The following is a 1,136,112-nucleotide window of genomic DNA, read 5'->3' on the forward strand; positions in this document are numbered from 1 at the left end:
CTCCTAATTAACCTTTTTCTAATCAGTTCCAAAATCCTCTGGTCTATTAGATATGCCCAGAATCAACTTGCCATCTCATCACCCCAACACCAGAATGTTAAATTCTTACTATTTAAGCTAAAACCACCACAGATTTTTCTTCCCTTGGGAACAGCTTTTCTGATCAATGAATTGAAATAGCTGCCTTTTGCCTAATTACACCTAATATTTTTTAAGGCTTTATTGGCAGAGCCTGAAACTATTCCTAGCTACTGCATTCTGGATTTTGCCTGGCATCAACATTTTACTCTGACACTATCAATGTAGATGACACAGAAGTAAACTAGGTAAAGCAATAGACATAACATCTGTAGAACCAAGTTACACTCCTATACCATTAATTGCTCTGTAATGTTTATTGTGACCTTTAAACAATCTGACTGTTAATTTCATCCTCTGTAAAGTGGGACCAATGGAAATGAGATCAGAAGGCTATGAGAATAAGATGATATGGGTACAAATACTCTGTAACATGCAAAGTATTCCAATTATAAAATATGCCAATTTTGAAAATATTTTTGTAATATTCTGACATATTGCACTGATGTTTTTCTCCTGTAGAAGCAGTATTACATATGGTGGTTGGAATAGTTAATATGAATTATTATTATTAAGCTTTAGGTGTATAATGGATTGTATAGGCCTTTGTGAGTCCTCTAGAAGAGCATTATGACAATCCCTCTCTCTCTCTCTCTACCTCTACCCGTATATATGTGTGTGTGTCTGTATATATACATATATATATATATTTAGTAAGCAATCATCTTACAAATAAACTTTTCATTATAATTTATTAATTTGTTTATTATAAGTAAAGGTACCTGTTTTTTTTCTTTATATAAAATTATGCTCTAAGAAGCTCATGCAAACAGGGTTAATGTTGAGATATAAGTATTCTACCTTACTGTTAAAAATTGTATGCTAGAACAATAGTACAAATGGCAAAAGCCCTTTTTTCTTATTATGTTCCATGAATTTGATCACAAATAAACAACCTCTTCAAAGTGCTATCTCGAACCTGTATCTGATTGTCAGAGCTGAATATTTTTGGCTTATGCAAACACCATCATATCTCCTTTCCATAGGCAACCTAAACTTCACAACTCCCACACTGAACTGACATTCTTTTTAAAGTGTACTTTTTCTATATTTGGACCTTAGTTAACAACTAATTTAAAATTTTCAATTAACTCAGAAATCTGTTATCCTCCTATATTTCTCCTTTATCACCTCTGCCCTCAGACCTGAAGAAGTCTTAATTTTATCTGTTAAATATCTCCCCAATGTGTTCCATCTTATCCATTTACTATCACTGACTTCATTCGGGTTCACATACATGCTGAGGCTAAAAGGCCAGCAAACTTTTCTTGTAAAAGACCAGAGAGTAAATATTTTAGGATTTTTAGGTCATATAACCTCTGTACCAATTACCTACTTCTGCTGTTACACCCTGAAAGCAGCCATAGTCAACACATAAGCAAGTGGGTGCTGTTGGGTTTCACAAAAATTTTATTTACAAAAGACCACTGAAGCGGCAATTCATGTCTAATCCTGTAATCTCCCTCTCAAATTCATACTCCACATTTTATTTTCTGCATTGAAAAGAAAATCTGACTATATTTCTCTCTTTTAGTGGTTCTTTATTATTTGTAGATGCTCAAGGTTTGTCCTTCGTAATGTAAGTCCTGGCTAAAATTTCAAATTTGAGAACCCCGGTATACTCATCCACAGTTCTAAAGTTGCTAAAGTACTTGCAGTTCTTGGCTCCTTACTCATGGATTTGGTAAATATTTATTAAGTACATATTATCTGCCAGTGTGGACTATTTTCTTTTGTGTTAATCTCTCTCTAGACTGAACACCTGGGGTGTGTCAATCTGGTAGCCCAAATCTGCCTCCTCCAGTTTCACTTAAGAGCTTCACATTTTTATTTACTTATTAAATTTTATAATCTTCTCAAGGTTTCATTTTTAGCTCTTCATTTTCCATCACTATATATTTGATCTACTTTTATCACTTCAATGCTCACTCATAGGTGCCTGAATGTAAAATATATATTTCTGGTTTAAATTTCTGCTTTAGTTTCAATTATGTATTTACTATTGTCACATACAAATCCTTTGAAGACATCTGCAACTGAACATACCCAAAACCTGAACCATTAGCTTCCTTTATTTCTTTTCTTGATTAGCACAACTATTAAATCAATTACCCAAAGACTCTCAGTTGAATGTAATAAAGACTACATCTTAAGGTTGACAGGAATGTTTATCAAAATTTGAAACTCAACTTTTATTTATTTCAGCTCATTAATACGTTAAGATGAACAGCCTCTGTTCTATCCACCTATGAGAGGAAAAGATAAATTCTCTATGGATGAATATATTTTAAGGCTCTATGTTTTTAATGAAAAATGTGATGCATTCTAAAGAAAAATAATATTAAGGTATGCTGAGAGAAAAAAAATGAATGACAACAATCCAAGGTTAAAAAAAAAAAAAACAAAGATACTCACAAGTAATAAAAATATTGTAATTAATGGTTAAGCATTTTTTAAAAAATAATCATGATTGACAGTCAAAAAAGGAGATTAAAAGGAGAGCGTGAAAATATAGGAAAGGTGTGATAAAATAGAATTAGAGTCTATAAAAATGAATTAAATAAGGCCGAGCTTGGTGGATCACACCAGTAATCCTAGCACTTTGGGCCAAGGTGGGCAGATCACAAGGTCAGGAGTTTGAGACCAGCCTGACCAACATGGTGAAACCCCGTCTCTACTAAAAATACAAAATTTAGCCGGACGTGGTGGCACTTACCTGTAGTCCCAGCTACTCGGGAGGCTGAGGCAGGAGAATCGCTTGAACCTGAAAGGCAGAGGTTGCAGTGAGCCGAGATCATGCCATTGCACTCCAGCCTGGTGACAGAGTGAGACTCCATTAAAAAAATAAAATAAAATAAAATGGATGTTCTAGAACTGAAAAATACAATAATTAAATTAAGTATTATTATATGGATTAAACAACAGGTTAAATAGAGTAGAAGACAGAAATTGTACATAACAATTAAATTAAACATCATTCCAAAGAGAAAATAAAGAAAGACTGCATATAGAGAGAAAAAGAATAGAAAATACAGAAAGATTATAATACAGAGGTAGAGCACAGTAAAAATGGTCTAGCACATGTATAATAGGAGTCCCAGAGCAAGAGAAAGTAAAAGAAATGAAACAATATATAAAGATATATAAAGTGACTATAAAATTTTCAAAACTGAGGAAAGATATTAAGCCATATATTAAAGAAGCTCTGTAAACCCAAAGCAGGACAAACCAACGGAAACCACAAATTGAAATAAGTTAATAAAATTACTGTAAAACACAGACAAAAAATTTTAGAAGTGGTCAGAGTGAAAAAGAAATATTATATTTTGAGAACAACAAAATAGATAATTTGCTTCTCAACAGAAAACAATAAAATGAAATATTTAAATGCTGAAAGAAAATAACCAACCACAGAATTCTAAACCCAGTGAAAACATTCATTAAAATGAAAGCAAATACGAAAAACTTTCACTTCTAGCCATGCCAAAATAACAAGTTCCCAACTTACATTCTATTCATAAAAACACTAGAAAACTGGACAAAATATATGAAACAACTGCTTTCAAATATTGGACAAGAAATACATAACTACATTCCCCAAAATAGGGAAAGAAAAGAGTGTCACAACCATCTTGAAATTCTGCCTGGAGGCACTTTCTGGACTGTGGTTTAGAAAGGAGAAACTGAAGCAGTGCAAACTCAGATCACCTCTGGGTTTGTCTGACTCAAACGAGACCAGTTTGGACAGTCTGAAGCAGCTGGAATTTACAGGGAAGGGTACTGGAAAAGGCACCAAATAGAGATGGAACAGAGATCCTGAAGTCAGCATAGAGATTACTTTGACTCTTTGGCTGAATACTAAGATCCACATGAGGGCAAAAGGGAACTTTCATGAGGGTGTGAACTCAACAGCTCACACAGGGCAGAGAAATAATCAGTTTCTGACCTACTCAAGCAGAGGAACCTTGCTGAACACCCAGAGCATTTACTGGAGACCTCAGAGAGGTCATGCCTTAGGAAGAAAGCTAAAATAATCCTATAGTAATGGCTACTCTAGATGCACTCTAATGAAGCTAAAACATAAACCTTAAAATGAACAAGTTGATCTTAGATAAATAAATCTTCATGCCAATATAAAGTTCAACACATTTCAAAAGAAGACAACAATGCTCAGGTGCTCAACAATATAATATTCACAATGCCCTGTATTTTTCTTTCTATGATTAGGAGGAAAATCATTAATAGAAAAATAACAGAAATAGCAGAGATGATAGAATTAGCAAAAAGGACTTCAAAAGAGCTATTATAAGTTCAAGCATTTAAAGGTAAACAAACACATAACAGAGAAAGAAATAAAAGATAGGAAACAGAACAACATTCTGAAGTTAAAGGCCCACTATCTATAAGGAAAAATGATGAGCTAACTAAATATCAAATAAGATACTGAGAAGAAAAGAACAGTGTATAAAGTGACATAGCTATAAAATTATCAACACCCATACTGAAACAAAGAAAAAGAAAAAGTTAAATATCTGAGTTTTGGTTAACTGTGAGAATATTAAGAAGTCTAACATATGTATAAGTGAAATCTTTATTAAAAAGAAAATAGGTTTAAGGTGGGCAGAAGAAATATTTCAAAGATTAATGGCCCTAACTATAGACTGAAACTCTAAATCCATATATTGAAGAGACTCAATGAACCCAGCCAAACTAAAACAAACTTTTCGCAGGTATTTTTCTGTGAAAATTGCCAAACTAATTTTAAAAAGCATATTGAAATGCAGAGGACTAAGAATTGTCAAAGCAGTCTTGGAAAAAATCAACAAAGTATGAAAACAAAGTACCAAATTCAAGGCTTATGATGAAGCAGCAATGTTAAATAAGATAGTGCAATATTGTCATAAGGACAGACAAAGTAAAGCAATTGAACAAGATATAGATTCTATTAACAGAAGAAGACCTGTTGCATATTGATTGATGAGAGTTGCTACTGCAGTGAAATGAGCAAAGGATCAGTTTAATAAATCCTGTTGGGTCAACTAGATATTCACATTGAAAAAAAAATATTGACCCCAACCTAATGCCATACATAAAATGTAATTCCAGATGGAGTACATAAGTGAATGTTAAAAGCAACAAACAAAGCTTTTAGATGAAAATACAGGAAACTCTCTTTACAACTTTGGAGTCAAGGAAGATTTCTTACAGTAGACACAAAACACACCATCCATAAGGGCAAAATGTGAAAGATTGTACTACATAGGAAAAGGAACACATGCCCAATATATTTTATTATGATGCTACAGTAACCTTGATATCAAAACCAGCAAATATAGCTCAAGAGAAAAATTATAGTACAGTCTTAGAGGACAATAGGAATGCAAACACCTTAACAGAATATTATCAAACCAAATCCAGTAATTGATTTAAAAATATTACATTATATTAGAGTTCATTTATTTCAAAAATGCAAATGTAATTTAATTAAAATACACATTGTCTAGATACAGTGGCTCATGCCTGTAATTCCAGCACTTTGGGAGGCTTAGGTGAGAAGATTCCTTGAGACCAGAAGTTTTAGACTAGCCTGAGCAACAAAGCAAAACCCTCCCTCTACAAAAACTAAAAAATTAGCCAGGCATGGTGCCACACACCTACAGTCCCAGCTACTTGCAAGCCTGAGGCAAGAGGATTGCTTGAGCCCAAGAGTTCAAGGCTGCAGTGAGCTATGATTACACTACTGCACTCCAGCCTGGGTAACAGAGGGAGACTTTGTCTCAAAAACAACAACAACAAAAATACACGTTGATATAAATCATGTAAACCACATTAACAAATTGATAGAAACTTGCCTTCTCAGTATGTGTAAACAAAATAACACTCAAAAACCTAGACAAAATTATTCATCCATTCATGGTTACAATAATTAAAAAGTAAACCAAAAATAGAAGAGAACTTCCTTACCCTAATAAATAACTTTGTCTAAAACCCTACAGCAAACATTAGATTTATTGGTAACACATTATAGCATTTTTCTTAAAGGGAAGATAATAAGAGTCCTTACTTTAAGTGGATAATCCACCCAATGCAATAAGTAAGCATAAAAACTGAAAATGATAGATGTTGGAAAAAAATAAAAGCTACTTTTCATCGATTTTATGTTTGTCTCTTGAGAAAATTGTTAAAATCTGCAAATTATTATTATTAATTAGAAAACAGAATTGCTAGATATTTAATCCCTCTACAGAAGTTAATTTATTTCATTTTTATGAGGAAACATAAGTTTTAAAATGGTAGAATTTACAACATTAAAATTGGTATTAAATTAGATCTAGGAAAAAATGTGTCTTGCCTTTATTGGAAAATATATTAAATTTTTATTGGAATGCTTAGAGGAAGAACCAAATAATGAAACTATAAGCCAGATTGATAGAATCAAAGTCAAAAAAATGCCAATTTTCCTCAAAATTAATTTTAAAAAGTAATAAATGATATCAATAGATCAAGCAGGTTTTCGTTTTGCTGGAAAATTACAAGGGGACTCTAAAATATATATAAACATGTTCAAGATTAAGAATAATCAAAACATTTTGGGAGTAGAAGGAAGAATTTGTGGGGAAACGCTCTTTCAGATGTTAAAATATATTAGAAAGTTACATTAAGCAGTATGCTATTAATGCAGGAATAAAGAGGTCAAACAGAATGAAGACTTTTAGAAACAGATATGTGCATATATGAAAAAATGATAGAGCTAGAATTGAAGGTCGATGGGGAAAGAAGAGGCTCTCAATAACCACTGGGAAACTGATCATTAGTGTAGAAAAGTGGAATTAGATTATGTCTTACAGCATAAATAAAAATTATTTTTAGAAAAAGAAAGCCAATATAAAATGATTAAATTTTATTAACTTATACATTTAGAGAATATAAAGAAAAAATGATAGAATTGGACTACACTAAAATAAGTTTCTCATATGAAAAGGAAAAACCTTCCTAAAATTCAAAATATGAGCCACAAGCTGGGAGAAGATATCAATAGTAAATAGTAGCCAATGCAGTATTAATATCCAGACTATATCAAGAATTCCACTGAATCAAAAGGAAACATTTAAAAATAAATAGATTATGGGCAAAAGATCTGTGAAGGCATATCACAGAAAAGGAAATATGAATGGCCAATAAATATGTGACATTGTTCTCAAATTTCTCAGTATAAGAAAATATAAATTTAAATCTCAAAAACACATCATTGGTATCCACCACATTGACAAAAATTATTAAGATTTGTTGTGATTTATTTTCTTATTCCAAGTAAATATAAACATCAATGCCTAATTTGGCGCTATTTTGTTTTTACAAAATACCTTAAATTATAAATATTTCCAATCTACAAAACCTGGATCCAATTCTTACCACAGGAGAAGCTTACCCAAGAGAAGCTTATGTATGTGTGACAATGTTCATAACAGCATTGTATGTAATATAAAATAATCAGAATAATGCAAATATCTAAAGACAGAAGAATGGGTTTAAAATATTAATGCAGCAGGGCACAGTGGCTCACACCTGTAATCCCCACACTTTGGGAGGCCGAGGTGGGCGGAACACAAGGTCAAGCGATCGAAACCATCCTGGCCAACATGGTGAAACTAAAAATACAAAAAAAAAAAAAAAAATAGCTGGGTGTAATAGCACGTGCCTGTAGTCCCAACTACTCGGGAGGTTGAGGCAAGAGAATCGCTTGAACCTGGGAGGTGGAGGTTGCACTGAGCCGAGATCACGCCACTGCACTCCAGCCTGGTGACAGAATGAGACTCCATCTAAAAAAAAAAAAAAAAAAATTAATGCAATTGAACACAATCATGCCTGTAATCCCAGCACTTTGAGAGATCAAGGCGGGCAGATCACTTGAGGTCAGGAGTTCAAGACCAGCCTGGCCAACATGGTGAAACTCCATCTCTACTAAAAATACAAAAACTAGCCAGGCTTGGTGTTGGGTGCCTGTAATCCCAGCTGCTTGGGAGGCTGAGGCAGGAGAATCGCTTGAACCCAGGAGGTGGAGGTTGCAGTGAGCCAAGATTGCGCCACTGCATTCCAGCCTGGGTGACAGAGCAAGATTCCATGTAAAAAAAATGATAAAATAATTTCAGTTACATAAATAAATCTCAAATTTTATTCTTTAAGAAAGCAAGTGTCAGAAGTACATATTAAAGCATGATTCTATGTATAAAGCATCAAAAACAGGTAAAACTAATATACATGGTAAAACTATAAAGAATAGCAGTATAATGGTAAACACAAGATAGTAGTTACCTTGGTTGTGCAGCTAGGGAGAAATATCAGATGGGGGAGAGAAATAGGTGATGGCAAAGGTTACCTTAATACTTGATTTCCAAAGCTGGATTGTGGGTATACTGGTGGCTTTATTATTAACCTTTACAGCGCGCATACTATTTCATAATGAAGTTCTAAGATTTCTTAAGCCCATAACTAAAACTCAGTCACCTCACTGATTAAAGAGAGTGACTGGAAAAATATCCCTACTCTAGCTTCATGGATTTCCCTTGGTGGTGATGAGATACTTATATTAACAAATGTGATTCAAACTGTTCCTACATAAATCTTTCAAGTTACTCAGCATTTCTAGAGTCTACTCAACTAGACTGGTAGTCCTTGAAATAGTCACAGCTATTTTTAATACATCTTAATTGTCTGTTAACATTATCAAGCCATTGCATTTGAAGGCATGGAAGAGGGGGGAGTCACCCACTGTGTGATCTTCAAAAAATTACTTAACATTTCTGTGTCTCAGGTTTTGCAAAAATGTTTGTTTTTATTTATACTATTGGCTTCCTGATACTCAAATCTAGTTATTCAGTTCTACTTAGGATAGATGTGGGGACACACATCCAGGACATCTATGGTCCAGGAGATGTCGTTTTTTTGCACCCATAGTAGGTTCCCGCCTCCTAGAGTGAAAGCATGCCCACAGACAGGGAACAATCACTCACGTCCCTATCACCTCTAGCATGTCTTCAATATCCAAAAGACTTAAATATACAAATGGAAGTATGCCCAGATCCATGACAGACATTTATGCTGGGGCCAGGGGTAGAAAACCTGGTGTTCTTACCCTTTTTATTAGTTCAATGTCCAATAAATGATCCTTCCTTTAGGAGTCCACCAATTTGTGGTGCTTTATTTAGTATTAGGTGAACTAGGAACAAGTAGTACAGATTGCATAAAATATTGAAGCAAACCCATATGGTCCGCTCTACAAAAAGCCATCCAGAAGTGTCCTGGAAAGAATCAAATGTATTTTTCAGCCCTTATCAGAACACTAAGAACCACTGCAGAATCAAATTTCGAAGTAGAGGTTTTGATTGTCTACCATCCTTCTCTTCACAATTGTATTATTAAAATAGTTTTATTTTGTTGAAAACACAGACTCTTCTCCCACCCACACTCAACCCTCTATGGCTTTGGGTAAATCGATTAGTCTCTCTGGACACACTTTTCAAATTAGTTGAATGAAGCAGCTGAACTATAATTCTCTATGTGTTCAATTAGATAGAAATCTTTCCTCTGATTTCAAAGGGAATTAATGTAAACTTTAATGTTGCCCTTGCTTTATTAGCAAACTAGTTTTCACCACGGTATATTCCTTTTATGATAGAGTATTTGAAACATATATCATTTGTTTCCTTTCTAAGACCTTTAGCTAACGTTAGCTCAAACTACTTTTATTTTGCCCCTGAGATAGATTCACCTAAATGATATTTTCCTTGCTAACCTCAACAGCCTGACACAGTATATTACTTTTTGAGTAACTGTCCTTCTTTTCATTTCCAATATTTTCTCAGCCATATCTTTAAGAAAAGGCTTTTGTAAAGCCACATAGAAAACTACTAGCTCTTTATTTTCCTTTCTTTGGAAATTGTGAAGTTTCATCATTCAATTATGGGGCTCTAACTCTCTGCTCCAGAGACTTGACTCCCATCAGTATTCATTTTTTTTCTTCGCCCATTTCTAGATTCTCTTTATTAAATACCATGGATGTTCAGTATAAAAATCAACACAGCTAATTTCTTATCAAATTCTGATACAGGAGACTTCATGTTTTTTCTTTACCAATTGGTTATAAAATCACTAGCAGTAATCCCAGGACAAATGATCTTGAGAAAGATGAATGGAAGGGAAATAAAAATGATGGCTCTACTGTTTTCAGGAGCATTTTCTAGAAAACAAAACAAAACAAAAAATAGTGTTCATCATTTTTTTTAACCACCAGAATTGGATATTTCTTAATTTGAAAGAATAATATAAACAAATGTTTTTATGAAAAACAAGCTTAAGTACACATTCCCTAAAAACTAAATTATTCATCTCCTAGATGATTACAGTGTAAGAATACTACATGCAAGACAGATGACTGTTGTCATTTTACGTATTAAAAAAGTTCTGTATCCAGGCACGGTGACTCATACCTGTAATCTCAGCACTTCGGGAGTTCAAGGTGGAAGGATCACTTGAGCCCAGGAGTTCAAGACCAGCCTGGGCAACATGGCAAAAAAAAAAAAAAAAAGAAAGAAAGAAAGAAAGAAATTAGCCCAACATTGTGGCATGCACCTGTAGTCCCAAGTACTAAAGAGACTAAGCTGGGAGAATCACCTGAGCCTAGGAAGTGGAGGATGCAGTGAGCCATGATTGAGCCACTACACTCTAGCATGGGTTACAGAGTTAGACACTGACTCCTCCCATCAAAAAACAAATAAAAGTTCTTATAACATGAATTAACACCCTTCTACATTTAATGCTCATAGGTGAAGAGTCTGTGGCTCACTATTAGCTTAAATGGATGAGATGATGGGAGGAAACCCAATAACCCAGAAATCTGGAAAAAAAAAAAACAGTAGTAGCAGAAGTAGCAGCAATGATAATGACAAAATGATAATAATAGTCATTAAGTTCTTGCTGTGTGCTTGGCACTAGCACTTTATGTGCACTGCTTTTTTTTTAATCCAGAAAAAAAACCTAATGACAAATGTTGTGTCCTTATGTACATATATTAGATGACAAAACTGAGACTTGGAGGGGTTTTGTACATTTTTCAAGGTGACATAGCCGATTAGTGGCGAAGCTGGAATTCTACCCAAATTCTGACACCAGAAAACATTTAATTAATTATCTGTCCTGCAAAGAGAGCAAAAAGTCAGTATCTTGAGAAACACAGATATAAAGTGAAAAGAATAGTAAGATATGCATCTATATAAAAAAAACATAAAATAGAAAAATTTAGAGCAGTCAATTATTTTTCTTTTTTAAAGAAACAATCCTGGGTAATGATATTTATAAATAGCTTTTACCAGACAACTACTGTGGCTACTAAAGATATAAAGTTTAATGATGTATGAGTCTTGATTAAATGTAACTCTTTTTTAATTATTCATTTATTTATTTATTTATTTTGAGACAGTCTCGCACTTGTCGCCCAGGCTGGAGTGCAGTGGCGCGATCTCGGCTCACTGCAAGCTCCGCCTCCTGGGTTCACGCCATTCTCCTGCCTCAGCCTCCCGATTAGCTGGGACTACAGGCGCCCACCACCACGATGGGCTAATTTTTTGTATTTTTAGTAGAGACGGGGTTTCACCGTGTTACCCAAGATGGTATCGATCTCCTGACCTCGTGATCTGCCCGCCTGGGCCTCCCAAAGTGCTGGGATTACAGGCGTGAGCCACCGCACCCAGCCCGATTAAATGTAACTCTTTAGTATCATTGATCAACCAGGGAATTCTGGCCTTTCCAACAACATGAAGAATTTTCTTGATACCTCTCTCACGTTAAGTATTCTTTCTGTGGTTTACAGAAACCTTGGCTAAGTTTCCACTTAATGAATTTCTAGTTCTAATGTCCCTAATTCCCACTCTTGCCATAAAACACACTTTTCTCCTCAGTGCCCCAATCCGATTTAGTTTCTATTCTGATCCTGTAGCCTAAAATAGATGGCAAAGGAAGCATGAAAGTAGTAAATAGATGAATCCAATAAAAAAGGAATAAAGAAAATATTGAAAATGAGATCTTGATCAGAGCAAAATGTGAAGAAAAATTAATAACACTTTTTCAACAAAGAAAGAGGAAACAAAACATTAAATAGATTTTTTAAAAGTTCGGAAAATAATATTTTTAAAATACCATACAATCAGGGGATAAGTTAATTCTCAATAGCAAAAGTACTCTAGATATAAAAGTACTTAAGAAATGGAATAATAAGAGTGACAAAGAGCCCTCTGTCTCTACAGAACAATTGACCCGATCTTCCTTTTAATAAAAATGAGTCTGCTTCAATAGGCAAAGAGATGATACACACTCGCTGCAAAGTATGATGTTGTGTCAGCCCAGTAGATACAGGACGTCTTCAACACATTCCCAAGAGCTTGGAGAGAATTTAGGAATAGGAGGGAGAGTTAAAATCTTAGTATAGCTACAGTCACCATATGAATAGAGTCTTCTTATTATTTATGTACAGAAAATGCTATTAATTCTAAAGTTAAGCACAATATACATGTAAAGCCCATTTCTTATTTTAGCCTGCAGTCTCCCTCAAGGAACATTGGGATACAAACTTCCGATACCATTCTTGTTGCCAAGGATTCTGGCCACTGAAATAGAAAGATTGCTAGGTAAGATGTGAAGTAAACAGGAAAAGAAATTGACTAAAATATTAATGACAAAATCAGTGTCTGGAGCAGAAATTGTAAAATCTGTATTCGTATTCTATTGACTAATTTCTTCTAAAATAAGCATACTTTTTATCTACATGCAGCTATTGTTAAATAGGATAAATGTGCCGGTTTTAATCACTGGAATCTAGAAAGTATGCTAGGCATATATTTAGAATAAAGATCTATATTAAGTGGATATTATAATAATCCTGTCATCCAAAGATATTTATTGGACAACAAAATTACAGGGTTACTTAATTCTTCTTCGTCTTCTCTTCCTCCTTCTTCTCCTTTTCCTCCACCTCAGCCTCCTGCTTCTCCTCCCTTTCCTCCTCCTCCAAGTTCTTCATCTCCTTTTTATCCTGTCGTTTTTCTTCCTTCTCTCTCTTCTCCTCCTCCTCTCCTTCACTAAATAACTGAAATAAAATTTAGACCAAATTCTATTATCTTACTTCTCCAACTATGAAATGATTTTAAAATAAGGTTTGGAGACTATTCTGGACAATGGAAAGTGAATATTTACAGGAAGTCACAAGTCTGGGGTGCATTATTTTCACACTTCTACCTCTAATGTTAAACTTCCTATTATTCAAGCATAGCCCAAACACAAGTGTTTGTCACTTAGAAGGATATATTTACATCACGTTGCCTTCTTTTCCCATATACTTAGAATAAGGATCTTAATCTTAAACATTACATAAGTAGAAGAGATTTAATTAAAAACTTGAAGAAATGTGTTACTGTTAATTGAATTCTTGCTACATTTACCTTTGCACACCAATGTTAATAAAACTCCAGTTCAAAGTGGATCGGTTTGGGGAATTGAGACAGCTATTTATTTCCCTACCTGAGATGCCAAGATAATCTTCTCAGTAAAATAAAGAACCCAATTAGGAGAGTTCTCATTTGTAGCTATTGATCAAGTTTACACAAAATGCTAGGATTTCTAAATAAAACAAATAAGAGGTTCAAAGGCCTTTAAACGAGGTTGAGGGAGTGAGAAAGGGAAATAGTTCTATCTGTTTTTAAAGCCTTTCACCTGTGGAGCAGATAATGGACGGGCCCCTCTCCCAGCTGGGCTCCGCTCCCGCCCCTAGCCTGGCGCGCGGTCCCTTCCCCCACCCGCTGAGCCTTCCTGTTCGGTATCTCGGTATTACCAAGCTATAAATTGCCTGAGAGCTTAGAGACAATCAGGTCACCACCGCCCTCACAAGGGAAAAGCTTCTTACTTCCGAGCAGAACGGTTCAGCTGGGAAGAGAGGAAGCAGGGAGAGAATCTATGCTTTAGTCGTCACTGCTCTGGCAAGGGGTCGAGAGAGATGCGGGAGGGAGGTGGCAAAAAATAAAAATAAAAAGCATCTCCAACAATGTTGCACTTGACCCAAGTGTACAAACTTATCCGTCGCTGCAATGGAAACTCCCAGTGCACTCTCCACGGCCTGGCAGCCGCCGCTGATGGGTGGAGTCGCGCTCCCGGCCCCACCTATGGGACGGAGCTGCTTCTCCTGCATCTCGGTTCCACCGCACCCTTCGCGGGAAGTCCCCAGGCTTCCAGCAAAGCTCAGTTTATCCCGCCCCCGCTTCCAACCCGGAGCCCCAGAAGAACAACATGATGAGCCTCCGGCAGCCAGGCGGGCCACCTCCCCGCGGCTCAGTTTGAGGACACTTGTGCGGAACCTTTTCACGTCCCCACCCTGCCCAGCTTTCACAACTCCGCCGGGTTAAATGGCCGAAGACAAACTTCTGCCTCTCCTGTCCCCGGTCCCAGCTTTTCAAAAACCCACAGCTGGCGAACCCACACACATCGAAACTCCTAGGTCGCTGTTGCAGTCTGGGCATGCTCAGTATTAGGGCAGGTTTTGATTGAGAGTTAAAAAAAAAAAAAAAAAAAAAAAAAAAAGCTTTGTATTATGCTCTCTTTCTCCTGTGCATACGGCTTGCTGAACAGGTTGTGGGGCATTCCTGAGTCTACCCAGAGGTTTTATCCGATGCCCTTGATTGTGTCTCCTTGGGATCTGTTCCCCTCTTACTTCACCCCCTCCCCCAATCCGCCTCCACCCCGCTTCCCAGGTCCCTGTCCGCTGTGGGGATGGAGAGACACTAACAGAACTGGGATGGGCGATGTTGGCTGAGCGGATCCACCTATTATTAGTGCGCGGGGATTGGCTCCTTGGCGCAGCGTACCCGAGGTGGAGCCAATCAGGATGCTGGGGCTGGGAGATGATGGGCGGCCGCCTCCTCACTGGAGGGATTCCTGGAGAAGCTGCAGTGTGGGGATGCTCTAGACCGAGTACTGCCCCCAGTGTCTTTCCACCTCCTCCTGCAGCAGCGGCAGCAGCAGCGGCAGCGGCAGCAGCAGTTAGCAGCGGCAACTTGAGGCTGCACCCCGGGCAAGTCCCCAGGGTGGTGCTCAGCCGAGAGGGGGGCTAGGCGCCCCGAAGGGGTGTGTGTAGGGTGGGGGCGACCAGCTGGGACCAGCTGGTGGCCCTGGGAAACCTCCCACACACCCACACCCACACACCCCTTTTGTGTTGCAGGCTGCCCCTCCAAGAGCGGAGGCAGCGAGAGTACGCGTGTGCCTCGCCCCGGTCCACGCGGGGAGAGCACTGGGGACCGAGACCCGGCACCACCTCCCGGTCCGCCCTCCAGGTAAGGAAGCGGGACTGGCGGCGCGGCCACCTCGGCGGTGCCTATCTGCTCGAATCCATCCCAAAGATTTTCTTCTGGATACACTTGGGTTTTAGTGGTGGGAGTCTGAGACCTAGGGAGGGATCCCCGGGTGGCCTATTGTGAGAAATATGAGACTACATGTGCATCTCCTGGAAAAGCACTTTGCACAGCGCCCGTGATTTAGAGCCTGGAGTTGATGTTGGGCATCCCCCATCTTCTTGCTTCCTCTTTCCTTCTCTTGTTCTCTCTCCTCCGTCCCCCACCCCCAATCTCAATCTTTTCTCTCTTTCTCTCCCACACCTCCCCTCTCGCCCTCCTCCCACCCTAAGCACGCACAGCGTTTCTTTCTCCTCCTGGAGAGGATTGCCTTTCTTAGAGGAAAGAGGGGGAGTGAAGAAAGGAGAAAGATTTCTTTCTGTTGGGGAGAGGGATATGGGGGGTGGGGGACGTAAACAAGATAGAATACAAGCTCTGCGAAAATCAGAGCACAGAAAGCAATTAAACTGAATAAGGGGAGTAGACAAGCAGTCCAGCTTGGGCTGTCAGAGAGAGGAAGCGTCAAGTTTGACTTGATTTCCTCCTTGCAAGAGGCTATGTCTCTCACTTGATTTGTTCAAATGGAACAAAAATAAACCGACAATCCAACCCACTTTCAACTGCTTAATTGCTGTTGCTTTTGAGTGCCAACCATCTGACTTTTCCTGTTTCCATCTGTCCTGTGAGGCTAACAATTTAGTATTGCACATCAGTGTTAATATCTGAACTTTGAAAGGTTTCTTGAGTAAGAAAAAAAAACAATTAAAATAGATTATTACTTTCCTGAGGTTTCTTGGTATGGTCTGTTGTTGGGGGATCAAAAAATGTAAAGTTTCAAAACATTTGCAAGAGACAACAATTTTATAGGGAGGCTTGGATTTCTACTTTGAGAAAGCTAATCTTCTTGTTAGCTTTGTGTACATGTTGATATTCACTTTCTCCAGTATTAACCCTTTCGTGAAATAAAAATACTGTTTAACTTTTGTATGGAAGCTACATTTGTCTATGAATTTTCACTTTATTCTACCTTTCTACTATCTATTTGCGTTTTATTGTCGGGATACCAAACTTATGCCTGCTTTATTTTCTTTTAATAGGACAATATTTAATGGATGTAAACATGATGATTATACAATTTCAGCACTCCCTTTAGAAGGCACATGGAGGCTCAGTTGGACAAGAATCCTCCTGTACTGGAACAAAGTTTAGAAAGTAATGCTAGAAAGATAGCCTAAATTTTAAAAATCCTGAAGGGAAAAACATTTTTGTAAGGTCTTGTTAAAAGAAAGAAAAATATATCAAAACACCAACATGCCCCTGGCTGCCTGCATAATAGGTCAAGTAAATGGTACTTGTTGGACAGAGCCTTTACAGCAGCTTCAGCAGTCTCTAATGCTATCATTGGGGATATAAGCTTTCTTTTCTTATTATTCATCAGGGACAGCTAAGCGATAGTACTGTCAGATGGAAGGAGGTATAGAGAAGTGCCTCGTTTGATGTAATAGGAAAGCATTCCAAGTGGGTCTTACCTGAACACAGAGAAATCCGCAGATGTTAGTATACAAAACACTTCTTTTTGTTTATCAGGGGAAATGCAGAGTCTTACTTTTTTTTTGTCTAGAAGTCCACTTGATATAAGAAAAGAGAATCTTCTATCTTAACTCTGTCTGACCTTCCACACTAATTTGGTATCTCAGAGAGTATTTTTTCACTACGTACGTTTAATGTATAAGTTTACACACCAACTTAGAGAAGAGCTGAATTCATTTGCCGTCAGTGTAATGTGTACTATTTTGCAAACCATTTTGCATTTGAGGCAATGATCTCTCCCTAAATAGAATTACCAAGTCACGAAAAACGATTTTCTTTCTAGGGCTTTGACATTTAAAATGAAAAAAAAAAAAATAGTGTCTCTGTTGAAAGCTAACTCTGGTTTTTAGAGGTGCCACCTTTTGGTTACAAGGACAAAGGGACAATCACTTAATTACCTCACATGTATGTACAACTGAATTAACAAGTTTGGATATGAAAAGATGTACAAAAAGGAAGCCAGCTGCTTTCATGTGAGAAAAATAAGATTTTGTTTTCTCATTTCTCCACTGTCTTAGGAATATGTGAAAATTTAGGCTTGGTTTGTGACATTTATTTTCATGACTCTTTACAAATGTTAATTATAGAAATAACATCTAAAATATGGATATGAGTAGTTTTTCACATACTTCTAAAATATTCAATATCTATATATTGGAAATCAGAGCTAATTCCAATATATAGTGAGTGGATTGTGGAGAGACCTTACATGATATATTATAGGAAATTCTTACTTTGTTATCCCACAAAATAGTCTGATGTCACAATTTCATACAATCTTTATTTTTTCTCCCTTTGACAGGATATTTTAGTAAATCTCATTAATGTTTCAGAATAAATACGATAATTATGCCTCGAGGTATTTTTGTCAGAATTGAAGACTGCTAATATATAGGGAAAATCCTAAAATACTGATTTCACAAAAATACCACATGATTGAGAGTTGTTGCTGAGTAGTTTTGAACTTCATTTCATAATGGAGAATATTACTTATTTCATCTGGTCAAATTATCAGATAGTTCTAATCAACAAATATGAAAATGAATAATATTGTATTTATATGATTTGCATATTAGTCTGAAAATAAAACTAAAAAATGGTATTAATTATATGCAAGATGAGCTGGAAGATTGATAAAATAAAATGTAGAATATGTTAGAAATCTGAAAGTTAATTTGAACTTCCTGTTAGCCTAATAACACCATTAACATAATAGCAGTTCATCACTTTTGATGTCAGTATATTAAATTGATTTTGAGTAAATTCCCAAAACAGTTAGAGCCATCTAATCTTAAAGAACACACACTTAATGCAGACAATTATACGAGCCTGAAATATAGTTCTTATGATTTCCAGTTTGTGCAACAGCCAAGAAGAGCTATCACTAATTCCAAATTGAAACATAATATTTATTTTCCTAATGGTAATAATTAAGTAATTTGGGGGGAACAAGAAATAAAAAGTTTGATTATATAATGGAACAAATCTTTGTCTAATATTACCAAAATCCCATACCAAAGTTAGACTTTCTGCCATTGTACAATGTAGGTATGGGTCTTGCATACATTCTACTGAAAATATAATATTTTTAAAAATTAAATATCTGATGTAGTTGTAAGATTTTAAAATTTTTAAATAATTTATTTGTCATAAATACATCTGTACCAAAAGTTCAATACATGATGTGGCTGAGTTTAGCTGAATTTTTTTCATTGAAATTGACCAAAGCCATTTAAAAAGAGACAAAGCATATGGCAATATAAATAATAATTTCAGTTAGAATTTAAGGATATGTGTGTGTATATATATATATGCATGTATTTGTGTGTATATATATTCCAAAATTATCTAACTTTTTCAAAAAGGATTAGAAACACATGGACAGTAGACTATAATTTGCTGAACCTAGGGGCTATTCATGTACAAAGTACCATTTAAAGAAAGATGACGGTGTCTTGGGAATGTTTTTAAGGGTTCTTTGGTTGAAAGTCTGGGAATACTCAGAGGTAATATTAATGAGAGCCTAGAGTTTTTTTCTTTTAAAATGGGGTTCTATGGCTTTGGGCAGAAATGATTTTTATATGTATCATGATTGAAAAAATTCTCAGTACAAGATGATGCACTTCTTTATACAGGTAACAAATAAGTTGAAATCATATTTTTACATGATTTAGATATGATGGCTGATAAAACTTCTGTCTTTCTAAGGCTTTTGGCAGATGTTTCTTTCAATATTTGCATTAAGGTAAACATTCTTAATTTTTTATGTAATTGAATGGCATGATTATCATTGCATTGGGTGGGAGAATGTGGGTTGATGTGTTTTCATTAAATTCCTCAAGAAATGACCAACATTTTTTCAGTCTTTTTGCAAACTTAACTTAAACTTCTCCACTAAGTGTTTCCATTTCCTTAAGCAGAAATTTAACATTTCCAAAAAAAAAGAAAACCAGCATTTTTCTTTCAGCTGGTCATTTTAAGAGTGTTCTTGAGGAGCTAGTTTTATATGGACTATAAGATAAACTGTGGTAGCCGGGTATATGAACATCACTCCATTCATATGTACTAGCAATACAAAATAAACTTATTTAAAATTATAGTGCAAATATATGCTACCTTTTAGAAGACAGCATGCCATCATTTCCTGTCTATATGAATAAAATTTACTTTTGTTTTATTAAAAAATAAAACCTTTCTTTAAAGTGGACAATAAATATATTGCTATGTTGTAGAAATGGTAAACACTAGAGATGCTATTTCTGCAATTTAAAATATAATATTAGAGATTCTATTGCAAAGAATCCTACTTTTAAAATGGCATCTACATTACATTGTTTAAAAAAAAAGCAATATTTAAGAGAGTTTCAAAAGAAATTAAAACCTACATTAAAGTAAAATAACACCTTTATGGTAGTGTTAGAAATGAATTTTCTAGCATGTCTTTGACAAATGCAAAACAGATATTTTAAAGAATTATTTCTGTAATTGCTCTAATTTTTATATTTATTTAAGCCTCAAGTTCTAATTGCTGATTTCCATACTTTACTAATAATGTAAATGAGAGGTCAAAGTTTATCTTTTTTGGTTACTGCTATTGTGGAGATACAAAGAAAGCATACTGGTCACTCCTATAAATGTCTCACATATAGTACGTTTTATCTTTAACATATTACTCTAATGCATGCGGGGCTTAAAACCTAAATGACAGGTTGATAGGTGCAGCAAACCACCATGGCACATGTATACCTATGAAACAAACCTGCACATTCTGCACATGTATCCCAGAACTTAAAGTAAAATAAAATTTTTTTTAAAAAAGGCATTTTGTTAAAGAGGAGCTCTAGAAAATCATAAAGCAGATGAAGATAAAAAACATGCCTTCTATTTCTAGCTGTTTGTACAAAATGAGAGCTGGGGAATTTCCATGTAGAATGGGAATGGCCTATAAACTAGTGTAAGAATTCGGTGAAACTACTTGGTTAAGATATAATTTAAGATATAATTTCCAAGAGTTCATGACAGCCCTGTTGGACAACATTTCATCACAGATACTAGCTTGAAACCATGCTACGGCAATCATAAATACCGTAAACAAGACATTTAGCTAAGTGCCTCAGTTAGAAATTAATTTCTGATTGAAATATCCACTTAATTAAATTCAGGTATGGTACTGAAACTTGGTCATACCTTACCTCAAAGAACCTGTTTCTGTACTTGTGAAGTATAGCTTTATTAATAATTTTAAAGTGCTTAGAGTTCCGATATTTTTTTTCAAAGGGTATTATATAAGTAAAAGTAATTGTGTCTTATTTCCTGTGATAGATAAATGTTTTCTTTCTCTTTTGAAATCAAAGATAAAATGCACATATGCACTCAAATGCAAACACATTTGAAGAGTTTGAAATGTAAACATTCTTATTTTGTAATTGCTTGCATGATAAGTATAGTCTCCTGTCCTCTTCCATCATGCTCCCTGACAGCAGCCATCATTTCAGTCCCTTGGGAATAGAAAGGAAAGCAGACAAACCACCTGAAAACTCTGGTGAAAGTTCCTGTTATGTGGCCTCCAGGGAACAGCCTCTTGTTTTACTTGAGGCTCATTTCCTCTGGGCCATCCTCCTTGCATGTCACTCCATGCCTACTGTGGGTAGGAAACAGGTACTTGGATTGACTGATTGCTGCTTTGAGATTCCTTGACATATTTTTTCATCAACATGAAGGCAAAAGGACATGAATACTCAGTCAAAACATGCAGAGCTGTACTTACGTGAATAATTTTAAAATACGATACTGAATCTTATATAATATTAGGATAATTTATGAAATAGCTTTTCTTTCTTGGAATTTCCTTTGTTTACTCACAAGTGATCCAAGCAAAAGATGAAGCCGTTAAACCATGAGTCAGTGTAGTATTATTTTAACTTAACACCTGATAATAAAGCTGGAAGGATTGTTTAAAAAGTGTTTCAAATCATACTTTCAAAATCCATCTGTGTCTGGAGACCCTTAAATAAGCACATGCTTCATGGTCATTATCCCAGATAATTGACAATTTGTTTTTCTACAAAATCTCTAGATATTATGAAACATCACACACGAGCTTGTTTTTAGGTTGGATTATTAATAATGTATTTTTCAGACACAATTGTATGTGAGAGTTTCTGCAAGTGTAAACAATACGATAACATTACAGCAGTGGGCAACACTCACTAAAATATCAATTTAGAATTGTCTGCTCTCTCTTTGAGAAGGAGAAAGAGCTAACTGAGTATCTTTTTCCCTCATGATGTACTGGTCTCCAATATCCTATGCCATACAAACAGTGGACATGGTCCTTACTTACCTCCTATGAAATACAGAAACTGCCTACCTGCATATTTTTGAGGGGAAAAAAACTTATCTAGAAAGACTTTTAGACAAATGATTTATTGGCCTTTGAAGCAAGAACAAATGCTATGACAGCTTATTAAGGGATAGTCGAGCTCTAGCAATCAGGTTTTGAGTTATCAAGATTATTAGGAAGAAAAGTTGACACAGTTTCTCAGGAGAAGGACAAGGAAGCAAAGCACTGAAATCTGTTTCTGACTTGGAGTGTCTGCCAGATCCTAGTTTACAAGGCTGGGTTTCTGCCTAATCCCTAGCATTTTCATCAGATTTGAAGACCGAGTAAAGTGAAATATTGGGCATTAGAGCATATTTCTAGAGCACTGAGACCTCTTCTATAAATAGCGTAACATCACCCTTCTATTTTAACCAATGTTCAGAATCCAAGGCCACAAGTTTTTATATTTAAATATGTATAAACCAGATCATTCTATGCCTGAAAGTACTAGGGTTTTATCTGTCTGTGTACAGGAAATTCTTCTGTTAAAAGCTTAGTTAACAATATGACATTACAAATAATGTACCTATTTTTAGTGGTTTTATTAAATTATAATGTTAAATTTAAAAAGCCAGGCATTTACCTTGAGCTACATCTGAGCCTGATAATTCAAAAAGTGACATTTCAGTACAAAGCCAACATACCCTTAAATTGACAAAACTGCCCTGCTTTTAAATTGTTTTGTAAAAAAGTACTTGATATGCAAGTTTCCAACGACTTTTTTTTTTTTTTCCTGGAGAATCTTAGATACTTTCTGAACTACTCTTAGACAACACAGAATGAATATTAATGACTGGAGAGAGCTGACTCCTTCAGGCAAAAGTGGATGAGACAAGTTCTTTTATGCCTTTGAGAATCTGTTTCATCATTTATATATTGAATACATAGCAAGAGTTTTATTTCTCTTGATTTCTGGACTTTTAGACCTGTATGCATCGAAGCATATTACAACTCACAGCCTGAATAGGAAAGATTTGTTCAGTTCTCTGGTTATAAGAATGATATAGGAATTCCTTTGTGTTCCCTTCCTTTCTGTACATTTTATTCCTTTCTCATGTCTTCCCTTCCTACTCTGCCCTTCTTCCTTCTTTTCTTCATTATTTCCTCTTTCCTTTCTTTTTTCGTATCTTAGTTAAATATTTTCCTATAGAATCACTAAATGAAAGTTTAGTACTTTTGACTCATAGTAATCTTCACCGTCTGGATTTATTTTGTGTCAACAACTTAGAAATGTAATTCTTAATTTGTATACATTTTAGGTTAGCTTCACAAAATATATGTATAGATAAATAAAGGAGCAGCCTTTTAATTTGTTTATGTAATTGGCACACTCAAATGGAATGTGTCATGATATGAATGTTTTTGAAATTTTGCCTGTAAAGGGCTTGCTGATAATTTCTAAACCATAACTTTTTGCAGAGACAGAATAATGTTTTAGAGTCCAAACAACTGGCATGTACTATTTTGGCACGTTTTTCTTTATTTTCTATTTTGCCATTGCAATGGTAACAAGTTATTGTTTTCATGACAGGCGTGCAGCAGTGTATTTTTATTTATTTATTTATTTTATTGCTTTATTTGATGATAATGAAGAGGTTCTCTCTCTTACAGATGCAATGAAGGAGACTCAAGTGTTGTTACTTGCCTGCAATTACGCATTTAGAAAGCCTCTTATATTTTTTGTCTGTTGGAACTTACTGCCTCAGCACTTAATAAAGGGGGAAAAAGCATGTTTTGTAATTCTCTTTATGTGTAAGAACTCGTTTACCTTTGCTTATCTAACATCATTATTGAGTATAGGGTACATAGTCTTTATTTATCCTACTGAAAAAATAAGAAAGATTTGATATACCATCATTTCTTCTGTGACTCTAATTGCAAAATAAATTGAGTTTGTGTTTTAAAATTATTCAAGGGACATTTTTGTAATCTACAAGAAAAGTCACTAAGCTTGAGTCACTAGGCTAAGTTGGCCTTTAGTCATTGCTATATCACTGTGACATTAGATAAGTCACCTTAATTGTTTTCTTATTTGCAAACTCCATAGTTCCAAGCCACCAAGTAGGGTGCAATGAGAAGTGATTGGAATCATAAGTGTTGTAGCTTTATCACTAACTCTCCAAACTTATCTCTTATTATTCTCCTCATTGATATTCATACACATCTTCTTGCTGTTCCTTCACATAACATTAGTGGAAGTTGTTGAATCTATTGATAATTTTTATCTTCTGTTCCAAGGTAGAATGGTTAAACATTCTGCTCTAAGTGAACATATCCAAACCACAATTATTATTCAATTCAAATGTGAAGTCTATCAGTTGGCAATTCTTTGTGTTAAGAAACACATTTGTGAGCAATAACTAATAGCCATACCATTGCAACGTGGATTAATATAAGTGTGTTTGTAGCTAATCTAATTTAACAAAACAGGAATTTTAGTTGGGAAGGGCCTATAGAAAGAATACAAAATTATATGAAACATAGGATAGGTATTAATGGAGATATTTGAATGAATACAGGTAATCATATTGTTTCTTACAATATGTCAGGTACTTTTCTATATGCTTTCCATGCTTCATCCCATTTAATATTCTCAATAACTCCTTGGGATTTGTGCTAATTTGTTCATAATTTTTAAGTGAGAAAGTTGTGGAAAAAGAATAATTGAGTAACTTCCCAGGGTCACATTATGTAGTAAGATGTAGAATTAAACCCAAGCTACCTATTTACAGAGCCAATACGCAATCATAGGTAGTCACACAATCAATAAACTCATAAATGGCAGAAGAAGAGAATATATGGTGGCAAAGAGGTAGAGATACCCAGAAGAGATTAAATAGTGATAGGCAAATTGATCCACTTTATAGGTTAGGTCAATATGAGCGTGATGGCAACAGGATAAAAGTATGAAACTTAGAGAGCTGGATTAAGTTATCTAACTCTGGAATGGTGAACTTCAATAAGATATTCCCCCAGGAATGAAAATGCAATAATGTTTGCAAATCGTCTGGTACCCTGTTACTATGTGGTAGATTTGACCACCTTTGCTCTCTCTTTCTCTTTTTTTATTCTCAGAAATTCTTTCTCTTGTAAAAATGCCACCTGACTCAAAACGCTTAAGCAAGAAAAGGGATTTTGGTGCTCATGTGACCATAAAGTTCATGAATACTCTGGCTTCAGTCATAGGTGGAAATGGGGACTCACACCATGTGGTCAGAACCAAGCCTATTCTCCTTCCCACCACTGTACCACTAGTACTCAATAATTTAGTGACTGGTATGATAATACCAGTGTGAAAAGTCTACCTATAAGAGGATATCAGCTGAGTTGAGTGTTATTTAATTCTAGTTATCTCCTTGCCTCATTCTCTTTGGCTTCCTTGCTTTTTAATGCAGAAGGGTAGATAGTCTTTATTCATCTCATTGCAAAGATAAGAAGAAAGTCCTTTACAAGACTTGAAGAAATTCAGCTTAGTAGAACTAAGAACAGCAAATTGCAGAGCCATTTGCATATAAAGGAGAATTTCAAACTTTTATTAGTTTTGTAAGGAAGGAGGGGTTATTTCAAGGAGTTTATAAAGTTTTAACCTATATATGCTACAGATTAAATGTTATCAATGTGTACAAATATATTATACATTTTTATCTTTGCTATACCCTGAATTGAAGAGGAAATATTTGGGAATAATATATTTTTTCAGTAAGTATGATGATGTTCCTATTATATGCCAGGCACCATTTGGATGCTGGGGATACAGAAATAAAAATAGTAGACACGTTTCCTGCATGTAGGAGCTTACATTCTAAGGAAGAAGAGAGACCATTAAAAACAACAACAAAACATAGCTATGGTACTTATGTAATAAATACTACAGAATCATAAAATAGGCTAATAAATAAAACAGAACAATAGTGGGGAATGTGATCAACCAAAAGGAAAGGGAGCCAGCCCTGTAACTATCAGGGGAAAGCACTGAGGTCAAATGAAGCAACCAGTACAGAAGCTCTACAATGAGAACTAGTTTGCTCTATTTAGGTATAAAGACACTGGTTTTATGTGTTTCTCCTGCCTTAATATTTCAATTAAAAATAATCTGCAAACATTATTAAGAAATTTTCAAGACAGTGTAATCATGTATAATCTCACCATGCTTTAAATACATGCTGTCTCATTTCTGTGTAATAGGTTTCCAGTCTGTGTTCATATGCTTACATTTTTTATGGCGACAATCATAGAATATACACTGTTTTTACTTTGACTTTTAAAATGTATTCTCAGGTGTCTTGTAGACATATATTTTTATCCTCCAGTTTTATCTTCAGAAGAGTAACTGCTTTTCTTTTATTTCGTGTATTCCTCAGACACTTTCTGCATATCTTCCGTTTCTTAAATCTTAATAATTCTTTCCCTTTCCCCTCATTTCTAAAGAAATTAAATATATGGCCTAACTCCAGTTCTATTGTTCCTATAAATTTAAGTCAACACCTTAACTTTTTGTCACATTCATGACATTTTTCAATGCAATTTCCTTTTGAGTATATTTTTGATTATATCCTACAAAACTCTAATTTAGATTTTGAAACAAAAGTAAATAAACACGGAAAACATAATGAAACAAATCATTTTGTGTCGATTATCACTTAGACAACACAGGTCTTGTAGCATTAACCGGAAATTATTTTTCCTTTATCTAGTCTCATATCCTGGTTTCAAGAACTCAATAACCTAAGTCTACCTACGTCGCTATATGATAGTAAACCAGTTGCCTAAAAAGGCGTATTAACTTTTGTGAGACTGCAATACCACTCAATCTGCTACACAGTAATGAAGTAATAATTAAAGCATCAATCTTAAATGTTCCTCTTTTTTTTCTGCTAATGCTCTCTATAGACATTATATTCTGATAATAACATGTTTTGAAAATGGAGTTTTTTTTTTCTCTGCTCCATCAGCCTCTTTTGTATCCTAAATATTTTGTGTTATACTATATATATGTGTGTGTGTATATATATGTGTGTGTGTATATATATATATATACACACACGCATATATAGTATATTTTGATTTTTTAAATGCACCTGGCTCCTCTAGTAAATGCCAGTTTTTCAGAATTTTGCAATGACATTTTTATCATCTCTGTCTCTTCAGTACCTGAAAGATATTAAGGAGTCAATATTTTATAGAATATTTATTGAATGAGTGTATTAGTCTGTTCTCAGGCTGCTTATAAAGACTTACCCGAGACTGGGCAACTTATAAAGGAAAGAGGTTTAATGGATTCACAGTTCCACATGGGTGGGGAGGCCTCAAAATCATGGCAGAAGATGAAGGAGCAGCAAAGGGATGTCTTATGCGGCGGTAGGCAAAGAGAGAGCATGTATAGGGGAACTCCCCTTTATAAAACCACCAGATCTCGTGAGACTTATTCACTATCATGAGAACAGCATGGGAAAAACCTTCCCCCATGATTCAGTTACCTCCCACTGGGTCCCTCCCACAACATGTGGGAGTTTTGGGAGCTACAATTCAAGATGAGATCTGGGTGGGAATACAGCTAAACCATATCAATGAGTAAATCCACTAACTCTATATTTTCTAACATTTTTAACTGGCATCCAAATTTAGTGTATGCATACACACACTATTAGCAACAGTTCTATGAAATATTACTTGTTATGCTTTCTGATACTTTTCAATTATCCTTTTCTATTTCATTAAAAAAGTACTGGTCATGATCAAGTAAGTTTATATTACAATCTAACAATGTATAACAGCCCGTATTTTTTTTTTTCTTTTTGAGACAGATTCTGGCTCTGTCATTCAGGTTGGAGTGCAAGCACATGATCCTTCCAACTCAGCCTCCTGAGTATCTGGGACTACAGGTGCATACCACCACGCCTGGCTAATTTTTGTATTTTTTGTACAGACAGGGTCTCACTATGTTGCCCAGGCTGGTCCTGAACTCCTGGGTTGAAGAGATCTCCCTGATTCAGCTTCTCAAGGTACTAGGATTACAGGCATGAGCCACCACACCTGGCCTCAGAATTATAATCTTCTTGCTATATTCACATACAGGTAATTTTGTGTGAATTTATAATGCATTATTTTTAAGTCCACAATGAATCTAGCACCAATGCTGTTATTGGCCACTCTTAAGCAGATTCATGTCAGTTGGCTACCTTTTAAGGGATTCAGCTAATAGCTCTTAAGCTTCCTTTTGGTTGTCATGGGCTTGATATATTGCACTGTTTTTTTTTGTTGTTGTTTTTTTTTTTTTGTGGATAAACTTTCTTGTAGATCAGAAGAGGATACATGAAAGAAATAAGGGATTGCCTCTTTTCCTTTAAAATAGTGAGTGGAGAACTAGTCTATGGAAAAAAAGACAATGAAGATTGAGCATAGGTATTTAGAGTTTTGTATTCAAATTAAGAAACAAACAAATAACATAAAATCTGTCAATCCATCACCAAGTACATAATGTGGAAATTTTACTAATTGACTTCCCTGACACCTTTCAGTGCTAACATGTGAAGGTCTGTAATTGACTATGGCATTTTGCTGCAAGAAAATTAGACATATGAGTAACACAGCACATAAAGCCTTTGGCTTCCCTTCTAACATTTGAGTACTCTCATAGTGGTGAATAAGGTTGAAGATTATGTCTTTCATCTTTCAGTCATTCATTAATCTACTCAAAAATAGTTAAAGTACACAAACAAACTCCAAGACACCATCAGCCACCCATAGAAGAATTGAGTACCATCTAGTTAAGAGTGAAACCATAAGGAAGTAATGATTCGCTCACACATGAGCTGTGAAATAGCATTGTGTAGGATATTCTGTGGTAGCAAACAATACAAAAGCCTCAAGGGCTTCAGCACAAACGCTTTATTCCTTGAACATACCACATAGCCATTGCGGATCAGAGTGTTTGGAGAGTACATAGGGGAGAGTGTCCTCTGATTTACATAGTCATTCAAAAATCTAGACTCTGAGAGCTCCAGTGCCCCAGTGTCTTATAAGGCTGTCATCTCAATGTGAGGTTTAAGGATTCATTGCAGTAGGGTGAAGAGCATCAGAATTTCTTACCAGCAATTATCTACTATGACCCTGTAAAAGATACATAAAATTTCTGCTCACAGTCCATTAGCCAGTCCCAGTCACGTGGCTCCTAATTACAAGGATATAGGAAATATAACACACCCCTTCCAGCTCCAGGCTTGGAAGAAGAGGATATTGGCAAGTATTTGGAGAGATAAGCTGCATCAGGAAAATGCACAGCTTTCTGCAAACACATGAAAGTGAATGACAGCTGAAACAGCAATGACTTCATATAGGAGGTGATGCATAAGATATACTCTGAGTGACTTTGGGGTTATGTTAGGTGTTCAGTTCATTCATTAATGAAATCATCTCTTTTTAAAAATCTAAGTCTCCAACAATGATATGTGTTTGGTTCAGAAGGCCAGCACTCCTGGCAAATTTGGAAGCTGAACTAAATCATTCCCGTCTTACTAGGATTCCTGACACATAGTCCAACCACCTACATGGCAGATCTATTTAGATGGCTGAAAGACATCTCAAACTCACCACATTCAAATTGAACTCATCTTCATCAACATATCTAGCCCTTCCCTAGTGTCTTCAATCTTAGTGAATGATTGTACCATTCATCTAATTTTGTTATCTAGAAACCTAGGAGTTATATTTGTTTCCTATGTCTCTCATTTTTAATCTCAAATTCAGAATATGTAAGTCTTGATAAAATTTTTAACTCATAAATATCTTTTGATTATGTTTACTTTTCTCTATATTCATGGCAGCACCATAATTCAAATCAACTTGCCTTCTCAAATCTATTATCCTTAACTTGACTTTCAAGTCCATGCATTATCTGGCCCTACCTATTCACCAGCCTCGTTTATCATATTGTTCCTTTGTTCTGATACTCTGGCCATATTGGCCTTCTTTCAGGTTTTTAATATTCCAGATTTTTTTTCTGCCTCAGGATCTTAACACATGCTGATTATGATGTTGGAGTGCTTTCTTTTCTCTTTCATCTGGTTAAATTCTGTGCAGCCTTCAGATCTCAACATATGTATCAGCTATTCAGGGAAGACATTTTTGACTCTCAGAATCACTCAGAACTTTGCATTGTACTTCCTCATAGTGACCTTTGTTTTCCCTTTACAGAATTTATCAATTTATGATTATATATTTATTTGGGTGGTTATTTGATTAGTAACTTCTTCCCCAACCAGATTTGGAGTTTCAACAAAACAGGCATGATCTGTTTTCCTCATCCGTGTGGATCAGAGCCTCACAGATAGTAATTAGTCATTATATTACATTCCTGCTTCAGATCCTTTGTTCTTCCCCTTCCCACGGGCCGGAATGAGCTTCCTCTGTATTCTCTTTTGATTACTTCTTCAAACCTTTTGTGTGTTTACTCAATTTTTGTGTGGTCTTTCCTGCCCAGTCTTGTAGTACATTCATGTCTCCTCCCCCTTCCCCAACATCTTTCTTCTTATCACTTATTACTCTTTGAATACAGTTTTTAAATAAATAAATTTATTTGTTTATTGCCTCCCTTTGATCATTAGAATGCAAATTCCATGGTAACAGAGATTTTTATATTTTTTACTTCCTGATCTCCCAATGCCTAAAACAACACATATTTGTTGTTCCATAAATATTTGTTGAGTCAGTGAATAAATGAACTGTGAATTGTCTCTCCATTAATTAGAACAGCTCTATGCATCTCATCCAATGAAAAAAAATATTAATCTACCAGTCTTAACAATTTGCATAGAGATGACAAGGTTATACCTTTAAAGTGCATGTAGGAAATATTTTTTCTTTGTAGACTAAGTTATAATTTACAATAAGAAGGTCAAAATGACTAATTTGTCTATTATACCATACTTGGAAACTTAAACTTTCTAGTGAAAGGGTTATATTTATTATAAAAATAATTTTCAGCTTAGCTATTTTCTGATTGTCATCATCCAATCACCTTCATCCTACTGAATTTTCCTCCTAACTATTGCTCATTTTTTTCTCTAATCTCACATTAATTATTGTAAGAAAAAACAAACCTTTTTCCAACTGGTTTTTCTACCTTACAGTCCTGCTTTCTTCCAACTCATCTTCCTCACAGTCACCTAAGTCACTGAACACAAATGTGATCAGATTATTCTTCTGATTGACATACTCATGCAACTTCCTCAAAATTAGAAAACAAAAGGAAATGCCTCTCATTCCTATATACCCATTATAATTGACTTTGCTTGGCTCATCACAGTACTTGTCACCCCCAAATACTTCCGTCCTGTCCCTCTCCGTGAACAACTTCCATCCCTATCTACATCCATTTTATATCGCTCCCTTCATTTCTAATTTATTTGTTATGTCTGTTTCTCAAAGAAATTTTTCCCAACCCATCTCTGTAGTTCAAAGCTTATGTAATACTCTCAGCATATTTCCAGCATTACATTTGTCATGTTGTTTTAGGATTATTGTTCATGTAGCCACCCCCTGTTGGTTTTGAACTCACTGTGTTTAAAGATTGTGTCTTATTCTTTGTATTCCCATTTACTGGAGGAATATCTGGCACATAACAGACATTATCAAACCTTGTTGAATAAAAAGAAAATGAGTATATTTAGCTTTGATGGGGGGAACCTTCTAAAATATGCACAAAAATCAGGCATTTTCTAACTGTGTTTGTAAAAATAAACTTGATTATATCACTAGCCATTTATGCTTTGGGGAGAGTAAGCTTCATGCAGTCTAGGGAGACCAAGTAACCTTCACTTGGTAATTTGCCTTTCAAAAGAAGAAAAGAGGAGAGGAGATGAGGAGAGAACAGAGGAAGGGAAAATATAGAAAAAAAGAGGAGATAGAAGAAGAGTATCAGCTCTCTTTGAGAAGCTGATTCTAGGACTCATCTTTGACAAGAGAAATGTTAAGATGATTTTTTTGGCTTGCTAAACTTGACTCATCCCTCAGACATCAGCTTAAAATCAGAGAGGATACTTCTGATCTCTCCATGACAAGTTTGTCTCCCATTATATTTCCCATAACACCCTGTATTTTTATAGCATTTGCACAATTTGAAATTATATATTTATTTATTAGACTATTCATTAAATGCCATGAGAAGCCACTAAGAACATAAACCATAAGAGGTCGGGGGCCATGTATGCTCTATGGAAGCAGCCACAATGCCAATTACACTCAACACCTGACACATAATAGATGTTCAAAAAACGTTTGCTGAATGAATGGGGAGATTATAAGATGCATAGGAGATTGAACTTTAAATGGATGCTTTCTTTATCCCCTAATCTTTAAAGAAATATGAAGTTTTCTATATTGGGGAGGAAACAGAAAATAATATTGTAGTTTGGTATATTTGAGGGAGGATGAGCAGGGTTGGTTAAAATAGAAAGCTGAGCTTTCCACAGTGATTGGATCCAATCTGAATACAAATTTAATCACTCTATGAGTGTATCTACTATCATTAGACACTAAAATTGTAAATTCAGCAATGGAATATGGCTGACTCTTTAAAAATAAATTTGTATTATTTATATCTGAGAGTAAATATTCAGTTTTTTCATATTATAGTAGTATGAATAATTTGCTTTCCAAAATTCCTCCAGAACTGCCAAGAATTGGCAAACTGTGTGGTAGAGAGATTTGAACAAATAATTGCAACAAAATGAAAATATTTCGGTAAACCCTAAGTAGACATTAAGTTTGAAAATATTGAAAACTTAATGATTTTAAAGAAGAAATATATTTATAAATTCATATCTCATAGGTGAGGGTACTGATGAGACTAAATTTAGTTGACGGAAATCTGAAGTGGGATGTAGAGAAGTGCTTTAAATATATATTGCTAAAATTTTAACCTTGAGTTTTTATCCAATTATTTTGATAATGTGTTTTCTCCGAATCATGGCATCATAGATTTTTTTTTCTTGTTTGCTTCTTTTCTTTGTAATGGGAACAGTCTGTGATCTTACATCCTCTGGGTGTGAAAACATATTTTCAGAAACTATCTTAAAAAGTGCAGTGAAAAATAAATCTTCTAGCTAAAGATAAAGTAGAGATTGTTACTGAAATACAAGGTCATATAATTTTTTTAAAAAATCTCTTATTACTTGATTACCCAGTTGAGACTATGTCAAAAAATCTCTGAGATTATATGTGTGTATTTCTATATTTTCTTCGAACAATAATACACTAAATTATAATGTTATAACAGTGAACAATTGATGTTTATTGCCACAATGCAAAAAATAAGATTGAATTAAGGCCTCTATGATTGCAGGAACCATTTCTATATTGTTTGCAATTTTTTCCCCAGTGCCGACCTAGCAATATATGGCACATACTAAGTAGTACTTAAAAATCTTTGGTGGATATCACTGAAGTATCTTCCTTCTTGATTTTTTTCATTCATTTCTCACTCATTTATATATTTCTTTTGAATAAGTGTAATAATTTAATGTGTGGGTTTGGTAATAAGTCTTCATGAACTGATATTAGATGTAGTCAAGTCTTCTCTTCCAAGGTGAAATATGACTTTCTTTCTTTTCTCAGTCTTTGCTTCCCTAGATTAAATCACCAGGTAGCTCACTGTTAAGTTTCAAATAAAATATGGTAATTTAAATGCTCATTTTGTCATAGACAATTAAGAGTGAAGAGATATATAAAATAATATATTCCAATTCCTTTTTAATGGGACCAACTAAAGTTTTGGATTATTTGAGTCAATGTTACCTATCTCTGAAAAAGATAATCATTCTTGACTTTCTCTTTTCCCTTTCACTTTCTCTCCACCTTTTCTTCTTTCTCTATTTTTAACCATTCCTTCAATTATATTATAAATCTCTATGACATCCAAAGTGCCAAGTGGTTCTGTCACTGAAAAAGTTATTCCTTCTGTAAATATATTCAATATATACTTAATACTATACACATGAGAGTGATATTTTTAGGAAAATTATGATTCATTTCTAGTAAAGAGAAATATTTTAAAAGAAATATTTTAGCTTGTTTTTTAAATAAAAAATTATTCCATAAAATTATTTAAAATACTCAAATAATCTAATAATATATACATGGAAAAATTAGTCTTTTTTCAGACACTGTTTTCTTTCAATCAGCCACTGTTACCAACCTCTTATATTCTCTAACAGAAATATTTAAAGCCCCTAACAGAAATATTGCATTTGCAAACATAACATTTAAAATCAATGTTCCATGATATACACAACGGTCTATACATTTTCAGTTAGATTATTTTATTTATGTTGGATTAGATATTACTTTATACAATCTACAGTGATTTTTAACTGTATAGTTATATATTTTATATATTAGGAATAGCTATATCTACTACTTTTGGTTAATGCAGCATTAAGTAATTGTATGAAACGTTAATTTGAAGTGATTTTTTACTTTAAGCTAATTCAGTTTGATAATTTAGTTTTTTTCTAGTAAAATTTGTGATGGTAGTAACAATGAACATAAGGTGTATTAAAGGCTTTTATAGACTGATCATGTCTAAAGATTTTTGTAAATGTTCTGCTTCTTTCATACTGCAAAGTATCCTTGTGTTAACATATTTTATAACATCTTGTTTGTTTAATATTTTCATTAATAATTGATTCTCTTTATCATAATCTTATAATATTTTAATGTTTGCATTTCTATATACATTCAGACATAATAAATAAAATTTTACAATTCTATTTAATATATCTTTGGTTTTGGGCTGCAATTGTTGAGCTTAAGAATATTAAAGCTTTTCAAAATGTAAACTTGTTAAGAATGAGCTTGCACATGTTAGCTACATGTAAAATATTTTAAAACAAAAAGAAAAAAATATGGAATGTGTCTGAAGAAATACGAAGTTTTAAAAGTGTTTATAAAATTTGGCAAATTTAATAATAATAGTTTATATGTATAGAGTTTTCATTACATACCAGGTGCTGTTTTAACTGTTTTTGTATATTGCTTATTTAATACTTACTTCAAAACATCTGTGAAGTTACAACGATTATCATGCTTATTTTGGAAATAAGAAAATTGAGGCACAGAGAAATAATACTATTTGCTTTAAGGCCATAGCTGTTAAATGTTAGGAGATTTGGATTTCAATCCACTAGTATCTAGGTCATTTATTACTTCATTAATTCAAAAATCTCTGAGCATTAGTTCAAAATTTTTCAGTATTAATAAGTTATTTACTCTCAAATAACTTACCTTTCACTGGGGGCAGAAAAATAAGTGGAGAAAAGAAGGCAGGCAGGAAGGGAAGAGTGAGAAGAAAGGGGGAAGGAGGGAAGGGAAGGAAGGAGGGAGGCAAGGAGAGAGGGAGGGAAGAAGGAAGGAAAGAAGGAAGGAGGGAAGAAAGGAAGGAAGGAAGGAAGGATGGGAGGGAGGAAGGGAAGGAAGGGAGAGAGAGAGAGGACGGGTGCTATTAATAAGCTTTATCTTCATGATTGCTATCAAAAAATAAAAATAAAAAACAAGGAAAGAGAGTAGAGAGTGCCAAGTTGAGAATATGAAGGCAGAATACATTTTTAAGTAAGATTGTCATTGAAAGTCACATTTCACCACAGATCTGGAAGAGGTGAGGAGTTAAGCTAGGGTTAAAGATCAGGCCATGCCTGGTGATTTCAAAGAAAGCAAGGCGTCCACATGGGCCAGGTGCTGTGGGCTGAGGGAGCGCTAAAAGCTTTTTTTCTGAGAGGGAACACAGGGCCAGATGGTGTAAGGCCCTGGAGCGACTATGGTTTTTATTTGGAATGAGAGGTGAAACCGGTAAAGGATTTTGAGCATATGAGTGACACATCCAACTTCGATATTTTTAAGGATCATTTAGAATAAAATATTCTTGCTAGAATAGACTGAATGGGGCCAAGGGTGGAAACAAGAAGGGAATTTGGACTTTGTTGGTTTATGATGGAAGCAAAACACACATCTATTCTATGTATTTCCTAGATTTTGTGACCTCTAAGTACATTAAGATAGCAGTAGAAACTCAGAAATACGTTCCTATCAATTTTTTATAAGAAATGGAGTTTAACTTCCCTCATATGTGGTAGAGCTTATCATAACACTAATTTTTTTAACATGTTATACATACTTCCTCAGCCACTTTGCCAGCTAATTTATTATCCTGGGGCAAGTAAATAAAAGTTGGGCTAACTTCAAGGCATCTAGGAAAATAGCAGAAAAATATCTTTTAATTCTTTTTCTATGATTGAAAGACTAACACACTCACAAACGTCAGAGAATAAGAAGCATTAAGGGTTCATGAATATAGAGTGAGTGCAATTGGTTCTAAAACCTATCCTCCTCAAAATTCCTGGATTGGTATTGCTTTTCAAGTAAGTTATTTTGAGACAAAATGCTTTTTCTTTTCAATAGTTACATTTAATTTCATTTTAAACAAAAACAGATTGATACCAACATTCACAGTGATACCTACTGTGCTGAAGGCTGATTTTGACAGTTGTAAGACAATACATGCAATTCTTTGAAATTAATCATCACCTAAATGTTGCTTATTATAGTCAAATACATAGCAACAAATTTAGGATTAAAAGATGTTTGTAACCATATGTCTGTGATGATCTATATTTTAACAGTACATACTCCTGATGTTTTTAATACATAGTCAGCAAGTATTTACCTATTACCTGCTCTGAGATGAGCATTCAGCCACATTTGAATAATGTTTTGAAAGGTGTGGGTTGTTTTCAGGGAGAATATAAAGCAAACAGCTAAGAAAGACCCACAAAATGCTTTTGGAGAAAAGTGTATGATAGTGCATTATTTATTGCTCAAATAAAGACAATGGATATTTAAATAAAAGCCATGGGAAATAAGCTGATACAAGCTATATGGGGTTAACTATATGGGGTTAAGCTATATGGGGTTAACTATATGTGGTTAAGCTATATGGGGGTCATTCAACACATTTTCATGATCTATATTTAGGCATGAGATTAGACTGGAAGCCCCACCAGTCAGTGTAGGAGTGCCAGTTTATGTATGAAGTTTTAGGAGGAATATTTTTCTTTGGGATTAAGGAAATAATGTTATCCCATGATACCTGAACTTTCTACCTTTTACAGTAGTCCTCCTTACCCACGATTTCACTTTCCGTGGTTTCAGTTACCCATGGCCAACTGTGGTCTGAAAATATTAAATGGAAAAATTCCAGAAATAAACTATTCATACGTTTTAAAATGCTTGTTGTTTTGAGTAGCATGATGAAATCTCACGCCATCCTACTCCATCCTGCCCAGGACATGAATCATCTGTTTGTCCAGTATCTTGATGCTGTCTGTGTTATCCACCCGTTAGTCACTTAGTAGTCCTGGCAGTTGTCACACTGGCTATCGGTATTACAGTGCTTGTGTTCAAGTCACCCTTATTTTACTTAATAATGGCCCAAATGCACACGAGTGTGGATGCTGGCAATTCGGATATGCCAAAGAGAAGCCATAAAGTGCTCCTTTTAAGTGACAAGGTGAAAGTTCTTGACTTAGTAAGGAAAGAAAAAAGAATCATATGCTGAGATCATTAACAGCTATGGTAAGAATAAATCTATTCATGAAAATGTGAAGAAGGAAAGAGAAATTCATGCATGGTACACATAATTATTGGTACTAGCCATGGTTTCAGGAATACAGTAGGGGAGCTAGAAGCTATCCCCCACGGATAAGGGAGAATTTCTGTAACGTAATTGCTTTTGTATATTATCTTCCCTATTAGAACAAGAGCTCCTCATAAGTAAAGAGGATATCTCAATCATCTTTATATCCAAAATTATATCTCATAAAGTTAATATTCAGTAAATATTTATTGATTGAAGTAGGTGATGACATGCTAAAATATAATTTCCATATCTAGCCCTTTCTTTAGAAGAAATTGATTATTAATACTTGTTTTAAAAACCTGATTGTATTTCTCAAGTATAATATTCTTAGCTTATTGAAGACAGGTTTACACTGTTCAGATTTAAATAATTAAAACAAACTAACTGAATTTTATTTCTAAAGAGGACTGCTCAAATTTTGTACCTAAAAAACTATGATAGACAATTTAAACTAAGAGATTTTCAAGTTATAATTAGTAGTTGAACTCATTACATGAGAAAATTAAGATGTGTGATTGGTAGTAGTAATAAGGAATATAAATTTGTAGAATCACAGATATTATAATATTTTTAAATCCTTTCTTAAGAAATTGATAGTTTTTTTCAAAATCTATGATTTTGGAGGATGAAGTATTGTAGGTATTGGCTTTGTTTGTAGACGATTACACATATAATTGTATAAAGTCAGTGTAAATGGATTGCTCATATTTCAATTCTTAGACCTCATCTTCATTTCTTCTCCTGGAAATCCTTGTGTACAATTACCCTGGTAAATGGATGGACCCATTTCAATATTTTATATTTAATTTCATTTTAAATAAAAATAGATTGACATCAACATAACCAATGATACCACTCTGCTGAAGGATGATTTTGAAAGTTGTAAGACATTTTATGCAATCATTTAAAATTAATCATCACCTAAATGTTCCTTATTATAGTCAAATGCATAGCAACGTATTTAGAATTAAAAAGATGTTTAGCACCGTGCTGGACAAGTAGAAATGTCCAATAAATATTACTATGATAGTTATTATCATCTTTTCTAATCTTGTTGGAGTTGTTCACTTTTAGGAGTGCTTCAAAGATCACTTCTTCCAGTCACCTTCTGAACTCCTCTTTACTTTTTATAGTTCAGCATACCACTACCTGCTGATTGGTTAATATCTTTGGTAGCTTCTGAGTCATGGTTCATCAGGAAACCAAGGGTGCGATTTGCATTGCAGCAAATCCTCCTCCTTCCTCCTGCTCACTGTCACTTCTATTTTTACTGTGGAGCGCAAGGTTCTTTAAGGCATCTTGTATTCTGAGGCTTCCTGCATTTACAGATTTACTACCTGCTTCTCTGTAAGAAATGTGAATTGATGACAAATCTTTACTAGAAAGAGGCAGTTGTAATTAGATTAATACCTAAGGCCAAAGCTTTTCTTTGCTCAGAAACCCATATTATTTCCCCTTTTTAGACTATTATCAATTTTTATCTCAGTTCCTTCAGAGCTCCTGGTTAATTTTTTTAAAGAAAAAATCAGGACTTATTTGAGAACCTTATAGTTAATGCATTGACAAACATGTAGAGAACTCCTGCTTTGTCTGGGAATGTTTGTTAAGAACTAGTTCGGGATTTCTTATCCTGGCATCCATGTTTCTTCAAGGGTTTCAGAATACTTTCTCTGAAATTATATACAAAATGTGGTGTATACATTTGCATATGCGTTTTTCTGGGGAATGAGCTTATAGATCCAATCACGTTACCAAAGGGTTGAGACACCAAAGAAGTTAAGATTCACTCACTACACTGGCAGAAATACAAAAAGCACATTTCCTTGGTTGAGGAACTTGTAATATAAGTGAAGCTGACACCATAAATGACAGTATAAAAATAAAGGTGAAATGCTCTACAATAGGTAAAAGAGAAAAATCACTTAATAATCATTCTGGAGAGGAAGAACTGAGACTTTGTCTGGATTTAGAAATGTTATTTATGAAAGTTTTATGGGACTTCTATCCTGTGTGGGAAAGAGTGTGAGCAAAGCCTTGGAATTAGTATTGATTAGAGTGCATGGGAACATAATGAAGAGCCCATGTCTTGAATAGTATTGATTTATAAAGAAAGAAAAGCTATTGAACATGTGAGATATTAATAATTCTCATGGTTTAAAATGTTGACTAGTACAATGATACATTGTAGATGATATTTTAGCTAATCACCCTTAGATTTAAACACTTTTGGATTTTGAAAACCTTAAATATTCTTCAAGGATGTTTTGTAAAATGACTCAATCACAATGATCATCATGATATATAATTAATAAAGACACTGGTCCATTTCCCAAAGGGGCCAAACACAGTTTTCCAATAACAAATCACATTATAGCAGTTTACACTGACACAGACTTCCCCAAACTTATGTATATTTGAGTTTCATTAAGTATATTCAGTGCATTTTGCATCTGGGCTTCTGTTTTATTTTTTATTTATTTATTTTTTTTTTTTGGCTTGCATGTTTTTATTGTTGCAGCAGAAAAATATGTATTCTTTTCCCCCAGACAAATTTTATCCTGATATTTATTATATGGTCCCTCATGTGAAAGATAATAGGTAATAGTAGACACCTTCAACTGTAGTTTTGATTAAAAGAAAAAAATGTTCAAATTTTATGGCTAAAGAGAGCAGATATATCCACTTGAATATTCCACTGTCACCTCAAAAATAATATATCTTTTTTTTTCTTTTCAAGCAATGCTTTTATTTCTTACAATCTGTACAATAAGGTGACTTGCCTTGAAAGCATTTCACTTTTTCTACCCAAAAAAGTTATAAAAATTTGCAAAGTTAACTTTTATAAATTGATAGTGTTGTCTCTGACTCACATCATCATATTAGAGATGCATTTCCATAGGGGGATGGAAAGAACCGTAGACCCAACATACCCACAATAGTATTTTAGATCAAGAAATAACAGGGTGGGGAACATCACACACTGAGGCCTGTCGTGGGGTGAGGGGAGCAGGGAGGGATAGCATTAGTAGATATACCTAATGTAAATGACGAGTTAATGAGTGCAGCACACCAACATGGCACTTGTATACATATGTAACAAACCTGCATGTTGTGCACATGTACCCTAGAACTTAAAGTATAATAAAATAATAATAATAATAATAATAATAATAATAATATATCTTAAACTAGACTGTTCAGGATGCTCTCCTGCCTTCTACTTTTATCATCTTCCTCCTCGCTCCTTTTTCTTCCAAGCTTCACAGTTTCTGTCCATTGTAACCTGTCTTTCATTCTCCAACTCCCTCATCTTTCCTAAAATGGACTCATTTTCCCCAGAAAATGACTTTCTTCATCGCCTTACACTGTCTTTCTCATTTTAACTCCTCGCTATAACTGCATTTCTGTTACCTCCAATCTACAATCCGGAGTCTATCTTTTCCTTTCACCATTTTAAATATTGCTCTAACTTCAAGGCTTGGCTGAAGAGTAACCATCTGCTAGAAAGTTTCTGAATTACAACTATGCAATAATTATGCAATAGAACTATGCTCCTAACACGCACCTCTCCAAATTTTAGGTATATAGCTCACTATTTTATTTAGAATTAATCCTACTGATTCCTCATGTATATGTGTATTACCTATCTTCTCACCCAAACTATAATATTCTTGGGGGCAGATATAAGTCTATTTTATTATTGGTTTATTGTTTATTTTATTTTGTTTTGTTTTCCTCTATCAGATCATTAGGCACAAAATGATCTCTTGATATCTAGTTATTTATTAAGACACTGGCAAGGTTTTAGGAGGGGAATGACACGTAGTTGCTAGCCACCAACATATAATTTATGGTGTACAAAGCACTTTTACATGCTTTTTCTCATTTACTAATCATAGCAACACTATTATATAGTATCATCCACATTTTGCAGATAAGAAAACAGTGCATTTAGAGAAAGTCATTGATTTGGTTAGGAATAGGAAACTAGTAAATTGCTAAACTGAGCATTAAACTCAACATTTTTACTCCATACCCAGGTTTCCATGTTACCATAGCTGTCTTCTAAGGCTGCATTTTGTACAAGAGAGTTAAAAATGAAATTGTTTCTAATATCTGTTTGATCAAAGGAAAATATCTGAAACAAATTTGTCAAGATAGCTAACAGAATTTCTAGGTGTTACTGAATTTTAAAGTCTCCATGGTGAAATGATGGTTAACTAACATTTATTTACATATGGAAGAAGGTATTTTTGGCAGCTTTTTAAGGTGTAAAACTTAAGACACCTCAGAACATGTAGAATAAAAGGAAACTTTGTCAGGAATGTCTTGAGAAACCTGTGGCAATTTGAACTGTGCTCAGGAGGAAGGACACAAATCATGGCTGTAGTGATATCTGTGAAGTAATCTTCCCTGTACAGCTTCTCTTTAAAAGCTAAGTCATGGTTGGCAAAATAAACCAAACTCAAACTGAGATGCATGTCATCTCATTAGTGTCTTCTTAGATCCACAGTGCTAGCACTGAAAAGCTCAAGTGCTGAGAATTGTTCAAATAAATCCTATGTGCAATCAATAGAAGATCTAAGAAAACTATGAATAAGTTAATCACTGTAATTTTATATATTAACAATTTTTCATTCTCTTCCTCCTGATATAAATATTTTTGTCTTAATTCTTATGAATTGAGGGTCAAGTTCTGTCTGGTTTTCCTTCCATATCATATATGGTCTACCTGAACTATAGATCTGGCAAGTCCTTGAACTATGCTAAGTGGTTTAAATGGGATAATACTTAACATACTTTGATAAAAACCAGGTGGCTTCACTCATTACTCTCTTGGATTCACTAATACGGAAAACATCATCTTATCATGTTTTTAACATGAAAACAACCTACCTACTACCTACCACTAATTTTTAAAATAATAATCTTATCATTCAAATTATAGTACATTTTAGGTTCTGCAAATAATATTACTCAGAAATTAGCTTAGTCACATACACCCAGGGGATCAGTCACTGCTATTATAAAAAATTTAAAATGTTATAAACCATTCTTCAGTAATACAAAATAGAAAAAATATTTTAGCAATAGAAAAAATGACCAGTATAGACCTAGGCAATCAGTTGTTTCCCTTTCCCCACCTCTCTAAACACACATTTTAAAATAGCAGCCACCCCCATCAAATTTTAAATTTTGACAAATAAATGGAAGACTTCAATCTTCCATAGAAAATAACATTCATTTTATTTTACTGGAGGTCTGATTTAGAATTCAAAAGGAAGTCAAAATTTAAAAGGAAGGCAAAAGGAAGTCAAGATTTATTTGGAAATAATGGGACACAAATATACATGGATATTTAATTTAGCAATACATTAATCACCCAAAATAATCTCAAGAGAAAACGTTTAATGACAAATAGCAATAAAGAGGATAATTATTTTTTCAGAATTACACAATATTTTTGAAATAACTATATATGAATCCTAATTTGAGTAAACTCACTTTCACAGAGAACTTAAGAGAAACATAAGTCATATTCTTGAATTGAAAAATTAGGATATACAAGTAGCATTATAATATTCTCATAAAGGTTTGGACTCACTCCTAACTGAATTGCCCAAATAAGTTGATCTACTGCTGGCCTTTGGCATCAAAAATATTTACCAATCTCCACTAGGATTGTGCAGATAAATGCAATGGCTGCCATCATTACAATCAGTATGCATGTACTTACTCAGGAGGAGTCTACAAATGAAAACCAATTCCTGGGAATTTGTGGGCAATTTCAATACTAAAAGCAACCATGACTAATAGTAAATGACAGGCTACATTTTTCAATTTGCTAATAATGATTCCTGCTTTAATTTTTTTTTAAATTTCCACTGCTGATTTATCAAAATATATGGATTAGCACTGACTGTAAAGTTATAATCTAGATGGATCATTATTAATTCTTAGCACTAAAATACATATTTTTGAATTAAACTTGTCAAAAATTTAATTTTGTCTCCAAAATTTGAATCAATGTTAAGCATAACTTTCAAAGCTAACTCACCTAACAACATTCTTCTACATCTGTATTAAAGAGGATGAAAGTCTTAGTGCGAATAATCACTGAATACTAAAAAAAAAAAAAAGCCCACAAACTTAGATACTCATGAAGTCTGAACTACAAGAGAATATCCTGGAAAAGTTGAGGCAAAGATGTCAAGTCTTCTATTTGAATAAAATTTGTTATCCTATAATTTCTGCTTACACTAGGCCAGTAGATGACAATATGTTATGAAAACAAACTTCTCTTAAGAGAAACTAAGACTTTAACCAAAAAGATAGGTTTAAGACTAGAATTTATCTCATGTTTTATAGATAAGCAAAAAATAAAAACCATGGTGCAGTGTTAATAAATTAGAAGTGAGTTTAATGTTTATTTTATACAGATTATTCTGCCATAACCAAGGCAATGATAAAAAATAATAATCATCATTCTCAGTAAACTATCGCAAGAACAAAAAACCAAACACCGCATATTCTCACTCATAGGTGGGAATTGAACAATGAGAACACATAGACACAGGAAGGGGAACATCACACTCTGGGGACTGTTGTGGGGTGGGGGGAGGGGGGAGGGATAGCATTGGGAGATATACCTAATGCTAGATGACGAGTTGGTTGGTGCAGCGCACCAGCATGGCACATGTATACATATGTAACTTACCTGCACATTGCGCACATGTACCATAAAACCTAAAGTATAATAATAATAATAATAATAATAATAATAATAATAATAAAAGGACAAAATAAAAAAATAAAAAATAAATAAAATAAAATAAAATATACCAACACTTAAAAAAAAACAAACAAACAAACAAAAAAATAATAATAATAATAATAATAAAGTTGCCCTCTGCATTTCTCCTGAAGAGCTCAACTTTCAGTCTCTCATGTGCAAAGATGCTTCCAGGGGCCTGGGGGAATGAGGAGGCTAGCAATGGATATGTTTTATTTTTGGAAAATCTGCAAAAATAAGCTATTTTAACCAACATTGGTGAGAGCACTGTGTTCTTTCTGCCTAATCTTGTATTCATATTGCTTTTATTATTTTTCTTTTTTTTTTCCAAAAAGATTCTGATAATTGTACAAGTGTCAGGAAACTTAACACCTGGAACCACTCCTACATTCTTTTTCTCTGCTTCAATATCTTTCCCCATCAGTCCTGCTCACTGAAATCCTTCCTAGCAGTCAAGGACTACCCTAAATACCTCCTCTTCTAGACAGTTGTTACAGTATGTTTATAGTACTTTGACTATCTGTTTTCAGTTTTAATTTTACTCGGTCTTAATTTATGATTGTGTTTTTTCATCTTTTTTTTTTTTTTTTTGTAATCACCATAATGTAGTAGCAAATGTCTACAGCCTAAAATAAGGCTGGCAGAGACTTGTACCCAAGCCTTATGACTTTCTAGCTGTGTAACACACACAAAAAAGTCACTTATTCTTTTACTCTGATTGAGCCTCAGTTCCCTTACATTTTGATAGGCATCAAAATAATAGGATTCTCTTCATAAACTCCTCACGATTAAATGAAACAATGCATATTAAGTGCTTATCAGAGATCTTGGACAAGGATGACAACTCATTATAAGCTAGTTCTTACAATTATGGCTATTTAAAGCCAGGCACAGAAAGCCAAATATCTGATGATCTCACCAATATGTGGAATCTAAAAAAGTCAAACTCATAGAAACAGAGTCGAAAGCTGGTTACCAGAGAATGGGAGGTGGGGATAGGGAGCTGTTGGTTAAAGGACACAAAATTTCAGTTAGACAAGAAGAGTAAGTTTAAGAGACCTATTGTACATCATGATGACTGTGGTTAATAACAGTATATGGTATACTTGAAAATTGCCAAAAAGTAGATTTTAAGTGTTCTCATCACAAAAAAAAAAATTCAGTGAGGTAATACATATGTTTATTAGCTTGATTTAGCCATTCCACAATATATACATATATCAAAACATCATATTATACAATATAAACATACCCAATTTTTATTTGTTAATTAAAAATTGGATAAGCTAAAATTAAAAATTAAAAAAATTTGTGACCAAGCCACTATTTTTGATGTATTCTCCTTTGAGGTTTTCCATACCATCCTGAAAAATATTTAGAAAATAAATATTTATTGAAATTAGTAACTCATGAGAATATTACTTTTTTGAGATATAAAATTATTTTGAATACAAAATGAGCAAAGATTTAAAAAAGTGTTTTTTCATAAAACTAATTTGTGACATTTAGGATTATAGGATTAAGTAATCAGCATATTAAATAAAACAACCAAAAATTCTTCAACTATAATGTTTATTCTGTCAAATGCATAATGTAAAATAATATTTGTTTTGGCGATTACTGAAGATTTAGCATTTGTTTGCCTCCCACATAATAAACAGACTAAAAAAAAAAACCACATTTGGTAGCTTGAAAAATGTCATCTTCATATGAAAAATTAAATATTTCTATAGACTCATTTTCATTTCTTTGTGATAAAGATTTAATTTTAAGTATTTTTAAAAATATTACGTAACAGAATTCCATTTGTTGTTGTTGATCTGTATACTTACCCATATGTAAAATATTTTAAATAATAACATATTTGAAGCCACAGGGCACAAAAATGAATGATTGTGAAATGTGCAAAGTATTTGAATAGTGAGAGCTAATTTTATACTATTAAGGACAATAAAAAGTGCAAGAGTAATTGTAACTGCTAAAATACTCTTTCAAGTTTTAGTCCATATTTTGATCTGTGGTCTAAATTGAAGTTTATTGATTCTGTAACCCAATGGAGTTTTAACCTAGAGAAATCAGTCACTGTATTATGCTAGGGGCATAATAAAAAGTATAATTGTGTAGGAGAAAGAAAAATGGGTAAAAGAAACATAAGGACAGGAGACAAGCTCAGCTATTTAGTTACCATGCAATGCAGTTATTTGGGAGCTTTTTCTCAAATGTAAAATGGGAATAATTATACCTAATTTAAAGCTGGGTGGTGCATAGAGCACTTGGATCAATTTCTGGCATATAGTCTGTGACAGAGCCATGTAAATAAATTAATGAATTTATATCTAGAAATCCAACTCTGTATACCACCAAATCCCTTTATTATTTTCTTTTTTCTAAGCATTTAATGTAAAGTTTGAACTGTATTATTCTTTCCTACTAATTTAAATTGCTGCTTGCCCTATTTGAATAAAAAATTGCCTATTTCTATGGTTTTGCTAAATAGTGAATAACTAGTGCCCTTACAGGAATTACAAGAAAAACACACTGAAAAATGTACTTGGAAGAAAGAATATATGGAAATATATGATAAAGAAATAACTAGGAAAATGCCTTAGGATAAATTATGAAAGAAAATATTTTAGCTACCCTTTTCTGTTGAACAAATGAGAAAAATGTGGTCAAAAAACAAGTATAAATCTACTGGGAAAAAAAATTTATCTTCTACTATGCAAAATTTTACCTGAAACATGTTTTTAAGGAAAGAGAGAACAAACATATTCTGAAACATAGAAGAGGTGAGTTTAACTTGAAATTAAGAGCAACCACCCTCCCCAAGGGGAAAAATATCTCCAAACCTCTCTCCTCATGTAAACAGAGACTTTGCAGTATTAGCAGTCAACAATATTTTTATTAATTAGTTATAACGTAGAAAGCCATGCCATTTAATTCCATTTTCATTTAAAACACTACAAAATATGATATATCTTAATATATAAAAATTAAGTGAAAAGAAAGTATCTGAATTATCTTCATTTCTTTTTGATGAATACAAAAAGAGAAAAAGGAAGTAGTTTTTACTTTACAAGGAAGATAATAAGGAATCTTAAAATCCACCATATAAAATATCACTTTCTACAGCAAAATTACTTTCAATAAATGAAAACCTATAATTAAATAATTTACCTTCCTTGAGTCTGAGAACCTCACAATCATGTTCTTCAGTTCTTTTGACTTAACAAAATATCTATATAAGTGTATGACAATGTCAATAGTCAACTGAAGACAATATATTCGAGGTAAATTTTATTTTAAACTTTTCTTCTATTTCATACATATAGACTACAAAATAGCAAACCTGGCATTTAAATATATAATTCCTTCAAATTAATTAAACTAAAACATGTCATAAGTAGCTTTTATACATTTTTTATTAAAAATAACACTTAGAAAATATTCAGCCTAATTTATCTTTAAAAATGTCAAATATCAGGATACTTTTAATGATTTTTGAGCATAAAAGAAAAGCAACTTTTCTTTCTCTGTGGTTCAAAGATACCGACATGGTAATATTACCCAGTAAACTATCCTTGTAGGATTAAATGTTCAGTGACCAGAAGCTAGATTGTTTTGTTTTGTTTTGTTTAACAAGTTAGGCTCAAATACTGTCCAAACCTAAAAGTGGATCTTCATCATTACATAAATTCTGCAAGCCTAAACAATGACAGCCCGAGACTGTTGTACAGAGACATATGTGAGACTTTATCCTGATCCTTTAAAATGAATAGTCAGATGATGGTTTCACACTGATAGAAATTAGATCTCATATGCTGATATGCTCAATAACGCTAACAAGCATCTATATATAACTTATTAAGTGCTACAGGCAGAGCCTTTGCTAGGGCTTTACATCTACCATTTCAAATGCTCATCAAAATCACAATTAACCTATTGATAAATTTGTACTGAAAATTTAAAATTTGGAGGTGTTCTTTTTCCAGTGGTTTTGAAATATTATGTTCATTAGAGAATACAGTGTCGAGCCTCTGATGTCTTTGTTGGTTTTTATTTCATGAAGTTAGTGTACACAGCACCTCTGCCTGAGCAGAGCTGAAACTCCCAAGTTAGGACATGAACCAAATATAAGGGCCACTCAGAGCTTGGGTTTAGGCAGCCTTCCTCACCTTTAGCTCCTAAAGGGTGAACCATCTCAGATGAAAAACCTCACTAACCAAAACTCCTAATTACTAAATAAAACTTAAGGCATTCATAAATGCTTGAATGTCTGAAATTGCAAGTCTATACAGTTGAAAATGCATTTTCTGAATTCAGATTTTTGCTCTTGCTACATAATAACTGTAGAATGTTGAGCAAATTACTTAAACTCAGTGTGTCATTTGTCTTATCTGTAAAATTGGAATAAGACTAGCACTGCCTCATAGACTTGTTTTGAGGATTAGAGTGACTTAATAAATATCAATATTCTTGGAACGATACCTGGCAAAATTATTATTGTTTTGCCTTGTTGTTTTCTTAGATAGGTCGTCCCTATACCATGCCAAAACTATTCTGTTAATTTGAGGGGGAAAAATTAAGAGTCAAAATAGCAAGTTGGTGCCTGAACATTGACTTTCCTTTTGGTTATTTTATCATTGTGTCAAAGAATTACAAACAACATAATCCCTATTTTCAAAACTTCCTCAGCCCTCTGATCTTCCCAGAGTCACAGAAAGTAGTATTTGAATGGCTTTAATCTAGTTTGTCTTAGTAATAGACCCACAGTCCATCAAGAAACAAATGCCATTCTATGGCCCTAGTTAAATAGAATTCATGATTGTTTTTTCCCCTAGGACTGCATTGCAACCTCAGACAAGAATGGCAGACAGCCAGCAGGTTCTGCCAGCTGGCTTTGTACTGCACTCTGGGTTTTAGAGAACAGGAGCACAGATATTTTTGATTCTGCAGGCCAATTCAAGCATAATTTACAGTGAAGAAGAAAACATTTAATAGTGATTTCGCATGTAGAGAAATTATATTTTTAATATAAAAGAACATCACAATTTTTTAACATGCATGCGTTTGAAATGGATAGCTTACAAATTATCAGCTAACACAGGACGTTTCTTTAAAAAGCATGTTTTCCAACAATTGATTGCAAATCCAGTAAAGATATAAAATGACCCAACTGTTGGTTTTGAGATATTTTATTCATTCATCTCTTCAGTACGTCTTTAGTGAGTGCCTACTATTTGCTCGACACTGGCATGACACTGTATTAACTTTATTATTGGCAGCTTTGATGTGACAAATTCTGCTGTAATATTGTTGCTTATACTATACTAATAGTGGAAACTATTGCTCACTAACTATAACTAGTTTAAAATAAAATCTGAGATTAAAATTTAGCATTTATCTCTCTTAATAATTGAGATTATTGCTGAAATCATTATGAATGTTTTTAGTGTAGGGAACTTTGCCTTGTCCCTCAGTGTACTAGAACAGTGCCTGACAGTTAAGAGTGCAATGTAATAACTAATTCAGTAAATAAGTATGAAAATCTAAGAAATGCAGAATGTCAATTAGAGGAATTATGCTAATGATGAAAGGCTACAAACCCTGGAAAAATATTTTGATTTCAAAAATATACATAATATTCTCAAAATATAACTTTTATTTGTATTTAAAAAGATGTGTGTAATTTGTATTAAATATGTATGAATGTATTATAAGGTAAAAGATGCATGTCTATATTTAAGTGTGAGTGGAGAGAACTACAATCTACTGTATTTAAAAGTCTCTAAAATATACTTGTGAAATATTAATATTTTTCTTTCACCTAAAAGAGATTTTTCTTTTTTCTTATTCAAGAAAGTTTTCTCTTTGAAATTTAATGTAGCACTTAAAAATATTCAGTGTTTTGTTTAATATGCAAACTTAGTATAATTGGATTTTGTGAGCCTGGCTCTTAAAACACTATGTGAAAACTTTTTCTCTAATACACTTAGTTCAATATGCTTTATACTTTTTATCAAAACTTTGTAATGAATTTTAAAATAATTTTATAGCTAGATTATTTTATAGGAAACAGAATATTTTCGAAGATGAAGTTCTTTGAAGCGAAGTCATTAATTTTGTTATACAATTGAATTTAGCTCCTACTTTTTAATCTAAGTTACTTTTAGAAATATAAATTAGAAAGTCATATGAATAGATAGACTCCTTATTGAAAGTAAAGATAGCATTTTCTTGTAATTGTACAATAAGACCAAACACAAATGTGACAAACCAGGTTAATCAAATAAATGGTCATTGAAAATTGCTAATAAATGTGTAAGTGGTGACTAAGAGAGGCTTAGGTAGTGATAATTATATTTCCATAGTTTTCTGATAAAGTAGATGTTTTGGATGGAAAAAATACTGAGGTGATGTTTATTTATTTATTATTTTATTCTTTCATTTAACAAATGTTGATTTAAATTGACGCTTTGCCAGGCACTCTTCTATTACTAATACTAAATCTGTGAACAAGCCAGATAACAAAACTGCTCTCAGGGAACTTAAATCTGGGAGGAGAAGGCAGATGTTAATACATTATAACTATAGTGAAATCAGGTGGATTTAATTGTGAGAAGAAAATAAGAAAGACCAGAAAATGATGTGGGGAGACATGTCCAATTTAGATTGAATAGTCAAGGAAGTCTCCTTTGAACGGAGATCCAATGACAAGATGCCAGCCATTAGAAGATTGTGACTCCTATTCTCTAGGAGAAAGAAAGAATCAAATGTTCCAAGGGAGAGAGCTGATCTCGGTGTGTCTGAAAAATGGAGAGAAGGCACATTTGAGTGGAGCATGGAGAACTGGAGGAAGGAAGTGGAGAAGAGGCTAGAGCACATGCAAAGTACACCACATAGGGCCTTGTAGGCCATGGGAAGAAGTGGACTGAACTACAAGTATCATGAATTGTGAACAGCATATTGGTAGTATTTATAATTTTAGAAATTTCTTTTATGTGGAACAATAGCTGTTCTATACTTTTTATAGTTATTTGAATTTGGATTCCTATTGGTGAACATTCTTATTTCTTAATTTGAATACTCAATACAATCAAAATGCAAGTAATTTTTAATTCATTGTGGTTTGTCAGAACACTAGAGGCAATTAAAATCATTTGACATAGTATTTTCCTTTTTGTCCTTTTACATGAATGCATTTTTCAGTTCTTTCAACATTCAGTTGAACAAAATCTAAACCATTTATTTCACTATATCCTTCATAAAACACCACACTTTTTAAAATGTGTATGGATATGTATCTCTATCTGGTTGATTTTATATTAATCCATTGCTTCTCTAACCAGAAAGAATAGTAATGAACAATATCTTTTCAGGTTAATGATTTAATGTATCATGAAATATTTCATGAAGTATATCATGAAATGTTTCATGATGATAAAACTACTTATTTTCTAAAAACATTAACTTTGAATTGAATGTGGACCTCCTAAATTAATTTTTTCCAAAAAGAAAGTCTTCTTCCATGAATGATGAAGATTAGTGTTGGTTACTGAGTTTGAGATTTTATTTTGGTGTAGTATTTTTTCCCTTTTCTTCATTTTCCAGACATGAATATCTGCCAAACACACACTGCATTTAAACCCCTGAGAAGTTCACAAGGGATTGGAGACAGCAAAGGGAGGTCTTTTATATTTCAATATCCTCTGTAATTAACATTTCTGTCTTAGCATTAATAAAACTAAGCTTTTGCCTACTTTTGCTTTTGATTTTAGTGGTTGAAGCCATTATTATTTGTGGAAAAAGACAATCTAGTAACACAAGTGTAAATTGGAGGGTAATTGGAAGAGATAATTTGCTGTTGTGAAAACATGTCCAAATATTTGTTCATGTAGTTGTTGGCAAAATGGTGATCATAGACCAATCCAATTCTCCTCAGACACCAACTGGTTGTTGTTGACTGTTCGGCCTTCACAGTAGTCATGTGATCAAACTCCATCATAAATGCTTGAAACATCTTAAAAAATGGAGAGTACTCTTAATGGATGAAATGTGGTTGCTGCCTCCTTACCTCTACATTCCTAAAAATAATCTACATTCCTAAAAATACACTTCAAACTGGAAACCATCATTCTCAGCAAACCAACACAAGAATAGAAAATCAAACACTGCATATTCTCACTCATAAGTGGGAACGAACAATTAGAACACATGGACACAGGGAGGCGAACATCACACACCGGGGCCTGTCGTAGGGTGGGGGATGGGAGGGAGGGCTAGCATTAGGAGAAATACCTAATGTAGATGATTGGTTGAGGGGTGCAGCAAACCACCGTGGCACATGTATACCTATGTAACAAACCTGCACGTTCTTCACATGTACCCCAGAACTTAAAGTATAATAATAATAATAAATATGTATATATATATACTTTAATCCTGATTAATGCTGATCATATAAAGATAATCACAATTACACACATACTGTTAATCTTATGTGTGTAACTATGCCCACTGGTTCTTGAAAAAATGAAAATACATTTGTTTACATAAATTGTAAAGAATCCAATTGAAAGCAAGCTCAACATATAGAGTAGTAAAAACATGAAGTGTATCTTAGGGACATCTCTGTACCTTCCACATAGGGCAATATAATAGGTCAGAATTTATAAACAGCCATCTACTAGAGTGTTAGTTCCTTATAGACAATGATGCAAACTAGTGTAGGTAATATAAACTGAAAATATGGAAAATAAAAAATAATTTGTCAGTAATAACAGCCCTCACTTTGAACTATAGCAATACTATTGATGAATATCAGTATTATATTTTTTCCAGGAGGTTTCTCATTTTTCTAGAAAGTGGTAGACCTTGAGTTTTTTAAGAACCAAATAAATAAATATACAAAATCAAACTAAACATAGACAAGAAATTTTTTTATTTTTTTCATTGATGTGGGTGCACACACATTAACTGTGAAGCAGAAGTAAATTGATAGTTGGTTATTTCACTGGCAACTGTGTTTTGTTTGATCTTGACATCTGATACTCATGAAATTTGTAGCGTGCTGTGAAAGATTCTGACACTATTAAAAATTTGAAGCTCCAAATAAACATACTGGATGCACCATTTTCTGAAAGTCATTTGTGAGATTATGTACTAAAGCAAGGATCTTAATTTCAAGTCTTAACTATTCAAACTCTACTAACATAAGTTCTGAAAGCTGAATTAGGGTCATAATATTAAATCAGCTGGATTTGGCTACAATTTTACAGAATCAATTCTTAACTCAGAAAATTGTCAAAATTCATTTATCTTATACCTCATGTGAAAGTAATATGGCAGTTCATAGTTAGAAGTAAAATAAAAAATCATCAAATCTGAAATTTATGTTTCAAAGTAAATGTAGATACCTTTTTGTGTTTTATATTGAAAAGAGTTTTGTGTTTTATATTAAAAAAAAGAAAAATCTCAAAATATTTGTACATATACAAAATAGATATATGAATATATATTATATGTATATATATTTTTGAAATGGAGTCTCACTGTGTCGCTCAGGCTGGAGCGCAGTGGCACGATCTTGGCTCACTGCAACCTCTGCCTCCTGGGTTCAAGCTATTGTCCTGCCTCAGCCTCCCGTGTAGCTGGGATTACAGGTGCGCACCACCATGCCCGGCTAATTTTTGTAATTTTAGTAGAGATGGGTTTTCGCCATGTTGGTCAGGCGGGCCTCGAACTACTGACTTCGTGATCTGCCCGCCTCGGCCTCCCAAAGTGCTGGAATTACAGGCATGAGCCACCGCACCTGGACAAAATATTTGTATATTTTATATGTAACACTTGTTTTATAATTATCTGTAAAATTCAATAGGCTTTTATTCTTTCTGCGTTCTTTAGAAAGGTTTTCTTTATTGGTTAAAGAGATACACATATATTAATTTCAAAAACTGATGAATGAACATGATTTACAATATTCTGAATATTTAATAGGTATGTATATTTATCATAATCTTGAATGAAAAATTATAAGATAGTTATACATAAATTAATTTATAAATGTGCCAAGAATTTTCTTATAGTTTTCAACCATATTTTATAAAAAGAAATTTTTGTACCCTTTAAGCTAGAGGACAATACTCTTACCCCATTATTTTTTTTCTATTAAAAAATCACTTATTATTAAAGAATCACAGTTGAATCTATATTACAGAAAACTTGATCTGTCTCATTAATGGGACCAAATAACCACTGTATTCAGTAAGAAAAATAATAATTTAAACAGCTATATATCATAACAGTTATTAGAATCCCTGGTAACCAAAATTTAGTCATAAACCAAATTTACTAATTTTTGTTTTTATAGTAAAATGTTACAATTTAAAAAACAAACTGGAAACACTAGTGTGTATTAAATTTGAATTTATATTTTTATAGACAATGTTTTCCTATAAATATTTGTGAGATTTTAAATTGGTCATGATCTGCATGTGACTGAGCCTTATGATACTTTTATATTAAGTTACATGTGATTTATCCATTGGAAAGCTAATGGAAAGCTTAGATACATTGAAGAGAGACACTATTAACCTGTAAAAATATAAAATTTGAATTTTTTAGTAAGTATTCAATGAGCACCTACTCTGGAAATAAATAATGTACTGGATCTTTGGAGAACATGGATGTATAAAACATCATAACCTCTATTCACCAGTTTTTGAGTATCTCGACCTAACTCTGCTCAAGGATGAAACTCATTAATTCCAGAGTAGCTCATGATACACAAGTCAACCTCAAACACACAAAAACTATCTTTATATAGAAAACTTTTAAAAAGAAAAGTGCTGCAAGATAATGTTATTTGACATTTGAAGGGAAGAGATACATATTCCATTGTTCAAAAATGATGCAAAATCTGCCCCATTACATGAGTAATATTATATGAGCCATAGTCTATACAACACAAAAATACACAAGTGGACATTCTTAGTGTTCTAATAACATACATAAAATTTTAACCTGAAAGATCAAATTATATATATAATTGTCATTGACAATTAGGCATAATAGAACTAAATGTTTTAGAAAAGATTTTATTTTTTTGGTAAAAGATTTCAAAGTTTAAATAGAATCAACTTTCGCTTAAATCCATTTAATAGTTTGCAATATTGTCCTATAATTATTGAGTCTCAATTATCATTGTATTTAATAATCTTATAATAAGAAGGCCAAATATGAATTAATCTCCTAAGATATCTCATAAGATATCTCATATAACTGTAGCTTTTTTGTTGTTGTTGTTCTTACCTGAATACATCCAATAGTAGGCACTGATTACTTTGTAAGGCAATTTATTGTTTCAGGACCATTCTAATCTTGAGAAATGTCTTCCTGTTTTCTGTGGGCCAAAAAAGTTTATCATCTTTCTTTAGTAACATGTTGCCATGATTTTAAAGAGATTAATTATCTGGGACCAGCCCATAGTTCCTTCTTAGTAGAAGTAAAGAAATCCCACAGGGGGCGGGAACTGACTTATCTACACACTTCCACATAATATACAATGGGTTTTGCCATTATGATCAGCTTTAGGAGTAAGTATCCACCAGTTTCGTGGAGAATTGGAAACTCTCCCTATCCAAATTATCTAACTTGTATGTTGACAGTGGTGGCCCGGTGGTAATTGAAGGAAAACAGTTGTGATAGTAATAGCGAAATTGTCTTGAACACTCACTAATATCAGCTTTACATTCAATGTTTCATTCAAAGTCATACAATTTATGTTTATTAAAATTCCTTAAACAGGAATAGTTTGGAGAAAGGTAAACCATCTATTCTTCTCCCCTAACCTTTTATTACATGGCATCTACAATATATTGGATTTTGATTTTCTTACTGTTATTTATTTTCATTTTATTTCAGTTTCAATAAAATAAACCTAAATACCTGAACATTGGACTATTATTCCTTTTAAGGGAAATGACCTAGGAAAAGTAAAGAGAGTTTTTTGACCTTTTTAATTTTTTTTTAAATTACAGCACATTTCAAGGCTATTAAAAGTGTTGTAAATAATGTAAAATCTATTTAAAACTCTAATATGGAGAAAAATTACTCTAATTATATGTGCTGCAGCATCAAGGAAGTTTTTTCCCCGAAGGGCTTCTCATATTTCATAAACACTGATGAGTTTTCCCTTCACTGAAGTAACATCAAAATTATATTTGTAATTTAGAAGTACGTCTCCTTGTCAGTATATTTCAAGGAAGCTGAAGAAATAAAAGCACTATTTTTAGCATACTCCAATCAAGCCAGTAAATAAAGATGTGGAATATGTAAATATAAAGAAATTTGTGTATTTAGAAAGTACAATTATAAAAGAGGTTCCTTTCAATAGAAGATGATTTATTGAATTATTTTCTATAACATTAAGAAAGTCTTGAAATAGAAAAAAAAAACAAAATCATATCAAATATTAAGTTCTGGTGATGGATTTTATTGTAGGCTTTTGTGTATATATTCAAAAAGTAGGAAGATGTTCTGAGGGAAAAATGTATTTCCTCATGACAAGTGGAAGTTCATTCAAGTATTTAACAAATACTGATGAGTACCTGCCAAGTACCTGATTCTAAGGGCTAAAGATATAGCAGTGCCCAGAACAGAAAAAGATACCAATCTTCATTTAGTTTATGGGATAATAGAGAGAAGCAGATAGATGTACTAAGTTGTAAAATATTTAGTATGTCAGACTCTAAAATGCTATAGAGAAAAGAAAGGGAAAAAGGCCATAACAGCAGTAAATATATGAGTTGTCTGTGGGCCACCGATTCATGTGACAGCATTCAAGGTGTGAGGGATACACTGGAAGTCCTGGCCTCTTGTGGAAATTAGAGTAAACAGAGGATTCGTTCTGCCTGTCTTGATGCAGGTTGTGGGCAGACTGGGGGTGTCTGTCCTGGTGTAAGAAATAACCAGATTCCTGCCAGGAGGAAGCAGTGTTCTGGGCTCTATCTTTACTCTGCTAGAGCACCATGGTATCCCTAGGTCATATTGATCATTCTGTCATTTTCAGGTTAACATCTCCTCACCAAAACATTTATTTTAATGCCTACTGTGTCAAACGTTATACTGTATCTTGTGCATACAAAGAAAATTAAGACTTCATAACCGCACATGAAAAGCTTAATTCTGGCACTTTAATAATACCTACTGCTATAACTTTTGACATAAATTATTTAAAGATAAGATTTTCATGTTGTATTTATTGAAGTGTACATTTATGGCAAAGTGTGGTTAGACAGGGAATTTAACATTTATTGAGGTCCTCCTCTTGTTTGGGTTTGTGGTAGATGCTTCATGTACATTACCTTATAAAATCACCTTAAAACATTATCTTCAGTTGGGTGTCATGTTTCCCATTTTAAAAGAAGAAAAAACAAGATATGCAAGTTCATAAAGCAAGCAAGTGGCAAAGCAGACAATTGAATCTTAAGTATTCATTTATTCTTTCTGTCAAAATAGGTTGTCTGCAAAAACCACCCCATAAAATAGATTCATTCTGTAGCTTGATAATATTATCATAATTACCTATACAATATGGAAAAATCAATTAGTTTATATGAAAATACATTAAATCAGAATATATTTCATAGTATATTACAGAATATATAAATAGATTTATATATAAATCAGAATATATTACATAATATATTATATATTAATTCTCTGGGATATCACTTGTCTAGTGAAGGACCTAGAGATTGAGTTTCTCTAGCAAAGCAAAATGATTAAGTTTAGGTAACGATTCTTAGAGATTTACATTGTCAAAGCAGTTCTTTCCAGAAGTTGCATACTTATTAGAGCATTCAACACTAAATTCTTCTCTTATGTACTGATGAAAGTATCCGAAGATGAGCTGTCTGAAACCAAAATATAAAATGCCATATGCCGTTAGGTCAAACACTCTGATCTGTCTCCCAGTTATTACTGTCATGAAGCTACCTTTTATTTTGTCAAATGAAATAAAAATGTGAGTTTGCCTATGCTTTACAACCAAAAAAGCATCATCAAAACCACAAGTTCTTAGGACTTAATAGAAGCGAAATGATCAAGATGACTGTTTATACAAAGCATTGATCTATTTCTCTGCTTCATACTTTGAAGGTAATGAGTAATTTAATTACCTCTCAGGTATATAGAGAAAAGTTTTTCTCCAAACATTTTCTAGGGTCTGAAGTATCTGAAATTTATCAGCCAGCAGCCGTGTTATCACACTGAAAGTATGCAAATTTTGGTTTTGCCTAAAGGTCAAAATAATAGAAAATCACACCAAGCTATTATAATCTTACTTTATTTTTTTTCTGCTTTTCTCATCTTGCCAGAGTTTTCAGAAACTCAAGGAAAATAATCTGTCAAGGATTCTTCACTATCTGATCAGCCTGAGGCAAATAACTTCATGTCCCTCTGCCTCAGTTTCCTCATATCCACAGTCTCCACAATTCCATGAAAATCCTACTTATTCAACTAATATTCATGGAATTTCCCATTTCTAAGCACAGAAGGTTTTCTTAATCCGTTATTTTAGTTGAAACACTGAATTTAAAATTACAAATTTTGAAGATGGATCAGTTTTTTTTTTTTTAAGTACTGGTTATGTTATTTCTAAATATAATGTTATCTTGAGGGCACATGGTACAACTTCAAAGAAACCAGAAGCTCAGGCTACAGTCTCTGTCAGTTTTCATAAGAACGTATCTCAACAATATAAAACTGAACAGAACTCAGCAGTTCACTCTTAGAGCAGAATCTGTGTCAATCATTCTGCTCTAATGATCAGTACTTAAAGCCAAGATATTTTCCCCTAAACACTAAAATATGGTTTTCCCATATTCCAATGGTTATTTGGTAATATTTCTACTTTACCTTGTATTACAACTTTCAATATTTCTATAAATAAAATAGACTTAATAGAATATTGCAGTGGAAATGAATAAAAAGAACTCATGGAAAGAGTCAGCAGAAAGAGCCACTATTCTGGCCCTTAGTAAAGTCATGACATGTCCAGGTTTAACCTCTTATCTGGGATATGCAGAAAATCAAATTTTTTTTTACTTCACTTGGGATTGATCAGGTTCTGGGACACTGATCTCTATTATATGTTTCATAAAGAAATGATTTAACAATCAAATCATGTTTTATTAATATATAATTAAGGCATTTCAATCAACCAAAAGATCCTAATCCCTGCAGGACAAAGAGGGCATGGAAGTTGCCTTTTATGACAGACTCTCTCTTCCTCCTCCCTGTGGATATGGAATGATTTCTGCCTAGAAATGGCTATCTTATTGGCATTGCACTGAGTAAATATATTACAGTTACTGTTTTTTCTAGCCTCCATGCATTTTTTGTGCTCCCATTCACAATTTTATTAACTTATTGTAAATATTTCCAAGGTGAATGGTTATCTAATATAAATGTATGATTAATTACTTTATGAAATTAAAGTATGCTATGATTTATCATCCATTTATTTACAAAACATCTCTCAGGGTGAGTTATTTCTAAATTGCTTTGCTTCATCTGTTTCCTTATTTTCTAGGTAGAAAAATAATTTATTTTTTTCTTATTACATCTTCAAATTGTTTTCGGTATTTATAATTCCTTTTTGCTCTTAAGATTCTGATTAAATTCTAACTGCAACAAAAACAATAAATATAAGCTTATGCTTTACCTGTAGGGAAAAAAAATCCAGGGACATGTATACCCCCTTCTATCCAGAGAGAATTGTTATAGAAACCATTCTAACCAGACTTATTTGCTGCCATATTTTTCTTACAGTTAAATTTTGGTCCTCTTATAATCTAAGCCTAGATAGACATAGACATAGATAAAGATTTTGTCCTCATTCTCTTCCATGAAGGAAAATTACAGATAATGACTAATCAATATAATATCTACTTGTTTTCTTGAACATTGCCATCGCCAAACTAGTACTTTAATAACTAACACCTACCTCAATATAATCCATTTCACTTTTGGTTGTTGTAATTCATTTTACTGCAATTGAATACCATGTTATTCTAACTTAGTCTTCAAAGTGTCAAGTACCACCCACAACAGGTTGTTCTTTTAGTTTTCAAAAAATGTACCCTCTCTTTAAACAATAATCATTCATAAAGTTATCAGATATTACTGATGCCCTATTACCATCTCCAATATAGTTTGACCCCTTCTTCCTCCTCTGTTCACATATATCCAGCTTGGCATTATCAGCCCCCAGCCCTGCTGTTTCCTGCTTTATTCATGTGCATCCAAGAATCACTACATTTCATATCTAGAAATAAATTAGAAATTGCTTCCTCACCATTGAATGGGCCCCAGAACTATTTACCTACTAGGTTGTAAGCTTCCTAAGGAAGGACAGTTGTCATCTTACATTTGTAGCCCAAATGCCTAACATAGTCCATGTGGCATAGTAGGTGTTTAATAGATATTTGCTAAGTAACTGGATGAGTGAATAATTGGATAAACAAAAGCATGAACTTAAACCTTGACCTCCTTGCCTAGTTCTTATTAGTTCCTTTATTGCATATCCAGTGTGTCAGTTCCTAAACATTCAATTTCTGCCTACTGCCTTATACTAAAACTGGGTTAACTTTTTTAGACTCTAGGTGTCAAATAATAAAAAGGCTTAGGGATTTTTCTGCCCTTTTAATTGATTCCTCAGCTCATCTTAAATCCCTGGATCCATCCAGTTCAGACTGCAAACATTTATTTGTTGATTCATTCAATTGGTGTATATTGATTTCTTAATGTAAGTTGTTGAATTTTGCATGCAACAAGGAGTAAACATGCAACAAGCAAAGCCCTTGCCTTCATGAAAACTGCAGTCTAAACAAATAGAGTAATTAGATAATTATTGCAAAAACATGCAAAGTTACAACTCTGAAAAATTATACAGAAGAGGGTAAAATATACGGTGTTCTGAGAGCTTGTAGTAAGGAAACTTGACTTTATCAAACAATCTAGGCTTTCCCCAGTAGTGTGCATGTGAGCTGACACCAGAAGGACAAACTGGAAAGAACCTAGGTGATGGGCATGGGAAAGAGAATCCAGGCAAATTATTGAGAGGGCAGACAAGAGAATGAAAAGTCCCGTGTATGTGGAAGTTCAGGCAATGCGGAAAGGCATGTGTAAGAAAAGATCAAAGTAGAGATAGCCAGATCATGCAGGGCCTTTTAGGTTATGGTGAGATTTTGTTTAAGAGTAATGGAAGGCCACTGAAAGGTGTCGAACAAGGGAGGAAAATGATCAGATTTGATTTTTAAATTATCATCCAAGCTTCAGTGTTGTAAATAGATGAAAGTAGCACTAAGGTGGATGTAGACAGATTAGTTTGTTGTTAAGATGAGTTTTCTGGCTTGTACAACTAGACGGATGTGGGTGTTATTCATTGAGATAGAAAACACACTGAGTGTGTGGGAAGGCTGTGAATTTGATTTTGGACATGAATATGTGTTTGGATATAAATCCTAGGAGAGATGTCTTATAGAAAATTGAATATATTGGTTGAGAGCTCAGAGAAAATAATTTGTGTTTAGGTAGTAATTCAAGCTGTGGATGTGGAAGAAAGTATACAATGAAAAGATGGAGAGCCTAAGATTGAACCTTGGGGTGTGCCAACATTTCATGTCTATGTACACGAGAATGAGCCTGCAAGCTGATAGAGGAAAGACTAAAATAAGGCAAATATGTGAGAAAAGACCTGGGAAGAAGAACATGGTTTAAGAGTGAGAGAAGATGCTGTATCAAACAAAACAAAACAAAACAAAACAAAACAAAAAAAAAACCTCTGCTTTGAGATCACCTAAAAACTGACAAATGTCTGTTAGATTTAGTAATATGGAAGTCTTTCAGGATTCCAGCAAGGGCTGTTTCAATGCAGTCATGGGACCAGTCAACACAATGGTATGGGGTAAGGAGATAAGTAAAGACAACTCTAGCCTCTCTGAGACTTTTTGGTCATGAAGTTGGTGACTCCTTGGGAAAGTGAGGAGACTTAAATGCTGGGGAAACATTTGCCATTGCCTCATTTCTTTCGCTTTATTCTAAACATGGTAGTGATGGAGTCCTAGAGGCTCCCCATTGGGACTACCTACTTTGTTAAATTACTAAATGTGATGAATATTTGTTGATGATAGTACCTAATTTGTATTAATAGAATCATAAAGTCTTCTACAAGGCTCAAAGTCCAACATAATTGATGACATCGTGTCTGACTTCCAATATTCATGACTTCCCAGGTGAGTTTCCATATTTCTGTAAGTTTTCTCTGTAACACTTGGAAAATACAATTTAGAATTGGGATATATAAGAAAGATAATATCAGGGATGGAATGTTAGGTGTATCTGTCATTTGTGATATTTTACAAAGTGAAAATAGATTTATTCATATATTTTTACCCCATCTTCTTCCTTTCTTATTCTTTTTTCTTCTTGTTCTCTTTAAAAAATGAATACCTAATGTTTATTCTATACTGTACAAGGCACTAGATGATAAATAGAAAAACGAAATTATGAGATAATGATAAATACACTGAAATTGCTGAAACAGAAAGGCTATGTCAGAATGAATAAAGATAAGGTTAAAGAGAATAGAATTGAGAGGACAGGTATGATAGATACTTTTGAATGCAAGGCTGAGACATGGTGGAGAATAAAGCAGCATTGAAAAAAATAACATTTAACAGAGATTTCCTAGCAGCTCTGTGAAGGTCTAAAAATAAAGAGAGGTTGGTTATTGTAATAATCTGGATATCAATTTTAGGAAGTGAATATAAATGAAAAGCATTATGTAATGGAAGTAGTCTGAAGACTCAGTAATCAACAGGGGCATGCAAAGGGAAAGGCAGTGAATTTGGAATCAACAGGAACTTTTTAAAAAAGATACTTTAAAAGGGAAATGTTTTAAATAAGTAAAATTATAATTATTGGCTTATTGGGCATCATGTGTTGGTAGGACATCTAAGTGTTCATATAATAAGCAGGAGAAAATGCTCACACACTTGGGGTTGCCCTGTAACTCACCTCAAATTATCACTGGGAATACCCGATTAGTAACTAGCATTTTCTAAGAGATGCTCTACATTGATAAATACAAGTGAAAATGTCCATTGATTGAAAATATGTTACACATCTATTAGATTTATTTACATAAGACTGGAAAGTTATATTTTACTTCTAATTATAAGTAAAATTATTTTTAATATATTCTCTTCTACTAGATGTTATTGAGTCTATTCTTAGATTACCCAAATAGAACATTTCAACTTTGTCACAGAAAATGTACACAATAATCTTGATTTTCCATTTAAAATTCTTATAAAGAAGGCTTATTTTTAAGGAACTAAATTCTAAATTTTATTTCTCTGTTCTTCCTAGATATGTTTTATTTAATTATTGAATTTATTTTGTTTTCTTTCAAAATAAGTTTTAAGCATATTTATTTTGCATCAATCTACACTCATTGTAAAATCTAACATTGACTTAGAACTATTAGGTAATTTTAAACTAAGCAAAATACACTCTTTTTGTCTTATTAATTGTGTAAGTATTTGAGAAGATCCTTAAACTTCGAAAAAAATCTATTTCTTCAATAAACAATTATTAAACTTCTATATAATGCAATATTAAATACTTTATTATAGTTACAGAACTTTATATATTTTTTCTCTAGATCTCATAATGATTTAAAATCCATACATGCTTGAAAAATGCTTTAGTATGCTCATTTCTCCAATTGTTTAACTCAAAAATATCCTCTAATGAGGTCACTGATAATTTTTTATAAAATGCAGAATTCCTCATTCATTCCTTACTCTGAATAAGTGTTTAAGTAGCTTTTTCCAGTATGAGTTGTTTGTTTATGCTTTGCTTGATTGATAATCAGATTCTTTGCAACTTTTATTTGATCTTGTAAAATATGTGATTTATTTAACACAATGGTGGGTACATGAAATGACTAAACTAATAGTAATTACAGTCTAACCATTAACCAGTGATATAGATGGTGAGCAAATCAACCTTATGTATCACTAGTCGCATACATGGGATATTGGAAGGGTATCTTGCTATCCAAAATATTTATTGTGTCTCTAGGAGTCTCATAAAAATTTAAGTATCTTGGGAAAAGCAGGTATGTTGTAAAGGGCATTGAATTGGATTTGTCTTGAGAAAATCGGTTAATTTCTTTAAGTTTCAGTTTCTTCATTTGTGACATATAGATAATAATTTTTACCTATTTCACAATGTTATTCTGACTATAAATTAGATAATATAGGTAAATTTATCAAAATAAAAAGATGATATTAATGTTAAATTAATTATTCTTTTGATCACCTATCAAATTAATCACTAATCAAAATTCTGAGGATATAATATATGTAAAAGTAAATTTTCAAAGGGGCATTGGGAAATGATTGTGGATCTTTTACACTGGAGAAATGGGTATTGCAGTGAAGATACCCTGGAAACTATTTCTGTGAGTGGGAAAAAGATGGCTTGTAGTGCTGATAATGAAGAGTGAGGTGCATAACTGGGACTAGAAACACAATGGAAAACTTCTATTTCCTGGTTTGTCCTGGAATCTATTCTGATAACAGTCTATGTCCTTTGCACAGATGTTTTCATATGGCTTAGCCACCAAGCAGTTTGATGAATTAAGCCTACTATAACAGCAACAAATTATAAAGTAATTTGTTTGTATTGATGCACATGTTAGATAGATAGATAGATAGATGATAGATACGTGAGTATAGATAGAGCGATAGATGATAGATAGGTAGATAGATCGATAGATAGATAGACAGATGTTTCCACTTTAATGCCTTCATTTACATAAGTTTAAATAGACATATGAATTACAGCTCAGGCTGATTTGACTTCATTTATGATTCCTGTACCTTTTGATGTTTGCCTAAAGATATATTCAGCTTAAATGCTATATTAGGAATATTTATTTTTCTTCTTATAAAATCTCTGAATTCAAGAATATTATTTTGTTTTCTATATATTTTTATGTATTAATTCATATAATTAAATATGTACATTTGTGAGATATGTACACAGAATACAGAGTTTGTACATATGCAGACAATTATAATACAAAAGTGAAGATTACAAATGCCACATTAGTAATACAGAATGTTTGGGGATTCCAAAGAGGGTGTGATGACTTCTCACAGGTCATGAAAGTGAGCATCTTAGAGGAAGTGTCTTTTGAGCTGTGCCTTGAAAGATAACTAGTAATCTCTTTAAAAAGATAGATTGGAACTCAACTATGAGCTATTGAACGTTTTAAAATAGAAAGGTGATATCACCAGAGAGATGCTTTAGGAAGATTGAAGTAGTGGCTTGAACCAGGTGGATTGGAAGGCAGGGAATGACTCTGCAGGTAAAAATGCAGTCAGATCACTATTTTAATAATAGATCAAAGGTTCCCAAGCACTGAACCCCCTGCTACAGAAGCATCTGCAGAGACTGTTGAACTGCAAATTTCCAGGCCCCTCCTCAGAGCCTAATTCAGTGCATCTAAAATATAGCCCCAGAAGTAACATTAAAAACCTACAGAGTGATTTTGATGCATAGCCAAGGTTAAGAACCACAGGCTGCAATGAAAAAGCTCTGGCCTTGCTGATAGACTCGAAGCAGGGTGAGAAGACAAGACAATGGGGTCAAAAAAGAAAAAAAATGTAGAAATGACACAGAAGATATTTTCTTTCCTGTTATTTGTCCAAAATTCAAAATGATAATTTCTACTATTTGAATTTAATAAGATACACTTGCCAAAAAGTTTGTCTTATATATGTATTTGTCTGTATTTTATCTATAGATGTATTGAATGGTTCTTTTCCTGCCATTTTTCTCTTATTTAAAAAACAACAAAATTTGTCTGAATAAGCTTACAATATTTCTTTTTTTTCTATTTATTCTGGCTAGAATTTTGAAATTGTTTTAAGATTTTATGTCCTTTTACAACTACATTGATATTTAAAATGACTCTGCTTGCTACCATTGATTTTTTAAGAAGAAAAATATCAGTTGATGAGAAAGAAAACAACTATGCTTGAGACCATTTTCAGGGCTTTGTTATCTACTTTTCATCCCAAATTCTATATATTTTTATTAAGATTCCCAAATGCATGAGGATAGAAATTGTATTTGTAAATGCTAACTTAAAATACCAGTATTTAATTATGTTGTGTTAATACGGATGATTTATTCTGGACTTTAATCAGATGTTTTTGTGCCTAAATGAAATTTAGTCTTATTTTAATTAAATGGTAGAACATGCTAAAAATGATGGGTAAAACTAGAAGAAATGAACCCCAACGGAAGACTCTGGTTTCAGTTATCAGTTTTGTAGCTGTAAAATAGTTAAGCTCTGTGGTTGAAACTGCCAGACAGGCATTAACATTATGGTATAGGATTCATCTGTTGAGATAAGGTTTTCTCTTATTTAACTTTATTGAAATGTCTGAATAAATTACTAAGCCAAATGTATAGTTTCTTGTTTAAAATATATTAAAATCATGGCATAAAACAAAATTCTCATATGAAGTAAATAATAAAAATAATTGTGAATGTATCATTCAAAACATTTTTTCCATAAAAAATGTTTAAGGAGAGCTCAGATTTGGTTATTGAAACAAATATTCCTTTGATAACTTATTTCTCTTTTTTCTTTCAAAGTTCAGACTAGTTAAATTGACTTATTTCTCTCTTATCCTACTTTTTTGTAGTCTTGCAACTAAATAAATTTAGTTATTACTTATTGACCTGTTCGCTTGAACCATCTGACATTTTTTCCTATTGTGTACATATAAAATAAGCAAAGTATCCTTTATTTATAAAGGCCTTGGTTAATTGTACCCAATGAAACTATCAAAACCTTTTTAAATTACTGCTAAAACTCTATTCTCTGTTCAAGTCTCTGTGTTTAATATTTAATATTGAAACCATAGTGTTTACTGTTTTGCTACCTAATTTCTTTTTAAGGACTTTATTTTTGAGAGCACTTTTAGTTTCACAGGCAAAATTGAGAAGCAGGTACAGAGATTTCCTATGTACACCCATTCTCACAGATTCATCTCTTTTTAAAAAATATAAACTTGAAAACTTTTGTTTTTACAATCTTAATATAAATTCTCAAAGCATTTACAATTGTCCCTGTCCTTTATTAGAAAATTCTCGCCCAGGCTGGAGTGCAGTGGCATGATGATGACTCACTGAAGCCCTGACCTCAAAAGCAATCCTCCCACTTCAGCCACCCAAGTACCTGGGACCACATGCATGCACCACCATGCAGAGCTTTTTTTAATATATTTTGTAGAAAACAAAAGAAAGAGAGTTCTTTCCTGTATTGAGTTGAAATGTTTTCTTATGTTTCCACCAATAGCTCAATCCCTTGTGGCTATACAGAACAAATCTTACCCTACACGGCAGTCTTTCAAGAATTTGAAGACAGTTATATTTATCCTCCTACATCGTCTCTGTTCTTGGCAGTTTTTCATGAGTCATGGCTTTGAATTCTTTATCATCCTGTCTTCTGAATGTATCCCAATTAGTTTCCATACCCAAAGTTGACTGTAGGACTCAGTTTTAGTCTGAACATCACAGCAAAAGGAACAATGAGAACACTTGGACACAAGAAGGGGAACATCACACGCTGGGGCCTGTCGTGGGGTGAGGGGATTGAGGAGGGATAGCATTAGGAGATATACCTAATGTAAATGACGAGTTAATGGGTGCAGCACACCAACATGGCACATGTATACATATGTAACAAACCTGCACGTTGTGCACATGTACCCTAGAACTTAAAGTATAATAAAAAATATTTCAAAAGAAAAAGGAAAACCAATTTTGTTCTTGAGAATATATTTCCACTAACACCCTTTGCTGCCCACCCACACATCCCCACAAACCTGCCTAATGAGATTAGCTTTGAGGATGGTTGTTTCGTAATCTTGACTCATATTGAATTTAAGGTTGACGAGAATTGGGCCTTGGACAGGACTAATGCCTACGTTGTTGGATAGCCTAAAACACAAAATTTGTTAACTCTTAAGAATTAATGTTTTATATGGAACAAAATCTTTCAGGAATTCTAAAAATCATACATCAATAAAGAGATGTTTATGTCTTTGGTAAGGCTTTTAAGTACTGTCATATTAAATCCTCCCTAAAATAATTTAGCTCAGAAATATACAAGCAATATTAACATAGATTTTTTTTGCTTAAATAATTCATTAGCCTCTGTAACTTCTTGAATATACAAAATAACGCCAGGATTTTTTAAGGTGTCTTTAAATCTGCTAGCAAGTTAAAGAAAAGGTTAAACTTTTTCAGATGCTACGCTTTAATGAAAACAACAGAAGACACATTTTATTGTAAATAAGTAGGTAACTTTTCTATTAAGATTTGGAGCAAGACTATGCACCATACATGCTCTGAGTGGGCTTGATTCCTCCAGGGAAGAGGCCAGGAAAGCATTGATGTGAAAACAGCCTTTCCCTTGCCATTCTCTCCATTCCAGGCAGGTTATCTGCCAAGAAGCTCATCCCTATCTGTAAAACTGCCAGCATCAGTTCATGCAGCATTCATGTGTAATTTGCTTTTTCTGGAGAGCCGTATCAGGGCAGAGTTGACTGATTGAGGGAATTAAAAGCTACAGACTCTGGGACAGGAGGGCTGCCCTGTGGGTATATGAGCTGGTTACATTTTGGTCCCTTTTCAAACCAGGGATATGCAACTCTTGATAGGTATAGGAAAGGCAGAACTGCCAATACTGACAGCGCTCCTGAGCAGCGCAAATGATCCACATGGCAAATGCATCATTCACAGAGGACTCATCAGAGCAGGACCCAGAAAAAAACCAAACAGAGCAATACACAGAGAGACCAACTGGGGCCAAATTTTGTACATAAAACATTCCTCATAGAATGACTTATAACGGGTAGAAAAAGGATACGTCCTGAATGGCAAACTATTATAGTATTGATTATAGTACATCCATACAAAGAAATCATGCATTTATGTATGATGATAGAAAAGAAAAACTTTTAAGATCTTCAGGAGAAATGTTTATGAGATACTAAATTAAATATTAAATTTCAATGAAGTATGTATATTGGTACCTCATTTTTAAATTCTTAACTAATTTATTTGGAAAGAAAAATGGTAATTAAGATCAAGATGTGGAGACAGGACAAATGAAAGATTATAACGAAAATTTTAAAAGAGGCCAGGAAAGCATTGATGTGAAAACAACCTTTGAGATGACAGAGTTATCGATGACTTTTCATGATTATTAATTCCTGTCTTTGTGCTCCTATGTGTTTTGCAAGTATTCCACAGACAATAAAGTTACTACTTTTGTAATAAAAGTATATGTAATTAAATTTTTTTTTAAAAAAAAGTTGTGACAGGTATAAAAGTTTCTGGTTTATGAACAATAAAAACTACCTCTGGGGACCTTGAGCAAAATAATGATGGATTAGAAGGCTATTAAAGAACTCCTAGAATCTGCTGGGTGGCTAGATCCAAGCTTCTGAAGGATGTCAAGGGAAGCTCAATACCAGGTGAGACCAGGGAGCTGAACACAAAGCTGGATCAGGCAGACCAAGCGAATAGTCTGGCTACAACTCTTCCACTTGACAATCGATCTGTGCCACAGCCTTTGACCCCAGGCTGTCCTGCCCTGAATAATCGTTAGTTCCCCTTACATTTTTGCTTTGCTTTGCCAAGAAACAAAAACTTTAAGGTGGTGTAGTATATATGCAGTATATATTATTACCCCATTTCCCATGGCATATGCTGATATCTGAGCTTCCAGGGACTTGCAAGTGTATTTACTGCTTCCTTTGGCTTCTAGTGAAGGCATTTCTCATATTTTGAGATTTCTGTAACTCCCTGCCTCCAACAGAAAGGTGTTGGATGCTAAGTAGTGGCAAATGTCCTGCACATGAAATGTTGGAATGGAAGATAAAGTATTGTGTTAGTACGTCTCTGGATATTTTTTAAATCCTTAAAATAAATTTTTACCTGTGCAAGAAAGTCTAATTGTGTGTGCCACAATTCCTAAGACTCTAGAACATTTCAATAATTTGTATTATATAGGTGAAGCATAATACGAATACATTGTCCTAGTGATCAATGTATGATCTGATTTATGTATGCATTGCTAGCCTCAGACACCATATATTAGTAGCAATATATTGTAGAGTATCATTGGGCTATTTTTTTTGTTCAAAGAGCTATGGAGTTTAGTCTTTTTGAAATTCTAAGGCAGAAAAATACTAAACTAACTACCAAAATTTAAATAAAAAAATATATTTTCAGTTTTGAGTGATATATAGTAATGTCTCTTTATTAATGGACTTGAATGAAATGTGCAAAGTAAATTAAAATCATGGAAATCCATAATTAGGTTAATAATGTAGTGACGACTTCTTGCCAGAGAAATAATAACATTTAATAGGATATGCTTTTTTCTTTCATAAGATGTTTTACAAGTTAAGAAATAAAGTTATAGATATAATACCTGTGACTCAGTTGTCTTATGAGCTAATAGATCGCATTCAACAAATGAAAATGAAAAGACAAAGTATGGATCATAGACAAACAGATGATGCCATCATCTGTGAATGTGCAGTATGGGTTATTGGAATGGCTTTAACACATTGAAGTTGGTCTAGTAAAAATTCAAGAAGCAATTTAGTTTTTAATTCACATGTTTTAATTTCTTCTTTTACCCACTTAGGTGCATGCATTTTTATAAACTTTTATAACCAAAAATTCTCTGAATAAGCATTTTTTATTAAAATGCTTACACAACCACATTGAGAATAGAAAGAGCTCTTTAAATATTGCTATTACCTTGGGGTATATAAAGTAAGTCTCAATTGGCAATTCAAAACCTTCTATGATCTATTCAGTTGAAATTAATTCCCTTTCTTTCCCTTCATGTTTCCACTAAACTTTGCTTTAACCTTTATTATCTGATTCAAGTTTGTATTATATGATGCTGCTAATAGTGAAGATAATGATGAACTTTTAGTGATTTGCAAATCAAAGATTAGACAGATTAGCAGGTTTGTTCAAGGCCATGCAGCTGATAAATAAGGTATTAATACTAAGATTCAGTCCTGAGCAGTCAGACTTGAGTCCATAGTTTTCATTTCTACACTATTGATAGATTATCTATTTTCTTCTCTGCATCATCAGTTTTTTGAAGGTGAGGCATTGATTTTATTTAGTATTATAACTTTGAAGATACTTAGGACCACCATGACCACCAAATAAGTAAAATTAAAAGAAAATATACCAAAAATTTTAGTACAGTTGTTGTATGGTGTGATTATAAGTTCTCTATCTCATGATTTTACCGCTTTAATTTTTTTAATATTCTATAATGAACAGAAGTTAGCATAGGGGAATAATTTAGAGTAGAAATTTTGGTCAAATACGACGGGTTTTAAATTACTTCTTCCTCACTTTACAACTATAACAGGTTATCTATTGCTTCATCTAATCCATTAATTGGGAGCTGTTGGTGAAACCAATACTCAAGTTTGTTGTAACAACTATATATACACTTAGAGTCTCTGGCAGAAAGCAATCAATAGATACTAGTTGTTATTTTTAAATCAAACAAAATATTTAAGGAGAGACTTTAAGATTCTTAAACATAACCCTTCAAACCCTTAAACCAGATTTTTTTCTATACAAGAAAGTCTGGTTGTATATGCTACAATTCCTAAAATTGGAACATTTCAATAATGTTATTACACAGCTCAGGTCTTGATTCTAACGCTCAGGGTGGATAGAATAGGCAAAAAGTGCTAGGTAATGAAGACATGCCCCACCAGGCTTCTTCCCATTGGTATGCTGCCTTGACACAGTCATATTTAACAGTGAACTCTGTTTGGAAGCAATTTATATGCATATATAGATATGTTCACATGGCGCTGCTGAGAAAATTACAATGTTATTTACTAGTTTTGTTTGGTATTTCTGCTATGTCTTTAATGACAAAATGTTGCAGAGACATAGGTGAAAGAGAAAAAAGATGTTGACAATGAGGTGATTTTGTAAATAAGCAAAAAGAGGAGTATTTTTGCATACTTTTGTGCTGGATGAAACCAGTAGAAGAGCAAATTTAGGTCTAAGAGAAGGTAATAAATTATGTTTAAATCAAATACCTTTAAAAAATTAAAAAAAAAAAAACCTTTGACCATCACAGGAAAAATTTCAACATATTTTATCTTGCATCAAAAAGTTACATCTAAATATTACTTCATAAAAATTATCCTAGGGTTTACTTGACTTTTCTCCATGCAATTCCAAATAAAATAAAGTTTCATGAACTCTGAGATTCTTTGAACAGTTTGAAGAACTTGAACTGGAATATCTCTTACACTAAGCACAGGAGACTGTTCTCCATATTTAACACTATTTTCACAGTGTATACTACCATATCCAGTACACACTATGTGCTCAATAAATATACAATGAATGTGTAACTAATAGAGTCAAGAGGAATAAAGGACTTAGAGCTGCAAGACCTCTCTTCAACCCTAGGCTTTGCCAGTTGTTGATTATTCAACTTTGGGCTAATAATTTATCATATAAAATGTTGTTTATTATATTAAATTATAAATATATAATTTCTTAAGAAAACGTATTATAAAGTAAATTTATTTATTTGGAAAATTAAAAAAATTCTCAGACTGTATTAAGGAAATATATGTAAATGATCCTTGCAAATTATAAATGCCAATTGTTTTAAAGTCACTTCCAGGGCAGAATGGCAATGCTCTTAATATTATGAAATCATAGATCCTCTGTTGAAAGAGACCTTAAAAGTCATCAAGTTCGACCACATCTCTGGTTTTTAATTATCTTTCTACATAGGGACCTGATGGACACATTGTGTATATTTAACTTTATCTTTAAGGAAATTGTTAACTGTATCCCTGATATGCCTCAGGATGTTCTCTTTGAATTATAAAGGAGTGTTCTTTTCAGCACTTTATTTCATTCATTGAGTTCTCACACAACCCCATAGTACTATTACTGTTCCCATTAAACAGATGAGAAACCTAAATAAAAAATGTGGTTACTTGCCCAGCAACTCAAAACTAGTAAGTTGTATAGTCAGGACAAGAACCCAGGTAATCTCCAGAGCCCGTTCCCATAAGCAGTACAGAGTACCCTTTCCATGTGAAGTGGAATGTGAAAATCTCCTCTGCTTCTTGCACACGATTGTGGTTGAATATAAGGAGCACCCCTTTTAATTGCATTACAATACATCATCCAAACCAGCAGAGTCCAATTTCTATAGAAATTTCGGATGTGAAAGAAATATTCTATATTTATGCTGTCCAATATGGTGGTTAGTAGCCACATTTGCCTTTTGAGCACTTGGTATGTGGCTAGTGTGATTGAGGAACCAACTTTATTATTTTGATAATTTTAATTTAAATAAACACACATGGCTGTTGCACATGCCAGCACTTATTGGGCAATGCAGTTTAAGTTCTATATCAAAGCTCTTCAGTGTTTTCTTTATTGGCATGTGTTACAGCTCCTATTTATATGTGAGACACTCTCCCATAGCCATAGGCTGACAAGACAGATAAAGTAGTGACTAAAAGTTTAGATGCTGAAGAGACAAGTTTACATCTTGGCTGTGGAGCTTAGTATGTTACTCTGAGTTTAGAGCTGACTTACCTTAAATTGGGATGATTATTGAACTACATTATAGAACTATTTAGAAAACATTTTATTTTGACATAATTTCAGATTTCAGACGTTCAGAAAAGAGACAAGAATTGTACAAAGAATAACTGCATGAACTTCACTGAGAATCTCCAAAGGTTTCTGAACTCTCTCCCCCCCCCTTCTTTTTCTCTCTCTCTCTCTCTGTGTATGTGTGTGTGTGTACACTTTATTGTTTTCATGAACAATGTGAGAGTAAGTTGCTGGCTTACTCCTTTTCTTTTAGGTGCATATTTTCTAAAAATAAAGGCATGATCTCTCATCTGGAAATTAACATTCACTAGTCTTAATACTATTATCTAATCTACAGACTTAATTCAGATTTCATAGGTTTCCCAATAATGTCTTTTATAGCTAAAGAAAATATCATCTTATGCCTTGCATTCCATTTTCGTGTCTTTAAACTTCTTTATTCTGAAACAGTTCCTCAATCTTAATTTGTGTTTCATGACATAGACATTTTCTAAATAATATAAGCCAGTTATTTTGTAAATAGTCTCTCAATTTAAGTTTGTCAAATGTTTCCTCATGATGAAATTTATTCTATGCACTTTTGGTGGCAATACCACAGAAGTGATGATGTGTCTTTTGCAATGCATCATATCAGAAGGCACATGCTATTCACTGCCCCATTATGGTGATGTTAACTTCAATCATTTTATTATCAGGTTAAGGTGCTGTCTATCAGAATGGTGTTTGCTAGTTTAGGCAATGTCTGCCAATAATTTCAGTGTAGTTATTACTTTTTCCCTCTGTAATGAAAAGTATATTGGGGAAAGTTACATCGAGAATAACTAAATATCCTGTTGCTGCCTCGAATTTTTACCCACTTCTTTTTGCACTTATTGATGATTCTTATGTGAAATCTTATGATGATTGCTAAATAGAGATTTTCTAGTTCTGTATTTTCTTTACATTTATTAGTCGAGTTTCCACCTGAAAAACAGCTTTTTTCCACCTAATTATTTGTTTAAGTCCTGGTAGACATACATTATTCAATGAGTTATAATCCTTTATGTCATTACATATAATATATGTGAATATACATATATATGTATGTATATCTTTATATATAAAAATATATATATATCTTTATATATATAAAGATATATATATCTTTATATATATATCTTTATATCTTTGATGCTCAAATTGTCCTGGATTTGAGCTAAGGGATCTCCTTCAAGCTGGCTTCTGTGTCCTTTTGATGTGTCTCCATAATTCTTTGAATACATCCCTAATTTCTGGCACAATATGAGGCTTCATAATGATTTTCTACTTTCCCTCACTATCCCTGGAATCAATAATTTCCCTAAAATTCCTTTATTTCTTTGAGTGAATAAAAGTATTTAGAAGCCTAGATCATGGGGCTAGGTCTTCTTCTTGTTGCTACTGGGTGCCATTGCTTCTAGGCCTTCTCAGCAGATAGCCTGGAAGTAGGACTAGAAATATTCATGAATGTATAATTATCTATATGAATAAATACATATAAAGGCATATATATTTATACATGTATATATGTGTCACTATGTATCTATTTCTATTTTTATGCCTATCTATATATCTAGCTATCCATCTTAAAAGTCCTAAATTCAAACTGACACCTCCAAAATCAACACCTTGGAGTTCATTCTATCTTCTGCCTTTTCCATATTTGTAATTCCCTTCTCTAATTTCAAAACTTAGTTATCATTGGCCACAATTTATTTTATTTATTTGCTTACCTTAGAATATATAGAAACTAGTTCCCAAACTGTTAATCTAGGAATCTGAGCAAAAGCTACTAACTAGAATTGAATATTTGTTCAGAGTTCTTTGTCTTCAGACTGAGAGTACATAGTTCTAATAGTCAAGGTTCATATAGTTCAAAAGTCAACTGAGGTTCCCCCTAAGCTGTGTGGCCATGTTATTCATTTGAAATATGACTCTGTTCATGTTTTTGTTTTAGGTTTTTAATCTAGGAGTTTTTTCCTCCCATGCTTGATGGTTTTCTATTCTTTTTAAAGTATGTATGTGAAACATTAAAAATTCCCAAAAGTCAGAACCATACAAATATTATACTCAAGAAGGCGTAAGTCCATCCTCCCTTTCCTCACAGAGCTGTTTTGAAGAGTAAATAATATTATAAATGTTTAGATTTTGCACCACCTGGCACATATTTAGGTCTCAAAAAATCTAATATAGCTATTCATCTAATAATAGTGCTTTTTCTATGTTCAATTACACACTCACTAAGTACTTCATACATTTTTCTCGATGTATGAAACCAAATAAGAATGCACATACGTGAACAAAACTCTTCTAAAATTCTGGTATTTTAACTCTTACTAGCAAAATATTATTTGCAATCTTTCTCACAATTAATCACAAAACAAACTATTGTGTTTGATTTCCTAGCTAAGAAATAATGGCTTATTTTATTCCTTAAAAATGGAACATGAATGTTGCATGTGACAGAAGCACAGTGTTATTGCAGGAGTAATACAGAAACATATCAGGGTCAGAACTCATTTAGTGGTGCCTTAAATGTGAAGAAAGTAGCTGTAATTCTGCATAAATGTTATAATTGTTAGATTGCAGAGAAACAAATAAAGAGTTCTGAGGCATGTCTGAAGAAATGAGCAGATTACATGCTTAACTAATTCTGGAAGATAAGGTTTCTCGATTAAGTCATGCTCTGCAAGGGAAACAAATAAAGCAAGCACTACATCATTAGAATCTATTTTATTTTAATGTATTTCTTTAAAGAGAAAGCTTTGATTCTGGAAATGTCTGGCATTGCTGCATTTTCCTCATGAAGTCTTCCGCGCATACTTAACTAGTGATTCTAATATGTATATTTTACTAGAGATATTCAGTAAATATGTCAGAGAACAGATTTCTTCTCTTGGCTAAATGCTTGCAATAAAATTTCTGGATAAAATTTGAATTATTTTCCTATTTTGTGAATCATATATCCTTAATAAAGCATCTTTTTACTTCTTTTTTGATCATGTATAAAAGTTATTTAGTATCATAAGAAATTTTAAAACATTTTATTTTTATCACATAACAGAAATGGAATAAACCAAAAAAAAGTATACTTAGAGAACTCTTAAATTACAATACAACTATGAATCTTAAACATTTTTGGGAAGCAAATAGAGATGACATATCAAGATCAAATTGTACAATCCATATAAGTATCACCAGCATGACGATCTTTCTAAGAGATGGTTACTTTTAGATATACTCTCTATATTCTTTATAGTATACAGAAACTTTTTTTGTCCATATCTTAGTAGCAGGGTGAACTTAGAGGTAAGTTACAAGTTGCATACATTTAAATGTTAATTTTAATGCGCCTTTGGTACACTTTATATTTTGAATTGAAGGGAAATTTTAATTCTGTAACATAAGTATCTTAATAGATACTTAATCATATATCCAGAGATATTAATAGATATCCAGTTTTACCCAGAATTTTCTTAAAGGAATACACAGATGCTTACTGATTGGTTAGTACCCCTCTTTCACATTTCTGAGGTCTCATCTTCCGAATGAGGTAGATTCAACAACGTTTCCCAGTTGTAGCTCCTCAGGACCCAAGTCCTCTCCATGTTGTGGCTAGGGCTTTCAAAGTCCCTCATTTCCCCACATCACCACTCCTCTTTAAGATCTCCTTCTTTCCTGATTTCTCATACAACTTTTTTATGCCCACCTCTGTCCTTGATGCTGGAGGGGGAAGTGAAACTGCCAAACATCATCACCAGGATGTGCATGAAATCCAACCACATATTGAACGCCAGATTTCCTTGGGCTGTTTTGAACACCCAATCTTTGGGTAAGATTATTTCTATGAAAATTTGGTTTCAACTTTCTAAACAATTGAACTGTAAATTTTACTGTAAGGTTAGTGTGCGTCATTTAAAAAATTTTGTGTCTTCCATGCGTTATGAGATATGTATGTCCCATTCTGTAATCTCTGACCATGGAATCAAGCTTAAATTTTCATGACCCTTTTTGAAATTACATAAGTGTCTTGAGTTTGTTTTTAACTGATATTCACCCGCCCCGCTTGTTGGTCTAAATGAAGAGGAAATTATCCTAATGACTTTATTTTCCTTCTTCAGATGAAATTGTTAGCATGGCAAGGAAAAAATATATTAGCTTTTCCACATTTATTGCAATAAGATTTCCAGTAGATATCAGGATAATTTAAGGCTTCCGTTGCTACAATTGCTTGCCTTTCTCTCTTCTGGTTTTGAAATTATCATTAGGGATAAAAGACTCATTGCTTTCTCCTAGCTAGCCGTCTATAGCATAATACTAAATACCCTTTCAACATGATGCTTCTATTTGCATTTATGTTACTTCATTCTACTAATTTTCCCTATGCTTTCACTCAAAAAGCTATGGATTCCTCCACACTTTGTTTTTCAGTATTTCTCCCCATGTTCTTCTGCTGGGATTTGAAAGTACGCACTTGAACTTGAAATAAATAATAGTAATTCATGCAATGTAAGAAATATTCTGCTATTATAGGATGGGGAGAGAGATAACTTAGAAAGACATAATTTGTAACAATAAAAGTTTTGAATATTTTTCCTTCTTGGCTGACTTCATTAATAACTATCATAGAAGCATTTGACACTTCATTTTAAAGTACAGTAGTCCTCCATTATTCTCCAGGGATATATTCGAAGACCCCCAGTGATGCCTGGAACTGCAGATAATACTGAACCCAATTGCTGTCAATCTTTCTGTTCATCTTCCAACTACAAATTTAATACTTATTCCACCTTAACTAAGCCCTTATCATACACTCTAGCCATAACTTTCAGAGTGAAGTATGACAGCAAAACTTGCATAATTTGTTTTCCTTCTTCCCGATTTCATGAATAGAAGACTTGTTCTTACCATAGACATTAGCAACCTCAACCTCAGCATACTTTTTTTTTCTTTCCTTAAGTGGAGAACTTTCACTTTTTCCCTTAAAGGAAGCACTTCCCAGCTTCTGTTTGGCATATCCAAATTCTCACCAATATTACTATTGTGCTTTGGGGTTATTCTGAAGTCAGTTAAGAGTTACTTGAACACATGCACTGTGATATCACAGACAGTCAATCCATCACAGAGATGGATACTAAGTGACTCATGAGCAAGTAGCGTGGACAGCTTGGATACACTGGACAAAAAAATAATTCACATCCTGGGCCTGTCGGAGCAGGATGGCATGAGATTTCATCAGCTACTCAGAATGATGTGCAACTGAATACTTATGAGTTGTTCATTTATGAAATTTTTTACTTAATATTTTCAAACTGCACGGTAACTAAAGCCATGAAAGGCAAAACCTTGAGCAAGAGGGGAATGCTGTATATATGTCTGAATCATATTCCATTGGGAATAATTTACATAAGATATACAGCATAGCTATATCTGTATAAACAACACAGGTTTGAACTGTGCGAATCTTCTTATAGATGAAACTTAAGATTGTTAACTAAAAAAAAATGGTGGTAGAAAATTACATATAGTTTTATTTTATGTCTTAAATAATAATAATCAGGAAATTTTGATAAATATATAAAAAGTTATTAGCAGCCAGGCATGGTGACTCACTCCTGTAATCTCAGCACTTTGGGAAGCCGAGGCGGGCGGATCACCTGAGGGTAGGAGTTCAAGACCAGCCTGGCCAACATGGTGAAACTCCGCCTCTACTAGAAATACAAAAATTAGCTGGACGTGGCAGCACATGCCTGTAGTCCCAGCTACTCATGAGGCTGAGGCAGGAGAATTGCTTGAACCCGGGAGGCAGAGGCTTCAATGAGTGGAGAGCGCGCCAGTGTACTCCAGCACTCCAGCCTGGGTGAGAGAGAGAGACTCCGTCTTAAAAAAAAAAAAAAAAAGGTTATTAGCAGCAATTAGTTTTATAAAGGTAGTAAGAAACTTTACTCAGTAATTTTACTTTCTAACTTCACAATTTATATAGTGTTTGAATGATTTACAGTTAGCAGTTATTACCTGTCTGAGTAGGAAAAGATAGAGGTTTTCAAAAGACAAATTTTATTTTAAAAAGTCAAATGATGCAATGGAAAGTTGTGGAGTTTACAGTCAGAAAATGTATCAGCCATCTAATCATATGACTTACTAGACATAATTTATTCCTTCTGATCCTCAGTATTCTTACCTGTAAAATATGATAATAATTACCAATCTAAAAGATTGTTCTGCAAGCAACATGTGAGAAATGTAAGCTGCAAATAGCAAGATACATCTTCTGGTTTTGTATGTTATGATTTTATACTGACTTACAGATACTTATAATTCAGAAAGAATGTGGTGGGGGGAGGGGTGGTAGTGAGTAGGACCATTTGTAAAATGACGAGAACAAAATTCAATAAAGAAAGCTCATGTTTCTGCGAAGTGGGCTTTTTTGGATTACACAAATAAGTGAGATCATAAGAGGACAGAGGGGAGGAAGAGTTATGGAGAAAGAGGAGCTGTTGATCCAGGGGTAAAATTTCAGTTAAACTGGAGGAAAAAGTTTTAGTAATCTATTGCACTACATAGTGACTACAGATAATAATAATGTACTATATATTTCAAAATTGCTTATAATAGATTTTAATGTCTTCACCACAGAAAATCAGTTGCTGAGGTGATGAATACATTAATTAGACTGGTTAAAACTTTCTGCAATGTATAGATGGATCAAAACATCACATCGTACCCTATAAATACACACAATTATTAATTGTCATTTAAAAATTAATAGAAAAAGAAAGCTCATGTTGAAAATTGAAGGCAGAAAGGGAAGGGAAATACAATGCAAATATACTGTAATACATTTTCAATCAAAGTAACATAGCTATTTAGTGCTGGAAGTACGGAGAAGGGGAATTGAAGAAAAAGTAACAAAGAAAACAAAAAGTCAAAAGTTGGGAAAAAATAGATGGAGTTAATGACTCAGAGATTTTTAGAAATAGCACCAAGCTGTGAAGCCCAAGAATGGTCATTCAACTTGGAACGGATGATCGAAGCCTCAATCACTTTTGTAGATTGATAATGACAGGATTAAAATATTTTTAAAGATTTTCACCACTTCCCAACCTCCTCCATTGGAAGGTTGAGAAGTGGTGAAAACTTAAACATAAACAAGAATTGCAAGCAAAATTTGATCTACTGAATGTAACGCAGCTCTTCATGGCTTCAGGTTACGTGAGCAACAGGTATAAGCTAAGCTTTAGAGTAATATACAGATATGTAATCTTGTGCCAATTGCTTTTCTTCCTTAAGTCTCATTTGCCTCATCTGTTAAATGAGGTTAAGAATAATAGCTATTCCATAAGGCTGTCAGGAGGAAATAATGTGTTGCTATACCTAAGACTGAATAAATGGTAAATATTGTTGTAGTTGTTGGAAAATTCTCCAGGCATTGTGCATCGATGATTTAAGAAGTTAGATATTCAAGTCAGGCGCTGTGGCTCACGCCTGAAATACCAGTTACTTGGGAGGCTGAGGCAGGAGAATCACTTCAACCCAGGAGGCAGAGGTTGCACTGAGCTGAGATCGCACCACTGCACTCCAGCCTGGGCAGCAAGAGTGAAAGTCTGTGAAAGTCTATGAAAGAAAGAAAGAAAGGAAGGAAGGAAGGAAGGAAGGAAGGAAGGAGGGAAGGAGGGAAGGAAGGAAGGAAGGAAGGGAGGAAGGAAGGAAGGAAGGAAGGAAGGAAGGAAAGCAGGCAGGCAGGCAGGCAGGGAGGGAGGGAGGGAGGAAAGGAAGAAAAAGAAGAAAGAAAAAGAAAGAAAGAAAGAAAAAGAAAGAAAGAAAGGAAGGAAGGAAGGAAGGAAGAAAAGAAAGAAAAAGAAAGAAAGAAAGAGAAAGAAAGAAAGAAAGAAAGAAAGAAAGAAAGAAAGAAAGAAAGAAAGAAAGAAAGAAAGAAAGAAAGAAAGAAAGAAAGAAAAGAAAGAGTTAGTTAAATATTCAGAGAGCTTCCATCTGCCCATAGAATGCAGGACTTCAATTCGCATCTTGAGAACTGAAAGTGGTTACTTAGAACTGAGTGAACAAGTGTGTAGGCATGATGTAGATTTATTTATCTTTCTCTCAGGAGTTATTTTAACAATTTTGTTTTGAGACTTCTAACAGACTTTCTGGAGCTCTCCTACCAGCTGCTATTGTTCTGTGTCCCTTGCTGGCAAGTACTGTCTTTCAATAGAGATGAGCCAATTTATTTGATGCTGCCTCTGGAGAAGAGAGAAGCCCTTTGGGTACAAAGTGTGCCTGTCATGAAGATGGCCTCTCTAATCTAATGAGATAGAGAGCTGAGCAGTCAGGAAAGGAAGGAGTGTTGGTAAAAGCAGAGTCTGTTCTCTGCACCCACTTCTCCCATCTATATATGAATAGTTAGTACAAGAGCCACTTTCTACAAGAATCTTTAAACTTTGACATGACTTGACAAGGATGACTATCCTAAAGATGAGCACATCTGAGTCTGTGCATGGCTGGTGTATCAGTGCAGTCTGTTTGGACAGCCACTTTCCTCTACTGCAAGGTGTGTTTCCTTTTTATTCTTCGTGATAGTTTGGCTTATAAAGTCTTCCCTTATTGATGCAATTGGGAGAGAATAAATTTCATTCTTCCCCTGAATCTGTAACATCTTTAGAATATAATCTGAATATCAAAATTTAGGTTTTTGGTTTGGTTTTGTTTAATTAATTCATTTAACCATAAATACTTCTGTAATGAGAAACCAATTGTAGCTTATACAATAACCTGATAGTGGTGATGAGGGAGACATAGCCTGCTGCCTTAATGCTTTCTGTGCCTCAGTTTCCTCATGCATATAAGTGGGAAATATGTCACTATCTTTTACTGGTTTCATAGGATTATATTCAGTGCCAGTTACATTTGTTCTAAAACACTTGGAAAGTTATTTGTGCCTTCAAAATTATCTAATGTCATATGAAAATACAAATTTTGAAAGGATACTATTGCAATGAGCTGTCAGTTTTAAATATTTTGGTTTGAATTTTATTGAAAAACCAAAATCCACTTTAGGTTTCTATGTGAAATGTTTAAAATTTGTGTAAATATTAACATCACATGGAAATCATATTCTATTTAAATTTTTTGCCATCATTTATATTTTATCTGACTCTCCTTGTAATTTTATTTTCAATTGCCTTCAGGGAACAATATGCAAACTCTTCAAGAACTCATTTAACTCTTATCAATTTGTACCAATAAAAATCAAAGCTTATATAGTATTATGCAAATATTTTATTCACTTGGATAAGAGAGAGTCCATTCAATTCTACTAAGTTAGTTCTTGTATTAAAATAATTATTCATTTTGTTTCATCATTTCAATTATAGGCACATAAATTCTTATAACTTGTCTCAAACACAAAATCTCGGAACGTCTTACTTTCATGCAAAAAAATTAAGTTCTAAAAAAGCAAATTTATATCACCTTAAGACGTCCAAAATTATAAAGGTTATTGGACATCACTCCTGGTATCCTTGGAAATATTTGTTTGATTTTGAAGAAAGCCTCTAAGCAGTCAAGTTGAGTAATATTTTTAACTTACTTTTCTCTACTTTGAAAGAGTGCACCTGCGAAGAAATATCTAGGGCATAGATATTTCCTCATCTCTCTTTATCATCTTGCTTTCTACCCTGTTGGTCTGCATATGGTTAGATGAATCTGTGTGACTAATATCAGGGCAATCTTGACCTCAGTGTATCAACTTCTGTGAGCGTGTCTTGTCTAAAATGAATTTGGCTGAGTTATAGAGCCTCTGAGAAACTCTTACTAGAGGAAGGAAGACAAAAGTTTGCAGTGGGAAAGTGAAGAGGTCAAAAAAGGAGCTAGAAGTTACTAAATAAACATTTTAGCATATATTACCAATGTAAGAGTAACCCAGGAAAATCATTGTTATGGCTTCTATATTCTTGAATTTAGTACTAAAAATAATTTGATTTTGGCTTAATTGTAATGTTCTATTTCTTAAGGTCCTGTTTCTCAAGGTCCCATTTCTTTTCACTCTACTTGTCAAGTTCAAGACCATTTTAAAAATTAGTATTTTGCTAGTACAGTTTATTAATAACCATCTCATTTAAAAGAGTAGAGATATATGTCAGATGCACTCAACTTTATGTTTCAGATCACCTTGGATACTATCTGTTTCAGCATTAGTTTAATAATTTTTGATAATTCATCATAAACTTCCATCACAGATATTAATTAGCATAAATTCTACAGGCCAATTTTTTTTTTTATAAATCCTTGTTTTACCTCATCAAGAGAGAAATACAGAGTGAGAGAAAAGTGAAAGAGATTGAGATGGGGTAGAATCTGATAACATTTAGATTTAAGGGAACATGCCTGCTTTGTGTGTCTGTTTGGTTATTTCCAGAAACATAGGAATCTCAGTAGGAGAAATTGAGTATAATGTTCTGTATTTAAGGGATGCAGTCTATATGTCTTTTTGGTCAATGCAGTTATTCCCTTTATTCAGGGGGATATGTTCCAAGACCCCCAATGGATGCCTGAAACCATGGATAGTAGTAAACCCTATATACACTGTTTTTACATATATATGTGTGTGTGTATATATATATGTGTGTGGGTGTATATATATAAATATATATATGTACACATGCACATACACACACACACACACACCCCATACCTGTTGATATGGTCTGGCTGTGTCCCCATCCAAATCTCACCTTGAATAATCCTCATGTGTCAAGGACGGGGCCAGGTGGAGATAATTGAATCACAGGGTGGATCACTTGAGTCAAGGAGTTCAAGACCAGCCTGGGCAACAGGGCAAAAACCTATCTCTACAAAAACAAACAAAAAAACAAAACAAAACAATTAGCCAGGTGTGGTGGTGCACATCTGTCGTCTCAGCTACTCAGGAAGCTGAGATGGGAGGATCACCTGAACCTGTGGGGTTGAGGCCGCAGTGAGCCATGATTGTGTCATTGCACTTTAGCCTGGATAACGGAGCAAGACTCTGTCGCAAAAAACAAACAAATAAAACGAAATAACAACAACAAAAAAAAACATTTGTCTTATATCATGTCTGGAATTGAAAACACTTGTCACGCAGTCAAAAACTAGATTAATTTTCTATATGGAATATAGAAAAAGAAAGAAGTTGAAGTGAAAAATCTGGAGCAAAATATTTACATTGAAATAAAATCTGAACTTTTTTTTTAAAAAGATACACTGAAATTTACTACACAAATAAGTCAAGGCTCTCTCTAAAGAATGTGGCATATAATCTTTGTCTTTAGAAAGCAGTAGAAGCATGGGGATGGCTGCATGGCCTCCACATTCTCTGTGGGTAGATGAAATCTTGAATTTAGGAATTCTAGCAGATCACATTTTCTGCCCTTAGAGAAAAGGTATTGCATGTTGGTAACTGAGGTATTAAAAAACCAAAGCCCAGATCTTGTCTCGTGCTCCACGGAAATCATGCCTCGCCCAAGTCTATAATTGGCTGAATTCATTTCCAATGAATGAAATGCAAAAACATGGAAAAGACTAAAATTGAAACTTTATAGTTTAAAAGATTTAAGCTGTGAGGATGGTACATCCTTGATCTAGAGAATTTTGAATCTGTCTTTGGACAGGTGGGCAACCATAGGAAGCAAGTAGGTGTCTGGAGATGGCTGCAGAGACATCCCGTCCCCTGGGTAGCACTGATTGCATTTTCCATGAAGGTTGCTCTTAACTTCAAAGCAGACACTCTGCTGAGAAGGTTCTGAGAGGTTAGTTCTGGGTCTCATTGTTTCAATTAATCATTTATTCAATTAATCTATTTTGAGCTCCTGCTGTGAATCAGGCAGTATGCTAGGCCCTGTGGCTACAATATAGGCATGGTTCGTGTTTTCAGCAAACAACATTTTACTGCTTTGGTAAAAATAACAATTCATCAGAAGAAAGGCTATATACTAAGTTATAGAACAGAACAGAAGTAAGACCCCTCCAAAAAGGAATGTGAATATACAAGAATGGATATGAATAATTTTACAAAGTATGGGTTCAGGTTGGGTAAAGAAAACTGTGGGATTAGTTACCCTGGCTTTATGCTGAGAACTAAGAAAAAATAAAATAAATAAAATAAAATAAAACCTTTCACGTTAATCCTTACTAAGACAAACATGCTTTTATATTCTGATTTTAATTTTCCATTTGCCAGTGAAAGGCTCTTAGATAGCAGTTAAAAGAAGTATATAAAAATTAAAATGAAAAAGGAAATTATTCCTAGGTTACTAAGTATTTAAGAGCTACAAACATATGTAGAAACTAAAAAATTTGTTGTAAAGCCATTTGAAAAGGAGTATACTTATCTGTAGCCACCTAAGCTATATCTTAGGGCAGAGTAAGCACAGCTTGATCATATAATCTGGAAACCAGAATTATGTTAGCCTCATAAAGTATTTCCAAGTATGAAGAGTTCATTTTCTTTGACAAAACAAAGGAGAGATACAGTAATCTTATAGCCAAGGCAAGCCTTTGGATATAAGATTTTTAAAAGCTTGGAGAAAATTATTTTATTATAATAAAATCAATTATTGAGATCCACTGTATTTATGTCACTTCTTTTAGAGTTACATAGAAATTTTAATCTTTGTCTACAAAGAATTACACTTTAAAAGAACAATTTCAGTGCAGGAAAGGTTAACCGATGAAAATATCATATCATATTTGGGAATGTTTGCTTAGAAAAGGACATAGTATTCATTGTTTCCTCATTTGTAACATATGGTGGTTTAATCAGTATTATCTCTAAGTTTCCTGGTAACTTGAACACTAGGATTCTTTAAACCCTAAGGAATTAGAATTCAAATTATGACTTGTGTGTTTCCTACTATATAATTGAAAAGTTAAACCTTGCTTATTTACTGTTTCTTAAATCATTACATATGTGTTAGGTCTTTTAAGCAGCTTTTAGTATAATTCTTGTAGATTGGCCTTGTAAGTATGCCTGTTTGTTTTCTTTATTCTTTAAATTGGGTATTTATAGATAATTAGGAGGTAAGATTAATTACAATTTTTCCTCAAAAAGCCTACTTTTATGTTCACTAATTAAAAAATGCATATTCTTTATTTCTTAGTATATGTAGACTGCATTTCTCTGACTTTAACCAAGTTTGGCAATTTTGCATGAACAAGCAAGGGACACTGTATTCAAGATTATTGCAGTAGGAAAGAAAGGCCAGAATTCAGTCTGAGCTCAACTCCACTGAAATAAAAGGCAAAAATGTTCTTAAAAGCGGTGGTGGGGGAATGTTAATCCATATGTGTTTGTTAATTGTCTTTACCAAATGGAAAGGAAAACTTTCTCATATCTTCCAGGTAAGGGATGGCTTTACAACTTGGAGCAAGGTACCCCTGAAAGTTAGGCTCCTACCCACCAAAAGACAGGGGAATAGGAGCTCTATCTTCCTTAATGATGACATTTCAAAAGGATGGCTCCCAGGTCCTTGAGAAAGACATTTCTGGTTGTAAAACTGACAAGAAGCTTTTTCAAAGATTTACATTTCAAAGAAGGAATATTTTGCAATTACAAGTTTTCTAAAGCAAATGCTCTAAGAAAAAAGAGATCAAGGGCCTAGAATCAGGAAGCAGCCTGTCTAAAATTTAGTCAAGCTGAGGGGAATGTTTAGTCCACCTTGGCCAATATATTATGCTGTAATTTAACTTTTTTTTCGAGGTCCTGTGATTGTGGGCCTTCTGGGTATGACTCATTTGGACTCTTGGAGATAGGAGGAACAGTAGGGACGATGCTTTGGGTACTCTCCTTTACTCTGCTATCCACTATTTATTTCTTGAGAAGCCTTTGTGGCCTTTAAATTCTATAAGTTAAGTAGAAATTAAATATTTATTCTGGTAACAAACAATGAAAATGTATCTTAAATCAGTGGGATTGCACAGAAGAGGATTATCATTGAAACACAATTATTAATAGTATTTTTAGTACTTTTTTTAGACCATAAACATGATGGGCGGTAAAAAAGAGAGGTTGTTATATTACAAAGATAAATAAATTCAAATGTAAGTCAAGATAAGCAACTACTTAAATAGAATAGCCGTATTCTTCTATTAGCTACTTCTTACCTTCCAACTGAAGTTAAAAGAGAAACGGTGTTTATATGTCATTTTGATAAGAACACTGTAATAATTATAAATTACTTTTTTTCCTCCAGAATCTTCTTAACAAAAAGCCACAATTTCTGGAAAATTCTATAGTGTGCTATAATGCTGAAAATAATTCAGAATAAATTTGCTCATAAAAATGTCAGTAAGAAAAGCTAACTGGATAATTTTTATTTCTCTGAAAGCCAGAGCTCTCTAATATCTGCTTTTGGGATGCTGCTTAGGGTAATTAGGTATGATTTTCCAGTTACTTGGGGACGAGCAGATGTGACTGGTATTGCTGAGATCCTAATTTTATACTGCTAATGCAATGCTTACCATACAAAGGCATGTGAAGGTGAGATAGTTAAAGGTCGATGTAAAGATTGGAAACTGAGAGTCTTTGTACTATATTTAAAATAATTACAACTAGGGCTAAAAATAATATTATCTTTGCATTTCTCTTTTTTCTTCTTTCTTTGTTTTCATCCACCACTCCCATAGCACCTGAATTCTCGGGGTCCCTCCTCTCCCTTTCCACCCTTTTCCTTCTATTTCTTTCTCTTTTAACACAGCTTTTCTCCAGGAAAATAGGACAGAAAGAACATCTACCTGCAAACAGCCATCAGTGAGTAAGTCCAGATCATGCCAGTACTCAGTAAGCCATGTCTGACAACTCACCCTTTCCTCTGAGTTTAATAGGATAAAGCTAGTACTGGAATAGAAATTGAGAAATGTGGCTCTACTGATAAGGAAACCTTGTCATAAAGTATGAATTAGCAGCGGTTGAGCAGATTTACTTCAGGAGTGCTTCACTATAAACAGTGGCTATTATATTGCCTGTTTTATCCTTTGGCTTCTATGGACATATCATCTGAGATAATGACCCTCCATCTATTTGCACAGGTGCAAATAAAAAGGTCCTAAAATGGACACACAGACTCACACACATGCACACATAAGCATGCCAAGCATACTAAATTACAGAAATGAATAATTCATCAATAAAGCAAATGTTATGAAGTCCTGTGACTCATCATTCATGATTTACTCATAACACAAATTAAAAAATAATTTTGAAATAAGTTGACAGATTGGACCAGAGGATAAATGTAGGCTATCCAGGAAGTATAACTCTGTACAGTAACACTAAAGGAACAGCTGCCGTCTTTGTGTAGCTCACCCATAGTCTGCTTTTATAGATCCTAATGAGGACAAAACCGATTAGCAGATTATAAATTGACAGAAATCAGAGATACTCTGCTTAAGAATCACTAAAGATGGATAGTATTTCAACTAATGCTATTCTTTGTTCATCTAAAGATTTATGGAATGATTGTCTTATGTATAAACATCTGCCTCTTCAGGGAAGCATCTGTCATGCAGCCACCAAATAACATGACAGAGGGGTACTGTGTGCATCTTAAAAGCCTTAAGATCTGTGGTATTGCCCAAGTTCCTACTGCAGATTAAAACTTTTAATCAGGTAGTTTTTTTAAAAACTAAAATAAATCTAGCTCATAAAATGAACTGTTGAATAGTTTAATGTAAAAGAAAGCATTTCAAAGGATATTTCATTTAAATGCAAATGTGGACTATGAGTTATTAAAGAGAATCGAGCTTTTCATATTCTTGTTTTTCTAGACTCCTGGGATCAAAGTCACCTTTTGAACTTGCAAAGTAAGCTTCAAAACTTCTATCTTACTGTTAGGATTTAAGTTTATTGTTTTCACTATTAAAAGACAAATGCTATCTGAAGCTTTATCTGCAGCATTAATTGTCCTGTAAAGACAAGGGAACTGAATTAACAGGGGAAAGGGTGGGACTCTAGAACATTTAGGTCATGGCTTTGGAATCAGAGCTCTCAGCAGTTTCATGCTTTGTGGATAATTAAAATCGATACAAAATAATTACAGAACTAGAAGGATCTCCAGATACCTACTCCAGTCCCTTGTCTCCAGGAGAAACTAGCTCTAGTCTAAACTAACTTCCACACAGATACTTGAGTTGTGTGAGAGAAACTGGGACTCTAGATTCACTTTCTGCTCTTACCAAGAATATTGCAAATTTGGCTTGGTAACCAGTGTTCAAAAAGAGATTATGGTTTTTATAAGCATGACATTAGCATCATGAAACTATCTTCTACAGTCTCAGATCAGCAATGGAAGGCAATGATGGCCAAAATAATATTCACCTTTCACACTACATTTATAGAGAAATTAGGGTTTCTGACAATACCCCATCTGCTAGCTTGTCTTGTCATTTTTAGTGTATCCTGTCTTATCTTAAAAGTTTAGATTGGGTGCTACATCCTCCATGAAGCTTACCAATCTCAATTCTCATTGGTTATTTTCTTTTTGGTTCCTTTATTTAATAAGACTTTAGGATATATACATAACTCTATAGTAAAAATATAGATGACCATATGAAGCAGCATTTGCCATCTCTCTACTTTAATGAAATGCTAGTCCCTGGAGCCTAACAAAATACTCTTTACTTAGTCACTACTCAAAAAAATGCTGGTTGATGATTTTTTTTTTCTAAAGCTGGTTGAAATTAATTATCTTTATTATTCTGTTCTCAGGGAAGATGAGGACAAGAATGAGATGTATTGAGTCTCCTGATTTCAATTCCCTATTCCAACATTATATTTCTCTTTATACCATTCTTAATGCTCCTTTTGTTATGAGCTCAAACATCAGAACAGAGTGAAACAAATATATCCAAGTTCCATTAATGTTCCATTTATTTAAGTAATTTTAAAGAGACAGTGACTTGCCTATTGCCCAGTCTACAGTGCAGTGGCCCAATCATGGCTTGCTGCAGCCTCAAACTCCTGAGCTCAAGTGATCCTCCTGCCTCAGCCTCCTGAGTAGCTGGGACAACAGAAGCCTGCCACCATGCACAGCTGATTTTTTTTTAAATTTTTTGTAGAGATGGGGCTATGTTGCTTGAACTCTTGGCCTCAAGCATCCTCCTGCCTCAGCCTCCCAAAGTGCTGGGGTTACCAGCGTGAAACACTGCACCTAGCCACTTTAAGTAAAATTTAATGTGACAAAATTACTTTGCAACATAAGTTTCCGGATGACTCCTTGGAGTTTAGTTTTATTTTAAGATACATTTTCTTGCTAAACAAAAGGGGCATGGTTATCGAAGCATTTTGTAAATCAGTAGAATTCAACATGCCTAAGGTAATGTGTCGAGTTAGATTAGTGGACTAGTACAACAATACTTTCTCTTTCAGAAAGGTCAACATTGAAAATGTATGTGTGTCTGCATTACTGAATTGAATTGGCAAAGTTGAATATTTAATTGTGTGCTCTGTGAGAATAACTGCAGTGAGATACATGTCCTTTAGAGCATTTCTTTTTTTTCTTTTTCTTTTCTTTTTTTTTTTTTTTTGAGATGGAGTCTCGCTCTGTCACCCAGGCTGGAGTGCAGTGGCACAGTGGTGCAGTCTCCTCTCACTGCAAGCTCTGCCTCTCCGGTTCACGCCATTCTTCCGCCTCAGCCTCCCGAGTAGCTGGGACTACAGGTGCCCGCCACCACGCCCGGCTAAGTTTTTGTATTTTTAATAGAGACGGGGTTTCACTGTGTTAGCCAGGATGGTCTCGATCTCCTGACCTCGTGATCCGCCTGCCTCAGCCTCCCAAAATGCTGGGATTACAGGCATGAGTCACCACACCCAGCCTAGAACATTTCTTAATAGAATCTACACACACACACACACACACACAAACACACACACACACACACACATATTATGTAACACTATAGAAGAAAAAGATGGATCATTATTGTTAGAGAAAGTCTTAGGAAAATTTTATATTTTACATCTACTGCATGCTTTGCAAAAATAGCAGAGAGCTTTTAATCAATAGTAACATTAGGCAGCTATATGGAGTTGCATCCTATTTCACTGAATGTTGTCATCCTTGACTACTGATCAAAATGAAAGACTGCTATTACACTATTACAGGAAATGTTTCCCAATGATTGTTATTTCTACAACCAACGGTCTCCACCACACTTTTCTATATTCTCTGACCCACATCTTACATTTCTTTATAAATGCTGCTTCTTCCTCCTTGAGCTAATAGACACCTGGTTAGTTCACCTGCCAAAAACTCAAGGCATCCCAAGTGAGGCTATTCATTTCATTACACCAGTTGGGGGTGAAAAGAGAGGGGACGGCTGAAAATAGGGATGACATTCTCCTCAGTTTCCATTGCGATTCAAGGACCATCACTTTCCTCTCATGTAAAACCTTTCCTCGGCACACACATCCCAGCACTGTCTTCCAATCATTGAGGACACTGGTATCTGGCTCACTATTTTCCTTTTGGCCTCTTTTGTACAACTTCATTGTCTTTGTGGAGAACCCTTCAATATGCCAACCTCCTCTACTGACATTCCATTCAGCAAACATTATCAAACCTGAAGTCCAAAGAAAATAATTAACCTTCATTTGATTCCTTATTAAAATCTCTCTCTCCATTCAAGCTTTATGTCCTTTAACTCTTTATGTCCTTTAAAATTATTCATTGAATCCTCCAAAAGCAACACATTACTGCAGACAATGACTGCTTCCCATTATCACATGTTCAATCTTCTTATCCAGGCATTCAATGACCTTCAAGATTGGTTCTTAACCTTTGTCTCTAGACATTTTTTAATTACTTGCATGAGATTATAACTAATCTAACGATTCTCCAAATATGCCTAACTTTTCAGACTCCAGATCTTTCTCATGGCCTCTCTCCATCTTTCCAATTCTCTTCCTCCTCAACAACCCCAAATAATCATCCCCCTTAAAGCCCAAATTTCCAGGCATTCCATGATCTTTCCATGTGAAAGTGTCCATGTCCTTCTCTGAACTTCTGCAGATTTGTGTCCCGCTGTCTGAAAGCATTTACTTTCTTGCTCTGTGGTTACCTATTTATTTATCTAAGTCTCCTTAACTACTTGGAAGGTAGTACCAGCTTACTGTATTAGTAAAATAGGGTATTAGTTCAGTCTCTGGTTCTAATTAGTTCTTCTGACTTATCTCGTCACTCGTATGAACAACAGTTGTAAAATATATTGCCTGGAACCAGCTTCCACTTTTCCTGTAGTTCCAGGCTGAGCCGAGGGTCAACAGAGAGGAAAGCCATTCAGCTCCGGGGTCCCAACAAGTTGGCTGACCCTGCAGCCATGAGCGGAACTCTCAAAGTCATGTCGCTCAAGCGAGACCATGCAAGGATACTGGTTACAGTGCTTTGAGTTCTGTATGTGTTCTATGAAATCATCAGTAAAACTGACCAGGGCTTTCGTATGTTTATATTTTCCACATCACTCTCTGTATAGTAGACTAATAATAGTAAATATTCAATGAGTATTCATTGACTAAGAAGATATTTACTACATTCTTTTGTATAGAGCACAATAATTTATAAGGGGTTTCTAATCCATTCAAGTGGCTAGTTCTTCGGTCATCTATTACTTCTTTTATCCCATCTGTGGTCGGAATTTCTCATGGAGTCTCATTGTGTTAGGCTGTTCTTGCATTGCTATAAAGAAGAACCTGATAGTGGGTAATTTATAAAGAAAAGAATTTAATAGGTTCATAGTCCCACAGGCTTTATAAGAAGCATGGTCTTGGCATCTGCACAGCTTCTGGGGAGGCCTCAGGAAGCTTACAATCATGGCAGAATGCAAAAGGGGAGCAGGCACCTCACATGGTCAGAGCAAGAGCAAGAGGTGAGGGGCAAGGGAGGTGCCACAAGCTTTTAAACAAATAGATTTCTTATTATTATTATTATTATTATTATTATACTTTAAGTTTTAGGGTACACGTGCACAATGTGCCTTAAGAACTCATTCACTAGCTTGAGGACAATACCAAGGACATGGTGCTAAACCATTCATAAGAAATCTGCCCCCACGAGCTAGTCATCTCCCACCAGGCCCCCTCTTTAACACTGGGGATTATAATTCAACATGAGATTTGGCAGGGACGTACATTCAAACTGTATCACCCATCTCACAGGCCACAGCTTTAGCCTATGTCAAATACTAAAACTAGTAGAAAAAGCATGACATGTCAGATTTGGCAAAACAGATTTTTAAGTAATAGTGACAAGTCATACCATGTTACAATGCCATGATTGCTTTGAAAATACTTTGCAAAACTTCTCAACTACAGTTCATCATATGGTTATTGTACCTTGACAATATTTCCCTGATAAAATGACATAAAATTGGCATTGTTACTCACCATTGACAAGGCTGCATCACATGATCCGTCTGGCTTGAACCTCATACTAAGTCAGAAGTTATAACTTCTTCCTGTTGAATTAGTTGCATATTATCACTAATTTTGCATAATTATATATGTGTTTCTTTAAATGATGATATCTTATAAACATTGCAATTTATATCTTTCAGAAGCTTATACCTTTTGGTTGTATATATTGATAAATAATATTTAAAATTAGTTTATTCTTATAAAGATTTCAGAATTTTAAAATTCTCTGGGAAGGAATATACGCTAAAAGATGCTTAATGTTCAGTGTAGCTGAAACATATACTTAGAGGAAGGTTTTTCTTTTTAAACAGTTAAATAATGGTAAATTGGCAAGTACCACGCCAATCCCCCTTCTTGCCATGTGTAGTACAGGAGTGATGATAATGTTAGCTATTAGAGATATTAATTTTATTTATCTTTTTTCCTGGAGATAAAGGCTTAGTAAAAGATGAAAATATTTCTTATAAGTAAGTTACTACAAACAACTTAGTTTTTATTTAAAAAGGGGAAAAAGCTTCTAACTCAGCCTCAGGACATTAATTTTATTTGTGTACCATCTAATATTTGTAAGTGGACTTCATTTTATCTTGGGAGTTCAGAATGCAAATACAATAACAAAATTCCTGGGGGGAAATGCAGTTATTGAAAACTCCCTTAGAGAATTATTCAAAAGACAAGTTACTTTATTTACTTCAGTAAATAAAGTAAAAGAATATTGTGATCACAACATGAAAAAATGAAATTAATCTGTATTTGTTAGAGAACAGAAATAAAATTAAGTTGTAATTAATTCAAAACAGAAATATGCCTTATTTGTAATTACCTTACTTATGACAGCATTTAATTTTTCCTTTAAATACAATTTTGGAGAAACTAAAATTTTTGACTAAATTTTGATTTTAATCAACACACACACACAGTGTAGTCTTATGTCATAATAACTGAGATTAATATCCAGTATGCAAAATACTTGAGATTAATGTAGAATAATTTTGAAGCAAAAATATTTTTCCCTCAGATGTGGGACATGATTCAGCATTTGATACTTAGAATTTCCTTTGAAATGTTGCAGAGACAAACTGTACTCAAACTCAAATAAGAGCAATTTCCATTATTACATACCAATCCTGGAAATGTGTGTGAGAATGACAACTTCGATCACCACCACAGCAGTTTGCCTTCCTTGTCGATTTCTTAGTAAAACCAGTTTAAAAGAATGTGTAGCTACAGGTGTGTATAGACAAAACTGAACTTATGAATAACACGGCAATTCAACTGTTTTATTTGTTTCAGAATAAATAAGTAATTATTTCATTTTTACAAATTATTTCTAAACTTTGTGCACATGTACCCTAAAATGTAAAGTATAATAATAATAAAATATATATATTATATATATATAAATGCACCTTAACTTGATTTTTTTTCTTACCTGAGCATCTGTGGATGATTAATTGGATTTTTAGCCTAAGATATTCTTTCATGTATGATTTTCTTTGTAGGAAGTTATAAAGCTATGCACATATATATATAAAATATTAAACATATGATATGCATATGTTATACATATGCATATATGTATGTAACATATTCATACATATTTTACATGTATATTGTGTATATATATATATACACATTTCTTTCTTTCTTTATAAAATTACACAATTTTAGGTTAACTAATGATGTGATTAGGCAAATGTTTTCAAGCCAAATCTCCCTCCTCTGTTCAGAAAATGAGATTAGCAGTGCTTATATAACACACTCCTTGAATCATCAGTCTTTGGTGCTAATTTAGTCAAATTAGGGTTACGCTTCATTACTAATGTAGATTTTGACAGTGTAATCTCAAGACATGAATCTCGTAATATTAATAGGAAGTCACTTCCATTTGTAGAGAGAGTAAAGAATGGACAATTGTGCCCGGTCCACCCTTATTCAGTCCCTGATCCTCACCCCCATAGCCAACATGCCTCACACATATCCTACCTATAATTGAAGGCAGCTCTTCTTGGTTTTACCACTTTTTCTAAGATTCTTTAGCCTTGTACAAGAAGGTTTAAGGGGGAAATAAAAGAAGTCTAGTTCAAAATATCCAGTTTCCTCTTCAATGGCACCACTCACTCAACCTAATACTGTTCAAAGAAAAATTCAGGACCTTTTCTTCCAAGCAGTAACATCCATGAGAAAATTTTAGGCTATAACACAGTGATAATGTTGCAGCTGATTAAAAACACACAAATAGTTATATATTAGAGAATTCTTAAATAAAACTCCTTTGTTATTATTTCAATAAAATGTCCTTTTTTAAAAAAAAAATTATTATTATACTTTAAGTTTTAGGGTACATGTGCACAACGTGCAGGTTTGTTACATATGTATATATGTGCCATGTTGGTGTGCTGCACCCATTAACTCATCATTCAGCATTAGGTATATCTCCTAATGCTATCCCTCCCCCCTCCCCCCACCCCACAACAGTCCCTGGTGTGTGATGTTCCGCTTCCTGTGTCCATGTGTTCTCACTGTTCAATTCCCACCTATGAGTGAGAACATGCTGTGTTTGGTTTTTTGTCCTTGCGATAGTTTGCTGAGAATGATGGTTTCCAGTTTCATCCATGTCCCTACAAAGGACATGAACTCATCATTTTTTATGGCTGCATAGTGTTCCATGGTGTATATGTGCCACATTTTCTTAATCCAGTCTATCGTTGTTGGACATTTAGGTTGGTTCCAAGTCTTTGCTATTGTGAATAGTGCCGCAATAAACATACGTGTGCATGTGTCTTTATAGCAGCATGATTTATAGTCCTTTGGGTATATACCCAGTATTTAAAATCTGAAGTAAACATTTCCAAAAGATCATCTCTTCCAATGAGGGAACAGGTTTATTCAGGCCTCAAGAATTTGCGGGGCATCCGGTGAATGCCAGGTATCTTCTAACTGAAGATACAGCAGGAAACAAGAAAGACAAACGTCTTGTCTTTGAGAAGCTTATATTCTAGTCATACTTAATGGATAAAAGCATGTATTTATGGCTGGGGTATGGTGGCTCACGCCTCTTATCCCAGCACTTTGGGATGCCTAGGCGGGTGGATCACTTGAGGTCAGGAGTTCAAGACCAGCCTGGCCAACAAGGCAAAACTGCATCTTTACTAAAAATACAGAAATTAGCCAGGTGTGGTGGCACACACCTGCAATCTCAGCTACTCAGGAGGCTGAGGCAGGATAATCACTTGAACCCGGGAGGCAGAGGCAGGAGAATCGCTTGAACCTGGGAGGCAGAGGTTGCTGTGAACCAAGATCGTGCCACTGCACTTCAGCCTAACAGCCTAAGTAACACAGTAAGACTCTGTCAAAAAAAAAAAAAAAGAAAAGAAAAGAAAAAGCATGTATTTATAAAACCCAGAGATTCTTAAACCCACTAAACTCAATAAATCTATAGTGCCTATAACATTATACTAAATAAGTAATAAATACTTTTCTGATGATACACGTACTCACCAAATGTAATGACCAGAGAAGATAGATTTTTAGCTAAAATATCCTAGCTTTGGGATGAACAGTAGGAGCACTGGATTGGATCAGAATGCAGTATAGACATATTTATTTCTTATGAGTCTGCCTCTTAGTAAAAAGTGTGTTTTATACCACTCTGTTTTCAAAAACACACCAAAACCCAAGTTTTGTTTCCTCAAATGTTTAATGACATTTGTTTATTGTATCTGAATGATTTATTATGATATTGTGATACAGCATCACTTAAGGTTGTTTGGATTTTTTAAAGCTATTCCCAAAAGATTTGCAACTACTTTCCCCTGCTATCTTGGTTTCTTCCTATTCTCACAGGAATGTAAATGATGTCCCTCATGTACTGCTTACTTCTTGAGCTTTTAGGTACAACTTGGCAAATATACCAAACAATAGAGAGGAAAAATGAAGGTATTTTACATTGAAAATTTTTCACTGGCAAAGCTCTTTTCCTGAAGGAAACATCACTTATGTTTAGGCTAGATTATGTGCTCATCATGACCTAAAACTGGAAACCCAGTGGCTACTAAATCGGGGCTCTTCTAAAGCCAAACCAAACCATTTGAGCAAGAACTGTGGACTATTCATACAGTTTATCAAATTTAGCCAGATGAGAGAGACAGTGTCGGAAAAAAGGTTCAATCTAGTAAAAAAAAAAAAAAAAAAAAAAAAAAAAAAAAAAAAAAAAAAAGATTCACTTAGAATAAAATGTCTAATGGAGATTAAAACTTTAAAATATGTACTAAATTGGTGTTCCCCAGGCTGTTCACATTCTCAGTGCCTACAGAATACAGAAAAGCTAGAAATAGCTAATGTAGCTTTGGAGGATAACAGAAATTTTGTTTGGTTTTGTTCCTATGTTTTCTTCAAAATGTTATTCTTTATAGAACTATTTAGGTTATTTTAATTGGTTTAAAAAAGCTCGAGTCTATTCCAGGAGGGATTGTTTAAAAAAAACAAGATAGATAGAATTTAAAAAGGTTGAGTCTCTACATGGATGAGAAAAAAAAAGCCAATATAAGTCTTTTATATAAACCAATCTCTTAAAACATTTTAATAAATATTTTATTTTAATCTATTAAAATCCCTTCATAGCCCACTAACATTCTAAAATACCAGCTATAAATTTCAAGTTCATTTCTTAGAACTTTGAAAGAAAAATAGATATATTGTATAAGAAAGTTGATGAACTTAGTTATGGAAAAAGATACAAATATAACAATGAAAGATCCTGCATATTAATTTAACCATTTAATTAAGAAAAAGAGAACACTATTACTTAGGTAATTTTTTACAGTCAATATTACTATAACTCAGTATATTAAAGGCTTTCAAAATGAAGGAATTAGTCATGGAATAGTGTTTTGTATAATTAATGACATATTTAACTTTTTCATTTAGTCATATTGCTATCTTTACTCCTAATCAAAATACAATTTACAGAATGTATTATTTCATCGAGAAATTAACAGCTGGCTTGTAAGAAACATTTAAGTTAGGTTAATTACTGCCTTTTAAATTTGTATAATATACTGTGACAGAAAATTAATGATGCTCACAGTATTTAGCATAGTTCGTAACCCATGTTTTAATGAAAATATACTATTATTAGTGATATACATGATACAGATATAATATACTCTAATTGCTGGTCATTTTATGTCTGTTCCATATAATTCTATAAAATGAAGCCATATTCATTCTGCTTATTAATTTAGACTTCACAGATAAAAATTTGCATTTAATATATTCATGTGTATATTGGATTATGTGAATTTTATCAACCTAAGGCATGACAAGTGGGGTTTGACTGACAGTTTCTCAAGATTCTAATCTGGTCAAGAATTCATTTTCCTTTCATCTTGTCACAGACATATGAAAATCTTAAATTAAACTGAACATGTTAGCATTTTAAGTAGTATCCGTTTTCTTCCTGTGCACTGTGCCAAAAGTGAGATAACTACTTGCATAGTGTCCATGGAGAGGTGTTTCCATAACATGCCCTGATAATAAATTTGTGACAACTCCAGTTCTGCTGTCTCAAATGTAAGTTTCTTACAGAAGCCTAAATTAAAATCTCTTTCTTTTTCTGTAGCAAAAATCAAGGCCTATTATATTTTATTATATTATATTATATTACATTATCAACTACCAAATTTAGGTTTCTCGAATTCGGTCACTGCTTTCTTTAGTCATACTAAGTTCAGTGATTGTCTTTATGCCAGTTGTTAGTGATTGGCTATAGGACTTCTCCAAACAAGGACTACAATTATAGGAAGGAAACAGTATACCTCTGAGCTAATATGAGAACACATATTTTTTGAACCATAGGCAAAAAATACTAGAAAAAGTGCCATCGTAGTCATACTGTAGAGCATAATTTTAGAAATACAGGACTCCCGTGAAATACTTGAAGAAAATTTGATAAATATATTGCATGAATAGTCAAGTTGGCTATATTAATAATGGGTGTGAAATAAAGTTTTATTACTTTTTTAAAGTAATACCAACTAACGTCTGTGCAGGGCAATGATAATGAGTAAGATATGTCTACTGGCTTCAAGATATTTCTAAGTAAGTTTAGAAGATGTGAATTCTTACAAGACAATATAGCTCATTAAAAAAAAAAACCTTAAATAATATCCAGTTTAAGAGATTTCAAATACCATTGCATTTATAATTCACTTTGAAGTATCTATATTCCAGAAAATGGCTGACAATGGCAAGTGTTTCTGAGTCATTGCTATAGAAAATATCCAAGATAGGTTATTGCAGACATAAAACTTCCCCTAAAAGAAGATAATTCAAAGGAGGCAAGTAACGAAATTCATTTTTGAGTGAGAAAATATGACAAATTTTCAAATCTCTCATTTTGTCTTATTCAGCATATTGAGAAAGAAGCATATCAGAGAAACAGAGAAGCCACAGAGGATAGTAGGGCAGTTCCATCCCATTAGGGTGAAAGGACAAAGAGGAAAAATGTGAAACTGGGCAACCTAAATTCTATTGGATTATCTGAACTAAGAAAACCTTTAAGATAGTTAATGTTAACTATAGGGATATTAAAAATTATTTTTTATTATTATAAAGAGCTTTAATAGTATATTGATATCAATTTTTAACAGAAAAACAAAGAATTACGTCTGCTGAAATAAAAAAAAAGATATGCATTTCTAACTGAACAGGAAGAGTAAATAAACAATATAATAAATGTTTGTACATAGCAGCAGAATAACTTTTTTTCACAAGTTACAAATATTTTAGCATTTTTCTGTTAACCCACAATTCTCCAATTATTTTTTCAAAAACACAAAGAAAGTAAAAGGCTCCCTGGAATTATTACTATATACTCTAAAAGTAACTGCAGTAATCAGTTTGGTGTGAATCCCTTCAGACTTTTGATAGTGCATGAATATGTATTTTTACATTAATGACATTTTCCTATAACATTTTGCTATAGACTAGATTTTCATTCAGTCATGAGGCATAAGCATTTTATATCATTACATATGAACCTACCTTATAATTTTGTCACTACAGTGTTTAATTAAATAACTGCATCATAATTCAATTAAATAATCCTTTTTGAAGTATCTTTTTAATATAGTAATATAAGCCATCATGCAACATATGTAAATGAACAATCATGCAACACACACACTTCTAGTGGAATTTATATTTTTACACAGTTTCTAATAAGCCTCTGTGATATGAGGCAACTAGTTTCAGTGGAATATATAGGAAGTGCCAGGGACTTTTTCATATATAATTTCATAAAATCACAACATTTGTTTATAGAAATTGGAGCATTGTTTTACAGTAGAAGACAATATGTTTCAAAGAAGTTGAAAAGTTTGTTGAAAGACACATACATAATATACGGCAAAACAAATCTTCAAAATCAGTTGTGTTTGGATGATTCCTTGCTCATTCCAGGTCAACAAACTGCAGGAAAAGCACTTTAAATGTATGTATATTTATTTGATTAGATCATGCTTTTTTAATCAGATGGTTTGAATCTCAAACTGTTTTCCTTAACCACAAATCTCTGATTTGCTTTTCTAAACAGCACAAAAATTGTGCTGTTCTGATTTTCACCTAACATCCTTAACAGGAAACCTGACTGCTCAAACAAAAATGGAGTCACCATTGTGCTCTAGCCAAAAGTATCAGCTCACAAATTGTCTCAGCAGGAATGATGAGTTTCTATATTTCTACATTTTAAATACAAATTGACATCACCCATGGACATCAAAAATAAAGTTTCCCATCCAGTGCATTTTATAGTATATTGGAACTAATTGGTTTGGTTGGAAAATGAGGCAATCCTCTACATAAATGAACATATGTATTCTCTCCAGAGTGATAGTCAAGCCCAAACTCTCAGTATATGGACTGAATCTTTTTCCTAATTCAGTAATCCCATTGTTTTCACAATAAATCCTTACTTCTAAGTTTTTAAACAAATTTTTTTTTCTTTTGAGTAAAAAGCATTCTTTACCTCCTAATACATCAGTCTATTATGGGACCAGGAATTCATCTATTTATTTATTAAACAAAACTTATGAAACAATTATTATTTCCTAGATTTATGCTAGGCTCTAGGGATGTAAAAACAAATTACACATAGAATCAATATCTTCACGTAGTAGTTACCAATATAGTAGGTAGGAAAGTTATATGGGCAAGGAATTGTTGTAATATAGACTATAAGGTGAAATTATAGTCCAAAGGTCATTTTGAGTTATAATACAGAAGACATATGAACACCAGTGTAACTTTGGTTTCCGGGACAACATTAATATGGTATTTAATAACATAAAAATGTTAAAGTAATTGGAATACTCCAAGGTGGGAGAAACACTAGTTTAAAATGTACCATTTAATATGTGATGTCAATGTGTGATTATGCAAAGAAATACAATGCCTAGTTAACGTTAATTTAAAACTCTCCTAGTCTGTATTTTGAGTCAGTACAGTGAACAAGTTAGTCAACCAACCAGTGAGCATCATGTTAAAAGCCAGATGAATGACCAGATTTTTTTGTTCACCTGAATGGGTATTTTGCCATTGTCTAGTCTCAACCTCCGTGCAGCTCCCAGTGACTTGGCTATGAGAGTGCTTTCTGGAGCTTATGTGTCATTCAGGGCGTCTCTGGCGTCTGCACTTCTGTCTGTTCTAATGACCACACTCAGCAAGCTCCAGCTTTCGAAGGAGACTCCACTAATTAGCTTAGTCGGCTTAGCATCTGGTAACTGGTTGGTGGGATAAACAGAAAAGACTCCAGTAAAGGATGGAAAAATGAATTCTCCAGGCCATGAAGAGCAAAATGAAATTATGAGCATACAACCCAAAACCATGAAGAAGCTTGATCATTTACATTAGCCGCATCTGTAACATTGCCTGGCACGAAATCCTGGGCCAAAATGGAGATAATTGGAATTACACAATACTCAGCGCTTCAGTTTGGCATCAGTTTCATAATATAATAAAACTTATCATTTGTAAGCCTGTCTGCTTTTTCAAAAAAAGACCTAGAACAATTTGATCTGTCCTGCTACAGCAGACACTGATGCAGGTGGTTTAAAAACAAAGCATTTAATCAGGCAGGGTTTTACTTAAACTACTTGATGATTCATCATCCAGCCTCTGCTCATTGTCAATTGTGCCTCTCTGAGCTATTATTTATAGAATATTTAAAGAGCCTGGACTGCATGTGCCTCTGTCTTGGGTTCTATTGTACTATAAATTATAGGTCCAATTTGTTTCAAATTCGGCATGGACTCTCAGGATACCATGACTCATCCTTTGTTCGGATGAATACTGTATATGGCTAAAGCAAAAAGTACTGTCGTTACTATTAATTTATTGATAATTCTGGAATATTCCTAGACTACAGTTTTGTCATGTTTTAGGTCCACAGAATCACTCTATTCCTACATTCCCTTATGTTCTTCTTTCCACAGGCTAAAAATAAATGAATGGCTTTATGACCACTATGTAAATTCTGGTCTTCTAAATGGCCACTGCTAAAGGAGGTTGTTTGGGATGACACAACCCTTTCTCCATCATGAAACAGACCAACTTTTCCTAAGTAGAGACTGCATAGATTTATTGAAATCACATTCTATATGCTGAGGGATTTTTGTTTTGTTTTGTTTTTCTCAAGCTGACTATTAAAAACAAAGTAAGCCAGAATTAGATTAAAGAAAAGAAAAATTGACCTTTAATGAGAAAACCAAGAGGACAAAATTTTTTGTGTCTCATTTTTTGGCACTTAATAATCACAATTAAATAAAAATTCAGTTTACTTCATCCCCATAGGCGCCTTGGAAGCAGAACTGTCTATTTTCTTCATCACTGTACTCTAGCCTTTAACACATAGCAAGGGCACAATAAAAAGAGTGGTGGTAGGAATTGATGCATCAGTGAATGAGTAAAAGACAAGTTGTGTGGCTAGACTATCGTGAGTCTGGAGAAAGTGGATTTTTTTAATATTAAACGATGAGAATAGGAATGAATGATATAGGGAAGAGATGAAATGGATATGTTTGTATCTGGTCTGAGAGTCCACTTCAAAATGAACATTTCCTCTTCAGAGCACACATGCATTGCTCATGTGCTGCTGTTGCACCCATCACATTGATTTGTTATAGCTCCTACGGGTTACTTAGATGGATTAGTTCACCTTTTTATTTCCAGCATAGAGTGTGGCACATTAGAAGTATCCGAAGTGCATTTGTGTATACGCTGACTCATACTGGATGAACAGTATCATCATCGCCCAATCCTGAAGTCTTGCCCCATTTAAGGAGCTTTGAGGTATTGTCTTGAAAAGTAATGCAAATTGAAATAATGCACAAGAAGCAATGTCTGAAAGAGTCAGGCATTCAGCAAACACAATTTTTTGTAAAATTTGAAAATCCAAACCACAGTATGACATTAAGAAAACACAAATATTACTTAGCCAAAAGAAAAATGATTTTGAAATTTTTCATAAAATATTTAGAAAGAAAGAACTTGGAGCCTGGAGCAGTAGAGTGAGAAATAAGGAAGGAATATGTGGGAGAGAAGAGAAAGGGAAAACAAAGTGCATCAGATTTTTTATTGTTGTTAGCACTAAACTGGTTTGCTTTGGGCCCCTAGCCAGGGTTCCTTTTTAAAACTATCCAAATATTTTTTTAAAATCCTCAATGATATTTATATGTCCACTAACATTTCAGTTATTTTTATAGGGTCAGTGATATGAAAGCAAATTATTCAGATTCACATGGCGAACAAAGGCACTTCATAGAATTCTTGGACTACCTAGAGAATCAGAGAGATACTTTCTCTAGCTGCTACTTCATTTGTGGCCTTAGAGAAATAATGCATTAATCTCCAATTAGATCATGTCATCTTTCAGGATGTTTAGCTAACGTGAAATGCGTAATTAAACATTTTAAATTGCATGTCACCTCCACCCACAGGGTTGACACATGTTTTCTCTTTGGTATAGTTTTGTGTAAGGATTCACTCAGTATATCCAGAAGTCACCTTGACCATGAAAATAAATCTGCTGCAAATTACAGCCTCACAATTAACTCAAATATTATCCTCTATTATTTGTGTTCTCTGACTTGAGGAGCAGGTATTTGATTTTTTTTTCACTTTTTACTTATTAACTTAACATAACTTTTATATTTGAATATATAGTAATGTTTTAAATTATCAAAATGATATCAGGTATTAAGTGACAGTCTTCAAAATGATCTTATGTGGTATCCTGTGTACCTTTTCTTATAATAAAAATATACATGGAACATCAGAGAGAGAGAGAAAGAGAGAAAGAAAAATATATGTAAATATCTTTTTAATATTGAGCTAATTTAAGCTCCATCAGTTGTGCATATGATATTTACCCTACAGATTTGTTTTCAATAATGGTATATTATTATGAATAACTTTAAATAGAAATATTTTTCATTTAGAACTTTGTTGAATATTAGCACATGAGGGAAAAATAAAATATGTAACTCATCTATCTGTGTAAAATAATGAATGCTAGATCTAAAGGAGCCATTTGCTAAAATGTACTTAAACAAATGCATATTGCCTGCATTATATTTCTCTACTCTTTCATTGCACTATTAATCAGAAATTTAAATTGTATTTTTGAGCTTATGATTATCCTGAATACTATGTGAAAGGGAAGTGATGATGGAATTTTTATTTTAATGATAACAACAGTTTTCAAGGGAGATAATCAAAATCTTTATCTGAAGTTTGAAGATGAGAAAACTGTGTAAATCCATCTGCTGAGTTCATGTGCCTTTTGAGATTTGCTTTTCAATCTTCTAATTTCACATTTCTGGTTTTTAAATTATTTCTCCTATAAAAGAATTTTTTGATGTCATTAATGCCGTTTCATTTTGACGTGACGGTTAAACAGAGTTTCTAATAATTCAACAGTTCTGTTTGGTTTTGTACAACATGTTATATTCAGGTGATATCTGAATGATCAACTGGATCAAAATTCAGAAGACAAGAAAAGCATTGCTTGATCGATTTTTGAACACACATTCAGGTGTTGTCCATAGATCTTGAGTGCCATAACACCAGTTGTGCCTCAGGGAAAAGCATATGCTTACTTGTCACATAGGTTTTTAGTTGGTATGTTAGACCATTTGGGTCATTATAACAAAATACCTTAGACTGGGTAATTTATAAATAACAGAAATGTATTACTCACAGTTCTGGAAGCTGGAAACTCCTGGATCAAGGCCCTGGCAGATTCTGTCTGGTGAGAGCCCATTCCTTATGGTGGTAACTTCTATATGTCTTCCCATCACAGAAGGGGTAAGCAAGCTTCTTGGCCTCTTTTATAAGGGTGCTAATTCCATTCATGAGGCCAGAGCCCTCCCAAAGGCCCACCTGTTAATGCCGTTTTTGGAGACACAACATTCAAACCACAGCAATTGGTATTATTGGTGGTTTTAGTGTCATCGAACTACAAGCTTTATAATGACCAGAAAGAAAATTTTTTCTTTGCCCTTAACCTAACAGTTTTCTGGGTCCATGCATTTTATTTTCTGCCAAGATATTTTGTGTGTGTGTGTAGAGAGAGAGAGAAAGAGAGAGAAGCACTCAAATACAATGTCTGCACTATCAATTGCATTTTCTCCTATCTTTTGAAATTTCAAGTTCAAACTCATAGTTTAAGATTAATATTTTTCTTTGGCTGAAAATAAATGAGTTGATCTGTATGGAATGGGGTGATGTAAGAGGTCAAGGTGTGTGGGTAAGGATGGAAACTTCTATAATATGAAAAAATACTGCAATGAAGGTGCAGTATGAAGGTGCTTTACTTCTCTATTGAACACAGATACTTTTTGAATGGAAATGTGGTATGTAGTAATTTGGGAGAGAGTATCTTAGTAATAATGGAGTACCAACATCGACAGAATGACTGGTATGGGAGGGCAGAATGTGCATTTAATAAATATTTCACAAAAGTGTGATAACAGTCTGAGAAATACCTGGAACATTTTAACATAAGATATTAATATAAAACACACAGCCAAAGAATCTGGAGACACACTTATTGAGTTTGAATCCTAGCTCTTCTTTTTTTTTTTTCATGATGGGCAATTTGTTTAACTTCCCTGAGCCTCAGTTTCCTCATGGGTAAAGTTGGGGAAACAATAGCATCTATTTCATTAAATTGTCTTGATGATTAACTGAGTTAATATCTCTCTCCCTACCCCTGCTGGAAAGAAAACTTGAGGAGGTTTTAACGATTTTCAGGAATGTGGCCCAAACACCTGAAACAATGATGAAAATCATTTTAAACTTAAAATAGCCATCAAAAATGAAAAAAAAAAGTGTTTATTGTCAAAATTAATGACATTTGTGCAGAGGTTCTGTATTTTAGTGGTCAATTACTCTGTAATATTTATTGAGATTTGACTCCCTATATATAAGGGGGTTTCAAAAAGCTTACAGAAAATGTAGTTAAAAGATAAAATTAAAAATATAGACTTTATTTCTTGACGTAAGTTCCATCAAGTTCAAGAAACTTTTGTACATGAAGAACTAAAGTTCCTGGGAATTTAAATGCACTCTAGAGCAGTTAAATAGAGTCTATTTTTCAAAACCCATCTAGGCCATAAAGCCTTTCCTGACTTGAAAAAGAAAGATCAAATAGGACAGGAGCCCCACATCAGTGATTTCAAGGAGAATGCACAGCAGAGTGAATATGGACTATATCCTTTGGCTATTTTATCAGAGGACTAAGGAGATAAGGTCAGAATCAGAAAAAGATTTGCTGTTGAAAGTCACATTTGTTGATTCCACCGGCTGTCCACTGTTTGAGGGAGACTGATGGGCAAACATCTGCTTGGTTTTTCTATCAATTGTCAATTTACTGGAAAATATACCCGTGTGCCTTGATTATTAAGAATAACACCTAAAACCGGTCACAGTGGCTCACTCCTGTAATCCCAACCCTTTGGGAGGCCCAGGCAGGAGGACAGCTTGAGCCCAGTGGTTCAAACTATCCTGGGCAACATGGTGAGAGCCTGTCTCTATTTTAAAAAAAGAAGAAGAATACCTAAGAAGTAGTTACTTTTTTTTCCCTACTTTCATTTTCTCCTTAAATAAAAGTGCTTTCTAAGTATTTTAAAGAAAACTCTTCTTTCTCATCCTGCCTCTTGCTGAAGCACTTAACGACATTCAAGCATTAAGCATAATACTTACATTATTTCAACTAATACAAAAACGCTTTAGGATGAATTTTATTGACTTTATTTTGAAGCTTTAAAATGAACTCAGAAAGATTAAGTAATTTACCTGTGATCACACAGCTAGCAGGTGAGTAGAGCCAAGGTTGGATCCTGTTTCTTTTTAAAGGAAAAGCTTATATTCTTTGCATTTCTTTGGGAGTCAAATAGCGTGCTGACCTGAATCACTACATGGTTTTTGTTATTGTTACTGTTGTTGTTGTTATTTTGGGTTGTTAAGGTCCTGTGCACATTTTTTTTTAACCTGGAGATCTTAATCTTGTAAGGTGTTTTCAAATAATACTCACAAAATAAGTAAATATAGAAATCCTACCAAATGTAGAAAATCAGTAACATTATACCAAATTGTTTGGTTCAGAAATTGCTTAAGACTTTAAAATCAGTTGACCCAACCTGTAATTTTATTTGCTTTCCAGCATTCAGATAATTTTCAAACAAAAGAAATAACTAAAAAACTTTAATTTCTCTTTTCCCTTAAACTCTTGCATAGTTTCATGTGAGATCATAGCCTCTTATAATTCTGTTCAAACTAATTTTTATGGAAAAAAACCATTTTTGAGTGTAGTTTTCATCTTTCTTTGTGAAGAAAGTTATAAGATAAAGACTTATCTCCTTTCTCCAAGTGTTCTTTAATAAATGGATTATGCTTCTGAAGCCCAGGTAGTTTCAAGCAGCAGCACAAACACTGCACACAAGAGCTGTCACTTAGAAATGAAGTAATCAATAAACACTTCAAATTTCTTTTTAAAATTTATTTCACAAATCCAAACAAAACAGGTTTGTCTATAAGTTCCTTGCCATGTTTTTTTTTTTCTTTTCTTTCCCCCTGTTTATATAATTCTTATTTAGTCCCTATCAGTTACGTTCAGGAACAGGCCAAAATCAGTCAAAACACAAACAAAGCTGGGAGCAATGGCTCACATCAGGAATCCCAGCACTTTGGGAGGCTGAGGCGGGTGGATCACCTGAGGTCAAGAGTTGGAGACTAGCCTGGCCAACATGGTGAAACCCCATCTCTACTAAAAATACAAAAATATGCTGGGTGTGGCGGCATGCACCTGAAATCCCAGCTACTTGGGAGGCTGAGGCATGAGAATCACTTGAACCTGGGAGGCAGAGGTTGCAGTGAGCCAAGATTGCACCACTGCACTCCAGCCTGGGTGACAAAAGCAAAACTCCTTCTGAAGAAAAAAAACAAAACAAAACTATGCATTATTGTTTATGGTGATTGAGTTTTATTACTTGCAGCTGTAATTTGAAATTAAGGAAACCACACTATGCTTAACCTCATTTTGGATCATTTATGCAAATGTGGAAAACTTTTAAGATCTGTATAGTATATGAGAAAAATATTTAGAGGGCTTACAAGTCTACTTTTTTGTGATATGTGAAATGATTTCCTACATAAATATTCTTATAATATGCTAACTCAAACTTCATTCTTTCATTTTTCAGCAAATTATTCAGTCAATCCATTTAGTTACTTTTCTACAAACTGATAGAAAGCTGTCAATATCTACAAATTGATAAAAAGCTATAAAACTACAGCATAAGGGAAGCCCGTTTGAATTCAGCTGAATTTAACTTGAATACCTAGATAACTTCTGGGAATTTCAGAAGCTACCTAAGCTGGAATGTGCAAATGTAGCTACCTGCTTAACTCACAGTTGTTGTTATGAAATAAAAGACTAAAACCTTAAAAAAATACAGCATGTATATACATAATTTATATATGCATGCTGTATTGAGAGAAACTTGGGAGATGTTCCAAAGTGTTGAATCAGCTAGAAGAAAGATTTTTTAACTAAATATATATGTTTATAAATACATTTATAATAAAATTATAGGTAACTGCAAATATAATAGCTTAAGATGTTTGTTTAGTTACTGAGATTATCTTATTTTAAAATTTGTAATTTAAAAGCTACCGTACATAAAAATACTGATTTTATTTTGCTTCAAATTTGTTCTTTAATTCTTTTGTACACATCTGATATCACAAAAACATTGTTTATGAATTGGCACTGCTACCTTAAAATGTAAATGAGGGTGAACTTCGCCATAGATATCCATTATTCTGTTGGACAATTCTAGCAAGAGACACCTAAAAAGGAAGAATAAGTCAAACATAGAGGTTCTAGCCCCTGATTACAAACAACAGCTGTCAGGGCTTCTTAAGAATATGTGCCCATCAGAGAAGGCTGCTGAGTTCTTCCGTGTCTGAAATTAATAAAAACGCAGTTGCAATGCCAGCTATGTAAGCCAGGGAGGAACTCGGTGGAAAAGTGAGATAACAGGGGAAATGTTTTTATGTCTTTGGAGCTGTAAGTGCATTTGAATGTTATGCCATGATCAGAAAGGCCATATGAAGCAATTTTGTTTCTGAAGAATTGTGGTTATAAAGAGTTTGAACTACAGGTATCAGTAAACAAATAAACACTACTGGTGATTTTGAAATTGATACAAAGCCAAAGTTAGGAAAAACTGCATTACAGAACTGTTTTAAAATGTAATATAAATTCAAAGTTCCAAAATTTATATATTTTTTAATTCTTGGTTTTTTAAAATTTTACCATCCAATAGTCAATACATTAGTGAAGAAATTTAATAAAAATGGCAACTTTACCACTCATATGTTTTTCTGGGAGTTTTGCTGTTTTCTGTTTTAACCCCGTTTGAACCCATTCTTTTAGGTAGATTTCTTTCTAACCATTGGCCTTTTCAGATTTTCACTAAATATGCATTTCAAGTAATAACCTGAATTTCAGGAATTTTTTGGTCATATTTTTCTGCCACAATTTAAATATATACAGCAATCTGGCAATATAGTGACCTGCAAAATCAGTGCTCATTTCTTGAGTGAATAAGTAAATATGTTTATAATTTGGAAAATAGAAACACTTTTCTGACTCAATCTTTCTCCCTAAGTTTCCCTTATCTTAAAGAAATGCAAAACAACAACAACAAAACTGAGTTCCTTTAGCATGAATGAAACCATTTGGTGAGCTAAATGTAACAGACAAATGTTTTCGCGTGCCCCCTGCTCTGGGACATCCCAGGCTCTTGAAGAGGACCAAGTACAGAGCGGCACCATCAGTGTTGTGTTATGAAGGGGGTTGCAGGATCCGCAGGTACCCAGGAAGGATTCTCCCTTAAATCAGTAGGGTTAGAGATGGCTTCTGGGAGATGTCACCTGGAATATGGAACACTTTTGAAAATTTTCAAGTGAAAAAAACTTAACCTAGCTAAAAGTTTTAAAGAAGGACCAACAATGTTTTTTGCCCATAGAACTAAAAATATTAGTTTATACTTGAATTGCAAGAATGTCAATTAGCCCAGCGGTCAGTGTTCACATGTTAGTACTTTGGAGCATATGGTAGAGGTGGAAAGCAATATAAAACTATCAGAATTGTTTTATATAGCCCAATATGGCTGTGTCATCCATTAATTTTCTAAAGTTTTCTTCAGAAACACATATATATTCATTCTACCTTTCTGAAGTAGTTTATTTCTGTACTCAAAATGCCCATTGTATTGAAGATTGAGTATTTTTTTTGTTGCTGTTTTCTTAAGTTTGCCACTTCAAGCTTTATTTTTTTAAGAAATTTGTTTTTTAGAAAAAAATTCTCACTTTGTCATGCAGCCTGGAGTGCAGTAGTGTGAACACAGTTCACTGCAGCCTCCAACTCCTGGGATCACTTCCTACCTCAGCCTCCAGAGTAGCTGGGACTACAGATATGCCCCACCTACCCACTGGCTAATTTTTTGAATTTGTATTTTGTGGAGACATAATCTTATTGTGTTGTCCAAGCTGGTCTTGAACTCCTGGCCCCAAGTGATCCTCCCACCTCAGTCTCCTAAACTGCTGAGACTACAGGTAGGAGCCACTGCTCCCAGCACATCACACTTTAAATAGTTCCTACCCTCTTAAATTCTAGCGATGCAAGATTTCTGTGACCACCTTCATATTGAACCAATTGGCTGCTTTCATGTCTTCATGAAAATTGATCATACCTCTTTGTCTTTATAGAAGGAGAAGATTTTATCTTTGTAACTATGTCTCCTATAGTAGGTTGATAATTTCCCTGGGTCACAATCAATATGGCATATAAACATGAGAAGGTAGTTATAGAATACATTGCTTAATAATGAGCAATTCTTAGGCATTACTAATGGCAACTTGAAACTATTTAGGCAGAAGGGCTCTTAGTACAGATAAAATGACCATCTTTCCAGAAGATGTAAGCTGTATAATTGAACTGGAATAATTGTTGAAGATTGTATCCTTTTCTTTTCTGCTTGATATGTCATATTTTGGCAAATGGACATAATCATTTACTAAGTAGCTGATATTATACTTTAGCAACTTCATAGTGACAACTTTTTGACTCATGAGTTACTAAAAACCAATCAAAGATAAAGGGTAATATTATAATCTTCTTACAATTTTTTTAATGTCACATAATTCTATGTAACTAAATTGTATTGAGATGAATGTATTGGATTATGTTGTTTGTTGTTTTATAGGTTTCTACTCTTGTTTTTGTTTTCTTTTGTTGTTGTTTTGCTTTGTTTGGCTTGGTTTGGTTTGAGTTTAGGTTTGCTTACTTCATTCAGTGTTTTGGACTGTGCTGACATAGAGAGTCTACACACAAGTTTGGGTCACTCAGCTAACTTAGGGAATTATCTCAATGAGGTTGGGTATATAATGGAGCAAACATACATATGAACTATCTAATATGATTGTTACAAATGTTACATAACTTAATACAAGTAAAGTATTTTGACCACTGCTTGGTACACAGCAATCATTCAATAGCATTCTTTTTTTTTTTTTGAGTCTCATAATTAATAATAACATCACTTCGTGGGTCACGTACCTTTGCTTTTCTCTTGTGCAAACTTATCCTTTATAGCCTAATGATCAATAAATATTGGACATCAGTACTAGAAAACTATCTCAATGTTTATGACCTAATTACATCAACCAAGTGGGTAAATTTGTAAAGAGATTGGACCAATTGAATAAGTATATGTATGTGAGGTGTGTGCATTTGCATCTTGTGTGGTGGGGGAGAAAGAGAGGTTGGCCTGTGTGTATTCTCATTTGTAATCTCTGTAGGATATTCTAAATCCAAGCTGTCATTTAAATTATGTTTTAATAATGTGGCTCATAGGTACAAGGAATTTGATTAATCAGAATTGGAAAGAAAAAATTGTGTAGCTTAACTTGTCCACCTTTGTTTCCCTGAAATCTACTCACCATGCCACAGCCAAAATGATGTTTCAAAAATTCAGGTCTGATCAAGTAGAATTGCCCACCCGGCTTAACAATTTTTAATGACTTCCTTTTTCATTTTATTGTGGTAAGAAGAGTTAACACAATATCTCTAGAATTAATTCATCTTCATAAACTGAAACTTCATACCAATTGAACAACTCCCCAGTTCCCCTTGCCCCTAATCTCGGGCAACCACCATTCCATTTATTGATTCTATGAGTTTGACTATTTTACCTGTCTCATAAATTAGAACCATGAAGTATTTGACCTTCTGTGACTGTCTTATTTCACTTAGTGTAATATCCTCAAGTGTCATTCGTGTCATTGTATATTATAGGAATTCCTTCTCCTTGAATACTGAATAATATTCAATCGCATATATATATATATGACATTTTCTTATCCATTTTTCTGTATTCCTAAAATAAACATAGGGAAAAACATCATGACATTGGTCTTTGCAATGATTTCATGAGTCTGAAAATAAAATTACAGAAAACAAAAGCAAAAATAGCAAATGTGACTACATTTAGCTAAAAAGTTTCTGCACAGTAAAGGAAACAATGGCATGAAAAGGCTACCTACAGAATGGGAGAAAATGTTTGCAAACCATAGATAATGATGGGTAAATTTTTAATGTAGGAACTCCTACAAATCAATAGCAAAAAAACACGCTGACAACCCAATTTAAAAATGGCCTAAATACCTGAACAGACATTTCTTTAAAGAAGACATACAGTTAGCCAGCAAATATATGAAAAGATGCTCAGCATCACGAATCATTAGGAAAATAGAAATCAACACCATGAGATATCACCTCACACCTGTTAGGATGGCCACTAACAAAACAAAAACAAAACAAAACAAAAAACAGATGCTGGTAAGGTTGTGGAGAAATTGAAACACTTATATGCTCTTGGTGAAAATGGAAAAAGGGTTCAGCTGCTAAAAAAGCAAGAGGAGGCTTCTCAGAAAATTAAAAGTAGTGCTATCATATGATTTAGTAATATCACTTCTGGGATTTGGTCAAAAGAATTAAATCAGGATACCAAAGAGACATTAGCACTCCCATATTCATAGCAGCAGTATCACAATAGCAAGATGTGGAAATAACCTAAATGTCCATTGACAGACGAATACATTTTTTAAATGTAGTATATACATACAATGGACTACTGTTCCACTCTCACTTTGCTTTCTGTGCTTCAGCTGTCCCCGGCACATGCTCACTCATTTTGGAGGAAGCTTTGGCATTCTGAATCATCCTCCTAGAACACTCTCCCATCCAGGCCCCAATCAACTAATTTTTAATCATAATTTAGATCTCAACACAAAAGCTGGCACAAAGGTAAGTCCCATAAATATATGTAGGATGAATGAAAAAAAGATGAATGAATAATTAATTGAGTGTGTATTTTCTCAGAGACTCTAGAATAAAGGATAATTTGAAAAGTTTTCATTAGTAGTTTTCCCTCTATTTGAGTTAGTTTTATATTAGAATTATGTCAAAACCCAACTTAAAGCTTCCCTTTCTTATATTTCATAATCATGTATCTGAATTTTTAAGATTCTTAGCAGGGTAACAGAGAAAAGAAATCCTTTATGTGCTACTATTTTCTTTTAAAATTTAGGGTTAATGCATTAAGCAGGGGAGGATAATACATACTCTCTTTAGAATTTTGGAAGATTTGAGATAAGGCCCAAAACTTAGCTCACTGAAAATGGAATTACTGCACATATCAAAACTACACTGAATTGTCACAATTGAAATAGTGAATATGCTACATATGGCATAAACTATTTTACTATTTGTGCTCTAAACGTGTTATAAAACTGTAGTCATACAAAGATAATAAAGTTAAAAAATCTTAAAGTAAAAGAATTCCTGTAAGTGGTATGACCTTAATCCCCTGCAATTGTCTCAGTCTCCTCTCACAGCAGTCTTGGTTGTTAAGAGTGAGTAACTGAGACAAAAATAATTCTTTTGAAAGAAAAAACATTTGAGCCCCAAATGCTGATAACTTTTCTTTTCCTCTTAGAAGAGCAAAAAGAAAGAAAGATACAACCTCTGCACTTTACTTTTATATATAACAAGTTTGTTGTAGTCAAATAAATGTGAAGAGTTTAGAATTCTATAAAATTGTAAAATACCGATGTAAATAATAATATTTTATTATTAACTATTATTAATGCAAATATATTCTGATATGCCACTGAGGAAAGTGATATATTTCATGCACACTAAATAAAAATAGGCCCAATCTGACAATGAGAAATTATTCCTAATCTTATTTCTAAGCTTTGTAAAATTTGTAAATTTAAATGATTCAAAATTTTATATTCACTTTAATCTTCCTCTATTTGTTATTTCCTCACTATATTGGAAATCAATATTTGTTGTCTGATGTATTTCTTAAATAATATGAATTAAATATTGTGGGATGTTTTAGGCCTTTAAGAGATGTCATTTTTCCTTTTCGGTTTATGAAAATGCTAGTTGCCATTTTACATGTACAGATTAGGCAGCTACTATGAGCATAGGACAATAATACTAAACAAGTGATGTGCAACCTCTGCTCTCCTGGAGCATATAGTCTATAATCCTCTGTTTCCAGCTTCCTAATGAATATTTGTGCTTGATTTTCCTATTGGCATTTCAAATATATAATATTTAAGTTCAAATCAAATACATGTGTTCCCCTCAAATCTACATGTAGTACTAATACTTACAATCTTTACAATTATAACCTAGTAAATCAAATATCACTTTAGTCTTTGAAGGAAGCCACTTTTTGAGAGTTTTCACAGGTGAGAAACAGGAGGCTTAATGGGGCTCAGCCACTTGCCAACAATCACATAGTTAATAAGTCCCAGAGCTGACACTTGAGCCAAGATTGGTCTCCTGGCCCCATTACCATCATGTGATACTCTCTCATCAAAGATCTCATGTTGCATGGAACCTAGTAAATCATCAAAAATATTCTTGAATAGGCTTGGTGCAGTGGCTCACACCTGTAATCCCAGCACTTTGGGAGGCTGAGGTGGGTGGATCACGAGGTCAGGAGTTCAAGACCAGCCTGACCAAGATGGTGAAACCCCGTCTTTAATAAAAATACGAAAATTAGCCGGGCATGGTGGCAAGCGCCTGTAATCTCAGCTATGCGGGAGGCTGAGGCAAGAAAACCGCTTGAACCCGGGCGGTAGAGACTACAGTGAGCTGAGACTGTGCCACTGCATTCTAGCTTGGGTGATAGAATGAGACTCTGTCTCAAAAAAAAAAAATTATTGAATAAACAAATATAATTGACTTTTATTAATTGACAGTTCACATTTTTTACTATATCTATTTTCTGTTTTGTTGACAGGGTAGTGGGAAGAGACAAACATTTGCTGAACATTAAACATTTACATTTATTTGTAATCATTTATTTATTTATTTATTTGTTTATTTTTGTAATATTTATTTATTGTATTTATTTGTTATTATTTGAATCATTTATTTGTCATATATCATCCCATTTTATCCTCTTAACTCTAAGATTGGTACCCTTATCATCATTTTAAAGAAGTGAAAACCCAAGAAATTGAACAATTTTCTCTAGGCCAGTGTGTGTTAAAGTCACAATTCAATTCCAAGTCTGTCTAATTCTAATGACTTAAATCTACTACACCATCTTGCTGATCCATTTTGCCTGGCAAACTATAGAGAGTAGTTTCCTTCTTCATATTTTTAGCGTTTCAAAAGGTGTATGGCCTGAATGGTAATGCCTAGGTTTTCTTCTAGGGTTTTTATGGTTTTAGGTCTAACATTTAAGTCTTTAATCCATCTTGAATTGATTTTTGTATAAGGTGTAAGGAAGGGATCCAGTTTCAGCTTTCTACATATGGCTAGCCAGTTTTCCCAGCACCATTTATTAAATAGAGAATCCTTTCCCCATTTCTTGTTTTTCTCAGATTTGTCAAAGTTCAGATATTTGTAGATATGTGGCATTATTTCTGACTGCTCTGTTCTGTTCCATTGATCTATATCTCTGTTTTGGTACCAGTACCATGCTGTTTTGGTTACTGTAGCCTTGTAGTATAGTTTGAAGTCAGGTAGTGTGATGCCTCCAGCTTTGTTCTTTTGGCTTAGAATTGACTTGGCGATGCGGGCTCTTTTTTGGTTCCATATGAACTTTAAAGTAGTTTTTTCCAATTCTGTGAAGAAAGTCATTGGTAGCACTGTTGGTGAGACTGTAAACTAGTTCAACCCTTGTGGAAGTCAGTGTGGCGATTCCTCAGGGATCTAGAACTAGAAATTCCATTTGACCCAGCCATCCCATTACTGGGTATATACCCAAAGGACTATAAATCATGCTGCTATAAAGACACACGCACACGTATGTTTATTGCCGCATTATTCACAATAGCAAAGACTTGGAACCAACCCAAATGTCCAACAATGATAGACTGAATTAAGAAAATGTGGCACCTATACACCATGGAATACTATGCAGCCATAAAAAATGATGAGTTCATGTCTTTTGTAAGGACATGGATGAAATTGGAAATCATCATTCTCAGTAAACTATCACAAGAACAAAAAACCAAACACTGCATATTCTCACTCATAGGTGGGAATTGAACAACGAGAACACATGGACACAGGAAGAGGAACATCACACTTCGGGGACTGCTGTGGGTTGGGGGGAGGGGAGAGGGATAGCATTGGGAGATATACCTAATGCTAGATAACGAGTTAGTGGGTGCAGTGCACCAGCGTGGCACATGTATACATATGTAACTTACCTGCATGTTGTGCACATGTACCATAAAACCTAAAGTATAATAATAATAATAATAATAAATAAATAAATAAATAAAAATTTTAAAAAAGGTGTATGGCAAACATTTCTGCCATATTACTTATATCAGATAAGTCAGAATAAAAAAGTTGATGAGGTGTCACCTATTTACTTATAGTGCCTCAGCCTGAACCCAGGAGCATGATTCAAAAATTCAGGCATGTGTGTTAATTTCCCACTACATCCTTTTGATATAATGTTGGAGAAAGCACTCATTCCTTCTGTATCCTACAGATACATATAAAGCATACCAAAAAGTTAATATTCATAAAAGCATTTTCTTGCCAAAAATAGACAAATTTAAGAGAAATCGTTGTTGATTTCTGAGTTACATGTAAAGTCAATATATGCTTCTAAACTCTCTTTAACTTTTCCAGTATGTTACAGTTTTTAACAATCTGTTGTTCAAAAACTAAATACCAGAGATATATAAAATATCAGATAATATTTGAGCATAAACTGTTGAAAGCAACAGCATAATTTTATTTCCTTATGTCATAGTAGAGCATCGCATCTCAGTCAGCCTACCCCAATGATGACATATTTTCTGAATTGTTTTTACCCATACATCTTATGCTCAATTTAACAAATATTTGTTAAGTGCATAGTTGGCAAGGTGACACTATGGAGGAGATGAAAAAGACTTAAGATATCATTTGTGACCCTGAGGAATTAATAATCTGACGGCAAAAGCTGACATGTATACAATCAACTGTAGTATTTGAAAGGATAAAGTAAGTCTTTTAATAGCAATATAAACTGCTCTTCTAGTATTGAGAGAGCAAGGCTAGAGGGCAGAGCAATGTGGAGCTTGGATTGAAGTGGCAGGATATTAAAGGCAAGACATCAGTTATGAAGCTAAAGCACATATAGGCAGTAACATGATAACGGCCTGAATTAGTCAGTGGACTGATAGAATAGAAGGAAAAGGAATACCAGGGGCATTTCGCTGGAAGAATCAATAGTATGTGACAATCAGATGTGAAAGTGGAAATTAGGAGGAGTCAAAGATGAATTCAAGTTTTCTTATCAGATACTGGGCTAGGAAACACAAAATTAGAAAGCTGTGGGAGAAGCATATGACATTTCATTTGAGGTTTGTGGGTTTAATATACCAGCAAGCCATCTATGAACAGATAGCCATCAGTGGGAAATTTGAGTCTACAGTACAGTAAAGAGAACAGCAGCAAAGATATACAGCATAGCAGTAATTGGAGTACATAGAAGATTATAGAAATAGGAAAGTGCTGAGGATAAAAACTTGGGGGAAATTAAACACAGATATGATAAAGGAAGAGTAAGCAGAAAAATACATTGAAGTAGAACACAAAACTAGAAAAACCAAAATGTGTGTGCATTGACACGGAACCAAAATTTTGAAACAAAGAGTGAAAAGAAGCTCAACAATATTAACAATGTAGAGGAGTTCGGAATTGAGAATGAGGTATGGGATTTGACAACCAGGACTTTTGTGATGACTTTAGTAGGATGGAATGGGGAACCTAGATTACTAAAGATTACATATATATATACGGAAGTAAATGCATAAAAATTTACTATGAAAATTGAATTGTAAATAGGAGAAAGATGAGCATATGGTTAAATACGACGCAATGTGGAATTAATATTTTGACTCAGTATGGAGAAAATTGAACATACTTGTGAACCAGTAGGGAACAGAAATAGAGAAAAATGTAGCAAGAATTCTTAACCCAAAATCACGGATTAGGAGTCTATTAGGTTGTTTTTGATCCCCTGCAAGCATAGGCAATATATTGAATGTACATGTAGTTTTATTGGAAGAGTCATCATATTTTCATAAAGATTCGTACACCCCTCTAGCCTCCACCGCCCTCAAAAGGAACCTTTAGAATCTCTGAAATATGTAGACAGAATATTTTATGAGCAATGCCCAAGGGAACAAGATGAAATGCATTTGAGAGGATGTATATTCTACACTATTTCATTGAAAGTTCATCTGTGAATTTCAAGTGTTCCCTGTAAATTTAAAACACATTTAAAAGGAGTAACTCATATCTCTTAATTTACTCTGAATCTTGAGAAGAAAACAGACCTAAAAGGATCTCCATTGTATCCATTAGTTCAACAAATGATTGTTGAACACTTCCCAATCTTGGGCATGCATAGTGCAGAGTGTACTTCAACAATTAAGCAGGATACCTAATTAACCCAGACTTTAGAGGGACTATGCCAAAATAGGGTTCAGTAATATTTTAGCAGACATAATATCTAAGCTCAGGCATGAAAAATCCATCCACTCAACAAATATTTATATGGTGCTCATATAGGCCAGATACTGTCCAAGATGCTGGTATCATGTGTGTGAATAAGACAAGATGCCTGCCCTCATGCATTGTATGAAAGAGAGAAAATAAACAAATGAACAAGTGAAAAAATTCTATAATCATGTAGTGATAAGTGTTATAAAGAAAATATATATGCAGTGATCCTTCTGTATCCACAGGTTCAACATCCTTGGATTCAACCAATCATAGATCAAAAATACATTTTTTAGAATTTGAACATGTAGAGACTTTTTCATGTTCTATTTCCTGAACAATAGACTGTAACAACTATTTACATGGCATTTACATTGTATTAGTTATTATAAGTAATCTAGAGATAAATTATACCGGAAGATGTACATAGATTATATTCAAATACTACAACATTTTATATCAGGGACTTGAATAGCCAAAGATTTTAGTATTTACAGGATGTCCTGGGACCAATCCCCAATAAATACTGAGGAATGACTGAATAAGATAAAGGTACAATGGCAATGGAAGACTTCCCTACAAAGGTGACATTTGGAAAAAGACTTCAATAAATAAAATAATAAGCCAGGTTAACATGCAGAGGAGGTGGAGGGAAGAGCAAATGCAAAGCCCGGGATAAAAACACATCTTGGTTGGGCTTCAGGAATGACCAATGTGGCAAGAGCAGTTTGAGGAGGACAAAGAATGGTAGATAAGGCCAGCAGAGCCATTATGGGCCATGGAAGGGGATCAGGATAGGAATAAGTCAACTTGGGATTGGAAGGAATAGCTTGGATTGGAAGGAGTAGCATGACTTATTCCAGAAGTTTGATTTGACCGTGATATAATGAGGGGAGTGCGGTGAGATGAAGTAGGAGAAGTCAGCAGGACCCAGGAAATAAAGGGTATTGTAAACATAAGTTATTATCAGAGCAAAGGTGAGCCACTGAAGATTTTAAATGGGGAGATGACGTGCTTTATCAGTCTTGCATTTTGAGTATTGCATTTTCACTGGATACATTATAGAAAATGTCTTGGCAGATGATCAAGATTGTCTTCAAGGATAAAATTTACAAGTAATGGCCCAGGATTTGATGTCTCTTGCTCTTTCTACTAGTACTTTCTTTCCTAATAATGGGAATAATTATGTACTCAAGTATATTAGGAAAATTAATCTGAAACTGGTGTTTCGGATGAAGGGGAACTAGAAGATTATTCCAGAGTTTGTTATAGTATATAAGTATAAAGTGATAAAGATCTCAGTCAGTCCACTCAAGGTATTAATGATGGAAATTGAGAGAGAAAGGTGAGTTGCTGCTAGAGTCATAGAAGAAAGAATTGATAGACTTGTGCCTGATTACAGAAAGAAAGAAAAAAAGCAAAGATGACCTCATGTGGTATTAATGACTAAAGACATTGTCATTTGTATTTGTGGGCCTGGCCCATTGCAAACCTCCAATAAACCCTACTTAAAGTGAGTAAATGAACACAGGACCAAGTGAGAAAGAAAGAAAGCAAGGTTATGGGAACTGGTTTTGGTTTTAGGCATCTTATGTTTGAATAGAATGGGCAAAGACAGTTGCCTAAATTTTAAAAGGTTATCAGTATATTAGTTTCATTTTACATCCTGGACTAACTCAGTAGTATTATAAACATGAGTCAGTTTAGCTAGGTGCACCTATCTTTCAGCAATACACAGAAAAAAATAAGACAGAGACATGTTTAAGAGCAAGGACTTGAAGCGTGATAGCCAGGGTTCAAATCTCAGCTCAACTTCCTGTTAGTGTGACCTTGAGAAAAGTACATAATTGTTATATTCCTATTATCTTCTTCAGAAGATAGCAAAGATGCGATAAATAATCTGCTACCACTAGCCTTTAGCAAATACACTATAAATCAGGTTTGCAGATCAAAGACATCATTGAGTAACTTAATTACCCAAGATTCTCAACCAAGAAATAAACCCAATATGGCTTATGATGAGCTACATATTTTAATTGGATTAATTACCCAATCCTCATAACAGCAATGTTGGAGATTTACTGTTATACCCATTGTTTTTGTTTGTTTTCTAGATGATGAAATCAAGAATTATAGCTAGGTGGGTGGATCACCTGAGGTCAAGAGCTCAAGACCAGCCTGGCCAACATGGTGAAACTCCATCTCTACTAAAAAAAAAAAAAAAAAAAAAAGTTAGCAGGGTGTGATGATGCATGCCTGTGATCCTAGCTACTCGGGAGGCTGAGGTAGAAGAATTGCTTGAACCCAGGTGGTGGAGGTTGCAGTGAGCTGAGATTGCGCCACTGCACTCCAGCCTGGGCAACAGAGTGAGACTATGTCACTGTTCAATAGATCATGTGCGTTAAAAATTTTCTCTCATGATGACTACTTTTAGCAAATCTCTAGACTAGATTCCTTTCTTAACCATTTATCTTATAAAGATGTCCAAACTTCTTTTGAATAATTTAAAAATAAAATTTGAAAAATAAGTTTACAAAAGATAAAAGAAATACATTCATCTGTCCTCACTAACAAAGGACTAGAGAAAGTGAAGGCAATTCAGTTGAACAAAAACAGGTTGTTAAAATTCACAGCATAGTCTGTGTTGAGATTTTAGAAATAATATTTAAAAAAAGAGTAGATGCATTGTTCCATGGATTAAATCAGACAAGAGAGCTAAGCTTTTCAATTAACTTTTCTGAACAATTCACAAAGAAAAATTATGTCTTTCATTTCACATTGAATAATATGGTAAACAATTTTTCCTAACATTTTTGATAAAAAATCAAACAAATTTTACTTTTAATAATGAAGCTAAAACGTGTTTTTCTAAGTATTTTGTACTATTTTAACTTTGTGATTCTAGAGGCAAATAAAGTCTTATGATGGCTTGACTTGGACTATATATTATAGTAGAGGCAATGTATAATGAAAAGGGCACTTTTCACTGACTAGACTGAGAATCAATAGATATGAATGATACTTCAACTATACTACTAATAAGCTGTGAGACTTTGGGCAAGTAAATTTAATTTCTGAACACTGTTTTCAAGGAAGGGAATCATTGACCCTTTTTAAGAGTCTGGTGAAAACGCATAAACATATATAATTTTACAAAATATTTCAGGAGGTTTGTAGACTTCTAGGAATTAAAGTTCCTATTAATAGGTAATTAAATGAAGAAATACATAATCCTAATGTCTGTTTTACATTCTGTTTCTAATACAATTTTTAATCATTTAATTGTAAATGATTTCTTAAACTAAGAACAAACAATTGAACAGTGTAGGTGAAAGTCTCGCTCTTCTATTTTCTCCCACATTTGCTGCCTTTGACCTTTTAAACCAAGATTCTTCTTATGTAAATATCATGTAAGATATCTTGCCACAAAGAATATTTCAGTGTAATTATTCCTTAAATATTCATGTCTCAGGTAATTAGCTGATATATCATCTGTGATTTGCTTATATGTAAGGTCAAAAACCTAAGGTAATGCATCATAAACTAATCATTTATATTTTCTTTGCCAAGGTTCACTGAATCTTTTAACCTACATTGACTACGATAAAGTTAATTTTCCATATTAAAGTAATATTCAAATTAGACTTCTAAAAATTATACTATGGGAAAAAATGAACACACGTTAAGTTAAAATTAAGGGTGCCATAAGCAAATAACTTCGCAGCTCTTCTTAGCAAAAAAAAAAAATATATATATATATATATATATATGAGGCACATTTCTCTAAATTATTTAAGTTGGTGTATTAAACCAATTTATATCTAACCCAGTGAAATTTATGGCACATATGTTCATTAGGAGAAAATAATTGATAAATTAAGAAACATTTCAATCTGTGAAAAATCTATTAATATTCCTAACTCATTCGATTTTTTTTCTTTCACCTTTGAGTTTTTATGAACTTATTTCTATGCCATAACAATATAATATAGATAAGTATAAAATACATACGTTTGTCTTAAGTTATATCCCCACCAGTCTCCCTATCAAATAAAGGGTGCCAGACAGTCCCCTATCTGCATTTATCTCTAAACTGACAATAACTAAAAGATTCAGAATTTTATGTAAACATCAAGACAATGTGCTTAAAATAATTGAATCTTACTCTACAATAATCGAACTTAAAGTCTCAGAGAAATATGTTAGTTAGGACAAATGTACTTTGCTTTCCCATTAGCCTCTTTACCTTCCATTTTTCATCAACTTGTTTTGCCCAATCGGGCTTTATTTACACCTTTTTAATAAGCTACAACAACTCTAACAACTGTTTCTTTTAAATTTATGTTTTAATTCACAGGAAAAATTATATGTATTTACATGCACAACTTGATGTTTTGAAGTCTATGTACATTGTGAAATGACTAACACTAGCTAATTAATATATGCATTACCTTAAATAATTACTATTTTTGTGGTAAGAACACTTTACATCCACTCTTATTATTTTTATGACTACCTCATATTATTAACTATAGTCACCATGTTGTACAGTAGATGTCCTGAACTTATTCCTTCTAACTGAAATTTTGTTTCTTTTGGTCAACATCTCCCCATCCCAACCTCTAACCACCCCAGGCCCTGATAACCGCCATTCTATGGAGGCTTCTCAAGATTTTAGAAATAAAACTACCGTATCATCCAGCAAGCCCATTACTGGGTATATATCCAAAGGAAATGAAACCAGTATGTCAAAGGGGTATCGCCATTCCACTACATATTGCAGTATTAATCACAATAGCCAATGTATGGAATCAACCTAAAGAATGTTTTTAATGACAAAGAACCAGGAACACATTTTATTAATCTAATGTGCTCCAACTTACTACACAGGTTGACCTTGCATAAAAGTAACTTTACAAGAATATTAGCACTAAATAATTCCTAACATCTTGGAGACAATTTTCAAAATAATGCATTTGTTTACTCATTCAAGATGTATTTACTGAGCTACTACTGTTCTATGCCAAGTGATGTTCTAGGTCCTAGACATGTAGCAAAAACCAAACTGAAAAAAAAATTAACTCTTGTAGATTTTCAAAGCAACTATAGTAGCAAGAGGAAGAGACGAACAGCAAAAAAAAAAAAAAAAAGTATATGCAGTCATGTCTTAGTGACAGGGATATGTTATGAGAAATGCATCATTAGGCATTTTGTCATTGGGTGAACATTGTAGAGTGTACTTACACAAACCTAGATGATGTAGGCTAACTATATACATAGGCTAGATGGTATAGCCTACTGCTCCTAAGCTCCAAACCAGTACAACATGTTACTTCAATGAACACTGTAGACAACTGTAACACAATGGTAAGTATTTGTGTATTGAAACATAGTACAGTAAAAATATGGTATTATAAGCTTATGAGACCATCATCTTAAATGCAATTCATCATTAACTGAAATTTTATTATTTGGTGCATAGCTATATTAGATAATGATAAGTGCTATGAAGAAAAATATAGCATTACTTATAAATTAAGAAAACAGATCAATCTACTAAACATCAGGTCTTCCGAAAATTATTATTATTATTTTATTTTTATTTATTTATCTATTTCTTTTGCGACGGAGTCTTGCTCTGTCGCGCAGGCTGGAGTGCAGTGGCACGATCTCAGCTCACTGCAAGCTCTGCCTCCCGGGTTCATGCCGTTCTCCTGCCTCAGCCTCCCAAGTAGCTGGGATTACAGGCACCCGCCACCATGCCCGGCTAATTTTTTGCATTTTTAGTAGAGACAGGTTTTCACCGTGTTAACCAGGATGGTCTCGATCTGACCTCATGATCCGCCCGCCTCAGCCTCCCAAAGTGCTCGGATTACAGGCGTGAGCCACCGCCCCTGGCCCTGAAAATTATTTTTTAAACCAATATAATAGTTATTCCTGAGAATAGGTACAATAATTTTTTTTAATCATGATAAATCTCAACTCCTACCCCTCTTCATTCCTGCCTCCACCTCAATCCATTCTTCAAAGAGCAACTAAAGAAATTAGATCCTCCAGAGGCTTCTCGTGATCCTCCTCGCATACACCCTTCAGCACAAACTGACCCATGCCCGCCTCCAGCTTCACCATCCTCCGTGTTTCCCTAAACTCACTATATTCAAGCCATAGTAACTTTTTATTTTTTTAAGTCTGTCAAACGTATAATGCTCCTTCCTGCCTTGGGTCTTCACACACATATTGTTCCCACGTTGAGCCCACCCCACCTCCCTGACCCCACCCCAGCCCCAAACCCGACTAACTCTTCGTCACTTTTTAATACCGAAGTGTGATTTCTGCATGGAAGCCAATTCTCCATGAGGTTCCCCTGTTTTCACTCTTCAAGGGTCTTTACCTATCCTTTGGGAACTTACTACTATTTAAATTATGTAAACACTTATGTTATACTCTGTATATTTATCAAATACCCTCTCCTCAGATTGCAAGTTCTGCAGGACGAGGTCAGAGGAGGGGTGGAAGCAGTTGTTTCTCTCCTTGGCCAGTGTACTTTCACTGCTTTGCACCCTGCCTGGCATAGACTAGGCATTTAGAAAATTGTTCCTGAGAGAATTAAAGAATAAATTTCATAAAAAATGTCTTCGGTTTACAACGTGTAGTTTTATGCAACACTTGGCAAAGTGGGTTCTGGTGGGAGCTGGTAATATCCTTTAAACCACGGGACTGAGCAAATGATTCTAGTTGAATCTGTGTTATTTAATCTGTGTTTTTAAATCTGTGAGGCTCTTGCCCCAGACTCTGCTGGAAGTCTGCTGTGCTTGCTTGTAAGCTCGTAGTCCCAATGACAGATGGTTTTTAATCTTTGCTATTTGGCTTCTAGAATGGGTATGTATTACTAACTCATGTATTTTCTCTAACATGTAGAATCTGATTCTGGTGGCCATTCCCTCTGAAGAATAAGATACTTTCTGGGACTTGTAGCCATGGGAGAAAGGTTTAAAACACTTTCAGGGAGTTGAGGTGAAGCCACTTTATGCTTGGAATCACTGTTGAAAAAAATTCAATTATGAAAAATCACAAATGGGTAAAACCATTAAATAATCCCGGATAGCAATACCTCAGGGCATTATTGTTTAATCATCTCATGCTCAGTATTCTAAAGGACACGCACATACACAGCAAACAAACAGTGTTGGTGATGTTTTCTGTGTTTTTTAGAGTAAGAAATTAGAATTATTTTTGAGGATTGGAAGAATCTTTCCTCACTGACTAGCATATCCCAAATTTACACCATGACACTTATCAATTTATAAAAATATTTTATTTTATTTCCATATATGTCGCCCCAACTTTTTTAGAGGCATGAACCTATCTTTTCTCTTTTTTATCCCCAAGACCTGGCCAAAAAGAAAAAAAAAGTTTAAAATAGACAATTAACATTCATTAAATAAATCACAGATAGTAAAGAAGTATTAAAAGCAGCCTGAGCTGGAGTCAACTATTTCTTGTCTGTATCAGCCAGGCAAAATGTTGCTCAGAAGCCACTCAGGGAATAAAACTCTCTTGTGAAGAATCTGTTCCTTTAAACTAAGGACTTAAGTTTTCCCAAACCCTGTAAATTCCCATGTTTTTCTATATGGATTTATGCCAGAATGATTCCAATCCACTGGTTGGCAAAGAGAACGGTTTAATAACTGCAGAGGAAATATAAAATTCTATTCAGAATATAATGAAAGCTGTAGGGGATTATGTATTCATTTATCTTGTAGTAGGAAAACTCAAATCTTCAAATAACAGTGTTGCCATGTCAGCTTCCTCTGGAGAGTTGAAAACTAAACTGTAAAGACAGTAGAATGATGTGATTTGTATTGGAGTCACTGGAATCGACAAAACCTAAATTCTTTTTTATAATTTATTTCTTTCAATTAACAAATGACAAATTTTATAAACTAGTGGTATACAATATGATTTTAATGTATGTTCTACTATGCAAAGCCTCAATTCTTAATTGGTCTACAGGATTCAGCTGATAACGTGAATTCTGTCTACCTGTGTTTTTATATTTGTAAAAGAATTATGCTACTTTATAACTCAGTTTTTTAGAGATTCCACATTCAGAAATTATTACTTTCAACCATCAAATATGAGATAGTAGAAATATGGGGCAAAATTTTTTGCAGTTTTATATCAAAAAAGTAGATGAATGCAATAGGGAGTGCATTAAAGAGAACAGAAAAAATTTTTAAAAGAAAGAATGGGGAAAAAAGAAGAGAAAAAAATGTAAAAGAAAGGCGAGAGGAAGGGAACCCGAAAGGGAAAAGAAAGTGAGGAAGGAAGGGAATATTAAAGTATTTGATAGAGCTTCCCTACCACCCAGATGCTTTAGTATGTGCAGTATTTCAAAGTTCTTCCTAGGTAAATAGCAATGTCTTTCCTTTTTATTAGCACTGCTGCAGCTGCTGTTGCTCACAAAGAGATTCACAAATCAAAATAGACTCAGTTAGCTTTTCAATAATTCTGAAAAGGTAGGAGAACATTGCCAGAAAAGGATAGCACTCCAGTATCCTAACATAGAGTCTTGTTAGCAAAGCAAAGTGTGAATTGCTTAGATAATTCCTTGCTGTTGGTAATTCCACTGGGTGTCTTCTGTGGCAGCACAGGCTATTTCTCCTCTATAGACCGATGCCATTGAACAGAAGATGTCAGAATGATATGAAAAAGTTGCTCTTTCAAAATGTTTATTCTTCTAGATTTTTTTTAAATGTCAGCATGATTCATACCTATTGGTTCTTAGCCTGGAGCACCCAGCACAACCAGGAATTGAGGAAGCTAGAGCAGGATGTGAATAATGAATGGGCTGCATAAGCAGAAGTCTATACCCAGTCAATAAACAGAAGTCTATACCCAGTCAATGTGCAGAGTTGCAGGCTAGCATTTTCACAGATTCTTTCTATTATTCTCTCTCTCTCAAGGGAAAACAGGAAAACTAGCAAGAGCTAGCAAGAACTAGGAAGAGCTTGAACAAACGCCTGGACTCAGATTGGAAGACTGCTCATTTGTCTACTGCCTCATTCCTGGAAATTGCACTGGAACGGTCTGATTAAGGTATTTGGAAAAAACACATTTTTGACACATTTTGTTGATGATCAACCTCCTTTATCCATCCACATCTTTTTATATGTGGCGGCGGGGCTGGCGGGGGGAAGGGTAGTATTTGTGCTGAAGATTGAAGAACTGTACCTCTTTAAAAATCTTTGTGATATTAAGAGGAAATTAGTGTTTGTCACATCTTCTGAAATTATTACTATTATTAATGTTTTTGAAATGCTGGTTTCGTTGGTGGGGCACTGGCTCCTTGTATAACATGTTTGCTTTCTCCCAATGTCATTTTGTACTCTATCAAATCCAAAGTTGTCATGGTTCATTATCTGTAGATGATCTTGAGCAGTCTTGCATTCTAAAAGAATATGCCATGGCATCTGCCTCTGTGCTTTTGTGGCCTGCTGCACAGATATTTTAGCACTAATATTGGGTGAGGGGCTAGAGGGGAGAGCAGAATTTGTCTCAGACTGATGTTTCTTTGTACCATGCTGTGTCTCATTCTTTCATATATGGCTAATTCAACAGTGAAGTACATATATCACACTGTGACTATTACATATGTTAGAGTACATAATTGCGATTGTAAAGTATCTGTTTGAATGTCTTAACTAACGAATTCCATCAAATTCAATTATCATTCTTAGACTCTTCATTAACCAATCAAATTACTCCTTTGGTCTAAGTCATTTCTAACACACTTTTATTAGGCATACACACAATTCTATGAAGTAAATGTGAGGTGATTAGATTATCTCATGATCTTTATTTGGAGTCCCATACTACAGAAGTTTGGATTTCTAAAGAATAGCCTTTCACTTTACTTCCACTGTATACAGGAGAAATAGTGTTACAGTGTGAAGCTCCGTCTTTAAGACTCTGTTTTACTACTTCTATCTTAGACTTTCTTTTCCCTGAGGAAGTTTGCTACAGTGGGTCACCAATACAAAAATACATAGAAATATACCAACTATATATTCCTATAAAATTAACCTACTTATTAAGTAGATGTACCTATAGGCTTATGCTATACTGGATCATAATGTTTTTCACCTTTTAGGAATAAATTATTTCAGTACTAGAACTTTCTCCTATCTCTTGGAGTAAGATACCACATTGCAGGATCACAGTTTTTATTGTTGAAACACTTTTTTCAAATTATCATTATTTCTTTACATGGATTTCTTTTTAAACAAAGTGATTCTGGAAATGCATATACCCAGTATTGATAGTACTTCAGTTTTCTAGGAAATAATTGCCACAGTACTAATTTATATTGGATATTTTAATCATTTTACAATGAAAGGCAGGTGCCTAATGTCCTTGCAGTATGATTCTTACCATACAGAACTTAAAATATTTCCATTTTGTTCTCTTCTACATTAATGTCTTTTAGGAACATTTTCATCTTCTGTCCTACAACTATTATGAGAAACATCTCAAAATGTGGTCTAAAGCCAACCTACAAAAATATATGTTCTGAGGTCCATGCCAGACTTAAGTCAGAATCTTTGGGAGTAGGCCCTAGGACCAGCATTTAAAATATACATATTAGGTGATTATAATGTACTCCAAAGTGTAATAACCACTGCTCTACAAAATGAGAGCAAGGAAACAACTGACAGAAAAGCATTGTAAAACTAGATGTATAACTGATATGAAAAATAAAAACACCAAAATCAAGTTAAATTTTAATTTTAATTTTTTTCTACATGTTTTCATTACTTGGCTGCACAAAGCATTCTAGGTTGTTTATTTCACTTTTAATATGAGTTTTAAATATCTTAAATTAAAATTTTAATATTTAGTGTTAATTAAGGATATGGATGTCTGTTATCTAAAAGCTTTTTCCAAGTTGCCAAATAATGAATGATATTTATAATGGTAAAAGATATTAAATTTATAATTTGTATAACTCATTAGTATTTTCATATTTGAATCTTTAGTTTTACAAAGCTTTGTAAATAACAAGTCTATCTTTAATATTTTATATATCTAATAAACACCACTTTTTAAAGAATTTCAACCTATCTTTTTGTTATGGTTTCCATTTAAATGAATTACATGAGTGTCTTACTTTCAGAAGATGCTTTATTAATACAACTAAATTGAATTCTTTGGGCTGAGATTTTTCCATTTTTTCATAAATGAATATTTCCATATTATCTAATCTTAATAAGAATATTTTCTCAGTGTGACAAGTAAGACATGTTTGCCAATTTAATATACCAAACTCTAAAGTAAGTATACATTCCAATGCGAGTTAGGGCACAAAGAACTGTCTTCTGAACCATGAAAAGACAGTGTCGTGATTACCTCAGGCACTGAAAGGCAGCAAAAATCTACATTAGTTCTAGTAGAAAGACTACAGAGAATGTTTGACCCATAAAATTAATTTTTGCTTCCTACATAGCTGACTCCATGGAGACAAGGTCTAAAAAGGGAAAATGGTCAAAATCTTAGGTTTGTAGGTTAACTTACTTTGTAAACTAAATATGTCCTGAAAAGACTGGAATAATTTAAATTGTTTCTACGTTCATAAGAATCATTTTATGTATGAAAAATCTTTTGTTTTCAGCTAGTTTTGAAGATTGTATTTAGATTATGGACAGACACTACTTTAATTGGGTTGTGTTTCAAAAGTTTCATTTAGAAGTTAGATATTTGGGACTCAAAACTTATTTTCAAATATAAAGAATACTATAAATGCTGTTTCATGCCCAGATTCAATTTTATGAAATCCACAACATTATAGTAAAATTACATAAGTTATAAAACTAGAAATTGAAGGGAAGAATCATTGAAAACAATACTATATGATCCTCAAAATTAAGCCAATTAGACCAAAAATATTACTTTATATATTTACTTTGAATATCAATGCTAAAGGAAAGTAAATTTGCTTACAAATAAATGAGAAATTAAAAGAGAGGGTAGGATATTTTTCTAAAACACAGAGAAAGTGGGGTTATAGCATGAACGGTATTCCCCTGAGCAGGGGGGCAGAGGGAGATGGAGCGAGAGATGCTGGGTAGATTTAGAAAATGAAAGGCAAAAGGATCTCAAGCATGAGTGGCCAACAGCATTGAACTAGCTATTAAAAAGAAAATTTGCTCATAAATGGTATGTTTATAATCCAGAAGAACAGGTGTATTCAATGGTTTTTTGTTTTTGTTTTTGTTTGTTTTTTTGTTTCTTTGTTTTTTTTGAGATGGAGTTTTGCTCATGTTGCGCAGGCTGGAGTGCAATGGCATGATCCTGGCTCACTGCAACCTTCAACTCCCAGGTTCAAATGATTCTCCTGCCTCAGCCTCCTGAGTAGCTGGGATTACAGGCGTGAGCCACCACGCCCAGCTAATTTTGTACTTTTAGTAGAGATGGGGTTTCTCCATGTTGGCCAGGCTGGTCAAAAACTCCTGACCTCAGGTGATCCACAACCTTGGCCTCCCAAAGTTCTGAGATTACAGGCGAGAGCCACCACGACCAGCCTTAATTCTTTTAAAATGAATAGGTAACTATGCTGTTACATATCCATTTAGAAAGCAGCTGTGTAGAGGAAATGGTAAGGAGAGATAGTGAGCAAGCATGCATGCTAACTCAGTGAGTGCCAACTAATGGAGTGAAGGGAGAGCTAATGAATCTTTGGCCTTCTACCAATGGCTTTTTCTCTGCGTGGATTAACTCCTTACTCAAGGTTTTATTGAGTTCCACTTTCTAAGGAATTCTACCCTTTGTTTCTTTCTGAAAATTCAGCATCAAGTGAACCAAATTTACCAATTTGCTGCCTTTGTGTGCACAGTTGTTCATTTAATTTATGAAATATTTATTGAATACCTACTATGTAGTCAGCACTATGCAAATTTTGTTACTTTTAGCCCAGACATTAGGACACAAAGAATATTTTGTTGTATTTGAATTTTAGTATCTTGTATTTTACCATTTCTCATTTATTTTCTGTTTCTTAAATTTGGATAGTTGAAGGGAACAGGTGGAATCCATGCCTAGGGACGGAGGGCTAGGAGTGTGGATAACCCAGAGAAGAAAGTGCAAAAAAAGGAGGTATCTGTCTTGTTCCTCTATTCTTCTGATTTTAAGGAGGTCTTAGCAGCCCTAAGTAGAGCCCCCATCACTTCCATTTAACCTTAAAAACAATTTTTAGAGATGGAAAAAATAGAACTATTTGCTCATGATAAAAATTCTACATTCAAATTGAAGACCTGCAATATATAGCTCTTTTTGAGCTGATATATCTCATGACTAGGCTAATCTATGGTATAAGAAGCAAGAAGTTAGAAAGGCATCCTGGAAAAATGGCCCATAATTCTTCATCAACTGTAATTTTCAGTGAAATAAAAGTATAAATCTCCATTACTAGTTAGATTGAAGTACAGAAGGTCATCATGTAAGTTTCTAAAATCCCTTTTAACTCTAGAAATTCTACTGGAGAGACAGGTGAGTAAGATTGGGAAAAAATAATGGTTCATCTTTTATTGAAGAAAGTTGTTTAGAGGAATTTTTCAATATCAAGCACCCCTCCTTTATGTTCCATTTTCAAGAAACAAGAGCAAAGGATGAGTTTTGGCAACATTGAAAGAAGTGTCTTATGGCAGAAATGGTCAATGCCTGTGTTGAGTTACCTGAATCTCTATTTGGCAGCTTCTGAAAGCTACTATAAAAACCTGGGCTTAAGAAGAGGATGATGGTATGGTCTCACAGCCTTGTGTGAATTTTCTAAACAGTTTTGTTACCCCAAAGCGTAGAAGTGATACCTCAAAATTTATAACTGATGCTATATCATAGTTATACTCACATATAAACTTGCTTGATAATATTTCCTACACTTAAGTTTCCAATCAATCAATTTTTGTCTCCTACACCTCCCTGATCCAACAAATCTTATCCATCATGCAGCCTGAGTTCATACCTTTGTTTCTTCAATGATTTTATTAAGCATCTACAATGTCAGTTATTCTTCAAACCCTCTAGTCCAGGCCCCTGTCCTCATGGGGACTACCTTCTAGTAGAGAGGTAGACTATTAACAAGGAACAAATATATAAATAATAAGACCCACCAAAATTTTGTTTATTCACTAACTTTAATTGTATTTTTGTCTAAATTTTCTTCTTCCAAGTTTTTCTTTTCAGTCAGTAATCCTACTCTTCATTTTAGCCTACTTGATTCTTACTGTTTTCAACATTGCCCTCAAATTAATATAATCCACTATTTTAACTCTTTTAAGATTTTCCATCATCTTAAGTGAAAGGAACAAATAAATTCATAAATTTACATATTAGATAAGATGAATTGCCTGAGAAATTTAATCCATATAGCCAGACGTAAGTAATACCAGAGTGGCTCCAATGTGGCCATTATGGAATCAAATAACTCACAGCCCAAATCAAATACCTCACAGCCCAGGCCTCAAAGGCATCTTTTCTTATCATGAGATTTCTCTTAATTACATTTTCCAGTGATTAAGTGTCCCATTTCTACACATTGGAATGCATTTTCTGTATTAAATTGTCAATGATCATAAACTATCTGGCAAGAACTTATTCCAATTATCCTAACAACCTCCTCTAAGATCTCTAGCTTAACCATTCTACATTTACTATATGTACTTGGCACAAAGATGGTATAAAGGTTTAGCCCTAAATTGTTTATAAATTTTTCACACTATTCCAGGATATTAGAACAGGATAGTCATTTACATGTGTACACATATAAATGTCTGAATACACATCTTGAAAATGCAATAGGTTACATCTGATGATGGCTCAAGAAGAACTAAAAGAATAATCTTAAGGGAACATAAAAATTTCACGTTTGAAGTTATTGCTAAGAAGAATAGCGATGTAAGAGTTTAGATAACTGCAAAAGTAAAGAATCAAGGCAGTGTAAAGTTTCTATATCTTAGGGAACTTAACTAGCTGTTAAAAGGGCACCTCTCTGACATCATTAAAATTTCAAAAATTTGATACATAAAGATGTGCCAATAAAAAGTTTGGTCCTTAGCAATAATCAATTAATAATACTGTCCTTTTCATTCAGTGAATCCAAGAATAATAGTTTTCAGAACTAAATATTTACAACCACAGTTTCACCAAGATACAGAGAATATATATTGTATCGAGTATGCCTTTATCTAGGGCAAATCTTAGTAGCGTCTAGAGACAGACCAACCACCAAGACAAATTACCAAGATAATTATTAAGAAATTTGTATAAATCCTTTTATTCCATCTTAGATTTTAAAACTTCTCAAAACAATTACAGCCCTTACATACCTGTGATGGTTTTTAATTCCCTGGACAATTTATCAAGAAATTAAAAATTCAGAGCACCCTAGCAACACAGTGGTATATTTACCATTGCAATATGCCTACTTTGTTTTTTTTTTAATTTTTTTATTTTATTATTTTTATACTTTAAGTTTTAGGTTACATGTGCAGGGAAGGGAACATCACACTATTTTGTTTATTTTTTATGGCACAAATACCACAATGTATTTTATTTATTAACCTATTGGCTAAAGTATAATATACCTACAGAAAAGTGAATAAAACATGCATTTTATATAGCATTATGAGATTTTTTCTCTTGCTTTTTGGTCATTGATCTTGTAAATTGTTATTTTTTAGTTGTTATGATGAGGATTTAATATCCAGAATATATAAAGAAATCCTACAACTCAACAAGAAAAACCTAATGTGTCTATTTACAAATAAAAATTAGAAGTTAGTTTAGATAATTACAAATTAGAAAACAATGAAGAATAGAATTTAATTGAATGGAAAATATATTAAATATTTATATTCATGGAAGAAACACACATAAAGATGAATTATAATTTGCTATCAAATATACAGAAAATTAAATGGAGTTTTTGGTTCACAATAGCTGACAAGTTGACAATATGCTAATGTTAAAAATAAACATTATTCTAAGGTATTTAAATAGAAACATAACAAAAATAATTCTGGGTATGGTCACTTCGTTAGAGACTTGGGCTCAAATTTAGGTCCCACAATAGAAAGAGAATTAACAGGAAGGTGGAAAGAGCAACAAAACCGCAGTTATTTATAGTTTGTGACATAATCTTGTAAGAAAATAAGTTCAAGATGCTAAAATGAGAAAAAAGAAAGATGCATCAAGTGTGGAATTAAAGTAAATATATACCATTACAAGACACATTGTATACTGAGAACCAAAAAGAAACTTACTGAAATTGTAGGAAAGAACAACGAATGACATAATGCAATATTCTGAGAAGAGAATGTTGACATTTCTTCTTGATTTTTTTTAAAAGACAGCTATTTATCTTTTGTGAACAATCATAATACAGTTCTGTTTAACAATGAAGAACTACTCCACTGTATTACCTCCCAATTCTCATATATTTATAGATAAGTATTAAAACTGTACTTAGTATAATAAACCTAAATTTCTGAAATATGAACACTATCACAATTTTCTAGGTGATGAGTTATTATACGATTTTGTTATTTAACTGTAAGCAAGGGAGAATCTAAGAAAGAAGAGCATATTCTTTCTAAAATGACTCCCCTTCAAGGTGGCAGTTGAATACATAGAACAATCAGACTAATCATTTGGGGTTAGTGGTTGTTTTTATGTTACATAGAAGGAGAAATGACCACTATCTGATGACATCCAGGAAAGTGCCTCTCTGGGGACAGAATTGTCACCCTGATCACCATTGCTCATGAACCCCCTTCATGTTAATGGGCACATTCCAAGTAGAAGACATGATAATAAATTCTTTATGTTCTTTTAGGACTGTTAATTCTAAAAATTTGGGGACTTCTTATATACTGCTGGTTAAATTCTGAGTATAAATGTAAGGAAATTCTGTTTCATAGTTTAGTGTCTTGAATAGAACTTTATAAATTGGTTTATGATCAGTATGCTTCAAGTTGATTTTGGGTACCAAATGTTCCCTTTATTTAATCTATTTAAATCAACAAAAGAAGCAATTTCAAACAGTATTCATCCAATAAACTGTAGTTAGGAAAATGTTCATTAATCTATTTTTATTTACCAACAACTTTGTCCTTTTCTTTAGAAAAGCACTTTGAAGGAGGGAAAAATAAAAACAGAAGGAAAGAGAAATTATATACCACTATAAAAGTTATATGCAGTTTTGCCTGCTTTTTATGTAACCTAGTATTCAAAACTTATCAGGTTTTATCAGATTCCATTATGTTATGAACACACAGGCCAGTATTTCCCCACCAGTTTCTTCTAACTAGGAAGTACATTCAAACTGAAAATCTAAATTTGTGTTTTGCTACTGAAAGAAATGTCGCTGGTGAATAGTGAAGATGATTTATGTGCCTAAAGCTGACCTTATAAAAATAATCTCTGTGTTCATCATAATTTTATTGCTATGTAACAGTTGTTCCATTTTCTTTTTGTATATCTCTGATAAACCATTAGTTTGTAGATCTCTGATGCCTTAGAACACATGACAGTTTAAAAACATCTATTGTGTTTTCCCCCAAATTCTTTTATTAGTCAGTAGTTTTTTTTGATGAAACAGTGACAACAATTTCTTTCATGGTTACAATTTTTGCAGTGTTTTAGCTAACATATTTTACTAACTGAAAATTATCCTTGCCTTTTATTTACACTTCAGAAGTTAAAAATAAATATATTTATTAATTAACAATTATATCTCCAAAACAAAGATTATTTGGTTTCTAATGCTAGCCATTCTTGTTTATATTTAATGAAATTCACATTTCTCCTGACAGGGGAAAAGTGTTTTTCCACATTAAGAAAGGCTTTTCATTCATGTCCTGAAACTACATATTTTTGTTCTGGAATATAAATCATCTATTTATTTGATATGTATGTTGAAATTTAGTTTGTGAAACAGAATATGTATCTATTTGTATGTCCCTCTATAATAGAATTCTGGACTGTGATGAGCTGTTCTCCATATACATGAAGGATTAGATACATACCTTTCTTCTTTCCAAAAATGTCATCAGTATTGTCAGTCTCAGAAAACAGGTGGAAAATTGCCTCAGTGTTTCTGATATCTCTTATTAAAGATAGTCACGATGCAGAACTGAGAAATACTAAAGTTTTATGAAGCATGACTATGAAATAATAAAACTTTCTTTTAATAAAGGGCTCATATCCAATAAAGGGCTTATATCTGAATGAATACTGTCCTTCACTATGGTCACCTTAAATTTCAGATGCTTCCATCGTTCAAAACATTCCACTATTTGTTTGCAACTTTTAGAGCCAGTTTATGCACCAGGAAGCAGTCTTTGACAAACACCACTGTGAAGGCATTATATCATTATGATCAGTACAAATGAGGAGGCACCCTTTCTAAGCATGAGGAACATTTCTTTTAATGAGTCTGTGTCCTCTCCAAAAGAAATATGCATTCATAAAGTACACTTTAATTCAAAATGGTGTGTGTTTTCTAGACAAAAAGATACATCTCTCACAAAGGAGAAGTACTCTGAGGCTGATGGGCTCATGAGGTCACATGTTGGCTAAAAGACCTCATAGGCTATGCCCAGAACATTAGTTAGACATTTTCAAGATGTGGGGGAAAAAAAGACAAATAAAGTTTCAGGCTGAATCAAAGAGACTGTTTTTTTACTCAGCTCTTGTTATATTTTATAGTTACATTCTTATCCCAGACAGGATATAAGGTCCTTTCAAGAACCCATGAGGCTACACATGACCTTCCCCTGCTACCTCTCTTTACTGGAATATAAAACCTTACTTGAGCCTACGGTACTCTACATACATAGTTACCATTTGCTATTTACTTTACATTAGGGATATATAAAATAAACCCTAAAAAGCCAGCCTATACTAAGCTCAGATGGGTTCACTGGTGAATTTTACTCAACATTTAAAGAAGAGATATTACTAGTTCTCTACAATCCCTTCCGGAAGATAGAAGCAGAGGTAATACATCCTAACTCATTCTGTGAGGACAGAATTACATGAATATCAAAACCACACAAAGGCAATACAAGAAAAGAATACTATAGACCAGTATCTCTCATGAATATAGAGGCAAAACTCCTCAATAAAAGCCAGCCCATAAACCATCATGCCAGGTGAAAAGGTAATGGGACTGTGGAGTGATGTTCTGCTTTCCATTACAAACCATTTATTTATTCAACCAATATTTACTTTTGTGAGGTTGATTCTATGTGGTCAAGAAATCAAACTTGTCATCTCTCTCATTTAGTCAGTCACTTATTAATTCACTCACTGAACAAACATTTTTTTCAAAATGTACAATGCGTTAGGCATTATACCTGGTGCTGGGGGATACAATAGTGAGCAAAACAGGCCAAATCCCTGCCATCATGGTTTTTACATTATATTGGAGAAACAGACAATAAATGAGATATTAAACAAATAAACAGTAAAGAAGATAAACATACCTATGTTATATACTATGTTATCTTTATATCAATAAATCAAGATACATAGATATATATCTTGTTTATTATCTATTTCTCCAATATAATGTAAGATATATAGTAAGATTTATATTATATATAATAAATATTATATATATAATGTAAAGTATGCTAATGATATATGCCAAGAAGAAAACAAGAACTTAACATGTGCATGGGGTGAAATTTACATAGATTGTTCAGAAATGGCCTCATTGAGAAAATGACTTTGTGTAAAATCCCAAAGGCAATGAAGAAAAGCGTCTTGATAATGTTTCCTGGAAGAGCATTGCAGACATAAAGAACAAGACACAACAACAGAGGCTGGTGTAGAGTGAGGGAGGAAATATGCTTGGAGATGTGAAGTCAGAGATTTAGGTGGAAATCAAATCATGCAGAGCCTTGTGAGAAATGACATGGAGTTTTGATTTTCGGCCAAATGTAATGAACAGCCATTGGAGGGTTTTCAATAGGAAAATGCTGTAAAATGATTGACTATTGTAAAAAATTTATTACAGTTTCTGTATAGAAGACAATATTTAGATGTCAAGAGTACAGGCAGATAGAACAATAGGAAGTTATTGCAGTACTCCAGGTGAGGCAGCTACCAGAGTTGGTAATTTTGATTAGACTTATGGCTGTACACTACTGAGAAGTTAATAGACTTGAGATATGTTTTAAAAGTAGAACCTATATGACTTGTTGATGAATTGAATATGGAAAATAAGAGAGAAGGAATCATCAAAATAATTACCCTAGAGTTTTTCCTTGAACACTTTGGTGAAGCCATTTATTCTGATGGGGAAGACTCCAACAGAAACGGGTAGGGGAGGAGAAAACAAATTTTGTTTTTATATGTTAGGTTTGAGGTCATCTTTGGACTTCTAAGAGAAGCCAGTAAGGCAGTTAAAATATAGGAGGCTGGACCTCAGGGAAAAAGACTGGAATGAAGATATCAAATTAGAATTTGTATGAAGTAAGATACTCTCAATAGCAAATTAAAGAACACCTTAATAAAATTTACTTAAATATTATTAATATTTGTTATGTCACTTTATTATATCTATTTATTAAATCCAACTCTAGAGAGTACCAAGGTTTATTCAGTAGATAATTAATATCAAAACCCTGGGTCAGCCTCTCTGGGAGTCTCCGGGCGTATCCCCCGTGTTTCCAGACTTTGTGCAGCATCTCAAGCATCATATCCTCCCATGACAACAGAGGAAGGCAGAGTCACTGCAAGGAGAACATGCAGGAGAAAGGGGTTCTTTTTAAAGTTAGCTCTCTCTTCTGACTGGGGAGAAGACAGAAAATATCTTCCAGAAAACTACCAATGGATTTCCCTAATGTCTTCCTCCAGAGCTACAGCAAATGCCCATCCCTATACCATCCTTTGCAAAAGGGAAGTGTATTATCTAAAATTGAGAGGACAAGTATGAGTTATTACTTGTGACTGAGGTTCCATCATCAAAGAAAAAGCTAGGACATGTTGGGAAGGTAACCTTCCATGTCTGCTACAGGAGACCTTCTCTTATAGATTGTATTTAAAATCAGGACCAGATGATGTCCCCAAAAATACACCCACTGTGCACTCAAGATATCTTCATCCTCTCTGTATAAAACTCTATATGGCTACTGGAAGAAACAGATTATATCAGCCTGATAAGGGGATAGACAGACCTGTTGAATCATAAATAGAACAAGCAGAAATAATAGAAGAAGAGCTTAGAACATTCACAGGAAAGTAGAAGAAACTGAATTTCAGAAAATAAGTTTCTGGGTTTTTGTACCACAGTTGAGGGATTGTGGGTGGTATTTGAACATGAGCTAGTGCACCCGAATGTCTTAGGTGCCTGTGAATCCTGCTGTTCACCAGCAGCGTCTGTGAGAGGGCTTAATAGGTATTAATTGTTCATTTGTTTCTGAGACTCTCCAATATACCACGTGTTGTGCCTGGAGCAAATAAAAGGCAGGCCTCTATCCTCTACAAGTTCATAATCTCTGATGGTGATCTAGGTAAATAAGTAATATATTAAATATTTTGCCATAACTCTCCTATTATTGTAATTTTTTCTGACTTTAAAAACTATAACCCAAGCAATCTATTGACCTTTAAACCACGACTATCTGGTTTACACTGTCTTTCCAGACATTTACTTTGTTCTATTTGTTCTATTATAGAAAAGACAATGCGAGTTGATATCTGCATGTGTTTTTAAGTACAAATTCTTATCTGTGTCTGCCATATCACACAATATTGTGAGAAGTCCAAAATTTAGGTTCTTTCTTAAATTTAATTATCTGGTACTTTCCTACAACAGTGTGTCTCCTATTGACATTTCAAATTTCATTTTGTTCACATATCTTGTGTTTGTGTCTCCTTGATATGGATAACAATAGCTGGTGTAAGAGCTTATCTGCTTTTGATTCTGAAAATGTAATAAAGAAAGAAAATGCAAAGTAACAGCCACATGTGTTGGTTATTCAACAACCATCCAACTTCTGTATGAAACTAATTTGGGGGAAATACGGTATGCACGCTGCAGCTCAAGCTCACTTGTGTCAAAGAGAAATACGAAAGGCAAGGGATGGTGCTGCTTTGACAAATACATGAAGGAATAAAGTATTGAAATAAAACAAGTGAATGTGGCCTTATGAGAATCTTTGTTTTACTTATAAGGCACAGCAGTTTCACGAATGCGACCTTGCTTAATATATTACTGTTTTTACTTCAAAACAACAGCATTTGTATTCTTACCTAACAATTTATGAATACAAATGACATGAAAATCATGAGATACTTTTACTCTTTATTTTGATTTTTATTCCATTTACTCCACTTGAATATATATCCTAAGTAATCATCAAAATTAAATGAATATTTGAGGGAAAATATAACATTAAAAGAACCCCTAAGAAGTTATGTAGTTCTTGCCTGATTCTAGGCAAATTTGTAATATGTAAGGATCTTCTAAAGAAGAAATTCATACAACCTATTACAGAAACTCTTCCTTATTTCTAACTCAAATCTTTATATTTTATATTAAGCTTGTTGAAGTTTTTTCTTAGAAAATTTGTAATAAAACATCATGTCTCTTTGGCCTACAGTGAATGAAAAAACCTTACAGTTAGTTAATACAGAGATTTTAAAATTGTAGATCTCTAAATAACTCATTTTGTTTTCTTTGGATTTTATACATAAAAGTAAACATTGATTTGTAATTAAGAGAAGGGAAGAATTCATGATTTGGAATCATTTTCTGTAAAAGAAGAATAGAATTAAAGATGTGGCACTATTTAAAACTAGAGATTAGACATTTTTATTCAAGAAAACTCTAGAGAAATAATTTTGATTTTCAAATATGATTAGAAAAACTCAAACATTCAGCCTTGCCCTTTCTTTGAACTCTTTCTTAGGCTAACAAGTTCTCCTAATCTTATGGTTTTAGGTGCTGTTTATAAAATTGATAGTTGTACATTTATAGATTTTACAAAATTGTACTCTTTTTGTGGATAAGTATCTTTATGCCAAGTTTATTTGGCTTTGTGTGAATTACTGTTTGAAAAAAGACTGATCATTTTGTAATGAGTATCATTACATGAAGAGCTATTATTTCCTGGAACCTTTATTCTGCAGCCTCAGAATGTAGATCAGGGGCCCTAGCAAGTTAAGGGCCAGGCTCCTCATCAAGATCATTTTCCTTTTCATACCACTGCCCTTCCCCCAACTCAAAGTCAGCCTAATGGTCAGGAAGGTTCACTTATAAGGAAATAAAAGGAACAGTGCCTTCTTTACCTATGCCCTGCATAGCAGGTAACAATTACCTCAAATTCATTGTGGAGGATTGGAATATCCAAGAGTTTTAGAAACAGTTATGCTCAGACACCTCTGTGTGACCCCAGGCAAAGTGGCTAAGCTCTCCCACATATTGTCCTTTATACACAATAATTTAAAAGAGTCCTCAAAACATTATCTCTAAGATATGAAAGTAGTTATGGTTTTTCCAAACTATTTTGACTTGTACTTTGTCAGTAGCGTGAGGCTATATTAAGATACAACTTTAAATAGTGCTTCATAAACAGTGGATGGCCATGGAATCGAATTAGGGCTTGTGATTGGCATTTTGAATAAAATAGAATAGAAAAAAATAAAGGATGTAAGTTACATCAAATGCAGCGAGGATTAGTATTGCTTTGTGAAACTTTGTATATTTGTACTGTGTATATGAAATTGTGCTGTAAAATGTATTTCTTACCATGTGTAAAAGTTTTCCAAAAATGTTTAAAAGATGTCAGCCTACAGAATTGGACCATCTAGTACGACATGAAAACCCCCTAAAAAATACCACTCAAAGATACAGAGCACAGACTGGCATTCAGCACCACTAGAAAGAAGCAGTGCAGTAATGATCTTCAGGTTCTGTGATTGTTTTGGGCAGTCTTCTTGCTGTCATGTTGCAGTAAGTAAGGTATCTGAGCTGCAGTTGTCATGTGGGTGTAATAAGTAAAAACTCACACACGCCCATTCAGTTGGGCACTTGGGGGAAAAAAGCAAATAGAATAGTGTATCCTTATTTAGTTTACGTAAGAGCTGTGTTTAGGTATCTTTCCTCAGAATTCATGGTACTATGATGACTGCAGAGAAAATTCTCTATTTGTTTTCTCTACAAACTTTTACACTTGCTCTTTGGCATTTTTTTTTTTTTTTGTCAGCAACAAGATGGCTACTGTATGCTAATAAAATCCCTGTGCATCTACCCACAACTCATCCCTTCTGATGGCTTTGTATCTAATTACTTAAAGCCTGTATTATGTTTATCTGTTTTCTAAAACAGAATATGAAACTGTCAGGCCTAAATTATCCTGAACCCCAATCTGTGAAAGGACACATAATGATGGCGAAAATATATTCCTTATCAGAACAACCAGGTGTTCTCAAATATTGACTGAGCTGCGTAATCATTTGCGCAAAGTATATCTTGCAAGAAAAGGCAGTAATGTTCAAATTCTTGCATTTTTATTTTCCATGAGTTTGGTGTTTTCCTTTCAGAAAAATCATTGTTCATGTTCTTGATAAAATCAAGTTGATGCATCAAGGCAGCCATCCTTGAAGATATAAAGCCTATGACATTAGGTCCTGTGATGTTGTTTTACATGTTGCTTACTGGCATGGATGCCCATTCAGAAATTCTGCTATTCTACTGGGACTCCATTTTTGTTTTTCTAGAAGCAACTGCACATCCATAGAATCTATCTTCTGGAAAGAAAACCTTTCAAATAAAACACACTCTGCATTTATTTATTTTAAGCCACATTAAAAATTTAAAAGGCAAACAAAATTTTAAAAGTATTTACATGAACCATATGAAATTGCTGATACTTTGGTTTCTTTGGCCTACAAAAATGATGATTTCATATAGCCCAATCTAATATTACTTTTCAAAAAGTAAGGTAATATTCTAAACCCAATATGCAATTGCTTTTAAGTATCCAAATTCTTTGAGTTCAGCTGGTATTAGAAGCAGTCTGATGCTTTTCTTCATTCTCATACTCAACAAATATTGTCCTAAATTTCTACTATGTTCAGAGTACCAGGCATGTGGTAAAGAAAAAATAAAGCTGACACAACTTAATAATTATGAAACATTTTTTCTGATGATAGTATGTTGTTGGCAGAACAAAAAAGTTGTATGTTTCCTTTGCCCATAAAGTGACCCAAAACTTTATAACTCCTTCACATGTGTGGTTTTTCTTAAGCATTTCCTCAACTTGGTACTGCTTTTTATCAAATTCCCTATATTTATTTCTTCCTGAGTAGATTCACCCTGAATCAACCTGTCAGTGTAGTTTAGTCTTTCTGAGATATTGTTACCCAATTTTTAATGTAAGAATTAGCCTAGTCTCTCTGTGTCTTGAAACATTAACAAAGCACTTAAGTGAGTCTTTATCATTTCAATTGCACTAACCACGATAAATAAAACATTAGTTGCTCTCATATATTATTGTTCCTTCAGTTTTGAGGAGAGAATCACAAGTGGATGTCTATGTAGTTTGTCCCTTTGTAAGACATTCACTGAATAGTCTGCCTATTGTTCTGCCTAGCTCTTTCACATTTACTTGAGAAGTGTCATCATAATTTTTCTTTTTCTTTGTTTTCTTTTTCTTCTCCCTTTTTTTTGTTTTCGCTTGGTGTGCATCCTTTTGTTCTGAGGATGATTTTTTTTTTTTTTTTTTTGAGACAGAGTCTCACTCTGTTGTCAGGCTGGAGTGCGGTGGCGTGACCTCAGCTCACTGCAACCTCCGCCTTCCGAGTTCAAGCGATTCTCCTGCCTCAGCCGCCTGAGTAGCTGGGATTACAGATGCCTGCCACTGTACTTGGCTTTTTTTTTTGTATTTTTAGTAGATACGGGGTTTTACCTTCTTGGCCAGGCTGGTCTTGAACTCCTGACCTCGTGATCCACCCGCCTCGGCCTCCCAAAGTGCTGGGATTACAGGTGTGAGCCACTGTGCCCAGTCAATATTTTTGAAACGAATGCTTTCCACCATCAATATACCCAATGCTGCAGTGTTTCTGTTTTTTGTTTTTTTTCAGAGCTCTCACTTTGTTTCTTGAAAATTGGTCATCCCACCTGTGATTGCTGCACTGAAGCTCCCCAGTCTATATGCTGAGTACAGTAGGGCAATTCATGGAAGCCAACGATTCTCCACCTTCACTTCACCCTGGATCACCTGGGGAGTTTTAAAAATACTGACACCTGGGTTTTACTCCCAAGATTCTGATTAAATAGGCCTGAACCAAAGCCTGGGCATTAGGATTTTTTAAATCTCCCAGGGGGAGCTTAATGCACAGTGAAGCCTGAGAACCACTAATTGAAGTTTTCACAAGAATCCCCAGGCATAGCCTTGTGTCTTTGACCTCATTGAAACCAGGCCCAAACTTTGGAATAGGCTAAAAGCTTATGTCTATATCCACTTTTAGAAACCCATTGTGGTGATTCATTGGCTACCATTTATTAAGTTTTCTCTATCTGCCCAAAATTCATCAGAGTAGAGCTCAGATCTCAATAGGGGTGAGAAACAATAACCGTAATAGTCTTGAAGTCACTCTTTGGTATCCACTGCCAGATTATGCTACTCACCTAACAATTTGGGCAGCTGTCTCCAGAGAGTAATTAACATCTTTGTAAAGATGTAATCACCTGAAGCAGCTATATAAGCAAGAGCAGTCTCAAGAGCTTTCATTTCTAGCAGCAAAGAAATTGTATTACAGTAGCATTTTGCCAGCATATCTTAGAACATCAGTGTAATCAGTATTAGAATGATGCATTGTAAGACTGAATAACAGAAAGAGATTAATTTCTATTAAATATCTACGTCTGTTGGTTCCCCAAGGTAGATTATGCTGGGAAAATCTAACGGACGATTTTTTTTAACCCAGCCTCCTTTCACTCCGTGCCCAATTCCTGCAGTTGTTGCTGAGGTTCACCAGATGGATTAAAAGAAAAAATAAGAAGTGGCCCCAAACATGTAAGCAATCCTCAATTCATTGCTGTTTGAATGAACTGTGGTGTTATTTGCATTCAGTCTTAATTTACACGGAAAATGACATCCTTTTGCTTAAAACAAAGATAGTTTTCTTTTTCTACGTAACATTACTCACTGTAGGATCAAAAACTTGCCTGAAGTTTCTGAACCAAACTTACTGTTGTCCATAATGTCACTAATAACCCAGGTCTATCTCCACCCAGGATTGTTACAATAAGGTCTAGAGGTGTAATTATAGGTATAATTTGACCTCCTTTTTACTACCGTCATACAATTTACTTGGTTGAAAGATCTCTGTCAGGTTTTGCTGAACTTTATGCTTCGCTACCTCAGTGCATTAAGTAAACCATAAAAAGAGGCATTAATAATAATTCTCAATGAATATAATATCCAGCTGCTCTCAAGAGAATCTCTTGATCACATCGATTGCCATGATTTTGGCTTAGAAAAATGTTACTAAGCACGGACTTCTCCCTTAAGGAAGGGTTGGTTTCAGGATTTTATAGGGGAATCTTGCAAAGTCACCTTTGCCCATTGACCAGTGTATTGAGACAAAGTTAGAGAAAAGAATGAGATGGGAACTCTGCTAGGTGTCTGTTCTGTTTTGTCAGAACTTTGTTAAAGCCGTGGGGAAGAGCTTTAAACTTCCCTTGATTGTTATTTTAGACACTAATAGTCAAGGATATTCTTTAAGGTTCTTAAAGTTCAGAAAGGCCGCATTGACACTGTTACCCATCAAGAGTTAGGTGTCTAAACATCACATCAAACAGCATATGCAGAATGGGCCCAAGAGCAGTATGATTTGAGGATGCTGTGGAGTTCCATGCCACACCCTACAAATCCATATATCTGCTTTTCCTGCTCAACTCTAGTTTGCCAAAATACAGAAAACGGGTCAAATAAATCACAGATATAAAGAACACAAGTAAACTAACAAAAGCAGCCTGGGAAATGCAGTGCTTTAAAGGAAACTCAGAAACAGAGTTTGGATTATGCACAGGATAAATATAGGCCTGGTCACTGTATGAAGAATCTTTGAATGGTAAGTCATAGAAACCATGTGAGCTAATCTCAGTGATTTTTATCAAAAAAGACACTGGGCTATCTACAGAACCCAAGGAAGCATTAAGCTTTAGCATCTCAAAGAGAGAGGGATCAAAAGCAAATACAGGGAGCTCAGCAGCAGGAACATGGTCTCCAGGTTTCTGGAAGTCTCTTAGAGGCCCAACAGCATATGCCTCTATATCTCTCAGTTCCAATTCCAAACTGGCAGGAAAGTCATTTGATTTTTCTATTTGGATAAGAGGCTCATCCTATATGAATTAGTGAATTAGCAATAGCCAGGAAAGCTGTTCTTAGAACAAAAACATGGCCCATGGGAATCATTGCTGTAGACAGTGTGAGCAGTTCTCACTTAGAAGGACCTAGATAGATAACTCTATAAGATTCTGTTATGGCTATTTTCATAGAGTCCTTAAAGTAAAGAGAGGTCATCAAAATATAGGGAAACTTATGTATCACGTTATTCCCAATACCTTGGGCTTTTCTATTTTGGCTAAATTGCCTTATACTCTTGACAGCTAGATATTAAATAATTATGCATTGAGAGAAAGTGGTAATACTTTGCTTTTAAAAATAGGATTAAACTAGTCTGTGAGCAACCTTGAGTTTCTTTTCTCTTGAGTTTTTAAGTGATACTTGAGGAGGAGCATGCACTGAGAGTATCTTCTGCCCTCCCAGGAGCCATCTATTACCCAAATTATGTATCTTTCCCCTTTCTTTCCTTCTTTCTCTTTCCTCTTTTTTTTTTTTTTTTGAGAAATGAGGAAGAAAACGGTGGAGTTGGGACGAGATGACGGGTAGGAAAGGCCGCGAGGAAGAAAAGACACATAGGGAAGGAAAGACAGTGTCTAGCAGAGAACACTGTTGTTAAATGAGGTATCCCCTCACCCAGCAGCCTCATGGAAAGAGAACCACTGCTTCAAGGAATAATTCTGGAGAAGTGAGACTGACTCCACAGTCACCCCGTCTTTCTCTTAGTGACCCTGGTGCCTGAAATGACTTTACAAAAGCTCTGACCCTCAGTCCACATTTAACAAGGAAAGACTGGATTCATTTAAATTCAAAACAAGTGACAAATTGGCTCCTATCAGATCTTTGCCCCAGATCAGGTTTTGGTAGATCTGAGAACAAATGGAACAAAATAATTACAATAATCTGAAAAGAAAAAGGAAAGAAAGAGCAGGATCTGAGAACCCCCAAAATGACTCTTGCTGTCTTCATAGTTTGCCTAGTGCTGTCCTTGATTAGAAGTAATTTTATTTCATTTGCCTATGAAAAAGAAAAATATTGAAATTATGCAAGCTCGGAGATATTTTACAGATCCCGACCTTTAATTTAGCTGAAGGAACAGTTACGGCAAGAGCACAACAGTCAGGATTTCACTATGAAACAAATTTCATTCATCCTCATTGGAAGATAACCCTAAATGTGTGAACTCAGTGCAACCTATGTGTGAAGTCTCTTTGCCAAGGAGCAGTGCTGCTTGCTTTGTTCGGGGATCTGGATTATGAGCACTCTGAGGACAGAAGTCATGTCTACTGTGCCATGACATAACACCCAGCACCTAGCATAGGGCCTGCACATGAAGGCGCTGGACTAAGATTTGCTGAAAGGAAATTAAATCATAAAGCAGTATCTAAACAATGATATGATGTTTGAGAAATCTTGGGAAGCAGTGTAGAATTAGCAGTGTTTAAGAGTGGGGACTCTCAAGTTAGATTAAATTGATTCAAATCATGACTGCATTCTCTAGCTTTGTGATCTCTGATTTGTTTACTCTCTCTAAATCTGGTTACTTTCTCTGCAAACTTGGAGTAATAATATGAGCTTCCTCATGGGATCATTCTTAAAAATGAATCAGCTTTTGGACATAAAGCACTTAGCACATCTTCTTTCACACAATGAGTACTCACAAATATTAAGTACAACAAGTTGCTGTACGGCTATATGCAAAGTCCAGTGGAAATTTGGTCAATATCTTGAGTTTCCATATTGACAGAAATTTTCATTCTATCACACTGATTACTGATCAAGGGATGGGTGAAATCAAGCGTGGTGATTAAAAGGTCTCGTTTGTAGATAGTAATATTGATGTTCTAGAACATCAACACTTTGGACCGTGTCACAGAACATGGCTTATTTTAGTGCTCTGCCCTATCAACTAACCAATAAATAAATTATAAAACTCAAGTAGGAAGCTCTGACCCAGCAAGTAATTTTTGGAAATTCATATCTGGTGTTTTTCATCTACATTAGCATCATTCAAGGAGCAATAGCATGCTCTTGGCTGTGGTCCTAAGTGTTTTTGAAACTTCATTTGCAACATTCTCTCTAGAAAGGCAGCAAACAATTTAGAGGCAACATGATGGTGTTATTTGTCAAAGAAGAGTCTTATGGATGTCTATAGCTTCACTTTCTGAGGGTTATTTTTAAAGAGTCTAGATCTTTGACGTGTTTTTCTATTTTTTGTCTAAAAGTGGGAGACTAATAGTGCTGATCAAAACCAGGATAACCATGATGTAAACTGTTTCTGACAGCCCTTCTAATGACAAGTTCAATTCTGATTTATATTGCCTTTCCTTTTCTTTTCTAATCCCTCCAGCCTGGAAGAAATAGTCTATTTTGGATGGAATGTGTATCTGTCAGAATACATGTGATTAATAGCAACTGGAATTAAATTAATCACACTCTCAATATTTGAATTTGTGTGTTATAGAGAGGATAGGTACGTGTAATGCAGGGTCCAGTGTAGCACTTTGGCCCACTGATTTGAGGTAATTCAGGAATCAGTCACTGTCAGTAGTTAATACATTCAATATTAGTGAGAATGGGAGAGGGGATCATCACAAGGTGTAGAAGCTTGCTAATATCCCTACAAAGAATTCATTAACTTCAATATGATATGATTTGAGAGAAAACATTCTAATCACTACACATTTTAAATAAGCACTTGCACTTAATAGGTGCCAGGGTGCCGATTATACAACTGGATATTATTTCATACTAAGAAATGCTGACTATTGGAAATGTATCAGTGAAGTTCATGGAAATATACAAAATGTTTGAAGTGTGAAATAAATGCAAACATTACCAATATTAGAACAGATTATATTAAATTGGATTGGGGTGTGTTAGAATATAAGACAGACAACATCTCTAAAGTAATTCAAAACTAATTCACCATTACTAAGCTGTGATTCAGCTGCAAACAAAATGGAAAGCAGAGTGCAATTTTTTTTTTCAGCTAAGCAGTGGAAGGATTAAAAATTGTAAACTTCTTGGAAACAAAATACCTCCTTTGCTGTTTAACATAAGTGGTATTTAAAAATGACTTTTTAGAATTGCCTTAACTGCTTCTTTTTTCTTCTTTTTTTTTTTTTTTTTTTTTTTTTGAGACAGAGTTTTGCTCTAGTTGCCCAGCCTAGAGTGCAATGGCGCAATCTCAGCTCAATGTAACCTCCGCCGCCTGGGTTCAAGGGATTCTCCTGCCTCAGCCTCCCAAGTAGCTGAGATTACAGTTACAGGCATGTGCCACCACACCCAGCTAATTTTGTACTTTTAGTAGAGACGGGGTTTCATTGTGTTGGTCAGGCTTGTCTCAAACTCCTGACCTCAGGTGATCCACCCACCTCAGCCTTCCAAAGTGCTGGGATTACAGGCGTGAGCCACCGTGCATGGCCGCCTTAACTTCTTAATTTGAATACATAAAGCTCTTTATCCTTAAAGGGAAATTATAATTTGTCTGTGTAGTTGAAGCTGTCAAGACTGAGGTTGGATTTCCTAATGGTGCCTTAGTCATTCATACACATTATTCTGGGGCCAAAGGGTTCCAATCAGTATTTTGTTTGGGGAAGAAATTTTTTTTCATCATGATTTAATAAATTAAATATTGTTGTTAGACCAAGTGGTTTACCTTTTTACATCAATATCTATTGATCAAATACCTGTATATTCAGTTTCTCCAAGTAATGCCAATTTAAATTCCCCAAAATATTGCTACTTAGAAAAAATAAACAAAAACAATCTTAGCCACACTGTCAACAGAAAGTTTCAAATAAATTAGATAATTGAACAGTGCCTTTCCAAGAATTCTGAAAGTTTACACTTCTAATGTGATTGCCGATGGGAACCCTTATTTGTCCATACCTTAATTCATATACTATTCTAGCGTAAAAATTACAGCAAGTATAAGGGGCTCCAGGAGATTTCTAGTTTAAACTTTCAGTAGCTAAAAATTGCCATTATGTAACCAGTTTACCTATTTTACATGTTACATTTAATGGACTAAAATGATGATATTTTGCAAATCCTTTACACATTATGAAGTTCATTTCTTTAAAAAAAAAAAAAAACTTTAGGAGGCCGAGGTGGGCGGATCACAAGGTTAGGAGATCGAGACCATCCTGGCCAACATGGTGAAACCCCGTCTCTACTAAAAATACAAAAAAAAATTAGCCGGACATGGTGGCGGGCGCCTGTAGTCCCAGCTACTCGGGAGGCTGAGGCAGAATGGCGTGAACCCCAGGGGGCGGAGGCTGCAGTGAGCCGAGATTGCGCCACTGCACTCCAGCCTAGGCGACAGAGCAAGACTCCGTCTCAAAAAAAAAAAAAAAAAAAAGCCCCTACCCTTCTAATAAAGCCACTCTCAGTAGTACAGTAGAACATCCTGAAGTTTCATCATTCAGAGATAATTTAGAGAACATTAACTTTAGTTCCTATTATTAAATTGGATTCAAATATCAACACTTAGTAGTTTTCTCTTCCTTTAGTGCAAATTTTAACTGTTTTATAAAGAATACAGTTCAAACAACGCATTTAAGGAGAATCTATGACTAGGGTTTAGAAGACTAAAGATGTTACACTGCTCTCTCTACAATCTATTCTAATGGTTGGAAAGATCATGTGCTGTTAGTGACTATATAAAGGCTCAAGGAGTCAGCACACCACCATTATCTGACTAATTGCTTTGTGAAGTGCTTTTAGAAAAATTGGAACTGAAAGGCACTCCATACTACCAATTTATTTTCTGTTCTTAGTGTCAGTGATGCATGAGAGAACAGCATATTGTAAAGTGTGTTTTTCTGGTGATAATATTTTTTCAAAGTGATGCAGATTTTAAAATACTCTCTTGCTGAAAGGTACAAACTTATCATCTGTTTTTCCTGATGTGAAGTTTATCTTCTGGATACTGATTTCTTCAACTTTCTTCACTCAGATAAGCTAGTTTTTTTGAAACTTGCTTGGAATTTAAAAGAAGCTAAAAAGAGTATATGGATTAATTTCAGTGGTTGAATTAACAGACGTTTTGCTTTTGGTGATTTCAAGGTTTTATAATCCTATTTTAAGAGCATTCTCTGCTTTAATCATCTGCATGATAAAATAACTAAAATATTTAAGGAAAAAACACTGCTACAGTTGCATAGAAATGTTTATAGGTATCTTTTATAAAAAAGTATAAAAATGTAGTTTTTGTTTCTCATTTCTTTCAAACAATTAAATCAATTTTATTATAGACTTAACTACAGTCCTTTGCTGGTTAAAAAAAATTCGCAGAAATAACATGGAAAAAGTAAGCTTAAGCAAGAACGAAGTGCATCAATGCAACGTGCTCCCTCCCCAGTCGAAAGACTATAAAATTAAAGCAATCATGGCATATGCTTGCTGCTCCTTTATTATAATTTTCATTTATGAACAACTTACTTGCTCTTAGCTGAAATTTCCTCAGTAGGAGGAATAACAGCACACTTGTGATTTCAACATGAACTATTCCTTGTTTGGCTTTTTGCTCATTGCCAGTTTTTTTTTTTATGAAGGAAAATTTTGCTTAAAATAATGTCTCATCATTTCACATTTTTTTTTTAAATGTCTTATGGTTTAAAGTTTTTCCTAATGAATGAAGTTTGGCTTTTGACCTCAATTTCGGTATCCAGGTAGGGAGCTACACCAAAAATGTTCTCATTTCGGTATCCAGGTAGGGAGCTACACCGAAAATGTTCTCATGCTGTTTTTATTTAAATGCCCTGAACTCTTGCCCTGAGCTTATTTCATTTATATTCCAAGTCTCCTCTAATTGTGAATCTAGTTTAGCATCACTAATGATTATGTATTCCTTGACTCTCAAATTCGCTGAGTCACTCCACTGGGATCCTTCTATTGTTGTTAAGGAGATGAGGAGGTAAAATAAGGCAGAATGAGAAACATAGGAGCCCCCACTTTGTTTAGAAATGATTTTATGAGATTTAAAGTTTTAAAAAATGTATGTGTTATATTAAGATCAGTATGTAGTTTCCTTTTAAAATGAGTACAAGGATCTTTTATTTATGCAGCACCTTTCTTCCCTAAGGAGTGTTAACAAACTATACAAACTATACAGAGTGCAGAAATCACTTGACCCACCACTGCAGTGGAACAAAGCTGTTGTTTAACAGATCACAACAATACTGCAAAATCATTTAAGAAAAGAATTCAATGAGAGAGTACAGCATCCCAAAGAAACTACAGGGAGATTTAGAAAAGCAGACTACAGTCTCTCAACTTAGAATTTGGATGTACCCTAAAACTTAAAGTATAACAATAATGATAATAATAAAAAAGAATTTGGCTAGGATATTCAGGACAAACACTTTATTCCATTTTTTTCCCCTTAAAAATTGTAGTGCCTTTGATCCAGTGATTGGTATCTAGAAATGTAAGTGTTTCTATCACATGACATCTCCTGGACCTACTCCCTTGGAAATTACTTGTCTAGAACTGATACCCCCCACCACACACACACACACAAATTCCACTTAATGACTTGCAATCTTCACTCTTCTAGTGTACCTCCCTTCCTACCTTCATGTATCCTTTCCAAACACAGTCCTAGTCAACGTTACCAATATTGCAACACATATGTTATTTAAAACCCACAGTGACGGAGTTGTAGCTTATCAAAAGCCTCATAAATATGAACAGGCACACAATTAAGACATCACTGCAAGATTAGAAAAAATTTAGAGATATTCAATGAAGTTAAGTAAATAATGTAGTAGTAAAATAAACCTAGTATGCATCAATGATTGGTTGTTGCTTGTTTGTTTCTGATTACAAAAGGGTATACTTTAATTCATATTATACTGCAGATCTTTCTGAACTCCCGAATATGATCTATTCATACTTTACACGTTGATGATGTAGTCTGTTTTCTCAATTTGTAAGTGTTGGACAGTCCCATTTCATTTTACATAATTCTATAGAAACTACTTCTACAAAGAAAAAATGTAGACTTTGAAGTCAGATTACTGGTTTTTTTTTCCATCTGGCAGGTTTGAATCATCACTGTCTCTAAAAGGATTAATTTCTTTTGTTCCAATTTAAAGCAACAATTGCCAGCATCTTGGAAAGTATCAATTATGTGGGAAAACAGCCATGAGCAGAACCATAAGAAAATAGTTAACCTTCGTCTTTAGAGTAACTGTGACACCACTAATAATTCCACTTTCTATGTTCCCAAATATCTAATGACCCTCCTTTTTAAAAATCTAATACTCTATTCAAGAAAAGGTAATCACATTTAGTTTATATGTATAAGAAATGATAATGAAAAAACATTCATATTCACTGAAATTTTATTTGATTTACAATTATTAGTGAAGCTACCAGTTGTCTAAAATTCTTAAAGGTAATGTACTTGAGCATTTTAAAGTATGCTATATTATTATTATTAAAAACAAATAAATTATATTATAAATATGAAAGTGATGACAATTGCAATTTCTGTCAAAGTAATTATAGCATGTAACTAATTCAGCTAATTCTCACTGACCTCTCTTATGTACCTGATCAATTCCAAGATTTGGATATGAAGCACTGAGGACAATTTTGGGAATTACTGAGCTCTATACAAATTTTGCCATTTTTATTATACTATTGTTTTCTTTAGTTGCATAAGTAATTGTATAAATTACTTTAGTTAGCATAAGTAATTTGGATGAAATTTCAATAAAATGTCCATAAAATAGCTGTTTTGTTTTGTTGGCTTGGGGCTAAAGATAAGAAAGATTTGATGTTGCAATTGCTTTTGGATATTTTATTAGTACAGTAGCAATTGTTCATAAATACAGAGTGAAAATAATAATGCAATTTTGATACAGATGTGAGAAGACTCTAGACCAATATTTTGAATCTAATATGTCTCAGCTTCCTTTAAGTACTTTACCACATTTCATTTCACAACAACATTATCAAGAAAATATTATTTCCATATTTAGATAAAGGAAATGGAGCAGAAAGTGGTTCAGTAACTTGCCCAGGTCACATGGTTATAAGTGATAGATCAATATAGCTAACTCTAAGATCTTTTCTATTAAACAATAATATTGGTTTGATGAATAATATGCTCATATAATTTCAAACTTTCAAAGCAGAGTTTACACAAAAACTTGAAGCTTAACTTTAGTTGTATGAAACCCCAGGGTTTCATAGGAGGTAACTTGAAAACCATAATAGATAGCATCTTATAAAGAGATGCTTATTGTGTGGGCACAGTAAAACTTTCCTTTAGCACTTTCAGTCCTAGCAGATAAGGCTTCTCTGTGACTATGCTAATTTTATTTTCCTTAGCTATACGTGAAGTCAGCGGAGAACCTTATTTCAAGGGTGCATTCAACATGTGTTGTAGGCCAGCCATAGACTTTAGAAAGAGAGTATTAATGAGCTCATAATATATCTGAACCTATTTATTAATAATGTTTTTCATGATAATATTTTATTCATATCATGAAATTCAATTATATAAATGTTTATTAATAGAAAGTATACCCCCCATGGATATTAAGAACATGGAATTTAAGGTCCCACAAACCTGGATTGCAATCCCAGTTTTCCTTATGTTAGCTCTAGATCTAGGACAAGTAATTTTAATGCACTCATCTACAGTTTCCTTATAGGAAAACTCAGGCCAATAATAATGTCTATCTCAGGGCTGTTGTACATTAATCATGTATTAAATTAGATAGTATATGTAAAACACTTAATGGGATATCTGAGCCATAGGAAGCCCTTCAGAAGTGATTTTATTATTTTTGCATATATAATAGCATTATTAGTGATAGATACTAGACAAGGTCCTTAATGTTAAATAGACACGGCCCCTACATAGACATGTAGGTTATGGACTGAAAAGAGAGGCAGTTAAACAAGAATTGGCCATGCAGTTTACTAATTACCAAGCCAGAAAAGAATTAAAATTGTCAGAGTTCCAAAAGCTTTCACTGAGTTCAAAAGTAATTTCAAGTTGAGAACTGGTCACATTGAAGGTATATATGTCATGAGGGCCCCAGTCTAAACTCACATTTTCAAATTGTCCTTCCCACCATGGAAACACCTCAACACTCATGGGTGAGAATCAGATACCCAAAAGAGTACTGCCATTTGGACAGGCGCTCTGTTTGCCTACATTTCTTTTCCCTAATTGTTTTGCATTGAAAGTTTCTGGTGCACCTTTTAAGATGCCAAAAGACCCCAGACCTCATCTCCTAACACCCAGATGTGACTGTGAATAAAAAGTTTAGAGAGGCTTCTCATTCAAGGTTTTCTTCTAGGGAGGACCAAAATCTTGAAATTGACTAAAAATACAATTTCTATTTTAGCTTAGAGAGGACATGATGGCATTCATTACTTTCAGGATTTCCTGTCTCCAGCAGGCCAACTTGTGACCATGTATGAAGATCACTTAGGTTTGCAAATTAAAGTATTAGATTTGATCATCAAAGGAATGCTTGTTTAAGACTAGCCAATGGATCAAGTGGCTCCTGTATGGCTGAAATTGCCAAGGCCAAAGGGTGGCTAGTATGTAAGAAGTGGTTCCCATAATACATTGTCATTGGAATGCTCTATGAGGGGAAAAAGCAGAAGCAGCAGTGACTGTAAATGAGGTCTAGACAACAGTTGCTTTTCTTGAGAAACTGGTCATGTTACTAAGAATGATGATGATGATGTATGTTTGGCTTTTCTTATCTTTTGGCAGTCAGTAGGAATAAGTATTTGGTGCCATCTTCTGAGAGCCCCTGAAATGACATCTGTCCCATCTGTTTTATTTATTTGTGTGTGTGAATTTTTTCTTTTGTTTTGGGTTTTGTTATCTGAAATATACTATGTAGGATCATTAGATATTTGTGAGAAGATATTCTCGGAAAGCTTCAGAGCTTTGCGTAGTAAGTCTGATTGCAATGGGGGAAAAGGGGAGGATCCTGCAACACAGTTCCTGCTTTCTCCATGATCAGCCATGCTGATGCTTTTGGCAAAACGCATTATGATCACACTTAATTCCTTTGAAACACAGTTTGTTAATGGGTAATTAAGATGTCTTGCATTGATTATTGACTTTGTTTGATATATAGTTCCTGATATTTCTTGCTTCGTAAATTTTTTCAAGCCACTAGCAGAGTTCTAAAGAAAGAAGTAGGTCTGTATCCTTACAAATATACTCCTAAACTCTCTGCCCATTAACATTTCAGTTTATAAGTCTTCTCAATGTGAAACTATTCACAGTTACCTTGTTGGCCATTTTTCAGCAAGAGGGCCACTCCTGCTGCTGACAGGCATGACAGCCAGCCAGAAGAAACTGGGCATAGAGGAGAAGCAAATCTCCCCTTAAAATTATGTGAGGGGAAATTATATGACTAAATATAGCAACTGTTTAAATTCATCCATAATTCAAAGACTATATCAAGTCCCTCCTCCTCCGTGATGCTTCGTTGCTCCAAGCCATGCTGACCACCTTGTCCTCTGGACTTTCATGGCTCTTAGTTTATTCAGGTATTTAAAATGAAAAGTAAGACACATTAGTCATTGAGCAAATGGAAACTATTCTCCTAGAGGGTGAAAACATGAATGTTTTATGTGATTATTGTATTTTTTTGTAGTCAGCTTCATTACCATTATTAGGAGATTATTGCCTGGATCAGTCCTGACCAAAGCTGTTTAACCATCATGTAGTAATAACAGTACTGCAGGAACTTGATGCCCTTAAGGACCTCTATATCCAAATATCTAGAATTTACTTTTTCTTAATTTAACATATCATTTGAACTCAGAAGTTAGTGAAAGGTTAATTTGGGAATGGAGGACAAAAGCTAGATCATACTTATACCCTTTTTTGTTCCCATACGTCAACCTTCATTTCCTGAGAGGTGTCAAGAAAAGGCTTTGGGAGCAGAAGGTGAATAGTAGATTTGAGAGCTCAATTCTCATTAGAGAGATAATGAAATAATTTCAGTACAAAAAGCTCATCAAAGGCAGAAGAGTATGTGGGAAGTAGATTCTGAGATAGGAAATGCATGTGGATAAAAAGTATGAGTAATGGCCCCCTTCAGTCATTCGACATTCAACTACAAATGCTTTCTAAGTGTCTGGCACTGGTTTTAGGAAGCACTTGGAGATATAGTAATAAATATGTTAGCCAGGATCACTGCCCTCAAAGAACTTATACTCTAGTCTAATAAAAAAGAAAATAACCAATATGACTATAAATAGTGATTACTGTGGTGAGGGGAAACATGAAGATAAAAAGGGAATAATGAGTAGTGACTTGGGAGTAGAAGGTCCATTTGTATAGGATGATCAGAGAAAGGCTGTCTGAAATGGTCACCTCTTAGTTGAAACGTAAAGAATAACAACCATCCTGGAATATCTGAAGGAAAAGGGCTCCAAGTAGAGGATTCAGCATGTGCAAAAGTCCTAAGACAGGAGTGACTCTGGTTTGTTCTAGGAGCAGAGAGGAGTGTATGGCTGGAGTTTAGTAAAAAGAGGAAGAGAGGGTTGGATGAAATAGGCATGACCACAGCATGTAGAATCGTATAAGCCATGACAAGTGGTTGGACTTAATTCTAATTACAATAATAAGCCACTGAGATGTTTTCAGCAGAGAAATACTATGATCCTAGATTATATTCAAGAAATTTACTCTGGCTATTGGGTAGAATATTGACTATAGGGAGAAAAGATAAGAGTTAAAAGAGTGAAGAGAATAATGGAAGTGATTTAGACTATAATAGTGGCTGTGAGAATGATATGAAGTACTTAGATTTGGACCACTTTTTGGAGACAGAATAGATAGGTTATGATAATGTAGAGAGTGAGGGAAAGAACAGAATCACAGATGATTTCCAGGATCCTGGACTCAGCAGCATGTTGGATACGTAAGGTGCTCCAAATGCCTTCTCAGCCATCTCCCTTTGCTTATTCCTGCTTTTTGCTAGCCTTGTTTTCCTGCCTAATGTCCTTCTGGACAAGTGCCCCCATGTCTTTTCTCCACACCGTGTCTAGCATAGCTTGAAGTACACAGCAGGGGATCAATTAAAACTCCATGAACTGATTTTCTCTACTACCTAGAAAAGAAAATATGATTCAAGAACAATTTTCTTCTATAGGAAAAACATTTTGGTAAAATTTATAGAAACTTTAGCTTTGCTCTAACCATGTTTATGGTTGCAAGATTACTTGGAACATGATTGTTCCATTTAGTGGCCTTCCATCAAATTTAAAATATGAATTGTTCACTTTCATTACATGTTTAACTTGCACGAAGATACCTCTTTTTGTTATTATGTGACAACTTCTGTTGTGGCTGTTGTGAAATACAAAACAATATTTTAAGAGCTCTATAAATGGTTATGAGAAAAAAGTCTCTATGATTACTGTGTATTGTATTTTCCTATACTAATACTTTAAATCTTAGTGACTTTATCTTTACCATTTAGATAAAGAGCCCTCTGGTTTTTGTTTGTTTTGTTTTGTTTTTGAATTCCAATTATTTATGTAAGGCCATACACTCTGTGGATTGTCAAAAGCAGTAGGCAAACCTACTTTCAGTCTTCTCTGACCTCAGAATAATCTTTGGTTGTCTGCATACTTCCTTATGGATGAGCATTGACAAATGCAAATCATAGCTGTTAATACTAAATTACATGTATTAAGTTCTTACTTGCTCCCTGGTATCATGATAAACACGTGTATGTTTTATTTCACTTAATCAATGGAAGTACCCTATGAAGTAAGTAACATAATTATCTCCATTTTACTGATAAAGACTGAGGCTTATAAAGGTTAAACATTGTGCCAATATCATCTAGCTGTTCAACTAGAACTGAAATGAATAAAAATCTACAACTCACATTCTTAACTGTTTAGATTTTCAGCATTTTGAAATTTGATGTGCTTTCACTTGCATCTCTTCTTTGTTCCCCATCAATATCAATTCCATTTGTTTCATTATCATCTTATGTTTCCTTTCTTTTATTTTTGTTTCTGAATCCAGATTTGGTGCTTTTCTCCACAGGTACTTTGAGCTTAGCACAGAGACGGCATCCTCTATATTTCATGGCAGTTTCCCCTCATTGCTGTCACTGTCCTCTCTCCCAGATTCACAATACTGAGCTCTGATAATATTTCCAACACTTCTTATTTGCCTTTCAGTGTCTGTGAATGGAATACTGCCATGTGAGTCTGAGGTTTGTATTGGAGGTTTTATGGGTTTCTTGTTATTGCTAGATTAATACTGTAGGTTATTACTATTACTGTAGGTTAATGTTTCTTTATCCTGTTCTTTCAATATCTTCCTAGTATGATGGAGAGAGAGGTTGAAAAATCAATAGAATTAGAATTGAAAAGAGACCACGACAAGATGAAAATTGGATAGAAACAAATGGAATGATTTTTTTTTTCCAAGTCGAAGTTCAAGATTAGAGTAAGGAGGTGTCTCCAGCTTCTCTCAGAAAATAAAAGGTGGGGAATGTCTCACATGTGTCTATCACATGACCTTTTCTCACTTTGGCTGCCTACTATGGAATCCTCCATTTCACTCTGAACAAACTCTCCTCTCAAAATGTTTCCTTATGTGTTCATAGCAGGGAGCAAGCTGTTTGTAGTAGTATTTCCTACTGCCTCCCTTGATGAAGACCGCACCTCTTATATGAAAGTGGGGAGGGGAGGTATCTATATTTTATCACCTCACTTATTAAATAAAGCCCACTAAACTATTCCCTACTATATTTTTTAAATTAAACCTGGATTCCTGATTTAAAACTTCAATTCCTCCTATAATGCCTCCAAAATACCCAGATCTTCTGATCTTTTGATTCTCACTGATTATGCCTTTGTTCCTTCACTGCAGACTCATAAAGTCCTGTCCTGCTATCAGTTTTCAAGTCATCCCTATGGAAGTTCAAAAATTTTTCTAGAGCTCATCCTAATCATTTCACTTTCTATCTGTATTTTCATTATTCATTTTATGAAGATAAATTTCTTCTAAAGCTAGATCCTCTAGTTGTACCCTTCATTTTATATTCACTTAATTCCTGAGCAATCTTGCTCCCATAAGAATGTTTTCATTTTCCAAACCTATTTTATTTCCCCTCGAAGGGAAGGAAGGACAGAGGTGTCTTGGTCTAGAATTGTACCTGCAGAGATGGTGAGAAATAGCCAGATTTAGGTCATTATGCCAATCATTGTTGAGAAGTTCTTACAGAATTTGCTTTCTATTTCTTAAAAGAAATAATGGCTAAAAAGTTGCGTTAGAATATAATATGAAACTTTACTCGAAATAATATAATGTCATTAGTGAAGAGGAAGTTAAGGAAGAGACCACAGTCTTCAAGTAATGGAAACATTTATTTAACATTTACTGCATACTTTTTCATGCAATAAGTATTTATTAATTGCTAGGTACTCTGCTAGATATGAAAGATTCTCTTGAGCATACAATAAACAATATCTCCTTAAGTTTACATACTAGCTTAGAAGGAGGATAATTAATCAGTTTATTACAAGGAAGTGTGATGAGTGACCAGATTGGGAAATTACAGAGAAATATGCAAATTTATAGTAGGGCATTCCATCTAGTCAAGAAGGAAATAACATTTCATCAGAGACCCTAAGAATAAATAAGAGTTAATCCTATCCTAGTATTAAGGAGAGAAAGTTGAAAAAAAAATTGTCCCTGACCTCAAAGAACTTACAACACAGGAATCTATACACTTTCTGAGAGATCTTGCTAGAAATAGTTCAAATAAACCAGGAAGAATTTTTAAAACAATAGCTGCCAATTTTGCTCTTAACATTTTCCTGAGATTTGTAAAAACAAAAAACAAACAAACATAAAAAACAAACAAAAAAAACAACCTGTGACCAACCACCATTTTAAACCTCCTGAATTAAAATTTCTGGGTGTAGATCCTGGGAATCTGCATTTTATAAGCTCCCTGGGTGCTTCATATATATATATGAATAATTAGGAAACTTTGCCTAAAATATAAACATAGGTTTTCTTAAGAATCATCTGTGGGTGTTTTAGGCCTGGCATGGTGGTTCATGCCTGTAATCCCAGCACTTTGCGGGGCTGAGGTGGGTGAATCACCTTAGGTCAGGAGTTCAAGACCAGCCTGGCCAACATGGTGAAACCCCATCTATACTAAAAATACAAAAATTAAACGGGCATGGTGGTGTGCACGTGTAGTCCCAGCTACTCGGGAGGCTGAGGCAGGAGAATTGCTTGAGTCCAGGAGGTGGAAGCAGTAGTGAGCTGAGATTGGCCCACTGCACTCCATCCTGGGTGACAGAATGAGATTCTGTCTCAAAAAAAAAGGACAGAGAGAATCATCTGTGGTGTATTATATCTGCATATTCTCAGGCTGTACCTGAGAACCTGGAATTTGTAGAAGCAAGAGGTCCAGACTCTATTTTTAGGAATCAGCACAGTCGGTGCTGGTTGAGGAGTAGACAGACCACACATGGTAACTGAGAACTCTGAAGTTCCACCACCATATTATCTATTACAGAAGACAACTGTGGACTAGACACTGATTTAAGTATTAGAGGCAGATTGGATCCAATCACCTAGATGATATCTTACTTTTTGACCATACATAGCACAAACCATCTCTTACTCAAGCATAATTGAGCAGGTACTATTCTGGTATACAAATGGCAGACACTTCTTTGTTCACAAAAATGTAAGTATATGTAGAGATTTCAATATGTAATGAGAGAATCACTTTTCCAATTCTATTATTTGTTACTGTGGTGCTTCTGGGATCTATGTGGTCATGTCACCATTATATAGCTCTTCCTTTCAAAAAGAGCTGAAGGGAAAATTTATTATAATATTTCCTGGTTCTTTCTGAAGTGTGTAGGCAAAAACAGGCAGCTGTCTATAAACAAGCGTTCAATGCTTCTGAAAACAGCAGAGTGCACCCTGTCGCTGCTCCCTGTGTCTCTTTCTGGACTGCCACCGCTTTGTAGTCAGAATGGCATTTTCCTTCTGTGGTTTCTCATTACGCTTTATGATGAGGTAATCTCCTTAATGTGGCTTGCTGTGATTTCTGGGATGTACCCCAGCCCACCTCCAGATGCATCCCACCTCTTTCTTTGCTTCATTAACTGTGCCACACCCCTCTCTATTACAAGGCCCCTCCTCCCATGCAGTCCCTTCTACCTGGAGGTCTGTGCCACCTCTGCTTGCTTCCACAGCAGCCTAGCTAACACTCATCTTTCACATGTGAGCTCAGGAGTCACTTACCAAAGAAGCCTGCCTTGATTCCCCATCAAGGTCAATTATTAAACACTATTTCTGTCTTGTAGAGTGCTCTTCTCAGTTTGTTTTTGTATTCTCTTTCATGAATTTATTTGCTTAATATCACCTTAACTAGACTGAACGCAGGGATTGTGTGTTGGGGTGTGTGTGTGTGTTTACCATATTGCCTAAGCATAGTAGGTATTCCATAAGTATTTGTGGAAGACGTGAATGAGGGTTTAAAACACTATGAGAGCATCAGGTCTATGATTTCAGTTCACTGAGTGGGTTCATCAAATAATTGTTCAATATTTGCTATCTACTGAGTCCAGTAATGGGCACCAGGAACTCTGAAAGGGATTAACTGTTTATAAACTGTAACTACAACATGCACACTGAATTTTAGCCAACTCTCTTACAAGTAGATGCTGTTAGAGCACCCATTTGTATAAGTGGTAGCCCTTTCTCACTAACTCATCTCCCCATCTTCTCTGCAAGCATCTTAAGCATATTTCACTATATTTCCTCTGTTTTTTCTTCTATAATACCTAGGTGGTCTTAATAAAAATATCCAATCCAGTCCAGTTATAGAAAACAAAGCAAAAACATCAGATAGGTTCTTCATTTATTATATAAAGCCACTTTTATTCTAGATAGTTATAGAATGTAAAGTCTAAGAGAAAATATTAGAAGGGTAAGCTTATGAAGGTTTTCTTCATATAAGACCAAGATCCTATCATTATGTCCATTTTGTTAGAAAATAAGCCTTTAGGCCGAGCGCCATGGCTCACGTAATCCCAGCACTTTGGGAGGCCGAGGCAGGCAGGTCACGAGATCAAGAGATCAAGACCCTCCTGGCCAACATGGTGAAACCCCGTCTCTACTAAAAATACAAAAATTAGCTGGGCGTGGTGGCGGGTGCCTGTAGTCCCAGGTACTCGGGAAGCTGAGGCAGGAGAATCGCTTGAACCCAGGAGGCGAGGGTTGCAGTAAGCCGAGATTGTGCCGCTGCACTACTCCAGCCTGGCAACAGAGTGAGGGACACTCTCAAAAAAAAAAAAAAAAGAAAGAAAAGAAAAAGAAAAAGAAAATAAGCCTTGGGTATTTTTGACAACTTCTAATGAAAAACCAGTTCAAATACTTTCATCAGTAACAACTCTAATAGTTAGTACAATTTATTTTTTCTGAAATTTTACCTGAAACCTGCGTTCAGATATGATTCCCAGTCTTTTCAAATACTTTATACTATTTAGAATAATGTTTAGAATTCTTCCCTTTAACCATTCCATATCATGCCTATTTTAGTGCAAATATTTCTTCTCTTTGAAAATGCATTCTAAAATTTTGATATTAAATGTAAGTTAAAAGTTTCAAAGCTAAACTTGCACTCTAATATAAGCTTATGCTGCATAGACTGGACTCCAATTTAAATATGTTTGTAATATTGGCTTTTTGTTTTAAGTAACAATAAGTAACCAACTTTTTTGTTTTTCCTATTTTTTATAGGTGTGCACATCAATTTATACCATATATTATCTCTCTGACAATTTGTTTTACCTGATTCATATTGTTGATGTCTCTATCACTTACTACTTTGCTAATGATTTAAACTAGAAGAATCAGAGCCTAAATAGCCAGAAAAATAAAAATTTATGCATTAAATATATTCATATAAACAAGATATGCAGCCAGAATATTTCGGTCTAATGGACCGAAGTAAATATAATCGCTCCCCATTTGCTTAAACGAATCCAGAATACCTAGTTGTCAAAACAGTTCTGAAGTTCAAATGAAAGCAATTTGTTTAAAGGCTTATGTGAAAGACACAGTAATATTCTTATGCCATCATGTTTATCCTTTATATCAATAATCTTCCATGTACATACCTATTTAATGTATTCTGCTAGTGTTTATTTTTGCCAAGCTAGGTAGGCCAGGATTATCTATACTTCTTATAAATGAAAAATCTGAGGTAAGGAGAGGTTAAATGACTTTGCCAAGGTCGCACAGGGAGTCCCCAGCAGATCTAAGATGAAAACAAAGTGTAATGAGCCATGGTGCCTCCCTTCCTGGAAAATAATTTATCAAGCACTTATCCCAAATCAAGATTAATAAGGTCAAATGATAACTTTTCCTTCACTGAAACACATTCAACTAATACAACTGAGATCTGTTTATGTTACCATTTCTAAATTTTGTGTGTAATGAAACACAAAGAGAAAGACAGTTAAAAACAGAAGTTCTTTCTGTTCTCTAATAATATCAAAGATTTCACATCTTTTCACTGTCACAGCATCTGTGTGAGGTAGGATATGTGTAGTGAATTTATCACACCTATCTCCAGATAAAAGCTCAAAAGAAAAATAGGTCTATGGCTCCTCAATGCTCTGATATCATACTTGTTTCTAGAATTAAGGCTCTGTCTAGTGTGTTTCCATAAGCATATGCTTTCCTTTGGAGTCACGTGGTTCCTGTTTAAACAGCTGTCCTCAGTGCAACTGCTTTCATACTGGTTGTAATTATACTTCAACTAAAAAACATTATTGCATTGTTATTTATAAATTGGGGAGGCAGAGCAACTACATAGAGGTTAGTTTTTCAGATCTGGAATCGGTTAAATTATTTACTAAGGGCGCCAGTGTCAGAAAGATTATCCTCTGGTATATTTATACATTTAAAGGGGAAAAACTCAATTACAAAATCCCTGAGCATTAAATGGGTAGCAATGCTTACTGCAACTTAAGTTGAAATGGATTTTTTAAATTGGTGGAAGTTGTTACTAATGATGTCATGGAGAAGGCATGGTGATTACGTTAATGTCCAGTATATGCCCAGGATTTAAATATCTGCATTTGGTCTCCCATTCAGTTTGTAACAGTTTAATAAATAACTACCAACAAGGTATAAATTTGGGAAAATTGTTATTTTTTATTTGAAATGTAGTGTAGTATGATGGATAAAGGCCACCATAAATCCACTCCACTATGTACTAACTATTATGATTTCCGGCATTTTAAGAGGCAAATATTTGGTCTGTTTAATTATCTGCTCCTAGATATGGACAAGGGGCTTATTGTGTTTACAGAAATTTTCTTACATCCATCACTTATTGACCTATTAGAAATCCCTGGTGGGAATGGAGAAAAATAGAGCGACTCCCTAATATTCCACAAGATTTCCAAAGGTGGCTTTAAAAAACAACCTCAAGTCAGCTACCTGAGAACTGGGACGTTCTCTGCTTTATGATATGTAGATATTCACATTTAAGAAAAATATGACTTCAGATCAGGAGACAAGAATATTAGAAATAATTGTACATTCATTTTATACTTACTTGTATTAGGCATTTATTTTATATCAAGCATTATGCTAAGTGTTAAGAATAGCAGAATAATTAATCATAGCCCTTGTCTTCAGTGAGCTAACTGTCTAATAAAATAACCAAGCATGTAAGCAAATAACCACAATGTAATGGTAGAGTCTCTAATTGAGACACATAGATCAACAAAGAAAAATTAACTAGGATAGTTCAAAAAATATAATAGAGATGTTACTGAAGAGATAATGGTTCAATGGTTTTTCAAAGTATTTTATTTACCAACAAACTGATAGATGAGGAGGGGGTTGTGAGCAATGTGTGTGATACAAAATTAGGAAATCTAAAAGGGCATGACACATTGTGGGGAGGGGACTTCAACCTAGCCAGAACATGTAAGAGTTGGGAGCCAATGTTGGAGGAAGAGGTTGGAAATATAAAAAGAGGTTAGGCTGATAAAGGTCCTGCATGCTCTGCTAAAGAATTTCAGAAATCAGCTGTTGAAGATTTTTAACCAGAAAATTGACATGATTAGATTGTACTTTGATAAAATGTCTCTGTCAACAAGGACATAAATAGATAAAAGGAGTAACACGAGTCACATAAAGCTAGTAGCAAAGAGTCTAGTATAGAAGTCATGGCATGGTCCAGGCCAAAGGTGAAGAGGTCAGTAGGGATGGTTTAAAAAGATTGATTTGAAATAAAATTGTTTATTTTGGTTAGAAGAGTAGTGTAGCATGGATGGCAATGGATAATGAGGGCAAAGAAGGACATGAAGAGGAGATCTAGGTTTAGGGCAAAGACAATTTTTTTTAATTGTATATTTATTAAAGTCTTTCCTCTTATGTGAAGCAAATTCTAAGTGAAAACCAAGTGCCAAGAAAGGAAAGAGCTGCTAGAAGTGGATTTCCCTTGGTTGGATGGGCCAAACCTAAGTCCTATAAAGGCCTAAAGAAAAACATTTGCCATTTGAGGATGGAGACTTTCTAGAGTTGGGCAGCAAGACATTCCTGGAAGAAAAGTTGCTCCTTATGGGTATAATTATTTAGCTTCAAGTAAGCATAAAGACTGGGTTCTTTGAGAGTTAAAGAGTTTCCTTCTAATAATTTGGGAAAGACATGCGTTAATCCCAGTTCCGTGAATTAGTAGTTATAAAATTTTGTATGAGTCAGTTGGATTCTCTCTGAAACTCAGTTGTATTATGCTTAAAATGGGAGAATAATATCTGCCTCATAATTATTTCTAAAATTAAATGAAATAGTACAAGTAAGGTGTTTTGTATTCTGCTCAGCACATACGTAATTTGTAAATGGTAGCTATTCGTCAAATTCCTATTGAAAGTAGTATGTGTCCATTAAATTAAGGAGTTGCCAAACCTCAATTTTATATTTCTTTATATCTTGTTTCTCTCCTTTATTCAATCAACAAGCAGTGTTTGAAGCTTTGTCCTGTATCAAGGGTTCACAGATTTGCAGCTATGGTCTGACAATCTAATGGAGAGAGAGAAGTATTGTCAAATAAAGACAGTACAATGTGATTTCACAGTCTATAAATATATACAAATAATATTTCATTCATGAGTATTCTGTTAATGTCCTTCTTAAAATAACTTAATTTGGGGATTTGTCTTTAAAACTCTTGCAAAAATTTGAAGCCAAATTAAGTTACTCATGAGATAACTAGTTTGAATTACCATCAACATTCCAGGGTTATACTGCAAAACCTATAGATGATATAACTGCATAAACCAATCTACACATTGATAATTAATATCATAATGATAGTAATCATAACGAAGTTAAAAGTTAATGCAAACATTATAATTCAGAGTGCCTACCTACCACAGTTGCTATCTGTATAGATGTAATCATCAAGAATAATCAACATGAGAGACATTTTATCTATGATTCATCTGCCTGGTTGGTACTATGTTAGTTACTTTTAACTTCAATGGGAAAAATGACATTGGACTGGGAGGAGTTAGAAGTGAAGAAACAACCTACAGCATTTATTTATTTATTTTTTTACTAAACTCCTTTCATGTTGGAGAAACATAAAACTGCTGACTAGAGAAACCAGAAGTAGAATTTGTAAGTGAAACAAAACAAATTCTAATCAATTCTTGTTACAGTATTAAAATGCTTTCTTTCATTTTCATAACCCATTTAACAAGTAGATGTTTCCTGTGATGCAAAAATACATTTTTTTTTCTTTTCACACCTCTACAAATTGCTTTCGTGTGATATACTGCACCACAGGACACTTATCCAAAGAGCTAATGTAAAAACCTCATTTTGAGAAACAAAGGTAGTGTCAATTTATATGTCAAGAGAATGAATACTGCATTCCAAGTTGATATAGGATCTGACATTTCAAATCCAAAATAAATTATTTGGAAGACCCCTGTCTTTTTCCCTGATCTCTGTATTAACAGCTTTTGTGGCCTTGAATGCAAATGAAGTACAATACTAAGGATGTTCTTCATCAGTATGAATTAGAAGTTTTTTAATGTATGTTTCTGTGATCACCAGTTTATTTTCCAACATTTATTTTTTATCTCCCTAAATCAGTTTAACCAGCAGCATGTTGCGAATGTGACTCATGTCATCTGTGCCTGTGGTTAACATTATGTTGCTGCAACAAGTCCACCTGACAGATTTTTTGAGCCTAGGAATTTGTCCATTTCAATTAACAGGATGCCCAGGACATTTCCCTGGCAGAATAATAAAAGCTCACACTGGTTCTCCTCCTCTCTGAAAAAGAAGAAAATATTATGTACTGTTACCATAAAGTCAACTTTCTATTTTTGTTTGAAAGCACAGTCTTAGCAGGAAACCAATACAAACAAACAAACAAAAAGTATGTGCTGAAACTTAGAGAAGTGTGATTTCTTTATTCTCTGCATTATAGTATATGCACCAGGCATTCCTTTCTTAATTGTGTCTCTCCTGTGGAAAATAGATGGATACATCCATGAGTTTATATTGCTGCTATTGCCTGCTGTTCCCTGTCCATAGTGGAAAATAGATGGATACATCCATGAGTTTATATTGCTGCTATTGCCTGCTGTTCCCTGTCCATAGCAATAGGTCTGGGTTTTCTGTGCTCTGGAAAGAAAGCACTTTGAAGAAAATGCATCATTCTAATGTTTAAATAGCGTTTACTCTATGAACTCTTTGAAGAAACCTGTGGTGTTTAATTCCTAGGCCAGTGCTAAGCAAGGCTACCTAATGGGTGGTAAAAAGTAAAAACACAGTGTGTGATGGTGACTCCAAATGGCTTCAAGAAGAATTTATGCAGCTTCCCAATAATACTTTAATGAGATAGGAAACTGACATTGTCTCACACTTAGTCAACATTGGTGCTAAACTTTTAACAAAATTGCATTGTAAGCCATAACTCATTTAGTCCAAATCAATTTCTCTCTGTTCTATTCTGGATAAATATTTTTAATTTTCATGTAAACCTACATCAGAAAAGAGGCCAAAAAAAGAAAACCAAACTGAAGCAAAGCTCCATTCAGCTATAAAAACATCCTTGCAAATGTATGCAGGCGCTCCTTAGATATACCATTTTGTATGGTTGAGCTTCACAAACTCATCTCTGCAGCAGGCTGCACATTTGGCTAGGAGACAACTGAGTTATAAAATTGGTTTTGGACTGTTGAGAAAAGCAATGGAGCTAAAGCATAGAGATTCTATCATGAGCCTAGTAAAATAGGAATCATTTCTTTTAGTAAATTTCTCCTCTAATATTGGTTTATTTTCTTTTATAAGGGGCCTGATCATTATCAAGCTCCTCACCCTGTTTCTCCATGCACAGTGATCCTCAGTTAAAATTGTGCATATATAGGTAGTGAGGAGATGAGCCTAAAATACTGAAAATATCTCCTTTCTTAAAAAAATCAATTATTACTGAAAATAGTATCATAGCATAGTACAATTGATAAATTATAGCATTATGAAAAATAATTATAAAGAAAAAGAACCACAGCATCATACAATTTGAGAGCTGAAAGGATGATCAGTTAACCTCTCCAAAATTTATTTTAAAGATGAAAACTGCTGTGCACAAATGTCGATTTGCACCAAATCAGAAAGCTAGCTAATATTGGAAGAATAGAAGTTCAGAAAATTTATAATGCTCAAACCTAGGCTTTTTAAGAAAATAATTTAGTGTAATTCTTTTTATTTGATTTTTCAAAGAATTGAATTTTGTCTACGTAGAAAATTTAACTCACCCATTAACATTTTTATTCTGTTGCCAAAATAAATTTATTTTTTATATTTGTATGCCCCCTTGTTTTTCAAGGCATCTTCAAATCTATTATTTTTGTCATCATAGCCATTCTGTAAGTTAGCTATAAAAATTTCTGATTTACTTTTTTCCCACTGAGGACAGTGAAAAACAGAGATAAACTACAACACTTCTAAGTTCACAAATCAATGTCACTACAAACATTGACTATGTAATTATGAGTGCCAATGAATTTGCAGAAGAAAAAAAAAGAGGAAACTTACTTTCACTGAATACAAAGTTATTTGTGCTGAAAACTATTGAGATAAGTTTTATATTTATTAGGTAATTATCTGTGGAGAAGCATTATCTCAATTTCCTGAACAACAGACTGAGTCTCTCAGATAGGGTAAGTAATTCAACTGAGACTTTAAAACTACTTGGAGACAAAGGTGGGATTCAAACTCAGGATTGTTACTCCAAAACAACTACATGGTCTGCTACGTCAGTGGCTCTCAAAGTATGATCTGGGTACCTGTAGAACCCAAGACCTTTTTAAAGAAGATTCTAAGATTAAAACTGTTTTCATTATAATACCATTTAAAATCTCATTCTCTAACAATTATACACTGGAGTTTTCTAGAGGTTATCTCCAGCTGCTTGACTGAAGAAGCAGAGTCCAGGTGTTTTCTCTTAAATCAAACATTTAACAAGATTTGCAAATACATAAAATAATGTCATGCTTCTCATTTGTTTTGTTTTGGAAAATTGTTTTTAATATATTAATTATGTTACATGTTAGAAGTTTATTGTTTACTTTAAATTAAATTCATTATATTTTATATTTCTTACTTTTAATATCTAGTAGGTTATATGTCTGTAGATGCAGCTTACATACATAAAACCTCTCATGCATCCTTAATTTTTAAGAGTATAAAGGAGTTCTGATACAAAAAACATTTTGAAAACTGTGCTAAATTAAGCTTCTTTACTGAGTAAAATTGGAAGCTACAATATACAGCAAAACAACCCAGGATCTAGCTTTCAAAAGACAAGCAAATCTCTGTGTACCTTAGTTTTAGTGCTAGAAATGACCTTTAGATAAAATCTTGCTTCATGCCGGTTTTTTATTTAACTTATCCTAGAAATAAATCAGTAATTATTGTTCTTTGCTTGGAGGTCATGAGTTATGAATTGTCACTGTAACTAGCTATTTAAATCGGACTCTTTTGACTTAGTTTGAGCAAAGGTCTAAAAAGCCAAAAAGGAAAAGATGGGTGATGCAACTTGCACATTCCAATGTGAGGGGCTAGAGTCTCCACAGGGCTTTCAAAGACAACTTTAAAAATTGATTTGACAACACTGCTTCTACCTGAATAATATAGAAGAGTTGAAGTAGGAAAAGCCAGGTTTTTGGAAATTAAATAATTTATTTGGTTATGGCTGTCATTGTGCTCTGAATCTTCATGGAGGAGGGAAGAAGAAAGCTTCTGTCTCCCACAAAACCTGAGGAGTGGGGCTTTAGAGAGACCATCTGGAGATCCTCAGCCGTAACACATGACATTTCTGGGGCTCCACAGAGGATGTCTGACCCACAGCAGGAAAAGTCAAAGGTGGGATATTGTGACTGGCTCAGTCCTCAAATGGAGGAGCATGCATTGGGGGCTTCATTGAGAGCAATCTGTGCTTACAGAGACTGAGAGCCAAGAATGATATTTCCTCTGGGACCAGATATTGAGAAACCAGCCTGTAGTCATTGTTTTTAGTAACTTTTTATTTTTTAATATATATATTATAACTGACAATAATACATTCATTATTATTACATAATTATATTGCATTATTTCATGCCTACAGACGTTACAAGACAAGAACAAAAATTCCCATATACTCTTTACCAAGCTTCATCAATTGTTTCTGTTATCTCATTTGCTTTATTATCCCATCTCTCTCTCTCTCTCTCTTTCTTTCTCACTCCATGCACATTCATCACACATACACTTTTGTTTTCTAAACCATTCACCTATAGGTTAGAGATATCATACCTCTTTACTCCTAAACACTTAAGTGTGTACTTCCTAAGAATAAGCACATTTTCTTATATAACCACAGTACAGTGGTCAACATCAGGAACTTTCACATTGATGCAATAGGATTACCAAACACATAGCTGGAGTTGTTTTAAATTCTTCCCAAGACTGCCTGGAAGAGCATCCTAACCTCATGGAGGGAGAGAACTGCTGTTTTCCCAAAGGTTTAAGGAGGAAGTGTGAAGGGCAAACAGATGAAAATGCATGGGGTTCTAACTCAGTCCCGAGTGTCTGGCAATGATTCTAGGAAACTGGGGCTGGAAATAGAACAGAATCATTTACTGAAGGACAATTCAAAGACGTATTTGCTGGGTAATGGGATTGAGAGAGGCGTGTGGCCAGCAAGCAGCAAGGCAAATTCGAGGATGGGTTGGAGAGCACCTATCCCAAGCTTCTGTTTGTGGCTATTGACTAATGTCAGAATTGGTGGCAGAACCCAGGGTTGTGCTGCTTCAAAAAGTAAAGCACATTTATATTCAGCAGCCAAGATTAGCTGCTGTACTCTTATCCAAATTCAGAATTTTGCTTGACAGTATGTTACTATAATGTGTAATCTATCTTTAACATTCTAGGGCTATAAACTCATTTATTCATTTAATAATCAAATATTAACTGAATGTCTACCTTGGAAAGATACCTGAGCAGTTTGTTCAACACTCATTCATTCAACAAACAATTTACAGATAATAATAATGTACTAGAGTTTCTAATTGCTAGGAAAACAGTATTTGACTAAAATGGGCAAGAGCCCTGCTCTCCCCTGGAAAGTACTTTCTAGGGTACATTCTGTTGTCCTTGTAGAACTTAGCAATATCATTTCTGTAGGGGGATGCTGAAATGATGTTTTGGTATATCTGACATACTATAGTTTTTATTTTTGTGATTAAGGAAAGATTTGGATTGGAGAATAACGCTAAATAAAATTTTGATCTAGCCTTGTTCCTCAGAATGATCTACTGTCTTCTTAAAGTCCTATTTGTTGGCTACATATTTTGTTATTTTTAAATATTTTCAGGATAGCAGGTACTTTGTGCTGCATTTATTGTAAACTTTGATAGTCCAAAGCAAAGCAGAACACACTTATTTAAAATGTGCTTATAAGATGCTTCTTTAGGCAAATAAAATTTATACATTCATGAGCAAAAGCTTACAGATGTATACATTAATGAATTAATTATTGTGAATACCAAGTGTTGATTTTATATCCAAAGTTCCATGTGTGTTTTTAATATTTAGGCAGTTATGATTTCTCTACAAGTATTTTGACATGATACATGTATTAAACACTCAAGCCTGAATTCAGAGTAATTTTCCTCTGGAGGCAAAAAAAAATTATCTGAACCATCATTAGTTTTACTTCAATGTGAATCATGACTCCGCATCAACATGATTCCATTTCCCCTAAGTTGACTTTAAAACTCTTAAACTCAAAGCCAAAGCTATAATGGCATTTGCTTGTTGAGCTTTATAGAAGCATTGGGAAGCCTGGAAATGATGCTTAAATTATATTGAAACTTGATGTTTCTAGTAGCCTTTTTTAAATCATGAGAAACTAAGTTTAGTAGCTTGCTTTGGGGATATTATTTCTAGACACACAAATCTAGTGAAAAGAACTCAAAGTGCACTGTGTCAGATTTCTGGCTATTATACATTGTAGGATAAAAACATGATTGATATCTTAGGCATACACACACATATAACACATATGCATGCATATGATATATGTACGTATATATGTTTTATATATACGTATATATTTCTTCTATACATATGTATATAGGCTCTGTATTTTGTTCTGCAGTACTTGTAATGTATGCATACATATATATGTTTACGTGTGTGTGCATAATAGCTATTAAGTGGTAGCAAGTTATAAAGCCTGTTTGACTCTTGAGCTTTCAAAAAAAAAATACCAGACATTGTAACTGTATAAGTGACCTTTTCAGAAGGTTGGTAATATTGACAACCTCCTTGGAAAGTGTGTTTTGATTTTGCTAAATAGAAGTAGATTATGTTTATATATGAATATGAAACTACTTTAAAGTGAATCTTTCCCTCAGTGTTAGATATAAGATACTGAAAATAGCTATTTAAAAAGATCCTTGAAATGCAAATGCCTTTGGCATGATATTATGATAAAGCATTGTGTTTAAAGCCTGATTTGTTAATTTTATGCATCATTTATTTGAATTTTATATAATTTTTAAAGGAAATATTACTATTCAAGTGTTTTAAATCACCTTTTGTAATTCTAAGTTAACAGATTGCTTACAGCAGTTTATGCTTCTGTTCAAACGTTTTAAAGAAAGAAGAACTTTATTAACTTTTTGGGCATAGAAATTATATCTGTTCCATAAACATGTTCCAAGTACAGTACACAGTTATTATTGCTTCTTGATGAAGGAGGAGTTCATGTCCTAGTTATAGAAATGAGGAAGTAAAGATTCAAAGAGTTAGTTGCATTCTCTGAATGTGTAATGCATTTATATATTGAACATTGGAAAAAATGCCCATTCTTATCCATTTAACATGTTCTTTCTTGATAAGAAAATGCAATTCTGCAGTTGAGAAAAGCAAAAAGTTATAATAAATAAAACACTATGCTTTTATGTTATTGGAATCATGTGGTTTATTTATTTATTGGTTTTTAGCTATTAGAATATATTTAAAGCTAATTGAAATTCCACAGAACTGGATACTGACTTGTTCCTTTTAACCATATATATGTATAATATATATATATTATATATTTTCATATATTATATATATAATATATATATTATATATTTTCATATTTTATATATATAATATATATAATATTTTATATATATAATATATATAATATTTTATATATATATAATATATATAATATTATATATATTATATATAATATTATATATATTATATATAATATTATATATATATAATATATATAATATTTTATATATATATAATATATATAATATTTTATATAATATATATATCACTTTCATTGTCCATTCACTATCAATGGACACTTAGGTTGTTTCCATATCTTAGCTATTGTGAATAACTGCAAGAAATATGAAGTAATATTGTAAACAGCTGCAAGAAATATGAAGTGGAGATATCCCTTTGAGATACTAATTTCTTTTCCTTTGGATTTATCAAGACCACAATGAGATATCACCTCACACCTATTAGGATGGCTACTACAAAAAAGATAAGTGATAACAAGGGTTGGAAAGGGAATGGAGAAAAGGGAATCCTGTACACTGTTGACAGAAAAGCAAATGCTACAGCCATTATAGAAAACAGTGTGGAGGTTCCTCAAAAAATTGAAAATAGAACTACCACACAGTCCAATATAGCCCACTTGTGGATGTACTCTGCTTTATTAAGAGGACTGAGGTTCTTGCTATTTCTTGAACACAGAAACTATCTGCTGACTCAGGCCATTGAGCCTTCAGCTCTCTCCACCTGGAAGTTTCTTACCTGGATCCTCAGCTGAATGTCTTTCTCACTTTACTCGGTTTCTGCTGAAATACCTTTCCAGAGACCCCTTTGCTGACTGCCTACTTTAAATAGGCTCTCCTCCCTGTCTCCTGCTTACTTCCATTAAGCTTTACCTGCCTATATTTTTCTTCATAGCCATTATTACTACCGAGAGTTATATTGATTCACTTTCTCAATGAGTCCATGAGAGTGAGGACTTCATCATATTTAACACTAGAAACACTGTCTATCATATTAAGGAGGTGTGAAAAAATAAAACGTCAATGCATATATAAGGCATATAAATATATAAGTATGCTTTTTATTATATATAAGTATAACAAATAATACATAGATATTATGTAGCTATATATAAACTTTTCAAGCCCTCTGTGGAATAAATGCATTGGGCAGTTTGAAAACCCAAAGCTTTTAGGCAAGTGACAACCATACATACTCGAAGCCAATTTGTGATCTTAATAAAATTCATTTTTTTTCCACAGAAGAAGTCAAACTAAAACATAATATTCTATGGATATTTTAATGTGGAACAATAGAAATAATTTATTTAAAACCATAAATAAGAAGCTTTATTAAGATACATTCTATCTGCAGCAATATAAAAGCAAAGCACCACATCAATTATCTTGAGTTTGCTTTAAACAGATACAGACCAGTATAGCCATAGACTTCACATCAACCACCGGCCAAATTTTCGTTGTCTGATAGCCCTTCTGTGGATGGACACTTCTTCTTATACATTCCCACCTTGTATGCATTTGAACTTGTCTATCTCTATATGCAGTCATATTACAGACTGATAAAGATCTCCACATTTGATCAGATTAAAGGGGAAAAAGAGGATATTGAATATGACCAAATCCATAAGATGAGATTATCAATTGCTTGTTCAAGTAATATTGTAAAAACACATGGTTAATTTTGTCATCTCAAAGGTGTTTCTATGGTGAATGTGTTCAAAAACCAGAAAAATCATGTACTGTGTATTGAAAGCCTCTTCAAATTTTCTGTCTGTCGAGTTATTATTTGTGTTCTACTAACCCTGTCAGACCTTAGCAGATATTTCTTCACTTCAATACAAATCTGTTTTTAAGCATAATCTTCTCTTATATTACTGTTCTTCTAAAATTTTAAGTGTAACTGCTGCAGAATAATGCATGTTGCTGACTAATCTAATACTATAGAAGTTCAAACTTCAAAACACAGAAATAAAGGAATATTGATAGAGCTAACTGCTATTCAAAGTTTTTTCTGTAGAGAAAATTAGAGCCTGCATATTTGTTACAGAGACTGTAAACACTAGGAGAGTAAAGTCCCTGTGCGCACTGTGGGCCTTATATCCAGGGCACTTAGTACTATATAGGCACTCAATACATCTTTGTTGGATAAACAAAAATTTGAGGCTATGTAAATGATCCCTTTTCCCCAAAAATAAAAATAATTATAACACAGTATTAGCCATTTAGGTATAATTGGTAAATAGTTAATATAGTCTTACTTTGGTCAAAAATGTGCCTGTTTTTCTGAATGTGGTATTGGGAAGGAATGAATTATATTCAGTAAACAATGAAATGTATAAGTATGACAGTTGTATAATTGAGTGAAGATTTTATGTCGTTCCATAAGTAAAAACTTCACTTTACCCATGACCTTGTCTCAAGAGCAATAGAATAGTTGAAATGGGACAAGACATAGAAAATGTATGTAGAGGTTCCTGCCATTCAAGGTGGAATGATAACAGTAATAAATATTCTAAGAGCATTATTTCAAAAGAGTCTTTTATGTTAACAATAGTCACACAAATATTTCATTTTTCAATACCTTGTGGTTGGGACATTAGTCTTCTATGCAGAAATATGTACAAGATATATTTTTGCTTTCTACATATGGCTAGCCAGTTTTCCCAGCACCATTTATGAAGTAGGGAATCCTTTCCCCATTGCTTGTTTTTCTCAGGTTTGTCAAAAATCAGATAGTTGTAGATATGCGGCATTATTTCTGAGGGCTCTGTTCTGTTCCATTGATCTATATCTCTGTTTTGGTACCAATACCATGCTGTTTGGGTTACTGTAGCCTTGTAGTATAGTTTGAAGTCAGGTAGCGTGATGCCTCCAGCTTTGTTCTTTTGGCTTAGGATTGACTTGGCAATGCAGGCTCTTTTTTGGTTCCATATAAACTTTAAAGTAGTTTTTTCCAATTCTGTGAAGAAAGTCATTGGTAGCTTGATGGGGATGGCATTGAATCTATAAATTACCTTGGGCAGTATGGCCATTTTCACGATATTGATTCTTCCTACCCATGAGCATGGAATGTTCTTCCATTTGTTTGTATCCTCTTTTATTTCCTTGAGCAGTGGTTTGTAGTTCTCCTTGAAGAGGTCCTTCACATCCCTTGTAAGTTGGATTCCTACGTATTTTATTCTCTTTGAAGCAATTGTGAATGGGAGTTCACTCATGATTTGGCTCTCTGTTTGTCTGTTATTGGTGTATAAGAATGCTTGTGATTTTTGTACATTGATTTTGTATCCTGAGACTTTGCTGAAGTTGCTTATCGGCTTAAGGAGCTTTTTGGCTGAGACAATGGGGTTTTCTAGATACACAATCATGTCATCTGCAAACAGGGACAATTTGACTTCCTCTTTTCCTAATTGAATACCCTTTATTTCCTTCTCCTGTCTAATTGCCCTGGCCAGAACTTCCAACACTATGTTGAATAGGAGTGGTGAGAGAGGGCATCCCTGTCTTGTGCCATTTTTCAAAGGGAATGCTTCCAGTTTTTGCCCATTCAGTATGATATTGGCTGTGGGTTTGTCATAGATAGCTCTTATTATTTTGAGATATGTCCCATCAATACCTAATTTATTGAGAGTTTTTAGCATGAAGCGTTGTTGAATTTTGTCAAAGGCCTTTTCTGCATCTATTGAGATAATCATGTGGTTTTTGTCTTTGGTTCTGTTTATATGCTGGATTACATTTATTGATTTGCGTATATTGAACCAGCCTTGCATCCCAGGGATGAAGCCCACTTGATCATGGTGGATAAGCTTTTTGATGTGCTGCCTTCCTTACACCTTATACAAAAATTAATTCAAGATGGATTAAAGACTTAAACGTTAGACTTAAAACCATAAATACCCTAGAAGAAAACCTAGGCATTACCATTCAGGACATAGGCATGGGCAAGGACTTCATGTCTAAAACACTAAAAGCAATGGCAACAAGAGCCAAAATTGACAAGTGGGATCTAATTAAACTAAATAGCTTCTGCACAGCAAAAGAAACTACCATCAGAGTGAACAGGCAACCTAAAAAATAGGAGAAAATTTTCGCAACCTACTTATCTGACAAAGGGCTAATATCCAGAATCTACAATGAACTCCAACAAATTTACAAGAAAAAAACAAATAACCCCATAAAAAAGTGGGCAAAGGATATGAACAGACACTTCTCAAAAGAAGACATTTATGCAGCCAAAAGACACATGAAAAAATGCTCATCATCACTGGCCATCAGAGAAATGCAAATCAAAACCACAATGAGATACCATCTCACAACAGTTAGAATGGCAATCATTAAAAAGTCAGGAAACAACAGGTGCTGGAGAGGATGTGGAGACATAGGAACACTTTTACACTGTTGGTAGGACTGTAAACTAGTTTAACCATTGTGAAAGTCAGTGTGGCGATTCCTCAGGGATCTAGAACTAGAAATACCATTTGACCCAGCCATCCCATTACTGGGTATATACCCAAAGGACTATAAATCATGCTGTTATAAAGACACATGCACACGTATGTTTATTGCGGCACTATTCACAATAGCAAAGACTTGGAACCATCCCAAGTGTCCAACAATGATAGACTGGATTAAGAAAATGTGGCACATATACACCATGGAATACTATGCAGCCATAAAAAATGATGAGTTCATGTCCTTTGTAGGGACATGGATGAAATTGGAAATCATCATTCTCAGTAAATTATCGCAAGGACAAAAAACCAAACACTGCATGTTCTCACTCATAGATGGGAATTGAACAATGAGAACACATGGACACAGGAAGGGGAACATCACACTTTGGGGACTGTTGTGGGGTGGGGGGAGGCAGGAGGGATAGCATTAGGAGATATACCTAATGCTAAATAACGAGTTAATGGGTGCAGCACACAAGCATGGCACATGTATACATATGTAACTAACCTGCACATTGTGCACATGTACCCTAAAACTTAAAGTATAATAATAAAAATAATAAAAAAGATATATTTTTGTTTTTGAAGTCCTACATGGTAGTAGGGTACTTTCTCATTCCTGGGTAATTTCTACTAATGCAGATATCAATTATGCCTTCAAACTATTCAATACCTCACCCTTGCGTGCTATGGGTAGTGCAGATTGTTTTTGTTTTATAGCCTTTGTTAATGCATTTGCAGATTTCACTGAAAAGAGCCTGAGAAAATTACTCCATATATCAGCATCAACAGTACAAATTGTTTTTGTTTCTTTTCTTTTTTAATCCACACACTGTGCTAGTGTGCCATGTTGTACAAATCAGTAAAAAAAAAAAAAAAAAAAAAAAAAAAAGGTAATGAAAGCTGTTCTGGAAAGTTGTAGTGCTGGAGCAAATAAATTTTTTCAATGTTTCTGAAAACCAAGCAACAGAAAGGGTAAATAAAATAAAATGTGAAGCCAAACATACATTCTGCCCTCTTCCAACCACAAGGATTCAGAAATATTTGCAACTTCTGATTTGGTGATTAATTTAGCATCACTTGTAAAATTAGTGAAATTAAAATCTTTTTCATGCATATAATGCTATTCTCTAGCTAAGAATCCTGAATGAAATTTTATTTATGTAGATATGCTAAGTGTGGACATAGGAGGTTACATGGTATAAGTTAAGTAATTAATAATAGCTGTAATAAATGTTATTCTAAGAAGTCTCACAGTAACATTTTACAATTAGATATTATTTTATAATCAACTGTATTATCAAGATAATGATTTTCTTCTTTACTGAAATGTAGAAAGAAAAGTTAGCTGATTTGTATGTTGCTAGCCACATGTATTATATAAATTCTAATACACTTAAATGTCACTGTGTTTAGTTTTTATGTCAGACTTGCTTTACCATTCACACTTTTCCTTTTTCTCCTTGAACACAGATCATCAGTACCATATAAACTATGTGAAATTTTGTGATTTTAAGTCAATCATGTTTTCTCTTCAACATGTGATGAATTTCAGTATTAAATACACTTCTATGAAAGAAGCAAAAATTCTACATACTTCATAATTCACTTTCTAAATTTTTCCTTACAACATTTTATTTTATTCAAGTACTGTGACACATTAAATGAAACATTACCTGATCAAATAAATGCTACCAAATTCTCATGCTACATTAATTTTCTGAGTTTATCACTGTTCTCGTGAGAAACCTGAATTTGCTCTTTGTTGCCCTTTGTGACCTTATTCTAAGGATGTCCACAATATGGTCCAATCTACTTTTTCAGTCTTCTTTCTCTCTCCTTCCCATACTTACCTTATTCTCCTGTCACACTAACCTACTCTCTAGAATCCAAACATTCCCAGTGCTTTTCTCCCTCCATAACTTTTCTCCTTCATAACTGAAACACTTTTCTCTATCAAAACGCATAGAAAGAATGGTCACCCTTCAAGGACCAAATGCCATTAGGGCTTTTACTATTCCATTGAGCTTTAATTTGTATGTATAGAAAATTCATCAGAGTCTGCCTTGGGTAGAGTTTTAAATGGGTTTAACTCTCCTTTTCCCACTCCATCTTCTGGATTAAAAATTCTTGAAAGCAGAAATTTCTTGAGATTTCTCGCTTTTCTATTTTAAACAGCATTTGGGAAAACGCTTTGCCCAAAATATTCTATCAGCAAAATATAATGAACCAATATATATTATGAGTGAATGGCACCAATTACTTTAGTGAGACCATCCCAAAATAAAAACAATAGTTCTTTATACAGTTTTATGTTTAAATTAAATGAAGGAGTATGGTGATGCCATCAGCTCTACTTTGTTTTAGAAGTATACCTACATTGTATTTAAATAATGATGACATTTAGATGAGATGGGTTGAGTTCTCCTCAGAGATATGTCATGTCTCCAGTAGAGTTATAGTATTCTCAAATCCTTACCTCCAATGCGTACTCACTCCCAACAACTGCTATCTAAACTTTTGGAGCTGCTGCTCATTTATATATATTCCAGAAAGAATGAAATGAATATGTTTAAATAGAGAATAAACACATAATTTTAAAAAATGACTTACATAAATAACATCTATTAAAATTAGCTGCTCAATAAAATCTCTACTAATTGAAATAATCATCAAAATAGTATTGATTATACTGATATTAACTATTAATGTCACAATTATTTGACTTCTCTCATGTTAAAACTCTATTCTAGAAAATAAATAAGAACATTTTTCTTAGTATATTAAATAAACGTAAATTTTATTTTATGCCTTCTGCAAATACTTCTGATCTTCCCTTTTAAGTAATATTATAAAATTTGAGGTTGTAGTAGATTGTGCACTAATGTATTCATCAGGGCTTCCATGTTAAGTTATTTTCTTGGCTTTGGCTTCTTTACAATAAAGAAACATAACAATGTACAACACAGAAACGACCTCTCAGGATTGTGGATAATGTGGTATAGCTTGTCAGAAAATGCAGGGGAATTTTATATTTATGGCTTGAATATCCCTAAATCACCAAATCCATCTGCTCTTACTTCCTGTTAAGATGCTAATTCTTGTTAGAACCCTATTATGTAACTTTCATATTAAACACATCACAGAATTAATCCTGGCTCTTCCTTATAGAACTTAAAAGAAAAGCGAAGGCATGAATAGTTAATGGGCAGGAGGTTAGTAAGGTTTGAGGTGTAGTAATTATCAGACTGGGAAAGAGAAAAAATGAGACATAGAATAACATAAAATAATATTCTACTTTTGGAATTCCTAATCATGGGAAATGTCTAGAATATATGCCCCCATGTGGCAAAGTATCTCCTGTACCCCTTTTTTCTTTCTATTAATGGTCACAAATCATGTTTAATGATGCAAGCTGGCATGTAAGCCTTTATGAAAATATATATGTTATCAATCTAAATAAATAAATACCACGGGAGATAATTGAAAATTATTTTATGTCCTACATAATAACTAAATATCCTGTAGAAATCAAGTAACTTTTTTCACGTTTACATAAAAGTCAGGAGCATAGCTAGTATTAAGCCTAAGTGTAATTGTAGCTCCATGATTCAACTGTACCACCAGATTGGCAAGGTAAATTCTGAGTGAGAGGATGCTGTGTTGGGAAAGGGGACTGATTGTGTCCTTCGAGCTTTTAGTTTAACAAATATTTATTTAGAACCTTATATGTATATGCCAGGCAATGTGCTAGGTACTGTGAACTGAAGATTAGTTAGATAGCGTTTCTTGGGGAGCTTCTATTGCCGTAAACAACAATAACAAAAACAAATAGTGTAATGCACTAAGTGATATATGATAGAGACATGAATTTTATAGGCAGGGACCTTATCTTGCACTCTTTTTTACACCATACAACTCCTGGAATTAAACAATTTGTTGATGTTTGCCTGTTTTATAGAAACGGAACTTTGGCTTCACTTGGGGCTACCACCAGTGTATTGACAATAAGAATACAACTCACAATAATACTGTGATTTGTATTCAGCTAGAAGGGCTGAGCTTCCCATCAACCTCTGCCAACCAAGTTTGCTAGTCTTAATACAGTTAGCATTTAAATGATTTCATTATGTTGACATTTTAGGTCATGTTACAATTGTTAGTAAAATTAAAAACCCACATGAGATAGATGGTGTTACAAGATTCCATTAAAGTCTGTTAAAGCGAATTATTTTATGATTATTTTCTGATTATTCCCTATTTCAAGGATACGAAGTAATTGTAAGAAAGACAGTTTCTTTTCAAAAGTGATACAAACTTAAACCATAACAAAAGAGAAAATCACAACGCTAAGGGATTCTATGGCAAATACCACAATGATGACATTGAAAAACAAAGCAAAAAAATCACTTGAAATCACTTGCTATAGTATATAACTCCAAAAGAATTTGAATTTCAAATTGAACTTCAGTCTCTTTAGTTGAGTTTTATATCAGAAGACCAAAAACTCAGATCCTTATAATCTGCCTCGAGTTGTACCTCCCAGGAAATTTGCCTGTTCTAAGGAATTAATCTGATATTTCTCTTGAATATGTTCTTTTGTCAGTAAAAATTAGTTGCCATTCACATTAGACACCTAAAAGATCAAAGATTGGAAGCTGAGAAAACAGCTCATCCATGTTATTGCTTCACTTGATCTGCTGTTATTCTATTCATTGTATCATTTCATGGGTGAAATGAGTCTCCTTCCAACCAAGTCAAATAGTGTCAAAATTGTAGGTGTAACTAGATTGAACTCTTCCCAAAATCTCTAACCATAGTGCACCCAGTTGCTTCCTCTAGTGAAAACTTTAATATGACTTAACTATACATTCCTCATGTAATTTGTTGAATGCTGTCCATTTCTCTCAAATATGATTACATTACTTTAAAAACATCTTTGAATTCTCCTCTGAATAAATCATTGATTTAGAATTTCATAGGATTGCATTTATGCTCATTTTAACATTAAAGAATAATTTGATCAGAATTAGGTGGTTGGTTCTTACTCATGGTGAGCTTCTTTCTTGCATCCTCTCCTGCCTTTGGTCTTTTCTGTTTATCGGTATGTTTCATCCATTGAAGGAGGATCTAGAGTCTAGTATTCTGAAATCATGGCTTCATAAGTACTCCAACTTCCGAACATCTAAATCTAAGAACTAGCTTTTAAAATGTGTTTTAACCAAAGTAAATTTTTAAAAATTTTACTTCTAGGGCTTTTAGAATTAAAGAAATGCTGTCCATTTAAAAGGAGTGTGACTATTTGGGTTAACATGGTCTTTTGTGATTTCAAGTCTCCATATAACATATCTTACCCATCTCTCTAGTACTTTCCTCTTCACTTAGATTTTCACTTATATTTGATAGACTATAATTAAGACAAAACATATCTCTAGGCCTCCATAGACATGTGGTTTTGTTTTATGCCTAATGTAATTCTATGTGAACTATGTAGAAATAGATGTTCTGGAGTTAAAAGTAGTATGACAAATGTTTTGTACTTCTCATAAATTTATCCTGAAGGCAAGCCCACAATATTAAATCATCATATGTAGAGGAAGCTGTCCTGTTGATTTTGAATTTTTTAAATATAAGAATCGTGCTGTTCAGGCAAAAGCCCCAGGAAAACTGATCAATTTAAAGATGTTTTATCTTGAAAATTCTTTGGAAAGCCCTTTTGTTTTAAGGCTTTTGTTCCTCTAAGATTAGATAAATGATTTTCAGAAATTTAAGGTACCTCAATAAATTAGTAAATCTATTCTCTTTCCTTTGGGTAAATACTGCTTTCTCCCCATTTTACTGATGAAGAAATTAAGATGAAGAAAACATATTAATATGAAGGTAATATATCTAATAAGCAGTAAGGAATGTCTAAAAAATAGATTTACTACTCTCTCAAAGTCCATTCCAACATTACAGAGACTTTTTTGCAAGAGAAAAACAGGATTTGGATACAGAAAGAATTGAATTTAGATCCTAGCTCTGATACTTATTAACTCCAAAGAAGTTATGAACTGAGTTTGCTCATATGTAAATAGAGATAATGAACGCCTACTGCACGATTTCCTTGTGAAGCTGAATGTGATAAACATATGCAATCTGCTGAATGCAGTTTATTAAATAGCAGTTATAATTTTTTTAAACTATGCTGCTTCTCCATAAATAGGCATATAGCCTCCTCCAGTGAATCTCTGAAGAGGACAGTTTTCATGTGAATATAAAGATCCAGGATACCTGTGGACAACGCTGTATTACTTTTTATAATCTGACACCTTTTTAAAAAGTTTTATTCTATTTTTAATTGATATATGCCCTTTTGATATACCTGTAAGTTGATGTCTTAAAGACAGGGATAAAAAATAATGGTGTCTTTAGAGTAATTTAGCATAAGGAGTTGATTGTTTCCTATTTTATTTCTACAGTTGTTCTCCACATGGATGCCCAACAGTGGAAACCAAAGATCACTTCCTCTAGGCTGTAATTTTTGTCCTTACTGGTCTTGCATTTCCAGCTTGGCACCTTCCCACCATTGTCATCACAGGATATGGTACTGAACTAAACTCCGAATATAGCAAAGCACCTAAAGATGAGCCGCTAATCAGCTCAGAACTGTAAAAATCTCACGCCAAACCCCAACATACCACTTACTTGTTCAATGACACACTGCTGGGTTTGAATATGGAGCAAACCAAGGTTTAAATACATAATTTTCTCTTCTTCAGCCTTAGGCGTGTATAGAGAATTGCTACCCCATTCTCTCTACCTCACTTCCCCAAAAGTTGGGAAAGCTGAGTCCATTTATGTTCATTGTTTGTCATTTCACCAATATCCTCTGTCCTTATAGGAAATGTGCAGTTTAGGCAGTTACCTTAGAGCACTTTGTAAAGATTTTTGGTTGGCTTTTCCTTTTATAAAGCCAACAATTATGCATCTGTTTTATCTCAACATTCTCCAGACTCTAACGGTTGTAGCGTCAGAATCTGTGTAGATATCAATACCTTCTGGAAATGAACCAATTCCTTTGCATTCTCTTTCCCTCGTGCCTTCCTCCTCTTCTGTAGTCCCCTTCGTTTACCCACCACTTCCTGCCCACAAAGCCACCCATTCTGCCATCACTGCCCTGCCAGCTTCCTTATAGGAATATTGCCATGGTGGTCTTGATTTGTACATAGAATCATAAGAGACATTCTGCTCTGTTTTGATATAGCTGATAAAATGACCCCTGCTCACCCCTGCAGTCTCAACTGGCAAGGAGACTTGAAGCCGTAGCTTCAGATGTTTTTAACACTTTTTAAATAGACCTTTCTCATTAAAGAACCATACATCTTTGAACCTCATATGATAAGTGCCCTGGCCTCTCTTTCCAAGAACACCTAGGAGAATATGACAATGAGAAAACAAAACAAACCAAAAAAAAAAAAACAAAAAAACAAGGCAGCGGTATCACTGAAGTCCCAGGAACCATCCAGCCTTCATGGCTGAGAAGTCGTCTTTGGCAGCTGCCAATCAACATTCCTGTCCAGTTTTTAAGCTCAGAGTATTTTCTGCTCATCTCCATTCATTGATGAGAGTTTATCTAACATCTAACATCTACTCATTTTAAGTACCAGCTTATTACAGGGAAGCACAAATATATAGTGCATGGCCTCCTCTAGCTGTCAAGACAAAATGAGCATTGATGAAACTGGGAAAATAGATCATGTGTAAGTAAGTGTTGAATTTTGTGTTACAGAATGTAAGTACCTGACAAGTCTGTAGGAAAAAAAATACCTAAGGAAGCCACTGTTGATATGGAAAGCTTCATGGAGGTGTCAGTAATTGCCAGATGGGTACTGAATTAGCTCTTCATGGAATTAAATATAGATGTTAAGAACTTCTTCAGCTTTCTTTCCTCTACAATGAGTAGTCTCAATTCTATGACCCTATAGTAAAAGAATGTTTACATAAACTCTTACCATTTTGTAGCATCTTTTGAACACTCTTCATTTCTCTTCACTTGGGGATGCTAAATGTGGAAGCAGGAAGTGTGTAGAGTCACTCTGACTGTAATAAAAAGAAAAGATAAAGATTTCTACATCCGCATACCTGTATCAATAGTACATGTGAATGTCAGTTCATGCATACAAAAAACATAAATTGCCTTTGGCATTCTCTCTTTTATATTAAAGCCCCTTTCAGTGGTACTTACTTTTCATTATTTGAATCAGTGCATTGATCCTTTATTCATCTTTTCTATTTTTCTCATTTCTCTTTATATAACTCATATCAGGCTATTGTCTTTCACGAGAGTGTTCACAATGGCCCATTTTAATAAACAGACCTGTATACAGAAATATTTAGAGCTGGAAGTCACCTTGGAGAATCAACTTTTCCCACTCTCTCATTTCACAGCTAATGAAATCAAGGTCAAAATAGATGAAGTGATTTGCCTAAGGTTATGGACTAAATAGAGGTGTCAGAAATAGGATTATAAGATACAGAATTTTACTTTTGTCATTATGTAACCTTATTAATTGAACATTTATTTATGTGACAGGTACTATTCTAGGGGCTGGAGGCCAACTGAAGCCCCCCCAGGTACAATTCTGCTCCTGATATTCACATCTCTGCAGAGTTCAGTTAGATGTGCTCAATGTGACTTTCCACTATACCTTTTGGTAAATAGTTTTGTTTCTTCATGCTTTGATAGTGTCCTTATCTTCACTCAGTCCCAATTAACTTCCCCAAGCTTCTCATTTAATTAATTCCCATCCTCTTTTTTTTCAAGGTACATACTAGCTCTCCTGACTTAGTGCCATCCTACCTCATTGTCATCCCCCCTTTCTAAAATAATTATTTTGAGTATAATGAAATGTCAAACATGGTTGAACCCAGTATGTGATTATTGTAACTCTGGCAGCCAACAGATGTTTTCGTATTTGTTGACTTGTATAATAAAGTGTCACAACAGAAAAAATGAGTAGTTCCTTCATCCCTGCCCCCTTTCCCTTTTTAAAATCTTTGTTAGTAAACATTTGTTCTGTCATAATGAGAGCGGGCTTGTAGACTTATGCCTCTTAAATGGTTGTCAATGGTTAGACAACAAAAGAGAAAAATAGGAAAATTCTTCTGCCCTAAATATGAGGTACAATATTTTGGCCTTCTACCTTCATTTCCAAGAAAATCCATATTATGAACGATTGCCTTCTATACTGTTCTTACCAGCAACCCCACAGGTACTTCTAGTGGTTACCTGTAACCATAGATCATTTCTTGGTTTACTCTATTACTTGATGGATTCTTTTTCTTTCACTGCCTAATACTCTTTAGTAGTTATCCAGGTAAACATTATTATCTTCTATAGCTGTAGACACAATCAGATAATGTTGTGCTTAATGAACAAAATAAAATAGCCACAGTTTCATGTAATACAGTATTGATAATGAAAATGGCGTTTTATTTTTGTTTAATATTTTTAAAGGATAGTTGTGTGGTCTTTTTTTTGGTAATGTTTATTTCTCTATACTTTTAAATTCTCACAAAAAGCTGCAGGGATAGTACAGGTTCTCATATGCCGTCTACGTTGACTCACTAATTATTTACCTTTTGTCATATGTCACTTTTTCTCTATCTTCTCTCTCTCTGTGAATATATGTATATGTATGTGTATATATATATATATATATATATAGTTGTCCAATGCAGGCAATTTATTTTTAATATAATACCATTATCTAAATCACAATCTACATCCAAATTTCATCTACTGTCCTAATAATGTTCTTAACAGTTAATTGTTTTATTTCCCACTGGTCCAGGATCCAATCTAGAATCATGCAATGAATTTAGTTGCCATGCAGTGCTTTATTTTTGTGTTGAAAAGCTTACATTCACAGTAATGATCCGGACAGTGTCCTTTTAAAAATAATCCCTGCTGGCTGACTGCTGTTCCAATAATAGGAATTTAAGTTAAAAGATACGTAACAAAATCCCTTAGGATTAGTGATATCTGTGCTGAGGATATCTGTGCACATCAACCTTGTAACTATTTTCTAACCACAGGTTTTGGCATTTCAATGGGAGAGGGTCCAAGACAGAAAACTCTGAGTTTATTAATATTTTACAGTTTTGAAATTTAAACCTTAGGATTAGGATTATGCTGCCATTCTAGTCCATCATGGGTTAAAGGGATTCACAGTGCCCTCTTTAAACCAATCCTAAATAAATATTTAGCTCAGCACTATGCTACCGCAGCCTCAACTAAAATCCATATTCTCCTCAAAAGAAATGCTTGATATATTTAAAAACAAAACCTGGATGTAAATATGAGTTATTTGTCGTTCTTGAAAGTAAGTTAACTTTTTAAAAACATACAGCTATGCACTTTTAAATGTGCAACATTAAAATGAATATAAATGGTTGTCTTCCTCCCCAAAAATGCCACAAAAATTATGTGTATATTTCTGATGCCTAAAGCATGCAGTGTTTTGCTTAGTTCTGTAAATAGACTATGGTTAGGTCTACAGGGTATGAGCAGTTTGCTTTCTAGCCACTGTGGAAGCAATAATAATCCCTAAATCTCAGATATTTTTTTCTCCATGTCACGCTTGCTTCTAAAACTGGATACAAAAAAACACTAAAAAGTCATCAGCTTTACCAACTATGAATGTATATAATATTTTGTGAAAAACACACAACCCTACCTAAACAGATTAATGTTCTTTTAAAAGTATTGTACAAAAACATAAAAGTATCAAGCCTTGATACGAGAAAATTATCTGAGTCAGTTAATACCAATTACATTACTGAAATGTCAGATAGATGATGGAAGGTGCAAAATAATCCTGTGCTATGTTCACTTTCTCCTCTAAAATAAAGACAAGGCATTTATACATGCAAGAGATAGAAATTAGCTACCAGAAGAATGCTGTGCCCATCCATATTCGGAGCATAGATTAAGAATAAAATAGTTGTTTGTCCCCTGCAGTAGAACAAGTTTGCCCATTCATCCTTGTGATAGATATGCATGCAAAACCAAAATGAAATCAAATCCCCACAGATGGCTTATAAGTCAAAAACACTTTAATCCTTTCACTGCATCCCTTTGGGAAGCCTGGCCCTTGGTAAGTAATAATGTACAATGTATATAGTGTCAACTATTCTCTTATTTTTTAATAGAATGTCTTTGTCTTCTTTAACAGGTTTTTTTTTCCCCATATTTCTTGTAAAAAGCTCTGTGTCACTCTGTTTACCTTAATGTGTATCCATAGAATCTTGCTCTAGTTTTTGTTTTAATAAAAAAGAAGTGTCAGTATACTAAAACTATACAAAGCATATCTAAAATTGATTGTGGCTCTAAGTCATGTTTTTAGAGGCAGTCAGGCAAACCTAGGTGCATTTTAACATTGCTCTTCCTAATGGATTTTACTAGGAAACAGTTGAGTTTCAAGCAGGAATAAGGGAAAAGCAGATCTTGGAGATTTAACTGTTGAGCAGATGCAGTAAATGCGGCTTTGGAAATACAGCTGTCACTTTAGATATTTTATGCTGAGTTACCTATGTGACCCAATAGCTAGAGCTGCTGACGTTAAAATATATTTGTAATTCTGTTGAAAATAGATGCCATGAGAACTCTTGAAAACAGAGTAACATACCTATTATAAGACCTATTTTAAATATTTCATTCTTTCCTCATTTTCATGATACCTAAATTTTTTGAAGACTGAAAATGATGAGAACTTATATAAAAAGGTACTTGTCTGTAGCACCATGGAAATTTTCATTTATGAGTTGTTAACATGTCAAACCAAATCAGAAATTCCTGATATCTTTATTACATTAAAGCAATTCTTAATGTTGCCTCTTGAGAAGGGTTTAATTTTTTTACTCTTTAAACTGAAAGTTTATCTTTTTTATGCAATGATGTGCAATCATTTTTCTCTTAATTCCTGATGGGCTTGCAATATATACATATTTATGTGTGTGTGTGTGTACATACATATCTATTAATATGTATATAAACATGTATATTTAAATACACGTATGTTTATCCTATGTACTAGCATAGTTAGTAGGTTATATCTAGAGATTGATTAGCTTCTGAAAATAGGCAAATATGTATAACATATTGAGGTGTTTCTAACATCGGTGAAAAATATAAAACTTAAAAGTAACATGGTACTGTACAAGGTTGATTTGTAATAGTCATATTGGTACTTGAGACAGCACCAGATATTTAATTGACTAGGAATCATGTGATTTATTTCTCAATAAATGTAATATTCTCTAATGTCTGCCTAGATTAGTGTTACTCTAATTTCAAGTTAAAACACTATAGAAAGCATAATTGACTTTTCACAAAATCAGTATATAAACTATCCACAGACTCTCAATCTCTAGCTCATCAAACAACTTTAAAATCCAAACTATCTGTATTATATATACTAAATATGGATATATATGACATTATTTTTATTGGAATATATAGTAAAGTTTTAAGTAGAAATATTAAATAATAAAATTAACATATTTATGACAATCTGAAATGATTCTGAACTATGTATAGTCAAGTAACCTCTGTATATATTGTTTTCCTTTTAGAAAAACAGAATAATTCTGAAAGAAAGAAAACAAAGAAAAACATACTCCAGAATTCCTAATAGAACAGTAAGTACTTTAATGACACAATGATGATAATAAATCTGTAAAATTAGAGCTTACAAATGTCTTTTATAGAAATACTAACTTCTATTTTCTAAGATAATAAATTGTAGATTAAGCAAGTTGGGCCTTCTCTTTCAATTTTCTGGAGTAAACTGAAAATCATTTGTCCTATAATCCTCTTAGATAAGAGGGCAAAGTAATCTTTGTGATACATTTATGGTGCAGAAAACGTTTATGATGACTCCATCATATCTTTTGATTAGCATAGTATCATCTTAAATTCTAAAGAAGAAAACAGTAATAAGCTAGATGTAATCAAAGTGCCTCATTTTCTCCATATGTGATAAAAAGTTTTTACTTATTTTGAACAAAATTTTAAATACTATTGATGTGCTTGGTTTATTTATAATCACTAAATTGGGATTATTAAAAAATGGCAGCTATCTGCAGCCTTAAAATCTACACCATATTCTCATTAGTACATTTGTTTCTAATCTCACAACTTAACTAAAAATGTATTTCCTAGAAATGTATTTCCTTGCTATGGTTTGATGATAATAATAGTTTTCCTAAATATGTTTTCACTAAGCAGAGTTAAGTACATGTTGATGTCAATCTTTATGGTAAAATTGGTGACAATATAAAAATTTCAAGATGCAGGCAATTATAAATTTTGAATATGTGAATATGAAGAACAATAACATAAAGATAGAAAAGCATGTTGATGACCCACATTGTATCACATTTAATACCTTTGAAACTGCATTTGAAATTGCATTTCAAACTCAATGTTTCAAAAGTTTCAAACAAATATTAGAGTAAGACATAGTATAATAAATTAACAAAATGAAAAATCTATATCTTAGTACATATCAAACTAGAGTCAAGTTCAATGGAAAAAAAATGTAAGTTTGATATATAAAAAGTAGAAATTTCTAAATAATTTTATAGGATATATACAAATTATTCCTACATAATAAAATTTTTTAGCCCCAAAGAACTTTGATGCATAAATTACATCTTAACTTTGAATGATTGGGTATAATTAATCATCATCACCATGATATAAATGAAGTTTATCTGAAATATATTTTATTTATTTTTGAGGTGTGAGAAAGGCAGAGAGAACACGTTTCTTTTACCTTCCTGTCTGAAGGTTATGTATGTTACAACTTCACACAAAGCACTCTGCCACTTACTTTTTGTTGTAGTTATGAACGGCCATATATTTTAAATCAGAAATCTATAAAATTTATAATTCAAAATGTTTACACTTTTAAAAACTGCTCTTTGATTTAAAAAGTTAACTCTAAATGTATGAAAGTCTATTTTGAGTATTCAGAGCAGGTTACGGGCATGTTTACATAGTTCTGGGTACAGGGATAATTTAAGAATCAGATTTTTCTGTCATATATAACAATTTTTGAAACCTGCAAATCTGCGTGAGTTACAAGATATGAAATAAGTGAGAAATTTCTTTTTGACATAGAAATTTTTTATCATCTTAATACCCTAACATAGACGATGAAATCATTCAGCCAAAACAAACCTTTTTCAACATCTAAAAGACTAGACTGTCTTAAAGTTTTGTTTTTATATATATAATTCTGTTTCTAAACATAATTTCAATTCTGTACAATACTCATTGGAAAATGGTTGAATTTTTTAAACTGACAGGACTGACATAAGCTCTTTCTACAAGAACCAAGTGATACCTACTTCACTCCCTCACAATTTCTCGGCCCTCTGAGTATAATTTCATGTGAAAAGCCATCAATGACTCCTTTTCTGCGTGGATTTATGTATAAGTTATTTGATCTATTGTTCAAGTGTGACCTACATAAGTTATTTGACTGGAACTGTAATTTTCATAATTGTATTGAAATAGGATTTAGCCTAGCATACCTAGGAGACATCTCATTCAAGTAATGAGATCTCCTGTTCATTTGGAGTAATCTTAGAAAAAAATAACATACATGTTTCCAAAGAAGAAATTATGTCTCTTTTTATGCATTTTTATGTGGTTTGGAGCAGGTTTTAATCTCAGATTTTAGTTACCTATTATTTAATAATTATATGCTAAATTACTCCTAAATTACATGCAAAGAAAAATGACTCTTAATTCAAGCCCATGTAATAAAAAGTATAATTTATCCTTTTCTTTTTTTTTTTTTTTTTTCTTTTTTTTTTTTTCTTTTATTGTAATTATTATTATTATTATTATTATTATTATACTTTAGGTTTTATGGTACATGTGCCCAATGTGCAGTAAGTTACATATGTATACATGTGCCATGCTGGTGCACTGCACCCACCAACTCGTCATCTAGCATTAGGTATATCTCCCAATGTTATCCCTCCCCCCTCCCCCCAACCCACAACAGTCCCTGAAGTGTGATGTTCCCCTTCCTGTGTCCATGTGTTCTCATTGTTCAATTCCCACCTATGAGTGAGAATATGCGGTGTTTGGTTTTTTGTTCTTGCGATAGTTTACTGAGAATGATGATTTCCAATTTCATCCATGTCCCTACAAAGGACATGAACTCATCATTTCTTATGGCTGCATAGTATTCCATGGTGTAGATGTGCCACATTTTCTTAATCTAGTCTATCATTGTCGGACATTTGGGTTGGTTCCAAGTCTGTGCTATTGTGAATAATGCCGCAATAAACATACGTGTGCATGTGTCTTTATAGCAGCATGATTTATAGTCCTTTGGGTATATACCCAGTAATGGGATGGCTGGGTCAAATGGAATTTCTAGTTCTAGATCCCTGAGGAATCGCCACACTGACTTCCACAAGGGTTGAACTAGTTTACAGTCCCACCAACAGTGTAAAAGTGTTCCTATTTCTCCACATCCTCTCCAGCACCTGTTGTTTCCTGACTTTTTAATGATCGCCATTCTAACTGGTGTGAGATGGTATCTCATTGTGGTTAATTTTATCAGATATTGTGAAGAGGAATACTCTGACTTAAATGACATTGTCAAAACATAAGAGTTCTTAATATATCTTAGCCACTAAAGGCTCGTGAGTTAGTGTTAGACAATACATGGAATAAAACATGATATCAGATGAATATAATAGATAATACAGTGACATTTTATCTATAGACTATGCATGTGTTGCTAGCCCATGAATGAGTTTTATGAATTGTATTGGAATCAAAACTTTATAAATAAAAGCTTCTTAGCACAGGAAAGCTCTAAAAACCTCTTACAATTGTGCTTTTAAATCCATAGCTTAAGAACAAGTTGATAATTGATTAAAATATTACTATAATATTGCTAAAGATGCTTACAGCACATTGCATTTATTGCTCACAAAAGGTTTTTGTGCTTAAGAAAGAAATATAAAAGATAAAAATATGAGATGCTTTCTTATAAGAATAGAAAATAAAAGACCATTGGAAAGTGTATTCTAAAATACAGTTGACTCTTGATCACCAACTCCCACACAGTCCTAAAATTCCATGCCTAACTTTTAACTCCCCCAAAACTTAACTACTAATAGCCTACTGTTGACTGGGTGTTATCAATAACATAAATAGTTGATTAATTCATATTTTTCATGTTATGTGTATTATATACTCTATTCTTAACAATAAAGTAGGAAAAGTGAAGAAAATGTTACTAAGAAAATCGTAAGGAAGAGAAAATGTATTTACTATTCATTACGTGGAAGTGGATCATCATAAAGGTCTCCATCCTCATCTTCAAATTAACTAGGCTGAGGAGGAGAAGAAAGAGGAGGGGTTGGTTTTACTGTCTCAGCAGTGGCAGAAGCAGAAGAAAACGTGTGAATAAGTGGATCTGTGTAGTTCAAACCCGTGTTGTTCAAGTGTCAACTATAGTCATCTTTCTTTTGATTGCTGAAGCTCAGTAGTACTTTCAAGAACTTCATAGTCTGCTCCTTATAAACTCTGATCACACTGCATACTAATAATAAAGAGGATGTGTTTAAAAAATCATTCAGATGCTCAGACATCCTTTTTAGAAACTCTTCATATTATCCTAGATTTCCTAAGCCTCTTTAATACAACTGGGAGTTGATACAGTCACTCAAAGTGTGACAATTATTAACAACCCTGCTTTCCTGAAAAAACAAATACAGCAAGAAGTTTTCAGTAAGAGTGATTCTAATGGAAAGCAGATTTTAACCAATAAAACATCTGGTGACTCATTAGAGAATAAATATTATTTGCAAATATCCCAAATGTTACTTGCAAATGCTCCTGACAAGTTTTACTTAGTCAATATTTCCCTATTAGAAGTAATAAAGTCCTGCAATAAAAAAGCATAAGCTTGTGAGTGTGTGTAATAGTGGCATAAAGCTAGGAGAAAATTTAGAGGTCACCTAATATTTTCATTTTATAGAGGTTACCTCCTCTAATATTATCATTTATATACGGCCTGCTAGGTCAAGTCATTTGCCTAAGCTCTTATATCTGGTGATAGAATTGAAAAAAAAATCTGTGCTAATTAACCACCCACCATTTTTTTCTATCTGCCATATTAACTGAAAGTGCTGTTATTAAAAAAATGCGTGTGTCGGAACTGTTAAAAAAAACTCTTCTCCAAATTTAATCTTTTTTCAACCAAAACACTAGTGAAAATTTATGTAAATTATTGTTTGTCTAATCTCTAGTAGTCTAAAATTATATTTTGATATAGTTTATTAGAATGATGTTTATAAAAGTTATATATCTCCACAGTATAACCTTTATAAATAAATATATATATACATATATATGTATCTCCACTATGTATGTATAAAGAGAGCTCATTTATATAGGTATTTATTTATTTATATTTATATATATCTCTACTATATATGTATAAAGAGAGAGGTAATCTGAGTCTTGGCTTAATCCAACTCCACCTAATATTTATTAATGATAAGTAGTAAAGAAAAATAACATATGCACATTAAGTTTTCATGTGCAGAGAATCCATAGGAAAATGTGAGGACATTCAAGATTACACAGTGGAAAAACTACTAGATAATAATGTGTAATAATAATACATAAAAGCAATCTGCCATCAGCAACACTTAAGCAGTTACCTCAATGAGTCTCTCTTTTCTCATCTGGGTAATGAAAAATGTCTACCCAGCATACTTCCCAAGATTCTCTGAGATTGGATTAAATATATGAAGATCTCTATAGTGGTATTTAATTTAAAATTCTTATATATCTTATCCTTTCCCCATTGCTCATTTTTGTCAGGTTTGTCACAGATCAGATAGTTGTAGATATGTGGCATTATTTCTGAGGGCTCTGTTCTGTTCCATTGGTCTATATCTCTGTTTTGGTACCAGTACCATGCTGTTTTGATTACTGTAGCCTTGTAGTATAGTTTGAAGTCAGGTAGCGTGATGCCTCCAGCTTTGTTCTTCTGGCTTAGGATTGACTTGGCAATGCGGGTTCTTTTTTGGTTCCATATGAACTCTAAATAATTTTTTCCAATTCTGTGAAGAAAGTCATTGGTAGCTTGATGGGGATGGCATTGAATCTATAAATTACCTTGGGCAGTATGGCCATTTTCACGATATTTATTCTTCCTACCTATGAGCATGGAATGTTTTTCCATTTGTTTGTATCCTCTTTTATTTCATTGTGCAGTGGTTTGTAGTTCTCCTTGAAGAGGTCCTTCACATCCCTTGTAAGTTGGATTCCCTATTTAATAAATGCTGCTGGGAAAACTGGTTAGCCATATGTAGAAAGCTGAAACTGGATCCCTTCCTTACACCTTACACAAAAATTAATTCAAGATGGATTAAAGACTTACATTTTAGACCTAAAACCATAAAAACCCTAGAAGAAAACCTAGGCAATACCATTCAGGACATACACATGGGCAAGGACTTCATGTCTAAAACACCAAAAGCAATGGCAACAAAAGCCAAAATTGACAGATGGAATCCAATTAAACTAAAGAGCTTCTGCACAGCAAAATAAACTACCATCAGAGTGAACAGGCAACCTACAGAATGGGAGAAAATTTTTGCAATCTACTCATCTGACAAAGGGCTAGTATCCAGAATCTACAAAGAACTCAAACAAATTTACGAGAAAAAAACAAACAACCCCATCAAAAAGTGGGTGAAGGATATGAACAGACACTTCTCAAAAGAAGACATTTACCCACCAGCATGGCACGTGTATACATATGTAACTTACCTGCACATTGCGCACATGTACCATAGAGCCTAAAGTATAATAATAATAAAATAATAATAATAAAAAAAAAATAAGTGGATAGAAAAATAGGTCACAAAAAAAAAAAAGAAGAAGACATTTATGCAGCCAACAGACACATGAAAAAAATGCTCATCATCACTGGCCATCAGAGAAATGCAAATCAAAACCACAATGAGATACCATCTCACAACAGTTAGAATGGCAATCATTAAAAAGTCAGGAAACAACAGGTGCTGGAGAGGATGTGGAGAAATAGGAACACTTTTACACTGTTGGCGGGACTGTAAACTAGTTCAACCATTGTGGAAGTCAGTGTGGCGATTCCTCAGGGATCTAGAACTAGAAATACCATTTGACCCAGCCATCCCACTACTGGGTATATACCCAAAGGATTATAAATCATGCTGCTATAAAGACACATGCACACGTATGTTTATTGCGGCACTATTCACAATAGCAAAGACTTGGAACCATCCCAAATGTCCAACAATGATAGACTGGATTAAGAAAATGTGGCACATATACACCATGGAATACTATGCAGCCCTAAAAAATGATGAGTTCATGTCCTTTGTAGGGACATAGATGAAGCTGGAAACCATCATTCTCAGCAAACTATCGCAAGGACAAAAAACCAAACACTGCATGTTCTCACTCATAGGTGGGAATTGAACAATGAAAACACATGGACACAGGAGGAAGAACATCACACATCAGGGACTGTTGTGGGGTGGGGAGATGGGGGAGGTATAGCATTAGGAGATATACCTAATGCTAAATGACAAGTTAATGGATGCAGCACACCAACATGGCACATGTATGCATATGTAACAAACCTGCATGTTGTGCACGTGTACCTCAAAACTTAAAGTATAATAATGATAAAATTTTTTAAAAAATTCTTTTATATATTATATAAATTCTTATATATAAAATAATGCATATTAACTTTAATTAAAATTATTTTATAATATTGATAAAATTATTAAAAATATATATCACTAATAAAATATATTGATTTTTAATTAAAATAATTAAAATTTATATATAATTAAATAAACAACACTTATTTTTAAATAAATAAGTATTATTACATAAAACTTAGACTATATTATTATAAAAATAATTTGTTTTTGTGAACATTTGCCTTAATTGTTTTTGGAGTGCCATGTATCATTTTATGAAGGCATGTTTCTGAAACAACCAAAGTTGTTGGTTGATTTTTGCTTTAGGCAATAATGATCATCCAGGAAAAAAGTTCCCTTTTTCTTGAATTTATAATTTATCTTTAATCCTGATCTGTGTTCCCACACATAAACCTAAGAGAGTTCATATATATAGAAGGAAGGGAGTTGGGAAAGGAAAGGAAGCATTTATTGGGCTCTTGTTTTGTGTCAGGTGTTTAGTAGGCATTGAACTAAATTTTATTTAATTATTCAAAGAATTCTTCTGATATTATAATCGTTTTACAGATGATGAAAATTTGCATTGAAAGGTTTATAAAGTTGGCTTACTTAGTATGCAGCAGAGTTGCCATTTAAACTCAGGTCTGTCTGATTTCTCCTTTTCAAGTTAGGACTCAACTAAACGGGGACAACTAGTGAAAGTAAGGCACATTTCACCTTCCTATATGAATGTCTATGCAAAATACTTAATATGCACTCCCACCTCAGCCTCCTGAGTGGCTGGGAGTACAGGTGCACACCACCATGCCTAGCTAATTTTGTGTGTTGCTTTTCCTTACTACTTGTCATCAATAAATATTAGAATGCATCATGCATATTTGTCCTTCAGATGCTAAAAATAAACCATGGTAGGAGAATTTAATTATTAAAGACAGCAATCTTTTGATAGGAAAAGTAGAACCAAAATCAAAATGGATTATAGCTGTAAGTATAAAAATTCACCTAAAGGAGAAAAACAATATTTATTTTGTTTGTAAATAACAATACAGTGGATATTCACCGTATATACTTAGATTTTTATACATACTACATTATCTGGACTTATTTTCTTTAAAAACTTTGGTACAACTTTGGAAATTCATTCCTTTATTTATCCTTCATTCTTTATTCAACTGCTGCTATTGATTACCCACTGTATACATAGTTCCAGGTGTTTTAGATATAGGAATAAATAAAGCATAGTCTCTGTCATCAAGTAGTTTATATTTTGAGTAATTACAAATATAGGAAAGTTTGCTTCATAAGGAGAATAAAAGTTATATTGACTATAAGTCATAGATTTTCTTCTCAAGCTACTTGTCTGATTAACCATGGCAGATTAAATTATGTTTTTATTTGTCAAATGATTCAGTGTTTTGTCACTTTCCTTGGAAATTGAGTAAAATGGGTTTCCCACAATCATCATTATTCATGGTAAAGCTAAACCATATTTCATGATTTACAGTATTTTTTGATACACTAACAAAAGAGTCTTTTATAATCTTATTATGGCATAGTACTGGCTTTGGAAATTCTCTATATTCAAATGCCAGCTCCACCACTTATTAACTTTGGGATGTAGGACAGTTTTTTAGACCTCTGTGAGTTTTGATTTCTCCATTGAGTAACTGTGATATTCAAATGAGTCAAATATAGGCAATGTCTTTGTTTATATAACAGTGTCTTGTTGATTGTAGTTACTGTATTCAAGTTAGCTATTATAATTAGTTGATAGAATTCAGTTCATTGTTTCTAAAACTTCTCATTAATCTTTGATTTGTAAGCTCTCATTGATATTAGTTTTTATTCTATTCTGAAAAACATTATCTTTCATGACTCTGATATATAAGTTGTCTAGTTAAAAGAGATAGAGTGGAAATTATTTAACCAGCATTTACAGTTTTAAAGAAATCATGTAAAGTCCAAAGTTAATAAGACTTTAAATCAAATGATTTAGCTATATGAATTATTAGTTTTGATCTGCTATAACATTATGATTTATTTAATTGTCTACACCAGGGTTTTGCCTTGGGTTGCATTATTCGCCTTTGTAATTAAGAATGTTTGCACTGGATAAAAAACTATTCAAGTGCTATTTCTGCCATTTACTACCTGTGTGTCAGCAGGAAAACAAAATAAGCTGCCTCAATGTCCTCTTCTATAAAAATGAAAATGAATCCTATTTTATAGGTTTCATATGAGAATAATGACATGTTTATTAACTGCTTATTATAGAAATTAATATAGTAACATAAGTAAAAACGAATGTTGTTATATTTGTTATTTAAAACATCTTAGTAATATCAAAGGGGCATTCTTTTCTTTCAAATTTATTTATTTATTATAAATTGACATCTTTTAAATTATAAAACATAGTCATGTACCACCTAAGAAATTTCAGTCAACGATGGACTGCATATACAGCAGTGACACCTTAAGATTATAACATCAGATTTTCACTGTACCTTTTCTGTTAAGATACACAGATACTTACCATTGTGTTACAGTTGCCTACAGTATTCAGTACAGTGACATGTACAGGTTTGTAGCCCAAGAACAAAAGGCTAAACCATACAGCTTAGGTGTGAGGTAGCCTGTACCATCTAGGTTAGTATAAGTACACGCTATGCTGTTCAGCAACAACAAAACTGCCTAATGATGCATTTCTCAGGATGTACCCCTGTCGTTGAGTGATTCATAACTGTATATAGAAGTCTAGATGGAATAAAGAGGGAGGGAAAGTGTGAGGGAGGAAAGAAAAGGAGAAAAGTCTGGTTGGAAATCTTTAACACAAGATGAAATTTGGATTTGATAAAGTAGGATGCAGGCTTGCTTTGGGAGGAGTCCATCAGGAGCCCTCTCCTTGAAGGCCTCTTCCTTCTTAAAGCAAACACAGAAATTAGACAATCTCAGTAGCATGACTCCCTTTCAGAAAGGTCGAGAGTAAAGCTTGAGACATTTTGACAGTCTTTGTGGCCCTAGAAGTAGGCTAAATCAGTATGCATCATGATGTGAAGGGTAGCAAAAATGCTTTCTATCTTACCATGAAATTATTTTCTTTGGAATAACAAAGGGGCCCATTTTCTCCAGAGAAAATAGACCTAACCAAACTGTAGGCTGAGCAGATGTCCAGAAATAAATTACATCCCACACATTGTTATTACATGCACCATTTTAAAGTTAAGGGCAGTATGATGCCATTACATGGCAACTCTCATTTTAAAAAATAATAAAATTTTGTATGTGATCTCTGAAATTGAAATCGCAGCATTATTCTTTTACCAAAGAAATCTCAGTTGACAAATTTGCTTATTTTGCTGCATTTTTCCCTCATGATACAGAATACTGTTTCTCCTCATTTTAAAACCTCAATTAATTATCTTCAGATGAAAATTTTCATATTCGCCATTTTAAGTGGTTTTGTTGTTTGAGTCATTCTTTTGCAAACACCATAAAAATCCCTTTACAATACTGACATGGGCTATCAATCCTAACACCACTTCTCCTTTCAATGTAAAATCTTGTTATGCCTCTAAAGATGAGTATATCCCAGTCTTAGTAATAACTATTCATGTTTCAGCAGAAAGTAATTCATAATAAGTATCTTAGCATTTTCCTCCTTTCCTTGGAATTGAATCATTACAAATACTGACAATTTTATTTCTTTTCTATTCTGAAAGATGAAAAATCTGGTTCAGCATATGCTCCATTGTACATTTGAGCAATCTATATCTTCTCTTCTTATGGTTAATATGAATTGCTTAATCCTGTGATTGTTTTTGTTTTCCATTTTCAAAGGAATCCTGGCAAAGCCTATGTTTATGAATTTGTACAAAATGTTTCAGACTAAGGAAAATGTCTCTAAACAAAACCTCAAAATACATTGGTTTCTAACTCATATGACCCCCCAAAATGATATACGATTTTTCAATAGTCTGAAACATATTGTAAGAAATAATTCTTAGCAGTAGTTTTACAAGTTGCTCAGGATTTTTGCTTATCCATTTTATATTTGCATGTGGCATTGACACAATTTGCTATAACATCTCCTAGGAAGTAATATATTTTTTATTAGGCATATACTATTTGAGCTCTGAAGGTTAGTCCTAGATGTTCTTTCTCTTTTGTACTTTAAAATATGTTTTTTCTAATTTTACACAAGGTTTTCTTAATACCCTCTATGTCTTAGACTCACCCTGCAGGGGTGTCCAAGGGAGAGAGTACAGTCATGGGTTCTCAGTTTCTGTTTCTGGTTGGGCCAGTAAAGCCCCTTCCTCATCCCTCCTTCCTGCTTACAATTAGACACAGAAACCAAAAATTATGGCTTCAGGCTGCTAAAAGCCTGAAACAAAACAAAACAAAAACAACAACAACAAAATAAGGCAGGTTGGACAAGCTCATGAGCATTACATATGTCACAACCTTTATAACAAATACCATTTTATTACAGAATGCAACAAAATAATTATTTGAATTATGCCTAGTAACATAATTCCAGAAAAAAAATGGGTTTGGACAGTTGTATATTTATGGATATATCCATTGTTCCCTTTTTAAGAAGTGAACAATTATTAGTGTGTATTTTTTAAAGGCAAAGCCAGATTTGTCATTAAATAAGACAGCAAAAAGAATGGAAGCAATACAAGCAGTCCCCAACTTATGAATGAGTTATATGACAAAATTCCTTTTAAGATGTTTTCTTTCCATTTTATAAGATGGATATTTATCGACAGTGGCCACACAAACAAACCTGTGAAAACTCACAGCTTATGCTAAATGACAATATTTTTAGCATTGGTTATGGTGACTGTGTGAGTGAGAGGGACACAAGGAAAAACATGTTTCTCCATTTTTCCTGATACTCAGTTGACCCTGCCCAATATGTGAAAAATAACTAAAGCTGGCTTTTCACACAGCCTTCTCTCTGTCACCTTTGTTTTCTTTCTTAGGTAATGCTGTTTCCCATCTAATATTCTCTAGCTGCCTTTTCTTTAAAGTGGTTTTGGTTTCCAATTTTCTAACCCAACTTGTCTCTTGATGAAAATGACTCAATACAGCTGGTATGGGGAAATGTCTAAGAAAAAAAGTAACTGGGCCAAAGTGTTCACACCAGCCCTGCATCTTTCATCCCCTCTGCTTCTCACTTCCCGACCCCCACACCACAATTGTTAATTTAAATAAACAAATAACTTAAGGAATTTTTGGCAGTGTGGGGTCCTGAAGTAATACATGTATAGATAGTATGGGTGAAGATATTTGGAGACAGGAACTGGGATAGGTGGGAATTCAGCCTTAAACACAGCATCCCCTGCACTGCTTTTGAAGTGATTCATTTTCTTCAATACTATACTTAGGAGCCCATAGTTTCTTTATTTTAATACATACATTTTCCCAGTGGGTTTTGCAAAGCTTGTGATACAAGCTTTGTTAATGAAGTGTGTATTAGTCTGTTCTCACACTGCTAATAAAGACATACCCAAGACTGGGTAATTTATAAAGGAAAGAGGTTTAATTGACTCACAGTTCCACATAGCTGGGGAGGCCTCACAATCATGCCAGAAGGTGAATGGGGGTCAAAGGCACATCTTATATGGCGGCAGGCAAGGGAGCATGTGCAGAGGAACTCCTTTTTATAAAACCATCAGATCTCATGAGACTTATTCACTACCACGAGAACAGCATGGGAAAGACCCGCCCCCATAATTCAATGACCTCCCATTAGGGCTCTCCCACAACAGGTGGGAATTATGGGAACTACAATTCCAGATGAGATTTGGGTGGGGACACAACCAAACCATATCAAGATGTAATAGGCTAGAGATAACTGCTTCATTTTTTTCTAAAATGTAAAAGTAAATGTAAAATACATGATTATATAATATTGTTTACCTATATTTTAATTTTAATTCTTTTCAATACCTCAAATGTAAAACCATCCACTCATAAAGTAAATTTTAAGAGTTACCTCTATATGAAGGAAATCGTTATTTGTATTAGCTATAACATTCCTTATACCTGGCCACCCAAAACAAGAAAATAATCAAGTTTTTAATTTTCAATTTTTTATCATAACTCTGGATATCAATATAACTAAAATGTTTTCAGTAATAACTCCATGCACAATGATCAAACAAATGCTGTACTTGTTGTGTGCTGGCATCAACAATTATGAAAGTGGCTTGGTAAGGCCAGGCCAGACCTTTGTACCCAGTTATACCAGGCTACTGTCAGACAGCCCCAGATAGCCCATCCCTCTGACTCAGGGCTTATGGAAACAGTGGATGTTGGTAACTGAACACTTACTCCCTGCTGCATGCTTCCCATGTCATTTCATTCCTGTGAAGTGCATATTCATATCTATATTTCATAAATGAGGAGACAGATTCTGAAAGGCAAACCAACTTGCTCAAAATAACATAGCTTATATATTTTGAGCTAGATGCAGACCAAAGTCTGTGTAATGCTAAAACCTGTGCTTCTAGACATTATGCAAACTGTTTCATGGGCTTACACTGAAATAATATCTGATGAATTTCTCTTCGCATAAGAGAGTGAGCTCCACAAGTGTGGTAGGCAGAGCATCCTCATATCTCAGAACCTGACACAGCGAAGGTGATCAATGCTGGTTGAACCAAAGTGACAACTTTTTTATCCAGCTCTATCATAGCAATAACTTTACTAAAAGTTCTCTGTTCCCTTACTTTTTTTCAGAAAAGTTATCCATGTCCCCAAACAAAACCTACGTCCCCATAACAAAATGCTTTTATTTTCAAGAGATGTATCTCTAGCCATTTTTTTAATTGTGGTAAAATATATATAACATCAAATTTACCATTTTAACCATTTGAAAGTATACAGCTCAGTTGTATTAAGTACATTCACACTGTTGTTCGATCATCAGCATCATCCACCTTCAGAATTTTTTCATCTTCCCAAAGTGAAACTCCGTACATATTAAACAACAACTCCCCATTCCCCCTCCCCGCAGCCCCTGGCCATCACTATTTTACCTTCGGTCTTGATGAACCTGACTATTCTAACTACCTCATGTAAGTGGAATTATACAGTATTTTTCCTTTTGTAACTAGGTTATTTCGTATATTGTCAAGGTTTATCCTTATTGTAGCACGTGTCAAAATTTTCTTCCTAAGGCTGAATAATAGTCCATTGTATGTATATATCACATTTTGTTTATCCATTTATCTGATGATTTATTGAGTAATATAGTTGTCCAAAATGGAATCTTTTTGCCAGTTCTTTAATGGAAGGATAAGGTGCAAATATAGAAATGCAATGAGTTCATGATTTTTAGAACATCTCTCTTTTTATATCATAAGCCCTAAAATTAATCATGGAAAACTAGTTCAGTTTAGGCAATCAGCAAAAAAAATAGATGGGCTTAAGATAATTTAGGATTTATGAGTTATAAATATGCCACATTTTAACTACTCGGGCTGGAATTAGCCTGTCTTCGTTTGATTATCTGTTTTGATACATTGACTGTTCTTCAGAAGATTCGTGAAGCTAGGGGTGTTTTAAAATTGCCATTTCTCTAAAATTAAATAGAATAATAGGGAGGGGAGCATTGATTCTAAATAAGAATGCAAATTTATAGCCATCAAGTTTTCTAATACTACCATTTAACTTCTAATCAGCATATTACGGAATATTCTTGTTCAGTAATTGGTGTCTGAATCTTAAGTCAATAAGAAGGAAATAGTCTATACAGTTTTCAGTATTTTCAGCAGTTTTCCTTATGTGCTAACCAATAATTTTTTAGCTGGCATTTATCAATGCAAGAGACACACTCATATACACATATTATATATCCTCTAATTCACAAACATTGTCCTCTAATCCTCTAATCCTTACACTGAAAAGTAGACATCATCACCATTTTACAAATGAGGAAGGAGAGGATCAGAAAAGTTAAGTGACTTTCTCAGTTAATAACTGGCAGAGTTGGCATTTGAGAACAGGACTTCTAGATACAAGGCTGCTGCTCTGTCACTTCACACTTCCCCTGCATGTTGTGCATGGTGCTGGGCCACAAAAATGAATGGGACAGTCTCTACCCTGGAAGAATTTATATTATACTGGAATGGATGGGCATTTTTAACTAATTAAAATATAATAGTATGAAGATTAGAAGTTCTTTGGAAGCCAGCAGGTAGACATAGCTTAACAGTGCCTGAAAAGCTTTGCAAAGGAAAGGGCATTCCATCTTGGCCTTACATGACTTCCTTCCATGCCAGTTTTCCATTTTAATTAGTAAAGAATTTAGTTAAGCACATGGGATGATTGGTTAAAGTTGAAGCTGTAATGAGATCATGAAGGTTAAATTGAAGTGTTTGAAGTTTATCTCTTAGCAGTGGAAAACAAATGTTTTTATGTTTTCATTCTTGTTATTTTTTTCTGCTTAATCTACCATTCTGTAGAAGCCTTAGTAATAGAACAATAGTAGGAGAAGAAAAAGATAATTTTTTTAAAAAAGAATCCTTTTATGAGCCTATGCTAGCTTATTTTAATGTTATTGCATTATAGACATGATTAAAGATTTTAAGTGACTTTGCATTTTGATCAGAGTTATCATCTCCCTCAAGTGCTGCTCAATAACATGATCCATAATGACATTTTGTTGTTGTTTTCTGACCTGTTGGGTGAGGCACTAAAGCCAGCTTCCCTAGGTCTATGTAGCTTTAAGTTATTGCAGTGAGGAAATTTCACAGTGCTGTCATGCTTTTGGTTAATACAGTTTTGTGTTTTGCTTGGGAAAGACAATTCTGAGAGTGTCCTATTGATTCAGATGTTTTCTGACAGTAGCTGCCTACCAGGTTTGCCTTCATTGACTTTTCAATGTTCTGTTACAAATAACTTGCAGGTACAATTTGATATTGAAAAGCCTAGAAGGCTCCCCACTGTTCATGAAGTTAGAGCAGCCCTGAGCCATGGGGTGCTGAGTGCTTATTATCATTCTGAAAATCATCCACTTGTCCTGGGCTGTTGCCGTAAAAGGGTTGTGTTTTCTCTGTTATTCTTTTTTCTTCTTCTGCTTCTTTGATTCTTTCAGACATTCCAATGCACTTCTTATTCTTTAAAAGTATAAACTTCGTTCTTAAAAATTCCCCATGGTGACTGAAACTTGAAATATAAAGTCACAGGTGTTTTCTGATACTTTTGAACACATGGAATGTGAGATGGCTTGGATTGCAAGTACTTATTTTGTTAGTACAATTTAAAAGAATCTCTTCTGTGAGATTTTTCTAAAATGGTGAATGGTTAGAAATGTTATTTTATAATCATAATAAAAATAACTACCATTTATCGAATGCCTACCATCTGCCAAGATCTGTGCTTAGCAACTTTCATGCTATCTATAATATTGACAACTCTGTAAGGTAGGTATCATTAAAAACAGATAAAGAAACTAAGACTCTGAGAAGTTAAGTGACTCGTCCAAGACAAGGATGATTACTTCTATCTTTCTAATTGTGGTTGACTTCTACTTATTAAAAATGATAGTAATATCATTTGGGTTTGCAGAGTACTTCACAGTTTACATAGCAGTTTCACATATGCCACCTCCTTTAACCACACAAAACTGATAACTATATTTTGCATTTCACCTTAATCTTTGTGAGACCATCTTGAGGCTTTAGATCAGAAATGGAGTATGAATTTCCTTGTGCTGAAATATGACCCTTTCTTAAGTTAGCATCATTTGCAAAAATGTCTTCATTTCTACCATTACTAGTTTATGCTTGTATTTTATCAGCGGAGAAGGCAGCTGGAGAACTTGCCTGTTGATGCCCTTGAAGAGTTTGTGGGATTATGTTTACCCAGAAAATAGTTGCCTGTAGCAAAAGCGTAATAATGTTTTTGAGACCCAACTGCTCTGCCCCTGAAAACTATGTAGGAAATACTTACATAGCTGCTATTTCCTGCTGTCTCCTCCCAGGATCCCAGCCCGTAGCATCTCTGCCTTTCAAAAACATTCCACTGTGCAGTCTGTCCCTATGTCTGCCTGTAAACCAAAGCATAATGTTCATTTACACATAAGTGGAGAAGGGGGAAGGAGAACCTTATAGAATTACAAATAAGATAATATTATAATGGGTAATATGTACATTTCTGCCTCATCACCAGTATTTCCAAAACCCAATGGCATCAAATTCTCTGAAATAATTTAGGGCTCTGAAATGGGAATTGGGTAAAGAAAATAAGTAAAAAAGGTTGTTGGATTCAATAGGGAAAAATAATAAAACAAATACAGTAACAGGTACACTACCCTCCTCTATCCCCCTTGGGAACACCAAAGCAAACCCACTCACCCTTCCAAAAAGTATCATTTCTTTCAAATATCAGAGCTTTGACCCAGGAGTCTGACCTCACTTTTCCTGACCTAACTCCTCCTAGGCAAAGTTGGTTTCTCCCTCTCTTCTGTATTCTCAAAGCACCTAGGACATGCCTCTGCTTCAGTATCCATCTCCTCTACTGGACATGAGCGAAATGAGCCTCCTCCTCATCCCTACCATTCCGGAGAACAGTCCATCACTTGGAGTACAAAGCTTAGTGCACAGTAGATGAATCTATTCAGCCATGCAACAGTACTAGACCTTCTGCTAGTGCTGTGTGCTACACTCAGAGAATGTTTAAAGGAATGAGGAACGAAGAAAGGGAGTGAAGAAGGCCAGGAATGTAGGAATGAGAGAGACAGGGAAGAAAAGACTAAAGGAGGAAGGAAAGAGGGAGTGAGGAAGGTAGGAAAGAAGAAAGGCTGGCCCAAGATGTGAATAAGAATGTAATGATTTCACTTATCACATAGTATTTCACATAATACCTATTGTTTACTTTCAGCAAAGAAATTTATTTTGAGAATATGAATATTTCAGAGGAATAGTTCACAGTGGAGATGGGGTAGATAGTTTTGTAGAAGACTAGAAATCAGTTTTTAAATGTTTCTCTTTCCACTAATTTCAAAGTTTATTTTTCTTATTACTAAAATATTTCCACTTTTATATATGTGAAGATAAAACTTTTGCTTACTCCTTAGCTAATGAATTTTATAAACAAACTCTTTTATATGTTTTTATAATATAATATGTGAAATTAGAAGACTAAGGGATTTTACCTACCATCTACATATTACCATATTAAAATATTCTTGAATAAAGTAAACCCCACCATAAATGTGTGTGTGTTGGGGGGTATGATTTTTCTTTTTGGTCTATGAAACAGATTATGCTAATTTACTCCAGCACTTCCAATAACAACTAACTATTCTGCACCCCAAACACACACACACACACACACACGCACAACACACCCCATCTACTCGTCTCTCTCCTGCTCCAGTACTCTGTAGCATTAGTTTAGTTTCTCTTATTCCCTCAGCCCCACTCTTTAGACGAAAGAAAGAAAGAAAGGAAGAAAGGAAGAAAGGAAGAAAGGAAGGAAGAAAGGAAGAAAGGAAGAAAGGAAGAAGGGAAGAAAGGAAGAAAGAAGGAAGGAAGGAAGGCAGGAAGGAAGGAAGGAAGGAAGGAAGGAAGGAAGGAAGGAAGGAAGGAAGGAAGGAAGGAAAGAAAGAAAGAAAGAAAGAAAGAAAGAAAGAAAGAAAGAAAGAAAGAAAGAAAGAAAGAGAGAGAGAGAGAAAGAAAGAAAGAAAGAAAGAAAAGGAAACTTTTCCTTCTCATTTCTAGGGCTCTTAGGCTTTGCATGCTGCCACTCTACCATTCTTCACACATTCCAGTTAGAAACTTAAGGTGGCCAGCATAGTGGCTTGTGCCTGTGATCCCAGCACTTTAGGAGGCTGAGGTGGGTGAATCGCTTCAGCCCAGGAATTTGAGATCAGCCTGGGCAACATGGTGAAAACCCGTCTTCACAAAAAATAAAAACAAACAACAACAAAAATAGCCGGCATTATAGCACACACCTGTAGTCCCAGATACTAGGGAAGCTGAGGTGGGAGGGTTGCTTGAGTCCGGGAGGTGAAGGATATAGGCTGCAGTGAGCCTTTAGTGCGCCACTGCACTCCAGCCTGGGTGGCTGAGCAAGACTCTGTCCCAAAAGAGAGGAGCGGAGGGGAGGGGAGGAGAGGGGCACAAAGGTGCCATTCATATCAGAGGATGCTTTCTTGTCTGCTTAATCTCAAATCTGGCCATACATTTGAATATCAAATAAAGCTGATATTCTCATTTTCTTCCTCTCTACTGAAAAATAATCTATCCCAGTAACAATAGTTAGCAGTCACTGCAGGCAAGATGATAAATAGGAAAATAAAAAAGATCTTGAGGAAAAAAAAGTCAAGGATGATTTTGAATATTTATTTTATTATCTTGAAACCCATCATAATCACTTCTCAAATTCTTAATCAAATCTGACCAAAATGTGCTCCCACTATTTGTTGAGATCTGTAGGAAAGTCAAAATGATACAATTTCTCATTTTATCATTATTTTTTGTGCACTTATGTGCACAGAAGATACTGTGTGAATTGGTTTGAAGTTTTCCTTCTTTTCACTATCTTATGGCTTAATTGGTAATGAGTAGCAAATTTTAAAAGATTAAAAATTACAGGGGGAAGGGAAGAGGAAAGTTAGTGCCATAGATAGAGTGACAAAAATTACAAAAGAACAAAGTAATTATTCACAAGATGGGAAAAAGATAAAAATGAATTGAATTATGAGTCAGACAGAAAAGACCACACAAATATATACCCACGTGCATGAACATACACAAACACAAATACACATGAACACACAAAAAGACATGCACACACAGTCTACACTACACACATATCATCCACCCACACAAATGCAGAGACCGCACATTTGACACATGCTCACAAACACACTCACCCAAACATGGCAAAATTATGCTCCCAATTTAATTAGCAAAGAATACATTTTACCAGAAGCAGGGTAAACACCACATAGGATAGTAGCATATATCAGAGTAGCTTCCCGTGATCCCCAGAGTCCTTGTGGGGGCTCACAACTGCCTATGAACTGGACATGTAAGCAAACCTATAAACTTTAATTCTTTCTGCAACACTGAACTTTTATATGCCGGAGGTACAACATGATTTCAGAAAATCTTAAACTTACAATTTTTATGCCTCTGATTAACATTAAGCATCACATCTCTTGGTTCTAAAAAAAAAAGAAAAGAAAAAAAAACTCAGTGACATGGAGGCCATATCATCATCTGGGGAGACAGAGCAGAGTCAGTGAGCAGAAGCTATGAGCAAAATGGCATTACCTTGCAGTAAATATTGTGAATTATACTTAATCTAATATTCAATTTATAAATGTGGATAATTAATAATTAGTGCCTAATTAGAAATAAATGAAATAATATTGGTAACATAGCTAATACAATGCCTGGCACATAAAAGATGCTTAAGAAAAAACAGAAATGGGGAAAGGTGAGACAGATTTTCACTTCCTTGTTATAATTGATGATTATCCAGTTGCTTTTGGTCTGGTTGGTTTCCCTTGCATAATCCATTAGCTTAAACTAATTGCATTCTCCAACTTGATCACCATTTAGTGTCCTAACATGTATTAATATGGGCTACTGAATCTGCATTCATATGTCTCTGGGACCTGAATAAAACCTTAAAATTTTCAGGGATAGGTTGGAAATACACATTACATGAGTGTTACTATACATTGCCTTGACACAGTGTTACTATAATTGCCTCCATGCAGTGTGCTTTGGGATAATAGATCAAAATGGTGGGAAAACCTTCCTGCCACAACAAGCCAGTTAGCTTCTCCCACTGTGAGATTCTCCCCCAGCTTACAAAATAGACATGCTTTTTCAAAAGTGTTTCTTTTAATTTGTTGAAATGTCAAGAAGAGCCTAATGTTACAGATTTTGGTGAAAGGTAGTTTTCCCTTATCAAAATCATACAGCTCATACCTATTTTTTTCAAATGCCCATTGTACAAAAATACAGTCTTTATGGGTATTTAACTCCTACAGTTGACTTTAAGTTCTGCTCTCTATATTGAGCAGAAAAATAGTCATGGAACTGTAGAATTGGAATTTGAAGGTATGTATTTCAATGCCATTTAAATATTAAAAGTAGTAGGAAACTATATCGATATAAATAGTCATTTTCTAGAGTCAGTTAGATCCAAGGGGCTTTTCTTTTTTTAACATTTAAGATGCTTTACTTGGAGTTCCTTAGAGAAAAATTTCTTCAAATGCTAAGATAATATAAAAATCATAGCTTTCCAAAAACGTTTACATTAACTTTGAAACATGGTATGAATGCAAGTGAGGCCAAGCAATTAGTTTGTAAGGAGACCTTGTAATGCAGAGGTGTAGGGGATTCCAGGTAAAACATCAATACCAACTGTACTTTTTTGCTGTGTGGTGTAGAAAGGCAGATGAGAGAAGTCGGGATATGGACACAGGTCCTGGACTTTAAAGATTGACTTAAATTTCCCCGCTTCTTTATCCTGGCATACATCCTCCCCTAGGATCAAGCTGCCCTGGGCTAGAAATAAAGACTCAGAATATATTTGTTCAAGACCAACAGATCAAGTAGAAATTGTTGTAGAACATATATGTGCTGCCATGTTTCAGGGTTGAATATAATCATTTGGCAATATCACCTGTACATTTTTATTTCCACGAAGACAGACCATGTGACAAGCCGTAAAGAAGGTGACAGCAATAGGTATTATTTCCAGAGCTCCTACCATGCTTTGGATTACAATCTTATCAATTTGGGTATTTTATGAAACCCAAACACACTTGTCAAACCTAACCACGCAAAACAGCACAAATTAAGTCAACTTTCAATCTGGTTTTGTGCCAAATGGAATGAAGCCTCTGGTGGGCTAGACAGCTCTATTTCCTGCTTTCAATTTTGGAGAGTCCAATTAGTAAATTAAACTTTAAAAAGCTGTCTAAAATAATTAATTAGGTCATAATTATTCAGAAGCATATTTTATAGTGTACTCTAATCTAGTATCTAGTCTAAATACTTGAAAAGGGTATCAATTTCATTATTAAAGAATTAATTATAATTGGGCCTAATCCTTTGGTGATGAAAGTTGAAAAAATACTCTGGGGATAAACTGTTCACATATGCGAAGTGGATAAATTCTTTCAGAGCTCAAGAATAATAGTTATGCTCTGGAAGTGTTTTCTGCTTATATTAATTCCTTTGTTAAAATCCTTACAGATATCACCCAACAAATAAAAGTTTCATAGGAAAAAGAGCCCTCTGTTTAAATGAGTTTATCACACATGGACAACTGATTTTCCTCCTACTCTGTTCCAAACATTTTCCATAATCAGTACATTGGTACAGAAAAGAGAAAAGAAACAGGGAAAAGTAACCTGCCGGGCATGGTAGCTCATGCCTGTAACCCCAGCACTTTGGGAGGCTGAGCCAGGAGAATCGTCTGAACTCAGGAGTTCATGAGCAGCCTGGGCAACATAGTGAGATCCATGAGGGAAAAATTTTGCTATTTCTTTAACTTCCTTCTCATTTCTTCCTAATGTCCTTTTATGATCTAGCAAATCAAATTTAAAAACTCAACATATCATAAATAATGATACTAGAGATCAGTATAGCTTACCTGTTTCCATCTATGTCAGAGAGAAGAAATAAATATAGACCATTTCAATACCCTTCCTGCATATATAGGCCAAATAGAATTATAAAGCCAAAGCTCTAGAGTTCAATAAAGGAAAGGCAGTTAATGATTATAGTTTTATGGATAAATTATTGTAGTGAATTAATGTGTTTTTCAGAAGAAAGAGAACAGGAAGGGCAGGTGTTCATCTATAAATGGTGATGAACAATGTGAAACCAAGACCACAGGTAATATTTCTGGTAAGGATTTCACAAGAGTATAAACCACAGCAGCTAAAAACAAAACTTAAATCCATAAGTAGACAAGTTAATCAGAAACATATTTTATGCACTGTTTCTTCTATAACTTTGGGCTTCACAAATATATTACATACATAACTAAGGCCATAATGCTGACTTAAGCTCTTATTTAAATGTATTTGTTGAAAATATTCACAGACTTTTTCAGAACATATGTTCTTTTTATATTTGTCTATACATGTTTCTATTTTTTTTCAATTGTGTTTGGATGTTGAGACTCTAAGTGATTTCTCTATTTTATTTATGGATATTATAATATTAATTTTAATACTAATTCAAAATTTTAAAAATATAAAAAGGAATCTAAAAAATCCCTGTAATGTAGAATGATGGCTACTAACTACGACTTACATGTGACTTGACATTGGTAGAAAAATACTCGTGTGTTTACAAATGAACACATAATAAGTATGAAATAAGGATATAGTCAGATGTTAAAATCCCTTTCTGGATCTCAGTCCTCTTGGCAAACATAACTGTTGTGTTACTCTTTTTATTTTAATGGGTGTAAAGTGTTTGGGTGAAAGAATAATTTTTACTTTTGTCTGTTTCCAAAAATACAAATACTGCTGTTTTGAGATGCAAAATGGAAAAATTGAATAGAATAGAATTAAGTCTCATTGTCTAACAGAATCAATACATAATAAATGAGAAAAATAAAGAGATGCTCAAATATAACCTTGAACATAATGCTTTGTAGGGTTATAAGAGTGTTCAAATGCCTTTCATTTTCATCCTTTTAAGTTTTTCAAAAGCTAATTAAGGTGTTGTAGTCAAATAATAATGCTTCCATTATAACCAAAGCCTATTCTTTGAAGGCTGTTTATCATGCATTTCTGCTAGTTTATATAACCATAGTGGACCTACCAATACACCCAATGAGTGGCATACAAACTGATCAAGATAGACCAAGGAATCTAGATACATGTCCATCAGTGAGAGAATAGCGTTTGTCAAGTCAACATTTGTGCCTCCAAAATGCTTTATAGACCTCAAGAAATTCTAACAACACTCCTGAGAGAACATTTGCTCTTATTAACAGTTTCTAGTGAGAAATTAATGGCTAATTAATTTGCCCAAGGACAAAGAAAGTCAGATTATGGTTTTCAGGCTCATTTTTTTTTAGTCTAATTGATTATTAGCATTGTATTATCTCTTTTTTTTAACCTTGAAGCTCTTTTTGTTTTCTTAAAAATGCGGCATTCTTTGCTATTGTGAATCTATATTGTGGCTATACTTGTATTTGAGATTACACTTCTATTCTAAGTTCCTATTTCCAACACCAAGTTTTTTAGGCATTTTTCTCTTCTTTTTCTAAAGTTTTACTTTATTCTGGAAAGCTAAACTAGAAAGATGTACTAAAGATTGTTTGGCACTGGGTACACTTGAACATAAACACGGGAACAACAGACACTGGGGATTACTGAAGAGGAAAGACAGCGATGGGGCAAGGCTGAACAACTACCTATTGGGTACTATGCTCACTACCTGAGTGACAGATCATTTATTCTTGAAACCTCAATATCATGCAGTATACTTTTGTAACAAACCTGCATGGGTGCCCTCTGAATCTGAAATAAAAGTTGAAAGGAAAAAAAAGAAAAAAAAATTGTTTGGTTTTGTTTCAATTAGCCAAAATTTGAGATAAGTAATAGCTATAGGTAGTAAAAAATAGTCTACGCTGTGTGTACATAAGAGTAGATAACTCAAACCTCGGTTCCCCTCTAAACACAAACTAAATAAAGGAAGAGGGTTCTGCCCTTCAGAAGTGAAGATACATAGACAAAAGAAACAAATATCTTGAAATGCTGAGCCTCATCCTTTTCAAAAAATATTTAAATAACTAGAAAAACAAAATAAAAATAGAATTCATGGTGTGTGTTTGAGAGCAACAGACTCTTCTTCAGTATATTATTGGCTGGAACTGTACAGAAATCTTTGTAAATTTTATTTAAAAATAATTTATTGGCTAATTCAAGATTTTATTTACTACTTTCTGTGCCAGACACTATTATGAGTTCTGAAGTTACAATAATAAATGATATGGACTTTGTCCTTAAAAAGCTCACAGTCTAAGAGAGGGGGGAACCCAAATATAATAAATCTGTGCTAAAAGAGTACAAGGGAAGAAGTAATTATTAATACTTCTGTGGACAATAAACATTACTATAGATCAGAAAACTGGATCCCAAAGCCTAAATGTGATTAAATACCTACTATATTTGTTTGCTACCATAACAAACCACCAATTTGCATAACCTCAACAAAAGAAATTTATTCTCTCACAGTTCTGAAGGCTAGAAATCCAAACTCAAGATGTCAGTCAGGCAGTACTTCCTCTGAACTCCTCTAGGGAAGGCTCCTTCCTTGCTTGTTCCAGCTTCTGGTAGCCCCAGGCACTTCTTAACTGTGGCAATATAACTCTAAATGCTGTCTCTGTCTTCACATGGCTGTCTTCCCTCATTGTCTTTGTCTCTTCTGTTCATTTAAGAACACCAGTTATGTTGGACTTAAGGCCTACCCTACTCAACAATGACTTCACCTTAATTACATCTGCAAAGACCCTATTTCCAAATAAAGTCATATTCATAGATACCGGGGATTAGGACTTCAACATATCTTTTTAAGAGGCACAATTCAACACAAAACACTTACTCAGCTAGGTGCTCATTAAAACACTGGATTTCTGCCATTCTGAATTTAAAAGCTAATGATTTAGTTAAAACATCAGACAGTAAAATGACATATTAATGTTTTACAGTTTACAGTTCTATATATAGGCATATATATACACAGCTGTCATTATTTCATTGTTATCTATAGAATTTCTTATTCTGTCTTTAAATATAAAAAGGATTATCTTCTCTGAACAATAAAAAAGATAAACTAAATTTAATTACCAATTAAAGATAGGAGTAAAAAAGAGCAACTACACTCTAAAACAGAATAATCATGGATATTGTGTAATCTCTCTCTTTCGTAGTTTGTTCATACTGGGAGACTAATGAAATAGAATGATAAAATCTTGTCCAGAGATGAGGAGGAGTATTAAATGACATCCTGTTCATTTAATGTGAATATAATAAACTTCAAAGTCAAAAATGTGAATATAATAAAGTTTGAAATTTTTGCAAATATGACACATAAGCATAAATATGTACATAAGATTAACACATTTTATATATGTTATTTAAATTTATATACATATCCAACCTGAAAACTTTAATATTTGAGTTTTTTATAGTGTCTAAGAATGCATAAATGGTATGCAAAAATACTTTCTTTTTTTGCTTACCATAGTTGAATGTTACAAACTTACTGTATCCAGCAAATTCCAAACCATATGCTAGAACTTGCAGAGAAAACAAAATGTTTTCCATGACAGCAAGAGACTCTATTTAATCATTATATTAAGAGATTTAAACAAGATGATAATTAAGGATGGGATGGATATTCCAGAGAAATGGAACGATTAATTCATTCAATTTATATATGTTGAGATTCTGCTCTATACCAGGCACTGGTCAAGGTATTGGGAACACAGCAATGAACACAATGTTCCAAGTCTCTGCCCTCAAATAGGTTAACCTCAAGTAGCTTAAATTCTAGGTGAAGGAGTAAGGGGAAGGAAGGGAAAAGGGATGAATAATAGATAAACAACAAATAATTTTTTAGTACAAGTATGTTCCATGCAATATTTGGGACACTTAAATAATTAATGAATAAGTTGTCAGAATAAGTAATGACAAGGACAAGTAATAATATTTTTCATATGTCTGATGCAATAGTTAGAACATAATTATTCTTTTTTTTTATAAAGACAAGGTCTCACTCTGTTGCCATGCTGGGGTGTAGTGGCATAATAGCTCACTGCAGCCTTGAACTCCTAGACTCAAGCCATCTTCCCACCTCAGCCTCCCTAGTAGCTGGGACTATGGGTGCATGCCACCATGCCTGGATAGGACATAATTAACTAAAAAGTTTTTTGTTGTTTGTCTGAAGTTCAAATTTAACTGGGTGCCCTGTATTTTCATTTGCTCCATCAAACCATCTTAACAGGAGGAGTTAGCAAATAAAGGCATTTTAAAAAGTAGTATGTTATATGGTGATAAATGCTTTGGAGAAAATAAGGCAAGGTTAGGTGAATTCAGAATGTTGTGAGGAGTGGGGGATCCCTACTCCATACATCAGAGGGATGACCTCTCCAATAACGAAGCATTTCAGCAGATACTTGAAGAAAGTGAGCATGTGGTCCAAGCCACCAGAGTCTTCCTGGCTTGGCTAGAAGGACAGCAGGTGAAAATCCCTGAGGCAGAAGAATGGTAGGTCTCTCCAGGAACAGAGAGTCCAGTGAACTGGAGTAGAGGGAGGAAGGAGAAAAGCAAATTTTTGCTTACCCTTGCAGTATTTGTTGTTGGCCAGAATTACTTCTTCGACATTAATCAAAACATGACCTTCAGCTGTGTGTATCTGCTCACCTCTGTCTACCTGTCTCTCTTTTTCTGTCTCTCCCTTTATCTCTGCCTCTCAGCACAGGCACCTATCTGTCTTCATATATAGCTTACTTATAAACCAAACACAAAGCAATGTCTGCTGCAAGAAAAAATAATGAGCAACTTAATTAATCCAGGCCTTATTTACCCTCACGTTGTCAATTTTGATCATTTGCTTATTTAACTAAATTGTTCTGCTTTCATTCCAGTCATTAGCTTCCATCTATAAATAATAATGTGTTCACATTCCATAAGAATGTTAGATATGTCACACATTTTGCATTTTGCAATAGAGACCAAGACTCTGGAGTGTTTTTATTTAATGAAACCTCTAATCAGATCCTGTGGATTTACTAGTAATTAATCTTTAAAATAACAACATATACCGGACTTTAATACCCCAATATGTTAATCTCATCTTTTGTTTTGAAAATCACCCTCTATTTAACATTCTATCACACTGTATGCTGCCTCACTCCTGCAGCCCTCATCTCCACACAGCTGTGGTCTACATGGCCCCAACATGTGTATTCAGTACTGCCCCGCCAATTGTAAATGAGAGGTTTAAAAGGCTCCAGATCCAAGTGACACATGCAGCATTTGTGTTGAGGTTCTGCCTCCATCTTTGTGCCTAAATCTCTAACTGTGTAGCTTCCCATAACTACAGTCTCTAGAAGCGTGGAACTCCACCTTTATCCTCTTATTAAGTCTTTTAAAAATCTACTTATTCTCTGATTTCTAGCCCAGTTGCTGATAGAATTTCACCTGCTGATAAAATTTTCTGAATAAAATGTCAGAATATGAATCATCCTTCATTCTTGAGTTTTGCTTACTTATGAACTGCGACATCCTATGTCAGCCTCTCAGACTCCTATTCTTGACTTTTCCCTCGATCTGTACCCTGCTATTATCATGTTTCTTGACACAGGCCAAGGTTTGCCTGATAGACTAAATTTCTCTGAGCATCAGCTGATGCTCTTGGGCTTCATTCAAGCCCAATTCTGAATGTGATTCCAGATTTTATTATCCCTGTCTTCCCTCATTGGATTTGGCAGGGCTGAGACACTTAGGGATAAGGTAAGTTCTGCCCCTCTTCTCAATAATGGGATTGGTTGGATATTGCTTTTTACTTCTTGTTTTCCATGCAGTGGGAATATAACCAAAAATACTATGTACTTCACTGTGAAGTCCTCAAACAAAAATATCATCGTAAATACCCCGGATCTCAAGGATCTCTAATTAGATGTACCATACACATATTGTATAACACTTCCAGAACCAGGGATTAGAAGAACAAGCCCTATATTTGCAGAAATGCAAACCTTAACTAATATATGTCTAATCTCTTTAATTTTACATACTGATGCAAAAGAGATACTAGGAGTTCCCCCATCAGTTTGTTCAATCTCTTCCTTCTTGGGCAAAATCTTCAAGGCTCTTGAATTTCATAGTGAATTTCTCTTTTTGGTCTGTGGACCTACTCTCCATCTTTGTTACTTCTCTTTTGAGGCTTTCCCCTTATACTCACTACAACTTCTCTCTCTCTCTTTTTTTTTTTTTTTTTTTTTTTGTGCTAATCTAAATAGACTTTTTGGCCTTGCCCTAGCAAACATTTAGATTTTCCTTCCCAGCAAGTGTCTGTCTCTAAAGCGTGATGAATAGTTGCCAAAGAACACTTTCCTGATATAAGTAAATAGAGCCATGTTTTGTTGGGCTTTAAGATGAAACACAAAATTGTCCTTTTCACTGTGGTGAAGTACATCTGATGCTTTAACATTTATATTCTGGATCTAACATTTAGATTATCAGTTGTGTGACCTTAATCCCCAAGTCTTGGTTTCCTTATTTGTAAAATAAGAATATCGGCTATTTGATCTTGAAGGTCACCTACACCTCTGCAGTTTGTGATACAACTATTCCTCACATTTAGCAGATGCTCTTCTCTTTAGAAAAATATCAAGCCTATAGAATCGGATACAATTTAAATGATCCCCAGCATAATTTTGCCCTCTCAGGATTTCTATCTTCATAGTCATATACAGATTTTTTTGAAAACCCCAAGAAAAGAAAACCATGCAAATTAGAGGTGAATATATATTAGATGATTATAAATCACAAATTATATCAACCTTGTAGGGAAGAAAAGATTTATTTTCTCACCCATAGCTAGGTTCATGGCTGAGGCCTTTATAACAAAAGTCATATTAACAAGAGAAAAGCATACAGATTTTTTAATAAAAATTTTATGACATGTCATAAAATTACATTACAGAACACAGGAACCTTCAGAAGTGAAGAGCAAAGGAACGGGGAAACCTATGACCTTTTTGCTAAGTTTGATGTAGAAGTGGATAGTTGTGGAGAAGTATGATGTGATCTAATGAAACAAGCTGGGGGAATTTAGGAGGGCCTATTTGTTCAGATTCTCCTCTGTGTCCCTGTTCCTTCAGAGATAAAGATGTTTCTTTTCTCTGGGTATAGGGAGGCACCTCTAGAATGAGGGTTTTATGACCTGCTTCAGGGGAGAAAGATCAAAGGAAGGTGACAGCGACTTTCTTGCTTCTGTTGTTTCCTCAAATTCCAAGATACATTATTTTGTGGTAGCGTTTCCTGAACTCCATCATATTTAAAAAATAGAATGTTACCAAAATTTTCTAAAAAGAAATAATATACTATTTTATATGTTGTTACTTTGGTACTTTCTATCCATTCTTTACTGTTTTATTTGTAGGTGAATACATAAAAAGTTTCAGAATTTTCTAAATTAACCAGATCAGATGAAATGCAATTGTGACCCCTGGTCCTCTGTTTTTGCTTTTCATAGTAGGTATTATAAATATAAAACATTCAGTGTGAGCATATTTATAAGAATATAAATTGTTGAGACAGGGTGCAGTGGCTCACACCTGTAATTCCAGCATTTTGGGAGGCCAAGGCAGGCAGATCACGAGGTCAGGAGATCGAGGCCATCCTGGCCAACGTGGTGAAACCCCGAGTCTACTAAAAATACAAAAATTGGCTGGGCATGGTGGCACGCGCCTATAGTCCCAGCTATGCGGGAGGCTGAGGCAGTGGGCTTGTCATTGCAGCCTTCCATGCCTAGATTTCACTGGTATTTACAGAGATGTTTTTTAGCCTGTCTTCCTTCCTACCCCTAACCCCAACTCTTCTCTGGATTTTCCACTTGCTGGATCTACTGTGTCAATTACTGAGCCAGTCTTGACAAAGTTCAGGTGTTTTATTGCAGGCTGCAGCTCAGCATGCCTTTATTCCCTTGTCCCAGCTGTTGCATTAACCACCATGAATTTTCTACTTTGGTCTGCTGCTCCCCTGAGCTCTCTTGGATAAAGCCTTATTCCTGCTTGGTTTCTGTCAGCCCCACCTCTAGAGAATGAGAAGCTGTTTATTCCCACAACATTGCTATATTCCTTCCAGAAATGGGCTACTTTGCCCAGATACAAATCACTGCCATCCACCTAATTCTGATATTAAACATACTGCTTATTCTTCCATGATACAGTGCATTCACACTATTATATTCAACGCTCACAGTAACCACACAGAGATCTACCATTTGACACTGGATAGGACCAAGGGAAGGTACACTTTCCAGTTTCCAGTTTCTTGCCCATTTCCTTTCCATTGTCTCTTGTTGATGAAATGGCTCTCTGGCCCATTCTGACAGATCCAAATAGTGAGGGAAATTAGGTGGTTATTTGGGTCAGTTATCATGTTCTTGGGCAATTAATGGGAAAGGAATTGAGGCAAATTATGAATATTCTTCTTTTAAAATAAAGTGATATTAAGCAATGTATTGAAGGGTCAACTGTGCAGTATTTGCAAGAAATAAATGAGAATTAATTAAAGACATAAATTTTGACAAGAGCATTACATACTTTCTGCTTTTCAATGTGTTGTTGCTTTTCCTACAAATTGTTAGCTGAAGGGAACTATGAAAAGCTGATTAAAAATAATGTCACATAAAAATAAGCATTGGGCCATTCAGTATTATCATGACTATCTTGCTGGCCCTATTAGAAATACCATGCCCTTTTTAAAAAATTGTATGCTTTTTTTTCTGGTTTGATAAATTTTTGCATTTAAATTTTAAATCATTAAAAAGTACTACTCACATTTTTTTCTGATATGTTTTCTGAAATATTTTTGCATTAGTTTTTATGTTAGTAGGTACAGAGAAAATTTTGTAAAACTACATTTAAGAATACATTTTTGGTGTTTAAAACTTGTTTTTTATGAAATTTTTTTTTCTGAAATTTCAATAAGCTTTGCTAGAACTATAAAATTAAGGTTGCCTTTTTCCCTTTACTCACTGGTCATTGTCCAGTTGTAATTTATCCTACTGACTATCACTTGAGAGCCAGAGCAATGTTGGGGAAGAAGCAAGTTGACTTTAGGCTTAGAGTTGGGAGCTAAGCGTGCCTTCTCCCCTCACCTTCACTCTGTTCTTGGATCTCACCCTCTTCAGCCCCCAAATTTCTCATCTCTAAATAGTTAAGAATATCAGTATCTTCTCTAGCAGAGGTCATTTTTAGGGCTTTTATAATAGCCAATATATATAAAGCACTTGGTTTAGTGCCTGACATACAGTAGGAGCTTAATAAAATAATTACTTAAAACAACATAATTACCTATCTCTGAAGGAATTAACCTTTTAATATTTTCCATTTTTTTTTCTAATACTAACAACCTGCCTTGTTTTTTTCTTCAACTTTTAAAATTCTGGGGTCCATGTGCAGGATGTACAGGTTTGTTACATAGGTAAACCTGTGCATGGTGGTTTGCTGCACAGACCAACCCATCACCTAGGTATTATGCCTGGCCTCCATTAGCTATTCCTCCTGATGCTCTCCCTCCCTCAACCTACCCATCCCCAAAAGGCCCCAGTGTGTGTTGTTCCCTCCATGTGTCCATGTGAAAAAACTGCCTTTTAAGAGAAGAATACATGTGAATACATGTGAAGTATACACACACACATACACACACACAGAAAGAAACGGGAGCATTATTTCCTGGTTTAGAGTTTCAAGAAGGTTTTTTACATATTGTTTGCCCCTGGATGCAAATGGATACTTATGCTGTATGGTATGACTTCATGGAGAGTCCATTGTACTCAATGGTAAGTGATAAATATATTCAGCTATATTAAGAGAAAGAATTTAAAAGGCACATTAATTTAAAACAATGCACGAGATCCACCTAAAAATTCTGTTCTGACAGGGGACTAATTTAGGCTACAACCCTGAATCCCCAGTATGTTTAGCGCTTGTGATGTTTGGAATACCCTATAACTAAAGAATGAATAGAAAATATTTAATTTGCAATCATGGTAAAATATAAGTCTAATATAGAAACTATTGTCACAAGTTGGCAAGAACATGAGAAAGATATTTCAACTGACTTTCACCTCTCCCTACACAGAGATTAATACAGTAATAATTTTACTTTGATGTATAATCCATATTAAAATACACTGAATGATTTAAATGGTTCCTATGCTATATGAAGCATTAGGTGTATCAAAAGCCCCTGAATCCAAGATGTAAAAGCCTTGGAACTTTATAAGAGGATTGACATGTATTTGTGAGATTATTTTTTTAGAATGTAAAATAGGAAATTTTATCTAGCTAAATTTAAATCCCCACTAACACAGATTATCATCTCAATTAAATTATGATATATAGTTGTTATTTAAATTAATTACCTAGATATTTTATACATAGATATATCAAATAAAATTAATGTATCAAAGTATGATAGTAGAAATGACATTTTCAGATATTTGAATTCCTTTATTTTTTCTTTCGTTATAGCAATGTTCTTTATCAACCACAGAACCTTTGAAACATGCACGTTATGTTATGAACATATAAATAAATAATTTTATTCTTTTGAAAGGCCACAATAATTTCAAAGAACTATTTGCAGTTGACATTGACCAAAATAAAATACACTGAAGTGATAAAACAGATTTTAGATCTTAAAGTTGTAGTGGCTGTTAACATTGAATAGATCCATAAACATGAAAAATGGGCCATCTGTCCTTTTTGCTGACTCAAGGATAATACTTTAAAAATAAGATCAGTACTTTCACATAGCTGCTGATTGTTATGGATAACAATCTTAAATTCAAATTTAAGATTGAATTTAATCTTAATTCAATCTTAATTAATTTAAGGAGAATCTTAAATTCAAAGTACAATATTTTCTATTCTTCACCAGTGAGTCATTGTTACCAAAGTAAAACCTTCACTTCTTCGATAGCAAACTTTCTGCTCTTTCAATGAGATTCAGCATTTGACTAATCCTCATTTTATGTTTAATATTAACTTATTGGTCCTATAGGAAAACAGCCTGAGGATTTAGTATATAGACATTTATCCAATGATATAAAATCCATGTATTTGGACAAGAAAGAAAAAATTATGCAAATTACTTATTTCTTTTTACATTATATCAGACATCTGCATATTTGGGACATCTGGATATTTGACAACCACGAACCTCAATATGATTAACTGAGCATTTCATTTTTTATCTAAATGATTTGGCAGCAGGCAAAACAGATTTAATGATTATTAATTAACCTTCAGGTCCAAGGAGAGTTAGAGAAAGTTCTGTTATAAAATATAAGAGAAGCCATTCACTACACTAAAATTATTCTCCCTAAATCTGAATCTGAAAGGAATGACAATGGATTCTGGTGGATATACATGTAAATACATTTTCTTCAATCTTTAAGACAAAAAAAATCACAAAAAGATGGTGGGGTTGAATATTTAGGTTTTATAGGCTAAATATCACAAGCAAAAATTGATGAGAATGTACTGGCTCCAATATAAATTAGCAGCAATTACACCAGGCAATCTTTAGACTCTATTATCTTAAAGGCATTCAGATCTTACCAAGTCCACAAGCCATCTACTCGGATATAACAGCTCCCGAGAGGCTGCCTAGCAGCCACAAGGATGCTGTAGACTAACTAGGTTAGTACCTTCCACTTTCAATACTTCGTCAAAACAGTTTAAGATGACAAATGGGGCAAGGAATTTAGGAATCCTGGTAATGGATGTGAGATTGGAGAGTGTCTACAGCCAAGTCATGGGTTTATGATAAAAGCAGATTAAAGAGGATACTATTGTGACTAGACGGAGGATTTAGGTCATGCTGTAAAACTCTTCAGATGGCATAGAGCTATATGTTAGGTCAGTGCAGAGGCTGAGGGTGGTGGGAATGGGTCTGTAAAGGAACTGATAAAAGTTTGGGACTGAAAAGATTTTAAAAAGACAGAGATCTTGGAAGAGCTATATGTTATATCAAAAGCTATTGTGTGCCTGTGCATATGCATGTGTATGTGTGTGTGCACCTTGCACACATAACCTGCTGCTGCTTACTCCTCAGCCCCCTTGTGTCTTCTCCCCTTCCAGAGTAGTCCATATAACTATGAACGTTTTAACGCTCATGTATAAAATCTATAAAGAAAAGAAAAAAGCAAATTACTACATTTTTACCTCCGCAGTGGAATCTGAGACACTGTTATGTCGCACAAATTCACTTTTTTTTTTTTTTTTTTGACAGAATCTCGCTCTGTCACCCAGGCTGGAGTGCAGTGGCGCAATCTTGGCTCACTACAACCTCTGTCTCCTGGGTTAAACCGATTCTCCTGCCTCAGCCTCCCAAGTAGCTGGGGTTATACGCACCTGCCACCATACCCAGCTAATTTTTTTATTTTTTAGTGGAGATGGGTTTCATCATGTTAGCCAGTCTAGTCTCAAACTCCTGACCTCAGGCAATCTGCCCACCTTGGCCTCCCAAAGTGATGGGCTTACAGGTGTGAGCCACGGTGCCCAGCCCAAGTTCACTTTTTCTACAAGTGACACGTGAGGCCTATTCTGTATCTAGTCATTCGTCCTCATTTCTCTCTGTATTCCACAGTTTCTTCTTCCTATCAAATTTAAAATTAACAATTTGTTTCTCTGATAGAGCATATTCTCTGTCAATTCAAGTACTTCTGCTCTGCTTTCCCCAGGAGCTTCTATACCACAAGTGACTGCTTTACCATTGAATTCATCTCACTGTAAAGGAGTGTTTGTCACAATAAGCCTCTTATTTTCAAACATGAAATAAATAGAAAAATAAATAGAAAATTATTTTTCTACAAAATAGAAGTAGTACATACGTTGACATTAAAACTTTTTCCTACTGAAACTATTGTGGCCAAGATGAATAAAGTAGTAAGCTGGACCTCAAATGCCCCTCTATTGAAAGGCTTGTGTGGATTCAACACAGATTTTGGAAGGAATTTTGACCTTTTATAAATGCTTTCTTAGAGAGGAAGTTATATAGCCTTTTTTCAGACTTTTGTCATTTTTTAATCTTTAATTATTTTTAAAAATGTTTGTGGGTTGGTGTCCTTTGTCTTCTTTTCTGTATGTTTCCACAAAGGTTTATAGACCCATCTCCCACTCAACAGTCTGCAAGAAGTAGCTTCAATAAACATCACAGGATAGCAACTTTCCAGGGAGAATAAGGAAATCTAATCATTCATTTATTAGTTCATTTAACATAAATTTTTGTGCACCTACTATATCCCAGGAAGTACCCTAAGCACAAGTATGTTAGCTCTGAATAGGCATGATCCCTATCCTCAGGAAACTGGTACAACAGAGCAGAAGTCAGACAATAAATGAATAAGAAAATAATATATACATAAACATATACCTCGTAATATGTGCTACGAAGAAAATAAGTTGAGCAGTGATAGAAAATAGCTATCAGAGAATTATGGGAAGAGGATGGCTTGAATATATCCCTGAACCCTTGCTGCTTGCTGTGTCTGAGCCAATCAGCTGCTGAGGCCTCCTGCCCTGCTGAACTATTGAAAGAAAGAGCTAAGGCAAGAATTTTTACTTCATGAGCCAAGGAAGAGGCAGGGACCAGTTAGGGGAGGTCTAAGGGGAGGCCCCAGTGCATATGTTTAAGATTCTGACAAAAGCCTGGCCTGAGGGGTATATGGGCTAAACCTGCCTGTAAGAATGGTCCTTGCCGGTTGAACACATCTTCTCAGGCTTTGAGCAGCTTCCAGGTAAAGGAAAAATTTTTTAATGAAAAAACAAAAATAAAATAAAATAAGCAATAAAAGAAATGATTGTCAAAGATAACTCCAAGAGGATTAAAAGAAGCAAATAGACGCAAATGAAAAAAAAAAGGTAAAAAACATGAAAGAACAAGTCAAGACTAAGAAAATATATTTAAAAAACAAACAAATAATCCAGAAGAAAAATAGGTAAAAGATAACATCAGATATTTCATTGAGGAAAAAATTATAATGTCATTAAATATATCAAAATATGTTAAAGCTCACTAGCAACTTCTGAAATATTAATAAAGGAGGTTGATCAAAATTAATTAATTTTTAAAAACCAAGGAACTAATGAAGATGTGAAGAGGTAAGACTTATATACATTACTGACTGAAGTATAAATTAGTACCACTGCAAAGGAGAGTATCTTCAAAACACCTGGTGAATTTGAACAGGCTTATGAACTATGACTCAGCAGTTTTAGTAGATGAATCCCCTAGAGTAGCTCTCACACATTTCCATAAGGAGTTATGGGCCAGGATGCTCAGGTCAGCTCCCTTTGTAAAGGTGAAACATAGCAACAACATAATTATTTTTAACAAGAAAACAGATAAATAGTATTGGCTGAAAAATACTATACTAGCCATATGATTTTTAAAAAGCAAATTGCTAAAAATAAGAGTATTAAAGTATTTAAAGTTGTAAAACGTGTATTAATGTAAAAAATACATTTATATACAAACTTTAAGTCTAGAAAATAGCATTACATATATTGTTTATATAGATATCCATATTTTATGAAATATAAAATTATGTGGAGATGTAATATACACCAACTTCAGCAAAATGATTGCATTTGAGAAGGAAGAGAGGGCAAAAGAACAGGAGAAGCTTTAGCTGATGTCTAATATTTGATTCTTGGAGAGAGAGAACACTGATGCAAAGATGTCAACACTAACATCTTTGTGTTCATGGAAGTGGACATCCTTTGTAATATTATTTTTGTATTTCATAACATCAAAATCACAATGGAAGATTCACAAATGAGCATATCTCCTAACAAGAACTAAAACAGCAGTTTGTCAAGGAGAGAGGCAGGTTGAGGGTGTCCAATGTCACAGAAGTGTATATGTATAGAGTAGCTGTTGGTGTGCTTTGAGATCAGGTGTGGAACAATTCAGATGTAACTATTTACCAGATGTGAATTTTTAAAAGAGTTATTTCTCCTTTTAAAGATTCATTATTTTCATTAATAAAGTGGAGATAATAATGGAATCTACTTCACAGTACTGTCATGCAATGTACTAATATTGCTTATATAAAACAATTGTCACTATGCCTAGAATAAATGTTCCATAAATGTTGATGGACACATAGTTTATGCATTCATCTAGATATTATTAAAATTTCAAGAATAAAAACATAATTAGCATAAAGATATTATGAGGGTAAATGGTAATTTAATAGTGAGAATTAGTTGAACATACACTATTCTCCAGTTACCTTACATAATTAACCTGATACCCTCCAAATAACCATGCAGTGGTGACTCCATCATTCTGTGTAAGGAGACCAAGACTCCAAGAGGCTCAGTGCTTTGCCTAAATCTGAGGTCCAGATTAAAGTCCATATCTGACTGCTGCACTCTTTCACTTATAGTGATATTCACACTGGACTTGCAGAGGATATGACAGCTTAAAAACATTTGCGAACCATAATTCTACACTACATGCTCTTCATGAATACTAGTAGATGTTTACTAAGGTTCAGAGGAAGGCCTATACAATTAGCCAATCTATATCTTTGATACCAGTATAATATATCAATTATATACTACAAGTAAAATTTTAAAAAGAACAAAATTGTTTAACCTTAAGCTTATGATTTAATTTTTTTGATGTGTATCATAGAATTTGATATAGATAAAGTAGTTAACCAGATGTATAAAGAAAATAATACAGGTTGAGTATCCTGTAGCCAAAATGCTTGGGACCAGAAGTGTTTTGAATTTTTTGATTTTTTTCAAACTTTGGAATATTTGATATACATAATGGGATATCTTGGGTTTGGGACCCAAATCTAAACACAAGATTCGTTTATATTTCATGTAATACTTATACACATGACCTGAAGATAATTTTATACAATTTTTTTTAAATTTTTGTATGAAGCAAAGTTTGTGTACATTGAACTATCAGAAAGCAGAGGTGTCACTGTCTCAGCCCCCTATGTGGACAACCTGTAGTTGTTTGGCATCACCATCATTCCTGACTGAATTTATATGCTAATGATAAGCAATCATTTTCTCGCAGTTACTCACACATAAGTATTAGCAGTAAGAAATGTGACATACCATTACTATAGTGAAAAATTAATGTGTCAGAGGTGGAGTTTTCCACTTGTGGCATCATGTCTGTGCTCAAACAGTTTCAAGTTTCGGAGCATTTCAGATTTTGAATTTTTTGTGTTAGTGATGCTCAACCTATACAAAAATGACTCTTATGCTTGAAAATCTTAGTCAGTCTCTTCTGGTTTTTAAGTCATCCAGGAAGTTTATATGTGGTGGAAAATGCAACTGGCCACGTCCCAGGGCAGACGCCTCCTCCAGTGCTCACAGTGGAGGCCACTGAAGTGTTATGACCATGTTCTGTCAGTGATGTGTTCCTTTCTTTGGGCTCACAATGGCATAGAAAGATGTAACCTAAGTCTGGGGAGTTGGGTCCTAATTAGAGAACTGCCAGTAACCAAGAGTAGGACCATAACACCTGGGACTTTGAGCTTCATCTCTCCAGGCTCCAGTTTCCTCATCTATGTAAATGAAAACATTGAACAAGAACAGTAAAGCAGTTCTCAGGTCTGTTTTGACTCCTACAGTCCTTTAGTCACTTGAAATTTTAAGCAAATGTTAAATATGTAAATCTGAGCCTGAGATGGGACTTTGAGTACTCTCCCCAAATCCTCAGAGACATTTCAAGAAGCACTTTGGAACAACTCAGAGAAATCTTTGTAAAAATTAGTGGACAAGATGAACTCTAAGATTAAATTAATTAAGGAGAAAATTGAGGGTCCCATAATATGATCACCAGGTTTGAATCCCAGATCTTCCAGTTACTAGTCAGTCTGATATTGACTAAATTACTTAACTACTCTACAAGCAGTTTGCTAACCTTACAGGATTATTGTGAATATTAATAAAGATAATTCATGTGAAGCACTTAGAAAAGAATATAGAACATAAAGAAGAAATCAATAAAGTGATCTGTGATCAATTTACCATCACCATCATCATCATCATCATTGTTATTACAAATGTAATCAAATAATGAGAAAAACCTAGCACTTGTCTGGCACAAGGGAGCTGTGTATATGTATATGTGTGTGTGTGAGCCTGTGACTAATTTTTTAGCCTCCGTCATTTTTCCTACTTTCCCGTCAAGATATCTACTCTCTATCAGGCACTACAAATATAAAATGTTATTAGTTTAGATTAAAAGATACTGAGGAATGAAGTACCAATCTCAGAACACGGTGATGAAAAATATTTTCTGCAGATTAAAATGAATATTGAACTAATAGCATTTTTGTTAGAAACTTTCTTTCACCCCCAGAAGTTTAGTATTCCCTTTTCTGGACATTTTAGTGGTTGAATCATTCCTGGCTATGCAGGATGTGAAATGTTCATTAAAAGAAGCATCACGGTTACTGCCTTCTAAAGATGATTCTAACAGCTTAGTTCTTTATGAACTATTTGTGTGTTGGCTTGCTGTGACTTTGCACAAGTTAGCAGCTGAAGCAGAAAAATCACCGCCGGGGTTGTCAAATATCATTGATGCAAGGTGCCTTTCTGTGTGCCTGGCTGAGCAGCTTCCAATGACATGTGATGTGGGGTTTCCTCCCAAGGCTGTCACGTGCTGTGTGCAGCATATCTAAGCTGAAAGACTAATGCATGGCCGGGTATTCTTGGTAGGCCTCCAGGCATTTCACATTCATTTATAAAATGCCTTTTTTCTACTTCAAATTAATCTTATGTTCTTTCCAATCACCATTGTAATACTCTTTTGACTTTATATTCTGACAAGCTTGAAATAGCCTGATAGGATTGAACTAAAGTATAAAAAACCAGAGTTACAACAGTCAGAAACAAATGAAAAACTGAAACCAAGTCTGCAGCGTTACCTTCACAGCTGTGTTAGTACACAATTCGGGCCTTTTCTAGCTTTATGATTCTAAAGTATGTCTTTGTTTTGAATTAAGTTGCTGGCATTATGTTTGCAGAGCAGTTAATCCATCTCCAAAATTTGTAATGCTCCTGGTTATTCTGTGACTTTCATTGCAAATGGAACTTCGGTGTCAGGTTTATGGGACAGCTATTAAAAAAAACAGAAGGAGAGTTATCACAAGTCTCTTATGGAACTCGTTAACTTATGGTAATTAATCTAAATAGGACATTTATTTGAATTCTATCTCAGCAAACCAAATGAACTTTCTCTTCCTAGATGTGCAGTTTAATGCTCATTTATGTTAATATTATATTTCTTTAAGTTGTTAGTCACAATTTGTGTTGCTGTCTCATCCATTCATCTAACAAGCATGTATTTGGCACCTCCTGTGTGTCTGACTCATAATTGAGTGATGAATAGGACTAGTTCCTGTCCTCAGAGAGTTCCTAGTCTGGTGGAGGAGAAGCTTTGCAGACAAGAATGAGTAAGGTGCATCAAGCCCAGTGGTGAGTAACATGTACCAGACAGAGGGATAACAGAAGAGAATGGCATTAACACATTCTGGGAGTTCAAGGAACACTTTCTGAAGAAAGTGATGTCTCAGCTGGATGAAAAGGAGTAAAATTGTGACAATCCATGATAGAAGCTCAGGTATAGTAATTTGTTAACCAAAAGATTCCAAATAAAAGTAATTGAAATAGGGCATCTGAATGATTTGCATGGGGCTTTATATTTAGCACTTTCCTGCTTTCAACTGTTCATTTTTTCTTCCCTCTTATAGAAACTCCCTGAGATACACAAACTGATATTCTCTGAGTTTTCAAGCTGGAGAACTGGCTCTCAGGATACACTCAGTGACTATTAGTTGAATGAGATAACACAACCAATATTTATTGAGTGCCTACTGCCTCTCTGTGCCTTAATTCTTTATTTGTAAAATTAGCATAATAACCAGGCCTCTCTCCTATGATTATGGTAAGGAAAAAATGAGATTAATATGTTATTAACATAGACTAGCACTGGGCTCAAAATCAGGGTTATATAAGCCAGTTATTATTACTAGTAACTACTACTGGTTATTAATTAGTTATTATTAGTAACTGGCTAGTTACTAGCTAGTTATTATTACTAGTAATTTTCTAGATAACAAGAAGTTGGTTTAGGGGTGAAGGGAATCTTCCTTACCCCCTTCCGAAGTTTCAATAATTTGAGTCTATAAAACAAACTGACAGTAGACAGGTTAACAGGAAACAGGCATACAAAACGATACTAGTAATAATAATTAGTAGAGACATACCACGCACTCTTTTAAGCACTGAACGTCAGCAGAGCAAAGGCTGGCTTTCATGCAGTTTAAACCGTGTGGCCAGAGTGGAGTGGCTGAGGAAGGGAGTAAATAAAAAGAAACGAAGTTGAAAGACTTGCTGGAGGAGGGAAAGGCACAGATTACAGAGGGATTTATAAGCCATGGTGAGACTTCAAAATTTTAAGCCAAGAAGGAACCTGATCTAACTTAGGTTTTAAAAGAATTACTTAACACACTCTGAATAGATTGGAGGAGCGCAAACATGGAGAGAACAGAAGAGTCAGAAGGTTATTCAGATCACAGTGGCTTTGGGCCAGTGTGTGTGTGTGTGTGTGTGTGTGTGTGTGTGTGTTTGTGAGGGGGCAGAGAGAAGTGGTCAAAATCTGGATATATTTTGGAGGTTTACTAGGCAGAATTCACTAATGGAGTAGATATGTGGCATTCAAGAAAGAGAGGTTCCAGAATTTTGGCCTAAGCAGAAAAATAGAAGCTTCCATTTCTTGAGATGGGAGAAGATTTATGAGGAAGAAAACTGGCTTCAAGAATGAAAATTTCCATTTTAGACATGTTAATAATAAATCAGTGAATATAATATGGTATTGCAAAAGACCAAGGAATTAACCTGGGTTAGGAAAGATGGATAGAGATAAAAGAGAAAAGAATGTGAGAAAGATGTTATTATGGCTTCAAGATCCAAGGTGAGAAGTGGGAGACAATAAGGCTCATAAGAGAGAAATCTGTTTGATCTGAATCAGAAAGATCACACAGCATAGTAATGAGAATTAAAACTGCACAGAAACAATCAGGGTTTAGAAGGCTAAAGTGGACAGTTTGAACTCATTTACTAGTAGCTCGGCAACAGTTAAAATTTTCAAAACAAGCTGATTTGAGCTAAGTCTCTTAGCATTCACCACATTATACTGAGTTATCTATTTCTGTGTTTTGCTCTCCCACCAAACTGTAAATTCTGCTGTGTTTTATTCATCATTTTACTGCCTCTGCCTAGCACGGTACCTGGTACATGCTTGCCACTCAGTAATCACTTGTGGAAGTCAACTGAAAAAAAAGAAAAGAAAAAAGAAAAAAAAAAAAAAGGCTTGTGCCCAAACAAGGACACAAATTGAAATAACAGGCTTCATTGGTTCAAATTCAAACCATTCCCATATGCAAAGGATGCAAGTTTGCTGAGACCCCAGATCCAAGGCCCCGTATATGTCTTAATATGATAACAAGGGGTTACACTCACCTCACATATCCCAAAAATAATTTTTAGTATCCTGCTACTACCTCATTTTGTCTCATACCAGAATTGAGAGCAACCATTCAATGTTTCTTTTTCTCTTACATTTAATTTGCTAAACTCCAAATCAAATTGAACCATGGTCTACTTGAAGAAAATACACTGTAGTAGTTTATCCTCACCTGTGGAGGTTCATTTATCTGTACCCTAATTCACTCAAAACTCAGAGGAAAAACACATCTGTATTGAAACATTTTTGTGGCATTGATTGCTCCCCATGTGATTATTCCAACAACAACTATGTAACAACGTGAGGGTGAAAATAATCTCTGTAGCTTGTTTTGTGTGGGCTAACACCCTAGTGAAATGGAAAAATAGCCTAAAAGATGTCTACTTTTTCCTGAGACTTGTCTTTTCAATAAGAGCTTATTTACTATACCTCCTGCTTGCTTTTAGTCAGTAATATGTTTTGAAGAGAGAACAAATGATCTTTTCCACTTGAAAACACAATTTATTTTTATTGTAGTAAAACTATCCCATTAAAAAGTTTTTAAGATGTAGAGAATAGATCTCATTTTAAGTTGGTACAACCTGTTCAAATTTTGATACAATAAATCAAACTGAAGGTGTTGAAGGTGTAGGATAGCAAATTTTTTTCTCCAGTCCCACTTAATAGCCAAAAATACATCACTCCAATATACCTGCCTCCATTTGGTTTCTTGCTCTTTTGTATCTTCCCTCAATTATTATGATATCTCAAAACACCTCTCACGCTTTCCTGTTTTGCCCATCCAGCCAATACTCCTTCATTCCTGAAGAATTCGCCCCATCAGAGACCCATAAGCAGTGCTGGAGTTCATGTAAATCATAATTTTCTAGATAATAAGTTGGTTTAGGAGTGAAGGGAATTTTTCTTACCCCTTCTGAAGGTTAGATAATTTGAGCCTATAAACCAAACAGACAGATTCACAGGAAAAAGCATACAAATTTATTACATGCACGTGCACAGGGAGATACACAAAATACAGGACTCAAAGAAGGGCCTAAGGTTTTTATACGATACAGAAAGAAAAAGTGGCCTGGAGCTCCTGGAGGCTGTGGTGACAGGTTATGGAAGGGTAAAGGGAAGAAATGCACTGTGAACAAAGGCTGTTGTTTCATTGTGCAGAGAAAGTCTATCAGGTAATAGCCCTCAAAAAGAGTAGATGGTAACCTGTGGTAATAGTTTCTCTGTCAGACCTTTAAAAGTGTCAAACCGGTCTTTAGTCTTCTTTTCCTGTGAGTTAATCTTTCCTAGATTCAAATAAAAGGACCTCAGAGAAATCCTCTGCCTGCATCCCTTGTTTGCTTTATTAATATATACATGTAAATTTATTTTACAAAAGGATAAATTTTCAGAGCCATGCTTGTGTCTGCAGACCCTCTGAATAGCCATCTCAAAATATGCCAAAGAGGCACGCTTTGGATGGCATATTTTGGTTTCCCACAGTCCCCTCTTTGAAATTTATTTTCAGAAAGTTTTACATATTAAAATAGGATTGATAACTGTAGAAAATTTGCGTTAGACATTTTGAGATAAGACATTAGCAAAGGGAAGAAAAACATAAATTGGAATAAGTAGAAAAATGTCTCATTTAAGAAGTGGTGTTGCAGGGTTCCCACAATTAAGTCTCTACATGGTGTAAGCAAACAGGTTTTTAATATGAGGCTTCTCTAAAGAAACAAAAGAAAGACAAAAGTTAATAATTGGAGCAGCATATAAACTAGTTCTGAGTCCAGCAGTTGAAAAAATTTCTAGATTTGGCCTCAAAACATCTTCAGTTGAAGTGCAGATAGACAGTGACAATCTGACAAATTTTAAGTTGTTATTGTGATTTATCTGGAGTCAACCAGCTTCAGCTTTCAGGGCTTCAAGAAAAAGGCACATTTAATTTCAGTGATTCCAAGTCAGAAAAAAATTGAAGAAAAAAGTGAAAATGTTAGTTTGGAGAGTTGCAGTCAGACATTAGAGGAAACTAACAATTTCAGAATCCAGTCTAAATTGTAGGTAAATAATAAAATCTCAAAAAAATGAACAGAGCTAGAATCTAATGACAGATACACTGTAGTTTTCTCTTAAATCATAATTTTTCTCTCTCGAGTTCCCCTCTTTTTACCAAAGTTAATCACAGTAAAACTAATTTGTTTGCAAAATAAGTTTTAGGCTTGTTATACTTTGCCTAATAATTTACATAAGTACAGCAAAATGATGATTAATCATATAAGCTCATTTTCAATTTTGCTTTGCTGGAACTTTTCACAAGGAATCTCAGATTAAACTTTTGAAAGCCTCTTGAGGCTGGGAAGCCAATCCAAGGAGTCACCCTCAAACTGTGCCTGTAATACCTTTAAACTTGAGTGAATACTTCTCTTCTCAAGGTTCCCAAAAATGTCTTCAGGTTCCAGGGCCTCTCAGGATGTGACATTTTTTTCTCACCTATAAATCAACCATGTTAATTATTTATCCAAGATATCAAGATAGATTTTCCAAGGGGTTTCAATTGGCTTTATAAAGTCAACTTTAATTCCTTAGAGCAATCTGGTCATATCTGAGAATAGGACATGTCAGGCAAAGCCTTGGTAATATGGCCAATGTTTCCAATTGTGTCCTATTACAAAGAGAATAGATTCTTCTTAAATGTAAGCAAACAACTATATTGCTATTGAAATAAGAATACTCACAAATATTCTCCAAACTCTGGAGGGATCAGGTAGGGAGAAAAAAATATTTCAATTCTGCACAGAAAAGTACACCTTCCCATTTTCCCATAAACTGTAGATAGCTGAAAGAAAAAAAAAATTTAATGTGGAAAATGAAACATGAAAGAATAAGCCATGTGTCAAACAAAAAAGTCATAAAATCATAATCTTTCATTGCTTTAGTCCCATGTAATAATTCTTATTCTGCTTGATGTTGGGTTAGTAGTTTTATGAGTTCAGTTTTTTCATTGAAGTTTGGAATTCTTACCCAATCAAATACTACGATCTCAAAATCATCAGAAAACTATATTCAATGGTACTTGTCAGAGTCTTTTCTATAAATTTCATTGAAGAAAAGCAATTTGGGGCTATAACTGATTACAAGACGCTTTTAGAGAAGAATCAAAACCACCGTCTGTCAATGACAAAAACTTACAATAGCCATGGTTAAAAACCTAATGAGAATTCATAACAAGTCATTGACAAGGAAATGTGTTGTGGCACACAACACTTTATCATAATAACCATAATTATTACTGATAATATACACTAGGACTATAAATTTCTAGAAATTTCATACAATTTTGGAATACATGGGAATAACATATCTATAAAATTATAACTCAGAGAAGGTTAAGCATACATGTGAATAACACATCTATAAAATTATAACTCAAAGAAGGTTAAACATCACTTGCTATTTGGAGTGCTTGCCATATAACTTAGCGTATTAAATAGGCCTAACTTGTTTAATATCTCTCTTTTGTACTGCTAGGGGTCCTTCTGGAATGCCCAAAAGTTAGTTTGAGGTCAAAAATACTTAATTTTGATTTGGAGAAGGTTATTAAAAAATAAAGGTTCAAAGCATTCAATCAAAAATAAGATCATAGGTTACTGTGAAATTCATTTTACCAGAATGACAATTTAAAGACTTCAAAATAAAATGCAGGAAGTTACATAATTATAGAAACAGTATAATTCTTTAATCCAGTTTTTCTAAGTAATCAAAGACCTAATAAAGATAGTATAAAGCATAGGAAATTATTTTGATAAAATGCAAAATCTATCAATACTCTTGTTTTTAAAGGGGAAGACCAAATTTTAGTTTTTTATCAGTGCACTTTTTCTATTAAAGCTCATTTCTGAAACCTTTATAATAATTTTATTCAACTTTAGTCAGTTTAACCTTACAATATTTTCTCTCACTCTCTTTACCCAACTCTCTCGAACTGTCATTCTGCTGCTTATGTGTCATTTCTTCATTCTGAAACAACCTTTAAACTAGAATAATTATTTTTTCTTCAACAACAACAAAAAATCCTCATGCCTTCCTTATAACTTTCCTCAACAAAAACGCATCCTAGTTTCCTTGTGCGCTTACATACAGAATTTTTTCTCTTATTTCTAGTAGTTTTAATTACATATATTAATTAGAATTTCAATTCTTAGTAATCTTATTTTCCAGTGAAAATCTAGGAAGTAAACAGTCTTGAACTGTCATGTACCAACATGTTATCAATAGATTTCATAATTTCTAGAAACAAAAGCTTTCTCATAAAATAATTTTACAATGTGGATCAGGGCATATTTACCAGCCAAACCAAATATATTTAGTTCTCTTGTAACAAGAAGTTAAAGTAAATAAGCTAAAATGTATGATTAACAATTAGTGTTCCAGTATTATATCTTATTTGGAAATGATCTAATTATTTAAGGAATATTCATGATCTAATTTAGTTTAGCAATACTTTAAGGGTGTAGTTACCTGAAAGATTTGAGAAACCTTTGAAAGTATATATTATAAAGCATAATTATTGTTAAAAATTAAATTTATAAAGTTTTATCCCACTTACATCTATTTAATTACTTTAAAACCAACAGCATTAAGCTAGTCATATTTGTGAAAGATTTACTCAAGTCACATGAACTTGAAAAGCCTTTGAGTTTGTTACCATATTTCTAGCAGTTTTAAAAGTATTTAATTCATGAGAACTAATTTTTCTTTAAGCCAATTTGAAATTCTTCCAAGGAATTTTATCCCATGTAGATACAACTTACACCATACATGCACACATGTATAAACATATACAAACATACAAATAGGACACAAACAAACATATTATAGTTTTTATTTTAAAACTTTAGACAGATACAATAATATAAAACTCACCAATTTATAAAGTATTAACCAAGTTAATACTACCTGTTTACAATGGTCAAAACCCTTTATCAATATTAATAGAAAAGACCTTTAAGATTTTTCATTTACTTTAAATTTTTAGATAGCTTTTTTTCCCTGAGTATATAATTCCATTTTAGCTTAGGAGAGAAGGCAGATAAATTCTTATTATGATCTGAGTATGAACCAGAGCCCTAAAACAAAGGTATATCTATAAGAAACTCAACAGCAAAAATAATTCTCATGACCTAAATTAATAAGCCTTTTAATGGCTTTAACCAAGTGTCTAAAGTTAGAGCAAAAAGATACAGGCTGTTGAAAATCCAAAGCCACTCCCAAAAGAAAGGCAGTCAAAAAGAAAGAAAAGCTTTGCTTGCCAAAAATTGGGTACAACCCACATTTCTGTCCAGCCATATTTGTGGGTCTCTCAACCTTTTGTTAGGCCACCCATACATGAGGGCCTAATAACCTGTGTGCCCTCAATAGACAAAATGTTTAAAAAAGACAACAGTTGGTAAGACAAACAGGAGAGGAGCCAAGATGGCCGAATAGGAACAGCTCCGGTCTACAGCTCCCAGCGTGAGCGACGCAGAAGATGGGTGATTTCTGCATTTCCATCTGAGGTACCGGGTTCATCTCACTAGGGAGTGCCAGACAGTGGGTGCAGGTCAGTGGGTGTGCACACCATGCGCCAGCCAAAGAAGGGCGAGGAATTGCCTGACTCTTCTTGAAGCACAAGGGGTCAGGGAGATCCCTTTCCTAGTCAAAGAAAGGGGTGACAGACCGCACCTAGAAAATCGGGTCACTCCCACCCGAATACTGCACTTTTCCGACGGGCTTAAAAAACGGCACACCAGGAGATTATATCCTGCACCTGGCTCAGAGGGTCCTACGCCCACAGAGTCTCCCCGATTGCTAGCACAGCAGTCTGAGATCAAACTGCAAGGTGGCAGCCAGGCTGGGGGAGGGGCGCCCGCCATTGCCCAGGCTTGCTTAGGTAAACAAAGCAGCCAGGAGCTCGAACTGGGTGGAGCCCATCACAGCTCAAGGAGGCCTGCCTGCCTCTGTAGGCTCCACATCTGGGGGCAGGGCACAGACAAACAAAAAGACAGCAGTAACCTCTGCAGACTTAAATGTCCCTGTCTGACAGCTTTGAAGAGAGCAGTGGTTCTCCCAGCGTGCAGCTGGAGATCTGAGAACGGGCAGACTGCCTCTTCAAGTGGGTCCCAGACACCTGACCCCTGAGCAGCCTAACTGGGAGGCACCCCCCAGCAGGGGCAGACTGACACCTCACATGGCCAGGTACTCCAACAGACCTGCAGCTGAGGGTCCTGTCTGTTAGAAGGAAAACTAACAAACAGAAAGGACATCCACACCAAAAACCCATCTGTACATCACCATCATCAAAGACCAAAAGTAGATAAAACCACAAAGATGGGGAAAAAACAGAGCAGAAAAACTGGAAACTCTAAAAAGCAGAGCGCCTCTCCTCCTCCAAAGGAACGCAGTTCCTCACCAGCAAGGGAACAAAGCTGGATGGAGAATGACTTTGACGAGCTGAGAGAAGGCTTCAGACGATCAAATTACTCCGAGCTATGGGAGGATATTCAAACCAAAGGCAAAGAAGTTGAAAACTTTGAAAAAAATTTAGAAGAATGTATAACTAGAATAACCAATACAGAGAAGTGCTTAAAGGAGGTGATGGAGCTGAAAACCAATGCTCAAGAACTACATGAAGAATGCAGAAGCCTCAGGAGCCAATGCGATCAAATGGAAGAAAGGGTATCAGCGATGGAAGATGAAATGAATGAAATGAAGCGAGAAGGGAAGTTTAGAGAAAAAAGAATAAAAAGAAATGAGCAAAGCCTCCAAGAAATATGGGACTATGTGAAAAGACCAAATCTACGTCTGATTGGTGTACCTGAAAGTGACAGGGAGAATGGACCCAAGTTGGAAAACACTCTGCAGGATATTATCCAGGAGAACTTCCCCAATCTAGCAAGGCAGGCCAACATTCAGATTCAGGAAATACAGAGAATGCCACAAAGATACTCCTTGAGAAGAGCAACTCCAAGACATAATTGTCAGATTCACCAAAGTTGAAATGAAGGAAAAAATGTTAAGGGCAGCCAGAGAGAAAGGTCGGGTTACCCTCAAAGGGAAGCCCATCAGACTAACAGCAGATCTCTCGGCAGAAACTCTACAAGCCAGAAGAGAGTGGGGGCCAATATTCAACATTCTTAAAGAAAAGAATTTTCAACCCAGAATTTCATATCCAGCCAAACTAAGCTTCATAAGTGAAGGAGAAATAAAATCCTTTACAGACAAGCAAATGCTGAGAGATTTTGTCACCACCAGGCCTGCCCTAAAAGAGCTCCTGAAGGAAGCACTAAACATGGAAAGGAACAACCGGTACCAGCCGCTGCAAAATCATGCCAAAATGTGAAGACCATCGAGACTAGGAAGAGACTGCATCAACTAACGAGCAAAATATCCAGCTAACATCATAATGACAGGATCAAATTCACACATAACAATATTAACTTTAAATGTAAATGGACTAAATGCTCCAATTAAAAGACACAGACTGGCAAATTGGATAAAGAGTCAGGACCCATCAGTGTGCTGTATTCAAGAAACCCATCTCATGTGCAGAGACACACATAGGCTCAAAATAAAAGGATGGAGGAAGATCTACCAAGCAAATGGAAAGCAAAAAAACGCAGGGGTTGCAATACTACTCTCTGATAAAACAGACTTTAAACCAACAAAGATCAAAAGAGACAAAGAAGGCCATTACATAATGGTAAAGGGATCAATTCAACAACAAGAGCTAACTATCCTAAATATATATGCACCCAATACAGGAGCACCCAGATTCATAAAGCAAGTCCTGAGTGACCTACAAAGAGACTTAGACTCCCACACATTAATAATGGGAGACTTTAACACCCCACTGTCAACATTAGACAGATCAACGAGACAGAAAGTCAACAAGGATACCCAGGAATTGAACCCACCTCTGCACCAAGCAGACCTAATAGACATCTACAGAACTCTCCACCCCAAATCAACAGAATATACATTTTTTTCAGCACCACACCACACCTGTTCCAAAATTGACCACATACTTGGAAGTAAAGCTCTCCTCAGCAAATGTAAAAGAACAGAAATTATAACAAACTATCTCTCAGATCACAGTGCAATCAAGCTAGAACTCAGGATTAAGAATCTCACTCAAAACCGCTCGACTACATGGAAACTGAACAACCTGCTCCTGAATGACTGCTGGGTACATAACGAAATGAAGGCAGAAATAAAGATGTTCTTTGAAACCAACAAGAACAAAGACACAACATACCAGAATCTCTGGGACACATTCAAAGCAGTGTGTAGAGGGAAATTTATAGCACTAAATGCCCACAAGAGAAAGCAGGAAAGATCCAGAATTCACACCCTAACATCACAATTAAAAGAACAAGAAAAGCAGAGCAAACACATTCAAAAGCTAGCAGAAGGCAAGAAATAACTAAAATCAGAGCAGAACTGAAGGAAATAGAGACACAAAAAACCCTTCAAAAAATTAATGAGTCCAGGAGCTGGTTTCTTGAAAGGATCAACAAAATTGATAGACCGCTAGCAAGACTAATAAAGAAAAAAAGAGAAGAATCAAATGGACACAATAAAAAATGATAAAGGGGATATCAACACCTATCACACAGAAATACAAACCACCATCAGAGAATACTACAAACACCTCTACGCAAATAAACTAGAAAATCTAGAAGAAATGGATAAATTCCTTGACACATACACTCTCCCAAGATTAAACCAGGAAGAAGTTGAATCTCTGAATAGACCAATAACAGGAGCTGAAATTGTGGCAATAATCAATAGCTTACCAACCAAAAAGAGTCCAGGACCAGATGGATTCACAGCCGAATTCTACCAGAGATACAAGGAGGTACTGGTACCATTCCTTCTGAAACTATTCCAATCAATAGAAAAAGAGGGAATCCTCCCTAACTCATTTTATGAGGCCAGCATCATCCTGATACCAAAGCCAGGCAGAGACACAACCAAAAAAGAGAATTTTAGACCAATATCCTTGATGAACATTGATGCAAAAATCCTCAATAAAATACTGGCAAACAGAATCCAGCAGCACATCAAAAAGCTTATCCACCATGATCAAGTGGGCTTTATCCCTGGGATGCAAGGCTGGTTCAATATACACAAATCAATAAATGTAATCCAGCATATAAACAGAACCAAAGACAAAAACCACATGATTATCTCAATAGATGCAGAAAAGACCTTTGACAAAATTCAACAACGCTTCATGCTAAAAACTCTCAATAAATTAGGTATTGATGGGACGTATCTCAAAATAATAAGAGCTATCTATGACAAACCCACAGCCAATATCATACTGAATGGGCAAAAACTGGAAGCATTCCCTTTGAGAAATGGCACAAGACAGGGATGCCCTCTCTCACCACTCCTATTCAACATAGTGTTGGAAGTTCTGGCCAGGGCAATTAGACAGGAGAAGGAAATAATGGGTATTCAATTAGGAAAAGAGGAAGTCAAATTGTCCCTGTTTGCAGATGACATAATTGTGTATCTAGAAAACCCTATTGTCTCAGCCCAAAATCTCCTTAAGCTGATACACAACTTCAGCAAAGTCTCAGGATACAAAATCAATGTACAAAAATCACAAGCATTCTTATACACCAACAACAGACAAACAGAGAGCCAAATCATGAGTGAACTCCCATTCACAATTGCTTCAAAGAGAATAAAATACCTAGGAATCCAACTTACAAGGGATGTGAAGGACCTCTTCAAGGAGAACTACCAACCACTGCTCAAGGAAATAAAAGAGGATACAAACAAATGGAAGAACATTCCATGCTCATGGGTAGGAAGAATCAATATCGTGAAAATGGCCATACTGCCCAAGGTAATTTACAGATTCAATGCCATCTCCATCAAGCTACCAATGACTTTCCTCACAGAATTTGAAAAAACTATTTCAAAGTTCATATGGAACCAAAAAAGAGCCCGAATCGCCAAGTTAATCAATCCTAAGCCAAAAGAACAAAGCTGGAGGCATCACACTACCTGACTTCAAACTATACTACAAGGCTACAGTAACCAAAACAGCATGGTACTGGTACCAAAACAGAGATATAGATCAATGAAACATAACAGAGCCCTCAGAAATAATGCCGCATATCTACAAGTATCTGATCTTTGACAAACCTGAGAAAAACAAGCAATGGGGAAAGGATTCCCTATTTAATAAGTGGTGCTGGGAAAACTGGCTAGCCATATGTAGAAAGCTGAAACTGGATCCCTTCCTTACACCTTATAAAAAGTCAATTCAAGACGGATTAAAGACTTAAACGTTAGACCTAAAACCATAAAAACCCTAGAAGAAAACCTAGGCATTACCATTCAAGACATAGGCATGGGCAAGGACTTCATGTCTAAAACACCAAAAGCAATGGCAACAAAAGTCAAAATTGACAAATGGAATCTAATTAAACTAAAGAGCTTCTGCACAGCAAAAGAAACTACCATCAGAGTGAACAGGCAACCTACAAAATGGGAGAAAATTTTCACAACCTACTCATCTGACAAAGGGCTAATATCCAGAATCTACAATGAACTCCAACAAATTTACAAGAAAAAAACAAAGAACCCCATCAAAAAGTGGGCAAAGGATATGAACAGACACTTCTCAAAAGAAGACATTTATGTAGCCAAAAAACACATGAAAAAATGCTCACCATCACTGGCCATCAGAGAAATGCAAATTAAAACCACAATGAGATACCATCTCATACCAGTTAGAATGGCAATCATTAAAAAGTCAGGAAACAACAGGTGTTGGAAAGGATGTGGAGAAATAGGAACACTTTTACACTGTTGGTGGGACTATAAACTAATTCAACCATTGTGGAAGTCAGTGTGGCGATTCCTCAGGGATCTAGAACTAGAAATACCATTTGACCCAGCCATCCCATTACTGGGTATATACCCAAAGGACTATAAATCATGCTGCTATAAAGACACATGCACACCTATGTTTATTGCGGCATTATTCACAATAGCAAAGACTTGGAACCAACCCAAATGTCCAACAATGATAGACCGGATTAAGAAAACGTGGCACATATACACCATGGAATACTATGCAGCCATAAAAAATGATGAGTTCATGTCCTTTATAGGGACATGCATGAAATTGGAAATCATCATTCTCAGTAAACTATCGCAAGAACAAAAAACCAAACACCGCATATTCTCACTCATAGGTGGGAATTGAACAGTGAGAACACATGGACACAGGAAGGGGAACATGACACTCTGGGGACTGTTGTGGGGTGGGGGGAGGGGGGAGGGATAGCATTGGGAGATATACCTAATGCTAGATGACGAGTTAGTGGGTGCAGCGCACCAGCATGGCACATGTATACATATGTAACTAACCTGCACATTGTGCACATGTACCCTAAAACCTAAAGTATAATAATAAATAAATAAATAAAAGACAAACAGGAAAACAAAAGCCATTCATGAGAGGGAAAATGATCATTATCAAATGAGTACCCCAAAAGTCAAGAGTTATACAAATTCAAAACAAATAATTCAAACAAATTCTTATAAACTAATTCTTACAAATATTTATCTCCTGAGCTAAAGAAATGTACTGAAAAAAAATGGAGGTGGATTCAGAGAAGGGAAGTTTGAAACTCTGGAGCTCAGAGATCCAAAAACTTTTCTCATTTAAAAGGATTTTAACTTCGTTCTAAAACTGATTCTTATTATTTTAATATTGCCAAAGGAGTCTTTAAGGGTAACAGTTATACTTACTTGTGTCTCTTCTTTTTTTTAATTTGATCTTTTCATAGATAGCAATAGTTAAGATGAGAGTTTTTCTACATATAACCAATATATTTATTACAAATGATTCAAATCAATAAAAGACTTCATTTATAGGCATGTTTTTACCAGCAAATCCAAATTTGAAGGAAAAAGAGACAAGGAGTGACTCTTGCCACTCTTACTCAACTGGGCTCTAAAGGCAGAGATCTGGGAATACTGACCTTGGTAAAAATTCTTACCTTTCTTGGCTGGCTTTTTTGTCAGTTGTCCCAGGGTCCCATTTACAGCCTCTAAACTGAGCAGAGTGATTTGTTCTCCTTCCTGGGGTCACCAAAACTGTTAGGGACAAAGGCAACTTTTCTCCCTCTTCCTTCTGAAGATTCAATAATTTGTGTCTATAAAACCAACTGACAAGAGACAGATTAACAGGGTAAAAACACATACAAATTTATCTGCCTGCAACTTTTGTTTGCTTTATTAATATAGATAGATGTAAATTTCTTTTACAAAAGAATAGGTTTTTCAGAGCTATGCTTGTGTCTGCAGCCCCTCTGAACAGCCGTCTCAAAATATGCCAAAGAGGTACACTCTGGGGTGATGTATTTTGGTTTCCTGCATTGGTCAGGTGGAACAATATACCAGCTAGCAAGGCTCTTTTGATCTCCTGAGAGACACTTTGCTAAGTGTGATTAATGCTTTAACAGATGTAGTCCAGAGGATACGTTTCTTAACACTTCCTGGGGCAACTGAGGAATATTACACTGCAGAGATGATGTTTAGTTGAACCTTGAGGGATGAGACAGAGTTTCCCCTTGAAAGAAGGCATTTTAGGTGAAATAAGCAGTATGTTAAAAGGAACAGAGGAATGCAACAATATGACCCATTTGGAGGAAAGAAACTAGGTCTGATTGGAAGGAAGAATCATGAAAGATCAGGGTAGATACTGGCGGGGCAGCTATTAAAGGAGTTTGAGCAGGGGCATGACATCTTCACATTGGAAGCAATGTGGGAGTCGAATTAAATTTAGTACCCAGTTGAGATAAAAGTCCATTGCCGTATTCACAGTGAGGTGGGACAAAGGCAGAGTCAGAGAGATTAAGAGGCTGGGAAAGATTGAAGTGATTTTTAGGAATCAGAATTCACATCAGTTGATGACAAGTACAGAAGGGCACAATAGCAAGAAGAAGAAGTAAATGATAATTTCTAGATGCCATTAGTCACAATCAAGTATGGAAGAGACATTATTGACTGAGGTTGAATCAGGGCAGAGAAGATAATATACCTGATTTTGGAAGTGTTGCATGTAAAGGGGCTTCGATTTCAGCTAGTTACATAATTGGGAATCTTTACAAAAGCAGGAAGGATGAAGCCACAGATGTGGATGTAATTACTAAAAGTAGAAGAGGTAGAGTGAAAAGGCACATGGGATGAAGCAAAAGCAACATTTGAGACTGTCCAAAGAATACAGGTATATTCCCTTACTGCAGTAGTCAAAGTCCACAAGACCCTGAATAGGCCTGGTCCCTCTTAACTAGTCTGAGGGCTATCAGCCATACATCCAGTATATAAGCATATATTCCTTGGTTTAAAAAATTAAAATAATATATTATCATCCTCTAAGATGCATGAGACTGCCAGAATGACCTGTTAGCCAGAGGTCATTGATATCATCTATCCACAAGAGATTAAACCTCTGAGGTATTAGAAAGCAGTTTTTGGAGGGGCTATAGAAAGAAATGTTTCCCTTTTCTTATGACTCCCTATAGCAGCTGGTATCACTATAAAATACTATGTAATCTATGAAAGTCCCTCTAGAAAAACCAATACACTCACAAACTGAAGCTAAGATTTTGTCAAATGAGGCCTTACCCAGCTTTATTCAAGAAATAAGCAGCCCTATTGACTTCTGGGAAATGACCTATTTGTCTTCTCCTCCAAGGAATAGTAGTAAAACTATAACAACTGTACATTTATATTTAATAATGATAGAAAATTTAAAGTTTCAAGTATCCTGCTTAGAGATGGAAAGCCAGGACTCCCAAAGCTACATTGCTAGTTCCTAACTAGGGAAAAGCTTAGTTTCTTCGCCTTCTTTAGTGTGAAACAAGAGCCCATTTTGGGTGTGTGCATGTGAGCATGCATATTATTCACACATACACATTTACCTGAGATCTACCAGACATTGCACGGTCTTTTAAAAACTTGTTTTGCTTTCCTGAAATGTTTTCTATTTTGTTTTCTCCTACTCTCTCTGGGCTTATGTTTTATCTCAGGCACCATTTAATGAGTTTCTATGCTGCTCAAAACCATAGAAGTTTCACATTCTTCATTTCATTTTATTTTTCAATATTTATATGAATGAGATGTTAACATCCACTTTTATACACGAATCTCCCTCTGGAAAAGGCTCAACAACTTGCCCAAAGTAAGTCTTTCTGACACTAAAGCCATCACTTCTTCCATGACACTGTCATCTCCAAATGAGCTGGGTAGAAAGTGGCCCCTAATAATTCTAAGTTACCTTGAACCTCTTTATTCCAGAATTCATCATCTATTAACAAAATTTTTTGTATGTCAATAATAAAACTAGAAATGAAAAATCTCAAAGTACTAGCAAGAAGAGCCCAGTAAGTATGAAACACCCAGCAAAAGAAACTATTTATATTGGCTAGATCTAAATTTGTCTGTCAGTTAATATTATTTATGTTACCCCATCTCAAAGGGTATACTAGAATTTCAAGTTATAAAGATGTGGTTTCAATTAAATATATTAAAGTAGTTCTCAAAACAGTTATTTTACAGTGTCCATTTATTCACTAAGAAAAAACATTTAATGTTCTGGATAGTGGTGACAGTACAATGTTTCCATCCTTGGGCTCTTGGCCCCAGTCCAATCATAAACATGTTGTACCCTGCTATGGTACAACAGGAGAAAACTACATGTTAGCAGAGGCTCCTGTCAGGACCTGTGAGGAACTGAATCTCTTTGTGAATAAGCAGCTCCTAAGAAAGATCTGATCTAAGCATAACATGATCTCAAAACTTTTGCCTCTCCACATGCCATTTTAGAACCTGTGAACAGCACACTACACAGACTGGTAGCAGAGCAACTTCAACTGGTCCAATGTATGAGTATCGACTTTTTATCCTTTAGAGCTTTACTGCTGCCACTCAAGGGCAAATTGGGAAATAATTCCAAAAAATGCAGCCAATGGTAATTTTCTACATTGTAAGCACAAGAAAGGAGGAAATAAAAGAAAAGATAAATAGGTTACCTTAGTGCTATCCTTAGTAACTCTGTCCAATCTTGGCAATGACAAACCTATATAAACTTTAACTAAATAAAGGCAACGCAGCCAGAAGGTGAATTTTGCTACTTGGCTCACAGTTCTGATCCTGAGAAAATTGTTAATTCCCCCGATGTCACTAAATACTCCCTACCAATTGAGAAATGTATTCATTCAAACAATCCGTTTTCCACATAAAAGAGAAGCTTTAGCACAATAAAGTTCTTTTTGTCTAAACATTATTTATTCATTGCCACTGAGAGTTTTAAAACAATGCAATTTGGAATAAACATATGCCTGGTTAATGTTATCCTTTAGAGAGAAATAAAAATTAATAATTTAAAACCATATAGTTGTAAGGCATCTGGTTTGATAGAAATGTACTCTTGAGGTAGAACAGTGAACAATTACTCAAAAATCAGAAATATTGGAGGAATCACAACTTCTCAGATGGTTAAAGTAGTCTATCTGTAAATACAAAGTAAGGTTTTTAATCCTTAAATAGCTTGTCATTTCTAATAATGTGAAGAATATATTGATAAATATCTTTAAAAGAATGAGGTTTTTTTTAACTTCCGTGTCTGTGTTAAAAACAAACACGGGTACACTTTGAAATAAATTGTCAGTAATGTACTGTGTGATTTTATAAAAATAGCGTAGACACTAATTCCTAATTATGACAGTGACTGGCTTACTGGATTCAACTGGAGATTAATCTAGTTCACATTTTTCAAAGCACAGCACTAATACTCTGGACTCCTAATCCGGATCCTCTAAATTAGAATCCCAGGGGAAGCATTTCCATTCAACATTCCAGGTAATTGTAGGCATGCTAAAGCTTTAGAATCACAGTAATCGTATTTCGCCATAGAAATTTCTGAAGATTTGTCAAATTATTTAACACTTGATTAAATAAATGTACATGTGTTTTGAACTTTAAAGTAATAAAGTAATATATTATTCATATGTTATATATAAGCATATTCAAAAATAGATTTATGTTAAATAATAATAACAAAACATTTGGAGTGCTTCTTTGGAGGTATTGTTTTAAGGAGTAGTTCGTTAATATTATTTTGTTGAGTACTCACAACAACTTTACAAAGTATTATGTTTATCCCCCATTTTATGATGAGGAAAAGAGGTAACTAATTTGAATAAATTGCCTGAGGTCACACACCTAGCAAGTGGCAGACCCAACTTTGGACTCATGCAATCTAGCTTCCAAACCTCTTCTTAACCACCAGGTCATACTATATCTTAAAGGTTTTTCAGTGAAAACTGGTCTGCTAAGAAGTCATAATAATAGGAAATGTTTTAACATATTATTAGTTGAACAAGAGGAATGAAGGTAAGGAGGAGAGAGGAGAGGAAGGAAAAGAAGGAAAGGAGGAGGAGGAGAGAAAGGATCTTACAAAACAATATAGACACAACTGTTTTGCAGTGAAAATATACATAGAAAAAAAAGACTAAAAAGGTATAAACCAAAATACTTATTATCAGATGACGGGGTGGCAGTTATTTACTGTGTTTGCTCTATTTTCCAAATTCCCTAAGAGAATGAATGATCATGGATTGCTCTTATAATCAGAAAACAATAAATGAGTCATTTTACAGGCTGATTACATATGTCTTAGTTGACCTGTTTCATAAATATATGAATTGATTTAGATTTTTAATTATACTTACTACTTAGCTACCTTTAGAACTACATAAATATATAATAACTGTTTTTTAAAAACTTTGAAGGATGGTTGAATCCTTATATGTAAATTCTATATTTTTATATTATATTTAGGTGCTCTATGAAGAAAAAAATACAAACCACACTGTGGCATTAAAATAAGTATGTTATTTCTATATCACTGCAATGGAAAACATTCCAATCTTATTTTGTTCTCCAATATTATGTACATAATGAAATAAATAAGATTATTTATCAATACATTTTATTTTACATTTGTTTTATTATTATGATCAGAATTTATTTTGTTAGAATTCAGAAAAACTGTACCTTAAAATGTAAGGTAAGAACAGATATTGGCACACTGGTGTTCATAGTAGCACTATTCACAAGCATCATTCACAAGCCAAATAATTCATAGCACTTTTCACAAGTACCAAAGGTGGAAGCAACTCCTGTTGCTTCCATCAGTGGATAAGATAAACAAAATGTGGTATAACTGTACAATGGAATATTTTTCAGACTTAAAAAGGAAGGAAGTTCTGACACATGTTACAAAATGGATGAACCTTGGAGACATTATGCTAAGTGAAATAATCCAGTCACAAAAGAACAAATATTATATGATTTCACTTATATGAGGTGACTAGAGTTGTCAAATTCATAGAGACAGAAAGTAGAGTGCTGAAGGAAGGGAAGAATGGAGAGTCAGAGTTCACAAAGTACAGAGTTTTAGGGAAGGTGAAAAGTTCTGAAGATGGAGAGTGGTGTTGGTTGTACAATGTGAATATAGTTAACAGCAAAGAACTGTCCACTTAAAATGGTTAAAATAGTCAAGTTTGTGTTATATATAAATTTCCTCAATAAATAAATAAGCTTGTGGTGGTGGCTTATACATGTAATCTTAGCACTTTGCAAAGTTGAGGTGTGGAGACCACTTGAGAACAGCCTGGGCAACATGGCAAAACCCCATCTCTACAAAAAGTAAAAAAATTAGCCAGGCATGGTGGGGCATGCCTGTAGTCCCAGCTACTCGAGGACTGAGGCCAGAGGATCACTTGAGCCTGACAGGTCGAGGCTACAATGAGCTATGATCACGCCACTGCATTCCAGCCTAGGTGACAGAGTGAAACACTTCCTCAAATAATAAGTAAAATTAAAATAAATTAATTAATTAAATAGTATTTTTTTCATTTGTTATTGCATTCAAGACAGATCACATTCTCAAAATCTTAAAATTACCTATTCATCAGGGTTGTACTCCTAAAGATGCTTTAATAGACATCTTTTTTAGAAACGTTGCATTTATCACCTCCTAATTGGTCTTTGATCATAATATATCCCTGCTTATTGAACTCCTCCTGTGGGTATCATTCACATTATAAATAAAATCCAAATTCTGAAAAAAATGCTTTATAATATTGATCTCTGTGCATAGAAATATACCTACACATATGTCCCCTCTCTCTTTCCTTCTCTCTCTCTCTTTCTCTCTCTCTCTCTCTGTATCTCTCTCTCTGTCCTTCCTACAGCTGCACAGGCTTCTTGCTGTTCCTGGTACATACCAACTTTTTAACATTGACAAACACGTGACACTCAATACTTCCACCCCTAGAAAGCTTCCCCTAGACTTCTGTGTTCCTTTTCAGCAAGGTCATTCCTAAGGGCCCCATCCAAAACAGTGCTGCTTCTAAGATGCAGCCACTCTACACTACAGCCTTCTCTCTGTGTTTCCTCCTTAGCACTTCAATAACTAAAATGTTGTATGGTTCACTTGTGTGTTTTCTTTCTTTCTGTAGTGGAATGTGAGCGCCAGGAGAGCACACATCTCATCTGTCTTGTTACCACTGTATCTCCAGTGTCACAGCACTTAGCACACTGCCTGGTACAAAGTAAATACTCAGCAAATACTGCGTGTGCAACTGTTTGTATAAACATATTCAAAATACCTCATTGACTGTCATTGATATTTGTGGTATAGATAAAATGAGATTGAGGTTTGCAATAGTAAGGATGAGCCATTTCTGAATCAACAAATTGTTAAGTAGGTGGTCATTTGTTCTCTGAGATAATATCCTGATTGTAGGTAATAGAATTTCATAAAATGGACCCAACTTTTTTCTCCACTGAGAAATAATTTGAATATGAGCATTTGTGATGTATTTTCTTAAATGCTTTACATTCATTGTAGCATTTCATCCTCACAACACTATAAGGTAAATATTATTATTGCCATTTTACAGATACAGAAACTGAGGTACACAGAGCCATTTACCCCAGGTCAAGTAAGTATTCAAATTGTATTTCATTATTAGCAATGATTCCCAAGCTAATGCCTTTAAGCAGTATTGACTGTGGCTCTCCCTAAACATAGATAAGTTTTACTTATCGTGGCAGTTTTTTATTACCTATTACATTTAAAATGTGTGCTCATTCAAAAAAGTGAAGACATGAATATTCAAATAAGAAAATAATATAAAAATCATCCCTAATCCTTTAATTAGACATTACCACTTTTAAAATAAATTTTCCTTATCTTTGGGCTTTGCATAGACAACTTAAAATAAATCCAAGTGAAAGAGGAATGAAAATAGCGAGCTAGTAAAATTCCAGAATAAGCAAAGTCCTAAAAGATGTTTTTTTCATTTAACATGTTAAATGTTTTTTTCAATTGTATCCATTCATCTTTTACTTTATGATATGGAATGAGGAGTGAAAGTTTCCTTACTAAAAATTTTTTTTAAAAAACTGACCTGGCAGACAGTAGGTATATTCTTTTATGTAAGTAAATATAAAATTATTTAAAGGGTATTCAAAAAGTTTTAATTGAATAATATAGCATAATATTTATTCCATAAAATAAAAGTATGTTAAGCAGTTATTAATGTTAGATTCATAGTGGCTTCTAATATTTTTAGGGAAATAAGAATGATGTGACCTCTTAGTGTCCAACTCAACTTCCCTGGTTAAACTGTATCTGTGATAATTAATCATATTTTGAGCAGATTTACTCCGAGCAGGCATTTTTCATATGTGTGAAAATGAGCCATAAGAGCTTCAACAGATAATGCCAGAGGATGGAGCTCTTTTAAGAATATGTACTTACCCACACTAGTAGTGCAACCTTACCCTTGGGTCTGTAAATTTCACTTGATAGATATTCCACATGCATACTGTAAGAACATAAGGCAGGAAATATAGAAAAATTGAATGCTCTCACAGTGACAAATAGTAAAATTATACTAAAAATAGCTGCACAGGGATTGTTTTACAGTATTATTATAGGCTGTTGTCACTGGAAAATAGTGTTTTTCTTGCAATACATTGCAATGTTATATGATACGTTATTAAAAAATTATGTTGACATCATTCAATGGAGTCAATTTTTTTTTTTTGTAATTTGGTCTACTCTATTAGACAACACTCATCTCAATATGTCCTTCAAAATACAAAGAATTCTTCTTTCAAATTTAATAGAGATTCAGTGAAAATTATAGAAAGTATATAAATAAGGATTTATGTTGCTTACAAAACTGAATAAAAGATTATCTCTTTAGGGAACTTACAAATTAGGAGGGAGTGGGATTTTTAAAAACACAGTACATGATATATACAATATATATATAGCATGTTCCCTAATCGCTACAAAATCCTAAGGCAATTTAGAGAAAAAAGTGACCATAAAAATTATGATTAGGAAATAATGGGGAGATGCATAAATCCTGTTTCATCAGGGTAATGGCTTTAATTTGGATCCTGAAGTATTAGTAGGCTATTAATAGGCAAGGATCTCTTTATTCCTTACACACATATTAATTTAGCATCATACTATGAACTTGTCCAAGGGCTAGACAGATCAATTGAACAGCACTAACTAAACCCTACTCTAAAGCCTTCTGGTAAACGAATACTAGATAAATTAGGTAAGTTCAGATACTGATAAATTCTATTACAATAATAAGATAGGATAATAGCAAGTTGCTTGAAAGAGTAAGTTTCAAGAAAACTTGAAAGTTGTTTGAAAGAGGGGAGAATTGGGCCTTTTTGTGAGGTACGGCTTTCTGGAAACACAGTATCTGAATAAATATTAAAAGCCAGTCTCAGAGCATTTCAGAAAAAGGAAATAGATTTATTAGAGATTCCGAGATTGAAACAATATTGGTCATGAGTTCAAGAAACAATAACTAGAACAAAACGGCAGTGGGACAGAATGAGGTCAAATTAGAGAGGTAGACACAGATGGTACTGTGCAGGATCAAGGAGATATTCAAGGCAGAAAGAACAGCTAGAGCCAAAATACAATTCAAAACACATAGAGCACAATGGTTGAACATAGGTGGCCATTGGGATCAAATGGCTTGGCTTCAAATTCTAGCTCTTCCACCCCCTGTTTGTTTAGCGTTGACCACATTATCTATTTTTTCGAGCTTCAGCCTTCTCATTTTTAATGCAAAAATAATGATGATGCCCAGCTTCCCATGTGTGATGAGTACTACTTGGTATAATGCATGTACAAGGCTTAGCAACGTGTCCAGCACTAACAAAGTAACCATTCTAGAGTATTTTGGAGAACAGAATTGAGTCCAGTTTAATTGTTACATATAAGGAAGAGTAATGGAAAATGAGTCTACAAATAAAACAGGAGCCAGAGTTAAGCAGAATATGAAACATCAGACTATTTCATAATCAGGAGAAAATCCTTGCACTCCTTTAAGCAGGGAAGTGATGTGTCAGCAGTAGGCTTTGGGTAGATTAATATAGCAATTGTTGACAGAATATTTTGGATATTGGAGATAAGAAAATAAGCAATATGGCAGGGCATGGTGGCTCACGCCTGTAATCCCAGCACTTTGGGAGGCCGAGGTGGGCAGATCACGAGGTCAGGAGATCGAGACCATCCTGGCTAACACGGTGAAACCCTGTCTCTACTAAAAATACAAAAACTTAGCCGGGCATGGTGGCAGGAGCCTGTAGTCCCAGCTACTCAGGAGGCTGAGGCAGGAGAATGGCGAGAACCCGGGAGGCGGAGCTTGCAGTGAGCCGAGATCGCGCCACTGCACTCCAGCCTGGGCGACAGAGCTAGACACCATCTCAAGAAAAAAAAAAAAAAAAAAAAAAAGGCAATTTAATTTGTTCTAAGGTAGAGACCAAAGAGAAGGACTGGATTGCAGACATTGTAGAAGTTAACTTAGCAGGACTTTGTGACTAAATGAATGAGTACAATCTTAGGAGCCTGAAAGAATATATAATTGAAATACAGATGGTGGGGAAGGAACCAGTTTGAGTCAGAAGAAAATGAGTGAACTGTAGACCTGCTGCTCTGAGATTCCTGCAGCTATCCAGCAAGCAGTGGGAAATGCAAGAGTAAACTAAGGGGAAAAGTACTGGTTGGAAATGTAGGTTAACATTCAGATTTCAGCTGCAGCTTTCTGATTGTCGGTTGGATTGTCAAGAGAAGAGAATGAAGATAAAAGAGCAGAATACTAAGGATATAACCCTAAGGTCCAAGTATATTTCACTAACAAGACCAGAAGAATGAGTTTATGAATGAGATAGGCGAGTAATCCACATGGTCAAAAGAAAGCCAGAGAACAGGGATCATATTCTGCATGTCAATTGCTGGATATAAATGATACCTAAATAATGAATTTAAACATTTTAACTCAGATATTCAGTTTATGGCATGGCAAACAACTGATTTAAAAATTGTTTATAATGCTTTTTTTTTTTGCTCATAATGAAAATGATGTAAAAATTCCTGAACTCTGTGTTTTTCCTGTATATATCTAATTTACTTACAAAACTCTCATAGGGAAATATTTTTAATGTTCCATTTTTAAAGCCTAGAATAAGTTCCTAAGGAAACTGTGAAATATTCAGACCCATAATAGCTTCCTAGAAAGTAGTTCTTACTAATATGAAAAAAATTTTTCTTTGACATAATAGCTAAAGGTGATGAAACTGTTTCTTCTTTAAATGACTCTTAGTCTTATGGTGGCATTTAGAAATGCATCTTAAGTGAGGGGTTATCACAAAGTCTTTTTTATCTGCTAGTTTTTCCTCTACTTTACCTTTAATCATAGTAGGAACAAAGTATAAACAAAATCAGCAAATATAAATAAAAATTGTATACATTGTTCTATTTTATTTGTTATTCAACATGTGTCTCACTTTGCATTGTGTAGACCAGAATTCGGGTTCATAGAAAAAAATTCTTTCTTCAAATGAGCATGCTTATTTATATAAATAAAATTACAAATGGAATTAAGAAATAGTAAAACTTCTGTAAGATATTTAATTACTATGACCAAGTATATATTAATAAACTTGAAAATATCAGTGAAATAAATATCTCAAAAACTAGAAATGATCAAAATTAACTCAAGACACATAAAACATAAAGAGTTCAATAAACCAGGAGTAAATTTTATTTTTTATCCAAGAACTTTAGGGCCAGAGAGTTTACTAATGTTATTTTGAAATTCAATTAATAGCTTGTTATAGTGTTTGCATAATATAGAGAAAGTGAAATGGTTATCTATTATTGTTCCTGATGATTACAAAATTTGATCAACAATTTGATCAACAGCATGAAAAAATGTAGTACAATGATGCAGCTATTAACATAGATGAATACAAAAGTATAAAATATATACCAACAAGGTATTTCCAATAATACATTAATGTATTGATGACATAAGATAGGTTTGTTCCAGAAGTTTAAAAAATGCTATCAATGTATTTGATAAAGTTTAATATTCACATTAAAAGTATTACCATTAAAACCAAAATATAGCATACTTACTCTCTCCATTATTTTGGAATAAGAAAAAATTATTCTTTGCAGAGCTCATGCTTATATGCATAGAATACCCCAGAGAGTTATCTGAAAACTGTCAGACATTATTCTTAAAGACTTTAGCTACAAGAATTTAGATACAATATAAATAGCCTAAAAACCAGCAACTTGATGTTATATCACTGATGACTACTTACAAGATGGAAATAATTTATTATCAATTAAGAAAAAAGCTAAAACATACCCAGAAACAATCCTAACAAATCTGTGGGAACTTTACCAAGAAAACTATAAAGCTTCATTTAAAAAACAAAAAACTTAATAAACAGAGAGATGTACTAGATGGGCTACTGGATGGAAACAAATATTGTAAAAATATGAATTCTAAATTTAGAGATTTAATGCAATCTTCAGCAAATTACTAGAATATTGTTAAGAACTTAACATAATTATAAAGTACATTTGGAACAATCAAAGTAGAAAGACAGCTACAATTAAATGACATTACTTTTTTTAATACAAGAAAAAAGAGCAAAGATGAAGATATGCACCAAGCTGATAACAATATAATCTCTTGGGGGTGGAATAAAAAGGGTTTGATGGACGGGTGACGCTATTTCTTTTTTTCTCTATTTCTTTAGTGGGAGTGATTTTTACTTTCTTCTGACTGTATTTTTTAAAAAAGTTGTTAAAGCAATAAAAGCTGAAAATCTAGGGAAATATTTACAACCAATATAACAAATATTTAATATCTTTAATACGTAAACATATGTATCACTTATAATAATAAAAGTATTCTAATAGAAAATTGTATAAATATTATCAGGTAATTGACACTGAAAATAAGAAATTAAAAATTCAATATAACAAAAAAATTTAAAAATAGAGATAGCTTTTTTATCTTTGTAATTTTGTGATTTAAATGTTAAGACTGATAAGGATACAGTGAGAGAGACCCACCCATGCCCCTTGGATAGGAATGTAAAAGGGGAAATGAAAATCTCTGATTGCTGAATCATAATGCATTTTTATTTTCCTTCTCAAACATTTGTGGATTTTAAAAAATTCCATAATATTACACATTATTTCTATATTAAGGAAAATAAAAAGTATTTCAAATTCAAGAAAGTTATGTTTTATGTAAATGCAGCAAGCTAGAACTTTTAAATATAGTATTTCCTTAAAACACTGCTTTTTAAAATTTATTTATGAGTCCTGAACATGGTTATGGTCTCAATTTCTCTCCCCAGTAAGTTCATGCCTAACATTTTAGTCCTTGAAATGGAAATACACAATGTCTTCTCATAAGGATAGTAGATGGTATATATAGTAATAACTATCTCATAACATTAGTAACATCGCAGGAACTTTTCCTTAGTTCAGCTAAAGATGGGTGTCCACAAGAAATTAGGCTTGCAGACAATTTGAAGCATGAGGAGGGCAGGGTTTATTGGGTGACAAGGAAAAGAGGGAAAACAGGGACTCTCCACAAGGCCAGAGGCCCTGCTAGGGTGCTTCCAGCCTGGCAGATTGAATCCCAGTTTCTATCCAGGAAGAGGAGGACCAGGCTCCTCCCTGCTGCAAACAGCACAAACTTTTATGGCTCCAACCCAGTGCGCACCCCTCCCAATGTTCAGGCCAGTTGGAGGCTCTGCCAGGGAGCCCTTCCCACCTGTCTCAGTAATAGTCAAAATATTGAACATCATCATATGCTGGATACCGTGTTAAGCTCTTCAGAGCCATTAGCCCAGTTAATCATCAAACCCTATGTGATGGATATTACTGCTTTCACCATTTTGTAGGTAAAAGAATCGAGGATCAGAGAAGTTACAAAAATGTCCAGGATGGAGGGACTTGGAGGAGGAATGCCCACACCTACGCCCAGCTAGATCACTTATTTATTTGCTATCTTCCCTGAGAGGCCATTTAACTTACTTGAGCCAAAAGGTTCTCAACTCAGCTGTAAAATGGAAATAATAATACTTGGCAATGTTGTGAAACCCAAATGATGTACTATATGTGAACGCACCCTGAATAGCAAATTCTATAAATTCAAAGCATAATAGAGATTAAGTATTTACATAGTTTCCTTCTTTAAAGTATCTTTTTTATTTTACCACTTATCTTTGCCCCAAACTTTAAAAATTGTGATATTTCATAGGAGAAATTATTTTTCCTTATTGAGTCCAATATCTGAAGCTTTGTCTACCCAGTGTTGCTAATCAGTGTTTTACTGCAGACTAACCTATTAGTGACCTCTTTAAAAGTAAATCCCAACCACAGAACCTGTCTTCCTCTGTAAGACTTTAGATGCAGCAAATAATAATGTATCTACAGCAAGTTTTCCACTCTATATTGCTACTGCCAAAGAATCTCAGATGAGATATGAGAGAAAATAAATTAGCCTCGTATGATTCAAAATGTAGTGAACACTTTGTAAACAAGTATTTTTTAGCATCTTAAATAAATTTTGGTTGAATTACATCTCATTTACAATATCACATTTCATCCTAATTTCAGTTGTTTTCCATATTGTCTCCTATTGACTTCTACTCCATTTCACAAGAAGAGTAAACCTTACTTTAATTCATCTCCGAATAGAAGATTGAAGGAAGACCCCTGCTATAAGCATAGCGTCCTACACAAGGAATAGCTAGAGATGTAGGTAAATTTTTATCGATTGGAAAAAAAAAAGTGAGCTGACCTCCAATATTTTCTGTTAGATTTTCTCTGTGATATGGCACAGGAAAAAATAAAAAATAATTTGAAAAAAGAGGCAGCTTTTTCATATTGCTATGGAGCAATTTATGAATAGGACATAAGAAGTCCTTTTTTCCTTCTAAAATAGGGACTTTATGGGGTTTTCATCTTCTTTTTTATTAGTGGTTGGATTATCTGATCATTTACATTATAAGAAACACATGAAAATCTAGAAAACATTTTACATTTTGTTACAGATTTATAAATAGCATGTTTTCACTTTCATTCTAAAACTAATTATTGATATCAGAAATTTGTATCTTACCTAGTACATTGGTTAACAAGACAGATTTTTAATTTATAAACTTTAATTCTTCATATAGCAGTCTGATTGAACCAATACATTAAAAAATTTATCAGCTAATTGAAGTATAACGTGAATTAAACACACATAGACTTCAAAATAAATCATAAATAGAAGTGCACGGAAAGATGTACCAATGATTGGTTCTTACGAAATTAATAATAAAGGCTAACATTTGTTGAACTCTTACCAAGTACGACATGCAGTTATGATATGCATTACTTCTTTTAATATTCACAATAATTTTATAATTAAGTACCATTGCTATTTTATAGTCAAACAATTAAGTGATTTGCCCAAGGACATGCCACAAAAAAAGTGATGAAGTTGGATTATGCAGGCACTGGTCGAACTCAACAAGCAGTGTTCCTCACCTCTCACCTACACTCTGGGTAACATTTATTTTTGAGAATCTTAACTATATAAAGTATAGCAATGAAAAATGAAGAATGTTCTAAATATAAATTGTCCTCACTTAAAAACATAAAAAAAAAAAACTAGCTACAATGAAAGGAGAATCCGTATACGTCGGTGTGATCTAGCGCAGTATTTGTAATAAAGCTGAGGCGGGGGGCAGTGGAATAAAGAAGGGAAAATCCCTAGGGGAATATATTAGAATTAAAAAGAAGCATTTTAATACTATGCATACACCACCTCCCAACTCTAGAATTTCCCGCCAGTTTTTCTCATGCCTTACGTAGCCTTTCAAATACTCTTTCTCTTCCTGGAACACCCTTTCTACCTCTCCCTCACTTGAGGGCTAAGTTCTGCAAGTTGATCTCTTCTAGACTATCAGAACCTTTCAAGCAAGGACCATGAGTTTTTTATTCATCTTAACATAATAATACGTTGTAATAATCATAATAAATTATAATAAGTTATAACAACTTTTAAAACTATCACAATGCCTCCCACAGACTCAACACTCAAGAAGTATTTGTTGAATAGACAAATATGATATATTTCAAAGTGTCTCACAGTTTGCAATGAATTTTCTTATAATACCTCATTCAATTTTCATGATAAGCCCCTATGGTGAGTATTTAATAAGAAACCTGAGACACAGAAAAGCTAAGAAACTTGTCTAGATTCACAAATCCTGCAAAAAAAAGAACTAAGACTCAAACTCATGCCTTTCAGTTCTGCATCCAGTGTTGTTTCCCTCACAGCTCAGACAAGAAATTGGTCTTCTGGTAAATTATAAGACCTACCTGTCATGTACCTAATTTCATGTTCTAAAAAATTTTACTACACTGAAGTGGTTACATTCCACAGAAATTTTTTAACTTTTCATTTCAACTTAACTGTTTATTGCAGAGCACAGTGGTAGTAAATAATAGATACAATCTTTCCCTTGAGAGAACTTAAAGTTTAGTTAGAAAGGATCAGGAAAAAAAAAAAAACACAAAGAACTGCAATTCAAAGCAAGAAAGAGATGACATAAGAGAGTCAACAGTTAGTCGGACAAATTTTATTAGGTAACTAATCTATGCACCAGCCTTGATACAATATGCTAGTACATGAGGAATTTAAAAAAGCGGATTGTGGACTCAAAAGAAAAAGATACTAACAGACTCATGGATATGGTAGAATCTGAGACAAAACTTGAAGAACTGGTTTACTTTTAAAAGACAAGTATAAAGGTAGTCATTCTGAAATAATAATGAGACGTTAAGTAAAAGCTACAATGTGGAGACGTGTGGGGCGTGTTTTGGAGAGAGCCAGTTTAGTAAGAGTGATACCAAAAAAAAGTTCTATTTCTTAGAATATAAGAGTGAAATATTAGGACCTTAAATGCCAGACTAAGGAATTCATTCATAATTTGATAAGCCATGTAGAGCCACTGAGAGTTTTGAGCAGGGGAATGGCATTACTGGAGGTGGGATTTATAAAGATTGACCTACCAGTGAATACAGGATGCTGTAAGAAGCTCAAAACAGGGACACTAGTCAAGTTTTCAAAGATAAGGATGATAAAGTAGTATAACTTAATTACACCATTGTATCTCAGAAAATATTTAGGTGATCTAAAATAAACATATTCTTTTAGTTTATTCCCTCAAATAGATAAAATGATTTTAAAAGAGTCCCTGATGATGAGTTTTTATACTAAACAAAATGCTTATTTGGGTGAGAGATTGCAACTCAGTATGGTTACATTGGATTTGTTATTTCTTAGAACTACATTCCCTTTGGTACTTGTAGAGAACTTCTATTTCTGATTTAAAAAGAAGAACATAAGGCATATGGCAATTTTTCATAGTTATTACAGGTGGCATCTAAACTGGCAGAGTGCAGACAAAGGAAAGGCATATAAATTAGACAAATAAGTTTCTTTAGACTCATCCACAAACACCAACAGAAATGTGTAAAGAGATAATGAACTTGCCTAGGATCACTGCAACTGAATGAACAAGCCCAGATATCTATCAATTCCAAAATGCATTCGACATAAAAGTGAAGTTATTTTTTTATTGCTGTTTTCAAAAGCAGCCATTTTTAGGATATTTGTGTTTCTGATATGTTAAACAAAATATTTTATGTATGGTGTCCATTTTAATGGTGTCAATACTGAGTATATTGTGTTAATAATGACCATAACAATTGGCATCTCTAAACAACATAGAAGGTCAATTTCATTGATTTAACTTGAAGTTTTTAGCAAATAAAATAGGAAAATATTTGCCTTGATGCTGGCTATTGAGTCTGGCACTTACTGGCACTGAGTAAGCAGTTTTTTAATGATAACTATTTTATACTAGAGAGATATGACTTTGAAACTATGTTGTATTCGTTGACCAAAAAAATTCTTAGAGTTATATAAATCCTGTGAAATGACCTACAAAAGAAAAAATTATATTGTCAATTGAATTTTGGAAATTTGTATATCTTTTTCTTTTGGAGATACATACTGCATAGTAGCATATTAAAGTCTAACATGTGCTACCTAACAATAAAACCTTTTTAACTTTCTTTAACCCAGTGCTTTCCAAACTTTTTTGACCATGAAATTGATTTATCTTCCTTGAACATATATTCAGATTCCACACTGACTTTAGGAAATTTTGCCAGAGAACAAGGAAAGCAGCATTATATACCAGAGAAATGTGAAATTTTAATAAAAGATCTGCTCATCACTAATCCCAGTTCCCACAAAAACTGCGATAGTGTCCTGTAACCTCACCCAACACCTCAACCCAATAGGTGTTCAAATTTAACCTACGTGTTTACGGGATTTTCATAGTCCTATCTAATTCTGCCTCAAAAATAGAAAATTATCTCTGATTATTTTATCTCCCCATCTCTGCTGCCTCCATCCATTCATTCAACCAAGGCTTTCTATGTTCTGACTCCACAACAGGAAGCATGACATATGTTGAAATGAACTCGTGAGCAGACCTCGTGGTCCTCACCTTCACTAAACAAGCAGGGTAGTAGAAGAAAAAGACAAGGAAAGAGCCTGATATGTCTTTGCTAAGGAAAATAACTTGGGTTGTGGGAACTGCCTTGGTGGATAAAGGTAGTTCTGTGAATAAACCAAAATCTGAAGGATGAGTAGGTAAGAGGGAAGGAAGAGTTTCAAATAAGGTCTTTGTGTAGGAGAGCACGGCTTTATGGGGAAAAATAAGTGCAGTAATTCATTCCATTCACGCAGTACAGAGCCTAAGGGAAAATATTTTTTACTGTTGGATTTCCCTTGTCAGGAAAGCTTAGAAACACTAAGCAAACCCTGGTACATGTAGGATAATCTGGAGGCAGAATGAGTGGCATCACACCTCTTATAAGCTTGACCTTTGGCTCTTTAATCAGGTAGCTACAGGTATTGGGAGGTAAGGGAGCTGATGCTCAATTCCTCCTACCCCTAACTCCCATGTCTTAAGTCCAGAGTTGCAAGGGGTGACCCACCTACATCATAACTCCTCCTACAGTGCTTTACCTCTGGGGTTTTATCCAACTTTGGAGAAATTCCTTCATGCAGACTCTGGGTCTTGATTGCAACCATATCTTCAGGCAGAGCACTTCTTTATTGAGATAGAACACAGCTCTTTAAAGTATATTCCCAAAACACAATATATGTTAGAACACTTCTGGCCAGGCCTATATTGATGTGTTTACTTCTTGTCAAAATATTAATTTGTCTTTGAGGAGAAGACCCACCAGATTTTGAAATCAATGTGTAAGCCATATAGAAGCAAAATTAGAATTTCTACAATTGAAAATTTCAGCATTTTTCACATAATCTCAAAAATACCAAACCGGCAACATTCCAGTAAAATGAAGATTAAAATGTTTTAAAAAATGAAAAACTGGAATATGTTAGTATATGCAATTATTCTACATTTTTGAAAGGAAACATTCACAGGAGAATGTGCTCATTTATCATCCTGACCAGACCTCTCCCACTCTTTTCTCTTTAAAGTTGAAAATGCCGCAATTATTCTGTTATGCCTCATAAAATAGTAAATTATCTCCAATTACTGTACAGTCACAGTAGCAGTAAAAACCTTGTGTAGAACAACATACTCCCCATAGTCATCTTGAAATTTATTAGAATATCATAAAATTATAACTCAGAAAGGAGTTTCAAAAACATGTCTAGTCTATTTTTATTACCTCTGGGCAGGACTGAGTTGCAAATAATTCCAGGAAACTTCTCTTTAGAAAATAATTCTAAAGAGAAGATTCAACAATTATTCTTGTTAGCTAGAGGGTTCAATCACACTTATATAGTGATAAATATTTTTCCTATATGATACATTTCTTAAAGGTTTCCCCATGTTCATATGCAGCTAAATTCTCAAAATTCACTTCTACCACCTCAACCCAAGTGAATGGCATCTGAGCAATACATAAATAACTAATTTTACCCTTATGAACTTAGGAAAAACCTTTCATTTATTTGCCTCAATATTTTTATTTTCATCTAAAAGACAGCACTACCTAGACAAATTTTTAACCCCCTTAAATGAAATATCAAAAATGATGTTTTAAGAGCAGGAGGTAAGCTTGCCTCTGCACAAAAACTTCTTGTTCTTTCCACAGAAACCATAAAGTATGCACAGCTTTCACCACTGATATTGTAGAATATTAAGTAATTTTTTTAATTATAATTACTAATTTTTGTTGGGAATCAGGGCAATGCCAGATATCCTTTGTAAAATTTTAACACAGTCAACTGTTCCTTTATTGCTCAGCATGCCATCCAGGCTCCATTCCAGGGCATGCCCTTCCACAGTTTAGGGTTGTTTTGAATATTTCTACAGGATTTTTCAGAGACTAGCCTGTCAATCAAATATGCAGTAAGTTCTCATAAAATTTCTCACTTCCCCACACCCTGAAAGCTATAATGAGCAAACAGAGTAGATTCTAATGATGTGAACAAGAGAGCATACAACCTTTGAACTTAGATCTTTGTTTGATACCTGGTCCTGTCACTAACTAGCTGGATGACCTTGGAAATATCATTTGTCTTCTCTAAATTTCAGGTACCTTGTCATTAAAATGGGAATCATGATGGTTGCCTCATAGGTTAGAGTAGGATTAGTTGAGATAATTAATGGAAAACAAATAATAGGTGGTCAAGAAAACTGGCCCTCAGCCCATGTTTGTAGTTACTATGGCTGATATTCTTGTTGTTCTTAGTACTACTAGGTCTATTGGGTGTGCCAGAGGATGGTGGCCCAAAAAGCCTAACAAAGACATTTAGGATTGGTGTTAGTGTTAAGTAGAAGTGCTTGGGGTTTTACACTGGCAGGGATGTACGCAATATTCAATGGAGGAAAAGATAGGTGAAAATTAAGAAGGCAAAGTATTTCCTGCACGTGTTGGTGAGGTGTTGACTTAGGATCTACACAAAATCTCTAATCAAGCAAAACACTCTCTTATTTGTATCTTACTTCATAAGTGAGGAACTCACAGCATAATATAACAGTATTAATATAACATGCCTAACGTGGGTGAACTAAGGATTCAAACTTAAGATTTCAAAGTCCAAAGTGAATGCTTTGTTCACTTTTACCAGGCTTGCCCTCTGCCATTTACAAGAGCAGTCTTTCCCATATTCTTCCCTAAGCAGACAACCATTTAGCCCTTACCTATATTGAATTCTCATAGTATGCTATACTCACTTTATTATAGGATAATTATTTGCTGTATTCTATCACTTTCTGCTAAATTGTGAGCTCTGGGAGGTCAAGGAGAGTTTTCCATTCAGCTACATATCTCAAAGCCTACACCGAAATCCTGAGTTTCACCTCTGAAGGCCTGAGTAGGCAAGTTGCTCCTCTCCTCCTCCAGTGAGGGGGGCAAGTAAGATTCTATCTGGGCTCCTCTGAAATCCACGAGCAGCTCTGCAAATAGAGAAGCATTGATGTAGAGATTGTTGGGTAATAAAATTAATGAGGAAGCCATGGTACAAAATTTTAACACCTTTCTGTTCTGAACTAAAGTTAAATTCTTTTTTTTATTATTATTACTATTATACTTTAAGTTTTAGGGTACATGTGCACAATGTGCAGGTTAGTTACATATGTATACATGTGCCAGGCTGGTGTGCTGCACCCATTAACTCGTAATTTAGTATTAGGTATATCTCCCAGTGCTATCCCTCCCCCCTCCCCCTACCCCACAACAGTCCCCAGAGTGTGATGTTCCCCTTAAAATGTTGAGCATAGGCATTCCTTCTTGAAAGTCCTGTTACTGGAGAGATTAATCTACCAGCAATATACAAAGACAGATTAGTGAGAGATGGCGGTCCCAATAAAATCATTTATAGGCCAATTAAATTCCTTCTTCACTCAGTTTTACTACAACTAAAATGTAAAAGGTCTGTTTACATTTTTGGTGCCTCAATATGTATTGAGAAATACAGTATTGTTAAGCAGGTTTTCACTTTGCATTTCTCTGCTTTAATATAATGAAGTCATTATCCGTGCGGGCCCACAATGCTCCATGTTAAATTCACCAACTGCTGTTCTGTACATTCCCTCAGCCAATTTATTTCAATTTCAGAAGGAGCAACCAACTCCACAGTGGATGACTGCTGACTGCAGTTCCACACTATCACTCTTCAAGAGTAAACTCAAATCAAGGAAAAAGCTTCCACATGTGAGCATGGGTGTGCTCAATCTCCTGTTAGCAGCAGCCACAGCTTCAGGCCTGATAGACCCCAGCTTCTGCCCATGGGGTGCAGAGCTACAGACAGCTCACCTGCCTCTACCACAGGACAGACCACAGGACAGGCTGTGTATGTGTGTGTCTGTGTGTGTGTGTGTGTGTGTGTGTGTGTGTGTGTGTGTATTACATCATATATATATAAATATATATATATTTATATATATAAATAAATAGGTTGCATACAGAAGATTTTCAAACCAATCATTAACACATGTAAGAGCTAGGTCATATTTATGGCACTGTTGGTGGTAGCCAGATATCATAAATGCAGTGTCATAAATACTTTTGTATGAAATTATATAATTCTTAGGGTAACACCTTAAAACTCATAATTTTCAGAGTTCCAGGGTTAGAGCCTAAATGTTCAGAAATTTTCCACAAATGGCTATCATCAATTTAAAATAGCTATGTTTACCAAATAAATTTGTACTGAGCTAGACACGTGGATTAGCAAATCTATAGCACAGAGCCGAGAAAGGAAGCCCTTGGTCCTTTTGACCTCCCTGCTCTTGTCTCTTATTTTCTCTGCTGATTCCATCAAATAATTTGATCTTTTTAGAGCTGATCTAGCCTGTTTGACAAGACTCTTTTTTCTTGAACTACATTATCACTTACCCCATTACCTTGTACTTGTGAACAGCATATTAGAATGAATCATTTTGCCATTTAACATGTGTGGTTATAAATTATTGGTTATGTATTGAACTCCACTAAAACTATGATTTTAATATGGAAGCTGATGTTTCAAGAAATCAGCAGTCTCTACTGGGTTAGGTTTTTCAAAGTTTGGGTTGTGCATGATCATAAGGTTAAACATTTTTCAAGTGTAACATTAAGAACAAATTTTTCATGTAATTTGGATAGACAAGTCATTTTGTTCAAGTCTATAGACAATTTTCATGTGCTAGTCTTGGTGTAAATACTAATGGTAGACTGTCTTTTTCTGGTTTTATTGTTTAAAATGACAGTAATCAAGTTTACCATCTCCACCATTTAATAAAGCAAGGAGCATTAGTATAGAAATTAGAAAGGAAATAAAAGGAGCATTTAGTGAACGTCAATGTTGATCTAGTCAAACATCGTACATGTGTTAGCTCCTCTAGTTTCCACAAAGCCAAAATGAAGTCGTTGTTATCTGAGTTTTAGAGGTGTTAAGAAATTTACCAAATGTGCCCTGATAGCTCTTTAAATGTTGTGTTCCACAGGCTCCGTATCCTGAGCACTCTAATTTTCTATGGTACGTAATTTACCTGGGTGATCTCATCTCTTTACTTGGTTTCAATTGCTACTTATATACTCTGATTACTGTCAAATCCATTATTTTCCACAGTTACCTTTCTTCTCAACTTCAGATCCAGATATCCAACTGCCTACTAAACATCTCCTCCTTGTCCCTAGACACATAATCCTTCACATATCCACTTTTGAATTCCCTATTCTCTATGTTTCCTGTATTCTTCAGTGGTTGCTGGTACCATCCAGCCAAAGTAGGAAAGGGCTGATCATTTTCTTCTTCTCCATTACCCCTAATATATTCTTCTCCATTTCCCCTAATATATTCCTACAAATTTTACCTCCTTTATAATGTACAAAAGCAACTAGAGAATCTGTGTCTGTCCTCTCCACTTTCACTAACTTCTTATTGTGTCTATCATCATCTCCTGCCTGAACTTTTAACAGGTCCTCCTGCCTTCAGTCTTAGCCTCCCGAACTTCGTCCTCCATACTACTGCTGGAGAAGTCAATAGTAAACAATGCACGTATGCCATTTTGCTTTTTAAAAACCTTTAATGGTTCTCCATTTCCTGGAGAAAACAGGCCAAGCTTCCTAACAAGGCCCTCCTTGATCTGGTTCACGCTTTCTTCTATAAAACTTCACCCCTCTTCAGTTTTTTGACCCCTGACTTTTTTCTCCAGACACACAACTCCTTATATATTTTCTCACATAAGGTGTTTTTTCTTTAGTCATAACTTTTCTTCAGCTGAGAAGGTCCTTCTTATCTACCCTTTCACTTTTTCTATCTAACTCCTCCTCACCCTTTAAGATGCAGTAAATGTCACTATCACCAGAAATCCTTTTCTGACTCAGTCTTACAAAACTTTGTAAGGGTCTTATATTTTGGAATTTGTTAACTAAATGTCTAGAGAGTTTACGTGACAGCATTACTGTTAGAGCTTAGTGAGCAGAAAGACATTCTTGCAAATGAACTCAAGAAAACCAGGACTCACTGAAACAAAGAGAAACATTTCAAATCATTTTGGAAGATCCCTTTACTTCCTGAATTAATTCATAAGTTTTTTTTTCTAAGCTAAATTACTTAAATAGCTTTATTCTCCCCTTGAGTAAGGACAGAAGCTAATTAGGCATTCTCCAAGGCACAGATGGGAAAAATATCATCTCCCTTCCTCTTTTCTTAATCCCCAATATAGCCAGATGTAGTGAAGGTCCCAGCTGCCTCCTAAAGACCTGCTGTGGAAAAACAGGATCCAAGAGACTGAAGGAGCCAATCAAGCTTAACATTTGCATGCAAAGGCCTCCCAGAAGCAAGGAATTCAGCTCCCTGCCTCCCTATCTGTTCTGCTGCTTGTGGGCAATAGCACCAAGAAATGGGCCTGTGGTTAGGAAAAAAAAAATATTTACCCAAGTCAGAATGTTCATATGTGCAATGAGAACCCAATCAATTCAAGAGGACAGGGCAATTAATTTATATATCAGTTATAAAAATACACATTGATATAAACATGGGAACAATAGACACTGTGGACTACTAGAAGGGGGAGAGAGAAACGGAGGCATGGATTGAAAAACTACCTATTGGGCACTAGGCTCTCTACCTAGGTGTAATATTCCCATGTAGCAAATCTGCACCCATACCTACCGTATCTAAAATCAAAGTTAAAATCTAAAAAAATATATTAAAATGCAAAATTTGAGAGGGAGAGCTGCTTAAAGCAGCTTCAAGGATTTTTATCTTTCTTGAATTTCTATTTAGCAGTCAATGTTTCGCACTCGTAGTATATAAGTTATCAAAACTAACACATTTTCAGTAAAACTGGACTTCGATGACGTAACTTATGCAAAGTATCCTCTAAAACATGGTTGTTCCCCTATGTAGATCAGCTGAGTGAACTGTAAGCATCAAACAAAGAAATCTACATGAAAAATGTATGTTTATCCAAAAGTTATATGATGTTTCATGTGATTAAATTCTAAGACGATGTTCCTAAATGTCTCATTCTTACAGCTGCAAAGCAGCGTTGACATCATCCGATCCAAATTACCTGCTTTACAGCTGAAAATCCAATGCATGTAGCAGTTCAGTAACTTTAATGATGGGTGCCTGACCTTGAAGGAAGTTCATATATATACACATATTTGTGTATGTATATATATATATACACATATTTGTGTATGTATATGTATATATACACATATTTGTGTATGTATATGTATATATACACATATTTGTGTATGTATATGTATATATACACATATCTGTGTATGTATATGTATATATACACATATTTGTGTATGTATGTATATATACACATATTTGTGTATGTATATATACACATATTTGTGTATGTATATATATATACACATATATGTGTATGTATATATATACACATATATGTGTATGTATATATATACACATATGTGTATGTATATATATACACATATGTGTATGTATATATATACACATATGTGTATGTATATATATATATACACACACACAAACGCACACACACACATTTGTGTATATATATACACACACACATATCTGTGTATATATATACACATATTTGTATATTTATATATATATGCATATGTTCATACATCTATCACCAATAACATACATATATGTAACCTGAATATATATATATATCCAGGTTAGGAATCTGTTTGTCTTCCTTCAGATTACTCCTAACCCCTGACTTCTGTCTTCCTTCTCCTCTGGCAAACCCATTTTCCAATCACGAGCATCCATTGCCCACTTACACACGGCTCGCCACCCAGAATGTAGGGATTGAGTCTTACTCCCAAGAGACTCACTTCAAACCACCTCCTTCCCAGCCATTGCTGGACTTGGCATCTGAATATGTTTTGTTCTGCAGGAGTATGTAGCCTCATATACTAATCGAGGGTGAAAGTTTTCTTTGTCTGTTGGGTTTCCTCTAACATCTTATGAATAATCTTAAATAAAATGTGGGGAAAGCTTTCAGTGACATCAAATAAATCTCAAAAGAAAGGCAGACTGCTATTCAACATTGCTAGCCTCTCACTGATTCCAGAAGCAAAGCCTCTGTAATAAAGTATTCAATTTTACACTTTTGTTCTATCCCTACTCAGGACTTGCTAACCACAATCACTCCCTCACCCCACAACCTGCTCCCATGCCCATTTCTTAGTGTGGGTATAAAGTCAGGCCAGAGACAGCTAACGAGCAAGGAGTCTGCTGTGCTTGTGTACTGAGCCACCAGAGGTGCTAATAGGCAGGAAATTTTCTTATTAGATGCCTTCAAAAAATAAAATTCTGGAGCCCAAGTATTGTCTTTAATGTCCTAAGGGCAGATCTTGTATAGAGAACTCAAGCCTTGTATTTGTTTAAATATCAAGAACCTGTCAATGTATTGAATAATATACAAATAGTAGATGTAATTCAAGTTGACTAGTGTTTATTAAGTTCCTAATACAAGATAGCCTGATATATACAAAAAAGTGAAAAGCCCTGCTTCTGTGGTAAAGGGGAGCTAAGAAAAGCTGAATTTAACCACACAGATTAATGAAAATATTCTGCTCTTGTCATTGCTTTCAGCACTTTTTGAAGTAGATGTCTTCTGTTTATCATATTTCCTGGCAAGATTTATAAGAGTCTTCAAATTATAAATCTTTAGCACATCTTGAGTACACTCTCATTTCTTCAAACTCTTCATCACTCATATAATTAGAAATAAAAGACTGTAGAAAATATGAAATTCCTTTGAAAGAAGTCAATAAAGAGATTCATATTTCAAATGCACATGAACATTTAACTAGTTATTAAAAATTTCCAATAAATTGAGCTATTACTAAACTGGAATATACCTAATTCAGATTCCAAATGTGATGAGTAAGACACATTTTTCTGGTCAAAAGTAAGTTCCATTCATTTTATTGCCTATAAATTGAGTCTGGTAAGTTTGAGTGAGAGATATTTGAGCATTATGATATTTAAGGTAATGCTTTGTTTCCATCAAGTTCTTAGTAAATAATAAATTCTCAGTTATTTGAAGAAAGATGGCTTTTATTTTCCCCATATTGCCTAAGCCTCCAAGTTATAATTCTAACTGTTCATCCAACTTGCTCTATTTTTTATATAAATGATGACACCTCCTAAGTAAAGTGATCATTAACATCCATCATTTTTAAAAGCGGTTTCACTGAAAATGAAGAATTATAATGAGAAAAGAGCCTAGTTTTACAAAAGGGAATTTTACCTTTTCTATGGAGACAAGTTCTACAGTCACCCACAGAAACTTGTATGTTTAATTCAGTTATGATGGAAAGAATAAAATATCTCTTAAAAGCTTCAAACTAATTTACCATTTTATCCACAAGTTTCTAGTAGGCTCTAACACTAAGCAAACCAGAAGCTAGTGGATTTCTAGACAAAACCTACCTTAAGTGTCCATCTATCTAAAAATGTGCTTTAAGTTGGTTGCCTCAGCATTACAATTCCTATCAATGGGTCCAGTAGTTGGTAACACTCTGTTATATATATATCTCTGAAAATCCAATGTGTGTGTGTGTGTGTGTGTGTGTGTGTCTGTGTGTGTGTGTGTGTGTGTGTGTTTAGCTATCATATCAGAAATCAGGTAAGCAAGTCATCCAGGAAACAAAATAGGTAACTATGTTAAAAATAAACACCTAATGTTTATTTCATTTGGTCCTCTAGGTACTAACATCATGTCCATTCTAAAGATGAGGAATCTGAGTCTCACAGGGATTGAGTAATTTGTTCAAGGCTATGCTCTTAACCACAGCACTGCATTCTTGTATTGAAAGCAGTTTGTTTACTTACAATTCAGAAACACATTTACTGCATAAATCAAGTACTGTTGTGCATAGAACCTTATTATACTTTTTTCCTCTGGCTAAAATAAAATTGAAGCATTTTACATTTCCTTAATTGTCAGCAGGTGTCTAAAGGTTCTGTTTTCCATTTTCTGGTGTTAAACCTGAACGAGCTCAAATTAATGATTCCTGATAAATATGGAATAAACAGAAATGCTTTTTAAAAATTAACGAATATTAGTTCTTTATTTCATTGACCAGTAAATAAGCAAAAAAGAAAAACAAAAAAAGTCTTGAAGAGCTTTACTCTTCCCCTGAAGTGAAGAGGAGGCTAATTAAAGACTCTTTAATGCCAATAGGAGAAATATATTTCCCACCCTGCTTCTGTTTTGTTATTGCTTTTGTGTTTTTGGCTAACATTTATCAAGCACATACTAGACACCAGGCACTGTGACAAAAACCTGCATCTAAGTATTCAATGTTTGTCACAACCCCATGAGGTTTTCCTGAAATAAGCCACATTAAAATTGTCAAAAAGAAAAACCTCTTGCAAATAGCTGATCAAAATTCATCCTCTAAAAGCTATCCTCTAACTCACACATTTTGACTCTGCCCTAAACATAGGCAGAAGTATGTTGCCTTTCAAAATTATGTGGCCTGCCATGGGAAAAAATTCTCCAGCACCAACATGATGTAATTGGAAGAACATAGATGCCTAGTGTTTGAATATACCCTTTGCAACTTTCTTGCTGTATGATCTTGGAGACAATACCAAAGCTCTCAGAATCAGAATATCACATACTATCCTATTTGAAAAGGGACTATGATACCAAACTCATGATCTTCTGAGATCACGACTTACGACTCTTCTTTGGTTTGTCGTGAGGTAGAATATAGATAATATATGGATAACCTGGAAGAAAGAATGCCCAATAAATAACAGGGTATTACTCTCACCATCATCATCATCATCACCATCGCCATCATCATCATCATCATCACCATCACCATTATCATCATCACCATCGCCATTATCATCATCCTCATCATCATCATCACCTGATACATTCTTAGATTCTTTGGGAGAAAAATGATAGGAGATGAGTAGAAAATAAGACTCCTCCATGTGGTAGTTGTGTGTATTGTACATATACAACAATATATGAAGTCATTTCATGTTTGGTAATTAGACAATTATAGCTCTACTCTTTTTTTAATATTATTAGTCAGATGTCTGGTCCATAAAGGTTTAAAAAGCTAAGTATGGAGTAATTTGAGTATAATTGAAGAGCTTCATTTGTTTCAAATGAAATGAAGGGGGAAAAAGACTGGAGGAAACCAGGAAAGAAAGGAGGGAAATTGAAAGATGGGGAAAAAATTGGAATATCAAAATTTTTTTCCATTCTCTGCTCTTGTGGGTTTTGTTTGGTTTGGTTTGGTTTGGTTTGATTTGGTTTGGTTTGGTAGGACTACAGTATAACATATGCATCCTTGCTTATTTTTACTTCTCATGACGAATAATCCATCCATTCTTTGGTAGGCGTCTTAGGGCTCAGCAGATTGCTTTATCATAGAAGGTTAAATCATAGAATCCTCAAAAGAATGGGTAGAATCCTTTGAAAACTGTGCAAATGGAAAATAACATACCAATTTATTTTTCTGTTTTCTTCTTGCTACTTCAGAACTTTATTCTTCTTTGGCAAACATTGTAAAGAAAGAAAAATGTTCAGAGACTGGGCGCAGTAGCACATGCCTATAATCCCAGCAATTTGAGAGGCCAAGGCAGGAGGATCACTTTAACCCAGGAGTTCAAGATCAGCCTGGGAAACATAGTGCGATCCTCACTGTCTCTACAAAAAAAAAAAAAAAAAAAAATTAGCTGTGTGTAGTGGCTCATGCCTGTGATCCCAGCCACATGGGAGGCAGCTGAGGTGGGAGGATTGCTTGATCCTGGGAGGTGGAGACTGCATTGAGCTGTGATTGCACCACTGCACCCCAGCCTGGACAACAGAGCAAGCCCCTGTCAAAAAAAAAAAAGAAAAGAAAAGAGCTCAGAGTTCTTAGCATATTTACACAAAATTTAAAATATAAAAACTATATTATTCCTTTGACTGCTCTAATATCAATATGCAGCTTGCTAATAGGCATATCACATTCCTGAATAAATGACATTCACTCTTCCTGGAACAGATAACCCCCAAGTTTCTTTATGTCTTTGCACAAAGGCCTCCTTATCAAAGAAGACTTTCTTAACCTCTGCAGGAAGTAAGTTCCCCAGCTCATCAATCACTACTTTCCTTATTTGGTTTTTTCTTTATTTTCTTCAGAGCACTTCTTGCAATGTAACATCTATCTGTTTATTTAGTGTCATTCTCAGTCCATTAGAAAGTAAGCTCCATGAGACCATGGATTTTCTTTGCTTCACTATTGTATGTCATGGCAGAAAACTTCAGCAATAATTATTTCAATGGTAATGCAGTGATTACTGAAAAGTGAATATTAAAGACTATTATCTTCTGGAAGAGCAAAGTCCTAATTGATTAGACATCAGAGACTGACAAAAATTAATATCAGCACATTTAAAATACATAGCTGATATCTTGAGTATGTAATCCATATATATGGCCATTAATAAAAGTGGTTTTTGTTTTGTTTTGTTTTGTTTTTGTTTTTGTTTGAGACGGAGTCTCGCTCTGTTGTCAGGCTGGAGTGCAGTGGCACCATCTTGGCTCACTGCAACCTCTGCCTCCTGGGTTCAAGCAATTCTCCTGCCTCAGCCTCCAGAGTAGCTGGGACTGCAGGCATGTGCCACCACACCTAGCTAATTTTTGTATTTTTAGTAGAGACGGGATTTCACGATGTTGGCCAGGATGGTCTCGATCTCCTGACCTCATGATCCACCCACCTCGGCCTCCCAAAGTGCTGAGATTATAGGCGTGAGCCACCACACCCGGCCAAAAGTGTTTAATAATATGCTGGAATTGTCCCTTAAATAACTCCAGTGAAATAGCAACTTTGGAGGATTTATATATGCAGTGTCAAATAACCCCATTTAAGGTATCTATCTGGACACCTCAAAATGGTGTTAGTAAGAATTATTTTCAGACCCAAAATAAGACAGTGTCCTGGATGTCCTGGATTAGTAAGTGAGCAGGTTTAAGGGGTACTAGAGAGTAGGGACTCCCTTACCATATCTTGGACTCAAGATTGAAATTAGAGTAGGATTTACCAGTGACGTGAATTCTGTGCTTATTTGTCAACCCTATGGTGTCTATACTGAATTCAGTAAAACTCTGGCTTTCAACTTGAGAATTAGCACATCATACTTGTTTCCAATTTTATGTCACTGACATTGGTGAGAGACTCCTATGTAGGACCATAGCCCACCAGGAAGAGACACTTGGGAGTCTCTGGCAGCATCTCTCAGCATCTAATCTATTGTCTCACACTGTTAAAATGTGGCCCCAAAGTTTCATATTTTATTCCACAAAATGAAAACCCAGGAATTATCTGGACTGATCTTCCACTGAAAGCAGACAAGTGGCATTTGTTACTTAAGCATAACTTTTTTTAGAGCTTCACTCTCTTCAACCAGGTTGTTCATCAGAGTGTTCCTCCCAGAGGCATAAACAGGCTCTAGTAGATGTAATTTTCTCCATCTTCTAACATTCCAAAAATAAATTTTAGTGCCCCTCACACATTGGCTTTCTGGCAAATGCCTGACTGGCCCACACTTAATCTGACTTTGACTTAACATAGCACTGGTTGCAAAAGATGTGAAAAACATGGGCAGTTCTTACGAAACAGATTGTGGTTCTAGAGCTTAGTCATATTTAAGAGCAAGAGTTTTGAAGCCAGTGTAGGTGGTAACAGCCATCTGAATGTGGGAAAGTTACTTAATGTTTCTAAAGCTCAGATTCCTCAGTTGTAAGATAGGAATAACGATAGTACCTAGCTCAGAGGACTGATGTGAGAATATGAGTAAGCACTGAACAACGTTGTCTTAAGGCCTGAGCAGAATAGTGAACATAAAAATGACTATCACATAGCAGTTCAACATGTCTGTTGTTTTCATGTGCTGCCAGAATCCTTCATTTGTGTGACTGTTTCTGTTTCCAACTGTCTTTATCCAGCCACACAGAAGACGAAAAGCTCATAGGAGTCCTAGAAAACAATGGTTACTTTGTCTTTATTTCAAGCAATAGAAGGGGACCTTCTTTAGGAACGAATGTTGGATCAAGTTGCAGAAGTTGATTAATATTGTTTAATGTTGTTTAAATTCAGCTGTTGAGGAAATGGAATGCTTGTGCTGATAATAAAAAAGATCACAGATAGATAGATGGGTAGATAGGTAAATAAATGCATGATGGATGAATTAGGTAGACAGAAAAACAGAAAAACAGAAACAGTCATAATATAGATGGGTGGATAAGTAGATGGGTGGATGGACACAGAGATAAAAACATATATGGGTGCATAAATGGATAGTTAGATAGACAGATTAGATAGATAGAAAGATAGCCTGGGCAAAGTGGCTCACACCTATAATCCCAGAACTTTGGGAGGCCAAGATGGGGAGGATCTCTTGAGCCCAGTAGTTCAAGACAAGCCTGGGCAACATAAGGAGACAGTGTCTCTTAAAAAGGAAAAAATTAGTCAGGTGTACTGGCTCACACTTGTAGTCCCAGCTACTTAGGAGGCTGAAGTGGTAGCACCTGTTTGAGCCAGGCGGTTGAGGCTGCAGTGAGCCACAGCACTCCAGCCTGGGTGATAGATAGATAGATAGATAGACAGACAGACAGACAAACACATAGATAGAAAGAACAAACCTTGGAACTCCGTTCCTCTTTTGAGTTGCAGCTGAACACACTTATGTTTAAAGTCTATGCTTTTCAGGCATGGCACACTCAAGTTGCAAGGAAAACCTGGCAGATTTTCCTAGAACTTCTGATTTTGTTGATACCCTATTAAAATCATCAACATGCCCCTGCAAAATTTGATAAAATCCAAATTTCTTTATAGAACATAAAAACCCATTACTGAGTTGATGGGTGCAACAAACCACCATGGCACGTGTATACCTATGTAACAAACCTGCACGTTCTGCACATGTATCCCTGAACTTGAAGTATAATAAAAAATAAATTAATTTTAAACATCCATTATTATCATACTTACCTTACTAACTTCTGTCTCTGTCAGTTCTTCCTACTCTTTGAGCCAAGCTGGACTTACTGGTAATTCCCTGAACACATTTGGTTTCTACATGATTTCTATATGCTATTCTTACTAGAATTTTGTGTTTGTGTTGCAAAAAGTATAGATATAAGACAAAACAAAAAAAAATTTATATTTTATAGAACAAAACCTTAAAGAATCAGTGTCATTTTATGTTAGAGGAGCATGGCCTTGGGTTACAGTCCCCCAGACCCTCCTGATGGTATCCCTTCCCTCTCCTTTAGCTTTATGTGTACTTTGGTGAAAATTTTTAGAAATGCATGGTTAACCAAAGGAGTGCAATAATTGGTGTGGTGTGACTCATAAAGCCTTTGCAATTTTTGTTTTATTATGCTTTTATTTTAGCAATGTATAAATTCATTTTTGCTAATACTAGATACACATGCTATTAAGGTGATGCTGATCAGATGATATGTTCAGCAGAAAGGCTATGAGATGCAATGAAAAACAGAACACAGTTTGCTGTGAGCAGAAGATAAAAGGCATAGATGCATGCTAAGCCAAAGAAAGATCAAATACTCAATAGACCCATAAAACTTTCCCTCATGGGTCTATGAAACAGCATGGTCAAGCTGATAAAAGTTCTACTGAAAGGAAGAGTCACTGTTGAAAGAAGATCAATTGAGTAGTGTATTGACCATGGATGCAATTTTCTAAAGCTTTGTAGAAATATTGATGTACTCTAGGAGGGATTACGTTGCAAAATTTGCTGCCTCATTCACCATATTTGAGTATTTTAACCCCACTAAGTATGAGTGTCAGCAAAGTCTTAGTACTTGAAAGTGTGCTAAGAGTTCAAAATGGTTAAGAATCTCTGAGTTAAATTTTGCATTTTAAATCAAGAGACTTACCAGTACTTTTATCATCAAACCAGAAGCAGAAAATCAGGGTTGGGGAGGAGGCGGTGGCTTTTAATATAGTAAATCTAAGTATAAATGTATAAAATTCCATTTAAGTCATAGTGCTTGCATGGAATGTAAAGTTATAACAAAGATGATTCAAATATGGGTATATTATAAACATTTACAGAGATGTATTATTTTGACAATGGTAAAGACCTCTGCAAATGGCCAAATGGAGAGAATTACACATATACAAAAAAAGTAACATTTTTAGATTAAAAGTTTGCAGATCTTTATCAGAAACCTTTATAAAAGCAAGTAAACTTTTTTCGTTGTATGCAAAAACATGGAAAATTTGCTAAGTTTCAGCAGGAATTTGGTGTATACAGTTATAGCCACCAAAGAAGAGTTTTTATGCTCATCTGGAAAGAATATTTTTTTCAGGAATAAAGTGTTTTTTCACAGTGAGCTGTAACTGAGTGATTATATATGTATTCATATGAGACACTTTTGAGAGAGGAGGTGCTAAAACAAATTTAAAAGTATTAATCGATCTATAGCAGGCTTTGTCCAGGCTTTTCTATGAGCAAACTGGAACACATAGTTAATCGAGGAATAATAACTACCTTCTTAATATGATTTGCCATCCTATGCATTATATTGTCCACCATCTCTAAACTCTCTGAGTCTCACCATTGTATTGTTCATAAACAGTTATCCATGGATGTCTGTTTCCAAACATCTTGAGAGCACAGGAATTGTCTGCCTTGATTCCAGATAACATTTTCAAGAAATTTTGTCTGGCAAACAGCTTTGGAAGCTAGAAATTTGGAGCAAAGATCAGATTCATTTGTTTGCATCTTTTATAAGATTTGGATTTTCTAAGACTAGGATTTCTCAGTTCTGACTTAAACCCACTATGTGAACATCATCTGCTTGGGCCGTGCCATAATTACCTGCATGGGACTTGGGACTTGGGGTGTCAAGGGGAATTTGCACAAATATAAAGCTCATGCTGCTTGTTATGTCATAAATAATTCGGTCCTTTGTCTTTGAACCAAGAGTCTCATGTCTTCTGCTAGCATCCATGAATTTATAGCAGGCTAACTTGTTAGCTTACAAGTAGATCAGAACCTCAGTCCCTTCATAGTTCTTAACACACATCTACAGGGCAAAAGCAAAACAAATAAACATTATAATAGTGATATTCAATCCAATTGAGCATGAGACAGGGCACTGAACAGGGATTTGGAAGTAAATTGTAATCCCACTGCATTACAACCATTTTGAGTTACTCTGTGCAAATTATTTCACTTCTTTCTGCTACTCAATTTATTTTTTTTTAATAAAGGAACTTCTGCTAAAATGCAAATGTGTGCATGTGTGTTTTCTTTTTTTTTTTTTCTTTGCCCATTGTTTTATTATACTATAAGTTCTGGGATACATGTGCAGAACGTGCAGGTTTGTTACATAGGTATACACGTGCCATGGTGGTTTGCTGCACCCACCAACGCGTCATCTACATTAGGTATTTCCCTTAATCTATAAAGTTTTTTAGAGAGAGTGGTGACCCTATAAGGTCTAACTCTAAATTCTTAAAAGTTGTTAAATTTTTTTCAGTGTTTTTCATAACTCTGTCCCTTATTCCTTCAACAAGGGTTTTTTTGTTTGTTTGTGTGTGTGTCTGTGTGTGTGTGTGTGTGTGTGTGTGTGTGTGTGTTGTGATAACTTAAAAATCAGAAAATATTAGATATGGGAAGTTATTTAGAGATGATGTACTATAGGGACTTCCATAATTATGTTCTGATCAATCCTAGGGTTTCTTCAGAGAAAATTTTGGGTCTCTGAAATGCTTGATTAAACTTTAATTTTCATATACAATTTAATTAAGTTTTAAGCTAATAAAACAGCATGTATATTCAGATGTGTTATAAGCCAAGTGCTAACACGTAGAAGACCATCAATGAGTCAACTTATATATTCACTGACATTAAAAATGCAAATGCCGTAAAATTCAATTTCTAAAACAAATCTACACTGATAATATATTTATTTTGACTGTTTTTCTATGGAAAGTTAAAAACAATAAATCACTTTGAACAGCCTATTTTACAAATCAGAAATATGAAAAACTAATAAGAATATGAGTATGATGAAAGAATGTAGTTAATTCAAGTAAAGAGAAGACAGAGGAGGCAGGAAGTTAGCTGTACGTGTATGGAGCTATGATAATTCAGTTGAAATTTTTTATTCCTTTTGAGTTAAGGATCACATTTTGTTTCTTTTGAGTTTCTATAGTTAAATGCTGCAATACCATGGAGTATGGTTAACCAGAGTGAGTTTTCTTCCTATTAGAAATTGTTATTAAAGACTTTGTTACAACTAAACAGCAAAAAAAAAAAAGAAGAATCCCATTAAAAAGTATGCAAAGGACTGAATAAACATTTCTTAAAAGAACACATACAGGCTGAGAGTGGTGGCTCACACCTCTAATCCCAGCACTTTGGGAGGCCAAGGTGGGTGGATCACGAGGTCAGAAATTCGAGGCAAACCTGACCAACAAGGTGAAACCCTGTCTGTACTAAACATACAAAAATTAGCCTGGTATGGTGGCACGTGCCTGTAGTCCCCAGCTACTCAGGAGGCTGAGGCAGGAGAATCGTTTGAACCTAGGAAACGGAGGTTGCAGTGAGCCAAGATCGCACCAATGCACTCCAGCCTGAGCGACAGAGCAAGATTCCGTCTCAAACAAACAAACAAAAAATGCAAATGGCCAAGTATATGAAAAAATGCTAAACATCACTAATTATCAGACAAATGCAAGTAAAAGCCGCAATAATATCATCTTACCCTGGTTAGGATGTCTATTATCAAAAAGACAAAAAATAACAAGTGCTGGTGAGGATGTGGAACTCTCATACATTGTTTGTGGGAATGTAAATAAGAATAGCCCATATGGTCAACAATATGGAGTTTTCTCAAAAAAAAAAAAAAAAAAAAAAACACTGAAAATAGAGCTACCATGAGATCCAGCAATCTCAATACTGGGTAGCTATCGAAATGAAAGGAAATCAATATATCAAAGGGATACCTGGATTCCCATATTTATTGCAGTACTATTCACAATAGCCAAGATATTGAATCAACCTAAGTGTTCATCACTGGATGAATAAAGAATATGTAGTATATATACACAATGAGATACTATATAGCCATAAAAAATAATGAAATCCTGTCATTTGCAGCAACATGGATGGAGCTGAAGGTCATTGTCAAGTGAAACAAACCAGAAGCAGAAAGATAAATATCACATGTTCTCACTCATATGTGGAAGCTAAAAAGTTTCTCTCATGGAAGAAGAGAATAGAATGATAGTTACTAGAGGCTTGGAATGTGGTGGTCAGTGTGGGATGAAGAAAGGGTAGTTAATGAGTTAGATAGATAGAAGGAGTAAGTTATTGTGTTTGATAGCACACTAAGGTAACCATAGTTAAAAACTGTATATTGTGTGTTGTATATTTCAAAATTGCTAGAAGAGGGTCAAGTGCAGTGGCTTACACCTGTAATCTCCGCACTTTGGGAGGCCGAGGTGGGAGAATCACTTAAGCCCAGGAGGTCCAGGCTGCAGTGAGCCTAGATGGCGCCACTGCACTCCAGCCTGGGTGTCAGAGTGAGACCCTGTCTCAAAAAACAAACAAACAAACTACAAGAGAAGATTTAAAATACAAAGAAAAGATAAATGCTTAAGGTAATGGATATCCTAAATACCCTGTTTGGATAATTATACCTTGTATGCATGTATCAAAATATCACCTATACCCTGTAGATATTTACAAATATTGTGTATCCAAAAATAATTAAGAGGCTTTTATGTACATTTCTTGCTTGGCATTGCTACCTCTAAATGAGATGATAGACCTAAACTTGAGAGAAACCAACCAGAATGAAAAAGAGATACGTATAAAAGACAATATGGAAGAAAAACTACAGAACTTAATGACAGGTACAAGTACAAAAAAAATTAAACTTTGTTCTTGCATCCTGGTGACTGGGAAATGATTATATTGTTGACAGAAATATGAAAGTTGAACAGGGTAACCAGTTTTGGAAGGAAAAAATTATCAACACAATTTCAGAAAGTTAGGAGTTTGAAGAGATAGCAGAACTCCTGCTCTAAATCTCCAGTGAACAGGTCAGAATTGAGGAGAAAGGCCTACATAGAATTATAGATTTGGCAGTCATCTGTGTCCATATATTGCAGGCTTCATATATCAGATATTATCTGTTATTCTTGAATCTTGAAGTGCCGGTCATGTGGCAATTTTCTGCCACACTTTCCAATAAAAAGTCCATATTCTGATTTCCCTATGACTCGGTAAATTGCCTCAAATCTCATACACTGTTTTTCTTGTTACTGGGTGTCAAACCAAATCTACCTTTACTTTAAGTGTAAAAATTTTAAAACTATGTTGTGTATATGCAAACTGGATAATTACATATTCCTTTACTGAGAAATATGGAAGCATGGAAAAAATACTAATAAATCATTTTCCTCAATCAATGTAAGGAATCCAGGTTTACAAAAGCATATTTGAATTACTATAAAAGAAAAGGAGACCTGACAATTTCTCTTTGATTGTGGGATGTATAGCATCATCAAAATGACAAGGTAAAAGCTGAGGAACATTTTTCTGAATGCTGGAAGAATTGACCGGGTATTCAGCAGAAGCTGAATGAAAATGTCAGGCTAACAATGAAGATTTTGTACTTTATCACACTCTGATGACTGGTACACAGCAAGATTTGATCATAGTTTCATAAAAGTAGGAAACTGAACTTTCAAAGACATTGCTAGTACTAGAATATACTAGAATGCTCCTTTAGTATGCATTCAAGTTTTTTAATAGTATGTTACTTGGTTAATATTTATGTCTCTCTCATCCCTTAAGTCTACCTGCTTTTAAATTTTATTTCTTGGTAAGCATAAAATTATTCTAAGCTTACCTCAGACACTAACAAATAAGTAACAAAGGCTCAATGGGTATCAATTCCATGCCTAACACAGGGCTGGGCATTATGAGAAGTTTAAGACATTCTAATAGAGTAGAATGGTGGTCTCCAGGGGCCAGGAGATGGAGAAAATAAGGAGATGTTGGCCTAAGGGTGCAAACTTTCCATTATAAGATGAATAAGTTCTGGGGATCTAATGTATAGCATGGTAACTATAGATAATAATATTGTATTGTACACTTGAAATTTGCAAAGAAAGTAGATCTTAAATGTTCTCACCACACACACACACAAATGGTAACAATGTGTTAACTAACTTGATTGTGATAATTATTTCACTGTATATATGTACTAAAATATCATGTTGTACACATTAAGTGCATACAATTTTTTATTATTATTATACTTTAAGTCTTAGGGTACATGTGCACAATGTGCAGGTTTCTTACATATGTATACATGTGCCATGTTGGTGTGCTGCACCCATTAACTCGTCATTTAGCATTAGGTATATCTCCTAATGCTATCCCTCCCCCCTCCCCCCACCCCACAACAGTCCCCGGTGTGTGATGTTCCCCTTCCTGTGTCCATGTGTTCTCATTGTTCAATTCCCACCTATGAGTGAGAACAGTGCATACACTTTTATTTGTCAATTATATCTCAATAAGGGTAGGGTGGGAAAGTGACCCAGAACTTCTGATATCATGCTAGTCAATGCATTTATAAAATGTTATTTAATTACCATGTTCGTATTGTAAAGACTCAGTTTCAATAGTTCATAAATTATTTATTCATTATTGGTGTCCCTGACAAGATAAATATGAAACAGCCTTGCACTTAAGGGGGGGAAAGCCTATGAAAAAATTACAAGCTACTTGGGAAGCCTATTTGGATACTTATAAAGTAAGTTACTCCAGATTAATTCTGTGATGAGGAAGAATGAGAGAGTTGGATGGTTTACAGGAGCATCTTGCTTTCGATAGTAAAAGGCACTCATTGGAACATCAGCTTATTCAACTCCATGCCTGTACTTTTAGGGCCACAGGAAACAGGGGTCAGTGATGGTGAATGAGTGCTTTTTCTCTTGACAGAAGTAGGAGGATTGAAAGATTCTGGTGCCCTTAAGTGTGGTTGAATTTCTGAACAAATAAGATCCTTGCAAGAGTAATTAAAATAATCTGCTAATTAAAAGCTTTTGTTGTTTGAACTTGGGGAAGCAAATCAAAGTGGCAAGTTTTCACTCCAAGTTAACTCAGTGCTCTTTGACTCCCAGAAGGGCAGCTTGAGACAACATTGCCTAAAAATTTCTTGAATGCCTGAAAGGAGTTGGGTTGAGTTCAGCTTAGAAGTTTAGATTGGAAAAGATGTCTATGTTTAGAATAAATCGTGGATTTTTAGATTTAACATTTAGATAGAAAATTACTTAATTTTGATTATTCTAAAAATAAATCTACCATTCCAGTTAGTAGAATAGAAATCCTTTCAGCTACCATCTGTTGAACTCTTATTAACAGTCACGCACCTGGTAACTGCATAAGCTTAGTTAAATCTCACAGTAGTATTATGAGGTTGATATTTTAGTTATCCCATTTTTATAAAGAAGGGAAAAAAAGAATGAAGATGTTAAGTAACATTCAAGATTCATTAGCTCACAAGGGTGAGGCTGGAATTGGAACTCAATGTACTGACCCCAAAGCCATCTTCTTTACTACCATATTTTGCCAACCTTGACCGGCTGTAAACTTGAGGAATCCCGTATGCAAGTGCTGGGTAAAATAGTTTCCAATTACAAAAAGACTTCTAATCTCCATTTTTTTGTACTACATATTACTATTATGCTATTTTCTTTAGCTTCTAACAATATATAAGACTCTAATAATGACACTGTAATTATTAATAAAAATGATGAATGCAACTCTGTAATTTTCACTTTTAACATGTTACCTAAAGCACTTTTTGCTTAAATATTTCTTCTTGGTCAATAATTTATTGCTCTTGCTAAACTGAAAAACAATATGTTTGATGAAGTTATTTCATGTAAATGGTAAATCCTTTACATTTAGAAAAAAATCATTTCCCTTGTGTCTTTCATTAATTATAATGGCAATGATCAATTTTAAATATGGCCTTACCTGCATGTTAAAATTGATTTCCTTCCCAGTTCAGTTCTGCAAGTATTACTTATTTAGGAAACAAGAAAAATTATAAAATGTTTTTACTATTCCATGTTTGCAAGGTATGGGTAGTCATTTCTATAGGTCAGATATTTGTTCCAAAATACTATTCCTTTGCTTCCACAAACACAATAATAAAAACAGTTAGGTCTAACATTTATTATTCAATAAACTGATATGTTCCAAATACTATACTTGGAACTTTTTTTTTTTCTCCCCGAGATGGAGTTTCGCTCTTATTGCCCAGCCTGGAGTGCAATGGTGCGATCTCGGCTCACTGCAACCTCCACCTCCCGGGTTCAAGCGATTCTCCTGTCTCAGCCTTCCGAGTAGCTGGGATTACAGGCGAGTACCACCATGCCCAGCTAATTTTTGCATTTTTAGTGGAGACGGGGTTTCACCATGTTGGTCAAGCTGGTCTTGAACTCCTGACCTCAGGTGATCCATCCACCCTAACCTCCCAAAGTGCTGGGATTACAGACATGAGCCACCCCGCCCGCGGGAACTTTTTTATACTTGGAACTTTATATCTATTATCTCATTAATATTCACAACCATCCTATAAAGCATCTGACATTATACACAATAATACAAGAGCAATGGGGCTTAGATAAGTTAAATAACTCTCCCAAGTCATAAATTAGAAGAGACAAATTATTTTCTAAAACCAAGACTGCCTGCTTCCTAGTACTAATTTTTTACCCTATCAACTTGCTGCATTCAAAATACCTTTGAAAATATTAAAAATTAAACTATAAGTGTAAAATAAGACCTTGAGTTCATTTAATATTTGGTTTGTTATTCATAAACATTTTAATGCATATTTTTAAATTTTAGATGAATAGAATTTGATTTAGCTGTAATTCTATAATGAATTTCTTTACATAATTGGTATCATATTAACTCTTTGTTAGCCTTGCTGACCTTTCCTAGCACTGGTATTCATGTATATGAGCCTGCTTTTGTATTGACTGTGGATATTTCTTCCTTTCCTATTTCTCTGCACAAATCTCTTTGCTGTCATGTTGTTAGCAAATATTTATTCCATTCCTGCAAGCAGTCATGCATAAAAATATGATAATAGATATTCATGTCCTTTCTTAAACCCCAACACATACCTACTTAACCATCACGTCATTCAACAATATTTATTTCACCATGACAAGAAGGGCAACATAAATAATTAATATTGATTTCCCTGATCTTGCCTCTAACCCATACAGCTTTCTCAAGTACTGATTGATAGAAAAATACTTTACCTCTGAAGCTGTCTGACATTTAAATATTTAACTCCCATCTCATGGTTCATGAAATATTACTAAAATACACAGAAAAACTACTAAAAAAGCAGTAATTCAAACTAAAAACTTGAGAAAGCAACTGAAACCAATGAAATCATGTACGATTTTTAAAAGATACCTCTAGAAACTTAAATTCAGGGCATCAAATTTATATTTTTAATCTCCATGAAAGAGGCAAGAACATTATTGCTATTTAATAATGCAATATTAAAGATATTTTGCTGCATTTCCCAAAGGCAGTAATAACTATTACTAGTAGTTCATTGGTTTATAAAAAAGTACTATCTTAATTCATAAATAGGTTACTTTCTCTCACTTCTATTCACCTCCTGCCTTTGACCCGTCAGCTCTGCAACTTTGGGTAAATTACCTCTTCGAGCTTTCCTCATTTTATCTATAAAATGTAAATGTAATTCACAGGATTAAATATGAATACACATACATATTATTTGTGTGTGTGTGTATGTGTGTGTGTGTGTGCATGCATGCATATGCATAAACAAACGATGCCTGGCATACATGTAGTAGGTTCTCAAAAACTGTGAGTACCATCCTTTTTTTCCCTTTTTGTATGTTTACATGACCTACCTGTGTACACACCTAGTTAAATACCTTATATTTTGCAAGGCTTTCACATATGGTGGGGCCAGGGTGAGGCAAGTGTGCTACTTGCCTTATGCACAAAATTTAAGGTGGTAAGAAAAAAACTCAATAATTAAGGTCAAATAATATTTTAGGCAGTATTTTTAAAAATCAGAATTTATCCAATATTTCCTGATGAATAAAACCTCAAAATATTAAATAAAAGCAAGGTCCACAGGACTGGCATTTCCTTCGCCTCAGCCTCCAGTGTGGCTTAGCCTAGCTCGCTTTCACCAGCGTTACCTACACATGTCCCATAGCTCTGGCCCCCACACAGAAACAACATCCAAGATGTCTGCGTCCTTAGTCCCAGGCCTCCTACATAAGGGAGCTCACAGCCTCATTCTTTATTCTAGGTTTGAGGTTGAAAGGTTTAAATCTTGAATTTGGAGATAGGAATGAAGGTGAAACTCAAGCTGAGAATTTGAGAGAAAGCAAGAATGAGAGAGTACAGAACGTCACAAAGATCTAGCAATGAGGGAGCTTCATTCTGAACTCACCATGGTTGAAAGGCTGTATATGAGCACTGTCTGTTCCCTCATCTGCATCAGCTTCATCCAAGAATGATTTTTAATGATGACATTGAATAAGTATCCATGTTTCTGTAACAGTTTTAAGAGGCACAAAATGAACTTCTGGTTCCTCTTAGGCTTATAAATATAAAGGAGTATTCCATAGTTATTTTATCTTCCTATTGGCCTTGAAAAAAATACCCTATTAGTTATCTAAATCCTCATCATGTGTAGGTGTAGAGTCAATGTTAATAGTACTTTTTGATAAATAAAAACTATTACATCCTCCTTCTATAATACCTATTCCCAAATATTTAAATACGCTTCTACTAAAACCAAATCATAGACTAAGTTGGAGTGCTTGGTGTTACTTGGTTTTGATTTGTTCTCTCCTGAGACAGGACACTTTTTTCTCTTTGATTTACCCCAGGAGAAAGAATTGTCACCACTGGACAACCCAGTGAGCAGAATAACCAGGCCACTGAGCAGAATGAGTGAGTGATGGTGTTTCTAGTCCTCCATTACCAAATTGCGCACAAAATATATCGCAGCTGGTGCTGCCATGTATGCAGCATTTTAGGTGGGCTATGGATGGCCAGGAAAAGATCATACAAACCTATAGAGAGTCCCTGATTTATTTAACAAGTATGCTGAAATTAATGGGACAGGGGCTCTCCACAGCAGGAAAAGATAGGCAGTATATGGCCTCCCCTTTGCCCCTGGGCTCCCAGAGGGGCACACAGCTGCCAGAAACTCGCTTCATCTGAGAAGACCATGCTAATGTTGAGAATACAGCCAAGTTCTTGCTATGCCACAGTCGCTTAAAATATGAGGCATATAATAACCATATAATATTCCAGTGGCATTTAGGCTGAAAATCTGCATGCTTCCATTACAGAAGCATTTACAAACTTCAGACTCTACAGGTTCTTCTGCACACAAGAATCCCATATCCTCTTCTGGTAGATAACGCAGAATCAGGTTTCCCTTTACAGCGTATCTGCCTTTAGAATTCTTGTGTCTATAAAAAACTCTTTTCTAACAGAACACTCCTTGATACAGATTTACTATGCCTTTACCTAGATGCTTTCCATATGTAGTGTGATCTTAAGATAATAGTCACTTCTCTGAAATATATTGTCTTTACTGTGTGCAAACTTAAATATTTGTTGAGGTCTTAGATCAAATGAATGTGTTTTAATCCAGGCCTAACTGACTATAAAAGACCGTGTGCTTCGTTACCATGCAGGGTTCTACAGATTGCATACATCAGAATCATCTGGAATGCTTATCAGCACCTCATTGCATCTGGTACTGAATCTTCGTCTTTGGGTGTGGGGCCCAGGAATTGTTAGTTTTACAAGCTCCTCATACATGCTGAAGTTTGGAAATCATTGCTTTAATGTTATACTGCATCCTGGTTGCACTGATTCCTTCACAATTTGAAGTTCTGGTTGTCTTAGGAAGAGAAGCCTATAGGCTAGCAGATTGCCAGCACCCCTGTGACCATTACTGTTTGCTTCTCTCAAAAAAACCACATTGTTGATTGGCATAAGTCCTCTAGTCACTACCCCACCCTGAGCTCAGCTTGCCGACATCTGAATGAACTGGCAGTCAGAGCCATACAGTGCCAAGAGAGTAAGCTTCCTAAGAGTTTCTCATGAAAAATGGAGGCCAGTTTTCCCCCTTGCTTTCTATCTTGAGTTCTGTTAAAACAAAAACTATTTTTATCTGTGGAAACAAGCATGTATGCCATCTGTTTTCTTTGAGATATCAAAGTTCGGTATTGTTTTTAATTCAGCAACAAATATTTATTTTGCTGTTCCATATGATGTTTATTCATACTTGTCTCCTTCACCCTACCAGCTTTATGTGATTAAATTCAGTCTATACATTGGTACATTAATATTGTCTTTCGGTTAATTTTTTTCCTAATTAAACCTAAGGAATTGTATATTTTAATATATTGTGACACTCTATGGATTCCTTATTTCTTCAAAATTATACTCCTTTGGAAATGTACAAATAATGCATATTTGTATCTCTGCCATTTCTTAAGCTTATTATTTAGGCATATAATATATATAATATTAGACATGCTGGTTTAACTAAAATAAGCTATTCATTTTGTTTTCTTCCATTTATATTATTGTGGTTATATAGGTTAATATATTTGAAAAACATGAGAAATATACTATAATTAAATTATTTTGAATTTCATAGTCCAAACAAGTAAAACTAATGTTGTTCTAGCATTGACAATGAGAAAAAGAGGAGTCATTGAATAATTAGGAAAAAGATAAAAAATATCTAGATTAGCAATGATTATTTAGACATGAAAAACAAGATGATATCTACTAAAATGTATATAAACTGATATTCAGACATATTCCACTTGTCATAATTATTTTGAGCCTTGTGTATGATATTCATTGCTTCTAATGCTTCCACAATTTTTTTCTGTCTTATGGAGCCCATATTTTCTAAGAAACATCATAGGGCCATAAGGACACATTGCCTTCAGATGCATAATTCATTAGGTTAAACAGTGTATGTCATTGGCTTGGGTTTCTTTCTTCAGGGTGCTGCTGAAGTGCATCAGAACCCAGTTTAACTGGCAGCAATTTGAGATGCAGAATTAGCATATTGTTTCTTGGGGAATGCCCTTGAATGTGCTTGAGTAGCTGTTTGTGTAAGGCATGAACATAATTGCCAAGAGCCAGGGAAGAAATGGGTTCCAAGCGTCATGCAGTAATCCTGTGTGCCTGTGCCTAGTTTGATATCTCAAGAAAGCTCCTCAGGAAATGTCAGATCATTGCTGAATGATTAACGCACAGACATTGCAGACAAGAGTTATACCTGGGGACTCACAGCTCACTCATATTACAGCACACCTGTGCAGAATTCCAAAGCGAGGGATCCCTGTGGTGCGAGGTAAGCGTCTCACCTTCACTACTAATGCTCTAAAGTTACAGCTGAGAAATTATTGAGAAGTTAAGCTACAACTTTGCTACAACTTGAAAACTTACATTTTTCACCTTTGTGGGGATGGAGCTTAATATATTTGTGTTCTGGAAGAGACAAAATATAGAAATAAATAGAGGGCTGGCTTGGATAAGTATACTAAAAATGTGACCATAAAAAGATGTAAAGAAAAACAAATCAACTTCCATGTGGACCAATCATGAGAGCTCAGCAATATGACATTTTATTAATCTCACATGCCAAGGAACCATCCCTTACTAAAATAGATGCAATGGAATATTTCCATTTGGCAAAATGCTTGCAGGTGAAGCAAAATTTAATCAATCAAGTTCAAATATAAGTAAAATGAGAAGAAATAAACTCTAGACAATTCATAATTTCATAAGAAGTCTCATTTGTCTTTTGAGCAAAGAATACAATAGCTATCATTGTTTTTAATCACTGGAGAACCAGAATTCTTTTTAGACTTCCATCACTTACTGTTGAATATGCTCGTGTATAAGTCCTCCAGTGTTCTGAACCAGAGAATAGTTTCTTTATGGGACTTGTGTCTGCTGCAGAATGCTTGGAGGAATATCATTTTTGCTTACAGAAAATTGAAATAGGCATGGTCTATGTCTCAAGTGCATTTTAAAGTAGGAGGTCAAGTACAAGTCCTTGGCAAGTGAGAAGCAGACATAATAACAAAACTTCAAACCCCAGATTGTCTTCATGTAACCTTGTGGGTCTATGATTCTAAGAAATCCTACATCTAAAAAAAAAGATGGGTGATTAGGTACAGAGAGCAATATACAGTTTTCTCTGATGATACTCCAAAAATGAATTCTTAAGAACAGACCCTGTTAAGATCTTTCCATGTTGCTAGGAGCAATTGTTACCATAGGAACAATGGTACTAGTAAGCATCATTTATACACACATAACATGCAACCCAGAAAATAATTTAATTAAATTACCTTTACAATTATATACTGTTGTCTTTTGAAGCATTTTCATGTGTATAGTACAACTTATTAGGCCCTCTTTTAGGCAAGCTTATGTAAATTTGCTCACTGGTAACTTTCACTGGTTTATATCCTCACCCGTTTTGTTCCATTGAAGTTTAGTCTTTCTTTGGCATAGAAGAAAAAAAGATTCAATATTCTGAGCTCAATTGTCATTTTTGTAGGGAACTTTGAGTCACAGCAGTGATGGGTGCTCAGCCCTGATGGGGCTGCTATAATCAAATAAGAAAATCAAAGAAAATGTTGACACTGCTGCAGATTTAGATTGTGCTTCACCCACAACCCAGTCATTTTATGTTGAGTATTATTTTGAAAACATAAAATCAGAACAAGTAGTCATCCTCAAATTCCTTAAAACATTCTTTTTTTAGTTTTTCATTAAAAATCACATTCTCTGATGAAACTGAAAAGAATTCAGCTCAAGCAACGTTGGAAAATGCTCCTCTACTTCCCTCATTAAAATAATAATTAATTAGACTATATTACAGATACTGATTACAGACCTGTGGTTTGCTGTTGAAAGAGTATGCTAGCTCAGGTTACAGATCTCTCTAAAGCCAAAAGATAGAAGTCTGAATTCAGGTTGTAAATTGTTAACATATTGCCAGAAAACAAACTGGGAGATGCAGTCCTCCGCTGTGGATGTGGATTTGTGCCATGACTGTGGATTTCCTGAAATACTCTTAAGTAGAGAGTCTTAGGTACTGGGGAAGATAAAGCACACCACACTTGACTGCAACAGGCTTCAGCTAATGGCACATCCATCCTCACCTCCTTGATCTGTCATTTCCTCCAAAATTAGCTCATTTAGTTTACAATGTATCAAATTACTTTTCAGTTTCTATCAATAAAGTGTGCCATCTATTATTATAACTGTATAATATACTGGCAGGCACCAGACTTATTTCTCCTGAATCTCAAAAGTGGACAGGAAAAGCAGAATCAATAACACCTATTAACAAGGATTATGGATTCAGCAGTGTATATAAAATACTAGGTTCTTTAAAATATAATAGAGAACAGAGCTATCAGTCCCAGGGCTCAAATCCCTTCCCTGACATTTTTCAGTGAGACGCTTCCTTTTTTACCCCACTGCCCAGAAGGGCATGTCTCAGCAGTTTCCTCAGCCCACATTGGGATAAGAGAAAGAGGCTTCTGATTTTCTGTGCAAGGACCCTTTCCAAGAGCACCCAGATGCCAGGCATCTATGGCCCAGGGTGTACACTTCCCACTTACAAACAACTGGGCTAGACAGCACCAGGAGGTAGGTGGCTCTTGCAACAAGACCCGTCATCTGGGTCCGCCATTGCAGCTATTGACCCAACGCTGGAAAGACCAGAATACCTCTTAAACCTCTTCACACCCTGGCTCATTTCATTTAAGAGACTTATTTCCCAAGAAATTGGCATGGGATAAGCTTCTAATAAGCTTTCACTTTAAACTACCAATAATTCTGTTTTACCTTTTCAGGGGAGAAATACTCTGGAATCCATCTGCACCGTCAAAATCAAAACACTGTTTCATCCTATTTAGCTGTAGCCTGAAGGCACTTTCTAAATTTTGTATCATGTTAGTGTTCAACACATTCAGAGCTTGGTACCCTCAGTAATGAAGAGTTTCAGAGTCTGACTTTGCCCCGGACAATTTGTTTTTTTCCTACAAACTTCACAGAAAGAGCAAGAACCTTGGTATTAGCAACTTTCTAAACTTCAGTTTACCTGTATAGAAAATAAAGAACATCACTTTACTCTATAATATTGGAATATTAATGAGGATCAAGCTACATAATGCATATAAAAGTACACAGGACAGCATCTAAAATATTACTCTTGTTCATTTCTACTCTTCCCCCAAATGCTTTAGATGGTAACAAATCCACTTAATATTCTGGAATGTGTATTATACATGCTTAATAATATATTATCTAATTTTATAAATCTCTATAGCTTTGACTCATCTTGATCAAAAACATATTTTTCTAATTTTATTTAGAACATTAACATTTTTTAAAAATATGAATTAATGAACTTTGTCATTTTGTTATATGTGAATTTTAAAGATCATAGTCTTCATAACTCATCAGAAATATTTAAATTAATATTTATTTTTATCTGATTATTTCTATGACTTTAATAATTTTTTATCTAATTCTTTCCATGCAATAATTAGTAATAGCTAACGTGTATGGTATGTATGCTTAAAATGTCCAAAACACCATAACCATTTTTAATGATTTTACATATTAAAATTTACTCCTCATGACAGCAACCCAATGAGATTGACATAATTACCAACAGCGTAGTTTTCCAAATGTGTAAATTGTGGCACAAATGTTTTATATGACTTCCCCAATATAACACAGCTAATTTTTCAAACCCAAATAGTTGGACCCCAGAACCCAAGCTTTAAACATAGTGTTTTAAGTCCTGTGGAGGAGAGGGAAAAGTAAAAAGCTAATAGCACAACAACAAAACAAAAACTACTTCAGACTTCAAGGAGTTTTTAATCATGAGAATGTACAGCCTGTGTCCTAACCATCTTTCAGCCCTAAACATATTCCCACAGACAGGCAGCACATTCATACACCTTCAGCCAACACACTACTCTGTCCTCACAATTTAGAGTAGAATGCAAGTTACAAGACAATGTCAATTAATGTTGTTGCAGGAAACAGTCCATTGGAAGGATTGGAACTGTCAGCTGTATGTCTGGCTCTTTCCCTGTACTGTCTCATGCAATCTTCATCACTTTAGAGAAAACTGAGGCCTAAGAAAGTACATTACCTTTCTGAAGACCACACAGATAATTATGAAAGTTTTAGAATTCAACCCTCATTCTGACTTCAAAGCCTACAACACCACCACACCACGGTACAGAGGCCTTAACCCAAACTTCCAGTTTGAGAAGACAATGCTTTGAATAGTGTGAAATGCTAATCTTCTCCAGACATTCACCTCAGAAGCCAGGAGACATTAATAATTAAAAAAAAAGAGTGTACTTCAACAATTCTGGAAAATAATAAACTTTAAAACATGACCTTATGAAGTGATATGGTAGAAGAATGAACAGAGGCCGTTGAAGTTCATCAATGGATATTTTCTGAAGGTTTTTAGATCTGACCTGGGTTTTAAAACAAAAATTGTGTAAAGTGTCTACAAAGTAAAGGAGATAAAAGGCTAAACAGCATATGTCTACTTTTCTTTCTTTTTCTTTTTTTTTTTTTTTTTTGAGATGGAGTCTCACTCTGTCACCCAGGCTAGAGTGCAATGGCACAGTCTCGGCTCACTGCAACCTCCACATCCTGGGTTCAAGTGATTCTCCTGCCTCAGCCTCCCGATTAGCTGGGATTACAGGAGCCCACCACTATGTCCAGATAATTTTTGTATTTTTAGTAGAGACCGGATTTCACCATATTGGCCAGGCTGGTCTCGAACTCCTCACCTTATGATTTGCCTGCCTTGGCCTCCAAAAGTGCTGGGATTACAGGTGTGAGCCACCGTGCCCGGCCAGCATATATCTACTTTAAAAAATAAATAAATCTTCAGAATGTACACATTGTTTATAAAATGAATCTTTGTAATTATTACCAAAAATTAAGCTGTCTGCTCTTCATATTTGCTCCTTTCCTCCACCTCTTAACTAATATATTTATTCTTAGCTATTATCTCCCTTATTTTCTAAGTACATGAAAAGGAAGGATAGGCCTTTAGAAAATATATTCTTAGTATTCCCCTAATCACAGACTTTCTTGAAAATTAAAAGACAAAGAAAGGAGCTAAAGTACGTTTAAGGTGTACAGCCTGGTTTTTTTCTAGACTTACACTGATTTTTAAAATATTTTTGCGAATTTTGAAACTGGGGGAAAGAGAGTATTACAATGTTCATTACAATAATTGTAACTTAAATTTGGACAATTTTAAGTAGGCTTTGTGAGGTTAAACAGTATTAACAGATCTTAAACTCAGAAGTTTGATAACTAATAACTACATTTCTTACACTACATTCAGTACCAAACACAAGTAGCTAATAATTAACTTGAACAGTCCCATCACAATGATTAAAAATGTGTCAACTGACACAAAGGAACAGTTACACCTAATGAGTTCATGAAAGTCTGAGATTATCTACAGGAAGAAATATGAAATATCAATCCTGAATATTTTAATGTTTTAGTATTTGTAAGTCAGGATGAGGGTCAAATGTAAAATTTTTCAAGGATGTATAAGGGAATTTGTATTTGGTGAAATAGCAATGAATTTCAGCACTAACATATAATTGGTTTGAAATAGGAACTTTTGATGCCACATCTGGAGAACAGAATAATATAATCCACAACAGGTAGTAATTACTTACTGAAGGTAATTGTAATGCAGCTTGAGTTGTAAACATTAATGAAAAAAAAAAGATTTCTAAGCAAATAAAATCTCACGCATCAAAAAGACAAAAAGTTTGTGATAAATGGTTCATTTAGGCATGCAGTGCTGTGTGGGCAAAATTGGATTGCAATCATAGGCATTTCAAAAAATGAAAACATTAGGAGAAAAGAAAATTGGACAGAAATGGCAGGGAAATTACAGCCTTTGATCCATTCTGAAGAACATTTTTTTTGAAGCATCATCATGAGTGGGCAGCAAACTCCTTCCAATCTTCTGTTAAAACTTTTATGAAACCCTGGAGACCACAAGGTAAAAATAATCAACTTAGGACAGACCATGGAAATATTTTTCAGTGATAATCTTTTTTTCCCCTAAAATTGTACAAAACTAATTCCAATGTTAAATTGCTATCTGGTCTTGAAGTTGACACTTTTAATTTCAGGAGAAAGTCTTTCCTGAATCATTTTTGACCTCTTCAACTAAAGATCAGTTATTGGACACATGCTTCATGGTAAATTATATGGAGATGGCACAATTTCACAAAATAAAGAGTAGTGTAATGCTCTTACTGATATATCATTGAGAATATCATGGGTCCAAGAATCCTACCCTGAATAATCACACCTTGAAACATAAATGGGCACTATGCTATGGAAACAGATCTTTGGCTATTGTAAATAATGCACTATAGTTTCGAAAGGCCTGTGGTGCTATATCTGTATGTGCAAAAACTTAATCCCTACAGCTTTGAAACAATGATGATGATAGACTTGTTCAATCACTATTAAAATGTCTGTAAGTTGATTGTAAACCATTAATATTTGAGATTACCGACTGGCTTTCTTTATTAAACACTGGTAATTAGTCATTTCATGAGGATTTTTGACCTATATTGTTAAATCTAGGTTTTTAAGTTAGCTTCTCAATATCATTTAAATTAGTTCTTGTATATAAGATTATTTTAAGTTATTATCTTTGGAAGAATGTTACATCCTAAAGTTAAAAAGGAGAATTACTGGCAAATAAGTATAAGAACATTACTTTATATTTGAGTAAATAGTAGCTTTATTCTTCTGAGAGGGCTGTTTAAATCAGATTTACAATGCCTGAAGCAAAATCTAGATTTATTTTCTTACTTTATTTGACTTTACTACATTCTGTTTTCATTAACATTTTCTATTTGACCTTTTGAGTTATAGACCCCTTCTAACCTAAAAAAGATGTTATACTTTTTAGGTTAGTGAATACTAGTTTTATTGCTATTTGAAAATACTACTTAAAATATAGGGAGGTGAAATTTCAAATGAAATGACTGAAATATGTTTTTTCTGTCAAGATTTTTAACTCAACTATGGGTAAAGTAGTTTCTAGGATTTATTAATCTGCAAATTCTATAACTAAAATGAATCATTTGCATGACACTTTTAAGGTTGTAATGGTAATTTTTCTAAATTATCCCTAACAATGTTTAGCATCATAAAATAGTTTCCTAAATAGCCTTTTTCTTAGGTCATTGTAACATGTAACATATTTTTTTAATCCGAAAGAGATGCAAATCCTTGCCCTTGCCCTTGAAGAATCCATACTTTATGGAAAAGATTGATAAGTGATAATAAATTTAAAAATAGTGTGATGAGTGCTATAAGGGAGGTGCTTAAACATCACTGCCTCAGGGACTGCTAGACTAGATTATATCCCCTGTGATAGACTGCCTTAGCACACTGAACTTCCCCTGTTAAAATGATCCACATTCTACATGGCAATTACGTTTTTCAAATCTGTATTCATAATAGACCATAAACTCTACACTGGCCCCACACTTTCTCTCTTGCTCACTATAGTATCTTCAAAGCCAAGCATCATTTCTGACACATAGTAGCTGACTTATACATACTCACTGAAGAAATAAGTAAATGAGGGTGAATGAATGAAATGTATGAAACGGTGTTTTGTTATGTAACCCAGATTAGACTAGTTTTGAATTTTTTATTTTTAATTTATAAATAGTAATTGTATATGTTGATGGGGTCCAGTGAGATGTTTTGATATTTGTATACAACATGGTATAATTAAATCAAGTAATTAACATATCCGTCAGTTCATATTTTAATGTTTCATGGTGAGAGCATTTAAAATCTACTCTTTTAACGATTTTGAACCATACATTATTACTAACTATAGTTTCCAACAGATGAATAAAGAAAATGTGGTATATACACACAGTAGAATACTATTCAGCCATTAAAAGGGAAATTCTGTCACTTGCAACAATATGGATGAACCTAGAAGACTTTATTCTAAGTAAAATAAGCAGGCACAGAGAGATAAATATTGCATGATCTCACTTATATATGGACTCTTAAAAAGTCAAACTCATAGAAGTAGAGTAAAATGGTGTTTACAAAAGGTGTATTGGAGAAGAGGGGTAGTGAGACTTTGGTCAAAGGATACAAAGTTACAATTAGACAGGAGGAATAAGTTTTTGAGATGTAGTGGACAGCATGGAGACAGACCATAGTTAATAATAATGTATTGTATATTTCAGATCAGACCATTTTTAAATGAGCACTAAATTGTCATAAAAGAAAGTCCAAGTGAACATGACGAGAAGGGCACAAAAACAAGATGATAGTCATGCCAAGGTACAGAGGTGAGAAAGAGCACAGAGCAAATTAAATCAGCTGCCAGGAATCTGGAATGATTGGGCATTCATAGAATAGTATTGCAGAATAATTGCTTAAGATATTATATTGTATTTTGTTGTTACCCTCCTCCATTTCAAGCAAGTAACCCATTACTTGTCTAAAGGCATTTTCTTTTCAGAGAAGAAAGGAGAAACAGCCAGGAGTCATTAGCAGTTCTTGTTTTTTATGAGAGTTTAAATGCATTGAAGAGATACATTAAGTGTCCAGAAAAAAGGAAAATAAAGGGGAGCGTGATTTTGAGGACAAGAAGGGAATAAGAAGAGCGACTCCTCGAGATAGGAAAGGGGAGCTAGTTTGTCACGACCGTAAGACAATGGTAATGACTGTGCCACAGACCAGAGGCTGCTGGCTTCACCTCAGAGTCCTGTGTCCCAATGACAGAATGAAGAAAAGGGAAGATGGGGTGATAAACCTATTGAAGAAACCATGCTGGCTGAGAAATTGGGCATGTCAGAGGTGTCAAGGGTTGGCAGAGGAATTATGACCAGAGGAACTTCCATTCCTGCTTGGCATTCAGTAAATTCCTGGGACTCCGGAACGACCTGGAGATTATAAAGTTCCATGTTTACTAAGATTGACATTCCCACCTGCCAGGAAGAATGGGAACTTGGAGTCAGTTTTAAGGTGATTTATGAAAATAAATAAATGCAGTAGTTTTGTCATTTGAATTTGCAACTTGAAATTCATATGTGCTACCTATCCTAGAAAGACAGGTTGGAGGCACATCATTGAAGGCCATCATATATCAAGCTAATACATTTGAAATTGATTCTGAAGAGAGTCGGCCATTAATGGTTTTTAATCAGGAGAATAATAAAAAAATCACCCTAATGATGACAAAAGGTTGGACTGGACAGCAACAAGACTAGTGGGAAGTTGACCAGGTACAGGCAATATTGCAGTCGAGTTGATGAGCTGGACTAAAGATTATGAGTATAGAAAGGAGCTGATGGTTTGAGAGCTATTTAGGCTGCAGAATCACCTTGATTAGATGTCTGTGGTGAAGTAAAAACAAACCTCAGAGCACTCCCAGGTTCCTGGTTCACAGCAGGGCAGTACAGGGGAGATGTAATATTATCATTTGTCCCAAAAAGTATGAGGGATGTGCTGACGAGAGAAGGGAGAAAATGATATGGAGTTCAGGAGAGAGAAATTGGGGGCTTATCAGCAAAGTTGAATGTTGAACCACATAAAAGAGACATGGCCCAGAAATGTATAGATAGTAAAAGGGCTGAGAAAAGAACTGTGTGTATTCAGGAAGTTTCAAAGAAGACTGAGAAAGAGTGAGCACAAAGCTAGAAGAACAGTAGAGAATTATGTCACAGGAGAAGTGAGAGGGGAAATTTTCTGGAAGGAGAGATTAGTCAACTGTGACAGATACTACTAAAGGGAGAGAAATTAAAATAAACTTAGAAAATTTGAACGATAAGACCTTAGATGACCTATGAGAAAAGGATGTGCAGATGAAGGAGGAGGATGTGGAAACCAGACTTCAATGGGTCAAAAAGGCAGTTCTAAGTGATGATGTGGATATGTTACAGAATTTGATCAGGAGGAGAGAGGGAGATGCAGGACTCTGAATGGGTTTTAGGACATAGGAAGTTGGCAGTGGAAAGGAGTTAGATACAAACAGACATACCTCTTCTATTGGCTTGGAAGGGGGGTTGGAATCCTTATGAAGTTAGAATCGTTTTGCACTTTGTATAGGGCAGTTAGAAGTGGAAGAAAAGTGCCAGCTATCATGGAGATTGTTGTTTGTTTGCCTCTATTTTCTGAAGGGAAATGTATGAGAGAGGAATTATCTGCTATATGAGGAATATTATGTGAGGAATTATCTATTCCTCATATAATCTCATATTATCTAAATATTTATCCATTGTATCTATTCTATGAGAAATTGCATGGAGGTATCTCTATAAAATGAGAGAGGAATTATATGCTGAGAGCGAGGACACAGCTTGGAATATTAATGGTTTAGAAGTAAGCATAGTAAGTATTTGAAGAATAGAATGGAAAGGGAAGCTTGACTAGGGACAGGTGAAAGGAGGATTATAGAAATTTTTACTAGGAGCAAAGCTTTCCTTTTGGGTCCAAACTATTGAAATTAATTAACTGATGATGCTTCATAAAAAGCAAGAAAAATGTAAAAAAAAAAAAGTAAGAGAAATTAAGACCTAGGAGAAACCTTAGGTTTTACCCATTATTATTATCCTTCTTATTTATATAAGAAAATTATTACCCTTCTCATTATATATAAGAAAATTCAAGACCCTTTAATTTAAGGTAAACTACATTAATCTTGACAATAGGCTATAAGCACCTATTTCCCAAGTTGTCATCGATGACCCAAAAACAACCCCAAAAAAGGCATTAAACTCAAAAGGAACCCTCACTGGGAGAAGTTGAGGGAAACGGGGCTGAGTTCTAGCCCAAGACCTAGGTATTTGCAAAATTATTTAATTTCACAGGTTTCTCAGCTTTTGTCATCTGGAAAACAAAAACTTTAAACTTAACAGTACTTATGATCTCTATAATCAATTGGATGCCAATCAGATCAAATTCACCTGGTTTCAAATTTAACAATAAACCCATGCCCCTAGCTAACTATCTGGAAAATTGTAGGTGGGAAGAAGAGCCATTGAACATGTTAGAAAACTCAGTTCTGTTTCACTATCTAAAAGAAAAATCGAGTTACAATTTCAATGGTTTATTGGCTACCCTAATGCAATCTATGTTATAGGATGGCTGTGATTAAAAACTCAGTTGATGAACAATACAGACACATTAATTGTGACTGGAAAAAATAAACATAAGCACAGAGGATATAATGCATTTTATATGTAAATTATCCTGCCTTATGATAATCAAACTATGTAGCAGTGGTAACCCTTCTTTCACTATAATGGTTATTTTCAAATGCTTTTACTTCATTAAGTGGACTTCATAGATGATAATCTCTGGCATAAAAATCATTCAATTGTCATCACTATTTCTTCAGAAAATTTGAAAGTTCATAGGTCTTTACCTAAAATGAGTCATTACGATGGTGCTATTTTTCTTTCTACTGTTTGTCTGCCCATGTATTCAATTAGACATTTGAGGTTCAGAAATAAAGTCAATCTGAATGTTTATCAGTTGGATATAAAACATGTACCCACATGGAAATCACTGTTGCTAATAATGTTGTCTCTATTTTACAGTCAGATAAGTTGACATTCAGAAAGATTAAAGAACTATGAAAACCAAGCAGATTTTAGTTGACAAATCTAAGAATCAAGCCCCTGACTTTATAAACTTCAAGTCCATTGACGTCCACTCCATAGCTTAGACTTCAGCTACATTCTGCCAATCATTAGTGTGAAGTTAGGCTGAGACCTACTAGCTCATGTTACTACTAACCTGATTCTTGGTTAAATTTCTGTGGTGTATATCAGAGTTAAATATTCACACGTATGTTAAAGAGCCACTGAAGAGCTCTTCAGAAGCTCTTCAATTTCAGAAGCTCTAAAATTTCAGAAATCACAAGAAAACTGTTATTTTAGTTTAGTTAAATGTTACCTTAAAATATTGGTTAACATGTATTGAGTACTTACCCCATTGTTATGAGAACATTATGGGTAGGAATTTATTTAATCCTGAAACAACTCTATGACATAGGTATGTTTTTTTCTCCTTTTTTTTAATAAATGAGGGATCTGAGGGACAGAGAAGTTAAATACCTTGACAAGGTCATACAGCTTGTAAGTTTTGGGGCTAGATTAGGAAGCAGCCTGACCCCAGAATCTATGTTTCACACCACTGTCAGGTAGAGATACCGGGGGGGAAAAGAGCAAAACGTTGAATTCAATGATTACTTACATACTACATTTTGATGAGAAGCAGGAAATTCCCTGTAGAGTGAAGCATTTAGAAAATAATGGTGTTGGGGCATGTGGTAACTAAATGAGGACCACATAGTGACAAATGGAGAGAACTTCAAACACTTCATGAAAGGGTCACTGAGGACATATTGCTTCATAGTTTCACCTGGAATGTGTGAAGATAAGTTTAGAGGGAAAAGCATATGGACTTGAGGCCTTGGAATCAACATGACATCTAAGGTTTGGGGGAAAAAAATGCTGTTTCCACTCCACTGAAGGCATATTGCACCACTTACAGGTGCTTATTACTGAATACATCTACCAAGAAACATACGAAAGAGCCAGGAAATTATCTCTACTCCCACATGAAACAGCCATATGGCCATGGCACCACCATTTCACTCTTCTAAGCTCTTAAGCTCAGGATCTGATGAGTAAGAAAACATAAAAATAAATATTTAGCTAAATTTATGAGCCAAGTGTAGAAATTGAAAGTATATCAACATCAAGTTAATGGAAAAAATGAAAATATATTATAAAAACGAAAAATACATCTTGCTAAAGGACAAGCTAAAGAACTATGTTCATTGCCATGAAAGACCAAACAAATGTAAGAGAGATGAAAATAAAGCAAGAGATTATAAAGAGATATAAGAAAAATCATTTTATTGAAGAGCTAATCAAATATTAGAATGGGCTGCCAAGAGGGATTACAGAGGCTCTGTCTCTGAATATCAGAAGGGATGCTGTTCATCCTCATTAATTAAAAATTCAGATGTTGGAAGGCAGGGACTCCCTAGGATCCCACTGTTAATATAGAAATCCATACTCAGCTGTAATCATTATCTCTGAGGCATTAACAATCCAAACATGCCTGAATTTCTCTGCTGACATTATATTCTTTTAAAATAGGGTAAAACTTTCTTCTCATCTAGGCATCAAATCAACTGTAAAGATTTTGTTTAAAATCTGTGAGTAATTTAGCAGTGTCCTAGATTCACAGTGATGTCCCTAAATAACACAAAATATGTTTTAATGTACTTTATATATCAGAAAAGGCAGCCTATTACAGTTATGTTTCCATTAATGCACTCTTTATCACAATTAGAAATATCTAGTTTCACTTTTAAAATGTGCATTAAAATGGAACAAACTTCTCTGACAGACTTTTAGTGATGACTCCATTTCAGAAGGAAAAAAGCCAAAGGGAATTCTTCTGTTGCCTTCTGGCCTCTCTTGTGTATTTCCTCTTCACAGAGTAGAACTTGAATACTTTCAACCAACCAACGTGAGATGGGAATTTGTTAACAATTACATAACCTCGGTGGATAACTTGATTGCCTAATCAGCCATTGTTACATGTGTGGAGCAAATTACTAAATCATGTACTCAGTCTCTAACCAATCTTCCTAGAGGAAAAACATATTAAAATCTACTTGGGTCTAACATCTGGTCATTATATACCTATCAAGTAGTGTATGCCAAGTGTGTTACATATACGACTTCATACTAAGAACAACCTTGGACGAGATGAGTACTGTTATTATTCATTTTACAAGTGACAAAACCAGAACTCAATAGGGTTTCACAGAGTGTACTCGCAGAATTGTGAAGCTAGTACAGAGAGGTTTATCTGACTTAGAAAGCCCACCATCAGCGAACGAGGCCATATGACCTCATTTTAATGAGGGAAGCTCACTGGTGTTCCTTGTATACACAGATGGCTTGTACGGGTAAATTATCTGTGTATGTGTGTAACCCTTTAAGGTTGTTTGCCTTCAGAGACTATTCTTACCCCCAAACTGCCTGAAAACTGTAGGCTGTTCAGTTAATTGTTGTGGTTGTTGTTGTTGTTGTTGTTGAGACAGAGTCTCGCTCTGTCTCCCAGGCTGGAGTGCAGTGGCATGATCTCAGCTCACTGCAACCTCTGCCTCCCGGGTTCAAGCAATTCTCCTGCCTCAGCCTCCCAATTAGCTGGGACTACAGGCACATGCCACCATGCCTGGCTAATTTTTTGTATTTTTAGTAGAGACAGAGTTTCACCGTGTTAGCCAGGATGGTCTCGATCTCCTGAACTTGTAATCTGCCCGCCTCGGCTTCCCAAAGTACTGGGATTACAGGCGTGAGCCACTGCACCTGGCCTGTTCAGTTAATTTTTAATTCAATTATTTAATAAAAAATCATCAAAATTTAACAAAACTTAAAAGTTCTGATTAGATGTTCTCAGTGACTTCACTCAGAGAAGGGTCCTACTTGGCTAGCATGATTGTCAATTGTCACAAGCAAACACTTCCAGGTCACCTTTACCCTCACCAACACAGGCAGGAAGTGTCCAGAGCTTCACCTCTAGAACTGGCTTAGGCAAGAGAGAGACAGACTGATGGGGAGGAAGAGAAAAGAGGAGGAGGGAAAGCTGGTGTCAGAGTGAGGTGCGGAGAAGAGGAAGTTGTAGGGTTCAAGTAGACTGCCTAGACTGATCCTGGGTCTGGGTCACCCATCCCTGCTCCTGCCACCTCTGCACCTGCTGCAGTTAGTACCCTGTCCTTTCCACTGTCAGGCAAGCTTGTAACGCAAGATGAAGTGAACTACTTGCCGTTTATTGCAAGGGAACTTTTTAGCAGTGACCTTTAAAAGCACCACATCCTATAGGCATGACTATCATTCACCCTTTGCATTGATGCAGCTGGCTGAAGTATGACACCAGGTTATGCACCTTGGACAATTAAGAATTGCAAAAGACAGACTGACACTAGGTGAAAAAACCAAAATAGCTACTTCAGAATCAACCTCCATCCCGTCGCTATTTAAAGACTTCTTTTTTGAAATAGAAAGTGACAAAAAGTCCCCCACTTTAAATGAAACCTAAACATGTTTAACTCTCTCTGTACAAAGAACCTGACAAAAATAATGTACTCATTTGACCTTATATGATAAATATGTGCTTCTATTCCATGTTGGTTTGATGGTACTGTTCATCTAATAAATACTTACGGAGTATTGGACAAATGTCAGGAACTAGATTGGGTGTTAAGAATATAAAGAAAAAACAGGATATTGTCCCTGCCAGTGAAAGACTGGCTTTCTAATTGGAAAGGCAAACAATTATAGGACTTTGTACTAAGAGCTTTAACCTTACTATGCCTTGGAATTCTTCTAAGTGATTTAAGTATATTGACTCAATAATTCTCCCAACAACTTTTCACATGGTTGCTATTATTATCCCCCATTTTACTAAGAGAGAAAATAAAGCACAGAGAGGTTAAGTGACTTACTAATTTATTTATTAATACCTCTGAAACTAGGACTCAAACTCAGGCAGCTGGCTCCGGAGTCCACATTTACATCCACCATGGTATAAAAGAGTGGTTCCCAATCTTTTTGGCATCGGGGACCAGTTTCATGGAAGACGATTTTTCCATGGACCAGTGGGGAATGAACGGGGTGGTTTCAGGGTGATTCAAGCACATTACATTTATCATGCACTTTATTTCTATTATTATTACATTGTAATATATGATTAAGTAATTATATAACTCACTATCGTGTAGAATCAGTGGGATCCCTGAGCTTATTGTCCTACAACTAGATGGTCCCATCTGGGGATGATGGAAGGCAGTGACAGATCATCAGGCATTAAATTCTCATAGGGAGCACACAACCCAGATTCCTCACATGCACAGTTCACAATAGGGTTGGCCCTCCTGGGAGTATCTAATGTCACTGCTGATCTGACAAGAGGTGGAGCTCAGGTAGTAATGTGAGCGATGAAAAGAGGCTTTAAATACAGATGAAGCTTTGCTGCTCACCTGCAACTCACCTCCTGCTGTATGGCGCTGGTCCTGAGAGGCCACACACCAGTACTGGTCCATGGCCTGTAGTTTGGGGACCCCTGCTATAATCACCTAAAATAAGACAGTGACCCTTTCAGGGGAACCAGGAAATATTTCTGAGCAATGACAATAGATGATAAAAGGCCAGGCATGGTGGCTTATACCTGTAATCCCAGCACTTTAGGAGGCTGAGTCGGGTGGATTGCTTGAGCTCAGGAGTTCAAGACCAGACTGGGCAACATGATGAAACCCCATCTCTACAAAAAATACAAAAATATCTGGCCATAGTGGAGCACACCTGTAGTCCCAGCTATTTTGGAGGCTGATGCAGGAGAATCACTTGAGCCCAGTAAGTCGAGGCTGCAGTGAGCTGTGATCACGCCACTGCACTCCAGCCTGGGTGACAAGTGAAACCTTGTCTCAAAAAAAAAAAAAATTGATAAAAGATAGGTTGAATTTATAGTCAAAGAAAAGCATTTCAAAGCAAAACATGTAGCATGTCCTGAGGCAACACAGTTTGTTCAAGGAACCTTGATGAAGTCTAAAAAATGGCATTTAAAGTATGTCGGAGAAATGAAGAAAGGCAGGGAAATTACATTAGGACCAGATTGGAAAAGGCCTCTTATGCTTTGCTGAGGAGTTTGCACTTTATCCTGCAAACAACAGAGAGACAGCAAAGGTTTCCAAAGCAAGGAAAGAGAGGTGAACAGTAAGGTGGAGAATAGGCTGGTGGATTCTCTCCAAATTATAGAAAACGCAAAATGTAGAAATTAGGTAGGTTTAGAGATGATGCATACATATCATATTCAGCATTTTGTTTTCTAAGACTTACTCTGAGGACTGACAAAGAGAGTACCGGGGAGTGAAGACAGAAAGAGGAAACAGAAGACAGAATGGCTGTGGATTGCTTTCCAAGGTTTCTGTTACCTGTGGTCAATCACAGACTGAAAATATTACAGTATTTTGAGACAGAGAGAGACAGAGAGATAGACCACGTTCATGTAACTTTTATTACAGTATATTATTATAATTGTTCTATCTTATTATAATTGTTGTTACTCTCTCACTGTGCCTAATTTATAAGTTAAACTTTATCATAGGTATGTATATATAGGAAAAAAATAGTATATCTAGGGTTCAGTACTATCTAAGGCTTCAGGCCTCCACTGGGGAAATTGGAACATAACCCCCATGGAGAAAGGGAGATTACTGTACACAGAAAACCATTAGCATGTTTCATCAAATCTAAGGCACCATCGACTGTAGAGCACATTAATTTTAAGAAATCCTAAGAAAGATAAATACTTCCAGTTAAACACCATCTATTATTAGATACATTCCAATTTCTTGGAGGTTAAAATGTAGCAGTGAATGCATCTCAGAATCTATGAAATATTGTATAATAACTTAGTCAAAAGTAGAATTGATCACTGGTTCCAGCCACTGAGTAAATGAGAACATAAATTAATTGCAAAAATATTATTGAGTGTTGCAAAAATACTTATTGAGTATTATATGGAAATATAATGGAGATGTTGAGAATAAATGGCCGTTGTGATTGAAGGGAAGAAATGATCATGTTTTAAGATATTTAGAAAATAGAACTATTAGGCTTTGTTGTGCTACTGAATGCAGATGGTGAGGGAGAGACATTTAAGTGATGTCTAAGATGGCTGATGAGGTAATGTCTTTAAGACCAAAAGGGCAAAAAGAAGAGCATGTTGGGCTATGACATCAAGTTTGGCTTTGGACATGCTGAGGTTGAAATATAAGTAGGACTTCCATGTGGGATCCCCAGCAGGCAGTTGGAATATTGGCCCTATCTCAGAAAAGAATATAGAACTAGAGGTATTGATTTAGGATGCATCTAAGTGATGTGGTCAATGAAACCATGGAAGCGGATGAAGCCACTTACAAAATAAAAAGTCTGGCTAAGAAGTCATGTTCACGTGAACTAAGGGAAAGCATTAGAAATAAATGAAAGGAGACAGATTCAAGACATATGTGAAGATGTCATTTCTAGGTCTTGATAACTGATGATCTTTAGGTATTGAGAGAAAAATGGTTCCAATAAGAGATACAGGGAAGTTAAGAAATATAGCAGTTTAGTTGGAGAAGAGTAAAAATTTCAGTTCTAGATGTGCTATGTTGAAAGAGCTGTCAAGACATCAAGTGAAAATGACCCAAGAATAGTTGAAAATGTGGTCTGTATTTCTGGAGATGGGGAAAATCTAGAAATGTAAATTTGAAAATCATCTATTCATAGTGAGAATTGGTGCTGTGGTGTAAAAGATTGCCAAGAGAAAAAATATAAAGAAATAGTAAAGGATTCAAGCATAGAACCTTAAAGTAAGTTATACTTAGCAGAAGTCATGTGGTGCATAATGACCTTTTGATCAATGACAGACTGCATTTATGATAGTGGTCCATAAAATTATAAGACTGGGCCAGGCGCAGTGGCTCACACCTGGAGTCCCAACATTTTGGGAGTTCCAGGCAGGTGGATAATTAGAGCCCAGGAGTTCGAGACCATCCTAGGCAATATACCAAAAACCCATATCTATTTTTTAAAAAACACAAAAAAATATTAGCCAGGTATGGTGGGTGCACCTGTAGTCCCAGGTACTCAGGATGCTAAGGCAGAAGGATCACCTGAGCCCAGGAGGCAGAGGTTGTAGTGAGCCAAGATTGTGCCACTACAGTCCAGCCTGGGCAACAGAGTGAGATCCTGTCTCAAAAAAGTGGGGGATTATAAGACTGTATTTTTACTTTACCTTTTCTATGTTTAAATACATTTAAATATACAAATACTTACCATTGTGTTACAGTTTTGCCTACAGTATTCAGTACAGTCACATGCTAGGTTTGTAGCCTAGGAGAAAAAGGCTACACCATATAACCTAGCTGTGTAAAAGGCCATACCATCTAGATTTCTATAAGTACACTCTATAATGTTTGCTCAGTGACAAAATCACCTAGCAATGCATTTTTCAGACTGTATTCCATCGTTGTTAAGTGATGCATGCTTATGCTAAATAATACTATTTCATAAAATACTAAAACTACTACTATATAATGGATGCTGATATGTGTAAGACATTTTATATCTGATTTAAAATACTTATAACTGCATAATAGATCATCAACTGTCTATTTTACAACTGAAGAACCTCTGAGGTCTAGTAACTTTCCCAGGGTCACAGAGCTAGTAAGTGACTGAGTAGGGATTTGAACCTGAGGCTCTTGCTTGAAAGTCCTCATGTTTCATAAACACAAGGACACAGCCTACACAAAGCCTATCCTCCTCTAATTTTTATACATTGCTCTTACTTCTTTATAGAGTATAATATCAAACACAAATGCTTACAGAAGACACAAGTAAGTAACATAGGAGAGACCCTAGCTATATCTTTCCCTAAGGATATCTGGAATTGTATGCTTCTGACACTGGCATGCTTCTTTTAACTATGAAGACGTATTCTTCGATTCCACACACAAAGAAAAGGTTTTCTTGAAATATGTGATCTTCTTACTCTATTCTCATTTTTCCATCTTTTGACTGAAACATGGAAACAAGTATTTCTCTACCATAAGAAAGCAACAATGTAAGATGATGGTAAGAGCACCAGATACTTGAATTCAGTTTTGTGTACAATAAGGAATGGTGAGAACTATTGCAAAATGGAGAGTAAAACTCCATCTAAAAAGGTGGCAAATCCTCAAAATTCTGTGTTGCTCAAATTTCAGAGTTTGTACCGGAAGGTGGAAACTTAAAATATTAGGTGAAACCTCCCATTTGTAATGTGACTCATTATTTTAAATACTATGCAAGCTAAAGAAAAAATGCCTGTAGGCAAAATGCACTTTAAAAGATGACACCGCACTGCCTTATATTCTCCAAATTTAATATTTCCAATTCCTTCAACGGTTTATGTTGCTTGATTTACAAAACTTTATAGTCTCCTTTGAACAGAGACCATTCTATCAGTGTTCCTCTTAAAATATGACATCTAGAGCTAAACAAAATCATGCAGCTTCTCTCTGGCCTTCTCAGAATTCAGTGAAACTGCTACTATTTTTGTGCTGAGCACTATATGCTAATGTAACCTAGTATTGCATTAGCTTTTTCTTTTTTTAACATTTACAACATTTTACTGGTGCCTAATGAGTTTTAGTCCATAAAAACCCTTAGTTATTTTTTCACATTAAGTGCCGAGATAAATATTAACTCATCCAATACTTATAAAGAAGCAGCAATTTTGTTTTGAAATTAAAAGCAAGACTTTACATTTTCTCTATTAATTTTTTATGGTGTAGATAGAGTTGAATAAACTTTATTTTATTTATGTGGGCCCATTATTCTAGATTTCAGGCAGAGTTTTCAATCATCTGTCTCTTTCCACAGCTTCAAGTATAAGGATCTACAATTCATTATATGTACTGTGCACAGATACAATGAATGTTCCTGAGAAATCTCATCCACCAAGGTGCACACAATTTTAAAAGGTTCAAATCAGAATTGATCCATAATTAGAATATTACATTAGCCTTTAAGAACTATCCCCACAGCACCCTGCAAATAACCACAGCATTATCTGTACTTGCCTGCCTTATTTATAGGCACCCAGAGACGTCACACTGAGTGGGACACCTACTGCACACAGGGTATCATTTCAGTAATTTCAGCTATTTGGCTGCTTCTGCTATCATCCAGAACTCCAGCCTTAAGTCCTCTTCAGTGTTCATCGTAATTAGGAAATTCCTTTCTGGCAACTGTAAACATATGTTTGATCATAGAGAACATTCTGTTCCTGTTCCTCTGTTTAAAAGAACTAACCCATAAACATCAATTTATCTGGCTCGTTGGGGCCTTGCACTCCACATGGCTTCCTTTCAGGGAACTGTGTAGGCTACAGTATCAATAATGATGGTAGCTCATGCATCCCAAGGGGTCACTATGTGCCAAGCACTATGCTGTGCACTTTATGTAAGTCGTCTCCTATATTCCTTGATAGCATGGTCTAAAGAAGGACTTCACAGCCAAGGAACTAAGACATAAAGAACTTGAGTAGCCTCACAAAGTCAGTAATTGTCAGGGTCAGTTTTCCAATAAGCCTGTCTACACTGAAAACTCTGCTATTTCTATTGCTGTTCTCATTCCTCTGCAGGTCAGCTGACCCTTCCTTTGGTGTAGTCAAATAAATTACCAGCTGGACAGCAGCACGCACCATCACCAATGAATACCCTGTGTTCTGTGTTCTAAAGAGCTGATTTGGCAGGCATGTATCAAACCCTAAAGCAGAGTTCCCTGATAGTCCACTGCTAGGTCTATACTTTTTAGCCTTTTTAAATCAAGGGGAGTATTTTTCAAACATTTTTCTCATTGTTTGTTAGGTAGGTGCTTTAGAGCTCAACATACACCTTCATTTCTTCAATCAGGCTGTTGGTAGGATATTGAATGAGAAAGAATTCTGGGCTGTGCCATTGTTTTATGACTTTCTATCTTTTTTCCACCATGACACAGATAATTGACATACATATCTGTGTCATGTTCACAATACCCATTGCACTCCTAATTCTGAAGCTTCTTTTCCATTAAAAAAAATAAGATCACAAGCATAAAATAAAGTAGGCATGATATTATCATAGGGACAACATCAAATCAGTTTTACTTTTTAAAAGAAGTAATTAAGAAACGTTGGTGCTTTACCATCGGGGATAAATTACTGGTGTCCCAAGACACTACTGCAGAGGACCACTTAGCTTGAAGCATTCATAGAGAATTTAGTGGGCATCTTTTCTTTAAAACTTCCATTGTTCCACCAACTATTAATTCATCTAAACTAGATTGCCCTCTAGTTCTTCATTTTTCCATTTGTTTTTACAAAAAAATATTGCAAGAAGTTGTGTGGATGCCTCACTAAATTAAAAAGTATGTGCATATGAATAAATATTTATTACTTTTTCATCCACATCAGGCTTTGCTGTCATGAGATGAGAATAAAGAGAAAGACCTATGTCCCTTTACCTGCCTTAGAGCATGCCCAAAATTGCTTCTCTCAGTGGCTGCAATCTCTGTTGAGCCTCTTGTTTTGTCTTTGGAAATTTAATGTTTAATTATTTTTAATATGTCAAAATATTAGTTTCTCAAGAGAGAGGCTGTGCAGTAACAGGCATTTGGAGATCATTGTTTGCTTTGCAAAGTGGATAGATTAGATTTAAATTTATTTTTTAATGGATCAAGAAATATCCAGCTTTTACATTTAATAAATAAGAAATGGCAAATGAACAAAGGGAAATGGTGATGTAGACAGAACCCTGGTGGATACCTAAATTTCTGTTGAGGGAGATTTATCCCTTTAGTTTAAGACTTTGATATAAAGTAAAAGGCAAATATCTAGAGAGGTAGCCTTTTGGCTATCATTGGTCTTTTGTGAAGGAGTTGGACACAAATTTTGATAAGACTGTAGAAAGAGAGGAATCTTATACTGGAATCCTTGTGGAAGTGAGAGGAAAGCAATAATAGGGTTGTTGGGTTTTTTCATTATCTTCAAAACTTTTGCTGACTAGTGTCCCATTATTGTTTAGAAATGTAATTTTTCTTAGACAAATATCAGCTAAGCTCATTTAAGAGAAGCTTGCTCTGGGTGACATTTTTGCTGCATTTATCTTTAGAAACAATTTTTAACTCTGTTTTTCTATGTCATTTATGGCTGAAAATTATAATTGAACAGTTAGAAAAAATCTCTGTTGATTAATTACATAGCTTATGTGGTATTTAAATAGCCAAATTTATTACATATTTCTAGCTTGAGAGGATTCTTCACAAATAAAAGCTTTTTTCTGGGCTGGGCACCATCCCAAATCAGATTTAGAATAGTGTTGGAAAGGTTTTGTTCACTAAATGTATTCCAAAATTATAATGTTCTTTAAGGACGGTATGGTTGCTGATTTTATTTAATGGTTTACTGTGAAGACTCTTCGATTAAAATGTGTTTCACTGAAAATTTATTCTTCAAGCAGACGCCTTAGAAATTTATCTTGATTGCAGTGGAAGATGGCAATTTAGAACAATTATTTATCCTTATAATAACTCAAGAGCTTTTATCATCAAGCACTTGCTATTTGAAGACCTGACTCCCATTGCTAAATAAGTGAATATTAATCTGATTGTTTTTAGTCCTTATAACATAACTTAATCTTTTGCTACCCTATTTCATGAACTGAGTAAATATTAAATGGGAGCTGAATTGTCCACCTTCTCCACTGTTTATAAAGATACATATTAGAAATGTTACAATAGAATGAGTGCTAAAGCACATTTTCTTTTGAAGAATAATATTCTAGGAAACTTAAGTTTCATTACTTGCTAAAGATCACCCATGGAATTCAATTTTTTCTTACTTTTTCTCATTTTGACTACCTGCCTTGTTACACAAAAACATATTACTGTTTACAAGAAATCATTATCCTTTATTTTCAAGTGAAAAGGCAAACCAAAGACCATAATCAAAATTGGATATTATGTCAGATTCGTCAACTTGGAGTTCTGAGATTTGATTATTCAAAACGTGGAACAGTACCTATAAAATTTGTTTTTACCTTTGTAAGCCATCTGGAACTCAAGAGCCATTAGACCTGCTTTTGCAAAACACTGTTTTATACAAATAAAACAATTTTTCAGAAGGCAATTTAGAATTTTAAAATACATACCAATTGTCAGAGTCAGTCTGTCAGGTTCTGCTCATCATTAATTTTTTAAAACATCTCTATCATAATTGCAACAGAATACAATTCAATAATGAATATAAACATTTAATACAATGCATAGAATAGAATTCATAAGCTGACAATAATAGTGGTCACTTCATATTCTATGCAGGGAAGCCCAAGCTCTAAAATGATATATACACTGCAGAGACTAGGAGACAAACATAATATTCTGAAGAAGAATATTTTAGGGAGAAAAAATGAGAAAATGAATAGCCATCTAGGTAATTTTTAGACCAAAATTTTATTTAATTTTATTTTTATGGTGTGATGCCCTAGTAATGGTTCAATAGCATCACAAATAGTCCTAAACCCTGGGTGATAACATGTTCTCCTTCTATTTTTAGAAATGCAATTGACATCAAAATAGGTATAAAAATACCTACCTCCCTGGGTCTTGTGAGGATCAAATGAGATGATGTGTATGGAAGACTCCAGATGCTATACAAATGTTGGTTGGATTATACGGGAAGCTTTAGAGATGACTTTGCACAGTGGAAGGATCCTTGGACTTGGTAGTTGAAAAAACTCAGTTTTGCTAGCCATGTTATTTTGAGTAAATCATTTAAATTTAATTCCTCTGTGTCATACTTTTTACATGTAAAATGAGGATATAATTTCTACCACAGTGCTGTTTTGTAAATCACCTCAAACAAAATGAGATCTATAATGAAAGTGCTTTATAAACAATGAAGCATAATGCTAATAGTGTAACAGATTGTTAATAGAGTACTTATTAAATATGGCATAAGTAAGGGAATGACATTTACAACAAAATAAATACAATTGTTTAAGTGAAAAATCTATGTAGAAAGGATTGAGAATTGAACTGAGTTCTTCTGTTGAATACTTACCATATTGCGATCTCAAGTTCCCTATGAAGAGGGCAAAGTCCTGGCCTTGAAAATGTTAGGATTTCAAGAAGAGGTAGGGCATACTTTGGGTATCTACAAGATATAAAGGAAATAAACCCAAAACTAAAATTTGCATTATAAGCCACTTTTATGGTTAAATCTCATTCCTAGCATGAATAATACTTTTTATTGAGAATCAATTGTATAGAAAGCATTGTCTTATGTCCTGAATTCTGGGAGAGTGTGTGTGTTTGTGTGTGCTTGTGTGTAGTGGAAATGGATTTGAAAGGTACACTACAAAAGAATGTAAATATGTTTACTTCTATTCCCTCAAGCTCATATACTTGAGAAACATAAAATTTGATAATATGAAGAATCACGGAATAAATATCAAATAACTTACCCTAGCATGTATTATTGAAACTTATTAAGCCTACTATGTGGAAAATGGTCTTTAATTATTTTTACCAAAGAAAAAAGAAGGTTAAATATCAGGGACTGAATATTTGTGGCTATACTTTCCCCAAAAATCTAATAAATTGCAATTAAAACATTAAGAATTAAGAATAATTATGCTTATAGTCTGATACAGCAGTCCCCAACATTTTTGGCACCAGGGGCTTGTTTCATGGAAGACAATTTTTCCCTGGGGGATTCAGGGGGCTGGGAATGGGATGGTTTGGGAATGAAACTGTTGCATGTCAGGTCATCAGGCATTAGATTCTCATAAGGAGCGTAACGACCTAGATCCCTCACATGTGCAGTTTGTAATAGGGTTCACTCACCATAGGGTTCACAATCCTGTGAGAATCTAGTGCCTCTGCTGATCTGAAAAGAGGCAGAACTCAGGCAGTAATGCTCATTCTTCATCCGCCACTCACCTCCTGCTGTGCAGTCCAGTTCCTAACAGGCCATGGACTGGTACCCATCCCTGGCAGGAGTTTGGGGACCTCTGGTCTAATACATATGTATGTACTTAACTTCTTCGTCTTCTAGTGATTTCTTTAGAAATGTAAAGAGACAGGGAGCTTAGGAGAGACAACTAGATCCAGTTAGAGCGTTATTTGAATGAAGGTTGTCAGATTACCTCCCTAAGCCTCAGTTTCCTCCTCTGTGAGGAAAGTCCTAACTCACGGGGTTGTTGTAAAGATTCAGCATTATAATCAATACAAGTGAACCAAAACTGTGCAGGCAAATGCTTGGGTCTCAAAAAAGTGAGAGTTTATTAAGTGTCTCAGTAATCTTTATTCTTAATAAACCCACCAAGTGACAGTTTGATCTGGCAAAGATGGGACGGGACACCCTGCACTAAACTTAACTATTCTCTTTCCTACAGAATATTGCTAGTTTTTACTGGTGACATTTTAATTTTAAATTTACATTTTAAATTTTTCTGATATAGTCACCGGGAAGATAAAGGACAGAGTTTGTTACAGTGAGAAAATAACACAATTTTCTGAGGTCTTTTTCATGAAATGTTTTAAACTGGAGCTTTGTCTTTGGAAATTCTTGCTCTTGGGCATAGTTATCATGTTGTTTGAGGTTAGCAAGGATGTGATTTTGAGGTCACAACCAGATATTGTTTACTGAATGTGTATAAGATTAAAATGAGATGAGAGGGTAATTATCTATAGGTTTGCCTTAATTAGCAGATAACATTTTCTAATTTAACGAGGCCTCAGTGATAATAATCAACAGTCAAGTTTCTAAATAGCTTTTCCATATTTTTGTGGCCATTAATTCCCTCATCTTTAAGTTTTCGACATTCTTTTCAAGGCATCTGGAATACTTGAGCAGCAATTTTCCCTGTTTGTGGCAATCACCAGTTGAATGCTTTTGTGAATGAGAAATTAAATGGGTTTTCAACAATGTAGATAGTTTTAAATGAGAGTCCCAATGAAATTATGGATGAATCAAGGGACAGCAGGAAGTCTGTGATTTTCTCCATTTGCAAATGTTTTTCTAAAAAATGCCATCCTAAGAACACTTTACAGATATTAACCCATTAATTCCAGTGCCTCATTTTTTTGAAGTAATTCTTATTCTTTTTTTATGGCTCCAAAAATTCACAGAAGAATAGTTAGCAAAGCAGCAGTCAACTATACTCACCAAATTTTATAAACTGCATTAAATGTACTACTATTCACTGGAAAACTCTTATAAAATATATACATGCATGACTTACAAAAGTATAAATTATAAATGGTATGAAAAATGCCTCAAAATCTAGAAAGAATGTAAGAACTTAGGCAGGGAAAAAAGAAATATATACAATCTTATTTAGTGATCTGCTTATTATCACATGTATTTGTGAGCAGAATGATCTAGAGAAGGCCTACAAGATCGTAGTGAGGCAAACGACATTTTAAAAACTCCTCTGGAAGAAGATGGAATCAATGAAGTTTCAAATTCACCTGCAAAAGTTACAAGCAGATTTGAACTCTGTGACCAAATCTAGCTGCACCTAGATTTGAAAGGACACCATTGGGATTTTCCATATGTGCTTCTGAGAAGGAGAGAGGTATGAGTAGAACTTTTTTTTAACTTTTAAGTTTAGGGGTACAAGTGCAGGTTTGTTTCATAGGTAAACTTGTGTCATGTGGGTTTGTTGTACAGATTATTTCATCATTCAGGTATTAATCCTGGTACCCATTAGTTATTTTTCCTGATCCTCTCCCTCCTTCACCTACCTGGCTTCAAAAGGCCCCAGGATGTGTTGTTCCCCTCTATGTGTCCATGTGTCCTCCTCATTTAGCCCCTATTTAGAAGTGAGAACATGCGGTATTCGGTTTTCTGTTCCTGTATTAGTTTGCTAAGGTTAATGGCCTTCAGCTCCATCCATGTCTCTGCAAAGGACATGATCTCATTCTTTTTCATGGCTACATAGTATTCCATGGTGTATACGTACCACATTTTCTTTAGCCAGTCTACCATTGACAGGCATTTAGGTTGATTCCATGTCTTTGCTATTGTGAATAGGGCTGCAATGAACATACACATGCATGTGTCTTTATAACAGAATGATTTCTATTCCTTTGAGTATATACCCAGTAATGGGATTGCTGGGTCAAATGGTAGTTCTGTCTTTAGATCTTTGAGTCATTGCCACACTGTCTTCTACAATGGCTGAACTAATTTACACTCTCACCAACAATGTAAAATCATTCCTTTTTCTCCACAACCTTGCCAGCATCCATTATTTTTTGACTTTTTGATAATAGCCATTCTAAGTGGTGTTAGGTAGTATTTCACTGTGGTCTTGATTTGCATTTCTCTAATGATCAGTAATGTCGAACTTTTTTTTATATGATTTTTGGCCACATGTATGTCTTCTTTTGAAAAGTGTCTGTTCTTGACCTTTGCCCACTTTTTTATGTGGTTGTTTGTGGGGTTTTTGTACATTTGTTTAAGTTCCTTATGGATGCTGGATATTAGACCTTTGTTAGATGCATAGTTTGCAAAAACTTTCTCGCATTCTGTAGATTGTCTGTTTACTCTGTTGATAGTTTCTTTTGCTGTGCAGAAGCTCTTTAGTTTAATTAGGTCCTATTTGTCAATTTTTACTTTTGTTGCAATTGCTTTAGGTATCTTCATCATGAAATCTTTGCCCATACCTATGTCCTGAATGGTATTGCCTAGGTTGTCTTCCAGAGTTTTTATAGTTTGAGGTTTTATGCTTAAGACTTTAATCCATTTTATGTTGATTTTATATATGGCAGGGGTCCAGCTTCAATCTTTTTCATATGCCTAGCCAATTATCCCAGTACCACTGATTGAATAGGGAGTCCTTTCCCCATTGCTTGTTTTTGTCAGGTTTGTTGAAGATCAGATAGTTGTAGGTGTGCAGTCTTACTTCTGTATTCTCTATTCTGTTCCATTGGTCTATGTGTCTCTTTTGGTACCAATACCACGCTGTTTGGATTACTGTAGCCCTGCAATATAGTTTGAAGTTGGGTAGTGTGATGCCTCCAGCTTTGTTCTTTTGCTTAGGGTTGCATTGGCTATTTGGGGTCTTTATTTGGTTCCACATGAATTTTAAAATAGTTTTCTCTAGTTCTGTGAAGAATGTCAAGAGTAGTTTAATATGAATAGCATTGAATCTATGAATTGCTTTGGATAGTATAGCCATTTTCATGATATTGATTCTTCCTCTCCATGAACATGGAATGTTTTTCCATTTGTTTGTGTCATCTCTGATTTATTTGAGCAGTGATTTGAAGTTCTCCTTGTAGACATCTTTCATCTCCCTAGTTAGCTGTATTCCTAGGTATTTTATTCTTTATGTGGCAAGAGTAGAACTATTTTTAAGGAAGATGATTCTTGCTACCACTAAATAATTATAGAAGAGGAAGAATCATTTGGCTTTCACATGACTCGTGTATTATAAATAAAAAAGGTCTTTCAAATTAATTCCATTTACTATGTTTTATATATTCCTTCCATAATTCACTTACTCTATTCAGTAAAGGTTTAGTCTGCCAAAACCACTGCATGATTTTCCAAAGGAGGTATGCAGTAAAAAAATGATTAGAACCGTAAGTTCTGGAGTTGGACCACATGGGTTTAGATCTTGGCTATACTCTTTGCTAGCTGTGTGACATGGATGAACTAGTTAATCTCTCCAAACCTCAGTCTCCTGAGCTCTCCTATTATTAATGAAATGGGTTTCATAATAATGTATTCCTCCTTATTTTAATGACAGGATTAAATGATAGCATGTTGAGAAAGCACTTACACAGTATCTGGCATATTATAAATGTCAAATAAGTACTAGTTATTGTTATAATTTCTGGATTTAAAGAGATCACTTATTTTTTAAAGGTATCTTGATTGTTACTACTATATCATGCAAATCTGTATCTCTTTTAATTATTTATTTTAATAACAGAAAAATACTGTAAAAACTGAAAAATTCAAAATTAATTTTCCAAGTGCCTAAGTAATTTCTAAATAGAGATATAAACACATTTAAGTTCACAATAATATTGCATTTCATTGGAGTTTTACAACTACTGCTTGGTTCTAAATGCTTTGAACTAGATAGTTAAACTTCTCATATTTTAAATTTTCTTCCAAACATAAAATGCATACATTGAATAACCTAACCTTAGGTATTCTGAGACTTCATTTTATAATGAACAGTTATATGAAGAGTTCCTGCTCCCGGAAAAAGGAGTTATAATGCTTCAATTTTAAGTGCTAAGACATTTACTGAGACACAGAGTAAAATTATAGTGAAAAATGTGAAGATGCTATCAGAATAGTGATAAGGTAATTTTATTGTCTATTTAAAAACAGGCCTTGGCAATTGGAAAATATTAGTTAAATCTTTTTTGTGCTTTTTGCTGTTATTGTTGTTTTTATTATGTTCTTAGTTTTGCTTTCTTTCTTCTATCTTATAATATTTTCCCTAAAGAATGGGATTAGTTATGTGGGGCAATCTAATATGATGGTATTTATAATGCTCTGAATTAAATTTTTGAGCTAAGAAAATCAGTCATAATACTTAAGATTTGTCAATTTTCTAGTGAATTATAGTTATCTGTAAAGAGTTTTGATTATGAAACTTCTATGAACTCTCTCATTATTTTGTAACATCTTTCCTTTATTTATTTTACAGAGTAAGGCATTTTCTCTTAAGCCCATGTTAGCAGCATCTCCCCTTGGAAATACTATGATCATTTGATAATACTGGGTTTCAAACTCTAGATGCCTTTCTCACACTGGCTTCGTAGTTCAATTCCATAAGTTTGTGTCAAGATACTACTACATGTAATTCATGTTACTAAGAGTTCCTGCTCTCAAAAAAAAAAAAATGGAGTTTTGCATGTCCAGAAATAAAATAATGTGGCAGAAAAGATATATAAAACCTCTTGAGATTTTAGGGAACTGATTAATAGCATCTCTACATTTTCATGTCAGAGTCCTGAGCCAACTAAGAGGTAGAACAAAGTATCAAGCTGCTACAGATCAGGATAGTAGCTTTTTGCATTATGGGCTTAAATGTGTAGCCCCAATTTGGTTCCTTGAATTGAGCTTACAATTCAGATCAGCAATGCTCCCCTGCAAGTTCCCTGTAAGCTCACTATGCATCTGATAGGGCAGCATGCAGCCTCTTAGGAGGTAAGCAGATGGATAGTAAGAACCCTAAATGTCCTGGACTAAGCGTGCTTAATCTCTTCCCCCAAATTTGTCAGTTAGGACAAGCATCCTCCCCACTGCCCCACCTGGGGAAGATGGATGAAGGAAAGGAGCCCAAAAGATGTAAATGTTGCTCCTTTTTTCCCCTTTAGCGCATGCAGTGGAAATTCCCCATCACTCGGTTGGAATATGAAGAGTAAAAATAAGTGTTCCCATCCTAAAAGAGACAACATGAATTTCAATTCAAAGAATAAAGATTCCAGATGGTTGGAATGATCAGGAAATAATTCAGAGAGAAGACAGTATCTGAGAAAGGCTTAAAAGAGGAATACAAATTAAACAGGCAAGATGAAAGAAAAGGGCTACCATAAGGAGCCTCGTAAAACGTCCAGAAGAAATAACTAGGAGAATTTCCAGGCTTCAAAAAGGACCCAGTTAACATTGGAGTGAATTTTTAATGAATTTAGTCCGTACAATTTGAGACTTTCTTTATTAATATTTAGGAGGCAAGGATAAGGCAGACATCATAAAGTGTTTACAGTTAGCAAGTGCTGTAATGTATATTTAACTTAATGTGGCATTCTATGAAAGTAGTGTATCATTACAATAGATGTTGTGTAGTTCAGGCTCTGTTGCTGGGCAAATGAAACCAGTATCTGTGTCAGTCTAGGAGGAGTAAAGAAAGGAAAATAATGAACAGATTTATGGGGAAAAGCAGAAGACAGACGTCTATAATGAAAGAGAAATTTTGGAAAATGGATCAATGCCCAGAGATAAAACCCACACTATAATTACGAAAATCATTAGAATTTTAACAAAAGGAATTTTGAGGGCCAAATATCAGAGGGTCATCACTGGATGCTGAAATCACTAAGGATGCTTCTAAAAATGTTGGCACAATGTGGTGTAAGCTAGTGGAGAAAGATGGATACCCATCCCAGAAGTTGTTGGTGATATTGATGAAGAATTAAAGAGCATAAATACAGAAAAAATAAGTGGCTTTAGTAAGTGCTGTTGGCTAATAATCTGGAAGTGGTATTGGGTGATAAATAATATGGTGACGCATTCTCCTGGCCTTATAGAAAAATAGGCTAGAAGGCATCAGGGAGAAATCGGGCTTCAATTAATAAAAAGTCTAATGAGCTTTCAAAAAGATTTGAGAATTTATTACAATGTGCAATAAAATGTAGCTAGTCAGTAACATATGATTTATGAGATACTAGTAAGGAAATGGACCAGAGTATATATGTGGCCTGGGAAACAAGAGAGATCTAGGTAAGAAAAGGGAGTTGGGAACTATCAATAGCAAGGATTAAGAAAATGGGTTGAGAGAGAAGCTCCAGGAAACTGTTGACAGTACAGAAGGTGTCATAATTTAATCACTTCAGTCCTTTGGAATGGTATTGCCAAGTCACTTTGGGATGTTAAAAAATTATATTCCTTCAACACTTTATAATTAGGAACAGGAATTGGCGTCATCCTATTGGAGCTTGCTGCTAACAACGTGGGAGTTTTTAGAGACAGATACAAGGTCTTGCCAACACATTCTAATGTAGTCACAATGCCATCCAGTGGTTACTTTGGTTACTTTACAGGTACTTTTCATTGCTCTTTAAGAATATATTTTATTTTATAGTTAATATTCATCAAAGTTTCAGAAAGCTTGTATGGAAAGTGTTTTATTATATCTTCAAAAATCGCATAGCAGGGATTTGACTTGCTATGTACTTCTAAGCTAATGGAGTTATATCCAGCTTGTTTTCTATATGTGTTATGCTCTGGGAAACATGATTTAGCCTGTCTTCTATCAAAATTAATACAATAAGGAACCATGAAATAATGGGACTTACACTGTATTCAATTTTAGTTCTAATAGAAACACAATGGAAAATAACATCTGCAACATAGGGCTGGTTGATCAGAGGAAAGTAATGGACATTTGTTGCTGTGATTTTATTGGTGCTATGGGCTTTATCCTTCACTGTATGCTCATCAGTATAGTGATAATGTAATAAATACTTTTGACTTCACTTGTATTTAGTCTCAGTTTGTCTGTAAGGTCATAATGGGCAAACTTAAATGGGAAACATTAATTTGGCAGCTGACAACTTAAAATAAATCTAGCTGCCATTAGCAAGGACCCTTCTTAAAATTTTTATAAAAGCACAGCTTTCAAGTTTATTGCACATCTCTTTAAAAATGTATTTCAAAGTAACTTCAGAGACATCTATTTGGCACACTCAAACTTTTGGTGATGAAATTCCCTTTTGCCACAAAAATTCATTATTTGAATCTCCATGGTAAATTAGCTTTATGAGTTAGCTATTGTAATTATTTTCTGTGAAGCAAAGGCAGGAGTAGAGATAATTTCATCATCTTATCATCATTTGTATGTGGAATCACTGAAGAGTTTACCCATGTGGAACCATCAAAGTACCTGATTTACCCCTCTATCAGTAGGCATAAACATATCTAAACCACTCAAGAAACTGTACATTAATATTGCTTCTAAGACCTGGGAGTTGGAGGGCAGCATCACCACAGTCAACAATGTTAAACTGATAAAATATTTTAAATAATTTTAATGTTAAAATTATTGGAGCCATTTCTTGTTTGATTATTTTCACGCTATTGGTCCTTAAACTGTTTAAATTTGGTTCAGAAAATACAGAAGTGGGCCGGGTGTGGAAGCTCACGCCTGTAATCCCAGCACTTTGGAAGGCCAAGGAGGGTGGATCACCTGAGGTTTAGAGTTCAAAACCAGCCTGGCCAACATGGTGAAACCTCATCTCTACTAAAAATACAAAATTAGCCAGGTATGATGCATGCCTGGAATCCCAGCTATTTGGGAGACTGAGGCAGGAGAATCACTTGAACCTGGGAGGCTGAGGCTGCAGTGAGCCAAGATCGCTCCATTCACTCCAGCCTGGGCAACAAAAGCGAAACTCTGTCTCAAAAAAAAAAAAAAAAAAATACCGAAGTGATTTGGAAAAGAAAGTGATATTGACGTAAATGACGGCAGTGTCTGCAGATTTTCAGGGGTATAGGAGCAAGAGATCTAATGTTACCCAGACCGAGTGGCAAAACTGAAGATAATGACCACAATAGAAACACTTTACAGTTCACAAGAGTTATGGTGTTTTATCTTCACTCATGTAGCTAAATACTCCATGTTGATATTCATTTATCAATACTAAATTAAGCTGAGTAATTCTTTTAACTAAACACTGATACTCTACAACCTGCTTCGTACAATACATTTGTTGGGGGCTTTGTTCTTGTTGTTGAGTTCTATATTTTTTTAACCTTACATTTGAAAAAGTTTTAGACTTACAAAAAAAAAGTTGAAATAGTCCAATGAATACATATATACCTTTGCTTACACCAAATGGTAACCTCTTTGCCACATTTGCTTTGACTATCAATTTTTTTTTTTTTTGGAGTAAATTAGATAAAAATAAGTTGAAGACACTTCAACCTATAACCCTGTAAACCTTAGGGTTTACAACCCTACGTACTTCAGTAATATCTCCTAAGAACAAAACTACTTTCCTGTATAACCACAATGTCAATCACACATCCAAAAATTGAACATTCATCCAATAATATTCTCCAATATAATCTCTAAATTTAAATTCCTCCAATTCTCCAAAATTTCACTGATAACTCCATTGTAAAAGCATATTTCTATTCTTATCATTAATATTCTCTTCCCAGGATACCTTCTACCCAGTGTTTTTAGCATAGTTGGCCCTTGCCTGAATCACTTATTATATTGACTATTACAGAAAGGTGATTTTCTAATTCTATCATTTCCTTTACATTTTGAGATCTTTTATATTCTGTGAAGAATATTCTCCTCCTTTTACTTAATAGTATCACTCAGCCACATAGATTCCTTTTTATTTCAATTTTTTTGCAATCCATCAGCATTATTTTTCTCTTTCATGCTCATATTGTCTGAAATTTAGCTGATGAGAGCCATCAAAAACCACCTCCTGTGTCTTTCTGACATGTCCGCAACAGATTTAGGGCATGTCCTTACTTATAAAATAAGGTATTCTAGGCCCACTTTGTACCTTGCCTGTTCCAGACGTTTGTTTTTTGTTTTTTTTTTAATTTTGTTTTTCGTTTTTTTCCTATGGGCAATGATATTTGGAAACCTGCATATGCTCATTTTTACTGCAATATTATTTTTCTAGGCTCTTTTGGTGGACAGAGCTATATTTTTCTTAATAATGAGTACATAGTTATACCTCCAAGTCAAATCCAATACCATAGAATGTTTCCCCACTTTTCTCCATTTCATATGTTTATATCACATCTCCCACTGTGAAAACAGTAGTTTGTTTATTTATTTATTTATTTATTTATTTTTGAGATGGAATTTTGCTCTTATAGCCCAGGCTGGAGTGCAATGGCGTGATCTCGGCTCACTGCAACTCCTCAGCCTCCTGAGTAGCTGGGATTACAGGCATGCACCACCACACACAGATATATGTATATATATTTAATAGAGACAGAATTTCTCCCTGTTGGTCAGGCTGGTCTCAAACTCCCGACCTCAAGTGATCAGCCCACCTCGGCCTCCCAAAGTGCTGGGATTACAGGCATGAGCCACCGTGCCTGGCTGAAAACAATAGTTTCTAACGTCCTTGATCTATTTGCCATTTGCTCTAGCCTAAGTTTCAGAGTTTTAATTATTCATTTTTGTCCTTGGACAATGTACCACTAAGGGTGTCTCTCTTAACAATGTATATTGAAACTAACTTTACATTTGAAAAAGTTTTAGACTTACAGTTTATAGAGATACACTGTATTCCTTTTTATGGCTCCATAGTTCTTCATTTTATGGATCTATCAGAATGTACTCAACCAGTCCCTATAATTTGATATTTGGGATTTTCCCCAATATTATGCTATAATGACGTACTTTGTGCATGTTATTTTATATTCTTCAAGACGTATCTTCAGGGTGAATTTCTAGAAGTGGGATTGCAAAGAGAAGAGTTACTAAAGATAAATACTTTTGTCAGATATTGCCAAATTTCCCTCTATTAGAAATTGTACCATTTTGCATTTCCACCATTGTCCTTCCTAAAATAACCAAACCATTATTTCTCTTTGAAAATATGAACAATATTAATTAACTAATATTTAAAAATAAAGAGCTTTTATAGAACAAGCATAAGAATTCCTTACACACTATCCTCACTTCCTGATTCCAAACTCAAATTCAGATTTTACAGGTAGAATATACCACTGCAGAAACAGAGAAGACTATAATTCTAGACAAGCCTCAACATATGTAATCATTTAAAGCTTTAGTATTGGTATTAGTCCATTCTCACATTGTTATAAAGAAGTATCTGAGACTGGTAATTTATTTTCTTTTTTTTTAAAAAAAGGAGGTTTAATTGGCTCGAGGTTCTGCAGGCTGTACAGAAAGCATGATGCTGGCATCTTCTTAGCTTCTGAGGAGACCTCAGGAAACTTATAATCGTGGCTGAAGTGGAAGGAGGAGCAGGCGTCTCACATGGCAGGAGCAGGAGCAAGAGAGAGTGAAGGGGGAGGTGCCACACGCTTTTAAATGAGCAGATCTCAAGAAAATGAACTCACTATCATGAGGACAGTATCAAGAGGATGGTGCTAAACCATGCAAGAGAAATCACCCCTATGATCCAAACGCCTCCCAGTAGGCCCCACCTCCAACGTTGGGTGATATGGTTTGACTGTGTCCCCCAGCCAAATCTCATCTTGAATTGTAGTTCCTATAATCCCTATGTTTCATGGGAGGGACCCAGTGGGAGATAACTGAATCATGGGGGCAGTTACCTCCATGCTGTCCTCATGATAGCGAGTGAGTTCTCATGAGAGCTGATGATTTTATAAGGGGATTTTCCCCTCTTCATGCTACACTTCTCCTTGCTGCCGCCACATGAAGAGGGACATATATGCGTCCCCTCTGCCATGATTGTAAGTTTCCTGAGGCCTCCTGAGCCCTGCAGAACTGTGAGTCAATTAAACCTTTTTCCTTTAGAAATTACCCAGTCTTGGGTATGTCTTTATTAACACTAAGAATGGACTAATCCATTGGGGTTTACAATTGAACAGGAGATTTGGGTGAGGACACAGGTTCAAATGATATCAGTATTTATGATTGCATTTCTCTTGAGCTAATTAAAAATATAAAATAAAACAAAGTCATTCATAACAGAAATTTGGAGTGGAAAGAAATCTCAGGGATTTACTTTTATGGATCATATTAGCAGAAGGTGAAGTACTGACAATATAAAAATAATTGAATGCATATCACATTGTTTCTTAGAGTATGGATCAATCTATATAGAATTTTTGCCACTTTATACTCAAAATACAATCTTCTCTCCCTTTTTTTTCTTCCAGGGCCCCCACTCTTCTCCGTATCAACCCTATACCTTTCTAGATGTCTGATATATTTAAATTGTTTCTGAGATCCTATGATCTGATTTCTCAGTTTTGATTCCCAAGTCGCTAAGTGTGGCAGACCAGGTCATGTGACTGGAACCACTGTGGATTCTCCTCATGGGACACCAATGGGCTTTCACTGCTACTCAGTACTCCTGCTGCTCCAGGCTTCAAATGTCTGAAATTCCCCCAATGCCCCTAATACCTTCTCTTTCAGCTGATGACCTTAGTTTTTACTTCACATGAAGACCAACAACATCCCATTGTGTTCCTATCAATTCTATCATCCCTTTTCCAGAACATCTTTATTTTCACTCTTTTTTCTCTTTCTCATAGACAACCCCACCCCTACCTCATCCTCCATGCTCTTCTTCTGGAGTGCTATAAGTCATTTCCTTTTTAATTTATAATGTTTTAAATCTTTCTCACTTCTGGTAACTTCTCTTTGTCTACACACATATATAGGTCTCTAAGATTCTAAAGACAGCTTTTTACCATGTTACCCTGAGTTATTACTTTGTCTTTGTCCTTTCAACTGCAAAATTGTGCACTGTTTTAAAATCACAGCTTTTTACTCACTTGTCAAGCCCTTGTAATCCAGCTTCCACTTCATAATGCTCTTCTCTTAAAAGTCTCTAGTGACCTCTAAACTCTAATTTCAATAGTCTTTTACTGGTCTTCATCCTCCTTAAACTCACTTTAATGTTTGGTACTACTGATTGGTCTTTTCTTAACTCCCTTTCTGTGATTTTTCGGGACACTTTGGTGTCATGATTTTCTTCCTAAATTCTCTTATTCTCTCTTGTTCATTAGTCTGTCCCAACTCCTAAAATTAATAATTTCCTGAAACATCTTCATAAACTCTAGTTGAGTAATTGACCAGATGAACAACAAGTTGAGGACCATCCATGAGGATATACCTCCTGGACTGTGAAAATAGCGTAATGCATCCTGGGGACTCAATCGACAAAGCCTGAGAGTAAAAGGAGAAAAAACTATAGCTATGGGTAGGTCCAGATGATATACGTACAGTTCAAGAACTTCATTTTTTAGACCAACACATATTGCAGTTAATTGCATCAATAGTTTTTAACTGACTAAAAGCAGAGATCTGAACTATAATTTAAAAGCATAAATGTTTACCCTTCTTCTAGCATCTCTGCTGAAAAGATTTTCTTTCAATCCAATAACCTAAAGCAAATTGCATAATATTAGTGTGTCTAAACTGCGCTTAGTTACTTCTCATTAGAAATCAGTTCTGTTACTTCTGTTACTTCTCATTAGAAATCAGTTCTGTTTCCCCATTTTTAAAGGCCTAACAATTTTAAAAAGTTAAATATTGTGTACACATAATAATATTGTTATAGCTTCATTTAATGTAGGTCAAATTCTGATGCAAACTGGTCCTCGTAATAATCATTCAGAATAAGAACCAAATGTGTTATGTTCTTTTTAATTAAGAATTTAAGAAATATTTCATCATACATTCATTGCCTAAATCAGCAAATGTTTACTGTGCACTGACTATGTGGAATTCACTTTTCTGAGCATTAGAGATTCAAGCTAGACAAACCTTTGTCCCCTGGAGCTTGCACATTACATCTGAATGAATTAAACTGGCTGAGATGTTATGGTATATGTAGCTTATATATGCAGCACCACTCACTTTGGGAAGAGACAAGTCTTCTGCACTGAGTGGTGCTGCATAGGATGTACCAGCTTTTAGTGAACACAGTAAGTTGCGCAGACAGGAAGATATTTGTCTTCTGTAGAGAGGAACTGGTTCATCTTGGCCAGTGGTTCTCAACCAGGGATGATATTGTCCCCAGGGGACATGGGCAATATCTGGAGATATTTTTAATTGCCACAACTCAGGGAAAAGGGTGCTACTGGCATTTAGCAATGCTGCTAAACATCCCACAATGCACAGGATAGCTACCCCCAACCACCAAACAAAGAATTATCTAGTCCAAAATGTCAACAGTGTCAAGGCTGAGAAACCCTTCTCTAGGCTAAACGGTCCACGTGGCTTAATTACTTGGTTCTTTCTTAGAAGAACATACACCATGCTTCTCCCACAGCCCCTCTCCTCCCTCTTACCATACAGATAGTCCTTTCAAGCTAATTTTTCTGGCTGTTTTTTGTTCCATGGGTAAACAGAGAATGTTCAGGTTAGATTTGTACCTTCTATTTGTTTTTCAAGCTGTTCTCAAGGGTCAATCAATGCTTACTAAAGTTTTCGAGCAAGCACTAAGGTAGTAAGTTCTGTGCTTGCTGGGCATAATTATAGGAAACAACTTTGTTTTTAAAATCTCGTAACAAGAAGCACAAGCACGATCCACAAATTACAATTCCTTTGCAGTGTGTTTGTACCCTTAGCAGCTCACAGCAGGGCCACATCATCATCTCCACCAGCCACCATTTTTCTAGCTACCTTCCTAAAATATCAGAAACAACAAACTTCCCAGGGTGAGGAAACATCCTGTAGTTTTTCCCACATGGATCAGTATTTTTCCCATTCAGTCATTATGTTGCTATAAAGTAGACAATAAATTATTATGAAAACATGAATAGAAAGAGGAAGTGAGTCATGTAAATCATTATTAGTATTCTATTTCATGTGATGGAAAACTCACAGGGATCTTGGTGTTAGTCCAGAATTCACTCATGTTTTCCCTTTCTTTTAAATGCTGAAAAAAACATAGGTTGTAATGTTATCATTGTGCTTGTAGAACTATATGACTAGATATGAACTAAGTTACTTGGCAACAGTTGAGCTCCAAATGGAACTTATACCTTTATTAGTTATGTAACATTAGATACATCGCTTAACCTTTCAAGGGCTCAATTTGGTAATATGTTAAATAAGTAAATTGAGCTAGTATCTGGCTTGAGAATCCTGGGTTTGAATTTGGCATCATCAGTTTCTGGCCATATGACCATCAGCAAGCCACCCACTGTGCAGACAGATTATGAGATGAGATTAACATGGGCATTACAAAGATTTTTGCCATTGCTGTTATCACCAACAGATAATTATCTTGCATGTGTCTTCTATAGCACAACTGAAAATCACTGTAAACTATATTAAGAGATAATATTCAGCATTCAGAATATCTAAGATAGTCAGAATTAGGTAGGTTTTAAAACTCTATGTTTCAGCTCTTTCCAAGTCAAACATGAATAACTATAATCCACATATAGGAATAGAAGTATAAGAATGGAAATCTAATTTGCATCCCAGTGGTTTGTGAAATCATCTTTATTAACATGCACACTCTGAGTATTTTAGATTCACTGGGAAACTGTTGATATTTAGAAAGGGAATATTTCTCTTTAAACTGGTAAAGCTTAAGCATCTCCTCTGAAAATTCTTCTATCCCAGAGTCTCTTTCCTGACATAAAACTGCATGAGCTGTGTTCTTACCGCAAGAGCATCTTCATTAGCAAACAGAAATGTCACCCAGCAAAAGGAAGTATCAAGAAGCCAGTTCTCTCCACTATGAACTGCCATCTTGGTCTGTACTACTGATCCTCAGGAGCACTAGTTATGCTCAGAAATTGACCTAAGACATTATTTACAGATTCTGTGAATTTCTAATTACCTTTGTTCACAAGAAGTCAATCATCACTGCTTATGAAGAGTCACCTGTTTGAATGACAAATAACTAAGTGCTGGGGATTTATTAAAATGAAATTAAATGCTACTTAAATTATCTTTCACCTATCCATTTGCATTTCTATTTTTCCAGACTATTTTTCTAGCAGTTCTATTGAGCCTGGTAAGGTCTTCACCTCCATCAGGCACTTTTAGGGTTGAATGCACACTGGAGTGATCTAGTGTGAGATTTTACAGAACAACTATTCCACCTTTCCAATATCCCTTCTGTATTAGATTTCTCCAGAGTACACAGATAATAAGAGGCCACACTATATCTTGTTATATAAGTTTGCACTGCAGAAGGAATGGTCTGGGTCTTCAAGGAGCTGACATCTTTATTAGAGACAAAAGACAAATATATGTAAAAAAAACAGTAGCCCATTCAAAAAAAAAATCAGTCCATTACAGCAAATCTTCATTGTATCAGCTAACTACTAGCAGTATGGACTGAAAATGTGGATCAGTAGTATGTATATAGAAGTGATCTGAAAATATCCATGATTATTTACCAGTTCCACTGAACCAAGTAATGTATCATGTAATGATTATTTTATAGCAAAGTTAACTATAAAGGCTTTTTCTATAAAATATGTCCTGTATTTCCACTAATGTCCATTAGAAAATGAGAGATATTCTCCATTTTTTAAATCTTCAACATTTTTGGCCAAAAAATATTTAAATGCAATCCTGCAGCATGTTAAGAATTTATCTGTTTTACTTTCTGACATTTTAATTCTCAAAAATGGTTCATTTGGTGTCATAGCATTTTTTATATCTTTCTTTGTTCAAGAAGCTTCTTCTGTCACCTTTTCCCCTGACACTAAAGGATTTTCTTTATGTTCAAAGATCCCCTCATATTTACATCTTCTAAAACTTTCCTCTCATCTTTCTTTGCATGCGATTTTCTGATATCTTCTGGATTTTACTTATTTCATAAGTATAAAATTTTTATGAGTAATATGACATAACGTTCAATTACTTTATCAATTCTAAACATTCAAATTCCTCTTATCTATTCTACCTCACTTAAATGATACCTATGTTAGTTTGTATTTAATTTTATTTGTTGCACAAAGCCATTACTTTGTAAAAAGTATTCTTATAGTATACTGGAAAGAGTGTAGAAAACCTGGGTTCTAGTCTTACATTGCTTGACATTTTCTTTCATCAATATTAGAATGGGAATATAGTACTTGATTGTGTTCCTTTGCCCATAACTTTTTAATTATGTGTGTTTTTTATATTCATGGGCACTTCAATTTATTATCCTCCCCAGGTCTAGAAAGGAAATTGAACTTTTGAAACTTTTTCTCTGAGAGAAAGGAAGTAATTTTATTCATGATATCCATTTCAGTTAGTAACAATGTCTTTAAGAGGCTAAGTGGCTCCCCAAAGATTAAATGTCCAATAAGCGATAAAGTCAGAAGTAGACTCCTGGCCCCTGGTTTCCCACATCAAAGACTAGCTGCCAGATACATTTCCTCCTACCAGATTTCTCTTGAAATTGTAATTTGTCATCTTCTGAGTAGTAGACAATGAAGGCCTAAGATTTATTTTCCTTGCAAATGAATAATTAGTGAATGTCAATTTCATGTTTTTTTCAGTCTGTGTGAAAGTCAAAAATAGTCACGTTAATTATACTTAGCAGGCACTTTTCTGTGATAATACACCAATTCCTGGAGATGACAAATGTAAATATTATTGTTTTACTCCTTAAAAGGTAATCTAATCTGGTATTATTTATAAGTTCGTTTAACATTGTCTTCCTTATAGATAACTTCAATAGTGTTTTGCTAATTAGATATAAGAAAGACAGTCCCCTCATCTAAACATTATTTTATTTACACTTGCTTTTAGGTTTTTATTGTTTCTTTATTTTCTTCTACACCCCCTTAGAGCACAAGGTATCTCAAACCTCAAGCAGCTACCATCTGGCTTGTTTTATATAACTCTCTCAGCCCATTCAAGTGGCAATACACCAGTGAAGAATTAAAAAATATATATTGGATGGAGCCCAAGAACTGCACCCAAAATAGCTTTCTAAAAGTCATTGAGCATAACAGTGGGAATAATAGGAAGGTCTTAAGCGGCAGCTGCTCAGAGAGCACTGGAATAATTCTCTCATCATCTTGCCATAGGTATCGTCCAGAAAGCAATGCTCCTGGCACCTCCACTTTCTTTTTTACTTTAGTTTTTATGTCTATCTTTAGTTTTTATGTCTATCACTCAAATTGCAACAGCTGACAAGCACCTGGGATTTAATTCCTGCTGGATTTCATACATTCACATTAATTTTTGTAATTTCCCAATTGTAACAGTGAGAACCTTACCCAATTTGGGTGGGCAGCTTTAATATTTCATTGCGTATTCATGTATCACCTCACGTTATTTTTAGTTTCTAATGGAGATAGCAGATGAGGCTTCATAAAAGATTAGTAGGAGCCCTAGAAATAGCTTTATCACTATTCCAGTATATTTCTTTTTTCTTTTCCTGAGAGGGCAGAAAATGATTCCCTTCAAAGAAAGCATATTTGGTAGTGAACAAAAGGGAACCTTCCCAAGACCACTAGCAATCTCGCTGATATATTGGAATGTCTAATTTTGATTCTCTCAAGACAGCCTACCACAATGCCCCTGTTCAGCTATTGTAGGGCACAAGCTAATCTTTACATTCTGTTTCCTTCCTCCCAATTCTTCTCATTTGAATTATTTAAGGAATATGTCATGTTTCATTATTTCTACATTTCTTTCACTGAACTATCAAGACTTGGGAAAGAAATACATCTTTTTAAAAAACACACACGTACAGCACAGTTTATTCCTTTTCCATTTCAAATAATTTATTTGCATTATATTGGTGTCTTATAACTTTCATATTTACTGTGCTGCTTTTGAAAATAATTTTTTAAAATGAAATTTCCTATTCCAGTTCCCTTTTTCATCCACAGATTTTTATAAGATCATATAGCATGTAATACAGTAAAAAACTCAACATACCAGAATATATTTTTAGAATAGAGACATTCTACAAATGGCAGGAGATTTTTTTCCATTTTATGCCTTATGAAAAATGGATTTGGAACTTATAAAAAATGTATCTGGAACATCTGAGTGCAAGATTTTTGATTGGATTTTAGAATTCAGATCTATGATTTAAAAGCAATTTCTTCCTTTCTGAAAGTGTCCATGTCAAATTGATTTTTAAGGAGAAAGAAAGGGTGTAATTTGGATTTTGAACCCTTTTCTCAGGACTTAGATTGTTTTCATTTATCTTGACTTCCTTTATCTTTATTGCATCCTCATGGAGTTGGAAAAGCATGTGTTTTCACAACTTTTTTTTACAAGGGTTGACCACAGACAAAGCCATAAATAAGGCTTTATTCTTTGTTCCATTTCACCTTTCTAGCTTCACATCTATTCAACGCCAATGTGGCTTTCTAGCTAATACTCTTTTTTTCTCTCTTGAGGGAAAAGTCTTAATATTTTGTAGCATCACTCCAAAAAATAATTTGCTTTTTTCCCCCCACAAAGAGTAAGCAGAGAAAAATAGTTAACACAAATGAATTAATCACTAATGGCTGACTTTCAAGTAAAAATCCAATGAATGTGGAGTAGTTGTCTAGGAGATGTAACTGGAAATTTCTCAAGTCTTTGAAAATGCATAGAAGAATAAAGATTCCCACTTTATTATTCTTATAAAAACCAAAGATCTGAGTATCAAATCACTAACCTATTTTTTTTTATCTTGATGCTCAAGCTCTGAAAGTAGCTCCTTCTCAGTCAGGCTTCTAACTTCTATGATGGTTGCATCAACCTTAATGTTCTAATTTTTAGCACAGCTAATGGAGTAAAGTGTAACTGAGTAAAAAAGAGGACTAGACCACTACTAGCTTTCTGACTTTTGGAAGCAACTATCCCTTTCTGAATGTTATTTGCCTCCTCTAAAATTAGGAGGCTCAAGCATATTTCTTAAAAAAGAGTTCTGCAATAAGCTTCTTGGGTTTGAATTTGGATTCTATCAGTTTACTAGCTCTGTGGTCTTGTACAAACTATTTAGTCTGTCTACACTTTAGTTTCCTTACTGTAACATGGAGATCATTGCAGTATCAACTATAGAAGGAATTCTATCAAATGATGTTGGCCTAGTTGACTTTCAATAACTTTTAGCTATTATTTGATTCAGAGGTATGTTCAAGTCATTATAGCTACGTAAAACAATTAAAATAACTGAAAAATGTGAACAATTCCCAAATATAATATAATAGCTGACATTTTATTAAGTGTTTATTATATGCAAAACACTAAGTTCTTGATTTGTGTATTTCAATTATTCCTCTCAGTAGCACAGTATAGAAGATATAATTATCCCTGGTTTACCCATGAAAAAATTAACCTAGGAAACGCACAGTGGCTCACACCTGTAATCCCAGCACTTTGGGAAGCCAAGGCAGGCAGATCACCTGAGGTCAAGAGTTTGAGACTAGCCTGGCTAACATGACAAAACCTCGTCTCTACTAAAAATACAAAAATTAGCCAGGCATGGTGGTGCATTCCTGTAGACCCAGTTACTCTGGAGGCTGAGGAAGGAAAATCACTTGAACCCAGAAGGCGAAGGTTGCAGTGAGCTGAGATCGTGAAACTGCACTCCAGCCTGGGTGACAGAACAAGACTCTGTCTCAAAAAAAATATATAAATATAAATAACCTAAATAAGCACACAGTCACACAAGTGAAAAAGTGCTGGAAGTGGCATATAAAGGGGAGCATGTTTTCCCCCAGAGTTCACTCTTTTAATCACTGGACTGTATTTTGCCTTCCACTCTGGTCCTCTGCCTTCAGTCTAGATGACTAATCCATAATTAACTGCAGCACTACATCCTAAAGAAAATCAACCTGTCCATGTTTCTTGAATCATTTTTACAATTAATATCTGATTTATATTTATTCTTTTCCGAACTTTCCAGAGAACTTTAGAACATGATGCATATATATTTTTCAAGCATGCAAGTCCATAAAGTCAAAGAGAGTTTTCGAACCACAGCTTGTTACTCCCCTACCTTCTTTCCTGTCAAAATCACCTGTGAAGAATCAACTTTCTCAGAAAGCTCAGCAACTTATTGAGATTTAGCCTGGAATTCACATAAAACTAGATAAAATTAGTGCTAAAAGGCCTATAAGAGCACCACAAAATAATTGACATCAAAACACACACACACACACATACATGTTCATTTCAAATATAAGAAGCCAGAGCTCTGACCCCATAGCTTTCCATAACTGGGGAAAAATATGACTTTTGAAATCGGTACATTTCAATCTCCATGTTACCATCCTAGTGCAGTACTCCACGGCGTGCTGGGAAGAAACATCAGTGTTTCATTCTCCAGATTAATGCTCTCCTTTCAGAGAAATGACTTTCAGCTATTTTAGACTATATGCCCTTCATTTGAGAAGCAGTTTATATTCATTCACTCACAGTCAATATTCACTAATATCATGGGTTGATGGAGTTAAAAAGCTTTTCATTAGTTGTGTTAGCAAAGCTAATTTTTATAGCATTTGATCATTTTATTTCTAGTTGCCCCTCTTTTTTTCAGAACTTTGTGTCCTCCAATCATTCTTTTGATAGAGTAATATATTACATGTTTTTTATCTACAAAGATGTGTCCATGTCCCCAATAATGAGAGCAGCTACTCACAAAACAAGGTTCCTGTTTCTTGAACTAATTATGCACAGAAATTTCTACCTCTCACTTACCAATGAGATAATTAAAATGTGAGTCTTGGAGCAGAAAGGATCAGAGGTTTAGATGCTTGTATAATACATATATTACTGGCTAGTAATTTGTACTAAAACAACATAAATATAAATATATGTACATGTGTAAACTCTTTGCTCCATTTCTCATGCATCTTATTATTTGTTTATTTTTGCAGATATTATTATTCCTAAATTTAAATTGGTCACAGGTTCATTCAAGAAAAACACTATACCAATGTAACTACATACCAATTATAAAAATACGGAATATCTTGATGAAACATAGATATGGGGATAGAATAGATATTCCTGATCTCTAAGTGTACATCAACAGTAGGGTTCTTTCCTCATTAAGTTTAACTTACCAAGAACATGTGTAAAAACTCTATTTTGCTGTTCAAAGACATTCACATGAAATTTTTTTAGTGAAGTAGCAGATCCAAGTACATGAAGAGCCTTGGGAATAAAAATAGACAAAGCCTTATAATAATGATTCCTGCTAATAGAAATATTTATAATTACAGTATGACATCCTGTTTTTAGTTGCTATGCAATTAACATTTTCTCTTTTCTTCTACTTCCTCTTACACTTTTACACATGAGGATATGTGGGTTTCATTATGCCAGGATGACTAGGTAGAGACATTTGTTGATATTTTAAGAATTTTAAGACATTTCTAGACTTCAAAAATGAGTGGTTGGTTGTTTCTTTTTTATCGTCAAAAACTTGTAGTGGACATTGCTATGCTTCAGGGACTTCACACATACATAACATCTCCTTTAATTCTCATGTAACCTCTGAGGACTTGCTGGTCTAGCATGGAATATGGTACATATACCTGAATAACCACAACTTAAGACACAAAACGGTGACGGCCATGAGCAAGGTACAGAGATCAGTAGCCATAACCATGCAGAAGAAAAATTTTGCTTCTACCTGAAAAAATAAAAAAGGCTCCTTTAAGTGGTGACATTAGGAGCTGACCTGAGGGCGAAAAAATGGTACTTTTAATATCAATCCCCTATAACTTCCCCTTAACTTTAGATGTGTATCATTAGCATTATTCTTGTGTTAAACAAACAACATTAGGGGGATGCTTTGGCAAGAACCTGAAATGAAGACAAGCGTGCAAGTAAAAAGGAAAGAGATTGAAGGTCTAAGAATGTCAAAAGTACCTAGCAAGGACTAGGAGTGAGAAGGAACAGGAGTGTGTGTTTTAGTGAAAAGAGATCACATAGGATGAAAGGAGCCAAATCTATTCCTAAGGAGTTAAAAATAAAAGGATGCAGAGTACGAAAATCATTGTTTGATTCTCCTTTGATACAATCACCAGTTGATATCATTATGACAGTCTAGTTTATTTGTTGCCTGAATTGACCTATTCAGATGCCAAAGGAGACCTTTTGTCTTCAGGATGGGTAGGGATAAAGTGAGAAGAGTTTAATTTATGACCCCATGTACAGGACATTTGAGGCTCAGATGCTCATTACTCGGGGAATACCGATGAGGATGAAACAAGAAGTGCATCATCTACTGAGGGTCTGGAAGTTTACTACGGTTAATACCTACAACATGGAGGGTGGGGAAAGGATGCAAAGGAGGAAGAGACACTTGTTTTGAAGGTGACCAAGATGACCTTTACCCTATAGCTAAGTTGAATGACCTTGCTGGTAGGTGAAGTATTTTGCGAAACCATTCTGGCTCACTTAGGGGCCAGCCTTGTGGATTGTCATTATTCATAGAAAGACACAGTGTCTGCTCCCAACATTGACCTCACAGTATGAGAGTTGAGTAATATGAATGAATTAATTATTTATTACTTATTCAAATTTTAAGACTCACTGGCCTTTAATAGAACCAAAATAAGAAATTTTTTCTTCCTTGTTTTCCAATAAGTTGATACCTCTATCTGTGCTTCTCATAAATGGATTCTCTAGAATCAAGTGATTCCTTTCAATACTGTGGACTTGCAAACTGGCTAATTATACCTGAATTAAGGTCAGTTCCATTCAGGTGATTCTACATTTCATTTTACACAATGCCATAGCCAGGAGTGACCCAAAACAATTTCTTAATAGCCTGAAAGAGTTCCTTAACTTTCCAACAAACTTCAAGAAAAACACATAGGATAATTAAATAAATCCAGGAAACAATTTTTTAAACATTTTCTTTATACTAGGGTTGAGCTAGACACTACCTAACTCTCAAGGAGTTTACAGTATGACTTTTTGAGGGCTTATTTTTTACAAATATGAAATAGATGTATAAATAATAAATATAATGCTAGGCAATAAGACATAAGAAATGTACTAGGGAAATAAATAAATTTTGACTGGGCTGGCTCAGAGAAGAAGAAAACAGTTGACTTAGAACCTAAACCATTACAAGGACTAGGATAGTAAATAATTAAGTGCGAGTGGAATTTGGGTAGAAAGTTTGCCAGGACTGAGGAAAATTGAGCTCCTATCAATATGGTGAGTTAATTAATAGAGTTAAAATTCAGGTGTGTAACGCAATAATTTACTTTCATTTCCTGGCTTATCATTACTTATTTCCATATTTTCATTTTTTACTATTATTAAGATTCATCAAAGCTGGGTATTGTGCTCATGCCCAGGAGTTCAAGGCTGCAGTGAGCTATGATCATGCCACTGCACTCCAGCCTGGGTAGTGAGAACCCCATCTCTAAGATCCATCAAGTCATCATGGCCAAAATATCTTTTGTTCAATACATGAAAAATGGATGAAGCTAACATTAAATATCATTCTTATATATTTCTTCATCAAATTCCATATTTTTTATTTTTAAAATGATTCATTTTGTATTGTTTTATTTTTTCTTACTTCTTAGGTATTTTTAAATCCCAATATGCTCTGATAAATAATTATCACAGAGCATATGATTTTAAGCAGAGATGTAATTGGCTTTAAAAAATACAGACTCATGATTGTAATCATCTAACTGTTGTTGAACCCCAAATTTCAAATTCCTGCTAAGCACTGCAACTCGTATAAAATTATTCAGAAAAGCAGTGTTTTATGCAGAGTGAGCCTCTGAGGAAAAAATTATCTATAGTCTAACTTTTGCAAATAGGCCTATTATAAAATTCAGTAGACTGATTTTTCCTGTCTCTCAGTAAATCTAGTATAACATTGAAAAAGATCACCATACTTGGTTTGAAGTCTAAATGAAATAATGGGCTTGATTTAAGAGCCATATTGTATGAAAAATATAATTGTTTTTTACTATTTTTTTCCTGAGTGGGTATGCTTGGTGTCACCTATGTTTAATAATGTAACTATTGCAGTGGCTGCCAAAGACAAGCCACATCAGATTCACCTGGAGGGCTTGTTAAACTCAGTTGCAAAGTTCTACACTCAGAAGGTCTGAAGTGGGGCTTAATAATTTTGTTGTTATTATTATTATTATTATTGTAGAGACGGGTCTCACTATGTTGCCCAGGCTAGTCCTGAACTCCTGTCCTCAAACAATCCTCCTGCCTTGACCCCCCAAAATTAGAATTACAGACATGAAAGGATTTTTATCTTTAATGAGTAACCAGTGATGCCGATGCTGCTGGTCCAGGGGACCCACTTTGAGAACCACTGTGTATACACACACACACTTGAAACACATAAATATATATATCTTAAATTAATTTGTGATCATGAAGAGTATGTGTGTGCGTGTTTAAATACCTGTGTGATTGTACATCATTCAACCAACTACATTTTTTAATCATTAGTCATTTCTTATTATGTGGCAGTGAATATAACCACTTCTAACCTATAGAACTGTTTTGATGTTCAAAACCAGTTCTCAGCTGCTGGGAATGCCTTAAATGCTAAGGTCAAATTGTCAATAGAATCCTGCCTGCGTAGATTTAATACCAGTAAGATAGATCTAAAATTGACATTTCAATAAGCTATTTTGCTAAACTTTAATAACACAAATTCTGTTAACCTTGAAGCCCTGATTAAAACACAAATAAGCGAGAAAATCCCTATTGTTAACTGAGCCCATTTTGCATATTTATTGCTACACCTTTTAATTTGTAAGGCCATAGCAAACTGTATAATGAAATCTGCTCTCTAGTTGCTAGGTCTTTCTTTTTGTCTTTTCCACATTATATTACATGTAGGTGCTGGATGTCAGTGTAGTAGCAGCTTACCTACATTTGGAGAAAATATAAAACCTTTGAAAAATGCTTGTTATCATTCTGTCATTCCTTTCTTAACTCTAACTTTTTCCTATATTCATCCATCATCTGTTTTCAGAGTCCAAAAATTTTAACTAGTTTTTTCACTCCACCAAAATGAAAATTCTAACTATATTTATTTAACTATTTATTTTTTAAAGAAATGCTGCATTTTGTTGGTTGAGTGGTATATAGAGTCTACCAAGTGCTTTGATTAATTCAGAGTTATCCTTTGCACAATCGTATACTTGAAAAAAGAGAGGTAACCCTGAAAAAAAAAAAGAGAGAATACAGTATGAATGAGCTGAGGTTGGAGAGTTTGAGAATACCAAAGTTCAGAAACATGGGGACTATTTGGCATCCAAGAAAATAACCACATAGTCATCATCAGGTTTTGGGACTGCTTATGGGGAGGAAAGAGGATGCCCAAAGTAGTTTAATGAAACACTGAAAGTAATGATTTAGGAACAGATTAAAAGATGCCAGATTCATCACTTCATCACATGATCTGCCTTTCTTTGCAGTCTAACTTGGGAGAAACTAAGGAAGAAAGTATGACAATCAAATTACCTGCTTTTCCTTTTTTTATAAAATTATAGAAGACAAAGTTAAAACTACATGTCTCATTTCAACTACTATATCTATGGATTTCTTACAGAGAACTGTCTCCAGTGACACAAATAATTTTAAATTGCATGCATTGTTTATATTTGAAGACTATAAATTCTATTTATTTCTTCATTCATCAAATGTTTATTATGCGACTTCTGTGTGCCAAGTGTTAGCTGAAGGAAATATAGTTGTGAACAGACATCTCTTGCCCAGCCAGGTAGTTAAGACATACTAAGAAACACTAATAGCAATAAAATATACATGGAGCTATGTACATTTCTAATTCTGTTGTTGTTGTTGTTGTTGTTGTTGTTGTTGAGATGGAATCTCGCTCTGTCACCAGGCTGGAGTGCAGTAGCACGATCTCGGCTCACTGCAACCTCCACCTCCCGGGTTCAAGTCATTCTCCTGCCTCAGCCTCCCAAGTAGCTGGGACTACAGGCACCTGCCACCACGCCCAGCAAATTTTTGTATTTTTACTAGAGATGGGGTTTCACCATGTTGGCCAGGATGGTCTCGATTTCTTGACCTTGTGATCCGCCCACCTCAGCCTCCCAAAGTGCTGGGATTACAGGCGTGAGCCACCGCACCCGGCTGTACATTTCTAATTCTATATCTGCGTACTCCTCTCAAACTCAAAGAACCTTAATTTGGAATTTAATTTCAATTATATGGAGGAAAAGGAATTAGTCCAACCTCTATACCTTTTCTTTTAGTAACAACTACAGAGCAGAAATGTGTCCCTTTAACCTTTGAAGTGGCTATTTTCCCTTTCAATACAACGGAAGAAAGCTTCCGATCAGAACTAATTGTTCTGTGATTGATTGATAGTTTCCCTCTTGTTGCTACATACAGCCCAATGACATGCATTGTACACACAACAGGAGGTAAGAGAGTCAATCAATTAGGGAAACAATTAGTTCCAGTTTCTACAATTCATTTGATGTTGTGGATGAAATTGCCTGAAAATATTAAGAACATTAAAGATCAGTGGTGAAACCTAAGTAAATACATTTATATTCAAATTTTAGAGGCAGATGCTTAGTTGATGCTGCTCTTCTGCAGATAGGCGATGTTAATGCAATAACAATTACAGTTTGGCAGCAATTAATAAATGGACTGTCAAAATCAGTCAAGTTGTGTTCATGGTTTTGGAAGGCTGCTGATTTTAGCTTTGACAAGATATGGCTGAAGTGTTGCTGAAAAACTCAAAATGATTAATTAATTTAGAAGATATAATTCTGTGACTCCCCTTCTATGGGTAGTAGTTGGAAATGGGGGAACCCAAACATTCAGTGCAACCTGATGCCTTCTTTGGGGTCCACATTTAATTAGTATTTATGTCTAGTAAATGCAATGTGTAGGAATATTCTAAGATTTATGAGATTGATGAAGTTGCAACCAAGAAAATATGAGGCAACTTGGAGTAATATAATTGGCGAGATCTTCAGGTCACACGGAATTCTAGATTTAGAGCTTTTGTTGCGATATTAGGGTATAAAATTCAGGGTGGGGAGGAAATTAGGATGGACTAAGAGTGATGGGCTAGCTCTAAGTGAGCTCAAAGCTATGTCTCATGCAGAGCAATGTGAGAGACAGGTCCCTCTCCCCCTTGGGGTAAGAAAGCAGAAAGAAAGTTAATAAAAATAATCAAGAACATTTCATCCAAAACAGTGGAAAAGAGAAAATGCTTAAGAATTTTACTACATTTCCTCTAAAGCAAAATATAGGAACAAGTTTAAAGCCATAATTCCATCAAATTTTGAGTTTCTATGTTAGCCTATTCTTAATAATGATCAAAGCTGCTTAAACCCAGAAAGTAAATCCTGATCAGTTTCACATTGTCTTTTAGTTTGTTCAGCAAAAGAATAAAGAGAATACTGATGTTAACATGTGTATGTCTGTAGTATTTAAAATCCAACACACTCTGACAGAAATGTTCTAGGGTGACTCAAATTTGATCCCTCAGAGAAAAAGTACATTTTTTAACAAGGTAACACTGTTACTTTGATGAATAAATTTTTTTCTAAAACACTCTGGATACAACTAAGACAGCTAAGAAACATGGAAAGCAAATAAAACATCACTATCACCCAGAAAAAATAAGATAATACTAATAGAGAAAATCAATTCTAAATATTAAATCCATTTCTAGACCAAAACAGAAAAGAATTCACATTATCTTATTCAGGTTTTTCTAACCTTTCAATAAAAATCTTGTAGAAATTAGTTATAAAATTTCATTTTGTAATTTAATATTAGGAATTAATTAGGAGGGAAAACAAATTGATAGTCTCAGCTCCTTATCTTTGGCATTTTAGTACTTATATTGTCTTTCGTGTTCTAATTAATTTTACTAATCCCTTTAGCTAATGAATAAGTAAATGAGGACCAGGGGAAAAATTCATCAATTGCAAGAAAAGTGTAGAAAATTATTAATTCAGAAGTAACCCATAACAACCACAGTGAACTTGTCAGTATTGCTTTGCTCTCTTGCTAATATTCTAATTTCTGTTTTATTGTTCTTCATAGAGCAAAATGTTTCACAGTTGATCTTAACAGTTCTTCTGTTTCTAAGCCTTCTAAAAGACATTGATTTGGGAATAGCCAAATATTTGAATATAAATTGATTTTATGCAATACACAGAAAACAAGTATTTTATTGATATAAATGGTTTCTTTATTTGTAGAATTACACTTAAAATTATTTTGAAGCAGCATGAACTCTCTCTGGACGGTTTTGGAATTTCATGCCCAAATCAACTTGAACATTACTTTTATATGAGCTTTTTGTCTTCTGCAGTAGCATAAATGCCTGTGGTTGGAAGTGTCAGGGGAGTAGAGATGGAGATAAAAGCTTCAGGAAACAAGATGTAAGTGTGAAAGACGACAGAATGTTCATGTGGGAAGAAATTGCTATAGTTTTTCTTTCCTTCATTCCTCTTCATAAAAGAAATATTTAAATTTTAGGACTTCAGTCATTTTCTTTCAATCTGGTTGATAATAGCAGGAGACTATGGCCTACTTTACACATTAAGACAGAAAATGCCCAGACATTATAGAGACAGGCATGAAGAAGGGGAAGCCTGCATGAATTTCTGGAATGACAAACCTTCTGTGCTGATATTTTGATGTCAGTTGACATTCGGATATTGATTTTCAGGCTTCCTTCACTGAGGAAGTAGTTATAATCTTTAACCAGCATGGCCAAGAAAGAAATCTCAAGGGCAGTAGAGACTTTTGCTGTTATCTAAGTTCTTTTTATCCTCTTTAATGCCATACCATTCTTACCTCTTTGGAAGGCTGTTTGTTATTCACAACCAATTCAATTCAATTCAGTCTCTGATGATGGACTTCTACAAAGTGCATCTTAATCAGCAGATTTCCACAGAGACTTTTCCTCTCTCTAACACCCTCTGCAAAATGCTGGCTGAAATTTTTACTTGTTACCATGAATAACAGCATGATTTTGCAGCTACATGTTCCCCTCTTTCAAAATTGAATGCTCTATATCCGTTTTTCCCTACCAGCTGCCTTCCCTCTCTCCACTGTCAGCATTTTGTGATGAAAAAGATTGTTACAATATGTGCCCCATATTGTGTAGGCTTTATATTCACTCAGGCTTTGAGTCAGGCCTCCATTCTCACCATAGAAATGCCCTATCACCTCTCCAAACACCAATTCTCTCTAAAATTAAATTTATTCTGCTATAACATGCAAAACCTAGAAATGCATCCAAAGCCTACTTCTGACACCAGAGAAAAATGAAAAATCACGAGCAAATTCACCTAAGTTTACTCACATTTATGTTTTACTCCCTTATAACAGAGTAATGCAATATTAGGTTTATATCAATATAAATACATATCATAAGCACTATCAAATTTTATACTGCAGTAGGGATTGAGACATTGTGCTGAGTATTGCAAATACAAATGTTAATAAAATCCTATCCCAAAACTCAGGGAGCTCAGAGCTGATTGATGAAATAGATACATAAGAAGATAATCATGATATAATTCTAGAAATGCATTAATTTCTAAAAGTCTTGATCCCTTCCCTTTCCCAATATAATGGTAAGGAAGTTTGTTTAAGAAAATATGTTTAAGAATAGGTAGGATAAATTTTTTTCATTAGAATTATAAAGAGGGCTTCTCTTCCTGGTGACATCTTAACCACAAGAGATTATTTATGCTTCCTACCAAAAGCTACTGAAATGGTAGAATAGAAGAGAGATGAAAAGGGTGAAGGACATAAAATTCTGTGCAACAAGAAAGTACCTTAACAAATCAGAAATTCTGAACTGTTTCCAAGACATAGAAAGCATTTTATAATAATTGATAAAGATACCAGATCTGAGAAAACTGCAACCCAGAAGTGCTTGGAAGAAATGTGCTGCAGAGAGAGGTGCCATTTTCCCCAGCTGGCCCTTGATAGTCTAACAAATTGCCAAAGGATTTCTGCCTGGAGGGTAATTACAGTGGAGTAATTTATTAAAGGAGAATTGCCTCCTCACAGCTGGACAACTGGCTCCAGTTCACATAGAGGTACTTAGAGCCACTATGAGAGCTCTCTGAGTAATGTGGACAGGGTGTAGGACCAAACAAGAAGCAAAGCACAGTCCTCTGAAACTCAAAAGGGTATGAAAGAGTAAGAATAGCCCCTCTGCCAGACAGAAAATGCTGTCCGCTCCCAGAAAAATTCCTCCTTTACCTTGAAAAATGAGGCAACTCCTAGCTTATCTACTGCTACCTGCCCAGGCACTTAGAAGGAAAGTCTGTGTCACCATGTGTAATACTCTCTCAGTCAACACTTTCATTTAGAGAAGTAACTGGGGAAAGAGATTTGCCCAGTTTAGACAAAATCTATACCAGTCATAAGATTAATCAACATTAGATTCCAACATAGAGTTTCTAGCTTCAGAGTCCATGCTGTTATCCCGATAATAACTGAACCAGTCTATATAATTCAGAAACATAATCTGTCCACCCTACCTGTCATATATATCTTGATTAAAGGGGATTTTTTGTAAGCCAGATAAATATCTAATTGGTTAATCATCAACCTGTACAAATAGTGAAATGGTAAAAAAAATTAAGGAAATGTATTTTGGAATCAGAAGGTTATCACATGGGTCAGCCCGTCATTTCATGGAGCCATCCTTTGATCATTTCTCGGCTGTTTCCAATTCTCAGAGCTTTTTACTTCCTTCATTGTTGATGCCGTGGAGCCTCTAAAAGGCTTATAGTAATGTTCCTAGGAGCTGTAGTGGAACGCCCACGCTAGGCAAGGGTGATTTCCACATATGTATTTTCTGGAAGTTGGGGCTTGTAAATAGTTGACTACCTCTGAGTGTCATGCAAAGCTGAGCCAGAGCCAATGAGAGATTCTAGCCAGTTTCCCAAATAATCCCGAATAATTTATTTGGCAGCAGCTATGATTTTATTTAAAAGTTGATAAATCTGAAAATATCTTTAGATCCTATTCTATAAAGAAAGGCAAACAGGCTTCATCAAGAAATTGACAAAAATACTTTCAGTTCTGTATGAGTCAAATTGGTGTTGCTATAAGGCCAAAGGATAGTGAAATAGGGACACGAAAAGTTAGCCATATTCCAGGATCTGACCTTCAAAGTAATAGGCTCAAAAATTTGTTTAAAGTCATCTTTTGGTGTGACTGACACTACCCAATTCACAAGGGGCTACTATATAAGCCAGAATTTTAATAATTGTTTAGTACTGAGTATCTAAATACAAACATGTTTTCTTCCAACAATTCATCATAGTTTATAACTAGACTGGTGAAATAAACTTGGAGTCCTAGTCACCAACAATCTTGAGCTACACAATAGGAAAAGGTGCAGATCTTCCATATATCTGTTGCTTTGCAGTAAGGTAGAAATGACTTCTACGTAAGAATATTAAAAAATTATAATAGGGCTTTTGATAATAAAAGACATCCAACAACTTTTAAAGTGGAAGTTTGGCACACTCAGTATAAGCACTTTAGATCATGTTTTAGTTTTCTTTTAATGTCATAATATCAAATTATTGATCAGTAAGTATGAAAAAAGTCTAAAGAAATGAGCCAACTGCCTGTAGAATGATTTCATATCAGTGAAATTATAGTATCTGTAATTACTGAATAAAACATGAAAAGGCAATTTAGCTCCATGTATTGCTCTTGTCAGTAAGCCAGAATACCTGTTTATCATGTAAATAGGATATCATTTACAGATCATGCTCCAAATCAGAAACTATATTCTTTCTAAACTCTTTCTTTGAAGATCTGAGATGCAAACTGTGGTATATTCATCAGTCTTATTAAGCCACTCAGATGGAAATGGCATTAAGTCCAGGCATTGGCCAAAATGAAAATAAAAGTTAAAGAGCCAGAGATAATGACCTTTTATTAAAGTTACTTACTTCACAATGTTCAATGTCATGTTCAATGTGAGATGGTGACTCATTGGTATTTTATAGGAAATCTGTTCTTAACTCCGCTTTCTTAAAGTGGTGTGTTCTGGGTTTGTCAAGATGAAGGAAAGATGTGAAAATTCGTCATGGACATATCCCTAACTTTATTAAAGCATGACTTGTTGAAGAAACAGAAAATAAATTGTTTCTTACTAAGAAACAAAAGCAAAGAAGAAAGAGAAGGAGACAGGGAAGAAGCAAAAGAAAAGGAACTCACTAAGAAACACATGGAGATTATGCCACGTAAGAATCACAATAGGGCACCTGCCTTTCAAATATTCTTTCCAGTCCTCCAAGTCCTCCAGATTTATTTGTAGAGTACTCCTAGCAGATCAAGGTATAGCTGTCCACTGCTTCCTCACTCGCAGACTTTGATCAATGATGGACACACTAAAAGGTAGAACATTCATTCAATTGGAATGTAATATGTAAAATTGAACCCTTACCTAAACCTTTCAAATCTTTTAAAGCAGCTTAAACCAATCACGAAACTAATTTTCTTATAATTCACATCAATTCAATTCATATTTATCCAGCTCCACAGGATGCAGGGTGCTGAACTTCACCATAATTGACAGAATGTAGGGAAGACACAACCCTGTTTTGAATAGAAAAAAATGTAATGAAAATCTCTTAGACCTTTTGGGAATCAAAAGCTAGGAGTCAGAGGCACACGTAGGTAAAGAGTATTAGCAACAAGGCAAGTTAGCTTCGCCTAGTAGATAATAAGCCTATGGAAAAAATAAATTTTTTATTGTGAAAATGAGATTGTTAAGTATTTGTGTATGCTCGTTTTAGGGAGATGTAATACAAACTGAATCAAACCATAAGGGAAATGTATTATTTTCCATTACAAGAAGACCCAAGGTATGGTGGTCGTAGGTTGATTAACACAGCTGCTCAACAGCATTGTGAGGTTATGGTTACTTTCAGTTTATAGCTCGCTGTCCATAGAGTATCTATCTGCCTTCCCTTTCACCAGATTCTCTCATACTTACGACATGGCTGCAAGCAATTCCAGGTACCACATGCAAACACATCACCACCCAGCAAAGGAGATGCTGATTCCTCTGTATGTCTTTTTAAAAGTTAGAAAAACGTTTCCAGAAATCACCCAACAGAATTCCTCTTATATTACTACACTTCCGAACTGACTCATACGCCCTTGCCTAAACCAACCATCGGCAAAAAGAATAGGATTTCCATGATCAACATATAGACTAATAAGATTTTCTCATGAAACAGGGGTAAGGTAATCTCCCCAAAGCAGTACTTGCCAGAAAAAAAAGTGGGGGTTTATCTTAAATTGAAAGAAAGGAATAGCTGTTAGGTAAAAAACCAACACACTGTTAGGTAAATGGCCAACAATCTTGCTTGTTATTTTTTCGTAGATTGTGGATACTGTTCATTCTTGTCTCATGTCCCCAAATTAATTCACTGGCACACAACAGAAGGTAGAATTTGGGGAGAAGTCTCCTATAATTATTTATACTAGAGCATATTTTGGATTTTAACCATCTGCGTACATGGCTGTATCCCCAGGCATTCAAATAGTGAATGAATTACTTGAGAATTATTCAAAGCACCTAGTATAATGTTGGACACATTGTAGACACACAGTTTATTCATTCGATCAACATTTATCTATTCATTTATTAGTAAGGCAGACTTCCATGGACTCAGAGCTGGCCTGTTTCAATTTAAATCCTGGCTCCACCACTTACTAGCTGTGCAAACTTTGGCAAGTTATCTCATCTATAATAGAGAGACACTGTAATAATATTGCCTGACTCATGGGGTTTATTTTGTGAGCATTGTATGAGCTTAGATGTTTAAAGCGCTTATAATAATGTCTAGGTAATAGTATAGCTTAATAAATGTTAGATATTTTTATTTATTGATATATTATTTCTAACTGGTAGGTGGCAACATTTTCTATCATCTCATTTACCTCAGTCTGAACTGTGTATAGATGGATTTTAAAGTTTTGCTTCACTGTGTGACAAAACAATGACTGTTTGAACACAGTGGTATAAAAGAGGGCTGTGAGCTGCAAGCTCAGATTTTCTGTCAAGCGCCTGCAGCTTAGAAACAGCAAGAGTTCAGAGTTGAGTTTCAGCAAAGCAAAGGAGAAAGGAAATTCCAAATTATTTATCTGTAACTTCTATAAAAAAACACTATGAGAGCCAACTGGCTTGCTTCAACTAAGCTATATCTCTTCATAACTACCAAAAGCATCTAGTACCATCTTACTATACAAAAGCTAGAGATCACTTCAATTAATACTCTATACAATGAGCACAGTCACTAAAAAAAAGCTATGTCAAATTGATCCATGGAAGATTTCAATTCCATCTCTAGGCCTTTATATCTCCCTCTTCTATCAAAAATAAATTAAAAAGAAAAAAGAGAGACTTTGCTCCGGCTGTAACTTTTTTTTTTTTTTTTTTTTTTTTTTTTTGAGATGGAGTCTCTCTTTGTCACCCAGGCTGGAGTGCAGTGGTGCAATCTGGGCTCACTGCAAGCTCCACCTCCCGGGTTCACGCCATTCTCCTGCCTCAGCCTCCCAAGTAGCTGGGACTACAGGCGCCTGCCACCACGACCGGCTAATTTTTTGTAATTTTAATAGAGACGGGGTTTCACCGTGTTAGCCAGGATGGTGTCAATCTCCTGACCTCGTGATCCGCCCACCTCGGCCTCCCAAAGTGCTAGGATTACAGGCGTGAGCCACCGCACCCGGCCTCCTATTGCAACATTTTTTAAAACACTTTAAAATACACCTGAAGTTTTTATAATGCATTTGAAAAAACTCATATCTTTTCTTGATTATGAACCCGCCATTCCTACTAAAATCTTGGGAGGCTTTTTAGAGCCAGAAAAATTCTGCATTATTCAGTGGCACTTTTAAAATAAATATGGTTTTTGAAACCGCAATGATAAAATATTTTATTCATAGAGAAATGAATGCATAATAAGTGGATTATCAGCAAAACAATGTTAAACTTGTGAATTCATTAATGAATATGTTTTTAGTTACAATTCTAATGTACCATATTTTTAAGATTCATATCCCTATTGTAGGTGGAAAATTTTCAGGTTTGTATAAAACCTTCTGATTTTCTGTATATCACTTTAGTAATTCAGTACTTGAATTTTCTCTTGGATATGTTTTGCTTGTTTGTTTCCATTCTTTTATTCTCAATAATATAGGTCCAAAGGGGAAAATAACATAGCAATGAATATAGTTTTCACTTGGCTCATGGATTTATTTTTATTTTAGCTAGTTCTTCTGAAATTTATGTTGACTACAATTGCTAAATATAATTGTAATTGATCTTCTGAGAACGAGAAACACAGTTTGTTTAAATTTTTTTAAAAGTTTTCCCTTTCCAATACATTATTTATAAACAATACTCATATTTTCTCCTCATTCTTTAGGAAATATGTATTTCATGTACTCTAAGAGACCATTAACTACAAGATGCACCATTATTTTATATAGCACTAAGAAAGAATGTTGCAAAACAATTTCAAAAATTGTTTCATATAATTTGAATTTTATTTTGTATTAAAAGATTATTTAGACTTATTTAGACATTTCATTTTGTCACTCTTGTGTGCACAAAAAAAACAAAAATAAAAGCAAAATAAATTGGTTAATGAATTTCTAAAATTTCTAAATCTGTTCTTAATACTCAGATTTGATAATGCTCTTTTTTTCAGATACCATTTCTGCAAATATTGCTTTACTGTTGCCTCCAAAATCTTCCAAATTGCTTGACTCTCATTCTGCTAGTTTTGATGGTAAAGCCAATATTAGAAGGTTTCAGACGACAACCCAAATGCAGATCCCTTCTTTAAGTCACCTTTGAGTGATTTGTTGACTGGAACATCAGCAGGAATAATAACTGTGTTGAGCATACGTTGAGCAAATGACAACTGGGCCTGGCAGACAGTGATAGTAAGATACCACAGATTTTAAGAAAAATCCCCATTTCAAAGATGTAAAAAATGTGAAAAAAATATTGTGAAAGAATGTATTCCATCACTCAACTATCAGTCTCCATGGCATTTTCCTTAGCTTCCATGATGGGATCCCACATCACTCAATGCTGCCAGTTCTAACAGTCTTCCGTGTAAAGTTAGGAATGCACAGTGAAGAGTTACTGACAAAATTCATCACTTCTGGCTGTAAATTCAAATGATCCAGAAACTAACAAGGCTAGTGACTCCACACAGTAGGTTTTGTTTCTCATAATACTTTCTTGATTACAAGGTGCAGATACTTAGATCATCATCAAGTGGGATACTATGTAGTGAAACTCAGATCGAGGTGAAAACCAGGCCAACAGAAGTGGAGTAACTGCAAGGATGACATTGGACAGTGATCACAGATGTGAGCCCTTGGATCAGATAGCCATACTGGAATCCTGGCTTCACCACTTATTAACTCTGTGACAATGAGCATGTTTATTTTTTTCTCTATGCCTTAGTTTCTTCAAAGTTTTTCATAGTTTAAATTCCTAGGGAATGATTCTTATTGCCTAACTCACCTTTTCATTCCAAACAGTGTGATTGGCCTCAGTCCAATGAGCTGCCATTGAATCAGGTACACATTCCTCCTTAAATTTACTGTGACTATGCTGTAGGGGGTGGTCACACAATGTGCATGAGCTCTTTCCCACCTTTAGAGCCATGAGAACAATTTTACTGAAAAGGAGCTATCGATGGGCACACTCTGGATTTCATACTTTGAGTACATCTCCCACTCACCACCTTTAGGATCAAGGGTTAGATCCATCTCTCCTCAGAGAAAACAAAGTTTTTTGTTTGTTTTAATTTGATTTGATTTTAGGTTCCAGGATACATGTACAGGACATGCAGGTTTGTTACATAGGTAAACGTGTGCCATGGTGGTTTGCTGCATCCATCAACCCATCACCTAGGTATTAAGCCCCTCATGCATTAGCTGTTTGTCCTGATGCTCTCCCTGCCCCACCAACAAGCCCCAGTGTGTTGTTCCCCTCCCTGTGTCCATGGGTACTCATTGTTCAGCTCCCACTTATGAGTGAGAACATGCAGTGAAAAACAAAGTTTAAAAAAAGAAAAAAAGACATAGAGATGTTAAACCAGTTGGGCCAACTTGGAAATAAATCTAGAAAAAAATGACACTTTTTGACACAGGATGTTATTACGACTTTTAAACAGTGATTAGGGTTAGATGGGAAAATAGCTAAATTCTTAATATAACCAGTCTCCTTCCATCTTTAAGAAAGATGGCTCCTAAGCTTTTGCTCAACTTCAAGAGACAGGGATCGGAGGGAATGAACACTGGAGAATCTAGCAAACTAAATTACCTTACATGAGAAAAAGACAAGAAAGAATTCTCATTAACAATATGAAATTTGCAAGTTGGTAAGTCAATTTTCCAACCTCTGGAAGTAGGATTAGCCAGCTACTTAACCCCTGGTTTTTAACACAAACATTTGCCTTTTAAGCTATTTGTTCATTTTTAGAAACTTACAGCTGCATCTCTCTGCACGTATCCTTTTTGGGCCCAAATTTCCTAATTCCTGGTCCTATTTGCTACTTCTTCTTCATGCTTTCCCACCTGCTTCCTGGAAATTAGAGTCATGTTCCCAATTATCTAACAATGTCAAGAAGATAACTATGAGTTATAATTTACCACTATTGGTTTCAGGAGATGCCATTGTGGGGTCATATTTGAGTTTCCATAATGGGAGGAAGGGTCAGCAAGCAGAAACTCATGGGCTGATTTAATGGTGTGAATTGATATCTTATTCTCCTATTCTCCAACTCCACACAAAGCATAAAGCTCACTAAATTCTCATTACTTACATCAAGTCTTTAGTACATGGTAAGTGAGACCTAACTAAAAATGATTCTTGTTCTCCCATTAGGGAAAAAAATAATCAAAGAAAGAAAAGAAAAAGTTAAGACCAAGGAAGGGTTATAAGAGGAAATGGAGACTGAAGCATTTTGATCAGAATGAGAAGAGAGGCAGACAGGAGAGAGGGATATGAGAAGAAAGCCAATAGGGCTTAGGAAGCTGCGGAGAATTTCTGAAGAAGGAAGAGAGAAGACACATAGTAGGCGGAACAGAGATGTTTAAAGGGGATTCTTAGGAAAGGCAGCTGGTGAGCATGCAATATTTCCTTCTGCTTACATTCTTCCAAAGACACCTTCAGCATAACACCTCTACACACGTCTTCAATGTTTGTATTGTGGGATTTGTGACATTGGGGAAGAATGTTTGTTCTCTTCTTAAAGTAAACCTAAGAAGGCCCAGTTATACTCAATTTGCAAAAGCACTATGAGAGATACTTCCTGGAAGGCATACTCTTTAAAAAAAAATCTCCCTACACCTGTGAGGAAATTTTTGTGACTTGTTAAATGGGTGAAATCTGGAGGTAACTAGATCCATTTTGGAAAAAAGGGAAGAAGAATCCAGGCACCTGTGTGTTTTAGGTTAGCCAAACTGCTGTGCTTTCAGTTGTTCCAAGGTCTGAAAAACAACCTTTCATCAGTAGCTGTTTCTTTGGAACTACTGCCATAAGTCAGCTCTCCTCCACAGTGACAGGGCTTTTCAATCTCTTGCTTCCCACTTACTTCCCTCAAGAGAAATTATGTTTGAACTAGACAGAAGATACACCTCAAGCCTGACATTCAAACATGTGCAAACTTATGGAAGATTTTGATATGCTGCTAGACTTTACTTAACTGCCTAAGGATCTTTGGATTTGGAAAGAATTTAAATGAAAGCTTTGACAGTGTTTCATTTTTTTTCCAAAAATATTTCAGAGTAGGTGTTATAGGTCAGATTCCCTGGGAACCTGCTCTCAATCAGAGGTAGTTTACTAGGAAATGTTCTCCATGTAAGAAACTGAAGGAAGCAGATGTGCAGAAGGGGAGATGCTTGCTAAACTGATATGCCATTACAACAGGCTTTAGCTGATCCTACAGTGTCCTTCAGAGATGAACTAAATCGAGGCCAGCATCCACCACTCATTGCGTGAAGGCTATTCCTGGGTAAGGGGGTTTAACCTTCGGCAAGGCAGCTGCTTTTGGTCAAGCGCAATTTCTTTGGAGTGACTCCCTGGCTGTGAGCAATCAGCAGGCAGCACTACCTGAAGCTGAGGGAAGAGGCTGAAATTCTTATTCTTGAAAGCCCCAGAGCATGGGAAGAAGTGAATAGACGTGGCCCTCACTTACGGATTCTACCTATACCCACAGCAGATCAAGGAAAACTTTGATGTAATAAAATCACTACATTCTGCTCTCCACCTCAAAATATACTCTAACACCTTCCATAATATCTCCCAGCTTCTTTTTAATAATTATTCCAAGAGTTAGTTTCAATATGGGACTTTTCTGCATTAGAAGACTTTTTTTATAATATTTTTTCGACCTCCTCCTGTATGTGCTTTCATTTTGCATGCTATTGTTATAAAATACAATACTTAAATAGAGATGGAAGTAATGCTTTGTCTAAAAATCATGATGCTATTGCAGTATAGTAGACTATCTTACTATGTAATCTGAGAAATCTATATTAATTTGTAGATCTAGAGATAGGTATAATTAAAGTCCTACTAAGAAGAATAATTTCTAAGGGGACAGAGGGAAGTTGTCATAGCAATCAAAGTCCTGATTTTCCTCATTTTATACCACAAAACTATAAACTTTTTTTCATATCTCATATTTTTTTCATTTTTCGTAACTTATTGGTATACAGGTGGTATTTGGTTACATGAGTAAGCTCCTTAGTGGTGATTTGTGAGATTTTGGTGCACCCATAGCCCAAGCAGTATACATAGCACCGTATTTGTAGTCTTTTATCTCTCACCCCTCTCCCACTTTTCCCAAGTCCCCAAAGTTTGTTGAATCATTCTTATGCCTTTACATCCTCATAGCTTAGCTCCCACATATCAGTGAGAACATACAATGTTTGGTTTTCCATTCCTGAGTCACTTCACTTAGAATAATAGTCTCCAATCTCATCCAGGTTGCTGCAAGTGCCGTTAGCTCATTCCTTTTCATGGCTGAGTAGTATTCCATCATATAAATATACTGCAGTTTCTTTATCCACTCATTGATTGATGGGCATTTGGGTTGGTTCCATGATTTTGCAATTGCGAATTGTACTGCTATAAACATGCGTGTGCAAGTATCTTTTTCATATAATGACTTCTTTTCCTCTGGAACTGTACCCAGTAATGAGATTGCTGGAGCAAATTCTAGTGCTAACAAAAGTATAAATTTTAATGATAACTTCATATCTTTTCTACATTGTATTTTAGCCAGTGGCCATTTTACATATTGGCTAAATATGTAGCTGCATCATTCATTCTTGAGATTTAGCTTTTGAATTACATTTTAAAGTTGTTGTTTTTTTTTAAATCTGACATTAGGAAATTAAACCTCCTCTGCAAGATCCAGTTTTCTCCAGAATAAAAGTTTTAAAGATTTTTTTTCTTTTTGTAATTTAAAATAATTCAGGTTTACAATATATTGAGAATGTAGACATATAGGGGAAAAGTGGGTATTCTTCCACAAGGCTAACACTTTTTAATGCATCTTTCCAGCCTCTTCTCTGCAAAAGATTTCTTAAAAAAAAACTGGACACTTTATATACTGTCTCATAATTTGTGTTTTTACCTAACATTCCCATGTATTTCCAGGTTTATAGATGGCTACCTTTTAGATAATTTTTATAACATCATTTTATAGACCATTATGATTAAGAGGTCTCTCTGTTGGATAATTTCTGGTACTTCTAATATTGTAAATAATGTTACTACAAACATCCTTATATTAAATTGCTTTTATATCCATTTAAGATTAATTTTTATTGAGAATTCCTAGAAGAAAAATGACCCTTTCTAAAGTTTTTGATATGTTCTGTTAGTCTGGTATCTATAAAGTATCCTTCTAATCTAGTCTCCTTCCTAATTGCCCAGTTTCTTGTACCCTCACCTTCACTATCTATATTTAGCCAGATTTATAAATGAATATGTCATCCCACTGTTATTTTAATTTTCAGTTCTTTATTTGTGAAATTAAATTTTTTATGATTTTGCTTTTAGTTTTTGTCAGGAGGGAGAGGAGTTTGTATTTCTTTCTTTGAAAATTGTTTGTGCTGCTATTTACAATAGCAAAGGCTTGGAACCAACCCAAATTCCCATCAATGATAGAGTAGATAAAGAAAATGTGGCACATATACACCATGGAATACTACGCAGCCATAAAAAAAGAATGAGTTCATGTCCTTTGCAGGGACATGGATGAAGCTGGAAACCATCATTCTCAGCAAACTAACACAAGAACAGAAAACCAAACACTGCATGTTCTCAGTCATAAGTGGGAGTTGAACAACAAGAACACATGGATGCAGGGAGGGAAACATCAGGCACCAGGACCTTTCACGGGTAGGGGGCGAGGGGAGGGAGAGCATTAAGACACCTAATGCATGCGGTGCTTAAAACCACCACAGCACATGTATACCCATGTAACAAACCTGCATGTTCTGCACATATATCCCAGAACTTAAAGTAAAATGAAAAAAAAAAAAAAAAGAAAATTGCTTGTGCTGGACTTTCTTTTAGAAGATAATTTAATTTTCTATTCAATAATATTTTTCTTGATAACTTAATTTTCTATTCAATAATATTTTTCTTGGTATATTTCAAGATGCTGAATTCCACTTTAACAAACTAAATGACTGTGCCTCTAAAATTAAGTACTACGTTTCCTTTCAGTAAGATGACTTGTGTCTTCCATTTACTGGCAAATAGATTCAAAAGAAAATCACAAATACTTCTTCAGTACTGATTTAATTGTTTAATGATGCTTAAATGTTATTAGTAGAGTAGACCAGTAGAAGGAACCTTGGATCAGCTAAATCTGTGTAGGACCAATCACTTAATCCTGGGAAAGCCACACTCCAGTTACTTCTGTAAAATAAGGTTGAGTTACTTTTCAGGGTTGTAATAGGAATTGAGAATTTTCTCCTTAAACATCAACAACAGTATTTTGGCACAAAGTAGGTGCCTAATAAATGGAATCATTAGTATTAGCCCCTTTTGGTGTTATTTTATATTAATATGTCCTTTATTTTAGTGGTTTTTCAAACTGCAGGTGTCAAATCATGAGTGGATTGTGAAACTAATGTACACAACTTTGAGATACAACTAGAATTTTTTAGTGATAAAGAATAGAGTAGAGTTGAATATATCCAAGTATTTCACAGAAGTGTTTTTATGTGAAACTTCTCTTCAGTATATAATATCTAGGCAGACAGAGTGTGTGTACGGGATGACAATGTAAAATAACCTCTTACTATGGGTTGTATCCAAAAACTCCTTCAAAAAGCAGGATTATATTAGATACTTGTCTCATAGTTTCCAAGTCTCTTGATACTATAGTGGCTAAGACACTTTGGTTCAAATCCCAACTCCATTAATTACTACTGTATGACTTTAACTGTCTGGCTTTTACTGGATAACCTCCTATGACTTACTTTCCTCACCTATGAAATGGGTGATAATTATTAATGGGAATAATATGAAATACTATATGCTTTAATATGTGTAAACCACTTAGCCGGTGCTCAATAACTGTTAGCTTATTTTTTAAAGACTGAAGAGAATATCTTTTTTTCTGAATAAGCAAACTGTGTACATAAAAGAATATAAAGTCATCAGGCTGGGCGCCTGATGGCTTATGCCTGTAATCCCAGCATTTTGGGAGGCCAAAGTGGGCAGATCACTTGAGGTCAGGAGTTTGAGACCAGCCTGGCCAACATGGTGAAACTCCGTCTCTACTGACAATACAAAAATTAGCCAGGTGTGTTGGTGGGTGCCTGTAATCCTGACTACTCAGGAGGCTGAGGCAGAATTGCTTGAAGCCAAGAGACGGAAGTTGCAGTGAGCAGAAATTGCACCACTGCATTCCAGCCTGGGCTACAGAGCGATACTCTGTCTCAAAAAAATAAAAAACAAAAAATGAAGTCATCACATTAGCCAGGACTGAATAATCAGCTAATTTTTTCATCCACAAAATGATGCCTCCTGATAAGCATTTTATTTCCATAAATATGAATTTTCAAGAACCAAGTAACTATTCTTAGGTTTGCTATTTACAAACAATATTATCTCTCAAGATATGAAGGAATAAAAATAAAACACTAAGCAATCCCTTAGTCTTTCTTTGCCAGTATATTAGATCCTCAATTACCCACTCCATTTTTGTATTTTATGATTTTTTTAAATTTCACGGTAGTATGCACTAAGTAAAAAGAACTTTGTCTATAATTCTTACAATCTTTTTTTGATTAAAAAATAAGAAATAACAGGGATGACATCAAATTAGCTGGTAAGAGTTAAAAGCTTATAGCTCTTACTTTTTTGATGAACACCTTCCAAGGGTATTTTATGTCTATAGAGGATTGATTTGGAAATTATAGAAACATTCTTTGCTTCCCTCAAAAAAAAAAGCTGGGTAACTTTAAGAACATTTTCTAAATGTTGACCCTATTTAGCAAAAGTCTTATTGTTCCTATAGTCTTTTATGTCTTTCAAACTATATGTAGAAATTTTTTATGTACAATTATAAGCTGGAGTAAAATGAAAACTATTTAACAACTCAAGAAGTGAAGGAGGATCCAGCTATCAGTACACACAAAGGCTAGAAACAACTGTGTAACCACTTGAAAGTAGCAGGTAACATCAGTCTGAATGACCAGCAACAATATCCCACCTCTACAACTGGATAAAAATTAAGCAGAAACATAGTTGGGCAATATACCTTTAATGTAATGATGGAGCTATTGTACTTAGCTATTTTCATTTAACTGAATCATTTCCTTTAAATTCTACAGTAAGCCATAATTCCTCAAATATCTTCAACTATCCTGTACAGAGATAAGTAATAATGTGCGTCACATCTGGTGTTTCTCACAGCAAATGAACAAATTAATTTTTTGAATGCATGCCTGTAATAATGTGTGTGTGTGTGTGTGTGTGTGTGTACAATTTTAGTTCGGCTGACTCAATAAAATACAAAAATTAGGACATCATTAATATCAACAGTTTTACCCAAGTTGTATCAACAGAGCAAACAAAACTTCAAAGTTTTCCAGGGAGATGAGCTCCTAAACTGAACAAAATCAGATAATCAGAAAAAGCTTCTGGGACGTGACTTGAGTTAGAAACAAAAAGTTTCCACATTCTGGACAATTCTGGGAGGCCAAGTGCTATTAGAGATGGGTGGATAAATCAATTGATCAATCAATTGATTGATCCACTGGTAGTTTGTTCCATTGATCCACTGATCTCTGGAACAAACTAATATGCCAGTGGATCAATTGAACAATGGATCAATGGAACAAACTAATATGCCAGACACTATGCTAAATTTTTTGCATAAATTATTTCATACTCATAAAAACCTTGTGGATTTGGTCTGATTATCCTCATTTTACAAAAGAAGAAACTGAAAAACGAAGAAGATCTGAGCCGATATCTGTCAAATTCTACCCTTTAGGATTATATTAGTAGCTAGTAATGGAAAATTAAAAACTTAAAAAAGAGAACAAGGCCAGGTGCGGTGGCTCACACCTGTAATCCCAATACTTGAGAAGGCTGAAACCAGTAGGATCATGCGAGCCCAGGAGCTCAAGGCTGCAATGAGCTATGATCTCACCACTGCTCTCCAGCCTAACAACAGAGCAAGACCCTATCTCATAAAAGAAAGAGACAGAAATAGTCAATTATAAAATAAAAATTCTTATCTATGTATATGTGTTAGCCTCAGCCATGATCTCCTGGAAGTAGATCCAAAATCTCTGGATTTTGATTAAGATTTTAATAAGAATCTTACGCACCTGAGATTATTCTATTTTCAATTGTACTTTCACTAAATATATAAGTATGCATAACTAACTCACAAATCGTTTGAATTTCTTCCTTTTTTTTTTTTTTTTTTTTTTTTTGAGACAGAGTTTCGCTCTTGTAGCCCAGGCTGGAGTGCCGTAGCACAATCTTGGCTCACTGCAACTCTGCCTCCCATGTTCAAGCGATTCTCCTGCCTCAGCCTCCCGACTAGCTGGGATTACAGGTGCCTACCACCACACCCGGCTAATTTTTATATTTTAGTAGAGATGGGGTTTCTTCATGTTGGCCAGGCTGGTCTCGAACTCCTGACCTCAAGTGATCTGCCCGCCTCGGCCTCCCAAAGTGCTGGGATTACAAGAGTGGGCCACCACACCCAGACTAAATTTCATTTTTTAAAAAATCTTGTTTGCTGGTTATCTCCACGTCTTTGCAAATTAAAAGGTTTTTGTAAGTTCATCTACTTTCCTGTTGAGAATGTGAAGTGAATCCTGTCCAGGCCTCTTTACTTCTCTATTTCTGCCCCAAATCATGCTCATTCTTTCCTCAGAAAGCCTGAAATCTTAAGTTGTGCAGGAAAATTACAAAGTCTGGAATATTTTTAGATTGGAGAATATTCGTTCATTTCTACTCCCTTAGAATACCTTCCTTACATTTGTACCTTCAAGTGTTCAAAGAAAAATCTAGGAAGGGCAGGTTTTAGTTCTTCATATTTCAGAAGGTGGATAAATTAGGAAGTCAAATGCCCTGTTAAAGTTTATTTAGCTAGTGAAGAGGATGAGAACTGATGTCTTCTGAATTCACAGCTGTTTGTATTGATTACTTTATTATTTTGGAGGTAAACAAATACTTAAAATAATAGAATAAATTAATAAAATAAAATATTCTAATTAAATAAGCTAAATAAAGTAAAATATCTAAACTTATAAGTTGTGTTTCATTAGCAGCACCTTGATGTATATAGTCAACCATGCCACATTTATAGTGACTTAAAAAAATTACCCAGCAAGACAAGTAAATTATTGATCAGAGTACTGTTTACAATAAATGTCAAAAAAGTGACTGGGGTGAAAACTTACCATCAATAAATAAGATTCAAGAACCAATTACTGTAATATATTCATAACATCTTAGAGTATCAATATTATGAATAATATTACTTATAACCATTTTTAAAGTCACTAGCATTTTGAGGACATGTTATCATTTATCCACACTTCCAATACAAATATTTTATCTCTTTTTTCCTTTTAGAAAATACAAAATATTTAAAGTATAAAGCATGTATTTCATCAAGAATTGTTTTATACACGTTTTGGTAAGATATGGGTTAAAAGTTAAATCTACACAGCAAATAATTGGCTGTATAAATAACTAATAGATTTGACAGTATACATAGTATTGCTGGAATAGAATGCTATTCAGTAACTATGTCTGGTCTTACCTTCTGGGGAAGAACTCTTCACTCACTGTGGTGCCATAAATATTTCATGAACCAACACAAAGCAATATGCTAATGATGGACTATTTACCCAGTGAGCAGGTGCCACCTCTGATGTTGTTTCATCTCTGGAATACCTTTGATGTGGGAGCAGTTAAGCCATTTTGAATTGTTCTGTCTTTGCTTCCCTCCCCTCACAGCTTCACCTGAACCTAAAATGGTGAGCGAGAGTCACCATGAGGCCCTGGCAGCCCCGCCGGTCACCACTGTCACGACTGTTCTGCCAAGCAATGCCACAGAGCCAGCCAGTCCTGGAGAAGGAAAGGAAGATGCATTTTCTAAGCTGAAGGAGAAGTTTATGAATGAGTTGCATAAAATTCCATGTGAGTATTCTATATTAGTACTTGAGTAAAAATAAGTGGTTGAAAAATACCCCATCCATTGGAAAGAAAGTAGAACTCCTTTTAATATACTATAAATTTACATTTAATTTATTTTTATGGGAATGATAGTATACCAATATAAAACGAAATATTCTTGGAAATGGAATATTCTTCTTGTCTTTAAATGTACTTCATAAATGAAAATCCAGTTTACAAAAAAAAAGTCTGCAGCTTGTATTTAATATAGGTAGGTTCTTTTCTTTGGTGTCTGTTTCTCTCAAGAATATTAATGTTTATGGGTTCTGTTATATTTATTTTGGATTTGCATTTATGAAATTATTTCACTGCAAAGATTGTTTCTGAACAATAGGTAAGGTTTGCTTTCCCAATATCGCAGGTTTGATTTTCTGTCATTCGTCATCATTTAAAAATCTTATTGTTATTTTTTAAAGTTTCCTTATTGTCATTAAAAAAAAACTGCACCTAAGTTTATTTGGTAAGTATAGCACTAAGTCTAATCAGTGACATTTAATTTTTTAATTTTATTTTTACATTGACAGATAAAAATCATACTGTTGTACAACATGTTGGCTATCATTAATAATATATCTATGGTGTATTCCAGAAAAATGTTAAGAGAGTGAATATAAAGTGTTCTCACCACAAAAATAACTATGTGAGATTATGCATATGTCAATTAGCAGGATTCAGTTATTCCACAATGTATCAAAATCTCATGTTGTAGACAGTAAACATCATGTTGTACAAAAGATCTCTCGAACTTATTTCTCCTCTCTAACCAAAATGTATTCTTAGACCAACGTCTCCCCAATTGCCCCCTCCCCACAATCACCACAGCCACTGGTAACCACCATTCTACTCTCTACTTCTATGAAATCAACTTTTTTAGATTTCACATATGAGTGAGATCATGTAGTATTTATGTTCTGTGCCTGGATTATTTCACTTAACAATGTTCACTAGGCTCATTCATGTTCTCACGAATACCAGGATATCATTTTTTTATAGCTGAATGGTATCTCTCAAGTGGATGTACCACAGTCCGTTCATCCACTGATGAGACACTTGGGTTGATTCCATATCTTGGCTATTGTGAAAAATGCTGCAACAAACATGGGAGTGCAGATATCTGTTTGTCATATTGATTTCATTTCTTTGGATACATACTGGGTAGTAGGATTGCTGGATCATATGGTAGTTCTAGTTTTAATTTTTAAAGAAATCTCCATACTATTTTCCATAGTGGTTGTAGTAATTTACATTCCCACCAACAGTGTGCAAAGGTTCCCTTTTCTCCACATCCTCACCAACACTTATATTTGATTTTTTGATAATAGCCATTCTAACAGGTTTGAGGTGATATTTCATTGTGGCTTTAATTTGCATTGCCTTCATAATTAGTGGTATTAAGCGTTTTTTCATATTTCTGTTGACCATTTAAATGTCTTCTTTTGAGAAATATCTAGTCAGGTCATTTGCCCTTCTTTTGATTGGGTTATTTGTTTTCTTGCTGTTTGAGGTACTTATATATTTTGGATATTAACCCCTTATCAAATGTATAGTTTGCAAATATTTTCTCCCCTTCTGTAGATTGTCCCTTTATTTTGTTGATTGTTTCCTCTCCTGTGCAGAAGCTATTTAGTTTGATATAACCCCATTTGTCTATTTGCTTTTATTACCTGTGCTTTTTGGGTCATATCCAAAAAGTTATTGCCAAGACCATGTCATAAAGCTTTTATCCTGCGTTTTATTCTAGATTCATAATTTTGAATCTTATATTTAAATCTTTAATTCATTTTAGTTGATTTTTGTACATATTGTGAGATAGAGTATAGTTTCATTCTTATGCATGTGGATATCCAGTTTTCCCAACACCATTTACTAAAGAGACTGTTCTTTCTCCATTGTGAGTTCTTGGCTCTTTTGTTGAAAGTGAGTTGGCAGTAAATGTGTGGATTTCTTTCTGGGTTCTCTTTCTGTTTCATCGTCTATGTGTCTGTTTTTATGCTTGTACCATGCTGTTTTGGTTACTATAGCTCTATAGTATAAAACTATAACTCTGTAGTATATTTTGAAGTCAGGTAGTGTGATACCTCCAGCAATGCTCTTTCTGCTCAAGATTACTTTGGCTACTTAGGGATTTGTGTGGTTCCATACAAATTTTAATTTTGTTTTTTCTATTTCTGTGAAGAATGTAATTGGTATTTTGTAGTGTCTTTGTCTGGCATTTCTATCAGGGCTTTTCTGGCTTTGTAAAACGAGTTTGGAAGTATTCCTTCTTCCATTTTTGGAAGAGTTTGAGAAGAAATGGTATTAGTTCTTCAAATGTTTCATAGAGATTCGCAGTGAATATATAAGGTCTTCACTTATGGGAGATTTTTATTACTGATTCAATCTTTTTGCCCATTACTGATCTATTAAGATACTCTATTTCTTCATAATTAAACCTCAGTAGGTTGTATGTATCAAGGAACGTATCCACGTTTTCTTGGTTATCCAATTTGTTGGTATATAATTGTTCATAAGAGTCCCATGAGCCTTTGCATTTCTATTGTATCAGTTGCAATATCTCCTTTTTTGTTTCTTATTTTATTTATTTGAGTCTTCTCTCTTTTTTTTCTTAGTTAGGCTTGCTACAGGTTTGTCAATTTTGTTTAACTTTCAAAAATCCAGTTTTGTTGATCTCAGTTTTGTTGATCTCAGTTTTGTTGATCTTTTCTGTTGTTTCTGCAGTCTCTATTTCATTTCTTTCTGCTCTGATTTTTGTTGTTTCCTTCCTTTACTAAATTTGAGCTTAGTTTGTCTTTGTTTTTCTAATTTCTTGAGGTTCAACATTAGGCTATTTATTTGAGATTTTTCTTCTTTTTGTGAAATAGACATTTATTTCTATAAAATTCCCTCTTAGAATTGCTTTTGCTGTATCGCATGGGTTTTGCTATATTGTGTTTTCTTTTTCATTTGTCTTAAGAAATTTTTTGTCTCAAGAAATGTTTGTTTCCTTTTTAATTTCTGCAATCACCCATTATTTATTCAAGAGTATGTTGTTTAATTTCCATGTATTTGTGCATTTTTTCTAAAGTCCCTTCTGTTTTTGATTTCTAGTTTTATATCGTGGTCAGAAAAAAATAACTTGATATGGTTTTAATCTTCTTAAATTTATTAAGACTTGTTTTGTGGCCTCACATATGATCTATTCTGGGGAATGTTTCATGTGCAGTTGAGAAGAATGTGTATTCTGTAGCTGTTGGACAGAATAATCTGTATATGTCTGTTGGGCTGATTAGATGCAGATAGTAGTTTAGGTGATGTTTCCCTACTGATTTCCTGTCTGGATGATCTGTCCATTACCAAAACTGGGGTGTTAAGTCACTATTATTGTATTACAGTTGATCTCTTCATTCAGGTCTATTAACATTTGCTTTACATATTTAGGTGCTCCAATGTTAGGTGCATATATGTTTGCAATTATTATACCATTTTTATCATTATATAATGACCTTTTTATTTCCTTTTACAACTTTTGCTTTTATTTTATTTGATCTGATACACATATAGTTATTCCTGCTGTCTTTTGGTTTCCATTTGCATTAGATATCTTTTTTCATTCCTTTATTCCGTATGTCCTTAGAAGTGAAGTGTAGACAGCATGTAGTTGGATCTTTTTAAAATCTATTCAGTCACTCTATGCCTTTTGATTGAAGAATTTAACCTATTTACATTTAAAGTAATTATCAATAGTTACTACAGCCATATTATTAATTGTTTTCTAGTTATTTTGTACATTGTTTATTCCTCTCTTTTCTCTCATGCTGTCTTCCCTTGTGGCTAAATGATTTTTCTCTAGTGGTATGTTTGATTCCTTGCTTTTCATTTTTTGTATATCAACTAGAGGTTTCTTCTATGTAGTTACCATGAGGTTTTCAAAAAACATCTATAGTTATAACAGGTTATTTTAAACTGATAACAAATTAACTTTGATCATGAAAAAACCTCTACAATTTTACTCCTCTACTGTCCACATTTTGAATTTTTTGTGTCAAAATTTACATATTTTGTATTGCATATTCCTTTAAAAATTATTGTAGCTATTATTATTTTTAATTGTTTTGTCTTTTAGCCTTCATACTAAAGTTATAAGTAATTGACACACCAGGATTACAGTGTTATAGTATTCTGCATTTGACTGTGTACTTACTTTTACCAGCAAATTTTATACTTTTTAAACATTTTTGTGTTAATCATTAGCAACTTTTTTTTTCAACTTAAAGAACTCCCCTTAGTATTTTTATAAGACAGGCCTGGTGATAATGAACTCCCGCAGCTTTTGTTTGTCTAGGAAAGCCTTTATCTCTCCTTTATTTCTGAAAGATAGCTTTGCTATCTCTGTTCTCTATTAGCACTATTCTCTGTTAGCAGTTTTTTCCTTCAGCATGGTTTATAATATTCCACTCTCTCCTGGCCTATAAAATTTCTGTTGAAAAGTTGGCTGCTGGATGTATTGGAACTTCCTTATATATTATTTTCTTCTTTTCTCTTGCTGCTCTCAGGATCCTCTTTTTTGTCTTTGATCCTTGACAATTTGAGTATATGTCTCGGGGTAGTCTTATTTGGAATGAATTTAATTGGAGACCTTTGATTTTTCTGTATCTGGATACTTACATCTTTCTCCAGGTTTAAGAAATTTTCTGCTACAATTTATTTATTTATTTACTTTTTTTTCTTTCATTCTTTTTTTTTTTCTTTTGACGCAGCTTTGCTTGTTACCTAGACTGAGGTGCAGTGGCATGATCTTGGCTCACTGCAACCTCCACCTCCCAGGTTCAAGTGATTCTCCTGCCTCAGCCTCCCAAGCAGCTAGGATTACAGGTGTCCACCACCACGCCCAGCTAATTTTTTGTATTTTTAGTAGAGACAGGGTTTCACCATGTTGGCCCAGCTGGTCTCGAACTCCTGACCTCGGGTGATCCACCCGCCTTGGCATTCTAAATTGCTGGGATTCCAGGCATGAGCCACTGCACCTGGCCTACTTTAAATAAGCTCCCTACTCTTTGTCTCTGTCTTCTTTTTTATCTCCTATGGCTTGATTGTTTGCTCTGTTGCTGTCCCATAAATCCCATGAGCTTTCTTCATTTCTTCTCATTCTTTTTTCTTCTCTGACTATTTTTAAATAGGCTGTCTTAAAAATCAAAGATTCTTTCTTATGTTTGACCAGTTCTGCTGTTAACACCCTCCACTGCATTTTTTTATTTCATTATATTTTTCTCAACTCCACTTTTCATTTCATTCATTGTATTTCTTAGCTTCAAGAATACTTTTTTATTATTTAAACCTCTATTAAATGTCTTCTTCTGGTCTCATATTATTTTCTCATTTTGTTTTCTTGAAGTTCACTGAGCTTCCTTAGTTATTTGGAATTATTTATCAGGCATTTTATACCTCTCCATTTATTTACAGTCAGTCACTCGCACCTTACTTTTTTCCTTTGGTGATTTGTTTCCCTGCTTCTTCTTAATCTTTATGATCATGTATCAGTGCCTGTGCATTTGAAGAAATAGGCACTTACTTCAGTCTTCACCGTCTTCATAGATAGGCTTTGTCTGGGAAAGCCCTGCAGTAGGGTATGGTGCTAGAGTGCATCAGAAGCCCAGGGCAGTTGCAGCCAGCATGGCATCACCAGAGCCTGGGACCCACTGTGGCAGGTGAAGCACTGGAGTGGGCAACAAGCCTGGGGCAGAAGCAAATGGAGAGACACTAAGGTGCTCTAGCAGCCGGATGCAGCTGCAGCCAGTGCAGTGCTGCCAGAAGCCTAGGGACCACTACAGCAGGTATGGCACTGGGGCAGACCAAAGCCTGGGACAGCTGTGGCCAGCATGGCACTTCCAGAATCTCAGGGCAATTGTGGCCATAAGAGTGCTGCCAGAAGCCTGAGGTCCACAACAGCAAGCACAGTACTGGGACAGCTGAAGCCAAGGGGCACTAACGCTGCCTGCTGCTGAGGGCGACCTGAAGCCTAAGACCACTGATACCAACCCAGTGGTGGTATATAACAGAGATCGAGTTTGCCATACAAGCCTGAAGCCTGGGGCTGTGTGGTCCCTCCTGGCACCAGGGCAAGTTTAGAGGCTCAGTCACTGATATAGGTCTTGAATATAAGGCCATGGGGGTCTACCTGGTACTGAGTTTTACTGTGCAGGTGCAATGCCAGGGTCCAAGGCAAAGTCCTGTGCTCGCTTTCCTCTCTTTCCCCCAAGTCAACAGGATCTCTTTCTGCACCTGTGCTGCCTGGGGCTATGGAAAGGGTGATGCTGGTGTTGTATAACTGTCCTTCCTATCTCTTCAATGCATTTTTTCTTATTATTATGCTACCACCAGCTACTGTGAGCTTTCATGTGGTTTCCTTAGCTCTTGTGAAGTTATTTTCATGCATAGATAGTTGTTCAAACTTATGATTTTGTGGGAGATGGTATCTGGAGAGTCCTACTCCTCCATCTTGCTCTGCCTCAGTTCCAGTTGCATTTAATTTGAATTTTAAACTACAACTTAGTCTTTTTTCTTCAGGTATGAACACTTACTATGTACTAGGCACTTTCCCAAATGCTGAGAACAAATATTTAGCACTCACAGAGCTTACATTCTAGTGGAGAAAAGAAGTTAGAAATTAATAAAGAGGAAAATACATAGTAATAAATGACGTAAGGAAAAATATAATAGTGTAAATGTAATAGGGAAGGGGAAAAGCGTAAAAGGTTGTTATTTTGGGGATGACCAGGGCTGGTTTCCTTCATAAGGAGACCTGAAGGAAGTGGAGGAGAAGCTATCACAAAACCTGGCAAATAGAACGAAGGACCTTAGGCAAGAATCTACCTGGAAAAGCAAGAAGCCCAGTGTGCCTTAAGTAAATTGAATGAGATGGAGACTGACAGAAGATGAATTTGAATGTAGCAGAAGCCATGTCATGTGGGGCCTTGTCGCTTGTTCTAAAGAATTTAGATTTTACACTGAGTGAAATAAAATGCCTTTTTTAGCAGAGGTGTCCCATGATCTGACTTGGGTGGTTTTTTTTCTTTTATTTTATTTATTTATTTATTATTATTAATATTATTATTATTTGAGACAGAGTTTCACTCTTGTTGCCCAGGCTGGAATGCAATGGCGCAATCTCAGATCACTGCAACCTCCATCTCCTGGGTTCAAGCGATTCTTCTGCCTCAGTCTCCCAAGTAGCTGGGATTACAGGCATGCACCACCAGGCCTGGCTAATTTTTTGTATTTTTAGTAGAGACAGGGTTTGTCCATGTTGGTCAGGCTGGTCTCGAACTCCTGATCTCAGATGATCTGCCCACCTTGGCCTCCCAAAGTGCTGGAATTACAGGCGTGAACCACTGTGCCCAGCCCTGACTTGAGATTTTTAAAAGTTTATTCTTGCTACAGTGGGGGAAAAAAAAAAAAAAAGAAAAAGAAAAGCATGGGTAGCAGGCTACAGAGAGGCAAGGGCAGAAGAGAAAGCAGGTTGTTGCAATAATCCAGATGAGAGATTTATAACATGTATAAGAGAATACAAGGAATCAGCTTCTTATTCCTCATTAATTAGCAACTTGTTAATCTGTCTGTCCACTTTTAAGAAGTTCAGGTTGATCTAGGACACACACTTAGCACAGTTCTCAGTAATTACCATTCTTAGTAGGAAGACTTCTAAGCCAGTAAAGATGAAGATGGTCCAATACAATGAACACTAGAATGGGAAACACAAAATCTCAGTTCTTGTCCTTGCTCTGCTGCTGAGTTAATTCACTGATATACAAACTCCAGGTACTTTTGATATAACTTTGACATCGTAACTACCAGGCATAAACCAAATACATATATTATGGGTGCAAACTTTCACTTAAGGAATATTTTATCAAAATGTTTACATAGGAGAAATGTGTTTTAGAGAAGCAGAGAAAGCAATGAACAACATAAATCAAATTCATATCTTGGCTTTTAACACCATCTTCCTCTCTGGAAGAATAAACAATATGAGACACATGGCAAGGCTGATAACTATAGGATTGAAATGCTCCCCACATACGAGCCTAACTCATTTACCCATTTCCTTTTGGTCTTTGCCCAATGTTAGCACCTCCCCAACCACACTATTTAAAATTGCAGTCCATTCATCTCACCCCATCTTTGCCAGTATTTCCTGTTCCCCATCCTTGCTTTATTTCCCACCATATTACTTAGCAATATCTGAAATATCATGTATTTTAGTATTTGGTTTTAAATGGTTCTAGCTTCTTCCAAAATAATGTAAGTTCTATGAAGGCAATATGTTGGGTCTGTTTATGCTGATGCCTGGCACATATGAGGCACTAAATATATATTTGATGAATGAGTGGATTAATGACTACCAATTTAACTTGTATCCTGAGCCATTCCTCTTAGACTTTGAGGCCTTAATATGCTGACAAATTTAAGCATCTTACTAAATCATACATTTTAAATTTCCAACACTTACGAATGCATCATTTTAATGCTTGACTATGTCATAAACATTGAAAATGTAATTGTTTCTTTGGTCACGACTCCTCCATCTTTTAGCCTTTCTCACTCAGAGCCAGCTATTACTTTATTTTTTCCTCCCTATTCATTAGTAGGAAGGTAATCTGCTGGAAAAAAAAAATTATCTATGAAACTCTCCTTTCTTTTGTTTCTCTTGGGTAATCTCATCTTTTTCCTTCCCAAACCATTGTCTTAGTCCTGTGTCCCTCTATTGGGCACTGGAAATCAGACCAGATAAACAATCTGCTTGTCCATGGAGATTTGCCTTTGACCAGCAACCTAAAATAATAGAATGTCAAAGAATCTGAGTACCACCCCTAAAAAATATTATGTTGCTAGCACTCTCCTTGATTTAATAGGAAGAAAAAAGTAAGGTAACTAAAACCTTAAAGTGGTATGGTAAATCAATGTTAGAAAACACTGCATCATAAATAAAAGCCATGCCATTTATTTAAAGTGGTACATTAAATCAATGTTAGAAAACACTGCATCATAAATAAAAGCCATGCCATTTGTTAAAAGTATGTAATAGTATGTATTTTACACTTTCATTTTAATCCATCATAATTTTTCCTGCCTGTATAATTGACATTTCTAATAGGATTTATATGCAGGAGGAAATACTAAACAAAAATGAAACACATCCTTAAAATCAAATTCCTTTAGGAGCATATGTTGTATAAAGGTTATCACTTTTGACTTGGCATAACATACTGTGACGCTAATGACGGGTAACAAATTAGAATATTAATCGATTTCAGTCTCTGAACTAAATCTTGGCTATCTGGCAGATGTGTTTTTTGCAAAATTGATAGCAAACAGCTTTAGTCTGTCACTTGAAATTCCCACTTGTAAGAAGAGGGGTGTCACAATGGCAAGGAGTGTGCATGTCATTAGTTGAGTAATCTGCACAGTCCAGCATGAAACATATTCAAACCAAATTGCCTGATGATATCATCCATAATACCACAGGGCTTAAAATTTTTTTAAAAAAGAGAAGGAAATGGTAAATGCTTAGCATTTTTATCTTTCAATTCATTCTTCACACTGTTATCTAAATGAAGCAGACAAGGTTTTTCAAAATTTTTTTTATTTTGCAACTTTGATTTTAATATGACTAGGGCCATGGTTGGTCTGTAAAGCATGAACTCACGTCATCTGAATAGCTGTGATTAAGGCTTTGATATTCATGAGCTTCTTGAAGTAGAGTGCACCTTTTTTTAAGCACAGTAGAAAGTCAAATAGCCAGAACCTGACTCTTAGTCCAGAATAAGAGCAAGTGGATTAGGAATAGTTCTATAATTTATGCAGAAATGTTATTGGATAGACAGTTTAATTCAGAAATTAAAAATACAAGCTCTAGACATACACTACAAGAGTTCAAATCCCAGCTCCACTGCATACTGGTTTTGTGACCTTGGGCATCTTAATTAATTTTTCTGACTGTCAGTTTCCTCCTATATAAAATGGGGATGAAAATAATACTCCCATCATAGGGTTGTTTGGTAAAGGTGTCAATGCATGTGAAGTCGTTAGCAGAGTGTCTGGCACTGAATAAGCTCTCTATAAATGGTAGCTATTATTAAACTCAAGCTGTCACTTTAACAAGTCTATTTCTATTTTAGAAAAACCCTCTATTCAGGTCAGTCGCCCAAACTGAGAAAATTCCAGAAACTTTGCAGCCAAATACAAGTGCATTGCATTCTTTAATCCCACTCCAATGATCTCTGTATTAGAGAAGGTAAATTCTCTCTTGGTGTTTCTTATTTCATCCTCTCCTCCATTTTTTTTTTTTTTTGGTCCTATAATTTTACTTTCTCCCTCCTTCATTCCCTTTAGCCTACATACATGTTCAAGATTCACATATCTGAAAATGCCTAGCAAAATTCCATATATCGTAGGTTCTTAAGGATACCAGTTTTCTTCCTTTATGCTCTAAAAATTTCTTCCCCTACTTTACCTCTCCCATCAAGCTATCATTCTCTCTCCTTCATTCACATCTCTACCATACTTATTTAAAAACGTAATCTGGACCCTGACATCTGTTTTATCAATTCCCGTTACCAACTCAATTCCTTTCACTCTAATTTCCATCCTTTGCATACTATTAAAATTGTTTTCACTAAAGTCCCCAGATACTTCCCAATGTACAATTATGAGGGTTATTATAAATATTCAGTTGCTCAGATATTTCTGCATTATTATCACATTGGCCTTCATCTACTGAAAACTCTTGACTTCCAGGACCACTCTCCTTTCTTCCTCTTCTTTCCTCCCCTCCTTATTCTCCTTCACTGACTGGTCCTTCTTTTGTTATGATCTTTTCTCCCATTAGGTATTAGAGGTCCTTGTTTTCTGGGGTTTCTCTTTTAATCCTATTCCATTTTTATTCTACATGCTCTTTTTGGGCAGTTTCATTCACGTAGCCATTCAAATAAAAAAAACTCACTATTATTCTTGACTCCTTGAGCTATTTCACCACATATTCTGTACCTGCATTCAAGTTATGTGAACTACCTTGAACGCCTCTCAAAACCAGCCAGCACTTCACTACACCACTGTCTCCCCTCATGATCTTCTCTCTTCCTGGACTCCCCTTCCCCAGTACCCTAATACATTGTTGGGGTTTTTTTTTTTTTTTTGCCATTCAAGAGCCAGTTCAAGTGTCACCACTTGGATGAGAGGTTCCCTCATTTCCCAAGGCAGAAATATATGAGTCTTCTCCAATCTTTCAGAGCTCATCATTCAAATCTCTCACTGTTTTGGTTACCTGGGGTTTTCTGCCTTTCTCACTGAAATGTAAATTAGCCAAAGGCAGGACCATTTTCTTACACATCTTTGTATCCCCCACATCTTGAAAGTGTCTGACACCAAAGGCATTAATAAAACCCAGATCTTCTCTTCTAGGCACTGTGTTGGGATGAGGAACAACAGCAAAGCTCTCCTTCCAATATATGGGGCAGCCAAAACGGGGAAGAGGAGCTGTTTCCTTTGAGACTAGGTTAATTACTGCTACAAACAACTATTTCGATATCAAATTACAAAAATTAACATTAAATCAAACAGTGTGGTTCTTGTGCCATGCTCGGAGAAACTGTGATCTAGAAAGCAGTAGTTTTCAAACCTTTTTAACCAAGGATTGCTTTGTTCAAATGCAGTATTACATAGATACTTAAATGTATAAGGTCTTATTTTATTTCATCATCTTCTTTAGTTTATAATTTTAGTTTAATTTTGACTCAAAATATAGAAAGTGTGTCTGTGTGTGTACTACTGTGTATGTGTGTTTTAAGAGTTACCATTAAAAACAATCCTAAGGCAGAAAGTTCACCTAAAGCAGTAGTTCTTTTTTTTTTATTTTTTTATTTTTTTATTTTTTTATTTTTTTTAGACAGAGTTTTGCTTTGTCCCCCAGGCTGGAGTGCAGTGGCACAATCCCGGCTCACTACAACCTCCCCCTCCCGGGTTCAAGCGATTCTCCTGCCTTAGTCTCCCAAGTAGCTGGAATTTCAGGCGCTCACCACCATGCCTGGCTAATTTTTTGTATTTTTAGTAGAGACGGGGTTTCATCATGTTGGCCAGGCTGGTCTCAAACTCCTGACCTCGGGTGATCCACCCACCTCAGCCTCCCAAAATGCTAGAATTACAGGCGTGAGCCACCGCGCCCAGACAAGCAGTAGTTCTTAATAGAGATGGCACTGCTCCTACAACACAGTGTAAATATTTTGGCGTCATTTTCAGTAACTCCTGGCATTTAGAGGGCATGGTCACAGGACCCTACACATCCTGCAAAGTGTGGGACAGTTTCACAGAATGAAGAATTGTTCTGAATCCCACACAAATTTCAAAAGCCCCATAGGACATACATGTAGATGGAAACCCTTTCTATAATTATCTGAACCTAAAACTATTTTCTGTATAAACACAAAGTGTTTCTGCATGGCTCTCATATATGAATACATGGAATAGTCTAGTTTGTATTCTAATGTCCACCTAGCCTTTAATCTCCAATTTTCTTCTGATTTTTAAAAAATCTTCTGATTGTCTTCTCTAAATCTAATCATGCTTTTTAGTATTACATAGTTTCAAGCATTTGATTATTTCATTGTGTCTTGTTGTATATAGTTGCATCTGAAGATTTTTGTACTGAAATAGAATTTTTTAAATAAATTACTGTCTTATTTCTCCATTATATTATAGTTGATACATTTTATTAATTTTAAAATTATATAGGTAGGTATGTTATATTCTTATTTACACTTTGAGACAGAAAAAAGGAATATTATAAAACATTTGTTATGAACTGGGATAATACTGATTTTAAAAAACAAATGTGCAGTCAGACTCTATCAACATTCTCTATTCAAGGTGGAATGCTAACAAAAGTACATTCTACTGATGCTACATTTCAGGAAGGTTGTTTATATGTCTCCTTGAATTTTGTTTTATTAACTAGTGTTGAGGGATTTTTATAAACTTCCAAAGCACAGATAATACAGAGTAACAGTAAGCACACAAAGCCAACAAGTAAATTAAAATCGCAACTAAGTTTCTAAACTTTATTCAGCTACATTCCATTAGCATTTCAAAGATATTAAGAAAACACATCTGAGGAAAATGAGGGACTTGAATAAGATTTTGGACCTATATCCAAAATAATTCAGGAATTACCTTGCTGAAACACCATACAAATATACTTTAAAATAGCTTTAACATCTATTTTGTTTTTACCACGTAGCAGATACATTGCAAACCACAGACTACATTTTCACTAAGCAAAGCCTGACTACAAAAACAAATCTACAAAGATGACAGAATAAGAGAAGCTTGGAGACTGCTGTTTTCTACTCAATCATGACTATGTAGATCTCTTATTGCATTGCTGATCTGTCAGGTTTGTGCCAGTTTCTATTAAACTGAGTAAAGAATTTAGAAGCAGAAACCAGAGGGAATGTTCGAGATGTACCATTACATTTTTAGTGCTTGGCTTTATTTTTGTTTGTTTTGATTTTCCTTTATAAGAATACTGTAATAAAGGGATTTGTACTTGATATCTTCTGAGTCCACGTGTCTCCCCAGCCTGTCTTTTGAGTGAACCTAGGTAACTTTGAAATAAAGATTAAGAAAATATTGGCCCATTGAAAGATTTCCTCACTAAGCAACACTTTCATTGACACTGCTGCCCTGGAGAAATTTCAAAACCACTTGAACCCTCTCCTTTTTTCTCTTCTCTTTCAAGCTGTTTTCACACATACAAGTTTTTTCTTAAAAAAAAAAAAAAGATAATAGTAGACAACACATAATAGAAATACATTTGAACTGATAAATATGCCATTTTCTGAAAGTAGTTTATATCTGTCCATAAAAACTCAGAAAAGAGCCAGGATCTCGGAACAATAAACTATAATTGATTGAGTCATATTGTTCAATGCCTTGAAGGTAAAATGTTATTTTAACGTAAAAATGTAAAAAATTAATTATTTAACGTAAAATGTAAAAAATTTATTTTTGTAAGGAATTGGATCAGATTATTTTAAATCAGTTAACTATTGCAGTGGATTTAAAACAGTGCTGTTATAATCACGCAAATATTACTACCTAAATTATTTGGTATACTTCAGTAGCCCAAAAGTGGTAGCAATTTATCCATAATGCTGTCTTAATCACTCAGAGATTCTTAGCCAATATTAGCAACTAACCCAGGTTCAGGAGAACATTGTTTGCTATGGTGAGCATCTATGAAATGAGGTCATTTGTAGTATGAGCTACAAAGTTGGTCTTCCCAAGTTCAAAATTCTGATGGTACCATTACTAGTGTGTGACCTTGGGCATATCATATAATTTCTCTGTAAAATAAAGACAATAATAGTATTTTACCTCTGGGAAGGTGTGAGCAGTAAAATATTCGTGTATATAAAGTGCTTAAAACAATGTCTGGAATATAATGGCCACACTCAAATTCCATAAGCTTACACTGCATATTTATAGAGCGCCTACTATGTGCAAGGCTGTATATGCCATAGTAAGGAGTCAAATCAAAGCACATAATTTTTCTGGACCTCAACAGCATTACAACTCAGAACTTTTCTGCGAGAAGGACTTCTAAATTAAAATGTCTTAGCAGGACAGCGATGGCTCTTTATGATACGGCTCTCGCATATGCTCCAGCCTCCTCTTCAACTGTTCGCCCTCACACAGTTTGCTCCAGCAAGAAAGTTACTAAATGTATTATCCATAGTTTTTCTTTCTTCCAGATCTTTATACAAATTGTCTCCTCTGCCTGAAATTCCTTACTTGCCATAGCTTGTCTACCTAGACTCCTTCTAGTTAGCCTTCAGAACTCTATTTTTGTTTAAAGCTTTTCCTTTTTTCTGGTACCAACTTCCTAATCCACTATTCCTCAGCAATTCTCCTTCCATAACAAGTTTGTACTTTGCATATGTTTATAAATTTTACTTTTATTATTTTGTATTTACTTGAGGCCAAGGACACACTGTCTTTTCATCTTTGTGTCTCCAGTTCCAGCACAAAATCTGGCTCATAGGTAGGCAGAATTATTATTCTCCTTTAGCTCAAAGGCCCTCATATCAAGTTATCGAGAAAGACTTCCAAAGAGCTCTTACGGGAAAACGGTGAGAGAGGACATTATAATCAAAGGCGACATTCACTGTGAAGCTGAACCAAAGGTAGGCAACCTTCCAGAGCCATTCTGCCTTAGCCTCCACCCCACTCTACTTTACAATACATCTTTGCTTTTTCTCTCTCCTTTTATTTCTTTTCTCCCTTTCCTCGACCTTTCTTTAACATTTTCATCTTCTGTTCCTTTTCTTTCCTCCTTGCCCCTGCTGATTTAAAATGTTCATTGTTTATTTTTTTCTCTACCTGTCTCGTGGCAGCCCCATCTAATTCAGAGTCAAGATGCAAGCAGCCACCAAATTGGTCCTCCAGCTAAACAGTGTCCTCACCCCCAAGCATGTTTATTCCAAGTGGAGATCAGGGACTCGGTGATAGCTTCATCTTTTTGTTTTAAAAATAATGAATCTTATTGAAATGTCCAGAAAATAAGATTAGTTCATTTTACATGATGATTGTTATCTAACATAGCCCAGTTTCCCGTGTTTTCACTGAGACAGTTCAAAAGAAAGCTGGATACACTGTTACAGTGGCTTTTCCTCCAGTGGGTACTTGTGTGAGGTTTGCTTTGCTGAGTAGCTGTTTATAGGAAACTTGTGTAGGTTTCTGTGTTTCACCTTATCAGGCACACAAAGCACAGCAGTTCCTCTTTTCAGCTATATTGTCAATATCACCACAACCGTGGATATCATTTGAAGTGGTGCTTCCACGTAGCCTTGATAGCCATCTTCTGCCCACAATGATTGGAACTGTTCTGTCATCTCACCTTTCTACAGCTGCTGTCATTCATCCACCTTTCTTTTCCAGATCTGCTAATGTGGCTGTAATGCGATTTACCTGGCTGCTTTCCAGGCCCTCATCAGTAGTGAATCTGTTTTGCTATTTTGCATTAAGTAGTCTTAAGCACCAGTGCTACTGGCGTGAAAGGCAAGGTACTTCCATAAGAGCTTGAATGTAATAATCTTTCTAACAGTTGAGCCCTGCATAATTTTACCGGTATTGCAATTACAGGAAAACATATAGGCAGTTTCCCAAAGTCAGTTGTGCTGCTGTTATCTTCCATTGGAGATTGATGCTGCCTTGCCTCTACTCTGTATTACTTGATTTGGCCATTCCCTTAGGCAGGGATAGTTGGATCCATATGTACAAGGCACCCCACACAATGTGTCTTACTGTTTATTGAAAATCTCTTCTCCCTTGGCTTCTGATACTCAATTCTCTTATTCTCTTTCTTTCCTTCTAACATTCTTTCTCTCTCTCTCTGTCTCCTCCAATTGCCTACAGGTGGGTACTCTCCAAGCCTCTTCCTCTAACATTTTTCTACCTCCATGATTTATTTATAATTTCAAGATTTCCAATATTATATGTAAATCACCACTCAAAACTCAGTCCTCAAACTGGATATCTCTGTTGAACTCTCCTCTTTTGTTAAATTAACTTTATTGAAGAATGGTTTACATACAATAAGATGCACCCATTGAAAATGTATAGTTCTGTGCTTTTACTCATATACAAGCAATGTAATCATCACCCCCAAAAATTGCTTCTAGTTCCTTTCTAGCAATTGCTGCCCTGTTACCTCTAGTTATGGGCAATAATTAATCTGCTTTTCTGTTATTACAAATTAGTTATAACTGTTCCAGCATTTCACTAAAATGGAACCATGTGTGTATTCTGTGTCTGATTTCTTTCACTTAGCACAATGTTTTTGCAGTTCATCTTGCATGTTTCAGTAGTCCATTTCTTTTTATTGCTGAGTAGCATTTCATTGAATGGATATCCATGAGTTGTTTATCCATGTATTTGTTAATAGACATTTAGGTTACTTCTAGCTTGGGGCTTTTTTTTCTCTTTCTTTCTTTCTTTCTTTTTTTTTTTTTTTTTTTTTTTTTTTGAGATGAAGTCTCGCTGTGTCACCAGGCTGGAGTGCAGTGGTGCAATCTTGGCTCACTGCAACCTCCACCTCCTGGGTTCAAGCAATTCTCCTGCCTCAGCCTCCTGAGTAGCTGGGACTACAGACACATGCCACCACGCCCAGCTAATTTTTGTATTTTTAGTAGAGACGGGGTTTCACCATGTTGGCCAGGATGGCCTCTTTCTCTTGACTTCGTGATCCACCCCCCTTGGCCTCCCAAAAAGCTGGGATTACAGGCGTAAGCCACTGCGCCCAGCCTAGTTTGGGGCTCTTAAGAATAAAGTTGCAATACATATTTCTGGGCAACTCTTTAAGAGGACATATGTTTATTTATGTTTTCGTTTCTCTTAGGAAGTGCCTAGGTATAGAATTACTATGTCTGGTAGTATAGAAGTATATTTGTCTTACTTTATAAAAAAGAACTGCCAATCTGTTTTCTAAAGTGGTTTTATTATTTATATCTCCACAGGTGATATATGAGAGTTCTAGTTGCTCTACATCCTTGCTAATACTTGGAATTGTCTAGTCTTTTTCATTTTAGTTACTCTAGTAGGTGTATAGAATATATCATTGTGGTTTTAATGTGCAATTCCCTGGTAACTCACAATGGATTGTAGACCTAAGTGTAAAAGTTAAAACTGTAAAACTTCTAGAAGAAAATATAGACAATAATTTCATGACCTTGATATAGACAAAGATTTTCTTAACAGGTCACCAGAATCGTTAAGTATAAAAGAAAAACTTGATAAGTTAGGATTTTTCAAGGAGTCAAGACTTCTGCTTTGTAAATATACCATTAAGAAAATACCAAAAATGGCTAGTCACAGAATGGGAGAGAATATTCATTTCATATATATATAAAAATATATATGTAATTAATATATATAAATATATATAATGAATATATATAATGACATAGAAGTCATTTCCATAATATATATATTTTAAAACTTCTTACAATTCAATACAAATATGAACAAAAGATTTTTAATAGACACTAAATGAAAGAAGATATGAATGGCTAAGTTCATGTAAACATGTTCAGCATTCTTAGTAAGAAAATATAAAATAACAATGAAATGGATTTTTAAAGTTCTCTTTTAGATTTGTTCAACTATATACCCATTAGCAATTGAAATTCACCATATCCAAAACGAAATTCACCATATCCAAAACTAAATTCACCTTCTTTTCTTTTTCCCCCAACAAAACAAACACATGCATGTTTCTTGACTCTGAAGCTCAATACCAGAGCTTATATTTAATTCTACCCACTTTTGGACCCCCATTGTCCAACTAGTTAGCAAGTCATATTTCCTAATTTTCTGTCCTCTCTCTACTCTCAATTTCCACTGTCATTATTCTGGTTTGAGCCCTCAGCTATATTGTAGGAGTCTCTTAGGGGGTGTTCCCACAACGATTTTCCATTTATGGCCAGCCCATTGTACATAAATCTTTCAAATGATTTTTCTTAGCGCCCAGCTCTGAACATGCAAGTCCCTTGTTCAGAAACCTTTAGTACTTTCCCCTTAGCTGGCTTTTCAAGTTCTTTATTTGGCATTCAAACCTCTCTATAGTTTAACCCCAACCTACTCTTTCCAGCCTCTTTCCAGCCTCTCTTTTAAGTACTCGATACTTTGTGAACTGAACTAATTACTGTTCTACAGATACGTGCTTCCATTTCCTGTTGTTTTACCTTAGTCCGTGGTGTTCTCACATCTGAAATGACATTACCCCCATCTCTGTATATTCAAATCTCCCTATCCTAAAAGACTAAGACTCAATTCAAATGCTAGCTCTTCTATAAAGCTCCTGCTGAATACCAGTATTACTCATCTAATATACTTTTCATCTTCCACCAAGTGGTATTATTATTAGCTCATAGCTTCCTTAGTAGATTTTTAAGAAAACTGTAGAGGTTGACCCATTCCTACATAGTGCCAGCTACATGTTATATGCCCTACAAGGAGAAAACAGTCAACAAATGTTTGTGTCATGGATAAACAGCTTGGTGGTGGGATATAAAATAGAATGAGCCATCATTCTTACCATCTGATAAGAGAAATAGAATATGCATGGAAACAATAACAACGTAGAATGTGATGCATAATAAAACTTGTGAGAGACGTGTAGAGGAGTCATCATAGGGTAATTTGGAATTAGGTTAGAGAGGTCCATCAATATCAGGCTAAGGTTAGACTTTATTTAATAGTTAAAGACGAGCCGGGAACCATTCAAGATATTCAAACACAGAAGTAACATAATTACAGTTTTCCATCAATCTGGCAGCAGTGTGTGGGTAGAATGGATGGTGACGGGGGAACCTGGAAGGAGAGAAAAGGCAGAACAGAGGGAATAGAAGGAACACTAGCGTGAGATAATGAAAGACTAAATTGCTAGCAAAAGCACAGATGTGACGGACTCTGTGAACATGCTGTTGACAGGTGCTGCGTCTGGGTCTGAAGGTGTGTAGAAAAGAGAAAATGAAATATAATTTCAGAGAAGCTGGGTAACCATTCCAGGGTTATGCCCTGTAGGGACTGGACAATACAAGAAAGAGTTGGGCATTAGAAATTGAGATTTCTTTGACCACATGCAAGTTTAGGTTGCATTAAATAAAAATGGATATATGTTATTAGTAAGACTACACAGAGGGAAAAAAAAAAAGACAGAGATCCAGTGATAAATTCCTAAAATACAAAACTCATGGAAGAGTAAAGAAGTTGACGAAGAGATAAATGAGCTGTCAAAGACTATTGGGTAAAGTAGAACAGCAGTGTGTCATGGAAGCTAAATAAAGAGAGAGTTTCAGAGAAACAATAGTCATTTCCATGTGAAAGAATGTTTTTGAAAGTACTGCTTAAAGTTTGGAAGAAACAAACAATAGGGAGTCTCTGAGCCTACTCCAGCTCCAGAAGCTGCCTGTTAAAAATTTTAAATTAAAAAAAAGAAACGAAAATGATTAAAGCAGGCAATCTACCCTTAGAGTGGTTTCAGTCTAATGGGGCAGAAGTAGCAGACTTCATCCTCATCATCACCATTCCCATCATTTTCCGAGTGCTTAGTACAGGCCATCATCTGTATATTGAATTATAATTTTGCTAACCCTATACACTTATGATCCCAATTTTATAGGGGAGTAGAAAGTCTCAAAGATGTTATGCAGAATACATTTTAGTACAGGGTTTAATGAAGTACATATTAGAGAGATACAAGTGAGCTAAGCTCAAAGGAAATAGAACTTGTATGGGAATGACAGAAAAGGAGTTAAGAAAGAGATAACCTCTAGACTGTGCCTTGAACCAAAGAAGGATTTGCATAACCAAAGAGTTGGTAAAAAGTCATACCACACTGAACGAGTTATCATCAGAGTTTTGTGGTTAACAGTGAGGTTGGTGTGATTGCTTGGTGTACAATATATTGTATATCCTACAACTTACTGTAGGATACATTTAGTGGTATGGCTGGAAGAGAAAGCATGTGACCCCATTTTCTAAGAACTTTTAATGCCATCCTAAGCAGGTTTTATGCTGCAAACTCTAATCCTTTGTGGGCTTTAAGGAACAAAGTGTGACCCAACTTAATTTTTTTTTCTTTTTGGACCATTAAAGAAATAGCTAGACATATAAGCATCCAGGCATGGCAAATGCTTCAGATAGGTCACAGAAGATTATGCCTGAAAAGAGGGCCAGTGGATTTAGAGCTCTTTGTTGACCTTGGAAAGCCTTGTTTCATTAGAGAGCTGGAATCAGAAGCCAAGTTGCAGGGTGCAGGATGAGAAGTTAAGAAGTGAGGAAACAGAGTGAGAATGTGAAAGCAGTGAGCGTGAACTGTTCTCTCCCATAAGAGGACAAGTAGAATTACAGCTCATGCACTTAACAAGATGCAGGGCAATTGGGTACGTGCTGCGGTAGTGAAAAGAAGGAGATGAAGATAAATAGGTTTTCATTACCAAAGGCAGAGCTAACTCTCCTGCCTACTTCCAAATGCTACCACATATCCACACCCTTGATGTCATTACTAATCCCTCATATTTTTGCAGCAGAAGTTGCTTGTGAACCTGGGACAGAAATGTTGATGGCAATCCAACTGATAATCTTGAATGTGAGAAATCCTTTTGGATATATTCATATGGCTAATTTGCTTTGACTATAAAGTGTTGCTGAGACCTCATTAACATATTTGCGATATTTTCCCTGCTTCTTTGATCACAGTCTCCCTGTCCTTGGAATTCTCCATAAGCCTCATGCATATAGCACTTACCAATTTTATTTGTATGTTCCAGTTATTTGCCTATTCTTCCAAATTATCCTATATTCTGTGGTGGCAGAAATTGATATTTAATATGTACTGCTCCTATAGAGCAGGCACTAAATAATAATTACTTTTGGTTTGAAATAATTTAGATACTATGTTTCCTTATTATAAATATGTGTAAAAAATGGACTTGTAGAGATATATTAGTTTTCTATTGCTGCATAAAAGTTTACCACAAGCTATTCCTCTGCAGAACTCATAGCCCTAGTATAACCATGAGAAAAATATCACACAAATCCCAATTTAGAGACATTTTGAAAATACTTGACCAGTACTTCTCAAAACTGTCAAGGTCATCAAGAACAAAGAAAGTCTGAGAAACTGTCACAACCAAGAGAAGCCAACGGACACACAACAACTAAATGTAATGTGGTGTCCTGAAACAGAAAAACTCAGAAAATCTGAATAAAGTATGGACTTTAGTTAATAATAATGTATTTATATTGGTCCATTCATTGTAATAAATGTGCCATATTAATGTAGATGTTAATAATAGGGGAAACTAGGTATGAAGTATATGAGAAGTCTCTGTACTGTCTTAACATTTCTGTAAATCTAAACCTATTCTAAAAAAAAGTTTGTTAAAAACATTTGCTACAATATTAGTGGCTTAAAACAACACACATTTATTATCTCACAGTTTACATGAATTAGAAATCCAAGCACAGCCTAACAGGGTCCTCTGCTCAGGGTCTCGCAAGGCTACCATCAAAATGTCAACTAGATCACAGAAGAGGGAGTCCAGGCTTTTTTCCAAGCTTTTTCAGACTTCTTGGCAGAAATTCTGCTCCTTTAAGTTACAGGACTGAGACCCTCAGTTCCTAAAGACGACTCTGCCATATGCAGTTTACAACGGGACTGCTTCTTCAAGGCCAGTGGAACATCTCTCTCACCTCAGGAAGGGCCTAGTCATGCTTTAAGGGCTTTCAACTGTGCTCACCCAGGACAGTCTCCCTTTTGATGAATTGAAATACAACCTATTTGGGACTTTAATTACATCTGCAAAATCCTTTCACCTTTGCCACATAGCACAATCCATTATAGTCACGGCTCTTTCCCATACTCAAGGAGAAGGCTTACGTAGGTCATGTATGCAGGAGAGGGTAGAGTCTTGAAAACCATCTTATTAACAGAATTCTGCTTACCAAAGATTTGGAAAGAGAATGAACATATGACAGAGAACAAAAGAATTGTTACTTTATGAAAAGGCAATAGATTACCTTTTATCTAAATAGTGTCAATTTGCACTACTCCATTTTTTACAAAATTTAAAGGATTTGAACTGGAAAGCATCTTTCTTATTCTCATTTTCTTGTCTCCTTCTTTTTGGTGTCATTCCATTATAGCCACTAAAATAGTGTATTTTTGCAGGGTTAGCAGCAGCATGGTTATTATAGTGGTGATATCTTCCAGTGCAGATTCTTTAGAGTCTGAGTATTGTTTAAAAAGAAAATGAAAGCTATATCAGTTCACTATTAATTATTCTCAGTCTAGTGAATCCTTCAAAGGTTATATTTTGGTGATGGTGATCAGTTCATGTCAACAGGTTCGGGAATGTCTATTTCCAATCTATGAAAACAACATAGATTCCAGCTTGGAGACACGGTTCCAATTCTAAACTTTTGCTTAAATTAAAAAATGATTAGGAAGAAGTAGAGTTTCTGTGCTTAATTTGATCTCAGATGTGCAACTTGAAATTATGAGCTAGTATACATGGGATTGGTTATTAGAAATTGCTAGCTTGACACATTCATTTTTTAAAAAGTAATTATATATTGCAAGGTGTTGATACAGCTTTTATAAGAAATATGCATCTAAAAAATGTAGAGGAGAATATTTTATTTAAAAAAGAAAGGGCTGGGCACAATGGCTCACACCTGTAATCCCAACACTTTAGGAGGCCACAGCAGGAGGATAGCTTGAGCCCAAGAGTTTGAGACCAGTCTGGGCAACATAGCAAGATCCCATCTCTATAAAAAATTTTAAAACCAGCCTGTCATGGTGGCACATGCCTTTAGTCCCAGCTACTCAGGAGACTGAGCTGGGAGGATTGCTTGAGCCCAGGAAGTCAAGGCTACAAGTGAACTGTGATAGTGCCACTGCACTTCAGCCTGGGCAACAGAGTGAAACCCTGTCTCAAAACAAAAACAAAAACAAATGGTAAGTAAAATTCTGAGATTCTAGAAAAAAGTGATTCGTTTACTAAGGAATGATTTACACTGGCAACTTTTTTTTTTTTTAATTTTATTTTTAGAGATGAAGTCTCACTCTGTCACCCAGGCTGGAGTGCAGTGGCGCGATGTCGGCTCACTGCAACCTCAGCTCACTGCAACCTCCGCCTTCCGGATTCACGTGATTCTCCTGCCTCAGCTTCCTGAGTAGTTGGGACTACAGGTGGGCGCCACCATGCCCGGCTAATTTTTTGTATTTTTAGTACAGATGGGGTTTCGCCATGTTGGCCAGGCTGGTCTCAAACTCCTGGCCTCAGGTGATCCGCCCACCTTGGCCTCCCAAAGTGCTGGGATTACAGGCATAAGCCACCATGTCCAGCCTACACTGACTTTGAATGTGTTTCCCAAAACATAAAAATTCATGTTTTTATAAAGCATAGAAAAATGACTAAGTACAAAATAATTGGTATTGGTGGAAAGAGAAAAAAAAGTATCTGCATTAAGAAATTAGAAATGTATTTTTTAAACTCAAAAGTAGATAACGTGTGCTGTGGGTCGAATCACGTGCCCCATACTGTATTTTCAAGTCCTAACCCTTGGTACCTGTCTGCAAATGTGACTTCTTTAGAAATAGATCACTTTTTTTTTGAAGATCAAATCAAGTTAAGGTGAGGTCATACTGAAGTAGTGCCTTAGAAGAGAAGAGACCAGTGTCCTTAGAAGAGAAGAGAGAGACACAGGGAGAACACCATGTGGCAATAGAGGCAGAGATTAGAGTGATACATCTATAAGCCTAGGAACACCAAGGATCACTGGCAACACCAGAAACTAAGAGAAAGGCACGGAACAGAGTCTCTCTCAGAGCATTCAGAAATAGTATGGCCCTCCAATACTTTGATTTCAGACTTGAAGCCCCTAAAACTGTGAGAGAATAAATTTCTGTTGTTTTCAGTCACCCAGTTTGTGGTCATTTGTTAACAGCAGTCATAGGAAAAATCATAATGGACGAGTTGCATGTGGATCACCTGGGTCCTTGTGAACGAATGCTGAGATGACTTTACCATCTCTGCCCAGGATCATTGTCACCCACCGCTCCTGAAAGAGAGAATGTCCCTTAACAAGAAGAGGGTTTTAGAGTGGCTTGGAAAGCTAGACTTCATCTACTTATCATCTTCTCTTGGGCTACTTATGTCTACTTTCGATTGTGTGAGGACAAGGAAAACTCTGGCCAGAGGACCTTTTGCAGTGACAGGCCCCTCCCCTGTGGGCTTGAAATGCCGATTTATGCACTGGGGCTTGATTGTCCTAATAGCCACCATTGACTGAGTATGCACCTAGTAATATACAGACAGAAATTAAGTTTTCAAGCAACAAGCAAAGTGATATTTTTTTAAAGCATGGCTTCTACACAGAGGTAAAATAGTTTCAGAAATTGAAGATCAGAAATTGAAGATAGAGAGATTTATTAACCAAGATTATTCAACTGCCAAGTATCAGGGCAGGATTCAAAACTTAGCCAAAACTAAGTTCTTAAACCAACCAGGTTCTCTGCTACTACATGCTGCCTCCTCCTCCCAAAATGCCAGTGGAAGACTGTGTGTTATGTTTAATATGTAACTTGTATTGCACTTGTATATAACTTCTATGTAACTTTACATTGAAAATTGTACCTTGCCACTTTTTTCCTAAAATGGTGTATTAGCCCATTTTCATACTGCTATGAAGAAATACCCAAGACTGGGTAATTTATAAAGAAAAGGAAGTTTAATGGGCTCACAGTACCATATGGCTGGGGAAGCCTCACAATCATGGCAGAAGATGAAGGAGAAGAGGCACATCTTACATGGCAGCAGGCAAGAGAGCATGTGCAGGGGAACTGCCCTTTATAAAACCATCAGATCTCACGAGACTTATTCACTATCAGGAGAACAGCAGGGGAAAAACCCACCCCCATGATTCAATTACCTCCCATCAGGTCCCTCCCACAACATGTGGGGATTATGGGAGCTACAATTCAAGATGAGATTTGAGTGGGGACACAGTCAAACCATATCAAATAGTCTCCAAAATGTTCCCATTTTATCATTTTTTCATGTTTGTTTTCTTTATGACTTGTTAAATAGAATTTCTTAAATTGCCCTAGCACAGCCACATGCTTTCTCACATTTCAGTGTCAAGCAAAACACCAAGTACGGGGCATATTTTTCACACTGATGCAACTTTGCTGGTAAATTAAGATAAGAATATTTATTAAGTCCCTTTTGTGTTTATGTATTAAAATAAATTCTAAAATAAACTCAGCACAGTGAGAATAAATTTGAAGATCTTCCCTGGGAGCAAGAATTGCTAAAGCTGGAGATTCAGTGCAGAAAATCGAATCCCTTTTCCCTGCTTCGAAATTCAAGCATCATAAAGCATTCTTACTGGCAAGCAGGAGGTCTCTAAAACTAAAGTCACTCCAGAGTGGCAGAGTTGTCACTTTAAAGATAGGCCTTAATGTAATGTTAATTTCAAACCTCTACTTCTTAAATGTACTAAGTATCCTTATCTCAGAAATGGAAAACAAAGTTCACAGGGCCTTCCACGCAGGAAAAAAAAAAGGTAACATTACAAATCTACTTAGCATAAACAGTAAGGAAGGAGGAAAGGAGGGAAAGAAAAAAGAGAGGAAGAAAAAAAGGAAGAAAGGAAGACGAGATGGAAGGAAGGAGGGAAGGAAATACAGGATGAGGGTGGCTAAATTTTACCTAATAAAGCTTAGAATGTGATATAAATTTTATGACATGAAAAGCATATTCCTGTATACTCTATCATAAAGTAAAAGAAAGTTGTTATATATTTTACCCAGTTTCATAATGAACTCTTACACCACATTTTCAATTATGTTAAAACAATTGATCAATTCACCTTGATTCCATTCTGGGCACTTTAACGTACTGCATCGAAAGACTTCTTATAACGTACTGCATCGAAAGACTTCTTATAACGTACTGCATCGAAAGACTTCTTACTGATAATTATTAGTGTTCTCTTTCCCTGGCCAAAAATTAAGATGCTTTAATTAATACCTTCATCACTATCATTGAAAATTGTACCTTGCCATACTCATACTTTGCACATGCCATACTCTCATTTACTTTACAATTTGCTAAACCTTTTTTCTCTCTCTTTGGAAATCTTGATCCTCAAGAACTTTCCACATGATTTCTTTCATAGTTCTTTCACATTCTTTTTCTCCTTAGAAACTTTCATTTTTTCTACACTGGCACAGGAAACATCAAAATTTGATCATAAAGCTAAAGTGATAGCATGGCACAGTGGCTCACGCCTGTAATCCCAGCACTTTGGGAGGCCAAGGTGGGAGGATCACTTGAGGTCAGGAGTTCTAGACCACCCTGGCGAACATGGTAAAACCCGTCTCTACTAAAAATACAAAAATTAGCCAGTCATGGTGGTGGCACCTGTAGTCCCAGCTACTCAGGAGGCTAAGGCAGAAGAATTGCTTCAACCCAGGAGGCAGAGGCTGCAGTGAGCCAAGATCACACCACTGCACTCCAGCCTGGATGACAGAGAGAGACCCTGTCTCAAAAAAAGAAGAAAAAAAAAAGCTAAAGTGATCCATAGTTATATTAACCTTCCCTGCTAAGTTTCCACACATCTCAGTTTAGTACATGTTGAGCTAGAGAAGCTGGGCTTCTAGTTTGACTTTTGAACGGCTTTTTTTTTAACTGAGATTTCTATCTTTAGTTTCTTTTTCTATATGGCAAGAATGGAATGAGAACTTTAAAAGTTACTCAAAAACTTCATCTGATGAAGTAGGTAGCTGTCTTGGCAAGTAAATGCAATTCCTGAAAATTTTTTCCACTGGAATGATAGCTATTATTGCTACAAGATAAAGTACGAGCAATGAGTTTTCTGGCTGAAGGAATGACTCTGAAGTTGCCATACCTCTGTGTAGAAGCAAGCCATGCTTTAAAAAATGTCACTTTGCTCTTTGCTTGAAAACTCAAACATAAATAAATAACTTCTAACCTGGCTTTGACTTCATAAGGACTTCATTATGGCCGGGCGCAGTGGCTCACGCCTGTAATCCCAGCACTTCGGAAGGCCGAAGCGGGTGGATCACGAGGTGAGGAGATCCAGACCATCCTGGCTAACACACGGTGAAACCCCGTCTCTACAAAAAGAAAATACAAAAAAAAAAAAATTAGCCAGGCATGGTAGCGGGCGCCTGTAGTCCCAGCTACTCGGGAGGCTGAGGCAGGAGAATGGCGTGAACCCGGGAGGTGGAGCTTGCAGTGAGCCCAGATCGCGCCACGGCACTCCAGCCTGGGCACAGAGCAAGACTCCGTCAAAAAAAAAAAAAAAAAGAAAAAAGAAAAAACCCAACTTCATTATATATGTGTTCGTGCAGAACTTTGAGAAGTAATGTTTATAAGAAGAAAAATATAATCGCAAAGCATCATGGCAAAAAAAAAAAAAAAAACCACAGAAAATAATTATGCAATTTTGTTAATTCTGAGACCAAAGGAAGCTGTTCTGAGGAGCAACTCAAGAGAAATCCCTCAAACTAGCTTCTATCACTGTCTAATTAAATTCAACATGATTTCTTATAGATCACATAGTAGGATAAATATAGGTGAGATACCAAATGAACATAATACAGGATTCCTTCAGTTCCAGAAATGTTTAACAGAGTAGTTTAAGAAGATTTCATGAGAAGTAAAAAGAATATATAACAGTAGACTAACAGTTTTTTTCTCAGGAAAGGAAACCACATGAGCAAATAGATGTGGCCTGAGCAGGGCATAATAGAGAAACGTGGAAAGATCAGTTTGGTTGCGGAAAATCAGCCCCTGCACCACAGTATGAGATAAATGTTTAGCATCCAAACATAAAGTACTTTTAACATCAATTTAAAGCAGAGCATTTATTTTATTTTAAAAAATAGGGAGTTATTAAAGATTTTTACTAGTATTTTAATCATAAGATTAAAATATTTTATGGAAATTATGCAAAAGTCTTAATGGAGAACAGAATCTGAAGACCAGTAGACATATTAGTGGTCGATTCCAAAAGATAAGGCAATGTGCATAAAAGATATTGTTCTCTTTTTCAATATAGTACTTATTTTTGCCTCTACTCTTTTATTCACATTGCCTCTCTTTCACCCATCAGCTTTGCATGTATGAATTTTGCACATTTTTCATGATACCCCTTTCATAAGTCCGTTCCAGTTCTTCTCTTCTTTCTCTGAATTTCCACATTTTTTTAACTTTTGCCTCTGTCTTAGTCCATTCCTGCCGCTATAACAAAATATGTGCAACTGGATAATTTTTAAAGAACATACATTTATTTCTCACAGTTTTGGAGGCTGGAAAGTCCAAGATCAAGGTACCAACAGGTTCGGTGTCTGGATAGGGGCCTGGTCCTTGCTTCTAAGATGGCGCCTTGGACACTGTCTCCTCACACGGTGGCAGGTGGAAGGGCAAACGGGCAAATACTGTGTGAAGCCTCTTTTATAAGGCATTAATCCCATTCACAAGGGAGAAGCCCTCATGACTTAATCACTTCTTAAATACCTTGACTTTTAAAACTACCACACTGGTGATCAAGTTTCAACATATGAATTTTGGGGGACACATTCAGACAATAATGGCCTCTGAGGAAATTACCATTAATTATATCTGGAATCATAGTCATTTATCTCTTATCTCAATTATTATGATTTTCTGGAAAATTAAGGGGATGTCTTGATTTCTTTTTATCACCCTTGTCCAGCCCAGTGGCTGGAACATAAGGGTTCAGTATAAGGTTGACAGAGTATTCAGTTATTGGGGGTGTTAGATGGATAGAGTGACAGAAGTAAAGATGTACAGTTGCTGAGAAGTCAAAGAATAAAAGCAACAGATTCAAAGGATGAAGTTTTTTTTAATTTAGAAATTTTAAATTTGTTTCTGATTCCAAATGTCATAGAGGTTGGGAAAAATAAAGTTAATTACATTTAGTGATTAGTTTATCACCTGTGACTTTCCAGTGTATGGTTTTTATAGAGCAGATATTAAAATTTTAGGGAGGGTATTCAAAAGTCAAGTATGATGAGGCATCTTTTCTCACCTGTATAGAAAATGCATTCTCATTTCTCCCATATACTGGTACTTTCGATTCACTGCTTTTAAAAAGATATCTGAAGTTAAAAACCATCTAATATGTATAACTCATGAGGCAGGGAAGCCTTTTCTTATAATTGGACTTTATAATATTGTTTTTAAACATTCTTGGCCTAGAATTAACATACCACTGCTGGGATATATAGAGTATAATGCAAAGTAACACAGGCAAAGTCAATGACACACAATTCTTCCTCATGAGAGAAACAATTTATGGGAAATTATTAAGAACTCCAGGATTATTAGCATCCCACCTGCAATTGAGAAAGGTAAAAACATATATTCCCTTAACACATGGTAGATTGTTTAGCAACCACCTACACATTGGCCATGGATCACTAAACATTTAATGAGTGCCTGCTGTGTACTAAACAACCTTCTAGAGTACACAACAATGGCAGAGGAAGACATTTACAATACAATAGATGCTTACAGCACACAAACATAGATACTCAAAAGGCTCACAGTTATAAAAGAAAACAAAAAAATATATATAAGATTTGAAAAACAGCTTCCAGAGCAGTATTTCAAAAACCACAGGAAGCTATAGTGAAAATCTAGGAAGATGCACAATGAAGGAACACAAAGTATAAAAGTAATAAGAGCCATCTTGGCTGCTGAAAATATTTCTCTTAAGAAAGAACATCTTGAATTACGTGTTCAGAAAATGAAGGTCAATAAAGATCTTATTGGTTAGAAAAAATAGCAAAGTATAGTCTGAATGATTAAGTCAAATTTTAAAGTTAACTTGCACAGAACTAAGCCCATTTGACCCAGTTGGTGCAGTCCATTTAAATCTTCCTTAGGATGCCCCACATTAAAGTAGGTGAACTAATCATGTAACATTGGTGCAAACCAATGACATTTCTGAAAAAAATATTTTAAGTGAATCCTCCATTAATGGAGGGTTGAGAAGATTATTTTTAGATCCAAAAGACAGGATTTAATAGTAAGTGAGATGAGTGAGATGGATAAAGGGTACAGTAAGATTAGATTGATTAAAATAAAAATATATTAGAAAGAAACTAGGAATCAATAGAGGGAGAGATTGGGTTGTGCAGGTGATGGAGAACCTCTATTGTACCTGACATTCTTTAAAGGAGGAAAATGAACATATTCAAAAAAGAAAAAATATTTTGACAATAGCATGAAAGCCAGAGACCTTTCTTGCCTCCTTGTTTAGAAATCATTATAGCAATTTAGGCATGGAAATATCAAAAAGAAGGAGAAGTATGGTGTTTGTGAAAATGAAAAAGTCTTAAGTTTCAAAAATGCCATGGAGAGGAATTTGGCAGTGGATAGGATGTAAATGAGTACCAAAGAAGATGGAGAAGGCTAAATTTACCAAAGACTAAAATAAGAGTCATGAGGAAATGGTATGTTTAACAAAATGCAAATAGGCAAGAAAGACTTGATTCTGGAACATATCAAATTTCAGATCTTGCTGACAAAAACACTTCTGGGCCAAAAGTTTAAGTCAGCTGGAGACCCTTGACATTCTAATTGAGAGTTAGCCCTGCAAAGGAGGTGATTGATTAAATTGATTCTAACACATAACTGATTGTATAGAAAATCTGAGAATATTGACTCTTTAAAAATTTATGAAATTAATTATCTGTTTTTAGAGGTAGGATATCCTTGACAGAATAAACTGATTTTATTTCTCTGCATGTATTTTAGCTATTTTTGACTCCGGAGCACGTTTCGTCTCCCAAGCATATGGCTATTCCGGCTTAGAGTTGTTGAAGGGCAACCACTACGCAAATTATTCCCTCTTCTCTTTACTCTTTCTAAATCTTCCATCTGAAGAGTTGGAAGTGTGAGTGGTAAGAAAACACATGCATCCAAAGGAGACAGACTCTAAAGAACATACACAACTCCATGGAAGGACTAGACTAGCTGCCCAATCAGGTAGTTAAAGAAAGACCAAAAGTTATTTGTTTTTCTTTAGGGAGATGGCATCAAAACATTTTGAGCCAGAAGTTAGTGCTAAGTACCTGCAGGAAGGAAGTAGAAACAAGGGTCTGGTCATTTAGAGATAGCCAAGCCGGTAATGTGGCAGCCAATAGCAGCAGCCCAGCCTTGGGGATGACTTTACTCCTATCAATGAACTAACAAGAGATGGTTAGGTCACCATTCCTGGAGAAATGGAATTTAAAACTTTTAATATTAATAGCAGTTTAGGAGAATGAAGCCTATTTTAGAAATTAGAGTAGAATGTAAAATATCAAAGTTTTGACCCCAACATCAGAAGTGAATCTCCAAATCAGGATAAGGCAAATTAAGAAAGCTAGAACTCCTTAAAGTCTCCAGACCAAATTAAAAAAAATAGATTTGGGGCTGGAACCTGTAATATGATCATTATCATTAATATAGTGATTATTAAGCACTTTACTTGAATCATCTTAATTAATCTTCATGCAATTCTATAAGATGAATATTATCATGATTTCCATTTGAGAGAAATTAACTTACCCAAAGTTTTACCAATAATATGTATCTAGGAAGATACAAAATCTATCTAAAAGTGGGTGACAAAAAATACCACTGTATAGGTAAAAGGAGGATTCAGAACAAGAGTTGAACATCCCTTTTATAGAAGTCCTTCCAGGATAAAAAGGACCATGGCTTGGTGGTCTGACTTCCAGAATATGATACCTCCCAGTAAGAAAAAGCTCTTATTTCTTGTTCTTACTCACCCTGTATTAATAAATACAATTCCAGTATGTAAATATATTCCTCCATATTCCTAGTAAGGGCTTTCCTGGAACACTCACATTGAATCACACTCAGATATGTCAATTTCCTTGAGTCCAGCAAGAATAGACCACTTAAAATATTTCAAATTTGAGGGTAATTATCATGCACAACTTCGGTTTATCTCTGGGGTGTTTTTATATCTTTGGAGGTGTATTTATAATTTACACTGCAGCAATAATGAAATATCTATGAACAAAACGGTGAAGTCAGTGATTTTAGGATGATCCAATTCTGGTCATTTTGTTATAATAACCCAGAACTAGAAGAATCTTCATATGATAAAATGGATGATCTATGAATTGTATTTTAGGTGGGGGGAACTCAACTTCAACTTGTGTAAGTGTTAAGCAGAATTTTTTGTTTGTTTGTTTAAGAATTAAGAAGTAGCCACCTACCCTGGCTTCCACAAAGCTGGACACCAAAGGGCAAATTATGTTATCAGCATTTCGTTTTTTCTTTTTCCATCTTTTGGCTTGGCTTTCTTCAGGTATTAACATCTCTCTTAGGCAGGTGTCCTCTACATGGTGGTTGTCTGGCAGCTCAAGGTTTCCATTCGACTAGTGGAGCAGCTCAGCATAAAGTGACTTTTCAGTTTATGCTGAGTGCCTACCATGTGACAGCATTGTACTCAGTGTGGAAATACATCAGTAAAGAAGACTGCAAAATTTCTACCCTTCTCTTACCTTTTCTAGTTCTAGCATTTGTCACAATAGTCTCAAGTCTGAATACTACTAATACTGACTTGGGTTATGTACTCATCTACAGACTAATCATTTTGCCTTGGAGGAATGAAATCCCCTGACTCACCAGACCTGAGACTTATATCCACCCTTAAAAAAGGGAAGAATCACCAATACTCTAATTACCCTGATTAACAATGAGGAAGCATTATTTTTCCAGAGAGGAATTTGAGTGCTTTTACCAAACAATGGATGTGAACCTGGAGGGAAAAAAAATCAATTAAAACTCCAAAATCCAAATTCAGGAAAATTAAATGAGGAAATCTCCCCAGAAAATAAATAGAACTTGCTCAGATAAGAGAATATGGAAATTTGAGTCAAAATAAGCCTCCTGAGTCATCAAATCTAGATACTCCCTCACCTAGTCAACAAGCACAGGTAGCAAAATAGTCTTCCCATAAAGAGTAAGTTGGTGGATGAAGTTGCACTTCTATGGATAATCACGCTCTGTAGTCATTGTCTGAATGCATTGTCTGAGGTTTATAACTTCTATTTATAGAAGTTCAGCACTCACCAAGTGAAGAGCTCTGGGCTATAGATACTTGCTTCTTTCCATGGACAGTAAAAAGTGTGTTCAATCTTGACTTAACCCCAAGTGAGTAGAACTCAAGCTGTTAGTGATTGAGGCCTCAGGCTTGGTAATTTATAAAATATACTTTGCTCTTCTGTTTTATGGAGGAAAACCTGCCTACTTCCATGCTTTGGAAAAACTGATTCAAAATGTATCTAATATGCTGACTTCAACTAAGTGTATAGTAATGATAAACATCTCCTAATGGAGTTTTATTTTTTTTTCCAATAACAGTGTTATGGTAGTTGAATATATTTTTTTCTTAAGATAGATGCTAGATAGATAGATAATATATAGACAGATATGTATCTATATATCTATGGATATTTGAAGAGCAAAAATTTACAGATTTATGACATGGTAGAGCATGTTAGTTACGAGCATAGATTTCACAGCTACATGGCCTAAGTTTAGTAAAAAATCATGACTCTATCATTAAGTTTCTAAATGTCAGCAAGAAACTACTCTGAGATTTTCATCAGAGAAATGAGAATAAAAATGGTACTCACATTATAAGATTATCATACATATTAAATGCATTAATATTAAAAATTTAGAACAATGGCTAATGTATTGTTGACATTCAATAATTTTAAGGATTATTATTATCGTCATCATCATCACCATATTTAGTATACCTTCACTGTAAGTAACAGGATTCTTATCTTAAGCAGAGGTAGTGGTCATTAGTACTGTTCAAAAAGTATTTCTGACTGCCCCTGCTTAGGGGCACATGGCGGAATTGCACTTGTTTTACTCTCTTGTGGGTAGAATTTTGTGATTCATTCTGACAAGGAAGTTGTGAGTGGAAGTGATATGCATCACTTCTGGGATAAGCATTTGGTTGTTGATATGAGATCATCCAGAACTCATTCTTCTTTCAGGAACAGAAACCAGCAATTTTGCAGGTGCTCCTGCTCCAACAACCCAGGTCTCTAAGTGACTGCAATAAGCAGAAGCTCTACTGACCCACCGTAGACCTGTAGCATGAGTGAGAAATAAGCCTTTGTGGTGTTATACCCCTGAGACTTCAGATTGTTTGTGACATTACTGGTGCATAATCTAACTTACCTGACTAATACAGCCAACTTACACAATAACGCATTTAACTTTCTCAAATAAAGTCAAGTAATGGAGAAGGAAGTTCCAGAGCTAGTTGACAGGTTGAGCCAGTAATTCTGAGCCTTCTCTGAATCATTAAAGAACAGCTGTGGCAGCTCCAAACATCATATTCCCACATAGCAATACAATCAGGAAGTGGATTGGTGTGGAGCAAAGGCAAAAAGGATCTTTTCCCCCAGTGCTCTCTCTTTTATCAGGGAGGAAAATATTTTCTGGAAGTCTCCTCCAGGTTTCCTCCGGGTTTCCATTATATCTTACTGTTAGTGCTAAATCTTATGTCCAACCCTAGACCAATCAATGACAAAAAGAAAAAAATTATAAGCATACCTCATTTTATCATGTTTCACTGTATTGCACTTTAAATACGCTGCAGATTTTTTTACAAATTGAAGATTTTTAGTAAATCTGTGTCAAGCAAATCAGTGCCATTTTCCCCAAAGCTATGCTCACTCTATCTCTCTTATGTCACATTTTGGTAATTCTTACAATCTTTAAATCTTTTTCGTTATTATTGTATCTGTTATGGTGATCGGTGATCTTTGATGTTACTATTGTAATTGGGGGCACCAAGAACTATGCCCATATGAGACAGTAAATGTAATCCATAAATGTGGTATATGTTCTAACTGTTCCACCAAAAGCCATTGCCCAGTCTCTCTCTCTCTCTCTCTCTCTCTCTCTCTCTCTCACCTTAAGCTTCCCAATTGTCTGAAATATGACAATATTGAAATTAGGCCAATTAATAATCCTGCAATGACCTCTAAGTGTTCAAGTGAAAGGAAGAGTCTTGTGTCTTTCACTTTAAATCTAAAGCCAGGAATGATTAGGCTTAGTGAGGAAGGCATGTTGAAAACCAAGATAGGCTGAAAGCTAGCCATCTCGCACAACTTAGCCAAGTTATGAACGTAAAGGAAAAGTTCTTGAAGGAAAGATGCTACTCCATTGAACACACAAATCACAAGAAAGTGAAACAGCCTTATTGATGATGTGGAGAAAGTTTCAGATAGAAAGTCAAACTAGCTACAACTACCTAATCTGACACCTAATCCAGAGCAAGATCCTAACTCTCTTCACAACTCTATGAAAGCTGAGAGAGGTAAGGGAGATGCAGAAAAACAGTTTGAAGTTTGGTTCATGAGGTTTAAGGAAAGAAGTTGCCTCCAGACCATCAAAGTGCAAGGTGAAGCAGGAAGTGCTGATGGAGAAGCTGCCACGAGTTTTCCAGAAGACTTGACTAAGGTAATTGATGAAGGTGGCCACACTAAACAACATGTCTTCCATGTAGATAAAGCAGTCTTGCATTGGAAGAAGACTTTCATAGGACTTTCATAGCTAGAGAGAAGTCAATGCCTGGTTTCAAAGTTTCAAAGGACAGGCTGACTCTCTTATTAGGGATGAATGCAGCTGGTTGAAGCCAGTGCTCATTTACCATTCCAAAAATTTTAGGGCCCTTAAGAATGATGACACAGCTACTCTTCCTATGTTCTATAAATGGGACAACAAAGCTGGATGGCAGCATATCTGTTCACAGCATGGTTTATTGAATATTTTAAGCCCATTGTTGAGACCTGCTGCTCAGCCAAAAAAAAAAAGATTATTTTCAAAATATTACTGCTTGTTGACAACACACACAGTCACCCAAGAGCTCTGATGAAGATGCAGGAGGAGATTGATGTTGTTTTCATGCTTGTTAACACAACATCCTTTCTGAAGCCCATGGATTAAGAAGTAATTTTGACTTTCAAGCCTTATAATTTAAGAAATACATTTTGTAAGACTGTAACTGCTATATATAGTTATTCTTTTAATGCAGCTGAGCAAAGTAAACTGAAAATCTTCTAGAAAGTATTCATCATTCTAGATGCCATTAAGAACATTCATGATTCATAGGAGGTCAAAATATCAACATTAACAGGAGTTTGGAAGAAGTTGATTCCAATCCTTATGGATGACTTTGAGAGGTTCAGAACTTCAGTGGAGAAGGTAAATGCAGATGTGAAAATGGCAAGAGAACTAGAATTAGAAGTGGAGCCTGAAGATGTAACTGAATTGCTGCAATCTCATGATAAAACATTAACAGATGAAGAATTGCTTCTTCGGATGAGCAAAGAAAGTGGTTCTTTGAGATGGCATTTACTCCTGGTGAAGACACTGTGAACATTATGGAAATGACAACAAAGGATTTAGATTACTACATAAACTTAGTTGATAAAGCAGTGGCAGGGTTTGAGCAGATTAACTCTACCTTCAAAAGAAGGTTGGCTGTGGGTAAAATGTTATCAAACAGCATCACAGGCTGCAGAGAAATCTTTCATGAAAGGAAGAGTTGGTTGATGCAGCAAACTTCATAGTTATCTTACTTTAAGAAATTGCCACAGCCACCCCAAACTTTAGCAACCACCACCCTAATTAGTCAGCATCCATCAACCTTCAACACCGAAGCAAGAACCTTCTCCACCTGCAAAAGATTATGACTTGCTGAAGGCTCAGATGATTGTCAGCATTTTTTTAGCCATAAAGTGTTTTTAAGTTAATATATGTACATTGATTTTTAGACCTAATGCTATTATATACTTAACAGGCTACAGTATAGTGTAAACAGAACTTTTATATGCACTGTGAAACCAAAAATTCATGTGACTCACTTTATTGAAATATTCATTTTATTGTGGTGGTTTGGAACCAAGTCTGTAATATCTGTAAGTTATGCCTGTACAAAACTGACTTAATTTGGTCATAATCCATCTCACACATCTGGAAAAGGAAACTACTATTCTTGAGTAAATTAATCCCTGCATAATACCAGAACAAAATCAGCACTCTCTTGGCAAAAAGTAAGGAAGAAGAATGTCTATGTAACCAGGAACATTTTTCATAAGAGTAATGACCTTCTACAGGACTCTGTGGAATTGAAAGTTTTCTTAAAATGAAGTGCCCTTGTGTTTGCAGTATATGCAGTTTTGTCTCAGGAGAGAGTTTTGGGTCTACTGAGAAGAAACTGAGGTATACTGATAAGTTTCACTGCTTGTGTATTATAGTGCATAATGTGGATTTCTAAATAGATTTGCTCTGCCACATTATTAGACAGATGCCTAATAATTTAATGTACATTAAAGTACGTTAGTAGGGAGAATGTATAATCATAAATTAATTACCAAGATTATGATTATCCCAACTTTAAACAGTGCTTGAATTAAAATATATCCCTGGAATACAAAATGAATAGTGGCTTACTATGTTCTAAGGTGAGAGATAAGGGCTCTGCAACCCCTTGTGGCTTTGGAAAATGACACATTTTGCAGTTTGAAAGCATGGATTTCAGTTAAACATTAAAAGCAGATGACTGCCATGACTATCTATAACATGATCATGCAGGACAATGAGAGAAATGGCAAAAGAAATTCTGCCTTGTGGCACATATTTTCTCTACTAATATTTGCAATTCCAATTTTCAACAGCACAGGTGTATTTAATTGCCCCGAATATTGCAATGCAAACCCATTCAATGTTGAAAACAGGAGCCCAAAAAGGAATCTCAGGCTTTGTTGGCCTGCAGAATCTTGTAGCTGCAGATTGATTTTAATGTATCCAGGGACTTTTTTTGTCTGTGTCATTGTGCTTTCTTTAGAAGGGCATTTAAATTATCAAGCCATTACCTTATCAGGCACAAATGTGATGCCAATACTTGTGATTTCTGAGTTATATGTGCTAAAAATTACATGAGTTCTATTGAATATTTTTATCAAGTCCAGTGATAGAAACATGTATTTTCTCATGCTGTAGTTCCAAGATCTTTAAAAGGGGTTGGTCAATAACTCAAAACCATTTTTTGATGAAGAGAGATACACTACTAATAGCAGATATGCTTCCAAAAGTTTACAAACAATAGGAATGTTTCTAAAATTTTTAATGCCAATTACTCTGCCTGATACAGAAGAAAAATGCCATCTACTCAAGTTAATTAATCCATGTTTCTCATCTGTTTGCCTTACACTTGAGTTTTATCTGAGTAACAATATTACAAAATGTATTTACACAGTATGAGAATATTATATTTTCTGCAGGGTATACCCATGATTCATCTTTAAATTAACTTCAGGAAATCTCAAATCAAAGCTTGCTAATGTTAACTTCAGCTCCATTTCCAGAGGAGACCATGTTACTAATAAAAATAGCTTCTAGCAACTTGATAAGAGAGTCTCTGTGTGTTCATGGCCAAGATAGATGATCTTAAAGATTTAGGGCACAAAAGACAATTTTGTTGAATTTAGCCTTAACAGATATTTAGTAGCATGTATCAAAATTCAATTTTATCTGAAACTGAAGAAAACCCATCAGATATTATAATAAGACAATAACTCAATTTCAGACTTGTAAACAAAGGTGATATCAATCTATTGAAATGTGGAAAACTAGTCAACCTGTATCCTTCTCATACCATAAATCAGCATGTTTGATCACTGGAAGCTTCATTTTGATAATTAGCAGTCATGTATTGAGGCTAAATGATATGTTTGTCTCATAGCTAATATTAACTAAATCTATTTATCATCTTGCCAGTGGTACTACAGTGAGGTCACACTTTTGGTGCAGAAAAAAAGAAGCCAGGAATCTGTCAACAGCATCCGTTTGTAACATTACTGTTGGTTTTTTTTGTTTGTTTGTTTGTTTTTTGAGATGGAGTCTCACTCTGTTGCCCAGGCTGGAGTGCAGTGGTGCGATCTTGGCTCACTGCAAGCTCCGTTTCCCAGGTTCACAACATTCTCCTGCCTCGGCCTCCTGAGTAGCTGGGACTACAGGCACCCACCACAACGCCCGGCTAATTTTTTGTATTTTTAGTAGAGACGGGGTTTCACCATGTTAGCCAGGATGGTCTCGATCTCCTGACCTTGTGATCCGCTTGCCTCAGCCTCCCAAAGTGCTGGGATTACAGGCGTGAGCCACCGTGCTAATGAACCAAGAAAGAAAGAAATAAAAGCATCTGACTATTAACCTCATATACTTTTGGAAATGGATGTTTGTGTCCACATCCGCTTTGATATACTGGGTTATGGCCTTGGCAGTGAAAATTCCTTACTGTATATAGTGGGTCAAAAAAGTAGGATGAATGCTAACAAATGTTTTAGGATGTATCACAACAACATTTGAATTCTCCCTTCTGATGCTTAGCATTTTATTTCACAAAAGGCAAGGTTACTAAAAGAAGAAAAAAACATCAACTGTTTAGATGAAGAAGCAAAATTAATTAGTAAATGTAAAAAGTGATTATTTGAGTTTTGCTATGACAATAAACAAGATATTCCATTCTCAGAAGAAAGTCAGCTAAAGTACACCTTTATTTCACATATTTCTATGGATTATACGTTTAAGAATACTAAGGAATAATCATTCTGATTTATTTTATTTCAGAATGACTGTGATGGTGTTGGAAAGCAGGGTTTTATGCTTCTTTTCTTATGTTTTTCTGACTTAACATCTTGTCTGACTTTCAAACAGTTCAAAGGAAAGAGAGTACCAATTAGACAAGGGAAGAAGATGAGAGACTGCCTGAACAGCATCACTTTTGTAAACTGAGAGTTCTTCCAAGGATAGAGTGTGTAAATGCTGACCTACATTAAATACAAGTGACATGGATTTCTGGGCATGTGGGACGCGTTGGTAATTTGAGTGACAAAGCACGTATGGTGCATTTGCTACTCTTTTGTGGCTTTAAAGTTAGGTGATTTTGACTCTAAAGCATGAAAGTTCAAAGAGCTGTTAAGATTTCTCTGTGATGTATGCAAGGGTTTTCTTAGGAATAAAAAGTCTAAAAAATTCCCAAGAAGACACTTATGTGTAATAAAAGCATAAAGAAATGTACAGGAATGAAAGCACTAGATTTTGTTTAGAGGTTGCCCCTTAGGAAGAGAGAAAAGGATGCAATCAAAGGTAGTCATATGTGGCCTCAGTAGTACTCACAGTTTTTTATTTCTTCACTGAGTGTGGGTAAATAAATAACATAATTTTTTACTTAATTTTAATAATATTTGAAAGAATTTAAAAAGTCCATGAGGTAATGTGAAAACTTGTGATGAAAAAGGCTGAATACAAAATGGTATACGAAGGGATGACAACTCTAAATGTTTGTGTGGAGATGGTGACAAGAAGAAATAGAATGAGTTAACTTGCTAAGATGGCAGAATTATGAGAAATTTGGACAGAAATTGATGAGAAAAGTGATTTGAAGTTTTGGTAATAAAGAAAGGGAGAATATAACCTAAGGAAGATTAAAGATTTCACATAAAACTAGGAAATGTTTAGCATAAATCAATTTCATCAATTTGAACCTGGTATTCCTCTCTGTCCTCTCCCTTGTACTCACCAAATCATTTTACAATCTTCCAATTAAGGAAAAATACTTCCTTTGGTATGAATGTCTAGAATTAATATTTATAGTTCTACAAAAAAATTCAGAGCTCTTAACCTAAAACAAGTGAAAGTACAATCATTGTTTTTAAATGTTACAAATACAATACCTGACATTAAACTGTATTTCCTCTATATTGCATATTGTGAATTTAAAACTGTCTAACACCTTTAGGCTTAAAGCTTAAATTAGGCATGTAAAACAAGATAATGACAAAAGAAAAGAAGGCCAGATGTGGTGGCTCATGCCTATAATCCCAGCACTTTAGGAGGCAAAGACTGGAGAATGCTTGAGGCCAGGAGTTCAAGACCAGCCTGGGCAACATATGGAGACCTCATCTCTATAAAAAAATAAAAATATTAGCCAGGCATGGTGTCATGCACCTGTGGTCCCAGCTACTCGAGAGGCTGAGGCAGGAGGATCTCTTGAGCCTGGAAGGTAGGGGCTACATTGAGCTATGATTGTGTCACTGAGCTCCAGTCTGGATGGAAGAGTGAGCCCCTGTCACAAACAAAAACAAAAAACTCATATTTATTTTCAGAAGGGACTTGATTATATGGAGCCATATGGGGCAAAGTGCAAATATACCTTAGAACTACTTAAAAATACCTATTATTTTTTCTATAAGAATCCACAGCCAGAAAGAGCAAAACTTGCTGAGTATGATTGGCAAAAAGATTTCTTTTGTTTTGATTCCACCGTTCCTTATTTTTCAGGCCTTGAATAAAGTCAAATACAGAACTCTTATGAAAAAATTCAGTGTAGAACCTATAATTTAGCTGCGATTGTTCTGTTGGATTTATTTTATTTTGATCAATTTCAATCAGGTTCCCTTGATTTCTCTGAAATTGGAGAGTATTGTATTCTAAACGAATGACTTGTCTTTGGTAGTTGAAGTAAATAAGCAATTAGAGCAAAAGGCTATTTCATTGAACTTCAAAGAAAATTGTTTTTAAGATTCTGTTGTTGTTCTGTGGTCCTTAATAATGCAGACAGTCTTTATACAACAGAAATCTGTCAGAGAAGAAATTTTTATTGGTGGCTAACTTCACACACACACAAACACATGCACACACAACTTCAGAAGCAGAAGCGCAAGGTACTTCCTCAGAGAACCACAAATACCATCAAAGTCTTATTTTGACATAATGCTACTTTAACAAGAAATTCAGATTTATGGAATGAAAATTGCTGTAGTAACAAGTATTTTGAAACCCACCCTAATACCCAGAAAGTGACAGCAAATCCCAGTGCTTCAGTAACTCTGAGCCAGTTAAACTGTAGGACAAAATTCTGTTGTGTTCTAGTATTACTGTCTTTCTGAACTAAGACTGTCTTGTGCTTTGGATGATAGGAAGCAGTGAGGGTCCTGCCTTTCCCAGGTTTGAACTTTCTCAGGTGGTTGAGATCTTCCTTGCAGGTCCTAAATTTCATTATATTTTTCTCCACTCCACAGTCCCCATCCAGTAATAAAAATCTATTCAAAAGTTGAAATTAGGAATTCTTCCATTTACATCTAAGTGTTAGATTATTTTTCTAAGGAAAAAATTAAGATTCTGTTTTTACAGAACTCTCATATTTTTTTAAAAGTAGACTTGGGTCTCAAGCCATTCTGTTAAAAGGGGAAAGGAGTAATATCATTATATTAAAATATCCAACCATATCATGAGATCAAAGGATAAAAACATCTTGAGGATCATTTGGTGAGTCTGTCTACCTGCAGAAACCCTGCATGTCTGCATCACTGTGAACAGCTCAGTATGGCTCAGGGGTCACCTCTCTGTTGGAACTTCAGTGGTCTCACACAGTCCCTAAATCCAAACCACTGTCATTGTTCTTTGGGGTTGTAAAGGCCATTAAGTGCTCAGTAGTCTTATAAAAACATGCAGATTCTTCAAACAGAAATAATAGCTTCAGTTAGCATACTTTAGAGCCATAAGTTTAAAACTCAGCGGGAGAATATAAATGATGGCCAGGCAAGAAAAACAAAACTCCCTGCCAACCTTCACTGCCTACAAAACTTAATGATCTATGCCAGATCTACTGTTTGTAAAATTCTTTCAGAAAGTATCCATTCTTAATGTTAAGAAATGTCTACCTTCCTTCCTCCAACATTTTCAATCTCTCTGCCACACTATGTTTATATTCTCTCAGAATTCTAGTGGATCCCATTGTCTAAGACTTAAAAGCTGTTATTTTATACTGGATTAACTTTAATCATCTGTATTTCTTCCAAGTTGTAGAGATTACATCGGGCCAATTTTCTTTTCCTTCAATTTTTAAGAGAAGCAAATCTTTTAAGAGAAGCTTCCTTTAGAGGAAGCACAGCAAGTCTCATGTAATTTTATTGTTTGGGTCTAACTATTTTAAATATGTTACCAAGGAATATCTTTAGGTTAAAAAAATTAAATTTTAGAACAGAATTTGATATATATTTCTTATTATTTAAAATGAGAAAGGGCATTAGCATTTATTAAATCTCATCTATGTGCCAGGTATTCATATGTATCACCTCATGTAATTCTCACAATTAGTATTGTCGTATTATTATTTCAATTTTCATGTAAAGAAATAAAAGCTCAAGGAAGAAAACGACTCACTGAGTTCTGAACACACAATTCTCTGAGTCCAAACCTCTAGCACTTTGTAGAATACCATGAAGAGTGGAAGTAATATGTAACATTATAATTAATGTTTTATTATTTTACTGTTTTATTGTTAAATTTCACACTTATTAAAATCTACACATAAACATTCATTTTAATTTAAAATCAAATTATACTGACATGGTGCCAAAATAACTGCTCTATGAGATCAATAAATCCAATCTATTCTGATGTAGAAAGGCAAAACCCATGTGTGTTGCTTTTTAATAGTAACCAAACAGTCATTATGTTTCAGCCATTTCAGGAACTTATTTGTGATTGTTGTATATTGATTATAATTGTCATCAGTTGTGGTTAACAAGCCTTTTTTTTCCTTATACTTTCTTTTTTCCAAAGAACCTATTTTGTTTTATAGCATGGTTGGACTTTTCTCTAGAAAATTACAAGTGTATTCAATATAACCAGTATTTATCCCAACTTTCTGAACAAGAAACTTCTCCTATTTAACTCCAACCTTATGACTCTTCTCTGATATTTTTCCAGCCATAGGTGTTAGCATCTGCTGTTGTAAAATCTTTGGTGTTGATTGGTGAGGACTGAGGTGAGGACCAGAGTCAAGATCACTTTTTACAGGAAATATTATACAATTCTGCCCCTTGTCCAACTCTATAAATTACTAGAAGTTTCTGGACGTGTGTACATCTTCAAGCTCATCTTAATCATTTCCACATTTGTATTCTTGAGATTATACCTGAGATTCCCATCCACACAATCCTTAATTAAAGCAGCTGACTCGCTTCTCACAATATAGGAAAATGGGGGTGCCAACTGCTTTCTCTGCCAACTCCTGAGTACTGTTGAAGCTGAACTAGCTCCTCAACTCTTCTCTGGGAAATGTACTGCAACTCTCATGCTACTTAGCACCTTCCCTCCTCATTTCAAAAATTGTGCTGATCAGAGACATTCAGAAAAAGTGCAAAAGAACAAAACAGCTCCAAATAGCTTTCCAGAGTTCTGCACTGTATTCTTCCCTCTGTTGATTTCCCTACAATACAAATAGGCAAAAAAGTAGCTCACAAAAGAGATAGAGTACATAGAAAAGAGAAAACCGAGGCATAAGACAGCACTGTGTGCTTCAAGAAAGACCTGGAGCAAAGCTTGGAGCACAGGGTTCAGGTGAGAACTGAAGTTATATTAGCATAAACATATGGTCACTTACTGCCCCCTCTGCAATGTCCACAGAATGCATTCCTAATTTTCATTCCATTTGTCTCCAATGCGTGATAGGACTTCAAAGAGTCATGATTAAAGAAATTGTTCAGTGCAATCAATCACCACTTACAAGTCAGTGAGCTCACATTCTGGGGTGAGTGCTAAGCTTTTTCAATAGGAGATAGCACACTCCATTCACTTATTTGTTGTTCTTTCTGAAGATCCTTCTGATTTTTTTTTTATGTCCAGAGTTCTACTATTTTCTTTCTTTCTGACTAATAATACTTAATTTAAAGTAAATACATCTTTTTCAGAGATAAGAATTTGATCCTTAGTGAAAACATTTACCCATATCAGCCCACTATATTTTGTGTTTTATATTCTTTCATTTAAAAGTATTAGATGAACTTCAATTATAAAATTTTACATTGCTTGAAAGGCATTTGCCTAAATATGTTATGTATCTACTGTAGTTTTTCAAAGAATTTTTATTTAAGAAGCCACAAGTATATTAAAATAATTCTATTTCTTCCAGGAAATGGCTGGATTTAGTGATCCTGTAAGGTTAAAAACATTATAATATTTGTATAGTGTCCAGGCTCTTGATTTAGATAGTTACATATAAGCAAAATACTGAATGAAGACAAAAAACATAGCTATCCCTTTTATTAAGTTTCATAGCTTTTAATGCCCTAAGGAAATCCTTTAGCCATTTCACTATTTTGCTAAATCATATCAAAATGCAAATTTCCACTAATATTACAATTCTAGTCAAAACCACCAAAAGAAAACATGGGCTCTTAAGCTTTTTTTTTTAAGTATGAGCACAGATAGCAGAAAATAAAGGTTTCCTGTAAGTGAGTATGGCATCTACATTTGAATTATGTGCACAGTAAAGGACTAAAAATTGTGTGGTCCTAAGTAAGTTTAAATTCTATCATCTTTGATTGATTTGAAATAGAATTATCAGAGATTGGATTAATAAAAAGAGCTTGACAGTTTAAAGAACTAAGCTTGTGATTGGGCTATGATTTTTTCCAAGGATTTTTTGGGCAGTCATATTATTTTCTGTACCTTAAATTTACCATCTATGAATAAAGATAATGTTGACTACATGAAAAAATAAGCCCACAGTTTTTTTTTTGTTTTTTTTTTTGAGACAGAGTCTCGATCTGTCACCCAAGCTGGAGTGCAGTGGTGCGCTCTCTGCTCACTGCAAGCTCCACCTCTGGGGTTTACGCCATTCTCCTGCCTCAGCCTCTCGAGTAGCTGGGACTACAGGCGCTCGCCACCAGGCCTGGCTAATTTTTTGTATTTTTAGCAGAGACGGTAAATTATTCAGTGGAAATGTGATAAAGTTGTTTCTCAATGAAAAGTGATCATTATAATGTAAATGTGCATGTAACTAGTTATTGAATAATAAAAGTTGAACTCAAGGTAGCTTTTTCAGCCACTTAAAATACTTGGCCAATTTTGAAGGAAAAAAGAAAGCAGCACCCAAAAGTCTGTTGTTGTTGTTGCACTATAGAATCGAGAGTGTGTTCAAGCAAAACCTAGCATGTTGCCAATGGAAGGATAGTAAAAATCTTGCTACTAATATCTGCACTGCTCTGCTAAAACATTTACCTCAGGTAGTGTTAGCTGGAATGGCTAATTATTGAATATACAAAGTACTGCATATTGTTTATTTCCATTAGTACAAATTTAGTATTATTCTAATGCTGCTTGCATTATTTGAATAAGATAAACAATTCTCAGTCACTGTGACTTCAAAGTACTATTCTTTATTCTCCCCAAAGTTTGATTTACTCATTCTATTATTTATTCATGAATAGCTGCATACTACCAAATGTCTTGCCTTTCAGTTTTTCAACAGCAATCTTTACTTTAGAACCTTACTCTCACCTTCTGATATATCATTAAGTTTGAACATGTTGAATGCTTTGATGGTTGTATTATACATGTAAAATTGCTTGTATTTCATCTTTTATCTAGGTAGCTTTTATAGTTTGGGTTTTTTTCAGCTAAGTTTTCAACATTTTTAAGTTATGAAGTTTAACGGGAATTGCCGACAAATGATAATAACTGGCATTTTTAAACTCTTCTTAGTATCCACTACACTAAGTACTTTACATACTTAAATCTATATATTATCACAAATCATTTACAGGGTTTTGATGCTTATCTCCTCTCTCCACCCGCCTCTCATTTTATACATAGTAAAACTGAAGTTCAGAAAGTTTAACTAACTTGATCAAATTTATTTGGCAATTTAAGTGGCAAAGCTAGGAGTCCAAATCCATGAAACTTCTTATACTCAATATTGCCCTGTTCTTGTTATGATTAATAGCAATTATGTTTTTTGACAAATGATTTTCACTGATTTGGAGTAAATAATTTAAAATTATTTCATTTAAATTAAGCCTGATAGTACTATACTAACTGATACATTTACAAAACTAAACTCTTCTTAGCTGTAATATCATTAGCATTTGCTCAATTTTCAGCATGGACACAAAAGAATGCCAGAATATATGGAAAGAGTATGAAAGCTGAACCCCAAGGACCTAAATCTGATCCCAACTCTAATAGGAATCACTTTGCAGAAGCTACATTTTAGATCCCCAATGTTATCATCTTTAAAATGAAGATAATGTTAGCCACTTTAGCTGTTCTACAATTTGGTGTTTAGGATCAAACCAGTTGAGGTCATGTGAAAGGGTCTCAGAAAGTGAAAAAAAAACTATAAATGAAAGAATTAGACAATACTGCAAGTGCTGCATGCAAGAAGAGTAAAACTATTAGCATTACTAATACAATATTAAGAGAATCTTTTCAAGAGGATCTGCTATGCAAAAATGATTTAGAAAAAATAATTGACAGAAAATAATTGAGTGTTTCTGTCATTTCCATAGTCTATCTACAATAAAGAGTAATGAATACTCGCATAGGTTTTCTAAATAATCTGGAAAAGTTGATATTTTTGAAGTGTACCACTTAGATTTAATAAGCAGTCCAGTGGAGCCATGCTTACACTATAGGTAAACAATATTTGAAGAAAGCTTTCTCTGCCTCTGATTATATTTTTATTTATTCAATAAGCATTTTCTAAAGACTTAGCATGTACTTAACTGACATTTCATGGAAGGCAAAGGAAAGGAAGAAAGCAGTATCCCTCTTCAGGTAGCCTCCCCCATGTTAGAAAGACAAGTCACAAAGCTACTAGAAAGCAAAGATTGATATATGATAATACAAAACAAAAGGCGTGAATACATGCAGATAAGAAACAAAATAAAGGGCTTATATATGGTATTACTCAGGTAGACATTTGGAAGAAATCTTTTGGGAGCAATGTCTTATTTTGGCAAAGAAAAAAAAATAAAGGGGATTCTACATCCTTAAGGGAGATCTGTGAAAACCTACAATAGCAAGAGTCATGCAGGGCCTTGTGGTCATGTGCTTACAGTTGCAGTGCTTAGAATACAAACTCTAAGTAGAAGAGGCATATGATGGTAAAAGAAAAAAATCATGAAGAAAAAGTAACTGTGTAAGAGACTGACGGGTATAGGGAAGTCCCTTCAGACACAAGAACAGACAATTAGTCAAGGATCGTGGGAGTTGTAGAATGAATATGACAGTTTAAAAGCCAGGAAACAAAAAGAAAAACTGCTGCTACACTTTGAAAACTGGACAGATAAAATTGCCATGGAGAGAAACTGATTGACAAAAACAGAGCAAACTACAGATTGGGAGGAAAATTAATAAGCTTGGTCTGTAGCAGCACAAATCCATTGGATAATCAAAGAAAAATGTCCCGTGGATACTTAGGCAAGTGAGGAGCTTTGTTTTCACTGTTGCCTACCTGTCACTTTGTATAGTAATGAAATTAATGAGCCTGAATCTTCCCTTTCATGACTGTAAAGACTCAAACGCCCTGTTCTTCTCCACTCAAGCACAGCAGCCATGCAATTCTGCTGTCAGTGCAATCAAATCTTTCCAAGTTACAGAGAATTCTAAAAACGCGCTCACTTGTTTCTAGAATCTTAAAAGAAAGGTAGTGGAGGAAAAAAAATCCTTCCAAAAAACAAGTAATAAGGCATTTTTGTTTGCTTATTGCTTATAGCTGTTGGCCTTAAATTATAAAATATCAGGGAATATATCTGCCCCTTTAGCTGATAATCTTTTATCATAATTGAATTTAATCTCAATAACATTAAATTGCTTAGAAAAGAAACAAGTAGATATCAAAATATTGAATTATTCAGAAGTTACCAACAGGGGCCATGTTTAATTCTTGGAATGAAATTCTTTTTCTCGGGTATCTTTGCCAAAGTTAGAAAACAGGTTAACAAAACTGTTAACCAAATTGAAAGTGTCAAAATAAAGCCAAATACAAATTGGGTCAGAATCCAAGAGCTGCCTATTGTGAAGTCTTCTAACATAAAAGTTGAGAAGAAAGTTAGCTTCCTTGACAAAAGAAAAAGAAGACTAAGAGGTTACGTGTTTGTAGTTTTGAACTTAGAAATCAGAACTCAAGAAAGGCATATTGAAAATTTCATAGGATAAATGGATTTCCCTTTAACCACAATATTGTGTTATCCACAGCATGAATGAAAACTGTTACAAACTTCCAAAGGCTTCAGATGATTAGCCTGTGAATTGCCTTCACCTCTGCCAACTTACCTGGCATCCTTTACGTTTACCAGCACACTTCTCCCTGGAGCCTGCAGACAGCAAGCTCCTGGGCTGATTGTGGAGTCTTATCTAAATCCTCTGAAAGTTGTGCTTCGGTTTATCTCTGCCTGAAGACCCATCATTTTGCATGGCAAATTTCAGACATTCCAATACTGTGAAAATATAGATGGCTTTGCCTTATCATTTAAAGCAGACTAATATTATTATAGGCAGTGTATAAAATTAATTATTTGACCAATACATGTGCAGATAAAATGTCCTTCATTCAACTAACTTCCATCATCAAGACTAATCATTGCATGCAGTGAGAAACATCAGTAACCTTAATAAGTTATTCAGTAGGGACTGTGAATTTGCTCAACAGCACAGGAAATACGGAAATCAGATCAAAGGGTAGAGGATCTGGTAAAAATTTATCAATGCATAGATTGTGACTTTGTGTATATCAAAACAATATAATATACTTTACTAAAGTTTTGATATATTGACAGTTGAGTTTATGGGCAAAGAGAGGCAGATTTACCATTCTATTAAATGTTAAGGATTTTTTAAAAATCATCAAAATCATTGTATTCATTTGACATGTAAAATAAGTTTGCCGTGACTATATAGCAGAATCAAAGTCCATTAACCATGGATTAGCCATTAACCCTTTAATTTGGATTTAACATGATATATGGTATTTTTCACAGTATTTCATGTATGTTAGTCAAATCTGCCCAAGCAGACTGTAAACTAATAAATTATTTCAAACTTGTTCAAATGGATGAGTGAATGAATGAGTGAATGAATGAATGAATGAGTCTCTCTTCTAGATTGCGGTTAACCACAATTTATCTGCCCTAAAAAGTCACAGGTAACTGACCCAAGTCAATGGCTTGGAGCATTTTTACAGTATTTTTGCACAGACATATGTTCCAGTTTCCTCTTTGTCAGGAACACAAATTGAAAAGAGAAATAGAACTATATGGGAGGAGAATGTGACATGTATTCTTAAGGAGACAATTCTGAAGGCTATTTGGAGAAGGCTACATGAATTTACTACAAGGAAACATCTTTTCATCTACTATGATAGAAAAACCTAATGCAGATTTTGATAAGTCTGTGTCATATTGAAAGCTCTGTTTAACAGAGTAATCACTGGGTGACAAATTAGATTAAAGGGAGTCTGAAAACCAAAGGAAAGAAAGGAAGGAAAGAGAAAGGATGAAAGAGAGGCAGGTAGGAAAAGAAACGGTGTCTTCCAAATACTATTTTCACTGTGGAGCAAGAAGGGCTTTGGAGCATACCTCAGAATGCAGCTCCTCCACGAAGTCTTTTTTGAATTCCAGGCCCCTTTTATCTTGCCCTTCTCTAACCACCTACCTATAAAGCCTTTCTGCTCCACTGAATTTTGTGCTTAACTCTGTATTGCCTCGTATCTCTAGTTTTATTTCCTGGGAGTTAGTCTTTCTAAGCTCCTAGGGAAAGGGAACCATCCTTTCTGTGTTCTCTGTTCTCTCACTCCACCTCTGCATATGTTCTCTCACTCCACCCCTGTATAGTTTAAACACACAGCAGATTGTCAGTAGGAAAGAAATGAACAGTTAAATGATCTGATGAAGAAATAAGTTTTTCCTTTGTCCTTGGTGTGTCTTGCCTTGATGCTCTGAGAAACAGGTTTTTAGTTTGGAGTCCAGTTGTCTTCCAGACCTGGAGAACAATAATCTGCACTCGGGTACCACATTCTACCAACTGTATGAAAAAGTACACACACACACACACAATGCACACACAGATATATGCAGTTTCCCATGAAGAGTCCACAACTTTTATCATATTTTAAACTGGACATATGATTCAAAAAAGGTTTAGAACTATCATTCTAAAGGAAAAAAGATACTTCAATACCCAGGGGCCAAGAATTGGTAGTCTTTGAAGCCATTTTAGGCTATAGTGAGAAATTCTCCATTTGGACCTCTGACTGGTTGATTTAATCTTAAACTATGTTCTATAAGACTTTACATACTTTTTCAAACATGCATTTAATGTTCTATCTCCAGAGGTGGCTAATGAGTGTATTAATGCACATATTTCCAGAACTTTTTTCCATTTGTATTGTATAATTTAGAAAAAGCTTGTTTTGATTTTTGCCGATTTTTGAAAAATGATTATCCTTGTGTGTTTTTGAAAATTATTCATAAACAGCCCCAAAAGCAAGACTTTGAAAAAGATTTTTTGTGCTAGTTAACAGCAAAATAATTATTTCCGTATTATATTCTGTACCTTGCATCTACTTATAATGATCTAGAAAGATGATGGATTATTTTGAGTAAAACTAGAAATTGGCAAAAAGCATCAGTAAATATGAGAATGAAGAAACATGTAGATTATTCATAAAATGAATAATGCAGACATTAGTGCAGTGGTGAAGCATTCATAAGACAAAATAGAGATATGTTGAAGGTAGAAAATGCTTGAAGTTACTGCTGAATTTTTGTGGTGACCATAGCAATCATATTACCTGTATTGTCTTGAGGCTCTCGGCTGAAATATCTGGGACTGATACAAATGTACAAGCTTATATTTTTCCAGGGACGAAAATATAGCTCATACTGTGAAAAAGATATGGATTTAAGGTTGTTTCTTAATATGATAAATGCCAATGGAACTAATAATACAAATCTGCCCTTAAAAGTGAAACCAAGGCAGAAATACAAAAGACAATGAATTATGCCGTAGATTAAACCAAGATCCCAGTGAGTAAATCTACCAAAGTTTTCCAGCCTAGGAGACAGAAATAGCTGACTATGAATGGGAATGAGGATGAAGAGAATCAGTGCTAAGGAAAAGCCCCTTGAAATGGTGGCGTACTTCAAAGACTGTCCACTCTACTTCTACTTGAGCTTAAGAACATGGCTATGTGGGTTTCCATCAAGTCGTCTAATATTTATTGAGCACTGACTCAGGCATTTTAGGGACTGCAAGAAAAGATCCATTTAGAAATAAATGCGTAGAACCACATAGAGCCTGCCTCCCCTTTGCCATAGGGCACATTGTATAAATTAGAAAAGGGGCTCCTCCCCAATTGTTCATTCAGTAGGTGTGAGATTCAATGAATGTCTGATGAGCAGGCCTCAGATTTGGAAGCATGAACTTCACATGCACAGCTGCTAGTCTATAATGCCAAAGATTTTCCTTTTTAAAATGTATACTCTGCAACAGCCTTGCTCTTGGTGAAGATTTCATCTTTGTTTTCACAATGCTTAATTAAAGAGAAAGATATGTGGAGCATTCACTTTTAAAATATATGTATGTCAGGACTCCTTAAGTAAATAATTTAAAAAAAAAAATTGTTTAGTGCCAAAACTCCCTGGAAAAAGAAATAATGACGTTTTTCCATCTGAGAGTTATATTTTTATTGTAGAAAAAATATTTATTAGTTGGCTTCATCAATAGTTGTATCCCTGAAGCACTAAATTTGTATACAAGAGCCTATTAAGCCATGTAGATTTCATTTGAAAAATGTACCGTATTATGTTTTAAGAGCTGAGTTTCGCAAATATGAGAAATTGAGTTCTTTTAGTAAAATAAATAAGACTGAGATTTTAACACCTGGGAAATAAATAATAAGCTTCATGATTGCACAAACCATCATTAGCACTGTATCCCAATCCTGAGAAAAATGCCTTGCACATAGTAGATGCTCAATAAATATTTTTCATTACACAATTTTTAACTGCTCAATTTATGCCTACTTGTCATGAAAAAACAGGCTTTCTTGATAAAGGAAGATCATTTTTTTCAACAAAAGACTTGCTAATACTAATTTATTTCTAAATGATTCCAAGTATTTCTACTGTGTTTGTATTAATATCAGTGCTTTGTGTCATGAATAATCTACAGAGAGCCAAGATTTAAGTCAGTGAGAAATACATTTCTTGAATAGGAAGAGAGTTTATTAAAATACATTTTATACATTTGCACACATTTATCTCTTTTTTTCTTAATGCATCTTTTTATACCAGTCTAACATATTGTATCACATAGTCAATATTTCTACCAATGGGAAGCAGATTTTAACAGATGTATCCGATATTTTTATTTAAAAATCCATCAATGCTAAGTGAGGCATATGGTAAGCCTTGAAAAGGAAGTATTATTTAAATGACTGGAGAGGAAGAAGAATAGCATTTGAAAAAAGAAAGAATGCGCTTTAGAAAACAGAAGTAGAATTGAGCAGGGAACAACTTACCCAGTCTGATGAGAATAGAGGTGAGTGTGGGGAACAGTGAGAAATAAACACAAATAAGTAGGATGGGCTAAATGACAGAGGACTTTGAACACTGTGCACAAAATAATTGATAATTATATATTAGAAAGTTTTATCTGATTACAATGAATGGGTAAAATGGACAGAGGAGACAATTGATGGGAAAAGAGATCAGGTGGGAGATAATATCAGGTCTACACCTTATAATAGACATAACAGAAGAGTAAAACACATTGAAGGAGAAATGGCAAAGCTTACCAACCAGTTGGATTTGGGAGTATGTATTTCCCCATTTTTCCAGTGTGGTAGGAAACGACAGAAGCACCGACAGAGCCATGGAGCTGTTTTGGAGAACTGGTTTGGGAAGGAGATAAAGGATGCACAAAGCATTCTATAGACTTTGGGAATACACTCCTGGAGTATAGAATAGGGAGTAGAATAGAGTAACTGACTGAGAAGTGAGGCATGGGAAAGCATGTGCTCAACAATGAGTGAATGGGAAGATAACCAAGGGGCTGAGGACCACCTTAAATAACAACCACATTCAAGCCTTGAGAATAGAGAGGGAAAGAGAGGGGAAAAAGGTAGAGATGTAGCAGGACATGCTGGTAGGGAACAGTAACATGAAAATAAAAGCAGAAGAAAATTTTAAGAAGGATTATGTGATCAAGATTTTCTAATACCACAGACAGTGTTGTTTGGGTTTGTCCAAAAAAAGCTATTCATTATCTTTTGGAGAATCCTGAGTACAATGTTAGAGTCTTGAGACTGGTTGCAGAATGAATAGATAGAAAGGGTAGATAAGAAGAAAAGACAGTTTTTTACCTCCAAGATAGAGGATTGGAGCCTTTGTTAGTGTGCCTCAGCCACTTGGAGAGAGCAAAATCGTGTGTGTTACCTTTTTTTTTTTCTTTTTTTTTTTTTTTTGACAATATCTCACTCTCTTACTCAGGCTGCAGTGCAGTGGCACAATCATAGCTCACGGCAGCCTCAAACTCCTGGGCTTAAGAGATCCTATCACCTCAGCTCCCACATAGCTGGGACCACAGGTATGCACAACACCCAGCTATTTTTTTATATTATTTTTTGTAGAGCTAACGTCTCATTATGTTGCCTAGATCTTGAACTCTTGGACTCAGGTGATCCTCCTGCCTCAGCCTCCCAAAGTACTGGCATTATAGTTATAAGCCACCATGCCTGGCCACACATTGTGAACTTTTATCCAAGAAGGAAAAGAGAAACTTAACAGAAAAAGTGAAAGAAACTTTACTTTCAAAGGAGCAGTAGGCAGTGAGGCAGAAAACTGTGAATCTCCAAAGTGCAAAAGAGGGAGAGACCATCACCATCATTCTCATTTCCACTGCAGAGCCTGGCAATTCAGGCCACAAGGGAGTGCCTTAACCCTACCCAGCACTGAAGCTGATTTGTGAGCAGCGAAGAGGATATGAGAAGGAGCGGCATCAGAACACACTTTGCAGGCACTCCTAGACCCCAGTGAAACAGAATGAAGACATTCCTGATCCTAACTCGTAAAATCCTCCAAAGTTGGCAAGTTAAACTCAGCCAGCGCTTAGAGATTGCCAGAAACTCCCAACTGTGGTGGGGCGTGGTGGCTCACGCCTGTAATACCAGCACTTTGGAAGGCCGATGCTGGCGGATCAGGAGGTCAAGAGATGGAGACCATCCTGGCCAACATGGAGAAACCCTGTCTCTACTAAAAATACAGAAATTAGCTGGCCGTGGTGGCACGCACTGGTAGTCCCAGCTACTTGGGAGACTGAGGCAGGAGGATCGCTTGAACCCAGGAGGCGGAGGTTGCAGTGAGCCGAGATCGCGCCACTGCACTCCAGCCTGGCGACAAAGCAAGGCTCCGTCTGAAAAAATAAATAAGAAAGAAAGAAAGAAACTCCCAAATGAGATTCGTGATCTAATCTCAAGTGGGGATGAACCCCGAAGGCCAGAGCTAAGCACAAGTGGGAAGTGTGCTCTTGCCACAGGTGCGGGAGCTGGACACCTCTGCTTTGTGGGTCAACCCAGGAGGGGTGTGGACTGAGAGCCATTGTTTGTGTCTTGAGTGGGAAGTCTTGCATCCTGGGTCAGTTTTGTATTCTGAGCATGGACTGCCTGGGATTCCACTGGCAGTTACAGCTTTCTTCTGCTGAAGTCTGCAGGTGTGAGACACACCATGTTAGGGGCATGGGAGCTGAGTGGGTCTCATTGTGGTCTGCTGCCCCTCTCTTCCTGTGTAGACTGTTTTGTGCAGCAGAAATGGTTCCACTCCTCTCTGGAACATTACCCCAGTGGCCAGGAAACTTCCTTTCAACCTCCGCTGCTTTGCATCTGCACTTGGGGAGCCACAGCACAAACTTGGCTGACCCAACCCCCACACAGCTTCACCTCCTTTATATGCCTTGGTAGCAGACAATGGATAGGGACTTTTGAGAGTTGGATGGCCCCACCCGTCTCCTGGGATATCTGAGTACTCTTCCTGGGTAACATAGGCCATGCATAAATCCCACAGCACAGCTGGCTCCCTCCTGCAAATGCCACCTCCTGGCAGGAGGTCAACTGGCACAGCCCATTACAACATCTGCCAACACAACATAGTGCTCATAGTGAACATGCTCACTGTAGCTGGCAATTGAGAAAGCCACCACACTAAGGCTATTTATAACCAAGGAAATCTTACAGAGATACATCACTTCCCTGTCACCCCCGTCAGAGCTGGTGCTTGCACCTGCCACTGGGAGACCAGAGGACAGATCAGCCTTGTCCAGCTCCACCCACCACCAGCATGGGTTGTGGCAGCCCCACCAGGTGGCTAGATCCAGAGGAGCAGGAGCATTCACAGTCTTCTGACCCTAAGGGACTGCCACTCCTAGGGGAAAAGGGAGTGCACCACACCAAGGGAGCACCCCACAGGACAAAAGAAACCAGAGTGAGAACTTTTCTCTATTCCAGAACTTCCTGCTTGTGGGCAGGGAACAGCTGCACCTCTTTAAGCAGAAGCACAGGCAGAGTGCTGGGCTCAGTGGAGGAAGACTTTGGCTCTGCGCAGCAGTTGATCAGCCCCTGTGCTCATGAAGAGATTTGGAGAAGGGTACTTCTTGTCCCCCTTGGCCATTGCTGCAGGCACAGCCAGGAATTCTCCTGTGAAAACTCAGTGAGAGTGCACCTGTACACAGCCTTTCTGGAACATTTGGGGGTGACTGCATCCCCAAGGGAGGTGTGCCCTCCAGGTTCAGGCTTGCATGAGGAGTGGAGTTCCAATCCCCCTCTACATGAATATCAGTATTCCTGCAGATGGACTGAGGTGCCTATCTGATCTGAATATAAAAAATCCTGGGATGGGGGCATGATAGGAAAGTAGGTCACTTTTTTGCTGGCCTCGTAGTGGAGCTGAGGTGACTCCCTCCCTCCCCCACAAAGATTTCAATGTATTTCGCTGGGAGCTCCTCCAGCCACCTCTATCAGAGCTGGGACTTTTGCCCACTATTGGGTTTTGCATTTACCCACCTGCTTCAGCCACAGGCAGTTCTTACCCTTAGGTGGCTTCTACTGGCCTGAAGGTTGAACTGTTCAACCCAGTGAAAAAATACTGAGGGTGTGGGGAGGGAAGTACACATGACTGGGGAATGAGGTAAGCTTCATGAGACCTCTGCCATCCTAGCCCCGCAGGAGACAGTAAACCTGCTCTCACATCCAATACATAGCTACTACAAGCAGCATGTGAGAAAGTCATTGCACAAAGATTCTGTATATCTAAGGAACTCATACAGAGTCTTTGACATGGAAAGCACCCGGAGCCAAAGCTAGTCAATCATAAACTATACACATTACAGTCACAACCTCAAAGCTCAATAGAAATAAATTTTAAAATAATAAGAAATATCCCCAGATGAGAAAGAACCAGAAAAATGATTCTGGCAATATGAAACAAACCAACAAACAAACAGCTTTATAACACCCCCAAAAGATCACACTAACTCTCCAGCAATGGATCCAAATCAAAATGAAATCTTTGGAATACCAGATAAAGAATTCAAAAAATTGATTGCAAAGTTTCTCAGTGAGATCCAAGAGAAAGTTGGAAACCAACATAAAAAATCAAAAAATACAATTCAGGATATAAATGAAAAATTATCTAAAAACAAATATTTCTTTAAAAAACAAAACAAAAAAACAGAATTAGTGGGGCGTGGTGACTCATGCCTGTAATTCCAGCACTTTGGGAGGCCAAGGCAGGTGGATCAGGAGGTCAAGAGCTCGAGACCATCCTGGCCAACATGGTGAAACCCCATCTCTACTAAAAATACAAAAATTAGCTGGGCATGGTGGCACACACCTCTAGTCCCAGCTACTAGGGTGGCTGAGGCAGGAGAATCACTTGAACCCAGGAGGCAGAAGTTGCAGTGAGCTGAGATTGCGCCACTGCACTCTAGCCTGGTGACAGAGCAAGACTCCATCAAAAAAAAAACAGAACTTCTAGAAATAAAAGACTTGCTTAGGGAATTACACAACGCAGTTGAAAATTTTAACAGTAAACTAGACCAAGCAGATAAAAGAAATTAAGAGCTTGAAGATGAGGCTTTTAAGTTAACCCAATCAGACAAAAATAATAAAAAAAAAGAAATAAACAAAGTCTCCAAGAAATGTGGCATTACATAAAATGTCCAAACCTAACAATCCAGAAGAAGAAGGAAGAACGATGAAGGAAGAAGAAGAAGGAGAAGGGGAAGGAGAAGGAGGAGGAGGAGGAGGAGGGAGAAGGAGGAGAAAAGGAAGAGGAAGAGGAAAAAGAAGGAGAAGGGGACAACAATAAAATGTTTAGAAACCTATTTGAGAGGACAATTGAGGAAATATTCCCTGGTCTTGCTGGAATATTAGACATCTAGACACAAAAAACTCAAAGAACTCCTCAGAGATACATTACAAAAAGGATATCACCACAGCGTATTAATTATCAGGCTATATAAAATCAATGTGAAGGAAAGAATTCTAAGAGCAGTGAGACACAATAACTTATAAAAGAAATAACATACAAAGGAAATCAAATAACTTATAAAGGAAAACCTATTAGACTAACAGACTTCTCAGCAGAAACCTTCTAAACCAGAAGGCTTTGGGGTCTTGTTTTTAGTCTTCTAAACAGAATAACTATCAGCCAAGAATTTTGTATCCTGCAAAACTAAATTTCATAAATAAAGGAGAAGTAAAGTCATTCCCAGACAAACAAATGCTGACAGAATTTGTCACAACTAGACCACCTCTACAAGAAATGCTCAAAAGAATGGTAAACATCAAAGCAAAAGGTTGATATGCACCAGCATAAAAACACTCAAAATTATAAATTCATAGAGCTTATGAAATAATAACACAATGGAGAATACAAAGCAATTAATGATCCATATGATGAATGGAACAGTTACCCACATATCAATGTCAACTTTGAATGTAAATGTTCTAAATTCTCCACTTAAAAGATATAGGTTGGCAGAATTGATAAAATACATAATCCAAATATCTACTTCCTTCAAGAGACCAACTTAACACATAAAGATTCTTACAGAGTCAAGGTAAAAGAGTGGGAAAATATATACCATGCAAATGGAAGCCAAAAGCAAGCAGTAGTACCTATTCTTACATCACAGAAAACAGACTTTAAATCAACAGCAGTAATAAAGACAAAGAAGGTCATTATATAATGATAAAGAATCAATTCAACAAGAAGATATAACAATCATAAATATATATGCACCTAACATCAGAGCTCTCAGATTCGTGAAACAAATACTACCAGACCTAAGAAAAGAGATAGACGGCAATACAGTAATAGGGGAGAATTCAACAATCCACTGACAGAAGTAGACAGATTGTCAAGGCAGAAAGTCAACAGGGGAGCACTAGACTTAAACTGGTCTCTGGAACAAATGGACCTAACAAATATTTACAAAACATTTTGCCCCAAAAGTGCAGCATATACATACTTCTCATCAGCACGTAGAACATTTTCCAAGATAGACCATATGACAGGCCACAAAACAAGTCTCAATAAATTTTTAAAGATTTAAATCCTACCAAGTATCTTCTCAGACCACAGCAGAAAAAAACTAGAAATCAATTTTAGGAGGAGCTCTCAAAACTATAAAATACATGGAAATTTAAAAACCTGCTTCTGTTTGATCTTTGGGTCAATGATGAAATTAAGACAGAAATTTTTAAAAATTTTTGAAAGGAATTATAACAGTAACACAAGATATCAAAATCTCTGGGATACAGCAAAAGCAGAGCTAAGAGGGAAGTTTATAATGCTAAATGCCTACATAAAACAGACAGAAAGATCACAAATTGACAAGCTAATGTCATGCCTCAAGGAACTAGGAAAACAAGAACAAACCAAACCCAAACCTAGCAGAAGAAAAGAAATAATAAAGAGCAGAACTAAATGAAATTGAAACCAACAAATACAAGGATCAATGAAACAAAAAGTTTGTTATTTGAAAAGATAAATAAAATCGATAGACCAATAGCTAGATTAACCAAAAAAAGAAGAAAGAGAATTTAAATAAGCTCAATCAGAAATGAAAATGAAGACATTACAACAGATACTACAGAAATGTAAAGTATTATTCAAAATTACTCTGAACACCTCTAAGCAAACAAACTAGAAAATCTAGAGGAAATGGATAAATTCCTAAAAACATATAGCTCCCCGCCAAGCCTGAATCAGGAAGAAATAGAACTCTTGAACAGACCAATAACAAGTCTTGAAATTGAATTAATACTAAAAAAAAAAAAAAAAAAAAAAAAACTCTCACAACAAAGAAAAGCCCAGAACTAGATGAATTCACAGCCAAATTCTACCAGACAGTCATAAAACTGACATCGATCCTACCGAAACTACTCCAGTGGATCAAGAAGGAGAGAATCCTCCCTAACTCATTCTACAAAGCCAGTATCACCCTAATACCCAAGCCAGGAAAGGACACAGCCAAATAGGAAATGTCCCTGATGAACATAGATGCAAAAATTCTCAACAAAATACCAGAAAACCAAATCCAACAGCACATGAAAAAATTAATTCACCGCCATCAAGTGGGTTTCATTCCAGGGATGCTAGGAGGGATAAATATATGCAAGTCAATAAACATGATTCACCACATAAGCAGAATTAAAAATAAAAACCATATGATCATATCAATAGATGTAGAAAAATCATTCAATAAAATCTAGCATCTCTTCCTGGTAAAAATTCTCCACAAACTAGGAATAGAAGGAAAAGGAACATAACTCAAAATAATAAAAGCCAAATACATCAAACACATAGCCAACATCATACTGAATGAGGGCAAAGTTGAAAGCGTTCCCCCTAAGAACTAGAACAAGACAAGGGCTCCCAGTTTTACCACTTCCATTCAACATAGTACTGGAGGTCTTAGCCAGAACAATCAGGCAAAATAAAGAAATAAAGAGCATCCACATTGGAAAAGAGGATGTCAAACTGTCTCTGTTGGCTGTTGATATAAATGTATACATAGAAAACCCCAAAGAATCCTAGATTTGATAAATGAATTTAATGAAGTCTCAGGGTACAAAATCAAGGTACATAAATTAGTACCACTGCTATATGCCAATAATGCTCAAGCTGAGAATCAAATCGAGAACTCAGTCCCATTTATAATAGCTGCAAAAAACATAAAATACCTAAAAATATGCTTAACTAAGGAGGTGAAAGATCTCTACAAGGAGAACTACAAAACACTGATAAAAGAAATCACAGATGACACAAACAAATGGAAAAGCCTACCATGTTCACGGATTAAAAGAATCAACATTGTGAAATCACCATACTATCCAAAGCAATCTTTGGACTCAATATAATTACTATCAAAGTATCAACACCATTTTTCACAGAATTAGAAAAAAAAACACTAAAATTCATATGGAACCAAAAAAGAGCCTGAATAGCCTAAGCAATCCTAAACAAAAATAACAAATCTGGCAATATCACATTACCTGACTTAAAATTATACTACAAGGCTATAGCAACCAAAACAGCATGGTTGTAAAATAAAAGTAATATAAAAGTAGACATATAGACCAATGGAACAGAATATACCCAGAAATAAAGCCACGTATCTACAGCCAACTGATCTTCAACAAAGCAGACGAAAACATACACTGGGGAATCGATATCCTATTCAACAAATGGTGCTGGGAAAATTGGATAGCCAAATACAGAAGAATGAAACTGGATCCCTATCTGTGACCATATACAAAAAAACTAACACAACATGGATTAAAGACTTAAATGTAAGACCCGAAACCATAAAGATTCTAAAAGAAAACCTAGGGAAAAACTCTTCTCAACATTGGCGTAGGTAAAAGATTTACGACCAAGACCCCAAAAGCAAATGTAATAAAAACAAAAATAAATAGGACTTAATTAAATTAAAAAACTTCTGTACAGCTAAATAAATAATCAACAGAGTAAATAGACAACCTATAGAATGGGAGAAAATATTCACAAACTATACATCCAACAAACGGCTAATATCCAAGATCCACAGGGACCTCAAATCAGCAAGAAAAAAAAGATAATAATCCCATAAAAAGTGGGAAAATGTGAAGAGATATTTTTCAAAAGAAGCCATACAAATGGCCAACAAACATATGAAAAAAATGCTCCACATCACTCACTAATCATCAGAGAAATGCAAATTAAAACCAAAATGAGATATCACCTTACAGTCAGAATGGCCATTAATAAAAAGTCAAAAAAAAAATAGATATTGGCGTGGATGCTGTGAAAATGGAACTCTTACTCACTGTTGATGTGTTAGGTAAATTAGTACAACTTCTATGCAGAACAGTATGGAGAGTTCTCAAAGAACTAAAAACAGTTCTACCATTTGATCCAGCAATCCCACTACTGGATATCTACCCAAAGAAAAAGAAGCCATTATATCAAAAAGACACCTGCACTTATATGTTTATTGCAGCACAATTCACAAACGCAGAGGTATGGAATCAACCTAAGTGCCCATCAATGGATGAGTGGATAAAGAAAATGTCGGATATAGATATAGAGATATAGACACATATAGACAGATAGATCATGGAATACTACTCAGTTATAATAAAAGAACAAAACAATGCCTTTTGCAGCAACTTGGTTAGAATTGGAGGCCATTATCCTAAGTGAAGTAACTCAGAAACAGAAAACCAAAAACTGCATATTCTCACTTATAAGTGAAAGCTAAGCTATGGGTATGCATGGGTATATAGAATGGTATAATGAACACTGGAGACTCAAAAGTGGGAAGGGGATAAGAGATTAAATATTACCTATTGGATACAATGTACACCATTCAGGTGATGGGTACACTAAAAGCCCAGACGTTACCACTATACAATTCATCCATTTAACCAAACCCCTAGAGCTACTAAGATAAATAAATAAATAAGGAAGAAAAGACAGCAGAAAATACATGACTAGCCCGCATGAATATTACTAATGTATAGTTACCTATATACAGCATATATTACAAATCTCTTGAGGTCTTCTTTGTATCACTTGAGTTCCTATTGTTGCTTTAATGAATTATTCCAAGTTTACTGTCATAAAAGCCACACACATTTATTATTTTCCCATTCTGGAGGTCAGAAATCTGAAATTGGTTTTACTGAGCTGAAATCAAGGTGTCAGCAGGGCCAATTCTCTCTTGAAGGTGTAGGGGAGAATCCATTTCCCTGCCGTTTCCAGCTTCAAGAGGCACCCGCATTCCTTGGCTCATGGTCCCTTTCTTCATCTACAAAACCAGCAACAGAGACTCTTCCAATCTCCCTCTCTCTCTTGGACTCTGACATTTCTCCCTGCCTCTTTCACTTATAAAAACTCTGGTAATTGCATTGAGTCTACACTCAGATAATTCAGGATAATTTCCCCATCTCAAGATCCTTAATCTAATCACACTTGCAAAGTCCATCTTACCAGGCAGGGTAACGTATTCACAGCTTCCAGAAAATAGGATGTGGTCATCTTGGAGGGGCCATTATCATGTCTACCACAAGGTATAAATTAAAACATCAGAAGCAGTTTTAAATTAATTTGCCTTGGACTTTATTATTATGTATCAATTTACCTTTGGGTCAGATAATATATGTGAGATTTATTCATTAACTAGAAAATGAAAATAATATTTTTAATAGAGTTTTTATACTAGTCTATTATTTTCTTCTGAAAGGCCTTTAAGTTAAATGTTAAAATTCTTATTATAAACTTCCACATAATGGTAGTTGGGTAGCAATAACAATAAACTGATAGTTTTCTGCCCGTAGCAGTATTTTGATGAGACTATTTTTGACTGAAACTCTTATTTTATGTTTAAAAAATCACTGCATTTTATGCTGTTATTTGCTTCACTGAATTTTTTAATTTAATATGTTCTATTAAAGAGACTTTAAAGCTAGATACAAATTTTTTTCTCTGTATACATTTTTAATATTCACATTTTTAACCTAACAACCTAAAGATAAATTTGAATTTCTCAAACTATTCAACCTATAGAGTTTTTCCTCTGTAAAACTGCAGTGATACTGAACAAAACTGCTTCAAAGAATAAATAAAATAGTGCATCTATAACTGTAGCCCAATTGCTGGGCCATAACAGGTAGGTAGGTCTTCAATAAACTTTTAGCCAGATCCAAAATATATGCCACAAGATTTGCTGGCCAATATTGAGACACATTTCTATAAATACTGCAGATGAATAATACTGTGGGTGTTGTTTCTTAGTAAACTTGCCAAATTTTAAATATTTGGTTATTCTACACAATGAAATAAAATTTTAACATGAGCATCCAAGTAACTCTATTTACTAAAAATGGCTGTTTCTTTACATGATATATGACTAATGAGTCAAGCTATCCTATAGCTATACAAAATGATAACATTAAGCACTTTTTATTTTGTCTATCTAAAGGTGCCAATACATTGTGAAGAAAATTCTGTTAATTTCATTATATTTAATACAGCATATTCCAACTGAAAGTTATTCAGAAGATCAACTGAAGGCAAATCTAAAAGACAGCAGTGCTTTAAGAAATAAAAGTCATAAAATAAAAGTTTTTCAGTGCTTATAAATTACTTTCAAGTTGCATTATTTCAAATTTCTTCCTGTAGTCTCATGTTCCTAGCTCTTTAACTCCCTTTGATTAAATAATGTTCCTTTGCTTTCACTATTTTCTTTTTGTGAACTTGTCAAATTATCTTTGTCTTGTCTTGTATAATTTAAAAGACTTTTATGTAGCTCTCTGAGCGGCTATCACCACACAAGTCCAACTGGGAGAATAATTTACAAGGTTCAAAATGAAGGGTCATTATGAATGCTGTCTTTCCCGCAATGAATACATACACTCTCTTGTTCATGCATGACGGATTTTAACTAAATCAAGGGAGATAGATGCTTTTAAATGAAGTATTATGAATGATATCATTGGTTACATAAAATAATTTACTTTTTCAATCTTTACGTTGTTTAATAAGTTTAGAGAACTGGAAGAAAACTTCTTTAGGTGTGGGTTTATCTGTAACTGTCACATAAGTATTTCTTTGGTAGAAAACACAATTTCAAAAGTTGTAGTTTTATGTCCTTAGGTTAACATCTAGTATCCAGTCATAAGCCAGAATATTATGCATAGTAAGTATTCTGCACAATGATACTAAATGCAGAGGAAAAGCAAAGAGGTAGATTTTCTCAATTTTGAAGAGAGGTTAATTTTTAAGTGTTTTTACTTTATCAAAGTACTCCTGATGGGTGTTCAGCAATCATTGGTTCTAGTAATGTTTATTTGGCTTTTTCTTATCATTTCAGTGCCCAGTATCTTTTTTTATTACAACAGACAAATCTAATTACTTCTGATTAATCTCAATAGCTGTGATTTGTATTATGAATACTTCCCTTCCAATCTAACTGAAATCATAAATGTTTCCATGTCACCTTATTTTTAATAAGCACATGGTGTAAGGCATACCAAATAAGAAAATATATTAACTTTTAGCAGAGAGACAACTGTAATAGAAAACTAAATGTTTATTTGAGTATATTTATGTATATATGTTCTATTATTTTAAACAGCCTGTAAACCTAAGCCTCTCCTCTTATCTAAAAATCATCCTCCCTCCTCTCATTCCCTTTGCATTTTCACTAAATTCCCCTCAGTGTACTTACCTTGCTTTTTACATATTTATTTGTGTGAGTAGCTTATGTTTTTTCATATGTCTTGAGCTCTCTGCCTTACCCACAATGCCTTGACTATAAAGAAATGATAGCTAACTTTGGCCGGGTGCGGTGGTTCACGCCTGTAATCCCAGCACTTTGGGAGGCCGAGGCAGGTGAATCACAAGGTCGGGAGATCGAGACCATCCTGGCCAACATGGTGAAACCCCATCTCTACTAAAAAAATATATAAAAATTAGCTGGGCATGGTGGCGTGTGCCTGAAGTCCCAGCTACTAGGGATGCTGGGGAAGGGGAATTGCTTGAACCCAGGAGGCAGAGTTTGCAGTGAGCCGAGATCGTGCCACTGCACTCCAGCCTGGCAAGAGAGCAAGACTCCATCTCAAAAAAAAAAAAAAAAGAATTGATAGCTAACATTAATCGAGCTCTTGCTATGTTCCAGATGCATTAAAAGCTTTTTAACATATTAATCCTTTTCATCTTTAAGCCAGATGAAATGGGTGCCACTGTAATCTTCACTGTATAGAGGAGGAAACAGAAACTCAGAACAGTGAAGCAATCTGAGTAGAGTCAGACAGCCTCTAAGTGGCCAAAGCCAAAATCTAAACCTGGGTTAAGAGCCACCGAACACATGAGCATCACCCACATCTAGAGAACTTCAGTGCATACATTTCCCCTATGATTGATTTTCAAATCACCAAGTACTTTTAATTAACCTTCACTATTTTTATGATTTGACGTTTGTTGTTCTATATATATATGACTAATATCTGCCCCATACCATGCCAGAACTTAAGAATACAACACCTAGTATTATATAGATGAGTAATAGCAGCTGCGATTTATTAAGCTTTTGCCATGTGCCAGGCCCTGCGTCTTATTATTTAATACTCAGGAAGATCTATGGGGTACCTACCAATTTACTTCCACTTTAGAGATGAGGAAAGTGAGGCAGAGAGAGGTTAGGTGACTTGCCCAAGATCACACAGCTAGTAAATAGTGGAGCCAGGATTTAAACTCAATGGCCAAACTCCAAAGCTTGGCTCTGAATGAGTGAAGAGATGTGTTCCTAGAAATCTAGCTTGGAGAGTCAAGAAAAATAATAGGGAGGAGATGACATTTGAGATATCTGGAAGGGCAAAGTGGGAAAGAAAGGAAACAATACACTCAGTGGAGACAACAACATGGATAAAGTACTGAGGAATGGTGTACCTGCAGCATAATGGGTGCTTAAAAATGCAAATGAAAAAAATGAGTGTCTTTATAGCCCATGAGTTAAAAGGTTTTGCACATCTAAGTGTTGTATGACTAGTGCTCTCTGTGTGTTTCTTTCAGTGCCACCATGGGCCTTAATCGCAATAGCCATAGTCGCAGTCCTTTTAGTCCTGACCTGCTGCTTTTGTATCTGTAAGAAATGTTTGTTCAAAAAGAAAAACAAGAAGAAGGGAAAGGAAAAAGGAGGGAAGAATGCCATTAACATGAAAGATGTAAAAGACTTAGGGAAGACGATGAAAGATCAGGTAATGTATTCTTTCCACATTTCTTCTTAGATTATTTTGTTTAAAAAAGATAAACAAATTGTTAATTATTTTATGCCATATAATTATAGAAATAACTTCTGGAACCATATCGTTTTTGAGATGCTTTGCAAACCTTTCAGTCATTGTTCAAGATCCCAAAGCATAATGGAGACATTTGGCATGGTTTTCCAATCTCCTGAGCATATAGAACAGAAAAGGGCATCCATGATCATCAGGCCCATCTTGGTGGGTTTGGCATATGAGAATGATGCCTGAATATTTTGATTACATCTGTTTAACTAGTCTTCATTGTGTTTAGAGTTAGAAAAATCAGATAAAAAGTGCCTGAGTGTTTTGCAATTGAGCAGGGGATCTTTCTAATTTCTGCTGTTCATAGTCACTGTTGAATAACTGAGTTTTACAGCTGTTCATCAAACTTGATGAAAGCTGCTTTTCCTACATGTCCATCCAGCTGAAAAATTAGTTCTCAAGAATAGTGAGTTATACGGGAGAAGGGAGAGAAATATGAGCCAGTTCTAAAGAACAAGACAGGATAGAATTTTTGCCTTATGAAAAAGTTTTCTTTCTTATTTCTTATAAGACAAAATTCTTATTTCAATTTAATAAGGACAATTACAACCATAACACTGGTTATAAAATCCATCTGGCTGGGTTATCTTTCCAAGCCCAAAAAAGCTATTTGGATGTTCTTTATGTTGCTATCTGTTTTTGGCTAAATTAATTGGACAACTTGGTTCAAGATAATGTTTACTATTATTAATGATAATTATTAAATGCCTCTTTATTTTTGAAATAATATTCATGTTGAATATCTCTAAAGAATATTTAATTCATATTTTAAAATTAAAATGTACAGATTTTTTATAGAAATAACATTTTCAATTATCAATGTTTTCCATCAAATACAAAAGTTTTATTTGTTCCCAAATAGCAAAATATATAAGCAGTTTTATAAATTCCTCTTATACTATTAATCAAACTCTTAAACCTGAATCTTCTTAAGAAAAATTTAATCAGGTGTTACAACAGGCATTTTAAGTACATTTGTGTTGTTTCCTAGTTCATTACACATTCAGGACACTAACTCCCCTTCCCAGCTTGAGTTTTAAACTCTTTTTCCTCAAAGACACTATAGTATCTATTGATAATAATTTCACAAAAGCTCATGTTTTACTCCCTGCATTTTTGTTTGGTTTTGGAGCTATGGAATGGATGAAATGCCTGTACTCATACTCAGAGAGTTTTGGCCTGAGCTCGGACTAGCAAGGGTTTGATTTTTCTGGCAATTTCTAATCACAGTCACAAAAGCCAATGCATAAACGTTCAACTACAGGTGTCTAATAAAGATTTTTCTCTTCAGTTAAGTACAAACTGAAATTTCCAGTCATGTCTTACTTTATTTCCACACTTTTCATAGCAAGCAGGACTTGATAAAGATTTCTTTAAACAACTTATTGGGAGATTAAGTGTGGAAATAACCTCCTAGATGGACATGGACTGAATAATATGTATGTTAATTTTATCAATATTGTGAAAACAATAATTTGACAATAGATCACTATCTTTTTCATAATTATCATAAAATTTGAATGTGGTTTCCCTGTGTTCTAGAACTAATTAAAATTACTGAATAATGTTAAGTGATAATGATAGCATTTCTTCCTAGGACAATAAATCTATAATATTTGTGGGATTTGTTCTGTATGATGTAAAATTATGATTTACAGCGTAGTGGTGGTGTTTATTACCCCTGTTATGACCTGGATAAATGACCAAGATCTCAAATATAGAGAATTAATGGGGGTTAATTTTTCATTGATGATCTATTTTTTGGATGGGGAGAGACAGAGAAAATGATTCAAACAAAGAAATATTAAGAAGTCAGTGATAGTTTATACCAATCTGTTATTGCAAATTATTTAGAATTTCAACCACTCAGAAAGATGTTTTCAGTCATTTTAAGTAGAGCACTTTGTCTACATAGGACATTAGCTAGGTCTCAATTTTTCTAAGTTATGAACAATTAAATTCACAGAATAAGGTACAATTTGGACAGATGAATATACACTCCAGTGATAAACGTTTATATAACCATAGCTTATGCTACTTTTTGAAGCAGACAAAAGTAGCTAATCATGGGTTCCATCATTTTATGAAGAGGAAGGCTAAAAAAGCAAAATAGAATGTGCAGATTTTGAGAGGATGTTTCATCACATGATGATCGCCAGATCACCCAAAATTCAAAACAGCATGAATACAAATTAAAATTATTATTAAATAATTATATTTTAAAAATATCTTCAGCAGAATGTTGAAGTGAACATGGGAAAGAAAATAAAGATGGCTTATGCCCTTCTCGTTTAAAAACAAGACAGATGTGAGAAGCATTTTAGATATAATTTCTTAAAATTAAGAAATATCTATATATAGGCTCTATATACAAGATATAGAGGCTCTAGGACAATCAATGCATTTTTATCATTTCAATTCATGTCAAATTCACAGAAATTCAAATTTCAATATTCATGGCTACATGTCTCTATAGTAAGGTTTTGCAACCAAGGAAGATTTTTTTAAATATTCTGCAATAACTACAAAAAATATAGACATTTATGTTGCATACGATATATATTTATGTGTTCTTTTGTATGTGTTAAAACTGGAGAACACTAACCAGACAGAGGGAAAATATTCACATGTAAAGTCATAGGTCTGGAAAGGTCATTTCTCCATGGTTTTCACTAATGTGTGTGGATATTTTAATTTTTATTTCTTCCTTCTATGTCCTTATCTGTGTTGTGTCTCATGACTGTTCTGGACTGTCCCTTGCGGTAGGTTTCCTCTGCTACTTAGACATCCCTAGTCAACGCTCAGATACATTTAGTGGCCTGGCACCTGGGGCTCCACAGCTGAGGGTATATCATTCTGACACACATCAAGAGGCTGAACTAAATTGATTTTTTTAAAGATAAGGTGTTCTCATTTTAAACACGCTAATGGATTAAATATAACAGTATTAGAAAGCTCAAGTTTTAAGTTGATGGACACAAAAAGAAATTCAGTCCCTTGTGCTACTTTTCTAGTGTGCCTTATTAAATCCAAATCTGAACAATGTAACTGAGAATGAACAAATGCTCCTTTTGATGGTTGCGAACAAAGCACCTGTTGAATGTCAAAGCAAACCATAAGCATGTGCACTTAATCTTTGAAATTTAAAATAAGGTCTGATGTTCCCAACCCAGCTTTTTCTACTGCAATTTATCAAACCTCAGAACTGCTAGGTTTACAGGCTTTTTCTTCCGAATTTTGTTCTATGAAGAGGAAAATAGTGCTCTTGAGATATTATAATAGCTACTGATTTAATAGGTCTGAATTTAATGTGATGGTACAGAAAATGTCTTGCTTAAGCTCAGCCTTTGGGACAAGAATAGACTTAATCACTTCAGTGATGAACAGTGGCACTGAGAAATTATCAAAAATTTAGCCCTGTTTCATGCAGAATAATTGCAGAGATGGTCCTGCCTTCTATTCAGGTAAAAACCACTTAGGGAGAAGGAGATTTAATATATCAGCTATTTCAAATTGCATTGGGCTGAAACATGATACATAAATTCAGTTCTGAAAGAGACTTTTGAAAAGGTATTTTAATCAATGAATGTTTTATTATAATAATAGAGCAACATGCAGATTTATCAAACAGAAATAGATGTTAAATAGTTTGTTATTATTTTTTAAAAACCAAAATCTTATAGGGAGGCGAATTACCTAAGCTGCAATTTCCTGAGCACATCTAAGACAGTGTTAAAGACTTATACACAGCTAGGGTTTTGAAAGGGCACTCAGTAGTTTTTTTTTTTTTTGGTCACTTTACTATCACATGTTACCTTTAGTGACCAAGCCCCTTGTTCACAAGTTAAACAATTAATATAAATTTTAAAATATTTTCATGTTGTTTCCTGTCTTTAGCTATTAGTAAGTCAACATTTTAACATTCAAAGAAACAACCAAGCATAGATTAAAGTTTCCAAATTAAGTGGTTTGTAACTAACCAAATTTGATAATGTTTCTACACTGATGTATATCATGATGGCAATTTCCAATTTTCAAAACTCACTGAAGGCTCCTAAGAAATTTCCAGCAAGCAAAGGGGAGGCATCACTGACAACAGCTCAATTCTGTTTATACGACCTTCCCACCTGAATGAGTTCTACTAATCGGTGATACAGCTGAGTGTCAGTTTTTTAGAATCAAATTGGAGTTAACTGGGTGAAGCCAAATTAGAAAATCTTGTAATTTCAAGGACTGAGGGTGCCATTTTGAAGCACCACTGAAGGTCCCTGAGTAAGTGGGTGGATTGAACAGAGAATCTCCTTCCTGAGAATGCTGAACACAGCAAAGAAAAAAGACCATGTAGTCTTGGATGTGGGGGTAGCAGAGTGGAGGAACTGCGGTCTGATGACTGATGCCTATCTACAGCCTGGTTATACTTCTTGCATTTGAGTTCTGTGAGAATTCTTAGATTCAATTTGAGAGCTAACAAGAGTTAAGATTCCTTTATCAGAGATATAAAACAGTCTACCACTGGTATGTCCATTTTGATTTCTGTGAGATTCTACAGTAATACATGCATGCAAACACATATACAAAAATAGCAATGAAAATGCCACAACCTAAAACCAGGAGACAATAATTGTTATATATAACACAACAACAAAGTTGAAATCATTAAAATACAAAGAGCCTTTGCAAATCAATAAGAAAAAGGCAAACAACACATAGACAAATTAGCAAAGGATATGTACAGGCAGTCCCCAGAAGAAAAAATACAAATGGTTAATATAAAAGCTTTTAATCTTTTCAACCTCAGGAAAATGTAATTTTGTATTTTTTTAATTTTGAATAATGACTGTGTATAGATTTCTAATTAATTATTCTAATTACTTAAAGCAATAAGAATTACACATCCCTAGAAACAAAACTTCATGTACTTATAACTTTGTAACCTTTGATATTTTTAGCAAAATGTTTGCATGTTAGAAAAACACATTATATATTTTGATTTTTTAAAAAGAAGAGCATTTGAATGAAACTTACGTGATAGTGAGCTTTCTAATATTTCCATTTACAGTACACTTAAGTTTTAGGTTATAAAGAGTATTCAATTGGTCAGACTGAGTTTTGAGAGTTCAATACAATTGATTTTGTTCTTAAATACAAAACGAATTCTTATGCCAATTTGTTTTTGACAGAATTGCAAACTTAACTCTTTTTATCTTTTGATATCAAACAGACTCTTAATCAATTTAATTCAGCCTAGCTTTTGGTGGAGCTGTTATGAAAATAAAGTGGTAAACTGAAATTGGAAGTGGGGTGAACTTTTCTCTAAACATGGATTTGCTGGTGGCATGTTTTTTTCCTCTTTTTCATACCATGATAAATGTATATGTGAAACACAGGGAATTTAAATTTTCTGAGGATCATTACTGAACTATCTTTTTCATAGGAAATAAGGCAACAAAAGGCCATGCATTTTATATTAATTATTCCATTGCATGTAGCAATGATATTTTATATGATGCTGAGCATCTCTTTAAACTACATGAATGTGAAACCTGGCCTGGTTAGTAGCATGTTTATCTTTCCTCTGAAAGCAGCAGTTTTATCAGAGCCAAATACAACACCAAGTTGACACTTTCTTTGCAACAATGTTACATTTTTTGCTTGCAATATTCTGAGGGGCTTCTTCCATTGCTTCCATTTTGCTTGCTGATTGGGGAAAAAAATTCCGTGCACAAAAGGAATTTAAAAAATATGTAAGCAGCAAATGTGAATGTGTGTCAGACAAACAGATTTCCAGCATCTTAGTGCTTGCTTCGAACAGCTTGGAAGTGTAACTACAGGCCCAGTTCAATTTGAGTTTTGATGAAAATTCACTGAAATTCACATGTGATCCATTTCTTTATACGTAGGCCCTCAAGGATGATGATGCTGAAACTGGATTGACCGATGGAGAAGAAAAAGAAGAACCCAAAGAAGAGGAGAAACTGGGAAAACTTCAGTATTCACTGGATTATGATTTCCAAAATAACCAGGTCTGAAGTGGAGAAATGTCTTCTAATTCCACTACGTTTTCTGAAATTACCAAGCAGAAATTGCAGCAAGATACTTCTTAAAATATTTTGTTTGCTGCGAGGCGAAAATGCAATTATCAAAGCTATGGATGAAATAATTTCTAAGAACAGGCAGTCCCCTACTTGCTAATTTAACTTCTGGTAATTAGAATTCACAGTATTCAACCGATTACATCTACTTGTAGCACTTTCAGCAGGCAGACAGAATACAAATTAACTTGAAGCAGTCGGTCTGCTTCTGAGAGCTTCTAGCCACAGTCTCACCTTCTCAGCTTCCTCAGCCTGAGCCGCAGCAACCTTCCTTGGACTTTACAGATTTAGAACTAGACATGGCTAGGGGCCTTTGAGTTGGGCCACTATTCTAGCCAAATTTTTGAAAAATAATATAATGATTTGATAAGGGATCGAAGATGAAAAATTAATTATGGTCCACTAAATTTAAAAGCAGGATGGCCTTATATGATACTAGGTGAAACTCCTAGTGCTAATGAGATAGCAATTCTAAAAGAGTGAGAAAACCAGAGACTTACTTGTAGTGCCTAGGAATATTGCCCAAAAAGTGACAAGGAACTAAAGAAGGTAACAAAACAGGCATTTTTGCTTCAATTTCTCAAAAAGTCATGAAATGCCACCTAGATGAATGATAATATTGGCTAACTTTTATTGACTGCCTGTCAATAAAATAGAGATTGCTGAAAGATAACTGTTAAAAATCGCTTTACATTTGAAGACATTCCAGGATCCACAACGTTGATGAAAATGTTCCTTACCTTCTGAATTGTTAAAGAAATGTGAAAGCTGGATAAGAATTAGGGGAATAGGCTAAGTTAGAGATCAGGTTTTTAAAAATCTGTAAGACAGGCAGGGTTCAGGGGCTCAGGCCTGTAATCCCAGCACTTTGGGAGGCCAAGGCAGGTGTATCACGAGGTCAGGAGATCAGGACCATCCTGGCTCACACGGTGAAACCCTGTCTCTACTAAAAATACAAAAAAAAAAATTAGCTGGGCGTGGCGGCGGGCGCCTGTAGTCCCAGCTACTCGGGAGGCTGAGGCAGGAGAATGGCGTGAACCCGGGAGGCGGAGCTTGCAGTGAGCCAAGATCGTGCCACTGCACTCCAGCCTGGGCGACAGAGCAAGACTCCATCTAAAAAAATAAAATATAATATAATATAATAAAAAAATCTGTAAGACATAGCCCTTCTTCAATAGGAAAGTTTTAAACCTCTCCAGTTCATTTTGCTTCTCTCATCTTTTTGAGTAAAGAACTCATGAATGTAAAATAAATACAGTTACTAGTAATGCAGCATGTGTTAATGATTTCCAGTTTGATGAGGAATGAACAATAAATAAATAAAACACTAATGCTCATCTTTGATGACTGACATCCAAAGTCAGTAATGCTGTGAGAGCTCTAAGCAGTTGCAGAAATTCTGTGCTTTATTTAGGAATTGACAGTTCAAATAATGTCTTCACTTTCTAAGGTTTCCAGAGGGTTCCTCATGAAGGATGTATAAATATACTGTCATATTAAAAATAATTTTTTGATCAGCTTCATTATAGCCCTGGCTAGTTATTACATAATACATTCTAGAAAACTACATTATTGGTTTACAAGTTCAGGTTTGTAGTTATACCATTTTTAGTTAATTACATATGACATTTGTGGTCATTTCTATCATTTCTATGAAAATTTGAGCATCAGGATTTGGTTAGGAGCAAAACCTCTTATTTATATATTCTAGGAAAGATCAAGGACAACTTATATTGGTCTTAATATATAACATATTTTCCAAAAATTTGATCTGGCTTTCTGTATGCATCCAGTATTTTTTTCATCATATTGACCATTCATATTTTCCAGTGGAAATCTAGTGGTGTCTCATTCTGATTAGTCATAATTTTGAAGCTTTTAAGTTAGCTTTAATTATTAATACTATAAGTATCATTTTATAAAGTAGTATTTTTAAGAAAATAAATAATAACACTGAGAATTTTTTTACTAAAATATAGTGAGAGTACATTTACTGTTCCCTTTTCAGCAAACATCAAATCTAAAAAGTTATTTCATTCTGAGAAACTGAATTTTTAAAATATTATGCATTGATTTTTCCCAAATGTTCTCAGCTTATTTGATTTATAAAGTGATTCCTAAGAGGCAGGAAGTTAAAGTCTGAAAAACTTCATAAAGTTTGGATCAAATATATGTTTACCAAAACTAAAAGACAACCCTAAAATATTCTAATAAGATGCTTTCATGGTACAGAGAAATGTGATATTTATCTCTTAGGCAGAAGTCAGAACAAGGTTGTAAAAAGTAACCTCATTCTTTATTAACAAAATATCCAAAAACTCTAAATTATAAATCATCTAGTTTCTAAAGAGTTTAAGCCATCTCTCTAGCATTTTTTTCTGCTCAAAAGAAACTTGGTTATAAAAAGTGAGGACGAGGAAATAGAATCTTACTTATTCACATTACTACATAAAGGTAAATACCAAATACCTACTTAGCAAACAAAGAGACAGACTGTTTGCTTTACTAATCATGTCTGTATAATCTGATGCCTATTTTAGCTATTTTTTGACCATCTGTCTGTGCTTTGTTTACCTACAATCTAGCACTCTTACTGCCACTGTTGTATCATGGTTCCACAAAAAAAAAAAGATATTGAAGCATTAAAATAGAAACAACATAATCATTCAGGTTATTGGTCCATGTTAAAAATTGAGCCACCTAGCCAAAATGCACTTAAGTTCATGGTGGGTCACAATTAAAATGGTTATGCATTTTTTTTAAGAAGGTGAATTGCTTTTTTACTCTACTAGCTAAAAAGGCATGAACTCAGATTTTCAGGCTGAGATGTAAAAACCTATGGTGTTACTGCATTTACAAAATAGCATATACCTTGAATAACAGTAAGAGTCTGCTTTGTTACCTATATGGATCTAAATCAGTCTGTTGACACAAAATCTCTAATGACAGAGTATCTATGATAGTCTACTCACACCTCTTTTTTTCTTTGCAAAAATATTAACAATACCATAATACCTTAATATTCATAACGAGGCTTAAGAATGCATCAGTAAGAAAACAGACTTAAAGAAGTGTAGATAGTTCTGTGGTGTTTGGAAAAAATAAAAAACACAGATACTCACCATTAAAAAACCTCACCTCTAATCTCCCTTCCTTTCTATGAAGCTGAAATTACATTTCTTTTACTCCATGTCCTATATTTAAACACAGAATCTCATAGATAATAATCATTCCACTCTAAGTTAAAATAAATGTAGTCAGCACACCAGTGAAGGTCAAATATAATAGAAACTAGAAGATCTTATTTTTTATCTCAAAATGCTACCCAATTTCTAAGAAATTTCTACTCAGCTAGCCTGAGGCTTTGATAAAGAATAAAAGTTTCCCACTTTGTAATTACAAACTTGTGATTGCTTAACAATGTATTTTCACTTACAAATCATGCTCTGGAAAGAAAAACAATGCCCAAGAGCTTTTAGCAACTGGAAAGTTATTTGATTACAACTCTTTTGCAAAAATGAACTCCATATTTAACTGCAATCAGCAACCTTTTAAAAGCCTCTTTTGTGCTTAAAACCAGGCTTCCCAGAGCCTACATCTGTCATAATTGGGTTTCTGAAGTCTACATAGCTCAGTTCCTTTGCCTTCTGTGTTCAGATTCATAAGAGAATCAGAGTTTATTAAAAATAAATAGGAAGAGGGAGAAATCCCAATATGCAGCATTGTGAACAAATCGATCTTTTCCAAAATGTCCACTGATATTTATGTATGCTGTATTCTGTCGTTTATTTCAGCTGCTGGTAGGGATCATTCAGGCTGCCGAACTGCCAGCCTTGGACATGGGGGGCACATCTGATCCTTACGTGAAAGTGTTTCTGCTACCTGATAAGAAGAAGAAATTTGAGACAAAAGTCCACCGAAAAACCCTTAATCCTGTCTTCAATGAGCAATTTACTTTCAAGGTATTTGTTAACATTTATTTATAACCTTTCTTTGTTGTTTTACTTAAAAGACTGATCTCATCCTGACACATACACAGACATGCACATGCACATGAATGCTTGTTCAGGGACTCACAATAATTCCAATCAGAATATGCAAAATTCTTATCTTCACTACAGTCAAGATTCAATATTGCCTTTCAGTGTGTTCAGAGTAGGATTCGGTTCAGTCATTTCAGAATGGAATGGACTAGAACATTACTAGGATGTCATAGTCACATCTAAAAAGTGAGATCCCTCCCGAAAATAAAGCCAAATGAATGAAATCATTATTTTTCTAAATTTCAAAGTTTGTGAAAATAGGTACATCTGTTACAATCCCAGGGTTAAGTAAGCTATGTCCCAATGCTTAAATGGTACAAATAGACATGACTCTTGTAACAAAATTTGTGTGTAGAGGGCAATTTGAGCACTTTAAAGTCATTCTTCTTAACTAATCAATAAAAGGAATATGAACATATTTTTATTGCATTTCTAGCCTTTTTCCTTTACTCTAGGTTCTGCCCTGATGTTCTTCATCTTGTTGAGGCACCTCAGTTGACAAACAATAACAGAGAGATTCCAGCCATATAATATCTCATCAGGAAAACATGTCCTGCAGGTCTCCAGGATCTTCGTGGATCTTGGTTTGAAATCATTCATAAAAACAATTCTTTTGGTGGATATCTTTAACATGTGAAAAAAACTTTTTAATGCATTACTTAGAACAATATGTTTCTGAAAAATGAAATGTCTGTGAATATGCCAGCAGGCTAATTCAAAATCACCACGTCCATCAGCCAGGCTTAGCATGTGCCTTGTGTTGGCAAACATTCTGGGATGAAATAAATTGAAAATGAGGGCATGAGTCATTTTCTCAAAACTTGTTTTCAATTATGTAAAGGGGAAGTGTCTTTCTATTCACTCTAAAATTTCTGAGTTTTCAAGACAAAGGTCCCTCATGTATTGTCAGTAATCTTATTTTAAAATCTGGTTTTTCTGTACCTAGACAGTGAATTTAAAGTAGCAGTAAAGACATTCTGGAAACACTCAGTTCATGAAGAGTATCTGCTCATGAAGCTTAATCACTATAGTCAACATACCACAAAACGTAAAGTAGAAATAAAATTTTAAAAATATTGTAATAGTAATCACAGTTGTTTTATTCATCTATTTATTAACCTTAACTTAGGTCAGCAGTTTCTGACCAAAACTTAGTAAGGAAATTCTTAAATTATATGAGCTAATGTATTGGGGCTTTGTTTTGTATTGCATTACCTACATTATTATTTCTTTAAAAAATGCTAATAATTTTATTAGTAATTTCTATAAAACCAAGTATAATTATTGAAATTTTTGAATTCTGTATATATTTTTATCAAGTTTCATTTTAATTTCAGAAAGATTGATCAAACTATACATAAATCCAAAGTATGATATATTCCGCTATATTTAAAAATACTTCAATTTTTCTAGAGAACTGGTTAGACATTGTAGATTACTCATCTTGAAATGCCAAGAGGCAATATGATACAGGAATGGAAGTATAAAAGACTTTAAAGAGGACTGGTTTTACAATGGATTTAAATCACTTAACAGGAACTCAACGTGCCCCAAATTAATTCATCTTCTTTTCCCCAAAACAGTTATCTGAAGGAGCTACTAATCATTCAAACAATAAATATTTTTAAGTGCTTCTTCTGTGCTAGGTGTTTTACATATATTCATTCATCCCCAAAACAGCCCCATGAAGCAGCCATTATTACAGTATTATCACAATTTAATAGATGAATAAACTGATGTTTAATCACGTGCCCCAGGCCCTTTAGTTGGAAAGTCCAAATCTGGTACAAGGTCTGTCTGACCCCAAGCCCAGGTTTTTGACTGTTGCTCTTTGAGTACAATCATTAGAAAGTCTAGAGAGATTTTAGATATACAATAAAATTTTCAGGGGTTTATCCCTACTCTAAAGTATTTTGTTTCTTTCTTTGAGAGTCACCTCTTTGGAAGGGTTTATTTTCCATTCCTTCTAAAATGGAAAAAGTATGATGCTTACTTTTTAATCACATCATTTTAATAAAATAATCAGATTCCGAACAGATGATAAATAAATGACACAAAAGAAAAACTCTTTGGAAAACTAAAATTTCTTCTATGTAGATGGCCCAATATTCTTCCTTTTCTTCCCTCCTTAATATACGGAGTTAATTGAGAAATGTTTGCTGAAGCATAAGACAACCATTTACACTGATAAAATAATAGGAAGTGTATGAAAATTGATCAAACCTTTAAGACAAGTCTAAACAATTTCCTAATTAGGTATTTCTACCCAGTTACTGAAGTGTAGCTTACTTGGATTGTACTGCTTTCACTGAATATTAAAAATGTCACTAATAAACATCCCAACCCATAGCATCTGTCCCAGATATATTTGAACAGCTGGAGAATTCATCAGTTCTTGGCCTTTTGCCACCATTCATCCTAAGGCATGTCATACCCAAGAATGAACTTCAAAACCCATATTATAATGCACCTCTGATATTCAAAACATCAATTTCCTAGTCAGTTCTTGTCAATCAGCAAATTATTTTAGGGAGTAGGTGAGGCACTTGTGAATATCATTTCAATCCTTTTAGACTCCTAGCATAGCCTTTAATAAATTATTGCTCCATTGAACTGTGGCATTTAAATGCCTTGAAAGAGTTAATGGAACATTTGAAAAGTTATTTGCCCCTCAGTAAGTTACACCCTGACAATATAACTTAAAACAACAATAACAACAAAATATTCTATAAGAAAACTTACTTATAGTCAAATGCAATTGGCTTGTTTATTCTTTTATTAATCTTAAGGATTTATAGCATAACTAACAGCAGGACCCATTATTAATAATGCTAACAGCTTCTAGAACTTTGAGATAAAGCAATAAATCACTAAAATTTCCCATTTTCTCTCAAGTAATTTTAGCCTCAAGCAGTTTGTCAAGTCTCAATTTAAAAAATAACCAAAAACAAAATTATCTCCCTGTTCTGTTTATGCAACATAAATATTAAATTAAGCACCATGACCAAGTAACATGTTTTAAGCATTTTTGTGACTGGGTATTTTATCCTCATCTCTTTTTATTTAGGTACCATACTCGGAATTGGGTGGCAAAACCCTGGTGATGGCTGTGTATGATTTTGATCGTTTCTCTAAGCATGACATCATTGGAGAATTTAAAGTCCCTATGAACACAGTGGATTTTGGCCATGTAACTGAGGAATGGCGTGACCTGCAAAGTGCTGAGAAGGAAGAGGTAAGGGAATTATTAGCATTTCTAACATCACAAGCTGTACTCGCCAGTTGCTGCTCATATAATAACTTATTGAGAAATACTCTTTACAAACCGGGATGTGGGCCTCTAGTTGTTGACAGCTGGTAAAATAGGGTCAAGGGCATTGTACCACCTCGTTAAAAAGTATACAGGTCTTCTGGGTGTTATCTGAAAGAAGAGAGAGAAATTTGTGTACTGGATCTAGAAATAGCAACCCTGGACACAAACAAACACACATGCCCACAGGAACTCTTTCTAAAAGCTTACAAAAGGCCCCACACACTCATAAACTACTGCTTTAAAATGACAATGAAAAATTATTTTATTTCTCATATTTTTCCACAATCATTTTGTGTTTTCTGCATAGGTTATGTAGCTATTACACAGAAATAAAATGGTACTTTTTCCTTGATTGTTTCTGCATATCACAGACAGTTCATTGTTTCTCCTAAAGATACGAGAGCATGATTGGTCAAACATCAAATATAATTCACAAAGCCTGATATTAAATCCATTTTTTAAATGACTTACATTTTTATGCTACTCCTCACATTGTTTATTCCCAGTTTTAATAGTTTAGCTCAGTACTTTTCCATGACTTAAAAAGGGAAGTTCAATATGTTTAGTGCATTTAAGCTTCATAATAATCAATTGTATCTGATTATGCGATGCCTGCCTGGCACCAGCATTTTTCTCTGCAAACATTTCAGTAGACCAATACTAGAAAAGCCAACAACCCTTAGCTTCTCCAAATTCCTAAAACAATTCCTTTCCAAGTCACTCTTTAGTTCCTGACATAAGGCTGTAATTACCCAAGAGATTGCGGACAGCTCAGTCATTTAGGATCTCCAGGTCCCTAGGATTCCCTGGCCTCTTGGGGTCACCAGGGAGATCAGAGAGAGGGTCAGGCCTTCAGAGAAACTCAATCAAGTCCATCACCTGGGAATCCTCTCAGCCTAAGGTTTTCTGTGACCAATCTGAGGCTATGAACTTTATACCCCCTATATGATGAAATAAGCTTTTGGAACAGGCCTATTAATTCCCATGCTGAAATTGAACTTTTCACTCTAAAATTGCTGTTTGCTATTTGATTTTACAAAATGAGTCAAAAATACTTAAGTTAAACTCTGCTTTTTTTTTTGGAAAAAAGTATATATACTTATACTTTCCAAAAAAGAGAGCAGAGCTTAAGTATTTTTGTATATAATATTCATATATACTTATTTTATATGTATATATATATATATAAACTGTCTCAATATCTAAGAATGTTGACTAACCTTTCTTAGACATTGAGACAGATTTAGCCCTACTGTGGATATTCAAGAATACCCAAGAAAAATCCTGAGTTTTAAAATTATATGATTTTATGGATAGTTCTTTCCTATAAGTGAACTAATAATGTTACAGACATCTTCATGAAAAAAAAATTCGATCATTCAATTACAATGTTTATAATTATTTAACAAAGTAGTGGGATGTTTCATTGAATTTTTTGTTGAAGTGGTTGACTTTGTGTAAATTTTTTGGGTGATAAAGTAGGACCATAACAAATGTTTATTAACTGATTGGTTTTATTAATTGACTGGTGTTTGGTTGGCTTGTTGGTTGAATATGAGAACATGAACCACTGGTACTTCACAATGCCCACCTGTGCAGGGTGCATGGCTCACACTTGTTACTTTCACCTGTATAATTATCGGGTGGTAGTGACATCCAAGATCACACCCATTGGGTTTCTGAAAAATTGTGAAATGTTTTTTTCTGAGCTAAGGGAATGTAGACCATTGAGCAAGTTTCCTCTTTCAGAAATCTTTGAGTACGAGCAGAGTTTGAAACTTAATACCAAGCTGACGGGTTTCACTCTAGAATCTAGGGGGTTAGGTACACTGCCCATTCAGAATTTTAACCTAGAAAGTGGCCTAACATGATTTACCCCTTATCTTACTTACCGATGAAATAGAATAGAATGTGAAGTACCCAGCATAGAGTCTGGCATATGGTAAATGTTCACTAAGTGAGAGGTCTCTCGTACCTTTTTCTTGGTTAATTTTGTGTGTGTGTTCTCTTCCCCATTTTGTGTGTTCATCTCCACATTTGTTGTGTCTTTTCTCTCTATTTTTATCTACTTCGCCATCCTTTTTCTCACCATTGCACTTACTGAGTATCTGTAGGAGTTATTAATGGGAAATATTAATTTTATCATTACACTCGTAAAACTCTAGAAGCTTTCCTCTTTGATTTCTACTCAGGAATAGAAATTTTTGGTTTTCAGTTAGACTATTTCTCTTTATCAAGGTATAGGTTATAAAAAACTGTGTAAGACAGATGTCTAGCTTACAAAGTATCTCTGGATGACTAGACCCAGTTAGAAACTTTTTCATTATAAAGGAAGTAAGATTCCACTTACATTTTATATCTGAAGAATTAAATATTCTCAATGATATCTGCTCTAACTTTTCCTGCCACTGTCCATTAATTGTAGAAAATTATAAATGTGTTAATAAATTGAAGTCTTAGATTGACTTTAGTTTATGATTTTAAAGAAATTGTTTTTCCACTTTACATGAGCAATTTTGTTCATGATTTTAGTTTTGCTTTCATCTAGCAGTGTTAAGCATTATTTTTAATGTCATAATGAGATGAAAGATATCAAAGAAAGTGAGAAAAAGGAATTCAAGGAACAGCTTTGGAATCTAGAACCAGTACTGCTAATCATAGTAAGCTGTTCTGCCAGAGACTTGGATTTAAACAGGTTAAATCAGACCCACTGACAGCCAACTCTGTGATGTTAATTAAATGGAGTAAGGTTTTGTTGCCAGAAAGTTGACAACTATAAGTCATAAGATGATGAAGTAATTGTGTAACTTATAGGATTATGTACTATTTTAGTGACCAAATAATGTGCAAGCAATTTAGAAAGAAACGGGAAGGAACATGGATAGTGTAAGAGCCTCATTTGGAAGTGACTAGGCCCATGTTTAAAAGGAAGTGGTGTGAAAGAGATAAGCTGTACCAGGAAGATCCACAAAAAAAGCACATCGTTCCCACTATTCGATTCTATCCCCAAGTGGAAACATCACTGGTGAGGTCTCCATTTGGCTTGATCGTGTTCCGCAAATTTACACAATCAAAGCCACCTCACTGGTTTCCGTTCACTTGCCGGTTTGTTTTTTCAGTGAGGCATGGTCGACTACCTTCTTCCTCCACTTCCCAACCTTCTAATAGATGAAGGTGGAATTTGACCTTGGAGACAGGTCAACCTTTCTCTTATTTTTGTTTCTTTAAAACAGAAATATGTATCCTCTAAGTTCCTAGAGATGGTTATATATAAAACTGTTGTTTCTTAATTTTTTTACTTCTCAGTATATGGCTTCAAAATCATCCTTGGTAATCAGTGTATAATTCTTCAATGTGCAAAAGGCTACCAATATGTATAGCCCCAAGCTGTCTAAGTTGAATCTTTGAGATTTTCTTCTCTTTAATCTTTCAAAAAATAAGTATTTATTGTATACACAAGTCAAACCTGAAACCAATCTTTATCTTTTTAGAATAATCTATTTAATATTTTGACTTAATTATTTCAAACATTACAAGCAACAGCTATGACTCCATTTTTCCCTTCTTATAAATTTCACTTATGTCCAGTTTTAAAATTGTCTCAGTTCTGCACCCCAGGATCAGGTAGATCATCAAAGTATTTAAACCCTTTTTATTTTAACATTTTGTTCCTATTTATAAAATTTATTTTTATCTCCATGCCTTCTACTGATATTTGTTATCTCTAAAAACAGCATAAGGAATAGATAGCACCAGAAAAAAAACTAAGCCTTTTTTTTTTAACATTCCACCCTGATATGCTGCAAGCTCTCATGACTTGAGCAGTACTGTTTTATTGTTTTGTTTCCATTAGAGAATAAGTCTATCACCTCTGCTTTGTGTAAAATTTGGTAGAGTGATTTTTAAATGAGATTGTGTAATCCAGTGCAAATGGAAAAAAAATTGATTGCAGAATTAAAACAAGTTGGAACATAATTTAATTAGTATCCAAGCAGAAGGGAAGAGAAACTACTTTAATGCTTTAATGGAAAATCAATTTTGCAAGAAAATTTCACATTTTTAAGCCTAATTAGAAAAACATTTACTTCACAGAAAAGCATGTGAAGAATACATATTCAATCAAATGGCAACAGTTTTTTAACTTCCTGTGGTCAATTCCTTAGTACTTCCTTGGAATGAGTTAAAGTCATTATTCCTTATGGCATCTTTTATGCCCAAGGATCATGAAAGAAGTGATGCTGTTTCTAAGTACATTTAGCAATCAGACAGCAACTATTCTCTCCAAGAATCTCCACCCAACGATCAATGCCCTGATTGGAAATCCTTATAAAAAGTTAATTGTTGGAATTTTAAACATGGATGCCAATAAGAACCTTCCTGGTCATTCATTCACAACCTATCACATTTGAGAAATGCAACAAAAACGTTAATTTTCATCCATAGCATTTCAGGAAGTTATACTTGTTTTTCTTTACTTGTTCATTGTCTATCTTCCCCACTGGACTGAAACTCCATCCAGGCAGCAGCCATGTCTATGGTTCCTCACCAAGTGTAATCACAGAGGCAAGAACACAGTAGGCGTGAAAAACTATTTTTGAATGAATGAATGGAGATGTTTATTGTACTGTAAGAAATGTGCCCAAACACCCTTTTTAAAGTCCGTGTTAATAGTCATTGTGTTCTTATTTTACAAATGAAGGTTAAAGTATTCTGAAAGCTAAACAGCAAAATATCCTAGCTCTGAATGCTGAAGATAGTTTAGTGCCTCTCTGGGTTTTTTGGTATGTTTCTTTAAAGATAGAGGCAGTACAGGTGCTTAGCAAAATCAACCTTGTTATTGTTTTTGTTTATGGTTTTGAAAATGATAATAGATTTTGTCTCAACAACTTTTGTTTGTTTGTTAAAGGTTTATTCAGTGTCTCCCTCTTTGTAACCCTCTTTTTCATCCTGTTTCCATAATGCACATGGAGCTCATAGATTACCTTAATTTAACTTTTATTTAAATGTAAGACTTAAAGCTATGGTGTAAGTCTCTGCCTACATCATGGAAATTGATCCAGAGGAAAATGGAGAAGAATTAGTTCTAGGGAGAACTCAAAGAGTAGAAATAAAATCTAAGTTTATCATGCCTAGAATATTTGTTGTTAATCAATTTTATAGTAGATACATTTTAGTAGTATTGAATTATTTTATAGTATATTAAAACTATAATATATATTAGTGTACCTAGTATCTATGTGTCCATATCATGGGACTTGGAACATATTGCTTTCTCTTTAAACTGCTACAGAAGTGTAGATGTGTTTTATTTTTTACGGTATCTTGGGCCATAGCTGTGGTTTATTTGAGTTTGAGTCTTTGGTTAGAATTTCTGTCACCAATTATAATTGTATTCTTATGTATAATAAATGTTATCCACTTCATGATGTGGTTTCCAAGAACATGATAGGAAAAAGCAAATAACTTGAAATATCTCTCTAGTATGTAGGACTGTCATTTGCTTGCCTTTCTGGTTAAAAAGACTTTTCAGGCACAGGTAGAAATCCAAATTCTCACTTTAGAGTTTCTAAACAAAAATCCAATATTTTTTATTTTAAATTCCCTAGAAAAGTAATATAAATTAGACTCTAATTTGAAGCAAGAATTAAAGCGAGGAGAGATCCTGGACATTTTCAAAATGCACTTTGGCTACCTTCCATTGTTCTCCCTCCCATTGTCATACTTTAGCCTACTGCGCCTGCCTTCCTCGTCACAGTGATAACCACCCAAAGGTCTGGTCTCACAGCCTGGCTCTCTAGCTTCCAAAGTTCATCTTCATTAAAGCTTATATTAACTTCTCTACCTATCCTATAAACACAAATAATAGCTATCATTTACTGAGAGTCTACTATATGCTGACAAAAAAAATCTCATAACATTCTTCAAAATTGGCATTACCAAATCTGTTTTACAAAACAGGGAAGGAAGGGAACTGAGACCCAGGAAAGTTTAAGTAATGTGTCCAAGTTTACACGGACAATGCCATAACTACAATTCAAACACAGGTCTAAAAGCCTACACTTTCCATTTTTTGAGATTGAGTCTCGCTCTATTGCCCAGGCTAGAGTGCAGTGGTGTGATCTCGGCTCACTGCAACCCCAGCTTCCCGGGTTCAAGCGATGCTCCTGCCTCAGCCGCCCAAGTAGCTGGGATTACAGGTGCCTGCCACCATGCCCAGCTATTTTTTGTATTTTTAGTAGAAATGAGGTTTCACCATGTTGGCCAGCCTGGTCTCGAACTCATGACCTCAAGTGACCCACCCGCCTCGGCCTCCCAAAGTGCTGGGATTACACGCGTGAGCCACTGCACCTGGCTCACACCATCTTCTTTAAAGAGTCTCTCTTGGTCTTTTCAGGTCTGTCTGGCTCCCAAACCCATTTTCTCTCTACACTGCCATATTGCCACTAAGAGAGTGCAAGGATGTTGTCTGTTTTGCTTATCTACTTAGGCCCAGCACATTGCACTGTGACTGCAACACACAAAGTGCTTAAATAAATACTTTCAAGTAGATTGGTTGAACAAATTAGAATTTAACAAATATGCATTCTAATGTTCTATCACCTTTGAGAGAGTCATCTTTAAAAGATATCCAGTCATTCCAGTTGTACCGTAGTATCCTAAAATATTTTTGAATTCCAGTCCCTCTCTCCAAGTATCTTTCTCAGTGTATAATACGTTATCTGTTCTCAATAATGATTTGTCTTTGTCTTGAAAAGGTAAATTTCATTGAAATGGCCATAACTATGTAGGGTCAAGTATAGGCTATTAGTTGATGATTGAATTGGGTAAAACAGTTGTAATTATTGTGGGAAAGTGATGAGATGGATGTTCTTGTGAGGTTTATATTCTGACTCTGTCCTAAATGCTTTGAGTATTAACATCGTTACATGGTCTCTCAAATGGTTTGCTATGGGGAAAATTCTCATTAGGAGATATAAATTCTGATACACGTAGTACCAAGAAAAATATAATTGTTTTAATAGAAATCAATGTAAGTATTAAGTTTTCTTTTTATCCAAAGAATAAAAGGACTGAGAGTTTTCAGTTGAATTTTAAATAAAGCCGAGCAAAGTGGATTTGAGAGCCTGGATTTCATGTGTATAAGCTGACAGAGCAGAAAGTGAGGAGTGGGGGTTGAAATGGGAACAAATATAAAACAAAAGGAGAATGAGAATAATGATGTAGACAAGAGCAGTCTTGTTTACATCTGGTTTTTTCATATTACTGAAATAATGAAAAGGGTTTTGAGTGGGAAGCAATGTGAGCAACACAGGAGAATGTTTTGTTCTGTCTTCCATAGATTTAAACCTTTTCAAATATAATCTTTTCTCCTGAGTTCATCATATGCTTGGGAGCAATATTTTTTATCTTGTTTGTGAATCTTAAAATTAGATGTTTTTACCTTCTATCTTACTCCTACCTACCTTTGAGCAGGCCAAATGTTTGCGCTGTAAAATCTTTAATCCATTACAATCTGTTACTCTGCAATTAGATGAAATGTCAGTGATTGAGTTGTACTAGTTGTACTACAGAATAAGGCAGGAGAATGAGGACTCGCTGAAAAACAAGAGCTTAAATAATTAAAGAATGCGAAAGAGAGGAAGCATACACAGACACACAAACTTACCTGCTTTAAACATGATTAAATTCTTGCCAATTATGAACAAGAACTTTTAAATACTGTAAATTAATTGTATTTATTCATTCTTTCATTGATCTCATCATATATTAAGCCTCTTTTATAAGCCAGGTATTGTGCTAATTTCAGGGAATACAGTGGTGAATAAGATAGACCCCCACGTTCGGCCACCCGACCTCCCGAGCTGGCGGGGCTGAGGCTGGAGGCCTGCCAAGAGCCGTGGGGGAATGAAGTTTGCAAACTTCCGGGGCGCCTGGCCCTGGGCGTTGGGCGAGCCCGGGGATGGTCGGAAGGGCTCGGGGGGCGGGGGGGCCGGAGAAGCCCGAACGAAGGCTTTGCGATTACAGTCATGGCCACCCAGGTGATGGGCAGTCTTCTGGAGGAGAAGGGCTGTTTACCGGCAATGGCAACATTGGAATGGCCTTGCCTAACGGCATGTGTGACTTGCATGATCTCTCTAAAGCTGAACTGACCTCACCTCAGCCTGTCTTGCTGGCAAATGCGGCCTTCGGTGGGAAAGTAAATGGCAGCTGCTATGATTGCCTGGTCAGTGAAGAAAGACAGATGGCAAAATTGATGCCTGTTGGGGATGACAGCTTTTCAGATAGTGAAGAAAGAGAAGGACTTAAAGAGTGCTGAAATAAAAGGTGAACCTCATGGGCTGAGACGTTTGGAACTCAGCGTTGTAGAACTTCAGCCTGCATTTGAGGCATCAGCTGCTCCAGAGATTTACAGCTCAAATAAAGATCTTCCTCCTGAAACACCTGGAACAGAGGACGAAGGCAAGAACTCGAAGACCAAATCCTTTCGCTGTAAGTCATGCCAATATGAAGCAGAATCTGAAGAACGGTTTGTGCATCACATCAGAGTGTACAGTGCCAAGAAATTTTTTGTGGAAGTGTGGAGAGGCAGGACGCGGTGGCTCACGCCTGTAATCCCAGCACTTTGGGAGGCCGAGATGAGAGAATCACCTGAGGTCAGGAGTTCGAGACCAGCCTGACCAACATGGAGAAACCCTGTCTCCACTAAAAATACAAAATTAGCCCAGTGTTGTGGCGCATGCCTGTAATCCCAGCTACTCCGGAGGCTGAAGCCAGAGAATCGCTTGAACCTGGGAGGCGGAGGTTGCATGCGGTGAGCCGAGATCATGCCATTGCACTCCAGCCTACACAACAAGAGTGAAACTCGGTAGAAAGAAAGAAAGAGAGAGAGAGAGAGAGAGGGAGGGAGGGAGGGGGAAAGAAAGAAAGAAAGAAGGAAAGAAAGAAGGAAGGAAGGAAGGAAGGAAAGAAAGAAAGAGAAAGAAAGAAAAGGAAAAGAAAGAAAGAAAGAAAAAGAAAGAAGAGAAAGAAAAGAAGGAAAAGAAAGAAAGAAGAAAGAAAGAGAAAGAAAGAGAAAGAAAGAAAGGAAAGAGAGAAAGGAAGGAAGGAAGGAAGGAAGGAAGGAAGGAGGGAGGGAGGGAGGGAGGGAGGGAGGGAAGGAAGGAAGGAAGGAAGGAAGGAAGGAAGGAAGGAAGGAAGGAAGGAAGGAAGGAAGGAAGGAAGGAAGGAAGGAAGGAAGGAAGGAAGGAAGGAAGGAAGGAAGGAAGGAAGGAAGGAAGGAAGGAAGGAAGGAGGAAGGAAGGAAGGAAGGAAGGAAGGAAGGAAGGAAGAGCAAGCAACAGCCAAGGAATCTGGCTCTTCCACTACAGAAGAGGGAGATTTCTCCAAGGTCCGTACTCGCTGTGGCCACTGTGGCTACAATACCAATCGATATGATCCCTATACTGCACTCCTGAAACACCACACCAGAGCTGGGGATAATGAGCGAGTCTACAAGTGCATCATCTGCACATGCACAACAGTAAACCATATTTGGAAACTGTAAGCCTGGAATTAGGAGACATAATTATTCCTTCAAGTTTTATAGAGTATCACTTGGGAGATTCCAAAGCCATAGCTATTACATGGCAAACCTAGGATAAGAGCGGTAGTATGAGTGCTGGCAGACCAGCTGTCACTTTCCTATACAGTGAAAAAGGCTGGTGAAACAAGTACAGGCCAGATTTTTAAAAATCATACTTTCTCAAGGATCTCCGCAAACTGGTGAGTGTCCTGGCTGTCTGTGTGATAGCCTCTTTCTACAGGTGAGGCCTCAAATGAACTGCAGCTATCCTGGTGTTCCTGTGGGGGCACTTTGTATGAAAAAAGGGCATGTACTCCAAAACATTTTTGTAGGTTCTTTGGCCAGGGGCCAAACAGTATGAAAGAGTCCAATGTAGGATTTTTCTTACTGATAGCAGTTATTCATTGCAGTGAAATAAAATATGATCCTAGTAGGGAATCTTGAATTCTGACCTCCCATGTTCTATTTTGAAATAACCACTTTATGTTTCTTTTTTTTTTTTTTTAATCTGATGATCTCTTTGAGGCCGGCTTCAGATTTTGATGGTACAACATGAAAGACTAGGAAAAGCATTAATAATCTGTGGGTGGAAAACTTGTTAAAAATCTGAGAGTAAAGTTTGAGTTAAAAGTTGTTTGAATATGGAATTGACTGGGAGGCCAAAGATTTTTAAAAGCAGAAGATTCTTCTCTTAAGACATGAGTAGTAAGTTGTGTGATAACGGTGTGTGTATTGTGTGCATGAATGGAAATTGTAAATGTTGAATTCTAGGCTCCAACAATCACTGTCAACAGAAGATCAAGCTGCAAATATTTATGCTTTAAAACTTAAATTATAAAGCTAGTTAAATCTTTCTAACAACTAGTTTTAATGTTCGTGGGTACATTTTACCTAAGTTACTGTTAACATTGTATAGAGAAAGATTCATCTTAAGCACAGATTGGCTATCAGGAATTAGTTTGGGGAAGAGGTTTTTTTGTGGATTCTTTCATACTGAAAAAGTAAAACCATTTGCCTTCTGGGGAATTGAGCTAAATTCTAATCTAGTCTTTAAGACTAAAATGCTAAAAACAAAAACATGAAGGAAATTAAAACCCCTTATTATTAAATCGATTTGTAAAAACGTTGTTACTGGAAATTGATTGGACTTGAGGCCTTCTTCCAGAAAATAAGGACTTGATTGTCAGGCCTGTATTAGGTTCTGAACCTTAATGCCATGTATTTGTACTTATCAGAAATTATTTCAGTGAAAAGTACATTAGCAGTATGAACTTCTGGTCCAGTTGGAAGTTCTTCCTTTTGAAAAATGTGATATTTGCATGGAACTGTTTGCATCTTTTTGTTTTCTAGTCCCACTCCCCCACACTGGATAGAATTTAAGCTAGAATTTTCCCTTTTGATAAAAGAACAAAAAATGAACATGTTATTTGTAAGTTGATGTGTAGTATCTAGTGATAAACTTGAAACACTAGAATACATGACAAGCCTAATCTTAGGTAGTCTTATGAAAATGAATCTCTTACCTATCTTTTGAACCTATATTCACATTGGTTTTTAAGATTTTTTGAGTTTTATTTTTTCCTTTTTTATTCAGAGCTGCTTCTTATTTTGGCACCACTTTTTTTATTTTATTGTGTAATTCACAAGGGGCTGCATTTTTTTTTTTGATAAGGCTTGTAACTATGGCTGGATGTTTTGCTCTAGTCTTCTAAGAAGGGCCATTTTATTTTTCAGAGTCACTTATAAAGTCGTGTGTAATTAACTTTGGAGACTGTTTTGCATATGACTGCTGCTACAAATTAAAACCCAAATAGACCTCATTTCATGTCACCCTATGAATGTTGACAACGGAAGGAATACCTTGCCTGTGGTATACTGTCACTTTTGGACTGAAAAGCTGAGGAAGAAACTTAATTTTCTTTTTTGCATAAGTCAGAAAAACTTACAGCTGGTGTTCCCAGTTTCCTGGTTGACTCCAGCAGATGAAATGAACAGATAGTGTTAATTCAGACTGAAGAAATTATCTGAATCTTGGCTTGTGTAGATTTACAATCTACATGCAATATTAACTAAATCAGATAGCTTTTACAGTTTCACATGTGTACATAGGTTCCCTCCCAGTCCCTTCCATACCCATTAGTTATCGAACTTCTAATTCTAATTCTATTGAAACATTACAACAGTGTTTTGTTGCACCAATTTCATAAACGTATGCAGTGCAATACATGTTATTTTTCTGAGGCAAACCAAAGGTAAATTTCTCAAGGTTCTTGCTGCCTTCTTTAGCAGCATTTGAGGGAGGATCTTTTATACATTTGTAACAGATCAAAATAAAGCATATTGGGAATCCTTTTTTAAAATCTTAAACCATGTACCAAGTTTTTGGTCCAAATTGTGTAGGATAAGTTAAACTTAAATTGCATTCTATTAACCAATATGAATGTATTTCTGTAAGCACAGTTATGTTGAAATACAGTTTTAAAAAGCAAAAAAAAAAAAAAAAAAAAAAAAAGATAGACCCACTATGCTTAGTCAATTAAAAATTAATGGTGAGACAGAACTACAGGGTAGATTAAAGCTCGGCCTATATGGATCACCATGACTCCGCTTACTACTGATGTGTCCTTCAGCTTGTTGCTTAATCCTTTCATAAAATGAGATTAATATTTACTCACCTCCATGAGTTGTGACACACTCTAAATGAAATAATTAATGTAAAGCACTTAGAACAATACTTGGCACCAGAGAAGCTCTCAAAAAAATATTAGTGGTTTTTGTTATTAAAAACATTGGTCAGAGCCCTTATTTCCTTGCCAGCTGAAAAGCATTGCTCTGATGACTAGACTTACATCCTTCCTTTTTTGAGGACACTGGGACAGCCTAAGTGTTCAGAAGGCATTGTCATACATGGTTTTAATAAAAGAGTGGATATCTGAGCCTAGATACCATGTGCGAAAGTCTGTGGGATGTGAAAAGATTTCACAAAGACGAACCCAGTTTAAGGCTCAGCACATGTGAGTGGAAGATAGTGCTACCATGGTGTGACCTCAGTGATTGTGCACCAATTAACTCCTCTAAGCTCTGACACCCCACAAAGGAACTCAAAGTTTCAGGCTCTGCTAAAATAAGACAGACAATAACAAGTGTTGGCAAAGATGTGAAAAAATTGGAAGTCTTATACGTTGCTAATGGAAGGTAAAATGATGTAGCCACTTTTGAAACCAGTTTGACAGTTCCTCAAAATGTTAAATAAAGTTGCCATGTTATCCAACAATTCTACTGAGTTCTACCCAAGAAAAATGGAAACTCATGTATACACACCAAAAAAATGTACAACAACAGTAGTAGCATTTTTCATAACAGCCAAAAAAGTAGAAACAACCAAAATATTCATCAAGTGATGAATGGATAAGCAAAATGTGGTATATCCATGCAGTAGAAAATTACTTAGCCATAAAAAGAAATAAAGTCTTGATACATGCTGTAACACTCATGAGCCAAAATAGGCAAATCCACAGACAGACAAAAAGTAGATTCATGCCTAAGGGTAAGGATAGGATAGGGAATGGGGAATGACAGGTAATGGGTATGGGATTTTTTTGGAGTGATGAAAATCTTCTAGAATTAGATAGCAATGATGGTTACATAACCCAGTGAATATACCAAAATCCACCAAACTGTACACTTTAAATGGGTGAATTTTATGGTATGTGAATAAATACCATTTTTCTCAATAAGCTGTTTCTTATTTTTTATTTTCTTTATTATTTTTATATTAAATACAATTTAAAAATTATTTGAGACAGGGTCTATTTTTGTCACCCAAACCAGAGTACAGTGGCACAATCATAGCTCACTGCAGCTTCAAACTCCCAAACCCAAGCAATCCTTTCACCTCAACCTCCCGAGTAGCTGTGACTGCAGGCTGGCACCACCATGCCCAGCTAATATTTTTTGTTTGTTTGTTTGTAGAGACAGGATCTTACTATGTTACTCAGTTTGGCCTCAAACTCCTGGCCTCAAGCAATCCTCTCACCTAAGCCTCATAACCTGTGGATCACCACAGCCAGTCCTAAATCTGTTTTTAAAAAAAGTTTCAGGGACAGAGATCCTAAATATCAAAGCCTGATGCTCCAGGCTGACTGAGGTTCCATGTGAAACAGCCCTGAGGTATGCTGGAAATGTCTTTCCTGGGGCTGTTTCAAAAGTTTTGGGATATTCGCTGAAAATATTCTAGTCTCTCTTTAAAGTAGAACACTTGTCTCCAAAATCACAATCCTTATTACCATTTCTATTGATATAAGGTCAGTACTAAGGTTCACTTTTTAGAGATGAGGAACCCAGGCCTAAGACATGTGCTAGCCAATGAGAGCTCAAGATGTAAATGCCAGTTTTTCTGATTCCACAGCCATTTTCTAGTAGTCTACTCTCCCTTAAGATAAGAAGTTTATGCCTAATTCTCCTGATGTAAAAACAAAGTTTTAAACATGAGAACCAATCTTTTTGCAGCTTGTTTTCATACTGTAGCTTCTCAGAGATTCCTCAAGTTGCTCTTTTCCGGACCTTTTTTCTAGTAACATCATGACTTTTTAAATTGAAATAAAATTGGCATGCAATAAAATGCACAGATGTTAAGTGTACAGTTCAATGAGTCTTGACAACTCTATACACAGTGTAACACCAATCAAGCTACAGAACATTTCTTATCCCCAAAGAAGTTCCTCATACCTCTTTCCAATGTGTCTTAGCCCAAGCTCCTAGAGGTAACTTCTGTTCTGATTTTTCTTACCACAGATTAGTTTGCCTGTTTTGAACTATATACCATGGAATCATGTTATTTTGTGTCTGGCTTCTTCAGCTCAAGATGATGTTTATGAGATTCTTCATACAGTAATATTTCATTCCTTTTTATTGCTAAGTGGTATTCTATTATGTGAATATATCAAGATTTATCCATTTTCCTATTGGTGGACTTTTGAGTTACTTCCAGTTTGAGATTGTTAGGAATAAAGCTGTTGTACAGCTTTCTGTGGACATATGCTTTCATTTCTCCTGAACTGCTGGTTCACAGGTAGGTGTATGTATCACACTTCTTTAAAGCTAAAATGACCAGGACCCCAGGTAATAGTCTATATAGGAATATATTGTGATACCTACCGTACGGGCTTCAGTCATGTTTTCTTGTCATTCTCACTAGCCTTCACGATGATGCTTGGCACCACCTTGATTCTTGACCTGGGCACTATGTTGTCTATCGTGCACCATACAACTGGCACCTCATAACACACATGCTTATTCTCTAAGTGTAGGTGCATAGCCACACAATGCTGTAACATAAAAAGATGCCTTGTTTACCTGTTTCGTTGTCTTGATAGGTAGAATATAAACTTCTTATAAGTGAGGAAAGCATCTTAGCACTTTTGCACATCACAGTAATTAGCTCTTAGGAGAAAGTATGGCATGGATCAAATGAGCATAGAACTCGGAGTCCAAATCACATCAACTCTCTGAGCCTCATTTCCACATATGTTAAATATTATTGAAAAAATGTAAAATAAATTATGTACCTATGTGTTTGAAATTTAAAAGTTATTTTTCAAGCATAGATCTGTCCAGTGCCAAATGAATTCCTAAAATAAACAATCAGATACATCGAGTAGCTATCACTTTCACTATTTTATGGAGGGGGGGGAGAGGGGAAACAATCCATTGTTTCCAGAACCATTTAAAACGTTTAGGAGTATTTTCACTCTCATTGCAGGGCTGGTGAACATCTCAGTATCTTTATCACCACTTCCTTCCATCCTTCCCAGATTTCAGGTGCTCGAAGGCAAAGTGGAATGACCCCTAAGCTTTTTTCAAAAGGTGATGGAAGAATTCCCTGTCAGCCTACTTTATGCAAAACAACTTCTGGCACTGGCTGTCACCCCGCCAGCCTTATCTTCACTCTTCTTACTTTTTGCTCTACTTTAAATGTCTCTCAAATCATTATTCATATGCAATTATTTTCCCCCTGGGACAGGCCACAGCAAGATTGTGAACCAGAGATGGCAGAGTACTCACTGGGGTGCCTTGCTCCTGGGCTTCAGGAGCTGGCAGACTTCTGGCTTGGAAAAGAGCAGGACATTGCACAGTGGGAGAACCCAGGGCACACAAACCCTGCTCAAGTCAAGCTATCTACTTACAACTTTAAAATGCTTATAGGGCACTGTTGTCAGAGGTGGCTGTTGGGCGAAGTGTCAGAGCCCTGGCATCTGTTTTACCAACTCACGTGTTGGTAAAAAGAATTTACCGACAACAGCATAGGTTTGAAAAGGAAAAGTTTATTGGAAAGAAAGAACACTGCAGAAGAGTACAGCGGTGCACCGCAGTGAGAGGACTGAGCGCACTGCTGTGGGTTTTTCCTTAGGGGTATTCATGGACCTTAAGGCGGGAGCTTAAGGGTAATTTGGACCGTATTAGCCACGTAGATCATGATAAATGATTATGTTCGTAGACATTTTGGTGTGTTAATGTCAGCAAGAGTTGTAAAATGAGTTTTGGAATGGCATTACTGATATAAGATACTGAGCTGTGAAGAATTGTCCCAAATTTAAAAATTTTTAAAGAATGAGAAAGCTACCAAAAATGTATGGTTCCCTAAATGTACTGCAATGTGAACTATGGCACTGGCCATTCTCCTAAATTTCCATTTCCGTATAAAGAGATGTATAGAAATTTTAATTACTTAGAAAGATTGAAAAAGGCCTGGAACCAGAGGCCAACTTTAGATATTAGGAAAGTCTAATTACTTCTAATTTTCCCAGATAAGGAGTTGTGCCTCCAGAGGGCCTGTTTAATAGTCACCAGGTGACCCGTACTCTCTTCTAAATTCCTCAAATAAGGAGTTTTTGTCTCCGGGGCCTGTTCAATGGTCACCAGGTGATTTTCATTCTCTTCTGCGACCCGGTTTGTCCTCGAATGGAACCCTGTTTCCAGCATCCCTTCTGAAAGCCTTCTACACCAATATTTCTCTTTTCATGTGGACTATAACTATGTTATATGCAAGAATAAATTTCTGGACCCTGGATAACACTAGAATACAGATGGGAACATTTATGAGTGAAGTGAAGGCCCCATGTACAATTCTAGAAGAGGACAGAAAGGAAAATTTGCAACTATCTCTAATCAACTTTTCTTATTCTCTAAGCTGCAAATACTCTGGAATGTGGTCGGAGGTTGTGATTTCCTGCAAGTTAACCAACTGCTCTTCACTTTAAGCTGTGATTTCTACATGAATAAATAAATATTCCAACAAGGTGCTTCCCTGAATTTTCACGTTCTGCTAGTGTTTTAAAAAGAGGAGGAAAAAAAAGTTTTTCAGAAACCAACATAGTGTCAGAAATAGTCTGCTCTTAATTGTATCTCAGCGTCAAAAAACAAAAACAGAGTGAGATTAGAATATTAAAATAGGTAGAGAGTGTGGAATTTTATGTTTTTATTTTAGAACGTATTTTTGGATAGCCTCCCAAGTCATAAACAGGGAATATAGAAAGCAGCCTTTGAAATGCCTGCCTGAGATAAAATCAACATTAATGTTTGACTTTGAATCAGAGGAGAGCGGTATGCCTCTTTTCAAGGTCATCGACTTTCCAAGCTGTGTCACACAGATGTTCTGTTTATGTTGAAGCCATGCTGCCATATTTGAAGATGACATAAAGGCAATGGAACCTATGTGTCGCAGTAGGATTACCTAATTTTGGTTTAAAAAATGCCATTTTTGTTTCTTTTTGGTGAACAGTGCTCTCTGTTTCCTGGAAAATCACGTATAGTGCAAATTTACCTTTACTCATGTTTAAGCTCACACCTATTGAGTATCTGTTTAAGTCAAGCACTGTGCTAAGTGTGTAACTCATTTACTCACAACAACACTGTGGGGTAGGCACCATTGTTATCTCCAATTTATAGACAAAGAAGCTGAAATTCAGAGAAGTTGGAATTCCATGTGGCCAAGTAGCTAATAACGGGAGGGCTGAGATTCAGAATTTTGTCTGACCGCAAGGTTCTTATCCATCATGTTAAATTTACTCTAACTTAGAAACAGGTTACAGGGCCTATGCTAGGGGTGATGTTTTGGTCTGCAATACATACACTCCACACATGCCCTATAGTTGTCTGTTTCCTTACTCCAGACTCCCAAGAATTCTGCCAACACCACAACACCACACAGTACCAAGAGAGGGCTGCAACAGCCGGCATCCATTCAACACCACTCCCAAGTCTCTTAGCTGCTCCCAAGATTTCTGGGCCACTCTTTCCATGATACACATATGCATGAAAAATCCCATATAAAATTCACATGCTTCTGTTTTCAAGTCCCTCTATTCCCCATCCTTTGCTTTATTCCATTCCACAATAGTGCAAGTTCCTGGAAAAACGCAGTAATGTCTTCCAGCTCTTTCATCGCCTTCCCTTTTACCAAATAGGATGAGGAGCATGGAGTAGAATATCCATCCCTGTAATTATACCTAAAACACTAAAGATCAGTGAAGTGTGTATTTTAATGTTTTCCAAATAGTATTAATTAGGGGTACTTGAATATATGAGAAATGTCTTTGCAAAGTAAATGTTTTATGTGCTTAGAGTTTTCTAAGCCCCTGTTTTTCATAATGCAATACAAGCTCTTTATTAGTACCCTCTGGATGAGATAAGATATTGAGCTGTGAAGAATTGCCCAAAATTTAAAACTTTTTAAAGAATAAAAAAGCTACCAAAAAATGTATGATTCCCTAAAATGTACTGCGATGTGAACTGCAGCACTGACCATTCTCCCAAATTTCCATCCCAAAACCCTGCTTCTCATGAAAGAGAGAGAGAAAAATAGGGAGAAAAAAGCACATGCTGCATCTTACAAAACCAGATAGTTACTAAATGCTTGTCATTCGGTCCCCAAATTATCCTTTCTTGAAATCCAAATCTTTAATATTTTAAAGAATAAATTGCAGCATTTCTGCCTGGAGGTTTTTATGTCATCTTTATAGGAATTATTTTGACCTATTTTACATACAACTTAGCTAAATTTTTGTGTTAGATCTGAATCTTGGAGCATAACTAGTCTGTATTAGATGAGGAACGGTTGTCATTTTCAATTATGACTCTCCAAACTTCATATCAGCTGGTGCTATGGCCCTGATTTCCTGTATCAGCAGCACCTCTCTCGGGTAATTTATCTTTTTTTCTTTTTCCTTTTTTTTTTTTTTTTTTGAGACAGAGTGGTGTGATCTCAGCTCACTGCAACCTCCGCCTCCTGGGGTTCAGGTGATTCTCCTGCCTCAGCCTCCCAAGTAGCTTGGACTATAGGCATGTTCCACCAGGCACAGCTAATTTTTGTGTTTTTAGTAGAGATGGGGTTTCACCATGTTGGCCAGGATGGTCTCTCTCTCTTGGCCTCGTGATCTGCCCGCCTCAGCCTCCCAAAGTGCTGGGATTACAGGTGTGAGCCACCACGCCTGGCCTCTCGGGTAATTTCTGAAGACCTTGATTCTCACCACCACTGCAAACCCCCAAACCCAACCCATTCTACCTGCTGGCTTGTGCTCCCTCTTCAGAACTTTCCTAATTTTGTGATTCTAATTGCTGCTCAGTCCACTTGAGAGGAAAAACAATGGACAAACTTAATTTAAATCTGAAATAACTAATTAGTTCAATGAAATTTCACAAACTGTGTTACAGATATTATTAAGCCAAATTTGCAAATTAGGTAACTGAGACTCAGAAAGGCCAAGAAATTTATCTGGAATCATATAACTAAGCAAGTAATGGCCAAAAATTTAAATCAAAAGTTTGCCCTACTCCAAAGTGTGTGTTAATTACTACTTTTAAATTCTCTTAAAGCAGGGACTTCATGTTAAATTCCTAGTGTTGGGAGTTCAGGAAATGTTCAAGAAAAGTATGAGGGTCCCTGGTAATGAACTTATGAAAGAAATGTATCATGTGAATATGGTGGCTTTTCCTCTTTTAACGAATGGATTGAAGGTTTTCCTGAAAAATTGATGAGGGATAACTTTAAAAGGTGCCTATTTAAATTAGCATACAGGCAGTTTGAATTCTAGTTCTTCCTCTTTTAGTATGTTAGAGGGAAGGAAATGGTTTATCCCAGTGACTGCTACTCCATAGACACCTGAACTGAACCTGAAAATAGAAAAGGAATGGGACTTAGCTGAATTTTAACAGGGATCGTTTAGGCCAGGGCTGCTGTTCAGGGCACTGGGTTTGAGTCTGAGACTAGTATTTACCAAAATGTGCTGTACAAGTCATCAGGGGATACATTCATGGAAAAACTCAATACGCAAGGACAAGGACCAAACCTTCTTTCAGATCCTCATGTTGAGCATGTAATGAATTCAGTGCCCTGGGCTAGAATTTAAGTAACTGGGAGCAGAAACCAGTTCATCATATGTAATTTCTATAGGAAGATAATGCTTCAGATATCATGTAATTTCCTCCAAGTGGAGCACAGCCACTTGCCCAGCCATTAGTTAGAGTGCCCAGACGAGAGAAGAGAAGCAGAGGCTGGGAACATAACAGGGGAGTGCAGTTGATTGTTCCTCTCAGGGCCAAGATGAAGTGACCCACCGTTTCCCACCGCCCCTCCCACTCTCAGTATACAGTCTGGTCAATGTTCCCTAAGAAAATGATTCATCCAGCATGCCCCCTTTCCAGCTGAAATCACATACACTTGACTTCAGAACTGAGAACAAAAATGGGTCTTCCTAAATGCAAGTTCTGGCATGCCTAAACAAAAATTTCGTATATAGTAAGCTAAAATCTCCTAAAGAGTTTAAGGCATAACTTATTCAAACGTATTCTGAGACTGTGAAAATTGAGGACTCATCTATCCTCAAATGGAAACTGCTGCCGGCCTCATCTTCTGCACCTTCTCCTTCTTTTTACAAAAAACTCTGAGATTTACCACTTAAATGCCTGCATCTGTTTGGATTAACTTTCATGTTCCATATATTTCTGTTTTTATTAGTTCATCTTTGTCCTCCAAATGTGGGTCATCATACAAGTGATAAGTTTAAGATTTACATTCTCTTTGTTCTTATGAGTGTGTCAGTGAATATTATTAATATTGCCTCACATTTGCAGGACACTTTCATGTGCTATAGAAGCCATTGGAACCCAGCCCTGTATTTCTGAACCAAATTCTCTCCTCCCTCAAACTCTCGGGGCATTAGGCATTCCCTCAATTATGTGGCATCTATGGCAGTTTCTAATTTGATTGGGGCTCTTAAAATAGAACCAGAATCTCTTTTTTGGAGGGAGAGAACGCAGTGATGAGTATTTATTAATTAGGGGGAAAGCCTCCACTTGAGGCAGCTGGGAATGACTTTCTGAAGACATTAAAATCCAAATAAAAAGAAAGACATTCAAATGTGGGAAGAAAAAGTAAACCCAGTAAGACCCTCCTGAAAGTGTTAAATGTTGAAACAGATATCTGAAAGAACCAACTTCTTTGGAGGATTTTTAAAAATAAGAATTGGGGCATGGATTTGTAGTCTTGCTTCAAGGCAAGGGAATAGACAAGGTGATCTCCCGTGGGATCTAACAGCCCTGTAATTCATCAAAGAAGGTATTTAAAAGCAAAGCCATGGGGGAAAGAGAACAGTGGCATCAATCTAAATCAAGCCTTACATGCATTTTCTCTCTCTTTTTTTTTTTTTTTTCCACTTCTAATCCCTCCCTGCATTTTTGTAAGACCCATCACAGCAGGACATTATCTCTACAATTACTTTGACAAACACTTGGGTTTTTAGTGTCTTCCAAAGTAATCTATTTTTGACGGTGAAAAGTAGAGGAAACTGATTCCTGAAGCTATGAACTAAAATGACAGATTTGGGGATCTGATTTACCAGAGTGGGTTTTCCATATATCAGCCCTTGCTGACATTCCTGGGGCAAGTACCCACAGGCACAAACTCTCAATGGAAAGTCGGATAAATGTAACACAAACAACAGTCATAAGCTGACTTTCCTATCAGGTGCCTTGTAAAAAAATAGGTACAACATTTTATAAATCTTTTATTTTAATGAAGTTTACTTAACACCGAAAACTTCAGTCCAGAGATGTGAAATCTTACATTATAAAGAGTTATGGCAAATAGAAACACTAACAAACTGAGCCTTTAGCTGTCATATCTGAAATACTATACATACACATATTCATGGATGCTAACATGCTGTAACATAATTTTACATATTAAAATAGGCTCAATTTTCAATGATAATAAAATGGCTACTGATACTATGACTTCATTAGATAGCCATTAGGCATACTTATATGGAAAAATGCTTTAGTATGTTAAATAGAAAAAGCAAAATATAAAATTATATGTAAATTATATATATATGCTTTTGTAGTGGGTTTTAAAAATATTTGCATATGTATAAAAATAATTTGGAAATCTATGAAATGAGAATAATTATCTTAGGAGGCTAAGATTATGGTATTTTTGTTTCTATTTTCTTTTTTCTTTTTTTTTTTTTTGAGACAGAGTCTTCCTCTGTCGCCCAGGCTGGAGTGCAGTGGTGCAATCTCAGCTCACTACAACCTCCGCCTCCCGTGTTCAAGTGATTCTCCTGCCTCAGCCTCCTGAGTACCTGGGATTACAGGTGCGCGCCACCACTCCTGGCTAATTTTTTGTATTTTTAGTAGAGACGGGGTTTCACCATGTTGTTCAGGATGGTCTCGAACTCCTGACCTCGTGATCTGCCTGCCTCGGCCTCCCGAAGTGCTGGGATTACAGGTGTGAGCCACCGCGCCTGGCCTGTTTCCATTTTCAATATACACAAATACAAATGCACACACACAGGGAGATACACATTTGATGTAACAAATGACCATGCTTTCAGAATTCAGTCCAGTATATTATGGTTTAAGAACAGACTTACATTAAGTGTTCTGCCATGAGTTATCAGAAAAAGTAAATAGACCCACATGACCCCACCTTCATTCCCTTTTCTCCTCTTAACACCTCTGCCAGCAAGAACACACACATTGAGTGGGCCATTGTAACTTAGATCCATCTGGTAAGATTCTTTTTCTTCTTCCAAATTAGTTTGTTCCAAAAATTATCCAGTAGATTGTTCAAGAGAAGCATTTAATATTTGCCTTTAAGAAATGAGAAAATAGGGAGGTCAAAATGAATTAGCATTTAAAAATAAGACCTAGAGCACCCCTGCGGTCCATCTATGGGGTTTGAGATGTGCAGCATCATACAAATATCACTAGGAAACTGAGACATTTGGAAACAGCTAAGAAAAGCCATGTTGCTGGAAAAAATCATGACTGGCCAAAAAAAAAGCTTTTTGTGAATATTCCATACCCTACAAAGAACGGGACAAAAATAAATACATAAAGACTTACACCCTGGAATAACGCAGCAGAAAATATCTTATTAAAAGGTTTTCACTACCTTTGAGATACCATGACATAATCATATTAATCCAAAATACTCCCTTGAAGCATGGACTTTTAAAGCTTGACGTTTTAATGCCAGTTGGGCTGTGTTATAAGTAGCCATCAAATTTTTTGTTTCCTTTTCCTGGCCATCACAGAAAAATCTTTGGTAGTTGGTAAGTTTGCTCTACTACAAGAAAACCTGGTAACCTTGGGATATTCTGCTTTTAATATCCGATTCCTATTTAAGTATCTTCCCAGGAAAAGCATGGGAGTTGTAGGGGGAGGCCAAACTGTCTGCTTATTTTAACAAGGCTTTTGGCCAGCTTCTGATTGTTAAGGAGCGCTAACTCCCTGGCTAGCCTACCAGAAGCTCAGAGAATGAGAGTTCCTGGTATTTACAGTGTTACTTTTTAAATCAGTTTCAGAATGTGACTAGTACACCTTCCTAGGTAGGAAAAAGCTATGTTATGGCTGAAAAGAAAAGAAGCAAATACTCTTATTCTTGGTGGATGTGGGAAAACAAACAATTTGGATACTGAACAAAGAATACTGTTAAGCACTTAATTTCTACACAAAATATATAGAGAATTTATTTTAAGCTTCCAATTGCCTTTTAGATGCCAAATTCAGATCTATTTATAGATGCCAGCTTTTAGTAATTCAAAAATTTATATAAAATCATTTCCGTGAAACTTACAGTTTATGGAAAACAGAGGAAGGATTGCCCATTTCATGTAAGGCCTATGATTTCCTCCTTTTACACTGATTTAGTATGGCTACAGATAAGGTTCATGGAATAAGAAGATTTTTGTAGTCAGACCTGGGTTCAGATTGCCTCTGCCATTCATGAGCCGTGCAAACTTGAAGACAGCTAACCTCCCTGTGCTTTAATGCTTTTATGCATAAGATAGAGAATATAAAACCTCATCACAGTGTTATTGTAGGGATTAGATGAGATGCAATATGCAAAAACACCCAAAACTAACAAGTATGCAGTGAATATTAGCTCCCTTTCCTCTTTTCCTTCTTCCAGGCTCTTGGGCTACTGTAATTTACACATTAACTCATTGTGTAACTTAAATTTCCTCCTCTCTCTTTAAAATACAGACCATATTTATTGATGGGTAAAAAATATACAAAGCTTAAAGCATGTGCCATAAAATAGTTCCTTAAAGGGTAGTACAGCAAAATGGAACAGATTTTCTTGCCCATTCACGCGACGACTGTGAATTTTAGCATAATTATTGAAAAAAACTCGGCTACTCTGACTTTTTACAATATCTTGTGATCAAGAAAACCTTTAGATCATATTACTTTTCCTCTCGATGTTGTAGTTAGGCTATTCACTCAGAGAGGCCTGTGACAAGCTATAGTTAATAAGTTTTCCATGGTGTCAAAAGTAATAATATTAACACGCCGTTGTGAGTTAAATTAATTTTGTTTTGTGCACTGGCCTGCATAAATGTGAATGACATTTCAAAATATGATCAGGCAGGAGCTGAGAAGGAGCCAAGTGGCAAGGCAGAATGAGATGCAGTCATTAGAGCAGAGCAGCCAGCTGCAAGCATTTGTCAGTGCAGGCAAAGAGGTGCAGGATATTATTACAGCAAACTTAGGGGGGTGTTCTTTCAGTTCATTTTGCCCTTTGAAAAAAAAATACTGATTTTTGTCTTTAGAGAAAAATAGAGATGTTTGACATCCGGGCTCTCCATGTTTGGAAATGAAAGACCATCTTCCTGCTAATCACTGATTTCAAGTGTCTTTCAACCCACAGATTTTTTTTCTCTGCCTGCAAGAGGCAGCTGATTGGCAATAGCTTTTAAACTGATGACCAAAAAGTGGCATTTTAAAGTCTTAATGGTTGTGTTTATTTCAGAGACTTCTTCAGATTCCCCACCACCACCCTACACAAAGGCATATACCTCCTGCCAATATAACAAATAAATATGCTGTCTGTAAACAGTTAAAAGATACAGGTTGAACCTAGGAAGAAAACACCTCAGGATGACTCAGGGATCAGATGACCAAAATGTTTGGTGTAATAAGTTTTATACTTATTACCAAATGGCTGGACAAGCCCTTTTCCACTTGAGCTCTAGTATTTTGACTACTGCAATCAGAAATCAAATTATAAGAAAAATGGAGATGTTCTTATTAAGGCAGTCACTGTAAACAAGAACTGGATAATAATTTAAGGGGCTCTGTACCTCTTCATATGCTAAACTTGACAATTTAGGCAACATCCCATAGTAATGAGCCTCTACATTTCTTTCGTATATCTAGTATCACAATATATTTATCTGTTCAGAAGTACTACACATGCACCAGACAATTTTTAAATTTGTCTATAGAAGTTTCTCTATTTTAATAAAATGAAGAGCACTATATTCAGAGCTCTACATATTGTTTAGTATCCACAGCAATCCTACATGATATGAAAGCACTGTTATCCTCATTTCACAAAGGAGAAGTAAAGGAATTCCCTGAAAGCCATAGGACTGTTAAGTCACAGAATCTGTGTTTTAACTCAGATCAATTTCACTCCAAAGCCTGTGCTCTAGGTAACATAGGTAACATATAGCCACAAATACCCATGCCCTATTTCCTTCCGGCAACCAATCCACTGTGCCTTCTATGGTAAACAACTATGTTCTGTAGTTTCTGCATTTAACTATCTCAAATCAAAAGGCACCAGCAAAGGAAATGGCTTATTCTGGATGATTTTGCATTAATCTGATTATTCACTTCAACAAACATACATCTTCAGATCATTTCATGCTGGGCACTGGTGATGTAAAGATGAATTAGACAGTGCTAGGCTCAAGGACTTCATAGGTGATGAGGAAGGAATGATGCTATCTGGAAGTGAAGAGAGTTCAGAAGAGATGATCAGAATGTAAATTTGAAATGAGTTCTAAAGGATGACTAGGAATTCAACTGATTGAGAATAAGGACTTCCAAGAAGAGGAAGCAGGGCAAGCATTGGAACATGTAAAGAACAAGATGTCCAGATCTGATTATAATCTAGTACTGTACATGTGAGAGGGGAATGGCATGAGGGGTAAGCCAGAAAAAATAAATAAGGGCAATATTTTAGGGCCTTGAAGGTGGGAGTTAACATTTTAAGTCTCACATTTGGGAGGCAGGGAGGATATTAAAGCTGTCAGTGGCCATATCAGCTCTGTGTGTAAGAAAGCCAATTTCTTGGCAGTGTGAAGATGAATTGGAGGCTCTTGCCTCCATGTAGGAGTCCATGAACTATATGGCTGTGAAGACAGAATGTGAACTAAAATTTGAAAAAGTATTTTCAAAACTAGAATTTGCAGAATTTTGTTATTGATCAGATAGAGAGGTGAGGGGCAGAGAAAGCTATTGAAGATAATTTCAATTCGTTTGGTTGACTGAGAAATGAGCAAACAGGGCAATAAACGAAATTACAGAAAGATGCTCTAATTTTAAGGGAAATCATTAAGTTCTGTTTTGGACATGTTGATTAAAACAGAGTTCATTTCTATTTAAGATAATATTACATCCTTTTTTACCCCACCACAACTTGTTTTAATGTTTTATATGCAGTATTTAATGTTCTCCTAAATAGTACCATACCCACAGTCAAGGAGCATTATTTAATTTTTCTGATTCCACTATCTCTTTACCAACCTAACACTTTTTTAAAATTACTCACGGCCAGGCGCGGTGGCTCATGCCTGTAATCCCAGCACTTTGGGAGGCTGAGGCAGGCGGATCACGAGGTTAGGGAGATCGAGACCATCCTGGCTAACATGGTGAAACCCCGTCTCTACTAAAAATACAAAAAATTAGCTGGGCATGGTGGCGGGCACCTGCAGTCCCAGCTACTCAGGAGGCTGAGGCAGGAGAATGGCCTGAACCCGGGAGGCAGAGCTTGCAGTGAGCCGAGATTGCGCCACTGCACTCCAGCCTGGGTGACAGAGTGAGACTCCATCTCAGAAAAAAAAAAAAAAAAAAAAATTACTCACAAAGAAATCATAAAATCATGTTTTTTTCTTTCAAAAGAATTCCAAAGGAAAAAAATGCCCTGAAGAATAGCAAGCATGGCCTTTATCCTTGCAGCTTAGGATGGTGCATTTTCAAGTTTCCTCATGGACTTTGTGATTTCCATTTCAACACATCCCAGTTAGCAGCCAGGTATAGTAAACCGCTACAACCATCTGCGCTTTATTGTGCTGATCCAACCTCATGGCCGCAGAGGGGTTAAGTGGAAAATGAAATCCAAACTGTGTTATCCAAGCACAGGATTCAGTGGACTTCAGCTCTGAAAGACCCACTGGGTGAGGAGGCCCTAAGCAACCCTGCAGAAGGAGAGCCTTGGAAAGGGCCTAAGTGTGGTAAGATACACACCTCCACATAGATGTCTTACCAGGCCTCAATCCGTGTGCTCTTCTGTGTGTCTAAGAAAAACCTGGTAAGAGAGCTGACTTAGGGGAATGTCTCCATATGAACACTTACATGACATTATCTTTCCATTCATTAATATACTGAAAATATAAGTGTCTGCTATGTGCCAGGCACTAGCTGAGCAGGAAATACACAAAGTTGGATAAAACATTTTGAAATTATTTTAATTACCTATGGATGGGAATGCTACTGTACTTGAATAATAATGAAATAACTAGCATGCATGTACACTTTCCACGTTCTAGGCACTGTTCTGAGCACTTTATCTCATCTCATCTCATTTAATCCTCACAACCAAGTGAGATCAGTACAATTATTATCCCCATTTTATACAATAGGAAACTGAAGCTTAGAGAAACGAAACAATCTGCACAAGGTCACCTACCTAGTAAGTGGCAAGCCAGAGTTTCCAAGCTGTGTCTGTCTGACTTCAGGCTTCAGCTCCAAACCCCTACTCTGTGTAACCTAACAGGTGCTTCACTCACACACCCATCTCTACACTGTATCCATTGACCTTCAGCCATATGGAAACGGAGAAGATAGCACTTATCGCTTGTTTAGAGAAGGTGGCTTGCTTTTATCTTTTTCTAATTCACTCCTTAAAATAATCCCTTTCTTGCATTTATCCCTCTCTTTTGCAGAAAGCATATCTTTCCACCTATTTTATCGTATTTGACCTCATTAAATCCCTATGAGGAGAGAGGAATAAATTGTATTACCCCTCCTGAGTCAAGGCACTATAATACATCTCCTCTTAGTCAATCTGTTTAACTCAGGCAACCTCAGGAACGTAAAGGAAAATCAGAAGCTTGTGTTTGGACATGCTTCTGCTCCTCTGAGAAACCCTTTCACCTCAATAGTCTACAGATTTCCATGGAAGACCTTGAGACAGTCATTCAGGAATTGTAGCCTGCTGTTTCCTGTGCATTCAGGAAGACATGAAAGCAATTACAAATTGCTTAACAGATGATGCATAATATTAGAGATGAAGAATCTGGCTGCGAACACTTACACCAGGGAAATTCTGCTGTGTGATTTCTTTTCCAGATCAGCACCTTGTGCTAACAGTATGGTACTGGCGTGATGCTGAGTACTCCTAAATAATGATACAGTATAAGAAGAAAATTAAAATTTCAGAAACTTTCACTACATAGAAGAAAGAGCATGGATGTCTGTGCTTAACAGACATGTTTTCTGAGTTCTAATAACATTAGGAAAATTACCTCACAGGGCTGACTCTCAATTTGTTCATTCACAAAAATGGAGATAATAACTATATTTCAGGGCTGTGAATATATGAAATAACTTACATGAAATACCTAGCATATAGAAGCTGTTCCATAAGTGATAGCCTGTTACTGACATTGACTAACATTTATTGAGCACTTAGTATATGCCAGGTGCTGTTGTATGCACTTCATATGTATTAATCCGTTAAATCCACACAACAGTCCTTTCACTTAGGTACTATTATCATTCGGATTTTCCTGTTGAGGACACGAAGGTCCATAAAGTTTATTACCAGATCACATAGCTAGTAAGTGGTAAGCCAGAATTTTTGAACCCAGGAGTCTAACTGTAGTCTTAATTATGGCACTCACTGTCTCTAAAATCATTCTTGGGAACCTAACATCTTTCAGGCATACAGACTTAACCTCCAGTCCGTGTTTCCTGCAGTTCCTTATTCATAAACCTAGGAAATATTTCTCAGTGACCCCAGGAAAAACTGCCCCAGCTTAACTCTGTAACCTGTTCAATTTTACCCTCACATGCAATTGAGAAGTGTTCTTAATTTATGACAGCAACAGCTTCTTTCAGAAAGCTTTCCCACCTAACTCTACCAATCTCACCTATAAGCGACATCATTGGCTCATTTCTCTACCTTGAATTTCACTCTGGATAAATTTAGAAGTCACCTTTTGTAATTTTACACATTTTCTTTAAATTTTTCCCACAACATAAACCTACAAGATTCTTCTTTTTTCTTAACAGCTTGCAAAAGTAGTCATATATATCTATGATTCATCTCCTTCAGCCAAATGGTCTCAAATATTCAAGGACTTCAACTGCCTAAAGGTTTTTTCAGATAACACAATTGTGCATATACTCTTTTCAGCTTTAAATTCAAAATACTTTCCCTTAGATTTTTCATATTCTCCTAGTTGAAAGACTTTTTAGGACATCTAAAATTTGTGTGAATTTTTAAATTTATGTCTTTTGAGTTATTTTCTTCTTTTATTTTGCCAAGAATTAATATGCATTTTAAAGCAGTAGAAATAATTTGTCCCTTTGCAGCATTTTTTATCCCTTTGCAGAATTTATTAAACAATAGTTACTACTTTTATGAAGCAGATTTCCATGGACATCTACAAACTCCTTTAAATTACAGTGTTAGTAGTAAACATGATTTTATGAGATTCCACATGGGGAAAAAAATAACTTTTAAAGAATGTTTACTCTGAGCTCCACCCAATAGGATATCATATAATAAAATTATAGGTAAAAGTCACAAAAAAAAATAAAGTCATAAAAAATGATAAAAATTATATCTGGTGAAATTGATTAGCAATGTATGGATCATTTTTCTCATTTACATTTTTCTAGAAACTCATTAATTTTTCTTCATCAAAATGTGATGCTCAAAAGTTGAAAGCAGAATGCTATCACAAATAAGGAGGAAAATTGTCATAGTTTAGAATGCCTAAAGTTACAATTGCATAACATATGCTGTTAAAAAATATATCCTCTATTAGTCATTTCTCATAAAAATCTGTGATGAACTTTACATAACCAAAAAATCCCTGGCATCTCAGCAGGGTCACTCCAGCTGTCAGTGTGAATACATGCAAATGAAACAAACAAGATATACCTATTTTCTTTCTTTGTCTGAAAAGGATGGCTTTCATTCAAATTCACATCATACATTTGCAGATAAACTATATTTTTGCATTGTGTGATTTAGTGACATCACATTTTCATGCAAAGGACCATTGAATTCCCTAATGATGTTCTGATTTTCTTAACAATGAACACCAGTGAACTTTCCCCTAGGCAAACCAGTTGGAAACTAAATCGTTTCTGCAGAATGAACAATTTGTGAAATCTTGGCAAACTGAATTCCAAATATACTTAGAGATGATCTTGACTTTCTCTGTAACTCTGCTACAACATGCAATGCATTTAAGGCCTACATGGGAAATACACTAATTAGTTGTATAACCTTTATGCAGTAATGAATGAGAACAGAAGATCACCATCAAAGGAATAAAAGTCAATAACTCTGAAAAAGAAGTAATATGCAGATGGGACATCTTCACTAAGAAAGTATGAGTTTAATGTAGATATTGTGGGAGGTATTCCCTTGTCATCTTCGAATTGGTTCTTTTTAACCTGTTTTGTGAAGGAGGTAACTCGTTAAGCACGTTTCTTCACATTGTTTCAAATACGTTATTTAGCTAGTTATATGAAAATCTGAATTCAAATTCTTAATCTATGTGTTTACATTTTCTACTTCACATACTCTTACCTATACCCCAAAATGGAATTAAGTGGACTGTGCATGAAAAAGATTTTGTTTCTGTTACCCACAATCTAATTATATTATTTTCGCAGTGACATTATGAATCTATCCAGTAGATGCAACATGTTTGTCACACAAAAAATAAATTGTGCTTTCTTCTTTATTTCAAACAAAGAATCCTTACAATTCTCATAGCATCCCATCTACAGAGGGTTATAATTTCCCCAGATGTGACTAAAATGGCCATAGTTATCATTAGGTTTTATATTTTGTCTGAGTCCATTTAGGCTGCTATAACAAGATAATATAAACTGGGTGGCTCATAAACAACAAAAATTTATTTCTCACAGTTCTGGAAGCTGAGAAGTCTGAGATGAAGGTGCCAGCAAATTCAGTGTCGGGTGAAGTCCGCTTACTGGTTCATGGTCTTTTCACCATGTCCTCACGTGTCAGATGGGGCAAAGGAATTCTCTCTGGCCTCTTTTACAAGGACACTCATCCCATTCAGGAAGACTCAGCCCTCATCACCTAATCACCTCCCATTGGCCTCACCTCCTAATACCATCGCCTTGGGAGTTAGGATTTCAATGTATGAATTCTGAGGAGGAGACACAAACATTCACAGCACAGTGTACCTATTCAGAAATTCAGATATTCCACCTCAACTACTATGTCATCAAGTAATGAGGGCTTTTTTGCATTTTTACTAGGTTCACTCATATCTAAATCTAAAGCTAAAGAGGGTTATTTTGCATCTTTACAAGATTCAGCCACTCAATGTCTTTAAAAAATAATGAGGCAAAGTCAGGGAAATGCTTTTTAGAAAGGATTATTCTACTGGCATTAAACTAGCAAAAAAAAAAAAAAAAATATTGGCATCTTTCATTTATAGAACAGGTTTAATTTATCAACACTTTTATATTTTGACTTGTTTATTCTTACCAGCTCTTTGTTATAAAAGATAGTTATGTTATTATTTATAAATCTAACAACAAACAACAAACCAGCCAAATTCCCAATGTTGTTTATGTATCATTTTTCAAACTTATTCATTTTTCTCAAATTGTGATTGTTTTCTCTTTGTCTTGTTTACATTTTTTCCTGCCGAGTTAATTCTCCAATAAACTTTATACATTGTCCGTGACATTGCTCCTCTTCTGGAAGACTGATACCCAAAATCCTACTTTATATTTTTACCTTTGCTTTTAATGAGAAAGCCAAATGTATCTTAACTCTTAAAAAAAAAGTTACTGAGTATCAGCTATGTGCTAGGCAGCTTTTTCTTTTTAATATCACTATTGCCTATAGCTTAGTTTTTCATTTTTTCCTCATGGTCTTGACCAACTAACTCCAAACTTTTCTTACTGAGGTACAAACTAAGAATGACTGTTTTCTCTGTCCTATGCCTTTCCCACAGTTTAAAAAAAAACTCTCTTGCCTGTAACTCTATATTCATATGGTGCACACTGTTAGGCAAACCGATTAAAACCCAGGACATATTTAATGAAAGAGGGAGAAACGTGAGCAGATATTTACAGCACAATATTGCAAGTGCTATACTGAGGATTTGGGAAGGTGTTATAGAAATGCAAAGAAAGAAGAAGGGCCAAACTTGAACAAGAATGGTCAGGGAAAGGCTCAGTGAGGAGATGACAGTTGAGAAATAAGTAGGAGACCAGTAGGAAAACAAGGGAAGGGAAGTTATACCAGGCAGATGAAGCAGCACGTTCAAAGTCTTGGAGGCACAAGAACATGGTGCAATCGAGAACATGCAAACATCAGCTCTCCTTGTTCTATTTCCTGCAACCCTATATGAATTTGCTTTCATGTAGTAAGATTTCTGTTGTGTAAGCTTAATCTCCTTTGATATTTCTTTGATAATACTTTCATCATTTTTCTTCTTATGTCCATAGACTTCATCCTCTACTCTGGCATCATCTTCATAGGTTGCCCTTTGTAGTCTTAAAAATCTTTTCAAGTGGGACCACCTTTTCCAAGAGCCTGTCAAGAGGTCAGGTTATGTTTAACCTGGACCCTCCCATGTCTACCATGTTAATCCTTCTTGCTTATAAATATTAGGAGAGCCAGGAACATTCACAAAGCAGGTCTTTTTTATTTCTCACGACACATTGACACATCTAACTCACTTTTTCCTTCTCCCACAATTCATTCCCCCACTCCAGGTGACATTCTTCCCCTACTGATGAGTATCAAAACACCCCAAGCCTATCCCTTCAGGTATGTTGACCTCCCTCTTTACATTATTGTAAAATGCTTGTGCTTAATAGTAAATTCCATTCTGCTTCCAACACTGCAAGCAGTGCTTTCCTACACTTGTACGATTTTGTTTAGGCCCCCAAGACCCTTTCAACTAGATCTTTCTTACTGGAATCTAACGTCTCCTCTTGTCAGATAGTCCTTTTTTCTGGAACTTGGGTTTTATCCACAGAAAGCCTGTTATGTTTGTCTGTTTTTCCAGCCTTTCCTTGTATTTCTTCTGTGTTTTCTTATGCCTTTCCTTGTATGCCTTTGCTTGTGTTCTCTGATGCTTTTTTTTTTTTTTTACTCCCAATCTTTTCTTTAATCTTCTGTGGACTTCAAACACAGGTCTGTGTTTGAAAAGGCAGTGGTTTCCCTTTCCTGTGCAAGAACCATCTTCAGGCACCTTTATCTTGGCTCTTGCTCTTTCTGACTAGCTTATTTAAATTCCTGCTGTACCTTTCAATCCATTTTGAGAGAAGTATAAATAATATGTAACATTGATAACATTTTCCTCCATTCAATCAACAATAGTTTACCAACACACACACATACCCAAAATATCCAATGACAACCTCTTTTTAGGGTCCATCCATTCAAAAACACATACCCTGTGCTAAACCTCTCATGCTACCTTGTCCTTATCTGAGACTTTTCTCCAAGCACTTTCTTCTCATGTGATTTGCCAACACACATATAAAGAACATCTCTGGCTGTTCCAGCAACAGCCAGAACTTGTTTCTGTTCTGGATTAAGAGCAGCTGGAAAGTAGAATGCCCATGTTCACCTTGACAGCTTTGTGTTCCATACTTATGTTTCCCTATCCTAATGCCAAATTTTTCTGCTGCTGTTAATGAAACTTTACTACATCATAATGGGATTTTTCAATGAAATTGCCATATGACCTATCTCCTGTGTTACAGTCTTGAAGAGAACTGACAGCCTTTGGCTTTAACTTGCTTGGGGAAATCACCAGTGCCTCCTGCTTTTTCTCCCGATACAGCCTACAAAATATATCCATTTTCTCTATCATCTGAGGTTCACATCAAACTCTTTATTTCTGTGGATTTGAATTACTGCAAATACGTCTCCTGGGTTCTTCCCAATTGAACTAATAATTAGGGTCCTGCCACATAGTCCCTCTCCAGGCAACAGCTCTCATCCGTTATGAAGTAAGTCCACAAAAAAAGTCTTTCAAAATCCTTCCACTGCTTTCCCCATGATTCCCGAGTTGATTTTCCTTATCTTCTCTCTTCCTTCTGTCCTCTTCCTAATGGAAGATAAAATAGATGAATTGGCACTTTTTCCCCTTTATTCTCTTCCTCAAGCTTCTTTTTTCTCCTCTATATCTTTCTCTATTTTTCCTACGGCTTTGCCTCCCTAACTACAATTCTTTGCCTTTTTTTTTCATGTCTTCTCTCCTTTTTTAAGTGTCCCATTTGCATTTGCTGTTGACAGATGCCACGGCAAGCTAGAGCCAAAAGTAGAGAAGCTGGCTTTAGCCCCCTCTGACCTCCCTAACACTGCATTCATTCATTCATTCATTGAGACAGGATCTCAGTCTTTTACCCAGGCTGGAGTGCAGTGGCAATCATAGTTCACTGCAGCCTCGTTATAACTTATGGGCTCAAGCAATCCTTCCACCTCAGCCTCTGGAATAGCTGGGATGACCAGTGCACGCCACCATGCTGGGCCAATTTTTTATTTTTTATTTCATGTTATGTATTTATTTATTTATTTTTATTATTTTTTATCTTAGGGGGTGGAGACAGGGTCTTATTTTGTTGCACAGGCTGGTCTCAAACTCCTGATTTCAAGAGATCTTCTGCCTTAGCCTCCCAAAATTTTGGGAGTACAGCATGAGCCACTGTGCCCAGCTCCTAACACTCCTTTAAATAGCTCTTCTCTCCTCACCATCTTCTGTGTGACTTGCCTTAGTCTGTCCCATGTCTTTTATGTCCTCCTTTTTGGTTCTCCTCCCCACAGTGTTGGGCCCCCCTTGGCTCACAGCTAGATTGTATGCCATCCTCACTGATAGGTAAATAGACATTTACAGTCAATATTGCAGTAGATAAAGCAGATAGTATTTATCCATTTTGATGGTGGGAGGAGAACATGCTCAGAGTGCATCTAGGAGCTGATTAGTGGCAGAACTCAAGTCTGCTGGGCATTCCCCACAGCTCCTCTTTTATGACGGCTCCCTGACAAGAAGGAAAACTTTCCTTGGGTAATGACATCTCCAAATTGCGTGGCCATTCCTATTCCCTCCAGAGATTTCTTCTTGGTTACCATTGTCCCAGAACTAAAAAGAGAAAAATATTCTTTGGATAGAACAACATCCTAGCTTCTGAGCTTTCTGTATCAAGACCCCATTTTCCCCATGATATCCTCTCAAGTTAATTAGGATGCACTAGCAGAAGTAGCTACAGAGTGACAGAACTTCAGGATACAAAGTCCTTACAGTCATTGAGTATCATTAGTAAAAATGTAATGCTGCTCTGTCAGGAAGCCTGTGTATAAATCATTCAGATACATATCTCTGCCACTAAAGATTATGCTTCTCAGAGTTAAAAGTACTAAACAATGCCTTCCAAGGTTTATCTGCCATTGTTTTTCATGAACGCTCCAGGATCAAGAGCACACTTTCTGGCATATTGCTTTAAAATGCCTCCTTTCTAACTGTGCAGGTCAAATCTGCATTGTTATTTAGAAATATATGTTGCCCATATTTCAAAATTACTTGGTATCCACATTTACATTTACATTTTAACAGAGGATAATACTGGTTCCCATAATCCAAATCACTAAGAGGCAGCTTTATCCCAGAGCCTCAAAGTCAGGTAAGGACAGGAAAGTAGAATGTTTAAAATTGGATTTGACCCAGAAAACGGAGGACATGTGGTTGACAGAGGGAGAATGTTAAAGTGACAAAGCAACTTGGTAAAGGCTTGTCTTTGGACGCCGTCCACAAACTGTTCTCCATTAGTTTCTTTCCACTTCACATGTCCTTAGGCAATTGGTCATTTACCTGGATTCCTACTTAGCCCTCTACCAAGAGCAGCACCCAAGCTATGTGGCCGACCTACCATCTTCCCCATTTTTCACCATTTCCATTGACTTAGAGAAATCATCCGTATTACAAGAAAATGTCAATTAATTTTTCTTTCTTTCTTTCTTTTTCATTTTTTTTTTTTCTTTTTTGAGACAGGATCTCGCTCTGTCACCCAGGCTGGAGGGCAGTGGTACAAATCATAGCTCACTGCAGCTTTAAACTCCTGGGCTCATGCAATCCCCCTACCTCCTACCTCAGCCTCCCAAGTCACTAGGATTACAGGCATACACCACCACTAATTTTCTTTAATTTTCATTTTTAGTCGCTTTGTTGCCCAGGCTGGTCTTGAACTCCTGAGTTCAAGTGATCCTCCCTCCCTGACCTCCCAACAAACTGGGATTACAGCTGTGAGCCACCACACCTGGCCAACTAAAATTTCTCTTTTTTTTTTCCTCACTCCCTCCCTGCCTCCCTCCCTCCCTCCCTTCCTTACTTCCCTCCTTCCTTCTTCCCTCCCTCCCTCCCTTTTTTTTTTTTTTAATTATACTTTAAGTTCTAGGGTACATGTGCACAACGTGCAGGTTTGTTACATAGGTATACATGTGCCGTGTTGGTTTGCTGCACCCATTAACTTGTCATTTACATTAGGTATATCTCCTAATGCTATCCCTCCCCACTCCCCCGACCCCACAACAGTCCTCAGTGTGTGATGTTCCCCACCCTGTGTCCAAGTGTTCTCATTGTTCAATTCCCACCTATGAGTGAGAACATGCAGTGTTTGGTTTTCTGTCCTTGCGATAGTTTGCTCAGAATAATGGTTTCCAGCTTCATCCATGTCACTACAAATGACATGAATTCATCTTTTTTATGGCTGCATAGTATTCCATGGTGTATATGTGCCACATTTTCTTAATCCAGTCTATCATTGATGGACATTTGGGTTGGTTCCAAGTCTCTGCTATTGTGAATAGTGCTGCAATAAACATACGTGTGCATGTGTCTTTATAGCAGCATGATTTATAATCCTTTGGGTATATACCCAGTAATGGGATGGCTGGGTCAAATGGTATTTCTAGTTCTAGATCCTTGAAGGAATTGCCACACTGTCTTCCACAATGGTTGAACTAATTTACACTCCCACCAACAGTGTAAAAGCATTCCTATTTCTCTACATCCTCTCCAGCACCTGTTGTTTCCTGACTTTTTAATGATTGCCATTCTAACTGGTGTGAGATGGTATCTCATTGTGGTTTTGATTTGCATTTCTCTGATGACCAGTGATGATGAGCATTTTTTCATGTGTCTGTCGGCTGCATAAATGTCTTCTTTTGAAAAGTATCTGTTCATGTCCTTTGCCCACTTTTTGATGAGGTCGTTTGATTTTTTCTTGTAAACTTGTTTAAGTTCTTTGTAGATTCTGCATATTAGCCCTTTGTCAGATGGGTAGATTGCAAAAATTTTCTCCCATTCTGAAGGTTGCCTGTTCACTCTGATGGTATTCTTTTGCTGTGCAGAAGCCCTTTAGTTTAATTAGATCCCATTTGTCTATTTTGACTTTTGTTGTCATTGCTTTTGGTGTTTTAGTCATGAAGTCCTTGCCCCTGCCTATGTCCTGAATGGTATTGCCTAGGTTTTCTTCTAGGGTTTTGATGGTTTTAGGTCTAACATTGAAGTCTTTAATCCATCTTGAATTAATTTTTGTATAAGGTGTAAGGAAGGGATCCAGTTTCAGCTTTCTACATAATGGCTAGCCAGTTTTCCCAGTACCATTTATTAAATAGGGAATCCTTTCCCCATTTCTTGTTTTTGTCAGGTTTGTCAAAGATCAGATGGTTGTAGATGTGTGGTGTTATTTCTGAGGGCTCTGTTCTGTTCCATTGGTCTATATCTCTGTTTTGGTACCAGTACCATGCTGTTTTGGTTACTGTAGCCTTATAGTATAGTTTGAAGTCAGGTAGCGTGATGCCTCCAGCTTTGTTCTTTTCGCTTAGGATGTCTTGGCAATGCGGGCTCTTTTTTGGTTCCATATGAACTTTAAAGTAGCTTTCCAATTCTGTGAAGAAAGTCATTGGTAGCTTGATGGGGATGGCACTGAATCTATAAATTACCTTGGGCAATATGGCCATTTTCATGATATTGATTCTTCCTATCCATGAACATGGAGTGTTCTTCCATTTGCTTGTGTCCTCTTTTATTTCATTGAGCAGTGGTTTGTAGTTCTCTTTGAAGAGGTCCTTCACATCCCTTGTAAGTTGGATTCCTAGGTATTTTTTTTCTCTTTGTGGCAATTGTGAATGGGAGCTCACTCATGATTTGGCTCTCTGTTTGTCTGTTATTGGCGTATAAGAATGCTTGTGATTTTGCACATTGATTTTGTATTCTGACACTTTGCTGAAGTTGCTTAACAGCTTAAGGAGATTTTGGGCTGAGACAATGGGGTTTTCTAAATATACAATCGTGTCATCTGCAAACAGGGCCAATTTGACTTCCTCTTTTCCTAATTGAATACCCTTTATTTCTTTCTCTTGCCTGATTGACCTCTGGCCAACTAAAATTTCATATCATGATGGATGCCATGTTGCCCATTAGGGGGTGAAACAGTGTTTCATATTGTTTTAAAGGACCCATAGAGATCTAAAGCTTTAGCTAAAGGTAATAAATGGTAGAATTTCAAGTACCTCAGCACACTATAGCATAAAGAATCTTTTGACAAGGACATTTTTGGAATTCACTTTTCCCTACTCTCCACTTAAAAGTCACAGTAGTAATTATTTACAAATTCCTCTACTTTCTCTATAGTGGTCCTTCCTAATACATGTTTCTATAATGACACCTACAATTTTATGTTGTATTTTTGTTTATATGCCTGTTCACACCAGCACTGAAAAAGCTTCTTAGGGCAAAGACATGTTTTAATCATCCTTTGTTTCTAGTTCTTTGTAACATGACTGGCATATTGAAAACCCAACATAAGGGTTTGACATATAAGACTAAGCTTTACTCATTTTCTACAAACCACAGATTGTTAAGTGGATCACTAATTATACTTCTGAAAACACTGTTTAGAAGTTGTTTATTTATTATTAGTATTAATTATTTCAGGCTAGGCTACAATAACAAATAGGCCCAAACACGTAATGGGTTCCACAAAAGAGAAGTCTATTTTTTGCTTGCTCAATAAGATAAGGAGGTTCCAGCTTGGCAGGTAGGGCTCTGCTTTATTAAATCTTCAAGGATCGTGTCTCATTGAACCTCTGCCATCTTCAGCATTTCAGCATGTAGCTTCCAAGGTCACTCTGAGGTCACTATCACAGACATAGAAGAGAAAAAAAATCATGGGTAGGAGTTCTGGGGGACTGGGTCTAGAAGTGGTACACATCACTTCTGTTCACATTCCATTAGCTAGAACCCAATCACAAGACCACATCTAACTATAAGAAAGGCTGGGAAATGTAGTCTAGATGTGTTCTCAGGAAGAAGAGCGTGGACTTTTGGTAAACTACAGAGACTCTGGCAGTCTCTGCCAGAGTGGAATGCTTAATAAATATAGTCATTCTTTATTTTTTTATTTTTTTGAGACAGAGTCTCACTCTGTCACCCAGGCTGGAGTGCAGTGGCACGATCTCGGCTCACTGCAAGCTCCAACTCCCAGATTCACACCATTCTCCTGCCTCAGCCTCCCGAGTAGCTGGGACTACAGGCACCTGCCACCATGCCCGGCTAATTTTTTGTATTTTTAGTAGAGACAGAGTTTCACCGTGTTAGCCAGGATGGTCTTGATCTCCTGACCTCGTGATCCACCCACCTCGTCATTCTTTAGCTTCATAAATATGTACTCATAATACATGTGCCAGGTCATCTCCATATAGATAAAAGGGTACGATGTAAAGGAGATCAAAGTCATGGAAGTGAGATATAATCAAATAATCACACAAATCAATACATCATTACAAACTAATAGATATTTCAAAAGAAGAGTACAAGGCACTACTAACAAGTCTATTAAAAGGGTTGATCTAATCTGATGCATCAGTTGAGTCTTCTCTAAATAAATAAATTTTGAGGAAAGATATGAAAGATGAGTAAAAGTTAACTAAGTAAACGGGAGGGTAGCAAGAGGGCAGAATGTCAAGCAAAAGGAACTGTTTGTGTGAAGCCTCTGAAAGTGTAGGTGGCGTGCCACAGTTAATGATATAAAGAAGCCTTTCCCCTTATGGCTGTTGCGCAGAGGGAGAAAGAGGCATGTGATGAGGCAGACGAATAAGCAGGAAACAGAACTTGAAGATTATTCTAAATGATCGTAAGAATTTGGGCCTTTTAACTCAAGAGAGATAGGAGACCTACTTAAGGATTTTAAGATTTGGTTTTTTGATGTTTTGTTTTTTAGAGACAGGGTCTTGCTCTGTTGCCCAGGCTGCAGTGCAGTGCCACAGTCATAACTCACTGAAGACTCAAACTCTCGGGCTCAACTGATCCTCCTGCCTCAGCCTCCTGAGTCACTAGAACTACAGGCATGCATCACCATGCCTGGCTATTTTTTTGTTTCTCGTAGAGATAGAGTCTGGCTTCGTTGCCCAGACTGGTGTCAAAATCCTGGCTTCAAGCTATTCGCCCTCCTTGGCCTCCCAAAGTGCTGGGATTATAGGAGTGAGATACGATGCCTGTTATTTAAAACATGACTCTGTCAATTGTATTCTAAGAGTAAATTTCAGGAAACCAATTAAGAGGGTATGGAGTAATCTATATCAGAGATTATTAGATCACATGGTGAAGACGATAAGGATGGAAACAAGCGAACTTATTGAGAGATTTTATGATAAATAAAATCAGAACTCAAAAGAAGTCAATGATCAGCGATCAATGATAATGCCCAGTTTTCTGGCTTAAGCAGCCCCTTGGATGTTAGTATCATTTGTTGAAATCGAGTGAACCAGATTTAGAAGAAAGATCATAAATTCGGTTTTTGGCATTTGAGTCTAAAACGAGTGTGAGATATTCAATGACTAGTAGACAGTTGGATATAAAAGTCTGGGGCTTAGAGAAAATATCTAAACTAGAGATACAAACTGGAGAATCACTTCTATATTATAACTAAAACCGTATACTGGGATAAGATTAGTTTATGAAGAAAAGAAGTTAGCTATAACTACGCCCTGCAAAAGGAGACCAAGAGTGAGTGGCCAGGGAGGCAGAGAAACTAAAATCAGGAAAGCATTGTATTACAGAATCCAAGGAAAGAAAGGGAGTCAATAAATTCTGCTGAAAGTTCATGGAAATGAGACCTGCAAAACATTAATGGTTCAGTCATATGGATGTCATTTGAAATCTTAGTAGCAGCCATTTTAATAAAATGATGGAGAGCGAAATCAATGGAACATGAAAAAATGGGGAAAGTGATTGTCACCAATTTCTTCAAGAAATTTGGCTGTAAAAAGGAGCAGAGAGACATGGCATATGTAGAAAAGAGGATAGTTGAAATAGGAATTTTGTTATAATAATAGCGAACACTCACACAGTACATTTTGTGAGCCAGGAACTCTTCTAACTCCTTTTTTACATGCTAACTGATATAATTCTACTGACTCCATCACTATTCTTCCATTTTAGAGATGAGAAAAGTGAGGCACAGAAGAGAAAGTACATTGCCTGAGGCTTAATAGGTAATAAGAAGCAGACCTGGGAACTGAACCTGAGTAGCCTGACTATAGAGTCTATGTTGTTACAAAGTCACTGAGGAATCTTCTAAGCATATTTTAATGTTGAAGGAAAGATCTCAAATGTTATTTTGTCTTTTGTCAGTAATAAAATATTTGGCACATACTCCCAATATTTCTATCTATAAATCACATATACACTGTGCTATACCAATATATGATATTTTATAAAACATATAAATGAAACACAATTTTAAAAATATGGGATAAAAGTAAATATAAATAGAAGGTCTAATATTTTCTTCTCATACTCCAATGGATTACCTTATGAAATCTGCAATGAAGATAACTAAAGAAGAGAGGGGAAGGATAGAGAGAAAGAACTGAGTGCATTTACTGGTTTCGATTGCATGTGACAAATTTCCACAAACTCCGTGGCTTAAAACGCCCATTTATTAGTTCACAATCCAGTAAAACAGAGAGAAAAACCAGACAGGTAGCTCTAATAAAGTAAAATCATGGAAATATATGATTTCCCAGCCAGAAGAACCTTCAGGACCATGTTATCCAGACCTGTTTTATAAAGACAAGGAAGGTGGGTCCTGATGGTTAAGCAGTTGACCCATTTCACCTCCTTCAAATCCTTCTTATACAGACCTTCCCTGAACTTCCTGTTTCAAAGCTATCCTTATCCCCCGCCTCCTTTATGTTTCCACAGCACATACCTCACCAAATATGCCTTTTATTTTACTGTTATTTTGTTCATTGACTTTGCGTGTCTTACTGACCACTGTGCCCAAGTGCCTAGAACAGTGCCTGGCACAGAGGAGGTACCCAATAAATATCAGTTATACCAAAAAATAGTGAATGAATACCCATGGCCGTCCAGTGCTCTTTCCACCACTCTATACTGTACTTTACTGTTACATTTTTTTGTTTTTGTTATTGAGACAGGGTCTCACTCTGTCTCCCAGGCTAAAGTACAGTGGCGCGATCTCTGCCCACTGCAACCTCCACCTCTTGGGCTCAAGTAATCCTCCCACCTCAGCCTCCTGAGTAGCTGGGGCTATAGGCATGCATCACCACACCTGGCTATTTTATTGTATTTTTTGTAGAGACAGGGTTTCTCCAAGTTGCCCAGGCTGGTCTCAAACTCCTGGGCTCAAGCAGTGTGCCCGCCTCAGCCTTCCAATGTGCTAGGATTACAGCCATGAGCCACCACACCCAGACCTACTGTCACTTTTGAGAAGCATTTTGATTTTCTATTTTCATCCTTATTTTGATCACATCAGAATATCCGCTTTTCTGTGAATTATTGTTTCTAATGGGACCACAAGTGTATCAGTTAATCAAAATATAAATTATGGATATCATGAGGAAAAGTTGAATTTCTAAATCATAAAGTGGAAATCCATTTTCAATTAAATTACATGAATTTTACACTTACAGAAAAGTAACTTGGTTTAAGCAGTTCAAGAGGTATAGTACCGTGTACATGCATTCCTGTGCCTAGAACACTCACGCCCTCTTGTGGACACGGTTCATCCTGACTTCCTGCTGAACCTTCCTTATCTCAGCCCAGGTAACGGCTCTTCCAGGACACCTACATGTTCCCTGCCCTCCTCCTCCTCCCACAGACACCAGCTCTGGCTAAAAGGGGAAAGCTAGGAGGCTTGTCTTTTTTTTTTTTTTTTTTTTTTTTGATACGGAATCTCGCTCTGTCGCCCAGGCTGGAGTGCGGTGGCACGATCTCGGCTCACTGCAAGCTCGGCTCACTGCAAGCTCGGCTCACTGCAAGCTCGGCTCACTGCAAGCTCGGCTCACTGCAAGCTCCGCCTCTCGGGTTCACGCCATTCTCCTGCCTCAGCCTTCCGAGTAGCTGGGACTACAGGCGCCGACTGCCACCACGCCCGGCTAATTTTGTTTGCATTTTTAGTAGAGACGAAGTTTCACCGTGTTAGCCAGGATGGTCTCGATCTCCTGACCTCGTGATCCGCCCGCTTCGGCCTCCCGAAGTGCTGGGATTACAGGCGTGAGCCACGGCGCCCGGCCGAAGGCTTGTCTTAAAGCTACATTTGCATGGCCAGCACATTGGTTTTACAAAGAATATGCATTTGAGGTGGCTTGCAGAAATTTATAATGATTATTGAGGGAATAAATCTCTAATTAAAGTCTCCCTCTCCTTAGTTCTGTTACTAGACCCTGGAAAGTTTCAATCTTCACCTCCTATAGCATTTGTGCCACTTCTGTGGTACAGTCAATGCATTATATTGTTACTCATCTAGGTATCCATAGAGCCTAGACTAGAACCTAGAAGAGTCTATGGTGGAACTCAGTAATTATTTTTTAATAAGAAATGAACGAATATAAACCAATGAGTTACAGAGTATGCCTGAAGAATAAGCATCCGATGATACACTCTGTCTTTCACCTGAACAATTTACTGTACATTTGTACACTAGGCCAGATTCAGTCTTTCTAGCCTGAACACATTACACGGCAACATTTCACACTGTGACCATGTGGCCCATTAGATGTAAATACCGATTTGGCAGATAATTCAGGAGTATGAGAGTAATGTAGGAATAAAATGAAGTTGAAAAATACTACCACCCAAAAAATATATTTAAAGCCACACATTATCTTATTAAAATTAAAGACATAACATTGTCCTTCATATAAGTGAAGACTCTTAGTATTTTTACTAATGGGGACTATGCAAATGGTCTGAATTTTCATTTGAGAGATAATATGGGTCTCCATTTATATGTCACCTCTAAACAAGATTCCCAACCTCAGAGAAAAACCATCTACTCATCAAATAATCTATTGCCAATTTAACACATAGAAAAATCTTCCTACAATTAACATAAATAGAATGTCCTTTTAAAATGTCACAGCATTAATTCAGGTACTTTTGAAAAACTCACTCAAAAGTACACTGTTTCCATCAAATGTATGAACTTAGCCCCATTTGCAAAGGTCACTAAAATGAACCCATCTTTTTCCACATAAAACGATGTATGGGGCTACAGAGCCATTAAAGAAATATTCATTTTAAATCAAGCTTTTTTATTTATCCATTGGAGATGACCTCTGTTCTAATTATCTATAATGCTTTTCAAAAAGGAAAGGTATTTTTGTCGTTGTCTAGTAAATCATTAATTTGTGTCTACTCTATTCAGTGGCTGCATTTTTAAAAAAATAATGAAATTATCAAGCTGCTCAGAACAAAGCTGCCTTCTGATTGTCAGCTCTATATTCTGAAGGAGGAGGTTAATTTCTCTGAATCTTACAGCTGGAACTTTTCTAACACTAACTGGCAGTTTCCACCTAGTGATCAAGGCAATTGACTAAAATAAATTACACATAAAGCTGAAATTCCTAATAGTAATAAGGCCCCTTCATGAGATAATCACACCAGCAAAAGCACTCATGTGTTGGCTGCAACCCTACAGGGTCTTGAAATTATCTTATAAAAACTATACCTCCAGAAATGGTTTTGTTTCTAGTTTCATGACAGGGCTAATATGACAGTGTCCATAGCACTAGGTACAAAGGAGGAGCTCCAAAAAAATTCATTGCTTGACTGGATTAAACTGGAGACACTGTTGTTAGAGCACTAACATCAGTGCTATTTACAAAGCAGATGACTGGTGAGGACCTCATTTCAATACAGTCAACTGACAATTATTTAGAAGCCTTTATTATGTGCCTGGAGCTAGGCATAGAAAAGTAATATATAGTCCCTGCTTTTCTGGAGTTTAAGGTGAGTTGAGCTCACATATAAGAAATAAATAGGGAAAAAGTAATCTCGAGGCACCATTCTACCAGCTATAAAGCAATTGCTAGCAGAAATCCAAGTGGGCTAGAATAGTAAGGAGGTTTTTTGTTTGTTTGTTTGTTTGTTTTTTGTTTTTTGGGTTTTTTTGAACACGGACTAGGGCTTAATGGTTAGGAATAATTTGATTAGGCAGAAGGGAATAAAAGCATTGCAGATGGATTTTCCAACTAAGCAAAAGTCTGGTAACTGGAAGGAATATAGCTCACAGAGAAATAGTGATTGCTGTAGCAAACCTCCCAATCTTTGCACCATCTTCATGACCAATGCATTTATTAACTGGGCTGTCAGGAGTGTTGATGGCTTATAGCTCATAACTGAGTTCCCCCTTCCTGGCATCACCCTCAGCTGAAACGATGCTGACCCAAGATGTAGGAGCAGCCCACATCCAATGTTTGGGGGATTCAGGATGATAAAATCTCATCCTCGTTGCCCCAATTCCAAATATCTTTGAAGACCTCTCCCAGCTCCAGAGTTCCCCATAGAATTGACTGAGGTCTTTGATGTAACTGTATCACAGCCCAACTTCTCAACCTGTGTAATCCTGATTCCCTCACTCCCAAAGAGGGGTTGATCTAAAGGACACACCCCTATAAACCTCATGTTGAAAATCTGCCTGAGTCTGCTTCCTCGGAGAACTCAACTTATGACAAACGAAGATGCTGAAAAGACCAACATGACTTATTCAGTTGTAGGGAAGCTGCATGTTCTCATTCAGTAGGCATAGACACTATTCTAATGCTGGGAACACAGCAGTAAGAAAAACAAGTCTTTTCTCTTATGGATCTGATATTCTTGTGAGAAAACCTAAATAGACATAATAGAATGTCAAGTAATGACAGGTACTAAGATAAAAAAGAAGCAGGGCAAGAGGAGAGGTAATGTTTGTGTTTAGGACTGCATTGGGCTACATTAGATAGAGTGGCCACAGAAAAAGTCCGTAAAGTGGTAACATACAAGCAGAAAGCTGAATAAACTAATGAAACAATTCATACCAGTATCTAGGAGAAGAATATTGCTGACAGAAGGAACAGCAATGCAAAGACCCTCAGATAGAAGTGTGTTTGGCATGTTTTGGGAAGAGGAAGTGAAATCTGGAGAATAGTGGTAGGATACGAAGAGGTCAGATCATATCAGGCCTTTTAGTATAAGGAACAGACGTTATTCTAAGTAAAAAGGGAAGATATCAAAGGGCTTTGAGTAGGATTGTCCCATGATCAGATTTCCATTTTAAAAGGATCATGCTGCCTTTTATGTGAGAAGGAAACTAGAAAGGAGCAAGAAGAGATGCAATAGCTATTATGAGGCTATTACAGAGGTCTAGGTCAGAAGTGACAATGACATGGACTTAAGGTTGCCACTGGTCATGGCTTGCCTGGGACTGAGGGTTTCCCAGGATGCAGGACTTTTAGATCTTAAACCAGGAGGATCTTGAACAAATCAGGATGTTTGGTCACCCTACTTGGACTAGAGTGATAACCCTATGAATGAAGGCATGTGGTCAGGTTCAAAATATATTCTAAGGGTTGAAGAAGCAGTGAAACGAGAAAATGCTTTAGACATTTAGGACAGAGGCAAAGTGTAAAACTTCTTGAAAGTCAGGAAGAGGGGTTCAGACCTTTCAAACATTCACTTGGCATTAGTATGTAGTATGCATTGAATTTTGAAGAGACTATAACTAAAGAGGTCTTTAATCAGACTATTTCAGAAAATATGACAGAAATATCACTAGGGCTTAACCACAATGGAACTGATGGTAAAAATGGAGGTGGAAGTGATTGAAGTGGTGGTGTTGGTAGTAGCAGAGGTCATAGTGTAGGATGGTGAAGGTGGTAGTGATAGTGACGAGTATCATATGGAGATGGTGGTCATGTTGACATGGATGTGGAAGTGGAAGGAAAGAAAGAAAGAGATGAAAGAAAGACAAAGAAAGAAAGGAAGGAAGAAAGGAAAAAGAAAGGAAGGAAGAAAGGAAAAAGAAAGAAAGGAAAGAAAAAGAAAAAGAAAAAGGAAGAAAGAGGAAGAAAGAAAGAAAGAAAGAAAGAAAGAAAGAAAAAGAAAGAAAGAAAGAAAGAAAGAAAGAGAAAGAAAGAAAGGAATGAAGGGAGAAAAGGAAGAAAGGAGGGAGGGAGGGAAAGAAGGAAGGGGAAGGAAGGAAGGAAAGGAGGGAGGGAAGGAAGGAAGGAAGGGGAAGGAAGGAAGGATGGAAGGAAGGATCTAACTTGAGAGACATTTACAAAATGAGAAATATCAGGACTTGTGGGTTAAATGAATAAAAGAAAACAAAGAGAAAGGAAATTGAGATGAGTTAGTGACCCTGACAGAAGGATGTTGGAAAGAATAGTTGAAGGGAGGGATTGGTATTGAACATTAATTTAGTTACAGATATAAAGTGAGAGTGGAATAACCAAGTGGATGGCCAGCTGGAATATTAGTTTCTATCATTCCAGACAGCAGTGTACTAGTAAAGAAAACTCATGATTTTGAGTTAAAAGAGTTTGCCCCAGTTCCTCTCTGAGACAGCTATGTAACCTACACCCTCTCAGTCTCAAAGTCTTTATATATAAAATGGACATAACGGTACATAGTTCACAGGGCTATTCTAGAAAAAAGTAGACAAAATTGTCAAGGAGCAGCAAGGATCTGATTTGGGTATCTTCTTTTTTCTTTGTAAATTTTCCAAAAACCCTTTTAGTCCCCATCACCATAATCCCACCAAAGAAAAACTTTTTTTTTTAATTTAGAAAACCTTGGTTTCTAGAACTTTAGAGTGATAAATAAAATATTTATATTAAATGTTTATAAATTACTATGCAGCCATCTTTCTTCCGAACTGGCATGCAAAAACTATGAAATTAGAGTTTGATGTAAAACTGTTCATATAAAACTATTGGGTTCTTCTAATTCGTCTATGTTGATGGATAAGAGATATAGTAAAACCTTCACATGCTAGAACAAGACTCTAGGGACAGAAGTGCTTTTCTTCTCATCACAGAAGTTCAGTGAAAGACTTCACTGAGGAAATGAAAATATTTGTTTCCAAAATTTCGTACTGGCATGAGTCTTTAAATCTGATTCAGGGTAACAACACTGGCTTACTATATAAGCCACAAACACAAGCCTTGTTTTGACTGGGGCAGAATAGAACACACCTTGTGGGGATGACACAGAAGTCCAGATCGTCCTGCCGTGAGTGTCCTTCTTGCAGGCAGTATCAGGGCCTCCCCAGGATGCATATTCTTTTTTTGTTTGTTTTGAGATGAAGTCTCGCTCTGTCTCCCAGGCTGGAGTGCAGTGGCGCGATCTTGGCTTACTGCAAGCTCCGCCTCCCAGGTTCACACCATTCTCCTGTCTCAGCCTCCCAAGCAGCTGGGACTACAGGTGCCCGCCACCACGCCCGGCTAATTTTTTGTGTTTTTAGTAGAGACGGAGTTTCACCGTGTTAGCCAGGATGGTCTCGATGTCCTGACCTCGTGATCCGCCTGCCTCGGCCTCCCAAAGTGCTGGGATTACAGGCGTGAGCCACCGCGCCTGGCCCTCAGGATGCATATTCTTGCTCTTGTTTCACATAAACTTCAAGTCCCTCATCCTCCCCAACGTGTGAGAAACACATGACAATCATATTTGCAAATGTCCTAGATCAATTAATCTTGGATCAAACCACCAGGTAGTAAAAGAAAGTTGCCCTAATTTTCAAACTTTTGGTAGACAATTATTAAAGCTGATTCTTAGAGCATTAGGGAAAGCATATACTTAAACCTCCAAAAATTTCACTAACAAGAAAATGGTTTAGTATAAATTGGGTATTTTCCTTGCCTTTTTCTGGAAATGAGTTTTTCTCTATCTTGTTGATGCCCATAAAGGACACAAATTTCAGGAAAATCAAGGACTAGCTTTCAAATATCTTGGAGATCCAGAAGTAATCAAATGTTAAAACTTTTTGAAAAGTAACTTCAGTTAATTAATATAAACTACACATTCAATTTGGCATATCAATTATGATAATTTTATGAGCAAATGAAATTTTACATGTTAAAGTTCTTAAACTAATGAAGCAAATGTAGATCTGTAAAGGGTGCTTTAAAAAAAGCACTTTTCCATATTTTTCTTTCTCCCAAAATGCCCGTATTTTTCTCTTAAACACTCATTCTTCTCCCATCCCATAACTTTAAAATTACAAGTAACATCACAGATTTCTCCTGCTTCTGAGCATGCTTTTTCAAACTGTACAAATACTCTCTTCTGAAGATAAATATTATATAAAGTCTTTTAAACTTCCTATATGTCATAAGATTGAGGAATAAAAAGGTATTGGTTAAGAAAGACATTTGCGACATCTCTTTGTTCAACACAATTGCAATGCCCCTAAATTAATCATGGAATTAGATTATGGCCCATAAAGGGAGATGTTATTTAAGAGAGAGCAGTCATGTCTGAAATTCCTAATTAGAACAATTAGAGTAACCTGATCCTGCAACACAATCAGTTCCCCAAGGAAGCTATTGTGGAAAATAGACAGAATTCTGCGGGAAAAAAAAAAAAAAGAAAGAAAGCCCTCCTCCTAATGAGCATTTTGAACAGCAATTTTGTTCATTTACATTTCTCTTGTCCCATAAAGTTCAGATAAATTTGTCCATATTTTATATTAATTTCCATGATATTGTCTCCCATTCTTTATTTTCAGATACTCTGAAGAGTAATTTATTCCACTAGCCTCTCCTGTTGTATAAATTAATTCCTAGGAGTGAGTAGGCACATCAGGTGAATTCAGCACATTAGAAGTAACTCTTTATTATTTATATTAGTGGAAGGGGGTTATGACCTAGATAATTCAAAACTGGTATTTTCTAAAGTTTCCACTTATTTAAGTTTTGAAGCTGTGTGGAAAGTGGTAATTTAATGATGGATCCTATCTTCAAGGAGTTTACAGTCATGTGGGAGAATTAAGACACATACACACTGAGACAAAAACAGAGTTCTTAGTAACATAGAGATGTATGGTAAAATGCTATGGGGACTCAAGAAATGAAAGACTTGGAGCCATAAACATATATGGTGATATTTCCAGCACAGACATTACTTTAGCAGAAAGAGGCACTATTTCTCCCTCACACATTGAATGTATTATCTCTCAATCACAGAAAAATTACAATCTTTCTCTTTTGAAAAATGGATATAATGAATACACCCCCACCCCCCAAAATAGAGGGAGGAATTACATTTTCTTACCTGTTAAATTACGTCTAGGCACCTATTTCCACACTGGAGACTCTGGCTGACTTAACACATATGTCAAGTTATAGATAAAGACACATACAATCATAATAAGGGTATTACTTGAAAGTGCCTTAGTATATGGCTTTCTGTAGCTCATTCCTATGTTAAAAGTCTATCTGCAGAAGTCTGACATGACTGTTGCCTTCTATAGAATCAGAATTCACATTTCATTGTGGGAAACACTAAAATAAGTCTTGATTTGCCATGTAGCTAATTCTGCATGTCAGAAAGCACTCTAGAGCCTCCAGTATCTGAGGGGCATACAACAAACTCTCTCTCTTGCACTCTCTCTAACTCTATCTCATGCTTATAAATATGAATGCAAATTCTACTTATGTTGAACAATAATATGGTTCTTCATTAATCACCCTAGAAAATCAAACACTTAAGGCAGGAGAATCAGTAGGAGTCTTTCCCGAGAACAAGTAAAATTCTCTATACCATCATCATTGTAAACACTTGATCAGTGGTTCAAAAATGCCTGAATACAGGACTGTTGAATGTTCTTTGGGCCTAAAGTATGGTATCAGTGAAATAACATGAGAAGTTATGAGATGCATTTGCATTGTGTTACTATGGGTTTCAATTTTCTAGCCTGCTGCTCAGATTTTTAGGATTAGGAATAAAAGTTAGACCTCACTTAAGATAAGTAATACTAAAAGTGCAAAACCTTATACTTTGTTACATTTCAGCTATCAGGAATTCAGAATTTCTCATCAATAGAATAAATTCTATTTATTCTCATAAATAGAATTTAATGGCACACAAATGCAAGTCCTTTTCCCAAAAACCTAAATATAGAGTATTAGAGGTAATCCTATTTGAAATGTAAAAGGACAAAAATTTAGGTAGATTGATTCAACTAAAGTGTTAGGCTTTTTTCAAAGCTATTTAATAAAAATATGAAAATTTTGCCAAGAGTTTTGCAGTGCTATTCAGAGCACAAAGTCTCTTTAAAAAGTCATGTTGTTCTCATTTCCTGCACCATTGAATTATAGATATATTTAATGGACATTAAAGTATAGATGATGTTTGTTAAAAACTGAAACAGATGGTCTTAAAAAATAATAAAACCTGTTATCACTCTTGATACTTTAGTCAATGAAAGGCCACTGTGTAAATGCCAATGGACCTAAAATTTTCAAATTCTAATCAATATAGTCCTCCTCTTGAGGAATTTACAATATATATGTTAAAACTCTATTTACTTGTATTTGAAAAATTGCTAATACTTTCTTATTGGTTTTCTTAGCAAGAGAAATTGGGTGATATCTGCTTCTCCCTTCGCTACGTACCTACTGCTGGTAAGCTGACTGTTGTCATTCTGGAAGCAAAGAACCTGAAGAAGATGGATGTGGGCGGCTTATCTGGTAAGCCTGCGGTGTTTATTGATTTTTTTCAAATGCTGTTTCATCGTGGATACCAAATGCATGGCGCACATGCTGCGACTCCCCTCTCCTTAATTGATCACACTTCTTCTTCCTATGGAGCCTGGAAGCAGTCTCAGAATTCATCCCAACACAGTGCCCCAGGAAACCACTCTCAATTTATAGGAATTGGCATAGAAGATGAAATCTATTTTCCTTCTTTGGAGCCAAAGTATCAATTGTCTTTTTGATGGCATTGAAAGCTGAAAATGTTTGCTTCTTTTCTGAAAGAGAGTGTTTATGACAGATTATAATTTTGTTGAGCTTAGAGGGGGTTTTTGGTCAAAATTCACCCACGATATAAAAAACAATGTTTTCCATGAGACTTATTTATTAGGTATTTCATAGCCTAACATAGTTCCTACAATACCATTTATTAAAGACACAGCATTTCAATATATATGCATAATGAAATCTCTGTTTCAGAGTGAACCCCTATGGTAATGCATCTAATTCCACAGCTTATGTTGAGGATGGGAGAGATGTGGGGATTGAAAGTTCCATACAACCCAACCTTAGTAAAACATGGTGAATAAAGTATACCCTGCCTCAAAAGCAAAGTCAACTCAAGGCCTTGTCACTTCCACGGTTGAACATAATTTTTCTTCTTCGCCATATGATTAAATCAATTATATTTTTAATTTTCCGCTAAATCATTAAAGTGTGAGGAATTTTCTTGATATGCCACAAGGTCATCATAAGTTGACTGCAGTTGTCATTGTTTGTGGCTGTGGAATTACAACCAGCATTACTGGTTATTCAATGCTTTCTTTAATAAAAATATTGCAAACTTCAAAATGTCATCCTAAGGCAGCATGGTGATTTTTTATTCTAAAGCGTAACAGCTAAAAAGTGCTACAGCTGAGCTTCCCCTCACCCACGAATTTGTCAACCAAATTCTCCTGGTACCTGAGTGTATTTCTCTTTATAAGTAAGTCACCTGGGGAAGCTGTACTAATTCTTTCATGTCATTAAGACTCTATTTAATAACTTGCTGTTTTTATTGTGCCTAGTAGCGTAACACAGCAAATTTAAAGCAAAAAGCACAGTGTTCTCTAGAAATATAGAGTATTTAATGTGACTATAAGTGAAAAACATGCAGAGAAACTTTTAACTACAACAACAGTTCATTATTACTTAGTTTCCTAAGGTAACTTCAGACACCTTTAACATTTCCCTGTCCTTTTGTTCAACAGCCAACTATCATGACATGATTTCTTTGTATCCTCTCTCTTATGCTTTATGCCGAATGTCCATGCCAACTATCCCCTCACCACCTATGTCTAGTACTCTGCTAGTCTTCCTAAGTCATCCTATATGCTTCAGCAGACAGGATTTGTCCTGGCTTCTTCCGGGGTCCCAGAAATAAGTTCCCATCATCATAGAGAGATATTTCAACCATGAATTGTTCATCCCAGTTTGCTGTCTGTTTCCACTATGACTTCTTCACCATCTATCCCTTCTCTTTCAGTGGCATCAGAGAGGCTGGCTGCAGGCATTTTGGAAACTTGGCTAAGGGAAGTTAGGTCTAGCAGGTTATTTTTATGGGGCTTACAGTCATGTCATGTATAGTGAGGTTATTGCTAGCTATCCCAAAGAAGGAAGTGTACCTGCAATGCACTGACTAACTCAGCATTGTGAAATGAATAAGGAAAGGCCAAAGATCATACTTAATTTAGTATTCATAACTTTATATTCTTTTTTTCTGAAGAGAACCAGCAAAACCATATTAGCTTCAGGATCCTCACAACCTGGGTTCGCCCCTACATTTGAATTACGTGGAAGGAGTTTAATTATTAAGTAAGAATATTTAAAGAGTAAATATCCTGAAAAAGCCCTAATTTTAAGGGCTGCTCACTGGCTGTGGAATTAAGCCATAATCACTCTAATCACTTGAGTCTATGTAATGTAGATATGTCCAGCCTATGTCATGCCATATCTCATTTTCACCAAATTGACCAGCACACTCTTTTGCAAACAAACTATACAACTTTCTGCCTCCATTACTTGCTTAGGTCACTTCCTTCACCTGGAATTCTCTTCCTTCCAACAATGTCTAGCCAATTCCTACCCATTCTTTAGGCCCAGCTTAAGTATTATCTCCTCCAGTCATTCAATAAACATATATTGTGTCCCTACTTTAAGTCAACATTGTTCTGAGCACTAGGTTTACATTAGTGGATAAAACAGTGCAAAAGACCCTCCCCTCCTGCAGCTTGCATTCTAATGTAGTGAAACAGAAAAGAAGCCAACAGATAGCAAAAGCATGGGTCTACCAAGAGGTAACAGGTGCTATGGAGCAGTAAAGCAGGAAGTAGGATAAGGAGTATTGGGGATTCATCTTAAATGGGGTTCAGAGAAGACTTCATGGGTAGGTGGCGTTTCCACAACAACCTGGAAGAAGTGAAGAATTGAGCCATGGGGCGTCTGGGAGAGAGAACAGCCATGGGGCATCTGGGAGAGAGAACAGATACCTCATGGCTCACTTCTTCATTTCTTCCAAGTTATTGCTGAAATGCCACCTACTCCTGAGGTCTTAAGACCTCATGGTTTTAAGATCCATCCCAGTAGAACAAATCTTTGCCTTTTTTTAAATGCCACTAGCCATTTGTTTACACCCCTCAAACATCATGCTTCTCTCTCACTAGACTGTGTTCTGTATTTATCCCTCCCACAATGCTCTCAGTGATGGGTAGCACTAAGCATAGCTGCTGAATGAATAATGAATTATTTACAAAGGAGCTATGGCCTGAAAAAAACAAGACTTGCATTTCAAATGTGTCTAACCCACTTACCATTAAAATAACTTTAAGCACTTGGATGGTCTGTCTCAAAGTAAGTTGACCTATGTACGAGGAGACCAAAATTATATAATAAGATCATTCCAGGTAATTCAAATGCCAAAGTACATTTGCTGGAAATGACTAGTTAATTGGAACCAAAGTGGGTTGTTTTGCCAGAGTTTAAACTCCATCTGCCACTAACTAGCAATTTGACATTGCACAAGTTATTTATTTAACTCTTCTAAGCCTCAGCTGCATTATCTATAAAGTGGGAATAATGAGAGGACTTTGTTGATGATGCTATGAGAAATAAATGAAAGCACAGGGCCTGGCACAACTAAGTGCTCACTAAATACTATTGTAGTCATTTCTATTAGTAATTTTATCAAATCTTGGGCTAAATATGCAACATGGGAAAGCAACCAATGGATGATTTAACCAATTACTTGCTTCAATGGGGAAAAAAAGTTTATCTGATTGTTTGATGGAATTAGCTGATTAATTCAGGCAAATGTATCAGTAGGCCCACATTTTGCATAGACACTATAGTGAATTAAGATAATTAACAAAACATTTGAGAAAATAAAACATGGAAACATATGTAAAATAATTTTCTTATTGCTCTCCAACAAGGTTATTTCCTTCCTGCAGGATTCATTCAAAATGCATTGCACAAAGATTTTGCCTCTATTGTATAAGCCACATGCAAAAAATGCAAATCCCAGCTCTTCATACTTTACAGTGACAAGCTTAATTGGACTATGCACATCTCTACAGTAGATCCTTGCACTTGCATTCTTAATATCCCAACTTTCAAATGCTTGTGAGCAACAGTGACAATTTCTGAATTTAACTGCAGTCATGTGTTGATTAACAACAGGCATACATTTTGAGAAATGTATCATTAGGTTATTTGATCATTGCACAAACATCATAAACACAAACCTAGATGGTGCAGCCTACTACACACCTAAGCTATGTGGTATGGCTTATTGCTCCTAGGCTACAAATCTATACAACATGTTACCATACTGAATACCGTAGGCAATTGTATTTGTGTATCTAAACATAGAGAAGGTACAACAAAAATACAGTATTATAATCTTATGGGACCACCATTCTATAGGCAGTCCATCCTTGACTGAAATGTGGTTACACAGGGCATGACTGTATTTGTATTGAGATCTTGAATCTTGCAGGCTGCAAGACTGTTCTTCAGGAGCAAGTTGGTGCTGTAGAATATGTGTAGGATTTTTTGCCTTATACGTGGAGAGAATCAAGCCTTCTGCCTAGTAAACGTGTCTCAATAGCTTCGTTGCCTTTTACACTTCTCTGTGTGGAGTAAATCTTCCTTCAAATAATAAATGTTTTCTATTTGGGAAAATTGGGGAAGAGAATAAAGAGGTCAAAGAGAAGGCATTGGAAACGTTGAGGCTTCCCAAAGGTATGAGGCTGTGTGTCTTGTAGTTTTGAGCTAAAGTATATAACTTTTATTCTTAAATTTATACCTGTGTAAACTCCTGTCAGAGACTAATCAGATACTTTGCTTCTTGTCCCTATTTGTGTCACAGCAATCACTTTCCTCAAGTTTGGTGTTTTGTTTTGTTTTTTGTCATCTCAGAAATTTGACACTTCTGAGTACAGCTTTAATGAAGAATGTCAACACTGTAAGTTTAGTTTAGGCTTTCTGTTGTAAATTAAATGAAATTCTGAAAGTTTTCTATTTAAGGACATGGCTGTTTAAAGAAGGAAACACTAAACTTTAAAATCAGCAAAAATTTAAGTGATTATAGCTTTTAAATTTTGATCTAGTCTGTAGAAATTGTTTTTCTACTTCAATCTGAGAATTATTTTTAACTGTTAAAAAGTCACATTATCAGTTATAGAACACTTTCTAATTTAGAAATATTTCTTAACTTGGTTTTCTCATGTGGTTCTCATGATAGCCCTGTGAGATACTTTCTGAAGATAACATTCTGATTTTACCAGTGAGAAAATTGAAGCTTAGAGACATTAGACAATGTCCATAAACTATCTTCCCGCATGTGGCACATAGATGGGGGTGTTCAACACTTGCAATTGCTCTTATCACTACTGACATTTGATCTCAGCTGATCTGAGAGTACGACTGAAGTTCAGATGCCCCCAGTTCTCAATGCAAAGGACTTTCCCATATAGCATTCAGCCTTGCCCACACCCCTACCTTCAAGATGGGAGAGCGAGGATTCCTCAGCTCTAACCTGCGTGAGGTGCCTCCCTTGCCCAAAACTGAAACATCAAGATGAGGTCCTCACAGTAGGGAAGACTAGAAATGGAGTCTTCATGGATTGTTGGAGATGGAGGGATTCTTGGAGACTGGGGAAAATGTTCATAAGTGTAAACCCTTAAGGATACTCCCAGTCAAATAGCTCCAGGGTGCCCCCTTTCTTGCCTTCTCAGAAAAACAAATTGATTTTCTTGCTTCACTTGTGGTTTCTGGCAGATTCCTCTTCTTGCCGGGCCCAATATGAAACAGAATGTGATCTCACAAACCTGTTCTACTTCCCTCATTCCCTGAAGCTAGCACGTAATTCTTTTGAGACTTTTTTCTGTGCTTGTACTGCTAGTAGCCATGGCAAATCAACAAGGGTAAAAAGTGTGCAGTCCTGCTCGTTTGATGTGGTTTGCATTCACCTAAATTGGGGGAGTAGGGAACATAACAAAAGTATGTCAAGCATGGGGGCAAGCTGTAAACCCATATGGTAAAGGGCTGAAATCACATGTAGCTATTCCAGCAGCCTCCTGAACATCAAGGAGCTAGGGAGGTGGCTAGGAGGTGGGATCGGGTCAACGATGGTTGCAAAGTGCTCTCCTTCATCATTTTTCTGTCCTTTTCACTCTCTGTTCTATGACCCATCCCTAGTCCTCTTCCTGGCCATCCCTAGTGCTGCCTTGTCACTATGAAATGAAACCTGTACTGTGAAAAGCAACATTTGGGGCTGTAGGAGAGTTCCTCCAAAACATCTCTAAGTCTCCAAAAGAAAAGGGAAATGAAATGTTTGAAAGTGGCAGCAATTACTTGAGGGAAATGATAGAGAGGGAACAGGGGACTTGTGGTGATGAAGGAGTCACCATCACTATATGTCACACTGCCAGTGTGTGGATTAGCTACTGTGACCTAGGTGAGCAAAATTTGTCCTGTCCCTTTCCCTCCACCCACACACACTCTGTTTTCTGGAAGATGCCATTTTTTAAATGTTACTCCTGGGTTTGTCTTTTCTCTAGCTCCTTTTCTGCTGTCCTAGAAATATAATTTGGGAAATGCAGCCAGATTTAAATATTTGGGATCATTTAGGAAAGAGCAACTCACCCAACCTCAGGTAACTACTAGATTCCAAGGAGAAACCATGAACCAGCAGAGGTAGGTCATTCCCTCAGGTGATATTTATCAACATGTGATATTTTGCATAACCCCATCAAAATCACCTAGGGTACTTATTAAAAACTAAGATTTCAAGGACTAATGCAAACCAAGCTGTAACTGAGTATCTAGGGGTGGGAATCTGGAAATTGCCTTTTAAACAGGTCCTCCCCGTCCATACACACATACCCATGTTATTTTTATGCATCTTAAATTTGAAAACTACACTTCAGAGGCTTAAAACACTATGTCATAATTTTAACTGAGGCCTAGGTCAGCCAAGTTCCAAGTTAGAATTTTTTTTTTTTTTTTTTTTTTGGTCAGTAACATAGAATACATCTTTTGCTTTATATAATGGAATTTCCTCAAATAAGAAGTTCTATTTTTTTCATCAGTCCAGTATCCTCTTCCCTGAAAAATACCTTGCCCACATGTCTAAATTATTATCTTTTTTTCTTGAGTCTCCTCCACTGAAAGAGGAAATAAAAGCAATAGATGTTTCCTTTGTACATTCTGAAGTTGTTTCCTGATACCCTTGACTACCACCCTTATCTGTCCTTCCACTGGTGCTGAAAGCACAACAAAGAAAAACACTCCAAATTCAATTGATTTGAACTAAAAGCCACTAGTCTGGGAGCCAGGCCAATAAATAAAATGGCAAAAACTTATTTGAACCAATTAGATAGGGATATGCAAATTAATTGGCCATGATATCAGGGTCAAGCAATAATATGCAAATAAACTGGCATCTTATTGAGCTAATGGGACAGGAATATGCATAATAAGTTGGCTGTGATGTCAGAAGCTTCATCATAATTTTAGGCATGAATGTTACAATATAATATCAATTCTGGGATACTTCAAAATGCTTAATTACAATATTGATAAAATAATCTGAATTCCTAAAACATGAACAGATTAGTCTAAAAAACAAATGACAAGTCTTGAAACTGGATCATTCTAGAAAATGAGTAATTAGAAAGGATTATAGCCAAGCCCGGTATAAGTTGGGACCCAGGCACAGTTATCCACAGAATGGATAGAAATGCTATGCCTGAAGGACTAACAGTTTTAGAGAAATGAGCAGATGTGAAATCAAGAGAAATAAGTGATAGACTGTAATGTATTTGTTCAGAAGAGTTAGCCCAAAAACTCCTAAGTAAATTATTTAGCCAGCAGGTATATATCCAATCAGTCAACAAACATCATGTGAAAACTCCTCTGTGCCAGGCACCATGCCAATCCTTGGGAATATGAGTAAAAACAGCAGACACTTGCATAGCAGAATGTGAGCCAGACACTGTTCTAAATGCTTTACATATGGCTAACTGATTTAATCCCCATTACAACCCTATGAGGTAGATACTATTTTTAATGTGATTTTATTGATGATGGAACTGAAGGACAGAGAGTTACATAACTTGCCCAAGGTCACAGGATTACTATTTGACAGAGCTAGGATGTCAACCAAGCAGACTGTCTTCAGACTCCAATGAATAAAACCTGATGTCTAGGTCCTTATCATTGCTCAGCAGGTTCAACCTGGAGAACAGGTGGATAACTACATGCTACAGTTTGAAAGATGTCCAAAAGTGACCTGATTCCAAATATCCTCTATACTCAAGCTAAAATCCTATCATGGAACTCACTAACATAAATCAGTTGGTTGACTGTTTAATTAGTTCTTCAGCTACTTAGACAGCAAAGGTGAGATCAACAAGTCCATAACACCAGACATTGAATAGTCGTAGATGATTTTTATGCTGGAAAGGACTGTATCAGTTTCTCCCTAATGCGCAGATTGGTATGTTATTTTAGTGACTTATTCTTCATACACAAAAGAGAATGAGACACAAAACAGTGACATTTCAGCTGTATCTGTGGTGCAGAAGAGAGGTTGCCGAACATGGTGGAAGAGAGTCCAAGTTTAAAGGATTTGAGTGCCTTTCAGAGATTAAAGAAAAATTTTACCTACAACTAAATTTTAGCAAGGGCTAATTCTGTAAAGGAGTACGTGATATTATTGGGAGAGGGGCAGTATGATGTAGGAGTACAAAAGCTTACTACCCCTGTAAATTGTTATGGGATTCTTTGGGTCAAAATTACATACATAAATATTAAAATTAAAGAAATGTGAATTGCAATAGACAACTTACCAGGAAAATACATGTCAGCTAGATAATTTTAACAAGAGAAATCTACAAATGAAGAAGTAGAAACAGGAAGTTCCAAAGAGGTCTGTTCTAAGGCACTTTCACCAGTCACCTTAAAACTCATAATTCTGAAGGTAAGATAAATGTTTCCAGCCATTGAAATGCAAAACTCAGTGGGTAAATTAAAAAAATCTAGCTAAGCTGAGTAAGCCAAAAAATGTGGTAGATGTGCTTCATTTGGGTCAAGCTAAAAAATAATACACTAAAAGGAAAACATGACCCAATTTAGAGTATAGAGTAATAGGATCAATTATAAATCAAGAAAAATGTCACATAGAACCATCCATTGAAGACATTCACCAAGTGAATGTGTCTTTTTTGCTACCCCAAAAAAGGCTTGATATTGTCACAGAAGATTTTATAAATAAAAGGGAGGGAAAATCCCCTACCTTTGTCCAAGTCCAGAGCTCATTCATGTGTACAACACACAGAGTTTTGGTTGTTCACCTCAGGAAAGACAGTGGTGTTAGATGACTATCTGCTGGAGGAAAGCAGCTACAATAGAGGGATGGAGGGGCTGCGTGTGAGGACAGGCTAGGAACAGCGGGACTTTGTGGTCTGGAAAAGGAAGGCTGAACAAGGATATGATGAAAGTCTGAAAATCATGAAAGGTAGAGCTAGAGTAATGCCTACCTATTTATCACATCCCACAATACTAGCATCAGGAAGTCACCTTGATGTTTGAAAGAGAATAGATAAAAGGGACAGCTATTCAGGATGATCTCAAAGGCACCTTTCTACTCAAAAATTCTTTGTCAAATTTTCTTTACTACTTTACATTTGGGTTGTAAATACATGTTGCTCTAGGAAATGGAACAGATTGAAATATAAGACTGAGATAAGTGTCGGTCTGTTTTGTGTTATAGGCTTACAAGGAGACATCTCTAAACCTTTGTGTTGTCTTGTAGGAACCCCTCATCCCTTTCCATGGGTAACCATAAATAGCCCACAGCTGCATATCTCACTAATCCAATCCAGAATGCTTACATTTGCATCCTTCAGTTGGCCACTTCTATTCCCTTCTCTTCATTCAGTATACAGAAATAAAAATAAGCAGGGTCAGAATTTCTAATAGGTAATTGCACTGGGAGGAATAGAGTCCCCACAAATTCCTATTTTTAAAAATTATATTTAGTGGGTTCTTTCAGGAGATATTTGGGAGTTTCTAATAAAACTATTAAAAACATGTAGCAAAAGTCGGTGCTATTTTCCCCTTCCCTTTACAAAGGTATAATATTCCTGTTAGTAAAGCCTATAATAGGTGACAAAAGCATGCAAAGTTTTGAGTCTCAAACACTATAATAATGCTCAGAAATGGAAACATCAAAGACAGTCTTTTAAAAACAACTGTACTGGCCAGGTGCAGTGGCTTACACCTGTAATCCCAGTACTTTGGAGGCCAAGGTGGGAGGATCGCTTGAGCCCAGGAGTTTGAGATCAGCCTGAGCTGCATAGTGGGACCCCCATCTCTACAAAAAAATTTAAAAAAAAAAAAACTAGCCAGGAATGGTAGCGCACACCTGTGGTCCCAGCTACTTGGGAGGCTGAGATGAGAAGATCTCTCAAGCCCAGGAGGTCAAGGCTGCAGTGAGCTGTGATTGTGCCACTGCACTCCAGCCTGAGTGACAGAGCGTGTCCCTGTCTCAAAAAAAAAAAAATTGTACTTTATTATAATCACCTCTGCTTCCAAAAGTGTATGCTGTTTCTACTTGGTTCCTTAATCCCTTATTCTTAATCTCAGTTATAAAGATATCATTCTTTTTCCCTTTTCACCATAGTCTTGCCACCTGCTGCACCATGAGCTACTTTGAGAGCAGGGATTGTGTCTACTTATGTCTGTGTTCTCAGAGCCCCTAGCATATATGCTGAAGAAACAGACCTTAATATACCCTGCCTAAACAATCAGTTATGAATTTTTAAATTCCACTAATCTAACTGATTATTTTGTCTTCATCTTCCAAATGATCTGACTTAATTTCATCACTTAATGCAATTATTTTGGCATCATATAGTAGTAATCCTATTATAATAGAAATAGCGGCTCATAAATAAAAACCAGACAGTGGAATTCTTAAAATCAATTGGTTATTTTAGCCATCATTTTCAGAAGATTTTACTTCCTTCCTTCATTTCCCCCCTCACCACCCCCTTTAGTGGTTAAAAAAAAGAAAAACAGACTATCTCCAAAAGATAAAAGAAGAGAGTGACACAGAAATGCACACATTACTGTAGTTATACCTCAATGACAGTCATAAAGGCATTTTCAAGGGAAAAAGTAAAGACAGAGAATGATCCCTTGGTCACCTTTTGCCCAGCATGAACAGATAAGGCAATGATTCAGCATCTTACTTGTCCACTGTTTTAAAGACTAACTCCTTATCAAAGGAAGTCAAAAGACCATACCAGCTGACAGCCTTTTTAAATTACTAATGGCCTAAATTTTGTGGCACATCATTTTCAGTGATGACTGGAAAACTAGGAGGCTTCCTATAATTTTTTCTTTCAGAAATAAATGATTTTATTTAACTTAAAAAAAGAATTAAGGGCATTTATTTTATATCCTTAGAACCACTGGAACTGCTTTTAGCCAAAACTAAAGCAACATGATTAAGAAATTGATAGATTTCAAACTACTGATTTCAGTCAACAATATGACAGTGTAATTAACTAATAAAGTGTCCCGTTAACAAAAAAAGAGCCGAATGCATATTTCGTGACAGTGCACTTGCAGAATTACTACATATATTACACATACATATGAAACTGCAAGATTACTCAGTAATCTACTGACGCAGCTGTCATTTGTCGAGAATATTATGAACTTTCATATCCTTATTAAGGGAACAAATGCTTTCACCAATAGCCCTGTGTTTAAATATTTATGTAGAATTTTAGTTTTAAAATTATAGGAAAGCTCAAGAAATAAAGTTAATCCATAACCCCACCACTTCTTTTCATATATAAGTAAAAAAGTAACTCAAATCAGCCCCCTCTAATCCTTTCCCATTCCTCAGAGTTAATTGACTCAAGGAAATAATTTGAAATTTCATATCCTTCCAGATTTTCTTTCTGCTTATATCAGTTCTATACACATATATACAAATATATATATACATTTTACAAAATGGGATTTTAAACACATTATTCTGTAATTATTTTTCACCTACCAATATATAATAGAGATCCTTTGGGCCAACATATAGATCTGCCATATCTAGTGGTTGCATAGCATCCCTTTGTTTGAATGTATCATGGTATATTTAGTAATTCTCTTATAAATATAACTATAAGAAAAACTGTATAACTTAACCAAAAGACTTCAAATGAGACCTAAGTAAATAGAAAAATAACATGCTTTTGGATAGGGAACAATATAGTAAAGATGTCATTCTTCCCAAATAAATGCCATAAATGAATTTGAAAGATAACACACTAAAAGAAAGCTTTGCCTCACATAAACAGATCAAATATTAATATCCCTATAATACAAAGAGTTTCTATATATCAATGAGAAAGAAAAGCAATAGGAGAAAGTCTCTATTTTATTAATGTTCCTAAAATTTACTTGCTGCTGCTTCTACTATTGGCTGCTGTTGCTGAGAAGTAAAATGTTACATTTATACAATGTCATTATGCATCTAAATAAGAAAGGATTTTAAAGTAAGATGCAATTACCCTAAGTTCAAAACCTAAAAATGTGTTGCTTAAAAAGACAGCCTAGACTGATTGCAAAGAGTACCAGAAAAAAAAAAGCAGGTCATTAGCTTGTAGATTTTCAAATTTTCATCAACTATATTTGCAGGAGTTTGAATCCATTAAAACACTCAATACAGCAGCATTATTATGATAACAACTTGAAAAGATATGTGACAGTCACTAAAAGTCAAAGTAAAAATATCTACCGCTATGAAAGTCATTTTGAAGGGAAGTTCCCAATTTCCAGACTTTACAAAAACAATTAAGCATTTGAAAGCTACTTTTACTAAAAGTTGCCAGTTCAATTTGTGTATCTAGAAAACACTCCTGCATTTTACAGCAATGTCTTTAATGTAGTGAAAATATTGCAAATGAAACTAGCCTAAAGGGCAATAATATATCACAGTAAATCTCATTACTGTAATTAGGAATCTAATCTTACCTGAAAGACATGTTAGTGTTTTATGTTTGTAAGGATTTCACTGAAATTTTTAAAAAATAGCTTAGTAGAAGAGATTTTAAAAGAGGCACTGAATATTTATGAATTATGCAAGTCTGAACTTTCATTTTAATAACTTCATTAAAATATAAAAACCTTAAAAGCCTCCCATCAGGAATTTAACTTTATAGAAATGCTTTATATGTGCCCTGACCTTGCCAAGAGGCAGGCCTAAGGCATGATTTAACAGTTACTACAAGGCAAAGCCTAATAATAAATACCTATCTGAAAATGCCAGCATTTGTCCTTGCCTCCTTGGCTTCCAGTGGAGTTGCAACTCAGCCATAAACAGGCCCTCTCCTGAGAGACAGCGGGGCGCAGCAGAAGGAACAGCAACTGGCCCTGGAAAGCCTGGATCAGAAGCCTTTAACCTTTCTGATCCTTAGTCTGTTCATCTATAAAACTGGGATATTAGAGACAGCCACATTGTTAAATAAACAAATGAGATAACGTTAGGTGAAAGCTCCAAGTAGAAAGCACTATATAAATGTTGGTTATTTCTAAGCAAAAGACAGTTCTTGGTTAACTCTTAATTTTTGTCACCACATCCTGGCTCCAGGAGAATGTGTGTTCCTATATGGCCGATATAAATAATACTCTATGTGTGTGTGTGTGTGTGTGTGTGTGTGTGTGTGTGTGTGTGTGTGTTCCAAGAATGCCTCTTCATTATTTGGATGACAGTTAACTGCTTTGGCTAACTTATGTTGGCATCCCGAAGCTAACAGCAAATCCTCCTCCCATCTCCTGTCACTTGTGGCCACAAGACCCGGCATATTTTATAAGAAATCAGACCAGTAGTATATTTCTACGATCTTCAGTTTGTCAAGCTATTTATTTGAGTTAAGACACCGAGTTGTCTTCCAAGTACTTCTTTTATGATAACAGATCCAAGACAGACACAGCTAATTGGGGCAACAAATAGGGACAAAGAGGAAGAACAGAGCCTCTGTCATCCTAATTATCAAGTTAATGCCTGGTTGCTGGACAAACTCTCCCTCTCTCTAAAATGAACCACCACAAGTTGGAACCTGCTGTTGCAATGTTAATTTGACTAGAAGTGGCAGGACCTGGTCCCAGAGCAGCTCCTGGTTGTCTTTCCAAATAATTTTGCCCTAGCTAATAAATACCTAATTGATGCAATATGAGTCAGTATTTGTTGTTCATTGCTACATAATTGAGTGTTCAAGATTTCTTCTTTCACCTGTCTCTACAAATTCTTAATCTCCACAAGTAGTCAACATTAAAAACAAGAAAGTTAACCATGTAAATTTCTACATGCTTGCATCCAAACACCCTTTGACTCTCTTCAGCTTGCTTTCCTCTCGATGAAATTTCATTGTCTATATTAAACATATCCCCAGGCTGTGCCCATCTTGGCATTTCAAAAAAAATAGAAAAACCTGGTTGGATTATACATCTGCCTTCTCCTTAAATCAGATAAATTGCTCCACTTGCCGGCAGGATAAATAGCTCAGTTGAAGCATATACTAAGAATCGCAGATAAGTAGCTCAGTTAAAGCCTATACTAAGAATCTAGGTAAGAAATGTGAAAAAAAAAAATGTTGATTATTAGTCCTACAGCAGAGATGATACCTTTATACCACTTTGATTTGTTATTTAACTAATTGCTAAACTTGCCCATATCAGTCATGTTGAACTGTGCCTCCCTCAAACAACTAGCAAGACTGATCAGAGGTTGAACCAATTGCTTAGGAAACATCATCTATGAAGCTATAAACCTGAAACCTATCTACATTTCAGTCTCTGGAGATGAAAGTGTCAGAGCTGGCAGGGCATGGTGGCTCATCCTTGTTATCCCAGCACTTTAGAAGGCTGAGGCAGGAGGATTGCTGGAAACCAGGAGTTTGAGACCAGCCTAGGCAACATAATGAAACCCTGTCTCTACAAAAATTATTAGCCAGGCATGGTGGCACATGCCTGTAGTCCTAATTACACGGGAGGATGAGGCAGGAGGATTGCTTGAGCCCACGAGGCTCAAGCCCATGATCACTCATACCACCACACTCCATACTGGGTGACAAAGCGAGACCCTGTCTCAAAAAAAAAAAAAGAAATAATTTAAGAGGTACATTTCAGCCTGATCCATATTGAGATTAAGGGCTGATTTCTTTTTAAATAAAGATATGTTTATATTTCTACAATAGGATTCAATACAATAGAATTAAAAGTATGTGTAAGTTTAGCCCAAAGCTAAAGAGAAAGATACTATTCTCAAGCCAAATTACGTACAGTATGTAGATGTACCCGTATCTTTATCTTTTTTTATTTTTTTTGAGACAGGGTCAGATATATCTTTTAAAATTGACTTGCCCTCATACTTTTATAGCCCATGCAGATTTTGATTCTTGTAACTGTCACTTGAAATTTTGTTTTTTAAAGCTAAGTTAGTCCAATCATCTTGCATGCTGCAAGAGGAACTAGTTATTCAAACTATGAGAATTTAGTATTTGCTTACAAGCAAGATAACAAGAATGGAATCTTTTTTATCTTGGGTGGGTCAGTGAGCAAAAAGATATTTCTTTTTATTTCTGTATGCTATTAATATGGGTGGTTCTCATCATTGCCTCTCTAACTTTCCATTTAAATTTCAAAATGATTTAATCTTAAAAGTAAAACAACTGTGAAATCTTATTACCGAGATTATTTATTTCAAAAATGTGTCTCTGGCAACAGAGTTCCTATACTCTATGCTGAGAGATCTGGAATATTGCATTCATTTCTGAAAACACACTTAAGAGAAGAGACATTAACTTTCTGAAGCAAATTCAGCAGGAAATCAGGGTCATGCAGAGGGCAGATACAGTCTCAGTTAAGGAACAGTTCAGGCAATTGGAGATGTTTAGCTGCAAAATACAGACCTCAAAGAGGACATAACTGTCTGAAAAATGTGAGAAAAGAATTGAGCCTATTCTTATTAACTATAAAGACGTGAACTGGGATCCATGAGTATAAGTGATGGAAATCCATACTTGGTTCTTCCCATTTTAGTTCCCAAGCAAAAGCTAGACAGTTTATCAGAAATACTGAGTTAGGGCCGGGCGCAGTGGCTCACGCCTGTAATCCCAGCACTTTGGGAGGCTGAGGCGGGCGGATCATGAGGTCAGGAGATCGGGACCATCCTGGCTAAAACGGTGAAACCCCGTCTGTACTAAAAATACAAAAAAAATTAGCCGGGCGTGGTGGCGGGCGCCTGTAGTCCCAGCTACTCGGGAGGCTGAGACAGGAAAATGGCGTGAACCCAGGAGGCGGAGCTTGCAGTGAGCCGAGATCGCGCCACTGCACTCCAGCCTGGGAGACAGAGCAATATTCCGTCTCAAAAAAATAATAAAAAAAATAAAAGAAATACTGAGTTAAGGATGGTACCCTACCTACCTGCCATAGGTTAGGGAATTAACCTATTAAATCCCTCCAATCTCCTAAAGTTTCATTTTAAAACTCTAAAAGATCATGCCCAGCCCAAAAATAACATCAGCCCATGGAAGAGCACATCTATTAAAGACAAATGTATCCTCACCAAAAGTGATTATTTTATTTTTTCCTTAAGATAATACGAGTGAAAGACTACTACTGCTAATAATAATTATAGTTATAATCTAGTCAGTGCTTTCTCTGCTGTGCATTTACTAATTTGGTCTTGTTTAATCCTATTCATACTCTCATGAGGTAGGTATGGTTATCCCCATATATGAATGAGAAAACTAAGGTTTGGAAAAGTGACTTGCTCAAGGTCACAAGGTAAAGAAATGGCAAAGGTCTAGCTCCTCACTCCAGCTGCATCTGTTACCTAAGCCTGCCCACTTACTCACAGCTTCCCCCACCTAGACAGTGCACACTGTAATTTCAATTGGCCATAATCCCCAAATCATAGAAACCTCAACTCTAGAAGATAATGAATGCTCTTGAGCAGCAAAATGATCATCAGTTGACTCACATGAATACTCTCTATAGATTATTTTGACAAAGTAACGCTATCCAACTGTGCCTGCAAATGCCAACACATGCAAATCCCTGCGACTTCATAAACAGCAAATGCCCTAATGAGCTAAAGAAACGATTGCTCTTTATTCATTTTCTTCAGTGTGTTTCTTATTTCTGCTGGAAAATAATGTCCAGAAGGAATTTGTGTTCTATTCAATGACTATAAAAAAGAGGAAGGTTAGTGTTTACAAGTTTACATAATACAAAAAAGAGTGGCCGTGAAACAGTGAGCTGTGGCTTCCTGGTGGGAAGACACTCACATGCAGCCTGTGACTTCCTGAGCCGTTTTAATTTACTTTTAATCATTTCAGAAGTCATGCCTCAGAGGTTTGAGATAAAAAGGTTCATAGCATCTTACCTTTTTCTTTCTTTTCTGCCCCTCCTTTTTTAGTTTGGTAAAATGTAGTCCAGAAAAACAAGTGGAGGGGGAAGAGCCAGTTTAAGTATTTGCTCCTCCAGGAAACTTCCCCACAAATCCTAAACCCATCTTTGTTCTTCTTTACCTTTATACTGTCCACGTTTTTTCACTTGATCACTGACCGTTGTGTTTCTTTGACTGTGTTCTGTATATACCTTTTCTCATTCATGAGAATGAATTGTTTAATCATCAGGGTTGCCAACACCCTCATTATTTCTTTCTCTGTGTTCCCATGGTCCACTGGAGTTATCTCGTCCCATGATTTATCACACACTGTAGGTATCCCTGGCTCTTTCTCTGTGAACTCCTTTAAGGAGACCCAACTTAATTCACTTTTGCATAATCATCATCTAGCATTGCCTAGCACATAGTAGGTCCCCATGAAGAAATTAAAATAAATGAAAACTCGAATAGTTCATTTAATCCCCAGTGTTTAACATATAGTATGAACTGAATTGAAGTAAAGTGAATTAAACTCAATCAGAACAAATCAAAATGAACTGAAATGACTATATTAAGAAATTATTATGTTGGATAAAGTTATCCAGATTATATTTATAATTTGTAGAAAAATTGATTAGCACAGCCTAGCTGTGTTGTTGTGTGATTCCTATGATGGACACTCAGGATTGCCCATTATGTTACTACCATAGAAAGGTCAGCAGCCTTTAGGCCCAATATTACAGTTAGTTCTTTAAGCTGAGGCCATAAGGGTAGACACAGTCTAAATCACTGTGTATTGGCTGAGAAATGTAGACCAAACTCCGGAAGCCTGACAGTATTTCTGAACAAGCAAATGATGCTTAAAGTGAACTGATGCTGTTGATTATACGGGAGGATTCCCCAACAAGTAGATCTAAAATTTCATTTCCAGGGCTAAGTCACCTTCTTGGTCCATGGTTTGCTGTGATCTCAGAGGGAGAGGAAACCATACCCACAACAGCCCCTCATCCCTCCCCTCTCTTCTTATCTCTGGCTTCTAAAAAGCACGCACTGTGCGCCCCATCTGGGTTCAGCCCTGTGTTAGGCACCTGAAATTCAGTCAATACCATGAACATTATCTCTCCACTTTTGGGTCCTAACTTCTCAAAAAGGAGACCAACAATAAGTAAGTACCAAAAATATTAACCATAAATGATCACAAATTCTATCAGGATGTGAAAGAGAGAAATGACAAGATATTTCCCTCATCCAAAAATGTAGACTCTGATTTAGGAGTATAGGCAATTCTTTTCTCAAAATTATATCTCTTTTCATCAAAAAAAGTAATTACTGGTAAACCAGATAAATAAGCATTTTGTAAAAATGAAAATGATTGGGGAAGAGAGGAATATCCTCTCCTACAATCTGTGCTTAACTAGCTTAGGTTTGTCCAATGAGATCAGACATCTTTTAATGTTGATGATGTTCACCTATCAGTAAAACTTTGGGAGCACATTCCTCTCTATACATTTACTTGTAGGTTTGTAAGTGTATACATACTACTATAGTATATAAAATGGACATTATAAACTTAAAAGTCAAAAAATGTAAAAGATAAAGCAAAAGTAAACATTTTACAATTTGCTTTATGAATGACAAAAATGTTACTCTCCCTTTAAAATGTGATTACTAATACGTTAATAAATATGCCTCACTTTTCTTTAAGATATCTGTTTAACTTTGTAATGTAGCAATTCACAAGCATAATATTAGATTCCATTTATTTCAACACTTAGTTTTATACATGGTCACATCAAAAAAATGCCTCACAAATGCACAATATTCATAATATGAACTTAGTTTGGAATTTACAGAAAATATGTCAATATATCACATCGACTGAAGTTTTTGATTTTTTTTTAATTTTAGCCAGCTTCTCTAACGTGAAATAGATGATCATTTTTACCTGTAGGCATGACTGACAGAGCACAGCTGAAGAAGAGGTACCAGCTCTGTCGTTTTCTCATTTCTCACTCGTGTTTGCATTATCAAGGTTTCTTCAAGCCACAGTTGTTGTTCAGGACTCATTTTAGGCAACATGCTCATTTTTTGAAGAGTAGTTTGGTTACAATTAAATAATATAATCTATAAACCAATTTAACTGGGTTCACATAAAGTGCAATACATAGAAAAATGCTAACAGCAAATAAAGTGCAGGCTCCTCTGGCACCCCACCCCATGGTGGCGCTTCCATGCCACCCTCAGGAAACCTGGAGTACTGCGTGTGAATCATGCCAGAACAGGGGCACCTCTGTGATACTGTACATGAGACCTCAGTAAATTTCCAATCCTTTATTTTTAGAAGAAGAAAATAAAGTAGAAACTCTGGTATTTTCTTCTGGGGTGCCAGAAGTAAATATTTGAATTTCTACTTTATTTTTTCCACACTGGAGAGCAGAGGAACTAAAGGTTTCAAGTTTATAAACCAAAAGTCAACCAGCAAATACATTTTCCTTTCCTTTCTCTTACCAAAGAGAAAAAGATGATATCATATTGATTAAGTTTTGTCTTTATAGACCAATTACTCATTAACCAGAAGGACAGATCATTGTTATTTATTAATGTGATACCTAATTTTTATTTTAAAAGGGTACACATTCTAACAAATGGTAAGTTCTTCATAATTTTCAGAAATAATGCCGGGTTTTAAAAAGAAAAACAGATGTAAAGAGGCACTAAACCAGATTAGTTTCAGGACATTTAATGTCACCAGAAGAATAGGAATGGCTGGATGTTGCGCCTATAAAGGGAAACACTGGATGGGTAGCAGGATGGCTGCTCACAAGGATTTGAAGAACTACCCTACGGACAAAAGTATGGAATCAGACATTCAGCAAATATGTATTAAATGCCCACTTACTAAGTACCACAGTGAGGAGCTGGAGAGCTGGTGGTCGTGAGATGGATTTTGTGATACCTGCCTACAAGGAGCTTGGAACAAGCTCAGGGAGATCCACTTTAAAATACTGTGTGATTTAGATTAGGAGTAAACAAACTTTTTTGGTAAAGGAACAGATAGTAAATATTTTAGGCTTTGCAGGCCACATGGTCTCTTGCAACTAAATATTCAACTCTGCTATTGCAACACAAAAGCAGCCACAGACAGTCTGTAAGGAGTAGACATAGCTGTGTTCTAATCAAACTTTTTATTTATGGATACTGATATGCAAATTTCATATAATTTTAGATGTCATGAAATATTAATCTTTTTTATTTTTTTCAACTCTAAAAATGTAAACATTTTCTTAGCTTATGAGCTACAGAAACATGCAGCGGCTAGATCTGGTCCATAGGTAGTAACCTGACGAGAGCTAATTAACAGGATTTCACAAGAGCTCAGAGGAAGAGTACTTAACCTCCACTGGAGATTTCGTGGGTGCTTCCTGGAGAAACCAAGAACTGGGATGAGGGATTGTGCAGGGCAAAGGGATAGGCCAAAAGGACAGTGAGAGCTAAGGCATGGTTGTACAAAACAGATCACGTAGTGTAGAGGAACTGCTAGGAAATGAAGTTAGAGAGGCAGAGCCCAGTCAGGAAAGTTGAACTTTATGTTCTAGAGGTGGTGAGTAGCCACTGCAGGGATTTAAGCAGGGAGTTTGTGCTGGAAACTGTAACATTAATTCTAGCTCAGGCTGTGGAATCAACCTGACATGGTTAGGATCCCAGTTCTACCACTCACCAAGCATCTGAATTCAAATCATTTTCTTATCCTTTTCAAACATCAGTTCCATCATCTGAAAACCAAAGATAATCCCTACCTTGCTGTTTGTTATTCGCTATTCTTGTACCTGTCTGCTTCACTTATTGCTCATAGTGTCACTGGTAATATAAATTTCATTGCTAACTTGTTATTTGACTGATGCCTCCTCTAGATTGTGGGGCCATGTCATCATCCATATAAACCAAGTACCTAGCAGGGCGCCTGACTCAAAAGTACCTGATGAATAAATGGAAAAAAAAAATCAACTAACAATAATAAAGCCAATGATCTCCCACCTTGTAGTTCTATCACTATCCGTGCTTGCTTCTTGCCTTACAAGGATAAATATGTTGTATCATTTATTTAAAACTTGGAATAAAGTCATAAAGAAAAATGATTAATCATTGCTATACATCTATCTTATCCATAATGTTTATTTTCTTGAGCAAGTTCTCATTACACTTCATTTTGCCACGTGGCTTTTCCTTCTTCCACTGAGACGCACTTCCTCAAGAAACTTCCTTAATCTAAATGTTACAGGAAAGGGGTCCCAATCCAGACCCCAAGAGAGGGTTCTTGGATCTTGTGCAAGGAGGAATTCAGGGCAAGTCTGCAGTGCACAGTGAAAGCAAGTTTATTAAGAAAGTAAAGGAATAAAAGAACGGCTACTCCATAGATAGAGCAGTCCTGAGGGCTGCTGGTTGCCCATTTTTATGGTCATTTCTTGATGATATGCTAAACAAAGGGTGGATTATTCATGCCTCCCCTTTTTAGACCATATAGGGTAACTTCCTGATGTTGCCATGGCATTTGTAAACTGTCATGGTACTGGTGGGAGTGTAGCAGTGATGACAACCAGAGATCACTCTCGGTGCCATTTTGGTTTTGGTGGGTTTGGCTGGCTCCTTTACTGCAAACTGTTTTATCAGCAAGGTCTTTATAACCTGTATTTTATGCTGACCTCCTCTCTCATCCTGTTACTTAGAATGCCTTAGCCGTCTGGGAATGCAGCCCAGTAGGTTTCAGCCTCATTTTACCCAGCTCCTATTTAAGATGGAGTTGCTCTGGTTCACACACATCTGACATAAATGGGCAATTTTCTAGTTTATATTGCAGTGAGCTGGAAATGAAGCAAAATCTTTCCAATGCATAATTCAGGCTAACTTTTAACTTATATTCGCAGGTGGGGAAAATGGCCCATTTCATTAATGATCTACAAATGTCTGCATGCCTCCTTATCTAAATTGCCAAAATACTTTTATATTTCACTGCCCGATATCACATTATAAATTGTAAATATATGACTTATCTATTCATTAGACTTCCATAATTCTTATTCTACGGCAAACAAGAAAGCAATAAAATCCATGTTGAATTTTAGCTCATATTGCTCCTTATTGTTCAATTTCATTCATTCGTTCAACAAATATCTATTGAATGCTTACTGTGTGCCATGTATTGTTAAATCTTCCCTTTTAGAGATGTTTATGTAACATTTTTTGTTTTGTTTTGTTTTGTTTGTTTTGTTTTGTTTTTTGTTTTGTTTTGTTTTTTTGAGACAAAGTCTCGCTCCATTGCCCAGGCTGGAGTGCAGTGGCGCAATCTCAGCTCACTGCAAACTCCGCCTCCCAGGTTCACGCCATTCTCCTGCCTCAGCCTCCTGAGTAGCTGGGACTACAGGCTACCGCCGCCACCACACCCAGCTAATTTTTTGTATTTTCGGTAGAGACAGGGTTTCACCGTTTTAGCCAGGATGGTCTCGATCTCCTGACCTCGTGATCCGCCCACCTCAGCCTCCCAAAGTTCTAGGATTACAGTAACATGTGTTTTAAGGTGTTTGTTTTCTAAATAGCTTAAATCTTAACCACCAATTTATTTTTTCTTCTATATGTGTTGGTAATTGTGGCCTAGATAAAAGCCCTAGCAATTGTAGTGACAGGACAAAATATAAAAATTCTCAGGGCTATTTAAATTATAAACAGATTTTAAGAAGCACTGTGTGGTGTTTCTGTCATCCTTCTACTTTCCAAGAGAATATATCTGCATCCTGAAATCTAATCACATTTGCTTAAGACAGAGTTGCTTTTGGAAATTCAGGCTTTGCCCATATTGTCTTTGTTGCATAAACAACTTAGCTTCCCTTTCTCCCTTTTAGTTCTAGAATTCTTTAGGACTAATTATAGATTGAGAATATCCAGGGTGCTAAACTTATGTACAATTTACTCAACATACCCAGTCTGTTACTTAGGAAAACCTTGCCATTTTCTATGGAGTGCTTATACTTACATTCTAACATGTATTTTGCCATCACTCCAATCTTGAATAAAATTAAGCAGGAGATAATCTGTATGAGAAAACAGATAATATTATTATTTTTCTAGAAATGAGTTATTTCCAGGAAAACTCTTTTCAAATATGACAAGATCTCCTAGGACTTTTTTAAGTTTTAATTTGCAATTACTAATTTGTTAAACCAAAAAAATGTGAGCTATATATTCATTCAATGCTATGGATCGATATTCTATAAATATATATACATTTTACACGTGTGTATATATATTCTATTATATATATTCTATAATTATTATCCAAAATTCTAAGGATAATTTAGTGTTTTAGTAAAATGTACATAACATACACAACATTTAAAGCCCTAATATTCAATTAGGCACATAGTAAACACACAAAAATAGCTGTTGAATTAGTCCATTAAGAGTAAATTCCATTTAGTATTTGTTTTCCCTTCCTCTTTCTTCCCTGATAGCTTTATTCACTCACTAATTCAAAAAATATTTATAGAACACCTGCTATGTGCTAGGCATGTCTACAGGTTAAGGATATAGCAGTGAATAAAACAGGCAAAAATTCTCTCTCACAAAGATGGCATTCTAGGGGGGAATAAAACACTAAACAAGATAAATTATCAAAATACAAAGTGTGTTAGATAATAAGAGCTTAGAAGAAAAATAATGCAGGGAATGCTGATGAAAAGTGATCAGATCCTGGAGATATTTTAAAGGAAGAGCCAACAGAATTTGCTTCTTACCATGAAAGAGAGTGAGAAGTCAAGGATGAGTGCACTGGTTTTGCCCTGAGCAACTGGAAGAGTGGAGTTACTAAACTCTGGGATGCAGAGATCTGCAATAGTCCAGGTCTAGGGAGAATCCAGGTTCAGGAAGAGTGGACAGCATGGGCTTAGTTAGGGACATATTAAGCCTATGATACCAATTAAGACAACAAATGGAGATGTCTAATATGCAGTTAGTCCACCAAAATTATAACTTCTTATCTCTCAAGTTTTTCAAACTGCCATGCAATAGTCCCTTTTTCATTATCTCAACCATGACAAATTTCTCATATTTATCACTCCCAATACATTTAAAAGGTGTTAGCCAGAGTGTCTTTCTCACTTATTCCTCATACTATCTAATTCTTAAAGCTCTTAACTATATAAAATGCAGGCCATAAATCGTGGAGTTTTAACTCATCCTTATTTTTAATTCACATCCTAGATTATCAAATTCAAATTCCCTTTCATTAGAAATCTTTGCCTCACTAACTGGAAGAAGCTCAAGGCTTGATTCCTTTATGAAATCCTTCCAATCCAACCCAAGTTTACGGATGTGTGCCTTTTTCCAGGATAAATTTGGAAACCTTCAGAAATACCACAAATATGACCAACTTTTGAAGGATCTTCTACTGTGGTTATGTAATCTGTGACACATAAAGACAACTCTTAAAATTTCAAAGAGAACAGTCCACTGGAAACAACTTTTTGATTCTTCTTACTACCAAACAGGCTAGATTACATAGCCCATGAAGCCAGTTTACAGAAATGAATTTGTAAAGAAAATAGCTTTTAAAGAATCAGCTGAAGAGAGGTTAGTTTAGTGGCCTCACAGACTTCATTAAAAACAAGTCTGAGTCCTGATTTGGCAGTGATTTTCAAACTATTCTGATTCAAGAACCACTTGTGAAGGTCAAAAGCCTCATTGGCTATAAAAAGAAACAAAACATGACCCCCAGTGGGGTAAAGCCTTCTGATGAGACACTAGCATTAAATCGCTAACTCATGCCAAAAACAAAAGTATAAAGATTGGAATCTAGGTCAGTAGTGATTAATCCGAGGAACAGGCTGGAATGAAACAACCTAAGGACCCTACTTGGTGAAGCATTAAATATCACAAATAAAAATGGCCATTAGATGAATTTACAGCCCAAATTAGGAAAGTTCTTCTATCAATTACTTGCATACAGAACTTAGGAAATCTATGGAAGACGTGACAGTGACTTCCAAAATCGATACAAAAATTAGTACATATTTGAAAACAGACTTTGGGTCAAAGTGTTTCTTTTCAAAATAGGAGTGGGAGTTGGGGATGTGTTACCCTCTAAAATCTTCGATAGTAATTTCCTCCTGAGAAAAGAAATTCATTTCATTTTAGTGTTCCTATCATGTTTTTGAGAATTTCCATCCTCATTTTCTGTTCTGAGAGCATGGTTTAGTAAATGGTCCTCAGACCCAATAAACATATCAACAGAGAATGTTTTAGCAAGTTAATCAAAATTTCAGGAAAACAATGGGATATGCTTGAAATAACAAGTCACTTGATTACTTAATTAGGTTAGCAAGACTGCCACAAATTGAAACCCTGTCGTTTTTTAAAACCTCGGTCGAAAAAATTTCTGGGTAATGATTCAAGGAATGAAGAAAATTGGCCTTTTTGAAGGTTACCAAAATGTACCAGCTGTGTACCATTCCAAGGAGTCCTCTGAGAACCCTGAAAATACATATGGGTTTTTGTTAATCATTTTAAAATCTCAAAGAGCAGTCTGTGCTACACAATAATACACAAAATCCACATGAAGCCTCCTGGTATTTTATGGAAAGTCCTACTTAGGCCAAGCTTTTTGGATTTGCTTGAGATCTTTATTTCCAAGCTCAGTAGCAAACTCCTGAAAGCTTTGATTTTAAATAAACATCTCCATTTTGTCTTTTGCCTCTTCATGTAGTAATCATGTATATGTTTACATACTGAAGAATCAATCATCCAATAGAAATCTAGCTTTGATAAGTATGTTTACTAAAAGGATACTAAAATTACCCATAAGGTAATTGAAGGGAATTCATTACCCAAATAAAAGGCTATGAGCATAAAAAACTATAGATATTGCTGAGAGTTTACTTACTGTGCTTACTACTTCACATGTACTATTACGGCTAATTTGCCTTGTTGAAAAGATGAGGAAACAAGCCTAAGGAAATTAAATAATTTGCTGAAGTTTACACCCGAGAGCAAGCAACTGAACCAATCATCTAACCCAGGCCTTCTAACTCCATTTGGGTCATCTTTTCTGATTTGTGGCTCTAAAACCCCCTTTCCAGAAACAATCTGACATTTTTAGAAACCTTGTTTTAGAATTGACGTATTTTACTGAAAAAGATTCCATTTCTTTTGAAGATTAACCAGAGATTTTAAAGCTAATCTTGGCTTTTCTTTCAACATTTCTTCACCACTGCCACCCCCACCAAAAAATAAGAGAAAATGCAGTTTCTGTCATTTAGATATTTTGAGAAAATATTAACTGCAGAAACAAATTAGCGTGCTCTGAAAAACAAGTCTCAGAGTTTAGAGAGACTCTGACAAAGATGCAATTTGAGTGTGTTCCTCAAGCACATTCATTGCCGTTTATACCTTATTCACAATCAGCAAATCTGGCTGTGCCTGGGATGAAGAATTTTTTGTTTATTTATTTTAGAGACAGAACCTTGCTCTGCCACCCAGGCTGCTACATCCTAGGTGATGTAGCCTGCTACATAATCATAGCTCACTGAAACCTCGAAAATCCCCTCTTGCCTCAGCCTCCCAAGTAGTTGGGACTACAGGTACACACCACCCTGCTCTGCTAATTTTTTTAAGACATGGGGGTCTCATTATATTGCCCAGGCTGGTCTCAAACTCCTGGCCTCAAGCAATCCTTCCACCTCAGCCTTCCAGGTATCTGGGATTGCTGGCATGAGCCATCATGCCCAGCTAAACAAGTTCTTCCCTAAAAGTGAAGAGGGCTTGTTTAGAAGGACTGTAATAAGCTTCCCTTGCAATTCCCCAAGTGGACTTTGCAAAATGTCCTCCTCCCCTCAACTCTTCCACCTCCTAGAAACACCTATTCATGCCTTCTTCCTTCCTGGAACCCCTAGGAGTTTCCTGGGGTTCCTTGAGCTATGGCAACCCCATATGTATGATTCCAAATTTAGACAGAGGAGTGTAACCTGTGTCCTAGTGTGCAAGCCAAGGAAAGAGAATTAGCACCAATATGTGATACTAAACGCTTGACAATCTTTCCCTCATTTAATTCCTATGACAAAACTAGGTAATACTGTCATTATCAACAATTTGCAGATAGGCTTAGAGATTCGGAAATCTAAAGTCCATACCTTTGGCTACTCCACCATAATTTCTCCTAGGATTTAATAGTTTTTATTCCTTGAAACATTGGCAATGAATGGCCTACTATATTATTATGCTGAATTCCCTGATTCCTACTTTAAAACACAACCATTTCCGTTTTCGAAAAATTATAGATCCATCTCTTTTGCTTGCCTGAAAGTAACCCATTCTTTCTTCAAAGGTAAAACTGTGCATCTAAACTTTGTAAAACTCTGTAGTTGAGACTGTCTCAAGTTCCTATTGAATCAGATAATTGTTATCAGATCTCCTTGAAAAAGATAAAAGGCCCACCACCGTTACAAAGTACAGAGCAACAAAAGCCAAGGTCCAGTTAACAGCACTTCATTGAAAGGCAAGAGGCATCTCTGTGTACTGACTTCCCATCTTAGACACAGGAGAGCAGGGGGTTTGAAGGATTTGAATTCTGAATTTCTGTTAGAATAACATCTGCCAAGAATAAGCCCTGAATGTACTACTTTTCCCTGTAGAGAAAAATGAGGAGCTTATCACGCAGGTCTTTGTCAAGATAATACCTACACCTGTTGTCAGGCTAAAGATTTAGATACTCCTGGATGAAATTCCAGGTCTGCTGTGTGAGTGTTAGGGAGCATGGTTAAGCTACAAATTGCCTGGAAGCAAGCTGATTTTAAGTTGCCATGGCAAAGAAAATGCAGAGAATGAGAAGCTTTTACATTAATATTTTCTACTTCTTGTTATGATAGGATTGTCCAGCTGAGGGGTGCTTTTTTTGTGCTTCTACTGACATGAACAGATAAAATAATAAACACTAATTATAGAGTATTATAATGATTTCTGGGCTTGCCTCAGAGGGGCGTCTATCTGGCTAGGTAATTACCTCCCTGACAGATAGGTTTTTACGTGAGAACGGAGCATGATGAGCCTAGTTTATTGCCTGCTGATGAGACCACGGGGGAGGAAGGTCATGCGGTATGGTTATTAAGACCATTTTAGTCAACGTGTTTTTCAATCAGTTGTCAGGGTACCCACCCCTGGTTAAAGAAATGCTGCAGATGAAAATGACACAGTGATTCTCAGTCATGCGAGTCTGTTACTTTAGGGAAGTGACTAAATGGTAAGAGACTTCTCAGGTTGAAGCGGAAGGCATTTCTTGAAAATATGATGCCTTTGCCTATAATGCTCTAAAGTTGATTCCTAGTGTGAAAGAGAGGGCTGCTTTCTGTATGATACTTCATTCCCTGGAAGATTATTTTCCCCAGCTAAGTCAGATTCAAGTTTCTACACAATTCTGGATAATGTTTAGGAGGTATCCTGACTTCAGGGAATTTATATTCAAAAATACACAAACACATGCACTTTTCTCCATTCTCCCATAACCTAATTGAATTTGCCAGGAAAAAGGGGCCATGATTTTTTCCCCTTGTTATTTACTAATAGATAATAAAGAATATACACTAGGGGTAAAAAAGACAGAAAATCAGAGAATCCAGAGAGGAAAGGAAGTTAAAAAAAAAGAAAAAGAAAAACTAAATGAAGCTTTGACAAAAATGTGATAGTGTACACATACTGCCCTTCTTGAAATGATCCATCTTATTAAATGATGTTGTTTCAGTGCTTACTTCTTAGTCCTGCTACACCTATGGGAATTTGGAAGAAAGCTAGGTTTTTCACTTTTTAAATGATGTCAAATATTACGTGCTCCAAACGCTGAGTAGAGATTCTTGGATTGTGATGAAATATAAAAATATAGTGCAGTCCCCACTTTGAATTACTAAACAAACTCAAATATTGTAAAAAGACAGGCATTTCTTGACTGCTCATACAACATAAACTTTTCTCCCAAGTAGTCTGTGTCATGTGTGGAACTGTAGATAATAAATCTAGGCTTGTTTGCCATGTCTTCTACGAATGCTCGAAGGAAGTTTATCCACACCTAAACATAACTATTGAAATATTTATTGGCATGATATGCTAATAGAGGCCCTTATAGTGCTTTGTGGAACAGACACATACACAGTCACATGGGATAGGGGTATGTTTTGAGAAATGCACAGTTAGGCAATTTCATCATTGTTGTGTGAACTTCATAGAATATATTTACACAAACCCAGGTGATGTAGCCTGCTACATACCTAAGCTATAGGGTATAGCCTACTGCTCCAAGGCTGCAAACCTTTAGAGAATATTATTGTACTGAATATTGTAAGCAGTTGAAACACAAAGGTAAGTATTTGTGTATCTAAAGATAGAAAAGGTACTTTTAAAACATATCATTATAATCTTACAGGACCACTATAGAACATGTGGTTCATCCTTGACCAAAACATTCTTGTATTTCCACTTCTTCCCTAACTATGAATACTTTTATTCTGTTCAATATGGTACAATGGCAAAGTAAGTTTATATAGTATAGATGGCTATTCGAGATATAGTTACTTAAATAAAAATTGGGTTTTTTTCCTAAAAACAAAACAAAAGAAAATCTCCTTTTGCTTTTCTAACTACCTTTTATGTCCATTTTGTTGTTGTCCCTTGCAGAATTTACAGTATTAGACAAAACACACAGTGGAAGATCAGAATTTAATTAGGTTTATTTGTTGTTGAAACAGCTTTCAAATTCTTTCATCTTACAAGGAGTGAATCCCTAGATTACTCACAGACACATGAAAATAAAAAACTACAGAAGAATGTTCAACATTGCATTTCAGTTCTTCATCATGTAAAGCACCTGGGCCTTTCTAAAAGATGCAAATCCCTCTTTATTATTTTGATGAGCTAACAAGATGAATTCATCTCTAGAACACTATAAAAACTAAATTGTGAAAAATGGCCCCAACCATATAACCTGTCCTTGATCATACCTATTATTTGGTAATTCTCTGGGGAAACTAGAATCTTTTAGAAGTATTATTTGTGTCCTAACTATTTAAGTGGATGATTTACCTTCCTCTAGGAAACTTAATATTGAGAGTAGGCTGAGAGATGATCATCTTAATCTGGAAAATTTTTCATAAATTAAGGAAATTGAGTTTAATAGTTAGAGCAAATTCTCCACATGCATCATGTTTCTGTACTGAGTGCTGAACTATACAATAAACAAGCAACTGTAGACAAGCTTTGAAAATATCCAGCAGATTCAAGTATTGCTATTTGGCCTAACAACCTCTTAAACATATGCTCATTTGCAATTGCAAATATAAAAGCTTTTGTGTAAACGGCTTTATATTTTATACACAAAATATAAACAATTTTGTAAGATTAGATTTGTATGCCAAAAAGAATCTTTCATATATATAATTCTCTAATTCTTAGATATCAAAAACAAGACTATTTGAACAGTTTAGTATTGAAATAAGTGATAACTTACATTACCTATGAGGGCATGTAATCAGAGTGGCTGTATCTGAACTAGGTACAAAAATGCTTAATACTCAGCTTAACACTAGCATGTAAAATGTATGTGAATTCAACAAAACATATTTTAAATGACTTTACATTCCATTACTATGTGGGTTATAGACACAAAGTTATGGCACTGAGATGAATCACTACTTTTGACAAACATTTTTTGACACTCTCACCTGGGAGATCTGGAGCACCACCCACTGAGAGCCAAAATGATCTAAATTTATAGTTCCATTGTTTCAAGGCTTGAATAGAAGCATAGCAGAAAACAAGAATGAAAGCTGGTTTTCTATTGTTGGCAGATGTGAGAAAACATCATCACTCATTATATGATAGGTTTGGTTGGCTTTCTCCTGAGTTACATAAGATGTTATGTTCCTGATCTGTTTATGTATGGGTGTTTAATACCCAAATCTTTGAATTGTTGTTAGATTATTTACTATCTTTTGCTAGTAGTTATTCCCACCAAGCAATTTATAATAAACAGCTAATGGAAGGGACCACTGGATTTTTTTTTTTTTTTTTTGAGACAGTCTCACTCTGTCACCCAGGCTGGAGTGCAATGGCACGATCTCAGCTCACTGCAACCTCCGCCTCCCAGATTCAAGTGATTCTCCTGCCTCAGCTTCTCTAGTAGTTGGGATTACAGGCGCCCACCACCATGCCCAGCTAATTCTTGTGTTTTTAGTAGAGACAGGATTTCACCATGTTGGCCAGGCTGGTCTCGAACTCCTGCCCTCAAGTGATCTGCCAGCCTCGGCCTCCCAAGGTGTCGGGATTACAGGCATGAGCCACTGCTTCTGGGCAGGACCACTGGATTTCCATATGGAAAAAACTACTATCAAAAAGAGAATTTTTTTTTCAAACTCTACATCGATAAGGATTATATAATCAGTTACTAGAAATGCATTCTTAGGATTGTCTGCATAATTTATTTTCTATGTATTTGTGGATGCTCAATCAAGCTTTATGTATATTCATTGATTTTTTTCAAATCTGATTAGCCTTAGTTATGCGTGTTTACTCCCCCAAAAAATGTCAGCCACAATTAAAATTAAAATTATGATACCAAACTTACTGGTGGTAGCATGCTGTAATTTATAATTCAAGATGGTATCAGAGCCACATTATATACTAAACTGGTTTTGTATGTGCAGGTTATTATAGGATTTAGAACAAATTGGTGTATTAGGCCAGAGTTATCAACTGAAGGGAGCATCAACCAGCTGTGGTTATACAGTCAATTATCTGTTGTTGTTGTTGTTTTTAATTCAGGAAAATGTGTTGTATATGAATATACTAAATAAAGGAAATAAAGCTATTAATAGAATGTGCCACTGGTGTCTTAGGTGAAAACATACACCAAGATTCATAACTCCCCTAAAATTGTTATTGTCAGTTAGCTGGATAAAGTGGTCTATGACTAAGTTAAAAAGCTAGAAAAATCTTGTAGTCAAAAGGAAAACAAACTTTGTTATGTATACTCAGGCTGGCCCACAGAAGGTGGTGCATGGCAGTGCTGGTGAATATCATTGCTGCAGTCTCTAGTACTGCTGCAGTGCTGCCCAGCTGCTACTTTAAACCAACACTGGCTAATCTGGGGCCTTGAATTACCCCTTAAAGGTTGTATGGTGCATTACCCTGCTATTTTATTTTTTTTCTGTTTTATTATTATTATTATTATTATTATACTTTAGGCTCTATGGTACATGTGCGCAATGTGCAGGTAAGTTACATATGTATACATGTGCCATGCTGGTGTGCTGCACCCACCAACTCGTCATCTAGCATTAGGTATATCTCCCAATGCTATCCCTCCCCCCTCCCCCCACCCCACAACAGTCCCCGAAGTGTGATGTTCCCCTTCCTGTGTCCATGTGTTCTCATTGTTCAATTCCCACCTATGAGTGAGAATATGCGGTGTTTGGTTTTTTGTTCTTGCGATAGTTTACTGAGAATGATGATTTCCAATTTCATCCATGTCCCTACAAAGGACATGAACTCATCATTTTTTATGGCTGCATAGTATTCCATGGTGTATATGTGCCACATTTTCTTAATCCAGTCTATCATTGTTGGACATTTGTGTTGGTTCCAAGTCTTTGCTATTGTGAATAATGCTGCAATAAATATACGTGTGCATGTGTCTTTATAGCAGCATGATTTATAGTCCTTTGGGTATATACTCAGTAATGGGGTGGCTGGGTCAAATGGAATTTCTAGTTCTAGATCCCTGAGGAATCGCCACACTGACTTCCACAAGGGTTGAACTAGTTTACAGTCCCACCAACAGTGTAAAAGTGTTCCTATTTCTCCACATCCTCTCCAGCACCTGTTGTTTCCTGACTTTTTAATGATTGCCGTTCTAACTGGTGTGAGATGGTATCTCATTGTGGTTTTGATTTGCATTTCTCTGATGGCCAGTGATGGTGAGCATTTTTTCATGTGTTTTTTGGCTGCATAAATGTCTTCTTTTGAGAAGTGTCTGTTCATGTCCTTCGCCCACTTTTTGATGGGGTTGTTTGTTTTTTTCTTGTAAATTTGTTGGAGTTCATTGTAGATTCTGGATATTAGCCCTTTGTCAGATGAGTAGGTTGCGAAAATTTTCTCCCATTTTGTAGGTTGCCTGTTCACTCTGATGATAGTTTCCTTTGCTGTGCAGAAGCTCTTTAGTTTAATTAGATCCCATTTGTCAATTTTGGCTTTTGTTGCCATTGCTTTTGGTGTTTTAGACATGAAGTCCTTGCCCATGCCTATGTCCTGAATGGTAATGCCTAGGCTTTCTTCTAGGGTTTTTATGGTTTTAGGTTTAACATTTAAGTCTTTAATCCATCTTGAATTGATTTTTGTATAAGCTGTAAGGAAGGGATCCAGTTTCAGCTTTCTACATATGGCTAGCCAGTTTTCCCAGCACCATTTATTAAATAGGGAATCCTTTCCCCATTTCTTGTTTTTGTCAGCTTTGTCAAAGATCAGATACTTGTAGATATGTGGCATTATTTCTGACGGCTCTGTTCTGTTCCATTGATCTATATCTCTGTTTTGGTACCAGTACCATGCTGTTTTGGTTACTGTAGCCTTGTAGTATAGTTTGAAGTCAGGTAGTGTGATGCCTCCAGCTTTGTTCTTTTGGCTTAGGATTGACTTGGCGATGCGGGCTCTTTTTTGGTTCCATATGAGCTTTAAAGTAGTTTTTTCCAATTCTGTGAAGAAAGTCATTGGTAACTTGATGGGGATGGCATTGAATCTGTAAATTACCTTGGGAAGGATGGCCATTTTCATGATATTGATTCTTCCTACCCATGAGCATGGAATGTTCTTCCATTTGTTTGTATCCTCTTTTATTTCCTTGAGCAGTGGTTTGTAGTTCTCCTTGAAGAGGTCCTTCACATCCCTTGTAAGTTGGATTCCTAGGTATTTTATTCTCTTTGAAGCAATTGTGAATGGGAGTTCACTCATGATTTGGCTCTCTGTTTGTCTGTTATTGATGTATAAGAATGCTTATGATTTTTGTACATTGATTTTGTATCCTGAGACTTTGCTGAAGTTGCTTATCAGCTTAAGGAGATTTTGGGCTGAGACAATGGGGTTTTCTAGATATACTATTTTAAAATTACTTTAAACCATTCCTAAAGAAAGGTACCACATCCTTCTCCAGAGAAGTTGTTACTAGATTCTTTACAAAAACACATATTTATTTAAATAATAAATTTCCAACAAAAAAATTCACAATTATAAGATTCCTTTGAAAATTACCAGGGTTTTCCCCAAATACATTTTTGGGGTTTTTTTTTTCCTTCTTTACTATTCACTAGTTTTCTTTTTTTTTTATATACTTTAAGTTCTGGGGTACATGTGCACAACGTGCAGGTTTGTTACATAGGTGTACACGTGCCATGGTGGTTTGCTGCACCCATCAACCTGTCATCTACATTAGGTATTTCTCTTAATGCTATCGCTCTCCTAGCCCCCCCACCCCCCACAGGTCCTGGTGTGTGATGTTCCCCTCCCTGTGTCCATGTGTTCTCATTGTTCAACTCCCACTTATTAGTTTTCTATTGTATGAACTATCTTCCATGCTTATTTTGCTTTTATTAAAAATAAGAAATCTATATTCCTGGTATTCCCTGGTGTTTGGATCTTTTACACACCTATTAGAACCATAATTTCTGTAACATAATAATGCTTTTCAAAACGTCTCAGTGCCTGTTCCTGAAGTTATTAGTTTCCAAGTCTCCTCGATGCCTAGCCTCGTGCATCCATGGGTCTGTAGTTGCGCCTACAGCATTCTCATTGCTACTCCAGTTTCCCCGTGACCTCCTGCTTCTCTTCTCTACGGGTGTGCACTCTCCTTATCTTTCTTGCTTTCTCTCTCAACGTTAAATTCACATATAGAATATGAATGAAAGACATTCTATGGGAAGAATAACCTACTCCAGCATTTAATAGAGCCATTCTAAACATGTCCGACATAGAGATGTCTGCCTGTCACCTGCCTATTCAGGAAATGAGCTTGAGATTGGAGATAGATATATTATTGCAAACCACAATCAAGGCTAATATCTTAACCTGATTTTATCCTAATTTATCTCTGTTTATCTTCATTTTCAGCACTTCTGCTCTTTCTACCCTCTCTTACCCACGTTGTAATCTTCGAATACTGTATCTAACTGATACCCTTCATAAAGGGAATATTTTTGCACATATTATGCACTTTCACTAGAAGAGACAGTAACCCTCCAAGACAGCAATGGCCCAGAAAAGAGACTAGAAATGTAGTGATAATTCATAAGTCAACATCTGCCTCTCTTTTCTACCTTAGTCAAGTTTAATGCAGAGGGCATTACACTTAGTTCTAGTCTCAAGTCTACCATAATTAGAACCATAATCATGGGCAAATCACTTAACTTGTCTGGGCATCAATCTCTCAATGAGAAAACTAAGCTATTTGACACATATGGCCCCTTTTATGTTTCAATCAATTTTATTGTTTTTTACTAAATAAGGTTTAGAACATTGGCCCATCAAATGAAGTCACTGTAAAGAATATAAAAATTATAGTTAAATAACATTTCAAATATGAAGCTATTTAAATGTCAATTGTGCAGGCAATTTTTAAATATTTCTAGTCAATCATAATCACTGCTTTCTCAGTCTTTCTATTCTTCCTATAAGCATTTGATTAAAGTTGATGCACAGAATTCTCTTTTAATATGCATTCTGTTGAGGATACCAATTAAGATTTCTTTAACTTGTTTATTTTAGAAGTTGTTTTTAACGCCAAACAATAGTTGTAAAGAGGATAACATTCCCAGTAGATGGTCTTGAAAACTTCTATAATATCTAATTATGTATAGATCCAGACTGTTTATGTTTGGCATACAAATAATTGCTGGGAGTTAGAATGGTTTGATCAATACATGCAATTAAGTGCACATATGTTAACCTTTTTCTTTAAAAGTTACTTTGTTATGTGAACATTTATTTTTTAGGTTATATATTTAATCCCAAATCTTTGCTATCTCATGAAGACCAGTTTGTCATAAACACTTAATAAATGTCATTTTGTTCAATTAAAACAGAAGGGCCTGTACATCCTATGCATACATACTTTTTATTCTACTGCATTGTACAAACATTTAAACCTGTGTGTGTATAGCTTCAGGAAACTATAGCTGGAGCTGGGCCAGAAAATGTCTACAGTAGCCTTGCAATAGTTTTCTAGTTCCTTGGTCACTACTATGCATCACGAGTGCCTTTACCTATGTCCTTTTCCTCTTCAACCTATATACACACAGACTTTTTCCTGCTTCTTTAAGGGGGAAAAGTCTGCTAATTCAGGTGAGGGACTATGTATTTGAAAAAGTATTTTCGAATAAAATACTTGGCCAGTCGCAGTGGCTCACATCTGCAATCATAACACTTTGGGAGGGTAAGGTGGGTGGACCACCTGAGTCCAGGAGTTCAAGACCAGACTGGGAAATATGGTGAAACCCCATCTCCACTAAAAATAAAAATTAAAAAAAATTAAAAAAATATAGCCAGGTGTGGTGGCACACACCTATAGTTCCAGCTACAAGGAAGGCTGAGGTCAGAGGATCACTTGAGCCAGGGATGCGGCGATTGCAGTGAGCCAGGATCATACCACTGCACTCCAGCCTGGGCAACAGAGTGAGACTCTGTCTCCAAATAAATAAATAAATAAGTTTTGTAGTGGTAGAAGTTTCTAAGCAGGGATTTCCATGTTCTACTCATAGAAAAACTTACAGAACAAGCAGGTACTTTAAACCCCAACTTCTAGGACTAACTACGTCATAGAAATTATTCTATAAGGACATGATCTACATCATTACATCACACATGATTCCAGCCCTCTTTGTCTAAGCCTGTGACACATACTTAAACCCTGCTGTTTAACAAATCAACTCCAAAGTAACCCATCTTTGAATGTGATTAAGGATGAGTATCTGCAATGCAAGAAACTTTGTTATCCCATGTTGTTTAGAAAAATCTGCTTAATAAGTAGATATATTCCACTTGTTTGTTACTCTCCATAGGTACTCTCTCTCTACTTACAACAAAATTATATGCAATCAGTTGTTCTCATTCACATAAACAAACCCTGACAAGAAATAAAACTGTGGTAATATCAGTTCTCTGCATCAAGGAACATTTTTAATAAACTATACTATATAACATCTTACTAATCAGATCTTTTAACAACACATATGTTAGCCATAATTTCTGTACTAAGACACTGAATCTATATTACATTGTAAAAATTTGAGTATGAGCTTTCTATATGTTCCCAGTATTGTATCCTATGTAAAAACCCTAAATTAAATAATACACCCAAAGAAATTGAGACCATTTTTAGTTAATTTAAGAAAATAATGTCAGATATTTCCAGTTGCTAAGCGTTTAATATGAATCAGGCACTGTGCTAAGTATTTTATAGAGAGTAGCCCATCTAACCCTCACAGTAACCCTATTATGGTAGGTACTGTAATTAATATTATTTTACAGAGCAGGAAACTAAAATATTAAAAGCTTAATTGTCCATAATTGTAAGTGAAGCTAGAATCAAACCAAGTTTTTCTGCCTCCTGAATTATATTTTTATACCACCTCCTACCAGTACATTTATATTCAGGTTTCTTTGGCTATCTCACCATAAAATGCTGCCACCCCATCTTAATGGTTGAGGAGATCCAACTCTCAGTTCTACCATAAGTAGTAGCATGCAATTTTAACTATAGCTCTGGAAGTATCCAAGATTATTTAGCTCAATTTCCCAGCTCTTTAGGTTAAATTTATTGTCTTTAATGTGTTTCACTCTAGATATCCAATGCAAATTTTGTCATTAAGAACAAAAGAATAGTCACTACTTCTTTTGTTTGTTGGTTTCCAATAATTCTTTTTTTTTTTTTTGAAACGGAGTCTCGCTCTGTTGCCCAGGCTGGAGTGCAGTGGCACGATCTCGGCTCACTGCAAGCTCCGCCTCCTGGGTTCCCGCCATTCTCCTGCCTCAGCCTCCCGAGTAGCTGGGACTACAGGCGCCCGCCACCACGCCCGGCTAATTTTTTTGTATTTTTAGTAGAGACGGGGTTTCACCGTGTTAGCCAGGATGTCTCGATCTCCTGACCTCGTGATCTGCCCGCCCCAGCCTCCCAAAGTGCTGGGATTACAGGTGTGAGCCACTGCGCCCGGCCTCCAATAATTCTTTATTATAGACTGTGCTGTATTGAATTACCTTGGATTCCATTATTTTGCCAAATCATTTGTAAGATAAATTCCTATAAGTAACATTGCTGGGTCAAACGACGTTAGTAATATTGATAGGTACAAAGGCTTTTTGTTATTGTTTGTTTTCATTTTTATTAAAGTTATACATACAAGCACATAGATTTAAGAATCAAACAATTCTACAATTGTTTTTTTAAAAGGATAAGAAAAGCAGACACTACCCTCACAGTGCTTGCAGGCACCTCTTTTAGCATTTTTTTTTTTTTATTTTTAATTTACCCTCTTGTCTCTAGATGATATGCTGCTTGGTGAATTTTGTTTCAGCGTTACCCACTGACTCCCTGCCATGGAAAATGAGGGTTTAGCTCTTTTCTATGCACACACATATTCTTTTCATTCCCCATCTTTCCAATATAGTTATGCCGTAATTTTGTCTGGCTCAATATTCAATTCACATTATTGGGATTATGTGGAAACTGCACAATTGAGCCATGTAGTAACCTTTCAACACTTTTCCTTTCTCATCTAATATTGTTTAATTGTCCCATTGGCTTAATTTTCATGTGTTTATCACCAATTCAATCCCAACCTCACTGCTGATTGACTAAATCTCTCTCAAATTGCTCATCCTTATGAAGTAGCCTTCCCCAGAACCTGACTTGCTACAGTCTAGACTGGTTGCTCTCCAAGTCATCCTGGGGATTCCTGCCATCTGTGTGGGAGCTCCTAATGTCTTCCTCTTTCAGCATTGGCTCCATCTTGGTGGCAAACATCCAGTAGTAACTAACTGCCTGCAAGGTGACTTTGGGAAAGCTGCTTAACAACTCCAAACTTCAGTCCTCTCATCTCACCTTAATTATGTCACTACTTTTACGATTAGTCAAAGCCTCTAGACCCAGTGGTTAAAGCAGTTGTTTTCAATTGGCAGAATGCATTAGAAGTTCTGGGGGTGTTTGTTAAAAATGCAGCTGCCCAGGCCCACCCCAGTGATCCTGATTCAATAGCTCTGAAATAGGGTGTCAGGTATCTGAATATTAAAAATACCTGGTGGTTATTCTGATGCAAAGTCCTGAAGAATCACTTTTTAAGAAGCACCAGCTCAAAGATATAAAACAAAAATAACAAGTCAGCAGTGATTCTCAAAGCCAACAGTAAAAGAAGCTTTCAAAAATTCCTGCCCAGTTCTAAAATGTATACATTGGGGGATGCCAGAAATATATTGCTTAAGATTTTGAAAAGTTCCCTAGGAATTAAAAAAACTAATTTAATAAAGAATAACACAGTCTATAGGTCATTAACTTCAAATCATGTATTAGGAAGATGGCAAAGAGCTAAAGTGGCCCATTTTTATTATTTTCTGAAAGTGGAAAAGATGTTGCCAAGAGCAAAGGAAAGAAGACATTGTCTTTTGTAATCATTGAAATAGAATTTTTAGTTGATTCCCGCCCCCCCACAGTTTTGAGTAGACAGTAAGAATTACAAATGATTACACCACTTAGAAAAGCCAGAGAAAGGAATAAATAGATTTATTTTTGTTCAGAATGACTGATTTGTTGTGATCAGAAACCAAAGGGTTTTAAAATACCGAGTACAAACCTGCATATGAGGTTTGTAAGACAATGGGTAGAATACTGGATGTCACAACTAAAAATGAGGCCAGTACTACAATAATTTTGCAAGATGTGTGGCAAATATCAATCCATTGTTGAAAGGTCTCCAATTCATATATACCCTAAACCTTAGTAAAAAATGTGCCACATCCACACCACATGAACAGCACATATCATCACAAAAATAGTGTTCTTTGAAGAATGGGTAGGTACCACTAGACACCTATTATTAATCATTGTTTCTCCAAAGAAGGAAGAGTTTAGATGTGGTTTTGTGAGAGTATCTTAATGACCACCACATTTCAACATTTTTAAAATATATGTTTGAAATATCCTAAATAGGCAAGTTTCCATGGCAATATACTTTGGGCAATTTGAGAGCAAACAAATAACTGAAAAATTTTCTTTAAAAAGTTTTTATTTTCTAGCATATCTACAAAAATCACATCAACTCTTTGCTATTGCGAAAAACTACATGTCATAGGAAAAACAAGTAATGATATAAACAGATTTCATAATTTGAAATAAATTATCAGCTGAACAAAGATTACATTAAGAACATACCTAATAATACAGATTGTAGATGCATAAGTAAGAATTTACACTAATTTACAGCAAATGAGGACAGGAGGATGGAGGATACTTTACTCCCCATTTGATCCCACATATGGTATACAATTTACTTGGCATATAAAGGACAAAGAAAAAGGGTATAGGGAGACTGTCAGGAGAGGTAAACCAATTTAAGCTGATGCAAAATGAAAAAAAGACAAATGTTTACGTCTGATGACATAAAATTAAAAGATTACTAGTTCAGTCAGTCTAATGAAGATTAATCTGGTCCAGTTAATAAAGAAAACTGAGTATATATATTGTAACCATGTCTGAAGAGGCAATCCTGAAAGCGTTTTTTTTTTCTGAAGCACAACTCTTTATTTTTCTTTCTTTTTTTTTTTTTTAAATTATACTTTAAGTTCTAGGTTACATGTGCACAACGTGCAGGTTTGTTACGTAGGTATACATGTGCCATGTTGGTTTGCTGCACCCATCAACTCGTCATTTACATTAGGTATTTCTCCTAACGCTATCCCTCCCCAAGACCCCCATCCCCGAGCAGGCCCCCGTGTGTGATGTTCCCCTCTCTGTGTCCATGTGTTCTCATTGTTCAATTCCCACTTGTAAGTGAGAACATGCAGTGTTTGGTTTTCTGTCCTTGGGATATTTTGCTGAGAATGATGGTTTCCAGCTTCATCCATGTCCCTACAAAGGACATGAACTCATCCTTTTTTATGGCTGCATAGTATTCCATGGTGTATATGTGCCACATTTTCTTTATCCAGTCTATTATTGATGGACGTTTGGGCTGGTTCCAAGTCTTTGCTATGGTGAATAGTGCCAAAGTAAACATACATGTGCATGTGTCTTTATAGTAGTGTGATTTATAATCCTTTGGGTATATACCCAGTAATGGGATTGCTGGGTCAAATGGTATTTCTAGTTATAGATCACTGAGGAATCGCCACACTGTCTTCCACAATGGTTGAACTAATTAACACTCCCACCAACAGTGTAAAAGCGTTCCTATTTCTTCACATCCTCTCCAGCATCTGTTGTTTCCTGACTTTTTAATGATTGCCATTCTAACTGGCGTGAGATGGTATCTCATTATGGTTTGATTTGCATTTCTCTGATGACCAGTGATGATGAGCATTTTTTCATATGTCTGTTGGCTGCATAAATGTCTTCTTTTGAAGAAGTGTCTGTTCATATCCTTTGCCCACTTTTTGATGGGGTTTTTTTTCTTTTAAATTTGTTTAAGTTCTTTGTAGATTCTGGATATTAGCCTTTTGTCAAATGGATAGATTGCAAGAATTTTCTCCCATTCTGTAGATTGCCTGTTCACTCTGATGATAGTTTATTTTGCTGTGCAGAAACTCTTTAGTTTAATTAAATCCCATTTGTCTATTTTGGCTTTTGTTGCCATCTGAAAGCATTTCTTTAAGCTTCTCTGTCAGCCTCCCTCTTCTTTTCCCCACTCCATCCTTCTCTCTGATTTCTTCTGCCTTCTGGGGAAGAAATGAAGACTGAGCAATTTCATCAGTATATACCCCTCTACTAAGCACTAGCATCCTGTGCTGTTCCCTCCTGGGACAGAGAAGGCCAGAAACAGCTGCTATGTCAATTTACACCTTGTCTCTGACTAACCTAGAAGCTATAGCAGGGGCTGCATTAAAGACATATCATTTGGCTGTAATCTGTTCTAATGCTTTGGCATCTGGTCACATGTATTACTTAAAATCGGACAAATACATAAACTGTTCACATAGCCCAGATAGCTCGGTGATAGCACCTGGTAAATGCTAGGGGTACGTAGCCAGGTATTAACTTGAATTGCAATGGACCAGCAGATATGAAAATGATTTGGGATATTACCAAAGCAGTTGTTAAAATGGAAATAATATTGCTCTTACTGGGAAGAAAAAATTGAAAACAGTAAAAATGCAGCTACAAAAAAAATTACAGGCAGAAGCTCTATAGTATGTTAGATTTAACCTGTGTAGGCAACTGACAAATACCGATAAAGACAGATTGCTATGACAGCATATAAAACAGTCCACAGGATGATTCAGTATCCAAATGTGAACCCATTTAAGCTAATAAAGATCAATACCAACCAGAAGTTGATGATGCATAACCCACCCTTTATTCTTCTGTCTCATTTTAAAGGTTAACACATTTCAAAATTTACACATTTAAAGATGCTTAACTTTTAAGATAGGAATTGATTTGGCTTATTTTATGTTAAAGAAAACTGTTTCAGCTCACATCAATAAAATATAATACCTAACTAGAATTCATCAAAAATAGGTTTCAACTGCAACATTTCAAGAAACTAGATGATATGTTTTACGCTTATTAATTACTCAAATGCTAAAACATCTGGACTGTAAATTTAATCTTCCAATGAAATAGCTACACAATAGAGTTTTCTCGCCGTTAAATACATTAGGTTATTACCCTGTTTACCTAAAGTTACCTCCATAATTACTAATAGAATTAAGTTTAAGTAGGTAAATTTCATGAGAATCCCAATGTTTGAAAACTATTTTCACACAACACACACATAATTTTATTATCTTATATTATTTTTTAAGGCCAAGATAATTTTAAAGAACTTGATACATAGTAAGCCTTAAATACATTTGTCAAAGAGATGAGAGAAAAAGAGGAAGGGAAAGAGGTAGAAAGGAAGACTGGTTGTAGAAAAGACAAGAATCAACCATGTCTGCATTTAAAAATTCCTCTGAATGATTTATGAATTCATTACAGAGATAACTTTTTTGGTTTTTTGGTTTTTTGGTTTTTTAGTTTTTGTTTTTGAGAAGGAGTCACTTCTTTTGCCCAGGCTGGTGTGCAGTGGCGCAATCTCAGCTCACTGCAACCTCTGCCTCCCAGATTCAGTCAAGTCTTCTGCCTCTGCCTCCTGAGTAGCTGGGATTACAGGGGCCTACCACCATGCCCAGCTAATTTTTGTATTTTTAGTAGAGACGAGGTTTCACTGTGTTGACCAGGCTGGTCTTGAACTCCTGACCTCAAGTGATCCTCCAGCCTTGGCCTCCCAAAATGTTGGGATTACAGGTGTGAGCCACCATGCCTAGCCCCAGAGCTCAACATTTATTACAGATTTTGTTTTTTGTAGAGACATCATCTCACTATGTTGTTCAGGCTGGTCTCAAATACCTGGACTCAAGCACATCTCCTGCCTTGGCCTCCCAAAGTGCTGGGATTACAGGCATGAGCCAACATGCCTGACTATTACAGACTTTGATAGTAGTCTACTTGATTCATAAAGATATTTCCTTTCCTAGTCTATGTGTAGTAAGCACTTTACTTAGAGTATAATAAAAGGGGGAAAAGAATATAGAAATAATATCAAAGAAGAGAAAAATTGATTTAAGGTTTAAACTGATGCATATCATATCAAAATAAATTTAAAATAACATACTCAGTAAAAAACTATCCAGATTTTCCTAATTTTCTAAATTAATAAATTTAGGGAGACATCTTTATAGTTTATAAGATAGCCATTGACTATTTTGTTATCATACTATGGCTGCAATATACCCAATAATACTCTGTATCCTAAATTAGTTACTACACCTAGGAATATAATTTTTAATTGCTTAATACTTACATACAAAGTTATCTATAACCATTTCTAAACAAAATATTTTAATACTTTAGAAACTGAGTGAGGTATTTAGTATGCTGACCATTTTATAAGGTCCAAAGAGTATGCTAATGGAGTTCCAGGTGAGAACAAGAAATTTTTATAATGATGGCCAATTTTCATCTGGGACCACCCTCAATGCAGAAGGATTGGTTGATGTCATATCTGCCCTAAATTGATACTATTTCACTTGAATACAAATTTAGAAAAATATGTTGATAATTCCACACCATACTGCAAGTAAATATTAATTTAAATATTAAATGTATAAGTATTAAATTAAATATTAATCCAGTCTTTCTCAACCCTCCCAGTACATCAGAATCACCTTAGTGGATTTTTAAAATGCAGATGCCAGGGCTCTATCCCAAGAGAAGCAGTTAGTTGGAGGTCATAGGAAATAATTATTTTTTGAAAGTTTTCCCAGATGATAGTAATCCAGTACAAAACAGGATTAAATGAAGTCATCATAGTCCTTTTCTGTCAGAATAAAGGAATAGAGCTTCCATTCAAAGAATGGAAGTTTTATAAATTCTATATCTAGGCTAAGGGGACATAATCATAGGTTAAGTGGAGAAAACTGTGACTCAAATACTTTGTGTGACTTGATTGAAGGATGATATTTTTCTGAACAGTGTGTCAACAAATATTTATTGAGCATTTATTTACTGCCAGGCATTATAATGTTGGTACTAGGAATAGAGAGATTAACATGATATTTTCCCTTCGCAATTTATATTCTGGAAGAGAGAGTTAAATAATAAATATAAAATAATTTTGGATGCTGCTAAGTGCTACAAAGAAGACAAATAGAATAATGTGAAAGGTAAATGAAGGGGTGGACTTAGCTCTGGTGAACAGACAAGTTTCTTTAAAAAGGTAACATATGAAAACCTAGAGGAAGAGTGTTTCAGGCAATAAGAAAAGTGAATGCTAAGGTCCTGAGATGGAAAGAAATTTTATATATGTTTGAGGAATATTCAGGAAGCTGGAATGGCCAGAACTTGGCCCAGCACTGGGAGAGTGGAAGGGATGAGGTCTGAGAGGCAGGCAGGAACCAGCTGGTATAGAGGTTTGGAGGCCACCGGAAGGGGGTTGCTTGTATTCCAGTTGCACCAGGGAGCTAGCCATCAGAGATTTTGTTTTATTTTGTTTGAGACAGGGTCTCCCTCTGTTGCCCAGGCTGGAGTGCAGTGGCACAATCATGGCTCACTGCAGCCTCGATCTCCTGGGCTTAAGCAATCCTCCCACTTCAGCCTTCCAAATAGCTGGGATTACAGGCCTGTGCCACCATGCCAGGATAATTTTATTTTTCTGTAGAGATGGGAGTCTCCCTATGTTGCCCAGGCTGGTCTCAAACTCCCAGGCTCAAGTGATCCTTCCACTTCAGCCTCCAAAAGTGTTGAGATTATAGGCTTGAGCTACCATGCGTGGCCCATCAGAGGTTTTTAAATGAAAGGAGATCTGCCTGCATTTTGGAATGTTACTCTGGTTGCTGTGTGGAAGTTGGCCTGAAGAAGGAGGTCAGCTTTGGAGGCAGGATCCCTGATGCTGCAAAATGATGGTACCTGGGTACTGGGAAGATTCTAATTGATGACCTAAGTCTTACAAATAATGATTTTTCTTTATCATTCTTTTAGGTCAAAAGCTCTATGCTACAGGACTTAAAGATGTGGGGAGGATGTGATTCATATAAAAAGGAAGCATCCTGATAGATTTTTCCAAGTATATGTGATCTCCTAATCCAAACAGCTTTTCATCCAGGAAGTTTCCATCATGCTGTCCACTATCCGCTGTAAATTCCATATCACTATGCAGAACTGAGGTTTCTGACATTTTTGTGTTTCTCAGAAAATTTTGGTGCAGCTTTTTAGTCTTGTAACCAAATGAGGTTAGGTTATGTTCATGCTACAAACATTAGATTCCAAATTACTGCTTAAGGTTGAAAGTTAACCTTCTAATTGAATTAATTTCTACATATGTTTTTCCTGTTCCACCAATTATATTCCATTTGTCATTTGTTATATTTCAAGAAAAGTGTTCAGTATGAAAGGCCAGTCTGATCCACAGAATAAGAGTAGGAGGGCTCTTGCTATAACATAGGATGAGCTCCTCTGAACTAACAGGGAAAATGTGTTCAAATGCTATTGAATGAATTCCATACTTTAAGAAGACAGAATACTAAGGGCCATGCTCTGAGTTCATAGCAGTAGTTATCTCATATTTAATAATTGACTTGGCTTTTAAATACTGTCTTAAAATATCCTCTGAATTATTATGTTTAATTCTTAATTTATCCTGGCTTTGTACTGTTAGCCAACTTAACTTTAAATTTCCTTATAACAAGGAGTAGGTATTATATGTGGCCCATGTGTGTTAAGCCTATTATGACATAAAATATGTAATAGGAAGTCAGTAAATAGGTGCCGAATAAAGTAAACGTTTAACAGAAATGGTCCTTATATGGTCCTTATTATGGTCCTTGACTCTAGAATTCAATAATAAGGTCCTTATACTTTAGACTTTAAAATGGATTTAAAATATGATTAATGTTAACTTATACAAATCAACATATATAAAATTTGTCAACAGTAGACATGTATCAAAACATTTGCAAATAGGATTTATTGATGAGGAAAATTTTCTGAGACAACATCTAAATTGCTATTTTAAAAGGAAAAGGATTGTAATGTATAAAATGGACATGTTTTTTAAATAATGCATTTTGAGTAGGAGAGGGTACAGAATCTGATATCAGGGGCCAAACAATTTTCTATTCAACAGTAATTCCTTTTACAGTATTTTTGCCATGGCCCTTGTAGCTGATTCCTTACCAACCCCTGCTCCAAGTCACTGTCCAGCTCAACACGACCATACAAATAACCAGTACAGTAGATGAAAATAAATCATGTAGTCTCAGAAAGTCTTCTACATTTCTGTCTGCTTAGTCAGTCAATGTTTACAACATTAATACATCGTCCAGTATTGTTGTCCCTGGTCTCCTTTGAAATGCTACAATTTTAGAATCCTATTATTTCAGTGATATTTATTTTCTTAGGGGATTGGATTAGGGCATGAATAAGAAGGAATATTCATCTTTTCCTTGTTCTTTTCAAGTTTTAAAAGGGTTTTTGATATTGTTATTTTTGATGCAGATTGTTATATGACATTGAAACAAGTCATCTTCAGTAATTTGAATTTTTTTTTTTTTACCTTTCAAAATTCCAATCATTGTCTTCAGTAGGTAATCCCAAGGAATATTATGATAAAAGATAACATAAAAATTCAGATATGATATTCATGTTATTTAGAGGTTATATTTAATTTTCCTGTAAGTCAAAGTATTCAAATATGTTTCAAATATATTTCCAAAAATATAGTTCCAATCAAACTTAAATTGGCTTTGTTAATACTCTGAACAGTCTATGTTAACTACATATCCCAACTTCCATAACATATTAGGGGAAAAAGCAGACTAAGTGTTGTCAAGTACATTTGACGATTGCTGATGGATTTAGTTCTAAAGGCACCTTTTAATACACAAATAAATTAAAATTCTCATGTAGAAGATATTACAGAGTAAAGAAGTGGCTCTGAAACATTGGGGTTTCAGAATAATCTGGAGGTCTTGTTAAAATGCAGATTTCCCCTCCCACTCCCAGATGTCTGGGTGGTGCCCAAGAATTTCCATTTCTAACAAGTCCCCAGCTGATGCTGACCTTGCTGGTATAGGGCCACACCCTGAGTACCACTTGTAAAAATGATGCTCATCAGTCCTCTGCTTTTCTTAAGGAATAAAATTGTTCAAGCTAATCAGTTATCTCCACAAGAACAATATCATTTAAGAGAATCTTCTAGAGATCTTTAACCATATTCATATATAGCTCTGCTGGACAAACCAAATTGATTTGAGTTAATGCAAAGAGCTTATCTGAGCATCTTTCTCTCTAAAGCCAAGATGACTGGAACATACCTAGTCCTATTCTTGGAACTTCGCTTTTTCTCCAAGAATACGCTAGTCATTCTCTCTCCATCAAGTTCAAACTTCCTACTCTGCTTTCTCACTCCTCTATGCCTAACTTATCCTTTATGTTTATGGACATAGTATAAGCTATAGAAAGAAGCAGGTACTAGGACCCATGGCAAGTCATTAAGTTGAGCCACGATTTCATCAAAATGTAAAGGTAATAATACCTACTTCTGGCTATTGTGGATGGAAAAATGTGATGATATATGCACAGAATCAAGCACAATACCCAGTACTCAGGACGTCTCCCCTCCTACTGCCTGCAAAATAAGTTTTTTCCTATCTTCCTAGAACTTCTGGCCTCTACAGTTATTGATCTCCCTGTCAACTGCATTCCATGAAATTCCCTGCTAATCCTAGAGTGTATCAGACAGAAACTGAAACAATGACAATATCAGACAGCGTTTTCAGTTTTTTAGAAGGCAGAAAAACACAAAGGGGATAATTTGATGGCTGCTTGCCAGAAAGTAGCAGGACAGAAATTAGAGCTATGGAAATTTGTAGCTGTCTTAATCACCTCTGGTGAAACACAACATCCGGCAGAACATAACAAATGAGACCACGCCATGTTTGATAGTTAAGTTTTAGACTGAGGGCACATTGCTGAAAGGCAGGTGTTGTTCTGATCACCTTTGTACTCACTGTTGCCTGTGCTATTGCCATGTTTTCATAAGCCTCGGTAGTGCATTTGGTTTCCATGTAGTCCATCCATGAACTAAAAGAACCAAACATCTAATCCCAAAGCAGAATACAGATCTCTTGTAGTTTCATTCACCCTTTTAAACAATATCACTGTAATTTTTAGATTCAAATAGTCATTGAGAGGCCCTGTACTAGCAGTTAGGGACATGTCATCTGGGCGTTGGCTGTATTGAACAACATGACCTTAAATAAACCTCTTCAGTGCCTTGGGTCTATGACCCATCTGTAAGGTGGACATAATGCTGCCTGGCTAATCTGCCTTTCATTGTTATTATAGTACATATCAAATTGCATTGTAGAATAAAAATGTTAAACAAGGGCCAATGGAATACTGGTAACAAAGTTGAATAACACTAGTAACTAGAATCAAGTCAATTATCAGCTTTCAAACATACCAAATATCAAGAAAGTGCCATAAGGCCAGGCACAATGACTCACGCCTGTAATCCCAGCACTTTGGGAGTCTGAGGCAGGAAGATTGCTTAAGCCCAGGAGTTCCAGGCTGCAGTGCACTATGATTGCGCCACTGCACTCCAGCTGGGGAGACAAAGCAAGACCCTGTGTCAATTAAAAAAAAAAAAAAAGTGTGCCATAATATTCTCGCAATGCTTTCACTTCGTATTCATGAAGCTAGTAACATAAGCCCCCTTGATAATACAGCTTATTACAAAATCCAAGTTTGCCCCTTCTACTTTGGAACAAATGTCTTTTATGAGTGTTTTGGTTGGCTAATGAATTTCTATAGAAAGAATTTTACTTTTCAGTTTTCTTCATTTTGATAAGTGGAGATTACCACATGGAAGAATGATATTAAAGATAATAATTAAAACTCATCAAAACTCAAACTTTCTTTTTTTTTGGAGACAAGGTCTCACCCTGCTACCCAGGCTGGAGTGCAGCAGCACAGTCATAGCTCACTGTAGCCTCTAACTCCTGGGCTCAAGAGATCCTCCTGCCTCAGCTTCCCAAGTAGCTAGGACTACAGGCAGGAGCCACCATGTCTGGCTAATTATTTCATTTTTGTAAAGTCATGGTCTTGCTATGTTGCCCAGGCTGGTCTCATACTCCTGGGCTCAAGCGATCCTCCCACCTTGACCTTCCAACGTACTGGGATTAGAGGCACGAGCCACCAAAACTCAAACATTTTTAGGCCAAAACTCAAACTTTTTTAGGAAGAAAGAGATTAAGAAGGTGGGCTGCCCTGGGACTTACTGATTGTGTAAGCCAGCATTGTTGGCCCAGTGAGTGTTTTAGCACTTTCAGAATCTCAGAGCCCTTCACAGATCCTCTGACAGGAGTTGACCCTTTGGCTTGAGTCAATCTACACTCCACGCATCACAAGCTCAGATAGTAGAAATTTCTCCTGTAAAAAGTTTCCATAATGCTACACACAAACCTCTTGGGAACAGTAGCTCCTCTCTTGCCTGGAAGTGCAGGCTACTTTCTGGAGCTGCCATGTCCCACGTGGCCAGTAAGTGCTGCCATGTAAACTTGTGCAACTTCCCAGTCTCAATACAAAATCAAAGCTTCAAGCTTTGGGAGATAAAATCTGGGTTTCAAGTTTGGTAAAATCTTTTTCACAGTAGTTATCTAGGATTGATCAATTCTGAAGGCTCTAATTTCTGTTCTTCAAGCTAATTTAACACAAGGCAGCCTGAGCAATACCACTCTTGGATGGGCAGCCTAAGAAACAGATTTTCACAGGTGTTTCCTCTGTGCTGCAAACCTAAATAGCCCCCTACATTCAATCACATCGATGCCAGAGGCAGGAAAAAAACTGCAACAAAAGAAGAAAAGAGAGCAAGCTCAGTAAAGCTGAGGACTCCTCAAGAGCCGTTTTGATGTAGAGATCTCTGTGAAAGCTCATTAAATCCTCAGTGTGTGAGGCAGGGCTTAGGGAAAAAATAGAAATAAGGATAATAAGACACCATATCCATCCATACTGACATATTTGTAAAGCATTCATTAGTTAAAATACTCCAAGGAAACTCCACATGACTCCTCAGCATATTAAGGAACTGAATCAGCTCTTCTGGTTAAACCACAGTCCAGATTAACAGTTACATACTGGAGAGATACAGTTAGTTTTTGTTTTGTTTTTTGTTTTGTTTTTCATAATACCACGAACAAACCTATTGAAAAAGCAATTCAAAGCATGGTTCCCATAATGAAGAACCAGTTGGGTCCTCTTCAGGAGGAAAGATAGCCCCATATACCATGAATATCTAATACATCTGAATAAATGATAATAAGTAATTAGATGATGGGTGTATATAAGAAAAGCCAAACTTACTAAGTTAGGTCCCCACTGCTTTTATTTTCTGGAAGACATTCATAAGGAAAGATGTATCTTCATGCTTCAGCCAAAACCTGGATGGGAATAAGACCTTCTATTATTCAGGATTCCCCAGAGAAACAGAACCAATAGTGAGGGGGTCAGGGGAAGAGGCAGTTGGGAGAGAGGGAGAAAGAGAGAGAGGCTTTATCTTAAGGAATTGGCTCATTCAGTTTTAGAGTTTGGCAAGTCCAAAATTTGCAGAGTAGCCCAGTAGGCTGGAGACCCAGGAAATACTTGATGTTCAGTCCAAAGGCACTCTGCTGGCAAAATTCTCTCTTCTTCAGGGGAGGTCTTTTTTCTCTTAAGGCCTCTAACTGATTGGATAAAGCCCACCTAATGACCTCATTGTAATTTAATTACCTCTTTAAAGACATTGTCTCCAAATACAATCTCATTCTGGGGTGCTAAGGGTTACAACTTCAACATATGAATGTAAGGGGACACAATTTCACCCTTAAAATACCTCAGTGGGTTTTATTATTATCTAGATATCAGAAAAAGAGAGAGAGACAGAGACAGAGACATGGGGAGGTTGATAAATAGCAGATGTACTTCTCAAAGCAGTGATTCTCAAAGTATAGGCCCAGGCCCAGAAGCATCAGTATCATGTGAGAATTGGTTAGAAATGCAAATTCTCAGCCCCCACCCCAATTCTGCTGAGTCTGTAAGTGGGGCCCAGCAATTTGTGAATAAACCTTCCTTCCTGGTGCTTCCAATGAAGGCTAAAGTTTGAAAACAACTCTCTTAGAAGTTGCTTTATTACAAGAATGACGCCACCTAAGAAGTTTTCCAATAAACATGGGTGTAAATATTGTTTAATCTGTGTGTTTTCATTAAATATATCAAGATGAGTCATATTTTATAAGTGAGCCTTGGATCTATTTTACTCTTATAAATTGAAAACGAAGCCAGAGCTCCAAGGATAAGAACCACAACACTGCAAAGAAACTTGGCCTCTGAGTACAGATTTCACAGGGTAAAAGCAAAACTGTGAGTACCCAATAAAGCTAATATATCAAATACCAGAGCAGTCTAATTGCTGTCTGTCTGGTTGAAAGCCTCAATTACCTTATGTAATTCCCATGAATGGCAGACTAAATTATAATGGTGGTACTTAATAAAATTCATTCTACCCTCTTCTTAAAAATGAAAAACTATAAATAGAACTACTGAGTGGTCACTTTTGAGCAAGAATGTAATTTATATTATGTCCCAAAACACCTTCCACACCCTCACAAGAGCAGCATTTGCAAACACACCAGCACTAAACAAGCCTCTCCCCCATGTTCTTTGAGAATCTACAGTACAGCCACAGGAGCAAGAAGTTTTAATTCACCTGTGAGTTATTTCAAAGTCTTGCTGGATGGTCAGATCTGTGAACAGTCATACACACAACCAACTTATCTGGAGAAGTCAGCTTCATCTGAGCATATATTCTACTTAGTGGTCAAGTACATGTAACTAAAGGTAAAGCCTACATCCAGGAAGCTTACGTGACTTGCCTAGCGTAGGTTTCAGCACATAAGATGCTAGATCACATTGCATAATGCAACGAGAGCTAACACTCATAATTACTTATGTAAATTATATGGCAAGAATTTCCCAGGCCTTTAGGGAAAAAATGTTTATTTGTGGAGCCTAATTTTTTATATCAGCTATCAAGAAGAAGATTGTCAAGGAGAGTATTTGATTATTGGACTTGGATCTAGATGTACCCTCTTTGTGACATTGTCACATAATGACAGCCTGGAGGTTAAAACATTAAGGCAGCCTGTATGTGAGTGAAGCTTCAGAACTACTTGAAAGTTGCATTATTTAACTGTGTCCAGACGGAATAGAGAACATCCTCACACTGAGCAATTATACCAGCAGGCCACTGATTGGGAAGTTGATGTTTGTCTTTTTCCACATGAACAAGGGCAGTCCCATTGCTGGAAGCTAGTGCTCTATCATTTTTAAATAAAGAGAATGTTTGTCATTAGCATTTTCTAAAGCATTAGAGATATTTGATCTGGATTTGCTTTTATTTCTTCTTGATCAAATGAAATCTGCAAAGCCTCCATATACTCTTGTGCAATCTTAGCACTTACTTAAATCATAGAAGCCCATAGAATCAAAAGTATACTTTTCATAAGAATTTTTTAAACCCCAAAATTCCAAACAGGCAGAAATAAATATTACCTACAGTTCTTACAGATTTTTCAATGGATGCCTTCCTAATCAAAAGATTACAATTTAAATATTGATTAATTTATCTAGAATTCTAAAAGATTTAGAGTGATATCAACCCACCTATGGGGAATACAAAAATAAATCATTAAACAAATATTTTATGACCCTTGCTATATCTCAGGAATTATACTGGAGTTTGACAAATAAATTTCTGATCACAAGCAATCATAGACCCCTGCCCTCAAGGCTTCACAGTTGGGATATACCCTAAGCAATATCTATTTCAGTTAAGAACACATTGGGCTGCAAGTAACAGAAAATCAGCTGTAAACAGTAGAGTAGGCAACTTGGGAATTATTTTTTTCACATAACAAGAAGTCAGAATGCAACCTTTGGTTTGCCTATTCTATGATGTCATCAGGGACCTGTGTTTTTTCCTTCTTTTCAGTTTCTCTATCCTTAGTATGTTGGCCTCTGTTTCCATGACTGTCTCCTCATGGTGCAATTGAAGACAGTGGCTGTCCCAACCAAGTTTTTCCTCTTTATCAGTAAAGCAAAGAGTTTCTCAGAAATCCCACTCAGACTTTCCTTAGATCTTATTAACTGGAGAGTCAAAGGGCCACTTTTATCTAAAAGACTAAATAAGAACTAATGGGACAAGATCATCATGGCTGGCTTTTAACTGCAAGAATGACATAGGAAAGTAATGGTTTAAAAAAATTAATATGGAAATGAAAGAGGAGAAAGGGAGTCAGTAGGACCAAGTGGAGCATTGTTAATATAATTCTGTCATGAGAACAAGAAGGTCTAGGTAATGGATCCTCTTATGATGGCTTAGTTTGTAATACCTTTCATGAAAGAAAAAACGTTATGGACAGGTGGTCAGATACTTCCTAAACAACAGTCACAAGTTGTGCTGCACTGCGGTGACTAGTATGTCTGTAGCTGCAGGTTAAGCACTATCTCAAGCATAGAGGTGGCCCTTGGGGCAAGATAGTGCCTCTGAGCTTCTAAGGGTTACATGTTATAGGCCTGATTTCCACCTTATTCTATACACTCTCTGAAACTTCCAAAGATTCTGCCACATAAATCAACCTCATGCCCAATTTGGTGGCAGCAGAAATGAAGCTTAACTTAGCCCAAAAGGGTTTGAAGAGAACCAAGAAATAAAGCTAGAACCAGATCCAGCACTATCATTATTCTCATGCTACTTTTTAAAGTCTTGTCCACATTAGTCAGTGATAGAAAACTGATGTTAGGAACACTGAGCACCTAAGTGTCACTCGCTCTGATCTCTAGTTGCTGCTTCTGATAACTTTCACCAATTAGCACAGGCTTAGAGTCAGATTATCTGGGTTTGAATACCAGTTCTGCTACTTAATAGTGGTGTAATCTTGGGGAAGTGTTTAAATTCTCTGTATTTTTCAATAAAATATTGATCACAATAGCACCTACCTCACAGAATTGTAGTGCGAAAGAAAGTGAGTTAATATTTGAAAGCCCTTGAAAAGTGTGTGGCACATGTCAGCACTCCCAGAATGTCTGCTATTTTTGTTACTGCAGCCATTATTATTCTGGTGTAGAGGTGAACTACCCTGTTTTGGAGCTCATAAAGACCTTGATTCAAATCCTGCCGTTATCATTTACTATCCCTATGGCCCTGGACAAGTTAATTCATGGTTCTGAGCCTCAGTTTATTTATCTATTAAAAAGGAATAATAATGCTTGTTTCATCAAGCTATAGTAAGTATTAAGATGGCATGTGACAGTGCTTAGCACAGGCCCTGACAAATAAGTAATTTGTATTCTTTTTTATCCTCCATGATTCACTCTTTTCTCTGGGTTTATCACTAGAACTCCCCCAGGATGATCTGTTACTTATGACTAATCATACTCTGTGTACTTATACCACTAATATTATTTGAGTGAAACAAACTTAAATTCAACATCAGGAACTACCTTGAAAGGAAAATAAACTCATAAGAGTAGTCTCTTCCAGTTTTGAGAAGAAAAGATGCCATCCTACAAATATGGTAAAGGTCTTGATGAGAGAGGTAGGACCATGATTCTTTAGCATCAAATGATGGTACCACCACGCCTTCATCTCACCTCCCCACCACAACTGAGTGATCTAGCCATCCTCTAGAGTTGCTACCACCATTCGTTGGGAAGCCATGAGGGCAAAGAAAAGTTTGAGACCTGGGATAGTTGTCCCCATTTGTCATACCACTGGGATAGCTCTGATTGTCACATTCTCAGAAATGCAAATACTAAGCTCTGAGAAGATACAGTCTTCTTTGTGAATCACCTCCATCCCAACTTTTGACCTCACTTTTAGGTAGGATGTATCTACAGCACAGAGTCTGTGATTCTGAGATACATCAAAGACTATTTGGTGGCCCCTCCTGAAATCAGAAGAGGATGTAATTTGCTATGGTTTTTGCAACTCTCTTACACACAGTCCAAGCAAAGAACATTATAGTTTTAGAGTGGATGTGGCTGTCCTTACTCTGGTATACTCACAGAAGAAGGACATTGCTGTCTTCTTTCCTTCCATCTTTGATCACATCACAACTGTATTGTGACCTCTTCTTCCCAGGCCCCTCCTCCTACGAGCAACAGTTTTATCCTCTTAATCTTGTTCAAACTGCCTTCTAACACTGACCACTACCAAAAGATGTTGCTTCCAGAAGAGGCTGAATGGAGAACGTTAAATGCATGGGGAATATTCCTGACTCTCACCTGAAATCAGTTTATCCTGGGTATTACACTTGAATTTAAAGCAAATGTATGCACAGGCAATCCTGGGTGAGCTACTCTGAACAGGAGATGGCAGTATCAGCCAAGGATTTGGGCAGCCCTTTCTAGTCCTAACAGAGGGGATTTCCCATTGGTTTATTGTCGATTCTGGACTGCAGTTTTGCCTCACCAAAGCCAAGGTGGCTAAATAATATGCCCAAGATCCCAGACCTTGCTGAATCTCACAACTATTGAAGAATTAGAAATTGCTCAAATTAAAGGCTGAACCACCAAGTGAACACTGTGGGGAGCTGTTACTAAGTCTCACTGAAGAGGAAGGGAAGAGCCCTCCAGGAAATAAACAGATATGCCCACTTAGATTGGCATTAGTGGGTTTATTGGAAGGAGCAAGGATCGGAGATCCAGTGCACATTCTTACTGAGACTTTGAGCAAGTCATTTAGCGAGGTGATTCAGCCCATGCTCTCGTGTGGATTCAGGGAATAAAGAAGGCTTCCTCACAGACTTTACAAAGGGTTCAGTAAGATAACAGCCAGGAAAACTCATTTTGTAAACCTTGACATGCTATAAAAATACAAGAAGGACATTTTGGTTGGTTTTAGGTCATTTCTTTGAATTTGTCCTGGCGCCTCCAAATTTCCTAGATCACATTTTTTTTCTTTCCTTTTCTTTCTTTTTTTTTTTTTTTTTTCCCCGAGTAATATGGTCAGAAGCTGTTTGACTATGAGTCTATTATTTCTCTGATAATTATAATTTCCCAGAGAGTTATGGCACACAAATTACTTTGTAATAGCTCTAAATTCTTTGCTTTATCCTGAGTCTACAATTATGCACTTATCCATGCTCCTGTCATCTGTGGTACTGATTTATGGAACCTCTGTTCTCTGATCTCCTCACTTCTTACCTCTGCCTCTTTTAAAACTCAAGAAATGTGGCAGCAAGGTCAAATTTCTCATCGATCCAGCATTACATTCTCAGGTGTAATCGTTACCGTCTTAATAAAGCAAGCAGTTAGTTCCACAATGGTCTGTTTAATCCACTAGATAATTGCTAAGCCTTAATTATATAACCCCACATCCTGTCCCTTGCTATAATTCCAGAACCACCATGTTGTGGTTTGAAACATCTATTAATTTGGTGCAAATATTAATTAAAAATTTATTTCTAGCCAAGAATATGATGGATCAAGTGCCATGTATTAAAAAAAGGAAAATATAATTAATCTTAACCAATTTCACTTGGAGCAAAAACAATGCAACTGGAAAGTTTTCTGGTAACTGCCACACACAGACTTTTTTCAAAATTTGAAAAAAAAATGTCTAAATGTTAAAGTATTGCAGAATCAGTTTGGTATTATGGTAGAGGATTTATAAGCCATGCAACTATACAAAATTTTTGATATCGTTAATAAGGCAAAGATATATTACTTGGCTTTGTTCCACTTGTGACCTAGAGTGAATTTTATTCATAGCAAAATTAGACCTTACTAGCTTCTTATACCTGAATGGCCTAGAGGTACAGAAATTTCCAGAACAGCCTTATTAGAGAGTGGGATGCATGACAAGACCATAATGTAAAGCCAGTTCTCAGTTTTATTATTTACTTTGCTGCCTTGATCATTTTTCTGCACTAATTTGGCTTGAAGGCATAGACATTCCCTGTTGATTATCTCGGCTTGGCAGTGGGTTTCTGCTACACATTTTGATTCCTAATATGGTAGTAGGAGAGGATTTTGTATGAGTTCCAGCGAGTTTCTCTGGGCTTGTGGAATGCAGCAAGGAAAGAATCCTACAGAGATGAAAACATGAACATTTGCATTGATTAAAGAGAAAAATGAAAGAAAGAAAAAGTATCACTCTAAATTGTTTTTTTCCTTTTCTTACTCTGTTCACTTCACTTCCAATAATGTCTTACACTTTTGGGGGTGGGAGGAATTAATGCTGTGGGTTCTTTTATTGCTCATATCTTCATGGCCATTTCAAAAATTATTTTGAAATGCCTGAGTGTGTTTACAGAGGCAATGTTAACAAAATAGTTTCCATCATCATCAAGGTTGGAATCCCTGAAGCACCCTATTCCTCTGTTCTACAAATTAGCCACATGAAGAAAACTGAGAGAATAAGTTTCATGTCGCTAAAAGAGAATAATAGGCTGATCCTGTATATTCACAGGGTACAAATTACATTGTCTTAATTTTGCAGCAATATGAACTATTACTAAAGAAATACCTTACTTGCCTATCCATCTGTTGATTGTGTTGGAGTTCAATACAATTTTTCTCTCAAGGTCATAAAGTCATTCACAGAATCAGGGGTGTTCAAGGGCGAGAATTCAGTCATGGGTTCTTAGTTTCTGTTTCCAGTTGGGCCAGTAAAGCCCCTTCCTCATCCCTCTTTTCCACTTATCACTACAGATACAGACTTAAAACCATGGCTTCAGGCTGTTCAAAGTCAAAAAAAAAACAAAAAACAGAACGACAATAACAACAAAATAAAGCAGGTTAGACAAGCTCGTATGCATCCCATATGAAGAACTTCCCTCTAGTAATAGGCTCCTTTTCCCTAAATGTATTTACTGAAGGCCTCTGTATTTTAATAAGCTATATTTACACTGGTTTTAAAACTTCACTATTTTCACCATTATTCACATCCATTTAATGTGTTACTTTTATATAATTAAGCATTACATTTGGCAGTTATGCCCTCAAAACTGACTATATCAACATTTAAGGTCATGTATTTGTAGGCTTATTGGGGGGCTGTATCAAAAAAAGTCACTAATGAGAGATCATCTACAAATCCAAGAAATTCAGCATGCTAGTGTAGATGTGAAATTGTGGTTTTCATAAAGCTCCAAATATTTTCTTTTTCTGGACAACTTATTTTAAGAAGCCCTTCAGTAAACAGTTCTGATTTGACAGCAATAACCCAACCACAAACACAATTAGTCAGTATATTAGATAAGCCTGAGATTGGTTGATGAATAATGCAAACCTCAAAATAACAATGATGTAAATGACATAGAAATTTATTTCTCTAGAATATGAAATAATGTAAAGATAAGCAGTCCAAAGCTGACATGGGGTCTTCATCTATCACAAGGAACCTAGGCCGCTGTCTTTCTCTTCTGCCATCCTCAGCATATGGCTTTCATGTCATGGACCTGTGTGGCACATGAGGCTCCAGACAATGAAAAGAAAAAGGGAAAAATAAGTGTGAACCTTTGTCCTTTACTGAAAGACCCACATAGTACTTCCACTTACATCTTGATGGTCAGAATCTAGTCTTGACCACCTGCAAGGGAAGCTGGGAAATGTAGTCTTTTATTCTAGGTGGCAATGTGCCCAACTAAAAATCAGGGTGCTAAAACTAAGGGAAGGTGGTGAAATGGGTACTGAAGGAGGCAACACCTAGTTTTGGTCATGGTCAGGTTCCCTGGCTCCTTGACTTGCTATCATTGTCAGATCATACAGTGACTTAGCTTTCCATGCATATTCATATTTATTTATATAAATCAAACCTTTAGTGTTTTACTAACATAAATATAAATATTTGAAACAAACATAATATATGTATTTACATAGAAATATATATGTAATTGTAGAAATTTTGAAATGTAGATAATTAGAAAAAAGTGCTAAGCAATCATAAAATTCACCACCCAGAAATAAGTGCAGTTAATTTTATGGTACATTCTTCCAGGTCTATTTTCATATACACATGTGTATCTATATACTTCTCTTAATACAATTGAAACATACAAAGCACATCATTTTTAACCTCTTTTTTTTAGCAATGATATATTGAGGCATCCCTCTGCACCAATATTCTTTTCAACATTGTTTTAAATTGCTATAGATCATTTCATTATATCATTCCACAATTTAACCAATGTCCTATTGTTGGCATGGCCAGTCTGTACAGGTCTGAAATGTTACAGTAGATAGCTAGTCAGACATGAACAGGGCAGTAGAAAGTTTATTAAAAAGCTTTAGAGCAGAAAGAAGTAAAGTACACTTGGAAGAGGGCCACACAGGCAACTTGAGAGATCAAGTCCACAGTTTGACCTTTTGACATGGGGTTTTATACACTGGCATGCTTCCTGGGTCTTGTGTCCCTTCTGCCATGATTCTTCCCTTGGGGTGGGCTGTCTGCATGCACAGTGGCCCGCCAGTGCTTAGGAGGAGCCACATACACAGTGTGTTTACTGGAGTTGTATACATGCTTACTTGAGGCACTCTTCCCTTACCAGTCAAGTGTTCCTATAAGGTAATATACCAGTTAAACTCCACCATCTTGCCTCTTAGTTTGCATGCTTCAGCCCACTCGCCCAACTCCTGAGATCTTATCAGGAAGCTGATCACTAGTCTCAGGTTTTTCTATGTATTGGGAGACTACTTTCCCTGGGGCTGGCTGCAACCAATTATTATTTTAGAGAGTCAGTTAATAATTGCCTGACCATCATCTGATGGTTGCTTGACATTCCTGGGTGGGGGACGGGAGGGTGGTCTCTCCTGTCCTGCTCATGTCTGACCAGCCACCTACGGTAACACTATTGTTAATCATTTTGAGTTTTTCTGTATTAAAAGCCACACTGCAATTAATATCTTTGTTACTAAATCTTTGTTCATATCCACAATTACTTTTAGAAGATAGTTTTTCTGATCAAATAATATGAATATCTTAAAGCTTTGATATGCCAAATTCCTCTCCAGAAAAATTAACATTTTACATTGTTACCCTTCCATCTGAGTATATGCCAATACCATTTGCCCAGCAATCAACATCATATAATTTTTTAAAATTCTTTACCGATTTGATAGACCAAAACATCAGTCTCAGGTTAACTATGCCTTTGATCACTACTGAAGTGGAACATTTCCCCTGCCTTTATATTTAGCCTTTTTTATTATTGTGGAAAGATAAGAGAGGAGAGAAAGAAGCTCATGGGTACAAATTTGGAAACACTAACTTCAGACTGAAAGGGAAAAGCCTCTGGTTCTGAAGATAAGTCATGTATGCTAACTCAGAATGGCAACATAAAAGGAGAGGTTATCCTTCCATTTCAAGAGGCAGTCAATGAAGCTGTCACCTGAACTCTTCCAATAAGGTACCCAGATATTTTCCTCCTTTGAAGAAAGAAGCCACCATGATCTTGGCTCACATTGTGTTAAGTTTGAAGGACACTGCTTCATATCTGATTTATGGGTGTTCTCCCAGCACAGTTTTTCCCTTGACTTGACTGTCAAGCTCTTGTTTCTGCAGAGTGGCAAGTGAAAATATTCCAGGGGGCTCAAATTTAATTCAAGTAGTCAATAAACCACAAGATCTGTCTGCTCAACTATTTTCATACCAAATAGGATACTCCCCATCTAAATGTGTAACTGAGCTGAAAACAACTTTGTGCCTTTAAATATCTGATGTTGTGTCACGTTTCACTACATTTAAAGCCAATACAGTAAGTAGCCAGATCACAATATGCCAAATAGCTGTTTGTATCATTTCCTGATATTTGCTAAGCAGAGAATTTCAAATACCCTAGGCACATGCTATATGTGAATGGGATTGATATATTTTCTTGCTTCTGTGTTGTATAAAATACTCTGGAATAGTTAATTCTTTGCAAGTTTTTAAACCTTTCCTCATGGTCAAAAGCTAAATCATAAATCAAGAATTAATGTAAGGGAAAGTTTGAATACGCCCTCTTAATTCCCAGTTAGATTATAAGGACAAAACTTCAGGTAATTGCATGCCTAAATAGTAAGGTACAAATAAAAATAGGAAGAAAAAAATAATCCTTTAACAGCAAAATCAAAAATTAAGTATTGAACCATAACTCTCTTTTCCTCTATAAGCCTACCAGTTCTTTTCCATATATGTAAGGAAGGCAAATATGCATTTTTGTTTACAATTTAGGCTGGGACTGCTACAGTGACTCACCTGGAGTACACCCCAATGAAAATTTAGTGGGCAATAACACAGAACACCATGCCCATAAAATTATAAAACATTATTGGGGTTTGCCCATCCTCCAAGTGTCTTGCTGAAGTCTATTTTTCTTCCTCTATAGGAGAAGCTACTTACAGTCAAGCATCATTAAATCAAAATGCAAAGGAAGGAGAAAATGAATGTGGGTTAATCGCATTCTGAATGCAACTGAACCACAGTTGGTACAAATTACTGGCCTATAAGAATGTATTGTGCCTACCAGGAAGACAAGTATTTTGGTGAAGCCAGAGTATGGGTGTGTACCGGGAAGTGGCAGCAGATGAGGATTCTGAGTGTGTTTGTGTGTGTGTATGTGTGTGTGTTGGCAGGTGGGGACACATTAGAGCCTTGTATGTTGTACTAAGTAGTTGGTACTTTGTCCTGAAGCACAGATCTCCCTGGAGAGTTGCAGCTACTGTCTAGGAGGGTCCCAGTCTATGCAATTTGGCACACTCTGTGTAATCTTCTCTCCTTTATTGCACAAAGAAGTCCTATACCTGCAATCTTGCTAGAGAAGTAAAACCTGTATTCCTTATCAGTAGATCTACAGGGTAATAAAGGGAACTCTATGATGGGAGCAGCTGTAATGGAATTGAAGACCTCTTTCTTCTTGCCATCAACTGCCTGAAGATAAAAGGAATACAATTAATATAAATAAAGGGCAGAAAGGCACTGACTCTAAGGCAATGAAATTTTGTAATAGGAGTGGAAAGAAAGCAGAGACAATGAGGGCTACATGAATCACAACAGGCTCCTGGGAGGAGGTGATACTTGCTGTCCCTGCCAGATGTAAAGCATAATTTTCAGGGTCCTCAAGAATTAAGTGGCAATAGGACTCAAAAAACCATTTCTCCAGTAGGGATATAGTGATGTGCAAAACAGATAAATCTCTAGTCTCATGGCTCACCACAGAAAACACAGGTACCTGTATATTTTTGCAGGGCCTTGTTAGGTTACCTGTACCCAAAGGATTTAGGTAACTCTTCCTTTGTATATTTTCCATTTTATTTATTTATATAGAATTATTTGCTTGCTTATTTACAATTTGTTTGTTTAAATTATAAAAGTAATATGTGTTTATGACAGAGAAGTAAAAACTGACCAGAAGTATAAAGTTTCTCTCTCCCCTGCCCTACCCAATCCTTCCATTAAGAGATAACCAATGTTAATTGACAAATGGGATCTAATTAAACTAAAGAGCTTCTGCACAGCAAAGGAAACTACCATCAGAGTGAACAGGCAACCTACAAAATGGGAGAAAATTTTCGCAACCTACTCATCTGACAAAGGGCTAATATCCAGAATCTACAATGAACTCCAACAAATTTATAAGAAAAAAACAAACAACCCCATCAAAAAGTGGGCAAAGGACATGAACAGACACTTCTCAAAAGAAGACATTTATGCAGCCAAAAAACACATGAAAAAATGCTCACCACCACTGGCCATCAGAGAAATGCAAATCAAAACCACAATGAGATACCATCTCACACCAGTTAGAATGGCAATCATTAAAAAGTCAGGAAACAACAGGTGCTGGAGAGGATGTGGAGAAATAGGAACACTTTTACACTGTTGGTGGGACTGTAAACTAGTTCAACCCTTGTGGAAGTCAGTGTGGCGATTCCTCAGGGATCTAGAACTAGAAATTCCATTTGACCCAGCCATCCCATTACTGGGTATATACCCAAAGGACTATAAATCATGCTGCTATAAAGACACATGCACACGTATGTTTATTGCAGCATTATTCACAATAGCAAAGACTTGGAACCAACACAAATGTCCAACAATGATAGACTGGATTAAGAAAATGTGGCACATATACACCATGGAATACTATACAGCCATAAAAAATGATGAGTTCATGTCCTTTGTAGGGACATGGATGAAATTGGAAATCATCATTCTCAGTAAACTATCGCAAGAACAAAAAACCAAACACCGCATATTCTCACTCATAGGTGGGAATTGAACAATGAGAACACATGGACACAGGAAGGGGAACATCACACTTCGGGGACTGTTGTGGGGTGGGGGGAGGGGGGAGGGATAGCATTGGGAGATATACCTAATGCTAGATGACGAGTTGGTGGGTGCAGCGCACCAGCATGGCACATGTATACATATGTAACTTACCTGCACGTTGCACACATGTACCATAGAGCCTAAAGTATAATAATAATAATAATAAAAAGAAAAAAAAAAGAGATAACCAATGTTAAAGTGTTGCATGTGCATCCTTTCAGAAATTTTTCATACATATGCAAGCATAGATTTATGGTATATATAAATATTATCATACTATTTTACTTTTTCATGTAACTGCTGTAGTGATAGCACCATAATGCTCTATAAAAGGGACTCTACTAGGGCAATCTGGTTGGAAAGAGGGTCTTGAAGCTCCATTGCAAAACACTTATGTAAAGTAGAATATCAATTGTTCATATCAAAGAAAGGAATGTGCTGGAAAGTAGGAGACAGTAAAGCCCCAGCAAGTAATTCCTCGGTTTTACCACTTAAACATTTTTGTATAATAGCACATAAATAGCTGTCTATGATTCCCTTGAGTGAATGGACCATAATTTCTTGATCATTCCCCAACAGTAGACATGTAGATTATATGTAGAGTTTTTGCCTTCATAAACAATACTATTTTGAATCCCTTTGTACGAAGCTTACACTTAGGCAAGGGAACCTATAACATAAGTTCCTATAAGCAGAATTCCTGACTGAAAGGGAATATGCATTTTAAATGTTAATAGATGTTGCCAAAATTAAGCCAATTTTCCAGTTTGCAGTTAATGGGAGAGGACATTGTTTTTTAAGGCTTTCCTTGTAGAAAGAAAGTGCTGAGTAATGCGGCCACAGAACTAGTTCTGCTAGCTTAAGTTTCAAAGTCTACCTACCCATTTGCAACTAGGATCCAAGCCAGGCTTTACATGTTCAGCTTTCTCCGAACTTTTGATAACAAAGATGTTTACATTAGTAATCCAGCTAAACTGTGGAGTGGCATAGTCCCATTTACATTGAGAATCATTTTTGTTTTAGCTTGTGGGAGTGTAAATTGCTATTAAAGGAGTTCCATTTCAAATCCAAAGAACATTCTATTGAGAAGAAAACTAATAAGAGAGAGAGAGCCACGAAGGCCAAGTCTGAGCTGCTGACAGCAAGGCAAATAGAAAGAAACAAGGCAAGGCAGAGAAACAAGTTCAGGGAATTGAATAAGAAACTGTGTCACAGTCACATGATCACAGTCATATGATCATGAAACAAAAGGTATGATAGATATTTGCCTGGAAGTCCCTTGGGAAAGGATGGCAGCAAGACCAGATGGCAAAAACAAAAAGTCGAACATCTTTGCCATTTTCATTTCATGTCCAAATGCTTCTTAGAAACATACAACCTTATCGGCATTAACATTTTGACATTTTATGTATAGATCCTCTTCTAAATAGAGTTTAGGTTTATATTCATATTATTGTAGTAAAATAACAGATGATCACTATTTTTTCAAAGATTAAAAAATATGACTCAGAAAAATGCGAGCATTGGTAATTTAGTTTCAGGCTTTGTCAAATATCTTTTTAAAAACTCAGCTAATAATACACTAAGGCTTCTTATACATAATTTATATTGTTGATTAAAACCTAAGAATGGAAGGAAAAGCCTAAGTCTAATTTTTGTGCTAAGAGAATGAGTAAAAAGTAATCAGCCATGTTAATATTTCAAATAGCAAACTATTTGAAATGCATTTCTGCTTTGAAAGAAAAATTTGAGATGAACAAGTTCTATTATACACTATTGATAAAGAAAGAAGATATAAAAGATACAATATATGCTTAAAAATGATTATACTTTCAAGGAAACATAAAAGAATAGCTTCTTTTTTGGTCAGTAAGAAAACTGAAGCCCTGTGTAGTCATAAATAGCAAAAATACAACAAAAATTCTAATATGTGTGTGTGTTTTCTCTTCTTCAAGATTCGTATAATATCTAACAATGATATATTTTTAACTTACTCTGAATTGTAAAGCATGTATCAATTTTCAGTTATCAAAAGTGTCTCTGACAATTTGAGGTAGCAAAAAACAAAGAAACAATGAACATGTTCATTTAGTCTTCCCTGCTTTTGCAATTTGTCATTGAAACCTGTGTCTTCCTCCTAATCATGTTTTCTTACATTGTACTCTCTTTTAGGATTTGGTGATTGAGAGTTTGCGTTTTCTGTTTGCTAGTTGATTGGTTAGGTGGCCAGGTGGTTGGTTTCTCTTCATCCAATTGCATACGATGTATTTCTAAAAGGATTTTTAAGGAAATGTGGAATATCATGTAGTAATATGCCCTGTTGCTCATTCCTCCTACATCTCTCTCTTATCTCCACCTCTGCCTCCTTTTCTGCAGCCTGCCTTGGTTTAGGCCCTCACCATTTCTCTACTGATGACAACAGCCTCCCAAAGCCCAGCCCCCTTGGCTCCTGCCTTGACGTTACTGCCAATGGCCTCATCCTAAAGCAAAAATCTCATTATGTCTCTCTCCTGTTTAAAATATGTAATTGGTTTTAATTAGCTTCTCACTACCTTCATGATGAAATCCGAATTCCTTAGAATGCTTGCAAGCCCTTTCATGACAAAGCCCAGGCCTGCCTCTGGGTATCATTTACCCTAATGATGCCATAGGGTAAGTGGCATCATTTACCCTATGCTCCCGCAGTAATAACACTATGCATTTTTCACAGGGGAGGTTTTGTGGGTGTCAGTGCTCTCCCTGAACTGTCATCATAGTATCCCCCAACTCCCACCCCCCACTTCAACCTGGAGAACCTCTAAAGTTGTGCTTTTCTGTTTTTCCTTTGCATATCATGTCCTGAGAATCTTGTCTAAAAGACTTTACTTCTGTGGGCCTAAGATGGGGACCGATGTTCTGCATTTCTAACCAGTTCCCAGGCAATGCTGGGAACACATATTGAAGACAAAGCTCAAAAACCTTACTCTACCATCACTCCCTCTGTGAAAAACTCTCCTGCAAAGCTGATCTACACAAAGCATCCTCTTTCCAATGTTTATGACTTGTATATAGAACATGTACAGGTCCTCTTAGATGTCTCACGCCTTATTTAATTAGTTGGTTATAGGTCTGTCCCTGTAATCACTTGTCCATCATCAAGGGCTGGAACAGTGACTGCTACTCCTTGGAGTCCCAGCACTAATATTTGGTCCAGATGTATAGGAATTTCATAGAAGTATTTTGCATGGAAATTAGTGAAAATTTTTCACTTGGTGCCCGAATGATCATTTGATAAGGTGTTGTTGAAAATGTCCACTGGATGGAAGGTTACACTAACTTTTTAACTCTCAAATTCATGGTTTTTCTTTATGTTATTGACAATCTCTCCAATGGGGTTTTGGTTAGGGGGAGGCTTAAAAGTAATTGATTTATGATTCTTTTAACCAACACTTAAGTCAAGAGGCTGGCCAAGAGTTTGAAGATCCCAAACCTGTAGACAGTAAACCAATTATCTTTGTGGCCTTGTGGGTGACTTCACCACCCCCACTGCATAGCACAGCCCTGCCTGTTTCCAAAACACCTGGCCTTGCACAAAAGAATGAAGAAAGAGCCAAGGCACAGAGAATATTCTCCAGCGGAGAGTTTGGGCAAGAAGTCTTAAAGATGTCTGAGTAGAGAGACAATTAGTGGAAACAAACATCTGTCCAAGGTTTCTCCCATCATGTCATGAACTTGACAAGAAAGGCCAGCAGTAACTGTTCCAACCGTGGTAACCAATGGCCCTGAAATTTGATCAGTATCAGGTATATCAGAGCCTGAGAGATAAGAGTGGTTTTCAATGCTGTATGCACATTAGAATCACCTGGGAAGTGATAGTTGTAAAATATGAACACCTGAGGCCCCACCCCAGAACAGCTAATTCAGAATTTCTGGGGGAATGGCCAAGGGGTCAGTAGATTTTAAAACTCAGGTGATTATACTGTGACGCCAGAATTAACAACCACTGATAGAGGGTAGTACCTTCTTCCCCTATGGGTGCCTCAGAAGAGAACAACATCTACCTTCAGCTTACACATCCCACTAATTGGCCACTGAGTCTTACTTATTTTAGGCCAAATGAAACCAATAGAAAGTTTTGCCTTTTCACCACGTAGAAGGGACTAATGATTCTATAAGAATTTTTAAATTTCTACTCACATTTCCCATCACACAGTTGTTGAGAAATTGGTAAGTTGACAAAAAATGTGAGGTGTAGAAAGAAGGAAGTTGAATTCATTTAGAAAAGAGAATTCCAAATGAGCTTAATTTCTTTTTTTCTAAATCTTAATAATCTACCTTGCTTTTCTTCTCCTTCCACTGCACCCTTTCTCCACGAATTCATCAGTCATAGTGGTGAGCTCACAGTATCCGGCAGCAGGTCAGGTGGGATCAGACTGGCTAACAAAGGATCTGAGGGTACAATGCAGAAGTTGCCAGATAATGGGATTCAATTACATTTCTAAGCATAGACTTCTCCAGTGTTGGCTGTCACACTGCCCAATGTGGAGAAGCACTGCTTTATCTACATGGCAAGTGCTTCATACATTTTAGTTGAATCTGACTCGGTGTGCCTCAATTTTTTTTAATGAAATATTTGAGGTCTACAATAGTAAGTATAAATAATAATATAATGAAGACTCTCGTACCTATCACACTAAAGAAATAAAACCTAACACCTATAATCAAAATATCCTGTGTCCTCTTTATCTCCTTTCTCTCATTCTCTTCTCAGAGGTAACTGTTACCTTGAATTTATGATTCCCAACACTGTTTTCTCATTTTGTTTGTCATTCCAATGTATGTTTTTATGACACACACAGTTTTGGTTTTGTATGTTTTCAGCCATATAAATGGCACTTTACTGTATGTATTTTGTGCATTTTCAAGCTTTATATAAATTGTATCATATATCCTTCTGCAACTTGACTCCATATTTTATTCTTGGGATGTATCCGTGTTGATTAAAGTAATGTTGTTACTTTTTATTGCTGTATAACATGCCATGGTAGATAAATACCCCAGTTGGTCAGCTAATGGATTTTTGAATTGTTTCTAATCTCTTGCTGTCACAGACAATAGTCAACATAGCTCCTTGTGCAAATGTGGATGAGTATTTCTAGATATTTACATAAGAATGGGATTGCTGGAATGTAGGGTATGCACATTTTTAAATTTCCTAGATGTATTAAATAACACCCCAACCAGAAGTGTGAGCTTTCCTATTGCTCATATCCTTGCCACGTTGGCACTGTTAGACTTTTAAATGTTCGGCCAATTTTAACTGGTGAGTTTTTCCTTAAAAACCCTGAAGAGGGCAGCATATCCTGGTAATTGCTGCATCTTATACCTGCATTCCAGTTAATGGGTCCCTCCCTTCTTTACTGGTTGAAATCCTTTGACCTTCTCAGTTACTTTTCAACCCACTCTCTCACCTCAGTCAGCTCTGGGGAGTATCTTAGAAGGACAGACAAATATAACACTATCTCAAAGCTGAAAGTTACCTCCAGCTTTTTCATTCCACATTTCTGGCACACTTCTGTCCTCTGACGAGGAGGTAGGGAAACAGAAACAAGTCAGTCTGGAATTAAAACACTTTTTCCAGTTCAAAGTAGCACAAGAGAGATATGATGTGAGTAGACAGCAGTCTTCCACCATTCTAAAGCAGTGGTTTGTAATCTAAATAGAAGGGCATTGCACACTATCAAAAACTATGCTTATGTAAATGGGAGAAATACTGAGAAGTAGGAAAAAGTATTTCAAAGTGGTAGTAGCATTGTTTTTCTTCTGGAATAAAAGATATTTACTCCTTTGCCTTCTCAGTTACATTGTTCCTGGTTCCCTAAGGAAAAAAAAGGGTTCACCTTCAGAACATCTCCTAGTATTTCTCTCGTTTAATACTGAGCTAAAGTCCTGCCACTTCCAGAGTTCCACAGTGGGAATGCAACCTTCACAAAGATGCTTTCCTTTAAACAAAGCAGATGTGAAATTGAGCCATGCTTAAAGATTTGACATGGCTGCTTTAGGAGGGAATTTATTGTTAGTACTTTCAAAGTAGACCTAAAAACACCACTCTGCTTTTTTCATTCCTGAACTGGATTTTAAGATTGTATTGCTTTAAAATAAATGAATGAATAAATAATAAAATTTTATTTTGGGGAGGAGGAAGTAGACAAATAAATACGAATTGTTTTGGAATTGATTGCTATTTTGAGTTATTAAATCTTTTTCCCATCCATTGTGGTAGATGAAACTTCCTCCAAATGAGATCTGCCACTTTTTCATTACTGTCTTGAACTCTTTTACATGCTGATGTGTTTTATAAATTTCGAAGGTGCGCCATTTAGAGAGTCTGTGCTTCTGAACTGTTTGACCATAGTTTCCTTGTTCAAGGAACACCTCACTGGAGTTCAAAGGTCACACTTGGGAAAAATGCTAGCATAGCTATTCTAAAGGTGGCTACACCATCATTACTAACCATTCTGACCAGAAATTTACAAGACCCAATTATATGTCATCTTGACTGAAATTCTTTCATGATAGAATATCTGTCTTGACACGTTGGGTGGTATACATATTGCTCTTGCATTGAATGTTGTTATGGAGACATTTGAAGCCAGTCTAATTTTTGCTTTATCCAATGTGACACTTTTTTGGTTTTTTTTTTTGGTTTTTGGGTTTTTTTTGTTGGTGGTGGTGGTTTGTTTTGTTTTGTTTGTTTTCTCAAATTCCCAAGGGATGTCTTTATTCTTGAATTTTAAGTATTCAATCAGGGCTGTGTTAAGCACTCTGTTATCAATATTTCCTAGAACAAGGTATGCTCTTTCAATCTATAAATGCGGTTATTCTTTCTCTTCAGTGAAATTTCCTTGTGTGGTATTTGTGAATACTTTTCCTGTTCCATTTATTGAAACTCCTCCTTCAGGGACATCAGTTTCCTCATGTTAAGTGCTTTTGAACTCCAATCTGTCACCTTCTAATTCCTTTGGTTCCCTTGTATTTACAAGCCATTCCTCGAGGCCGGTAATTTTATTTGCAGCCATGTTTATTTTGTTCCTTGCTCTGTCACCTTTTAAAAATTCACTCTATAATACTGTTTTTGTACTCAGCCTCCTTAGTTCTGTAACCTTCCTGTGGTTCTGTCAACTCATCTTTGAGCTCTTGTTTTTCTGAGTTCATGTTCTCATTAACTTGATTCATAGTACAAAGCACTTCTGAGGAATTTTGTTTTGTTCTTTGGACTATGTTTTTTTTAAAACTGGGAGTTTTATCTTTCTTTTGCAGCTATGTTCCTCTCTTTTAAGGTTGATTGGTTTTGTTTGTTTTCATTTGGGAGCATTGCCTTAGCATGTTTGGATGTTTGTCACTGATTTCCCCCATCTTAGTCATACCTGAACAGCTTTGTCCGGATCTTCTCTGTTCTATCTAGTATAGGTGACTTATTGACTCAATTTCCATAGACTCTAACTTGTTTTCCCCGAAGCTATGGTTAAAGGACTTGATTTTGGATACCATCCAATTAACTGCAGCCTAAGGAAATGGTGCAGGGAGTAGAGAAAAGGGAAGGGAAAGCTCTGCTGAAGCTGTGTGACATCTGAGTTAGAACTCCTGGGCTCTGCACTTTTAGTTGCTCGCTCTCTCTCTCTCTCTCTCTGGGATTTGTTAGATACTTTGAACTACATTTTAATCCCTCTCTTTAATCAGAATACATATCCATCCCGAAGGGGAACACTCTAGGATTTTTTAAAATCATTTAAAATCATTTAAATCATTTAAAATCATTTAAAATAAATAAAAATCATTTAAAATCAATTAAAATCAATAAAAAGCAAATTTTTATTGAGCCCCTCTCCTTTGCAAGGCACATTCTAATCTAGGTGCTAGAAATAAGCTGTGTGAACAAATGAGACAAGATTCCCCTTTCTAATGAGTTTATATGCGATGTGGTATCTTTACTGATACATGCTGTGTCAGAAAGAAGCAGCCCACTTCTGTCCAATAGCCAATCCACTACCCTTCAGACAAAAATGAGAAAAATAAGGATGGTCATTTAGTTAGTTTCTCTCCAGATCTGAAGACTATAGTGAGGTCTTAAGAGTTCAGTAATTCACCAGTAAGGTTCCAGGGGCAGGAAGGGAGTTCAGGGTTAGAAGCTACACTGTGCCACTCCAAGATCTGTTCTTTTGTGAGCCAGCATTGTATGTGTGTGTGTGTGTGTGTCTGTGCACCCACACATGTGTGCACACATGTGCATGCATGCTTTGTTTTGTTTTAATGTCCATATTATTAGGTTACAGTCTTTTCCTATTTCATTGCTGACTTATTACTAGAAAGGAGGGAGCTAGTGGTTTTCATTGTTGGCATCTCTTGTTTTTAGTTCCGAGAGAAAGAGAAAGAGAGAGACTCCATAATCTGCTTTCATTCTATCACCTGAGGCTGGAGGCCTCAACTAGTTCTTTTAACTCTAATTAAGCCCTAGAGTCTGCAAGTATAAGATTGCTATGAAGTAGCTCTGCCCTCAGAATTTTGTAAGTACTTTAAGACACAAACACACACACACACAACAAAACAAAACAAAAACATAAAGCTGAGGTGGTTTGGTTGGGTTCTTTGCCAGCTTTGCCTCTTACTCTTGGCTAAAAAACATTTCAAGGACTTAAACTGTGGAATAGTTCCAAGAAATTGCTTAGTCTTATCCCTGGACACTGTAAAATGGATTGCCTCAGATCTAAGAAACCCATTTATCAGAAAAATTCTTCAATTTCATGGTACGTTATGGTCGAGATGTTATTGCACAATCCCACAGAAATCTAGTCCCTCTCCTAAATATGCCAAACACCTATACAGATGGAGGCAAGCAGAGAGAGGAAGTGAGAGTGAACACCTGTTCCTGAAATCTCCCAAGATACCTGCTCTGGGTTAGCATTAGAAGGCCTAAGCACCTGGATCTATTAACCTAAATAGAAAAAAGAAATAACCAAATACTTGTTGAAATAACCAACAAGTATTTGGTTATTTCTTTTTTCTATTTAGGTTAATAGATGGAGCATTACCTACAAATGAGATGAAGCATCACCTACAAATGTCCCTCACACAAGTCATACTTAGTTCAGATTATAAAGAGAGTATTTGATAAATGCTGTACGTATAAGGGAATTTGAATGGCACTAGCTTGCAGCTTCTTGTGTCACTCCCATGCCTCTAACGCAATTTCCCCCATCTAGAAATGTAATCCTCAGCCGGTTGCCTTGAAAGCTGGTTACCGTGGAGATGATTATCAGTATTATGATGACCTATTTAGAAGAATTTCTGCATCACCAGAAAACAAATAACCACAGAGAGAGCCTTTCAAATGAATCATGCTCTTTCTCTGAAAGTGCCTTTACAAACAAATGCCATGGATGTATTGTGTATGTGTGCTGTGTGTGGATTTGTTCATTATTTGGATTTGCAAAGGTTTTAGTGAAATTCCAGTTGTCTTTAGGCATTCCAAGAGTAGAGAGGGTAGTACAAACAACAGGCATAAGCATATAGACATCTGTCCTCTTCCTACAATTTGAAATGCATGGCCATGGCTGTATTGATTTCTCAGCAATGTTAACATTTCTTTCATTTGTACAGTTTTTCTTGCTCATCCACTGCTTTTTGAGGCTTTTTTAGGAGTGCTGGAGTGTGGTTGGCAAGTGGTTGGTAAAGACTGGTTTTTACAAACTGATTGATTGGCCATTAATAGCTCCTAAACACACTATGACTATTTGATGGCTATTTTTATTTTCTCAAAATTGTGTCATGAAATATTCTCTTAACTTCTGTTTGGTCTCCCATTTTTCTGTAAAATAGTTTTGTGTGTGATTGTATACAGACCTAGAGCTTTTTTAAGTTTTTAAGTTTGTTATCCATTAATCATTGCCCTGCTCCTTATAGGAAAGACTGATTTTCAGCTGCTGCCCTTTTTGGTTTTGTTTTGCTTTTGGTTTTTCTTCTCTTTTTTGAGACATTTAATTTGCACTTGTAAAAATTTCAGTGATAAAAATTAAACCTTTATTATGCTCACAGAAGCAGCAAATAACAATATAAGCCAAATGTTACCCCAAAGAGGTCAAACAGATCTAATATTTTCCTTCCCGTCTATGAAGGTCATGTATTATGGCATTTTTATATTTGTTCTTACTGTATTTTCAGGCACACTCCTTTTTCTACTCTCATCCTTCCACCCACTGTCACTTCTTCGAAGGTAATGGCAGGAATGTTCATATTTTCTGCTGTTATTTCATATCATCTAGCAAAGTGCTGGATAATCGATGTTTAATAAACCTGACCCCTCATATAACCTCAAAAGTTTCAAAAGTTATTTAACCAGATAAACTCCATTTTTGTCTGTTCATGTTCACAATGGCCTTCCAGTGAATTATCTAGGAATCTCCATTTTTTAAACCATGTACAGGCAGTCTATTTTCCACAGAACATTTTGGGTTTAAATCAATTAACTAATTTTGGCCCCATTTTCAATTTCTATACCATAGACTTGTCCTTATGCCTGAAATCACATTGCTCTGAACTGAGGGCAAATATCAAATTCATATTAATTACCTCACTAATATTCTTAGGCTGGTCTAAATGCTATGTAAATCCCAATAAAAATCTTAGTGTGAGAAAATTTTCTTCAACTAAATATAACTCTTTCTCTTTCAATATTTTTTAGAAGTAAGTACACTGACATTTTAATTAACAAGTTCTTAGTTAAATTTTAACTCCAAAGAGTCTAGCACAATATATTTAAGTAGTCAACTACACAGTCAGTGTAAAATGTTGACTTCTGTCCATCTAACACAGTTGTATAGGAATGGTTTTACCTGCAAAGCACTCATAATGCTTATTGGCATATGGCCTTTGACTCATTTATACTATTTCCTAAAAGAGGCATGAAGGACACAGAGAGCTTTTCCATGTAACTCAGAGCCCATAAATGGTAGCTCCTCTTAGAATATTATGTCTACTCTCTTATTCAATTATTCAATAAAGATTGTTAACTCTCTCTCTAAAGTGGCCTTCAAATTAAGTAACAAGTTGTGAGTTGTTTGAAGCATATTCACATCCAGCACTGTTTGATTAAAAAAAAAAAAAATAGCCTTTCTGAAACCAGACTTGGAGTCCTAATCACCCAGAATAGTTCCAGACAAGATTCAGAATCAGATCTCTGACTCTGCCCAACAATTCCACTAAATTAATTCACTCTGCACTCTCTTGGATGGATTTGGAAGGCAAATCATGAGCTTACTTTAGAATATTTTCTCTTTGTCTAATCTTCACTCCTAGAAATGATAGTGCTTAGCATTTAGCACTTGCAATCCTTCCCACCCTGAAGCTAAACTGGGAAGAATGAGAGCAGAGTGTTCTAACCTTATTCATACCACAGGCAGTTATTCAAGGAAAAAAAAAAACCATATTTCACAGCCTTTAATTAGATAAACTTGCTTTGTGAATAGAACACAATCTTCAGAAGAATGATGTGGAATAACTTTTCTCCAGAAACATTCCATGGCTTTATTCCCTCTTCTCTAAGAAAATTCGTGTCCTTAACTGCTAGCTATCCAAAGCAAATCATTAACACCCCATGTGTCTTGCAATATTGCATGATAGCGATAATCTAATATTGATAACCTGCAGACCTGCTCACTCCAGGAAGCTATCAAAAAAATGATAAGCCAAGTGAAAAAAGTACAGCCACACAACAGAATGTTAATATTTGTGTTTCTAATAACATTTTTTAAAAAGGTTTCTAATTAATGTAAATATATTATGATATGGTTTGGCTGTGTCCCCACCTAAAATCTCATCTTGAATTCCAGTCCCCATAATCCCCACATGTCAAGGGTGGGACCAGGTGAAGGTAATTGAATCATGGGGGGAGTTTCCCCCATGCTGTCCTCATGACAGTGAGTGAGTCTCAAGATATCTGATGGTTTTATAAGCATCTGGCATTTCCCCTGCTTGCAATTCTCCTTCCTGCCACCGTGTGAAGGACGTATTTGCTTCCCCTTCTGCCATGATTGTAAGTTTCCTGAGGCCTCCCTAAGCCATGCTGAACTGTCAGTCAATTAAACCTCTTTCCTTTATAAATTACCCAGTCTCAAGTATGTCTTCATTAGCAGTTTGAAAACAGACTAATACATATTAACTCACTACAGTTATTCCAGCTAATAATTTTTGTCATGTTCTATCCAATCTGGAACAGTACCTGTTAGGGTATTCCTGATGAGAAGCTCAGGGAGGGCACTGTTGGATAAATCAGCTGTTTACAAGTTTCATTCACCATGATGTTAGTGTCCAGTGAGTAAACTATGCCATCTAAGATTTCCAGGGACAATTCTTATGGGGCTGTGCCGAAGAAGTCTCCACAAGGTTTAGCGCCCTCACTCCAACATGCTAAGAGAATAAACCAAAAATCATATATTCATTAAAGAAGTGATCATTGAGGACCCATTGTGTGCCATCAGGTTCTCAGCTAGTGCTGAAGATATGGTGGGAAGAAAAAAATAAAAACGGAAATGGTTCCTGTCTTTTGAGCCTTAGAGATTAGGAGGGAAAAAGACATTTATAAGTCACACAAATAGAAAGAATGAATTGGCATTTTATAAGAATTATAAAACTGCTTTAGAGTGAGGAGTCAAAGGAGTTTCCATGAATAAATGATGTTGGAGCTGAGCTTAATTGAAGAGGTGTGGGAAAGGAACATAAGGAGGCGGCATCCCAGGCATGAGGCATGAGGAGTGGAACACATTCAAAGGGCTAAGAGGTCACTGAGGCTGGAGTGGAGGCAGCAAGTGGGAGTGTCCTGAGAGAAGAAACTGGAGAGGTAGAGTAGGAGCCAGATCATTCAGGCTCTATTTGTCTAGCTCAGACATGTCTGCATTTAACTTACGGTATAATTACTGGATTAAAAACAACATAAGGAGTTATACCATGTTTTAATCCTTCTTTACACAATGTATATAGTCTAAGTTGATAATGCTTATGAATGTTGAATTACAATGAATGTTCAAAGTCACAGGACTTCTGTGATAACTAATATTAACTGTGTGACCATGGAGTGATAATTTTTAGTCTTAAGAACCTCATCTGTAAAATGGAGGTCATAGTACCTACCTCTCAGGGTGGCCACTATGTCTTCATAGATAAATTGGAGAGACTGGATGGTACAGTGCCTGGTCAAAGCCTTTTAAAAATTGGAAGGAATATGCAGCACAGCCCTTATACCTGGGAAGGAATGAACCCTATCCTGGAACCCAGAGTTTAGAGGGCCCTATTCTGGTCCTCCCCTAGCTACACTCTCATAGGGTGGAGAGTCTTCAAGTCCAACAGAATATACTCACCTGGAGGCCACACTGAACTCTATATTCTAGATGATGCTCTGGATACCTGAGACCCCAAAGTTTCCTACCAAAATGATCCCATGATGATTCACGAGGCCTTTAAGTGTCTTTTCCCCAAGCATGCACCATCTGAAGACAGATGCATACCCCATGTCTGAGGAGTGGCTAGGGAGCAGTGGTGAATGGAACTTGTACATACAGGCAGAGTGTCCTCAAATGTATATGTGAAACTTCTTGCAATGCACTTTGTAGCTCAGTGTGAGAAGAGGAGGGGGACGGGACAGGGCCAGTAATAAACTTTACCCACACTACCGGGTTCTATTGTGTGACCACAATCTGAGAATTATAAATGTAAAGCTGGATTCTCTGGTCATTATTAACATTTATTTGTCAAGATATGAGAACAGAAAATACATATTGCCTTAGTCCACTTGCATTGCTATAAAGGAATACCTGAGGCTGGGTAATTTATAAAGAAAAGTGGTTTATTTGGCTCATGGTTCTATAGGCTGGACAAGAAGCATAGTGCCAGCATCTGCTTCTGCTGAGGACCTCAGGAAGCTTCCAATTGTAGTAGAAGAAAGGGAGCAGGAATCACACAACAAGAGAAGGTGCAAGAGAGAGAGTGGGAGGAAAGTGCCAGGCTCTTTTTAAAACTCAAATTTCTTGGGAACTGATAGAGCAAGAACTCACTCATTATCATAGGATGACACCAAGTCATTCATGAGGGATCCACCCCCATGACCCCATGACCAAAACACCTCCCACTGGGACCCATCTCCAGCATTGGGGATCAAATTTCAATATGAAATTTGGAGGGGAAAAATATCCAAACTATATCACATATGTTAACCGTTGGATTTTTTGTTTTTGTTTTTGAAACGGAGTCTCACTCTGTTGCCCAGGCTGGAGTGCAGTGGTGTGATCTCGGCTCACTGCAACCTCCACCTCCCAGGTTCAAGCGATTCGCCTGCCTCAGCCTCCCACATAGCTGGGACTACAGGCACTGGCCACCACGCCTGGCAAATTTTTGTATTTTTAGTAGAGAGATGGGGTTTCACCATGTTAGCCAGGCTGGTCTTGAACTTCTGGCCTCAAGTGATACGCCCGTCTCGGCCTCCCAAACTGTGGGGATTACAAACCACCATGCCCAGCCTGGATTTTCATTATGATTTTTTTGTTTTTTGTTTTTGTTTTTGTTTTTTGAGATAGAGTCTCACTCTGTCACCCAGGCTGGAGTGCAATGACGCGATCTCGGCTCACTGCAAACTCCGCCTCCTGGGTTCACGCCATTCTCCTGCCTCAGCCTCCTGAGTAGCTGGGACTACAGGCACCCACCTCCACGCCCTGCTAATTTTTTTGTATTTTTAGTAGAGATGGGGTTTCACCGTGTTAGCCAGGATGGTCTCCATCTCCTGACCTCATGGATTTTTAATTTATAACCTTTAACTATTAGACATATGGCACATGGTCTTGGATTTATAGTGTTAATCTGGGCAAGTAAAACAGGGAGATCTGAGCCTGTGATTTACAAAAGTCTACGTATCAGAGAATTCCATTTCATTTAAACCATCTTAAGATATATGGATTTCCTATTTATGAAAATCACATTAGGTTAATCACGAATTTCCATTATGCACAGGAAGACTAGAGAAAGCCAAGGGAAAAAGTAAGTTCAAAGGAAGACAGTCCCTCTAGTGACTTCTTTCCCTCTCTACCTGAGCGTAACGCTATCCAAATATCACTGAATGTATGTCTTATGAAACTGTACATCTCTATGTAGAGGTGGAAGGAGAAAAAAACATGAAAGATGATGTTTAGAATTAACAAAACGTTAGTTCTCTAGCTGTAGAACTTGTTTGTACTCCCTGACTATAAAGCCTCAAATTCAAATTGAGCATTTCCAGCTGAGTGAAAGGTGCCTGCCTGCTCTGAGTTCCTGTCACAGTTATTGCTGTACATAAGTCATTTGGCAAGAAAACACACACGGTCTTAGGCTGTCTTTCCTACTACAAAAAATATGGACTAATTTAAATATAACTTTTTTAGGAATTGATGTCTTCTCTTCCCAACTGAACTATAAGTTCTTTGAAGAACAAAAAGAACAAATTGGAGTCTACTGTTTTCTGTATGCCTTCATTCTCTTGCAGCCCCTAAGAGTTGCTTAGGAAAGCCAGGCATGGTGGCTCATGCCTATAATCTCAGCACTTTGGGAGGCTGAGGCAGGAGGATCACTTGAGTTCAAGAGTTCAAGACCAGCCTAGGCAACATAGCAAGATCTCATCTGTACTAAAAATCAAAAGAATTAGCCAGGTGTTGTGGTGTGCACCTGTAGTCCCAGCTACTTGGGAGGCTGAGGTGGGAGGATCACTTGAGCCCGGAGGTTGAGGCAGCAGTGAGCCATGACTGTGCCACTGCACTGCAGCCTGGGCAACACAGCAAGACTCTTGTCTCAAGACTAAACAAAACAACAACAACAAAAGAGATGCTCAGTAAATATTTATACTTAACTGGTTCATTCAGGTATCTAGCAAATATTGACTGGATCCCTACCGTGTGCCAGGCTCTATGTCAAGCATGGGGATACAGAGTTGAACAAGACACTGGCTGAAAGATAAATACCTGGCACATAACAGACACTCAGTGAGTGAGTGAATAAATGAATGAATGAATTCTGTACCACAAAGTTAAGAGAAAATATCAAGAAAACTGGAATCACCATTTAAGTTATCTTACATCCGAAGTTATCAAGGTGAAAGATGTCAGCCTGGAAGAATGCTCACAATTCTAGAAAATCTGGGGAAAATAAGACAGTCCTAGCATTTGTTCCTCTGGATCATCTCCATGACTATTTAGTATGTGGTGCTAGAATCTTGCAAAGAATTAAAACTTTTCATAAAAACCAAATTTTCTATATAAGGAATTTAACTAATACCCCCACTCTCACTTCTCAGGGACAGAGCAGTGTATGTAATGAAATTTCTTTTGTCAAGGAAATCAGTGTATACAAAACATTATTGTATTTTTTACTGAGATCTGAAATACGAATGTGTGGTGATTGACTTTAATCACAAATTATTTCATAAAAATCTGTGGAATCAGCACAGAATTATATTACTCCATGTCATTTTCCTATATATGGTATAATATTAAAGCCATAGTTTATTTTATTTTATTTTATTATTTATTTATTTATTTATTAAGATGGAGTTTCGCTCTTGTTGCCCAGGCTGGAGTTGGAGTGCAATGGCGCAATCTTGGCTCACTGCAACCTCTGCCTCCTGGGTTCAAGTGATTATTCTGCCTCAGCCTCCCAAGTAGCTGGGATTACAGGCATGTGTCACCACACCTAGCTAATTTTGTATTTTTAGTACAGACGGGGTTTCACCATGTTGGTCAGGCTGGTCTCGAACTCCTGACCTCAGGTGATCCCCCTGCCTCGGCATCCCGAAGTGCTGGGATTACAGGCATGAGCCACCGTGCCTGGCCTTTGAGCCACCGTGCCTGGCCCCATAGTTGATTTTTATTTTCTCCTTCTAATATTGTAAGAAAAGTAGATTACCAAGGTAGAAGTTGATCTGTCCCTCAAAGCTATTTATCTCCTTGATGTGCAGTATGCCAGCTGATTTTAAACAGAATTTTGCAGCTTTATGAAAGAGAATCACATCTGGTCATCAATGAATTAAAATGAAATATCTCTCTGGAAGGATAAGGAAAATCAACATTCAAATATAAAAACTTAATAATAAGCCAACTAACATGTTCAAAGTTTCTCTTTTTAAAAAAGGGCCTACATTATTAATACTACAAAATTTCAAACCAGATATTATAGATCTTAAAAAAATTATCACTTTTTCTTTTTTTTTTAATTATTATACTTTAAGTTCTAGCGTACATGTGCACAACCTGCAGGTTTGTTACATATGTATACATGGGCCATGTTGGTTTCCTGCACCCATTAACTCGTCATTTACATTAGGTATTTCTCCTAATGCTATCGCTCCCCCTGCCCCCCAACCCCAAGAGAGGCCCCGGTGTGTGATGTTCCCCTTCCTGTGTCCCTGTGTTCTCATTGTTCAATTCCCACCTATGAGTGAGAGCATGCGGTTTTTGGTTTTCTGTCCTTGAACATTATCACTTTTTCTAATGGGAGAAAACAATTGCATTGTTCATCCTCTTCCAAGTCCATAGGCTCAACAAAGTCACTTAAGGATAGGAAGGGGGTTGCGCAGGGAAAGAAACTCCCTTAAAAAAATAAGTTTCTTTTCTTTTTTTTCCAGAGGGAGTCTTGTTCTGTCACCCAGGCTGGAGTGCAGTGGCACAATCTTAGCTCACTGCAACCTCCACCTCCCAGGTTCAAGCAACTCTCCTGGGCCAGCCTCCTGAGTAGCTGGGATTACAGGCGTGTACAACCACACCCGGCTAATTTTTGTATTCTTAGTAGAGACGGAGTTTCACCATGTTGGCCAGGCTGGTTTCGAACTCTTGACCTCATGATCCACCCATCTTGGCCTCCCAAAGTGCTGGGATTACAGGCGTGAGCCACCGCGCCCAGCCCTATTTTCTTTTTTAAGCAGAGAAAGAAGCACTGAGACATTTTCAGCTAAGAAAACTTAGAAGCCATTACCCAACCCCCTAGGAAATATACTCAAAACCTTGAAAAGTACTAGAAATAGTTCAAAATGAGGAAATAAGAGTTATTTTTTTCACTTTTTAGAAGCATTTCCAGGTCTCCCTCAGTTATCCTAAGATTATCTCAGTCCATACACTGCCTAATTCTTAGATGGCAGAATGTTTAAAAAACATGCAGATATTTTAAAGCAAGTGCATTCAAGGAATAGAGAGTTAATGAAAGTAAAATTGATTCTGGCCAAACCAATTGTAGAACTGAGTGAGCCTGAGTAAGCCACTGAAGAGCAGGAACCTGTGTCGTCATATGACGTATAAGATACCCTCTATTCTCACATTGTTTTCATTTTGTACTCATGTTAAATTGTCTGGAGACTGTCTCTGTGTGGATAAGAAGTAGCATTAATTTGTCATATTACATGTACATTTATTAAAAATCCTAGCAGCAATGTTACCAAGTAACAATGTCACTGATATTATTTCATCAATTAGAAATACTGAATTATTTTTAAAGAAAAATCTCGCTAGTGACCTTTCATCTGATGTAAATAAGAGGCTAAGCCTACATCTCAAAAAAAAATCAAGTCAAATTTACCACTTTTAATTTTGTTTGCATTACTGAATCATTTGACTTGTTTGTCTTTGTGTTTGTTAATCAGCTCATACAAACAGTTTATCCTCAGTCATTCCACCAAGCTCTTTGCAGTCATCTAGAAAGAATCAGGCATTACTACTATTCTTCCTCTCATGCGTTTACCCTTCCTGAAAGATTTTCCAAAGAAAAGGAGAAACAGGCTTGAATTATACATGAAGAATTTCACCATAAAATCTGAACAAAAAACAACCAGATTATACAAATGTAATGTACTTGCCCCTCTACTAAGGGTGGTGCTCCAACCCTCACACTGATATTTCAACTGCCCATAACCATGCCCCACCTGAGAACTCTTTCTTTGCCATATCCTTGTTTTCCAGCTTTTGTATATGCATCCCTACATTTTTAATCAAGAAGCTGGCAGTCACATGCTGTCCATTTGCCAATGTTGGAAATGACTGTTGGAATTCAATGGTTTCCCCCACCACTAAGAAAAATGCTTTTCATTTAATTCATAATAACAACAGTTTGCATTTATGTTTTTTATCCGTTTCAAAGCACTCTGCCACCATTAATGAACTAAATCAGCCTTTGCTATTTTATGATCTGTCTCATTAAAATGGAGTTGATTTTCTCTGTGGTAGTCACTTGCGTAATGTTGTTTTCTTCTAGCAAACCCTGCACTTAACTAATGTAAATTCATTTTTAAATTGTGTGTTTACATAGAAAATTTTCCCAGAATGTATTTTTAATGCTGCGTCCTTTCAACAGCATTACAGGGAGTATTTTATTCTATATAGACATTTTAAACTGTAAAGACACTTAAATCCTTTAATGTAGTCTTCTCTAAGTACTTGTAAATTATTTATAAAGACCCCCTCAAGTAAATGTGTTGAAACTGCCAGTGGTAGAAATAGAAATTGTTTGCTCTGTGAGCCCTATTACTACTTAATTATTTGTATAGTATTAAATGATTGGCTTACTGATGAACTAAGGCTTACTCAATAAGTGAACAAGAAAACTCGCAGTTGGCAAAGAAACTCTGAATGTTAAATTTATTATGGTTTAACTTTGTCTCTGTTACTACTGGACCACTTTATACAAGTGCCTGATGGCTCATTCCTAGGAATTTGATCTAATGTGGGAGGAAGATGTCTCTCTGCAAATAAGTGCAGGCACACACAAGTTTAGGCAGAGATGGTGTTCTAGTGACTCTAGGTTGAAAAACTATAAACATTAGTTGGTTGCCGTCCACCTTCCATCCTGTCTTCTTTTGGGTAGAGCCTTCTGGCTTCTGCTTGAGGAACCACCCTATCCTACTGTAGCCTTGCGCTTAGAATAAAATTGAGCTTACCCCCAATTCCAAAGGTAGGTCTACCTGGCCTTCCTAATGATTTAAAGATAGACACATAACTCAACCTAGCTCATCACATTCTTTTAGATACCGGGATTAATATAGAATAAGCATTTCATCTATGTTAGTCCAATCAGAATACACTTAGGACTTGCCGTGGGAATTATGGATGTAGACTGTCTTTTCCCTTGGGTGGTATAGTGTGATGATACAAGACTTGTAGCTGGTGCAGTCATTTGCATCCATAAGAGGAAAGCCTAGAATGGCTGGAAAGCAATGGCTGGGACCTTGCTGATACTGTTGGATTTATATTAGATAGGGAACAAACCAAACTGCTGTAACAAAGAGTTTCTAAAATACAGGGACTGAAAAAGATAAAATTTCCTTTTTAGATTCTTTTTTTGTCTTTTGTTTTCCTTTTAGTGGAGAATGGGGTCTTGCTATATTGCCCAGGCAGGTCTCGAACTTCTGGGCTCAAGCTATCCTCCCACCTCTGCCTCCCTAAGAGCTGGGACTACAGGAGTGAGCCACTGCACCCTGCTAAACTTTTTATTTTCCTTATGTCTCCTTCTATCTACCTCATAACTATATGGCTGGCCAAGACTGTTAGGCAGTTTGGGGTTATGGGGTCAGTTAGGGACCCAGGAGCTTCCTATCTTGTTCTGCTGTCCTGCTAGGGTATTGTCTTCATGTTGCAAAGCCAGTGATGCTTCATCACCCTCCCATCACAGCCTTGTTTCAGTTACAATAAAAAAGAAAGGAATAGTGGAGGGCAAGAAGCTTATTCTAATGCAGGGCTTATCAATCTAAGCTCTATTGACATTTTGGGCCTGGTAATTACTTCCTGTTTGGGGTTGTCTTGTATATTGTATGTTTAGCAGAATCCCTGGCCTCTAGTGCCTAGATGCCCATAGCATCCCTCCCTCTCTCCTAGTAATGACAATCGAAAATGTCTCAGACATTGCCAGCTGTCTGGGAGGGAAAACAGCCCCCTGCTGAGAACCCCTGCTTTAAGGATATCTATGGAGGTTATACATATCACTCCCCTGTAAGAGTCAGAAGATAACATGTGGACACACCGAGTCATAAGACAGTCTGGGAGAAATATTTCTAGCTGGGTGGACTTTTGCCCAGGTACAATTTCAGGGGCTCTATTGCTAAAAAATTGGGGAAAATGAATTTTAGGGGACAATTCAAAATCTCTTCCACACAGCTGTACTTTTGAAGCTTTCTATCATATTAGCCAGTAAGTTACCTTTACAATTTAAACAATTTGGAATAGGTTTTTCGGTCACTTGAAGTTCAGAGTCCTAATTGATACCAGTATTATTATCTTTATCCAACACTGTAAGTTGAAAATAGTGAACATTATCCGAAGAAAAAAGGATAAAAAGAATAATACCTGAAGATACTCAGAAGCTGGGTACTGGCTGAAAAGGGATTGAACAAAACAACAGAAATGAGGCTATTTCTTATCAAGAGAAGTATGGTGGAAATGGAAAGGCCATGGTCACAGGAGCCCATGGTCACTGTAGTAGTTAAGAAAAAAGGCAGTATAATTATGCTAAATTACCAAAATGAAAACTGCAGGCATCTTGCATTATTTGGCTTTGAACTGCTACTTTCTGGTTCTCATTCTGAATACAAAAAGTGTTTAGCGGCTCCTTTATATCTTACACAAAAGGATCATTGCTTACAGCCAGCTGTTTGGCAATTATATTTCTATGAAGTTAGCATAATTTGAGATTAGAACTGCCTGAGAAGAGGGGGGTGGTGATAACATTCTAGGGTATTGAAGTAAGATATGGAATAGTGATGGTGGAAGCTCTGATTTTAGAAGTGAATGGCCTTTCCAAAGTTCATCTCGAAGCCAACAGTTCTGAATTCAAAACATATTTTGCCATAGGAATCTTATTTTTTTAAGTTATTAGATTAGCACAGGAGTCCTCCAATACCAGAAAAGAAAGAGACATGTACTTTACAGTAGTACAAAAGAAAATGCTGCAGGGCAAAGGAAGATTTGTCTGAAGGTTCAGACTGAGGAAATCATTAGTAAAATCTTCAGGAAAGTGGTGACTTTTAAACTAAGCTTTAGATGAGGAAAGAAAGAAAGGGCCTTTCAGGCTGAAGGACAGCCAGTTCAAAGACACAGTATTTAAAATTCTCCATGAGGAATAGTAAGTGCCTACCATGAGTACAGCATAGGGTTTGTGGAGATATGACAATAAGTTAGGACGGGGCTGTGAATGTATGGTGCAGTTTGGATTTTTTTAGTCCACAAGCCACTAAAGAGTTTTAATGAGGAGGATAGTATGATCAAATATAGCTTTAATAATTATATGAAGAATGCTTTGAAATTGAGGACATTACTGCAAGAGAATTGGATTTCTGATCTTGAGACATGGCAGTGGGTTAGAAAGAGAGAAATAACCAGAGAAACAACATGAAGGTAAATTGGCATGGGAGGTAGAGAAGAAAGAGTCAAATAAGGCTCCAAATTTTTAGGTCTACGAGGTTGGAATCATGGCACAAGGACAGGCTTAAAAGGAAAGGAATGAGCTCAGTAGGTCTCTTTCTGCAGGATAAGAGAAGAGTTAAGGTGGTTGTGGCCTTATCGTATAGCATATGGGCTGCATTTACATTTCTGCAAATCTTGCCCATTGGGGTCCCTATAATTGGAGAAAAATCACTTACTGAATTTTGTACCTAGTTCCAGTCTTCCTCCAAGTTTACTTTATATTATTTGTTTGGGATATAGCTCCATATGTTGAAACTGTGCCTCTAACACCAGTGTTGGTGAAGATATTGCATTCCAGTGCCAGATTCTGTGGTCAGAAATTTTGTTTAACAGAGGTAGCAATAATATTGGAAGCATAGGTTGCATTGTAGAGTGAGAAAAGGGGTGCAGAGAAAAATCCTATCAAATGTGTTAAAATAATGTCAAATGTGATATACTCATAAAAACATGCCCTTGAACATCTTGAGGCAGAGGAAGGGATGGGAGAGAATAAAGGAGGATCATCTCATGCTCAAAGAGAGAAAAAGAAGAGAGCAAAGGAGAGTTTAGCAGGAAGGGTACTGTGGAAACGCCAGCAAAGGTGGGATCAGGAATTATCTGGAAAAGAGAGAATTTCTGGGGTATCTTTTGATCCACATCCTACTTCCTTATTTCTATTCCATCCATGCAGTTGAAGTCATCAAACCAACCAAGCCTTTGTATAGCATGGTGGGTGATGGAGAAGGACAGTAATTGGAACAGTGAGGAAACAGAGGCATATCTCATATGCCATATATGCCTGTATATCATATATCATCTCCTCTTACCCCCTGGCCAAAAAAAAGATGGCAGATTCATTGTATCCAGGATATACTGATGGAGGCAAGTAGGATGGAATGCCATGCCTGAAGGACTAGGTGGAGGTGATAGTTCATGCCACCTAGAGCTAGATATTGGAGCATCAGGGCTAGATCAACCTGCTAGGTACTGGTTGCTGGAAGGAACCCTTCAGAAATGAAACTCCTACCAATTAATATGAGAGATCTATGTTTCACTCAAAGTTTATGCCAGAATAGGACTAAATGAGCAAAAAAGAATGGCACCAGGCCACAGGTGTCTACCCCATGAATTGTATTCAGAAGGGGCTGCCATTTGGCAGAGTTGTAGAATTGCTAGTTCATCTTTAGAGTTGCTCATAGACTGGAGCTGATCAAGTAATTACAAAACCAGTCAAACAAGGTCTATATCCTCATCCCTGAAAATAGCTAGTGAGACCAAAGTAGTCATCTGGTCACCATGCTAGGATCCTCTGCTTCCCTCTCACATGGCATAGTCAGTGTTCTAGGTCTCCACTGTCTTGGAGCTGAGGAACAATTTGATTTGATTTGGTAAGTCATATCCCTGTAGCTTTAACACAATGACTTCCTATTCCTCATTCTGAATAGGAAAGAGTTTGGGGTGCAGGGTAGTTTTACAGCTAAGTGGAAACCAGAAAGAAGAAAACAGACTATAGAATTTTCTCAGAGTAGAAAGGAGTTACGAGAAAAAGTAAGGGAAGAGGTATGGATATTACCTCACTCCAACAACCAATATATACTACCACATCTCTAACAACAACAAACCTCAAGCCTGAGGGATTCCTTTTCTCTAATTCCTCATTTTCAGCAGAATAAGAAAAGTAGATACTTCAGGCATAATATGCCTAAGTGTATCAACATTAGCTGGCCTCAGAATCTGGAAAGAAGCTCAGTGAATCAGTTTTGATTCACACTATCCTACAGCCTCAGTAATAAGATTCCACCTGGAACTCTGAGTTTAACTTTTCAGCTGTGTGTGATTTGATCTATTGATGTCAGGAATGGGAGCAAACTGTACAGGATGTTGAATCAGTTTCCCATCTCATGCCGCAAGACCACCTCATATAGATGGTAATGAAAGAAATGTTCCCTTTGTCTTTTATCTCATACATGATGATATTCTTCAAAATGAACCAGTTGTTTAGAGTGGGTATGCTTCTTTGCAGAAATAAATTGGGACTGGGATAGCTTGGCTTACTTGTGCAGCAAATGGGAAGACTTTTTCCCATTTGCTAATGGTGGTTACCAATACAGCAAAGTGAGTTGAAGGAGAGTCTGATTCACAGATGCTGACTTAGATGTTAGCCCTTTCATAAAACCATAGTAATAATTAACAATGAAATGTGCCAGCCACACTTTGAATCACTTTCCATGTGGTAACTCAATTTAATTTTAACAACTTTATGAGCTAGGCATTATCATTTTCACTACTTTACAGTTGAGGGAGTTATGCAACAAAGAGGTGAAATAACTTCTGCAAGACCACACAGCTAGAAAAAAGCAGAGCCAAGATCTAAGTTAGGCTGGCTCTAGAGTCTGTACTTGTAAAAACTGTACTAAATTGTCTCTCTGACATATCACAAAGAGCAGCAGGTTTGGAGTCAGGATAGACTGGCTTGAATTCTTAAAAAAAAAAAAAAAAAAAAATCAGCCTTTCTGGCTGGGCACAGTGGCTCACTCCTGTAATCCCAGCATTTTGAGAGGCCGAGACAGGTGGATCACCTGAGGTCAGGAGTTCAAGACCAGCCTGGCCAACATGGTGAAACCCCGTCTCTACTAAAAATACAAAAATTAGCTGGGCATGTGTCTGTAATCCCAGCCACTTGGGAGGCTGAGAAGGGAGAATCACTTGAACCTGGGAGGCAGAGGTTGCAGTGAGCCAAGACTGTGCCACTGCACTCCAGCCTGGGTGACAGAGCGAGACTCCATCTCAAACAAAAAGGAGAGAGAGACTCAACTACTTTTTTAAGATAAGTTAAACAAAAGAAGTGAAGTGTCCCATGTCTTGCATCTATTTCATTGGCAACAAGGATTATCTAAATGACATTGAAGACGGGGTGTCAGTATTTAGATGAGGAAGGTTTCCATGAGTTCTTGTTTTGGGGAACAGAATGAATCCATACAGTTGCGGAGATATAGAGTGCCTAGAGACAGTAGCCCTATTTTTTGGTTGCAGGTTTCCTATGCTATTTACATGTGTCAAAAAACCTAGTGAATGTTTAGATGCTATGCATGTTGTCCAGCAGCTGTACTCAGGAAAAGCAAGAGCAACATTTGTGAGTTTCATTACATCTTATTTTATTATTTCCATAAAATTGTGTTTTGTTATGCAATCACGAGGACTTCTAAGCCATCAAGAAACTGACAAGGATTTGGGTTTGCAGAACAACCCCTAAAACAGAACAAATTCAATTATCCAGAGGCCTATTTTATAGGAGAGGTAATCTTTGCTTTAGAATTTTTAAAAGTTTGTTCTTAAAGCACAAATGTGACTCATAGGCGGGTGTATTTCCATTTAGAGAACTCAACCAGTAGCTGAGGATGTAGGAGCAAGGTCTAGATCTCAGAAAAAGTTACGAACAAGCTAAGCAAGATATTAGAGATATCGCTAAAGGGACCCAAGTTCAGGACAAGACTTCAGTACAATGAAAGAACTAGAAGACACTTAGTTCCCTGGCAATCAAGACTGGTGAAAATGGAGACGCAATCTAAGACTTCAGATTGTTGGGCTAAGAAGATGCTCAAATGTGCCCATCCCAGGTACATAACATATAGTCTAGACTTATCGAGGTACAAAAGCTGATAAAGAACCCTAAGTTTCTTCCAGCTTTTGTTTTGACTAAGTTGGGAATTTTGCCTGCAAAGTAAGTGCTTCGGTACCTGTATCAGGGTCAATCTGCGAAGGCAAAGACCGAAACTTCCCGTTTATAGCAGTTCCAAACCTGCTCTGCTTTCAGCCCTCTGTTTTTTGTTGTTGTTGTTGTTTTTGTTGTTGCTGCTGCTGTTGTTGTTGTTGTTGTTGTTGTTGTTATTGTGAGACTCTGGCTCTGTTGCCCAGGCTGGAATGCAGTGGTGTGATCTTGGCTCACTGCAACCTCCGTCTCCCTGGTTCAAGCGATTCTCCTGCCTCACCTTTGGAGTAGCTGGGACCATAGGTGTGCACCACCACGCCTGGCTAATTTTTGTATTTTTGGTAGAGATGGGGTTTCACCATGTTAGTCAGGCTGGTCTCAAACTCCTAACCTCAGGTGATCTACCTGCCTCGGCCTCCCAAAGTGCTGGGATTGCAGGTATGAGCCACTGCACCCAGCCCCCAACCCTCTGTTCTCTTTTTTATGTATCGTGAAATTGTAGAATACATCTGAATCATCAGAACTGACAGCCTCTGCTTACAAAAGCAACAGATCAGCAGGTCCTAAGTTAACTCTTTCACCTCACCATCTACTTCTCTTCCCCCTGCCTTCATTGTTTCTCAAACATGCAGAAGGAGGTGCAACTTAGGGCTTTTTGCAGGTACTGCTCCTTCTGGCTGGTACAAGCATCACCATACAGCCAAATGACCGGGTCTTTCTTGTCTTTCAATTCTTGGCTAAAATGTTGCCTTCTCAATGAGGACTTTCCTGATCAACCTTTTCTAAATTACCCTATTCTCCCCAAGGCATTAATAACATCATGTCAGAGCTCTTAGCAAAATCTGAAACTATCCTGTTGGGTTTTAATTTCCTTACTGAAATGGCAGATGTGCAAGGTTTTTTCTTATCACTTATTGTGTTAAATGAATCAAGATACTCGGAGTGCTTCTCTTGAGAAAACCTGTGCCTTAGTTAGGCTGATAAAGTTTCAACACATGAACACAGGAGGCATATATAGTATATACATGTATTTCATCAGTCCCAAAGAACAACTGGAGACATGACTAGCTTTCTAAAATTGCAAGGGGTTGGATGGGGGAGCTAGGGAACTTTATAAAACAAACAAGATCTCTGAACCAAAAATCAACATTGGCTGTGAACAGTAACATGGATTATCAGTGACATTTTTTGCTTCCATTTACAACTGTTTACAGTGGATTTTTTTTTTTTAACTGACCAACTCTTTAGTTTGTGGAGTTGGTTTTACATCTCTAGGCCCGGTTTTTAAAGATATTCTTAATTTTGATGAAAATCTTCATTATGATCTCCTGGACTGGATGTAACATTTAAAAAAATCTCCTAACAACATATATCCTAGTAATGCAGGCTTTGGGGTAGTGGGAAAAAGACAGGACTGGGAGTCACAAGACCCAGACTGAGGCCCTAAATAAGTTCCATTTATTCAACAAAAATTGAATATGTGCCAGGCACTGTTTTAGCAAATTCAAATAGTGAATATGACAGACAAAGTGTCTGTCCCTTAGGAATTATGTTCTACTGGGGATAGGGAGAGGGTGATAAAAATACCCTTTTTTCATCTGCAGTTTTCTCTTCTAAAAATAGGTGGGCATTAGACTAGATCATCTAGAAAGTTTCTCCCAGCTCTACGTGTTCCGAGAGAGAGGAAAGAAAATTTGAAAGGCTTCGCAGTAGTTATTTTAGGGAAGTAAAATCCTAGATTTAAATTTTTTTTTCTTTTTGGTCATCATTGCTTTCTGATATTTTTTCTATAATGAACATGCATTACATATGAAATGGAAAAATGTTTAAGAAAAACAGTAGAGATTTTCCTTTCAACTGTGAGCGTTGGTTTCTAGTGACCTGAAGGTACAACATTCATCCATTAGTAATGGGAGCTGTAAATGGGAATTGTCTTGCCTCTCCAGTGACTTATTAATCTTTGCCTAATGGGGCTTTAGGGAAACTGCTCAGGGGATCTTTATGCTCCTTTTCCCATTACTTCAGTGTGTACTGGTCTCCTCTCTTTTCCTTGAACACTTGAAGTTCTTCTCCACCTAGGAATATTTAGGCTTAGTTGGCCCCATGTCACCCTTCAACCTTCACATCTCAGCTTAAATGTTAATTCCATAGATGCCTTAACAGAGCAATCTAAAACCTAAATTCCCTTCCTACTTTACTACTCACCATATCATCCTTGGTTTTTCCTATATTATCTCTATTCTGCTTTTTTCTTACAGAGCATTCTTGTCAACTTGTAATTTCATGTCTTTTGTTTATATATAAACTTAGTCTATTTTCCCCTACAGTCTGAAGTTTCATTGTGAAGACAGGGATAGTCTGTTGTGTTGAGGCTATATTCCTAGGACTAACAGTGCCTATCACATCATAGGTACTCAACTAATATTGATTGAGTAAATGAATAAACGAATGAATGAAATGGCTCCTTTGTCCTCTCTCTGTTGAGTGTTTTATTCCCATACAGTGTTGTGCTGCAGGCAAGCCCTTTGCCAGCTCACAAGAGTGAACGGTTAATTTTTCAGGGATTTTGCAAGCCAGTTGTTAAGCTTAGTGGCTTGACGTTGGCCTTGGTTGGGGTGTATATATACCATAGACATAGGGAAATGCCACATGTTAAGACTTTTTTTCCCACAAAGAGCTGGTTTACCAGCATACCGCTACTCTCATCTTCTAAATCAAACTATAAATATTGAGCTGTCATGCAAAATCATGCCCCATAGGTTATTTAAAATATTTCAGTAAAAAAGTATTGAATTTAAAAAATACTAAATACATGCTATATAATTATTTACCTGTGGGAAATACTTGGTTCTTTTATAAGCTAACTTATAATCTAAAATATGTGTCTCTGATCTCCTAAAGTTTGTTTCCTGCTTTTCATTCAGATCCTTATGTGAAGATTCATCTGATGCAGAACGGTAAGAGGCTGAAGAAGAAAAAGACAACAATTAAAAAGAACACACTTAACCCCTACTACAATGAGTCATTCAGCTTTGAAGTACCTTTTGAACAAATCCAGGTAATGTCAAACATAATTTTGTCTTCCCACTCAATTTCATTCCTTCAGACCACATAAATTATACACACAGACCTTGTAAGTTATCAGTGCACATGCCTTCATTAGAACTGCCATTCTTTCTCCCATGCACATTTGATGCTTGAACTACATCAGGAAGGATAGGATAAAATATACAGCACAGGATGTGCTGACTCATCAGCCCAAAACAGCTGGCACTGTGTTGAGCAGAAATAAAGTAGGAAAAAGAAAATCAACAGAACAACTCTGATAATTCAAAAAGTGCATCTATAAAAGTTTAAAAGCCCAGAGAAAAATATGAGGTTTCACTATTTACTCCCAGGCCATAAATAAGTCTCCTCATCAGATCTTTAGAGCAAAAAACAGTGATAAGAGAAATATTTTTGGTTGATGCTAAATATGCAGCATATTGAGTCTTTATTAAAAGATGATTAACAATAGAAAAATTAGGCTAAGTTGTATTTTCAATTATTTAAATTCAGCTTCCTGTGTCTGAGTTGGAATGGATGCCTATTTTATTAAAAATGGAGCCTTAATTTGCCAGACGATAATTATGATGAGAAATATTCTATTAAATGTCCTTGTAGTTAACATGTTCAAATTGAGTTGCTATATGTAGCCACAATGATAACATGCAATCTTATCATTTAGCGGTTTTTGAAAATATTTACATTTTCTCACCCCATCTCCATAGTTAGCCTACAAGAATCTAAAGTTCATATCCAATAATTTGGGGCCATTTCTTGCAAATCTTTAATGGGCATCAGAGAGTCAAACTGCATAAAGCAACACTATTTTTACATTTTATTAAATAATTGGCGCAGGTGTATATTTTCAGTGGTATAAAAGTTTGCCCATAACTTGAAGGAGAAACAAAGAGCAGACATCAAACCTACAACAAAGAACCTTCTAAAGGTCCAGAATAACAAATATTCTTTATTCATTTTATTTTATTTATTTTAATTGCCAAATAGTAGTTGTACACATTCATGGGGCACATAGTAATGTTTTCATATATATAATGTATTGTAATCAAATCAGAGTAGTTAGCATATTTATCTTCTCAAACATTTATCATTTGTTTGTCTTGGAAACAGTCAATATCCTACTTGTAGCTATTTGAAATTATATCATATGTTATTGTTAACTATAGCCATCCTATAGTGGTACAGAACACTAGAACTCATTCCTCCTATGTAGCTGTGATTTTGTAACCTTAAACAAATCTCTCTCTACCTTCCCCTTCCCAGTCTTTAGTATCCTTTGTTCTACCTTTTATTTCTATGATATCAACTTTTCTTTAGCTTCCACATGAGTAAGAACATACAGTGTTTAACTTTCTGTTCCTGACTTATTTCACTTAACATAATGTCTGCCGGTTCCATCCATTGCCACAAATGACAGGATTCATTCTTTTTTATGGCCGAATAGTATTCCATTGCATATATGTAGCACATTTTATTTATCCATTCAACTGTTGTTGGACACCTAGGTTAATTCCACATCTTGCCTGTTGTGAATAGTGCCATACCACTTTTAATACGCCCAATTGTGTCTTCATTCACCTTTAATCTATTCTTAGAAGACAGTATCTTATGAATTAATCACATTTTATTCCATGAAGAAAGCTAATATAATAGCTACACTTATGTTATATATATAAAATATGTATTTTATATATATAATAAGTATAGCTATACAATATATACATATATAAAATAAGTATAGCTATTATATTAGCTTTCTTCATGGAAACATTAATCCAAAGACATATATATATATATAATATGCCTAGATCCAAGTTAACCACTTTATGTATGTAATCTCATTTCATCCTTAGAAGAACTTTATGAGAAAAGTACTATTGTTATTATCCCAATTTTATATGTGAAAAAACTGAGGCTTAGAATTTCTTTACATATAAAATAGGAATGATAACAGAGCCCTTGTCAAAGTGAGATTATGCATATAAAAGCACTTGGAACAGTGCCCAATACATAGGAACACACAGTAAATGGTCCTGTCATCATCATTATTCACATGCTAATGTCCTCTCTTTTTCAAGTTAACATTTTATTAGAAAATGGATCTAACAATAAGATTAAATCAGTATATAAATCAGTGCTGTCTAATAGAACTTCATGATGATTGAAATATTCTATCATCCATGCTGTCCAATAATATGATAGCCACAGCTGGCAAATGAGCACCTCAGTCACTAATTTGACCAAGGAAGGTTGTTTAACTTCCATGTATTTAGATTTAAATTGATACAGCTAGATGTGGCTGGTAGCTACTGTGTAGTATAGGGCAGTCTTAAATGACCAAAAATAACCAATAACTCTACCATCTTCATATTGGTTGATAGTTTTAAATACAACCTTTATCATATAAATTTTCACATGGTGTCAAATTATACATACTTATTTACTTTCAACATCTGTTATATAAGTAAATGCAGAGGACACTGGTTCCCTCTTCCCAATAACTTGTTCACTAGCCTGAAGCAGCGGGCCCCCTCCTTTGGACCCACTCACAAACCCTCAAGACATCAATTTTTTCCAACAATTTATTTTGCAATATTTCTTCAGTGAACTTTTTTGAGTTCTAAGACCTTATTCCTATGGAAACTAATACCTCCTGGCATTTAATTTTTTTAATTCCACAAAATAATATAAAGCAAGGCATTGAGATGAAAACTCCCATTGAGCTACAATTCTATGCCTTTAAAATAAATATCCTTTTCAACTACAAACTGCAGAAAATGCAGGTATATTGAAAGTGAAGCACATTAAAAATAAGACATATGCTAGGTTTCTGGGGCAGCATTTCAGAGGCAATAACATTTTGCCAGGACAGACAGAAACTAAGCCCAATATAGAGTATATTAGACGTGAAAATAATGAGCATTCCTTTGACTGTATCCCTCTTTCTCTGCTCCTTGAGTCACTCTGTTCCTTTTTTTTTTTTTTCCTTTTTTTGTAGGAGGCAACTTTTCTAGTCTTCACCTTTTTCTAGAAAAAAATAATTGAGTATTTCACATGCTAAAATAGGGGCTTAAGTTTCCCTTATCCTGAGGTTATAAGACAATCTTCCTGTCCTTCTGTCTTTCTCTATCCCTGTGAAATGTATTATGAAAGAAGCAAAATATGCTAATTTCCAAATGCACGTGAAAATCTAAGCCCTCCTCCCCCAAATGTAGAAATAAACTACATATGCAGCTGGAAACGTTAATCCAAAGGCTTCACAAAGATATTTTGTCTTGAATGCTACTAATCAATGCATTCCTAAGTGGAATAATCAAACTCTAAAAACTGTTACCTTTGTGTGTCATGTCCCCCACCCCATTCATTACAATATGATTGCTTCCTTATAAATTTGCTTAGAACAAGTTCTAAGAATCAGTATAGCCCTCTTCTTTGTTCCAGAAACTACCCAGTGGATAGTTAATTCCTTTCACAATGGAATCACTCCAAGGGAAGATTGTCTGTTTTATTGACAATGTGTTGCATTTCACATTCTAAATTTCACTTTCAGAAGTGATTGTTTTCTCTGTTCTGAAGCTGTATATCAATGACATTTCTCATTTCATTAATATAATAAATCAGTCTTCAGCATATAAAGTTCACTAAAGGGCTCTAACTCAGCTGGTTCTTAATCTGGCCCTGGCTTTTATAATTACATTTTCTGCTACTTTTAACTCTGGCAATAAATGTTACGTATTCCATTTATTTTAAACTCTTACCTTTACACTCAGCTGCTAGATTGAAACCATCACATATTCTGCTAAGTAAATTCATTACTCAGGAAGTAGAACTGAAATGTGCTTTTAAAAAGTATATCTTTTATACCGTAATGGTATAGGTTTTCTTTTATCAGTTCAATCATTCAGAAAAGGAAGTTATCAAATAAACTTTCAAAATCTGATGGAATCATTGAATAAATCCTGTGTAGCCTAAAATGATATTTCCATTTGATATCAATGCCAGATACATAGCAGTTACTCAGTAAATGTTTACTAAGAGAACATATGGATGAGAAAAAAATATCTTTATTACTACTTTTTAACTATACTTTTCACTATACTGTCATGTTTTATGCTCACAATCATATGATTAGTTGAAATTCTATATTAATTCTATATTAATTTTTTTGTAACATGCTATTCCCCCCTTGAAATCAGATTATTGCACATGGTTGCCTTGGGAATTGTAATCAAATAGAGTGGCCTGAACACCAATGCCAGAACTTTCACTGATGAGACAACTGAAGCAAATGAATTTAGAGGTTAGCACAAGTTGACACAGACTCCATGGCATGGAGGTTCACAGCATACGCTCTGAAAACCAAACAACTCATTCCTTAAACAACCTCAGACAGGTTATATAACTTCTCAGAGCTTCAAGCATCCTTATCTGTATAATGGCAATATTAATAGGACCTATTATGAGAAGTAACTGAGTTCATTCACGTAAAAGACTTAGTGCAAAGTATATAATAAAAATTAACCTTTGAGTATTAAGATTCAAGCCATTTTCATCCTCATCCTAGTGCTTGGAGATTGATTCTTTTATTTCCAATTCTTTAGCGCTCAAGGAAGCTTTATAGTCGGGGCTTATCTCTAGAGCTAGATGATTCATATTCATTTCATGTCTTCTTTCAGAAAGTGCAGGTGGTGGTAACTGTTTTGGACTATGACAAGATTGGCAAGAACGATGCCATCGGCAAAGTCTTTGTGGGCTACAACAGCACCGGCGCGGAGCTGCGACACTGGTCAGACATGCTGGCCAACCCCAGGCGACCTATTGCCCAGTGGCACACCCTGCAGGTAGAGGAGGAAGTTGATGCCATGCTGGCCGTCAAGAAGTAAAGGAAAGAAGAAGCCTTTCTGCATTTGCCCATATAGTGCTCTTTAGCCAGTATCTGTAAATACCTCAGTAATATGGGTCCTTTCATTTTTCCAGCCATGCATTCCTAACACAATTCAGTGGTACTTCGAATCCTGTTTTAATTTGCACAAATTTAAATGTAGAGAGCCCCTAAGTCCTTCATCATACCACTGCCCTCCAAATCTACTCTTCTTTTAAGCAATATGATGTGTAGATAGAGCATGACTGAAATTATTTATTGTATCACACTGTTGTATATACCAGTATGCTAAAGATTTATTTCTAGTTTGTGTATTTGTATGTTGTAAGCGTTTCCTAATCTGTGTATATCTAGATGTTTTTAATAAGATGTTCTATTTTAAACTATGTAAATTGACCGAGATATAGGAGAGCTGATAATATATTATATGGTAAATATAGTATCGTCTGCATTCCAGCAAAAATATCAACTTGTAAGGCACTAGTACAGTTAAGCTGACATCTTAAAGGACAACTTAAACCTGAGCTTTCTATTGAATCATTTGAGTACCAAGATAAACTTACACCACATACTTGGTGGGTGAATCCAATTTTGTAGAATTCCTACACAGGCAAAATAGCATGATCTGAGCAGCAGCATCCAGGCTGACCTCAAGGAAGCATAGCCACAAACCAGAATAGCATCTGTCTGTACATATTTACAAAGCTAAAATAATGGCTTCACTCTTATATTTGAGGAAGCAACTGAACAGCCGTCAATGATTTCATAAGAGTAACAACAAGGTGTTCCGTGTGTGTGTGTGTGTGTGTGTGGTGTGCACACATTTGTTGGGGATGGGGGGAGAAGAAGCTAAGGGGAGAAGTCAACATTTATGAAATATTGCCTGACTATTTAAAAAGAAAAAAGTAGCTCTCCGTTATCACCTTTATACAAAATGTGCATCCTGTGAATTCTGTTCCAGATTTCACACCCATAATAATTCCAAAAGGTTTGCACATTAGAGTTTGTAACAAAATATTTTATTATATAAAACCAGGTTAGAAGGAATGCAGGATATTTTTAACACAACAATCTGTGCTTATTACACAAAATTACTTTGTGGTAAACAGACAGTATTGTAATCCCATCAAAAGATGAAAAAAAAACAAAAACAAAAACCAAGAACAATTAGCCATAGTTCTGAATGCACTTCAATTAAGCCAAAACAGACAGCTAGTGATCTTTTTATATACTCTTTTTGCTTAAATAAGTTTTAATTTGTCCTTTAAAAAAAGGTGAAACAAACCAAGAACAAGTCCTAGAAAACTGAAGCAACCTCTTATGTATACTAGATGCTTGATTTAGGAGGAGTTTTTAAACGTTTTCAATGTTATTATGTAGTAAATGGCACTATTATGAAGCTACTAGTCATTCCATAAGAGTCTTAAAAGACTGCTCTGTGTAACACTGTGACTGCCGTGTGTGCTTAGACCTGTAGTTTCCTCAGTGGATAGCACTCAATTTATTCCGTAGTGATATTGTAACAATACTGCCATTCCCTTCTACTGCACTGCCCAAGGTGTGTGTAGCACAAACAGTTCTCATTACAAAGGACCAATTCAGAACTGAAAAGCTATGCATAGGACAAGGAAGATACATAGAATGGGGTGGAACACAGCATTTTGTCAAGCACTGTGCAATATTCCATATTTTTCCCCACTATGGTAGACAACCACTTCGTGGAAGGGCAGCCTATTAACCCACACTGCATCTAGCCTTTTGTCCCATTCACTTCTGTGATCCATTTTAATTTCCAGGCCACAAGACAGTAGTGATGCTCTGAAATAAAAGTTTGTCTTCACAAATACCAAAACAAAATGGAGGAAAACTAAGCATTGGCCTCATGTTCAGTCTTCAGGATATCACACCACATCTTTTCAAAAACTAAAGAGAATTCAAAAAGGGCTGATGGTAGGCTTTGAACATGGGGTTGGCTGTTTCCCAGTAAAACCGGAATTCCTGTCGTTACTGTTTCCTTATCAAAGAAGGGGCAAGCGCTTTTGCCTTTTAGGCCAGACATAGCAAACGCTTTATAATTGGCATAGACATAAAGGATAAAAGGAAAATAACCGTCTGCCGATGGTCCATACTTCTTAAAAAACATAGGTAATAGAAAATATATACAAGTCAGAATGTGAAATTAAATAATGGTTTGAACAGAAAATTCAAACAAGACTCTTTCCAATTTAAAGGGCCAAACCCTACCAAAGAGAGAGAGTTGACTGGCTTTTAAAAATTATTTAAATACCACAAATGACATTTAATTTCACTGTATTCAGCTTTAAGTTGTTCACAATGAAACCATACTTTCAAACAAGCAGGTTCAAGCTGCTGAATAGACATTATTTCTTGCATTAAAATACTACTAATGCATTCTCTTGCAACACTGCCAGACATGGGATTGTCACCATAGATTTAGTTGGTACTATGCCATCTTTCACTCTTTCACAAGTCAGTGATGGAACCTGCTTTATGACCAAGATTCATCCTCAAATAAGCCACATGTACCCTTCTGACAAAGCTGTGTAAAGTATTAGAATCTGATGCTCTAGAAAGATCCTAGTTGCCTTTGTGTATATTTACTGCCTGCTTGAGTGTTTCTATGTGTGGGTTTTCCCTGTATCTTGTAGAAATGTTGGGGTGTTTTCCTCTGCCATATGGCTCGTGGCCTGCGAGCCAACTATTTCAGCTGTATTTTACCTTCATTTTTGATGAGGTGATTTAAATTTTGTTTCACTTTGTGTAGTGAATTCCATAGTAGTTTTCTGATTGTTGTTAAAAATGACTTAACATATTACACAGATATTCAATAAAAATGTTTTATTTCCTGTTGATGTTGCTGCGTTCCCACTCTTTTCCTTGCCTGACTCTCGTGGTAAGCCAATGGCCTATTGACTTTGGGGGACTCCTGGAAGCAGCAGCAGCTAAACAAAACTGCACTGAATGCCAGCGTCTGAGTCACATCTGAGTACAGAATGGCTGGAGGGAAAACAACACCCGGCAGCATTTGGCCATGACCGCGCGGTGTTCCTGGGCAGTGTCATTCTCAACATGTGTTTCTCTATTCCTGTTTGTCATCAGTTCATCTGGCGTACTCTGAGGCTTTTCACTTTGCCCAACATGTGTCCTTTAGGGTTTTCACTCCAGAATCCAAGTCACACAAGTTCTCCAGAATGGGACGGAAAACAAGACTATTTGAACCCCAGTTTCAGAGGACAGCATGACACATTAAATTCTATGCCTACTACGATCACTAGGGGAAACAAGTAAATACTTTTCCTCCACTAAATTTAACATTTATCAAGTGCCTACTGTACTGGACGCTGAAGCCCACAGTTTCAGGCTGATGTAAATACACTATCCCAATGCACTGTGATGTGCACTTAAAAGTAAGCGTGTTGGGTCCCTGAGGACTTTTTTTTTTTTTTTTTTTTTTTTTGGCGGAGTCTCGCTGTGTTGCCAGGCTGGAGCGCAGTGGTGCGATCTCGGCTCACGGCAACCTCCGCTTCCCGGCTTCAAGCGATTCTCCTGCCTCAGCCTCCCGAGTAGCTGGGATTACAGGAGCCCGCCACCACGCCCAGCTAATTTTTGTATTTTTAGTAGTGGTAGGGTTTCACCATGTTGGCCAGGATGGTCTCCATCTCCTGACGTCGTGATCCACCCATTTCGGCCTCCCAAAGTGCTGGGATTACAGGCGTGAGCCACTGTGCCCGGCCTATCCCTGAGGACTTTTACTGGATCAATCGTAGTAGATACCATGGTGTATCACAATGATCCCCCTTCAGCAGAGAGGTACTCTTGCTGCAGCTGCTGGAATTGGTGCTTGCTGACAGCTGACAGCTGTGTTCCTCTGCGCTCTACAGAAGGAAGCTGTCTCACCTAAGTTTATGCAACCTCCCTGGGAGCAGCCCACAATTGGCTGCTGATTCGGAATCTCTCTGAAGAGTCATCTCAGTTTCATAGCCCCAGGGGTTAGTGGAGACTGCTTTTGCAACTGCACTGCAGTTCAACTTCTTTCTCTGCCCTGTTGGTTTTCTTCAGTGCTTTGCAGGTGTTGCTCCTAAGAGCACTTCCTCCAATAAAACCCCTTCATGTAAAGCTTCATCTCAGAATCTGTATCCTGGGGATCCCATCCCACAACACATTCTTTGGGGAGGAGATATCAAGAAGAGTTTTCTAGAAAGGATAACATAGCGAAGTACTAAAGGAACTGGCAGGAGTCATCCAAGTCAGGGAATGAGCAAGACTTCTGCAAAATTTATCTCACTTGACAAGTGTATTCATGATGGAGTCTTTGAGGGTTGGCTGTATTATACTTCCTTCAATCAGCTCTATCGGTCATGGCCAAATAAAAATAGGAACTAAACCCAAACTGCTAAGACAACCAGCGGACAGATCACTTAATAACTATACACTGTGAGGAAGCTGCTGGCAAAGGGTTCAAAATCTAAGTTTATAAAAGGAAACTTAAGGCACAACTGGTTTAGAAATTAAAAAAAAAAAATCAGCATTAAACAGTCACAATCATTTGGTTTTCAATGGTAAGGATTCTGTTTCTTAAAATGCTCTTGAAATTTGATCCAAAACTATTTAAAGAATATTTCTTAATGAATTATCAAAAAGAAAAAACTCACTTCATCCTTTTTCAATGTCATTTTCCCAAAAGGTTTGAAGGTCTAATGTAAATACATTAAAGATATTTATTAGGTGTACTAGCCAGGAAAACAAAACCATTTCACATATTTCAGTGAGGGATTTTAACATAGGAAAATGGCTGCATAAGGGAGAGCTGAGAAAGCAAAGCAGACAGTAGAGTAACCCAGAGATTAGTACATAGCAACTCTGGGACTGGGAGAAGAAAATAGAGAATGTAGTATTCATGGAGCCCGGGACTGGAAAGGAGGGGCTGGAATCTTGGAGAAGGTTGCCTGAAGACCCCATGATTCTAGGACCACAAAATGGTATTAGGCCCACCCTGGAGGTGAGGGAACTCCCAGAAAACTCTGATCCAGTCTGCTCACTATTGCTAGAAGGAAATTGATAGAAGCTGAAGGCAGGAAGATAATCTCTTCTCCTCTTCTCCCTTCCACTACAACCAGTGCTTCCCATTGGCAGAACCAGCTGGTAAGGGATTCTAGGAAAACAGTCTGCAAAGGCTCAGACCCCACCTCAAGTATATAGCAGAGTACAAAGGTGGGAATGAGATCAGCCAGCAAATAATCAGTGCATTAGGAAACCTGTTACCAGCTGCAAACACTTTTTAAGTGCTTTCATTTTTCCCACAGAAGAGTCAGATGTTTCTGTCTGAGTCACGTAAGTCATCCCCCACCTGATAAAACATGCATAGAAATCACATTCTTATTCTATTTATGCAGAGAGTTTACTCTTAACAGATTTGAAAATTCCAACCATGATTGCAGTTACCTTCCACCCCCACTGCAACACATCTTTATTACATATGCACAGGACTCTTTGATGTTTAGCAACTGATTTAGGCTGCACACAAATCTCTACCATAAAACAGTCACACGGTGACTTTGGAATAAGAAGGTAAAAAAGCAGGAAAATAAAAATGAGAAATAGCCTGGTACTAAATGTACAAAAAATTTTTCCAAAGCATACAGAGTAATAATTATGCAAGAGGAGCCATCAAGAGAGACCCAGAAATAAGAGCACCATGCAAACATGCTGATGATTTGTGTAATCTAAGTTCTGAGGCTGTTATACATATTTTTAAATCCGCATTTCAACTATATTGATTTCTTCACTCCCCACTTCTTCCCATCAATGAATATCCCCAAAGTGGTCACATTCATCTTTCCTTGACAGTAACTATCCTGCCAGCCAAGCCTATCCCCTGTGCAAAATATTCTTGCCCCTACCAGGGCACACACAAGGTTAAGAGGTATTTTATACTTAGCAAGTTGGGATTCACTTCCTTTTCAGCTGTCCACTTTAACTCTGTCAACTTCCTACCTCCTCTGGACTCTGCAACAAAGTGTTGACACCTTTTATAGGTAAGAATGTTTGAGTTGCAAACGGAAGAAATCTAAATCAAGTGGTATTAAGGAAAAAAGAGAGAAAGAAAAGTAAAAAAGGAGGAAGCCTTGGAGAAAGAGATAAAGCACTGGCTCACCTAAACCAGGAAGTTCAAGGCGGGTGATTACTTTTAGGAACAGCTGGATCAAAAGCCACAAACAGTGTCATCATTTTCTCTCTCATTCTCCTCCTTCCCCATAAACTCTGCTATCCTTAGTATTGACTTCATTGCCAAGCTGCTATGTCTCCTTGTAGCAACAGGGAAGACCCTTGGCAGCTTCACACATATTCTTCCAGCTTAGCAGGCTTGCAGGGAGTGTTTGTTTCACAATTATACCACCAAAATTCCCAAACCTGACTTGTGTGCCTGGATCACATGTTCTTAAAACAATCACCTTAGCCAGATGATGATACAGTATTTACTTCAGCCAAAACTAGGCCATGTCTCTAGACCCAGAACCAAAGAGATAGGGGAAAAGTAGCTCCTCAAAAGAAAATAAAAATGATATTAACAAAAAAGAAAAGTAGACACCGGGCAGACAAAAACAGCAAACAGCTACACTTTGGCTCCTGGTATACCACCAGCCCTAAGAGGAGGGACAAACTCAGGTGATAACAGCGTCCTGGTCATTCCTCCTTTTACTAAAAACACTATTAGAAAGGAAATTGTAAAAGTGTGTACCACCTTTCAATTATCTGAAAATTTCCATTTACTTTCCTATTTATTGCCGGGAAAATCAATCACTTGCTGTATGTTTTAACAGATTTTTTTTTTTTTTTGAGACAGGATCTTGCTCTGTCACCGGGTGGGAGAGGGTGATAATATCCCCCCTGTGATATGGTTCGTAATAGCCAGTGGGGGAGAGGGTGATATTACTCGCCATATCACTGGGGGTGTACAATCCTATGTAATATCTACCTTGGAATTAGGAATAACATTTTCCTAGAATATTTCGAATAAATTCACAGGGTGTACACCTACTGTGACATTAGGTGTAACATCTCCCTACAATATTACCAATAATATCACAAGGTGTACAGCCATTGTGACACCAGGAGTAACATCTCAGTAGGATACTATGAATAGCATCACTGCGTGTACACTGTGACATTAGGTGTAACATCTCAGTAGGATATTACAAATAATATAACTGGGAGTACACCCCATGTGATATTAAGAGTAATATTAATATTACTTGGATATTACAAATAATATCGATTAATATTTATGGTAATAATTATTAATATATTATTTGTAATACCCTAGGGTGATTTTATTTATAATGTCACAGTGTGTGTACACCATGTGTGTACACCCTGTAATATTATTCGTAGTATCCTAGAAAAATGTTACTCCTAATGTCCCAGTGGGTGTATACCATGTGTTTACACTTTGTAATATTATTCGTAATAACCTATGGGGATGTTACATGGGTATACACTATGTGATATTATCTGTAATATCCTAGGGGGATGTGACTCTTAATGTCACAGTGGATGTACAAGATGTTTTTACATCCTGTATTATTATTCATAATAACATAGGGGGATGTTACTCTTAATGTCACAGTGAGTGTACACAATGTGTGGGTACTCCTAGTGATATGAACCATAATATCCTAGGGGGATGTTATAACTAATGTCAGAGTGGGTGTACACCATGTGTGCACACCCTGTGATATTATTTGTAATACCTCGGCGGATGTTATTCCTAATGTCACAGTGGGTGTACACTAGGTGTATAAAGTCTGTAATATTATTCATAATATCCTGGGGGTGTTACTCCTAATGTCACAGTTGGTGTACACCATGTGTGTTCACCCTGTGGTATTATTTGTAAAATCCTAGGGAGACGTTACTGCTAATTTCATAGTAAGTGTACACTATGTGTGTGCACCCTGTGATATTATTCATAAAATCCTAGGGGGGTGTTACTCCTAATTTCATAGTAAATGTACACCATGTGTGTAAACCCTGTAATATTATTTATGTAATTATAGGGGTATGTTACTTTAATGTCACAGTGGGTGTACTCATATAGTGTACACCCTGTGATAATATTCGTAATATTTTAGGGGGATTTTACTTCTAATACCACAGTGGTATTACAGACTGTGTGTACAACCTGTGATATTATTTGTAATATCCTAGGGAGATATTACTTATAATATCACAGTGGGTGTACACTCTGTGGTATTATTTGTAATATCCTAGGGCAATATTACTCCTAATATCACAGTGACGACCTGATATCCTAGGAGGATATTATGCCTAATGTCACAGTGTGTGTACACCCACTGTGATATTATTCTTAATATCCTAGGGGAATGTTACTCCTAATGTCACAGGTGGTATAACCTGTGATATTATTCATAATTTTCTAGGGTGATGATACTCGTAATGTCACAGGGGGTGTACACCTTGTGATATTAATCGTAATTTACTAGGACAGTGTTACTTTTCATTTCACAAGGAGTGTACACTCTGTGATTTTTTTCGTTATATCCTAGGGGAATGTTATTCCTAATGTCACAGGTGGTGTATACCCTGTGATATTATTCGTTATATTCCAGGGTGATGTTACTCCTAATGTCACTGAGGGTGTACACCCTGTGATATTATTCATAATATCCTAGGGAGATGTTACTCCTAATGTCACAGGGGGTGTACATTCTGTGATATTATTATTTTTATCATAGGGGGATATTACCTCTAATGTCACAGAGGGTGTATGCCCTGTGATATTACTGGAAATATCCTCATCAGATGTTAGTCCTAACACACAATGGGTGTACATTCTGTGATATTATTCATAATATCCTAGGGGGATGTTACTCCTAATGTCACAGGAGTTGTACTTCCTGTGATATCATTTGTAATGTCTTAGGGTGATATTACTTATAATGTCACAGGGGGTGTACGCCTTGTTATATGATTTGTAATTTTCTAGATGTTGGTTACTTTTAATGTCATAGGGGATGTACACCCTGTGATATTATTTGTAATATCCTAAGGAGATGTAACTTCAAATATCCACCTGGGTGTACATAGTGTACACCCTGTGATATTATTTGTAATATTTTAGGATGATATAACTCCTAATATCACCATGGGTGTAAACCATGTGTGTACACCCTGTGATATTATTTGTAGTGTCCTAGGTAGTTATTACTTCTTTTATCACAATGGGTGTACACCCTGTGATATTTTTCATACTATTTTAGGGAGCTATTACTTCTAATATCACACGTATGGTGTTCACTTCCAATTAAAACACACATAGTGTACACCCTGTTATATTATTCGTAATATCCAAGGGAGATTTTACTCACAATACCACAGTTGGTGTATACCCTGTGATATTTGTTCTAAATATTCTAGGAAGATATTACTCCTAATATCAAAGTGGGTGTACACACTGTGATAATTTTGGTAATATCCTAGGGGGATGTTACTCCTAATGTCACAGTGGATATACATCCTGTGATAGTTTTGGTAATATCCTAGGGGGCTGTTACTCCTAATGTCACAGGGGGTGTACACCCTGTGATACTATTTGTGATATCCTAAGGTGATGTTACTCCTAATGTCACAAGGAGTGTACACCCTGTGATATTATGCATAATATCCTAGAAAAATGTTATTCGTAATGTCACCGATGTGATATTATTCGTAATATCCTAGGGAAACATTACTACTAACGTCACAATGGGTCTACACCATGTTATATTATTCATAGTATCCTACTGGGTTGTTACTCCTAATGTCACAGGGAGTGTACTCCCTGTGATATTATTCATAATATCTTATGGTGATGTTACTCCTAGTGTCACAGGGGTGTACACCTTGTGATATTATTCATAATATCCTAAAAAGATGTTAGTCCTCATGTCACAGGAGGTGTACAGGCTGTGATATTATTTGTAATACCTTAGGGGGATGTTACTCTGAATGTCACAGAGGGTGCACACCCTGAGATATTATTCGAAATATTATAGGGGAATATTACTTCGAATGTCACAGGGTGTGTACACACATTGATATTATTAATAATGTCCTAGGGGAATGTTACTTGTAATGTCACAGGGGCTGTACACCATGTGATATTACCCATAGTATCATAGGCAGATGTTACTGCTAATGTCACAGGGATTGTACACTCCGCAATATTCTTCCTAATATCCTAGAGGAATGTTACTCCTAATGTCACAGAGGGTGTACACATTGTGATATTATTCGTAATATTTTAAACGGATTTTACTCCTGAGGTGACAGAAGGTGTACGCCCTGTGATATTATTCCTAATATCCTAGAGGAATGTTACTCCTGATGTCACAGGAGGTGCTCACCCTGTGATATGGTTCATAATATCCTAGGGTAATGTTACTCCTGATGTCACAGCGGGTGTACACACATATTATTTGTAACATCCTATGGGGATGTTATTCCTAATGTCATAGGGGATGCCCACCATGTGTGCACATCCTCTGTGATATTATTCATAATATTCTAAAGTGATGTTATTGCTAATGTCACAGGGAGTGTACGCCATGTATGTAAACCGCCAGTGATATTATTCGTAATATTGTAGGGAAATGTTACTGCTAATGTCACAGTGAGTTAAACCATGTGTGTACACCCTGTGATATTATTCGTAATATTTTAGGCAGATGTTACACCTAATGTCAGAGTGGGTGTACACCATAGGTATACACCCTGTGGTATTATTCGTAACATCCTAGGGGGATGTTACTCCTAATGTCACAGTGAGTGTACACCATATGTGTATACCCTGTGATATTAATTGTAACATTCCAGGGGGATGTTAGTTCTAATGTGATAGTGCATGTACACCGTGTGTGTACATCCTGTGATATTATTAGTATTATTATAGGGGATGTTACTTCTAATGTCACAGTGTGTGTACTAGGATATTATTCGTAATATCCTAGGGGGATTCTATTCCTAATGTCGCAGTGGGTATACAACATGTATGTACATTCTGTGATATTATTCATAATATCCTAGGGAGATGTTACTCCTAATATCACACGGGCTGTACACCATACCATGTGTGTACATTCTGTGATATGATTTTTAATATCCCAGAGAGATATAACTCCTAACATCACAGTGAATATAGACCCTGTGATAGCGTTCGTAACGTCCTCGGAATATATTACTTTTAATATCACAGAGGGTGTCCACACTGTGATAATATTCATAGTATCCTAAGGAGATATTACTTCTAATATCACAATGAGTGTATGCCCTGTGATATTATTAGTAATATCCTAGGGAGATGTTACTCCTAATGACACAGTGTGTGTATACTCTGTGATATGAATCATAATTTCCTAGGGAGAAATTACTCCTAATATCCCAGTGGGTGTACATTCTGTGATAGTATTCATAATATCATAAGGAGATATTACTGCTTATATCACAGTGGCTGTACACCCTGTGATATTATTTGTAACATCCTAGGGAGATATTACTCCTAATATCACAGTGGGTGTACATGCTGTGTGTACACCCTGAAATATTATTCGTAATATCTTAGGCAGAAATTACTCCTAATATCACAGTGTGTGTCAATGCTGGGATATTATTTGTAATATCCTGGGGAGACAGTACTCTTAATATTAGTGAGTGTAGACCTTTGGATATTATTCATAATATCTTGTGGAGATATTACTACTGATATCATGGTGAATGTACACCCTGGGAAATTATTCATAATATCTTGAGGAGATATTTGTTCTAATATCACAGTGGGTGTACACTCTGGGATACTATCCGTAATAACCTGGAGAGATATTACTCCTAATATCACAGTGGGTGTACTTCCAAATATATTATTCATAATATCCTGGGGAGATATTACTCCTAATACCACAGCAGGTGTACACCCCGGGATATTGTTCATAATATCCTGGGGGTGATATTACTCTTTATATCACAGCGGGTGTACACTATGTGTGTACACTCTGGGATATTATTCGTAATATCCTGGGGTGATATTACTCCTAATATCACAGTGGGTGTACACCATGTGGGTACGCCCTGGGATATTATTCGTAATGTCCTAGGGAGATATTAGTCTCAATATCACAGTAAGTGTACACCATGTGCGTACACCCTGAATATTATTTGTAATATCCTGAGGAGATATCACTTTCCTAATACCACAGTGGATGCAAAACATTTGTGTACAACCTGGTATATTATTCGTAATGCGCTGCAGAGATATTAATCTTCTAATACCACAGAGGGTGTACACCATGTGTGTACACCCTGGGATATGATTCATAATTTGCTGCAGAGATATTTCTCTCCTAATATCACAGAGGGAGTACACCCTTATAAAATAAGCATTCAATAAATGGTAGTTATTGTCTTTCTAAATCTAGCCCAGCAGTCAGCAGACTTTAGCTGTAAAGAGGCAGAAGTAAATATTTCAGGCTTTGTGGGCGATACATTCTCTGCCACATCTTCTCTCTGTCTGTTCATCAGCCCACCCTTCCTTTCTTTCCAATCCTTTACAAATAGAAAAACCACTCATAACTCACCAGCCACACAAATAGAGGCAGCTGTAGTTTGCTGCCTAGATTCAAGTCATGTCACTCTGCTTCTTAAAAAGCTTCAGCGTTTCCTAATCCTTAAAGATTAACATTGAAATTCTTTAGCATCGCAAGAATGCTGAAGGCCATCCCCAGGTACTAGCTATTTCCTTCTCTCAAACACTGCCCCATTTTCTAGCAACAAAATTCTCTAAACAAGCTGCATGCTCTCACATCTCCATGCCTTTATAATGCCATCCTTCCACCTGAAATTTCCTGGCAAAGTCCTCCAGGTTGGTGAGTGAGGTGGGGAGGAAGGGAAGGTGGGGAGGTGCTCAGGCAGTTTGGGGGAGGAGAAAGACGTGCCATTTATTTCCAACTGCGCTGCACTGCCACTCTCTCTGTGAAGCACAGTCCAGGTTCTCAGGCTTTGTTCATTATTGCTGTGTTCTTCTAGCCCACAAATGGTTCCTTCCAGATGCTTCTGACCCTTAGGCAAATAACAATGCTTTTTAGAGCAACAATGCCTGAAGGACATACCACTTTCCTTGAACACATTGCAGAATTTTTTTTTTTAATTCAGGGGAAAATAAACACATTTCAGAATATGTAAGTAATTCTTTCTCCGGCAAATGTGAGATAGTAGGATGCCTTATCAATTATAGAAAGGAATCAGAAGATAGGTCCCTGACTAATTTTCTGTAAGTACCACAGTTGCTTCATTTTCTCACATTTCCCTAAAAATATGTGTTTCTGGGCTTCTCACAGTCAGGACTCAGACCCAGATGACTCAAATTAGGCAGGTTTGGGACAGTAATTATGGGCTACACGACTCACCTTTGCTCTGCCTCAGCCTACCACCATTGCTGGAGTCTCATGGCCAGGAGAGGAAGAGATAAAGGCATCCTCATTTGCCTCCCCAACCCCAGAAGCCAATGTGACTTGAGCTCACCCCGCCTGCATTTTTACTCTGAAAGATTCTCCTAGTTTGCTGAGAATCCTTTAGGAAGATGTATGCCATCTCTACCTATTTAGTCTTTGAACACTTGCTCTGAACTAAGTGCTTATTATTTGGCTGGGAGTCTAAGGCAGACCTAGGTGGGGTCACTTGGGGCCTGTTATAGACTGAATTTTATGTTCCCTCCAAATCCATATGTTGAAGTCCTAATGCCCACTACCTCAGCATGTGACTGTATTTGGGAATAGGGCCTTTAAAGAGGTAATTAAGTTAAAATGTGGGCATTAGGGTGCGCCCTAAGTCAACCCAACAGATGTCCTTATTCCAAGAGGTGATTAGGACCCAGTGAGCCACCAGAGGCACCTGGGCACAGAGGGATAACTGTTTGGAGGCAGCAAGCAGGTAGCCATCTGCAAGCCAAGGACAGAGGCCTCGGAGAAACCAAACCTGCCAGCACACTGGTCTCTGATTACTAGCCTCCAGAACTGCAAGAAAATTAATTTCTCTGTTTAAGTCACCCAGTCTGTGGTATTTTGTTATGGTGGCCTTGGCAGACAAATTCGGGACCCATCTATTTGGCCCTTGACAGAATTAAAAATGCTTCAACCTTAGAGACATTAAAAACCCAAGCAAAACTGGCTTTGCTAGGACTGTAGATCAGATCTCTCTGGCCCTCTTGAAGCAGAATATACTCTCTCTGGCAAAGTCAGCATAGACCCTTTCCTTCACACTTCTCACGCTCCCTTCCTCTTACCCCCTGGACAATATAGCACCTCTCCTCCTGCCTCACTTACCCATTCCCAATGCACATACTTCTCTTCCTAGATTGATCACTATTCTGCGAAACTCTGGACTCTAGAAATGAGGCAGGGAGGTGGAGTAGGGGGTTCTAGATACGGTGTGTGTCTTTCCTTTGTCTCATGCATGTTGTATTGGTTCTCCAGAAAAACAGAACCAACAGAATGTGTATACGTATTGATGGAGAGAGAGGGAGAAATGTATTTTAACAAATTGGCTCAAGCCACTGTAGAGGCTTAGTAAGTCCAAAATCTTATGGGCTAAGCTGGCAGGCTGGAGACAGAGAAGAGTTGCAGTTTGAGTCCAAAGGCCACCAGCTGACAGAATTCCTTCTTTCTTGGGGAAGTCTGTCGTAGTACTAATCAGGCCTTCAACGAATTATATGAGGCCCATCCACATTATGGAAGATAACATGCTTTACTCAAAGTCCACTGATTTAAATGTTAACCTCATCCAAAACCACCTTCACAGAAACATCCAGAATAGTGTTTAACGAAATATCTGGGCATGTGGCCTAGCCAAGTTGACACATAAAATCAACCATCACACATGTCATTCTTGTACTAAACTTCTTTGCCCCATTCTCAATGAACTAATTAGAACTATATTGTCAAATACAATCGCCACTAGCCACGTGGTGCTATAGAGCGTTTGAAATGGAGCTAGTTCAAGTTCAGATGTGCTGTGTACGTAGGATATACACTAGACTCTGAAGACTAAGTACAAAAAAGTAAAATATCGCAATAATCTTTATATAGATTTCACCTAGAAATGATAATCTGGGGAGTATATGGAGTATAGCAGCTTCCTAGAGTCGCCATACAAATTATTAGAAACTTAGTGGCTTAAAACAACACATTTATTTTCTTACATTTCTGTAGTTCAAAAGTCTGACTCAGGTCTCATTGGGCAAAATCAAGGTTTTGGCAGGGTTGCATTCCTTTTGGAGGCCTTAGGTGAGAATCTGTTCCCTTGCCTTTTTCAGCTTCTAGAGGTTTCCCACACTCCTTGGCTAGTGGCTCCTTGCTCCATCTTCGAAGCTGACAATATCTCCTCTCTCGCCCTTCTCCATCCTCGCATCTCCCTGACCATAGATTGGACCCACCTGTATGATTCTTGACATTCTATTCTTCTCAAGCCCCTTAGCCTTAATCACATCTGCAAAGTCCCTTTGCCATGTAAGGAATATATTCACATTTCAGGGATCTCGGACATCTTTCATGATTTTGCCTACCTCATTGGGTTAAATAAAATATGTTATTGAAATTAATTTCACATTTTAAAAAACGTTTTAGTGGCCACATTTAGTGGCCACAAGAAAAGTTTTTTAATTACATATGTAGCAGGCATTTGTGGCTCTCAATATATTTCTATTGGACAATGCTAGATTAGAAACTGAGAAGCATAGAGATTAAGGGGCTTGTCAAAAGTTATATATCACACCAATAATGATGCTAAGAACTTTGGCGGGGGATGTTTTCTGTTTTTTGTTTTTTGAGATAGGGTCTCGCTCTGTCACCCAGGTTGGAGTGCAGTGGTACTATCTCAGCTCACTGCAACCTCCGCCTCCCAGGCTCAGGTGATCCCCCTGCCTCAGCCTCCTGAGTAGCTGGGACTACAGGCATACATCACCACTTCTGGCTAAATTTTTAATTTTTTTGTAGAGACAGGGTTTCACCTTGTTGCGCAGGCTGGTATTAAACTCCTGGACTCGAGCAATCCAGCCACCTTGGCCTCCCAAAGTGTTGGGATTACAGGCGTGAGCCACCGCACCCAGCCCCTAAGTAAGAACTTTGAAGGGCCTCAGGGCTCAAACCTCTTCTCTTTCCACACTCATTTTAGGTGATCTCATCCTGTCTAATTAATGCTTTGTTGTTTGTTGTTGTTGTTGTTACAGGTTCTCACTCTGTAGCCCAGGCTGGAGTGCAGTGGCAACATTACAGCTCACTGCTGGCTGCCTCAATCTGCTGGGCCCAAATAATCCTCCACCTCAGCCTCCTGAGTAGCTGGGACCGCAGGTGTATGCCACCATGCCTGACTAATTTATTCTATTTTTTTGGAGAGATGGGGTCTTGCTATATTGCCTAGGTTGGTCTTGAACTCCTAGGCTCCAGAGGTCCTCCCACCTTGGCCTCCCAAAGTGCTGGGATTACAGGTATAAGCCACTGCACCCAGCTGACTTGAATGCTATTTACGTGCTGATGACCCCAAAATGTTTATCTTTAGCCCAGGCCTCACCCTTGAACTCTAGCCTCACATCCAACTGCCTACTCAATGTTTCCACTTGGATGTCTAAGAGGCATCTGAAATGGAACGTGTCTCAAAGGGAACACTTGCTCTTCCCCAGCACCCCTGCCACTCTTCATCCCCACCCACTATTCATATTATTTTCCCCATCTCAGTAAGGCCAAAAACTACCTTGACTACTCTTTTTTCTTTCATGACCCATGTCCAATTTATCGGCAAGCTCTGTCAGCCTTGCCTTTGAAATATATCCAGTATCTAATTATTCACCACCTCTACCCCTCCCACCTGATCCCAGCCACTGTTGTATTTCACAACAATTAGTGCCACAGCTTCTTAACAGACCTCTGTGCTTTCCACATTCTCCCCTTTAGTATATATTCAATACAGCAGCCAAAGTTATTGTGTTAAAACACACAGATTGTGTCATTTCTCATCTTAAAGTTTTCCAGTGGATTTCCATCATGCTCAGGAGAAAAGCCAAATTTTTTACCAAGCTCTACAAGGCCTTACATGGTCTGCCCTCTGGCCACTGCTTTGACCTTTCTACACAGCACTCCTTCTCTAGCTTGCTCCACTCCAGTCATGCTTGCCTCCTTGTGTTCTTCAGACATGCCAACATGTTCCCACCTCGGGGCCTTTGCACCTGCTGCACCTGCTGCACCTGCTTTTCCTTCTAATTCAACAGTCATTCTCCAGAGAGCTCCATATATAATTCTTTCACTTTTTTAGGTCCTTGATCAAATATCAACTCATCAGTATCCCCATTCCATCATCCTCTATCCCCCTACCCTGCTTTTTTTTTTTTTTTTTTGAGACAGTCTTGCTCTGTCACTCAGGCTGGAGTGCAGTGGTGGGATCTCAGCTCACTGCAACCTCCACCTTCCTGGTTCAAGTGATTCTCCTGTTTCAGACTCCCTAGTAGCTGTAATTACAGGTGTGCACCACCACGCCTGGTTAATTTTTGTATTTTCAGTAGAGATGGGGTTTCGCCATGTTGGCCAGGCTGGTCTCGAACTCCTGACCTCAGGTGATCCACCCACCTTAGCTCCCAAACCCTGCTTTTTTTCATAAAATGTCACTATCTAACATACAAATATTTTCTTGGGTATCTGTTTATTGCCTATTTCTTTTCCTCAAACCCTGGGGACTATGCCTTTCAACTGCTTCTTCATTACTATATCTCATGTATCTAGAACACTGCCTGGCATTGTAGGCCCTCAGTAAATACTGACCAATAAATATATGAACTATCTGACTCAAAAAGAATTAGTAGTATTAGGCTGAATAATTAGGAATAAGCTAGATAACCATGTGTTCAGTATTTTTTTTTCCGGAACTGCATCATTTAGTTTGGCAGATATTTAAAGGCAAATTATCAACCATGTTAGCCAATTTTCAGATGACAATCTTATCCACGAAAGAGCTAGTGTTTTCAAATCCTAGTTGCCCTTTTGCTATTCAAGATCAGTTTTTTTTTTTACATAGATAATCGTTTCAATCTAGTCTTTAGAACTGGCCAGAGAAAAATGCAGATAATTGTTGTTATAATAAATGGAAAAGCAGCAAAAGTTACTGATTTTTTTTCAGTTCTTTTAATCCCTAATCAACTGTCAAACAAAACGTCCTTCCCAACTGACAGCCTCAGTTAGCAAACTTAAAAAGCCTGCTTTTCTGAGGCTCCTGTCACATTGCAAGTCTCAGAAAGCAAGCTAATTGCTTATCACTTATGCAGAATAGGAATGGGGCATTATATTTTCTTACTAGTGTACAACTCTATCCCCTTATTGGCGAATTTTTTGGAGCTGTTGATTTCAACTTTCAAATTGCATGTTTTCCCCAACCCATATCAATACCAGATGTTTATGACTTTGAAATGAAATCTTCTTTTGCTTTATTTTTCTTAAAATCACATTGCACTCGACACTATTGTCTACATGCGGTATTGTAATGTTTTAAAGAAACTTCCAAACTACCAATTGCCTTTATCTTCTTTCCATAAAACCTTGAACTAATGTTTACATTTTTGCCCAATGACTTACCAGTCCTATGGCCCTTAGAGACATTAAAAAATAGAAGGAGGCCAGGCATGGTGGCTCACTCCTGTAATCCCAGCACTTTGGGAGGCCGACGCGGGTGAATCACGAGGTCAGGAATTTGAGACCAGCCTGACCAACATGGTGAAACCTCGTCTCTACTAAAAATACAAAAGTTAGCTGGGCATGGTGGTGCGTGTCTGTAATCCCAGCTACTCAGGAGGCTGAGGGAAGAGAATCGCTTGACCCCGGGAGACAGAGGTTGCAGTGAGCCAAGATTGTGCCGCTGCACTTCAGCCTGGGTGACAGAGCGAGACTCCATCTCAAAAAAAAAAAAAAAAAAGTAGAAGGAGCTGTTCTACTGAATCATTTTAAAAATTACAGTGAAACTGGACCTAAAAGGAGTATTAAAAAGCTGAAAAAAAAAACATAATCCATAAATTAGGACAGTACTAATTCTTGCTCCAGCAGATATCAGAAAGTTGGATGGTCACCACACTACACAGATACCCCAATAGAATAGAAAAGAAAGTCCAGAGACACCAAAAATATATATAAGAATTTAGTATATGGGAAAGTAGCCATTTTAGTAGTTTTTGTTTTGTTTTGTTTTGTCTTGAGACAGGTTTCACCCTGCACCCAGGCTGGAGTGCAGTGGCGTGATCTCAGCTCGCTGCAGCCTTAACTTCCTGGGCTGAAGCAATCCTCCCACTTTAGCCTCCCAAAGTGCTGGGATTACAGATGTGAACCACTGTACCTGGCCTTCAGTAGATGTTTAAGAGTGTTTTATAACTGTCCAATAAATTGAAAAACAAAAAATTTAAATTCTACATCAGTTTAAAATGCTCTGGCTGCAAGTAACAAAACGCAAGCTAACAGAGGCTTAATACATAAAGATGTCGCATATTACATAACATGAAGTCCAAAGGTAGAAAGTCTCAGGATTGGTTTAATGCCGTAAAGATGTGTTCAAATACCCAGGCTCTACATTTTTCCTTTTCACCATCCTCAGTGGCCTGGCTTTTTGTTCTTGGGCTTGTTGCTAGTGATCCAAGATGGCTATCAGAACTCGATGTCAAGTCATCACACGGCAAAGGCAAGAGGTAAAGGTGGGCCAGGGTAGTGAGACAGACAGCATTCTCCTTTAGTGCCTCTCTCCTTTTATCAGGGACTAACATTCTTTATTTAGAAGCCTCCCAGAAGAATTCCTCTTATGTCTCATTGCCTAGGCTAAGTCCATGAGCATTACTTGCTGCAGAGGATGAAGGTTAAACCAGTATCTGACTTTTTCAGTCTCTGCAATAGGCAATGGACAAGGGAAGGGGCATTGGAAATGGGTATTTGGTAGCCAATCAGACCGTCAATCACATATATCAATATCAAATACATACTTCTGTCTTTCATGCAACTTAAAAATCCACCCTCTCTATAACCACCTTCTCTATTTGTAATACACTTAACCTGCTTTAGAAAAATCTGGAGTCCAAAACTGCCAGAGAATTTAATTTCTCTTATTTGGTTTCTAAATTTCTCTGCCATATTTCTTTGTCTTCATTCTCTTTAGGAATTCAGTTGTTGTTTTTACTGACTTCTGATTTACTATTTATACAGATTTCTACTCTTTTTTTTGGCATAGTGATTTTTTTGGGAACCTATGTAATGTGTACATTTTTTTCACTTTTATTTAGCTTTTTTATAGATCACTATGTTTGGAAATGTAAAAGTAACATGGTAAAAATAAGATATATCTATCGAGAAGCAAAGTGAAATTCACTCAGATGCACTCCTGTACGTACTAGTACTTAAACGAACTTTTCATTTTTTCTTACCTTGTATTAAAGTTATTTTTGATATACTACTCATCTCCAGCTGACGACATTCGAAAAATATGTCCCAAAAAAAAGAACTATCCTTCGTACTACCAGAAACGCACCAATTCCCAACCCAAATACTATTACATAAAGTTAACAATACTTAATGCTGATGTGAAGTCAATAAATCTTATGTCACGTGATAACGAAGAAAGGAAATAAAATGAAGGTATTTTCCTAGTACACATGTATACATGCACAAACATGTTTTTAACAAAAGAAGGAGGAAATACTCATGACAATTACAGTCCCTGTTTCTGCAGCTGGTCATGTGGTCGTAGCTGGTATTGATGACTACCTTCTTCTACTACCCATTCTGTACTCCCTTTGCCTTCAGTGAGCACCTCAGCAGGTCATGTTTTTTTGTTTTGTTTTGTTTTGTTTTTGTTTTTATTTTTGTTTTTGTTTTTTTGGTGGAGTGACCCAAACCTTCATTCCTGAAGCGTCTGGCCATGTGTAGTCCTACCTAGATTGGGCTGTTGTAGTTTCCCATTGACCTTAATCACAGAGCACAGCAATACTAAGAGACGCCCTAATGGATCTTTTTTTTTTTTTTTTTTAAGTTTTGAAAGTCTTTAATTTCACCCCTCCACAAATTTTGAACAATACTTATTTTTATTTTTAGTTTAGCGACTGGGTCTCACTATGTTTCCCAGACTGGACTTAAACTCCTGGGCTCAAGTGATCCTCCCACATCTCTTGTATTCCATGCATACTCTTTCTTACCTCCGTTGTGGAGTAGTAGACTGATTTCATCTTGATAGTCCAGATAAATCACCCCAATCAACACTGTAACTCCCTTCTTAGCCTGTTGATGTAAAGGTAGGAGGAGCCCAAAGTGTCCAGGTGGCAATCTTAATTTCCAGTTTAATGGATTGTTGTCATGTCTCCTGGTGGCAGCATTCCTCCCTCTAGAATTAAGACCTCTAGGCCAGCAATGTGAATGTCGTGGGAACAGGAAGCAAAAAATGTGCTAGTGGGTCACTAGGGGTGATGGTGAGTGGTGCCACTCCCACTTCCACCCCTTGATTCCTGGATCCTTGAATCCTGGCTATAGGAGAAACAGCACCATATGTTGGATGTTGATTCAGAGCACACACAGCCTTCTAGAGAGTTTTGTCTCAGCCCTGCAAAGTGTTGTCACCTAGTTGGAGTTTTGTAATTGTGACTTCAAAAGTCCATTCCACCATTCTATCAATCCAGCTGCTTCAAGATGATGGGAAATATGGTAAGACCAGTGAATTCCATGGGCAAGAGCTCACTGCCACACTTATTTAACTATAAAGTGAGTGCCTTGGTCAGAGGCAATGCTCTGTGGAATACCATGACAGTGGATAAGGCATTCCGTGAGTACATGGATTGTAGTCTTGGCAGAAGCATTGAGTGCAGGATAGGCAAACTCATATCCAGAGTAAGTGTCTATTCCAGTAAGGACAAACCTCTGCCCTTTCCATGATGGAAGAGGTCCAATATAATCAACTTGCCACCAGGTAGCTGACTGATCACCCTGAGGAACGGTGTCATATCAAGGGCTCAGTGTTGGTCTCTGCTGCTGGCAAATGGGTACTCAGCAGTGGCCATAGCCAAGTCAGCCTTGGTGAGTGGAAGTCCATCTTGCTGAGCCCATGCATAACCTCCATCCCTGCCAACATGGCCACTTTGTTCATGGGCCCATTGGGTGATCACAGGGGTGGCTGAGAAAGAGGCTGAGTGGTGTCCACAGAACGGGTCATCCTATCCACTTGATTATTAAAATCTTCCTCCACTAAGATCACCTTTGGTGAGCACTCACATGGGATAAAAATATCTTCACAGTTTTTGACCATTCAGAGAGGTCCATCCACATACCTCTTCCTCAAATTTCTTTGTCACCGATTTTCCAATCATGCTTCTTCCAAGACCCTGGCCATCCAGCCAAACCATTGGCTACAGCTTATGAATCAGTATATAATCACACAGCTGGCCATTTCTCTTTCCATGCAAAGTGTACAACCAAGGGCACTGCTCAAAGTTCTGTCCACTGGGATGATTTCTCTTCACTGCTGTCCTCCAGGGTTGTCCTAGAAAGGGGCTGTAGTGCTGCAACTGTCCACTTTCAGGTGGTGCCTGTGTAATGTGCAGAACCGTCTGTGAACCAGGCCCCAATCTTCTCTTCCTCTGTCAGCTGAATCATAGGGAACTTCCCTATAAGGCCATCAGTGCAGGCTGGGGGATGAGAAGGAAGGGTGGGAGGAGTGGAGACCATGGGCATTTGAGCTACTTACTCATGTAACTTACTTGTGCCCAATCACCTGTATACCACTTCTGTTTGATGATGGAATGCTGCTAAGCATGACCCAGTTTATGGCTAGATGGTTCAGAAAGCACCCAGTTCATGATAGGCAGTTCAGGTTTCATAGTGATTTGATGACCCATAGTCAAATGTTCAGTTTCCACCAAAGCTTGGTAATAGGCCAAGAGCTGTCTCTCAAAAGGAGAGTAGTTATCTGCAGAAGATGGCAGGGCCTTGCTCCAAAATCCTAGAGGCCTCCACTGTGATTCACCTATGGGAGCCTGCCAAAGGCTGCAGACAGCATCCCTATCTGCCAATGACACCTCAAGCACCATTGAATCTGCTGGGTCATATGGCCCAAGTGGCAGAGATGCTTACACAGCAGCATGGACCTGTTGGAGAGCCTTCTCCCATTCTAGATCCCACTCAAAACTGGCAGCCTTTTGGGTCACTCAATAAATAGTCCAGAGTAACCCACCCAAATGAAGAATATGTTGCCTACAAAATCCAAATAGGACCATTAGGCATTGTGCCTCTTTCTGGGTTTTGGGAGGGGCCAAATGCAGCAACTTATCCTTCACCTTAAAAAGAATATCTCGACAGGCCCCAAACCACTGTACCCCTAAAAAATTTAGTGAGGTAGAAGTTCCCTGAATTTTAGTTGGATTTATTTCCCATCCTCTAACATGCAAATGTCTTACCAATAAGTCCAGTGTGTTTGCTACTTCTTGCTCTCTGAATCCAATCAGCATAATGTCATCAATGTAATGAAGCAAAAGCGATCAAAATCTCTCAGAATAAGATTATGAAACAAAGCCAGTGTTGATATAACCCTTGAGGTACAACAGTGAAGGTATATTGCTGACCTTGCCAGCCAAAGGTAAATTGCTTCTGGTGGGCCTTATGGACAGGAATGGAGAAAAAGGCATTTGCCAAGTCAATGGTTGCATACCAGGTACCAGGAGGTGTGTTAATTTGCTCAAGCAATAAAAACCATCTGGTACAGCAGCTGCAATTGAAGTCAACACTTGGTTAATCTTACAATAATCCACTATCATTCTCCAAGATCCATCTGTCTTCTGCACAGGCCAAATGGCAGAGTCGAACGGAGATGAGGTGGGAATCACTACCCCTGCATCTTTCTTTTTTTATTTTTAATTATACTTTAAGTTCTAGGATACATGTGCAGAATGTGCAGGTGTGTTATATAGGTATACATGTGCCATGGTGGTTTGCTGCACCCATCAACCGGTCATCTGAATTAGGTATTTCTCCTACTGCTATCCCTCCTCTAGCCTGCCACCTCCCGACAGACCCTGATGTGTGATGTTCCCCTCCCTGTGTCCATGTGTTCTCATTGTTCGATTCCTACTTATGAGTGAGAACAAGCGGTGTTTGGTTTTCTGTTTCTATGTTAGTTTGCTGAGAATGATGGTTTCCAATTTCATCCATGTCCCTGCAAAGGACATGAACGCATCTTATTTTATGGCTGCATAGTATTCCATGGTGTACATGTGCCACATTTTCTTTATCCAGTCTATCACTGATGGGCATTTGGCTTGGTTCCAAGACTTAGCTATTGTGAATAGTGCTGCAAAAAACATACATGTGCATGTATCTTTATAATAGAATGATTTATAATCCTTTGGGTATATACCCAGTAATGGGATTGCTGGGTCAAATGGTATTTCTGGTTCTAGATCCTTGAGGAATTGCCACACTGTCTTCCACAATGGTTGAGGTAATTACACTCCCACCAACAGTGTAAAAGCGTTCCTATTTCTCCACATCTCTCCAGCATCTATTGTTTCCTGACTTTTTAATGATTGCCATTCTAACTGGTGTGAGATGGTTTCTGGTATCTCATTATGGTTTTGATTTGCATTTCTCTAATGACCAGTGATGATAAGCTTTTTTTCATATATTTGTTGGCCACATAAATGTCTTCTTTTGAGAAGTGTCTGTTCATATCCTTTTCCCACTTTTTGATGGGGTCATTTGTTTTTTCTTGTAAATTTAAGTTCCTTGTAGATTCTAGATATTAGCCCTTTGTCAGATGGATAGATTGCAAAAATTTTCTCCCATTCTGTAGGTTGCCTGTTCACTCTGATGATAGTTTCTTTTGCTGTGCAGAAGCTCTTTAGTTTAATTAGATCCCATTTTTCTATTTTGGCTTTTGTTGCTATTGCTTTTGGTATTTTAGTCATGAAATCTTTGCCCATGCCCATGTCCTCAATGGCATTGCCTAGATTGTCTTCTAGGGTTTTTATGGTTTTAGGTCTTACATTTAAGTCTTAACACATAAGGTGTAAGGAAGGGGTCCAGTTTCAGTTTTCCGCATATGGCTGGCCAGTTTTCCCAACACCATTTATTAAATAGGGAATCATTTCCTCATTGCTTGTTTTTGTCAGGTTTGTCAAAAATCAGATGGTTGTAGACATGTGGTGATATTTCTGAGGCCTCTGTTCTGTTCCATTGGTCTGTATATCTGTTTTGGTACCAGTACCATGCTTCTTTAGTTACGGTAGCCTTGTAGTATAGTTTGAGGTCAGGTAGCATGATGCCTCCAGTTTTGTTCTTTTTGCTTAGGATAGTCTTGGCTAAATGGGGTTTTTTTTTTTTTTTTTTTGGTTCCATATGAAATTTAAAGTAGTTTATTCTAATTCTGTGAAGAAAGTCAATGGTATTTTATTCTCTTTGTAGCGATTGTGAATAGAAGTTCACTCATGATTTGGCTCTCTGTGTCTATTATTGGTATATGAGAATGCTTGTGACTTTTGCACATTGATTTTGTATCCTGAGACTTTGCTGAAGTTGCTTATCAGCTTAAGGAGATTTTGGGCTGAGATGATGGGGTTTTCTAAATATATAATCAGGTCATTTGCAAACAGAGACAATTTGATTTCCTCTCTTCCTATTTGAATATCCTTTATTTCTTTCTCTTGCCTGATTGCCCTGGCCAGAACTTCCAATACTATGTTGAGTAGGACTGGTGAGAGGGGGCATCCTTGTCTTGTGCAGTTTTCAAAGGGAATGCTTCCAGCTTTTGCCCATGCAGTATGATAATGGATGTGGGTTTCTCATAAATAGCTCTTATTATTTTGAGATACGTTCTTTCAATACCTAGTTTAACGAGAGTTTTAGCATGAAGGGATGTTGAATTTTATCAAAGGACTTTTCTTCATTTATTGAGATAATCATGTGGTTTTTGTCATTTGTTCTGTTTATGTGATGGGTTACATTTGTTAATTTGTGTAAATTGAAGCAGCCTTGCATCCCGGGGATGAAGCTGACTTGATTGTGGTGGATAAGCTTTTTGATGTGCTGCTGGATTTGGTTTGCCAGTATTTTATTGAGGATTTTCACATCGAAGTTCATCAGGGATATTGGCCTGAAATTTTCTTTTTTTATTGTGTCTCCACCAGGTTTTGGTGTCAGGATGCTGCTGGCCTCATAAAATGAGTTAGGGAGGAGTCCCTCTTTTTCTATTTTTGGAATAGTTTCAGAAGGAATGGTACCAGTTCCTCTTTGTACCTCTGGTAAAATTCAGCTGTGAATCCATCTGGTCCTGGACTTTTTTGATTGGTAGACTATTAATTACTGCCTCAATTTCAGAATTTGTTATTGGTCTATTCAGGGATTCAACTTCTTCCTGGTTTAGTCTTGAGAGAGTGTGTGTGTCCAGGAATGTATCCACTTCTTCTAGATTTTCTAGTTTATTTGTGTACAGGTGTTTATAGTATTCTCCGAAGGTAGTTTGTATTTCTGTGGGATCAGTGGTGATATCCCCTTTATAATTTTTATTGTGTCTATTTGATTATTCTCTCTTTTCTTCTTTGTTAGTCTGGCTAGTGGTCTATCTACTTTGTTAATCTTTTCAAAAAAACCAGCTCCTGGATTCATTCATTTTTCTGAAGGATTTTTCATGCCTCTATCTCCTTCAGTTCTGCTCTGATCTTAGTTATTTCTTGTCTTCTGTTTGCTTTTAAATTTGTTTGTTCTTGCTTCTCTAGTTCTTTTAATTGTGATGTTAGGATGTTGATTTTAGATCTTTCCTGCTTTCTCCTGTGGGCATTTAGTGCTATAAACTTCCCTCTAAACACTGCTTTAGCTGTGTCCCAGAGATTGTGGAATGTTGTATCTTTGTTCTCATTGGTTTCAAAGAACTTATTTATTTCTGCCTTAATTTCATTATTTACCCAGTAGTCATTCAAGAGCAGGTTGTTCAATTTCCATGTAGTTATATGGTTTTGAGTGAGTTTCTTATTCCTGAGTTCTAATTTGATTGTACTGTGGTCTGAGACACAGTTTGTTATGATTTCTGTTCTTTTGCATTTGCTGAGGAGTGTTTTATTTCCAATTATGTGGTCAATTTTAGAATAAGTGTGATGTGGTGCTAAGAAGAATGTACATTTTATTGATTTGAGTTCTGTATATGTCTATTAGGTCCACTTGGTCCAGACCTGAGATCAAGTCCTGAATATCTTTGTTAATTTTCTGTCTCATTGATCTGTCTAATATTGACAGTGGAGTGTTAAAGTCTCCCACTATTATTGTGTGGGAGTCTAAGTCTCTCTGTAGGTCTCTAAGAACTTGCTTTATGAATATGGGTGCTCCTGTATTGGGTGCATAGATATTTAGGATAGTTAGTTCTTATTGCATTGATCCTTTTACCATTATGTAATGCCCTTGTCTTTTTTGATCTTTGTTGGTTAAAAGTCTGTTTAATCAGGGACTAGGATTGCAACCCCTGCTTTTTATTTTTATTTTTTTGCTTTTCATTTGCTTAGTAAATCTTCCTCCATCCCTTTATTTTGAGCCTATGTGTGTCTTTGCATGTGAGATGGCTCTCCTGAATACAGCACACTGATAGGTCTTGACTCTTTATCCAATTTGCCAGTCTGTGCCTTTTAATTGGAGCATTTATCCCATTTACATTTAAGGCTAATGTTGTTATATGTTAATTTGATCCTGTCATTATGATGCTGGCTGGTTATTTTGTCTGTTAGTTGATGCAGTTTCTTCATAATGTCGATGGTCTTTACAATTTGGTATGTTTTTGCAATGGCTGGTACTGGTTTTTCCTTTCCATATTTAGTGCTTCCTTCAGGAGCTCTTGTTAGGCAGGCCTGGTGATGACAAAATCGCTCAGCATTTGCTTGTCTGTAAATGATTTTATTTCTCCTTTGCTTATGAAGCTTAGTTTGGTTGGATATGACATTCTAAGTTGAAAATTCTTTCATTTAAGAATGTTGAATATTGGTCCCCACTCTCTTCTTGCTTGTAGGGTTTCTGCAGAGAGATCTGCTGTTAGTCTGATGAGCTTCCCTTTGTGGGTAAGCCAACCTTTCTCTCTGGCTGCCCTTAATATTTTTTCCTGCATTTCAACCTTGGTGAATCTAATAATTTTGTGTCTCAGGATTGCTCTTCTTGAGGAATATCTTTGTGGTGTCCTCTGTATTTCCTGAATTTAAAGGTTGGCCTGTCTTGCTAGGTTGGAGAAGTTCTCCTGGATAATATCCTGAAGAGTGTTTTCCAACTTGGTTCCATTCTCCCTGTCACTTTCAAGTACATCAGTCAAATGCAGGTTTGGTCTTTTCATATAGTCCCATATTTCTTGGAGGCTTTGTTCATTCCTTTTCATTCTTTTTTCTCTAATCTTGTCTTCATGCTTTATTTCATTAAGTTGACCTTCTTTCTCTGATATCCTTTCTTCCACTTGATTGATTTGGCTGTTGATACTTGTGTATGCTTCACGAAGTTCTCATGCTGTGTTTTTCAGCTCCATCAGGTCACTTATGTTCTTCTCTAAACTGGTTATTGTAGTTAGAAATTCTAACCTTTTTTCAAGTGTCTTAACTTCCTTGCTTTGGTTTAGAACATGTTCCTTTAGGTCAGAGGTGTTTGTTATTACCCACTTACTGAAGCCTACTTCTGTCAATTCGTCAAACTCATTCTCCATCCAGTTTTGTTCCCTTAATGGTGAGGAGTTGTGCTCCTTTGGAAGAGAAGAGGTGTTCTGGTTTTTGGAATTTTCAGCCTTTTTCCTCTGTTTTTTCCTCATCTTCGTGAATTTATCAACCTTTGGTCTTCGATGTTGGTGACCTTCGAATGGGGTTTTTGTGTGAGCATCCTTTTTGTTGATGTTGATGCTATTCCTTTCTGTTCTTTAGTTTTCCTTCTAGCAGTCAGGCCCCTCTGCTGCAGGTCTGCTGAAGTTTGCTGGAGGTCCACTCCAGACCCTGTTTGCCTGGGTATCACTAGCAGAGGCTGCAGGACAGCAAAGATTGCTGCCTGTTCCTTCCTCTGGAAGCTTTGTCCCAGAGGGGCACCCACCAGATGCCAGCCGGAGCTCTCCTGTATGAGGTGTCTGTCGACCCCTGCTGGGAGGTGTCTCCCAGTCAGGAGGCAGGGGGGTCAGGGACCCACTTGAGGAGGCAATCTGTCCCTTAGCAGAGCTTGAGCACTGTGCTGGAGATCCACTGCTCTCTTCATAGCTGGCAGGCAGGAATGTTTAAGTCTGCTGAAGCTGTGCCCACAGCCACCCATTCCCCAGATGCTCTGTCCCAGGGAGATGGGAGTTTTATCTGTAGGCCCCTGACTGGGGCTGCTGCCTTTCTTTCAGAGATGCCCTGCCCAGAGAGGTGGAATCTAGAGAGGCATTCTGGCTACCATGGTTTGCTGAGCTGCAGAGGCTCTACCCAGTTTGAACTTCCCAGCAGCTTTGTTCACACTGTGAGGGGAAAACCACCTACCCAAGCTTCAGTAATGATGGATGCTCCTTCCTCTACCAAGCTTGAGAATCCCAGGTCAACTTCAGACTGCTGTGCTGGCAGTAAGAATTTCAACCCAGTGGATCTTAGCTTGCTGGGGCCCATAGGGGTGGGATCCGCTGAACTAGACAACTTGGCTCCCTGGCTTCAGCCCCCTTTCCAGGGGAGTGAATGGTTCTGTATCACTGGCATTCCAGGCGCCACTGGGGTATGGAAAAAAACTCCTGCAGCTAGCTCCGTGTGTGACCAAATGGCTGCCCACTTTTGTGCTTGAAACCCAGGGCCCTGACCGGGCACGGTGGCTCATGTCTGTAATCCCGGCATGTTGGAAGGCTGAGGTGGGTGGATCATGAGGCCAGGAGATTGAGACCATCCTGACTAAAATGGTGAAACCCGTCTCTACTAAAAATACAAAAAAAATTAGCCAGGTGTGGTGGTGGGCACCTGTAGTCCCAGCTACTCAGGAGGCTGAGGTAGGAGAATGGTGTGAACCCGAGAGGCGGGGCTTGCAGTGAGCCAAGATCTCGCCACTGCCCTCCAGCCTGGGCAACAGAGCAAGACTCCATCTCGAAAAGAAAAGAAAAGAAAAGAAACCCAGGGCCCTGGTGGTGTAGGCACCTGAGGGAATCTCCTGGTCAGCAGGTTGTGAAGACCATGGGAAAAGCGTATCTGGGCCAGAGTGCACCATTCCTCATGACACAGTCCCTTATGGCTTCCCTTGGCTAGGGGAGGGAGTTCCCTGACCCCTTGTGCTTCCCAGGTGAGGTGATGCCCCACCCTGCTTTGGCTCGCCCTCCATGGGTTGCACCCACTGTCTAACCAGTCCCAGTGAGATGAACCAGGGACCTCAGCTGGAAATAACTCACCTTCTGTGTTGATCTCACTGGGAGCTGCCAACCAGACCTGTTCCTATTTGGCCATCTTGCCAGCCACACCTACCCCTGCATCTTTCAAGTCCCTGATGGTGGCACTAATCTTTGCAGTCCCTTCAGGGATGCGATATTGTTTTTTATTTACTCTTTTTTTTTTTTTTGAGATGAAGTTTCACTCTATTGCTCAGGCTGGAGTGCAGTGGCACAATCTCAGTTCACCACAACCTCTGCCTCCCAGGTTCAAGTGATTCTTCTGCCTCAGCCTCCCAAGTAGAGTAGCTGGGATTACAAGCATGCACCATCATGCCTGACCAATTTTTTTGTATTGTTAGTGGAGATGGTGTTTCAGTATGTTGGCCGGGCTGGTCTTGAACTCCTGACCTCTGGTGATCCTCCCAACTTGGCCTCCCAAAGTGTTGGGATTACAGGTGTGAGCCACCATGCCTGCCCCCACTATTTTTCTAGGTAGAGGCAGCTCTAATGGCTTCCATTTGGCCTTTCCCACCATAATAGCTTTTACCCTACCAGTCAAGGAGCCAATGTGGGTGTTCTGCCCCGTGCTAAGTATGTCTATGCCAATTATGCATTCTGGCACTGAGGAAATGACAAAAGGATAAGTCCAGGGACCCACTGGACCCACTGTAAGTCAGATCTGAGTGAAAACTCCATTAATTACCTGACTTTCGTAAGTCCCTACTTTAACTGGAGGACCACAATGACGTTTTGGGTCTCCTGGAATCAATGACAGCTCAGAGCCCGTGTCCAGTAGTCCCCAAAATGTCTGATCATTTCCCTTTCCCAATGTACAGTTACCCTGGTAAAAGACCAGAGGTCTTCTTGGGGAAGGATGGGAAAAAAGATTCATGCATAAAGTGTCAGTAATGTAGTAAGGTCTTTCCTCAAGGGGACTTTGCTTCCCCTTTATTCAAGGGGTTCTGGGTCTGTAAACTGGCTCAAGTCTGGAAACTGATTGAGGGGCCATGATTCTCTGTTTTTATATTTCAAATTATTCTTTTGTCCATTTGACTTAGAAGTTTTCTGCTTATATAAATTAAATAGGAATGCAGTAGGCTTCCTATCAATTTCACCTCTAGGAACATGATTAATTAGCCAATGCCAGGGCTCTACGTGAGCCAGACTATTCTGATTGCTGCTTTGCCTCTGCTGTCCATTACGGTAGCTATGCCTACCTTGCCTTTGACAATTGAGTGCCACCACTTGGCCCCTGCCACTTTGGGATCCAATTATTCCCACTGTATTTAAATTTTGTAGTTGAGTGGCTGCGGTCCCCACTGTTAGGTCTCACATACAGAGAAAAGCAAGTACAGGGCTCTTCAAAGATGCAGGTGCTGCCTTCACAAATCTATTTCACAAGTCATTGGTCAAGGGTATATCTTTTGGACCCTTCCACCTGGGATGAGTAGGTCTAAAGTGACTAATCCACTCCACTATCCCAATCTCCCTAAGCCTTTGGATCCCTTCCTCTACATTAAACCAAGGGAGATCAGGCTTTTCCAGCTCATTCACAGATCTTTTAATCCATACTTCAACTAACCAAGCAAATAAACTATTAGAACCTTTTTTAACTCCCTGAACTGAAACATTAAATGTGCAGTCGCTACTTAGTGGGCCCAAATCAATAAATTCAGCCTGACCTAATTCTATGTTCCTTCCACCATAATCTCACAACCTTAACATCCATTCGCATGCCTGTTCTCCAGATTTCTGTTTATATAAACTAGAAAACTCAAGCAGTTCTTTTCAAATGTAGTGCACCTCCTCATGGGTCACACTCTCAACCTCACCTCTAGGGGTCTGCCAGGACTTTAGCCTAGTTATAGGTCTAGAAGCAAACAGGGGTGTTGGGGGTGGCTCTTGAGCAGAATCAACATTATCTTGCCTGGCAACTGCCTCAGGGGAGGCCATCACTGTTGCCTCAGGCAGCACAGGGTTTGTCTCCTCAGACAAAGGTGGAAAGGCTGATGACAGCAAGGGTCAGGGAGGGGATGTTGCCACTACTGAGAATGGGGAAGCTGTTTCTTTTGGCAAAAAAAAAGGTTCATCGGAGTTTACAAATTCATTGTTCCCAACTTCATCAGGGTCTTCCCACATGTCCCCATCCCAAGTTGCAGGGTCCTATTCTTTTCCAATCAATGCCCTCACTTTAAAGTTGACACCTAGTGAGGCTGTGCATGCACCTTTCCTTGCAGACCAGCCACTTGTATGATAAGAGCTTGTGTCTGTTTTTCCACAGTTTCAGCTCTTTCTCTACAGAAGAAAAGACTTTCACTCAGGGCAATCTTAACAGATCTGAGGCTCATTATCTGTTTCTGAAGCTGGGATTTAGAATCCCTGAATTCATCATTTTATTTCATCATGTTAAGTATTAACTCACATGATCACAAGGCCCCACAACGGCTTGCTCCTGCAGGCTGAGGCGCAAGGAGAGCGAGTCTGAGTTCCAAAACTGAAGAACTTGGAGTCTGATGTTCGAGGGCAGGAAGCATCCAGCATGGGAGAAAGATGTAGGCTGGGAGGCCTCTATTTTTACATTTTTCTGCCTGCTTTATATTTTAGCCATGCTGGCAGCTGATTAGATTGTGCCCACCCAGATTAAGGATGTGTCTGCCTTCCCCAGCCTACTGACTCAAATGTTAATCTCCTTTGGCAACACCCTGACAGACACACCCAGGATCAATACTTTGTATCCTTCAATCCAATTAAGTTGACACTCAGTATTAACTATCACATAGTTCTCATCTCGCCAGACCTTGACCTGGCTTTTTTTTTTTTTTTTTTAACTTTGGACCTCTCATCTGTGTCATCTGTTGTACTCAGGCTCACCTATCTTGGGGTTCCGCTACCATCTCATGTCTCTTCATATTCCAGGGCTCTTTTTCTTTCTCCAGGCACTTTATTAGGTCTGGCTTAGAGACAACAATACTAAGGAAGACCAGGTTTCTGTAGTTCTCTAACATCATTTTTTTTTTTTTTTTTTTTTTTTTTTTTGAGATAGAGTGTCGCTCTGTGGCCCAGGCTGGAGTGCAGTGGTGTGATCTTGGCTCACTGAAAGCTCTGCCTCCTGGGTTCATGCCATTCTCCTGCCTCAGCCTCCAGAGTAGCTGGGACTACAGGCACCTGCCACCACTCCTGGCTTATTTTTTATTTTTATTTTTTTTGTATTTTTTTAGTAGAGACAGGGTTTCACTGTGTTAGCCAGAATGGTCTCGATCTCCTGACCTCATGATCTACCTGCCTTAGCCTCCCAAAGTGCTGGGATTACAGGCATGAGCCACCGTGCCTGGCCTCTAACATCACATTTCTATAAAATTACGCCATGCTATATTTAGGCATTGCCACTCCTCCAGAAAGAATTCTATGGCCACATCCATAAATGTCACTGGTCCCATTTCTAGGCTTCCAGGAGGTCAAGGTGTCTTAGCTGTGGATCTCCCAACACCTGCAGGCCACAGAGGCTGTATCTCTAGGGGCAGAAGACATAGAGAAGTCTACATTGTTATTTCAATAAAGACTATTTTGAATCTGAAGATTGCTTTGGGCGGTATGATCATTTTAATGATCATAATCCTTCCAATCCATGAGCAGGGGATGCCCTTTCCATTTGTTTGTGTCTGCTTTAATTTCTTTCAACAGTGTGTTTGGTTTTCCTTATAGAGATCTTTCACCTCTTTGGTTAAATTTATACTTAGGTATTTTACTTTTGTGGCTATTGTAAATGAAATTGCATTCTTGATTTTTTTTCTGAAGTACTTCATTATTGGTGTATAGAAATGTTACTGATTTTTGTATCTTGCAACTTTACTAAATTTAAAAAATCAAATCAGAATTTTTTGGTGGACTTTTGCCTTTTCTTTCATTTTCTTGCTTGATTGCTCTGGCTAGAATGTCCAGTAATATGTGGAATAAAAGTGGTGAAAATGGGCATTCTGTCTTGTTCCAGTTCTTACAAAAAAGACTCTCAGGCTTTCCCCATTCAATATGATAATAGTCATGGGTTTGTCATATCTGGCCTTTATAATGTTGAGGCATGTTCCTTCTATGCCTAGTTTGCTGAGAGTTTTTACCATGATGAGATGTTGGATTTTATCAAATGCTTTTTTTGTATCTACTGGGGTGATCATGTGATTTTTGTCTTTCATTCTGTTGATGTGATGTATCATGTTTATTATCTTGCATATGTTGAACTACCCTTGTATCCCTGTAAGAAATCCCACTTGTTATAGTGTATTTTTTGTTTGTTTGTTTGATGTGCTGTTGGATTTGGTTCGCTAGTATTTTTTTGATAATTTTTGCATCTACTTTCATCAGGAATGTTGGGTAGGTCTAGCCCATAGTTTTCCTTTTTTGTTATGTCTTTGTCTGGTTTGGTATCAGGGTAATGCTGGCTTCATAGAATGAGTTAGGGAGAATTTCTTCCACTTAAAATTTCTGGAATCGTTTCAGAAAAATTGGTGTTCGTTCTTTTTTGAAAGTTTGGTAGAATTTGAGCCAGGCATGTGGCATGTTCCTAAAGTCCCAGCTACTCAGGAGGCTGAAACAGGAGGATCTTGTGAGCCCAGGAAGTTGACACTAGCCTGGGCAACATAACAAGACCTTGTCTCAAAACAATTTTATGTAAAGAAAAGAAACTTTGGTAGAATTTGGCAGTGAAGCCATCTGTTCCTAAACTTATCTTGTTGAAAGACTTTTTGTTACTCAGACAATCTCAATACTCATTATCAGTCTGTTCAGGTTTTCTATTTCTTCATGATTTATTTTTGGTAGGTTATATGTGTCTAGGAATTTATCCATTTCCTCTCAGTTTTCCAGTTTGTTAGTGTATAGTTGTTCATAGTAGTCTCTGATTATATTTTTTTAAAAATTCTTGTGGGTACATGATATGTGCCTATATTTATGGAGCACATGAGATGTTTTGATACAGGTATGCAATGTTCTGATGATGTTTTGTATTTCTATGGTATCAGTTGTAATGTTTCCTTTTTCGTTTCTGATTTTTTTGGGGGAGGGAGTCTTCTCTCTTTTTTCCTTGGCTAGTCTCACAACTGGTTTATTAATTTAGTTTACCTTTTCAAAGAACCAATTTTTCATTTTGTTGATCCTTTATATTGATTTTTAGTCTGTTTCAGTGCGTTCTGACCTCACCCTTATTATTTCCTTCCTTCTATTAGTTTGGGTTTGGCTTCTTCTTGCTTTTCTAGTTCCTTTTGGTCCATTGTTAGAATGTTTATTTGGAATCTTTCTACTTTTTTATGTAGGCATTTGTCTTAGTTTGTTTGCATTGCTATAGAGGAATACCTAAAGCTGAGTATTTTATAAATAAAAAGGGTTTATTTGGCTCACTGTCCTGCAGGCTCTGCAGGAAGCATGGTACCAGCCTCTGCTTCTGTTAATGACTTCAAGAAGCTTCCAATCATGGAGGAAGGGGAAGGGGAGCACACATTACATGGTGAGAGTGGAAGAAACAGAGAGAAGAGGAGATGCTAGGCTCTTTCTAACAGTTAGTTCTCATAAGAATTAATAGGGTTATTCAGCAAGATACAGACAAACAACAACAACAAAAAATAACAAAAAGAGAATTAACAGAGTAAGAACACACTCAGGGGATTGTGGCCAAGACGGCCAACTAGAAGCAGCCAGTATGCACCACTGTCGTGAAGAGAAATGGAAGGGGTGAGTAAAAACAGCACTTTCAACTGAAATATCCAGGTATGTGCAATGGGATTAATCAAGGACACAATTCAACCCATAAAGAATGGAGAAAAGCAAGGCCGGATGACCACACACTTGGGAGCAACATGGAGAAGGGGAAACCTACACTGTCCAGGGAAGTGGTGAGTGAATGAACAGCCCTGGGAACCCATACTTCTCCCATGGATATTTGCAACCCTCAGATGAGGACATACCTTCACGAACCCACTCCACAAGGGTCTTCAGTCTGACACACAGAGCTATGTGGAGTCGCAGCAGAGCAGCCACTCAGACACAGACAGAGCCACAGGAAACTTAGGTACCCAGGCTTCCTGTCAAAAGCAGATGCAACTCTGGCAAAGCAGAACACTAGACCCCCTTACATACCCCTGGAAAAAGGGACTGAATCCAGGGAGACTGAGCAGTGACATGCTACAGGCCCCGCTTCCACGGCACTTTGCAGGATAATATCCACTGGCTTAGAACTCCAGTCAGCCACCAGTAGCAGTGTTAACCTCCCTGACACAGAGGGAGGGGTGGGCCACGATCTTTGCTGTTTAGCCAACTTAGCCATTCTTGCCTTCTGGTTTTGGAAAGTCTGAGGCAACCGAGGTTTGGGGCAGACCCTCCGCACAGTATAGCTGCTCTATGAAAATGTGACCAGACTGCTGTTTTAAGTGGGTCCCTGATCCCATTCCTCCCCACTGGGTGGGACCTCCAGACTGGGGTCTCTAGCTACCCCTCATTTTCTGGTCAACAGAGGTTTCAAGCTTCCCTGGGATGAAGCTCCCAGAGGAAGGGGCAGGCTGCCATCTTTGATGTTTGGCTGACTTAGCCATTCTTGCCGTCGGGCTTTGGAGAGTCAGAGACAACCAGGAGATGGAGGAGACCCCCAGTGCAACACAGCTGTCCTACAAGAATGTGGCCAAACTGCTTTTGTTTGTTTGTTTGTTTTTTGAGACAGAGTCACTCTGTTGCCCAGGCTGGAGTGCAGTGGCACGATCTCGGCTCACTGCAACCTCCGCCTCCCGGGTTCAAGCAATTCTCCTGCCTCAGCCTTCTGAGTAGCTAGGACTACAGGTGTGCACCACCACCACGCCCAGCTAATTTTTGTACTTTTAGTAGAAATGGGGTTTCACCATGTTGACCAGGCTGGTCTCAAACTCCTGACCTCATGATCTGCCCTCCTTGGCCTCCCAATGTGCTGGGATTACAAATGTGAGCTACTGCACCCGGCCCCAAACTGCTTTTTAAAGCAGGTCCCCAATAACATTCTTCCTTACTGGAGGACACCTCCCGAATGGGGTCTCCAGCCACCTCTTCCAAGTGCATTCAGGCTGGCAACAGGCCCATACTTCCCTGGGACAGAGCTCCCAGAGGGAGGAGCAGGCCACCATCTTTGCCATTTCACAGCCTTTACTGTTGATACCTCAGGTACTGGAAAATCCAAGGTAACTAGAGACTGGAGCAGACCCCCAGCATGCCACAGCAGCCCTAAGGAGAAGTGGCCAGACTTATGTGGAAGCCCATTCCCATATCTTCTCACCGAGAAGGTCCTCCAGACCTGGGCCTCCAGCCACCCCCTGCCGAAACTAACAATCCAGTAGCAGCTCTGCAACTTCCTGGACACAGCTTCAGGATGGGAGAGGTGGGTTGCCATCTTCACTGTCTTGCAGCCCTTGCCATTGCTGTCTCCAGGCTTGGAAGAGTCTGCAGGCACCAGAGACTGATACGGACTCCCAGCACAAAGCAACTGCCTCTCAGAAAAGTGGCCAGACTGTTCTCCGTGCAGATCCCAGTCCTCACTTCTCCTCACTGAGCAGGGTGGCCTGACCTGGGACTCCAGAACAATCACCCTGTCTCCACCTGATCACCACAATCAGAGACAGCCCAGCATTTCTCCAAGGAGGAAATCTAAGTCAACCCACAACCCCTCCACCACCACATTTTCAGAGGTACAGCTGTAACAGCCCTAGAACTGGGAAGGAACAAAGGTCCTAGTCATTACACTGGCACCTCCAGCACACTGCAGCCACCATAGAGAGATGGGTCCAGCCTCTCTTTGCTGGGAACCCCCACCCCAACTCTTCACCAGGCAGGATCCCCAGCTCATGAGTGCAGAACAGTCGCTCCACCCATAACTGAGCATACTCACTGGTAGTGTCTCAGAGTTTCCCCCAGGAGAGGCTCCTGGAGGCATACAACAGCCCCTCTGCCACTGCCACAGTAACAGTTCTATCCCTCCTGCCCTTGATCTGGGAAAGAAACAAAGAACCTGAGGACGACACTGAAGTTTACAGCACAGCGCAGCCACCATACAAAGAGGAGATCAATCTCTCCTCTCTGTGAACATTTGACCCCCTGCTCCTCAACAAGCAGAACCCCAAGCTCACATGAGCAGTGCAGCCACCCTGCCATACTAGCTTAACACTCCCAGCAATAGCCACTCCACATGTCTTGGAAGTGGAGCCCCCAGGGGCAACTGAAAGATTCTCTGCCATTACCTCTGTAGTGAAACTGCCCTTGCTACCCTTGGACTAATGAAAAAGCAAAGACTATAAGTGCCTTAACCACACCTCTAACAAACTGTAGTCAACCCAAGGAGAGGAGGCCAGTCCACCTCCCACAGGTATCATCCCACCACCACCCTTTCATCACCAGATAGGAAATCCCTGGCTTGGGCCCACAGCACACATGCTCTATCCTGGGATGATTGCACTGAGCAACTTCTGACCTTCATCTCTCCAGGGTGGAGCCCTCAGGAAACAAACAAATTACTCTTGGCCACAACCACCACTAAGGTCCCTTCATCTGCTGCCTCCAAGTTGGGGAAGGAACATAAACCCTGAGGTTTTCCCAGAGCTGTGGTGGACAGCACCAGGAGCACCGAGCCACGATCTACAGCCAGTACTCAAGTGGGAGAGGAGCCCATAATTTCAGAGCATTGAGAGGGAGCATAGTGGCAACTGTGAAGAAATATAGGGGAGCCACACAACTGAGCAAGAGCCTACCAACTGGCCAATATGCCTAAGCACCACCTACTAGATTAAACTGCAAAGCTTCAACACCAAAATACCTTGCTAACATATGCCCCTGTGAAAGCAAATACAATAAATTAGCTACAAATAAAGACCCTGCACAAAGCCTCAGCCCTGTGAAAACATCCAGAAAAGAAGTTTATTGATTGTATTCAATCTATACTGCAGTTAAAGGAACACCCACATGCAGAGATGAGAAAGAACCAATGCAAGAACTCCAGTAGCTCAAATGTCCAGAGTGCCATATGTCCTCCAAACGACTGCATCAGCTCTCCAGTAAAGATTTTTAACCAGGCTGAGCTGGCTGAAATGACAGAAATAGAATTCAGAATATGAATAGGAATGAAGGTTACTGAGATACAGGAGAATGACAAAAACCAATCGAAAGGTGTTATTTCTAAGGCCTCTGTTCTGTTCCATTGGTCTATATATCTGTTTTAGTACCAGTACCATGCTGTTTTGGTTACTGTAGCCTTGTAGTATAGTTTTGAAGTCAGGTAGCATGATGCCTCCAGTTTTGTGCTTTTTGCTTAGGATTACCTTGGCTATGCAGACTCTTTTTTGGTTCCATATGAAATTTAAAGTAGTTTTTTCCAATTCTGTGGAGAAAGTCAATGGTAGCTTGATGGGGATAGGATTGAATCTATAAATTACTTTGGGCAGTATGACCATTTTCACGATATTGATTCTTCCTATCCATGAGCATGGAATGTTCTTCCATTTGTTTGTGTCCTCTCTTATTTCCTTGAGCAGTGGTTTGTAGTTCTCCTTGAAGAGGTCCTTCACATAACTTTAAGTTGTATTCCTAGGTATTTTATTCTCTTCGTAGCAATTGTGAATGGGAGTTCACTCATAATTTGGCTGTTTGTCTGTTATAGGTGTATAGGAATGTTTGTGATTTTTGCACATTGATTTTGTATCCCGAGACTTTGCTGAAGTTGCTTAGCTCAAGGAGATTTTGGGCTGAGACAATGGGGTTTTCTAAATATATGATCATGTCATCTGCAAACAGAGACCATTTGACTTCCTCTTTTCCTAATTGAATACCCTTTATTTCTTTCTCTTGCCTGATTGCCCTGGCCAGAACTTCCAATACTATGTTGAATAGGAGTGGTGAGAGAGGGCATCCTTATCTTGTGCCGGTTTTCAAAGGGAAAGCTTCCAGCTTTTGCCCATTCAGTATGATATTGGCTGTAGGTTTCTCTTAAATAGCTCTTATTATTTTGAGGTATGTTCCATCAATACCTAGTTTATTGAGAGTTTTTAGCACGAAAGGCTCTTCAGTTTTGTCAAAGGCGTTTTCTGCACCTATTGAGATAATCATGTGGTTTTTGTCATTTGTTCTGTTTATGTGATGAATTACGTTTATTGATTTGCATATGTTGAATCAGCCTTGCATCCCCGGGATGAAGCCGACTTGATTGCAGTGGATAAGCTTTTTGATGTGCTGCTGGTTATTGAGGATTTTTGCATCGATGTTCATCAGGGATACTGGCCGAAATTTTCTTTTTTTGTGTTGTGTCTCTGCCAGGTTTTGGTATCAGGATGATGTTGTCCTCATAAAATGAGTTAGGAAGGATTCCCTCTTTTTCTATTGTTTGGAATGATTTCAGAAGGAATGGTACCAGCTCCACTTTGTACCTCTGGTAGAATTTGGATGTGAATCCATCTGGGCCTGGACTTTTTTTGGTTGGTAGGCTATTAATTGCTGCCTCAATTTCAGAACTTGTTATTGGTGTATTCAGGGATTCGGCTTCTTCCTGGTTTAGTCTTGGGAGGGTGCGTGTGTCCAGGAACTTATCCATTTCTTCTAGATTTTCTAGTTTATTTGCGTAGAGATGTTTATAGTATTCTCTGATAGTAGTTTGTATTTTTGTGGGATTGGTGGTGATATCGCTTTATCATTTTTTATTGCATCTATTTGATTCTTCTCTCTTTTCTTCTCTATTAGTCTGGCTAGCACTCTATCTCTTTTGCTGATCTTTTCAAAAATCCAGCTCATGGATTCATTGACTCTTTGAAGGGGTTTTCGTAACTCTATCTCCTTCAGTTCTGCTCTGATCTTAGTTATTTCTTGCCTTCTGCTAGCTTTCAAATGCGAAAGAATGGAAATGATAACAAACAGTCTCTCAGACTACAGGGCCATCAAATTAGAACTCAGGATTAAGAAACTCACCCAAAACCGCTCGACTACATTGAAACTGAACAACATGCTCCTGAATGACTACTGGGTTAATAACTAAATGAGGGCATAAATAAAGATGTTCTTTGAAACCAGTGAGAACAAAGACACATTGTACCAGAATCTCTGGGACACATTTATAGCACTAAATGCCGACAAGAGAAAGCAGGAAAGATCTAAAATCGACACCTTAACATCACATTTAAAAGAACTAGAGAAGCAGGAGCATACATTAGATTTTATATCCATTTTTCTACCTGTCTTTACAAAACAAAACAAATCCGTTTTGTTCAATGAGGAAATGTGCTCAGCTAAAAACACTCACCTAACTTAGATCTCCTTATGATCTTGTGACTAAGTTTTAGCAAATTAGAGTTAAGCTGAAGTAATGAGGTTACAGTTTATAGGAAAGAAATTCAAGAGGTACTAATTCTATTGATGTGTCCATTTTGCCTTTTGTCTCTGTCATTTTATCCTACCTGGAACACAGTCATGATGCCTGAGGTACAGCCAGCATTTTGCAACTATGAGACTGAAATCGACACTCTAAAGAGAATAGAGCAGGAAGATGGAAGCAGCCTGGTACCTGATGGCGTTATTGAGCTGCCCAGTCTCCAGAACTTCTTTTTGTTTCAGAAAAATAAGCTTCTTTCTTATCTAAGCTAAGTCTTCTTTCAATTTTAACAAACACATTCCTAACCAACAGTCACATTTATAATATTTTACATAATTTTTTATCTTTGCAATTAGTTGATTATGTTTTGGATTTATTATTCTTATACTTTTATTGACTATCACCTCAAGCCCTTCTTGAAAGTAGGTAGGGTGTACCTAATCAATAAAAAATACTTACATTTATATGTTCTACACTGCAAACTTTGTAGAAAAGCAATTAGAAATAAAAATACAAGTGGCCTGCAATGATTTTTCTAAACCAAAATATTGATCAAAAAAAAAAAAAAAAAAATCTAAAACCATTTTTTTATTTTGTAGCAATCACCTCCTACAAATTATAATATGTTCCCATTCATAATTTGAATACTTGAAAATAAATTTTGTGGTGAGAATTTTATTTTACCCTTTGTAAAACTATCACCACCCTTAAGTATTATACTCTTGAAGTTGGGATGCCAGAAACCAGATACATATCTGTAACTTCTACTTTGTCTCTTTTCATGGAGAAAATTTGACTTCATTCCAGCTCCCAGCACAACCAGACTTGGGAATGCTGGGAAATTGATAGCTCTAAAATATGAGGTAAAATGAAGGGGATATAAATTGCTAAGTATTATCATCATCCTGATGGCATTGTCATCTTTTTCTCTTCTTTAGACACAGATTCACTGGCTGGGATGAGAGATAAAATTGAATTCTATAAGTCTACACAAGAATGGAAAGGCAATAATCCAAACCACTCTCCAAGTTCTATTGAAGATGGGTTGCTTTGCAGTTATGGCAAATTGCCTTGCAATTTTCAAAGGTAACTATAGAGACTTTGACATTTTTAGCTGTGGAAAAGTGATGAGACAGAATCCAGGCTCATTTAGGAAGTTTCACCTGATTGAAAAAGGGCCTAGGAGGCCGGGACCGGTGGCTCATCCCTGTAATGCAGCACTTTGGGAGGAAGAGGCGGGCAGATCACTTGAGGTCAGGAGTTCAAGACCAGCCTGGCCAACATGGCAAAACCCCGTCTCTATTAAAAATACAAAAATTAGCCGAGTATGGTGGTGCGCACTTGTAATCCCAGCTACTTGGGGGGCCAAGGCAGGATAATCGCTTGAACCTGGGAGGTGGAGGTTGTGGTTAGCCAAGATCATGCCACTGCACTCCAGCCTGGGCAACAGAGCAAAACTTCATTTAAAAAAAAAAAAAAAAAATCCAAGGAAATCAAGCTCAATTCTTGAAATTTGCATGCATATTAGTTCTTCATAATTGCAAATGGAATTCTATGGAATGCTGAGGCTGTCACTTAAAAGCCTTCTAAATAACCTGCCATAAAGAGAGAAAGATCAAAGAGGGAAATACTTAATCTTTGGCAAGAGTCACCTCAAATAAATTACAAAGAATGTGCCTCTTAGCTTTGCATGCAAAAGCAATCTCCTTTAGGTAAGTAAGTAATTGACTCAAAATATATTCTGAGCAATTAATAAGTTTAACAAACTCTATTGAGTGCCTATTATTTGTTATCACTGAGATTTATGCTAAGAATACAAAAAATATTTATATGGCAAAAGTATGTAACTTTAAAAAGTTTATAACAGAAAAGGAAATATAAAACAAATACAGGAAAAAAATAATGATACATAGACTAAGTATTCTACATCGAAGTGACACAGCCAAAATGACTACATGAATCCAACATAATAAATAGAGTGCTAGGCCGGGCACGGTGGCTCACGCCTGTAATTCCAGCACTTTGGGAGGCCGAGGCGAACGGATCACGAGGTCAGGAGATTGAGACCATCCTGGCTAACAAGGTGAAACCCCGTCTCTACTAAAAATATGAAAAATTAGCCGGGCGTGGTGGTGGGCGCCTGTAGTCTCAGCTACTCGGGAGGCTGAGGCAGGAGAATGGCGTGAACCCGGGAGGCAGAGCTTGCAATGAGACCAGATCGCCCCACTGCACTACAGCCTGGGTGACAGAGTGAGAATCCATCTCAAAATAAATAAATAAATAAATAGAGTGCCATGGGCAAGAACTCTGTAAACAGAATGGGCTTGAATCCCTGTTCCATCCACTTCATCTCTGTGACTTGAGGCATGTTATGCAACCTGCTCTGTTGCCCAGGCTGGAGTACAGTGGCACAATCTTGGCTCACTGCAACCTCCACCTCCCAGGTCGAAGCAATTCTCGTGCCTCAGCCTCCCGAGTAGCTGAGATTACAGGCACTCACCATCACGCCCAGCTAATTTTTGTACTTTTAGTAAAGACAGGGTTTCACCATGTTGGCCAGGCTGGTCTCGAACTCCTGCCCTCAGATGATCCACCCGCCTTGACCTCCCAAAGTGCTGGGATAACAGGCATGAGCCACTACACCCGGCCAGTCAAAGGCTAATTTAGTTCCAATACTAAGATAACACTCTGGAGGTTTCTTCCCAATGTGCTGTATATATAGTGAAATCTTTCCACTATGTATATAATGTATACATATATATATAATGAAATCTTTCCACTATGTATATATGTATATACATATATATAATGTATATAATGTTGTATATAATGAAATCTTTCCACTATGTCTGGTGGGCAGATGAACTATTCCCAGCCTTGAGCTTCAGCCATGATTGTTCCTGCTCCTTTCTGATGGTTGTTATTCTGGTCGTGGAGAATTTTTTTCTCACACGTACAAATCAATACTTAGGACCCCTCTGCAGCTCAGTCTCTCCTTCCTTCTTCTTCCTTCCCTCCGTTTCATTTTTTCTTTCTCTCCCTCTCTCCCTCCCTCTCTATGCCTTTCCCTCTCTTGTCTCCTTTGGGAATTCCTTTTTTTTTTTTTTTTTTGAGACAGAGTTTCACTCTGTCACCCAGGCTGGAGTGCAGTGGCACGATCTCGGCTCACTGCAAGCTCCACCTCCCGGGTTCACGCCATTCTCCTGCCTCAGCCTCCCGAGTAGCTGGGATTACAGGCGCCTGCCACCACACCCGGCTAATTTTTTTGTATTTTTAGTAGAGATGGGGTTTCACTGTGTTAGCCAGGATGGTCTCAATCTCCTGACCTCCTGATCCACCGGCCTCAGCCTCCAAAGTGTTGAGATTACAGGTGTGAGCCACCGGCCCAGCTGGGAATTCCTTTTATGAGGAGGTTAGTTAGCTTGATGGTGTTTCATAATTCTTGTAGGCCTTCTTCACTCTTTTTCATTTTTTTCCTTTTGCTTCTCTGATTAGGTAATTTTATATGCACTGTCTTCAATCTTGTTAATTCTTTCTTCTGGTTGATCACGTCTGCTGTAGAAGCTTTCTAATGAGTTTTTTAGTTCAGTTATTGTATTTCTAGGATTTCTATTTGGTTTAAAAAATTGTTTCTATTTATTTATTAAATTTGTTATTTTGTTCCTGGGCTGTTTCCCTAATTTCATTTAATTTTCTATCCATATTTTTTTGTGATTCCCTGAACTTTAAGAGAATTATTTTAACTTCTCTGTCTGTCATTGTACACATCTTCAATTCTAGGTCCATTGGTTCCTTTTAATGGTGTCATATTTCCCTGAGTTTTCACAATCTTTGCACCTTTACATTGATGGCAGTGCATTTGAGGAGACAGTCACCCCTTCAAGTTTTTGTAGGTGTTCTTTGGTAGTATTAGACCTTTACTAATTAGTATCAGAACTTAAATCTTGGACTGTTGTCTCTTCCCATTCTAGGGAGGACCTATAATGAGCACCAGAACTAAAACACTGCAGTGGAAGTGATTCATTGTCCTGTTGTTATTTCCTGCTCTGGCGAAGACTTACAGTGAGCACCAGAACTTAATGTTGCTCCAGAAATATATTGCTGCTCTGTCATTGTTTTCCAGGATGGGGAAGAATAAGTGGGCACTGGAACTTAATCCTGATCTTTTAGTTGTTTCTAGGCCAGGGAAAGGCTCCACACAAGAACCTGGGCTTAATGAAAAATCTGACCAGGGAATTGAGGCCTTCCTGTGAATTGTGCCCCCTGTGGCACTATGGCCCCAGCCTGTCTCTTTATCATGGCATCCCTGCTGATGGGAGCACAAAGTATCCATCAAAATCCACATGCTATTTGCTGCAATCTGTGTCCTGCTCTTTGTCTGCAGTTCACTCTGGGTGGTTCAGCCCTCCTTGCACCCCAGTGGTTCCTATGGGACAGGACTAGAGTAGGATTCCCTTGAAGATTTCCAGACTGGTGGGAGATCAAATGTCCACCTCTGATTCCCTTCTCTAACCTGGGAAATTCTTTATAAGTGATGTTATGCAGCCTTGCCGGAGGGGCAGCACAGTCTGAAATGACCGTTTTTCTTACAAGTCATAGATTCTCTCCGTCTGTGGGCCCAAGAGGTTTTTCTGCTTCTCCCCTGATTTCTGGTAAATTCAGGATGGTATTCTTGTCTTGGAGTAGTTTCAAGTTGCATTTTTATGGGGCGGGGAGAGATGCCGTGGAACATTTTTATCTCACCGTCTCGCTCATATCATCTCCCTCCCTCCCTCCCTTCTCCCCTCTGTCTGTCTCTCCCTCTCTGCAACTCCATTCTCTGTGGTACTCTGACCCACAGATTCTTGCTACTTTGGCCTTCCCAAACTGTAACCTGTCTTTTCACTTAACGGAGAGTGCCAGGTTCTATTTGGGCCCCACTCCTTGTGCTGTGGCCTGGAAACTGCCTCCAGGCAATAAGCTGGCGCAGTCACAAAGCTAATCTTATTTGTTTTCCTTCTCCCAGAAATATATCTCTGTGCTGACTATTATCCAATGTCTGAAAACTGTTGTTTCATATATATTTTGCCCAGATTTTTAGGTAAGGTAAGAAAGCAAATTTTTTCCCTTTATTCCACCCTGGTCAGAAACTTCTCAATGTAGCTTTAATTTACATTTCTCTGATGCTGAATTCTTGATCAAAGAGTATATGCATTTCAAATGTTGAGAATACTGCCTACTTGCTCTCCAGAAAAAGTGTTACAAATTTATATTTTAAGAATTTTGGGGCCGGGCTCAGTGGCTCATGCCTGTAATCCCAGCACTTTGGGAGGCCGAGGCAGGTAGATCACCTGAGGTCAGGAGTTCGAGACCAGCCTGACCAACATGGAGAAACCCCGTCTCTACTAAAATTAACCAGACATGGTGGCGCACACCTGTAATCCCAGCTACTTGGGAGGCTGAGGCAGGAGAGCCACTTGAACCCAGGAGGCGGAGGTTGCGGTGAGCTGAGATCACGCCATTGCACTCCAGCCTGGGCAATACGAGTGAAACTCCATCACAAAAAAAAAGAGTTTTGGAGAGTATTTTCTTACATTCAGGACAATCCCAGTGATTGCCAATCTTAAAACATTGGATATGGATAGGCAGTGATCAGAATAGGAAATACAAATGCCTTTACACATATGAAAACATGCTCAACCCAATATGGAATACAGAGACCCAAAGCACAAAATTAGGAAAAAAAGTAACTTAGTGGAAGGAGAGACCATGCAAAAACAGAAAATATCAATATGTTTTGTTTTTTTGAGATGGAGTCTTGCTCTGTCACCCAGGCTGGAGTGCAGTGGTGCGATCTCAGCTTCACTGCAGCCTCTGCCTCTCAGGTTCAAGCAATTCTCCTGCCTCAGCCTCCCAAGTAGCTGGGATTGTAAGCACCCGCCACCATGCCTGGCTAATTTTTGTATTTTTAGTAGAGATGGGGTTTTGCTATGTTGGCCAGGCTGGTCTCGGACTCCTAACCTCAGGTGATCCGCCCACCTCCGCCTCCCAAAGTGCTGGGATTACAGGTGTGAGCCACCACACCCAGCCAAACAATATGTTTTTGATTAGAGAAGATAATGCATTCATAAAAGAAGATGCTATTTTTTAAAAGAGACGTTTCTGAGAAAAAAAAATGCTCTCATAAATTTAAAATGTGATCACAAAAGTTAAAAAAACAACAACAAGAAAACCCCCAAGAAACAAAAGAAGGATTGATAAAAGTTCCCATAAGTTGTACACTCACACACACTAAAGAACAAAGATATGGGAAATAAGAGGAAAAAAAAAAGATTAAAAAAAAAAAATGGAGCCAATCCAAAAAATCCAGTGCTTACATAGTAGGAGTTTCAGAAACAGAGAAAATAGAGGAGGAAATTATCAACAAAATAATTCAGAAAAATTTCCCAAAACTGAATACTAGATTGAAAGGGTCCAATGAGTGCCCAATACAGTGGATGAAAATAAGTATGAAACACATTATGGTGACATTTCAAAACACTAGGACCAAGAGAAGATTCTGTAAGTTTCCAGAGAGAAAGGGAGAGGAAGAGGAGGAGATGGAGGAGGAGGAAGAGGACAAAGAGGACAATGAAGATGAGGAAAAGAATGTGGTGACCATACAAAGAATCTGATATGAGAATAACATTGGACATCTCAATAGCTATCCTGGAAGCTGGAAGACAATGGAAAAATGACTTCAAATGATATCCAACTTAAAATTCTATACCCAATCAAATATCAAGAAAGTGGATGAAGGTGGAATACAGGCATTTTTAGGCATTCAAGATCTCAAAACATATATATATATATATATATATATATATATATATATATATATATATATCCCATTAACTCAACATTAAGTGAAACTGATTAATATGTTCTACCAAAACAAGGAAGTAAACCAAGGAAGAGGAAAACAGGATATTTAGGAAAATAGGAGATCCAACACAAAAGGGAAGCAAATGGAATACCCAGGAAAAAGTGAAAGATGATCCCAAGATTACAGTCATACAGCAAGTATAGAGGCCAATCAGAACTGTGTTATTCAATTGACTGTCATATTGAGAAGTATCATGAGCAAGATTCTGCTTCCTTTTTGCTATTATTTTAATCTGAGGACTGAATGCCCAAATAAAGCCTGGCCCAGATTTTCATATATATTTGACTTATTTGAATCATGTGCAGATGCATCTCTTCACTCCACACCCTGACTCTTGGATTAGCTAGGAATACTAATTTCTCTCCCGTGAAATGTTTTGCTTTGACCTATTCCTGAAAGTTTGAGGTAGGCCATAGTGAGCTCGTAAGCAGAAAATACAATTCAGCCTTTTCCCCTATTCCTATTGGACATCCAGTACCTGAACATCCACATTCCTTCCAGATACCTCAACTGTGGTAAACCCTGTTTCACTGCATTCACTCATGACCGTCTCCTGACATCCCAAAAGGGGCTGAGGCCAGGCTATAGTCCAGTGATCCTGCACAAGTTGTTTCCTTTGAAGTTTTCATCTAATAGTGGCAATATTGACTTTTCCTTACACAGCTAAGTTTGTGCTTGCTACTTAGTTTCTTTAAAATTAAACAATGTTTTCTTAAAAGATACAAATATAGGTGGTACAGCTATACAGAGAAACATCATAATAAATACAAAACTCGTATAGCATTTCCTTTGGAAGGGAAAAATGAATGCAATTAGGAAGAAACACAGAGCTTTTTCTGAAGTGTCAGTAATATTTTGATCTAGTTGGCATAGACACAGCTTTTCATTTTCTTTTTATTTTATTATTATTATTATTATTAATATACGGAGTCTCACTCTGTTGCCCAGGCTGGAGTGCAGCGGCAACGGTGTTGGCTCACTGCACCTCCACCTCCCAGGATCAAGCGATTCTCCTGCCTCAGCCTCCCGAGTAGCTGGGATTACAGGCACCCGCCACCGTGCCCGGCTAATATTTTTTGTATTTTTATTAGAGACAGGGTTTCACCATGTTGGCCAGGCTGGTCTCGAACTCCTGACCTCAGGTGATCTGCCCGCCTCGGCCTCCCAAAGTGCTGAGATTACAGGCATGAGCCATTGTGCCCAGCCAACTTTTCATTTTCTAATTATTCTTTAAAATGCGTGTATATATATACACACAGATATATACATTTTATATACTCTTCCATGTGTGATACACTTCACAAACTTTACAATAAAGAAGAAAAAACATATAACAAACAATATTCATAACTGGAAAAGTTGGCCATAAAATTGAATGCATGCTATGATTACAACTATGTGCCTTATGTGACTAGAGGGGAAAGAATGGAAGGCAGTTATATCTAAATAAGAACAGTGAATTATATTTAAAAGATTACACATAATTTTCTCACAAATGCAACAGTTTTCAAGTGACTCCAAATGCATTATCCCATTTGGTCCTCACCATTCTGTGAGGCAAAGATTTTTAACAACCTTCATATTAGTTATGAAGCAGAGGGCTCACATAGTTTAACAAAGTTTCTCCATAATCTGACAGCCAAGGGTAGTGGGCCTGGAACTCAATTCTCAGTCTTCTGGCTTTAACTTTGCCCTTTCTCTGTCCTCTATGCCATACAACATCTCTATACCATGCTATTTTCCTACCTTGGTCAAGTGACAACTTACTAAGGCTCAGCTCCCTCATCTGTAAAGTAATAATAACAATGATAGGGCTTCATTCAGAGTTATCAGGATTAAATGAAATAAATCATGTAAAGCACTTAGTACAATACCTAGCACATAATAAGTGCTCAATAGCTGTTAAGTATCAGTAACGGTAATGTTAAAATTAAAAACTAATTAGTTGAGTTCAAGTACTATTCAATTAAGCATTAGGCATACAAGAAAGAATATGAGCTCACTGTCCAGAACAGACACATAAACAAATTCAGGAACCTATGGGAATGATGGCAGTATACAGAGGATGCTATGGGAATAGGGAAAAGGAACATTTGGATTGAGACTGGCTGAGTAAAGGCAGCTGGGAAGGCTTCCTTGAGATGTTACATCCTCTGAGATGTACAGCTGAATTGGAAAGGATATCTGAGATGATCATACTATCCCCTCAAACTCCACCTGAGAAAAGGAGACATGATGATAGTTGGAGTAGAGGCAACGATATGACTATATCCAGAGTTTAATATTACCTTACTGAAAAGGTCTACGATGGCTGTTAAAACAAATCAAAGGAATAAAGACAAAAGATCACTTTTGACAATTAAAAGATAACCAGCATTAAAAAAACTTGAACATTCACTGGGGATTAGATAATATCAAGGAAGTGTTAATTTTGTTGTGTGTGCTATGGTTACAATTTTTATAATAAAAATTTTTAAAATGTCTTTATTAGAAATAGAGAGTTCAGTTTCCATAGTTATATTTAATTTATACATTTGGCCCACAATGCAAATGAGATGGAAGGAGTCAGGATTATTAAAAGAAGTATCACAAGAAAAAAATCACCAGGAATTCAATGAGAAAAATAATTTTTTCTGTACTTTTATTTTTTTTGACATTTTTATAATACAAAATTTAAATTAGAAAAAAAGTCAGCCAGGTGCAGTGGCTCACACCTGTAATCTCAGCACTTTGGTAGGCCAAGGTGGGCGGATCACTTGAAGTCAGGAGTTCGAGACCAGCCTGGCCAACATGGTGAAACCCCATTTCTACTAAAAACACAAAAATTAGCCAAGCATGGTGGCACACACCTGTAGTCCCAGCTACTCAGGAGGCCGAGGCAGGAGAATCGCTTGAACCCAGGAGGTGGAGGTTGCAGTGAGCTGAGATCATGCCACTGCACTCCAGCCTGGGTGACAGAGCGAGTCTCCATCTCAAAAAAATTAAATAAAATAAACTCACTAGTGACCTTGATGGAAGCCATATCACTGCTGTGGAGAGAAGACAGATGGCAAAGGATCACGGAGTGCATGGGTGAAGAACTATGAAGGCAATGAGTCTAGCATGACTCAAGAATGTGGGCCATAGCTCAATGGAGTATTGGGTTGAGAAAACATAGAGAGTAGATATAAATACATAGATATATACACAAAAATAAACACACTTTGGCTAATTTTTTTTTTTTTTTTTTTTTTTTGAGACAGGATCTCACTCTGTCATGCAGGCTGGAGTGCAGTGGTGCGATCTTGGCTCACTGCAACCTCTGCCTCCTGAGTAGCTGGGACTACAGGCATGCACCACCACACCCGGCTAATTGTTGTATTTTTTAGTAGAGACAGGGTTTCACCATATTGGCCAGGCTGGTCTCGAACTCCTGACCTCGTGATCCAACCGCCTCAGCCTCCCAAAGTGCTGGGATTACAGGCATGAGCCACCTTGCCCAGCCTACTTCGGCTAATTCTAAAGGAAAGCTAAACACATATGTAGGTCTAAAGAGATCGTGCCATTGCACTCCAGCCTGGAGGACAGAGTGAGACCTGTCTCAAAGAAAGAAAGAGAGAGAGGAAGAAAGAAGGAAAGGGGAGCGGAGGGGAGGGGAGGGGAGCAGAGGGGAGGGGAGGGGAGTGGAGGGGAGGGGAGGGGAGTGGAGGGGAGGGGAGGGGAAAGGAGAGGAGGGGGCAAAGAGAGAAAGACTGAAAAAATAAAAGAGAAGGATGATAGATTAAAAACCCTGATGACAGGCATGGGTCCTAAAAGGGGAGGTGATTCAACTATTAATAAAAGAGCAAAAGAAACGATATTCAAAACCTCATCCAATGGGACAAAATCTTCAGCTTTCTTTCAGCCTGATCCCCCACTAGTTTCAGGGAGATAGCAGCCATTGCCATTATGGTTGGGATAGAGCTATTTTGATGGAAGACCTGACACACTGGAGTTGCCAACAAAAAGGAGAGAAAGCAACATAGCTACTCCGAGTGAAAAGTTTCATATTGAAAGACTCTGACATTGGGGTGAATCATGCCATTCACCCACAGCCTGCTGTTCACCACTAAGTTTAATCAGACTTGTTCCAGCAAATGACCTACCCACACCCTCAGGTCTCAAGTTCAGGAAAGGCAAGAGGTCTGACCTAGGTTGAAGTAACCCAAAAGGGTTAATATGGGCTCAGCCTGAGGTAACTGGGGCAGGGTTGGGGACTGGAGGTGTCAGTATCCATGTCAGAGAAATTCTAAGTCCCAAATTCAATAGGTTTTTAATCTCAGGGGTCAGTCCAAACTTAGGCAAACTTTCTTTTGGTTTGAAATAGCAGCAGGCTGCTTAAATGGCTACTCACTAACAGTACTCATGCTATTATTCTATACTAAATTCAATGATGCAGGAATTTCGGCTCACCATTTCTCTGTAATTGAATTTCCACACTTACCCCTAAGTTGGCCCCACAGCAGGAGAAAATTATTTCAAAATAATCATCATAAGAAAAATAATTAATCTCAATGAGAGGAATAAAATTATTCCTCTCCTGTATGCAAACCAAAAAAAAATTTCCTTCCTTTCCCCCTACACCCATCCAAAGATGTATCTGAATCAGTGGTATTTTGAGAGCCAACAATAACTCCCAATTGTTAAGGAACTAGAATTCTACTAGAATAAATCATTTTCCTAACAATGCCATGCAACTGAAACTATTTGTTGCACTCTTTAGTTGTCTTAATAGGACATCATTAAAATTCCCTTTTCCATTCACTACTTGAGATGCAAAGCCAGGGAAATGGTCCACTACATGTGGGTAAAGACACTCTAATTAGTGTTATTGTAACCCGGTTTCCTGCCCGTGGATATGCTAAATCATGTGAACTGCATGAATAGCGAAATACAGTGGCAAGTGTTTCAGATCTGCCTGCTGTGCTGAATCTATATTCTGCCTCTAATTAGAGCTACCAAGATTTCCTATATACAAGCCCACATTTCTAACTCTCCACTTGTTATTGTCTCTTCCTTGAAGCCACCTCACCCCACAGTCCTCTCGGCAGTGCTCACTCCTGTGTATGTTTTTTATTCCCTGGAACACAATCCATTTCCCCTGGCCAGGAATTCTCACTGACAATACCTAGAGAGCAGAGTTATTCTCAGAGAACAGCTTGCCCAGTGCCAGGCTTCATTTGTCTTTCCCTATGGGTCATTTATCACAGGAAGGTGGCCTGTTGAGGTAAATCCCGATTGAAAGCCTGTATATTCTCCTATGTGCAACCTGATTCCAGCACTGAGCAAAGGAAATTATTTTGCACCCTGCATACAGGTTGCACCAGTACAGAAATGAAAAAGTCTCACCAACTGGCAATAACACATGCCCTATCACTGTCTTTGGAAGACAGTCTTCAGTTCTTAGAGAAGAGTAATCACATAGTATGGTGATTTACGTATGCTACCTGAGATTTCCCCCATTCCAAAGGCTTTAACTACCTTAACATCAGAACCCAACGTCAGAAGGTCAGGTTCCTAAACTTAGGCATGTTCTTACATCCATTTCCTCACACTTTCCCACCTTCTGTCCACCCTGTTGAACTTAACGTTACAGGTAGAATCCATTTATAAACAACTCAGGTACATTTATTCTACTTTCAGTAAACATCTGTAAGTTGCTGGTATGCACCAGGCACAATGGTAATAAGCAAATCCAAATCATTGGAGGAAAGTAGAATTCTGATTCTGAAGAATTATACATCACACTAATACAAGCATTCATTATTGATTTTCAATTTTTAGGGTCTATCTATACACAAAACTTCAACTCGATAAAAATACACAGGGCAGCATGTGAATGTTAACAAACACGACAACGTAAAAACACAGATGACAGAGTCTGGAAGTGGAAGGCAGGAATCATTGTTCATGGGAAGGGTTGGGGAATCAAGAAATAATTTCTAGGGTCAATGGAAGAATAAAAAAAGGAATAAATAAATTAAACCTATGGAGTTAATTATAGCAGACATTATTTGTGCCTGTCCTATTGCTACCTCCCCTTCTTCCTTCCTACTGCTTTTTTTGTTGTTGTTATTGTTAGCAGAGGCCAGATTTTACTCATGTCTCCACATTATTCTTTGGGATCGGGTCATGAGCTCAGAAGGATTGAGGTAAATCATGATTATTGTAGATTATGGTAATGGCACACCCCTTGTCAGTCATGAATAGTGGGTATATGGCTGGTTTTAGTCAGAAACATGAGAAGGAATCTGCGCTGGACTTCCAGGAGTGGTAGAAAGGAATATACAGCCTCTCATATTCTTTTAGACATTATCTGAATTAATTAATCTTATAGCTGACTTATCTTGGGACGTGTTATTGCGAGAAAATACATTTTCCTTACTGCTTAAATATTGAAATTGATTTTCAACTACTAGCAGTGAATGTACCTTTACATAAGATAAACCACTGAGGAATTAAAAATGATGGTTTAACTATACTGGAAGGAAGGAGAAAAGATGGGGGAGGAAATACAAGTGAAGAAAACTTTCACGTAAATAGTAGAAAGTCAGTAGATAATAGACATATAACTGATTTTTTTAAAGGGAATGAAGTAGTGGTATAATACTATTTAGAGAGTATTATATGGAAGTAGTCATCAAAATAAACAGGAGTTAAAAATGGGACCAAAGTTGAGGAGGGGAGCAGTGGGTAAACGTTGCTTTCCATTATTAAGTCCTTTTGCACTATTTTATTTTTAAACTATGTGCATGTATTATTTTGATAAAAGTTTAAAAATTGACATAAAAAAGAAAATGAATTTAAAATCACAAATTAATTTCCTCTTCTGGAGGCACTAGAAAGAAAGAAAATAGGAATTTTTCTCTGAGACAAATCAGCAAGTTAATAGAAGTGCTTTTAACCTAGGAAGAGTTCCAAGGGCTCCAGTGCTTTTCCTTGTGCTATTAGTGCAGTAGTGTTCTCTTTGTGCAGATGTGGATTAGGCTTTTGGCAGTGAAAGTGTTTGAAACAGGAAGAGATAAAGGAGCTTGGAAGGCAAGTAAAGATAAAAATCCCCTAGCTACAGTCTAATCCGTTTTTCTCTCCCCATCCAAATAATGCAAATTACACAGATTCTCAGATTCCATTTTGTGTTTGTCTGCCTGTTTGTTTTAGAGATGGGGGTCTCACTCTGTTGCCCAGTCTGGAGGGCAGTGGCTATTCACAGGTGCAGTCCCACTACTAATCAACACGGCAATTTTGACCTGCTCCATTTCTGACCTGGGCTGGCTCACCCCTCCTCAAGCAACCTGATGGTCTCCTGATTTGGGAGGTCACTACATTGTAGCCAAACATAGTGTGGACACTCTATCAGCATAGCACACTACAGCCCAAAACGGCTGGACCCAAGCGATCCTCCCACCTCAGCCTCCTGAATAGTGGTGACGATAGGTGTGCACCACAGCGTCCAGCTCCATTTTGTTAAAACAGTATTATATGAATTAGATAACTCAGCGTGCTGGATTTCTCCCACTAAAGTAACTCACCAATTTCCTCCAAGCTAATTTCACTCTTAAAAGTACAACAGAAAATTGTCTTGGTTATCTTGACAGTCTCCTCAGGGATATGAACATAGATCACCATTCAAAGTGGATCTCCCACACCTCTTTGATGTTGTTAACTAAAAGGTACTAATGCCCTAACTTGAGTGACCAGCAGTGCTTTAAATCAGCCAGACATTCCTCTTCAATAAATCCCAAAGCCTCCAAAGCTGCAATTGTGTTCTCAGGAGAACAGAGTTACTAAAACAAGTTCTAGGAAGAGGACAATCCTATAACTTCCAAAGTCCAAGAGAAATAAACATTTAACTTCCAACTTTATTCACTTAGTGATGTCCCATTGAACCCACTGGTCAATAGGCCATTTGCTTTAAGTTGTTTTTCAGTAATGCAAGCCATACATATTGGTTTAAAGTCAGTTAAAATAAATCCTAACCTGAATCTAGTGAAGTCTTCTTTAACCTATTACAATATTAAATATGTCTTTATCTAACCATGCATATTTCTATGAATATATCCTTCAGAAAAACATACAATATTGTACATTGCAGCATCTTTTCTTGAGGCAAAACTTAAAACAGAAACTGGAAACAATCTGAAAGTCAAATAGCAGGAGACTAATTGAATAAATAATGATGTAATCACCTTATGGAATATCATGCAGCTATAAAATCAAAAACAAACTACATAGAATTCCATGAATTGACAGAGAAAGGCATTCATGATACATTGTTACATATTTAAAAAGCAAGTTGCAGAAATATGTGCCCAATTTCATTCTATTTTTCTAAGAAAATGTATGTATTCTTTTTTCATATAACTGAGGAAAGGTATGAAAGGGTATATAACAAACTATTAATGATGATCATCTTAGTGCATGGAATTAGAGCACAGTCGAGTTTTACTTTATATACTAGTGAATATTTTGAATTACCATATCAACCATGCATTATTTTGCATCAAGGGAAAAAATAAAATTCGTCTGTTGGGAATGTGAGAAAGTTATCAAATCCTTCTTTCCAGGACACTCCTAATATCACAATTTAATAAAAATATATCCAGTTTTTTCAATATCTTCAGTAGATAAAGATTTTACAAACTTCTATAATTTTGTCATAATACTAGTTTTGTTTATCAAAAGGCTAAGATGTATAATATAGTAGGTAATTCACATACAGTTACTTATCCACTCCTCTACTAACAGCACAGGCTCTATTAGGTCCATTTTACAGATAAGAAAACAAAATAACTTAAACAAGATCATATAATTCTAGAAAGTAGCCTAGCCAAGATAATAGACTGGAAAGCAGACCTGACTGGAAAGCAGACCTAACTGGAAAGCTAATGTTCTTCCTAACACTATACTAGACCTATTAGGCACATACATCTAAGTTAAATCATTCACTTCATTTCAAATTCATTTGTAAATGAAAATAGCATACTATGGGGATCTAAAAAACCTACGTTTTAGAGTTGTTTAAAAAGGATCAAAGTGTTTAAAAAGGATCAAAAGAGTTTTCCCAGTCTTCAACAAATCCCTCTTCTTCCACTCATCACACTCGCCTCCTAAAGAAAACCGTCCTTCATGAGCCACCATGTCTTCCGGTACTCAAAGTCATACTATTCCTGCCTTATATTCTCCTTCAATCTGTTTTTCTTTTTTTGAGACGAAGTCTCGCTCTGTCACCCAGGGTGGAGTGTAGTGGGGCCATCTCGGCTTACTGCAACCTCCGCCTCCCGGGTTCAAGGGATTCTCCTGCCTCAGCCTCCCACATAGCTGGAATTACAGGCATGTGCCACCACACCCAGCCAGTTTTTATATTTTTAGTAGACACAGGGTTTTGCCATGTTGGCCCGGATGGTCCTGACCCTCCCAAAGTGCTGGGATTATAGGTGTGAGCCACTGCATCCAGCCTACCTTCAATCTACTTTTCAAAAATTACCTCAGCGAAGTCTCTTCAAATTCTCTAGGTTTCTCTAGACTTGACACCTGATCAGGGATCTTCAATATTGAAGATTACCTCACAACTTCTAAAAGCTAAGATTGTATTCATATATCAGAATATCCTGCAGGTATAGTGTTATGTTTTGTATATTAACAAAATCAAAAATATTGCAGACTCATAATCATTTAACTCTAATACCTTTTTCAGCTCTACTTGCATATGGTTTGTCATTCCTGGCCTTGAATTTGTAATATTTGTTAGCAACTCTATCGGGGGGACAGTGGCCAATAATTTTTACAGGGAAATGCTCATTACAGCAAAAGATGAAAACTCAGTAGGGTTTAGAAAATGCAAAGCATAGTAAATAAGAAATGGGAAAATACACTAGACATCAGAGAGGAGGTAGCTCTGTCCCCTGTTGTGTATCCTGAGACATAACTGTATTTATTACTGATGCTGTATTCCCACACAGTTTCAGTGACCAGAAATGCTTTTCATCTCATCTCTGGCTGGTCCAAAGATCATACTCTCCAGGGACCTAGCACTTCATAATAATGATTCATTATTTATTCTAGCCCCAGGACATTTCAAATGAGTGTTTCAAACCACTGCTGGTTATTATATTGGATTTAACTCTACTGATGCATTTATTGACACCACAGGATCCACCGAAATGCAGCAGTCTCCATAGCTCTTTGAAAGCTACATCTTTATTTGATTTTCTTCCTCAAATCCTGAAGCTTAGCACAAGAATCTTTCTATGATAATTAATCAAAGTAAACGTATTTGGTGAATTAATTAATAAATGAATATTTAAACAAACTAGCAGAGTAAAATCTAATGACTTTAAAGTTTTAAAGAATTATTTTTCTTAATGAGCATACCAAACATTTTCCAAGCCCATGCCAAAACAGCCACGAAGGTAGGAGTGGCATCTAGTGTTACCTGGCATACTGAAGAACTCAATTAATAGTTGCTGAGAAAATGAATGACAAGCTAGATTATCAAAACAAGTTATCTTATTATTTTTTCTTGATATTATACGAGTGCTATGGAGTAGAAATTGGAAACATGGCTGCTCCTTTTTTATCTACCTTTAACCTTTCTGCCTGGGGTCACTGCTACCTGAGTCACAGTGTCTATATATCCTACAAGTAGAAAGAGACATAGGTCATCAGAGAGAAAATTCAGAAGGGTGCTTCCAAGCCATTTCCAGAAAACCAGTCTTCAGGATCAACAGAAGAAAAGGAAACAAAATAACACCCCCCCACCCCACCCCATGTCTCCCTAAAGCATAGATGCTTCTAATTGGAAAGGGTGCTTTAAACCCTGGAGAGAAACCTCATCTGGAGTCTACTACAAGTAAATCTTCACAGTTGCATTTGCTTGAGCCCATAAGAAAGGATGTAGAGGAATGAAAAGAAGAGGCTGTTAGTGTAAATGGTCAACCACATACAGTCATGTGCCACATAACATTTTGATCAATGACAGATCATACTAATGATGGCGGTCCCATAGGATTATAATACCATATTTTTACTACACCATTTTATGTTTGGACACACAAATACTTACTGTTGTGTTACATTTGCCTACAGGATTGAGTACAGTCACAAGCTATACAGGTTTGTAGCCGAGGAACAAAAGGCCATGCCATAGAGCCTAGGTGGCCAACATGGCAAAACCCCATCTCTACTAGAAATACAAAAATTAGCCAGGTGCGGTGGTGGGCACCTGTAATCCCAGCTACTCAGGAGGCTGAGGCAGGAGAATCGCTTGAACCCGGGAGGCAGAGGTTGCAGTGAGCCAAGATCGTGCCATTGCACTTCAGCCTGGGCGACAGCGCAAGACTCTTTCCAAAAAAAAAGAAAAGAAATCACAGATATCTGGTATTGATGCATCACCCAGGCCACAAATTGCAGACTACTGGGTATCGGAAAACAAACTGTCATCTAAAAATATCTCCTGAATAGATACCACTAGTTAAAAAAGTATTAATGCAGCTTTCTAATTACATTAATGAAGTAGTTTACCGCAGAATGACTAATTCCTTTGCACAAATATGAAGAGAACTCTAGAGAATTACTTTACTATAAAATCTCCCTTTCTCCCCAATGCCACCAGCAGCCTTAATAATAGTACCACCATCTACTTATTGCTCAGATTAAAAACCTAGTAGTCATCCTGAGTTCTTCTCTTTCACATCCCATCCATTTGTAAGTCTTGAGAGCCCTGGCTACAACAAATGTCTCTAAACTGACCATTTCTCACCTTCACTGTTACAACCCTATTTTAAAGCAATTAACAGGTCTCCTTGACATCACATGTGCCATCACAGTGGCAAGGCGACCCATTTGGCCATCTCCTTCACAGCAGACAGATTAATTTTTTCTAATTACATCAGACCTCATCCCTTTCCTGCATAAAACACTCAATGACTCTTCATTGCAACGTGAATAAACTCCAAACTCCTTACCATGGCCAAAAACACCTTCAGTGACCCAGCCTCTGCCTTCCTCTTTAGCCTCATCTCCCTGACCATTCACCCATGTTCACCCCATCCCAATCTACTGGTCTTGTTTCTATCAGACATGCTGAGCTCAATCTCTTTCCCCTCAAAATTGTCAGATGGTCACCTTTTCCCCAAACTTCAGACTTTAATTCAGATATCATTCTTCTGAGAGATTTTTTTTTTTTTTTTTTTTTTTTTTGAGATGGAGTTTTGCTCTGTTGCCCAGGCTGGAGTGCAGTAACGCGATCTCGGTTCACCGCAACCTCCGCCTCCCAGGTTCAAGCCATTCTCTGCATCAGCCTCCCGAGTAGCTGGGATTATGGGCACCCACCACCACACCCAGCTAATTTTTTGTATTTTTAGTAGAGACGGGGTTTCACCATCTTGGCCAGGCTGATCTTGAACTTCTGACCTCACGATCCATGCGCCTCAGCCTCCCAAAGTGCTGGGATTACAGGTGTGAGCCACCACGCCCCGCCTCTTCTGAGAGATCTTTCTTAACCAATTTAGTTAATCTGTAGTGCATCACTTTATCTTATCTTTTCATGGCTACACTTTTATCATTTGTCTCCTCTCACTAAAGTGGAAGCTATGTACAGGCAAGGAGTCATCTGTGTTGTTCTTTTCCCTGTCCTCGTGAACAGAACAGTTCCTAGCACAAAGTATGCATTAGTAAATATTTGCCAACTGACCTAGTACCACCATAAAAGGATATTCTTCTCCAAATAACAAAGCCTCATGTTCAGAATTAGTACACCTGGAAGCTCCATTTTGAAAAACAAACAGCTTATCTCTTTGAAAGGAATATTCCAGACCACTGTGTGATAAGATTTGCATCCCTAAGCAAAGAAATGACTTGTCATGGGCAGACACTATAAGGAGTTCATTTTTCATTCTTACTGGATTAAGATGTAAAAGTCTGATTTCAACATCCTGAGACATTCAAACTAAACTTGATGAATTATTTCCCTTCTCTGGTCAATGGATAAACAGAAACTTCTTGTCAATTATCACTATAATTTACTGAATCTTACATCTTTGGAAATCTGTTTGCTCCGTCTTAGTGCAGTTACAGCTCCACTGTGTGGAAAAACAAGGGAGACAGGCAATAAAATATAGGTATGTTACCTAAGTGACCAGTGAGAAAATTTGGGAAACTGTGTATAAGAGATTATAATCTGTAAAAACATATGCACAAAATATCAGAATGATAAAGAGTATTTTATTCTTATCTAGATTGGATATGGTATTTCTAAAAATTAATTATGAATCAGGGGCCAATAAATATTTGATTATTTACATGCTGTCTTTCCCATCTTCCTGCCTCTTATTTCCATAGCACACTTGAAGCTGTTCAGCAATTTTCGCTTTTAACTATTGCATCTCTGTCAGTAAATACTCTGACATGTATAAAAATCACAAATACAAAACACAAAATTATTCTAGTCAGATCCAGAAATGAGACAATTTAAAGCAAATAATTCCCTATATGTAGATACATAGAGATGCAGCCATGGAAACTAGCAGAGGCAGCACTCTCTTTTCTGAAAAGAAAAGATATATTTTCCATTGACTTGCAGCCCTTGACCTTTGCCTAGGAAAAAAGATCCTTCATAAAACTGTCAATCATTACGAGTGACACTAAATCAAGACCTAATCAATGTCCAACTGGCTCAGTTTCCAGGAGATCAGGTGCAGAAATAAGTTAATAATCTCTTCCCAAAAGGCTCAGAAATATTTTTAACATTTCTTAGGATTTCATACATTGCAATTTTGGGTCTTCAAGACACCAAAGCATAGTCTGATTTCTAGTAACACAGCAACACTCAAACAAACAGCTACACAGCTTCTACTGGTTTACCGCTGAAGACTTTAAAACCATTTCAGACCCAGTTTCAACATATGACTGATGGAAATAGTAGAATTCTTTCCTTCCCTAGCTTCAGTGAGTAGAATTTGAGCTCCACTATGTACTACTGGGTCTTTCATTGGACTAACTCATTAGAAGACTTCAGCTGTTGGTGAAATTAGAAACTAGGCAAAGTTTATCTTTGGTGACTCTAGCAAGATAAACCCTCATCTCCACTCTCCCCCATGCTCCTGTTGCTCTTTAGCTCTCAAGTTCTTTTCCTATCAAAACATCCTCTGTGCAAGAAATCAGAACTCCCTGGCATTAAAATAAATGTTTGCTAGAAGCTTCAAGGATGACCTTTCTCAAGGAGCTAAGGAAACAAACAGGAATCAGAGCTCTGAATTATAGTATGTTTTCCAGAATAAGAGAACAGGTAGGGAGATGATAGGGGAGTTTTCTCTGAACCTGTAAAATGGTACCACACAGCAGCTGCCTGCTTTGTCTACACTGTGGTTGTCAATTCAGTTAAAAACTTCAAAACCAGACTCTTCTCTCAAGTCGTTCATAATTCAGACAAGTAAACAATTAATTTTCATTTATGAAATAATTGCAAGGATATTTAAAGGACAGAATTAGTACAAAAAAAGGTTAAGTTTTACAGAGGAGGCAATGATTGAGCTTGGTTTCCAAGAATGAATAAGAATTTGTCAGTGGTTGAGGTTAAAGGACATTTTAAGCAATAGGATCAAAATGAGCAAGGTAAGGTGAACTGAAAAGCATTATATTAGTAGCATGGACTCTAATTCACCTCTCTTCCCCCTCCAGAAGATTCTGACCTTAAGTATTATGAACTCTGCTTACAACTATCAGTGCTCAGTTTTAGGACATAAATATGTCTTGAGAATATTACTGATGGATATACACTGTGTGGAATACAATGACGAGTAAGGTACAGCCCAACCTCAAAGCAGTTTACAATATAATGGGTTTAGACACAAATGTATGCAAATAACATAAGATCACTCAAAATGAAATTCAGGAAATCCCCCAATCTGACCATAGTTCCCTGTATGGCTGACAGCAGCTGCTTAGACCAGACTTTTTTTTTTTTTATTGAGACGGAGTCTTGCTCTTTTGCCCAGGCTGGAGTGCAGTGGCGCGATCTCGGCTCACTGCCAGCTCCGCCTCCCGGGTTCATGCCATTCTCCTGCCTCAGCCTCCCGAGTAGCTGGGACTACAGGCACCCGCCACCACGCCCAGCTAATTTTTTGTATCTTTAGTAGAGACGGGGTTTCACCGTGTTAGCCAGGATGGTCTCCATCTCCTAACCTCGTGATCCGCCCGCCTCGGCCTCCCAAAGTGTTGGGATTAACAGACGTGAGCCACCGCGCCCGGCCATAGACCAGCCTTTACTCAGCTAACAGTATGCAGGCCTGTTATAGTAAGGAGAGCTCTGCTCCAAGTGTTGACAAATGTCCCTCCCCCTGTGGCTAGATCAGCCTGCCCGGTCATCAGTGATGAAAGTTTGAGCTCACCAGGAAGCCTTGACTCCTTTGGCCAGATATCCAGCTGATTGTTTTGGACAATTATGAATTGGGTAAATATTTTCTTAAGGCTGAAATGTTAACAGTTTGCATAAATGCTCTCCAAAGCTTCAGGTAGGGAGTCAACCACACTTTTCCTTTAGAAAGTCTCATCCCCTCACTTTTAACCTTTTAAAGCAGTATGGGCAAGATTGGAATTCACTGCTGCTTTTCTTTTTTCCTTTTTTATTTTCTTGAGTGCAGAAGCATGGAAGACCCGTGTTAAGAGGTCCTTCCCTCTTGAGAAAACATCTGACGTCCAATCACCTGCCTTGAGATTCCCACTTACGGAATGATACGCATGCATGTAAAATGAATGCAGTAACAAAAGATGAAAGCAATCTCAGTAAACACTGATATTTCATTATATGAAAAAAATATGAATGGGGTATTCTGTAGTTTAGAATCACAGGAGCATAGACTCAAAAAGACCTCAGAGGCCATTTCATCTAATTTCTCATTTTATGATTTAGGGAATTCATTTTCGTTCATTCACTTATTCAAAACTCAAAATGATTCATCCTAGGCCAGCATTCATCTTACTGACTCTCAAAGTATAATCCCAGCAGCATTAACATCACCTGGGGCTTCCTAAAAGTAAAAATTCTTTTTCATTTTATTTACTCATTTATTTATGAGACAGTCTCACTTTGTTGTGCAGGCTAGTTTCAAACTCCTGGCTTCAAGTGATCTTCCCACCTCAGCCTTGCAAAGTGTTGGGATTACAGGCGTAAGCCACTGTGCCCAGCCAAAAAAACAAAAATTCTTGAGTCCCATCCCAGATCTACTGCATTGGAAGCTGCGGCAGTAGGGCCCAGCTTCTGTATTTTAACAAATCCTCCAATTTATTGTAGTGCATGTAGAAGTTTGAGAATTACTTCCCTATACCCTATAAGTGAAATGTATTAGTCAGGGATATATAGTTTAACTGGTTTAAGCAAAAAAGGGAATCTGTGCTCTGTGCAACTATTAAGTTCAGGGAATATTACTTTCTCCAGAGTATCTGTGAAAAACACCACATTTTTGCAATGACTCCCAATTTCCTTCCCCATCAACTACATACTCCTCTGTTACAGTTGTACATAATCTTGCTCCCAAGTTGCCTAACTTGATTTTCCACTGCTCTTCAATAGGCATCTCAGCTAGACTTTGTGGTCTCCTCTCCATGCCTTGACCATGCCATGTCCATTTCCCTCATTCCCATTTCATCCATGAAGTTTCCCTTGACCATAACACTTTCCATTCCCTCCACCTATCAAAAATCCTGCCCAGATATTAAGATTTAAGCTTACATTCCACCACTTACATAAAAAATCCTTTGTCTGCTCCAACCCTTTCCTTATAACTTTCTTATGAACTCCCACAACATTTAGTCTCTGACTCACACAATGTAGCTGTTAATTACATTTCTGTCTTAGGGACTGTTTCGTTGTAAAAGAACCCATCTGTGTTAGCTTAAATAAGTGTAGATAGTGGTAAGGATTCGGATGGATTTCCCATAATCCAATTGCAGGATAATGAGCTAAACCTCAACAGGTTTGAAAGTCTTAAGTATTAGATAAGAGCACTTACTCCTCATGTTGCAATATGAATAGACATCTACTGGCCTGTCTCCTTAACCCTCAATCAATCTTAATTATCTGACTGGTGAGTTTGAAGGAAGAAACTACACACACTTTGTGCAGCCCTTTCCTTTCTTCTCCTTGGGAATCTTCTGAATGGGGCATTCAAGGGCAGGTCCCCACAGCAGGGAAAAACCAGGGTGGGACGGTGGGCAGCACTGCAGTTTTCCAAGTCTGCCTTTGATTAGGTAGATAAGTTTATTTCTGCAGTGAAGTTGGTAAGCCCCTTGATACTGCAAGATTAAAGTTGTCCTCCTGGCTGGGTGTGGTGGCTCACGCCTGCAATCTCAGAACTTTGGGAGGCCAAGACAGGCGGATCACAAGGTCAAGAGATTGAGACCATCCTGGCCAACATGGTGAAACCCCATCTCCACTAAAAATACAAAAATTAGCTAGGCATGGTGGCATGTGCCCTTAGGTCCAGCTACTCGGGAAGCTGAGGCGGGAGAATCGCTTGAACCCGCAAGGCAGAGGTTACAGTGAACTGAGATTGGGCCACTGCACTTCAGCCTGGTGACAGAGCGAGACTCCATCTCAAAAAAAAAAAAACTTGTACTCCAAATGGCTAAAATAAAGGTGACACTTTTATTTCCATGTACCTGACTTAATTATCTGTCCCTCAATTGGTTTGGAACTCAAGAGATGAAAAAGGGGGTGTTATCAATGGTCACACTAAAATTTAGATCATAGGCAGTGATCCTTTATCTGGAGCTGCATATTTAGGATTACTGCTGTAATCCACTCCAATTCATCTCACTCTGAAAACTAACTTCTTTTTAGCTGGGTCTTCTGGTTCCTCACTAACTTGGGCTTTTATATGGAACTAGTATTATTATTAGTGACAGAGACTAATAATTTTCACGAAAATTTAATCTCCTCTCTTTCTTTATTAAGAGAACACCCAAACAGGTGGTGAATGGTCTCCCAGAATAAAGAATACATTTCTCATCTAGATGTGGACATGTGTTAAAGTTCTCACCAATGAGATTTAAGTGGAAGAGCTGTGCACACTTCCCAGAAGATATCCTAAAAATGGAAGGAGTTTGATCTTTTCTTCCAACTTCTTCCATTCTATTGATTGAAATGCAACTCTAATGCCTGGAGTGAGGGCAGCCATTTTGGACCATGAGAGAGGAGCAGAGGTGTGCTAGATCTGGCTTATATGAGCTTGGGAGAGCAGATGGTTAAACACTGAGGAATTCCGTAGCTTGAAATTGGCCATGGTGGGAGTATTTCCACCATGAAAATCAGGCAAATGCTACAAATTATACCGTTTCTCCCCCACCCATAGGGCCAGTTTACCAGCCTACCACTGGGTAAAAGCCACATGTTGAAAATGGTAGAGGAATAAGACAGAAGGGGTCTGAGTCCCTGATGATCATGAAATGGCTAGCCAGATGAGCCTTCAGGACTGCCCATATTTACATGAGAGAAAAATAAGTTTCTATCTTGCTTAGGCATTGTAATTTTTGCTTTCTGCCCCTCAAAGCCAAATTTAATTGTAACTAAAGCCCATTTGAGGCACTAGGCCCAACTCAACACTATCTAAATACAGTTTTGAGGTCATTGAGGAAACTGAGAAAGAAAATGTAACTAGTTCAGCTTAGGTCAGGTATTCACATTCTTGGTGCAATCTGTGGGGCCAGAGATGTGGGTTCCATGGTACAAACCTAGCCACCTAGACCTATCCTGTCAGCAGGGGCTAGTGATTCACATCTGAAAAAGAAGATATGGGCTGATAGACATCCCAAACTAGTTTACTATGCTACCATTTGCTATATTGGCATATAATAAATGGTAGTATAGCACATAGTTGTTGTTGTTGTTGTTTTCTTTTTTCGAGATGGAGTTTCACTCTATTGCCTGGGCTGGAGTGCAGTGGCGTGATCTTAGCTCACTGCAACCTCTGCCTCCTGGGTTCAAGTAATTCTCCTGCCTCAGCTTCCTGAGTAGCTGGGATTATAAGCATCCACCACCATGCCTGGCTAATTTTGTATTTTTAGTAGTTAAGGAGTTTACCATGTCAGTCAGGCTGGTCTCAAACTCCTGACCTCAGGTGATCCACCTACCTCAGCCTCCCAAAGTGTTGGGATCACAGGTGTGAGCCACCACGCCCAGCCCTTATCTAATATCATTCTATGTAGCATCTATTCCTTTTAAGCTTATTTTTCTGAATTATTTTCCAAAAACATTTTATAAATCATTGTTCATATGCATTTGTCCTTTAATTGCTAGATATAGATTTTCTGTTTTGCCATGAGTGCAGTAGACTGTTTTATACTCTGTCAGCCACTGAGCACTCTACTATGCTGCCCTAAGTATCTTGTTTATTCCAGTATGGTCTCTCTCCATTTATTTTATGTTCTAGCCAACCATTTTGACCAATAATGCCTGACAAAACTGTTCAAATGATGGTGCTGTACCACAGGAGACCTTCAAATACCTGTTTTACTGTAGCTCTAAGCACCTTCAAGGAAACAGAGATAAAGGGAATGAGAGACTTGTAAAGATCTTTTGACTATAGGAAAACCCTCATAAACATGACTGCATCCAAGGAGGATTGACCAAAAATCATGTGAATATGGAGCTATAGGACAACATAGATGGAGGCATATCAGACTTTAGGGGATCTGAAAAGACTGGAAAAACTACCGTCACTGTAGTTTTTCAGTGGAAAGGCATTTCCAGTGGACTTTGCTATCATGACCTTTTATACTACTGATTCAGTTAGGGCACCCAAATTCAAGGACACAATGCAGCACGTAAATGCATCTACTTAAAGTGTATGTGTGTGTGTGTGTGTGTATTTCATATCCGAGTTGATATTATATTGCTAATCAGATTATAAACTCCTGGAGGACCTAGAGGAAAAAAAATAAATAAGACAGGATCCTTAACCTATTACAGAAAAGAGAAAAATAAGGAGAATACTACAAAATGGTGTGAAAAGTGCTATGAGAGAGGTAAGCAACATGTAGTGTCCATAAAAGTTGACTTTCCAATATCCATTCCACCCCCCGTGGACAGTCTAATCCACCAACAAGAATCCTATTCCCTTGACTGGCCATTGGCTTCAAAAGTGAACATACGATTCAGTCTTGGTTAATGAGACACAGAAGGAAGTGGAAAGTTTTCTGAGAAAGTTTTCTCACTCCTAAACTGGAGACATAAAGAAGAGATGCTCCCTCTCTTTCGCTGAACTTTGGAGTGGGCTTACTGTAAGGCAGTAGATATTATTTTAGCACATGGAAAAGAAGGCCTGGAAAGAAAAAGATATCTGAGTAGACAGACTTTAAATGCCATAGGAGGAAGTACCATTCTTCTCATGGCCAGGAGCTAACCCTTTTAAAAAAGGCCTAGACCAATTGCTTTGCATGATAACTAATTGCAGAAATCTTATCCCTATCCGTACTATGTTATAGGGCTAGGACCAAGTCTAAAGCAAGACCAAAAGCACAGCACCTTGGCCAGCCCAACTGGCAGTGTTAAGAACAAAAATTCAATTTTTTTTTCCTAAGAGTGAGATTGAGTATTTGATGGTGAGAAAAACAAAATGATTAGTATGAAAATTTTTTGGGAGAAATTGAACTATTCAATGATCCCTTCCCCAAATTCTTCATCCGTCAAACTACTCATACAGGAGTTTTGCTTTCTTCAGGTGCACCTCAAGAAACATATGTTTCTCAAGAGATTGGTATACTAACCAATCTCTATAATTATTTCTAAATCCTGTCCTTTCAGAGTCTTGTTCTCTCCACTGGTCATGTGAGGTTCTTAATTCTCACTCTGCATCAAAATCACTGGATTAAAAAACAAAACAAAACAAAACCCTAAAACTACAATACCCAGAACAATTGAAGCTAATATGAAGCCAAGACTGAGAAACACTAACTGATTGTACTTGGGACTAAACATCAAGAATCACAAAGGCCTGGAGCTAAGAATAAAACTCTACCTTACGTTCTATGTCTAGAGAAGTTACAGATGTAGGAGACAGACATCCTCATGCAGGCATTAAAGGCAGTTAATACTTTAGCAGACTCACTTCTCTGATTAAATACTTGGAGAAAACAGAGGTCACGCTGGGCGGGTGGCTCACACCTGTAATCCCATCACTGCCAAGGCAGGCGGATCACCTGAGGTCAGGAGTTCAACACCAGCCTGGCCAACAAGATGAAACCATATCTCTACTTAAAAAAAAAAAAAGGAAAGGAAAAATTAGCTGGGTGTGGTGCCACACACCTGTAATCCCAGCTACTCAAGAGGCTGAGGCAGGAGAATCGCTTGAACTCGGGAGGTGGAGGTTTCAGTGAGCCAAGTTGTGCCACTGCACCCCAGCCTGGGTGACAAAGTGAAAACTCTGTCTCAAAAAAAAAAAAAAGAAAGAAAGAAAGAAAAGAAAGAAAACAGGGGTTATCTCTTAGGGAGATGCATTTTGTAGAGAGCTGACTATCCCTTCCACCATCTCTTACTGTTTGGGGAGTTAGAATGTGACCTAGGCATTCCACGTGAACTAAAATGTGCTTCCCACCAACACCAGTAAGCTGGGGATTGGAGATTGGCTCTGATCTGAAAGTTGTCACATCATTGACCTGACACAGCACCTGATCCTTGGGAGAGCAGAGTGAGGAGAGAGGTGCTGAAGCTGAGAAGTGCCAGAGGACAGACTGCATTGCCACTCTTTGGAGTAGCAAGAATAAAGGATTTCGCCCGGCACTGATAAACACCAAGGAAGGCAGCGGGAGGCTTAAGCCTTCGTGCTTTCCCATGAAACTGGGTACTATGGTATGAAGAAGATTATTATACCTGAGAGAGGTCTCCACCTGGAGCCTGGTCAGAAATATCCTATAGAGTCCACTGAAGAACAAGCATATGTGTCTCAAGAGAGACCATATTCAGACTCCTTCCTATGGATTCAACCAAAGGACAGTCTGTTGGCCAAATAAACAGCCACAACCTACGGAGAGAAGTGAGGACAAGACAACCTCACTAGAGGCAGGCAGGTAAGAGGAGTCAATGTCAGCTTCAGTTTCTACATCAGAGGGTAACCACAGGAAAGGGGACTAGGATGTGAAAGAACAGACCAAGACCCCCCACTCCACCCTCCAGTATTTAAGATTACTAGACTATTCTGGGGGTAGATAGATGAGAAAGAAGACTTTTGGATAGAAAATGATTTTTACACTTTTTAAAAGAACACTTTGGAGTCTTAAGATTCCAATGAGAGCATTTTTAATAAACTGGATGTGACACAAGCTATAGAATTAGGCTGAGACACCATTAAGGGAGCTTACTACCCAGCAGGCAAAGAGTTTTTAAAAAACACAGTTAGTAGCAATTATAGGAAAAATAAGGTCCTTTCATGTCTATACCTTAACATAAAGAAAGATTCTCACTAAATTGGTTAAGCATGGTAACGTTTGCACTCTTCGAATGTGAGTTGAAGTGCTGCCTCTCCTAAGTAACACATTTATGTTTCCAAAGTGGTTTTCATGGAGACAAAAGGTGGAGAAGGACAGTCCTGTGAAGTGGCTGCAACATTCGAAGGTAACAGTAAGTCTTCATCAAGAGCCAGACATGCCTTAGAATAACAGGTAAATAAATAATTTAAAGCAGAGGCCTCACATTACCAGACTAAGTCCCAACCAACCAAATCATGTTCCTCATTTGAAATTCCTCTAAGTGTCACAAAGGTTGTTGTGTTTGTGATGTGGGTTTTGACTGTCCTCATGTTACCAGAAAGGGGTCCTGATCCAGACCCCAAAAGAGGGTTATTGGATCTTGCACAAAAAAGAATTTGAGGTCAATCCATAAAGTGAAAGGAAGTTTACTGGGAAAGTAAAGGAATACAGGAATGGCTACTCCATAGTCAGAGCAGCCCCACGGGTTGGTGGTTGCCCACTTTTCTGGTTATTTCTTGATTATATGCTAAACAAGAAGTGGATTATTCATGCCTCCCCTTTTTAGACCATATAGGGTAAACTGTGATGGCGCTGATGGGAGTGTAGCAGTGAGGACAACCTGAGGTCACTCTCATCATCATCTTGGTTTTGGTTTGGTGGGTTTTAGTCGGCTTCTTTACTGCAACCTGTTTCATCAGCAAAGCCTTTATGACCTGTATCTTGTGCCCACCTCTTATCTGATCCTGTGACTTAGAATTCCTAACTGTCTGGGAATGCAGCCCAATAGGCCTCAGCCTGATTTTACCTAGCCCCCCTATTTAAGATGAAGTTGCTCTGGTTCAAACATCTCTGAGTTGAATAAAAAGCATTCAAAAATAACCAAATAAAAAACTTTATGTGGCTAGAGAATCAGAAAGACTGTGGTGACAGTTCTGAGTCAAACCTTCACCATTTTCCCCTCCTTCCTGTAATGAAATTAGACTCAGGAGAAGTTCCAGGATTTAACAAACCCAGCAATAATAGTCTACATTTCAACACTGAAAAGTTTTCTTACTCTGTTTACCAACTATGGGGACTATGGCTAAAATATTATGAGAAATAACTCATGTCTCAAGACTCAGAGCCAAATTAATTTCACATATCTATAATTTGCTACACAAACAACCACTTTCCCAGAGGCCTCTGTTCCTATAGGTCAACAAACACAAGATGACTCCACGATGAGACTCCCAGGCTTCAGGCAAGTCCATAGCCTTAGGTAATTATGATCTGAGGTGGTTTTGAAGCTCCTCTTACACACACACATCCCCCAAACCCATCCCTCCCACCCCCTGCACTCTGCCCCATCTCTGGGCCAAAACTTTCTTTCCAGTGGGTCTGAAAAGTACTGCCTGAAATTCTCAGCATTCCTGTCATTCCCTAAAGGCTGAGGCAGCTCTCTAAACATTCTTTCAGGCACCTGAGGAATTGGGCCACCAGCTGTTCTGTGGGGAGCCAACAGGAAATTAAGTATAAAGGGCAGCAAAAGTATTTGGGGAGATGACAATGAGGCATAAAGGAAACATGAAGAAGGGTGGGGGTGCAAGAAAAGAAGCCTGGTCTACCTACACACTTTGCCCTGCTGACGGTTCTACCTCTCAGCACGTGTGATGACCTACCTAGGAATGGAATGTGGACCGGGGAGGGGAAGCTGGTACAAAGCTGTGGAGGCTGGAAAGAAACCCAGGGCCCTATTACAAATCCTGAATAGTGACTTTTAGCTAGAATCACTTGCCAGAAGCTTGGGAAAAAAATGTTTTCACTGAGGGCCTAACTGGATGTCAGAAGTCTTCTACAGAAAGCCTGGCTCCTAGAGCTTCCTAGCTGCTGAGATGGGCTATCCTGGCAAGAATCCTCTCCCTCCTTCTTTCTTTCCCTCTTGCTCCCTTCCTCTTTCCCCTCCTTTTCTCTTTTCCATACACAATCTGACAGTTTATTTGGGACAATTCTTTGGAGAACTGGGATACACCTGCAGTATATTCATTTTTAAGCCACGGACAAACCACTAGAGGGCAATGCCATCACTAATTGCTGAAACTTTCCTGCTTTCCTCTGGCTTCAGAATTCAGCAGGCTTATCCACACATCCTGTGACAGGATGTTTCTGAACTTTTCCTTCAATTCTCATTGTAAATAAACAACCTCAGGGTGAATACATCCAGATGCACATCATAGCAACATGTAGCATGAATTGCACAGGCCAAAGTTTCTGGTCTATCCGGAACGGTCTTGCCTAATATGCACCACAGTTCAGAAACCAGAGCTTAAACTTGCATTTTTGTCCTGAATTTCTGCCTGAATTTTGGAGTTTCTCTCAAATGCTATCTCTAAGAGCAAAAGGAGCCCTTCAAAGAAATGAAAAGTTAAATAATCCAGCACAGCCCATTTGTACAGGATTTCTCTTTTGTTTCCATATTCAAGTTACAAGTATTTGGTTTGCTTAAATGCAGGGTTGCCCAAATGGTCAAAAGCTATTAGTAGATTAGTCACGTGTGCAAACATGGGGAGCAGGGGCACATGTTTCTCACTGCTTGAGAAACTATGTGTATAAACTGGGTCCCAGTAAATTTGGTCGTAGCCAGGTCATACCAAAGAAAGCAAAGCTAGCCAGGCATAGTGGCTAATGTCTGTAATCCCAACACTTTGGGAAGTTAAGGCAGGAGGATCACTTGAGGCTGGGAGTTCAAGGTTTGCCTGGGCAACATAGCAAGACCCCATCTCTAAAAAAATAAAAATAAATTAGTCAGGTATGTACTATTATACAGGTGTGCACCTGTAGTCCCAGCTCCTCAGGAGGCTGGGGTGGGAGGATCCTTTGAGCCCAGGAGTTTGAGGCTGCAGTAGCTATAACCACACCACTGCACTCCAGCCTGGGTGGCAGAGCAAGACCCTGTCTGAAAAAAAAAAAAAAAAAAAAAAGGGAAGGTAAGAGAAAGAAAGAAAGAGAGAGAGAGAGAGAAAGAAAGAGATAGAGAAAAGAAAAGAAGGCTGCTAGAAATCTTAAACTCAGCTGGGTGCAGTGGCTCACGCCTGTAATCCCAGCACTTTGGGAGGCCGAGACAGGCGGATCACCTGAGGTCTGGGGTTGGAGACCAGCCTGGCCAACATGGTGAAACTCCATCTCCACTAAAAATACAAAAATTAGCCAGGCATGGTGGCGGGAGCCTGTAATCCCAGCTGAGGCAGGAGAGGAGGCTGAGGCAGGAGAATCGCTTGAACCCAGGAGGTGGAGGTTGCAGTGATCCGAGATCGTGCCACTGCACTCCAGCCTGGGAGACAGAGTGAGACTCCTTCTCAAAAAAAAGAAAAAGAAAAAGAAAAGAAATCTTAGAACTCCTTGAACTTTTTTGGCAGAATCTCCCTTCCTATGAGTTCAACTAGTGTTCCTAGGCATACACTCTGCACTCTTGTATAGGGGCAGATTAGCATCAGACTTCTCTGAGATTAGTATTTCAAGAATTTATGCAAACTAACCTACTGAAGTTAGACTGAAGATCTGGGTAAAAATGTAAATCAGAAAATATTCAATAAATCAGGTAAAGGACATAACAGGCAATTCATGTACTGGAATACTGCTGCCTCCAGCACTGGTGCTGTACTTCTTCAAGTACAGCACTTCTTCAAATATTTGCTGATGTCAACTTTATCCTCCATTTATCAGCAGAGGCAGATAAGGTGAGGAAAATATTTGTAGGCAGAGAGATTTCTGGAATTTTCCTACAGTGCTGAAATACCATCCAGAGTTCAAGTGGGCCATATTTGGACAATGATTGCTATGTTATTTTTTCTATCTCTTGTATTTTCACTGCTATATAATAACATTAACACTCTTTACACAAGTTCAGTACTATTTACCTAAGACTTTCCCAAATCTTTCCCATTCTCTCCCCTCAAAAGTTCCTGAACACATTCTATGTTTCTGAAGGAAAAAATATAATAGAGGAAAAGTTTATTGAGATTAGTCAGGTGGGGATTGTAATTCACCAAATCTGCATGTACTAGAAGGAAGATAGAGCAGAAAACTAGTCCCAGGGTTTAAAGATTACAATTCATAGAAGACTCCTATGGTTGGGCTAACACTGTATTTCACAGCAGGTGAAGAGAGAAAACGTACAGGAAAACAAACAAGGATGGAAGTATGGTGCAGGAGGGTGCACAGTGAATAGAAGAAAATGCTATGGAAGACTACTCCTCACCAAGCAAAACATGACTAGGTGGAATGTGGACTGAAGGTGGAGATGAATTCAAGAGTTTTATGGAGGGCACCTGTCACCTAATCACAGCCCCAACAACACTACCAAGAAAGCATCATGGCCTTTTCTTTTACAGGCACTTTGTTTACAGGACAAATCAAGGAAATCAAGGAAAAGGCACCTTTTCTCTTCCAGATCACTTTTAGAATCCAAGATTTGGTACACTGGGACAAATAAAAACACATAGCTAGGAAAGGGTCGATGAGATCCCACTTGTAACTTGGCTAAATAGAGTTGTTTCAGTACCTGACAACTTGAGTTCAATCTGTATTATTCTGAATGTATAATTGATGTGGCCATCAGTTTCCAGTAAAGGAACTTTTGTTTTGCTTTTTCCCCTCACTTTCACTCAGAAGGAATGGCTTTCTCATTAGGAAATGTTCGCATGCCCTCAGAAAAGGTGTTTGGAATAGAAAGACTCCCCAGAATTAGACTAAAATGCCAGCAGAGTTGAGTATGTTCTTCCCCATTTTGAGCTAGTTAAATGAGAACTCACGCCATTCTCCACGCAGGGAACTTCTTAGGTAAAACTATTAAAGCCATGGAACCATTTACTTAGTGTGGTTATTAAAATCCTATGGCACTCTGGTGAACAGTGTTGTGGACTGGCAGCCAGAATATCTTTTCCAATTCTAGCCCCTATATTTCCTGGATTTATAGAAGCAAAGCAACTAGGAAAGCTGTAGGTCTTCTCACCCATTTTGTAGATATTTATTGAGTAGCCAATGTTTTAGGCACTGGAGTACAATAAAAAATCAGATCTAGCACAGTCCTTGCCTTCACAGTTCAGTCATGAAGGAAACAAACCAGTAAAAAGGCAATTGTAACTTCATACCCATTAGCATGGCCATGATAAAAGAGAGAGAGAGGAGGAAAAAAAAGGAAAGAAGTGTTGGTGAGGACACGAAGCAATCAGAACCCTCATACAGTGTTAGTGTCAATGTAAAATGATGCAGCTACTCTAGAAAAGTCCTCCAAAAGCTCAATACAAAAATCAGAATAACCATACAATGTAGCAGTATCACTGCTAGGTACATACTCAAGACCATTGAAAACATATGGCCATACAAAAACTTGTACACAAATGTTAATAGAAGCATTATTTATTAATACTCAAAAAGTGGAAACAATCCAAATGTCCATCAGCTGACGAATGGATATACAAAATGTGGTGCATACATACAATGGAATATTTCAACCATAAAATGAAATGAAGTACTGATACATAATACAACACGGATGAACTTTAGAAACATTATATTTAGTGCAAGAAGCCAGACACAAAGGGACAAATATGGTATGATTCTGTTCATATAAAATGTCCAGACTAGGGAAATAAATAGAGATAAAAAGTAGATTAGTAATTGTCAGGGGATTGGGGGAAGGGGAAACACGGAGTGTCTGTCAATGGGTATGTATGTGGGTTCTTTTAGGAGTGATGAAAATGTTCTCAAATTATATAGTGATTGCATAACCTAGTAAATATATTAAAAACCACTGAATTGTACAATTTAAAAGAGTGACTTTTATGTTATGTAAATTATATCTCAATAAGACAAGGTAATTATAATACAATAAGATGATGGCCATATTAGAGGGTGCTAGTCTACATGTGTGGGGGTAGCGTTGGAGAAGAGGTTCAGAAAAGCTTTCTGAAAAAAATGACTTTTAAGCAGTGATCACAAAAGACAAGTAGGAGTAAGAAGGAAAAGGAGGAAGAATGGATCAATGCTAAAGTAACAGCAGACTATGCCCATGGCAGAGGGGAGAGAGCACATGGTACATTTGGAGGAATAGTGGTCCTGCTGGGCTGAAACATGGTGTTCACAGTGGAGAGAAGTAAGGCTAGGGATAGAAGGAGCAAACCAGCCATGCTAAAGAATTTCTACTTTATCCTAATTATAACAGGAAACCCTTGAAAGAGCTAAAGCACAGGAACAACAAGATCTGATCTGTTCTTTGGAAAGGTTGTTCTAAGTGCAACGTGAAGAACAGACTGGAGGTAAAGCAAGCATGGGGCCAAGAGATTGGTTAGGAGTTTATTGCACTAACACAAGTCTGACCTGAACAAATAGGGAAAATTGGAAGGTACCGGGGAAGTTCTTCCAAGCTCCCTGTAATGCTCTGCCAACTATAACAGTAATAGGCTCTGCCAGGAAGCAAGATGTGGTTTTATAAGAAGGTGGTGCCAATGCTAAGGCTGCTAGCAAGTCTTCCAGCAGACACTACTCCTGCTTTTGGCCCAAACTTTATACTCAATCTCCTCTAGACTTGGGCTCCCTTTTCCCTCCACAATGAACATAAAGATCCTCACCATGTGCAACAGAGAGATAGTCTACTATAAGAGTATGGATTTGAGTCTGAAGCACCTAAGTTCAAATTCCTACCCTGCCATTTCCAAGCTTATGTGATAAGATATACTTAACCTCTGATCTCAGTTTTCTCGAATGTGAAATTAGGAAGATAATAACATCTCAGTTTTGTGCTAAGGATTATATGTGATTACAGATGTAAAAAAGCCTTGCACCAGGCCTGCCATTTAGTAGGTGCTCAATAAATGTAGTCTCTGTGCCCTTTGAATCACAATCCTATAGTTACAATTGTGTTCAGAATTGGTGGGTTCTTGGTCTCGCTGACTTCAAGAATGAAGCCGCGGACCCTCGTGGTGAGTGTTACAGTTCTTAAAGATGGTGTGTCCGGAGTTTGTTCCTTCTGATGTTCGGACATGTCTGGAGTTTCTTCCTTCTGGTGGGTTCGTGGTCTTGCTGGCTTCAGGAGTGAACCTGCAGACCTTCATGGTGAGTGTTACAGCTCTTAAGGCAGTGCGTCTGGAGTTGTTCATTCCTCCCGGTGCGTTCATGGTCTCGCTGGCCTCAGGAGTGAAGCTCCAGACCTTCACGGTGAGTGTTGTAGCTCATAAAAGCAGTGCAGACCCAAAGAGTGAGCAGCAGCAAGATTTACTGCGAAGAGCAAAAGAACAAAGCTTGCATAGTGTGGAAGGGGACCCAAGTGGGTTACCCCTGCTGGCTGGGGCAGCCAGCTTTTATTCCCTTATTTGGCCCCACCCACATCCTGCTGATTGGTCCATTTTACAGAAAGCTGATTGATCCATTTTACAGAGAGCTGATTGGTCTGTTTTGACAGGGTGCTGATTGGTGCGTTTACAATCCCTGAGCTAGACAGAGTGCTGATTGGTGTATTTACAATCCTCTAGCTAGATGTAAAAGTTCTCCAAGTCCCCACTAGATTAGCTAGACACAGAGCACTGATTGGTGTGTTTACAAACCTTGAGCTAGACACAGGGTGCTGATTGGTGCATTTACAAACCTTGAGCCAGACACAAAGTGCTGATTGGTGCATTTACAATCCTCAAGCTAGACATAAAAGTTCTCCAAGTCCCCACCAGATTAGCTAGGTACAGAGTGCTAATTGGTGCATCCACGAACCCAAAGCTAGACACAGAGTGCTGATTGGTGCATATACAATCCCTCAGCTAGACATAAAAGTTCTCCAAGTCCCCATCCGACTCAGGAGCCCAGCTGGCTTTGCCTAGTGGATCCTGCGCCAGGGCCGCGGGTGGAGCTGCCTGCCAGTCCTGCGCCACATGCCTGCACTCCTCAGCCCTTGGTCAGTCAATGGGACCAGGTGCCGCAGAGCAGGGGGCTGCACCCCTTGGGGAGGGTCAGGCCGGGGACTCAGGCATGGCATGGCGGGCTGGTCCTGAGCCCTGCCCCATGGGGAGGCAGGTGAGGCCTGGTGAGACTTCGAGCACCGCACGGGCAGGCCAGCAGTGCTGGGGGAGCCAGCGCCTCCTCTGCAGCTGCTGGCTTGGGTGCTAAGCCTCTCACTGCCTGGGGCCAGCGGTGCTGGCCGGCTGCTCTGAGTGCAGGGCCCACTGAGCTGGCGCCCACCCGGAACTCACGCTGGCCCACGAGCACCACGTGCAGCCCCAGTTCCTGCCCGGGCCTCTCCCTCCACACCTCCCTGCAAGCAGAGGGAGCCGGCTCGGGCCTCGGCCAGCCCAGAGAGGGGCTCCCACAGTGCAGCGATGGGCTGAAGGGCTCCTCAAGCATGGCCAGAGCGGATGCCGAGGCTGAGGAGGTGCTGAGAGCGAGCGAGGGCTGCTAGCACGTTGTCACCTGTCACAACCATAATTCTTCAATGCAAGCATGACACCAAAGGGTGAGGCCTGCTACTGTCAAAATTTTAGTGAGCTAGGAGGACTATTCCATATTTTCCTAGAAATAGGTATTTGCTAGTTGACAAACATAAGTTATTTGTATCCATGATTCCTTAAAATACCATTTCAAAGCCAAATGTATTTAGGGCCGGACACAGTGGCTTATGCCTGTAATCCCAGCACTTTGGGAGGCCAAGGCAGGTGGATCACCTGAGGTCAGGAGTTTGAGACCAGCCTGGTCAACAAGGTGAAACCCTGTCTCTACTAAAAATACAAAAATTAGCGGGGCATGGTGGCGGGTTCCTGTAACCCCAACTGCTCAGGAGGCTGAAGCAGGAAAACTGTTCAAACCCGGAAGGCGGAGGTTGCAGTGAGCCAAGATCATGTCATTGTACTCCAGCCTGGGTGACAAGAGTGAAACTCTGTCTCAAAAACAAACAAAAACAAAAACAAAGTCAGATGTATTTAAATTTATTCCTAAAAGGAAAGATTTGAGAGCTCCTCAGACAAGTCATCAAATGAGGCTTGTTTATGCTCAAGCAGGAAGGCCAAAGTTCCAGGTAAAGGCTCTCCTTTCTAGAATCAGCATAACTGCAAGGCAGCAGACCATATAAATAGTTTGAGGCTCTGAACAAATGGAATGTTGTCTGGAATGATAATGTGGAAAGAGTTCATATTAACACAGCAGGCCATTTAATGTAAAGAAACACGTTTTAAAAGCTACCTAGAGCTTTCTAGGTACAAGTGTTTTGTTCAGGTTTTTATGCAGACAGAAACAGTTTAAAAACAGGCAAGGATTGAAGGTATCAAAATGTGTTTTAAAACCTGTCTGAAGGAGTTGATTACTATCAGCACTAAAACCCAGTCTTTACTCTCCTCCTTAACCAGGATGCAGTTCCTAGAGATAAAATATACTGTTAACACTGATCTAATACAGTAAACAATCCTCAGACCTTTGGAAAGATTTCTTTCTCTATACACACACACACACACATACACACACACACACACACACACACTTTATATCTTTCATGTATCCCTTTCCCCCTCCTTCCATACTATGAAGCAATATTTAACCCCAAAGAAATAACAACCTTGTTAAGTTTGTTTCCTTCTTTGCTAATCACTGCAGTGGATTTCAGAAAGCACAAGGTGGCAGAAGCACACTAGAAATCCAACTGGAATAAAGGCTACAGCAATTTGAACATCATGAAAATGGCAGCAAACTCTATTTTTTATAAAAATAAATGAGTACTTTTTCATCATAACAAACATGCTCAATAAAATTTTGAAAATATGACAGGTAGAAAAAGGAAAGGGGATTGTATTACTGAGACATATGGACAAATGTTTAATTCTTCCTACTACAATTATTAGTTGTGATTTTATCAGATATGCAACTTTATATCCTCCCTTTTAAACTGTAACAATGGGAGCACTTTCAAACCTTCTTTAGTCAAACATCTCTTTGTTTCAAAAAAGATTTAAGGCATCTGCATGTGTCCATGTTTTTATAAACATTTTCAAAAGATCATTGATTAGAACATGGCTAGTTTTATCTAGCCATTTTCCCATTAGCAATGATTACTTTAAGTTAAACATTATCAATGACACCTGAGCCAGTAAATTTACATTTTAAGATCTCATTTCAAAAATTAAACAAACAGGCTGGGGGCGGTGGCTCATGCTTATAATCCCAGTACTTTGGGAGGCCAAGGCAGGCGGATCACCTGAGGTCAGGAGTTCGAGACCAGCCTGACCAACATGAAGAAACCCCGTCTCTACTAAAAATACAAAAATTAGCCAGGTGTAGTGGTGGGCACCTGTAATCCCAACTACTCAGGAGGATGAGGCAGGAGAACCGCTTGAATTCGGGAGGCGTAGGTTGCAGTGAGCCAAGATCACACCATTGCACTCCAGCCTGGGCGACAGCGAGACTCCGTCTCAAAAAACAAAAAACAAATAAAAACAGCCATCTGAGAAAATCAGACATGAACAAATGAAATAACATTTTATTCCAAAACAGAATCAAATGATGCTATTGTGTTTACTTTTTGTGCTGGCCTGTGGGTACTTGGATCTTTGTTTTCTTATTTTATAAACCTATATCTACAGTGTGTGTTTAGAAAATCATTTTATATGTCGAAAATATAACAAAATAATTTAAAAAATACTTAAGTATTGTGGTAGCAGTCAAAAGTTATTTATACTTTTAAAAGATTGCTACCAACTAGATTTGCCCCTGGAAAAATAACCAAAGTCATAATTCATTTGCTACTTTGGAATCAATCTGAATGCTAAAAACAACTGTATAAAATCATTTGGTCTAGTCATCTGCTTTGGACAGGTGAAAAGCCATTATTATTCCCCTCTATTATGGGCTCAGGCAAATAAAGCCAACATCAGTGGAAGATGGTGCTCAGAACCCTGTCAAGTATAGGGAAAATTCTGTATCTCCAGATGTCTTGTGACCTTAATTCAGCCCTTTAATCCACAGGTCAAAATATGTAAAATTAGAAATAATGTAATGACTCTTCCCCCTTTTTACTGAAACTCAGTTTTCTCTATTAAATGAGCAAAACAATGACTTCCATGAGAGAGGAAATTCAATTGTCAGGAACAAATGTTATTACATTCCAGCACCTTCTGAATGTTTAGTCTTGAGTCTTTCTTTTGTAAGCACTAACTAAGCAATCACAGGGAATTCTCTTCAAGGAGGATTCTCATTCATGATTTTCTCCAGGCCCCACTGAGAACTCTAAATTAAAGGGCTCTCACTCTTTATGGCTTCACTTGCTTCTTCCTTCCCCAGTAGCTTTGAAGAAATTTCCCTTTTTATTCAAATGTGTTCAGCCAGATCAGACAGGAGATTTCCTGAACTCTGAACACCAAGGTTAAATCTTCCGTGGTCTAACACCTTGCAAGCTGCAAATAACTGAAGAGGGGAAAAAAGATCACCTTAAAGAAATTATTAGTATAGAACCTTTCTGCACTTTCTCAACATTTCTTCTCCTTAGGCTTGCATGAGAAATTCAAGACCAAGTCTGGATAATTCAACTATAAACTCAGCATCAGAATGTTTTTTGCCTTCCTATTTGCTAAGGTTTCCAAAAACTGGGCTTATCCATTTCCAGAGCCCTGGAAAAAATTTGAAAACATGAACTATATTAATAATAATGTGGCTTCTCTGTAGAGCATTCACATTTTAAAAGCCTAGAGATCCTGGCTTGGGAAAGCTAGAAAAGTAAATACCAACTATGATGACTGGAGAAACTAATTTAAATTCCTTTGCTGAATCTTGTCCCCAGACTTCCAATAAAAATAAGTTAGGTTTTGGCCCTGAACTATTCCTTACAAAAATTGCTTATCATTATACAAGAATAGTTTCCCTATTTTCTGTTTATTTGTTTTTCCTCTAGTTCTATTCTTTCCCACATAGATTAAACCAAAATAAGATTAGCCAAACCTAATTTGATTCTAATCCAAGCCACACACCCTATGTATTCCATTACAAATCAAGTTTAATTTACTGACTTCCTTGGGTCCTAACTGAATGACCTACTGGAAGCTACGAAAGGGGTCACAGAGTAAGACTGCAGGCCAAAAAAAGAATCTGAAAAACACAAGCAAGCCTGGAAACAAATTCACCCAAAGACATAACTTGGTTAAGATGTTTCTTGTGGAATTTGAATGCTAAAAGATCAAGTCTCCTAACAGGAAAAGCAGCCAACAGAGAAGCAGATGCATTCACATTCACTCATCATTCGTTCGTTCATTCATTCATTCATTCAACAATTATACATAGACCTCTCATAGTCATGAGTTTTAACAACAGCAGAAATTTCAGGAGAGTATTTGCTTTCTGGTGCTCAGTTCTGCACTGAAGCCAGTCTCCCATTACCACAGGATTTTTTCTGTATGTTGTAAAATCTGTGAACATAAACTTTAGTTTTTAACTGCTTTTATTTTTTGGTAATTTGGAACCTGAATTTAAAACATCCCCTTTAATTTTGGCAATGAGTAGCTTTTAGATTCTTTTAATCCAAGGGATTTTAGACCTTGTGAAGTCAAGGTTTACTTCTAAAGAATAAAGAATTTTGTTTGCTAACTATGTGAAAGTAAGAGCTAATATAATAGCTACATATGGTCTTATACAAATGATAAGTCACTAATGTCGTTACAGCTTATGTTACAAAAGTTCACAATATTTTTGATCCTCAAAATCACTGTGACAGCAGTAGTACTCCAGAGAGGTGTGAGGAGATGAGTGAAAAACCCAAAAAGAAGAAAAAGCAAAAGCCCCAGGAGGTTCCTCAGGAGAAAACAGAAGACCCATCTATCTCTTTCTCCAAACCCAAGAAAAAGGAATCTTTTTCCAAGGAGTTGTTGATGAGTAGTGATCTTGAAGAGACCACTGGCAGCACCAGTCTTCTCAAGAGGAAGAAGTCTTCACCCAAGACAGAAACAGTTAATGACCCCAAAGAGGCAGGCAACAGAAGTGTCTCCAAGAAAAAGAGGAAATTCTCCAAAGAGGAGCCTGTCAGCAGTGGACCTGAAAAGGCTGCTGGCAGCAAGAGCAGCTCCAAGAAGAAGAAAATGTTCCATAAAGAAGCCCAGGAAGATTAGAATGCAAATGGACATTCTCTGGGAGGCGGGGCATACCATAACCCAAGGTGACATTTCCTACCATGTCCAGTTCCCCAATAAAAACAAATTCACACACACACACAAATCACCCTCATGAAATAAGAGAGGAATTATTATGACGACTTTGAAGATCAGGAAGTGGAGGCTCACAAAAGGGAAATGATATGTCCCTTTTTCTAAGTGGTGAATTCAAATCTTAAGACTATCTGATCACTGTTCTTTTCTACTTTTCCTCAATTAATATTTAGTTTAAAATGTAAGCTTTTGTGTATTTTGTTCTAGGGGTTGGGACTATAATGCTATACACATATATAAAATTCCTCCTTAGCCTAGGCAACATGGCAAAACCCAATCTCAACAAAAAAAATACAAAAATTAGCTGGGCATGGTGGTGTGCATCTGTAGTCCCAGTCACTTGGGAGGCTGAGGTGGGAGGATAGCTTAGGCCCCAGATGCAGAGGTTGCAGTGAGCCAAGATGGCACCATTGCACTCCAACCTGGGGCAACACAGCCCAAAACTGTTTCAAAAAAAAAAAAAAAAATTCCTCCTTATGATTCAAGAGATTCTGACATAGTCCTCAATCTTTGGTTTTGCTTTAAGAACAGATCATCTGCCTCCTTTGGCTTAAAAACAAAAATTAAACACATAATACAAACATGAGACTACAAATACATTAGACTTCCAATAAATAGAACAAAAATGTTCACTGTTTAGTTACAGCATGTCATTTGGTGAACAGAAAGTTAGAAAAATGATTTTAGTCCCCATTTCAGCATTATTTAACTAGAAAACCTTGGGTAAATCTCTCAAATTCTGTGCCTCAGTTTGTATACACTATTAAATGGGTATAAAAAATTGTCCTTCAAATGTTATAACCAGTACAAAATAATTAAATCTAAAATTGGTATATATTTCCTAGTACTACTGGTATAAGCATTCTGAAAAAAGAGAGGAAAAGTTCATTTCAGTTTCATCTCACGCAATAGTTAACATACAAGGTACTTTTTTTAAAGCTTGTTTAGTATCTAGAATATTGTGTACACATTCATTAAATTCCTTAAATTCTTTTTACTGATATCCCTTTGGGCCCTGAATCCAAAATTATGTAGCCATTTTCCCTATTACACAAATAGACTGGTTTGCACAGGTTACACAGTATGTTAATGGCAGAATCAAAGGTCAAAATGTCTGATCAATATCCTAACCATGCCAGGATCATCCACTGCTAACAAGACAGAACTGTGACAGTCTCTTTAACGTCAGCAGAATTCTCTAAGCTGAGCCTTATTTTAGCTATGAGTTTCCTTCAGTTCCCATGCTGAATTTTATCAGATCTGCTTCTTTCTCTTCCTCTATTCATGCCTAATAAGCAAAGAAATAAAAAAGAAAAGCTGTAAAAAGCAGAGCACAGCATCTGGATAATCCACAACCCAGAAAAACCTGATTGACAAATAAGAGTTAACTAAATGGATATTTTAGTGGATTTGTTTGTTTTTTTGAGACAGGGTCTCACTCTGTTGCCCAAGCTGAGGGCAGGCGCACAATCACGGATCACTGTAGCCTCAAACTCCTGGGCTCAGGCAATCCTCCCACCTCAGCCAATCCTCCTGCCTCAGCCTCTTGAGTAGCTGGGTCTACAGGCATGCACCACCACACTGGTCTGATGTTTTGTTTTGCTTTGTAGAGACAGTTCTTGCTATTTTGCCAAGGCTGGTCTCAAACTCCTGGCCTCAAGTGATCCTCCTGCCTGGCCCTCCCAAAGTGCTGGGATTACAGTAGTGAGCTACTGTGCCTGGCTGGATTTCTTGTCTACGTTTAGAAACTCAATCTTCTTCAATCACATAATGAGTCTCAGGATATAACAGCAAGATACAATGTGAATTTGTGATTAAATTTTATTTTCATGAAATTTTTTGCATAGCCAGAATCACAAAACAAAAATGAGGGAATGCTTAAGTTGATTTACAAAAAGTGAAAGAAAAAACACACCCGTGGGAACCCCATCACCAAAACCGTAAAAAAAAAAAAAAAAAAAAAAAAAAATTGCAAAAACCTTTCAGAAAAGGCAGTGTAGTCACCCAAAGAAATTCATAAGTTGACTGGCTGGAGAAGATCTCTTGAAAATATATACATAGAAGTTACAAATTAAGAAGTAACATATGGAGTAGGTAGTCAAAGTGAGAGATGACAGCGTGCTGGCAGCCCTTGCTCGCTCTTGGCGCCTCCTCGGCCTCGGCGCCCACCCTGGCCGTGTTTGAGGAGCCCTTTAGCCTGCCGCTGTACTGTGGGAGCCCCTCTCTGGGCTGGCCAAGGCTGGAGCCGGCTCCCTCTGCTTGCGGGGAGCTGTGGAGGGAGTGGCATGGGCGGGAACTGAGGCTGCATGTGGCACACGCAGGCCAGCGCGAGTTCCGGGTGGGCGCAGGCTTGGCAGCCCCACACTTGGAGCAGCCGGCCAGTGCCACCGGTCCTGGGCAGTGAGGGGCTTAGCACCTGGGCTAGCAGCTGTGGAGAGTGTGCTGGGTTCCCCAGCACTGCTGGCCCACTGAGGCTCAAATTCTCACCGGGCCTCAGCCACCTCCCTGCAGGGCAGGGCTCAGGACCTGCAGCCTGTCATGCCCGAAGCATGCCCCATGCTTCCCCACCATGGGCTCCTGCATGGCCCAAGCCTCCCCAACGGGTGTCGACTGCTGCTCCGCAGCGCCTGGTCCCATCGACCACCCAAGGGCTGAGGAGCGTAGGCAAATGGTGCAGGACTGGCGGACAGCTCCGCCCGTGGCCCTGGTGCGGGATCCACTAGGTGAAGCCAGCTGGGCTCCTGAGTCACGTGGGGACTTGGAGAACTTTTATGTCTAGCCGGAGGATTGTAAATGCATAAATCAGCACTCTGTGTCTAGCTCAAGGTTTGTAAATGCACCAATCAGCACTCTGTGTCTAGTTCAAGGTTTGTAAATGCACCAATCAGCACCCTGTGTCTAGCTCAAGGTTTGTAAATGCACCAATCAATGCTCTGTGTCTAGCTAATCTAGTGGGGACTTGGAGAGCTTTTATGTCTAGCTAGAGGATTGTATATGCACCAATCAGCACTCTGTGTCTAGCTCAGGGATTGTAAATGCACCAATCAGCACCGTGTCTAGCTCAAGGTTTGTAAATGCACCAATCAGTGCTCCGTGTCTAGCTAATCTAGTGGGGACGTGGAGAACTTTTGTGTCTAGCTCAGGGATTCTAAATGTACCAGTCAGCACCCTGTCAAAATGGACCAATCAGCTCTCTGTAAAATGGACCAATCAGCTCTGTAAAATGGACCAATCAGCAGGATGTGGGTGGGGCCAAATAACAGAATAAAAACAGTCTGCCCTAGCCAGCAGTGGCAACCCACTCAGGTCCCCTTCCATACCGTGGAATCTTTGTTCTTTCGCTCTTCGCAATAAATCTTGCTGCTGCTCACTCTTTGGGTCCACACTGCCTTTATGAGCTGTAACACTCACTGCAAAGGTCTGCAGCTTCACTCCTGAAGCCAGCGAGACCATGAACCCATCAGAAGGAAGAAATTCTGTACATGTCCGAACATCAGAAGGAACAAACTCCGGACACACCATCTTTAAGAACTGTAACACTCACCGCAAGGGTCTGCGGCTTCATTCTTGAAGTCAGCCAGACCAAGAACCCACCAATTCTGGACACAAAAGTGTATGTGGAAATAATAACAATAGTTCTGCATTTACCATGTGATTTATATTGGGCTATGCATTTTTAAAATCTATTATTTTACTTAATCCTTACAAATGCTAGATTGTTAAGAAGTCCTGCTAGTCCTTAAGGGAAATAATCTCTCCTTACTCTGTGCTTGTTCACGTTATATCTAACTTACCAAAGACAAAAACAATCTGATTCATGTTAGTCCTGCCTTGGGCATCTATAGTTGCCTGCCCAATAAATAGTAGAGTTTAAATGAGTAATTTTCAAACTTTGGGTGCATGAGAACCTTGAGTAGATCCTGTTAAGAGGACAAAGCTCTCTAACCCACACCCCAAAAAATGACTCAGTAGATCTGAGTTTGATCTAGTGCTTATGTGAAATAGTCAACAAACATTTACTAAATACTTTATGCAATAAGTATTAGAAACTCCACCTTACAGACAAGGAAATAGAGCCATCAGTATGTAAAGTAACTTGCTAAAAGTCATAAAACTTAGAGAAGAGTCAGCATAAGTACAACAGACAAGGTCTCTCACTCATTCATTCCTGTATTCACTTATTCAACAGGTATCTGAATACCTCCTACAGCCTTTCACAAGGGAAATGCATTCAGATAACAAAAATCAATTATTTCTGTACCATTAGCTGACAGTCCTGAAAAGCTTCCCTCTACCAATGTAGTACCGGAATACACATCAAAAGGGATGCAAATCAAGAAGAAAAAAGGGATGTTCTAGTTTTATTTCTAGAGATAGCAGCAACTATTTTAGAAATAGCTGTATCCTTTGGACACTAAATTTTTTTCAATGGGGAATAATATTTTAAAAGCTGTTTTTTCTAGGCCTGGCACAGAGGCTCAAAATGCCTGTAATCCTAACAATTTGGGAGGCCAAGGTGGATGGATTGCTTGAGCTCAGGAGTTCAAGACCAGCCTGGGCAACAAGGGGAAACCCCAACTCTACAAAAAATACAAAAATTAGCTGGGCATGATGGCATGAGCCTGTAGTCCCAGCTACTTGTCGGGGCTGAGGCAGGAAGATCACTTAAGCCTGGGAGGTGAAGGCTGCAGTGAGCTGAGATTGTGCCAGTGCACTCCAACTTGGGTGACAATTTAAGTAAGACCCTATCTCAAAAAAAGTGTGCCTTTTAAATGTCTTTTTCTGTTTAATGTCTTGGTTGTCTTTTCACTGTCCAGAAAATTCATCTACCTCTTTAAATCTGTATTATCTTTGGTAATCCCTATCAATCTGTATTAAAAGTCCCCAATATTTTTATTAATAGTTAAAAAGACTCTGTTTCCTGCTTCTTCTGTTTAATCTCACTCATGGAAAAATAGTTCCTACTATGTCTGAATTATTTTTTTTTTTAGACAGGGTCTCACTCTGTCACCCAGGCTGCAGTGCAGTGGCACAATATCCACTCACTGCCACCTCCACCTCCCAGCCTCAAGCAATACTCCCACCTCAGCCTCCTGAGTAGCTGGGACCACAGACGTGTACCACCATGCCCAGCTAATTTTTTGTAATTTTATTAGAGATGGCATTTCACCATGCTGCCCAAGCTGAGGTCAAACTCCTGGGCTCAAGTGATCCGCCTGTGTTGGCCTCTCAAAATGCTGGGACTGATTATAGGTGTGCACCACCCTGCCTGGCCCCGAACTTAGAGATTAAACTTTATTTCTTATATTCCACAAATTTCACATAATCACAAGTAAACATCCCATGTTTATGCTGAGCAGAGTGAGAGGTGACAGCGTGCTGGCAGCCCTTGCAGCCCTCACTCACTCTCGGTGCCTCCTTGGCCTCAGTGCCCATTCTGGCCATGCCTGAGAAGCCCTTCAGCCCGTCACTGCACCATGGGAGCCCTTCTATGGGCTGGCTGAGGCCGGAGCTGGCTCCCTCGGCTTGCGGGGAGGTGTGGCAGGAAAGGCATGGGCGGGAACCAGGACTGCGCGTGGCACTTGCGGGTCAGCTAGAGTTCCGGGTGGGCGTGGGCTCGGCAGGCCCTGCACTCGGAGCAGCCTCAGGCAGTGAGGGGCTTAGCACCTGGGCCAGCAGCTGCGGAGGGTGCGCCGGATCCCCAGCAGTGCCAGCCCACCGGCACTGCACTCGATTTCTCACTGGGCCTTAGCTGCCTCCCCATGGGGCAGGGCTCGGGACCCGCAGCCTGCCATACCTAAGCCTCCTTGCCCCACCCCACCATGGGCTCCTGCATGGCCCGAGCCTCCCCAACGAGCACTGCCCCCTGCTCCACGGCGCCCAGTCCCATCGACCGCCCAACGGCTGAGGAATGCGGGCACACAGCGCGGGACTGGCAGGCAGCTCCACCTGTGGCCCCAGTGCGGGATCCACTGGGTGAAGCCAGCTGGGCTCCTGAGTCTAGTGGGGACTTAGAGAAACTTTGTCTAGCTAATGGATTGTAAATACACCAATCGGCACTCTGTATCTAGCTAATCTGGTGGGGACTTGGAGAACCTTTATGTCTAGCTAAGGGATTGTGAATACACCAATTGGTACTCTGTATCTAGCTCAAGGTTTGTAAATGCACCAATCAGCTCTCTGTGCCTAGCTCAAGGTTTGTAAATGCACCAATCTGCGCTCTGTGTCTAGCTGATCGGGTGGGGACTTGGAGAACCTTTATGTCTAACTAAGGGATTGTAAATACACCAATCGGCACTCTGTATCTAGCTCAAGGTTTGTAAATGCACCAATCAGCACTCTGTGTCTAGCTTAGGGTTTGTAAATACACCAATCAGCACTGTGTATCTAGCTAATCTAGTGGGGCCGTGGATAACTTTTGTGTCTAGCCCAGGGATTATAAACACACCAATCAGCACCCTGTCAAAACGGACCAATCAGCTCTCTGTAAAATGGACCAGTCAGCAGGATATGGGTGGGGCCAGATAAGAGAATAAAAGCAGGCTGCCTGAGCCAGCAGTGGCAACCCACTCGGGTCCCCTTCCACACTGTGGAAGCTTTGTTCTTTTGCTCTTTGCAATAAATCTTGCTACTGCTCACTCTTTGGGTCCACACTGCCTTTATGAGCTGTAACACTCAGCACGAAGGTCTGCAGATTCACTCCTGAAGCCAGCGAGACTAGGAAACCACCGGGAGGAATGAACAACTCCAGACGTGCAGCCTTAAGAGCTGTTTAACACTCACCGTGAAGGTCTGCAGCTTCACTCCTGAGCCAGCGAGACCACGAACCCACCAGAAGGAAGAAATTCCAAACACATCCGAACATCAGAAGGAACAAACTCTGGACACGCTGCCTTTAAGAACTGTAACACTCACAGCGAGGGTCCATGGCTTCATTCTTCAAGTCAGTGAGACCAAGAACCCACCAATTCCAGACACAAGAGTACTGACCTACTTACTAGAGTGTATTCATCAGATATGTAGAGTCTAATAATGGTAAATATAAGATCCAACATAAGGAAAAAATACAACATGAAGAAATTGTCCTGTGTGTATAATTTCAAATTAATACATATAATTGGACAAATAAAATATCCACTTCCCAGTTAAAGTCTTTTTCTAGGTCATAAAATAAACATTACTTTCAAACTTGTGCAATTCAGCAGAAAAAAATGTTTTGTTCTAGACCCTTTCAAGTGCCCGTGACCTTCTCCCACAATGATTAAAAAAAAAAAAAAACCCTATTGCCAACATCTATACTTGCTGCTTTAAAGCACGCGTATGCAAATCAATAAAAAATGCTTCTTGTTGTACAGGATCAGGAGCAGGTCAGTAGACAAGCAACTTCCTGCTTTGGTATGCTTCCTGTTTTCTGCTATCAGGACATACCTGTAAGTAGTAATCAGGATCACTGAAAAAACAAATTGAGAAGTAGAGAAAAAAAATGACTTGTTGCCAACCCACGTGAATTCAAGCTAATTCATCCTGTTTATTTAGTTCCTGTTTCAGCTTGGTTAATGACACTTCCCTGGAATGTATTTGTTTAGGAGTCCAAGCAGAGACATTTCTTACTAGGAAAACAGGCGCAGGGTAAACCCAGAGATTTGAGAGGAAAAGAAACCTAACGGGGAAACATTTTAAGCCTCTCAAGTAAACTAACTCAAGAAACTCTTTCTTTCTAAAAGATGTTTTCCTTTACCCAAGATTTTGTTCAATATTTCTTCAGTAGCTACAATTTACCAGGGACTGTAGAGATTACATCTGTGTCAACACACACTGCATTCTTTTTTAGAACAGAGTTCTGATTTACTTCAATTGGGTTTCTAAGGGACATAGAGTCTTCCTAGAAAAGCAGAAATTTATGACCAGAAGGCCGTTTTGTTTATAGTCCAGAAGCTTCCTTATAACCTTTTTTTTAAAAAAAAAAATTTCAGGAAAGACAACCATTATAAGCTTCTCAACTTCGTTACTGACATAAATCATATTATCTATGAAAATGCATTGTTTCACACAATTTACATGCATTATCTCATCTTTTCTTCACGATGACCCAACCAAGTTAGGCAGTATTTTGTCCTTGCTATAGAAGAGGAAACTGTAAAGCAACTTGCCCTACCTAGCAGAGCTAGTAGTGGTAGAGCCAGGATTTGAATTCAAGTAGGTCTAACTTGGAAGCTAGTGCTCAAGTGGGTCTGATTTGGAAGCTACTACTTCATTAGGTGGTGCTTGTACAAACAGCCTTAAATGCAGCACTCAGGTGTAATAACCATGGTTCAGTCAGATGTTGAATGCATTTTTCTAAATATTTCTATGATTGAAACCAATTTCTCCATCTCAATTCCTTCAAAGCTTGCCTTAAATACTAGATCCTAAAGAAGTCCCTCCTAGTCCTTTAAGGAACAAATGAATCTCTCTCCTTTGCTTGTGCACATTCTGTTCTCTATATGTAAGCTTTTTTGAGAATGGAACCAGGCTGATTTCCTATGCACTCCTGGTGCTTCTCATACAGAAGTAAAAGGACCGTATCATACTTAAAGAAACAGGCCTCCAACTGTTGTTTGTAATGCTGAATTCATATCATGTTCTAAAGAGGCAGGAATAAATAAGGGTTAATTTCTACTCTGCTCAAAAAATAGTTTTTATAACTTCCTATACCATATGGCTTCATAGTATTTTGTAATCCCTAGTCTTTCTTCTAAACAGATCTGTGCTGCAGACTAATTTTATTAGTGGTTAGATACCTCAGTTTTCAGGTACTGGCAAATATCTGATTTAATTTATATCATCATGTGATCTCAAGTAAATAAAATATCTCCCTCAGCCTTATTTCCCCATCTACAAATAGATTGATCAACTTCTAAACAATCAGGAAGATGTTATAAACTCATTTGAGGCCAAATAAGAGAAACTTCTCAAGCATCCTAAGGAGGGAATTTAAGTTGTTTTAAGAGTTTTTAAAAATCAATGTATAAAAGGCTAAATAAATACTATTCTAAGTTAATAAATGAGCCAGGTACAGTAAATCCCCCAAACTGGATCTAATTCCCCCACATGTTCTCCTCAAATAAAATAAATCTTTACATAAGAATCACAACAAAATAATAAAATGTCGGCCGGGAGCGGTGGCTCATGCCTGTAATCCCCGTACTCTGGGAGGCTGAAGCAGGTGGATCACCTGAGGTCAGGAGTTCACGACCAGCCTGGCCAACATGGTGAAACCCCATCTCTACTAAAAAATACAAAAAATTAGCCGGACATGGTGGCACAGGCCTGTAATCCCAGCTACTCTGGAGGCTGAGGCAGGAGAATCACTTGAACCTGGGAGGCGGTGGTTGCAAGTGAGCCAAGACTGCGCCACTGCACTCTAGCCTAGATGACAGAGCGAGACTCCATCTCAAAAAAAAAAAAAAAAAAAAAAAGAATAAAGTGTCTTGACCATTCAATTCCCCCCTCCACCCACCAAAACAGTAAAAGGATGATGATTTCAACCATAGTGGGAGTGTTTCTCAAGTAACTAGATACAAAGAGCTTGTTAAGTATACTGTACTTTCACCTCAATTGCAGATCTCAGAAGGAAAAACACAGGAAGAATAAATAGATTTAATTGTGGGTGACTTTGGGAATTTTATGAGCTATAGGAACTCAGATATTTGGAAATCCATTACAAAATTAAGAACAGAAACTGAGTGTAAACAATTACAAATGCTTTAGAGGATCAGAATGTATGAGAAAATGTGGGATTCTCACTGGCCACCAAGTACTTAATAGCACTGGCCATTAAGGACATGACTTCTGGGCAAAAATAAAATTCATGTATAGGGGGTAGGCTTCAAGATGGCTGACTAGAAGCATTTCATGCTTGCCTCCTCCAGTTACAAGAACCAAAATAGGCAGGGCGCGGTGGCTCATGCCTGTAATCTCATCACTTTGGGGGGCTGAGCAGGGCAGATCACGAGGTCAGGAGTTTTGAGACCAGCCTGGCCAACATTGTGAAACCCCATCTCTACTAAAAATACAAAAATTAGCCGGGCATAGTGGCATGCACCTGTAGTCCCAGCTACTCGGGAGGCTGAGGCAGAACTGCTTGAACCCAGCGGGTGAAGGTTGTGACAAGCCGAGATCACACCACTGCACTCCAGCCTGGACAACAGAGCGAGACTCCATCTCAAAAAAAAAGAAAAAAAAAAGGAATAAACAATCACTCTTCAAACTATCCAAAAGAGAATACTAGAATTAAACAGAAAAGTGTCATGAGATAACAAAAGCACAAAAGGAGAAGGAAGAAAGGCAGTCTGTTTGGCTGGGAGCCATGGGCAACTTCCCAGTGTGGGGAGAGGTGAGAGACTTTTAGGAGTACACATCTCCACCATGGAATTATGCATTCTGGACCACAGTAGAACTCCTTGATCCTCTCCATCCTTGAAACTAACACAGGGAGCTGCCAAGAGACCATGGGACAGAACTGCTGTCTCACATACCTTCTGAGTCCTAAGTGGCTACAGCAAGCCATCATTTTCAAACCTGGCCTTTGGCAGACTGCACTGTGTGCTGGATCCAAGCAGCACCGGTACTGATGAAATAGGGAAACTCAGACTGTCATTGCTGGAACTGGGGCACAAACTTGGGAGCACTCCTGTTGGCAGGGCTAAGCAGCAGTGAGATATGAGCTGCAGCTGCCAGTCCTGTGCCCTTCTAGGACTGGGCCATGAGTTGGATGCACAGTCTCTACCTGCCAACCCAGGCTGTGGCCACAGGGGCCAGCTTCGCCCTCTCCAGTGGCAGGGTCTCAGTGCAGCTGCTACCACTCATCATGTAAGCATTTTGCCTGGGACCTGAGATCACCTGGTTCCAGTCCACCAAGGCTGGTGCCGACTCTCACCATTGGGGGACTTTAGCAAAAGCCCACCTAGCCTGATTTCACCTCTACACCCCTAACGAGAGAAAGGAAACTGCTCAGGACCCAGAAGATTGTTCTGCCACTGCTACTGCCATTGTCCACACAATGCTGAATGCTCAGGGGCCTGAAAATCTGCCCACCTGCCTGGTCCACTGCTGCCACTACTGAAATACAAACAAGCCATCTGGTAGACCAAGAATCAGCCCACTGGTAACTGCCAACACAAGTGACAGCATATGCCACCCTGGGACACAAAGATAGCCATAGTCAACCTACTGCTGCTACCACTAGGGCCTGAAAACTGGCTTACTTAACATCCCAGTCCCCAGCACACAGCTTCACCACAGCCTTCACTAATAACAGTACACTAACCCACAGAGGAAATCACAGATACTACTAATGCTGTTTATAGCTGAAGAAATAACACTGAGAGTACACTACTGCATACACCAAAAATCAAAGCCAAACTACCCTACACAACCAACACCACAGATATATCTTAAGGAAAATGTTCTCTCCTACACAAGTAAATCCAGGCCGAGTGCAGCGGCTCACCCTTGGAATCCCACCACTTTGGGAGGCCAAGACAAACAGATCACCTGAGGTCAGGAGTTCAAGACCAGCTTGGCCAACATGGTGAAACCCTGTCTCTACTAAAAATACAAAAATTAGCCAGGCGTGGTGGTGCGCACCTGTAAGCTCAGCTGCTTGGGAGGCTAAGGCAGGAGAATCACATGAACCTGGGAGGCGGAGGTTGCAGGGAACCAAGATTGTGCCATTGCACTCCTGCTTGGGCAACAGAGTGAGTCTCCGTCTCAAAAAAAAAAGAAAAAAATGGAAATTCAAAAATAGGAAAAAGCAATTGTTACAGCAGATGTATAGATATCAGTGTAAGGTCACAAGAAACATGAAAAAATGAATATGACACTTACAAAGGAATACCATAATTCTCCAGCAATATCTCTTTTTTTTGAGATGGAGTCTCGCTCTGCTGCCCAGGCTGGAGTGCAGTGGTGTGATCTGGGCTCAGTACAAGCTCCACCTCTTGGCTCAGTGCAAGCTCCACCTCTCCTGCCTCAGCTCCTGAGTAGCTGGAACTACAGGCATCTGCCACTATGCCCAGCTAATTTTTTGTATTTTTAGTACAGATGGGGTTTCACCATGTTAGCCAGGATGGTCTTTATCTCCTGACCTCATGATCCACCCGCCTTGGCCTCCCAAAGTGCTGGGATTACAGGCGTGAGCCAACGTGCCCAGCCTTTTTTTTTTTTTTTTTTTGAGATGGAGTTTCACTCTGTCATCCAGGCTGGAGTGTGGTGGTGGTGTGATCTCGGCTCACTGCAAGCTCTGCCTCCTGGGTTCAAGTGATTTTCCTGCCTCAGCCTCCCGAGCAGCTGGGACTACAGGCACACACCACCATGCCCAGCTAATGTTTGTATTTTTAGTAGAGATGGGGTTTCAACATGTTGGCCAGGATAGTCTCGATCTCCTGACCTCATGATCTGCCCACCTTGGCCTCCCAAAGTGCTGGGATTACAGGTGTGAGCCACCATGACCAGCCAGCAATACCTCTTAATCAAAAAAATTTTCTTTCTGACTCCAGAAATAGGAAAAAAAAATTCAAAATCCCAGATAAAAGATTCAAAATATTGATTTTAAAGCTCAGTGAGAAACAAGAGAATTCTGAAAAGTAATACCAAAATAAACCAGAAAAACAATTCAGGATATAAATGAGAAATTTACCAAAGAGAGAGAAATTTTTAAAAAGAACTATACAGAAATTCTGGAACTGAAGAATTTACTGCAGAAAATATAACACATATTAGAAAGCTTCAACAATAAACTAGGTCAAGCAGAAGAAAGGATCTCAGAACTTGAAGACAAATCTTTTAAAATAATCCAGTCAGGGGGTAAAAAAAGAAAAAATAATAAAAAGTAATGAGCAAAGCCTAGGTGACACTTGGGACCACATAAAGAAATCAAATTTAGGTTGGGAGAGGTGGCTTACACCTGTAATCCCAGCACTCTGGGAGGCCGAGGTGGGGGGATCACTTGAGGTCAGGAGTTTGAGACCAGCCTAGGCAACATGGTAAAACCCCATGTCCACCAAAAAATACAAAAATTATCCAGGTGTGATGGTGCGTGCCTGTAGTCCCCAGCTACTCAGGAGGTTGAGGCAGAAGAATAGCTTGAACCTGGGAGGCGGAGGTTGCAGTAAGCCAAGATTGTGCCACTGCACGGCAGCCTGGGCAACAGAGTGTACTGCATCTCAAAAAAAATAAAGAAAAGAAAGAAAGAAATCAAATTTCAAGATAATAGATGAAAACTGCTTAAGTCAAGGAAGAGATTTAGATATTCAGATACAGAAGGCTCAGGAATACCCAGGTAGATACAATGCAAAAAGTTCTTCTTCCATGTCACATTGTACTCAGATTGTCTGAAAAATCCTAAAAACAGCATAAGAAAAGCATCCAGTCACCTCTAAAGAAAACCCCATCAAACTTACAGCAGATTCTGCTGCAGAAACCTTACACATAAGAAGAGAATGAGACAATATATTCAAAGTGCTGAAAAGACAAAACTGTCTGCCAAGGATACTATATGTAGCAAAATTATCCTTCACAAATGAAGGAGAAATGAAGTATTTTCTAGACAAGCAAATGCTGAGAGAATTTATGTATTACCACTAGACTACAAGAAATGCTCAAAGGAACCCCAAGCTTAGAAGTGAACGGATGCCACTTACCATTGTGAAAATATACAAAAGTACAGGCCGGGCACAGTGGCTTGTGCCTGTAATCCCAGCACTTTGGGAGGCCAAGGTGGGTGGGTCACAAGGTCAGGAGTTCAAGACCAGCCTGGCCAAGATGGTGAAACCCCATCTCTACTAAAAATACCAAGAATTAGCCGGGCACGGTGGCAGGCACCTGTAATCCCAGCACTTTGGGAGGCTGAGGCAGGATAATCGCTTGAACTCAGAGGGCGGAGGTTGCAGTGAGCCAAGATCGCGCCACTGCACTCCATCCTGGGTGACAGAGTGAGATTACATCTCGAAAAAAAAAAAATACACACACATACGTACACACACACAAGTACAAAACTCACTGGTAAAGCAGTCACACAGAAAGAGAAAGGACTCAAATGGTCCCATTTGAAAAATCTACCAAACTACAATGACAAATAATAAGAGAAAAAGGAAAAATAATATATAAAATTGCCAGAAAACAATGAACAATTATGACAGGAACATAACAACCCTGAAGGTAAATGGATTAAATTCTCCACTTAAAAGATATAGAGTAGCTGAATGAATGCAAAAGCATGATCCAACTTTATGCTGCTTACAAGAAACTCACATTAGTGAGAGGTGACAGCGTGCTGGCAGCCCTCGCAGCCCTCGCTTGCTCTCGGTGCCTCCTTGGCCTTGGTGCCCACACTGGCCATGCTTGAGGAGCCCTTCAGCCTGCTGCTGCACTGTGGGAGCCCCTTTTTTGGGCTGGCCAAGGCCAGAGCTGGCTCCCTCGGCTTGCGGGGAGGTGAGAGGCGCCGGCAGGAACCGGGGCTGTGCACAGTGCTTGCAGGCCAGCGTGAGTTCCGGGTGGGCGTGGGCTTGGTGGGTCCCACACTCAGAGTGGCCGGCCGGCCCCGGGCAGTGATGGGCTTAGCACCTGGGCCAGCAGCTGCTGTGCTCAATTTCTTGCCGGGCCTTAAGCTGCCTCCCCTGTGGGGCAGGGCTCAGGACCTGCAGCCCGCCATGCCTGAGTCTCCCCCTGCCACCCACCGTGGTCTCCTTTGCAGCCTCAGTCTCCCCAACGAGCGCTGCCCCCTGCTCCATGGTGCCCGGTCCCATCGACCGCCCAAGGGCTGAGGAGTGCAGGCACACAGCACGGGACTGGCAGGCAGCTCCACCTGTGGCCCCAGTGCGAGATCCACTGGGTGAAGCCAGCTAGGCTCCTGAGTCTAGTGGGGACTTGGAGAATCTTTATGTCTAGCTAAGGGATTGTGAATGCACCAATCGGCACTCTGTATCTAGCTCAGAGTTTGTAAATACACCAATCAACACTCTGTATCTAGCTAATCTAGTGGGGAGGTGGAGAACTTTTGTGTCTAGCTCAGGGATTGTAAACGCACCAATCAGCACCCTGTCAAAATGGACCAATCAGCTCTCTGTAAAACAGACCAATTGGCTCTCTGTAAAATAGACCAATCAGCAGGATGTGGGTGGGGCCAGATTAGAGAATAAAAGCAGGCTGCCTGAGCCAGCAGTGGCAACCCACTTGGATCCCCTTCCACACTGTGGAAGCTTTGTTCTTTCGCTCTTTGCAATAAATCTTGCTGCTGCTCACTCTGGGTCCACACTGCCTTTATGAGCTGTAACACTCACCGTGAAGGTCTGCAGCTTCACTCCTGAAACCAGTGAGACCACGAACCCACCGGGAGGAACAAACAACTCCAGACGTGCTGCCTTAAGAGCTGTAACACTCACCACAAAGGTCTGCAGCTTCACTCCTGAGCCAGCGAGACCACGAACCCACCAGAAGGAAGAAACTCCAAACACATCTGAACATCAGAAGGAACAAACTCCAGACACGCCGCCTTTAAGAACTGTGACACTCACTGCGAGGGTCCGCGGCTTCATTCTTGAAGTCAGTGAGACCAAGAACCCACCAATTCCGGACACATTAGCACTAAAGAAACATTTTGAAAGTGATGGAAAAAGATATTCTACATAAACAGAATTCAAAAGCAAGCAAGAATAACTATACTTGTATCAGATAAAACAGACTTTAAGTCAAAAACAGTAAAAAAAAGACAAAGGTATTTATGTAAGGATAAAAGGATAAGTCTAGCAAGAGGTTATAACAATTTTAAACATATATGCATCTAACACAAGGAACACCCAGATTCATAAAGCAAATATTACTAGACCTGAACAGAGAGAAAGACTGTAACACAATTGTGGGGGACTTCGAGACTTAAGTCCCAGCATTAGAGAGATTACCTAGACAGAAATTCAACAAAGAAACATGGATTTAAATTGGACATTAGACCAAATGTACCTAACAGACATTTGCGAAACATTCCCCAAACTGCAAAATATACATTCTTTTCATATATATGAGACATTCTCCAGCACAGACCATCTGTTAGGCCACAAAACAAGTCTCGATTTATTTATTTATTTATTTAGAGATGACGTTTTGCTCAGTTGCCCAGGCTGGAGAGCAACAACTCGTTTCGGCTCACTGCAACCTCCGCCTCCCAGGTTCAAGTGATTCTCCTGCCTCAGCCTCTCGAGTAGCTGGGATTACAGATGCCCGCCACCACACCTGGCTAATTTATATATATATATATTTTTTTTTTTTTCTTTCTTTTTTTTTTTTTTTTTTTTTGAGACAGAATCTCACTCTGTCACCCAGGCTGAGTGCAGTGGCACTATCTCGGCTCACTGCAAGCTCCGCATCCTGGGTTCACACCATTCTCCTGCCTCAGCCTCCTGAGTAGCTGGGACTACAGGCGCCCGCCACGCCTGGCAAATTTTTTGTATTTTTAGTAGAGACGGGGTTTCACCGTGTTAGCCAGGATGGTCTCAACCTCCTGACCTCATGATCTGCCCACCTCGGCCTCCCAAAGTGCTGGGATTACAGGTATAAGCCACCACGTCCAGCCTAATTTTTATATTTTTAGTAGAGATGAGGTTTCACTATGTTGGCCAGGGTGGTGTCAAATTCCTGACCTCAGGTGATCCACCCACCTTGGCTTTCCAAAGTGCTGAGATTACAGACATGAGTCACTGTGCCCGGCTCAACAAATTTTTAAAAATCAAAATCATACCAAGTATTTTTTCAGACAATAGAATAAAACTAAAAATCAGTAACAAAAGTAACTCTGCAAACTATACGAATACATGGAAATTAAACAGCATGCTCCTGAATGACAACTGAGTCAACGAAGAGATTAAAACAGAAATTTTTTTAATGCCTTGAAACAAATAAAAATGGAAATGCAATTTATCAAAACCTGTGAGATATGTAAAAGCAGTGCTAAAAGGGAAGTTTGTGGTAATAAATAACTACATCAAAACAGCAGAAAGATTACAAATGAACAATCTAACAATGCATCACAAGGAGCTAGAAAAGCAAGCACAAACCAAACCCAAAATTAACACAAGAAAAGAAATAATAAGGATTATAGCAGAAATAAATGAAGTAGAGAATAAAAAGCACAAAAGATAATGAAAAGTTGGTTTTCCTTAAACATTATAAACCTCTAGCAAGAATAACCAAGATAGAAGAAACAAATACACGAAATCAGAAATAAAAAAGGAAACACTACAAGTGATACTGCAGAAACAGAAGAGATCATCAGAGACTATGAATAAATATATGCTGACAAACTGAAAAACCTAGTGAAAATGGATAAATTCCTGAAAACACACAGCCTATCAAGATAGAATCAGGAATAGAAAACCTGAACAGACCAAGAATGAGTAATGAGATTTTATCAATAAAAAGTCTCCCAAAAAAGAAAAACCCAAGACTGCATGAATTCATAGCTGAATTATACCAAATGTACAAAGGAGAACTAATACAAGTCCTCTTGATATTATTTCAAAAACTGAAGAGAAGAGAATTCTAACTCATTCTATGAAGCCAGCATCCCTCTGATTCGAAATCAGACAAGGATGTAACAAAAAAAAAGAAAACTACAGGCCAATATCCCTGATATTGATACACAGATGCAACAATTATCAATGAAGTACTACCTAATCATATTCAACAGCACATCAAAACAAAATACATCATTACCAAGTAGGATTTATCTCAGGGATGCAAGCAAAGATGGTTCAACATACACAAATCCGTAAACATGACACATCACATCAACAGAATGAAGAACAAAAACCACATGACCTTCACAATGATATCAGAAAAAGCATTTGGTAAAATTCAACATGCCTCAACTGCCTCAACATAAGAAAGACCAGATATGACAAACCCATACCTAACATGGTGTTGAATGGGGAAAACCTAATTAGAACAAGTCACTACTCCTATTCAACACAGCACTGGAAGTGCTAGTCAGAGCAATCACGCAAGGGAAATAATAAAAGGCATCCAAATTGGAAGAGGGAAAGTCAAATGATTCCTCTTTGCTGATAATATAATCTTGTATCTAAAACAAACTAAAGACTACACCAAAAAAACCTCTTAAGTTTGATAAATGAATTCAGTAAAGTTGCAGGATACAAAATCAACATACAAAAATCAGTTGCATTTCTATACACCAGTAATAATCTAGCCAAGATAGAAATGAAGGCAATCCCATTTACAATAGACAAAAAAAAAAAGATGAAATGCCTAGGAATAAATTTAAGCAAGGAGGTGAAAGATCTCTGTAAAGGAAAACTACAGGCCAGGCACAGTGGGGCTCACGCCTGTAATCCCAGCACTTTGGGAGGCCAAGGCAGTATGTAATCCCAGCTACTTGGGAGGCTGAGGCAGGAGAATCGCTTGAACCCAGGAGGCGGAGGTTGCAGTGAGCCAAGATCGCAGCATTGCACTCCAGCCTGGACAGCAAGAGTGAAACTCCATCTCAAAAAAAAACTACAAAACACTGATGCAGTCCTAGCTACTAGAGAGGCTGTGGTGGTAGTATCACTTTGAGCCCAAGAGTTTGAGGCTGCAGTAAGCTATGATCATGCCACTGTACTCCAGCCTGGGCAACAGAGCTAGACCCTGTCTCTAAAAACAGTGATAACAAAAAACACTGATGAAAAAAATTGGTAACACAAACAAATGGAAAAACATACCATATTCAAGGACTGAAGAGTATCATTAAAATGACCATATTGCCCAAAGCAATCTACAGATTCAATACAATCTGTATCAAAATAGCAATGTCATTTTTCACAGAATTAGAAAACACAATCCTAAAATTCATATGGAACCAAAAAAGAGCCTGAATAGCCAAAGCAATCCTGAGCAAAAAGAACAAAGCTGGAGGTATCACGTTACTTGACTTTAAAATATACTACAAGGGTATAGTCACCAAAACAACATGGTATTGGTATACAAACAGACACATAGACCAATGGAACAGAAGTGAGAACCCACAAATGGGATAAAGCTAAATGTTTACAGTCAACTGACAAAGCTAACCAGCTAACTTACAATGACAATGCTAACTTACAATGACAAAGATAACTTACAATGGGGAAACGACAACCTCTTCAATAAATGGTGCTAGGAAGATTGAATAACCAGATGCAGAAGAATAAACTAGGACCCCTATCTCTCACCACATAAAAAACCAACTCAAGATGGATTAACGACTTAAATGCAAGACCCGGAACTATAAAACTACTATAAGAAAACTTAAGGAAAACACTTCAGGACTATATTAGTCCTTTCTCACGCTGCTATAAAGATACTGAGACTGAGTAATTTATAAAGGACAGAGGTTAATTGGCTCAAAGTTCCGCATGGATAGGGAGGCCTCAGGAAATTTACAATAAAGGCAAAAGGCGAAGGGGAAGCAAGACACATCTTACATGGTGGCAGGAGGGCAGGGAGCGCCAGATACTTACCAAACAACAGATCTCATGAGAACTCACTACCGTGAGAACAAGAGAAGGATCTGCCCCCATGATCCAATCACCTCCCACCAGGTCCCTCCCTCAACATGTGGGGATTACAATTTGATATGAGATTTGGGTAACGCCACAGAGCCAAATCACATCAAGGACATTGAGCTAAATAAAGATTTTAGAACTAAGACCTCAAAAGCACAAACAACAAAACAAAAATAGACAAATAGGACTATAAACTATAAAGCTTCTGCACAACAAAGGAAACAATCAACTAAGTGAAGAGATAACATGTTGAATGGAGAAAATATTTGAAAACTATTCATCTGACAAGGGACTAATATCCAGAATATATGAGGAACTCAAATAACGGTAATAAATAATAATAATCCCCTTAAAAATTGGGCAAAGGACATGACTAGACATTTCTCAAATGAAGTTATACAAATAGCCAATAGGTATATAAAAAAATGCTGAACATCACTAATCATCAGGGAAATGCAAATCAAGACCAAAATGAGGTATCATCTTACCCCAGTCAGAATGGTTATTATTAAAAAGACAAAATATCTGACGCTAGCAAGGATGCAGAGAAAAGGGAATGCTTATACACTGTTGGTGGAAATATAAACTAACACAGCCATTATGGAAAACTAGTATGAAGAATTCTCAAAATACTAAAAATAGAATTACCATTTCATCCAGCAACCCCACTGGTAGGTATCTACCCAAAGGAAATCAATATATCAAAGCAATAGTTGCACTCACATGTTTATGTAGCACTATTCACAATAGCAAAGATATAGAATCCACCCGAGTCCATCAATGAATAGACGGATAAAGAAAATGTGGCATATATACACAATGGAATATTATTCAACCATAAAAAAGAATAAAATCATATTATTTGCAGGAACGTGGATGAAACTGGAGGTCATTATGTTAAGTGAAATAAACCAGGCACAAAGAAAGAAACAGTGCATACTTTCACTTATATGTGGAAGCTAAAAAATTTGATCACATGCAGATAGAGAATGGAAAGATACTAGAGACTGGGAAGGGTGAGGGGGAGGAAAGAGATTAAAGAGATGTGGCTTAAAGGATACAAAAATAAAGTTAGACGAAATGAATAAATTCAATGTTTGATAGCTGAGTAGACTGACTATAGTTAAGACAAATGTATTGTACTTAGGTGATGGACACTCTAAATAACCTGACTTGATCACTATGTATTATAAACACGTAACAAAATTTCAAATGCACTCCATGTATTTGTGCAAATAAAGTAATAAAATTCATTCAGCAAAAATTAATGGAAACATAAATTTGTGCCCCAAATCCCCATTCTCAATTTCTAAAGATTAAGGGAATAAATCTGTCTTTTCCAAACATTAGACCTATCAGCATAATATTTTCATCACAAATTATGACCCATGACATGTACTGACACCATCTCTGTCAAAAAACAAGTGGCGTTCAATTCTCATCTTTTGGAAAGGATCAAAGAACATTCTAACAACCAGTCCTCAATTCTGTGTCAACACTCTTTCACTGGGTAACTAAAAATTAAAACGGTGTCAGCTAGGATTTTTTTGTTCACTACTATGTTCCTAGTACCTAGAACAGAGCAAAAAGTAGGCACACAATAAGTATTTGTGAACCAATACAAAAGACAAAATGCAAGAATTTTAGCCTTCAGTTGCTTTCCACATTCTGGAAGAAAACAGTGGATCCTTCCTTTTGGATGGAGGTACTAAGGGAGTAGAGGAAGGGTTCTGCCAGAATTATGAAGTGATGTCCCAGGTGATGGCTGCCAGTAACTGGGCTTTATTCCGAGCACTGCAGAGGGTCTTGGTAGTTCCATCAGTCAAAAGGGCAACTTCACAGCCTGTTTTGAGCCATCAACCAACACTTTCCTCATGAGGACTGCCTCACAACCAGCTGTGAAAACTTACCAATGACTGGCACCTCCACACAGACCTTCATTCAGATGTGGCTAGAGATGAAGTATCTAATCAGGAGCACAATTTGGGCACCACTTTTTAAATTATGTATTTAATTTACATAGTTCTGATGTCCTTTCATACCTAATGAATATCTATAAATTTTTACATAGTTATGTGACTACTACCTAATTTGAACACAACTACTAAAAAGAGTCTTGCTTTTTATAGTCAATCTCCTGAAGTTCCTAACATACATGTATAGATTTGAATTTTCAAAAAAAAAAAAAAAATCAAGAGTCAGTCGTCCCTCAGTATCTTTGGGGGATTCAGTCTAGGACCCCCTATGGATACCTATGGATACCAATTATCTGTGTAGTATTTGCATATAGCCTATGCATATCCTCCTGCATACTTACCCTCCTGCATCCTCAGCCCTAGATTACTTACAATACCTAATACAATGTAAATGCTCTGTAAATAGTTACACTGTATTTTAAAATTTCTATCTTTTTTTAACTGTTGTAATTTTAATTTTTTCCTAATACTTTCCAACTATGGTTGGTTGAATCCATTGATTCAAAATCCATGGATACATAGAGCCAACTATATGTCTATGATCTGCTGTCTTGCACAGAATATAAGAAAATAAATTTTAAGAAGGCAAAGAAACAAGCGTATTTCTGTCATCATCTTAAAAAATATGCAGTGAAAGTACAAGTTGGAGGCTGTAATTCCAGCACGTTGAGAGGCCAAGGCGGGCAGATCACCTGAGGTCAGGAGTTCAAGACCAGCCTGGCCAACATGGTGAAATCCCATCTCTACTAAAAATATATAAGTTAGCCAGGCGCAGTGGCAGGCGCCTGTAATTCCAGCTACTTTGGAGATTGAGACAGGATAATTGCTTGAACCCAGGAGGCGGAGGTTGCACTGAGCCAAGACGGTGCCACCACACTCCAGCCTGGGCAACAGAGCAAGACTCTGTCTCAAAAAAAAAAAAAAAGAAAGAAAGTACAAGTTGGAAAATATTTCAAAGTCCTTACAGACTTTACAGTTAAGAACTCCATAAATGGGCGGGGTGCAATGGCTCATGCCTGTAATCCCAGCACTTTGGGAGGCTGAGGTGGGTTGATCGCCTGAGGTCAGGAGTTCAAGACCAGCTTGACACATGGAGAAACCCCGTCTCTACTAAATACAAAAATTAGCCAGGTGTGGTGGTGGGCACCTGCAGTCCCAGCTACTCGGGAGGCTGAGGCAGGAGAACTGCTTGGACTGGGAGGTAGAGGTTGCAGTGAACTGAGATTGTGCCACTGCACTCCAGCCTGGACGACAGAGCAAGACTCTGTCTCAACAACAACAACTCCATAAATGCCCTCTGTTTTTTATACCATCTAATAATTTAGATGGTTATCAGGCTTTAATTACCTGCAAAAGAAGGTAACCTGGAGGTCCTGAAAAGGAAATGTACAAGATGAGATTGGAATGTCTTATGCCAGAAAACAAGGAAGTTTATTGATAACCAAAATGATACAGGAACCAACTTGAAGGGGCTTCCACTGGCCAAAGATGAGACAATTTGGACATAAAAAAATAATTACTGCAATGGAGTAAAGCTCATGAAATAAATAAACTCATTACTTACCTTTGGAGGTTACTAAGCTATAGCCCATTATTATAAAATCGGTAAAGAATCAGCATGATTTTATCTTTCTTGTATTTTAGGGAAACCAAGCAGTTGGTGAGAAAAGTTTCTCTAAAGAACTCCAACTACTCATGTAAATAAATCACAGGATTAGAAAACTATCACTTTGCAATACCTAAAGATATAACGGATGTGGGCAATAATCATCAACGTCTGCTAAAATTATTACACAAAAGGTTGATGGGGAGCTTTCAAATAGAGCAATAAAGATAGCATCTGAATCTGCTTATCAATATTAACATCACTAAAAGTGAGACAACCAGACATTATGCGTCCTCTGATGTGAATCAGTCGGAAGCACTCACCACCTATTGAATCTAATAAAGGTTTCACATCTAACAATTACCAGAAAATAGAGGTTGATAGAGGGATACATTAATACCATAGATACAGTGAAATCCAGAATGTGGGAAATTCTGCAGAGCAAATGATCTAATATCTTCAGTTTGAAAAATGGTCTAAGAATGGGGAAGAAGGGATAATTTATAGGTTAAAAAAGACTCAAGAGACACACTAATAAAATGCAAGTTGACTCTCATTTGGATCCTTAACCAACACTGAAAGGACAATTTTAGAGGCATCTGGAGGAAATCTGAACACAAAGTATTAGATGATGTGACAGTCATTAAAAAAATGGACCTCTCAGATCTCCAACTTTAGGGTGGGTAATTGACTGACAGTTCCAGTCACTGTGGTCTGAATCCACCATGGTATTCAGCTGAGGGCACACTTCCTACTGGCTGCTCCGTGCCAACAAATGAGCATTGCAGGATTACAATGGCAGGCCCATTACTACAAGATGTGAGACTGCTCAGGAGCGGGCACATTTGGTTTGAGGACTCCCAAACAGCCTTGTTAAAACTTTTTTAGAATTACTGCTGTAGTTTGGTTTGACCTCCTCCAAATCTCATGTTGAAATTTTCTTCCCAATGTTGGAGATAGGGCCTAGTGGCAGGTGTCTCGGTCATGGTTGCAGATGCTTCATAAACAGCTTGGTGCCATGCTCAAGGTAATGAGTTCTCACTCTATAGTTCATGACAGCTGGTTGTTTAAAAGGGCATTAAGGCCTGCTTTTCCCACTCTCTTCCATCCTCTCTTGCCATGTGACACGTTGGCTCCCCTTCCTCTTCTACTGTGAGGGGAAGCGGCCTGAAGCCCTCACCTGAAGGAGATGTTAGCACCATACTTCTTGTACAACCTGCAGACCATGGGCCAAATGAACTTCTTTATCAATTACCTCAGGCATTCCTTTATAGCAATACAAATGGACTACAACAATTATGGATTAAGACTTCCTGTCCAACTATCCTCCTCTCCCCTTCACCAGGCAGACCTGTATCAAGTTCTGACACTTTTCTCAACCTCCTCTAGCTCCTTCTCCAATTTTCTTCACAAGTGTTTTCCCCCAATAAATCTCATGCATGCCTGCTTCTTAGGGAACCCAAAGTAAACAGATGATATTAAATAATTAATATTAATTTTGTTAGGTATAACATTGTGGTTATTCTTTTAAATTCTTACTATTAGAGATACATACTGAAGTATCTGCAGGTGAAAGGATAATTGGAATTTAACTTGAAAACACCCCAACAAAAAAGAAAAAGAAAGCAGGACAGATAACAAAAAATTAGCAGGATATTGCTAGTGATTTTCTGTACTTTTCTGTGTATCTGAAATATCCATAGTAAAGTGAAAAATACCTGCCCAGAACTAAAAACAGTCAAGGGCATCAAAAACAAGGAAAATCTGAGAAACTGTCACAGCCAAGAGGAGTTTACGGAGACACAGGTACTAAATATAATGTGGTATCCTGGACTGGACGCTGGAAAAGAGAAAGGACATTAGGGGAAAATTTAGGAAATCTGAATCAAGTATGGACTTTAATAATCGTGCATAAATATTGGATGATTAACTGTGATAAATGCACAGTATTAATGTAAGATGTTAATAGGAGAAACTTGGTGTGGTGGCATATGAGAACCCTCTGTATTATCTTCACAATAACTTTATAAATCTAAAACTGTTCTGAAGCTCGTAAAAAGTAAACAGGAATAGCTTATTTAACTATTTCACATATAAAAAATGATCTTGAATCAATAAATAGAGTCAATTTTATCTTTACTCATCAGGATGCAACATTGTGATTTCTCCACACTGATCAATTAGCTCAAAAGTGCTATTCATTTTCTGAGCTCACAGAAAGTATATTTTGAAGATTCAGGCTCCTCAGGGACCACCCCAGCGTCCACACATACAAAACAAAATTGTAACTGATGAAACATATATTTATTTTTTCCAATCAAGTCTTAAAAGTTTGATGAAAGCGCATTATTGTTACCAAAAGTCTTCAGGCAATAACAGAGATAAACCTTAACACAGAAAAACAATGATTTTATTCCATAGTCTCTTGGACTTGAGAATCCATTTGAGTTTCAGAGAGAATACTAAATTAATGCGGGTTATGTCAGGATGCCAATGCCCATGCTGAGGCTTTTCCTGATACAATCTTTTGCAAAGTAATCAATAAAGATCAGGAGCTTAAAACAAAACAAAACGAAAACAAACAAAAAACAAGTTCATGTTATTTCTACAATGTCCAAAAAGAAATACCAAGATCTTTGCTTAAAAATAGAAATGTATACTGCAGTGGCTCAAAAACTTAGGCCTGCATCAAAATTACATGAAACGCTTGTTAAAACAGACTGAGCCCCATCTGCAAATTTGTGACTCAAGTGTTGGGTGGGGCCAAATAATTTGTATTTCTGACAGGTTTGTAAGTGAAGTCAATGCTACTGGTGTCAGAAACACACTTTAAGAACCACTGGCAAAACATTTTATAAGACAATTCCAAGATAAAAGTATATCACAGCATAAAACCACAAAACTTTGGACTCAAAGACTAGCTTTGTGATACAATGTCACCTTACCAATATGTACACTCCACAAGTTTTTAAAAATTAAACAATATATAAAGCACCTAACACAGCCTGGCACATATGGATACTGAATTACTAATGAATGTTATTATGCTATAATAAGTTATGGTTAAAGTTATGCTCAAATTGTTACCTGAGATGCTTTGCTTCATTGAAACTATATCGATTTTTATTTTTTATTTTTGAGGTAGAGTCTTGCTCTGTCACCCAGGCTGGAGTGCAGTGGTGCGATCTTGGCTCACTGCAGTCTCGACCTCCCAGGCTCAAGCAATCCTTCCCCCTCAACCTACCAAGCAGCTGGGACTACAGGTGCATGCCATCTTGCCCAGCTCATCATTTATTTTTTTGTATAGACGGCATAACCCTGTGTTACCCCGTTGGTATTACAGGCATGAGCCACTGCACCTAGCCAGGTATATTGGTTTTAAAAGGGTTACAAGAAACAAGATGCACTTTTAGGCCTCCTATAATCCTGCATTTCCAAAGCATCCATCTATTCATCTCATTAAAATTTTCACTGATTTAAATAAGTTAATATGAACAGACTGACATAATTTTACTTTAAATTAATGACGTTTATTGTCCTAAGCCATCCATACACAAAACGTTTAATGTGTTATGGAAGGCTAACAGTTTTTCAACTTTTCTCAATACTTTCAACCATCCATACATAAAACGTTTAATGTGTTATGGAAGGCTAACAGTTTTTCAACTTTTCTCAATACTATCAGATGAATGTATTCTTACCAATCATGATTTACACGTTTTTCAAATGGGATTTCTTAGGCCTTTGACTGATAGCTTTAGGCTTTTGCACTACACGAAGAAAAAGACAACTTTCTACTCATTTCTTAATAATTTGTTTCCATAAAGCTAAAATGTCCACTGATGACATAATCTACCTTTGGTTAATCACAGCAAATAGTTCACATTTTAAAGGAATGCAGATATTTGGGATAGAAGCCTCTAACAATGTAAATATTGCGCATTTCAAGTTCCATAGTGTGTCTAAACAGGGATAGCAACTGATTATACGTGGATTAACAATAGTGAATAACTGAGCACATTTTAATGTGAATAATATACACAGCAGTCAAAACTTACTGTTTTTCATATGTGTAAAGTAAAAATTCAATCTATCTTTAACTGGCTCATATTGTTTTCATGTTGTTCAACTATTTGACACAAAAAGAGCTTTTTCCTTTCTTTAAAAGGATTTTGATTCAGTCATAACAGATTTTTGAAAGTGACAGTAAAATTATGCATTTGGTTCAGGATTAAAAGGGAAGTTTTGCTTGCTAGTGTCTATCTGGTTAGACATCAGAATAAAATGAATGGACTGTAAAGGATCTTATAACCAGTCTCTCTCTTTAATATGAAGGCCCAATATTACATAATTCTTTATAAGAGTTGCCCAGGAATGAAATGTAACCTCTTTTAAAGATGAAGAAAAACTGAAAAAATGAGATTAAGAAAATATGTGGGTAGTTTACAGCTGCTGATAGAATTGTGTGCATGCGTGCATGCATGCATAAACACAAAGTGAATCTAGAAGGGAAAAAATTGAGTTTGATGAAGTCTAAGATGAAAGGTTCCAGTTTCATGTAAGATTATGAGACCTTGGATTCTTACATAGGGACTTGAAGCGTTTATCTAAATAGACTGACTTAAGGATGCTTTTTCTCTTGTTAGACTTGTATGACATTACTGAGAAGATTAATTTAGAGTTCTAGATAGTAGAGAAGACTGATTAGTTTGTGCCTGTGTATGAAGAATGACAAATTAAGACAAAAGGTTATGTAAACCATTTACTAAAAAAGTCTAAATTTTTATATTCCTAGGCCCCTACTTATCTTTTACAAACTTTGAAGAACCTGAAATTCTTTGGACACCATCAGATTTAGTTTATAAGAAATCTGATTTTGAATTAAGAAATTATTCATGTAGTTTTAAAACACAATAAAAATTTTCAGTCAGGCTGAACTTTTGTGCACTTCCTCATTTATTCGAGAAACCCCACCAATAATGTATTTAGACCTTAACATGATGGCTTTGAGTCTTAAATCATTGTCCACCTAAAATAATATACCAAATAAAGATTTTAAAAGTGCTGCATATGGTTTCTGTAAGAGGTACATAATTAGATTACCAGCATTATCCTTTAGCTTCAAAAGTAAAACTCATAGTCAGGATTTTACTGATAGTATAGGAAGAAAAAAAATAAACACTGTTGAAAAATAAATGAAAAAATTTTTATTGAGTATTACTTTATACATGCAAATTAAAAGTGAATTTATATTAAGTTGACTATTCCACAATAAAAACCTATGCAATGGGAATGATCAAAGCTGTCTACACAATACTAATATGTTCAATAAATTATCCAGATGTTTTTCCACAAATATTTGGATTACCTGAATTAGCTGAGTCTTCAAAAAAAGTTAAATTTTAGCTTTAATATGGTAGCAGCAGGATGCTACTTAAATTTAGAAGAAAAACATAAGAATAAAAACTCTGAATAGCATAGCCAAATCTTCCAAGAAATAAGTTCACCAAAAAAGTAGCATATACCTATTTGGTATCCAGAGGAGGAAACAAAACACAGGCACTTAATCAACATCCACCAAGTGATCATCACTAACATTCATTATTACCAGAGTAACTGTCGATATGTGAACTGTAGATTAGAACACTTACATATCTAAAAACAAACCAGTAACCAATAATATATACAGAAATACTAACTTGAAGTCACATTTAAATACCATCAACAGTTTGGTGTATCTGATATAACTGAATTCATTTCATCACTGCTATAAATTCCTTAAAAGTGTTCTTTTCCTAATTAACATTATCTTTAAAAAATGGTAAGATATTTCCCAATATGCATCAGTTTTTTCACTCCACCATTCAGTAAATGTTGCAGCAAATTAAATAGAACCTATTAACTAGATCTAAAAACAATGGCTGAATACCTAACACAAAGAAGTACTTTTGAGTAAACTATTCAGATTAGACAGCCTAATGCTAAGACTGCATTTTATGCTACTGACATGCACTATATAGATCGTACACTACTAGATGGAAAGTTGGTCCATGTCCATTTATTTAAAGATTCTGTAACACCTATAATAGTATTTAATACAGCTCCCACAAACAATATTCCTCTCACATAGACATAGTTATTTTTAGTGGGGATAAGGATATGACTTTAACATGCTATGAGATTCTAGCTAAGTAAGTAAAATAAAAACAATATGGGCTCAGGTTTTCTTAGGTAATATTAGTTCAAGTTTTTAAACTGGGAAACAATCAACTTCCATATATCCAGGAGAAACTTAGCATGGGGGGGAGGTGCCTTAGTTGATGTGCCTGATAAGCAAACTGTTAGTTGTCTATTAATATTATGTTTTCAGCTTAATGTAACAACAAAAGAAAGGTGTCACACTGCTTCTCAGATAATATCAATTACAATCTTATTTGTGAAAGCACAGTTCCAATGCAAAAGTCAAGCTTTATGGTTACATATTAGGATAGGTTCAGACGCAATATGACCATGTTAGCACTAACTTTTAACATGTTAATGTTCTGATTCCTGAATGTTTTTCTCACTTAATATATTCCTGCCAATGACAAGCTGGTGTGTTTGGCTTCTTATGCTGAAAATATATGCCTGAATCCTACAACAAGTTATTAACAATATCATGAATAGTTATTAAGTAAGTGCCAGCACTACATGGAACTTACTGGTCACCAACTCAGAACCATAAAACTATACACATATGCACAAAAAAAAACTCCAAAGAAAGACACCTATCACTGTACATATGAATACTGTCCAGGATATCAGATCACTTATCAAATCCAAGGTCTCTAATGTTTTGTCTTACAGTGTTGAATATATGAACGCTTCTCTATTACACTCACTTGTACTATTTTCAAGAAATTAAATGGATTCAAAATCTTACATTTTTATTTCTAATTATAAAATCCAGATTATCCAAAAAACACAAACCACATGTAACTGAGGTAGGTTTTTCACCTTAAGAATACATTGCTTCTACCACAATTAAAAATTTTTTAAACTGAAGAAAAAAAAGACTACATTGCTCCACATACCTGATACTTAATTTTCTACGTCTGAAACTACTTGAACAAGTGTGACAGTGCTAATCTACTATATTTAGTAAATCCCTTAGTACCTACAAATACACACCCAAAAGCCCTTCCCCCCATTCTCTAATGGTAACTGTTGTATAATAAAATTGCCAACAACTCTAGGAAGATGAAATAAAGATTACTATAGCAATCTTCAATTAATTCATTTCAGAAATCAAGGAAGCAAGTCATGTTCATTTTAAAGATGACAAACTTACTATTTTGAAAATGAGCTCATAAACACATTAGAACTTTGAATGTGCTTTATTATGCCAAAATTCCCAGGAGATTTAAGAAATAGTATTTCTGAACAGGAATAATAAATTCACAAATGCTAACACTTTACTGACAATAGACAAGTCTTTTAGGGTAGTGCACATGTACTTAAAAACTACCTTCTACCAATCTCAACACTTTTTATAAATTTTCAGGGGAAACTGTAGCAGATCCTACTTTATTTTTCAATGGTTAGTGTAAAAGTCTGTATGTAAAATAAATAGATTTTAAGGAGATGGAAGAAGGACTGCATGTGAAATGCTCTGCCTAAGTTGTAAGGCTCCTGTCTTTACACTATCATTATGTTAAAAAGGCCAAAAAAATCACTGCTAGAAATGTTCCCCAAAAAATTCTTAAACAGCTGTCTTTAAAAGTATTAATAATTTTTTTTTTTTTTTTTTGGAGACAGAGTTTCGCTCTTGTGGCCTAGGCTGGAGTAAAATGGCACAATCTCAGCTCACCGCAACCTCTGCCTCCTGGGTTTTCAAGCGATTCTCCTGCCTCAGCCTCCTGAGTAGCCAGGATTACAAGCATGCGCCACCATACCTGGCTAATTTTGTATTTTTAGTAGAGACGGGGTTTCTCCATGTTGGTCAAGCTGGTCTCGAACTCCCGACCTCTGGTAATCCACCTGCCTTGGCCTCCCAAAGTGCTGGGATTACAGGCATGAGCCACCGCACCCAGCCTAATAACTGATATAATTTTTTAAGTGAAGTGAAATGTTCCTTTATTTACATATGAATTAAATAGAAAATTCAAAGTAATTCTTTTAATAAAAACCCATATACTAATATATTTTAAGGTTGGATACTAACAGCATTTTCACAAGATCCAAAGTGTGGATGAGGAACTAGGCAAAAAGGACATGTGTGCCACATCACTAAAGGTAACTAAAGGAAGATGATGAGTACGTACCTCACAACCAAAAGCAGTTAACTATGCCTGGCACACCACTCTGTCATGTGGGCAGATCACTGTTCCCATGCTGGGTAAAAGTCTCCAAGAAGGGAAGCCCTTATGCAGCAATTCTGCAACTATATTAAATGTGGTAATCTAACATTAAACTTTTTTGTGAGCAGTGAATATACACATGGTCATATGAAAACTGCCCTGGAGACCAGGTTAATTATTAAATAAACTAAAAGCGGAGAAATGCTGATAGATAAAATTATGTCAATTCCAGGGTTTTCAATGGAATAAAACAGCAGCAGCTGCTTCAAAAGTAGACTATGATCGGAAACCTCAGATGATAACGTTTAAAAATTCTGGAGTCCAGAGTCTCAACCTAAACCTACATAGGAGCTACAGCCAGGGAGTTCTTTCTAAGTTCCTCAAGTGATTCTGATGATTGGCCAAGCTGGAAACTTCTGAATTGGGGAAGGGAGAAAGCCAACCTAGGTAAATGTAGAGACTTATAGAATTCAACATTTGATACTTATCATTTACTCCACATTTTCCCCCAGCTGTCTCACCTTCTCTATTTTTCTAACAGTGAACAATAAAAGGGCTTGGCAAGTGAAGGAAAAAGTAGAGTACCCAAAACGGATTTGACTATATTCAAGCCACTTTCATATATTAACTAGATAAAAGGATATCATACTGCTATTTGAAATTCAATCACAAAGCAAAAATGTCATAATGTTAATGTATTTTAAGGGAAGATGAGGTTCTTAACATGAATATGTAATACAAAAACAATTCTAAATAATAATATTTAATAGAAGAGAAAATTTGTATAATTCTTTAGAAGTAACTCTGTTTTTAAAATTTCAATGTTAGGAAGAAAATCCCTTAAATTTGAAATAGGGGAATATTCTCTCTTATGAAAAAACTGTGTCCCAGTGTTATTCTTCAACTTGGAAATTAGGCAAAGTATTTTAGTACTATTTCTGCTTACATATTGTTTTGTATGAATGTTTTAAGTATGAATAATATTTTGGTTTTTAGTGTGCATGCTAATATAAAAATATGGATTTTTTCTCCTACGCTGACTGTATACTTTCCAGGCCCGAAGAATAAAACACTTTTAAAATATCCTGTGTTCACTAGCAAACCTTGGAACGATAAAAAAAGGTAGTACCTACATAAGAAATTTTACATTAAAATTACAATTTATGTTTTTCAGGAGTTAAAGTGATTCAATTTTTCAATATTCAAACACAAAATAGTAAATTTTTATTTACTATAGCACAATTCAAGTATTCTCTTAAATTTATATTTAGTCAACTAAAACATGACAGTGACTTTATAAGAGCTTTCCTTTTAAAAGGTTGCTGTTACACAAAAGTATGACTCTATTACTCTAAATGCTTAGAATAAGTGGAAAGAACAAATGACAGTAGACAAAAACCTTTATGAGTGAGTCATCAACACATAAAAGGTTGCACACATCAGTAATAAGGCATGTGTAGGTAATATCCCAAAAGTATTTGAACTCATGTAAACAAAGACTATGTATATTCCTAAGGGAGAAAATGTACTACCAAAGATAAAATATATTCAAACGGCTGTGACTTTAAACCATGTATTAGTTGAATACCACACAAAACCAAAAAGGCATTATCTATCTTTTAATAACTGAAAGATATGACTTATTTGTGAGATAAAAGGATGATGCTTTTTTAAAACCAATAATGAAAAAGAAGTATTTTGAAAACAAACATCTGTTTGCTAGAAATAAATATACATGCTTAGTTATTTTAATGTATTGCAGCATAGGAATATTGTGCTAGCATTGACCATAACATTCAATCAGTAGTTTAAAATATTTTTTCCACATTGAGTCTTGAATCTTCTACCTGGTCAGCTGACCAACAACTTTCAAAAGAGTTTTATTTTCCTGCTTTAGCTGTTCATTTTCATCTTCTATGTCATCTAGGTCCTTAAGAAAAAAAAAAGACACTTTAAAAATACTTAAAAATATTTGAAGAGAGATGAAAACACTTAATACACATTCAAAAATAATTCATACAACCAATTAATTTTGAAATGAGGGCAAGCTCTGAAAACAACTTTAGATGTAATATGCCCCACCAAAAATGAGCACCCATTACTTGAATCTTCATTCTTATAACAAGTCTATAGGCCAACTCTTACAGATCTTTCAGTTTTTCAAAGGAAGCCAAAAGTCAGAATTTTAAAATTGTGAATCTTCCAATTTTCAATCATCATAAATAAGTTAGTTTTTTAGCTAAACAAACTCCACTTCCCTTCCCTAAAACTGAGGCAAAAAAAAAAAACTACCCATGCAAGCCATATGTGGTATTGAGACCTAGGTTGCAACCTTGTGTCAAATTAGTCATCAAAAGCTGCAGGTACAAGTTCTAGATGCACTCCTACCACTTTGTCTGATCTTTAAAGGTGTACAATGGGGATAACACTCCAGAGAGGTGACAAAACTGAGGCCTACAGAAAAGGGGATCTGGAGTATTTTGATCTGGATCAATTTTGTTTTCAGCTCCAGATCAATTTATATGTTGGACTTTTCTACGACATTTTGAAGGAAAGATTTTAGAGCTAAAATTAATTTAAAGCCACTAAATTAAGTATTCGCTCTCCAGCTTTAAAAGCATATGATCCAACTCTTTTTTCCCTATATTAATCCTTGTCCCAAATACACAACCTTCTGGTTAAAACAAATTCACCATAAGTTTTAGTTACAAGAAACATTATTTCAAGACAGACTCTTTACTGTTAAAAAAGCAGACATTTATAGATTTATTCTTGCAGTTTAAAATAACAAATCTTGATGTAATCAATTTGAATCACTTGAACCCAGGGGGTGGAGGTTGCAGTGAGCTGAGATCGCGCCACTGAACTCCAGCATGGGCAACAGACAGAGACTCCACCTCAAAAAAAATAAAAATAATAATAATAATAAAGAATACCAATTTTAGTGTTTTTTTTTTTTTTTTTTTTTTTTTTTTTTTTTTTTTTTGAGACAGAGTCTTACTTTTGTTGCCCAGGCTAGAGTGCAGCGGCGCAATCTCGGCTCACTGCAACCTCCACCTCCTGGGATCAAGCGATTCTCCTGCCTCAATCTTCTGAGTAGCTGAGATTACAGGTGCCCACCACCATGCCCAGCTAATTTTTCATATTTTTAGTAGAGTCGGGGTTTTACCATGTTGGCCAGGCTGGTCTCGAACTCCTGACTTCAGGTGATCTGCCCCCCTCGGCCTCCCAAAGTGCTAAGATTACAGGTGTGAGCCACCACGCCTGGCCAATTTTAGTTATTTCTTGAGGCAACTCTGTGCCAGTGCCCTTACATATGGTGGTGACAAAGGGCCTGTCACCCTCAGATTTTAACAAAACACAGAACAAATCCATAAATCAGTCTATCTCCAAAAGAATAAAATTAAGTGAGCTAAACTGATAACTGCCCAAAGGAAATCAGTTTTTGGAAGAAAATGATACTTCTTACTAATTATTATTTCACTAACAAAAGAACAAAGTGAATAATGCAATTAATAATTTCTTCATATTTATATATTTTCATCCAACTGCCAAAAAACCCCTCCAAACCTGAAATAAGGTGAAATACTTACTCTATTTAATAAATCAATTTCTTCTTTGAGTTTTCCAATCATTTCCTCTTTATCTTGCATCAGTCTCACAAGTCTTAGGTTTTCTTGTCTTTCTCTTACTACTTCCTGGTAGATACAATTAAAAACCAGTAATTAGGAAGTAATTGGTTATTTATAATCTTCCTAAATGGCATATATCTCCCCAATTTGGTAAAATATCTTACATACATGAAGATTTCCAATGAATTCCTTAAGACATTTGGTGAAGGAACAAAGATCCCACCACAAAAGGAATCAGAGAATTAGGGGAATACAGGAGTTATTAGGATGCTCCTGAGTAAAGCTATGTTTATACAAGTCTTTAACAAAACTAATGTAATAGACTCAATGATTTAACGTCTTTTGTGTGTGTGTGTGTGTGTGTATGTATGTATGTGTGACAGTGTTTCACTCGTCACCCAGGCTGCAGTGCAATGGCACCTTGGCTCACTGCAACCTCCACCTTCTGGGTTCAAGCGATTCTCCTGCCTCAGCCTCCCGAGTAGCTGGAATTACAGGTGCATGCCACCATGCCTGGGTAATTTTCATATTTTTAGTACAGATGGGGCTGTGCCATGTTGGCCAGGCTGGTCTCGAACTCCTGACCTCAAGTGATCTGCCTGCCTCGGCCTACCAAAGTGCTGGGATTACAAGCGTGAGCCACTGTGCCCGGCCTGTGATTTAACTTCTTTAGCTTATCACCACTATAAGTTATGAACTACCTTATTTTTTAATGGGTATCTTGTTTGAAATAATTCAAAATTAATTTTCTTAAAAACACAAAGTTTAAAGCAGATGGCCCAATAGAAACTCTAAACAGAAAAACAATGGTCCTCAGTTTTACTTCTGGCTCTGCCAGTTAACTGATAATGGATAAAAAGAAGGAACTAAAATAGATTACTGATTTTTAATTTTCGTTTTCTCTAAACAATGCAACACCTTTTTCAAAGAAATCTTATTTAGAATCCAGGGCATTGGGCTTGGTCAGCCACCTTGGGGGCAAAAGGGACGCAGAGCTCAAAAGGCCTTGCCCAGAACTTGGCTTCTTTCCTACTAAACCTCCTACAGAACAATCAACCATCCATATCCCTTAGCTGCTGCCAACTACTAGCAATTCAATCCAAACTCTTGTGGAACTCAAGAAGCCTTTCTGGGCAACTCCCTTCAAAACTATTAGATTACATATTGTCTAAACTTTTTAATTTAAAATTATGAAATAATAGGCTGGGTACAGTGGCTCATGCCTGTAATTCCAGCACTTTAGGAAGCCGAGGTGGGTGGATCACCTGAGGTTAGGAATTCAAGACCAGCCTGACCAACATGGTGAAACCCCGTCTCTACTAAAAATACAAAAAAAAAATTAGCCGGGCTTGGTGGTGCATGCCTATAATCCCAGTTACTTGAAAGGCTGAGGCAGAAATAACACTTGAACCTGGGAAGTGGAGGTTGCAGTGAGCCGATACTGAGCCATTGTACTCCAGCCTAGGCAACAAGAGTGAAACCCTGTCTCAAAACTAAATAAATAAATAAAAATAAATAAAACTATGAAATAATAATTCCAAGAAGAAACTGTTGTTAAAGCTTAGAAATGTGACCTCAAAAAATCATAAATGTTATAAAATAGAAACAAGTTTTAAAAATGAACTTTCTTTACATAACATATATAAATTAGATCTTTAATAATATAGAGAATAATCTCAAGTAAAACAAAACACATTTTCAACAATTACAAAAGTATTCAACACCATTGCTAATTTTAGGGGTTGAATGTCTATGGCACAAACCTGAGACCCTATGGTTAATAAATTTATGCCAAGAGTCATCTGACTGGTACTGAAAGACACTTTTAAACAGGCATATTCTTACACAAAATTGTTTCAAACACCAAAGATGGACCTAACTCAGATTTACTCCTGTAATTTGTAAAGTTACAAATGAAAATCTATTCAGACAATATAATAAATACACGGTAGCATATATTTGCCAGCTCAGACTTCTAACCACTTCAAAAACAAAGCCTTTTAATATATTAAAGGTAACACTTGGCAGAAAAGAAGCGCACATATTAAATATTAAGGAATATTATTTCCTTTCTCAGTTGCTATGAAACAAAAGAATTTTAATGGTATGTTAATTTTATCAATCTTAAATAACTTATAATCCATACCTTTTCAAGATCTTCAATTTTCTTTTCCAGTGTGCTACTTGAAACCAGAGTACCTGAAACATTTGTATCTCTGTTATATCTAGGGAACCCACTTCTATCTGTTCGAGAATATCTACTTGAGACATCCTCTTCAGAGACACTGGTTGTGCTGTGGAAATATAAACATTTTATTAAAATCCCTAGCGATCAGCAAGAAAAATGCCAAGAATATTTTCTATTCAGCTTAAAAAAATTAACATTCCCCAAGGACATATGGTTATAGTAGCAACTTATTTGTAACTGTAGAAGTTAATCATTATTCCCAGACAATGAAAAAAATGTAAAAGTAGCATTAATTCTTTCAACCAATATCTACTGAGTAGGTGTTAAGTAATGAACACTGTTCTGGATACTGAAGACGTAACAGCAAACACAAACATGAACTCTGCCCTTCATAGAGCTTTTGGTTAAAAGGGAATATAACTAATAATAAAGCAAGATGATCAGTAAAATAAGGTCAGTGATGGATACTATGAGAACTATGATAGGACAGATCTCCCAGATTATCTTTTTTTTTCTTTTGAGATGGGATCTCACTCTTGTCACCCAGACTGGAGTATAGCGATGCAATCACAGCTCACTGCAGCTTTGACTTCCTGGGCTCAAGCGATCCTCCCACCTCAGCTTCCTGAGTAGCTGGGACTACAGGTATGTGGCCACCACACCGGGCAAATTATTTTGTGTTTCTTTTTCCAGAGACGGGGTTTCACCATGTTGCCCAGGCTGGTCTCAAACTCTTGGGCTCAGGCGATCCACCCACCTTGGCCTCCCAAAGTGCTAGGATTACAGATGTGAGCATTGTGCCTGGCATAGATCACCCAGACTATTTGTGGTGAAAAAACACTTTCCTTCTTCCAAATTACAATCTTTCATGGACCAACACTTTTAAAAAGTAAAATTAAAATGAACTGCTGGAAAAATAAAAGTTAAAAAGGTCATACAAAATACAAGTCCAAATGTTTTATTAGATTGAGACCCATAAAATTATAAATAGAAAAAAAGAAAAGAGTTACATCAGTGGCAAATTCTCCACTATAAGTATGCATACAGGCAATCAATACAGAAAATTGCTACCATATTGATAATCTTGTTATGCCATAATTCTAATTTAATCAAAAGTTATAAGTAAAACAGCAATTCCTTAAACACCAATTCATACCCTCTGAACAGCACATATGTCAGTATTTAAAGTTTTTAATGTAACAAATGAGTTTGCTTCTTGTTTGCTGTATTATTACTCTATTAAAAATTACCCCCAAACTTACACACAATTCTCATCTCAAAGTTTCTGTTGGTCAGGAATTTAGAAGCAGCTTAGGTGGGTGATTATGATTCAGGGCTTCTCATGAGCTTTTAATCAAGATGTTGGTTGGGGCTTCAGTCATCTGAAGGCTTAACCAGGCTGGAGAATCTGCTTCTAAACTCACTCACATGACTGATGACAACGGCCTCAGTTCCTCACTATGCTGGCCTCTCCATTGGCCTGTTCACCATGTGGCAGCTGGCTTCCAGAGACAAAGTGACAGAGCAACCGAGACAGAAGCTGCAGTGTCGGTCATAACGCAACCTCAAAAGTGACATACTGTCACACTGACCTTATTCTATTGTTCACACATATCAACCTGGTATGTTGTGTGAGAGGATTACACACGGTGCAAACATCAGGGGGTAGGGTTCACTGGGGGCTATCTTGAAAGCCAGTTACTACATTTGTTAATTAATCTAGGTTGGACTGAGGACAATGCTACTCAACAAGGGATAACGTATATCTAAACTATTTCTGTGTTTTGTTTTAATACCACTCAGAGAAAACAGTCTCAAAGGACAGAAATAGGAGCGATTTTAATGCAATTTCAACAAGCTCGGACATTCATTTTTAAAAACTTTTGTCTAAAATGTAGAAAATTTGCTTTTCAAAATTTGTTTTCAATCCTTCACTGACTGGTATCCATTTCCAATAATTTATCCAGCAAATTTACAGTTAAATCTAAAGTGATTTCTTGTTTTAAAAAATTGATTCCTCATCTATGAATTTTCTTGTGATAGAAAATAAAAGTGTCCTACCAAATTTGTAAGGTATTTGATTGTAAACTTTTCAAATGTGCAATAGACCACCATCTACTTTACTGATAGTTGTTACTACATCGTAGAACCCTTTATAACAAGCTAAGGTAACTTTCTCCTCAAAAATCCAACTTTCATTTTTGTCACCTGATCTTATCTGCCATTGAAAAGCCTTCTCGGCTCACTGCAACCTCCGCCTCCTGGGTTCAAGCGATACTCCTGCCTCAGCCTCCTGAGTAGCTGGGATTACAGGCGCCTGCCACCATGCCCGGCTAATTTTTGTATTTTTAGTAGAGACAGGGTTTCACCATGTTGGCCAGGCTGGCCTTGAGCTCCTGACCTTGTGATCCACCTGCCCTGGCCTCCCAAAGTGCTGGGATTACAGGCATGAGCCACTGTGCCCGGCTGACTGACATTCCTTCTTTGCATGGAAAGCTAAGATCACTTAAAAAATAAAGAACGAGGTCATCAGACAATAAGCTAACTCACGTATTTGAAAAGCTGGGGACCAAACTGGTTTCTTATCTTGCAAAAACACCAAGAGTTCATCCCAAAATTCAAATACTCTTGACTGAAAAGGTCACTTTGAAGACCAATGTACACCCTAGCATCTGATAACAGCTGATCAGCTAACTCCCAAACTACAGTATCTAATTTTTTAGAAACCTCAAATGTAATGAATTAGTGTTTGGTAATAAATTCACACTTTTAGTGAACTATACTGTGAATTCAGCTGATATAGCAAGAACACTGTTTAGTTCAGCTGACAAAGCAAGACTTTCTCAATGAAAGAAGCAGGACACCAATTTACATTCTGGTACAAGCTTCAGTATGTTTTTCTTATCACTGTGCCTGCATAATTATAATATATTCCTACAAAAGTAAAGCAAAACTCCAAACCACATTTGTTGATACTGTAACCCTTTGTAAGTGTTATATAGTTCAGAGCAAGCTGTATTTGTCAGCAATGAAGTTGAAAAATAAATTGTTACTTCCTATGTTAGCAAAACCAATGTGTTCATCAAATTGTAACAAAAATTCCTTTGCAGGATCTTATTTGTCTGGGAGTTAGTCTTCCGTATCACTATCCTGTCCCTAAACTCATCAAGCTATTATGGTGTTGTTGGAAGGTGGTACATTGAACTATCTTCTTTACTACAGATTCATCCAACATTTCCAAGCAAACATGTTTTGTCTTGTCATTTGTATGCAGTTTTTTTTAATGTTAGTAACCTCAAGTCAGACTATCAGAAACCCCAAAAACACTAGTGATCACATGTGAAATCCTGAACATCTGCTCCGGTCATCTTTGTAATATTCTTTCAAATAATGAATTTGGTTTTGAACATATTTGATGAATTCGTTTTGAACATGTCATGCCTACAACTACCGATTACATTTTGATCATTTTATATTGTTTAAATAGCCAGTGTATCTCCAAACAACCCACTTTGGTTTTAGCACTTAGCCCATCAATTATGGCTAAAAACTAAACATAAGACACATAATACTTTCCAAGAAAACTGGTACAAATTCTTTTGATCTGTATCTCTTTGAAATTACTTCCACTGTCATAATTTGGTTTACTACTGCTATCGCATTCAAAAAAGTGTATCTTTGCTTGTCAAAAAAGTCCAGTAAAGCTTGTTTTGTCATCAGTAAATCTGACTTATAAATAATACAAATTTTGCTTCCAGGATTTAAATAATACTTGTAAAACATAAAATTCAAAAGAATGAAAAAGATTTTTACATTTTTAAATTACTATATATTTTTAAATTATTTATGGGACAAGAATAAGTATGATTAAAATTAAAGAGATTTTTAAAATAAATGCTTTGCTTTTTTGGGGGGGGGGGTGGGGGGAGATAGGGTCTTGCACTGTCACCCAGGCTGATGTACAGAGGTGCCACCATGGCTCACTACAGCCTTGAAACCTCAAAACTCCTGGGATCAAGTGATCCTTCCACCTTAGCCTCCCAAGTAGCTGGGACTACAGGCATATGCCACCATACCTGGTTCTTTTTTTTTTTTTTTTTTTTGTAGCTATGTGTCTTACTATGTTGACCAGGCTGGTCTCAAACTCCTGGCTTCAAGCTATCCTCCTGCCTTGGTCTTGGGATTATAGGCATGAGCCAGCCACATTTTATTTAATTCTTATACATTTTTGGGTTACAAATGACTAACTTCAAAATATCACACATTGTAACAGCCCTACTGGGCATGATTAGCATGCAACTTGCCACGGCACTTGAACTACTCTATATCCTGTTCACAGAGTAATCCACTGATCATGCACTTGGATGTGATGATGACAAGTCAAAATGCAATTCAAGTTTCTAAATGCTTATTCTCAAGTTCTTTTCTTGTCTTGGATTGACAACAAACAGTTCAAGGACTACACTTTGGGTATCACTATGTTAGAGAAGGTTGAAACGTAAAAAGAAGGACAAGAATGTGCAAAAACCTATAAATTGTGGCCCATTTGAGAAACAGAAAACTCCAATATCGCTAAAGCATGGAGTGTAAACATAAGAGTAATAAAATATGAGGCTGAAAAAGCAAGCAGGAAACCTGAATTTTTTTTTTTTTTTTTTAAGAGACAGGTTCCCACTCTGTGGCGCAGGCTGGAGTGCAGTGGACAATCATAGCTCACTGTAAAGTCAAATTCCTGGGCCCAAGCAATCCTCCCCTCAGCCTCTGGAGTAGCTACATGTGCGACCATGCCCGCTAATTTATCTTAATTTTTTAGAAGTTAGGTCTTGCTATGTTGCCCAGGCTGGTCCTGAAGTCCTGGCCTTAAGCGATCTTCCTGCCTTGGCCACCCAAAGTGCTTGGAGTAGAAGTCTGAGCTACCACGCCTGGCCCTGAAAGCTATTTTATGGAAGAATTTAAACTAAGGGTCTCCAAATATTATTCATAATTACATACCCATGTTGGTATGTATGTTTACTTATCTACCATTTTTATGGGATTTACAATATGACAATATAAAATAATCATCTGTATCCCAAAAACAGAACATAAGAAAAAGACTAAAATTTGTTTTATTTATGGTATAAAAGTTTGTTCTCACAAATATTTTAAATAAAATATTGAATATGCTTCATTATTTCTGAAGATCTTAACACCGTGTGATACAGAGATTCAAAGATCTAGTTCTAACATGTTTGAATATCTGATTTTTAATGGCTATCAAAGCAGAAAGGGATGCCTTACAAAAAAATGAGAATATTTTTTAAAAGTTTCAAAACCTCAAAATCAGCATAATTTTTCTTAATTCATGAGAACAGATTTGATTTTGTATCTTACCAGCTCAATAACAATGCGATCTTATTTGCAGTTAAACACTTGATTTTCTCCACAAATTCCCTAATCCCAGACTTACATATTTTGTAATAGTTAAACTAGATAACTCATAAATCCGCATAGATGGACATTCAAATTATAGTATTGTGCAACATGCAGAAAGTGAACAAAGCATGCTTCCCTCAGGACACCCTTAGTACCAAATGACCATATGACACATAGAGCAAAGAAGGAATGACTAAATAACTATTACACAGTAGTAGCTTTTAAATATTAATGCCTTAGTGTTTTTCAAATAAAAAGGTAAATATGAATAAAAGTTCCAATATTTTCCTCCTGCACCCTAGCAGATTATCTTGTATATCACCCCTCTTTGGAGACCACTGATTCAGACTCCATTTAAAGGTAATGGTAAGCCATTAAAGCAGGGAAAGTAACAGAATCATTTTTATAAAATATATTGGAGATGAGCTAAATGGAGACAGGGAGGCCAGTGTGGAGGCTACTGTAATCACCTATGTAAGAGATGATGGTGTCCTAGATTGGTGTGATGGCAATGAGATACTCAGAAGATAAACTCAACAAGGCTTGGTGAATGAATGGATAAGGGCAAGATGGGAAAAATAATAAGTGTCATAAATAATGTCCAGGCTACTGACTTGAGCAAAAGTAGATGCTGATGTCAACTACTGAAATCCATCAGGTTTCACAAGTTTACTTTTGAAAACGCTTAGTTTAGTATGCTTAGCAGATATTTAATAGCTGTTGATTATACAGGTATGGAGCTAACGATCTGGAGTCATCAGCATTATGTATAGATAGTAATTGAAGTCATCGGAGTGAATGAAATTTCTACCACAAATACACAAAACGAAAAGAGAATTAAGTCTAAGATTAACAGCTGAGTAGGCTAAGCATAGTGGCTCACACCTGTAATCTCAGCACTCTGGGGGGCCAAGGCAGGAGGACTGCTTACGTCCAGGAGTTCAAGACCAGTCTGGACAACATAATGAGACTCTGTCTCTATAAAATTAAAAAAATAAAAAATTAGTCAGGCAGGTGGCACGTTCCTGGAGTCCCAAGCACTTGGGACTTGGGAGGCTGAGGTAGGAGGATTGCTTGAGCCCAAGAGGTTGAGGCTGCAGTAAGCGATTACGCCACTGCACTCAGCCTTGATGACACGGTGAAACCCTGTAAAAAGAAACAAAAATAAAAAAATCGAGTAATACCAATACACGAAGAAGAGGTACAGGAAAGAAAGAACTACAAATAAGACTGGGAAATACCAGCAAAGTGGTAAAAAGAAAATCAACAGAGGAAGGTATCACTAAAGCCATACCATATTATAGAAGACCACTGGAAGCATTTTAAAGGACCCATTTTTCACAAAAAAAGAAGTCCAACTTTTTGCACCCTTCCATGACTTTTTAGGTAGAAACTATAATGCTGACAGCTACAAACCATCCAGAAATATGGATGTCCGTTAGTAATTGTGTATTTGCTTGATGAACATGTTTAAAGCAATATTTCAAAAAAAGTTTAACTTATTAACAATTTTTAAAACCTTCCATCTTAGACTTGTCAATACATAAACGGCATCATTATGCAATTTTTTTTTTTTTTTTTTTGGAGACAGAGTTTCGCTCCTGTTGCCCAGGCTAGAGTGCAATGCCACTATTTTGGCTCACTGCAACCTCAGCCTGCAGTCAAGTGATTCTCCTGCCTCTGCCTCCCAAGTAGCTGGGATTACAAGTGCCCACCACCACGCCCGCCTAATTTTTGTATTTTTAGTAGAGATGGGGGTTTTCCCATGATGACCAGGCTGGTCTCGAACTCCTGACCTCAGGTGATCCGCCCACCTCGGCCTCCCAAAGTGCTGGGATTACAGGCATGAGCCACCACACCCGGCCTTCATTATGCAAATGCAAGGAATAGTGAAAAACAAAATCAGTGCTTCATTCCCAATATGTATTATGTATTAGGGAATACTGTCGTAATTGTGAAGAATTGTGTTACTTGATCTTATTGCCAAATTTAGCCGTTTAACCTATTTTGAAAGCCAGATATGCACAGTGCAAAATACTCAGAATAAAAGATTGTTCATTAATTCCAAAAAGTTTTTAACATTTTACTTAGGAATGTTAACACAAATCTCTAATACGATCCAAAAAGAACCCTCCCTCCACTCTTAGCTACAAAGACATGAACTATAATGCTCAGAAAAGGGAAAAGAAACAGTATCATCAAAGATAAATGCCACCCCTTACTGGAAGTTTTCCCCCTCTGGGAATTTTCACATCTTATGTAGAAACACCAGGGGGTGTTGTGTTGGGGAAAATTACACTATTATTCTAAAACTATCATGAGAATGAGATTGGCAGCATTAAGAGATTATAGCTAGAGGAATTTTCCACTAAAATAGACATTATAAAGCTTAGCAATGAGAAGAAATACAAGACTCAAGGGTAAATCCTACTTTTAGAATAAGTATCAAATATTCAGAAGTACAGGACATATTCTGAAATTCCCAAATAACCAACAACTACATAACTGGCTTCCATCCTTTTAGCATCTTTCACTGCCCTATTCTCTTCACCCTCCAACACTCCCACTCCTCAAAACAGCTCCTTGCTCTGTGTAGGGTTTATCTCTCTTCCTTTAAATACAAACATACACATAAGCACATACACCAACAACTAAAAATCAAAATCAACTCTCATTATATTAAACTCTCATAACTCTTTATTAAAACTGATACATATTTATTATAGAAAACAGAAAATACAAATGAGTGTCATCAGTAATTCCACTAACCCAGAGATAATGTCCGTTAACATTTTATAACATATTAGTAAATGTTTAGCCTTCTGGATCAGATTCCTTTTAAAAATCTTATGAAAAATATATCTCCTCCCAGAAAAATAAACATTATCTTCTTTTACACAGAAGTTTAGCAGTTTATCACATGAATAGTTCTCAGATAATATTTTATATATATTATACTTTGTTTTGTATCATACTTTTTTGTAATATGTTCTCTCCTCCATTTTACATCAACAGGTAATAATTTTCTTATGTAATATTTTTCTATAGCATCATTTTAATGGCTGCATTATAACTGTTTATAGAAATATAGTTTTTAATCTATCTCATTTAAAATTTAAGTTGTTTCAGTTAGGGAACATCATATATATTCATTTCTGGTATATTAAATATAGTGAATTATCCTAAAGAGATCAAATATATCTGGCTGCTCAAATTTCACCATCTGAGAGCTAGACAAAACAAGTCCAGAAAACACTCTCCAAATATAGTTTATTATATACAGTAGAAACAGCTAAAATTATAAATTATAAAATGTAAAAAAAAAAATTTGTTTTTAAAAAAAGCCTTCAACTAAGCAATATGAAAAATTTCTGTGTAGTAAGAAAAAGGGTCACACAAAAACTTGTACATGAACGTTCACAGCATATTGTCTATTATGATATTATATATATGATATGTATAATATTTCATATAGGCAAAGAGTGTAAAGAATCTAACATGTCCATTATGTTAATCCAAATGGTAAAACATAGTGTAGTATATCCTGCAAACTTCAATATGGAATCATCTTGAAATAATTATGCTTAGCAAATGACGAGACACAAAAAGCCACATACTTGGCCGGGTGCAGTGGCTCACGCCTGTAATCCCAGCACTTTGGCAGGCCAAGGCAGGCAGATCACTTGAGGCCAGGATTTCAAGATCAGCCTGGCCAACATGGTGAAACCCTATCTCTACTAAAAATACAAAAATTGGCTGGGTGGTGCACACCTGTAGTCCCAGCTGCTTGGGAGGCTGAGGGACAAGAATCACTTGAACCCACAACACCGGGGTTGCAGTGAGCCGAGATCGCACCACTGCACTCCAGCCTGGGCAACAGAGTGAGACTCTGCCTTAAAAAAAAAACAAAAAACCCAAGAAAGCCATATACTGTATGATTCCATTTATCTGAAATATCCAATATAGACAAATCTATAAGGACCGAAAACATATTACTGGTTGCTGGGGGACCTACGGGCAGAGGAAGAATGGATATGAAGGGTATGAAGTTTCTTTCAGGGTAGAACAAATTTTGGAACTAGACAGCAGTGAGGGTTGTAAACACTGTGAATGCCCTAAAAATGCTGAACTGTACACCTTAAAAGAGTGGATTTTATGGCATTTGAATTACATCTTAATAACAGGGAACAGTATCATCAGTTTAGTGGTTAATTTCCAAATAAATGCACAAAATGCACTTAAAATGACACCAAATATTATAACATGGTTTATCTTTCATTATAATGAAGAACTCTAGATGTTGTTAGACTTCATAACTCAGAACAAGTTATTTTCTGACATTGTACTACAGCTAAAACAAAGTAAAGATCTGAGTGGATTTGTGAAATCTAGAGCCATATAGCTGGAAGTTACTTTTTGGGAAAAAATAAAATAAAACCCTATGTTAGAAAAAAAATCTAGTTACTGGTACCATCCGGTCACTTGGAGTTTAAATAAGCCAATCAAACTACTACACTGTATCTATTTCCTACCCATGCTAGGCAAATTAACATTACTACCATGAGGTACTGCAACATATGCTGACACAATCTGCAAATTATTACGTGTTTAATCATACAAGTCATTAAACTTCACTGTGCCTCAATTTACTCATTTGTAAAATAAGAATAATAAAAGCATCTCCCTAGGACTATCGAGGAATTAACTGAATGGAAAGTACTTCGAATAGTACCTGGTACATACTAACATTATATAAATATTAATAATATTTATGACCTAGAAAAGTTCAGAAATCCACCAGTCCACAAAATGTATAAGAATCCCAATTTATTTTAAATACTCATTTTATGACTTTCATGTACTGTTTTCAAATCTAATAACTAGAAAGGTCACTGCTATTGCATGCCTGACAGCATTGGATAAAATATGGAACATATCCTAATATAGAAATAATAGATCTTGCCAGGCGTGATGGCTCACGCCTGTAATCCCAGCACTTTGGGAGGCTGAGGTAGATGGATCATTTGAGGTCAGGAGTTTGAGACCAGCCTGGCCAACACAGTGAAACCCCGTCTCTAGCCTGGGTGACACAGTGAGACTCTGTGTTTAAAAAAAAAGAAAGAAAGAATAGATCTTGAAAGGAACAGATTTCTTTAGAAAGGGTCATATATAGCCCAAGAAGACTCTCTTTCTTCAACTACTGAGAGATACATTTGGTTGTCTTTAATTTGGATTTCCCATCGTTAAAGAATCTGGCTGATTTCTGGCCAGGTGCAGTGGCTCACACCTGTAATTCCAGCACTTTGGGAGGCCAAGGCAGGCAGATCTCTTTAGCCTAGGAGTTCAGGATCAGCCTGGACAACACAGAAAAACCCCATCTCTACAAAAAATTTAAAAATTAGATGGGTGTGGGGGCACATGCCTGTAGTTACAGCCACTTGGGAGGCCAAAGCTGGAGGATCACCTGAGCCAGGGAATTGAGGGCTGCAGTGAGCCACGATTACACTACTGCATGCCAGCCTGGGCATCGGAGTGAGACCTTGTCTCAAAAAAAAAAAATTAATAAATAAATAAATAAATAATAATAATAATAATAATAATAATAATAATCTGGCTGATTTTTCTGGTTTTGACCCTTGACCAACAAACCAAGGAAGTTTGTGTCTACTTGGTGGTTCTCAAAACAAGAACTACTGGTTAAAACAATGATCATAGTGAAACCCCATCCCTACTAAAAATGCAAAATTAACCGGGCATGGTGGCATATGCCTGTAATCCCAGCTACTCAGGAGGCTGAGGCAGGAGAATCACCTGAACCTGGGAGGCAAAGGTTGCAGTGAGCCAAGATTGCGCCAATGCACTCCAGCCTAGGTGACAAGAGCAAAACTCGGACTCAAAAAAAAAAATCATAAAGTTCCATCTAGGAAAAAAAGTTAACATCGTTGTGTTGCAACATCTTAAATCTTGAATGAAAACGATGTTTCTAAATAAATCATTCATCTCTAAACTTGAACTGGTTCTAGTCGGTTTCTTATGAAAAGAGCTTGAGAATGAAGTTGAGAACTAAAGGTCTTAACTGGCCATCCCCAACCTTTTTGGCAACAGGGAGCAGTTTCAGAGAAGACAATGTTTCCATGGACCAGGGGGATGGCAGGGAGGATGGTTTTGGGATGAAACTGTTCCACCTCAGATCATCAGGCATTAGATTCTCATAAAGGAGCATGTAATCTAGGTCCCTCGCATGAGCAGTTCACAATAGGGTTCACGCTCCTATGAGAATCTAATGCCGTTGCTGATCTGGCAGGAGGCAAAGCTCAGGCAGTAATGCTCACCCACTGCTCACCTTCTGCTGTGTGGACTGGTTCCTAACAGGCCACAGACAGGTAGCAGTCCACATTCCAAGGGGCAGGGACCTCTGGCTTAAAGTATTTCACAGTATCTCAAATTAAATGCATTTATGTTATGTAGAAGTCTTATCATTTAAACAACGGCAAAGATTTAGTTTACTGAACCATCTACCCAGAGTTACTTCTGCTATAATACAATATTAAGTGTTTCTAAAATTACTGTGTTATGCAAAAATCACTCAATAAAAACATGGTGGGACAGGCATGGTGGCTCATGCCTGTAATCCCAGCACTTTGGGAGGCTGAGGTAGGTGAACCACTTGAGGTCAGGAGTTTGAGACCGGTCTGGCCAACATGGCAAAACCTCATCTCTACTAAAAATACAGAAGTTAGCCGGGCATGGTGGCAGGTGCCTATAATCCCAGCTACTTGGGAGGCTGTGGCAGGAGAATCACTTGAGCTCAGAAGGTAAAGGTTCCTTGAGCCCAGGAGGTAAAGGTTGCAATGAGCCAAGATCATGCCACCACACTCCAGCCTGGGTGACAAGAGTGAGACTTCACCTCAAAAAAACAAAAGCAGGGGGGGAATTATACAGAAAATGGGGTCGGAGGACAATGTTCTAAAACTTCATCAGTGACACATTATAGAAGATAGCAGCCTAATATAAAGTGGTAGTACAGTTTTACAGGTTAAACAGCTAAGAAATACATAAATACAGTATTTTATCTTGAAAAAGTAGTGAGGTTTCCTTATAGAAGCTGGTTGGCAGCAGAAGGGTTGCAGCTTGTGGGTTAATACGAAATGTGAGAAAGATATCTGAAATTAGACTGGAAGTTGTAACATCACATATGGAAGTGATAGGGACAGGAGGCAGGAAAATTCTGGGCAGAAGAGGGTGGTCCTGGTGAGGGTCCCACCCTCAACCCTTGAACTGTGGCCCAAAGTGAGAACATGCATTCCTGTTTTCCTGCTTGAATGTTGCCTTTTCCAAAACCACCCATGGCCCATCCTGCTCCCCATCCTGTGCCCATAAAAAACTCAGGCTCTGCCACCACAGAGAGGAGAGGAAGAGAAGAGGAGAAGCAGTTTGACTTCAGAGTAATGGCTTGACAATGCTGCTCCAGGGAAAGATTATCTTCCCACTCCATCCCCTTTCCAGCTCCCCTTTCACTGGCAATATAATCCTCCATATTCACCACCCTTCAATTCGTTCATGTGACCTGATTTTTCCTGGACACTGAATGGGTGCAAACACTAAAGGCTGTCATACTGACTCTCTGCTCTCGCTAGCAGAGAGCAACTGCCTCACAAGAAAAGGCAGAGAGCCCACTGAACTGTTTAACACTTAAGCCGTCCATGGATGGCAAAGCTAAAAGAGCACTAACTATAAAACTTCTTCTGGGACTTCAAGGGGCAGTGGGCATCCCCCTAGATACTGCCATGGGGACAGTACAGAATTCATTCCTGCCAGGGTCCAAAAGCGCTCACCCTGGCTCTTGCACCTGCTCACCTGTGCTCCCCCTCCCACGAGGGGTAGAATGCAGTGGGTTCGAGTGAGTGGAATTTGCCCCTGCCACACCAAAGTGCCTGGCTAGGTCCAGCACCTGTGCACTCCAGTTCCTGCCTGCAAAGGGGCCAGGGAAACTTTACTGCTTCAGAAGCAAAGCTGTAGCTCATACTGAGGTACCTGGTAGATGTTTGCCAGGAATGCCTGAGAACGTTCTGTGTATTCCTATGCAGCTTGGTTGAGCTGGGTAAGGTTTTCAGCATTTACCTAGCATTTCTGGTGAACAAAACTGTATATAAGCAAAGGTGAAATTTGAGTTAGGGTCAAACTATTCCCTAATGTACCAATTAGGACCAATTTGCATTTCCAAAGCAAGCATTATAGCAGAATTGACTTTGCAAGAAAATTCTGACCCTGAAGAAAAAGAATCATAGTCATGTTTTATCCAAATAAAGTAGACAGAAATTATGGTTACCAAAGCAGTGATAGTGAGGATTTCTGATATATTTATGCTACACTTCGTTTAAAAGGCAGAAATCACTCAGTTGATACTAGCCATTATTTAGAGAACTTAAAAGGTGAAGATACTCATGTTACATTAGGTGAGGAGTAAAATTACATATTGAGGCCAGGCACAGTGGCTCATGCCTCCAATCTCAGTACTTTGGGAGGCAGAGTTGGGAGGATCACTTGAGTTTGAGATCACCCTGGGCAACACAGATCCTGTCTCTACCCAAAAATTAAAAAAAAAAAAAAAGAAAAAATTACACATTGAAAAAAAAAACTCACAAATTCGTAACACTGATCCACCTTTACTAAATCTTGAGTTTCAGAAATTACATAACCCTCACCTCCAAATAGTTCCCTACAGTTAAACACATTTTTATAAGGAAAACCGGGAATATGTAAGACACATTCTACAAAAGTCAATTCAAGTTTTAAAATACAGCATAATTAGACTGAGCACGTAACAGACTCAAGGCTAAAAATGTACATTCTTATTTGGGAGAAAAATTAAGTATTTAATTCATAATTTATAAGAGCATACACTCAAATGAATCTTCTGGGTGTTTGAACCTCCTAATGACTTTAAGAGTTATTTCTAGCTATATAAAATTTATATATAATATTTATATATATAAATCTTATAGATATTTATATATAAATCTTATATTTATATATAAATCTTATACAGTATATATATTTTATATATTATATATAATATATAATTTCTTGTAAGTTATTTGGTTTACTGAAAATACTTTCTATTTTCAGTTATATATATAAAAGTTACTAGGTTTACTGAAAATATTTTCTTACATGTGATGCCAAATTTCTATCTTTTACTCTATTCTCCCTTTTCTTCATTCCCATTAGTCAGCAGACACTTTCACTAAGAAACATCTATTCTCTAGTCATTGCTATAAATTGCTGACAGATTAATGAAAATAACAAACTGTTGATATAAAGTACAACACATTTCTACTAAATAAGAGATAATTTCATATACAGATTCTGGGTTTTGTGGCTTTTTAAGTTTTTGTGTCTTTTTTTCTCTTTTTAGATGGCATTAAAATGGAGCTCCAAACCAATAAAAAATGATGGGAAACTTTAAGATATTTATAACAGTATTAAACAGGGGAAATCTTTGAAAGCTGAAAAGTAAACCACATGCTCTAGGCTATGAGAATACAAGTAAGAAAAGTACAAACACATGGACATATCACAAGTAATGGTCTCAAAAGTTTCACAAAAATTCATACGAGAATAAATTTGCCTTCTGATTTAACACAATGACATGTAAATAAAGCTTTTGATAGGATTTATAAAATTATTCCCCTCTTGATTCTAATTAAAGAACACAAATTTGAAAAGTGTTATTCGTAATTTAAGACTATTATTTGATAAGAACTAAATGTGTAAGATCAATACAACAAACCTGATAAGCTGCGACAGTTTATCTTTAGTCTCCAAACCAAAAACTAATGCTAAAAATTTTTTGGTTTGAGAATGTGGTATGGGAACAGGCCACATCAAGGCTATTTCATAATTATTTCTGGAAAGAGAAAAAGGATTTTTTCCAGTTTAAACTATTAATGGCAAACGAAAACAGGTTTCATTACACCTACATCAAAATTACCCAGAAATGAAAATAAAAGCAGTAACAGTAGTAAATGTATTCAGTGTTTTCCCATGTGTCAGAAACTATTTCAGACTTAATTACTCTTCTGATTATTTTGGCCTTCTCATCTCTTTCTATTGCTAATAAATACTGTAGCCCATGACAAAAATTAAATTTTATTTTTATATAATATTGGTTAATGAATGTTTTATTTTAGAAGAAACAGCCAAAATATTTTAAACTCCAACATACAGATGAAAATAAGTGTTTTACATGTATAAATCTAGGCAGATGGTCTTACATAGTTAATAAAAATGTGGGCTCCAGAGTCAGGCTGCCAGAGTTCAAATCCAGAATTTACTGTTGACTAGGTTTACAACCCCAGAAAAATTATTCTACGTATTTAACCTCACGTCTCTCATCTATAAAACAGAAATAAATATTATTCCTGCCTTATAAGATAATCGTGAGAATTGAAAGAACTCTATGTAAAGCACTTTGGACACAGTAAGTACTCAATAATATTTATCATTCTAGGATTATTAGCGCAAGTATGACCACATGCTTCTGCAACCTTTATGGCCTCAACAGGGAAGAAGGAAGTGAATATCCTAGACACCTCCACTGAAAAACTTCTTGTACCCAATTCTGATTTCTTCCTATACATATACATGCACAAACACATTCTCTGGTTAGAAGTGTTACTCATTGTGTACAGGTGGTGCAATGGACTGATCTGTGTCCTCCCAAAATTCTTATGTTGAAGCCATAACCCTCAATGAGATGGAGCCCTTGGGAGCTAATTGGGTTTAAATGAGGTCACAAGGATGAGACCCTCATGATGGGATTAGTTCCTTTATAAAGAAGGGACCTCAGAAAGCTTACTTTCCCTCTTCCTCCCTCTTTCTCTCTGCCATGTGAGTATACAGTGAGAAAGTGGCTACCTATAAGGCAGGAAGAGAGTCCTCACCAGAACTTGACAATGGTGGACATGCAGCCTCCAGAAATGTGAGAAAATTAATTTCTGTTGTTTAAGTCACCAGTCTATAGTATTTTGTTATGGCACTCTGAGCTAACTAATACAGATGGGTCTACTTATATTTTCAATGTTTAAATACATGAGAAATAGCAATTCAAGGCATTTATTTTGCAAAGTTCATCAGACCCATGAAAATTCATGGTGAGTTTTCAAATACTTCGGCATGTCAGAATAAGCCATGGTCAGGCAGACATGATACTCCTGCTTACAATATAATTTATTTTTAAGAGCACAATAGAAAGGTTTCTTACTTTTCAAAAAGCTGCTTTAAAATAGTTCTAGTTAACTCAATGTCAGACAGACATTACATTCATGTCTACAATATGTTTAAGTCATTAGGATTCTTACCTTTTATATCTGCCTGAAACTGTTCTAGGTGGCTCCTGCAAAGTAAAAATAATTATGTATCAGTTTGAGTATGTATGTACACAATTACTTATTATATAAAATAGTTGATAGAGAATACCTAATTTTAAAAAGACCAACTTGAAGCAATTACTCTTTTAAAAAATTCACACTGCTGGTCAAACAAAACAAGAATCTACATCTGATTTTTCAGTCCAAATCAATCACTTTTTTTAAATTATGTTTTTAATAAAGAAGTATTTTAAAAGCTCAGAAAATGGACAAGGCCGGGGGCATCATTCATCATCCAGTCAGCTTAAATCCTCTTGAAAGTCAAGGGGCATTAAAAAGTACCACCATTATATATATATATATATATATATATTTTTTTTTTTTTTTTTTTTTTTTTTTTTTTGAGACAGAGTTTCACTCTTGTTGCCCAGGCTACAGTGCAATGGTGCCATCTGGGCTCACCACAACCTCCGCCTCCTGGGTTCAAGTGATTCTCCTGCCTCAGCCTCCCAAGTAGCTGGGATTACAGGCATGTGCCACCACGCCTGGCTAATTTTGTATTTTTAGTAGAGACGGGGTTTCTCCATGTTGGTCAGATTGGTCTCGAACTCCTGACCTCGGGTGATCTGTCCACCTCAGCCTCCCAAAGTGCTGGGATTACAGGTGTGAGCCACTGCGCCCAGCCTTATAGTCTTTAGTCTTTATATATCTCCCTTTGTCTTTTTTATGCCATCAATTTTTCTAAAACTTACAACTTACCATATGCATATAGTAATTAGTTCCTATTTTTAAAGACTATATATACAGCTAAAAATGAAAAGTGAAAAAGTACATTTTAATATTGTACTGATTCTAAGCTACTAGAAAAAAAGATTGCTAAAAGTTAACATTAACCATTGGGGTGGAAAAATTGTTACCTTGCAAATAACTAGGCAGTCATTTCTCTGTTCAATCTTTTGACAGTCTAGGTTCTCCAAATACTTCTGCAGTTTCACTTTAATAAAACAGGTCAAAATCAAATGATGTCTTTAAAAATTGATAACTTTTTTCCTAATTAATCATTAAGTGTCCAAGAGAGATCCTACAATTAAAGAAGTTCTCATCTGGTTAAAGTAAAAGAATAAGCTACCTTTATAAGATAACCAGTTTCAGAGTAAAAGAGTAAATACTGACTGCATGATGCAATAAAGACTAGCAATGTGGGGAACCAGTACAGCAAACCATATGATTAAGAGGAGGGATCGGATCAAATTTCCAACCAGACAGGCTACTCCGTAGCTAGGAGACTATGAGTTTAACCTCTATCAGTGTCTACTGATCTCTAAAATGGAATAACAGTGCCTATTTTCTTGGGTTGTTGTGGAGATAAAATGACATAAGTGAGTAAAATCAGCACAGTCCCTTCCAAACAGGCTTTCAATTTCAATTCGATAGCTAAAACAAACAGAAAACTAACTGGGATATGGAAAAATCTTAATTGAATTTTCTGCATGGAGTTTGAGTAAGTCTGTCTTAATTATTCCAAGTCAATAAATTCTCATTACAGAAGCCTATATCACTTAGTTTAATATAATTTGTATCTCAATTTTTCATGTATATATCTTATATTCTAAGTAAAATGTAAGTGTCTGGCAAATAAGAACCCTCCACCAGCAATTCCTTTCTTTCTCCCCCAAAACCCCAGCTCACCTAGTATGCAATAAACATATATTGTCAACTTAGGGAAATAACTTCCTTAGTAATCTGCAGTTACAAAAAAGTACCATTTGGGAATTAACCAGTTGCAGGAAATAACCAGGTGACAGGATACTTGAGTGACTGTGTATGTGGGCTTGACCCCATAAACAGGCTTAGTTCTGGGGAAGTCATGCCTTGACAGTTGATACAAAGACATTTTAACCATCCCTGAGCATCAGCTGTTCTTACAGCAAGGACAACAACAAAACCTGTCAAGCAAACTTTAAAGAGTTTCTTATCTGCTTGTCATTAAGCAGATATCCACACATCTATACTTTTGTACCAAACATGTAAAACAGATCCCCTGTTTATTTAGATGGTTATTTAATGTAGAAAGAAATATTAAGCTTATGTATACTCACTCAAAGTATACTTTATTAAATGTGAGTGATAATGATTCATACAGAAGTTTTTCCAGCTGGGCGCAGTGGCTCATACCTGTAATCCTAGCACTTTGGGAGGCCGAGGGGAGTGGATCACTTGAGCCCTGGAGGTCAAAACCAGCCTAGGCAACATGGTGAAACTCTGTCTCTACAAAAAATACAAAAAATAGCTGGGTGAAGTGGCGTGTGCCTGTAGTCCCAGCTACTCAGGAGGCTGAAGTGGGTGGAGTGCTTGAACTCAAGAGGCAGAGGTTGCAGTGAGCTGAGATCACACTACTATACTCCAGCCTGTGCAACAGAGCAAGACCCTGTCTCAAAAAAAAAAAAAAAAAAAAGTTTTTCCCCTGGTAGTTTCACAAACTGTATTTGCATTAACATTTTACAAAGAGCTTCTTTTATTAAATTCCCTAATATTACCCTATATGAACTAAACTAAGGCATATGATGTCTGTCTACACATGCATGAGAAAAAATGCCAGAATCTCCAAAATAAAGTTCTAACACATCACATATCATTTCTCTCACATCTGTCTCATTTTGGTTATATTTGAAATATCTCAGAACATGCCACATCAGCTTGATTGCCCAGATTGACTTTTACTGAAATGAAGTCAGCAAAATTGCTAAATGAGAGCAACCCCTTACTAGATTTACTGATTTGTGGGTTACTGGTATATCAACTGAAATGGTATGAATAACTTGGCAACAAACACTATTTCTGAGGCTTGAAATAGACTTTTTCTGTAATATGGTAAAACTTAGAGTAATAGAGATGTAGAACAGAATTTTAACAAAAACAGAAATGTAAAATGGAGGGCATTTTCAGCAACTCTAAATTGCAGTGGCATTATAATAATTTCACACTTTGACCCAATTATAAATGACTTAAAGGTCAGTATCAGACAAGTTTTGAGTTAAGTCATGTAAAAATATCAGATTTCTACATTTCTCTACAGTTGTTTGGGTTTTTTTTTTTAAAACACTCAGTCACTTAAAACATACCTCAGTAAGTTTTACACAGTATTTTCCACACTGCTAGCTTGATACAGTTGATAAAATTAGGACTCCCACATACTAGGTTGGTGCAAAAGTAATTGCGGGTTTGCCATTACAGTCATTCCATGCTCATGTCTGAGACATACAAATAATCAGAATTTAAGCTATATTTATTTCTTGTATATAGCTAATATTTCAATAGTTAAGATTTTGAAGCACACAGACGACACTTAAGTTTATTCCTTATTGGTGGATTTGAATATGGTCTTTTATTAGAGATTATACATTTTGAAGCTAAATGTTATTTATTTATAGTGATTCTTGTTTTTGGCAGGGCACGGTGGCTCACGCCTGTAATCCCAGCACTTTGGGAGGCCAACGCAGGAAGATCACCTAAGGTCCGGAGACCAGCCTGGCCGACGTGGTGAAACCCTGCCTCTACTAAAAATACAACAATTAGCCGGGCCTGGAGGCAAATGCCTGTAATCCCAGCTACTTGGGAGGCTGAGACAGGAGAATCACTTCAACAGAGGAGGCGGAGTTTGCAGTGAGCTGAGATCATGCCACTGCACTCCAGCCTGGGTGGCAGGCAGAGCAAGACTCCGTCTCAAACAACAACAACAAAAAAAACTTTTAACAGTAAAATGTTCCCCACACTGGATAGATTATACCAGTATGATTAGAGACTGGGAGGGGCAGTAGGTAGTCTTCTTACGCATGTTAAAAATGGGCAATTAAAGGTGGAGTTTAAAGTGATTTCTATATCCTGGCCAAAAAGAGAAAACTGGGCATATCTTACATTAGAAATGTTAGATTAAAAAAAAAAATCAACCTATATGGTGCAGTGAAAGGGTCCCTTATAATTTTTTTAGCTTTATTTTTAATTGACAAATAATGATTAGATATATGTATAAGGTATAAAGTGATATTTTTATTTCAATACATGTATATATTATGAAAGGATCAAATTAGAGTAATTAGCATGTCCGTCTGATATATTTTGGATGTCCCCTCCAAATCTCATGTTGAAATGTAATCTCCAATGTTGAAGGTGGGGCCTGTTGGGAGGTGACTGGATCATGGGAGTGGATTTCTCATGAATGGTTTAGCACCAGTGAGATCTGGTTAAGAGTATGGGACCTGCCCCCTCTCTCTCTCTTGCTCCTGCTCCTATCATGTGATGTGCCTGCTTCCACTTTGCTTTCCTCCATGAGTAGCTCCCTGAGGGCCTCATAAGAAGCTGAGCAGATGTTGGTGCCATGCTTGTATAGCCTGTAGAAGTGTGAGGCAATTTAATCTATTTTTCTTATAAATTATCCAATCTCAGGTGTCTCTTTATAGCAATGCAAAGAACAGCCTATACAGAATTACCTCAAATACTCATCACTTCTTTCTTTTCATTTCTTTTTTTGAGACAGTCTCGCTGTCACCCAGGCTGGAGTGCAGTGGTGTGATCTCAGCTCACTGCAACCTCCGCCTCCAAGGTTCAAGTAATTTTTGTGCCTCAGCCTCCTGAATAGCTGGGATTACAGGTGAACACCACCATGCTCAGCTAATTGTTGTATTTTTAGAAGAAATGGGGTTTTGCCATGTTGGCCAGGCTGGTCTTGAACTTCTGGCATCAAGTGATCCACCCACTTCGGCCTCCCAGAGTGCTGGGATTACAGGCATGAGCCACCGCACCAGGCCCTTATCACTTCTTTCTGGTGAGAACATTTAAAATACTCTTAGCTATTTTGAAATATACATTATTATGAACTATAATCACCTTGCTGTGCAATAAAACAAATTATTCCTCCTATCTAACTGTAACTTTGCACCCATTGGCCAATGTTTCTCCTTTCTCCGTCTACCTTAGCCTCTGGTAATCACCATTCTACTCTCTACTTCTATGAGTTTGACTTTTTTGGATTCCACATATAAGTGAGATCACTGAGACAAAATGGATGAAGGCAGAGGCATTATGTTCACTGAAATAAGTCCCTAATAATTTTAACAAGGAAAATGCTTGACATTCTTACATGTTAGAACAAAATTCCACACAAATATAAACGTCACCTTAGATGTCTTAACTATATTTCTGTAGCCACAAAAATTTCCAGGCAAAGAAACAACTATACAATTATTTGGCACTTTAATAATTACTACTCCATACTAAATAGGGAAAAAAAAATGAAGAAATACAGTAGTCCTTTTTCCCTTATCCAAGCTTTCACTTTCTACAGTTTCAGTTACCCATGGTCAACCCATGGGTATTAATAAAGCTAGATTAATAATTTTTAATATTTATATTTAATAATTTTAATTAATAAAATTTTAGTATTTTAATTAATAAATTAAAATATTAAATGGAAAACTCGAGATATAATTTATAAACTTCAAATTGTGAGTTGTCCTGACTAGCATGATGAAACTCGGTGCTGTCCTGCTCCATCTCGCCCAGAGCCTGAATCATCCCTTTGTAAAATGTATCCACAGTGTCTATACTCCCTACCTATTAGTCACTTGGGAGCCACCTTGGTTATCAGACTGACTGTTGTGGTATCCCAGTGATTGTGTTCAATTAACTTTTCTTTTACTTAATAATTGCCCCAAAGTACAAGAGTAGTGATGCTGGCAATTCTGATATGCCAAAGAGAAGCTGTAAAGTGCTTGCTTTAAGTGAAAAGGTGAAAATTCTCAGCTTAATAACGAAAGAAAGAAAAATCATATCCTGAAGTTGCTAACATTTATGATAAGAACAAATCTATCCATGAAACTGTAAGGAAGGAGAAACAAATATGTGCAAAGTATATATAGCGTTCAGTACTATCTATGATTTCAGGCATCCATTGGAGGTCTTGGAACATAACTCCCTTTGATATGGGGGGACTGCTATACTAGTATCATTGAAACGGCTTGTAAAAAGTACAACTGTTAAGACTGGTACTGGTCTTAAAAGTTTCAAAGACTACGTAATTAGATCTCCCCCAAATCCTTAAGTCTGTTATACAACTGATTTCAAATATACTCTTTCTGAAATAATCTTCCTTGCAATGGAATGGTTTCTATTACTAAAGGGAAGGGGAAAGATCTATGTAGAGCTGAGAAAATGTTGGCAAAGCACAAACTGTTTTGTGTAAGTTTAAATAAAACACTCTGCTTTATTCAAGCTTATAATGATCAATAAGGAAATCCCCATGAAAACAGTCTTTACAGGTGCAGTGGCAGATCAGAACTTCTAACTTATAAACAAGTATAACAGCATAGGTGAAATAAGATCAGACAAATACAAGCCAGATGAATACAGCAAAGTAATACTGATGTTATTCAAATAATCTAGCAACAAAGCCACAGCCCTCAGTAAAATTACGGCATAACATGCTAACTGACCCTCAGGACTAACTTAAAATATCTATGTTGCCATGTATAATTTAGTATGATATATTGTTGAAGATGACTGCAGAATAAAATTTCTCTAATATATAACTGATAAAATAAGAAAATGAAAAATAAGAGCTTTATCAAATTAACAAAGATTTTAAAAGGAAAAACTCATCCTTCCCCTTCCTTTCCTGAATAATTAAGTCCTAAAGCCATTAGGCAGGGCAGAGCAACGTGAGAAAACACAATGGCTCAGATCAGGGTATCAGAATCTGTCATAAAGAAGAGCTGCTTGGCAAAGAGAATTCAAGTCCAAGCAAACCAAGGAGACTGCCCACATAGCACAGCTCCCTCAGCCTGACCTAAGAAATCAGAGCCTGAGCAGAATGAGGAAGATTTCTACAAAGCAGGGAAGGGAAGGCCTCATTCGTGAGGCAAGGTCAGAAAGGGAGTCTCATAAAGGGGCAGCCAGAGTCCCAAGCAGAATGTGAAGTTTACCTTTACAAGAGGGTGGCTCAGAAAAGGGTAGAGCTCTAACAGGGTAAAAAATGTCTACCCTCCAAGAGGCAGCCTGGCATGGGGTATTCTGTGCCAGAGCACAGGCAGGATGAAGTGAATGTTCACATGGATTGGCAGTCTGGCCTGGAGTTGTCAAAACCTAATCAAGTTGAGGAAGAGTCCCCATAGAGAAGCAATCCGACATGAGTTCTCCGAGTCTCAGCAGGAGCAAACAGAGGCCCTACAGAACAGCCTGTCAAAGGATGCACAAGCCGGAAAAGGGTGAAGAGAGTGTTCATGCTTATGGGGAGCCCAACATGTGATGTCAGAACCCACTTAAGGTAAGGAAGGCATAAGTAGGAGGAAAGGAAGCAATGGGAGATATGTTACTACATACAACTCAAGAGGCATAATTGAAAAATTGCCATTAAAATAGACAGTGACTTCCTGGTATTTTTAAATACTCACCTGTAGCAGATAGGAACTGCCTGGATCTAGTAAGTTTACAGCTTCATTCTGCATAGTGTTCTGTTGTGTAATTGCATCTTCTCGTTTCCGCTCTTTCTGCCCTGCTTCATCATCTTCATACTCATCTAAGCACTGAAAGAAAAAAAGAGTTTCCATTTTATTTCTACTATTAACAGACTGTTTCGATAGTATGTGAAAATATATTTGGATAGTATTAAAGAAATATTTGTGCATTTAGAAATTAGCTTGCATAATAAAAGTGTTTTTCTTTCAGCAATATGTACATTTAATTCCTATAAATTATCTGCTTAAAACTTTTACTTCCATATCCACACCACTGCCAACAAATCTTTTCCCTAAACTCCAAACATCAGTGACAGGGTTTTCTTAAAGGAAAGGTTTATTCATTCTTTATCATTCATTCAATAAGTAAACTACGTCTACCTTAAACAAGGCATTCTGCAGAAGGTAACAAAGGATGCATTAAAGAAATAGAATTTATAATCTAGTAGGAAAGATAATATATAGATAGATAACTTAGTGATAAAGGCCCATTTTCTAGCTTTATATTCTATGAGCATATAAAGGAAGAGTATTTTTACCTGGAGAGTTAGAAAAGACTATAAAAAATCTTGCAATTTAAAGAATGGCTACAATTTGGAATTGCAGATATACAAAAAAAGAGAATTACACATGTAACAGCATATTGAAAAAGCTTACAAGAGAAGGTTGCTAAAAAACAGAATCAACACCAGAAATTATCTAACTCTACACTTTCTACATAAGAAAAACAAAATAGAAACAAATCTCTATCCATTATACACATTATGGGCTGGGTTATCCGTTCCTTGCTACTGAATACATTCCTAACCAATATACTGCCCTAAAGGTTTCTGTATGAGAACCCACGCCCCCTCCAGACAAAGACAAATAAACAAACAAAAACAAAAAAAACCACACACCTCTTTGTAGAGACACTAAAGAACTGATCACAGCAAAGTATAACGGTATGGCAGTGAAGACAACAGGAATCGGACAAAAAAAAAAGTTGTGCAGACAGAAGAAAACACTGAAGCCACTGTGCAAACCAAGAAGGTGCACTGGAATATTTGGAGATAGGAGGAACATACCGAAAGGGGTACCAAGCTTAATAAAGATAAGGTCTACAATGGAGGACATGGAAAAAAGCATCTGTCTGAGACGGAGTGTTTTTTATTTATTTTTTTATTATTATTATACTTTAAGTTCTAGGGTACATGTGCACAATGTGCAGGTTTGTTACACACGTATACATGTGCCATGTTGGTGTGCTGCACCTGTTAACTCATCATTTACGTTAGGTATATCTCCTAATGCTATCCCTCTCCCCTCCCCCAATCCCACGACAGGCCCCAGAGTGTGATGTTCCCCCACCCTGTGTCCAAGTGTTCTCATTGTTCAATTCCCACCTATGAGTGAGAATATGTGGTGATTGGTTTTCTGTCCTTGCGATAGTTTGCTCAGAATGATGGTTTTTAGCTGAGATGGAGTCTTACACAACATTAGGATGATACAGAGAAGCAGTCTGAGGACAGAAATGGAAAGGGCAAATGAAAGGAGTATGCAGGTTGAGATTCGGTGTCACCTGGCCCTTGTCATATCAACCTGCCAAGAGTGGGGCTTGGGGAAACAGCACAAGAAAATTATGATACTGCAGCTACTGTTATTGCTGAGTCTAAACTGTTCTTGACTCTAACTAACCCAGGAGACTAGTGTCTTTTGCCAGCATACACAAGCTAACATGTTAGCCAGCAAGTGGGGAATGATCTCAAAGCCATCACAGTTTTTGACAGAAGTGAGGACTCGAAAGGCATAGAGGGAACATAACTAATAGATAACCCAAGAAGTTTAGACTTCTCACTCCATAGCTTGGAATGATGTTACAATGCTATACAATTCCTTGGGATAAGGAATGATCAAAACTCTTTTTGGGAAGAACCTGGAAATAGCAATGCAGAGAACAGGAACAAGACCAAAAGTGAAAAGACTAGTTAAGTGACTAGTTAAATGACATAGGCAATTTTATCCTATGAAAAATGATATATCATAGGTGGAAACAGAGTCAGTGAAAGAAATCTGGTACGGGACACCAAAGTGTTAAGAAATTAGACCTTATTAGAAAAAAAAAATCTCTCTCAGGACTTTCAAAAACTTTCTCAAATCACTAGACAATATCTTGTTTAATGACAACATACCAGCAAAATTTAAAGTAAAATCAGACTCAAGGCATTGATGTCCACTATTAACATAATTGTTAACATCATTCTGAAAGTGCTAGTTGACAAAACTACGTAAGAAGAATAGGCGATTTTAACATTAGAAAGGAGGCAAAATTACCATCAGAGAAAATGATTTTGTAAAAAACAAAAACATTTTAGAATTATGAGTTACTTAAGATGTTTTTTTCAGTAAATACGCAAACAATTTCCCAAAGTAACATCAATAGCCAGTTACAAAATTTTTAGTAACAACCATAAACAAACTAAAAAACAGACAGTACGTGTATGAAAAAAGCTGTAAGACTTTACTGAGGCATACAAATTAAAACCTACTCTTAAGAAAAACCTAGTATTGTGAAGGTGTCAACAGTCTCTTAACACATAAATTAAAATTCCAATCAAAATCATGAAGAAATTTATTTGGAAAGTAGGGGTGCATCATCTGGAAGAAAAAATACATAAGATATCAAAAAAAATACTTTTTTAAAAAAGAGGTATGACCAAACACTCTAGTTAACGTTAAAATGTATAAAACTACAATAACAAAAATACCTGATAGAGGTCCTAGAACAGAAAGAATAAAATAGCATAAAAGGCATTTTAAATCAAGGAGTTCCTTTAAAAAGGGGGGTGGGGGGAGGTCAATCATTTAATGAACAGTAGGAGAAGCAAAAGTATGAGATCTGGAAAAGAATAAAGAATGGTCTCATCGCTAGTCTTCTACTGTGTGAAAGCAATCATCACTCATTCTCCAGCATATGGACTCAAAAATCCTTCAGCTAGGCTCCAACATCATTAGCTTAAAGTTGGAATTCTTAAATTATCATAGATTAATATAAACAGAAAGCAAAAGTTGAGGCAGGTAGCCATGCACTCCCAGAGCACTGGGATGCTATTTTATTTATCTTTGTTTTCATTTTCTGAGACCCAGCCCCACAACACTAACTTTCCCTCCTCCTGTCCCCTCAACAAATCTAGACTCCCTTACCAGTATATTAAAAGAAAAAAGAAAGGAAGACACAAAACACTCAGTAAATGTTTCATAAAAGAATGAATGAGTTACCAAGATGAGACAAATCATCTTGGAGATGAACTGGAAGGTGAACTGTGATACCTGAAGTTAAAATTCTGAATGCTCTTTCACATGGCAACACTGTTATCCACTGAACTGGGAACCTATTCATCACACATAGTATCCCTGTGGATACACTACGTATCTAACATTCCAGGCAGCTTTTAGTATAGGGATTACTTGATGAATCACAACTTCTCTCCAAAATTCTGCTAGCAACCAGTGCGGTTCTTTTGATAACAAGCATCCTAGAAATTCTTAAGCAATCTTTTCTAACTGGGATAAATACATCTGGAGGAAGAAGTTGGCGGAAATCATGAGAAATAAGAAAATTCCTGTATCTGCCATACTTAAGAGGAGAAGTGGATTCTCCTCATTCCTTTCTTCAGCTGCACAATAATTTTATTAAATAGATGTACCTACCATATTTTAATCAGAGCTTTATTGATGAACATTTGGGTTTTTTACATGCTCTAAGAAAAACGTGTTAGAAAGGCTTATATATATAGTTTCTGTATATATGCAATGGATTTCCTGGATAGATTCTTAGTATTAGGATTGCTGGCTCACAAGGTAAATGAATATGTCAATTTGGCAGGTTGACATATTGTATCATTTTACATTTCCTTCAGTATGACACTACCTGTTCTCCAAATAGTTTTCATACTTTTGCAAGTTTTTGCCAATATAATAAGTGAAGAAAAGTATCTCAGTGTAATTTTAGCAGCTGTTCCTACGGTTAAGAGTCATTTGCATTTCTTCTGAGGTCTACCTTTACTTTTCCATTTCTCTATAGGTTAATCTTTTATTTTTCAGTTGTTTATACATTAGGAATATATAAATTAAAGTGACCTGTGAGACAGTATCAAGCAGTCTAACACATGCATAATTGGAGTCTCAGAAGGCAAGGAGAGAGAAATGAAGGGAAAAAAAGCAACTGAAGAAATAGCTGAATTTTATCCAAATTTGATGAAAATTATAAACACACAGATGCAAGCTCAACAAGTCTAAAAAGAATAAGCAAAAAGAAACCATATACACATTATAATCGAAGTAATAAAGAGAAAATGTTAAAAGTAACAGAGGAAGAATTAAAAAATTAAAAATTTAAATTTAAAAAGTAACAGAGGAGCCAGGAGCGGTGGCTCACGCCTGTAATCCCAGCACTTTGGGAGGCCAAGGTGGGCGGATCACAAGATCAGGAGATCTACACATCATGGCTACACATCATGGCTAACACGGTGAAACCCTGTCTCTACTAAAAATACAAAAAATCAGCTGGCCGTGGTGGTAGGCGCCTGTAGTCCCAGCTACTCGGGAGGCTGAGGCGCGAACCCGGGAGGCAGAGCTTGCAGTGAGCCGAGATCACACCACTGCACTCCAGCCTGGGTGACAGAGTGAGACTCTGTCTCAAAAAAAAAAAAAAAACAAAAAAGTAACAGATGGGTGGAAGCAGATTATACAGCAAAGTATATAAGAAATATAAAGTATGGGCCAGGCACAGTGGTTCAGCACATTGGGAGGCCGAGGCAGGCAGATCACGAGGTCAGGAGATCGAGACCATCCTGGCTAACACAGTGAAACCCCATCTCTACTAAAAATACAAAAAACTAGCCGGGCATGGTGGCATGCGCCTGTAGTCCCAGCTACTTGGGAGGCTGAGGCAGGAGAATGGAGTGAACCCGGGAGGCGGAGCTTGCAGTGAGCCCAGATCCCGCCACTGCACTCCAGCCTGGGCTACAGAGTGAGACTCCATCTCAAAAAAAAAAAAAAAAAAAAAAAAAAAGAATATATATATATATATATATATATTCTGAAGGATTAAAGTGGACTTAACAGAAACTATACAAGCCAGAAAACAATTAAATGACTTTTTTTTTTTTTTTTTGAGATGGGGTCTTGCTGTGTCACCCAGGCTGGAGTGCAGTGGCATGATCTCGGCTCACTGCAAGCTCCACCTCCCAGGTTCATGCCATACTCCTGCCTCAGCCTCCTGAGTAGCTGGGACTACAGGCGCCCACCACCACGCCCAGCTAATTTTTTATATTTTTAGTAGAGATGGGGGTTCACCATGTTAGCCAGGATGGTCTCGATCTCCTGACCTCGTGATCCGCCCCCCTTGGCCTCCCGAAGTACTGGGATTACAGGCGTGAGCCACCACGCCCCATCGAAATGACAACTTTTAAGCACTAAAAAGAAAAATCTGTCAAATAAAGGTTCTAAATGTAATAAAATGTTTCAAAAAGAAAAGAAAGACTTCTACAATAACAAAAACTGAGCAGCAGACCTTCAGTATTAAAAAAAGTTTAAATGAAGTTTCCCTGTAAAAGAAAAGGATACCACAAGAAAATGTGGAACCACTCAAAGGAATGAAGAACATCCAAAATGGTAAATACATGAATAAATATAAGAAACTGTTATTTCTTATTTTTGGTATCTCCTTAACATGTAAGTGATTAAAGAAAAAGTAGTAATGACATTTTGTGATATTTATAACACATGGAAAAGTAAAATGTATGGCAATGGCACAAAGGCAGGAAATAAAAGTATACCAGTGTAAGACTCTTACACTATACATGGCATGGTATTAATATTACATAAAAGCAGACTGTGATAAGTTAAAGATGTATAATACATATATATAGATATTTAACCCTAAAGCAACTGCTTTAAAAGCCAATCAAAGAGCTTTTTAGGCAACGCTAAAGATAAAATTGAATGATTCAACAATACTCAACACAAACGCAGGCAGAAAAAAAGGAGAGAACAGATAGGATAAATAGAAAACAAAGATCAAGTGGAAAGATTTAAACCTAACCACTTCAATTATTAAATGCACATGATCTAACCATTTCAACTGAAAGGCAGAAGTTATAATAATAAAAGCAAGACCCAAATATATGCTGTCAACAAGAAACACATTTAAATATAATGACACAAATAGGTTCAAAGTGAAAGGATGAAAAAAGATGCATCATAAAACACCTATCTAATGTAAGCTGAAACAGCTTTACTGAAGTAGATTACACAATAAAGAATATTATCAGGAATAAATAGGGACATTACATAATGATAAAGGGGTCAATTCATCCAGAAGACATACAGTTTTTAAAAATGCAGTCACCAAACAAAGGAGCTTCAGATCAAATGAAACAAAAGGAACTGAAAATAAAAATGGGCAAATCCACAAATTCAGTTGGAGATTTCAACACTTCTCTATCAGTACTTAATACAACATGAAGGTGGGAAATGTGTAGAGATATTAAAAAAAAACTTCAATTCTGTCATTTTGACCCAACATTTATAGAACACTCCCCCCGCAAAAATAAAGTATATGTTTTTGGTTTTTTTCCAGAAACACCCTGTATGTTCAACAAGACAGAACATATTATAGAACATAAAACAGGATTTGTGCAAACATAAGATGATGAAATCACACCAAGAATGTTCTTTGACCACTACTCAATTAAATTTAAAATCAGTAACAGAAAGCTACCTGAAAAATCTGCTAAATATATGGAAATTAATTCACAAATAATCACATGAAAAAAGAAATCACAAGTGTAAAATATTTTCAAATGAATTTTAAAAGCACAACATAAAATTTGAAATCCACCTAAAAGCAGAGCTTAGAAGAAAATTTATAACAATGAATGTTTATTTTAGAAAAAAAGAAGTCTCAAATCAATGATCAAGGCTTTCATCTTAAAAAGCTATAAAAAGGGCAAATTAAACCCAAAATAAATGGAAGAAAATGAAAATAAGAGCAAAATACAATAAAACAAAATAGAAAAAAAAAATAATGAAACCAAAAGTGGGTTCTTAGAAGTAATAGATAAAATTAGTAAACCTCTTGGCAATCTGAAGAAAAAAGACAGAAAATCACCATTATAAGTAAAAGTAAATGATATTCTATGATATTAAAAGATTAAGAAAAAATTATGAAAAACTTTGTGCCACTAATTTTTTTTTTTTTTTTTTTTTTTTTTGAGACTGTCTCACTCTGTCACCCAGGCTGGAGTGCAGTGGTGTAATCTCGGCTCACTGCAACCTCTGCCTCCCGGGTTCAAGCAATTCTCATGCCTCAGCCTCCCAAATAGCTGGAACTACCAGTGAGCACCACCGCACTGCACTTGGCTAATTTTTGTATTTTTAGTGTAAGAGACGGGGTTTCATCATGTTGCCCAGGCTGGTCTTGAACTCCTGGCCTCAAGCAATCTACCTGCCTCAGCCTCCCAAAGGGCTGGGATTACAGGTGTGGGCCACCACGTGTGGCCTATGCCAGTAAATTTGATAACTTTGATAAAACTGACAAATTCCATGAAAGACTGAAGCTACCAAAGTTCAATCAAGCAGGAGTATATAACCTGAATAGCTCTCTATCTAGTAAAGAAAGTAAAGAAAATATCAAACCAAGATCGTTTGGTAAACTATCAAACTTTTAAAGAAATATCATCTGTTCACAAATTCTTCCAGAAGGAAGAAATACTTCTCAACTTATTTTGAGGCCAGCAATGCTCTGGTACCAAAACCAAACAAAAAAATAAAAAATAAAAAATTCTAAAATAATAAAAACTAGAGACCAATGTAATCCGGTAAAGACAGACATAGAGGTGTTCGCAAAATTTTAGCATAAAAAATGCAAAATATATAAAAAGGACAATGACCAAAATGGGGTCTATCCCAGTAAAACACTTTGTTTAACCTTCAAATCAGCGATTCATCATCTTTACAGAATAAAGGGGAAAAATATATAATCACCTATACATTAGTAAAAAGCATGACACAAACATAAACCCTCATGCCAATAAAACCCACAAAAAAACTCTTAGCAAACTTAGAAGAGAATAGCCTTAATCTGATCAGAAAAACCCATATCTAACATCACATTTAGTGGTAAAAGAAATCAATCTTTTCCCCTAGGACCAAGAATCAGGTAAGTTGCTTTTACCATTTTTGCTCTCACCACTTCTATTCAATATCTATCATACTGCCAGTCCAAGCCAGGACAATAAGGTAAGCATAAGAAAGAAAAGGTATATATATTGGAAAGGAAAAAGTAAAATATCTTTATTCATAGATGGCATTCTCTTCTACATAGAATATCTTAAGGACTTATTTAAAAACAAACTACCAGAACTGACAAATGAGTTTAGGAAGATCGCAAGATACAAAAATCAATTGTATTTTTACATAATGGCAACCAATAAATGTGAAAATTCAAACTGAAGAAAAATACCATTTAAAATACAAACAAAATACAAAAAACATACTATACCCTTACAACTATAAAAATCTTGCTAAGAAAAATTTAAAAGACCTCAGTAATGGAAAAATATGCTATGTTAGGGGATCTGAAGACTCAATGTTGTCAATAAGATAATTTCTCCTCAACTTGATACATAAATTCAAGGCAATCCTAAAATCAAAATCCTAACAGGTTTTGTAGAAACTATCAAACTGATTCTAAATTTAAGTGGAAATGAAGGAGATCTAAAATAATCTGAAAAAAACATTTTTAAAGAAAAAGCAAGTTGGACAGGGACAGTGGCTCACACCTGTAATCCTAGCACTTTGGGAGGCCAAGACAGGTGGACTGCCTGAGCTCAAGAGTTCGAGACCAGCCTGGGGAACACGATGAAACCCCGTCTCTACTAAAATACAGAAAATTAGCTGGGCATGGTGGCATGCACCTGTAATCTCAGCTACTTGGGAAGCTGAGACAGGAGAATCGCTTGAACCCAGGAGGCAGAGACTGCAGTGAGTCAAGATCATACCATTGCACTCCAGCCTGGGTGACAGAGCAAGACTCTGTCTCAAAAAAAAAAAAAAAAACCAACCAAAAAACCCAACAACAACAACAACAAAACAAATTAAAGAACTTATACTACTTGATTTCAATACTTATTAAGTGAGAGTAATCAAGAGTGTGTTACTGGCGTAAAGATATTCATACAAATCAAAAGAATGCACTAGAGTCCAGAAATAGAACTATACTTTTTTTTTTTTTAGACAGGGTCTTGGCTCTGTTGCGCAGGCTGGAGTGCAATGGTGCAATCATGGGTCACTGCAGCCTTGACCTCCTCCTGGGCTCAATCCATCCTCCCACTTCAACCTCCCAAGTAGGTGAGACTATGGGTGCTTGCCACCATGTCTGGCTAATTTTTGTAGGTTTTTTTGTTGTTGTTTTTTGGTTTTTTTTGGTAGAAATGGGGTTTTGCTGTTGCCCAGACTAGTCTTGAACTCCTGGGCTCAAGTGATCACCTGCCTCAGTCTCACAAAGAGTTCTGGGATTACAGGCGTGCACCACACCATGTGCCCAGCCTGGCCCTTTAATTTTTAGCAAAGATGTCATGAAGATTCAATTTGGAAAGGATGATCTTTTCAACAAATGGTGCTATAACAAATAGATATCCATATATACCCTCCCACTAAAAGGAAAAAGTTAACTTCAGTCGTTTATCTCACATCAGTTACAAAAATAACCTCAAAATGTACTATCATAGCCGGACATGGTGGCTCATGGCTGTAATCCCAGCACTTTGGGAGGCTGAGGTGGGCGGATCACTTGAGGCCAGGAGTTCAAGACCAGCCTGGCCAACATGGTGAAAGCCCGTCTCTACTAAAAATATGAAAATCAGCCAGGCGTAGTGGAGCATGTCTGTAGTCTCAGCTACTTGGGAGGCGGAGGTAGGAGACTCCGAGAGGCGGAGGCTGCACTGAGCTGAGATTGCACCACTGTACTCCAGCCTAGGCAACAGAGAGAGACTCTCTCAAAAACAAACAAACAAAAAACAAAAAAACTATCAAAATTAAAAACTTTTGCTATTCAAAAAATAGTTAAGGAAATAAAAAGGCGTGCCACAGACTAGGAGAAAATATTTGCAAAAACACACACCTGATGAATTTGTAGCCAGAATATATAATGAGCTCTTAGAACACAATAAAAAAAAAACCAACCCAATTAAAAATGACCAAAAACGTGAACAGATATTTCACCAAAGAAATGTCAAATAAACACATGAAAAGACACTCAACATCATGTCATTAGGGAAATGCAAGCTGAAACCATAATGAACCACCTACCAGAATGACTAAAATTATAAGACTGATGATACCAAGTGTTGGTGAGGATTTAGCAGCATAAAGTCAGCTGTTTGTTTTTGTTTTTCTTTTATAAATAACCCTTTAAAACTACAAAAACCACTCTTGGCTCTCTGTCATATAAAAACAAGCCTCTGCTGACCAAATGGCCCAGTTTCTCCAACTTATAAATTGCAAAGAGAAGAGAAGGGAAAGGAGATATATGAATTTGAAACTCAAAGAACATAAGAACCAACAACAAGGCACTCACCTCATTTGCATCCTTATTCAAAGAAACTACTTTAAAAATTATTTAAGAAACACTTTGAACATGAATATATATTTGATGAGATTAAGGAACTACTTTTTTAAAGTTTTTCAAGTGAGATAATGACATTGTCCTTCTGGTTTAAAAAAAAAATCCATATATTTTAGAGATGTATACTGAAGTATTTAAAGATGGCATAACATGCCACCTGGGATTTGCTTCAAAATAAGACAAGAGGTAAGACGGGCAGTGTGCTGGTATAGATAAAACAAAACTGGCCATGAGTTGATAATTATTGAAACTGAAGATGAGTACAGGGAGACTTCATTATATGATTCTTCTTACATCTCTATATGATTGAAATCCCCAAATACAGTTTAAAAATGCAATAAAAATTTATGTTTTGACTAAATAACTATAAGTAAATACATATTTTATTCATATGTACCATAACACTTCTGCCTCTGGAGAATAGAATATTATCTGAAAACAGTTTTCAAAATAATGTTGGGAAATGCTTCCAATTTAATATATAAAGATATGTATGAATGATAAGGATACATTTATCTCTTGGTTTTTTCTTTTTTAAAAAAAATAATCTTCTGTAAAGTGGGTGTTAGATTTCACAACTACAAGACAAGAACTCAGATTTTAGATTCAGATCCCATGTCTGACACTTAAAGTAGGGTACTATTAAGCACTAAAATCCAGGATCTCATAATTCTCACAAAAATTTTAGGAGGTACACACAATGTACATTCAAGAAGAGGGGACAAGATAAGAATTAATGCTTAAGGACACATTTGTTGAATGGTGCAGTCAGAACTCCAACCTAAGCAGTCTAACTCCAAAACCTGAACTCAATTTTCCAACTGCCAGGTGTAACTATTTATTAGTTATGAAATCAATTTACTGCATTGCAACCCAGAATTTTTAAGAAAAAGAAACAGAACAGAATATACAATAGCAGTGAGCACTTTTTCAAACTTTTGTGTCTGATTACTTGTAAGTATACTGAGTCACTTTGAAGAACACAGAATTACTGAGAATTGCAGCTGAAAAAAAAAGAGTGACTATGGGTTGATGATTATTATTGCTGGATGACAGTTACATAAGGATTCATTTGGCTCTGTAGTTTTCTGTATGTTAACATTTTTACATAATTTTTTTTTTTAATTTTAAAGAGGCTATCTGGAGGAATTCTATAAGGTCTCATTTTCAAGTTTACACCTCAGTCACTAATAGCAGACCCAGCTTCCCCAAGTCTCATCTATCACTGTACAGATTCTCACTTACTATATTGCTCTGTACATATCCTCACATATTCTAATCTGTTCCAATACTGCATTCTTCCTCTCCCTTCCAAATTATTCCATTCTACTGCCTAAAATTCCTGCTCAGTGATTAACATCTTGCTATCGTCAGATGCAGACTGAAACCTGGCTGGCTCCCTGAAAAAGATTCCCTGTGGCGTCTCAACTGGAACTTATTTAATTCCCCTCATAGCTTGGGACCTGGTAGTAGGGTCAGTATCTTCTCCAAGTATGTCTCTGGGGCAAGTCTCTACTTTGGCCATAATGCTCTGGGCTCAGTGATTCTTTCATAATACCTAAAAGGTATTATGAAATTCTGTGGAGGCATTTTGGTCACCTTGATGACTGAGGGATATTACTGGTTGTGGAGCAGAAACCTGGAATGCTACCTATATTGCAATTTGAAAACACAGTTCTGGTAAGAAAGAAAAGACCTACACCTTATTTAACTGGAGAATGTAATGTTGAGTCAGCAAGTAGGTGAAAAATAAGTTTATAATTATCTGAGCCCAACCACTTACCTATAAAAACAAAGCAGGAGAAGTACAGGATTTGTAAATATATACAAAGATTTTTCCAGAAGATGGCTATCCTGAAAATCCAGGAAATATGTTGTTTGTAATCTTATTTTTAAAAATTGCTTGCCATTTTGGAAAATGTCATTAACAGTAAAACTATTCATATTTGCGTCACCAATAAAGCACAATTTTATCTGTCCAAAAAAAGTTTGAAAGCCACTGTTATGTTTTGATAGTTCTACGACTTTGCTTGGGGCAACAGATTGCACCATCACAATATTATCATCACCACAGTATTTCACACTCCTGTTATTACAAAACATGGTATATGTTGTACATATTCAATAAATGTTTGCTGAACTAAATACCGGGGTGTTTGGTAGAGACTAGACTGACTGGACTGTATTACAAAGACATTGTGGCTAAACAGGAATTGGGACATGAAGTCATAAACACAAAAAAAAAAATCAGCCAATCATGGTCATTTCTTGAACAAATGAGATAAAACATACTGCTTTTGAAAGACTAACCTTACAGTGATATATATGTTAAATATGGAAATAAACTTGACTTAGAAATCTTAACGGCAATAGTTTCCTACTACTAACATTTCTATTACTACAGCTCAAAGATTTTAATATAGAAATTTAATAAGTTCATAAACTAAATAACAAAAAGATTCATCTCATGGTAGCTTTTTCCTATCAATTTTATAAAACAGAATTCCACAAAACTCAGTTCAGAAAAAGCAATCAATATACCATTTGCCTGTATTAAACAAAAACTGTATTAACACATGTTTACATGTTTCTAATATACGGAGAAGAGTATAACTTTTTACTTATATTAATAACAACTCTTGAACAGTAGGGGTAAACCTAAGCACATAAGACAATCATCACTCACAGCTATTATTTATCTAAAATTATGCATACTAACTAAACAAGAAAATACAATGTTAAAAATTTCAATATAAACATAAGAACTGTTCAAATTAATTTTTAATAAGTGCTCAAGCCAAAGTTTTGATACTCTGATAGCTTAAATTCCCTGATCTACTATCTAGTTCTTGAAAGAATTCAACTAGATATTGTTTCACATTCCTTTCTCTACTTTCCGTAAGCAGTTAAGTCTTACAAATGAACGCCAATAGTTTATTCATTTTTAAGTAGAAAATATTTACAACTGTTCATAAAATCCTTTACATAATATTGACATTCCTTATAATGCTTGTTCCTTCAATTTTCAGAATCCTTAAAAAAATTTTATCTCATTTTCTTCTATCCAATTATGCCTGCAGACGCAACATATGTACATCTTAAGAATCCACACAAATTTCTTAGGTGTTTTAATTTTTCAACAAATTTTTGCAAAGTATGAACACTCCTCAACAAGGCTCTAATAAGGAAAATATGACAACTTTTAAATTACGAATCAGAATGAGAAAAATAACTACAATAGAACTAAAATGAAATACAGATTTTAAACAGCCAAGTAAGTTCAACTGCATTTAGGCACAATAAATTATATAAATGTAGTTCAAAAACTATGACTGCCCACTACATCTAAAAAATAATCAGGTAAACAATCTTTGCAAAGCTTCTTGAGGAAAGAATTAGAGCTCCCTAAAAGGGGGATGGGTGGGACAGTCTGTATTTGGGATCACACAATTACAAACCATGTGTGTGGATTAAGTGCCTGTGCTTTCCAAAATGAAGTTACTATAACCATGAAAGGTATTAGGGAAATTAAAATAGATTCCACTCATTTTCTTCAGGGAGACCATATCAATCCTATCAGTAATGCCACTTCTTTATCCGCCTCCTTCTCTGGTAATACCCTTTTCATCTACCATTAGTCCTTCCTTTATCTAGCATATACCATTCTGTCATCACTCGACCTCTGCCCTAGCTTTACCTCACCTTCCATCCCTGGCTCCTAAGCCAAAAGTTACTTTGAGATGATTAAACAACAACAAAAACATTGAACATTAAAAAAAAAAAAAAGATAAATTGAAATAAGGTCAAATTATTAAGTATCTCTATGTGAAAAGAACTGGGCATAATAAACAAATGACGTCTTCTAATTGGATAGCAGAAAAAAAGTATTAATCTATGTCATAATGAACATAGATTAATATGCTACGGTCTGCTACACACACACCAACACTCACACACACACAACAAACCTCTAAACTAGAAGGCTTGGGAACTGAGTAAATTTAAAACGTATAAATTTTCAAAAGTATTAACATCTTAAAAAAAGAAAAAAGAAAAATCATTCTTGATCTTAACCAACTATTATCACTGCGGCAAACATCTTTCTATGAGAACTAGTTCTTTTGTAAATTCAAATAGTTGTGGATATCCCATTTTGAAGTCTACTTACATCATCTCTTGATTTGTAACAAAAATTTTAGTAGCTGCATAGTATTATATCAACTTATGAATACAACGTGATTTGTTCAATCTTGTCTGTGTCATGAGACATACAAGTTAAATAGCCTTTCACGTAAATTTTTGTGTGTATCTCTAATTTTTATGGCTCTTTAAACATACTGTCATTCTTCAGAGTACAGCTTTTGGGTTTCAAAAAAAAAAAAAATACTGCCAATATTGCCCCAGAAAGCTTGTGTAAGATTGGTCTCACCCTTATTTTTTCAACTCTCACCAAATATATTAGGCAAATAGGGGTTTCACTGAATTCTAATTAATAGGATAAACTTTTGTCATATTTTATTGGCTTTATATATTTCTTTTATGTATCTTCATTTTCTTCACTGATGTCGTCTGTCAATTTCATTTCTTAGTACTTCTAAAAGCAGTATATAACAAGAACGGTAATCTTTGTCCAACATATTGTTAATGTCTTTTTCTAGTTTACCTTTTAATTCTGTTTAATTTCCCTTTTGCAATTTCTCCCTGTGGTTCTATAAAAGAAAGTTTTTCCCACTCCAAGATCTAATCAGCACATATTTTCTTATTTTCACTATCTCATTTTCAACTTAACTAATCTGATATTTAATTTGTTGTGTAGTGAAGTTGGACTCTACTGGTTTCTACTTTGATAATAGCCAACTGTTTCAACTATGTACACAGAATACAGAATTGCAACAATGGCAGTGGATTGTATGAATAATGGCTCCTACTGGAGTATAGCATTCCCTCAGCCCCACTCAGGGTTCATATCCAGGGACTCTAGATCTATCGCCTATCAAGTCAAAATGCAATCATTATATTTGGTGTGTGTGTGTGTATTTTTTTTTTTTTTTGAGATGGAGTATTACTCTGTCACCCAGGCTGGAGTGCAGTGGTGTGATCTCATCTCACGGCAACCTCCGCCTCCTGGATTGAGATTCTCCTGCCTCAGACTCCTGAGTAGCTGGGATTACAGGCGCATGCCACCACGCATAGCTAATTTTTGTATTTTTAGTAGAGACAGGGTTTCACCATGTTGGTCAGGCTGGTCTCGAACTCCTGACCCCGTGATCTGCCCGCCTCAGCCTCCCAAAGTGCTGGATAGGTGTGACAGGCGTGAGCCACCGCACCCTATTTTTAGCTTTCAATACTGTTTCACCAATTTATCTACATAAAAGCCATATTATTTTTATCATTATAAGTTAATAATATCTAGTAATACCAGTTCTCTTTCTTATTATTCACTTTTAAAATTTTCTTGGCTTCTCCCAGCAAACATATTTTCCTAGTAAAATACTTACGTCAATACATTTTACTTAATGTATAAATTATGTGGAGAGTTATGGCTAGGTTTCCACATGCACAGCACAAAGCTCTGTGCCCAAATTCTCTGTAGAACCTACGTTTGTGGTTTAGTGTCTGTAAAGTTCATCTTCAGCCTCAATTGGCCCCTCTCAAGAAACTTCACACTCTTGTTTAAATTTCCTTGTCCCCTAGACTTCTATGCATGTCCTCTCCCTTTACCCATATATTCTTCTAAAAATAATTTAAATTTATATAATGCATACCTTCATTTTCAAGAATTTTTCCTCTCACTAAAAATTAAAAGTTTAGGTCTATATAAAACAAACTAAAACTACCTTGTATGTTAACTGGCAATTAGCAGTGGCTGGCACACACTGTGTAAGTACTTAAGAATATCAAGTAAATGAATGAGATTTTATTCTATTCTATTCTATTTTGGAGATGGAGTCTCACTCTATCGCCCAGGCTGGAGTGCAGTGGCGTGATCTCAGCTAAGTGCAACCGCCACCTCCTGGGTTCAAGTAATTCTCCTGCCTCAGCCTCCTGAGTAGCTGGGATTACAGGTGCCTGAGAACACGCCTGGCTAATTTTTGTATTTTTAGTAGAGACAAGGTTTCTCTATGTTAGCCAGGCTGGTCGAACTCCTGACCTCAAGTGATCCTCCCACCTCAGCCTCCCAACATGCTGGGATTTCAGGCGTGAGCCACCGTGCCTGGCCATAAATCTATTTTAGCAGAGTCTACTCCCTGCCCACAAAGAGAAAGCCTCCTTATTTTCCTTCCTTAGCAATCCCTTAGTCCTAAATCTTCCACTTCTCTCCCATCCCTCTGCCCCAAGACTCAAGGACTCAGTCCTATTTGCTGTTAACTTATTCCTCTATTGCAGACCTTCAATCATACTGCAACCCAAGTAGGCAATTCAACCTTTATGACCAAGAAAGACTGTCTTCTCAAGCTGATTAATATTTTGAATAGGCTGGGCATAGTGGCTCACACCTATAATCCCAGCACTTTGGGAGGCCAAGGCAGGCGATCCCTTGAGCTCAGGAGTTTGAGACCAGCCCAGGCAACATGACAAAACTCTGTCTCTATAAAAAATACCAAAATTAGCTGGGTGTGGTGGTGTGCGCCTGTAGTCCCAGCCACTTGGGAGGCTGAGGTAGGAGGATCACTTGGGCCCTGGAAGTCCAGGATGAGGCTGCAGTGAGCCGTGATCATGCCACTGCACTCCAGCCTGGGTGCCAGAGCAAGACCCTGTCTTTAAAAAATAAAAATAAAAATCTGGATACACATATCCCTGGCATGTAAAAGAGAAAGGATTTAGGAGAAGACTGATTAATTGGGAACACAGGGATACATATTAAAGAAACTATGTCCTATAATAGTTTCATGGCTAAGGATCTTGGATAAGAGCTTGTGAGTTATGTGCCTGTATATCTGAGAGTTTGAAGTTAAGGGAAATAACTAAATTGTATATTCTGTTACATTGGCGGTGGTTACATACTAAAGAAAATGAACAGAGGACTAAAAATTTAATCCTAATTTTATATAATTACCATACAACACACTCATCATTAAATGTTAGGTTCATTTTAATTTAACTTTCATTAGATAAGATTAAATTCTATTTTTACGTTGAATTCTCAGGTTTTGTTGCTTATACAGAAAGGCAATTGGTATTTTTTTTAAATGTTTAAGAAAAAACACTATTCATTAACTCAAATAAAGGAACAATAATAACAACAGCAGCTAACAATTACATAGCACCTATGTGACAGCCACTGTTCTAAGAGCTTTTCAGAGCAAAACTTTTTTAACCTTCACAACAACCCTATGAGATAGGTACTATTTTTATCCCTACTTTATGGATTTGGAAGCAGTTAAACATTTGCTTAAAGTTACACAGCTAACAAGTGATGGAGCTGTGATATGAACTCAAGACATTCTGTCCGAAGAGCCTATTCTCTTAACCATGAGACCACATTTACTGTTTTATGACAATTAGCTTATTCTCTATTTTTAGTTATACAAAACAAGGTCTCAAATATGGCAGATATTTTATAGAATATTAACAGGATTAAGAAAGTCATATGATTGGCCAGGCGCGGTGGCTCACGCCTGTAATCCCAGCACTATGGGAGGCCGAAGTGGGTGGATCACGAGATCAGGAGATCGAGACCATCCTGGCCAACATGATGAAACCCTGTCTCTACTAAAAATACAAAAATTAGCTGGGCGTAGTGGCATGTGCCTGTAATCCCAGCTACTTGGGAAGCTGAGGCAGGAGAATCACGTGGACCAGGGAGTCGGAGGTTGCAGTGAGCCGAGATCGCGCCACTGTACTCCAGCCTGGCCATAGAGCGAGACTCCGTCTCAAAAAAAAAAAAAAAAGTCATATGATTTACTAAAGAAAGCTACATAATAACCCCTTTCCTGATTGTTTTGAAGAATCACAAATATTTGAGATGCTACAAGGGGACCTGGAGAGGTGGGATATAATGTAAAAAATGTATTTCATTCAATCTAAGATGCCATTGATTGAAAACATACTATTATTTTATGTGCCACTGAGAAATGAAACTCTGCCAAACTGTAACACATTATCATTTAAAATATACTAGTATATAAAAAGGGAATAAAAGTATAAATAAATCAATGATTATAGTCACTTACCAAAGATACCTTCAGTATATGGCTGCTTAATAGATAAGACTACGTACAAGAAAATTAGTATTTCTTGAAAGCTATTATACTTTCTGGGAATCTATGTATTTGGAAGAAATCAAAGACCTGAGACCAGCCCAAGATTGAGGTATGAATTGTGGTTGTAGAGAACTTTAGGACAACAAGAAAAATTGGTTTATCAAGCACATGCCTACAATAGGTCAGATGTATTACTAAATAGTTTGCTTTTGCTGCCATTAAAAAATACCACAGACCAGGTGGGTTACATCACAGAAGTTCATTTTCTCACAGTTCTGGGGGTTGGAAGTCCAAGATCAAGCTGCTGGCAGGTTTGATTTTTCCTCTTGCCTCCTTGGCTTGCAGATGGTCACCTTTCTCACTGCATCCTCATTTGGCCTTTTTTCTGTGTGTGTGCATCCTTGGTCTCTCTCTCCCTCTCCTAATAAGAACACCAGTCATACTGGCTTATAGTCTCACTCTTAAGGCCTCATCTAACTTCAATTACCTACTTAGAGGTCATATCTGCAAATCTCCAAATACAGTTCATATTGGGGGCTAGGGTTTCAACATATGAATTTGAGAGAGACAAAACTTAGTCCATTAATAACAAAATAACATAATAGCTGATCTTATTGGAACCAAAAATAAAACATTTGGAACCTGGAATGCAAAACATCGTTTCTGTTAACAGCAAGCTACTGTTGAGGTAACAGTAAAGTCATTTCTACATTAGGATCAACAACTCAAAGAAAAAACAAAACCATACCAGCTCTTCATTTGAGACTAAAATTAATTACTATAATAGGAATTCTTTTAAATTGTTTAAGGCTTAAGACAGTGTCCTTATTTTTGGTTCCTGCTATATTCTTATATACCAATCAATTCACATTTCGTATTACAAAGGCAAATCTCGCTTTCAGGCAATTTTTGCACACTATTTTCTATACTATGTAACAAGAACCACCGTTTATGTTTGACTCACTAGTGTCTTCAATGTGTGTGGCATATAGTAGTTACTTAATAAATATCAGAGGGAGGAAAGAAAAGAAGGTAGGGAGGAAGGAGGAAACTAAGTTAGATATTTACCAATTTATATAGTACCCTTAACTTTTACTTGCTTTAGTCTGGCACCCTGCAGATTATATGAACCAAAATACTTAATAGTCAAAGAAGTAATGAAAATACACATAACAAATTTAAGGTACAACACAAACTTCTTATCACGGCTTATAAAAGTAGAAACCAAGAAAATCTTCTCAACAAAACGTCCAGGTACCCCCTGCCGTGAATGAGCATTTAAATGCTAAAAAGTACAAAGACAACACTTGAAAGACATTTCAAAGCCTATATAAAATTGCCAAAATGTCCACTAGTAGAATTTTTGAAACTAGCTAATTCTGATGTTTCAACAAGAAATTTTTACAGAAGTTCCTCCTCCACCAAAAAGCCTTCATAAAACACAGCATTTACATAAGAAACCTACTCTAAATCCTAGATAATCAGAAATCATCCACTGAATAGTCAGCTCATTTGCAGTTTATTTATATTTGTGGCTCTAATCTACAAAGGGAAAAGTAAAAGCAAAGTAAGCTACAGCTACGTGAAAAAAGATACTCAAACATTTACCTGCTGTTTTTCAGCTGTCAGGGAATATCAAATTTTTACATAGCAAAAATAAAATAATATGTAAATGGTTAGAATGTTAACAAAATAAAAAATATTTCACTGACATTGGACTAAATAATTACTACATGAACAAACATGGATTTTGGTCTACTATGTGTCATGCTGCTCTATAAATTCACACAAGTTAGTATGAAGCAAATGGTAAGACAATAACACTATTGATTCAGATGTGTCAAATCAAACATTAACATACAACAGTTGTTTAGAAGGGAAAACATTCCTTCAGTACAAATGTGCTTATTATGTGGTTTCTCTTCTTTGTAATTGAAATTTTAGATTTGTTTAAACTGCCAAAACCCCGTATCATTGGGTTTTGTTTTATTTTAAAAGGACCCAAAGTTCTTGATCTCATTTCAGGACAGAACAAGACTTTTATAAGAAAGAGAGAAAACAAAATGTCTACATAAAACAAGTTAATTTTGTCTCAATTTTGACATTTACTGAAAAATGCTCTTGTGCAGCATCTTTTAAAGAATGATAATCATATGCCTTTCTCATTACATAGTTTGGATCAAATTATATGCCTAACAATTACAACCATGAAGTATTCATTTACATACCTCCCTTCAGTGTTCAAAACATGTTACTGTTGAGCCAGTCACCTAAGTGGAAGATTTGAATAGGACACTAGAAGACAAACATTCCATTTCTCTCTACCTCAGTTGTTTTCCTATTCCCTTTATCAAATAATCGGTAAAGAGTGCTGTGCTTCAGAAAGTTTTAAATAAAAACTTCTGTCAATGATTCGTTTTTTAAAAAAATCTGTGAGCAAAGATAGAAAGCTTTGTGCTTTTTTGTTAGCAAAAACATTTTCACATAAAGTAAAACTAAAAATCCAAGGTAAAGAAAACACAACTTTACCTGAAGTCTAAACTGAAACTAGGCTTTAAAATTCCCTTAGATTCTAAACAGGTTTGCATTTACATGTCGTAACCCTAAGACAGTTTCCAAACAACACATCAAAGTGCAGTGAACTCAGACACCTCAGACACACTTTAAATTTCTGAGGGAAACAAAGTAATTTTAGGTAGAATACGGCATGAACCCTAACTCAACAGTCCACAGTTTCAAAATTAGATCCTATTATACTTTCCATAGCATCACATCTTTACAAAACTGAGTCTCTGTAATGTAAAAAAGAAAGAAGAATCATGCTCCCTCCACCCCCACCACAAAAAAAAAAAAAAAAAAAATGTGGAATAGGAAATGAGGGTAGAGCTTCTAATCTGATTCCAAGTTTTAAGAAGTTGTACAGTGTCCAAGAGATGCACACATCCCATTAGAAATGCTGGTTACTTAAGAATGAAGTAAAAATATTTCTTCAAAGAATTCATGTTATTTATTCAAATGGCTACTAAGTTATTAGGACATAAATACTTACATTGTTTGGACCAAACTACTAAGAAAATAAAACTATCTGGTATTTCTTTAGATCTAAGGACATCATGAAAAGATTACTGGCCCACTAAGAGTGTGATGAACAGAGGAAGTTTGGGAACCTTTGCAGCGTATGGGCAGAAACTGAAATGACACTGGACCTGTCATTAAACTTAGTGAAACATTAACTGACTAGCTTATATTATTACCCAAAGGCCATTAGTGCTGTGTAAGGGCTAGTATACTCTATTTACAAACATCTGAGGGCTAATTAACTGAAATCCAGCTGTGGCCTAAGGAGTCCAGTTTCTCTGCAACTCTCTCCAGGGAGAAATGCTCCTCTGTTCTCATCTGGGCCTGTACAAAGTCATCTTCCTTTAGCAGGACTTAGGAAAAACTTCCAGTGTTATACGTCTAAAACTCATAAATTAACAGAGATCTTGGTAACATTACCCTATCAATGATAACATTATTAATATTATACGAACATTTCCAAAAATACTTTCAGAGCTATTAATTAGCTCCTAACTATAGTGTTTCATTGTATAATCTGAAGGCCCATTGGGCCAGCTCACTGTGATTTGATTATAGCAATTCAAAGAAGCAACAGCTTTTAGTAGATAATGCCCAGGATTCACAATTAAGAACATGTGTTTTGGAATCAGGTTCTGTCACCATGTAACTTTAGGCATGTCCCTCCATCTCCTGAGCCTCATTATCTTCAACCATTTTTAAAAGAATTATTTTTATATTAACACAGGTGCAGTCTCCCTTATCTGAAATACTTGAAGATTTGGGTTTTTTTCAGAGTTAGTAATATTTACATTATATTGATTGAGCATCCCTAATCCAAAAATCCAAAATTTTAAATGCTTCAATGAGAAGCTCCTAAAGGCAAGGGGAAGGGATGGGGGAAAGCTGGAGAAATGACGAAAGTCTGCAGGAAGTTAGTGAATCTTAAATTCAGTTGATTAAGAAAAAGCTGTAGTAGTAGTACTAAGGACACTCCTGCCCCGTATGCCACCTCAGTCAGGCAACTATTCCATCCCCATGGAGATGGTTTGTTCTCTGTAGATATTGAACTAAAGACATGTCTCACTCTGAGACATTAGTAATAGTCAAGAGTAGAGGTAAAGAACAAACCATTTGAGAAATAAGGAGTGAAAGTCTACATACAAAATACTGGCATTTCCAGTCCCCTTCCCCAACACGTGTCTCCAAATATTAAAACGAAAAAAGTGTAATAAATATTTCCATATGTTCATATTTATCAGATTTACTGTATACAACAAATCTTTATAATGATTCCTGTCCACCAAAAACCCATATTTCACTATCAAAGAAAAAGACTTAATTGTGGTCAAGTTTTATATAGAAAGAGAAAAAAGGAGAAAGAGAATTATATTCAGAGGTTAAATGATCTTTTAAGAGATGCTTGAAGCAGTAAATAGATAATTCAATACAATTAGGTAGTACATAAACAAAATGGTTTATGTAGTTACTTTAATATACATTAAAAATCTATATAGCTAGTATATAGAACCTGTAACTTCACAGATATTATTGCTTAGGCAAGGCAAAGTTTGTAAACTATCAAATAAATATTAACATAGGCATTTTGGCCGGGCGCAGTGGCTCACACCTGTAATCCCAGCACTTTGGGAGGCTGAGGCAGGAGGATCACGAGGTCAAGAGATAGAGACCATCCTGGCCAACATGGTGAAACCCCATCTTTACTAAAATACAAAAATTAGCTGGGCGTGGTGGCATGCACCTGTAGTCTCAGCTACTCGGGAGGCTGAGGCAGAAGAATCGCTTGAAACCAGGAGGCAGAGGTTGCAGTGAGCCAAGATCGTGCCACTGCATTCCAGCCTGATGACAGAGCAAGACTCCATTTCAAAAAAAAAAGAAAGAAAAGGAAAGAAATGGCAGTAGTATGTGAATGTCTAAACTTTCTGGCATACTACTGCAGAGATAATTACTAAATTTGGTGGTAAAGTTAAACTTTAATTTAAAGTTAAACTATAATTCTTTTAAATGTGATTCTAGAAACTTTAAAAAATTGATACGAATGTTATTGGATACAAAGTTTAACTTTTTGAAATTGGGGCAAGTTTTTTGGGATTTACAACTCAAGTAAGACAGGTTGACCATAGACATGCTTTTTCAGGGAAATTTTCCCAAGATAGGAATTAACATCAGGTAAAATTAATTACTGAAGCTATTGCAAGTTTAAAGTTCTAAAAACAGTTAATAGACAAGATGAAGAAACAAGAAAGCAATTAGATAAGACAGAAAGGAGGATAACTAGCAGCTATACTGACAGAATTACCATTTTGTTTGAACTTCTACTACATGCTAGGCAGAGTTAGGTCATCAAAATAAGTAGTCTTTATGCATATCTGCCTTTTACAGATTAAAACTCTAAGATTCAAGTTAGATAATTTACTTGTAGCACCAGTTCTGGGGAAGGGAAAGTTGAAGATGAAAAAAAGTATAACATAAAGGCAAAAATCCCTTTGATAACCAACTAAGTATCAAAATTAAATTCCCAATATAGTTTTCTAACACAGCAGTCCCCAATCTTTTTGGTACCAGGCACTGGTGCTGTGGAAGACAAGACAGGGGCAGGGGGATGGTTTCAGGATGAAACTGTTCTACCTCAGATCATCAGCTATTAGATTCTCATAAAGAGCATGCAACCTAGATCTCTCACATGCACAGTTCACAATAAGGTTCACACTCCTTTGAGAATCTAATGCCCCCGCTGATCTGACAGGAGGCAGAACTCAGGCAGTAATGTTAACTTGCTTTTCAGTGGCTCACCTCCTGCTGTGTGGCCTCCTGCTGTTTGTAACAGGCCAAGAACCAGGGAATGGCGACCCCTGTTCTAACATTCCTAACCTCAAAATCTTTATAAAATCTATAAAGTAAATAAAATGACTAAAGATGACTGCAGACTGGTGGGTTAAGAGATGGTCAATAAATTAGATTTGGTGCATTTAGCATTCCAAGAAGGTACTGTGCCCAGAAATTTGACAGGACGGATTCATAACGTTCCTCTTATCCTAGCTGAAGACTTAATTACATTGCTGGTTCGGTAAATGAAGAGTCATACCCAAAACTTAAGTGGCCACATTTCCACTTTTCAATTAAACAAAGTCAGAAGTTATTGAGCAATCCAAAAAACAACAACCACACACACACATTTGGATATATGCTTTAAACTTCTATAATGTGTATTATTTGCATAAAAGGGACTGTGTGCAGTAATGCTTTGGGAGGCCAAGGCGGGAGGATCGCTTGAGCAAAAGAGTTCAAGACCAACCTGGGCAACATAATGAGACCCTGTTTCTACAAATAAATAAATAAATAAATAAAAATTAAAAAATTAGTTGGGCATGGTGGCACATGTCTGTAGTCCCAGCTACCAGGGAGGCGGAGGTGGGAGGGTCACTTGAGCCCAGGAAGTCGAAGCTGCAATGAGCCATGACTCTGCCTTTGCACTCCATCCTGGGTAACAGGATGGCTCTAACAGGGGCTAGGAAAAAAAAAAAACCCTAAAAGGTCGTTTAGCAATTAAACTTAACTTCTCTAAGTTTTTAGAAATCCTCCTACACTTGGAATATCATAAAAAGTAGTAATTTTGTGAAAACTGTAGGGAGACTCTGCTATTCATGCTTTTAAAATGTGCTTTTAATTTCTCTGACTACTAAAGGCTATAATAATGTCACTTGGAAAACAGAAAGCTGAGTGAGCATCTGAGGGTAAAAAGGAATGTTTTCACAGACTCAGTTGGTAAATACCACTGGCTCTAGCTGAACACTGTGATTCCTTAACTGGAAGCCAATCACGATCTTAATTTTAAGTCTCCTTGCTACATAGGGCAAAGGGCGGCCATATTATCTCAATTACTCCTTCACATAAAACTCAAGGATTGAACTAATATTTTGAAGCATCATAAACATGTTTTCCTTTTTACCGTATTTCTGAGTCCATATGAAGAGGTTAGATTTAACTGAAATAGTCAACAGGCTCAGATGTTAGTCTAGTTTGGATATTACAAAGGGAAGCTTTTTCTTTATGTTAAAGACATTTATTATATATTATATATAATATACAATAGGTCAATAGATACAAAAACATATATATGTCAAGGATATATATAACATATAATACATGTATGTTAGGATATTTATTATAGCACTGTCATATTAAAAAGTTGGAGAGTCTGAATACCCATCAATAAGGAAATAGAGCTAGTCTCAGTGGCTCATGCTTGTAATCCCAGCACCTTGAGAGGCCAACGCAGAAGGATTGCTTGAAGCCAGGAGTACAAGACCAGCCCAGGCAACATAGCAAAACACTGTCTCTATAAAAAATTTTTAAAAATATAGCCAGGCATAGTGGTGTGCACTTGTAGTCCCAACTGCTTGGGAGGCTGAGGTGGGAGGATGGTTTGAGCCCAGGAGTTTGAGGCTGCAGTGAGCTATGATCGCGCCAAGGGACTCCAGCCTGGTGACAGGGTGAGACCTAGTATCAAATAAATAAATAAGGAAATAGTTAAATCAGCAGTCCTCAACCTTTCTGACAACAGGGACTGGTTTCATGAAAGACAATTTTTCCATGGACTGGGCTGTAGCAGGGGGGAGGTTTTGGGATGAAACTGTTCTACCTCAGATCATCAGTCATTAGTTAAGATTCTCATAAAGAGCATGCAACCTAGATCCCTCACATGCACAGTTCACAATAGGGTTTGTGCTCCTATGAGAATCTAATGCCACTGCTGATCTGATAGGACGCGGCGCTCAGGCCGTAATGTTTGCCGGCCACTCACCTCCTGCTGTATAGCCTAGTAGGGTCTGCAGCCCAGGGTTTGAGAACCCCTGAGTTAAATTTGCATATCCATAAGATAATGTAGTGTGCAACCATTTAAAACAATGAGGTTAGATCTATAATGTATTGGCTACTTCACAATTAAAGTATATTTAAAACATTTCATTTTATGACACATTTTAAGCAAATTTTGTTAGAACTATTGTAATATCTGCTGAGTTGCAAAGGAAAGCTACGCGCTACATTGACACTGTACCTTGTTATCAACAAAACTGCTAGTTATTAAATTTTGGGTTTTTTATTCCCAATGGGTGCATGCTCAAATATTGGACCTTCAGACTCATCTGTATATTGCCAAAGGACTGTACGTGAGGATTCATATCCCATATAAACATCTCAGTATATTGGGCAAAACTTACTAAAATACATCAAAGGATCTTTGATCTACTAAACCAGAAGTTGGCAAATGTTTTCTCTGTAAAGAACAGATAGTAAATATTATAGGCTTTGTGGACCATAAGGTCTCTGTTGTTGTAGACCAAAATTTATTGGTCACAGACAATATATGAACAGGTGTGGCTGTGTTCCAGTAAAACTTTACTTACTCAAGTCCAACAGAGCTCAAAGGTTAAAAAAAAAAAAAAAAATGTAGTCAATCTTCTTTTTAACAGTACCCTACATGCATGCCATTATCCTTCAAAGGCAGACCTTTATACTGCGTGCTTTCATTTTGATTTTTCAAATGTTCAATTTGCAAGTTACCATACAAGTGCCTTAAGGGAATAATATCAATACAGAACTTCAATGTCAAAACAATTTTTCATTGTATTAAAGCACAGAAGTGTGAATAAGGCCAGTATAATAGGAAGAAATAATTCTACACAAATACATCCTATAGTAATAAATCTGCAATCAAGAAATCCACTTGGGTACTGGAGTAAATGGCCTTGAACAGAAAGAACTAGTATCTAGGAAATGCATAATCACATAAATAAAAATTTCTAAAATAAAGCAAAAGGTTACATTTCTAAACTTTAAAGTATTTTTCTTTCTTCACACTTGAATTTTTATTCTAAGTGACTGAACAAAAAAATACACCAAGATGAAAAGGCAATTCAGAAAAGAAATACAAACGCCTAGCAAATCAGTGTAAATAAATGCAATCTCCAAAAAAAGTAAATTATAACCAGAAGAATCAGTTTAAAAAAATTAGGGTGCATAATTTGCGTTTGAAGCTTTCCCTTACAAGCCTGAATCCTCAATACCAGATCTTCATCTTCCATATCTCAGCTCAGCCTCTCCAAATACAGCTGCCTCATTAGGTATTTCAGTTTAGATCTGGCCAGATGATCAGGCTATTCCCCTATCTAGTATGGGCCACAAAAGACTCAAGTGACATTAAGAAAAATCAAAGAAGATGAGCCAGGCCTGGTAGCTCATGCCTGTAATTATCTGGAGGCTGAGTGGGGAGGACTGCTCGAGCCTCAGAGTTCAAAGCCAACCTGGGCTCACAAAAAAATGGCGGGGGCTGGGGGGGCGGGGCCAGGTGGGAATTTCGATGCTTAAATTCCTTGGTCTCTTCTGTAGTAGATTTCTAAACCATTTGTAGGCCGATAGAAGGCAACGGTACAATCAGTATTTTAAATCTATTCCATGAAAGAAAAAGAAGCAAGCCAGTATCTACCAAGCTACCAATGAATGAAGTGTTAGATACACATAATGGAATACTATTCAACCTTAAAAAGGAAATTCTGACACATGCTGTAATATAGATGTACCTTTGAAGACATTATGCTAGAGGAAATAAGCCATTCACAAGAGGACAAATATGTATGATCTCCCTTCTACAAAGTACCTAGAGTAGTCAAATTAATATAGACAAAGTAGAATGGTGGTTGGCCAGACGGGGGTGAGAAATTAGGAATTATTGTTTACTAGACATGTAGTTTCAGTTTGGAAAGATGAAAAAGTTCTGGAGATGGATAATGGTGATGGTTACAAAACAATGTAAATATACTTAATGCCACTGAACTCTACACTTAAAATGGTTCGATGCTAAGTTTTATATTATATACGTATATATTACCACATTAATAAAAAAGGAAAGAAAAGATGAAAGCAATTAAGTTTACAACTGCAATGACCCTAAAAACCTTTCAACAGCATTAGTGGAATTTAAATATTTAATTTACCAAGTAATACAAAGATACTCATTGGCTAAATATACCCTGCAATACGGACCACAACCTGATAAATATGCGGATGTGAGCAGATTAAAGAAAAGCTTTCAATACAAGTCACTTTTAAAGCTTTATTGTGAAGAAGCTTCAGATTTGTAATTCTGAAGGGAATGTGTCTTTTCAAAAGCTCTTTGGAAAAAGTTCAATCATAAAACACGATCAAAATATGGAGCATCATGAATTTATTTCATTTTCCAACCTCTATATTAAACTGCTCCTAAAATGTATTTAAAAAGAATGCATATTCTTCAGCAAATCTTTTCATCAATCACCATGTGAAAACCTTTGGCAGGGACACTGTGCATTCCTGGGAGGATTTAAATTAATTTGTGAGGGAGTGAAACCTGGCTTATAAGCAAAGAATTGGATTTAGGATTTGACAAAGAGTTCTTTTCTGAATTTAAAATGTTGTATCATGAGTTTACATTTATGTTCTCCATCACCAGTAAAGTAACAAAATAATATAGAACTTCAATTCAATTAAAAATGGAGTTTTCTACGTATTTATGGTCATAACTTTATCTGTCTACAACAACAAAGTATTTGAAATCACATTTCTACTTGGAGTTAAAAAAAATAAAGTAAATATTCCAACTGTAAGAAATCCTGTTTTTTTTGTTTGTTTGTTTGTTTGTTTTTGAGACAGAGTCACGCTGTTGTTGCCTGGGCTGGAGTGCAATGGCATGATCTCAGCTCACTGCAACCTCCACCTCCCAGGTTCCAGCAATTCTCCTGCCTCAGCCTTCCAAGTAGCTGAGATTATACCACCACACTCAGCTAATTTTTGTATTTTCAGTAGAGACAGGGTTTCACCATGTTGGCTAGGCTGGTCTCGAACTCCTGACCCCAGGTGATCCACCCGCCTCGGCTTCCCAAAGTACTGGGATTACAGGCGTGAGCCACTGCACCCAGCCCAAAAAATCCTGTTTCAATTCATTTTAAAACTCTTACCTCATCTACTTTTAAAAAATGGAAGCTTTCTACTAAAAAGCAGGATATGTTTTTAAATTGCTGCAATTTCAATTTTCTTAAATATTTTTCATTGAAAGTTTGCAGTGTTTTGTTTGTTTGTTTGTTTTGAGGCAGAGTTTCACTCTTGTTGCCCAGGCTGGAGTACAATGGCACGATGTCAGCTCACTGCAACCTCCACTGCCCAGGTTCAAGCGATTCTCCTGCCTCAGCCTCCTGAGTAGCTGGGATTATAGGCATGCGCCACCACACCAGGCTAATTTTGTACTTTCAGTAGAGATGGGGTTTCTCCATGTTGGTCAGGTTTGTCTCGAACTCCCAACCTCAGGTGATCCGCCCGCCTCGGCCTCCCAAAGTACTGGGATTACAGGCGTGAGCCACCACACCTGGCCTCAGTGATTATTTTTTAAGAATTCACCTCCTCATTTTATTTGTATTTCAAATTCAAATTCTTTTTTTAGAAAAATGTTAGACAAACTATTTTAACTGCAGACAACAGGAATTCATTTAATCCTGAAACTTTTAGTTGAAGCCTAGGAACTCAAACTTATTTATAGCATCCTTATTTGTACTGAAGTAAATCACAGAAAAATCAAGCCCAGTTGGAGGTACTACTGTGTCTGAATGATATAAAATCTTCCTATAATAGCCAAATTGTCAGATCAGTTTAAAGTTATAAAACATGTTAAAACAGCTGCTGTAAACATGAGAGAGGAAGATAAAAAGGTTAACAAAAATGAAGTGATGGTCCTTAACAGACAGGGAAAAACCAATTAGCTTTATGTTTGGTTACATCAAATGATTAAATTTTAAATGACTGCATTTAAGATTTATTTTAAGTACAATACTATTCAAAGCACCAGCAAAGTGTGGGGGAGTTAGGGGAGACATGGACTTGTCAATCTAATGGTTATAGTGACTAAAAATAGTAACAATGAGGCAGTACATGTGATCAATAAATTTTAAAACAGAGAGGGATGTGTTTCCATATAAATACAAAGCTTTGCATCATTTCTAACACACTGGTTCAAAAGACAGCTTTTTTTTGTACCCTGTCCAAAAGCAATGCGATGCTCCTTCCCATAAATCAAACCACCAAAGCTCTGGGAGAGCTGGCTTCCCTTCTTCACATGGGAAGCTGTTCATAAAGCCTAGTTCTCGTAGATACTTACCACCTGTATTAGTCCGTTTTCACACTGCTACAAAGAACTGCCCAGTTTATAATAGCTGGGTAATTATAAGTAAGAGGTTTAATTGACTCACAGTTCCACATGGCTGAGGAGGCCTCAGGAAACTTACAATCATGGCGGAAGGCGAAGCAGGCACCTTCTTCAAAAGATGGCAGGAGAGTGTGAGCATATAGAAAACTACCATTTATAAAACCATCAGATCTCGCGAGAATTCACTATCACGAGAACAACATGGAAGAAACCATCCCCATAATCCTATTCACTTCCCTCCCTCTAAACATGGTGATTACAATTCGAAATGAGATTTGGTTGGGGACACAGAGCCAAACCATATCACCACACCAGAGGGAGTTACCACTTGGGTACTGGGGATTGCCAGCAGTTAAATGCCCTTTATTCTTTACCTGTTCAATAACAATCAAGGAATTGAAGGAATTCTTTCAGCTTGCTAAGCTGCTAGGTATTGCTGTGGTACTCTACAGGAAAAGTTAAGGAAATAAGAGAAAGTATAAATTTGCTTAGGTGTAGCATCTCTACTAGTTTTCTAATGCATTGCCTGGAGGCTTGTTAAGAATAGAATGTCAGGCCTTTAAACAAATCCCAGTCTCTTTAAACAAAATCTGCATCTTAACAAGAGCCTCAGGTGATTCGTATGCATATTAAAGTCTGAGGAGTACTGGTCTATAGGGACCACAGCTGCCAACCTGACAGACCCAATTAGCTCCAGGCCTCCACTCGCCAAACATTTAGGCTTTACAAAGAATGTGTGAAAGCAGCTCAAAATCTAAATATGAAATGACAATTTCTCAAATTCCAGACTAAAAAGAGAGAGGACTTCAAACTAAAACACAGGTTCTTATTCCTGGCTCTCCTTGGAATTCCCTAGGCACTAGCTTTACCAAAATGTCAGTGCCCAGGACCTACCTACACCAAAGGATTAAATACTGGGCATCAGTTCCCCAGGTGATTTTAACATGTAGCTAAAAAGGATAACCAATAAACTTAGAGCATGCCTTCCCAACCTTTAAATGCAGATTTGGATTTCAGGAAGTCTGTATTAAGGCCTCAGATACTACATTTCCAACAATATTCTGAAATGGAGCAACTCTGCCTCTGCCCTTGTGGTCCGTAAATTTAGAAACAGGTTGTTAAAAAGACTTCAAGCTTTTGCCCTCAGCGCATCTTTCTCTATAGTCAAGTATGATTACTGCCTCCAATTCAGAATATTAACATATGTGTCATAAACTGTTTTAGACAAAGTCAATACAAAAATATGACATAAAATTCCTACCCTTGTGGGGCATATAGTGTAAAATATGTGAAAGAGACGAATAAGCAATTAAAATAGAGTGCTGATAGAAGGTATCTAACCCAGAGCCGGGATCAAGAAAGATTTCCAGAGTGATATCTAATAGAGATAAGCAAATGTGGGATAGAACTCCTTCAGGCAAAGGGTAGTAAATCTCAAGATCTGAAGATGAAGGAAAGCATATCACATCTGAGGTATCAAGGTATCCTTCCAAGAATATGAAGGATAGAATATTTGAGAGGTAAGACAGAAAGGGAAGAGAGAGCAAAGACCAAAACATGAAGAATGCTGTAAACCACCTTAAATATATTTTGGACTTCTCCTAAAGAAAACAGAAAATTGTATGAACAGATTTGTGTTTTGAAAACCAGTTCTAACTGCAGGATAAAGAATAGACTAGAGGCAGATAAATTAATTAGGATCTACTATAGTGATTCAACTGGTTGATATTGGTAGCCTGAACTAGTGTGGTAGTAATGAGAATGGGAGAGAAGTAGATGTATCTGAGCAATATCTAGAACTAAAATTGACAACATATGGTGAATGGTTGCGTAACACGGGGGTGAGGCGGGGAAATATGGAAGACATATGTCAATTCAGAACATTCGTGGCAATAACTTGGAAAAACTAGGTAGATGGTGCTACTACTCACAAGTTAGGAATACAAGAACAAGAAGGTTTAGCAGGAGAAAATTATGATGTTTTAGAAAAAAGCAGAAAATGTCCAATAGGCAGACTAGCACACAGGTCTCAAGCTCAAGAGGAAAATATGGACTGGAAATATAGATTAGTAAATTCAACAATGACATCCAGTTCTGGCCAAGTTGGAATAATTGGGACCAGATTTACCACCATCCCTGAAATAACAACAAAAAATAGATCAAATATACAAAATAATAGTTTTCAGAGACTGAACATAAGGCAGCACAAAACAATGACCCTGAGAGACAGAAAACAAACCAGGTGAGCTCTACAATTACTGCAGCTTAGTGAGGCAGAACCTGGGCAGAGACCAGCACTCTCCCTGAATTGAAAAGATGGAAATGGGAGTCCAGGAATGCCAAGGTAGCTAGTTTTCAGGTCAGAGTTCTGAAGAGGAAAAAAAACAGCAGCGATCTCTCTGTAATCTAAGTATTGAACAGCATATTACGCACATGAGGAAATATTCCAAGGCTGGGGAGAGTCATCTGAAAGGTTGAAGGAATAAACCTAAACAAAGCCGAGAAGAGGCAACATGAATGAATCTCAAAACAAGTGTGCTCAATGAAGCTAGATTTTAGGGAAAAAAAGAGTCTATAATGTATGCTTCCATTTATATAAAATTCTAGAAAATTCAAAGTACTCTATTGTGACAGAAAGCAGATCAACAGTTGCCTTGGGCTGGGGAAAGGATTACAAAGGAACACGGGTAAACTTGTGGGGGTGATAGATTGTTCATTCAATACCTTGACTGTGGTGGTTTCATGTGCCAAACTTGTTGAATTGCACACTGCAAAAAAATGCAGTTTACTGTATGTCACCTATACTTCAATATATTAAAAAAAAAAAAAAAAACTATCAGGATACATATAGTAACTAAGTTAAGGGGGTGGGTTGAGATTGCTGAGAAATCCTATACAGATTCTGAAGGAGGGCCGGGCGCGGTGGCTCACGCCTGTAATCCCAGCACTTCGGGAGGCCGAGGCGGGCGGATCACAAGGTCAGGAGATCGAGACCATCCTGGCTAACACGGTGAAACCCCGTCTCTACTAAAAACACACAAAAAAATTAGCCGGGTGTGGTGGCGGGCGCCTGTAGTCCCAGCGACTCGGGAGGATGAGGCAGGAGAATGGTGTGAACCCGGGAGGTGGAGCTTGCAGTGAGCCGAGATCGCACCACTGCACTCCTGCCTGGGCGACAGAGCGAGACTCCATCGAGACTCCGTCTCAAAAAAAAAAAAAAAAAAAAAAGGTTCTGAAGGAGGACTCGAATAGGACCATAAACAGTACCAACATTTAAGGAAGTAATAAAACAAAGAGATTATGAAGGAATGTCCAAAGAATTGGAGGAGAAATCTGAGGAGTATGGCATCATTGAAGCAAAGGGGGAAAAATTTTTCTCTCAAGGAGAAAATATGAAAGATCCATAATGTCAAACAAGATAAGGCCTTAAAATGTCCAAAGTGCATATGACTGAAAGACTATGAGGTGCGCATCACGGTGCAGGAAGAAAGAGCACCAAGGCAGTCTCATATCCAAAAATTTGTGTCACTTTACCTAGAAAGACTAAGAAATCTAGAGGAATTTTTATTTCAGATTTGATAGTTAAGAAAAACACAGGAATCCTACATGCCAACAGATCTTTGCACCTGGCATTGGCACCCTCCTAATACGTTATATTCAATATAAACAATAATTAATTGTCCTTAAAGAGTCTTTAAAAGAAATTAGGCCAGAATCAAGCTAAGAGTTATTAATGCATAAAACTCATTAAGGATAAGGAAAAGTTCAACTTAGAGGTCTATCATCCCATCTGAATTTAATAAGAAACTAAATACTTGAAATTCCTCCAGTTTTTCTTTTTTAGTGAGTAATAGGGTTATTTGTGTTCCTCTTATCGGACAACCAAGCAGAGAAACAAGATTTTTTTGCCTTGTGTTTGAATAAAAACTTATGTTTACATACAGATGCACATCATCAGTACACATAAGAATTTAATCAGTAAGTTAAATGTAGTGAACAATCTCCAAAACAAATGCAGATTTATATTATATAACACTAAAATTTCAAGAGAATATTCATCCTTCAAAATAAATAATACAATAAAATAGCTGTTTAATTGTTTAAGTTTACGGATTCAGTTGGAGTGAATCTGTAAGGCTGGAGTGCAGTGGCGTGATCTCGGCTCACTGCAACCTCCACCGCCCAAATTCAAGCGATTCTCCTGCCTCAGCCTCTTCAGTAGCTGGGATTACAGGCACCCGCCACGCCCGGCTAATTTTTGTATTTTTAGTAGTGATGGGATTTCACCATGTTGGCCAGGCTGGTCTTGAACTCGTGACCTCAAATGATCCACCCACCTCAGCCTCTCAAAGTGCTGGGATTACAGTCATGAGCCACTGCTCCTGGCCTCTTAGCACACTAAAAAACAAAACAAAACAAAAAAAAAAACCCACATCTGGCCGGGCACAGCAGCTCACGCCTATTATCCCAACACTTTGGGAGGCCGAGGCGGGCGGATCACAAAGTCAGGAGTTCAAGACCATCCTGGCTAACACGGTGAAACCCCGTCTCTACTAAAAGTACAAAAAATGAGCCAGGTGTGGTGGCTGGTGCCTGTAGTCCCAGCTACTTGGGAGGCTGAGGCAGGAGAATCGCTTGATCGCGGGAGGTGGAGGTTGCAGTGAGCCAAGATGGCGCCACTGCACTCCAGCCTGGGCGACAGAGCGAGACTCAGTCTCAAAAAAAAAAATCTAAATTCAAGCTAAAAAAAAAAAATCCCTGTAATGTATTTTGGCAGGGGCATTTTAGACATTGGGAAACGAGTAAACATAGAAGTCCAAATCTAATCATATACTTTAACATAAATAGGCTTTATTTGTTCTTGTCATTAAAAACACCGCCTCTGGCCTCCTCATGTTAGCAGCCAATTCCCCATTTGTACAGAAGTAATATATGACTAGAGAAAGCCCATTAGCATATACTGTCTGCACCAAGCAACCCCTAAATAAGGCTAAAGTGTTAATAAAATTTTTCCATGGCAAATCCCATTTTACAACTATACACATTTCTATCTACAGTTATTCAGATTATTTATTGTATTCTTATACAACTAAAGAGGAAAATAAACTATAGTAGATTGAGAGTTCATATTAATTCAAAATCCTATCAATGATAAAAACAGAACATCAAGTTTTTAAAAATTATTTTGTGGTATTTGGAAAATATTTTGTCTGTTGCCCATTCTGTTTAATTTTTTTTCTCTTCTCATATTTAAAGGAAATATTTGGATTTAAAAGACTACAGACTCCCCAAAAGTAGTTTTTGTCCAAAAGAAGGGAGATTAAAGGGGGTGGGGAAGGAAGTAAAGACATGGAAAAAAAGATTTACTCTTCTTAAGTAACTATTATATTAGACAAGGCTGCAGGAAATAATAGTAAAAAGAAAATGCTGAGTGCCGCAGCGCACGCCGGAGTGGCTGTAGCTGCCCGGCGCGGCGCCGCCCTGCGCGGGCTGTGGGCTGCGGGCTGCGCCCCCGCTGCCGGCCAGCCCTGCACGGCTGCGGGCTCCGCGGCGCCCGGTGCTCTGCAACGCTGCGGCGGGCGGCATGGGATAACGCGGCCATGGTGCGCCGAGATCGCCTCCGCAGGATGAGGGAGTGGTGGGTCCAGGTGGGGCTGCTGGCCGTGCCCCTGCTTGCTGCGTACCTGCACATCCCAGCCCCTCAGCTCTCCCCTGCCCTTCACTCATGGAACTCTTCAGGCAAGTTTTTCACTTACAAGGGACTGCGTATCTTCTACCAAGACTCTGTGGGAGTGGTTGGAAGTCCAGAGATAGTTGTGCTTTTACTCTGTTTTCCAACATCCAGCTACGATTGGTACAAGATTTGGGAAGGTCTGACCTTGAGGTTTCATCGGGTGATTGCCCTCGACTTCTTAGGCTTTGGCTTCAGTGACAAACCGAGACCACATCACTATTCCATATTTGAGCAGGCCAGCATCGTGGAAGCGCTTTTGCGGCATCTGGGGCTCCAGAATCGCAGGATCAACCTTCTTTCTCATGACTATGGAGATATTGTTGCGCAGGAGCTTCTCTACAGGTACAAGCAGAATCGATCTGGTCGGCTTACCATAAAGAGTCTCTGTCTGTCAAATGGAGGTATCTTTCCTGAGACTCACCGTCCACTCCTTCTCCAAAAGCTACTCAAAGATGGAGGTGTGCTGTCACCTATCCTCACACGACTAATGAACTTCTTTGTATTCTCTCGAGGTCTCACCCCAGTCTTTGGGCCGTATACTCGGCCCTCTGAGAGTGAGCTGTGGGACATGTGGGCAGGGATCCGCAACAATAACGGGAACTTAGTCACTGACAGTCTCTTACAGTACATCAATCAGAGGAAGAAGTTCAGAAGGCGCTGGGTGGGAGCTCTTGCCTCTGTAACTATCCCCATTCATTTTATCTATGGGCCATTGGATCCTGTAAATCCCTATCCAGAGTTTTTGGAGCTGTACAGGAAAACGGTGCCGCGGTCCACAGTGTCAATTCTGGATGACCACATTAGCCACTATCCACAGCTAGAGGATCCCATGGGCTTCTTGAATGCATATATGGGCTTCATCAACTCCTTCTAAGCTGGAAAGAGTAGCTTCCCTGTATTACCTCCCCTACTCCCTTATCTGTTGCGTATTCCACTTAGGAAGAAATGCCCAAAAGAGGTCCTGGCCATCAAACATTATTCTCTCACAAAGTCCACTTTACTCAAATTGGTGAACAGTGTATAGGAAGAAGCCAGCAGGAGCTCTGACTAAGGCTGACATAATAGTCCACCTCCCATTACTTTGACATCTGATCAAATGTATAGACTTGGCTTTGTTTTTGTGCTATTAGGAAATTCTGATGAGCATTACTATTCACTGATGCAGAAAGACGTTCTTTTGCAAAAAGACTTTTTTAACACTTTGGACTTCTCTGAAATATTTAGAAGTGCTAATTTCTGGCCCACCCCCAACAGGAATTCTATAGTAAGGAGGAGAAGGGGGCCTCCTTCCCTCTCCTTGAATGATGTTATGGGCACATGCCTTTTAAAAGTTCCTTAAGCAACACAGAGCTGAGTCCTCTTTGTCATACCTTTGGATTTAGTGTTTCATCAGCTGTTTTTAGTTATAAACATTTTGTTAAAATAGATATTGGTTTAAATGACATAGTATTTTAGGTATGATTTAAGACTATGATTTACCTATACATTATATATATTTTATAAAGATACCAAACCAGCATACCCTTACTCTGCCAGAGTAGTGAAGCTAATTAAACATGTTTGATTTCTGAATAAATTGAACTAAATCCAAACTATTTCCTAAAATCACAAGACATTAAGGACCAATAGCATCTGTGCCAGAGATGTACTGTTATTAGCTGGGAAGACCAATTCTAACCGCAAATAACAGTCTGAGACTCCTTATACCTCAGTGGTTAAAAGCACGTCTCTCTTGAGCTACTGTAGAGGGGAAGGGATTGTTGTGTAGTCCAAGTCACCATGCTGAATGTACACTGATTCCTTTATGATGACTGCTTAACTCCCCATTGCCTGTCCCAGAGAGGCTTTCCAATGTAGCTCAGTAATTCCTGTACTTTACAGACTGGAAAGTTCCCAAAACTTTAAGAACAAACTCTGAAAGACCTATGAACAAATAGTGCTGAATACTTTTTTTTTTAAAGCCACATTTCATTGTCTTAGTCAAAGCAGGATTATTAAGTGATGATTTAAAATTCATTTTTTTAAGTTAGCAACTCAAGTATAACAACTTTGAAACTGGAATAAGTGTTTATTTTCTATTAATAAAAATGAATTGTGACAAAAAAAAAAGAAAATGCTGAGAACAATACACTCTCTCACTATGGTTAGTGCCAGGCCCATATTAACAGTTTTGCAGATAAAACTAGCCATTAAAAAGCGGTGAGCAAACATACCAGACATTGTCGGTTATAAATGTTAATAGTACTTGGAGCTTTCCAATCAGCTACAGTGAACTGTCTAAAGTCTCTTACAAATTTATTCCAGTCAAGAGTAGCCAAGGAAAATGAAATGAGGGAAACAGGTAACAGCACAGATAAAATCCTTTTTCCTAGGGCAACTTCATAGTGGCACTGACAGGAATGTCCTCCTTCACCAATAAACTGAAAATGTTATGAGGCAGAGAATGAAAGGAATTAAGTATCCCAGGACAATTCAAGATGACAAATAGAAACAAACAGAAGTGCTAAGAGGTTATACTGAGAGAAGTGTGTTATAAGAAGCCTTCTAAATGATGTTATGCACTAAAGTTTGAGAACCACTGCCACAGACAAACTGACTAGGTTCACATCATTACCTCTAAAGACCTCTTCCCTAAACTCCAGACTTGATAATATCTAGCAAGATGGCTAAAAAACATTTCATTGTACTTTTTTTTTTTTTTTTTTTTGAGATGGAGTCTCGCTCTGTTGCCCAGGCTGGAGTGCAGTGGCACAATCTTGGCTCACTGCAACCTCTGCCTCCCAGGTTCAAGTGATTCTCCTGCCTCAGCCTCCTGAGTAGCTGGGACTACAGGTGCATGCCACCAAGCCCAGCTAATTTTTGTAATTTTACTAGAGACAGGGTTTCACCATATTGGTCAGGATGGTCTCGAACTCCTGAACTGAGCTGATCCACCTGCCTCAGCCTCCCAAAGTGCTGGGATTACAGGCGAGAGCCATTGCGGCCAGCCACTGTATTTTTTTTTTTTAAGTATGTAATCATATAGACATAGACTACAGAACGTAAAGATTAAATCTATACAGCTAAGAAAAAAATCTGTCCTTAAGAGCATACAATTTTGGCTGGGCACAATGACTCACACCTGCAATACCAGCACTTTGGGAGGCCGAGGTGGGTGTATCACTTGAGGTCAGGAGTTCGAGACCAGCCTGGCCAACAGGGTGAAACCCCATCTCTAATAAAAATACAAAAATTAGCCTGTAATCCCAGCTACTGGGGAGGCTGAGGCAGGGGAACTGCTTGAACCCAGGAGGTGGAGGTTGCAGTGAGCTACGATAGCGCCATTGCACTCCAGCCTGGGCAAAGAAGCGAGACTCTGTCTCAAAAAAAAAAAGAACTTACATTTTAGTAAACTTTTAGCCATAATATTTCTACAATCTGTCCTTAAAAACTTAAATTTTAAACTTTTAGCTTACAAACAAAAGATTTCAAATCCATTATGCCATTAACAACCTTGAAAGAAAAAATCTCTGGGGATATCCACACATATTTCTTGGTAAAAACAGAAAATATCTCCAGAAGGATACTTAAGAAATAACAACAATGGCTGTCTGCACCACTTGAAATTTTATCATGGACATGTCACTCTTTTCTTAAGAAATTAATTTATTACATTTAAGATAATGTTTTAAGCCATAAGAAGATAGTTTTCTTACTCAAAAATTTTAAGTTAGTAACATTTTACACTTAAAAAAACAAAACTAGGAAATCTTCAAAGTTTGATTCATTTTAAAGACATTATTACATACATTAGACCAAAGCCCTCTCCCTACACCATGTTCCCCTTATCCTCACAAACACTTATTTCAATACGCATCCATGAAAAGTCTATGTGTCATCGGTAAATGGTAATATGATCAGCTGGGGCCACACACTAAGCAGGGGAGACTACAGAGTTCAGGGAATTATAATATAGTAGGGTTACAGCTGCTTAATCATATTCAGAAAGTAAAATGGAAAAGCAATAAAAAGTAAAAATAAATAAAAAATCTCAAACAATAATCTAAATGTTGCCACTTTAATAAATGATAAAAAAGATTCTCATGCCAAAAGATAGTATTTTCAAAAAGCTCTATTTCAACTTGAAATTCAGGACATATTACCTAAATGACAGAAAAATCTCAGTCAATAAGCATAGTAGCATTTAGCCAAGCACAGTGGCATGTGCCTGTGGTCGCAGCTACTTCAGAGGCTGAGGTAGGAGGTTCACTTGAACCCACAAGTTCAAGGCCAGCCTGGGCAACATACTGGGACGTCTCTCAAAAAAAAAAAAAAGCATACTAATGCTTAAAAGATCCAGAACTTTCAGGACAGGAAACAGTAATATAAATCATTTGTAGTTCACATTTGACAAAACAGTTTTTACTGATAACATCTTGTTTAATCCTAACAATCACCCTGGGAATAGGCTTTGATGTATTCTAACAACAAAATAATCAAGGATCAGAGAAGTTAGGTAACTGCTCAGAATCATCTAGCTCCAGAAAAGTCCAGTCTTTTAGTTCTTTGCCTGTGACTTTCTACTGTATTTACTGTATGAGGAAATCTAGATATCGTGCAATTATTAATCTCTTGCTTCCATTCACATTCTAGTTCTAGACACTTCAATAATGGACCACACTGCCAAGCTGACCTAGAATTTAGTTCAGCTCGCTTCCTTCTACAAGGCAAAAGTATCACTCATACATAAAGACAAAAAAGCAGAAGCCCAAGCTCTTTATGGATTCCAGACTAAGAAATGCACAAAGGTTTAAACCAAATCACATAAAGCCCATTTACACAAAGGCTTGAATGAAATCACATAAAGCCTATCTACTTTTTCTTAGATTTCTAACGGTTACTAAGCACTCTTAGCACTTGGCATGTGAAGATGGAGTAAGGAAACATCAAGAAAATGCTGTTTTTGAAGTGTTAATTATTAATCACAAGGAAATAATTAAAATGATTCTATGGTAACATGTTGTCATTAGAAACAAAAAATAGCTATCCTTTGAGAATGAGAACCTATTACATGGCAGATAGTTTGAGTAAATGCTTTTAATTTATTTAATTCTAAGCCTAAAGATAGGCAGTTCAATCTCCATTATACTAATGAGACCCTGTCCACCTACCTAATTTTACACAACAAATAACTATCTTACTCCAAAATTCATCAACTTCATTTTTTGTGTAATGGGAAAATAATGAGTGGATAAGGTGTTCAGTAGCATAAGGCTTGCTCCCTTGGTGTGGCCAAAGACCACCAGTTACTTACTCTGTATTCTAAGGTTTTGCACATGGGATATGGAGATTTTTATTGGTGCTTTGCCTCTTTCTCCTATCTTGTCTATGGTTTTAAGTGTTGATGCATACATTTCAGGACTATTTCTTTATCTTCTTTGTCCTTTAGGAATACACCTGACAGATATGGGTGCCACTTTTGACTTATAGTTTACACCTTAATCAGAATTACCTGGGAAGATTTTTTAAATGTAGATTCATCAGTCCTGTCATAGACTCATTAAAGTTCCCTTCGTGATTCTTAGGCAAATAAAGTTTAAAAACTTATTTGTTTTTATTTTACACCGTGGGAAGCTGAGGCAGGAGGATCGCTTGAGCCCAGGAGCTCAAGACTAGCCTGGGCAACATGGCAAAATCCCAGCTCTACTAAAAAAATACAAAAAATTAGCTGGGTGTGGTGGCGCACACCTGTAGTCCCAGCTACTTAGGAGGCTGAGGTGAGAGGATCACTTGAGCGTGGGAGGTGGAGATTGCAGTGAGCCATGATCTGCACCACTATACTCCAGCCTGGGCAATGGAGTGAGACCCTGTCTCAAACAAAACCAAAAAAAACCCCTATTTATTTTAAATAGCACAGTGTGAACTTCTGAAACTTTTAAGAGAAATAAATGAAAAGTTTTATTACATGTAGTGATTTACTAACATCCCAGTTAACTGAAGAATAAGATTAATCAGGCTATGTGTTTATAATATAATAAACAAAAATAAATCCAACTACAAAGTATATGCCAAATATACATTTTAGGAAAATTACTGAGTATTGGCAAATATGAAACTGCCAATGTGCCAATGGGAGAAATAGCTTATAATAAAATAGTCCATCTTACATTCCAAACAGAAATTTGCCCATTAAAAATAACTAGTCATAGTGAGAAATGTGGGATTATTTATCACTATTCATAAAGGATTATTTTCTTAAAAGATGGACAAAGTAAATATCCTTGAGACAGTCAACGGAGGCCACCACTTCAAGGGTTGAGACTGCAACTAGACCCCAACTTTTTTTTAAGTGCATTTTCATTACTCAAAAAGATCTGGAAATAAAAGACAATGATCGGAGTGATCCTCTTCTTTCATTGCACCTCTGCAAAACCTTCCCTCGATTAAAAAAAAATTATATAGTAAATTAAACACTCATTTCTTTACTATCTTAGAGTCTTCTCTAATTTTTAGAACTTTAGGATCATGCCATGCTTCCAGATCATTAATTACCAAAAACTTTTAATACCAAGTTTTTACACTAAACCTATATTTACTGTAACATGCCTGAAAGGGAATTTTTGTTTTTTTTTAAACCCATGTCATTATCTTGTTTGGGGCCACACATTGTTTTTTAGAAAGTCAATGTTTCAAAAGGTAGTATTAAAAATAAGGTCCTAAATGTGCTATCAAATTATTTTAAGGACAAAGTAGACTCTTTGGGGGGGCAGGGGGAGAGAGAGAGAGCGGTCTTGCTATGTTGTCCAGGCTGGCCTTGAACTCCTGGACTCAAGTGATCCTCCTGCCTCAGCCTCCCAAGTACCTGGGACTACAGATATGTGTCATCATGTCTGGCTATTTTTTTTTTTAAAGTTCCAAGGCCTATACTTGAACAAAAATAAAATAGTGATTATTGTATAAGTATAGTTAATACACATCTACTATTTCTGTAAACCAAAACTGTAGTGAACATTCAGTCACTGCATTCAGCATTTACAACTAGACAACACCTCTTCAATTTCCAACTTAGAAGGAGGTGCAGCAATTCACTAAACCATTTTCCAAAAGTCAACAATAGTTATATTTTAAGGTTCAACTGTGAGGTTTACTATGTACCTCCAATAATATGAAAAAACAGATTATAACAATGAAAAGATTTAATTTCTGAGATATGTTTCCATAGAATGATGGTACTACTCAGAAGATTCCCCAAAAAATCTGATTTTTAAGGAAAATTTTATAGAGACAAAAATTAGTTCCATTTACTTTTCTTATAGTCTACAAATACGTAACTAAAACAGATATCTTCAAACCATAACTATTCTATTAAGTTCCAATCTCTAAAACAATTTTCATCAGGTCCAAAAACAACAAGAGATTAAGTCTAACTAGAAAAGATTTATTTTGCTGACAGATTATTCTATTTGGTCCAGCTTCCTTCCATCCTTCAACTCACATCCTTCCCACTTCTAACCCACATTAAATAACTATTTAAACTGCCAAATATTTTAAGATGTATAGATAGTTGGCTCAATAAACTTGTCTCAACATATTTCTATTGTATCATAAAAATTCTGTAAGTCAATTAAAATAAAAATTGTTACATAGAGGAAAACTGACTTCACATTTCATCTCAAGTACACACAAGTAAGGAATTAAGACGAACCTCCCCTTTCATTTGTGTTTAAGAACTGAAATTTCATTATGCTTAATTAACCTATTGCTTACACTACTCTGATACACATCTCCTCTCTCCAGACTTCATTCCATTCCAAGTCTTAGTCTCTGGGTTGTATCATTTATGACAGCTTACAACTCCCTGTCTTGCCTCAAGAGCGCTCGAGTTTTTGAAGCAATTCTGGAAGCAAATCAGTTGAGTTTTATAAAATCAAACTGCAGCAAAACTCAATATCCCGTAACAGAGCCTGATTTTTCTCTTCCATGGAGTTAACAGTAACATATCTCACAATAAATAAGCATTTTAAACTAATTGCAGACATTATCTTGTTAATCTTTAAATTTTCACAAGGAAACAAGTAGGTCAAAGTATCATCAGATAACTTGAAAGCTTCCAATCCTTTTTAGACTCCTCAAGCAAGTTTCTTAGATTATATAGTGTTATTTGATATAGTACCAAAATAAGCAACCTCTAAGATACAAACTGCATCTTAATAATTTAAGAAGGCAACTGTATTAGTGGAGTCCTTCCTTCACTTGTAAGTGGAGGCAGTTTCAATTAGTACCAAGGGGGCTTAAAAGTAGTCTTCTCATCTCTTTCTCACATAGTAAAATGAATGCAATAAAGCTCTGTCTCCTTAAAGGAAAAGAATCAAGCATCTAGGCTATCTTATTTGTACAAATTGTATCTCAAGGTAACTGTTTTAGTTAAAACAGTTGATGAAAGGAAATTTCTCTATATAAAATATTCCAGGTAATAAATTACAAAGGAATGAATTAGAATATCACCATTTTGCAACCAATAATAAAATCAATCTAGACCAGCAGTAAGCATAGTCCAAGGACCCCTGTGAGTCCCCAAGACCATTTCAGAGGATCTGCAAGGTCAAACTATTTTTAGAATGCTAAAATCTTACTTGCCTTTTCCCTCTCCTCATTCTCCCATGAGTGTACACAAAGTTTCCAAAGGTTACATGATATGTAATATTACAACAAACTAAAAGATGAAGCAGATAGGAGAAACAGGATGTCTTCTTTTCAGCTGGACAATAAAGAGATTTACAAAAATGTAAAACAGTGGACCAATTTTCTAAATTTTTGTTTGGAAAATAATTCTCACAAAAATGTTATTTATATAAACATGCAGTGGGCTTTTTTTTTCCAATTAATAACAGGCATTTCTAAAATTTCTTGGTTTTAATTTCTAAAAAAGTAAATGCTCATACATACAGTGATATTTACACACAAACAAAAACCCTTTAGGATACTCAATAATTTTTAAGAATGTAAAGGGATCTTAAGGCTGAAAAGTTTGGTATGAAAGAAAATAAATCTTGGGACCCCAAAATCACTAAGCTGAAGGGAAAAGTCAAGATGGGAACTGCTTAGGGCAAACCTGCCTCTGACCTAGAAGCCCCTTCCCCTCTTCAAGTTGTCCTGCCTTTCCAGATAGAACCAAGTACATCTTACATGATGTCTCATGTCTCCCTAGATGTACAAAACCAAACTGTGCCCCAACCACCTTGGGCACATGTTCTCAGGACCTCCGGAGGCTGTGTTACAGGGGCATCCTTAACCTTGGCAAAATAAATTTTCTAAATTGACTGACACCTGTCTCAGATATTAATATTTTGAGTTGACAGCTGATATAGGCAATTTATCAATGATTGCTGACATAGAAAAAGAACTGACTAGACTTTTATTCCTCCTGATGGAAGTACAAAATATGACATATAATGTATCCTTGTCAAAATAATAATAATAATAATGAATGGATCTGATCAAATCTCTAGTTTAAATCTAAATTTACCAAATTATAGGAAATAGTTTACAGGATTACATTAAACAAGACCACGGGGATGCATTCAGCAAAATCCAGACTGTGAGAAACAACAAGCTTTATTCAACAGATAAACTGTGAAAAAATAATACAGGAAGAATGTAAAGATGACAAGAGACACTGCAAGCAATTATAATGTATAGATCTTATTTGGACAAAATATTAAAGACATATATGAGATACCCATGAAAATTTGGGCACTGATTGGACATTTGATATTAATGAATTATTATTTACTTGTAATAGTGGAATGTTATCTTTTAAAAATAAAAGTCCTTATCTTTAATAAATTCATACTATCTACAAATGAAATGATATCCAGTATTGCCTCAAAACAATAAAAATTGGAGGAAATCAATAAAGTAAGATGAGCCATAAATTAAAAATAACTGAAGCTAGTTAACATGTTCACACATAGGGTTGGACAATACTATCTTATTTCCTTTTGTTCATTTGATTTTTCCTGTTTTTTTTTTTTTTTTGAGACAGAGTTTTGCTCTTGTTGCCCAGGCTGGAGTGCAATGGCACGATCTCAGCTCACCACAACCTCTGCCCCCCGGGTTCAAGCAATTCTCCTGCCTCAGCCTCCTGAGTACCTGGGATTACAGGCATGTGCCACCACGCCCAGCTAATTTTGTATTTTTAGTAGAGACGGGGTTTCTCCATGTTGGTCAGGCTGGTCTAGAACCCCCGACCTCAGGTGATCTGCCCACCTCAGCCTCCCAAAGTGCTGGCCACATTTGATTTTTCTATAGTAAAAGTTTGTGGGTTTTTTTGTTTTTGTTTTTAATGTTTCAAGTTAGAAGAAAATGTATTTCCTTAGGAAAGTTGAATCATTTACCCTTACGCCTAAGGGCATTAACAGTGCTTCCTCCCACAAAAACTACCTGATGAAGTGCTGTTTCTGCTTCACAAAATAGCCCTGAAGTAGTTTGTCTTTGGCCTTCTATTATCTTACTTCTCAACTCTTCACCTCTAAAATATTAGAAACAAAAACAACTGGTTAAGTAAGGAAAGTTATAGAGCAGTGGTTCCCAACCTTTTTGGCACCAGGGACTGGTTTCATGGGACACAATTTTTCCATGGACCACGGGGGTAATGGGGAGGATGGTTTCTAGATGAAACTGTTCCACCTCAGATCATCAGACATTGGTTAGATTCTCATAAGGAGTGCACAACCTACAACCCTCACATGCGCAGTTCACAAGAGGGTTCGTGTTCCTATGAGAATCTAAGGGTGCCACTGATCTGTCAAAGCTCAGGCAGTAATGCAAGCGATGGGGAATGGCTGTAAATACAGATGAAGCTTTGCTCGCTTGCCCACTGCTCACCTCCTGCTGTGTGGCCTGGTTCCTAACCAGTCATGGACCAGTACGGGTCTACGGCCCAGGGGCTGGGGACCCCTGTATAAAGAATACAAATATAAGGAGAGGAATCCAGACAACAAGTTGGGGAATTCCTACTGGAAGGAAATACTCTCATCCCAATCAAATACAAACATATTTACACACATGCACTTCCAACTGTGTGCTGTTATGAAGAAAACAGTTCAAAACAAACAAAGCTAGGGAAAGGAAGAATGGAGTACGTTTTTAAATAATTTCACTTATCTTTTTCTGTTCAGATACATCAAAGACTTTAGTCTTCACATTTTGGCTTGAATGACTTCAGTCTTGGTAATATTTTAAAAATAGCCCTAAAAGTTACTGGCATGAGCTATACAGAAGATTGCCCACACAGTGCAGATTATGTAAAGATTAGGGATATAAGACCAACAATATTAAATTGAAGGTTTCTTGTACAATGATGTTAATAGAACTTAAAAAGTAATTTGCAAAATAGATTTAAGAATCAGAGAGGCCTCAGAACTTTCCCTGCATGGTAGGGAATAAGCCATATTATAGAGTAGGACCATGTCTAGTCTCAGGACTATGCAAATTTCAAGATACACTGTTCTATCTTTTCAACTTGCCATATTATCTTATATCTTGATTATTGGTTTGAGACATATGGTTTTCATATCTGCAGACCTTAAATAACTAAGAAACATATTTAAAAAAAACTCCTCTTCTAATAACTATCTTAAATTATACATTATTCATTTTCAAGTCCTCCAACGAAAGCAACTCTAACAAACATCTAGATAATCTAAACTTAGTTGAGTAATTCTCAAGTGTTCTTTAAAAAAAGAAAAAAATCAAATGATACATGGAAAAAATATTTCAAAATATACTGAAACTGTTAAATAAGTTATTTATATAATGAATAAACAGTTATTCATTTTTTTGTTTGTTTGTTGGGTTTGTTTTTTTAAGATAGTCTCTTGCTCTGTTGCCCAGGCTGGAGTACAGTGGCACAATTTTGGCTTACTGCAACCTCCACCTCCCGGTTCAAACATACTATAGGTGTGCACCACTATACTGGGCTAATTTTTGTATTTTCAGTAGAGATGGGGGTTTTGCCATGCTGCCCAGGCTGGTCTCAAACTCCTGAGCTCAAGCAATCCACCCTCCTCCACCTCCCAAAGTACTGGAATTACAGATGTGAGCCAGCACGCTTGGCCTTTTTCGTTCTTAAATGGGTTACTTTTCTAAGAAAAATGTAAACATTTTTAACCTATGGGTATACAAAATGCTAAAGATAGGTGGATGTTTGAAATAGGAAAAAAAATTAAGTTGTTAACCACACTGTATTCATTCGTTGCACCACAGCATGTTTCTATTGTTTTTCCCCCATTTTAAAAAGCCAAGTAAACAGTTTTAACAATGACAAAAAGTTTTAAGCAACTAATTGGCAGTACATAAGCAAAGTCCAAGAGAAAAATGCAAGGAAAGTTACTAAATTATAGAAAAGGCTGGTTGGTTGGTTGTTAGGTAATGAAAGCTTAAAAAACCAAATTATCAAATCTGTTACTCAAATCAAAATAAAATAAAAAGAGTAATATACTTTACCAGGAGAATGTCTACCTTATGTGTCACTATTATACATCATTTTTTCTTGGGAAAAAACAATGCAATGAATAAGACTAAAAATTCTTCATAGAAAAATCATTAGGTTTCAAAATGCCAAAAATATCTCATTCAATTCATTCTGAAAATTCCATCTGACATTAGAAAAAATATTTCCTGAGACAGCAAATGTTACAAAGGGAGTAATTTACAAAATATCAAGGTAATAGCAATTACTGTAACTGAACCTTTCTTATAACTACACAAATTTATCAACAGATACTCTCTAGTATCAAATATTAAAACTTCAGTTCACAATAAAAAAAGGCTATCATAAGCTGAACTTCAAATTTTAAGTGTACTTCAAGATTTTGTGATTTTAAAGCAAAACCTTAGAAGAAAACACAATTTATAAATGAAATAATTTCCATATCAGAATATGTTTGCCACTTTTTAGGGTTTTTTTTTTTTTCATTATTTCCCTAGTTGACAGAACCACCTTCTTAATCCTACATGTCAAGCACTGAGCTAAGTATTAAGGATACTAAAATAGACTGTCAAGGAAAACCTAGCTTAAAAAGGAAAAATATTAGCCAGGCACAGTAGCATGAACCTCTAGTCCCAGCTACGCTGGAGGCTGAGGCAGGAGAATTGCTTAAGCCTAGGAGTTCGAGTCTAGCCTGGGCAAAAAGCAAGACCTTAGCACTTAAAAAAAAAAAAAAGGAAAGAAAAACATTACATTCAAATACTAATTTTAAATTCCACTACAGCCTAAAGTTGTTTGGTGGTGTTTTAAACTTTAATTCAACAAAATGGAAAGTACTAGACAATATAATTGAAATCTCTTTTCTCTAATCAATTTACCATCTAAAATATTCCACCAATTTCAAGATTAAATCCCTTCAATAGGAGAATCATGTGGCTAGATGTAATCAAAACAGGAAAGGTTTTAATCAATATTCTATACTAGAAACATAGCCCTTATGTGTAGTTAGCGTAGAAGTAGCTTCTCTAAATTCAAATATATGGCTATAGGTTTTTGTAGATATTCATCAAACTGAGGCCATTCCCATCTATTCCTAGTTTACCAAGAAGTTTTACTGTGAATGGGTATTGGATCTTGTCAAATACTTTTTCTCCATCTATTAATATGAGATTTTTCTTCTTTAGCTTGTTGATGTGATTGATTACATTAATAGATTTTCAAGTGCTGAACCAGCTTTGCATACCTGGGATAAACTGTACTTGGTCATGGTGTATGCATTTTTTTACTGGGCAAGTTTTTTACCATGTTAATTGTTCAGTTTCCTCGATATGACGGATATAAAGACAAATAGTTCATATAATTTTTGATGATAAGTAAATAAGCTTATACATGTAATGAACTTAGAACAATGCCTAGCATATACTCAAAATGTTAAGATTATTTATAAAGAGTCTCAATCATAATTTCTACAAAAAGGCTACAGCCAGGCACAGTTGTGCACCTGTAGTCCTAGTTACTTGGGAGGCTGAGGCAAGAGGATCACTTGAGCCCAGGAGCTCAAAGCCAGCATGGGCAACATAGCAAGACCCTATCTCTAAAAATAAAAATATTAAAAAGCTATACTTCTGCATGACATTCTTTTACTGCACGAATAGCAGTATAAAGTATTGTTAGTTAATGGCATCAACATCCACCCAATTGCTCTAAAGGAAAACCTAATTATCATTTTGATTGCTCTGCTTCTCACAGAAAGTGCTGTCAGCTCTACCTCTAAAACATATTCCATACGCAATCCCGTCTCTCTATGGCCCCTACCTCCCACCTGGTCACTCTCTCCTGTATTGCTGTAGTGGTCTGCCCTCTCTCTCCTTCCCATACACAGAGCCCATTCTTTACCTACAACCTAAACTGATCTTTCTGAAACAAAAATTAGATTAAGTACTTCCTCTGCTTCAACCAACAAGCAGCTCTCAACTGCACTTAAACTCCAAACTCTACCATGACCTGGTCTTTATCTCTTCTCACCTACTCAACTTTTGCTCTAAGCTGAATACTTGAAGTTTCCTGCCTCAAAACCTCTGTAATGTCTGTTCCCTCTACCTAGAACTTTTGTTTTGTTTTCTTTCTCCCCACAATCTCTTCCAATTCTCCTACCTAGAACATTTTTACCCCAGCTCCTTCCCCTGAATTTTACCTAACTGGCTCCTTCCAAAGTTTGGATCTCAACTAAATACCTTGCTCCATATAGAGGCTTTCCTTGCCAACCCTAAAGTGCTACCACCACTTTGCAGCCTCTACTCTCTATAGCCTATCTCCCTGTTTTATCCTCCCCAAGGTACTTATCACCAAGTTTATTGTGTGTATTAGATCACATTCATATCCCTCAACAAGAATCAGTCTTATTAACTTGAATGTATCACCAAAAAAAAATTTTAATTTTTTTCTGTATTTCAAACATATACAGCAGTAGAGAAAATAAAATGAATCCTAATTTGTTCATTACTGCAATTTCAACAAGTATAAATTTCATTTATATTTCTATTACTTTCCCACCACCATCTGTCCTATATTATTTGGAAGCAAATCCCAGGCATTTCTTCTCTAAATATACCAATATATATCTCTAAAACAATTCTTCTACAGCACACACTAAACCACTATCACAACTAAAATAATGAAAAATGATTACTTAATATTATCAAATATCAAGTTAGATGTCAAATTTCTCAATTACCACAACCATTATTAAGTGAGTCAAATTAATCATATTTCTTTTTTTTGAGACGGAGTCTTGCTCTGTCTCCCAGGCTGGAGTGCAGTGGTGCGATCTTGGCTCACTGCAAGCTCCGCCGCCCGGGTTCACGCTATTCTTCTCCCTCAGCCTCCCAAGTAGCTGGGACTACAGGCACCCGCCACCACGCCTGGCTAATTTTTTGTATTTTTAGTAGAGACGGGGTTTCACCGTGTTAGCCAGGATGGTCTTGATCTCCTGACCTTGTGATCCGCCCGCCTCAGTCTCCCAAAGTGCTGGGATTACAGGCATGAGCCACCGCGCCCAGCCCTAAATTAATCATATTTCTTTCTAGTCTCTACCAATACAAAGAGAGAGAAGGAAACTGCAAGGCTGGAGAAGGAAGAAGTGATTTGTTCCTCAAGTTTGCTTCCTGTTCCTGTCAGTTTCACCTGAGCCTTGCTTAGTCACTAGAGCAGCATTCATTCAAGTAGCAACAGCTGAAACCAGCCTTATTGTGCCCCTCAGTGACTCAGTTACCAGCCAGTTGGAGGCCTCTCCTCAAAGAGCTGAGCCTGAGCTCCTCTTTCAAATTCAGTAACCCAGTACTAGCCAAACAGCACTCCCTTCCCAGAGGTATGAGATTTGTGAGAACTTAAAATAAGAGCTAAAAATAGGTAATATGCTTTATGGTAGCATTTTTTATTCCTCATATAAGCACTTCACAGGGTTAAATTCTTCTACTTAGAATGTAATCTCATTCACAACAACCACAAAAAGAATAAAACACCTAGGAATAAGCTAACCAGGGGGGTGAAAGATTTCTATAATGAGAATTACAAAACACTGCTGAAAGAAATCAGAGATGACACAAACTAATGGAAAAACATCCCATGCTCATGGATAGGAAGAATCAGTATTGTTAAGATGGCCACCCTACCCAAAGCAATTTATAGATTTAATGCTATTCCTAACAAGCTATCAATGGCATTATTTGCAGAATTAGAAAAAAAAAATTCTAAAATTCATCTGGAAACAAAAAAGAACCCAAATAGCCAATACAATCCTAAGCAAAAAGAACAAGGCTGGAGGCATCACAATACCCGACTTCACTATACTACAAGGCTACAGTAACTAAAAGAGCATGGTACTGGTATAAAAACAGACACATGGGCCAATGGAGCAGGTCAGAGAACCCCAGAAATAAAGCTGCACACCTACAACCATCTGATCTATGACAAAGCCAACAATAACAAGCAAAGGAGAAAGGACTCCTTATGCAATAAATAGTGCTGAGATAACTGGCTAGCCATATGCAGAAGATTGAAATTGGACCCCTTCTTTTCACCAGATTAAAAAAAAAAAAAAAATCAACTCAAATGGACTAAAGGCTTAAATGTAAAACCTGCAACTATGAAAACCCTAGAAGAAAACCTAGGAAATATCATCTGAACATCAGCCTTGGGCAAAGATTTCATGATGAAGACTCCAAAAGCAATTCAAACAAAAACAAAAATTGACAAGTGGGACCTAATCAAACTAAAGAGCTTCTACACAGCAAAATAAACTATCAACAGAGTAAAAAGACAATCTACAGAATGGGAGAAAATATTTGCAAATTATGCATCCGACAAAAGTCTAATGTCCAGAATCTACAGGGACCTTAAGCAAATCAATAAGCAAAAAAAAAAAAAAATGACCCCATTAAAAACTGGGCAAAGGACGTGAACAGACGCTTCTCAAAACATGACATACACGCAGCAACAAGCATATGAAAAAAATGCTCAATATGACTAATCATTTGAGAAATGTAAATTAAAACCACAGTAAGATACCATCTCACACCAGTCAGAATGGCTACTATTAAAAAGCCAAAAATCCACAGATGTTGGTGAGGTTGCAGAGAAAAGGGAACACTCAAACACTGCTGGTGAGAATTTAAATTAGTTCAGCCACTGTGGAAAGCAGTTTGGAGATTTCTCAATGAACTTAAAACAGAACTACCATCCAGACCCAGCAATCCCTTTACTGGGTATATACCCAAAGGACTAGAAATCATTCTACCATAGGGCCAGGCACGGTGGCTCACGCCTGTAATCCCAGCACTTTGGAGGCCAAGGCGGGTGGATCACTTGGGCTCAGGAGTTCAAGAGCAGCCTGGGCAACATGGCAAAACCCTGTCTCTACTAAAAATACAAAAAATTTTTGCTGGGCGTGGTGCCGCACTTGTGTTCACAGCTACTCGGGAGGCTGAGGTGGGGAGGATCACTTGAGCCTGGAAGGTGCCACTGCACTCCAACCTGGGTGACAGAGCAAGACTCTGTCTCTCAAATATAAATATAAAAATAAAAATAAAATAAATCATTCTACCATGAAGACACATGCATGCATATGTTCATCGCAGCACTATCCACAATAGCAAAGACAAGTAATCAACCTAGATCCCCATCAACAGTTGATTGGATAAAGAAAATGTGGTACATAAACACCATGGAATCCTACACAGCCATAAAAAAGAACAAGGTCATGTCCTTTACAGCAATATAGATGGAGCTAGAGGCCATTATCCTAAGCACATTAACGCAGGAACAGAAAAACAAATACTGCATGTTTTCAGTTATAAGTCAGAGCTAAATATTAAGTACACATGGACGCAAAGAAGGAAACAATAGTCACTGGGCCTACTTAACAGTGGAGGGTGGGAGGAGGGTAAGGATATTATGGGTACTATGCTGATTACCTGGGTAACAAAATTATCTGTACACCAAACCCCCATGACATGAAATTTACCCATGCAGCAAACCTGCAAATGTACCCCCTGAATCTAAAAGTTGGAAAGAAAAAAAATAATAATAGCAAGCTTAATATATTTGTTTTGCTCAGGCTAGTATTTAAAAGGTGACACTGACCCCATTGTGAAGTTGGAAGCACAGGAGAAAAAAGTGACCCTGATCCCATTATGAAGTTGGAAACAGAGGAAAAAAAAAAAAATCAAGAATGGAGGCAAGTGCAAAGTTAGCAACTAATTTCTCAAATCAGAAATCTGAACTTCTCAATGCTTTGCTTTCCTCACCTGTAAAATAGAAATAATAATAATAATAGCAGTGACCCGTCTAGAGCTGTTCTAAAAATTTAATGAGTTAATACATGTAAAGGACTTAGAATAGTACCAGGCTCAAAAAGCCCATAAGTGTAATCTCACATTAATATGGCCTGCTTATTCAGAAATACAAATACTTTTCTTCACCCACAATTAATAAAATATTCTAAAAGCCAGCTCATAGTATAAGCAATTTCTGATTTAATCAATCTTTCAAATTATCATGTGACTCAAGATAATAATAAGCTCCCCTATGTACTCCAACTGAAGACACTAACAGTCAATTAAATAGTCATAAAACTGAAAACATATTAATAAACTCTATTCTCTGCTATAGTGTTCTATAATTTCACACACAGTATCTTCCCAACTAGAGTATGGCAACAACTAATCTCCTTACCTTTATTCTCTCTTTCTTCTACTCTTCTCTGTGTACCACAGCCCAATAGTTGATCTTATTAAAATTTTGCTCTCACAATGTGAACATATCCTGCTCAAGTTCTCCTGTAGCCAGATACATCAAACCAAAAATCTTCAGGCTTGTTCTTAAGATCCTTCACTATTCTGCTCCCTCAGTTTCACCTACTATTTCCTAACATAAGCCCTCTACCCCAATCAGGTTACTAATTCTCACCTTTGTACTACTGCCCACTGTGTTTTCACAGCCTGAAATAGAACTCTCCTCTTCACCTGTGCATTTCTTATCAGTCCTTCAAGATTCAGTTCAAATCTCACATTCCCTCCACAAAATTACCTGGACCATTCAATCCTCCAGGAATCTCTCAATTATCTGTACCAAGAGTATGACCTAACATTTAACATTTTATTATACTCATTTTTTAATGTTCAAGAATTGTCCTATATAATCTTGTTTTTCTGAGTTAGATTATAAAGTACTCAAGGACAAAATTAGAGTTGTCCAAATCCTGGCAGTGCTGGTAACAGAACAGCTGTATTAACTTAAGCGTTCAAAAGGCCTAGTGCAGTGTCTAACATGTACTAACAAGGTAGTAAATGTATGCTAGCTATACCGGAACATCCAAATTAGAGAATATTCTGTAGACATTAAGAATAACACATCTATGATGTTTGTAAAGATACTGATAACAAAAATGTTGTAACAATATCTGTAGAATGATTAAATTTCTGGATATATAAATACATTTATTTTGTGGGTGGCTTCAAAGAATTGTATTCCAAAAATATAAAGTACTAGTATCACTGGATAGTCAGAATCACTATCCAATGAAAGTGATTATGAAACAAAAGTGTTCATGAAACAAAAAAAAGTAATAACATTTCTCCTTTTAAAAAAGCTTAAAATGAAATAAGACAATGTCAAGTTTAAAGGCAGGTTATAAGAATGTACATAGAATATAATCCCAATGTATAAAAATAAAAATGGAAGAAAATTTGTTAAATTTATAAGTAATATTCTATAGCTGATTTTTGCACAATCCTAGATTTCCTACTTTATTTCAAATTTTCTGAACACTATTCCTAAAACATGGTTTGGAAATGCCCCTGAGTTCCTCGAAGATACTACCGGGAAGGAGGGAAATATGGAGGGAGAAAACACTTGTAGAAGTTAAACAAGTAATACATGGAGAAAAATTCAAAGGCAATTCCCATCCTTAAGCACCTGTATTCCTATCATCTGTATTACAGAATGAACTAGAAGAATCAGAATGCAATAAACTGGTTTTATATTAAAGTGCAGGGCAAAGTACAAACTCAGGGATAACGTTAAGCTATAAACTCCTCCATGATTACACCAGAATCAAACTCTAGCAATTTAGTATCACTGGAGTTCCCCACCTCCACTGCATCTGCCCTCTACCCCCAAACACTCATTCTCAAATTTATTCATTATATAATTATTTTTGTCATCAAAAGAAATCACTTGGTACAACTTTGTTTAGATCCTATCCTCTAGTTTCTTTTTAATGCATATGGAAATTTTGATTTATTCTACTATATGTTATTTTCACAGTATTTTGTGTTGTTTACTACTCTTGAATATCTGCCTCTGAACAAGAAAATCCTTTTAATGATTTCAAATTAGGCAGACAAAACTGTTTTCTTTCCAAAACCTGTGAGAGTTATTGCATAAACAGATATGGACAGAGGAAGGAAGTACCCAGTCAACAATACTGAACAGCAGAATAAAGTCTGAATTCTTTGGCATGGCATTAAAATCCAACACAATTGGTCCATATCAATCCTCTTTAACTGTTCTCCATTCGCTCCCCATCATGAATTTTCTGATCACCATTTCCTCTGTTAGAACATATCCTGCTTATTTCCAACAATGATAACCAATGTGTGGGCACTGGCACCCAAACAGACCTGGAGTCAAAGCCAAGTTCTGCCAGGATGGCCTTTGGGCAAGCCATAACTTCTTTGAGGCTCAACTTCCTCATCTTGTAAAATGATAAATATAAAAAACCTACCTCATGAGGTAATATGAAGATTAGATGTAACCCATGGAAAGCCCTCTGTGCAGTTCTGGACATACAGCAGGCATGCAATATAAAGTTATTATTTCTATTACTTCCCAGTTCTGTGCCTTTGCACGTGCTATTTGCTCTACCTGAAATGTTACCCTGTTCCCCTCTTCACTTGGAGAATCTTTCTTACCAACTGAGACCTAAAGCATAATACCACCTCATCTTGTGTAAAGCCTTTATTGACTTCCTTAATTAATGGCTCCCTTTAGGATTTTTTTTTTTTTTTTGGAGGGGGCGGCGGGGGGGAAGGGGGGCACAGGGTGGTGGTTAGAGACAAGTTCTCACTCTGTCACCCAGGCTGAAGTGCAGTGGCATTATCATAGCTAACAGCAGCCTAAAATTCCTGGGCTCAAGCAGTCCTCCTGCCTAAGTCTCCCAATCTGCTGAGATTACAGGTGAAAGCCACTATGCCCGGCCCATGGCCCCCTTTTCTGTGCTAGTTCAGTACTTTGCTCTTTTCTCCATCATAGTTGTTATTATACTAAACTCTAATTATTTATCTTTTTCCCTGAAAGATTAGAAGTTCCTTAAAGACTGGTGAATATTTTCTATCACACAGCACTGAGCCTGGGGCACACAACAGGCATTCAAATGTTTCTGAAGAAACATTTACATATAGATTCTTATAAAAGAATCTATAAAAAATGCTGCAGCATATGAGAGGAGTGACAAGGGCAAATGCTACAGAGAGGACAAATGGAATGAAAGAAGCTGTCACATCTGGCAATTAAGAGGTCACAAGTTTGGTGACACTGGTATAAAAAAAGGTCACAGGCAACCTTAGAGAGATGAATTTCAATACAGTAGTAAGAAATGAACAGTCAGCAGGTGAAAACGTTGCCTTTAAGAAACTGACCAATTATGGAGAAAAAACAGTAAGCTGAAGGTAAAGCAAAATTAAGGGAACATTTCTGCATGACAAGATGAACCAGGAGGTAGAGGCTGAGTATTTAAGTAAGAGGTAATAAAATAAAATCCTGATATGGTGGTAGTATTAGCCTGGTGGGGCCAGCAGCAGTGGGGGATATGCTAGATTCAGCTAGAGGAAAAAGGATGAAGTTGAAATGCAACTTAAGTTTTGAGGTAAAAGTTTTCTGGAAAGACTACATTAATGTTTTGATTTTTTGTAATGGGCTAGATGATCTCTAAAGACTTTTCCAGCTCAAAACATCCAGTTATGTAATTTTTAATGCCAATGAAATATCTCTGAAATCTATTCTTCCTTTCCTTTTCTACCACCATTGCCCTAGCAATCATTATTAGTATACTCTTACATGAGTACTCCCATTTCTCTGCTTCCTATACCTTTCCTCTATGTCATTACTTGGATTGATCTTCCCAAGCCATTGTTTTCTATGTTTTTACAACGTTTTACATATTTTAGACAGACTGATGGGGATACAGATATCTATGTATGGGTAGACATATATGCATTATAACATTTGTTTAGAAAAACATGGATTTGTCCCAATGCCACTGATATGAACTCATGTTAGGGAACAAGTTGAGAATAACACTAATTTTGCGTTTGCTTATGCTCAAATGCAAGAAATGCTCAGCAGGCACAGAAAACTGCAACCCAGTCACGTAGAAATATATGCATACACACCTCAAATATCTATCAGTTACCTCAGTTCACTGCATACGTTATGAGCTACACCCATCCACATCTGGTGTAACACTCTCACTCCAATTTCAGATAACCTTCCTCCTACCATTTTACAGTAATTCACAAGCTGGAATCCTTCTAACACACACTTTTTGAAAAGTTTAGGTATTTTTCAAAGTAAAGTGTCATATTTGTTGTAGTATTTATTTACTTATTAAGCATTTAACATGTGTGAAACTGCTAGTTTTTATTAGGTTTCTATCTTTTTAAATGCCATTGACAAAGTTTTTGAGTGTTATGCCCCAAACTCCATTTTCACATATGCCCTACAGTTTTTACTGCGCAATTTTGCATACCATGACTTTCAGGAACTTATTTGAGCTACAGCATACATACATTTATAATTACTCCAGCTCTAACCACCAATTTCCCAGTGAAATCAAAGGTTATAGAGGTTTAAAAAAAGAAAAAACCTCTGGTCATCCTTCACAATTATCTGAACCTATGAGACTCTTTCAATGGCACAAACACTTTTCCTGAGCAATGTTTCAGGAAACACAATATATGAAAAGAAAAAAATAGGCCAGGTGGAGTGGCTCACACCTGTAATCCCAACAACACTTTGAGAGGCCAAGGTGAGAGGATCACTTGCGTGTAGGAGTTCAAGACCAGCAACATAGTGAGACCCCACCTCTACAAACAAATTAAAAAATTAGCCCGATGTGGTGGTGCAAGCCTGCAGTGCCAGCTACTCAGGAGGCTCACGTGGGAGGATCTCTTGAACTCAGGAGTTTGAGTTTGCAGTGAGCCATGATCGTGCCACTGCACTGAGCCTGGGTGACAGAGACCCTGTCTCAGAAAAAAGAAGAGGGGAGGGGAGGGGAGGAAAGGAAAGGAAAGGGCTATTTATCTAAGACTATTTATGGGCTAATCAAAAAGCCACATAGTAAGGCAGATAAGCAGTAAGGTCCTTTCCCAATGAAGTAATGGTTAAGTATTTTAATATCAAACAGCACAAAACACATGCATCCAACTGGACATGGTGGCTCATGCCTGTACTCTCAGCTGCTTGGTAGGCTGAGGCAAGAGGATCGCTTGAGTCCAGGAGTTTGAGGCTGAGTGATCACACGATAGTACTGCAGCCTGGGGAACAAGCGAGATCCCTGTCTCTAAAACATACAACAAAAAATATACATCCACCCCTATTTTTGAAGTTATAGAATAACATAAAAATACTCATGATGAGTGATTAAGTACACACACAAATCGATAGTGTGGTTCCATTTCTCAAGTAGATTCACAGAAATAAGAATAGAAACACAAATATTAATATGTATAAGATAACAGGTTTTTCTACCTTTCCTTGGATTTATTTCCATGAGGGAACTACAGTGAACACATTGCCTTTTTAACACATTACTTCTACTAGCAGAAAAAAATTAGGATTATATAAATTTGATTTGCATCAACTTTTGCTTACATTATAGGATATGGAGAAGTCTTTCAAGAATTTGAAACCTAAAAGTAACTTCTTTGATTATTTCAGCTAATATAATCGTACTTTTTATTCCTATTCCTCAAGCACCATCTTCTGAATGTTAACTCTGTTCTGACATTTACATTCTTTTTAAATACTACTAAAGATATTCTGGAAAAAACTCCAAAATAATAGAAAATCAGTTGATACTTTATGTAACCTGCAAATTCTAAAGTATTAAGTAGTTTGCTTACATGACCATAGATAAGCTTAGTCTGAAAGATGTCTTTTTAAGTTAATTTCATCTGTTTCAGTTCTGTATTTCAAACTGTATATTATTATGTTTATTTATCCTATTCTCTTAGTCCCCCTAGAGTTTTGTTTTGTTTGGGTTTTTCTGACCCAGGGTCTCACTTTGTCACCCAGGCTGTAGTGTAGTCGAGCAGTCACAGCTCACTGCAGCCTCGACCTCCTGGGCTCAGTTGATTCTCCCACCTTAGCTTCTCAAAGTGCTAGGATTAGAGGTGTGAGCTACGGCGCCTGGCCCCATAGAATTTATCATGAAGAGCCTGAAAACAAAGTTTCAGCTGCCACAGAATTGTAATCCACAATATAAATTCTCTCCTACCTGTTCACTTCAGCAAAACCTAACAAAATATTAATTTTCAGAACACAACTGCCCTATTTCTTCAACTACTTAAATGAGACTATCATTGAAAAATACACTGTGACCCACAAAATTTTGCTGGACAAAATCTCCAAAAACTATCACAGAATAAACATTTTACTAGTCAAATGACATGCTAAGATTTGAACTTGCTGGAGCTCTTTCTACCTTTGAAGTGTGTGATTTTGCTGCTTTTAGAATTTAAATATTCCTATAATTTCGTTCAGCCATGGTGCCCAGTGTATTTTTACATAGCCTAAGGAGAATGTAACAGGTGGCTGAGGCTCAATTCTGTACATGTAGGTATATGGCTATAACACAATTGCCTAAGATCTAAACAGAAAGTTGACTCAGCAGTTAACCAAATATGTTTAAAATCAATTGCCAGTCAAGGATGCCTATAGGTCTAACATGTAAGATTTGTAATCAATGGGAAAAATTTTTGCACTTGATAGTAGTTTGATAAGATGGCAAACACAATGCTTTAAAAGTCCGAGTTGCTAATTATCAAATACATTTATAAATGCAATTATATGCTTTCACTTAAAGATATGTAAAAATTAAAAATGAGTGAAAGTAAAGTTCTAATTACGCATTAACTATTTGAGGTGTTTCTGTAGTCTAGACCTGTCTAAATTCTGGAAAAGAGGCAAAGCAGACAGAGCATTGTGCACGAAGTATGTGACATTACATAAATGTTTAAAGTACTTGGAATTTCCAAGTAGCTCAACCTGTCTGTTAAAATATGCACAGTTTTTAATTGGAAGAAAAAAATGAAAATGTTTAACAACCTCATAGGAAATTAACCTATACAGTAACTACAATTTGTGATCTGGCCATTTTTATAACATTTTCACAAACATCATTTTATTTAATTCATGTAACAATCCTGTTAGATAATCAGTATTCATTTCATTTGATAGATCAGTAAACTAGTACAGGGTATTTAAGTTAGTTCTTCCCAAACTTTAGTGTGTACCAAAATCACTCAAGTTAAAATGCACACTCTCAGATAACATCCCTAACCCAGACTGGGGTGGATCCCAGAAATCTGCATTTTAAATAAATAGCACAAGTGATACTGGTAGATATGGTCCCCCCAGAAACATCTTTTAGGACACTGATTCTAGTACTGTAACTAAAGCGGTAAGCAGTGGAAACTCCTTTATTTTTTTTTTTTTACTCTGAATCAAAGTTCCCAAATGTTTAGATAACAGAGCTGTGCAGATCTCCATGAAAGATATGTAAAAATTTAATTAAGGTGAAAGTATTACACTCAGTTAAATTGTTAGTTTTTTGCAAAAGTAATCCAACTATTAGGCTGGTGCCATTACTTTCAATGGCAAAAACCGTGATTACTTTTGCACCAACCTAATAAATACCTATTATACTAAACTCCACTGCAAACAAATGGTAGTAGGTGCCCAAGTTTTAAGAAACTTAAAATTGAGGAGATCCTACCATAATTTCATTTTCTCTGTAAAGTGGGAAAGGCTGATATTAAACTATTTTAAGTTAATGGCTTCTCATAATTTGAATACCATATCACTTTACCGAAAGGAAAGCTAAAACTTAGGGACCAGGGGTTCTAAGAACATGATGAAAATATAAAAGCACTTAACAGCACACCGTGTGAATACTAAAAAACCACTGAACTGTGCACTTTAAAAGGGTAAATTTTATTGTATGTGAATTATATCTCAATTTTTAAAGAAGGAAAAGAGCACTGAGAAAATCTCAAACCCTAATATTTGCCAATAATTTTATACTTATAAAACATTATATCAACCTTGCTATTAAATGGCATAATTATTTTCTGGCACACATCATAGGTGCTAAAAAAAAAAAATGCAGAAATAATAAATAGCATAAATAGGCTGGATGCGGTGGCTCCTGCCTGTAATCCAAGCACTTTGGGAGGCTGAGGCGGGTAGATCACTTGAGGCCAGAAGTTTGAGAGCAGCCTGGCCAACATGGCGAAACCCCATCTCTACTAAAAATACAATAATTAGCTGGGCATGGTGGTGCACACTTGCAGTCCCAGCTACTTGGGAGACTGACACAGGAGAATTGCTTGAACCCAGGAGGTGGAGGTTGCAGTGAGCTGAGATCACACCACATGCCACTGTACTCCAGCCTGGGCAACAGAGCAAGACTCCATCTCAAAAAAAAAAAAAAAGAAAGAAAGAAAGAAAGAAAATAGTATAAACAGGCCACTAGCTTGATAATGATTTTAAATAAGAATTTTAATGCCAGTGTTTATATATTCATTTGTTCTCAAAATTTTCCATTGAAGTATCACTTTATCCATCTTCTATAAATAGGGCTATTTTTAAATTCTATAGTCATATACTAACAATTTAACACTAAAATATTCTTTGTATTTCTTAAACTAGGTATACAGTATGTAATACACTGAAGCGTAGTAAGATGGTTTATTATGCACAAGACTGTGAGTGCAGACTATCTCTAATCTACTTCTCACTACTGAAGCAAGTAACATACCTTCTCTTCCCCATTTTCCCACAGGGCTGTGGTGAGAATTAAATGCACTAACGTATGTCAAGTGCTTAGAACAGTGCCTGGCACTTAATAAGCACACCATAAATGTCATCTACTTTAATTATGTAATTATTATTTTTATGAGAAATGGCATCCCAGCTCAGACAACTCAGTACAAATCCTGATAATATTAAAATTTCATTTTACCTTACCAGTGAGCTCAAACATTTAGGAAAGCTGGGCTAATATCAGCCCAGGTTTTACACTAAACAGTCTCAGTGTTTACACTATATCTACCCCATTCACAAATCAAATTTTCTCCAACTCTGAGTCATTATTAGTTTCTCTCCTGACTCATCACACAGAAAGGTAGACAGTCTGGAGCATAATGGGAATAACAAAAGGCATTTCTTAATCCACCTGGATTTATTAAGTTTACTAAGTGGAACTTGTCCTATATAATGTTCAATAAATATACTAAATAATTATGACCTAACCTGTGTTCACTTAAAAGTGCTTTCTTGTATGTTAAATGCTCCTTTATCTTCCCTTTCACCAACACGAGTTCAAACTGTGGAGTAGGTGTTATGACCCCATCTTGATAGAAAAACAATATATCACTTAAGTAAAATCAAAGATTCACATTTTCTGACCACTAGCCAAAAATAAATTTACATTTTGCCAAGAGCCCGGTGTTCAAAATTTTGCCACTCTATAGGTTAGAGGGTCAGAAGCAATCTCTGAGTCCACAAATATGACCTGAAATTCTGTTCAATTCCACACCTTTACTGTTTTCCTCATTCAGATGTTTAAATTACTTAAGATAACCTTTAATAAAAAGTTATGTAAAAATCTAGGGAAATACGCTGAATAATGAAAAGTGGTTAATTTTTAAAAACTCCCCTTTCCCTAGATATATACATACACACAAAATACACAAAAATGTTTAAAATATTGCTCTATCAGTTACTTTCTATATGATCTTGAATCATTTAAGCTCTAAGTCTTCATTATCTCCTCTGGAGATAGGGATAAACAGTGTAACTACCACATGAGATTGCTATGAATTTCAGTACATAAAGCACTTTAGCCAACCACTAAAGCTAAACCACTTTAGCCAACCACTATTTTAAAACAGAAGTTTTAAATACTGTACATGTTAACTTTTATACTTAAACCAAAACTTCAGTGCCACCTCTACCTATTCAAAGATTACATTTTCTATGGCAACCATCTCCATTAACCCGTTCACACAACCCTACTCAATGGCAGTAACTTCACAAACACTCTGAAAACAAGTATGTAACTGCCTAGGAAGCTTTTTTCAACTATCACTCCTCCTCCCTGGGTTAGGTACCCTGCTCAGGCACTAAGCTATACTTACTACTCTACTTTTCACATTTCCTTTTATTACCTGAGAGCACCTCGTGGGCAAGGCTTATGTCCTACTCATTTCTATACCCAGACTGCAGCCCAACAGTTGTTATCACTGACTCACATTTAAATCAAATGGGGAACTTATAAAAATATTAATACTTGGGATCCATCCCAGACCCATTCAATATTAGAGGGTGGGGAGAAGGGACAAAGAAGGCACGGAATTGAATTAGCATGAGCAAACATTTTTTTAAAGATCCTAACATGCTATCAATGTGCTGCTCAAGTTAAGAACCACTGCATGCTGATACTTAACATACTATACAAACAATTATGTACACATGTACATATGTGAGAACATATGTAAAAATATACAGGTACTGAAAAGTTTAAGACTCAGGTCAAGATTCTCATCCTCAATAGCTTCTCCCAGCCCAATCATCTCCCCCTTTTAAACACACACTATTTCCAACAAATAGTTACATGCTTCATTAAGATGGCTTTTAAACTGTTAACTCAGTACTTAAATTTTTTCATGTAATTACGCCTTATCCTTCTTCCTAGATTACAGCCTTGCTCCTTGAGAATATACACGGCCATGTTCTTGTTTTCTCCACTGCTTAAGGATAGTGTCTTTAACAGGTATGTAATAAACATTTGACTGATCTGATAAACACACACAAAAATTACTGGCAAGAAGTATGCCACGTCCAAATTATCCAATTTAGGTGAATTACTACCAAAAAATAGAAAATGTAAAAATTTAGAAAGAAGGATTTTTTTCTTAAATCTCTTAGTAAATTTTATCTCATTAAAGAAGCTCTGGATAGTTCGACTTTACCCATCACATGCAGTAACCACCCAGTTTCCTACCTCCCAAATAGTTAGTTTCAGTTTTTGACCTGGTTCCTTGCCTATAACTATCTTCTAGTCAATTCTGATATCTTTAGCTGCTGTCAGGTACCTTTATAACAGTATTATATATATACTCTATAACTAGTAAAGTGAGGTAATGAAAGTCACAATAAATGTATCACACAGATGTTTCATAAGTACTTCCTTGAAGGAACTTAATGTTTATCCACCATTAAAACAAGATCTCTACATACGAACTACATGTTAATCTACTAATACAAACTTGGTTGGGAATCATGTCTGAAAATAAGAGTCTTACTCGACATTAGATAAAATAAAGACTACTTTTGAATATAGAGAGATTGGTCATTTTCATCTTTTTACCTATTTTCATACCTGAAAAATCTGCAAAATATGTATGACTTTTTAAAACAGGGGTGCTAAATTAAATATTACACAAGAAACTCCACAGCAACTGGTATTCTCAATGTTGAAACTACTAGGAGAAATGGCACACAATTCTAAAAAAGCAACAATATAAACACATGAAAATGGCTCAGCTTTAAAGTTTTGCATCATATATTTTACCACTATTAAAATAATCTGAAATACATAAGTTGTTTTGAAAAATATGAAAATATGACGAGGAGGTGCTCAAGAAGTACGTCTGTTAATTAGATACTGTAGTGAAACATTACTGTTTTGTTGGGTCCTACAGCTTGAAACGGACGAGAGCCATAGTTACCACTAAAAGAAAGCAGTCCTCAATTCCCTATTCAATAAAAAGGTTCAAATTCCACAGACAAAAAAAAAAAGGTACCCTTGGTTTGTTTAAGGAAGATTAAATTTAGGAGTTGCCAACACCCAAACGAAAAACATTCCAGAGTATTAGACTCCATTGTAGTGGGAAGTCATCTACATTCTCAGCACTATGTTCTCTTACTCAAAGCAGGGGTATTAACAAAAGATGTTTCTTAGGATCTCACAAAATACACTCTACTTACTTCCCCCAGTAAACATTACCCTTGTTTAAAAGAAAAAAAAAGTACTTGAAAAATAATTTTAGCACATGCAGCCAGAAAAAAAGTGAAGTTTAACATCTGCCAAGATATTTCCCAAAATAAGACCCCTGTCAGATGAACAATGAGGAAAAGATTGAAAATGACAAATTCTTTTATTTGTCATCAGCTACTTTTAAAAATCAAGTTGAGGAATGTAGCTTTTCCAAAGCCTTGTCTTCAATTTCCCCTTAATCTTCATATTTTTAACTAAAAAAAAAAAAAAAATCTGGAAATTTGATTACCACTCTTATGAATTCCTTCTAAAGCAATTTAATGAATAACAGATCTTTTGTGCAAGTAGCAAACCGCAGAGGACAGTTTTGCTGGCTGATAAAAATCTCTGAAACACTCATATAAATACATCCTACAAAGACACACTATGATTTAACAGGTATGGAAATCATAATACTAAAAATTTAGGTATATTTAATATACACCCTAACTTACTGCAAATGCTTCTACTTAAACCACAATTAAAGTTAGTAAATTCGTAATAGTTACTTACTGGGTGGCAAAGTTGAGTAAAATTAGAAAGCCGGGAGAAGAAAAAGTGAAAGCTAAAGGGTCAATGAGAAAAAGATGCAACTATTTTAGGTGAAACAAGGTAGTTGAACCACTTCCTCAAATCCATGAGCTACTATCAAAGTAACCAAAACTTGTTTGAGATTGTTTTGTCTTGTTTCTGGTAGAGGGAGGTGTGATTACACACTTAGTAAAAATGTTTTACCAGTCACTCTAATGCAAGATGCTGCTACCTGCAGCAACGTTTCGAAAATGCTCAAAACTGCAAACAACCCAAAACAAACAAAAAACCCTACCACATACGTGTTTCAGACACAGTACTCAAAAAGAGATCGTCTTAGCGAACAGAATTGTGGGTTACTAAATCATCCCTATTGTCCTAAATATCACTCAGAAAAAAACTGTGTGTGTTTAGGAGAACAACTTATAAACAGTTGATTTATATATAAAATAGTGCATGTATTCATTTGGATATACTCATCTTGAGCTCACTGGAAGATAAAGCTGTCTTGGATATTGCTAAGGCCACATTTTCTTTACAGATGCTATTAAACATTGGTAAGAAAGGAGAAATAAACTGGTAACTTCACTTGGGCACGTGAGACCCTAGGGAATGTCGTCACCACCATTAATCAATTTTTCTAACTGATCAAGCATAAACAGCCAAGTCCAGGTGGCCAAGTCAGCCAAGTCCAGGTGGGCAAGTCCTGGAGCCACAAGTTGTCTTTCTACCACGGTAAAAAAGGATCCTGGATCTGAGACCTGGCCAGGAAGCCTGAAAAGCACGTGTCCTACTCTGAGTTTGGGGAACTTCCCAGGAAGCATTTGTTCAGAGTAAAACTCCATCACCCCCTGCCTGCCTAACTCGGTGAAGGGACAAGTACGAGCCAGGGGAGGAAAACTCTGGGCCCCGGGTAGCTCCCAGGAGGAAGACACCGGGAGGCAGCTGCCCGCCCCGGCCCGGCCCGGCCCGGCTGCGGCCCCCCCCGGCTCACCTCTGCGGCAGGGATGTTGACCACGCCGGTGGAGCGCCTCTTCTCCCGCAGCTTCCTCTTCTCTATCTGCCCCTTGCCTTTCCTGGCACTGGGGCCCGAGCTCTTGCCCTTCTCCGGGACGCCGTCCGGCTCCTCCTCGTCACGCCGGGGCGGCGGTGCAGCCGAGGCAGAGGCGGCTGGGGGCTCGTCCTCCGACCGCCGCGGGCCGGGGGCCGCCCGGGTCAGCATGGCGGAGCCGACCGCGCAGTTCACGCCCCCGGGACCGGGGACGGCAGGTGCGGCCGGCGCGCCGCCCGGGAGGTTGTTGTTGAGCTCGTTGGCAGCGGCGGCCACCGAGGTGCCCAGAGCCCCCGCGGGGGTCTTCCCAGCGGCGTCGCTGCTGCCCCCTCCCGGGGGGGCCGGGCCCGGGGGGTTCTGCTTGGCGCGCATCTTCTCGCGTTTCGCCTTCCACTCCTCCAGGAAGTCTGTGGTGCTGCCGCCGAGGCCGCTGCTGGTTCGGTAGCCACCGGTCGCCATATTCCCAAAGGGGCCGGTCGGGCTCTCACCTCAGGCCGCCCACCAGGGCTCCGGCCGCTGCCTCCTCTTCCTTCCTGCGGCCCCAAGGATGCCAGGAGACGACCTCCAGGAGAGGGACGGCCGCCGCTCCCCCAGCAGCCCGCAGGGCTGAGGTGAAAGACAAAAGGGGGCGGGTAAGGGAAGCGTAAGATCCCCGCCCGACCCGAGGGTCTGCCCCCGGGCTGCGCCCCTCGGAGTCCTCGAGCGCGCCCACCCGTCCCTACCGGCCAGCAGCCGCCGAGTCCCCACCCTGCAAAGTTTCTCCCACGCACCTACAGTACGGACCCCGACGATCGCCGCCCCTAGAAGGGAGGAGAGAGGACTGACCCCACCCCCAAGTCGGCCCGCCAGCCCCATCCCCACCAGGGTCCGCGCAGGCGGCGGTCGAGGTACTAGGGCCAGACCCGCCACCTGTCGGCTCGTCGTATCGCCTGCTCCGCGCTCTGGCCACCGCCTGTCCGAAGTCCCCGCCAGCTACAACCCCACTCCCAAGGCGAGGCGCGGAGCTCCTAGCTGGTTCGCAGAGGAGGCGGGGACCCAGCTGTCCCGCCGAGCGTGGAAAGGACCGGGTGTGAGCGAGCAGCAGAGCAACCCTTACCTCGGAGGAGCTTGTAGGGGACTGGGCGTGGGGCTGGGATCCGACGTCCAGGTGTGCCGAAGCTGGCGCGCGCTCTTCCGCCGCGCGGAAAGTGCCGCGACAAACTCGCGGTGCGGAGCTCCAGGCAATCCCAGGACAGGAGGGAAGGAGAAGAGGGAGGGAGGAAGGGAGCGAGGGGCGGGAAGGGAGCCGAGCGGCGCCGAAGCACGAGCGGAAAAGGCCGAGGCGGCTCTTGAGGGGCGCGGCGCGCAGTGGGAAGGGTCGTGGCAGCTGACGCCCCGCCCCCGGCGCTCAGGTGCGCGGCGTCGCGTCCGGCCCGCCGCTGCAGCCCGCCCCGCGCCCGCCGAGCTCTGCCCCGCACCCGCCGCCGACCACACCGCGCCCGCCGCGCTCCGCCCGCGGCTGGCGGGCTGGACCGCACATTCCTGGGCTAGCAGCCTCGCGGCGTCCGGCCTCCCGGCGCCTCCGACTCCGGGGCGGGAACAGCACTCCACGCCCTTCTCCTTGCTTGTCTTCTCCGCCTCTCTCTTCTCCCACCACTCTTCCTTTTAAGTACAAGACAGTATTATTTGAGAGAAAGTCTCGAACGCTGCTGGCTAAGGGGAAAAGTGCGATAACTTGTGATGATTCAGGGAATGACTAGACAGGATGGGAAAATACCCACGTGTCTCTTTTCCTAGTCGCTGCTCCCTTTTCAGATGTACTAGGGCAGCGGGCAGGAGAATAGAAAAACCTGAAACAAACCCAGCACCCTCCTTCTAAGAAAACTGCGGTGTCCTGGTGAAAAGGGTAGGCTAAGAGGAAAGACTAGTATCTTAGGGTTGCGGGAGAAAAAACTCAGTTCGACAGTTTATTGTATTGGCGATTCCAGTCTTGGAGTTTTCCCCTTAACCCTGTCTCTGCATCTCCTCTTTACAGAGAATGAATTTAGCAGCAAAGCTCCCTACCAAAGTACTAACGCTGCACTGATGCTAATTTGAGATAAGCTGGGACAGTGATTGTCTCTATTTTTTCATTATTAATATGCCAGAGGCTTATCCTCTAATGCAAGTCATCTAAAGTTTCTGGATCAGAGCGGGGTGGGCTGCCACTGACGCACCTAAGACTGACCTTTCTATATCCAAGTAATGTCAGGGTACATCATTGTGGGAGGCTACAAATGCCAGGTCTCCATTTTGTAAAAAAGTAGGAGAGCCCTAAGTCACGCTCTTACCTAACATAAACCTTTCTTCCTACTTAATATTCCTGTTTTGCCCAGGTAGCACATGGTGAGTGAGCAATCAGTGTTTGCCTGCAACAGAACTGGGAACAGAAGAAATTGATTCACATGCTCTGTATTTCTCGGGGAAAGACAGTTTTGGTCTTTGGTCTGGCTGTTGTGGGAAACATGGAGAGAGTTCTGGAAAAATCCTTAGAAAATTAAAAGCTTTTCTTGGGAATAGGTCTAAAAGGCTGAGTGGCTGTTTACCTAAGCTAGTACCAACCCCAGTGTGCCACCTGAAATTTCTCAATTACATATTCATTAGTTTGTTTTCTGAGTTTTAAGGAGAGTAAGGGAGGCTGGGACATTAAACGTATTCACATTAATATGCTTTGTAACTTATCAGAGGACTTTTCTCTTGGAAGGGCTGCAGGATATAGTGGAAAGAGGGTATAGTCAGCTAGCTGAGCGATCTTGGGCATGTTTACATTATCTGGTCCTCAGCTTTCTGTACTATAAAATCAGCAAAAATTACTTTTTTTTTTTTTTGAGACGGAGTCTCGCTCTGTCACCAGACTGGAGTGCAGTGGCCGGATCTCAGCTCACTGCAACCTCCGCCCCCCGAGTTCAAGCGATTCTCCTGCTCTCAGCCTCCCAATTACATTATATTTAAGCTGTCTTAAGAACTGACACTGCACATAAAATGTGCTTGATTCGAGGAAGGCACTCAGTAAACATAGTCCCTTCTAGGGACTTAAAGTCCTTGGTTTCTAAGAAGTGTATGGGAGAAGAGGAAATTAAAACAGATGGGGTATTGAATATACAATATCAACCTAAAAACGATAGACTTTGAATGAACTAGGATAACACGCCACATAAATTTATCACTGCATGGCTTAGACCAGTTCTCTTAGTATTAATAGGTTCTGAGTCAGGAATTTTGGCTACTACTGACTTGTGTGGCTTTGGGCAAGTTGCTTAACTTTTGTGCCTCTGTTTACTTACATATAAAATGGGGATAATAATACTTCCTACATTGTGCGAGTGTTGTGAAAGTGCCTGCAGTCCTCAGATAAAAGGTGGTATGTGAGTACCAGAGTAGGTATTATTAGTCCATAAAGTGCCCTAGGAACCATGGATGAAAGAGATTATTGAGGTACAAAGCTCTGTGTTTTGTTATTATTATCATTTATTATACCTTTTGTCTTTACCATTCTCAATATTCCCGAAGATATATTTCACAGCCAGACTGCTTCCAACATTGCACCGAGGTATTTAGCTGAGTCAGTCCTAAATTGCAAGATGTTTGCATATCATCAATCTTTATGTTTAGCGTTCTGATGAAATAATCCTCAAAGACTTGGAGCTTGGTTTCTCAACCTCAGCACTGTTGACATTTGGGGCTGGATAATTCTTTGCTGTCCTGCCCATTGTAGGTTGTTTAGCAGCATCGTTGGCTTCTACCTATTAGATACCAATAAGAAACCCCCACCTGTATTGTGACATTGCCACATGGTCCCTGGGATAAAATTCTTCCCCAGTTGAGCACCTCTGAGTTAGCCTAAAATAACCAATTTTTAGCGACTCACTTGCCCTTAATAATAAAATGAAATATGATGATAATGCTGACAAAACATTCATTTTAATATGTCACAGTGAAACCTATTCTAGATGTTAGTCTTAATGATTTTGAGGAAGTGTATTATTATATGTATGGATAGCTAGTATATTGGGAAGTAGCCATTTTGCCTTCAATGCAGATATTTCTGGAACATATGCAATTCATCCTCTAACATCAAAATATTATATGTGCATAGTATAAAAAAATTACATACTTTAGTTCTACAAGGATTATAACATAAAATAGCAATCCCCTCTCTACCTTATCCACTCTGAAAACCCTACCCAAAACTTTGAACTTTTTAACTGTTTCCATTAATAGAAATCTTCATATTTATTTTTTATGTGCATATCTGCTATTGTACATCTTGATTTTTCCATTTTTAGATATAGAAGAGGATTTAGCTCTAATACACTAATAACACATACACTTTTCTTTTCTTTTCTTTTTTTTTTTTTTTGAGACAGAGTCTTGCTCTGTCCCCCAGGCTGGAGTGCGGTGGCAAGATCTCGGCTCACTGCAAGCTCCGCCTCCTGGGTTCACACCATTCTCCTGCCTCAGCCTCCTGAGTAGCTGGCACTACAGGCGCCCACCACAATGTCTGGCTAATTTTATTTTATTTTATTTTATTTTTTTTGCATTTTTAGTAGAGACGGGGTTTCACTGTGTTAGCCAGGATGGTCTCGATCTCCTGACCTCGTGATCCACCCCCTCAGCCTCCCAAAGTTCTGGGATTACAGGCGTGAGCCACCATGCCCAGCCACACATATACTTTTCATACTCCTACACGCCCATAGTATTATGACTATACAAATACTGTTCATAGCTGAGTCATGTGGTGTACTATGATTGCATTTCTTTTTTTTACAACTGTTTTTCCTTGTTGCACAACTATACCTTTTGTCTTTACCATTTTTCTGCAGTTAAAACTTGCCTCTTTTTTTTTCTTTAATCATCAGCTTATTTTTTTATATACCAGTCACGAGTATATACTCAAATTTTCCTCCTCTCAATGAAGTTAATCACATTGGGTAAGCTATCAGTTCTATTCTCTTTTTGGAAACATCTCTTCTGGAGCCCTCCATCCCCTGCTTTAATATGGATTGATTTTTGTTTGTTTGTTTGTTTGTTTGGAGATGGAGTCTCGCTCTGTTGGTGAGGCTGTAGTGCAGTGGTGCAGTCTTGGCTCACTGCAACCTCTGCCTCATGGGTTCAAGCAATTCTCCTGCGTCAGCCTCCAGAGTAGCTGGGAATACAGGCACACACCACCACGCCCCACTAATTTTTTGTATTTTAGTAGAGACGGGGTTTCACCATGTTGCCCAGACTGGTCTCGAACTTCTGATTGGCCTCCCAAAGTGCTGGGATTACAGGTGTGAGCCACCGCACCTGGCCTAATCTGGACTGATTTTAAGGCTCATTGCTTGTGGTCATCCTGGGATTATGCTCCTCTAACGTCTTGAGAATCATTTTCTCTGTCGACTTCTTGTTTCCTGAGTTGCATACTTTTCTTTTTTTATTTCTCCCCTTCATTTTAGCAGAGTATATCCTCAGTATATTCTGAAGATAGTATAACTCATTCTTAGAGACCTTGCATATTGGAAAATGTTTTAAATTTATCTTCACACTTGATTAATAGTTTGGTGGAGCATAGAACTCTAGGTTAGAAATCATTTTCCTTCATAATTTTGAAGGCATTGCTTTATTATCATCTAGTTTCCAGAGTTGCTGTTTAGAAGACCAGTGGCATTCTGATTGTATTGTATTTTCTGTCTCAAAATTTTTGGATCTTCTTACTTAGATCCTCTGAAATATCTTGAAGATATGCTCTGATTTGGTCTTTTATCATTATTATGTTACGCAGTCAATGGACCCTTTTAATCAGCTGTCTGCCCTCCAGTTGGGAAATTTTCTTATCCTCTTTCTTTTTCTTTGACATGGAGTCTTGCTCTGTCGCCCAGGCCAGAGTACAGTGGCCTGATCTAGGCTCACAGCAACCTTCACCTTTCGGGTTCAAGCGATTCTCCTGCCTCAGCCTCCTGAGTAGCTGGGATTACAGGCGCACACGCCTGGCTAATTTTTGTATTTTTAGTAGAGATGGAGTTTCACCATGTTGGTCAGGCTGGTCTTGGACTCCTGACCTCATGATCCACCTGCCTCAGCCTCCCAAAATGCCAGGATTACAGGTGTGAGCCACCGTGCCTGGCCTATTCTCTTTCTTTTATAAGACTTTCCTTTTACTTTCTTTGTTCCCGCCTTCTGGAATTGCTGTTAAGTAGGTGTTGGAATGTTAGAAGTTCTCTAACAAATTTTTTATCTTTTCTCTTTTATTTTTCATTTCCTTGGCATGTTATTCTACTTTTAGTGAAATTTCCTTCACTTTATATGCCACTTCTTCTATAGAATTTTCTGTTTCTGACACTATTTCTAATATCTGTTTCTTGTTCTCTAAATTTTTTTCTGTAGCATCTTGTTCTTATGATACATATTGAGCATTTTTTCTGCTCTCTAAGCAAATTGCCTACATTTTTTTGTTTGTTTTAATCTTCATCTTTCATGTTAGAGCACTTCCTCATCAGTCTGCTGTTTATTCATATTTAAGACTGAAGCACTGCAAAGCTGATCGAAAGCTCTTCTGTGAAAAGGAAGACCTTGTTGGACTGATGGGCCTCATTTAGGGAGCCGGTGTTTGGCCCCAGACGTTTTCTGGAGGCGTGTGTCAAATTCGGCATCTATGAAGCTTTTTTGGCCCAATAATTTTCCTTGAGTAAAACTATTTCTGCTTGTGTTGTCAGTTGCCAAATTTTTCAGGTGCCAAGTAGGGAAAGAAGACTGGAGGAGTCTCATTACTCAATACGCAGGTTTTCACTTAATCCCTATGCTTAGTGTATCTGACGTACCCAATTTCAGTGCATTTGTAATTCAACATCTGTACAATGTAAAAACTTCCAGTCCTCTGCCAGGATCAGGAGAGATAGCCTCCTTGCTACTGAGTCCTGCAGAAGGGATTTGAGAATCTAACTGTTCCTTGTATAGATTTTCAACTAATCCTTCTGTTTTCATTCCCATCCTTCACTCTGTTTCAGAGGTATATGCTGCTGCCTCCAATTTCTGAACCTTTCTTCGGGATCTGCAGGACAAAAAAAGATTACTTCTTATTGGCTTATTTGTCTCTTGCAGGTTGTTAGAATTTACCTTTCTCTGCTCTGCTAAAGTCTGCTTTCTATCTTTCATCTTCCAAAATTTTGTTCTTACCGTTCATCCTCTTTGTTGTTACTGGTTTATCATTTTACTTTGGTTTTAGTGAAGTTACTTGAGGAAGTAAAGATAAACATGTGTGTTCAACCTGTTATATTTAATAGGAAGTCCAATTCATCTGTTTTGCAGATTTCTAGATACTTTGCAATCTACTCCATAAGTCCAGATCAGCAGAGACGTCTACATCTTATTTCTGTCCTCAGTGATTTACATCATAAGCCCATATTGATTGACACTATAAGAAAGAGTTCTAAAAATTTGTTTTATTTTCTATAAGCTTTTTTTGAAGGTGTGGCCCATTATATTACATATATTCCTATTATCAAAAACCTAGAAAAAATTTTCTGACATCCATATTAAGAATAGATGTGGTTCTCTTTTGCAACTGTTTTTTTAACCATATAGTAAAACTATTTTTCATATAGCTAGTGAATATTCTCTTTTCAATTGCCTATGGATAACCTTAGACCAGATTTTTGGCCTATCCAGGGAAGACCTAGATTTTATAGTGCCTGAAGCTTACATAATTTGGTGGACTTTCTATAAGAAAAAGAATCCATAAGAAAATAAATATTTAGAATAAGTGAGAAATTTTTTTAAATTACAAATTTTAACAAATTGAAAAATGCCATAAATATCACAAAAATCCAGGAAAAAACCCTATTCATTTACTTTGACATATTTCTATGCCATTTTGTATGCATTTTATTATTGATTTTATTACTTATTGATGCATAAAGTACATGTCTTTACATGCAGATGTATCCACTATTTGTAGTACAAGTATATAAGTTTATGCATCACAAACACAAGAACTCTTGTAAATTGTACATCAAAAAAAAATCTACTTCATAAAGGAAAATAATGTATAGGCCATTCATAATTTTATACTCAGCATTATGTCATATATTCCAGATAGGAAAGAATATCTATTCCTGATAGGAAAGTATATCAAATGCCAATGAAAACCTAATTCTCTGCTTATTTTACATGTCTCATGGTTGGAAGAATTTCCCACAGACTGGCTTTAGTGCCATCAGACTATACTACTCTCTACAAGGAGCAACTCATTGTTCCTGTTGTCAGCCTACTTCCAAGTCACTCTTACTTACTGAGGACTTTAACTCCTAGCTAACCTTCTTTCTCCCCACTCCTCTTTATGTCCAGTTCTTAGTGATAACATCTACAAAGATAATTTATCCAGTCTCCTGGCATCTCAGATACTTGACCTCCTCGCTCCAAATAACATTTTTCCTCTTTACCCCCCTTCAGCTAGATATCTCTTGACTTTGTCATCATCAGTAAGTACATCTTCAAAATCTCAGTTCTGAACATTCAATTTTTCAGCCACTACCACCTAACTCTTCAGCACACTTCCTCTCATACCCCCACTCCAACCATTTTTTGATCTATTGATCCTACTAATTTTTCATTATCCTTCCTTTCCATGTCCTAACTTCCTTACTCGGCTTTAGTTCTAAAGTTTATAATTATTAGCCTCTTCTGTGTATACCTGCTCAGCTAAAGAAGGATAGTTAAAAACACTGTGGCATGCTTCCTAACCCTACTTTAATGCATGTCCACAGTCTTAACTAGGCAGTCCATACTATCTGGCAATCCTAGTAAGCTTGCTTTCCTGTACTCCAAAATGACTAGTTTATATCAGTCTTCTAAGTCTCCAATACCTCCTTATACCAACCTCACTCTCAGTTGATGAGCTTGCCTTCACACCTCACTGACTATAAAACAGCACCACTCGGAGTAGGGCTTATCTTCCCAAGACGGCTCTACCCATCTTTCTGCATCTAGATCTACTCTCTGCCGCCTTAATTAAATGACGTTATCTGCTCCTCTTAAAGGCTGTTCTGCCACCTGTGTCTTTCCCCTTTTGAGGGTTTTGCTTCTACAATTATACTCTCATGCATAATCAGTTTCTTCTCTATTAAATCATTCCCTTCAGCATACAAATGAGCTCTAGTAATTCCCTCTGTATTAGTTTTCTCTTTATTGTCGTAACAAAGTTCCACAGACTTAGCATCTTTAAAAGAAAAAACCCACCTTTATCATCTTACAGTTCTGTAGGATAGAAGTGCTACCTGGATCCCACTGGGCTAAAACCAAGAAGCTGGCAAGGCTGCATTCCCTTGTGGAAGTTCTTGAGAACAATCCATGCTCTTGCCCTTTCCAGCCTCTAGAGGCCACCCACATTCCTGGCTGGTGGTCCTCTTCTCTCAAAGCAAATAATGGTGCATCTCTCTGCCTTTCTCCCATAGACACATCTCTCTAGGATTCTCTCTTTTGCCTCTATGTTCTACTTGTAAGGATCATTGGGACCACCTGAATAATCCAAGATAATCTCCTTATTTTAAGGTCAGGTGACTAGCAACCATAATTCTATCTTCAACCTTAATTTCCCTTTGCCGTGTACCTTAAGGCATTCAGAAGTTCCAGTGATTACAGTCTGGAAGTTGTTGGAGGCCATTATCTACTTACTATGCCCCCTTAAAGAAATAAACTTCCCTTGACTCCAGAATCTAATCTGGTCAATGTTATAATTCACTGTCAAAATTTTTGGAAGGGTTATCTTTAGTCACTGTTGATATTTCCACCCTTACCATTCTTTCTATAATAATTTCCAAATGGTCATTAGTCCTCACCACTCCACTTATTATTCACCACTCCTGTCAAAATTATCAATAAGCTTCATATCTTTTTTTATCCTACCTAACCTTTCTGTATTATTCAGCACAAAGGACTCCCTCATTTTTAAAATCCTTCTTATAACTTTTTAAAAAATCACCAAAAAAGTTTTCTTTTGTCCTCCAACTTCATTGGATGCTCCTTCTCAGCCTCCTTTACCCACTCCTCCCCATCTGCTTAATCTGTGAAAACTAAAGTCCTCTCAGTAGTTAATCACTGGCCCTCTTTTCTTCTCATGCAACACTTTATCCCTAGGTGATTCCATGGAATACCATGGCTTTAGGAGTCACCCTCATATCCCATTTGCCAATTTGACATCTGTATTAGTCAGGGTTTCCTAGAGGGACAGAACTAATAGGATAGATGTATATATGAAGGGGAGTTTATTAAGGAGTACTAACTCACATGATCACAAGGTGAAGTCCCACAATAGGCCATCTGCAAGCTGAGGTGCAAGGAAGACAGTCTGAGTCCCAAAACCTCAAAAGTAGGGAAGCCAACAGTGCAGCCTTCAGTCTGTGGCCAAAGGCTCGAGAGCCCCTGGCAAATCACTGGTATAATTCCAAGAGTCCAAAAGCTGAAGAACTTGGAATCCGATGTTCAAGGGCAGGAAGCATCCAGGACGTGAGAGAGATGAAGGCCGGAAGACCCAGCAGTCTGCTCTTCCATCTTCTCCTGCTTGCTTTATTCTAGCAGCAGCTGAGTAGATGGTGCCCACCCAGCTCAAGATGCGGCCTGCCTCTCCCAGTCCACTGACTCAAATGTTAATCTCCTTTGGCAGCACCATCACAGACACACCAAGGAGCGATACTTTGCATCCTTCAATCCGGTCAAGTTGACATTCCATATTAACCATCAAAACATCTTCATGTGGGTGTCTTCTCAAAATGAACATGACCAAAAAAAACTTCCATCCATTTCTCTATCTGCCCCCACCTTATTTCTCTCTCATTTCTTTCCCATCTTGGTAACTGGTCTCACCATCCATCCAACTGTTCAAGCAAAAACCTACAAGACTTCTTTGATTCATCTCTTCCTTACCCCATAAATCCAATTCACCATTCTATCAGCTCCCATTCCAAAATATATTCAATCCTCACAACAACCAGAATGTTCTTCTCAAAATGTAATCAGACCATGTGACTCCCTTGTTCTCAGCCCTCTATAAGTCCCTATTTCACTTAAAATCCAAATTCCTTTCATTGGCCTTTAAGACCCTGTATGATCTGGTTCCTGCTTTCACCTTTAACATTGATTCTGATGACTCGCCCCCTTTTCATTAAACTCAGCTTTTTGACTGTTCCTAAAATAGTCAAAGCTCATTCCTGCCTTGGTGCTCCTGCACTGCTTAGAAACATTTGCCCCCAGATCTAGTTATACCTATCATTGAGGTCTCAGTTCAACTGTCACCTCCCCAAAAAAAGCCTTTCCTGATCACTCAATCTAAAAAAGCCAAATTCTCCACCCTAAACTTCAATCACTATTGTATTGCCATTTTATAGTATTTACAATACTAGTTACCACTAGAAATTATTCATATGTTTATTCGCAGCCTCTCCCACTCTAGAATATAAACGTATTGAAACAGACATCTTGCCTATTGCCTTCACAGCTGTATTCCCAGCACCAGTAACTCCCGATAAACATTAGGCATTCAACTTAATCTGAGTTCTATGGATAGATTTAGAAAGGTCTACAAATCAAGTAAGGGGAAAAAAAAGCTTAGTTTCCCCTTCAGTGTCTTCCTATTTGTTTTAAATTTGTCTGAATACAAAGAAAGTTGTTTTTATTGTCAGTTTATGACTTAATAGACTACTAATAGATACAGAGGCTGAGAATGAGCATACAATTTTGATATCATGTTATCTGTCTGTTGTTAGGAATTTAACATATGCTGCCCTTAAAATAATGGGCATCTACCTTTGTTTACATCAAGCGTAGCTTAAGTTGGAAAATATCAAAGAAAAGAAGGTTCTACAAAGGCAGGTAGGATTATGGTGGTCCAAAGCAGTTCACATTGACTTCAGGCACTTCTAAGTTACATGACCTTGGGCAAATTACCTAATTTCTCTGCCAAATATTTACCTCACAGATTATTGGGGGTATTAAATGAAATTTATCCTTTGAGTTTGCTTTTTTTAAAAAAAAAAAAAAGAAAAAGAAACAGGGTTTTGCTCTATCACCCAGGCTGCAGTGCAGTAGCATGGTCATTGCCCACTGCAGCCTCAAACTCCTGGGCTAAACCAGTCCTCCTGCCTCAGCCTCCCAAGTAGCTAGGACCACAGGTGCATACCACCATGCCCAGCTTATTTTATGATGATGATGATGATGATGATGATGATGATGATGATGATGATGTATGGAGACAAGGTCTAGCTGTGCTGCCCAGTCTGGTCTCAAACTCCTGGCTTCAAGTGATCCTCCTGCCTCAGCCTCCCTTATTTAACTTTTGACATAACCACTGAACATACTGAGACACGAAAGCCACGGCATTTTTAATACAGAAAGATTCTTGCCAACAAAATCAGATTTCAACAAAGCTAAAAGATCATATTCCACCTTGCAAGTATACAGCCAAAGAAGAAAATAAGAGTTCCTTATGATACCAGAAAAAGGGGAAATGTCAAGGCATCAAAGCCAAGAATGAACAATTTGACTACTTTTTTTTCTTTTTTCTTTTCTTTTTTTTTTTTTTTTGAGACAGAGTCTTGCTCTATCACCCAGGCTGGAGTGCAGTGGTGTGATCTTGGCTCACTGCAACCTCCATCTCCCGAGTTCAAGCGATTCTCATACCTCAGCCTCCTGAGTAGCTGGGACTACAGGTGTGCACCACCACGCCCAGCTAATTTTTGTATTTTTAGTAGAGATGGTTTCACCATATTGGCCAGGCTGGTCTTCAACTCCTGACCTCAAGTGACCCACCCACTGCAGCCTCCCAAAGTGCTTGGATTACAGGCGTGAGCCACCACACCTGGCCCTGACTACATTTTTAAAAGTGACAATAGGCAGGGCAGTGGTGGCTAACGCCTGTAATCCCAACACTTTGGGAGGCCGAGGTAGGAGAATTGTTGAGGCCAAGAAGTTCAAGACCAGCTTGGTCAGCATAGCAAGACCCTGTTTCTACAAAAAAAAAAAAAAAAAGAGAAAAATTAGGTGGTGATGTGCGCCTGTAGTTCCAGCTTCTTGGGAGGATTGCTTGAGCCTAGGAGTTTGAGGGTACAGTGAGCCAAGATCACACCACTGCACTCACACCTGGGTGACACAACGAGACCTTGACTTAAAGAAAAAATTGACAACAAACAAAGTGAAAAGACAAGTCACATGTTGAAAGTAGAAATTTGCCTGGCATATAATATAAAGAGAATGATGAATATTGAAAGAACTGTAACAAATTATTGAGGAAAAAAGCAACCATGTTTTAAAAATGGTCTAATCACACTTGTAATCCCAGTGACTCTGGTGGCTGAGGGAGAATTGCTTGAGGCCAGGAGTTTGAGACCAGCCTGGGCAACATAACAAGACCCCATTCCCAAAAATAACAATTTTAAAAATTAGTTGGGTAGTGTAGCACATGCCTGTAGTTCCAGCTACTTGGGAGGCTGAGGCAGGAGGATCGCTTGAGCCAGGGAGTTGAAGGCTACAGTGATGAGCTATGATTGCACCACTGCACTCCAGCCTGAGTGACACAGTAAGACCCTGACTCTTAAAAAAAAAGAAAAAATTGACTTAAGAATATGAATAGTCCATTCATAGGAGAAGAAACTGAATGGCAGATAAATACAGGAAAATATACACAAAAAATGTCAAAATAAAACAAAAAGTACCCTTTTATACCTATTGTATTATCCAAAGTTAATGTCTGATAATGCCAAGTGATGGTGGGCAAATGGAGGAAAAACTCAGCACCGAGTATAAATTGATCCAACTATTTTGGAAAACTTTTGGCAATACTTAAGCTGAAGATGTAATTTTCCAACAACTCAGCAACTGCATACTTAGATGTCTACCCTAGAGAAATCCTGATATATACACAAGGACACATGGACATAAATATTTATTGTGGCCAGGCACAGTGGCTCATGCTTGTAATCCTAGCACTTTGGCAGCCCAAAGCGGGAGAATTGTTTGAGCCTACGAGTTCAAGACTAGCCTGGGCATCATGGCAAAACCCCGTCTCTACAAAAAGATAAAAAATTAGGCAGGAGTGGTGGTTCACCCCTGTAGTCCCAGCCACTTGGGAGGCTGAAGCAGGAGGATCACTTGAGCCTGGGAGGTGGAGGTTGCCGTGAACCATGATCATGCCACTGCACTCCAGCCTGGGTGAAAGAGTGAGACTCCATCTCAAAAACAAAAAAATGTAGCACGAATTTTCAACTTTTAGTTTTAGAATGGATATATATAGTTTTTTAAAATAGAACATGTTATAGCATCTCAGAAACATGTTTAAAAACTAGTTTCAAGTGCATATGGAAAGTATGATACCATTCATGTAAATTTCTAAAATGTGCAAACAATATGTACATTGTTGACAGATACATATTTTTGTAATAAAAACACAAGCACACAAAATTCAGTTTATTAGTTGCTTCTTAGGACAGATGGAGAGAAAAAGCTATAGGAGCTATAATGTTTCTATTGTTTATAATGTTTTATTTCTTTAAAAAGAAAGCTCTAAGATAAATGTAAAATGTTAACATCTGTTCAATTTGAATAGGGCGAGTACATAAACTTATATTATCTTTGTACTTTTGTATGTTTGAAACTTATATTATCTTCTGTACTTTTGTATGTTTGAAATATAGGATTCAAAGTAATGTTTAAAAGAAAAGACCTGGCCAGGCGCGGTGGTTCACGCCTGTAATCCCAGCACTTTGGGAGGGTGAGGCAGGCGGATCACCCAAGGTCAGGAGTTCAAGACCAGCCTGGCCAATGTGGTAAAACCCCGTCTCTACTAAAAATGCAAAAATTAGCTGGGCGTGGTGGCGTGTGCCTGTAGTCCCAGCTACTCGGGAGGCTGAGGCAGGAGAATCGCTTGAACTCGGGAGGCAGAGGTTGCAGTGAGCCGAGATCGTGCCACTGCACTGGAGCCTGGACGACAGAGCGAGACTGTGTCTCAAAAAAATAATAATAAATAAATAAATAATAAAAGAAAATACCTGGACTTACAATAATCATTTCATAAGAAAACATTGTATTTTAAAAGGCTGCAACTTTAACAAAATTAAACTTGTCCCAAATTGTCTTGGGGCAAACTTAAAATGTCAGTATTTTTCTAACAAGCAAAAAAAAAAAAAAAAAAAACCCACACAAAATTGGAGAAAATTTAATGAAACCACATGCCCTGGAAATATTTGAATTGGTTTGTGGCTTGGCATAAAAGAAGAAAACTGAAGCCATGCCAATTTTAAAGGCATAACCTCTTTTTGAATAACTGATCTTTCTTCTAATATTTGGAAACAGATCCCTAAACTGCCTCCTAAACTGCTTTACTTCAAAAGGCATACAGCTGGGCAAAACTGCGATGCCTCTCATTGTAACCAGCTCTTGATTGTCACCTTTTATTTGTGCACTGGTGCCACTGAAGAAGTATTCCAATTGTTCTGATTTCCTTTTGGAAACTTGACAAGCCACTGCCATTTTCTTTCTTTCTTTTTTTTTTTTTTTTTAGACAGAGTCTTGCTCTTGTCGCCCAGGCTGGAGTGCAATGGCACGATCTCGGCTCACTGCAACCTCGGCCTCCTGGGTTCAAGCGATTCTCCTGCCTCAGCCTCCAGAATAGCTGGGATTACAGGTGCCTGCCACCACGCCTGGCTAATTTTTATATTTTTAGTAGAGGCAGGGTTTTGCCATGTTTGCCAGGTTGGTCTCAAACTCCTGACCTCGTGATCCACCCGCCTTGGCCTCCCAAAGTGCTGGGATTACAGGCGTGAGCCACTGCGCCCAGCTGCCACTGCCATTTTCAAAATGGTGAGAACATGTCTTTGTCAAGGAAGATGTTGTGACGGAATGTTTTGGTTTTCTGGGCACAGATTGAGCACCTGAGAGTCTCAGTAACACACCTGGTTTGGCTGCTTTGCTGAAGACACTCCATACATTGTGACTTGTTGCTCTCACCATCAACAGGAATTGGGCTGTGCAAGCAATTCTGAAAGAAGTCTTGTCTACTGCTGTGAAAGTCATCAACTTTATCAGAGCCCAGTCCTGACCCCAGCCTTTTCAAGAAATTTTGTCTAGAAAAAAGATCACAGTAGAAAATTATTCTCTATTGCACATAGTTTACTGACTTTCCAAGGAACAAATGGTAAAGTATGTAACTGAACTTCATGGGGGCAGAGGGAAAGGAGGTAACTGATCAGAACGGTTTAGGAGTTATTTCATGGTTTTGTTACATCATAGATGTTTTTGGTCATAAGACTCAGATAAATTTTTTTATTCAAGATCATAGAGCATTATGTAGGCTGCTAAAAGAACCAACTGTTATAGCTCAGCCATCGTTTCTTTAGTTCCTACCTAATGGAGATGGGTTATAAACTTCCCAGCATGGAGGAAGGACTTTCTATTGTCTGAAGCCCATTGAGAAAGTCTTATTCATTTCTCTGCAAGCAGATGTCTTCAACACCTGAAACACCGCAGAATTCTTTTGAATGTTATTTGTGCTCAGATGATTCATGTTTAATGAGTACCTCACCAAAGATGGCTCCATTGATTTACAGTGGTTATGATGAGATATGAATTCAATTCAGTCTTGGAGTTTTGACCTATATGAGTCAATGTGTTCAGTACTTCTTGCCATGCAAACAAAAAAACAACTGGATGACACAGATGATGTAACATCTAGATTTTAATCTAAAACATAGATTCAAATCAGAAGCATTTTTTCACTGGAATTCACTATTGAGCAAAGTAAAGGTTGCCTTTTATTGACACACTTGAATTTAATTTAAATTACTGAAGATAATATTTTGCATAAAATAATTTATAGCAGTAATTTTTTGATTACTACAAGCAGGACACTATGCTAATCACTGCATATATAGTGTATTAGTTCATTCTTACATTGCTATAAAGAAATACCTGAGGCTGGGTAATTTATAAAGAAAAAATGTTTCATTGGCTCATGGTTTTGCAAGCTGTACAGGAAGCATGGTGCCAGCATATGCTGGGTTTCTGGTGGGGGCCTCAGGGAGCTCTTACTCACGGCAGAAGGTGACAGGGATACAGCATGTCACATGGTGAGAGTGGAAGTAAGAGAGAGAAGGGGGAGGTCTCAGACTCTTAACTGGATCTCACATGATTTAACTGAGCAAGAACTCACTTATGACCAGGGAAAGATGTGAAGCCATTCATGAGGGATCCTACCCCAAGATCCAATCCCCTCCCACCAGGCTCCACCTCCAACACTGGGAATCACATTTCAACATGATATTTAGAGAGGATAAACATCCAAACCATATCCATGTTTAACCCTGTAACAGTCCTATGAGAGGAGCATTAGTATTACTTTTCTTGGACTGATCAGAGCAGTGAGACATAGAGAGATTAAGTGGCTTGTCCTGTGTTACACAGCTAATACATGATAAAGCCAAATATTTCAGCACATCTGTGTGATTCCAGAGCCCATCTTTAGATTATACATAAAAGGAATCAATTTTCTGGGCAATAAAATACACCGAATGCAAACACCACGGTTTCTGTACATTTTTCTCTAAAAGATTTGCTTTGATTTCTTCAAAATTTCAGGGCTTCATAATCAGCAAAAGACAAAATCACTCATCTAGACAAACCACATAATTTGGGCTCCTTCAAGAGTCTCTTTTTTTCTCCTCCCTCTTTTTGCATCACAGTGTCTGGAGGACAGCAGGTGCTCTATGTATAAATATTTGTCAAATGGCATACAATCAGGATGGCTGTCCTGAGGTGGCCCCAGAAACAAGCTCACTGTCTCCTAGGGCTGTACTTGGGATGTGAGGGCAGTTTGTGGTGGGGAAGTATTCCTTGGTATATGTACCATAGCCGGTGTTTGACCTTCAGTCTTGCAGCTTCAGAACTTTTGATTTTATCCATTTGAAAAGCCTATTATTGATGGCTCAGGGACATAGTTACATTAATATTGACAATTTGCCTGATACATCAGAGCCAAATAATTCATTGATCTATAATGAAAAACATGAAGGTCAGAAACACAGGATTGTTAAAGTTGTTATGATCAGCATGTGTTCTCCAAGAAGGCAGACCTACATGGGAATGAAAGCATAACTGGAGTTTACTTGGTAAATATGAAGAATGAACAAGAGGGGTTGATTAGAGGATTCCAGTGTTTACTGGACTCAGCTAAGAGAGCCTAAGGCATCCATCTCCATAAATAAGGAGAGCCCTGCCAAAGTGCATAGAGCAGAATTGCTCTCCCCAGGACCTTTACATCCAACTGTTTGCTAAGGAGGCCAACTAACGCTGCTATGATGAACACATTCATTCTCTGTATATGCTAATTATTTTAGTCTGGTTATGGTCATGTTTTATTGGCCAGATCTCTTTCAGGTGAATTTGCATATCTCTGTAAAATCCATTTTTTCAACTTTTCAAAGTTCAATTCTTCCAAGGCAATTTTATTGGTGGGTGTTCTACTATAACTTTAGTGTACTAATGACTAACATTTTTGAAGGCCACTCAGAAGAGGTCTAGTCCTTTTATCTTCCATTGAAAATTGCTCCTAATTTTAAAGTCAATATGTAAACCACATGAAGAAAATAATTACAGTCCTTCACTCAATAAACATTTTGAGGGCATACTTACTGTGTGCCAGCCTTGCTCTATGCAAGTTACTGTTCTGGGCAATGACATACAACAATGTATGATAGCTCCACCTTCAAGGAACTTGCAGGTGTGTAAACACATATGTAAATAAAAACAGGATCATAAAAGAATATCTATACAAAAACAGACTTGTAAACAAAATGATATTCAGTTCTAAACAGAAATATGAACAAATTACTGTGGGAAGCACAGAATGAAAAAAGAGATGGCTTCACCAAGAATAAATAGATTTTTCAAACAGACAAGATAGGGAAATGCTTCTGACAAATGAAACCATTTATGCAAGCGCACAAAGCTGTAAAGTGCCTACAAGGAATGGGGAAGGTGGTGCCCTGGAAGGTCAGAAGTGGGGACAAAGATGGGTTAGAGGAGACACAGGCATAAGGATGGGACTAAATTCTTCAGGGCCAGAGGCGCAGGAGACCTTTCCTACCTCCCTGGAATACTCAACTCTCCTTACTTGCCTCCTGTACCTCTGGCTATTAATTTTCTGTCTCTTTCAGAAGCTTCAGTTTTCCTCAGTTCATTCTTTAAATCAGCAATTTAAAAAATAAGTTTTTGAATGCATAATGCATGTATGTGGCACAATATTCAAAAGCTATAAGGGCAAAGTGGAAAAAATCCTATTCCTGATAGCTAGCCACACAGTTCTGCTCTCCTGCTTCCTGAGACAATCACTGGACCAGCTTCCTGCACATCCTCCCAAAAAGTCTCTACATAGGCAAGCATATACGTGTATGCATGTGTGTATGTGTGTGTGCATAGGTGTGTATGTAATTTTTTCATATATAATTATTCACATGGAGAATAGAATATTAATATATCTTGAATTCTTCACTCTCAAATAGATTTTGAAGATCTTTCCATATTGATTCATTATTTTATTCATTTATTCGACAAGTATTTACTCAATGTCTACCATGTGCCAGTCACTCATGTGGTGAAGATACAGCAGAGGACAAAATAGGCTAAATCTCTGCCTTATGGAACTGACATTCTAGTAGAAAAGGTGCAGGAAAAACAGACAAAAACTGAATAAGCAATGAAATATATATAGTAAGCCAGGTGGTGATAAAAGCTGTGGAGAAAAATAAAGCTGGAAGAGTAGAAGTTGAAGAGTGGCTGCGAGAGACTTTATTCCTTTATTGGTCCAGTAGCATTCTATGATTATACCACAATTTGTATAATCAGTCTCCTTGTGATAAACATTTACATTGTTTTTAATATTTTGCTGTTCCAGTGATAAATTTGTATATAAGTCATCGGATACATTTGAGAGTATATTTGTAGATTAAAATCCTAGAGGTGGAATTGCCATTTCAAAGGGTCTATGCAGATTGATTGATTGATTTTTGAGGCAGAGTCTCGTTCTGTCACCCAGGCTTGAGTGCAGTGACACAATCTCAGCTTACTGCAGCATCCACCTCCTGGGTTCAAGCAATTCTCCTGCCTCAGCCTCCCAAGTAGCTGAGGCTACCAGCATGCACCACCATACCAGGCTAATTTTTGTATTTTTAGTAGAGACAGGGTTTCACCATGTTGGTCAGGCTGGTCTTGAACTCCTGACCTCAGGTGATCCACCCACCTCGCCCTCCCAAAGTTCTGGGATTACAGGCGTGAGCTACCGCTCTCAGCTTGCAGTTGTAATTTTAATAGATATTGGCAAATTGCTCTTTATTTTCTGTAAGCTTTCTGTTCATATTCTTTAAAAAACAAAAATTGTTCAAATTTTTGCATGCACGTGTGTGTGTGTGTTAGAGGATTGCTTTTGTTTGCTTTTTTTTTCATTTTTGATTTGTAGAAACTCTACTTAGTAAGGAATTTAGCTCTTTGTCTGAGATGTGGGTAGTAAATATTTTACCCAATTTGTCAGTTCTCTTAACTAGGTTTATAATGCATGAAGAAAACGTTTATTGTCTTGTGGTTCAATTAAACAATCTTTTTATGGCTTTGTAATTTTTTTTAATCTGCAATGTTTTCTTCTAGTACTTTCACAGTTTTTAACACTTATGTGCTTAATTCATCTGAAATTCATTCTGTATGAGGTGTGAGGCATGGCTCCTGACATGGTTTGGCTCTGTGTCCCCACCCAAATCTCATCTTGAATTGTAATCCCCATGTGTTGAGGGAAGGACCTGGTGGGAGGTGACTGTATCATGGGGGCAGTTTTCCCCATGCAATTCTCGTGATAATGAAGGAGTTTTCATGAGATATTGAAAGGTGACAGCGTGCTGGCAGCCCTTGCAGCCCTCGCTCACTCTCGGTTCCTCCTTGGCCTCGGCGCCCACTCTGGCCGTGCTTGAGGAGCCCTTCAGCCCGCCACTGCACCGTGGGAGCCCTTCTCTGGGCTGGCTGAGGCGGGAGCCCACTCCCTCGGCTTGCAGGGAGGCGTGGAGGGAGAGGCACTGGTTGGAACTGGGGCTGCGCATGGCGCTTGCGGGCCAGCTAGAGTTCCGGGTGGGCGTGGGCTTGGCGGCCCGCACTCGGAGCGGCTGGCCAGCCCTGCCGGCCCCAGGCAGTGAGGGGCTTAGCACCAGAGCCAGCAGCTGTGGAGGGTGTGCCGGGTCCCCCAGCAGTGCTGGCCCACCGACCCTGCGCTGGATTGCTTGGCGGCCTTAGCTGCCTCCCAGCGCGGGGCAGGGCTTGGGACCTGCAGCCCGCCATGCCTGAGTCTCCCCCGACCCCCAAGGCCGTGGGCTCCTGCGCCGCCTGAGCCTCCCCAGGAGCGCCGCCCCCTGCTCCACAGCGCCCCTTCCCATTGACCGCCCAAGGGCTGAGGAGTGTGGGCGCACGGCGCGGGACTGGCAGACAGCTCCACCTGCGGTCCCGGTGTGGGACCCGCTGGGTGAAGCCAGCTGGGCTCCTGAGTCTAGTGGGGACTTGGAGAACCTTTATGTCTAGCTAAGGAATTGTTAATACACCAATGGGCACTCTGTGTCTAGTTCAAGGTTTGTAAATGCACCAATCAGTGCTCTGTGTCTAGCTGATCTGGTGGGGACTTGGAGAATCTTTATGTCTAGCTAAGAGATTGTGAATACACCAATTGGTACTCTGTGTCTAGCTCAGGGTTTGTAAATGCACCAATCAGCACTCTGCATCTAGCTAATCTAGTGGGGAGGTGGAGAACTTTTGTGTCTAGCTCAGGGATTATAAACACACCAATCAGCACCCTGTCAAAAAGGACCAATCAGCTCTCTGTAAAACAGACCAATCAGCTCTGTGTAAAATGGACCCTCAGCAGGATGTGGGTGGGGCCAGATAAGGGAATAAAAGCAGGTTGCCTGAGCCAGCAGTGGTAACCCACTCTGATCCTCTTCCACGGTGTGGAAGCTTTGTTCTCTCACTGTTTGTAATCCATTTTGCTACTGCTTACTCTTTGGGTCCACACTGCCTTTATGAGCTGTAACACTCACTTCGAAGGTTTGCAGCTTCACTGGTGAAGCCAGCGAGACCACGAACCCACCGGGAGAAACGAACAACTCCAAACGCGCTGCCTTAAGAGCTGTAACATTCACTGCGAAGGTCTGCAGCTTCACTCTTGAAGCCAGCGAGACCACGAACCCACCAGAAGGAAGAGACTCCGAACACATCCGAACAGCAGAAGGAACAAACTCCAGACACGCTGCCTTTAAGAACTGTAACACACACCGCGAGGGTCCTGGCTTCATTCTTGAAGTCAGTGAGACCAAGAACCCACCAATTCCGGGCACAATATGATGGTTTTAAAACTGGCAGTTTTTCCTGCTCACTCTCTCTCCTGTCTCCGTGTAAGACATACCCTGTTTCCCCTTCACCTTCTTCCATGATTTTAAGTTTCCTGAGGTCTCTCCAGCCATGCGGAACCGTAAGTCAATTAAACCTCTTTTATTTATATATTACTCAATTTCAGGTAGTATCCTTATAGCAGTGTGAGAATGGAATAATACAGCTCCAATTCTTTTTTTTCCAACTGCTACCCAGTTGTCCCAACCCTATTTATAGAACAATTTATCTTTTCTCCACAATTTTGAAGTCCTACTTTTTTCATCTGCCAAATTCCAATAAGCATTTTGGTCCAATTTGGATTTTTTGTTTAACTCTATTGATATGACTACTCAGTTATGCAACAAATACGTATTAAATGTGTCAGGCATTGTTCTATATATTATCAGTGCCACATTTTGCAATGTTTTAGCTTATAAAATATATTTTACTGTCTGGTAGAGAAATGCATCTCATTTTACTTATTTTTAAAGACCGTTCCTGGCTTTTCTTATTTGTTTTCCGTTTGAACTTTAGAATCAGTTTATCTGGTTCCCAAATAATTTGGTATTTTTATTGGGATTACACTACATTTATAGATTGATTTAGGGAGATTGACATCTTTGTCTTGCTAAAATTTCCTGAACGAGAACAATATGCGTCATTTGAAACATCTTTTTTGTGTTTCCTTCAGTAGTGTTTTAATTTTCTTCACACGAATCTTTCACATTTCGTATTTTATTTTTTTCAGCTTTTTTTTTTTTTTTTTGAGACAGGGTCTCACTCGTCACCAGCCTGTGCAATGGCGTGATTTCGGCTCACTGCAACCTCCGCCTCCCTGGTTCAAGCGATTCTCCTGCCTCAGCCTCCCAAGTAGCTGGGATTACAGGCATGTGCACCACTGTGGCCAGCTAATTTTTGTATTTTTATTATTTATTTATTTATTTTGAGACAGAGTCTCACTCTGTCACCAGGCTGGAGTGCAGTGGCACGATTTTGGCTCACTGCAACCTTCGCCTCCTGGGTTCCAATGATTCTCCTCCCTCAGCCTCCCGAGTAGCTGGGACTACAGGTTTGCACCACCATGCTCAAGCTAATTTCTGTCTTTTTAGTAGAGACAGGGTTTCACCATGTTGGCCAGGATGGTCTCGATTTCTTGACCTCGTGATCTGCCCGCCTCGGCCTCCGAAAGTGCTGGGATTACAGGCGTGAGCCACCGCGCCTGGCCTTTTTTAATTTTTAATAGAGACAGGGTTTTGCCATGTTGGCCAGGCTGGTCTCAAACTCCTAGCCTCAAGTGATCTGCTGTCCTCGGCTTCCCAAGGTGCTGGGATTACAGGGATGAGCCACCATGTTCAGCCCTGTCTTTTTTTCAGCTTGTTAAAAATTATTTTATTGTTTCTGACAGTTTTTCATTTGATTCTTTTTAGTTTTCCAGATAATCATAGCATCAGCAAATGACAATTTTGCTTTACTTTTTCCGATTTTGATTTTATTTATTTCTGTTATCTAATTGTGTTGGCTGAATAACAATGGTGATAAATAAGCTCCTTTGCTTATTATTGATATTAATGGGAATGCTACTCTGCTACAAGCTTCTTTGTTATAGTTAGAAACAAAAGCCTCTAGCCAGGTGCTGCAGCTCATGCCTGTAATCCCAACACTTTGGGAGGCTGAGATGGGAGGATCGCTTAGCTCAGGAGTTCAAGACCCACCTGGGCAACATAGAAAGATCTCATCTCTACTAGAAATTAAAAAAAAAAAAAATAGCCAGACATGGTGGCATGCGCTTGTAGTCCCAGCAACTCAGGAGGCTGAGATGGGAGAATTGCTTGAGCCCAGGGAGTTGAGGCTGCAGTGAGCTGTGATCATGCCACTGCACTCCAGCTTGGGCAACAGAGCGAGACCCTGTCCAGAGAAAGAGAGAGAGGGAGAAATCTCCAATGAAAAGTTTTTAAGTCGTCAAACGTGGGGTGCTTATCAAGGACCAAAGTCTTTCAACGTGAAAAGGTTTATATATAGGTATTTTCTGGTGATGGGGATTTATCATAAGAATGTTTGGGAAAGTGAGGGGGATAAAAAACCTTGGCAGCATAGTTGCTAATTACTCTTCATCTCACTCTTTTTTGCCATCCTAACACTACAGTATCCTCACATTTTTACACACATAAGGTAGTCTGAAGTATACTTCCTCAAGGGTTACCGGAAAGGAAACTTAATTGATAGAAATTATACTTTGTTGCTTTGAAATTACTCATTCCTGAATGGATGTACTGGTGAATAATGAAATTCCTGGACGACAAGAATAGGAAAGCACTATGAGATCCAAGTGACCTGGTAGTACTCTAACTCATCAGTCCTTAATTAGCCAAAATTTGGCCTTGGAGACTTTTTCCTCAGACATACAAAAATTTGCCCCCACTTGTCTAATCTATCAATACTCAGGATTTCTTGTCTAAAAACATTGCACAAAACAGAGATTGTGCAAAGGCTTTCATTTTGATCCTCCACAGTGCCTCAAATATAACAAATGTTAAAAAAAAGACTTGTTGAATGAGTGAATGTCACGTAATTAGTACACTGTGTGTGGTTTTGTATTAGTGATATGTTGCAATGTATATTGAACAATGAAAGACTTTAGTCTGACAAATGCGTTCGTTTTTAAAAGATGATAAATGTGGCCGGGTACGGTGGCTCACGTCTGTTATCCTAGCACTTTGGGAGGCCAAGGTGAGTGGATCACTTGAGGTCAGGAGTTTGAAACCAGCCTGGCCAACATAATGAAACCCTGTCTCTACTAAAAATACAAAAAAATTAGCTGGGTTTGGTGGTGGGCAACTGTAATCCCAGCTACTCAGGAGGCAGAGACACAAGAATCGCTTGAATCCGGGGGACGGAGGTTGCAGTGAGCTGAGATCACACCACTGCACTTCAGCCAGGGCAACAAACTGAGACTCTGTCTCAAAAGAAAGATGATAAATGTAGTTTCTAAATGTCATATTATTATAAGAATATCATGTTTATGGATTGCTAACAACTGGTTTTCTACTGAAACTTTATTAACTATCATGGTGAAAATTTACTCTGTCCTCTGCTATTTTATTTTTTGTTTTCCTTTTAAAACACCCAAAATGCACTATAATCCTCTGTTATCTATTAACAGCACATATGTTGAGGTGAGGACATTTCTAAGCCCCCAAATTGCTGACTTTTCAATGTTTTAGTGTCTGTCTGTTTTTTCTTTTATGTTGCAATGGTGCGAATAAAGAGCCGAATAACTTATGTACTACTATGCATGTGACAGGACAAAACTAAGAAAATTTTAATAGTCTGAAAAAGGTTTGTCAAAACAATCTCTTTGGTTTAATTCTTTAAACTCTCTTTAGCTAGTCATTTGATGTGAGCCACTGCAAATAAAATGACTTAATCCTGGAAATGCAAATAATATATAATTCATCTTCAAATCAATTGCTAGACACTTAATAAATGATATTAAATAAAAAAATGAATTAATGAATACATAAACTCAGTATATCTTTCTTTTTGGAATTCTAACTTACCTACCTACCTAGCTATGGAGCTTAGAATTAGTAGATTCAACTATTGATATAGAACTAGAAAGAAACGTTTCATAAAACTTAACATTTTTATTTGAAATAGGAAAATATTCATATTTACCTTCTGAGTCACTTTTTTTTTCTTCTACAGACAGGGTCTCACTCTGTCACCCAGGCTGAAGTGCAGTGGCGGGATCACAGCTCCCTGCAGCCTCAACCTTCCAGGTCAGGTGATCCTCCCACCTCTGCCTCCTGAGTAGCTGGGACTACAGATGCATGCCACCACTCCTAGCTAATTTTTTTTGCATGTTTTTTGTAGAGACAGGTTTTTGTCATGTTGCCTAGGCTGGTCTCTAACGCCTATGATCAAGCAATCTGCCCACCTGGGCCCCACAAAGTGCCAGGAATATAACAGGTGTGAGCTATCATGCCTTGCCCTGAGTCATCTTAAATATTTTAGAATTTCCACAAAATTAAGAAATAAAATGAAAGAAAATAAGTTTTCTATATTGTGCAGTATTTTGATGGTGGCTGGTCATCAACATTCACTTAATCACTTATTCATTAAAAGGAATCCTAGGGTCAGAGAACATTAGAAGCAACAATAGACATCACCTAAAACAGGGCTCACAAATTGGTGGCTAGTAGATTCCAGACAGATTTTTCTTGACCAGCACATTACTTTTTTTTTCCTAAATATGATTTTAAACCCTTCACAAGGGTCAAGTACCTAATGGTGCTGTAGGTTCTTAAGCTCTATATTATCTCCTGGGCTTTTCACCCAGCAGCCTCAAATATTTTTTCCTACTTGTTTGATTTCCATGGTTATTTAATAAACGAATTCTAGTCCAACAACTCACTCTACAGATTAGACCCAGAATGAAAGTAGATATGATGTGTTAATGTTAAAAGTCAGCATAAGGCAGCAGTTCTAACAGTAAAGTGTGGATTCCTGGGTCTTGTGGGGATTTCTAGATGTATCAGAGGTTAGTTTCTCACATCATTATATATGGCAGTAGCCAGTGTGCAAAGCTCTTTCAGGTTGCCAGGGAGAGCTTTATACTCAGGGTCTGTCTGTATGGTGATAGAGATTTATTGAAAGGATATGAGAAAGGAAGAAAAGAAACCATGGCAGCAGTTGAAAGAACAGGCCTCGGGAACTAAAGCCTAGTGTAAAATATAACAGTGGATTCAGTAATCTTCCATTCTCATGACTTATCGGCTCCTCTGTTTCTCTCTCCACTTTTCGATCCTAGTTCACTGCTCCCTGTCTCCTGGTATATATTGTATTAAAAATCCAGAAGGAAAATATTCGATTGATTCAATTGTCACAATATAGAATCACTTTCCTTCATGGGTTTAATTCTCACCTCAGATTCCTGGCTATCCTGAGGATCAGCATTTATCAGGTATTTTGACCACGACCTGCAGCAATAAATATATTTTACATGTGATCTTATGCATGCATGCATATACTTTTTTTTTTTTTTGAGATGGAGTCTCGCTCCATCACCCAATCTGGAGTGCAGTGGCACGATCTTAGCTCACTGCAACCTCTGCCTCCCAGATTCAAGCGATTCTCCTATCTCAGCCTCCCAAGTAGCTGGGACTACAGGCGCGTGCCACCGCGCTTGGCTAATTTTTGTGTTTTTAGTAGAGATCGGGTTTCACCATGTTGGCCAGGCTTGTCTCAACCTCCTGACCTCAGGTGATCCGCCTGCCTCGGCTTCCCAAAATGCTGGGATTACTGGCATGAGCCACCGTGCCCAGCCATTTATACTTTCTTAAGGTAATACTTAGCCAAACTATGTTTTACACTCTGATAATTTCTGTTCTTAATCAGTTCTATCCTGTCCCATTCTACTCTATTCATTTAGCTAGTTATGCCATGCTGAATTGATTTCATAACTGCAGGCTTGTACAACAATGCTATAGATCAGTGTTTCTCAAACTTTAAGGTATACACAAGTCACCTGGGGATCTCATTAAAAATGCGGATATTGATTCAGTAGGTCTGAGATACTGCGTTTCTAACAGACCTCAGTGATGCTGACACTGCCAGTCTGTGTCTCACACTTTGAGAAGTAAGCCTGTAGGGAGTTTGTCTTTAGTTCTTGTGGCCCAATCCCCGGTTTAATCAGCCAAGGTCAGGGGCTTAGAATCTCATTATAAAGTGGCTGGGCGTGGTGGCTCACGCCTGTAATCCCAGCACTTTGGGAGGCCGAGGCAGGTGGATCACCTGAGGTCAGGAGTTTGAGACTAGCCTGGCCAATACGATGAAACCCCATCTCTACCAAAAATACAAAAATTAGCTGGGCATCGTGGTGCGCGCCTATAATCCCAGCTACTCAGGAGGCTGAAGCAGGAGAATCACTTGAACCTGGGAGGTGGAGGTTGCAGTGAGCCAAGATCACGCCACTGCACTCCAGCCTGGGCAACAAGAGCAAAACTGTCTCAAATAATAATAATAATCTTAGTATAAAGTATGGAGACCTATGCACAAAGATCTTTGGCCATTTTGTTGAGAAAGAGCTGTGGCCATGATAGGCATTCAGAACAGCAGAGACTCTTACCAAGTACAGTGACATTTAGTTGAGATCTTAAACATGATCATGTTCATTTAATGAATATTTATTTATAGAAAATTTACTATGTGCCAGGCCCAGTTCCAGGATAAGACAAAGTATTTCTTTTGTATTTTACATGTTAAAGTGAACAATTACATGTATAATTTCAGGTTATGGTAAGTGAAACAAAGAGAAATGAAGCAGGGTGAAGGGAAAGATCATGGCAATGTGAGGTGTTTGAAGTGTTAGATGAGGTGTTTAGGCAATGCCTTACAAGGCCAGTGACATTTGACAGAGACCCAAATGAAGAAAGACAACCTTGGGAAGATCTAGAGGAAGGACAGCCCAGGCAGAAAGAACAGCAAGGGCACAGGTACTCAGGTGGGAAAAAGGTGATGTTGGAGGGTTCAGCAAGAAGGCGGGGCTGACTAGAGAGGAGTAAGACAGGAAAGGTGAAGTCAGTTAGGGAAGCAGCCCTGATCAGGGAGGACGTTACAGGCTGAGCTAAGTTTGGATCTTATTCTGAAGGTGACTGGAAACACTGAAGGGTTTTGAGCAGGGAAATGACATGAAATTGTAGTTTTAAATGACCACTTTGGTGAATTTGTGGAGAATACCCTATAGAACAAGCTTGTCCAACCCACAGCCCGTGGGCCATATGTGGCTCAGGATGGCTTTGAATGTGGCCCACAACAAATTTGTAAACTTTCTTAAAATATTATGATTTTTTGTGATTTTTTTTTTTTAGCTCATCTGCTGTCATTAGCGTTAATTTATTTTATGCGTGGCCCAAGACAATTCTTCTTCCAGTGTGGTCCAGGGAAGCCAAAAGATTGGACACCTCTGCTTAGGTCAGGAGTAGAAGTATGAAGACTGGTTAAGGCATTATAGTAATAGATCATATTGACTCATTGTGTCCACTGATTGGATTGTGCCAATTTGTTTTTTTAGAATTGGGGATAAATTGAAGTATTTAGCACTGCTGAAACACTATAAGATTGAAAATGGAAAGATACTCATTTATATTAAGAGCTTTGTTGATAATTGACATCTAGCAATGCAGGATGCAAAATTCAACAAAGGATAGTAAAAAAATATAATAGATTTCCCTATTTTTCCATAAACCCAGATTTCTAGGTGAGCTCCAAGCCTGCACAGCATCAGCCTGACCTCCATTCCCCAATGTCCAGATACCAGAGTAGAAAATAATTTCATCTGCCTAGAATAATCAAGTGTTCAATGTCCTGAGACTGACTTAAGTAACGGAAATGATATAGTTTTTGTTTTAAATAATAAAGTAATGAATATTGGTTAAAGGCACCATCACCCTCGTCTCTCATAGGTGGTAACCTTCTCCCTCTGGGCCATCTTGTTCAAAACTGATTTTGCTGCTCTTATTTCTCATATTATACTAAATCTAAGATGTCATCATGTGGAGAATGATGTGCCATTATTTAGTATAACATAGAGAAAGAAAAAGATACCAACACTGCCAATTAGGTAGACATACCACCACATATAAGATGAACTTCAATTTCAGAGATGTCAAAATGTGAAAAATATGTCCTTCTTAAAAGTTATGAGGTATGTATTTTATCATTATCCAGCTACTCAGAAACCTAGAGGTCATTGTAGGCTACCCTCTCTCAACTCCCATATCCTATCAATAACCAGGCACTAGAATTTCTACTTCCCAAATCTCACTAATTCTTGCCTTATCTTTCACCTTGGAAAGCTCTTACCTGTTCTAGCCTGAACAACTTTATTAACTACCAAGTCACTCTCCACATTAAAAGCAGAATGATAATCCAAAATATAGATCTGATAATTACACTACTAGATTAAAAACTTCATTATTCTCTAGTTTGCTTCTGGGTCAAGTCTAATCTTCTCATAATCTAAACATACTTTGTGATCTTGGTCTTGCCTCTACCTTTTTTTTTTTTTTTTTTTTGAGACGGAGTTTCGCTCCTATTATATAGGCTGAAGTGCAATGGCGCAATCTCGGCTCACTGTAACCTCTGCCTCCTGGGTTCAAGCGATTCTCCTGCCTCAGCCTCCCAAATAGCTGGGATTACAGGCGCCCACCACCACACCCAGCTAATTTTTGTATTTTTAAGTAGAGACAGGGTTTCATCACGTTGGCCACACTGGTCTTGAACTCCTGACCTCAGGTGATCCGCCTGCCTCGGCCTCCCAAAGTGCTGGGATACCAGGCATGAGCCACCGCACCCGGCCTCTACCTCCTTTTTAAGTAGGTTCAGGAACATACAAACAAACTAGCATGTAAAAAATGTATTGCCTTCTTCTGTAGTGACTTCCCCTTCTTTAATTTTTTCCTTCTTTGAGACAGGGCCTCAATCTGTCACTCAGGCTGGAGTGTAGTGGTGCAATTATGGCTCACTGCAGCCTCAACTTCTCAGGCTCAAGCAATCCTCCCAGCTCAGTCTCCCAAGTAGCTGGGACTACAAGTGCATGCCACCACACCTGGCTAAGTTATATTTTTTGTAGAGATGGGGTTTTGCCATGTTGATAAGGCTGGTCTCAAACTCCTGAGTGATCCTCCTACCTCGGCCTCCCAAAGTGTTGGTATTACAAGTATGAGCCACCTTGCCTAGCCCCTTCTGCCCTTTCTGCCTTGAGAATGTGTACTTTTCCTTCAATAATTGGTTTAAATGTTGCCTCCTTAGTAAACGTTTTTGGTGCCCTCTGTACCCACTCTCCAAGGATCTGTTTTTTTCTTCTACAGTAGTTGACTTATAGGCCCCTACTTTAGCCTCTATCCAGTGTTATAATTGCTGGCCCTTCTGCATTGTGAGCCCCCTTAAGGTCAACAAACATAATCTGTATATCATCACATCCTCAACACACAGCATTGGTCCTGGCACACAAGTAGGCCCTTACCAAATGTTTGCCATTAATAAGGAAATGGTGTGGCCATGCATGGTGGCTCATGCCTGTAATCCCAGCACTTTGGGAGGCTGAGGCGGGCGGATCACCTGAGGTTGGTAGTTGGAGACCAGCCCGACCAACATGGAGAAACCCTGTCTCTACTGAAAGTACAAAACTAGCCAGGCATGGTGGCACATGCCTGTAATCCCAGCTACTCGGGAGGCTGAGGCAGGAGAATCGCTTGAACTCGGGAGGTGGAGGTTGCAGTGAGCCGAGATCACGCCATTGCACTCCAGCCTGGGCAACAAGAGCGAAACTCCATCTCAAAAAAAAAAAAAAAAAAAAGGAAATGATGTGAAGCTGAAAAAGAAAATCACCCTTAATAAATAATATGGGGTCTAAAGGTTAAAAATATCAATTACTCCAACTTTGAAGGGGGGGTCATGGCTAAAGGAAAGACATGGTCCCTCTCGCCTTTCTCAGCCCCCATTGTAAAGTCCACTGGTCTTGCATGGAATCCAGAGTACTATGGGGCCCTGATCCTGGAACCCTCTGTGGCTACAGTGGTCCCTGAAGGAAGTTTGTGAGGCAAAGCAACCTGGGTGACCATAGAATGTAGGAGTGCCTTTTTGTCAGCCACCATTGCATTCAACAAAAGTAGTCTAGAGATTTATAATCAGTTGATCCATGTGGCTTACATTCTATGGTCACCCAGGTTGCTTTGCCTCACAAACTTACTAGAAATTATTTTATGAAATATCAGTCAACATTTCAAAAAATCATAATTGGTAATTTTCAAAGTTATTCACCCATATTGTGAAAGGGCAGTAGCCCCTATAAACCTTTTCTCTATAACTCTCCCTTAAGAATAGTTGTCAAAAATCAGAAAATTCCAAAGAAAACTGAATAGTTCAATGTATAAATTGTTCTTTAAATTCTTCTAAGGCCAAGGTGATGATTTTCTTTCCATTTCACATCTTTCTACACCATAGCACTTCATAGAGTGCCAGTACCTTGTGAGTACTTAATACATATTGATTGAAAAATGTTGAAAGAAAAATCTTACTTTGAAAAATTTTGTAACTTTAATTTTGCCCTGGGCTTGTTTCTTTCAAACTTGGATAAATAACAGGGAAAAACATAATCAGTCTCTAAACCACTAAAATCATGACTGACTTCCTTATGCCCCTATATTACTACAATATAAATATCACAATAAATATTCAAAGTGATGTTCAAGCAGTAGAAGGTCAGAAAGCAATAGGACTATATTACAGGGAAGGCATGAGGACCCAAATTTCTTCTCATGTGGTATTACTCTAATTGTATGGTCTACAGTTGTGAGAGGTTTGAACAATAAGAGAGAGTATAAGGACTATTCAAGAAGTAAAGGGAGGAATAAGAAAATAATTATTTTGAGAAAGACAATTCATATTACATCAAGCCATTTTAAAAATGCCATTTTGTAGTAAAAAGTGGTTGAAGGTGTGAACCTGTAATCCCAGTTACTCAGGAGGTTGAGGTGGGAGGATTGAGTGAGCTCCAGACTTCAACCCTGTCTCACACACACAACAAAAAAAGGTGAAAAGAAAGGTTTTTTTTTTTCTTTTTGAGACGGAGTCTTGCTCTGTTGCCCAGGCTGGAGTGCAGTGGCGCAATCTCGGCTCACTGCAAGCTCTGCCTTCCATGTTCACGCCATTCTCCTGCCTCAGCCTCCCGAGTAGCTGGGACTACAGGCGCCCGCCACCACACCCGGCTAATTTTTTGTATTTTTAGTAGAGACAGGGTTTCACCGTGTTAGCCAGGATGCTCTCGATCTCCTGACCTCATGATCCACTCGCCTTGGCCTCCCAAAGTGTTGGGATTACAGGCTTGAGCCACCGCGTCCGGCCACCGAAAGTATTTTTTAAAATAAGAGATGTGTTCACGCAATGTTAGTGCCCTGAAGGCCTCAAAAGAAATGAAAACAGCCCTTCAGCATCTGTATCAGCCAGAGACTATGTAGCATACTGGTTAAGATATGAATTTTTTAAGCTGTTGGTTCTTTTCTCGAGAGTTTAAAATATTTTTTAATTAACAAAATTTGGATATATTTATCACATGCAACATGTTTGAAACATGTACACACTGTGGAATGACTACATTGAGCTAATTAATATATGCATTGCTGAACATACTTACCATTTTATATGATGAGAACACTTAAAATCCACTCTCTTAGCGACTTTCAACACTATAATACATTGTTATTTACTATGGTCTCCATGTGGTACAATAGATCTCTTGAACTTATTCCTCCTACCTGAAATTTTGTCTCCTTTGACCAATATTTCCCCGATAGCCCCCCGCCACCTCTCTCCAGCCCCTGGTAACCAGCATGCTACTCTCCACTTTTATGATTCTGACTTCTGACTTTTTAAAATTCCACAAATGGGTGAGATCGTGCAGTACTGTCTTCCTGTGACTGGCTTATTTCACTTAACATAATGTTCTCCAGGTTCATCCATATAGTCCCAAATGACAACCCGGTCGTCCTTCCTTTTTAAGGATGGATTTTCTTGCTTTTAAGGCTGAATGTTACTCCATTGTGTATACATTTTCTTTATTCATTCATCTGTTGATAGACACTTAGGTTGATTCCATATCTTGGCTATTGTGAAAAATGCTGCAGTGAACATGGGAGTGCAGATATCTCTTCGACATACAAATTCCATTTCCTTTGTATAAATATCCAGTAATGCGATTGCTAGATCATGTGATAATTCTTTTAAGATATGAGTTTTAAGGTCAGACTTCCTTTAATTGATGCTTGCCTATACTACTTACTGTATGATCTTTGTCAAATTCCTTCATTTCTGCTGCCTCAGTTTCTTCACCTACAAAAGAGGAAAATAATATTATTTACTTTATTAGGTTTTTATAAAGTTTAAATGGTATAAAGCTATAATGAACTTAGAATGGTGCCTGGCACATACCAAGTTTCTACTAGATGAATGATGTTACTTTGATCAGTCCTCTTCAGTCACAAAGGAAACTATGAAGTTAGCAGTCATTTATATGGGGGCAAATAAGAATTTTGAGTTCCTAATTATTTTTATAGACTTATTAGGAGAGTTGAAGCTTTGGGGTCAAACACATCTGGGTTTCTCTTTGGGGAAATTTATTTACCTTTTCTAACGTCATCTTTTTCATCTGTAAAATGGGCAAAAGATTATAACTAAGTCATATATTTGTTGTGAAAAGTAAATGAAATTAGTTATGTAAAATCCTCAACAGAAAGCTCACAGAGTGCTTAATAAGTGGCAGCTCTTGCTATCAGTAATAATTAATTACATTGACCTGCATTTTACAGATGTATCTTCTTAGTTTCCTAAAATTACCCAATTCAAAAAAGAGCTTAAAATGTTTATTACACAAACCTATTCTTGAATATTCTGTAATAACCATTGCCTACTTAATTTTTAGAGCTAATTAGAATTATTTAAAATGTATACATTTTGAAGTTATACTCTATTTTATTATAATATAAGAACAATGTTGAGATTTCAAAATGAGGACCGCATAGAAACATTAAAACAATTATATTACTTAATCTGTTAAAAAAAATCAGTTTCTAGTTGTGAGGTTCTATGTGCAAAAATGAAAAACAAAAAAAATCAAAACAAAAATACTGGTTAACAGGCCAGGGCATGGTAGCTCACACGTGTAATCCCAGCACTTTGGGAGGTCAAGGCAGAGGGATCACTTGAGGCCAGGTGTTCGAGACCTGCCTGGCCAACATGATGAAACCCTATTTCTACTAAAAGTACAAAAATTAGCTGGACGTGGTGGCACACACCTGTAATCCCAACTACTTGGGAGGTTGAGGCATGAGAATCGCTTGAACCTGGGAGATGGGAGTGGCAGTGATCCAAGATCATGCCACTGCACTCCAGACTGAGTGACAGAGTGAGACTCTGTCTCAAAAACAAACAAACAAACAACAAACTGGTACACAAAGGCATATTTTGTTGATCAATGCAATGAAGAGGAGGCAACACAAGGTTGATAGAAGCCTAGTAAAGGGGGTGCAATATATTTGAAGAGTAGGTCATGTTTTATTTCCCTTTTCATAACCTTATATGGCCCTGACACAGTGGTGTTCTGATTCATAGGCCTCAATTCTAAGGAGATATTCTTCCAACCAGCATATTCTTATAAATGATATAATTTAAATGATGGTAATAAAAAATCAAGGGTAGTTACTGAAATCAACTTGGAAGACTTGGGAGAGAAGCAGATAGAACATGAACAAGAAAAGATCAGCTCAGATTGAGTCTTCAAATAATTTTAAGAGGCATTTGTTTAGAAAGACACTCCTAGGGATCTATATGATCAAAGAGAAAAAGAATGAATTTAAAGATGATGTCATGGCTATGCATTAGTTTAATGGAAGGGACAACATTAATGGTTATAGAAAATGTGCTTTTATATAACTTGAAAAGTTAGAAATTGATACACAACTTCAAAACACTTCATTGACTAGGAATGTATTTTCCCCTGAGGCTCGAGAACTTTAAAGCCACATGAAATATTTCATTGTCTTGTGATTCATAATGCTGGCACATCTTACATCACACTCAATTAAAGAACAGGGCGTGTTTCTATACATCATCTTCCCAGAGAGAAACTAAGGAACATGAAGGCAAGTTATTACATTGTCAGAAATAAGATCTTCACTCCTATATTAGACATTTTTGTTTATTTCTTTTATGATATCTCCATACCTGACTTTTAAGTTTCTGCTTCCAATATACCATATGCTCATATGTTTTTCAATTTCTACCAGTCTGCAACAGTTTCATTTTGGTTGGAATTAGGCAGGTGGTACCTGAAGGCCTTCTACATACATTTGTTCTGATTTCAAAAGGAATGAGTCAGTATAGCGAAGTGGTTAAAATTCATTATTAGGTTTCAGACAGACCCAGTTCAAATCCAGATCTGATTTATGTACTTCAAGTCTCTAAGCTTCAGTTTTCTCATTTGTAAAAAAAGTATAATAATAATAATATTGATTCCATTTGATTGTTGAGAGCATTAATTGTATGGAAGGAACTATGGTAAAAACTAAAGGCATGATAATTATTTTTGAGCTCTTTATTATATAATGTTTAGAGAATTATAGGACTTAGAGGATGGCATTTACTTATTAAGATGGAACTCAAGTCTTTCTTGCTTCATGGAGTATCCTTAAGCAATAACAGTCTCTTCGGCATTTAATATTAATTGTATACTTTGAAATACCTTTATTATTATTTTCTATGGTAGATTATTATCTCAATGAATGGAATAAAAAGATGAAATGCAACTTCTGCTTCTGGTAAGATGGAGTAGATATAATTTTCCCTATTCCTTCCATTAAGTACAACTTAAAACTCTAGATACTATCTATAAAACAAACATAAATAGACTATGAAAGGTGGAGGGAAGAAGGCGGACCAGCTAGGGACCTTGGAACCCAAGGAATGACATGGTAGTGAATTATTTAGGTTTTCTTTTTGCTTCATATATCCTGGATTGGGTGCTGGAGAAGGCTATAATCCAAATCCCAACAAGCACAGAAAAAAAAGTTAAAGCCCTTCAAAAAGCCTGCTTTCTCTGACTAAAAAACCAGGAATAGGGCGACCTAAAAGGACAGAAAACTTTGAGATAATAACCAATCTATTTCAGCCAAACACCATAGAAAAAACTGGCCCCATCCTTCTCCACACTAGGAAAGGCCAAATGGGAGGCTTAGACCTCCATCCTTTCCAGGCTGAAATAAAGCACCCCAACTACCCCACCAGTGTGGTGTCAGAGAAGACTAAGTAGGGAGCTGGAACTTTTGTGCCCATAGGCAGCAATGAACCCCCAGCTGCCATGCTTCATAATGACAGTATAAACCATGTGGGTGGCCTGGTCTTCCACTCCCACCAAGTAATAATGAGATGTCCTCCCTCTCTACTGTGGTGGTGTAGAGGAAGGTAGATGGAGAGACAGGACTTTCGCTACTGCCCAGCAGTAATGAGACCACACTCCTCCATCCCTCTGTGATGTCAGTAGAAACATACAAAGAAGAGTGTTGAGACACTCATACTCCTCTAAGCCAAGGAGACCTAGTGTGAAGCCAGAACACATAGCCTTTCCCAGAAAGAACAAGGAGTCCCTGACCTGAGCTGTCAATGAAGGCTGAGTACTGAACTCCTACCCCTACCTGGTAATAATGAGGTAACATTCCACCACCCCACTTTCCCTGCTAGAGTGGTATCAGAGAAAGCCAGCTGAAACAGAAAGTTTAAATAAGATTCAGAGTCTCATAACATAATGCTTCAAAAATCCCCATTTCAATAGTAAATCACTTGTCATGCCAAGAACTAGGAAGATCTCAAACTGAATGAAAAAAGATTATATCAACTCATAGATGACAAGAGAGTTTAGAATTATCTGGAAAATATTGGAAATGAGCCACCATAAAGATGTTTAAATGAGCAATTACAAACATGCCTGAAAGAAATTTAAAAAAATAGAAAGTTTGAGCAAATAGAAAGTCTCAGTAAAGAAATAGAAGACATAAAGAAGAATCAAAGGGAAATTTTACAACAAAAAATGTATCTGGTGTAAAAATGAAAAAGCAGAATAGAGAGGACAAAGCAAAGAATCAGTAAACTAGAAGACAGAGCAATAGAAATTACCCAATCTGAACAACAGAGTTAAAAACAGACTGGGAAAAAGAAAAATGAACATAGCCTTAGAAACCTAAGGAACTGTAACAAAAGATCTAACTTTTATGTTATTAGAGTGCCAGAAGGAGAAGATAAAGAAGTACTAAAAGAAATAAGACTGAAAACTTCCCAAGGTTTACAAAAGACATAAAACTACAGATTCTAGAAACTGAGTAAATGTGATAAACCTAAAGAAATCTATAACACGACATATCATAATCAAACTTCTAAAAATTGAAGACAAACAATCTTGAAAGCAATGAGAAAAAAATGACACTTTACCCAACATTACCAGGGGATAAACAATTCAAATAACAGTGGATTTCTCACTATAAATCATGGAAGCAGAAGGAAGTGGTACAACATTTTTCAAGTGATGGAAGCAAAGAATCATCAACTCAGAATTCAGCAAAAATATCCTTCAGGAATGAAAGAACAATAAAGACATTCTCAGATGAAGGAATATCAAGAGAACTTGTTGCTAGCTGACTTACCCTTAAAAAATGGCTAATGAAAATGTTCTAAACAAAAAGAAAATGATAAAAGAAGGAATCTTGGAACATCAGAAAAGAAGAAAGAACAATACAAGAAAGATAAGCAAAAATATGGGTAAATACCATGGATTTCTTTCTCTTTTTGAGTTTTCTAAATTATGTTTGATGGTTGAATTAAAAAGTTACAATACTGTATGATGTGGTTTTAAATGCAGTTAGAGAAAATATTTAAGGTAGTATAATATAAATGGGGGATATGTAAAAGGATATAAAGGGAGATAAATTTCCACATTTCACTCTAACTGTTAAAGTAACACCACCAGTAGACTGTGGTAAGTTATGTATGTGTAGTGTAATACCTAGAGCAACCAGTATAAAAATAAACATTTTCATTTTAAAACACTGTAGATAAATAAAAATGGAATTCTAAAAAATGTTAAGTAACCTACAGAAAGGAAAAAAACAGAGAAATTAAAAGGAGAGAACAAACAAGAAAAATAAAACAAAATAGCATACTTATGCCCCCAAATAACAATAATTACATTGAATATAAATCGTCTAAACACACCAATTAAAAGACAGATATTGGCAGCATGGATTAAAAACATGATCCAAATATATACTTTCACAAGAAACTCATTTCAAATATAATAATATAGGTAGTTTGTAAGTGAAGAATAGAAAAAGATATATCATGTAGACATTAGTGAAAAACAATCAGTGGTAGCTATATTAATATCAGATAAGGTCGACTTCAGAACAAAGAAAATTACCAGACAGAGAAGAACAACATAAATGAAAAAATGTCAGTTCACCAAGAAGACTTAGCAATCCTAGATGATTATGCACTCTACAACAAAGCTGCAAAATATGTGAAGAAAAAACTGATAGATCAGAAAGAAGAAATAGGCAAATTCATGATTATAGTTGTGGAGAATACAACACTCTTCTCAATAATGGGTAGAAAAACTGGACAGAAAATCAGCAAAGATATAGAAGAACTCAACAACAGCATTGACTGACAGTATCTAATCAACATTTATAGAACATTCCATCAGACAACAAAAAAATACCCATTCTTTCCAAGTGCCCGTGGAACTTGATACCAAAACAGATGATATCCTGAGCCACAAAACAAACTTCAACAGTTTGAAAATAGTTGAAATTATATGGAATATGTTCTCTGACCACAATAGAATCAAACTAGAAATAAACAATGGAAAGATAACAGGAAAATCTTCAAACACTTGAAAACTAAACAATGCATTTCTAAGTAATCAGTGAGTCAATGGGGAAGTCACAAAGGCATTTTATTTTATTTTTATTTTTTATTTTTTATTTTTATTTTTTATTTTTTATTTTTATTTTATTTTATTTTATTTTTATATTTATTTTTTTACTTATTTATTTATTTTATTTTTTTACTTATTTATTTATTTATTTTTGAGACAGGGTCTCTTTATCACTCAGGCTGGAGTGTAGTGGAGTGAGCTTGGCTCACTGCAACCTTTGCCTCCCAGTTCAAGAGATTCTCCTGCCACCACGCCTGGCTAATTTTTGTATTTTTAGTAGAGACAGGGTTTCACCGTGTTGGCCAGGCTGGTCTCAAACTCCTGGCCTCCCACTGATCTGCCCGCCTTGGCCTCCCAGAGTGTTGGGATTACAGGTGTGAGCCACCATGCCTTGTTTTTCAAGGAATTCTTTCATTTCATCTAAGCTGTGGAGTTTATATGTGTAGAGAAAATTTTTAAAAAAATAAGCTGAGCAGAATGAAAATTTTTTTAAAAATAAGCTGAGCAGAATGAAAATGACAAAACAATATATCAAAATGTGTATGACACAGCTAAAGCAGTACTAAAAAAATTATTAAGCACTAAGTGCATACATTGGGAAACAGAAAAAGCCTAAAATCAATAATTGAATCTCTTGAGAGCTTAGAAAGAAAGCAAAATAAAACCAAAGCAAGCAGAAGGAAATAATAAAGACAGAAATCAATAAAATCAAAAGTAGTAAAACAATAGAGAACAACTATTTTAGATTCTTCCTTTGAGTGAGATCATGTGGTATTTGCCTTTCTGTTTGGCTTTTTTCACTTAACATAATGTCCTCCAGTATCATCCATGTTGTTGCACATGACAGAATTTCATTCATTTTTGTGGCTGAATGATATTCCATTTTGTATATATACTACATTTTCTTTATCCATTCATCCATTAATGGACACTTAAGTTGATTCCATGTCTTGGCTCTTGTGAATAGTGCTGTCATAAATACGGGAGTGCAGGTAAATCTTTGACATACTGATTTCAATTCCTTTGGATATATATCCAATAGTGGAATTGCTGGATTGTATGGTAGTACTATTTGTAATTTTTTGAAGAATCTGCATAGCGTTTTCCACAACAGCAGTACTAATTTACACTTCTACCAGCAGTGTATAAGTTTCCTTTTCTCCACATGGTAGATACCAGAGGCTGGGGCTGCTGCAGGGAAAGGGAGAATGGGGAGATATTGGTCAAAGCATACATAATTACAGTTAGGAGGATTAAGTTCAAGGGATCTATTGTACAGCAAGGTGACTACAGTTAGTGATGATATAGTGTACTCTTGAAAACGTAAAGAGAGTAGATATTATGTGCTCTTACCACGAAAAAAGATACCTGTGAGGTAATACATTTGTTAATTAGCAAGATTTAACCATCCAATAATGTGTCTGTACTTCAAAATATCATGTACGTAATAAAAATATACAATGTTATCTGTCAGTTTAAAAATGTAATAGTAAAAAGAAAACAGAGAAAATGATGAAATTGGAAGCAAAAAAACAATAGAGGAAATCAATGAAACAAAGAGCTGATTCCTTAGAAAGATCAATCAAACCTCTGGCTAGACTGAAAAAGAAAAAAAAGGAAACATGAATTATTAATATATTTGATATATTTGTTTAAATGTTAATATCATGAATGAAATAGGGATATCACTATAGACTTTACAGACATGAAAAAGACAGAGAATAATTTGAAGAACTCTACACATATAAACTCCACATCTTAGATGAAATAAAAGAATTCCTTGAAAAACAAACTATCACAACTCACCTAACATGAAAGAGATACTTTGAATAGACCTATAACCATTAAGGAAATTGAATTTGTTATTCAACAACTTACAAAAAAGAAACATCCAAGCCTAGATGCTTTCACTGAAGAATTCCAACCAACATTTAAAGAATTAATGCCAAGTATACATTTTCTCTTACCTCTTCCAGAACGTAGAAGAGAAACACTTCCTAATTCATTTATGAAGCTAGTATTACCCTGATGCCAAAAGCAGACAAAGACAGTACAAAGAGAGAAAACTACAAACCAATATCCTCCATGAATACAGATGCAAAAATCCTTAACAAATATTAGCAAATAGAATTCAGGCATACATACATACATACATACGTATGTATATGTGTCCACAAAGAATTATAAATCATACCAAGGGGTTTTATTGTTGGGGTGTTCAGTTGATTTTATATTTGAAAATCAATGTAATTCACCATATTAATAGGCTAAAAATTAATGTGATTGTATCAATCAGTGCAGAAAAAAATTGACAAAATTCAATACTCATACATGATTTTTACAACTCTCAGAGGGCTGGATATGGTGGCTGACACCTGTAATTCCAGCACTTTGTGAGGCTGAGGTGGAAGGATTGCTTGAGGCCAGAGTTCAAGACCAGCCTAGGCAACATAGTGAGACTTGTCTCTACAAAACATTTTTAAAAAATTAGCTGGGCATGGTGGCATGCTCCTGTAGTCCCAGCTACTTGGAAAGGTGAGGTGGGAGGATTGCTTAAGCCCAGGGTTTGAGGCTGCAGTGAGCTATGATCACACCACTGCACACCAGCCTGGGTAACAGTTTTTGTTTATTTGTTTAGAAGACAAATGAATATATACTTGATTTATGTGAGCTTACATAATAAAAATTCTCAGAGATATAGGAATAGCAGAGAAATCCCTCAATTTGATCAAGATCATCTACCAGAAAAACTATAGATCACATTATACTCAACGGTGAATGCTTTCCCACTAGGATCAGGAACAAGTCAAGGATGTCTGCTGTCACCCTTCTTATTCAGCATAGTGCTAGAAGTCCTAGCAAGTGCAATAACACAAGGAAAGAAAGTAAAAAGCATACAAATCACAAAGGAAGAAAGAAAACTGTCACTATTTGCAGATTACATAACTATCTAAATAGAAAATGCCAAGGAGTCTACAAAAGAACTCCTACAACTAGTAGATGAATTCATCAAGGTCACAGGATAAGCTTACATAAATCAATTATATTTTTATCGATTGTCACATGGACACCAATGTTAAAAGTACAATACCATTTATGATTGCTCAAAAAATTGAAATATTTAGGTGTAACCATCACAAAACAGGTACAGGAGTTTAATGCTGAAAACTAGAAAACACTGCTGAAAAAAATGAAAGCCCTAAATAAATGAGAGACACACCATGTTCATGGATTGGAAGACTCAACATAGTAAGAATATCAATTTTCACTGATTTGATAGACAAATTTAATCCATTTGCTACCAAAATCTCAGCAGATTTTTGTAAATGTAGATGAGACTATTCTAAAACTTTTATGAAAAAACAAAAGAAGTAGACAAAACTATTTTTTTTAAAAAAATTAAGTGGGAATCTATCCAATTTCAAGGTTTATTATATAGCTTCATTATGAAGTCTGTGGTATTGGTGGACAGATAGACACACATAGATCAATGAGATAGGATAGAGCCCAGGAATAGACCCGCACGACTATGTCCAATTTTTTTTTTTTTTTTTTTTTTTTTTTTTTTTGAGAAAGGGTCTCACTCTGTCACCCATGCTGGAGTGCAGTGGTGCAATCTCAGCTCACTGCAACCTCTGCCTCCTGGGTTCAAGCAATTCCCATGCCTCAGCTACTGAATAGCTGGGATTACAGGTGTGTGCCACCATGCCTGGCTAATTTTGTATTTTTAGTAGAAATAGGGTTTTGCCATGTTGGCCAGGCTGGTCTCTAACTCCTGGCCTCCCAGTGATCCGCCTGCCTCGGCATCCCAAAGTACTGGGGTTACAGGCATAATCCACTGTGCCTGGCCTCCAACTGATTTTTGACAAAGGCACAAACGCAATTCAATGGAAGAAAGATAGCCTTTAAAAAATGGTGCTAGAGCAATTGGACATTCATTTTAAAAAGCAAATCTCAACCCAAACCTCAGACCTTATCCAAAAATTAACTTAAAATGGTACAGGGATATAAATGTAAAATATAAAAGTATAAAACTTTTAGAAATAATAGGGAAAAATGTTTGAGATCTAGAGATAGACAAAGAGTTCTTAGACTTGACAGGAAAAACATGATCCATAAAAGGAAAAACTGACACACTGAACTTTATCAAAATTAAAAATATTTGCTATGTGAAAAATGCTATTAAAAAGATGAAGGACAAGGAGTAATGTTCAGAATATATAAAGAACTCTCTAAACTCAACAGTTAAAAAAATCCAGAAAGTCAAGTACTGCATGTTCTCATTTATAAGTGGTAGCTAAATAATGTATACACATGAACATAAAGGAAAGAATAATAGACACCGAAGACTCAGAAGAGGAGGAGGGTGGGGGAGGGGAGATGGGGTCGAGAAATGAGAAATTACTTAGTAGGTACAATGTATATTATTTGGGTGATAGTTACACTAAAAGCTCAAACTTCACCACACGCAATATAGCCATGTATTGATGGGAGCCAAGATGGCCGAATAGGAACAGCTCCGGTCTACAGCTCCCAGCGCGAGCGACGCAGAAGACGGGTGATTTCTGCATTTCCATCTGAGGTACCGTGTTCATCTCACTAGGGAGTGCCAGACAGTGGGCGCAGGTCAGTGGGTGAGCGCACCGTGCGCCAGCCGAAGCAGGGGCGAGGCATTGCCTCACTCGGGAAGCGCAAGGGGTCAGGGAGTTCCCTTTCCAGGGGTGACAGACGGCACCTGGAAAGTCGGGCCACTCCCACCCGAATACTATGTTTTTCCGACGGGCTTAGGAAACGGTGCCCCAGGAGAGTATAGCCCGCACCTGGCTCAGAGGGTCCTACGCCCACGGAGTCTTGCTGATTGCTAGCACAGCAGTCAGAGACCAAACAGCAAGTCGGCAGCGAGGCTGGGGGAGGGGCGCCCGCCATTGCCCAGGCTCGCTTAGGTAAACAAAGCAGCCTGGAAGCTTGAACTGGGTGGAGCCCACCACAGCTCAAGGAGGCCTGCCTGCCTCTGTAGGCTCCACCTCTGGGGGCAGGGCACAGACAAACAAAAAGACAGCAGTAACCTCTGCAGACTTAAATGTCCCTGTCTGACAGCTTTGAGGAGAGCAGTGGTTCTCCCAGCATGCAGCTGGAGATCTGAGAACGGGCAGACTGCCTCCTCAAGTGGGTCCCTGACCCCTGACCCCCGAGCAGCCTAACTGGGAGGCACCCCCCAGCAGGGGCAGACTGACACCTCACACGGCCGGCCAGGTACTCCAACAGACCTGCAGCTGAGGGTCCTGTCTGTTAGAAGGAAAACTAGCAGAAAGGACATCCACACCAAAAACCCATCTGTACATCACCATCATCAAAGACCAAAAGTAGATAAAACCACAAAGATGGGGAAAAAACAGAGCAGAAAAACTGGAAACTCTAAAATGCAGAGCACCTCTCCTCCTCCAAAGGAACGCAGTTCCTCACCAGCAACGGAACAAAGCTGGACGGAGAATGACTTTGACGAGCTGAGAGAAGAAGGCTTCAGACGATCAAATTACTCCGAGCTACGGGAGGATATTCAAACCAAAGGCAAAGAAGTTGAAAACTTTGAAAAAAATTTAGAAGAATGTATAACTAGAATAACCAATACAGAGAAGTGCTTAAAGGAGCTGATGGAGCTGAAAACCAAGGCTCCAGAACTACGTGAAGAATGCAGAAGCCTCAGGAGCCGATGCGATCAAATGGAAGAAAGGGTATCAGCCCTGGAAGATGAAATGAATGAAATGAAGCGAGAAGGGAAGTTTAAAGAAAAAAGAATAAAAAGAAATGAGCAAAGCCTCCAAGAAATGTGGGACTATGTGAAAAGACCAAATCTACGTCTGATTGGTGTACCTGAAAGTGACGGGGAGAATGGAAACAAGTTGGAAAACACTCTGCAGGATATTATCCAGGAGAACTTCCCCAATCTAGCAAGACAGGCCAACATTCAGATTCAGGAAATACAGAGAACGCCACAGAGATACTCCTCGAGAAGAGCAACTCCAAGACACATAATTGTCAGATTCACCAAAGTTGAAATGAAGGAAAAAATGTTAAGGGCAGCCAGAGAGAAAGGTCGGGTTACCATCAAAGGGAAGCCCATCAGACTAACAGCGGATCTCTCGGCAGAAACCCTACAAGCCAGAAGAGAGTGGGGACCAATATTCAACATTCTTAAAGAAAAGAATTTTCAACCCAGAATTTCATATCCTGCCAAACTAAGCTTCATAAGTGAAGGAGAAATAAAATACTTTACAGACAAGCAAATGCTGAGAGATTTTGTCACCACCAGGCCTGCCCTAAAAGAGCTCCTGAAGGAAGCGCTAAACATGGAAAGGCACAACCGGTACCAGCCACTGCAAAATCATACCGAATTGTAAAGACCATCGAGACTAGGAAGGGACTGCATCAACTAACGAGCAAAATAACCAGCTAACGTCATAATGACAGGATCAGATTCACACATAACAATATTAACTTTAAATGTAAATGGACTAAATGCTCCAATTAAAAGACACAGACTGGCAAATTGGATAAAGACTCAAGACCCATCAGTGTGCTGTATTCAGGAAACCCATCTCACGTGCAGAGACACACATAGGCTCAAAATAAAAGGATGGAGGAAGATCTACCAAGCAAATGGAAAACAAAAAAAGGCAGGGGTTGCAATCCTAGTCTCTGATAAAACAGACTTTAAACCAACAAAGATGAAAAGAGACAAAGAAGGCCATTACATAATGGTAAAGGGATTAATTCAACAAGAAGAGCTAACTATCCTAAATATATATGCACCCAATACAGGAGCACCCAGATTCATAAAGCAAGTCCTGAGTGACCTACAAAGAGACTTAGACTCCCAAACATTAATAATGGGAGACTTTAACACCCCACTGTCAACATTAGACAGATCAACGAGACAGAAAATCAACAAGGATACCCAGGAATTGAACTCAGCTCTGCACCAAGCAGACCTAATAGACATCTACAGAACTCTCCACCCCAAATCAACAGAATATACATTTTTTTCAGCACCACACCACACCTATTCCAAAATTGACCATATACTTGGAAGTAAAGCTCTCCTCAATAAATGTAAAAGAACAGAAATTATAACAAACTATCTCTCAGATCACAGTGCAATCAAGCTAGAACTCAGGATTAAGAATCTCACTCAAAACCGCTCAACTACGTGGAAACTGAACAACCTGCTCCTGAATGACTACTGGGTACATAACGAAATGAAGGCAGAAATAAAGATGTTCTTTGAAACCAACGAGAACCAAGACACAACATACCAGAATCTCTGGGATGCATTCAAAGCAGTGTGTAGAGGGAAATTTATAGCACTAAATGCCCACAAGAGAAAGCAGGAAAGATCCAAAATTGACACCCTAACATCACAATTAAAAGAACTAGAAAAGCAAGAGCAAACACATTCAAAAGCTAGCAGAAGGCAAGAAATAACTAAAATCAGAGCAGAACTGAAGGAAATAGAGACACAAAAAACCCTTCAAAAAATAAATGAATCCAGGAGCTGTTTTTTTGAGAGGATCAACAAAATTGATAGACCACTAGCAAGATTAATAAAGAAAAAAAGAGAGAAGAATCAAATAGATGCAATAAAAAATGATAAAGGGGATATCACCACTGATCCCACAGAAATACAAACTACCATCAGAGAATATTACAAACACCTCTATGCAAATAAACTAGAAAATCTAGAAGAAATGGATAAATTCCTCAACACATACACCCTCCCAAGACTAAACCAGGAAGAAGTTGAATCTCTGAATAGACCAATAACAGGATCTGAAATTGTGGCAATAATCAATAGCTTACCAACCAAAAAAAGTCCAGGACCAGATGGGTTCACAGCCGAATTCTACCAGAGGTACAAGGAGGAGCTGGTACCGTTCCTTCTGAAACTATTCCAATCAATAGAAAAAGAGGGAATCCTCCCTAACTCATTTTATGAGGCCAGCATCATCCTGATACCAAAGCCTGGCAGAGACACAACAAAAAAAGAGAATTTTAGACCAATATCCTTGATGAACATTGATGCAAAAATCCTCAATAAAATACTGGCAAACAGAATCCAGCAGCACATCAAAAAGCTTATCCACCATGATCAAGTGGGCTTCATCCCTGGGATGCAAGGCTGGTTCAATATACGCAAATCAATAAATGTAATCCAGCATATAAACAGAACCAACGTCAAAAACCACATGATTATCTCAATAGATGCAGAAAAGGCCTTTGACAAAATTCAACAACCCTTCATGCTAAAAACTCTCAATAAATTAGGTATTGATGGGACGTATCTCAAAATAATAAGAGCTATTTATGACAAACCCACAGCCAATATCATACTGAATGGGCAAAAACTGGAAGCATTCCCTTTGAAAACTGGCACAAGACAGGGATGCCCTCTCTCACCACTTCTATTCAACATAGTGTTGGAAGTTCTGGCCAGGGCAATTAGGCAAGAGAAGGAAATCAAGGGTATTCAATTAGGAAAAGAGGAAGTCAAATTGTCCCTGTTTGCAGATGACATGATAGTATATCTAGAAAACCCCATTGTCTCAGCCCAAAATCTCCTTGAGCTGATAAGCAACTTCAGCAAAGTCTCAGGATACAAAATCAATGTACAAAAATCACAAGCATTCTTATACATCAATAACAGACAAACAGAGAGCCAAATCATGAGTGAACTCCCATTCACAATTGCTTCAAAGAGAATAAAATACCTAGGAATCCAACTTACAAGGGATGTGAAGGACCTCTTCAAGGAGAGCTACAAACCACTGCTCAAGGAAATAAAAGAGGATACAAACAAATGGAAGAACATTCCATGCTCATGGGTAGGAAGAATCAATATCATGAAAATGGCCATCCTTCCCAAGGTAATTTACAGATTCAATGCCATCCCCATCAAGTTACCAATGACTTTCTTCACAGAATTGGAAAAAACTACTTTAAAGTTCATATGGAACCAAAAAAGAGCCCGCATCACCAAGTCAATCCTAAGCCAAAAGAACAAAGCTGGAGGCATCACGCTACCTGACTTCAAACTATACTACAAGGCTACAGTAACCAAAACAGCATGGTACTGGTACCAAAACAGAGATATAGATCAATGGAACAGAACAGAGCCCTCAGAAATAACGCCACATATCTACAACTATCTGATCTTTGACAAACCTGACAAAAACAAGAAATGGGGAAAGGATTCCCTATTTAATAAATGGTGCTGGGAAAACTGGCTAGCCATATGTAGAAAGCTGAAACTGGATCCCTTCCTTACACCTTATACAAAAATTAATTCAAGATGGATTAAAGACTTAAATGTTAGACCTAAAACCATAAAAACCCTAGAAGAAAACCTAGGCAATACCATTCAGGACATAGGCATGGGCAAGGACTTCATGTCTAAAACTCCAAAAGCAATGGCAACAAAAGCCAAAATTGACAAATGGGATCTAATTAAACTAAAGAGCTTCTGCACAGCAAAGGAAACTACCATCAGAGTGAACAGGCAACCTACAAAATGGGAGAAAATTTTCGCAACCTACTCATCTGACAAAGGGCTAATATCCAGAATCTACAATGAACTCCAACAAATTTACAAGAAAAAAACAAACAACCCCATCAAAAAGTGGGCAAAGGACATGAACAGACACTTCTCAAAAGAAGACATTTATGCAGCCAAAAAACACATGAAAAAATGCTCACCATCACTGGCCATCAGAGAAATGCAAATCAAAACCACAATGAGATACCATCTCACACCAGTTAGAATGGCAATCATTAAAAAGTCAGGAAACAACAGGTGCTGGAGAGGATGTGGAGAAATAGGAACACTTTTACACTGTTGGTGGGACTGTAAACTAGTTCAACCCTTGTGGAAGTCAGTGTGGCGATTCCTCAGGGATCTAGAACTAGAAATTCCATTTGACCCAGCCATCCCATTACTGGGTATATACCCAAAGGACTATAAATCATGCTGCTATAAAGACACATGCACACGTATGTTTATTGCGGCATTATTCACAATAGCAAAGACTTGGAACCAACCCAAATGTCCAACAATGATAGACTGGATTAAGAAAATGTGGCACATATACACCATGGAATACTATGCAGCCATAAAAAATGATGAGTTCACGTCCTTTGTAGGGACATGGATGAAACTGGAAATCATCATTCTCAGTAAACTATCGCAAGAACAAAAAACCAAACACCGCATATTCTCACTCATAGGTGAGAATTGAACAATGAGAACACATGGACACAGGAAGGGGAACATCACACTTCGGGGACTCTTGTGGGGTGGGGGGAGGGGGGAGGGATAGCATTGGGAGATATACCTAATGCTAGATGACGAGTTGGTGGGTGCAGCGCACCAGCATGGCACATGTATACATATGTAACTTACCTGCACGTTGCGCACATGTACCATAGAGCCTAAAGTATAATAATAATAATAATAATAAAAAAAAAAGAAAAAAAAATATAGCCATGTATTAAAACTGCACTCGTACCCCTTAAATTTATAGAAATAAAAAATTAATTACTTAAAAATACATAAATAAAAAATAAAATTTAAAAATCCAATTATAAAATGGACAAAATAAATTTTACCAGAGAGAATATACAGATATCAAAAAAGCATATACAAAGATGTTTAACATCATTAGAAATTAGGGAAATGCAAATTAAAACCACAATGCATAATACTACACACCTATGAGAATGGCTAAAATTTTTTAAAAATTTAAAAAATTAGTGAAAACACCAAATTCTGGTGAGGATGGGGAAAACAAACTGTATCACTCCTACATTGCTGGTGGGAATACAAAATGATACACCTACTCTGGAAAATAGTTTCTTTTAAAACTAAACATGTGAAAGTACCAAGAACATACATTGGGAAAGAACAATAAATGGTGCTTGGAAACTGGATATTTGTATGCAGAAGGAGAAAATTAAACCCCTATCTCATATTATATACAAAAATCAAATCTAAATTGAACAGAAACTTAAATGTAAGACCTGAAACTATGAACCTACTATAAGATAACATTAGGGAAATTATCTAGGACATTGATTTGTGCAAAGATTTCTTAAGACCGCAAAAGCACAGTCAACTAAAGCAAAAAAATGGACAAATGGGATCACAGCAAAGGAAACAGTAAACAAAATGAAGAGACAACCCACAGCATGGGAGAAAATATTTGCCAACTACCTATCTGACATGGGATTAATAACCAGAATATATAAGGAGCTCAGACAACTCAACAGAAAAAATCCAAATTGAAAATGGGTGAAAGATATGAATAGACATTTCTTAAAAGAAGACATACAAATGGCTGACAGGTATATTACAAAATGCTCAACATCACCAATCATCGGAGAAATGCAGATCAAAGCTGTGAGATATTATCTCAGTCCAGTCAAAATGACTTTTATAAAAAAGGCAATAACGGATGCTAGTGCAGATAGGGAGAAAGTGGAACCCTCCAACACTGTTGGTGGGAATGTAAATTAGCACAGTCACTATGAAGAACAGTATGGAGGCTTCTCAAACAACTAAAAATATAACTATCCAATGATCCAGCAATCCTACTGCTGGGTATAGGATCCATATGAAAGGAAATCAGTATTTTGAAGAAGTATCTGCACTCTCGTGTTTATTGCAGCACTATTCACAATAGCCAAGATATGAAATCAACCTAAGTATCCATCAATGGATAAATGGACAAAGAAAATGTGGTACATATCTACAATAGAAAATTATTCAGCCACAAAAAAGAATGAAATTGTTATTTTCAACAATATGGATGGAACTGTAAGGCATTATGTTAAGTGAAATAAGCCAGGCCCAGAAAGACAAATATCACATGTTCTCATGCATATGTGGGAGCTAAATGTGTCGATCTCATGAAGATACAGGGTAGAATGATCATTACCAGAGGCTGGGAAGGATACCAGAGGTGGGGAAAGGGGAATAAAGAGGGATTGGTTAATGGGTACAAAAATACAGATAGAAGGAATCTGATATAATGTTTGGTAGCACAATAAGGTGACCATAGTTAACAATAATTTATTGTGTATTTCACAATAGCAGAGTGGAATTGGAATGTCCCTAACACAAAGAAATGATAAATGTTCAAGAAATGTTCAAGATGATGATATCCCAATTACCCTGAGTTGATCATTACACATTTAATGCTTATATCAAAATATTACTTCTGTGCTATAAATATGTGCAACTATTATGTATCCATAAAAATTAAAAATAAGAAAAAAAAAAACCTAAACATGCAACTACACAGTGACCCAGCAATTGCACTCCTGGGCATTTATCCCAGAGAAATAAAAATTTATATTCACATAAAAAGCTGTACACAAATATTTACAGCAGCTTTATTTATAAGAGTCAAAAATTGGAGGGCCATATGCGGTGGGCGGATCTCTTGAGCTCAGAAGTTAGAAACCAGCTTGGGCAACATGGTGAAACCTCATTTCTACAAAAAAAAACCACGAAAATTGGCCAAGTATGGTGGTGCACGCTTGTGGTCCCAACTACTCAGGAGGCCAAGGCAGAAGGATGGCTTGAGCCCCATAGGCAGTGGTTGCAGTGAGCTGAGATTGCTCCACTGCACTCCAGCCTGGACAACAGAGTGAGACCTTGTCTCAAAAACAAACAAGCAAACAAACAAACACCTGGAAACAATTTAGATGTTCCTCAATCCTTCAATGGGTGAATGCTTAAAAATCTGTGACACAGGCCGAGTCACAAAGTGTGACACAGCACTTTGGGAGGCCGAGGCGGGCAGATCACCTGAGATCGGGAGTTCAAGACCAGCCTGACCAACATGGAGAAACCCCGTCTCTACTAAGAATACAAAATTAGCCGAGCGTGGTGGTGCGTGCCTGTAATCCCAGCTACTTGGGAGGCTGAGGCAGGAGAATCACTTGAACCCGGAAGGCGGAGGTTGTGGTGATCCGAGATCGCACCATTGCGCTCCAGCCTGGGCAACAAGAGCGAAACTCTGTCTCCAAAAAAAAAAATCTGTGACATATCCACACCATGAAATACTCCTCAGCAATAAAAAGGAATGCATTATTGATACATACAGCAACCTGGATGAATCTTCAGAGAATTATGCTTAATGAAAAAATAAATCCTGAAAGCTTACCTACATACGATTCCATTTACATAACATTCTTGAAATAACAAAAATCGTAGAAATGGAGAACAAATTAGAGGTTCCCAGGGGCTAAGGAAAGAGTCAAGGTAGGAGTAAAATGTGTGCAGCTATAAATGGGAAACACAGGGATTCTTGTGGTGTTGGAATTGTTCTGTATCTTGACTGTATTAATGTGAATATCCTAGTTGTGATATTATACTATAATTTTGCAAAATATTACCATTAGAGGAAACTGGGTAAATTTTACATGGGATTTCTGGTTGTTTTTCTTTTTTCTTCTTCTTTTTTTTTTTTTACAACTGCAAGTGAATCTCCAAGGAGACTTTTAGAAAACTATTAAATTACCCAGCCTTAGTTTAACTATTTATTTGTAAAATAGAGGAAATAATAGCTGTATTATATCCTGGAATTGGGCAGCTAAAATTGGAAAATGCTTAAGAACTTGGACATAGTGCCACATACTTGGATTTATAGACTTCTGGATCACAGAGTTGTTAGTGATTTTCTATTTCATTGGTATCCAAATTATTTTTTTTCTGGACCACAGGTTGGACACTGAGGAGACTGGTGGGAAGCAGAGCAAAAGGTGCTTCTCATACCTTCTTCTCTTTCCAACATCCAACCACACTTCCCTCCCCTCTCAGTCTTGCTTTCATCTGTTTTCCATATTAGAATTCTGAGGGATTTTGTAGAAGAAAAGAGGCTTTTACTTACATTTGGAAACCAACTCATCTAGTCCCAATCTTTCACTTTACTGATCAGGAGATAGAAACCAGAGAGGTTTAGTGACTACTCAAGACACTGAGGTAGTTGGTGGTGAAGCTGAGAACAGAATAAGGACTATTGACCCTCACTCCAGTGTTTTTTCCGTGAAATCATGGTGACTTGTATTTTGATTGCTTTCTCAATATTTTTGTCAACGATCAAATAGCTTCTTAAGCAGCTAGTCATTTACGAAAGCAACACCATTTATTGTTGTCTAGAGGCATAGCTTTATGCAGTAATTCTTAAGCATATGGGTAGTATTTTTAAGCATTTTGATAGTCGTCGTATGGGATATTGTTCAAGGAGTGCCTTAAACATAGGTACGTTGTTTATTATACATATCAGAAAAGCTTATTGGTGCCACCTAGTGGTTTGAGTGACAGGTATCAGTAGCAATTAAGAAGACATTTCAATGCCCCACCCCGCTTTTGTTTATGCTTCATCAATGGATATACTAAAAGTCATTGCCAACTACCTCAGCCGCTTTTTTTCTATAATATTTTAGGTGAAAAATGCTTTTCAGAATACAAAAAAGAGACTCGGTTTTGGGTTAGCTGTAAAGTTTATCTCTGCTAATTAAAAACTTTCTTCTTAATAGAGCAAAGTATTTAGATAAATTATTTTCAGACTCAAATTACCTGCTAATTACAGTTCATTCTTAAATCAGAAAAACAGACACTTAGCACAGATCCTTAGGATTCCTGTAAAATGAACAGTTGGGTTCAGTAGGTGCTTAGAAGTACTAATTTTTTTTTTTAATTCTGTGATTCAGATTTTTTACTAAATCAGGTATTTTTATGTGTTAAAAAAAATCTTGTGACCATATAAAGACTATTGTCATAAGGGCTACAATTAGAATTAAGTGCACAATTTAATCATTAGAAGGTTTTAACCGTGTGAATTTTTCTAACGAGCATATATTTCTTTCAGTGAAAACTTATACTGAACAGATACAATCCTTGTCCTAGCATCAAAGCAATTATTTGCAGACCGAACTCATCAGTACAACTATCGAATGCCTAAAACACTTAATTACATCTTTATTCTCACCATACAATTTTTTTCTCTTATGAGGCGTCATGAAAGGAGTGAATCATAAAATAATTTGTTTGCCCAAGGTGTTATTAACTTTAGAAATTGCTGGTCTTCTGGGCTGGCCCACTTATCAAAGCCATTTTCAGAACAATTATGACAATGATGACTAAATATTTAAGTAGACAAAAGATGTTTGGCGGACAAGGAAAAGGGATGTCGTTAACTAGTCTGTAAAAGGAACCTGAATAAACCCAAGAATTGCAGGGTACAAAGGTAACCACTGAGAGGAATGGGACCAGTGACAGGAATAGAACAGAAAATGGTTTTAAGAAAAAAATGGCCAGGAGTGGTGGCTCACACCTGTAATCCCAGCACTTTAGGAGGCTGAGGTGGGCAGATCACTTGAGGTCAGGAGTTTGAGACCAGCCTGGCCAACATGGTGAAACCCCGTCTCTACTAAAAATACAAAAACTAGCTGGGCATGGTGGCGGGTGCTTGTAATCCCAGCTACTCGGGAGGCTGAGGCAGGAGAATCACTTGAGCCTGGGAGGCGGAGGTTGCAGTGAGCCGAAAGGTTGCAGTGAGCCAGACTGGGTGACAGAGCAAGGCTCTGTCTCAAAAGAAAGAAAGAAAAAAGAAAAAAGGAAAAACATGAGATAACACCATCACCACCAGAAAAGAGAAAAAAGTCTGAGATAATACTTAACAGGGCTGAAAAAGTTTAACTAATGGGAGGAATTTGGAAAACATATTTAAGGGCCCATTTAAAACTTTCAACCTGTGCAAATTATGCTTTCAGGTGTTTGAGACTTTTTTGGTTTTTTTTTTTGAGACAGAGTCTCACTCTGTAGCCCAGGCTCTGGAGTGTAGTGGCGTGATCACAGCTCACTGCACCCTTGACCTCCTGTGCTTAAGCCATCCTCCCTCGTCAGCCTCCTGAGTACCTTGGACCACAGGCACATACCATCACACCCAGCTAATTTTTGTATTTTTTGTAGAGAGGGGGTTTCACCATGTTGCCTGGGCTGGTGTCCAATTCCTGGGCTCAAGCGATCCTCTTGCTTCAACCTCCCAAAGTGGCCTGAGCCGCTGTACCTGGCTACATTTATTTTAATAATTGAGAAATTTTAAACCATTGACTAGATTCATATTTTCAGACTAACAATTCAAAAAGATTTACTAAGAAAACATGATGCAAATGTAGTCCACTTTCAAGGGCAAGGATCAGACATGAAGTTTGTGGGTAGCAGTCATCAGTCATGTCAGAAAATACTCCTTAAAGAAAATCTGAACGTTGGAACACCCTCAGAATTCTTTAGTTCAGTGGTTTAGATTGAATGTTGAAGACATAGGAGAAAACGGCAGGTTTTGAAGGAAAAGTACATGAGAACTTTGGTGTTGACTTGAAATTACGTGAAGTAGAATGGGTATTAAGTAAGATATTGTTCAGCTCCTGGCTTCATTGCTCATGCCTTAAGCTCATGAATTCAATTTCTTCCTCTTAACTCAGTCAACTGAAAATCAGACTGCCTCTTATGATTGTTGTGAGGATTAAATGATATACTGTGCATAAAGTGCTTATCAATGCTTGGCACATAGTAAGGTATCAAGAAATGTTAATTACTTTTCTTATTTATGACTGAACAGACCAGATAATATTTAGCAAAGCAATCAGCAAAGCCTTCAAAGTTCTTTCCCATAGTTTTTTGGTTTCACTGGTTGCATAGACTTGCAATGGCAAAAAGTCACAAGTTTTTAACTATACTCACATAAAATTCTTAATACCCAAAAAATCTATTATCACACATAATTATAACAAGTAGATTTTGTGCCTAGTGACACATATTTTTAAATTTTTGAATAATACAAGTTGGAAAACTAACATGTTCCATTTTGACTTGAGGTTGCAAATTTCTTAGTCTGGAGCCGACATGGAACTTCTTAAAGAATAAGGCAATAATAAGCATGTAGGCTACAAAAAGAACACTTTTATTTTTAGGATCAGTATCAAATAAATGTGAAATATTGGTGATTTCTTTTTTCTTTTTTTTTTAGATGGAGTCTCGCTCTGTCACCAGGCTGGAGTGCAATGGCGTGATCTCGGCTCACTGCAACCTCCGCCTCCCAGGTTCAAGCGATTCTTCTGCCTCAGCCTCCCAAGTAGCTGCGACTACAGGTGCGCACCACCATACCCAGCTAATTTTTGTATTTTTAGTAGAGACGGGGTTTCACCATGTTGGCCAGGATGGTCTCAATCTCCTGACCTCGTAATCCGCCTGCCTTGGCCTCCCAAAGTGCTGGGATTACAGGCGTGAGCCACTGCACCTGGCCAATATTGGTGATTTCTAAAGAGATTTTTGTACCAAGTTTTGAGAAAAATATTCTTGCTTCTATTAACATTTTCAAAGATGTATAAATGAATACAGATGATAATTTTTAAGGATTCTATGCAAGATTTGCTACCCCTTCCAATGCTATTCCTGCCCTAAATCCAGAAACATAAACATGCTATAACAGGCAAAATGTCATTATTGAGATACAGTATCTACATTATGGATCCTCAACATCTCCCTAACAATACTCACACAGGCTCACATTAATAAACTGTGCTTACAGACATGTCCATTCAGTGGTTCACTGATGAATTTAGAAAAAAAAAATGTTGGCATATTGGTGAAGTGCAAATATAGCCCTTTTTTTAAAAGTCTGGCAATATTTAAAGTAAAAGTATAAAGTAAATTTTTTTCAAAGTGTAAAATATTGAGTACTAATTATATTTGAGAATAGTGCCTAATTATGCCTGTTAAATATATAACTTTGCCATTTGAAATCTTGTTTAACATGTCCCTTATTAAGCTACTAAATGTGTTTTGTGGTCCTTGTATTTTCCAAGTAGATCTTTTAAAAAATTGGCTGGGTGCAGTGGCTTACACCTGTAATCCCAGCACTTTGTGAGGTTAGGCAGTGGATCACCTGACGTCAGGAGTTCAAGACCAGGTTGGCCAACATGGTGAAACCCCATCCCTACTAACAATACAAAATTAGCCAGGCATGGTGGTGCATGCCTGTAAGCCCAGCTACTTGGGAGGCTGAAGCATGAGAATCACTTGAACCCAGAAGGTAGAGGTTGCAGTGAGCTGAGATCCTGCCACTGCACTCCAGCCTGGGCACCAGAGCCAGACTCTGTCTCAATTAAAAACAAAACAAAACAACAACAACAACAAAACACAAACATTAAGCCCATCAATACTGTTCTTTGCTTTCTGTGAATTTATATTATCTCCTGATATATATCTAACATTATTCTGTTTAGTTATTCAGTCATTCACTCAGTTTTGAGTGTGCCTCACAATATGGAGGAGTTTGGATTGTCCATATCCCTATGCAACATATTCCAGCCAAGGCTGCAGGAGAAACACTTAGAAGTGCATTTCTTTGTTTGGGGCAGTCATCTAAACTCATCTTCAGCACAGTTATGGTCCTCCTGCTGTACTCCTCTCCCTTCCTATCTCAGGGGAAGAAGCATAAGAAGTGGGGATAGGAGCTTCTAAATGTTGCTCCAATCCCCCAAATTCAGATGTGAAGGAAAGAGGGCATGTGTAAGGGTGTGCCCCACAGTGACAACCACTGGCCTGTGCAAGGAGTCCCTGAAGGTGTGAGAATGGAAAGAGCTTTTTCATGTCTGTGATTTTAAGTTGCTAGCACCCATTCTCCCCCACTCCTGCTCATCATTTCCTCATTTATGACTGACATTCTAGCTTACTTGGCTGAGAATTTAGCTGCCGTAACTCTTTCTTCCACCTGCTGGCTTTTTCGCCATCAACCTCCCTAGCTTGATAAGGAGAGGAGGACTAAAAAGGCTACAAGATCAATTCTAACTCTGTAATTCTATAGAATTCACTAAAGTTTTGTATTAAATTTTATAAATGACAAAGTGCTTCATTAACCTTAGCTATTAACATAATTTTTGTCAGATTCCATGAGTATCTTGTTGTATATTGCTGGACTAGTTTTGCTGCCTGTTATACATGTTGTTCTTTTGTACTTAAAATGGCCTCTAAAATGGATTTAATTTGTACAAGGATAAAGGGGAAAATATGACTCATTTCAGGACCTTAGACAAAAATAAGATGTGCTGACTTATGGTCTTTTGGGAGGAACTGATTGATGTACTCGAAGCCAATTATAACCACTATGGCAGAGGCACAAAGTAGTGCCATGAGAATCCAAGGAAAACCTGGCTTCACAAAAGGGGTGCCATGTTAGCTGCATTGGACAACAAGGTAGATTATAGGTTAGCTCTTGACAGCTGCATTGGAAACAAGGTAGATTATAGGTAAAGGCATGGAAAGTTAGAGGCCTGCTCTGAGAGTGAAATATGGATGGAGCATAGAGGGGGCAAATCAAAGTGTGATTGATTTTAAGAAACAGACCTGGCACAGTGCCTGGCTTATAAGAGATGCCCAGTCGATGTTGAAAGAAAAGAAGATGGATTATGTCACTCTTCTGGTCAGAATCTTCCCATCACATTTGAAATAAAACCCTAGGACCATATTCTGGTTCATAAGCTCCTATAATCCCTGCCCCCTTCCCCTCTCACCTTATGTCTTACTATTCTTCACCCTGGTTAGTTCTGCTCTGGCCCACTGTCTGGTGAAACCCATTTCTGTCTCAGAATGTGCATCTGCAGTTACCTCTGCTAATCCCATTCTCCTTTCAGATATACATGCAGCTCCACCTCTCACCTCCCTCAGGTTCCTGGTCAAATATCTCCTCCTCAGAGATGTCTTTTTTTTCTGTCCAACCTACCTGGAATAGTCACCTTCTGTTATATACTAAATGTTTATGTCCCCCCACCCCTAAATTCATATGTTGAAATCCTACTCACCCGCCAATGTGATAGTAGTAGGACGTAGGGGCTTTGGTAGGTGATTGGGTCGTGAGGACAGAGCCCTCATGAATGAGATTCATGCTCTTATAAAAGAGAATCTGAAGGGCTCCTGCATCAGTGGTTGTCTGTGAACAAGGAAACAGGCTCTCACCAGACACTGAATTTGCTAGTGCCTTGATCTTGGGCTTCCCAGCCAAGAACTGTGAGAAATAAATTTCTGTTGCTTCTAAGCCACCCAGTAGCTATGGCAATTTGTTATAGCAGCCTGAACTGACTAACACATCCTCATACCCAGTTATTACCCCTTTCCTCTACTTTTTTTTTTTTTTTGAAATGGAGTCTACCTCTGTCACCCAGGCTGGAGTACAGTGGCACGATCTCAGCTCACTGCACCCTCCACCTCCTGGGTTCAAGCAATTCTCCTGCCTCAGCCTCTGGAGTAGCTGGGAAGACAGGCACGCACCACCAAGCCTGGCTATTTTTTTTTTTTTTTTTGAAACGGAGTTTCACTCTTGTTGCCCAGGCTGGAGTGCAATGGCGTGATCTTGGCTCACCGCAACCTCCGCCTCCCAGGTTCAAATGATTCTCCTGCCTCAGCCTCCCAAGAAGCTGGGATACAGGCATGTGGCACCATGCCCGGCTAATTTTGTATTTTTTGTAGAAATGAGGTTTCTCCATGTTGGTCAGGCTGGTCCCAAACTCCCAATCTCCAGTGACCTGCCCGCTTCGGCCTCCCAAAGTGCTGGGATTACAGGTGTGAGCCACCGTGCCTGGCCTAGCCATGCTAACTTTTGTATTTTTAGTAGAGACAGGGTTTCAACATGTTGGCCAGGCTGGTCTCGAACTCCTGACCTCAGGTGATCCACCTGACTCAGCCTCCTAAAGTGCTGGGATTACAGGAGTGAGCCACCATGCCTGGCTTACTTTGATTTTTTAATAGCACTTATCACTGCCCAATATTGCATCCTTTATTGATTTGTCAATATTCTATCTCCTTCACTAGGCTATATGTTAAGTCATCAAGCATAGCGATTTCACTTAGCTTACCACTGTTATCTCCAGTGCCTAGTACATAGTAGGTCTCAATAAATTATTTGGAAAAGGAAAGGAGAGAGCAAGGGGCTAGTTGGTGGGCTTTGAATACAATGTCCAATTATTCTGAAGGACACTGTCTTCCAGTCACACCTGTTTACTCATTTCCCAGCTTACAAATAAACACTTCATGAATCCTTATCATCTTTTGCTTGATTCAATGGGACTATATTAAGTACTTAGCATGTAGATGGTATACGATTATGCATGAAGTAGAAACAAAAGAAATAAGTAGATATTCTTTCAGTCAACAAACATTTGTTGGGTACATCTTATTGCCAGGTGCTAGTCTAGGTGCTGGGAATATAGCAATGAATAAGACAGACACACTGTCACAGAGCTTATAGTTCAACAGGGAGAGTTAGAATGAAGCATGATGAGCATATTACATAAGGGAAAAGAGTAGGTACTCTAGTAGATGAAAGTTTATTAGAGGAAAGGCTGTTCAAACTCAGGCCTGAGAGATGAGTTGGCCAAACAGAAGAGGAAAGATGAAGAGTATCTCGGAACAAGGAGACAGAATGTGCAAAAGGAAGTGTGAGGAAATGAGAGAAGTTGTATATGGCAGAAAGCTGAAGTTCTCAGTCTTCCAGATGCTTACAATCCAGGTGGGGAGATAAGACATGGACATGTGAAACAGTTACATAAGAACGCAAGCAACACAGATGGAACTGAAGATCATTTTCTTAAATGAAATAAGCCAGGTACAAAAAGATAAATATTGCATGTTCTCATTTATATGTAGCAGCTAAAAAATCAGATGAAATGGAGGTAGAAAGTGGAAAGAGAGATAATAGAGACTGGGAAGGATGAGAAGGGTTGGGGAGGAGGATGAAGGGACGTGTGTTAAAGGGTACAAACATGGTAAGACAGAAGGAATAAATTTAATGTTTGATAGCAGAGTAAAGTGACTATAATCAACAAAAATGTATTGAACTTGGGTGACAAACATCCCTAAATACCCTGACTTGATCACTATGTATTACATACATGTAACAAAATTTCACATGTACCCCATAAATTTGTACAAATAATAAATAAATATGGGCCAGGCACAGTGGCTCACGCCTATAATCCCAGCACTTCGGGAGGCTGAGGTAGAAGGACTGGTTAAGTCTAGGAGTCCAAGACCAGTCTCACAAAACTCCATCTCTACAAAAAAATACAAAAATTAGCCAGGTGGTACACTTGTAGTCCCAGCTACTCAAGAGGGTGAGGCAGGGGAATCACTTGAGCCCGGGAGGCAGAGGTTGTAGTGAGCCAAGATCACACGCCTCTGCACTCCAGCCTGGGTGACAGAGTGAAACCCCATCTCAAAAAAATAAAAATAAGTAAATATGAATGCAAGTATCTGTAAGAAAAAGATCACTGGTTATAGTACTGAGTGAAACAGATTGTGAGTTCTGTAGAAGAGAAAAGAGAGGACAGTGTGGGCTGAAGGTGCCTACATGTCCACAGGAAGCAGATAACATGCAGGCAGAATATGGAAAATGTATCTGGAATGTGGCTAGATAAACAGAGGTAAGAAGCCTTCTAATCAGGAGAATCGAGTCAGTATTTTGGAGAACAGGATGGGCTAGGACTGCTTAGAGTGTTAACATGGGAATGGAGGGAATAATAAAGTTTGGTAGCAAGGTTACAAAAAGCAGCCCTTGAAAATAAGCCTGAAGAATTTAGACTTTATCTTGAGGAGGATTAGGAGAGAGTGAAAGTAAAATGTCGGTGAATAACTGACTCCATAACAAATACTTATTGAGTCCCTATTATATGCCAGGTACTACGCTGTGCCAATACAGCAGTGAATAAAACACATCCCTGCCTTCATGGAGGTTATAAAGAAAACATATTAGATGATAAAGATATGTAGGATAAACTGGGCAGGAAGATATGCCCTTACCAAGAGAAAGGGATGCACATGGAATACATTTCCAAAGTAGGAAAAAAAGGAATTGGACAATGAATGAATACAGAGAACAAAGGCAAGACAAGAGTTTTGGGTCTTTGCTTTGCTTTACTTTCCTAACTGCCATTCTCTTCATCCTCACAATTGAGAAATTAGTCTGAATTTAAGACTTTTAAAGAATTGAGTGTTGACTCACACCTGTTTACTAGGTTATTAAAATTTTTGATTTTTACAAACAGCTTTACAACAATCTAAATTATTTAAAACACAGATTCTCTTAGTCTCTTTGTTGTCTTATATGGGTGGCTTACCTAAACCAGTCAGAAACTGTGTAATAAGTAATTTGCAATAATGGTTGAAATAGAAACAGTGTATTGCACATGATAGGCATTCAGTAAGTATCTGTAAATGAATGAATAAAGTTTTCTAATTATTTACTTTAATAAGTTAGAGCAGAATCAGGGTTTTCTGATAAGAATGTTTTTCTTACTTACCTGAGTTCTAATATACTTGCCTGAGTGTGTAGAGAAAAAGAAGGGTGGTGAGTAACATACTGCAGTCAGAAGGGGAATCTCCCATAATCTCCAGTTTGTCTTATCTATGCCAGAGGCCACCATTTAGTAGAAAACAATGGAATGTGATAGTCATCCAGTATGTGTGTCCCAGGGGGAAAAAGTATTTGAGATCTTCTGCCTTAAAAATCATCCTCAAATGTCATCATTCTACAAATTAGTTGTTTTCCTTTTTCCATATCCCTTCTGATTTGCTCTAATGCATACATATTAGTTGTATAGTATATTCATTTTTATTTAATATTAAGCTGGAAATTTAAAATGAAACATTAAAGGTCATCTACGGCAGATTCTTTTTTTTTTTTTTTTTTTTTTGTGTGTCTAGAATAGATTTATTCAAGTTCTGCTTTGGATGACCTAACTTTAGTTGAGATAGAAAATAAAAAGTGGTTGTCAACCTATACATGGGTGTTTTCCTAGACAAGTATTGCTCTATGTTTATCTTCATGAAAAAGGCAAACAAAAGTCATATTAGCCATACTTAGGATACGGCAGATTCTTTTACTACGTAAGGTAATCCGGTAGGTTTATAACCCAGGCATTTGGCAATGAGTTGCGGCTAATTGCCTTTGTATGTGGTAGAGTTTCCTTGCTGCTTCTTTTATTTATTTTTTCTTTTTTTTTTTTTTGAGATGGAGTCTTACTCTGTTGCCCAGGCTGGAGTGCAGTGGTGTGATCTCGGCTCACTGCAACCTCTGCCTCCCAGGTTCAAGTGATTCTCCTGCCTCAGCCTCCAGAGGAGCTGGGGTTACAGGTGCCTGCCACCACACCCGGCTATTTTTTTTTTTTTTTTTTTTTTGTATTTTTAGTAGAGACAGGGTTTCACCATCTTGGCCAGGCTGGTCTTGAATTCCTGACCTTGTGATCCACCTGCCTTGGCCTCCCAAAGTGCTGGGATTACAGGTGTGAGCCACTGTGCTTGGCCAGCTTCCTTGCTTCTTTAAACTTCTCCACCCCTGCAAAACCATCCTCCCTCACCCAACAGATAACCCGAAGATGACTCATGTTTTTCATACACAAACACACCTTTTACTTTAACTAACACACTTTCTACTCTCTGGGCTGCCTTCACTGCAGCCCAGAGAGTAGAAAGTGTATAAGTTAATTTTCGATGCAGATTTCATTCACTGAGAAAAGCTTAATGAAAAAAAAATCTCTGGCTGTGGTGGCTAATGCTTGTAATCTCAACACTTTGGGAAGCTGAGGTAGGTGGATTGCTTGAGTCCAGGAGTTCAAGGCCAGCCTGGCGCAAAATGGTGAAACCCCATCTCTACAAAAAACACTAAAGTTAGCCAGGCATGGTCGTGCATGCCTGTAGTCTCAGCTACTTGGGAGGCTGAGGCAGGAGCATCATTTGAGCCTGGGATGTGGAGGTGCAGTGAGCCGAGATCACACCATTCCATTCCAGCCTAGGTGACAGAGAGAGACCCTGTCTCCAAAAAAAAAAAAAAACCCCAAAACCAATTATATTACAGAAAATTTGGAATATAAAGAAAAAAATTACCTATAAAGCTAATCATTAATATAAAAGATTGATTTTTAGTCCATCTGTTTTAGCCCTTTGTAAAGCTAGCTTTTAAATTATAAAAGTAATAAAGTAATACAGAGTTTTTGTTTTCAGTAATGGCACAATAGCTTATATTGGACTGTTTTCCACAGATAACAATTTTGGACCCTGGACGAAATTTTTTAAAAAACTAAAACACTGGAAAGTTACCAAAAGTAGTCACAAAGTGAAAAAGACTCCACCCTGGTACTGTGGTTTGAATGTGTCCCCCAGATTTCATGCTTTGTAAACTTCATCCCCTAATTTATGATAGTACTTGAAGGTGAGGCTTTGGGAGCTAATTAGGATTAGATAAAGTCATCAGAATGGGGCCCCAGTGTTGGGAGAAGAGGAAGGGAGACCTGGGCTGGCACGCTCCTGCCCTCTCACTATGTGATGCCCTCTGCCATGTTATGACACAGCATGAGGTCACAGCCAGATGCGGCTGCCTGATCTTGAATTTCCCAGACTCTAGAACGATGAGTTAAATCAACCTCTTTTCTTTATAAATTACCTAGTCTCAGGTATTCTGTTATAGCAACAGAAAATGACTAATACACCTGGAAAGGAGGGAACACCACTTAGTAAAATCCATGTTTAAACAGATTAATCCCCTAGGGCATTTTCCAATTAGTGCTGTGGAAGCTAGAACCCAAGCTGAAGTCTGATTGGCTTTAAGTATGAGAGGACAGAGTTTGGGGCTGCCAGAACAGCTAGCAATTGAGAAGGAAAGTTCTGAAAATGAGAGCCATGAAGATGGGATTTCCAAACCTGTGTATTAATTTTCCTTCAAATCCTTGGATGATCTCTGAATTGCACATGCATGGTCTCAAAAAAAGTCCATTGTAAAGTAATAGCTTAAAAATGCTCAGCAGAGGCCAGGCGCAGTGGCTCACATTTGTAATCCAAGCACTTCGGGAGGCTGAGGTGGGTGGATCACCTGAGGTCAGAAGTTCAAGATCAGCCTGGCCAACATGGTGCAACCCTCTGTACTACAAATACAAAAAAATTAGATGGGTGTGGTGGCACATGCCTGTAATCCCACCTACTTGGGAGGCTGAAGCAAGAGAATCGCTTGAACCCAGGAGGCAGAGGTTGCATTGAGCTGAGACCACGCCATTGCATTCCAGCCTGGGTGACAAGAGTGAGACTCTGTCTCAAAAACAAACAAACAAAAATGCTGAGCAGAGATTTCAGTTGTTGCTCACCATAAGAGAGAGAGATTTTGGAGTTTGAAAGCTACAAAGTCAAAAAGGGGCTTAGTAAACACCTCAAGCTTTCAATAGAAACTTGAGAGGAGCCACACCTTGGAGTAAAGACTCTTTCCTAGGATTAAGGATTTATTCTAAAACTAAGGATAAAATTGAAATAGATACATCTTAAAATTATAAAAACCAAGCTTACACAAGTTCAAAGTCATTAGCCAAAAACTTGGCTGCCTGCTAGAATGAAAATCAGCATTCTTCAGAGGAAGATGTTTTATCCACAATGTCTAGTATAAAAAAATTAAACATGTAATGAAACAGGAAAATGTGACTCAAGATCAAGAGAAAGAGTAGTCAACACAAGTAAATCCTGACATGACCTACATTAGCAAGAATTTTAAAGCAATTATAAATATTTTCAAGGACTTAAAGGAAAATGTAGCCATAGTGAGTGAACAGGTGAAGGAATCTTAGGAGATACATTATACTATTAAAAAAAGAACTAAAATGAAATTCTAGAACTGAAAAGTGTAATATCTGAAATTTAAAAAAATCTCTGCGTGGGTCTACCACCAGAGTGAATGTGGCAAAAGGGTCAGTGAATGTGAAGAGAAATCAACAGAAAATGTCTAATCTGAAGAACAGAAAAGAACAGGATGAAGAAAAAATGAACAAAGCCTTAGTGAGCATTTGGACAATGTTAAGTATTCTAATATGCATGCAGTTGAAATCTATGAAGAGGAGAGAAATAATGTAATGGAGAAGAAGGAAAATTTGAAAAAGGTAATGACTGAAATTTTCTCAAACTTGGTGAAAGTGTCAACTGAAAATCCAAAAATCTCAGTGAATGCCTAGCAGCAAAAAGACAAAGAAAACTACACTGTGTACTACCAAAAATAAACAGATGGTCTTAAAACAATGAAAGGAAAAAATTACATATAGGAAAACAATTAATTATAACTGAATTCTCATAAAAAACAATGGAGATCAGAAGACAATGGTATGACAAGTTTAAAAGGCCGAATACAAAAAGGAATACAAAAAGATGTCGAAGGCAAATAACATGATATGACAATTTGGATCTACAGGAGCAAAAGGTAAACACAAAAGACCATCTATATTAGTTTCTTGTTGCCGCTGTAACAAATTACTACAAAGTTGGTGGCTTAAAACAAGACAAATTCATCGTATGACTCTGGAGGTCAGAATTCTGAAATGGGTCTTGGGCTAAAATAAAGGGGTTAGCAGAGCAGTGTTACTTCTGGAGGCTTTAGGGCGAAATAAATGTCCTTGCTTTTTCCAACTTTTAGAGGCCACCTGCATTCCTTGCTCATGGTCCGATTTCTCTATCTTCAAAGCCACCAACGGCTTTGAAGTCAAGCCCTTTTCATGTTACCATTTCTATTGGTCCTCTACTGCATCCTTCTTTTCATTTTAAGGATCCTTATGATTACACTGAGACCGTCTGGATAATTCAGAATGTCCTCCCTATCCTAACAGCAGTTGATTAGCAAGTGTAATTCTATCTGCTACCTTAATTTCCCTTTACCATAGGACCTAACATATTGAGAAATTCTAGAGATTAGTACCTGGACTTCTTATTGCACGGGGAGGGCATTATTCTGCCTACTACATCAATTTTTTTTCCTCTTAATTTCTTAAGTATAACTATTATTGCACAAATCATAACACAGTATTTTGGCATTAATAAATAAGTAGATATAAAATGTATGATAGCAATAGCACAAGGGGTGAAGGGTGGTAAATAGGATAAACTGCTGTAAGTTTACATGAAGTGGTATCATATTAACTTGTAGTAGACTACATTAGGGATGCATATTATCATCCCTAGAGCAACGTTTCTTAAATAGAGTTCTATGGAACCTAGGTTTCTGCAAGATGTTGCTAGTTTTGAATTACCTCTTGAATTACCTTCTCTAATCTTCTATTTCATGCCACACACTGACTTACATTAGTGAACAAGCTCTGCCAGTAAAATAGCAAATAGGAAGTTTTCCTTCTAAAGAAGGAATTTTATTTGGTAAGATTTACTTGCACCCTGGCCACTCCACTGTTGTTATAAATGTTGAAAACATAAATTATGTAGGCTAGAAGTAAATTGCATTGTGAAAATTTTGGCATTTTTTTGTGATTTACACAGTTATCATACCCTTTTGTTATGTATTTTATTAGAGTTTATGTTTTATAAAAATGCCTGATGATCTAGTATGGTGACTTTTGAAGAAGAGGTGTGAGAAGGATGAGAAGTATTTTAGGCCAACACTTATTTAAAATTCTAATATGTTAGTAATGAATAATTATAATCTTCAGAGTCATTTCATTACACAAGTGCAACAAAGGACATAAAGTCTGTCTTTACAATAATGCTCTTTATCAATAGGTTTTACATGGACTAGGAATCCAAGTTTTCCTATTACACATTGTGTATCATTGGCATTCACCAATTTCTAAATGTAACAGTAGTTCCACCAAAAATGAAAAGACACTTAACAATTACTACCATTTGACGACCAGAGATGCTGATTACTTTATATGGCAAGTTCAACCTCAAAACATAATGAAACTTTTACTATTTTTAAAAAGTCACATTCTATGAAAAGTCTCAGCAAGTTATTTAATAAGAGAACTTATTGCTCAGAAAAGGAAAAGTCACACATTTGGTGAGAACATAATAATGCATTATTCAAAAGTGTAGTGAGTTAAATGCTAGAACAAGATGCAGCATAAGAAATTGAAAAGTTCCATTCTCAAATAGTACAATAAGTTGACATATTGATAACATGTCTCATGATGGTAAAGAAATATTCTATAATAAATTGAAAATTAATAACTTCTCTAGGTTTATGAGGCAACAGATGTCATTAATATAGTCATACTGTACCATTTGTAAGATTTGTAATTAATGGTAAAATATTAAACTTTTTTTTCTGCTGCAAAGAGCTTCCTGCAATAAGCAAAGCCCAAGATACATTTAATGTTTTGTCCTCATAACTGGAAACAAATGGCCAGTCTTAAAGAAACTCTATTGGTATCTGTACTAATGATGCCCCATCAATGGTTGGCTGCAGCCTCTTGTTAAAACAAAACAACAAAACACACACACACACACAAAAGAAAGAAAATCCTGTTTTTGATGTCACAGTACTCTGTTTTCTTTACAGATAGATGCTAGTGTCAAAAACTCTTAGAGATGAATGCGGTGGCTCACGCCTGTAATCCCAGCACATTGGGAGGCTGAGGCAGGCAGATCACGAAGTCAGGAGATCAAGACCATCCTGGACAACATGATGAAACCCCGTCTCTACTAAAAATACAAAAATTAGCCAGCTGTAGTGGTGCGTGCCTGCAGTTTCAGCTACTTGGGAGGCTGAGGCAGGAGAATTGCATGAATCTGGGAGGCAGAGGTTTCAGTGAGCCGAGCTCGCGCCACTGCACTCCAGCCTGGTGACAGAGCAAGACTCCATCTCAAAAAAAAAAAAAAAAAAAAGAAAGAAATTTGAAAATTCAGATGATGCTACCAAAAAATGGTTAACTGTGTTAAAGATCAAGTCACTCAAGAATATTTTTAAAAACTGCATGAAAATCTGGAAAATCAGTGAGTAAATCACTTGCTACATACAGAAATCTAGGGGCTTAGTAGAGGAAGAGTTCTTAATAGAGTGCTTGAACTTAAAACCTTGCAGGAGGTTTTTTTGCTTGTTTTTGAGGCAGGGTCTCACTCTGTCACCCAGTCTGGCATGAAGTGGCACAATCTCAGTTCACTGCAACCTCAACTTCCCAGGCTGAAGCATTCCTCCAGCCTCAGCCTCCTGAATAGCTGGGACTACAGGCATGAGCCACCAAGCCCAGCTAATTTTTTTTTTTTTTTTTTTTTTTTTTTTAGAGATGGGGTTTAGTCATGTTGCCCAGGCAGGTCTTGAACTCCTGAGCTCAAAGGGATCAGCCTGACTCAGCCTCCCAAAGTACCGGGATTACAGACATGAGCCACTGCACCCGGCCGCAGAAGTACTTTTAAGAAAACAAAGTGCCAGAGTTTGCTTAGTGCTTTGAAATGCAGAATAGCTGCAGAAATGAACCTGCTTAGTAGACATCTTTTATCGCATGAAACAATTGACCAAATCTCTACAAGACCTTGTAGAAAAGGTTTTTATTTCAATTGACAAAATTCTTAGACTTTCAAGGGAATTGAATCTTTGGGAAAATCATGTTGCAGAAGGAAATTCTGAAATGTTTCCACTACTGCTTGATTATGTAAGTGAGGTGGGATATCAGTAAGTAGGCTTTTTATTGAAACCACCGGGAAGAACTTCAGTATACAGCTAAACAGTATTCTCCCTCCCTTCTAATACAGGAGGAGGGTCCCTTTAAGATCTGCTCAGGTTGAGAACTTTGAGCTGCAGTCTGATTGTACACTCAAGATGAGAGCTACTGATATGCCTCCAGACAACTTCTGGCTTTCTATTTAAAAGAGAGAGAGAGAGACAGAGAATATCCTGTCATTCATAGAAAAATAATGAATATATGGCCAGGCGCAGTGGCTTGCACCTGTAATCACAGCACTTTGGGAGGCTGAGGTGGGTGGATCACCTGAGGTCAGGAGTTCAAGACCAGCCTAAGCAACATGGTGAAACCCCATCTCTACTAAAAATACAAAAAAATTAGCCAGGTGTGGTGACATGTGCCTGTAGTCCCAGCTACTTAGGAGGCTGAGACAGGAGAATCGTTTGAACCCAGGAGGCAGAGGTTGCAGTGAGCCGAGATTGCACCACTGCACTCTAGCCTGGGTGACAGAGTGAGACTCCGTCTCAAAAAAAAGAAAGAAAAATAATGAATATCTGCTGGAGTTTTCAGTTCCTTATATGTGTGAATAGGCTTATTTACTTCAGGTGAAAATGAAGTCTGTGTACTTATCCTAACCTATACCCAGAATTGAGCACCCATTAAAGCACATTATAACCAATATAGGCATAGTCTAACAATGATATGCTTTCAATTCTTCCCTTCAATCTTCTGTGCTATTGTTGTTATACAGTTACATTTAAATATGTTATACTCTCAGTATACTGTTCCTATTTTTTATTTAGCCATTTATTTTAAGAGCTATTAAGTATGCAAAAGTCCTTTATATTTACCTATATCTTAAGCATTTCCACAAAGCTTCTCTTCTTTGCATAGTTCCAAATTAGTTTGATATCCTATTCCTTCTGCCTAACTTCCTTTAACATTTTTTTGTAGCATAAATCTGCTGCTATTGAATTTCCCATTTTTCTCTTAAAAAACATTTGTCATCCATTTTTCAAAAATACTTTCCTGGCTGGGCACGGTGGCTCATGCCTGTAATCCCAGCACTTTGGGAGGCCGAGGTGGGTGGATCACCTGAGGTCAGGAGTTCGAGACCAGCCTGGCCAACATGGCTAAACCCCGTCTTTACTAAAAATACAAAAATTAGCCAGGTGTGGTGATGGGTGCCTGTAATCCCAGCTACTCAGGAGGCTGAGGCAGGAGAATCACTTGAACCTGGGAGGTGGAGGTTGCAGTGAGCTGAGATCGTGCCACTGCACTCCAGCCTGGGTGACGGGGCAGGACTCTGTCTCAAAAAAAAAAAAAAAAAAGGTTTGCTATGTATATTATTCAGAGCCAACAGTTCTTTTTTTCTTTAAAGATGCCATCGCACTGTTTTTTGGCTTGCATAGTTTCTGAAGAGGGAGGAGTCTATTATTCTTACCATCTTTTTCTGTATGTAATGTCTTTTTTTTTTCTCCACTGATCATCTACAAGATTTTATCTGTATCTTTGGTTTTCAGCAGTTTGAACATGGTGACTCTAGTTTTTTGATTTTAAATTCTTCTTGGCATTTTCTGAGCTTTTTGAAACTGTGTTTCATCATTTTTGAAAAATTCTCAACAATTTTCTCTTTCTAGGATTAAAATTACACATATGTTAGACCATATGATATTGTTCAACAGCTCTTGAATGCTATTTGTTTTCTTTTGCTTTTGCCACTTATTTTTCTTTTTAATCATTTCATTGACCTATCTTTAACTTCACTGTTTCTTTCCTTGATTGTGTCAAATGATGTATGGATGTGTCTGTATAAGTCAGTTTTTATATCTGTTACCATGATTTTAAATTCTACCACTTGACTATCTTTTACCTTCTATCTCTCTGCTGATTTTCCTTATCTGTCTATGCATGTTCTCCCTCTTTTCCATTAAAGGCTAACAATTTAATCATAATTATTTAAAATTTCATATCTGATAGTTCTGACATCAATGTCATCTCCAAATCTGGTTCTATTGATTGCTTTGTCTCTTGAAAATGGGTTTAAACTTTTTTTTGTTTGTTTTTTTTGTATCTTGTACTTTTAAATTTCTTGCTGCACAGAGTAGGTAGAACAGTAGAAATTGAGATAAATAGTAGTAAATACTATTTATTACTGGAAATGACATTTCTCCTGTTGGCTTCTAGAGGGTTGAGTCAGTATAGTCAGGAATTGAGCTGGGTTTATCTTTTGCTGTTGCTGTATTTATGTTCCATGTACCACCAGTTTTAGATTTCACTAGATACACCTTGTGCGTAGGGTGGGATGTGGTTCCCAGAGGCTTTTTCCTCAATGTCCTGCTTCTTCCCTAACTTTATACCTTCTCTATAAATGTGTGCCTCAGAGTTCTTCATGTTCTTGCCTCTTCCCCAAAAGTAGACTTCAGTTGCTTGTTACCTGGTGCTTGTTATTTGGCACTTGCTAGGGGGTAGTAGGATGGAGAGAGAGAGGGCAGGATAACTTTCTGTGGTCCTTCTCCAGCCTCAGACTTAGTCAGACCCTATATCTCTGGGTCTAGGAGTGGAGTTTTCTCAGTGATCGTATCCCTCACCCAGAGGCAGGAAACCTCTCTTGGACTGGATCCATAACAGTTTCTTTCCCCTCCTCCAGAGTTGGAGGGTTTTGTTCTTTGTATTTCTCCCAGATAAAATGGTATGTCACCTGTGCTCTGGGGGAGATAAGTTTACTGCCCTTACCCTAACAACATAAGTGTTTTGTTTCTTAGGGGAGAAGGGTCTGGGTGGAGCTTTGTGTGTTTACCACAGAACTGGCCATTCTCCTCTCCAGGCCTATACTACAAAAGGAGGCTTCCTATGAAATCCCACCCTGACTCCTGTCTTTCTCATCTGTATCCAGTGAAGTTGGTGAAAACAAACCAGCAAAAGGATGCAAACCATCTTTGGGTCTAGGGCTCTCAAGGGTTCCATGATTTCATGCTAGAACAAACTCAGCCTTTAGCAATTTGTTAAATATTTTAGCTTCTTACCTGCTTGTATAGTGGGCTTGCCTTCCTCTTATGCTCTGCCACAGGTAAATCAATGCTTTCATCTTCTCTCCTCTTGAAGGTGCCTATTTTTCCTTAGAATGTCAGGCTATTTTGGTGCCTTACCTCAGTTCTTGAGGGGGCGTGGTTCAAGACAAATTATGATTTTGTACATTATTTTTTCTTGTTGTTAGCAAAATTAAAAATTATTTCAAGCTTTCTAGATCTTAGGCAGAAGCTATAAGCATTCCTAAGGATTTGAAATGTCATGTTTATCATATTCTAAATTCTCATATGTATTTGGATTCACTTCTCAACTTTTTATTCTTTCATTAATCTGTCAATCTATGCATGTACCAGTTACATGAATTGTAGCTTTATTGTAAATAATGATGAGGGACATTTCATCCATCATCATTATTGTTATTTTTCAAAAATTTCTTAGATATTCTTGCTAAGTTAATTTTTAAATATAAAGTGTAACATAATTTTCACTTTAGAGCACTGAACTTAAAATAGCCTATGTTTAAGACAGCACTCTACAGCTATAGCTCTAAAAGAGACCCTATTTCTAATTCTTTTAACAATTTAATAATGTTTTTCTCTTATTAAATCAAACTTATTCACTATAGCAAAATAAAAAATAATAGTTAAATAAAAAGAGTAAAATTACCTGCAATTCCACCATCCAACTATACCACTGTTAGCTTTGGACTATATCCTTGTTACAGAACTTTTACTACATAAGCAGACACATGTTACACCTATTACGTATAAATGGTTTCACACAGCATTATAATCTGCTTTTAAACTTAAAATTAAAAAAATTTTAATATTATTAAAATTATATATTAATATAGTATCAAAATATTTAATATTAAATATTCTTATTAACAATATTTTACAAATAGATACCCTTCTAGAACAGTGATTTTCAAATGTGCTGCTGGGAACTCTAAGGATTTAGAACTCTAGATTTCAAGATTTCTAGAACTCTAGAAAACTTTTCATGGGCTATTCTGCATGAGGTTGGAGAATAGAGATTGCCAAACTGAATCTAACTCTGGCCCACTATTCTTCTAGTAGAACATTTACTTGTCTCTTTTAGTTCTTAGGATTCTGCATAAGTTTTAATTTTAAAAAGGGCTCTGAAAAGAAAAATAAGTTTAAAAATCACCATTTTGCACCATCAATTAATTTTCTATGAACTACTTCAGGCATACAAAAAATAGAGTATAATATAAAACTTGAACATATGTCACTAACCTCAAGAAATGGACATAATATTATTGAAGCTTTCTGGATGCCTCTTTTTCATTCTTCAGAAGCAAGCAATCACTATCCTTTGTTTTATCGTTCTCCTGCAAGTTCTTTTACATTTTTGCTACATATGTTTCTATAAGTAAAATATGATATTATTTTGGTCCAGGAGTGGTGGCTCACGCCTGTAATCCCAGCACTTTGGGAGGCCCAGGCGGGCGGATCACCTGAGGTCAGGAGTTCGAGACCAGCCTGGCCAACATGGTGAAACCCCGTCTCTACTAAAAACATACAAAAAATCAACCAGGCATGGTGGCAGGCACATGTAATCCCAGCTACTCAGGAGGCTGAGGTAGGAGAATCACTTGAACCCAGGAGGCAGAGGTTGCAGTGAGCCGAGACCCTGCCACTGCACTCCAGCCTGGGCAACAGAACAAGACTCCATCTCAAAAAAAAAAAAAAAAAAAAAACCCCAACAACAAAAAAACCCAGATTCCTCTCCAAAGAAGTGGAGGCAGTTTATATGCACATTAAGAATATATGAAGCTGGGTGCTGTGGCTCACGCCTGTAATCCCAACACTTTGGGAGGCCGAGGCAGGTGGATCATGAGGTCAGGAGATCGAGACCATCCTGGCTAACACAGTGAAACCCTGTTTCTATTAAAAATACAAAAAAATAGCCAGGCGTGGTGGCGGGTGCCTGTAGTCCCAGCTACTTGGGAGGCTGAGGCAGGAGAATGTCGTGAACCCGGGAGGCAGAGCTTGCAGTGAGCCAAGATCGCGCCACTGCACTCCAGCCTGGGCGACAGAGCAAGACTCCGTCTCCTAAAAAAAAAAAAAAAAAAAGGAATATATGAAAGTTCCAGTTGCTTCACAGCCTCACGGTTATATACTTTTTGGAAATTCCATTTTTTTAAAATTATACTTTAAGTTCTAGATTACATGTGCACAACGTGCAGGTTTGTTACATATGTATATATGTCCTATGTTGGTGTGCTGCACCCATTAACTCGTCATTTACATTAGGTGTATCTCCTAATGCTATCCCTCCCCACTCTCCCCACCCCACGACAGGCCCTGGTATGTGATGTTCCCCACCCTGTGTCCAAGTGTTCTCATTGTTCAATTCCCACCCATGAGTGAGAACATGCGGTGTTTGGTTTTCTGTCCTTGTAATAGTTTGCTCAGAATGATGGTTTCCAGCTTCATCCATGTCCCTAAAAAGGACATGAACTCATCCCTTTTATGGCTGCATAGTATTCCATGGTGTATATGTGCCACATTTTCTTAATCCAGTCTATCACTGATGGAGATCTGGTTTGGTTCCAAGTCTTTGCTGTTGTGAATAGTGCCGCAGTAAACATATATGTGCATGTGTCTTTATAGCAGCATGATTTATAATCCTTTGGGTATATACCCAGTAATGGGATGGCTGGGTCAAACGGTATTTCTAGTTCTATATCCTTGAGGAATCGCCACACTGTCTTCCACAATGGTTGAACTAGTTTACACTCCCACCAACAGTGTAAAAGTGTTCTATTTCTCCACATCCTCTCCAGCACCTGTTGTTTCCTGACTTTTTAATAATCGCCATTCTAACTGGTGTGAGATGGTATCTCATTGTAGTTTTGATTTGCATTTCTCTGATGGCCAGTGATGGTGAGCATTTTTTCACATGTCTGTTGGCTGCATAAATGTCTTCTTTTGAGAAGTGTCTGTTCATATCTTTTGCCCAGTTTTTGATGGAGTTGTTTGATTTTTTCTTGTAAATTTGTTTAAGTTCTTTGTAGATTCTGGATATTAGCCTTTTGTCAGATGGGTAGATTGCAAAAATTTTCTCCCATTCAGTAGGTTGCCTGTTCACTCTGATGGTAGTTTCTTTTGCTGTGCAGAAGCTCTTTAGTTTAATTAGATGCCATTTGTCACTTTTGGCTTTTGTTGCCATTGCTTTTGGTGTTTTAGACATGAAGTCCTTGCCCATGCCTATTTCCTGAGTGGTATTGCCTAGGTTTTTTTCTAGGGTTTTTGTGGTTTTATGTCTAATATTTAAGTCTTTAATCCATCTTGAATTAATTTTTGTATAACGTGTAAGGAAGGGATCCAGTTTCAGCTTTCTACATATGGCTAGCCAGTTTTCCCAGCACCATTTATTAAATAGGGAATCCTTTCCCCATTTCTTGTTTTTATCAGGTTTGTCAAAGATCAGATGGTTGTAGATGTGTGGTATTATTTCTGAGGGCTCCGTTCTGTTTTTTTTGTTGTTGTTGAGACGGAGTTTCACTCTTGTCGCCGAGGCTGGAGCGCAGTGGCGTGATCTTGGCTCACTGTAACCTCCACCTCCCAGGTTCAAGCGATTCTCCTGTCTCAGCCTCCCAAGTAGCTGGGATTACAGGCATGTGCCACCATGCCCAGCTAATTTTTGTATTTTTAGTAGAGACGGTGTTTCACCATGTTGGCCAAGCTGGTCATGAACTCATGACCTCAGGTGATCCGCCTGTCTTGGCCTCCCAAAGTGCTGGGATTACAGACGTGAGCCACCATGCTCAGCCAATATTAGCATATTTATAGTTCACATTTTAGGAGTAATCTTGGAACTAATCAGTACTATGTATTTCAAATATCTTCTCCCATTATGTGACTTGTTTCATTTTTGTGTATGTTTTTTATGCAGAAAATTTTTAAAGTTGAATATAATATACTATAGCAGTATTTTCCTTTATGACCATCTTTGTGTTTTACTTAAATTTTTTTTACCTTACCCTTAGATCAAAAAGATAGCCTCCCACATTCTATTAAAAATGTTAAGGTTTTGCTTTTATTTGGGCTTGTAATTTGCCTGAAATTTATGTGTCTGTGTGGTGAGATAGAGATCCAAATTTGTTATTTTAGATAACCAACTGTTCCAACCATTCTTTCTCTAATCATTTATGATGTTACATCTGCTACTTATTAAGTTCTCATAAGTTTGAGTCTATTTTGGAGTTCTGTATGTATTGTTTATTTTTCTATTATTGAGTTCAACATTGTTTAAAATACTATGATTTTATAATGGCTTGATAGTTTTTAGGGTAAAACTTCACTTTATCCTTAGTCTTCAAAATTGTCTTGGCTATTTTTGGCACTTAGCTCACTCATATAAACTCAAATTCTTCATTTCTAAGCAATACTGTTGTCCCTAAATCATTTAATTTTCCATTTTTGTAAGTATATAGAAATGCAATTGATTTTTGAAATTGACCTTTTATCCTGAGATCTTGATAAATTCATTCTTAGTTCTAGTAGTTGTTTTGTGGATTCCTTAGGATTTTTTGTGCAAACAATATGTCATCTGAAAATACAGTTACACTTTTTCCTTTCAGATATTTATTTTTTGTTTTTTCTTAATACACTAGCTAGGACTGCCAATACCATGCTGAATGTAATGAGTAAGGGACTAAGAGGGGACCATCCATTACTTGTTCCTGATCTTAGGAAGAAAGCATTTAAAATTTCATCATTATGTTGGGTGTAGGTTTTTAATGGAGGACCATTATCAGATTGAGAAAGTTTTTTATATTTCTAGTTTGCTGAGAGTTTTACATTACGAATGGGTATTATATCTGTTAAATGCTTTTTCTGGGCCTATTGAAATGCTCATATTTTATTTCCTTTACTATGTTAATATGCATTACATTGATTATCAAATGTTAAACCAACCTCTCAATTCTAGTATAAACCACATTTAATTATGATGATTTATCCTTTTTATATATTGGTTAATAGTGTTGAAGACTTTTGCATTTATGTTATTGAGGGATATTCGTTTGTAATTTTCTTGTAATGTCTCCATTAGGTCTTGGTATCAGGCTAATGCTGACCTTACAAAATGAACTGGGAAGTTCTGCCTCCTCCTTTATTTTTTGAAGAGTTTGCATGTAAAATGTTTTATTTCTTCCTTAATTGGAGGTAGAATTCAATATAGAAACCATCTGGACCTTTAGTTTTCTGTGAATCACAGCTATTTTAAAGTTTGTTTCTGATAAAACAGTTGTACTGTCAACTTGGACAAGCTGCAACTACATTTTTTTTTTTTTTTTTTTTTTTTTGAGACAGAGTCTCGCTCTGTCACCCAGGCTGGAGTACAGTGGCACAATCACAGCTCACTGCAAGCTCCACCTCCCGGGTTCACACCATTCTCCTGCCTCAGCCTCCTGAGTAGCTGCGACTACAGGCGCCCGCCACCACACCCGGCTAATTTTTTGTATTATTATTATTTTTTTTTTAGTAGAGATGGGGTTTCACCATGTTAGCCAGGATGGTCTTGATCTCCTGACCTCGTGATCCGCCCACCTCGGCCTCCCAAAGTGCTGGGATTATAGGCTTGAGCCACCGCGCCCGGGCCAAGCTGCAGCTACATTTCAAAGAATCTCATTCCCTGTTTAGTTCTGGATTAGTTGGCCAAAATCAAAATATGCATGAGATTTGGAAGGTAGAGTGAAATAGTAGCTAATATACTCTGATGGTCTTTGTGGTGAGAAGTGGTGAGATACAACTGCAGAGGTGCTGGTGGGTTCCAATCTGTCCTTTTTCTTCCCTGCTCCATGTCCAACTTTTATTTCTAACTGCAGACCCTGTTGACCAATTATGACCCAAGACTCACTACCAAATGAAGTGACAATATCTTTAAACAGCTCATCCAGCTTTCTTTTGCAGGCTCACTTCAGCAACTGGATATGCCTGGCTTTTCAATTTCCCTGACAAGCTCCAATTTGGCCAACTATACCTGTGCTTAAGAAGGGCTGGTTCATGACTTTTCTCTTATCCACCAACTCACCCTTTCAGATCCTTACTTCTTCAGTTTCTTCCACAATTGTGTCAAATCTTGTTGCTATAAATTCCTCATTTCATAATACTCACACTGGTTCTGCTTCCCTGATTGAACTTTAATAGAGATAACTAAAAAATTAAAATTTTCTATGGGTCTGTTTTAATTATCCTTTTTCCTTTGTTTTTACAGTCAGTTGGTTTTATCTCCTTGAATGCCTTGTCATTTTTTGATTGAATGCTGGACACTGTGTATCAAAATTATAATAATTTTAGGCTCTGGATGATGTTATCTTCTTCCAAAATGATGGACTTTAACATCCGGCAGTGAGTTAGGGTAAGAACAGATCATCTTAATCTTGTTCAGGATTGAGCAATTTCAGACTTTGTGATGGCTTACTTATTTTGGGTTTATGCTTTTCTTTTAGGGAATAGCCCTTCAAGGATCCCCACTTAAAAAAAAAAAAAAAAAAAAAAAGCTAGTATTTAATGCAGTTCCTCCCCTTTGGCAGGCCATGAACTGAATGTTTTGAATCCCCTACCCTGTGTGAGTGATAATATAGCTGCTCAGTTTTTCAGTCTCTTGGCCACTAGTTATAAATTCTTTGGGGAAAAGTGGTGCTGAATGTGTGGTTCACTTTTTTTGTCCTCCTCTTCTTTTTAGGATCCTGGTCCCGCAAGGCCTTGCTGCAAAACATTGGAAAAAATTATCTATATTAAACCCAGTTACTTCCCTCTCATTCTCATCTAAACAGGATTTCACCCCCATCACTGTAGTTAAATTGCTCGTGTTGCAATATCCAGTTGACAGTTCTCAGTCCTTATCTGGTAACAGCAATCATTGCTTCCTAGAAACATTTTCTTCACTCTCTAGGGCCTCAGTCTCCTTATTTTATTCCTATTTCATTGGCCAACCTTCATTATTTTGTGTTGGGTTCCTGTCTTCCTGATCTATTAACATTAGACACCCAGGCCCCAATCCTGGGACATTTTTTTTTTTTTTTTTTTTGAGATGGGGTCTCACTCTTGTCACCAGGCTGGAGTGCAGTGGCGCGATCTCGGCTCACTGCAACCTCCACCTCCCAGGTTCAAGTGATTCTCCTGCCTCAGCCTCCTGAGTAGCTGGGACTACAGGTGCACGCCACCACGCCCTGCTAATTTTTGTATTTTTAGTAAAGACAGGGTTTCACCACATTGGCCAGGATGGTCTCGATCTCTCGACCCCATGATCCACCTACCTTGGCCTCCCAAAGTGCTGGGATTACAGGTGTGAGCCACCGTGCCCAGCCCTTTACTCTCATTCAGTCTCATGAATTTCCCTATCGTGCATATGCTCAGGCTCCCAGATTTCTGTCTCTGGCTTCTCTCTTCTGAACTCAACATCTTGACTTGGATGTTTAACAAATATGCACACTGATAAGCATCTCAAACTTAACATGTCCAAAACATAACTTCATACTTTCTACCACAAACTTGTTCTACTGTCTTCTAAGCTAATTGCAATTCCATCCTTCTAGTTACTAGGGCTATAATCCTGAACTCTCCTACTTCAAATCCAATCGTGTGGGCTCTACCTTTAAAATAAATTTAGAATCCTACCACTTCTCAGCACCTTCACTGTTATCTCCCTGGGCCAAGACACTGTTATCTCCCATATGGATTACAGTAATAGTCTTCTAAGTAGTCTAAGGGAGATTCCTTAAAAACCTAAGTCAGATTATATTATTTTCTCAAATCCTTCAAATGGCTTCCAGTCTCAGATTAAAAACTTCAAGTACTTATGATGGTTTATAAGACCATACATAATCTTGCCTCCAAATATTCCTCTGGCCTCATCTCTCATACGCTTGTCCTTGTTTACTTGGCTTCAGCCACATTGGCTTTCTTGCTATTTCTTAAAAATGCTTCTGCCCCCTGCCTTTGGGCATGCTGTTCCAAACAGACATACTTGGAATGCTTTTTCCCAGAAATCTTGATGGATCACACTACCATTTCCTTCAGTCATATCAGTGATGCTTTCCTTAACCTATTTAAAACCAAAACCCTCCTCCCTAATATGCCCTTCCCCAACATTCCTTAGGCTTTTTCTTATCCCTACTTTTTCTCCAAGGACTTGTAATTCTCCCTATAATTATTTTGTTTTTCTGCCTACATCCAATAGCATATAAGCTTCATTATGGTGGAGTTTTGTCAATTTTGTTCACTGCTTTATCCATCGCACCTAGAATAGCACCTGACACATAGTAGCACTCAATATTTGAATAACTCATCAATTTTCAATGGATTCTGATTAAATTTACAAGTCAATTCTAAACAAGTGGTGACATTTCAAGGTTTAAACTTCAGTGATCAGGTTCCTCTTAGGTGATATTCCTGTCATTGATTTTTTGCTTGCTTTTTGTCCTTCTTCTGGTTATAGCCACCTTCTTTTTTTGGGGGGACTGTACATCCTTTATATCTTCTGGCAATGCTGCTAACCATAAAACTTTACTTCTCCCTTGCTTAGAGTGGTAAATAGAGACCCAGGACTGATCAATCAGTACTCCATCTCCATGGAAAAACAGATTAGTTCAAGGGATGAAAATGGCTCATTTCCTGGGATTTCATATATTAGGTGTTGGGGTAAGAAATTACTTCTTTCCTCTGCGGCTGTTAGTCATTCATAGTCCTAAGTTTTCTCCATTTTAGTAGGACAGATGAGGTCACTGCACAGAAGAGAAGAGAGGAGACTCCCAATGGATTCTGTCTTGTCTAAGGACAGCTAGACCTCTGAACTTCCTGGTAACTTGAGCCAATATATTTTATCTATCCTCCCACCCCTAAATTTCTAGGTAATTTGAGTTTCTTCACTTGTAACTTGACAAACACTGAATAATATACTCCTCATTTTAATAGTATAACCTTATCTCCCCCCAAACAAAAATCTCTTGTTCGGTTTCTTCTTGTAGGGATTCCCTAAAAAAGATTTTTGAAGTGAATCTGCTTAACTTAAAATGAATTCATCTGATTAGGAACTTCTCCAATCCAGTTTTGGAGATTAAGGTCTTCCCTAGCATTTTTCAGATGGTGGGAGTGGTATCAGCAGAACATTCCAATATAGCTAGAGATTTGTTACCCCACTGATAATTCTTTTCACTCCTCACTAAAAGCCTTGAGAATTCTTTTTTTCTTTTTTATTCAACCCTTAGTTCTACTTCAGGCCAGGTGATCTAGATTTGAAACCTATAGGCAAGTAGTTCTCAAACTTTAGCTTGCATCATAATCCCTTGGCGAGGTTGCTGAAAAAGACTGTTGGGGCCAGGTACAGAGGCTTATGCCAGTAATCCCAGCACTTTGGGAGGCTGAGGCAAGAGGACTGCGTAAGCCCAGGAGTTTGAGACCAGCCTAGGCAACATAGGGAGACCCTGTCTCTACAAAAAATAAAAAATTAGCTGGGTGTGATGATGTACGCCTGGTAGTCCCAGCTACTCGGGAGGTTGAGACCTGGGTGGAGGATCCCTTGAGCCCAGGAGGCCAAGGCTGCAGTGAGCCATGTTCACACCACTGCACACTACTTCAGCCTGGTAGAGGAAGACTCCTTCTCAAAAACAAACAAGCAAACAAAAAAACAAAAAACAGTTGTGCTTCATCCTCAGTTTTTGATTCTGTAGGTTTGGGGTGTGGTCTGATAATCTGCATTTCTAACAAATTCCCAGATGATGCTGATACTATTGGTCACAAGATGACATTTTGAGAATTACTGATAGATTCATATGTTAATAATAGAAACTGGTTATTTTCCTTTAATCCAAGTACGCAAGTAACTAGCAGTCCTGGCATACTTAGCTGCATAAGTCATGCAGCAAATGGATGCATATTTTAGAAGTAGTAGAGTCCCTACATCATGCTGTGCCATGGTAATCTTGCACTTTATAGAATGCAGAAAGCTTGGGCCTCAAAGATAAGCAGCAGTTGTGTTGGTTTTCCTAAGAATTTAACCTTGCAAGAGATCTAGATTGTAGGACATTTGCCTCCCCACTTGGAATTTTTGGCTTTCTCTCTCTCTCTAGCAAGCAGAGAAGAGATGTAGGAGACTGCCTATTCTTTTCTTGATCAAATGTTAAGGGACTATCATCCAGCTACTTGTCTCATATGAAAAAATCTTTTTCTAATTTGATTTCCCGATACACTAGATTAGATTTGTTTGGAGGTGTATTTTTCCTTTGCCAGGGAATATGTAGTATGACTGAACACATGATCTTTTATTTTTTAACTATTACTTGTGTTACCCAAGGTTTGATATCTATATGATCTCTTTTTTAACTACTAACATAGAATACCTACATTTTAAGTTCTCACAAGTGATTTTACTAATGAACTCTATTTCCATTCAGAAAAAAGACAATTGGTAGTGTAAGTTTCTAAATACAGTTTCTGGACCAACAATATCAACATCATCAGAGAACTTGACGGAAATGCAAATTCATGGGCTCCACTCCAGACACTCAATACTGACTTAGAAACAGGAGCAACCAAAATTGTGTCTGAACAAACTTGCCAGGTGATTCAAGTTTGAAAACCACTGTTGCAGAGGAATAATTAAGCTAAACACTCCTAGGACAAGAAAGATGGTGAATATTACACACTGGGATGATATTACTGTGATACCTGTTGGAACGATAGCACAGTATTTATGGAAGCACACCTCAATATTCTAGCTGAGACAATGCAGAGACAAATGAGAACAGTGTACGTTAAGTGTACAGACCAATAGTAAAATCCATTAGAAAAATCATTTTCTGAGAACTGCTCTAAAAATGTTTATTTTGCCCAATGAACTGATATGATTTTTGAATATAACAATGACATTTATAATCAATTTTCCTATTCCTAGCTTGGTTGCTTGGAGACTCTGAAAATGTTTTATATTTAAATGAATGTTTCCTCTAGGTGATTTAGCTTAGTTTTCTAGTATAATTATCCTTATTAACAACTCACATAATTCTTTTATTTAAAAATATTTATACTTATACAGTATTTGTGGGTTTTATTAAGAAGAATTACAAATTCTTCTTGGGAAAAGGATATATAGATAAGGTTTTTGAGGGAGCAAGTCTAGCATATGGTCAATAAATATCTAAATGAAGTCCTGAATTTAGCTCTCCTGTTGCCTCTCTGACCGTCTCTCCTATTACTCTACTTCTTGCTCACTCCAATATAACCATATTAACCTTACTGTTTCTCCAACATATGAGAATATCTGCACCTCAAGGCCTTTGCTTTCATTTCTCTGCATGGAAATGCTGATCTCCTAGACATCTGCATAATTTTTGCCCAACGTTTCTTGCAGTTTTGGCTCAGATACTACATTCTCAGTGAGACCTTCTCTAATTAGTTCTCCCTTCGCTCCTGAATTCTTTTCCTGGCCTAGTTTTTGCGTGATCTCAGCTCACTGCAATCTCTGCCTCCCGAGTTCAAGCGATTCTCCTGCTTCAGCCTCTTGAGTAGCTGGAACTAAAGGCACGCACCACCACGCCCAGCTAATTTTTGTATTTTTAGTAGAGACGGGGTTTCACCATGTTGGCCAGATGGTCTTGATCTCTTGACCTCGTGATCCACCCGCCTCGGCCTCCCAAAGTGCTGGGATTACAGGCGTGAGCCATCGCGCCCGGCCCATTTTTCCCTAGTTAGCTATTATCTTGTAAGGTAACATGTAATGGATTATTTTCAATCTTTCTGCTATTTGAAAGTAGCCTCCACAAGGCAGAGATTTTATTTTTGCCTGTTTTGCTTTTGGATGTATGCCCATCACCTACAGCAGTGCTTGGCATTTAAGTGCTAACAGGAGCTTGTGAATGACTGAGACAAAGTATGCAAGAATCTGAATGTTTATATTTAATAGCTTTAAAAAGCTTTTTTAAAGATCTAGATGCTAGCCTAGATTTTTTTCTTCCACAACACATACCACAACTATTCAGATTTACTCTTTCCTCCAAAACATTTAGTAAACACCTACTACGTGCCAGGCACTGTGCTAAGTGTTGAGAACAAAGATGAATGAGATTCTGATGTTTCCTGGAGCTCATAGTAAAATAAAGGAAACAACTTTTTTAAAAAAAACACAAATACAAGATATGTGTAGGCATTTGTACACAGAAAATACTAAAACTTAGGTCCTTTCCCCTCTGATTTTTTTAATACTAGTCTCAGTAAAGCAAATACTAGACACTAGAGGGACAGTAAAGCACAAAGAATGAATGAGACAGGCAGGACTAAAGCTTCAGCCAAAAGAACAAATCACAGATTATAACATTCTTATGCAGAAGAGCATTATGTAACAAGGTTAGTCTGACCTGAAGGCTGACAAATGGCCCAGATGACCTCGGGTTATTTTGAGAAGCATTACGTAAACTTTTAAGTATCCACAATTAGTGATAATCCGGACATTCCAACAAATAAAATTATAATTATTTTCTTAACAATTATTAGCTATTATCAAGTATCGATTACAACATTTTCTAGCCCACAACACCTGTCTTTTCTATGGCAAACACATTTTGCATATGACACCTACAAACACCCTGCCACTTTTCCCTATCTTTCCTTCTCTGGTAACAGCAACTAGGGTTTATAAACAAAGCAGATTCATATGAGTAGCAGGTCAGTGTCCCTGGAGTCCTTTAGGACAGATGTGGCAGCATAGTTACAGAGGTTTACACTTTGTTTTTTCCAATGGTACAAGGAAGTCCTCTGACATCCACCTCTTAAACCTTTCTCCCTTACTGGTCTGAGTAAAAAATTAGGTGTTTATGGTAACCAAGTAAATTATTCCAAAATTTCGCTTTAAGGTATTTTAAGAAGAAACAATAACATTATGTTTTTTAAAACAAGATGCTTTGGATATATGTAATTGACTTTTATCAAATGAAGCTGAGATTTATTATCTAGATGTGATTGAATCCAAAGGACCATGTCAAAGGTTTACAGATCAGTGTCCCCATAGGGTTTGCAAAGGTATTTGATGGATTTTACCAAATTTAAATTCAAATTTTGCTAAAATGCTTTAATTTAGAAATTGTAAAAATAATGTTTAGATATAGGCAAAATTTGGACAATATTGAATACTAGTGCACTAACTTGTACTGCGAGGTTATCTTTGTGTGAGGCTTCTCCTACTCTGTACCTGTATTTGTTTTTCACTGTTGAGGCAAGTAATAGCACACTCACTCACATAAACTAGTATACTACTAGAGCATATGTACAGTATATATATTACAAAAGTTTAAGTCAGATGCATCTGCTTAGCAATGCTGTGGTCACAACCTAAGAATTGTGCAGTAACAAGTGAAGGAGTCAAGCTGCTGTCATAAAACTGTTTTATAGAGACCCATTTTGGCTACTGTTTTGGGAGGTGGGGATGTTCATATCTATGAGTTTATATAAATTCAATTTTTATGTTTTACATATTTGGTATTCCACACATTTTTCACTGGAAGAGAAAAGTCTGTTAAAACTGTAGCACTAATAACGTTGCTTATCTTACTAGGGAATAAAAAAGGAATTAAACTCTGAGCACCAATTTTTAAAAATCTATTTTTGAAGAATGCAAAGGAAATTTTTCATGCAGGTATGTTAAATCTTTTATAAACTTATAATGGACTACTGGCCATCATTAGAATTTGCACCAGAAAATCAACTAACTGCTTGAGCATTACAGCATTCCTCTGTCTAAAACAAAAAAACAAATTATAGGGCAAAGTGGTATTAAGTAAGAAGCCCTAAAAAAGGAAAAATATAGCAGGTGTCGGGGTGAGGATGTGAGATTAGAGGAGAAAAAAAAAAAATCAAGAGGCCAGGCGCGGTGGCTCACACCTGTAATCCCAACACTTTAGGAGGCCGAGGCGGGCGGATCACAAGGTCAGGAAATCGAGACTAACCTGGCTAACATGGTGAAACCCCGTCTTTACTAAAAATATAAAAAATTAGCTGGACGTGGTGGTGGGCACCTGTAGTCCCAGCTACTCGGGAGGCTGAGGCAGGAGAATGGCATGAACCTGGGAGGCGCAGCTTGCAGTGAGCCGAGATCACTGGACTCCAGCCTGGGCGACAGAGTGAGACTCCGTCTCAAAAAAAAAATCAAGAAATGCCATCCTCAAAGATAATCAAATATTTTAAGCCTAAGTATACAGACTCAAGAAACTTATGCAATTACATGAAAATAAACTATGCAACTAACTGGTATATGAAAAAAAAGTCCTGGATTCAGAGTTGGGAAAAACCACCACCACAAAGTATCGGTTAAGAGTTTTGTGTTGTACCAGGCTTTGCATGCTGAACCAATAAAGAATCCATAAACCTCAGCTTTCTCACCTGTAAAATGGAGCACTTCAAGGATCAAATGAGATATGCTATTGAAACAGACCTGTAAGAAAAACAGAGTGAGAAAGGGGGGAGAAAACAAATCTCTTCTTTTCCACTATCACTCTTCCAGACCTACAACCACCAATTACATGTTCTATTAGTTATATACTGTTGAGGACAGAATCTGCTAATATCCTTCATTTCTTCAAACTTTTCCCCTTTTCCTTCAGCTTGTTAAAAGTGAAAATGCAGTTGGTTTATGAGACCCAGACATTTACTGGAATTTCAGCGGGGACGTGTTGGGATAGCTTGGCTCAAAAGATCTTACTTCTAATAACCTTTAGACAACTTTTAATAAAAAAAACTTTGAAGTTACAGTAATAAGGTAGAATCTATTATTTATGTTACCTTATTATAGAAATAAATCTCACACTTCTGACTCCTGTAATTTTATTTTAAATTTAGTACTTTTGTAATCTGGTTATTTTATAGGCAAGGAACGGCAATATAATACTCTCCACATCACTTACCTAAGAGAAAGAGCACTCGTTTGTATGGCAATTAACGCCAGAGAACCTTTCCAAAATCAAAGTCAAGAAATGGATTTAGTTATAGAGAGATTAGTAAAATATGAAAATAATCAATATTTCACTCTAAACCCAATACTTTGAGAGTTCTCATATGTACATTATCCCTGCTGAACATCATATTCAGATACAGAGACCACACACATACAGTGTAAACATGGAACATCAAAGCAGACCTCATCAGCCAGCTTTCATCTTTGCAAACAAAGGTTATCATTACCAAGATAGAGCTAATGAATAGTTAGTTAATAATTTTTAGTGGAGTTTGTTCTGTGTTCTGCTTATAATGTCAAAGTGAAGGATAATCTACAAAGCCATTTATTATGCCCTATGGGAAATGTATTGGGATTGGGAGTCATGACTGTCTCAGATTAGCCAGGGAAGATTAAGTAGTAATATACTTTTAAGCAAAAGAATAAAGTTAGCCTAATGGATTAGAAAATATCTACTTTACTTTTTTATATGAATACTCCTCTAGAGTTCTATAGTAGCTTTTATTTGGCTTTCAAGTATTTGCATGTAAAATGCTTGTTTTTTTTATGGAGGACAAATAACAGTAAAACCTACCATTCTGAGCATAAATAGGTGAAGTACTGGAAATAGAAATAATAGAATTCAATCCTTGTTGTATTAGTCAATATTAATTTAGTCAATTGTATTAATTTAGGCTTACTACCAGTCCCCTATCAAAGTTCCAAAATCAAAAGTGCCTTTTTTGTTGTTGTTGTTTTTTTTTGAGACGGAGTCTCTGTCACCCAGGCTAAAGTGCAGTGGCACAATCTTGGCTCACTGCAACCTCTGCCTCCCTGGTTCAAGTGATTCTCCTGTCTCAGCCTCCTGAGTAGCTGGGACTACAGGCGAGTGCCATCATACCTGGCTAATTTTTTATTTTTAGTAGAAACGGGGTTTTGCCCTGTTGGCCAGGCTGGTCTCAAACTCCTGACCTCAGAGGATCCTCCCGCCTGGGCCTCCCAACCATGCCTGGCTAAAAGTGCCTCTTATTTATAGATATGTTAGCAGGTCGAACCCTGGACAAATCTAAATTGGAAAATGATCTAATATTAAACTGTATGTTTCAATGGAATATTACCTTTATATGTATCACTAAGCCTATGTTTGCAGATAAGAAAAAGCATAGGTTTACTTTAAAAAAAAAAAAAAAATGTTTATGGAAGCGAAATCTTGTGCTACAAAGCAACTACCCTGAAACTCACTGTTATTATTTTTTACCCACTTATTATCATAAAAAAACTAGTTCTCAGATTCTGCGTACAGACAGCTTTATGTAAAATATATAAACATTTGTCCAAATTGGTACACAGATTGCATAAATATGGCAATTAAGATTGCATTTACAGATGTGCATGTACAATGCTGTGCAAATTATCACAATATTACAATTTCAGAAATTATTCAAATTGGTATCCAAGTAAAGCAATTAGTGAAAAAATACCCATGCAGAATTTAAATATCTCAGAACAAAATTTAAAATGTCTTCATTAAAAGTTCACACATTTAAAATAGTTTTATTCATTTTATTTGTATATGTCAAAATACATTTTTATTTCCAAAATAGTGGGTTTTGCAACTAGTTTCATGCAGAAACAAGGTCTGCTCAATACTACCAATAAAATCAATATAGCACAGTAGCTGTTCAGTTTTAGATACAAAGAATAAATAACCTAAATACAAAACACTAAAATATTAGAAACATGTATTTAATCATTCTTCACAGGCATCCAAACTTCACAAATATAAACCATAGCATGCCTAACTGTTGTGCAACCAGAACATGTTGCGGTCACTCAAACTGATCAGTTATCTGTATATTTTACCTCCACATAAGACCATGGAAATTCTCAGTATTCAGACCTACCATTCATACAGTTCAAATATAACCAAAAATAAAACTCCCACAACTATCCTTGTACCTTTAAAATCAAGAATCCTGAGCTTGGTAGTAAGAGCATAACCTTATATCTTCATAAAACCAATCAAGAGAGAGAGGACTTAAAATCCTGCTTACCAAAACACCCTTCCCCAACCCCAAAGTAATCTAAAATAGGCAGTAGAACACAATGACCTTTTAAAATGAAGGGGTACAAATTCACATTTAATATAGTATACAATACAATCAATAATACAATCAGCTACTATAAGCTTTACAATGTACAATTTATTCAAATGGCTGAACTGTTCAGTGGTTAAGGAGACAGTTATGTGCCAGAAAGATGTAGTATTTTTTGCATGGTTTAATGAAATATAAAAGCTATTTGTCCAAATAAAAGCCATCTTCACTATGTACTTGGTTTTGCGCTTTTTTTTCCCTTAAAAAAAAAGGCCACTGAAATGTATAAAATGGTCTGAACATGATGGTGGTATCAAAGTCGATGCCTCTTCACATGGCAATAACAGTGCATTTAACATTAACTCACGGGTTAATTCTGCAAATGATTTCATAGCATTACTTTGGCTAGCACAACAGTTTTAGACAGCACTCAGATAAATATAGGTATGTGAAATGTAAAGCAATTATCTTATGCAACTTTAATTATGGTTGAGTACTATCAAATGAAAACTGAAAATAAAAGCACTTTACAGTAGGAAACTTTTGTAAAGATAGGGCTCCACATAATGTGTAACTTTTAAAGTCTTTATATCACATTGTTAGCAAATTTTGTTTTTTAACACTATCATGGAGTAGCCTACTCTGCATTAGCAGACATTTGAAATAAGAAATAGTCAAGCATGCCATGTGGTGGGCTAAAAATCAAAACAATACACTTATTTGTATATACAGCATCACTCAGTACCTGCTAAAATGAATGTGAAGATTACAGAATCTAACATCTTATACTACAATAAAAAAAAAAAGTGACCAATGAAGCAGAAAATAGGAATTAAAAGATCTAATCTCAAATGACTTTAAAGCATTCATATAAGAAATAAATGCATATTGCACAAACAGTGAAAGCATATGTTCCACCAAGCAATTCAGTTCCAGGTGGGAGACAACACAGCATTAGCCTAATACATGACAATAATCACAGAAGAGCAAGTGTTCTTTTCTGTAATGAAAAAGCTGTGAAAACATAGAAGACTCTGCCACATGAAGAGTTTAGAAGGAAAAAATACAAACCCAAACTCAGATGAAAAGCCAAAAAATTTAAATATTGAAAAACTGGAAACTGTGGCACATCAAAAAATGTTGAGTAACTGTCTTCTGTGAGAGCTGAAAGTTTTTGTTGACACAAAAGTATTTATGTACAACTAAGGCTTACTGGTTAAATATCTGAGGCATATCTGGCCTTGAACACTTTCCTTATATGCTGGAGCTGTAAACAAGTTTTCTCAGTCATTAAAAAAAAATCTTCTCAGCAGCTGCATTAACATGAAACAATGGTCTTGATTTAAAAAAAAAAAAAAAAAAACCAACAACAACAAAAACACCCCAGAAAATTAAACAAAATAAAACAAAAATTCTAGATAAGAGGGCATTTGGCAGGATATCCGAAAATGACAGTCTCCAAGGATTCTTCCCAGACTTCCAGTGACTGCCAATTATGGTCCACTGGGTTACTAATATGTGCAATTCCATTACTTGCTGCCTTTTTTTTTTCTTTTTTTTATTTGGAAAGTTTGCTTATAACTCTGATCAAGGCCCCATTTTCATCCTTTAGCCTCTGGTTGTCTGCTTTTAGGTCTGGTAACATCTATAAAGAGAAAAATTGAAGATCAAGTTTTACCTTCCATAAAAAGATAAAACATTCTTAATAAATGTTATATTTTCACCACAAAACACATGATCAAACTTTGTCAGTTATATATATTTCTAGTATCTAAAACATGTATCAGGAAGAAGGAAAAAAACCACACCTGGATTTGTAAAGCTAATTAGTTTCATAAATGCTGGAATGAAAGGTTTATTCTCTCCAAATTGTCCATTGAAATTCACTAAATCACTTGATTTTATGACTCACAAGCACACCACATTCCAGCAGCCAAGACAATGAAGCCTGTTTTTGTTAGGATAGGCTCTTAAAAGAGGTTCCTGTCAGCACCTAAACCAAAGAGTTTTGCTTTATGTATGTCAGACCTAAAATCATAATACTTAATATTGTTCCACAGGAAAGCCAAACTACCTAGGAAAACATTGAGGAAATTAGACTTGTTCTAAATTATTAAAATTCCTTAAAGGATTCACCTATAGTACCTCAGTTTAAAATGCCTAAACAATGTCCGATCCCAGATAGATGCTTATTAAATGGTAACAAGCAATTACTATTATTAGAATAGTGTATCATGTTTAAGCTAAAGTAGTAAGTCTGTATCTATGATCCAACTATTACAAAAATAACCAATTTTGAAGCAAACAGCCTCATATCTTCAAACAATGCATCTCAATTTTCTGTTGTTTTACAGACAAATTGATGAAGGGGGTCAAAATAGTACAAGTTAACTGAATATTCTACTAAGGATGTTTAAAACTGTTCTTTGCCAGTTTCACTAGGAAATGAAATAGCTCATATTTTTGGTCCCTAAACCATACTTTCCAAAATAGTCCTCTTTCCTCAGTTTTCAAAATGTATTAGATTATCTAACTTGATAAAAGTAAAACTTCTATTTGCAAAACTACCTTAAGCAAAATCTTTAGGAAGATTTAATTTTACGTGGAACCAATATGTTCTTATCTGTGTTCAGAATCTTTAAGATATAAAATATAGTAATCTTAAGTTTATTCATTTGAATATTTGTAATAGAAAACTGAATATAAACTAATGTGGTTCTGACTTCAATTGACATTATTTTGAAAAACAGATAATGCATGCTTAATCTTCAGCTTCAAAATATATTAATTATATGTAAAATGTTATATACTGTGTTTTCTCTCTAGTAAAGAACTGTAAATAATAGTCATATTTTAAATCCTAAAATATCTGTATAGCTAAGTAATGTGCAAAAGCTTTACAAAAGTACAGATAAGTCTTTAACTTAAATTCCAAAATCATCCCTAATTTTACTGTAGCTCATCAATTGCAATATACAATTAGTGAGAATTTCTAACATTCTAAGAAGCCATGCATAATTAGTTATATGATATGCTCCAGACACAATGGCATTAATTTGTAAAAGTGAGCTCTTACAAAACACTCCTACTAATATAAAAACACCTGCCTGGCTCTACCAAGAAGAAATGATGAAACTAAAAATTATAGGTTCACAGACTGCAGTTGCCTATAGAACCCTGAGCGCTTGGCTACCACTCTTGTCAAGGCCCTATTCTCAGTCAGCAGTCGCTCATTTAACTCCCTCAGAGATTGAATTTGCTTTATTTGGTGCAGGTTCTGCAGGAATCAGAACATAAAGAAATAGGAATAAAAAATAAGAAAATGGAAAAGAGTATAATAAGAATATAGAGAATCACAGGTAATTTTTTTAAAATATTACATCTTAAAGGAATAAGAGATTCAGAAAAGTAAACACTATTCCTAAAATTCTATTTCAAACTAAATAATACATAAGCAAACAAAATACAAAAGATTTGTCTCCAATCTTCAAAGCCATTCAATAATAATGGTCTAATAATAAACCAAACAATTTAATAATGAAACATCTACATCTTGAACTTCTAATTCTATGGGTAAAATATACTATGCATTGGTTCATTAATTCACAATGTGATAAAGATTTTATGAAGGACAGTGTGGTAAGAGGTAATCAATTAACTATGCTACTTGTGAAGACATTCGAAACATAATTATTTCTATAGGTAATATGGAGTTTGATAAAATACAGTTCTGTCTGTTCACTCCCCTAATGTCCTTTACTTTCAAAGGAGAACATTTTATAGTAACCCCCTCCACTACTTACTCGCCAAAAAACATGAAAGTATATAGAAACATAAAGAATAAATGATAAATCCTACATCCTATTATTATTATCTAACTTTTTCTATACCTGAACAGCAAAAGTGCTACACAAATTGATTATCAAAATAATTTGGGTTTTATTTTTTATTTTATTTTTGCTCCTTCTTTTCATAGGTGTTAAGATTTGGGTTTTAGACCCTCTTCTTGCTCACTAAAACCTGGATTCAGGAAGAAAGAGAAGCACCAGATATAGACAGTTCACAAATTGGGTAATCAGCTTTGAGAACAATTAATGTAAACCATATCTATAATAGTATTTTAAACATTAATACATAAACAGCACTCTCTCTCATAAATAACATAGTTTACTTACTTTGAGCTCTTCTTCCATTTCAGATATTCTTCTTTCTAGAGCTCTTCGTTCCTAGATCGATTTAAGGTACCAATGTTAGTTATATAATTATTATATTCTTAAGTCTTCTTCTATATTGTGAAATAGTGATACTTCAGAATTAAAGGTCCAATCAGGAGCAGTGTAGAAAAGATGTGATGCCAGTGATATGTAAAAAGCTTTCCAAAATTTGACAAAAATAAATATGAAGATCTTTATCCTTAGAGTACAAGCTCTTAATTTAAAGCTTTGACTTTCTGGGAAGATGCTATAAAACATGTTCAAACTACTTTTTGAGTTCATGTAAAACTTAGAGTGAATCAATACTCAAGACTGAAGACTGTACAGAAAAGAAAAACAAAACTCACACAAAGATGCAATCATATTACAGTGACAGAAGCAGAAAAGCAAGAAGCAAACATGCCTAAAATATGTGTACTTTGCAATTTCAGGGGAATGTAAGAGAAGCTCATTTCCTCCACCCACAATGTGTACTAGCCATTATTTATCCAACTGACTTTATAGCTTTGTATTTAGGTTGACATTATGTGTAGCATTAATGCAGTGAATGTAACAGAGAAGCAACTGCAGCGTTTATTTTAACCTTGTTTCAAAGAGTGACAGGCAAAGCCAACACACAACGCATCATTGCAGTGTACTGTTTTATTCTCCCTTAAATGATAAGCATTTTGGGGTGTTATGCAAAAAGCAAGCAGCAGTAATTGATGAGCTGTAAAACTGGTTAGGTCATACCGCCCAGAGGATACTGACTCTTGCCGGTCACCTTTCAGATACAAACCATTTAAATTTAGTTTAATCACACTGAAACTATTTCCAAGACATTCTTTCCCAGATTAATAACAAATGCTGATATTTAGTCAAGCAGTACATTTACTGTAAATGTTAATGTTTTTAGGGTATGTGATTTTAAAAAGTAGACAGAATCCTACTGATCGTCTTTTAAGTACCATGTTATTCTAACATCGGCATGCCTAAACATTATTATATAGACAAAAACATTATTTTCAATACATAGATCTTTCTTCTACTAAATAATAGTCATGACAAATTCATACAAATCATCACACTTCTCAAAATACTAGCACATAAAGTGTCATATTTGATCTTTACCACTTTGCAAAATATCAGAAATAGAATATTTCTTCTGAGAGGTAATCTCCCTATGAGCCTCAATTTTATTAGGTGTCTTCAAGATTTTAACTTAGTGGTAAAGTAAGACAAGAAAACTACACCCAACTGCCTGATTCTATTAGCTCAATGAAATTGACATCTGTAAAATGGTATGAAATTTCTTATGTTTGACAAACATATTAACATTAAAAAATATAACTGGCCAGGCACAATGGCTCAAGCCTGTAATCCCAGCACTTTGGGAGGCCTAGGTGGAAGGATGGCATAAAGCCAAGAGTTCAAGACCAGCCTGGGCAACAAAGTGAGACCTTGTCTCCAAAAAGAAATTAAAAAAATAGCTGGGTGTGGAGGCATGCACCTGTAGTGCCAGCTATTCTGGAGGCTGATGTGGGAGGATTGATTGAACCCAGGAATTGGAGGATGCAGTGATTCGTGATTGTGCCACTGTACTCCAGCCTGGGTGACAGAGCAATATTCTGTCTCTTTAAAAAACAGACAAACAACGACAACAAGAAAAAACACAAGGAAAAAAAATATGGTTGAGACAAAATGCATGTAAAGTGTTTAATTTTGTGCCTGCCTGATATACAGAGAATGATGAATAAATGTTAGCAGTTACTATTAATACCGTGATTATAGAGAGTGGATTAGCTACTTTGTAATTTATCTGCATTTGACAAGCAGAAAAAGGAGGTCAGGTGAGCTTGTCAGAGTATGAATGTGTCTGCATCGTGTGTATGTTAGAAAAAAAAAGTATCAAAATATCAGCTATCTCTGCATGACAGATTACAGATAATTTAATATTTTCTTTTGTTAAAGTTTCTGTAATAAACATATATTACTTTCATAAGAAAAATTAAATATTTAAAATTGTGATTGTATTTGAAAAATAAATACTACTTTAAGTACAGTTTGTTATCCATGCCTTTCATCTCAACTGTTAGTATAACAGAGAACTGATTTTATTATTTCTGCCTATCCTGGAGATAAAATTCAGTAACAGTTAAATATTCTAACAGGATATAATATTAAATTTATTAAAACAATATTTTAGCAATTATTATGTCCATTTTGAAAACATGACTCAGAACACTAATTTTTAAAACTTGCAGAAAGCATAATAAAATGGTAGCTATTGCAAGGTACAACTAGCAAATGACACAGACATTAAAACACTTTTTATATTTTTTTTAGCCATTTCTCTTTTTTTTGGTGAAAAAAGCAAATTGGTTATTTTAAAATAGAATGGAAGAAAAATGTTTTTATATCAATAGCTCCTAAGTATTTACTCTTTGATCATAGCTACCAGCATGTCATTTCTTCTCTGGTCGAAACCCTACCAAGTCTAGCTACTGCTCAGCTACACTGAAAACAATCTTTGGGCACTTTTCCTTTAACTTTTGGATCATTTATACATTCTCAACTCATCAGGCTAAACTTGTGCAGCTATTCCTATGACTACTCCTAGACCTTTGAGCAACAATAAGTGAAGAGAAATACAAGTGAATGTATTACAGTCAATAAAAACTTGCAGAAAGACATCAAGTGGCATAAGGATTTTCTTGTAATCATTTTTTTTGTTTAAAATATCCTACTTAAGTTAAATATTTAAACTCAAAATTTAATAAAATTATTAAATTAACTTTAAAAAGAATTTGAAAATTTGATGTTCCAGATTTAAAAACTTTATTTCAAGAATGGAAGTATTTTAGGTTTATAAAGAATTAAAATAAATGTATTTATGATTAAAACGTTTCAGGTACAGACCATAAGAGATATACGGCATTTCAAAAATATCAAATTCACTATCAAAATGTGTATAGTACATTTCAGAATCAAGTTTTTAAAAATTCATTAAAAGAATTATGTGGTAAATTAAATTTTATTTAACAAGGTCATTTCATACCTAGAGAAACCCCACAGAATTCTATAAAGAAGTTGCTGTAAAATACATTAACTCAATAAATATTTAAACTAATTAAAACTGTCATCCGTAATAACAAAACAAAAACAAAAAACCTACCATTGTTTACCTAAAACAAGAAAGAAAAAAATAATTATTTAATAAGTGGGACACTTACCCTTTTTTCCATTTCCAACAGTGACCTATCAGCAAATCTTTCTTGTCTCTGCAACGAAGAAATTATAAGAGATAAGTGCAAAAAAGATTGAGGGGAGACCACAGTAATTCTCTTTTAATGGGTATTAAATCACAATATTCAAGTGGAGTAAAACACAGGTTCGTGAGTAAAGCAGAGAAAACAGGATTTGTATTAAAATAATAAAGAGTGAAATGAATGTTTAGAAATAGAATGGTAACCAGAGCTCTCATTTTATGTTCTCTATCACTTTTCCCCAGGAACTTTCATAGTTTAGTTGGGCGTGAGGGTGAGTGAGTGAGTATGTGGAAGAAAAACAAAAAAAACTGTAGCTTTCCTTCTGAAGCTGAAATTCTTTCCTTTCCTACACCATCAGGGGTGGCAAATCAGAATGGTCAGATTCCAGGACCTTGATTGAAATATATTCATTAGCAGGTTGAATGACTCTGTATCCATGCAGCCAGACCAGTAAACTGGCCTTTTTATCTTCTCCCACAGCTATCTTGGTCTTGGCTCACCACTCTAGGTTTCTTTTCCAATCATCCATGCTCCACAATTGGTTCACATCCTCTTTCACTTATAAGAAATTCTAGCTGTACAGCTTTCTTCTGCTGGTGAGCTCAGGCCTTTCATTTTTTCCACTTCCTGTAATATCTGACCAGCTCAAAGCTGATAAAATCCTGAGATTTAAGCTTGGCTTTAAGGGATGGAAAAGCACCTTGGGTTTCAGCCTACATGTTGTATCCTGTACTGAAGAGCTCTGGACATTGAGCACAGGCACAGTTTAAGAACAAAAAAAAAAAGAAAAGAAAAGAAAAAAAACAGTGGCATCTTAGATTTTATTTACATTGATCTCTGTACAAACATCTCCCTTGGAATTCCTGGTCAATTTGCTGAAAATGAATTCCTCAAAAGCCAACTTGCTGAATAACCAATTTTACTAATTTACCAAAAATGGTTTTTGACCACTTTAACAAGAATGCTTTATGAGTACTAATCACAAAATATGCTTTAAAAACATATTGATTAAACACAATTTCACTGTTCAATGTGGTAATTTTAAAAATATTTCTTTACATAATTTTCTTTTATGCCAGCCCTTTCAGTATTCATGTTTTAGTATCTCTAGGACTTGTAACCAAGTCACTTTTGGATCCCTCTTTCACAATTTTTACGGTTATGGTGTATAACGTTTAAAGAACTAATCATGGCTAGGTTTTCTTACTTTTTCTCTTATTTTAAAATGGCTTCAAGCTTTTGTGCTTACTCCTTCTGGAAACATAAAAGTCAATATTCCAATTGGTTCTTGTGAGAAATTCATTTCAGAATTTCCAATATGAGGCTGGGTGTAGTGGCTCACACCTGTAATTCTAACACTTTGTGAGGCTGAGATGGGCAGATCACTTGAGCCCAGGAGTTCAAGACCAGCCTGGGCAACACGGTGAAACCCAGTCTCTACAAAAAAAAAAAAAAAAAAAAAAAAAGAAAAATTAAACAGGTGTGGTGGCATTGCCTGTAGTCCTAACTACCTGGGAGGCTAAGGTGGGATGATTGCTTGAGCCAGGGATATTGAGGCTGCAGTGAGCCCTGATTGTACCACTGCACTCCAGCTTGAGTAACACAGCGAGATGCTGTATCCATTAAAAAAAATGTTAATTCAAATATGAATGAAACTGTTTAGTTAATTCTCATTTTTTTTGGTTTTGAATTTAAACATTTAATTGCTAGAAATATAAAACAAAGGCTGAAACACCACTTGAGGATTTAAAAATAAATCATAGAAACTCTTTACAAGACCAAAAAAATTTTAAATAACATTCAAAAGCACCTGAAAAAAATCAAATAGCCAAAATAATAACAACACATGTAAATTAACAAAACATGGAAAAATAGCATTTCATTGGAGATTTTTTCATATGGGAACATTTTAGCAATTATATGTGGTTTGCCAATTTCATTGATTAGAAAACATCAACATCAGTTTAGACAGTATTTTTACTCAGTTAACTTTCTTGTTAAACATTCCAGTTAAAGCTGTTAAAATCACAATGACTAGATCTGGTGAAATGGTCATTTGGCAAAGTGGTATTCAGCAAACTGGTTCTGGTAAGTTGGCATATTTTTTCCCTTCCTTGGAGATGATATGGGAAGGAGGGTACCTGGGCTAGGGCAAGAGTCAAGGATTCCAGAGTCTCTTAGCTAAATACTATCAAACAGACCTAAACTTCAAGATTAATTTCATGCAACTATCAAAACTGCCACTGCTATTTGTGGCAAATATCTGATGCAAATATTTGTATATTTGTGAATAGTTATGAAGTCAATCAATGCCAAAAAAAAAAAAGTAGAAAAGTTCACAGTAGATTCAGGATAAATACCTGAGAGTTGAAGCCCAGAAGTTACTTTAATGCTTATCAGTTTTACTTTTATGAATTATACTTCTCATTATTAACTCAGCATACTGGACGCGATACTCAGCGTACCTGCCAAGGCAGAAGCTGTGATATTTTTTAATCCTACTTCTCTTGCCAGGTAACAGAAATTGGTACCTGACCTACAGGCAACTTTCTGTCCAGTGACCTATGAAATGGTCACTAACAAAACAGGCTGCTCCATACTGGGTAGTAACAGGCTAATTCTATCAATTTCCCTCTCTTGCAGGGTTTGACTGAGGGACATACAGGAAGAATTACATGACAATGAAGTAGGCAGCAGAGCAGAACACAGAGAAGGCATTAAGTAGTGGAGACACAGATGAGCTGAGTCACCATGACAGAACCCTATAGTAGGGAGCAGTGGATATTTATTTGAGATGGAGTCTTGCTCTGTCACCCAGGCTGGAGTGCAGTGGCACGATCTTGGCTCACTGCAACCTCCACCTCCCGGGTTCAAGCAATTCTCCTGCCTCAGCTCTCGAGTAGCTGGGACTACAGGCGCCCACCACCACACCCAGCTATTTTTTCTGTATTTTTAGTAGAGATGAGGTTTCACTATGTTGGCCAGCTGGTCTCGAGCTCCTGACCTCAGGTGATCCGCCCACCTTGGACTCCCAAAGTGCTGGAATTACAGGTGTGAGCCACCGGGCCTGGCTGCAGTGGACATCTTTACTTAGAACATTATAATGAAATCCCTAGAGCTGAAGCTATGCTCAGAGAACTCATTATATTTTTATGTATGCAGGCTCACTAAGCTACTAATGCAACCTGAAGGATGATGACAAGTTCACCGATTAAAAAACATCAACATCAGTTTAGGTATTTTTACTTGGTTAACTTTTCTGCTAAACATTCCAGTTTACCATGAAGCCTAAATATAAGTCAGTAGTTTTAATGTGTATGACACTGTAAGTTTTTATGACATCTCACTATGAAACCTATTCTTGTTCTGTTTTACTTTTCTGTTTATCTTTACAAAAACCTCCATTAACATGAAGGAATCTGAGGAGTGGTGAGGTTAGCCTGAACCCTGGAAGTTTGGCACAGTATCTGCCGTGCACAGACAATCGCTTTACAACACAACAATGGTTAAAAAAAGGATCTGGAAACAAGTTTAAGTTCAACAAACAGAATGAACTTTTTTGGTTTTGTTGTTTTTTTAGAATTAATTTTTAAAAATTAAGAAAAAGATAAGTGTAAAGACTGACCAAAAAAAGTACGTAGTCCCATTCACAGATCTGGATATGCTGTTTTTAGATCCATGCTTTCAGCTGGATTCTAAGAGTTGTGCTGCAGAAATACGTTTATGCTAGAAAGTCCGAGGTTAAAATTGAACACATTTGTTTTCTTAAAAATTACAGGATGCCTTAGAGCCTTTAGCATATAAATAGACCCTGTAAAGTCTTTAACATGTAAAATATGTAGTATTTCCCTAGTTTCTTTGATCAAAAAGCTTTTTTTGTTTTTTGAAAGGAGGGAAATGAGGAGAAGATGTACCTATTCCTGTCTCCCAGAACTAATGTTCCATGGAAATAGAAAAGTGGCTTGGGAAACAATTGCTAGATCATATGTACAAGTTTGTGAGTTTTGCTTGGCTATCCCAATTTTATTGTCCAAATTTATCTTCTCTAGGCTGCTGCATAGAAGGAACTTACAAAAGGAGTTATGATTAAAATTATCTTCTTCCAGCACTATAATATAAAATAAACTTTACTTAAACGGAAAATATTTGTAATAAACAAAAACTATTATAAAAACTTTTATATGCCTCTAAGATGATTCTGTATAGATGCTTTTAATGTTTTAATGACTTGCTACATTTGGTATTCTGGAAATAAACATTTAAAACCTTGACATACCACAACATTGGTATTAAAAGGCTTTTTATACGTTGACTTTTGACTATGACTATTTTTTAAATTGACTCCAGAAAAAGTAAGTAATCCATAAACAGCATTATTGTCTATTATCAATTATCAAACTTCTAGAGTATTAGAAAACATTTTAATATCATTTTTAGATGGGATAAATCACAACCATTACCTTGAGAGTAACAAAAAGAAAAGGGTACAAACCTGTGTGGCCTTTTCCAACTGTAATTTAAGATCCGTTAGTTCCATATTTGTATCATGTAGCTGTGCCTTCAGCTTTTCATTTTCAGCTAGAATTTGTTCATAAAGCTATAAAAATTAGGGTAAAAGAACAAATTACTTTTCTGCTCTCCTATTACTTTAAAATTTCTCATTGATTACTTTGCAGTATTAAAACAGTTTAATGTAGCATATGAGCTATAAAGGATACATTTAAAAAAATCCTTCATGGTTGCAAAGCAGAGACTGTTGGTTATGCAAGTGTGTTTGTCCCATATAAAGTCTTAAAATTAGTTCCAGTATTCAAAAATCAAGACTTGACAGAAAAATCGGACTTTTCAGGTTATCTTAAAAAAGATTCAGTTATCTGATAAAGAGGGACCACATACCTGCACAGCAACTGCAGCTAGGGCTAAGGAGTCACTGTGAACTTTATTTGGAGTCCGTGAGATTTTCTGCCCATCACTCTCTCTTGAATTCCCAAAAATGAGATGGAGTACCAGCTGTATTTATCATTATACTTCTACATTGCTTATAGTAAAGTTAAAAGGCAAATGATGTATTTCCTGAAATATTTCAAATCCAGGATAAAGACCTTCCTCTTTTCTAATGCTTTTCATCTTCCTTAACACTGCTTCTTCCTTACCCCTGGCTTTACTACTTCCACCATAATTCTGGCTATGATCATCTCTTATCTAAACTATTCTAATTCCCTGATCACCCTCTCATCTGTTTTATATATAGGAGCTAAAATTAACTTTTCAAAATGAAAATCTCATAATTTTCATAGGCCAACCATTCCATTTCCACCCACAAATTAAAAACTCTTGAATGGCCTCCCAATGTTCTTAGCATACGAAAAATCTTAGAATGGCCTATAAGGCACTGCATGATCTGGTCCCAGCCTACACAACTGCTGCCTCAAATGAATATTTCTTCCACTCTACTAGCCATAATTAAAATTTAATTATTCCAATGCATCATGTATTCTCCCCCCACCAAGTCTATGTGCTTGTAGTTCCACTCTATTTGGAATAATTTTCTCACCCATTTTTGCCCGTTAACTATTAGTAATCCTTCCATTTTTGGCTGAAACCACACTTCCTTTGGAAATCAATCCACTTTCTTTTTTTTTGAGACAGAGTTTTCCTCTTGTTGCCCAGGCTGGAGTGCAATGGCGTGATCTCAGCTCACTGCAACCTCTGCCTCCTGGGTTCAAGTGATTCTCCTGCCTCAGCTTCCTGAGTAGCTGGGATTATAGGCCACCACACCTGGGGTAATTTTGTATTTTTGGTAGAGACGGGGTTTCTTCATGTTGGTCAGGCTGGTCTCGAACTCCCGACCTCAGGTGATGGCCTGCCATAGCCTCCCAAAGTGCTGGGATTACAGGCGTGAGCCACTGCGCCCAGCCAAGGAAATCAATCTACTTTCTTTTGTTATATACTTTTATAAAATTGCTTTTCTACTTCAGGTTAACTGTCTCCATTATTTATTATACAGTCATTAGTATGACTGTGTAATAAGGTCTCTCTCCCCCACTACATGGAAGATGCCCATGAGAGCAAGATAGTATCTTCATCTCCATTTGCCCATGATTAGAATCTCTCTACTTAGCATAGTTCAGTTCTTTATTGAATAAATGATGAATCTTACTCATAATGTAAAATGATTCTCTCCCTCACCCGTTCCCCTAACTTGGCTTTTAAAAAAGTATATAATTCAAATAGCTGCCAGATAACTGGGGACATGTACAAATGCCATAAGCTTTCTCCTTCTCCAACAGACTATGTTTACTATAAGCACAAAATAAGAAGATACAGTTTCTGGGATTTATTTATTAATTACTTCAATCCTTACTAGCACCTGAGCTGCCCCAAGTTTTTCAGTTACCTATGAAAAACTATCAATATATTCTCTTAGGAAAAGCCATCTTCTCTGTTTGGCTGCTTCCTAGTAACAAAGAAACAAAGTGTGTATACATTTGTGTGCACCCATTTACTGAATGCTCCTTTCCAGCTCAATCATAGCAATGACTTGAGATACTTAAATGTAAAATCATCTTGGATGATTTTCTCTTCCCTTTAATAAACAAACAGCTATTTACATTCTACTTAACCATCAGTTGCCGAAAACTGAAAATGAAAATAAGTTATTTCAAAATACTCATTTCATTATGAGTTTTTAAAATATTTGAATATGAGTATCTCAACATAAAAGATAACATTTTTTATTAAATATAACTAAATAACCCAAGTACCTTTTTAAAGTCAGTTGAGTCATCCTTTTCTAGCCTGCTGCTGTAAGGTTTTCTTTCTTCTAAGTAACTGTATGATCCAGAGCGACCCAGCAAGGAATCATATCGATCACCAGCTGATGTAGAACTGGTTTCATATCTTCAAAAGATTAATTTAAATAAAAAACCTTGTTATAGGCTTTTACAATTATAACATATATCCTAGTACACACATATAACTTGACAGTTCAAAAGAGTAGGTCACAGTCTCCCTCTGTTATCTGATTAATTTTTGTGATATATAATAAGTGGGAAGTTATTTTATTTTTTGAGATAGGGTCTCACTCTGCTGCCCAGGTTGGAGTGAAGTGGCATGATCTCAGCTCACTGCAGACTTGACTTCTCGGGCTCAAGTGATTCTTCTACCTCAGCCTCCTGGGTTGCTGGGACTAAAGGCACATGCCACCATGCCTAATTCTGTACTTTTGGTAGGGATGGGGTTTCACCATGTTGCCCAGGCTGGTCTTGAACTCCTGGGCTCAAGCAATTCACATGCCTCAGCCTCCCAAAGTGCTGGGAGACTACAGGAATGAGCCACTGCACCCAGCCTATTTTTTAATACTACTAATTTCCATTAATTGAGGAAGAGAGTCAAAATTTCCATGTTTAAAAGCCAAAACTGGTTTCATATAATGATTAATATTTTAAATTGTACATTTCCTCCCACATTTTAATATTTCCAAAACCAGAAAATGGCTTACAATTGATAATGCATTATAGTTTAATTGGTAGCACCTTTCCTTTTTTTCAGTAGTAGGTAACGCAATGGTGTTTTAAAATGAGTAATGTCTTAGATTTGATGAAATAAAGTATATCCAAAGTGACAGGTAATGGGTTTGTCCTAAGCAGGAAAAACATATCTTATTGGTAAAGGAGAATTCTCTTATTATCTGGTTCTGAAATTCAGGTTACCTTTTCTGATAGATGCCATTGGCTCTGCATTTCAATTCAATAGAATCATCAGTAGACAGAAATTTATTATTGGTCTTACAGGGCTGTTGTTAACAATGATAAGAGAAATGGAATGGAGATCAAAATCAAGGATATAGTGGAGGTTCTCTGAAAAGATGGATAATTTTGAATTAGGTGACACTTTTTTTTTTTTTAAAGACACAGGGTCTCACTGTGTCCAGTGAGGAGTGCAGGCTGGAGTGCAGTGGCACAACCATAGCTCACTATAACCTTGAACTCCTGGGAGCTCAAGTAATCCTTCTGACTCAGCCTCCCCAGCAGCTAGGAATAGAGGAGCATGCAGTTATGCCTGGATAATTAAGAAATTTTTTTTTTTTTTTTTTTTTTTTGGTAGAGATGGAGTCTTGATGTTGTCCAGGCTGGTCTTCAACTCCTGGACTCAAGTGATGCTCCTGCCTCAGCCTCCCCAAGTGCTAGGATTACAGGGTTGAGCTAGATGACACTTTTTTTAAAGTGTCTTCACTGGTTCTCTTTTATCTAAAGCAGGGCTACAAGAGAAGATTCTGAATACTTCATCAAATACATTTCTGGCCAAGTGTGGGTTTTATCAGTCCTGATGTTAATAATGAGATAGTTGAACTAACTTAAGGAACTTTGGAATACCTTTGTTGTAGAGATTTGGGAAAAAATCTTACTTGCTCTGACTAGTGATCTTGAAGTAAAGCCTTTAACAAAGAAAGCTAGTAACAATGATAAGGCCATCAAAATTTCTGTTATTTTAATTATCAAATAATTCTATAAACTTACGAAATCCATAAATTCCTAGCAACACATTTTTAACAAAGATAAAAATAAGAAAAAATGTCAGTTAAAAAATAAATAAAACATACCTAGAAATGGAATCCGTCTGGAAAGAAAGAGAAAAACATGGGCATACTAAATTTTTATGCTTTCATTAAACTATTAACCTATGATTATAAGTAAATTTAATGTAGTATCAATAGCATTTTCACACTACTAAACTAATATCTATTTTCTACATATGCTTTAATTTTACTGAGGTTGTTTTTATAAAGAGGTTCTAGAATACAGAGTCACTGTATATTTTCACAGACATATCATCATGCAATTACATGTGGCAATTTATGGGTATGTCCTGTGACTTCCTACAATAACCAGTTACAATATTTTTAATTAGAATAAAAAAATGAGACTAAGAAACGTATCTATTACATACACCCACTGAGCAGGAGGAGGTAATATATTTACATTAAGAAATGTCAAGTTTACTATGATATCTCAAAGCAGTCATTTTACTCATTTTTGTTTGAGGCAACGAGAAGCAAACGAATGAACACCTAAGGTTCTTTATGCATAACAGTATATACATATTTTGTTTAAAATTTACTTTCTCGAAATCTAGCTATATACCTTTAAGGTCAGCAATTAGATGATAGGAAATTTAATTTTCTCAAGCAAGTGGTATGCTACACTGAAGTTCCAGAAAGTCTTACCTAAATCGTGAAATGATTAATAAGGTAAAACAGTCTTACTGGGGGCCAAAGTAGTCTTTTTCAGTAGTCAAATTTAGCCTTTTCTTTTTCTATTGAAATACTCACTGATTCTATAATTTATTCAGAATGGTTTGTTAAACTTTTTAATTTAAATATTAGTGATTTCCCATTATATTTATCTTTGGAGATACTGTAAAATTACTAGGTTACTTTTGGATTGTTTAAAGTCTATTTTGGACTAAAAATGTTTTACTAAAGTCTATGTAAATTTCCTCTGCAAAACAAATTTTAACTTTGCTCCTTACATTGTTTTTTAAGGTAATGTTTTATTTTATTGATTTATTCTTTGGTTTAACAACAACTAACAATTTTAAATAATAAATTTCAATTTTCAAGATAATCAAATTCAGTAAAATGGCCATTCATGAACTAAAATGTCTACATATCAAACAAAAATAATACATCTTACCTTCATAGTCTGCACTTACATTCACTGATTTAAATTTTAAAAATAAAAAGTATAGTCAGAAATCACTCAAATTCCGTTTGTCTTTAAAAATCACGGTGTTATCACTGATTATTATTACTATTTTTGAGATGAGGTGTCACTCTGTTTCCCAGGCTGGAGTGCAGTGATATGATCACAGCTCACTACAGCCTCGACCTCCTGGCCCAACTGATCCTTCTGCCTCAGTCTCCTAGTTAGCTGGGACTACAGGCATGCACCATCACATCTGACTAATTTCTTAAATTTACTGTGGAGACAGTGTCTCCCTATGTTGCCCAGGCTGGTCTTGAACTCCTGGGCTCAAGCAGTCCTCCCACCTCAGCCTCCCAGAGTGTTGGGATTATAGGCGTGAGCCACCATGCCCGGCCTAGCATTATTTAAAAACTTTTAAGAACTGTGGTAAAAACCACATAATATAAAATTTACCATGTAAACCATTTTTTAGAGTATATAGTTCAGTATTTTAAATTATATTCATATTGTTGTGCAAAAGATCTCTAGAACTTTTTCATCTTGCAAAAATAAAACTCTGTATCCACTGAACAACTTCCTTTGTCCTCCTCTTCCTAGCTCTGGCAACAAAGGTTCTACTTTCTGTTTCTATGATACCCAAATAAAATAAGTGGAATCACACAGTTCTTGTCTTTTTGTAACTTGCTTATTTCATTTAGCATAATGCCCTTGTTCCCCAAATTTTAAGATTAATTTTCCGAAGTAAAAATATCTTTTTAAACATAAAAAAGATTAAAATATATAGAAAGATATTCAGAAGTATCTTTCTGGCTATGGTATTGTACAGTTCATATAATGGTATACCCAGTTCCTGTGTAATTCCTCAACCCTCCATTCTCTAGGTAACCACTGTTATCTAACCAACCTTTTCTGGACACATAATATCTATGTGAATATAGAAAATATTGATCTATGTATATACATTGCACCTTATTTATTTATCTACATCCATTCTTCCTTTTTCTCATGGTATAGCAGTTACTAGGTTTAGGTGAGATGACACATGGCCCATGTTGGTAGCAAAATGGCTGCAACAGTTCAGTGACAGGCCCTGTCTATCCTAAGCCAAATATAATCCTATCCCTATGAGGTACATCAGCCTGAGGATGAAGCTGACACAAAGGACTGCAGAATATAACTGGAGTACAATACATTTTCTTTGTTTAATCCAGTTTGACTTAGGTTTCCTATTGTTATTTATATTTGTTATATTTATTTATATGTTATTCATTACTTATAACTAAAAGAACTCTAAACAATCTATTTAAACAAAAACTACTTAAATTGAAAATAAAAAAACTTTTCTTCTTAGAAACAATATTCCTCTTCATCTTAACGTATCTCATATATAATTTTAACAGTAAAACTTAAAAAAATATATACATCAATATGCTTCAAAATTACAACTTTAAAAGCCAGACAATCTCCCTTCCACTCCAGCCTGGTGGGGGTTGGAGTCTGCCTGATAAGGCAATGAGAGGTGTCAGATGGGGATGGTTTACTAATTTCCTCCCCTCTTGTTTAATAAAGAAGGGACATAGGTAAATTGGGGAGTTCTGATAACTGATAAGCAAAAAATTTAGGTAACAGTTAAAGCTTTAGGCCTGCAAATAATTTAACCTCAGAACCAATTCACTCCTCAATGTATGGCCACCTCAAGATAAAAATAAAATTTTGGGGTCAAAATAGGCAAACTTGGCCCTAAAATAATGTTCACAGTCACCTAGCACAGGTAACCAACTTTTATTCACTTCACATTACTGTAGATCCTTGCTGACTAAAAAGAAATGTTGGTGATCCCCAGAGGGAGGAGCCAAGATGGCCGAATAGGAACAGCTCCGGTCTATAGCTCCCAGTGTGAGCGACGCAGAAGACGGGTGATTTCTGCATTTCCATCTGAGGTACCGTGTTCATCTCACTAGGGAGGGCCAGACAGTGGGCGCAGGTCAGTGGGTGAGCGCACCGTGCCCCAGCCGAAAGCAGGGACGAGGCATTGCCTCACTGGGGAAGCACAAGGGGTCAGGGAGTTCCCTTTCCAGGGGTGACAGACGGCACCTGGAAAACAGGGCCACTCCCACCCAAATACTGTGCTTTTCCGACGGGCTTAGGAAACGGTGCACCAGGAGATTATAGCCCGCACCTGGCTCAGAGGGTCCTACGCCCACGGAGTGTCACTGATTGCTAGCACAGCAGTCTGAGATCAAACAGCAAGGCGGCAGCGAGACTGGGGGAGGGGCGCCAGCCATTGCCCAGGCTCGCTTAGGTAAACAAAGCAGCAGGGAAGCTTGAACTGGGTGGAGCCCACCACAGCTCAAGGAGGCCTGCCTGCCTCTGTAGGCTCCACCTCTGGGGGCAGGGCACAGACAAACAAAAAGACAGCAGTAACCTCTGCAGACTTAAATGTCCCTGTCTGACAGCTTTGAGGAGAGCAGTGGTTCTCCCAGCACGCAGTTGGAGATCTAAGAACAGGCAGACTGCCTCCTCAAGTGGGTCCCTGACCCCTGACCCCTGAGCAGCCTAACTGGGAGGCACCCCCCAGCAGGGGCAGACTGACACCTCACACGGCCGGCCAGGTACTCCAACAGACCTGCAGCTGAGGGTCCTGTCTGTTAGAAGGAAAACTAACAAACAGAAAGGACATCCACACCAAAAACCCATCTGTACATCACCATCATCAAAGACCAAAAGTAGATAAAACCACAAAGATGGGGAAAAAACAGAGCAGAAAAACTAGAAACTCTAAAAAGTAGAGTGCCTCTCCTCCTCCAAAGGAACGCAGTTCCTCACCAGCAACGGAGCAAAGCTGGTTGGAGAATGACTTTGACGAGCTGAGAGAAGAAGGCTTCAGACGATCAAATTACTCCGAGCTACGGGAGGATACTCAAACCAAAGGCAAAGAAGTTGAAAACTTTAAAAAAAATTTAGAAGAATGTATAACTAGAATAACCAATACAGAGAAGTGCTTAAAAGAGCTGATGGAGCTGAAACAAGGCTCGAGAACTACGTGAAGAATGCAGAAGCCTCAGGAGCCGATGCGATCAAATGGAAGAAAGGGTATCAGCAATGGAAGATGAAATGAATGAAATGAAGCGAGAAGGGAAGTTTAGAGAAAAAAGAATAAAAAGAAACGAGCAAAGCCTCCAAGAAATGTGGGACTATGTGAAAAGACCAAATCTACGTCTGATTGGTGTACCTGAAAGTGATGGGGAGAATGGAATCAAGTTGGAAAACACTCTGCAGGATATTATCCAGGAGAACTTCCCCAATCTAGCAAGGCAGGCCAACATTCAGATTCAGGAAATACAGAGAACGCCACAAAGATACTCCTCGAGAAGAGCAACTCCAAGACACATAATTGTCAGATTCACCAAAGTTGAAATGAAGGAAAAAATGTTAAGGGCAGCCAGAGACAAAGGTCGGGTCACCCTCAAAGGGAAGCCCATCAGACTAACAGCAGATCTCTCGGCAGAAACCCTACAAGCCAGAAGAGAGTGGGGGCCAATATTCAACATTCTTAAAGAAAAGAATTTTCAACCCAGAATTTCATAACCAGCCAAACTAAGCTTCATAAGTGAGGGAGAAATAAAATACTTTACAGACAAGCAAATGCTGAGAGATTTTGTCACCACCAGGCCTGCCCTAAAAGAGCTCCTGAAGGAAGTGCTAAACATGGAAAGGCACAACCGGTACCAGCTGCTGCAAAATCATGCCAAAATGTAAAGACCATCAGACTAGGAAGAGACTGCATCAACTAACGAGCAAAATAACCAGCTAACATCATAATGACAGGATCAAATTCACACATAACAATATTAACTTTAAATGTAAATGGACTAAATGCTCCAACTAAAAGACATAGACTGGCAAATTGGATAAAGACTCAAGACCCATCAGTGTGCTGTATTCAGGAAACCCATCTCACATGCAGAGACACACATAGGCTCAAAATAAAAGGATGGAGGAAGATCTACCAAGCAAATGGAAAACAAAAAAAGGCAGGGGTTGCAATCCTAGTCTCTGATAAAACAGACTTTAAACCAACAAAGATCAAAAGAGACAAAGAAGGCCATTACATAATGGTAAAGGGATCAATTCAACAAGAAGAGCTAACTATCCTAAATATATATGCACCCAATACAGGAGCACCCAGATTCATAAAGCAAGTCCTGAGTGACCTACAAAGAGACTTAGACTCCCACACATTAATAATGGGAGACTTTCACACCCCACTGTCAATATTAGATGGATCAACGAGACAGAAAGTTAACAAGGATACCCAGGAATTAAACTCAGCTCTGCACCAAGCGGACCTAATAGACATCTACAGAACTCTCCACCCCAAATCAACAGAATATACATTTTTTTCAGCACCACACCACACCTATTCCAAAATTGACCACATACTTGGAAGTAAAGCTCTCCTCAGTAAATGTAAAAGAACAGAAATTATAACAAACTATCTCTCAGATCACAGTGCAATCAAGCTAGAACTCAGGATTAAGAATCTCACTCAAAACTGCTCAACTACACGGAAACTGAACAACCTGCTCCTGAATGACTACTGGGTACATAACAAAATGAAGGCAGAAATAAAGATCTTCTTTGAAACCAACAAGAACCAAGACACAACATACCAGAATCTCTGGGATGCATTCAAAGCAGTGTGTAGAGGGAAATTTATAGAACTAAATGCCCACAAGAGAAAGCAGGAAAGATCTAAAATTGACACCCTAACATCACAATTAAAAGAACTAGAAAAGCAAGAGCAAACACATTCAAAAGCTAGCAGAAGGCAAGAAATAACTAAAATCAGAGCAGAACTGAAGGAAATAGAGACACAAAAAACCCTTCAAAAAATAAATGAATCCAGGAGCTGCTTTTTTCAAAGGATCAACAAAATTGATAGACCGCTAGCAAGATTAATAAAGAAAAAAAGAAGAATCAAATAGATGCAATAAAAAATGATAAAGGGGATATCACCACCGATCCCACAGAAATACAAACTACCATCAGAGAATATTACAAACACCTCTACGCAAATAAACTAGAAAATCTAGAAGAAATGAATAATTTCCTCAACACATACACCCTCCCAAGACTAAACCAGGAAGAAGTTGAATCTCTGAATAGACCAATAACAGGAGCTGAAATTGTGGCAATAATCAATAGCTTACCAACCAAAAAAAGTCCAGGACCAGATGGATTCACAGCCGAATTCTACCAGAGGTACAAGGAGGAACTGGTACCATTCCTTCTGAAACTATTCCAATCAATAGAAAAAGAGGGAATCCTCCCTAACTCATTTTATGAGGCCAGCATCATCCTGATACCAAAGCCGGGCAGAGACACAACCAAAAAAGAGAATTTTAGACCAATATCCTTGATGAACATTGATGCAAAAATCCTCAATAAAATACTGGCAAACCGAATCCAGCAGCACATCAAAAAGCTTATCCACCATGATCAAGTGGGCTTCATCCCTGGGATGCAAGGCTGGTTAAATATACGCAAATCAATAAATGTAATCCAGCATATAAACAGAACCAAAGACAAAAACCACATGATTATCTCAATAGATGCAGAAAAGGCCTTTGACAAAATTCAACAACCCTTCATGCTAAAAACTCTCAATAAATTAGGAATTGATGGGACGTATCTCAAAATAATAAGAGCTATCTATGACAAACCCACAGCCAATATCATACTGAATGGGCAAAAACTGGAAGCATTTCCTTTGAAAACTGGCACAAGACAGGGATGCCCTCTCTCACACTTTTATTCAACATAGTGTTGGAAGTTCTAGCCAGGGCAATTAGGCAGGAGAAGGAAATAAAGGGTATTCAATTAGGAAAAGAGGAAGTCAAATTGTCCCTGTTTGCAGATGACATGATTGTATATCTAGAAAACCCCATCGTCTCAGCCCAAAATCTCCTTAAGCTGATAAGCAACTTCAGCAAAGTCTCAGGATACAAAATCAATGTACAAAAATCACAAGCATTCTTATACACCAATAACAGACAAACACAGAGCCAAATCATGAGTGAACTCCCATTCACAATTGCTTCAAAGAGAATAAAATACCTAGGAATCCAACTTACAAGGGATGTGAAGGACCTCTTCAAGGAGAACTACAAACCACTGTTCAAGGAAATAAAAGAGGATACAAACAAATGGAAGAACATTCCATGCTCATGGGTAGGAAGAATCAATATCGTGAAAATGGCCATACTGCCCAAGGTAATTTACACATTCAATGCCATCCCCATCAAGCTACCAATGACTTTCTTCACAGAATTGGAAAAAAACTACTTTAAAGTTCATATGGAACCAAAAAAGAGCCTGCATCGCCAAGTCAATCCTAAGCCAAAAGAACAAAGCTGGAGGCATCACACTACCTGACTTCAAACTATACTACAAGGCTACAGTAACCAAAACAGCATGGTACTGGTACCAAAACAGAGATCTAGATCAATGGAACAGAACAGAGCCCTCAGAAATAATGCCGCATATCTACAACTATCTGATCTTTGACAAACCTGACAAAAACAAGAAATGGGGAAAGGATTCCCTATTTAATAAATGGTGCTGGGAAAACTGGCTAGCCATATGTAGAAAGCTGAAACTGGATCCCTTCCTTACACCTTATACAAAAATCAATTCAAGATGGATTAAAGACTTAAACGTTAGACCTAAAACCATAAAAACCCTAGAAGAGAACCTAGGCATTATCATTCAGGAGATAGGCATGGGTAAGGACTTCATGTCTAAAACACCAAAAGCAATGGCAACAAAAGCCAAAATTGACAAATGGGATCTAATTAAACTAAAGAGCTTCTGCACAGCAAAAGAAACTACCATCAGAGTGAACAGGCAACCTACAAAATGGAAGAAAATTTTCGCAACCTACTTATCTGACAAAGGGCTAATATCCAGAATCTACAATGAACTCCAACAAATTTACAAGAAAAAAACAAACCACCCCATCAAAAAGTGGGCAAAGGACATGAACAGACACTTCTCAAAAGAAGACATTTATGCAGCCAAAAAACACATGAAAAAATGCTCACCATCACTGGCCATCAGAGAAATGCAAATCAAAATCACAGTGAGATACCATCTAACACCAGTTAGAATGGCAATCATTAAAAAGTCAGGAAACAACAGGTGCTGGAGAGGATGTGGAGAAATAGGAACACTTTTACACTGTTGGTGGGACTGTAAACTAGTTCAACCCTTGTGGAAGTCAGTGTGGCGATTCCTCAGGGATCTAGAACTAGAAATTCCATTTGACCCAGCCATCCCATTACTGGGTATATACCCAAAGGACTATAAATTATGCTGCTATAAAGACACATGCACACGTATGTTTATTGCAGCAGCATTCACAATAGCAAAGACTTGGAACCAACCCAAATGTCCAACAATGATAGACTGGATTAAGAAAATGTGGCACATATACACTATGGAATACTATGCAGCCATAAAAAATGATGAGTTCATGTCCTTTGTAGGGACATGGATGAAATTGGAAATCATCATTCTCAGTAAACTATCGCAAGAACAAAAAAACAAACACCGCATATTCTCACTCATAGGTGGGAATTGAACAATGAGAACACATGGACACAGGAAGGGGAACATCACACTTTGGGGACTGTTGTGGGGTGGAGGGAGGGGGGAGGGATAGCACTGGGAGATATACCTAATGCTAGATGACGAGTTGGTGGGTGCAGCGCACCAGCATGGCACATGTATACATATGTAACTAACCTGCACATTGCGCACATGTACCATAAAACCTAAAGTATAATAATAAATAAATAAATAAATAAATAAATAAATGAAATGTAATAGCTCTATTAAGGAACTTCAACTCAAAATGAAGAAAATAATATTAACATGACCAGAATGCTATTTCAGGCTAGACAGTGCCAGGTTTAGACTCGTGTTGTTCAGCTCTATCCTCATATGAACAGAAATATTTTAAATATTTTTTAGCTTTCTACACAGCCAAACAATCAGGAAGGGGGTAGGGGGAACTTTCAACCCTTGCTGGCTATGCAGCCTTGTCATTCAAACTTGCTTTAGGTCCTTCATCAGTACTGAGAGGAAAAAAATGTCTTTTAGATTCTCAACATAAAAATCTGTTGGAGACTCTAAATTTCTAAATATATGTAAAAGAAAGTTAAAAGATGCCTATCTTCTCCAGAACATAACTTTGAAATAAAATCTACAGAAATAAAATCTGAGCCTACTACTTCTGGATTTCCACTACTTCTGATTATCCTTTAGATATTTTCTTTTGGCCAAGGGTACTATTTCTTTTTTTGCTTTTTCTTTTAACTCCGAAGGTTAAATGACATACAATAAATTACATCCACTTAGAGTGTACAATTTGGTGAGTTTTGGCAGTTCTGTATATCCATAAAACCACCGCTAGGATCAAGACCCAGAACATTTTCATCACCTCCAAAACATTATTTTGTAACCCTTCCCAGTCCTTTTAATCCTGATCCCCGGGCAAACACTGATACCGCATACCGAGCATGTAGGCAGAGTATGCAATAACTGCTTTGCATGAATAAATATAATAAAACACAATTTAAAAGTAATTATTAAAAAATATGAATACTTAATACAAAAAGTAATGGTATTTACCTGAGTTTCTTTCTTATTGGATCCCTCTTCTGTGTCTGATTGTTGTTCTTGTTCATTTTCATCACTCTAAAAATAGATTGCCAATTTATATTTTAGGAAATTTTACTAATAATTTCAAAAATTATTTTTCAAAATTATTTTTGGGAGTCCTTCTCTCTCAGAATATACATTGAAACATTTGTAGATAAAATGAGATGTCTAGATCTTCTTCTAAATAATATGGGAGATGGGAGATGGGGTGGGAATTTAGCTGAAAAAATGAATACTTGGGGTAGAGCTCATTATACTATTATGTTACTTCTATAAAGTGTATGTTTAACTTTTCTATATTAAAAATCAAAAGAAAAATAGAAAACTATTTTTCGATTTCCCCATCTGTTCTTCCCTTCTTTGTCATTTATGTATGATTTTCCCTCTCTTTTTAAACTTTTTTAAACAGACATATGCACTCTTGATTCATCAAGTTGAATATATATTTTGTCCACAGCATGGACAATGCGAAGATATTAAAACTCTTCAACTCCATTTAATACTTTCCCATATTTTTGTGCTATTGTTTTCATATGCCTTAGCTCTTTATATATTTTAAACTGCATATGACAACGTTATTTGTGTTTCATGTAATTAATTAGTAATTAAGTAAAATTAAAATGGACTGAAACACTGCAATTAAAAAAAAGTTCAGAAAAAAGTTGACCTAAATATGTTGTTTATTTAAAAAAACACAAATAAATTGAAAATAACAGAAAAGATATAGTATACAAAGATAATCAAAAGGAAGCTTTTCAGACAAGATCGGGCGCGTTCAGGGTGGTATGGCCGTAGACGGAAGCTTTTCAAAACAGCAGAATTTAAGGTCAGATATAATATTAGAGATAAAGAGGAACATACAGTGAGAGATTCAGTTTAACAGGAAGACAGATGATTCCATGTTCTTTCAGTGAAAGGACAGTTAGAAATTTTCTTTAAAAAAATATTTTTATAACAATAGAAGTAAATGTACTGCTACGTACAATAGCATAGATATATCTTATAAACATAACTGAGTTATAAAATTTATAGTTCTAGTCATATGCTCTTCAAAAACAGGCATAGTTAACTATGGTGTTAGAAATCAGGATACTAGCTGACTTTGAAAATGAGGATGATAGGGATTGAGAGCGAGAACATGGGGGCAACCTACACCGCTGTTTGTATTCATCATTCTGAGTGGTGATTACATAGATATGCTCCTATTGTGCTAATCCATTAAGCTATACATGTATGAATTATGTTTCTAAACATGCCATACTTCAATAAAAAGTTTATTTTTTAGAAAATGGAAACAAAATCAATGAATAGCAATGTCAGGCCTACAATCAAGGACCAGGAAAACACTAATTTTTACAAGACTGTTGTAATTTGATAAGCAAAGCACTGTCTCTATTTAGCATGCCTTGAGATGGGAGTAATCTGTAATCTAGATCTTATAATGATATTTATGAAAATGAAATTAGACTCCTTAGAAATTCTTAAAAGATGTTTTTACAAATAAGCAGTTTACCTACTATAAAATAATCAATACACGCACTCTGAGCTTCAGACATTATTATTTCTATTCCATAATTAGGTCAGAACCACTCCTTTTAAGTAGTACCAACAATCTAAGTAGTTAACTATCCTTAAAAATAATTTTTCTTATTTAACAACTCAACTCAGAAAACACAGTGATGATTTAAGGAATATGAAATCTAAGGCATATAAGAAATTATTAGTATGTATTTTTGGACACATTCAGAATACTATCAAGAATACTCTCAAATAATATATTTTAATAGGTTCTCACATCTTGTGTCCAAAATGAAACTCCTGTAGATCTTCTTTTCTCTCTTGGTCGTCGTCGTTCTCTGATTGATTTAGGTTGTGATTTATCTTCTCCTTCTTTCTCCTCTTCTCTTTTTTCTCCCTCTGTTAAGGATTGCAATGAACCACAATATAGCAATATATCTTGACAATATTTTGCAAGGTAATTGTAAAAACAATGGGTAAAATGGGCCAGGGGACTATCTAGGGGGATGGAAGGTAGGCAGCTGCTACTACTTAGCTCCAGCCAATTGTTGGTATGTGAGAATTCAGATCCAGTGTTGCCAGATCAGCCAACTTTTCAAGAAATGGCAAAAATCTGAAGTTTGAAGTGAGTATCTCTAATTTTAAATGTTGGTTCAACATTTTTACAAACACGATGCAGGCCTCACACATAGCAGTTTAAAGAACTGAAATATCTCAACGATCAACATGAGAAAATATATAGCTGGAAATTGGGAAAAAACTTTATTTTCTGGTGTTTATTCTACATTACTACTGATATTATCATGACTACTACTGTAAGACTTAGGCTTTAAAATATGAAATGCCTACATTTAGTACTTATATCTGATTTAAAGTAGGAACTACTCAGAATTTAAATAGAAAGTTTATATAAAATAATAGGAAATGGTAATGAGTATCAATATGCCAATATATAGTTGAGAAAGAAATGTATTTTTTAAGAAATAAGCATAAAAATGTGTTTTAGTGAGAGCATTACATGTATTTAGTAATTTTAGTTTACAACAATTTCACAAAAAAACATTTAAATGATATGATCTACACAGTAGGCAAGAAATAGCTTAAAGCATCTGAGAAGTACTACACTAGTAAACTGCTTCTAGAAATAGTCACCCACCAGTTCGATATTAACTTTTCTTTGCAGGTGGATATGAAGATTTTTGTGAAGTATTAGGTTATAAAAATATTAGTATCAACAGCAGGCCATATTATTTTCTATTTCTGTTTTCTACTTTTGTCAGTCTCAACCTTCATATTCTTTGTTTAGGTTCAATGAATCACAAGTTAGGATGCTGTTCCTTTACTGTTGAATTATTATGTAGGAAACCCTAATCCAAAGGATTATATGAAGAAAGCAAAGTGTTTTCAAAATTTGGTATTCTTACCTCTTTCATTTTCTTTTGTTATTCCTCTGGAGTAAGCAGAAGTTATGCCTACAAGACTATTTGGCCTGTTTAGTTGACTTGAAGCATAGAGTGAACTGCTCATAGTAGAAAGTGAAGAGGATGGAGTGGTTGAACTTGAAGTTGATACTGGCCTATAACGCTGGTAAGTCTGTGAAACATTAAGATCAAAACCCATTTGAAACATTAAACACAATTAAAAACATATAAAATACTTAAAAATTCATTTCAAAGAAAAAGTAGTGTACTAATCATGCCAAAGTAATTCAAATTTCCAGCTAAAATCCTTTACAGTATTTTGCATATGGTTTGTTGGTATATAAATCTCTTGTATGTTGAGGATCATAAGGACTATTCGTACCATTTGACTTAAATGTGTTTTTGATATACTGTTACCTCATCATACGTTCTGGAGTACTTTTGTTTATATTCGTCTTCTCTAGATGTTTCTGACTCCTTCTTTTCTTCTTGTTTCTCTTTATCTTGTTTTTCTTTTTCCTCTTTTTCTTTTTCTTCATTTTCTTGTTCTCTGGTTCGGGTAGAACGACTTCTTCCTATTGTTTTCTCAGCTTCTTGAAGATCAGTTAATGTCACTCCCTGCACACACAAAAAGATCAATATAATTATGAGATGCATTAAAGCTTGTTTCGAGGAATATTTTAGAAATAGATATATTACATACAAATGCATTAAAAGTCAAATATGCATGTTTAAAATTGGTTTGCAAATGGAAACAGCAAGTTACATTCATTCTATGAAGAATCACCATTAGCAAGCACAACGATAGGTACTGGATACTCTATGCATATAAATGTTCCTCACAAGTTCAAAGTAGAGAAGAATAGCCAATATATGTACTGTTTGTATATTATAAATATTTATGTTTATATATATATGTCTGTGTGTGTGTATATGTGTGTATATGTATCTATATACACATGCATGATGATTGTTAAGGCTTAAAAGAGATTTCGATAAATTTTTCAAGATTTGACCTTGAAGAACAGGTTAGATTTCAAGAAGTGAAAAGTATAAAGACAGAAAAAGTATATTAAGGCCCCAGCAAACAGTTCAGCTTGAAAGCTAAGTAATGATAAGAACAGTCCAGCTGAATCTGGACTGTGGAACTTCTTAACTGTGGGAAAGCAGAAAGACACAAAAGTATACATCATATACAGCATAATTAGAATGGCAAAACGGAGGTAAGGAGATCACCAGCCTGAATGACATTTTTTTCACACTTGCACATTAGTTGTTTATACCTAATATATGAGCCTATTCTCTGCCCCCCACTTCCAAATATTCATAGAACTTTTAAATAGTTATTAGACATCATATATGATTAATGTATTCTAACCAAATACTCTGGGCCAGACACTGTATTAGGAATAAGGATTTAAAAAATACTCAAAAAGACACAAAGGCATATGCTAATTAGATGAAATATAATAGTAACAGTGTAACCATACAAAAGGCTATGAGCAACCTTTACCTTTTAAGGATTTCCTCACACTGGAATTACCAGAATAACTACAGCAAGCTTTACCTTTTAAGGATTTCCTCACACTATATACTGACATCAATATTTTCACAACAAAGTGAAAAAGTAACTTGTTTTATGTCTGTGTGTGTATATATATTTTATATGCTACTTATGTAAGTTTTATATATTAATTACATTAACTATACCTGTGTTGATCTTCTAGATTGTCTTGCTTGTCTAGATCTTGCTTTTCTTTGGGATTCAGACTCTTCATCCCTAACAGGAGTGAGGTATGATCTACAGTAGTAAATTGAAAAATCGTTAGTTGTAAATGCAATACCTGTGAATGTAAATATCTATCAATGTATATGAATAAAACATACAGGTTTAATATCTTAATAAGTTTTAAGGAAAAGTCTTCAGAAAATGGTCTGAAATTCAATAATGCAATCTTATAATTTCTTTTTAGATTGGAACTAGTTATATTTTAATAATTATATTTTAACATCACATTTTAACTTCCTAACTACATTTTTTAAAATAATGTAATTTAATTTTAAGATGGAACCACATTTTTAAAAAGGATTTAGAGAACTGAAGATTAAAAATTTTAGCTCTGCTGAAAAAAATAGAAGGATTTCATTTAGCCCAATTAAGCAGAATGGATAAGGAGTAAATTTTTTTGTCTGTTTTTAACTGAGGAAGGTCCTCTTCTCCAGCCCTGAAAACATCCCCCAAAAGTGATAATCTAAGCATCTTATTTAATGACCTATTAAAAGGGGCTTTAAATTCTTCTCTACCTACAGTACTTTCAAATATTGGAAGACAGGTATCAAATTCCTTTCTAAATCTTTTTTTTTTTTTTTTTTTTTTTTTTTTTTTTTTTTTGGAGACAAAGTCTCGCTCTGTCGCCCAGGCTGGAATGCAGTGGCGCAATCTCAGCTCACCGTAATCTCTGCCTCCCGGGTTCAAGTGATTCTCTCACCTCAGCCTCCTGAGTAGCTGGGACTACCTGCGCATACCACCACACCCGACTAATTTTTTTATTTTTAGTGGAGACGGGGTTTCGACCATGTTGGCCAGGCTGGTCTCGAACTCCTGACCTCAAGTGATCTGTCTGCCTCAGCCTCACAGAGTGTTGGGATTAAAGGCGTGGGCCACCGCGCCCGGTCTCTCTGTATTCTTGTCAGTGTGCTTTTACTAATGACACGTCAGACAACATATTATTGTTCATACTTTTGAGTGCTCTAAAAAATTCCAGTGTTTTTTTAATATATAAACAGCTTTTAAATCAGCATGTTACTCCTGAGTAACTGATTTTCTGACATAAAGAACAGGACTTGGCATTTATCTTCACTAAATTTCTTCTTATAAATTTAAGCCTACGTTTCCTCTTGTCACGGGGTATGCACCTTTTCAATAGCATGTAATGTGTCAAAAGTTAAGTAAGGCTGGGTGTGGTGGGTCATGCCTGTAATTCTAACACATTGGAAGGCTGAAGCAGGCTGATTTCTTGAGCCCAGGAATTCGAGCCCAGCCTGGGAAACATGAGGAAACCTGTCGCTACAAAAAAATAGAAAAATCAGCCAGGCATGTGGCACATGCCTGTACTCCCAGTTACCCGGGAGGCTGAGATGAGAGGATCACCTGAGCCTGGAGATCAAGGCTGCAGTGAGCTGAGACTGTACCACCCCGCAGCCTGGGTGACAGAGTTGAGACTCAAAAAAAAAAGTTAAATAATTAAAGAGTCAAACAAGCAAAGATATGACAGAGCCCTGCAACACAACATAAAGACTTTCCTCTGATAATCAATATTTCTTGGGAAGTTCAATCATTAACACCTCATTGAATTACACCACCTAGCTTACATTTCTCAGAGAACACTTACAGAAGTAGAGTACAGTTGACTGCTGAACAACACAAGTTTGAACTGTGCAGGTCCACTTATATGAAAGTTACACCAAGTGTGCCTGCCTCTTCTGCCTCCTTCCACCTCCACCACCTCTGAGATAGCAAGACCAATCCCTCCTCTTCCTCCTCAATGTGAGGACGAAGAGAATTCTGACCTTTATGATGACCCACTTCCACTTAATGAGTAGTAAATATATTTTTCTTCCTTATGATTATCTTAATAACATTCTTTTCTCTAGCTAGCTTTATAGTAAGAATATAGTATATAATATATGTAACATACAATATATGTGCTAATCAACTCCTTAATGTTATTGGTAAGGCTTGCAGTCAATGGTAGGCTATTAATTTAGATTAGGGGGACTCAAAAGTTATACGCAAATTGTTGACTGCACAGGGAGTTAGCACCCCTAACCCTTGCATTGTTCAAGGGTCAACTGTATCTCTATCTTATATGCTGTTTAAATTTATTAAGTTTACTCCATGTATCCCCCTCTCAAAACCCCAGGCAATGATCTAGTGAGTTTTCTTTATTCAAATGCTACTTTTTTTTTTTTTTTTTTTTTGAGATGGAGTCTCGCTCTGTCGCCCAGGCTAGAGCACAGTGGCGCAATCTCGGCTCACTGCAAGCTTTGCCTCCTGGGTTCAGGCCATTCTCCTGCCTCAGCCTCCCGAGTAGTTGGGACTGCAGGCGCCTGCCACCACGCCTGGCTAATTTTTTGTATTTTTAGTAGAAACGGGGTTTCACCCTGCTAGCCAGGATGGTCTCGATCTTCTGACCTCGTGATCTGCCCACCTCAGCATCCCAAAAGTGCTGGGATTACAGGCATGAGCCACCGTGCCCGGCTCAAATGCTACTTTTAAAAAAGGCTCTTTCTTGGCTGGGCGCGGTGGCTCATGCCTGTAATCCCAGTAGTTTGGGAAGCCAAGGCAGGCGGATTACCTGAGGTCAGGAGTTTGAGACCAGCCTGACCAACATGGAGAAACCCCGTCTCTATTAAAAATACAAAATTAGCCGGGTGTGGTGGTGCATGCCTGTAATCCTAGCTACTCAGGAGGCTGAGGCAGGAGAATTGCTTGAACCCAGGAGGTGGAGGTTGCGGTGAGCTGAGATTGTGCCATTGCACTCCAGCCTGGCCAACTAGAGCAAAACTCTGTCTCAAAAAAAAAGGCTCTTTCTTTTGTTAGCTTTAACATTCTTCTCAATTTGTAATTCATTTTTTTAGCCTAACACTATTCATACAGTCATAACAAACCTCTGAATTTACTGTGAGTTTTATGCCTTTTCTCTGTGTCCTTTAAAGCTCTCAGTTCAGCGAGTATAGCACATCTTCAAACATCCTTAGAATCATCTACCACTTTTTTGAAACTCTTTTTAGAGAGCCCTCATTCCTTTTATATATATAAGGAAATCATATTTCTTTCTACAACCCTGAAATTTTTGGAATCTGTTTCTCTAAAACTAGAACATATGACACTATTCTTAGCATTCACCTCCTTAGACAATTAACCCTAAGATGACCAGGTAATTTCTCACGCAAGATCTTGTTGCCTCAATTTCATCAATTAACTCTTACTTATTGCTTAAAATTAGTTCAGAAAACTGGTTCTTCTTGCTGTTTCTACATAATTACATTTGTAGCTAAGTCAAGAAATTCACAAGAGGGAGTTTTACTTGAATGGGACATCCAAGATACTTATATTCAGATGAAAATTCCATCACTATTATACTTTGACTTTAATTTTATTTAGATATAACAGATACTATGTTTTTATAACTATTATAGTGAGTTTCCTGGGACAAGTAATTCAAAAGGAATAAGAGAATAACTAATCATCTTGTTATTAAAATTTAAGAAACATTAATTCTGGGATACAAGAGGGGCTTGTTATAGAAAATGATTGCATAAATTGGGGAAATGCTACACATTCTAACCTTCTCTAGGAAAATCACAATAACATATTGAAAGGTCTGTGATACAATGAGAGATGTAACCTGTATTAACTTGGCTTAACTCAGTACTTCCCAAGACCATTTAAATAGAGAATCCTCCACCCCTGACCCATTTTGTGGCATATCCAGTAAATATAGAAAAGTGCTCCTAAGAACATCAGCCTGGAAAATGTCCAATAGCTATTTTTTCCATTCATTCATTTAATTTATGTACCTACTGGCCCTATGCAAGTTATTACTTTTTGGACTTCTACCAAAGGAAGAGAAGAAAAAATAAAAGGAGATGAAACCTAAATGTGATAGTTAATCTGGTTAAACAAAGCTTATAGCAGGCTGGGTACAGTAGCTCATGCCTGTATTCCAGCACGTTGGGAGGTCAAGGTGGGAAGACTGCTTGAGGCCAGGAGTTTGACACCAGCCTAGGCAACACAGCGAGACTCCACCTCTACAAAAATTTAAAAAATTAGCTGGGTGTGATGGCACACCTGTAGTCCCAGCTACTCAGGAGGCTGAGGTGAGAGGATCGCTTGAGCCCAGGAGGTCATGGCTGCAGAAGCTATCATCACACCACCACACTACAGCCTGGGTGACAGAGATCCTGTCTTGGAAAAAAAAAAGTTCATAGCAAGACAGATAGGGTGCATGCTATCACTTTAGCATTTCCTGAGCTGCTCTAAAACTAAATATGAATGTGAACTACTGTCAAATTTGACTACAGTGAAATGTTTCATATTTAGTGTATAACAGAGAAACTTGCATTGACACTTGGCTCTTTTTTAGTACCATGGCAAATAGTACTATCAACCACTACACTCTCTCCCAATGAGCCTGGATTCCTTTTCAATAGTTTCAAATTGCCACGAAAGTCAATAAATCTATCATACCTGGTTTCACATATGAAGGTTAGGGGGATAAAAGTTACTAACTGAAAGACATAAAATCTGCACCTGCAGATAATTTTAATTTTCCATATGACATTCATCCCAAATTAGCATAAAAATATAGCTTATCAATTTGTAATATAAACACATTTCCTTTATTTGATAATTACCATCTAATATTCAGTTCCTTTCTCCTCCTTTGGGGTACCTATCTAGAGCAGACCTCTAAGAATACGACACAGAGAAGAAAAATAATTTATATATTTTATGTACTTTTAATTGCAAAGAGCTGATCATTAAAAGATGGTAGAATATACCCACCAAACCCCATTGTTGCCTTTATCATTGCTGTGTCACACTGACCTACTGCATCTCTTTCTTAGAACTATACAGGGTATATAATTTTATTCCTTAGATGCTTACCATTTTCTGAGCAACCCAAAGGGTATACCTGTGTTGACTTTGTTTTAGCCACAGTATATTCTCAAATCACCATATATACATTTTTTAGGTAAATTTTAAATCATATACATTTCAGAACCATTGACAAAATTTAAATAAAAGACAAAGAGAAGAGGCCAACAATGTATTCAAGATTGCAAACAATTATTTCACATGGAACAAAACACAAACAATATCACTGCAAACATCATTGAAACAAGGTAAGACAAACAAAAAACCTCTGTAATATAGACCAGAAAAAATGTCGCCAGACACATTTTTTTCTTATGCAATTAGAATCTGTTGTGTTTAAAAACATATCCAAGCATTTAATTTTCAATCTTCAATGTCTTCCATTAAAACTAATTAGGACTAATTCTAAAAGTCAAAACTCAATTATCTTTAGCAGAATAAACAATCTGTGGGTTAAGAATCATAATTTGTTCTGAAACAACTCATGATTCTGCGGAGACATTTATTAGGTTTTGTCACTGGAGAAATTTTCAAAAGCACTGAATCTCTATGCTACAGATAGAAAAGACTCTAGAAGTTAAAAATAATATAAATCAAACACCTCATTTAACAGAAAAGTTTCTGACTCAAAGATAATTCTAACCTTAAGAATCAAGGCAGAGTAAGGAGTAAGAAACCAAGAACTTCTGAACCTTCTTCCTTTCAATAACCCCTCCCAACCCCACCACCAAAAAAAGCAAAGCCCTCAAACTTATTTAAGTTTGATTAAATGATGGATACTAATTTCTGTTGGCTCTGTGGTCTTACTGAGAAGCCCTACAACAACCTAAAACTGACTTAAGTTTACAGGAAAAAAGGGAAGATAATTAAAATATAATATGACCTATACTGGTACTCAAATCACAAAATACTAACCACTTGCAGTGGCATTATAAAAGTACCACTAAATTTCACCATAGAAATAGAAACAAAACCTAAATATAGGCCAAAGCTAAAGATGCAATGATAAAAAATAAAGTTAACACTAACTTATTACTTTTCATATATTCAAACACAAATATTACTGTGAGGCCATTACTACTAGAGGCCAGGCACTTCACTAGGCAACAGAGAAAAAGAACTCTGTATGTAACTACTATGTGACAGAAATGAAACAAAGTTAATCTGGTCAGTATTTTAGTAAAAAAAAAAAAATTAGTTACATAGTTAATTTAATTTTGCAAGAATAAAATATAAAAATAAAGCTGATATTTGGTTTCCTAAGGTTTTATTTTTTTTCAAGAGGAAAAAAAAAGCTAGGGACTATGCATAATATAGCAGAAAGAACTGAACTACTTTTCCTGCAATCTTGGGGCTAGCCTCAGCCCTCACACCAATAAACCATACAAAAGTAAAATAGTCACATATTATCTCTGGGTCTCAGTTTCCTTTGGTAAAGCAAGGAAATCCCATAAGATAGTTAGTAAGCTCCTTTGTTCATCTATGATTCCATGCCAATAGGCAGCAATAGAAAGAAGTGAGCAATCTTTTAAAAATATTTAAGCACACAAAATAAATTCAGACTCTCTGAAAAAATCTGAATAAGTGCTTTCTATGTATCAGAGATAAAACTAAATTAATATATTCAACATATTCAAAATTATTTGGCTTACACTTATGCACAGAAGTCTTTCCTTACCAAGAGAAGAAATTTTCCAAATCAACAGGAACAAAACAGTTCAACATCCTTCAAATTTCTTAATAATGGGAGGAAACAATGAGAAGAATGATAAAACCTGTTTTTGTCATGTTGCATCTAATTTTCCCTAAGTGTGTGGTGTTTTCAGTTCTTCATCAAAAAAATTTTTTTAAAATAAAACCACCTTTGAAACTAAAATGTTTAAGAAAACAACTGTCTTGGTCACTGACTTTAAACAAAAAAACATTAATTCTGCCAGAGGTGAGTCACAAAGCCTAAATATAAATAATTGCTAGTTGTATCAATTTACATAGTTCTGAGCTGACAGGGTATTTCATTTATTAGTCTACTGGAGAGATGGCCATCAACCTCACAAGATCTTTTTTAAAACAAAAAACAACTTTGATCACTGGGCAAGATATATCAGCAGTACTGTTATGACCTTTACACACCTGCGTCTCTCCCTGACCTCTGTTGTGGAGGAGACAGTGCCAGCAGTAGTTGTAGTCAGGGTTGTGGTAGAAGCTGCAGCATTTACAACAGTTGGAGCAACAGGAATGGTCACTGCCGTAGGAACACTTTCCTTTTCTTTTTCAGTACTATCCTCAGCCCACAAACGATTTGAGGTACTATAGCATCATAAGCAGCAACACAAAAAAGAGAAAAGGAAAACAGCTAAACAATGAAAGCACTTTCTAGCAGCTGAAAACACATGACTACAGGGATGGATTTTTTTAAAACGCAAGGTGAGACATCCTTAAATTATGAACCAAAAAGCTCACCCAGAGTTGTCAAAGAGAGAAATTTACATTTTAAGCAGTCTAATTCAAGTTAAGTTCATAGTTCAGGAACTTAAAATTTCCCCCAGACATGCATAATTGCCTCATTTTGGAACCAATTTTTGTCTGCAAATAAATTTAACAAGATAAATGAAAAAATCCAGAGCCCCACAATCTTCTAAACAAAAACGCATGCACATACATAAGCACACAGTAGACCTGAGCACAAAATGTATCTGTGACTTACCTGCTTTGTGTGCCTGCTGAGGAAGAACCCGTTGTAATCTTTGTAGTAGTGCTTGTGCTGGAAAGCAGGCTTTTCTGAAGCCCAGCTGCAGAGGTAACTGTTGGTGTTGATGTGGTGCTTGGAACACTAGAACTAATCAAATCATCTTGTCTTCTACCAAAGGAGCAACTAAACGAAAGAGTCATATCTATATAGGATGTGTTTGTATGTGTATTCTATAGTTAATGTCTATACATTATACAAATTACAAGGCTAGAAAAAAAATTTAAAAACTGTGTTCCTAAATACACCACCAGCTCCAGCACCAAGAGTTGCATCTACAACTTGCTAGAGTTTAGACAATTTCACTAATTCGGTAGTGTATCATTTTAGTGCCTCCTCCCAACTTTCTCAACAAGACAAAGATGATCTGATATTTCACATTTTTGAAACTATTCCACACCATATGGTCATGCCAGGCTGAGCCTGAAAAACACACTTTGGTTTTGTATTACCCAGGGAAAACAAGACGTTGACTTTTTTTTGAAGAAAATTATTTCGGCAATGGGTCAGATACCTCGAAGTAACCAATGCCTACATGATACTTGTTCACATCTTATTCTTCTTTTTGGTTGCTTTTGGTAAAGAAATTGTTTATACGGCTTTTTTTCCTCTTCAATATGATATTACCAACATTCCAACTGAAGGCATTTCCATAGCTCTGAGTTCTAGGGCAAGCCAAATCTTTCCCGATCAACAATGACAACTAGATCCATTAAGACACTGGCCTGTTTAAGTTGTTCTAGTCAAGGAGTTCCTTCTAAAGGAGTTCCTTTTAAATATGTAACAATCTAAAAAACATTTCATAATATTTGAAGCTTAATTATATAATAGGCATAAGAACAAATTATCACCTATCTTTAAATATATATCCTGTGTTTAGAGTAAGTTTTAAACAACAAAAACTCATATTTAATAAAAACACATATTTGTTTAAAATGATGTTAAACTGAGGGCTCCAAACAAATTGCCTCATATTTTTATAAATGAATACATAAAAACCACTTAAGAATAGTATTATTACCTTTTATGATAAGTTGATCCTTCATTAATTGAGCTATTTTTTTTAAGATCATCTTCCCATTTTCTCCTTGTATATGAACTACTTGTTCGCAAACTTGAAGAATCTCTGTTAAAAGAACACCCTTCAGATTCTGGTAGATAATTTTAAAATAGGATTAAGAAAGCTGTACACTAGTAAATATTAGTATAAGCTGAAACTAGTAAAAACCTTTGGGAAGACACTTAGGAATACCAATCAAGAAGATAAAGTAATTTCAGTACTAAGATTATACCCTAAGGTATAATTTTTCCCCTAAGTATGGGGGAAAATTCAGATATTTATAGAAATATGCTTTTTGATCACAAAATATAAAGTAGGGGAGATGCTTACTTTAACCGCAGAAGATCTACTTTATAGTATGTTATGTGCCGATAAAAAGAATGCTTATTAAAAATATATATTAACATATAAGACTGCTTATGAGATCTTAGGGGAAAAAAATCAAAAATTAGATATTATAACATGATTACAAGTATATTAAAAAGTTATTGGCCAGGTGCAGTGGTTCACACCTGTAACCCAACACTTTGAGAGGCCGAGGCGGGTGGATCACGAGGTCAGGAGTTCAAGACCAGCCTGGCCAAGATGGTGAAACCCTGTCTCTACTAAAAATAAAAAAATTAGCCGGGCATGGTGGCAGGTGCCTGTAATCCCAGCTACTTGAGAGGCCGAGGCAGAGAACTACTTGAACCTGACAGGTGGAGGTTGCAGTGAGCCGAGATTGCGCCACTGCACTCCAGCATGGGTGACAGAGCGAGACTCTGTCTCAAAAAAATAAATAAATAAAAATTAAAAAATAAAATTAAAAAACAAAATCAAATTCTATAAGCTGAAAAACAGGAAGAAACAAACTAAAATATTTAAACAATATTTAAACAAAAATATTTAAAACAAACTAAAATGATTAAGAGTAAGGGCTTTCCTTCCCTTCTTCTTTCCCCTTTCCTAAATGTTCCAAATATTTAGAGAACTCGTACTAGTTCGTGACCTTATCTCCTCCCACTTTCCCCTTACTCTGTTCCAGCCACATCTTCTTTGCTATTAAACCTGCACATACCAAGCCTGCACCTCCTCAGGACTATGTACCTGGTATTTTCTCCTTCAGGAATATCCTCCATCTCTTCCCACAATACATATCCGCACATAATTACAATGCTCATGTATTAACTCTAATGCTAGATAATAAAGATTTTATAGTGAATGCATAAAGCAAATCAAAATAAACTCACCTGTTTTCTTTCTCTTCAATGTCAGATGTACTGGCTAGTCGTCTTGGTATTGTAGGTGCAACATATGCAAGCCTAGTTCCTTTACTATCTTTCTCCTACACAACAGGGAAAAAAATAAGTAAAAATTAATTTGTGTACTGACTATAGGCAATGCTAAAAGTATTAAGAAAAGGTTATTCAATAATGTATAATTACGTAGCTATCATAGTTTACAGTATTTCAACAATTCCTAGCTAAACTCTAAAATTAATGTCAATCAATAATCAGCCTGTTCAAATTAGTTTTCTTTCTCTTTTAGCCTAGAATCAGATAATATTTTACTAAGAAAGGAAAAAAATTTCTCCAGATTTTAATGACTTTTTCCAAAACTTCTGTAACAGATTAAAGTAATACTGTGTCATAGGCTGAAATATCTTTATTTCTTCCAGAGAAATAAACTTTCAAATATGGTTCACTGAGAGGTCTCAAGCATTTATATTATACAAGCTATTTAGAACCTTGATAATCAATGCTCTCAAATACATCAAAATAGTCAAAACAAATATTATTTAAATTATATTTATCCAAATATGGCTAAGAGTGTGTAGTGACAATGACACTCTAATACATTCCTAGTAAGCTGGCATAAAATACCTGGAAACCAACTGCACAATAAACTGATAAAAAAGCAAAAATAATAGAATTACTTGATGAGAACTTTCATCTGAATTTCTGATACAAGGAAACATTTCTAAGTATAGAAAGAAAACTGTATGGGCAAAAAATAGTCCAAGCACTGAATATGCTGTAGAAATAAATACTAGTATTGAATAAACTGTGGTACATCCTATATAATGCAGTATTAATACCGCCTCTCAAAATAGAGTTATTAAATTTACTCATTAAGACAAAGTTGCTTGTAATATGATAGATGAAAAACCTGGCATTTTTTTTCAGATACTGAATAAATGTAACCTATGAGTATACTAACATTCTAGAATAAATGTGTTCCTATGTTTTTTAAACTTCAGAAAGCTTCTTGAATCATAATAAACAAAATAAGCCTGCTCCTTAATACAGTTCTATTATAAATTCTCAAGTAAGATAACAGATTCCTTTAACAGAGTACAGTCCCATAATTTATGTTTTAGGCAAATACATCTGATCTTTCCAGTATTTATAATTCTGCATAAATTACATTTGTCTTACGTAATTCATTAAGGTTAATTAACTTGATACCTAGATCTAAAGATAACTAGCAGAAAATCTACCAGATTTGATGTTCTTGGAAAAGAAATCATAGGAGTTTTCATAGAAACCAGACTGTGAAATAGATTACCTTTTCTTTATTATCCAAAGAGGAGGAAAGTCTGGGACTTGAAGCTGAACGTGTAACACCTGCAGTATCTTTTTCTTTTTGACCCTCTTTAGATGCTGTGATTTCAGCAAGTGCACCATAGCTGCCTGTCTTTCTAAGTCCTAACCTCCAAGTTGCAGGAGACTCATCTTTTCTCTCTTCTTCTTTGGGAGAAATTTTTGTAGCTGTGGTTGGAAACTGTGTTTATTTTATTTTTTAGGAAAAGAAAAAAATTTTTAAAGCTGATCAGTCCTTAAATTGGAAACAATAAGTTTACAGATAATATATTTAAAATTATAGTTTACAGTTTCAGGATAAAACACTTTTACTAAATAGGTTAATGTCTTAGTAAAAAATGTAAAGATCTAAAAATTTTAAAGAAATAGACTACCTTCCTAGGGGTTAGACTTAAGAAAACACACTACACACTTTATATCACACAGAAAAATTATGATGCAAATACAGAAATGAGCACACCGTAACGACTAAAAACCATGCATCTTTGGAACCAATTTATATTAAACTTGTTATGTTGTAACCTAATATAAATTCTTGCACATAGAAATGCCTCACCATAGATTTTTCACCCTTACTGGGCACAAGAACAATGCCAGTTTTGCGCAAGCCCTGCCTCCATGATGCAGGATCTACTGATTCCACCACAGGCATGATAGGAGCAATGAAATCATACTAAAGCCAATTAAAATAAGACAGGTAAAGAGATAAAGATTGAAAGCATGAAAACAGAAAAGGGAAGTTATGAACAATAAGTATTTTCTTCATTTTAAAATAATTTTATAATAAATTAAACCCCAATAATTGGGTAATGATCCAATCTTTAAAAGTCACTGGGAACAAGTTCTAATTTTAGCATGAGATAATCTGAAAAAAATCTAATAAACTTCTAAAGCAATTAAGGGCATATAGAGTAGATAATATAGCATGTGACTGAACAAACTACTGCACATGAATTTTGTTTTTAATCCATGTATATACTCTGGTTAAAAAATTTTATGTCCAATATAATCAACAAAACTAGTAACTGATATTTTTCCAATTATAATACTTTTTTTTTAACATCACAGCCTGAAATTTACTGATTTCCCCACCAAACATTAACTGTTTCAACTATAATAAAAACTAATTTTATGTACAAATATTTATGCTATTTTAAGGGCTTTCCAACAACCCTAATGCAACCTCTGTTATCTTTAGATCACTTCATCAACTTCACTTCTAGAATTTCTATACTCAACCACAGTTAACTATATAGATTGGTGAATACAGCGACTAACTAGCTGCCACAAGCATAGGGTATTAATAATTTTTTTAAAATCATGTCTTTCATATCTATTGCCAACATTTGCTATAATTAGCAGGTTAACAGGGCTTGTTAAAGCTCCCATGATGATGCTTGAGGGCTACTTCATGGACAAAACTGTTATAAAGATATACCTCTGGTACTTCCAGTAATGAATTGCTATCAATAGGGTCTAAGCATTCCTCAGTTCCTAAAATGTGCACCAAAGTGCTCCAGAGTGTCACAACAAAATCACAGGGGCCCTGTAGAATATTTTAAAGTTTTGAGAGAAGCACAGTGACATCTCATAGACACTGCACAAACTGCCATTTTGATCACATTTGCATCAAACTACTTAATGAGACAAACAGGCAATTCCTTTCGCCAGTGGCACTGTGAAAAAAACCTCCCAAACACTAGGGGCTCCAATGACCAAGAAAGTTTGCGAACTCTAATGGTCTGTGCAATATGATAGGTACTGAGACAGCTGCTTATTGATTGGTGAGTTTATAGGGCTACATTGTAAATGCTAGGCTTTGTGGAACACAGATAATATTAATACACAAATGACTGAGTGTGGCTGTAACCAATAAAACTTTAGGGACAATGACAGTTTTTTAATTTTTTTTCTCCAACCAGTTTGCTATACAAAAACAGGTAATGGGCCAGGTTTGGCCCACCAGCCATAGTTTGCCAACACCCACATTAGGTCCCCCACCTCCTCAAAAAACAGAAACAAAAACAAAAACAAACAAAAAACCTGGAAACAAACTTTTTTCCCCCATTATAAAACAGCCAGAGATCAGATAACATTTATTGTTATAAATGAAGCTAACATTTAACAAATATTTACTAGTGTGTGACCCTCAGCTAAGTGCTTCACATTGGTTATTCTGTTTCAACCTTATAATTACCCAATGAAATACTACTATTACTGTTATTTTAGAGTTGAGAAAAACGAGGCAGTACTATCTATCAATTTTGAAATGGGCATTTGTTACACTGTAATGGCTGATATACCTCCACTCTGCCCAACATGAATTTGGATTTAAGTACTGCTTTATATGTCTAAAGGCGCCTTTTAATTTTACTTGATATATAAATAAACCCTTCCTGAAATACTTAACTATACCTCCTCCTCCATTAAACTCTCTTCTTTGGCTTTTTTAACTGGATGCTATCTTGACCTTCTTTTTCGTTTTACTCTGACCATTCCTTTTCTTGACTGACTCTGTGTATGTGTGTGTGTGTGTGTGTATACAACATTCCTTATACAGGCTGTGTGTGTGTGTGTGTGTGTTTGTGTACAACTTTCCTTGTGCTAGCCCTTCCAGAGCCTGCTTTTGGATCTCTCATATTCTCTTTCTACTTTCTTCTCCTGGGGAGTTAGGAGGACGGTCTTTACTTCCTCAGGCTAAATATTAATTGTAGTCAGCTTATTCTCAAATGTGTTATTCCCAGTCTAGTCCCCTAAATTTCCAGTCCTAATTTTACCTGTAGAGTGGACAATCTAGAACTATAACTGAAAACTTGAAACTCAGTATGTCTAAAATAAAACAGCTTTACTTCCAAACCATCTCTTCTTCAGTTCCCTAATTCTGTTAATGGCACTAAGTATATCTCTTCAATCTCCTATGTTTCAAACTTCACAATTATGTTAGACCTTCTCTGTCATTTTCCTCCATGCATAAATTAGAGGTCAAGTCTCTAAATCTCCTCTCCTTTATAAGCCCAGAGTCACTTCTCTAGTTCATATTCTTATCATTGTGGGCAACTTCAATGACTTTCTAATAAACCTTTTCTCAGTAAGCCTCTCATCTTCAAAGCTGTACACTGCTGTCAGAATAATATTCTATAAAGAATAATTCTCTCATGGCATTGTTCAAACATCTTCCATGACTCTCTACTACTTATCAAATAAATTATAAAAGTGTTATCCTACAATTGAAGACATCCTGCAATATGGTTCTACTTTTCCTGTTTACTTTGTATATATGCACCCTATAAATCAATCAAATGGAACAATTCATTTTTCCTGCGAAAGTATTCCATATTATCCCCACTTGCTCATATTGTTTTTCTTCTCTCCCTTTCAACAAGTTTTACGAGCCCTTCTTCTCTCAGGTGGAGTACTACCTACTTTAAGATTTATCTAAAATGTCCTGATTCTATTAAGTCAAATATAATTTCTTCTCCTTTTAAATCATGCTACATCTGTACATTTCGATTGGACTTTATATACCCACAGCACATAGCAGTCTTCTGTTAAATTATTAGCTATTACATTGAATCCAATTAACCAGAACACTTAATTCCATAAAAATTCTGAATTTTTACCATCAAGTAAAGAAAATGCCATTTACATTTTATTGGAATGTACACCCATATAGAAGAATAGACATTCTGCTTTAGAGATCCCAACAATATTTATTTTGACTAGAGAGGCTTATATAAACTTAGTTAACAATTTTAAGCACAAAATCAAACTGGTGGTTTTATAGATAACATCTCCATAAATTATCAGCTTGATATTGCTACAGAAACAGTTCTTTAATTTCAGCGGAAGGGTTAAGGAATTAAGGAAAGATCATTTAAAGTAAACACATCTATCTTTCACCATAGTTATCCCAAGTTACTAAAAGAAAATAAGCGTATAAAACTGTTTCGTGTGCTTCCGTTTTTGTGATCTGTCTTGCCATGAACACAAGTGCACACATACATAGTTTATGTACTGGGGTAGGAAGCTGGAAAACTTGATAACTTTATCTAAATATTAGAAGTGGAGTCATGACTGGGAACCTAAAAACAGATAATTGCAAAACCTTTTAAGATGCAATTAGAAATTAACAATCTGTTTAAGGAAATTTGTATGTTAGCTCACTAAAGTTACAGATAAACTTGAAAAAATTTTAAAAAATACTAATATGCTAAATTAAAGTAGATACAGGAGTATAAGAATCACTGAATATAACAGGTTTTAAAAGTCATACAATATTGATAAGAAGACTCCCTCTTCAGCTGGGCATGGTGGCTCATGCCTGTAATCCCAGCACCTTGGGAGGCTGAGGCGGGTGGATCACGAGGTCAGGAGATCGAGACCATCCTGGCTAACAGAGTGAAACCCCGTCTCTACTAAAAATACAAAAAATTAGCCAGGTGTGGTGGTGGGTGCCTGTAGTCCCAGCTACTCAGGAGGCTGAGGCAGGAGAATGGCGTGAACCCGGGAGGCGGAGCTTGCAGTGAGCCGAGATCGTGCTACTGCACTCCAGCCTGGGTAACAGAGCAAGACTCCATCTCAAAAAAAAAAAAAAAAAAAAAGACTGCCCCCTCTTCATTAAAAAAAAAATTTCAGGCCAGGCACAGTGGCTCATGCCTGTAATCCTAGCACTTTGGGAGGCCGAGACAGGTGGATCACCTGAGGTCAGGAGTTTGAGACCAACCCAGCCAACATGATGAAACCCTGTCTCTATTAAAAATAAAAAAATTAGCTGGGTGTGGTGGCAGGTGTCTGTAATTCAGCTACTCGGGAGGCTGAGGCAGGAGAATAGCTTGAATCTGAGGTTGCAGTGAGCCGAGATTGTGCCACTGCACCCTAGCCTGGGTGACAAGAGTGAAACTCTGTCTCAAAAAAAAAAAAAATTCAAAATTTTTACACATGATTGTTTTGAATAAAATTTGGTTACAAAACTTTAAGAACAAAGAAACAACATAATCTTCAAAGTAAGTTATGGCGCTTGAAACTGAGAATAAAATAGTTTCTAAATATGCAAATTTAGAAGCAGATGTTATTATATTAGTTTAATTACAGAATCAAGAGTGATTCTGAATAAGAACTTTTACAGCAAAGAGATTACTGGCCCACTATACTAACAGAGGTTATAAAGTATTTCTTTTCAGTTAGGGCATTAGGTATAAATTGAGAACTACATTGCCATAAATGTTGGCTGTATATGAGAAAAAGAAAATTGAACACAGGAAGTTTACCGTAATAACAGGAAAGGGATTACTTAGCCAAATACCCAAAAGATAGAGAGCCAGTGCTGGGTGCAGTGGCTCACGCCTGTAACCCCAGTACATTGGGTGGGCGGATCACAAGGTCAGGAGTTCGAGAATACCCTGGCTAACATGGTGAAAACCCATCTCTACTAAAAATATAATTAGCCAGGTGTGGTGGAGGTGCCTGTGATCCCTGCTACTCAGTAGGCTGAGACAGAAGAATCGCTTAAACCTGGGAGGCAGATGTTGCAATGAGCCAAGATCGTGCCATTGCACTCCAGCCCGGGTGATACAGCAAGACTCTGTCTCAAAAAGAAAAAAAAAAAAAAAAAAGCCAGTTTCTTGCCTAGGTATTCCAGGGAGATGGAATTTCTGATAACCTTATAGTCTAAACAGATCAAAAGATGCAGGAATGAATTTAGTATTCACTGAAGAAGTACATGGGGGTCCTAGAAGTAAAATAAGCTTTAATTAAAGCAGTTTATAGTGACGCTAGTTATAGGATGATTAACAGTCTTCAAAATTTTGCAGACAAACTGCTTTTAGAGAATTTCTTACTAAAGCATACATAATTATTATCATATGAACATGAGTTCTAACTGAATTCAAGAAGTCCTCAGTTTTGGAATATGTAAGGTAAGATAAGTCATTCATACCGTTTCTCAATATTCAAACTATGTACCAATGAAACCAACACATTTCTACCACTAATAATTTACATTACTGCCTTCCTTGGGAAGTTTGAGAGAAGGATTATTACTAACAGCAGGGATTTTTTTTTTATTCTGTAGTTTATGATTTCAAAAAGATCTATATTTTGACCACCGAAAGCCAAATCCAAATATTGGCAAGACTGACAACACAACAGAAATGTGTGAGGATTTAAAAACCAATCAGTCCTTAAACTCATGCAAATAATGTCAAACGAGCAACAAAATAAGAAGTTCAAAGGCAACTAAACACAATGTACAATCCAAGTGGACCCCTGATTTTAAAAAACAAACAGAAAGACTCAAAGGACAACTGGGAAAATCTGGGTATGTATATTAGTTATTAATAACATAAATAATAGTATTATACCAAAGTTAAATTTCCTAAGTGTGATTATTTTGAGAATGAAGGATAATAGCCTTGTACTAGGAGATACATACTGACATATTTAGGCATGAAGTGTTATGATTACTGCAATCAATTTTTCAAGGGTTTGGTTAAAAAAAAAGATACGTGTGGACAGAGAGGGAAATGATTAAAAAAAGGACGGGTGAAGAGAAATCTTTGAAAAGAGACTAGTAGGTCAAACATAAACAAACAAAAACTCTTAATCGTTAATTTGGGTTAAAAGAAAGATAGGTTCCAGAGAAGCAGGAAAACGTAAAGTCTTAAAAAGATCAACACACTAACTGGAAAACACTGCTTCGGTGGAGAGAAGAGACAAGAGGGATGGAGAACAGAGAGAGAACAGAATGAGAGAAGAGAAAGAAAACTAACATTTTGAAAACACACTCAGTTTACTGGCCAGGCTATCTCAACCAATCCTTACAATATTAACTGTATTTCTCTTTATTTTATTTTGTTATACAAAAGGAAGATAGTAAGTAACTTGCTCAAGGTCATAACAACTAAGGTAGAGTCAGGAGCTCATCTCTGGTTTATCTGACCTCAGAGATCGTGCTCCTAACTGGCATACCAAAGTTGCCTGCCTAATGCTTTGTACTATGAGTTTAAAAAATTTGGATTCTAGTTCTCTCATTGACTTGTGGTAGTAGTTTTTGTAACTTACCCATGTGTGAAATTATCAACATGCACACCTCTACTTAATAGAGATAAAGGATATAAAACCTGAGCTTCTCAAAATAAAAGTTAGAAATAAAAACTAATACAATCATTGATTTTAATATTACAAAAATTTTTATCTTTCCGCCATTTATTATCAACTGTATGTAATATTTGTTAACTACCAACTATAATATCAACAGTAATATCAACTGCAAAAAGGATAAAAAAACAAGATTCAGAAGAAATCTCATTCAACTTAGAAACATAAATACATATTTATATTCTGAAATCTTACATATTTTTGGAACAGACTATAAAAATTCAGAATTACTTTAATGAGTTAGTCCAACTGGTACATAAATAGAATACATGTATTTTCAGCAAATACAATTTTGGCTTACCTTTTTAATAGGTGATGTAGGTGTTGCTTGACCTGATGACACAGTAGGTGTTGTAACAGCTACAGGAGCTGCTTGTGTACTGGAAGTGTTGGCATTAGTCACAGAAGCCAGCGGTTTTGTCTTATCTATTAAAGACAAACAATTAAGAGTCAAGATTCCATATATATTTGGTCTCAATGGCTGGGAAAAAATCATTTTATATTCCATTTTTGTTTAAGGTTTTGTTAACTAAAAGTCTTTCCCCACTGTGATTCCTTTTCGCAAGTCAGTTTTTCAGGGAGCTTCTAGACTTGTCTCTCTATATATGCTGAAATAAATAGTTAAGATAATAAAGATACACAACAAAGCTTCTGACAATAAAACGCACAAATAGAATCTGACTTCTGTACTTTTAAAATGAAGAAAATAAAAAGAAATTTAAGATTTAAAATTTGAATGCATGAATGCAATGTAACTAAAAACTTAACAATAGCTATGCAATTTTCTAATGGATAAACAACTATTATTACTGATCTAAAACTGATGGTTCCTCTTTAATCAAGGAAATCTAAAAGTGCTTTTGTCAATAATTACCTTACATTCCTGTCAAACAGTACGGTTAAACACGTCCCAAAGAGCATGTCTTCCCACTCCTAAAATGTCTACAGTTAAATGGGCACAATATCATCTTCTTGGAAAATAATCCACCTAACTGTGTAGAGAATCAATCAACAAATAATAAGTGTCCCCATTCCTCAAGTAGTGCCCTAGGTACTAGGGATATATCAGCCAATGAAAAGACAAAATACCTTCACTTACAGTCTAGTAGGAGATATAAATAACAAATAAGATAAACCCCATGTACCACCATCCAACTTATTTATTTACTTTGAGACAGGGTCTTGTTCTGTTGCCCAGGTTGGGGTACAGTGGCATGATCTTGGCTCACTGAAGCCTGTTACCCAGGCTCAAGTGATCTTCCCACCTCAGCCTCTTGAGTAGCTGGGACTACAGGTGTGCACTACCACACCTACTAATTTTTTTTTTTTGTAAAGACAGGGCTTCCCCATGTTCCCAGGCTGGTCTTGAACTCGTGAGCTTAAACAATCCTCCAGACTTGGACTCCCAAACTGCTGAGATTACTAGCATGATCCACAGCACCCAGCCCCACTATCCAACTTATTTTGTAAATGTTATTAATATTGCTGTAGTCTTTCTATCCATTTGATTTCAACAAAGAACAAAAAAGTCCTAGAAGAAAGAACCCTAAAAGCAAAAATGTACTTCTCTTTCTCATTTTCTCAACTAACTTTCACATTTGTGAACTGTTTGAAAGGTAACTAAAACTTATGATTGCACTCTCATTTTTATCTGCTTTATGAGAAGAGAAAGAACACTGAAGAAAAACTGTTTTGGCAAATAATTTATTTTACAAAGTTCAGCAAAATAGTTATTTTACGTCAAATAGTTATTTTACGTCAAATAGTTTCCCAAGGAAATAACCTTACAAAAAGTAGAAAGAACAAATGGTTTACAAATTGTCAAATTAAGCTGTAGCTCTACAGGGAAATGGCTGCTTTCTCAAGCTTTCCAAATAAAGTATGATAAAGCCTAGTTGATATTAAAAGAGTGAGAGGAAAGGAACCACACAGCGTTTACATGGATTAATTCTTGAGACAGAGTCAAATTTTCCTGGCACAACTGACCACTAGCAACAGGAAGAACAAAATTATCATAGTACAATGCTTCAGAGGAACATTTAAAGTTAGCTCAGTGAGAAACTGAGTAGAGAGCAATTAGTACGTTTCAATTCCAAACCGGGAACAAATACAATGCAATTTGATGGTAATTAGTTATATTTAATAGAATACTAGAGTTTTAAGAACCATCCAGGTCATATAGCCCGATTTTTCTCATTTTATAATCAAGGAAATTCAACCAAAAGATAGCAGAAGATCTGCTGGCTAGTGGTAAAACTGGCCTAAGGTCTCTTGTTTGTTTTAAATAGTTCCTTGGTGTCTAACATTGAACAGTGACTTGAATACAAACAAGGGCTAACGAAGAAAAAATTTAGTCAACAAAAACCTAGACATCTTTCAAAGAGATGCCTGGACTTCTAGTTCTTGAATTATACTACCTAAGTAGTAAAAGACTTAAAATACAAGTTAGGAGATCTGGGTGCAAGTCTTGGCTCTCTCGTGCACATAGTTTAATTTGTAATGATATACTTGACTACAGACTGAGAGCTAAGTAATGTCTCCCAGGGAGGAGATTAACTGCATAAAAATAACTTTAGGCTATAGGTTGAGCACAGTGGCTCATGCCTGTAATCCCAGCACTTTGGGAGGCTGAGGTGGAAGAATTGCTTGAGGACAGGAGTTCAAGACTGGCCTCAGAAAAATAGTTAACCCTACAAAAAACAAAAATAAAATTAGGTGTGCATGGTGACATGTGCTTGTTGTCCCAGCTACTGGAGAAGCTGAGGAGGATCACTTGAACCCAGGAGTTTGAGAATAAGGTAAATGTTCATCAGAATGGAAACAGACATATTTAATAGAATACTATACAATAGCTAAAAAAAAAAAAAATGCAGATAAAGTTATAGAAATAGATTTATAGACAAATATAAAAAACATAAAAAGATGTATAACAATTCCTACCATATAAAAAAACACAAAACAATATTATAATTGTTATATGTTACATATGAATACACATATGTAAGAGTATAAAAATGAACTAGAAGATTACAGAAAAAAACTCATGATAGTGATTGCCTTTGAAGGAAGGAAAGGGAACCAGACTAGGGTGGGTGACTAAAAAAAACATCTATAATGTTTTAACTTTATTTAAAAAATTGAAGTAAATATGATTAAATGTCACAGTAGTTAAAGTCTTAAGTCTAGGTTGTTGGAATATGAATGTTTATTATATTATACTTTTCTGTATCTTTAAAATTTCTCAAAACAAAGCAAATTCCCCCACACCCTCACAGGAAAGAATTTTTACTCCATTCCTACTTTACTATTTCTTAGGGAAAATTTGGGATGCTGTTGGGACCGGCATCCTGGACGTTTGGACCTCAGAAGGAACAGGAGCATTTCTGAATTGCTGAGAACCCACTCACAACCTATCTGTACCTAAGGAGTCTTAGAAGCCTCTGCAACTTCTTTAAATATAGGTCGGCAAAATGCAGAGGTGAACAACAGCCTCCAGATAATTAAATAATAATAAATTCACAACTATATGTAAGTTTCTAGCATTCACTGAAAGATAATTTAGTAGCGTGGCAGGTATCTAAACAAGTAGCAAATCAGTCTGAAAAATTTAAAAATTACGTCTGATCTTGTCTTATTTTACACTGCCACAAAATTCAACGAAAATGCATTTATCTTTTAATTTTACCTGTTTCAGCTTCTGATTCCGAGTCATCTTCCTCATCTTCTTCACTAGAGCAGCTAGACTCATCCTTCTTTCCTTCTTCTTCTTCATCAACCTTTTCTTGTTCCAGAGATTCAATACGGGATGCGTTTTTCTCTGGTTCAATAATCAACGTCTCTTTGCTGTTAAAGGAAAACAGTGTTCAAATGATTAGAAACATAAAAGGTTAAAATATATTCATTCTTCTCAGATCCACAATAATCATGCCTGTGGCCACTATGCCAACTCATTCACAAAAGTAACAAATGTACTTGAATATTTTACTCACTTTTTAAAGGTCTTCTGTGACTGATTATTGTCCATATTTGCTGTTGATTCAATTAGTGGAGATTTCTTGTCCCGTTTTTCACTATGGAGCTTTGTACAAAGTTATGCAAAGGAAAATAAGAAAACTATTAAAATACTATTACTAAGATGCAGAGTTTAAAATAATAACAAAGTAGTTTTTCAGACATTAAATAAGACAAAACAAAGAAATAAATAAATTTTTACCTGAAAAGGGAAGAGCTTGAATAAAGAATGAAATAGACTAGACAATTAAAAAGTTCCATGCAGGGCTAAGATGGATTTTTTACATCCCTCCAACTTTACTGAAAAAGTCGAGATCCACTAACCACTTAGGCTGGCTGAGGATATTTTACTTAAAAAACTGTTTCTGGCTGGGTGCAGTGGCTCACACCTGTAATCCTAGCACTTTGGGAGGCCGAGGCGGGAGGATTGCCTGAGCTCAGGAGTTCAAGACCAGCCTGGGCAACATGGTGAAACCCCATCTCTACTAAAACACAAAAAATTAGCTGGGCATGGTGGCGTGTACCTGTAGTCCGAGCTACTCAGGAGGCTGAGGCAGGAGAATTGCTCAGACCTGGGAGGTGGAGGTTGCAGTGAGTTGAGATCGCGCCACTGTACTCTAGCCTGGGACAGAGTGAGACCCCATCTCCAAAAAAAAAAACTGTTTCTAGTGACATAACTCCTTGCTTATCTAGGACCTGCTATTGGATATATGAGATTTTATAGATTCTATCTTTTAAGTAAAACCCTCTAATGAAATTATAAAAACATGTTGTTCTTGAGGACATATATGAGTATTCATTTTGAGAAGGAGAGGAAATAGAAATGGGGATAAGCAACACAAAAGGCTAAATATCACCACCCTTTATTCTCTTTCACTATCATTTAGTGAAACTTAAGGATAACTTAAAACCAAAAAGTACAAAACATCACAAGAATACTTTTGTAATTGTCTTAAATTCAAAGTTATTAAGATAATATAGGCAATTATTAGACAGTCATCAAACATACCAGATTTTGTTTCTTTTGCAACTCTTCTAAATATCCTAAAATGTCTTCATCTGCTACATCAAAGGCTGTTTGGCCCTACGTAGGAAACAAGGGGGGATGGTGTGATGGTCAAAAGTAAGTAAATCATAAAATGCCTTCAGTAATTCTGTATAATTTTATAGAAAGAAGTTGGATAACATTTTTACAGTGGTTATAAATGATACAATAACTACTGGAAAAACATACAACTCTAAGGCAATGTATGTGAAATTTATGTGAGACAGAAGCTGAGAATATCTCCCCTTATTTTTTTTGGTAACAGTTTATTGAGATATAATTCACATACCATACAAATCACTCATTTAAAGTGTACAATTCAATGGTTTTATGGATATTCAGAGTTGTACAACTATCAAAATAATCAATTTCAAATATTTTTATCACCCTAAGAAGTAGGAACATACCCTTTAGTAGTCACTGTCTGCAACCAGCCCAAGGCAACCACTAATCTACTTTCTGTCTCTATAGGTCTGCCTATGCTAGACATTTCATATAAATAGAATCATACAATATATGGTTCTTTGTGACTGGCTTCTTTCACTCTACATGTTTTCAAGGTTCATTCATTCATGTTATAGCATGTATCACTTCATTTCATTTAATGAATAATATTCCATTGCATGATATATACAGTTTGCCAATCTAGTCATCAGGTGGACATCTGCATTTTTTTTTTTTTTTTTTTTTTTTTTTTGCCTATGATGAATAATGCTGCTATGAGCATTCATATACAACTTTTTGTGTGGACACCTGTTTTCATTTTCTTCAACATACAGTTAAGGGCGAAATTACTGGATAATTTAACCTTTTGAGGCTTTTTCTTTTTGATGACTTCCTAAAACTTAATTAAATTCTTGGTAGAGTAATAAAATTAAAAAAATATATATATATATACATATATATATTTAAGCTGTTTAACATTCAGCCAGCCACAGGTATGGCTTAATTTTTAAAATTAGTCCAGATGAACATATGTCAATGCATTTTAATTCACTGTGAAAGAGAAAATTTCAAAGAGCTGCTGACTAAACATAGTAAGAATATTTCCTGCTGCCTGCATTAGTCCTTATAATAGCCCTACTGTACAAGTTTCCAGGATGCTTACAAGTTCATTATTTAGAATATAGTCTTCTTTGTATGTTATCCAGTATATGATCCTTTCACAGAAAAAAAATGTTTTTAGCAACAAAAAATATAATTCTGAAAGAAAGTTAAAATTTCTTAATAGTATTCCTATATCCACAACAAGATCAGAATGGGTAAGAAATAATGGCTTCTAAAATCACATTAATTTTTCCATTTAGAAACAAACAACAACCCTTGTTTCTATACCAACATCAGGATGTTAACATCTATTCAGAAAGAAGCTAATTTCCAAACACTATAAAACAAACTATAAGCTAGCCAATATCTGAGCTAGTTTTTCCCATGGCCTGTTAATAAAATAAAAAGCCATTGTCTATGAAAGGTATCTTTTTTTTTTTTTTTTTTTTTTTAAAGATAGGATCTCGCTCTGTCACCAAGGTTGGAGTTGCACTGGCACGATCGTGGCTCACTGCAGCCTCAACCTCCTGGGGCTCAGGTGATCCTCCCACTTCAGCCTCCGGAGTAGCTGGGACCACAGGTGCACACCTCCATGCCTGACTAGTTTTTGTATTTTTTTATAGAGATGGAGTTTCACCATGTTGCCCAGGCTGGTTTTGAACTCCAGGGCTCAGGCCCACCTCCACCTCCCAAAGTGCTGGGATTATAGATATGAGCCACTGTGCCCAGCCCTATGAAGTACATCTTCAAAGTATATAAAATACTGCTTTTTCAAAATAGGTGAGTATGTATATAAATTTACAAGATTCAAAAATACTTATCATACTTGCCTTTTCTTGCTAGAAAGTCTTTCCAGTAGGAATTTAAGAGACAATCTATCCTTTCCCACTCAGTCCAAGATAAAAAGTTTTAGTTTTAATAAACTTTCCTCCCATTTCAATCTTGGGAAATAGAAGCCAAGATTTAAATTCCTGAAGAATAAATAGTTCTGAAATCAAATAACTGGCTCAAAACTTAAGGTGCCCTTTAAATTAGAAATACATGTTAATTCTAGTTTTGCTATATCATATGCTTTATATAATCAGTTCTAAAATGTTAATAATGCTATACATTTAATGTAAAGTGTGTTTAATATTGTTATGTGGAAATAATTCAGTGACTTCTTTTTAAATATCATTTTAAGCATTATCAACCCTTCTCATGAATGAACTACCCCACTTTGAAAATGTTTGAACTGTAATTAAATTTTTGTGGCAGTTAAATGCAATGGAGTCACTTTAATAATCAAGGAACTCTCCTCTTTAAGAATAAGAAATTGGATCACCCTACTAACCTTTATTTTCACTTTCTCCCGTGATAAATGAATCTACTTTGCAAACAGCAGCTGATACAGAATCAAACTAGAGTAAAATGTGGACTATAAGAATTTCTAATTTCAAAAAAAAGCACACTCATCAACTAACTGCAACTTAAACATGCTCTTTAAACAATCTGCAGCACAGTTACAAAGCTAACAGTCATGAAGTTATAAACATTATTTGGTTCTTAACTACTATAAGGCTACTATGCTTCATTGATAGAGTATAAACACATTATAGTATATAAGCAGTGTCACTCAAAGCAACCAGGCAACAAATGAGGACACAATGCTGAGGTGAGAACATAAAAACTCTATCAAGAGAACTATCTTAAAAATAACTGCTTAAAAAAAAAATCAGTCCAATACATCTATTAAGAGTCACAAACACACTAGAAACATTATAAGTCTAACTTCATAGTTTCTTCATTTTTCTTTACTCACTTATTCTAACCAAATTTTTTTTTAGGTACAACCTCTTCATCTTCACAACAACGAATAACATAGCTGGGACAAGTATCAGAATGATTCTCACTGTACAGATGAAGAAACTCAGTCTGAGTGCATGGTATTTGCCGAAGGTCATACAGGTCATTAAGAGAAAGTGGGAATACAATCTAGGTCTCTACTAGTGTGTCATTTTGTCTTTATCAAAAATAAAAATAAATTCAGATGGAATTAGGGTAAAAAAATTCTTGTGTCCATTAATAGCAGAAATAGCTTTGTTATTCATTTAAATCTTTATAATGACAGTTATATTAATCTAAAAACTTGTCTGCTAACCATTGTATTAATTTGGTAAGAGAAATTCCAACCAGAAAAGCATTCTAGTCAATATTTAAAGAAAGAACAATATTTAGATACATTCTAGTAAAGCAATTATTTTAATAAATTAAGAAAGCAAATAAAAACCTTTATATTTAAGGTCTGTACCACATAATTTATAATAATGAATTAAAATGACAGTAAATATGTATTACAGTTTGCAAATAATTTAAAGAAATGAGACTGAAATCTCTAAATATTTTTAGAGCATTTCTCCCACTTCCATGTAGAAAGAGTTTCAGATTTTCTATATATTTGTTACACTTACTATATTATACATTATTTTCCCAAATCATGTTTTCTGTTACTAAACAATTCATCTAAACTCTGGTAGTACCTTAAGTGCACATCTTTAATATCATTTTTAAAACAATTTAGTAATAATCTTCAATCTGTATGTACTAAGGAAGGTATCAAATGACAATATAAATTCACATAGGCAGGCTTACACAATTAAGGCAAAGTAATTTATTTTGATTGAACATGATGTATGACATTTTAAAATGTAGACAATAAAAACAGTCTAATTCATACATGCAAAGTTATGAAATTAAAATTTTAAAAATCAAGGTCTTAAAATAGAACTTCTCAAATGAAAAAAAAAGCCTTGTATTTGGATATATTTACGGCAAAGTCCTTTAGAGTGCTATAGACATTATGTAGCTCCTCACTATAAAAAGCAGTCTTTAAAATCTTGATTTTTAAAAGAAAAATAATATTTTGATTAAAATTTATATTTTTATAGCTTAATAGTATCTTGCAAAATAAAAGATGAGGAAACTAAAATGAAAAGAAGTTGTAGAGGAACTTAGCAGAATAAAAAGAAAAAACAATTTCAGGGTTTTAGGAAAATATACTTGACTTCTCTGATCATGTTCCTGAATCCAAAAAACTTAATTTCACAGGGTCGTTAAAAGAATTGCATTAGGTAATATGTGTAAAAAAGGTTGAAAACCTTTAAATTCTATGTAAATATGAGGCACAATTGTTTCGGGGTTTTTTTAAGCAGGGTCTCCTTCTGTTGCCCACTGCTGCGCAGTGCCACAACCATGACTCACTGCAGCCTTGAACTCCTGGACTCAAGCGATCAGTCTACCTCAGCCTCCCATGTAGCTGAGATTACAGGTGCACACCACAAGGCCTGGCTCACAATTCTTTTAAGATCACATAAAGATCTACTGAAATATCGAATGACAGATAAGGAGTAAATAAAATTTAGAGTGACATAAGGAGCTGCTACTATAGTAATTTTTTAAAAAAGGATACAAGGCAAAATAATTTTACATGCACTCCTTCTCTGATAGCAAAATTATGATAAATTGTATGGCATAGGAATTAGACAATTGTTGGCCAGATGCAAATAAAATAATTTTTCTCATACATACTATATATTGTGTATGTTTCACTAGAATACTGATTCAGTAGGGGAAACACACCATGTTTAAACTTGTAAGTGAAATAATCCTTTTTGGAAACCATTTCAATTAATAAGCTTCTCTCATCTAGTTCTTATCCGGAGGCTACTGTTACTAAATGAACCAATTATCAGCACTGCCCATATGAATGGACATGTGGTAAAAGGTCACTGTTTGGGAGAGAAGAATGCAGACCAGAGTTCAGAGGTTAACATGTATCCGCTAATCTTTTCAGAAAAAAATTTCTGAAGGGGAATTTCTACATGAAAAGAGAGGTAACACGACTTGCGAAGCTAAAATTAGCTGGCCTTTTACTTAAATAGTATCAATATTTATTTGTCTTCTAATGCTGATTACAAAACAACTATTATGATGGAAAACAACGAATTATGAAAGTTTTAACTAAAAATTCAACCCAAAGATTTTTGTATTTGTATATAAGTACAAACCAATCATTCCCCCAAATTTTTTTACTTTCCTTAAGATTTTTACCAATTCCTATGATTTTCATGCCTGCACATTTCTTATATATAGTTTTAAATCAGTTAATGAAAATAAGATATTTAGAACTCTACTCCAAAAACAGCAAAAGAATTAGCCCTATTTTGAATAAAGATGAGATCATTTTATGAATCTCTGCTACATAACCTATGATATTATCCTATAAAATGCAATATATAAGGAACATTCTATGGAAAGGTAATTAAACCCACTAGAGGAGACATGTTTTGAGCTCTCCATGACACTTATTATCTATCAACACAGAGTAGGAAGAGACTAGCAGGAATACTGGTGACTGGCTATTGACTGATAGTGCATCTAAAAAGGAGTAGAGGAAAGAAGTCTAGTTTAACAAGAAACTTGATAACCTGAAACTTCATGATTTTGTGAAAAACGCCTGTATGACATTTTCTCCCTCCCTCCTTCTACATAATTGTGGTATTAAGTATATCATTTACCTCACTCAACTGAACTATTTTCTCATCTACACAACTAGAAGACTAGATGATGTTGCATCTCAATGATCCCCTTTGGCATAAAACTTTATAGTTATATTTACTGTCATCACCTGCTGTAAGACCTCATTATTCATGTCACTTAAAGAATTCTATAAGCAAGCTAAAAGACCATCAGATAAAGAATTAGAAACACACTTATACATGTGTTCCAACTCAAAGGGGTGGCAGAAAACATTCACGTAGGAATGCAACATTTTCTTAGCTTCTGAATTCCTAAGAACATAGTATCAATGCAAGTATCCAAATCTACTCTACATGTATGGCAATCTGATTACTCAAAGAGTAATACTTCTTTCTTTGCAGTACAAGGCCAGAACCACCTCATACAGTAGCTGAAAAGACTTAAACCATTAATTAGTAAGTCAGTTGGCTGAAAAAATGTTTTATACAGTTAATAAAAATACAATTATATAATGTAATCCTTATAACCTTTTGAGACTATATTTCTAAATATACTTTCTAAAACTATATTTCTAAAAGTTAAAGTATTAAAATACATTTAAAACGCCTACCACTTTGTTGACCATCTCCATATCACACAGATTGTCCACTAAAATTCGACATGCTTCTTCTTTACCCCAATGAGCTGCAGCATGAAGAGGTGTCCAGCCATCATAGTCTTTAATATTAACGTCATAGCCTGCCTGTATTAAAAGTCTAAAGAAATTACAGTGAATTAGACAATCATTAAAATCTAGAAATAAACGATCATGATCAAAAGCTATCTACCATGCAATTTAACTACAATCTTCAATTAATTTCTTTTCAGAATTCACATCCTTCCCCCTCAATGAATTAACTATGGCAAATACAAAGTAATTCTCAGAAAAAACTCAGAAAAAGAGGATCTTGAGTCATTGCCATAATAATGCAGTTTTAATTAATTCCTAATGACTCTAAGTCTTATGGTTTGGTGTGACATTGATTAATTCTTGTTAATATGACTTGTAAGTGAAATTTTCACAGAAAGCCCATAATTTTTCAATGTAAAATCAAAAACTGATGAATCACTTTGTATGTAAAACTGATTTATTGCAGGAACTATCATCTTCAGGTTTCCATATAATATATAATCTCGGGCTAAATGTGTTCTAAGAATATACTGGAATCAAAGAAACTTGTTTTGTAATGTTTCTGTTGCCTTGAAATTAAGGAGCTGAAAATTTTCAAAGGAAAATGACAATCTTTTAAGAACAAAACAAAGCAAGAAACATATTCCAAGGAGTCAGATCTATTTTTCTGAGCAGTAGAAAGCAGATACTCCAATCATCAACAAGCTAAAACAGAAACACATTTTAATACAATGCAAAGAGTTGCATAAATTATGTTAGTATGCCCTTCTAACTACATATTGACAACAACCTTTATTTTATTTAGACATTAAGCTCACAGAGAGCAAGGATGGGTCTATAAACTGCACATAGCATAGCCCCACACAAACAGGTGAACGAACACTAAATACAACTCATGAAATCTAGTTAACCTTTACCTCACTTTCCAAGACGTTGAGCTTGAGAAGGACCTTCTTTTTACCTACAGGAGGTGGTAGTGACAGCTAATGTATAATCCCCCTTTATTTATTTAAGAACAAATCTGGTATTTCCTAACAATATGTAATACAGCTGTTTCTAATCCTGCCTCTGTAACGGAACCATCTGAAGGGCTTGTTTTTTAAAAATAGATTCCCCAGCTCACCCCAGTACTACTCAATCAGCATATGGAGAGATGGGCCCTGCTGATCTATATTCTTAATAAGTCCCCCATATGATTTTCATATCATTGCCTGTCACCTGCCTGCAGACCAACATTTAAGAGCCATTATCTAAAGAAAAGCTGAAAGATATAAGTCCAAAGAAATATCTCCACTGACATATATTATCAGAAACCTTATTAATAGAGGCAGAAACAATACTGGAATATAAGAGAAAAATGCTGTTCCCCATTAGGAAATATGAACTATAATAATGTTAAATATGCTGAGCAACATTTTTAAGTACTTAGAAGTCTGTGTGGAGAGAAAAAAGAGGTAAATTTTTTCAACATTAAAAAAAGACAGTATCTATATTCAAGGAGCTTTTACTGGAAGTGAAACAACAACCAACTCTCAAGGATAGGTTCTGTGAATAGACATGCAATGGGAGTACAAAACTGAAAAGCATCAAAATCAAATTGAAAGGAGTTGTGTGTGTTTGGGAGGGAGAGAAAATGTGAAGAAAGTTACATTTGAAACAGATCTTTTCTATTGATTTTTATTTCATATATGTTTTAATTAACTTTCATAAGTAATATGTTCACAAAGTTAAAAAAAGAATGAAAGGATACATAGGGACATCACTCTCTCACTGCTGACCCTTAGCCAAGTAGTTTGCCCTACCTCAAAATAACCATACCATTAATTTTTATTGGATCCTTACACAACGATTTCATGCATATATAAGCAAATACAATTTTAATTTTTTTTACAATAAATACAAATGATACATACTTGGATCCTTGATTTTGACATTTCATAATATATCCTAGTGTTCTTTCTATAACAGTATGCAAGGAGATTTCTCATTCTTGTTTTAATTGTTGCAGAATATGCCAGTGAAAGCGTATACCATAATTTATTAAACCATTCTCTTATTCCTATTATAAACAATGCTGCTAGCACGTATCTTACTTCCTATGTGAGTGGGAGTATCTGTAAAAAAACAAATTCCTAGAGGTAGAATCAGGGAACTAAAGAATAACTGTTACTTTGATTGAATTTGCTCAATTATCATTTCTACTAGTAAGAGTGCCTTTTCCTACACCCTGTCAACGGGATGTCAAATGTTTTGATCTTTGCCACTTGACAGATATAAAAGTGTAACTCGTTGTAGCTTTTTTGCACTTAATTATGAAGTTGAGCATTTTTTTTCATATGCTTAAGGGCCTTTAACTGATTCAAAGGATAGAGCAGAATTTGCCTCCAAGTTGAAGAGATGGTGAATAAAAGCATCTAGACAGAAACAAGGGAAGGCATTAAGACATCATGACAGAACTTCAATAGATATATGTAACTGGCACAATTCATACTTTAGGGGCAATGGTGGTAGCTTAGCTTAAAAGGGAAGACAGTGGCCAGATAATGAAGAATCTATGTGCTAAGTTGAGGAGTTTAAAATTTATCCTGATGCCCACTAAGAACTAATAAAGGATTTTGGGAGCTTGGATAACCTAATTACAAAGATCATTTGGAAGCCATCCAGAAACCTATTTTGCAATATAACCCAGTACTCATATACATATTTACAGAAACAAGTGCTTTAAGAAACAATTCTTACCTTTATGTAATACTCTTTAATACTTTCTATTCTCAAAAAAAAAAAATGCTGTTGGCAATTCACAAAAGTTTTGGATTAGAGAGAAACAGGTGGACAAGAAAACTAATAAAAAGGCAACACTGCCATACTATTCTTAGGAAAAAGGCCTAAATTACTGAAGTTGAATAGAGATTGAAAAGAGGAGACTGGGCGGTGATGGCTCAAGTCTGTAATCCCAACACTTTGGGAGGCTGAGGCAGGCAGATCACTTGAGCCCAGGAGTTCAAGACCAGCCTGGGAAACATGGTGAAACCTTGTCTCTACAAAAAATATGAAAATTAAGTGGGCGTAGTGGCACATGCTTGTAGTCCCAGCTACTAGAGAGGCTGAGGTGGGAGGACTGCCTGAGCCTCTGTCACCCAACAGGAGGAAACCTGGGAAAGGTGACTCATATATTCTTTACTGCTTTTACTAATGAGTGGGAATAAGAAAGATTGATATTAGAAGCTCCAGTGAATTAGAAGCAATATATTAATAAAAGGTGCAGTAGATTTTGCTAAGTGCTGGTCTTACTTCCTTTCACATACATATAAGAATAATTTTATATATTGAATAATACACAGAAAAATTTTCTTCATATAGTTGCCAACATTTGCATTGCAGAAGTAAAAATATTACTGCAACATAAAGAAGCTTTGTTCCAAGCAAATTTGCTAAACAATATACAGCCCTGTAGAGTCAAAGTTGCTTATGGCTTAATATTTTATAGTGTGCTAATAGTACTAAGTTCCAGTGTTCATGTAGTAAAAAAGAAAACTGTATTTAAGATAAGTTACATGTAAATAAATATTCTGCAGGAATCAAGCTCTCAAAATTGATGGTATGTTCACAGGACATTGCTCTTAGACTCACGAACCAGTTATCAATCTGGAACCTCAAAATGACTCTCTGTAGTGATTTATTAGGCCAAAAGGTAACACAGAATAGGTGACTGACACTTAAATTCAACTTACTGGAAAATCACAACTGATTAAAAAAATACTAATAATTAGAGAGTTGAAAGAATTTTAGAACAAAAGTAATCATATTCAAAGTAGTTTTTCTCTTTCTTCCTGAAAACAGGCATTAAAGAACTCTTTTATGTTGCTTCAAAATAACGTTTGCGGGTATTTTAAGAAAAGGAACAATGAATAAAGAAGACAAACTAAAATAGAAAAACAACTCTGTAAAAAACAATACTTACTTTAAAACTTCCGTATAGCCTTTAGCAGCTGCAACGTGAAGTGCTGTACCTCCAGATTTTGCATGCCGGACATCATTTATATGACCACTATTTAGCCACTGCCTGGCATCTCTAAGCATGATACGTTCTTCTTCCTTTCGAGCTGCTTCTATATCAACCCCTGATAAAATAAAAATAATTGTTTTTATTTTTGCTTAAAAATTGTTCTATGTTGGGAAATAAAACTATCCAAAACATGTCAAGTTTAAATAAAATTAGAAGTGAAAGTATGTCTTTTTAAAATGGGCTGCTTCTAACAAGTTGGTTAAACTAAAAAATGTGGGGATATTGTAGACATTGTATTAACTTTCTCTACTTATTACTTGGTTTTTGCTTCACAATACTATTTTGATCTTATTTTTCCTTCCTGATTACTCTTCTTGTTTTTTAAAAATTTGAACATTTCCTAAGGTATAAGCATCCTTTGGGCTAGATTTTTTTTTTTAACAATTATAATGAATAAGTCTCAAATTTCTATCTACTGTTTTGATCTGTTCTATGAAATCTAGCCTAGCAGGTACAAATGTTTACTGAATGCTTCAACTTGGAGGTCCTGTCTTCATCTAAAATATATCATACCTTAAAATAGATTATTTCTCTAGCAAACTCCCTTCATTTCCTTTTCCAACATAGTACATTCTTCATACCATTAAAGTTATTTTCATAATTTTAGTAAGTTATATAAATGTTCATTCATTTAAAAGCACTTACTCTAAGCACTACCCTAGGTTGAGGTGATAAAAGTGGAAAGAGGCCAGGCGAGGTGGCTCACACCTATAATCCCAGCTACTTGGGAGGCTGACGTGGAAGGATCGCTTGATCCAGGAGGTCAAGGCTGCAGCGAGCCATGATCATGCCACTGCATTCCAGCCTGGGTGAGAGCAACACCCTGTCTCAAAAAACAAATAAAAAAAGGGAAGAATACAAAAATGAATAGGACCCTCTAATTCCTACCTTCAAAGAGCTCAACACTTTGGAAAAAAAATTAAAGAAAGATACTCTTGAAATTCCTGAATGATTTCATGTGGTCTTATGGCTTTGACTACTTGCTATTTAATAAACAGCACACACCACAATGCATTTACAATCTGCCTTACTCCACAAGTCTATGAGCCTTTTTATCTTTTATCCCCACTGTCTGGTAGAATACCTGATACAAAGCAAAGGGAGATCAGAGCCAGGTGCGTTGGCTCACACTTGTAATCCCAGCACTTTGAGAGGGTGAGATGGGCAGATCATTTGAGGTCAGCAGTTCAAGACCAGCCTGGCCAACATGGTGAAACCCCGTCTCTACTAAAAATACAAAAAAAAAAAAAAAAAAATTAGCCGGGCATAGTGGCAGGTGCCTGTAGTCCCAGCTACTTGGGAGGCTGAGTCAGGAGAACTACTTAAGCCCAGGAGATGGAGGATGCAGTGAGCCAAGATCACGCCACTGCACTCCAGCCTGGGCAACGGAGTGAGACTTTGCCTCAGAGAAAAGGAAAAAAAAAAAAAGCAAAGTACAGAGAGATCAGTAAATGTTCACTAAATGAACAATGAATGAACAAATATAAAACAAGAACACACATACACACACATTTCCTCAGCTAAGATTCTCCTATAATCCATATCCATGTATACAACTGTTTGGTCAAGATTTTTCATTCATCCATCCATACATTTAATATATACTGAGCACCTACTATTTTGCCAGGTACATCATTAGATGCTACAGGTATAGATGTGAACTTATTATATGGCAGAAGATGATTCATTTGTGAAGAAAAATAAAGCAAGGAAAGGAAACAGAAAGGGTAATGAGAAGGGGTGTTATTTTATATAGGTTGGTAAAAAATAGCTTCTTTGATGACATTACAACAAGAAATAAAGTGAGTGACAGCCATACTACTGGGAGAACATTCCAGGCAGAGGGAAGTACCGGAAGGCTCTAAAGTGGGAGCCTGCTAGGAATGTTCTGTTTAGAAGGACAGGGTCCCTACAGAGTAGTAAGGACAATGAGCGTGGTGACACGATCTGACTTAAGAGGATCACTTAGGATGAAAAGTTGAGTAGATATTGAGATACCCACTTGGAGGCTACTGCAATAATCTAGGCAAGCAATTATGGTAACTTGAACAAGGGTGGTAGCAGTGCAGACAGTAAAGTGGTTGAATTCTGGGTTTTTCAAGGCTTACCAAGAGAATTTGCTGTTAGTTTGGATACAGAAGAAAAAGAGAGGTCGAGAATCAGTCAGAGGTTTTCAGTCTGAGCAACTGAAAAAAATTAAAGCTTCAATTTCGGAAATGTGAAGTGTAAGATGCCTAACAAATATCTAGTCAGAGATATCAAGTAATCAGTGGGATATCTAAGCCTGTAGGAGAGAGAACTAGGGAAATAATAAAATAATATGCCATGGGCATCTCAAACTCAATGATAAAATCTTAACCAACTTTTTCCCCAACCATTCTATTTGCTGCCTGTCTTGTTTTCCTACACTAAGTGCCCTCACTTACCTAGCAACCTGAAAGTCATCTGAATTTCTCCCTTTACCTTATTCTCACCCCATCTGTGATTGTTAATTGTGTCAACTTAACTGGATTGAGAGATGCCCAGATGGCTGGTGAGGCACTGTCCCTGGGTGCAGTTGAGGGTGTTTCCAGAGACTGACATGGGAGTCAGTGGCCTAGGAGAGGAAGACCCATCCTCGATGTGCACAGGCACAATCCGATCACCTGGGAGAAATGGGCTGAAAAAGGAGGATTTGCTCTTTCTGCTTGATCTCTCCCTTCAGGAGAAGGATACCTTTTTTTCCTTCTGCTTTTGGATATCAGACTACAGGTTCTTCAACTTTTGGACTCTGGGACTTGCACCAGTGGCTCCTTGGGGGGCTGTCAGGCCTGACAGGGACTGCAGCGTCAGTTTCCCAGCTTCTAGGGCTTTGAATTTGGACTGAGACACACTACTGGCTTTGAGCCAGCCAGATTACCAGCTTCTCTGGTTCTTCATTTTGCAGGTGACCTATTGTGGGACTTTGCAGTGATTCTGTGTCAGTTGCTCCTAATAAATCCCCTTCCATATATCCTACAGGTTCTGTCTCTATGGAGAAGCCTGACTAATACACCATCCTATTAGTTACCAGATTTGGAGTTGCCACTTCTAGACTGTCTTCTAAATGGCCCCTATCACTATCCTAGTTCATAGCTTATGTCTCACACTTTGACTACTACTACCAGCCCTTAACTCATTCAGTCTTTAGTCCCTTCTAATTCATCCCTCAATCTACTGCTGGACTGGAAAAAATAAAATATGATGTCATTTCTTTATATAAAATTTGTCAATGGCTGCTTCTGTAAGACAAAGCTCAAGCTCTTTAGTATACAAGACAAAGCCTTTTATGACTTGGTCTCAGTGCATTTTTAACTTCATCTATAGTCTTTCTCCCTTACCATCATCTAGTGTTCTAACCATCTAGACCTCCACATAGGTCCCCAAGTACATCATGGTCTCTGCTGTCATGCCAGCTACTATCCTCTACCTGAACTGTATCTTTATTTTGCCTGCTTATTAGCACATTACCATTTTTTCCAAGACAACTAAACTGCTCATTACTCAACTGAAGCTCAGCTTTTAAAAAGCAGACAATAATTCAGAAATATTTTTAAAACTCCAAGATTACACATGTATAGAGAAAGTCATCTTCAAACTAGAGATTATAATATCTCATTACTGCATTTGAAGGAAACTTGCAACAAGATTTTCCAAATAGACCTTATGAAAACAATAAATTGTATAAACTATATATGTAATGAACACAACCTATTATAATTTTTATAAAAATCAAATGCTACCATTTCTATAGTAAAGCAGTTTTACTTGTATCAAAAATTTCCCACCAAAAGATAATCAGCCCATTTTATTTAAGATATGCCTAATGTTAATAACCTTTCTATTAAGTGATTTATCTTAGATTTGCTTTTCTAATGTTACTCTCTTACTGTCTTTTAAAACAGGTAGCTTTTTATTATTTTTATTCCTCCTTTCATTACAATCTTAAACATTCTGATTTTTATTGTCTTTTACTATTCTGTTTCCTTTGAACTTCAAGTTAAAAAAAAACCTACTTCTTTTATATTTATCTAATTTCATGCCATCTTTATCTAATGACAAAGCAATTACCCTCTTTAGCTTCCAAATCGTGCTCACATCTGATTCATATATAAAAAGAATCCAAGTGTAAAGTTAACGTGAAGGGCAATTCCTTATGTTTAAGAAAATTAAATTAGAAAAGAAAAACCTTTCTTTTGTTCTTGAATTTTTAAAATACTACCAATTAGAGTATGTAGACCGTGCTTAGCTCATCAAGAACTTGAAGAAAAAACAAATCTAATTGTACTATGTATTAGGAGACTTGCTTTCTAATTTCAGTGCTTTGACTAACTAGCCAGTGATCCTGAGAAAGCCATAGCTTCTTTGGATATTAGTAAGATAGGTTAAGAAAACAGATACTGAACCGAGACTGGCTGGATTTGAATCTCTGATCCACCACTTACTAGCTGTACTACCTCAGGGTAGACAATCTATGCTATGCTCTGGTTTCATTTGTAAGATGGGAGTGATGACAATATCTATCCCATATGGTTGTTCTGAAAACTAAATTAATTAATACATATAAAGTGTTTAGATCAGGGATAAACACTAAGGTGTTAATTATCATTATCAGTTTGAAGTCTATGATTCTGCTTCTCTTTTCTTGATTTCTGTTTTAAAAGAAAAAAAATCTTATAATGCATTTAACTGGTCCTTAACCACCTACTATAACTGCAAGGTTTTTAAACAATGAAAATAGTATATAATAAAACTAAATTGGGTATAACAAAGTGATTAGACTAACATCTGTCGCTACGATTTAAGAGCAGTAAATATTAGATTAAAATATAACCAAATCTCTTAGATTAAAATAAATAAAATTAGATTGGAATTTAGTCAGCAACAGATTCAAAAATTAATGTGTCCCTAGATGAATAAAGAAAATAATTACTTTCTTTATTACTACTTTCCAAGGCAATTTACTTAAGCATAACTAGTTACTGATCAAATGTATTAGAATAAGAAAAGCCAAAAGAATGTTTAAAAAACTTAAAACAATAATTTTCATACCTAGATAATTTGAGAAATGTTACCACTACTAATGATATGGTTTGGTTGTGTTCTCACCCAAATCTCATCTTGAATTGTAGTTCCCATAATCCCTACATGTGGTGGGTAGGACCCAGTGGGAGGTAACTAAATCATGGGGATGGTTACCCCCATGCTACTGTTCTTGTGATAGTGAGTGAGTTCTCACAAGATCTTATGGTTTAAGGGGCTTTTTCCTCTTTGTTCGGCACGTCTCTCTCCAGCCGCCATGTGAAGAACGACGTGTTTGCTTCTCCTTCCACTATGATTGTGCTTCCCCTTCCACTATGATTGTAGGTTTCCTGAGGACCCCCAGCCATGTGGAACTGTGAGTCAAACCTCTTTCCTTTATAAATTGCCCACTCTCAGGTACTTTTTCATAGCAGCATGAGAATGGACTAATACAGTAATTTGGTATCGGGTAGTGGGGCACAGTTGTAAAGATACCCAAAAAATGTGGAAGCAATTTTGAAAGTGGTTAACAGGCAGAGGCTGGAACAGTTTAGAGGGCTCAGAGGAAGACAGGAAGATGTAGGAAAGTTTGGAACTTCCTAGAGACTTACTGAATGGCTTTGACCAAAATGCTGATAGTGATATGGACAATGAAGTCCAGGCTGAGTTGGTCACAGATGGAGATGAGAAACTTGTTGGGAACAGAAGCAAAGGTCACTCTTGTTATGCTTTGGCAAAGAGACCAGTGGCATTCTGCCCCTGCCGTAGAGATCTGTGGAACTCTGAACTTGAGGGAGGTAATTTAGGGTATCTGATGAAAGAAATTTCTAAGCAGCAAAGTGTTCAAAAGGAAGCAGAGCATAAAAGTATGAAAAATTTGCAGCCTGATAATGTGAAAGAAAACCCAATTTTCTGGGGAGAAATTAAAGCTGGCTGCAGAAATTTGCATAAGTAACGAGTAACCAAATGTTACTCGCCAAGACAAGGGGAAAAGGTCCCCAGGGCATGTCAAAGACTTTCAAGGCAGCCCTTCCCATCACAGGCCTGGAGGCCTGGGAGGGAAAAATGGTTTCATGGGCCAGGTCCAGGGCCCCCTTGCTGTGTGCAGCCTTGGGATTTGGTGCCCTGTGTCCCAGCTACTCCAGCCCTGGCTAAAAGGGGCCAATGTACAGCTCAGGCCATCGCTTCAGAGGATGCAAGCCCCAAGCCTTTGTGGCTTCCATGTGGTGTTGGGACTATGGGTGTGCAGAAGTCAAGAACTGAGGTTTGGGAACCTCTGCCTAGATTTCAGAGGATGTATGGAAAGGCCTGGATGTCCAGGCAGAAGTCTGCTGCAGAGGTAGAGCCCTCATGGAGAACTTCTGCTAGGGCAGTGTGGAAGGGAAATGTGAGGTCAGAGACCCCACACAGAATCCCCACTGGGGTACTGCCTAGTGCAGCCATGAGAAGAGGGCCACCGTCTTCCAGACCCCAGAATGACAGATCCACTGACAGCTTGCACTGTGTGCCTAGAAAAGCCAGAGACACTCAACGCTGGCCCATGAAAGAAGCCAGGAGTGGGGCTGTACCCTGCAAAGCTACAGGGGCGGAGCTGTCCAAGGCTGTGGGAGCCCACCTCTTACATCAGCATGACCTGGATGTGAGACATGAAGTCAAAGGAGCTCATTTTGGAACTTTAATGTTTAATAACAGCCCTACTGGATTTCAGACTTGCATGGGGCTTATAGCCTCTTTGTTTTGGCCAATTTCTCCCATCTGGAACAGGTATATTTACCCAATGCCTGTACCCCCACTGTGTCTAGGAAGTAATTAACTTGCTTTCGATTTTACAGGCTCACAGGCAGAAGGGACTTACCTTGCCTCAGATGAGACTTTGGACTTGGACTTTTGGGTTAATGTTGGAATGAGTTAAGACGCTGGGGGACTGTTGGGAAGGTATGATTGTGTTTTGAAATGTGAGGATATGAGATTTGGAAGGGGCCAGGAGTGGGATGATATGATTTGGCTGTGTTCCCACCCAAATCTCATCTTGAACTGTAGTTTCCACAATCCCCACAAGTCATGGGAGGGACTCCGTATGAGGTTACTGAATCATGGGGGCAGTTACCCCCAGTGCTGCTGTTCTTGTGATAGTGAGTGAGTTCCCATGAGATCTGATGGTTTTAAAAGGGACTTTGCTTGGCACTTCTCTCTCCTGCCACCATGTGAAGAAGGATATGTTTGCTTTCCCATCTGTCATGACTGCATGATTGTAAGTTTCCTGATGTGTTTGCTTTCTCTTCTGTCATGACTGCACGACTGTAAGTATCCTGAGGCCTCCCCAGCCCTGTGGAACTATAAGTCAATTAAACCTCTTTCCTTTACAAATTACCCAGTCTTGGGTATTTCTTCACAGCATCATGAGAATGGACTAATACAACTAGAGATATATAAGAGACATTTTAAATAAAATGCAGTATGGTACAGTGGTACAGAATGTGGGCTCAAGATATCTGTCATACTGTTTAGGACAGACCTATAGCACTACCACTTCCTACCTGTATGATCTTGGGTAAATCACTAAGCCTCAATTTTCTCATCTGGAAATGGGGTAACAGTAGTATAAACCTCATAGAATTGCTATGAGGGTGAAATGAAGAAATGCATGTGAAGCTCTTGGCTCAATGCCTGGCATATAATAAGCATTTAATAACAGTTAGCTATTGTCATTACTACTATTATCAGTGTTAGCACTTAGCTTTTCATCTCCAGGATCATCTCATCTACTAGTTCCCAGAATTCCCCCTCCTTATGGTTCTCCTAGATTTACTTTTCACATCTTTACATATCCTAAGTTCTAACAATGCACCAACCACTGTCGTCTAGATGTCCTTTAGTACTACAAAACCAATATATACTCATGTAGTCCCTCAGTCTGGTACTGTCTCATCTCACACTTTCCTACATGAACTCATCTTATCATCACTTCTTCAACTGGAAACTTTAGTGAGTTAGCCTTAATTCTTCCTTCATATCTGCATTCAATTCTTTACCAAACTGTTCTAATTTTACTTCAACATTTCCTCAAGACAGCCTTGTTCTTCATTTCAAATGTAACAGGTTTTGGCTCTTATCATCTTTCACCTGGACTAATTTGAGAATCTTCTTCAAGGAATGCGTGTCACCATATATCCTACATTCTATTTCATCCTCCAAGTTGCCATCAGCTTTATACTAAAAACCAAATCCAATCAAATTAATTTATTGCTTGGAGATATTTGTTGCATCTATCCAATGCCTACAAAAATAGATATCCTTCACTATCTGGCTCTGACCTATCTTTTCAGGCCTCATCTCCTACAAATCCCACTCTGACTTTGCGTCTCAATTCCAGTCCCAATGAATGTGTCTGTCTTCCAGTCCACATATGCTATGTATGTCTCCAATTCCTATTTAAAAAAAAAAAAAAAAGGAGAGAGACAAGGTCTCACTCTGTTGTCCAGGCTGGAGTGCAGTGATGCAATCGTAGCTCACAGTAACCTTGTACTCCTGGCCTCGAGCAAGCCTCTCATCTCAGCCCCCCAAAGCAATGGAATTATAGGCATGAGCCACTGTGCTTGGCCTTCCAACTCCTTTTCTTTGCACATTTTGATACCCCGCCATTTCTGTCCACCAGTTCCCTTCTTTGCCAAGCCAACTCCCTCTAAATGTCATCACTCTGAAACCTTTCCTCACTACAGCTTTTTCTATTCTCTCACAACATTCTGTTCCTATATATTTTAATACATAGCACACTGTATTGTGAAGCTCTCTTCGTTTGACACTTCTGCTAGACTGTGAAATCCTTAAGAAGGATTGTCTTGCTTTTTTTATTGTTAACACCCAGCACATAGAACATTTGCTGGCACATTAATCCGTACTAAATGAATCATTAAAACTAAAATCAGCCCTGCTTACAGTTACGCTAACAATTTCCCTTATACAGAAGGAAACCAAATGCAAGAAATTTTCAGTACAACTCCATGCCTTTTCTAGTTCATAACAATTGCTAATATCAGATAAAAAATATGAGACTTAAACGTTTACTTTAAAGAATTACCATTGTTTGACAGGAAACTGTTATCTGAGCTATCTGAGCACTCATCACAGCAAAATGGGCAGGGAAGTTCTTCTTGCTAGGTTGTGATGCTTTATACCTATTCTTTAGTTTACTCAACTCTAGAAGATCCCATGACTCTAAAACACTTGTCTAGAACATGGCTGTTGAAAGCTCTTCTGTGTGCTTATTCAAGCTCCAGTTTATAACCACTTTTCTATTGCATTTCTTGTTTTTCTTAGGCTCTAGTTATCTTCAATCACTTTTTATAACACCTCAATTCTATTTCAGGTATTCATTTTCTCAGTTTTCATGGTCAAGATAGTTTTTTTTTAAAACAAACCCACAGTTGGCTAGATGCGGTCACTCATGCCTGTAATATCAGAACTTTGGGAGGCCAAGATAGGTGGACTGCTTGAGTTCAGGAGTCCAAGATCAGCCTGACCAACACAGTAAAACCCCATCTCTACTTAAAATACAAAAATGAGCCAGGTGAGGTGGCATGCGCCTACAGTCCCAGCTCCTCAAGAGGCTAAGGTGGGAGGATCGCTTGGGTCTGGGAGGTTGAGGCTGTAGTGAGCCATGATTGTGTCACTGCACTCCAGTCTGTCTCAAAACAAACAAAAACAAAACAAAACAAACCCACAGTCATTAGTTTTCCTAATCCCAAGGAATAAAAATCTCCTTTCATGGAATTTATTTACCTTCTATTCCTTTCTAATCCTTAGTTTCTATTTTCTGATGAAGCACATTTCAGCAGGAGTCAGCCCTCTACATCAATATTTCATATCATTCCTCTATAATTTGACCTCAGTAAAACACAGCTCTAATAATACCTGTTTGATCACTGCCTAATGGACTATAACAAAAATCACATGTGGCATTTTGTGTGTGTGTGTGTGTGTGTGTGTGTGTGTGTGTGTGTGTGTGAGTCCTGCCCAAAGGTACTGCAGAAGTAATCATACATACATACATTAATTTTTAATTGTAGTAAAATAAACACAAAAATAAAATTTACCATCTTAACTTTTTTTTGTTTTCAGAAAGGGTCTCACTGTGTCACCCAGGCTGGAGCACAGTGATGTGATCAGATCACTGCAGCCTGGAACACCTGGGCTAAAGGGATCCTCCCCTCTTAGCTGGGATTACAGGTCTTAACTATTTTTAAGTGTACAGTTCTTAAGTACATTCACATTGTTGTGTAACACATCTACACAGCTTTTTTCATCTTGCAAAAGAAAAACTCTGCCATTAAACAACAACTCCCTTTTCTCCCCTCCTTCCAGCCCCTGGCAGCCATCATTCTATTTTCTCTATGAATTCGACTATTCTAGGTATCTCATATATGTAGAATCATTTATTTTTGGTTTTTTTTGATCACTGGCTTATGTCACTTACCATAAAGTCCTCCAGGCTGTAGCATATGTTTGATTTCCTTCCTTAAGGCTGAATAATATTTCACTGTATATATATTCCACATTTTATTTATTCATCCATCAATGGACACTTGGTTTGCTTTCATCTTTTGGCTAATATGAATAATTTGTACACCCATGTTTGTACAAATTATTCAATTTCAAAGAGTTGAGTTGTTTTAAATTCTTTTGGGTAGGCTGGGAGTGCTGGCTCATGCCTGTAATCCCAGCACTTTGGGAGGCCCAGACAGGAGGATCACCAGAGGTCAGGAGGTGGAGACCAGCCTGGCCAACACGGTAAAACCCCATCTCTACCAAAAATACAAAAATATTAGCCAGGCACGGTGGCACGCACCTGTAATCCCAGCTACTCGGGAGGCTGAGGCAAGGAGAATCACTTGAACCTGAGAGGCAGAGGTTGCAGTGAACCCAGACTGCAGAGGTTGCAGCAAACCCAGATTGCGCCACTGCACTCCAGCCTGGGTGACAGAGCAAGACTCTGTCTCAAAAAACAAAACAAAACAAAATTATATATATATATGGTAAATTTCTAGAAGAGGAGTTGCTGGATCTTTTTTTTTTTTTTTAGACGGAGTCTCACTCTGTTGCCTAGGCTGGAGTGCAGTGGTGCAATCTCAGCTCACTGTGACCTCCGCCTCACGGGTTCAAGCAATTCTCCTGCCTCAGCCTTCTGAGTAGCTGGGATTACAGGCGCCTGCCACCACGCCCGGCTAATTTTTGTATTTTTAGTAGAGACAGGGTTTCACCATGTTGGTCAGGCTGGTCTCAAGCTCCTGACCTCGTGATCCGCCCGCCTTGGCCTCCCGAAGTGCTGGGATTACAGGCATGAGCCACTGCTCCCAGCCTGGATCATATTTTATATATACATACATATATATACATACACACAGCTTTATTAAGATATAATTCACAGCATTTACATAGCATTTAAAGTGTAGAATTCAAATGGGTTTTTTTAAGTAAATGTGAGGAGTGGTGTAACCACCATCACAATCAACTTTAGAATACTCATCACTCTTGAGTAATGAAACTCTGTGCCCATTAGCAATCACTCTTATCTATAAATGAACACCTCCCAAATTTACATATCCATTTTGTAACTGCAGACTCGCATATTCAAGTTTGGATATCTAACACGCAAAACAAATTTAACATGCCTGAAAATGAAGCCCTAATATTTCCCTATAAAACCTACTCTTCTTACAATCTTCACATCTCAAATAGGAACTTCATCCATCCATTTGTTCAAACCAAAAATCTTAGAATCTTCTTTTTTTCACATCTTCTAGCTAATGACTCAATAATCCTCTTGGCCAAACCTTCAAAATATATCCATAATCCAATCTCTTCTCATCACTTCATCTACTACCAGTCAAAAATAAATCACCTTATTTTGTCTGGATTATGGCAATTATTTCCTAACCCTTCTCCTATTCTGTCCTTGTCTTCCTACAATCTATTTTCAACACAAGAGCCAGAGAGATCCTTTCTAAAAGTATATCAAATCATGTCAATCCTCTGCCTCAATCCCTCCATTGGCTTCCTATTTCACTCAGGTTAAAAGCCAAAGTCTTCCCAATGGCTCACCACGCCTTATGTGATATGACCTCCTGCTACTTCTGTGACCTCATCTCCTTCCTGCCTCTTCCTCTGCTCTGCCTCTCGCTGCTTCTCTGCATATACAAGACACCCTCCCATTCTTGTATTCATTGCTCCCCTTGTCTGGAATGCTCTTTTCCCAGATCAACATGACTCATTCCCTCATTGTATTCACATCTCAGCTTAAATGACCCCTTATCAGTGAGCCTTCTTGACCACACTATTTAACTTTGCAATGTGCCACTTACCCTGTGCACTTTCTATCCCCTTTGCCTGCTTTATTTTGCTCCAAAACTTTTACTTCCACATAATTTTATGCCTGATCCTGCTGCTTCTAACATTTCTTTTAACTTTAAAAATACTTAAAAGATAGAGTGGAGAATATTTTAGAAAACAGAAACATACTGTACTATTGTTTTGCAAGCTGAATTCATTTTTTTCATGAAATTATGATTGTCCTTCAATGTCAACAAATATTTCTGCAGGAAAAGTATCATATTCTTTCTAAAACATTTTTCCATTTAGGTTGCTTTTTATTTTACCTTGCCGATTAACTTCATTTTGAAGTAGCTCTTCCATTGCCTCCTCCTCCGCAATATCTAAAGGTGTATCTCCTTCACTGTTGACAGCCCCTACATGTGCTCCTTGACCAATCAAAAACCTGTAAAACCAAAGGGAAAACAGTTAAGCAAAAGATATTATCATTGAAATAAAACTAAATGCATAACCAATGAGGAAAGTTCCTATATAAAGCAGCAATGAAGGGCAGTATACACATTATTTAAATTTGAAAAAACTATCAGGCCAGGCGCAGTGGCTCACGCCTGTAATCCCAGCACTTTGGGAGGCCAAGACGGGCGGATCACGAGGTCAGATCAAGACCATCCTAACACGGTGAAACCCTGTCTCTACTAAAAATACAAAAAATTAGCCGGGCGTGGTGGTGGGCGCCTGTAGTCCCAGCTACTCAGGAGGCTGAGGCAGGAGAATGGCGAGAACCCGGGAGGTGGAGCTTGCAGTGAGCTGAGATCAAGCCAAAAAAACAAAAAAAACAAAAAACAAAACTATCTAGAGCATGTTTCTTTTTTAAATTTATATTTCCTAATTTTTCTATAATGTACATACGTTGCTTTACCAATATAAAAATTTTAATTTTTAATAATAATTAGAAAGTATTTCATTAAAATGCTAATTTTTAATAATAATTAGAAAGTCTCATAGGATCCACCTCCACTGAGACTTCTCATTATCTCCATATGGACTGGTTTCTTTACTGGTCTCTGTGCTCCCAATCTCATCCCACAAGCAAGAGTTCTTAAGCTGGGGTTCAGGGGTAAAATTCAGAAGGTTCATAAAAAATTCAATTAACACAGATACATTAAATTATTGCTTATCATTATTTTAAAATTAGAGTAGTTATTAAACCCACCACTAAGTCTTTTTATTTAATATTTTACTAAAGAAGCAGACAGATAATTATACTACAAATATATTTTTTAAATATTTTGATGAGTGCACTCCAATATAATTGGCTTCTGCGTACTCTGTATTTTATTTTAAGCATCCAAAACACAATTCTAAGAAAGTATCTATGGGCTTCATCAAACCTGCCAAAGGCATTCAGATACAAAAAGGTTATTAATCTCTTTAATCATGTCAACAGCACATTTCCCAGAGTCATCTACTGAACGATGTAACTAACCATCTATTACCCAAGTCGATTTCTTTTTTCTCTCTTTTTGTTTTTTTTGAGACAGAGTCTCGTTTTGTCACCCAGGCTGGAGTGCAGCGGTGTGATCTCTGCTCACTGCAAGCTCCGCTTCCCGGGTTCATGCCATTCTCCTGCCTCAGCCTCCCCAGTAGCTGGGACTACAGGCGCCCACCACCACGCGTGGATCTTTTTTTTTTTTTTTTTTTTTTTTTTTTTTGTATTCTTAGTAGAGACGAGGTTTCACCGTGGTCTCAATCTCCTGACCTTGTGATCCGCCTGCCTCGGCCTCCCAAAGTGCTGGGATTACAGGAGTGAGCCACCACACCCAGCCTACCCAAGTCAATTTCTAACTTAAAAAATTTTTGGATGGCTCTACGATGCTAGGAGAAAAGATCATGTACAGCCCTCACTGATCTGGCCTTGTCTTCTTTTTCAGCCTCCTCCTTCTTCCGGCATCACACTTTAGGCGCCAACAATATAGAACTACTTGTAGTTCTAAATTAAACCATTTTATTTGGGTATCCCTGGTTTTATTTTTCCATATATAAAGAATGGGTCTTTTTCTTCATGTTCCTAACCAATTTAGCTCCTTCATATTTAGACTATATAAAAATATTCTAATTATAAAATAGTTTTTTTAAAAAAGTACACGTCCACAGAGGGAAAAAAGAACTCCTTTATTCCTCTCCTACTATTATGTTCCCTCCCCCAGAGATAAACACTATCAACAGTAGGGCAAAAATCTTTCCAGTACCTCTGCCATAAATTTTTATGTGTGTAAACATATATACACCATCACTTTTGGGGTTCTTTTCGTAAAGCACAAATTAATGAGATTATTCTAAATGAAGTATAATGTAACTCTTCCCTTCTAACACCTGAAAAATATTCCATAGTATGTCTGGTTCATACCTTCATTTAATATTATTCTCTTAATAGATGTGCACTTAAATAGACAGTTGAAATCAACAATTTAAAATTTTCCCAACATCATGAAGATAAAACATGTTGTCATTGCTTTAATTTATATTTCCTGATTACACATGAGACTGAAAATATTTAGATATATTTACTGGCATTTGTATTTCTCCTTTTGTGAACTGCTTATGTACATTCTTTGCTGGTATTTCAAACGTATTCATTAATTCAACCAATATTTATGGAGTGTCTAGGATGCATCTGGCACTATGTTACATACAAGGAATATAAAGGTAAACAAAAAGAAACACAGAACTTCCCTTCAAAAAGTTTATAGTCTAGTAAGACAGTCAGATTAAATACACAAATAAATGTAAAGCTGTGGTAGGTCCTGTAACAGAATTAAAAAGAATATTTCCTCATATACTACAAATAAATGAGTCTAAAGCAGAAAGGTAAGATATAGTGGAGTCTTGCTGTGCTATGCGCTGAGAGAATATGTAATTATTCTCCTAGGCAAAATTCCAAACAATTAGGAATATTTACATAAAAATACATCTATTCTGCTTGGGTATCACAAATCATTCAAAGGATACAAAGATTGAGAATAAAAGGAATATTTCAGACTAGCTGCAGCTTGAAGTACAGGAAGTAGAGTTTCAAGGAAATACCAGGTCAAAGCCAAATACAGACAATATAGAATTTATATAAACAGGAAGGATGTTAAGAGAAACTAACAGAGTAAAGTACCAAAACTGCTGGCAGGAAGCAGGGCCCAAAGCAATCCTTGAGCCAAAAGATTATGTATGTGTGTATGTGTGTATGTATGTATGTATGTATGTATGTATGAGTGCATGCAAATACACAATTCACAAACTTCTCCTGCACTCTAGAACTATTACTTGCAAATGTAAATGTTACAAAGGCACATTTGAAAAAATAATAATAAATAATAATAAACAAAATCTCACGGATTGATTAATCCTATGGTGGATTAATTCTTATCCACCATAAATAGTTTCCAAAAGCAATTCAAAGGTTGGATGGGTGAAAAAAGCGGAAACTTTTATGCTCTGCAGACTTCGGGTTCAGTTCCCACCTCTGCCTGTTGACACCTGTGTGACATTCAAAGATATAGTTGAGTATAATACATTGTAGTTATATATTATTTAGTTAAAGTTATATATATATAACTTAACTAAAATCTAATTTATAAAATAACTTTACAGGGCAATGTGGTTTAAATGAGTTAAAAATAAAATTAAAGTACTATCTGTTGTCATATGCAAAATTATCACATTTAGAAAGCAATGTTTCACTTTGGTAGGCCAAGGTGGGCAGATCACCTGAGGTCAGAAGTTCAAGACCAGCCTGGCCAACATAGCAAAACCCCAACTCTACTAAAAAAATACAAAAAAATTAGCTGGGTGTGGTGGCGCACACGTGTAATCCCAGCTATTTGGAGGCTAAGACAGGAGAATCGCTTGAACCCAGAAGGCAGAGGTTGTAGTGAGCCGAGATTGTGCCACTGCATTCCAGCCTGGGTGACAGGGCTAGACTCCATTTCAAAGGGGGGAAAAAGAAAAAGAAAGAAAGCAATGTTTAAGATAATGTTAAACAAACTACAGGCTATCTGGAATATGAGAATTTCACTTTGAAAGACCCTGGAGATATTGAAAACAAACATCTAGATTTCCTTCAGAACAAAAACTGGGGTATTAGAAGCTACTTGTGTGGCTGTTAATTAGGAAAAATATGCCATACTTATTCTAAGATTCCTTGGAAAGAAAAACAAAAACAAAAAACAAACAAACAAATTTTCACATAGGTGTTCCAAACTGAAAGTTAGAAGATTGGGCTACATTTCAAATGAACAACCCTATTGAGTGCTTCAGGGTAAGGAAAATCAGGCCTATATTTTCTTAACAATACTTAATAATTTCCTTAAGCAATTTAAAGGTAGTCAACATAAGAGATGCCACCTAGTACAGGATGAAATTCTTTTTTATCTTTATTTTTGAAGAGACAGTCTCATTCTGTTGCCCAGGCTGGAATGCAGTAGTGCAATCATAGTTCATTGTAACCTTGAACTCTTAGGCTCAAGCCATCCTAACTGCCTCAGCCTCCCTAGTTGCTAGGAATACAAGAACATACCATGACACCCAGCTAAATTAAAAAAAAAAAATTTTTAGGAATGGGGTCTCCCTTTGTTGCCCAGGCTGGTCTCAAACTCCTGGCATTATGCAATCCTCCCACCTTGGGATTACAGGTGTGAGCCACCGGGCCCAACCATGAAATTCTTAACAAATTGTAGAAACGAAAAATGGTAATCTGACAGATTTAATTGAGATTTATAATACTCTAGAAACTCTGATTTGATAATTTTAGATAGATAAATGAGTAAGCTTCCAAATCAAGACATGATCCAAAAGGATTTTTACAAAATTATTTATGTGCTAACTGGAAAATCTAACAAAAGGTGTAAAGTTAACAAAGCTATTGGTTGCAATGTGAATATGGTATATTAGATAAACAGGTGAGATTCTGGGTTAAGTGACTTTGGAAGACAAATTTTGATAGTCTCCACTATCTTCTGAGTTTTGTCAAAAACCAAACCACAGAAGCAAATATTTAAGAAAAGGAAATAGCTCATTTAAAAATTTTGATCTTTTAAGAAAAAATTTAAGAAAAACTTTGTTTTTAAACTAGAAGCTAATGAGAACTTAGTGAAGAGAGACAAAGAAAGCAATTATCAGCAAGAGCTAAATATATTTAGTGTCCAAATTTAATGTATATTTTCTTATTCAGTTGATATGGTTTGGCTCTATCTCCCCACTCAAATCTAATACTAAATTGCAATTCTTAGTGTTGCAGGTGGGGCCTGGTGGGAGGTGACTGCATCACGAGGGTGGTTTCTAATGGTTTATCACCATCCTCTTAGTGCTGTCTTAGTGCTGATAGAGTTCTCGCGAGATATGGCTGTTTGAAAGTGTGTAGCACCTCCCTCTTTGCTCTCTTTCTCTCTTCTTGCTGGCCATATGAAGACGTGCACACTTCTCCTTTGCCTTCTGCCATAATTCTAAGTTTACTGAGGCTTCCCCTGCCATGCTTCCTGTACAGCCTGTGGAACAGTGAGTCAATTATACCTCTTTTCTTCATAAATTACCCTGTCTCAGGTAGTTCTTCATAGCAGTGCAAGACTGGACTAATACATTACTATAGAAAAAGTACTATCAAAAAGTTATTTTAACCAATATACAAAGTTTTAAAAATCAGAAAGTCAGCAAAATAGCACTGTAATAGTTATGCTTCTTGAAAATCTGAATAACTTACTCAAAGCCATCCTAGGAGAAATTATGAAAACTAAACTATCCGAACTATTCAAAGATTAAGCAGAACATTACACTATTCAGAAATAAATGCTATTTTCATTAGCAAGTCTCTGAGCAACAAAATGCAAAATAGTAAATAATCTTATGATTATTTCTCATTGGTAGAAATGCACTTTCCCATTTTCTTTTGAAAGTTCTATATCCCAATGAAAGATACTGTGTAACATTATGAATCCAAACAAAAGTTCTGACCTCAGACCTTTGAAAGTTTTCTTAAAAATAACAGTTCTTTTCTATCAGTACTTAACAAATGTGACATGTGGTCTCCATGATTTCTGATGAGAAATCTGCTGTCATTCAAACTATTTATCCCCCCTCTGGTATAGTTTCTAATTTCTTTCAAGATTTTTTAATCTTCAATTTTCAAAAGTCTGCATATGGCATGTCTTGGTGTGGACTGCTTTGGTTTATCCTGTTAGGAGTTTACTAGGTTTCTTAAATCTTCAGGTTTATGTCTTTTGCCAAATTTGGGACAAGTTTTCAGTGACCATTTCTTTTAATACTTTTCCAGCCATGCCCTCTTTCTCCACTTCTTCCGAGAGATCTGATGGCATAGATGTTTGCTCTTTTGCTGCAGTCCTGAGGCTCTGTTCATTTTTAGCCTATTTTCTCTCTGCTGTTCAGATTTGGCAATTTCTATTGTTCTATCAGTTTACTGATTCAATCTTCTATTTCCTCCATTCTGCTACTGAGCCTATCATCCACTGAAGTTTTTAATTTAGTTACTGGGTTTTTCAGCTCTAAAATTTCTATTTGGTTCTTCTATTTATTTCTTTGCTAAGACTATTTTTTCATTTGTTTCAGGCATGCTCATTCATAATTGCTTGTTGAAGCATTTTAAGATAGCTGGCTTTATAATCTTTGTCAGATAATTTTAATATCTGTTATCCTGGTGTTCATCTCTATTAATTGTCTTTTTTCACTCAATTTGAGATCTTCTGGGTTCCTAGCATGACAATTTTCTCTCTCTTTTTTTTTTTGAGACAGGGTCTCACTCTGTTGTCCAGGTTGGAGTGCAGTGGCATGATCACAGCTCACTACAGCCATGACCTCCCCAGCTCAAGTGATCCTCCCACCTAAGCCTTCCGAGTAGCTGGCATTACAGGCATGTGCCATCACGCCTGGCTAATTTTTTTTTTTTTTTTTTGGTAGAGATGAGGTTTCGCCATGTTGCGCAGGCTGGTCTCAAACTCCTAGACTCAGGTGATCCACCCCCTTGGCTTCCCAAAGTGCTAGGATTACAGTTGTGAGCCACCACACTCAGCCAGACAATTTTTAATTAAAATCTGCACACTTTGGGTATTATAAGACTCTAGATCTTACTTAAATTTTCTGTGTTAGTTGGCTTTGTTTGATCTTGCTCCAGCAGATGAAGATAGTGAGGTGCCATCTCATTTCATCAAGTTGCGGGTGGATGTTCAGGTTCCCCACTTGTCCTCCATTTAAACTACAGATGGGGCAGCTTCTTGATTCCCCTGGGCTGGGTGGGAATCCTGACTCTCCACTCCACCTCCACTGACATGTCTCTGGCTGAGAAGCTACTGCTCCCATGTAGCCTCTACTAATACCCCTGGGTGCTGGGGGTTGGGGTGCATAGGTAGAGAACGGCTTTTTTACTGCTTAGAAGTGGTGAAAGTATTCATTCTCCAATAGGACTCCTCTGATGCCACTTAGCAGGGAAGGACAGAAACTCCTCTTTACTCCCAAATAAATGTAGAAGTTTTGGCTTCCCACATGGTCTCCAGTAACACTACAAGTTGGGGAAAGGCTAGTTAACCATTCTATGGGAATTAAAGTCCCAACTCTGTACCTGGCCTAATTTGACACAATTCCAGTGGAGGAGGTGTTAGGGTGCCTCATAACAGCTTGGTGAGGATGGAAATCTAGGATCCCTACTTGGCCTTTGCAGGTATGAGTGTGACCAGTGTTTTTTTCTGTGGTGTTTGGTTGAAGTAGAATAGTTATTCTCAAAAAGTTTTCTGTCTTGCTAGGCTGTCCCTCTACTAGTATTTAAAAGATTGGGCTTTTGCTGGCGCTTTCTTTGTCTGTGGCCATTGCACTTCTGGGTTATCAGCTTCTTCAGCCCTAATTATGGAATATATGAGGCTAAAAGAAAAGGCAGCGAACTACTGCTGTGTCATTATTTGGGTCCTGAGATCCCTAGCTCCTCTGCCTTATTCTCTCCACCTTTCAGAGTCTTCTTGTGTTTTACACATAATACTCAGAGTTTTTAGTTGTACTCAGCATATAGTATAATTAATTATACCAGTAAAAAAGACCAGGCTAACACTTACGAGAGAAATTAATCTATTTGTGAAATGTGGCACCTAGATTGTCATTTATAAAAGACAAATTCACAATTAGGGGAAGTATTTACATTTTCTTCATAAAGTAACTCTTAAACATAGGAAATGCTCAAGACAAAATCTTTCTCTCAATTTTTCCCTAGAGAATTGATTCTAAACCTCTTCAATCATGTATTAACTCTTGAAAACCATGTATTTATTAAAAACACTTACATGCCTTAGCATCTTACTTTATTACTGCAACTTCCAATTCTCAGAGGCAAAAGTACTACTTATTGTTTAACAATTCTAAGATGCACATTTCCTACACATTTTAATGTCATTGAAATCTTCTACAATCAATGAATCTTAAAATCAATGACTTTGTATAATTGATGTTGGCCAGGTGGCAGACATGACTGGGTTGTCATTATCATCCACATGTGACACCAGTCACAGCTATTTATATTGTTTTCACTTCAGTTGAGTTATGTACGTTGTTGGAATCATATTTGTTGACCTTAACTATTATATAAAATTTCTTCTGGATGTTGTCTGAAAACTTTATGTTGATATTTTATGGTAAGATCAAGACAGTGCCAAAATCAAAGCTTGCAGAATGCCTACCAGTGACGCAGAAGAAAATCCCAAGCAAGCAATGTTATATACTCTAAGCAGCACAGAGAATGATACTGTGTGTGTGTGGCGGGGGCGCGGGTGAAACTTATGGGATAAAAATAAATACTGCACCATAATTTTATTTAATTTTTAAAATTGGTATTTATGATGTTACAACGATGGCACCTTAGATCTGACGAAATCCAGTATGTGCATTATAAATATACCAAAATATTTCTGGCTTCCTACTGTACTTTTTCCATTGATAGCTCAAATTAGACCAATCTAAATTAGTATTCTACTACGCTTTCTCCCTCTTCTTCGGCTTCCCCTAATTCCGCTCTTTAGATCCCTTAATAAGTTTAATGATATCATTTTCCCAATGACAAAGGCTAGAAAGAGAGGCAGAATAGTGTAGTGTCTAAAATGCACATTTGAAAAGTTAAGACTGTGTAGGTTCAAACCCTAGCTCTGACACATATTTTGTGTGATTTCTCTCTATGACTCAGTCTCTTCATCTGTATTTTTTTTTTTTAATTTTTTTTTATTTTAGAGATGAGGTCTCATTCTGTGGCTCAGGCTGAAGGGAACAGGTGCAATCACAGTTTACTGCAGCCTCAAACTCCTGGGCTCAAACGATCCTCCCACCTCAGCCTCCCAAGTAACTAGGCCTACTGGAATGCACTGCCAGGCCCAGCTGATTTTTTTGTTGTTGTTGGTAGAGATGGGGTAGCTAGGTTGCTGAAGCTGGTCTATAACTCTTGGCCTCAAGCAATCCTCCCACCTAGGCCTCTCAAGGTGTTGGGATTATAGGTGTTGGCCATTGTGCCTAGCCAAATAACAATTACTATTATTATTATTATTATTATTATTATTATTATTATTATTATTATTTTGAAATGGACTCTTGCTCTGTCACCCAGGCTGGAGTGCAGTGGCGCGATCTCCACTCACTGTAAGCTCCGCCTCCTGGGTTCACGCCATTCTCCTGCTTCAGCCTCCCGAGTAGCTGGGACTACAGGCGCCCGCCACCACGCCAGCTAATTTTTTGTATGTTTACTAGAGACGGAGTTTCACCGTGTTAGCCAGGATGGCCTCGATCTCCTGACTTCGTGATCCGCCCGCCTCGGCCTCCCAAAGTGCTGGGATTACACGTGTGAGCCACCGCGCCTGGCCCCCAAATAACAATTATTAATACAGGTCTATTATCTCTCGCCTAAACCCAAATTTCAAAATTGTTCGTATTTTTTTCACCCTAAGAGGTCTGAGAAAAACAAACAGAAAATTCCATGTCTTTGTTACTGTGAATAGTGCTGCGATGAACATATATGTGCATGTATCTTTACGATACAAATTTATTTTCCTTTGGGTATATAACCAATAATGGGATTGCTGGGTCAAATGGTAATTGTTTTAAGGTTTTCAGAAATCACCAAATTGCTTTCCACAATGGCTTGATCTAATTTACATTTCTACCAGCAGAAGAAAAGTAAAAGTTTTTCATATTTTAGGAAGATAATATTATGGATTATGTAACACTCCCACCAGGTCTGGGACAGCACTCCATAACCAAACACAAAATTATTTCTGCAAAAAAAAAACAAAAAACACATTTACAGTTAAGTGAGATAAAGACTACAAATAGCCTCCCATCAGTGCAGGTCATCTGTTGCCAAATGTGCCTACAACAAACTTAAAATTTATGTTTTCATTTTTTGCAGTTTTGGAGGTTTATGCATAAGGACCTGTGGGTAGTAGTACATTTTTATGTGACTGTTAGGATGACTGAAATTATGTTACTTAAAGGACTTAGAACAGTAAAAAAAACACACACCCAGTAAGCACTTGGTAAATGTTAGCTATTTATCATCATTAGCACCACCTTTGATTTTTCTTCCTACCTTAGTACTTGGATCCAGTAAATCACACCAAGACTTATCAATTCTATTCTCCAAATTTCTTTCAGATCTGCTCTACTTCCAGTCTCACTGCCACTGCCCTAGTTTTCTTGCCCAGCCTCTCTAATTTGTCAAGAATCTTCCAAAATACAGTCTGAAAGGTCATCACTTCCCTAAAACTGCATCACCATCAACGGACAAACTCAGCCTGGCATACAAATCCTTTACGTTGTAACCCCAGCTCACTTTCCCAGTCTTATCTGCTACCCTCTCCATATTCCACTAATGCCTTCTCTCCAAGAAATTATGGCTCCAATAAGGCCCTTTTGTTTAATGCAATCAGAACCAGTATTTGTTTGGTTAACCAAAAAGGCTGACTGAAATAGGTAATCAAAAAATATAACACATAGGCATAAATAATGCATTAATTTAATCATACAAGACATAAATGTATATTTATTTATCCATCCTTTAGTGAAGACTAGTCTATTTCTTTGGATGATGTCTTCATGACTATAAATCCATGCTGTCTTTCTTGCATAAATGATATCCGTAATGTGTCATCTAAGACTTCAAACTGTCTTTAGAGTGAACCAAAAACTTGAAGTCAACTGCAAAGCAATTTGAGTAGAAAATCCTTTTAGTTTTTTTTTTTCTTTCAGTCTTTGAGTTGTCTCACCCCCATCTAATTAAACAACAACCATCCTTTTAGGGCATTGCCATTGAGTCTTTCCAAAGTATTCAACTTTGTTATCTTAGCAACGATATTCTGGTTTTGCATATGACAGGCATTAACAGGTAGAAAACACATACAAATAACTTTTGGTAGGTCTGCAATTCAACTGTTGGAAACAGAACTGTGAGCTTAGTAGAAGTGGCCTACTAGCTGCAATGTTTAGGCATATGGATATCAGTCAATAAGTTTTAACAAAGAAATGGTAAGTATAAATACAGTGGTAGCCAGTTAAAAGAACTTTATCGTATATTATTTCTCATTTGTGAATGATATGACTTTCCTCAGGCAGCTCCCAACTCGCAGAGGCAAAAATTATGCTCATCCTTTAAAATAAACAAATGTTACCTCCTCCAGAATCTTTCTTTAATTGGCCTAGGTAGAATTAAGCACTTCTTCCTCAGAGTTCCTTATATACTGGTCCATTTAGTCTACCAAGTATTAGAGTTAACTGACTTCACATATATCTATCTATAAGCCTGAAGATGAGAATCTACGTTGCAGTCATTTTCAAATCTCACAGTGCCCAATGCTACTATCAGTTATGATATAATGGAAAAAATACCATCAGAATTTAAGTCTCAAGAATGAGAGTTCAGTTCTGATTGTGAAATAGGAATAACAGTGAACATTCCCATAAATTTCCATGAAAAACCGAGTAAGAATGTATATGGGAACATCTATAGCTTTTAGCAAATGTATCTCATTATTATTATACAAGGACATAAATACCCCAAATAAAATTTTAATATTTTCCTAAGATCTTAATTTCTCCAAGACTTCTAATCAAAATACATATGCTTTGTACTAATGAAGTATTCTTGACAAGAAATATATAATAAAATTGAAATTCATGGATTTGCCAACTTTCCTATGGCCCACATAACAACATATGAATGAAAATATGACAAATTACTACTTCATTCTCCTCTGCTCCTCTCTTCTAGATAAGTTTGCTCTAAAACCAAGAGACAAAATGATAGTTTCCTTTGTTAAATAATCTGGGAAACCCAAGAGCTTACCTATATTTCACTGAAAAGTGGTAACCAAAAATTATATTATAAACAATAACAACTAATTCAGCTAATATTTACTGAATAGAAATACTTGCCACACATTGTGCCAAGTGTCTTATACACATGACCTCATTTAATCTTCACAATCTTATAAATTAGGTACAAGTATTAATATTTCCATTTTATGGATGAAGAAATGGAGGCTTAGGGAAGCTGGTAATTCATTCAAAGTTGATGGAAATTACTTAACAGAATTAAGATTTAAACAGAGTTGCCTAACTCCTGAGCCTGAGCTCTTAACTCCTATACTATAATATTTCCTGCTGGGGGGAGGTAAGGTTTATTTTCTTAGATTTGGCAAGAATTTCTGAAATTCCTGAAATTTCTGTTTTCAAAGCACCAAAAATAACAGCATTATTGAATTCCAGACAGAGGAACCAGCAAATAGATGGAAAGGCCATGAGGCAAGATGTTTAAAGGCTCAACCAAGGGACCAGTGTAGGTTTAGCACAAAGCCTAGGAAAGAGTGGAGGATGGAGTCAGAGAGGTGACAAGGCACCAAAGCATACCTCTGTAGGCCACCAGAACTCTGGCTTCTACCCTGAATGCAGCATAAATCTACTGATAGGCTTTCAATAAAACTGTCATGTTACCCAACACAAAATAATTTAAAACGATCATTATGGCTACAACACAAAATAATTTAAAACAATCATTACGGCTACTGTGAAAAAAATAGATGTGGGAAAGATGACAGTTATGCCTACAAGGAGGCAACTGCAATAATTCCAGTGAAAAACAACAGTGGGAGGCCAAGGCGGGCAGATCACAAGGTCAGGAGATTGAGATCATCCTGGCTAACATGGTGAAATCCCGCCTCTACTAAAAATACAAAAAAAATCAGCTGGACATGGTGGCACGTGCCTGTAGTCCCAGCTACTCGGAGGCAGACGCAGGAGAATGGCATGAACCCGGGAGGTGGAGCCTGCGGTGAGCCGAGATCGCGCCACTGCACTCCAGCCTGGGCAAAAGGGTGAGACTCTGTCTTTTAAAAAAAAAAAAAGAAAAAGAAAAAAAGAAAAACAACAGTGCTCAGGATCAAAGAGAGATGGAAAAAGGTAACGAGAAATAGATATTGGACATATTTTAAAGCTGAGCCAACAGAAATCTTAGGATTCTGTTGGATGTTTATAAAATAAAGGCTATAATGCAGAAGAAAAGCCAAGCCATAAGTAAGTCGCCACACATATTTCAAAGTTATATCCTTAAATAGCTAATTCTTTAATGATCAAGTGACAAAGCTAATGAATTTTTTTCCATGCTGAAAATGTCACTGGGCCAGCCCTCATGGTTGATTCCTATAATCCCAACACTTAAGGAGGCCGAAGCAGAAGGATCACTTGAGGTCAGGAGTTTGAGACCACCCTGGAAAACACAGCGAGACTCTGTCTCTACAAAAATAAAAAATAAAAATAAAAAAATTAGCTAGAAGCAGTGGTGCAAGTCTACAGTCCTAGCTACCCCTGCTGAGGCAGGAGGATTGCTTAAGCCCAGGAAGTCCAGGCTGCGGTGTGTTATTATCATCCCACTGCACTCCATCCTGGGCGACAGAGCAAGACGCTGTCTCAAACAAACCAACAAAATTCTATGAGCATTTTATAATAAGATATGAAATCTCCAACAGCAATGTCTATAAAATTACTCTAAACAAGAAGAAAAATGTGTTAAGTGCACCAATTAATAGTCTACTCCATGAACTGTGAAGCCATATAATGCTAGGCTAATATAGGGCTAATTTCCCTCTTACATTGGAAAACTGAACACTAAAGCTATTCAAGATAAAAGCATGCCTTAAGTATTTGTAGCGGAAGCCTAAAAAACAAATGTAGTGACAAAATTAAATAACAGAAAAGATTATATCCAAATAATTACACCAGAAACCAAAATGTTAATTAATCATTACATTTTCTTATTCATATACAAAATATTTTAAAGATAAACATAAAAATTCCTGTAACTTGCAAGAATACAAAAAAAAGGGACAACACTAAGACTAAAATTATAGTCATTCAATTAACCAACATTCATTGGTCAATTAAGAGGGACACACCAAATAAACGATAAACTATAATGTATACTACACAGTGGAGTACTACAACTGAAAAGAACAATGACGAGTATCTCTATACTCCACTAGATAGTGATCTCCAGAGTAGACTGTTAAGTGAAAAAAGCAAAGTGGAGAAATACGTGTGTGATATTCTATCATTTATTACAAAAGATGGGGGGTTAATATTTCAATAAAAATAATACTTTTATTAGCAAACTAGAAGTTAGTTTTTTAAACATTTTTTATAGGGTATGGGATGAAATATGATGGTAGAGCAGGTATTGCCACTGGAACTAGTATTTTACGTAAATTATAAAACAAAATTAAAATTTTAAAAAGTAAACTCAAGTGATTTCAACACATAGTAACCTGATGGTATATTCCAAGTTGAATATACTAAGGACAAAAAGAAATGCCAACAAAACAAAACCATCAAAAACAAAACTTTGAATGATTTCAGTAATCACACTGGTGGTGGTGGTGGTGGCATTATTATACTCAGTGTAATGTATGTGTAATACATGATGAAGCAAATTAGTAATTACGTGTTACTTTAATCCTGTGCTTCCCAGCAATGTATGAGAGGAAAGACAGTGAAACAGGTTAGAAGAAGTTAAAGAAAAAAACACTTTGGTGCTGATTTCGACCTGGAAACAATGACCAACCTAATAGCAATGAGCACTCTCAGTAGCCATCCTAAGGAACAGCGTTTCTTGGAGAAATGAGGACTCCAGGCCTTGGGCAGGAATATAAAAGATTAGTCTGGAAAATCTTGCAATACCAGACAGTAAGGAAACTTTTAAAGACCACTTAATTTGGTCATGTCCCAAGGTCTTAGGAAGCCAACTTCAAGAGCCTCTCAATGACCAAAGATGGTTCAATTTGCCAACTGATAAGGATAATAGCTGCAATGGACTGAAACATATCAATATGTTCAAATGGGAGTCACTTCCAAGATGTCCAAATAGGAACAGTTCCGGTCTGCAGCTCCCAGCAAGATCTACGCAGAAGACGGGTGATTTCTGCATTTCCAACTGAGGTACCTGCTTCATCTCACCGGGACTGGTTGGACAGTGGGTGCAGCCTGCAGAGGGCGAGCTGAAGCAGGGTGGGGTGTCGCCTCACCCGGGAAGCGCAAGGGGTCGTGGGATTTCCCTTTCCTAGCCAAGGGAAGCCGTGAGTGACCGTACCTGGAGGAGCAGTATACACCTGCCCAAATACTGCACTTTTCCCAAGGTCTTTGCAACCAGCAGACCAAAAGATCCCCTCCCGTGCTTGGCTCGGTGGGTCTCACGCCCTTGCTCGCTGCTAGCACAGCAGTCTGAGATCGACCTGCAATGCGGGAGCTTGGCGGGGGGAACGGGCATCTGCCATTGCTGAGGCTTGAGTAGGTGGTTCTAGGCTCACAGTGTAAACAAAGCGTCAGGGAAGCTAGAACTGGGCAGAGCTCAGCAAGGCCTACTGACTCTCTAGAATCCACTCTGGGGGCAGGGCATATTGGAACAAAAGGCAGCAGACAGCTTCTTCAGACTTAAACGTCCCTGCCTAACAGCTCTGAAGAGAGCAGTGGTTCTCCTAGCACAGCATTCAATCTCTGATAACGGACAGACTGCCTCCTCAACAGGGTCCCTGACCCCTGTGTAGCCTGGCTGGGAGACACCTCCCAGTAGAAGCCAACAGACACCTCATACAGGGGGGTGCCCTTCTGGGACAAAGCTTCCAGAGGAAGGACCAGGCAGCAATATTTGCTGTTCTGCAGCCTCCACTGGTGATGCCCAGGCAAACAGGGTCTGGAGCGGACCTCCAGCAAACTCCAAGAGACCTGCATTTGAGGGGCTTGTTAGAAGGAAAACTAACAAACAAAAAGGATTAGTATCAACATCAACAAAAAGGACATCCACACCAAAACCCCATCTGTAGGTCACCAACGTTAAAGACCAAAGGTAGATAAAACCACAAAGATGGGGAAAAACCAGAGCAGAAAGGGTGAAAATTCCAAAAACCAGAGCACCTCTACTCCTCCAAAGGAACACAACTCCTCACCAGCAAGGGAACAAAACTGGACAGAGAATGAGTTCGACAAGGTGACAGAAGTCGGCTTCAGAAGGTCGGTAATAACAAACTTCTCCGAGCTAAAAGAGCATGTTCTAACCCATAGCAAGAAAGCTAAAAACCTTGAAAAAAGGTTAGACAAATGACTAGCTAGAATAACCAGTGTAGAGAAGAGCTAAATGACCTGATGGAGCTGAAAACCACAGTACGAGAACTTCGTGAAGCATACACAAGCTTCAATAGCCAATGTGATCAAGCAGAAGAAAGGGTATCAGTGATGGAAGATCAAATTAATGAAATAAAGGAAAAAGAGACGTTTACAGAAAAAAACAGTAAAAAGAAACGAATAAAGCCTCCGAGAAATATGGGACTATGTGAAAAAATGAAAACAACGTTTGATTGGTATACCTGAAAGTGACGGGGAGAATGGAACCAAGTTGGAAAACACTCTGCAGCATATTATCCAGGAGAACGTCCCCAATCTAGTAAGGCAGGCCAACATTCAAATTCAGGAAATACAGAGAACACCACAAAGATACTCCTCGAGAAGAGCAACCCCAAGACACACAATTGTCAGGTTCACCAAGGTTGAAATGAAGGAAAAAATGTTAAGGGCAGCCAGAGAGAAAGGCTGGGTTACCCACAAAGGGAGGCCCATCAGACTAACAGCAGATCTCTTGGCAGAAACCCTACAAGCCAGAAGAGAGTGGGGGCCAATATTCAACATTCTTAAAGAAAAGAATTTTCAACCCAGAATTTCATATCCAGCCAAACTAAGCTTCATAAGTGAAGGAGAAATAAATCCTTTACAGACAAGCAAATGCTGAGAGATTTTGTCACCACCAGGCCTGCCTTACAAGAGTTCCTGAAGGAAGCACTTTATAAACATGGAAAGGAACAACTGGTACCAGCCACTGCAAAAACATGCCAAATTGTAAAGACCGTTGACACTATGAAGAAACTGCATAAATTAACGGGCAAAATAACCAGCTGGCATCATAATGACAGGATCGAATTCACACCTAACAATATTAACCTTAAATGTAAATGGGCTAAATACCCCAATTAAAGGACACAGACTGGCAAATTGGATAAAGACTCAAGACCAATTAGTGTGCTGTATTCAGGAGACCCATCTTACGTGCAAAGACACACATAGGCTCAAAATAGAGGGATGGAGGAAGATCTACCAAGCAAATTGAAAGCAAAAAAAAAAAAAAAAAAAAAAAAGAGAGCAGGGGTTGCAATCCTGGTCTCTGATAAAACAGACTTTAAACCAACAAAGATCAAAAGAGACAAAGAAGGCCATTACATAATGGTAAAGGGGTCAATTCAACAAGAAGAGCTAACTATCTTAAATATATATGCACCCAACACAGGAGCACCCAGATACATAAAGCAAGTTCTTAGAGACCTATGAAGAGACTTAGACCTCCACACAATAATAAGGGGAGACTTTAACACCCCACTGTCAATATTAAATGGATCAACGAGACAGAAAATTAACAAGGATATCCAGGACTGGAACTCAGCTCTGGACCAAGAAGACCTAATAGACATCTACAGAACTCTCCACCCCAAATCAACAGAATATACATTCTTCTCGGCACCACATGGCCCTTATTCTAAAACTGACCACATAATTGGAAGTAAAACACTTCTCAGCAAATGTAAAAGAACAGAAATCACAACAAACTGTCTCTCAGACCACAGTGCAATCAAATTAGAACTCAGGATTAAGAAACTCACTCAAAACCACACAACTACATGGAAACTGAACAACCTGCTCCTGAGTAACTACTGGGTAAATAACGAAATGAAGGCAGAAATAAAGATGTTCTTTGAAACCAATGAGAACAAAGACACAACGTACCAGAATCTCTAGGACACATTTAAAGCAGTGTATAGAGGGAAATTTATAGCACTAAATGCCCACAAGAGAAAGCAGGAGTGATCTGAAATTGACACCCTAACATCACAATTAAAAGAACTAGAGAAACAAGAGCAAACAAATTCAAAAGCTAGCAGAAGACAAGAAATAACTAAGATCAGAGCAGAACTGAAGAAGACAGAGACAGAAAAAAAAAACCTTCAAAAAAACAATGGCTTTTTAAAAAGATCAACAAAATAGATAGACAGCTAGCAAGACTAATAAAGTAAAGAGAGAAGAATCCAATAGACACAATAAAAAATGATGAAGTGGTTATCACCACCAATCCCATAGAAATACAAACTACCATCAGAGAATACTATAAACACTTCTATGCAAATAAACTAGAAAATCTAGAAGAAATGGATTAATTCCTCGACACATACACCCTCCCAAGATTAAACTAGGAAGAAGTTCAATCTCTGAACAGGACAATAACAGGTTCTGAAATTGATGCAATAGCCTACCAACCACAAAAAGTCCATGACCAGATGGATTCACAGCCGAATTCTACCAGAGCTACAAAGAGGAGCTGGTACCATTCCTTCTGAAACTATTCTGATCAACAGAAAAAGAGAAAATCCTCCCTAACTCATTTTATGAGTCCAGCATCATCCTGATACCAAAGCCTGGCAGAGACACAACAAAAAAAGAGAATTTTAGGCCAACATTCCTGATGAACATCGATGTGAAAATCCTCAATAAAATCCTGGCAAACCGAATCCAGCAGCACATCAAAAAGCTTATCCACCACGATCAAGTCGGCTTCAGCCCTGGGATGCAAGGCTGGTTCAACATACGCAAATTAATAAACGTAATCCATCACATAAACAGAACCAACAACAAAAACCACATGATTATCTCAATAGATGCAGAAAAGGCCTTCGATAAAATTCAACAGCCTTTCATGCTAAAAACTCTCAATAAACTAGGTATCGATGGAACGTATCTCAAAATAGTAAAACCTATTTATGACAAACCCACAGCCAATATCATATTGAATGGGCAAAAACTAGAAGCATTCCATTTGAAAACCGGCACAAGACAAGGATCTCCTCTGTCATCACTCCTTTTCAACACAGTATTGGAAGTTCTGGCCAGGGCAATCAGGCAAGAGAAAGCAATAAAACGTATTCAAATAGGAAGAGAGGAAGTCAAATTGTCTCTGTTTACAGATGATAAGATTGTATATTTACAAAACCGCATCGTCTCAGCCCAAAATCTCCTTAAACTGATAAGCGACTTCAGCAAATTCTCAGGATACAAAATCAATGTACAAAAATCACAAGCATCCCTATATCCCAAAACAGACGGAGAGCCAGTGAACTCTCATTCACAATTGCTACTAAGAGAATAAAATACCTAGGAATACAACTGATAAGAGATGTGAAGGACCTCTTCAAGGAGAACTACAAACTACTGCTCAAGGAAATAAGAGAGGACACAAACAAATGGAAAAACATTCCATGCTCATGGACAGAAAGAATCAATATCATGAAAATGGCCTTACTACCCAAAGTAATTTATAGATTTAATGCTACCCCCATCAAGCTACCCCTGACTTTCTTCACAGAATTGAAAAAAACTACTTTAAACTTCATATGGAACCAAAAAAGAGCCGGCATAGCCAAGACAATCCTGAGCAAGAAGAACAAAGCTGGAAGCATCACACTACCTGACTTCAAACTTTACTAGAAGGCTACAGTAACCAAAACCGCATGGTACTGGTACCAAAACAGATATACAGACCAATGGAAAAGAACAGAGGCCTCAGAGATAACACCACACATCTATCAACATCTGATCTTTGACAAACCTGATACACACAAGCAATGGGGAGAAAGATTCCCTATTTAATAAATGGTGTTGGGAAAACTGGCTAGCCATATGCAGAAAACTGAAACTAGACCCCTTCTTTACAACTTATACAAAAATCAACTCAAGATGGATCAAATACTTAAACATAAGACCTAAAACCATTAAAATTCTAGAAGAAAACCTGGGCAATACCATTCACGACATAGGCATGGGCAAGGACTTCATGACTAAAACACCAAAAGCAATGGCAACAAAAGCCAAAACTGACAAATGGGATCTAATTAAACTAAAGATATTCTGCACAGCAAAAGAAACTATCATCAGAGTAAACAAGACAACCTACAGAATGGGAGAAAATTTTTGCAATCTATCCATCTGACAAAGCGCTAATACCCAGAATCTACAAAGAACTTAAACAAATTTACAAGAAAAAAGCAAACAACCCCATCAAAAAATGGGCAAAGGATATGAACAGCCACTTCTCAAAAGAAGACATTTATGCAGCCAACAGACATATGAAAAAATGCTCATCATCACTGGTCATTAGATAAATGCAAATCAAAATCACAATGAGATACCATCTCACGCCAGTTAGAATGGCGATCATTAAAAAGTTAGGAAACAACAGATGCTGGAGAGGTTGTGGAAAAATAGGAATGCTTTTACACTGTTGGTGGGAGTGTAAATTAGTTCAACCATTATGGAAGACAGTGTGGCGATTCCTCAAGGATCTAGAACCAGAAATATCATTTGACCCAGCAATCTCATTACTGGGTAGATACCCAAAGGATTATAAATCATCCTGCAATAAAGACACAGGTACACATATATTTATTGCAGCACTATTCACAATAGAAAACACTTGCAACCAACCAAAATGCCCATCAATGATAGATTGGATTAAGAAAATGTGGCACATATACACCATGGAATATTGTGCAGCCATAAAAAAGGATGAGTTCATGTCCTTTCAGGGACATGGATGAAGCTGGAAACTATCATTCTCTGCAAACTATCACAAGATCAGAAAACCAAACACCACATGTTCTCACTCATAAGATGGAGTTGAACAACAAGAACACATGGACACAGGGATGGGAACATCACACACCAGCGTCTGTGGGGGGTCGGGGGTCAGGGGAAGGATAACATTAGGAGAAATACCTAATGTAGGTGGCGGGTTGATGGGTGCGGCACACCATCATGGCATCTGTATTCCTATGTAACAAAACTGTACGTTCTGCACATGTAACCCAGAACTTAAAGTATAATACAAATAAAATAAAATAGAAAATATGTTCAAATGCATGAGCTCCTAATATTACTTAAACTAGAAAAAAAAATTAGTCCCTACTGAAGGTAGATAGCAAGGAAATTCATTATTTAAAAAGCCAGTACATAAGGAGAAATAATAAAGAATATATTCTGTCTCCCCTATAAAAATTGTACTGAGGTAATATGGTTTGGCTGTGTCCTTACCCAAATCTCATCTTGAATTGTAGTTTCCATAATCCCCACGTGTTGTAGGAGGAACCCAGAGGGAGGTAACTGAATCATGGGGGTGGTTACCCCTATGCTTCTGTTCTTATGACAGTGAGTGAGTTCTCATGAGGTCTGATGATTTTATAAAGGGCTTTTCCCCCTTTGCTTGGCACTTCTCCTTTCTGCCGCCATGTGAAGAAGAATGTGTTTGCTTCCCCTTCCACCATGATTGTAAGTTTCCTGAGGCCTCCCCAGCCCTGTGGAACTGTGAGTCAATTAAACCTTGTTCCTTTATAAATTACCCAGTCTTGGGCAGTTTTTTACAACAGCGTGAGAATGGACTAATACAAAGGGTAACCAAGTAGTAGAGGTGAGAAAGTTTATTTTACAAAAATATTCCAACTAATAAATAAAAAAGAATGACAATTAAAATGTTACCATTGTATAGTTCCTATGTTTTCATCTAATTATTTCTTCAGTCAGAGAACTTGGTTTTCAATGCTTTGCACACAGTAATTCAATTATAATTTATGCCACAGATGTATAACGAATTGATAATTCAAGATTGGAACAATAAATTGCATACATGGTTCTTGGGCTCTAAAATCATTTGCCTTTTCTAGTATGTCCAAAGTCATACTGTTCCATTTTATTTTTGATCCATAGCCAATGACACTAACACTGTAATTTTTAAGGAAGAGTATGCCTTGATGTGATAGTGGAAAGTTTATACTGCTTATATTAGTTTGCTAGAACTACCATAATAAAATGCCACACACTGGGTGGCTTAAACAATAGAAATATTATTTTCTCACAGTTCTGGTGCCTAGAAGTCCAATATCAATGTGTCAGCAGCTTTGGTTTCTTCTTAGGCCTCTCTCCTTGGTTGGTAGATGGCCGCCTTCCTGTTTCTTCACATGGTTTCTTTCCTCTCTATGAGAGGGGCCCTGGTGTCTCTTTTTGTCCAAATGTCTTCCTCTTATAAGAAAACCAGCCAGACTGGATGAGAAACAACTCCATCAGCCTCATTTTAACTTAATCATCCCTTTAAAGGCCCCTTCTCCAAATAGAGTCACATTCTGAAGTACTGGAGGTTAGGGTTTCAACTAAGAATTTTGGGTGACACTATTCTGCCCATAATACTGATTCAGCACCCCAAAGGAAAAGAATGATGTTAATGCATACATTTTAGTATCTGACCTGATATATACAGTAGGTGCTTAAATATTTATTGACTGCGTAATTTTTAAAACATGTTAATCAAAGTAATAATATTCTTAAGAATGAAAAACTCAAGGCAGTGAGTATTTATTAAAACAATGCATATGCTGAGCATAAAATCAGGCTCCACAAACTCACCTATTTGTCCTCCATTCCATTCTGGAGAAAGGACATTACTAAACAACCTCTATTTTTAGTTCACCCTAGGACTTCTACCTTGTTAAGAATGAGCAAAAGTTGAGGGTAATTATTTTGGTGAAAAGGTGAGATAATTGAGCCACTGTATGAAGAGCCATCATTCATCTACCTATTCACTTGGCTTCTATTACGCTACAGACCAAATGTAAAATTGTTAAATGCCTAGAAATGAAACTGTAATCTGACATTCTTTGTTCTACTATTTCCAACAGAGGTTAAAAATTTAGAACTCAATGTATCCTAATCATCCTCAAATCCTCAGAGTAAACTAATCTAGGCTTAACTGCACATATCAATAGGGATGAATTACTTCTATTCTGTGCATAAATGCAGTTAGTAAAGAAGCATATAAACAAACAACTGATGTGTTAGAGATGATGATGAATTTGCCAAGAACATCAGAAATGCTTCCTGGAAGAAATGACCCTTATACAAACCGCATCTTGAGAGTCTGGTAGAAGCTTAGCTCAAGTAATTCAACAGCAGGCAAATAAACTATTACAAAGAAAGACACACTGATGTAAACCAGTAGGGAATGTTAAGGAACTAAAAGTAGTCCAGTATTGACAGACTGAAAAATGTGAGGTGGAATGCAATATGAGAAAAAAGACTTAGGAAGAAACTAGATCTTTCCAATTTTATAAATAATCTTAAATTACTGAGACTAAGTAGATTGGTCAAGCACACAAAGCTAGTGAATGGCAGAACTAGGATTTGCAACAAATTTAACTCCAAAATACTTCAGTTACCACAGTGACCATAGGCCCCAGTTTCCTATCCCCTGGTTTATAACTATTGTCTCCATTATTATTATTGTAAGTGCTTTCTTTCATGCCTATAAAACACTGATCTGTGGACTATCTTCATCCTATCAATTAGGCCACCAGACTATTATTTTTCTATACCCAAGAAAACTAGGGTTTCATTAATTTCACTTAATCATTAGTGAAATTAACTGCTGAAAGAGGTGTTTTTAATGTATTTTTTTCTTTTTTTGAAAAAGGGTTTCACTCTTGTCACCTAGGCATAAGTGCAATGGTGCTATCTCAGCTCACTGCAACCTCTGCCTCCCAGGCTCAAGCAATTCTGCTGCCTTAGCCTCCAGAGTAGTTGGGACACATCATTGTGCCTGGCTAATTTTTTTGTATGTTTTGTAGACATAGGGTTTTGTCATGTTGCCCAGGCTGGTCTCGACTCCTGAGCTCAAGCGAGGCCTCCCAAAGTGCTGGGATTACAGGCATGAGCCACCATGCCCAACCTGCTAAAAGAGATTATGCTGATAAAATAACTGAGCATTCGGAAGGATTTTGGGCTATCATCACCTTAACAGATCATCCAGTATATGCTAGAGTTAAACTGCCTTTTATAAAAACAGTCATTATTTTAAAAAAGAATCTCATGTGGCAGAAAGAAGAAAAAGGAAAACTTATTCTTCTAATTTTAATCTGGTTCAAGGAAACTCCATAGTTTATAGCACAGTCATAAATTCAAACTAAAGTAATTAGATTAGCAACTATAGTCAACCTTGGCCAAAAAAGGTCACTTTTGTTTGCACAAGTCCTGTAAAGCATATATTCCATATCCCACCCTCCAAAAACTGAAAATAGTCACCCTACTGATAACATTAGCAACTGCAACAAACTGCTTATCCTTCCTCATACTTCTTATATACTAGCATGTAAAAGCTGAATATGCCAAGATATTTACTTTTCCTAGCTACAACATGGACAAATGACCAGGACCAGGCCAAAAGAAGTCCCATTATGGGATGTCTTCAGCAACTGGAGGGCTCTCTGGGAAAGGTTTTCCTCTTTGATGTACACAGAATACAGAGAGGATATTTTCTACTTGCAATCCATTTTTTTTATTTGCTTTTGGATATGGATATGTAAAACACAATTCTAGAGTTGTGGCAATCATCTTGTAACCAAGAGGGGAGAAGGCTAAGAATAAAGTCCATTTTGGGGAAATTCAGAAGAAAAAACTGAAAGATCCCAGGTCCTTGCTGACATCACTGACTGGCTTAATAAACCTAAATGTTCTTCCTCTAAATGATATTTTACCCTGTATAACAAGTACCATTATTCTTTAGGTCATTTTAAATTGGGTATTCTATTACTTGCAGCTAAAAGCATTCCAACTGACACAATAGGTCTGTGACCTAATCAAGTCTATGCAAAGAAATTATTCAAGACAATTAATATTGTCTTTTCAAACTCAGAAACATGAATACAAAAAGGAAACATAAGAATTAAACATCTGAAGAAAGAGGTTGAGTTTTCATTTTCCCAGTGTAGGTACAAAAGGTAATGGTCAAAAGTTAATATGTACTATTTCCTATGAGCCAGGTCCTACGTTTGATGAATTACTGCAGTTAATCCTCACAACAAACCTAGGAAATACTACTTTATAGAGGAGAAAACCAAAGCCTAGAAAAGTTAAACAACTTGCCAAGGTTATACTCCTTGATAGTGATTGAGGAGGCATTCATATTCCATATCAATTAACTACAGAGCCTAATGATTAAGTATAGTTAAAGATAAATGCACAATTATCTGTTTTTTTTTCTATGAAGAGATCTAAGTCTTCTGTTGAGCAGGAAAAGTCCAAAAAGGAAGTAAAGAACTTGAGATTGAGCGGGAAAAGTCCAAAAAGGAAGTAAAGAACTTGAGAATCACGATTGTTAGGTTTGAACAACCACTGCTGTTTTGCAATGGGAAAAAGACTTCCTCAGTTTATATACAAAGAAATCACGGCTCAGAAAGAGGAAACAAATTATGGAAAGATGTCGTATAGTTAGTGGCAGAGTCAGTAGTAAAATTCGCGTAATTCAGACCTTATCGTTCCCAGGCCGGAGTACTTTTCATTTCACCATACAGTTTCTGCCTTAAAATTGAGATACTGTATCTCCAGCACAAATGGGGAAAAAAAGCAAAATGTACAGAGATAAAACTATGAAGGCTTACTAAGATATTTACAGAGTAGAATTCCCATATTCAATATTTATTCATTGATAAGCTTTCATATATGAGCAGAGAGACAACAAAACTGTTTACTGTGTGGATAGATAGTAATAAGAAAAATAATTTAATGAAAAAATTATTTTTCAAGATATCTGTACTTCCATTGTTAAATGCTTTAAAAAAAATCACATGTTCTTAGTATGTACCCACACATTAAAGGTAGTAGAGAATACAATGACTATTTCTCATTGAATTTTCTAAAAAATGTATTTTTTAAAAAAGACAATCTTCAGAAAAACTAAGTAAACAGGCTCACTGGAGAACTATGTATGATATTCTCCCTATAGCAATGTAACCCAGCTGCCAAATTTATGATTATAAAGGAATGAGTTAGACTGCTAAGTATTAACCCTCAATCATTTGACAATGCTCTAGCTGTACTCAAAAGAAAAAAGATGGAGACAGAGAATGTGTACAATTACTAATGTTAATACAAAGTACCAAAGGCCAAAGAGGGTGGGGAGACAAAAAGAAGATCTGATTCTGAGAATATATGGATTCCCAATAACCACTTATTTTCTTTCTTGGAAAGAATAATTTTCATGAATTAAAGTAACATTAGAGTTCACTCATTTATCTTTATCATTTCAATAAACACTCAGGTCTGTCAAACAGTATTAGAATAAAATTAAAACACAGAACTGGCTTACTCTGCAATATCAAGATATCCACAGGAAGCTGCTGCATGTAGTGGTATCCAGCCTTCATTATCAGGTTGATTAATATTTGCTCCATTTTCTACCAGAAACTTCACCATATCAACATTGTCATCAATGCAAGCCTAAAAACAAAACAGAAAGCAAGATTGGAAAAAACACGAATTAACACTCCAAATAATACATCAATAGAATAAAATTCCTACTTTGTAGCTTTTATAATACAAATATTCTCTGTAAATAAATCTGCTGCTATCTTGACTATACTCTATCAAATATGCTAATGACACTAAATTGTAAGGGTCCTTGCTTAGGTACACATACAACAGTAGCGTATGTGCCTAGACTTTTTATGGCAACCCAATTTGGATAACAAGTACCTATTAAAATGAAGACATTATAATTAAGTACTAATAATAGTCTCTATAGCAGTGGTTCCCAAAAATGTTGTCTGCTGGGGGAAGGGGGAGTACCTTCTTTTAGGGAGTTGATTAGGGCAAAACTGTTTTCAAGATAAAACTAAGATGTCATTTCCCTTTTTTACTTTGTTGACATGTACATGTGATGGTATAAAAGTACCAGCTGTAAAACTGCATGTGCTTTAGCACAAATAATGGCAATGGCCAAAAAACACTCGCCTCTATTAACAGTCACTGTTTCCACCACTTTGTACTCATAATTAAAAAAAAAAAAAAACATTGCTAAGCACAGTGGCTCATGCTTGTAATCCCATCTACTTGGGAGGCTGAGGCAGGAGGATTGCTTGAGTTTGAGTTCAAGGCTGCAATGAACTATGATCACACCACTGCACTCCAACCTGGGCAACACAGTGAGACCCTGTCTCCAAAAAAAGTGGTGGTTGGGGGGCAGCAATTTTTACTCATACATGTCTTTGACAAAGCAGTACGTATTAAATCTTGGCCCTTGTATACAGGTCTTTTTTATATTCTCTGGAACAAGATGGGAAGTGTATGTTAAAGCACCTCTTCCAAGTATGATGGTTGTCTTGATGAAAAGCACTTGTGACACTGAGATGCAAGCTGACTTAGCCACTTTTCCATGCAACATTATGTCTACTTAAATGACAAATTAGTTAGTCTAACTGATTTTGGGGAGATCTTTTCTTGCAAATGAACAAAATGAGTCTGTCACTTCAAGAAAAGCAATTAACGCCAGGCGCAGTGGCTCACGCCTGTAATCCCAGCACTTTGGGAGGCCAAGGCGGGCAGATCACCTGAGGTCAGGAGTTCAAGATCATCCTGGCCAACATGGTGAAACCCCATCTCTACTAAAAGTACAAAAATTAGCCAGGCATGGTGGAGCACGCCTAGTCCCAGCTACTCAGGAGGCTGAGGCAGGAGAACTGCCTGAACCCACGAGGCAGAGGTTGCAGTGAGCCAAGATCGCTCCATTGCCCTCCAGCGTGGGCAACAGAGCAAGACTCCATCTCCAAAAAAAAAAAAAAAAAAAAAAAGAAAAGCAATTAACAGTATATTTGTTGCCAATGATAAACTTTCAAGAAAAAATGAATTAGTTATTTTAATTAAAAAATGTTATTTGGTAACATGGGTAAATCGCTATTATTTTTAAATAGTGTTTTAAATCCTCAGTTTTAAACTCTAAGACTAAATATTAATACATACAACCAAGAAAAAATGAATTAGTTATTTTAATTAAAAAATGTCATTTGGTAACAGGGGTAAATCATGTTATTTTTAAATGAATTAATAGTATTTTAAATCCCTGGTTTTAAACTCTAAGACTATAAATATTAATACATATAACCTACAGAAACAAAAGCTCATTGGAATATTCAATAATTCTTAAGAGTATAAAGAAGTCCTAAAATAAAAAAAAATTTGAGAACTACAGCCCTAAAGTAAATAAGAAGGGAACTTTTATCAAATGCTTGCTTTGTGCCAGGTAGTATGAGAGGTGCCTTATCTATGATTTACATACATTATTCTCACAAAAACCCACTCCAAGGTACCCATTGTTCCCCACAACTGTTCCTAAAATCACTCTGTTCCAGCCGTAATAGGGACCTTACTATCCCTTGACCAGGTACCTCAGAGCCTTTGTTCTTGCAGTTCTCACTGTCAGGAATGCTGTGCCCCCAGATCTAAGCATGCTGATTCCTTCTCATCAAACAAATCTCAATGCAGATGTTTCTTCTTCAGGAAGGCCCTCCTGGACATCCTTTTAAAGTAATTCCTAGTACTCTATCACATTATCAATAATATCAATAGCCATAATTTTCTTATTTATACCTATGTTCTACCTCTACTAGAATGTAAACTCCATAATTTTCAGATTAGGGATATATCTGTATGTGAATATAAGTACTTTATACCTGTCCTATGAGATAGGTTGTATTCATAAACACACTCCATTTACCCTGGGGAGGTTTTCTGGAATTGGCACTATTCATAATAATCATCATATTGTCCCTCCTGAGATGCAATCCCCGTGTATTACCAGGACCCCTGCCCAAGAATGTAAAGTCTGTGCCATGTATTTGACTTGGGGGATTGGGAAGGTGGGATGAAATCCATTCAAGGAGCCTTTAACTTGGTGAAGGGTTTTTCCCTCCTAATTCACACAAAGCCACTATTTGCCCAGAGGGCAAGTGGCCTTTTTTTTTCTAATGTGGGTAAAACTCAGTAAACGAACTAATTAGTTCCTATTTCCTATCTATGATAAACAACTAATACACAACTAGGAGTATGTGGGCTGATAACTATTATCTCTGTACTCTAAAAGTGTTTCTAATAAACTGATCAGTAGACATATTAATTTACACACTGTCATCTTTGGTTTATTGCCAAAAGATCTTTGTTGGAAAATTCATGTGCTACTCATTTAAATGTATAAAATGCCCAAGTTTATTAAGAATCCGGAAGGATATTTTAAGTAGCTGTTGAAAGTAACAAAAATTGATGTGCCTATTTAAAAAGTGGTTCTAATACATTTTGCTACACATAGACCATTACCTTTATCTACCCATCCCCTTAAAAGAGGCTTAAATACCAAGACAGTACTTAACCACCAAAGGAAGTTCCTGTTTGTTCATATGTGGGGAAAAAAACTATTTTCTAGCACTGAAAACACATCAACAACAAAAAAGGATATTAATGTCAGACTATAACTCATGGAGAAAACAAAAGAGCTTCTTAAATGCCACTTCAACCTAAGAAAGAGCAGTTTGGGGCTGGCTGATGAGATATAATGGATCAGCATTATACACAAGCAATGCATAAATAAGATATGACTGTATCCCCATTTCATAAATGAAGTCTTTGCTCAACTCTCACCTTTTTGGTATTGCCTTTCTTGGACAGCATACTAAAATTACAACCCCCTCCCTACCATTTTATATCCTGAGTATTTTTCTCCATACCGTTTATTACAACATACTATATATACTTTGCTTATTTATTCACTATCTGTTTACCCCACTCCCAGCATGAGCGTTTACTGGGAGCAGGAATTCTGCTGCATCCTCAATACCATGCACAGTTCTTGACATGCAGAATTCGGCTGCTTCCACAATACCTTGAGTTCTTGGGCTCAATAAGTGAATTAATGAATGTAGGAGGAAGCTAAGATTCAAAGAGATTAAGTAGCTTGAATAAGTCACACAGACAGGAAATGATAGGGCTGGGAATCTCACAGAGATGCTCAGGTTCCAGAAACTAAGCTTTTTCCACACTTAACACACTGCTTTCCACAGATGTTCCTAGATTATCAACACATTTCTCACCTGCAACAGGATATCACGCATTCTAGGGGCTAAGTATTACTTGTATAAATGAAATAAATTTTCCTTAACTACCATAGAAACAACAGAAATGCTTTTAGCAGCATTTCTCTAAGGAAGAAAATGACAAAGTTTCTATCAAGAAAAGCACTATACAGTGTACCTAAAAAGTTTTAAAGCGGGAGGCTGAGGCAGGTGGATCATGAGATCAGGAGATCAAGACCATCCTGGGAAACATGGTGAAACCCTGTCTCTACTAAAAATACAAAAAACTAGCCAGGCATGGTGGCACACACCTGTAGTCCCAGCTACTGGGGAGACTGAGACAGGAGAACCGCTTGACCCCGGGAGGCAGAGGTTGCAGTGAGCCGAGATCATGCCACTGCACTCCAGCCTGGGCGACAGAGCAAGACTCCATCTCAGAAAAAAAAAAAGTGTAAAAGCATTGAGAGGGAATCACAGCTTTTGGTTTTAGGTTCTAGTTCTGGCTCTGTCACAAATTTTGTGGCTGTGAACAAGTAATTTAATCTTTTTGGATGTTGGTGTCTTCATATTTCAAGTGGAGGGAAGAAGTGTGAGGGGGTATTTATCATAAAAATTCCCTACCATATTTAAAATTATTATGTATCTTCCCTTTAGAACAAGTTATAAGCAAGCTGACGGCAGTTTTCCAAAGTGCCTAGAACATATCTTACATATAAGAGACGATAAAAGAATACATAGGCAACGTTGATACAGATATTGCTCAAGAAAAGAACTATTTTTCATAAGTTAGTGGTTAAAAGAAAGAGGTTTGAGAATCACAGCTATTTAATGACGAAAAAACATAAAAAGTGTATTGTATTAGAAAGTAGTTTATAGAATGCTGAGATAAGAGAGTGACTTACTGTGACTTGCATAATCATTCACTTTCCTTGAGAAATCATACTGATTAAATTCTTTCTCTTTTCAGACAAAGTCTTGCTCTGTCGCCCAGGCTGGAGTGCAGTAGCGTGATCTCGGCTCAATGCAACCTCCGCCTCCTGGGTTCAACTGATCCTCTTGCATCAGCCTCCTGGGTAGCTGGAACTAAAGGTGTGTGCCACCATGCCTGGCTAATTCTTGTATTTTTAGTAGAAATGGGGTTTCAACATACTGGCCTGGCTGGTCTCAAACTCCTGACCTCAAGTGATCCACTCACCTTGGCTTCCCAAAGTGCTGGGATCACAGGTGTGAGCCACCACACCCGGCTGATACTCATTAAATTCTATTCACCTTTTTTTCTCAACCTCTTTTAAATCCCATAGGCTCCAAAACTGTACCCTGATTTTTATCCTCAGTATAAAAATATAAATCCCTACTTGATAATTATATGTAATACAAATATGATTATTCTTTTAAATTGAAAAATATCAACAAGCAAATAAAAAATGATTCTTTATAAAAGAATATGGGGAAATGCCCACAATATATTAAGAAGGTTTTTTTTTTTTTTTTTTTTTTTAAGCCTATAGCACTACAAAACTACAAATCTTTGTTGGGGTGATTTTTACATAGGGATACACATACGTGAAATTTCACTGAATTGTATACTTAAGAGTTGTATACTTTACCAATGTAAATTATACCTCAAGTTAAAAAGTTAAAAAAAAAACAGGCTACCATTTGAGACTACTATGTACCACTTAAAATACGTATTCCTTTAACTTCTATACCTTGCCTCCTCCAGTTCCACATACCAAATGCAATTGGTATTCCTAGTAGTCTCCCATTCAAGTACTAACCAGATCCAACCCTGCTTAGCTTCCTAAATGAGATGAGATCAGGTGTTTTCAAGGTGGTATAGCAAGTTTTTTTTAAAAAGGATGCAAATATGGAAATGGAAAAGGATAAAAGAATATAGGAGAAAACACACAATGTATTGTTTTTTAATGCCTAATATGATTTAAAGTTTTATATTAGTCCGTTCTTATGCTGCTAATAAAGACATACCAGAGACTGAGTAATTTATAAAGGAAAGAGGTTTAATTGACTCACAGTTCCACACAGCTGGGGTGGCCTCAGGAAACTTACCATCATGGTGGAAGGAGAAGCAAACACCTCCTCCTTCACATGGCGGTGGCAAGGAGAAGCACCAAGCAAAACAGGCAAAGTCCCTTATAAAACCATCAGATCTTGTGAGGACTCACTCACTATCATGAGAACAGCAGCATGGGGGTAACTGCCCCCACGATTCATTCAATTACCTCCCACTGGGCCCCTCCCACAGCACATGGGGATTATGGGAACTACAATTCAAGATGAGAGTTGGGTGGGAACACAGCCAAAACATATCAACTTTACTAAAAAAAATTCACACAAGACTAAAAGAATACATCCTGAAGGTTAAAAATAATGGTTGTGAGACCCACTTTTATTTTCTTCCTTAATTTTTCCTTTATTTTCAAAATGTCTACAATGAATAGACAGTGTTTGAAGAAAAAAATTCAAGAAGTTATTTCTCACATAAAAAGCATTAAATGGTAACGTGGAAAAACAACCAAGGCTGGGTGTGGCAGCTCATGCCCATAATCCCAACACTTTGGGAGTCTGAGGTAGGCAGATCACTTGAGGTCAGGAGTTCAAGACCAGCCTGGCCAACACGGCAAAACCCCGTCTCTACTAAAAATACAAAAATTAGCCAGGCACGGTGGCACATGCTACTTGAGAGGCTGAAGCATGAGAATCGCTTGAACCTAGGAGGCGGAGGCTGCAGTGAGCCAAGATCACGCTACTGAGCTCCAAGCCTGAGCAACAGAGCAAGACTATCTAAAAAAAAAAAAAGAAAACAACCAAATTGCTGGTCAAAGTATGAAATTCACACAACCACTTCAGAAAACTATCTAATAGCATCCACTAAAGTTATGTGGAATGGATAAATATACACGGTGGGGTGAGGTGTAGGAAGGGAGATCCTATTCATGTAACAGAATCCTATAAATTGATTTAAAAAAAAAAAGAACATTGAACTAAAAGAACAAAATACTGCTATCTTCAACAACATGAATGAAATACATAAATGAGTAAAGAAGGCAGGTACAAAAGGATACATACTGCAGGTTTCCAGATAAAATAAGATCTGGTGATAAGACTCAGAACCAGGGTTAAATCTGTGGGAGAATGACAGGAGGGACCTAAGGGGGCTTTCCGGACAGTTGGAAATGTCCCTATCTTTGTTGGGGTGATTTTTACATAGAGATATACATATGTGAAATTTCACTTAATTGTATACTTCAGAGTTGTATACTTTACCAATGTAAATTATACCTCAAGTTAAAAAGTTAAAAAAAAGCAGGCTACCATTTGAGACTACTATGTATCACTTAAAATACGTATTCCTTTAACTTCCATGCCTTGCCTCCTCAAGCTCCACATACCAAATGCAATCCTTCTTTTAACTGATAACCTCTAAATACTCTGAAAACATTTTTTCCCCAAGAATTCTAGCATATTCTCTGTTTACGGCTAAATATCACTAATTCCTCTTAGCTATTCTTCATATTATATATACTAAAAAGTATATATGCCAAGATCGTATGAAAAGATCACATTAAAATATAGTTGGATAGTCCATAAATAACAATGATCACATAAGGGCCATAATAGCAGTGGGTAGAAAGTACTAAAATATCACTGAGGACATAAAGAGATCTTTTTGTGACTAAGAGGGTCCATACGGGTCCCTACATATTTGGGCATAGTTTTGAAGATTATATAAGAAAGAGTTCAAGTACCAAACCAACTGGCAGGAACCTCACTGAGCAAAGACACTGCTGATTTTAAAAGTTCATGGAATAAACAAACAGTAAGTCGACCAGTGGTAGACACTATCTGTAAGTTACAAAACAGGATAAGGCTAAGTGGTAAAAGATCTGAATATAATGCAAAGACTGTAGTTGTACTGCAGATGATTTTCAACCTCTTTTTACTTCAACACACGAACAGAATCTGCTATGTTCCCATCAGTAACAGTGGCTCAAGTAAGCAGTAGGAGAAAGTAGAAAAAAACACTTTAGAATTTCAAGATGATGCTTGAAAAAGCTTATTTCGAGTTTTTAGGAAGAGGGGTGACATGGTCAGATCAGTATTTCAGAAAGATCATAGAAGCAATAAGAAGAGGAAAGAGCCTGAACTAAACAACCGCAGATATCGGCATACCTAGTTTTATTGTGCCTCGTGGATACTGCATTTTTTGTTTGTTTGTTTAAAATTTGAAGGTTTGTGGCAACCCCGTGTCAGGCAAGTGTATTGGTGCCACTTTTCTAAACATGTGCTTACTTCATGTCTGTGTCACATTTTGGTAATTCTCACAATATTTTAAACTTTTTCATTATTACTAGATCTGTTATGGTGATTTGTGATCAGTGATCTGTGATGTTACTATTTCAATTGTTTTGGGGCGCCATGAACCATATTCATAGAAGATGGTGAACTTAATTGATAAATGTTATATGTATGCTCTGACCACTCCACAAACCGGCAGTTCCCCATCTCTCTCCCTTTCCTGAGGCCTCCCTATTCCCTTAGAAATAACAATATTAAAATTAGACCAATGAATAACCCTACAATCACCTCTAAGTACTCAAATGAAAGGAAGAGTCATGTGTCTCTCATTTTAAATCAAAAGCTAGAAATGATTAAGCTTGGTGAGAAAGGTATGCTGAAAGCCAAGGTAGGCCAAAAGCTAGGCCTCTTGTGCCAAAAAGCCAAGTTGTTAATGCAAAGGAAAAGTTCTTGAAGGAAATTAAAAGTGCTACTCCAGTGAACACACAAATGGTAAGAAAGCAAAGCAGCCTTACTGCGGACATGGAGAAAGTGTTAGTGACCTGGACAGGTCAAACTAGCTGCAACATTCCCTTAAGCCAAAGCCTAATCCAGAGTAAGGCCCCAACTCTCTTCAACTCTATGAAGCCCAAGAGAGGTGAGGAAGCTGGAGAAGAAAAGTCTGAAGCTAACAGGAAGTTGATTCATGAGGTTTAAGGTAAGAAGCAATCTCCAAATCATACAAGTGCAAGGTGAAGCAGCAAGTGCTGATGGAGAAGCTGCATTTGGAAGATGCGGCTAAAATCACTGATGAAGGTGGCTACAACTAAACAATAGCGTTTCACTGTAGACAAGGCAGCCTTCTACTGGAAGATGACATGTAGCACTTTTATAGCTTGAGAGGAGAAATCAATGCCTGGCTTCAAAGTTTCCATGGACAGGCTGAATCTCTCTTCAGGGGCTAATGCAGCTGGTGACCTTAAGTTTGAAGCCAGTGCTCATTACCCATTCCAAAAATCCTAGGTCCCTTAAGCATTACACTAAATCTACTCTGCCAGTGCTCTATAAATGGAACAACAAAGCCTGGATGGCAGCACATCTGTTTATAGCATGGTTTACTAAGTATTTTAAGCCCACTATTGAGACCTATTGCTCAAAAAAAAAAGATTCCTTTCAAAATATTGCTGCTAACAACAATGAACTTGGTCACCCAAGGGGTCTGATGGGAGATGTACAGGATTAATGTTGTTTTCATGCCTGTTAACAAAACATCCATTCTGCAGCTCAAGGAGTAATCTCCACTTTTATGTCTTCTTATTTAAAAAATACATTTTGTAATGCTATAGTTGCCACAGATAGTGATTCCTCTGATGGATCTGGGCAAAGTAAATTGAAAACCTTTTGGAAAGAATTCACTATTCTACATGCTATTAAGAACATTGGTGATTCATGGAAGAAGGTCAAAATATCAACATTAATGGGAGTTTGAAAGTTGATTCCAACCCTCATGGATGACTTTGAGGGATTCAAGACTTCAGTGAAGGAAGTAAGTGCAGATGTGGCATAAACGGCAAAAGAACAAGAATTAGAAGTGGAGCCTGAGGATGTGACTGAATTGCTGCAATCTCATGATAAAACTTGAATAGATGAGGAGTTATTTCTCATGGACAAGAAAAGCAAGTGGTTTCTTGAGAGGGAATCTACTCCTGGTGAAGATGCTGTGAACATTGTTGAAACAGCAATAAAAAGTTTAGAAAATGACATAAACTTGGTTGATACAGTGGCAGGGTCTGAGAGGATCGACTCCAATTATGAAATAAGTTCTACTGGGGGTAAAATGCTATCAAACAGCATCACATACTACAGAGAAATCTTTCATGAGAGGAAGAGTCAGTTGATGAGGCAAACTTGTCTTATTTTATGAAATTGTCACAGTCACTCCAACCTTCAGCAACCACCGCCCTGATTAATCAGCAGCCAACATCAAGTCAAGACCCTCCACCAGGCCAGGCACAGTGGCTCACGCCTGTAATCCTAGCACTTTGGGAGGCCAAGGCGGGCGGATCATGAGGTCAGGAGTATGGGAACAGCCTGACCAACATGGTGAAACCCCATCTCTACTAAAAATACAAAAATTAGTTCGGTGTGGTGGCGCGCACCTATAATCCCAGCTACTCGGGAGGTGGAGGCAGGAGAATTGCTTGAATCTGGGAGGTGGAGTTTACAGCGAGCCGAGATTGTGCCACTGCACTCCAGCCTCGGCGACAGAGCAAGACTCCATCAAAACAAAAACAAGCAAAAAAAAAACCCTCCACCAGCAAAAAGGCTATGACTGGCTGAAGGCTCATATAATCACTAGCATTTGTTTTTAGCAATAAAGCATTTTTAAATTAAGGTATGTACTACAGCATTATGATTTTTTAAAGATATAATGCTACATTACATTTAATAGACTATGGTATAGCATAAACACAACTTTTATATGCACTGAGAAACCAAAAAAATTTGTGTGACTCACTTTTTTGTGGTAGTCTGGAACCAAACCCACAATATCTCTAAGGTATGCCTGTACTCATGAAACTGTATTAAGGAAGCTTAGGAGGAAATGTTCAAGGTTTAATGAAAGATATGAAGAATTAAGATGCAGGAAGAAGCCATTCATGAAGATAAACACCACAGATTCAAGCAGCAGATTGGGAAAAGAAAGATGACAATTTTATTTGTTTTGGATATGCTGAATTTATAGGTGTCTGTACACCTATCTAACCATATAGATCTGGAGCTGTGAAAATAAACGTGAGAAGAAAATGTCGATTTGGGAATTATCTGCATTGAGGTAATAAAACAATGGGACTTGAAATCATTCAGGGAAAGAGTGTAGAGAAGTGATTTTGGAAACAGTAAGGAAAGAGGTAAGATTAAATTATGATCAGGATATTCTGCTTGGAAAACAGACATTTGTGATACCTTAGTCAGTAAACAGCTAGAAATAGAAAGTTCAAGACACCATCTAGTACAGAAGACAAATACAAAAATAGATGATTATATCAAAAGGAATATGGTAAGGCAATTTCAGACATGTCCACTGGTTTTTATGAGAGCTGAGAAAAGGAGAACTAAGAAGGAATGGTGGTCGTCAGGGAATATTTCCTGGAGGTGACTCATATACTTGAGTTTAAGTTAAGAACAAGTAAAAAACAGGTCTGGTATATAAAGACGCAAAGCCAAATATGGTGAGGTAAGCAAGATCCAGAATAGAGTCTTATCTGCCATCTTTTGAGTAATCCTTTGACATTACTTAAGATAAAACTTTCATGACAAATTGGTAACTTTTAAAGTTTCTCCATTTGAAGAAGGTGGATTACACTGGCTCTTTTAAAGACATTAACACACAGAAATAGCTATTCTCCAATAAATGAAACACTGCTAATTTTGATTTTAAATGTATATACTTTTAAGTTGACATAAGAAACACCAACAAAATACCAATACCAAAAGCAATTAATGTTAAATCTGCTTGTTCTTTTGTTTATAAATGTTTTTGAAATATTTTACTATAAATTAAATGCTAAAAGCATTGCCACAAAATATACATCATATATCAATCTCAAGTTAGTGGTGTAAATTGTTCAAACTGTTGTCCTCAACATTTATAAAGTACATACAAGAAACTAGCAAAGCATGCCCATAAAAATATTGTTGCTAAGAGAATCAAAAGCTAACACATGTAGCACATTAAGAAAAACAAGACTTGCTGACTTAAATCTCTGACTAAATTTGGTCAGTTTACTGAACCATATAAGGAAAGAAGCAGAACGGCTCAAATACACTTTCAAAATCTTATCTGACATGGTTTACCTTCAAGTTTTTCTTGAATGTAAATGCAGAAGAATTACCAATAATAAATGGCTGTGTGAAGATACTTTTGTCATTTAATTCTAGGTACAGGCAGCTTTGTCAACTTGAGTTGTAAACTAATTCAAGTACATAAAACTTTTGTTTTTATTGTTCCGCACATGTTCATAAGGAAAAAATTGAGAAGCCTGCTAACAAAGAGTTAACAAGGTGTTCATACAACGCTCAAAGCAGACAGAGTCCATGACTTATAGACAGATCTTGAGACATGTGTAGCTTGAAAAAACATTAAATTTCATTCCTAAAATAGAACAAGTATGTTTAAACAAACATAATTAAATTGAGTAAACTTGCCATCACAAAACAAGTAGCATTTGAAATAAATTCTAACATTGTTATATTCCTTTTCTTGAAATTATTTTTGTTAAAAGTACGAACTCTAGAGCCAGACTGTCTGGAATTAATCCAGTTCTGCCATTTACTGGTTGGGTGTTCTTGGGTAAACTCCCATCTTGTGTGCCACAGTCTCCTCCTGAAAATGAGGATAATAATAGAACCCACTACCTCAAAAGTTTACTATGAGAAATATATGAATATATACAGCGCATAAAGTAGTACCTGTCAAAAAGTTAAAACACTATTGTTTATATAGTCCATGCTAATTCTTCCCCATTTAAATTATTTTCTCCTTTTTATATTATTATTCTAGAATGCATTTTTATCCCACTATAAATTATGAAACAGTTAAATGGCAAAGAACTGTCAAATATTCCTTTTAGTGCCACTTTTGGTAAGAGTTCCACCTGCCACAAGTTTCTAAGAGGATGATTAAGTTTTAAAAGATGCCCTAAGAAAATCTTAGGGATTACAAACATCCTTCAAACAAACTTTCCTGCAAACTCATTCATAAGTTTATATATGATTCAGAAGAGCAAAGCAAAAGAAAAGCGTATCAATGTAATTATAACAATTTAGGTGAAAATGAAATTATAGTCCATTACCCGAAATGCTTGCAATTTGTGCCTAATCATTAGGAACAGCTAATTATTGATAGGTAATAGGCAAATCAGTCTGAATTACTTTGAGTACAGAAGTTCTCTTAGTCAATTTCCTCTTCACAGAAACAATTCCTTTTTTGTTTGTTTGTTTTTTGTTAGAGATAGTATCTCATTATGTTGCCCAGGCTGGTCTAGAACTCCTGGCCTCAAGCAATCCTCTTGCTTTGGCCTCCCAAAGTGCTGGCATTACAGGTGTGAGCCACCACATTCAGCCAAACAGAAACAATTCTTTATGACTCTTAGGACAAGCTCAACTGGTACAAGCAGAAATGTGTGTATATACTAGAAACTATTTCATGCCCCAAGCATTCAGGGCGACATAAATGTCAGTATGTTTAAAGAGGAACTGAATTGGATACTGTCCAAGCAATGTTTTTGTTCTATTTTAAAGAAAACTGAAGCGGGACATTTCAAAGGAGGAATTATGGGTGTGGTTTACACAAGAAAGACAAAGAAAAACTCCAAGCAGTACTCCTATACTAAACAATAAAAAAGAAAAACCTAGCTCTTGCATTAAAATACTGGCAAATGAAATGCAAGTACAATTTTAGGAGGCCATCTATATTTAGTTATGAAAACAAAGAGTCCAGCATTGCATTTAAATTGAGCTTTTCTCACCTTTCTACTATCTCAGGTGTGAAAATCTAGATGTAAAAACAGAAATCTATCCACATAATAATTAAATATTCAAATGAGATTCAAATGACAAGATGACTAGAATAAGAAATCCAAAACATACACAATGGCTAGACAATAGGGAACTCTTCATTTGGACAAACAAAAGTTGAGGCTTATATATAGTATCTTAGAGTAATTACAGAAGAACAGTGTCTAACAAAGAGAGATCACAATATATATTTGTTGACTGAATGAACTAGACATAGCAAATACAGGATATAAAAAAATCTGACAAAAACAATTCAAGACAAAAAACCCACAAAAGTTTCTAAAGAAAAAGTAATTTAATTACTGTATAAATATTCATTCAACAAATACTGTATATTTGAATGAGAATGCCAAAAACTAGAAACCACAAATATCCAAAGATTAAAATATGCTCTTTATCTATTCTTGTTACATAGTTCTGTTATTTCCTTACTGATAAAAATCTATAAAGTAGTACATTGAACCTAGATTTTTAGAAGCCAACACTTTTATTTGGGGACTTAGTAAGGGAACAGCATTTCTTCTGGAGTTTAGTCATTAGGGATACAAAATAAATTGAACTTCAGGGTCATTCTTTCATGAATAATTTTTACTGATTGCCTACCACATATAACGTAATGCAGTAAGTCATTCATTTTGGTAGATACAAAGACCAACACTAGAGGGCATATTTTCCTTGCTTCCTTTGTGCACAATGCCTAGCATACAGCAAATACATAATACATATGTAGTGAACCAAAATACTAATTTCTTAAATGAGTAGGCATTTATGACCTACTGTGTGTATGTATACATAAAACTGTATTAAGTACTGTGTAAGAAGACATGCTGACTTTATTAGTATTTTATGTATTTCCACTCTTCTCCTGGCTAGATTATAGTTCCTTAAGAATAGAAACTGCCTTACACACTCCATAATTCCTAACAGTGCTATTTCAATAAATTTTTGTTGATGAACTAAAATAAACAATCTTGTCCACAGGATGCCCAATTAAGAAAAAAAGATAAGCAAGTAAGTAGGAAAATGCTATGAAATTTAACAGTGATATAGCAAAATAAAGGAAAACTCAAAATGTGAATGGAAATAAAGAAAACTTTTTGGAGAAAATAAATGTTATGCAGGTCTCATTACTGTCTGCGCTCTGGAGACAGGGTGGAAGGCAGATACAGAGAAAGGTTTCCTTGCTGAATCCTATCGTTTATCAGATGTGGTTCACAAACTGAGCTAGAGGGGTTTAATCAATAAATACACTCAATAAACATACTAATGCAAAAATTTTAGTTTCAGGGAAACAAAAGCTTCTACTTACTATTTACTTAAAAAACAAGTTATAAAAGAATACTCATAATATGACACAATTCTTGCTGTTGCAATGTCTAATGAAAAGCCTGGAAGAATACACACCAAAGCGTTAATTAACACTTTAAGTCATTAACGTCTTAAAGTCACTGAGTTATTTCCCAAAAACATCTCTATAGTAAGGACATAAAATTGTTACAGTCTTCCAAAACAAAACATTAACATAGTTAATATACACAGTTGTTAACTAATTGTTTCTTGATGAAACAGTGTTCAGCAAAACAAGTGGGCCATAAAGAGAACAGATTAATAATTCAACAATTATTTACTGAGTGTCTGCTATAGCCAGACACTATGCTGGCTGGTAGGAATACAATGGTGAAGTATACAGACCAGATATCTGAATTCACACAGCTTAGAGTCCAGCACAAGACACATAACTAAACACACAACAACAAAAAGAGCTATGATAAACGCTATGGATTTAACTAAAGTACTTAACCAATAATTGGGGAGAGGGGAAATCAAAATCTCTGAAGGTGGTGCCCAGAAATTTCCTCTTTAAAGAAGTTGCCCATCTAACTTGTAAAATACATTAGATTGTGAACCACTGACACCCACAGTAACCAAAGCTAGAGGAATAAATAACAAGGCACAAGCAGCATGTGTAAAAAGTGATCAGAGAAAGCTATGTCAGAACCCAGAGGGCATGAGTATTTAAGAAAGGGGAAACAACAGATGGTTGAGAAGCAGTAGCTTGAAGAGGCAGGAGGGAAATAAATAAAGTGCAGTTACACAGAAGCAAGGGGAAAATGGAAAATAGAATTATACGGAGTTAAGTTCTTCCTAGTAAAAATGGCAGAGTGAAGCCACATTTTACAGAATCCATGTCCTAAATAAACACTAACCCTTACTTACATAGCACTTTTATACGTGCCAGGGAACTGTTCCAGGTAGTTTACATATACTAATTCATGTAATCTTCACAACAACGCAATATGTAAGAACTATTACTACCATTTAACAGATGATAACTGGCAAAATTCAGGATTTTAACTCAGCAGTCTGGCTTTAGCATCTGTACCCCTAACCAACAGGCTACACAACTAAACAGCAGCAGCAAAAGGTAAAATAACACCCCAAAACAATTTGGTTCTATCAAAATTTCAAAGGCACATATCCCTTGACACTGCAATTTCATTCTAGGAATTTATTCTGCAGATACAATCACACATGTGCAAAATGACATGTACAGAATTATTTGCTAAGTTCTGGTAAGTGTAAAACAGGAAACAATTTAAATGTCCATCAATAAAGAACTAATTTATGGACTAATATGAAACAAATTCCTGGATATTTTGCAAAGTGAAAAAAACAAATGTAAAACATGAGTAGTCTCTGACCAATGTGTTATATTTTGTGTGTGTGTATTTGTTCACATATGGATTATCTCTAAAAAGATACAGAACAAACACTATGGCAATTGTGACAGAACATGTCCAGTTCAACTGAAGGCCCTATAAGGTACTAGGAAATAGAGCCCTAGTAAATGAATGTCACAGCAAGGAATGGCCTACATAGTAACATGCAGAAGAGAAAGCTGATGGGCTCTCCCTTTGCTTCTTTCTCCACCAGACTAGTGATAGAAAAGACAACAAAATCCAGGCTCTGAGCTGCTCCCCACTGGGTTCCTCATGCCAAGTGAGCCACAATGACCACCAACACATGAGGTAGGGAGACACTGACTGGGAAATAATATCTCCCATATCCCTGTATCTTTATCTGGTTTACAACATTTGTACTGTGCGCTTGCTATTTTGATACAATTCTGCACTGGGTCTAAACTTTTCTTGCCAATCCTTGAATACAAATCAGCCCTCTGTAGTCTAACCTAATTCAGCAACTATGAACAACACATACTACAGGAAGAAAAAATAAAAAAGAAATGGTGGGGCTGGTGTTAATGTGTCTTGGTTTGTTTGAGCTATTATTTTTAAAATATCATAAACTGGGGGACTTACAAGCAGCAAACATTTATTTCATAATTTTGGAGTCAGAAGTCCAAGATCAAGGCACTAGCAGATTCCATGTCCAGTGAAGGTCTGCTTCCTGACTCATATATGTATCCTCACATGGTGGAAGGGCAAGCAGTTCCCTTGGGCCTCTTTTATAAGAGCACTAATTTCAATTTAAAAGGGTTCTGCCCTCATGACCTAACCATCTCCCAAAGGTCCCATCTTCTAATACCATCACACCTTGGGGTAAGGAATCCAAGATATGAATTTTTAGGCATGACAGAAATATTCAGACCATAGCAGTATATAAGCATGTAAAACTTCAGATAGAGACAGCAGTGTGGAAGAGGACATAACTTGAAAAACCAAAGGAAATGCCCTACATTTTGAGGCTACTTAATAACATTGAATAAAATAAGAGATCAAAGGTGGATGATAAATCTTATTTAACAATAAAACCAGTCAAAAGAACAAAATAAACTCAGAATTCAAAACAGGATGGTTGAAAAACTCATACAAAGTAAATTAGAAAGGATTTAAATATCATACACTCTAATAAGGTAGAAATAGTAACATGGCTAATAAAATGAGATGAAGATTGAAATGGATGAGTGCTGACTTCCTCATCTTCCCCAGTAAGCAACCAATTGAGTACATCTAGAATTGAAATGCAGTTAAAAATTATCCTACGTAAAAATATCCACGAAATGTTTTCAGGCCTATCTTCTAAATCTTAAAGAAATCCTTAAGAAAATACTTAAAGGAAAATTTAAGAAAATTTGGGTAAAGGAAAATTTACCCAAATTTGAATCGTTACTTCAGTCTTGTAACATTTTTTAATTAAAATAAGCATATGTAATATGCATCCTTTTTAACAAAAGTATATCAAAGGATTTGTATAAAGAGATTCTGAAAAGATGCTTTCTAATTAAACGATGGTTAGTTACGGACAATCAACATTAATTGAACAACTTACTTTTTAACATAAAGCACGGAGGCCTAGCTCAAAACCTTTTTAAAAGAGAGCCAAACCTTGCCTGCAATAAACTCATAGGCCATCAGACATAAGCACACACATAGATAAATTTCTAATATTAACTCTCTAATCTCAAATTCTCCTTACTCCAGTATACATGGGTAACTTCAGAAACCTCAAGAATACACACACACACACACACACACACACACACACACACACACTCTCTCTCTCTCTCTCTCTCTCTCTCTCTCTTTCTCTCTCTAATTGAGAAAAAGGGGAAAGGTTTTGGAAGAGAAGGGAAATTTTTTTTGTCATGCCATGACATGGAAAGAAAAAAAAAGTTGGAGGGCAGGGGAGAACTACATTCCTGAATCCTTTTCAGAAAGAAAGAGCAAAGATATGTATAAGAGAGACTGAGAACCTAGTAATTGTTCAGCTATATTCAGATATGTTTTTAAAAAAATAAAAAATGAAGTTAAGAATATATAATTCTGGATCCTGGGGATGGTGAAGGATCGAAAAAATCTTATAGGTTATCTTAACTAAATAATATTTTCCATTTTAGACAACCAAGTTACTTTGCATTTCTGGGACCACTGATAAGGGGAGTTGAGGAAACAGGAGTTAATACTTCAAAGTCACAAAATAAGAGGGGCACTGAACATTTAGATAGGGGGCAGAGGGGAAAGAAGCAAAGATAAAATTGATTCAAGTATCTTGTTGAATAGTGAGAAAGGGAGATAACAAGCAGCTCTTAAGGCATAATAAATAGGAACCAACTGCTAAGTACATGGCAATGTAAACTGAAGAATGTAAAATACCACAAATATATTAGTTTGCTTATAGCAGGTAGCCTCTAAGGTGGTAATGACCACTACCTCATGATAGTCACACACTTGTGTAATTGTCTCCCCTAGACTGGGTGACTTGTTTCTTACAAACTTAATGAGACAGAAGTAATAAGATGTCACTTCTGAGATTAGGTTATAAAAAGACCATGGCTTCCATCTTGGCATGCACCCTCCTCTCTTGCTCTCTCCTGGATCACTCACAACCTGGGATAAGCCAAATGTCATGCTGGAAGGCAGCCATGTTGAGAGACACATGTGGCAAGGAAGCAAGGCCTGCCAATAACGTAAGTGAACTTGGAAGCAGATCCCCACCCTACCCTACCCAAGCCTTCAGATGAGACGGCAGTCCCAGCCAATAGCTCGAGGAAAATATCATGAGAAACCTTTAGTCAGAAGCACCCAGCTAAGTCATCCATTCCTGACCCACAGAAAGTGTGAGCTAATGCTTGGTATTTTAAGTTTGGGGGTAATCTACTATGCAGTGATAACTAATGGCCACACTGTTGAATTCTGATGAATGTATAAAGTATTCATACCAGTCTTCACTGCTTAAGCTTATGTGTATCCAAACATTATGTTCCCTTCTGCAACTTATAACATCTGTCTTTTCTCCTGTATTTTCACCCTTCTTAAATGTCAGCAAGTAAGAGTTACCTAAACTTAGTCCTCTCTCTCTACTTCCACAAATTCAAAGCTCTAATAACACTAGACCACCCTCCATTTCTTAAACATGCCCAATCTGAAATTATAACTTGAGAACCAATAAATAATGATTGTCTGATAATGTGGCAGTACTCATGATTAACAAGTAAAAACTGTGCAAAACAACAGTCTAACCAGAGTTACTCTAAAAAATAATAAAAATTATTATTCCTTTAATATTTACTTTTGAGGAGACAGGGCAAATGGCAATAATTTTTTTAAAAAAAGAAATGTCAACTTTTATACATTTGCATTGAGGGAAATATAAATTTTCTACTGCATAATTCATTCATTCAATCGTTTTCTTCGATGCTAGTACTTTTATATTTAAAGTTTCAACACCCCTTCAAAGCAGATCACTATCCTGTCAAAAGGGGAAGTAATAGGGCAGAAACAAGAACACCTAAATTTTTAATCTGCCTCCTGAAACAACTGTCAGTATGGAGCCCTTCTGAGAGTAAAGTTATTTAAAAAAAAAAAAATTATCACAGTATTTCCCAAACTGTTTCCATGAAACTACTGAACGGAAAATGTTAATAAATGCTCTTTGAGGTCAGGTGTGGTGGCTCATCCCTATAATCCCAGTACTTTGGAAGGCCAAGGCGGGCGGATCACTTGAGGTTAAGAGTTCGAGACCAGCCTGGCCAACATGGTGAAACCCCGTCTCTACTAAAAATACAAAAATTAGCTGAGAGTGGTGGTGAGTGCCTGTAATCCCAGCTATTCAGGAGGCTGAGGCAGGAAAACTGCTTGAACCTGGGAGGTGGAGTTGCCATGAGCCAAGACTGCACCACTGTACTCCCAGCATGGGTGACAAGAGCAAGACTCCATTTCAAAAAAAAAAAAAAAAGTAATTAACTACAGTAATTTAGGACTTTTAACTTCTCTGGAGGAAGATAAAGGGTGCCCTGAGTAATGGATGACACACTGTTAGACCCTACAGATGTCTCTATTTAGTCTTTTACACCTTAATCCTTTATTTCTAATGTCTTCTCTAGCCTATGTTAATGTAGCTAAGGTTAAATAACTGCCTCCCACCATTTTCTGTGATATTATAACATACCTGTCCTAACATACTTCAAAAATTGTATAATTATCTACTCGTATGTACTATCTTTACATTCATCCCTTTTCTCCCCCTTCTGCCTCCACTACACTACGGGCTCTCAAAAGCAAGAACCCATATTAGTTGTTACTATATGTACGTTATCTAGAACACATTAGACAGTAATCAAATGCTGAAGGAAAGAAACCTTGTCTACAAGTATGATTTAGCTTCATTAGTAGGACGAGGAAATAGTTTGCCAATACTTTGTCACCTGTAAATCACTGTGATCAGAGAAATTTTTCTGTATCATAGCTGACTTACTACAGGAGAATGGATACATTGTAAAAACCTTTTCCAATTTTCTTTTGTTAAACAGGCAAATAACACTTTCCTTTTTCCTACATGAAAAATGTGTAATTGATACTAAAAATTTTCTACAAACTATTAAACCATCTTGGAGTTAAATGTATAAATAAGTGATACTCATGACCACTCAGAAAAATCATATCCTTCAAGGCAAAAAGATAACAGTACTTAGAGCTAAATAAGAACATACCAGAGTAGAAGTAAGTTATCCTAGCATCCCTTTGTCACTTATCATTGCTGCTCCTGAATGTTCACCTCATTATCACCTGTGCCCTCTATTCAGGTAGCAGGAGTTCCATGGCAGAAAGATTCCAAGCAAGTAATAATTTTGCTTTCACCTTCCCTAGTATCTACAATCAGTGAAACCTACACTTCCTAGTTACACCACATGAAGATCTAACCCCTCTCTACCCTTATAGTGACATAACATAATGAGACTGCTTTTAAGTTTCCTTTAAAAAATTACATAACCAACAGCATATAATGTTCTGTTAAAATAACAGCACTGTAGCACAAAACTACTGCCACAAAAGGAATTCCTCCCTCTAGTAAGACAGACTACCAATGCACAGAAGGTTCTTAGTAATTTAACTACTGTGGTAATAAAGGCAGGCAAAAAGAACTGAAGACAGAGTAAAAGCCAGCTAGCTGGTTTTTTTCTTTTCTTTCTTTTTTGGAGTGGTGCCTTGCATTTCACTAGAAATCTAAAAAGCTAAGTCTTGACCATATAAGGCTTTGGGATTCCCATGGATGGAAAGATCAAGGAAAAAGTCAAATCTAATAAAATACACACACACAGGTACTAAGCTATCACCCGAGGATTCATATTTTTAAATTCTAGTTTCACTTAAACATACCGTCATAGATCCCAAAAATGTTCCTATAAAATATTATGATCAAATTCACAAAAAGGAGTATATATAAATCGTTGATGTTGCCTTAAAAAAAGTCTTTTATTGGAAATCTTCCTAAAATCTATCACACACTCCTTTTTCATTTTAAACAAATACAAAAATGTAATTTAACTTTTTTCTATTTACTCATTATTGCATCAGTTATTACACTCTGCTGTTACACAACAATGTCCTTATAACCAATAGTTTACACAGCTAAAATACCTAATACGCTTTTTGGGAATTATGTTTGCTTTTAGCAGGTTGTCTGCCTTTCGTCTTGCTTTCAGCTGTCTCCTCTTAAAACTATCTGACAACTTTTTATCTTTCATACTAATTTGCAACTCTTAATTTGCCAAAATTTTTTTTAAAGAGCCTAAAATAAGAGTACAAAAAAATCACGTGAGGACGTCTCCTTAGTAAAATAAAAGTCCTTATGCTTACGTGTGTGGATTCTACAATTTCTGTGTCAGTTCTATGAGTAATGATTATTCCCCAGATATTTTTAAGTCATAAAGTTTCCAATATGGGGGGAAAAGTTTATTAGAGAAATTATGCCCTTTAAAATGTAGAGGGCTAGCCCATAAGCAAGTAATGTCAAAACTGACTACTGCCGAGAAAAAGAAAGCTAACATTATTGGCAATGTTTTCTTCACATGGAGATAATTAAAAAGAGCAATCACATGAAGCAACTCCTGCAGATAATTTCAGGGCTCCTGGAAAAAAAACAAGAGAAACTCTAAGAAAATGTAGAAAGATTATATGCTAATACTTTATCTTTGTATTATTTACATTTTATTTACAACTCTGCCTACTCATGACTTCAAAATTAAAATATACTAGTAAATCACTGTATGATGTAATTTTTAAGTACTATAGAACCAAAAGAGGGGAGGGAAATAGAAGCAACTCAGCTTACAAAATAGCAATGTATAAAGCTCAATGGAACTATTTTCTGATACAGCTATTTCATGTTAAGAGAACAGACTGTATACATAAGACATAAAGGTATACCCCAAGCCTCTATTTTATTATAGTAATAAACTTCCTCTTCCAGAGAATAGCTTTCAGAAAACCACAGTTTGACTTCAATGCCCTTCACCAGCACTGCTGCACTGTTCAGATTTTGTCAACAATTACTATCATCTATAAGGTACTATATGCTGGGAATACAAAAAAATGAATCATGACTAATACTGAGCCTTATTAAATATATGATTTTAACAGACTCAATGTGAAAACAAAATAATACAGCAAATGCTGTATTTTGTAGGAGCTCAGAGATTAGGGAGTAGCCTAAGTAGGAGCAAGGCTTCTAGGAGAAACCTGATCTGTGTCATTAAGGATAAAGAAATGGTGAAGGTTAAAACAATTGTTTTTTTTTTTTTTTTTTTTTAAAAAAAGAGGAGTAGTATATCAAATAGAGAACATTTAATATTGCTGAAGGGTCATAAAGTACAAGAAAGAATAGTAGGTGATTAAAGAGAATTAAGGAGAGATAAGAAGGAGGGGTTGTGACTGGCCTTATAAACCATGCTAGGAGGACCTAAATTTATTCTGGTACAACAGAATTTTTCAAATATGAGTAACATAAGACCTTTCTAAAACGACATCCCTAATATTGACTAGAATTATTTTTGTTACAAAGTTATTTAAATAGCTAATAGCATAAACCTAGGCCTTTATATATGTTTCAGTGCATATCTAAACCAAAATAAATCTTATTTATTTATTTATTTTTGAGACAGGGTCTCACTTTCATCACCCAGGTTGGAGTGCAGTGGCTCGAACATAGCTCACTGCAGCCTCAACTTCCCAGGCTCAGGTGATTCTTCCACCTCAGCCTCCCAAGCAGCTGCGACCACAGACGTGCCACCTTCCCCAGCTGATTTTTGTATTTTTTTGTAGAGACAGGTGTTCGCCACATTGCCCAGGCTGGTCTCAAACTCCTGGGCTTAAGTGATGCTCCCGTCTCAGTCTCCCAAAGTGCTGAGATTTAAGGCGTAAGCCACTGAGGCCAGTGCAAAATATATTGTACATTTTCTTGCCATTTTCTCTTTAGTTCGTAAAGGGGTGAGTGATGCCATTTCACTGGGAATTGGCCCCCACTTATTGCAAAGATGATTTAAATCCATCTTAATCTTTCCTCATTTGTGTATGACAATAAACCTATTCTATTTGGCACCAACTCACAGCATAAATGCAATTGTATGCAACCGAAATTAAGAAGGAGTGTATCAGTTCTAAAGGAGTAATTCATCTTGTTCATCTAGCAATCCATGTTCATATAGTTTAGATTATCCTCACAGCAAAAATTCAAAAATTAAAACAATCTTGTTGAGGTGGAGATTAAGAGAATAAGTTTCAAGAAGTTTTCCTAAAGACTTCCCAAGAACGATCCAGTAACCCCATTGCTGGGTCTATACCCCAAAGAAAACAAATTGTTCTACCAAAAAGACACATGTACTTGCATGTCCATTGCTACGCTATGCACAACAGCAAAAACATGGAATCAACCTAGATGCCCATTAATGATGGACTGGATAAAGAAAACGTGGTATTAAACATACACACCATGGAATTCTAGAGAGCCATAAAAAAATAACGAAATCATGTCTTCTGCCGTAACATGGATGCAAGATGCAGGTGAAGGCCATTATCCTAATTGAATTAACGCAGGAACAGAAAACCAAATACCATATGTTCTAACTTATAAGTGTGAGCTAAATATTGGGTACTGTATTCATGGACATAAAGATGGCAACAGTGGGGAGTCGGGGAGGGAACAAGGGAGAGTGGGAAGAGTTGAAAAACTGTTGGGTACTTTGCTCAGTACCTGGGTAATAGATACATCACATAATATACCCAGGTAACAAACCTGCACATGTACCCTCTAAATCTAAAATAAAAGTTGAAAAAGAGAAAAAAGAAAATCAGGTTACCAAAAAGCAAAACAAAACAAAAGAAAAAAAACAACAAGCCTCCTAAGTTCTAGGTTTATGTGATCAAGTGGAGGATGATGCCAGTACTTCCAAATGTTTCACTGTGAAGACTTTAGAACTCTGAAATTCAGCAGAGAAGAACGCGGTACCACATCCTGCATCTCCTCCACCCTTTTTAAACTGAATCTTCGTTTGTCCTCATTGTGAATTCCTGACTCTTGACTCATTCCAACTCTTCCAGTCTACCACCATTCACAGGCTTTACTTGCCGCCTCTTTATTTCAACTACACATTCACTGCACCTCAGGATTCTTGGTAACCCTTGCCAATCTCTAGGACTGAGTAATACCATTAATTTGCTCTCTTCTCCCACACAGATGCTGTCAAACAATGCTAGGAGAATTTAGAAACTATGTGGATTTGGTCCTCAATGGCTTCACACTAAACTCAGTGTAATACTCTACCAGCAGATATTTTTTAAATGTCTACTGCCAGAATTCCTAACACATTCTATTTATCACCTCAAATCTCTGACAGTTGCCTTAAGATCTCACCGGTATCAAATCCCACTGATCCACAATCCCACTTATAATAAATATCCAATAGCTGGCCAGGCGCGGTGGCTCATGCCTGTAATCCTAGCACTTTGGGAGGCCAAGGTGGGTGGACTGCCTGAGCTCAGGAGTTCAAGACCAGCCTGGGCAACATGGTGAAACCCTGTCTTTACTAAAATACAAAAAGAAAAAATAAGCCAGGCGTGGCAGTGTGCACCTGTAGTCCCAGCTACTTGGGAGGCTGAGGCAGGAGAACTGCTTGAACCCGGGATGCGGAGGTTGCAGTGAGCCGACATGGTGCCATGGCACTCCAGCCTGACGACAGAGTGAGACTCCGTCTCAAAAAACAAATAAATATCCAATAGCTATACCCTTACACTATCAAGAAAATGGAAATGGTCAATGGCTATTATCTAAAGATTTCTTTCTTTCCACGTAAGTTTTTACAGTTTCACACTCCTCATCTTCCTTCCCCTTTGGTGCGAAGGAAGAAATAGTCTACCACTTACAAACTGAACTTCTAATGATTTCTTACACAAATGCCTTCTACTTTTCCATCTTCATGTTGCAATATTTTGCCCTGTACTTTAGCCAAACAAAACTAATCACTAGTCCAATTCTTAACCTGGTATTTCTCCTATTGCTACTCCCTCCTCCTATAATGCCTTTCCGACATCTCTGCCTATACCAACTCACACCCTCCCTCAACCAAAACAAATCTTTTCCATCCCTCTACATCCTAAGATCTACTTAAATAAAAACATTTTTAAAATTTCCTTATGCTACCTTCCATATATACTATTCCTCTTTTCCTTCGCATTTTATTGTATGAAAATGTTCAAGCATACAGCAAAGTTGAATTTTACGGTGAACACCTATATAATCACCATCTAGATCATACTATTAATATGCTACTACTTGCTCAGCACACTTATCTATCCACAGTCATTTATTTACACATTAATACAGCTACTTTGAAAGTACCAAAAAAGTAAAACTGTAGAGTACATGTCTCCTTAAATAATTCAGCATGTTTGTCATTAAGTAGAGTTCAATATATTCCATTTTCTTTTGATGCAAAATTTAGATACAATGAAATGCAGAGATCTTAAATATATATATATATATTCACTGTGTCTTATCAATGCATAAACCAGTGCACACAACCTAACCTGTATCAAGATTCAGAACATACCATTACTACAGAAAATTTTCCCATGTCCCTTTCTGGTCTGTCTCTCCCATTCAGAGTCAACTACTGTTCTGGGTTTTTTTTCCCACCACAATAAATAAGATGAGTGGCCATTCTAAAACTTCATGTAAATGGAATCTTAGAACGTATCTTTATTTTGTGAAAGGCTTCTAGCAAAATGTTTATGAGATTCATTCATGCTGTTGTGGTTATCAAGTAGTTCACTCCTTTTTATTGCTGCATAAATATTCCCTTATATATCTATACCATAGATCATCCACTCCACCACTGATAAACACCTGGGCTATTTCTAGTTTTTGACTACTAAGAATGAAGTTGCTATGAATAAGTCTTCTTAGAACATATGTTTTCTTTTTCTCTTGGGTAAACATAAGGAGTGGAATTTCTCAGCAGGTATACGCTGACTTTTATAAGAAAATACCAAACATCTTTACAAAGCAATTGTACCAATTTACATCACCAACAATGAGAGTTCCAATTGTGCCACATCATCGCAGGCATTTCATGATGCTCACATGAAAGGTTTTTTCATTTTGGCCTTTCTGATTAGTGTAACATCTCCCCTTTTTTGAATACAATAGGCATTGGTTGTACCATTCATGTTATTTTGCATATTATTCATGTATTTGTCTTGTCTTGTCTCTATTAAACAGATAATGAAGAGTTAGCAATGGCCCTCCAATTTTATCCTAGTCCTCTACTAAAATACAAAACATCCTTAAAACAATTTATTATGCTGCCTGTCCTATAACGATGTCATATCTACACAGACGCATATAGAAACATACAGAGGCAGCAAATAAGCTCCATGTAAACTCCACCAGTGCAGGGATTTTTGTATGCTTTGTGAATTCATTGATGGATTCTACGGTCCACCACGTAATAGGCACACAAGTATTTGCTGAATAAATACACACGAAATACACATTTCCGTAAATGTGCCTTTGAAACAAATGGCAGGGAACTTAAAACATGAACAAAGCTTTTCAAGGCTATAGCTTTAACATCCTTAAACCTAATACCTATGAACATATCCTTCAGATATATATTTCAGTTTCTGTCCAGGATTTTAAAGTATTTCCCAAGGTGTATCTTCACTCCATCAGAATGGTAATTCTCTGTAACGTAATTACATGACTTTGGGGTGTATACACAATGAATTTTAAGAGGAGAAGGCTTCTAAATAGTCACCCCAGATGTACCAAAATCAATGCAGCAATCAATGACATGTCATAAACCATAGAAGGATTGTCCATCTACTAAAAATCTCAGTTTAACTATTCATCTGGGAATCTATGCACCAAATAAATCAGGAGGAGAATTTCCAAGTGTCCATTCTCTTCAAGGCCCGAAGATGAAGTCCTTGAAACAGGTTACTGTGAAAAGAATCCTTCATACCATTAAACATTTCCTGAATATCTAGCAATCAATGTTCTAGGTACTATGTTAGGTGAGAAGGCTATAAAGACAAAATCAAGAAACTTCTATTTTGGGTGGAAGGAACAGTTCAGTAAATAAACAATTACAGAACCGTTACAGAAATATGTAAGAATGTAAGAACACACAATAGAGGGCTCTAGATCGGGAACCAATTAGGATAAGCTTTTTGGCAGAAGTAACTGTTTGAGATGGCTGATTACATGAGCCATCAAAGTAAGGATCAATTCCAAAGGAAAATTTTAGTAGTAATCACGCTCAAATACCAGCTTTCTCCAGACCAGCTGATCCCTTTCAGTAGGGCTCCTTTGATTACTGAAGGGCAGCTGAAGGACATTTCGGTTGTTGACATGACAGCTGAAGGGCATCTGAGTTGCTTTCAGTTCTTGGTTATTATAAATAAAGCCACTATAAAAATGTACATACAACTTTTTGTGTGAACATGTTTTCATTTCTCTGGAGGTAAAAAAGTAAGCTTACTGCAACTTAACTTGGTCCTTGTTTGTGAATGGTGTCATTACAAAAAAAAAAAGTATGTGACAAGTGCACAGCTTCCTTAAAGGTAAATATTACCACGCAATAATCATAACAGTTATTAACTGAATATGCACCCCCAAAAGATAATGAGGAAGGAAGCAAAAGCAAAGCAAAAATTAGATTAAGATCCAAAGAGAAGTTACTCAATATTTTAACTTAATTGCTCAACAATTATTTACTGAGAACTCACTATGTGCCAGGCACTAGGATAATGCTTGGGTTCACTGCTAGACAAATAAACAAACAAATAAATACATAATTACACCCTAGGAGAAGAGGCATGAAAGAACAGGGTGCTAATAGGAAAAGACAAGTTTCTGGAGAATAAGACAGGGAGTCAGGGAAAACTTTCCCTGTTTCCCTGTTACAAAACTTAAAGAACGAATAGGAGTTAAGAGAAGGTGAGGATAAGGGATGGAAAGACTGTTCTAGGCAAAGGGAAAATATAAGACTGGAGATATGAATGGGCTCAGGATATTTAAGGGTCTGAAGGGAAGTGTAGCTAGAATACAGATGAACAAGAGAAGAGACTACAAAAGTCAGCAGATCCTGATAAGTCTTGTTAAAGATTTGAGATCTTATTCTCTAACGGCTTGGTTCAACTTAAAGAGTGCCAACTACTTCATATATCTCCAATTATTTTAAGAGAGATGCAGAATTCCAAAGCAGATTTCAGTATCAAATCTATAGTAAGTGTTTCTAACAAACAACACCATTTCCTCTAAGCCTCAAGTGTTACTAATAATATCAGTACCAATGCTTAATCTGAAAATATGACATTTCTTCTTAAGCCCTTTCATTAGTACTACATTTTATATATTATTTTATACATACAGTATTTCATCTAATCCCCACAATAAATTGGTCCAATTTTTCTAGCAATTTTATGCTAGAGTCTTGAAATCTTTGACACCTCAAATTGAAAAAAAGTGATATTTTTATTTTAAAATTAAATGAGATTCAGTTCAACAAACATTTACCTGACTGACAAGTTACCAGTTTTCAAAGAGATTTTTTTAAATGGATATTGGCCTTTCAAACTTCAAAAAAAATTTTTTTTAATTTCAATTTTTACAGGTACACAGGTGTATATATTAAACTCACTCCTTTTTAAAAACAATTTCCTGCTTCCATGCTGTTTACCTCATAAAGTCATTTTTAACTAATTCTACCAAAAATAACAATCAAGGAGAAACCTACATTTTTATATTACAGGTTGAGCATCACTAATCTGAATCCCCAAAAATACGCCCAAATCCAAAAATTTTTGAGCACCAACATGATGCCACAAGTGGAAAATTCCACACCTGACCTTATGTGACAGATCAAAGTTAAAATGTAGGTACACAACATATAATTTATACAGGATCCTCCTCCCTTTAGATGCAATTATCATTCCCGTGCATGTCCCAATTCCTCCATGCAGGCATACCCACGAAAGGTTAAAAAAAAAAAATTTCACACATGTACGTGTAAGAAAATGACTGCTTATCAGTAGCATATAAATTCAGTCAAGAGTAATGGTGATGCCAAACAACTATACACTGTCCACATGAGTGACTGAAATAGCGACACCTTTGCTTTCTGATGTTTCAAGGTACACAAACTTTGTTTCATGCACAAAATTATTAAAAACATCATATAGGCTGGGCGTGGTGGCTCATGCCTGTAAATTCCAACATTTTGGGAGGCCAAGGCGGGTGGATCACAAAGTCAAGAGTTCGAGACCAGCCTGGCCAATATTGTGAAACCCCATCTCTACTAAAAATACAAAAATTAGCCAGGTGTGGTGGTGTGTGCCTGTAATCCCAGCTACTCAGGAGGCTGAGGCAGGAGAATTGCTTGAACCCGGGAGGCAGATGTTGCAGTGAGCTGAGATCACGCCACTGCACTCCAGCCTGGGTGACAGAGCAGGACTCCATCTCAAAAAAAAAAAAAAAATCATATAAAATTACCTTCAGGCTATGTGTATAAGGTACACATGAGGTGTAAATTAATTTCTTATTTAGAGCTGGGACCCATCCCCAAGATACCTCACTAATTACATGCAAATATTCCAAAATTAGAAAAAAGGTGAAATCTGAAACTCTTCTGGTCCCAAGTATCTTGGATGAGGGACACTCAATCTGTATTCTATATAGCACAATCTGGATCTTGATACTGTAAGTCCATGTCTTGCTTTCTAGTTTCATGCATAAATGCTATCTTTTATCTATTTTGCTTATTACAATTAATTCTTTGAGAAAATAAAGGTAAACATAAATACAATCATGAATTCACAGTTCTCCAAAAAAAAGAAATAAATGTAAAACCACATTATACAACTACTACTTTCTAGCTGACCCATTTTTCCCCCTACTCAATAACTCTACCTCTCCCTCCCAACACATTAGATATTTTCCTTGAAAATCTGCCTGTTGACATCATCTACAATCAAGAAAGTTTACTTTTATGTAAAAGTGTATCCCTTTTTCACCTGAGGTCAGGAGTTCGAGACCAGCCTGGCCAACATGGTGAAATCTCATTTCTACTAAAAATATAAAAATTAGCCAGGCATGGTGATGGGCACCTGTAATCCCAGCTACTCGGGAGGATGAAGCAGGAGAATCGCTTGAACCTGGGAGGTGGAGGTTGTGGTGAGCCGAGATCGTACCACTGCACTCCAGCCTGGGTGACAGAGTAAGACTCTGTCTCCAAAAAAAAAAGGAGTATATCCCCTTTTTCTCCCAATTCTGCTTGACCGGAATAAAATGATGGCACTTATATGTGGTGCTTAATTAAACAGAAAAAAATGTTCTAAATGACTAAAGTCATCTCAGATCCATTCATTCTGTATCCCCAACAGACTGGAAACTCAAAGGCAGATACTTTCTGTATGTGCCCCACTACCTAACAAAAAATTTTGAATGGAGTGGTTACTCAAATATTACCTCCCTTTTCCCTATAGTGGGAAAGGCTGTGCTAGGTACTTTCACATATCCCTCTCATTTCATCCTCATGACGAAAACCTTGCTGCAGAATATTATTATCATTTCACAAGCTCTGAAGAGGAAAAGACTCTTGTATAAAGAGTATAAAGTAGCTCATTCCAGTGGTACAAGTTCTTCCCTCTACATTTATTACTTGCTCTCTATTTCTTTGATACCTATAACACCCTACAATATAATGTTTTATTAAGCAATTGGCTGCTTAATATATGTGAAAGTATCTGCAGATTTCACTTGCTCCATATTCAACTCTGAAAGGCAACAGCACTAGGTGACTGGTGCTTACAAGGGCCAAAAGGTGATCTATTCTCAGTGAAGGTGTGTGTGGTGTAGAAGTGGAGACCAAGAGGGGAAAAGAACTGTTGTTCAATTATTCAAAACACACTGAAGCATGTTCACTCGGAAAAGAATACCAAAACCACACAAAGGTAAATTCAAATATAAATACAAAAACATTTCTAAAACCTAAAATAGTGAAATTCATGTCTGAAAATCTATTTTAACATTTTATATTGTAATTCAATTCACGCATGGCTTGGTTAATCTTTCTTCCAGCTGCTATGTTACTAAAATACCTTTCTTCACTAATTCTATTCATGTTTTACTATAGCTATTATTTTCCGGCTTAGTATACCTAACAGCCTTCAAACAACTTTGTAAAGTCTATTCTGCAAAATTCTGAGTAAACATTCTAACAAAATAAAATTGAAAAGCCCATTAAACCTAAAAATAGCACTACTAGAGCTTAACAACAAATTAATTTAGAGCGTGAACCACATAAAGAAAAGTTGTTCAAATATCCTATTCTAGAATGTTTTGTTTTGCCCCCCTCACTCCTTTTTTTTTTGAAGGAGAGGCATCCAAATCTGTTTCCCTGTCATTTCTGGCAATCATTTTACATTCTTATGCCATTCACATTTCACAAAAGAGTAAACAAACTCAAAGGGGTTAATAAAAACAGGGAACTAGTAAGTGGCACAGAAGGATTTAAACCTAAGACACAGAATCAGTGTTCTTTTCAGTTGCCTTCCTGCTGAAGGCAGGATGCTGCAGATACTTTCTAATTTAAGGCTACTTATATATATAGCCTTAAATTTGAGTCATTTATTTGGTATCATAACTATCTTTCCAATTACGCATATTTTTATTTGTACATTTGATAGTCTTTGCTTCACTCTTAACCCATGTATGTATTTTTAATTATGATTTTGAATCAAGCATCTCCTGTAGAAGAAATCATTGAATGGAAGAAACTGACACGTATTTTTAAAATTTATATAATCCACCTGTAATACATTAAATGTGGAAAACTGTCCATATCTGTAATAAACTGAAAGAAGTAAATGATTGTGTACAGTGCAGGTGAGGACAGAGTAAAACAGACTCACATTCTTAGTGGTCAAACTGGTGCGAAACTTTGAAAACAATTTGGTAATGCTTATAATGAGTGGTTTAATACATTCCTCCATTTTCACCCCGAAGAGTCAGTTTGGAGATGCTCAGCTAAGGAAATCATCCTACTTTCACTGAAAAAAATCTTACGCATCAAAATATTCATCAAAATATTAGCACCAAAGCAAGCATACAATATTTACTATTTGAATGAATAATCAAATGAATGAATGAGTGAACTGCAAATAAAAAAACCTAGAAGCACAATTGGAATGGTTAATAAAATTATAAACATCCAAATTAATATTAATGATAAAAACTTTAAAAATCAGCTATATGATAAGTGGGATAAAAAAACTGTATAGTACAATCACAAGAATGTTTTTAACCCACAAATATACAAAATACATTTAGAATACACACAAAGTATATAAAAATACACACAAACACATAAAAATTAGGCAAAAGGAGTACACCAATATATTAACACAGAGTAAAGGGCTGAGAGTAATTTTTTCTCTTATTTATTTTCTAAATGTTCTATACGGCAGATATATTACCATTGATATTTTTTAAAAAGCTAAAACACATCAATATTATCAATATTTAGCCAATATCAGGAAAAAAAAGCAGCTTGCCTTAAATTGCTTATTGTACACAAAGTGCTGGTTTATTTATTTATTCATTTATGTATGTATGTATGTATGTATTTATTTATTTATTTTTGAGACAGAGTCCCACTCTGTCGTCCAGGCTGGACAGGCTGGAGTGCAGTGGCACGATCTTGGCTCACTGCAACCTCCACTTCCCAGGTTCAGGCAATTCTCCTGCTACAGCTTCCCAAGTAGCTGGGACTACAGGCACCCACCACCACGCCCAGCTAATTTTTTTGTATTTTCAGTAGAAAAAGGATTTCGCCATGTTGACCCGGCTGGTCTCGAACTCCCGACCTCAGGTGATTTGCCCGCCTCGGCCTCCCGAGGCGGGCAAATTACAGTGCTAGGATTACAGGTGTGAGCCACCGCATCCAGCCTACAAATTGCCTATTGTACTGATTCTACATAAATTATCTCAGTAAATCTCTTTACATCCATGTATAAATTTTTTAATGTACTTCATTAATATATAAATACGGATTATAATAACTCTATCTCCCCTCACTCAAAAGGTCTCTTAGGTATATTAGTATGAGAGAGAGGCAGGTGGGAAAGGTACAGCTGTCATCTACAAGAAAGTCCCTGTGAAAAAGATTATAAGAAAATTAAAATGTCTTTTGATATATTTTCCAATCACCTTAAGATTATTAAGAATAGGCAGACCCTGTCCTTCTTTTAGCTCTACTAAAACTCACCTGCTCATGATTTCAATTTACAATAAACATATTTTAGCTTTCAAAGACAACTAGAAAGATAAAATGGAACTCTGGAACTTCTTTAAAAATTGGGGGAGAAAAACTTCTGAGTGTCCAAAGAGATTTAGCCTATACTAAAATATCATCAAGGTTAAAAAATAGAAAAGTTAAACAAAATAAAAATTAAAGATCAAGTGATATATTTTCTTGGGAGGGAATGAAAATTAAGAAATTGATAAACAGAGCCAGTGCCTACAAAGATGAAAGTTCACTCTACTATTGCCTACTTTCACTATCTGGGCTTAACATAACTTTATTACTGTTTATAAAAATAAATCTGTTCAGGCATGGTGGCTCACGCCTGTAATCCCAGTGCTTTGGGAAGCCAAGGGAGGAGATCACTTCAGGCCAGCAGTTCAAGACCTGCCTGGGCAACACAGCAAGACTCCATCTCTACAAAAAATGTAAAAATTAGCTGGGGTGGTAGTGTGTGCCAGTAGTCCCAGCTACTCGGGAGGCTGAAGCAGGAGGGTTGCTTGAGCCAAGGAGTTCAAGATTATATTGAATTATGATCCTGCTGCTGTACTCCAGGCTGGGAGACAAAGCAAGACCTAGCCTCTATATCTATGTATCTTTCTTTAAAAATTGGAAGACTGCTATACTGTATTCTGTGGTATATAATAGTGGTTCACAGTACTTTTAATGGAGTGACCTCCATTATTAGCCTAAGGAACAATCAGACGGCTTGCTACATACACCAAATTTCTGAAGAATAGATTTCTTCATAAGAATGGGTATCTGGGGTTGAAAACGTTTAGTTAGGATGCTAACTAACAATTGATCTTTCCCATATAAAACTTTCTTTAAACAATGTTAACTCTTACAGTGTCTTGCACAGTAATTAAAGAGTAGAATCCTTTCTGAAAATTCATTTCTATTTAAAACAGGGCGAGGATCCAAAGCATTGTATTTAATTATTTCCGATCTTCAAAGAACACACTGTTTGTAGTAGTGGAAGCATCTATGATAACTACCATACCTAAACTAGACTCTAGCTTTACTTTTATTCCAAAATAGGAAAAGAGCACTTAATAATAGAAGACCCAAATACCTTTGAATTTTTTGCTGAAACTAGGAACTGCTTTTCTTGTAGTCTTTTCATTTTTTATCTCCTTGTCATCCACAGTCCTTTAAAACATAGAAGTTCTAAACTTGGAATCAGATTATCCAATAAAAACAAACAAGATTTCAGTAATGGAAGAAATGACTTAATATGAAAGCAGAAGCTAGGAGAAAATCAGGTATATAATCTCATATAGTTAAATTGAAAATGAAACAGAAGCATTTAATAAGGCTTTTACACAATGTCTTCTGATATAGGAACATTTTAAAGAAGTTAATGGAAATATAAAATACTAACAGAAGACCTGTGACCAGCTAGTTTGGTGTTAGATTTTAGTCATTATATGTTAACAGTGTTCAGATAAAGTTATTCAAAATCAAAGGCTGATCAAATAACCATATGCCAACAGGATTCTCAATTTCTTGTTGTATACCACCCGTGATTATAAACAGTGAGCCCTAGAGCAACAGAACACATTAGCTGGCAAGAGTAAGACCTTGGTGTACCCTGGATGCATCCAGGAAGTTTCTGGAACACCCCATTGGGGTAGCTTTAGGAGATAACTGACCTACCAGATTTGTTCTGGCCTACCAATTGTCCTATAATTAAGATCCTTAAGATTCTTAAGGATACCATGAGGATGGAACCTGGTGATTCAAGTAGTTCAGAGGCACTATGGCATAGTGTTTGTGAGAACAGTGTTCAGTCAAACTTCTCAGGTTCAACTCCCAGCTCTGTAATTTATAAGCTTTGTTGTGACCTTGCAGTCACATCTGTACCTCATTTTCTTCACAGGTCTAATGGAATAATAAAATGAATAATACCTCATATGATTAATGTGATAATGTAACCGCCTAAGGCATGTCTGTTATATCCTTAAATACTATTATATAAGTGTTTACTATTTACTATTCCAACCAAATAGGTCCCTCTGAAGTCTCAAAGATGTTAATTCCCAAATAGGTCCTTCTGAAGACTCAGATATTAATTCCCACAACTGTTACTAGAATCTGTTACAGTATGAACTTAAAAGTTCTGCACCCCGGCTGGGCATGGTGGCTCATGTCTGTAATCCCAGCACTTTGGGAGGCCAAGGTGAGCAGATCTCGAGGTCAAGAGATGGAGACCATCCTGACCAACACAGTGAAACCCTGTCTCTACTAAAAATACAAAAATTAGCTGGGTGTGTTGGTGGGCGCCTGTAGTCCAGCTACTCAGGAGGCTGAGGCAGGAGAATCGTTGAACCCGGGAGGTGGAGGCTGCAGTGAGCCAAGATCGTGCCACCGTACTCCAGCCTGGTGACAGAGCTCCGTCTTAAAAAAAAAAAAAAATTCTGCATCCCAACTACAGCCTCTGCTTAATGTCATATTGGTTTGTTGTTGTTGTTGTTGACAATGTTTTGAGACAGAGTCTCACTCTGTTGCCCAGGCATCATATCCGGCTAATTTTTGTATTTTTGTAGAGACAGAGTTTCACCATGTTGGCCAGGCTGTTTTAACTCCTGACCTCAGGTGATCCGTCCGCCTCAGCCTCCCAAAGTGCTGGGATTACAGGCCTGAGTCACCCCGCCCAGCCTGTCATATTATTTTTATAATAAAAAAGGGGAGGAATCATTTTGTAAACTGACAACAAATAACATTTATCATTTGGATGGGGATAAAGAAGAAAGCAGTTTACTGGATGAGAAAAGAGCCAATCTGAATTAGTCTAAAAGACCTAATTCAAACATAATGGGATGGGATAACTACAACATCTAATTAAAATGAACCTTAAAACCAGGCACAGTGGCTCATGCCTGTAATCCCAGCACTTTAGGAGGATGAGGCGGGAGGATCACCTGAGGTCAGGACTTCGAAACCAGCCTGGCCAACATGGAGAAACCTTGTCTCCACTAAAAACACAAAAATTAGCTGGGCTTGGTGCTGGGCGCTTGTAATCCCAGCTACTCGGGAGGCTGAGGCACAAGAATTGCTTGAACCTGGGAGGTGGGAGGTTGCAGTGAGCCGAGATGGCGCCACTGCCTGGGCAACAGAGCACGACTCCGTCAAATAAATAAATAAATACATAAATAGAACCTTAAAAAGTATACTTCAAAGTATAATCCCCATGACTTTATTCTTAAAAAAAAAAAAAAAATTTTCCAATCTTATAAGAGCTATGTAAAATTAAAATGTTTTAAATCTAGTTTATTCTACTATGATTTCACTCCTTAAAGTTAATGCATTATTCGAACATGCATGTATATATGTATACAAACACACATAAACACATCCAATTTCAAAGGCTAGTCATAACACAAAGATGAATACTAACAGTTCAAATCATTTAGTAATTTACTAGTTTAGAGTTAAGTATATATATCTATTAAAATACAGAATATAGCTAGTGGCTAAACAAGTTAGTATTACTGATTTGAAAAGGGAAAGTAGAAAGTAAAAAGCCCCAACTTCTTAATTTCTAACACAAATCACTTGAAACTTAAGCACAGAATTCTGAAGATCAATATAAATCACTAACCAAAAAACCCCCATAACTTCTTCAGTAAATAGAACACTTACACAGCATCAAATAAAATCAGAGAGAATGGAAGGGATATTTTTATCTCTAAGGTGAACTACTGAAATGGCTTGCTAGCAGCCATGTCCTAACCTATTTACCCCTACTACCAAATTAATCTTTCTGCAGTAGCCCTTAGTTCATTTAATCTACTGTTAGAAATTCACAATTTATGAATTAAGTCTACACTTCCAAGCTTGCTACAATCCATCCTCCCACTCTTTTTTCACACACCTTTTTTCCATTTCCTAAAACCAACAACCCTCCAGGCGCAACACCCTGAGATTCCATTTCTATCACTCGGCTTCAGCTCCTTCCTCAGCCTCTCTCCTCTTCAGTGCATTTTATCCTAAGCGAATTAACACAGGAACAGCAAACCAAATACTGCATGTTCTCACAAGTGGAAGCTAAACAACAAAAACACATGGACACAAAGAGGGCAACAACAGACACAGGGGCCTGAGGGTGGAGGGTGGGAGAAGGGAGAAGATCAGAAAAAATACCTATCGAATACTAGCTTATTACCTGGATGACAAAATAATCTGTACACCAAACCTCCATGACATGCACTTTAACTATATAACAAACCTGCTCATGTACCCTGAAACCTGAAATAAAAGGTTTTTTTTTAAAAGACTATTAAAAATTCTAACAAAATCTGTTTTACCTTGTTTAATGGAGCATCTCCCAAACATATCATAATTTTTTTTTTTTTACTTAGCATGCCTTTTAACATCTTGTAAAGCACCAGCTTTCGACTGAAAAGCCATCTGAGAAAGAGCTCTTGAAGCCATCTGAGAAAGAGCTCTTGCCTCTACTCCCGTATTAGCCTCTGGAACTGGCCTCCAGGCACAACTCTCCTCTCCACCTCCCATTCCCCCCACCCAATCTGTTCCACAGCCAGCAGCCGTCTCTTAAAAATGCAAATCTGATTAGCACTAAAGCAATTAAAACACTTTAATGCATTTCTAGGGGTCTAGTGTGAAAATGAGCTTACCAAGGTCTCCTGGATCCTGCTAGATCTGACCTCAACCTATCTCTATACTGTTTGCTGTACCATTCTTCTCACCCACTGTGCTCCAGTCACACTGGCCTTCTAGTTCCTCTGCTGAGCATGCTTTCTCCAAACGGCTTTGCTCTGACCAGAACCTATCTCTCCACCCTCGACCATCAACTCTTTACCAAGTTACAACTACTGGTCTTTCAGTTCTCACTTCAATCATGACTTTCACAGAGACTCCATCCAAACTCTCAAAACCTTCTGTTCTTGTACAACACTTTATACTTTTCCTTCAAAATACTTAATACAACTTGCATTGATACATTTAATGAGAAGAGGGTCTTGTTTTGCTAATCTCTGTATTCCCTAGCTCCCAATATTATGACTGGCACACACAAGGCAGGCAAACATTTTTTAAATTAATGAAACACTGCCAGGCATGGTGACTCACACTGGTAATCCCTGCACTTCGGAAGGCCAAGGCAGGAGGATCGCTTGAACCCAGGAGTTCAAGAACAGCCTGGGCAACATAGTGAGACCCTCAACTACAAAAAAATAAAAAACAGTTAGCTGGGCATGATGGCATGCACCTATAGTCCCAACTACTCAGGTGGCTGAGGTGGGAGGACTGCTTGAGCTCAGGAGGTCAAGGCTGCAGTGAGCCGTGATTGTGCCACTGCACTCTACCCTGGGTGACAGAGGAAAGCCTGATTTAAAATAAAAAAAAAAAAAAAAAAGAAAAAAGAAATAAAATTAATGAATCTCTGATAATATAATTATCACCTAATCATAATAAGAGAATCCCTATCAACTATAAACATTTTTATAACCAATCACTTTAACAAAAACCTTCAGCAATCTCCTGTGGAATTTTAGCTTTAAAATGTGTATTAATCCATAGAGTACGTTTCCATTGCTACTGCATATGTACAACCAAGCAAGAGACAAACAAATTTTAAATATATTTGAATATATTTGAAATCTCACATACTTCTTATACTAGCAGTGTATGAGAATTCTAGTTTCTCTACATCCCTTCCCAACATTTCATATTATCAGTCTTTTGTAATTTTAGCCATTCCAGTGGATATGTGCTGATATCTATTGTGCTCTTAATTTGCATTTCTCTGGTGAATGAGATTGAATAACTTTTTGTATGTTTATTACCAATGGAATATTTTCTTTTGTGATGCATCTGTGTATTTTTGTTGTTTAAAACACGCATGTGCACACGCACATGCACACACAATCTTTTCCTTTATGGGTAATAATCTTTTTTGTGTCCTGTTTAAAAATCTTTTCCCTACCCAAAGGTTAGGAAGATAATCTCATAGTTACCTTCTAGAGTATCTATTACTTTTGTATTTCACATTTAGATCTACAATCCACCTGGAATTTATTTTTGTGTATGGTATAAGGTACAGGGGGAGATCAAGATGAACTTTTTCCCCATATAGACAGGTTGACAAGACTCTCTTTTCCCCACTTTTCTGAAATGCCACCTTTATTATAAATCAAGTGTCCATGTCTGTCTGGATCTTTTTCCAGACTCTATTCTGATCCATTAGTTTGTTGTCTAATTTTGCACTAACACCACATTGTCTTAATTACTGTGGCTTTATAAGTCTTAATGTCCATCAGAGTCGGTCAGTCCTCTCACTTTCTTGTTCCTAAAGACTGACTTGGCTGTGCCTGGTCTTTTTCATTTTTATATCAATTTACCATTTTTCACACATGCATACACAAACACACAATGCACACATATCTGGGATTTTGTTTGGACTTGTATTAAATCTGTGATTGGTTTCGGAAGAACATCTTTACAATACTCACAGTCTTACAAGCCATGAACATAGTATACCTCCTCAATTATTTAGCTCAGTGTTTCTCTTAGCCCCTTACAGAAGTCTACAAGGTGAATACTCTTATTCTCTTACAAGCATATGATGGAGTTTTCCAGGAGCTTGTACGTGACATCACAATAGGCTAGATGCAGAAGTGGATATGAGAATCCAGCTGTCTTAATTAAGACATTTAAAAAAATTTCCAAAAATGTAAAACGATGCCACTCTTTTTGTTTTGTAAAATACATCTATTTTTCATAAGCATAATATTTATGTTGGAACGTAATGGGTTATTATTTTAAAATAAACATTTAAAAGTTTTTTTCAACTTTATTTTCTAATTTGGTAACTACAGACAGCCAACATAAACAAAAACCTCTTTGGGTTCCTCAATTTTTTTTTAGCATTAAAATAATAACAGACAAAAAATTAAAAATGGTATTTTATTGCAGTAATGTGCATTCACATGAAGTTGTAAGAAATAATACCAAGATATCCCTTTGTCTAGTTTCTAATGGTAAAACTTTGCAAAACTATAATATAATATAATCAGGATAATAACATTGATATAATATACCGATATTCATATTTACCCAGTTTTATTTATTTGGATAGTGTGTCCTTCATTTTTAATATTATAAAGGTGGTCCTAAAACCAAAAAGTCTGATAACTGCTGATTTAAAATTTCTTTAATATTTGTTTGTACTTATTTCTACAGACTGTACATTTATACAATCGATACTGGCATCTTTCTGAACTCACTTATTTCCAGTTTTATGTCCCCATCATCTCCTCAAAATACATGATTACAGTTAGAGTAAGTATGTTTTTTTAGAGGGGTTCAGCCCCATCAGCCACCACTGATGTCCTTGTATGATACATGAATAACCTGAGATGGATCATTTGGTCCCTTTCCTGGAAATCTGGAATTAGAACTCAGAAGGAGATAAATCTCTCTAGATAACTAGACCAGAATGTAAACTCTGGAAGTGACCTTATTTTCTGCCTTTTTAAACTGGGAAAACAAAAAATCTAGTTTGCTATAAAAAAGAATAATCTGGATTTGTTAGAAACGAGAAACTTAGAGAACTTCTTGAGTTGCATACAGTACCTGATTCTAATTCATTCCAGAAGCCCCAGTTCTATAAGATATTATAATCTTATAAATTATTTAGGCCGGTTCCAATGGGCTTTTCTTACTCACAACCAAGACTCCTAACTAATATATGCACAAAATCCTTCTACCATTTTCCTACTAGAGGTTGGTCTAACACTGCAGGTAAGTACGCGGCTTTGAAAATTGATTCCTTTTTGTTTTTCAAGGGGCTCATAAGAAAATAATTGAGTTGATGGAGTTCTGGGAATCTTAGGGCATTTTAAGACTCCAAGTACCATACTGTGAAGTACGTGTGCTTGCTTATGTGTGAGAATGTATGCATTCCCAGATGGAGTTCTGGGAATCTTAGGGCATTTTAAGACTCCAAGTACCATACTGTGAAGTACGTGTGCTTATGTGTGAGAATGTATGCATGTTTATGTATAAATTTGTTAACAATTCTAGAAAAAAAAATTGGAACACAGGTTTGTTTTTCTCTGTAGAACTAACTTTGTTATATGAAGCCATTCCCTTGGCAGGTCATTGGTAAGATCTGCTGAACAGCAAACAAATCTAAAAACCTAGACACATTCTACAGATGTGCTCTTACAATGCAGAATAGATTTTTTTTTTAAATCTAGGCTTAACACTATTTTTGCTTTACATTAAATTGGTATATTTTAAAATTATTATACTGTTGTCAGACACCAGGCTTGCTGTTAAACTTCCAATGACTTATTTCTCATATGTCTGTCAAAAATGATCTCTACCAACCTACACTCATCCATTTTTAATGTGGAATTTTAAATTAATACCCATTATCTTTTCATCTTATTATTTAAAACCCACTATTTTATGCTTTTTGAAGTTCTCTCTCAGCTCCTACAGCTTTATCTGCTTAAATGTTACACAGGATAGGGTCAAGATTAAGAACACAAGGACCACTATGTTAGTCTTCCCTTTGGGTTGACACTGAGTGATCAATCTGCAGGCTGACATGTATACAGTAGTTCACCCAGCTGTTAGCCTAATCCTGATAATATTCATGCCAAATTTTTGTCATGTTAACCGTAAAGATATAACAAGAGCCTTTCCATGCGCTTTACAAAAAAAATCAAGCTATACTGTCTGCAACATTTCCCCCAGTTATGTTTCTAAACCTTGACCAAAAAGGAAGTAAAGATAGGTCAATATAACTTGTTTTCAGAAAACTCAAACTAGCATCTAGTGTTCAACACAGTCTCTTCCACAACTATCTGTTTAATAGTGGATATTAGAATTTTGCCAGTGTAGAGTAGACCATTTTAAACAAATGTACCTATAAACAACAAATGTACCTATAAACAACAAATGTGTATGTAAATTAAAAGCCATTCCATCAGTTGCCTTCCATCTTCCTATTCTTGTTCTGGTTTATAAATTTTAAAAGTCCTCTTTTCACTGCCTTCAAAAATATTTTCACAAAATTCACGTAACTATGGGCTTCAACATTTCTAATTCTAAGAGACTTGGGGCTGTTTTTTCAATTCATTCTTAGAGGGATATTCATCGACAAATGCTTCATACATTCATAAAGAATGGGGCAAAAGAGCATACTGTATAAAACTGCTTTTCTAATTCTTTCTTCACATTATCTCCTATTGGAATTGTTTAAAATTCTAAAATCCAAATTTTATTCTAATTCTTTCTTCACATTATCTCCTATCGGAATTGTTTAAAATTCTAAAATCCAAATTTTATCCTTTAAAACCCCTTTGTCCTTCAAAAATGACTTGCCTTTTTGGTAATTATACTTAGCTTTTCTCTGAACTTTCTGTAGTCCACTTGCAAAAAGCTACAAAATACATCTAACCATATCCAGAATTCCATTATTTGCTTAAAATACTCTCCCAAGGTGTTCATCACATCGTCAAGCAGTCATTCCTCATGAAATAAAAGGTTCAGAAAAAAGGCAAGTATAATACAGAAATAAATACTGAACCATCAACACCAGCTTCTTTGAGTGGCCAAACACTAGCAAACTAAAATTCATTAGTTATATCGATGTGTTTCTATATTTAATCCATAAAATATTACTGGGAATAGCCATTTAGGCATTTTTCTCCAATTGAGATTTTTCTTTTTTTTTTTTCTGCTTGTTGTAAAAGATCCAAAAGTGACATAATTCAAAATCTGTATTTCCCTCCCAGAGACAACCATTGTTAACAGTTGAGGTACTTTACTAGATTTTTTCCCTATGCAAATAACCCCCCAAAGGGCTCATACCATACATACTGTCTTGCAATTAACGTTTTTTACATTTGAGTGTTTTTAAAGAGAGAAAAACTTATATAGTATTCCCACATATAAAGACTGGCTGTAAATGTCAAGGATGGGTTGAAAAGGGAAAAAGATGCCATGTTATACAGAGTTAAGAGTTTTGGCCGGGCGCGGTGGCTCATGCCTGTAATCCCAGCACTTTGGGAGGCCGAGGCGGGTGGATCACGAGGTCACGAGATCGAGACCAGCCTGACCAACATGGTGAAACCCCGTCTCTACTAAAAATAGAAAAAATAGCTGGGCGTGGTGGCACGTGCCTGTAATCCCAGCTACTCGGGAGGCTGAGGCAGGAGAATTGCTTGAACCTGGGAAGCGGAGGTTGCACTGAGCCGAGATCGCGCCACTGCACTCCAGCCTGGTGACCAAGCGAGACTCTGTCTCAAAAAAAAAAAAAAAAGAAAGAAAAAGAGTTTAATATATAACAATGATTTCCTATTTCATATAAGCCGAAACAAATCTGCTGATGCTTACTCAAAGTCAAAATAGCCCAACCTTTCGTACACTATTACTTTCCTCATTAACTGCAACTTTTAAAAATATTAAAACATGCAAAAAACCCTCAATCAAATACTCAAAGCAAGTCCTGTAATATTTTGAGCAAAAAAGAAAAAACATTAAATCTATTAGGCATAAAAAGTGTATAAAGGTGTTAAGTTTCTTAGTTGTAACTAATATTTTACCTTTATTTTCCCTGAAAAATACCATTTAGTAAATTTAGAAACTGAGAAGTTAGAGATTGTTAAAATTCTTTCACTATACAATTAGAAAAATCCAACATGCTCTGAAAAAATGTACTCTCACCTATTTTAACCTGTGACTTTATTTTCATAGCGTACTATTTCAGTCAATAAAAGACTTGTAGATCGTTACTACTACCACTCCTTTATTCCTCTCCAACAGTTCTGTGATCCACTCCTCCCCATACACCTCTGCCACATACATAATACCATAAAAGTAAATTTGGCTTTACTTAGAAGTTCTTTACTAAGTCTTCTGAACTGAAAAGTACAGAAAAACAAAATTTTGCATATATTTTTAGGCAGTTCACTGAAACCTTAAAAAAAAAAAAAATCACGAATCTGTATCCTGCGTTTTTTCTGTATGTTCATAAATTGTTTTCTACTTGGTTTTCACATTTCCAGGGAATCAGAGGCACGTAAGAGAACAGACTAAATCCAAGGAAGAAACCACACTCCAAGCATGATCTCCATGTATTAATTATAATTAGGCCACCCCTCCTCCATGTGTGCACAACATCCTGTATAGATAGCCTTTAGCGTACATTTTACACTTGATTTTCATTTCTTGTTTACTTGACTGTCTCCTCCAGTATCATTCTGCAATATCAATACTCTGCTGCTGACCTATACAGTAAGCACACAATATTTACTGCATGCTGTGAAAAGCACCTTCATCACCTAGTTGTCCAAACCAGAAAACAGGTGCATGCACATCTTTAAATAATCCCTCAAGCCAATCCACCTCCAATTCCTACCAATTCTATTTCATAAATATATTTTAAGTCCATCTACTATTTTCCAACCCTCCTGCCACTAAGTTAGTTCATCTCATAGCTATCTCTCTCAGACTACTCAACTTCCTCATATGTCTCTCTACCTTCAGCTTTGTCCTCTCTTTTCAGTGCCTTGTCCACACTGCAGCCAAAAGTGATTTTTCTTAAAAAAGAAAAATTGGTTGTCCATTTAACCTGATTAAAATCCTTCAACTGGCCAGGCGCAGCGGCTCACGCCTATAATCCCAGTACTTTGGGAGGCCAAGGCGGGCAGATTACTTGAGGTCAGGAGTTCGAGACCAGCCTGGCCAACATGGCGAAACCCTGTCTCTACTAAAAATTCAAAAATTAGCTAGGCGTGGTGGCATGCGCCTGTAATCCCAGCTACTCCGGAGGCTGAGGTGGGAGAATCACTTGAACCCAGGAGACAGAGGTGGCAGTGAGCTGAGATCACGCCACTGCACTCCAGACAGAGCAAGACTCTGTCTTATTAAAAAAAAAAAAAAAAAAAAAAAAAAAATCCTTCAGCACTTCTGTTCACTTCCAGGTCTTTACACATGCTATTCTCCCTCTCTCTGAAATAGTTTCCCATCATCTTCCCTCCCTAACAACCTTGGCTGACACTGACTCATCACTGAGCAGTTCAAACATCAACTTTATCCAGAAAGTCTTCTCAGCCGGCCGCGGTGGCTCACACCTGTAATCCCAGCACTTTGGGAGGCCGAGGCGGGTGGATCACAAGGTCAGAAGGTCAAGACCAGCCTGACCAACATGGTGAAACCCCATCTCTACTAAAAATACAAAAAATAACCAGGCATGGTGGCGCATGCCTGTAATCTCAGCTACTCAGGAGGCTGAGGCAAGAGAATTGCTTGAACCCAGGAGGTGGAAGTTGCAGTGAGCTGAAATCATGCCACTGCACTCCAGCCTGGGCAACAGAGTGAGACTCCATCTCAAAAAAAAAAAAAGTCTTCTCCCCTCCCCCAACCTAGGTGAAATATGCCTTCATAAGCTTCCATATTGTATTATTACCATTACATATCATTACACATAACTGATGTAAATTCATAATTGCCTGTGTATTATCTATACACTCCAGTAGACTACAAGCTGTGTTAGGGCAGGGGCAATGTCTGGCTGTTCTGTTCACCATCATAATTATAGTGACTAATACCAAGCCTAGGCTGAGGCTGGGGGACTGATAGAAGATAATTACTCTGGCTCTGTCAGTGCCTCGATTTTTACTAGTAAACACTGATAAATATATACGTTCACTTTTTTAAATGTTTGAGATATCATTCACATACCATAAAATAACCCATTTAAAGTGTACAAATAAACAGATTCACAGAGCTGTACAACCATCAGCACAATTTTACAACATTTTTGTCACCCTAAAAAGTTGTACCCATTAGCAGTTATTCACCAACTCCCCTCAACACCTCTAGTTTCTGGCAACCATTTATCTGCCTTCTTGCTTCATACACAGATTTGCCTATTCTGGACATTTCATATAAATGGAATCATACACCATGTGGTCTTTTGTGACTGGCTTCTTTCACTTAGCATGTTTAAGATTCATCTTTGTAGGAATTATCAGCACCCCCTTTTTGCTACTGAATAATATTCTGCTGGTTCCAGGGACAAAACATATCACTTTATTCATCAGCTGATAAGACATTTGTGTTTTCATCTTTGGCTATCATCAATAATGCTGCCATGAACATTACTATACACATTTCTGTGTGGACACATGTTCAATTCTCTTGAGTATACACCTAAGAGTAGAACTGCTGGGTCATATGGTAACTCTGTTTAACCTTTTGAGAAAATGCCAGACTGTTTTGAAAGTGGCTGTACCATCTTACTATTACCACCAGCAGTGCATGAGGGTTCCAATTTCTCCATATCTGCTGTGATTTAAATATCCCTCCTAAAACTCATGCTGAAACTTGATCCCTAATGTGGCACTGTTGAGAGCTGGAGACTTTGGGAGGTGACTGCATCAGGAGGGCTCTTCTCTCACAAATGGATTAATCCACTCATGGATTAAAGGGTTAATGAATTAATGGGTTATCATGGGAGTGGAACTTGTGGCTTTCTAAGAAGAGGAAGAGAGACCTTGAGCACACTATCACACTCAGCCCCCTCACCATGTGATACCCTGTGCTGCCTCAGGACTCTCTACAGAGTCCCAACAGGCAAGAAGGCTCTCACCAGAGTTGACCCTACAACCTTGGACTTCTTAGCCTCCATAGCTGTAATAAGTAAATCTTTTTAAATAATCCAGTTTCTGGTATTCTGTTATAAGCAACAGAAAACAGGACTAATACAACATCCTAGTCACTACTTGTTATCTCTTTTTTATTATAGCCATCCTAGTAGGTGTGAACTAGTATCTCATTGTGGTTTTGATTTGCATTTCCCAAATGGCTAATTTCATTTTACTGTCGACTCTATGAGGGTATTGTTGGTATATTTTTGCTCAAAAATGTGTCTCCTCAGCACTTAATAGTGTCCGGCACAGAAGAGACCTTTAATATATGTTAAATGAATATATAAAAGATGATTTTTTTTTTTAGGTGTGTGCATGGTAGAGGAGATGGACTGAATGCAAGTGAGGAGAAAACAGAAAAAGACCCTGAGATTCTAGCTTAGTAAATGGAAGACTGATATAAAAAATAAGATATGGATCATGTAAGAAGGAGGACAGATCATATAAAAAGAAAGCTGAAACTACATAAATAACACAAAAAAGAAAAATAGACATATGAGAACCTTGGCAACATTCATCTTCAAGAAAGAAACTGACAAAAAGGTACACTGAACAGGGGCATTCAGAAGACAAACCAGTAGTGAATAGGGTCATAAAAGGCTCAAGACATCTGCTGATAAGTTACCTATAACTTACAGAGCTTTCTCAGGGAAGTCTTCCCATTGACACTCTGGGTTAAGCCCGCCTAATAAAGCCTTTAATTTCACCTTGTATCTCTACTCTACCACTTATTTACATTGTAATCATCGGCTCATGCTGCCACCTCAACCAGATTGTATACTACATGTAGCCAGGGACCATTGTTTTTAGAGATTAGTACTGTGCTGGACATATGATAAATGGTGATCTCTCTCTGTTTCTTGCATGAATGAGTTATTCACTAATTTAAATGAATAACAGGCTCAATAAATGAATACAGATATTGCTTAATATTTTAACAACTTCAAAATTTTCAAACATTAGAACTAAACCTTACATAAAGAAAAAAGGAAGAACACTTTACCTTGTCTTCCGCAATTGCTTCTCTGAGTGAAATACAACTAATTTTATTCTCACAAAAAAACACACACAGAATAAAGCAATAAAATAATTTTCCTCAGCCAGGCATGGTAGCGCATGGCTGTAATCCAAGCACTTTGGGATGCCAAGGCAGGAGGATTGCTTGAGCCCAGGAGTTTGAAACCAGCCTGGGCAACACAGCAAAACCTTGTCTCTACTACTACTAATAATGATTTTAAAAGTCAGCCCGTTGTGGTGGGCACATGCCTGTAGTCTCAGCTACTCAAAAGGCTGAGGTGGGAGAATCACTTAAGGCCAGGCAGTCGAAGCTGCAGTGAGCTGTGTTCACACCACTGCACTCCCAGCCTGGGTAACAGAGCAAGACCCCATCTCAAAACAAAAAAAAAAACAACAATAAATAAAACAAAAATCTGCCTATGGGTGACATATAGGGGATAACATTATCACATGAATTTAACAAGTGTGTAAACATGAGTACTTTCATGGTTAGTTTTCCATTTTCAATATACTAGAAGCTTTATTAAAAATGTCTTTTGCAGACTTAGAACTAACCCAAATCCCCATCAATGATGAAATGGATAAAGAAAATGTAGCACATATACACCATGGAATACAGCCATAAAAAAAGAATGAGTTCATGTCCTTTGCAGGGACATGGATGAAGCTGGAAGCCATCATTCTCAGCAAACTAATACAGGAACAGAAAACCAAACACCTCAGATTCTCACTAAGTGGGAGTTGAACAATGAGAACACATGGACACAGGGAGGACTATCACACACTGGGGCCTGTCGGGGGCTCGGGGGCTCGGGGGCTCGGGGGCAAGGGTAGGGAGAGCATTAGGACAAATATCTAATGCATGCGGGGCTTAAAACCTAGATACGAGTCGGTAAGTGCAGCAAACTACCATAGCACACGTATACCCATGTAACACACCTGCATGTTCTGCACACGTATACCAGAACTTAAAGTAAAAATTTTTTTAAAAAGTATTTTGTATAAACAATCATTTAAATGGCATGTTATTTTGAGCAAAACATAAGATTGCAGGTAAGATTTCTAAGAAACAATCCTAAGGAATACAATGTGATGAGCGAGTAAAGATGTACATGGCATAGGCCAGGTGCGATGGCTCACACCTGTAATGCTAGCACTTTGGGAGCCTGAGGTGGATGGATCACCTGAGGTCAGGAGTTCAAGACCAGCCTGGCTAACATGGTGAAACCCCATCTTTACTAAAATACAAAAATTAGCCGGGCATGATGGTGGGTGCCTGTAATCCCAGCTACTCGGGAGGCTGAGATGGGACAATCGCTTGAACCCAGGAGATGGTGGTTGCAGTCAGCCGAGATCACGCCATTGCACTCCAGCCTGAGCTGCTGAGGGAGACTTCATCTCAAAAAAAAAGAAAAGATGTACATAATATTCACCATATAATAAAAAGTGGAAAATATACTAAATGTTCATCAGGAAAAGACTAGGAAAATAAATTCCAAGATGTATATGCACATGCACACACAATGGAATACTATATACTCATTAAAAAGGAAAATGTATATGAATATTCATTAACACAGAAATGTTTCTTAAAATACATAATGTTTCAAAATGGTTATAAACCAGAAAATAAGGTATGATCCCATTTATAGAAAATTACATACTTGTACAGAGATATTTAAACGGATGTTAAACTTTTAAATGGAGCAAAGTCCAGTCCCAAAATTTTGGATAACATTTAATTTTTTACATTTGTCTTTAGTGCTTTAATTAAATAATTATTCTTAAAGTTTTACACCTATTTTTATTTGGGATAAAATTCACATACAACATTAAACATACAAAAGTAAGCCATGTTTAAAAATAAAAAGGAGAGGCCAGGCACAGTGGCTCACGCCTGTAATCCCAGCACTTTGGGAGGCTGAGGTAAGTGGATCACCTGAGGTCGGGAGTTTGAGACCAGTCTGGCCAACATGGTGAAACCCAGTCTCTACTAAAAATAAAAAAACACTAACCAGGCGTGGTGGTGGACGCCTGTAATCCCAGCTACTCGGGAGGCTGAGGCAGGAGAATCACTTGAACCTGGGAGGTGGCGTTTGCAGTGAGCCAAGATTGCGCCATTGCACTCTAGACTGGGAGACAGAGCAAGACTCCATCTCAAAAAATAAAATAAAATTTAAAAAGAGATGGGGAAGACCCATATAAAAGCATGACACTGAAGACTTAATAATTACTTATTAAATTTTCATGTATATCAAAAAATAATGGAAAACACTGAGAAGATCAACAATATAAAGGTATTTTAACTGTAAAAAATGATGGTTAGAAGAGTTAAACAGCAATAGGCATCTTAAAAGAAAAAATCTTGAATATGCTAGAGTTCTTAAGTAGATTCCATGTACTTGGAAGGAATACAGAAATTGCTGAATGTCATCTGTCCAAACCTTTTAAGAAAAACTGTAGAAATTAAAATATCTTTGAGAAAAACAATAGCTCTTAATGAAATAGTGTCATGATCTAGAGACAGCAGCATCACAATCTTTTTTTAAAATGTGAGACCTGGTCTCACTCTGTCGTTCAGGCTAGAATGCAGTGGCATGATCACAGCTCACTGCAACCCCAACCTCCTGGGCTCAAGCAATCCTCCTGCCTCAGCCTCCCGAGTAGCTGGGACCACAGATGCGTGTCACCATGCTCAGCTAATTTTTAAATTTTTTGTAGAGACAAGGTCTCACTTTGTTGCCCAAGCCAGTTTTGAACTCCTGGGCTCAAGCGATCCTCCCACCTCGGCCTCCCAAAGTGTTGGGATTACAGGCATGAGCTACTGTGCCAGGCAGCACCAAAATCTTTTGCAGAAAACACAAACATGTACAAAAAAGACTACGTTCACAAGCTATAACATTGACTTGTTTCATCAAAATCTAGAACACAAATGAACAGTACTTTAGGTTTACAAATTCTGAAGCATACTCAAATCCAGACAACGTAAAGAGTTAACTTAAATCCAAGGTGACATTTATGATTATATTCCAGTTAAGAATAAGCTTTTTAGAAAATATCATGTAATCACGGATATTTATTAACCATGATTACTACATGATCCACCTTTATTCACCAGATACATCTTCGAATGATATCATTTTCAAAATTTAAAAACTATCCTGAAAGAAAAAAAAAACTCTCAACACTGAGGATATTTTAAAAAAAATGTTCTGGAGCTGAAACTCCAACAGAAAAGCTCTAGAAGTGTTCCATGAAAGAATATAAATATTCAAATAAGTTTATAACCATCTAAAACAATTTTGAAGGCTAATAAAATATATATAATTTGGGATGTTTATTGCAAGTAAAGGTTGCGTGCATACGTGTACGTGTGTGTGTGTGTGTATAACAGTCCATGAAAATATACTTTCCCACATGGTTATTAATCTTTAAGATGGTGCCAAGTGACATCTCACAAAATGTATTCTCCTCTGCACTATGCAGTATTCAAGAAAATGATATGAGCTTTGCACAATCTTATGATTTTATTGTTAGAGGTCATGTTAAACTAAGAAAATAGTAATTTCAGCTCAAATGTGAGTTAAATCATCAAGTTAAAGTAAAGCTTTTTATTAAGTGAAGCTCTCTGCAGAATATCTCATTTAATATACATAACATTTAAATAGACTACTAAAAAAGTGACAGCTGAGGAATGCTTTCACTTCTTTCCATGGTTTCTACTGAATGTCATTTCAGAAATGCCTATATAACACATGACAATGTGGAATGTCTCCTCCCATGAAAGAGCATCTGAGTTGAGCAGCAAGCACACTTAGGGCAGTAACACAGAACTCAAGCGTGTCTTTTTATGGTTAGCATAACAATGCAAAGATAAACAACCAAAACACTAATAAGGTCAGAAAATACTGACATAGAGGGAGCCATAGTAAAAATGTTATTTGGAAAAAAAAGTATGAGTAAAATAACTAGAAAATATGCATAATTTCTAATATTACTATGCTAGAGATTTCTTTTCTTTTTCTTTCCTTTTTTCTTTATTGGTAGAGACACAGTCTCCCTATATTGCCCAGGCTGGTCTTGAACTTGCAAGTCTCTTGCCTTGGCTTCTCAAAGTGCTGGGATTACAGGTGTGAGCCACTGCATCCAGCCTAGAGATTACTTTTCTAAATGAACACTCAAGGATTTGTTTAAAGAATTTTTAAACTAAGTTACATAAACTGAAGCGTCTTGATAATCAGTAACAGATTTCATTTCAAAAATAAATCTAACATCCCGATAATTTTTTTCTTTAAGACAGAATCTCACTCTGTCGCCCAGGCTGGAGTGAAGTGGCATGATCTCAGTTCACTCTAACCTCTGCCTCTTGGGTTCAGGCGATTCTCGTGCCTCAGCCTCCCGAGTAGCTGGGATTACAGGCATGCGCCACCACGCCTGGCTAATTTTTATTTTGTATTTTTAGTAGAGATGGGGTTTTGCCATGTTGGCCAGGTTGATCTCAAATTCCTGAGCTCAGGTGATCCGCCTGCCTAGGCCTCCCAAAGTGCTAGGACTACAGGCGTGAGCCACCATACCCAGCCACCTAATAAATGTTCTGATTGTAATAATGGCTATCTTTACATTGTAAGTATTAAAAAAGTAAGTGGTTGATATAAGCTTTTTTATTAGGACTTTTTAAAAGTTTGTCAGTGTGTTATATTTACCCAATTATTTAATATTCTATGAATTCTGCTCTTCAAAATATTAGTTTACATTGTGTCCAATTTTTTTTAATCATTAAATATTTATTGTGTACCTACTAAAACAAAATGCAGATACAAAAGGAGATTTAAAGAAAAAAGAATCAAAGTCCCCTACCTTAAGGGTACCTAAGGGACTTCTTCCCTGCCCCGCCCCAGTATCCATGGTATGAAGTTTCCTACAATTTGTCTCTAAAAAGAATCAAATATGTACATGTACGTATGTATAAAAAATTTACTGTAAATGATTAAAAAAAACTAAAACAGGCTGAGTGCAGTGGTTCACGCCTGTAATCCCAGCACTTTGGGAGGCTGAGGTGGGAGGATCACTTGGGCCCAGAAGTTTGAGACTAGCTTGGGCAACACGGGGAGACCCTGTCAAAGAAAAAAAAAAAAAATTAGCTCGAAGTGGTGGCACATGCCTGTATTCCCAGCTGATCGGGAGGCTGAGGTGGGAGGATCACTTGAGCCCAGGAAGGCTACAGTGAACTATGTTCATGCCACTGCACTCCAGCCATGGTGACAGAGTCTGTCACCCTGTCTCAAAACACACATACACACCCACACACACACCCAACAACTGAAACAATATAAATTGCTATTAGGGTAAAGAAAAATAAAGGTAGTTAAAAATTAAATTCTATGTCCTGAAAAAAGGAGTGTTTCTTGTTGCTGCTGATGTATTCTGCACATAATGGTGAGTCAAAAATAATCTTGGCACTTCCTAAAATTTAGGACAATTTTGAATTCTGAGATTAATTTAGATACAGTACTATTGCACTTCAATTACCATAGAAAGGTCTTAAAAGTATGGGCTAGCTAAAACAAAAGTGGATGAAGAAAAAAATTATATGTGTGTTTCACTTGATTTTCAGCTAATTTACAGAGAAACCTCCAACTACTAAACACCACCATAATGATGAAAAGATTTAAGAATATTTTCTTCTTCAGACTTCAAAGAAGATACCTGGCATAAGGTAAAGTTTGAGTTTTGGCATCAAACAGACCTGCATAAGAATTCCAGCTCTGCCATTTATTTTCTTGTTAACCTTGAGCAAGTGAAAAAGCATGTTGTGAAAATTAAACTACTGTTTGGAAAAGCACTGCTCCTCAATAAAACACTGATTAAGTCATGGCTACTACATATCTGACTCCAACTGAGAATAAACTTGTAACTGTTAGAGTTCTTCAATCTTTCAAAGAGGTATACCAAAATGCCAATACCTCATCATCTTTTCAACCTTATTGTTGAAAACTTTCAAAAGAAGGGTGGAGTAAAAGATGGCAATTTTTTGCAGGCAGAGGCAACGAAAATAGCAACTTCATATAGTGTCAAGAAGTAACATGGTAGTAACAAAACAATGTTTTATGCCTCCCCCATTAAAAGGTTTTTAAATAGTTTTCTTTTAAAAATCATCTAATAAGATTTTAAAAATACTTTTCTTATGTGAACTGTAATTTTTAAATGTGGTAATAACAAATGGATGATGAAAAACATTTCCTCTATTCCATCCAGTGTTTCTACCTGGCTATAGAAAATGCTCAGTCACAGCTTGCAATCATACTGTAGCTGAGGCACATGAAAGATGGTCTTGGTTATGACACCTCAAAGTCAGACCACAAAAGTGTTGCCAGGAAGCACAGAGGCAGCAACTACAGAAAAAGCATTATAACAGCAGCAGTGTGGGCACTGGTGCCCTACCAGCACACCCCATATATGGCTAGGGTTGCCCACTTATTTGTAGGAAGTGAGGGGCCAGTTTGGGGTTGGGGTGTTTTATTTGTTTGTTTAGGTAGGTTTTTAAAAATGCATTTAGGATGATTTCAATAAAAACTTTTGAAAGGCACGAGCATAAAGTGTTACAGCTTTTCTAAAAAGAAAACTACGTAGAGAAATATTTTACACTGCACATTCTTTTAGACACAAATTTTAATGCTCTTTAAAAGTTATCCAGTAGGTTCTTCCAAGATCTTAACATTCTCCATCAAAAAAAGGGTAAAGAGTTATAAACTATAAACTCTTAATTCAGATTTTTACATAGTAATCAAACTATTTGCTAACAAGCAACTCAAAATTAATTGCTTCCAGTCTCTTTTACACTTCACATCTTAAGACTACACAAAAGTATTCCTTTTACTGACGAGAGGATCACATATTTTACAAAGATGCTTAAAATGGCTCCCTTAGAAGTAGACCAAATTTGTATTTTAAGAGCAAAAGGATTTCATATTAAACCTATCTGTAAGTCTGTCTGTTTTGGAAAGTAAAAGAAAAACTACTTTAAAATTGTAATAGCATAGAACATGGAACTAATCCTACTTTGTATTCCTCTAGAAGTGGTACCCAACCTTGGCATCAGGAACCAGTTTCGTGAATGACAATTTTTCCACAGATGGGGGTTGGGGATGGGGCCAGATGAAACTGTTCTACCTCACATCATCATCAGGCCTTAGATGCTCATAAAGAGCACGCAACCTAGATACCTCACAAGCGCAGTTCACAAGAGGGTCCGTGCTCCTATGGGAATCTAATGCCGCTGCTGATCTGACAAGAGGCGGATTTCAGGCAGTAATGCTAGCTTGCCAGTGTGTCGCTCACCTCCTGCTGTGTGGCCTTGTTCCTTACAGGTCGTGGACCGGCCTGTCCACAGCCCAGCATTTGTGAACCCCCGCTCTAGAGGATCTAGCTCAGACTCTTACAAAGTGAGTAATTAATTAATGACTCAACTGGATATAATATTTTTCTACCACTTAACCAATATCTAGACTGCTTTAGAATTTAATAGAAAGGAGGTCGATATTAAGAATTTTTTAGGCCGGCCACAGTGGCTCACACCTGTAATCCTAGCACTTTGGGAGGCCAAGGCGGACGGATCACTTGAGGTCAGGAGTTCGAAATGAGCCTGGCCAACATGGTGAAGCCCCATCTCTACCAAAAATACAAAAAAAATTAGCCAGGCATGGTGCCACGCACCCGTAATCCCAGCTACTCGGGAGGCTGTGGCAGGAGAATCACTTGAACCTGGGAGGCGGAGTTTGCAGTGAGCCAAGATTACGCCACTGCACTCCAGCCTGGGTGACACAATGAGACTCCATCTCAAAAAAAAAAAGATTTTTAAAAAATCTCAAGATATTAAAATATATTGAAATCTACAACAAAGTTTTTAATTTGTTTCATAATCACACAAATTCCATTATGTGCAAGAACAATATGCTAAGTATCTGATGCGAAGGTTTCAAAAATGTATCTCACAACATACAAATAACTAAAACTTCCTATTGATGATTTGAGGTAAAAAGATAAAATTCAATAAACCTTTAGTGAGCATCTACTATGTGCTACGCTCTGGAAATACAAAAATTGTGGAAGATTAGGTCCTCAGAGGCTACAAGGGAAGACAAACACACACACTATTCAGTAAAAAGTGTTTTTATTGCAGGAGAGGCAGAATATAAGGTACAGTGAACACCCCAGAAAAGAGAATGTGAATCTTGAACAATGACTAGAATTTTAATTGGGAAACGAGGGAGAGAGGATAAAAAGCATGGCTAAAAGCATGGAAATAAAAAATGTAAAGATCTAGTTGAAATGTAAGCAAGTTAACCAATTTCTACAAAGGATACAACACAATGGAGATATATCAACCATAAACTAAATGATAAAATGTACTATATCCAAATTTAGAGAGAGGAGTAACACCATCAGAATGATACTGTTCAAAGATTAATATGACAGCAATATGCATGCTAGATTAAATAAGTGAAAGAATAGAGGCAGGAAAAACAATTCAGCTATTACTATACTCTAGAGATAAAAATAAAGCTAGGTGCGGTGGCTCACGCCTGTAATCCCAGCACTTTGGGAGGCTGAGGCAGGTGGATCACCTGATGTCAGGAGTTCGAGACCAGTCTGATCAACATAAAGAAACCGCATCTCTACTAAAAATACAAAATTAGCTGGGCATGGTGGCACACGCCTGTAATCCCAGCTACTCGGGAATCTGAGCCAGGAGAATCGCTTGAACCCGGGAGGTGGAGGTTTCGGTGAGCCAAGATAGCGCCATTGCACTCCAGCCTGGGCAACAAGAGCGAAACTCCATCTCAAAAAAATAAAATAAAATAATAAAGGTATGAACTAGGTTGCCAGTAAAAAGTGGCAAAGAAAAGAACTAATGCCAAGGTAACTGTAAAGAAAAGACTGAGCTAGAAGATAGACTGGATTATGCATAGACAAGGGGAATGAGTAAACAATAACTAAAATGTTTAACTTGATTCTAAAGATTAATACATCATTAACAGAAACAGGAACATCAATGAGAAAAGTAGGCTTGATGAGGAAAGATAGACCTGTTTTAGGTTGAATTTAAAGAAATTCCTGACGATGTAAAATTGTCTTATAACCAAATTAATAATACTTTTAAAATAATTAGTTAAAAAGGATGCTGGTAAAGTCTAAAGATAAGTATCTCTAATGTTAATGGATAAATGTAAAATTATAATACTGAATTGCAACTATGAAAATCTATATTTGAACAATAAGAAATCCTTTGAAGAAATCACAAAGGTTAACCTGAATACAGTAGTTGCCATTCTATGGCAAAGGGGGTGAACCTGTATTTACTATATTACTACTTAAAAGACATTATTAAATATAAAATTATAATACATTTAATATTTCATTTTAAATCAATACGTAACCCCAAAAAATGGAAATTAGGCTTGGAGCTTTGCAGAAATGAGGGAACTGTAAACTGACTTGGAAGTCACTGGTACAGAGGAAAAAGAAAAGATTTTAAGGTTAAAATCAACAGGCTAAACTCAAAACTGCTGGAGAAAAATCCCAGCCCTGTATTTTATGCACACCAGTATCAGTAAGAATCAGCAATAAGGCATTCTATATATAACCTCATTAATCTCCTTAAATCTTTATAAAGTATGCTAAAACAGAGATATAATCACATACTGTAAAACTCTACCAGGTAGCTATAAAATCAGAAGCTGATTATTGCCCCATTGGTAATAATGAAATTCTACTCTAGACCTCGGTTCTAGAAAAACTAGAAATTTATATCTATGATTAACTTTGTGCTGTTTTGTAGCTTCGGGGGTCAGGTCCCGGGTGGAGTGGGTGGGGGAGAAAGGCTATTCTGGAGACTAAGATAGGAAATTCGACAAGAAACGCTGCTTTTTCCTCTATATAGAGGACATATTTCTATACAAAAAGAACAGCTGAAGACTGGATATCTTTTATAACTTCTAATGAGGGAGCACATTCAACAAATTAATAAACCTTTAAATATAAGCTGTTTATATTTAAAATAAAAGCAAAATATTCGATTTTTAAAAGTATATTTGTGGGCTGTGATGTTCCTAAAACTTTCCTCTTGACAATGAAATTTAGAACACTTGATCAAAACCAAAAAGTAAATGAATATTCAAAAAACAATAAACAATTAACCCGGTTATACATTTTAGGTATTCTACGATCTTTTGAGAGGTTAAAGTTTTAAAGAACTATTCAAGGACTATTAAATCAGTGATTTTAGTTTTTATAATTAAGTATGGAAAACAAGCTAAGTTCAAGCGATTTCTTAAAAGCTTAAAATTGTCTTGTGTGTGTGTGGTTTTTAATTTTATTTATTGTCTTTCACTAACTGTTGTTCTAAATTTGCCCAAAGTGAACTCCCTGTTTTCATAGTAACAATAGGAAAAAAGTACAAGAGTTGATAAATAAGAAATGAGAGTGAAGAAAACATAACAAAAATTTTAATGCTTGATATTTTAAAGACTTTTTTGGCTTCGCTGATTTAAGGAATTTGCAGATAAGGAAAAATGTTATGGAAAAGGGGAGGCGGTTGGAGATTATCGGGTCAAACCCACACTCACAGTGACAAAAAGTGACAGAAAGATATTATGCAAATGGTGTAAATTTAGAAACTTCTGTTTGTCAACTAAAACAAAATACCCAATAAAGATATATCTACACAACACCAAACTGACCACTGAATTCAGTTAATCAGGAAGACATTGGTAAGTCTGACAATTCTTGTAACATGTGAATATTGAGAGGAGAAAAAAAGATCTTAAGAAGGCAGTTAAATGTATTTTCTCTTCCTCCCTAAACCTGTATTACAATAATGTAAATATCAAAACTTTTCGTCTTCCTCTAGGCCAATACAATTGGGTTCCTCCACAACAATAGTAACTTTAAATTTCTATTCGACAATTTGAATAAAACATATTGATGCGAACCATTATCCAATTATCCTGACCTCCTACAGTAATAATCGTCTTTCAAAATCTGTTTCACACTAAAACGTGTAAAGTACACTTGAAAGAAATTTGAAGATTCATCTCATAAAATTACATTATCATTTTTAATGCCAAAAGTTTCCTTCATTCTCAACACCATGGTTTTAAAATCTTAAGAGTTATGATATGCCTTAAATAAACTTCACCCAAATAAAAAGTTTGCTATGCATTAGAGAATCTAAATTAATGAAATTGAGAAAGCGCTAGACACCCTGCTATATTTTTACTGGGTGCCACATTTTAAATTCCATATTTGTCCTGCAATTTGCCAATCATTTCAATGTATCCAGTCAGCTTTGTAAACAAAGGCTATACTCCAAGTCTGATATGAGAATTCCATTACATAAAATTTAAAATGGTCATCACTCCCTTAAACAGTAAGCAGCACAAGGAAAAATGTCACTACACACCTTTTTTAAAACGGCATCAAGTTAATATTCATGAAATATAAAGCCTTGAGTTTCAAACTCCCAAACAAGTTTTTACTACAACATTACTCAAAATAAGGCTATGCATCTTCCACATACAACCAAGGCAACTTTGAGATAGCTTACAAGTCTTTTCATTTTAAGGGGAAGCTATTGCTGCAAAGTCATTTTCTATTACAGTTATTCCAAGTTGCCCGCTAAGAAAATAGAAAAAGTCTATGTCTTGTCACCTATTACCATCACTTAAAAATTGCTTTTTATGCAGAACTCTACGTGGTTGTGTTGCTTTTGGCCTGTTAAAGGCAAGGCGACATTATCTCTGGATTGCCAATAGTTTCTCCTTATTTGGCTAACATTGAGAGATCCCAATCAGACTACTATAAAACTTTAACATGCACAAAGCATCCATTTTGAGAAAAGTTTGTGACCAGCTTTCTTTTTTCCCACCCCCAAAAGAAAAACCAGAGCTTGGTAACCGGCTTTGAAAAGAGTGACCCCTATTTATTCTTCTCTTTCTAACACCAGTGCACACCCCAGGACCTGGGGCTCAAGGATCTCCGACACTGCGGCAAACTTCGAGTATCAGACTCAACACGTTCCGGTCCGGAGGTGGGCAAGCCCTTTAGAGGGCTTCCTTACTCTACCCACTTCCATCCCCTTCCTTTCAGCCGGTGCAGATCAGCTAATTACACCCTGTTTTCCCCTCCCCAGTGACCAAGAGTAATAAATGAGAAAACAGGAAATCGTTCGCTCAGGGCACTCAGCTTAGGGCTCTAGATTACTATTATTATCATCATCATTTGTAATCAAGTCCTAAAAAGTGCAACAAATCCAATGCCCACCTACAAGTCAAAGATGTTCATCTGCCTAAGCGTCCCTAATGCCCCTTGTTAGTTTTCTTCCTTCAGCATCCACCCCTCCGAATATATCACTGACAAGGGGGCCCAGGCACAACCCCACTACACCCCTCCTTGTCTCGACCCCAAATCCCAGACTCATCCACGAATGGCCCTGGGGCCCCAAGACGACCAGTTCCTTTTCCCCTATGCCCCGGAAATCACCCGGTTCCCAACTCCACCAGCAACTGTTCTGAAGGGGGGCCTCAAGCCCAGCGCCCTCCCTTCCACCAGCTCTCTCTCCCGCCCTCTCGGGAAACCGCCCCCTCACCCCGCAGCAGGGAGTCTCCCGCCGCCCCCAGCCTCAAGAGGTGGAGAACTGAGGGCAGGCCCCGGCAGGAGGCCGACGAGAGAACCCTCAGGGTCAGGAGAGCCGGCGGCGGGGCGCACAGACCTGGTGCAGGGCAGTGAGTCCGTCCACATTGGCGTAATTGATGTCGGCGCCGCGGTGCAGCAGCTTGAGGACCTCGTCCGTGTCGCCGCTGGAGCAAGCAGCCAGGAAGACGGCGCCATCGTCGAACTTCACCTTGGTCTTCTGGCGCTTCACCACCGGAGGCTCGAGGTCCGTCTCGGAGCCGATCCAGCGCTTCAGCTGCTCGTTCCGCTTCTGCTTCGCGTCCGCCATCTTCATCCCCTCTCCTGCCGCCGGGTCTTCTTATCGCGAGGGGGGGGAAGGGGGAGGCGGAGAGGGAAGAGAGGGGAGGCAGGGGGTGTGTGAATGTTTCTATGAGTGCGGGCCAGAGGAGGGCTGGGAACCGGGAAGAGACGCTCGAGACTTCCAGTATCCCACAGAGCACTGGGGCGGCGCGCCCGGCCGAGCGGACCTCCCTTCCTACCACAGAAGCCCTCCCGCCCCCAGCACGGCCACCCGTCACCGGCGGCCAATCTAACGTAACTTCGCGAGATCCGGACTGGGAGGCGCCCTTCGACCAGTGCGCATGCGCCCTGGGCCTGCGCCCGCCCCAGGAAGAGCGCTACCGCGAACTGCGGCGGGGGTGGCTGGGCCAACGGAGGGAAGCGGGTGTGGCCCAGGCTGCGGGGGCTGGGACAGACCTGGAAAGGAGGAAGCGGGGAAGGAAGGTTGTCCTGTCGGGCTGGGGGCTCCCGGGAATCCGGAGTCCAGCAGTGGAACCGCAAGGCTCTACAGGGCAGATCTGCCTCCCGGGCTGTCTCAGCTACGCCGAGTCGTTGGCTCAGGGCGGAGGATTTTCCTATTGGCTGCGTTATTTGAATGGAATGGAGGATAGGTCGTGAAGTAGGTGCTGGTGGTTGCTCTTTCTAAGGAACTCAGATGAACTTGGGCATGTCAGAATTAATAACCTTTTAAAAGTGGGGTCTGTGTGGCCGAGGGTTTTAATGGTAAGTTCTTGAGGTGACCACCTATTGACAAGGGTTGACCTGCGGTAATTGCGGTGGCTTCCTGCCAACCCCTACTTTAGAAATGTTTTTCTTCCTCTCTTTACTTGTTTTGTTTTGCTTTCTCTCACGCTTGGGTTCTCTTCTTTCTTCCTTCAGTGCTTTAAGCCTGTCTCGTACTACCCATGAGCTTAGCTCAGCCTGATTACTGGTCCTTACCTTTTAAGGGATTTCTGGTTACAGCTCCATCTCTTTCTAGGGAGGGGTAAAGACCTAGCTGCGTCTAGCATTTAAACGGAACGTTAATGAAGGCAATTAATTCAACCACTATTTATTGAATACCTACTATGAGCCAGTAACTGTACTAGGCACTGAAGATACAATGAAAAAATGACGTTTATTTGAACCACCTCTTGAGTTCACTCGCCCAAACAAGACTAATTTATCATCGTCATAAAAAAAAAGACTTTAACTTTGCCTTGTGTGACCACACGCGCACACACATAGGATTTGTAATACTGATGTCTTATGAGCCATCTATCTACAATCTCCACCAATTGATTTTACTGAACACTACGTTGTTAACATCCACTACTATTTTTAGAGCATTTAGAAAACCCAAGATAAAAACCACAAAACCTTACCATGGAAGTTTAGGGGTCATCTAGACTGAATCCCTCAAGAACTAGTTAATTTACTTAATTTTACCCAGAAGTAGGATTAGAATTCACTCGGCAAATACTATGCACCTGTTCTGGGTCAGGCATTGTTCTAGGTGCTGGAGATAGAGCAGTGAACAAATAAGCTTTTCTTACTCTCAGCATGATGTCTTTTCCAGTGGACTACTTCACGGCCTATCATATTGAGAAATAAAATAATTGAGTAAAACATGATTAGGAAACTGCCTGCCTGTGAGACAATTTTCTGAACCACAATTATTAGGATAGCGATAGAATCCAGGTTAGGGTAAAAATATTTCCTCTGAAAACATTGTAGAAATAGAAAATGTAATATTCATAAGATGTACCATTGTATGTTCATTACATACATTAAAGATAACATCAGACCTTTGAATACTCATGGTGTTAAGTGCTGAAAAACATTGTTAGCACTAAAATACAAAATCCCTATCCACAGAATACAGCTCTCAGAATAAAAGAAAGGAACTTGAGGATTGCCTTGTCAGCTCCTGTCTCTACCTAGGCAAACTGACAGCATATACTGTTTTCCAAGAACGTTATGGCCTATGTGGTAGCTCTTAAAAGTGCCCTTGGAGTATAGATGGGAATCTCAAGATTTCATTCAGACAAAAGGAATTTAGTGGGAAGTATGCTATTCCTGATTCAAGCACTTATTTCAGGATGCAAAATTAATAATAGTTTATTAATAAAACATAATTAAGTTCATTCAGTTCCCAGAAGTTGTCAGGGAAAAAACAGCCAACCAACGAGGGCTGTTATCATGTGCAAATTTCACTGAATTTAGTTTTTCTTCTTTCATGGCCCTAAGGGTCAAGACGCTCTATGTTAACATTGAAAGTACTCTGAAACTGCCACCTACTTTGTCTTTAGGGAGGATTTTTTTTTTAATTGTTGTTAGTGAATTAATGGTACTGAAGACTTTGGGTTAATTCCAGAACAAGCAAAATTTTGTATTGACACACAGTCCCAGCACAGTGGCTCACACCTGTAATCCTACCACTTTGAGAGGCTGAGGCGAGCTCTGCCCAGGAGTTCGAGGCTGCAGTGAGCTGTCTGCACTACAGCCTGAGCGACAGAGCTAGACCCTATCTTTAAAAAAAAAAAAAAAAAAGACACACACACACATGCTTTTATTACATATTTGTCTAAGCAGAACAAATGGAAAAAATGCAAATATTTTCACTTCCTAATGGCTTCTAAACAGATTGGGATGTGAGGATACATTTTAGCTCCTTTAAAGCAAATTAAGCCTTAAAATAGAAGTACAAATAAAACTATACTTACTAATTTGCATATATATATATATATGTATATATTTGGCTGCACCAAATCAATCATATTGGAGGTTTTTGTTTTTGAGACAGGTTCTTACTCTGTCGCTCAGGCTGCAGTGCAGAGGCATGATCTCAGCCTTCCAAGTAGCTGAGACTACCGGCGCGTGCACCACCAGGCTTAGCTAATTTATTTTTTAAGTTTTGTAAAGATGGGGTCTACCTATGTTGTCCAGGCTGGTCTCAAACTCCTGGGCTCAAGTGATCCTCTGCCTTGGCTTCTTAAAGTGTTGGGATTACAGGCATGAGCCACTGCACCTGGCTGGGGGTTTTATTTATTACATGCACAAGATTGTCAGAATGAGATCTGTGTATATCTTTTTCAAAGTTTAATCACACTACAGACATTCCTTACGATTAATTTGCTTGCTAATTATGATCAACTTAAACAATTTAAATTATAAACATATTTGAAATGCTGACATGCACAGCTTAGATTTGTTTCTGCTATTGAAATCTCTTTGTTAAAAAGTACATAAGATATTAATAAATACTTTGATATATTTATGTTCTCTTTATCCCTAATTTAAACCTGAGATACTAATTTACATTTATACACTTGAGAAAAGAACAGTCAACAAAGACCTTGTTTCTGTCTCCTGTATTCTACACCTGGGCCAAACTCTCTTCCATTGCATAATAATTTCTTTCCAATGTTTTATTTAAGAACCTGAAGAAAAGGCTGGGCGCGGTGGCTAATGCCTGTAATCCCAGGACTTTGGGAGGCCAACGTGGGCGGACCACCTGAGGTTAGTAGTTCGAGACCAGCCTGGCCAACATGGCAAAACCCCCGTCTCTACTAAAAATACAAAAATTAGCTGGGCGTGGTGGCACGTGCCCGTAATCTCAGCTACTCGGGAGGCTGAACCCGAGAATACAGGAGAATTACTTGAACCAGAAGGTGGAGGTTGCAGTGAGCCAAGATTGCGCCACTGCATTCCAGCCTGGGTGACAGAGCAAGACTGTCTCAAAAGGAAAAAAAAAAGAACTTGAAGAAAAGTTTACAATCTGTTCACATCATAATTTATTTAGTCCTACCCAGGGAGTTGACCAGAACCAACATGGAACCACCCTAACTTACTTCAGACTCCATTGCTAGATCAATCCTGATTTCTAGATCATAGCATCTAATCTTTGCCTTGCCTCTGGATTACAAGGTGAGTTTCTAATTTACTTTAGGGTAAATTTTCTGCCACATCTGACTTCATTTCAAGAAACTAACCCTATCACAGTACAAGTAGTGGCTAATATGCTCATAAAGCTTCTTTTGTCCCCCAAAACTAGGACTCAGATGAGTGTCTGGCAACAATCCAAAGTGCAGTTATGCTGCTAAAGAGATAACTCACCTCCACTGCACATGACTCCCAACCTGTATCATGTGACAGAACATCACATGCCCGTTTCGTATGAATTAATTTAATGTTTCCCAAACTTTATCAATTTTGTTGCCAAATTCAAGAACCACAAATACTAGTATTTGCTTAATGTTTTCTTCAACCTTTTTAAGACAAATTTATTTTAAAGCAACATTATGTTGCTTTGGTAAGTGAAAAACGTTTCCACTTGACATAAAGAAGACTGTTAAAGCAAATACAATGAAAACAAAACATTAGTTAGGTTGTCTGTCAAGGGTCTGAGCCCAAGCCATGCTCTCAATTTGTTAAAAAAGCGATATTGGTAAGGGTTGGACATGTGAGCATCAACCTAAGATTTTTCAGTTTAGCATAATCGGAAAGATTAAAAGGTAGTGAAAAAAGAATATTGTGCTAAGTGCTTCACTGTTGTTTTAATGTTACATCTACCTTATAACATTACCTCACGTACCACCAGTCTACATGTCCTACACTTTAGGAAACTGACTGACTTTAATTAGTATGTGTAATAATAATTATGACTAATTAAGTGAAGGTTATAGGATAGGCCTTAGTGGCACACCCAACTCAAGGTATCAAGGCAAGGCATTGGCAGGAAGGCCAATTTGTACGAAAATATCTGTGTGTTGAAGGAATTTCAGAAATAAGAGTCGTTCTCCATGGCACTGAAATTACAAGAATAAATTACAAGATCAATATCTGGAAGGCAAGTTTAGGTGCATGAGTTCTCTCTTGGATCACTAGTATTTAGTTGAGGGATCCATTCAATTGTCCTTCAAATCAAATCCTAGGAAAAGCTTTAAAATTCCTTCACAGACCAGAGTGCAAAAACAAGGTATTCGTGAGAACCAAAACATGCTGACCGTGCTCAATTTTGACAGATGGGAATATCAGCTTCATGTGGTTGTCTTAAAGATTAAATGAGTAATGTATGTGAGAGAGAAAAAAATTTGAGATTTTGTTTGTGTTCTTGTATTTGCCTTTTCCTTCCCTTATTTAAGCTGATAGCAACTCTGCTTCCTTGCCTCAGGGCAGGTTTGTGGCAAGGAAGAAAGCAGAAGTTGCTTTTAAAACATTTTCCCTCCTAACTTGAAATGTCCACCCACCAATTTCTATTTAATAAGAATTTAGGGCTAGTGATCTGATTGGAATTAGTATATGAGGTTTCTAGAAACTTATTTAAGTCCTATTTGCATAGCATTATAAATCAATAAAAATAGCACTGTTTTCTAAATTTGCCTTAATTTTCACCATAATTCCATGGAATGTTATTTTTACTTAGGGTGGAACCAAGCAGAGGGGTTCACCCAAGCCATCATTGGGTGCTTCCATGGGAAAGAAGGATTTCACTGAGAATAATAAGTGACGCCAAGGCTCAAAAGAATGAGAGAGAAGTCTGTTGGTTTCTTGAACAACAGGGATTTGCTCACAGATCTCTGGAAGTAGCCAGACTGTGACAGGATCTCAAAATGAATGGCTGCTTCATGGAGGCTGGAACATAAGCCTGGGACTCCCACTAGCCAAACATAGCTGTGCCACAAACATGGCTGAAATGTAGCAGTTTGGTGGATCTGAGGTCAATCATTGAAAATGTATTGATTGGCACCTATTCTTTGTCAATCATTATTCTGGGTTCTGGGGTCACAGGAGTGAATGAAACAAATGAAGTACCTGCCATCAATGAGCTTACATTCTAGTAAAGAGGGACAGAAAATGAATACATTTTAAATGAATAAATTCAGATACCGCTAAATGTAGTGAAGAAAAAAATTGGGCTAAAGACAGCGAAAAACAATTTCTGAAGTTACTAGCAGTAAAGGGTAGGGGAAGAGAAGAGACAGATTTAACCAGGAAAGATCTGAGCTGAGGGTATATCCAGGTTTTCTGGAACCTGATATTATTACAGTTTAGAGATTCTTCTTCAAGAAAAAGGATTTAAAATTACAAATGATTAACTTCAGGGCCTTGGAAGGGGTCCACTCAAGTGAACAGAAAATTATGTGCTCCTTATAAAATATATGATTTAAAACTACAACAGTGGCTGGCCGTGGTGGCTCATGCCTGTAATCCCAGCACTTTGGGAGGCTGAAGCAGGTGGATCACGAAGTAAAGAGGTCGAGACCAACCTGGCCACCATGGTGAAACCCCGTCTCTACTAAAAATACAAAAATTAGTTGGGCGTGGTGGCGTGTGCCTGGTGTCCCAGCTACTTGGGAGGCTGAGGCAGGAGAATCGCTTGAACCTGGGAGGCGGAGGTTGCAGTGAGCCGAGATTGTGCCACTGCACTCCAGCCTGGTGACAGAGTGAGACTGTCTCAAAAAAAAAAAAACTATAACAGTAATTGAGTGTATAAACACTCAATTTGTTTCCTCAGCTAGATCTATAACCAAGGATTCTAGAAAATATGTGTCAAAACCCAGCTCTCAGTTTTGTTAGCTATCTCTTAACATCAGTTTAAATCATTCATTTAGTCATCATTCATTAAGCCGGTATTTATGAGTACCCTACTGGTACTCCGTATGTACTAGTGCTAAAACTATAACAATGTAAACACTCATTCCCTGCAATCAACAATATATACTGGCCAAAGATTCAATTCCATGATCAAGCATAGCAGCATTAATAGTAGAGCAACCTCCATTATGTGCCTAAGCATTACCTAAATTTTAGCCTGAGTTTAACCAGGCGTTTTAGATCAACTATCACTTTACTAGAAACATGGGAGATAGAACAACATATTAAATGATACCACACATACTTAATCAGACAAACCTGAAATGTAGGATAATCTCTAGGGCACTGGCCTGGTTTCTTTTAAAAAGTGTTATACAAAATTTTAAATAAAAATGTTCTAGATTAAAAGATACTGAAAACCATAATGACTAATTAAGCTTGTAAATTTTGATTAGGTTCTGGTTTGGAAAAAAGTTATATGTAATTGATTATTGGAAAAATTGAATATGGATTGTGTTTTAGATGATATTAAGGAATTTTTGTTATTTCTGTTCTAAGATGTAATAATAATGTGATTATGTAGGAATGTATCCTTAATTTAAGGAGATGAGTATGTTAAATATGATGTTGACAACTTCCTTTCAAATGATTTCGTGAAATGAAAAATAAATAAATACAAATGCATGTAAGTAGATAATGCAAGTTTGGCAAGATTTTAATTTCTGAATTTAGGTAACAGGTATCCAAGTGTCTTTTACTATTTTTTCAACTTTGCTGTTTGATATTTTTTACAATAAAATATTGGGGGAGAAAAAGAATGGATTGTGGGGAGACTGTGTTGTGATTCTCTAATAGAGTCAATGCCATTACTCCAGAGATATTTGGACATGTGGGTGAGGTGTTTTTGATTATCAAAATGATTGTGGAACACTACTGTGGTTTAGTGAGGAAGAGAGTAATAACTAAATAACTTGCAATGTGTGGGAATTTTCCAAACAACAACTAAGTACCCTTCCCAAAATGCTAATGACTCCCCTGTTGAGAAATACTAAAACCAATAAATAGCTCATACAAAAAATATTTCATTGACCTTATATACAACTCTAATGTTTGTTCTCCAATTCACCAAAAAAGTACTCCTGATAAAGAGTCATCTATATTCATGGCTTCCATATCCATGTTTTCTTTCTTTCTTTTTTTTTATAATACTTTTAAGTTCTAGGGTACACGTGTACAACGTGCAGGTTTGTTACATAGGTATACATGTGCCATGTTGGTTTGCTGCACCCATCAACTCATCATTTACATTAGGTATTTCTCCTAGTGCTATCCCTCCCCCAGTCCCCCACCCCCCAACAGGCCCCAGTGTGTGATGTTCCCTGCCCTGTGTCCAAGTGTTCTTATTGTTCGATTCCCACCTATGAGTGAGAACATGTGGTGTTTGGTTTTCTGTCCTTGTGATAGTTTGCTGAGAATGATGGTTTCCAGCTTCATCCATGTCCCTGCATCCTTTTTTATGGCTGCATAGTATTCCATGGTGTATATGTGCCACATTTTCTTAATCCAGTCTATCATTGATGGACATTTGGGTTGGTTCCAAGTCTTTGCTATTGTGAATAGTGCCACAATAAACATACGTGTGCATGTGTCTTTATAGTAGCATGATTTATAATCCTTTGGGTGTATACCCAGTAATGGGATTGCTGGGTCAAATGCTGTTTCTAGTTCTAGATCCTTGAGGAATCACCACACTGTCTTCCACAATGGCTGAACTAATTTACACTCCGACCAACAGTGTAAAAGCGTTCCTATTCTCCACATCCTCTCCAGCATCTGTTGTTCCCTGACTTTTTTTTTTTTTTGAGATGGAGTCAGGCTGGAGTGCAATGGCACCATCTCCGCTCACTGCAAACTCCACCTCCCGGGTTCACGTCATTCTCCTGCCTCAGCCTCCCGAGTAGCTGGGACTACAGGCGCCGGGCACCACACCCAGCTAATTTTTTTTTTTTTTTTTTTTTTTTTTGTATTTTTAGTACAGACGGGATTTCACCGTGTTAGCCAGGATGGTCTTGATCTCCTGACCTCGTGATCCGCCTGCCTTGGCCTCCCGAAGTGCTGGGATTACAGACGTGAGCCACTGCGCCCAGCCTGTTAACCTGACTTTTTAATGATCGCCATTCTAACTGGTGTGAGATGGTATCTCATTGTGGTTTTGATTTGCATTTCTCTAATGACCAGTGATGAGCATTTTTTCATGTGTCTGTTGGCTGCATGAATGTCTTCTTTTGAGAAGTGTCTGTTCATATCCTTTGCCCACTTTTTGATGGGGTTGTTTTTTTCTTGTAAATTTGTTTAAGTTCTTTGTAGATTCTGGATATTAGCCCTTTGTGAGATGAGTAGATTGCAAAAATTTTCTCCCATTCTGTAGGTTGCCTGTTCACTCTGATGGCAGTTTCTTTTGCTGGGCAGAAGCTCTTTAGTTTAATTAGATCCCATTTGTCTATTTTTGCTTTTGTTGCCGTTGCTTTTCCTATTTTAGTCATGAAGTCCTTGCCCATGCCTATGTCCTGCATGGTATTGCCTAGGTTTTCTTCTAGGGTTTTTAATGGTTTTAGGTCTAACATTTAAGTCTTTACTCCATCTTGAATTAATTTTTGTGTAAGTTGTAAGGAAGGGATCCAGTTTCAGCTTTCTACATATATCCACGTTTTCTATTCATTCCTCAGTCCACTCACGTTTGGTTCAACAACCACCTTCCTTAAAACCAGTTTTATCAGGATTAGCACTGATATCTTTGCTAAATCCAAAGGGTGCTTTACATTATTTGACCACGGTGAATATTTCCTCCCTCTGGAAATTTTCCCCTTGTCTTCCATGACACTACTTTCTTCTGGGTTTTGCCAACTCTCTAATTTTTTCAGACTCCTATTATAAGCCCCCTTTTTCTCTGCCTCCATCTTATTTCACAGGATTTCATCTTTAGCTCCCTTTTCTATTTAATTTTTCTCAGATCCCCACCTCAAGGCAAAATATTGCACCTAAGTCCCATACCTATTTACGCAACTGCCTACTGACATGAAATCTTCAAGCCTAACACACATGAAATGGAACTTAATATCCCCCCACATACACTTGCTTCACTTATAGTCTTTATTTCAATTAATGACTAGGATCTACTTAATGCTTTAGGGACCTACCCAGGAGACATGGATTCCAAATGGCAAGGGAGGAGAGTGGTAGGGAAAGAGATGGCTTCCAGGAGGAGGTGACACTTAAGCTAGGCGACTAATCAAGGGAGAATTGAATGAGGTGTTTGGAAGTGATGCAATATGAGTTAGGGAAGACGCTCCATGTGCAGAAACAGAGGCAAACGCACAAAGGAAAATAATGCTACACTTTTTTTCTGAAAGTGGAGAGCAACTCAGAATTGATGAAGTATACTTTTTTTTTTTTTTTTTTTTTTTTGCAGGAAGAATAGGCAAGAGATATAGTTGGTAAAGTAGGCAGAAAATAGATCATGAAGAATCTTTTATGCCATTCTAAGGAGTCTGGATCTTATCCTATCAGGTCAGAGTTCACAGGTTGATTGTTCACAGACTACACAAGTGGCTTATTTGGCTTATGCCGTGCTTTAAAACATGATGAATTATTTGTTGACATTTAAAAGCTAAACCATTTCACATAAAATCTGGATTTCCAGTCTCTTTTGAAGAACTGGAAGTTCTGGCCACATTTTCCCACATTTGACAGGCTCTAATGTCACCACTCTGCAATTGTCCCCATCTGATCCGCTTTGTTCCGTTGTCACTTCTGCTACCTGCCTGGCCCCTGAGAGCTTTGGCAGTTGCTACTTCTGCTTCAGATGTTGAGAAATTATTGAAGCAAGAGAGTAATACCAGATATTTGGGTCAGAAAGATCATTCTGGAAGAAAAATAGAGGACAGGCGGCTGGGGCACAGGGAAGAGTGCCCTAAAGAAATGAATGCAAATTCTAGAGTAACAGTGGATGTGTTTACAGAGGGAGAACAAACACATCACTTTGCCTTAGACACCATTTATCCTCCTAAACTACTGGATAGCTCAGAGGAGACAAGACTCATGCAGTACTAAGGTGACAGTTGAAGATGGCCTCAGCTGGAGCAATGACAGTACAGATGGAAAGGAGGGGCCAGGAATCAATAAAACTTAATGATTGATTGTATGTGGCATGTAAGAACTGGACGGAATGTAAAATAATTTCCAAGTGAATGAGAAGAGAACAAGGTGCTAAAAATCCTCACTTATCACACTAATAAAAAATTTATTCTGTATTGAACAAATTTGCTTTCATAGTGATTAGCTTACTAGATCTATTTTCACATATGCCTAGTAACTATAAATTAGTCAATTATACATCATTTCTAAGTAAAACTCTAGGAAAGATAATTAAATGCAAAATGAATGGAAATTTTAAGAACTTAACGATCACTAGGAACAACTAAAGGTTTTTTGAGAAATGAGCCATGCTAAATTAGGCTCACTTATCATTTTGTTGCTTGTGTGTTTGTTTTGTTAAGAATGCTAGGCTAAGTCAGGATCACATAATGATAGAGTCTGAGAGAGTAGGCGAAATTAATAAAACTTCTCTAAGCTGCTTTGTCTTGATAGGTACATGGTAGTCATTGCATTTCTTAACCTGAACACATTATTTCTCATACTGTATCAGCTTTCCATTTTTTTTCTTTCTTTTTTTTTTTTTTTTTTTTTGAGAGGGAGTTTTGCTCTTGTTGCCCAGGCTGGAGTGCAGTGGTGCGATCTTGGCTCACCGCAACCTCTGCCTCAGGTTCAAGCAATTCTCCTGCCTCAGCCTCCTGAGTAGCTGGGATTACAGGCATGCATCACCATGCCTGGCTGATTTTGTATTTTTAGTAGAGATGACGTTTCACCATGTTGGCCAGGTTGGTCTCAAACTCCTGACCTTGTGATTTGCCCGCCTTGGCCTCCTAAAGTGCTGGAATTACAGGCGTGAGCCACCACGCCTGGCCAGCTTTCCATTTTTGAAATGATTCTCCACATTATCCTAGTTTCTCTTTTTCAATTTTACTTTCCATTTTTAATTTTTTCATGTGGTTTTCAGTCACTAATTGAGTGACAGTGTTGTCTTCTACCCATTGAACTTTAGATATTTCTAGTTTTCCCAAACTATATGACTTTTATTTAAATCCTCAATATTATTGCACCTATTGTATATATCTTTACCTCTGTGACTCATAATCTCTCTCACTTCTCATACGCACACATGCATACACACACGCTATATATATATATATATATTCTATAGTATACTATATGGAAACTATTTAATTTTTTTACTTGCTTTCATTTTTCATTATTTTCAAATTCATCCTTTTGAGTTTTATCCATATGTCTTATTTTTATTATTATAGATAAAATTCTATAACTATGACATTCTTTTCATATCTTTTTTATACCCTATTATGTAGTTACTCCAGTAATTACATAATATACATATATACATATATACATACAATGTACATAATAGACGTATAAAAATAAAGAAGCTTGTATATGTTTCATTCACACCTATGTTGGTAAAAAGATATGAAAAACATACTGAGAGGAATAAGGGTTAGGTTTGCCACATGCATACAGATTTGTAAGACATGAATGAGTTGAAATTATAAACGAGAATGACTTTATTTTTAATTACATCCAAGTAGGCAAACAGCCAAGATCTTTCTGTCTGAGAAAGTAATTAATTTTCACTTTTCTTTAGCATAGGTTAAAGAAAAATTTTAGAGTGGATAAGAAAGCCGTTCCTCTGTTCATTTTCATAAAAATCATTGCAATATCTAATCTCTCAGGTATAGGAAATGTTTATATGGCACTAGATTAGTTGAGATCTGAAATGAAAGCTTGAAAACCTGTCTCAGTAACATTATTCTTGTACTTTTATAGCTATTCTTGTGTTTTTTACTGCGACACCCTGTCTGATTTCCTTTATCTCCAGATTCCTATTATAGATCAACCCTGTTTACTTCATTTCTAGAGGTAAAAGTTGACATAGTGTGGTTTTCTCAGTTGTAAAGGTTTCTGGTATGCTATCGGCTTAATTCTGAAGGCAAGACAAATAGAAGAAGAAAAGAGGAAAGAACTAATATTTTGGCACGATGAAGCTGTTTTAGATATTGATTATGGTGATGTTTATATAAGAGTATACATTTGTCAAAGCTCACAGAACTATACATGAAAAAAGCTGAAGCTTACTGTGGGTAAATTATGTTTCACTAAAAAGAGAGACAGAGAGAACCTAAGACTGTCAGTCACAGCCAGGAAAAACTCCTATGCCATATTCAAATGTCAGATTCATATTCAGATGAAAAATTTCCTGTTAATATAGTAAATATTACTGATGTGACTTTCTATATAAATCAATTTTAGCTTATCTACTTTGATCTTCAAAACTTTGAAAGAAAATAGGTTCTCAAAAGCCATTTACACGCTAATCATTGGTTTTTCAGAAGTTTACATTTAAATATAAGTTAACAGTACTAAATTGGTTAACTAAGTAGGTGTGGTTGATGGCCAGCCTCCAGGATGGCACACGGTGCGTCTTACCTCAGGGTGTTCACACACCTGTGTAGAGCACTTCCACAGTGAAAGGGGGTGATATATGTAAGGAACAGGATATTGAGGAAATGGCAGTGTGACTTCTCAGCCTAGGCCATAAAAGCATTAAAAGTTTCTGCTTTGCTCTCTCAGGGTAACATATTCATTGCGGAGGAAGCCAACTGCCTTGCTGAAATGATACTCAAGCAGCCCTATGGAGATGTCCACAGAGCAAGGAACTGTTCCTGTGAGGAAGCCATCTTAGAAGGGCATCCTCAAGCCTAAAGCCGTCACGTGACTGATGTCTTTTTTTTTTTTTTTTTTTTTTTAGACGGAGTCTCACTCTGTACCCAGGCGGGAGTGCCCTAGCAGGATCTCGGCTCACTGCAACCTCCACCTCCCAGGTTCAAGCGATTCTCCTGCCTCAGCCTCCTGAGTAGCTGGGATTGGCTAATTTTTGTATTTTTTTAGTAGAGACAGGGTTTCACCATGTTGGTCAGGCTGGTCTCGAGCTACGTTTTGTATTTTTTTAGTAGAGACAGGGCTTCACGTGTTGGTCAGGCTGGTCTCGAGCTCCTGACCTCAGATGATCCGCCCACCTCGGCCTCCCAAAGTGCTGGGATTACAGGCGTGAGCCACTGTGCCCAGCCTACTATTTTTTTTTTTTAACTTACCAGTTGCAAGTAAGTTATCGTGTGCAACTAAAACTTTTTGAGATATCTGCACAACCTGCACAAATAATTTAAAACTCTTTTTTGGCCAGGTATGATGTCTCACACCTGTAATCTCAGCATTTTGGGAGGCTGACGTGGGAGGATTGCTTGAGCTCAGGAGTTCAAGACAAGCCTGGGCAGCATAGTGAGACCCCTGTCTTTCCAAAAAAAATTTCTTTTAATTAATGGAGCATGTTAGCACATGTCTGCAGTCCCAGCTACTTGGGAGGCTGAGGTGGGAGGACCCCTTGATCCTGGGAGTTTGAGGTTACAGTGAGCCCAGATTACACCACTGAACTCCAGACTGGGTGACAGAGTAAGACCCTGTCTCAAAAAACAAAACAAAACAGAAACCTCAAAGAAACCCCTTTTCCCTCTGAAATCTTATTCTCTTAGAGAATCTTTTACTCACAATTAAAGGCAAAATTTATCAACCCAGATTCTTTAAAGTGTAGGTCGACTTAATGTGATTTTCTCACTGTGTATGTTTTTATACAAGCTGGATAAAAGAAAAATGGGAAAAAACTATCTTTTCCTTGAGAGCATTTAAACTTTAATTTTAAACCTCACATGGAAAGCAATGTTCAGTTTGGAATGAAACATTGTAAAGCAATGTATTAGAGATCCTGGGGCAAGTTCAATCTAACTCAACTAATAAATATTGAGTGCATATTATGAGTTCAACACTGTGTTGGGAATACAAAGACAAATTTAATTTGGATGTTAATGCTGGGAGAGAATTTAGGAATAATTTAATACAAACACTTCAATAGACAGAGGAGGAAATTAAAGATTCTGAGAGATGAAGTCACTTTCTCACAGTTAGTAGATAAGTAGTAGAGCCAAGATTAGAACACTTCCAATTTGGTATTCCTTGCGTCGCCTCACACTCACTGCTCCAAGGTTTTACAAAAGATACCATTTTTACATTGGCTGGAACTCATGTGGCTGGGCTATCCCAACAAAGCAGGTCGGGAAAATTTCCGTGATAGTCAGCATCTCAGAATAGCAGCTAGTCACTGCAGCTTTGTTCCCAACTCTGCAAGAATGAAAGAAATTCTAATTATACAACTGGCACTGGACAAATAGTCCCTCTCAACAAACATTTGAGAGCTAACTATGTGCCTGGTTCTGTGTTATACCTTAGGAATATAAAGTAGACCCCAAACAATCCTTGTCTTTAAAAAACTAATATTGTAGTGAAGGAAATAAACCTATGAAGAGATAACTTCAGTAACATTACGTAGCCAAAACCAATACCTAGGAAAATGCATTCCAATTTTGTTTTCTTTTTTTCATCATTTTTTGTTAAAATTTTGTTATAGTGAGAGTGTTTTGGCCAGGACACAAATACCCAGATCTTTCTTCAACACCCCTCCAAGAAGTTCCTGTGGCAGAAATTTGCAAAAGAAACAATGGCAAAACAAAGCAAAGTTAGCACTTGACTCCAAACCTCAATGCAGAGAAATAGGATAGTTTTAGGGGAGCGGCCATTACTTTGGTCCAGTTGGGTTTAAATGACCTGGCCAAAGCACCATGTTACATTCAAACCCAGATTTTAGATCTTATTCTGGTGTCATGGAACAAAAATATGTGTGTGAGAGAGGGTGAGCTAGCTGATTCAGCCTCTGCCATTGTGGGTCAGCCCCACTCTTAGTGCTCTGATGGCCTGAAAGAGAGAATCACAGAAATTCTGCTGCTGATATTTTACACTTGGAAATCCCACCACTAGCAAATATGGCCTCATCAGTGACTTTAAATGCAATAAGCACCTCCTCTCTACTTTGACAGTTTGGTGCCCTTCCATAAGACATAAGACATTTCCTCCCTAGAGTATTCTGTTTTGTTTTGTTTCCTTTTTTTTTTTTTTTTTTTTGAGACAGAGTCTCGCTCTGTCGCCCAGGCTGGAGTGCAGTGGCGCGATCTTGGCTCACTGCAAGCTCCGCCTCCCGGGTTCACGCCATTCTCCTGCCTCAGCCTCCTGAGTAGCTGGGACTACAGGCTCCGGCCACCACGCCTGGCTAATTTTTTGTATTTTTAGTAGAGACGGGGTTTCACTGTGTTAGCCAGGATGGTCTCGATCTCCTGACCTCGTGATCCACCCGCCTAGGCCTCCCAAAGTGCTGGGATTACAGGCACGAGCCACTGTGCCCGGCCTTGTTTCCTTTTTTTAGTGCCAGATAATCTCCTTGAAAACTTCACTTAAATTTTATTTAAAACAACATTCTTTTCTTTTTCTTTTCGAGACTGAGTCTCGCTCTGTTGCCCAGACTGCAGTGCAGTGGCACAATCTCTGCTTACTGCAACCTCTGCCTCCCAGGTTGAAGTGATTCTCCTGCCTCAGCCTCCCAAGTAGCTGGGATTACAGGTGGTATGCATCACCACTCCCAGCTAATTTTTTTATTTTTAGTAGAGAAGGGGTTTCACCATGTTGGCCAGGCTGGTCCCAAACTCCTGACCTCAAGTGATCCACCTGCCTCAGCCTCCCAAAGTGCTGGGATTACAGGCGTGAGCCACTGCGCCTGGCCAAAACCATTATTTTCTAATGACATCAAATTTGGATCAGTCCTTTTCATTATATCCTATCAGCTATTATACCCAAGCTAAACATTAGTGGCCATCCTGTGAGGTGCAGATAAAAACAATGTATACTCTTAGTTTGCTTTCCTTGAGTTAATAGAACAGATGAATATTTTAACAGAGGAGCTGATCATTCACATAGAGCTTTAAATGTTTTTAGATGGGCCATGAGAAGTAAAGGAAACATTTTGAATGATTACAGCTCCACAATTCTAGTGTGAAATGATTTTTATTTTTTAAACTTGTTTGCCCAGTTAACTTTGGCATTACACGAGAAATGGACAATCTGACAGAATCTGATGATTATCTCATGAGGAAGTACAGCTACATACATTAGAAAGCAACAACATGGCAACTTTCTTCTTAAGAGCTTTTCTTTTAATCTTACCTCTCCATAAATATGATCTGAGCAATCTATAACTCTAGATATTTGATTTTTAAAGCTTATTGCTTTTAATGACATTGGGCTCATAAATTTTTGCACGTTAAACATCAATGGATCCCCAAAAACACATTTTTATTCTCCCATAATAACATTCATTTAATGAGCTTGTTTATCAGACACCAATCTGAAGGAAAATTAATCATTTTATTTATGTACTCAATTCAATCCAACATACATCGATTGCATGCCTACTATGTGCCAGGCCCTATGCCAGGTGCTAGAAGTACAAAGATGTATAAAACACAGTTCTTGATTTCCAAGAATTCAGTGTGTAAGGGTAAATAAACTAGATATCTATAACAAAAGATTTAAAAATGCTGTAACAGCAGTAGGTGTATAGTGCTGAAGGAGACAGAGCATAGAGGCATAATTATTCCTGGGTAAAAGGGAGAATGGGGCTGGAAAAAAGCAACTGTTGGGGTTGGTGCCGCTACAATATAGCATCCAAATTTCAGCTGCACCCGTGATGATTTTGAGATTCTGATTTGATGTGCTGGTCTAGCTGCTTCCTCTCTCCCCTTCACTAACGATTCCAAAATTCATAATTCTTCATGTAGCTTAATGCTTTTTTTTAAATTATTTCTTCCTGTGCCCCTTGCCCTCTTCCTCTTTAGCAAACCACCTTTCTTCCTTGTTCATAGAGCAAATTTTTTCCCTCATATGAACAACCTCAATTTCCTGCTCTCCTTCCCCATTCCATCCTCCCACCCCCAGTGTTTTCTATGAAGATATTCTGGCCACAAGCTTAAAGTTTAGACACATCTTCCTGTGCTCTGGATTACATGAATTCTTGCTCCTTGGAAGAATTTACTGCATCAATGATTTTCTCCTTTATTGTATTTTCATCCTTTCCCTTTGGCATCTTCTTTGCAGTCAGATGTCCTCAAATGTCTCCCATCTTTAAAAAGTAACACAAAACCTCCACCTCATTTCTTACTTTATTTTTATTTATTTTTGTATATATTCTTTTCAGATGGAGTTTTGCTCTTGTTGCCCAGGCTGGAGTGCGATGGCACAATTTCAGCTCACTGCAATCTCCACCTCCCATGTATAAGTGATTCTCTTGCCTCAGCCTCCCAAGTAGCCGGGATCACAGGCATGCACCACCACATCTGGCTAATTTAGTATTTTTAGTAGAGATGGGGTTTCCCCATGTTGGCCAGGCTGGTCTCGAACTCTTGACCTCAGGTGATCTGCCCACCTCAACCTCCCAAAGTGCTGGGATTACAGCCATGAGGCACTGCACCCGGCCATTTCTTTCTTTCTTTCTTTTTTTTGAGATGAAGTCTTGCTCTTGTGCCCCAGGCTGGAGTGCAATGGCGCAATCTCAGCTCACTGCAACCTCCGCCTCCCAGGTTCAAGCTATTCTCCTGCCTCAGCCTCCCAAGTAGCTGGGATTACAGGCACCTGCCACCATGCCTGGCTAATTTTTGTATTTTTAGTAGAGACAGGGTTTCACCATATTGGCCAAGCTGGTCTTGAACTCCTGACCTCAGGTGATCTGCCCGCCTCGGCCTCCCAAAGTGCTGGGATTACAGGCGTGAGCCACCGTGCCCGGCCATTTCTTACTTTAACAACCCTGTCTTTCTCCTCTCTGTCAAGCTCCTTGACAGAAGAATTTAACTACCATTTATTTCAATGCTGACTACTGTTTGGATACTTCTTCCATACTTCACTGAAACTTGACAAAGTTCATCAATGCTTTCTTGTCAAATTCAATGGTCTCTCTTCAGTACTACTCTTATCTTCTCTGTATCATTTTATATAGTTAAATATGCCTTTCTTCTTGAAATTATCTTTTACTCTAGCTTTCAGTACACAGCTCTTTCTAGATTTTCCTTTTACTTTTCTATTTTATCTCCTTTGTTGTTTTCTTATGACTTCCATTTACATCTCAAGGAGTGATTATTGGCTCAAATAGTGAAGACAGATAGTCTTTTAATACCCCCCAAAACACATGGACTACACATGGGAGCAGTGTCGCTAAAAAAGAGAGGAAATGATGCTAGATCAATTCATCCATCTTATATCTCTACATCTATTTAATTTTTTCTTTTGTCTGCTGAGCACCATGGGGTGGTATTAAGCTCACTCCATAACTCCAGAATTGGGCAGATGATTTCAGTTTGTCCAATCAGAGTTCTCTACTTCCTAGTTATAGTAATTGGACTAAGGATGAGCAACAAGACTAATTTCTGAGTCTTTTATTACAACTACAGGGAAAGAAGGTAGCACAGTTCTGCTGTACCTGAAGTTTGGGTAATGTATATGTAGTGTTGCCAGGTGTCACTGTAAGGAATAAGCCTGCCTGACTGAAGAGCAGAGTCAGAAAATAGAGAGAAACTAAATTCTTACAATATCATTTGAGTACCTGGAAAGACCCAGCTGTCCTAGGAACCAATTATTAAACTGGTCTTTTCAGTCACTTAAGATCACAAATGGTTATCATTATGATGATGATGATGATTATCATCATCATTATTGCTTAAAGTTGTTTCAGTGTCTCTGTATTTACAAACTTGGAATCACAAAGGAAAAAAAAGGTCCTATCTAATAAGGTTTTCCTGACTTCTAGGCCCTTGCTACTCAGTGTGGTCCCAGAACCAGCAAGATTGTATTGCCTGGGATTGTATCAGAATGCAGAGTCCCAGATTCTACCCAGACGTAATGGATCAGAATAAGCATTTTAATAAGATTCTCCAGGTGATTACTTGTACAGTGAAGTTTGAGGACTACTGTTCTTGGATTTAACAGAGTTTTTCTCTGTCTCTTTTTGTTTTTGGTTCTCTATGACAGTCATTTTCACCTGGGCAGGGAGAATGTATCCCAGAGATAGCAGAAGAGAATCTTCCTGACCAGTTGACAATCACTGCTTCACATGTTCTGCTTCACGTTTTTGCATCCACTTCTGTGGTTTTTGCTACCACCTACAGAAGATTGACTTCCAAATGATGCCTACTAGAAATGTGAACCTGGATGTTCCACCGTGTCTGAAATGCAGTTTCTAAATCTCAGTTCTTTTACACTCCCTCCCTTTCCTCCTAAATTTTATTCTTAGTAAATGACACCTATTTCTCTGGTTTTAATTTCCTTACCTCTCTTTTCCCCTCCACTGCAATAAGCTCTCTGTCACTGAAACTTGAATTGATGTGATCACCAATGAGCTCCCTATTGACAAGTCAATCATATCTTATTAAACTTCTCTGGGTATTGACAATTCTATGCTTCTTGAAGCTGTTTCCTTCCTGGTCTTTCTTGTTATGATCCACTTTTGGTTTTCTTGCTATGTTTCTGACATGACCTTTTCATTTTCCTTTGTTTATTTTTCTTATATGGTCTGCCCCTTCACATTGGTTTGCCTAGAACTGTGATAACAGCTCTTTCTTATTCTACAGTCTCTGGGCAATTTCATCTAATCTGTGGTTTTTATAATATATTTAGCAAATGTTTCTTGAGCATCTACCAAATATCAGTGCCTAGAACCAAACCTAACATATACTGGTGGTGTCTTTTTTTGAATAAATGCATGCATGAATGAATATTCCAGACATTATTTGTGGCAGATGCTGGAGACACATATGTCAATAAGATTGGGTTTCTTCCTACCCTCAAGCCAGCCACAGTGGCTTCACATCTGTTAATCCAAATTATGTGGAGTCACATCTGTTACTACAAATTATGGCTTACTCCTGAGCTCCAGACCCACATATTCAACTACTTTTTTGTATTCTCATCATCTTGTCCTCCATGTATCTCAAGTTTAACATATTCAATGTTGTACTTCCTTACTCTTATATTCGTTCATGTTATTTTACCTGACAGCATCATCTGTCTGATGGCCCAAGCCAGAAACCTGAGGCTCTAACTAATCATCAACAGCTATCTGCACAATCCTCTTAATATCTGTCATTCCTTTTTCTCCACCGCCTTTGCTATTGTTTTAGGACCCTTATTCATTATCTCTTGCTTGAATTATTACAAATGCCAGCCTGGAAGTAACTACTTTAAATTCTTTCAGTTAATTCTTTGGGTATCAAGCTCTATATCTTAATAACACATTTATTTGCTACTTTCTGACTTTTTCTGATTTAGGTTTTATTTATTGATTTGCCACTTTTAAAGATAAAAATTTAGCCCTGTTTTTATCTTCCCCATATTTACTATACACAGGAATTCCTTCTGAGTACTCAGTCTAGCAATATAATTATACTTTTATTTTTATTAGATCAATAGTCAGTGTCTACACTATTATGACAATGAAAATGCTAATAACCAACTGAGCTATAGTTAGTACCTATTATTGTATTTCCTTTTCTGTACATTTTTTCCCTGAAGATAATTTTTGATTGTTTTGATTCTTTAGTTGTCTACTAAATTGAACAATATGAAATTGATAGTTTTATAGGACAAAATTATTGAAAATTGGCATTATGTGGTTCAAACTGGCATGTTCTTTTTATTAATTAACACTGAATTCTCTCCTAGTTACTTACATATCTCAATATTTTTAGATGAAGCGTTCTATCACTTTCAATTTATTGATACCTTCTGATGAATCAAGTGTTTTTTTGATTTTCATCTTCCTTAAGAAGACTCGTGGAGCCTTCTGACTTGCTCCAATCTGAACTGGTTGCCAGCAGGGACACAGCTGTCATCCTGGGGTTCTTTCTTATGTGTTAGCATCCCAGAGATCTGTTTCTTATATCCTATGGCTTCTTATTCAATTTATTCCCTCATTTTTAAGGATCACATTTTCTGATAGCTTCCTGAGAAAGAGTGAACTAAAGGTAAAGTTTTGAGAACTTGCCTATTTGAAACATCTTTATTCATCCTTCACAATTTGTGGCATGGTATATCATTCTATGTTAAAAGTAATTTTCTTTAGAATTTTGAAGGCACTGCCGCAATGTCTTCTAGCTTTCAGTTTGTTAAGAGGTTCAAAGCCATTCTGTTTCTTGATTCTTTCTTTCTGATCAGATATTTTCCTCCAGAACCTTTTCTTTTTCTTAGTATTCTAAAATGTGATGATGTTATGTCATGGTGGATGTCCAATAAGTGTCCCATTGGACTGAGTACTCCGTGAATACTTTCAATCTTACTGGCCTGGCTTGGGTCATATGCCTACTCCCAAACAGATTGTGGTAAACAGGAGAATGCTGTACTCTGGCCAGTTCTAGGTAATTTGTCCATCCCTGGAACTGGTAATTGGGTGGAGGTACATGGACTGACAATACAAGAAGGGAAATTCGGGGTGCTGTTATGAAAAGAAACACAAAAGATTGAGGAGACAAACCTAGAGGCGTCCACTGTATAATGTAAACAAACTCTCTGTTTATGTGTAGCTTGATGGAAACCTGATTTGTAATCAGGATGCTGAGTTTTGAATGACTGAATTTGCTGTTGTCCAAATGATCTAAATGACATTCAGTGATTCACAGTCACCATTCCAAGCATGCAATTTATAATAGAGAAGTAGTATCTTATATTTTATGGAAAGCTTGATTAACTTTCATTGTTTTTTAGAAAATATGTGAAAATGTCTGATTAAATGGATTGTATAGATGCAACCATAAATATATTTATTTCTCAAAAGCCTGAAAATATGTGCCCATTTATGTAGTGCTAGTTGATGAAGTAGCCAGGAGCCAAATCATTTGCGTGAAAGAAATGGAACCATGTTCCCAGAATAGACCAGCAGCATGTTTACCACTGTCTCTTGCTATTCCCTGTCCTGGCAAGGCCCTGGTACAATGGCAGGTTTGAAAGCTCTGGATCTGATTGAGTCACCCAGTGCATCTTAGAATAAAATTGCCTCTAGGGTTTTTATGGTTTTAGGTTTTACATTTAAGTCTTTAATCCATCTTAAGTTAATTTTTATATAAGGTGTAAGGAAGGGGTCCAGTTTCAGTTTTCTGCATATGGCTAGCCAGTTTTCCTGCACCATTAATTAAATAGGGAACCCTTTCCCCATTGCTTGTTTTTGTCAGGTTTGTCGAAGATCAGATGGTTGTAGAAAACCTAGGCAGTGCCATTCAGGACATAGGCATGGACAAAGACTTCATGACTAAAACACCATAAGCAATTGCAACAAAAGCCAAAATTGACAAATGAGATCCAATTAAACTAAAGAACTTCTGTACAGCAAAAGAAACTGTCATCAGAGTGAATAGGCAACCTACAGAATGGGAGAAAAATTTTGCAGTCTATCCATCTGACAAAGGTCTAATATCCAGAATCTACAAGGAACTTAAACAAATTTACAAGAAGAAAGCAAACAACCCCATCAAATATGGGCAAAGGATATGAACAGACATTTCTCAAAAGAAGACATTTATGCAGCCAAGAAAAATGAAAAAAAGCTCATCATCACTGGTCATTAGAGAAAAGTAAATCAAAACAATGAGATACCATCTCGTGCCAGTTAGAATGGCGATCATTAAAAAGTCAGGAAACAGCAGATGCTGGAGATAATGTGGAGAAATAGGAACACTTTTACACTGTTGGTGGGAGTGTAAATTAGTTCAACCATTGTGGAGACAACGTGCTGGTTCCTCAAGGACCTAGAACCAGAAATACCATTTGACCCAGCAATCTCATTACTCGGTGTATACCCAAAGGATTACAAATCATCTTACAATAAAGACACAGGAACACATATGTTTATTGCAGCACAATTCACAATAGAAAAGACTTGGAACCAACCCAAATGTCCATCAATGATAGATTGGATAAAGAAAATGTGGCACATATACACCATGGAATACTATGTAGCCATAAAAAGAATGAGTTCGTGTCCTTTGCGGGGACATAGATGAAGCTGGAAACCATCATTCTCAGCAAACTAACACAGGAACAGAAAACCAAACACCACATGTTCTCACTCATAAGTGGGAGTTCAATAATGAGGACACATGGACACAGGGCGGGGAACATCACACACTGGGGCCTGTTGGGGGGTGGGGGGTAAGAGGAGGGAGAGCATTAGGACAAATACCTAATGCATGCAGGGGTTAAAACCTAGATAACGGGTTGATGGGTGCAGCAAACCACCACGGCACATGTATACCTATGTGACAAATCTGCACATTCTGCACATGTATGGCAGAACTTAAAGTATAATAATAATAATAATAATCATAATAAAAAATAATAGAATTACCTCTCTATCTCAACAGGGAATGAAACTCATATTTGAAAGATACAGGACATGTTCTGAGAATAATAAACTTCACAGCCCATCAGTAATCTTTATTAGAAAGGCTGAGGTAAAAATAATTACTAACTTTGCACATAAATCCTCCATGAATACAAAGAAACTACATGATAAAGATTTATTACTTCTATTCTATAGGCACATTTAGTTTTGCTTAGATAGTATAGAAGTCAAAGAGGAAAGCCTGCTGATTATAACTGTAAAAAGCATTTATTAAAACTTTCTGTAGACAGACACTTATGATATGGTTCGGCTGTGTCCCCACCCAAAACTCACCTTGATTGTAATAATCCCCACATGTCAAGGATGGGTCCAGGTGGAGATAATTAAATCATGGGGGCAGTTTCCCCCGTACTGTTCTCGTGGTGGTGAATAAGTCTCATGAGAACTGATGGTTTTATAAATGAGAGTTCCACTGCACAAGCTCTCTTGCCTGCTGCCTTTTAAGATGTGACTTTGCTCATCATTTGCCTTCTGCCATGATTGTGAGGCCTCCCCAGCCATGTGGAACTGTGAGTCAATTAAACCGCTTTTCTTTATAAATTACCCAGTCTCAGATATGTCTTTATTAGCAGTGTGAGAACAAACTAATACAACTTAAAACAACAGTAAACATGTACAAATGACATAAATTAGTAAACATTAAGGGTAAGCAAAAATAAAGTGTTTTTCCTGTAAGGTTGCCAGCCGTACCTCATTCAATGTAAATTTCAGACAAAAATAAACTTTTTAGTGTAAATATTTCTCAAGTATTTCATGGGACATACTTATACCAAAAAGACTTGTTATTTATCTGAAATTCCAATTTAACTAGATGCACTGTATTTTCATATGCTATATCTGGCAACTCAGGTATCATATAGTGATTTAATTTCATATAGAAACACAAGGAAGATTATCAGAAGTTTTATGTTTGTGGAAGTTGAGACTGGAAGGAATTTGCTACAAAATTTCCAATAGGTTAGGCAATATTTCCCTTAAATGAATCCAATTCAATTTGAGCAACATTTATAAAGTGTCTCCTACCCACAGATAAATACCTGAGTGCTAGATATACAGAAATGAATAAACTGTTTCCTCAGGATTCCTGGAGCTGAAGTGAAGATGGTTTCAGGCTGATGGAGCAGGTGGTCCAGAAATTGTATGACAAGGAGGAAGCAGGAATGTGATCATCAAGCAAATGGAGAGTTGAACAAATATGACAGTGAGGGAAGAGTTGGGTGGATAAAATGATGTAACATGTGATGAGCAGGGAGACATATTGCTTTATGAATGCATAGCAGCAGATATTAGTAATGTTCTCCTGAAGAACTCTGAGTTGTTTTACCCATGGTTTTCAGGCCTGCATCTGGAAAATAACCCCCTACATATTTGTTATATAGCGTTAAGCTTGATACTGTACCCTAACTTGAGAGTTTACTTAGACTATTGTCATAGTCTAAGAAACCTTTGTCTAAATTATCAATTTTGGCGTTTCCATATGTTTGCAATCTGACCCCAGTAATAATGGACAATATTTATAGAAGTACTGTTCCGAACCCTATACATGAATTAAAATATTTATTTTTCACAATTCTATGAGGTGATTTCAGCTATTATCTCCATCTTAAAGTGGAGACTAGTCAGGTGTGATAAACCCAAGTGCCTGTCAGACTACATAGATAGAATAAATGAGGGGGACAGGACAAGAGCAAGGCAGTGAGAGGAAGTGACAGCCTCAGAGTTGAGATGTAACAGGAGCAGAAGACCTGTCTCCAACGCTTTATGGGTGGTTTAAACTATTTTTTAAAAGAGAAGATGAAAATCCACTTTTCTTTTTTTTTTTTTTTTTTTGACAGGGTCTCACTCTGTCTCCCAGGCTGGAGCGCAGTGGCACAATCTCGGCTCACTGCAACCACCACCTCCTGTGTTCAAGCAATTCTCCTGCCTCAGCCTTCTGCATAAGTGGGATTACAGACATGCACCATCGTGCCCAGCTAATTTTTTTTATTTTTTTTTATTTTTAGTAGAGACAGGGTTTCGCCATGTTGGCCAGGCTGGTCTCAAACTCCTGACCTCAAATGATCCGCCCACCTTGGCCTCCCAAAGTGTTGGGATTACAGGCGTGAGCCACCGCGTGAGGCCCCCCAAATTTTTATGTGAAATTTCCTCATTTTTGTGTTCAAACTTAACTAAACTTAAAATGCAGTTGTCCCTTAGGGGAATTGGTTCTAGGACCCCAGCAGATACCCAAATATTCAGATGCTCAAGTCTCTTATATAAAATGGTGTAGTGTTTGCATATAATCTATGCACATCCTCCCATATAGTTTACATAATCTCCAGTTACTTATAATGGCTAATACAATGTAAATGTTATGTAAATTGTTGTTGTACACTGTATTGGTGTATTTTTTAATTGTTATAATGTTATTTTTGGTTTTTTTTGAATATTTTTGATCATTGATTTGAATCTACAGATATGAAGGGCTGACTATATTGGTTAAATAAACAAACTTAAAATGACTGAACAAACAAACACATTTTTTCGGCCCCAAATTTGCTCCTGAGCAAATTTTGTTCCCAGCTTGTCGTTTCTGCTTTAAATATATTTTATTTTATTTTATTTTATAAGCTAAAAAGAGTAATTTTAAAAATCAAAACAAAAAATCATTGAGCAAAAATTATTACATAATACCAGACCCAAATAAGCATACATCTAGACCAAGAGACTAAATTGTAGCAGTATATGACTAATATGTTAAATGTAAAAATTGACTAGCCATTACTCAAAGAAAACAATTGTTCCTTTCCTATGAAGTAGTGTTTTTCAAACTTTTTGATCAGTTTACCTTAAGAAATTAATTTTATGTCACATTTAGTTATTCTTACAAATGTATGTGTGTTTATAGATATAAATATTTGCATGAAATAATACAAGCCTTTACTACCTATGGTGCACTCTGATACTTTTTATTCTATTCTATTTCATGTTGTTTACAACACGCTAAGTTGATTTCACAGCCCACTAACGGGTCATGTCCAAATTAAAAATCTTTGCTATAGAAAACATTTTTTTTTGCTGTAGAAAACAACTTTTTCTCTGTAAGAGAAAAAGATCATTGGCTCAAGATCATAACTGCATTATAACCCTTAGCATTCCGAGTGATGTAAAGTGTAAAATCTATCAAGTACTGCATATCCAGTTCCTATTATGAAAACTCTGGTAGTAAGAGAAACAGCAACATTTAAATACAATCTATTTCTTTCCTTTGCTGATCAAACTTGCCTCCTTCAGGAGATTAGGGCAGGACAACTCCTCTTAGTAACTCATTGAGGGCAGGAGGAGAATATAGTTTTTTAAATTCTCCCATAATGCCCAGCTCAAGGTAGTGGCTCAATTAAAACTTGCTGCTTTGATTAAACCAATATACTATGGCTATCAAAATATGGGTTATTGGTTACCAACTCTGGCTGATTATTGGAATTTTCTGGAAAACCTAAAAAAATACAGAATCTTATTCAGAAAAATTATAATTTTATTTATCCTTTGATCCAGCAATCCTACTTCTAGGAATCAACACTGGGGACTGGTTGAATATACTATGATGTTGCCGAATTTTAAGTTATTATGCAGTTATTTAAAAAATGAGGAAGATCTCCATGATATATGGCTCAGTAAAAAAAAAATCAAGGTGCATATGTTCTGTTTACTTTTGCACAAAGAAACACAGGAAGTATAACAAGGAACTAAAAAAAGAAAACGTTATCTATGGGGTGATTTTTGAAATGGGGTGAAGGGGAAAGGGAATTATGTGAGATTTAGAAATCAGACCAGACACAGTGGCTAAGGCTTGTAATCCCAGCACTTTGGGAGGCCGAGGTGGGCAGATTGCCTAAGCTCAAGAGTTTGAGACCACCCTGGGCAACATGGTGAAACCCTGTCTCTACTAAGTTATAAAAAATCAGCTGGGTGTAGTGGTGGGTGCCTGTAGTCCCAGCTACTCTGCAGGTCGAGGCAGGAGAATCGCTTGGACCCAGAAGGTGGAAGTTGCAGTAAGTCGAGATCATGCCACTGCACTCCAGCCTGAGCGACAGAGGGAGATTGTGTCTCCAAAAAAAAAAAACGTAATCAATGTATGCCTTTTTATATAGTTTTGGTTTTGAGTCATGTAAATATTTTACATATTAAATAACACAAGATTAATTTCAAACCAAGAATCTCTAAAACTGAAAAGATAAACAAATAAGTCTTGTTATATGTCAAATTGTAAACATAACCACACAGAGAGAAAAAAAATATATTTCCAGTGAATGTAATACTCTGTGCATCCTATTGAGATATAATGAAATATAATCTAAGGAGTAAAAAAACTTAAGAAACAAAGAAAAGACCGAGCATGGAGGCTTACGCCTGTAATCCCAGCACTTTGGGAGGCCAAGGCGGGTGGATCACCTGAGGTTGGGGGTTCAACACCAGCCTGACCAACATGGAGAAACCCCATCTGTACTAAAAATACAAAATTAGCCGGGCGTGGTGGTGCATGCCTGTAATCCCAGCTATTCAGGAGACTGAGGCAGGAGAATCCCTTGAACCTGGGAGTTGGAGGTTGCGGTGAGCCGAGATCACACTGTTGCACTCCAGCCTGGGTAACAAGAGTGAAACTCTGTCTCAAAACAAACAAAAAAAGAAACAAAGAAGAAAAACCTTAAGCATCTCTCTGATTTTTATTGTTAGTATAATATTGCTATTATAATTTTTAAACCATTATTGCATATTTTTAGGAAAAATACATAAATATTTAAGGAGACAAGATTTTCAGTGTAAGAAAAGGATAACACATAAGTATGAAATCAAATAACTTACAAAAAAATCATGTAATGTTGAGTTTGAATTGGAAATATCTCTGAAGGAACTAGGTTCCCTTAAAGAAATGGCTAATTCAAAGTCTGAGGCAGTTAGGTAAAAATAGAGCCTGCAGTGCCATGGGCCAGAAAGCAAGGAAGTCTTCAAACAAAGGAACTTGCTGGAAGCAGCTTCCATTGACCAAATTTGGAACAAATTAAGCATCTCTAGAGAATAACAATGATTATAAAACATTGAATAAATAAAAATCCATGAGTTCTGAGGAGAGAGGGAGAGAGAGAAAGAGAGAGGGAAAGAGACAGAGGGAGGGAGAGAGAGGCAGAGAGAGGGAGGGAGAGGGAGAGAGAGAGAGAAAGAGAGAGAGAGAAACTCATTTGCTACAAGTGGAGGAGACATTTATATCAGCATCTTATTCTGGAAATAGGTAAGAAATTATTTACCATGTCATTTTTTTAAAGAACTGTTGAAACCAGTTAATATGTGAAACCTCTTTTTTTACAAAAGAATGTCAGCTTTTTATATTGAAGAAATAATAGAATTAGAAAAATCATAATTTTGGAACCTCCAGTGAAATATTGATTCAGGCAAAAAAGCCGAAATCATTAGGTGAGAAGCTGATGGGGAGGAGGATACTCACATAGTGTATCCAAGTATCACCTCACATTACCTGTTAATTGCAAAGAGGGAAAAAACCTTGCCTTTACAGTGGAGATACTGATCACTTAACATACTGATCAAACTTGATGTTACTGACAGACAAGTTGAAACTATGTGACTCCCAGTGTGATCATTCGATTATAGCATCAGTGTGAAGTATCTGTGAAGTATCCCCAAAATGCTTAATCGAAATCTAATCAAGCTCTTAGACCCAATTCCCAGTTTACAGGAAAAAGAAGGATAAAAAGGAACCAGCTAAATGACACTAGGAGGAAACTGTTCAAATTGCCAAAAAGCAGCTTTTTTTCTTTTGTACGTAGCTAGCAAAGAGTTTAATCAATGAAGCCTGAAGGATCTTTTAGCTTTGAAGGTAGACACACAGGTGTTGCTTCCCTCAGCTTTTACTGTGAGCCTTACTCTTTCATAAAGAATATGCTGCTGCTGCTGCTGCTGCTGTTGCTGCTGCTGTTGCTGCCGCTGCTGCTACTGCTGGTCTGGGCATTATGTCCAACTCTAAAGGAATATTCTTATACAGAAAAACAATTCCAATTTCAACATAAAAAAGCAATTTAAACTTGAGAAACATTGAGCTGCACCTAGAACTGATGTCTTTCTTTTCTAAATAGAAGAAGAAATTGTTCTTGTCTAAATACGGGCATTTTGATTGCTTGATTCCACTGATCCCTATTAGCTGCTTGCTACATTAAATTCTCATTGGATGTGCACTTGCCTTCTTTGTCATGAAAGTAATTTAATCTGTAACATTGATTTTTTAAAATGTTCTTTGGACTTCTAACTGGATCACTTCTCATTGATGCTGTTACATTGCTATGGCATTTTGAACTTAGCAAATGACATTAAAAATCACCTTTCTTAAATTACATTTGAGCTTAGGCGAAATAGCAGAGAAGCATATGCTTTGTTCCTTTCCTACAAAATGAAGTCAGCTTAAACTAAGGGATCTCTTTGGTTTGGAGGAAAGTCAGGGAGATGGCAGAGCAGCTGTGTCTTGTTTTTGAGAGAGGAGAAAATTCAGGCTCATACTTTCAGAGCTGCCCTTGCATACTTGCAAAGCTTCTGTGCAAAACTGCCCTGTTTTTGCTACTGGCAACTCCACCCTTGTTGTTCCCAGAAACACCCTCCAGTTTCCCTTCCTTTAAACTATCATTTTCCTCTCCCACTAGTTAGCAGAATCATTACTGTTAAATAATAACCAAGTAGATTTTCTTACACAGTTTGAAGAAACCAATTAATTTCATAGTCTTGCTACATTCATGTTAAATCTTAGGTAGCATTTCTATATTTTATATGTGGGTAGAAGAACTAGGCTAAAGGTAGAGAAAAATGTTTACTTTACTGCATATGTGAATAGAGCACCTTATAGTCTTAACAAGAATTCACCATTTTGGTCTAAGCTAGTAGTTCTCAGTGTGTAGTTCCTGGATTTACAGCATCAGCATCATCTGGGTACTAGTTAAATGTGCAAATTTTTGGGCATCAACCAACTTTCTGAATCAGAAACTTGTGTTGGTGTCCAGAAATTTGTTTTAAAAACCCTCTAGGTGATTTCTTTTGCACACTAAAATTTTGGAACTACCTCTATGCCATGAGATTCCCTATATTCCTTTATTAAGTCAGCAAACATGTTTAAGCGTGTTCTTCGTATTATGATCTATAAAGAAATAGTATAAAAATCTCTATCCTTAGAGTGGTAATATGGTATGTAGGGAGAACAGAGTTTACACAAAAAGCCATAACGGGCACTTCTGATAATCTGTTTTCGCTACTTCTGGGTTTTCTTAGGTTAGGGTCTGTACATAAGAGTGGATGAACCATACTAACCAATGGTGAGGAGGCAAAATTAACATATGTATTTGTAGAAAAGAACAGCTCTGGATGCGGTTGAAGACACCAAGTTTCAGACTCTGAGAATATAAAAAGAAGAATTTTTTCTATTTTATATTGAGAAAGAATGGCTAATCAAGAGCATTGAAAAATGGTGGGAGAGATGATAGGCGAGCTGGGATAATCTAGCTTGAAAGGAAAATTAAATTATACACTGTCTACGTAAACAGCATTATCTTAGCCTGTTGACTCAGCTGGTTAGAGTTCTAAGTCACAGATTCAATTCCCTACTGAGAATGGATGAACTATTTTCATTCTCTGACTACAATTTACATCCCGCTTCACAATCCAAGACATCAAATACAGATGGAATGAGGGATGGGTGAAGGATTGTGGATCATTACACATTCATCCCTCTTTGGGGGTGAATGACTGAAAGCTACTGAAGGTGGGTGGTAGCACCATCTTTGTAGGAGATAGATAATAAATGGTAAATTTCTCAAATTCTTTCCCAAAGCTTTCATTGGTGTGAAGATTTTTTTTTCTTTTTTAAGGTAAATTTACCTTTTTGAAGAAAGAACATAATTTCTCAAGGAAAGTTCATAAGGTATAATTTGTATGACTATGATAATTTTTATGTTATATAACTAGTAAAATGTTTCATCTGGCAAAAATATTTCTATCAGCATATAAGCATGTAGGTCTCCTATGCACATTAAATAAATCTTGATGATATTAAAAATTAGAAGTTAATCTCTTGCATCCTTATAAGGAGACAAAAATTAAATGCTTCACTCTTAAATATAGTAGGCTGAATCCACTAACATTAGCTATGGATGCCTCACAGTTTCCATGCAAAATCTTGTTCTAACTAAGCCGTAGGAACTTCCTCAAGGTAAAACTTGAGCATAATATCTGTTCTCAGCAGATTGTTTTACACAGTTTTTGAGTGCCAAGTTATCATAAAAGATGAACATAGAGTGGAATACTCATATGCCCAGTTTTTCCCTATGTGTAATGTTTGAATAAATAGGAGAAGTTTATAGTGGATGTAATGATAGTACTGAATGCCAGTGAAAAAAGAGAAAGTTTTCTTTATATTTCCCCATCATTTAACACCAGGAAACCTTCCTACATACTTCAAGGGAAAACCCAAAAGATTGCTTTTTTAAAAAAATCACTTTTAAAGAAATGAAAGGTAGGATATCTATACACACATAAATGCATTCATAAATTAATAGCTGGGTACCTCGATCTTGCACTGTATTCATGGAAATATGCCATGCTTTGTATATGAGCATAATGCCATTTGTTAGCTATCATTAAGTCTGTTTTTCTAATACAGAGATAAATAACTGTATGGAAATTTGAACTTACAAAGATATATTTTTAAAAAGCAGTTGATAATACATTGATTATTTAAACTTGATTTTCTAGTATAAAAACAACCAATAAAAAGGATTTTATTTTCTTTTTGTTTAAGGGGTCATACAGCACTTCAAATGTTCATTTTAAAAGCATTAAGCAAAATACTTTGGTTAAAATATCAATATCCTCCATAATAGTAGAGGAAAAAATTTTTAATTAAACAATTCACCAGATAATTAAATTATACTCTCTGTGAAAACCAGGGATTAAAACCTGAAATGTCTTTAGGAGTCAGGCAGGTAATATAAATGATGAAGCAGGCTGTGCGTTGCATGGAGACAATTCTTGAACTGAAGAGTTTACATTTAGCCTAGAGGAAGTAGCAGGACTCAGCTCAGTCCGTATAGTTATACAAGTACAATATTTTTAGATCTTTTGATTGTCAAAAGAAACTCCAAATCTAGACTTTTTTTTTTTTTTTTTTTTCCTTTGAGACAGTCTCACTCTGTCTCCCAGGCTGGAATGTAGTGGTGCGATCTCTGCTCACTGCAACCTCCGCCTCCCAGGTTCAAGCAATTCTCCTGCCTCAGCCACCCCAGTAGCTGGGACTACAGGTGCCCGCCACTATACCTGGCTCATTTTTGTATTTTTAATAGAGACAGGGTTTCACCATATTGACCAAGCTGGTATCGAACTCCTGACCTCAAGTGATCTGCCTGCCTGAGCCTCCCAAAGTGTTGGGATTATAGGCATGAGCCACCACACCTGGCCCAAATCTAGATCTTTTAAAAATACAACCTTTAAGTTATTTAATTCTGGGAACTAAGTAATTTTTTTAAAAACATTGTATTTTTCAAACAAAATATACCTGCTGGATATGATTTGCTCTGTGATCTATCAGTTTGTGACCCTTCATTTTAACCCCAAATTGCAGTATTCTCATCTGTCTTTCTCTGGCATATAAAATATTGAATGCCAGATGTAGATAATCTCAAGCTATTGTAAAATGTAAGTGAGGAAATAACCAGCTGGGTGTTATACCTGTGGGGAGGATTGCTTGAGCCCAGGAATTCAGGGCCAGCCTGGGCAACATAATGAGACCCCTTTTCTATAAAAAGAAGAGAGGAAAAGACTAACTGGCATTGAATACTTGTTAAATATTTATTTGGAAAATTAATACAATATGCATTTTGGGGGAAGTTAAGGCCTCACCAGTATCAGCATGCACACCCATTGGCACATGAACTTGTTTCCACAGAATGAGTAAAATAGGAATGTTAATTTTACTGACCCAACACCACTGACTCATTGGAAAAAAAAAGCGAGAGAGAGAGACCTCTTTCTCTCTCTCTGTCACACACACATACACACACACACACACGTGCGCACTGTGTAACATCAGTAGGAGTCACTGTACAATAGCATATCTGAAAGGCCAAGCTCCATATCTTTACAGATTAAGCTCTAATATATCTTCAACTTCATGCTGGGTGTCTAGTAAAGTATGTGTAAACATTAAATAGAGTTTCCAGGACTTATTAGAGCATACTGTTTGAAAGTGACAGAGGTCTTGTCTTTATAGTTCTTATCGTCATTGAACTTCTAACACATGCAGACACAATATGGATCATTAACAGAAATGGTCAGTTCTTGCTGTGAATGAATGAGCTTGTTTTTATGAACTAAAGAGATGCATGTTGAGAAAAAGATAAGGAATAGTGGGGTTTTATTGTATTGATGGTTTAGAATTATCATCTCAGGTGCATATTAAATGTGTTAGAGGGTGTGCCTTTTGAAAGTAAGCATTTAAATTTTAAGTATAACATATGGAAAAGCGCATACATCATTAAACACATTAATAAGGTTTTACAAGATAAACACATTTTGTATTTACTTTAGAGAAAGTAAACACAAAATAATACACAAGGCTGTGATTATTTTCAAAGAACCAAGCTTGAAATTTTTTGAAATGACTTCCTAATGCATTTTGCATATTTGGTTATTTCTGAAATATACCTCTCAAAACAACATTACCTCTAACTTGTGCAGTTTTATTTCTTCCCCCCACCCTTTTTTTTTGTTCCTGATGACCCTTTGGTTAAACTTTGGATCATTTATTTCTGTAAAGCATTCATCTCCTAGAGTCTTTTCATCACAACACCAAGGCTGTATCTTGAGCAAATTCCCCTTCCTTCCCTTCCTTCTTTTCTTCTTTCCTTCCTTCCTTCCTTCCTTCCTTCCTTCCTTCCTTCCTTCCTTCCTTCCTCCCTCTCTCCCTTCCCTTCCTCCTTTCCTCCCTTCCTCCCTGTCTCCCTTTCTCTCTTTCTTTATTTCTTTCTCTTTTTTGAGACAGGGTTTTGCTCCGTTACTCAGGCTGGACTGCAGTGACATGAACATAGGTCACGGCAGCCTGAATCTCCTGGGCTCAAGCGATCCTCCCACCTTAGCTCCTCAGGTCGCTGGGATGATAGTTGTGCACCACCATGCCCAGCTAATCAAAAATAATTTTTTTTTGTAGAGACAGAAGTCTCCCCACGTTACCAAGACCAGTCTCAAACTCCTGGCCTCAAGCAATCCTCCTGCCTTGGCTTCCCAAAGTGCTGGGGTTACAGGTGTGAGCCACCCCACCTGACCTATTAGTATTGCATCTAAGTTATTCACTGGAGTTACAAGATAAACATTCTCTAATTTGATACTTACTTTTTGAAAAGAAGGACAAAAATATTACTTAGAAAGGGATTTCAGTCACAGTATCTAAAAATGTATAAATAATGCCATTACCTTTTAAAAATCATAAAATTTCTATATTTTATTTATGTATTTGTATTTATGTATTTATTCATTTTGAGACTGAGTTTCTCTCTTGTTGCCCAGGCTGGACTGCAATGGCACAATCCTGGCTCACTGCAACCTCTGCCTCCTGAGCTCAAGCGATTCTCCTGCCTCAGCCTCCTGAGTAGTTAAGACTACAGATGTGTGCCACCAACCACTATGCCCAGCTAATTTTTTTGTACTTTTAGTAGAGACAGGGTTTCACCATTTGTCTCAAACTCCTGATCTCAGGTGATCTGCCCTCCTTGGCCTCCCAAAGTGCTGGGATTATAGGTGTGAGCCACCACGCCCAGCCTAAATTTATGTATTTTCAAGTTAACTTTCTTGCAAAGAAGAGGAAGAAGGCAGCACATTCAGAAAAATTTATTATTAAAATTACAGCCTATCATTAGATTCATCTGAGCAATTTTACTATAAAGCATATACCTATAAACATATTATGTAATATCTCCTGTTTGAATAAAGCAGGTCACATATCACAATCAAAACAATGATAAACATATGTCGTAACCTAGTAACATGATTTAAAATTTCACTATCTTACATAATCAAAGTATCATTTAAGTAGGTGAGCCAAAATGATTACATGTACCTAAGACTATTAATCGAACAATTCAGAAGAAAGTTTATTGTCTGCTTATGATAAGAATGCTACTATGTCTACTTGGAGTTTCTGACTGACTACTTACATGAAGTTAGACTATGATGGTAGTGTTTTAAATTGACACCCAAAGATTCTCTGGCTCTTCTTTAGAGTGATGGTGCAAAGTAGGCTATCGATAATTATAATTGAGGGAGACAGCCCAAACTTGGAATGTTTTCTTTGATCTTTACAGATAATAACATACATATTACAGAACCACAGGCCATTGCATCAGTAAATTACTAATGAAAGTGTATCTGCTGGGTGCGGTGGCTCAGGCTGGGTGCTGTGGCTCACACCTGTAATCTGAGCACTTTGGGAGGCCGAGGTGGGTAGATCACCTGAGGTCAGGAGTTCGAGACTGGCCTGGCCAACATGGTGAAACCCCATCTCTACCAAATATACAAAAATTAGCGTGGTGGCGGGTGCCTGTAATCCCAGCTACTCGGGAGGCTGAGGCAAAAGAATCACTTGAACTGGGCAGGCAGAGGTTGCAGTGAGCTGAGATCACGCCATTGAACTCCAGCCTGGGTGACAAGAGCGAGACTCTGTCTCAAAAAAAAAAAAAAAAAAAAGAAAGTGTATCATGTACTCTCAGTAAAAGATTCCAGTAAAGTAGAATTTTCTGTTTTATTCAAATTTATTTATATAATTTATCCTAATTTATCTATATAATTTATTCTTATTCTTTTTTTTTTGAGACAGGGTCTCACTCTTGTCACCCAAGGCTGGAGTACAGTGGCACAATCTTGGCTCACTGCAACTTCTGCCTCCCAGGCTCAAGCGATCCTCCTGCCTCAGCCTCCCGAGCAGCTGGAACCACAGGCATGCACCACCACACCAGGTTATTTTAATTTATTCTAATTTATGAAATTCTGAATTTATTTCTAATTCAGATCTACTGTACCGTAAGTACCTAGACAAAATTCTTCATGCAATGCTTCCAGAGCAAGGCACTGATAATGATGTTTTGTGTATGGTTATATAACTAGTAGAGAGTTGAAAGTATTTATGTGTATAAACACTGGATGATTTGGTCCACTCAATAGACATTGTGTTATGTACTAAGGATTCAAAGATGAATTTTCACCTTTGAGAAAGTCAGTAATAGTTAGTGGGACAGACACATAAACCCATAATTGCAATGTGATATTGCAAATTTAAAGTAGGAAGCAGGCACAGAATGCTGTAGAAACACAGAAGAATTATGTGGACTATGGTTTTCATGAGTGTGCATCTCCAAGTAGGGAATCCAGTTTGGAGAAAATTTAAGTACAAAAGATAATGAGGTCCTGAATCAGGGCAACAGTCTGAGGGAAGGGGATGGAGTCGAGCAATACATAGGAGGTTTAAGAGGCAGGATTTAATGATTGATTAGATGAAAGGAGAAATACCGATAGAAAGAGAAGAGATGATGAACAGAGAGAGAAAGAGGTGATGAACAGGCTTAGATCAAGGTGCTATTAATTGAGATTGGCAAGACAAGAGAAAAACCAGGTTTGGAGGAAATATGGAATTGATTGGGGCAAGGAGTTGAAGTTGGGGTACTTGTGGCATATCTTTGTACATATGTCAAACACACAGTTTAAGAGTCTAAAGCTTGATTAAAGATAAAGTGCTACTACTGGAGGAGATATTGAAGACCTAGGATAGTAAAAGAATAATAAATGGGTCTTCATGGTGACACTCTGAACCGTATCGTTATCCCGATCATTCTTCATCTAGCATCTTAAATACTCTTACATCCCCTAATTCCTCTCTGAATGCTACCACATCCTCGACTTCACTAAAACCAACCATGTTCTTATTCAAGGAAGCATTTGAGAGCTTAATATCAAATCAGCCTTGAGGCTGGTGACACTTTAACATTATCTGAGATATTGCCCCTTTTCTTAGTGTTAGCAACAGTTCTTAATCCTCTTGGCTCATGACTGTACCATACTTCCCAGTCCATACTCCAAGTTGTTCAGCATTGCCTTACTCCCATAAATGCTCCCAGGGACTGGAACCATATCTAGACCTCATGTTTGGTTCCTTGCTGCAAGACTGCCTGACTGAGGGTGGCACCCTCGTGCCTGGGCCTGCTGCTTCTTTGTAGTGAACTTTTATTGTTTATGGATCCCAACATTCACTCACACTCCTTCTAGGAAAGAACTTCAACAGATTTCCAAGTGGTGAATTTCTCCCTTCCCCCATGGCACAGTTGGTTACTGTAAAGCTGACCCCAAGCCACTCTCCAAGAGTCTTCAAACAGTTAGTACTTTACATTAGCTTAACTCCAGTGATTCCTCTCCCCTAATTCGTGTGTGTGTACGATTTCTCACTTTTTCTGCTGGATGTAACAGAAAGCATTTAGCCCTGGGAGGTGCTGGTGATCTGAGAATGAAGTCATTTAAAGGAAAAAATGAAGAGACTATGTCCTGATAATAATATCTGTACCCTCCATTGAGCTGCTTCTAACCCCAGATCTAAACCTGGGCTACTCAGTTATGTTATTTTTAGCATAAAAGAATTTGTGTTGGATTTTATTATCCTTCAACTGAAAAAAATCCATTTTCTTTTCCTTCCTTCCTTCCTCTCTGTTTTCTTCTTTCTTTCTTTCTCTCTTTCTTTCTGTCTTCCTTCCTTTCTCTCTCTTCCTCTCTTCCTTCCTTTCTCTCTTTCTCTTTCTCTTTCTTTCTTTCTTCCTCCCTCTCTCTCTCTGTTTCTTCTTTTTTTTTTTTTTTGATACAAGATCTTTCTCTGTCACCCAGGCTGGAGTGCAGTGGCACAATCACAGCTCACTGCAGTCTTGACCTCCTAGGCTCAAGTGATCCACCCACCTTGGCCTCTCAAGTACCTGGGACTACAGGTATCAGCCACCACCCCCAGCTAATTGAAAAAAACATTTTTTTCTTTTGTAGATACAGGGTCTCCCTATGTTGTCCAGACTGGTCTCGAGCTCCTGGGCTCAAGTGATCCTCCTGCCTTGGCCTCCCAAAGCATGGAGATTACAGGCATGAGCCACCGTGTCTGGTCTGTTTTGATTTTTAAAAGAAATTTATTGGCTCACATGATTGACAAATAGAGTAGTAAATCCCCAGGTATGGTGGCAGCCAGTGTGGAAAGCCTGTTCTCTCTAAAGAAGCTGGAAGTAGGAAAAGGAGGGCTGGGTTGGGGGTTGGAGATGGCAGGGTCCTGAATGCCTGGACTGGCTGAGAGGGGCTAGGCTGTTTGCTCACAGGATCTTAAACCAGAAGTAACTACTAGAAGCAACATTGCGGGAACTGCCACACTCAGGTCTGGTCCACGCTGAGTCACTAGGGTGAAGAAAGGGAGTCTGGATTCAAAGCCAAATAAAATGGAGAAGGGGCACTTGAAGAGAGGAGAGGTTTCAATTAAGTGGTGGTGAGCAATGCTTGGAAATATTCCACCAGCTTAGAGTAGGGAATCTTCTTATTTCATTATTGTGGCTGTGGGCAGAAAAGCACTAAATCACTTAACGGAAAGACAGAAGGGCAGATTCTTGGACTTTTAGTCATCTCATCTTTGGGATATGATTTGTATCCTGCTTGACCCTGCTTACCTCTATATCCAGTCATCACCTGGCTTTTCTTTCTGCTTAGATCCATTCATTTAATCAACAAATATTTGCTGTCTGTTAAGCATTGTGTTAGGTGCTGGAGATGTAGCAGTGAACAAAACAAAATTGCTGCCCTCATAAGCTTATATTCTATATATTCAGAGACAGAGATAAATGAACGAATAGAAATAACCATGGGGATAATGATAAGTGCTATGAAGACAAATAGAGCAAGATCTGAATTAGGTCATGCAGAAACCTACGGGACAAGCTTTGCAGGCAGAGAGAACAGCATGTGCCACAGAAGCATGCTGGATCTGTTTGAAACCCGCAAGGAGGGCAGTGCATGAAAGGGGAGGCTGGTGGGAGAGGAAGTCGCAGGGATAGACAGAGGCCTGAGAATGTAGGAGCTTATGGGCCATAACAAAGACTCTGGATTTAGATGGTACTTGCTACTCTGATCCAGTTCTAAAATGCCAGCTCTTTTTGTTCAAGGTTCAGAGGGTTAAGAAAGAATGAATCAGAGACAGGACTTTGAGAGCTCAGGGAGTGGGTTAAACAGATGAGATAACAATGCTAAGGCTCTGGCCAAACTCACATCCCACAGTGCAACCACACCCTGCTTAGATTTCATTTCTATCTTTAAACTGGAGTTTGAGCAGATTGGGAGTGGAGGTTCAAACTGCCTCCTTGTGAGAATTCTCTTCTGATCTCTTTCCACTGCGTGCCTGGGCAGGGAAAGTGGAAGATCGGCACAAGTGAGTGTGAGATCAGAAGAGAATTATGCAGCTGATACTCTAGTTAAAAGGAATTCCAACATTCACCCCTACTCCAAAATTATCAGTGGCTATTTCTGCCAACGCAAAGGTTGACACTACAATGCTATACTGATTTGCTCTTCATTTTAACAGAAAGCGTATTTCTATAACTTAAAGATATAAGTCAAGCAGAAGACCCTACATATTGTGATCTCTTAACTTGTCCTGATAAGTTAATCTTTTGGAAAGTATTGAATAATTTACCCTGCTTAGAAAAATATTCACTATTTGCTTTAAATGGTAGGCTTAAGAGTGATTTTTCTTTCTTCCATATTTTCTTTGTTGAATGGTAATTCATTCTATGGCAGAAAAAAGAAACTTTGTTAAAATGAAAAAGACATTTGTAAATATTTTGTATCAAAAACATCTATATTAGAAATGGATGCAAGCGAATGACTATACTCAGGTTTGGGGTTGGCAGAACAGAAGAATAGAATAGAGTAGAATAGAATAGAATAGAATAGAATAGAATAGAATAGAATAGAACAGAATCAAGTATTTTGAGAACTTAGATATTCTTTTAAATTATCCTGACTTTTTTAACATGAGAAAATTAAGTTTGAAGAAGTTTGGCTTAAGTTTGTCTTTCAAACTTTGCATGAAAATTTAGGTAATCTGTTCTATCTGTTAGGTAATCTGTTCTATCTGTTTTAACTTTTAGTTATCCCTGCTGTCAAAGGTAGTCATTTTATTGTGATTGTATTTTTTGTAGATGCACAAAAATCTGGAGGATGGTATCTCCCATGGGGTTGGTTATAGTATTTTGGGGAGAATAAGCTAGTCATTTATTTCATAAATACAGGTCTATATCTATGCCTACATTTACATCTTACCTATATTTTATCTGTAATTCACATAAAGAAATGTATTTAATATTGAGATCTAGCACATACACATACACTTAAAAGTTTCTTTCTTTTCTTGTTTTTCAACTCTATTTTATTCTTTTCTGTTTAATTAAACTTCTGGTCCCAATCCACTGAAATGATTTTATAACTCACTTTTGGGTCTCAAATCACAGTTAGAAAAGAAAGTATGATTTTGAAAAAAAATTCTTTTGGATTGAGAACTACAATTTAAGCTATTAGCTAATGATGAAATCCATAATGGCTGTAAAGGGAAGGTGGGGATTATTTTGGGATCATAGTCTTAGGCTTTGGTGGTTGCTATCATGGAATGAGTTTATTCTGTACTCCTGGACCTGATGGCCAATGGCCATAAGTTTGACCATAAATATGTCTTTTTTCTTGGTGCCATTGATTAGCTTAACTGGCCTTGCAGTACTAGCAAAAATAGGTCACAAGTTCTTGAACCACTCGCACTATACTATGAGCCATAAATATTTGCTTATAGTTTTATACTTTAGGTTTCATTAGGCAGACAGAGAGGGAAATTGAGAGCAAAGTTCATTACTGAATTTATACATGAGATTCAATCATCAATCCAAAGTTCACTTAGAACTTTCAGTGAAACTGTGAAGTCTTTAATCGTGTCCAAAACATTGAAGTCCACATAAATCCCATATAAATTAATTATTTTGAATAGATCTGTAGCTTAAATATCTCAGAACACATACCATCCTTTTTTTACTGTGTATCCCTTAGGCAACAGCAATGTGTTGAAACTCATTGTAGGAGATAGCTTTTGTCCTTGCCCACTGAATATCCATGAAGTCTATCCATGAAGTAACTTTCCTCTTGAGTACCATCCACCTCTTCCCCTTCTCAGTCTTGCAGTGTAAGTCGTGAAGGTAGGGACCAATTCTCAGAACTGTTTGCTGGATTTTTGCAGTACACCCACCCCCACCCCCTGCTGCCTCCCTCCCTGACACCCACTGCATTGCACTTGAATCCCAAGGCATCCTCAACCTCACTCCAGCCTTCAGGGCCAATATTGAAAAGAGGTGAGAGTCGTCTGAAGAATTGTATGATGCAGCATCATGATTTTTGTTCCTAAATTGGTTTCTGACTTTGTGCCTCAGTTCTAATGATGGGTTATCCACCTTGATAGCTGGGTCCTGTCACTATATGTAACTTGTCTATTCTCTGAAAACCTGACAATTTGCCTTACTCTTATTTGATACTAGAGATTTAGATTATGACTGCATCAATTGTCTGACTTCACTGGTACTACTGACCTGATTTACTGGCTGTCTTTATTTTTGTGTAAACTCTTGGGAAACTGGTCTATAGTCACTAGGCATCTCATGATTAAGAGTGTTCCAGGCTAGGTGCAATGGCTTATGCCTGTAATCCCAGCACTTTGGGAAGTCAAGGTGGGAGAATCGCTTGAGGCCAGGAGTTTGAGACCACCCTAGGCAACAGCAAGACCCCATCTGTGACTTACTTCCTTGTAAAGACCACCTGAGGAACTATCCTATGCTACCCCAAATTGTTTGTTGCAATGTTCCAGATACTGACTATTGCCAACTCACTGGGACATCTGTGTAGCTGAGTTGAATCTGAATGTCTGCCCCACTTCTGTAGACGAGTCTCTTACTAGAAGCTAACCCTTACTCCCTCTTTTTTTCCTGCTGCTGTCTGGAACATAGCTGGTAGAGTCTCAAGACATGTAAGACTAAGTTTTTATTGTCTTTCCCCATGTCTAACAGGACATCTTGTTCAGAAAATAGTTGAATAAGCATGGCCATTTGAAAATTAGTATCAGATTTCACTTTGTTTGAGGGGTCAGATTGATTTACAAAATGAAAACTTGTACCTTGATATCTCTTTTAAATGAGAAAAACTTGAGAATAATGAATCTACTTCTTCAAAATTTATTATGAAATAAAATGTCAAAAGTTCAAGTTCAGGATGATGTATATCTAAATGCAACATCCAACTTGTTTCATTTTGGTGCTAACAACTTTTGAGTATGTTCCATGAGACCTCAAACAGCTTTTAAATTATGTCTTTAATTTTGCTATTAAACTATTTCATAGAGACTACAAAGAAAGAAGGAAAGGCAGAAAGAGATAAAGAAAAGGAAGGAAAGAAGGAAGGAAGAATGAATGAAAGTAAAAAGGAAGCACAGAGAAAAAAAGAAAACAGAAAGAAAAAAAAGAAAAGAAACCAACTGGATTCCTTTATAGTCCCCTGATAGGTCTACTAGTCTCTGGGATCCTAACTCTATTGTAAACACAATATTTGGGAATTTATTTTGAAAGAACTAGAAATTGGGTTTAACTAACATTATTATGTGTCAAGTTTCAGTTGCCAAAAACGTTCTGTCCATAGAGAAAAAAAATAGATTGTTTTGCTTCCTAAGGAAATGCATTGAATTTGGAGTATGATGACTGAAAGTACATTGTGTTGGAAAGTTAAATGCAAGTTAACCAAATGCACATGGCATTGAAAATTTCTCTAAATGTTCTTTGTGGATTTGGGTATACAACATTGGTACCCCCCACCTCTTTTTTTTTCTTTTATCTTCTTTTCTTTTCCTTCCTTCCTTCCTTTCTTTCTTTCCTTCATTTTTCTTTCTTTATTTCTTCTGATAAGCTTATCAGCATTTCATAGGGATGTTTTCTGTGTCTGGGTCCTAAAGTAGCAAAATAGATTTAGCTGTGAGGGAGTCAATGCAGAAGGAAAACAGTAAGATAGAATGCAGAACAAAATACTGCTATAATTGCTTTAAACGCAGCATCACAAGCTATTTGCATTTTTGCCAATTTGCTTAATTAAGCAACAGAATATTAAAAGTAGCTTTCAAGGGCCTCTCTGTCTCAGCCCAAAGGCAGACATGCAAACAGATAATTAGGATATAATGTAATGGCAAATCATAGTGGAATGAGAGACAAATTGTCTCCTGGATAAGTGAGTCATGAAGGCTTCAACAGTATAAGTGATGTTTGAACTATGTCTCAAAGGGTGATAAGAATGTGCTGGATGGAGAGGAAAAGAAAGGTATTGTAGGGCAGTGAATAGCTAGAGCAAAGGCACTGAGCTGTGAAACTGCAGGGCATGTTGAGGGAAACAGTGAATGACCTGGTGTGGTTCTAGAAATATACTATGTTGGGAAACATATACTATGTTGGGAAACATATACTATGTTGGGAAAAGGGTTCTTGGCATGATGTGGCTAGAAAGATAGACTGGAATCAAATGATGAAGAATCTTATATGTAGATCATATGATTTTGGACTTGATCTCAGGGTCCTCTGAAGTTTTTTTTTTTAATTCACCATAAGTTTAATATTAAGAATACACATTTTTTTTTGTCATAGTGAAATAGGCCTTTTGGAGAAGGGACATCTGGGAGTAATTCATTTCTCTGCTGAACTCGGCCATTATTTATACTTTTTCTGAGGTTCCTAACATGATAATATTCCCTTCCATTTATCTACCACAATTCCAATATTGTTCCATTGCCCACTAGTTGTGATCTCCACACATTTATCAAAGATTCATAAAGGGATCAGATCACCACAGTATTCCTTTGGCATGTCTGACACAACTTAATTTTAATGACAACTTCTTGTCCATAATTTTTTCTTTCCAGGAGGGTGAGCTTTGCTAATGCTATCTACTCACCAGGCTCAGAGCTGCCTTGAAATAGAATTTGCAGCCTCCCTCACGTGCCTGTGGTATCATCAAAGGTTTTTAAGCAGAGGAAGCTGCCACTTTCTGGGTCATTACCACCTCTCCCTCATGCTCTCTAACCCCACCTAAGCAGTATATTACATGAACTTTTTATCTCCCACTACTATTCCTCCCAAACTCTCACAGCTTCCTTAATACCCAGCCAATTGCCAGCATCCTCTTTCTTCAAGCAACTGGTGATTATCATTGCTTCCCAGAATGTATTTGATCCTTAGAACATCCATAGTTTAAAAAAATCCTACTAACCAGGCAGTTAACATCCTTTTCATGGTCATCCATGGCTTGGTGGCCTTGGACATATGACCTCCATGTCAATTCAAGCAAGATCTGCACCCCTATTAGAGATTAGACTAACTTTTAATAAATATTTATTGAATACCCATTATGTGAGGGATGTCGTAGGCATTTAAAGACAATGATGAATAAAACAAATGAGATATCTGCCCTCAGGAGTTTATGGCCTGTAACAGGTGTTGGCAAACTACACCCCGTGGGTCAAATCTGGCCCACCATCTGTTTTTGACTATAAAGTTTTATTGAAACACAGCCATATTCATTCTTTTGTGTATTACCTATGGCTGCTTTTATGCTACAAAGTCAGAGTTATATAGTTGCAACAGAGGCTATGTGACCTGAAAATCCCAAAACATTTACTATTTCACCATTTACAGAGAGAGTTTGCTAATCCTTGGCCTAAACCATGCTTCTTGAACAATCTTTAATGAAAGATTAGTTAAAAACTCAAAAAATTATTGTAGACATGTTTTCTAGCTTTTTATAAAAATGAGTTTTTAGAAAAACAAACAAAACAATCAAACATACAAAATACAAGCTCAGAATACTACGTCAAATTGTTATAAAAGTTTCTAAATACTTAATCTTAGTTTCTGTATTTATCTTCTGGATGATGAGTAATAAATAGTTTGCAGACAAGCACCCATGAGCTTTGAGACCACACTGTGAGTAGTGCTAGCCTAGAAGTTAAGACAGAAATCAAGCAAATAATAACACTAATAATTATCCTAGATCAAATTTTACTAATAGCTATGATCGAAAATCATAAAGTGATATGAGGCTGAATTTTAGGGGAGACCAAGACAGGGTTTTCTGAAGGGATGAACTTTGAGCTGAGATTATAGAGTGAATGTGAATTAACCAGACACAGAGTGTGTCTTTGCTGGAGTCTGATGATGTTAAAAGAACATCCACGGCAATGGAAATACATGTGCAAAAGCCCTAGGTGGGAATGAGGCAGGAGAATAGAGTCTAGAGGCAGGGAACCTAAGGCTGTTTCTTGCCGACTTCCCAGAACTAAAAAGAAAGGAAAACCCTAACTTTCCATGCCTAAGTAACAAAAGGACCAGAGGCTACTCCCTTTGCAAACCACCCATCTTTTCTGTGCGGGAGATGGGAAATTGGCTGTCGGCAAGAAATCATACTGCCAGTCTTCGTTTGCAACTTTGTAACTTCACTCCAGCCTCTGAATGGTTGCTGTCCACAACCAATCAGACTGATTGCGGGTGGAGTCTTCGTTTGCATAGAGTATAACTTTGTAACTTCACCCTAGCCTCTGATGGGTTGCAAAAAGCAGTTTGCACAGGAGTGTGAACTTTATAATTTCACTTCAGCCTCTGGTTGGCTGCTTTCTGCAACCAATCAGACTGATTGCGGTCTACCACTTCATTTACATGAGGTGAGTATGAAGTGGCCAATGGGAAACTTCTGGTGGGTATTTGGACCCAAGAAGATTCTGTATCCTGGCCCTTGAGCAGCTGTTCGGGCCCCTCCCACACTGTGGAGTGTACTTTCATTTTCAGTACATCACTGCTTTTGTTCTTTTGTTGCTTCATTCTTTCTTTGCTTTGCTGGGCGTTTTGTCCAGTTCTTTGTTCAAAACGCCAACAACTTGGAAAACTTGCAGTCAAGACCCTCTACTGGTAACAGGCAGAAACTTACTATGTGTCTGTAACTGTGTTAAACACTTTATGTATATTTCTCCTTTAATACCCTCTTCAGTCTATAAGGTCATTACCATCATCTCACTCATGCTTTTCATCATAAATTAAGCAATTCATTAACATGCCCTTTTTATCATCTATTTTACATATGAGAAACCTGAGGAGTAGAGATGTGAAATAACTTATTCAAAATCACTTAGGTGGCTAGTGAGGCATAGAGTTGGAATTGGTTTCCAGGGGTATTTGATATCACAGTCTGTGCTTTTATCCATTGTGCTATGCAAGTATCATTTTAAATCATAATAACCCATGATTTCAACCCTGGAGGCATTTCCCTCTAGTTTGCAGCAATCCTAAAGAACTATCTTAATTTTACTGTCTTCCTTGGCAAAGCTAGAACATATAATTAGATTTATCAAATTTCCAATAATTTCCACATAAGTGGAGAACCAGGCTAGTCAATGAAGACTAGAATTAGGTACCACAGCCTTTGGTAGTACCTAGTAGAAGAGGTATATGGCTTGTATCAGAATTAGGTTTATCTGTGAGTAATAGAAACCCTAAATGACACTTGCTTCAAGACTCTAACTTGTTTCTTTATTATGTAAACCTCCCCAGACAGAGAGCTTATCCAGAGCTGTATTCCAGGAAGTCATCAAGGCCCGTATCTTGTGTTCTGACATCTGTAGCAAGCCATCTCATAATCCAAGATGACTGTTTGGACACTGTATTCATTTCTCATGGCTGCTGTAATAAAGTACTACAGACCAGGTGCAGTGGCTCCCACATGTAATTACATCACAGCACTTTGGGAGGCCAAGGAGGGAGGATCACCTGAATCCAGGAGTTTGAGACCAGCCTGGGCAACCTAAGGTGACCCCTATCTCTACAAAAAAGTATTTTTAGGCCAGGAGTGGTGGCAAATGCCTGTAATCCCAGCACTTTGGGACACCGAGATGGGAGAATTGCTTGAAGTCAGGAGTTTGAGACCCACCAGGTCAACATAGTGAGACTCCATCTCTATTTTTTTTAAAAAAAATATAAACATAAATTTATATGTACTATATGATTATATGTAATATACAGTATTATGTATTAAATATGTAATATATACTATATAATGATATATATTATATGTTAAATATGTATATCTTTAATTAGCCAGGCGTGATGGTGCACACCTGTACTCCCAGCTTCTCAGGAGGCTGAGGTGGGACGATCAGTTGAGCCTGGGAGACTGAGGCTGCAGTGAGCTATGATCACACCCCTGTACTCCAGCCTGAGTGACAGAGTGAGACTCTGACTCTAAATAAATAAATAAATACAGTGCTACAAACTAGGTGGTTTAAAGTAACAGAAATTTATTATCGTAGCTCTGGAGGCTGAAAGTTCAATGGTAATGGGTCTGGAATTGGTGGATTCTTGGTCTCACTGACTTCAAGAATGAAGCCACGGACCCTCGCCGTGAGTGTTGCAGTTCTGAAAGGCAGCCTGTGCGGAGTTTGTTCCTTCTGATGTTGGGGTGTGTTGGGAGTTTCTTCCTGCTGGTGGGTTCGTGGTCTCGCTGGCTCACGAGTGAAGCTGCAGACCTTTACACTGAGCGTTACAGCTCTTAAGGCGAGGCCTCCGGAGTTGTTTCTTCCTCCCGGTGGGTTTGTGGTCTCCCTGGCTTCAGGAGCAAAGCTGAAGCTGCAGACCTTCGCAGTGAATGTTACCGCTCATAAAGGCAGTGTGGACCCAAACAGTAAGCACCAACAAGATCTATTGCACAGAGCAAAAGAACAAAGCTTCCACACTGAGGAAGGAAACGCCAGGGTTACCGCTGCTGGCTCTGGCAGCCTGCTTTTATTCTCTTATGGGCCCCCCTCCCCCCAACATCCTGCTGATTGGTCCATTTTACAGAAAGCCGATTGGTCTTTTTTACAGAGAGCTGATTTGTCCGTTTTGATAGGGTGCTGATTGGTGTATTTACAATCCCCTAGCTAGACATAAAGGTTCTCCAAGTCCCCACTAGACTCAGAAGCCCAGCTGGCTTCACTCAGTGGGTCCCGCACGGGGCCGCAGGTGGAGCTGCGTGCCAGTCCCACACAGTGTGCCTGCATTCCTCGGCCCTTGGGTGGTCAATGGCGCCGGGTGCGGTGGAGCAGGGGGCAGTGCTTGTCTGGGAGGCTCAGGCCACGCAGGAGCCCACGTCGGGGCCGGGGGAGACTCAGGCATGGCAGGCTGCGGGTACCGAGCCCTTCCCCGCCGGGAGGCAGCTAAGGTCTGGCGAGAAATTGAGCGCAGCGCTGCTGGGCCAGCACTGCTGGGGGACCCGGTGCACCCTCCACAGCTGCTGGCCCGGCTGCTAAGCCCCTCACTGCCTGGGGCCGGCAGGCCACTCCCACTCCCACTGCCGCCCGCCAAGCCCCGGCCCGCCAAGCCCGGGCCCGCCAAGCCCGGGCCCGCCAAGCCCACGCCCACCCAGAACTCTAGCTTGCCCGCAAGCGCCCCTGCAGTCCTGGTTCCCGCCCAGGTTCCCGCCGGTGCCTTTCCTTCCAAATCTTCCCTCAAGCTGAGGGAGCTGGCTCCGGCCTCGGCCAGCCCAGAGAAGGGCTCCCACGGTGCAGCGGCGGGCTAAAGGGCTCCTCAAGCACGGCCAGAGGCCAAGGAGGCACCAAGAGCGAGTGAGGGCTGCCAGCACACTCTCACCTCTCAGTAAGGCCTTGGCATCACCAAGGTTTCTCTGAAGAATGTGGGAGATGCTGCTTCTTTGCCTCTTCTAGCTTATGCTCTTTGCTGGCATTCCTTGATTTCCTTGGCTGGCAGATGCATTGCTTTTATTTCTGTCTCTGTCATCACATGACTTTGTTCTCTCTGTGTGTCTCTACGTCATCTGCCCTCTGTGCCTGTCTTTGTGTCTTCACATGGCATTCTGCCTGTCTCTGTGTTTCAATTTTCCTCTTCTTATATTTCTTCTTCTGGAAATATAATGACCTTTTCTTAACTTGGTTAAACCTATAAAGACCTATTTTCAAATAAGGTCACATTCACAGGTACTGGGGATTACGATTTCAGCTTTTTTTGCGGGGAAGGAGGAGGTTGTAACAATTTAACCCATAACAGGTTCCAAAATCATGTTTACATTCCAACTTTCATAAATAGATCATGCCTCTTTCCCTTAAGAATACTTTCTATTATATATGATATACAGAAAAATTCTGCTTATACTGGTCCTGTGTAGGTGCAAATGAGTTGGTCAGCTTTGTGCCCAGCTAAATCAGAGGTTCTGGTACTAAGGAAGAAGGAATGCATCCATATTGAATGACAGCAAGCAGTACCTGCCATATGGTCTACAATTAGTCTTCACACCTGCTACACTTAGTCATTTCTTGATCTATTGGATTGCAATGTTTGACACTCCCACAGAAAGCTACTTCATCACACACATCACCTGTTTTAGGCTGGAACAGAGATATAGGGCTTCCTGGAAGTTTTTAACAAGCCACTACCATGGTGTAGTGGGGAAATATAATTGGAATCGGATTGTAGTTGTATAGCTTAGTGATGTGATCTTGAGCTATTCAGTAAGCTCTAAGTGTCAATTTCCTCATCTGTAGATTGGGGATAATCATTTCTACCTCATATAATTGCTATATGGCTTCAGTGGGATAGTATTTGAAAGTTCCTGGCACAAATCAGATACATTATAACTGTTTGTTAGATACGAATCTAGGAAGGAGAAGCAGGAGGAAAAGAAAAAAGGAAGGAGGTGGGGGAGAAAAAATGGCTTTCTGGACATAACAGTGTCATTTAAAGAGAAGCTTGAGAAAAATGGATATTTCCTTCAGTGTCCTTTTAAGCAAGTCATTGTTCTTTTGAGAGAACAATGATCTACCTACTTTCAGCAGTTCTTTTGATGTGATATATAACCACCTCACGCTATACCGAATTATTATTTGAAGAGTAATTCTCAGCCTTGTCAGAAAGAAATATCACTGAACAGATAATATCACAAAGCCCCTAAGAAGTGACAGCTATTGTGATTGCAGTAACTTAGAGGAGTCCAAATGATTTTTTGGGCATTATATAGGTAAAACATACAAAGTTTCTGGCAGACATTTTTTATTTTATTTTATTTTTAAGTTCCGGGGTACATGTGCAGGTTATGAAGGTTTGTTACATAGGTAAATGTGTGCCATGGTGGTTTGCTGCACCTATCAACCCATCACCTAGGTATTAAGCCCAGCATGGATTAGCTCTTTTTCCTTATGCTCTCCTTCCCCTTCCCCACCCTCCCCCAACTAGCCCCTGTGTGTGTTCTTCCCCTCCCTGTGTGCATGTGTTCTCATTGTTAAGCTCCCACTTGTGAGAACAAGTGGTGTTTGGTTTTCTGTTCTTGTGTTAGTTTGATGAGGATGATCGTTTCCAGCTTCATCTATGTCCCTGCAAAGGACATGATCTCATTCCTTTTTATGGCTGCATAGTATTCCATGGTGTATATGTGCCACATTTTCTTTATCCAGTCTACCATCGATGGGCATTTGGGTTGATTCCCCATCTTTGCTATTGTGAATAGTGCTGCAGTGAACATACGTGTGCATATATCTTTAAAATAGAATGATTTGTATTCCTTTGGGTATATACTCAGTAATGAGATTGCTGGGTCAAATGGTATTTCCAGTTCCAAATCTTTGAAGAATTGCCACACTTTCACAATGGTTGAATTAATTTACATTCCCACCAACAGTGTAAAAACGTTCCTAATCTTCCACAAGCTTGCATTTGTCGAGCATTTGTTGTTTCTTGACTTTTTAATAATTGCCATTCTGGCTTGTGTGAGATGGTATCTCCTTGTGGTTTTGATTTGCATTTCTCTAATAATAAGGAATGTTGAGCTTTTTTTCATGTTTGTTGGCCACATGTATGTCTTCTTTTGAAAATTGTCTGTTCATGTCATTTGCCTATTTTTAATGGGGTTGCTTGTTTTCTTCTTGTAAATTTGCTTAAGTTCCTTGTAGATTCTGGATATTAGACCTTTGTCTGACAGACATTGTAGCAAATAGAGTCAGCTATTTGTCCCACAATATACAATCCCTCTCCCTTTCCATGTAGTCAGTCAAATTTTTAGCTGGGACACATGGCCACCTACCAAATGACATTTCTCAGCCTTCCTTGCAGGTAGGTGTGGCTATATGATCAAACATTTGCAAATGGATATGAACATAAGTAATGTATGCAATTTCTGGTCATTTTTTGTTTGTTTGTTTGTTTGTTTTGAGATGGAGTCTTGCTCTGTCTCCTAGGCTGGAGTGCAATGGTGCCATCTCGGCTTGCTGCAACCCCCACCCCCCAGGTTCAAGCGATTCTCCTGCCTCAGCCTCCCGAGTAGCTGGGATTACAGGTGCGCGCCACCATGCCTGGCTAATATTTGTATTTTTGGTAGAGATGGGGTTTCACCATGTTGGCCAGGCTGTCTTGAACTCCTGACCCCAGGTGATCCACCCACCTCAGCCTCCCAAAGTGCTAGCATTATAGGCGTGAGCCACCACACCTGGCCCTGGTCATGTCTTTAAAAGGGAGAGATATGTCCTTCCATTTATCTTTTCTCTTTCCTGTTACCTGGGATGTGGATGTGATGTTGAACATTTTTTGACATGGGCAACTACTTAGGACAGCAGAACAACAAGATGACAGAAGCCTGGGCCCCGATATCAAGGAGCTACTCTTCCAGCCAAGTTTTGCTTAAACTTGGATTGTTACATGAAAATAAACTATTTTGCTTAAACCACTGTTATTTTGGGGTTTTATTATAGCAAATGAACCTGTATCCTAAAAATGACAGGTTTTGGTAACCTAAAAGTGGGCACTGGCTGAGTGGCCAGGCAGTGGATACAAGAACACAGTTAATATCATCTGGAAGGCTGTCCACATTTATTATACTGTGGAAAAATATTTGGAAAGCTGTCATCCACAATAACTTGGAAAACAGACCAAATGCTCTTGGAAGCCATAGCTTTAAAAGAAAAGGTTAAAAAAAAATTCAAGATGTTGGAATGTATTGGCTGCTTCTTTACTTCTTTCAGTAAAGTTTTCAAAACAGATATGGATTGAGTCCAGTTGCAAACAAAGATGAAAGAGAATATAACTTTCCTAAGAGAAGATTAATCATTGAGCAATTTAGGGCCCCCAGAAGGTTGAAAGAACCAATTGCTTCTGCAGTACAAATGGAAGCAATGACAAGCGGTGGCTATGAGGAATAGATGTGGCAGGAAGATAGTTTCAGTTCCTCTTTACCACCAGCTCCCTCCCCAGCAAGTCCAAATAAAAATAATAATGTTTTCAAACAGATTCTCATAAGTGTTCAATAAGACATCTTTTACAATTTTTAATTTTTCTACTGGAACTAAAAATTTAAGTAAAAGGAATGTTCTTACTATTCAAATAGAGCCTTAAGTAAATTCAGCCAGTCCAAAGATCTTCAAACCAAAATATGCACATTCTTGGGTTACAAGAAGAATTCCCAGGGGAGCAGTTGGACACATATAACTTTAACTTTCATGTTTATTATTTCAAAAATTGAACTACCTGAGAATTTCCCCATGGTCAAGAGCCATTGTACTTCTTTATTGTCTTCCCTTTCACAATTGCCCTTGTCTCACTAAACTTTGAAAGGTCTACAACCTCTCTCCCGTCTCCAATCTTATAATACTGTAAATGTACAATACTTTATGATATTTGCAATGATTTATGGCTAATACATATAATAACCAGATGATTTTTAATAAAACACTTAGACCATTGAGATCATAGAGAAAAACCTATTTACATAATTTCAATTTATATACATAGTTCTATTGCAGAGAAATACGATGAAGTTGATGAATGTGAGGGTGTAAGCACGAAAATATATTAACGTACAATTCTGTGAGGGAGTGAAAAGGAAACGTGAATTCAGGGAGCAAAAGGGACTATTAAAGAGAAACTTATTGAGATTTAGAAAAATGAATGAAAGTAGTGTTAAATCACCATATTATTTACATTCTTTAAGTAATATAATATTTTATTTTTAAAATGTCAATATATACAATATGTTGGAATTGCCTCTTTTGCTACTAGTGGTTAGACTTATGAGAACATTTTTATATTTAGATTTTAAAATGTTTGAGGGACTTCATAGTATCTAAATGTTCTTTAATTGTATATTCCAAGCAAAAATGTTTTAAGATCACATTTCTTTCTTTTTCTTTTTTTTTTCCTTTTTTTTTGAGACGGAGTCTTGCTCCGTCGCCCAAGCTGGCATGCAGTGGTGCAATCTCGGCTCACTGCAACCTCCACCTCCTGGGTTCAAGTGATTATCCTGCCCCAGCCTCCCCAATGGCTGGAACTACAGGCACGTGCCACCACGCCCGGCTAATTTCTATTCCCCATTACACCTAAATTACTCCCCATAAGCCCCTTGTAGATGTGGAATTATGGCCCCTCGGTTTGCTCCTGAGCAAATAATCCTTTGTTTAGAATTGCGGATGACTCCTGGATGGTTGTGTATTGTCTCGGGAGCCAAATGAGATCAGCAGAAGTTTTGTCCACATGAAGTGTAGAGGAGGTTAAGCTTCAGACTTGGGCATAATAGATGGGCCTTTCAGTTTAAGTATAAACAGTAACAGTAGGTTATTTGAGGTGAAGAAACATACATGGAAATGGTAACAATGTGTGCTTTTCTTCTTTTTATGAGGCTTTCCTTTTCTTGCAGAAAAGTTGAAAATATAACTTTCTCAGTCCTTCCATATTTGATACTGTCACTTGGAGATAATCTTGCTGAAACAGTGTTACTCTACATGTTTTTCTTGTATCCAAAGCAAATACTAGTTTCCAGACCTTTGTGTTTTTCAAATAAGATTGTTAGAGTTCTCAATTATGAACTGCATTCATTCTGCTATAGCTAGAAGGCTTGGCAAGTGTTTTATAACAGAACATTGTATACCTTATTAGGTTTGTTACTTTTTTTTTTTTTAACAATGGAGATTTGGAAGAACAAGTTAATGAATGTTTCATAAACACTTTAGCTTGATTTTCTAATAAGGAAAAAAATTATTAGACCTGTATTAGCACACTGATCAATTCTTAAAATATATGAAGATAAGGATTGAGTGTCATATTAATAAAACTTTAATTTATCTTTAGCAGAAGAAATTTCCTCTCCACTATGGTTTGTACTTATCGTTCCTATTAAAGCCAACTATAAAAGACTAACAAAGCATGTTATAATTTGTCTTCTAACTGGAATATATTGATTTTTTATGTTTTACCAATTTTCCCCATTGAAATAAGAGAAATAAATCTTGCATTTACTTTACCTGTGAAGTTGAATATTCAGTAGGGACTCTTATCTAGCCATATTTCTCTGGGAACTGCTCATTCTACAGCAGGAATAGGTCTCCCTCTCCTAATAGTCTTATTTCTATGAAAAGACCCACTTCCAAAGTACTAAATTGATTGGACCCAGGATTGGAGCTCTCCTCCCCTTCTCAACCTAAGCTGAGCCAATCTGACTCTCTTTCAGGAATTTAACAGCAGGGCTGAGAGACTGGAATTTGTTCTCTACCTGTGACTGAGACTTTTGCTTATTATCTTGAAGCTGAGGACATAGCTTGCCTTTGCAAAAGAAAAGATGTCTGATCCCTAACATTAATCGAATCACGAGCAAGAGTACAAATGGTGGCTCTCATAACTGTGTTTAAATATTTGAAAGGCCATAAATTAAGAAAACAAACTACAAAATAAGTTTTTTTTTTTTTTTTTTTTTTTTTTTTTTGAGATGGGGTCTCACTCACTCTGTCGCCCAGACTGGAGTGCAGTGGCGTGATCTCGGTTCACTGCAACCTCTGTCTCCTGGGTTCAAGTGATTCTCGTGCCTCAGCCTCATGAGTAGCTGGGACTACAGGCACCTGCTACCATGCCCAGCTAATTTTTGTATTTTTTGTGGAGACAGGGTTTCACCATATTGGTCAGGCTGTTCTTGAACACCTTACCTTAGGTGATCCATCCCCTTGGCCTTCCAAAGTGCTGGGATTACAGGCGTGAACCACCACACCCAACTCAAAATAAGATCTTTTCTATCTTTATATCTTGACAAATAGATTTTATAACTACGTAGGAGGTGAGGTTTGAACATTTGAAACTCTGTGACCCCTTGGAATTTTACAATGGAAAGTGACTTTTGGGGGAGAGATGCCATGTGGTCTTTTCTCTTTTCCATCAAGTACCACTAGGGGCCACACATTGCATGTACATGGACACCTCAGGATCCTATCCAAGCACCATCCACAATCCCCCCATACAGTTGCCCCTTGACTATGCTTTGGGACCAGAGGGGCACACTGATGGAATAGTCTGCTCTTGGGAAGACAGACCCAGGGAAGAGGCTAGTGTAGTTCTTGGGAATAAACTCAGATATTTTCTTCCTGAAAATTCTGGGGCCTCAAGTGCCCACATCATGTTGTAGAAGGGACTATGTAGACTCTGGAAGGGCACTATTTCATAAATGCATCAACTCCTTGACTCATCGGGAAGGGCACAGATAGGGACAGGAAAGATTGGGGCCCTCTAAAGGCCTTCTTTCATAGCTCTGCTGTTTTTCTGCTCATTTTTTTTAAAGACACCATGTCATTCTTATATAACATTTCTCCATTTATCTTAAGCTAGTTTGATGTGGTTTATATTCGTTGTAATAAATGAAACCTAGCAAAATCAGGATGCCCAACTAGGAGACTTTGAATTGCTGATCCAATTAGAATTTTATTACCTGAATTTATATATTTATGATGCTTTTAGTGTACAAAGTGATTTCACATTCACTTTATAAATTCCACAGTACCCTATGAGGTAAAAATCTCTTCCCCTTTTGCAGATATAGAAACAGAAGCTCAACTAACTTGTTCAACTTGCCAAGCAAGATTCCTTATGGATCTGTTTCTTTCCAGACATTGATGTGCCTAAAGAAAGCAATCAGTAGGTGCTAACAGTAAAGCAAAGTGCATGTTAATAGGAAAGCATCTCTTCTCACAAAAACTATTAAGAAAAGAGAAAAAAATAGGCAAAAATGTCATTTTTGAAAAATAGACAAAAACATCATGCAAATGGTAGTCAGGTGTGGTGGCCCAAGTCTGCAATTCCAGCACTTTGGGAGGCCAAAGTGGGCAGTTCCCTTGAACCCAGGAGTTCGAGACTAGTCTGGACAACATAATGAAACCGCATCTTTACAAAAAATACAAAAATTAGCCAGGCATAGTGGTGCACAACCGTATCCCCAGCTACTCTGGAAGCTGAGGTGGGAGTATCACCTAAGCCCAGAGAGGTTAAGGCTGCAATGAGCTGTGATTGCGCCACTGCACTCCAGCCTAAGTGACACAGCAACACCCTGTCTCAAAAAAAATGCAAATAGTAAGAATCAGAGACTTCAGTTGGTAGTGTCCTTTCATTTGGTGGCCTGCACCAGGTGCTAAGCCAAAAGTATACTTTCTAAGTGTGGGTGTGCAAGATGTAAAGCCAAGAAGGACTTTTTCCAGAGTCAATGGGAATTTGGGATGGGGAGGGGAAGCAGGTATTAAATCTCTAACTGAGGTATGCAGGGATTCTACAGGTAGTTGGTTCTATCTCTGGTTACAGAAAGAAAACAAAGGTGTGGAATGTGGGCAGGACACTCTTCTCTGGTTTTGGCAATCTGCCTCCCTGAAAATGGAGTTGGGGCAGATACACAGAGCATAAGTCTACTGGTAGTTAATAGCACCTTTGAGCAGCCCAAGGAATGGTGGTGGTTGTATGTATGTATGTATGTATGTATGCATGTATATGTGTGCATATGTGTGTCCTTCAAGCCAACGAATACACTACAATTATTATGGTGTATTTGTTCATTTTCACACTGCTATAAAGATACTATTTGAGACTGGGTAATTTACAAACAAAAGAGGTTAAATTGACTCACAGTTCCACATGGCTGGGGAGGCCTCAGGAAACTTACAATAATGGCACAAGGTGAAGGGGAAACAAGTACCTTCATCACAAGGTGAGAGGAGAGAAAGAGCTCAAGGTAAACTACCACTTTTAAACAATCAGATCTCGTGAGAACTCCCTCACTATCACAAGAATAGTATGATGGAAACCACCTCCATGATCTAATCACCTCCCACCAGGTCTCTTCTTCAAAACATGGGGATTACAATTCAAATTTGAGATGAGATTTGGGTGGGGACACAGAGCCAAACCATATCATTCCACCCCTCTCAACTCCCAAATCTCATGTCCTTTTCACATTTCAAAACCAATCACGTGGCTGGGCACGGTGGCTCACACCTGTAATCCCAGCACATTGGGAGGTCAAGGTGGGTGGATCATGAGGTCAGGAGATTGAGACCATCCTGGCTAACATGGTGAAACCCCGTCTCTACTAAAAAAATACAAAAAAAATTAGCCGGGCGTCGTGGCGGGTGCCTGTAGTCCCAGCGACTTAGGAGGCTGAGGCAGGAGAATGGCGAGAACCCAGGAGGCGAGCTTGCAGTGAGCCAAGATCGCACCACTGCGCTCCAGCCTGGGCGACAACGTGAGAGTCCGTTTCAAAAAAAAAAAAAAAAAAACCAATCATGCAATCATGCGTGACTTCGGAAAAGTCATAACTCACTTCAGCATTAACTTAAAAGTCCAAATCCGGCCAGGCACAGTGGCTCACGCCTGTAATCCCAACACTTTGGGAGGCCGAGGCAGGTGGATCATGAGGTCAGGAGATGGAGACCATCCTGGCTAACACGGTGAAATCCCGTCTCTACTAAAAATACAAAAAATTAGCCAGGCATGGTGGCGGGCGCCTGTAGTCCCAGCTACTCGGGAGGCTGAGGCAGAGAATGGCATGAACCCGGGAGGCGGAGCTTGCAGCCAGCGGAGATCATGCCACTGCACTCCAGCCTGGGTGACAGAGCAAGACTGTCTCAAAAAAAACAAAAAGTCCAAATCCAAAGTCTCATCTGAGACAGGCAAGTATCTTCTCCCTATGAGCCTGTAAACTCAAAAGCAAGTTAATTACTTCCAAGATACAATGGGGGTACAGGAATTGGGTAAATGTTCCCATTCCAAATAAGGAGAAATGTGGCAAAACAAGGGGGCCATAGACCCTATGCAAGTCCAAAACCCAGCAGGGCAGTCATTAAATCTTAAAGCTCTAAAATGATCTCCTTTGACTCAATGTCTCACATCCAGAGCATGCTGATGCAAGGGATGGGCTCCGAGGGCCTTGTGCAGCTCTGCGCCTGTGGCTCTGCAGGGTACAGCTCCTGTGGCTGCTTTCACAGGCTGGCATTGAGTGCCTGCAACTTTTCCAAGTGCACAGTGCAAGCTGTCAGTGGATATCCTGGGGTCTGGAGGATGGTGGCCCTCTTCTCACAGCTCCACTAGGCAGTGCCCCAGTGGGGACCCTGTGTGAGGGCTCCAACCCCACATTTCCCTTCTGCACTGCCCTAGCAGAGGTTCTCCATGAGGGTTCCACCCTTGCGGCAGACTTCTGCCTGAACATCCAGGAGTTTTTATACCTCCTCTGAAATCTAGGCAGAAGCTCCCAAAGCTCACCTCTTGCCTTTTGCACACCTGCAGGCCCAACACCATGTGTAAGCCACAGAGGCTTGGGGCTTGCACCCTCTGAAGCAATGGCCCTAGCTGCACCCTAGCCCTTTTTAGCCATGGCTGGAGCTGGCATGGCTGGGATGCAGGGCACCAAGTCCCAAAGCTTCATAGAGCAGTGAGGCCCTGGGTCTGACCCATGAAGCCATGTTTCCCACCCTAGGCCTCCAGGCCTGTGGTGGGAAGGGCTGCTATGGAGGTCTCTGACATGCCTTAGAGACATTTTCCCCATTGTCTTGGCTATTAACATTCAGCTCCTCGTTACTTATGTAAATTTCTGCAGCTGGCTTGAATTCCTCCTCAGAAAATGGGTTTTTCTATTGTATCACATGGACAGGCTTCAAATTTTCCAAACCTTTATGCTCTGCTTCCTTTTTAAACGTAAGTTTCAATTTCAAACCATCTCTTTATGAGCACATATAACTGTACACTTTCAGGAAAAACCAGGTCACATCTTGAATGCTTTGCTGTTTAGAAATTTCTTCTGCCATACGCTAAAATCATCTCTCTTAAATTCAAAGTTCCACAGATCTCTAGGGCAGGGGCAAAATGCCTTGTCTCTTTGCTAAAGCGTAGCAAGTGTGACCTTTGCTCCAGTTCCCGATAAGTTCCTCATCTCCATCTGAGACCACCTCAGCCTGGACTTCGTTGTCCATATCAGCAGTTTGGTCAAAACCATTCAACGAATCTCTAGGAAGTTCCAAACTTTCCCACAATTTCCTGTCTTCTTCGGAGCTCTCCAAACTGTTCCAACCTCTGCCCCTTACCCAGTTACACAGTTGTTCCCACATTTTTAGGTATCCTTATAGTAGTACACACTTCTGGTACCATTTCTCTTTTAGCCCATTTTCACACTGTTATAAAGAACTATCTGAGACTGGGTAATTTATGAAAAAAAGAGGTTTAATTGAGTCACAGTTCTACATGGCTAGGGAGGCCTCAGGAAACTTACAATCATGGCAGAAAACAAAGGAGAAGCAAGCACCTTCTTCACAAGGTGGCAGGGGAGAAAGGGGTAGGGGAACTGCTACACAATTTTAAACCACCAAATCTCATGAGAACTCACTTGCTATCATAAGAACAGCATGGGGGAAACTGCCCCCATGATCCAATCACCTCCCACCAGGCCCCTCCCTTGACATGTGAGGATTACAATTTGAGATGATATTTGGGTGGGGGCACAGAGCCAAACTATATCAGAAGGCCATCAATGGAGGGCTCTTATGCACAAACGCCTGATAACAAGAACTATCAAAAAAACTGCAAAAATCATGATCTTGCACAAAGGTCATTGCAACTGTACACACAAAAAATATTTCTGAGGACATCTACCCAGTCACTGTCTATCCAACTTTGAACTGGCATCATCCTTGTTAATCTTTGTAACCAAGGATAATTATCCCAAAACAATTATGTAATCTTCATCATTTTTTTAAGAAACCTTTGTCTTCTTTTATCCTCTGAATATGCACATTAATTTATTATCCATTGTATTCCCATTGCAATGCCTTTTCCCAAATAAACATAATTTTCTTTTAGAGTCTCTCTCTCTCTCTGTTTATGATTCAGGTTGACAAGGGTTTGCAAATGGAAATTTTCTAATTTTATCATTTCATTTGCATTTATTAGCTGGTATGTTTGATGACTAGAATGACCTTTCTCATATATCAAGGATATTTGGTTACCCTGAAATACAGTTTATACAAGAAAGGAAGGACAAGTGCTTAATTCTTTTTATTTTACTATTAATTTACAGGGTAATTATTTATTGCCCTAGCAACTTTCTGTGGTATTTAATGAGTTTTGTTTGGAGCTCCATCTGCCACCCTTTTTAAACTGATTAACTCATTATTAATTCTTCTATGTTCCTGTGTTTTACTAAATTGCATCTTTATTTTTTTGATGCTTAAATTGTCTCATCTTTGGTTAGTGGGAACTTCTTCAAGCATGCTCTGTGTCCCTGGGACATGGTCTGATTACCCTTTGATAACGTTTTTGCTTTCTGGCATATCATGATATCCCATATCCATATTGTACTTTTCCTGCCTCAGATGTGGGACCAACCACTTTTGGAAGGTGTTCTGGTTCTTTTTGGTGGAAAATAATAATAGTCTAGAGGTCAAGTACTAGGATGATATTGCTTCTACGACTTTTTAATGAAGAGAAATAGGAAAAATGTATTTTTATAATAAAAAAATTATTACATGAAGTTGTCATATAATTTTACATAGTCAATTTTACTTTCTATAGAAAGGCTGCTTTTGAACTTCTCATCTAGCGGTGGCAAGCATTAAAAAATTTATTTTATCAGAATAATAATAAAATTGTTATAACTGATTTCATTTAAAGCAAAATATGGTACATGTCTCCTGCACTCAGTAATATGAGTGCACAAATATCTCTTTATTAAAAAACACAAAATAAATTATTTCTAGGGATGGAGAAAGACAGCAGTCAGCTATTACATATATTCCCAACTGAAGCTGATAAGTGATGAATGCAGTGATTTTTCTTAAACAACAGCTAGCCCTTTTTTTCATTATGTTCAACTGACTTCTTGGAAGTTATTGGGGAAGAGTGTTGTTTTCCCATCATAGTTTCTTTAATTGTGATAAAGCATATTTTCAGAATTGAAAAGGCCACCTCCCATACCCTCTTCACTCATACACCCATTCTGTCCATGGCAAATTTTTTGTTTTCTTTAGAAATTACAGTGATTGCAAATTCTGCTGTAGATAACAAGCCACACCAGCAATATCAGTAAGAGCTGTTCTTACAATCATAATTGGATTAATTATTCTTATTTATTTATTTATTTTGAGATGAGTCTCACTCTGTCGCCCAGGCTAGAGTGCAGTGGTGCAATCCCGGTTCACTGCAACCTCTACCTCCCGGAGCTCAAGTGATGCTTTTGCCTCAGCCTCCAAAGTAGCTGGGATTACAGGCACCCACAACCACACCC

General features: G+C 36.8%; 5 protein-coding genes and 1 pseudogene across 17 annotated transcripts; 4 read left to right on the forward strand and 2 right to left on the reverse strand.

Moving 5' to 3' along the window:
* Positions 1-14,932: 14,932 nt before the first annotated feature.
* On the forward strand, positions 14,933-605,139 carry SYT1 (synaptotagmin 1). 6 transcript variants are annotated; one of them, XM_054526599.2, is made up of 13 exons: positions 15,104-15,509; positions 130,429-130,561; positions 174,075-174,138; positions 195,624-195,689; positions 258,141-258,182; positions 369,941-370,123; positions 437,835-438,019; positions 444,010-444,132; positions 447,996-448,163; positions 451,312-451,479; positions 503,855-503,972; positions 597,248-597,381; positions 602,063-605,139. In XM_054526599.2, the coding sequence occupies exons 6-13, from the start codon at positions 369,958-369,960 to the stop codon at positions 602,267-602,269; spliced, it is 1,269 nt and encodes a 422-aa protein (XP_054382574.1). In that variant the 5' UTR covers positions 15,104-15,509; positions 130,429-130,561; positions 174,075-174,138; positions 195,624-195,689; positions 258,141-258,182; positions 369,941-369,957; the 3' UTR covers positions 602,270-605,139.
* Positions 459,585-460,641, forward strand: LOC129049178 (RE1-silencing transcription factor-like; annotated as a pseudogene).
* A 68,387-nt stretch (positions 605,140-673,526) lies between the features above and the next one.
* Positions 673,527-686,585, forward strand: LOC100449550 (nucleolar protein 56-like). Its single transcript, XM_054528512.2, has 2 exons — positions 673,527-673,581; positions 686,091-686,585. The coding sequence occupies exons 1-2, from the start codon at positions 673,527-673,529 to the stop codon at positions 686,531-686,533; spliced, it is 498 nt and encodes a 165-aa protein (XP_054384487.1). The 3' UTR covers positions 686,534-686,585.
* Positions 686,586-714,966: 28,381 nt separating this feature from the next.
* On the reverse strand, positions 714,967-817,873 carry PAWR (pro-apoptotic WT1 regulator). 3 transcript variants are annotated; one of them, XM_054527429.2, is made up of 8 exons: positions 817,856-817,873; positions 817,029-817,691; positions 748,174-748,305; positions 740,720-740,754; positions 739,150-739,266; positions 723,900-724,047; positions 721,715-721,819; positions 714,967-720,051 (listed from the first exon to the last, which is right to left on the reverse strand). In XM_054527429.2, exons 2-8 carry the CDS (start codon positions 817,542-817,544, stop codon positions 719,965-719,967), a joined length of 1,140 nt encoding a protein of 379 aa, XP_054383404.1. In that variant the 5' UTR covers positions 817,545-817,691; positions 817,856-817,873; the 3' UTR covers positions 714,967-719,964. The 3 variants fall into 3 exon arrangements, with proteins under 3 accessions (XP_054383404.1, XP_024113168.1, XP_024113171.1); XM_024257400.3 differs by lacking the exon at positions 739,150-739,266 and having other exon boundaries at positions 817,029-817,864; XM_024257403.3 differs by lacking the exons at positions 714,967-720,051; positions 721,715-721,819; positions 723,900-724,047; positions 739,150-739,266; positions 817,856-817,873 and adding an exon at positions 731,839-731,967 and having other exon boundaries at positions 817,029-817,844.
* On the forward strand, positions 784,669-787,267 carry LOC100446995 (mesoderm-specific transcript homolog protein-like). The gene has a single exon (XM_054527431.2). The coding sequence runs from the start codon at positions 785,020-785,022 to the stop codon at positions 786,025-786,027; it is 1,008 nt and encodes a 335-aa protein (XP_054383406.1). The 5' UTR covers positions 784,669-785,019; the 3' UTR covers positions 786,028-787,267.
* Positions 817,874-907,135: 89,262 nt separating the features above from the next.
* Positions 907,136-1,073,441, reverse strand: PPP1R12A (protein phosphatase 1 regulatory subunit 12A). 6 transcript variants are annotated; one of them, XM_024257404.3, is made up of 25 exons: positions 1,072,993-1,073,441; positions 1,011,287-1,011,417; positions 984,774-984,892; positions 971,977-972,136; positions 967,956-968,100; positions 961,745-961,819; positions 960,714-960,802; positions 960,410-960,567; positions 957,026-957,150; positions 949,535-949,750; positions 948,217-948,311; positions 946,949-947,053; positions 945,886-946,053; positions 945,312-945,488; positions 938,228-938,318; positions 936,935-937,135; positions 936,521-936,689; positions 935,374-935,495; positions 933,549-933,614; positions 923,747-923,763; positions 921,909-922,044; positions 919,637-919,741; positions 915,109-915,156; positions 911,858-911,908; positions 907,136-909,327 (listed from the first exon to the last, which is right to left on the reverse strand). In XM_024257404.3, the coding sequence occupies exons 1-25, from the start codon at positions 1,073,227-1,073,229 to the stop codon at positions 909,241-909,243; spliced, it is 3,093 nt and encodes a 1,030-aa protein (XP_024113172.2). In that variant the 5' UTR covers positions 1,073,230-1,073,441; the 3' UTR covers positions 907,136-909,240. The 6 variants fall into 6 exon arrangements, with proteins under 6 accessions (XP_024113172.2, XP_024113173.2, XP_054383408.1 ...); XM_024257405.2 differs by having other exon boundaries at positions 945,886-946,017; positions 1,072,993-1,073,236; XM_054527433.1 differs by lacking the exon at positions 1,072,993-1,073,441 and adding an exon at positions 1,046,591-1,046,662.
* Between the last annotated feature and the right edge of the window lie 62,671 nt (positions 1,073,442-1,136,112).

The sequence above is a fragment of the Pongo abelii genome, chromosome 10 (assembly GCF_028885655.2).
Source record: "Pongo abelii isolate AG06213 chromosome 10, NHGRI_mPonAbe1-v2.0_pri, whole genome shotgun sequence".
In the NCBI taxonomy this organism is placed as follows: Eukaryota; Metazoa; Chordata; class Mammalia; order Primates; family Hominidae; genus Pongo; species Pongo abelii.

What these genes read in the sequence shown, in the direction of transcription:
- SYT1 (XM_024256352.3), top strand. Translation starts at nt 369,958, where the DNA reads ATGGTGAGCGAGAGTCACCATGAGGCCCTGGCAGCCCCGCCGGTCACC. An exon ending in TGAGTTGCATAAAATTCCAT is followed by an intron (nt 370,124 to 437,834) that starts GTGAGTATTCTA and finishes TGTTTCTTTCAG; the next exon opens with TGCCACCATGGGCCTTAATC. An exon ending in ATGATTTCCAAAATAACCAG is followed by an intron (nt 444,133 to 447,995) that starts GTCTGAAGTGGA and finishes CGTTTATTTCAG; the next exon opens with CTGCTGGTAGGGATCATTCA.
- PPP1R12A (XM_024257404.3), bottom strand. Translation starts at nt 1,073,229, where the DNA reads ATGAAGATGGCGGACGCGAAGCAGAAGCGGAACGAGCAGCTGAAGCGC. An exon ending in TCACAGAAGACCTTTAAAAA is followed by an intron (nt 960,568 to 960,713) that starts GTGAGTAAAATA and finishes TTCCTTTAACAG; the next exon opens with CAAAGAGACGTTGATTATTG. An exon ending in AAATGGAAGAAGAGCTCAAA is followed by an intron (nt 909,328 to 911,857) that starts GTAAGTAAACTA and finishes TTCTCTTTATAG; the next exon opens with ATGTTACCAGACCTAAAAGC.
- LOC100446995 (XM_054527431.2), top strand. Translation starts at nt 785,020, where the DNA reads ATGGTGCGCCGAGATCGCCTCCGCAGGATGAGGGAGTGGTGGGTCCAG.
- PAWR (XM_054527429.2), bottom strand. Translation starts at nt 817,544, where the DNA reads ATGGCGACCGGTGGCTACCGAACCAGCAGCGGCCTCGGCGGCAGCACC. An exon ending in GTTTCAGGCAGATATAAAAG is followed by an intron (nt 739,267 to 740,719) that starts GTAAGAATCCTA and finishes TTCTCTTTCCAG; the next exon opens with AAATAATTATGAAATAGCCT. An exon ending in AAACTGTCGCAGCTTATCAG is followed by an intron (nt 724,048 to 739,149) that starts GTTTGTTGTATT and finishes ATATTTCCACAG; the next exon opens with CACAACCAGTGTCTCTGAAG.
- LOC100449550 (XM_054528512.2), top strand. Translation starts at nt 673,527, where the DNA reads ATGGAGACAAAAGGTGGAGAAGGACAGTCCTGTGAAGTGGCTGCAACA. An exon ending in AGTGGCTGCAACATTCGAAG is followed by an intron (nt 673,582 to 686,090) that starts GTAACAGTAAGT and finishes ATGTCGTTACAG; the next exon opens with CTTATGTTACAAAAGTTCAC.